The 1,153,433-nt window shown below is 41.7% G+C and overlaps 9 protein-coding genes and 1 long non-coding RNA gene across 15 annotated transcripts; 4 read left to right on the top strand and 6 right to left on the bottom strand.

Annotated features, from left to right (window-relative positions):
• Nucleotides 1–130,338: 130,338 nt before the first annotated feature.
• Nucleotides 130,339–148,102, top strand: LOC311517706 (maestro heat-like repeat-containing protein family member 6; the record flags this gene model as incomplete). The annotated part of the gene is made up of 15 exons (XM_084622772.1): nt 130,339–130,764; nt 133,918–134,070; nt 135,129–135,283; nt 135,765–135,933; nt 139,512–139,681; nt 141,391–141,525; nt 141,656–141,770; nt 142,119–142,262; nt 142,625–142,804; nt 143,958–144,113; nt 144,539–144,631; nt 144,957–145,059; nt 145,440–145,505; nt 146,674–146,779; nt 147,998–148,102. The coding sequence occupies 15 exons, from the start codon at nt 130,339–130,341 to the stop codon at nt 148,017–148,019; spliced, it is 2,193 nt and encodes a 730-aa protein (XP_084478898.1). The 3' UTR covers nt 148,020–148,102.
• A 72,269-nt stretch (nt 148,103–220,371) lies between these two features.
• TMTC4 (transmembrane O-mannosyltransferase targeting cadherins 4) lies at nt 220,372–283,411 on the top strand (the record flags this gene model as incomplete). 4 transcript variants are annotated; one of them, XM_084627561.1, is made up of 18 exons in its annotated part: nt 220,372–220,461; nt 223,444–223,659; nt 229,167–229,282; nt 232,028–232,244; nt 235,998–236,085; nt 246,401–246,498; nt 248,696–248,788; nt 251,335–251,496; nt 252,556–252,758; nt 255,665–255,836; nt 255,927–256,058; nt 269,120–269,199; nt 269,401–269,508; nt 269,613–269,754; nt 270,545–270,659; nt 271,778–271,890; nt 276,354–276,423; nt 276,947–283,411. In XM_084627561.1, 17 exons carry the CDS (start codon nt 223,498–223,500, stop codon nt 277,096–277,098), a joined length of 2,223 nt encoding a protein of 740 aa, XP_084483687.1. In that variant the 3' UTR covers nt 277,099–283,411. The 4 variants fall into 4 exon arrangements, with proteins under 4 accessions (XP_084483687.1, XP_084483689.1, XP_084483686.1 ...); XM_084627560.1 differs by lacking the exon at nt 220,372–220,461 and adding an exon at nt 220,693–220,947; XM_084627562.1 differs by lacking the exon at nt 220,372–220,461 and having other exon boundaries at nt 223,441–223,538.
• Nucleotides 283,412–285,152: 1,741 nt separating this feature from the next.
• On the top strand, nt 285,153–321,371 carry GGACT (gamma-glutamylamine cyclotransferase). Of its 2 annotated transcripts, none has more exons than XM_084616705.1 (2): nt 285,153–285,398; nt 319,592–321,371. In XM_084616705.1, the coding sequence occupies exon 2, from the start codon at nt 319,597–319,599 to the stop codon at nt 320,068–320,070; it is 474 nt and encodes a 157-aa protein (XP_084472831.1). In that variant the 5' UTR covers nt 285,153–285,398; nt 319,592–319,596; the 3' UTR covers nt 320,071–321,371. The 2 variants fall into 2 exon arrangements, with proteins under 2 accessions (XP_084472831.1, XP_084472832.1); XM_084616706.1 differs by lacking the exon at nt 285,153–285,398 and adding an exon at nt 299,246–299,696.
• A 2,085-nt stretch (nt 321,372–323,456) lies between these two features.
• Nucleotides 323,457–717,569, bottom strand: PCCA (propionyl-CoA carboxylase subunit alpha). Its single transcript, XM_084616704.1, has 24 exons — nt 717,449–717,569; nt 704,770–704,847; nt 702,583–702,630; nt 702,426–702,494; nt 667,547–667,660; nt 663,362–663,415; nt 602,134–602,265; nt 593,304–593,340; nt 585,532–585,610; nt 572,730–572,832; nt 565,442–565,536; nt 560,726–560,876; nt 539,738–539,881; nt 538,138–538,212; nt 533,416–533,484; nt 532,527–532,602; nt 501,923–502,033; nt 487,257–487,359; nt 456,800–456,902; nt 413,052–413,150; nt 400,942–400,995; nt 341,010–341,150; nt 326,184–326,261; nt 323,457–323,696 (listed from the first exon to the last, which is right to left on the bottom strand). Exons 1-24 carry the CDS (start codon nt 717,524–717,526, stop codon nt 323,628–323,630), a joined length of 2,160 nt encoding a protein of 719 aa, XP_084472830.1. The 5' UTR covers nt 717,527–717,569; the 3' UTR covers nt 323,457–323,627.
• An 18,152-nt stretch (nt 717,570–735,721) lies between these two features.
• Nucleotides 735,722–749,904, bottom strand: LOC311521579. Its single transcript, XR_014711921.1, has 3 exons — nt 749,818–749,904; nt 737,598–737,749; nt 735,722–735,896 (listed from the first exon to the last, which is right to left on the bottom strand). It is a non-coding gene; the product is annotated as an uncharacterized lncRNA (long non-coding RNA).
• A 3,960-nt stretch (nt 749,905–753,864) lies between these two features.
• ZIC2 (Zic family member 2) lies at nt 753,865–758,365 on the bottom strand. The gene is made up of 3 exons (XM_084617142.1): nt 757,177–758,365; nt 755,349–755,512; nt 753,865–755,073 (listed from the first exon to the last, which is right to left on the bottom strand). Exons 1-3 carry the CDS (start codon nt 758,174–758,176, stop codon nt 754,795–754,797), a joined length of 1,443 nt encoding a protein of 480 aa, XP_084473268.1. The 5' UTR covers nt 758,177–758,365; the 3' UTR covers nt 753,865–754,794.
• Nucleotides 758,366–767,917: 9,552 nt separating this feature from the next.
• ZIC5 (Zic family member 5) lies at nt 767,918–777,005 on the top strand. Its single transcript, XM_084637859.1, is given in 4 exon segments — nt 767,918–768,016; nt 768,019–768,062; nt 768,065–769,352; nt 774,579–777,005. Coding segments are annotated over 4 exon segments (1,782 nt in total). The 5' UTR covers nt 767,918–768,012; the 3' UTR covers nt 775,025–777,005.
• Nucleotides 777,006–819,626: 42,621 nt separating this feature from the next.
• Nucleotides 819,627–1,039,085, bottom strand: CLYBL (citramalyl-CoA lyase). Of its 2 annotated transcripts, XM_084650359.1 has the most exons (9): nt 1,039,009–1,039,072; nt 988,589–988,669; nt 920,246–920,435; nt 849,657–849,845; nt 846,040–846,141; nt 843,996–844,089; nt 842,394–842,561; nt 837,038–837,162; nt 819,627–820,283 (listed from the first exon to the last, which is right to left on the bottom strand). In XM_084650359.1, the coding sequence occupies exons 2-9, from the start codon at nt 988,633–988,635 to the stop codon at nt 820,188–820,190; spliced, it is 1,011 nt and encodes a 336-aa protein (XP_084506485.1). In that variant the 5' UTR covers nt 988,636–988,669; nt 1,039,009–1,039,072; the 3' UTR covers nt 819,627–820,187. The 2 variants fall into 2 exon arrangements, with proteins under 2 accessions (XP_084506485.1, XP_084506484.1); XM_084650358.1 differs by lacking the exon at nt 988,589–988,669 and having other exon boundaries at nt 1,039,009–1,039,085.
• Nucleotides 1,039,086–1,055,656: 16,571 nt separating this feature from the next.
• On the bottom strand, nt 1,055,657–1,125,186 carry TM9SF2 (transmembrane 9 superfamily member 2). Its single transcript, XM_084612185.1, has 17 exons — nt 1,124,912–1,125,186; nt 1,117,173–1,117,240; nt 1,116,060–1,116,153; nt 1,114,874–1,115,001; nt 1,106,211–1,106,340; nt 1,098,976–1,099,100; nt 1,097,680–1,097,791; nt 1,086,960–1,087,039; nt 1,086,750–1,086,858; nt 1,078,321–1,078,453; nt 1,077,920–1,078,039; nt 1,075,461–1,075,518; nt 1,074,657–1,074,816; nt 1,072,921–1,073,072; nt 1,071,794–1,071,905; nt 1,071,021–1,071,192; nt 1,055,657–1,056,951 (listed from the first exon to the last, which is right to left on the bottom strand). The coding sequence occupies exons 1-17, from the start codon at nt 1,125,125–1,125,127 to the stop codon at nt 1,056,884–1,056,886; spliced, it is 2,037 nt and encodes a 678-aa protein (XP_084468311.1). The 5' UTR covers nt 1,125,128–1,125,186; the 3' UTR covers nt 1,055,657–1,056,883.
• LOC311514357 (myb/SANT-like DNA-binding domain-containing protein 7) lies at nt 1,092,064–1,093,565 on the bottom strand (the record flags this gene model as incomplete). Its single annotated transcript, XM_084616911.1, has 2 exons — nt 1,092,064–1,092,560; nt 1,092,983–1,093,565. The coding sequence occupies 2 exons, from the start codon at nt 1,093,563–1,093,565 to the stop codon at nt 1,092,475–1,092,477; spliced, it is 669 nt and encodes a 222-aa protein (XP_084473037.1). The 3' UTR covers nt 1,092,064–1,092,474.
• Nucleotides 1,125,187–1,153,433: the final 28,247 nt, after the last annotated feature.

Raw genomic sequence — 1,153,433 nt, 5'->3', positions numbered from 1 at the left:
CAGGATTTTACATCACATACATCTTTAGAGAGGCCACAAATGTCTTTTGAGATTGAATCCAGTCGATCTGTGAGGAATTCTTACAGTGCTGCAATATCCTGGGCAAGGTTCTGCTGTAGCCTTGTGATCTCCCCCTTCAGCTGTTTAAATGGTTCAGGCTTAGGTCTTCTGTTGCCCTCCCCTGCCCCATTTTTTCATTGGAATCTATATTCAACTGTTCAACGTTTATCAGGGGATTTAATTTAAACTTTTATGACAGAAACTTATTGCCAATTTGCTAGGAAAGTAATTATTAACGATGGATTGATATGTGGGGAGTGAGGAGGTCTGGGACTAGGTAGCCATCTTCCTCACAGGTACCTTGTGACCCCCGCCCACTGGGTTTTCTTAATGTTAAGTTTAAGGTGCTAGAATTTGGCATAGGTGACATTTTAATGGCCATAAGTCAAAATAAATAAATATTCAACTTCTTTGAGACCTTTCCATTACTTCATGAGCCAGGGAACTCCTCTACTGAACTAACCTGTATGGAGCAGGTTGGCGTCACTTGGATGAGGAGAACATGCTTTACTTTGCTAACTCCTGCCTGCATTCTTAAAGGACATGTAACTTCTGGTTATGCTGCCATACCTGACAGCATTAAATAATACATTCAGGCACAAGAAGTGAGACAATATCCCACCCCACAGGTCATCCAGCAGAACAAAACCCAGTTGTAAAATATCAGCCCCTTCCTTTTCCTTATCTGACAGGGTGTTGGAGAATCAGGCTAGGCAAAGCTGTCCCCTCCTATTCTGCATAGAAATTAGATATGGAGTAACTACTGAGGTCACCTAGTGAGTCCACCCACCTGCCACGACAGCATTGTTCATTATGGTACATTTTTAGCTACAGATGGTGCAAGGATCGGATCAAAAGAAGCCACCCCCCAAATTTCCCATTCCCTAGAATTTGGGATTTAGGTGACTAAAATTCAGAACAAGTGTGTTTTCCTTCCAGTTATTTTCAGGTACTTCTGTCCTCAGCAGGACCAGCTAGATCAAAATCAGAACAGGGGCAATAACTAAGAGGGTGAATATGGGTGAACATTTGCCAGCTGGCTTAGGGTAACAGAACCCTCAGAAACAGCCTTTCCTAACGAGAATCCTCTAGAGCAGAAGTTGGCAGTACAAGCCACGCCACGTTTATCTGGTTGTCACTGATTTTATATATCTCCATCTGCCTACGGATAGATTGTCTTTCTGAGAAGGTCCCTTTGCGTTTTTGCATCGCATTAAGAGAGCAGGCTCTCCTTCGGAGCTGATTCCTAATAGTTTCGAGACTGAAGAGGAGTGAGGAAATTAAATGGGACAGACATATAATGTGAATGGTAGGCTTTCAACTGTTCACGAATGTTAAGTAAAATGTAAAATGTTATTTGAAAAGGTCACATACCAGAAAACATCTATTTTAATAAGACATTCCTCACAGCAGCTGCAGTGAATGTGCCGGTATGCCACACACTAGTAACAAAAGCATTAGGATTTTCATGCTGCAAAGGTTTCTCGTGTTTTTAAATACCATTCAAAATTATTCTAACTAAAGTATACAACACCTATGTTAAATAAATGTATGTGAATGGGGGAAGGTCACTGATTTTTATTAACTTTAAACAAAACAGATGAGGAAAGTATCTGGATATCGTGGACCATATTTACAAAGCTGTACATTGAGATTTGTTCACGTACTTTTGTGTGCACCTATCTTGTGCGTGCAAATAGCTACTGTGTAAATGTGTGACCCTGACCCAGGGTGGATCACTTGAGTTCAGAAGTCCTGAAAGCCAACTGGCTGTTAGCTAAGGCTGCAGAGCAGACTCTTTTTAACTCTCTCTCTCCCTCTCTGTAAGCGATCTCAGTGCCACTAGATGGGACAGAACACCACTCTTCTAGCTTAGACTGTAGAGCAGACCCATTTAACTCTCTTTTAGGTGGTCTCGGTGCCACTAGGCGGTACAGAACACCACACCGAGGAGGTGTGTGGGTTACATTTATCAACTGGTTATTGCATTGCAAACATAGAGTGTAATCTCCAGAGAGCTGGGACAGTCTATGTGTACAACACATAGCAGAATGGGACCCTGATCTCCAATCAGTGCCTCTGGATGCTACTGTAATAATAACAGTGATAAAATAATAACCGATTGTGTGCTCTTATATTTGCCTATCTATTTGTGACACTGTGCAGACTCAACTTATTGAATTTAAGTCATATTTTTAATTTGTATTGCTATTTTTTATTGACTGTCTTCTTATGGGCATGGAAGAGATGAGGCTTGACGAGGTATTTGAATGATGAAAGGGAAGTGCCTTGGAAAACTAGAAATGGGAGGGTAACCCAGGCATGGAGTAGGCCCATAAAAAGCTGGGGCGATGCAGGAAAAGACTAGGTTGGATGTAGAAAAAGAAGCAGATTTATGGAGAGTCTCTGATAGTGAACCAAGAGTGACATCTTGGCTTCATTGTAGACAATGGCAAAACTCCCACTGCCGTTACGGGGGCCAGATTTTCACTTCAGAAATTTAAACCTGATGCAGAGGAGAAGGGGGAGTCAGTGGAAGGGTTCAAAAAGTGGATGATGTTTAAGAGTGCTGATAAAAAGCGGAAGTCTCAGACAAAGCAAGGGCCCCTCCATGTGACTGGAAGATGGGGATTACTGCCTTTATTTTACAGTTTTACTCAAATCCTTCCCGATTTCTGAACAAAGCTGATATCCTTATGTCTTCGCTGTACCCGAACTCAAATAATAATATTTCGTAGATGTGATTCCTGTTTTTAAATAATTAAATCATCACTTACGGAAGGATGTATTATGGCTATTTCAGTCTTTATGTGTAACATTTAAAAATCTTGTTTTACAGAGACTGAATATAGAATCCCTGCAGTCTTAATGAACAAAATTCACTCTCCAGATTATATATTATTGCCGTAATCCATCTGTCATCTTGTGATCTATTTTGTGTGTTTAGTCACTGCTTTCTTCTTCTAATCCCGAGGATGAGCATTTTTCATAGGTTTTCACTGTACAAGGCTAGAGGAAACGTCAAATTTCCTCTCATTAATAGGTAGCAAAGCCAGCAAGGCACAGCAAGACTCTGATTGTGAAGAATGGCAAATCTGGTATCTCTTGTAAATTGTATTTTCACCGCACTCAAATTAATAAACATTCACTAAGAATAGAAAAGTTGCAATGAGGTTGAAAAGGGGATTGGCAATATTTAGTATTTATACACCGACCTGCTTCTTCCAAGCACTTTACAGACGTTAATGAGAGTGACTTATCCCTTCTTTCGCACTTAGCCATTCTTCCTTCCTTCCTTCCATTCTTTGGAATGGTAGACTCCGTGGCACTTGCACTCGCGGAGATAGCATTCTGCATGTTTGTTACTGCTCTGTTCTGAAAACAAGGTGCTTACTTTCAAAAGTTGTGGCCCTGGGTTGGCCCAAAGTCACAGCAGTTAATAGAACGTGTGAGTCTCCATTACAAAGATAATTTTTCCAGGGAGAAAAACTGCAATAGAAATCCAGCTTTCTTTGATAAAAATGGGAGTTGAGGAAATAATTCTTGCTTGTTATGAGATTTGAGTTTGCCATTGCAGAGAATTACTTCCGATATTATGCAGCGAAAGAAATTACTTCCTTTTTTCCACCATAACTTTCTTATATGCGTATGTTTTTACCCACAGACAACTGGTTATTGTAGTTCTTGCAGGAAAGTCATTCATCTAGGATGAAAAGGTGACATTTATGCATCACTTAATTCCCACTCAGGGCACAAATAACTGGTCTCATGTTAGCCCATTGCAGAAGGTGAATGTTACCCAGAATAAGAGAATGTCAAACTTTTAAATTCCATTGTTCAACCAAAAGGTTCTTAATTTTACTGCTGATCCATAGAGGAAAATATAAAGATCTTTTCTTCCATTATTGCATAAGGGATCCACACATGTGACTCTTTAACACTCATGCTTGTTGCTTTTTGCAACACTGTTTCCAGGCTGACTGCTTGCTTCTCAAGAGCACCACTATACTGTTTTATTTTTTTGAAGTTTGTAGGAACACATAGCCACACAACGTACAGGGTTCTGTCTTAATTCACAGAACACACAGCTTCAGGCTTACATGGCATAGGACAAAAGGAATCACTGCAGATGCATAGGTCAGCTGGGAAGATTATATTTAAACTTGAAATACCATCTAGGAGCTTCATTAAGGGGCAGTATGGTGACCCTCAAGGCCAGATCTTGGCGTCCATTGATGTCCTCTTTGCACTGCTTCAGTTGCTCAAGAGGGACTTAAAGCTGCCTACGGCCGCATCTGAGGAGTACCTCATCTAGCATAAAGGAAACCTCACATGGCATAGGGATGGCATAAACAGCCCCTCCTGGACAGCCTATAGCAGTGGTGGGCCAAGATGTGGCCTTGAGGGTCACCATACTGCCCCTTAATGAAGCTCCTAGATAGTATTTCAAGTTTAAATATAATCTTCCCAGACTAGGGACCAAATGGCTAGGCAGCAGTTCTGCGGAAAAGGACCTAGGGGTGACAGTGGACGAGAAGCTGGATATGAGTCAGCAGTGTGCCCTTGTTGCCAAGAAGGCCAATGGCATTTTGGGATGTATAAGTAGGGGCATAGCAAGCAGATCAAGGGACGTGATCGTCCCCCTCTATTCAACATTGGTGAGGCCTCATCTGGAGTACTGTGTCCAGTTTTGGGCCCCACACTACAAGAAGGATGTGGATAAATTGGAGAGAGTCCAGCGAAGGGCAACAAAAATGATTAGGGGTCTGGAACACATGACTTATGAGGAGAGGCTGAGGGAACTGGGATTGTTTAGTCTGCGGAAGAGAAGAATGAGGGGGGATTTGATAGCTGCTTTCAACTACCTGAGAGGTGGTTCCAGAGAGGATGGTTCTAGACTATTCTCAGTGGTAGAAGAGGACAGGACAAGGAGTAATGGTCTCAAGTTGCAGTGGGGGAGGTTTAGGTTGGATATTAGGAAAAACTTTTTCACTAGGAGGGTGGTGAAACACTGGAATGCGTTGCCTAGGGAGGTGGTGGAATCTCCTTCCTTAGAAGTTTTTAAGGTCAGGCTTGACAAAGCCCTGGCTGGGATGATTTAATTGGGGATGGGTCCTGCTTTTGAGCAGGGGGTTGGACTAGATGACCTACTGAGGTCCCTTCCAACCCTGATATTCTATGATTCTATGGGCAACCTGCGGCCCGTGGGCTGCACAAGGCCCGTCAGGGTAATCCGCTTGTGGGCTGCCAGACAGTTTGTTTACATTTGTGCTGCTTCTGCAGCTTCTATTGGCTGGGAATGGTGAACCACAGTTGCCCATCACTGGTCTATACCCTATGTTAATCCCTTTTACAAGACTATGATACATTTTGTAAGAAGTATGCCTTGTGAGATATCATTTGAAAACTCATAATTTGCTGATCATTTATTGTCTTGGTAAAATATGTGTGGCAACATTGTATGTAAAGTTATAAGGTTCTACAGTATGGCATTACTGAGACATGTTCCAAGTGTAGAAAAGCAGGCTCAAACCATTTCCTCAATGACAAAAGGCAAACTGACGCTTCAGCCAGGTGCCAATGAAATCAAATGGACTATCACCTGGCTAAGCAGCCATTCTTTGGCATCTGAGGAAGTGAGCTGTGGCTCACGAAAGCTTATGCTCTAATAAATTGGTTAGTCTCTAAGGTGCCACAAGTCCTCCTTTTCTTTTGGCAGGAAAGAGGGTGTGAGCAAGAAATCTACATTTTGACAAAAGAAAAGCTTGAGGTTCCCAGCCACACACACTTTCTGTCTCCTGAATCTCAGCTGGAGTTGATTTTCAAAGGAAAAAGAGAATTATAAGAAAGGGGAACAGATGCCCCCAAATATTCCACCTTTTTTCTCCACCCACAGCATCAACAACACCTGAAGGACAAGGAAAGTAACACTGAACTGGCAGAGGAGTCCTGGCTGAAAGGAAGCCAGCCAGTAAGATGCTGAAGCATATGGTAAAAGAAAACTTTGCCTTGAATTCATTTAGCTGGTTAAGTTAGACTTTAGTTGCATTTTACTTTTATTTTTTTTATCCATTTCTAACTGTTATGTCTTGTTACTTGTGATCACTCAAAATCTTGAAATAACAGGATTTGTGCATATCACTTTCTATTAATAAAATGACGGGCTTTATATGAGCTTGTATTGTCCAGGAGGGTGCCAGGCAGTACAAGACGAACATTTCTGGGGGCAAATCTGTGACTTGAATTCAGTGTAATTCAAGAATGGCTGGCCATAGCACTCATTCAGTATAGCTGGGAGTGATGTACATGCTGGTGGCTGTGTGTGAGCAGACCAGGAGTGGTTGCTCTCACAGAGAAGCAGTGTAAATCGCACCCCAGGATGGAGAATTGAGGGGACACAGCTGTTCAACAGTCCAGATTGTACAGTGGGGAATGTCACACTTTGGTACTGTTTCTTTAAGGGCCTGGGGCCAGGAGCCTTGCAGGGAAAGCAGGACAAGGCCCCCTCTCTCCCAAACAACTGGGGATGAGTTGGGAAAAGGGGACGAGCATAAATGCTGATGCCTCCTCTCTCATAGCTAGGGCCCTACTAAATTCACAGCTGTGAAAAACATGTCAGAGACCATGAAATCTGGTCTCCCCTGTGAAATCTGGTCATTTTTGTAGTTTTATCCTATAGCAACATTTTTCTAATTGGGGGCCCTGACCTAAGAGGGGGTTGCACAACTATTTCAGGGGAGTGATGGTAGTGTCATCCTTACTTCTGCACTGCCTTCAGACCTGGAGAGTGGCGGCTGCTGATTGGGCACTCATCTCTGAAGGCAGCACCCCACCAACAGCAGCACAGAAATAAGGATGGCATAGTATGGGCGGGTCCTAGGGGGGTTGTCATGGGCTTTACATGTTTATATTTTGCCATTTTAAAATACATATTCATGCTTTGTTACAACACTGTGAAATTTAAGATTTAAATATCTGAAACTATGAAATTCAAGATTTTAAAAATGCTATGACCATGAAATTTACGAAAATGGACTGCAAATTTGGCAGGGCCATGCTCATAATAGTGCAGGTGCCTGCAGATACTGCAGGAAAAGAAGAGTCCTGCAGGGCCCTGTATGAGCTGGGGGAAGACAACAGCAGAGGAAAGGCTGCCTGCTCAACCCTCTCAGCCTGAAAGAGGAAGGGCCAGTTGGCGGGGAAGCTGCCTGAGGCTCTATGGCTGGTCTAAAGTCAACTCCAACTCCCAGGAGGAGAGCTAGGAGGCTTCTGTCTTAAGGAGAAGGACAGAGGGATTGTCTTAAGTACAACCTAGCTCCTGGAGGTAGACCTGAATCTCCTGAACAGAGAAGGAAATTGACCAGGACTCTTCAATGGTCACAGACTGGGTGTGAACTTGAGCAGCTAAATAAGTGAGTTACCCTCTGTAGAATGAATGAATAAACCAGCCCCTGCAAAGAAGGGTTGAATCATCTGGTCTGGGAAATTGTTAGAAAAGACACAAGGGAAGCTGAGTTCAATGTATCTGCAGCTCCATGATGGACCATAAGGCGGAATGCTGGAGAAGCATGCCCTAAGACTGCAAATCTGGAATAACTCCACTGAGTGAAAAGGGCATGAGTATACCTGAGATCAAAATCTGTCTCCTAGCCTTCTGTTCCAGTTCTGGGCCTCTCAAGACTGAGACCTAAGTAAATCTGAATACAGGTCTCTGGAACTGAAGATCTGGGGCATTAGTCCACAGTGACGACAAGCAGTCTTTCCACAATACGTTGTAGGAAAATCTACATTTTTCTTGGGCTTTTCTACCTTCCTTTTAATCTTTGAACTTTGAGTTCAGTGGTTTATCAAGATGACTCACCTATTCCTGTGACCAAACCATTCAATCTCATGCAGGAATCTGATATCATTATTTGGTACTTTTGAAATATATATTAGCATATATTAACATGCATTAACTTTATTAAAAAGCAACAATTTATTTGCTGCTTTGTTCTTTCAGATATGATCCACTGGTCTGGAACAATTTTTTGAAACTCTTGTAGCAAAACCATATTACAAAGTCACACAGTAGTGGGCAAATTAGATGCATGTTCATATTTTTACATAAAATGCAGACAGATAGACATCTTGCAATTGAAAACCCATAATTTGATGTGCTGTTCTAATAATTTATTAGGGAATCCAAAGATTATACCATATAAATTTTCAAAAATGAAATAAAAAGAACTGAAATAATCAGGAAACCAAGCCAAATAACAAGCTGTATATGTAGATGTAGCTTTTTCCTCTTTAGATATTACAGGAAAATACAAAGGAGATATTCTTCTCTTGATGTGCAGTTAAAGACCCACTAGCACACTACATTCAAAGGCGAGTATACAATGCATGTATTTTGAATGATATATTTCCACATTCCATCACATCAGTGCACACATTCTAAAGCAATGTAAAATAATTGAAGGCCAACTGATGCCCCATGGACAGCTTTAAAAAAATACACTAGGCTCAGTCATGACTTAAAGCATAGCCCACAGTGCTTTAAAAGGTGATGCACAAGTGTTCTGCCCCAGTGGGAGCTCCTAGACCAGGGGCGGGCAAACGTTTTGGCCTGAGGGCCACATCAGGTTTCCAAAATTGTATGGAGGGCTGGTTAGGGGAAGCTGTGCCCCTCCACACAGCCAGGCATGGCCCGGCCCCCAACCCCTATCCAACCCCCCCTGCTTCTCGCCCCCTGATGGCCCCCCTTGGACTCCTCCTCCATCCAACCCCCCCTGTTCCCTGATGGCCCCCCTGGGACTCCTGCCCCATCCACCACCCCCTGCTCCCTGTCCCCTGACCGCCCCCGGACCCTCCCCTCTGACTGCCCCCCACCACCACATCCAAACCCTCCTCTCATTCCTGACTGCCCCCCGGGACCCCTGCCCCATCCAACCACCCCTTCTCCCTGTCCCCTGATTGCCCGCGAACCCCTGCCCCTGACTGCCCCCTGCCACCCCATCCAACCCCCCCCTCCTTCCTGACTGCCCCCCCCAGGACCCCTGCCCCTTCCAACCCCCTGTTCCCCGCCCTCTGACTGCCCTGACCCCTATCCACACCCCCACCCCCTGACCACCACCCCAACTCCCCTGCCCTCTATCCAACTCCTCACCCCCTGCTCCCTGCCCCCTTACCGCGCTGCCTGGAGCATCGATGGCTGGTGGCCCTGCAGCCCCGCCACCGCACAGCACAGAGCACCGGGTCCAGCCGGGCTCTGCAGCTCGCAGCCCCGCCGCCCAGAGCATTGCACTGGTGGCACAGTGAGCTGAGGCTGCGGGGGAGAGGAAACAGCAGGGAAGGGGCCGGGGGCTAGCCTCCTGGGCCAGGAGCTATGGGGCCGAGCAGGAGGGTCCCGCGGGCCGGATGTGGCCCACGGGCCTTACTTTGCCCACCTTTGTCCTAGAGGCACCTTAATTCAGGTAGTTACATAGGGACCGATTATGGAGCCAGGACAACTTTGCTAGCTGAGGATCTGAACGCCTCCAGGACTAGAGGAGGAATATGGCTGTTGAGGAACTGTCTAGCTCTGGCACGTGCTAGAATGGACATTCTCGGGCTAGCATTGCTGCTAGTGCACTGCACTCTTTGCACTCAAGAGGGCACGGGGTCTATCTTTGTGCCGACTCTCTGCGCACATACACAAGAGGCGGAGAGCTCCTTATGGTTCCTCATCACCACTTGCACACTATGGCATAGCCAGACGCAATCTGGCACAACATTTAGAAAGAAACCTGCATTATATATAGTAGCATGAGCAACCATAATTGTGCCTTCATTTTTTATTGTATTAATTGCCAGAACAAAGATTATTAATGTCTAACTATCGGTTTGTCTACCAATATTTGCACCAGCAAGAATGGTTTTGCAGTTATTTGTGACCCCAAAAAATGACATCCACAGAAATTGGCCTGTTTTTGCATGGTAGCCCTTATCTTCTGCATGTGTATATATCCCATTTTCTTTTAAAAGACACAAGCGTTAAACTATTCGCTACTTAGGAGTTTATTTGCTCTTGCAATTTAGTCCTTGTCCAAAGTCATAAGCCTATAATCCTCCCTCTTTTAAATCATTGCTTGGATGTGGTGGAAAAAATTGTCACAAATGGATGACTGCGTTCAGGAAGGGTGAAACTGGCATTTAGCACATTGACATTAAGCCATTTAGCACATTGACTTTGGTGGGAGATGCAGAAGTTCATTACCTGTTAGGGTTTGGCCCTTTAGGCAGGGTTTAAAATTGGATCTAAATGGTGTGAAGTTCCTTGGGCAGACCTTCTGCACAGGGGTGAATTTCACATGAAGGAATAATCCTCAGGAGCAAACAAACAATCCTAAGAATCAAAAATCATGTCCATTAATGTTTGCAGCTTTGTTGTAGCTGTGTTGGTCCCAGGATGTTAGAACGACAAGGAGGGTGAGGTCATAGGCGCTGATTCCATGGGTGCTCTGGGGCTGGTACACCCACAGGAAAAAAATGGTGGATGCTGAACACTCACCGGCAGCCCCCCTATCAGAACCTCCCCCTCCCCTCAGCACCTCCTGCCCACCAGCGGGCCCCACTGATCAGCGCCTCCCCCTCCCTCCCACCACCTACCATCTGCTGTGGTACAGCTGTTTCGTGGCATCTGGAGGCGCTGTGGAGGAGGGGAGGAACGAGGGCGCATGGTATATACATGTGCTTGGGGAAGGGGGCGGAACTGGCTGGGGAAGAGGCGGGGCAGAGGCGGAGTGGGGGTGGGAAGAAGCAGGGTGGGGGTGTGGCCTTGGGGGAAGGGGTGGAGTGGGGGTGGGGCCTGGGCAGAGCCAACAGGGAGCACCCCCTGGCAGATTATAAACTCGGCGCCTATGGGTGAAGTAATATCCTTCACTGGACCAGCTTCTCTTGGTGAAAGAGACAGGGCAGGTCTACCCTTAAAATTGGGACAGCTGCACCAATGCAGCTATGCCGCCATAGCATTTTAATGAAGACACTGTATGCTAACAGGAGAGAGCTCTCCTGTTGGCATAGTTAATCCACCTCCATAAGAGGTGGTGGCTATGTGGGTGGGATTTTTCACACCCCTGAGCAAAGTAAGTTATACCCAAGTAATTCTGTAGTGTAGACCTGCCCACAAGCTTTCGAGCTTCACAGAGTTCTTCTTCGGGTATGGGAAAGGTGCTCAGAGTAGCACAGTTAAACACAAGGTGGAACAGATTGTTTAGCATAGTTCCTAACACGTGTTATAAGAGATCATTCAACGTAAAGTGGCCAATTAACACCTCTGCAGTCATGGCACAAAAAAGGGGGGTTAGTGGATGTGATGGGATGCCTACCTCATACAAGGCCTGAGTAGTGAGAAAGGGCCAATTAATCGTATAGGCTTCACCTCCAGGAGAGGCAAGGCTGATAAGTTTTTAACTGAACATGAAGCCCAGCTAGGCAGGGACAGGCTGCACTTGTACAAAGCTAGGAAGTTGAGCATGAGGGGGGCTGCAGGGAGGAGATCCGTAGTCACTCCCTAGAAAGAAAGAAGGTTGGCTAGGGGCAAGGAGGAGTTTGTGGGTGTGAGCACAGGCACCAGCTTCCAACTTTGCCTGGGGGTGCTCAAACCCTGCTCAGCTCCAGGCACCGCCCCACCCCTTCCCCCAAGTTCCCACTCCCACCCCACCTCTTCCCGGCCCTGCTCCACCCCAGGCCCTGCCCCCTGCTCCACCCTTTTCCCCAAGTCCCCACCCCCAACCCACCTCTTTCTTGCCTCTTCCCACCCAGTTCTGCCCCACTCCCACAAGTGCGCCCCTCGCTCCACCCCTTCCCTTCCAACACCTTCTGAATGCCACGGAACAGCTGATCCACAGCAGGCGAGAGGTGCTGGGGGGGAGAGAGGGGTGCTTGGCTGCCCAGTGGGTGCTAAGCACCCACTAATTTTTTTCCATGGGAGTCAGCACCTATGGGGGCAAGTAAGACCTGGGATCCTGCCCCTGGACTACAGTCTGGCAAGGAGCCAAGAGGGGGGAGTAGCCACTGGGATCAGAGCAAACATGGGCTGGTAAACCCAGGGGTGAGCCAGGAGATAGAGAAATGATATAGGAAGGAGACCAGAGAAACAGCAACAGAGTATGAGATTGAGTAGACCCCGGTAGTTAGGCACAGGGCACCTGGGCTGAACTCAGAGCAGAAGGCAGGCCTGGGTTCCCCAACCAGCCACTGGTAAAGTGACACTCGATCTGGACTTGGACCAGAAAACTGCCTGACACAGCATATGGGTAGCTTGTCCAGTGAGATTTTGATACTCTGGAAGGGGAGGACAATAGAGACCTCGCCAGAAGCCAAGCCATAAGAAGGGAGCACCTTGAATTATGACAAGGGAGTCAGACAGAGCAAGACCATGAGGTGAGAACATGAAGGAGGGGGCATCTGACTGGTCATGAGCTAATCCCCAGATGTGGTCATTAGGAGGCACCACAGCAGTGAGTAGTGTATCCCATGACAGTGGGTTGCAGGCTGTTGTAATAAGCCATAAATCCTGTGTCTTTATTATGAGCAAGATTTTCAGTGTCTTACAAAATTATGAACTTAAGCTCCCAGGCTCGTCCTTTGAAGGTGTTGTGCAGGTTTCCTTTGAGGGCGAGGAAAATATCCTCCTTAATAACCAAGGTCAAGATTCTACCACCCTTACTCATGTTACGTAGCACTTTACTCAGCCCCCTGGGGCTCTTTGGACCTAAGTGCAGCATGAAGTTCTACTCAGTGCAAACACTATTTGTGGTAATGGCTGTCTTGCTCTGAGTGGAACGGCAAGAAAAGCAATTGCTATTTAAATAAGCTTTGCGATTTGGTGTACTTGTATGCTTTTTCAATTAAATTACTTTTGTTCTCTTTTCTCTTCCCTTCTGTATTTCTTATTTATTTAAACCTGGACCAAATTCTCTGGTCCATTAGGGCAGCTTGTTGTGGAATTTTGATGCAAATTGCCTAGAGTTTAGTTAGATGTTATGCAAAGCAAAAACAAATGAGTAAAAATTCTACCAGCCAAATAAACAGTAGGTCAGTGAAAATTCAAAAATCACTTTTGTCCCTTACTAGCTGAGTGACTTAGGAAGTACTACAAGTGCCAAATGTTTGCCTTTTCCATGTACCTTTTATCTTCTCTTACATAGAAACCAAATCCAGGAAAAACAACCTACACTTTCTCTGAAGCTTCATTAATAGTCTAACCTTTCAGTAAGAAATGGCATTTTGGAAATGCCACCTTCAGCTTGACTGTTAATCCAATTACTAAAGGAAAATATTACCTAGAAAGTATGAAGTGGAAGGGAAATAGCCCAGCCATTAACCATGTGTGAACCTTTAATGGCTCACAAAGCTGTTATGGTTCTATTTTCTGTTTGTACCCCGTAACTTCACTGATCCGGTCTGCAGTGCACCCAGCATTTCTTTTCCAGGTCTAAGATGACTTGCCATTCAGTTGATCATGAGTACCCTCGGCCAAAAGGTCTTCACTTACTATGTAGTCTTAAAAGAGAGACCCAGCAAACATTGCCAGTTGAAATAAGGGCATTTTATTTTATTTGTTCGCTCTTTTTCCTTTACATCTAATTGGCTTCTACTATCTCTCCCATTTGTCTCCTGTGCAGTAGAAGTAATGACCCTGAAGTTCATACTTTCTAACAGTCTTCAAATGGCTTTCATCTCTCTATGAATCTAGGAAATTATAACCCCCTCACACATCACAGTATTCCCAGACTGCCTCCCACATATTTGTGAATTTACCCGCATTGTACCCAAATGAAATAGGGAAATCTTATTTCCATTTCACAGATGGAGAATTGAGGCAAAGAGAGGTAAAATGACTTGCCCAAGGCCACACACGGGTCTTATGAGTCCTAGCCCAGAGCCTTAACTACAAGGCTGCCCTTCCTCCTGTCAAAGGCTTCAAACCTGCCTTAGGAGCAAAAGGTAACTCTTCCTCCCAGGGCTGAGTGCTTGGACACATCCCATCCTCACGTCCCCATTTGCACTAGCAAGCCTGAGACAATGCTGAACACTATCTTCTAACTTATTTATAAGACTTTCGTTATTTCTCCTGTACTGCTTTTAAATGTTTCTCTTTTCTCATATGGCAGCTATTCCAAAAGTTGAGTGGCTGTGCTAACCAGATGCTTTAGATTTGAAAATTCATTGCAATGTTGAAAAAACATTCAGTTGTGACTCTTGAAATTTTCCGTGCAGTACAATCTGCTACTCTGAACTTCTCCTACAACAGAAGCAGAATGTTACATTACAAATGCTAGCAGACTGTTTGGAGATTGAAGAGGGATGTATAACTCTAATCTACTCCTCTGCAGAATACCAGCCTCCTCTCCTAAAAAGTCTAAATGACAAATGTGATCCTAAACTAACATTCCCCATGTGACAAAAGGGAGGGGGAGGAGGAGGACAGAGCTGGAGAACTAAAGGTGGAATATTGGAACATATAACACAAAATTACTGCCACCCTGAGTGACAACAACACTCCCTTATTGGCATCACCAAATCATGGAGAAAATACGGGTAGCCAGATGGACTTGGACCCAGATGTTACATAGCAAGGCAGAGACAAAAGCCATGCTGTTGTTATTCTGAAGGAGTCTCGAGGGAGAGCATATAGTCAGAAATCCATGAACCAGGACTTTGTCATTCTCGCCTATTGTGTCCTTCTGTAAGAACATAGGAATGACCATACTGAATCGGACCAAAGGTTCATCTAGTCCAGGATGCTGTTTCTGACCAGATGGTTCCAGATGACAGGGCCTGGACACATCTTCCTCCACAACCTATCAGGGCTGTTACTGAATTTCCATTACAGAGTGAAGGGAGGTACCCTCTGCCCCTCGCCCCTGGGAGCTGAGTATGTTGATCCAGTTGAAGGCACTGAGCCTGTGTCTCATAAATGAATGTCCTGAATGGTATAGTATGGCACTTACTAATGTGCATTGGTCTCCTCACCAAACAATCTAAGTCTGATTCGATATATTTGCTGTCTTCACAGCCCTGAGGGTTGATACTCCACCCTTTGAAGTAAAGACACACATAGCTTTTGTAAAGGGAAATCATGCCTCACCAATCTATAAGAATTCTTCAAGGGGGTCAAGAAACATGTGGCAAAGGGTGATCTAGTGTATATAGTGATCTAGTGCAGTGGTTCTCAACAAGGGGTCCGGAGCCCCCGGGGGCCTCCAGCAGGTTTCAGGGCGGCCTCCAGTCAGGGCCAGCATTAGACTCGCTGTGGCCCAGGATACAAAGCCAAAGCCCCATCGCATGGGACTGAAGCCCAGGTCCCTGAGCCCTGCCATACAGGGATGAAGCTAAAGCCTGAGCAATGTAGCTTCGTGGGGGCCCCTGTGGCATGGAGCCCCAGGCAATTGCCCTGCTTGCGGCACCCTAACGCTGGCCCTGGCTTTTATATACAGAAAACCAGTTATTGTGGCACAAGTGGGCCCTGGAGTTTGTATAGAATGGGTGGGGGGAGGAGGCTCAGAAAGAAAAAAGATTGAGAACCTCTGATCTAAAGTATATATAGTGACAAGATCCCTCACCAAAGGCTCTTAAGCAAAGTAAGCAATCACGGGATAAGAGGGAAGATCGTCTCATTGGCCAGTAACACTTTAAAAGATCAGAAACAGAGGATAGGAATAAATGGTCAGTTGTTACAATGGAGAGGAGTAAATAGTGGTGTTCCATAAGGATCTGTACTGGGAGCAGGTACTGTTCAACGTATTCATAAATGATCTGAAAAAAGGTGAAAACAGTGGCAAAGTTTGCAGATGTTACAAAATAACTCAAGACAGTTAAGTCCAAAACAGATTGCGAAGATTTACAAAGGGATCTCACAAAGCTGGATGACTGGGCAACAAAATGACAGATGAAATTCAGTGTTGGTAAATACAAAGTAATGCATATTGGAAAACATAATCCCAACTATACATACCAAATGTTGGGGTCTAAATTAGCTGTTACTGCTCAAGAAAGAGATCTGGATGTCATTGTGGACAGTGCTCTGAAAACAGCTGCTCAATGTGCAGTGGCAGTCAAAAAAAGCGAACAGAATGATAATAGAAAAGGGATAGATAATAAGATAGAAAATATCATGATGGCACTGTATAAATCTATGATATGCTCACCTTGAATACTGCATGCAGTCTGATTGCCCCATCTCAAAAAAGATATATTAGAATTGGGAAAAGTACAGAGAAGGGCTACTAAAATGATTGGAGTATGGAACAGCTTCCATATTAGGAGAGATTTAAAAGACTGGGACTGTTTAACTTAGAAAGGAGATGACAATGGGGGGATAGGATAGAGGTCTATACAATCATGACTGGTGTGGAGAAAGTGAATAAGGAAGTGTTTTTATCCCTTCACATAACACAAGAACCAGGGGACACCCAATGAAATGAATAGACAGCAGGTTTAAAACAAACAAAGGAGTATTTCTTCACACAATGCACAGGCAGCTCAGGGAACTTATTGCCAGGGGATGCTGTGAAGGCCATAAATCTAACTGGGTTCAAAAGAGAATTATATCTACAGTAGAATGTCTACCCCCAACTATTGTTCATTGAATCATTGTCACTGTCTGTAGCCAGTGTTCAGAGCCCATGTAGAATGCCTGTTACACATCACAAATGGACTTGGTTGTTAGTAGTCTCTGACTCAGTTGCCCATCTACTGTACTCTCTTCATTGTATCTGCAGCAATTCAACCATTTGCTTTGTTTTATGACTGCCTGAAATTGGTTGGACTGACATTTTCTGTCTTTTACACATATATGTGTGTTCTGTGAGCCCTCATGGATGTGTGTGTATCTTTATGGCTCACGCTTGCAGCTGAACTGGTTACCTGAACGGAGAAGACCAGCCAGAGATGTCAATCAGTCTGACATTTTGAAATACATGGACCAGGTTTCCTCCGGAGCACAGGTTTTTATTCCCCTGTCAATGCTAACCCACCCATCAAGTCTCCAAATGCTTCCAGGGTTTTGTAATGATTGAGCTAGGTGTAGGTACCTTCAGCAGGCATCCTTCTTCTGCTACTCTGCCTAAAGCCACTGAGAGCTTCATGGATGCTTCTTTTAAAAATTAATTGCACTACTAAAAGTTAGAAATCTCTGAAGTTTGTTCTTTCTCCAGATTCTTAAACTGAATTTGATCTGTCTTTCTCTCGTCCTCCCTCCATTCTCAGATTGCTTTCCCCCATTTAGCTTCAATCTAATTTTCTTACTCCGCTCCTCCAACAGGAGGTTCGCTGGCTTTCACACTCTCCTCCCCCTCAGTGAGAAGCATCTGCTGTTGCTGCAGCAGACCATGTCACAGACCCAGGCCACTCATGTGTTGCACTATTAACAACTCTGGCTGTGCTGTCTCACTGCAGCAATTAGACGTTCTGCCACATTACACTTTTACAAAGATGCAACTTCTGCTTTGATTGGCAGACTACAACACTGATTTAAATGCCTCCTACCTCCTTTCCCAAGCAAACCCTTCAGCATCCCTGCTAAAGAGCGCGGCAGGCTGACAGCTCTTTGGGAATCAAACTACTGAAATGAGTCCCAGGGAGGAGGAAATATGACACTGTGCCTTGCTTGCTTTGCTGATTTTAAATGGGGACTCAACTGGCTAATTCTTCAACTTGTATTTTTTTTTTAATGAGCAGCTTCCTAAATGGACTGGGACTTTCTCTAGCCACGACAAGGGAAGCATCCTCTTTTCTCACCAGGCCAGCTTCCAAGAATGTGGATATTCCATCCAAGACCATCTGGAGAAATTCCCCCCCCCCTTTCTTTTTCCCAAGTAGACCTCTGGGACTCATGTACAGTATCCCTAGATCATTACCAGGAACAGCATTCTCTAGCAATCCATAGGAACTTTCGGCAATAAAACTGAATACTCTCCAGACAAGAAGTTCTCACAGCCACTGAATTAGACAGTTAATCATCAATATCAATTTAGAAGCCAGCTCAAATTTCACTATAACCTACATTGCCTTTTCAAAGGAACATTTAGCGTTATTTTTATTGCTCCTAGCAGAAACCTTAAAAAAGCTTTTATGATCAGCAAACTTAACTAACTGACTCTAGTGTTAGCCTGGAATCTATGATATTATTACATAACAATGCACGAAACTATTCCTCTGGAGGGGATGAGCTTTCCATATGTATTTTGGTTAGTACTTGACTCTGATATAATGGTGGAGAGAAGGTATATATAATTAAGAGTATGTCATAAATCATTAGCTGTTTTAAGTGAGGATTATAAACCAAAACATCTAAGTGGTTACAAGGATAATTTGTGCAAACATCATTTTTAACTGAAAGTTGAAGGAGTTTAGTTCCCATAGTTAAATAAATTGTATTTATTTATTTAGGTTGATTCAGATTGTTATTCTTTTTAAATGATAGATGATCCTACTTAATGATTTAGACTATAACCCAGAATCTTCTGTTTGTGCTGAGCTTTGAACAGCCCTGGCAAAAGAGCTAGAAAATCAGTACAGGATTCAGTTCTAATGCACAGCCTCGCTGTGTTTATAGTTTTTCTACAGTGCTAGCAAACTGATGCCCCTGTTATGAAAATTGGTTTTCAAGCTACGAAAGACTTTAGTTCACTACTGGGAACACCAACAAATTCAAGTCCGCAGCAATGGTAAGTCTGCCTGATGTGGGGGTTCAGTGATGCAAATTGGCTAGACCTGGGTGAAACCAGCCCAAGAAGTGGGCTGGGCTTGCTTGCTGTGTAGAACCTGGCCAAAAAGAGATCTCCTGATTCATTAAGTTTGTAGGTAGTCTCTGTTGGCCACACTCCATAAGAGGGCAGCACTGCCCCTCCTCCAGCCCGGGAGTGCCAGGCAGTTGGGCCGGTGGTGCGCTCCCTCCCTGCCCGGCGCACCGGGTGGGCGGTGCAGCCTGCTCCCAGCCCCGGAAAGCAGACCAGCCCTCATTAGCCCCAGCCTGGGGCCCCAGCCCCAGGGGGAAGAGCCCCCCCACAACACAGCACTGGGAAGCAGGAAGGAGCCAGGGGATGTTATGAAGGGCGGAGCCTGGGCTGGGCCATTCAAGGCTGTTTGGGGCCACTTAGCCTTCCCCTGCCTTCAATACCCACCACCCTTGATTATGTGGCTAACTTAGCCATGCATTTACATTCCTTACCTCTACACTTTAAAGCTTAAAAATATCTTCTGCTCATGATTTTAAAAGGCTTATAGATTTCTCATATCAAAATCAATTTCCTCCAGAACAAGCAAAGGCACAGCGTCTCAGTGTAAGCCAGTTGTGTGAATGAACTCTCCCCTGCCATCCATTGATTAACTCTGGGAAAAGACCTCAGGAGCAGCCTGTATTTGCTTAGACACATCTACTTTGCCTAGGTGATCAGCAGACAGACCTGCTTTGCCAAAATGATCAATTTTGGCTATTTGGGGTTAAAATTCCCTTAAGACTTGGATGCAGGAGTAATGAAATGTTGTTATCCTTATTGTCTGACTAAAGGGCAGCAGAACTGTTCTTAATATGCCCTAATTGAGGGGGAAGACCACCCAGAATTTAACCTTGCTCATTAAACAAGGGGTAGTGATGTCAAATCCAAGCGAAAGTCAGAGGGAGGAATAGCTTTTTCCTTCCTGGAGGTGTAGACATGGGTGGTGGGTGAAACCTCACTTGTGGGAGGCGAGCTCCTTGTCTTGCCTCTTCCACCCACAGCCCCGCCCACACTCCACCCCTGCTCTGCCCCAGGCCCTGTCCCCACTCACTGCTGACTCGCCACTCACTTCCTCCCCACCTCCTCCTCCTCCCTCCCACCACCTCCCTCACCTCCTCCTCCCACCCACCTGCCCCTTGCCCACCTGCTGCTCAGCCCCTCACTCCCCCACCTGACCCTTTCTCTGCCTGCCATGAGACACCCCCCACACACCTGCTGTGCCGATGGCTCTCCACTCACCTCCTCACCCTGCTGCTGCCCCCTCCCCTCATGACACCCTCTCTCCTTTTCACCTTAAAGCACAAATAACGTTTCTCAAGGGAACTGAACAGATATAGCTCAGTTGCCAGATAGATTCTCCTCTGCATGGCAAGGAGTTTGGTGTATGCCGTATAGATAGAGACAAAAAAAAGCCAGGCTACCTGCACCAACCTGAAGCATAATCTCTTCTTTTGAAAAAGTGCTTGTCATTGACAGCCTGCATTAAGGCAGTAGTTTAGTCATCTTTCTTACACAGAATTCCCTGCCAGACTCGTTTACTTAAACTGGGTTTGAATAAAATGACTAGCTCAAGAAATAAACTCACTGGCTATGTCAGCTCTTCCTTGAGCCAGGTTAGCAGCTAGAGTTGGAGTTGCAGCTAGCAAGAGATGTTAAGAGTAACAAGAAGGGTTTCTTCAGGTATGTTAGCAACAAGAAGAAAGCCAAGGAAAGTGTGGGCCTCTTACTGAATGAGGAAGGCAACCTAGTGACAGAGGATGTGGAAAAAGCTAATGTACTCAATGCTTTTTTTGCCTCTCTCTTCACGAACAAGGTCAGCTCCCAGACTACTGCACTGGGCAGCACAGCATGGGGAGGAGGTGACCAGCCCTCTGTGGAGAAAGAAGTGGTTCGGGACTATTTAGAAAAGCTGGACGTGCACAAATCCATGGGGCCGGATGAGTTGCATCCGAGAGTGCTAAAGGAGTTGGTGGATGTGATTGCAGAGCCACTGGCCATTATCTTTGAAAACTCGTGGCGATTGGGGGAAGTCCCGGATGACTGGAAAAAGGCTAATGTAGTGCCCATCTTTAAAAAAGGGAAGAAGGAGGACCCTAGGAAATACAGGCCAGTCAGCCTCACCTCAGTCCCTGGAAAAATCATGGAGCAGGTCCTCAAGGAATCAATTCTGAAGCACTTAGAGGAGAGGAAATTGATCAGGAACAGTCAGCATGGATTCATCAAGGGCAAGTCATACCTGACTAATCTAATTGCCTTCTATAATGAGATAACTGGCTCTGTGGATGAGGGGAAAGCGGTGGACGTGTTGTTCCTTGACTTTAGCAAAGCTTTTTACACGGTCTCCCACAGTATTCTTGCCAGCAAGTTAAAGAAGTATGGGCTGGATGAATGGACGATAAAGTGGATAGAAAGCTGGCTAGATTGTCAGGCTCAGCTGGTAGTGATCAATGGCTCCATGTCTAGTTGGCAGCCGGTATCAAATGGAGTGCCCCAAGGGTCAGCCCTCGGGCCGGTTTTGTTCAATATCTTCATAAATGATCTGGAGGATGGTGTGGATTGCACCCTCAGCAAGTTTGCAGATGACACTAAACTGGGTGGAGAGGTAGATACGCTGGAGGGTAGGGATAGGATACAGAGGCCCCTAGACAAATTAGAGGATTGGGCCAAAAAAAATCTGATGAGGTTCAACAAGGACAAGTGCAGAGTCCAAGAAGAATCCAATGCACCGCTACAGACTAGGGACCGAATGGCTCGGCAGCAGTTCTGCAGAAAAGGATCTAGGGGTTACAGTGGACGAGAAGCTGGATATGAGTCAACAGTGTGCCCTTGTTGCCAAGAAGGCCAATGACATTTTGGGATGTATATGTAGGGGCATTACCAGCAGATCGAGGAACGTGATCATTCCCCTCTATTCGACACTGGTGAGGCCTCATCTGGAGTACTGTGTCCAGTTTTGGGTCTCACACTACAAGAAGGATGTGGAAAAATTGGAAAGAGTCCAGCAGAGGGCAAGAAAAATTATTAGGGGACTGCAACACATGACTTATGAGGAGAGGCTGAGGGAACTGGGATTGTTTAGTCTGTGGAAGAGAAGAATGAGGGGGGTTTGATAGCTGCTTTCAACTAGCTGAAAGGGGGTTCCAAAGAGGATGGATCTAGACTGTTCTCAGTGGTAGCTAATGACAGAAAGAGGAGTAATGGTCTTAAGTAGCAGTGGGGGAGGTTTAGGTTGGATATTAGGAAAAGCTTTTTCACTAGGAGGGTGGTGAAACACTGGAATGCGTTACCTAAGGAGGTGGTGGAATCTCCTTCCTTAGATATTTTTAAGGTCAGGCTTGACAAAGCCCTGGCTGGGATGATTTAGTTGGGGATTGGTCCTGCTCTGAGCAGGGGGTTGGACTGGATGACCTCCTGAGGTCTCTTCCAACCCTGATATTCTATGATTCTATGATTAGCAGTTACTTCTTCTGGGTACAGAGAATAACTGAAGGGTCGTCCTTTGGAAACTGTTTTTAACCCCAATAACACATTTTCCTGCAATATAAAAGCCAGCTGAATGTGGCCAAAGGCTTCCTGGGCATTGGAAATTCTCATTATTACAAGGCTTGTTCAGTTCAAAATAAAGTATTATTAAATTCCAATAAACCTCTTTTACTGCTTTTTAGAACCCCAAATGGACATACACAAATAATTATGACAGCTTTGTAATGGAGACTATAGAAATGAATTTGTCCTAACTTCAGTGCATAAATTTCCTTATCTTAGCATGTAGTTAGATTTAGAACTGTCTTTTGAAAATCATGGAGAAATTATCAAGGATATATACTGAGCCCAACTCTCTGTGGAGGGGCCACTTTGCAAGCAGATTGAGGTAAGGCAAAGCTCATCCTTGGCTAAAGCTGAGGATCAGGACCTTTATATAAGAACAAACATTGCTTCTACTGTGAGAATGACAAGTCAGGCCAAATTATGCCTTGATCAAGCAAAACTCCTGCTGATCTCCTGGGAGTTTTGCTTGAATAAGATCTACCAAATTTGGCACCAATTTATTATGTAAGTTATTTTGCCATCTCTTATGTATGGCAAAGTTTGAGAATATTTAAAAGTAGATACTTTTTATAGGTCACATAGTTTATTTAGTAATATTATCCTTGATGATCAGTCAGTAGCCATCACAGTGTTATGCAGAGAATTAATTGTTTACTGGATTGTTAATTAATCCAGTAAAAGAAAACCTTTAGTATTGATTATTGACCCAATAATGGTAACGAGGGTTCAAAATTCCTGCATTTCAATCCAATTTCTAGTGAAAAAGTTGTCTATATTAATAAACACCACTTTCTAGCACCCTGTTGGAAATCTTAACAGACAGCCCAAGAACTGAATGAGGCTGGAAACTGAACTACCCTTCACCCCTAGCCATGATCCCTTCTGGTTAGGATTGAGGATTATTGATAGAACAATGAGGAGAAACTGGCAGAGCCATGGCCTTGTAAATAAGCAGATAGTTCTGTAAATATGCAGAAGGCTTCAGTTTCCATGACTGTAGATACACTGGCTAATATTCTCAACAAAAACAAAAAGTAGGTAAAGTTAAACTTTGTCTTAAAAAGCTGAACTGGGAAATGATTTAAGGCTCCCACTTACGTTTGAGAGCAGAACCATACAGCAACCCTATAACAGGAAAAGAACAACAGGATGATGGGGAGGTGGGGAGCTAAAGACTGCCTAGGCCTTTTCAGTTAAGGCCCACTATGGGAGTGAGGCACCTAAATAGCTTTGAGGATCTGAGCCTTACTCCATAGAAAAGATAATCTGGAATGGTCTCACTGGATCTTACAGGGCTGTATCCCTGGATATCAACAGGCATCTCCATGTAGCAGGAAGTCCTTGAGGCACTGAACAGATCCTAAACCACATGTCAACTTTGACCCATGACAGTCCTGGCAGATAAATGTCAGCCCAGAGCACCAGCAGCCTCTCCTAACAGGGATCATCAATGCCTCCTTTAAAGAGGAAAATGTGCTAATGGTAAGCAGTCATAGCCACCCCTATACATACATAGCCAACTACAGTGGTTTCTCTTGCATTTCATTTATCTTTGATTTTCTACCACAAGATTGTTAGCTGAGCTAAAACTGTGCACATGAAAACTTCTCTTCTGTTGCATGGCAGTGATTTGGTTGTATGGAAAAGGACCCTCTGACAAATTATTTACTTATAACTAAAGAGGGAGCTGCTTACAACATGAAAATGCCTTTATGTTCATCAATTAAACTAGCCAAATTTTTGTGGTCAAGGTCATCAACATTCTAAACTAGGTAACTAGGAAACAGCATAAATCATATTATATGGCGAAATTATATTTTCTAAGAAATAGGGAATAGCTCAGTTTGTGTTTGTGTATTATATATAAATTTTAGCACAATAATAATTTATTTTCAGTGGGAAAATCTAAAATTAAATCATTCGGCAGACGGTCTAAAGCAGCTAGATTGACTTAGCTTTAAAGAACACTTGCACCAGACCAACATAAAAATTAAAAACTACAAAGTAAAAAAAAAAAGAGAGAGCTGCTTTTGTTCCTTTAAATTGTTTTTTTTTTGTTTGTTTGTTTGTTTTTTCATAGCAAAGATAACTTTGCTAGATAGGTTTGTATTAATATGTATGTTCAAAGAATTTAACAAAAGATAACCTGAATTTTTAAATTATATTTCCACCAATTGTGGTTTGTTATTAGTCACAATTAAATTTGGTCTTTTCTATGCTGGCATTGTCAGAAGCATGCATAATACATATGATGTTCCATTTCTGTTCAGATGTGATATGATAATTCTGATAACAGCACTTCAGCAGAAAAACTTTCAGTGGTGAAATTGGAACTAACCTTATTTTCAGCATGAAATTTGTTGGGCTGGGAATGAGTTAAAGATCCCTACTAGAGACTTAATAAAATATATTTCATGTCATTTGGGGGCAACTGAATAGTTAGTTTCTAATACACATTTATACTGTACATGTACCTTAAATACAACTCTTATAACTCTGACAATGTTGGAGATCATTTCTATTATAACCAAGAAAAATGTGTTGGACATCATGTTCAGTAACATTTTCTTCAATAAGGACTTATCCAGATCCCACCAAAGTCAAGAGCAAGGCTACAGTGCAAGATCAGGACTTAAATTCACATAATACGTTTGGGACAACTGACTGAAATCTAGTAGCAAAGTTATAGTAAGAATTATATTCTCCCCGCATAACATTTACATCTTTATTTTGATGCTGGAAGGTGCAACATTTATTGTTTTTAAATGATTAGACTAATATATATGGAGAGAATGATTTGAAATACTTACCCCTTTTTTATATTTGGCCATGAAGGTGTATATGTTTTTCCTTACATTTCCTTTGGCTTTTCAAACCTTCCCTTGTTGTAATATTAAGGAATGAATAGTGAGCCACTCATTTATATTTCTTATTATAAGTTCCAGAAAGTCTTGACACTTGCATTCTATAGAAAGTCAACAATATATAGCATAATGATTCTATCATCTGTTCTACTTTATGCAGAGATGTGGTTTGTATAGGTGTAAGTGAGGGCAAAGTTCAGCTGATGGGATCTCAGGTTAGGTTGGATAGTCTTAAGTAAGGCCAAGTCTAGTGGTTTAGGAAAATAGCACTCAGAAGCTTGCAAACAAAGCTTACTGACTAAGTCTTGCAGTTGGAGTGACTTTTGGCAATAAACATGGGGCCTGATTAAATTTACCCTTGGGTACTTAAGGAACTACCTGAAGCAATCTCAGAACCTTTAATGATTATCCTCAAGAGCTAATGAAGAGTGGGTGAGGTCCCAGAAGACTGGAAAAGGACAAACATGGTACCTATCTTTAAAAAGGGCAACAAAGAGGACCTGCGGATCATAGACCAGTCTAACTTCAATACCTGAAAAGATACTGGAACAACTTATTTTAAAAAATCAATTTGTAAACACCTAGAGGATAATAGGGTGATAAGAAATAGCCAACATGGATTTGTCAAGAACAAGTCATGCCAAACCTATCTAATTTCCTTCTGTGGCAGGGTTACTGGCCTGTGGATGGAGGGAAGTAGTATATGCGATATATATTTTAGTAAGGCTTTGGACACAGTCTCACTTGACATTCTCATAAGCAAACTAGGGAGATATGGTCTAGATAAAATTATTTTAAAATGGGTGCACAGTTGGTTAAAAAAACATATTCAGAGAGTAGTTATCTATAATTTGCTGTCAAACTGGGAGGATGTATCTTGTGGGGATCCCCAGGGGACTATCCTGGATCTAGTACTATTTAATGTTTTCATCAATGACTTCATAATACAGCAAAGAATATGCATATAAAATTTATGGATGACACTAAGAGGGGGTTGCAAACACTTTGGAGGGCAGGATTAGAATGACCATGACAAGTTAGAGAATTGGTTTGAAATCAACAAGATGAAATTCAAAACAGACAAATGCTATGTACTACACTTAGGAAGGAAAAATCAAATGCACGAACACAAAATGGGGACTACCTGGCTAGGTGGTAGTACTGCCAAAAAGGATCTGGGGCTTGTTATGGATTATAAATTGAAGCTGAGGCAATAATGTGATGCAGTTGCAAACTAGGCTAATATTCTGGGGTGCTATAACAAGGGCTTATATTTTTCCCCGTCCTCCCATCCTGAGTCACCACAGAAACCACAGTTTTCGTGCCCACTCTGTATAATTTATTAAAGTCCCCTCCACCAGCACCTGTACAGTGCAATACAACCATTCTAATGCCTGTAACCCTATTGCCTTCAACCCCTGTTCATCAGGGCCCTGGGAGGAAAAGGGATCTCCCTTTCTTAAGATCTCTTTTGGTCTGGGCACAGGTAGCATCACTCAGACAGACAGATCCTTTGTCCCCACCCCAGCTTTGAAAGTATCTTGTCTCCTCATTGGTCATTTTGGTCAGGTGCCCTAACACTTCCTTTCTGCTTTTTACTACGCTAGTCAACTAATAAGCCAATTAGTTCCTTAACTTACTCAGTCTCCCCATATAATTGAGGAAATAGGGAGGAATTAGCCAAAAAATCATCACCAGAGAAACTAATTAAGGCCACAGTGGTCAGAGTGCTGACCCGTCTGTTAGGCCTCAGCACTCTGACACACATATATTAACAGGAGTATCACATGTAAGATATGGGAGGTTATTGCCCCACTCTACCTGGCAATGCTGAAGCCTCAGCTGGAGTATTGTGTCCAGTTGGGGTGCCGCACTTTAACAAAGTTGTGGACAAATTGGAGAGAGTCCAGAGGAGAGCAACAAAAATGGTGGAAGGGTTAGGACGTATGAGGAAAGATTAAAAAACTGGGCATGTTTAGTTTTGAGAAAAGAAGATGGAGAGGGGACCTTATAACAGCCTTGAAATATGTTAATGGCTGTGTCATAAATATAAAGGGAAGGGTAACCACCTTTCTGTATACAGAACTATAAAATCCCTCCTGGCCAGAGGAAAAACCCTTTCACCTGTAAAGGGTTAAGAAGCTAAGATAACCTCGCTGGCACCTGACCAAAATGACCAATGAGGAGACAAGATACTTTCAAAGCTGGAGGGTGCGGGAAACAAAAGGTTCTCTCTGTCTGTGTGTTGCTTTTGCTGGGACCAGAGTAGGAATGCAGGTCAGAACTCCTGTAAAGAGTTAATAAGCAATCTAGTTAGATATCTGTTAGATTCTGTTTTGTTTAAATGGCTGATAAAATAAGTTGTGCTGAATGGAATGTATATGTCTGTTTTTGTGTCTTTTTGTAACTTAAGGTTTTGATTAGAGGGATTCTCTATATGTTGAATCTGATTACCCTGTAATGTATTTACCATCCTGATTTTACAGAGGTGATTCTTTTACTTTTTCGTTAATTAAAATTCTTCTTTTAAGAACCTGATTGCTTTTCCATTGTTCTTAAGATCCAAGGGTTTGGGTCTGTGTTCACGTATGCAAATTGGTGAGGATTTTTATCAAGCCTTCCCCAGGAAAGGGGGTGTAGGGCTTGGGGGGATATTTTGGGGGGAAGACGTCTCCAAGTGGTCTCTTTCCCTGTTCTTTGTTTAACATGCTTGGTGGTGGCAGCATAGGGTTCAAGGACAAGGCAAAGTTTGTACCTTGAGGAAGTTTTTAACCTAAGCTGGTAAGAATAAGCTTAGGGGGTCTTTCATGCAGGTCCCCACATCTGTACCCTAGAGTTCAGAGTGGGGAAGAAACCTGATGTTTCTTGATGAACCTGATGAAAAGGCTGTTATAAAAAGGATGGTGATTAATTGTTCTCCATGTCCAGTGAAGGTAGGACAAGAAGTAATCAGCTTAATCCACAGCAAGGGAGATTGTTAGATATTAAGAAATATAACAATAAGGATAGTTAAGCACTGGAAAAAGTTTCCAAGGGAGATAGTGGAATTGCTGCCATTGGAGATATTTAAGAACAGAATGGACAAACACCTGCCAGGGATGGCGTAGGTATACTTGGTCCTGCCTCACTGCATCAGGGTGGACTTGATGACCTCTAAGGTCCCTTCCAGTTCTACATTTCTATGTTTCTGGACACATGACCAGAAAGGGTTAAGCATCCTGCAGGATAAATGACCCAAATTCAACCTCTAGGGCCATATTATTAGATAATATTTGTGTTTTGTGTGTATTTACATATATATTGTTAGAAGTTAACAATTTAATCAAACAGTTCCTGTCTATGCTGTATTCTGTTAATTCAGAGATCAAAAGGAGACCTTACCATTTAAATGAACCTTAAATATAGTGATATCACTTGTGACAAAGTTCCTCCTCTACCTTGGTAGGTCTTGTGCTTATTGGCGGATTTCCTTGCCTTGGAGCTTTATGGTAGCCCTCAGTTTGGCCGTTTTTGTGAACCCACAGTCCAGGTCAACTCCTCCTGTGTCTGACCAGGAGTTGGGAGGTTTGGGGGGAACCCGGGTTCCAGCCCAGGGCCCTGTGGAATGCAGCAGTCTAGAGTGCCTCCTGGAACAGCTGTTTGACAGCTACAACTCCCCGAGCTACTTCCCCATGGCCTCCTCCCAACACCTTCTTTATCCTCACCATAGGACCTTCCTCCTGGTGTCTGATAATGCTTGTACTCCTCAGTCCTCCAACAGTACACATTCTCACTCTCAGCTCCTAGTGCCTCTTGCTCCCAGTTCCTTACACGCGCACCACAAACTGAAGTGAGCTCCTTTTTAAACCCAGGTGCCCTGATTAGCCTGCCTTAATTGATTCTAGCGGCTTCTTGATCTGCTGCAGGTGTTCTAATCAGCCTGTCTGTCTTAATTGTCTCCAGAAGGTTCCTGATTGTTCTGGAACCTTCCCTGTTACCTTACCCAGGGAAAAGGGACCTACTTAACCTGGGGCTAATATATCTGCCTTCTATTACTCTCCTGTAGCCATCCGGTCCAACCCTGTCACACACTATATTCATCTTTCTTTGAAATGTATAGCAAATCACCTGCAAATGGTTGAAAACAGGCAATTGCCTTATATTAATCCCTGTAGCCAAGTACCATTGATGCTTAGGAAATAGGTCTACCTCAAAGTTTCCATGATTGACTAACGTTCACCTAAGGACTACTAGCTGTCAAGAGAAGGCCTGGAACTGTATAAAGGTGTCTTGGGTCCTGATCCTTTTTATCTCAGATCTGCTTAATGCTTTATGCAGGGGAAGCTTGAGTCATAAGACTGAGATATCCAGTCTCACCTGGATCACCCTGAATATGAACATTGGACTATAACCTATGGACTAATTCTGAAAGAACACTTGGCAACTACAAAGCTCACCATCTCTACTATAAAACTGATCTCAGAATGGTACTCATGTCTGTGTGTATCTGATCTTTTAACCAATACTCTTTCTTTTTTAAAAAATTTTAGTTTAGTTAATAAGAATTGACTGTAAGTGTGTGTTTGGGTAAGATCTGAAGTATTAATTAACCTGGGAGGTAATGTGTCCAATCCTTTGGGATTGGTAGAACTTTTTTATATGATGAATAAGATTTTCAGTAATCCTCATCATATTTGACTTGGGTGTCTGAGTGAAGGCCTAAGGCTGGGTTGCTTTAAGGGAACTGTGTTTTGGCTTCTGGGTAACCAGTAAGGTATCATAGAAGCTGCTTTGAGGCTAGCTTGGTGGATCTAAATCCTGGAATGACCACCAGCTTTGGGGATTGTCTGCCCCATTCTTTGCAGTTTGCCCTAATTAAGTAACCTCAGTGTGGCTCCCCTGGGACCCTGATCACAGTTTCTATGTCTTTAGATTTCCCCAGTACGAATAATGGGCCAAATCCTGCAGTGCTTCTGTAGGGACATATTCTTTTGGACCCAGGAAAAATCTACACAGTAGGGAGATACCTTAAAAGTTTAAACTCAGAGTTTTTTCCTCATATTCCATAAGTAGATGGGAAGCTCCCCTTTCCACAGAGGTTGCCCTCCTAAACTGATAGCTGTCCTGGGAAGGCCTGGTACGTTCATATAGCTGCCAAGCTGGTTCCCTCTCTCCCAGCAGTAAAGCTCCTAAAGTGGATCCCCCAGCAGTCTCACTGTAGCATGCATAGAGGGGCACCCAGTAAGAGTTTACTGCTTGGATCATAATTAACTCCCATTAGCTAACAGGGCATGTAACCATGGCTCCTGTAGGAGATCAGATTTATGATAGTTATTCCCTACCCCAACCTTTTCTTTTCCCTGACCCCACAGGCGCCGACTTCCCCTCTACTCAGGGGGTGCTCGACCCACACCCCACCCCCACTCCACCCCTTCTCCCAAGCCCCTACCCCCACTCTGCCCTTCCCACCCCTGCTCCATCCCACCCCACCCCCACTCCACCCCTTCCCATAAGCCCCTGCCCCCGCCCCGCCTCTTCCTGCCCCTGCTCCGCCACACTCCACCTCTTCCCCCCTCTTTCTACCCCCTTCCCTGAGCACTCCCCATCCCCTCTGATCCCCCTCCCTACTGGAGTCAACCTACACTCTGCGAAACAGCTGTTCACAATGGGTGGGAGGCACTGGGAGGGAGGCGGAGGAGTAATCAGAGAGGCTGCCAGCGGGGAAAAGGCGCTGGGGCTGGGGGGCAGAGGGGAAAGCTTGGCTGCCAGTGGGTGCTGAGCGCCCACTAATTTTTCTCCATGGGTGTTCCAGGGCTCCAGGAGCACCCACGGAGTCAGCGCCTATGCCTGACCCTATCTCCAAAATCCAAGTAGACCCTCAAGTAGAGTTGTGCCTGTAGATGGGAGTCTGTTAGATCAGAAGGGTGCACACCATAGAGCTATCACTCCCCCGTTCTGTGTGTTTCTGGTGGGTTCCAATAGATTTGACTTCTCTCACAGAAATGTGCACAGGAAATGTGCCTGAGTAAGGAATTAGGCCAGTTATTGGCATTGGACTAATAATTAATAATGCTTAGTTCTTTTAAAGATATCACAACTCTTTTACAAAGTGTAGCCAGTTTTGTGAAAGCTCTAGTCGTAACCAGAGAAGAGTAATTTTTCTGTGAATTTGCATGAAATTATGTATTTTGCAGAATGGATTCTCTTTAGACTGTCACAGACCCTTCTTGTGAGGATTGTGATTGTCATTGTATTGGGGCACATCAGATTTTCATTTTGATCCTGGTGTCTGTACTGATTAAACAGAAAGGAGAGTGAAGTCATGATGATATCTATTATTGGTCTGAACTGTGAAGGTCAACATGTCTTTTCCATTTTTCCTAGAAACGTTTCTTCTGGAAAGCAGAAGTATTGGGAATGAAATCACATTTAATTATTGTGGTCTGATACAATGCCATTCCTAATGTATTTCTAGATGTCTGCATTACCATTGCCCATGGTTTAGCTATCACATAGCAAAAGTGGTAAAAATAGGAAATCAGTATAGTTGCTGAAAGAAATATTAGAAATGTGAAGTTGCAGAAGACTATTCTAGATAGATCTAGATCACTGATAGTTCATACCTCAGTGCTTGAAGGTTGTCAGTGATCCCTCAAGGCTGAGAATGATCTCTTGTACATATTTTATTTTTCATGGGTCCTTGGTGACTGAGGAGTCCAATTCTTGAGCCACTTGTTGGCAGACATTGCAGGTGGTGCTGGAAGACAGGGTTGGGCCACAATAGCTGTGTGACAGTTGTCTTTCCTTTCTTTTCTGGCCTTTTTTCTGTGACTGGGGCAAGGTGATTTTCCTCAGAAGTGGACATTCCCTCTCTGACAAGTCTTCACCAGTTATCCCTATCTTGGGCTGCTATCTCCCTGTATGTGGTATCGATGCCACATCTCTTGATGTTTATCTTGAGGGTGTCTTTAAGGCGTTTCTTTTGGCCTCCCCATTTCCCTTCTCCTTTGGTGAGCTGGCCACACAGCAGTTGTTTTGGTAAGTGTACATCAGGCATGCGCACACAGTGCCCGCTCCACCTCAGCTGGTGCTGGATAATCAGGGCCTCAACACTGAAGATGTTGGCCTCTCCAAGGCCACTGACATTAGTGCGATGATCCTCCCACTTTATGTTGAGGATCCTCCAAAGAAAGTGCGGGTGCTGGCATTCCAGGTTTTTCGGGTGTTTTTCTAGGTCACCCCAGTCTCGCAGCCATAGAGGAGAGTTGGGATTACCACCGCTTTATAAACTAAAAGTCTAGTATGTGTTCTGGTGTTGTGATTGTTGAACACCCACCGAGACAATCTGCCAAAGGTAAGGCTGGCACAGTGAATTTTGTGCTGAATCTCGACATCTATGTCTGCCCTCTGTGAAAGATGGCTGCCAGGATAGGCAAAGTTTTCTACATTTTCCAGTCTTCTTTTTCAATATAGATCTTCCTTGCTGGCTCTGATGATTGACCAGAGACTGGCTGGTGGAGAACTTTTGTTTTGCTGATGTTCAGAGTTAGCCCTAGGCTTTTGTAAGCTTCAGAGAAGCAATTAACGGCTGTTTATAGATCCTCCTTTGAGCGTGCAACTACAGCACAATCATCTGCATACTGGACTTCGGTTATTGTTGCTGATATTACTTGGTAAATGACTATTCTAGATAAACCTAGATCACTGATAGTTCATAACTCAGTGCCTGAAGATACTTCAGTGAGAACAATAGGTGACAGCTGGAGAGGAGTACCACATTCAGAGGTTTGAACCTGATTCTGATTTCACACCCATTTTACATCTCCACTAACTTAACTTGCATTACTTTCTATTTACAACGGTGTAAGTGAGACTGAAGGAACAAAACATGTCTGGTTAGTTTGTGAGAAAATTCAGGATTCAGATACAGACTTTGCTCATATCTTCCTCCTCATCCCATCATCCTTAGACTGAATCATAGACTCCCAAAAAAGCCATTGATTGACTGGTCAGTGTGATTATGTTATGGTAAGTCAACAGGAGCACAGAATAGTGATACTCAAACTTCACAGTTGAAGAGGTTTGGTTGGGATAATGTTGATGCTTACCTGATCCTTACCCACACTATCCAAAACTCTTGCATCCTTAAAACTGGAGCATATTCCACATTCCTGATATTCCTAAAACTCCCATAAATTTCAGTTGGAGTTTTGCGAGTGCTAAGATCAAGCTGTTGAGCTGGTAATCTTGCACAATCAGCCTTTCTCATAGTATCTGTGTTTGGTGTCAGATGGAAAGCAGAAGAACCTGGAAAATAAAGAAGAAAATGTTAACCAAACTTTTTAAAACTTTTTTTTAAAGGTTCTGTTCCAAAGTTTGACGTTGATTAACACTTTACGCAAATAAGTTCATCCACCCTTAATACAAATGCTGGCACCTGATCAAGATACGGAAGAACATAACCAGAAAAACACATATAAACAAGGTTAAGAAACTGCTAGCACTTTTCTTCTTGAAGTTTAAAAGAGAAAGCTAAGGCAAACCTAAAATGGAAAGTAAATTAAAACAGTGAACCCTTTCCTGTATGGAGTTAGAATAATACATTAATTACACAGACACTTCTGTGAAATGCATTTTAAAGCATTACTGATAAATGTCTCTCTCCCACTGTTTCCAAAGGTTGAGCCATTAGTCATTACATGAGCAACTGCCACTAATAATTCACTTGGCCTCATTCCACACCATAATGAGATCTGGGACAGTTAGAAAGTATTATATATTAATGCTTTCCTAGTTACTGACCAAAAGAAATTGCTCAGAGTCTTCTAAGATCTGCATTTTCCCTTCATATTTACTCCCTTTAAAATTCTCTTTAATGAGCATCAAAGGGCTTGCATTTCTAAACTACTACCATTTTTCTTTCCATTTAAACATTTGAGGATGAGAAAATGTTTATTTAAAAAAGCAGAAAAGTAACATATGCAAAGAAAGTTATAGTTAAGAAAGACCTTTTCTAGTCTGTAGTTGATACACTGGTTTGACATATAGCATGGACAGGTTCAAAGAGACATTAAACTAGAAAACTATTACATGCTTTGGAAACTAAGAGCAATATTTTTAAATTTAGGTGACTAATGTAAGGCTAAAGTCAATGGGAGCAGCTGAGTGTTCAGCACTTCTGAAAATCAATCCACTTCTCTGTAGATCTCTACATATGGATCTAGAAGCCTAACTTTACTCAACTCTAGTTGAAAATATTGTCCTAAGTCAATAATACAACAGAAATTTGACTGCAAAATAACATAAAGGTAATTTATGGTATGTAAAAATTAAGCATACATATAACTATTACTTATGAGGATTTGGATTAAATGGGATCCAGATCTTACATTTCATCTTATGTTTGTAATAGAGATGGACTGGAACTATTTATTCTTGTGACAGAATATACCCCTGTAGTCACAACCTACATGCTATTGTAATAACCTTTGTACAAAGTATGTCTTGTAACGTATCATTTGAAAACTCATAATTTGCTGGTCAGTAATGTCCTGATAAAAATAGGTGTGGCAATATTGTATGTGAAATTATAAGATTCCTCTGTATAGTCTTATTACCATAATGTTCCAAACCCCACAACCCTGCCCAAACAGAAGCTGGCAAACAAAGGAATGTGTGCTTGCCTTAATTTGCATTTAAGAAGCAAACAGAATCATGAAGCAAGAAGGAAAACAGAGCTCAAACAGGTGAGACAAAGCCAGCAGGGAACGTCCTTCCACATATACTCTTTGTCTCCTAGTGCCCAGCTGGAAATGTTTTTCAAGAGGGGACTGAAACTATAAAAAGGTGGGACAAACACCCCAAGGGACCCCTCTTTCTTCCCCTGCCCATCACATTCACTGGACCCAAAGAGACAAAGGAAGCATTGTTTGGACTCTGCGGGAGGGGTCTTGACACACAGAGTTTGGTCAGTAATACTGCGGAAAGCATGTGGTGAGAAACTTCGCTTGGATCTTACATGGTTTGCTAAGATAGGCATTAATAAGTGTTTTATCTTTATTTGTCTTGTGCCCATTTCTGACTTTTATGCCTCATTATTTGTACTCATTCAAAATCTATCTCTTTATAGTTAATAAACTTGTTTTACTGTTTTAGTGTGTTTAAATTAAAGTATCTGAATAACTATTTGAGATAATAAGCTGAAATATTATTCCCTTAAAGGAACAATGGATTTTAAATGGTTGTACTATCTCGGAGAGGGCTGGGTAGTACACAAGACATACATTTCTGGGGGAAATCTGGGGCTGAAGATATGTTAGGGTTACCCTGCTGTATGAGGGTGAAACCAAGGCTAGTAAAAGCCACAGTGTAACTGCTGTCTGGCTGCAGTTACACACAGACACTCAGGGTGTGGTTTGCATGCTGGAAGGCTGTTTGTTAGAGGTCCACGTAAGGCTCCCAAGGTTGTAGAGTAGGGGTGACACAACCCCACACTGGTCTGGACTATACCCTGGTATGTCACAATTCTAACTCCATGTACTTTGACATCCGGATGAAATAGGACCTTAATATGAACATCACCTTGGTTTGGACTTGGTTTCGCAAAATCAAAAACCAACTGACAAGGTTTTCCAAACCAAAACCACACTATGAGTCCAGACTTCTACCTCTTATATGTCAATTTTAATTCTTCTTTCCTCTTCTCCATCTTCTTTTCTTTTTTTCCTTCTTATCTATAATCTTCTCCATCAACAATCTTTGATGGAATTATTGTATTTCTGGGCGGGGAGCCCTCAAGAAATAATTACTATGAAAGGCACTAATTTTATGAGCCAAATCCTCTGGCCTTGTCGTCTATTTGCAAGCTGGGCTCTGCCAGGTCCAGTGGCCTGTAGTGGTGGCCAATATCCCTGCAGCCCGCTTCTGTGGGGAAAAAGGAAATTCTGCATGCACAACATTAATATCTGCAAAATTCTGTATTGCGCAGGGGCACAGAATTCCCCCAGGAGTACCTTATGGACCACCTCACCCCAACCCTACCAGTAGTCCTCTCAAAACTATTCTGTGGCAACTGTGGTGCTTTGTTAAATGAAAAGAAAAGAAAAAAATAGGACAGGAGCAAAGAGTCAAGACGAAAATAAATTCACTGTAATTTGGTGCAGCTGCTTGGATACATTCCCTCCTTCCCTGTCCCCTTCATTTCCTCTAGGAAATGCTCCATCCTTTGAAGCATTGAGCACCTTCAGCTCCCATTGACTGCAGTGGGAGTTAAGGGCTCTCACCATTTTGCAGTGGGTTTAAACTTCAGCAAACTAAAGCCACTTTACTTCTGCATGAGAGCATGCACACAGGGTTTTGATGCACTTTAATTTACGTGTATTAACTTCACACCATTAGTTAATTCATCTTGACTCCTTGTTTAGACATGCCTCAGTGTCTTGTTCTATCAGGGCCTAAGTAAAACACATAATACAGTTCAGAAATAGAAAATACAGAATGAGTAGGTGAAGTTAAAGTCTTCAGGCAGTGTGATACCACACATGTAGGGCCTGATCCAAAGCCCACTCCAGTCCCTAAAGTCTCCCATTGACTACAATGGGCTTTGGATAAGACCATTATTGCTTGTTTGCACATAAGAAGTTGTACCACTTTAACGATACAAGCATGCAGTTATATTGGTAGAAAAGTGCTTATATCGGTATAGCTTATTCCCGTATGAGAAGGAGAATAAGCTATACCAATATAAGCACTTTTATAGTGATATAACTGTGTCCATAGTAGAGTTTTACCAATATAACTACTTTAACTAAAAATCACACTCATAACCAAAATATTTATACTAGTAAATTTTTTAAGCATAGACCAGCCTTTTGTGTGGATTAGCATTAATAGCCTTCCCAGAACTGTGAAAATGTATCCCTGAATGGTGGAACAATTATATCCATAATATGATTTCTTCTTCCCAAGTTTCACTTGTTGTGATAGATGTATACTTAAGGGACCTTTACTAGTAGCTTTAGAAATATTTAAGCAGCTGAACATCTAAACCGTAAAGACTATGAAGTGGGTAAAGTTAACCTGAGTTCTCAAAAGTTATGTTCTCACCAGAAATTCTAGTGGTGAAAATTCTGGGTTTTATGAAATGATTTAATGCCCTTATGTTTCCTTCAGCTGATGTAATGAGCCATTTAGCTCACACAAGTTTGGTGAGTTTTGACAGTTAATTTACAAATGACATCTCAAAACAAGCAACTAAGATTCCAGGTCTCTCTGTGCCAAAAAGTAATTAGCCTGAACCGCCATAACACTAGCAGTTAAAGCCAAGCTGAGCTGTTTTGTATGCCCTTCCAACATGGTGCAAATGAGTTTTCAGTGCAGAACTGCACAAACCTATTGTGAATTAAAGTCAGATTCTGCCTCAGAGGAGCTATATGCAAATCTGAGAACAAAATTCTGCCGAGGCTTTCTTTTTAAATCGCCCACAAAATTAAAAAATGCCATCTCTTCTAGCCACAAATTTGTCATCCCCTTGCTAATCAAGTGTCCATAGCAAGCCATAATGACATGGTAAATTATAATGAATAGCATAGAGACCTAGCATTAATTAAACACACATCTGATTTCTATTATAACAGGAGTACAGACAGGTTCATACCTATGAGGCCAGTGAATGTAGAAACGACTGCAAGTTCTACTATCCCAAGTGGTCTTCTTAAAATGTGTCGGTAGTTTCATAAAATGACTGGTCAATAATAATTTCATTTCATAGTCGAATCAATGCTTTGGGAACTGCCATACCCTGCGATGCCCCTAGCATGAAATTAATGAGGCAAGTGAACTGGCCATTTTAATTTCTTTTTAGCCCCGAGACTTTTCAGAACAATATTTCCATCACTCATATTCAGTAGCAATAAATTTCTAAACTGCATGTAGGTAATATATAATTAAAACATATCATTTTTTGTTTGTAGGTCTTAAAGAACTTCACAAAAGGTGACAGGCATCTTTAGCTCTTGTTTTTCATATTCACAAACTGAGGCAGAGTGATTTGATCAAGATCACACACTAAGTCAGTGTCAGAACTGGGAATAGAAGTCAGGTTTCCTAGATCCCTGTCCTATGCTGTCTTTGAACGATGCGCCCATATGCCCATAACACACATACTTGTACTCTGCCTTTGCATTGTACTGAATAAGAGCTACTTACACCTGCCCTACATTGAACATAAGAACATAAGACTGGCTATACTGGGTCAGACCAAAGGTCCATCCAGCCCAGTATCCTGTCTACTGACAGTGGCCAATGCCAGGTGCCCCAGAGGGAGTGAACATAACAGGTAATGATCTAGTGATCTCTTTCCTGCCATCCATCTCCACCCTCTGACATACAGAGGCTAGGGACACCATTCCTTACCCATCCTGGCTAATAGCTGAATAGGATTGGTCCTAGGACTGACCCTTGGGGAACAGCACTAGTTATCCTGCTCCATTCTGAAAATTTGCCATTTATTCCTACCCTTTGTTCCCTGTCTTTTAACCAGTTCTCAATCCATGAAAGTATTTTCCCTCTTATCCCATGACAACTTAATTTATGTAAGAGCCTTTGGTAAGGGACCTTGTCAAAGGCTTTCTGGAAATCTAAATACACTATTTCCACTGGATCCCCCTTGTCCGCATGTTTGTTGACCCCCTCAAAGAACTCTAATAGATTAGTAAGACATGATCTCCCTTTACAGAAACCATGTTGACTTTTGCGCATCAATTTATGCTCTTCTATCTGTCTGACAATTTTATTCTTTACTACTGTTTCAACTGATTTGCCCGGTACTGACATTAGACTTACCAGTCTGTAATTGCCAGGATCACCTCTAGAGCCCTTCTTAAATATTGGCGTTACATTAGCTATCTTCTAGTCATTCGGTACATTAGCTGATTTAAAGGACAGGTTACAAACTATAGTTAATAGTTCTGCAATTTCATATTTGAATTCTTTCAGAACTCTTGGGTGAATGTCATCTGGTCCCGGTGACTTGTTACTGTTAAGTTTCTCAATTAATTCCAAAACCTCCTCTAGTGACACTTCAATCTGTGACAATTCCTCAGATTTGTCACCTACAAAAGACAGCTCAGGTTTGGGAATCTCCCTAACATCCTCAGCCATGAAGACCGAAGCAAAGAATTCATTTCGTTTCTCTGCGATGACTTTATTGTCTTTAAGTGCTCCTTTTGTATCTCGATCATCCAGGGGCCCCACTGGTTGTTTAGCAGGCTTCCTGCTTCTGATGTGCTTAAAAAACATTTTGTTATTACCTTTTGAGTTTTGGCTAGCTGTTCTTCAAACTCCTTTTTAGCTTTTCTCATTACATTTTTACATTTAATTTGGCAGTGTTTATGTTCCTTTCTATTTACCTCACTAGGATTTGACTTCCACTTTTTAAAAGATGCCTTTTTATCTCTCACTGCTTCTTTTACATGGTTGTTAAGCCACAGTGGCTCTTTTTTAATTCTTTTACTGTGTTTTTTAATTTGGGATATACATTTAAGTTGAGCCTCCATTATGGTGTCTTTGAAAAGTGTCCATGCAGCTTGCAAGGATTTCACTGTAGTCACTGTACCTTTTAATTTCTGTTTAACTAACCTCCTCATTTTTGCATAGTTTCCCTCTCTGAAATTAAATGCCACAGTGTTCAGCTGTTGAGGTGTTCTTCCCACCACAGGAATGTTAAATGTTAATATATTATGGTCACTATTTCCAAGCAATCCTGTTATAGTTACCTCTTGGACCAGGTCCTGCGCTCCATTCAGGACTAGATCGAGAGTTGCCTCTCCCCTTGTGGGTTCCTGTACCAGTTGCTCCAAGAAGCAGTCATTTAAAGTATCGAGAAATTTTGTCTCTGCATTTCGTCCTGAGGTGACATGTACCCAGTCAATATGGGGATAATTGAAATCCCCCACTATTATTGTTTTTTATTTTGATAGCCTCTCTAATCTCCCTTAGCATTTCATCGTCACTATCACTGTCCTTGTCAGGTGGTCGATAATAAATCCCTACTGTTATATCCTTATTAGAGCATGGAATTACTATTCATAGAGATTCTATGGAACATGTGGATTCATTTAAGATTTTTATTTCATTTGATTCTACATTTTCTTTCACTTAGCTTACTTCACAAAAGCTTACTTCTTATATTTAGCTTACTTCACAAAAAGAACGTAACATCTTCCAACTCTTCCTTGACCTTATCAGGTACAGAAAACTGCTGATGCAAGATTCTATGCTGCATCTCTCTGCATAATAAAATGATAATGATAGAGCAAATGCTTTTGTAACACACAGCCCCTCAAATTCAAGTGTAGCTAGTGAGCAATTTTTCCATCAGTTTTGGCAGCAACTATAAATTTCAAGCACCATAACATGGCAGCCAGTTGAAGGTGTATTGGTGCTCAGTGAAAAAACAATGTCAGTCACTGAGTCATCTAATTCCTTACACCACCACAATCAGCGGAACATGAACATTTATTTTCATCCAGTATTTTGCTACTAATTTTACTTTAAAGTCACTGTCAAATGTTTCAGCAGCATTCTCATTCCATCAGCTGGTGCCTCTAGTCCTAATCCCATATCACTCTCGAGATAAGGCAGCGACAAATGGCCAGGCCTGTCTGACTGCAATCCTGCTGCACTCTCTCTTTTTCTCTTCAAGTTTCTCTTTCTGGAATAAGAAACAAATGTAGTATTGGCTGCAGTACTTCCTTTGAAATTTTAATCATGTATATAAGAAAAGTGTGAGACAACATGCTACTAACCTCCCCACTCCTCGTCCCCTCCGTATAACTCCATCAATTTTTTCAGGAGATAGGGCACATCTGTTTATAATTTATGGGACTCACAGAGTGAAAGTGGGACAAACTCTTTCAAACATGGATGCCTCAAGTTAGTCACTGAGAAGCAGATGCTTCTGATTAAAGGGTTATTTATATAGGGGTCTGTAATGATCCTCACTCAGGGTCTGGTTCTGGAGCATGGCCTAGTGGTCACGGCTGCAACCCGTGACTGGCAAGCGGGTTGTGGGGAGGGGAGCCCAGGCCCTCCCACTCCACCGGGCTCTGATGCAGAGTCCTTTGAGCTACATGTAGTCTGGCAACCAAGACTGCTTAAGGATGTCCTCCCTGGGCCTCTTCCTCTCATCACCTCTCTCCCCCGTAGGGTCATCTTAGTCCAAGGCTTTCCCCTGGTGGGGAAATCCAACCAGAATAAGTAAGAGGTGGTTACTAATGTCCAAGGTCCCCAGGATACTTCCGTCTATGGGGTGGGTCCTTTCTTCCCTCAGGGAAGGCCCATTTGGGCAGCTGTGTCAGAGCCTTTAGGCTTCCCTCTGCTCTGCTGGAGCTGTGGGCTGCAGGTCTGCTCACTTAAGAACATAAGAATATAAGAATGGTCATACTAGGTCAGACCAAAGGTCCATCTAGCCCAGTATCCTGTTTTCCGACAGTGGCCAGTGCCAGGTGCCCCAGAGGGAATGAACAGAACAGATAATCATCAAGTGATTCATCCCCTGTCACCCACTCCCAGCTTCTGGCAAACAGAGGCTAGGGACACCATCCCTGCCCATCCTGGCTAATAGCCATTGATGGACCTATCCTCCATGAATTTATCTGGTCTTTTTTGAACCCTGTTATAGTTTTGGCCTTCACAAGATCCTCTGGCAAAGAGTTCCACAGGTTGACTGTGCTTTGTATGAAGAAATACTTCCTTTTGTTTGTTTTTAAACCTGCTGCCTATTAATTTCATTTGGTGACCCCTAGTTCATGTGTTATGAGAAGGAATAAATAACACTGCCTTATTTATTTTCTCCACACCAGTCATGATTTTATAGACCTCTATCATATCCCCTCTTAGCCATCTCTTTTCCAAGCTGAAAAGTCCCAGTCTTATTAATCTCTCCTCATATGGAAGCCATTCCATACCCCAATCAGTTTTGTTGCTCTTTTCTGAAGCTTTTCCAATTCCAATATATCTTTTTTGAGATGGGGTGATCACATCTGCACACAGTATTCAAGATGTGGGAGTACCATGGATTTATACAGAGGCAATATGATATTTTCTATCTTATTATCTATCCCTTTCTTAGTGATGCCCAGCACTCTGTTTGCTTTTTTGACTGGCGCTGTACATTGAGTGGCTGTTTTCAGAGAACAATGACTCCAAGATCTCTTTCTTGAGTGGTAACAGCTAATTTAGACCACATCATTTTATATGTATAGTTGGGATTATGTTTTCCAATGTGCATTATTTTGCATTTATCAACATTGAATTTCATCTGCCATTTTGTTGTCCAGTCACCAGTTTTGAGAGATCCTTTTGTAGCTCTTTGCGGTCTGCCTGGACCTTAACTATCTTGAGTAGTTTTGAATCATCTGCAAATTTTGCCACCTCACTGTTTACCCCTTTTCCCAGATCATTTATGAATCTGTTGAATAGGACTGGTCCCAGTACAGACCCTTGGGGGATACCACTATTTATCTCTGTCAATTCTGAAAACTGACCATTTATTCCTACCCTTTGTTTCCAATCTTTTTACCAGTTACCAATCCATGGAAAGACCTTCTCTCTTATCCCATGACTGCTTACTTTGCTTAAGAGCCTTTGGTGAGGGACCTTGTCAAAGGCTTTCTGAAAATCTAAGTACACTATATCCATTGGATCCCCTTTGTCCACATGCTTGTTGACCCCCTCAAAGAATTCTAGTGGATTGGTGAGGCATGAATTCCCTTTGCAAAAACGATGTTGACTCTTCCCCAACAAATTATGTTCATCTATGTGTCTGACTATTTTGTTCTTTACTACAGTCTCAACCAGTTTGTCTGGTACTGAAGTTAGGCTTACTGTCCTGTAATTGCCGAGATCACCCCTGGAGCCCTTTTTAAAAATCGGCGTCACATTAGCTATCCTCCAGTCATCTGGTACAGAAGCTGATTTAAATGATAGGTTACAGACTACAGTTAGTAGTTCTGCAATTTCACATTTGAGTTCCTTTAGAACTCTTGGGTGAATACCATCTGGTCCTGGTGACTTATTGCTGTTTAATTTATCGATTTGTTCCAAAACCTCCTCTAATGACACCTCAATCTGTCATAGTTCCTTAGATTTGTCACCTAAAAAGAATGGCTGTGGTTTGGGAATCTCCCTCACATCTTCAACCATGAAGACCAATGCAAAGAATTCATTTAGTTTCTCCGCAATGGCCTTATCTTTCTTGAATGCTCTTTTAGCATCTCAGTCGTCTAGTGGCCCCACTGGGTTGTTTAGCAGGCTTCCTGATTCTGATATACTTAAAAAAAATTGCTGTTATTTTTTGAGTGTTTGGCTAGCTGTTCTTCAGATTTTTTTTTGGCCTTCCTAATTATATTTTTGCACTTACACTTGCCAGAGTTTATGCTCCTTTCTACTTTCCTCACTCGGATTTAACTTCCACTTTTTAAAGGATGCCTTTTTGCCTCTCACTGCTTCTTCTACTTTGTTGTTTAGCCAGAGTGGCATTTTTCTGGTTTTCTTACTGTGTTTTTTAATTTGGGGTATACATTTAAATTGAGCCTCTGTTATGGTGTCTTTTAAAAGTTTCCATGAAGCTTGCAGGGATTTCACTTTTTGCACTGTACATTTTGATTTCTGTTTCACTAACTTCCTTATTTTTGTGTAGTCCCCCTTTCTGAAATTAAATGCTACAGCGTTGGGCTGTCGTGGTGTTTTCCCCGCCACAGAGATGTTACATTTAATTATATTATGGTCACTATTACCAAGCAGTCCAGCTATATTCACCTCTTGGACCAGATCCTGTGCTCCACTTAGGACTAAATCAAGAATTGCCTCTCCTCTTGTGGGTTCCAGGACTAGCTGCTCCAAGAAGCAGTCATTTAAGGTGCAAAAAACTTTATCTCGGCATTCCGAGAGGTGACATGTACCTAGTCAATATGGGGATAGTTGAAATCCCCCATTATTATTGAGTTTTAAATTTTAATAGCCTCTCTAATCTCCCTAAGCATTTCACAGTCACTATCACTATCCTGGTCAGGTGATTGGTAATATATCCCTGCTGCTATATTCTTATTATTCAAGCATGGAATTACTATCCATAGAGATTCTATGGTACAGTTTGGTTCATTTAAGATTTTTACTTCATTTGATTCTACGTTTTCTTTCACATATAGTGCCACTCCCCCTCCAGCACGACCTGTTCTGTCCTTTTGATATATTTTATACTCTGGTATTATTGTGTCCCATTGATTATTCTCTTTCCACCAAGTTTCTGTGATGCTTATTATATCAATATCCTAATTTAAAATGAGGCACTCTAGTTCACCCATCTTATTATTTAGATTTCTAGCATTGGTATAAAAGCACTTTAAACACTTGCCACTTTTTAGCTGTCTGCCATTTCATGGTGTAATTGAATGGGACTTTTTTTCATTTGACTGTTTCTCATCAGATCCTAGCTGTGTTTTATCATCTCCCATCCTCTCCTCCTTACTAGGACATAGAGATTCTCCATTAGTAGATCCTCCCCTAAGGGATGTCTCTGTCTGAACCACGTGCTCCTCTGCACCTATAGGCTTCCCCCCCCCCCACCAACCAGCCCCAGTCCTTAGTTTAAAAGCTGCTCTATGACCTTTTTAATTTTAAGTGCCAGCAATCTTGGCACTTTGGTTTAGGTGGAGCCCATCCTTCCTGTATAGGCTTCCCCTTTCCCAAAAGTTTCCCCAGTTCCTAATAAAACTAAACCCCTTGTCCCTATACCATTGTCTCATCTACGCATTGAGACCCTACAGTTCTGCTTGTCTAACTGGCCCTGTGCGTGGAACTGGAAGCATCTCAGAGAATGCTACCATGGAGGTCCTGGACTTCAATCTCTTACCTAGCAGCCTAAATTTGGCCTCCAGGACCATTCTCCTGTCCTTCCCTATGTCATTGGTACCTACATGTAACACGGCCACCGGCTCCTCCCCAGTATAACACATAAGTCTATCTAGATGTCTCGAGAGATCCGCAACCTTCGCACCAGGCAGGCAAGTCACCATGCGGTTCTACCGGTCATCACAAACCCAGCTATCTATGTTTCTAATGATTGAATCACCCATTACTAATACCTATCTCTTCCTAATAACTGGAGTTCCCTCCCCGGAGAGATATCCTCGGTACAAGAGGATACCACATCATCTGGAAGGAGGGTCCCGACTATGGGATCATTTTCCTCTGTTCCAATTGGATGTTCTCCTTTCCTGAAACTTTCATCCTCCTCAATAGCACAGAGGCTGTCAGACTGGGGGTGGGATTGTTCTACTGTGTCCCGGAAAGTCTCATCTATTGTTACAGGGTCAAGCCATATGGCTATAGGAGAGTGATAGAAAGCAGATATATCAGCCCCAGGTTAAGTAGGTCCCTTTTCCCTGGGTAAGGTAACAGGAAAGGTTCCAGAACCATTAGGAACTTTCTGGAAACAATTAAGGCAGACAGGCAGATTAGAACACCTGCAGCCAATCAGGAAGCTGCTAGAATCAATTAAGGCAGGCTAATCAGGGCACCTGGGTTTAAAAAGGAGCTCACTTCCATTTGTGCTGTGTGTGAGGAGCTGGGAGCAAGAGGCGCAAGAAGCTGAAAGTGAGAAGGCATACTACTGGAAGACTGAGAAATACAAGCATTATCAGACATCAAGAGGAAGGTCCTTTGGCGAGAATAAAGAAGGTGTTGGGAGGAGGCCATGGGGAAGTAGCCCAAGGAGTTGTAGCTGTCACGCAGCTGTTACAGGAGCCATTGTAGACAGCTGCAATCCACAGGGCCCTGGGCTGGAACCCAAAGTAGAGGGTAGGCCCAGATTCCCCCCATCCCTCCATCCCCCCAGCTCCCTACTTGATACCGGAGGAGTTGAACTGGGTTGTGTGTGCCACCAGAGAGGAAGGTCTCTGGCCTATTCCCCGATCCACTATGTGGATCAGCAGAGACTGCGGGGATTGTTCTTTTTCCTTTCCCCAGGCTGGTCAGTAATGAGGCTGAGTGAAAGGCAGATTTGAGCCACAAAAGTGGCCAAACTGAGGGCTGCCATAAACCTCTGAGGTGAGAAAATCCGCCAATAAGCGCAGGACCCACCAAGGCAGAGGAGGAACTTTGTCACACTAGGTACCTCTCTGTCTCCTTTAGCTCCTCCAGTTCAGCCACTCTGGTCTCCCAAGCCCATACAATGTCTCTGAACGCCAGGAGCTCCTTGCACCAAATGCACATATACACCACCTGCCCATAAGGCAGGAAATCATACATGCTGCACTGGGTGCAATAAACTGGATAGCCTCCAATCTGTTGTTGGACTTCTGCCTGCATAATCTTTTTACTCCTGAAGCTTGTTCCTTTGTAGTTTTGTTTTTATCACGGGGTGGTTTTGGCTTTAAGTTTAAAGAATATTGTTTATCTAGCTCCCCTCCTCACACTCCTTCCTGGAGAACTCCCTTGCAAAACTCCCCTGTTAACCACTCCTGTTCACAAGCTAGTTCACTTCCAGCTCTGCCACCTAAATGAGCTAATTTCCTGCCTTTTAATTCCTCCAGCACATGGAACATTTCCTGCAGGTGTAAAGGGTAGGGCTGGCCGAGCCCAAAATAATCCCTTAACCCCTTGTTGCCCAATGTGGGATTTGTACACCCCATCACAGTGTCTAAATTTGGATTTAGGTGCCTAACTTTAGGTATCCAAGTTTGTATGTTTTGGCCAAAATCAGAGAACTGAACTCTTATTTCCACCTTTAACAGAGGAAGATTTCCCACCTTTTCATAATGTTAACTCCTGTTTAGAGATTGCCTGTTTAGAGAGAGGATTTGAAAAATACACCTGTGACCTGTCCTCTTCATTATTTCCCATTTCCCATTTCCCATTACTATTTTTGTGCTAACTGCAAACTTTATCAGTGATGATTTTATGTTTTTTTCCAGGTCACTGATAAAAATGCTTAATAGTATCGGGCCAAGATCTGATCCCTACAAGATCTCACCGGAAACAAACCCGCTCAAGGAGAATTCTCCATTTACAGTTACATTTTGAGACCTATCAGTTGGCCAGTTTTTAATCCATTTCATTTGTGCCATGCACATCATGGTGTCAAGTGGGCAGGTTCATGGCGTGGAACGCCGATTCTGGGCCTGGGAAACAAGCACAGAGTGGTGGGACCGCATAGTGTTGCAGGTCCGGGATGATTCCCAGTGGCTGCGAAACTTTTGCATGCATAAGGGCACTTTCATGGAACTTTGTGACTTGCTTTCCCCTGCCCTGAAGCACAAGAATACCAAGATGGGAGCAGCCCTCACAGTTGAGAAGTGAGTGGCGATAGCCCTGAGGAAGCTTGCAATGCCAGACAGCTACCGGTCAGTCGAGAATCAATTTGGAGTGGGCAAATCTACTGTGGGGGCTGCTGTGATGCAAGTAGCCAACGCTATCACTGAGCTGCTGATATCAAGGTTAGTCACTCTGGGAAATGTGCAGGTCATAGTGGATGGCTTTGCTGCAATGGGATTCCCTAACTGTGGTGGGGTGATAGACTGAACCCATATCCCTATCTTGGCACCGGAGCACCAAGTCAACAAGTACATAAACCACAAGGGGTACTTTTCAATGGTGCTGCAAGCACTGGTGGATCACAAGGGACGTTTCACTAACATCAACGTGGGATGGCCGGGAAAGGTACATGACGCTCGCATCTTCAGGAACTCTGGTCTGTTTCAAAAGCTGCTGCAAGGGACTTACTTTCCAGACCAGAAAATTACTGTTAGGGATGTTGAAATGCCTATAGTTATCCTTGGGGACCCAGCCTACCCCTTAATGCCATGGCTCATGAAGCCGTACACAGGCAGCCTGGACAGTAGTCAGGAGCTGTTCAACTACAGGCTGAGCAAGTGCAGAATGGTGGTAGAATGTGCATTTGGACGTTTAAAGGCGCGCTGGCGCAGTTTACTGACTCAGTTAGACCTCAGCGAAACCAATATTCCCACTGTTATTACTGCTTGCTGTGCGCTCCACAATATCTGTGAGAGTAAGGGGGAGACGTTTATGGCGGGGTGGGAGGTTGAGGCAAATCACCTGGCAACGAGGACGGTTAGAAGAGCACAGGAGGGTGCGGGACATATCAGAGAAGCTTTGAAAACCAGTTTCAGGAATGGCCAGGCTACGGTTTGAAAGTTCTCTTTGTTTCTACTTGATGGAAACCTCCCCTCCCCAGTTTCACTCTACTTTCCCGTAAGCTAAGCACCCTCTCCTCCCCCCTTCGATCACCGCTTGCAGAGGCAATAAAGTCATTGTTGCTTCACATTCATGCATTCTTTATTAATTCATCACACAAATAGGGGGGATAACTGCCAAGGTAGCCCAGGAGGGGTGGTGGAGGAGGAAAGCACCGGGAGGGGTGGTGGAGGAGGGAAGGACAAGGCCACACAGCACTTTAAAACTTTAAAACTTATTGAATGCCAGCCTTCTGTTGCTTGGGCAATCCTCTGGGGTGGAGTGGCTGGGTGGCTGGAGGTCCCCCCACCGCGTTCTTGGGCGTCTGGGTGAGGAGGCTATGGAACTTGAGGAGGAGGGCGGTTGGTTACACAGGGGCTGTAGCGGCGGTCTGTGCTCCTGCTGCCTTTTCTGAAGCTCAGCCATACGCTGGACCATATGAGTTTGATCCTCCAGCAGCCTGAGCATTGACCCCTGCCTTCTTTCAGCAAGCTGATGCCACCTACCATCTTCAGCCCGCCACCTCTCCTCACGGTCATATTGTATTTTCCTGCACTCTGAGATTGTCTGCCTCCCCGTATTTTGCTGTGCTCTGTCAGGGTGGGAGGACAGCATGAGGTCAGAGAACATTTCATCACGACTGTGTTTTTTTCACCTTCTAATCTTCACTAGCCTCTGGGAAGGAGAAACATATCCAGCTGGTGGAGGGGGAAAAAAAGGGAGAGTGGTAGTTAAAAAGACACAATTTATAGAACAATGGGTACTCTCTTTCATGGTAAACCTTGCTGTTAACATTACATAGCACATGTGCTTTCATTACAAGGTCACATTTTGCCTCTTATTGAGGGTATGCTGGTTTGGTGTGAGAGATCACTCACGTAGAGCCGGGCAACAGAATTTGGCTTGCAGGCAGCCATGGTAAGCCACAGTCTTTTGGCTTCTTTAACTTTCCTAACATGTGGGAATGGCTTCAAACAGCAGTGCCCTCATTTCCCATACGAAGTAGCCGCTGGGTTGGCCATTAAAAATGGGTTGGCAATTTAAAAGGAGGGGCTGCAGTTTCCAGGTTCACGTGCAGCAGAAACCCAACTAACCCTGCCCCTCCTCCCACACACACACACAAAATTCTCTGGGATGATGGCTTCACCCCTCCCCCCACTGTGTGGCTAACAGCGGGGAAAATTTCTGTGCAGCCATAGGCAAATGGCCCAGCAGGAATGGGCACCTCTGAATGTTCACTTACTAAAAACACCCTATTTCAACAAGGTGATCATGAACAATATCACTCTCCTGAGGGTAACACAGAGAGATAAAGAATGGATGTTGTTTGAATGCCAGCAAACACCGGGACCATACCTGCAATGCTTTGTTCTGCAATGATTCCCAACTACGGGCTACTGGCCTGGCATGGTAAAGTGTCCTACCCTGGAGGACGGAATAAGGCTGCTCTCCCCAGAAACCTTTTGCAAAGGCTTTGGGAGTACATCCAGGAGAGCTTTATGGAGATTTCCCTGGAGGATTTCTGCTCCATCCCCAGACAAGTTAACAGACTTTTCAGGTAGCTGTACTGGCTGTGAATGCCAGGGCAAATTAATCATTAAACATGTTTGCTTTTAAACGATGTATAATATTTACAAAGGTACACTTACCAGAGGTCCCTTCTCTGCCTTCTCCACCTTCAGGGTCGGGGAGCCTGCCTTGGGTGGGTTCGGGGGGTACTGGCTCTAGGTCCAGGGCGAGAAACAGATCCTGGCTGTTAGGGAAACTGGTTTCTCTGCTTCCTTGCTGTGAGCTATCTACAACCTCTTCCTCATCATCATCTTCCTCACCCCAAAACCCGCTTCAGTGTTGCCCGCCACTCCTTGGATAGAGTCAAGCACAGGGTGGGGGTAGTGGTGGTTACACCCCCTAGAATGGCATGCAGCTCATCATAGAAGCGGCATGTCTGGGGCTCTGAACTGGAGTGGCCGTTTGCCTCTCTGGTTTTCTGGTAGGCTTGCCTGAGCTCCTTAATTTTCACGCGGCACTGCTGCGGGTCCCTGTTATAGCCTCTGTCCTTCATGCCATTGGAGATTTTTTCAAATATTTTAGCATTTTGTCTTTTCGAACGGAGTTCTGCCAGCACGGATTCGTCTCCCCATACAGTGATCAGATGTCGTACCTCCCATTCGGTCCATGCTGGAGCTCTTCGGCAATTCTGGGACAGCATGGTCTCCTGTGATGATGAGCTCTGCATGGTGACCTGTGCAGGCCAAACAGGAAATGAAATTCAAAAGTTCGCGGGCCTTTTCCTGTATACCTGGCCAGTGCATCTGAGTTGAGGGCGCTGTATAGAGCAGTCACAGCTGAGCACTCTGGGATAGCTCCCGGAGGCCAATACTGTCGAATTGTGTCCACGGTACCCCAAATTCGACCTGGCAAGGCTGATTTCAGCACTAATCCCCTCGTCAGGGGTGGAGTAAAGAAATCAATTTTAAGAGCCCTTTAAGTAAAAAAAAAAAGGCTTCATCGTGTGGACGGGTGCAGGGTTAAATCGAGATAACGCTGCTAAATTTGACCTAAACTTGTAGTGTAGACTAGGCTGGAGTTGCTCCCTGGAGCTCAAGGAGGGAGGACTGGCTGCTTTGCAGGAGGAAGAAAGCTAGCACCTTGGACAGAGCAGTGCTGGGCAGGATCAGGGGAGTTAGAGCGAGCTCCATGCTGACTACTGGCATGCTGAGGCCCTGAAATAAGGGCAGAGATGCTCCTGGGGCTGTGGGGAAGTAGACTGAGAGGTTGGAGGCAGACATGCCAAACCTGCAGAAAAAATGCAGAAATTGGGTTTGTTTTTGACTTAATTGGCTTGTGAGTTGCTTGTTGACTAGTTTTCGGCTGGTAGCTTGTTGCTTTTTTTTATTTTTATTTTTTTTATTGGCTCCTGGCAAGTAGGGGCAAGGAGGGAGAGAGTCAAGGATGCACACTGGGCCCACCACATTGCCATACTGCATGCTGGGGAGATCTAGTCACATAGAGTGTTGGGGTTCTTAGGGATTGGCTTGCGTTGGCCTTGTTTTGAAATGGGATTAGCTTGCTTTTTGGCTTATTGTGAAAGTCAGGGTGCTTATTTACTGCGTGAAAGTTGGTAACTGTGGTTGGAGGGGATGCAGCACCTGCCCGCCATCTACAGGGTCCCTGGGCTGGGACCTGGAGTAGTGGGCAGGCCCGGGTCCCCTCCCGCCCCCACTCACCACTGAGGAAGTGACTCGACAGCGATCTGCAATACTGACCTCCAAAAGGGGTGAGCACAGAGTGTGGCACAACCAGAGGCTGTCTCCTGAAGAAAATGCCGCGGCCTTTGGAGTGATGTGGGTCCTGGAGCAGAAGTGATGGCGGCAAGGCATCACCAGAAGAGGATGCACTGGCGAACAGAGCTAATCCCCAGAACAGCCAGCAGGGGGCACTGCAATGGTGAGTAGTACCACCGCTCAGTACTTTATTTCTGTTTTATCAACCACCACCCTTTTACAGTCCCATGCAGCTATTCTATTTACAATGTCTTGCAATCATAAGAGACGGAAGAGCTCTAGCCACACAGAAATCTCCTTTTACCCTGGCCCTGCTAGCCTTTCTCCCTCTCCCTCTTTTACTCCCCCTACATGTCCTTCCTGTGTTCCTTCTCTGCTCTTGAAGTTAATGGGCTAATTAGCACTTTAGCTCTTCCCAGCCCAAGCTAATCTAGTAATTAGCCATTCCTTCCCTCTACCAGGCCCTCTCCAGGCCCTCTCCAAATCTAATTGGATTTGCACTGACCAGAGAGCTGGTTCAGCTGCTGGCTCTCAGCACTCTGTAACAAGCAGCATTGCCAACTCCCACTATTTTATCACAAATCTTATAATACTTTGTGTTTTCCAGACCCACACCCAGCTCCTGGAGCCATGGGAATATGTGAGAATCTCAGCTTTCATTTTAAAAAAGTAAGTTTCTAGCCCTCATGGTTAAAGAGAAAATGTGGGTTTGTCTTTTAAATCTCATTATTTTTGAGCCAATCTCTTCTGAGGGGCCTGAGTTGTGATTTTTGAATACATGGAGTTGGCAATACTGATAAGGTGACCAGATGCCCAAGTCAGTCCTACCTATTTTATGTTGAGCAGCTCCTCTTGCGCCTTCTCCCTGTGAGCTCTCAGGAAGCCATTTTCCCCATTCCCTGGTGAGTAGCCACAGCAACTCTACCTAGATAGAGAATGGTACTGCCTGCAGAAGTGGGGCCTAGAAGGCTGCAGTACCCTCCCAGATGATAAGCAGAAGAGGTAAATGTAGGGAATGGGTTCCCCATTGGCAATGGGGGGAGAAAGCACCAGACTCATAATTGGGGACCACCTGTGGGCGGGAAGGGTGGAGTGAGGTGGAGAAGTTGAATTAATTAATTTGTATTTGAGGTCTTAATAAATAACTTTAGGCTAACTTTTTAAAATAATGACAGGTTTCAGAGTAACAGCCGTGTTAGTCTGTATTCGCAAAAAGAAAAGGAGGACTTGTGGCACCTTAGAGACTAACCAATTTATTAGAGCATGAGCTTTCGTGAGCTACAGCTCACTTCCTTCCACGATATGCATCTGAGGAAGTGAGCTGTAGCTCACGAAAGCTCATGCTCTAATAAATTGGTTAGTCTCTAAGGTGCCACAAGTCCTCCTTTTCTTTTTAAAATAATGACATTCATGTTAGATTTGTTACTTTATTCATTTTTGAATGTGAAAGAAAAATTGCAAATAATATCTATTTTTACTCTAATAATTACCAGATAGACCTGAGCTGCTGAAAATCTGTATACTTAAAACCTGGTTCCCATATCTGAACCTATATGGGCATATGTTTTCTTGTGGGCATGACTTTTTCCATGGCTAGACTCTCTCAGACTTTGTTTAATCATTTCTGGCTGGGATACAGATGCTAAGCCAGTCTGATGCTATTGCTATACAGGCTATCAGTAACAGCCACAACAGAATGAACTTATTTTCTTTTGAGGTCCCTCCACTAACCCCCATTGGTGCTGTAGACCTATTGAATAGTCTAGTGTACTTCGTAATTCCTTTGGATTCATACATTAATAAATAACCACATATGTTTTTATTGTGGAAACCTGATTCTTCTGATACACTTCCCCACCACCATTTCTGATGCCATCTGCCCCCTCTACTATATGTAAGGGCTTATCTACATGAAAAGGTTGCACCAGTATATCTTGAATTGGCTTTTAAAGGGATATAATTACACCAGTGCAAAAGGGCTGCATAGACACTCTTATTTTGGTGTAACAGAGGCTTATTTCAGTTTCTGTTAAACCTGTAACTGATCAAATTAAGCTAAATGAAAAATAAGCCACTCTTACTGAATTAATAGTGTCCACAAAGCTTTTTGCACTGGCTTAACTATTTTTAACCGGTTAAAATTCACACCTTAAGTTATACTGGTGCAATTTTATTGGAAAAACACAGCCACACATTGGCTGTCTCATTCTGCCAATGCACAGTTTACACAATGAAGGACTGTGGTCTTAGATCATAAACTCCTTTGGGCAGGGACCTGTCATATTATGAATAAGCAATCATTTAAAGGGTGTATAACATTCAAATTCTGCTTTGGTCATATGTGGAAATATGTGTGGTTTCTCCGTGTCAGTCCTTTCTGGATGTTTTGTCCACAGCAAAACACACCGTAGATTTTGGTTCAACAGGCAGAACGAGAATCAGGACTGGAATAAGTGGAGTTTTGCTGACTGTGACAAAGATGCATTGCCAGAGTTGTGTTAAGGGGGGCTTGTACAGCACCTTCCTGCCTTCTTTCTGGCACAAGTCTGTGCTAGTCGTGCCTCGCTTTCATGAGCACTCAATCCATCCATAAAAGTAATAAAAGTGTCATGCCCTTTCTCATCAAAAGATATTTCCAGTGACTCATCTTCAAAAAAAGTCATGATTGCATTTCCTGCTATCTCACTCCTGTTTCAACTCAAAAGATACCCTGTTGACGTGAAGCCACATAATAGCTTTATGTCCCATCAAGTTATCGCAACCAAAACCAGCTGCAACACTTACCTAATTGAACTCCAGTCTAAAATGTGTGCTCCTACATCAATCAGTGATATTGTAGTTTGTATTCACTGAAATCTTCCTGCAGCTGGGTGGTTCCTCTACATCGGTCTCTTAAGTAGAATTTTCAAATAATCTCCAAACTGCATCTAAAAAATAAAACAAGTTGCCTGCTGTTAGATGACAGTATTGCTGCTTTGGTGGGTTCAGATTAGCTAATACTAATTGAGAAGCACATATTGCTTCTTCAGGAATACTAAATATGTGTGTATATATTCATTAAAGGAAGCAGAAATCTAAAAAAATGGCTTCTATCTTTAACATTGGTCTTTCAAAATTGTGGCTTTTGGTTCTGTACAGGTTTGCATACATATTTGCGTACATATTTGCAGAGGCATTAAACCAAATCCCTTCTCTCTGAGTAGCTTCCCACATGTTGGGGAGCTGTGATCTCTACAGAGATTTTACACATTCACACACTGTTAAAGGAGTCAGGGAAACCTCATGACCAACTCACATTTGCAGGTAAATCCCAGACCCAAAAAGATATAGTTCAACCTTTCCTTATTTCTAACCTTGTACACTGAAGACTTGCTGAAGTCAAAGAGATGAGGCAGAACGAAACCACATCGATGAAAAGGGAACCGCAGCTAACTTACTAATCTTTTCATTGCCCTGTTCCGTGGGTGGGTTTTTGATTCCCCGTTCTCCCATCTCCACTCCCACCTCTGCCCTCTGTCAGCCCAGCCTTTTTAGGCTGAAAATGCAGCTCCTGGTCCTTATTTTAAATTCTCAGCCGATAACCCATCTAAATTACACATGGTAAAAAAATGTGACTGTGACATTGTCACGTTGTGTAACATCTTATTATAGCGAAATGATAGAATGTACCAGGCTCACGTTGAACTAATTTGCTGTACGGAAGACAACAAATACGCAATGCACAGAATATACTTTCCTCTGTATTTGATATATAGAGACAGGTATGCCCCCTTTGCACCACTCTAATAGCATAAAGAGGCCTAAACTGGGCTGAGCAGTCCTCTGGGGAATGCAGGGGCAACATAGGGCCTATGTAGGCAGCTGTATTCTGCCCTCCTGCACAGCCCAGTGCATGAGGCATGTAGGATGTATGACCATGGCAGGAGGGAGCATGTCAGAGCAAGCAGGGCAGCGGCCTCAGTGCTTTACATTTCAACTGTTCTGGGCTGCATATGCAGCCAGGCCAGGTTGTCAGAAAAATTAAAGTAGTACCTAGGGCTGCTCTAACTTACAGAGCTCCTTGAGCAGTCCCAAATAGGAATGCCTCTGCCTGTGATCCAAGTCCTGTACTATACCTCCCCACAGGATCATTCAAATAGCATAAACCTTTCTCTTTAGTAATTAGCAATTGCGCACAGAAGCTCATCTTCCCTTTTGTCCTTCTCTTAATTAAAATGTCTTTCTACTGTACTTTCTCTATTTGTCTGAGGATATAGGCATGTGTTTGCCTGTCAACAAACAGAAACAATGCCACAGTTATCCTTAGGAACCAAACACAAGTAATGGAATAAATCCCATGTCAGGGACTGTGGGTGACTCATTCTACAGAGAGCAAGAGTAAATCTGATATCGTTTCTGAGGTCAGAGCACAGTAAATAGCAGCTTATGCTGTTTTTCCCTCTAATACCCCATCTAGTATTGACTCATTTCTGCAAATGGGTTCATAACATGCCTTCCGAGAATTTTTAGAGATGAACATCATAAATGGTGTAAGTGCTTTTCTGTTGAAATGTTTTCCTTTTACCATAGCATCTGGTCTCCTTGACAACACTGGAATATGCCTGTAATAAGTAACATTATTCTCCTTTAAAAGACCTTCACCTTTCTGAATAGCTACGTCTCTGACGATGCTCAACATACAAAAAATAACAATAATGGCAAAGAGATTCCAAGATAAGAAAACTTTTTAAAAGTATATTGAAAAACGCAAAGGCATATTTTTCATACAACTGTTATACACAACCTCAACTCAAACCTCTACTGTAAAATAAGCAAATGTTCACCATCGCATTCACATTTTGTCCCATGCCTCTCAGGGCATTTGCCTCAGACCACGTGGTCTGACCCACTTAGGCACCATCTAGGGGGTTGCATCAGCCTAGGTTCACCACACTTCTGGGACCTTGAGGAAAACCATGGTCCAGTTTTAATATGAAAACATCCAGGGTTATCTTAAGAATGGAATGGGACTTTAGATTTGTATTCCTCTGAGGGGGACTGGATTTCAATTTGCAAACAGAGCTGGAAGGTCTAAATTAATGCAAAATATAAAATTGAGCTATTACATTTTCAACAGAGAACGGAGTTAGGACCTAAGAAGTTGCATACTATTTTTTTCTTCTAGGTAAAAAAATGTGTATCACCTGTAAACTGATTGATATATTGTAGGGGAATTTCTTGATTCCCATTTTCAGTTGCAGGAGAATTAATGAATTTTGGTTAAAAATTTAGAACTCATTGACTGGGAGGGGTGGGGGAAGGGAGAATAAAGGATTGTCTTGTGGGTGAGATATTATAGGATTAAAGAGGTTTGGGATCAATTCCTTGATCTGCCACAGACTTCCTATGTGACTTTGGGCAGTTAATTTAGTACTCACTCTTGCTCCTTTTGAAGCCAATAGAAAAATTCTCATTGTCTTCCATGGTGCAGGATCAGGGCATTAATCATTGTGAGTTCTGCTCAGCTGTGTGTGCATGTGCGCATGTATTTGGGGTCGGGGGGAGATGACATAGAAAGCCAATCATGGCCCCTGATTATGTGCTGGACCAGCCCAAGCATATAATGTAGCTTCTCGTCCCAAAGAATCTTTACAATCACGGGAAGCAGTACAGCATCACCATTCATTCCTGAACATGGTTTGTTCCTCCATTAAGCCCAACCCAGACATGTTCCTGCATAGATGTTCCACCATCGAGTCAGTAGTCAGCCTCTAGGTCTGACTGAACCTGGTTGAATTTGCGTTATTTTCTTTGGCATCCCATCATCTGTTTGCCTTCTGCAATGTGCCCACTACTGTAATCTTTTCGATTGCAGCCAATCCCATGCACTGATTTCATGTTCTACTCTCCTTCTAACTTCTTCATTTATCTTAAAAACATTCCACTATAAACCTGCCATCTTCTGGAGAACTCCTATCTCTACTGCCTCCAGCCTTCTGATGTCTGTTTAATTTAATGCAGCTGCTTCCAGACCGCAGAGTAACACTTTTAGTAGACTAGTTTCATAACTTTTCACTTTGGTACCAAATGTAATGTTTTCATCAGTCCATAAATTCATCAACTTCTGTGCAGCACTTGTAGCTAAAACACACCTCCTTTTAATCTCCTCTGTGCTGGAACCATTGGCACTGATCAAGCCTCCAAGATGTATATAAGATTTTCCTTGCTCTGCAACTTCACTGCTGCTGCATTTCAACACTTCTATCTATTGTCACTTTTCCAAGATATAATAAATGTCAAGAAGACAGAGTAGTTGTATATCCAAGTCAACTACACCAGTTTTCCAAGGTAATGAAGAGCATTCTTATTAATTCAAACATTGGTGTCAGCTGTACAGTGTCATCTGCACCATAAATGAAAGAGTTTAACTCTAGATCACACAATATCATGCCCTCCACTACATTCTTACTGTCCAATTTTAGAATATGAGAAAAAGGTAATGGTGATTCCATTCCCCCTTCTTCTTCTTCTTCTTCCTTTATGCTGCTTTTCCTGGTGAGGGTCGCAGTGGCAGCATGGAGAGTAGGGAGGACCAGACCTCTTTTTCCTCCACAACAGGTTCTAGCTCCTCCTGGGGGATTCCCCAGATTTCCCAGGCCTGCCAGGAGATATAATCCATCCAGCGTAGCCTGGGTTGGTCTTGGGGCCTCTGCCCCATGGGACGTGTCTGGTATAATTCCAACAGAAGCCTCCCTGGGGGGCATCCTTATCAGGTGCCTGAACCACCTCAACTGACTCCTCTCAATCTGGAGTAGCAGCTTTACTCCGAGGCCCTCCCATATAGCCGAGCTCCTCACCCTATCTCAAAGAGTAAGCCCAGTCATCCTGCAGACAAACCTGATTTCCACTGCTTGTACCTGTGATCTCATCCTTTTGGTCATTACTAAGGCCCAACCAAATTCACAGTCCATTTTGCTCAATTTCATGGCCATAGGATTTTTAAAATTGCAAACTGCATGATTTCAGCTATTTAAATCTGAAATGTCACAATGTTGTAATTGTAGGGGTTCTGACCCAAAAGAGTTGGGAGGTGGGTCACAAGGTGTCAAGGTTCCTTCCCCACTCTGAACTCTAGGGTACAGATGTGGGGACCTGCATGAAAACCCCCCTAAGCTTATTTTTACCAGCTTAGATTAAAACTTCCCCAAGATACAAACTATTTTACCTTTTGTCCCTGGACCTTGCCACCACCAAGTGTCTAACAAAAATAACAGGGAAAGAGTCCACTTGGAAATGTCTTTCCCCCCAAAATCCCCCCAAGCCCTACACCTCCTTTCCTGGGGAAGGCTTGATAAAAATCCTCACCAATTTGCATAAGTGAACACAGACCCAAACCCTTGGATCCTAGGAACAATGAAAAAGCAATCAGGTTCTTAAAAGAGAATTTTAATTGAAAAAAAAGTAAAAGAATCACCTCTGTAAAATCAGGATGGTAAATACATTACAGGGTAATCAGATTCAACACATAGAGAATCCCTCTAATCAAAACCTTAAGTTACAAAAAGACACAAAAACAGGAATATACATTCCATCCAGCACAACTTATTTTATCAGCCATTTAAACAAAACAGAATCTAATGCATATCTAACTAGATTGCTTATTAACTCTTTACAGGAGTTCTGACCTGCATTCCTACTCTGGTCCCGGCAAAAGCAACACACAGACAGAGAGAACCTTTTGTTTCCCACACCCTCCAGCTTTGAAAGTATCTTGTCTCCTCATTGGTCATTTTGGTCAGGTGCCAGCGAGGTTATCTTAGCTTCTTAACCCTTTACAGGTGAAAGGGTTTTTCCTCTGGCCAGGAGGGATTTAAAGGTGTTTACCCTTCCCTTTATATTTATGACACAAGGTTATTGCAGGGGGGTTATTGTAGGTGGCTGCTGACTGGGACTTCAGTCAGCAGCTGCCACTCTGTGGCTGCCCAGCTCTGAAGACAGCTGTTCAGAAGTAAGGGTGGTAATACTGCAAACCACCCCTAAAATAACCTTGTACCCTTCCGGCAACTCCCTTTTGGGTCAGAGCCCCCAATCTGATCTCCCCCCGTGAAATCTGTATAGTATAGGGTAAAAGCACACAAAAGACCAGATTTCACAGGGGGAGACCAGATTTCACAGTCCATGATGCATTTTTCATGGCCCTGAATTTGGTAGGGCCCTAGTCATTACCCAAATTTTATGACCATAGAGGATGGGGACATAGAGTGACCTGTAAACAGAGAGCTTCCCCCTAGAACTCAGCTCTCGCTTCACCACCACGGATCAGTACAGACGCTGCACCAATCTTCTCGTTGATCTCATGCTCCCGCTTGCCATTACTCGTGAACAAGATCCCTAGATAGTTGAACTCATCTACTAAGGGGAGCTGCTCCCCCTTCACCTGGAAAGAGCAGTCCACTTTCTTTTGGGTGAGGACCATGACCTCTGATTTGGAGGTAGTGATTCTCAACCCAGTCACTTCACACTCAGCAGAAAAACATTTGAGTGAGCATCTGAGATCACAGTCTGAAGAAGCAAGAAGTACAACACCATCTGCAAACAGCAGAGATGCCACCTCCAAGTCCCCATACTGGATACACTCCACAGCTTGGCTTCACCTAGTTAGCCTGTCCATGAAAAAATCACAAACAGGAATGGGGACAAGACACACCCTTGGCAGAATCGGACACTCACCTTGACTGAACTGGACTTAATGCCAAGAATATGAACACAACTGTCTCCAAGAATAGAGAGACTGGATAGCACACAAAAGCAGCACCCAGGACCTCATACTCATGCAGCACTTCCCACAAGACATTTCGGGGAACATGGGCATATTCCTTCTCCAGCTCTACAAAACAAAGGTAGACTGGATTAGCATACTCCTAAAACCCCTGGAGTATCTGTGAGAGAGTAAAGAGCTGATCTAGTGTTCCACAGATGGGATGGAATCCACATTGTTCCTCCTGATTCTGAAGTTCAACTAATGGGCATAAACTCCTCTCCAGCTCCCTGGTATGCCAGGGAGGCTGAGGAGTGTGATTTCCCCCCTATAGTTGGAACATACCCTCCAGTCTCCTTTCTTAAAGATTGGGACCACCACCCCAGTTTGTCAGTCCAGAGGAACTGCACCCAACTTCCACGCAACATTGAAGAGGTGCATGAACCACAACACCCAACGTTGTCCAGTGCTTTCAACATTTCCAGGCAAATTTCACCCACCCTTGCTGCCTCACAACGACAAAGGCACTTTACCACCATATCGACCTCTGTATCAGACACAGATCCAATCTCACCTGCCTCCTGGAAGGGGGCATGTCCATTGTGTTGAGGAGTTCCTCAAAGTACTCCTTCCACCTCTCAACGACCTCCTCATTCGAGGTCAGTGTTTCACAACCCTTACTTCAAACAGCCTGGGCAACGTCCCGCTGACCCCTCCTAACTTGACGAATGGTTTGCCAGAACACCTTAAGGCCATCCGGTAGTCATTCTCCATGGTCTCTCCAAACTCCTCTCATGCCTGGGCTTTCATTTCAATGACCACCACAGCCATAGCCCTCTTAGCCAGCCAGTACCTCTCAGCCATATCAGGAGTCTAGTTCGAGCATTGTTCAGAAGGCCGCCTCCTTTGACTTGACAGCTTCCTTCACCACTGGAGTCAACCAGCTGGTCCCACCATGACAGGCATCACCCACCTTCAGGCCATAGCTTTTTGTGGCTGCCTCAATGATTGAGGTCCTGAACATGGCCCACTCAGACTCACTGTCCAAGACCTCACCTGGATGCAGCAGAAGTTCTTCTGGAGTTGGGAATTAAAGTCTTTCTGCACAGGATCCTTCACCAGATGTTCACAGGTGACTTGCAATGATTGTTTGGGCCTCCTGTGTCTATCTGGCCAGTGGCCCTTGCGTCAGATCCAACTCACCACTAAGTGGTGATCGTTTGCCAGCTCTGCCCCTCTTTTCACCCCAAGTATCCAGAACATACAGCCTTAGGTCCGAGACGACTATGAAGTGTATCACTGATCTTTGGTCCAAGGTGCTCTGCTACCAAGTACATGTCTGAGCAACCTTCGTATTCGTATTCGTTATGGACATGACTAGCACAGAAGTCCAAGAACAACTCGCCTCTCAGGCCCAGACCAGGGAAGCCATTCCTCCCAGTCACTCCCCCTCCAGGTATCTCCATCATTCCTCATGTGAGCATTGAAGTCCCCTAGTAGAACTACAGCATCGGTAGGTGGCACTCTATTGAGCACCCATATCATTGTCTCCAGAAACGCCGAGTACTCTGAACGGTTAGGTGCACGGACACACACAACAGCCTCTGATATCTGAAGTGTCATCGAGGTGACCCTCTTATCAACCAGGACAAACTCCAACTGTGCAACACCCAGCCGGGGACTTGTGAGTATCTCTGCACCCACCCAAGGCCTCTCATGTGGGGCCACTCCTGAGTAGGAAAGAGACCACCCTCTATTGAGATGTTTGTTTTCAGAGCCAATTCTATGTGTGGAGGCGAGGCTGACTATATCTAGTCAGTACCTTTCCACCTCTTCCTCTTTTGGCTCTTTCCCACCACTGAAGTGACATTCCATGTCCCTAGAACTAGTTCCATTGCAGAGGGCCAGTTCATTGTGGTCCATCCCTCCTGCCGCCATTTTGGCATCACACCCAACCCTCACTCTTTGCCTCATGGGTGGTGAGCCCACAAGACGGGTCCACATCACCTTTTCAGGCTGGGCCCAGCTGGGTTATATGGGTAGCCCACCCACCAGACGCTCGCTTGACACCACCCCCAGGGGTAGGCTTCATGTGGTCATTTGGGGCTTTCATAAGGGTCTTGAGGTTGTTCATTTTTAGTCTGGAACCTCCCCACAGACCTATTCGCCTAAGGTGACCTTACCAGGAACTCTAGGCTCCAGATGACATAGTCCTGAGGTTCTTCAAAACACGCAAGCCCCTTCACCACAAGGTACCGACCCTCAGAGGGGCATTCCCCCTTGTCTTGTACCAAACGTTGACTTGAATCAGTTGTTTAATTTTCCACCAATTCTTTCGGCACTACAGGAGTCTTCGTACCTAACTTTTATAATTGCAATTATCTTATCTGGAACTTCATGATGCTGGCAAACCAGGTGTCAGCTCTTGCCAAAGCTTTAGGCCTTAGCTGAGCACTGATAATTTCATTGCTGGAAATCAGTCCAGCTCACCTTTGTTTTAGTATGGTTGAGATAGGTATTGAATTTATAACAAGTGTTTAGATTTTATGAAATGCTTGTAGGTTGCTACATGTTTTAATACTACTTATAATGTCTGTATCCCATGCTATAAAATAATACTCAAATGCTTGAACTACATAACTCACCAAACAAGAAAAAACTATACCTAGTGCAAAATGCTAAGTCCCTATGAAAGGTATTACTATTTGCTCATCAGAAAGGACTATCAAAACTAAATGGGCCATCGTGGGACATCACAATACAGACTTTGCTAATTGGCCCAGCACACCCTCGAAGAGGCTATGTTCAAAAAGGCTCCTCACATCAGGAATTCTGCAAGAAGCAAATAAAGATAGCTGACAAGAACTTTTAATCTCTTTTTCTGTTTGGGCTCTCACAGGGCCAGAGCTACGAAACAGAAGCAGAGATCCCAGGGGTCAACTTGGATTAGCCCTGAAAGACATTCAGTGCTGACAGACTGCTACAACTCTGTGACCTTTTGGAAACATAGGCTGTAACTCATTTGTGTGTGTGTATCTATCTTATCTATCTTTCTATCGCCTGCTATAACCTGTAAATAACTCTCTCATTTCTTTTTCCTAGTTAATAACTGTCAAGTTAGTTTACTATAGGATTGGCTACAAGCATTGTTTTTGGTGTGAAATCTGATGTACAAATTGCCTTGGAGTAAGTGACTGGTCTCCTGCGACTGGAAGCAATTGGAATCTTCTGTGATCTTTGACGTATAGCAACCAACTATCACATAGTCCAGCTTGCCTGGGTAGTAAGATAGACTAGAATGCCCAAGGGGACTGTCAGTGACTCCATGTAAGACTGTTATAGCACTTCAGGAGTTCACATTTGTTACTGGGTTGGTGAAATCTAATTACAGAACATATCACCAGTTTGGGGTGTCTGCCCTGCTTTTTGACAGTCTGCTTTGAGGTTGGCACTCATGGTTGTGAACTACTCCAGACAGCATGACAAACTTAGTATGATTTTATTACTTTCCATAATACTTCCCTCCAAACCAAATCAAATGCCTTTGTGAAGCTGATGAAAACAGCAAACATCTTTAATTCCCTTTCTTGCTTTTTTTTCCCCATCAGCTGTCAGAACGTGAATATCTGATCAATGCAACTTCAGCCTGGTCTGAAACCACACTGTTCCTGATTTACTACTTCTTCTAAAACTAGTCTTAATCTGTTGGCCGTTACTTTAATCATATTTCCTGGCACTGATAATAAGCTTATGAATCATCCAGTACCTCGTCTTGCTCCCATACCTTCTTATTTATTTTTCCTAATGTTTTTCTTGCATTTGTCCACCAGCTTGTAGCAGCTCAGCTGTTGTATTATCTATTCCTCCAGCTTTCCTATTTTTTAACAGATTCACTCCTCTTTCTGTTTCTGCTTCTGGCAGTGGTTCAGTGCTGATATCCATTCTGTCTTGCAAGCTGCCCTATTCATCTAGCATGTCTAGAATGCTTGCATCTGGATAAGCTATAGGGTTCCTATATATAATATAGGCAGTGAACTGGGTTAAATTCAACTATGGCCAGATGGGCTGTAAAATGCCCCCATTGCAGTGGAATTGTATGTTCTGCTGTACATGGGGTGTACAACCATGGAGCTGACACACCGGGGGAGCCTATAGCCCATTCTAGCATGAAGTTTGGCTGATCCTCCAAAGGCTTGAGTAAAGTTACTCACATGCTTATGTGAATAGTCCTGTTGAAATCAGGATAAGATTTAGGCCCTAAATCAACTATGTATAAACTACGATAGAGGAGGGTTTGAGGATGGGACAGGAGAGGAGGAGCAGCCTGTGGTCCACAGCTGTTGTAGATCCAGTTGCCAAAAGTCACTCAGAGGGGTGCAAAGGGTTTGTGGCTACTGTTCCAAATGAGGGACTGAAGACTGCATAACAACTGCCTCACACTTCATTTGTGAGCTGGAAGTTAGATTTGCAACCCCTGCATAGATTCCTACATAAAGCTTATCTACTCAGGCTTGATGCAAAAGGGCACTGAGATCCACCTTTAGGGTTTATTAGCTATAGGCTCAGAGAAGAGATGTGTTTTACATCATACTCAATAAGAAATACTAACTTAACTTACTGGATAGCTAACACTTATTGTTCATGAAGGCTAGTTATTTTTATCTTCATATTATATATTTATTGCTGTGTAATGAGACAGTTAACATTCCAGGTATGTTTTCTGTACATTATATTTAAAGAAACCTACATACAGATATTTCAAGAGGTAAACAATATGTATTGTGTTGTCTCATTTTTAAAGGCTGGTGTTAAACAGAATCAATATCATTAGCGCTGTACCAAATTCACATCTGTGAAAAACGCATCAGACCATGAAATCATAACTTCCCCGTGAAATCTAGCTATTGCATGGGACAGGGCAGGGCTGTGGGCTCCAGCTGCTTGTCCCAGCGGGGCTAGGGAGGGACGGGACTTCCTCTTCCCCTGAATGGCTACTCTCAGGTAGCGTTGCCAACCCTCCTGGATTGGCCAGGAGTCTCCTGGAATCAGAATTGATCTCCCAGTGGCTATGGAAACCAGTCCGGGAAATTTTAATAGGCCGCTAAAAGTCCAGTCAGCGCACAGTGGGGCTAAGGCAGGCTCCCTATCTGCCACGGCTCCAAACAGCTCCCGGAAGCAAATAGCACAGCGGTGGCCAGGAGGTCTCCGCATGCTGCCCCCACCCCGAGCGCCAACTCTGCAGCTCCCATTGGCTAGGAACCGCAGCCAATGGGGACTGCGAAGGCGGTGCCTGCAATTAGAGGCAGTGTGCAGAGCCACCTGGCCACCTCTGAGCCTAGGAGCCAGACATGCTGGCCACTTCTGGGAGCTGCCCAAGGTAAGCGCCACCTGGCCAGAGCCACTACAACCCCCTGCCCCAGCTCTCAGCCCCCTCTTGCACCCAAACTCCCTTCCAGAGCCTGCACCCCCTCTGGCACCCCAACCACCTGCCCCAGGTTCAGCCCACAGCCCCCTGCCACACTCCAAACCCCTCCGCCCCAGCCCAGAGCCCGCACCCTAACCCCCTGCCCCAGCCTGGTGAAAATGAGAGAGTGAGTGAGGGTGGGGGAGAGTGAGCAATGGAGGGAGGGCGGACGGAGTGAGCGGGGTGGGGGACCCTCAGAAAGGGCAGGGTGGGGTCTTGTGGGGAGGCCAGGACAGGAGGTGGGGCGAAGTGTGTTTGGGTATGTGTGATTCGACAGTTGGCAACCCTACTCTCGGGGGGAGATCAGACTCACCTCCAGGTACCTCCACCAGCTGCAGGAAGCTCCACTTCTGCGCTGCCTTCAGAGCTGGGCTGTGAGAGCAGCAGCCAGGGAGCTTCTTGCAGCCGGAGACCGTTCCCAGAGGAGGGTCTGATCTCCCTCTTCGCCTGCACGGCCGCATTCTGGGGAAGTCCCATCCCTCCCCAGACCAACTGGGACTAGCAGCTAGGAGCCCCCCGCTGGGGCACTCCCAGCAGCATGGGGAGATCAGCCCTACCTCTGGGAATCTCCCCAGGTTTCAGGAAGCTCCACGGCTGCGGCCTTCAGACCCCAGCACGGAAGGCAGCACAGAAGTGAGGGTGGCAATCCCGTGACCTCCCTAAAACAGCTTTGCGACTCCCCCATGATCCTCTTTTGGGTCGAGACCCCCATGGTTACAATATCATGAAATTTCAGATATAAACATTTGAAACCATGAAATTGACTATTTTTAAAATTCTGTGACCATGAAATTGACCAAAATGGATGGTGAATTTCATAGGGCCCTAAATATAATCAGGATAAATAATCTACATAATAAAGGCACAATCACAGTATGTAAGCTTCATAAAATCTTGGTTAAGGGGCAAGTTTCCAAAAGTCTGATAGGGCTTGATTGTGCTCCTCAGCAGACTAAGAAAATAGTCCATAATGTTCCCATTTGTCTTAAAAGCAAAAACATTCAGTGGAATGATGCAATTTACATTTTGGCTGAGGTCAGCTGTAAAAAAGCCTGCTCAGTCAGCCCTTAAGTGTGTTCGTACCACTTGTTGCCAATTGGCAATAAATGAAAACTACTACTGTGGATTCTCAATGGACATTAGGGATTTAATCTAAAATGCAATTTTAAGAAGAAACACTCACTCTGATTTCTTTCTCTAGACAAAAAATATAATAATGTAAATGCCATAATTAAAATTTAAGATAAGTTTTTTGCCTTTTGGGTTAGTCCTTGGACAATTAAAGCTACCTGGCATTTGATACATTAATAATCATAACTAAATGGCTATTTTAACTCTAGATTACTTCATGCTGGAGTAAAACTCCAAGGGTGAAATATGATCCCATTGAAGTCCATGGGAATTTTGCCATTGACATCAGTGTGACTAGGATTTCACCCCAAGATGGTCTCTAAATTATATTACAGCACTGAATCATTGTTCAGATATAAAAATTTAATAAAGATTGTTTTATAACACACAATGTTACCATATGTGACCCAGGGACCCCTTAATGCCAAGTGGCAGAGGGCATAAGGGGTGCACAGAGGTTTACAGGATCACTTGGGTCTGATGTTTACATAATAGTTATACAAAGGATAGCATGTAAGGTCTCTGAGAGCCCATAGTCTGCTAGTCATCATAGTCATTGCAAAATATTTGTAAGGATATTATTTAAAAAGGTATGTATGTATCTATACTGAAAACTGTGTTCTTACAGTATGTAAGTTACAACAGGTCACCAGAAGGTGATAAACAGGTTCTGTTCAGGCAGGGGGTTGTAGACACTTATCTCTTCTCACAATGCAAGTCTATTTGCATATGGAACAACCAGCTAATCAAGACTGTGAAGTAGACAGGGGATCACAAAATCTACAGGAAGGAATGCACATCAGGAGGGCATCCTGTTTATAACTAAGATCAAAGGATTGGTCTGGTATCCTTCACCTAGGGGACAAGCAGCCAGAGTGCTTATCTTACGAACAGAGGGGCACACTGGGCCTGGCAGTCGGGAAAGAGACTTTGGGTGAGCTATCCTTTGAGACAGGAGAATGGCTTGTTAGTCTAAGCTTTACAAGGCATATTACAATTTTGGTTTAGATGTAACCAATTGTTTCCAGTACTTCTACCTACTTGCTATTATTTAAATTTTTATTCTTTTAGATTCATTGATAGTACATTTAGGTGCTGTACATTGAGCAAAGCAGTGATCCTGAGGTGAAACCATTAAACTCAAATGTACAGTTCTTTGGGAGCAGTGGATCTGTGACTTCTGGGAGAGTACAGTGGAACAGGGCCTGGGCACTCCACAGAGACTCATATGGGGGGGCCTTCCCGATGGCCAGCCGTAACTGCATCAGCATGGCCCGAACTTCTGCCCCTCCGAGGCCGCTCACCATTACCAACTGGCCCCGACAGGGCGGGGTGCCATGCAGTATTGTCACCTCCGCTCCTGTGTCCACAAGGGCCATTACTCGTTGTTCCCCCCCTCCCCGCTAGGCCAGCAGATCTCTACTGGGACATAAGAGCGGTGGTCCCCCACGACATAGCACCTTACCTCCAGGGCAGGGGGTGAGGGGGACCCATCACCCCGTCAATACTGGGCAGGCAGCTTCCATTCAATATAGTCTGCCAGTGGGGCAGAAGGTTGGGGCCACTGGGGGGTGCCATCTACCTTGTTTTGGGGCCGCCCTTTCATCGGGGCCCCTACCCTCTCCTTGATACGCTGTTCCGGCTTAAGGTGTAACCAGCATTTTAACAGCTCAGCATTGGTTTTCCCATCCACTTCCCCAAAGGAATCCCTGCTTTCAGTAGGTCTTTAAACACTGTATTGCGGCTAACCCTCTCCTTTTGCTTCTCATTCACCTGCCACAGCTTTGTGGTTTTCGTCATACTGTCAATTTCCATTAATTGCATCATGAGCTGTGCCCCATCCCCCACCAATCCTATGGCCACCCAACCATTGGCAGGATCATCGCCTTGAGGGGGGGCAGTTCCGCAGAAGCTGGGTGCGGATGGTACTGGTCAGGTCTACAACGTCATGCCCTTCAAAATGCTCAGCAAATATGCCAGTGAGCATGCCCAGCTGTCGGAGCTGGCTAACCCCCTCTGGGATGGAGGCCCACTGTTTCAACCCATCATCCATGTCTGTGGGCGAGCTCCAGATGGTTTTGATAGCCATGGTCAACCATGCCATGAGGGAGGGATACGGATAATTCGCCTCCGAGTTCGCCCCTATCTTGAGACTCCTACAAAGGAGGGGGTCTGTGGTGAGCGAGCCCATCCTGCCTAGCTCAGTAGGGGTAAGGGTAATCGCATCCGTTCCATCATCCCACATCCATAGCAGCCAGGCCAGCAGCGGTTCCTTGGGACACTGCTTGAAACGCTGCATGAAATCCTGTATCTCGGAGGATTTATATTGCTGGATAAAATCCCTCCCTACCATTTGATCGTTCTCCCCATGCGGTCCCTCGTATAGTGTCTTGACAACGGGCCGCAGTTGTGGGTACAGCCCCGCCTTCCCCAGGAGACTCGTCCTCGCTTGTCTCCCAAAGGTCCCCATCCCAGGTTTCTGGATCCCAGTCACTTTTGCGCACAAGTGCACGTACGGCAAGGGGACACACGTCTTGCCGTCCTGCCTTTCACCGCCAGTGGTTCGCAATACGAGCCGCCATAACCGCGCATCGGTGCTTTAACCACTCGGCCCATTCGGCCGTACTAGTGATGACTTCTTGGGTTAGTAAACGGGCCTCATTTGCTTGCTGCAAATCAGCCTCTTATCTTCCTATCCTCTGTTGCTGAACCAGCAGCACCTTGTCCACCGCGCGGAGCGCGGTCAGGAAGACCCATCCCAGGTCCCCCACTGCTTTTCACTCCGTGGGTCCTACTTTGTCCAGCCGGAGCTTGGATATCAGTTCCTCCAGCCTAACTGGGGTAAGCCCCGGCTCCTGTTCTAGCTCCGGCCATGCGGCGGGGACAACCAACCCACCAGCTTGCGAGCCACCAGTGCCCACCGTCCTGTGGAGGGCCACCCGGGGATGTGGCTCTCTCCCTCCCCCTTATCTTTCCTTCCCCAAAGAGGCATCCCTCCACTGGTACTCTGTTCGTGATGCCAATTGTGCCCGTAAGGGCAGGGGGGAGATACCAGCAAAAGAAGGACACTCGGGCCTAAGAATAGTAAACGACGCTTTATTGAAGGAAGGAAGGAAGGAAGGAAGGACTTATGCTCCAATCTGCGCGGGGAGCCCCTAGGGTGTAGAGGCAAGGTTGTGGAAGATTGGCGAGGAGCTAAGTGGTGGACTGAGTACGTGACTGGATGTAAGCGGAGGATGCAGACAGTTTCAACAAACTTTGTCTGACAGACCCTGCCAAAAGATATTGTAGCATAGCTCAGCATATTTTTCCTGTAAACAAGTTAGTTTATGTAATAAGCATAAATCATACATATAAGAATGTAACCAGCTGTTGACCCCGAGATAAGCGCGGAGAATATAGCTCCGCAGAGGACTCCCCCCCCGGTGGAGTCCTGCCTGGTCAGCTGTCCCGAACAGCCAGAGTCCCCTGCAGCCCCTCCGTGCGTCCTAGGGGCTCCCCGCGCAGATTGGAGCGTAAGTTCTTCCTTCCTTCCCTCCTTCCTTCCTTCAATAAAGCATAGTTTACTATTCTTAGGCCTGAGTGTCCTCCTTTCACTGGTATCTCTCTCCCCTCACCCTTGTGGGCACAATGTCTGTTGTAAAAGCATTTGTACACCTCCTTTGCACCCTGACATAACTTTTGCATCATCAAAGCAAGAACAAAGTATTTTGAAGGTCAAGAGCCAGTTTGTAGAGATCTTTCAAAATCTATTGTGTAACCTCTTCAGCAATGAGTCCATGCAGTTGGGCTAGTCCAATAAGTCTCTCTTTGGCTTTGCAACAGAGCATAAAACAGTGGATAAACGTAAGTATGTTGATTGAAAATTCCTGATTAATTGTTCACAGTAAGATCTAAGTCCTTGAAGTTTACGATATCTTGATCTCCTCTCAAAAGCAACTCATTTATCACTGCAAACTGGATAATTTTTGCCGAGGTTTTTAAATAGTGCTAGTTTCTTTCAGTGTGTGAAGGTGACACCAAAGCAGCCATTGTGGAACTTGAAAATGCAAGTTATGATAAAATAAATATCAACCAAAATCATTCATTAATGTTACTGAGCAAATGAACACACTGACATAATAAAATTTAGCACATTTTTTGTATGCTGGATCTACCACATCAAGTTTTGAAGCTTTCCTCAAGACAAGACATTTAAAATGTATAAATGCCAAAGATCCTTTTTTTTTTAGTTTCTCTCTCTCTCGCTCTCTCTCTCCCACTTCTTTCTTCCCCCACCTCCTACACTTGGCATGGTGATTCATGGTTCTTCAGTGTGGGGAAATTTTTCTTCTTTCTTAGGGCTTGTCTACACTTACTGCACTGCTGTAGCGATTAGTAAAGACACTATTTACGCATAGCTACTCCAAGAGTCGGTAATTATGTTGACAGGAGAAGTCCTCCTGTTGACATAGCGCTGCCTATGCTGGTGGTTAGGTTGATATAACTGTCATTCAGGGGTGTGGGTTTTCCACACCCCTGAGCAACACAGTTGTACTGATATAAGTTTGTAGTGCAGATCCAAGCCTTAGTTTTCCAGGACTAAGGGGTTTTATTCAGTTTCAAATTGTTCCAACCATTGATTCAATTGTATATTGTTTGGAGTTCAGACTCCCTGTTCTTCCATTGGGGTGTCTGGACCCTGATTGTCACAGAAATGTAGAAATAGCAAAAAATTATCTGTAGCATCTCTTTTCCTTGCTGCAGTCCAATCCGCTATTTTATTCAAGTGGACGAAGCAGTTTTCATATTTGATTACACTTTTTCCAGTCAAAAGTGTATTTTTCCATTTGAAAAATCCAGATTTGATAAAAACTATATTGGCTCCCATTCCACCCACATTGCCAGTGTGTGCATATATCCCACAAGGAAAAAAAAGGGCCTTATCAGCTTTAACATAGCTTGTATTCATAGCCTGTTGCCTGTCTAGGAGTTCCCCTTGACTCTGCAATGATGTCACAATCCCTGGAACCTGGACAGTCCATCTAATGTTTCTTCTAGGCTCTAGAGGAGTTTTCCAATTCAAGTCAGCCCATCCGTGCACTCTGATGCGCTCTAAATGGAGCTTTCTCCTCTCTCTCAGTTTGAACAGAACTCTTTCCTTCTTTTCCCTCCAAACAGGTAGGCAGGGTCTGGTCACAGAAACTCCAGCATAGAACTGTGTCCCCACTTAGCGACTTTGTATACTTTGTGTAAGGGGACTGTTGCCTCCTTACTAACATTCAGTGGGGGTGTTTTAGTTGCTAGCTCCCAGTACTAAAAAGCGGGAAGGGTCGATGGGGAATCAGGACCCTGAGACTGATAGTCCCCAGGAACAATGGGGAGAGGCCAATGCTCCAGGTCAGCCTGAATGACAGGGCGAGCAGGCTAATCAGGGAGTCAGGAGGCCAGGGGGGTCCCGTCCTCAGTGTGAGCTGGATTTGCCTGGCAGACAGAGTGGGGCTGAGCTAAGGAGAAAGCGGGGGCCCAAGCTAAACTGGGGAGTAGAGCTGTGCCAGATCCAGAGGGACCAGAAAAGCAGCCCAGGGAGAGCAGACCCTGTCCTGGGAGCAGAGCTGCAGCCCCAAAGCCAGAGGCCCAGCCCAGAGAGAGCAGACTTTCCCTGGGAAGAAAGCTGCAGCAACCAGAGCCAGAGGGGTCAGAGAAGCAGCCCAGGAAGCAGGTCAGTGCTGGGAGCAGAGTCACAGAAGCAGCCTGCAGAGCAGACCTGTCCTGGGAGCAGAGCTGTAGCTACCAGAGGCAGAGGGGCCAGAGAAGCAGCCCAGGGAGCTGGAGGCAGAGCAGCAGAGACAGAGTGGAGGAGCTGGGGCTGGAGCAGTCTGGAGCTGGGTGCAGGGAGCAGCTGGGGATAGCAAGGGGGACCCTGGGCAGCGGGCCCAGCACAGGGAGATGCCTCAGCCAAGAGGCTCTGCAGGCCAGGCTTGGATCGTAACCCCGACAGGGCGGGGGCGACACTGGGAAGAAGGGTCCTACCACTTAGAGCCTGAGAGCGTGTGGCCACCACCAGAGCAAGTGTCCAACCCACAGCATCCCTGCAGCACAGCCAGGGCCTGAGAAGAAGACCTGGGACTTACAAGGAACAGACTGTGAACTGCCCGGACATTCCAGAGACACGGTTTGTGATGTTCCCTGCCACAGAGCAGGTGGATGTGTTTCCTTTAATCTTTCCCATTTTTCCTTATTCTTTTTAAAATTAATTGTTGATTAAATAACTTGCATTTGCTTTAAATTGTATGTAATGGTCAGTGGGTCAGAGAAGTGCCCAGTGCAGAGAGAGTACCCCGGAGTGGGGACACCCTAGCCCCTGTCCTAGGTGACCACAACAGGGTTGGGGGTCGAGCCCCCCAGGAATCCTGGGCCCAGCCTTGTTGGGGTTACAAGGACTCTGCCAGGCAGGAGAGTGGAAGGGGAGCCCTCAAGGGCAGGGAGGCCACTGGGTAAAGGAAGTGGGAGCGAGGACTCAGATCCTGTCGCTAGCCCACTTCACCGGGGTAGTGCAGAAGCCAGGAAAGTTCCCTACAAGAGCGGGACTATTCCCCTGCTTACATTTGCAAGCCTCCTTGCAGAGATCCTCTCTGTACAGGGTTACAATGCAATCCCCAAGTTTAATTTAGCTGAAAGACAGTTGATAAAATGCCCCACCCCCAGACCTCTGCTAGCTACCAGAATTGTGACTACTACTCTGTGGCTTTAGGCCTACAATCACCTATCTGTGAAAACTCTCAGATAAGAAACTGGGGGGCAGAGGGCAGGAAATGGAACAAATTTAATTTCTACGGGGGGGGGGGGAGAGAGAGATGTGGGCAGGGGTGCAATGCCCCCTCTTGTGTTAGGGACTCCCTCCTCCCATCAGGGGGTGGGTATCTGAGGCAGAACTGACTCATATATATAAGCCAAATTCCTGCCCTGATATTAGCCTTCTGATTTGGCAGGGGTAAAAATAAGCTTATATATGTGAATTAGATGGCTGATATATGATATGTGAAATCAGCTTTCAGGTACTATTTTAAAAAGCAACTAATCCATGCATCATAAAACATGTTTAGCCTTGACCTATGAAATGCAAATAGTCTCAGTCTAAGAATGGGTGAATGGAACTTTCTGAATTCCAGGGGACTACTACTACCCATGGCATATCTTACTAACTGAAAGAACCAAGAGGCATTTACAGTGACTTTCAGCAGGAAGGATTTCACATTAGTGCTGTCTCACAGGACTACAATGCAGAATGGCCCCTTTGGATTACTCTAAAACTAAATATCCTCTGTAAAATATAGCTATCTTTACCAGTCAGCAAGTTAGATTTTTATTATTAATATGTGGATAGATTTATTTCCAGATCCAATAATACTCTCTAAATCTTTAGGAAGGCTGTCTGCCTTCATATCAAATCCTTAAACAGGAACGAAAATCTTTATAAAAAGATTTAATAAATGTGATGGATAAATTCTGCCATAAGATGCACACTTGGGGATCCCATTGATTTTGATGAGAGGACCACATGCCAAGTTCAGCTTTTCTGAGTGCAGAATTGGTCCTTTGGGACACGTGTGCTCTTCATGGCTTGAGGCTCAGAGGGCCTTGAGGGGCTGGGGACTGTAGAAACCACAGTCTGTGGAGTAGGTACATATCTCTGCTGTTTGGTGAAAACCAGTGGGGTGGCACTGAGATCATTGCTCATTTAACTGTCAATATCTCCCAAAAGAAAAGATAGGTGACATCTTACCTCCATTGCTTAAGATGCCACCTTTTGACATTGAGGGTCTTGTTGGCTATATTCTGAATCTTCCATTTACAGCAAGTATTATTAAATAGGTTGTGACAAAATAATTCCAGTACTGTCTAGATTCTTTTTTTGGTATTTTTACTAGCTCTCTAATGTGGGTTGTTGTTTTTTCTTGGGGCGGTGGAGGGGGCCTAGACTAAATATTTTTGGGTGTTCCTTACCCCTTTTTTGGGTTAAATCTAGCTAAATTTCTGAACAAAATGCCATTTTGAATTGAAAAGCAGAAAATATTTTGTTTTGAAAATGTTGCACTGAAATAATATGACTCGTTTGAAATTCCCCCCTCCCTTTTTCTGAAACTATTTGGTGAATTTGACCTGAATACACAAATAGTTTCAGTCAATCCAAAACTGCATTTTTCAGCAAATAAACTATTTGTCAAAAAAAAAAAATCACTCCACTCTGGTCCTGGGTCTCTGTGGGTATGTCTCACCCACAGTTGGCCCATGCCGGCTGACTCAGGCTCATGGGGCTCAGGCTAAGGGGCTGTTTAATTACGGTGTAGACATTCAGGCTTTGGCTGGAGCATGAGCTCTGGGACCCTCCCTCTTCCCCTCCTCCTCCCCCCCCAAGCCCCCACCCCGTGGAACCTCAGACGCTGGGCTCCAGCCTGAGCCCAAATGTTTACAAAGCAATTAAACAGCCCCCAAAGCCTGAGCCTTGCAAGCTTGAGTCAGCCAGCACAGGCCAGCCATGGGTGTCTAAGTGCAATGTAGAAGTACCCTATATTCCTCTGCATTCGGCAAATAGTTGTGAAACCCACTACCAAAAGGTGTTTCTAGTGCACAGGATGGACAGTGTTCTGGGAATAAATCAGGTTGCATAGTGAAGCAGCTTATCTGTAGGACCTGTGCCTCATTTGTTGCAAAAGTTGGAAGGTGTGTAGTGAATGAGGCAGGGGACTGTAGGAAGAAAAAGGATGACCTTGTGATTAAGGAAGTTGATTCTCTTTCTGAGTCAGCCATGGAGTTCCTCTGTAATGCTAGGCAAGTCACTCAAACCAAAATTTTCACACATATTTGTGGACACTAATTGGAGGCCACTGATTGGATGTTCCTTGTGAGACACCTGGGGCCAGATTAGCAAAAGTGCTGAGCACTCACAACTGTAACTAACATTGATTGGAGCAGGGCTTTAAACATGTGCAATAAAAATACTAAGTATTCTGAAAAAATTGGATCATACTGGTCTCACATTGGGCACCCCAGATCAGTCCCCAGGTTTGGCCTTATTCACTATTCCTTATTTCCTCAGATGTAAAATGGGGATAATCCTACCTAATCTAATAGAAGTGTTGTTCATTTGTATTTGTGAAGCACTCAGATACTGTGGTGAGAACACTATAGAAATGCTCTAGCGGAAATTAATAATTCTGGGTTCAGTGCTGGATTTGAATGCAGTGCATTTAATGAGGGGTGGAGCTGCACGTTGACTGAGGAGAATTGAAAGAAGTATTGAATGTTTTTGGTGAATGAGGCAGAGGGTCTTTAGTCTTTAATTACGATTGCATACTATCACAATGCCTATGCACAAGGGGATCCAATTATGGCTGGATGGGCAACCTGAATTCTGGCCTTTACTAACTTCTGAGTGCTTGACTTTTCAACCTTAATAATGCTATTTTAACATAGATTTTGTTTTGATGTAATTTGTATAAATATTGCTTTAATCAGTTTTAATTGATTTTATACAACATCCACTGCTCATGTTATTATCTGGTACACAGAGGTAGTATCCTGGAAGCAGAATACCTAGTATTTGGTATTCAGAAGGACAGGAAAAAAATGGATTAATCATAGACCTAGAAAATACTGTTTAAATGTGGTGCCTCATTTGGTGAGGCTAGTAAATATACATAAAAGAAACTCTGCCTTCCATACAGAATATGATCATTATCTGCCTCAGCTCTATTAGAACTTTCTGAAGTCCTACTCCTAGTCACAGTACAAACTAAACTCTACGTTGCACCTATTACAGCCTGGTTATAATAAAAAGTAACTGAATTTTCAAAGGAAGCCCCTTAAAATAGCATCTGTACGAGAAAGAACCCAAAGAAACGGCTCACTAGAACAGGATTCAAGGCTGAAATAGTGATGCTGTACTAAGCAATTTAGGACTGGCACATCATGATACAGTATAATTCAATGGGGCTGTTGCCACTGCATTTTTCCAACCAGCAAAGAGTAAATCTTTGTGTGCATGTGTGCACTCCGAATGGTTATGTACTCTTGAATGGATTAAAATAAACACCACTGTAGGAGTTTATGTTGTTCAATGCACTTCTGGAAGGTGCTCAGCCACTACAATGATGAGTGCGGTACAGAATAGAATAGAAACAAGTTCAGACTGACTGGCTTGTGAGACCAGGTTTTTGGCCCGAAAAGACGAGCCAATCTAGGAAAATAATTAGGAAAAACAAGATTGGGAAGAAGTTTTGAATGTCCATTTCCCAAGCTTTGTTAGCAGCAAAGCACATGTTCATATTAGTGGTCACTGTTTAACAATTCTGATCTACCTGTTATACATACCGGTTAAGCAAATGATACAGTCTTTGCAAGTATATTATTACCATGTGCAGAAATTGTTCTTTTTGTTAATTACTCACATGACCTTGGATCACTAAAACAGATCAAAGAAACAAAAACCCCAACCCTGCTAGCTGCACCTAACGGCTTTAGTTAAGAACATGGCACAGTATACAACATATAAAAATAAATCCTTGTTAGGTGAATGTTTAACATTTTAATGACTTCAGGTGTCTAGTTAAATTCTGTATTTGAGGGTTATTTCTGCAATCTGTATGGCAAGCAAACTGATGGCTACAGGTTGAATTCCCCAAAAACTTTACTACATCAGACTATGTCCATCAAGGAAAGCTAAAGCTGAGAGACAACTTTTTGGTACAAATAGCTTCCAAAAACCAATCTGAGGGATTGGAAGAATAGAAAAGATTTGTAGCTGGATTCCATTAGAAAGGCACTCACCGCCAAAACAGTGGCTCACACTGTGGCTTGTAGAGCCACGCACCTCAGGGACCATCTGCATACAGATTTATTCTTCATTGTGGGAAGACCCACAATTTTGGGCCTGTTCTTTAGGTCTGTTCTTTCCCTGGCAGGGAAGGTGAAAGCACAGATATGAGCTTTAGACTTCACCATGGGATGGATGAATGCTGGCAATACACCCAATACTATCAAGCAGCTTTGGGATTCTAGTATTGAGAGGATCCATGCTGGTACCAGCACAAGTAAGCGGTACCGAGGAATTGAGCTGGGAGAAATTTTTCTAGCCAATATTAAATTAATGTTTTTTTGTGGTACTAAAACAGTTTGCAAATTTGGGTTGAATTTGGTGTATAGTTTAATCCAAAACCCTCCCCTTTTTTTAAAAAAAAAGTCAAAATGATCCATTTTGACATTTTGCTTTGAAATGACATTTTCTAAACAAAATATAAGTTCCAAAACAAGTGTCAAAACATTTGATTTTGACCCAAACAATTTGTGGGGGTGGTGTTCTTTCATTTTGTCAAGAAAAAAACCAAAACATTCCCCGATTTCAGTTTGGCTACCAAACCAAAAAAAAAAAATGGATTATTTGTGAGATATGCTGGGGAATGGCACATGTTCTAGAATCTTATAGACTTTTGACTTGCTTGTTTATTGGACTGTTTCTGTTTGCCCAAATTTGTTTTTAATACCACTGCAGAGAAAAATGCTCCAGGCTGGTATTCCATAAGAAGTTTATGAAAACTATTAGACTGTTCTGCGAAAAACTCAATTTTTGCCCTCCCTCCCAAAAGCAGCAGTTTGAATATGTTTTTGTTTTTATGATAGTAAGGATGGTGCTGAGCAAATTAAAGGTTTGGCACATGTGGTTAGATATTTGGCTGCATGTGTGTGTTTTCCATGTGTAATGTTCCAGCTCTGCACAGACAGTTGGCATAGCAGACCTTGAGCGAACCGCCCAATGACCACAAGATCCGTTAAGGTACAAAGGCACCTGGCCAGGTTTATTGTTGACAAAGCATGGTAATAGCACCTGGCAGACTTTACAATGATACTAAAACATGTATGTTCATTACAATGGACACACCTCAGTCAGTGGCTGGACTTTCCACTGCCCCCTAGGCTGGACGAAGATACTCCCTCTGAGATACATTTTTATACCCTGATACAAACAAGTTGCGTACTGTTATTTTGATCTTATGTTTTAGGAGGGGTTGGTGTGTTTCTGTTATTTTGGGGGAATGTTTTTGTATCATCCTTGATATTGGGATGTTTTGGTAGCACTTGATATTGGGATGTGTTTGCATATGTACTTTGTGCTTAGCACTTTTTAGAAATGTATATTTTTGCAATGTTAGCCCAGTTTTTGCCAAATTCTATAAGGAGTTTCTGCCTCATACCAGGCATCTAATACAAGGGCTTATGTCTCAGGCTCTCTTCCTACTACAGCGCACAGGACCCAGTTGTATCCCTAGCTCTGCATTGGAAGAACCTGTATGTAGCTAGCGGCCTTTGGTCAGGTAGGGGTAGTGTGGTCAGCTGTCACCATATTGCAGTGGTGCCAATTCTCACAATTTTATTACAAGTCTTGTGATATTTGATTAAAAAACAAACAAAATAAAACAGCTGCTAGAATCAAGAGATTAAAAATCTATTTTTGTCGTCATTATTAAAGCTAAATTTCTGGCCCTCAAGGGTGCAGAGAAAAGCTGGAAAGCATGAATTAAGTGCACATCCTCAAGGCTCAGAAACCAGAAGGCAAATAGAAAGAACAAGTCCATGGGGCCGGATGCGTTGCATCCGAGAGTGCTAAAGGAGTTGGCGGATGTGATTGCAGAGCCATTGGCCATTATCTTTGAAAACTCATGGCGATCGGGGGAAGTCCCGGATGACTGGAAAAAGGCTAATGTAGTGCCCATCTTTAAAAAGGGAAGAAGGATGATCCTGGGAACTACAGGCCAGTCAGCCTTGCCTCAGTCCCTGGAAAAATCATGGAGCAAGTCCTCAAGGAATCAATTCTGAAGCACTTAGACGAGAGGAAAGTGATCAGGAACAGTCAGCATGGATTCACCAAGGGAAAGTCATGCCTGACTAATCTAATTGCCTTCTATGATGAGATAACTGGTTCTGTGGATGAAGGGAAGGCAGTGGATGTGTTATTCCTCGACTCTAGCAAAGCTTTTTACACGGTCTCCCACAGTATTCTTGTCAGCAAGTTAAAGAAGTATGGGCTGGATGGATGCACTACAAGTTGGATAGAAAGTTGGCTAGATTGTCGGGCTCAACGGGTAGTGATCAATGGCTCCATGTCTAGTTGGCAGCCGGTATCTAGCGGAGTGCCCCAAGGGTTGGTCCTTGCGCCGGTTTTGTTCAATATCTTCATTAATGATCTGGAAGATGGTGTGGATTGCACCCTCAGCAAGTTTGCGGTTGACACTAAACTGGGAGGAGTGGTAGATACACTGGAGGGTAGGGATAGGATACAGAGGGACCTAGACAAATTGGAGGATTGGGCCAAAAGAAATATGATGAGGTTCAACAAGGACAGGTGCAGAGTCCTGCACTTAGGACGGAAGAATCCAATGCACCGCTACAGACTAGGGACTGAATGGCTAGGCAGCAGTAATAGATTTTAAGGTGAAAAGGGAACGCTATGATTATCTAGTATAAATGAAATACATTGTCTCCTTAAGTCTCTCACTGTAGGGCAGTGTTACTGGCTTCTAATAATTCTTGTAGCTCTTTTGCAAAATATCTCCAGTTTTTCATCATCCTTTCTGAAGTGTGGGCATTCTATGAATGTTCTCACCAAGGCCATATGCAGAGATAATACCACCTCCCCTTGTCCTGCTTGATGTTCCCTAGTTTATATACCCATGGTTTGCATTTGCACTCTTAGTTATCACATCTCATTCAAGTTTGGTTTGTTAAGTGCTAGGGCTGGTCAAAAAATTTTCATCAAAACAGGTTTTCAATAGACAATTGGGTTTTTGACAACTTCAATTTTTTTCCACAAAAAAGAGCCTGCTTTCTTTATTTTTCATTGACAAAATGAATGCTCAAAAAACTAATGATTTCAAATCAGAAACTCTGCCATCGTGCCTCATCAAAGTGGTAGGTCAGTTGCCTCATGTTTCGGGCCGGTTTTGTTCAATATCTTCATAAATGATCTGGAGGATGGTGTGGATTGCACCCTCAGCAAGTTTGCAGATGACACTAAACTGGGAGGAGAGGTAGATACGCTGGAGGGTAGGGATAGGATACAGAGGGCCCTAGACAAATTAGAGGATTGGGCCAAAAGAAATATGATGAGGTTCAACAAGGACAAGTGCAGAGTCCTGCACTTAGGACGGAAGAATCCCATGCACCGCTACAGACTAGGGACCGAATAGCAGTTCGGCAGAAAAGGACCTAGGGGTTACAGTGGACGAGAAGCTGGATATGAGTCAACAGTGTGCCCTTGTTGCCAAGAAGGCCAATGGCATTTTGGGATGTATATGTAGGGGCATTGCCAGCAGATCGAGGGACGTGATTGTTCCCCTCTATTCCACATTGGTGAGGCCTCATCTGGAGTACTGTGTCCAGTTTTGGGCCCCACACTACAAGAAGGATGTGGAAAAATTGGAAAGAGTCCAGGGGAGGGCAACAAAAATGATTAGGGGACTGGAACACATGACTTATGAGGAGAGGCTGAGGGAACTGGGATTGTTTAGTCTGTGGAAGAGAAGAATGAGGGGGGATTTGATAGCTGCTTTCAACTACCTGAAAGGGGGTTCCAAAGAGGATGGATCTAGACTTTTCTCAGTGGTAGCTGATGACAGAACAAGGAGTAATGGTCTCAAGTTGCAGTGGGAGAGATGTAGGCTGGATATTAGGAAAAACTTTTTCACTATGAGGGTGGTGAAACACTGGAATGCGTTACCTAGGGAGGTGGTGGAATCCCCTTCCTTAGAAGTTTTTAAGGTCAGGCTTGACAAAGCCCTGGCTGGGATGATTTAGTTGGGATTGGTCCTGCTCTGGGCAGTGGGTTGGACTAGATGGCCTTCAGAGGTCCCCTCCAACTCTGTTATTCTATGATTCTATGATTCTATGATGTTTATTATTTTTTAAAAAATATAAGGATTTTTAAGCCAATTTCATGATTTTATGGCCTAACTCAAGATTTCTGTGTACTTGAATTTGACAATACTGATGTTTTTTTCCATACACAAAGAACAAGTGGATACTTTCAGTCACAGTGACCTTTATTTTGGATTAAAAGGCAAAAGAAGAGAACAAATGTAAAGTGTCTATGAGAGAGCATGTAGTGTCCCTCCCCTCTGACAGTCTGCACTGAATGTGAGCACAAAATGGCTGCTGAACTTACCATACCAGGAGAATGCACAGAAATTTAAAGGTGCAGTACACAGAAAAACAAAGCAATAACAGTTACATACATAAATACACCACACATGGCACTATGCCCTGTCCCTGGACCTGAAGGCAGGGTGTTCTACTGTAGGCTCAGGGAACCATGAAAGGGGTTGGGGAGGACCAGGGAGGAGACACAGTGTTTCCTTGGCAAACACATGGGAAACTCATTCAGGTGTTAACCCAGTTCGAGTGTTTCTCAAATCTCATGGAGGTTTTTTGTTTTGTTTTGCAGGGTGTGATCAGAAACCCAAGGAAAAGTATAATTCGCTCCAAGAACAGAGAATATGAAGTGTGTGTGTAACAGTTAAAATATTATTAGTCTCTATTATCGCTGTATTAAATATTAGTGTTGACACTTCAGTCCCCCAGCCTTCCCTAAGCAGTCTTTAGCTCAAGATTCAAAGAGTTAGTGAGTTTTGGCTCGTACTTGTGAAAAGTCAGTGCAAACATGTGAAGGTTATTTGCACAGCTGGCAAGCCAATGGACCTCCCAGTCCCCAACCAGTCTTGCTTGCTCTACCCACTCACCATCAGCAAGCTCTGGAACCTCCTGAGATATCTGAAGGGATACTGTCAGGGCTTCCTGAACAATAGAGAGGGATCTAGGGTGGAGGAAGAAGGATGTCTGAAAAATAGGGAATGGTCACATCTTCAAGTGAACCTGCAGAGCCTGGTTTACTTCCAGTCCTTGCAAATTAACCTGCAGGGTTCAATTCATGAACCCCCTTTGCAAACTGGATCTCACAGGATTCAAATAGCCCTATTCTGAATTCAACTTTATAGAATGTAGGCTGGGGCTCTGATCTTGCAATTGAATCCACAGGAGTGGACCTTTGTTGTGCCCCTTTGGGGTCCCATTAAAGTTAATGGGGCTCTGCATGGGCAGAAGGGAACGCTCATACAGATCTGATTTTAGGTTTGGGGGTCTTAAGAACTTCCGAAATCCAATTACTTAAAGCAAATATGTGTGCCTGATACCTGCTTCAGAACTGCAACGTCTGCAGAGCTATGTTTTGTAGCAAACAAAACATGCTCAACTTTTATGGATTTGTTCAAAGGATGGCAAAACACAAGACCAGAGAGTGAGACCAGTGCAGAAGCTAGAAGCCTGTTTCTCAGAAGCTTGGTTGCTTATATTTAACAATCCTGCTGGTTCAGTATGCTTTTGAGAGAGCTAACGTCTAGTTGAATGCTCCTTGGCCACTGAGAATAGGGAATTCCCTGCAAGCAGCCTCAGAGAGGCACTTTTTGACCGGGATCTTGCTCATAATTAGAAGTGTGCATTCTTGCACACTAAGCAGCATGATCTGATCTACTGTTAATAAAACTTAAGATCTCCATGTTGGCTGTTTGTTAAAGAAACTTTATAAGGGTCAAATTCTGATCCTATTAAAGTCAACGGGAATTGACTTCAGTAGGAGCAGGATTTCCTCTCATACAAAGATACTCTGGGAAATGAGATAAAAGACTCGTTTTAAGAAAATTCAGATAAACTGGATGGTAGGCGTGGCTGGTGCTACAGATAATGTAATGTCATTACCCAGTAAAATATCAGAAAATGTGACCTTTTAGTTTCTTTAAAAAAAAATACTGCTTTGGAAGCCAGATACATTTCCATTCCTACCAAGCACTCAGGAGTCTGTATCTATAAAAAGTGTAACATCTGGACACTGTGATTGTAACTTTCTCATTATTATCAACAGTCAACCATGACAGATGGCTACTGCCAGAACCCTGAAAATCTTTCTTTGTTAAGAAATGATTTGTTGTTTTCCCTGCTATTGCTTAGGTTCTGTGGCTTTGAAACCAGTATTTGAATGGGGGCAGACATAACAATGTATTTCCCTACAAATTAAGGCTGGTTCTAGTAATTTAAAATATTTAGTCTACTGACAGTTATAATGCCAAATGATTTTGATATGGTCATACTATGGACACTGAAGTTTTACTGTTGTGGTAGATTTAAAAAAACTGTCGTAATGAGAATTATATTTTTGTTATGTTACACTTGTTTAATTGATTTACAAAAGGGTTAGAGCCAAATTTTTAAAAGTATTTAGACACATAATAGGATTTTCAAAAGCATCACAGTTGCCAACTTTCACATGGTAAATAAACACCTAGGCTTTCACAATAAGCCAAAAATCAAGCTAATCCCATTTCAAAACAAGGCCAAAACAAGCCATCCCTAAGAACCCAACACTCTATGTGAGTAGATCCCCCACCATGCAGTCTGGGATTACGATGGGCCCACTGTGCACCCTTGACTTTCCCCCCCTTGCCCCTGCTTGCTGGGAGCCGATCAAAAAAAAGAAGCTACTAGCCAAACAAGTAACAAGCTACAAGCCAAAAACTAGCCAACAAGCTACTCACAAGCCAATTAAGCCAAAAATAAGCCCAATTTCTGCGTTTTTCCATGGGTTTGGCATGTCTGAAAAGCATCTTAGCACCTAACTTCCATTTATTTCAGTGGGTGCTAGGCCCCTACATGCTTTCTGAAAATCTCTCTAGGTGCCTAAATACATTTAAAAATCTGGTCATTAGTGTTTAAAACCTATTACTTTTTTATTGTGAGCATTGCAAGCTGCATAAAACCTACAAGAACTGATATTATTCTCTTTCGGAGCAGTTTAACTTCATTCATGATAAAAGAATGTTTTCTATTTGTTGCACCTAAAGTTGTCGTAACTTTACGTCTATAGATATGGGCCTAGTTCTGGCCATCTGTATTCAATTGGTCTTTACACATGCAGGTAATCTAAATGAAATCAATAAGCAGGGATTTGCAGGATCAGTCCCTATGGACCTGATTGATAGCCCACTGAAGGCAGTAGAAATATTTCTATTGATTTTAATGGCATCATATAAGGATCTGAGTGGTATTTGTTTTGTAAACTATTTGTATATTTAAAAAAAATTGTTAACTTCAGCTGTGGATTTTACAGAGGGAAGGAAGATAATCAGAACTGTAAATATTACTTTTTTTTAAGGGAAGCTTGGGATCACTAATTGCTAATTTGAAATTCTTCTCTGGGTTTCAGTAGAACGTTGCTTATTGTATCATCTACTGTTAATTAATAATAATATAGTTTTTAAAAATCTTGTCACTGTCACAAGTAAGACCAATATGACCAGCTTTAATTTTCACTAATCATTTTAATCTATGTTTATACACAGTATATTTTTATCTTAAAAAGTGCATGCTTGAAGTGGGGTGCAATAAGCATTAGTGTTTACCTGTAGCTGGATTCTCATTCTGGGATAAACAAACTAATTACCACATTCACAAAAGGGTGCCATTTAATTGAGTGGTATCAGATTCGGCCCCCAACTATATATCACATTTATTCTGGGGACAAGAGTCTTGCTGGTTTGTAGGTAGAGGGGAGAGGAATGGGACAAAGAGGGTTAATTTTTAAGTGCTTTTTCTGTTGCAGTGGATTGTATAGGGTCCTTGTGCATTTTGCACTTTTCTGGTTCAGCTGAAGGAAATGAGAAGCTGAGGTGACCTCTTTCTTACTACAACCTAGCTTGAAAGTAACTAAGCAGAGGAGCCATGCAGAGCACAGGAATTAGCGTGGCCAGTGCAGGGTAGAGAAAGCATAGACACACACAGCATTTGTTGAGATGTAACGGTACGGTGATTATGCAGTAACTATTCAATATGCAAATCCAAATCCCTTTACTCTGCAAATGCATTATTCACAAGTCAGTACAGAGATTTACATACAGGGAATACCTACATATTGAGAAATAACCGCACAGTGTTTGTACAGAGCAGACACTCTGAACTAGAATTCAGAGAAATGTACACCCAGGGAAAAAACGGTAGAGTTATGGATCAGTAAGTAAGTGTATAGCATTTTTCTGCTGTGATTGGTTGAGACAATTCCATATTATAATAGCCAGTACTTATGTCTGGTGACTCTGTGTGTGTGTGTGTGTGCGTGTGCACGTGCATATGGTGACAGTAGGAACCCTTATTTAGCAGAATCTAGTACTTGAAACGGAATATACTTGTGTTACTACTAATGAGTGGTCACCACACAGGGTCTGGACTGGAAGATCATTTAATCCCAATTGCTGGGACTTCACACTTGAACTCCCAAAGCTAATGGGCTACATACCCAATTATTACACTGGGGTGCACATGCCCCTTGCTGGAATAGGTACCAGTGAGAGAGAGCTGCAAGACAGGCGACTTTTAGATTGTGGGGTAAGATAGGGCTTTTAGATAATATTTCAGTACTGCATGACTCTGCTGAGTACCATCTTAGATATACTTACTATGACTTGCCATAATTATTTTTACCTCTCTTTTACTTAATGAGTATCTATTTCTGTGCAGTTGTTAATAAAAATATTTTGTTTAAAAGAATTTAAATTGGGTTTCATAACTTAACTGGGGAAATAGCAGACATCCCAAAAGAGGGAATAAAGTGCTCAGGTCTACCATGGGAGACTGAGAAATGAATAGGTCTTGAGTAGAGAAGATGCTTTGGCCTCCCTCCCAAAACAGTGTCCTAGAAGGGCTGCCAAGGGTCTCTGTGAGCATGAAAGAGCTTGAACAATCCAGACCAGGTGTTTTCAATCTTTTCCTTAGTGTGGTCCACATCTTACTAAAGACATTCCATGGGGCCCTTCCCTCCCATTCATGCTTGCACACACCACCTTCCTTTTTCCACTGGTGATCGAATAGCATCCATGAGACAACTACAGAATAAAAGTTATATGTAATATTTTTTTTAAAAAAAGTTTCCTTTACTGTGATTTAGCAACTGGCTCCCTTTCCTTTCCTTAATGTGCTAAATCACATTAAAAGAAAGGTTTCAGAGTAACCGCCGTGTTAGTCTCTATCCACAAAAAGAAAAAGAGGACTTGTGGCACCTTAGTAAGTACTCCTTTTATTAAAAGAAAGTAATCATACTTTAAATATTTTCCTATTATCACTTTCCTCATATCCCTAGGAAGGGATCTGCACTGCCTACTTCCACCAACAAACAGCCTGCCTGAATTCCCAGAGTTCAATACATTCACTGATGGCGTAGTTCTGGACACCCTAAAGGATCCAAGAGCTGTGAATCCTACTCGTGCCCTTCCAGGCTGGTGGAAGAGTCATGAGCAACTGGTGCCACTCATGACTGAAATAGCTCATGCCTCATTCAGATAAGGAACCTTTCTTTCTTAGTTCAAACATGCAATAGTCTGACCAACACTGAATGAACCCACCCTGGATACATTGGTTCTATCTCACTACAGCTCCAATATCCAACTGTTCCTGAGTGAGCTCAGAGAAGTTAGCTAAAGGCTGACTACATGCTCATCTGGTTGAAGCTCATAGTCTAGACCCAGCACAATCTGGATTCAGGTCAGGACAAGGAATGGAAATAGCTTTAGTGGCACTGATGAACAGTGCTTGAGTCCTAAAAAATAGAAGTGCCAGAACTCACTTCTCCTGTGGACCCCTGCTGCCACCTGTCTGGGTCAACTTGCTCACAGACCAACCAAAACAGGTGGGGTATCACTATACTCCTGCCAGGACCTCTCAACTTGTGCAGCAGTAAAGGGCTCTGCCTCTTCTCCCCTGCCTTGGGGGGGAAGAGGGGGAGCCTGTGGCACTGACCATGGGAGAGGCAGGGACAGAGGCACAACAAAGGGGGGGATCCAGACCTTTCCCTTGTCCAGCTCTGAGCAGAGACCCAGCAGTTTCAGCCTCCCCTCCTGGCCATGCCTGAGACATGGCTCTAGCTGGGAACTAACCGTCTGCACAATGTAAGGAGAAAATTTTTATTTTACTGTTGTTATCTCCCTCACGCCACCTTGGATCCCTTTAACAACAGGGAATCCATATTGGTTGCCCTTCTTCCTCAGCCCCTGTTACACCTTTGGTGCCCTTTTTTCCTCTATGGTGGAAACCTGGGTAGGTCACCTGACCTGTAATCTGCCTTGCAACCGTACATTATAAGAAGGTCAGCAGCACATCTGTCAGAGGGGGCTACCCATCGGGGAGGTAGCGTGTGCTCTTGCTGCCCATCGGAGAGGCAGAGTGCTGCAGTGTGCTACTGCTCGAGGGTAGACATTAATATCATGCATAGGGCTGTAGGGAAAGTTCCTTACCTGCATGCAAGAGCGAGCTGTCATCTGCCGTTCTGATCCTGCCTGAGACACCCACCCACAATGACGCAGGGAAGAAGAGCTGCAAGAAGAACAAGACAAAGCTTCCATCAGTCTGTACCTGAGGTCCTGCCTTCCACCCGCTTTACCATCTGGATCGGGTCCCAAGCCAGTCCTGTCATGCCGGTGCCAAGGATAAAGCTGCAGGATATGGTAGAGACTCATTTGTCCTCCATCTAACCTTCCTGGGGTCAGCCTTGGGAAGGGAGCTAAGCCCTCTTTGTCACAGCCAGTGCCCTTTTGTAATTGGTTCCCTTATTTTTCGATTTTAGTTTGGGAGTCCTTATGGTTACCTACCTGTTACTTACCTGAGTTATTCTTACCCTTGTTAACTGTTGCCTGTCCAATAAACCTGTTCTTGTTACACACCCTATCCATTGCCAGTTTTCCTTTGGGAGAAATAAGATCCTGATGGTAGACGCGGGAGGGGGAAGAAGTTCCTGAGACTGCTCCTCTGGCTGAGTATAAAATCCAGTCAACAACAGGAGGTAACAGAATGGGGTACCTGCATCCCCACCCAATAGGGGAACACCTGCCAGAGTCCCAGGCTGGGAGGACCCAGCACTTCCCACAGTCTCCTGCCCCAGGCAGGGGAGCACCAGGGAGGAGGGCTGCAGCCTGTATGCCAGGGCTTGCCATTGGGAGTGGGCGTGGGCTGCAAGGTACCTCCCCCGGAGCTCTCCAAGCTGGGCCCTACCTGGCATTGGGAGCCCAGGCTCAGCACATCCCAGAGCTTCCTTCCCAAAATCTCACTGCTTTGCACTTCAAGTGCAAGTCACACTTCTTTGACCTCACCTTTTCTGACACACACACAGAAGTGTGTACATTTCAAAAAATCACTAAAACTGAAAACCTACCAAAACAAAATACTCTGCTGCACACACAATTCTTCCTTTGGGGAGCGGAATGGGCTTTTTGCCTTGTCTTTTAAGAGCCTGATCCTGCTCTCACCAAACATCATAAAGGTTATTTCAAAATAGATAGCTGCATTTGCCTCTTCAAAGCACTATACACATATTATACTAGACAAACTCTATCTAGCTAATGGTATGTTCAGCATCACAGAGAATGAGTTGGAGGGTTTTAAAGATATTTAGAATATGGACGACTTTCCACACTCAATTAGAACAATTTTGAAGTCGGCCACTTTTGCCCCTCAGAAATCTTGACAAAGTCTATTTGAAACACTAATCAGTTTACTATAAATAAAGAAGGGCATCGCTGTTTGGATTTCAATTGGTGTGAAAAAAATACAATTAATATAAACCTGAAGAAGGGCAAACTCTTCTTTACTTGTCCACTTTGTCATTTGAGAACCTGATGTATGTTGAAATTATATGAGTTTATTTAAAAGAAATTGATTACATTTGTGCCATTCAGCCCAGTGGAATTTTACCAGCTTATATATTACGTCAGGCTTTAAAGAGTTATCAGTAGAATTATTACACAGTAAAGCATCAGTCAGATTTAATTTTTAGGTATATCTGTTCCCCGTTGAGCATAGGGCTTACTGGACATCACCAGTGTTTTGGAGTTCAGCTGTTCACACTATGAAATGTTTCCAAGTCCAACTTTAGCCCTAGCTGAATGTTCTTTTTCATTATTCCCTTTTTATTTATGATTCACCACATTTATTAAGATAAAAGCTTGCACTGCAGAAACTATCTAAAGCATACCCCCTACGTACAAACTGATTTCCAGATTACTAGTGAAATTGCTGCCTTTGTATACTTATGGACTGATGTGATAACTGAAAATAACTTCCATTAGCACTATAAAAACTCCAGCTGATACCAAATGAATTTCATTTGATACCAGCAGAGAAAAATATTGGCTACTGAGATATTTTTTGTTCATGGTTATTTACAGTAAGCTAGAATCCAGGTACCATTCAGGAAGTCAGAATCTCCAGATGTTTTCTTTAACATAAGGCCCTTTACAGTGAGCCTTCTACCTTGAGGCTGACTAACATTCATCTATTAAAAGGATTTTTTTTCTCCTATTCCCTATATGTCTTCCAGGTTCTCCAGGTTTCTAGGAATGACATTTCTTGTGGAGAGTTCAGTCTTTAAGAAATATGTAGGCACTTGACTCCTGTCCATTACTGGGTTTGTCTAATTTTTGCAGCAGCAGATGGCTCCTGAAATGCATGTGTACTGCTCTAAAAGGTAGACAGTGTTACATTAACTATGACCTAGTACTATTCTGATGTTATGCCATACTGGTTTTTGTCCATCAGAGGCTGGGAAAGCCTGTACCAACACAATAAGAAGAAACAAAAAACCATCAAAGTGCTGTACAAATGTGTTGACCCTGTGTTGAAGATACTGTCTATAACTTTAGATAGGGAAGCTGAGACACAGAGATGTGAATTATAAAAGTCTGGGTCATCAAAAAAATATTTTGCTGTTTAGGTTGAATGCCATGTAGTCTTTAGATAGCCCCCAACCATTTTCTTTCAGGCAAATATCTAGTTTTACCTCAGCCCTCTGACCAGAATATCTCAGAGCAATCAGATTTCCTGGAGCCAAACTGCAAATTACCTTCAAATTCCAATGTAGGTCTTAAGTACACATTTTTGTACGGTAGGTGACTCAAAAGTTAGAAGTGCAAAAGGATTCCAGGATACAATTAATCAGATAATTATTTCTCTAGTTAACCGTAATATCAAGAATAAATAGTTCAATGAATTCTTTAGCAGTATGCTCTTCTCTTTAGCTAAGCATTCTTTAAATACTGCACTCTTTCACTCTCTCTTTAGTAATTGAATAAGTCTGTGTGGTAATTTTCTCTACCTTTTTATATTTTAAATTCAAATTCAATTAATTACTGACTTAGCTGAAAGACACTTTGTTTCAGACTCCATTTCAGATAGTTTGCCGTTGTCTTCTAGCTGCATCCAGTAACTTTTATAAATGATAACTCTTCAGCTCAGTTGCACAAACACAAAGACTTCAGTAGGGTATTTGTGGAGGTGTGTATCCTTAGTTCTCTATAAAATTAGCTTGGCTAATTAGTGTTTCAACACATGCCGCTTTGTGCATTTCTTGGTTATATCTGTCTTCTTTGTGTTACATTTGGTTGCGGGAGGAGGGTTATACACAACAATGCCTTGGATCAGAAATTGGAAGACTTTTCCCAGCAACATCTGTGATTCCAGCACTTCAGACAGAGCTTGATGAGGGTCACGTAGGGTTGCCCAGAGGGAGGGTAAAAGGGGCAGTTTGGCCCAGGGCCCCCGAAACCAGTGGAAGTTGAGATAATGGCATTGCATCACACCACTCTCTCAAATTTGTTCTGGGTACCCCTTCATGAATGGAGGGGTGGCCAGGTCAAACTTGAGTGGCACTGCGATCCCATGACCCAGGTTGCAACTTAGGCTCCTAAATCTGATCAGTGTTTCAATGCTCAGTGCAGCAATGCCTAAATACCTTTAAAAATGTGGGCCTATGTGTTAGATTGTGCTACCCTCACATACCTTGAGTAAACCTTACTTTACAAGTAATCTCATTAAAACCAATGGGACTACTAGCAGCGTGAGGTTCAACTTAATGTGAGTCAGGGTAACAGAATCAGGTTCTCTGTCAGTCTTAGTAACAAGTTTGGAAGGAAGGGTTCAATTACTTGGAAAAAAGCACTTCCGTATTACTAGAAAAAGAAACTGAAATGTCAGATAAATTAATATAATTGCATGTACAATTCTACTGATGAAAGAAAATATGTATGTCAACTTTTAATATTTATACATTTTGAATTACGTATATTGGTGTTAGTCTACCACTGGCTTTGTCTAATTTATATCGGGAGGAAGTTTTGGACACTTTTTCCTCTGCATTGTCCACTTCTCTGGAAACAACCTTTGATTTTCCCACTGCTCATCTGAAAGAATCTTAGCATTGTTTTAATATTGTGCTTTGGCTTTCTCTCTATGGTTACAGGATGATATCTTCAGTACAAGCCTCTCGACTACCTAAAAATAAACATGGCTTCTCACTCAAGGGTTGTTTATGTTTCTGTAATATCTGGCTGATGAATCTTGCCCATATGCTCAGGGTTTAGCTGATCGCCATATTTGGGGTCGGGAAGGAATTTTCCTCCAGGACAGATTGGTAGAGGCCCTGGAGGTTTTTCGCCTTCCTCTGTGACATGGGGCACGTGTCACTTGCTGGAGGATTCTCTGCTCCTTGAAGTCTGTAAACTACGATATGAGGACTTCAATAGCACAGATATAGGTGTGAGGTTTTTTGCAGGAGTAGTGGGTGAAATTCTGTAGCCTGCGTTGTGAAGGAGGTCAGACTAGATGATCATAATGGTCCCTTCTGACCTAAATATCTATGAATCTATGAATCTATGTATTCTGCAAACTAGAAAAAAAATTCTACCATCTCTGCACTCTCAGGAATACAGTTATATGTTAATTACCTCTCCAGTCCAAAGAAACTTTACCCTTTAAAATTAATTTTCTTTATAAGCCATGGGCTAAATTTAGTGTGGTTTCACATTATACCAGTGTAAACCTTTGCAGTTGGTCTTTATGATGGAAACTCCACTGGATCCAGGTTTCAGAGCTGCAACCTTTCTTCTGCCTTGGGCACCATAAAGGACTAACACATACAGCAAAAAGAGTGGGCAACACTAATCATTTTAGTATTTTTAGTCTTATGATTGGCCTAATATGAATAGAGATGTAAGTAAATACACCTTATTTTTAAGTCAATAAAACAATAGATAAGATTCTGCAGAGTCTGCTATCTATCAAAGTGTTCCGCCATCTGAGGCACATCGTACATCTCAAAGGTTTGAAGGACAAGGTGGGTGCAGTAATATCTTTTATTGGACCAACTTCTGTTGGTGAAAGAGACAAGCTTTCGAGTTACACAGAGCCTTCTTTAGGTCTGGAAAAAGATACTCAGAGTATCACATCTAAATAAAGGTGAAGCAGGTTGTTTATCATAAGAAGTTAACACTCTGAACAGTTCAAAGTATGCTGAACAGCTCTGCAGAAGCACTTCAGAAAAGCTGAGGAATAATCTCCTACACCTCACATACTCCAGAAGGGACCATCTCAAACAAGAAATAATTACAGTCTCACACACTAGAAAAAAAAATTGGGAAACCTATCTGGAGATGATGCAAGAAACCCAAAGCAACTATTAAAAAAACCCTGATGACAGCCATCCAATACACAAACAAAAAAGTGAAACCAACTACAACAACTCCACAGCCCACAGACAAGTCACCTCCAGAATAAACCATGGCACCAGGACCCACCACATGGGCACTACACAACACCCCAACCTCATCAATTTATCAAGACTACCCTTATCTGGAGCAGAATTATCTGTTCTCTCCAAGGGACTGAACTTCTGCCCCACCACAGAACCTGATAACATGTGAAGAACTAGAAGAATTCTTTCACTAACTCCTCATCTAAGAATTCTTGCATAACAATGGAAACGCCACTGACAATTACTATGCCCCCACTGACTGAAGAAAAAAGAATCAGCTGAATGGACACCCCATAGTGGATGAAATCACACACTTGATCATTACATTGAGTGCTTCAGGAAAAATTGTGATGTGAAATCCTTAACAAACTTCACATCCACCACAATCTTTCCAGTGCCAAGAGGACAGCTATATAGTCCCTGAAATCCATCCACCAGGTAGTGATCAAACCAGCAAACAATGGGATCTCAACTGTAACGACTACGTTGAGGCCAACAGACAACTCTCTGACACCACCTACTATAAAGAACTGAGAGAAGACCCCACACCACAATTCACCCAGGAATTTAAAGATAGCATCAAATCCTTCCCCAAACAACTCCAAGACAAACACTACAACCTTATCCCCAAAGTTCTACCCAGTGATACTCTACATGCTTCCCAAGATACATAAACAAGGAAATGCAGGCAGAACCATCCTATCTGGCCATGGCACTCTTACTGAAGGAATATCAGGACTCATAGAAAGCATCGTCACACCATTCACCACACAAAGAGCCAGCTTCCTTCAGCACACAACCAACTTCCTCCAGAAACACCTCAACATTAACAACCTCCCTCAGAACATCAGTCTCGCCACTATGGATGTCACTTCCCTATACACCCCTCAGTATTGGCCCATAGTCAACCCCCCATGCCTCCAAAAAAGTGCCAGTAAAAGGATTTGCTCTGTAGCATGCTGTGAAGGCCAAGATCTGACTATTTTTCCCGGGGGGGGGTATAAATTCAAAATTCAAGAGACTTCCTGGAGCCTTGCCAGCCACTCCCTGCCATTTACAAGGGAGATCCATAATGAGTACTTTTGCTGGTAGCAGTTGTTTCCATATCTATCCATCAATTATTTCAATATCAGATTTACTCAGCATTCAGGTCAACCTTACAAATCCAGCCAGGATTCTGGAAGGCAAGCTGATTTCTTTCTGACTTGTGCAGCCACCACAGGACAAATATTATCAGGAACAAAGAGTCTGCAACTGGAAATTAGTTAATGATTCTGTTGATCACAAGCTGCAAGAGATTCTATCTCACCCTCTCCTAGCTTTTTTTTGGCTCTGCAGACCTCACAAGTAATAAACTCTTATTTTTATCTGTAAAGGAAGCAAATAGATTCCCTCTGAAGCTTCTGGCATTGGCCGCTGTCAGAAGACAGCATACTGAGCTAGATGGACCATTGGTCTGACACCATACTGCCATTCTTATGTTAGGATTCATAAAAAATGACATTTTGAAATAGTCACTCTTTTGATCATAATGGCACTTTTAGAGGAGAACTGAATATATTGCTTTTGGAGAAGATAGATGAAATTGACCAGATAAAACTATTATACATTAAAACTGCTACTATATTGATTTATCAACTACAAAAAAAACAAATAAATTTGTGCATCCTAAGACTGCACAAAAAAGACTTTTCCATCTTACCCAAATTGCTATATATAAGCATGGAGTTCTGATATGATGACTAGAAGAGATGCACAGTTTATAGAAATAATTAATCAGCTAGTTCCACATTTCAGGGTTTAACCCAGACCAGTGAGAGGTTATGTCATCACCTGCCCTGTAACCCTGGGTGCCTCAAATGCTCTTCTGCTGTGGCTCACAGCCCAGACACCAACAGCCAACAGACAAGTATGCAGTTCCCTGACTGTGTGCTGTGCAGCCTGGTTCAGCGCTCTGACCTCAGCAGCCTGCCTATAACATAATAGCCCCACACTGGTCTCCACTAGCCTTGGTTACTACTTAGAGAGTGATGCCAACACACCCCTACTCCCAAGTTTCCCCAAAATTGTCTACTCTAAAGTATCCAGGCCTCTTGTAGAACACTCAGGAAGTAATAAGGTTTGTTGCTCCTTTCAAGAGACAAAAGTACATCTTATCACTTTAACTGGAGTTAACAATCACTTCGATTCAAATATAGCACTGGTTGGTTTAGATTAAAATTAAAACAATTTATTAACTGAGGCACATGGATTAAGTGATACCAAGTAAAAAAAGATAAATGTAGAGATGATTCCAAGCATCTAAAACTCTAAAACTTACCCTAGTAAGATACAGTCTTTGTTCAGGATGGTTTTCTCTCACTCATAGCCTTCTTTCCAGCTTTTTACTGGCTGGCCTGGCCAGAACCCATCACAGAGAGCAAATAGCTTGATTTCTTTATCTCCTTAAGATGAAGGATCATTTAGGGGTTCACTCTCCCTCTCCTTATCATTCAGTGAAGCTCTGAAATGTATTCTTCTGAAGGGTATCCCCAGATAAAGTTCATTAGTCATGCTGAGTAAAGGCGCTAGGAGGTCTGTAGGATAAGGCTCCATGCTGGTTCCTCCCCTGCAGGTGATCGCTGCTCTGCAAATGATCTCTTCCTGCTGCCATGTCTGATACAAATAAATAGCCCATTGAATTTGGCTACACTGGGTTTGAGATGTCGGCCTCTTTCCTTTGTCTGGAGAAAACCTGTTTATCAACTCCTCCTGACGTGCCTGGTTTATACCTTTTAGTCACAGACTTCAAAGGATAACATCAGTGAGTATCCATAATTTCACATACAGCTTTTATACATATATTTACAATGGTATTATTGACCAGTGTGTAATACCAGCATCAAATATTCACAGTGTCAAAGCCCTCCCTTTAAGTTCCCTTTTTTTAATTTGTATGGAAAAGATTTGATTTTTTCTGATACTGACCCAGACTTGTTCTGTGAGCTTATACAGTAATGAATCATCATGGCACCTTGTGCAGTATAATGCCACATAAAGCTGCCATAGAGCTGCTTCTTCCATGTAAAAGAAAACTGCACACCTTTGCTCAGTGTCCCATTCTGGAAGCTCGCGTGGGGAGAAGAGGCACATCTCACCATATGGAAACTGTGAAATGGACGTGAGAACAAATGTTTTTAATTGAAATTGTCATTGCTGAGCCAGTCTGCTGTTTGGGGTAACTTGCTGAAAAGTGACAACAGCAGCAGGGAAATTGAATGGAACAGATTGTGAAACTAGTATCCATTCTGCATTAATTCGGGAACAGCATAAGGAAAATGTTCAGGTTGTTTGCTTAAACAAAACCATAAGGGTTAGGGCCCTGATCCTCTGAAATGCTGAGTGTGGAAAAGCAATGTGATACAGTGAATTGGACACTGTGGATCTGTTTCTATTCCCAGTTACATAAGAACATAAGAATGGCCATACTGGGTCAGACCAAAGGTCCATCCAGCCCAGTATCCTGTCTTCCAACAGTAGCCAATACAAGGTGCTTCAGAGGGAATGAACAGATCAAGTAATCATCAAGTCTCCCTGATTTGCTTTGTGATCTTGGGCCAAGAACTTCACCTCTGTCCCTTTGTTTCTCCTCCCATTCTTTGTGTTTCTTATCATAGAATCATAGGACTGGAAGGGACCTCAAGAGGTCATCTACTCCAGTCCCCTGCACTCATAGCAGAACTAAGTATTATCTAGACCAGGTGTCTCAAACTCAAATCACCACAAGGGCCACATGAGGACTAGTACATTGGCCCGAGGGCCACATCACTGACCCCCCCCCACTGCTCCCGGCCCCAACCCCACTCCACCCCTTCCATGAGACCCTGCCCCTGCCCTGCCTCTTCCCACCCTTTCCCTGCCCCCATTCCAACCCCTTCCCCAAAGTCCCCACCCCAACTCTGCCCCCTCTGCCCCTATTCCAACCCCTTTCCCAAATCCCTGCCCCTGCCCCACCTCTTCTTCACCTCCACCCCTGAGCACACAGCTCCCTGCTCCTTCCCCCTCCTTCCTGGAAAGTGCTAAGCGCCTGGAGGTAGGCAGAGGAGTGGGGACGTGGCATGCTGTGGGGGAGATGGAGCAGTGGGTGAGGGGAGCTTGGTGGCCACAGGAAATAACTCTGTGGGCCGTGTGTTTGAGACCCATGATCTAGACCATCCCTGACAGGTGTTTGTCCAACCTGCTCTTAAAAGTCCCCAATGATGGAGATTCGACAACCTCCCTACGCAATTTATTCCAGTGCTTAACCACCCTGACAGGAAGTTTTTCCTAATGTCCAACCGAAACCTCCCTTGGTTCAATTTAAGTCCATTGCTTCTTGTCCTATCCCAGGGATTAGCAACCTTTGGCACGCAGCCTGTCAGGGAAATCTGCCAGCGGGCCGGGACAGTTTGTTTACCTGCAGCATCCGCAGGTTCAACCGATCGCAGCTCCCACTGGCCGCAGTTCTCTGTTCCAGGCCAATGGGGGCTGCAGGAAGCAGCATGGGCAGAGGGATGTGCTGGCTGCCGAATGTTTTCTTGTTACCCTTTATATCTCTAGCTAGTTTGATCTCTTTTTGTGCCTTGGCCTTTCTAATTTTTTTCCTACATACTTGTGTTATTTGTTTATATTCATCCTTTGTAATTTGACCTAGTTTCCACTTTTTGTAGGACTCTTTTTTGAATTTCAGAACATTGAAGATCTCCTGGTTAAGCCTGGGTGGTCTCTTGCCATGCTTCCTGTCTTTCCTACACAGTGGGATAGTTTGCTCTTGTGCCCTTAATGATGTCTCTTTGAAAAACTGCCAACTGTCTTCTATTGTTTTTCCCCTTAGACTGGCTTCCCATGGGAACTTACCTACTAACTCCCTGAATCTGCTAACGTCTCCCTTCTTGAAATCCATTGTCTTGGTTTTGCTGCTTATCTCTCCTACCATTCCTTAAAATCATGAACTCTACTATTTCATTATCACTTTCACCCAAGCTGCCTTCCACTTTCAAAATCTCAACCAGTTTCTCCCTATTTGTCAAAATCAAATCTAGAACTGCATCTCCCCAGTAGCTTTCACCACCTTCTGAAATAAAAAATTATGTCCACTACATTCCAAGAATGTGTTGGAAAATCTGTGCCCTGCTGTGTTATTTTTCCAACAGATGTCTGGGTAGTTGAAGTCCCCCATTACCACCAAGTCCTGGGCTTTGGATGATTTTGTTTGTTGCTTTAAAAAAAGCCACATCCACCTCTTCTTCCTGGTTTGGTGGTCTGTAGTAGACTCCTACCATGACATCACTCTTGTTTTCTACCACTTTTATCCTTACCCAGAGACTTTCAACAACTTTGTCTCCTATTTCCATCTCAACCTCAGTCCCATGTATACATTTTTAATATATAAGGCAACACGTCCTACCTCTTTTCCCTGTCTGTCTTTCCTGAGCAAGCTGTACCCTTCTATACCAATATCTCTGTCATATCTATTATCCCACCAAGTCTCTGTGATGCCAACTATGTCATAGTTTGTTTATTTACTCGCATTTTGAGTTCTTCCTGCTTATTCCCCATACTTCTCACATTAGTATGCAGACATCTAAGATATTGATTTGATTCCCCCTCCCAGTTCTGTCTTGTCTCTCCTTTATCCCTGCTATAACAGCCCATGCTTCCCCCAAATTCCAACCTTCTCTCAGGTTTCCATATTTTTGACTTACCTGTGGGCTTTGGTCACCTTCCCCCTTCAAATCTATTTAAATCCCTCCTCACTAGGCTATCCAGTCTGTATACAAATATGTTCTTCCCCTTCCTCAATAGGTGGACCCCATCTCTGCTTAGCAGTCCTTCCTGGAACAGTATCCTGTGGTCAAGGAAGCCAAAGCCCTCCTAGCAACACCATCTTCGCAGCCAGGCATTCACCTCCAGGATGCATCTGTCTCTGCCTGGGCCCCTACCCTTGACTGGAAGGATCGAAGAGAACACCACCTGTGCTCCCAACTCCTTCACCGGTATTCCCAGAGCCCTGTAGTCACTTCTGATCTGCTGAGGGTCATACCTTCCTGTATCATTAGTGCCCACAGGGATGAGTAGCATGGGGTAGTAGTCAGAGTGCTATTTAGATTGTAGTCTATTTAGTCTACTGTAGCCTATATAGATTGTAAACTCTTTGGGGAAGGGACAACTTCTTACTCTTTGTCCAGCACCTAGCACAATGGGCTCCCAATCTCAGTTGGGGCCTCTAGGGACTACTGTAATACAAACAATAACAAAAAGATAATTTGTGTTATTTTCATTGGCCATTGAAAGTGCTCAGCTTCCCTCAGGATCAGGTACATTCTTTTTCTGATAAATTTATTCTCCATTAATGTTTGACAAGGACTTTAAGGAGTCCAGCAGAGGCTAATTAAACTTGAAACAAGTCTTTACAGAGAATAATGTCTGTTAGATTTCCATTCAGAAAATTCTATCTGTAAACATGATAGTACTGTGTGATGCTTTCAAAGTTTGATTACATAGCCTAGATTGCATGGATTCACAGACTCAGGCACTGGTAAAGGTCCCTGTGTGAATGTTCTCTCATAGCATACACATTGGGCAAAGTGTGAGTTCTAAATTTAAACTGTGATACAACAGTACTCTCACTCAAGGAATAAGATTTCTAGAATGCCCATGTTTTCTAGGCATTGGTAGCTGTAGCATATCATGGTATCTGACTATGGAGTACAAAGTTAGTAATTCCATCAAATTGTCCACAAAGGACACCTACTCTCCACCACTCCAGCTTCAGCATCTATTACTTTGAGAATTTAAAAAAAAATCTGTTAGAGACAGTTCCAGCCATTTTTCTACCATTGCTTTTGTCAAGGTTCCTTCCCCACTCTGAACTCTAGGGTACAGATGTGGGGACCTGCATGAAAGACCCCCTAAGCTTATTCTTACCAGCTTAGGTTAAAACTTCCCCAAGGTACAAACTTTTACCTTTTGTCCTTGGACCTTATGCTGCCACCACCAAGTGTGTTAAACAAAGAACAGGGAAAGAACCCACTTGGAGACATCTTCCCCCCAAAATATCCCCCCAAGCACTACGCCCCCTTTCCTGGGGAAGGCTTGATAAAAATCCTCACCAATTTGCATAGGTGAACACAGACTCAAACCCTTGGATTTTAAGAACAATGGAAAAGCAGTCAGGTTCTTAAAAGAAGAATTTTAATTAAAGAAAAAGTAAAAGAATCACCTCTGTAATCAGGATGGTGAATACCTTACAGGGTAATTAGATTCAAAACATAGAGATTTTCTCTAAGCAAAACCTTAAGTTACAAAAAGACACAAAAACAGGAATATACATTCCATTCAGCACAGCTATTTTACCAGCCATTTAAACAAAACAGAAATCTAACACATATCTAGCTAGATTACTTACTAAAATTCTAAGACTCCATTCCTTTTCTGTTCCCGGCAAAAGCATCACACAGACAGACAGACCCTTTGTTTCCCCCCACTCCAGCTTTGAAAGTAACTTGTCTCCTCATTGGTCATTTTGGTCAGGTGCCAGCTAGGTTATCCTAGCTTCTTAACCCTTTACAGGTGAAAGGGTTTTGCCTCTGGCCAGGAGGGATTTTATAGTTCTGTATACAGAAAGGTGGTTACCCTTCCCTTTTTCTTTATGACAGCTTTTCAGAGAAAATTTGCATGACAAAGAGGGTTGTGTGTGTGTGTGTCTTGCCTGGTTCCTTAAATAAAGTCAGGGTTGGACTCATTCTGAAGTTGCTAGGAGACACATTATTTTACCCGCTTTTCTCTATGGATCACTGGGCTTAACCAAAATGCATTCTCTCTTTCAGAGAAACCTTGTGGCAATGACTTCTGCTGAGCTAACCTGATCCTCTTGATCACATGAGCGCATTTTAACCACTCAGAAACGTAGAAAGAATCCCATGTGGCTCATCTTATGTGACCTATTCCAGTAAAACAGCCTCACACTCAAAAGGTACCATGAACAAAGCCCAACACATTTCATGAATATCCAGTTGGATCCAAACAGTTTGCAATAACCTTCTACAGTCTGAACAGAATTTGAGCAAACGACTGATGACTCAGAGAAAGTAGAGACTCAAACCAAACAGAGCAATTTTACAGTCCAAAAATCGGAGTTTACATAACTCTAATGCTATCACTCAGTCCATAAATATTCTCATTTCTCTTTCGCTCTACTTGCCTCTTTTCCCCCGACTCCATGTAACACTAAATCCTTCTTGACAACTTTCCTTGGATTCTTCACTGAGACACTGCATGAAAAATTAAGTTTGCGTATGCGTGCAAAGTAATGCTAATTTGACATAACTTCACTTTAATGAATACACATCTTGGAAGTGTGAATGTTTAAAACCGCAGCTTAAGCCATACCTCTCAAATGTCTTTCATTTTGAGGCCCACCACTCACTTTAGTTCCAGCTACCTCTTTTTGATACAGATTTGATTTCTCCTCATGTCTGGTGTTGAAAATTATTTACATCAGAAACAAAGACTCAAGAAACTGAGGTTATGGAGAAAGTTAGTTGCACTAACAGAAGGAGTCCCCTGTCACTTTTAAGTTTTCTGCAAAAATAATTATGTTGCACCCCTCATTCTCAGTGTGTGACACTGCATCCCACATTTGGGCCTTGGAGGATTCAGAGGTGTGGCCTGAAGGCGTATGCCATTCTGAAGCAGTTGCAAGACCAGCTCTCCTTTTGATTGACCCATGTATTCATCTGTTGTTTCTTATTGCATTATCCTAAACTGGTAAACCAGATGGACTTAAACAATGCAAGGAAATCATATTCCCTGCTTTTCTTTCCTAGAGATGACATCCTGATCCATAATTATGAATAATCCCCCTAAGATGGCTAGTATGATGGAGTTAGCAGTTGAGCTATTTGAGGAAAGATGGAACAGGGGAGATAGGCTGGGTTGATTGAAAACAAAATCATAGCTTAATAGATTTTAAGGTCAAAAGGGAAAGCTATGATTATCTAGTATAAATGAAATACATTGTCTCCTTAAGTCTCTCACTGTAGGGCAGTGTTACTGGCTTCTAATAATTCTTGTAGCTCTTTTGCAAAATATCTCCAGTTTTTCATCATCCTTTCTGAAGTGTGGGCATTCTATGAATGTTCTCACCAAGGCCATATGCAGAGATAATACCACCTCCCCTTGTCCTGCTTGATGTTCCCTAGTTTATATACCCATGGTTTGCATTTGCACTCTTAGCTACCACATCTCATTCAAGTTTGGTTTGTTAAGTGCTAGGGCTGGTCAAAAATTTTTCATCAAAACAGGTTTTCAATAGACAATTGGGTTTTTGACAACTTCAATTTTTTTCCACAAAAAAGAGCCTGCTTTCTTTATTTTTCATTGACAAAATGAATGCTCAAAAAACTAATGATTTCAAATCAGAAACTCTGCCATCGTGCCTCATCAAAGTGGTAGGTCAGTTGCCTCATGTTTCGGGCCGGTTTTGTTCAATATCTTCATAAATGATCTGGAGGATGGTGTGGATTGCACCCTCAGCAAGTTTGCAGATGACACTAAACTGGGAGGAGAGGTAGATACGCTGGAGGGTAGGGATAGGATACAGAGGGCCCTAGACAAATTAGAGGATTGGGCCAAAAGAAATATGATGAGGTTCAACAAGGACAAGTGCAGAGTCCTGCACTTAGGACGGAAGAATCCCATGCACCGCTACAGACTAGGGACCGAATGGCTCGACAGCAGTTCGGCAGAAAAGGACCTAGGGGTTACATTGGACGAGAAGCTGGATATGAGTCAACAGTGTGCCCTTGTTGCCAAGAAGGCCAATGGCATTTTGGGATGTATAAGTAGGGGCATAGCGAGCAGATCAAGGGATGTGATCATTCCCCTCTATTCCACATTGGTGAGGCCTCATCTGGAGTACTGTGTCCAGTTTTGGGCCCCACACTACAAGAAGGATGTGGAAAAATTGGAAAGAGTTCAGGGGACGGCAACAAAAATGATTAGGGGACTGGAACACATGACTTATGAGGAGAGGCTGAGGGAACTGGGATTGTTTAGTCTGCGGAAGAGAAGAATGAGGGGGGATTTGATAGCTGCTTTCAACTACCTGAAAGGGGGTTCCAAAGAGGATGGATCTAGACTGTTCTCAGTGGTAGCTGATGACAGAACAAGGAGTAATGGTCTCAAGTTGCATTGGGGGAGGTTTAGGTTGGATATTAGGAAAAACTTTTTCACTATGAGGGTGGTGAAACACTGGAGTGATTTACCTAGGGAGGTGGTGGAATCCCCTTCCTTAGAAGTTTTTAAGGTTAGGCTTGACAAAGCTCTCGCTGGGATGATTTAGTTGGGGATTGGTCCTGCTTTGAGCAGGGGGTTGGACTAGATGACCTCCTGAGATCCCTTCCAACCCTGATAATCTATGATTCTATGTCCCTATTCTCCTTTATGGGCTGGCCTCCCCAACCAGACTAGGCCACATTTCCAAATTGAACTCTTTCCATTTTTGGCAGAAAAAAATCTTTTTTCAATAATTTTTTCTGCTGAAAAGTTGAATTTTTCCACAGATTGCAGACACTTTTTGTGAAAATCACACTTTCTGACCATCCCTATTCTCCACTATGACCCCTAGGTGCTTTTCAAGTCACTGTTTTCCAGGATATAGTCCCCCTCCTATATATATGGCCTAGGTGTGACTTAGAATCATAGAATCATAGAATATCAGGGTTGGAAGGGACCCCAGAAGGTCATCTAGTCCAACCCCCTGCTCAAAGCAGGACCAATTCCCAGTTAAATCATCTCAGCCAGGGCTTTGTCAAGCCTGACCTTAAAAACCTCTAAGGAAGGAGATTCTACCACCTCCCTAGGTAACGCATTCCAGTGTTTCACCACCCTCTTAGTGAAAAAGTTTTTCCTAATATCCAATCTAAACCTCCCCCACTGCAACTTGAGACCATTACTCCTCGTTCTGTCATCTGCTACTATTGAGAACAGTCTAGAGCCATCCTCTTTGGAACCCCCTTTCAGGTAGTTGAAAGCAGCTATCAAATCCCCCCTCATTCTTCTCTTCTGCAGGCTAAACAATCCCAGCTCCCTCAGCCTCTCCTCATAACTCATGTGTTCCAGTCCCCTAATCATTTTTGTTGCCCTTCGCTGGACTCTCTCCAATTTATCCACATCCTTCTTGAAGTGTGGGGCCCAAAACTGGACACAGTACTCCAGATGAGGCCTCACCAATGTCCAATAGAGGGGAACGATCACGTCCCTCGATCTGCTCGCTATGCCCCTACTTATACATCCCAAAATGCCATTGGCCTTCTTGGCAACAAGGGCACACTGCTGACTTATATCCAGCTTCTCGTCCACTGTCACCCCAGGTCCTTTTCCGCAGAACTGCTGCCTAGCCATTCGGTCCCTAGTCTGTAGCTGTGCATTGGGTTCTTCCGTCCTAAGTGCAGGACCCTGCACTTATCCTTATTGAACCTCATCAGATTTCTTTTGGCCCAATCCTCCAATTTGTCTAGGTCCTTCTGTATCCTATCCTGTATCCTATCCCTCCCTTCCAGCGTATCCCTCCCCTCCAGCGTATAGACTTTTCTAAAACCAGAATGTGTATTGTGACTGGCCTTTTCACAGGTACACGATATAGGGTTTGTGTGCAAGAAGGGCTGGTAACAATTGCAGTCCTAGCACTTGGACAAACAAAGATAAAGAGTATGCAAAGCCATGCCCCGCCCCTCTTCTGCATCAGCCCACAGAGTAGGGCTGAGTCCCTGGGGACACCAGCTGCACCTTCCTATGGTCAGTTTCTCCCCAGGGAAAAATTGTTTCGAATCATCACTGTAGCCTTCAATATTGTAGACTACTGCACCCTCCCAAGCTGCCTCAAGAGTTGTACAGAGGTCTCTGGTTCCCTTCTGTCATAGTTCCATATCTACATCTCAAAACATGCTCTCTGGTGATGGTGGTTCTTCTCTGTGACAAAAAAACTCCACTATATAGAACAAGGTTCCATTCTTAGCTCTCTGCTCTTTAATATCTTCTTAACCTTTCTCCTTCTCATTCTACCACGGACTGTTGCTTTAGCTATCCTAGCAACACCCACTTAGACATATATTTCCAAATCTTTGTCCATTCTCTGCTTATCTTCACTGGTTTTATCTCACCTTTCATTTACACCTCCCTGTTAGAGTAAGTCTGATTCCTTGTTTGTGTCCAGGGTGAGCTATGAAAATATCTGTTCATACTCCAGTCAGACAGTGTGTAAGGTAAAATCTTTCATTGGACCACTTTCTGTTGGTGAGAGAGACTAACTTCCAACCCACACTGACTCCTCCTCAGTTCTGGGAAAGGCACTCCCAGCATCAAGGCTAAATGGAAGGTGGAGCAGATTGTTTAGCATAAGTTGTTAGCACATACCCTCAGGGACCACTGAAGGTGAAGTGGCCTGTTAACACCCCTGTAGTCATAAGAAGGAATGGACTGGGGCGGGGGGGGGGGGCAAAAGGACAGCTGGGGGGGGGATGTTAGGGGGTTACAGATTGTTGTAATAAGCCATAAATACAATGTATTCAGCCCATGATTTTTAGTGTCTAGCAAAGTTACGAATTTAAGCTCCCAGGCTCAATTTTGAAAATGTTCAGGTTTCCATTAAGGACATAGTTCATAATTGCTATTGGGGCATTTAGTGCACTGGCTGAGATACACCATATGGGACGCTAAAAATCATGGACTGAATAGAGACATTGGATTTATGTTTATTACAACAATCTGTAATCCACTAATAACCCCCTCCCCACTTCTTCCCCCTCATCCTCTCTTTCCTCCCTATGACTGGAGGGGTGGTAAGGGCCACTTCACCTTAAATGATCCCTTGAAATATGTGTTAACTACTTATGCTAAACAATCTGTTCCACCTTGTATTTAGCTGTGACACTCTGAGTAAATTTCCCAGACCAGAAAAAGCTTGAAAGCTTGTCTCTCTCACCAGCAGAATTTAGTTCAGTAAAATATATTACCTCACCCACCTTGTCTCTCTAAGATCTTGGGACGGATATGGCTACAATAACACTGCATACATACTCAAGTCAGTCACTCTGTACAGATTCAGTACTTTTACATTGAGTAACCCTAAAAAAATCTCCTATCATTCATTTTGTAAGTCAACAATGAACAATGTTTGCATTTCACACTACTTAGATTATGCTATTGGGCCATTAACTTTTAGACAAGACTAAAAATAAATGCAATTTTGGAGATGTTCAAAGGAAGCTGTCCTGATTACCTTTGCTTCTCTTAATGTGCCTAATCAGAACTTCATTACTCCTACTCTGTAAATTAATGTTTACACTTGCAGTAATTCCACACATTACAAAAAATTGATAACGAAAAAACCCTAAATAAGAGAAAGAAAGAAAAAATCAGAATGAACCAGCAAAATATCTCTGCCCCAAACTACATAATATCAAACTGTATGCATTTCCTCTTTGTAGTTCTGTGATGGAGTATCCACTCCACACAGGTGTGGAAGGGATTAACCATGATATCCCAAAGAGAAGCAGTGGAGGTGGGTCCTCCAAGTAGCCTAGAGAGGCTGCATGGGGTGCAGCCAATTACAGAAGAGCTGCAGGAAGCAGCCAATCCGGGCCCTGCAGGCCCATATAAGACGAGTTGCAGTGCAGCAGAGCAGGAGTCAGTTGCTGTGAGAAACCCAAGGAGGGAGAATTGTGTTCCTAGCATGCTGCAGGAAAGGTAGCACCTTGGACAGAGCAGTTGCTGGAAGGGATTGGGGGAGCAAGAGGGAGCTCCTGGCTGGCTACTGGGACTTGCTGGCTGAATGACATGAGGTGAGGGCAAAGAAGGTACTGAGACCATGGGGAAGTGGCCCAGGGAAATGAAGCAGCATGGAGTTTAGCTAAAGAGGCACAGCTGGAGGCTGCTATCTGCAGGGTCCCTGGGTTGGGACCCAGAGTAGTGGGTGGGCCTGGGTCCCCCTATTAGCCACTGCGGAAGTAGCTGGAATGATGGACTGAACCCTGGAAAGGGGAAATATGGATGGTGACTCAGCCAGAGGGCCAAGTCATGAAGAAGATGCTGTGATTCTTGGAGTGACGCAGGTCGGCATGCAGAAATGATGACTAGAGAGCACCACTGGAAGAGGGGGTATGCACTGGTGAAGCTAATTCCCAGGGTGGCCAGCAGGAGCCACCACTTTGGTGAGTGAACTATCAGAAGCTCATTATTGCCCTGATTCAATAAAGCTCTTAAACACTTGCTTAATTTTAAGCAATTGAGTAGTCTCATTGATTTCAACTTAGGCATTTAGTGAATCAGGGATTATAAAAGTGGTGAGAAATGATTTCAGTGAAACTGCACAAAACCTAATAGGCTTCTGATTTTGGCACAGTTTGAAAGTCAAAGCAGGGAAGTTGGAAGATTCACTAACGTTTCTGACTTTTGAGTAGAGATGAATCAAAGCTAGAATGAATTTATCTGAATGCTTCTCATTCCCAGCTCAAACTTTAGGGGCTTGGATAAATTAAAACCTGGATTCATACTATTTCTGGGATTGGTTTTGCAAAATCTGACTTACAATCACCACCCATTTTGTCTGTATGCTTCTACTAAATATAGGCCAGAGAGCAGAACTGACTTGTCACTTGAGGTGGCAGAGGGAAGCATGAAGTCCTCGGCACAGCAACTCATCCCTCTCTCCCTGGGCTTTACTCAGCTTCCTACCCATCAACCTAGCCTTGTCATATTGCAGGCCCCAAACAGAAATTTTCAGTAGAGGACTGGAATGTCTTGCTTGTCCATCTCCCTTTATTCACTCCTTTGGTAAAGTAAAGAAGCTGTATCAACTTGCTGGAGGGAAGGATGTTACAATGCAGAACTTTGGAGTAGGTAAAAGAGGATGGAGATGTGGGGTTTCTCAGAAGACACCCTTCCTTTTAAAGAAATATCAGAATTTTCAGGCTATGGGACTCAGACATATTGGATGGAAAAAATAAAGGTCTAAAATGACAAAATACCTGTGGGTCACCCTGTGCAACTGGCCTGGCCTGCAGTGTTATTTACTACATGGGAAGCCTGCACAGCAAAGGAAGTATAGAGGGAGCGTGATCACTTAAACCTGCAACAATGCGCAGCATTTTGAACAACCTGTAATTGCATAATTAAAGTTCCAGGGTAGCCAAAATAAACAGAATGACATTAATGAAGAACTGCTAAAGGATTCACCGTGTGTGAATCCGTGTGCCTTCTATTTCAGGGAAATGACACAACTTCAGGAGGGTGAACTGTGTAACTGACACTATGTTGTGTTGCAACTATGTAACTAACTGGAGTAGCAAATGACAGGTGTGAATCCAAGAAGACTCCAGGGTTATACTGTACCCAGAAGATTAGGAAACTACAGTGTGAAGGCACCTGAAATAAAACAAGGTGTAAGGCAAGCTCTGGAACAGCACTACCAAATACGTTTTTAATTGATCACAGGAATGGCATTAAGAGCCACATTGGGGTCTCCCAAAAAGATAAGACTTGAACCAAGACAATTCTGTCCTATAAACATAAACTTAAATTGATAAGCATCAAAGAATTGAGTGGTCCATTGTAGATAAAGTGGTATTGAAACTGAAATTCATTTCTGGAAAGTGATATATTGAAACTCTCAGCAGACATTAAGGGGAAAATTCAGGACTGGCCTAAGTGGAGGTAACTTAGACAAACCATTTAAAGGTGTACAACTAGACAAAAAGGCATAGGTGAGGACCCACTCAGCTGATCTTAACCCAGGTATACAGGCTCCTAAGGGAAAGAGACTCTCTAGTCTGCTCAGTGTCACTACCTGTGGGTGGGAACACTCCGTCGCTTACTAGTTCTGACAGACTGCTTCTGCTCCAGCATATGCCTGTTTCCATGCTAGCCAGCACCTACTCCAGACTTCATCCACTCTTGCCTCAGCCAGTCACCTGGTGACTCTGACAGTTTGAGCAGACTCAGGCTCAGCGGTAACTCACACTCCGGCCAAGTCTACACTAAAAAATTATTTTGACTTAATTTACGCCAGCAGACAGCCACCACAGTTATTAAATATCTTGTGTGTGCGCACACTTGGTTTCCTGTGTCAGTGGTGCATGTCCTCACCAGGTGCACCTGCATCAACTGTATTGTCAGTGTGGGGCATTGTGGGATGGCTCCTGAAATCCAGTAACAGTTGATGTAAGCAATGCAGTGTGTACACCAACATTGCGTTGACCTAATTACATCTACCATGACTCTTCACCGCTCAGGGAGGTGGTGTTACTAAATCAGCGCAAAGAAGCACTTTCGTCAGAGGGAGTCAAATTTAAGCAAGGCCGCTTATGTCAACCTAACCATGTAGCATGGACCAGGCTTTAGGCTCAATGGTAACTCAGGGATTCGTCACAGCTGCCTCTCCATATCAGACCTAGTTAAAAAATGGAAAATATATTTTCAAGAAAAACTCTGAAGTTGTTTTCGTTACAGGTGGTTCAAACCAGACCATTGTGGGGGGGGGGGAGGGTTTATGTTCAAAAATGTTTATTGAGAGCCTTATAGAAATATTTAACAAGAGGGTACTGAAATTTTTCATTTTCTGAAAAATGGGCTTCCAATTAAAATTAGGCACCAAAATAAACCCCACCTTTTAGAAAAAGTCATTTTTTTCTTGAAACTTATTTTTTTAAAAAGACTATTTTTGATTTAAAAACTTTTTATTCAAATAACTCCAAGCAACTCTAGTCCCTACATCTTTGGGCTTTGTGCCCAGTGGCAGAAACCCATCCCTGCGCTGGCCTCTGCTCCAATGTAGGGACAGAGGGGAGGCAGTATGGGCCTTCCTTCGCCTTAAGCTACCTGCTGGGGAACTAGTAGCTCCCCTGAAGGCTGCCCTAATTTGTGTCCCTCTTGCAATGACCCCTGGGGGCCATTCCAAGTGTGTGGAATAGTCAGCATGGGGGTGCACCCCAGCTATTCCCCTTCTCACCCCCCCCCAATCCATCCTTGCCTTCCTCTAGGCTACACTCGCTCCAACCACATTCACCTCCTGGCCCACCCAGGAATGCCTCCTGTATTTAGGGCTCCTGTGGAGGTGGCACGGAGACCCCATGCACTAGACAGTATTCCCCACACGGTTTTGCACCAGCCCTGAGGCCCTCTGTACCAACCTAACTGGTGCAAAAGGGTCATAATGCAGTGCTGAATGTGGCCCAGAGAGAGCAGTTCATATGCTTCCCTGAGAACAAGGACTGGAACTCTCCTTGAGCTTTGCACGGAGAGTGACAGTGGAAGAATTCTTCCTGCACCCTCCCTGCCCTCCACCCACATCTGTGCTAGGGCCAGGAAGAGTCCATCCCTGTGTGGCTCTTTTTCCTTTGACTAGGTTGGCGTGGGACCACTGATGCTTTCAGTAACTCTCTCCCGTTACAGGTTTCAACTTATAATATTTTTATTATCTCTGGATTTAGTGTTCGTAATAAAAACATGACAGTCAAATCTCAAAAAGCTTCCTTCTCCCAGAAAAATATCATTATGTCTTCTGCCAGAATTCTATTTTAATGGGTTGCCAGAAGAACCTTAAGATCAAACCATGGCAGGTTAAATAAAAATAATCACTATGGATACAAGCACATACACTGTGTGTCTTGTATTTATAGTTTGCTTTTGCAGTGCTTGTTCTGTTATCGGTATACATGTATTTTGTAGATTTACCATATAGTCTTTGAATCTGTGTTTCATTTCTCTTGCAATTAAGTATTTTTCAGCCAATATAGTTCAATGGCTAGTGCATGTGTATGTGTATGCACATACAGACACATATATATATATATTTATATGTGTATATATAAATCCACTTACTCATAAGTGATGAAAATGCACAGTAAAACCACAGACATAGCACAGTGAGAATTACTGAAGCAGCAGGAACTGAAGATAAGAGGATTACACATGATGAAATGTAGTAATTGACTAGAAGTCACTGAAAAATACCAGATGGATGTCACTATTCCATACAGATCTCATGTGCCTGCAGACTTTATTGAGCTTCACTTTTAGTATTTTCCTGAGTGTAATTGAGGGTTATTGATATGGTGTTATAGCCCAGTTTATATGTGATCATAAAAAATACAGTTTGATGCCTTTGTATATCCAGGAATACTGCATTGCACTGCTTAGCTACAGAGAGTCACATTCATGACTGCAATAAGATAAATTCCAGTTTCCTCCATTAGAGTATGAACAGTAACTGCTTGTAGCATTTTGGGGTGCAACCCAGACCAGTGAGAGGTTGTGTTATCCTGTAACCCTGGATGCCTTAAATGCTCTGTTGCTGTGCACACCTGGTTCAGCACTCTGACTCCAGCAGCTTGCCTACAACACAACAGCCCCATCCTGGTCCCCACCAGCCTTGGTTACTACATGCAGGGCAACATCCACACGTTCCCATCCTGAACTTCTCCTGAAACACTCAGAGAAGTAATAATATTTGTGGCTCCTTTAAAGAGAACAAAAACACAGGTTATTCCTTTAACTGGAGTTAACGATCACTTCAATCCAAACACACCACTGGGTTGGATTAGATCAAAAGTAAAACCAGTTTACTCAGTCAAAAAGAGAGAGGTTTTATGTGAGTTCAAGTACAATGGCTAAAGACCAAAATGGTTACAAGCAAATAGAGCAAATTCTCCTTAAGAGCAAACTCAACACTGCTCTCAGCTTCCTCTGCAGTTAGATTTTTAGGAACAAAAATGTTGGCCAGCACATCCGTGTCCACCAGAGCACCATTTTTGTTGTTGATGAAAACTTTCTGTGATGCTTTATGGAAATGACCAGTTACACTAAAACAGTCACCATTGTTACAAAGTTGCAATAAATCTAGTACTAAGTATGTCATATAAAGTATTAATGGGAAAGTTATGATTGGCTAAGTATGATTTTTCCTGTTTATAGATACGTATCATCTTTGTATCTGAAGTTATGAATATTGACTATGTATCTATACCTCAAATATGTGCTGTATGCCTGGGTGACATCTCCCCATCCCCCAATAGATTTACATCAGGGCTAGCCAGCTATATGTTGATGGTCCATTAAGGATACTCCAATCTCACATTTGGCCACCCCTTTGATTCAGCAAACCATGTACAGACATGTAATGTGGACATGTGACCTAAGAGTCCATCTTTTACCAGTAACTTTCCATGCTCATGTGACCCTGGACTCCTTCTTGGGCCAGTACCTTTCCATGTACATGCCAAAGGATATAAATGACACCTGAGACATCTCCATTTGGCCTCTTTCCTGCTCCAGTTCTCTGACTGTGGATTTACAGCTAAAAGGAATATGTTGAACTGTGCACTGAGGATCTTCCAATCTTTGTTACCAGAGATTTTTGCAAGCCAGCAGTCTATTCCATCACTGCTACAAACCTGATACAAGGACTTTGCAATCACTTGTGTGCATATGATTCCTTAACCATTCAGTAACTCTCTTCTTTTATTAATAAATCTTTAGTTAGTTTACTAACCATTGGCTGACAGCATGATATATGGGCAAGATCTGAGATATATTGACCTGGGTAAGTCTCTGATCCTTTGGGATTAGTATGTCTGGAAAGGAGCCAAGGGCTAGAATACCTATGGGGGACTGTGTCTGGCTTCTGCTTAATCAGTGTGGTACTGCAGAAGCTCTTTTGTTACTGGCTTTTGGGGATTGTCTGTCCTGATTCTTGCAGTCTGCACTGAGTGTGGTCCATCCCAGGCACCCAGTCACAACCTCCATCTCTGAAGCAGTTTAGAACAGTCTGTGGGAGAAAAGCTTAGCAAGATGCAGTACATCAATCAGAGATGTTTTCTGGCAACATCTATAGCTCGTAGGTGTGGTCAGCATCCAGAGAAGCAACAATGTGCACGGTAGTGATCTTTGAAGATTTTAATGACACCCATGTCCTCCTGTTGCATTACTGAGGTTATGTTCAGAGACAAAAATTTTAACATGATGTGTGATAGCTCTACATTAGCTGAATGAGGGGGGCAATTGTCAAATAAGAGCCACATATGTTTGTCTTATTTAGGGTGACCAGATGTCCCTTTTATAAAGGGACAGTCCCATATTTAAGCCCTCCTGAAGGTGTCCCAACTTTTTCTTAAAAATGGGCAAATTCTCCCATATTTTCTGTCTCCCTCCCATCGGTACTGGTGGGTCCTGCTGCTGGCCAGATCTCTGCTTGCCAGACGCCCACCCACCAGTGGTGAGTGGGGGGGGGGTCCAGTGGCTGATGGTGGGGCTGGGTGTGCAAGGCTGGTGGTGGGGCGAAGATGCAGCGTGTGGGGTCAGCCGCTTCTCTGCTGGTCCATCAATGCAGCCCCGCCTCATGCTCTTAGCCAGCAGGGCCCCACCCCCAGTCCTGTTTCTGGCTAGCATGGGCTGTGTCCTGTGAGCTGTGGTGGCTGGTGAGTACAGGTAGGCGCCAGGCAGTGTCCAGTTATGTGTTGCCTGTGCTGCACACGCACCGGCCCTTTACATGCTCCCCCCCTTGTCCTCTCTCTGCTTTTCCCCTTCAACCCCACACCAGCCCCGCTGCTCCTCCATATCCCTCCTCCCCCAGGTGCAGGGCGCATCCCGCTCCCAGCGTTGTGCGGAGAACCAGCCCCTGGTTGGAGTGCTGAGCTCACCAACAGCCTGGCCAGCAGGCTCCTTCCTTCACCCAGCACTGCCTCTGGCTGGGCTGGCGCCCCAGGAAAGCCCAAGACCCTCTGGCCCGGGGCGCTGGCCAGGAGGAGCCAAGCCCTGTGTGTGCCACAGTCCCACACAGTGCTGGCCTGGGGAAGCCTCTCCACTTCCTCTGCTCAGCTAAGCTCTGGAGTGGCCGGGGGCGGGGGAAAGCGATTTCCAGCCTGTTCACGCCCTGACCCTGCAGGCTCCACAGCAGCCCCCGAGGCAGGGGCTTAGCACCCTCTTGACCCCCACCCCTCCTCCCTGGGCCCTGCCCCCAGGGAGCATGGGGCTGCTTCATCACCTAGGCACCCTCCCCTGCTGAGCCACCTCTCTGGCCAGGTTCACTGAAGCCGCTGCAGCCAGGTTCCCTGGGCCCTCAAGCACAATGCATCCTTAGGTCTTAACCCCTTCCTGCCTGCGCTGTAACCAGGTGGAGACGGACAAGAGGCAGCTGGGTTATGTCGGTGGCCAGCAGCAAACCTGGAGGTGTTAGCTGCCTTTCGACACTGTGTGGGTAGGAAGGGACAAGCTCCTTCCAGCCACAGGGGAAGCAGGGGGGATAAGAGATGAGCTCTGCAAAGACACAGGCCAGGTCATCCCTCCCACCCCTTCTCCCCTGTGGCTGGAAGCAGCTCCCATCCCTTCCCTCCCACACAGTGCCAAAAGGCTGCTGCTGGCCACATTCCGATGTGAACCCTGGCAGAAATCTGGGACGGGTGGCAGTGACCCTGCGTGACCCCCACATGTTTTCTCAGGAAGATGCGGTGCCGGGTACTGGGGGACGTGGGTCTGTCCCAGGGGCCCAGCCAGGCATGGAGGGAGGAGAGCACGGGGCAGGGAGGGTCGAATAGGTCGGTCACCCCCCATGTGAGAGAGGTGTATGGGAGAGTGTGTATGTGTGTGTGTGCACCTCTCCCTGTATGTGGGGAGGGAGAGGTGTGTGTGTGTCACCCCACCCCATGGGAATCCTGTAGCCTTAAAGATAAGAAGGTAAATAGAAAGAATCCAACTGCGCAGTATTTCTTTTTAACAGTGGCTCAGTCAACTTGATATTAATTTGAACATTTGTACTGCATAGTTCTGATTGATTGCCATTCAACTCACTAGAATACAAGTAATTTTACCAGGTGTCCTGTATTCAGCATAGGGAAATATGGTCACCCCAGTCTTATTCCCTTGTTCCGAGCTCCCTATTCCAGTTTTTAAGCCACGCTTCGAACAGAAAATTGTCATCCATGCATTGACTGAGTTTCTGTGGCTCACGGGCAGCTTTGCATGATGCTTAGGGAAACAACAAGGGCACTTTCTTTCTGATCACCATTAGAGGCCGTTTCTCTGTCCCATCCAGGTTCGCACAACACAGCAATGTGATGTGGTCCAGCTTTTTTCCCTTCTGCAAACCCTTCTCCAGCATACCAAAGCCTCTGTTGGGAAGCCCCGGTGGAAGAGACCAGTCTCATCAGCACTGAAGATGTTATGTGGTTGGTACTGCTCTGGAATGCTGGATAGGGTATCTGCCCACCATTCGGTAGCTGCTGGAAGGTTAGCGTTTTGTTTTCCTCCATGCTCCTTACTCTGAACCACGTTGTACTGGGCTTTCCATTGACTGAGTCAGCCATCAGAAGGGTTACAGTCCTTCCCCTGATCTGCCGCCAGCTGAGTGGCCTTCTGTTTCAGCATCAGCCAAGAGAGTCAAGCACCTTGGACAAGCTTATGCTGAGACCAGAGCCAAACAGCATCACCAGCATCTGACTCCTTTCCCTCAAATTGCTGCTTGGAGCATTGGTTTGTGCTCCTGTAAAATGTTGTAGCTGTTCTTCGGATTGTGTGAAACCACAGACTTTGAGAAACCAAACCTCTCCACTACTCTCACTTGCTTAGCACTGGGCTCATGTAGGTCCTCCAGGACCCAAACTCTATCAGCGAGAAATAGGTCCATGCATTTGAAAACTATGGCACACAGTGGAAGAGTTCATCTGAGCGTGCTCAGAGGCAGGAATTTAATTATAAGTAGGACCTTCCCTCAGTACTGGATTTGCCACGGCGCCACTGGCACAGAGGGGCAGGGCCCCAGGGTGTTTCTGGGGCAGGCCTGGCCCTTGCACTGTGTCAGGGTTGGGTGCAGCCTCACTGCCGAGTCCCTGTCCTGGGGTGGGGTGGGGGGAGGCTGCAGGGTAATCTCCCACCTCCATGCAACCAGTGGCCTGTGCTCCCCACTGCCATGTTGGAGCCTCCACATTTATTTATTGACAAATAAAATTTACAGAATTTTAAAATATTGTGCACAGAATTTTTAATTTTTTGGTGCAGAATCCCCTCAGGAATATAGGGTACTGTGTAGCTGTGATGGTGGGACTGTGAGGAATGTGGTGGGCAGTGGGGAGGGGGTGCTGGGCGAGTGGTGTGATGTGCAGGGTGCTGTGCAGTTGAGGTGGGAGGCCAATGGGGGAGGTCTCTGGGAGGGATGAGAGCTGGGCATAGAGATCTGTGGTGGAGGTCTCTGGGCGAGGGGGTGCTGGACATAAGGGTGGGGCCCTGGGCAGGGGGCGGTGTGGTGGGGGCCCACCCTCAAGGGGAAGGGGCCTGCTGGCAGCACAGGGCTGGGCAGGCCAGTGTGTGTCTGGCAGCTGCAGGTTCGTAAACAATGCCCTCCTGCTGGGCTGTGCAGAGTTCCTCATTGCCCCCAGCCCACCCTTCACTCTGGAGACTGACCATCCCGTCGCCCCTGCACCTTGACCCATGGCAGCCCACAAATATGTTTGGTGCCTGGCCCACAAAAAGTTGGTCTGACCCTGTCTTCCCTCTAAAAAAGTTACTATTAAGCATTGTGCCTGTTCTAATATCCAAAAGCCATTAACATTGATGTTAATGGGATGGGACTGGTTCCTGGCACAATGTTGTTCTTAATGAGAAGTCGCTATTATGAGGATTGCTATTAAGCAAGAATCTACTGTAAAAGTAAAATATGCTTTCTAGTTGCTAAGACTTAACAAGCTATAGCCTTGGCTCAATGTAGATTTCTTATCAATTTTTCTTCTTTCCAGCCACAGCTGACTTTCTCTCAGTCAGGACCTTCCACAGCAGTATAAGGTGCTGGTTTCCCTTGTCTTCCTAAGTGAAGGATGCCAAAATGGCTTTCTGTTTTCCCTTATATCTCTCAGAGTTCACTGACCATGCTTCAAAAGGCAGGATGACCTTATGCTCTTCTTCCCTTCCTGTATACCTCCCATCCCCGTGCTGATCTGTATGTAAATGGAGCTTCCACTGGTTTGATTCCATAAGGCTATCTTCCCTCCTGTCTGGGAAAAACCTGTTTTTCCTTGTGGTTGGTCACAGACTTCAAGGCATAATATCACAGAGTATTCATAATTCCTCATATAGTGTTAATACATACATTTCACAATTATATTAATCACCAGTGTGTCATTAGCTCTCATAAAAGACCTTAGTTGATACACTTTTATAATACAGTAATATTGTATACAATCAGTTGATTCATTTGCTTATCATTTGAGGTTCAGACCCCTGTCTTTATACCTAAGAGGTTATCTCCCCCACTCACTAAGTTTATTTACCTTTTATGGTCTCTGCCTGACAACATGGCTGGTCAGACAAACAAATACACATTCCTTTATCTAAGCATACTGCACTTATGCATTGTTTGCCAAACACATTTTAAGAATATAATTCTAGCACATATCCATAACTCTTTGTGCACACATTGTATGTACATCATGCAATAATATTAATGATCAGTGAGGTATTAGTTTTCCAATGAAACCTTATGTGACACCTTTTAGATGTCAGACAGCAGATTATGATAACAGCTATAGTGAGTATGTCAGACTTGATAAGAGTGTCTGACACAGAGTAGTGAACCACCACTGGGTTCCTGTCACACTGCTCCACACAGAATTTAAATTACAAAAGTATTTCCGGGGCGGGGGGAGGGAGGCTTGTTGCATAAGAGATCAGACATGCAATTTTAGGTTCTGCCAGAAGAGGCTTATGTAAGATTTTGGTACCAGTTTTATGTAAAAAGAAAACAAATCTACATGCTATAATGACTTTCTACAGCCAGTTCAGAGCTCCACTCAGTTATCAAGAGTTTCTTTTTCTATTTACTTTCATGGTGAGGGTTGAGGAGGAGACGAGACACACTGCAGTTCCTAGCATGCAGAATATTCACTTTGAAATTCACTCACTTTCATCTCTCTTTGTCAGCTCCAACCTCCCAGGGGTTAAATTAAGGGGCACTAAGAGGATACAAGCAGATGGAGGGCTCCCACACTTCTGCCCAGCTTTGGGGATCTCTGCTCCTCACTTGACTGGCAAAGAGAGGCTGCACCAGGCAGGGGAATCTGAATTGGTGGTAGCAGGAGGAGCCGGTGCCCGGCCTAGGAGTTTCTAGGACTCCTAGCCTTCCTGCCAGTGGGTGGAGCTGCAACAGCATCTAACATGACAAGAGGTGTCCCAGTTCAGAGTCCCTGTGGCCAGATTTTTAATAGGGATTTAGGTGCTTCTTGACTGGGCAGAACAACACTTAATCTCTGGGGTGGCCCTCTGCATAGTGGAATTCTCAGCCCTAAATTAGGTGCTGCCTAGACTCCCTATGGAGTGTATGGGGATAGTTAAGTGCCTAAGAAAGGGATTTTCAGAAACTGGTTGGCTGAGTAAGGTGCTACCTAGGCTACCCAGGAAGGAGACGAAATTCACACCTGGCAGCCTTAAAGTGATGAGAGACAGGGCAGACCACACAGCAGTTCCTGGCCAAGACAATTGTTGCAGTCAAGCCCAGTTCTCCGGAAATGTTACTGTTGCAAGTACATGGACATGTTGCTAGCTAGTGACATTCTGAACAGAGGGGTGGGGAATGGGGCAGAGGGCCAGGGCAAGGAGAGGAATTGGGCTTAGGCAACGAAGTGTCTGACCTGCTGCTCCTGGGTGACTGACTGGAGATAGATGCCTCTTTCTGCCCGGGCTCCTCAGCCACAAACCCTTTCCTGGAGGTTTGCCCCAGCAATGTAGGTCAGCAGTGTAGGTTGCCCGTGACTTGTCTCTGACTCCCCAGAACTCTCTCTTTCTCTCTTGCTCACGCTCAGTACTTTCCTCATGCTCACCCTTTCCCTATGCCTCTGGCTGCCTTTTGTGTGGGCTCTGTGCTGTCCTTCCATCTGTCAATGGCCTGCGTCCAGCCTTCCTGTTGAGGGGTCTGGCTGGTCTCAGAGCATATCTACAAGATCAGGCCTTGTGGGTGAGACAGGCATTTAAAAATCCCACTTCGGGGCCTCCAAAGCTTTGGCCTGAACTAGGACTGTGAGCAGCTCGTAGCTGTGGGACAGCAGCAGTGCAAAACTGGCTTTGAAAATGCTCTCTGGGGGAAGCTTAGGCAGCTCTGGGACTTAGGTGCTCCTGAGGTTGTGCAGCAGCTGAGCAACAGCTTCAAAAATGTCACTGGAGTCTAAATGTTTGGCTTAGGTGCCTATTTGCCTCTTTAGGCACCTAAATCAGTTTTAAAAGCTGGCCCCATTTTCTTCTCATCTGAAAGAAAATCTGTGCTACTCCCTAGGCTCCCGTCCCCAGCACAGGGAGAAGGAAACACAAAGAACCCTCCTCCCTCATGCTCATTGCCTCCAACTTCCCTCTAAGGAGAGAAAGGAAAAAGGAGAGCCACCCTCCAGCTCGGTAGATTTTGCCTATAATACCTCTTCTGAGATGAGTTTACTTTACAACAAAATGAATTAGCTTTTTAAATTACAAAGAATTATAATGGTCATTTTGAAATTCCTGTGGAGGACCCCTCCTCCCCCAGACACCTTTGTTTTAATGAACAAATGAATTAATTTTGCATCAATACAGAATCACCCTCCCCTCCTGACCCAATTCTTAAGCCTGGTAGAAGGGGTAGTAGGGAGCAACAGTCATGTGTCCCTACTTTGCTGTGTATTCTACATTTGCACAAGCACACACACTTTTGTTTGGCTGGTTATGGGCCTGCTTAGGGGTATGTGCTTCTTCCAGAGACTTTTCTTCTCTGGCCCTTTGCTACATCCAGTCAGCAATGCAGCATCGCAATATGTCAAGGCCTGGGACAGTAGCTATCAAAACTGGTGAGCTCCCATGAATTGGTTGATGAACTTTTAACTACTTAAGGCAAGCTATACAAAACTTTAATTATGGCCTGATGCTTCTTCCACAAACACATAACACATCACACACTTAACTAGGGCATATAAATCAACCCAACTTGCTAATGTTATTGAGGCAGTAATTAACATTTTGCATGATGCTAGGAAGGAGATTAATGTGCAGTATGTGTATTTACAGATAGGAAAGAGAAGTTCTGTGTGGATTCTGACACTGTGCAAGGAAATGTGCTCTGTAGGCATTAGAGTATGGCTAATAGGTGTTCCCTAACTCGGCAATTGTTGCTTTGGGGATTTGTGTTGGGGGAACTGTCACAACCTTTAACCCTTTTAAATCACATTTTATTTATGGAATACAATATCATATTTATACTGTATTGTGACATAGGCGGGCAGATTTCATTTCTATAATCTGAATCTTTGTAAGAAAAATAGGTATAAAAATATTTGTAGCTTTGGCCACAATTTGCATACTGGCACTTTAATCAGCACACCTTATGGTTTATGCAGTATATTTTAAATATATTTTCTTTCTAAAAGGGATGATTTTCTTAATGCCTTTATATTCAGTATGCTTATACATTTCATTAGATAAAATTGTCAAAAGGAACTCCCATGAAATCAATGGGACAGCCACCTTTTCCCCTCGCTGTCTGCAGGATTCTGAACAAACAAGACCTGTTATCTTTCTTTTGTCACCTTCTCATTCTCCCATGACAACTGCCAATTGTTATATCTTTAACCTAACTTTAGACTGAAAGGGACCCCATCTTTCTACACATTGATTAAGGTACCATGTATATTTATGGCACTATACAAATAATACATATTAATAATAAATGATATACTGATATTAACATTTAAAATAAAATTACAGACACCAACAAGCCCATCACTGTGACGTCACCTTGAGAACTCAATGTATTTAAACTCTGCTAAAAGCTGATTAAAATGTCTGTGAATAGTATTTAATATAGCATCATTGTATTTATCCCACAGGAAATAACCATCAGAGATTTACAAAGGTAATGTACAAATAAAAGAGGTTTGAATCTGCTGTGTAACTATATTGCGAATACCAAATTAGATTTAGTGAGAACACATGTATAGAAGTATTCAATGAACTGAAGGATAATAACTGCTTCAGAAATGAAAACAGCTTTACTGGAACAATGACATATGTCATTTTGTTGCCATCTCCTTATGAAGTGTGGTAAATAGAAACATTTCAGATTGTATTTCCTGATTCCACACACACCCCCTCTCTCTCTCACACACACACACACATACACACATATATATATACCCCAACTGCCTGATATAGTGCAGACAGGGCACTTTGTACCAGCAATAATTATTCCTAAATGGTCTGTGTTGCACCAGGTACTAGTTTGTTAGCATTCAGCACCATTGCCATAGGATGAATGACTAAAAAACAGAAACATGAGAAGAGATTAAAGGAAGTGAATGAGGTGAAAATGCCTTTAAACTGTCTGTCTCTCTTCTCCCAAAGGATCATCCTCCCAAACCACCTTCAGTCAGGTAGCTGACATGTGGCTTGTAGTACTGATGGAGAATCAGACATCTATCTGAAGTACAGTTATTTAATACACAGATTTTTCTCTTGCCTTCTGCAATGACTATCAGAAATCAGATTTCAACTATAACCAAAATTACAGCAAAGAGAATGTCTTTTTATTAATAATAGTAATAATCTTCATTCATAGTGTGTTCAGTGTTTTATTCAGAGCCATTTCTTCCACTGTTCAGAACCACATTTCCAAAAATTAATGTAATTAGCTTTTTCTTTGATGAAGCAAAAGGAGCAAAATTGATCACTCATGCATCAAAAAAACGAGGCAAAAGGCATGATGATTATAAATTCATAGATGATACATATGTTGTGTACAATACAGTTGTTCCCTCTTATCAAACATACTACTCTATCAGAGACAGAAAAATCAGATGTGAAGTTTATAGCATAAGCATATCAAATAAATAATTTGCTTCTGTCTTGTCTGCAGTTCTGCAGCTCAGTTGTAATGTCAGACCTAATATTTATGAAGTCTGATGGGGAAGCACAGCTCACAGTTATTTTGATGTATGCTGGCACCAATATGCTTTTTTATCTTATTTTGCTGCTCAAATCAGACAGGAATTTATGACTCTGATTAGTAAGTGGGAATTTATGTCACAATACTTATAATACAGTAAACCATTTCTCTTGCAACTCTCCTAGTTTTACAGCTTTTGAGACTAACAGGAAAACACTGGGAAAACCACAGAGGAGATATGAATTTCATAGTAGATGTGATTTTCAGAAGGAAGAACTGTAGGTAAAAAACAACCTGCAGATGGTAATCACCATTTAAGTGGGTTCAAAGCCCAGTTAACAAAGCCAAGGAACCTGCCCTTTGAATTTTTAATTGTATATATCACAATACACAGTAGCATAATTCTGCCTGTGTGTCTCACTGTGGGTATATATAGGGGCTATTTCTTGATGGAATCCTCTATGAGCAAATTTTGTTTTTATGTAAGAAAAAATGGCTTCAGTATACTCATTGCTCACAGAAACAGCTGGCCCCCATCCTGAGATCAATGAAACCTCTTACCATACATCTTCAAAGCACTCCTCTGGAGATATTTATAGTCATATCATTTTAAGTGGTTCATTTTCCTGATATATTTTGCTGCAAACATTCCTCTGTTAAAATATATCATTAGAACACTAATCCATATAATTATGTACAGCTGACACATAAATGGTAGAACTGAGCTATGATTCCCAATCTAAGATATACCAGTGGTCCCAATCTTTCATGTGCATATCACCAGCAATATAGTAGTCCACATTAAAAAGCCAGATCCTCCTATCCTTTGCACCTTGCTAATTCTGGCAACTAGAATTAGCAAGGTGCAAAGGATCTTGCCCAGCACAACTGAGAGCAGCCCTAGGGTTAGTCTAAATTAGGCCATCTGAAAACACATTTTCCACCCCACAGTCTATTTCCAATATACACCCTATGCCAAGGAGCAGGGCCAGCTTTTACACTAGCTCTATACCAGCTAGAGAATCCCCCTATGATGTAGGTATTCTAAAAGGGTCATTTAAGTCTCTTTTTATGACTACTTTTCACCACTCTCTATCATAGGATCTAGTCCAGCATTTGTTAATAGTTACCAAGATTTTCTGTAGATTTAGACCAGGAAACATTGCAGTAACTGGGGGAATCCTCAGATCTGTGTCAGGGCAACTTTATGGCCCCTTTGCACTGCTAGAGTGGTACAAAGGGGACATGTTATGGAAGTGAATATAGTCCCTAGCCTTTAGATTTTCAAAGGTTTAGATTTTGTAAGATCATTTGAATTTACTAAGACAATCATCTCTATTAAAATGTGGTGAATTTGACAATCCTTCATGTAGTATATCTGTTAACAAACCTTTCCCATGGCCTAGGGACTTGAACAATGGGTAATATCTCTGAATTTTAATGGAAGGTATATATGATACAATGGAAAAATAGGTATTTCTCAACATTGGTAGCACTGGTGGACCTTCAACCATGCAGAAAAATGAATATACATCTTCTGATTGTAGACAAGGTGTTAGTGGTTAGAGTTCCAGACTGATGAAAACCCAACAAATTACCTATCTGATTTTAGGTTAATGCTGTGTAACTCAGGATGGATAATGTCCATGAACTTTTGCATCTATTAGACTTTTAACTAAGATTTTAGGGAGAGATTTTCAAAGGCACAAATAGCAATTAGGTGCCTAATTCCCTATCTACACTGGAAACTTATATCAGCATAGCTATGTCTCTCAGAAGTGTGAAAAAGCCACACCCCTGAGAAACATAGTTATGCCAACCTAACCCCCAGTGTAGACAGCACTAGCTTGACAGAAGAATTCTTCCCTCAACCTAGTGGATTTACTACAGTGATGGGAGAACCCATTCCGTTACTGTAGTAAGTGTCTACACTGAAGCAATCCAGCAACCAAGCTGCAGGGCCACAGATGTTAACATTTTAAATGTAGCCATAGACTTAGTGGGTTAAATATTTGTATGTAAAATAAAGTGTTTAGTGACTTTATAGACTCATTAAAATATTTGAAACTATTTTTCCCTTTAACCCTTTAATTCAAAAAGATTATAATGAACACTAAATCCTTTATAGTTGAATGTCCTTGTTCAGAAATCAGTTATCATGCTCATAAATTTATCGTAAGGGTATCTTTCTTTCAATCCAAGATGCTAGTGTGTATATATGATATTCTGTCTTTCTGCTCTAGTTGTCCGTAGAGTACATGTTTCTTTCTATTCTTTTCAAGGCATTTCCATCTCCTCTGACTGTAATTAGTCTCTATGTTTCCTTGACCCACACTTGGGGATAGAGCCAAGCCCACAGCATGGGGCCGGGTGTAGTTGTGCCACCCAAAGAGGATCTCTAGAAAGGAATTTGAAGTAAAAAGATACGTTCTCATTGAAAATAACATATTTTTGAACCATTCATACAGTGAAGTTTCACGAGGTACCAATAACAAGTTAAATAATAGAAAATTAGGGCAATCTACAGCTTGTCAGTGTTCATGTACTAATTCCACTGATGGTTCAACTTCCTGAGTTCTCTACTGTCAAATATCCTTTCATCTTTACATCCCCTGCCTGGTGAAGTCTGCACCTGTGCTAAGAGAATTAATCAGCTCTGTCCAGATGGATGCTAATGACAGGGACTTTATACAAAACATTATTATAAATTCACATTCACATCTCATTTTCTTTTGTCTCACTCTATTTATAGCGCTGATGTCTACAGGTACAATTATGATGGCAGTATTTTTCAAACAGGCAAAATATTAAGGTACTATTTGAAATGTTTCATGTACACCCACTCAGATTCATATCTGTCAAGGATTGTTGAACAAATCCTACAATTATGCTTCATCCTTTCCATAATATTTATGTTATTCCACTTATATATTGAAGTATCCGAAAATGCTTTTCAATTTTACATCTACAGTACAGAAGTAATTTCACCTGCCCTGAAGTGTAGCCAACTCTTGGGGGAAAATCTATGAGCTGAGTAACAGTGTGCAGCAGCATTACATATAAAATTAGGACATGAAAGGGGGAAAGAATTGAAATTTCTTTAAGTAGGAAATATGTACCTAGTGAAATTTGGATTTGGCCAGAACACCAAAGCTAGCACACAGTCTCTTATAAAAAGTGACTTGGATTCTGTAATGAGCACAAGTGGTTAAACTTTGGTTTTACATTTAATTCAAAAGATGGCATTTCATGCAACAGACCATTCCCTACAACCATGCTGGGTATTGGTTCATTAATGACTCCAAAAGGAGAGTGCTGCCCATGGCGAGGGGGGAGACAAATCTTGTGTATTTTATGCTTTTTCCAAGCCTTGTGAATTGTTATTGGACAAATCTAGGTTGAGCTTGCAAAGTTTTTTTTCCTGTATTTTTAAGAAATCATGCTGTTGGCTTTATTCAAGGATATTTCTGTTTATTGAAAAAAATGGCTTCTGAGCTTAAAAAAAAAAGCACACACTATAGTGAAGCCTACAATTAAAGTTGTCCAACACTTTCCATAACAGCCTGTTTTCAGTTGCTTGTAACTCCGCCAAACTTTAACCAGTTGGGCTAAAATTTTCCCTGCTCTGTGTCTGCGAAGGCTGAATTCTTTTTGGAAAATTTCAGCTGAAATGATTCTCAGGTGAAATTCAGAAAAAGTACATTGTTTTACCCATCTTAAAAATTCTTGTAAAACTGTTTCATTGGGCAGCTCTTCCATGTTCATACTTGGACCAAGGACTTCAAATTGGCAGAGGGGGTCACCTTTGTTCAAGGAATAAACCTGTGGATGTCCACATGAAAATTGGCCTAAATTTGGCCAATTATCAGTCTCAGACAGTGTATCTTCTCTCCTTGCTTCTTTCTTGCATCCGGACAGGTAAGTCATCTCAGGCATCAGCAAACATGCCCTTTTTCCTCTTTTCAGAATGTCATTATGATCTTATACTGATTGGTACAAAATTTGATGATGATGATGCCCGATCAGACCTTGGGCCCCATTATCATGGGTTCTGTGTACAAACACAGAATAGAGTCAATCCCTGCCTGAAGGGTGTACAGGCTAAAGAATAAAAGAAGATAGCTACACTGACTGATTCAGAATCAGGGATGGCTTCCCTAAAACATTTAAGTTATTCACTAGCTTTTTCCCTAAATTATTGAGTGAACAGTTCTCAGATTAAGCTCCCTGAGTTTTCAAGAAAAACGTTTCAGTTTCTTGCATCTGTATTTGACCTGTCACTCATTGTGTAGCTCAGTATTTTAGTCCACCAAAGTCCTCCCTGAATTCCGAGGTCCCAGAAAATTACATATGGGGAAATAATAACTCCTCTAAGAGTGAGAAAGTCAGTAACAGGAAAATCAGTTTTAACCTTATGTGTGGCCTCGTCCTGCACCATGAGCTGTGCCAATGACTTCAATGGGAGCAGAATCAGAGCCTGAGCCAAGAGCCCCACTGTGACAATCAGAGACCAGACATCCCAGGGGAGAACAGGGGATACAAACTCCAAAGAATAAAAAAATGAAATCAACTGATTCTATGTAATATTATTGTACTATAAAAGTGGATTGAGTAAGGTCTTTTATGAAACCTGGTGACTAATCTCATTGTGAAATGTATTAATTATTAATATTAATACATTATTATTAATGGTATTAATACTCCATGAGGAATTATGGATATTTACTGATATTATGCTTTAAAATATGTAATCAGGGCCAGCCTTACCAGTGAACAGGCTAGGCGACCACCCAGGGTGCACCTTGCTGAGGGGTGCCTCCGGAGCAGGGGTGTCCTGTCCCTCCTCCCACCACTGCTCTTTGGCCATCTGCAGCCATTGCTGCTCCTGCTCCTCCCTAAAAAGTGGGGGGCACCATTGCCTGTTCCCCCTGCGCCCCTGCCCTCACGCCGAGTCCCCACCCTTGCACGGCCTTTCCCCCCAAGACCCCGCCCCCTGATTACTCCTCTCCGCCCACATCACTCGCCCTTACAGCATAGCCCTCCTACTTTTAAAAGTGATGGGACCATGGCCCCCTGACCCCCGGCCCCCCATGCTGGCACCCCTGCTCCTGCCCCCTCCCTCTGCTTAGAGCTGCCCCTGGCCACGCTGATCCTGGGCCCCTCCTGTCTGCTGGGCAATGGGGGGCTGATGTTGCGGTATCAACATCCCCCGACCTGTGCAGCTGGTCTCTGCTGATCTGGGGTTGGGAGACTGGAACCTGTGCTGCTGTCTCTGGGTCCACAAGTGGGAGCTGCTGGCCGCTGCTGCCAGATTGAACAAACGTTCAGACTGGTGAGTGCTGAGCTTAAAGTGACAGCACGCTGTCTCTCACACTGCCCCGACACACACTCTGTCTTTCCCTCACACACAAACACACACACTCTGTCTCTCTCTCTCACTCCCCCAGCACACACTTGTATTATTGTTTAAGCTCCAGCAAAGGGCTCTCTCTCTGAGGTAGAGAGGTAACATGGTGGGTTATGCTTCTGGGTGCCCTGAGGAGAATGTCACACCTTCAGTAACAATCACCTGGCCATTGCCATAGTAACCATAATCCTTGTGACGTAAGTGAGTCCATTGTGCCCTGCTCCTGCCCCTTAACCAGGAATGAGATCCTTCCCTAGCCTAGCTAAAAGTGATTGCTTTACTTCCACTAAGGCAGATGCTGCTTTCCTGACTGCAGAAATCAAACTGGAGACACACAGTATTACTCAGCATCCCATCATCTCAGACATATAAGTGGATGTTTCCATTCACCCAGATGCTTCTACACACATGCTGCATCCCCATATGGCATTTCCTCTGTTGATCCCATGAGCCATCATTTGCCCTGCTGTTCTCTGGGTGGAAATTACTGTCAGCTTGTGAATATCATTCAGGGTGTGCCTGGCCTTTTCCAGGTTGCTTTCCGTGCCTTTTATGGCATGATGGCCACCATCTTGGTTGTGAGTGAGTATTGCACAGAGCTAAAAGCTAAGCTAAGAGATACTGCTTCAGCTAAAGGACTGAGTCCCGTAGCTGGCAACAATAACAGACTCATATCCTTTGTGGACTGCGCACAGAGTGGGGACACATACCACACTGATAATAGTAGGTTGCAGGATCACATTGTGGCGCTGGTTTCACAATGTTTTTTCATTTAATTTTAAAACAAAAAGGTGTTTACTTGGTAACCACGCTACCTATGAGTGACATTCCTGTCCATTGTGCCCTGACATTGGAGCCCTGCACTGTTACCCAATACAGATTAATGGTTTTTACTCTCCCTAACTCTCTATTATTCCAGTCCAATCTAATCTGATATCATCTGCTTCGATGCACCATCACTCATGCAGTTTTCACTTGGCTGCTTCCCCCCAGTGCTGTAGCTTCCAGGTGATATTTACCAGGTTGATGCCATCCTCAAGGTTGTTTGCCAGCAGCAGCCAGCCTTCCCCAGGCTAAGACTTTTTTGAATGCCAGATTTTGTGAGGTAGCTCTCAGTTTCCTGGCTGGGACACAGAATTTGAAGTAAAATTCTTACAGTGGATATAACTGGGAAAATTCTTCACCTGAACATATCCACTATTTGAGCAGACAGTGTTGTCCCCGGGAATGGCAATTAAAAAACATTAAATTTTAAGCTTAGAGTTTTGAACTACATGATTCGTGAAGTGAGAATTTGAATTCCTGAAACTCTAGGCCTTGTCTGGATGAAGAAATGGCTGTTAGATGCTTCCAGTGTCAAAATGAGGTACCATATGTGAGCTCAACTGTTCCAAAGCAAAATAAAATGTTAATCATTAATGGCGGCTTCTAATATTTTTGGAAAGTCTGTGTAATCTTATCTCCACCGCATGTTAGTCAGTGTGTCGCTTTGAATTTGAAACAAATAGGAAATATTTTTAGGCAAAGATTGTCTTGGTATATCAACTTTTAATTAATATAAATTAATATTTGAAAACAAAGACATTCTCATGACCAAAGTATACCTGCTGGTAGAAATGTAGGTTACTAACATAAAGAGAAAGGTTTAAATTTACCACATAGATAAAACAACATTAATTAACAGCCCTGCATGATAAGTAGATAAGAATTCTTATCTCCATTTTACAAACAGGAAACTGAGGCATCAATAATTTAGGGCCAACATTTCAAACTTGAATGCCTGAAGTTATCATAATTGATGATAAAAATGTTGGAAGGGATAGAAAACCTTGCTGAGTTTAAACCCATCTCTAACTATTAGAGATTCGGATGAGACATAATGTGGAGGCCAGACTACCCCACATCTACCTACTACAGGGTTTTTGCACCTTCCTCTTAAGCAGCTGGTGCTGACCACTGTCGGAGACAGGATACTAAGTAATTGGACCCTAGGTATGATCCAATCTGGCATTTCCTGTGTTCCTACATTGATTATCAGAGATGCTGAGTATCCACAATTTCCATTGAAGTCAATGGCACCCAAGTTTGGAAATTCTGGCCAAAAGTATGCACCGAAGGCTACACATAGTTAGACAGTGGCAGAGCTAGAATTAGAAAAAGGAGCTTCTGGCTCTCAGTCTCATACGTTTTCACTAGACCACACTGTCTCTCTGTGGAAGGAATAAAAATGGGTGGATTTTCTTTCTGTCTTGCTTGTAGGATGGCGTTAGCTAGAAAGAAATTCATCAAAACAACCTATATTATCTATTTGGAGCTGGAGAAGGTTCCCACCAGAGAGCCAGAGATCATCTTCTTAGATGAAAATATACAGCTGCGCGTGGGGAATGAGGCAAACACTGTGAACCAACAGCAGCAGGCAACTTCTGAAACATCTCAGCACATTGTTCATGGGAAGGAGAGACGCTGTGTGCTGAAAAGGAAAATCAGATGCACAGTGGTGCAGGAGAAAGGTCTAACTGGTGAACTAGAGCCAGAGCCCAGGATTATAATGGAGGAGGCAGAGAGCATCACCCTGCAGCAGGAGGAGGAAAAAGAGAATATCAGTGCACAAGGGAAAAGCACAAAGACATATCTCGGTTTTAATACAGATGTCTCCCCACAGCAGGAAGAGAAGAGCAACTGTGAGGTACAAACATTCACCATTTATTATGCAAATCATGGCTTCTTTGCAGGGTAAAAGTGGGCTGGTACGGGCTGATACAGCGTACCGGTAAGAAGCTGGTACCAGCCTGTATGCAGCAGATGTTAAAGCACTGCCACGGCAAAGGACCCTCCTTAAAGTGCTGCTGTAGCAGCGCTTTAACGGGCCGCTGATGGGTGGGGGTAAAAGGGGCAGCTGCCCCAGGGCTAGAATTTAAAAGGGCCTGGAGCTCCCAGCTGCGGCCGCCGCTACCGCAACAGCAGCTAGAGCCCTGGACCCTTTTAAATCAGTGCTGGAGCCCCGGGCAGCGCAGGCCAGGCAGTGCGGATGGGCTGGCTGGGGGAGGCTGACCCGAGCCCCGCCCCTTCCGCCCAAGACCATGCCCCTTTCACCCCTGCTTCTTTGCCTCTCATGCTCTGGCCCTTTCTCTGCATGCCCCACGCCTTCGCTTGGCCTGTTTATTCCCACATGCTCAGAGCATCTTGTTTGTATGCTCCTGGTCAACTCTCTGCTCACTCCAGGATCTTTCTCTGCCCACTTAACCCTACATACAACAAGGTTCTCTCTATGCACACATTTCCCTGCATGCTCTGGCCCTTATCTTCACACATCTATTCCTGCACGTTTCTGGCCCTCATATGCATGCTACTAGCCCATTCTCCCTCCACACACTTATCCTGCATGCTCTGGGCCTTCTTTTTGTACACCTATCTCATACAGTTCAAGCCATTCTATAAATATGATATTAAAGATTAAGCAAGCCTGCTGTGAGATTTTATAACTCATCTGACACCAGGAAGGAAACTTCCTTTCCAACTCAGGGCTTTAACTAGACTCCTGCTAGTATCAGTCCTTTGCATAAAGGTGATGTCTGTCATCTGAAGGAACTCAAATATGAAACTGCAGAACTACTAACTGTGATATGTAACCTATCACTTAAATCAGCTTCTGTACCAGATGACTTCAGGAAAGCTAATGTGACACCAATTTTTTAAAGGTTTCAGAGTAACAGCCGTGTTAGTCTGTATTCTCAAAAAGAAAAGGAGTACTTGTGGCACCTTAGAGACTAACCAATTGATTTGCTCAAATAAATTGGTTAGTCTCTAAGGTGCCACAAGTACTCCAATTTTTTAAAAGGGCTCCTTAGGCAATCCTGGCAATTACAGGCTGGTAAGCCTAATTTCAGCATCAGACAAATTGGTTGAAACTATAGTAAAGAACAGAATTATCAGACAGTTAAATGAACATGATTTGTTGGGGAAGAGTCAGCATGGCTTTTATACAAGGAAATCATGCCTCACCAGTCTATTAGAATTCTTTGAGGGGGTCAACAAATATGTGGACAGGAGTGATCCAATGGATATAGTGTATTTGGACTTTCAGAAAGCCTTTGACAAGGTTCCCTACCAAGGCTTATAAACAAAGTAAGGAGCTATGGAATAAGAGGGAAGCCTCTCATGGATCAGTAAAAGTTAAAAGACAGGAAACAAAGGGTAGGAATAAATGGTCACTTTTCAGAATGGAGAGAGGTAAATAGTGGTTTCCCCAGGGATCTGTAGTGGGATCAGTGCTGTTGAACATATTAATAAATGATCTGGAAAAAGAGGTAAACAGTGAGCTGGCAAAGTTTACAGATGATACAAAATTACTCAAAACAGTTAAGTCCAAAGCAGACTGCAAAGATTTACAAAGGGATCTCACAATGCCATGTGACTGAGTAACAAACTGGCAGATGAAATTCAGTGTTGATAAATGCAAAGTAATGCACTTTGGAAAACATAATTGCAACTATACATTCATAATGATGGGGTCTAAAATAGCTGTTTCCCTCAAGAAAGAGATCTTGGAGTCTTTGTGGATAGTTCTCTGAAAACATCTGCTCATGTTCAGTGGCAGTCATTAAAGCTAACAGAATGTTAGGAACTATTAGGAAAGAGAGAGATAAGATAGTAAATGCCACTACTAAATCCATGGTATACCCACACCTTGAACACTGAATACAGTTCTGGTCACCCCATCTCAAAAAAGATGGATTAGAAATTGGAAAAAATACAGAGAAGGGCAACAAAAATTATTAGAATTAGAACAGCTTCCATCTGAGGCGAGATTAAAATGACTGGGACTAGTCAGCTTGGAAAAGAGATGACTAAGGGGGGATATAATAGAGGTCTATAAAATCATGACTGGTGAAGAGAAAGTGAATAAGGAAGTGTTATTTACCCCTTCACATATCACAAGAACCAGGGGAATTAATTAAGAAATTAATAGGCAGGAGGTTTAAAACAAACATAAGGAAGTACCTCTTCAGACAGTGCACACTCAACCCAGGGAACTCGTTGCCAGGAGATGTTATGAAGGCCAAAAATATAACTGGGTTTAGAAAAGCACTGGATAAATTTGTGGAGGATAGGACCATCAATGGCTATTAGCTGATATGGTCAAGGATGCAACCCCATGCTCTGGGTGTCCATAAGCCTCTAACTGCCAGAAGCTGGGACTGGACAACAGGGGATGGATCACTTGATGATTGCCCTGTTCTGTTCATTCCCATTGACGCATCCGGCATTGTCATAGAATCATAGAATCATAGAATATCAGGGTTGGAAGGGACCCCAGAAGGTCATCTAGTCCAACCCCCTGCTCAAAGCGGTCCAGTTAAATCATCCCAGCCAGGGCTTTGTCAAGCCTGACCTTAAAAACCTCTAAGGAAAGAGATTCTACCACCTCCCTAGGTAACGCATTCCAGTGTTTCACCACCCTCTTAGTGAAAAAGTTTTTCCTAATATCCAATCTAAACCTCCCCCACTGCAACTTGAGACCATTACTCCTCGTTCTGTCATCTGCTACCATTGAGAACAGTCTAGAGCCATCCTCTTTGGAACCCCCTTTCAGGTAGTTGAAAGCAGCTATCAAATCCCCCCTCATTCTTCTCTTCTGCAGGCTAAACAATCCCAGCTCCCTCGGCCTCTCCTCATAACTCATGTGTTCCAGTCCCCTAATCATTTTTGTTGCCCTTCGCTGGACTCTCTCCAATTTATCCACAAGACAGAATACTGGGCTTAGATGAACCATTGGTCTGACCTAGTATGGCCATTCTTATGTTTTTATTTACAAAAGGCTTTTCCCTGTTTCCATCAGATCTATGAGGAATCTGATCCCCTGGCTATAGTTACCAGCCAGATCCTTGTAGCTGTGGCTGGTCTGAGAGACACAGTGAAAACCAATGCTCAGGCAGCTGCAGTAATGTTGACCTCAGTCCTGAAAGAGCACAGGCACAATATGAAGGAAAAGGTAAGAGGTTGGGAAAGTTAGAATGATCTTTTCTGGATCTAGAAGATGGAATCTGCATTCTTTAGAGTCTCTGAGTTGTCTTTCTCTTTACAAGTTTGAAGCCTGGAGCACAGGCTCAGAATCATCTTTTTTAAAAGATAATCCAAACTCTTTCCTCAAGGACTGTGCAGTCCCTGCTTAAAAGATAGATGAGCAAATCCTTCCTATGTCTTTCTATGAGTATTTGTGTCCTGTTTGTATAAAATAATAGTCTACAAAACAGGAAAATGCATCTGAAATACCAGTTGTAAATTGGGGTCAGCAAATTGATCGTCCAAACCTTAAACAAAGCATTTTTAGGGAATTGAGATAGTTTGCTTGACTTTTATTTCTTTTCACTGTTTTTCATTTTCACTGCATCTTTGCATTTTCTAGATCTGGATGGGACTAGAAGCCAAAATAATGCAAGAAAAACCACATTCATAGTATTTCCAGACTCAACAGAGGCAGGAGCTATCAGAAATCCTGTAAGGAACCCAATGTTCAAGCTCTTAAATCCAGTTTTGCAGACACAGGAGGTTCAGATAGTTTGAATGAGTGTCCACATTTTGGATGCGTATCTGATAAAAGTATCTAAACCCTTAAAGATTCAACTTTTGCTAATTATAAATGGCCATTGGGCAATCATTATGTAAATTGTCACATGAGATCAGGATTACTCAGAAGCCCAGCAATTACAATGGTGACACTCAATGAACTGGATTAGCAAATCTTCCCATATATGCCCTTTGTTTGTCTATCTATCAGGGCCTAATCTTGCAAAATGCTTAGTGCCCTCAATTCCTGTTGAAACTGATGGAAGTTGAGGGTGCACAGGATATTCTCATCACCTTGTGGCATAAGGCCTTTAGTTCTGATCCCTGGAGTTGCTTTGTTTGTTTTTCAGCAGGGAGTATTCTGTAGCACCGTGAATCAGTCCCACCCAGACACTCATAATTGCTACATTCAGACATAAACTGGAAGGGGAATGAAACCACAGAAGAAACAGTCTCTAAATCAGTTTTATTATTTCCTTACAGGTGCCAGAGATCATGGATATTATTTATTTCCACCTGCAGGCTACCCAGGAGGCCAGTGCCAGACAGGCAGCTGTGGGGGCTGTGTGTTTACTAGCTGAAAAGCACACAAGAGAAGTAGTCTCAGCCCTACTGAGACTCTCACTCCCATGTGACAGGTAAAATTGCTGCACTGCTCTCCTTCATGGTTCCAAAACTGAGTGAGGACAGGGATGGAATCTCATCTCAATCCACTTCCCCATAGATGGAGAGATAGGAGGAACAGGATGCTGAATACAATAGAGTTAATCCCAATGACTCTCTTATATGTAAAATAGTGTTTGTAATTAAAAACAAGAAAACCAAATAGAGCAGCAAAAGTCTGATAATCCCTGTAAACTCTGCTATGATGCAGACCCAGAGTGCCTTCTGCTCTGAGGGTGTTCCTCCACGCCCTTTTGAAGGACAGCAATTCTTTCTACTGAAGACTACATGATCCCACTTACTAAACTTATGCCTCAGCTCCCAACGGTGCTACTCCAGAACTAAGGTCCAGTTCCTTCCCTGACCTCCACTCACAGGCATAGCTCTGCTTACTAGCACAGTGGGACTGTGAAGAGATCCTGTAAATCACATATTCCCGTGTTCTCGAATCCGCAGCCATGTCAGTCACCTCTGGGAGGCCCTAGGCAGAGCCAAAAAAAGTGCCAGCCTCCGGGTGCTTGCTGAGCTCCTGGAGATGCTGAAAAGAAGACCCTGCCTCATGAAGAGTGAAACCTCTGAGTCAAGAAGTAGCTTTGAGGATAATGCCTCTCTTTTGCCTCTAGCTGTAAGTCATAACCCAAATATTACCCTCTTACCCCCAGCTTCTGGGCTTGTCTATATGGCTACCTAGGAGTTATATACTTCATGGCACCCTGTGCAGGGAGCTCTCATCCCTTGGAAGAGGGAGAGACCTAGAGAGCATGATCTGCTGCTGGGTCTTTCTAGGACAGCTCTTGGATGGTGGCTTTTACTGCTGCAGCCTTTCCAGAGCTGAGCAGCAAGGAAGGAGAAACCAAGGGTAAGGGAAATTGGTCTGCTTTGCATTTTGGAACTGGGGTCCTTAATGATGGATAGTACATTTGGGTACGTTTAGGGTCTCAACCTGCAGTAGAGGCTGGTCAAAATCTCCCCTTTACCTCCTCATCTCTCTCCACTGCATTGGTATGGGACTTCATTGTAAACATTGCAGAGAGCCTGAGACCAGAGTGGCTGAAGACTGGGTCAGGTATTATTTGTGGGGACTTTTGTTTATGTTTGGGCTTGGATCGTTACGTTTGGGCTTGAAGAGTCTGGGCCCACTGGAGATGGAAGAACCCTGGGAAAGGGTAGATTTCTTGTTTGGACTTTTGCTGCAAGGCCCGGTCCGTGTTTGTTGAAAGGGATGAAATTTAACCCAGATCTAAACTTTTGCTGACATAGCTATGTCAGCTGGGGGTACGATGAGCAGTGAGCTCTAACTGACATAGTTGTGTGAGCAAAAGCCCCAGGTCTGAATGTAATTATAACAGTAAAACTGCACTTTTACCAGCATAGGTTAGATCTCTCAGGAGGGCAGCAAGACGCTGTGCTGGCAAAAGCACAGTTTTGCTGGTATGAGCTGCATCCCCTTTAGGAGCTCTTTGCTGGTATAGTATACTGGTATATATACTGTCAAAATGCTCCTGCTGTAGAGCTGGTCTTAATTTAGCTGGATAGCCAAACAACCCCCAGGCCAGCAAAATGGCAGAAGGGTCCATGTTACTATTGCAACAAGGTAAGGCCTCTCTCCACCAAGAAAGAAATGTACAATTTTATGCTCAGTACTGTATGTCTGAGTTTGGAGAGAGAGAGCTCCATGACGGCACAGGGAAACAGGAGAGAGGTCCTTCATGTCCTTGCCAAAGCCATGACAGCTTCCTCATCTTTTCCTGCTTTGTCTCTCTCCTCACCCAAGCCATTAACCTTCTTACAGGAGCACGGAACATGAGTCCTTTTGTAGGGTCATGACATAAGCTACTCATTCAACGAGGGGATCATTGTGAAGCAGACTGAGAAAAGCTCATGTCATACTGGAATGCTCCAGAATGCCACTCTGGCACTTTTGGAGAGCATTCTGATACTTCTGGTAGTATCACGTAGGAATGAGAGTTCCAGAACTACGTTCTGGCACTTCTCTTTTTAGGACTTACAAGAAGTGGAAGGTTGGACATATGACCAGGGAAGAGTATAAAAATATTGCTCGGGCATGTAGGAATGATATCAGGAGGGCCAAATCGCACCTGGAGCTGCAGCTAGCAAGAGATGTCAAAAGTAACAAGAAGGGTTTCTTCAGGTATGTTGGCAACAAGAAGAAAGCCAAGGAAAGTGTGGGCCCCTTACTGAATGAGGGAGGCAACCTAGTGACAGAGGATGTGGAAAAAGCTAATGTACTCAATGCTTTTTTTTGCCTCTGTCTTCACGAACAAGGTCAGCTCCCAGACTGCTGCGCTGGGCATCACAAAATGGGGAAGAGATGGCCAGCCCTCTGTGGAGATAGAGGTGGTTAGGGACTATTTAGAAAAGCTGGACGTGCACAAGTCCATGGGGCCAGACGAGTTGCATCCGAGAGTGCTGAAGGATTTGGCGGCTGTGATTGCAGAGCCATTGGCCATTATCTTTGAAAACTCGTGGCAAACGGGGGAAGTCCCGGATGACTGGAAAAAGGCTAATGTAGTGCCAATCTTTAAAAAAGGGAAGGAGGAGGATCCAGGGAGGATCCAGGCCAGTCAGCCTCACCTCAGTCCCTGGAAAAATCATGGAGCAGGTCCTCAAAGAATCAATCCTGAAGCACTTGCATGAGAGGAAAGTGATCAGGAACAGCCAGCATGGATTCACCAAGGGAAGGTCATGCCTGACTAATCTAATTGCCTTTTATGATGAGATTACTGGTTCTGTGGATGAAGGGAAAGCAGTGGATGTATTGTATCTTCACTTTAGCAAAGCTTTTGACACGGTCTCCCACAGTATTCTTGTCAGCAAGTTAAGGAAGTTTGGGCTGGATGAATGCACTATAAGGTGGGTAGAAAGCTGGCTAGATTGTCGGGCTCAACGGGTAGTGATCAATGGCTCCATGTCTAGTTGGCAGCCGGTATCAAGTGGAGTGCCCCAAGGGTCGGTCCTGGGGCCGGTTTTGTTCAATATCTTCATAAATGATCTGGAGGATGGTGTGGATTGCACTCTCAGCAAATTTGCGGATGATACTAAACTGGGAGGAGTGGTAGATACGCTGGAGGGGAGGGATAGGATACAGAAGGATCTAGACAAATTGGAGGATTGGGCCAAAAGAAATCTGATGAGGTTCAATAAGGATAAGTGCAGGGTCCTGCACTTAGGATGGAAGAATCCAATGCACCGCTACAGACTAGGGACCGAATGGCTAGGCAGCAGTTCTGCGGAAAAGGACCTAGGGGTGACAGTGGACGAGAAGCTGGATATGCGTCAGCAGTGTGCCCTTGTTGCCAAGAAGGCCAATGGCATTTTGGGATGTATAAGTAGGGGCATAGCGAGCAGATCGAGGGACGTGATCGTTCCCCTCTATTGGACATTGGTGAGGCCTCATCTGGAGTACTGTGTCCAGTTTTGGGCCCCACACTACAAGAAGGATGTGGATAAATTGGAGAGAGTCCAGCGAAGGGCAACAAAAATGATTAGGGGTCTAGAACACATGACTTATGAGGAGAGGCTGAGGGAGCTGGGATTGTTTAGCCTGCAGAAGAGAAGAATGAGGGGGGATTTGATAGCTGCTTTCAACTACCTGAAAGGGGGTTCCAAAGAGGATGGCTCTAGACTGTTCTCAATGGTAGCAGATGACAGAACGAGGAGTAATGGTCTCAAGTTGCAGTGGGGGAGGTTTAGATTGGATATTAGGAAAAACTTTTTCACTAAGAGGGTGGTGAAACACTGGAATGCGTTACCTAGGGAGGTGGTAGAATCTCTTTCCTTAGAGGTTTTTAAGGTCAGGCTTGACAAAGCCCTGGCTGGGATGATTTAACTGGGAATTGGTCCTGCTTCGAGCAGGGGGTTGGACTAGATGACCTTCAGGGGTCCCTTCCAACCCTGATATTCTATGATTCTATGACTCTCACACTTCCTCAGTACAGCCAGACCCTGCAGTTTATGAAACAAGTAACCCGGGATGCAAATCAAAGTTGGGCCTTTGTAGCATGGCAGTGCAGTGTACTGGCTGCTCTAATGACAATATTTCAGGGGACACAGTTCCATCTTCTGTGATTTACTGTGAGCCAGGAGAGGAACAAAGCATATTTGTGGCAGAGAAAAAGAAACGTTGAGAGGAAAATGGAGGATTTTAGAGTTAAATTTGTGTCTAATTTTTATCTTTTTCAGGCAACAAGGGCCCTGTGCATAATATTCAGTAATAAAGAGTGCACAGTGCCTATGGATGCCTTTTATGTATCTGTGTTAATCTTCCTGATCATTCAACTGCATTACCTGGTGAGCCTCCCAAAGGTTGTGTGTGGCTGGGAGGACAGGTTCCAAACATCCAGCTTTGTGAGGTAATTTCTGATAAGGTGCTAATTAGGCAGATTATCCTATTTCCGTGAACCACCACCATCAACGTCTCCGTGGTAATCCACAGCCCCTAGTGCAGAGGTTCTCAAACTATGAGGAACTTCTGATTTAGAAACTCTCCTATGGGATGATCTAAATAGGGAAATTCTGAGGAGAGTGTTTAGGACACCCCACTTAAAAGACAATTCCCCAGTCAGGCCTATCTCCTGGAAGAATACTTCTAACAGAGCAATCTCTTAAGGCTCCCTGATGGGTTTGAGATAAGAGGCTTTAATTAATGCAAAAGAAACAGTATCAATATTTAATGAATGTTCTTTGGAAGATGGGGTGGGAGGAGGTTAATCGACGTATGATTTTTTACATGCAGATAACAAGCAAAGTATTAGAATGTCTGGAAATAGAATCTCTCCTGCTTCATCTCTTCTGTTTGTTTTCATTTTGATACCTGTACCCTCTGCCTTCTCTGCTTATTTATTTGCGTAAATGGCCTTAGGCACTGGGTGCCAACAATTAATTAACAAAAACATTAAAAAGCCATAAGATGCTGCATTAAAAGAACCGAAAAGAAAAGAGAAATGTTTCTAACATAGTGTGCCAGGCCAGGGATAATCTAGGGAGGTGAGCTCTGTGTCACTCAGCTGATCTTGCTTCACTGGGTTTCCAGTAAATACTGGAGCTTTCTTCCAATTATGTTTTTTGGAGTTTCTTACTCCTTTGAATTTCATTTGGGGTTTTTGTTTGAGATGAACCAAACCCCCAAAAGGACATTCAGCAGGAATGTTTGTGTTTTTTCTTGGTTAGGGTAAAAAAAAAAAAAAGCGCAAAAAAGACAGTTTGCCTTCAAAAGATAAGTCATCCTCAGCATTCCTTTCCTTAGCTTAATTAGCATGGGGACAGGATGATCCCCAGCAGATGCTTGCTATGAAACAGGGGAGAAGTGGGACTACCCGCTAGCCTTCCCTGACTCAGAAAGGCAAATACTTAGGGGTTCAAGTTCAGGTGTACTAAAAATTCAAAGTAAACCTCAAAGGGCACAAATCCCACACATACCTAAACAGACGGGTTTTGCTCAACACTTATTGCACTTTAGTATGGTGCTGCTCATAGGATTGATATCTTGGCTGTATACCAGGGCTACAAATGTAACAAACATGCAAACATCAGTGTTATCTATGCTGCACACATGTGTCATGTGAAGGCATAGACCCCAGGAATTTTGGCTCCAAAAAACACAGGCCTGTCCTATTGGAACCAAATAAAGTCTACATTAGCCATATTTCTTGACCAGTCCAGCCACTCCCTTGTAGGGTGACATATACTCGTAACCATTTGAATAAGTCTTTAAGACGCCAGTCACATAATTCTCACTCTATCCAGTACAATACACCATGTGGTGAAAAAGGTGGGATCAGTCTCATTTATAATAGGAGATGTGCATGAGAATGGTACTGAGGGCTTAATTATATTAGTTTATTAACTTAGCATCTTAGCCATAGGCCATTGCACATAATACAATCAATAAATACAAATCAATAATACAAATGTTAAATTGACACAACCCCTAAAAACAGATACAAATTTTAAAAACAAAAATTAAAAACACAAGTTTAGCCCTTCAATTGCTTTGCATAACAAAATTTATGTTTTGGTGTGTCTCCAAATATCATCTATCACTCTCATGTCCGGAATTTAGCTGTGCAGTGGAGGCTCTGAAAGCTGTCATTAAAAGAGAAAAATCCTCTTTGATGCAATCTGTGACTCTGGCAGGAGGCTGGGACCTTTTATCTGTGCCAGAGACTTACCTAGAAGGAGTTCTCCTTCTGGCTAGGTAAGTGATTGGAGTGTTGAGTTCCTCTGGCTGTGCTGGCCAACACAGTTTCTGTCTGGAGTATCCTCTAGTCCTTGGCTTGTTTACTCTTTCTCCCCCATTAGTAAAAGTTTTGATATGTGTTCTACAGAGCCATTGTAAAACACCACCGGAGCCTGGATTTTGCCGTGTTTACCAAGGTGTCCCCTCTCCTGCACCACGGGGATGACAAACAGAAGCTGACTGCAATGGCCTTGTTCACTGGGGTAAGACTCTTATCTGTTGTGAATGTTTGGGATTCTTGGGAACTGCTCACTTTCAGGCTAGCTCAGTGAAGTAATGGGTCATTTGCATCAACGTCTCAGCTGACCCATGGGTAGAATCTCTCCATTGCCCTGCGCCTTGTATAGTCATTTATACCAATGCAAAGTGGGCATAAAACATTGCCATTCTGATTTGGTGTGATTTACCTCCACTTTGCTCTGGCCTAAAATGACCATATAAGGTGCATGGCAACAGAGAATTGAGTCCAGGAAGTTTTATATCTGATATGACCCATAGGAAAATCTCTCTATTTGCCTGTCAACTACTTATTATGTGTTCTGCCTCTTTAGCTTCTCTCTACTGAGTCCACATATGTGACATTAAAACAGCAATATATTCTGGGCCACCTGAAGAACTGGCACATTGACCCAAGTCCTACTGTCCGTTGGCTTGGTCTTCTTGGACTTGGAAATGTTGCACTTCACCTGCAGAAGGTGAGTGATGCTCATTTATACATTAAACCAAACTCTAGAGGAATGTCAAGGATATTTAAACCTACCATGAAAGCAATGAAACAAACCACACCTCTGCCAAATTAGAATAAGAAGTGCTGGAGGGAGTCAGGATTCAGTGAGCGATACCTGGCAAGGTCACAGCAGCTGCCCATGAATCTTCAAGGAGAAAAATAACTGTTCCTCATTGTCTCTAATACCCAGATATACAGCAAAGGTTCTCATCCCCCTGTAGCTGAAGCAGAGGGTATCTTCCTTTCCACACATTTTAGAAGAAATGGCTATGGGATTGTGAGATCCTTATTATACTTGTAGGGATTTGAGCAAGTTTCCATTTCATGCAGCAGAAAGAAGTCAAAGCCCTGCTTACTGATATCCTGGAGACTTTTAATGACCCTGAGGAGAAGGTAATTCTGATGGCTTTTGAGGCTGCTACCAAAATTGTCACCCACCACAAGCACAAGGGCCATCTTGGCACAGAATTTGTGAAAACTGCCAGACAGCTTCACCCATTCCTGGCTGAGGTAAGGCACAATGGTGGGGGAGACTGTTGAAGTGAGTGTGGTTAAACCTTTTTGGTGGGGAGGGTTAAAGCTTGTGTGTGCATGTCAAATAAAAATAGAAGCCAAATCTTACTCTATAGCAAACATTGTTGCTACTCTTGTCTAGTGCTGTGTTGGTTGCAACTGAACACTCCTGTTTGGTCAGAATAATTTCTGATGGAAAAAAGAGACTTGCTCCCATAAGGACAGGAGACAAAGACTAAATACTGACAGGCTAAAATCGTATCTGATTGGACTGAAGCAATATAAAGGGCCTGTGTCTGCATTCTCACTGGTGCAAATGAGGAGTAATCCACTAATGCTAATGGAGTTACACCAGCATGAAATCTTTGAGAGCGCAAAATCAAGCCCAGAGTGTATAAGCAATAATACACTACAGGGTTTGCTATTATTGTCATACGCAGATCACAGACAACAAAATAAAAGGCCTGGTGTTCTATATACACATACAGACACACACAGACCACACACTCAGCGTATTACTTGTCAGGGTGTGCAGATGCCTAAGCAGAGAGTGGTGCATCTCCCGCATGCATCTGTCATGGATACTGCACATGCTGGGGATATTACCATTGCCTTAATTCAGTAACATTTAGCACTTACAGGGTAGAGAGCTTTTCATCTTCAAAATGCTTTACAAACTTTAACTAATTAAGCTTCACAGAACCCCTGTGCAGTAGGTAAATGTTGTTATTCCCATTTGTGTAGATGGGGAAACCAGGTCACAGATGTTCAATGCCTTACACAACCAAGGTCACACAATGGGTCACAAAAACCTCAAAGTATAAGTGGCCAAACCCCAGGAGAGGGAAAGTAAAGAACACTTTAAACTAGAATCTTACCCCTCTCTTATTTGACTGTATTTTGGGCCCTAAATACTATGAGCTGTACTCATACAGACATGAAATAGAAACAAATGGGAGTTCTTGGCTCTGGCTTTAGTACTCATTTGACCATGCCTTTCTTTAACCCATTTAATCAATAGAAATGGGTGACAGAGTCTGGTTTTGGTAAGTTAAACCATTCTCTCTCCGTGGTTTGCAGTATGCCGTGACCACCCAGCAAATTGCCTGGAAATGCCCTTTGTTGAGCTTCTTTGCTTTGTCATTCACAGGAGAGGCACAAAATATGCAGTGCTGCAACTGAGCTTTTTGGAGATCTGCTCAGGGCTCTGAACAGGAAAGGTAAATCCCTCATGCAGGAGCAGGTCCTCAGCAGTATGGTCCCACTGCTGCTGAATCTGCAGCACCAGCATCCTGATGTGATCAAGGTAAATGCCACTGCCGTAAATTCCACAGCACAACACTACAAGCCCTAATCTTCAGACTTTCCTGCTAAATTCCCTAGGCTGCATCATCTCACCTGTTTCATGCTAGTGTGACAAGACTCCTGGTTTTCATGCTATCGTACATTCTGTGCAGGTCGATAGTGGAGTGGCAATTAAGAATCTATTCCATTACCAGAAAGAGAGGGATATGAATGGCTCAGACAACTATATGGCCCCTAACAGACTACTTCCCTGTGATTGCTATGAACAAAAGTATGGTAAAGCCAGGGGGAACATATGGCCTACTGAGCACTCCCTTTAACATTCATTTCAACTGGATTTCCATTCTCAGTTGTCACCTATTTGATAATAATATCAGTACTTATCTCTGTTAACTCTGGAAACCCTTCCTGTCTCATCTTTTGTAGAGCTCTACAGACACCTTACAAGAGTGTAAAGTCTTTTTGGGATGGACCTTAAATGACAACCAGGAATCTTGGGACACTATCTGTGAGCACCTTGTAAGAGAACTCTGGGATTTCCTTCATTCTGTGTGCTTTTTCAGTGGTGTAGGAGGGAAAGAAGGGTAACAAACAAGCTTCATTTTTAAATTGTGAGGGCCTTCCATCTCCTCCAGTACATCACCTGGAATGGTTCATGAAGTTCCACACCATCACCATCTGGCATTTCCAGTCTTTGGGGGTAATCCAGGCAGTGACTATAGATACTTAAGAAGTTTTATTTGGAAAGGATTGTTTGTTGATAGACACTAGGCATAGGCTCGTGGAATATAGGTACTAAAGGGATGTTTGCTCCTCACTAATCTGAGATTTTGTTTTTTTCCAGATTGAGCAATACCCAGGAAGACTATGGAGCTTCTTACACCAGGCCCAAGAGTATCTCAGAAGCCCATGGACTTCTTCAGGAAGAGCTGCTGGCATATTCGTAGGTAAACACTAAGTTATTTGATCTCCTTCACCTTCCACCACCACCCTTAACAAGTTCAGGACTGTTTCCTACAGCAGCAAGAGCTTATCCCTTAGTTCCAAGAGTCTTGATTTCCATCACCTGAAGGGCTTAACGCTAGAGTTTACGCAAAAATAGAACAAACATATTAGAGCCTTAACATCTCCTGCATTACCCCTAACTGCCCCAGTCTGCTCCCAGAGGAGTCCTGCCCTAGGACATTGTAGATATTAGCTCATTTGGCAGTAAACTACTTTCCAGACATCCACCTCATTATTAGGAGTTTGGTGGCAGAACAAATTTGGCATTATCACTGGAAGATATGAAATGTTGTGACATTAATTTTTTTTTATTTACCTCTAGACATCATAATCCAGCATATGGAATACAGCCTAGTGGAAAAGAAAGCCATGGATTTATTGCAGTGTGGTAAGTAATGACTTCCAGGTTAAAACCAAGTGTGTTTCCTTGGCATTGACACACAGACATCTACATATCCCTGTCTGTGAGTGCACATGTCCATCCTTCACTTCAGGCACAGTATCTGCACGTCAACCCTTGCGTGACAATTGCATTTAGATTGCAAGCTGAGAACTAGTAACCAGTTACGACTTCCTGATTCTCTGCCCCAGCACAGGTCAAAGCAAGCTCCTCTACCTTGCACTGTCTCTTGGAGAGGGTTGGCAGTTAGCACAAGTTAGACACCCTTGGCCTGCTCTAACTTGTACCAGGGTAGAGAATCAGGGTGCCATAACTTGTTGCTGGTGCTCAGTTTCTCATCTCGTCACCACACCTCCCTTGGACTGCCCTGGGTGGCTGTTTGGGGCAGGGAGCCACCCATTGCTAGGAACTCTCCTATACTCAGGCAGAGTGAGTTGAGCACCTATCCTTCTATCTCTGGGGCTCTTACTGCTCAGCAGGGAAACAGGCAAAAAATCACCCAGAATTACTCCCTCCAATCCACTGGGTGAGCTGCTGAGTACCTTGGGCTACAGATGGTGGCTGGAGGCAAATGGGGGAGGTGGTACCCCCTACCTACTCTCCCCTAGTTCAGGCATTTTCATTTAAAAACCACAGGGTGCAGCTCAGATAACACTGTTACATTCATAATCAAATATGAGTTTCTTCTTAAAACAGTCACCTTCAAGGGCCAGTTTAGAGGCTTGAGGTTTACACGTGGCCCCTGGGTCACAGGTTGGACTACCCTGGCATAGATAACTTAATCAGACTTTTTGTAGCTTTTACTTATGATTCCATCAATCATTACCATCTACTCCAGACAAGCATTTAACTGCTCCCCCTCCCTCACCCATGGAGTAGTAACATGACATTTAGAAAGAGATCCAGCTTTCAAAGTTTGTGCAAGATGAGATGAGAGCAGACTGCTCAATGAAAGTTGCTTAAGAATAAGGACAGAGCTCTCCAAGTAACTTGGCAGTGGGGGTGGGAAGGCTTCTGGGATGTGCAAGTGATCATGCAGCAGTCCCCAGGGTAGCTAGGACTGGTGACAGTGAAGATCCAGGTCATTTCTGTCTTTATGCAGCAGTTCTGCCCTGCCCTTTGCTCTTTGGTTGAGCTTTCATGTCTTTACCATTAGAATCAGAACTGTCAATCCAGACAGTTGCCAGTATCACCACTGAGGAGGTGGAGCGAGTATGCAGGCCTTACCCAGCACCATGTGTCATGGCCTGCTGCTTCCTGTGGTAAGCTTTGCCTCATTTTGTCTAATAGAAACATGCAAAAATGAGCAAGAACCTCAATTATGGTCAGTGCTGGTATAATGGATCCAGAACTACAAAAGACTTAATATTCATAATCTTTATCAAATTCAGGTCCTTCTCCAAAAGTACAAGCCGCTATCTTCTGAGCTAAAGGAGAATCTCCCTTAGCTGTGACAATATTTGTGCTTATATGTAGAGCTGGACCCACAACCAGGAAAACACATCAAGCAATGCTGCTTTGTTGAAATTTCCATCCCAAAATTTATAAACCCAGGAGGTGTTAGAAAGGATATAACTCAAACCACTGAATTTTGAAGTTTCTGCATTTCTAATATAACGTGTCATAGTGGCAAAGCTTAAAATCAGAGAACTCAGGAATAGCCAGAAGCCCTACAAGTACAATAGTGAAATATAAATAAATGGGGCTCAGATCCAGTGTCCACTGAAATCAGTGGCAAAGCTCCCACTGATTACAAGAGATCTTATACTGTGTGCAGTTTTGTATCTCTGAATCTAGAGGGATGCAGCTCATTGAGGTACCCAGGTGGGGTTTTCTCAGATGTTAAAAGGGATCCATCACATCCCTCCTGAAACACTGGCAACTTCTCCAGTTCTCCGCTGCAGAGCCTGTATTCCAAACCAACATCTTCTGAAAAAAGAGCACTGGATGAGCCACCTTTAGAATAATGGCATCTCCTGTGGGGTCACAGAGGAGTCCCGATAGGATACAAGCAGTAAATCAGGGGTGCCAACTAGGATATTGGGGAAGGTAAGGATTCAGGGGGAACCTAGGATATACTGGATTTAGGTCAGTCAGAAAAATGTAGAAACTAGAGCTGGCCAGAGGCCAACAATTTTGTTTCATGAAGACTTCAAGGTTTCAAAATTTGTTTTCATTCTGAATTGGAACCAAAACCAAACCTTTTGAAAGTTTTCACAAAACAGAATGTTGTTGAAATGCCCATTTTCAAATTGAAAAGTGAGGTCCTCATCCTCCTAACTGACCAGAGAGTCCACATCAGAAACTTTTCCATTAAATAGGTCATCAAAATCGACATCTCTACAGAAAGTTGCTGTTTCAATGAAAAATGCATTGTCAGACCCAAAAAATGTTGTAGCCAATTCTAGTGGAGACCTTTTCTGTAGGAGATTGATGGTTTTTGTGCTGTGGTTCTAACTGGACTTTGTTCTATGTTCCAGTTCTTGTGGATTTGCTGTTTGATCCTGAGGCCTCTGTCCATACCATCATCACCATCCATATCAAGACAGAGCAGGAATCAGACAGTAACGTGTGCAATTCTCAATGAAAATGGTCGTCTTCCTAGAACTTTATTTTATAATAGTAACATTCAGTAATTAACAATGAAGTCAACTATTGCCAGCTTTCCTCTGTTAGATCACCATGTCAAAGAAATTGCCTTGTTTGTTTGTTCTTTGGGTAAAAGTTTTCAGTAAAAGTTGGACAATTCAACCAAGAATGTTTACTGATGTTTGTGATGGGATGTACCAAACCCATGCTGGGCTAGAAGGAGTTAATAAGAACCTGTGGGCTCAATCAGCCTTGCCCTACTATACTGGCAATAGGTGTCACACCAAGAGGAGGGAGTTAAAAGGACTGAACCCAGCCCTGTTGGGGCTAACCAGGAAGAAAAAGTAGATTGCTGACTCTGACTCAGTGAGAGAAGCCTGGCTGGAGTCAGGATGCTGAGTGGGACTGATGGCAGACAGAGCCTCCATGAAGGAAGGTAGCCCAAGGCAATGGGAAGGAGAGTGGGAGGAAGTGAGTCCTCTAGGATTCTCCATGCTGGGGAGGGGCAGGGGTATCCTGCAGAGAGCAGGAAAACTCCAGCTGAGTCAGGAACTGCCCTGCCAGGGGAAACACAAACTTCTCCTGCAGCAGAACTCACTGCTTGGGCAGAAAGCACTATGGAGCTCTGCAGCGAGCCTGGGAAGAGACTTAAAGAAAGAGTAGCTGATACCCAGTGAGCCAACAGGAGTCTGAGGCAGAGGCACAAGATAGGGCAAGGTAGGAGGTGGTCCAGAGAGGCAGCCAGGGGTCTATATAGTCAGGCCTTGCCTGCTTGTTAAAGGGTCCCTGGACCAGAACTCAGTGGAGAGAGAGATGGCCTGGGTTCCCCTACTGAAGAAAGTGGAGCTGAAACCTCCTGACAAGGGCTAAGGCCTACTGAAACCCCATGATACCAGAGGTAAGTCAGGAGTTGGACCTTAGTTCCAATGTGAGGTCTGTGAACATTTGTTTGTTGAACAGTTGGTTTACCCCAGAATGGGTGGAACTATATGTGACCTGGCTGGAGAGCCAAACTGCAAGGAGAAGCAGCCCCTGCAGGGCCAGAGCAGCTGTCAGCAGTGGACACTAAAGGAGGAGAGCCTGCTATACTGTGCTCAGCTGCAAAGGGGCACACCTGTGAGTCGCTCACTTACATGTTATATTCAGATTTAACTAGGAAGGGGAAATGATCCACAAAGAACCACAGACAAATCAGTCTCTTAACTGGTTCAGTTTTCTACCGAGTTCCAGTGTTTGCATCTAGACTGATTCCACTTAGGTGCCACAGAAGGGGACTAGCTCTGTGGCTCTTCTGGTCTCTGAATGAGAGGTGCAGAACAGACGAGGTCTCAGCCCATCTCGGCCATACAGCATGGAGCTGCACTCAACCCCCCGGCATATACAGGTATGTCTATCCTGCAACTGGGATCAGACCCCCAAGTCCAGGCAGACAGACTCATGCTAGCTCTGCTAGTGCTAGTGCACTAAAAATAGCAGCGTGGGCATTCAGCCTCCCGAAGTCAAGCCTGCCCTGGCTCTGAGCTTGGGTGGCTAGAGTGAGTGCCAATGATCTGCCGCAAACCTGTAGCATGCTGGGTCTAGCAGAGCTAGAGTAAGTCTGTCTACCTGGACAGGAGGCGCCCTCTCAGCTGCAGTATAGATAAACCCAAAGAGTACTCTGGGTGATCATGGTGATCCACTGGCCAATGAAAGAACAGCTGGATTCTCAGCCAACCTTCCTTTTATCAGAAGGGTGGCAGCTGGTACTGGGGTGGCTAAAGAGAAGAATACATTTTAAAAATCAATGAGTTGTCCGGGCTTTGAGAGAAGGATAAGGAGACCCTTTCTCGCCTCCCTACTTTTAATATGGAGTACTATGTATTTCTGAAAAAAGAAAAGGAGGACTTGTGGCACCTTAGAGACTAACCAATTTATTTGAGCATAAGCTTTTGTGAGCTACAGCTCACGAAAGCTTATGCTCAAATAAATTGGTTAGTCTAAGGTGCCACAAGTCCTCCTTTTCTTTTTTCAGAAATACAGACTAACACAGCTGCTACTCTGAAACCTATGTATTTCTGGGCTGCCTGCCATCAGTGACCCAGGGCTGAGTGGTGTAGCTTGCTTCTCTGTGATAATAAAGATATGTTTGTTATTTTGCAGTTTTAGTTAAATGCTAATGCCTTTCTCGTCATTTCAGAGTTTTCTTGCCAAAGTGAACCCAAACTGCTGCAGTAAACTGCCTGATTGAGGAAAAGTATTTCACAAAATAATTCAGATCATTTGTTTTTTCAAATTTGCAGCACCACTTTTTTCATTTTCAGCAATTTTATGAAGATTTTTATTGGAATCATTATCAAAATATTAGAAATATTATTTATTGAAAATTTTGACATTCCTGTCTCCCTAATATAAACTGCTATAACTTCCCAGACTTCTGATTTTCTGTGATTCTGAACTGTTTAGGATTGGTCAGGAGCCCGAAAAGTACAATGGGAAGACTTATAAAATTAGCTGTGCAAGTCTGCACATATTTGCCTTTCAGCAGTTATTTGGTTAGTTCCCCTCACTACAGAAATCACTGTTACTCTTCAAAAGGAGTTTTCTGCAGAGATAAACAGGAAGAGGAAAGAACAAACAAGTAACCCTAAAACCAGTCTCTTTCTTAGTTTTTTGATTGTAGGTCGCTGAATTCATAACTTTAAACACCAGCCAGGGCTAGTGCTCTGTCCCATATATTTGAGAAGCTTACCCCAGAACTGCCTGCTTAGGTTCTCAAGCATCCATTCTTTATGGCAGCTACAGAGGAGCACTGATGTGTCTCAGATTTCTAAACATTATTTCTCATACTTACACTCCAAGGGGCAAGATCGACGGGAGTCTCCTGACCTCAAAACCATGCTTTTCCATGACCAAGTATCCCAAGTCTGTTCTTCTGAAGAAAGTCATTTGAGTGAGATGCCTATAAAATTATTAAGGCATCTCCTGAGATGCCCGAGGAGTCAGTATGGAGTCCCATGGGATATGAGTAGGTGTCAGGGAATACATGTGATGTAAGGGATAGGTAACCATGAAGATTCATGATGTGGGTTTAGGTTTAGGTTACAGGGAGAAGTTTCTGGACTGTGTGAAGACTAGTAGGAAATATCACTGCTTAAAGACTCCATTGCTGCAGGTCTATGAACTACTGAAGTCAGTTTGACAACCACTCAGTATGTAGGGATGTGTGAGGGCATAAATAACTTCCCCTCTTGTGTTGAGGTCCTTGCACTCTTTAAAGTCCTAGCACCCAAAATGGATGTGGGTCTTTATGTTAGTCAGAGTTAAACTGAGTAAAACTTTGTACTTACATCAGTGAGGGATTTTCCTTAGTCGCAGTTAAACATAACGGTAGGAAAATGGCCTCTTGAAGAAGAACTAGAGCACTAATTGTGCTTTCACAATCTTTTGCTATTAAGTTCCAGCTTAACCATTAGAATTTGATAGGTGTTTCTGGTAGTATCACTAAGCTTCACGTGCAGTGGTGTATGGGGGGGGGTATTAGAGACCAACACCCTAGTGAGACCTGCTATAAGCACTGCATCGAGGAAAGCAGATGGAATGTGACAACTGCTCCACTCTTGGAGTGGGTGAAATGTATACTCCTGTTCATGGGGGCCAGAGATACGGGCACAGATATAGCTCTTCTCATCACTTTTGGGTGCTAGAACTTCAGTGAGTGCAAGGACTTCAGTGCAAGAGGAGAAGTTCCCCATACCCTCACTGCCTTGCAAATTCATGCAGGGGCCAGGGACAATTTACTGTGGTGCCTGTATGAGGGCAGAATGCTATATCAATCTTATTTTTAATAGGAGTGGTTATACTAAATATCAAGTCACCATTGTGTATTTAAACCAGAGATTTTTAAATTTCCTTCAACAAGCTGCTTTTTCGTCAAACATCTCCTCACTCTTAGCCTGGTCAGTTATAAAATACTAGCCTTCTACATATAACAGCAACTAGTGCTGGAGATCTTTAAAATGGCAGTAATAGCCAGAACTAAGTATATCCTATTTCAGTATATGTATGGAGGCAGATACTCTCTCTCCCTCCTGTCCATAAAATCTAGGCATTCTTACATGCATGTCCTTCTAAAAACTATACTCTTCAGTCCTTCCTTTGGAAGGTCTCGATCTTCAGAACAAAAGATAATCTGAGAAGTAATTAACTATTTATCATTCAACAACAGAGATTGTTAGAGAGAACTAGTTCCATGATAAGCATGCATATGAGCTTCCTGAAGTCTCAGTGTGTAGCACATATGAAAAAGAAAGGGACCTTGAGGTCAGAAGCAGATTGCTATTATACATCACCAAGGACGGTGTGTCAAGTACCATATTTATGTGTGAAGTGGAAGGAATTAATGAAGTACAATTCAGACAGTATGTGTTCTCTGGAGCAATACCAGTGACTGATGGCTTGCAATAATCATTGAGCCAGATCTATTTAGATAAGAAATTCTGAACATATTAACGGACTCGTTAACTGTCCCAAGTATAGAGTGCACAACAAAAAGTTTGTGCTATTGTTTCCAAGGTTTTTAACAAGCTCTTCATTTTTCTCATAAGCATGTGTGTGTCAAGATGTTGTTGAGCTTTTGCAGGCATTAAGCATGGTATTTAAACCTTGGAATAATAATACAATGTATAATTTTACACAACACGCACTTTAGCGTTCTTTAGGAGGCTGAAATAATTTTTTTAGGAAACTCACTTGTCAGTACTCGAAATTAGTTATTAGTGCCATCATGTTCTTGGATATCTTCTCCTCTAACAGCCAGATTCTGCCACCCTTACCTTACCTCCATGGAGCAGTACTTTTCTTGATGGGTGGTCCTATTGACATCAGTGGTACTAGACACTACTCCAAGGAGGTAAGGGTGGTAGGATATGCCACAAAAGGGCTATATATCCTGCTGTATCACAAGGTTCACTGGACCTTTAAGAGGTTCAGGTCCAAGCTCTGACCTGTGCCTGGTTCCCACCTCCTCCTGATCACATAATTCAGAGAGCAGATGATTTCAAACCAGGCCTGCTGGAAAATATAAGAGGCCCCCAGTTCTTAGAGGGAGAACTAACAGGAGCAGCACTCCATTTGGGAAGCTGTCCTGGAACTGGTGAAGAATTGTTTGTGGCTCTGGGCTGAGTGGGAGCTTAGCAGAAGAAGCCAGAAAAGAGGCAAAGAAAGCCTGACCAGCAATAGGCACTGGAGGAAATGACTTGGAGTCAGTGGAGCAGGGCAGTCCAAGGTTGAGAGCAGACTGCTGCCCATGCTTTAGGAGTCCAGGGCTAGAGTCTGTAGCAGAGGATGTCTCAACAGTGCCACCTACAGAGATGGAATGGGCATACTGCACCTATAGGGAAAGAACTAGTGAGTTTGAGGAGGGCTGATAAAGGTCTATTTTGTTTTTTGTCTGTATTCTTTTAATTTGGTCTGGGCAGCCAGGATTCTTACTTTGCCAAGGTCAAATCAACAAACCCCAAATCATTTGTTCAGCCTGAGGAGACACTATTGGGTAGAGTGAGATGAAACTGACGCAGTAGACAACTCCTGATGCTGGACCAGGTAAGCTGCTTTTACATCCTCCCTTTTGTCCTGCATTTACTTGAGTAAGGCAAATCTTGCTTTTAACTTTGCAAAATATTTTCTGCAAAATCAAAAGGCAGTGTCACATCAAGGTTGTACAATAGTCTCTGTTGACAATTTTCAGTCAATCTTAAAAAATGTGTCATCCCTTAAAAACAGTGAGCCAGTTGCACAATTTAGCTGGAAAGCCAGTTGCAAAAAAATGTCTGAAAGAACAAAACTGTTTTCCACTTTACTACTTGAGAGCAGGTGTTTCGCTAAGTAGAGAACCGGATATTTTTGAGATCCTGCAGAATTATAATTTACTATATTTAATGGTGAAGAAAATAAGAGGAATGGAAGAAGCTGGTGATGGGAGAGGGAGGGAAGGAAAACTGTAAACAGACAAATAACCATTTTGATTAGAGTAAATTATTTCATAGAGGGAGATGAGCCTCTTGAATATACTGCTAACATTTTTTTTTAAAAAAAGCAAAGGACAAAACAGGTGGGAGACAAGTGAAGGAAATGGAAAAATATGGCTTTCCTATCCTCAACTCTGCACTGAGCCATAAGTGTCTAAACAGACCACAGATTAATCCAGAGAATTTTAGGCCCCAATTCTCTCTACTCATAGGTGTAAAACAGAAATAAATCCACTTACCTGAACAGAAATTTCCATAGGCTGTCTTTTGAGCAGTGTTTTTGTGGTGGTTGTCTTCTTTGTAGAGGAAAGCATAATGCATGCCTGGACTACTACAGGCCTCACACTGGGACCTACCCATTGATTTTTCCATGTGAATAAGGCTTCTTCTAATCAGTGGTACATTAAAATTATATGTAGCCAATTTATACAGCAGAACAGCAGTGAATCATGCTGCAAACTAGGAAGCAATGGTAACTGATTATGAAACTATTTGAAAACATTCAGTCCTATTAAAATGTGATTATGTGGCAGAGTATGCACACCCCATACCCCTCAGGGGTAGATCCTGGTTGCTCTGACACCGCAGTTACAGTCTACTAGACTGTCCTGGGCCTCAACAGTGCCACCCAATGGCCAGTCAAAGAGGCCCTTAGGTTCTGGGCTGCATGGCCTAATGGCCCAAGACAATATGGCTGCCATGAGTGCAGGGCAGCATGGCCTAGAGACCAGAGTCAATGCGGTGGCCCTCAAGGGCAGGGCAAAGTGGTCTAATGGCCAAATCCATGGCCATCGCTAAAAAGGGTGACAACGGGGTAGGGGGATCTGGGCCCACTCAACTCCACTGAGTCCTGACTCAGGGCCCTAACAGTGGCAGAGTGATCCACCACTGCATCAACAGGGAATCCAGCTACAACGCACTGACCTTACCCAGGTGGGAGATACCACTCACTCCACCTTTCTGGGTCACTTCATGCCAGGCTTCCTTAAACTGCAGTCCATATGACCTCAGGGTCTCCAGGCTCCTTGGTGCTGGTAATTCCCTGGGACTCCAACCAGTCATCTGTAGGCAACGGGTCTCCGGAATCTCCAGCTCCCACAGGCAAGTGCTGTGACAGCTCCTGGGCTGGAGCCTCCACCAAACATCCTTCCTCCTTGGCAGTCAGCCCAGACTGAGCTGGGCTGCTCTCCTTTATACCAGCACAGCAGTTGGAGCATGCCCAGCACTGTCTGAGGGGAGGAACTTCCTCCGCCCATAGTGTGGAATTAACCCTTTCCAGCCTAGTGTGGGGTATGCACACCCCATCCTAGGTGAACACAAAGCAAATATATATAATTTATGCATATTATTATTTGTAGTGTAGCAGAGGCACACTGCCAAATACTGTCTGAAATCTCTAGACTGTGCAAGAAGTTTGTGATGATAGAAGCAGTAGTTAGTTGAACTTCAGGTGACCAGACAGCAAGTGTGAAAAATTGGGACAGGGGGTGAGGGTAATAGGAGCCTATATAAGAAAAAGACCCCAAAATCGGGACTGTCCCTATAAAATCAGGACATCTGGTCACACTAGTTGAACCAGCTCCTGACTTAATTTCAAGGGACTCGCATTCATACTTCTGAGGTAAATGGAGCATAGCCTCAGAATTTCATACACCACGTAAGTCAATGCAACGAGGGGAACTTCACATTTGCTGCTATCTCTTCTAAATAGTTTTCTGTCTTGAGCCCTGTCTACACTATAATAAATAATGCTCACAATGGAGGCCAGCAAACGGTGCAGCTGAGCTGATGCTAAACATGGTTTAGTTGCAAAGGTAAAGGAGGACAAACCATGCCTAGACAATTTTTCTCTTGGCTGCCCAGAATTTCATCCTCTGTGTATCTCCAGATATAACTTTTGGTGAAACACTCTTCTTGAGACTGAGAAAAGGAGAACCTATGCTTCACCAGGCTATTAAAAAATCAATAATTCTGAACAAATCTAGAATTCATGTATGTCATTTTTAATACATGGCAATATTTTTCTTGACTTATTCATCTCTGCAGCGCCTTTAAAATGCTACAGTATAAGGCTGATATCTGCATGGTGCCAGGCCGCCTGCAAACACAAATTTTTACAATAATGAAAAAAGAAAAGGAGTACTTGTGGCACCCCTTCATTGGCTACATCTGATGAAGCAAGCTGTAGCTCATGAAAGCTTATGCTCAAATAAATTTGTTAGTCTCTAAGGTGCCACAAGTACTCCTTTTCTTTTTGTGAATACAGACTAACATGGCTGCTACTCTGACACCTACAATAATGAAGATCTTTCCAAAGTTTCCCATGCCTTTTGTCCTCTACTGAACTGTTTTATCTGCTATGTAATGTATTTTCCCTGTCTTCACATAGTGTTTAACTCTATAATATTAACAAGATTATTTTGTGTCTTATTTATAGAAATTGAAAGAAAGAGAAAAGCCCCTATCGTAGGCTTTTGGCTCCCCGACGTTTAATTGAAAGACATTCAAATGCTACAACAAAACATTAACTTCGGCAGGTATCCCAGCTTCCCTACCATAAAGAAATCCAAGTCAGGAAATAATTCAAATGATATTCCAGTCTCTGTAAGATCTCCATCACCCACCCAAGTGTAACTGTAAAACCTATGACACTAATTATTTTTGTTGTTCATTATACTGTTGCCACCAAAACAAAGCAGTGAGCTGAGTTATTTTAAATAACCAAGCTATTCATTGCCCCCATTGCCACGGGGCAGGTCACACATAGCTGATGATTTGTCGGAAATGTGACAGTGGAATTGTCCTCTGACCTTGGCTTCTCAAATCGTTCATACCATTGGTGGCCCTGATTAAAGTCCTGGTTTCTGAGCCCCTAATAGGTACTGTGACTGCTGCTGCTCATTACATTGTTGCATAGTCATGGGAGACAGAGGCTACTGTCAGATTTGACTTTCTTCTTAGCCTTGCTTCTTGCTCCTTAAGGACCAGATACAACTGCCATTGAAGTCAATGGAAAGATTCCCACTAACTTCATTCCTTATTGCAGTAAAACTCCCTTTCATTTCCATGGGAGTTGTGCTGGAGTAATGACTGCAGATCTGAACCCAAATTATTTGTCCTCTTGCACTAACTTATTGTAAGTTTATTTCCATTTCAGTTAATAAATAAAGAAGAATAAGCAAACCCTCTCCAATACCTCTGTGCAATCTGGTCCTACAGCCCGGTATCTACTTTACATAATTAACCTTGTACACTGCGGCAAATCACCGCTGTTGATCACACTGGTGCAAATCATTTGCAAATTCATTGGAATCAGTGGAGTTACTCAAGTGTAAAACTGGTGTACATTAGATCAGAATCAGGTTCATTGCTTTTATTTTTCTGTTGACGTCCTATTTCTAAGCTAATTACCAAGGTTACTGTGAAAAGATTTTTTTCGCCCTCTGACTCCATTGTCCAACTATGTCAGATGAAGGGCAGGGGACACTGGATGTGGTTTAATTAGGCTGCAACTTTATTACTAAATGTCAGGGAGTACATGACAGATAAAAGTGTACGGTGCAGGTAATTCTGTGATTGTTTACATATACCTGGAGGGGGGATGCTGTCAGCCAGGTCCCCCACCAACCTGCTGCTGGCACCTTGCCATCCCCTCCCCCTCGAATGAGGGTTAAGGGGGGATATAAAAGAGGAGGTTGGCTCGGTGCCATACGAGTCATAGAAGCCCAGACACCCCCGACCCCCCAAATTTCCACTCCTTTAAAGAATACCTCCTTTAAATTCTTTCGCAATCCATTTTATCTGATGTGTAGCTAGATACCAAGTGGGACTGTCAAAAGTACCTAGATGCCTAACTCCTACAATGAGAACTAGGCACCTCGGTGCTTTGAAGTCCCACTAGGTGCCTATCTGCATCTTTAGGTGCCTAAATACCTCTAAAATCTGGCCCTAAATATCTCAGGTTTGCCCTATGGACCAAATTAAAAACTTGTCTAAAATGGTCAGTTGAAATCACCGTTTGCCTACGAGTGTCAAGGTTGAATTTGCCCCCCTCTGTACTGCTCCAATAGACCACCTTACCATGTTGTGCTTTTTATAAATAAATGTCAACTTGCCAGGACTGCAAAGGGCTTGGTTCATTATGTCTGCTTCAAAAAAAAGAGATGATACTTAACACAGTGGTACAGAGAAGCAGAGCATGCAATGGGTCACATTATTTTGCTCATACTTCTCACCTAAAACTTTTATTTATCATTTTGAACTGCCAACTTTGTCTCTTTCTATTAGGTTGAAGTGAGCACTTCTCTACAATAGCGACCAGACTTACAATATTAGCAAAAAGATGACTTGAGAGATTGGTTACCAAGGTCTACTCATAACCTATCTTGCATTTTGTAATGCCCTAAAGATGTAATTATTGTACCCTAGCCACACAATTTCTTATGGTTTGTGATAGACCCAGGCCAGTTGGGTACAGCAGAGTAGTAGAAAACAGATATACTGGCCACTGGATAATCAGTTTTCTGTTTTTTTTTTTGTTTTGTTTTGTTTTTTAAAACAGAAAAGAAGTTTATTGGTAACACTTACAAGAATTACCAAAGGAAACAAAACAACTGTGCAACAAAACAACGCAAACAGAAGGTATAACACAGCAGCTTTCAGGAGGGAGAAGTGTTCAGGCTAGCCTGGGCCCAGAGCGGGGGGGCTTCCTCGACACTCGTGGTCTTCCACCCCCTCGAGTTACCTAGTGCCGCGCCCAGTGTCACCGATCCTCCCTCTCCTGAGAGTGCCCGGTAAGATGGGCACGGCTGCGGGGTGGGCGGTTTAGGGGGGGGGGTAGACACCCATGTATTATAGGATCCCTCCTAGATGACAAGAATGATGGTATCCACAGCGGCAACGGCTGGGGCTGGCGTCTCTCGCTCTTCCCCTCAATCAAAGGGTCAGACGGAGGGAACCGGACGGGGTCACCGAGCAGAGAACCCCGGACAGCGCCCACCGCTCCTCGAAAGCGTCAAGGGAGTCGGTGGACGCCGCCCAGGGGAACTCCGCCCGGATACGTGAATGTACTGAGGATCGGAAAAAGGCCCCACAATCGCAGGACGTTTCATGGGCCAACCTCCTCTCTCTGGTTTTATAAATGGCTGTTTTAGCCAAGGCTAGGAGGAGGTTGACCAGGAGATCCCACGCCTTTGTGGGGCCACGGATGGGAAGTGTATAGATAAAAAGGTGAGGGGAGAAATGAAGCCAGAAGCGCAATAGAATATTTGTGAGGAGCCGGAAAAGGGGCTGAAATCTGGCACACTCTAAATATACATGCGCCAGGGTTTCCCTCACATTACAAAAAGGACAAGGATGGGGGTAAACCGTGTCAGAAACACACCCGTGCTCACAGCTCCGTGAAGGAGCCGCCAACTGATGTCCCCGACGGGCCTCGGGACCAAGGTGGAATACAGGCTGGCCCATCGAGGTTGCTCACCCTCCAAAGGTGGCAGGAGGTCCCGCCACTTTGTATCGGAGCGGGACACCAGGGTGTGGGTGTGAAGGGTGTGAAGCGTGAGTGTGTATAAATATTTCCGTGGTGCAATTTGAAAACTGACCGGCTGCAGTTCGTGCAGCTGGCTTGCAGTGAAAGGGTGAGGGGTTTGTTGGGATCTACGGGGTGGGGGCCCAATGGAAAGGTCCGGCGGGCCTGGGGTAAGGGATGGGCGGGGTGCGCCCTCGCACAAGGCTCGGTTGACATAAGCCCGAGCAGCGGGGGTCAAGGCGGCCTTCACCTCCTGAAGTACGCGCCGGGGGGTACGGAGGCTGGAGATCCCCATGCGCCGAGCGAGCGTCAGGGGATCCAGCCAGTCTCTCCGGTCGTAGTCCAGGAGGTCTCCGACCCTCATGACTTCCGCCAGGACCAACCTCTGGCGCACCGAGCGGGACTCCGCCACCTGCACACGGAGCTGGGGGTTGTGTAGCAGGGGCTCCGTGAGGAGATCTGCTCCCACGGTGGCCGCCACGGACCTGGTTGTTAGAAACAATTTCCAGGTCTGGAGGAGGTCCCGGTAGAAGACCGGCAGCCCGGAGAGGTCTCGCGGAAAACCCCTCGGAGAAAGATAAAAGAGCTGCTGGTCATATCGAAGCCCTTGGAAACGGTGCAGGAAGGCGTGCGCCAGTGTGCTCCACGCCGAACTACGTGCACTATAAAAGAGCCTCTGCAGGGCCTGGAGGCGGAAAACGCGGACCTGAGTGTACAGACACTTCAGGCCCTGCCCTCCTTCCTTCAGGGGTAGATGAAGAACTCCAACAGGGGCCCAGTGCATTCCTGACCAGAAGAACTCTAGAATCAATCTCCGGAGGTGGGTCAGGAAACCAGGGGCCGGGGCCAGGGTGTTGAGCCGGTACCAGAGCGTGGACAGGACTAGTTGGTTAAGCACCAGTGCTCTCCCTCGGAGGGAGAGACATCGGAGTAGCCTCGTCCATCTCTGGATCCGCTCTATCACCCCGCCCTCTAAATTTTGCCAGTTCTCCGGCGGGGAAGGATGCGTGGCGGAAAGGTAAACGCCGAGATAGAGCAGTGGACCCGCACTCCACCGGATGGTCTGAAGTGCGGGTGGGAGGGAGCTCACCTGCCGCCAGTCCCCCACCGCCAAGCCAGAGCTCTTGACTCGGGCGGAGGAGACTGCCAAATAGATGGCTTGGCATGCCTCCACTCGCGCCAAGTCGCCTGGGTCCTGGACTACGAGGAGTACGTCATTGGCGTACGCCGACAGGACCAGCCGCAGCTCCGGCTCCCGCAGCACCAACCCTGTCATCCTCCTGCGGAGGAGACAGAGGAAAGGCTCGATCGCCAGAGCATACAACTGGCCCGAGAGGGGGCACCCCTGCCGCACTCCTCGCCCGAAGCTGACCGGTTCAGTCAGGGTCCAGTTGAGCCTAACCAAACACTCCGCGGAGGCATACAGCACCCGGAGAAAACTCACAAACTGAGGTCCAAATCCAAACGCCTGCAGAGTGCTCAGGAGGTACCCATGGTCTACTCTATCGAACGCCTTCTCCTGATCAAGAGACAGGAGGGCGAACGATAGACCATCTCTCCGCCCGAGTTCCAAAAGGTCTCGGACTAGAAAGAGGTTGTCGAAAATGCTGCGACCCGGGACAGTATAGGTCTGGTCTGGGTGGATCACGTCCACCATCACGGACCCTAGCCGCAGCGAGATTGCTTTCGCTACGATTTTGTAATCCGTGCTAAGGAGTGAGACGAGACGCCAGTTTCTGTTTCCTGACTGACCCAAGCAGGGTCTGCTCCAGGCTAATGAGAACACCTGACTCCAATTAGCCTGCAAAGAGTCAGGTGAGGCAGTTAAGTTAATGTGAATACCTGACTCTAATTAAGGCCCCTCTGATACTATAAAAGGGCTCACTCCTGTCAGGCAGAGAAGAGCCAGGAGAGAGGAAGTGTGGCTGAAGGGCTGGTTAATGAACACACCCTGAAGCCACTGAAAAGGGAGCCCTAAGGTAAGGGTGAAGAAGAGAGAAGCGGGAGAGCTGTGGGGAAGTGGCCCAGGGAAATGTAGCAGCTCTGGCAGGGAAAGGTCGGCTGCCAACAGCTGCTACCATTAGGGTCCCTGGGCCTTTACCCGGAGTAGAGGGCGGGCCTAGGTTCCCCCCAACCTGCCACTACTGAAACACCTCCTCGGGGGGGAAGACAGGCCCCTGTCAGGATAGGAAACTAAACTGTACTGGAATAAGCCCCTAGGGACAACAGAGACTGTGGGAGTTCTCTCACCAACCTCCTTGCTGGCTTATGATGAAAAGGGCTCAGTAGACTAGAGACTAGAGAAAGAGAAAGAAGGGCTATGTGGAGGGTCGCAGTGAGCCTCTGAGGCTAGCATAAACCTCCTGGAAGCGTGGGACCCATGGGGACCAGGTCGGACCTCTGCCACAGGTTATTAATGAAGCAATAATACATATACAGAATTATAAAGTTGCATCTGAAAGTAGAATCTTACAGTATAAACATCAAGTTTATAGATAATATATTTTGATTTAGCTCAATAATTATGGACTTTAAAACTTGCAAACTTTAAACACATGGTAGTTAATGGTTGACAGGATCAAGCTTTCTATATGATTAAATTAAGACATTTAATTTAACAGTACTCAGTAGGTGTGTTATGGACTGTCAGTTATAAACCCCAATTTTAATGGTCCCATACACAATAAAAAAATCCCATGGAGGAAAAGCTTGGCCTATTAAATTCATAGACAGGGAGAGGAATTTCATTGTAAAATGCTTTTTAAAAGCCACTGGAGAAACAATTTCTGAGATTTTTTTCCTCCCTTAATTTAGAAAAAGCTTAATTTAAAAAAATTAGGGCTATTTTAAACAATCTAAAAGTATTGCAAATCTTCTCAGTGATGCTGTATTATGGCTAAATGTAATACACAGACTATAAAGTGCTGGCATGCAAAGTTTGCCTGGATATAACACTTGAGTGCTGCAATCTTACCTTGTACTACAAACTACAGTAAATTTTACTCCAATAACGGGCCCTACTGTTAATCTGAGTTTTACCAACAGAAGTGATTAGGAACAAGATCAAGTCAAAGTATATAATTTATAGAGCTGCTTTTGTGTGTGTGTGTGTGTGCACACTCAGAGTCGCACAGGTAGTTCAAATACAATATTGGGCCCTAAATGTAGTAATGGCATTTTGTGAGATGTTAAAATCCCATTTTTGAAAAAAGATCTAATATCCATTGTGCCTAAAGACGGTTACTATTAAAGAATATTTATTCATGTCTAAATCTGTCTTTACTAACACTGTTCGATCAGAATGCAAGCCCCGTTAACTTTAATGAATTTGCACAGGCTGCAAATACGCAAATAGTTTTTTAGAAAAATTCAGTAAATATTGCAAAAATGAATCCCATGAACCTGCCTTTTTTTCTTACCTGATTAATTTATTGTAGTCTTCAGTAGTCTGCAAGGCTAAGGTATGATAAGTAGAGAGCTTTGTAGAAGGTCATCTGTGAGATCTGAGTTTTTTTTACCTCAACCTTGAATCCTTTACACTCTGAAAATGAATAAGAAAACACTGTCATGCCATCTCCTAGCATGGGATTCAAATGGAGTCCTAAATAACTAGAAAACACACTCTAGGTAGTAATATTTTCTTATCTTTAAATGAGGTATCAGCGTCAGTGTGGTTGTGTGGACTAGTCCCCCTCCCCCACCCCCCTACACAAACACCTTTTATTAAAGAGGCAATTGAATCCTCCCTACCTCTAATAAAGGCTAAGGATGGTTGACCTAATGCTTTGACATTCAGGACCACATTTAAAATGAAAGACCTAAGGACAGGTGGACCCACTGAATTGCCAGGAATGGGCACCTGCAATCCTATCCACGTGTAAAGGACACTACGCCCCCCCCCCCGCCCAACCTACAGGGAGGAACCACTGGACCCAGGCAACAAATGATAAAACAGGAATGGGAGTGAGGTGATAGGGTCAAAATCAGGGAACCAGAGGGAGATACTGAGCAGAGAACCACAGGCAGCACCCACTGCTCTTCAAAGGCATCCAGTGAACCAATGGACACAGCCCAGATGAACTCTGCCTGGATATGTGACCTGAGGGAGGAGCAGAAACAGGTCCCACAGTTGCAGAGCAACTCCCCGTCCAGCTTCCTCCTCCTGTTGTGTGGGATGACCACCTTGGCAAGCACCAGGAGGACAATGATGAGAGGTCTTGAGACTTCATGGGGCCATGGATGGGGTATGCAAATATCAGGAGGTGCAGGGAAAAGTGCAGCCAGAACCCGAGGAGAAGATTCTGGAGGAGCTGGAGAAGGGGTTGAAACCTGGTGCACTTGAGGTAGAAGTGTGCCAGGATCTCCCCCACACTGCAGAAGGGGGCAAGTGTTGGAAAGGGGGGTGAACCACACCAGGTACATGCCTGTGCTCATAGCTCCACAAAGGAGCAATCAATTAATATCCCCAGTGGGCCAGGGGACCAGGGTAGGATACAGGAAAGCAGTCCGCTGGCTCTCACTCAATGAGAGAAGCCTGGCTGGAGTCAGGATGCTGAGTGGGACTGCTGGCAGACAGAGCTTCCCTGAAGGACAGTAACCTGCAACAAGGAGCCCAAAGCAGTTGGGCAGGAGAGTGGGAGGAAGTGAGTCCACCTAGGATTCTCCCTGCTGGGGGAAGAATGGAAGCCTGCATGGGGCAGAAAAACGTCAGCTGAGTCAGGAACTGCCCTGGCAGGGAAACAGAGAAAACTCTCCTGTAGTAGAACTCACTGGGTGGGCAGACAGTGTTAAGAAGTTCTGCAGTGAGCCTATGGAAGACGTTTGGAGAGGGAGGAGTTGATATACCTTGAGCCTGGGAACAAGCTGTAGAAGGTAGGAAGCGGTACAGGAAGGCAATCCGAGATATGCATAGGTAGGCCTTGACTACTTATTACTGGATCCGTGGACTGGAACCCAGGGGAGAGGGACAGCTTGGGTTCCCCTACCAGCCCACGCTGGAAGATGAAGTGGAAATCCCCTGATAAGGGGAAACCCGCTGATAACATGGGTAAGGACTAGTGACTCTGGGGTCTGGAGGTTGAAGGACGATTGTTTGTTGGACTACTGGTTTACTTCTGAAGGGGTGGGACTATATGTGACCTGGCTACAGGGTTAACTTGTAAGTAGAAGCAGAGGACCACAGGGCCAGAGTGAAGCTGTCAGAAGGTGTCCCTAAGGAAGAAAGCCTGCCCAGCCAGCAGGTGCCACGTAGGCTGGTGATTTGCATGTTCACAGCGTTTGACAGAACACTTCAGGTGAATAGGTACACTTGCAGGAAAAGGTAGAATTACAGGGAGAAATTTAAGGTAACCTCCAAAGTTAGGTTATGTTCTGACAGTTTAAATGAAGCAGTGTTTTTGTCCAGTCCAGCAGAAATTCATTTACATACTACACCATTCTCCTCACCCAAGAAATCTTTTTTATGTACCAGTACAAGCTGTTATGTATTCCTCAACCCTCACCGAATAGCAGAATCGGGCCCTTTGTTAATAAGCATACAGGGATACATAAACCTCCTATAGCTGCATTCAAAATCAGGCATTCTAATCTCAGTTATGCCATTGTAGGAGACCTCCATTGAAGCCAATGGGCAAAATTCTGCATTCATGTCAAAAATGAAAAATGGAGTAACTCCACTGAAGCCTACGGAATTACATGATGGAAAACCATTGTGAGATCAGTATCAGGCCTTGATACAGTGGTCTCTTCGCCCCTAAAGAGCTGAGTAGTAGACAAAAACTAACAGACTCTAAGTCAGAGTCTCTTACAACTTGTTAAATCCCTTTTCACACCATAATGGATGGTGGTGGAGACCAGCATCACAAACCAAAAATTATCATGATTGCTTGATGCATTGTTACTGCAAAACATTATTGTCATGGGAACATAGGAGTTAGTTTACTATTCTTCTGCTCTACTTTCATTATACCAATTTTCTCCCTAAAATATCAATCAAACAGGGAAAATGGAAGGCTCTCTGAGCCAAACAAATGCAATCTTCAAATACTGTAATTAGAAAACGCCCTGCAGATTTGAAAGAAAGAAAGGGAAAAGAAGAAACTACATATGGCAATACAACTTCTGTGATTTGGATCATATTCCATAAGAAGATACTTGGGATTCTTATGAGAATCAAGTGTTCTAGTCTACAGAAATCAAAGTGTGTGTTTTGTGGGGGAAACAGAAGTATCTATAATAAATACACTTGTGTAGCTCCCTTCATTCAAAAGAACCAGAGTCGCACACTGCTGGACAGTTTGTGCTACAATGCACTGTGCTTTTTAGCAGTGCCAGCACCATCCTAAAAGGAGGTAAGGAAAGGGATAAAAACCTAACTAAAACTAGAATGGAAAACGTGATGGGAGGGGATGTTCGATGATAATTGTCCACTATTAAATCCTGTTGTTGTTATGCTCATGTTATCCAGATTATTAGTTATGAGGGGGAATCCTATTTAAATAAAGCTTTAGTGACTGCTTATCCAAGCTCTGCTTAAGCTGTGCTCCTTTTATTTTAATAATGAGTGTTCTAGAGGTTTTAGGCTTGCAGAACAGGAGTCTTGAAGTGGCTTTTAATAAATGATCAGCCAGTTTACATATTAACATGCAAAATGGTAATGGATCATAGTTTTCGAATGAAGTGTCAGGTGTCTTAATGGCTAAGAACAGATTTCCACATGGTTCTCTAACTAGAAAATATCCATTGCTGAAAAGTTTGAATGCTGACAGATAATTCATCACTTGTATTTTAACTCTGGGTCAGTTGCCTGGAAAAAAGAAGCTTTTAACAATTCCGTAGTTTAAAAAAAAAATCAAGAAGCTAAGTTACCCATGGTCTAGACTAGAGATCGGCAAGCTTTGGCACGCGGCACACCAGGGATAGCCGCTGGCGGGCTGGGACGGTTTGTTTACCTGCAGCGTCCACAGGTTCAGCCAGTCACAGCTCCCACTGGCCGTGCTTCGCCGTTGCAGGCCAATGGGGGCTGCGGGAAGCAGTGCAGGGCCAGGGATGTGCTGGCCGCTGCTTTCTGCACCCCCCATTGGCCTGGGACGGCGAACCACAGCCAGTGGGAGCTGCGATCAGCCGAACCTGCGGATGCCGCAGGTAAACAAACCGTTCCAGCCTGCCACCAGCTTTCCTTCTTGGGCCGCATGCCAAAGGTTGCCGATCCCTGGTCTAGAATTTACATTGTTCAATCAATAGGCTTGGAAAATAGGTATTTTAATTTAGTAAATATATTTACTATGGGTTATAGCAACTGATTACACATACACGATGGATAAAGGACTCTTTGCCTGTATGACATAGGAATCAGAGATTAACTTGGACATAAACGTTTGTTTGGGTTTTTTTGTGAAGCTATAGGAAGAATAGTGGGAAGGTAAACTCAACCGGACAAGCAGAAGGAAAATTGGCTCAGAGGACAATTAATGGGAAGCAGTGCCTTTCACCTCTAGGTCATTGGTTCAAAACCAGTCCCATCAGCTGTGACTGAAAATCAATACTATTTTACACTGTTCAATGATTTTGTGGTCTTAGTCCAGGTCCTAGTTGACAGGTGTCTGCAGTACAAAGACCACCATCACCATTAATGCTCTTGTTGGTGATTTATGAGAGACTGAAGGAGAGTGAGTTGCTCTCTCACGCCTTAATGTAGTTCTTACTTCAGGAATGAGGAATTCAGGAATGAGGCATTATGGGAGCAGGGGTGATTTGGACAATATTATATTATTACTGTCCATACTATGTCTAATCTTTGGGAAAAGACACTTCAGTTCAAAAGCTGTCAAACCAGGTGTGATATAAGATCATATTGTAGTAGGGATTATTAGTTACATCAATTAAAAAAAATATTTTTGTTTTGGAAAGGCTACTGCCTGTGTCAATTACTTTAACAGAAAGCTCTGTCCATGTCCTTAATGTTTCCTTAGCAATCCCAGGAACTTTTACCTTGGGAAGAACAGACTAAGGAGGCAATAGGCAAGTTATCGCAGCAGCGTCCCAAAATCCATTTGTTGGGGTAACAGACGAAAGAGGGTAGAGGAGCAAAGCTTGGATGATGCCTTCTAACTAATTGGTGCTTGCTGCAGCAAAGAATTCAAGTGGAGGAGCCAGAGTATAAGACCTTCATACCACCCCTCAGTACAGCTGGGAAAAACACTTCGGTAAAATAGTAAATTTGCTGGAAAATGCTGTTTCAGGGCAACTGAAGCTATTCAAGAATTCAGGTCAAATTCAATAGTTTTGGCTGAATAAAAAATTAGATTTTTTTTTCAAAAAAGTCAAAATAGTTTTTGACATTTTTGAAACAAACCATTTTGACATTTTGTTTTGCAATGAACTCTTTTGTTTCAAAATGATTCAAATCAACACTTAGTTTGAAAGTGAAAAGGCTGAAACAAACTCTTAGTTTGAAAAGAACCACGTTTCGCGGGCATCTTTGGTTTGGTCACCAAACAGCAAAATCAATTATTTGCTCAGCTCTACCTGTGAGTGACCAGGGCGGGGAACATGATGGCTGGGCAGTTCTCTTAGCATTAGCAACTCTCAGTATGACTCTGTTTTTTTGGCTGAGTTAGAATGCTGAACACACTACCTTGAGAGGCCAAACACTGAGGGAGTGTGGGTCAGGTTCAATATCTCACAGACTAATAAGGAGATCACCTGCACCTGACATAAAGGGAGAATGAAGGCTGTGATGAAAAACTAGGTTTAGGACGACAACATGTTTGTCTGGAAAGAATGTAGATCAATGGAGAATCTGAGATATATATATATATATATGAGTTTTCTTGGGACCCTTGGTGACTCCAGGCACTAATTAATATGCCTCCAGCTCTGGATAGAAGGATTTCTTTGGCTGGGATATTTTGCAGGGAGGGAGTGAAAGGAGTTGCTGTTAAAGAAAATTAACAAATGTATAAGTGTTTATGCTAGAATTATTATACTGGATATTTATCTTAAGGGTGTTTTTTTAAAAAGGACCGATTTGCCTATATATTTTCTTTGCACTAATATGTTCTCATAATAGTAGCACATTTATTAACAACGTATTTAAACTATCAGCTGACATTGTCAATACGATAGACAAGGTAGGTGAAGTAAAGTCTTTTACTGGACTGATTCTGATTTCACTCTGACTTCCTTCTCCAAACCTGAAGATGAGCTGTGTGTAGCTTGAAAAGCTCACACCTTTTATCAACAGAAGTTGGTTCCATAAAAGATATCACCTCATCTACCTTGTCTCTCTCAGATCCTGGGACCAACACAGCTACAACACGGTAATTCTCAACTTGGTCTTTTAATGATGCAACAGTTTTCCTAATGGTTAGTAGTTTAATTTATTTTTTTTTAAATCTTTAACTTTTATCTTTAAATGGAGTGTTTAAATCCAGCACCAACTAGGTGGATTTTATGAGAGGGTTATTAAAATACATGAAACATATGGTCTCTCTTCAGCTCCCAGTATACCGAGAATTAGTCAAAAACTAAACACTACCATCTAACCACTATCAGAACATGTGGTTCATTTAGCAATCTTGGCCCAGGAGCATCTTGGGACTGATTTAGCACAAAAAAATGCAATCTTTTCCTCACCCCAATCTTATCTCTGTAGGTCACACTGCAAACGTGAGGCAAAATAGAAAAATGAAGTCTGTCCTCTATATTGCTTTCAGTCCCTTACTTTGTATTTCTCTCAAGCTCATCTCTGCTTCCAAATTAACAAATTGCTTTCAGAGACTGGGAAATCTATTATCTGAATTTATATTGGCTTTTGGAATCATAGGTATCTATAAATGTTCTTGCACTGATGAGACAAATACTAGAAAGCAATATAGACACACGGCGCTGAAAGCCTTTCCTAATTCAAATGTCATCCTGGCAACACAGACCCACTTTTGAATAGTCTGTGGGAAAGGAGGAGCACTAGCATTGGAGTAGAACCTTGCTTTCTTACTCCCCGTCCTGGCTAACTCCTAAGCAGCCTCGTGTTTCTTTATGAATGGAATTGGAGGCAAGACCAAAGTGTGGTCTTACACTTTTCATCTCCCTGTTTATTTTGGGATACCAGTACTAAAAGGGAGGCACAATGGGATGAAAGCTCCACTGCTATAAGTGGGTGTAACTCCTCTGGGCCAAACTATTCTCTAACTTATACAGTTGTAAATCTGCTGGATTATTATTCAAATGAATCACTTTGGATTTATGCCAGCATAACTGCAAAAATAGAACTTGGCCCTTTGGCTAAGCTGAGTTTGAGCCTCGTTATGGCAGCAGTATGCATGGCCCACTGCTATTCTAATAAGCATGTCAGAATAAGAGAAATCAAAATGTAATTTTATGTAATAATAGCACACAACAGCTGTTGGGGGTTTCAGATCAGGAAGCAGATTCAAACACAGCTCTTACACTCAGAGTTACTTCAACTGTTTAAATTCCATGGGCATGATTCTTATCTTACACCAGTGAAATCAGGAGTAACTACACTGCAGTCCATGCAATAACCATAGTTCTGTAAAACAGGAAAGTGAGATTAGACCCAGGCCTTCTATAGTGTACTTGAAATGTAGTACTAATCTGTGCTATGGGACAATTTTTTCCTTATTATCTTTAATCACAGTTTTCACAAGATTCTCTGAGTGAAGAGAATCTAAGGATCATGTATCTGGTGTTTGAAGCTAAAATGTGGTGTTAACTGGTGTAATCTTCTGAGAGAGTGTGAAACCTAGGATTAACACCACTGAATTGAGTTTAATAACACCACACACCAGACCCACTCCTAAAATCAATATGTAATTTTCTCAACCACCTCGCAGTTTAGTTCTTGCCATTATTTTTCCAGTGAACACCAGTCACCCTCTGGAGGGCCATCCTTCTTAAGTAACATTTCCAGTAGCCTCAAGTAACCAGATACACTTCAAAATATTCTTTAGCAGAATACATAACAAGCTTCCACATGTGCTTATCCCATTCATCTTGGAGGCACCCTAGTGACTCCATATTAAATGTTGCAATGAGTTTTTTCCATTTTAAAACAGGGTATGAATCCCACAGTATGTATTATGCCAGTTCTTCCTCTGATGGTGAACAACAGATAACTGTCCTTTGGAAGCAAACAAAAATATTACTGACTACCTGTTTTCACAAAAATGAATTTACCCCACTGTGACCCAGGGACCCCACTGGTGCCAACTGGCAGAGGGCACAGGTGGTGCATAGCATTTTACAGGGATCCCCTGGGTCAGATATATGCATAATAGTTCACCAAAGGGGGGCATGTGAGGTCTCTTCTGAGAGTTGGGAGCCCACTGGTCATCATAATCCTTGTGTAATATATGGATGGATAATATTAAAGGAGTTATGTATCTATACTAAAAACTATGTTCTTGAGATCTTGGAGTTCAGGCGGGTCACCAGCTGGTGACATATCAAGAAGATATTCCTTTCAGGCAGGAGGTAACAGACACCTAGCTTCCTGTCTGATCATGTGTGCATTGTATACTCATTTGCATACTGAGCCACAGGCAAAAAGACCCATTGCTTCATTCTGTACATTTATTCTCTTGCAGATTTCACAAACAGCAGGGGGTGTCCTGATTGTGAATGGAGAGAGAGGCTTGTTCTGGTCTATCTTGGGGTGCAAGGAAACACACAGGGTCCTTCTCCTAGGAAACAAACTGCTGTTGCTTGTCTTTTGAAAAGAGGGTCACAGCCAAGCCTGGCTGGGAAAGAGCTGCAAGGATTTTGGGTGGGCAATACGCTAGAAGACATGAGAGCATCTTGTTAATTAAGTCTATTCTCTAGAATGCATGTTATGTTTTTATTTTATATATAATCATTTGTTTCCAATACTGGACTTCTACTTGCTATTACTCAAGTCTCCAGGCTTTGTTAAATAAACATATACTTCATTTTACTTTAAACATAACTCAGAGCTGTGTGTGAAGCAGAGCAATGATCTGAGATAGAACTGTTAATCTGGGGTGTACTATTTCTTTGGAAGCAGCAAATCTGTGTTAATACTGTGAGTGTGACACTGGGAGGGCTCAAGGGTTGGGGTGTGGCAGTCACCAACCTGTAGAAGTGACAGCAGGGCCCGCAAGGCCTAAAGAAAGATGCTTGTGTTGTCCATGGCCAGTGGAGTTGGGAAGCTGACGCACGGTAGGGGTAGACAAGATTTCCCCGTGCAAAGGACAGTTGCGAGCAAGGCACCTCACAACTCTGGGTACACCTAGGAAGGGTGTCACTCACCATTGCTCTCAAGCAAACTAAATCTCAAATAGAGGGCGTGTTCTGCATGCTCTACCATACAGATTCACTGTTTGAATCATTTCCGTATTTTATAGTCCCGGCACCTTTTGCTCAGGCGTGGCTACTCATTACGAAGAGAAATGACACGAAGGGCTAGATTGTGTCTGAGAGGCACAGCCCTGGCCCCGGCCATGGGAGAGTTGTTTGTGATGGGCTGTGTTGCAGTAGGAGCCCCAAGAGGATTCCTGGCTCACGCAGACTGCAGCAGACGTGCTGCCACCTTTTAACTGAGTACCTGGGGCAAAAATGTTGCAACTGGCCACTGTCACTGGCTGGAATGGAGGGAGAACGCAGTCATGGGCCTGCCCTGTTTGGTTAGGAAGGCTTATGCAATCAGCACCGCTAGCATAGCACAATGGGTGGGATTCTTAAAAGCATTCGGTGCTGGCCCAAGTCTCCCCTGGGCATCAATGGGAGTCGTACCATCAATGTCAATGGTAGCAGAGTTACACCAGAATATAGAACTCTTTGGAAATCCCACCTTTTATGGCGGACTCCTGCACAGGGGTGAAAGGAGAGAGAGAAAAGCTTTTTGTTCCCTCTCCATAGATACGCATTACTTTAAACCTCCTTCTTGGCTCAGTTATTCTTACTCTGGTGTTTCATAAAATGATTTATGGTGTTGGGAGCGATGAAATCATCCTGCAAATAATAATCTCCCCCTGGCAATATGGGTATAAATCTTACTGAGGTCATGGAAGCAGCATATGGTAGTCTCCGCTTTACCTTTGGACTCTGCTGGGTGGCTTTGAGAAACCACTGCCCAGTCTAGCATGGCAGAATAAGACACATGTGAGACTTTTAGTGAGAAGATGTGTTTTGTATGGGGTTGGCTTTTTTTCCCCAAGTGATAGGTCAGTTAGAGTTATATGTAGATGTTTGCATGTACCCATGGCGAACCAGGGGGTATGTTTCCGTCTCTGGTCTCCATTATTGGAGATGGGTTACGAGATAAGAACAGTGCTTCCCAACTAGGAGTCATGCCTCCCTTGGGGATCTCCCATGAACCCTTCCCAGCTCCCCAGGTGTTTGGGGAAAAATTTTAATTGATACGCCTGTTTGTTTGTTTGTTTGTTTTGTTTCTAATTAAGAGACTATTAAACTAGGCTTCAAAATCACCTGTCTTATCTATGGGTCTGTGTTTTATGCTACTGTTGCTGCTTCCATGACCTGGGAGCCTGTCTGTGCCCTCCACTGCTGCAGTGGGGCCTTCAGCAGAGAGACTTCCTGCTTGGAGAAACATTCATCAGGCAGTCTCAGCTGGTGAATCTTGCCCATATGCTCAGGGTTTAGCTGATCGCCATATTTGGGGTCAGGAAGGAATTTTCCTCCAGAGCAGATTGGAAGAGGCCCTGGAGGTTTTTCGCCTTCCTCTGTAGCCTGGGGCACGGGTCACTTGCTGGAGGATTCTCTGTTCCTTGAAGTCTTTAAACCACGATTTGGGGACTTCAATAGCTCAGACATAGGTGAGAGGTTTTTCACAGGAGTGGGTGGGTGAGATTCTGTGGCCTGCGTTGTGCAGGAGGTCAGACTAGATGATCATTATGGTCTCTTCTGACCTTAATATCTATGAAAGCCCCCTACTAGAGTGCAGGGTAAAGGGAGGCTCCCAGTGCCAGCAGCACCAGCAGATAGGGGAAGAGGGCTGAGGAAGAGACAGGTGTGTCTGATCTTTATAATGGAATGATATCTACTAAGTGCTAAGCCTACATTTAGCGAACACTTAACAGAAGACTATTTTAATAAAGTTAAACAAAAGAACCATACACAATACAATGATCATTATTTTATGTTTGGATTTTTGTGTCTTGCTATTACTACAGAAAGTCCACAGCCACAATGAGGCATTTGGTTCCAAGTGGATGCAAGTGTAAGGCCAGGGAAACTACAGAGACATTTAGAAATCAAACATCCTGAAGTCATGAACAAGAGACACAATTTTTTCCTTCTGAAACCAAAAGAATTCAAGCAGAAAAAAGCACTTCTAATGAAACAGCTGTTCCTCAAAAAGCCTTAATGTTGTGACCATATGAATTGCAAAATGCAAACACCATTGGTGAGCCCCTTCTGCTTCCAGAAGCAATAGAGATGTAGAATTATGAATAGGAAGCAAGCAGCCATGGCACTGAACACCATTCGTATGTCAAATACTATCCAACAATGCTCTGGTGACCTTGCAGAAAATGTCCAGAACCAGTTGATAGAACAAGTTAAGAAAAGCCAATATTTGGCACCCCAGCTTGATGAATCCACAGACATAGCCAACATGGCTCAGCTTTTGTGTTATGTGAGATTTGTCAAAGCAGGTACACTAGTTGAACTTTTATTTTGCAAAGAAATTCCAACCCAAACAACCGCTGAGGAAATAGTCTAGAACCTTGATAAATTCAGCGTGGATGAAAGTCTTAACTGGACCATGTGTGTGCCGTTGTGCACTCTTGGGCAGCTGTCATGACCAGAAAGAATAGTGGGGTTGTAGCACAAGAAAAGAAAGTGGCACCAGCAGCAATTTGGACACGCTGCATGATCCATCACCAAGCTATAGCATCAAAGAAGCTGCAACCTGAAGTACGTGAGGCCCTCAACATTGTTATTAAAATTGTTAAATTTATTAAATCTTGAGCAGTGAATACACAGGTGTGCAAAGAGAAGGGCTCGGACCACACAGACCTTCTGTTTCATAGTGAAGTCAGGTGACTAGCATATGGGAAAGTGTTACAGCACATCTTTGAATCACGTGACAAAATTAGAATATTTCTCCTTGGGAAAACAAACCTTGTAGATTTCGAAGGTAATGTGGTCTCCTTGACTATGTTAGCTTAGCTGGTGTACTGTATTTGGCAAACTGAAGGCATTGATCCTAATACTTCAAGGCAGGAATACAAATATACAGTACTAGATAAAAATTGGGGGGGATTTTGAAATAGGAGTTACTGAGATGTTTCCAGCTTTATCAGACTGCTTTCACTCTGTTCTTTTAAAAAATCAAAATGTTATTAAAGACCAAATATTAACTCATTTGTCTGGACTGTATTCCCATGTTGATGATTTTCCTGGAATTGAACATGTATTGCTGGATACTGATTGGATCTGAAATACATTCTCTGTAAGAGTTGACTCTCCTCCAACTTTAAGTATATCAGCTTAATAAAAGCTCTTAGAATTATCAAGGGATCACATGCCGAAGACCAAGTTTTCAAATCTAACCAACCTGAAATTCTGGAGTTCTGTAAAAGGAGAGTTCTGAAGAATTCAGTGATGAAGCTATGAAAATGCTGCTTCCATTTGCTTCCAGTTATCTCTGAGAGGCGGGATTTTCAGCAATGATATCTATGAAGACTAAACATAGAAACTGTTTAAACTTGGAAAACGACTTATGTCTGGGCCTATTAGATTCAGCCAAACATTGTGCAGCTATGGGACTGTTTTGAACTGCCTTCTTGTCACTAAAATCTAAGTCTGAGTCTAAACATGGCAAAAAAATCCAGTTTCAAATGACAATTTTAAAAACCCAGATTAGGTCAGATTATATAATCAAGCTATATGTAGCTGAATAAAGTTGCAAAACTGTAGTGTTCTGAGCTGGTTAAATAAATAAAAATGGTATTTGGTTGTAGAGAAACTTTAAAATTTGGTGGATCAGTGAGGAAGTCACAGTCCTAAAAGATTTAGGAACCATAGGATTAGAGGATCATTGCTCTGGCCTGATCTGGTAATGTCAATGTTCCCATTCATCCCTGCCTTGCCTGGATATTGTTTAAACCATCCCTATAAGGGATAACCGTTATCATTGGCTAAATCTACTTCCCGGGGGGAAGAATACTTCCAAACCTTCCCAATAAGAGCTTTATTCTTCTTGTCAAAAATTACCCTGTGGGTTGCTTAAAAGAGATCTTCCAAACTGTAGCTACATGTCAGTCTGGGCCTGCTTGATAAACAAACAATACATGTGTGAAAATGCTGCAGCAGGTAGAAGACACTAGCGCTGCCAGGTGAAATTCTGATCTCACATTTATTTGGCTGGCATGAGACACACACGAAAGGCACCTCTGCATTGTGGGCAGACCATGCAATTAGTGCTACCATGGTAGATAACACATAATGGTAAGACAAAAAGAAAAGGAGTACTTGTGGCACCTTAGAAACTAACCAATTTATTTGAGCATAAGCTTTCGTGAGCTACAGCTCACTTCATCAGATGTGAGATGGTAAGACAGTACATCAAACCTGAGTTGTAGAGATTACCATCTCCAAATGTAAGAAGTGATTTAAATCACTGATGTTGCATTTGCCTGTATTCAATATTTAGCATGCAACCTATGGGGTCCTCAGTGATATTTAGTGATATACCATGTAAGAGCACCAAAGAGCCAATTCAAGTGTCTAGGTTCTGAGAAGATAGAAAGTGATCCTAGTAGTAAAGAAGTACTTATAATTTCTGGGAAGGAAGAGGATTGTTTTGACAGTAATATAGTTGTCATGTTACATAAGCCAGTCTAGGAAACAGTATTAGCCTCAGCTCTAAACCAGGTTTTCTCTCTGTCATGCAGACATGGGAATTTGGTATCATACTATAGTATTCACCAGAAGCAATGGTGAGAAGGGGGAAAGTCTTGAGTGGGCGAGCAAGGAGAGGAACAAAAATAATGTTTGAAAAATAAACACTCACAGTTCCGATAATATTCTGCATTCATGTATCATCTTCACGTTCTGGATGTCACTTTAATATTGGCAGTATTCTGGCACAGTGGGATGCAGTCTTCATTTACTATCATTAGACTTGGAAGGATTCGATTTTTATCTGTAAATGTCGGTAAACATCGATTTCACTGTACACACATAGGCTGATGAAAAAATATTTCCATCAGTGATAATTGACATTTGCAGATAGGCAAAGTAAGAAAAATGCTGCTTGAGAACTTATTAGAGTTTAATTTAAGGAGATATATATTATTTTAGACGTGATGTTGACAATTTGTATCTCAAGGGTTAATAAAGATTTAACTTTTTGAATCTCAATACCTATGTTCATTAAATTATTGTCTAACACCCCCATAATTTCCCACAAGTGTGAAAATTTTGATCAATAACCATAAAAAAATGCTTACAACCCAGAATTTTGCACAACTGTGAACATTTAAATTGGAAACATTTTTAAATGCTTAAAAATAAACATTGATATCTGTCAAAATTATTAAAAAAATTGAATTCGGCTAAGCCTAACAAAGTAAATACTGTAGCTGGGGGATTTTTATCCATACGTATTTATTCAAGCAGTACATTATTTATGTAATTAATATCTGTTATTACTTTTAAGAATTAAAAGTGCAATTGCTATATACTGGCTCAGCTCTGCTATAGCAATGTGGAGTGAGTGAATAATCAGTATGCTTTTACTCCAGATAATAGACAGGTTTATTTCAGGTTGTTTCTTTGTTTTGTTTCTCATTTTTAGCATTCCTAATAAAATAATTAAAATGAAGTTTCAGGCCTGCCTAGCCAAACCAAAGCTGGCATTTGTGAATGCCATTCCTAAGCACAGGACACAAGCAGAAATTGTTAGTTATCCTCTTCGCGTGTACCAAGAGACAGATTTTCAAAAGTACATAGGTGCCTAAATATGCAGCTAGGTGCCTCGTGGGATTTTCAAAGATGCCTAAACAGGTTAGGATTTTAAAGTTTCACTAAGAGTCTAGCTGCCTCTTTATGTGTCCAAACATTTTTGAAACTCTATCACCTGCTGTAGGTCAAAAAGAACTAAGACAATATCATGTTGTACAATCAGTGAAAACTTTCTTTCATATTAAGATTTAATTTTGCTTGTGTTTTTAAATGATTTCTCCTTGGGTTTTTTCTCTTAAAAATTGGGGATGAATTACACTTCATAGAGCCAAGCAATGGTTGGAACTTTGGCACTCTCTGGTACTCGTAGAAACTGAATCATTGCAACTGACTCAAAATTATTCCTAGATGCAAGTCATCAAAACATTCTTATTATTTGATAGCATATTTCAGACCAAATGAATATGGGAGAATTCAAGTGGCTTTTGTTTTGCAACAGATAACTGATGACATGCTCCCTTCTGCCAAGGTATTCAGGGGGCTGATCAGCATAATAAAAATAGGATTTAAATATGTGGTGTACTGAAGTCTGTGTTGGAATTGCAAACTATCACTTTGAGTAGGGGGGAGGGAGGAAGGGGGCAATTCCAGATCATGTTTGCAAAGCAGGGGGCTCTGTAGGAAAGTGTTTAATCAGTGTCAGCCACACAGGAAAGAGCCAGCTTAAAGCAAAGTGTAGTGAATTGTGCCTCACTGCCTTAGAGAGGAACCTGGTTTTACTCTCTTTTTTGGGGTTCTGGTGTGTAATCATTCTGAGTTCTAAAACAGGAAGTAGTGTTAGGTTGCAACCTTCCAGCAGACACATGTATATTTTTATCAAACTTCTCTGTGTGTATGCTATGAACAAACTATAATTTAAACATAACAAAAGCACTTGCTTAAAGTCACATGAAAACAACAGGTCTGATTCTCCTCTCACTTGTAAATCAAGAGTAACGAAACTGAAGGAGAAATGAAGTCTGTATATAAATATTTCATTAATAAAAGACCCCACTTGAGTGCAGAAAAACTTGGAATATAACAATCATACAGCCTGTGAATAACTGTGTTTTCATCTGATCTACAAGACCAAGAGAAATCGAGATTTTTCTTCTCACCATTTTGACTGGGGCCCATAAAGTTCTTCAAAGCATAAACTTGTTAGTATAAGTTAGCTTCAATTGTTCAAACTACAAACAAAATATTTGTATGGGGATTATTCATATTTAAAAGTACTAATTGTATTTAGTCATGTAAGTTTAGTTATTGTATTACATTTAAGTTGAAAGAATACTTGTTAGTGTTTTCTGTAGTAGAAGTTAACAAGAAATCGGATTATAATAACAGCTTGAGGGTGCCTCTTGTTTACAAGTCAATATGCATAATGTGAACTAATAAATTACAAGGCTGAAGACCAAGGACTTTATTAGCCATAGTGAGATATTACCAAATCATTATACTGAATGTTTAAATATTTTAATCTTAAATTAAAGGGGGAAAGGCAAATGGTTTTTGCTAAAAGGCAAATAGTTTTTAAGAAGTTAAGACACCATTCTGGCTCTTCCTCCTTTAAGAAAGTACACTTATAAAGTTTGTGGACGATACCAACCTAGCAGGGTTTGCAAGTGCTTTGGAGGATAGGATTAAAATTCAAAATGATCTGGACAAACTGGAGAAATGGTCAGAAGTAAACAGGATGAAATTCAGTAAGGACAAATGCAAAGTACTCCTCTTAGGATGAAACAATCAGTTACACACATACAAAATGGGAAATGACTGCCTAGGAAGGAGTACTGTGGAAAGGGATCTGGGGGTCATAGTGGATCACAAGCTACATATGAGTCAACAGTGTAATGCTGTTGCAAAAAAAGCAAACATCATTCTGGGATGTATTAGCAGGAGTGTTGTAAGCAAGAGACAAGAAGTCATTCTTCCGCTCTACTCCACCCTGATTAGGCCTCAGCTGGAGAATTGTGTCCAGTTCTGGGCACCACATTTTGGGAAGGATGTGAACAAATTGGAGAGTCCAGAGAAGAGCAACAAAAATGATTAAAGGTCTAGAAAACATGACCTATGAGGAAAGACTGAAAAAATTGGACTTGTTTAGTCTGGAGAAGAGACGGCTGAGAGGGGACATAATTTTCAAGTACATAAAAGGTTGTTACAAGGAGGAGGGAGAAAAATTGTTCTTAACTTCTGAAGATAGGACAAGAAGCAATGGGTTTAAATTACAGCAAGGGTGGTTTAGGTTGGACATTAGGAAAAACTTCCTCACTGTCAGAGTGGTTAAGCACTGGAATAAATTGCCTAAGGAGGTTGTGGAATCTCCATCATTGGGAACTTTTAAGAGCAGGTTGGACAAACACCTGTCAGGGATGGTCTAGATCAGAGGTGGGCAAACTACGGCCCGCGGGTCATATCCGGCCCACGGGACCATTCTGCCCAGCCCCTGAGCTCCCGGTCAGGGAGGCTTGCCCCCGGCCGCTCCCCTGCTGTCCCTACTCCCCGGCAGCTCTCTGGCCTGCCACTCCTGTTGGGCAGCGTGGCAGCGTAGCTGGCTCCTGCATGGTAAGGGGGCAGGGAGCAGGGGGGTTGGATAAGGGGCAGGGGGGTCCAGGGGGGCAGTCAGGGGACAGGGAGCAGGTGACAGTTGGATGGGGCGGAAGTTCGGGGGAGGCAGTCAGGGGATGGGGAGCAGGGGGAGTTGGATAGGGGGACAGGGGTCCTGGGAGGCGGGGGTCCCGGGAGGGGGCGGTCAGGGGTCAAGAAGCAGAGGGGTTTGGATGGGTCGGGGTTCTGAGGGGGGCAGGAAGTGGGAAGGGGTGGATAGGGGGCAGGGGCCAGGCTGTTTGGGGAGGCACAGCCTTCTCTACCTGGTCCTCCATACAGTTGCGCAACCCTGATGTGGCCCTCGGGCCAAAAAGTTTGCCTACCCCTGGTCTAGATAATACTTAGTCCTGCCTTGAGTGCAGGGGACTGGACTAGATGACCTCTCAAGGTCCCTTCTAGTTCTATGTTTCTATGATTTACAGCATGTCATGTCTTTAGCCTCCCATCATATTTTTCTTCTTTATTGCCTTCCTATTATGTCCTTTCCCCACCTTTACCCCTCCTCGGCTTCATTTTCTTATATTTCGTGTTGTTTTTTCCCCTCTCTTCGCAATCCCTTCTGTCCAAAATCAGCATGAAAGAAAATCTGAGATAGTATCTGTTGCTGGCTGACACTTGAAAAACCTAAGTACAGCAGCCAACCAGAGCAGAGGAATTTTAGAAGCCAATAAGAAGAGAGGTATTTTCATATTCACAGTAAAGTTATTTTAAAATAACAATTATATGATTATGCAAACCTCTGCACTGTGAGTAGTTAATCACAGCTGTCACAGCATATTGATTGATGTTGCCCACAGAGGATAGACTGACTACTGAACTGTTATTCAGAAATAACACTGCAGTGATGGTGTAAATCACAGTTACAACCAGTTTGAGTGCAGGGAACTACACACAACTTAGAAATAACTGCATAGTTGTACACTCACTGTTCAGCATCCTTGAACTCTTATTGGCCAAGTTTAGTATTATTTAAAACACATTAAAAGCTAAGGGTCCTACAGTGAAATGCAGTGTTCAAATAAACACACAAAACATGGCTGGGTAGCTGAAGCCAAAGTAGTGGTAAATGGTGGCAAATCATGTAGGAATCAATTGCAATTGCTATGGTGACTGGTGTTGAGCTCAAGTTTGTTCAAATTACCTGCAAAAGAAATCTGCAGCAAATGGTGCCATTTTGCAGATGACACAATTGGGTGGGTTTACCAATACCCAAAAGGAGGGAAGCTAAATCTGGAGCAGCTTGTGAGGAAGGGGGATATAAGAACGAGATGAAAATGATATTTTCAATTTCATGTAGATAAATATAAAGCAATGAGGACATGGCTGAAAACTGATAAAAGGATCACTAGTAAAACTTAGTCCCAATTGAAGTCAATGGCAATACTTCTATTTATGTTGACGTAAGCAAGGTTGTTCCTTTTTTTTCTAAATGGCTATTTTCTAAAGGTTGCAATGCACTGATCAAGAAAAGGGTCCACGGATGATAGTGGGAGGAAACTTTAAACCATCTGTTTAAACTAAATGGATGGATAAACAAAAATAGGTCTGCAACTAGTGTCCTTGATTTCAAAAAGGAAAACTTTAAAAAATTAAAGGAATTAGTTAGGGAAGCTGACTGGACTGGGCTTGGTGGAAGGGGTGGAGTGGGGGCGGAACTTGGGGCAGAGGAGGGGTCGAGTACCCCCCAGGAACTCTCAAAGTTGGCGCCTCTGGCAGTCGATCTAATATATCTGGATTTCAGTAAGGCATTTTATACAGTTCCACATGGGAAACAATTAATTAAATTGGAGAAGATGGGGATTAATATGAGAATTGAAAGGTGTATAAGGAACTGGTCAAAGGGGAGACTACAATGGGTCATACTGAAAGGTGAACTGTCCCAGGTTGGAGGGAGGTTATTCGTGGAGTTCCTCACGGATCAGTCCTGGGACCAATTTTATTTAACAAAAAGTGTAAGTGTGCGAATAAAATTTGCAGATGACACAAAGTTGGGAGGTATTGCCAATACAGAGAAGGACTGGAATATTATACAAGAAGCTCTGGATGACCTTGAAAACTGGAGTAATAGAAATGGGATAAAATTTAATCATGCAAGGTCATGCATTTAGGGACTAGCAACAAGATTTTTTGCTATAAGCTGGGGACTTATCAGTTGGAAGTGACAGAGGAGAAAGACCTGGGTAGTACTGGTTGATCACAGGATGATTATGAGCCACGAATGTGATGCGACTGTGAAAAAGACTAATGCAGTCCTAGGATGCATCAGACAAGATATTTCCAGTAGAGACAGGGAAGTGTTAGTACCATTATACAAGGCACTGGTGAGACCTCTTCTGGAATACTGTGTGCAATTCTGGTCTCCCATCTGTAAGAAAAATGAATTCAAACTGGAACAGGTGCAGAGAAGGGCTGCTAGGATGATCCAAGGAATGGAAAACCTACCCTATGAGAGGAGACTCAAAGAGGTTGGCTTGTTTAGCCTAACCAAAAGAAGGCTGAGGGGAGATATGATTACTCTCTATAAATACATCAAAGGCATAAATAACTTCTCTCACTTCCCGCAGCTCCCATTGGCTGGGAACGGTGAACCGCAGCCACTGGGAGCTGCAGGCAGCCATGGAAATGTAAACTAACGGTCTGATGGCCTGCCAGCGGATTACCCTAACAGGCCATGTGTGGCCCACAGGCTGCCCACCACTGCATTGGCCCAAGCCTATAAATAGGCACAGGAGGGAAGTGCAAGAGAAAGAGAGGAAGCAGGAAGTGAGAGGGAGACCACTCTCCCCCTACTTGTAAAGGTGGTAGGTATGCTATAAAGGTGTGGGACGCAATTGTAAATAAACCGCACAGGGGGTTGAACCAGCACAAGGGTCTCTGCATGATTTTGTTGACGGAGACAGAAGCGGGACCAAGGAGGCCCTGTTACAAGCAGGCCTAGTGAAGACACGCTAAATTGATGGCCGAGCATTCTCCGGTCGACCCCAGTACTCCAGCTCTCCGAGAAGAGTAAGGGAAGTCGACTAGAAAGCTTCTCCTGTCAACGCAGCACAGTGAAGACACCGGAGTAAGTCGACCTAAGCTCCGTCAACTCCAGCTATGTGAAGTGTAACTTGGGTCGACTTATCCCCACAGTGAAGACAAGCTCTAAAAGTAGTTTAGGAGAAATGTCTTTATGCCAAGGGTGATTTAAGGTGGAGGACAGAACTACCAAAAGTGCAACTTGGATTGCTCTCATCTGTATATTCAGAAAAAATGAGCCCCACGTCAGAACCCCCTCCTGCACCAAACTCCCTCCCAGAGCCCGCACCCCTCACCCTCTCCTGCACCGCAACACTCTGCCCCAGCCTGGAGCGCCCTCCTGCACCCAAACTCCCTCCCAGAAAGGAACTAATATAACAGCCGTTCTAAGGTAAGAAGTAGGTTATTTTGAATTAACTTAACTATCTTCTACATGTTTTAAGACTGAAATGTAACCATAGAAAGGCTTTCTGTCAATTAAAAGGCAAGTTTCATATAGCATTATCAGCCTCAATGCCATAATTGTGATCATTTTGTTTTAAATTAGGAAAAAGACTTGTATACAGGGGCCCCACAAAATCTAATAGCCCCGGGCTCACAGGAGAGCTAATCCAGCCCTGACAGTGGTGGTGGTTTTTAGGAGGGAGCCCTAAACAGTGTGAGGATAAGCTCTTCCTTGTACACCTGGCCCAGATTTATCTCTAACAAAGACTCCAACTTGCATAATACAGTCCCTACCAAAATGAGGAAGTGAAACATGTAGAGTAACTGAATTCTTGTCCATCTGTTGTTCTAATCCTAATAGTTTCCAGCTTCCCCCTGGGCTTTTCACTTTTCCAAAGCACTAGAACTCGGCCTCTAACATTAGCCACGAAGAGAAGCTTGAGTTCTGTGATCTGTTTGCTCCCCAGGCAACTTGAAGCGACATTGCCAAAACTCCAGCAGGGAGCAGGGGTTCTGAGGCAAAAGGCAGTTGCCAAGGCACTGGGATGATTTATATTTTTTGTTTTCAATATACATGTATTTCAAAGTCTAGTCTCTGGGTATTTGACCCACACTGACAAGTCCTCGTACAAAAGAAGAATATCTGTTCTATTGTTCATATAGTCTACTTCAGTGATTCTTAGTGCTTGAGCAGAGGGCTAGCTCGTGTGCCTAGCAGTCAAAGATATTTAACTTCTGGCTGTCGAGTAGCTAGCTGTCTACAAAATCCTTAATTTACTGGGAGAAGGGAGGTCTGTCTACGACAAAAACACCAGTAAAACACTTAAAATGAAAAATCCATTAAATAAAGCTTTCTATTCATGTGTTAGAAGTGCTACGCAACAACTGTTACATCGTGTAGTCAGAATAATGGGAAAAGTCACAAAAAATCGAATTCTCAGGAGAAAATGCATACTGTATTCTTTCCCAGCAGCCTCAAAAGAGATAGGGAAGAAAGAGGCTTACTTGATTGTTCCCATTCAACCTTTCTCAGTGAGTCAGTCAGTTGGAGAATATTTTTTATGTTATTCTGATCTGGCTGCAGCTTCCTCTCCCCTTTGCTATGTTACAGTGAAACCTATCAGTAGTTCCACAAGAGAGACAGGTTATAAAACACTCTATTATGTTTGCCCCCATGGCAACGTGAGAATCAGTCTTGCAGCTATGGGGATTGTTGAAGTGTACACATGTGCACATCATCTATTTTAATGGATGTAACTGAATACAACCGGTGGAGCTGATCCCAGTGAAAGGGCAGAGAGTCTCTCTTCTGCAACATCATTCCCCTGACTCCACAGAAGCTGCTCTATAGCTGCACGATGATGACTGGAACCTGTATGTGAGGCGGTCGGCTAGGACAGGAAGGGCTTAGCTGGTGACATGGCCATGCAATTAACCCACAGGTTTTACCAAGGTAAGGATCATGCTGACCTATTCACCGTGATCCGATCTGGGTGGTTCAAACATGCTCCTTAATGGGAGACTGTTAGGCCACAGCATGGGATCATGGCCTCAGGGGTGAACATGCTGCCATGGAGTCCAGAGCATCATGAAAACAGTACTGCGGCACAGGATCTCAGCATAGAAGTACCAGGACTCCACTAATCTCTCATGTCCCACAGATTTATAGAGTCAACCCCCCTGTCAGTTCCACAGGGGTAGAGCAAAACTCTCTGCCCAAGCCTGTGATGGAATGACATAGGGGGAACTCCATGAATGAGACTTCGTCTCATTTCCCCTAGGGGAGCTTTTTTCCCCTCCATATAAAAGATACTTTCTAAGCTCACTATTATGAGCCAGAGCATCCTCTACTTTCAGTATAATTGTGTCATGTTTATTTTATACATCATATTTAGTAACATGAAACTGAATACTTAGACAATGTTGTAAACAGAGTAAACATTGGCACGTTGTAAACATAATGAGCCAGATTCCTGAATGTGTTGCTTCTGCTTTGAGCAACACCACCTGCAACGTTTGGCCACAAAACCTGAGTAATGGACCTAGGGAGGATCAGCCCAGTGTAAGGTTGATCCTACAATGCCGTATAGCTGGCATAGGGGCTCATACTACACATCCTCCCAGTTATGAGCGTAGCAGGAAAAGGGAGAGCATGGATGATGGAGGGAGGGAAGAATGGGCTATTCTTATGCCATCTGGGTTAATGTTTTGGCCCTTGTAGTCTCTTCAGGCTGCTTCAGTACATTGCATGGTAGAAGAAATGCATAGAGAAGCACCAGGATCAGACTAATGCCCATCACTCCCCTCACGTGTGCTCTGGGCATTTTGGCAGACCCCAAGGGGCTGGCCTAGTATTTCATTAAACATGAAATAAATATATGCAAATATGGGCCAAAACCAACTCTCTCCAACTCAGGCAAGTAGTCCCATTGACTTCAAAGGACCTACCTCTAAGTAAGATCAGCAGGATTTCTCCCTTTATCTTTTTACCTAAACAATTAGTGTCCCATTTTCATAGGCTAGTTGTTATTATCATGCCTACAATGTGGCAGGTGCTGTACAAATATCAGAAGGCACAGTCCCTACCATAAAAAGCTCACACTTTAAAGGACAAAGACAGGGAGAAGTGTGGCCCAGATTCTGCTCTGTGTTCTGGCCTCTTTATGATCCTTCAAGTGTATAAATGGGTCACAAAATATCTGGCTCTCCCTACCTGAAACTTATTCCGGTGCAGGAGTGTTCCTTTGCAAAGCTGTTACACCAACAGTGCAACACTGGCCCCATTCATAGCCCCTGAATGCAGAATCAGGGCCACAGGTCTCCTGTTTTTGTCCTTCTAGAGTGTGAGCTTTTGTGGTTGGGAGTGTGCCTTTTTTATATTCGTGCTGCACCTGGCACACTGCAGGCATAATAACCCTAGCCTATGCAACTAGCACACCTATTGTTTACACAAAAAGATATAGGGGGGAATCTTGCTTGTCTTAGGCCATGTCTACACTAGCACTTATATTGGCAAAACTTTTGGCAGTCAGGGGTGTGAAAAAACACTCCCTGAGCGACATAAGTGTTGCCGGCATAAGCACTCCTGTGCACAGTGCTACGACAGCAGGAGACGCTCTCCCACCGACATAGCTACCACCGCTCATTGAGCTGGTTTTATTGTGTCGACGGCATCATGCTGCTACAGAAGCTGTGCTGCTGTAAGCTTGTAAGTGTAGACATGGCCTTACTTACAAAGGGGCATAGTGCTGGTTATCACGGCGTTGGGAGGGGACATGTTGGATTACGAGAAGGGAGGAGGCCAGAGCACTCTGTGCTCCAGTTATTCTGGGATTGCCTGGCTGTCCTCTGAGCACTTTTGCAGAGTCAGCATGTTAGACTAACCCTTGGAACTGTTACATTTTATGTCAGGAACTGTGCTGGTCCCTGGCAACCCACCTGGAAGTGCAAAGATGGTATAGTCACCGTTGCCCCCCTCTAGAATGGTACAGCTCAGTATCAAGATTGGAGTATAGGAGAAAGGGACACAAAATACAGGTACAGTGGTCAGGTGGTAATTTGCCAGGTCCTGATAATACAAGTTTAAATAGTCATTTCTTCCTAATGAAAGATATAAAGATTATCCCCAATTCCTCTACCACCTTGCCACTCTCCCCTGGCTAGTTCCTTTTATTTCCCGTAAGGGAAATTTCCCTTAAGGAAAGTCAGTCAATAAAGTTATCAAATTGACCTGTTCACACAACAGGGGGAAAGTTACTAAATTACCAAGCAAATATAAGTGTACAAAGCAAACTTCATACTGTGGGCAGTGTGACTTCTTGTTACTTTACAGATAATGTAATATTATAGAAGTATTCTTTATTCTCCAAATCTCAACATATCATCACAACTGCAACTGAATAAGGCAATATAAATATGCAAAATGGCAATACATTAAATTATAGTAAAATATTGCCAAGCTTAGCACAAAATTACAAATAACTAACTGAACACTGTATAGTGGGTTCATTCTCCAAGCAATCCAAAACCTCACATAAAGTAATTAGAGCAGCTCATGCGATGTAATTTAAGCCTCCTTAATGGATAAGAAGAACTTTGAAGTGGTCCCTAATGATATTCCACTTTGGCCCTAACACATCCTGAAAGAATTCCCTCTTGGGCTTTCCCTTTGCTTCCCAGACATATTTATAGCGATCAAAGTAATGGCTTCTGTACATTAACTACGTGCATTTGCACCTTTACTATATGAGGTGAAAAATGGGTGTTGGTCCAAGTGCTTACGCAGCTGTGCCTTGTATACTTCAAAAGGGTAAAATACTGGATAGAATATGAACACACACACCAGCAAATGATGAGAGGACAGATGCAGTGTCAGGGCAAAACAATGCGTACCTAAAGTTATTGTGTTAGGGTGATTAGATAATGCTGGTTTATTTGGCTTGTTTCAAGAGATAATACTGTCCAAGAAACAACCTTATTACTGGTCATGTTGAGATCCCAAATTATGAGGCCTCTTCTCTCTCCATACAGTTTCATAGATGGGACAATAGTCTTGGTAACTGAACCAACTATTAGGACTTCTACACTTGTGTTTAGAATGCTGGGACACCTTATCAGTTAACTAATGGCACCTAAAATCTATAATGTGAATAGAAAAAAAAGTGACAGCAGTATTTTAGATAAGTAGCAGTTAAACATGCATGCAGTAAATTTGGTAGATTTTCAATAGGAAATGAAAAGTGATGCCACAATGCAGGAGCAGATATTTCAACAGAAAATACACTGCGTGATATTTGCTAAAATAACAGAGGACAAGGATTTTCTTAAAACTGGACTCTGAAAAGTGTTCTGATTCAGAAAATGAATCCCATGTTTCTCCCTAGCATTTAAATATGGAAAAAATGCCTGGAGCTGTGATAGTTGCTCATTCGATGAAGAATTTAATATTTGCAACAACACTAACTAGCACTTTATAGAGATCATCAGATAAACTATTGCAATAAATATAAGCTACAAGGGTACACTGATACATTGTTGTTAAGACATGTAAAAGATTAAAAGAACCAGACGGGCATCTGGGTTTGTAAGTTTTTGTTTTGTTTTTATAATCAAATTTGAGAGAGACAAAACACCAAATAAGCCACTCAGGTTTACAAAAATGTAATATGAAAACATTCTGTGTGTGACAGAAGCATAAATGCCAAGTCATTGCTGATCCTCCTTGAAAAGCATGTTGAAGAAATCAACTAGTCATAAAAAAACCATGCAGATCAGTGAGTTATGCTTACATAATAATGAAAATTATGCTGGCCATTGCATTACCAGTCAGTTGTTTCCATACTTAGGCTCTTGAGAATTTATCAAGTAATTAATGATCATGAAAGACAAAAAGATTCATTGTTGGTGTTATGCATTTTTCCAAGATATGCCATTTCTTTAGTTTGTTGTAAAACAGCACGTACTATGTTAGGACATTTTCCATTAAGACCATATCCAGGAAGCGACATGCAGCCGGGCTCTAAGCCACCTCCCTCTCAGTCCTTGGCAAAAGGGGTGTGGCTGGCGTATGCTAAGAGGGTTGCTGTGATCCAGCCATACCCAGCTATCAGAGTGAACCCTTGGGGCTCTGGGTAACTGGGTATAATTCTGACCAGCCCTGAGCTATTCTAATTTTTCCTATACACTTTCCCAGTGCTGTAGTGGGCCAAGCTAGAAAGGCAGAAAGGTGGCTTAAACTTGCCTTTGCACACACAGCTCTTCTCATGTCCCACGTCCAGCCCTTTCGGTTTTTATAGTAATAAACTGTTTGAACTGATTTTCTACATAAGGAGGTTAGTTGAGAATGGCAACAAATACACACACAGTACAATGTATTGATTCATGGAGTGCTTTCAGCAGCTCCTCCTTGTTACAAGTTTTTATGGGTTTTGGATGGACCTATCCTGCCAAAATTAAAATTAGGATAAAAAAGAAATCCACAAATGATCACTGCCACGCCATACAAATGTTGCAGAGGATGACAGAATATCAAAGTTACCAGATGGAATATGTAGAAAACCTGTCACCGGGGGACTATCTCGTTCAAGTCAGAAAGTCCCTTTGCCCTTCCTAACAGTGAAGACCTAACAGCTGTGAACACAAACCAGTGAGTATTGCTAGTCAAGACTTCTTTTTTGAAAAATGGCTTTTTGTTCAATCAAATTTTGTTGTGAATTTTTTTCATTTTCCTCAAAAATTTTCCCTTTTCCTGAAATCCAACCCCCCTCCAAAAAAAAAAAATCATCAAAAGAAGTCGAAGAAATAAAAAGTTTTTGCTGTTGTGCAATTTTTGACAGAAAACAAAACACATTTTTTAATGAGCCCTCTCAGTGAGGCCTGTGCAGATAATCTTGCTGGTGTACCTCAGTACAGGTTTGATCAGGGCTTCTCTTAAGCAGGGATAGCAAATCACAACCAAGCATGTAAAATGTACATATGGGGCTGTGATGAAGCCACCAGGTATTTTCATTTTAACTCAGGGCAGAATTTGAACTCCTAACTACTTTAGAAAAGAAAGACTTAGGGTAAAATTTTCCACAGCATCTAAGGGCTTCTCTACACATGAAAGTTAATACAGAATAAAATTGAGTGTGAATTTAAAGCAATTAACTAACCCTGATCAACTTAATGTGTGGATGTTCCTATTTTGAAATAAGAGTGCCTTATTCAAAATTAGCGTAACATACTTTTTGCTAATTCTGAATAAGGCATTCTTATTCCAGAATAAGTGTGTCCACACACAGTATTAATCAGGAATAGCTGTTCCAGAATAACTCCCTGTGTAGACAAGCCCTCAACACCACCAACTTTAACTTCTTCTTCTTCTTCTTCCTTGAAATCACCTTCCCATATAAAAGGAAGGAAAGTGCCTTCAAGACAGACAAGGCCTGAACCAAACCCATTGGAGTCAAGGGGAGACTTTTTGATCATGCACATGGCCTGTGGGGAATCATACCCATCTAATCACATCTTCAGTAGCTCTGAGGTATGCTTTATAATATGGGGACCAATGCCTTTAATGGTGGACTACGCTGCAGTGTTTGTTAAAGAATTATTCATGGACTTAATGAAGGCTGAGCCATTTTTAGCTGAGTGCACAGAAGAGTTAACAAAGAAGCAATTAATCTTTAAGCTGTTTGCCTCTTGATTGATTCTTTAGATGAAAGTTGTGCAGTGCAGGTGGTGTTCAGTAAAAACAACTGATAAGAAATCAGCCCATCCCATATAATGTATTCACTTTATACTCTGATTATGTGGAAAAAGACTATCCAAAGCAGAAACACTCACAATCTAATTTGGGGATGTACTCTGTTGCCTTCAGTCATTGTGGGCCACATCATGAACCCCTTGCTCCCACTGGTGAGCAGCTACTTCAGTTGAAACCAGTGTAAGCTGGGGCATCAGAAACTGGCTGATTATACTCTCCAGGTGTGTGTACTGTGTGATATATTTTTTAGTAAACATTCTGATTGATAGCATAACTCCCTACTCTGCAAAACGTCACCTGAATAGTCTTTGCTCATGCAGGTAGTTCTATTAACTTCAAATAGAGCTGGACAAGTGAATAGCATTTACTCCCATGAATAAGGTTTGTAGGATGAGACCCTAAAGAACAGCCTTGAGTGTCATGGAGTTTGGTGTTAATAATGACTGCAGCTTGTTAGGTAGCATTCATCATAGTAGTATTAGGGTTTCTGCTAAACAGGCAAATGGAGTTACTAGAAATAGGTAGGTAGCTTTAGGCAGTAAAACTTTGTTTATTGAGTGTACAAAGCTAGTACAATTCTGATTTTCTAATATACAAAATATGAATAAGTAAAAATAAGACATTAGTAATGCACTTATCCATCAATTTTTATAATATACTTCACATTATTATAGATTTTTTTAAAAAAATTAAAATGTAATATATAGGATCAAAACATATATACCCCAAATTCAGGAAATTCTATAGGATTCACACCACCAATGTTATCCACCACGTTGCACACATGTAGTGTTTCAGACAATGCTTTGCCTCATTAAATGTACTCCTTAGTATTGAGTATTTGAAAAGTGACCAGCATTTTAGAGGGAAACAGCATCTATGTGAAACTTCACTACCAGTCGACACAAAGCACTCCATATAGACTGGAGGGAACATTGGCAGGGAGAGAGACAAGATGATCTAATTGGTCTCTTCTTTCTCTAATTCCTATGATCCTTATTGTGGTCAGGAGAGATGCATGGCTCTTTAGAGCTTCATGCTTATTTGGCTTCTGGAAAAATATTGGTATGCATGATGTCTGTATTTTGACTTGTCTACTGGTCTGAAAGAGATGTATTTGGTACCCTACTGCTCCCGCCCCCCCTTCTCTGTGTGTAGATATATATATATATAATCTTGCCCTGGAGTGTTGTTTACCCTTTGCTGCCTGAAATATTACCAGCTTTCTCTCTGAGAAAACATATAGATTAGTGAAGATCCTGTCTGCAATATCAAAAGCGTAACTGGTAGATCTGTAAAAAGAAAAGGAGTACTAGTGGCACCTTAGAGACTAACCAATTTATCTGAGCATAAGCTCATGCATCCGATGAAGTGAGCTGTAGCTGACGAAAGCTTATGCTCAAATAAATTGGTTAGTCTCTAAGGTGCCACTAGTACTTCTTTTCTTTTTGCGAATACAGACTAACACGGCTGCTACCCTGAAACCTGGTAGATCTGTGTGACAGCCTTGTTTTTGACCCATAAACCTCTATCAAAACATGTGTTTAGCAAAGAGGCCTCAGGCATGCTATATTCTCTGTCTGGATCTACTCATCAAACGCTTTTCACTAATTCAACTATAAAGTTAATAGAAGATTAATAAACCTGTAGTTTGGATTGTATTTTTGGTATTCCTGATCAATAGGTTCCATTTTTTGAACACAAGAGGAAGAGTACAGAATATAAACAGATAAGGGAAATTGCCTTGCTAATGGATGGGAACAGCGCAAGGAAACCATTTTCTTCTGTTTCCATAGCATGAGTGCAGAGTGAATTTCCAAGGGGAAAAATAATGTGAAACAATGCAAAAACCCAACATTTAAATAATATTTTTTACAAAATTATGAGAAATTGTTGGGTCTTGGTCATAACAGGAGAAGAGTTCACAAAAAAGGAGACCAATATCAAATGATTTGCTTCCATAATTCAGTAGCTATAGAATCTATATTTTTGTCTTGATTAAGACCCACCGTTTCCCAATTCCTTTCTGTACATAGTGTGGGCCCCTCTTCTTTATGGAGTCAGGTGATAGCAGGATTCCAGAAGAATTCCATCAGGAAGCTCCACTCCATCCATAGGACATAAGCATTGTGAAGCGCAAGTATATATTGTTACAGTGGTTTACTGAGGACAGGCAGGGAGGGAGCTAAAAAAATCCCTCGCTACATGGGTCCTCCCTCCTGCAAGAGTCATAAAAGAAGCAGCATAGAGGTTATTCTGTAGGCAAAGACCAAGGAATCCTAAGATAAACTGGTTTCAGAGTAACAGCCATGTTAGTTTGTATTTGCAAAAAGAAAAGGAGTACTTGTGGCACTTTAGAGACTAACCAATTTATTTGAGCATAAACTTTCGTGAGCTACAGCTCACTTCATCCGAGCTCATCGGATGAAGTGAGCTGTAGCTCACGAAAGCTTATGCTCAAATAAATTGGTTAGTCTCTAAGGTGCCACAAGTACTCCTTTTCTTTTTTCTAAGATAAACTGTAATTAAAGCAGAACAAACTGCAGTTTCTCTGAAAAAGAAGAATCAAAGAAATAGAAGACTGTAGTTTCATAAGGGGCTTCTCAAAGATCTGAGGCTAAATGGAAACCCTGCACTGGAAATGGAAAAGTGAGGAGGCACGCAAACAAGAGCATTGCAAACTGCACGAGCAAAGCCTTGTGTACTCTGTGTCAAGCTGGGTCTAAATTTTGTAGCAAATTCCCTGGATTCCACAGCATGCTGGTGAAAAACTGGAGAGATTCTGTGGCTGTTTAAAATATTATATTCTATTAAAATGAACATTATGGTCAGCTCAATATCCCCTGTGTTGGTTATTTTAGGGGTTACAGGATAAGCAAACTATTGGATTATTTCAGATAAAATGGTCAACAATTAAATATTAACAAGATTGACATTTTAAACTGTCATCTTGAAGTTACAGAGTTAGGCCTCCCAAACTGTAAACTCTGGCCGATGTAGCTGCATCTATTTATACTTGATTCATGTTTTCTTTTGCATTCATAAACATTAGATTTTTTTTTAATGAAAGCTGAGATTCTCGAGGACAATTCTGCAATAAGGGTGAATTCCACGGCAAATTCCATAGCCACATAATATTAGCGCCTAGGTAATAGCTTCTAGGGAAACATATAAGGGTAGTAAAAAAGCAAAACAGTGAAAGGAGTCAAGAGAGCAAGAAATGCTTTTATAAATCAGAGGGAAAGGAGGTAATTGGGAGAACACTATTATTATTGTTCTATTTTGTTATCTAAAGAGGCCCTAGTTCAGCAATCCAGCCCTATCCACCACAGCATTTCCCCATGTGTTCAAATCCCATTCACTTCACTGGGATTTAAGTGCATGCTCACGCACTTTTGTAAATAGGGATGGACTTAAGCAGGTTCTTAAATGCTTTTTTAATTAGGGACACAGTACCAACAATGTGCTAGACACAAGGTGGGATCTTTCAAGGGGCTTAGGTATCTGAACACCTTTTCTGTCCTTGGTTCATGAATTGCTCTGGGACATAGGCTGGAGATAGGCACCTGGACGCCTAGAATAAGGCAGCAGTGCACATGTCCGGAGGCAGAAACTTATGCATGTAGGGAACTTTTACACTGAAAAATTGGTTTGGGTGCCTACATAGTTCAGCAGGAGATTTGTGGATCACAGTGGGGACAAAATTGGGATTTGGGCACCTAAACTTGAGACATAGACACCTAAGTGTGGGGTTTAGGCACCTAAGTAACTTTGTGGATCCTGCCCTTGATAACTGTGGGTCAAACATTCTATAAAAAAAAATCAAGTCAATATTTGTAGTTTTAGCGTTTGTTCTGAGGCTCTCCTAGGTAGTGTTTGTACTGTCAAAGTAAGAAATCAGTACCAAACATTCTTCCAGCTCAGTAGTTAGAGACATCTTCTTGCTTTAGTAAAGGCTTAGTCACTTTCATTTTTGTTAACGTTATAATTATATACTTCTTAGAGCAGGCTTGTTTACTCCCTTATCATGGAGGTTATCTCCAGCAGCTGTTCATTATTTTTAGAATCCAGCACACACAGAGGTTAGGGATGACCCATTATAGGTTCATTACAGCCTTAAGAAACCTATGAAATAACACTGCAGAAAGGCTTTGTCACATTGAGTGTTCTGATTAATGGCATTAGACATAGCTATAGATTTGAGTGATGCCCAGATATTTTTTCTTATTTTTAACCAGTAATAATCAGAAAGGAAAGTTCAAAGATTGTATACTGTATGTTAGCTAGCTCAAATTATAATTGTAGTACATTAATTAAAATTCTGCTAATTGGAAGTTGGACTAATCTTGTGGATTGGAAGGAAGGATGATTTTGTGATTAAGGCACTAGACAGACGCAGAGATGTAGCTTAAATTCCTGGCTGTGCCACAGACCTTTGTGTGACTTTGGGTAGGTCACATAAATTTTGTCTTGACTAGGTAAGCATATGGTAGCTAAAGCTGACTTAAATTTAACTTTTTTCCTAGTGTAGATGCAGGGGAATACCTTGTAGCTCAATTTTAGCTGATCATGCTATTGCCGTGGGTGACCAACTGAAATCAAGCTGAGGAGGTATCTACTGTGAAAAAGATTTAGAAGATTTAAAGTTGGATTTTGGTGCCATACGTTAGCTAATCTTGACCTAAACTCGAGCAATTTCCCTCATCAAGACAAAGCCCTTGGCATTATTTCAGCAAGGTGCTTAAACTTATGAGTAGTCCCATCCATATTCAGCAAATGAAGCATGCACCCAAAAAAATGGGTATAATAGTTCGGCACAGCCACCAACTCACTGCCTTTCAGAGCCTGGGCGCCTGGGCCGTGATGGCCCTACCTACACTCCACCTCTTCCCATACATGCTTTGCCCCTTTTCCTAGACCCCCGTTGCCCGCCCAAGGCTGAGTCCCTTCTCTCATCGACACCCTTCCCCTCGAGGACCCCGCTGCTCACCATGTCCCTCCTCCTGGTAAGCATTGGAGGGGGGGAATTAGGCAGTGAATGCTCCCATCCAAGTTTTTGTACTTGTTCAAGTTGGGTGGGGGGAGCACTTGTCTTGGGGGAGGGGCAGAGAGCTCAAGCGGTGGGGGCCTCGAGGGAAAGGGTGTGTAGAGGAGAGGAGGGACTTAGCCAGCAGAGGATGAGGGGGGACTCATGGGGGAGGGTCTTGAGGAAAGGAGGGATGTGGGGAGTGGCAGACAGGGGGAACTCACAGGGGTGGGGGGCGGAGGAGAGGAGGGACTCGGCCAGCAGTGGGCAGGGGGGCCTAGGGGAGGTGGCTGAACAGGGGCAGGGTCTCAGGGCAGAGCCACAGTCTGGGCACCAGGGAAGCTTTTGGCCCTTGGGCCAGCATCCCATGCATGTACCAAAGTTTTAGTGAAACCCAGATTGCACAGAGAGCATTCAGCTAGATCTGGGGTGGGATGGATGGTGTTTTGGAAGTGGCTCAGCCCTCCTTTCATGTGGAAGTGAAGTTGGTCCTGCTTTGAACAGGGGGTTGGACTAGACAACCTCCTGAGGTCTCTTCCAACCCTGATATTCTATGATTCTATGATCTGTGTATGGAATGTCCTTCTGAGTGAAGGGCAAATTAGTATAATCTGGCCCTATATAAATTAGAGCAGGGCAAGATATGGTTTTCCCAGCCCACAAGAATTTTTGAAATTTCAAATAATTGTTCTGTCTCAAATAAAGAAGAAAAGTCAAAATCTTGGAAACTTTCTCCAACCAATAATAAAAAAAAGGTGGAATAGGTCAGCTTAAATGTTTTGTTTCAATTTCAGAAAGTTTTGTTTTGACCCATTCTTAATTGTCAAAACTCTTTTTTTTGAATGGGGAGATTCATTGAAACTGACTCCCACAAAGTGTTTTGGTTTTGACAAATCATCATTTTCCAAGGGGAAACATTTTGCTGGACAATTCCTGACCAGTTCTAACAAATATATTTTTAATATGACAGCTTGTGCTTTGGTTCCATTTGCAGTAAAGTGTGTGCTAGGAAATAAATGCACTGTCAGGAAGTCAATGATAACCGAGAAAAAGACGTCCTATGTATTACCAACAGATCCAGCCAACATTTACCTAACATGAGTTTCCATGGCAAACCACATTAATGAAAAATACCTCAATTCTGAATTGCATCACAAGAGAGCAATTGAAATGGAAGTAACAATGAGATATGTAGGTGATAACATTCTTTCTACATAAAATAGCAAAATGGGGAATAAATATCCCTGTTGTATAGTAAATGCCGGTAGGTACAGCCAAAGCATTTATTGTACCAAAGGCCTAAGGAAAATTGTATAAAAGCTAGAGCCAATTTTTCTTTTGGAACTTCCAGTGAAATGAATGTTCATTACAACACATAAAAACGAAACAATTTAAGGCCATTTAAAATATATTTTTATCAAGTTGAGCAAAGATTGCCACATTATTCTCTCGGTAGGGTATGTGTTGCTGCATCAGTTAGCATCTGTTCTCCGCAATTCCTCCAGTCAGAATGCAGTCATTTAGTAAATATACAGAAGGCTGTATTTCTGCAAATTATAATTTTTCCGGAGTCATTTGTTTTTAATTCACATACAGTAGATGGCACTGGCTGATTAGGAAGTTGTGATATGCCTGTGGCAGTTGAAGTAGTGAATTTTGTCAGCCTATATTAGATCTCACAAATCTTGCTTTTCTCTTCAATGGAAGAACAACAAAATACTGGAGAAACTGACTAGTAGCCTAGGACCCCAAAATAACTGGAAAAACAGTTTCCTTATTTTTAAAACAGAGAACGTTCTCCTCTTACCTCACAAGAACTAATGCATGTAAATATAACTTAGAACACCACAGCATCAAGCACTCAATAAGTTTTATATTGCTGAGAGATTGCTGGGGCACTGCTGTACTCTAAAATAACAACAGCTATAGGAGACCCAAGATATTTCCTAGCAACACTCTCGTATGACAGCTTCCGAACGGCACCACTTGTTATTTAGGTATATTGGCTTCCCTAGAGTGTCATTCAGTTTTGACCTCATTGTTCTGATGACAGCTGCATGGGCAGAATGCTGGGGAGACGAGAATAATGAGAAAAATCAAGGAAGAATCCTATGTAGTTTCAAATTAAATTGCTGAGGGAAAAGGTGTGTTCAAAGTGTTTAAAAAAAACATTATAGGTTACAGAGGGGAACTGAGGTAGCTTAAGGAGACTGGGGATGAAGAATATATTTTGAAATTTCAAAGTGAGCCATGGGCCCTGAAAGACCCTAATACAATGTACCAAACATGCTCACATTTTATCAGAAGCTTTTGTTACATTAGAAGAGAAGGTAAAGTCCCACATCTATTATGTAAGATTAACCACTCTTTGGAGACATCTGCAATATTCATCCTAAGCACAAAAAGCTGGCTCTGCCTTTCCTAGCTTTTCTGAGAAGATTAAAATGTTACTCCTTTGTAGATTCTTTTATTGCAATGGTCTGCTTAATAGTAGCACTTTTTTAAAGTGAAAGCAAATTGGCTTTTACTACTAAGTGCATTTTAAAACCATTTTGTTAAATTAAAAGCTTCACTTGGTATAACTTCCCATTCTGTATGTGAATAGAAGTACAGAGAAAGACAGCTTTAGCAGTTACACAAGAAAACGCAGTTGTGACTGTCAGTTGTCCCCCTGTACTGAGAAATGATGCAGGCAATTTGCATTATTTATGATAAATTCTGTTCTGTAACAAGGGTCCCTGCTGTACTACAGAACAACCAGTAGCTGTTATCAGGATACTAATTCTTCTTCAGTTCATCATGCAAGTACCATGCTATTATGAAAAAGTTCCATTCACCTCAGGACAGGGTAGCATACTGACAGTTCTGGAAAGTCTTTCCTAGATCTATCTTCTCTGCATGACATAGGGACTGCACAGTCTCATCTTTCACTTCATTGTATGTCACCGTGTTAAGTGAAGAAGCAGGCAACCTACTGACTTCCTTAATCCTTTAGTGCCAAGTAACACATGTATCTTTTCCCCAAACACTGGTTTGGCAGTTATTTCATGAACATCTGTTGTCCAAGGCCAGGAACCTCACGGCACCTACAACAGATAATAGCAGTAGGCAGCTCATGCCTTCACCTTTTTCTAAAAGTTCAGCTATCTCCACCAGCTCAAGGGCTATAGCTAAGACCAGTCAGAGATCAACTACCACAGAAAGGCGGGGGACAGAGCAGTTGTGGTCACTGTAGCAAAGTAAAATGTAAAATGACTTTCGACTGACCTGTTCCAAAATTTCAGTTCATTCCCCTGAAAACTTGGAATCTCTCCAGAATTCAGAGGAAGAACTGGCATCACAAAATGTGTTATATGAGTACCAGAAACATGTCAAGGTCTGTCCCTGACTCTTGCTGAAAAACTGATTTTGGGTGAGGGGAAGAAAATGTATGTGGACAGTGGGAAGGGAAAAAGGAAATCTACTAGATTACTATTATTATACATTATGAAGGGAGGCTAATATTTCTCAACTCTAATGCAACAATGTCCATAATGATTTGGAGTTTTTAAAAAAAGAGTAAAACAAAAGTCATTAAGTATAATTAGTTTCACTTCTTCACAGTTACAGTCGGCCCACTGCCAAGGCAGTCATGGGCTGCCAAAGATACTCCTGCTCAGAATCAAAGCACACAGTAGGGATAGTTGGTTCTACAGACGAAAAGGGAACAAAAGAGAGAAAATAGCTAGAGGTGTTCCAAATTCTCTCCAAAATATACACCCAGTGGGGATGAATATGCTTCATCAGTAGGCAAGTCACATATCTGATCATCTTCCATGCTAATTTTAGTTTTATTTATTTTGAAGGTTCTATTTTTTAACACTAGTTCAACTGTTTTCTGCACTTTCACTTTCTAGATTGCAGTCGTTCTCTGTAATTCTGAAATGCAAGCCATATACAATCACTGATTCTTTGTTCATACCGCGTACAGCACCATACAACAGAGATTGCCCCTGCTTGCCTGCCAGTTACTGGGTGTGGCACATGGGTTCCAAGAATCAAAAGATAATGACAAACAGTATCGTTCTAGTTCATGAATGTTCAGCTTGTGTCTGCTGTGGACAAAAAAGTGGCACCCATTCATCTAATCTTTGGGCTACAGAACTCTAGGACTCCAGTTTGAAGGTGATACCTTATTTCATAAATTACAATTACAAGCTGACTCTCCGTTGATACTTGGGAATGAAATAATGAACTCTCAGCTAGAAAGGGGGCCATGAAGGAACCAAGATTTGGGCAGCTGCATTATTTTCCCTTGCATGATGCTGGTTCGAGTGAAGGACTGAGTGGTTCTTCTGGGAGATGCCAGGTGCTGTCATTGGCTCAACTCTTCACATGATCAAGCTGCTGATTGTTAGATCCTTTTGGGCTGGAAGCCCTGAGGGATCCTGTGTGACTCATTTCTGCTCCCCAATAAGATGGCCCCTCAACAAGAATATGCCATGTCTTACTCCTTAGCAACAATTCTTTTCACCTGAAGACTGCAAAAGTTGGAGAAATTGATTCCCCACCTCCTCCGACATGCGCAAGAATATGCCAGTGCTTGCTAAAGTCCACAATGTGCCTACAGCCGTACCCACATATATCAGTGTACATATAGATGACAGACTGAGAAGAGAGTGAAAATACTCTACTCTCAAACCTCACTCAACCCATCCACAATCCCAGCATGCTTCACTTGTTACGCCCACAATCTCAGCATTTCACACTAATTATGCCCACAAGCCTGACATCATCCACCATTTCTACTCTACTGGGTCCTCCAATTTTTCTAAGACATAATATTGTTAATGGAGGCAGTACACGAAATAAACGCAATCATGAGATTCAGAACTCTTGAGCTGTGATCCTGTCTCTGCCCTTGCTAGGGTGACCAGGTGTCCAGTTTTCAATCAGAACACCCTGTCGAAAAGGGATCCTGGGGGTTGCAGTCAGCACTGCCTACCGGGCCATTGACTGTCCGGTTGGCAGCACCGCACAGCTCCTGGGAAGCAGCTGGCATGCATAGGCACTGACTCTGTGGGTGTCCGGGGCTGGAGCACCCACGGGGAAAAATTAGTGGGTGCTCTGCACCCACCGGCAGCCAAGCTCCTCTCCCCGCCTGCCCACCTCCTCCTCCTCCTCCCCCTCTGAGCACACCACGTCCCCGCTCCTCCACCTACCTCCCAGCGTTTCCCACCCAGCTGCCACTAAACAGCTGTTTGGTGGCATTAGCAGGCTCTGGGAGGGGGAAAAGGAGTGGAAATGTGGCGCGCTCAGGGGAAGAGGCAGGGAAGAGGTGGGGACGGGGCGGGGATTTGAGGAAGGAGTTGGAATAGGGGCAGGGAGGGGGCAGAGTTGGGGCAGGGACTATGGGGAAGGGGTTGGAATGGGGGCGGGGAAGGGGTGGGAAGAGGCAAGGCAGGGGTGGGGCCCCATGGAAGGGGTGGAGTGGGGGTGGAGCCAGGGGCAGAGCAGGGGTCAAGTACCCAGGGAAAAGTGTGGAAGTCGGCACCTATGCCAGCATGTCTCTCCTCCGGCTCCTATGAGCAGAGGAAGCCAGAGGGCTCCGCACACTGCCCCCACCTCAAGCACTGCCGCTGCAGCTCCCATTGGCTGGGAACTGTAGCCAGTGGGACCTGCAGGGGCAGCGCCTGCAGCCAGCACAGCACGCTGAGCTGTTTGGCCGCACCTCTGTGTACCAGTCAGAGGGGGGACATGCCACTGCTTCCCGGAGCTACTTGAGGTAAGCACCACCCACGGCCTGCACCCCGACCCCCTCCCGGGCCCCAACCCTGATCCCCCTCCCACCCTCCGAACCTCTCAGTCCCATCCCAGAGCACCCTCCTGCACCTCAAACCACTGATCACCAGCCCCACCCCAGAGCCTGCACCCCCAGCTGGAGCCCTCACCCCTTCCTGAACCCCAGCCCCCTGAGTCAGCCTTGTGAAAATAAACAAGTGCGTGAGGGTGGGGAAAGCACGCGATGGGCAGGGGAATGGAGTGAGCAGGGGGCAGGGCCTTGGAGAAGGGGCGGGGTCTTGGAGGAGGGGGCGGGGCAGCAGGCGGGGCAAGGGCATTCGGTTTTGTGTGAGTAGAAAGTTGGCAACCCTAGCCCTTGCTTACTGTGTGGTCTTGAACAAATCAATTTACTGCTCAATCTCAGTTTTCACACCTATAAAATGGAGATAAAAACTTACCTCCCTCCTTACCTACATCACAGGAGTTTTCTGAGGGCTATTTAGTTAATGTTTGAACAAGCAAAGTGTTATTATGAAAATTAAGTGCAATTCTGTGCCACAAATTTTGGATTGAAAAAGTTTATGAATAGATATGTTTGTAAAGTAAACACGGTTGGCATTTAATTCTTCAGCAATTTTTGTCACAATGGAGTTAAACTGGACACTGTTAAGACTGTGACCCCAACTATGGGCCATCTTAGCCCAAGATAGGGTGCAAGATGTGCATTCTGGATTCTGGAGCCCCTAGGATGGCTGTAAACAACGCTATGATGCAACAGCTCCCTGAAACCCAGAGAGTGCTCAGCACCTTAGAGGATCAGATCCTGAAAGAACAATCTTGTGAAGTGCTAATCACCTCTGGAAGCTACTGAGCACCCTCATTTCCCATGGTGGTCCATGAGCCAGTTCCCTGAGTCAATATTCAGGGCCTACCTGCCAGGTGCTGAGCTCCTTGTAAGAGGGAAAGAACAGCTTCCGCTTCCTACGGGGTACTCAGCACCTTGCTGGAATAAGCCTTTTATTTATTTTAAAAAAGTTTTATTTATTTAAAAAAAAACACTGAAAAAGAAAGAAGTCCCTGGGCAAAAAGGAAAAACAAGGACATATGTTGAAATAAATCCAGCATCTTTTGTTGGTGTGTGATGCAAGATTCAGATGATTCCGTATGGAAAAAAACATGTAGGCAATAAATGTGAGTAGGTGTTCACTTTAAATGCAGTGAATCAATACCAGTTATAAAAATCTGTAAACATGACAGGGAGAAGGATGTAAAATTACCTAGAAACACATGACCCCAGTACAGTGAGCGATCTATAGTACATGACTCTACTGTTCAGTGCAGAGCCTCTTTGCAAGCAAATGCACTAGAAAGCAATCTATCTCATTGCTTATAAATTAATTTTGAATTGACTGTATTAATACTGAATAAGAGTACATTGTCTCATTATTAACAACATGTTTATAAATATATAAATAGCACTAGGTTACCATCGTTATCAGAAATAATAAACTGAAAACACTTAGCATAACATTGGAAATCAGTAATGAAATACTACTAGGGTTTGTTGTGTGTTTTTCCCACCCACTCACCCCTCTTGACTCTGAGCAGTCAAGAATCATGCATAATGTAACAGCACAGGCTGCAGCTGGTAACAGCATGCTGGCTCACTAGCAATATTTTACATGTGTTTTATTAACATGAGGAAGAGTCCCCAAAATTACTACTCCAGAGAAAAAGCTGAAGGCGATAATATTTTAAAACTTAATTGTACATAATGATCACCAGCAGACTCTGTCATGAGAAACTGTCTCCCCCTGTATTTTGATCCATATTTGTTGACCCAAAGACAATTGAAGTCAGTGGGAAGGCTCCCATTGTCTTCAGTGAGCTTTGGACCAGGTGCTGAGTACAGAATAAGGCTACTGAAATTATCCACAAACATTCCGAATGTAAATGAAAAGTAAGTGATGCTCAAGATCATCTGTGAAACTGGCATTAGAACTAGCTAAAAAGGTCCAAAGGCTCAAGAAACCACAGGCAAATGTTTAATTTCATGATTGTGGGGAGTTAGAGCCTATCAGCTCACATCCCTCTAGCTCAGGGGGGAAGGGCCCTACCCCAGCATATTCTCCCTTTTCATTGTAAAGCTGTCCAACACCTTGCAGATCCAAGCTAGTCTCCCATCTGTTAAACTGGCGGGTCGCAATCATGCTCAGGATCTGGTATCAAAATCAGAGATGAGACTAAGCTGCAAAATTTGGATCTGATATAGGTTTCAATCCCTTCAACTTTCCTCATCCAACCCCTGCTCTAACGTTTGGAAGGTTTTGTTTCTTAGGTTTTGATGGAGAATCATTACAGAGAGGGGCCAGCCATGTTCAGAGTCCAACCTCTCCCCAAAGTTTGGGGGTGTTTGAGTCCAACGTTTTGGTGTTGGCCCATCTCTCGTTTAAATAGCGAAACCTAGTGTTGTGAGTAGACTTTACAACTGAGGCACAGTTGATTTAAGGGATTGATAATAGGGTGCAGAACCTTAAACCAACTATGCCTCAGTTGTAAAGTCTACTCACGCCACTAGGTTTAGCTATTTAAAATTGATAACTGGCATCCTTGTTGGCAGTTTCAGCAGAAAGGGGAAGGAATGCACGAACTATTCACCACTACAGGGGTAGGGGTTGTTAAAGTTCCACCAGTATGAAAAGGTTCCATCAATTCCAGAGAGACATTCCCTATGTTGTAAAATAGAGAACTCTGGGAGCAGCAGTAGAATCTTTCACTGTATGCCAGGGTTGAGGCAGATTGGCAAGCCAGTGTATAGAGGCATGCGCTGCTGATGTATATATTCAGTGGATAAATAGACTCTAGTCTGCAGAACTGTTATTCTAGCACCTTTCATGAACACTTACTTTCATTAAAAAAAAAGAATTAACAGGGATGTCGGGAAATTAGATACAAACTGAAATGCTGTATGGTTGTTAACTAAGCCAATGTGCTTTGGGGTTGAGAGGCTTCTTGAACTGCTAAACTCTAACAAAGATTCACACCAGGGGAGAAGAGAATTCAAAAGCTGGTGAGTTAGTGCGATGACAGGAAGCAGTAGCAACATATTAGGGTCACCCCACCTCCTCTTTTTTTTTAGAGCAGGAGGGATCTGTAACAAACATTTTTTTAAAGGGTTTGCTTTTTGGTAAAGGGATGGTTGAAGTCCTAGCTGGTTCTGATTTTATCCCAATCGGTTTATCAAGCCTTATGGATAATACTATCAGAGACTGTTTCTGCTGCTGGTGAGGACTAAGAAACATATTAGTTCTTGTCTATTTCTCATTTATTTTGGCATCTTACTTTGTAATGTAGAGTTTGATAAAGGGTCTTGGCAACCTTTTCTCTGTATAGTTGTGTGTGCAGAATGGAATTAAGAATTATTTATAGCCTTCATGGCTTTAAGCAGCTTTTTGTGGAAGAAGAGTCCTTTCTAACACACTCTTCATCATCCTGCAGGTGTGTTTGATATACCTAATTACATGTGAGTGGGGATATTAGCCTTCCTTAATGTACTTGAGACCTATTCTCTATTGTGGTCTTTCTATCACTGATGGTTTACAAAAAGTATACACACAAAACAGGCTTTTTAAAGTAAACTTGGTCATCTGTTTACTTTATTTTTCATTTGAACCTTTCCTTAACATTTTGTTTAGACTATGGCAAAGGACTTAACCCATACAATATATTTCCTTGCATTAGATTTCTGTGTGTGTTGTGATTTCTATATAGTATATCAAACTAATCTTTCTTAAACACATCTCTTTTTCTCCAGGCATGCTCTAACCTACAGCATGTGCACAGAGCCAAATCCTTCTGCTAAGCAGGCATGTGGTCTGGGTACCTCTGTGGCTTGGCTGGTGTTTGTTCCCATACAGCTTCAATCAGCACCCTCAGCAATGATGCCAGAATTACTCCATGGCCAACGGCTGCTATCGATGGCACATCAGGGACACCAGCCTGTATATGGCAGTGGGGTTGGTGGTATCCGAGAGGTGGTGCACAGGAAGAGCAGCGAGTGCCTCAGCTGACTGGTAGGGAATGAAACACTGCGGAGGGCGAGCATCACATTCTTCTGGCAACAGCCAACTGACAGCCCCAAGTGACACTGGGAGCCACCAGCTGAAAACACATACAACAGGCAATTGGCAACACATGGGAGTCCCCACGATCTGCCCTAGTCCCCTCACCAACGTTTTTGCGGGTACCGTTACAGAAGTGTGCTAGATGCTTCACAAGAATAAGTGACTGCACAGTCTCTGCCCTGAAGAGCTTACAGGCTAAATTCAGATATGTTGGAAAAACAGAGGATTGTAAACAAACAAGAAAGGGGAGGAAGGACAATAGCAAGGTTACACAGATAGTCAGCCAGGTAGACAGCTCACTGGTTCCATTAGCTGGTTTATTTAGCTCATAAGTGACATGGCAAAAGTGAGTTTTTAAAAGGGATTTGAATGAGCAATATAGTCTGAGATCCCCGCCCCTTCCTCGCAGGGGGTACCATGGGGACCACTGAAGTTCCAGGTTGGGGGAGTGAGGGAATCCACTGGAAGCTATGGATCACAGGGTAAGCTGTTCCACACCCCTACCCTGTGATCAGTCAGACCATCATGGTAATGTCAAGCTAGTGTTGTGCTCCCCTTCTTAGGAATCCGGAGCCTCTGCAACCTTCAGGCCTTGGGCCACCTGTCTGTCTCGTGATTATCATGGCTCTGCCACTGAACTATCACAGAATTCCATCTGTAGTGCAGACACATGCATACACAGTAACAGCTTAACTCCTGACTCCCTCCTGTCCCTGCCCCTCTTCCTGCTCCTCAAATGTCAACAAAAAGATTTTTGCAGCTATTGCACAGGTGGGTGGGTGGGTGTTTGTGTTTTAGAGTAATCTGGCTCTCTTGCTAAAATGACAGCAGGTGAACTACTGTAAATAAAACTTTAAAACATGCTTCTTGCAACCATCTAGTGGGTGACTGGACATTTTATTTACCAGAATAGATGACTGGGCTATCTTTTGGCAGAGGCCACAGTAACACTTCACAAGCCTACAAAAAAAGGCTAATCATTTGCCCTCAGAAATAGCTACTCTACTAACAGAATCAATAATATAAAATATGTAAAACATTTGCACCATAAATACATTGCTAAAAGAATGGCCTCTGTTCTATAGCTTCATGCTATCAGTTAAAAATAAGAACAATGTTGGAAACAGCTGTGTGCATTTATACTGACTTTCATTGTTTCTCTGAGCCCTGCTTTCAGTTAGCCACTGCCATGCAACAAAGGGCTTCTTTTCATGTTCTTGATTTGCATTTTAAAAAGAAGAGAGAGAGATTTAGACTGCTTGTGCAGTGTTAGCCAGATGCTGAAGTTCTCGCTGTCACTGAAATCCTGATCCCACTGAAGATCAACGGGTTTTTTGGCATTGTTTTCAAATGGGTCAAGATTTGTACCACTGTCTCCATTGCTGGTCTAAGAAATGAGTGAAAATGAAGGGCCAAATCCTGAAGTCCTCACTCAGTTTTATCTCAGTGTTTAATAGTATATAAGAATTAATTTGTTTTTCTTTAAGAGGGAAGATGTAGAGATATGTTTACAAAAGATTTTGATTTGGAGATGCTCCCTCATAAGGGACTGTGTTGCGAGTGTGGGAATTTGGAGATGTGCCCTGGAGGCGGGGGTTGGGAACACCACATGGCTGTGTGCTGCAGCTCACTATGGAAGGTCTCCCATTTGTTTTATTAAAGTTTTATTCCTTTGTTATTTGTTTGTTATTTAATGAACCCTATGATCATTACTGCTTCCAAGAGGGCAAGCTGAGTAAGGAGTTGAGGCTTTGCCTGTTTGAATATGAGCTGCATAATGGCTAGTCAAGTACTGGTAGTAACTGCAAATCAAATTGGGAAAGTTCCTTCAGAATAGCTAGGAACTTAGAATAGCTTTGACAAATTGTGGCCCATCTAAACTCTCCCTTACAGAAAAACCGTCCTAGGAAACAGGAAAGTCTGCAAGGAAACAAAAAAAGACTTAGCCAGCATGTTTTGTCAGAGTCAGCAAGGGTCATAAGTAGGTGATTCTTTGGCCCCCAAAACCTGTGGCTCTCTTGTTAAGCACCTGAATAGCAGGGGATTGCAGGGAGGCCAGAACCAACTACTTTGCTTTTTGAATGGCCTTCTGCCTCCTGCAGCCCTCCCCATATCCTTTCTGCAGCTATTCTTGGATCTCACCTAACCAGAGGGGTCCAACAAGGCAGAATAGAAACATCAATGTTTATGCAGGCTCAGGCTCTATTAACTGGTCAGCTTAGCACATCCTGCCTTCAGCCCCACCCCAGCTCCTCTCTTCCACCCCCAGCCTGCCCCTTGCCACAGAAGGGCTTGCCTAGGAGCAGATGGGGGCAAGGCATAGAGGCATCTGATCCCTTCCCTGGCAGGGAATCTGCTATGTTTCCAGAGGGGATGATTTGGTCATTGTAAACATTTCCCCTTCCCCACCACTGTCAATAAGAGGTAAATTCCAGCAAAATGACAAATACTTACCCTTCTCTGCATGACTTTTGTTCATTTTTTTTCTACTTAGCACCTAACACTGTAAGATTGCTGTAGCCCACAGTTTAAGTACTGTCACACTCCACACAAGCATTGCCTTCTCATTCCCTTATTGGGCTTTGGGGAATAGAGGCTTTTGAATGGCACTCAAAGATTATCCATTTTCTTTAGACGTGTACATTTCTTATATGAATGCAGCCCTTTACCAGTAAAAATGTGATTTTTTTCCAGTGATGTTTCTGTGTGTATAACCTTTGTTCATTTGGCTATTGCTTACAAACAGTGACTGGGCTCAAAACTGTAATATTGATAGGGAAAATAACAGGCTGAATTCAGAGATGGGGAAATTGTTTTCATCATCAGTTAGTACTTCTATCCTTTAGTCCTAAATCATGGAGGTGCTATCCAACAAACCATTCAGAGACCAGTTTGTAAAAAGTAGTAATCTATCAGTTTGGGATAAGGTACCCACAAATCAGGGAGGCAATGAACTTTAGGGTTACCAAACAATGATAACTCTACATTTTAATGGCACAATTAACCACTGTTTAAATCTGACAGTGGAACACTTATTCATGTTGTGGAGCATTGACTCACACAAGGGTTGAAATTGACATCAATGCAATTTCTCTTGGGAGTAAGTTCTCACCAAAAAAAGTGATCCAACAATGAATTCCTATGTGCATATTCTTATTGCTAACCTATTACTTGATTGCATTTTACAGCAAACACTCTCAGTTAACGCTGAATGAATTTACAATATTTAAGCTTTCATCTTTATAAACAATGGACCCCACATTTTTGTACTGATAACGCTTTCTATTTCCCAAATCTAGAACTCGAGTGCAACAATGAAGATGGCAGAAATGCCTGGGGGGACGGATAGATCTGGAATTCTGACACTCCAGATTCCTCCCAAAGTCATATCGTGTGTGAAATGACAATGATACACTGTAGGGATGAGCCCAAAATGTCAAAATTCCAGATCTGTCTGTCTGTCCAGGCACTTGGGTTCATTATTGTTGCATACAAGTTTAAAGATTTCAAAAACAGAAACTCATTTATCACTACATAATGCTTGGGACAGCTGTTGTGTCTGTGGCTGGAAAAGATGTAGTGTGTCCTCGAACAAAAGAAATTTAACATAAATGCAACTTTTTATGCTTAATTTCACCTTCACATTGAAGGGATGGGGTAAAAACGATTAGCAACTAATTAGGTGGTACTATTAATGGAGCTCTGCTCATGGACGGCATGTGAACCGCTGGCTGGAGGAGCCTAGCCCCCAGCCATGCCCCTTCCACCCGAGCACCCCCCTTCCATGTCCCCCACCCCAGTCCAAAGCCCCCCTCCCCCTCCCACCGCAGCCACCGGCCCCCACTCCAGGCTAATGCCCCCAGATTCCCCCCACCCCAGCCCTGGAGCAGGCGGTGTGGCCGCAGCGCCCCCCTCACCCCTCAGCAACCCCAGAGCAATGGGAGAGTGGCTGGCATGGCCCCAGACCCGGAGCAACAGGAGGGCGGGTGGCGCAGCCCCAGTTGGGGCCACCCCACAGGGAGACTGGAGTGGCCATGCCAAGGAGAAGCAGGGGGAGCCGGGGGTGGAACATGGGCAGGGCTATGCCCGGCTGTTTGGAGAGGCACAGCCTCTCCATGCTTATGGTACCTGCCACCCGTGGCTCTGCTTTATGTCTAGGTAATGAACTTCTGGTGGAACATAAAGTCTAAGGCATTTACTGAAAACAAATATTGAGCCAAAGATAAAATGCTGTGTTTCAGTGTAGCAGACAGTAATCCAGCCTTATTAATTCTATTAACATTATTTCTATAATATAAGAGTTTTGTCCCCTTAAAAAACAAAAATCCCAGCTCCCAACATCATGTTGGATTTAACTTTACAGTGAGAGGTCCAAATTGGCACCACTCCAAGGAAATTGTTAGAAGGGAATTTAGACAGGCTGGTGCTTAATGGTAATGTACTCTTCACTGCCATGTGAGACATGCAAATTAGTTTCCTGGTCCTTGTCTCCTAAGAGCTGGGACTACAGAAGGTGGGAGTGCTAAGGAGGAAGCATAGTCATGCTGTAATAGGTAATGGGGAGGAGAGAGAACATTTTACTTTATAGCACATAACCATAAATCTTCCAGCTGAGGAGGCAGCAGTACTGGCTAGTTTCAAAGTGAACCATCCCACAGTACTAATCTGGAAAACTGATAGTGCACAGTGAGGCAAGAGACTATTATTAGTACTATTTATACAATGCCATAGGTGTGACAGGAATTTTTCAACCATGTTTGAAACATTTTGGCCTAAGTCAGTAGATACCAAACCATTATGACAATGAAATTACCATGGTATATGCATAAAACAATTAAAATGGGGCCCAATCCTGCAGCCTCTCTTCACACATGTCCTAATCCAAAACCCATTGAAGTCAATGAGAATCTTTTCATTGACTTTAATGAGCTTTGCAGGAGGCCAATAGATGGCTGACATCATCCAGCACACAGGATTTGATCCTAAGAACTCATAATATTTGGCTACTATTATTAGTCCCTTCCTTGAAGAATGCTGAGGAGTCATGAAGTGCTTGGCTGAGTGCAGGAAACAGTTAATAAAACCACAGCTGTAGATCTCAGTACTGGGATTCAGGATCCTCCCATGCATCTACTGCCACCAGAGGAGGGATCAGCGGAGGTAAGATGATAATACTTAGCATTTATATAGTGCTGTTCACCAGTAGATCTTAAAGTGCTTTGTTAAGGTTAGTAAGCATTATTATCCCCACTTTACAGATAGTGAAAGTGAGGCACAGAGAGCTGGCATCATACAGTGGGTTAGCAGCAGAGATGGAACAGAACAAAGGTCTCTGTCTGACACCCAGGTGAGTGCACTGCCTCTGTGAGAAAGGAAGAAAGGTGTGCATCCCTCTTTTCAAAGAGGCATTGAGTTTAGGGCAGACCTTGAATGAACCACCCAATGACCACAAGATCCGTTAAGGGATGAAGGCACCCAGCCAGGTTTATTGTTGACAAAGCATGGTACTAGTATCTCGCAGACTCTACCAGCCACTAATACATGTGTGGCCATAACAATGGACCAGCTCAGTGAACTGTGGGACTTTCCATTCCTCCCTAAGGCCAGACAAAGATACTCCCTTTGAGATACATCTTTATACCCCAATACAAACTAGTTAGTACCGCCCCTTTGACATAGTTATTGCCCCCTGACATCGCTAGTTATCACCCATCAACTTGTACATGTTGGTTCAATCAAAACATCTTTATTATCATCCTCACCTTATCTTTTAGGAGGGGTCAGTGTGTTCCTTTTATCCTTGGGGAATGTTTTTGTACCATTCTTGATATCAGGATGTTCTGGTACCACTTGATATCAGGATGTGTCTGAGTGAGCACTTTGTGACTAACACTTCTTAGGAATGTGTATTTTCTGCAATATCAGCCCTGATCTTGCCAAATTCTGTGAGCAGGTACTTCCTCATACCAGGCCTCTAATACAAGGGCTTATATCTCAGGCTCTCTTCCTGCTACACTGGGCCTTCCCCAAATCTATAAAATTAAAAAATATAGTTTGGTTTGTTTCTGAGCTTGATGAATAAAATCAAATTTTATGTTGTCTGAACTGGCTTGTTCATCCCTATTCTAATTCTTTAAAAATTAGATACAGACTATGATGCACCATCTGATCATAAGATTTGCTGAATCGAAGCACAAAATAGTGGTTCCTGAAGGAATTATAAAATTGCTCGGATGGAGCAGATTGAATTGCACAAAGATTTTTTTATTACTGCAGTCAAGCGCTATTACATATCCCCCAGTATATTTAAAGAACCAGTGCTGCACTAAGGCAAATGTTTAAAAATACACTTCATGGAACTTACTGGGACAATATAATTGGAATTATTGTCTGTTATAATAAATGTCTGGGGTATTAATTTTGTCTTCCTTCCTTCTCCCTTTTTCCCTTCTGTCCCCTTCTTTGGGGACAGAAGGATTGGGGCGCAGGGGTGCAAATAATTAATAGTATGTTGTGTATTCAAAAGAGTAAAGACATTGCTTAGAAGCCAGATAAGCTGGGTTCTATTCCCAGCTCTGCCACTGATATACTGCATGGGTAAGTCATTTTACCACTCTATTCCTCAGTTTCTCCATTTGTAGAATAGGGGTGATGGTACTTACCTTTCTTTGCCAAGCCCTTGGAGATCTCTGGATGAAAAGAGCTAAGCTAAAGCTACTTCTTTTAAGCAAATGTCATATAGCAGCCCTAAATTACCCCTGAGCAAGAAAGTAGGGAAGAGTAATGGTATTTACAAGCAGCTACTTTAATTATACCGCACAATAACTCATACACACTAAATCCGATAGTGCTTATGCGAGCAGGGACAAAAATTTGCTCATTTAATTACTGTATTCAGATTTATAGCTGTGCCTACCTAGAACTCAAGATGTATTACAAAATATCCATAAAGCACAATGATTTTAATAAAAATAACAAGGCTATCACAAATGCTGATGTTAGGGAAAGAAGCTTAAACACCTTCCTTCTGCTTTGTAGGAGATTTTGCTGTCTGTCCTCTACTGGTGCTACTCATCACCCTGCCGCAAACAGGATATATATCAGACAGAGACCAGTTTAAAAACCTTCCCTCTGCCCTTTGGGAGAATGATTTCAAATGCATATATTTTGATTTTGCATGAGTCATATACTTGGCTCTTTGGAATTAAGAATTCTGAGCCTCTATACTGTGGGATATTTTATTATATTTATTTCTCAAATACTCCCTTATTATTTTTGGGCTGAGTTTAAAAGACAATCTTAATTTTTCCCTACTTTTTTTCCTCTGGGCTCCAATCCTGTAGCTTGGCAGTGGCAGAGGTCCACCTGCATGGAACAAGATGCAGGACTGGAGCCTTAGTTTGTAATATAATGCTTCAAAAACAGAGAAAAGAAAGTGTATGTACACAAAAATGCATAAGGCCTGATTGACTGTTGCTCTGCACCTTGTGTAGTCATTTACACCAGTCATTACCAAATGTCATCCTTTTGACACTTATCATCCACTTTGATCTGGTTTAATGAGAATACATAAGGTGCAGAGCAACAAAGCATCAGGCCTCTTGGCTAGTCATGTACATCCATGCCATGGGAGTTCTGAATGGGTATCAAATGCTACTAAATCATTATAGTTCCATTTCTCACTCAATTTGCATTGGCGTAAATGGCTACACATGGTGCACGGCACCAATGAGCCAGGCCCAGAACGTCCAATTTTGTAACACCAGAAAGTGTACAGAAGGCCAAATGGGTTTCCTTGTTCTATCAGTCACAGTGCCCTTCCTTGAAAGCAGTTTTAATCTCTGCTTGGGCTGTCAGAAAATTGTCCTCTGTCCATTCTGTTCCCTCATCTCCTAATGTATATGACCAAACACAACTCTGGTGTACAATCAAGTTTTAGTCACTTTTAGTGAGACAGATATAGCAGTCTTTAAAACTACCTGTCTAAAAGAGACTGTTAAAATGGTAGAGAAACATAATGAATTACAAGTTGTTTCTGACAGCACTGATACTGAAGGAGATGTTTTGATGAAGGATAATGCAATTCTTCATTCAAAATTTAAGCTTAAACAGATAATTTTAAATGATATCATCTTAGAATACTTGGTCTTTCTGAGACTTTAGATGATTCAAATCTCTTTTTATTGCTTGAAACAATTTTGGGAAGAAAATCTGATCCTTCTTTGAAAATGATTAAAGCACTCCACTTTCCATTTAAATTTTCTCCTCCATTATCTGCTTTGTTCTAAACACTGATAGCTACTTTCACTTCAATATCGGGCAGGTGAGGTGAAGTGGAGAAATTTATCCTTATAATTTATTACTAATCAATAAGAGTTTATTCCTGACTACAATTTTAAAAGATACCAAATATATTTTTTAATGAAATAAAAGGCAGGGTGCCCAAACATTAGACTGTGCAGGACATTTTGTCATATTTAGAAAATACTTAGGAGGCATGTTCATTGGGGAGAAAAACTACTGCAGTCTTATTAACTTCAGAAGCACCCAATTCGTATAGTGTTTCTTCAAGCTTCTGAAAATATGTAGGTCATATGGGGCATGCTCAAAAACTTAAGATATTATTAATATAGTCACTCCCATACTAACTTTACATTCTCACATTTGCATAATCATTCTACTATGAGTAACATACTTATCCTTAACAATATCATGTTGTTTGTACACTTTTTTCGTTCTTACATATGCCTTTGTTCATGCCAGTCCTGCAACATTACGTTTCTAAAACAACAATGGTCTACCCATGTAGGCAGATCAACTTAACATGCTGAGAAAACTACAGAGTAGGTAGAATCTCACTCCAGATATTCTTTCCCAGAAATTGCAGATTTTTTTAAAAAAAGTATGGTATTTAGGAACAACTGTTTTAAAATAAAGCAGTGTAGTAACACTGCTGTTAACCAATGGACTGGAGATAAATTCTGCAAATATAATTGATCTGAACCAGATTTGGAAGGAACTATAGAATGAACCCTTTCTAAAACAAGTATTTGCTCTGTGACTCACCTAAATAACTGAAACAGAACAGAAGGTCAGTGTGACAAGGTGATGCATTACAGATGGTGAAATAAGAGGACTGAAGAACTATACCAATTAAAATACTCTGAAAACAACAAGAAAGCAGGACTAACATGTGTTGGCCAGAACCTAAAGTGCTGTAAATCAACAGAGCTCCATTGACATAAATACAGATAAGCTGATTTACACTACCTGAGGATCTGGCCAAGGGTGTGTAGGTATGTGTGGGTGTGTACATCTGACCAGAGCTGATAATATTAGCAGACTTATATTGAACAAATGAAATTCCGTTTACTAAACATGGATCAAAGATACGCAGATGTATCAGGGTTGTGAGCAAAACAACTTGGCAAGATAAGTGTCTGATGTGAATGGCCCATTAGCAGACAAAAATAGATCAGCAAACAATAGTGTCAAATCCTCATAAGAACAATATATAATATAAGATGATTCAATTGGTATAGTCTGTCAATTGTGAGAATTTGTGCAATGGGAGAAACTGGAAATCACATTAGCACATGCTTAAATTCTATTGACTTCAATTGGACTTAAGCATGTATTTAAAGTTAAACATATGCTTAAGCATCCTTCTTGAATAAAAATGTTTTCCTGAATTGGTGCTCTGGACATCATTAATGCTAAAGAAGTTGAAGATATGTATAGGTAGAGTGGCTTAGATGAGTGTTGGATTTGGGGATGTCTACAATAGTCTTGTAGGGCAATAGTCCATAAATATTCGAAGTGTTAGCACAAAGAGGGAAAGGGATTAGTTTGGATGGTTCAGTAGGGCATAACCTGTAGTAATAAGGAAAATTTAGGCTGGAAATCAATAAAATTTCCTGACAATCAATTCCATTAGACTGTAAACCTATCTTCCAAAAAAAGTGATGCAAGTCCTATTGCTTGGGATTTTTAAAAGGAACCCTAGAAAGAGTAGTGCTAGGGACTGTCACAGATTTGGTCAAATACCCCCTCTTGGGCACTCACCATATTGCTGCGAGGGGATCTAACTGCTGGATCCCATGAGATCTGTCTGCCTGAACAGAGCCCAGGCACTGCCCCTGGCTTAGGGTTTCTAGGCAAAATCTCAGGGTGCAGACCCTCCTTCTACCACACCCTCCTGGGGAAAGGAGGCCACATAGTCCAACAGCCCAGCTCCTGGGACCAGTGCTGATCTCCTCATACTTCCTGTGTAGCTTAAACACACCCTCGTCCAAACCCCACCTGAAGGCATGAGCCTTTTGGGTTACAGTTTACCTCTTCCAGGGCACATGAGAGGTGTAACCCATAACACAGACCACACAGAATTCTAAAACACCACTGCTCTTTTTTAATAGCACAAAAAATGCACAGACATATACAAAAATAACAAATCCTACACACATTTACTGTTAGGCTTATTTCGCCATTTTGTTTTTCCTTATTCTCCATATTGGTTCTCCTGCTGGTTGGCCTGTTGGTGCCCTTTCCTTGAAATCTGCCCAGCAACAGGCACATTGGTGGGAAGACTTCAGAAGGAAAGGTCACAAGTAAGATCTGCCTGGCAACTTCAGGTTATATAAGAGCGCTGAGCCCTGTGCAGGGTGCTGCCTGCATGGCAGCCCGTGCTTGCGTTTCGGTTCCATCAAGAAGAGAGAAGATCATGCTGGTTCCTGCTCCTGACACCTACCTTGCTCCTGTTGGCCACGCCGTGGTTCCTGTTTTGTTGGTCTCCTGTTAGCTCCTGTCCTGTTGGTCCCATATGTCCCTGTGTGGCTCCTTGGTTCCTGTTTGGCTCCTTACGAGTTTTGTGCGGAGTGGTGAAGTAGAGAGTTTATTTCATATCCTCGTAACCCACATTTGGTTAGTTTGGGGTCCAGGTGTTATGTCTTTGAGGGTGTTAACCATTGAGTTGTTTTATAAATAAAGCCCTTGTTTTATTTGTACCCTAATTATCTCTGGGCTATTTCATTTAGAGGATTACCACAGGTGATTAGATACTGAGTCAAGAGATAGAAGCTGGGGAGGGAGTCTTTTATAAAAATTGCTTCCCTCTTTGGTAAAGAATTTTCTGGTAACATTACCTGCTTTGGTTTCCTCACCACTTTGGAGCATTCTTTGGGCTGGAGTCAGGATCCTCTTGCTGCAGCTCATGCTTTGATATCTGAACCCTGGAGTCTCTCTCTCCCTAAGTCAATTTACTTTCTATAGCCTTGGTTGGTCTAAGAGCTAACCCATCTCCCGCAAAAGCATGACTCTCTCCCAAATCTCTCTGAGTCCCTTAAGTTTATATTTCCCACCAACAACACCTGGTTGCTTTGTCCACTCTCCAAACCTCTGCCTCTATAGACAAGCTGGAAGAAGTGGCTTCTCCCTGCTCCAGCCAACCTCCTTAGCATATTGACCAGTCAGAGTTCAGTCATTAAAGTAAACTATTCTTCATTGAAGCTAGTCTGGGAGAGACGTGGTTACAGCTTTGTCAGCAATGGTGGATACACATTGACAGACGCATTCCATGATACAGAAATGTTCATAGCAACTTCATAATATCAACCAGACCAATAAGATTTACAGACAGATTCCCTGAATTGATAAAGGGATCATCCTGCATTTGCAGAGATAGAATGAAGGATCACATAGGCCTCTTCCATCTCTGACATTTTTGATTCTGTGATTCTACATTGTGTTGTGGGGATGCTGCATATACATGTAGGAAGATTGCTACAAGATTGTGGCAAATTGTGTCATGATTTTGTGATGCTGGTAGCACAGGTGGGGTGATTTGGAGTTTCAATACAAAGCCTATTAGTTTGCAAACATTCAGTCTATCTTTGTCTGTTTTCCCTTTCATAAGAATGGTAAAAAGTTTCTAAAACTCATCACAGCATCATAGAAATGTAGGGCTGGAAGTGACCTTGAGAAGTCATCAAGTTCAGCCCCCTGTGCTGAGGCAGAACCAAGTAAACCTGGACAATCCTTGACAGGTGTTTGTCCAGTCTGTTATTAAAAACCTCTAATGATGGGGATTCCAAAACTTCCCTTGGAAACCTATTCTAGAGCTTAACTACCCTTTTCATTAGAAAGATTTTCCTATTATCTAAGCTAAATCTACTTGCTGCAGATTAAGCCCATTACTTTTTGTCCTACCTTCAATGGACCTGGAGAACAATTGATCACAGTTCTCTTTATAATAGCTCTTAACATATTTGAAGATTCCCAGGTCCCTGCTCAATCTTCTTTTCTCAAGACTAATGTACTCAGTTTTTTTAACCTTTTCTCATAGATCAGGTTTTCTAAACCTTTTATATATATATATATATATATTTTTGTTCTCTTCTGGACTCTCCAATTTGCACACATCTTTCCAGAAAAGGACACAGGAGTCCAGATGAGGCCTCACCAGTGCTGAGCTGAGTAGGACAATTACCTCATGTGTCTTACAAACAACACTCCTGTTAATATACCCCAGAATAATATTAGCCTTTTTTTTTCAGCTGCATCAAATTGTTGACTCATATTCAATTTGTGATTCACCATAACCCCCAAATCCTTTTCCGTAGCATTACCAACCAGGCATTGTTTCCCATTTTGTAATTGTGCATTTTGATTTTTCCTTCCTGAGAGAAATACATCGTGATTATCTTTATTGAATTTCATCTTGTTAAATTCAGACCAATTCTCCAATTTGTCATGGTCTTTTTGATTTCTAATCCTGTCCTTCAAAGTGCTTGCAACCCCTCCCAGCACTGAGGTCTGTGACTGAAAAAGTGCTATATATGAGAGATCCTCACTAATTTGACACTTAATAACACAAACACCTCAGAGTACCAGCTGTGTTAGTCTGTATCCACAAAAAGAAAAGGAGTACTCGTGGCACCTTAGAGACTAACCAATTTATTTGAGCATAAGCTTTCGTGAGCTACAGCTCACTTCATCGGAGCTGTAGCTCACGAAAGCTTATGCTCAAACAAATTGGTTAGTCTCTAAGGTGCCACAAGTCCTCCTTTTCTTTTTACAAACACCTCAGAATTTCTAACCCAAAATTAGGTGTCTCTGCTCTGCCCTTAGCAAGGATTCATGGATGACTGTGGAGAGGACTCATATTACTATGATTTCACTGTTTTTAGAAAAGATACTAGAACATTAAACAGTATACTTGGATACGTACTCTTAACTGCTTAAAATGAAAGTACACTTGAGAAAGTCAGGTACATTTTGTGATGCATTTTCCTTGCTTTCCTTTGTTCACATTGGTCCCAATACATTCATGAATGAGCTCCACACAGGAGATCACTGCAACAACTGTCTGCCTGCACAGAGTGGTCTGCTCTTGTGGTGCTCATGGCACAATCGGGACCTAAGTCAACAAAAACAATAAGAAAGTTAAGAGAATGCATCCCCAAATGTACTTTGTTCACTTATTTCACAAGCATATTTTACAGTCTGCATGGAACCCATTCGTGAAATTCGTAATTAACAGCTGGTGTCCTCGTCACTAGTCCAGGCAGGACCTAGCATTGCCAACCCTCCAGGATTGTTCTGGAGTATCCAGGAATGAAAAAGATTAATCTTCAATTAAAGATTATGTCATGTGATGAAACCTCCAGGAATACATCCAACCAGAATGGGTAACCCTAGCAGGGACAGAACCTAAGCGTTCTGCTGGCCAGGGCAGATGATGTTTTCAGGGTCCCCCAGAGAGGCTGAGTCAAAAAAAGAAAAAGAAGTGGCGAAGTAGGGTGGCACTCCGGAGAAGCTGGTGCCCAGGGTAACCACCCTGTTCACTGGCTCCCAGAACTGCAGCAACTTTCTGTATTATTAGTGCAATGGGTCTATAACGCCTTCTTTCCCAGGATTACTTTGTGTAATGGTACGGGAGAGACCTTAGTTCCACGAGGAGCGGTGCGGTGTGAGGCAAACGAGAACTAAACAGGTGAGAGTTTGAACCTTTCAGGTTCGTTCCCATTGCGAACTCCTGGGGGGGCGGGGGGCGGGGGGGGAGGCCTCCTCCTGTGTGGGCGCTATTGTAGTCCCCATATAAAGCAAAGGCCCGTGATCAGCCATGAAGCAGGGCAGGGGTGGAAGACGCTCAGTGAACGCCCAGCCCTGCCAGCCCCGCAGTCAGCCCCCCTCCCCCACCACCGCTCGGCGCGCGCGCTGGGCCGCCGAGACAAAAGGTTTTTGTGAATGAGGAGCAAGCCGCAAACCAGAGGGCGGCAGCCTCATGCGCCTGCGCGCGGCCGGCTGGGCGGCCGCATCTCTCCCCCCTTTGTGTGTAGTGCGGAGGGGTGTGGCTCAGCTCCCGCAGCCGGGCGCGGCGGGGCGAGAGCCTGCTCCGCTCCCGCTCCGCCTCCCTGGCTCGCTCCGCGGCGCGTCACAGCGGCCGCCACCAATGGGCGCAGGCGGCCGCCGGGGCGGGGCGGGGCGGGGACAGGCCGCGGGCCAATGGGCGGTGAGGATGTTTTCGGGGGCGGGCAGAAGCCGAGGCGGCCCCGCCCCCGCCCCAGCGGCGGCGGCGGCGCCCGGGCGCGGAGAGCGGGCAGAGTTTCGCAGCCGGGTGGGAGATGCGGCTCCGGCTCCGTGCAGGTAAAGCTCCGCGGGGCTCCCGGAGCAGGGCCGGGCGGTCGCGCCTGCCGCCCGCAGGGGACCGGGGCTGGTCCGGGGGGGCAGGTGCCCTGTGCCCCCGGTAGGTGGCTGGGCCGGGGCAGGGGGCTGAGCCGGGGCAGGGGCTGGGTCTGGGTCTGGCTCCTGACTTCTGCGGCGGCGGCGGAGGAGGAGGCAGCACGGAAACCTCGCCGGCGTTGCTTGCCCCGCTCCATGGTGTGCCATTCGTGTGGTGCTCCCAGGAGAAGAGACACACGCGGAAGCCGCCGCGGCTCCGGCTCTGAAAACGTGCGCGGCCAAAGCTTCCTGTACTTGCGAGTCGTGCTTTCTGCACCGGTCTGGTCCCGCTCCCTCGCTCCCCTGCCGCCGCCGCCGCCTTCCCCAGCCGAGGAGTCCTCCTTCCTCCCCGAGAGCGCAGGGCGAGCTCTCTGCGCCTGCCTTTCCCCGCTGCGGGATTGGAAACTAGGAGTAAGTTTCCTGGTTCCTCAAACAGTGCTCGTGGCCCGCTGTATTCTTATAGCGGGACCGTGTGTGGGTGTCCTCGCCTGTACAGTGCCGGAGGCGTTCTCCTGCAGGCGGAGGACTGAATCCCTGGTTTTCTTTACCTGCATAAACAGCTGGTTCCGTTTGAGACGGCACAGCCTCGTTAATTCACAAATATCCGAGTCATCTGTTCTTGTTACAGTGGAGTCTTGAGCTCTAGCGGTATGTTTAGGTACGTTGCCAGCTATCTAATGGGGAGTTGCGTGTAATATTAAATATGCAGCTTTCCTTCTACATGTAAAGGAGCCCCCTAGAATGATATTTTATTAGGTTCTGTGCCACACCAGACAGCAGTGAAATGGAAATATGCACTGTGACTGTACCAAAAAGAGAGTGGGTGTTGTCAGATCCCGGGTGGTATCCTCCCCTGGCATCAAGCACACAGTTGGGTCCCGTTTAAACAAACAAAACATCTGTGATATATATATATGATTGTTTCTCCCCCATATTCAGGGAACATGCTTGAGTGTTTAACAGTTCTGTCCCTGTAATGAAAAACCCCACAGATTGAGCTATCCTGTATAGAGGTACTAGTAAATAATTATGGCAAATATAAATGGAAAAAAGCAGCCAGGTTAGGGGAAACTTTCTGGGAAAGGGGAATTCTGAACAGCTGCTGAAATCTGTTTTAATTAAGTATTTCTGTAATGGCCATCACTGTAGTATGTAAGCTGTTAGTAGCAATGTATGTGCTTCCTTCTGATTAAGGGTTACACTTTTAATTTTTCATTAGATTGTAAACCAGGAGTGGATTACATTTGAAAATATATTTTGCTTTTAGTGGTGGGCCTATTCAGCTCTGTTAGATAGCTTCTTCTGAATATTTTCCTCTTTTGGTCTTTCTCAGATCCATACCACTCCACACCTGCATCTCAACAAATTGGGTACCACATTACAGGGCTTGAGGGGCACACCTCAGGAGCGTGTGTGTGCGTGGATGCACACACGCATGTGTACCTACACAGGTTAGGAATTTGTAGACTGTTTCAAGGAACTTGTGTGAATTCCACTGGTAACACTGACAAGTTCTGCAAGCTGAACACGTAGGAGCAAGGAACTTTATCAGTTCCGTTTGCCAAGCCAGAATAGCTTGTAAACTCCACAAGACAAATAACTCTTGACTTTTTCCTTTTAAAATAAATAAAACTAGGAGATCAAATGCAAAAACCCACCACTAAGGTTCCACAGGTAAAATCATAAAGTCAAGAAATGCAAAACTTAAGGTTTTGACAGCATGAATAAATCTGGGTTGCAACATGTACTTACTGGTCTTTTTCCTTATTAAATCTATATTGGATTATGTGCCTATTTTATCTTTCTGTTAGTAAGATGTGTATTATAAAATTTGCGTGACGTGCTGCGTGACCTAGTGAACTTTGCTGTTGGAATCTTAAGTTTGTGCTTCTTGACAAGGGTTGCCAATCCTCCAGGATTGTCCTGGAGTCTCCAGGAATTGAAGATTGTCATGTGATGAAACCTCCAGAAATCCATCCAACCCAAACTTACAACCCTATTCTTGACTCTGATTTTTTTGAATGCCAGTTGTAGGGCCTCGTTCTCCAAGAACTCTATGCAACTCTGTTGAAGTCCCTGTGAGTTCCACACATGGAGTCCTTGCAAACTTAGGTCCTTCATGTTGCAGCAACACAGTTCTTTTTGCGTTTATTGTGCCCTAACTGGTATTCATCATCCTCAAAGAAAGTTATAAATATTTACTGATCCTCACAAGGCATGTGTTTATAAAATGGGTTGTGGTATCCTTATTTGAAAAACAAGGAAACTGAGTTCAAAAAGTAGAATGACTTGCCCAAGGCTTTTGAGGTAGCATGTGTCAGAGTCAGGATTATAACTCAACTCTATGCTCAGACGATAGTCAACCATGCTTTTCTACTTTTCTCAAATGTGAAATATAAAATTATGTCCAAAGAGGTTTTGATAATTATTTTTTTAATTTTCCGTTTTGCCTTAATGGATTTCAGAATTACATCTCATCACTCATGTAAGGCAGTGGTTCTCAAACTAGGGCCACTGCTTGTTCAGGGAAAGCTCCTGGTGAGCCGGGCCAGTTTGTTTACCTGTCGTGTCACTGGTTTGGCCGATCACGGCTCCCACTGGCCGCGGTTTGCCACTCCAGGCCAATGGGGGCTGTGGGAAGCGACATGGGCTGAGGGATGTGCTAGCTGCCTTTCCTGCAGCCCCCATTGGCCTGGAGCGGCAAACCACTGCCAGTGGGAGCTGAGATCGGCCGAACTTGTGGACGTGGCAGATAAACAAACTGGCCCGGCTCTAGTTTGAGAACCACTGGTGTAAGGTGTCGTGTTTTCCTATGCAAAACATGTTGGTGTGATTTTCATTTCTTTAAGCAAAGCTAGTGGTGTTTAAATGTAATTGTACATAGCAGTTTTTTTTTCTTTTTTTCAGATTTGCAGCCAACATAATGCTGGAGCTCCACATTCGAAACAAGCATTTCACAGAATGGCACAGTCAGAATTTAATTTGGATCATGAAATATCATGGTTTGTGCTTCCCTCTTATTGGGCTAAAATTATTGTTGGACTCATGTCCTGCATGTGTTTTGCTAACAGCTACGATGGAGATTTTGTCTTTGATGATTCTGAAGCTATCATCAATAATAAGGTTTGTGTTTATTCTGACTTAAATTGTAGTAGAAAAAAATTAATTTAAATTGATACTGCCAACTTAATTAGGCCCCAGATTTGACCCTTGCAAAACAAGAATTTTGGGTTGAATTTCTCCTTTACCCCCTCCCTTTCTTAAAATGATCATTTGTCTCTGCAAAGCATTTTAAAAAGTAAGCCACTATTTATGTAAATACTGTACAAAAGCTATGCATGGCTGCTTTGTTGCAAAGCAAGCAGAAGGAGCACAAGTAATCTAATGAATCCTTATTCCCAAAGGTTTATTGGCTACTTGGTTTGATGCTGGTGCACCAACAAGGACGCAGTAATGAACAAATTAATTACTTTGTCCTGGCTTAATTCTCTTTATCCAATTGAGATCCATTGGACAGCCCAGCATTGATGGTTATCAAGGTAGAGTAGCACCACCTTTTCTGAATGAAATGTGCTTTGCTCACCTGTGTACTGAGGGTGACATTGGCTAAATTTGCACAGTGTTGGGGCCTGATCCTGAAAACACTTCCACACGTGGATGTGTGTACATGAGACTATTTATGGACCCAGTCTTATTCCCATTAAAGTCATTGGGAGTTAGATCCACAAAGGGGATTTAGGCGCCCAGTGGAATTAACTAAGTTAGGCACCCAGGCTTCCCATGCATTGTATGGAGAGAGTCAGGAACCTAAGGAAGGGATTCACAGAAACCAGCAAGTGAGCAGGGAGTCACCTGAAGTAGGCCGTATAAAATGCCAAGGAGAGGGGCAGGGCTTAATCCTGCTGCTCAAAAATGGTTAGGTCTCCTAACTCGGCACTGGAGGGAGGTACCTTCCTCTGCTCAGGATTCACAGACATGAACCCTGTCCTGGAATTAGATATCCAAGTCAGGTCAGTCCTTGCTTGTGCAAAAATCAGGGAGTGAGAGCCCTCCATCCCATTATTGCCAATACCCTTGCGATTAGGTTACTCACCTGGGATGTGGGAGATCTTGGTTCAAGTCCCTGTTCCAAATCAGGACAAGTGGGGATTCAGACCTGAGTCCCCCACATCTCAGGTGAGTACTCTAACAACTGGGCTATTGGGTATAAGGAGACACATGCACAACTCCAAAAAATCCTGACCTGCTGTCCCCGAGCTGTCATTTTTTGACTAGATCTGCTAGGTGTGCTCTGAGCCGGCCTACTGGATAGGTCCCCAGATATGAGTTAGGTGGGGGAACACCTAGTCTGAGAATTCCACTAGGATTTAGGTATGAACTAGGGAACTGAGCAGCTCAGCATCATCAGGATTGAGGCTGTTTTGTGGATACTCACTAGCAAAAATTTAGGTGCCTAAGGGATTTTACTGACAGAAATTTAGGCACCTATGGAATTTCAGCACCTCCAGAGTTAGGCAGCAGATGAGTGGGGTTTTGAGGATCTCACTGGTAACTATAAGGTAGAACTTAAGCTCTCAAAATGGTAGTTAAGCACCTAAATCCCTTTGTGGATCTGGTCCTGGGATTTTTACCATAGACTTCAGTGAATTCAGATTATGGTCCTTAGGACCCAGTCCTAAGAAGCCCCACTGAAGTCAGTGTGAGACTTTCCATTGCCTCCAGTGGGTGATAAGGTTACTCTTGTGCAGAAGTGTTTGCAGGATGGGCTGATGGTGAGTTTCACTCAGCAAGGGTTCTCAAGGTTTTTTCATAAGGTAAACCCCAACCTAACGGAGAGAGTGTCTTGTGGACCATCTCTCTTGTAACATTCCTGTGGCAGCTACAGCAATTGTTTGAGTAGAAAATAATATTAAGAAAGTATTTGCTTTTTTAAAAAGTCTTTAATGCACTGCGAATCTTGTACTTTTTGAAAAAATTTTAGCCAATCGTTGCTTACATCCCTTAGCCAGTTTTCAAGCTACTTGATGTTAAACCATCCGAAAGTAGATGGTTTAAGGGTTTAAATAGATGGTTTAAATCCTAAAATAGATGGTTTAAGGTGTGATCCTGCAAGATACTGAGTGTCCTGAGTTCCTGAGATGCCTCCCAAGGGGACATTGAACAATTTCCAAGGGTGCCTGGCCTTATTCCAGTGGTCCTAGTCCGATCTAGGAGGTATGAGTGGTAGAGGTGGTTAGAGAGGCACATAGAAGCAAAAAAAAAAAAAAGAATAGATACAGAAAGTGTCTCTCCCCATGCACTCTACTCTCTTGACACCAAAAGAATGAAGAGAACAATATTATAGTGGTGGCCAAAAAACCGTCTGGAAAAAATATAATCTACAGTATTTTTTTTCACAACAGAAAGTATAGAGGTAGCCTGCTGCAATTTGTCTTTCAGCATCCTACTGAATTATTGTTGCTTAAATAAATGTGTAGTGTGCTTGAGTAAGTCAGCCGTATCCTAAGCTAGAAAAATGTTGGGGGAAGTGTAAATACATACAGAGATTATAGAATGTATTGTATTTGTAAAATGACACATCTCCTGGGAAAATCTGGTTCTGCAAATTTTATTTGAAGGATAATGATGCAATTTCATTTTCTTAAACTGACATTTAATCCAAGGCAATGTAGATGTAGTTTGTTTCAGTGCAATTTCCACACTTGTAATCTTCCTCCACTTCTTTCCACATTTTTACCTGACAAATGTTATTGTTTCAGTTTACCAACATGCACGCAAATGAAAAAGCTGCTAAAATTCTGGCTGCAGGCAAGGAGAAGAAACTAAATCAATTGCTTAAATAACCTCATTCTTACTTATTCAGCCTTCATTTGAAAATATGGAGGTTTAATTTATTTCCCTATCTAAATCTTGACATGTTCCTTTAGAAATTGAATGGGATTTTGATGCCACTGGACCTTTTAAATAAGGGGCAGGATAAATATGTAGAAATATTAAATCAGTACCAAAAATGGGGAGATGAAAGGTTATGAATTGGTGGGGAGTGAAAGTACTGTACCATAATAAAGACTGGTTTTATTAAGCAAGGTACTGCATGCCATATTTTATTTTCATGTGAAATACAGCTGATGAAGGCATTCTGTGGATCTACTGAGCCTTGCTTTGCCAATGTTTTCTTAGGTACCACGCTGTGATCCTTTTTTGTTAACTTGCTAGCCCTCCCCCCACTTTCCTTTTTTAATGAAAGATCCGTTGTTAGTTGGCCCCATGCCTACTGTGTTGTGGCGCATTCAGTTATTGGATTTTACTGGTGTTCAGGGCTGTTTTCCAGATGCTTCCTTGTCATTTAAAAACACATTTTTACTGGTGTACAACAATGATTTGTCTTTATTTATTTATTGGCAAAACAAATCGTTGGGTTAGCAGGAATTTCAGACACAATGCATCTTTTCCGTAAGCCATTATGTAGAAGAACTGACCCTTCTTCAAGTACTGCACTCTACTGTGCATAGGCTGCTGCTAATCAAATATTTAGGGATTCCCTAGGTATCCACTTTCTATTTCAGTGGAGGAAATCATTCATAACTTTTCAAATAGATGCAAAGTCCTTACAGTTAAGGAAAAGCAAACAGGTTTTTTTAGTGTAATCCCATGAAGGTGAAGAGACTATTTTAGTTTAGTTTAGCTTTCTCCAAACTTCCAGTGCTCGGTGATCAAGTTCACCAGTTCTGAGCTCTGGAGAATTCAGGTCATAAGTAAGTGAAATTGAATCACAAGATATTTCTGGATATTTTGCTTTGCCTGCTTGTTTCCTACTGAAGACAAAAAATAAACTCTGATTAAACTGTGCAAACTGTTTCCTAGCTGGAGCACTTAGAGACCATGCAGGACTGTTTTATAGTTTGCGTTCTGTTTTCTGAAGATAATGATGTTGAGTAGTGTTTCCCATGGTGGTTAAAAATCTCTGTTAGCACACAACAAATATATTTTTTTACCTCGTGTTGTTGATACCATCTCTTTTATGTCAAGATTGTATTCAAATTGTAATCCTTATATTTTAAGAAATATATTAGACTTTCTGATAGCTTTGCATGTTCTATATACTGACAAGTGAATAGCAAACAATTGCGATGGAATGGAAAATCAGGCTTAAGTGGCTTACAGCGAATCATGGAGGAAGTCTATAACAGAGCTGAGAATTGAACTCAGGTCTCTACAGTCCCTGTCCAGTGACTTAATCACACGACCGTCTTTTCTTTCAGATATAGAAATGCAATGGAGTTGCAATCTATACATCCCTGCTGAATTCAGTGCTAGACATGGACCTACTTATTGTTTAGTAATCCTTTAGAAAGTACCGTACTTGGCTTCATGTGGTAATGGTGGTGGTACAGAGTTTTGGGCTTTTTGGCTTGTTTGGTTTGGTTTTTTACTACTGTGTTAGTTGAATGGGAAATAAGATAAGCTATAATTGATTGCACCCATGGTACCAGTTCTCCTATTGAAGTTATTCTTTTGGTAGTGATATCTCACTCTTAGGTGCCCTCATGGTTTTGGATCAAACTAAGGGCACATTTTGCTTTCATTTATACCCCATGAGGTTGCACTAACATAAATCAGAGCAGAATTTGGCACGCTGTATGCGTGTGGAGGAGAGGTATGGCAGCTCGGTGGAAGTAAGGTGGCCTTCTCAGTGCAGCAGCTTCAATTATTGATGAATATGAAGCATGCTGTGCTACTCCACAGAAATTTCTCTGAGGCTGTGTAGATGAGTATCTAATATATGTTTAAAAAAAAAAAAAAAGGAGCTGGGGGGGGAGCTGCCTTTATGTCCATCTGTGTTCTTCAGATTTTCACATAGTCTCTCCTATGGCACCATTTAGAGTTGAAATAATCTAAATTACTTCTTTATCATCTTAGTTATGAGATTAAGCAAACTGTACACTTCCATTTTGTAGTTTTTAAAAATTGTGATTTTATTTTTCTTTCATGATGGTACCTAAGAAATTCCTTTCCTAACTACTACTATTCATTTCTGTGTAGAGCAGTACATAGAGGAACTTGCTGATAGGTTTAATATGTCAGAAACAAAGCACGCTAGTGGAGTGGTGTTATGTGGAAGTTAAGGAAGCCACCCAACAGGATTTCAAGAAGAGCTATCTTTAGTGCTTTCATTAATGGTTCTCCTACTGTTGCTAGTGGCAAAATGGCAATTTGCAACAGCTTGTGTTCCTATCTCCAAAGATCCTTGCTCTAAAATAAGATATTTTACAAAAATAAAGATGGTATAAAGATATATTTTTAATATATTTTACACTAGAGCTATTGGGTCAGAACATCAACTGGTGGAACTTAGCAGAGCTCTATTGAAACTCAGGAAAAATATGCTGATCTATGCCATCTGAGCATCTAGTCCACAATAATTAAAGGAATATAAGAGGGTATTGAAAAGACTTGGAACTATCAATCAGGTTTCAGTAGCCAGTCACTAAAAGACTTGATAGAAAATGTTGTCTATAAAATATGGTCATGGTGGTGCCAGTTTGCTTTGTATGTAACTGTTCTCTTTCCAGCTGCTCTAACTAAACTGAAATGTTGTTAATGTTGGTGCTAAACGTGTGGTCTTTCAGGACCTCAGAGCAGAAACTCCACTTGGTGACCTGTGGCATCATGACTTTTGGGGTGGCAAACTCAGCAGCAATACCAGCCACAAATCATATCGACCACTTACTGTCCTGACTTTCAGGTGAGACCTGGTGTCGTGCCCAGAGTACTAGGTTGGGGGGTTTATTTTGTTAACTGACTTTTTTGTTTTGGAAAACAAGAGACTTTGAGGAAGTAAAACTTCTGCTACAGCTTATTTGCAGTACAGCTACTACCTTGCTTAGCTCCAAAGACCTGATCGTGCAATAAGCTCCATGCTGGTGAACTCCCACGTCTCACAGCTTGTTGCAGGTTCGGAACCAAAGGGTGAAATTCACCGTTATGCAGAGGGCCAGCACAAGGGATTTAATTGATGCATAGACCTTGTGTTGGTGCTATGCATAAGGGTAAATTCTGCCCAGTAGGAATAAAAGTGGAATCATAATTGTTTATATAATATAAATTACATAATACCTCCTACTTAAATTTACTCCAGAGTCATGTTTAACATATCAAGACAAGTATCCCCACCTCAGATTCTGTAATTCTCTTTAATCACTGTAATGTCTGAGCAGCTTCCACAAATTCTCAGTTTAAGGTCTGAAGACCCTTCTATGATTTTCTCCCTTTCGTTCTGTTTTTTCTTCCCTTCTTTTTCCTATGGCAAGAGGTGCTGTAATATTTAACAGTAAGAATGTAGCTAGAGAAATCTATTCATGTCACCAGAATCCTTTGGTGGAAGTAGACTGAACTGTATACATCTTGATTGATGTATACATAGCTTTGTTTTAGTTTTTAATCAATCTATCTTAATTATATATAGAACCTCAATAATAGTAGCTTCTAATCTAGGTGCTAAAATGCAGTCAGATAAGAAGTCTAAAACTAAACAAAAATGGGCTCTGTTCTCATTTTCCTGGGGTTCGGTTACATTTTGATCTCTGCCCATCTATCCTAACCTCAGCTTGACAGTTGTTTTTTAACTATTTCCCCCCTGCCCGCCCCAGAACACACAGTTTTAATATACTTTCCTGCTATGTATTAACGTATCTTTGTACGTATATTGTCGAGTTCCATCCAGGCTCCCCATTTGCCTGGGAAAGAAGTAAGTAACTTCACCCTTGTCATGGAACTGCGTGCTGTGAGCCTGGCCAGCCACTACCCCCAGTGAGTAAAGGGGCAGAGTCAGGACTCCTCCCCACCCACTTGCTCTCAGCAGGGAGTATTGGGCAAGTATTCCTCTACTCAATTTGTGACTCCAGCTGTAATAGTGAGAGCAGGGTCTGCATGGGGCCTTACTTCCCTTTCCTCCCCTGCATGGTCAAGGAAGGGCTGTGACCATGTGTTTGTACGCTTAGCACTATGGAGTCCAATCTCAGTCCAATCTAGGCACCACTGTAATACAAATACAAATAATGTAAATGTCTGGGTGTTTGAAATGCCTATTACAGGCTTCCATATATTGCATAAAACATACGTTATAAAATGATTCCTTTCCTCTTACGGCCTTTGAGGCTCATTCTGACTCCAATAACACCCTGGTTAATTTAAACAGAAAACTTACACACAAGTATTGAAAAATCTGAAACCGTAGAGGAGCACGTGGAGGTAGCCAGTAAAGTGCTGTTTCCTCAAGTAAGAAATTGGCCTTCCCTAGCTCCCTTAAGACTTTGCTTTTATGTGTATTACACATTTATAACAGGTTAGATCATCATAATGAACTCCACTTAAGCCAGATGCAGGTTGGCTAGACGTACTAGGTGATATCCATTATCTAAATTAAGTTTCTGTATGATTTTAGCGTATTGCTTATATTATACAGAAAATTGTGGTACACTTTTTCCCATTCAAGCTTTGCTACCCAGAATAAGCTCCTACACTGAACCTTTATCCAAACAGCCTGACCAGTACGAATTCCCTCTTCACATACCTCTCCAGCCTACTTTCCTGACCCCTTTCCACCTGCACTCCCATTCCTTGTCCGTGAAAGAATGCTGCTTCCACATACACCCTTTAAATAATAATTATTTATGTTGTGCCTTTTCATTGTGCAAAATCCCAAGGTACATCACTTAACTGTATGTGTGGAGCACAACTGAAATGCAGCCACCACTGGGGTGGAGAGTAAAAACCCAGCAGTGAGTAGGCCATGTGCACTGGAAAATTTTTGGCCAAGGATCCTGCGACAAATCTTTTTTTTTTTTTTTTTTGGTAAACTGAAAGCGTCATGGGATCTTTAGTGTCTGTGCAAGTCAGTTAGAACCTCAGTGTGTGAATGGTGTGGGCTTTTTTTTTAAAACATTTATTTTAAGGTTTAATCTGAAAGAACACTCTCACCTTACACCATCCTTCCTGCTCGCACCCCCAGGAACATTCATGTGCATAAACTATCTCTGCTTTTCTGCAGGACTCTCCAACTTTCTAATTTTACGCAAGGTTGCATCCCAGAGCACTACTCGGTCATGCAACTTTAAAGTTATGGCACCAACTGAGAAGCAGCCACAGTTGCTGTGTTTCCCATTTGGGATGTTGTAAAGGTAGTGGTGGTGCATTAAAGGGTGACTGCTGCAAATTGGGACTGGTGTGAGGGTATGGGTGCTATTCCATAGGGAAATCCTCTGTCTGGGCAAGGATCAGGGCCTGGTAGCCTTAGGCTAGGAGCCTACAGGGATGCTTGGACATAGAACCATGGTAAGGTGGGTGTGTTAGATATTATTTAAAATGTACTTTTAATATTAAGCTTCTCATGCAGAGGCTACTTCTCTTTCTTCAGGAGTGTTTAGTTTTTCTTTGTGTGTCTCCAAGCTCTCCTCTGACTCTTAATCTCAATGTTTTTGTTTTTATGTAGAATGAATTACCTTTTTGCTGGAGGCTTTCACCCAGTGGGTTTTCACGTCATCAATATAATACTGCATTGTGCTATCTCTGTATTAATGGTTGATGTCTTCTCAATATTATTGGGTGGGCTGCAATACAGCAGTAAAGGAAGAAGGCTAAACCTTGCTCCAAAAGCATCTCTTCTAGCTGCTTCACTGTTTGCTGTGCATCCAGTGCATACTGAATGTGTAAGTACCTAATACTTGGATCTTTGTATAATGTTTTATATCTGCAAAATTCATGACCAACTCTAATCATGGAACACTCCTATAAGTTACATACTGTATCTGTCATTACTACATAGAGTATCTATTATTACAGCTTTGCATGTATTACATTGAGAGTTATATAATAATATGGTTAATATGCTCACAAGTTAGTGATCCTTCAGCGCAAGTAAAGTGCAATAAATACTCTGTTTCAGGTCATCCATCTTTAGTTAGTGGATAAAGAATACATTGTTGGGCATGCTATCTCATGAACAGTAGAGGAGAGGCGTGAATAAACTGTATGCAATGGCTTAATCACTGTTAATTTCTTTTTTTTGCTTTTACTAAACTGGAATCTCAACTAGGAGTAGGGAGGTTATATGGTCTCTGTAGTTGGCACTGGTGCAGCAACTGCTGGAAACAGTGTCCAGTTCTGGTGTTTGCAGTTCAAAAAAGATGTTGATAAATTGGAGAGCGTTCAGAAGAGAGCCATGCTAGTGATTAAAGGAATGGAAAACAAGTCATATAGTGATAGAAGCAAGGAGCTAAATCTATTTAGTTTAACAAAGAGAAGATTAAGGGACTGACTTGATTAGTCTGCAATAAAAATACAGAACAAAAATTTGATAGTGGGCTCTTTAATCTAGCAGAAAAAAGAATAACAAAGTCCAGTGGCTGAAAGTTGAAGATAGATAAATTCAGACTGATCTAAGGTGCACATTTTTAACAGTGAGGGTCAATAACCATCGGAACAATTTTACCAAGAGTTGTGTTGGATTCTCTATCAATGGGAATATTTTAATTAAAAACTGGACATTTTTCTAAAAGATAGGCTTTAGTTCAACAGTAGTTTTTGGACTTAAGGAGGAACTAATTCAAGGGAGTCCTATGGCCTGTGTTAAGCAAGAGATCAGATCAGATAATCACAAATCATACCTTCTGATCTTAAAATCCCATGAATATTCATAATCCAACAAGAGTCATTTTAACTGCTTCTCCATTGTAAATTACTAAAAAGTTTTAATTCTAACATTCAGGCTCTTCCCTAAAAGTAAGTGCTCTTAAGTTTGGTACATAGCACAGGGATTTACTCCACCACCTTGAGCCAGATCCTTGGCCCTGTTCCATCCCTTTTCCACAATGCTGATGGTGAAAAAGAAAGGGACAACTGTATTAAACAGCCTGCTGGGGAATTGCTGTTGTGTGGGGGAATCCTTAGGTACAAAGCTCTACATCAGGTTTTCCTGTCCCCCATACTCAGTAAGGGGTATGACCAGAGCATTTTGCATTTCGACAATCTAAAGAACCATGGCTACCAGTGTAAAGTTACATGAGGGTGAAAACTGCTCCTGGCTGTCCCAAAGACCAGATGTGGGGCAAAAAGGTGGTGGAGAGCGCAGCTTCTGTGCACCTGGGAATCCGTGAAATCTCGGTGCAGACTGAACAATAGAACTACCACCTAGTCCTTGATGATATAAAGTATTGCATATATTTGTTTAAATTAGGCTCTAAATGATACTAAGGCCGCAATTCTGCAAGCTAATCTGCATGGGCTCAGGGGGGTCTCTTTGTGTAATGAGCTTGGAGGATTGGGAACTATAAAATTTGTTTATATTTTGGAAAGAAGAACCTAGCATGATGAAAATAAACATTCCTTTTCTAAGATCAGATGGTGCACAGATGCACTTAATCTGCTAAACAATGAATTGTAAATCTTTTACACTGAATATTTTTAACTGTAACAATCAAGACATTGTGTGCTTCCAGCACACACGCATGCATTTCTCACCCCTCAAACAGCACCTCCCATGAGGCTGAAAACTCAGTTGCTTTGAAATCATGACAACCTGTCTCTAAAATTGGATGGCATGTTTTGACATATAATAACTGTGAAGAGTTTGTCAGTTTCCTGTTTTGATTTTTGGTATGTTCAAAAACAAGGAATCTAAAAGCTTTCATATGTAAAATGGATATTGAAAAGTTTAGTCTTGGTAATGTCTGAAGATAAAATTTGTTATCTCAGTACGATTTTTCTGAATAGCAGGTAAGTACTACTGCTGTATAATTTTGTCTTTTTAAAAAAACAAAAAATGTGTGTGTTCTTCCTGTTCAAATGTAAGTGATAAAATATTACCTATTGCATGGAACTTTGATAGCTAGTTTGATCGTAAAATTAAAACTGTGTGTTGCCTTGAGACCAGAGGCTATGGGTCTGATCCTGCACCTCTGCCTCACACAAGGAGTGCTGTTGAAGTCAATGAGACAGCAGGTATTAGAGCACCAGGCCCTTTGCTGTAACACATTGACATTTATTTCTAGAATTGATTATTTTATGTCATTAGCTGATAACAGTTCCTGAAACAGAACAGCACTTTGACTTTCACCTTCAAAGCGCATTACAACCATTGAGTTAATCCTCAGACACCCTTATGAGGTAGAGAAGTATTAGTATCCTTAATTTACAGATAGAGAAACTGAGGCAGAGGTTAAGTGGCTTGTCCAAAGCCACACAGGGTTTTTTCCCATCTGGAATTAGAATTCAGCAGTTTCTTCCCCGCAAGACCTGAATTAAAAGCTCGTTTGAAATCGGGGGATCTTTCCATTGGCTTCAGCGGGCTTTGGATCAGTTTTCCGGTCCAGCACTCAAACCACTAGACCTTTCAGCTCTCAAAAATTCTATTTAAGTGATGCAGTTTACTCATGTCAGAGTAGCACAGGCTTGATCCAGAGTCTGAACCCTGTGCCTTGCCCAAGAGAAGACTAGAGAACTGCAGTGAGGCAAGTGGGGGAGGAATTCACCTTTTTCTGCTCTTCGAAAAAATGGCAGAGCAGCAGCATAGCCTGAGTAGCCTCTGTAGTTCTTGAGTCCCCTCCCTAAATGAGGGGGTGGGGAGGAGAAGAACTGGTGGGTCCAATCCCATTTCCAAAGATCTGTGCACAGAGGCTCCAGCAAAGTTGGGCTCCAGCGCTCTAAAGACTTGAGCCAAACCTTGAGCCAAACCTGCTGAAGTCACTGGAAGGACTCCAGGGCTTTGGATACGGATCTACAGGTGCAAACCCCCTGCGTGGGTTCTCCCCGCAACATAGCAGAACTGGTAGTGAGACCAGGTGATTCTTTGGAAGGCACCCCACATGTAACTGATTCAGATATAAAAAATGTGTATAGAGATTGGGGGAAGATCTTTAGGTCCTCTTCCACCCTCTCCCTTCAGCTGTAGTAAGTGGAGCTCAGCTTGTTCTTGTTAGCATGAACAGTTGGTTCCCTTTGGCTTACAGGTCAAAGGCTGTCTTCACAGAGCTTGAAATGTACTTTTCTGAAAGCTGAGATTCTTTAAATTTCTGGTTTGAGGTGCCGCAGCTGTAGTTTGCTAGGGTCCAAGAATTACACAAATATACGGCCTGATCCATGGCCGTCTTTTCATTTACTTGAATAGACTTTGGATCATGCCCACAATCCTTTTTTTAAAATAGCAAATTTTCAGTGAGTAAAAGCCAAACCATCTACTGGCTTCTTCTGCCAACAAATATTCCTCCAAAATCAGGGAAAATGCCCTTGGTCTTATAAAGTTTATTAAAACAATTTACAGAAATGAAAAAGTGACACACAATTATATGTCCATTTCATATTTTCAGTGAATTATACTTCTACGTTTCCTCACATTTTCTTTAAAAAATATTTTTGATGATAAACAAAAACAAAGTAAATCCTTTTTTCTTTTTCTTTTTTCAAAGGTTGCAGGGATTGTTGGCAGAGCAGACCTGCTGTGTGCCCTGTTCTTTTTGTTGTCTTTCCTTGGCTACTGTAAAGCCTTTAGAGAAAGTAAGCATTATGTTTGCCTCTTTTGTGTAATTTATTATTTTATTCACAGCCTCTGTAAAGTACAGTAAACTAAACCATCAAGTTGACCTGAGCTATTTTTACTGCTGTTTAAATTATCTGGAAATACAGAAGATCTGTTTTAGCAGGAACATGCCACTAGAGGAAATGAGAGAAACTCTATACCTGACTCCTGTTGTACATTAGACACACATTTTATGTAAAAGATTTGTTTTGTAACAAGGCTTATTTTTTATGAACATAAAGGAATAAATCAGTTTAAACAGCTATATCTCAGGGTATAACTTGACAGGCTAACTTTCCTTTTTTAATCTTTTTGGCTTGCCTGTCGACATTATGCTGGGATTGTTTACACAAGAATGAACTTTATAAGCCTTACTTGTATTTTAATATACAGCCAAGTCCTGCTCATTTTACTTACATGACTAGTCCCTCTGAATTCAGTGGAAGTGCTTGTGCATTTGTGCATTGTGCCCTTTTGACCCAAGCAGTTAACTAAGGTTCAGAGCCCAAGAAATGTTCCGTTTGGGGGAGAAAGTTGATGGAGTTTTTTTTTTTTAAATGCAGCCTTGGTACATGCCTTGTAAATAAACAGACCCTGCTTCTCTGAGTGCAGTAGGAGCCAAAGGCAAAAGGAGAAGTTTCTTAGCCTACAGGCCCAAGGTTATTGTCAGCCAGTACCCTTACCTAGACGACTACTACTCTTGGGGATCATACCATACTTACAGGCTTCACCTTGGATTTCTTCAGGTGCGCGCGCTCTCTCTCTGGTCCTGTTTTGCCTTCTCTCTCACATACACTCTCCCCTTACGCAAAACAATACTCAGCAAAACCTTCTGTGTTCACACAATCCAGGACTCCTGGGCAGGTTCAAATAACCCTTTTTACTTAGGTGCAGGTTTGTGATTAATATATCATCACAGTTCTGTTAATTGCTGGGTGCAAATGCACCCTCCAATCTCAAGGTTTTAACTCCACTTAGGACAAGGTTTCAGCCAGCTTATAACGTGTTTAAGGTGTACTGAATTTGGCCCATAGGCTTTAGTTCACAGCACCTGTATTATTTTAACATGCAGAGACCTTTCAGAGACACTCTTCCAAGCGAGCTCTGCTATGGTATTTGATCTGAAAGTAATTTGGTGGTACAGATACTTTGTTTTGAGAAAATATCTCGGGGCCCTATTTAACAGGTTTATAAAAGAATACATTAATGTCTGATTATGAAGTTATACATGTGTACAGAGCATTGAAAATTTGGCTGAAGCATCTTAATGTGCCTCTGCCAGAAATTTGGGTGGGGCTAAGGCCCTATTTATTGGCTCTGTGAGTGCTGTGGAAGAACAACTTTGTTATAATACTTCTCTAAGATAGTCTATTGGCTACTTAAATGATTTTTAATGGTTGCTGTTCACTTCTAAATGTTTGTGTAGCTTGTGACTATGCCAACTAAACTGAGCTTAATCAGGAAATTCTACACAATCACTCTCACAATGAATGGTCCAGACACCATCTTGTATTTTCTGTTTCCTTCTCTTTCTACATATATGTCAGGAAAGGTTCTTAAAAGCCTCCAGTGACAAGTTAGACAAACACCTGTCCGGGATCGTCTAGGTATACTTAATCCTGTCTCTGTTTGGGAGATGAGTAGATGACCTCTTGAGGTCCCTTCCAGACCTGCATTTACGTGTATGCTGTATTTCCTTGCAATCACGCTGTACCAAATCAAATAAATTAAAGACAACTTTGTGTATGCAGTAAGACCCTATATGAGACTTGTCTGCCAGTTTGCTGATGCTGGTAGATATGTGACAGAGGTAGAATGGCACTTGGAGAACACAGGAACAAAAAATTAGCATGACTAGAAAAGCCTACGCTCAATTAATTCCACAGCGTGCAGTATGCAGAATTACTTAGAAGTGTTCACCCACCACAGCAATCTGAATGAAAAGAATGTTTAGGCTCTGATCATACATATTCTGAATATTTGTGCAATACAAAAAGACTAGAAAACTTCCAGGAGAGAAGATTTTTTTTTTTCTCCAGCTCATGTGGGTTGGTCAGTCAGTCACTTGGACACTCACCCTTATTGTTCTAAGGAGGGGCAGTCTTAAGATCTCTTTATGTGTAAGTACAAAACACTGGATAGATTTCAAGCTTTTTGAACAGGAATTTAATGCACAATCGTACCCATCTGTTAGTGTGGCACTGTGCCCACTCACAATATGGTGTACTGCTTTCAACTAGGTACGGGGCCAACCAAAGATTGGTTTCCTTTTCTGACAGAAGATCATCTTAGTGGGAAGCAATGCAATGTTAAGGGAATGTGCTTCATTAAATTGATTGCCTCTGTTGGTGTGTGAGTATCTTATAATAATTAGCGCTTTATACTGTACAGTGCTCTACATTTTCAGAGCTCTGTTCAACAGTTAATTGATGGCATTGCTAAGTGCCTTTATTCTCGATCTGTTTTTCCAGCCTACTTTGCTACTGACACTTCTGCATGAAGAATAAAAATTGACCCAAGAAAATATATATTTAATTGAAAGTCTCTCTCCTTGAAGTTTACTCAAAGTCTTATAATATTACAGACTTGTATCTTACAGTACAGTACTGTCCTTTTGAGAGAGCAAGAGGAAATAAAGGGACTGGAGTTGCATTTATAAAGGCAAGGAACTTTTTTTTTCTTTTCATGCTGAGCACTTTCAACATCTAGGAGTGCTTGTACGTAACAAGGTTATACCTGAGATGATTCTGGCTTCTGAGAATCAAGGTGTGCCCAAGAAGTAGTCTCTGCTTCTTGTGTATATAAGAGAGCAAAAAAAAAAAAAAGCAACAACAAATATAAAATAGGTGTGATGTTAGCATCTATCTGGGACTTTGGCAGTTCGAGCTGGAAACTTGAGCTCGTTTTCTGTTGGCCTCTGGCATTACAACACAATAGGAGCATGCATCCATGATCAGGGGAAACATGAGCTTTATTTTTCTTCATGTGGAAATTTTCTCTCATATGTATGTGATGACGATAGAAGGATGGAGGAAAAGAATCTTGTCCCATTGTGGCTATCAACTTGAAAACTTTGTTTGTAGTGGTAGATACTCAAACATGAAATTATCTTTGAAAACTGGCTACAATCCTTTATAATGAGGCTTTTAATTTTGTATTTGTTTCATATTCGTCATATTACAATAGCACCTGGAGGGCCCAGGGTTTGGGCCATTTTATGTGAGATGTTCTATCTATGTGTAGAAGGAGACAGCCCCTGTCCCAAAGATCTTAATCTAAAGCAGAAATCTGGACAAAGGGTGGGAGAAAGGAAGTATTACTACTCCCATTTTACAGATAGGAAATCAAGGCACACAGAGATCAAGGGTCACACTGGGAGTCTGTTGCAGAGCTGGGAGCTTTGAACTTAATATCCTGAGTCCTAGCCAAGCCTTAATCATAAGATCATCCTTTACTCTCAAGTAAGCAGAGTAGTTCAGTTTCCTAAGTCTATATTTCCATGCTGGACTGGAATAACCCTTCAATTGGGTACATACTAGGCCAAATGCATCCCTAATATTCTGAATATTGTGCAAGAACTTTCCGGATCTTGTGGAAACCATTGATGCTTTGCTCCTGTCCTTGGGCCACGTAATTCGCCAAACCATTCTCCTAACAGTTGTTTCTCTCCATAGGCATCGGGAAACCCTCTAGTGTGAGTTAATTTGGGCCCCTGCTCTGTGGTCATCTCGGTCTGCCCTAGGTACCTGCACATGACCCCAACATCCACTGACAGAAAGGGATATGTTTCTGCTTGCAGTATTGCCCACAACCCTGTCTCCCAGAAGTCAGTAAGAGGACTAGTACTCTCTGCAGCTTGTGCCGTGAGCTGGGGAATCCCTGCATAAGCAGGCTCACAGCAGTGAAACACACCTGCCACAGACAAGTCTGCCGCTGTCAAGATACTGCTCAAATATTATGACCTCACCTGATGTATTCAACAAAGGAAACATGAATGCTCTGCCCCCTCACTGGAGGTATGACTGTCTATCAACCTCCAGTCCAGAGCTGAGATTCCCTTCCACTGTATATATGCCCTTTCTGAACTGGAAATGCAAGCTCTTTGCACATATCTGCAGGAGAACCTGCAGAAGGAGTTCATCCAACCATCCACATTCCAGGCAGGGACTCCAATCCTTTGTTGAGGAGGAGGATGGGTTCTTGCAGCCCTGCATTGATTACTGGGCACTCATAAGGTGACCATTCGGAACTGCTATTCATGAGCTCCTAGACCATCATCTGTGCTCTGCTTGACTTTTTATGAAGCTAGATCTGTGTGGGTCCTAGAACCTGATATGTGTGTGAGAGGGAGATGAATGGAAGACTGCCTTCTGCACTCAGTATGGCCACTTCTAGCACCTTGTCATGCCAGTTGGCCTGTGCATCCCCCAGCGACCTTCCAGCATTTTATTCATGACATCTTCTGGGACAAACTAGATCAGTTCATCATTTACCTTGATGATATTCCTATATCTATCTATCTATCTATCTTTTTTTTTTTTGGAGGATCAGGTAAGTCATGACCAGCACATATGAAGTGTCTTGAAAAAGCTTTGCCTGAACCATTTGTATGCCAAGCTGGAAAAATGCCAGTTTGACCAGAACACAGTGCAGTTTCTGGACTATGTCATCTCCGATAATGCATTGGCTATGGAGCCATGTAAGGAGGCAGCCATCACAGACTGGGCAGTGCTAAAAGAAGTCTGTAGAATACAACGCTTTCTGGGCTTTGCCAATTTCTATAGGAGATTTATCAAGGGGTTCTCTGGTGTGGGCGCCCATATCCCCAACTTCCATGTTAAGGAGCATTGTTTGTTTGTCTACAGACCTACAGACTGTATTTGATCGCCTAAAGTAGAGATTTGTCTCAGCTCCCATCTTGATCACCTAAACCCAACCAGACCATTTGCCGTGGAGGCAGATGCTTTATACTTTGCACTGGGACCAGTTCTCTGTTGGCTGATGGCTAGCTTCATCCTTGTGCCTTCCATTCATGCAGATTTACTCCACCAGTGCAGAATTATAATGTTTTATACAGAGTTATTGAAAATTAAAGTGGCTTTTGAGGAGTGGTGTCATCTCCTGGAAGGTGCTAAATTCTCAGTCCACGTTCTTACTGATCATAAGAACTTGGAATTCCTAAAGACAGGTCAGCCCTTGAACCAACAGCAGGCCTGGTGATCTCTCTCTTCTCTACCCTTTGATTTCATGGTCGCTACCAGAACAAGGAATGGGAAGGTTCGCACATTATCTAGAAAGGACAAGTGTTACGAGCCTGGCATGGAAACCCCATCCATGATCCTCAGACCTTCAGATTTTATTGTGGAGTATGGTGCTAGCAATCCAATTCTCTTCATCTGGTCCCTATTGTCCAATAAATCGTTTGCAGTTCAAATCCATTGGGCCCTAGAAAATACCAGTCTGACTTGGTGTTCACACACCACAATGGGATCCTCTACCACAAGGAGCGCATCTATGTGCCCGAGGGGACACCCAGGCTCCATGTCCTAAAACTCTGCCGTGATGCTCCTCTGGTAGACCACTTTGGCCAGTTCAAGACCCAGGACTTGGTGTCTAGAAGCTTGTGGTGGCCAGCCCGGCATGCTTCTGTAGCAACTTATGTGAGGTCTTGTGATCTCTGTGCCTGGACGAAGAATCCTTGTGTCAGACCACTGTGTCTTCTGCAGCCCTTGCCCACCCCATCTCAGCCCTGGACTTTCTTGTGGAACTGCTGCCCTTCTAAGGACACAGTACAACCCTAGTGGTAGTGGATCTTATGAAGATGCTGCATTTTATACCACATTTGGGGCTTCTACACCGACCGAGAGACAATGGCTTTTTGAAGAAAATGTCTTTTGCCTTTGTAGGTTACCAACAACACAGTTTCTGATTCGGAATCCCCGTTTGTTTCTCATTTTTGGCAGGAATTCCTGCTCCTTCCAAGAATTAACACCTATACCTTGACTGCTTACCACACAAAAACCAACAGCCAGAGAGAACAGATCAGTCGGTTTCTGGAGCAGCACCTACACTGCTTTCTTAATTACCATCACTTATCTTTCACAGAGAATTCACCTACAACAGTGCCATTCGTGTCTCCACCCAACTGTCCCCCTTCTTTTGCTAAGCCTAGATTGCACCTTCGCTTCCCCCCAAGATCCTCACCAAGTCCCCAGTGCCTGCCATTTCTGACCTTACTGTTTGCATCCATCAGGTGCACCAAAAGCTTAAACGCTGGTCAGAAGAAGCTAAGGCAGCCTTCCAACTATATGCCAGTCCGCACTGTCAGCCAGCCCCCAGCTTCTCAGTGCGGCATGAGGTCTGGCTGTCTGCCCAGAACCTTAAATGTACTCACCAATCTACGAAGCTGGAGCACCAGTACTGTTAAGGAAAAGTTAGTACATGTGACTCCATTTTGGTTTGGGGCCCACCATTGTCTAAAAGCAAGCACATCATGCACCAGGAGGAGTGTTCCTTAGATACTGCATTCCTGTGAAAATCCTCCTTCTTGTCTCTAGCCTGCCTTGACTCCCGGTATCTGTTCTTTGTCTCTAACTCCCTATCTCCTGGCCTTTGATGTGAGGCCTTCCACCCTGAAAATAAAAGTTACTGATGCATCGCTTTGGGACCATGCTGTGTAATTAACATACTAGTTTAGCACGAGGAATGCACCAAGCAGGGATAGATGGTAGATAAGAAAAGGGTTCGTTTATTGGCTAAGGTTTCTGATGCACAAGGGCAACATGCTTTGCTAGGAGGTATATAACCTTTGTATAATCTGTATTCGGGGTCCCCTCCTGGCTAGCAGGGGGGCACCACGCTCGAGCGTAATAAACTTGGTGTTTTTTGGGAGCTCTGCAGTTGTGGACTTTATGTGCCTCAGCCTAGATTTGAACTATGCGTGACCTACCAGGTGTAATTCGTATCATTTGTGTGCGTGTCCTACCAGGTGTAATTTGCAGCAGTTGTGTGTGTGTCCTATCAGGTATGATTTGTAACAGTACTTGGGGGGGCCCTTTTAGATTATGGAACAGATTAATCTAGTAACCTTCAGGCTACAGCTATTGGAATCCTTTCAAGGACTGTCCCATATTCCATATCTCCCCGTTAAAACTACATACTGCAAATCCCTTTCACTGCCCCACACTACCGATAACCATTCAAGAGTAGGAAGAATACACGGTGTGGGAAATTTTGGACTGTCACTGACTGATGAAGGCTCCAATACTTAATTGACTGGGAGGGATATGGCTCAGATGGGAATCGGGGGAACATATCCACGACCCTGACTTGCACGCTTTTCATTACGCTTGATTGAAAAGAACAGGCCTTGAGGACCCCAGGAGTTACACCCAGGGGGTGAGGGTAGGGGGATATTGTCAGCAATCAAAGCTTGCAGGAGTCAGGCTTCTGGCACTCCAATAAGCAAAGCTGGCCTACAGCAGGCTACCTGATTGATCGCACATCTGATTGGTCAGGAACGGCAGCTGGCTGGCTTTTGAACCTAGCAACATCAGCTCTCCGGCTGCTCAGTGCGTATCAAGCTGGCAGGTGCGCTTGCCCTTGTTCCATCCTTGCTCCTGCTTTGTGGCAGCCACGGTTCCTCTTCTGCTCCTGTCTCTCTGGTACTGGTCCTTGGCTCTGCCCCTGGTTTATGACTCTGGTTGACCTGCCAGCTCCGGCATTAGACTCCTATCTCTCCGTTACTGACCCTTTGCTTGTTCCTGGACTCTGCCCATCCTGGACCCAGCTCTAACTGGTAGGCTTAACTCTTGCTTTAGCCACTAGGCCAGACTGTCCACAGCCCAGTCTCTAACAGGTGGAAATAAAAGAACTCATTGCCCTTTTCAAAAAGCATATGCAGTAACCTCATGGTATGCTGATCACCATTCTCTCTTACATCCCCCTCCCTTCCCAAACTGGAAGGGAGAAGAAAATGGTGCCATGTTCAAGGGTGTGTATGTGTGAGCTCTTGCTAATAACATAAGGTTTCTCTTCCTACACAGTCAGTGCACTACCAGGGTTTTTTGTGTTAAAGATCTTTGGGTATCTCATGCATGAAAGGTGCTAAATATTATACTACTTATTTATTATTTTAAGATAATTTCTATCCTATTCTAGCATAATGCTTCTGACATTAATTTCACCAAAACAGTCACAAAACTGTGTCTGTGTTTAAAAAACCCAAGTCCCTCCAAAACATCTTTCCCCCCTCCCCCCAAAAAATAAAGCCTGATCCAATTGTCTGGACAAAAATATTCTGAAGACAGGATATGGCAGTGGAACGTTAAACCATAAACATTAATTTGTTCTAGGTACTCTCAAAAATCTATGTCCCTGGATTGTTATGAGCAATCACGTGTTTGGTTATGTCATACAAAATCAGCTGTACTTCTCTGAAGTCCAAACATACCGAATGCATAAGTGTCTTGAAACAGTTGGGCATGTTGTGATGTAGATATTGGAAATGCCTGTTATGTTGCCCTGAAAGTATCAGCTGTCAAGCAGTATGTTGCCTTTAAGGGCCCCTGTCCGCAGTAGTATCTGCGGGTAATCTTCTGTATCCTCCCACTGACCTTGAAGTTCTCATGTTACTATAATCTGTGCTTCTTGACTGCAGACCTTAATTGCTGCGCTACTGGTCCTCCGCTTAAACACTGGAGTTACTGAGTTCTGTGACATTCAGTCACAATGTTAACTCCTAGGGAATTCTGTGCCACTGCATGCACATAGAATTCATGTCCCCTGCAGATGTCTTTGCTTCCATGCAGAAAAATGACTTTCTGATGGGGAAGCAAAGCGAGGCTGTAAGAGCCGTCACGGTCACACACCCCTCCCCAGCAGCATGGGCATGTTGTTTTGGGTGCCTTGGAGCAACTGGTGGAGAGGTAAATTGCTGCCAAGAATGGGGGAGAGTGGGGCTGGGGATGCTCCGGCTGGTGGCTCCTACCTTTTGCCAGGCTCAGCTGATAGTCCCGGCTTGGCTTGGGGTGGGGGAGGACAGGACTTCTTCATCCCCTACAAGGTGCAGCTGGGCCCAGGTCAGACCCACCCCCAGAAACCTCCCCTGGCTGCAGGAAACTCCGAACCCTGCCCTGCTTCCTGCCTCCATCACTCCTCAGCCACGAGGAGAGGGGTCATTGTTTGGGAAGCTGCTCCCCTGTTCATCCAATCCCCGTGCATCCAGACTCCCTCATACCCAACCCCCTGATCAAGCCTCATTCCCTGCACCCAGACTGTCCCAGCACTCGAATCACCACCCTGATGACTCCCACCCCCCACGCAGTGAGCCCCTTGCACCCAGACTCCTACCCCACTGAGTCCCCCCCAAAGAGCCCTCTGCACCCAAACCCCTCCCCTGCTGAGCCCCAACCGTAGGTGCTGGAACTGGGGATGCTGCTGCGCCATCATATAGAGGGTTTACAGTTTGGTTCAATGGCTCTCCGCACCTTCACTATACAAATTGTTCCAGCACCCCTTATATCCTGCTGGACTGAGCCTGCCTGCCGGCTTCTGGGTCAGGTGCAGCCTCACCGCCTTGTCTGTGTGTGTGTGTGTGGGGGGGGGGCCTCCAGTGTGATCTTCCCACCTCCATGCAGCGAGTCGCCTTTGCTCTTCACTGCCATGCTGGAACCTCCACATTTTTTCATTGACAAAATTTGCAGAATTTTAAAATATTGTGTGTAGAATTTTTATTTTTTGGTGCAGAATTCCCTCATGAGTAGTTAATGGAATATTCTGATGTACTGCTTAAACAAATCAGCCTTGCAGGTGCTTTTAACCCAGAGCATCTTTCAGATTAAGCAGCAGTTAAAATATGACTCACATGGATGATACCTCACATATAATAATTAAGAGGAATTTTACTTTCTTATTCTCTGGCAGCCTGGGAGAGTGGCCAGTATTAACACATCTATGCCAGGAATGATAAACTTGTGTCTACGGAGTGGGGAGTAATCTTTGAAGATAAAGTGTTGTAGAAACCTATGTGGAGCCTCTGCCAGACTTGGAGAGACTAGAATGTCTACCAAACAGGAAGATATCTAATGTGTCTATGGTGCACTAAACAGCTACTGCCAAGGGACTAGTGTCAGTATATTACTATTGGTGCCTTCTAGTCTTAAAAGGTAAATCTCTTGCTTGGCATGAGAGAGAAGACGAGAGAGAAAATAAAGTGTTGTGTTTTATAAAGTAAAATTTCTAGTGTTAATTTAGGTTTATGTACCATTTTTATGTCATATTTTACATTGACAGATAAGGAAGGGAACCATTTTTCTACACTCTGGGTACTGGCGAGTGTTCTTCTTGGTGCAATAGCCATGCTGTGCAAAGAACAAGGAATTACAGTACTGGTAAGGTCTCTTCATAACCACTACATTCTGTCCTGAGCGTCCATAAACTACTACTGCACACATGCTTCTGCAAATCTTCTCCACATCTGTAAACAACTTGGATTGTGCTTCTGCATTAGTCTGTTAAGAAAATTGGCTTATGAATGTTAAACATTGACCTAGCCAGGCTCTGTGCCCAGTGCTTCTAATGTGATTCCTTTTGTGCTTGTTTGTGTCTCTGTGAGCAGCTTGCATGTACCTATAGAAGTCTCTAGTTGCCTGCTTTGTAGACATTATAGTGCCAGTTTTAGTCTGCTTCATTGGATGCCTGTGTTCTTGCATGTCTGACTGTCATCTTGTGCCCACGATGCCAGCAAATCTACAAAGGGATTGTTCATAGATTAAATGAACAAGACTGATAAATGGCTGATAAAGAAGTTTTTGTATGCCCCACATCCCCCTTTTTAAAAAAAAAAAAAAAAAAACAGTTGACACTACCTAGTCAGAAGTAGCTGTTCTGCTTATCGCTTTTATTGATTCTCTTCCTTATTTTAAGCACGTATCTAAATAGGAGCCTTCTTGTTTGAGTTGATGTGCTTCTGTATCTTTTTACTCACCTGAGGTCGTTCTGTTTGTGATGACCCTATCGCTTCAACAGTAGCCTGGTGAGATGCCAGAATTGGGGTTTATTTCTACAGCTGGAGAATAGCTTCAGCTAGAAGTGGTAGGGATGGAGTAGTAGAACAGAGGAATACTTAAGGAATGAAGAACCTTGTTCATATTATTCTGAGTATAAAGAAAACAAGTGACAGAAAACATATCCTGGAGCGTAAGCGGAGTTGTTTTTAAATAGACTATCTTTCAAAAGCATGTGTGGGAGACACAGAAGTAGCTCTCTAACTTAAGGTATGCTGTGGTTGTTTCTCAGAGTAGCATGACAATAATGTTTGAGTAGCAGCCTCAGCTTTTATTTTCTGTCTGTCTTTGTTGATGATGCATTGTTAGGATGATAATATTCATCCTCAAGCTCAGGGATAAGGGTTTCACAGTAAGAGAAGCACAGACCAAAGGGAGCAAAAACAAGGGTAAAGAAGAGCCATAGAAGCCACACACAAAAATGAATAGTGCCTCATGTTGAAATGCCCCTTTCCAACTGGATCCCTGCCTCCCTCTCTTCCTTGGTAAGCCAACCACTGTATACTGCCAGCTGGCCTCCTTGCATGGAGTCACTCTGAGGTTCATGCCAGTTTCCCTCTGATTCCTGTGGCTGACAGAGACTGATTTGGTTTTTGCCTCTTAATGAGTAGAAACCCTTACCCTCACCTGGCAATGTGCTTCTGCTAGTTCCTTGTAGCCCTTAAGACACTAGATCATCTCCAAAGATAATATTAGGATGCTAGCTACATATCCCTCGTGCATAAGTGTTAAAGATTACTGAACATTTTTGGTGGGGGTGGGATGTATTTGACATAGAATATGCCATGAAAATAGCATGTCAGAATAAAAGGGTTACTGGAGCAGATGGATATATGGGACCTGATTCTGACCTTGTTTTCACCAGTGTAACTCCATTAACTTCAGTTGAATTACTCCTGATTTTAAGGTTTTGTCTGGCAAAGTGCTGAGAAACAAAGGCTGAATGCCCTCAGATTCTATAGAGATCTATAGAATTTTGCCAGAGGTTTTCAGTACCTGGCAGGATCAGGCACTTACATTGGTGTAATTCCAGTGAGAATCCTGCCTGGATCCTCTAACTCTGTCTAAGCCATTGCTCTGGCAACCTGTGTGACCGTTTAAAGAAAAAGGTGACTTGAAGTCATCCCGCCAAAATATGCTTGATGCTTCACTGGTCCACAGAGAGAGGTAAGGGATGGGTGCCTTTTAAAAATCTACTTTATTGCACTAGTCCCTATGACTGCAACCCTGGGCTGCAAAAAGCGTGGGGAGGGCAGAGAGGAGGTGGGTAATGTTCTTATGCCTCCCATTACACATGCATAGGCCAGGAGGCTGCCTGGCCATGCACAGGGGTGCATGTGGCATCCTGTCAACTGCTGAGGCATGGTCTCCTGTAGTGTTCTTTCCTTTTCTTGGAGCACTGACTATATCCATTTGTAAAAAGTTCAGAATCAGAATTAAGAAGCACAGTGATTCACTATAGAAGTAGGATTTTTAAAATACCCTTTTAATAAATGAGTTCTTCTTTCTCTTGGTTATTTAGGGGTTGAATGCTGTATTTGATGCTTTGGTGATTAACAAACTAAATATTTTGGAACTTATTCAAAAGGTACTACGTAAGGGCAAGTCATTGGAGGTGAGTGTGCTCAGTCTCAGTTCATTCTAGCTGTCCAGGCAACAAAAAAGATGCCATTTTCACAGTTTTGTATGTGCTGGGAGTGAAATCAAAAAGGATATATAATTTGAGTCAGCAAAACAAGGCAGTGATCTGGAACGTCTTTTCAGCAACATGAGTGATCATGGTAGAGCATTGCTGTATCCAGCAAGGCTTAAACCCCTGCATTTCATAGCTCTTTTCATAGCAATATATAAAGAGCTGATGTCCAAGTATTTAAGAGAGCTGTCTCTAACGTATGGAATCAGTCCAGGATCAGTCAAATGGATGTTGGCAACATCCGATTGGCAATGTGAAGAACGAATTATTTATCCAGATTTACAAAACCGATTTTAAGGCAGAAAAAGCAAGAGTTACAGCATGCACAGACGGTACTTGTTACGTAAGAGAGTAATTTTCTCTTTTGGCAATCCAGCTCAAATACTTTTTCCCTCAGAACACAAATTGCCACATTGCCAAGAAAGAAAGAGGCCTCCTAGTATCTAAACATAGAAGCTGTGAATGAAAACCCATTTAATCCACTGGCAGTTACTGGAGGATAAACGGGTGTCTACAGTGGACCCTAATTCATCCATTATCAGGTAAAATGGAATCTGGCATGTCACACGTGCAATGGCAAGCAAATCCCAGAAATAACAAGCATTGGGTAAACTTTTGACTGCAACTGGATAGTCCCTCAAGAGAGAGGAGAGTTACTAATGACAAACTAATTATCTGTTCCTCCTGTGGAGGGTTCAACAAGGCAGAAAAATCTTCATTGGACTTTGCATGGTGTGAAACTGCAGAGAACCGTTGCTCCTCTGGTGCTTAGCTTAAGCCCTATGGAGCTTCCATAAACTCTGCAAGTATGAAGTGTGAATGAAGGGCCCCTTTGGAGCTTAAAGAGGGATCTCAGTAAATGGGAGTGGACTCTGTAGAATTGAATCAGCCAATCTGGGCAAAGAGAGCTAGCTCAAGGGAAAGGGGTAGTTCTAGCGGCAAAAAGGAATGCTAGAGCACTCAACAGTGTAATTTGACTGTCAGTCATCTTAAGAAAAGTGAGGAGTCTTGGGATTAGTAGGGGACTAAAGCAGAACCACTTCAGAGTTTTATTGAGGAAAATGCTTCAAAGATAAACCTTTTATAAGTGAAGCTCTTTACAAGGTGAAGAGTTGAAAGCATTGTTTCTGGTTTACAATTTTAAATCATTAGGACTATGTGTGGAAAACTTCAAATGCCAGTTTTCATGAAAATATGATGGAAAATATTAATAGCTCATTAATTTTAACTTCTCCTACCTCCAAAAATTGTTCTGATCTGTGCATGGAAATTTATCAGTCTTTGTATACAGACCATTTCAAGTTCCTTACAATTTCTCTCCCCCCTCCACCCCCAAATCCCCCAGGAGCCTAAAGAGACATTAAACTTTTTTTTTATCACAATTTCAGATCCAGACCCTCTTTTTCACATTTAAGCCTCAACCCTTGGCATAAGAATTGGACAAAAGAGCAGTGACGTTTCTTCTAACTTTTGTTTATTTTAAATTTTTCTCTCCACCATGATGATTTTCATGAAAGATAAACTTCCCTAACCACATTGTGGAAAGTGACCTGAAAATGAGGTCATAATGGAACACTAGAGGCAGCCTTAAGGATGGAATTCTTGTCTTGTTTCTCCATAATAAATCCTGTATAAACTGCAATAATATTTTACAGTAAAATGTAGGTTTCTAAGTCACTTGGGCGTAGTCACACTTTTAAAAATTTTACCACAGTTTCCTCCTTGTCCCTAATTTTTACCCGTGCAACTTTCATGTATCAACATCAACACTGAATAGATTGAAATGGAGAAAAACACTTGTTTTGGAACAATATCATATACAAATATCTGTTTAAAACAGAACGCTAGTTAAATATTTCAGTTGTATTTAATTGAGATGTTTTTAAAATTAAATGCTCACAGTACATTATCATTAATTCTCAGTGTTGATCTTTCCAACATGCTGTATGCATATTTACAGCTGTTCCTCAAATCCCGACAGAAACTGACTTGAGAAATAACTTAAACTTCCAGAGATTGTTAGAGATGCTTCTTAAAGAAAAATTTTCCTTTTGTAATTCATTATCAAAAAAATTTTGTTTGCAATAAGTCTGTCTTTTCAAATTAATCAATGAAGACCACAAAATAAAACCAGAGAGAAGGGAATCCTCAACCTTTACTACTTTGTTTCTTGGTTGGTTGTTTCCCAAAGCCCCTACAATATATATCAGATCCTGTACAATCAGAAGGCACAGTCCTTCTTCTGAAGAGCTTCTTTCTTATTCTTTATTTGTAATAAATATTGTTGCCATAAAGCAAGTAGATACCCATGTGATAGAGAATTTGGTTCAATGGCTGAAAAACATTTATTCCCTTCGATATTTAGAATGCACAAATACCGTCTTCTCTCCAGCTCTTGCCGTTTTAGGTGGGTGGGAACAAGATCTGAAGGTGTTAATAATTTGTCCTGTTTTTGTTTTCTCCTTTAGAACGTTGGGTTGTTTAAAAAGGGACTCCTCTTCAGGATAACTCTTCTGTTGTCAGGAGGGGCCATTATGCTCGTCATGCGCTGGAGAATTATGGGCACAGGACCACCCGCTTTTACTGAAGTAGACAACCCAGCTTCATTTGCAGACAGCTTGTTTGTGAGAGTAAGTCACAAACCTGTCATACTTCCGCAAGTTCAAACAAATTGGGTCTTTAAAAGGAAAGTTCAGTTTTACTTCAGCACTTCAAAAAACAAACAAACAAAAAAACCCAGTAACAAAAAAACCCCCAATCAAATGAGTGTTTCTTGTATTTGTGGACTGTATGATGAATCACCTTTTTAGTAAATCTTGTGTGGTTTTATTTAATGTACTGTGTGTTTTCTTCCCCTCTTTTTCTATGTTTGTGGGAGAAGGAATACAATCCTTTTGCTGTCCTTTCCCTTAACACATATTGAAAGTTGGCCCTGCACTTTTCCTTCACCTTTGAATAAAATAACACCATGTTCTGGCTGGGTACGTGGCTTTGTACTGGTTTTTTTTGTTTTGTTTTTGTTTTTTTGGTGCCTTTGCCTACAATGGGTATGTCTACACTACAATAAAAGACCCGCGGCTGGCCCAGGTCAGCTGACTCAGGCTCGTGGGGCTCAAGCTTCGGGGCTATAAAATGGAAGTGAAGATGTTGGGGGTTGGGCTGGTGCCTGGGCTCTGGGACCCTCTCCACCTGTGGGGTCTCAGAGCCCAGGTTCCAGCCTGAGCTCAAATGTCTACACTGCAGTTTTATAGCCCTGCAGATGGAGCCCAAGTCAGAAGACACAGACTAGCTGTGGGTCTTTATTGCAATGTAGACATACCCAGTAATAAAGCTAGGCTTTTTTACATTGCCTCGTATTTTGAGAGATTTGTCCCACCCAGATCCACATACATAGAGTATTGTCTACAATTGGATCTCCCATCCTGAACAGGAGAAGCATCCTGTGCTCGGAAAACATTTTTGAAAAAAAATATCATCATATGATTTTTAAAAAATGCAAAATTAATGGACCTGTACGTAATTAGAATCATGCAGCATTTAAGTTAGGACACTTACTATTTTAAAGGATACATTTTGGGGGTGGAGCAGAAGGGAAACAAAGATCACAAAGAGTGCTGAAGTTGGATTTTTTTTGGTGTGTGGGGGGGAGTTTAGTATCAAATAAATGTTTGTTTTCCTTTGACTGACAGGCTATAAACTATAATTACTACTATTCGTTGAATGCATGGTTGCTGCTGTGTCCCTGGTGGCTGTGTTTTGATTGGTCCATGGGCTGCATACCCCTTATTAAATCAGTCAGTGACTGGAGAATAATTGCACTAGCAGCACTTTGGTTCTGCCTAATTGGCCTGATATGCCAAGCTCTGTGCTCACAAGACAGCCATAAGAGAAGGTAAGAGACAGTGCTGGGTTTTAAATTCCACACTAGGTTAAGTACAGTGTTATTTTGTTAAATCCAGTACTGATCATTTTAACAATCCAGTGGAACCAATATCTAGCAAATGTATTTCAAATAAATATTTATAGCTATTATTACAGTTTCATCCCAATTTGGGCATTGACTACTGGGAAGCAAACTTGTAGAAAGGGGATGGATGGCTGCTTTATTTTCCTACTGAAATGGCATTTTGAGATCCTTAGCACTGTAGGTGGTAAAAAGTAATTTGTGGTGAGAGCAGAGTGTAATTGATGTATGTTGTGCCCCTCTTTTTACAATTCTTTTTTTCCTTCTTTTGTAATAAAGGGCCTTTTTTGAAAAGATGTAGTGATTCTGGCCATTGATTAAAAATAAAATGCTATCCCAGAGTGATTACTCTTTTATCAATGAAGGGTTATTGAGAAAATAATTGGGTGGTGGTGGGGAAATTGTACTTTATACAAAAGAAAACCAAAAGCTTCTGTAAATAGAAGCCTTTAATATGATAAAAGAATTTAACATCTCTCATGCTATGTTTAGGTTGCACTTTTTGGATGTCCTCAACTGATAAATTTGCCAGCTCTAAAATTATATAAACAGTTTAATCCCAGTGCCATCCATCCATTGTTCAAATTTTTATCATCTTCTGCAGTGCCAATTTTTCCCTCTAAAATGTTAATCTATTATATACTTCCCTTTCCCCTATACTGTTACCAGTTTGTACAGCCTAAGTCAATACTCTCACTGCTTCTGTGTCTGTATTAATGAGAGGCACACACACCAGAGTATGGTTAAATGTAGAAGCTGCAATTTTAATAAACTATTAACCAACAAGGAACCCCTTCCCAAACTACCTGGCAAGGCTGTTCCAGTGTGGAATTTAACTGGGTTCCAGTGGCTCCAGCTTCTACAAATCTCACAATGGATATAGGGGCAGTGCCCCCTTTACGCTCCCAGGCCTGCTCGGGGATCCTGGCAAGAAGTCAGAGTCCTAGCCCATTCCCCTCATCCACACTGGAGGTAGGAGAGATGAAGGGATCCAGACTGCACAAGGTATGGACCCCTTCACCATGCAAAGTTGTGCTTGAGGCCCATGCCCAAGAAGCACATTGAGTTAAGAACTTCATATAGGACTGTTTCTTAACTCCCTCCTTCCTCCCTACCCACTGGAACCAGCCAAAGTGGCAACATATGTAATATAAATCGCTAAATCAAACTGCTTGGATGTTTGATGGAAGGTGGAAAAAACCCCACGCAGTCTTTTGCCATGTAAGGGGAAAAAATTCCTTCCAGACCCCAAATAAAATTTGGCCATCAGCATAGCCCCTTAGGGATCTAGTATACTAAGAGGGGGTAAGGGTGGGGTTGGAACAAAGCCAAAATGGCTACAGGCCAGCAGTGGGCAGAAACAACACTTCCTCTTCACCCTGCCTCTGCAGTTGGGAGCCAGTCAGTGGGTCTGCCCTGATCCAGTCATCCAATGGCAGCCGGAGTGTGTGGGTCAGACTCAGACCCTGTTAGAGCCAAGCCACTCCCTCCCCCTCCTGGAAGGGAAGAGGAGGGAAGACCAGTGGAAGCCCAAATTTCTGCCTTCATTCTCCACCCAAGGGAGGGGCAGCAACACAGAGAGTCAATAGGCCAGCATTTATGATCACCTCTAAACTAACAAAATAATTTTGAAAGAACGGTGAAGGCCTAGCACACGGGGGGAACGGACCCAATTTCGGTTTCAAGTTCCCAAAAGTTTATTATAAATAAAAATTAGTGTAAAAATATGTTAATGTAATGTATAGATACCTTGATGGTGGCTCTCCTTTATGATGAACAGGCCAGCTTTCTGACATGAACGCTTGGCTTCTTTGATTGGTCTTCTACTGAGAAAACTGGTTATTTCAAGCTCAGTTTCTTCTTTAAAAGTTTATGATGCATCTTTAGGTGGCTTTTTAAATAAACACTCAAAAATTTTACCTTAATTGGTCATTTGTTAGTTTAAAAAATTTGTATATAGGTGTAATCAATTTTATTGCCTGTATATTTGGATCAGGAAGAACAAAATTAACGATTTCCAGTTTATTAGGGTCATTTTGTGTCCTGGAATTCAGGTCTTGACTTCAGTTTAATTTTGTGGGAAGTGTGTCTGAATTTTCAAAGAAGCCCACGGGAGTTAGGCACCCAGATGCCATTTAAATTCAGTGGGAGGTAGACATGAATAGATTAAGTCAGGGGCAGGCAAACTTTTTAGCCTGAGGGCTGCATTGGGTTTGGAAATTGTATGGAGGGCCGGTTAGGGAGGGGAGTGTGGCCCGGCCTCTTCCCCCACCCCCCTTCTTGCCCCTTGATGCCCTGCCCCTGGAACCCCGACCATCCCTGGACCCTGCCCCATCCTATCCCCCTGTTCCCTGCCCTCTGACTACCCTGACCCCTTTCCACACCACCACCCCAAACTCCCCTGCCTCTATCCAACCTCCCTGCCCCCTTACCGCACTGCCTGGAGCACCGGTGGCTGGCAGCGCTACAACCGTGCTGCCCGGCTGCAGCCAGCCATGTCACTGCACAGCACAGAGCACCAGGTCAGGCCGGGCTCTGCAGCTGCGCTGCCCCAGGAGCTTGCAGCCTCATGGCCCAGAGCATTGCACTGGTGGCGGTGCAGTGAGCCGAGGCTGCGGAGGAGGGGGAACAGCAGGGGAGGGGCCAGGGGTTAGCTTCCTGGGCCAGGAGCACAGGGGCCAGGCACGAGGGTCCCGTGGGCCGTAGTTTGCTCACCTCTGGGTTAAGTCCACATAATGGCTCCCAATGATTATTACACAGTTTTCATATAGTAACAGAAGCACTTTTTCATCTAAGTTTTGTTGCTAGATTGTGAGTCTGTTTCTTATTTCCAGAATTCTTACACTGGGACTGGGATTTCTTATTATCCCTTTTCTGCCTGCAAGTAACCTGTTCTTCCGAGTAGGATTTGTTGTTGCAGAGAGAGTCATCTATCTCCCCAGTATTGGCTATTGTATGCTACTTACGTATGGCTTTAGTCTCTTGAGCAAACAAGCGAAGAAAAAGGTACTAACTAACAGTCAATAAAACTGATGACCAAGACTAGTGGAGGAGCTTTAATACGAAGATGATTAACCTGTATATCCTTTCTTCCAGAAAACGCTGGCTGCTGCTGTACTAGGAATCTTGTTGATCGACGTGCTGCACTGTGTTATCCGCAGTAACCAGTGGAGGTCTGAAGAACAGCTTTTTAGGAGTGCTCTGTCAGTGTGCCCTCTTAATGCTAAAGTAAGTTGGTCACACTCGCTTTTTATTTAGTTTTTTAATATTCCATATGGTAAATACGTTGCAGTATAGCATCTCATGTACAATGCTAGCCCGGTGAAAACACAGCCTAAAATAGACGTCTACCTTATAATGAATGACAGCATCGTCGGCTTCTCAGCCAGTGCAAGTTACAGTGCTTTAATTCAAAACTGAAAAAGATGAAAATAAACTGGATGTCAGTGAAGACATCCAGTCAAATACAAAAAGACCAAATAATTAAATACATAACTAGTACCAGCTGTTGAAATAGTTGCATACAAAAGTGACTCTTTTCTGCAACAATCTCATGATCTGTGTAAAAAGAAAAATTGACCATAAAAGTGTATTCAACTGATTTGCTGTCTGTGTTTTTAGAATCCTACTTTTGTCTACTTCAGTGGCATTAGTACACTTCTGCTTTTTCTCATGTTAGCTGTGCTGCCTCTACAGAGCGATGGGAGAATGAACTGAATCACTCATCTCAACAGAACTGTGGAGTCTGTGGGTGAGATCCTCACTCCTGCTCCTTGACATCTGTTAAAATGGCCACAACGATGAAAAGGGGCACAAAAAGCTTCCATTATGGACAGGGGATGATTTCCCCTTGTGGCAGGCACTGCAGAAAACAGCCAAAGGCTGCCTTCAGAGAATCCCCTTGCAAGGCCTGACTTAGGGGGAACGCTAGGGGTGAAGCTGGAGGGGACGTGTCAGTGCTGGGCATTGGAGCCCTATAGGGCAGCCCTGAGAGGCTGCCATAACTTAAACAGGTTCCCATGGCTATCTAGGTTTTGTTCAAGGTCTCTTTAGCTCCTGGAGCAGCCCAGTACCAGGAGGGTTCAAAGGTCCCTAAAAGCCACTGTAATTCCCCCACATCCTTGGGCTGCAAGTTCTGTGCTGCCACTCTAAGAGGCGCAGGGCAGAATATCACCTTTTAATACTAGCGTTGATGCAGAAGCCAGAAAGAATAAAGCTTCAATTTTGACCCCAGTTGAGTTTTAGGGCAGGCAGCGAGGAGGGAGTATTTGCCATCTCTTTATTCGTAAACTATTATGTTTTTGCCATTTATTTTTGAAGTATAACTGCAGTTTAAATTTTATCCACCTTTTGCAAGTCCTAGTGGAGATTTCCATTGAGCAACATCCGTGTAGAAAAATACCTTACTAGCTTACAGAATTTCAGAGCTCTGTAGTCTAGAGCACTGCCTCAGAAAATGTGGATCAGGACCCCGAGGTCTTGTGGCTTTTAAATGAAATATTTGAATTTCCTTATTTAAAAAATATAATATAAATATTCAACTTGGAGAAGTGAAAAATATACAAATTAATTAGAGCTATAAAGGGGTCACCTTTAAAAAGGATCTTTTGCCAACATTTACAACAAGGTGGGGTTACCTCACCTACCACTATTTCCTAATCTCAGTAAATGAAAAAAAACATGTATCTGAGGTTCTTTTGTGTGGTAACTTTAGGCAAACATCTGCTTTGTAATGATGACTTCCAGATATCTCATTCTGGAGAATTAGTACATGCTGCAAAGTATAAATAAAACATGTTCAGTCTATCTCTTTGTGCCTGTTTGCACCCTGCTCAAAATGTTCTACCATAATGGGTTTGTGAGAGAGAATGTGTGGTTAGTAAAAAGAACGAGGAGTACTTGTGGCAACTTAGAGACTAACAAATTTATTTGGGCATAAGCTTTCGTGGGCTAAAACCCACTTCATTGGATGCATGCAGTGGAAAATACAGTGGGAAGATATATATACACAGAGTTCCTATTGTATTTTCCACTGCATGCATCCGATGAAGTGGGTTTTAGCCCACGAAAGCTTATGCCCAAATAAATTTGTTAGTCTCTAAAATGCCACAAGTACTCCTCGTTCCTTTTGCTGATACAAACTAACACGGCTGCTACTCTGAAACCTGTGTGGTTAGTGTTGATTAGTGGGGAGAGTGGTCCCCAGTCTAGAAGTCATCTTAAAATAAGGAGATGACTCTGCAGTCTTCATAGTTACAATTCCCAGATCTGTAGCTCCCTCCTTCACCACTGGAATCGTATTGGCTTTTTAGGGGTTGTTTTCATAGTAACGGATTGCCAATCACAGCATATTTTGGAAAACTACTAAAGAATGTAAAAAAAACACTCGGGTATCATTATTCCATGATTGAAGAATTTTCACCCATTACCACAGAACTGTGCTCCACAAGCTGAACTTTTTTTCTGTCTGTCTTTCAAATTGTTTCCTATCCTCATAATTACAAAAGTAAATACGAAAATGGGAACCAGTCATAACTGATGCTATGCTGTCTTCCTGAGACTGCAGACACCCTAGCTATGAGCACTGTAACCTGACCCATTCAGCTCCGTGAAGTGTTAACACTGAAAGCTTAAGATGGCATTTAAATATCTAAATTAACTAGTTCGCTGCTTTTACTTTATTATTTTAGTAGAAACATGTAGCTAATGTGTAACCCACAATCCAAATTGCCTTCCATACCGATCTAGGTTCTAAAAGCCCCAGATGATTCTCAGTGAGCTACTGAAACCTCCAACTTCCATCTTGACTGCTCCTACAATGCAGCTGTAGATTTTCAAAACCAAAATCTGTGGCATACTGAAAACCATAAGTGTGTGGACAGCGTAACATAAGTTTAATATCAAAATAAATAGCAAAGACACTGATGTTACTATTCATTTTCATGTTTAACTCACTTGAAAAAAAAATTAAATGGAGCTGCCATAGTTTTTATCCAATCTATTACACCAGACTGATGTAGAACTGAAGTCTTTACACAGAATTTTAGTTCCAGCTTGCTGTCAAGTATGCTAGACCTTGTAAACACCCATTTACAACAGGGAACGTCTGGTGCCAAGAAACATAACAAGAATTCAAATTGTCCTGCAGAGTACTGAATCTCCTCTCTGGGACAATGGATTTAGCTGGCTCAGGAAGGTGAACTTTAACTGTCCCAGCACGAGCTTTGATACAATTGGCCCTGTGTAAACAAATAAAAGCCTATAAGCAAGGCACAAATATTCTGATATTTTAAAAAAGGGGTCACAACAGGGAAAAGTCTGGGAATTCTGTGTCAAGAGACATTTTAGACATAGGAGAAATGATTTAGAGAGAAGGGAATGCACTATAGTTTTTGGTAAAAGGTTGCTAGAAAGCACATTCAAAACTTTTGACTTTAACCTATTTGACTTTAACTTATTTGTTTATGCACGCAATTATTTGAAATATGTTGTCAGATTGAAAAAGGGTCATTTTAACCACACGTGACTATTTCGATGAACAGAATATTCATTAGTCTGAACCAAAAAAACCCTCTATATTTTAAACAGTGTAGATTTGTTGAATTCAATAGACTTACTCCTCATTTACACTAGTATTAGTCAGAATCAGGTCCAATATGAGTTGTTGGAAAACACTTATTTCTGTCTACTTTTATGAATATGCATGAAAATAGCATATTCATAGTTAGCATTGCTCTGTGATTACAAATGGGTGTTGAACAATGCAGTCTTTCAGGAAATCTCTCTCTCACCTGGGGCTCCCCAGAACTAGATCTCGTTGCAGCACCATCCATTATGAAGAGCTGGTACTTGTGCTTGATGGGAGGGCACAGTCGGAACTTGCTGAGATATGCCCTCCTCATCCCTTGATCTTGCCTCCTGCCATACACTTATCCCCCAATGACCTGGCTCCTCAAGGTCCAGAACAGAAACGACAGAGGTTGGTGATCATTCTTACAGCACCATCGTGGCCCAGGCAGTTATTGTTCCATGATCTGCTCCACCTGTCTCTGTGACCACCTCTTCATCTCCTTCTGACAGCAGACCTCCTGACCCATCCCAAACTTTAAATGCTTCACCTCAGGGCTTGAAGACTCCTTGATGGATCTTAGGCGTAGAACAGGAGTGTTCTCCCAAGATTCAGACAGTACTGCTGAATAGTAGAAAACCCATCACAAGGAAAAATTACCTGCAAAAGTGGAAGCATTTCCAAGCCTGGTGTGCCCAATGGTCCACATCTCCTCTGGAGTCTCTCCTTAGAATCTTTATTACTTGCTAAATTTAAAAAGCCATGGGTTTGTCAATGAACTCTGTTAAGGTTCACCTAACTGCCATTACAGATTTTCACCCCCCCAATCAAAGGGTTTTCAGTTTTCGCTCATTCTACCATGATGAGATTCCTTAAGTGTTTGTTTAACCTTTTTACTTACGTAAGGGAAGCTACTCTGCCTTGGGATCTTAATTCAGTCCTTAGTGCCTTAAGGAAAAAAAAAATTTTAAACCTTGGCGAGTTTTTTGTTTCTTGTAGCCCTCTGCTGGAAGGGTAGGAGAGCTAGGAGCACTTCTGGCTGAGACCATATATGGTGTTCTATTAAGGTGACTCTGTCTCCACCCTCATTTGCTACCTAAAGCTCTTCTGACTTTCACATCAGTTGCCAGTGTTTTTTTACCCAAGTGTCACACCTCCAGAGAATAAGGCTGTCTTCATGTTCTGGATGAAAGTAGGGCTCTTGCTTCTACCTTCATAGGCCTAGGCCCTTCAGGGATTCTCACAGATTTTCTTTTGCAGAAAGATGCTAAGGACATCTGATTTCCACACAAAGGTTATTGAAATGTGTTTTGGGATGCATTCTGGCATGCTATGTAGCTTTGGTGATACATTCCCCACCTAGGGCTAACTGCCCATTCCACTAGGGATCAATCCATCTCTGTAGCCATACTAGAGAACATACCTATCTTGGACACTTGCAGGCTGTCACCTGGACAGTAGTGCACAAATTTTCCCAGCACTATGCTATCATGTATGCTTCTACTGACATGGCTTTTGGCAATACTGTCTTAAATCTGCTCTACACTTGCCTCCTCAGCACCATACTCTGTATTGAGGCACTGCTCCGACATCTGCTCACACGGAGCATCCATAGGGGCAATAACTTGAAGGAGAGATTACTTACTTGTACAGAAAGTGGAGTTCTTTGAGATGTTTTGCCCCAGTGTGTGCTCCACTACCTGCCGTCCTTCCCTTCTGCTCTGGAGTCCTTGGCTCTGGACTTCATGGTTGAGAGGGACCCAGAGTGGCCCCCCTCCCTGTATGCTCTCATTCTGGAGTATAAGAATATGTAGGGTGCAGACACTGCTGCCAAAACCTCTGATCAAAAGCACATAGGTGCGGTGCACACATCCTCACATGGAGCACCCGTAGAGACAAAACGTTTTGAAGAACTCCAGTTACTGTATGAGTAAGTAACGTCTCCTTATTGCTGTTCACTTTATCAGGATATTAAACCACCTCTTCCCCTCCTGAGCATTTGAGTCTGGGCTGCAGATTATCCTCTTTATAGATTTTAAAAATAACTCTCTTGGAAATGCTCAAATTGCAGACAATTTTAAGTTATGAATGTCTTGTTACTTTAGAAAACCACAAGCTGTTTCCTTCCTTTTAAGCAAAACTATAGCAATCTACGCAACACTGGTACCATGAACAATACTTATTTCTGAATAGTTTTCTCTAATAAGTACTCTAAATAAAACATGTAGTTCTGCAAGAACACAGCCATTAAAGAGGTAGAAAATATTTATCCCTTTTTGCCTTTCAGAGGATAAATATGTCTGGCCGCAAGAATCATTTAAAACTAGTCCCGGAATTTTAACAGTTTACAGACTGCAAATTCTTTTCCTGTTGCTGGATTGTCTTTAGAAAACTCTAATTATTAAAAAATAAGAATTTTAATGAATTTATTTTTAACTCTTTCAAAATAACGAACAAGGAAGGTTTTTTGTTGTTCGCAAATAGACAGTGGCTTCATAAAGTCCTCTAATGGAGTAGTTTAGATGGCAATTAAGGGGCAGCTGGCTTATGTGTGTATTCAGCATCCAAAACTGGTTCGCCTTGGCTCTCAATGCATGCCTGTGTCTTTCGTCTGTTTTCAAGTGGTTGCTGACAGAAACGCTCTCAGGATAGTTTCTGGTATTCTGCCTCTCCCTTTGTCCATGCACCTACTGGGTGGTGGTTGTGCTAAGTCTGTACCTCCCGGGGTTCTGCCTCCACTTCATACTGTCTCAGCCTCTTCTCCAGTGAGATTGAATCATACACCTAGGCTATTCATCACACTGATCTCTAGAATTTCACCTCATAACATCTGATGTCACCCCAGTTTCTCCATAAACAGCTAGCATATAGGTTGCAGCTCTTCTGCTTTTTCAATGCAGATACCAGTTTCATTTAAGAGTTCGTAGTAATCTGGAGGTTGTTTGGAACCCCTCTCTGAAAAAGTGGTGGTCCTGCATGCTCAGCATTTCCTGCTGCCTTTTTCTCATATGTTCTCCAAATGTGTACATTGTTTGCCTATTCTATTTCTTTTGTTTGCCTTCTGTTGAGACAGCCTGCTCTGGAGCTGAAACTCTGAAGTTAATTGAAGCTCTAAGCTATGGAACTAGTTGCCCAAAGGCTGACTCCCAGATCCCTTCTGCTACACTCTGTTGTCTCTCTCTGGCCATGCTCAAAGCCTGCCTCATTTTGTTTACATGATCAGCAACTGTTTACCTCAGCCATCCAGTTCCTTCGCCACTTCTTTAGCACTGTCTAGCATGGTTTTGTATTTTGACACATTCCTTTCTACTTCTACTGCTCTGAAAGAGATGGTAGTTTATATCTCATTTTCTTTTTAAAAAAAATTAAAATAAAGGAAGAACCAATTTATTACTTTAATCCAAGTCAGACTTTCTCACTACTTAAATAAAAATACATTTTAGCAGTGTTTCTTTCTAATTTGTTTTGCTGATTCACCATTTGTTTAACTTCTTATATAAGTAAGAATAAGTTGTTAAGATGGTTGGAATCTATACTAGCTTCCTTAAGATTAATTTATTTGAAACTTTCTTCTTGTTTTTCAAAACAGTGAACTATTTCTAAGCAGTTCCAAAGCCTCCATCACCATGTGGTCTGAGTTGCAGCACTGTACGTTGCTATACAGTGTTTCCAACCTTAGCAGTTTTGTTGTACGAAAAACTTCAAAGTAAAGTCCCAGTGCCTGGAATCAGGTGATTATATGAGAATCTCAGCTTTCATTTTTAAAAAGCCACTAACTGCCTAATCCTCATGGATGCAGAGGAAAAACTTGAACATGTGAACCGTAGCAGTCCAAAAAGCAAATAAAAGAATTCACCATTGATTATTTCTTTAAATCTCATGTTTTCAAGCCAAATCTCATGATTTTTGAACACTTGGGTTGGCAGTAGTGCATAATGTCTGTCTTGCAACCAGGGTCAGACCCTGTTTTATGCATTATTAAAGCATTTCCAAAATATAAAATTAATAATTTTTAATGTTAAACATCACGAGCAGGTTAGGCCCTGTCAGAAGTTGTATCAGATTCTTCTTGTGTCAGAATTAAACTATTGCTTGGATAATTTTAAGCATCTCCTCTTCATTCATTGCATATACAAGAAAAGAGAGTAACTGAATGGAGTAACACCAAAAACATTCTGTATTCTAGAAGTTGATAAGAGGTTTAGCTTGCTATGCTTTAAAGCAGTACTGTAGAGTTCAAATGCCATAGTGATGTGTGTTGTATAGAACCTAACAGAATTGAATAGAATGTGTCACACCTATACTATAAATGTTCTAAAGCACAAAATAAGTATGTTAAAGCAGTCCATGATATGCTTGCTCTGTCAGATAACGATATCCTCTCTCCTCAGATATCTCAGATGATCTAAGGAGGATATTGCTTGATATATATTGCCATCTGATATATAATCTCTCAGAATGGACTATCAGTCCCCTTGTTGGACTTTGGGCACATTCCAAAAGTAAAATGAAAAACAAACCAAATTAGATATGCAGGTTGTCGTCACTTGCAGAATCACTCCACTTCTTCAAAACACTATGCAAATGTTGTTATAGCAGTCTTGATACATATGTAATGGAGAACGAAGCTATAATAACACTGAATATGTACAGTGGAGAACTAATTTTCTGTACCTTACTAAAAGGGCTGGCACTGTTTCTCTTCAGTCAGCAAAAGATTTATAACTAACTGTTTAAAGATTTATTGAGCTGATCTAGAGCACATCCCTTTTATTGACTTTTTGGTGTTCTTGTCTCTGCTGTGCAGAATAGTTACAAATGTGGCCATGGAGTTTGACACAATTGATGTTTAGATGTCTAACTTTCTCATATGTGGACATAGTCATGTTGTTAAACCTCTAGAAGACATTAATTGCAGGTGGAAAAAGGGAACCTGGGATAAGGCCAAGATTTAAACTGGGTCATTTTGTCTTGTATATTATTTAGAAAATGTTTGATGAAAGGAGTTGTGCTGAAATTTTGAGCAGAAGCATCTGTATTCTTACTGCTGAAACTTCACCACTTAGGGCTAGTCTACGTTATTGCACTACGTTGGTGCAGCTCTGCCGCTATAGCGTATCTGGTGAAGACGTGCTATGCTGACAGGAGCGCAATATAGACACCACTTTAAGTTGATGTAACTTACGTTGCTCGGTGGGGGGCGGCTTTTTCACACCCCTGAGCAACATAAATTGTATGGACTTACGCGGTAGTGTAGGCAAGCCCTGAGAGTCATATTAATAGATTCTGCCACCAGAAGGGCATTGTGATCATCTAATCTGACTTCCTGTATAATCCAGGCCATAGAATTTCCCTCAAATAATTCCTTTTGAAATAGAGCATAGCTTATTAGGAAAACATCCAGTCTGGAGTTAAAAATTTCCAGCGATGGAGAATCCACAACAACCCATGATAAACTGTTCCAATGGTTAATTAGCCTCATTCTTAAATTTATGATTTATTTCCAATTTAAATTTGTCTAGCTTCAACTTCTAGCCATAGGCTTTTGTTATACCTTTGTCTGTTAGAATGAAGAGCCCATTGTCAATTTTTTTTGTTCCCCAGGTAGGTACTTGTAGACTGTGATCAACACTTCTTAACCGTCTTTGTTAAGCTAAATAGACTCAAAGAGCTCAATCTCTGTAAGGCAGGTTTTCTAATCCTGTAATCATTCTGATTGCTCTTCTCTGAAAGCTCTTCAATTTATCAACATCCTTCTTGAATTCTGGACACAGTATTCCGGCAGCAGTTGCCCCAGTGCCAAATATAGAAGTAACATAACCTCTCTAATCCAACTGGAGATTCCAATTTATGCATTTTGGACACAGCATGACACTGGGAATTCATCTTTGTGACCCTAAAATTTTGTACTCTGACTTCAATTGTCTCCTTTATATTCATATTTGTTTACAGGGTCTTTGAAAACAACCTCACAGAAGGGGAAAGCATCACAGACTTTATGAAACTACAGTAAAGAACAAAATTGTCAGACACACAAATGAACATAATTTGTTGAGGAAGAGTCAACATGGTTTTGGTAAAGGGAAAACATGCCTCACCAATATAGTACAATTCTTTGAGGGGGTCAACAAGCATGTAGACAAAGGGGATCCAGAGGATATAATGTACTTAGATTTTCAGAAAGCCTTTGACAAGGTCCCTCACCAAAGGCTCTTAAGCAAAGTAAGCAGTAACGGGATAAGAGGGAATCCATGGATTGGCAACTGGTAAAAAGATAGGAAACAAAGGGTAGGAATAAATGGTCAGTTTTCAGAATGGAGTGAGATAAATAGTGGTGTCCCCCAGGGGTCTGTACTGGGACCAGTCCTATTCAACATATTCATAAATGATTTGGAAAAAGGGGTATATAGTGAGGTGACAAAATTTGGCAAAACTACTCAAGATAGTTAAGTCCCAGGCAGACTGCGAAGAGCTACAAAAGGATCTCAAAACTGGGTGACTGGGCAGCAAAATGGCAGATGAAATTCAGTGTTGATAAATGCAAAGTAATGCACACTGGAAAACATAATCCCAACTATATGTATAAAATGATGGGGTCTAAATTAGCTGTTACCACTCAAGAAAGAGATGTTGGAATCATTGTGGATAGTTCTCTGAAAACAGCCACTCAATGTGCAGCAGCAGTCAGAAATGTGAACAGAATGTTGGGAATCATTAAGAAAGGAATACATAATAAGATATAATATTTTCTATTGCCTTTATAGAAATCCATGGTACGCCCACATCTTGAATACTGCATGCACGTGTGGTTGCCCCATCTCAAAAAAGATATATTGGAATTGGAAAAGGTTCAGAAAAGGGCACCAAAAATGATTAGAGGTATGAACGGCTGCCATATTAGGAGAGATTAATAAGACTGGGACTTTTCAGCTTCGAAAAAAGATGACTAATGGGGGAGATGATAGCGGTCTATAAAATCATGACTGGTGAAGAGAAAGTAAATAAGGAAGTGTTATTTACTCATAACACAAGAACTAGGGGTCACCAAATGAAATTAATAGGCAGCAGGTTTAGAACAAACACATTTTTCACACAATGCACAGTGAACCTGTGGAACTCTTTGCCGGAGGATGTTGTGAAGGCCAAGACTATAACAGGGTTCAAAAAAGAACTAGATAAATTCATGGAGGATAGGTCCATCAATGGCTATTAGCCAGGATGAGCAGGGATGGTGTCCCTAGCCTCTGTTTTCCAGAAACTGGGAATGGGCAATAGGGGATGGATCACTTGATGATTATCTGTTCTGTTCATTCCCTCTGGAGCACCTGGCATTGGCCACTGTTCGAAGACAGGATACTGGGCTAGGTGGACCTTTGGTCTGACCCAGTATGGCTGTTTTTATGTTTATTTAGAATATAAATAAAGTGTCCCCTTTTAATATCAGATTTGATCATTGATTTTCTTTCACGACTGAAAGGAAAGATGGTTGTACTCCTGAGCAGACATTACTTTGTTGGAGAAGGAATAAAATGTAGTATACCATATAACCCGTGTTCCAACTGAAGGATGTGTGAGGTTTTTTGTTTTTTTTAAAATGTCATATTGCCACTTTTACTGCCCTTTGCTGAAAAAACAGAGGAATCAGTTGGACAAAAACATTGCTTTTGGGTAGGGGAATAACATTGTTTCTCTCTCAAGCACTGTGTTTCAAGCACTGTGTATCATAGAATCATAGAATATCAAGGTAGGAAGGGACCTCAGGAGGTCATCTAGTCTAACCCCCTGCTCAAAACAGGACCAATCCCCAACTAAATCACCCCAGCCAGGGCTTTGTCAAGCCTGACCTTAAATATCTAAGGAAGGAGATTCCACCATCTCCCTAGGTAACGCATTCCACTGCTTCACCACCCTCCTAGTGAAAAAGTTTTTCCTAATATCCAACCTAAACCTCCCCCACTGCAACTTGAGACCACTACTCCTCGTTCTGTCATCAGCTACCACTGAGAACAGTCTAGATCCATCCTCTTTGGAACCCCCTTTCAGCTAGTTGAAAGCCGCTATCAAATCCCCCCTCATTCTTCTCTTTCGCAGACTAAACAATCCCAGTTCCCTCAGCCTCTCCTCATAACTCATGTGTTCCAGTCCCCTAATCATTTTTGTTGCTCTCTGCTGGACGTTTTCCAATTTTTCCACATCCTTCTTGTAGTGTGGGGCCCAAAACTGGACACAGTACTCCAGATGGGAATGATCACGTCCCCCGATCTGCTGTCAATTCTCCTACTTATACATCCCAAAATGCCACTGGCATTCTTGGCAACAAGGGCACACTGTTGACTCATATCCAGCTTCTCGTCCACTGTAACCCCTAGGTCCTTTTCTGCAGAACTGCTGCCTAGCCATTCGGTCCCTAGTCTGTAGCGGTGCATGGGATTCTTCAGTATCAATCTACTGTACAACAGTATTCAGTTATATTGCCTGCTTGATACTTGTTTGTACTGATTTCCTAATCCCACTGGTATATTATGCAAAGATAACTATACAGGGTCAGATCTTTGGCTAGTATAAATTGGGGTAGCTCCATTAGCTTCAATGGTGCCGTGCTGGCTTATATCAGCTGTGCAGTAGACCCTCAGTATCTCTAAAATACTACAGTGCATTTTTAGATTACACCTTTCCAATCACCCAGCTCTTAGAGAGCACTGTGCTGTTACACAGCTGTAAGGAATTTTTCTCTTGGAGCTATTAATATAAGATAATTACCTGTTAAGACTGGTAAAGGAGTGTGTGGGCATAATATAATAGGTCATTTCCAGTTAACATCTTGCTTTTAGTACTGATTTGACAATGAAATGCTACATCAGCTCATAAATGTTTAAACAGGAAACAAAAGTGCTCTTCTGGAGCATGCATGCATATTCCCATTGAAGGCAGTTGTTTCTGAAGGCAGAATTTAAAATATTATAGTCTGTCGAATTATTAAAGGTTAGATTTTTTTTTTTTCTGGCCGTCACCCAGGTGCACAGTGGGTAGGGGACAGTATCAGGAGCTCCCCTTGAGCACCAAACCAAGCAGAATTGCAACTCTGGGGCTCAGTGGCAGGAAGGTATTACTCTGTTCTTACTCCCCTTGGAAGACACAAGGGTGGCCAGAAAGCTGGTCTATGGGTCTCTTGTGCAATGGCCAGCAAGCTGACTGGCTGGCAACATGGAAGAAGTAAGCTGTACTTCATCAATGTCTGTGTGTGCCTGGGAGCCTGTTGGTGCTCTTGCTGCCCTTTGAAATGGGCTATGCCTACATGGTGCAATCTAGCTGTTAATCAGGCTGGAAAATAGCTTCCCATTAATGTACCTCTTATTTCCCCCATCCTAAAAGGGATAATCTCACAAAGTGATGTGACTTTATTGCAATATCAGGAAGCAAAGAGACTTGCTAATCGTAGCTGGTATAAGTATCCCTACTTGTCCATTTCTTCGTCAGACTTTTTTGTGCCCTCTTCATGATAGTCCATATCTCAGGAACCAACTGGAACCTTTCCCATCCCTGACTGATAGCATGGGGGAAAGAAGTCTTAAAAGCGTGAAAAAAGAAAAGTAGCCATTGAAAGGTTCAGCACTGAAAGCAATGAATTCTGATTTTGCAGCCAGAAACTGTAGCAACTTGGTCCCACGATATATCTGACTGTCTGGAACATTTGGATAAATTTTTTTATCTGTCTTTTCAGGTGCACTACAATGTTGGCAAAAACTTGGCTGATAAAGGCAACCAAACAGCTGCAATCAAATACTACAGGGAAGCTGTAAGGTATTTTCAATTTATTATTTCACTAAGCTATCCTAACAGTTATTTAATTTCTCAGGCATAGTAAGACTGAGAAAATGTTGACTTTGGGATTTCAGCTGCAAAATGTTGCAGTGTCACATAACTAATCATCCAGCTGAAAGGAAAGGGAATGACTACAGTACCTTGTTTCCCTACGAGTAACACGTTTCTCTTATATTCTAGGTTGAACCCCAAATATGTACACGCCATGAACAACCTTGGAAATATCTTGAAAGAAAGAAATGAGCTCCAGGAAGCAGAGGGGCTGCTCTCCTTAGCTGTACAAATACAGTATGTTAAAAGAATGGCAAGCATTGTTGCATCAACTCACAACAAACAGTACAATGGGATCTTATATTCCATATGCTAAAATGTATTTTAAAATTATTGCCTAGGCCTGATTTTGCTGCTGCATGGATGAATCTAGGAATAGTACAGAATAGTTTAAGAAGGTTTGAAGAGGCAGAGCAAAGCTACTGGACTGCACTTAAACACAGGAAAAAATACCCAGATTGTTACTACAATTTAGGACGGTTGGTAAGTGTTTATTTTTTTTGTTTAATGAAATTGTGGCATATGATTAAAAAGTTATTTAAATTGTGATAAAGCAGAATTTACACTGAAAATCCAGCTATTGCTCAACACTGACAATAACTCAGATTTGCTTGAGTGTAGATTGTGGGTGATCTCATGTTTTATAACACCATCTCTTGTCAATCCCCAAGCTACCTCTCCCTCATCTACAAAAGAGGCATGCTTCCTGAGTTTGTCATTACTTTTTCATATAAAAACATACAAATACAAATATATTGGGGAAAAATCTAGCTTCTATGCTTCACAAAGCTGCCTTTTTCTCCAGGAGATAATTACTAGTCACTTTTCAAAATGTTGGCTTCAATTCTAAAAAAAATTAGTATATTTCAACAACCTGTTGTGTAACCAGAGCTATACCAAAAAGAAAAAAAAGTTCAATGCAGATTGGTCTCAATATTTTATTTAGATTTAAAAAAAAAAAGTGTATGCCCATCCTTTTCCTCTAGGCACATGTATATCTAAAAACCATAAACAAGTCATACCAGAAAAGCAAAAGGAAAATATGAATTTTTCATAAAAAGGGATTATCTCTAAAGATTTAAAAATACCACCGCTCTTCAATGCACCCTTGTCTGCTGAATGGGATAGCATTCTGATACTACATACATGTTTCAGAAAAAAGACCCTGGGGAACAATGAACAAGACACATGAGTATCTCTGTACCATCTTTAGCATGAACTTTATGACAAAAGTAAAGCAGGATGTAATTACTGTGGATTGCCTTACTTTCAGTATGCAGATTTGAATCGCCACATAGATGCATTGAACGCATGGAGGAATGCTACAGTTCTGAAACCAGAGCATAGTTTGGCTTGGAACAACATGATTATATTGCTTGATAATACAGGTACAGTATATTAATGGTTTTGATGGTTACTTACATAACAGCTCTTATAAACCTTGAAGCTAGCAAGAATACCAACCTGGCTCAGAGACTTTTAGGGATGTTTATGAAAAAAAAATGGAGGATGCCTGGACATCTCTCTCCCTTGCTCCCCTCACCCCAAAGAAACCAGGACCTCTCTCTCCTCACTCCCTAGAAAAACAGGGATCTCTTTCCTGCCCCTTCCTGTCTGTGGCCAAGGTGGGGGCCTGCCCCCCGCCACTGTGTCCCCGACTTCTACCCCCAAACAGGGAGAAAAGGAGAATTGGCACTAGGAAAGCTGCCCTCCTATGTCACCTAGGGCCCATAATTACCTTGGTCAATTCCAGGTGTGGACCTCCTTCCCAAGAGGATGATACTCTTTCTTTTCTCCCTCCTCTGTCACATTCCCTCTCCTGCTCCTCCTCTTCCTCTCCCACAGCCTGTGCAGTGAGGGTCTGATAGGAAGCAAATCACTGCAAGTGTCAGTGGAATTTGGGGTCCTGGATTCACCACCCAAGCCACAGGCTGCGTGTTGCGCTCTAACTGCTCTGTATGCTAGTGTGCTCTAGGTAGCTAGTGCGCATTAACATAGTCTGGCAGGCTCCACGTGGGGCAGTTAGAGCGCAACACACAGGCTGTGGCTTGCGTGGTGAATCCAGTCAGGCAATAAAAATTCCCGCAACCAGTTCTTGACTTTTACTAAAAATAGCCTGGTTGGGGAGAAGGCACAACAGCGCTGCCGGGGCTTGCAGCTGTTCCAGCCCCGTTGCTAGTCCTGTGGCAGGGGCTGACTACCACTGCTCCTGCCCCGGGGGGAGAGGGCTGACCCAACCCAACCCCATCCCACCCCAGCTGCTGCTCTGGTGGCCGGGGACTGCTGTTCCGGCGGCCCTGGGAATGGCAGCTGCTCCAGTCCTGCCCCAGAAGTAGTCCCGGAGGTCCCAGAAAGTCACGGAATCCGTGGCCTCTGTGACAGAATCATCGCCTTATTTATAATACAGTATACATATGCTCACAGTGTGGAAGTAGCTAAAATATTAGCTATGTTAAAAGTTATCTTTTCTTTCCCTTCTCTCCTTCGTCACGGTATGGGCTCCCAGGGAATTTAGCACAAGCCGAAGCAGTTGGAAGAGAGGCCCTGGAACTGATACCTAATGATCATTCTCTTATGTTTTCTTTGGCAAACGTACTGGGAAAATCACAGAAATATAAGGTATGTAAAGGGGGAAGTGATCTGAATGTTTGCATTTAAAAATGAAATCTGTGGGAGGAGGGCACTGGACTGTGACTCAGCAGTTCAGGGTTCAGTGTCACACTGCCACAGAACTCCTGTGAGACATTGGGCAAGATACTTAATCTCTCTGTGCCACAGTTTCCCAAATGTAAAATAAAGATAATTCCTTAACACCCATTGTGTCATGAGAATAAATTTGTAAATACTTGGGGGCATCCAATCACTGTGGTGTGTACTTTGAAAGAGAGCCAGATAATGAATTTAAGTCTGTAGATAGGACAGGACCGAAAGAACCAACCAGTCCTTGTACTTGGACATACAGAAAACTTCTGCAAATAAGGGGGTAAACACAATTCATCTGGTAAGTGTTAGACATTTGTTTCTGAAAAGTAATTGACTGCCGCATGTAATGAGAATCAGTCTCTTTATTACATATTCTCATCAGTATTTGCCACGATTCCTACAGCATGAAGGAGAAATAAAACGCACATTAACAGGAGACTACATAATGGAAGGGCAGCAAGGAAAAAATGCAATTAACTTTTCCATTTGGTCTCATTTTCTGTAATGGGTAGTTTAGGAGCAAGCTATCAAAGTCAACTCATGCATCTGTGGAGTGTTTTGTAAATGGATCAGCAGTGGCACACAGCTCTACATATGTGTCACAAAGGGTTTGAGTTATGTTTGCTTGTTAATGAGCCAAAAGTTAGTCTTATTTTGTGGAATCATTTACCAAGAATAAGCCACCTACTGTGAATAACTGTAGTTGTCCTCACTGCCTCTATATTCATCCTCCTCATCTGCAATGTAAGTGACAGGAAGAGATGTATAATCTGGAAGCTTTTTGAATTCCTCATATAAAAAATGTTTGCTCCACTAAGATCCTTTGATTTGTAGCAATAATATAGCACTGAAGTAACATCCTGAATATATCTTGAATGAGAAGCATTTATGACCTCTAGACCTTTCAGGATAGAATATATATATATATATATTTTTTTCACCGATTACAGTGTCAGGTGATATTTATCTCCATTTTCTTGCCCTTTTCCAGGATGATGAAACCGAGCCATGTATCTAAGCTATCAAGTTTGCTGTAGTTGTCACAGGAGAAATGCACTTTCAGAGAGGACTTAAAAGAAAAGAGGGGAGTTGCTTTGATGACCAGCTCAGGAAAGTCATTCTGTTTGGAGTGGGGTAGTATGGAAGAAATTACAGAGATGGTTGTGGGAGAAAATGGGGCTCTGAGATTAGCATTGTTAGTGGAGTGGAGGGAACCAGAAAGTGGTAGTGGGAGAGAATGTGATGAGAAGCTCAGTATGATCAGTGGGGAAGTGTGGAGTTATGTAGGGCCTTAAAAGGCACTAACAGGCAACTTGAACTTGATGTGGTGTAGCAGGGGATAGCAAATGGAGAGATTCAGAGAAGGGACTGATGAGGTTTGTTCAATAGGGAAGGAAAATGATCTTAGCAGCTACGTTCTGTATGGACTGGAGGGGAGGAATGTAGGCATCAGGAAGGCTAGGGATCAGTAGGTTACATGGGAGATGATGAGAGCCTCGACAAGAGTTCTAGCTGTAAGGACAGAGAGAAAGGGATGTATCTCCGAGATCTCTTCTAGGGAAAAGATTCAAGATTAGAATGTGTCAAGTGCCTAGACATGTTGAGTGAAATTTGTGTTGGGGAGAAAGATTAAATGATGATATGGCTTCCAGCACTTAATGGATAGATATTCTCATAAATAATGTGTCTGCATAAGGATTGCTAAGGTGTCAGTTCTGCCCTTGAAGCACACTAAGCATGTTTTTTCAATCCATATTCCTTTTGAAGCAGTCTATTGATTTGGAAATGTCTTGCCAGCTTGAAAGCTAGGTTTTCTTTCAATATGACTGCAGCAATGTTCCCTGTAGTTTCAAATTCACTATGCATTTTTCCAGAACGGATGACTTACAGAAATGTAACTCCTAAGCATACGAAAGATGGAACTTCTTAATTGAGACCTGGTTTTAGCAAATTAGTTTCCCTTCCTTTTTGAAATGAACAAAGCAACTACAGATCTCGGAAGCTCTCTAATGCTTTGAAACTGTGTGTATATTATATGTTTATCCACAGTGTTTTTGTTCTAGAAATACAAGATGTTAGCCCCATCGGCTAATTCAGTGGGTCTCCATATTTGAGGTAAAAACAAACTCGTTTTGTGCTGCAACTCTGGCAGCAGATGGAATATGCAACATGCTTTTTTCAAAGCCTTTGCTACACACAGTGCTGCAAGTATCCTGACAACATTAAATTTAAAGATTTGGCTGTCCAGACCAACTGAAATATTGCCCAGTGTACTGAAATGTTTATTTAATGCAATGGGATATTCTTCAAACTGCCTTTAATCATCTGATGCTCGTCGACTAACTGCTGAGCAAAGCAATGGCAATAAAATTTTTTCAATAAGTATGTGCCAGAAGGCATATGGTAATGGGAGTCAGCTGCAAACGTGTTTTATTAAGTTTTCTGGAGAACACCATGCACAATAACTGTACTCTATAATACTTGGATAGAGGAGGAGTGAGTTCCTGTGTTTGTTGCTCCTACTGTGTGGCTGATGACAATTTATTGAAAGACTGGGTTAACTGGGCAGCAGCTTATCTATGCACTCTGATGGCTGTATCTTCACAATGGAAAAAGTAGAAGTCTACTTTTTAACTAAAATCTTAGAATTTCCAGCATATTGGATAATGCAGCAAAGATTGCAGCAAGATTCCAACATTGTGGGAAGTGTGACTTTATTAATCTTTAACTTTTTTCCTGCTTCTGCTGTTAGGGCAAGTTTGTTTGGAGGATTTTGCTGTGTGTGTATGTGTAATGAACTTGGAGACAGATGGAGATGCCAATCCTGCCACCAAAGGCCTGTTTTCCCCACTTGAGAGAATTCAGATGCATGGTTCAGTAGCTTGTTCCCATGTAAGGACAGAGTAGGCCTTCATGGCTGTGGTTTATAAAACTTTTCTCACAGGACAGCCTGTATTTGGTTTTTGGGCCTAAGATGTCAAGGCCTCATACACCAGACAATCATCTAGGAAGTAGTGGCCTTTCCTGAGGTGCACTGGACTTTAACTGTGCATTAGGGTATGCCTACACAACAGCTGGAAGGTACAATTCCCAGTCTGGGTAGACTTAGACATACATGCTAGCTCTGCTCAAGCTAGCACCAAAAAATAGCAATGTGGCTGAGATAGCCCAGGCAGTGCCTTGGGCGAGCTGCCAAATACATACCCAGGGGGTTGGGCGGGATTATACTCTTGCAGCTTTTCCAAACTAGTGCCCATGCTGCGGCAGCTACGCTGCTATGTTGAATGCTCCAACTTGAGCGGAGCTAGCATGTCTGTCTGTCTGCACTTACCTACACCCGCAGACTCAAGGAACACGAAACGTACCACTTACAGCTGGCCTTTTCTCTCTACGTCTTTTGCCTGGGAACTGAGCTAGAGACTGTCCAAGAATCTAAAATGTACAGCAGCACAGAAACTACCTAAAATTACCCTTCTAATATACCTGAACTTAACTTTTTTTTTAACCATGATGATTTTTAACAAGGATTCTCTGGACACAGAGCAAAGGTCTCTACACTGGCAGCTAGCATGGGGAAGACAAAACTTGAAGTGGTTAAGAAACTGACCAGATTCTTATAATCTTGGCTCTGAACATTTGGTGCCATGAGAGGCCTTTGCTTTTCTAAAAGGTTCCCAGATGTCATCAGTGCTGCGGGCACATCCCACAAGTGGGAATATTCAGAGGACACTTGCAGATGTAGTGATTTTTTTTTCAGTGATTTGTAGTTTTTATATTTTAAAGTAGAGGTACTGTTCCTCAATGTGGATTATATTCAGACCTCAGCTTCAGATGTGTTTACTGTAACTGTGTGTCAATAAAATTAAGAAGTGGTTAATTTTTAGAACAGTAGGAGGAATGACAGGTTTCAGAGTAACAGCCATGTTAGTCTGTAACTTAAAGGCAAAAGCTTTTGCTGAAAACTTAAAAACAGTACAAAATAGAACATTATCTTGGGCCAGTAACAAGCAGGGAAAACTTCTACCTAAAAGGTGAATATTTTGAAACATTAGGAATATTGGGAAATTTGATTAAAACGTACACTGCTTTGCAAACTTAACCATAGTGGGTACTGCTAGTTGCCTGCTATAATAGTAGAAGCCTGTGATATGTTGGTGCTTGTGTAGTTTATATTTAGTGGAGGCTGCAGCCACCAAAGAGCAACAAGTTCAGACAGTGTTCTATATAACATTGTGGGGAGGTAATGTATTGTATAGAAGAAAAAATATGGCTACAACTCTAATACAATTTGTGAAGTCTTTGTGGTGCTTGGGTGCACTTGCATTTTGTGTACTACATGAGTAACCTATACTGTTGACATCTTCTTCCAAATTATTCAGGAATCTGAAGCTTTGTTCCTCAAGGCAATTAAAGCCAATCCAAATGCAGCCAGTTATCATGGTAATTTGGGTAAGAACCTTTCTAACTCCTCAAGAGCAAACTTTTATCAAATGTGCTGTTTGTTCCCTTATGTTCACTGTGTATAAAAAGAAGTTTTGAGACTGTTCCTGCTGGGTGGATTTCTGTTCTGATTAATTTCTAGAAAGCCATCAAGGAAATGGGGCATCAAAAACTAAAAGCTGTCACATGGTATGACCGATCAGATAGGTTGAACGTAGTAGTCCAGAGATGGCAGAACTTCAGTGGCTGCAAATTGATTCATTTGAGCTATGCTTGTAAATCTTTATGAGCTCATATAAATACAGTAATTTATGGCTACAACATATTTCATTCCTCCATCATTCCATGGCTGGTTCTTTCCCCAAGCTCTGCTCCTGCAGCTGGCAGAAGAACAAACTACTACTGTGCCACTAACCAGCAAAAAAAAAACACTTTATTGGAAACAAATGCTTTAATGTTGTTTTCCAAGCGATTGGCAATTTGCACATTATTCAACAATACTGCTAATGAAAACTACTCATTGCTGTTTCAGCTGTGCTTTACCATCGCTGGGGAAATCTTGACTTAGCCAAGAAACACTATGAAGTCTCTCTGAAGCTTGACCCTGCTGCACCCGGGACCAAGGAAAACTACAGCCTCTTAAAAAGAAAACTGGAACAATTGCAAAAGAAAGGCAATGTCTGATGTTTCTTTTTAGGCTGTCAGCGCATGCTGTATACCTTTAATGTTACAGGGCTACTTTTAACCATTTAAGGGATTCAGTCACAGAGTATTAAAAATAATAGTTACAGCACCACTAATGCACACTCAAATGCTTGATTTGGTCTTACATTGGAAATGTATCTTTTTTTTTTTCAGTTGACTCAACTGTAGATTCTAAAATTTCAGCTCAAGAATGTTCTTTTCTGTTTTTGATTTTTGAAATCTTTAACTGTTTTTAAAGCCCATTAAATACACTGACATGGGTATGTGAAATTTAATGTAGTGTGGAGTTTCACAACACTATTTCACAACACTATAAGTAAATAGAAAGTTTATTTTCATATGCAGTTGACTCATTCATCTGACTTTTAGTATCAGTGTAGAATACTAAAATGGAGAAAGTGACTCTGAAGAAATGGCACTGTCCTACTTGAAAATGGGATCCCTTACACATATGCAGAGTCATAGATATTCACTTCAGAGAGTGAAGTGGATTCCAGTCTATATAGCACATCAACAGAATGGTTAATCATTACAATTGTAGGTCCAAATTCTGACTAAGTTTGTGCCTGTGCAAACCCGTTGACAGCAATGGGGTTGGCAAAGGTGTAAATGAGGCCACAATTTGACAAGCATAGGGTTATCAGCCCTATGTGATGGTGCACTCGGTCAAGGTGGAAGGACCCCAGGGACAGAAAGTCTTCCCAGAACAATGTAGTGGTACAAGTGGGCAGCACTGGCTAAGGAGTGAGTGTGGCCGTGGTACAGGAGGTGCACTGATGCAGCCTTTTCCCAGTCAGCCTCTGCTGGCAGGACTCCCCTAGCAGCCATTAAAATTGTCTTAACTCTTGTGGCAGGATGGTGGGGCAAACACAGTCAACCCTATGCCCCGGGTTAATTCTTATCTTCTTGGGCATAGCAACTCCCACTGGTTCAGGAAGTTGCAACTTGGAGTTCCTGCATCAGGGATGAACCAAGCACAAAGCCACAAAGAAAATGACCTGCAGAATCCCTTCTGCTGGCACATGAACCATAAGAAATCCAGATTCGCTTTCAGATCTCAGGGTGATTTCGCTGAAGTGGCAGTTAGGGGAAAAAAGCATCTTTTAATTTATAAACACAGAAATATTATATGGAAATGACAGACATTTGTACAGCACCACTTTTGGAGTATGCTGCACTTTAAACTAGGGTTTTGAATTAACTCATACGATTAACTCAAAAAAATTGCGATTAATGGTGGTGTTCTGTTAAACAATAGAATACCAATTGAAATGTATTAAATATTTTTGTACATTTCCAAATATGTTGATTTCTATTATAACACAGAATACAAAGTGTACAGTGCTCACTTAATAGTATGATTTTTATTACAAATATTTGCACTGTAAAACGATAAACAAAAGAAATGGTATTTTTCAAATCACCTCATACAAGTACTGTACTGCAATCTTTGTCATGAAAGTGCAACTTACAAATGTAGATTTGTGTTGCATAACTGCACTCAAAAACAAAACAATCTAAAACTTTAGAGCCTACAAGTCCACTCAGTCCTACTTCTTGAGCCAATTGCTAAGACAAACAAGTTTGTTTACATTTATGGGAGATACTGCTGCCTGCTTCTTATTTACAATGTCACCTGAAAGTGAGAACAGGCCTTCGCATGGGACTTCTGTAACCAGCATTGCAAGGTATTTATGTGCCAGATATGCTAAACATTCATATGCCCCTTCATGCTTTGGCCACCATTCCAGAGGACGTGCTTCGATGCTGCTGATGCTCATTTAAAAAAAAAAATGCTTTTAATTAAATTTGTGACTGAACTCCTTGGGGGAGAATTGTATGTCTCCTGTTCTGTTCTGTCTGCATTCTGCCATATATTTCATGTTATAGCAGTCTCAGATGACCCAACACGTTTGTTTTAAGAACACTTTCACAGCAGATTTGACAAAATGCAAAGAAGGTACCAATGTGAGATTTCCAAAAATAGCTACAGCACTGGACCCAAGGTTTAAGAATCTGAAGTGCCATCCAAAATCTGAGAGGGACGATGTTTGGAACATGTTTTCAGAAGTCTTAAAAAAGCAACACTCCGATGCGGAAACTACAGAACCCAAACCATCAAAAAAGAAAATTAACCTTCTCTTGGTGGCATCTGACTCAGATGATGAAAACGAAGATGCGTCGGTCCGCTCTACTTTGGACCGTTATCAAGCAGAACCCGTCATCAGCATGGATGCATGTCCCCTGGAATGGTGGTTGAAGCATAAAGGGACATACGAATCTTTAGTGCATCTGGCATGTAAATATCTTGTGATGCTGGCTACAACAGTGCCACACAAACGCCTGTTCTCACTTTCAGGTGACGTAAAAAAGAAGCGGGCAGCATTTTCTCCTGCAAATTGAAACCAAACTTGTTTGTTTGAGCGATTGGCTGAAGTAGGACTGAATGGACTTGTAGACTCTAAAATTTTACATGGTTTTATTTTTAAATGCAGTTATTTTTGTACATAATACTACATATGTAAGTTCAACTTTCATAATAAAGAGATTACTTGTATTAGGTGAATTGAAAAATACTATTGTTTTTTACAGTGCAAATACTTGTAATCAAAAATAACTATAAAGTGAGCACTGTACTCTTTGTATTCTGTTGTAATTCAAATATATTCTATTCAATTCAATGTGTTTGAAAATGTAGAAAACATCCAAAAATATTTAAATAATAGTAAAATACCATTTAACAGTGTGATTAATTGTGGTTAATTTTTTAATCGCTTGACAGCCCCACTTTAAACTTTTAATTAGCAGCACAGAGGAGGGAGTCAAATGCTGTTTGTGTGCTGGTATTTACATAGCTCAACATAATGTTGCTGCTTCTGTAAATATTTATCTTTTTAAAAAGAAAGTGGAAAAACAATCTATTGGATGTGAGAATTGAGAGATTTGACCTCCTCTCTCTCCATGTTCCTGCATTCTGTATTTTTTTTCCATAGGAAGAAATTGATTCATGCAATATTTGCAACTTTCCTAACTTGTGTGGTAATATTGTACAGGCAGTTCTGATATATTCTTAATATACCACTCACCTAAATATGAAACTGTTTAAAATGTAAGGCAAATGTCTGCCATAGTACAGAATATTGCATGATCTTGCCCTTCTGAATACCACGTAAATGTTTTACATCTACAGTACTCTACTTTTTAAATGTTTTGCTTGGAAAAGAGTGCCACATTTGGAACTAAAATACAAGTGGCAAGTTTTTATAGATTTTTATATTCTGTCCTACAGCTCAGCCTAATATGCATCAAATGTAGAAGGCATTGTGTTAAATAGGCTTCTAAACCAAAAAAAAGGATTTTGCTATGGAAACTAGTTTCTAGCAGACAAAAGGAATGACTTCACAAAAACAAGCCATATTGGTTTATTCACAATGTCTGTTGTAATTGAGTTCTAAATTATTATTCTTGTCATGTAGTTCACATGTATGATCATCCTTATTGGCATGTACTGTTTGTTTTGGATTAATCCAGTAGATCAATATTATACTTAGGGCACGAAAACTCTGCATTTCATTATGCAGTAAACCCATTACACGCACTTGTCTGGGGATGCTGATTTGTCCCTCACTCTGAGTTTCTGATGGATTGGGCCTCCTATTTTGTACTCTTAGTATTTTAAAATGTTTATTTACTCTTCTAGTAGCAACCCCATGATCTCTTCTTGATTTATATTCAGGCTATTTAATATCACTTAACTTTTTATTGGTCGTCTTTGTTTTAATTTATAATTAATTATTTAGTGCAATAAAAATGAAAGGTAATCACTTATATCAATTTAATAGAAATGGTACACTTTTAGCAGAGTATGTCGGAGCTCAATTGGCTTCTGAAGAACTAATGTACAAGATTCTGTTTATATAAAATACCCCATAAATCTTTCAAGAACACTAAATATCTTCCACTTTATGCTCTCAAACAACTTAGTAATGCAACTCATTCAATGTATTAGGCCTATTAAAGTATTTATGAATTTACCTTTTTAAAATGTTTAATTTTCCACACCTGGTAACTAACTCCTGAGTCAGTATAGAAAATATTGCCTGCAAGAGAAAAAAGATGTAAAGAGAGGGGTTTCACAGGAAGGAGATTTTATAAGCTTAGACCCATTTGTTTTTTAATAATTTTTCTTTCCACTATTGCTAATTGATAATATCAATATAGAATATTACTATTGCTAATTTCTCCTTGCCCAGCTGATCAATCCTTTCCTATTTGATTATGCAGTGAAGTCATAAATCTATATTTGTTACATTGTATTAATTTCCATAGCAATAGATTGTGAGGTCACAAGTGCTTGGTCACTTCACTGTTCACTCATTTAAACAAAATTACAAAAAAAGAGCAAAAGGTAGGCAGCATGCTCCAATGGATAAAGCACAAGATTAGACATAGGGTCTGTACGCTACTGCTACTGTTAATCACTGTAATTTTGATTTACTCACATGTGGAAACATTTCAAAAGCATCCACTAACTTTGAGAGCCTCTATTTTTTGAGTGTTCAACTTCTCATATTTACGGCCTGACTGTCGGGATGTGCTGAGCACTTGCTGTTCCTGTTGATTTTAACTGCAATTGTATTTAGTATATCTGAAGATCAAGCCCTAGGGGTGTGTTTGGACATTGTGAAATTGAGGCACTCAACTTTTGAAAATGTTGGCTTTACTGTCTCCCAGCTATACTGTATGCATCTGTAAAATTGGAACCAACTACATTTGTTCGGCACCTCTGTAAAAATAGTTGTGATCTAAGGATGAAAACCTCCTTATTTAATATAAAAAATGACTAGCCAAATTAATTGGTTTGTGTACATATTCTCCCCATGCTACAACATCAGGCTCTTAAGATACATATAGTTCCTACAATTCATTATAACAATGAAAGAATCTCAGAAGAATTTGAATCATATCAAAGCATCCCACACAGCCAACTATACCTGTGATATGAAGTCATTTTCCATTTTCATGTGCAGTTGTTCTTTCCTTCCAAGGAAATCCCCTACTGGTTAAAGTTTCTTCAGACTTAACTCCTCTTCCTGTCCTCTTCAACTAGTCTCCTGAGCCTGAGGTCTGGATTCCTGAAACTCCTGGTGTTTCATCTTTATGGGTACACATCCTTATTGTGTGTGTCCCTTGCATCAAGAATCCTACAAGTATTGTTGAGCTCAGGCTGAATGTGATATGAGCAACAGGTACACCTGGGGAGGTCAGATGGCAACAGTAACTGGATGAGGGAATGAGATTGTAAAAGACAAGTGAAGGAAGAAAGAAATCAAAGTTTGGGGTTGTCTTGTGTGGAGGTTTGTTACCGGGGGGGATGGGGTTACTGTTCATACAAAGGTTTGGCTACCCAAAAGAATCGCAAGTTCAGACTAGGAGAGTTTATTTTCTGAACTAGTATTACCTATTGCTAGGTTATATATGATCATGTTGTATTTTAGTAAAGTTGTCATTTATTTCATTGTGTCTACTTTTACACTAGTTTAAAAGTAATCAAGCAGATAACTGTAAATCTGTAAAGCTCTTGATGGATTTTTTTTTAGTTTAAAACCCTGTCCTTTGGAATTCCAAGCTCTAAACTGTAGCATATTGCTAAAAGAATAAAATGTTTAAATTAAAAACATCTAAATATTTTATTTAGATGTTGATTCCTTTGTGCATACCAGGTTTCCAACAAGCATAGCTACGTCTGCTGATTCAAACATGATCCTCATTTTCAGTGAGTGAGCAGTACTTGTATTTTCAAAGTCCTTTAGATGAATCTCTTAAATGTGCCCTCTACTAACAAATCTTTTGTAATATGAAAGACCATAATCCACTAGGAATGAAAGTGAGAATACAAATGAAATTTGCTATAGCATAAAGGTTAAGTACTGTACACCTGCTACTTTTAAAGACACAAATACCTGTAGCTGCATGACTCATGTACTGGAGGATTGATTGTACTGTTAGCAAAATGCATTGCCGTGTTGTGGCATAGGTGTTTGGTATGTCAGTGTATGGTATATTAGAAATGATCCATGGCTTATTAAATTATGGGGTTTTGTAGAAATCTGGTCACAAGAAATTTGAAATCCGTGGCTTTGAATTTGATGCTGATATCTGAACTCTTCTTTCTTGATGTACTGTTAATGATCTGAGTTGCAAATAGTTATTCCAATTTACAAAGTTTCAACCAAGAAAGACGCAAACATTTGTAATAAAGCCCAGTAATAAATCTGCATTTTTGCTATCATGCTACTGAGATTTTATTTTTGCTTGTAATGAAATAAGTGGTGTGTTTATCTGAAGCAGGACGCAAAATGTGCTAGACACTATAGAAAAATATGACATCAGAAGACATGGTCCCTGACCTGGTGTGCTTACAATCAAAGGCCCTGATCCTGCAAACATTTACACTTGATTAATTTTTATGATTGTGAGTAGTCTCACTAAGATTAAATGGGGCCTAAAAAAAAAAAGACAGAGCAATCAGCCTGGGTGGAGGGGAAAGTGCAGCAAATGTTAGTTCCAACTTTAAAAATAATCATATAACACTATCCACATGTACTCTTCCCAGCCATTGTTAATTCATTGTGCTTAAAATTCACAAGGGGGATTTAGGTACCACTAACATTCACAAGCCTAAGTTCAGCTGCTGCTTAAACTTATAGGCACCTAAATTTCTACCATTAAAGTCCCTGAGGTGTCTACATTTTGGTCGGTAGGCATGCATGTAACCACCTAAATCTTCACACCACTCAGCAGCTTGGCATGTAATTCATGCCTAAAGTCCAGCTGGATTCTACAACTAGGTGTCCCCTATCTTGTCTTAGGGACCAGATCACATAGGCATGCTCAGTTATATCTAAACCCTTACAAAAGCAGCTGCTGCTGCCGGTGGGTACCTGCATTTGAAATATTGATCTTTTTAGGCTGCTGCCCCATGGGCATTTCTGCAGAAATACTAGTGGGGTGTTAGGCTACTGCTGAAACACGGGAGGTATATGGTTGCTAGAAAAAGGTAGGCAAGGTCAAAAAGATTACTTCACAGCACTGTTAGCAGGGGAGGCTGGGCCTATGCTGCCTGCCTGGGATGGGAAGAAGAGGAGTGGCACAGCTGTTTTCTCCCTTGCTGCTACTTGAACTACCTCAGGTACTGCTTCTGGGGAACTGAGCCCATCAAAATAAACTTTGACTTGATCAAAATTTCCCTCTAACCGTACAGCTCCTGAGCGTGGGGCTGTCACATCACTAAAGCCCCTGCCCTTGGAGGGCTGTGCGCGCTTCCTCTCCTCTGCAGTTTTTGGCAGCTACTTCCCAAACAGACCAGCTCGCCTAGGAGCTAAAAGGTCGGCGAGGTGGCTTCAGATGCCTGTGGGCTGGACGGGAGGGGGAACTCTCCGGGGCCACAGCTGCAGAGAAGGGCTTCAGGCTGGCCTGTCTCTGCTCCTGTCTCGCTTTGGGAACCTGTAGGAGGTCAGTGGGCCGCAGCAGGTGTTTTTCTGTACGAAGGAACCTTCCCCTTTACTCCGCCTAGGAGCTCGTTGCGCTCTTCGCACGTGGGGCAGCGCTAGGTGGAGACGCTGCTTAAGCCAGGAGGAGCCAGCCAGGCTCAGGGCCCCTTCCCCCGGCAACGGGCGGCCGCGTGGGGGGCCAAGGGGCGCAAAGCAGCAGATGCAGCATCACACGCGCTCTGGTCCCCGGCCGCGCCGCTGAGATGCTCCGCCGTCGGGGGGCGGGGCGGCTGCAGGGCAGCGCCACGTGTAGCCAGACGCGAGGGGCGCTCGGAGGCCGCGCGCAGCCCGCGCGCTCTCACCCCTGGGCTCACAGGCTGCCCGCGGGGGCGGGGGCGGAGACTCGACGCGTTAGCATCAGCAAAGCCCTGCGCGCGGGGCCCTCAGCCACGGGCAAGGTCGCGCTGAGCCTCACTCCTCCCCCTCGCCCCCCCCCATGGCGTCACGTGGCCCTGGCCCAGCTCGCAGCTCCACGCGCACTCTCGAGAAGGGAGGAAGTAGGGGGCGTTTCCACGGCAACGCCCTCTCTCCTGGCTCCGCCCCCTACCTGTGCCGCCGCCTGGCTCCTCCCTCCGCTGCCTGAGGGGTGGGGCCAGAGCTCGCCCAGACCCCGCCCTTGAGAGTTGAGCTAAGCCGGAGCCAGAAGCGGCCCAGGGAATTGGGCACCAGCCGGGCGGAGGGACGCTCCGCCCAGGGGAGAAGCTTCGCGGGCAGCCAGGCTGGCGGGTGAGTGCTAGCGGCGGCGCGCGGGGGCCGTTGGCACCGTTAAAAAGCGGGACTCCCCAAGTTAACCTCCCCCGCGAGGGGAGCCGCCGGGACGGACACGATTGGCTCAAAGACGTCATGTGCCAGGGCTCACAGGGTCACGTGCCGCTCTGCCACCTGCGCCGCGCCTGTAAAATGCTCTGCCCCCCCCCCCCCCCGCCGAGGCCTGCGTGTCCCAGGGGCTGGGCGGCTCCCTGCTCGTGTCTCGTCCCGGGGGGGGGGGTTGTGTTGTGATGGTTCAGCACCTTCCTTCCTGTCTGTTTTGTTTTTTGCCATCAGTCTCTTCCTGCAGACTCTGCCTTCCCATTGCTTTGTGGGGCCCCCGGGGAAGGTGTCCGGCTCAGATTCCCATGCGGTGCTGAATTGTTTGAATTCTGCTGCGGTGCCCTGGTGCCCATTGTCTGAGTATAGCACATCAGACGTGACATATCTTTAAAAATGTGCCTTTAGTTTCCTGATCGCTGCTGTTGCCTGAGTGTCCTCCAGATAGTCCACCTCCCAGAAATGCAAGTAGTAAGCTACTGTAACCATGCACTTCCTGTCATTAAAAGTGGATAGGTCTGTTCTGACCTTTCTCCAGGCCATTAGATGCACAGCCTGGCTCATCAGGTGCCTCTTTATCCTGGAGTATATAACTGTTAATATTAGCATTTAAATCTGTTTGGTTTCCTTTAAACAAAATTCTGGTTTGCATTCACAGCTCATCCCTCATCTGGTAATGGGAGGTAACCTCCTGTGGCACTTGCTTCTTGCAATCTGCAGTATGTACCCTTTTAATGCCTGTAAACCCTGTCCTGTTTGGTGCTTTGTTGAGTTGCCTGGAACTTCCTGTCAGAGATGCAAAAGTATGTTCACAGACTCTAATTCCTGTTCTGCAGAGCCATTTGTGTTGTACTCTGGAAGGTATGCCCTGCTCAGTGTATCTGGCACCAGTGGTAACTTTTCTGGGCAGTGTTGTATTCTCTTCTCATAGAGCTGGAGTTTCAGCAACATGTGGTCTAGTCATATGGATGCACTCACCAGTGGCTTCTTCACAATGAATCCTAATGGTTTAGGACTAGACTGCATGCCCACCTAGATCCCAGAGGTCAACTGATGGAATTGTTAAACCAGCAGCTCCTCTCCTATATGAAAAGGAGTACTTGTGGTACCTTAGAGACTAACAGATTTATTTGAGCAGAAGCATCCGATGAAGTGAGCTGTAGCTCACGAAAGCTTATGCTCAAATAAATTGGTTAGTCTCTAAGGTGCCATAAGTACTCCTTTTTGCAAATACAGACTAACATGGCTGCTACTCTGCAATCTTCTCTAGGAGTATATTTCCTTTCTGCGTCTATCGGGGTTGCACTAGCAAATGCTATGGGCTGCTGGCTTTGCAGCACTATCGTGCTGCTCCTCTTTCTCCTTGTGAGCTATCACACTGTAGCTCTAGCTGCTCCTCAAGGCTGTAGCGTTTTGGAACTGGTGCTTCACTTACGATTTTCTTTACATTTTTCAAACACATGTTTTGGGGTCTCTGACCATTCCCATGCTGAATCATTGTGTTTTAATTATCTGAAGAGTTAACAGGCTTCTGATAGGTGTGCACTGAACCTGGAGATAGGTGGCTATCCCTGTAAATTGTTGGACTCCCTTCATATCCTTCGATCTGAGCATTTCCTTCATGGTTCTCAGTTTTTCAACAGATAGCTAATATAATGCCAACTTTTTTTTTTTTTTTAAGGCTCCAGAGTTGGTTTTCGGCTTACTGGCATGTAATTGCTAACTTCAGATTCAGGCAGGTTAGTTGACACTAGTAAAGAACAGATTTATCAGACACACAGGTCCGGTGCAACCACTAAGTGAACTAGGCGCTCGCCCAAGGCGCCAAGTGGTTGGGAGAACCAAAAAGCGTCGGCTTGCAGGGGCGGCGAGCCGCAGCCATGGAGGAGCCGGTGCGGTGCAGGGGGGCAGCAGCCCTGCAAAGGCGGCAGTGCCGCTAGTGGGGAGCAACCGCGCCCCTCCTGCCCAGGCTGTGGCCCGGCATGGTGCCCCCTCTCCTTGGGGGGGCTGCTGCAGGAGATGCATGCGGGCGCCAGCCCCCGTGCGCCCCCCGGCTCCCTCCTCACCACGCTCTGGTTCTGCGGCTCCCAGGAGTATGAGCTGCTGCTGCCCCTCCCGCTGGGCCAGTCAGGGAGCAGGGGGGGTTGGATGGGTCAGGAGTTCTGGGAGGGGGGTTGTCAGGGGGCAGGGAGTGGTTGGATGGGGCGTGGGAGTCCCAGGGGTCTGTCTGGGGGCGGGGGTGTGGATAAGGGTGGGGGCAGTCAGGACAACTGGGGGTAGGATCCTAGGGGAGCAGTTAGGGTGGGGGTTCTCAGGAGGGGGCAGTCAGGGGACAAGGAACTGGGAGGCTTCGTAGGGAGTGGGGTTCTGGGGGGCAGTTAGGGGCAGGGGTCCAAGGAGAGGGCAGTTAGGGGACAAGGAGCAGGGGGGGTTGGAGCTTCTGAGGGGGGCAGTCGGGGTGGGAAGTGGGAGGGGGTGGATCGGGGTGGGGCTCTCCCCGTCCTCTTTTTTGATTGTTAAAATATGGTAGCCCTATTGGGGGGAGGGGGGAGCGTGCATCTGCTCCCCGCTAGCAGTGCTGCTGCCTTTGCAGAGCTGCTGCACCCCTGCGCCGCTCTGGCTCCTCCGTGGCTGGGGCTCGCCATCGCTGGAAGCGGGACTCTCTGGTGCCTCTGGAAGGCGGCTCCTCCCTGCCCAGCTGCTGCAGCAGCCCAAGCCCAGCAAAGCCAGTGAGTGGACTCGGGGCGGGGGGCCACCGGGGTGGGGTGGGCTCGGCTCACGGGGGAGCTGTGCACCCTCCAGGGGAGTTCAGGGGGCGGGGAGGGGGGAACCTGGTCTGGGGAGCAGCCCCTGGGCACAGCTGGCCCCTGAGCAGGCTGGCCCCTGGGGTCTATAAAGGCTTGTTGGGATTTGTCGCTCAATGAACCGATGTGCGGGTGGGCGCGCAAGGTGGAAGTTTTGCTTAGGGCGCAAAATATCCTTGCACAGGCCCTGCAGACACGGAGGTGAAAACGATATGTTGGGGAAGAGTCAGCATGGTTTTTCTAAAGGGAAATCATGTCTCACCAGTCAATTAGAATTCTTTGATGATGTAAACAAGCATGTGGACAAGGGTGATACAGTGTATGTGGACTTTCAGAAAGCCTTTGACAAGGTCCCTTGCTAAAGGTTTGTAAGCAAAGTAGTCAGTCATGGTTATAAGAGGGAAGGTCCTCTTATGGATCAGTAATTAGTTAAAAGATACGACACAAAGGGTAGGCATAAATGGTCAGTTTTCACAATGGAGAGAGCTAAATAACAGCATCCCCCAAAGATCTATATTGGGACTGGTGCTATTCAACATACTCATAAATGATCTGGAAAAAGGGGTAGATGGTGAGGTGGTAAAGTTTGCAGATCATACATAGTTACTCCAGATAGTTAAGTCCAAAGCTGACTGCAAAGAGTTAGAAAGGGATCTCACAAAATTGGGTGACTGGGCAAGAAAATTGCAGATAAAATTCAGTGTTGATAAATGCAAAGTAATGCACATTGGAAAACATCCCAACTGTAAGTAAAAAACAATGGGGTCTAAATTAACTGTTACCACTCAAGTAAAAGATCTTGGAGTCATCTTGGATAGTTCTTTAAACTTCTGCTCAATATGCAGTGCAATCAAAAAAGCTAACAATGTTAGGAACCTTTGGGAAAGGGATAGATAATAAGACATGATACTACTATATAAATGCTTGGTACACATACACATTGAACACTGTGTGCAGTCCTGGTCACCACATCTCAGAAAAGGTATACTAGAACTAGAAAAAGTACAGAGAAGGGAAATAAAAATAATTAGGGTATGTAACAGCTTCCATATGAGGAAATATGAAAAAGATTGGGACTGTTTACGTTAGAAAAGAGGCGACTAAGGGAGGGTATGATAGAGGTCTATAAAATCGTTAATCTTGTGGAGAAAGTGGATAATCAAGTGTTGTTTACACCTTCACATAACACAAGAACCAGGGGTTACCCAATTAAATTAAAACAGTAGTACCTCAGTGTTACGAACACCTTGGGAATGGAGGTTGTTCATAACTGAACAAAACGTTATGGTGGTTCTTTCAAAAGCTTACAACTGAACAGTGGCTTAATACAGCTTTGAAGCTTTACAATGCAGAAGAAAAATGCTGTTTTCCCTTTATTTTTTTTTTTTAGTAGTTTATGTTTAACACAGTACTAGATTTGCTTTTTACTGGGGGGGGTCTCTGCTATGGCCTGATTGCACACTTCTGGTTCTAAATGAGGTGTGTGATTGACTGGTCAGTTCGTAACTCTGGTGTTTGTGACTCTGTAGTTCTACTGTAGGCAGCAGGTTTAAAACAAACATAAAGAAGTACTAGTCCAGACAATGTACTGTCAACCTGTAGAACTCATTGCCAGGGAATGTTGTGAAGGTCAAAAGTATAACTGGATTAAAAAAATAATTAGATAAGTTCATGAGGGTAGGTCTGTTGATGGCTATTAGCCAACGTGCGGTCAGGATGTAAACCCATGCTCTTGGTGCCCCTAAACCTCCAACTGCTAAAAGCAGTCGTATCCTGGAGACTGCAGACACCCAAAGGTGACAAAAACAGGTTTCTTCTGTATAAAGGAGAAAGAAAATATGGTGGCAGGCTGTGACCTGTTCTCTTTGGGTCATCCAGTAGCTAGCCCTCCTGCAGTTTTGGAAGAGGGAAGATGTCATCCTAACAGCATCCAAATGCCAGAGTGCAAGGAGCTCACTGGTAGCAGTAATGAGTTTCAGATGGCCTGACCATTTCAGTGTACCTCAACTCACTATAGTTATAATCTGTATCTAAAAGGTGTCAGGTAATATGTCATGGGAAAATTAACAACTCACTGATCATTAATATTCTTGTATGTATGTAGTGTGTGTTAAGAGTTATGGATATAAGATGGATTATGACTGAAGTGTATTTTAAACCAGGCATGTCAGGGGGAGTTGATAAACAGGTTTTGCCCTAGACAAAGGCCTGTGTTTGCTTCTCTGATCAGCTCAGTCATTAGGCAGAGATAATGAAAGTCCTTTTACATAGTAGGTGAACAAAGCTATCAAACTAACACATGGGGTAGGAAACAGCTTGGCATCTACACCCCAGCAGGGAAGAAAAATTTCATCTGGGCTATAAAGTGGGGGGTCTGAACCTCAAGTGATAAGCAATTGAATCAACTGATTGGATATAATATTACTGTATTATAAAAGTATAATGAGTGAGGTGTTGTATGAAAGTCTATGACAACAATGGCGATTAATATAATTGTGAATTGTATGTATTAACCATACATAAGGAATTATGGATACTTGTTAATATTATGCTTTACAGTCTGTGACCAAACAAGGGGAAAAGCAGGTCTCTCCTAGCCAGGAGTGACCGTCTCACCTGTCTCCAATGAAATTAAGCAAAGTATGATCAAAAACAGTGGAAGCCCCATTTACATTCAGATCCTCAGGGGGATGGGAAGACCTCGGGGGGGATGGGAAGACCTCAGGAAGGAAAGAACAGCATGAAGTCATCCTGCCTCTTGAAACAAGGTTATTGACCCTCAGGGTATATAAGCATGGAAAGAAGCCATTTTGTCATTCATCACTAGATAGACACAATGGGCCGAGCTCTTGGAAGCTTAGAAAGATGGGTCCTTCAACCAAGGGGCAAAGTGGTGGGAGGGAAGGGAATTGAAGTCTCTGGGAACTGATTATAGGTGAGAGACCTGCCTCGGCAAAGATTTTTCACCTAGGAAGACAAAGGAAGCCAGCATCTTGTACTTCTGTGGAAGGTCCTGACTGAGGGAAGGTCAGCCACGGCATTTCAGGCACCAAGGGTTACAGGGAAGGTGGTGACACAACTCTTCACTGGTCCAAATTGCACCCTGAAGTGTGAAGGTATGTCCTCAATTGCTGGTAATGGGTAGTGACTCTTTTCAATGCATTGTTCAGTGGTTTTGGAATTTACCTGGACGTTTTCTCACCGCTATGAGGCTTCTGAGCCACTTTGCTCTCATTTCAGTGGCTGTAATGATGCCTCTTCTTGGCAGGCTGGCCAGTCACTTCTTCAGTGGGTCCAGGGAACTTTTTGTTTTGATAATCTCCTGGGCTACATATGGAGGTCTATTTCTGACTTCAGCATGATCTTCCGGTGTCCATCTCCTTGAAATATGTCCTTAGATTCTGTTAGAATGATGGGCAGGAGCCACCGTGACCACCTCTTTTTCTTATATTGAGGATATTCTGGTGGTGTACTGTGATCAGATTCATGGCTTGCACTGCCCTCTGTCCAGCAGTGGATGGTATTTCTGTATCAATTGCCATAAAATACAAATGATGATGATTCTTGTTTCATGGGTTTCTTATTGACAGGCCCATTGGTCTCAGAATGGTTTTATTGTACATCACCAGCACTTGGTCACTTTTCTGCACTCTAATATTGTTGTTTATCCATGTTGCTGGGTTTACATTGCAGCTTGCTCCATAATTTGGCTAGCATTAAATTGATCATTTGTATAATAGCGCAGTTGCAAATATGGCAGTAGAACAGCTGGCAGACAATGAGAATCTTTGAATCTGCTAAAGTCAACGTGCAGATATCCTCCTCTTCATTGGAACTCTCTACATCCTCAGTGACTGCATGCACTGGTGGTTTTTAGTTCCTAGGGAAGCTATGGCATTGGAACATGAAGTGGTTTTGTTTCTTGTCCTGTTCAACTGAACGTTTTTCTTTCTGCCTTTTTGTGTTGCTTTCCACAATATATGTACTGAACCAGGATGGCTTCATTCTTGGTTGATCCATAACTGTCGTGCTTCCTGAGTTCCTTTAGCCTGAGCCTGTGTACTTTGTTATGCACTAGTGGCTGTTACAGTTTTGATCCTTTCTGGGGACATTCATAGAGGTTTTTAAGGCAGAAGGGACCAGTAGGTCAATTAGTTTGACATCCTGTATATCGCTGGTCACCAACACTGCTAGCGTCTGCATGCTAAACACAAGAACGGAAATGAGATCCACAGGAGACTATGCTGTTACGTGACACAGGTAAAGAATGGAAAGGACCGAGGTGCACCAGTGTTCAAGGCCCCTGCAATGTCAGGGAAATGATTAAATGAGGTACAACTAGATCAAGGGTTCTTAAACTTCATTGTACCGCACCCCCTTCTGACAACAAAAGTTACATGATCCCAGGAGGAGGGACCAAAGACTGAGCCCACCTGCAGCCCCAGGTGGAAGGGCCAAAGCCTGAGCCTACTGTCCCAGGCAGGGGGGCCAAAGCTGAAGCCCAAGGGCTTCAGCCCCAGGCAGGGGACTGTAACCTGAGGCCCGGCGCCAAGGGCTGAAGCCCTTGGGCTTTCGCTTTGGCCTCGGGCGGTGGGGCTTGTGCTTCAGCCCCAGGCCCAAGCAGGTCTAATGCCAGCCCTGGTGACCCCATTAAAAAGGGGTCATGACCCACAGTTTGAGAACCGCTGACCTAGATAATCACAAGTGACCCACATCTGCATGATGCAGAGGAAGGTGAAAAATTGTCAGGGTCCCTGCCAACCTGACCCCAGGGGGAAAATTCCTTCCGGACCCCATGTATGGCAATGACTATGAGAATGTGAGCTGACACCTGAGAGAGAGAATGCTTGGTGTACCTCAGATCCTGGCCCACCCTGCCCAATGTCCTGTCACTAGTTGTAGCCATCCCTGATGCTTCAGAGGAAGGTGATTTAAAAAGCCGCAAAAAAACTAGAATTCACTGGGGGAAAATATCCCTTCCTGACTTCTGCCAATGGCCAGTTGAAATCCTGAAGCATGAGCTTTAGGAACAGAAGATATAAACAGCAAGGGAGTTGCATGGCTGTTGAGCCTTGCCCCCATCCATCACAAGCAAGGCCATCATATAATTGTACTCATAAAGTTCTCCATCTGTCTCTTAAAATTTGGAGGGTGTTCCAGAGCCTCACCTCTCTGATGGTTAGAAACCTTCTGATTTCCAGTCTGAATTTGTTTATGGCCACTTTACAACCATTTGCTCTGGTGCCAACATTGTCCTTTAACTTAAATAGCTCATTCTCTAGGGTTAGATCTGTTTCTCTCAACAATCTCTCTTGTAAACTGGAATCTAGTGTTCCACAAATGATTCTTTCTTTAATTAGGGAATCTTTAATGTCTCCAAAGTTACAGGTGGATGCCAGAGTTCTCAGCTCTGTAATGTAAGTATCTATTCCCTCTTCTGTTTCTTGGTTTTCAGTTAAAAAAACTAAACAATTTCTCCATACAATCTCCATCTGTCTGGGGTCACAGTACTAGAGTTGCCAATCCTCCAGGATTGGCCTGGAGTCTCCAGGAATTAAAGATTAATCTTTAATTAAAGATTATGTCATGTGATTATATCTCCAGGAATGCGTCCAATGAAAATTGGCAGCCCTACACAGTACTCAAATACTTTTATCAGTTTGTTCCAGTGTTTCGAGCATTATTCCTGGCTAAAGTGTGTTTCTCACTTCTTGAATTTTTTTTCCCCAGTGAGATATTTAAAAAGCTTTACCTTTATATTTCCATCTTTATCCCCCAAGGGCAGCTCTGTATGCAAACTCAGTTCTTGAGTCTGCTGCTTTATACTTGTGCAAGACTTCTTTTCTGTGGAAATCCAGCATTCCCAGTGGTCGGAGTCCCTTCATGCTGCCTGTTTGTTTTGTTTCTAGATGCTGCTTTGTTTGCCTGCTAATTACACTCTCTTCCTTGCTGTGGGTTTTGCTAGAGTGACTGCTTCCATCATGTTTCGTATACCACATGCTGGGTAATAACACAAGGACTCCATGTTTCTAAAATTAAACTGGCTCTTTATTAAGAGAACTACTTACAGAGATGTTGCAACTGCAGCTGACATTCCAGCCACATGTACACTGACTGGCTTCCTGATGCCTTCTCCAAACTCTTCTCTCCTGCAACCTGTGCTCCTCCCTCCAAGTTCAATGCAGGGTGCACAATGGAGATTCATAAAGATTCTCGCAATAGAAACTAGGCTATTGCTCTTGCATTCAGTTTTATGTTCAATATTACTTTTGAAGCAGGAGCTTTCTGAGGTTCAAGAAAGCTTTATGATTTAGAGAGCAGGGGCCTCCGGGCTAAGTTGTTAGTAAGAAGCTTTGCTTACTGAATTGGGTGTTGAATGTCCTTTCTGCTTGGAAATGGCAGAAAAGGACTTCAGAACTCCTGCTGTAAAGCCTAAATGTAGAATCTTGTTTGAATTGCAGTGTTTTCTGGCTTGAAGCTGTGTAAAACAGCCATCAAAGTGAAAAGAAAACCATACAGTTTCATGAGCAACCTGGAATCACTGTTAATTGGCTTGGCAAGTTTCACCCCTTGAGGTACAGCAAATATCTGAGCTTAGAACTAAATATTTCAAGATAATGTATAGAGTTGCTCCAGTTCATCTCTGCTCAAGCATCCTCTTAAACTTCTTGTTTAAGTACTATATATCTATACTCCAACAAGTTTCCAAGACAAAGTACTTTATCACACTGGATTTAGGAATATAACTAGAGTTGACAAAACTCAGTGCTGCCCTGCCAGTGTTTCTCAGTTTGGATATGGAACAAACACCTCTGGGATTGGAAGGGTAGCTCAGATTCTGGCACCCCTTCTGAAGGAACCAGAGACCAGTTTGACACATGCAGGCCACCTAACTGCAAACTGGTGGTAACGACTTTCAGTTACTCTGACCTGTGCTGGATTTGAACCAGTGAGCTGAAGGGAAGTTGAAAGGTTTCATGCTCTCTTATCAGCTCCTGAATGTCCAGTTTCCTTCTGGATTTCATGTATCCCATAAGCCAGAAGGGACAATTGTGATAATTTAGTCTGACCTCCTGTAGAACATAGGCCACAGAACTTCTCTAAAATAATTACTAGAGAATATTATTTAGAAAAACATCCAATCTTAATTTAAAAACTGTCAATGATGGAGACTCCACTATGATTCTGGGTAAATTGTTTCAGTGGTTAATTACTCTCACCATTAAAAAAAATAATCATTATGCTTTATTTCCAGTCTGAACATGGCTAGCTTCAGTTTCCAGCCATTGGATTGTGTTGTATCTTTCTCTGCTAGATAGAAGAGATGGTTCTTAAATGTTTGTTCCGCATGTGGATACTATAGACTGGAATCAAGTCACACCTTACTCTTCTCTTTGTTAAGCTAAATAGATAGACGCCAAGAGCTCACTCACTATAAGGCATGTTTTCTAAGCCTTTAATCATTCTTGTGGCTATTCTCTGAACCCTCCTCAGTCTATCAACATCCTTCAGGTGCCCACAATTCAAGAACTGGACACAGTATTCCAGCAATGGTCCCACCAGTGCCAAATACAAATAAAAATAACCTGTTTACTCCTACTCAGGATTCCCTTATTTATGCAACCCAGGATTAGATTAGCTCTCTGTGTGTCACAGTAGAAGCTCATGTTGAGCTGATTTTCCACCAAATCTTTTTTTCAGAGTTTCTGCTTCCTAGGATAGAGTACCTTATCTTGTAAGTGTGCGCATTTATAGAAAAGTAACTCGAATTCTCTCAATGTGTAACTCTCAATGTGTTACAAATTATTAAAATACATAGACCAAAATTTTCAGATTTGGGTGCCTCTTAAATTCATATTAGCCACCTAAATAAGTGGTCTGATTTTTTTTTCAGAGGTGATGGGCACCCACAAATCCAATTAGCACTCTTTCCTCTGCAAATCAAACCATTTATTTGGTGACATAAATGTTAATTTTGAGAGCCTAACTTTAGGCACCCTAGTCTGAAAACTTTGGAGCATAGCTGGCTTCAGTGTATATCTTACTGTGCAGTGAAGGCTAGGGTAGGGACCTACGACACCCTTCCTCATTCAATATGAACTGTACTCTGCCATGTACATTGGCCAAACCGGATCATCTCTACGTAAAAGAATAAATGGACACAAATCAGACGTCAAGAATTACAACATTCAAAAACCAGTCGGAGAACACTTCAATCTCTCTGGTCACTCGATTACAGATCTAAAAGTCACAATATTATAACAAAAAAACTTCAAAAACAGACTCCAACAAGAGACTGCTGCATTGGAATTAATTTGCAAACTGGACACCATTAAATTAGGCTTGAATAAGGACTGGGAGTGGATGTGTCATTACACAAAGTAAAACTATTTACCCATGTATTTTCCACTGCATGCATCCGATGAAGTGAGCTGTAGGTCACGAAAGCTTATGCTCAGATAAATTTGTTAGTCTCTAAGGTGCCACAAGTACTCCTTTTCTTTGTACTGAGAATGAGGCATGCACATTGTAGTTATGTATGTTTACTATGGAGCTAAGTTAGCTGCTCCTGTGTACATATCTCGGCCTTCAGTATCTTCCTTCTGAGTGTTGGTATTACTTTCTGAATATTGGAGTTTTTCTGAAAAATATGGATTCTCAGGTTTCCTTTCTGTGATATATTTAAAATATTATTTTTTTCTTTAGCTATTTTTATAGCCGCTGCTTCCCATAGCTCTCATTGGCTGGGAATGGCGAACCACGGCCACTGGGAGTTGCTGGGAGCCATGCCTGCGGACGGTCAATGTCAGCAAAGTGTCTTGCAGCCTGCAATCAGATTACCCTGATGGGCCGCATGCGGCCCGCAGGTTGCCCACCACTGCTTTAGGCACTCCAAATGCTTAGTTCTACAGGTTCTAGTCCTCCGTGGGTTCCTATTAACACACAGATTGTGGCGATGTAACAAAGGATTAGTAGGACAAATACCCTACACAACTACTTCAACAGCTGCAAGAAAATTAATTAATCCAACGGTTTCTAACTCAGCCCTTAGACTAGAGGCAGTCTATTAAAACGGTATAAGGTCCCCTCATTGCGACCCCTACACACCATGATCCTGCTGCAGCTAGTGCTGGCCCTCTTCCTATTTGGCCTTTCCTCCGCAGTCAGCTCCCATGCTATTGCCACTGGCCTGCAGTTCCTGTTTTCACACAGCCACTAGCTCTGTTCTGCGATTGAACTCTTCTTACCTCAAATGTTGTTTCCTTTTCTTGTACTCCATGGATTATGGAGCCCTCTAGTGGCAATGTTAGACTAACTGCTTTCGAGTGGCTAGATCCTTCCACCCCCAGCTGAGCTGGAGTGAGTAGAAGTTACCTAGTAATGAGGCAGTAGGTTCTTTTATGATTTTCCATTTGAAGACTGAAAATACTATAAACTCTTCACTCTGTTCATTGGAAAAAGATGGAAGAAAAAGTATGAAGAAGATGGAGGTGATAACAAGAATAACAGACATCCTATGAACAGAAGCGGATTCAGATATATTGGGGCCCTTGGCACAAAGAACATCTGCCCCCCCCACATCCCTCCACCATGGGGTTCTGCCCCCTGCTCCTTCCCTTTCCCCCAGGGCCCTGCCTCTTGGCCTGGCCAGAAGCCAGACCATGGTAAGAGCTGTCCGGGGAGTCCTGGACCCTCCACCCGCCCTGGGTGGCGTTTCCTGAGGGGGCAGGGACAAGGGCTGGGGGCTGTTCTCGGGCACTCTGGCCCCCTGCCCAAGGCAGGTGCAGGGTCTGGGGCTTCCCACAGCTGCCCGGGCTCCCTGGGCAGCTCTTACCACAGCCTAGGACAGTGGTCCCCAAACTGGGGGTCACATACCCCTAGGGGGGCATGGAGGAACATTCAGGGGTGGGGGAGGGGTGTGGCAGGGCCCATCCCTACCCCCAGCTCCGCTCTGGCCCCAGCCCCAGCTGTGGCTCTGCTCCTGCCCGCACCACCACTCACAGCCCCCGACTGTGGGCCCTGGCTCCTGGGGAGTGGGAGGGCATGGACCGGCTAAGAGGGGGAGGGGCGTGATTGAAAAAGTTTGGGGACCCCTGGCCTAGGATGACCATACATCCCATTTTGGCCCCAGACGTACCAACATTTTTGGCAAAACTGAGCATTTGTCCCAGTTGCTCTTGCCAACTGATCTCCAGTTGGCAAGAGCAAACGGGATAAATGCTTAGTTTTGCGCAAAAGGAGCTTGCGGGGGTGGGGGAGTGGTGGGGTTTGGGCCAGCCCTGCATGAGGTAGGAGGGGGCTTCAGCGAATGGCTTGGGCCAGCCCCACATGGGGAAGGGGAGGGCCATCTCTGTGCAGGGGGGAGAAGAGAGGAGTTTGGGGGAGCTCAGACCCACACGGGGGATGGGAGAGGGCCGTCTCTGTTTGGGGGGGGAGAGAGGGGTTTGAAGGAGCTCAGCACCACACGGAGGAGGGGGAAAGGGAGAGGTGCTTAGAGCAGCTCCACACCGGGGAGAGGAAGAGTGAAAGGGGTCAGAGTAGTTCCACACTGGGGGGGGAGAAGGAAGGAGGGAGAGAGGGGGGCTTGCTCCAGCCCCGCACAGGAGGGGCCCCTTCATTCCAGGCCGGGTGGTGGGGGCCCTCGGTTGAGCATTGGGGGGGGAGGGGGCTTTTGTCTGGCACAGGTGGCCTCGGATCAGCTCAGCGTGGGGCTTGGGTGAGCGGTACTCAGCCAGCTCTGCTGAGTCTGCCTGGGTGGGGCAGTGGGAATTGCTCACCACAAGCTTCTCTGGATGGGCTGGAGGCAGGGATGAAGAGGGGGAGAGAGGAGGAGCAGGGGGCATGGCTAGAGTTCCAGCCACTCCTGCGGGACCCCCCAATTGGCCGGAACCCTATTGGGACATATGGTAATTTGCCACTGCCTATGAATGATTGATGACAGAAACTTGGTTGGACTGGAGCCCATCAGTGAGCTCAGGTTTATGCTGGCAGTAGGGCTTGAGCTCAGGGAGCTGATCTTTGTATCTGGATGTGTGGGTGGAAAAATCAGAGAGCTGAGGCAAGGATAGAGTTGTAATCAGCAACAATTGGGTGAGGGGACTAAGCTGACCTAAGGAGGGATCAAGAAAAAATATTGCTCATGGAGAAGTGAAGGGGGGACCAGGTGTCCTAGGAAATGTTGCTAGTGAAGACTGCCCTTAGTGTCACCTTCTCTACTATTTGAATAAACTTTGCTTTGTGGGATAACCCTCAGAAGCATACACTTCAAAGGTTAACTGGACTATAAAAGAAAAGGGCAGAAACCCACAAGCTATCTCTCTCTTTCTCCTAAGAAGACAAAGGAACCAGTCCTTTGACTTCGGGGGAGATCCTGAGCTGAGAATTTGGTCATCTGTGTTGCTGGGAACCTGTGGTAAGGACTTTATCTTGAACCAAGTCTAGCTTGTTAAAATGCTTCATAGCAGATAAAACTTATCTTTATTTGTCTTGTATCCACTTCTGACTTGATACTTGAATTCACTTAAAATCCTAGCTCTTTGTAGTTTAAATAAACTTGTTTTATTTTTTTAATCTAAACCAATGCAGTGGTACATTTAAACTGATCTGTTTGGTAACTCCAGTTAAATTAGCAGGCTGTTAAATATTGACCCTTTACAGAGACAACAGACCTTTAATGTCTGAACTGCCCAGGAAAGGGCAGAACTCGTTTTGGGGGAAAAATTCAGGCCTGGGAGTGTGCTAGAATCACCCTGCAAGTAGTAACCAAAGCTGGTGGAAGCCAGAGTGTGACAGGTACAGTGGAGTCGCATCTTACGTGGGGGTTAGGTTCTAAAGTCAGCGCGTAAGGCTAAAATCACGTCTAGTCAAAATTACCCTTGAAAATCCTTTAAATCGCCCATAAAGTACAGTATACTGTATATGGTTTTATGTATACAACCCTGTACAGTAATATGTATGAATATATAATGTATACTGTAATTTACAGTATGTATGCAAAATATAATTTTACCATATTGTATTTTTAATTACAGGGGGGTGTCAGGGCTTGATGTTGATCCAGGAGATGGAGGTGACAGAGAGCTTGGGGGTGGAGAGCAGGTCATAGATGAAGTGGTTGGCTCTGATTCAGCTCGAGAAGTTGATTGCATAGGTTCATCTGCTGCTGGTTGTTTTTCCGTGAAAAACATGGTGATAGGCAGCTGTCGCTGTTTTCTCTTGAGTTGCTCAAACATTTCTTGATATGGTCTCAAATTGTCCATAATACTACATGTGATTTTGAGGCTTCATTCCATAGAGGGACCGTATTCAGAAATTAAATCATTCTTCATTGGCAGATGCAACTTCACCAGTAGTCTGCATGTTTTTGAGGTTGAAGCGGTTCCTAAAACTGTTAAGCCAACCTTGGCTGGCTTTGAATTCCCTCTTATCAGAAGTCTGTCCCTTTTTGGCGGGAGGTTTGAACAGCGCGTAGAGGCTAAGAGCTTTTTCTCGCAACGTGTTGCCATCGATAGGCACACGTTTATGGTTCATGTCTTCCAGCCATAAGTTTAATGCCTTTTCAGTCTTCACTAAAGTCTTATCACAAACCTGGCTCGTCACATTAGCAGTTATTGGAGCACTTGATGCCATGGCTTGACGAATTTCTCTGTCTCGAATCTTGATGGCACAGATGCTAGATTTGTTGTGGCCATATTTACGTGCCACATTGGAGACCAACATACCGTCTCTTAATAAGTCCAACACAGCCAGTTTTCCCTCCCGAGTTGGAACAGATTGCTCTTTTTTCGGCTGAGCACCAGATGAAGTAGTTGGCTTGTGTTTAGGGGCCATGTTGTATGAAAAATACGTACAGTATCTTTAAACACTGGAATCACACTCAGCGAGGCGAGATGCTCACACTATGAGAGGCACGTGGGACCTGAGACCGACTGAGGGAACAGCAGATTCACATCTCACGCTCACTCCAGGGCATACGCTCATTGAGTGGCATGGTTGGCGAAATCGCCCGCACTATTTACAGGTAGCTTGTTGTTTTTCTTTTTCTTTTCTGTTTTTTGCTGAGTGCGTATAGTTGAATTCGCGTAAGTTAAATGCACGTATGATGCGACTCGCCTATATGTTGCTGACAGGCTTCGTGGATCTGCTGCCAGACCAAAGCTACAGCTATACACAGACGCTAACAGCGTGACCTGCATACTGGTAGGCTGTCTGTGAGTGGCCCAAGTTGGGAGCTACAACAGCAAAGCATTGTAAGGCACCCAGGGTTACAGGGCAGGTGGTGACACAACCTCTCACTGGTCTGGATTGCACCCCAGAGTCTGACAGAGTTCTCTATTTTTATTTCTGTTACACTTTCCTGAGGCTTGAGAGAGAGTTGGTTTTGGGGTTTTTTTTGGGTGGCTTCAGATCCAAAGAAGACAGACTTCTTGGTTGTATGATTGTTATTTATATAGGACTGTAAAGATTCGTGGCATAATATATGCTCAACAAAAGAATAATGCATTGTTTTCCCAAAGAATACAAATGGATGAAGGGCAATGGACAGCATGTTCTGAGCATGTTAATGCTGATATTGTCCCATCTTTCTTACTGTGGGACTCTGTTGTGACTACAGTATATACCATTCACAGCTTGTTTTGTTTTATCTGAAAACCCAGTTATGATCCAGACTTAACTGTCTCCACAGCAGGCACATTTCCACAACAGTAAAATACTAATGATAAAATGTGATCTAAGAAAATTAATACTTGTTCACCTACACAGTGATCATTTCAATTTTGTCATAGTAGTTTAATACTTTTTGTAGTTTAATTTTTAACATAGGAGTCCTAGGTGTATCATGTATCTGATTGTTAGATATCAGGATGCTGGTTCATAGATTACTGGCTTCACCAACTATTTCTCAGGTATAGCTTTTTGTTTTGGAGATTAGAAATTAACCTGTTTATTTCTGTTTTTAAAAATCTATTTTTCCCCACAGCTTTTGTTGGTTCTTTTAAAACCACATTATCAGCTGGAGTCTTTAGGTAATGGTAATTCTATGTTAATGTGTTCAAGTTGTTCTGCTGGCATCATCCTGCAGAATGGAAAAAAGTGTTCATAAATATTTTCAGGGACTACAGAGAAGACATTCTTAAGCTTAATGATTTTATCTCTTACGAGGCATAAACTCCCCAGTAATTTTGTTCTTGTGTTATCTGTAGAAACACAGCGGTATGAGCAGCATGCACAGAATTTAGTATTTAGTTGGGCAGCTGTTCTTGGATCTGAACTTCTAATTATTTCTGGTTTGTGGGGAGAACTGCTGCTGATGCAATTTGTGTAGCATATTGTCTGAGATGCAACAATATAATCATTTATTTAACTGTCTGCCTAGGAAACCTTTGTTGACCTACATTGTTCTGTTTGTTGTGGCCCTACTCTTGCTTATACCCGTGCACATGTATAACTGTCCTCATGTGAGTAGTTCCATTCATCTGAATGTGACTACATATGTGAAGAAAGTTACAATTGTATTTGTGTAGGATTGGGGCCTAAATTTGCTGCAGGTCTAGAAAAATAGTGCATGTCTTGTCTACAGTTATCACATCAACCGCTTGGGAAAAACCTCTATAGGTACAGATTTCCTCTATTAGTCTTTCACCACTGTTCTACATCAGTGTAATCTAGTTGACAAGGCTGCTATCAGCAAAGCCAATAAAATACACACTGAAATCAGATAGAAATCTATATATTGGAAGTCCCTCATTAATACGTATCAACAAGATTATTTAAAACCAAAAGCATGTGGTGGTCTGAAATCTTTTAGCCATCATAATCACAAGGTGAAAACAAAAAATGGTGTGTTAAAATAAAAATATTTTTGTGCAGGATGTTTTTTATGCTGTGGGGACTGTATAGCTTAATGAGAAGAAAAGAAAGGAAAACTGGAACATCAGTAAAATTGTGTATAGGAAGATAAAGTTCAGAAGATTGGGGGAAGGAAGGAGGAATGGGGGTTAATGGGTCAGTTAATATATAACTGAACTTCAAAAGGAACAACTTGCAAGAAACTAAGCACTAGAATAAAAGAATGTGTATTTGGAAAGAGAAATGAATAAGTGCATTTTTACAAGTAAACAAAAATAATAATACCATGATTAGAAATGTTCCCAGAGAAGAATGAACCTAAAGCCAATAATTTTTATTTCAATGTTTTCCATTCAGTCGGTATTCTGGACTAATTTGATGTGGGAACAGTTGCAAAGGTTCTATTTTTAAGCCAGTATATGGCACAGATTGTGATTGGTTAATTGATTGTCTGCTTATGGCTTTGGACAAAAATATAAAATATCCAAATTGTTGTTTTAGCTCTACAGCTGTCTTTGATACAGTGGACTAGATAGGGGTGTGGATTGCTCTGTGAACCCTGGAAGGGAAAGACAGAATTGAGCTTGAATTGCTCTGCTCCTCTCTTTTGAGAGGACATGTAAGGTAACTTTGAACACTTATTGCAAGGGCTTGTTGATGTGGAGTGCCAGAGGGTACAATTCTCTCACCTCCTGTTGAGTGTTTAGATGAGACGACTGGTTTAAATCAGATTAACAGCACCCCTCCACTGACATTCTTCTGTCTGTGCCTTCTACCCAGAAAGACTCCTCAAGTGAAATCCTGGCCCCATTGACTTCAGTGGGGTCAGGATTTCATCCCTTGACCTTCTCCCACCAAAGTTGTACAGTTTTATCCAGCCCAGCCAACACTGGACAGACCTTTGTTTCCAAGGACTATCCAGGGGACCTCATATCTCTTTCATATCTGTCCAAAGAGCATCAAAACTGACTTCAACAAAAAACAAAAAAGTGATCTGTGAAGGAAAATAGGTTTGTGCCTCTGACAATTTTAATTTCTCTAAAAGAAAAAAAAACTACCTTTTGTTTTTCACATTAGAAATTCAGGTCTTGTTGACTTTCTTTTTTGGGCGACTGTAGATGGACTGGAGAGCAAGTAAATTTAAGATATTAAACAAATCATGAATGGAAAACCTTCCTAAATGAGTTAGCAAACAATCCAGTGTATACTCTTCAAAAGTTTGAGTTTTTAAAACACCTGTTTAACTCAATCAATTGGTGGGGAAAGCTCTTTTGTTAAAGACTCGGCACCCCTTTTATTCAGGCTCAGCCTGCTGACTTTTTGCTGTCCATTACTGCTTTTTACCGCATTGAGCTCTGAGGTGCACACCTGCTGTTCTTTTCCATTCCTGCCCTCTGTCAGGTTGTGTTGCTTGATGAGAATATTTGAGGTTGAGTTTGCATGCTTTTCCTCCTCCTTAGGCCCTAATTCTGGTCTCCTATCTGTAGCCAGCATCCGACCAGTTTTGAGGTGCACAGTCTGATGTAAAAAGAACGAGGTGTACTTGTGCACCTTAGAAACTACAAATTTATTTGAGCATAAGCTTTCATGGGCTAAAACCCACTTCATCGGATGCGTGTGGTGGAAAATACAGTAGGCAGATATATACACAGAGAACATGAAAAAATGGGTGTTGCCATACCCACCATAACGAGAGTGATCAGTTAAGGTGAGCTATTATCAGCAGGAGAGGGCAAAAAACAAACAAAAAACCTTTTGTAGTGATAATCAGGATGGCCCATTTCCAACAGTTGACAAGAAGGTGTGAGTAACAGTAAGGGGAAAAAATAAGCATGGGGAAATAGTTTTACTTTGTGTAATGACCCATCCACTCCTAGTCTTTATTCAAGCCTAATGTAATGGTGTCCAGTTTGCAAATTAATTCCAATTCAGCAGTTTCTCATTGGAGTCTGTTTTTTGAAGTTGTAGTATTGCCACTTTTAGGTCTGTAATCGAGTGACCAGGGAGATTGAAGTGTTCTCCCACTGGTTTTTAAATGTTATAATTCTTGACATCTGATTGTGTCCATTTATTCTTTTACGGAGAGACTGTCCGGTTTGGCCAATGTACATGGCAGAGGGGCATTGCTGGCACATGATGGCATATATCACATTGGTGGATGTGCAGGTGAACGAGCCTCTGATGGTGTGGCTGATGTGATTAGTCCCTATGATGGTGTCCCCTGAATAGATATGTGGATACAGTTGGCAACGGGCTTTGTTGCAAGGATAGGTTCCTGGGTGAGTGTTTTTGCTGTGTGATGTGTGGTTGCTGGTGAGTATTTGCTTCAGTTTGGGGGGCTGTCTGTAAGCAAGGACTGGCCTGTCTCCCAAGGTCTGTGAGAGTGAAGGATCGTCCTTCAGGATAGGTTGTAGATCCTTGATGATGCGCTGGAGAGGTTTTAGTTGGGGGCTGAAGGTGATGGCTAGTGGCGTTTTGTTACTTTCTTTGTTGGGCCTGTCCTGTAGTAGGTGACTTCTGGGTACTCTTCTGGCTCTGTCAGTCTGTTTCTTCACTTCAGCAGGTGGGTATTGTAGTTGTAAGAACGCTTGATAGAGATCTTGTAGATGTTTGTCTCTGTCTGAGGGGTTGGAGCAAATGCGGTTATATCTTAGAGCTTGGCTGTAGACAATGGATTTTGTGGTGTCTGGATGAAAGCTGGGGACATGTAAGTAAGTATAGCGGTCAGTAGGTTTCCGGTATATGGTGGTGTTTATGTGACCATACATTATTAGCACTGTAGTGTCCAGGAAGTGGATCTCTTGTGTGGACTGGTCCAGGCTGAGGTTGATGGTGGGATGGAAATTGTTGAAATCATGGTGGAATTCTTCAAGGGCTTCTTTTCCATGGGTCCAGATGATGAAGATGTCATCAATGTGGTGCAAGTAGTGTAGGGGCGTTAGGGGAAGAGAGCTGAGGAAGTGTTGTTGCTCTAAGTCAGCCATAAAAATGTTGGCATACTGTGGGGTCATGCGGGTACCGATAGCAGAGCCGCTGACTTGAAGGTATACATTGTTCCCAAATGTGAAATAGTTGTGGGTGAGGACAAAGTTACAAAGTTCAGTCACCAGGTTTGCCGTGACATTATCGGGGATACTGTTCCTGACGGCTTGTAGTCCATCTTTGTGTGGAATGTTGGTGTAGCGGGCTTCTAGATCCATAGTGGCCAGGATGGTGTTTTCTGGAAGATCACCAACGGATTGTAGTTTCCTCAGGAAGTCAGTGGTGTCTCGAAGATAGCTAGGAGTGCTGGTAGCTTAGGGCCTGAGGAGGGAGTCTACGTAGCCAGATAATCCTGTTGTCAGGGTGCCAATGCCTGAGATGATGGGGTGTCCAGTGCCTCCAAACATTCGTTAAAGATCCACAATCTTTTACAGAAAGGAACTTTTTTCAGTGATTGTTGGGTTAAATGTCCTTCTGGCCTTAAAATCAATGAATCTAAGAATATTTTAATTTTTCAAAAAAAACTCTTGTAAAGTCCATATAACCCTGTGTATATCTCTACCTCCTCACACTTCAAAACCAATGTTTGAAAGTTATAAAAGATGGATATAAAAGCAAAGCCATCAGTAGCTCACCATTCATGAAGAAACCTGCAATAATAAGCCAGTATATGCATAATAGAGAAAAAAATAAGGAGAGAAACAGTTTGAATGTATACCTTGTTATAAACAGTGAGTTGAAAAGTATCTTGACAATGTCTTTTATTGTAGCTTTTTGATTTTCTTGTATGGTATTTTCTTTTAAAAGAGGGGGGGGGATCTCTTTTGGAGCTCTAAAATAAGCTCAATGTCTCCAGTCTTCAATATAAATTTATACACAGTAAATATTTTTATGAAATTTCTTTTCAAAGTTATGGGCATTTGCAGTGGCCTCTTTCAAAAGCTATTTAAAAAATGGTTTCTGTTTTCTGGCTACTCAAGCTGATTATACCATTTTATGGTCTAATTGCCTGCCAGACTTCAGTTTGGGTTTTGAAATGAGCAGTGAAACCTGGGAAAGATTTCAACCTCTTGTACCCATTAAAGTAATATAAAAAGTACATGTGTTTACTAGCTTCACCCTTTTTAGTTAATGAAATACAGGGTCACCAGTTCTGCCTTTCTGTCAGGCTTGTCAATTTGCTTTGTGGAAAGTAGTTAAGGAAAGTTGGGCTCTTTGGAATTCTGAGCTGTAGAATTATTGTTTTGAAGACATAGGAACTCCTGAGAAGCAGAAAAATACTCCCACCTCTATATTCTTAACAGATCTTTCAAGTGACCTGACTTATATAGCCACAGATTAGGTAGAAAAGTCATAACTGGCACATACTTAGAAAGCAAGGATTGATCACTATAGGTCAAATTTTGGTTTAGCTGGAGTCAGGAGTAAAGCTTCTTTTACCTTTAATGGGACCAGGATTTAGCCCTAATCAAAATAGGAGGTTTTGACAAATTGTTTCTCATTGCTTTCAGCTTTTCTTAACGTCAGTAAGACCCTAACAAAGACACTTGGAAACTTTTAGACATGTAGAGTTCATTGCTAAATGACCTACCAAGGACAATTGTATGATGATGTGGCCTGTTAGCGACTAAAGTCATGCTCATGCATGATTCCTCTTAATTTTCCATGGAGCAGTTTTGCTTTTATTGTTTTTATTTTTAAGTACTAGCTGTTTTAAAATCAAGGCATATACAAGTGCAGAGCATTTATAGAAATGTACTGTGTTATTCTGGTGACACCAGGTGTTGAAAGGAAAAAATGTAATGCATTCCATATTCAGAAACATGCATTTTTGTATTTGACAGTTATACTGAAGTAAATATTGAATTGTGACATGACAAACTGTTTCACTAATATTTTTAGCAATCCATTTTTTAACAAATGTCAAAATGCAGAGAATCAAAAGTGGACATTTCCTGTCTTTTTGCTGGAATTACTTATTTTGCTGTAGAATCGTAGGACCTTAAGAGGTCTTCTAGTCCAGTCCCCTGCACTCATGGCAGGACTAAGTATTATTTTTTGATAAATACAAAAAGAAAAATATTTTTCTTTTTGTAATGACTTAATATTTTGTGCTGTTTCTGTTTTCCCCATATCTTGAATTTTATGCCTGTTTTTCAATTTACAATTGAATTTAGCTCAGTAGCTCACTAGTTACATTGGGCCAAATCCACAAAGGGGATTTAGGCTTATTATGCAACACCTAACTCTAGGTACCCTGCAACCTAATGGAATCCACAGCCCTGAATTAGAAAGCCATGGTTCCTATACAATACATAGGGCCCTACCAAATTCATGGCCCTGAAAAACGTGTCATGGATTGTGAAATCTGGCCTTTGCATGCTTTTACCCTATAATATACAGATTTCACGGGGGAGACCAGCGTTTCTCAAATTGGGGGTCCTGACCCAAAAGGCAGTTGCAGGGGGATCGCAAGGGTATTTTAGGGAGGTCACGGTATTGCCACCCTTCTGCATTGACTTCAGAGCTGGGCGGCCGGAGAGTGGTGGCTGTTGGCTAGGCACTCAGCTCTGAAGGCAGCGCCCTGCTGGCAGCAGAGCAGAAGGAAGAGTGGCAATATCATACCATGCCACCCTTACTTCTGAGCTGCTGCTTTCAAAGCTGGGTGGCTGGAGAGTGGTGGCTGCTGACTGAGGGCGCAGCTTTGCAGACAGCAGCACAGAGTAAGGGTGACAGTACCCTACCAGGCCATCCTTAATTCTGTACTGCTGCTAGTGGCGGCTCTGCCTTCAGAGCTGGGCTCCCAGCCAGCAGCTGCCGCTCTCCAGCTGCCCAGCTCTGAAGGCAGTGTGCTGCCAGCAGTGGTGCAGAAGTAAGGGTAGCTGTACTGCAAAGCGCCCTACAATAACCTTGTGACCCTCCCCCAACTTTTTTTGGGTCAGGACCCGTACAATTATAACACCAGGAAATTTCAGATTTAAATAGCTGAAATTATGAAATTTACAATTTTTTAAATCCGGTGGCTGTGAAATTGACCAAAATGGACCGTGAATTTGATAGGGCCCTAAAAATACATAGGGAATGTTAGGTGCCTGAGAATGGGATCCACAAAAGCCAACATGCTGAGTGGGAAGCTGCCTTAGCTAGCCCTTAAGAAATGCTGGGTCAAAGGGAGGCACTTCTCTTTGCCTGGAATGCACTGGCTTGAATGCTCTCTGGCAGTTAGGTGTCTAGGCCTATTTCTGCCACACACAAATAAACAAAAAACAGTGGTGGTGCCCCTTTTATAATCTTTAGCTCAATGGTTGGAACACACCCCAGGATGTGGGAAACAGAGGTTCAAATCCCCCCTTTGCTTGACATAAACTCATATCTTCCACCTCTCACGAGAGTGCCCTAACCACTGGACTATGGGGTATACTGGGATGGGCCTCTATCCCTCCTGTTGAATCTGTTCCACTTTGTATAAATAATTAAATAGTCATTGGAAAAGGAACTGGAATTTGGGTCTCCCAGAGCCCAGGTGAGTACTCTTAACTACCAGGCTGAGGTTTATGAAGGAATCACCACCACCTCCTCTCTTTTGTGTGAGGTCCAGTCTGTTAGGTGGCCTCTGAGAATGCCCACCTGATTGCGTCCCACAGGTGGGATCCTCGGTTGAGGATCCCACTATAAAATAGGCACTTGGCATCAGGACGTAGGCATCTGCATATGATCACTAGCAGATTTTTAGGCACCTGGCAGACTTTATTAGTGGAAAGTTAAGTGCCTATAAATTTAGGCACCTACTTGGGGTAGCAGCTGAGTGGGGTTTTTGAGGGTCTAAATTTTGCACTGCCTAAAGTGGCAGACACCTAAATGGAGGATCTGCTGCCTTGTACTATTTTGCTTTCTCTTTCTCCAGTTAATTAGCACCAATAAGTAAATGTTTGCCTGAAGATGCTGGTGTAACATTAATAAAGGCTCATAAGTATCCCTAGATAATTGCTGTCAAATATAGAGCAAATTCTATTAAAGTTTATATCATAATCTACTTAGGGACGGGAGGGCTGTCTCAGCAATTTGTATACTTAATTGCATCAGCGTTCAGTGTAGGTTGATTATGGGAGTAAAGTCCTTTTCCACTAAGTTGTTGGACTATGTAATCCATTTAGACAGTTGTGTATATTTTGTAAAGTGAATAATTATCTTTAATTTTGATCATTTCTCGAGTCCAAAACAGTATAATTTTTTATGTTCAGGTTATTTTATGTGCTTAATAATGTAGTTGTAAAATCTAAATCAAAATTGTACTTTGTTTCCCGTTTCTTAGGGTCCCTGCTGACCTTTGTAAAATTATGTTTTTGGTATGGATGGCCATGAGTGCTTATCTGCTCTCAGATATAGGCCACACACCCTGACTAGGATCAAAACTATCCCTCTTCATGCTATTGGTACTACTTTTCTTTTTACAATTCAGTCAGTGAACAATGTTCAATCCACTGCTCCTCCCGGGCTTGGCTGCTCCTCCGGTTCCTGGCTCACAGCTGCTCAGCCCACTCCTTAGGTCTTCTGTGCCTAAGAGCCAAGAGCCCTTGGTCAAAGCAGCTGTTTTGTGAAGCACATTGCTTTCCTTTTTATGCCCGTGAGCTGGCAGTCACTCCCATAAGGCTTAATAGTGTTGCCAGGTGCTGCGGAGCTGGCTTCAGCACCTGCGTCTAGAACAGACCATTAAACTCTTCCTGCCCTTGTCCAATGTGAGGTGTATCCCCCCCTTTTCAGAATGTGAAACACCTATTTTGTGGGCCAGGTCCAGTGTGCTTAATAAATTAATCAGACCTCTAGCAAATTAAAATTTTGCACAGTGTAAACTTTCATTCAAAACAAAAATAGTGTTTCTATCCCTACGGTTGCAAAGAAAACCATCTCATTTGTGGATGGATTAATTGCTGTCTATCTAAATCGGTAGCTAATAGACCTTGCTTGCACTGGATAAATTTTACACATCTTGCGTCCAAACACAAGAGTTAAATGTTACAGGCATCATTTGGATGCAGCTTGCTTTAAGAAAAACTATTTATTTTATAGTCCTCATTGTTTCAGTCTCCAGTGGAGCAGAACCAGTGTAGAGGGGAATTGTAGGCATGGTGCAAATAGGGCTCCTACTACCATCGCTGTGTAGGTGAGCTCTCTGGTCTGCTTTCTGCATTCCACTGCATGGGAGTTGAGTTTGCTGGAAGTTTCTTACCTATACAAGTAGTGCTGCAAACACCCAGGAGCTCAGTTGCATACTATTTTCACAGTGGTGTATTTCATCCTCAGCTTGGACCCAAAAAGATTCTATTGCCAACATGTCTTAGATGAGACTATATTACAAACTTGCTGCTACTTGGACTGATGTTAATGTGTGGCCTCTGGTATCTTGGGAAGAGGAGAGGAAGAGCAGATGTACTTGGTCCTATGCAATATCGACATGAGTGTATGACTAGGTGGGTGAGTTACTGGAAAAGATAGGCATCACCAGTAAGCAGTACTGTGAGAGTAAAGGATCAAAGACGTCGTGTTTTACTTGGAGCTGGTCTGAATTCTTAGGACTGGCCCTTCACCCTCAAGATCACCTTGCTACTTATTAGCACAGAAGCATCTTGCAAGTTAATCACAAGGAATGTAAAGGAAGTGGGAACCAGCAGAGGTCCATAAACTGGGACAATTGGGGATTTGAGGAGATGAGTTAGGAGATACCAAATGCAGTGCTGGGATCCTTTGGATCTCTCACGGGGAGGGGGAAGGGGGGGGGGAACTAGGATCCTGACATAGCTGCAGAAACAATAACCAAGCCAGCTCAGCATGAGGAGGCAGTTGGAGACAAAGGGCCCACTGCAGCAGATATGAAGCCTTTTTGATATTACCAATGTTGGCTAATTTTGTAGGCTCAGGGCCCGGGGAAGAGTTTCTTGATTTTTATAAAGAGTGGATAAAGCCTTGCATAAAGGAGCAAGCATCCACCTCTTTCTACATAACTCCCCCAATCTCCATGGCATAAGAGGCAGAAACTGACCCCATTACCAGCACTCCTAGGGAAGTTTCCTTTTAAATCTAAAGCGTTTGCATCCCTCTTGAGCTCCCCTTCTGGCTGTTGATGAAATGAGCCTTACACCATTCCTTGCCAGCAATTCCACCTCATGTAAGAAGCATCATGTAGGAAGCATCTCACACATCCTTTTTTTCCATTTGAGCTCTGGTGACCAGGAAAATCAAGGATAATGAGCTTTGTGTAGCACCACAAGCCTTGGTTCTCCTCTCCAGAGGGCTTGTCAGTCTATCTTCCATAGTGATTGATCCTCATCAAAGATTGCATGATGGGGTTACCAGTATGCTGCCAAGATCCAGGCAAGTTCTTATTGGTAGCCTGGAAAACAGAAATTAACTTTAATTTAATGTGGCTACTCTGAGCATCTGATTTTGTTGGTCCAGAATGTAGGACCTACTGCGGTAAGGTACGTCTTCAGTTTCAGGAGTGCTGAACATGATCTCAGTGCAAAAGTTCCAGTCAAGGCCTGCTGATGGTTTCTTTCTGACAGATTCATCAAGGCCTCAGTACTTTCATGTGGCTCTGCTGGTGTTCTAGAGACTTCTAGAAGAGAGAGTTTGGCATTCCATATCCACATTTCTAGAATCGTAAAAGCAGTGGTGAAACTCTGCCAGCCTCTCAAACTACCCAGCACCAGCTGAAAGCTGAATTTATTTCTGAAACATTTAATAGAGCAGCCTTTTGGGCCTATGGTTCTTTGTGACAATCATCTCTGCAAGATGGTTCACTGAGAATACCTTGTCAATCAAGAAACTATTTCTACAGTTCTTGACAAAATAGTTTTAGGAACAAGTACAGAATTCTTTCTAAAGTTGTTTCTAACTGTTAAATCAGGACATCACATTGCATCTGACCCAACCAACCTCATACTAAGGATTTAAGATGGTATCACCTGAACGCTTGCAAGAGTTGTTGAATTTTACCTGAGACAGAACAAAGTCTCTCGGGCAATCAAATGCTTTGTTCATCTTTTATGTTGGCAAGAACAAAGGCATAAAGGCATCCGAAGCAACCGTCTCTTGGTGGGGTAATCAGTTGGTGTTCAGTCTTATGGGAAGGCTGTTAAAACTTTCTTCCAGGCTAAGAGCACATTCTAGGAGAGCTGTTTCAACTTCTTGGAGAGAGAGGTGTAGAACTTTGCTGTGCAGTGACCTGGCCATTTCTCCTATCTTTTATGAAGTGCTACAAAATGGTTGTCATCTTCTCTTTTAATGCTGCATTTGAGGGCTTTTTTACCTGGTGCATTAGTTTGCACTCAAGGGATATAAATTCTACTGTACACTAGTGTGTCACATACTATCTGGCCCATGTAGACCCTGCTGGTGCACACTAAAAATTCCCTAATTTGTATTAATGTAGTGCCATTTGAAATTGGACATTAATGTGCACTAGGGAACATTTAGTGCTTAGCAGCAGGGTCCACTTGGGTCATTTAGTGTGTCACACCAGTGTGCACTGGAATTTAGACCCCTCTAGGGTGGACTAATGCACCATGTAGACAAGCCCTGAAACTTGCAGTCTGTTGTGCTCCCTATTATCCTTTCCATTTCTCTCTCCTTCCCTTTTTTTGAGTCATACTCAAATCATCTTTACACTTGCTTTGTACTAAGTGCTAACATTTCTACACGATAACTGGAAATATTCTGGGAATTGGTATGTAAATTAATGTGCTGACCTGGCTGCAAAAGCTCTGTTCTAGGTTTAAAAATGCCTGTATTCTGCCTTTACCGGGTATGGGTACTTACTTTGAACCAATGTGGGATGTGTGGCATGCTCTGCTGCATGCAAATATACATAGCAGTGTTTGTGCCTGCACTGGGCACAAAGAAGGTGTGGTACTCTGTGCAAAGTTACTTTCTCTGTTTTTCTTCAATGCTGATTTGGCTTTAAACCCCCACTACCTTTTTTCCTTCTGAAAGTGAAACAACGCCCTAGCACTTATACCTGTAAGACAGACACATCTGTATATAAAAACTGAAGCCTGAGGTCCTGGAGTGGCAATCAGATTCTGGGCTGGTTATTCTGGCACGTTTATTTTGCAGGAGCACAAGATGGACATTTCTTTTGTTTGGTGACCTTCCCTGAAGATTGTTCAGACACTTTCGTATTCTTTCGTATGCTGTTAACTTTTGGGATGAACAGAATCATATTTTGCAATATCTGAAAAAAAAAATTGCAGTGAAGTTTCTGTACATCATCAAAGTGAATGTGACAAAAACGTTGCTGATTTTTACAACAATGCTAATGAATTAGTGCTAGGAACTTTCACAACATTTTGATTCCTGACAGTCGGAGGGGACATTTTAGCTATAGTTGCTAGTTGTAAATATCTTCAAGATAGTAATGCTTAGGTTGAGGTATGCTAACATATCTAATGCTGGAGTGAAAAGGAATCTGTAAAATAGGGTGGTGCAGTGTTTCGGGTACTCCCCAGTAGTGTCCAACATGGCATTGGTTACTATAATGCTGTTGTTTGTTTTCACAAACCAGCACTTCATAGTTTGAGAGAACAACTGCTGAGAGGAGACCATAACCTCTTAATTTCAAAGGAACCACCATTTCACTGGTGCCTCTGTGGTTAATGTAAGAAAGGTGTTTTGCCATAAACTTTTCTGAGGGATTCAGCAAGGTTGGAAAGGGGTCGGCCCAAGCAGGAAGCCCTTGTCTGTGCCATAAAGAAAATAGCAAGTAACAAAATGAAAGCATCAAAGAACCAACAGGATGCAGTCCCAAGAGTCCTTTCTGGCATGTTGGTCCTTCTTGAAAGTTAGCATTGAGTGAAGAGTGACCTTAAAATTCATTTCATTCAAACAGACTGAGCTCAAGTTTAAAGTTCAAGGCATTTTGTTTTTTCACCTGTTTCCTACAGTTTTAAGAAACTTCTGAAGAATTAATGTGTAACTATATCTGGTCACTGAGCCAACACTAAGAATTCTTCTCAAGGGAAAATAATGTTACTGTATAAAGGGAGAGAAATGGATACGTTTCTTAGTTGCAAGAAAATATTTCAACAAAATAAAACCCAAATGGCTGTTACCATGATCCCTAACTTCCCTGGTGGTGCTGCTGCACTAGTGCAGTCTCCTTTTAAAACCCCTAGAAGGATCCAGTAATTGTCTGAAAAATCATGGAAAGGATGTTTTATTATGGGATTTACAGTTGGACATATTAGGCAGTGGTTTTGTCTTAGAAACAACCTTGGAATAAAGAGTCTAATTATGACAGTTCAATTTAGTCTGCAATTACAGTTTGACTAAGATAACATTTAGCAATCGGTCTGGCCATCACTTTCCTATAGTGTTTGAGTAGTTAGGCAGTAAGGTGGGGGAAGCACTAAGCAGAGACTCAGTCATTAGACAGGCTTATAAGTGAATACAGTATTTAAACCTTGTTACTGCTCATGTTCAGCACCAACCCTGTTGGTTTTCTAGCATTTTTATAGCTGGCTTTTACTCAAACCCAATTACAGTTTCTAATGTCATGATCCTAAAATCCAGTTACTTCTAGTATTTAAGTCTAGTCCTGACAAAATGACTAGTGAGAGGTTGCATCAACAGTGTGAGAGGCTGTCACTCATGGTTAAAAGAAATAATTTGAAGAGATGACATTCAGATTTCAGTCACATTTTCCCATGTCATTAAAATGTAATGACTGTCGTATGAATATTTCATGAAAGTACTTTTGAATGGGTTTGTTTTGCCCAGGAAGCTAGTGTACGTTCTAGGGTCTGACTTTCTGTGGCCTAGGGCAGTAAAGGTAGGATGGGTCAAACTGGGTTACCTGAAGAGGTACTTTTTTTGTTTTTCACTGTTGAATATTCAGTCTTGAGTACAGCTTAGAACTATTTTTAGAGTGTGGTTTAGCAGTTCCTTGAAAGTCCTAAAATTAGATCCTGCTCTTTAGTCTCTTGCCACAAGGTGGCTAAAAATGTACTTAAATCAGACAAAAATATAACTATCAGAAATTATGCTAATAATTTGCAACTGGTGCTGTGATGCAGTGAGCAACAACTAGGGTGGGAGACTGGATTTATTGTTTATTGTGCAGAGAACTGTATAACTTGTACTTACAGGAAACTACATTCGGCAGCTATCTTCATCAAGTACACAAGTTCACCGCTCTTGTTGGACCACGTTTAATTTTTTTACAAAAGTTTGGCCAGGATTAATGATTAGTTTTAAAGTGAATTTACTGCAAAGCAGCGTAACCACTTTTTATTGTGTGTTTTAAGGAGTCACAATTTTTGAGGCAAAGCAGCTCAGGCCTTGTTACATCAGATGAGGGACAGTGATTGAAACTTCCATTTCCTAGTTGATCTTTACATCGTAAATTCCCTTTTTTAAACATCGTGTCACAAACTGGAACTTTTGACCAAAACCAAAGTGGTAAATGTTGAGGAGTGCTGGGACTGCATTAGCAATTTTAAAAATAGATGCAAATGAAATGATATTAAACATTCAAGTACACTTTGATAGAAGAAAATGTGATGCATACATTTCTCATTTAACAGTCCTCCAACTAGAAACTTTTTCAAAGAGTTGCTTCAGATATACAGTAGGGAAAATCTTATGCTTCATTTCCATTAAACAAATATTTTTCTTACAGATGCACCATTTACTATTGGGCTTTTTGTGTGCATTTTAGTTTCCCCTTTTATATTTTAACTTATTAACTCTGACAAGTAACCTCTTGGTTGTGAACAATTTAATTCACAATTCATTTTTCTCATTCAAAGTGAACACAAGTGCCCTAATCCCCTAATGGGAATTAATTGCATGTTTCAGTGCTTAACTCTGATCCTTTCTCAATCCCCACTGGGACAAGTTTCTTCCTGAAGGATCTGTGTTTGTTATTCAAAACACAAGCTGAAAGATAATGCTTTTTCTTATAAAAGGGAGCCAGAGCAACCGAATATTAATGTTCTTTTTATTGTAAGGGAATGAGCTGTGTCCCAAAACTCATTTGATGTCATGAATGGTAAATTATACTGAACTAACTTGCAACACACAGACCAAATCAGTGTGATCTTTTCCCCTCCCAAGTGGGGGGGAAAAGTTTGTTTTTTATTTTGTTTTGGGCAAATAACATAATATTGTGGAAGTAGTCATTTTTTCCTCACTGAAGTAATAGCATTATGCAAATGGTCAGATGGGCTGCTGGCTGTTTTAAATGACAATCCTGTAGACCAATAACGTGCCCTTTCGAATAATCCAGCTCTACCCCATCTGCCATAAATATTTGGCAGTCACTAAAATAAGAACAATTAGCAGAAAACATGTCAAGAAAACCTTTTAAAAGCAAAATTGAATTACTATTTGAGTTTAGTCTAATAAACCTCTTTCAAAAAGGCTCACCTCTGATGGGCAGTTGGCTGCCAGACTGCTGTGTTGGGTGAAAATGAGACAGTCTCAAGGTAGCTTAGTGACCGATGGTGAAATTTGGAAGAGCATCAGACAGGTTGAAACTGCTTTTGTTTTACACACACCCCCACCCCCACAAAATGGGGGAGGAGGAGGTAGCCCAGGAATGATGAAGCTAGTTTTTTCCGTAACACAGCCCCTTTCTCCCACACTAAGCCCTATGGACTGTTATACTCAAAAATAAAACAAAGATTCAGAAAATGTATTCACAGCTTGTGTTCAAGTGACACTCAGGAGCGGTCTAGGCAGGGTAATGTAAATTAAGGTTGAAGTGCACTGGCAGAAATGGATTTGAGGATTTGGCTAGGGATTGAACAACACATTCTGTGCTTGCCTTCTAGACCAGCTGAAGTCAGGCTGTTGTTTCACTTTCATGAGCACGAAATTCACCATCTCTTCCCCTCCCCCCTCAATGCTGGGTGTAAATCATAACATTTGTACTGTTCATTCAGAAAAGAAAGGACTTGTAGTGGATAAGCTTCTGAGAACATTGTCCTTTGGTACTATCATAGAATCATAGAATATCGGGTTGGAAGGGACCTCAGGAGGTCATCTAGTCCAACCCCCTGCTCAAAGCAGGACCAATCCCCAATTAAATCCCAGTCTGTAAATTGTTTGTCATTTAATAATTGTTACAAGCACCCCGAAGCACCTTTTTCTCTAAATGTATGAGTCTAACGTGTCCTTTGCACTTGTGACCACTGCTATCGGTGACTCAATTGTGATCTAATTTCCCTGCATTCCCCCACAAATCTGGTATTCCTATTATTTTCACTCTTTGAATTCACAAATGCCGACTCCCAAAGCTGAGGTTACAGAAGATTCTTCAGCAAATTACATGAAACAACCCCAAAGTACACTTGATGTGCCTCACTTTGGGACATTTCCTCCTGTTTCTGAGCCTATTGGCTCAGATTTACCCTTGTAAAATCCTCTCCAATCACTGGTGCTACTCATCGTCTGTTTCCTAAGGCCAGAGCTCAGGTTACTGCTACTATAAACATCTTCAAGGCTCTGTTCTTGCTTTAATGTTGGGACCAAGCTTGCAGCATCATATGGAAAAATAAGCCTTATTGTCTCCTTCTCAACTAAATGCTCTTATGCAACATAGCATGATGATGTGATGCTGTGTTCAAAGCCTTGAATTTTGCTTTTAAATGACCAATGCCACACCACTGTATTACCCTGTGTGAAAACTCGCCATGCAAACATTCATACTGAAATGTATTGCTTCTGTTCTAGGGCAGCAATGCACTTTCTTCAGTGTGAAATAAGGATTCTCAAATGTGTTGGGAGGGTAGCCACACACTTCTCCTCTGAGGTGGAAAGCACCCAAGTGGCAATGACTCACTCAGTGCCATGTTAATCCCAAGAAATCAAATGCAGTTTTAAAACATGCTGCACCCAACTACCCAAATTGTAATCAATCATTAGCAGAGGAACAGGCAGTTAAAAATGTGACTGCTCCTGTACAGTACATGAACATAACTAAAGGATTTCCAAATTGTTTTTGGTAAAGGACATGTCAGTGGTAGTGCAGTTGTTTTGGTAACTGAAATGGCTCCCTGGGTTGCTTTTGGTGTGTCACAAAGCATCATAGCACAGTAGCATTAGCATGGCTGCAGGAAGGGTCATGGAATCATGTGAAAGAAAGAGCCAAGATATGTTCCAATTTCACTATGGTTCAAAAATACATTTGGTCAGCGTTGTGGCTGCTGTAGTGAAGGAATGGAAATTAATCCGTTTATAGGAAAGAGAATTAAAAATGAATAGACTTTTCCCAACCAGTTTTTAGGCTGGACTTGAGCAAGATGGATAAATGCTGTTGCTGGAATTTATATGTGGAAGAAGAATCATGTAAGAAAATCCCCTTGCTCAGTTATATTTCCAGATCGTTTTGTGCGTGCATGTACCTTCAGTGCACACTGAATTTTCTATTCAATAGATTATTAGTAATACTTATTTTTGTGTTTGTTTCTTCTGTAGGTAGAATGGCTCGTGTTTTTGTGTATGGAACCCTTAAAAAAGGCCAGCCCAATTACCAGCACATGTTAAATGGTACCCATGGGATAGCAAAATTCCAAGGCAGGGGGCGCACGGTGGAGAAATACCCTTTGGTGATTGCAGGTAAATATAACATTCCTTTTTTGCTGAACATCCCAGGAACGGGACACCATGTTACTGGAGAGATTTATTCTGTTGATGACCAGATGCTGCAATTCCTTGATGAATTCGAAGGTTGCCCAGACATGTATCAACGTACTCCAGTGAGGCTTGAAGTAGTCGAGTGGGAAGATAAAAGCAGTGCACCTGAAGAGAGGCCAGCTGTTAACAGCATTATGGAATGCTTTGTGTACAGCACCACCACCTACCAGCCAGCGTGGATAAATCTCCCGTACTATGACAATTATGATTCCTTAGGGAATCATGGTCTTCATTATGTGCTACGTGAAAGTAGAGATTAAAAATGGAAGGTAACACAATGTATTAAGAAAATGCACTAAGCACATGTTGATCACAAACCTCTCTCAAGTAAATCTAGAATACGTTTACTGAAGCACCCAAGACCTTCTGTAACCTTTCCAACCACAAAATCATTGATTCTAACATCATTACCATAGAGATAGAGACTCTGATGCCAAGTCTGGCAAAATTTTACTTATTCCCTCAGACAAGATGAATAATAGTATTTTACTCACCAATCAGAAACATTGTGTTTGGGTTTTTTCTTTCTTTTGTAAAATCAAGGTAAAAGGGCAGCTGAGTCGAAGGGGTCTTCACGCTACCTGGTAACGTTTCATATCAGTTTTGTAAAACACTAGTGCTACTGCAACAGCAGCTAATGAAATGTGGCTGATTTCAGTATATTGAAAAACCAGCTCAGGTCACTGCACGACAATCCTCGGTCAGTAAATGGCTCAAAAGAAAACAATTACAGCTATGGAAAATGCTGTAAGGAAAAAAAAGTGATAGAAAAGGAAGTAAAGAGAATTAGAAAAGCCTGAAAATAGAATGAACTTCTCACGGGGTGGTGTAACGAACTGTTCTAAATTTTGTCTATTAAAGCTAACTTGATTGTAATAATTGTTTGTAAGATCTACTGGGTTTATAAAATGTATTAGGATAAAATCTTGGGAATGTACAGGAGTTAAATTTAAAATCATGTTTTTATTTTGTCCCACTAGACCATACCAGCACTTTTGGTGCCATTACGGTCTACTGAGTAAATGTGTGCTCAGGGACTTCTTAAAAGCTGATTTTAGCTGCCCAATACATTATAGCAGATACGACTGTTTTAGCAAAGTACTTACTGATATAATAGCTCGTAAGTCTCTAGGAAATCTTTAATACAAAAATGACAAATACATAAAAACTGAACTGAGTTTTTGTAAGCAAAAACCTTTTAATTAATTTTGTTTTTTAAAACACCCAAGGCCCTAGTAACATGGAAAAACTTTACAGGGTACTTTTAAACATGCCACTAAGATAGATAGAGCTTTTATTTCAGGCTGCCTGACACACTGAGTCCCAGTTAAGTTTTCTTCACAACTGTAAGGGCTAAACACATTTTTACTGAAACTTGGAAGAATCTCACATGGTTTCTTGCTAAATATCTCAAGCAGACAGTTTTATCACACACTGCTCTAAAACTAGGACATTGGAATGGATACACTGTTGAATATTGAATTAAGTATAGTGATACTTGACAAAGTAAAGTGGTCTGAATATAGGACAGGGAGGGGGCATGTCTATACTACAATCTTAAGTTGATCTACGTTCATAATTACTGTGGTGGCTTATGTCCACACTACTCTCTCTCTTACCCGGAGCACGTCCATCAATTGAAGAGGGGCAGTGACCCAGGGCTCTCAGCTCCCCAGTGGGAGCAGTGGGGAAGCCACCTGTGGCTTCTCACCTCTGGTGGGGGGATCCACACCCAGAGTCCAGTCAGAGGCATGCTCCTGGCAGGGAACTGAGAGTTGGGGGGCAGAAGCCGGGCTTTCTTGTCAATTTCACGGCTCTGCTGACCCCATAGGGAACAGCCAACGTAAGTAACAGTGTCAGCATTGACACTGCATCACCTTAACTACACTGACATAAGCCCTATGCGTCTGGGGGAGGTGCAGTTGGAGTTATGTGAGTGTAGTAGGTACCCCATTGGCCAGAGCAAGACTGTAGTGTAGACACTGGCATAAGCTGCCGTATGTTGACCTAACTAGAGCATAGGTTAGGGCTTAGTCAGGATAGGATTCAGGCCTGTCCTAATTACTCTTTCTGTGGCCTTAGACAAATAGCTAAGGGCTTGAGGTAGAAGGAACTCAGAAATCAAGGTCCTACTCTCTACCACCTGGAGTATCTCACCATGTGAGACTGGAAATCGCCCAGTAGTAGGGCTCTAACTTCACTTTCACCCTGAAATGAAAAAAACCTCTTGGATCAAACACTTCAAGCAAAGTGGGCCTTTGGGGAAAATTTCTAACTGAAAATGAAAGTCAATGGGATTTAGGTATCTAAGTCACTTAAATAATTTTGAAAATTTTACCCTTCATCTCCATTATGGAGGGGCCCCTGGCATGCTAGATAGGAGGATGAGATCTTTCTAGTAATTGTAATGGTTAACTACTATAGCTACTAGGAGAGAAATCGGTGGCATTCCTACCCAAAACAAACTACTACTAATCCCCTCCTAGGGACTCACTCTTGGGTAACAGTACAATCCAGAGTAGGGCTGATGACAGAATTCAGCTTAGGGGATAAACACTTGGACTGAGAATGCAGCAACCAGGTTTGTGGGAGCTGTAGGCATAGGGTTTAATGCATTCTTGTAACTGTGGATGGGGTGGGGTGGAAAGAAACCTCTGCAAAACTACCTAAAGTGAGGATTCTGCTCCATGGCAGGTAGTCTTTAAATGCAGGACCTGTTTACTTTCAGAGTAATCTCTGCCATTCAAGAGAGCAGGGATGCTGCTGGTAAATGGTTAGTAACCACTATCTACAGCTGTATGTTAGGATGCTGGAGAAATTAATTTTAGTCTGGAATGAAGTTTGATCTTTGTTTATACTCTAACTGATGATTCAAAGTAGTTTCAGATTTTGTACAGCTTTCTTTGCTTCTGGTTATTTGAGTAAAGTAATGCAATTCTTATGCTCTGCTTAAAGGTGTTCTTGTAAAGCTCCAGTTTAAGTTACCAGTTTGGTAACAACTTTCAGTAAACACTCTCTCACGCTTCCTTTTGCCTGCAGTAGACAGTAATCACAAATCTAGAACTAATGCTCTTTTCTTTTCAAACAAATTATTCTGCCCAAAATTACCACCTCAGCTGGCCTTAGGCTCTAGAAGGAATGTGAAGGTTTTCACCAGGAATCACAGTTCTTTCAGCTTTGTAAGGACCACAGTGGATTACTGGAGACCTGCATACATTCATTTTTACCAGTTAGGAATATAGACTCGCTTCTCTTCTTTTATAGCATCAACCAACGATGGACCATGTTTAGAACATCTGCTGCATATTTTTTTTTGTCTTGGTGGTAGTAGACTTGTTCCACATTTTCAAAATTCTTTCAGGTACAATGCATCTGAACAGAAATCAAGCACTTAGTAGTTATTGTTTAGGGGAAATTGTTTAATTACTTTTATCAACTATTCTGTACAGAATAGGGGCTCATGCACATTTGAAATTGCAGATATTACAGTGGCGGACATTGAATATTATCTACTTTAAAATACATTCAAAGAGGCTTTATTTAAGCAGAAATGTTCCATTTTTATTGATTTATATTTGATACTGAAGATCATGAGAATTACAAATCATATATGTACAATTATTTATAGAAATAAAAGTCTGACATCCATTGGTGGTCTTAATATCTGTCTACTGAATAGAGAACGTCACTCTTATAAATACAACTGTGTAAAATCTGCTCCATAGGAATGTCTGTTTTACACTTTTCTCTGTATTAATACCTTCATTGTACATGGATAGAAATAGAGAGTTAATTGATGATATGAAGGAAGCATGTTTCATTCCAGTTCTACGAGCAGATCTCCTTCCCCAACAGTCTCACCAGCTTTACAGTGCACAGCTTTCACCTACAGTGTGAAGGTGAAAATAAACATGAAATCTTCCCTGAAAACATGGCTTTGTAAGTTCATTAGCTTGCGCAACCTACATTAATCCATATACCTGAATGTACAGTACATACACAGAATGACGGATTGCTGAGTTATTAAGAATATTAGAATACCTAGCGCTTTATCAGTAGATCTCCAAGTGCTTCACAATCTTACAGTGATACTGTCTGCAAGGAAGCCACACAACCTTAACTCTACCCCAGAGAGATGTCAAGAACTCAGAACATCACTGTTACCCCTTCCTAAACAAATGTCAAAAAGAAGTCAAAGAACCATAGTTGTAAAATAAATGCAATTGTATATTTAGTTTAATCATGTTCACAGTTTCCTGACTTTCTTTTTTTACTAGTCCCACATACCCAGTATATGGGGGATTGCAGCGTATAGAGCATGTTTTATTTCAATATGTACAGCTCAACATCCTGTAGTCGCTGACGACCCTACACGGGCAAGAACATTGTGGGATTTTTTTTAAAACAGATCTTTAATTCTAAATCAGTTTTCTTCAAACCTGCCAGACCCATACGCCTGAATCTTTTAAACAGCTACTTTTAAATTCTGAATGCAAAAAGATTCCCAAAAATTTAGTCTGAAAACACTTTACTTAATTAAAAAACGACTTGTCTGTTCTCACAGCAGTTTCAGCTAATGGGCTCCCCTAAGCTTTCTGAAATTTACTGGAGTCAGCTTGGCCAACACCTAGTTCTGACACATATAGAGTCTAGAACCTTCATCAGGCAACCAAGTTGCTCATTTTTATTCATTTTACAAACGTCCATAATAGATGCAAATTAAATAAAACCCAAGCCACTTGTTTTAGCAGTTCAGAATATAAAAACAGATTTTGGACGTGGAAGACAATACAGAGGAAAAAAGGGATACTGAGCGTCTTCCAGCTGAACACAATGAAACTGACCAGCATGAAAGAGATTCAAATGGACAAAACTAATCCAGCCCCAAGAGTACCAAAGCACACTATCTCCACAAAGGCATCAAGTTGCCTTTGCTATGGGAACCATAATTGTGAATTTTAGAATGCTTGACTATGTCATTGTTTTTCGCATTAGAATATAATTATTTTTATTTAGCAAATAGCTTTAATGAACTGACACTTTTACTATCTACAGCTCCAAATTGTTTTTATTTTCTTAAATTATTTTATTTTAAAATAGAGACTCCTGTGGGGGGGCATACAAAGAGACCACTTAGAGCTTAGACCCTACTTAAATCCTGCTTTAAAGGTTTAAGAGGGACATAAATGACATATTGGGCATGGTACAGGCCAAATTTTACCCATATGCAGGGGGGAAGGGCATCTGGACAGAGGAATAGAACATTACTACTATCAGGAGGTGTGCAGGGACTTGGGAGGAAGCTCAGAGGCTGGCTATGGGGTCACAAAATGAATCAGTCCAAGCGAAGGTAAGGGTGGGAATTTGTAAAGGTTAAATTAAGAAAGAAGGAAAATAGGATTTAAGTAACCAGTTCAATATGAGACTAGAATAAAAACTGAGTAAATAAATGAGAATTAAGGAGAAACAAATAAGTAAAGATCAAAACTAATGGTAACAAATATTAAAAATGAAAAGTAATAAATGTAAAAAAAATCTGGTCTTACAGCAAAAGAATTAATACCAAGAGGATAAAAGTCAAGGGACAACATTACAGTAATAGGAACGAATGAGAGAAGCGTTCACGTTGGTCTCTCGTCCTCTTGCCATATTTTGTTTACCTAGGTCCTGATCCTGCCTCAGGATCTGCTAGTATCACAGTACATGAAGTTAAACATGTATGCTTTTGCAGGTCTGAGGTCTCAGATTGTTTATTCTTTGCAGCAGGGATCTGTCCTAATTTATGTTTGTAAAGAGCTCAGAACACTTCTAGACACTCCACGTTTAACAACGTCCTCATCAAAAAATACTCAGTCCGGAACCTGTTACTTTTTTTAAAGCAATATTCTTTTCTGGGGTAAACACTATTCATCTACATTACTGATGTATTTTCCATAACTTATTCCAAGTATCAGGACAATGTGAAATGAATGTACATTTAATTAATTTAATTGCAAAAAAACCTCTGCTTTTGATTGCTCTCTGAAAATATGGAATTTGGAGAACTGGCTGCAGCTCCTCCAATCCTTCAAACCAATCTGAATTACTTAGATATTAAGGAACAAATCATTTTGAAGAACTCATTTACATTAATTTTTGCAGCCTGTAAAACCACTTCATGCTGCGTCATCTAAGTCTCATAACTATTTAATAGCTTTCCTGGTTTTAGACGTAAACGTTAAAAATTAAAGGCATCTCATTTTGAGAGATCTAGAAAACGAAAAACAATTACACTTCTAGTACTTTAACTACCACAGCCCTCCTCTCTTGTTTTTGTACATTCTGTCCAATATGACAAGTTACATGCAGTTTAAAAAGATGAGCCAAAGCATACCTTGCCACTTTTAGCAGCGATTAGACTGTTCTGCATTTTCATAGCTTCAATTACACAAATCTCCTGCCCTTCTGAGACCTGGTAAAATTAAAGCAGTACAAAAATGAGGATTGAAGACTTTTAAATGCACTAAACTTGCATCATCTGTCTGCAGAATAAAGTGATTAATTCCTTAGGCAAAGTTTATCAAAGTCTAAAAAATTTTTCCACAGCACAGCTGAAAACAAGCTGTCATATAGAAGACCACAGCACAATAAGTGTGACGTGCCATGGTTACCTTTAGCTAATCAAAGTTAAAACAGAAAAGGAATCAATTACGTAGTGGGTGAAGGAGGAAGAAAAAACAAAACAAAACAAAAACAAAGTGATCCCCTCCAATCCCATAAGTGAAACCTGAACTTTCCAACAGCCATCACACTCTGACATCAATAAAGGCCACAACACAATTTAATTGGTGGGGTTTTTGATTGAGGAGCCACTGCTGTACTTCCCTGGCTCAGATACATAGGGATACTAATCCTGACTAAGGAGCCAATAAGATTCTTGGCATTAGTTCTATGGAGCATGGATTAGAGTCTTTGACAATACTCGGTAGCAGACTAGTGCAGAGCAGGAATGCACACCTTTGCACATGTCACTATATGGACGGTTGTTGATGCCTTTGGACTGCTTAGAGGGAAACGCCACTTTTTATCCACCTGGGAGGGTTCTTGGAGGCAAAATGGCAGTTTTCACCACAGCTGACAGCTCTTATAGGGAAACTCTCAAGTTTCCTCTTTCTGCTTATTTGCACTCTGCTAACAGACATATATAAACTCAAGGTTATAAGTAATCCACTGTGTAGCTCTACTTTTGGGCTAGGAATCAGCTTCTCTCTTCAGCACCTTTGACTATGCTGACCAAAGGAAATAAGCCACTTGAGGTTTTATGCTGGTTATGCAGGTTACCCATTTACGGTGGTGGTGGTCCAAATTCATTCCTGGTGTAATCCCACAGACTACAAGGATTGTTTTGGAAACCCTGAGATGATCATCACAGATAGCAGTCAACAGATTTACACTTTGGATGGCCCTGTGCCCTGAGTGCCAGTAGTCACGCCTTTGTGGTTTTGTTCAGTGTCTGTAAGGATGAACTTTCCTGAGACATCTGGGTAATCTTCATGAGTTTCCACTGCAACTCCTATAGTACAAGCAGTGTTAGTGCCTTTGAGCTCTGTCCTCTTCTCCTGCACCTGTTCAGATGGTGGTATTTTTTGGTACACAAACATGAAGGGATGTGATTCACAGTGATGGCCTATGCCAGGGATCGGCAACCTTTGGCCCACCAGGGTAAGCCTCGTGGTGGGCTGGGTTGGTTTGTTACTGGCCGCGTCCACAGGTTTGGCTGATCGCGGCTCCCACTGTTCGCGGTTCGCTGCTCAAGGCCAATGGGGGCTGCAGGAAGCGGCGCAGGCCAAGGGATGTGCTGGCTGCCGCTTCCCGCAGCCCCCATTGGCCTAGTATGGCAAACCGCGGCCAGTGGGAGCTGCGATCGGCTGAACCTGCGGATGCGGCAGGTAAACAAACCAGCCCGGCTCGTCAGGGGCTTACCCTGGCAGGCCACATGCCAAAGGTTGCAGATCCCTGTTCTATGCAACCTTGGGCATGTTGCTTGTCTCCGTGTATTGTAACCTGGTATCCTAGGACCAGTTAGTGAGGGTGTACTATCCAACAGAGAGGTCTGAGGGCAGCCAGCAAAGAAACCATGTATGCGAATACATTGAGTGTCTAAATGACTTCTCTTATGAAGTTATGTATTGAAGGTATGCATCTCCCCTAACTCTGTTCTGGGCTGGTGTGTCCCCTGCTGAAACATCCAGGATCCTGAGGCAAGCCAGAGATACCCATTACTGCTAGACTAAAAGAAGCTTCTGCACTATCCCTCTGTCAGACTTACCAACAGCAGTATGGGAGTTTTGGAATGAGAGCAGATAAGCTTTGCTCTAAGAACTCTGCATTCTAACCAGATATGCTGAACAATTAACATGAAACATTGCAAATACAGAAATTCCGTCATGAGAGTCAGGTAAACAGTTTAAGTCATTAACACCCTGAGATTCTATGTATTTTACCAAACACTTGTTCTTTACCACCAGTTACGTCTCTATCCCATCTCTGCCTCTTTTGTCATTCACCGCCCCACCCCACCCCCCTGGCTATTCTATCTACAGGGCTTTTCCAGCAGCTCTCTCTCTCTTTCCTGCTCCTCATTGTTTTTATTCCCCTCCCATCCCCACTCCCTGCTCTGGACCTTCCAGCCATTTCTAGAGTTATTAGTGAACTTGTTAGGGTTGTGGACATAGACTTTAGTTTAAAAAAACAACAACAAAACTAGCTGCAAAATTGACAACTTCTTTCTGGGCGCACAAACAAGAGAAATCAAACCCAAACCCACCCACATTACAGTTTAGACACCAACCTACTAAAGAAAAAAAATTCAGAGATTTAAGACCATTCCATTACTGTACTCTTAGAAAAGTTTTGCAGTCAAGGGTCATGAACAGAGGACTGGGCTCCAGAAATTCATAAAATGCTCATCCCGGCTCTGCAACTGATTCTCAATGTGACCATAGGCAAATCACTTAGGCCACAATTTTCAAAGCTTAGTTCTCAAAGTTAGACATCTAAATCAGCAAAGTCAATGGGAGTGGTGACTACTTAAGAGCTCTGAAAAATATCTGGGCATTTAGGGGCCTAAATATGGATTTAGTGCCTAATGTGAGTCACACAAGTTATCCAAAACCCCTATGCGGTTCAGCTTCCCAGTCTGTAAAATGTATCACTTAGTCTGACGGGCAGCTCATTAATCAGTTAATGTTTATGCAGAGCCTTAAAAATGTATTTACTGTCTAAATGCTAAGTAGAGTTGTCTCTGTGCACCTCAGGTACTGCAGTGCAAATGGATGGAAATGAGTGAGAATCAGTATTCTGTATTCATAGAATCATAGAATATCAGGGTTGGAAGGGACCTCAGGAGGTCATCTAGTCCAACCACCTGCTCAAAGCAGGACCAGCCCCCAACTAAATCATCCCAGCCAGGGCTTTATCAAGCCTGACCTTAAAAATCTCTAAGGAAAGAGATTCCACCACCTCCCTAGGTAACGCATTCCAGTGCTTCACCACCCTCCTAGTGAAAAAGTTTTTCCTAATATCCAACCTAAACCTCCCTCACTGCAACTTGGGACCATTACTCCTTGTTCGGTCATCTGCTACCATTGAGAACAGTCTAGAGCCATCCTCTTTGGAACCCCCTTTCAGGTAATTGAAAGCAGCTATCAATCTGCAGACTAAACAATCCCAGTTCCCTCACCTCTTGTCATAATGCATGTGTTCCAGTCCCCTTATCATTTTTGTTGCCCTCTGCTGGACACTTTCCAATTTTTCCACATCCTTCTTGTAGTGTGCGGCCCAAAACTGGACACAGTACTCCAGATGAGGCCTCACCAATGTCCAATAGAGGGGAACGATCACATCCCTTGATGCCCCTACTTTTACAGCCCAAAATGCCATTAGCCTTCTTGGCAACAAGGGCACACTGTTGACTCATATCCAGCTTCTCGTCCACTGTAACCCTTAGGTCCTTTTCTGCAGAACTGCTGCCTAGCTGCTCAGTCCCTGGTCTGTAGCACTGCATGGGATTCTTCTGTCCTAAGTGCAGGACTCTGCACTTGTCTTTGTTGAACCTCATCAGATTTCTTTTGGCCCAATCCTCTAATTTGTCTAGGTCCCTCTGTATCCTATCCCTACCCTCCAGCGTATCTACCACTCCTCCCAGTTTAGAGTAATCTGCAAACTTGCTGAGGGCGCAGTCCATGCCATCCTCCAGATCATATTCCTTGGCGTCTGTACGGTGCCTTGAATTCAATGTAGTATTTTTGTGTTTGATATAGATGTGTGTTACAGGGATGATAATAAAAGAGGTGGTCTTTATAAAGAAAATAAAAAAATCCAACACACAAAAGTAACTTAGTCAACATCTAGTATTCTTATTCATTTAGAAGACAGCACGCGCTTTTTGTAGGTACCCAAAGTTAAAATGCTGTGACAGTACTTCTGATAATGTGCAATTTGTTTAAAACTACTTGGTGAAAGCATCACTTAAGCACAGAAGTTTAATCACAGTTCTTATGTTAAATCTTTATGATTCCTTTCATTGTACAATCCTAAAATTAGGCATTTGTGTATCTCTATTTTCTTTTTCACTCTTTTGGGCTTTTTCCAATTTCTTTCGTTACATAATTGTGTGTATCCTTTAGCCTGTCCATATTATGTAGTCTGTAAATGAAGATCTTAGTGGTGTGTACAACTTCTTCCTTCCTCACTTATTTAAGGATTAATCTGGGCTCTTTAAAGTATTATGCCTTTTTTCACATGTTCTGTTTCTTCCCTATGTATGTTAAACAGTTAAATCCAATTTTGATTCACAACCATCCTTATGTTTTAAATTTATAGGGATGGGTCATTGATGACCCAAATTTGTCAAAACAAATAAATAACCCCAAAATTCTGATTAGTTTGCACTGGCTCAGATCAAGTTGTTCTGTTTGTTAAAAAGAAACAAAGTTTTTTTGTTTTGTTTTAATAGATTTATGCTATATAAAATCTACATTTAAACTGCTTGGATTAATGTGAATATGAAAATGGACAAGTCAGATTTAGTTTCTAGAATGCATTTTTAGTGTAACTCCAAATATTTCAATGTTTATTTTTTTAAATCCATTTTTATTTTTAAGCAAATCCAAAAATGAAAGGAATTGAAGAGAAGGGAACCTAATATCCAACTGCTTCTAACAATACAGATATTAAATTTTGGAATAGCAAATCACATTTTAACTCTTTCTCTGTATAATTTAAGGATTGCATGGTCTTATTTATCCAATCTTAAAGACAGATTACAGACAATAGGTAGAACTGTCTTCAGTGTTTTTCTAACCAAATAATTCTGGACGACAATTGGAAGTGGAACTTGAAAAGTAGCAACCTTGAACTATTTTCATTATGCATACAGGAGGAACATAAGGATTAATTGTACTCCCAGAGATGGCTCTTTAAAATTCAGAGGTATAATAAGACATCTGAGAGCATTACTATTGAGAGATCTTTGTGAGTATAGTACATGTCTCTAAGACTTTTGTAAATCATTTGATAAAGACTTAATGATTGTGACAGGATGTCTTCAATGTTAGGCTTACGAAATGGTCACAAGTCCCACAAGTCTTTTTGATAAACCCAATCAGCACTGATGTATTTCTCCACTCTATGTCTAATTGGTGTAAAGTTTGTAGATCTGAATCTTGTATCTTTCATCCAGCTTTCTGCATCCTCTCCTTTGACACAGGGTCAAGGTTCACATTCGCATCCGATTATCAAAGTGGCACTCATTAAGCAGCAGCTTGCCTTGCACCAAAATGAGTTAGCTTGAAGGAAAACTCAGCCCATTTACTCAGCAGATTTTAGCATTTTAAGGAGGCCTGAATGTCACACAGCATTGCTACATTTTGAAGAGTTTCAGACATCTCCAGCTGATGATTAATTGTAAGTGATGGGAAATAAAATCCAGTAAAGCCAGCTGCTTGCCATGGTCGGCAAAATTACTATAATGGATATAGGCTGCCAATTTTCCAGTTTTACTGGCAAGTCTTCCAAGTGTAATTAAGGGAAGTTATAAATGATATGGAAATCTATCAAGTCCCATTTATTTTCAGAGGACTCTTTCCCCCAGAGACTTTTATCTTCAAGCTTATAGTTTGCTTTGTTGTGCTAATGATTTAAACCACTTCTTATTTCTGATTAAAGCCCCCAATATCCTTCATAAGAAGTTAGATCCACTTCTTTCACAAAGATTTAAAGAAACAGAACCTTTTTTGAGTTGTGTTTGTGAAATACAATCAGCTCTTGTTTCCTCTGTGCTGCATCTTAGGTATCTACCTACTTTTTGGATTTCAACCCATGAATAACCTTGAGGAGACAGCGAAGATTTTGGGGGGAGAGTTGCCTTTTTTGGATTTCTCTATTTAAAAAAATTAAGATTGTAGCAACTACCTTGCATGCTAGGCATTTAGCAGAAGGTGGTTTTCCTCACTAATGTTGTTTGATTTGGAATAAAAGCATGAAAATGATGTGCAAAGGCCTAAAATTGGAGATGTAAAGGATGACTGCACAGTATTCCATTTCTCAATTTCATCCTTCAGAACCACAAAATGGGGGTGATACAGTTACTGGATGAGATTTACAGTAACAGCTGTGGTCTTCCCACACAAGGGAGGACCTTCTAATGGGCTAAGGTCTGTTTTGAACAGACGGGGAGTAACAAAACAAGGTTCCCTATTAAGGGTGTGCCGTAATATTTCTGATAAAGAAAACGAGAATAGCCAGATTGCTTTTAAAAGACCCAAATCCCCTTCTGCTGCTAAAAAATAGAATTATTTTAGAAAGTGCTAACTGCTAAATAAATAAAAGACTAAAGGGATGTAAAGGCAGGAGAATTTTTTTTTTAAATCTACTCTCTAGTAACTGTAAAGAATGCATAGGAACCAGTGCCAGTGGCATATGGCTTTCTACTGTGCTAAACCTTCATACAAAAGACAGGTTCATCAGTCATTGGTGTATCTGGATAAAAAATTAGCTTCTGATGGATGGTATTTAGAGCTTACCTGCTGCTAGTACATTACCAGAGAAACACAGGTTTTGAAACCCACATGACATTAGAAACTGCCGACCATTAATACAACACGTGCAAGCACACAATGTATGCCAGGTTATACAAAATAATAAATAAGCTATTTAAACCCTCTGCCTAAAATTGGGCCCGCTGCAAGGAACCCTGGGTCAGTCCTACACAGGCCAATTAATGCACAGCATCTGCTGTATAGAAGCAGTGCATGAAGCATTTCCGAATGATTTCAGCAATTAAAAGAAAACTGTTTCCTGCCTGTTCTGACAGCAACTGTGTTCAATGCAACAGTGAGCACCAAATCATTGTGTGCAGCTGAAAAAATTAAGTCTTTTTTTTTAATTTTTTTATTTTTTTATTTTTTTTTGAGAAGGGGGTGGGTGGGATGAAGATTTCTTATGGAACAGGATAGTTCTTTTGTTGTCCTACATTCTGTGTTTTTCTGCCAAATTAGACAGAAGGCTCTGAGGGCTTACAGGGCCCTCTACAGTATCACCTTCTGGCTCCCTAAAAAGATGGATCAATATCAACCCTGCTGATTTGTCTACAAAAGTGAAAATCCTTCAATTACATTTTTAATACCATTGTATTTAGAACACAGGTGTTTGAATGCAACACATTTTTAAGGCTTTTAGATCTGAAGAAAAACCCAGTAACATCCACAAGCAAAAAGCATCTCTGATTTGATTAAAAGCGCAGTTAGAATCCGATTTTAATCCTGTCTCCTTTCCGAGTCTGAGAGAGAGAGGGAGGCTGGTAAATATCGCTCAATATTCCCATAATTTCCAGATATCCCCACATATTTATGTATACTGAGAATGGACAATGGGAGACTATGCAATAATAAAAACAACAATCAAGCAACCTTGAACATACAAAGCATTACATATACTCTTTCAAAATTAATACAAACACGTGCAACTTGTAATCGTTATGGTTGCAAGAACATTATATAGTACATTAAAGCCGTGTTGCTTTTGTGCACTGAGGTATGTAGACAGTGCTTGAAAATAATGCTCAGTGGTTACTTTTCTTAATTTTTTATTTATTTATTTATTTATTAAACTTAGTCCATTTTGGTATCATTGCCCTCCCATGATGTTCTTTCTCTATGACTTCTTGGCATTCTGGCAGCAAGCACCTTAGTAGAAAACAAATCAGGAGGAATTGGATGAGCAGAAATTGAAATTCCTTGACGTTGTCCAAATGTGTGTAAAATAATTAGTACAGGTTTTCCCTTTCTTCCAAATTAACCTGGAAACAGAAGCTATAGAGTTGAAAATATAATTAACAGCAATTAACAGTGCTTGACAGATGATTATTCAACTTTTTATGCCACACTCCTTTAATGAATGAATGTAGGTATAGCACATCGCAGATTTTCTGACCTCTAATTGACCAAAGGTCAGCGACGTCCTCCTGACAGCAATGAGCACTGGTCATTGCACACCCCCTTATCCAAAACACTAGTTTTCCCAATGGTTTCAGAAATTTCCAAAACTTTTTTGGGGAAGCTGATGTGCTACATATGTGTATTGGTGGTAGCAGTTACCACCAAATACTACACACATACATGGTCTTGACAGCCTAGGACAAAGGCTAGTTTCTGTTTTAGACACAAATATTTTGATTTATGAGTGATCTTTTAAAAGTTCTTATGAATTTGGTAAAACATCCACCATTTTTTTTTGAGAGGCATCTACACATTTTTCTCTACTAAGGCCTTCTAATTATTTATGAATTGTTTCTTATTATTACAATAGTATTTCACCTTTAATAAAATCCCACCCCCAAACAATCTTCAATTTCTGTGTTTACATAAAGAAATAAGTAAAATTATTAAAGTCAACTGTATATAGAGGAATGCAATCTTAGATCAATATAAATGTTACACTTTTAACAAGGAATACATTTTGAAAATAGTGGACACTTATTAGCATAAATCACAATAGAAAAATCAGTTAATCTAACTATTGCCTTCAACCTTGTGGTATCAGAATGGTGGGAAAATTGGAATCTTTTTGCTATTTGAACGTTACAGTTTTTCTGAAATTGTAAAAATGGTTTCAGTTTCAGTTTACTGATAATTTTCCTTACAATAAGACACAAAAATTATAATGAAATGTATATGTTTGTAATTAATTAATGTACAAACATATAACAAAAAGCATAAAAGGGCACATCAGAATCCTGATCATGTTTAATCAAGTTCATAGCTGCATATTTCTGTAAAATATAGGTTAACATCCACACTGGGAACACTGCACACACACAAAAAGGAAAAACTGAACAGAAAGGAATAATTGTACCCACAAATTATTGGTTTATTCACAACTGGAGTGGAGAATGTGTATGGTTTGTGAAATATTCTGGTATATTAAATAACGTCATAGATTTCTATGTAAAAGGTATAAATTAAATTACTAACCCCATTCCTTCTGTTTTCCATTTTGGTTATTCCCCCCCAACTGGAATAAGAATTATTATGGGCATAAAGTAAAAAAGACAAATCTACTTTATTTAGATTTTTGGGACTGAATTGCGAATAAGGTTTGAAACTACAAATGAAGTGGTGAAAAGCAACAGGTAACATATAAAAGCCCAATTTCTTATTTTACAAGAATTTACAATGTAATGAGGACTGTATGTGTTTGGGTGGCAGAACTGTGGAGATTTTGTTTTTTCACTCTAAATATTTTAAAGTTAAAAACTCTGTCTGGATGTGTTTGTAATCCACGCAAGCCTTTTTCTAGACTTTACTGCCAGAGGATTTGAATTCAATTTACAATAAAATCTCCCAATTAGTTTCTATCTTAGCAGCATTAAGTAGTTTTGCAAACTGAATTTACCCAACACATCTCACTTCAGCAGTTTTAAACAATCTTCAGGATTTTAATCTTAATTCTGAAATTACTCAAATCAGTTAAATTCCATAATATATTAATATTTAGTGGAAAAAACTGTCTTGTGCATTCTCAGTAGAGAGACATCTGCTAGTCAAACAAAAGTTTTAAATTGCAAATTACAGCTTCACTTTGAAAGTCATGGTAGTTTTGTTAAATGAGAAATGCCCATTAAAAAAAGTAATTTGACATGATAATATTCCCAAATCATGATAGTCTTACATTTATTGAAAAAAAATCTTGAAAATTGAGATAACAATCCTTAATTACAGAGAAACCTCTGGCAGTGTTCTTATGGCTGTAATAATATACAAACAAATTAAATAAAAAACAAATCCATGTTGTGACTGGACATTTTATCCACATCACTTTTCTTTTGTATATATTTGTAGATGCCCCAAGAAAAGAATTAAACTGATTTATCCAGCTCTGCAGGTTATAGCTTATTAAACAGTGTCTGGCTTATTAATGCCACCTATTTCTAGTTACTGCATTTTTTAAAAAGTTTTTATTTCAGATACATGCAAAATTGAAAAAGTAAAAATAATATTTTCAGAGGGCCATTGAGACCTGTATGATCAATTATTGTTGCCGTATACAATGACTAACAAACTCAGAAGAGTTATGAAGAGAACCCATTTTGGGAGCATCCTGGCACGTTTTCTGTAACCATGATACAACATTTGAGCTATGCCCACAGAACCATAATATCTTTTGCTTCCCATATTCCACTGATTTAACTCTACAGCATTCTTTACACACAGAGCACAAAGCAGAATATCAGAGGGAAAAATAATATACAAAGGATTAGTAGGCACTGTTTTATTCTGCCCTCAGTGCTTAATACAGAATGAGTGTTGACATTTTGTTTGTTACATTGTATTTTTTGTAATTGTTACAAGATTAAATTGAATCTGTAGCATTTTACTGGAGGTTTATGAAGATGGCAATGTACACAATCCGTGCCTGGGGGCCAACTGTGCTCCTGCTGAAGTCAATTTGAGCAAGATCAATGCCTAGGCTATGATTTTGAATGTGTATAACCTCTCCTGTCTCATTTAACACTGCCAATGTCCTGAATTTTGACTATACCAAATGGCCTCTTAACAACAGGCTTTCATTCTAATATGTACTTCTTTATAATAACCCCCTTCACAGAAAATGAAAATGGATGTGCTTTACTAGAGAGACAGTGCTGTCATTACAAATAAGATATAAAAGTTAAGGCTAAATTGAAGACTCATCTGCTAAATAATATCTTTTTCTCATTCAGAGAGTTTTCAAGTTCACAATGCTTTTGTTGTTCACATTACTTTAGTTTTAACTGTTCCCAGTGACAAGCAAGTGACATTTAATTACATCCCTCAGATAACGTGGGGAAAATGGTAAGGAAAGCAGAAAGCAATGATAAAGTCCTACTCCTCTTCGTATGACAAGCAGTGCTTTCCCCTAGTGGGAACTGAGCAGAGCAGAAGACTGACTTCTGGCCAACAGAAAATGAATTTCTTGCTTGTTGCACTACTTCTTTGGCAGAACTGAATTCCAAACGGGTTATCAGATTCGCTGGAGCACGCACATACAGCCTTCTATCATGCTTCAGCAGCCCCAAGCATTTTTCATAAACAGCAGCCAAAAGAGAACATTATTTTATTGAAAGACAATGATATAAAGTCTGAGGAAAACTAATGAAGAGACCATCGCTGGCTTCTCATTTGGCTAAGGACACAGAGAGAAACTAACCAACACCATATGTTTTACCTGGCCAAGCAAAACGCCCAGAACTAAATGGCTGATAATAAAGAGAGTTGTAAATGCAGCCATTCAAACAAAGATGATGTGCCCCCTCACTAGGAGTTTCTTTTCTATTTTAACGTTACCTCTAAAGTATGGCTAATGGAGACTACCTCCCAAAGCTATTGAAGTCTCTGAAATAATCTCTTTGAGAGTACAGCCCTGGTGCAGAGACTGTTATATGATCTTCCAATAATATTTAGCATAGATCACAAGTTAAAACAAATCTTGGAAGAGCTAATAACAATGCTCTTTTATTCATAATAGCTGTAACCTGAATGAAAACAAGGAAGAGCATCTCATTTTTCCCTGCTTTGCAGCTGCATTGTTTTCAGACACCATTACAATTTTAACTGGTAAATACAGCTGGAAATACAAAGACTTAAATTCTTTAGTCAGCCTGAAAAACAAGGAAGATCAGAACACATTCAAGCAGTGGGACAAAAAGGTTTGTATTTATCAGAGCTACAGTTCCCTGTTCATCGTGCCTTGAACAGCTGTAGTGAGTGAACCGAGTTCTGATGGACAGCCAAGACATGTAATCTGAATCACACCATCCCACTGCTTATTCAGTGCAGATAGCTGATACTACCTCAGCTCCTTTTTAAAGTTTTGACACTAGTCCTGGAAAGGAAGGATTTAAGTTAAACCCTTTCCAATAACTTAAATGTGTTTTTGTAATTAAAGCCACACAATTAGCATTGACAAGCTCAGGTCGGCAGAACAGAGATTATGCTGTTCAAGTGCTCTGCCTCCAGCAAAAAGCTGCAGCAGAGGAGGAGAGAAAAAAATCCTCACACATTATTTAACAACTTGTACTCTTGCACTGCACCACTTGTGGATTTGTAAAGGGAGGTTTTTAATTCCTTGGCCATGGCCCCATTCCCCATGGTTCTGTTCCTTCAAGACCACAAAATATTTGTTAGGCACAAGGGAAACATTTTATAACATCCAGCAGAATTAACTTTTTTTAAACCCATTCCATTTATACTATCAAAAGTGCAATGTAAAAATGGTTCAGTCTTGCAATATTGAAATACCTTGAAAACACTATCTTTTCTCCCACAAAAACAAATATTTGCATAGCATCTTACTCACTATGCAACTCTTACTGCCTCTGTATAGAAGCAGTGGGTTTCACTCTCCACATGAGGAGATGAATCTGTTGTAAGCAGTCAGTTTTCCAACCAGCTTTTAGGCAGATCTCAAGATTAGCTGTTTTGTTAACTAACAACAACTGACGGTTCATTTTTATTCTTGACAGATTGCAAATACTTTGCTGTAAACACCACATGATTTACTAATCAGCTTTTCTGATCGCTTGTGAAAGAGGCATCTGAGTGTTTCAGGCCCTGATCCTGCAGACACCCCCACACTAGTCACTTTACACAAGTGAGTAATCCAGCTCACTTCCAGGGAGCTATTCCTGTGCATAAAGTCACTTCCCAGGCATAAGAGTTTGTTATGATTCAGTGGTGAAATAGGTTAATTTTAAGTGAATTCAACAGTTTTTAAAAGTGCTCATATAACAACTTTTGCCACAAGCAACAATTACAACAGTCAAGAAATATTCATACCTTTGCCACGTGACACAGTGGAGTTTTCCTTTCGGCTGCATTTTTACCAAACTGGAATTAGTTCAGATTGTGTGTGTGTACATATCCATACAGTGTATTTATATATAATTAACATAATATAAACATATAGATATTAACATATTTAATATAAACTTATGGAGGCAAAGACCCTCTTTTCTGGATCTCTGCACCTGGACCTTTTATTTCCGCTCCCTTTTTCCTATCAACGGAGAGAAATGCCCGTATGTATGCTGTGTGAAAGCAGCATGGAAATGTGTAAAACATCACCCCCATTTTACAGGGCAACACCTTTTGAGATTAAACATGTAGTAATTTGGGGTCCTTATCCAGTTTGTACTCAACCTCTCACTGAAGTCGGGATTGTACCCTGGGGGTATGGCTGCACATCAAAACAAACAAACAAAACGGCAGATGTCTCAAAGCCAGGGTCAGCTGACTTGGGGTCATGGGGCTCATGTTGTGGGGCTAAAAACAGCAATGTAGACGTTCGGGCTCAGGCTGGAGCCTGGTCTCCGAGACCCGCCCCCCTCACCATGTTTTAGAGCCCAGACTCCAGAGCCTGGGCCCCAACCTGAGTGTCTATACTGCTGTTCTAAGCCCTGCAGCACAAGCCCCAGGTCCATTGACCTGGACTCTGAAGACTTGCCGCTGCTGGTCTTTTTTTGCTTCACAGGTGGACCTAAGATTATAAATTCAGGGATCAGGATTTTCTATTTGCCTGTAAAGTGCCACATGTCTATTTATGGCATTGTCTAAACAATAATAGTACTATGCACTTTAGACTCAGGCCTCTGTTGCTTCATTCTAATGTCCCCTATCCCAGTATAACACCACCTCCTTGGCTCAGATTCAAGTCCCTTAACCCCTAAATATAATTTTATGTAATGTGGTTGTGCTTGGAGGTCACCCAAAACTGAGTAATGTAAAGCACCTACATGTAACTCTCAAACATCACATTTTTTTCTAGTTCTGTGTGTTGGAAAAGAATGGAACCCCCCCAGGATAGTGGTGATGTGTCCTGTTACCCTCCTATCCCTAGTTTTTGCTCCTTAGACAGGGTGAGGGAATCGCCTACAGAGATTTCTTATGGTTTCAGAGTAGCAGCCGTGTTAGTCTGTATTCACAAAAAGAAAAGGAGGACTTGTGGCACCTTAGAGACTAACCAATTTATCTGAGCATAAGCTTTCGTGAGCTACAGCTCACTTCATCGGATGTAGCTCACGAAAGCTTATGCTCAGATAAATTGGTTAGTCTCTAAGGTGCCACAAGTCCTCCTTTTCTTTTTGGGGATACAGACTAACAGGGCTGCTACTCTGAAACAAGAAGCAAGTAATGCGCACACACAATCATACTCTCCAGATAATGTTACAAAAGAAAGTTCTGTAAAGGAGACTGGCTCAGGCTTTCAATTATACTGTGGAGGAAACTGTGTGGAAAGGGACCGAGAGACTTTTTCCATTGGACCATATAAACTGGAACCATAAACTCACTGAACATTAAATCTCACCACATGAGGATAAATCCATCCTCATCATCGTATCCACTCATTATACTCCACACCTGAACATAGCCATTATATGAACAACATACCCTCACATCTCAATGTCTGTACTTTGACCCGTTAACCTTTTACCCCCAATTGGGGATATTGCAGATTATGTATTCCTTACGCCATCCGACCCTAAACTGAACTTCACACCCCTTGATAATCTGTATGTTATTCCCTGATAACCAGAAACTTCTACGCTTAAACTCTGTATCATTTTCTTTTTATTTCAACATCATCTTAATAAAATTATATATAGTAAAAGAGCCTCTCTTACCAAGTCTCCAGGCTTTACAGAAACCACCACCACTGCTCCAGGCATCGGTGATCTCAAAATACTGGTTGTATCCTCCACTGCTTTCTCTGGCATGTATTTACTCAACTCTGCAGCAAGCTTGGTTAGTATTCGTAACTTGTACTTAAGGAAAAGACAAAAAGAAAAATGTTTTAAAATATTTAATCTCATGTCTCTTGTGAATTCTTTGTAATGATCTAAAAGTCTCACATTGATATACTATTTGTATGATGATTTAAGAGATGGTGTTTGTATACTACACACATTATCTATACTATATGGAACTGTCTAAAGTTTGGAATCTGAGTCACAGTTTTCACTACCTGAGTAAAGGGGAAAAAAGTAAAAATACAAGACAACCCAAGACAGCAGCACTGAATAACTAAAAGGGCAATATCAGATTAATAATCTGGTTAACACATTTCAGGTTCTTTCCTCCCCTCCCCCCCCCAAAAGAAAAAAAAGATTAAAATTTAAAAATAATTTTAAAGAGAGAAAATATCCTTTTTCTAACCAAATCCTACTCTCAGTTACCCTGGTTTAGGTCTGGAGTAATTAGATGGAATAATTTCAGACACACACCTGTGTGTAACTGAGCAGAATAAGAATTTAGCCCTGAATTACTAACGCCTCCCTAGATTATTAACAATGAATGAATTTTAAAACATTACTTTACTTTGTACTATTAATTCAGTGTTTTCATCTTACACTTCATTCAGCTTTTGCAATCAAAACAGATCAGACAATTTCACTTCCATAATATTGTGTACAAGCATAGGGCTGCAAACAAGACATGGAAATATCCTATTGGTAGTTCTATGTGAGGTAAGAAAGAATGGAAACCCTCCAGGATAAGGGAGATGTGTCCTGTTCAACCTAAACTGTTTAACTGTTTTTGTCTAATTTAAAAAAATATATATTTCTATGATGTTTTATAAATTAAAAAAAAAAAATGCCAGGGCCTGAACTATCTAACAGCATCCCTTTAAACTAAACCTTTCTGAATCTATGTATATTTGTATGTCAATTTCCCTTTTTACTTTAGTTCTTAAAAACCTGTGTACGCTTTCATGGACATTTCATTGAGTTTGTGAGAATTTTTCTTCAAAGCTGCTGCAGTGCATGTGAAACTGAATGTAGAAATCCAGTAGATGGCAGCATGTCTCTGTGAGAAACTCCTTATCTCCCACATCAACTGAGAGTGAAAGAACAGCATTGCACTACATCAGTCATTTAAACAAAGGTTTCAGTAGTAAGTGTTGTAGGCTGAAGTTCATTTAAAATTCAAATTTGTATTTTGATGAGGTAAATTTTAACACCTTTTAAAAAGTATATTGTCTACGGAAATAGTTAACCATTGTTTTGTTAAATGGAGTCTCTCTGCTTTTCATTTTTATACAAAATGACACAGATGAAGGCAAAGGGGATTCTAACTTCTGCTTCAACAGGGAGCAAAATGGGATACTCGGAAAAGACAATGGTAAGCTAATTAACTGCAGTGGAAATCTTTAAAAAACAGCTTTATGAAGACACACATTGTTTGGCTTTAACAGAGGGTTATCATCCTACATAAATGCTGTCCAGATAGATGGAACATGTGCAGTGAGCAGGATAACCATTTGGTTGGAAAATATTTGGAACTTATCAGAAATATGAGATACACTTTATATGAAACACATAAAACCTTTAAATTTAGTCATGTGCCACAGTAATAAACGAAGCTATACCCACCACATGGAGATTTTCGGATTTACCAAAATACGTATGCCTTGAGTACTACCGATGCTGCACATATGAGCTTGCACCACGTTGTATATAAAAAGTGGCTTTAACTGAAAACATCCTGCTGGCAGCATGCTGTCAATTAGAGTGTGGAGTGTACATTTTCAGAAACAAAATAAGGTAAGTTATTTACCTTTCTGCACAAATGACTAAATTGAATGCAGTGAGCTGCTTGCCCTGTCCCTTTAAAAAAAATAAAACTGTGCATGTGCGTGTATGCACACTTGTGGGGGGTGGGAGAAGATGCCTAGAGGAGATTTGATAACGTAAGTTGCAAGCAAAATTGCGACAATGTGACAGGTCAAATAACATCTTATGCTTGTTTCTTTACTCTTGAGTGTGTGTGTTGCAATCAAGACATACAAGTGTCTGCCAGTTTCTGAAGGATATGATCCTTAAGTGAATTACAGTGCAAATAAAAGCTTTTTGCTCCTATTTAAATTCATCTGAGTCGTAAGTGGCAGGGGAAAAAAGCTAGCAGAGTGCATTCTGCTGTCAATCTAATAAACATTCTGTGCAGAGGGACTATTTATCAAAGATAAATTGTACTTAAAAGTCCTTCATTAAATCTATGGGGGGGAATATAATTACCCCAAATTGCACAGTTTCAGTATCCATGGTTAGTGTCTGCTTTGTAATCATAGTTTGAAAATAATAATAATAATAATAATAAAAAACTAGGTCTTGGAAGAAAACAAAAATAAGTTAGCTTTCTGGACTGGCACTATTGTATGGTGTTAGCGATTACTTCGATATGGTTTTCAAAAGTTATGCTTAGCCTCCATTTGGTTTTCTAAGTATTATATAGATCAATTCTTCTGTACTGCCCAACTTCAAAATTTAAACTTTAAATGCAAGAAAAAAATCTGCTTTAATTCCAAGGAACAAGCCGTCTTACAACATTTCACTGAGGTTGAAATACTTAAAGTAATTCCCCATCCACATCAAAACCTGCAGCAATGCAGGGGGATGGGAGACAGGGAGAGTGTCCTGCTATACATTGCACTTTAAAGCTCAATTTTCCATACTAAGTTATAGTATCCCTACCAACCAAATACTGAGTTTTTACCATCTTTATAATTTTCATATCTTTTACATTCCTTTCTCTGCAGGACTCCTGCTTTTCTTGGAATGAGATGTGAGAGTCAGTAAACTAACAGCTTTCAAATGCAGGTCTTTGTTATTGATGAGCTGTTCCTTTTGCTTTTGTATTTGTTTATTGTTCTTTAGTCTGTTTTGGGGATAAGAGAGTTATTGTAATCGCAAAGTACAAAATAACAACAGTAAACTTCTCAGGAAAGGCCTTTTTTGGTGCAGTTGGCTAACAAATGACCTTTCGGAATATAAAAAAGAAGACAAAGCACCAGAGAGAAGGTTCCTTCTTTAAGGTTACCTTTGATGTATTTCTACTGGACCCCTAAATCCCCACATAAGCATTCCTTTGTAAAGCTCGCTCTTAGCTCTCAGAAACCATATTACAGAGAGGGGGGTCAGTGAGCTCTTGATCCTAACCTGAGACAAACACGTGGCTTGATGAGAACTGCAAAGGCCTTAGGAAGACCAAAGTAATCATACAATGATTACAGATGTCTCTAAAACAAAGACAATTAGGGACATACCAAAAGTGTCTATATCACACAATTAATACTGTTGCACTTTTGGCTTTACTGAATTAAATCTAAAATCTGAAGTGGATGTTTCCATGTTTTTTTAAGGTGTTTTTTGGTTGGGTGGTGAGGGGGAAAATGGGGAATGTTACAGAGGTTGGATTACAAGTGGAGACCATAAGGTTTCCATTGGTCTAAAACAGAAGAAACATCTGCTGGAGTAATAAGCAAGATTGTCTGTTGGTGGACTTTAGCAGCAGCGAAATCTGCCATTGATCAGATCTGAACTCATCAGCAGTCGTCTCTGGTCACTGCTCCATTCTGCAGGGTTTCAGAGGGTAATTCTGCCAGCCAAAGTAAAGTTAATAAAAAAGTGCCTGATTGGGTAGAAAACAGGTATTTCTTTTTCACAGGATTGTTGAAGTCCACTATCAGTAAACAAAAACGACGGTAGGGAAAGGGGATGTTAGCTAACAGTCTGCTTAGGGTAACAGTATGCTACCAACAGTCCTAGGTCTCTTGGTAAATGAATGTTATGGTGTATGTAATGGAAAACCACCTCTTACAACTAAATCTCTGTGACTAGAGAAAAGGGCATAATAACAACAGATGTGCAGGGATAAAGGTACAAAGAGAAGGCAATCAAATGAAAACTACATATATTTATTTTAAACCTACTGTATAAATCTCTTAAGTAGAATAAGTGGTAAAAAGAGAGAGAGAAAAAAATGTAGGCAACCCGTTGTGATTTAAAGGAGGTCACAAGCACATATCTAAAATACATTTCCACTTAAAGAAAAGCTCAGTAAACTATACAGGTTATCCTACCAACTATGACAGAATATAATATGCCGCAAGTATGATGCTCAAACTGCATCCTGTTACATTTTGCATTAGTTCATTAAATATGACCTTCCCTACATACCTTAATCTCACATTCTCATGAGTTGTAAATACTCAAACTCCACTGGATATTTTATAGAGCAATCTAACATAGCAATATACATATGCAACTTAAATACCTATTTGGATTGCTGACCAGAAGCAAATTTACAGTATGCTTTACATGATATTCAGACATGTTTTTAAAACCTGTCATTTTTCTGGTAGGAAGGTTAAAAATTGTAAATTGCTCAGCTTCCAGCAAATAAACTGCCCACTGTGCATCTTGATTGTTTTCAGTACAACAACTACACAGCATACAGTAGAATAATGTCCATTTCTGAATTAATAAACTCTGAAACCTTTTAATTAGCTAGGTAATTTCCCTTTAACGCTCTTAGGAAGCTTCCTTTTCTGTCTCAAGTCATTTAACAGGTGTCAATTGGCCATCAGGAGCTCATGAGTAACAGTTTTCCAGTAATCGTTCAAGTCAATAATAAGTAATGTTCAATGATAAACTGCTATCAGCACATTGAAATGGTAAAGAGGAATTAACGAAAAAGACAAAGCAGTGACCATATCCTTGTTTATATTTTCACCAGGACAAATAAATAGGAAAGCTTGTGTATTTATTCCATACTACTTGAAGATGGCAGTCATCATCATCTTTTAGAGAGAAGGACTTCTTACTCAACCAGGAGATTTAAAGTAAGTCTCAAATTACAGTGATCTTGAGCTCTGGGTTCTGGAGCTAATTTACTTCCATTGTAAGAACTACCAGTAGTAAGAACTAGTATTAAGATCTCCACACAAGCAACTACATCCCTAATGTAGTGCAAGAGCAAACACTGCACGTGCTAGAAAATGACAGTCAAAAATGAATACCCACAAAAAGTATGATCCTTTAAAATCGGCAAAAGGGAGAGGGGGAAGAAGGAGAAAATCACCATCATACAGAACACAGTCCAGCAGCAAAAACTTAATTAGAATTGCAATCCAGCCCTGGTTCCCACTTTCAATTCATTGTGTGATACATACTTAACACTCCAGAAAAACCTAACAAGGGCTAACGCCATGCAAAATACATCCCCTTCACTTTAGGCTACGGCTAAACAGTCAGGATCAAAAACATACAGAATGAAAGCTTGTAGATGTCCTCCTCTTGGAGTTACAACCCAGACGAAGAAGGTGAAATGAACAGACAGGCGTTGGAAAGCTCTGTGAGCCTCAGAGCTTTGTACATCTGCATCACTGGAGCAGCCTGTTAGCATAATGCTGTGACAACTCCATCAGCGCAGTCTCAAGGTAGCTGTCAATCAGGATGCATCATTTAATACAACAGCACTCTGAGGGTTTTCTCCTACAACCCACATGACAGCATATCTACAGCTTTATTTATATCAGCGCCCAGTTGTGTTTACAATGCTGTTGTAATTAGAAAAGATGCAACAGGCAGCCATATTATTCAGATTTCCATTTTGCCATAGTGCCATGTAAAGTGCGATCTTGCTTTACAGAGTCATGCTAAATGACAAAAGCGCTATTTTCTTTAGTCTCTGTGCTCAGACAGCACTTCATTTGCAGCTATCTATAATTAGATTAATGGTGTAGTACAGTACAAAGCAGGCCCACTTCACATCAGATAGCATATGAATTAGGACAAACACTTATTTCAATTCAAGGCAGAGAAAGCAGTGACTGGGGTATTTAGCATACCCTTTATGGTGGAATGAGATGTTAATTGTGTACCATTACCTCTAAACTGCTTGCTTGTTGTATAAATCACTGTGCTAATTGATGCAGAGATAGAAACGTAGCCACAGGCAAGAAAGCAACGGAATGAGAGCTGAAGATGGTGGATAAAGGATTATCAAGTAAAACCATATGGAGATGAGGTTCCTTTGAAACCTGCCCATGAGCAGTGTTTCTTAAACTATGGGGGGAAAAAGTGCAGTACTGATGTGTAGGAAAAAATAATTTTTACATCATGATTTACGAACAGACTCTACAATAAAGTGTTTGAGCTCAACAGAAAACTAAAAAAATACGTGTAATGAATCTGGACACATATTTGTAATAGGAAACTAATTGGGAGAACATGACTTGTGAATGGTCACAACATTCTGTTTGGGGTTTGGGAGCCTGAATTAACAAGTAACACTTGCAAACTATCCATAGCAGGTGTTTTGCTGACCCTTCAATAGAACAGAAATACAAATTCTTCCAACACACAAAAGTCTCTGTTTTAAAAACTAAAATCCAAGTTGTTGCTGATTAGTTAGAGACCTTATTAGGCAGAGAGAAGATGGAAGCTTGGGATCCCAGACTCCGACATGCTCCAATAATAAAATTATATATTATAATATTCAGTCCAGTTAATGTATGTCTATATAAAGGACAAAATCCTGGAGAGTCCCTCCTCATGTGCTGTGCAAGCCACCTTGAAGTTACAAAATATTATATATTCTCTTGCAAAATTATTACAACACATAAAACTTGTAATCATTATGATTGCAAGAACATTAAAGTGGTGTTCCTTTTGTGCACTGAGGTATGCTGAAAGTGTTTGAAAATAACGCTCAGTGTTACTTTTCTTAATTTTTCTTTTTTTAAACTAGATCCATTTTTGTCTCATTGCCATACTGTGATGTTCTTTCTCTATGACTTGTTGACATTCTGGCCAAGCACCTTAATAGAAAACAAATCTGGAGGCATTAGATGAGCAGCATCTCTCAAAGGTAACAAGACCACTACAAAAGGGAAGCTGGCTACTGAGCCTTCCAACACTTCATGTCCCAGAAAGCTCTGCAGATAAGCGGCATGTTCAGGCTTCTAGTCAGCAACGTGCCCTATCCAGTGGTGTTTGCTGTTTCTTTTAGAGTAGTGGTGGGCAACCTGCAGCCTGCAGGCTGCATACGGCCAGGCAGGGTAATCTGCTGGCGGGCTGCGAGATAGTTAGTTTACGTTGACTGTCCAGAGGCACAGCTGCCCGCAGCTCCCAGTGGCCACGGTTCACCATTCCCAGACAATGGGAGCTGCAGGAAGCGGCATGGGCTGCAGGGATATGCTGGCCACCACTTCCCGCAGCTCCCATTGGCCAGGAATAGCAAACCGCGACCACTAGGAGCTGCAGGCGACTGTGCCTGCGGACAGTCAACGTAAACAAACTATCTCATGGCCTGCCAGCAGATTACCCCGATGGGCCGTGTGTGGCCCGCAGGCCACAGGTTGCCCCATCAGTGTTTTAGAGCCATATTAAGATCTGCCTGGCAGGAGTGTACTGCTAGCCCACAATGAGCTATCTTGAACTAACAGGACTCTACTTTTTAAACAAGAAACGTATGGCAAAATCCTGTTTTTATACAGCAATAAAGGGGTGGAGGGTAAACAATTAGCTTCATATTGTGGTCGCCCATGAAATAACCACTGTCAACAGAAAGAAAAGGAGGACTTGTGGCAACTTAGAGACTAACAAATTTATTTGAGCATAAGCTTTCGTGAGCTACAGCTCACTTCATCGGATGCATTCAGTGGAATTCAGTTTTTCCACTGAATGCATCCGATGAAGTGAGCTGTAGCTCACGAAAGCTTATGCTCAAATAAATTGGTTAGTCTCTAAGTTGCCACAAGTCCTCCTTTTCTTTTTGCGAATACAGACTAATATGGCTGCTACTCTGAAACACTGTCAACAGTGACCACGCTCCTCCCATTGCAAGCACAGGGAAATAAGTTGATATCTTGGAGAATGTAGCATGAAAACAGTGGGTAAATGCTGAGTTTCAATGGCAACCCAGCATACAGCCAATATCAGGTTCCAAGCCATGTGTACAGAGATATAAGCTATTTTAATTGCCATTACTCCACTGTGTCTGATTTGCATTATAGGGCAAAGGGAACGGGTTATGTCTAGTAGTAGCTTCAGAAAAATTGTATTGGTCTCATTTCCCAAAGCAACACACACACACATAAATAGACACATATACATGTATAATATCGGTAGCATTTTTACAGGTTTATTTATAATAAAGCAGTAATAATGTGCAAATTAGTGTTTGCTGCAAATTCTAGTACACAGAAGTTAAAATAAGTAAACTGTCTATTGGTTGAAAAAGTGAGTTGTTCCATTAATTTCAGGATATCATATAAAATTTCTGCTACACTGTATATCAAATAATACCAAGCATAGTGTGATATCAGAAAAGAAATTCCCCCATGTCTAAAGTGGCACTCAGATTCAACAGTTTAGCTTTTGGTTACTAGACTAATAAAGCCTGTGGATAATCTTCTTTTATCAGTGAAGCTTAGAACTGTAAAGAAACATTAGCTATATCTAGACAACCAAAGGGACCTATGAAATGGAAACAAACGGCAGCAGAAAAAAAAACTGTGTTGACTACTTTGAAATAACACCTCCCAAGTGTGCAGGTAGTTGACATAAATGGAAACGCATTGAGGAAAAGTGCTGTGAAGCTGTGTAACAGCCCTGTTTCTAATCATTAATCACTTTTTTAGACCATTTAAACTAGCCCATTACAGCCTGCAGCAAAATGCCAACACTCCCATCACTTGCATGTCAGCAGTGCTGGTGTTAACAGGAGAAAATATATGGTTTCTACTGTTGTGCCCCAGTTCCCCAGCATTTGCAACCTTTAATTGAAAAAGGCAGCTAAACACAAGGTAAATCATTCAGTTAGCTAAGCTGTTTAATAACATATAATTGATAATGTCAATATGTTACAGTGATCTAATGCATCACTTTCATCACTCTTGCTTACATTTATAGGCAAATCCATACTTAAAACATTTACTTTTACATCTGTTATTTAACTAAAAGCCCAGTGAGAGCTACCTTGGAATGGAACACATCCACGTGGCCTGTTGTGTGGCCAGAGATGGATTCTTGACACACCAGTTTCTAATGGGGACGAGCAGATTAGTTATGTTATCAACAGATTGTTTCTTGCTCTCACCACACTAGAAATTCCTTCTGGGAAGGTGGACATATCTCTGACAGGGTCTGTCTGAGAAAGTATTGGGAAAACCCCATAAGGTTTAAAGCAATAACTCAGATTTGCAGTCAGACCCTGATCCTGTTACCACTCACACATGTGCTTAACTTCACACATGTGAACAGTCCACTGAGGCCAGTGGGACTACTCACATTATGCAATTAGTCATAGACGTCTTTACAGGATCGAGGCCAGAGTTTCCTCTAGAGGAGGAAAAAGACTGTATGAACTGCTGTGAAACAGGGACAGCAATTAAACCTAACTAACCCCATCACATGCCATAATCTTTTAAATAGAGGTTTAATTTAATGTGCACAGGTATTTTAAATGTGCACGATCATTTGCCCTGCTTATTTTGTATTAGTAAAATTTAAGAACTTACAAGGCCTTCTCCCTCAGGTGCTCTCCTCATCCCACGGCAGAGGATGGTTTAGCAGCACAGCTAGTTGAAGAATGGGAACAAGTTTGCAAAACATGTCTGGTTTTTATAAGAAAATGTCAGTGTTTTTAAGCAGCTCTCATTAACATTGTTATATGGGGCCGTAACTGCAGACAGTGCTGAAGTAAATCACAGACCCTTGGTCCTAAGAGCACACAGGCTAAAGGCAAAGCTGTACAATGCAAAACAGAACAAGCAATAGCAGGCAAAACAAAACAATGCCCTGGTACTTAACCATGTTTAATTTTAACATCATTTCTGTTTGCTCAGATCTGAAATATATCATAACTATAATGACTACAAGAGCACAGTGTACTGAAAATACAAACACAATACCACATAGGTAGCCAGCCTCTCTCCTCTTGTTCTTATAATTAGCAAGTAGCTGTAGTTAATGGTAACGTTACCATTAAGAGCAGGCCTTTAACATCTTTCAAAGGGAGAAAGTTTGGCTTAATTGTGGTAACTATTTTGGAGCTTGCTATCAGCAGAGAAGACTTGTGCAGGTGCACAAAGAATAAAGGTGGCGATGAACGACGCTCAGCCCACAAGTGACTGCAAGCTGTCTAACAAGTAGGTGCATAAGTTGCAACGGTAATTTGCTGGAATAAGTGGCACTTCCACAGCCATCAAAACAAGGCCATTGAGAATTACCTGTACAATGCTCACAAAGGGAACATGTGCATTTTGGTTTGCCCAGAGGTCTGGGTGATACATTATAACTGATGAATAACTTAAAGAAAAAATAATATAGATCTTCAAAAGCCTTGTTTTCAATGACATAACAATGCCAACATCTGCTAAGAGAACAGGATACTTCCTAGTTTTTGGCTTGAATTGTTTTATTTAATTACAAGTCTATAAGCCATTAAGTAAGATATCTTTTTAAAAAGCACTATACAATTTGGGGTACAATAGAGCCCTCGCTTAAAAAAATCTATAGTTAAAGGAGTATCATCTTACAGAGAAGTTAAAGAAATAGTGTAAAAAAACCCCAACAATTATCACCACCAACTATGGGCCCAATCCTGCTTCCATGAACGTCAATGGCAAAATTGACTCACCTGAGAACATGGTGAGGCTCACTGTCAATAGACAGGTAGGCTTGATAAACATGCCATTTTGCTGCAATTTAAGATAAAAAACAAAACAAAACAAAACAAAAAACCAACAAAAATACTCCTGCTTTTTTCCTATTTGGAAAGTGACTGAATAATAAGGGACTGATTCTGCTCCCATCGAGGTCAATAGTACCTCTGATAGTGATTTTAAAGGGGGCAGGAGCAGACTCCAAATCACCTTCTCCAGTAGGTCAGGTGTGTAAGAACATGGAACAATTTAAAATGGACCATACACTATACTTATAGCAAGATGAGTTTTAATATCTTTATTTTACACAGGGGGACAAAGTGAGTGAATTGTGTAGTTTCACAGTTTACAAAGTTTGCTGACGGTCGAAAAGTTATTGTTAAGAGCTTGCCTGTTTCATACAGTCAGCTGTAGCCACCTCACCCAAGACACAGTGAAGTTTTCAGCATTAAGATGTCTTAACAGAGTTCGGAAGGTTTAACACAGACATGAAATAGCAAGTTAGAGACGGGTACAAAGGGAGGATGTAAAGGCTGAGATGCATTTGACACTGCTAAGCACCACGGTGGAAGCAAAGGAGACCCAGAATGAAGGTTTATCCATGGTGGCGTCTAGTCTAGGGCCAGCCAAAGGGTTCAGTGACTTAGAGATTAATGTGCTTTTCCTTCATGTTTAGAACCGCAATTTGAATATAATTTCATAGGTAAAAGTAAAATAGGGTTACTTACTGATGTTGGTCTCAAAAAGGAAAGCATGCCTTAGTTCAGATACTCACATTTTAAAGCCTAACTACGAATATACTGTGCATAATCTAGCATAAGAAATCTACTCTATTTGCCTGTGTGACATGGCATCAGTTCACTGCAGTGGTATCTGGAACTTCAGAGTTACAGAAGACAGTTGAAATCAAGGGTTCCAATATACTATATGGTAAGTCATACAGTCTTTTAGTGATGTGTTTTTACAGTGCCTACCACGGTGGGGTACATGACATGGCTCCTACACACTACCGCAATACAAACAACAAGGAATAATAAGACAAATGTGTGAAATTTTGTAATAACCTGAAAACAGGGCATTGCCACAAAACCAAGATTTGGATGACTTTGTGAACCTATCAGTGAACCTGGGCTGAATTATGGGTTGAGGTGGAAAACACAAAGCCAGCGAACACTTGGTCAAAGCAGAGAAGTGTGACCATTCATGAAGTGAAACCAGGGAAAAGGTTTGACTGAACCTCTGTTTATTAAAGCCACCAAAGATGGTGTAGCTCACTGTAAACTATGTAATAACCTCCTTCATGCACACTACCTGCTACTCGCCAAATCACCTCCACACCACTTCCACAGACTGGCAAGGAATTTAGGATTACTGGTAGCATTTCTCATATTAGAGACCAGGGGTGAAATCCTGGCTGCATTTTAGTCACTAGCAAAACTCCCATTGACTTCAATAGGGTCAAGGTTTCACCCAAGATGCTCTAAGTGCTTCACGCCCTTCATCCACCTAAAGGACAGATGCTATATCAGACATAAAGAGGCACAATGCAGATTGAAAAAACGTTCTTTTATAGACTGGTCCCCTATATTTAGGATTTTCCCAGCAGCAATCATGGCATTAGGAGTGATCAAATGAATAACTGCTGATTAATACTGGGGCGGGGAAATTGTGTATGAGGAGTGATCAAATGAATAACTGCTGACTAATACCGGGGCGGGGAAATTGTGTCAGTTTCTTCACTTTCCTTTTTCACTGTCCAGCCTTAGGCTGCTTTATTTAACAATTTTATTCCAGTTGCAATAAAACTAACAAAACAGACTGGGGGCAAGGTAAGTAACCATATTATTGCATAAAAACTCCTATTAATGTTATGATGTGATACTTAGTTTAATTAAGTAATGTATCGTAAGTACTGTGTACTAAATATCCAATTATACTGAATCTCAGCTTTATATCCCTACAACACCTAAGTTTTCGCATACCAAAGTATTTAGTTTCATGGGATGATTTCAGGATGTGAGACTGAGAACTGAATGAGTAATCTGAATCCATTGTCTATATTCTCTAATGCTTTTAGGACAGAATGACATGTTGTTCCATCTGGAATTACTAACAGCACTACTCCTGTTAGAAATGAGATGCTCTACTTACTATGTACTACATCTAATGCTGTTTGCAGTTGGAGCACTAGGAACTAAAACTGCTAAAGTCTAACACTAGGAGCTCTGGAGTAGGAGAATGGGAAAATAAAGGTAAAATAAGAGGGTAAAAATGAAATGTAAAGGAAAAGTGGAAAGAAAGAAAAAGAAATACATGAAAATAGAACACAAAACATAATATATAAGGTAAAAACACAAGAAATAGCAGAAAATTGCTTTCTAAGCACTTCTCCCATGCTGAAGGTTAAGTACACTCATAAGTGATTTGCTGAATCATGGCCATTATTTTGCAAAACTAGGACTCGTTCACAAATGCTTCATAAAGGAAAAAAAAGACTAGTAATTGCAGAGTACTGTTCAATCAGCTCTATGCTAGGGATGTCTTAGCCCATCACTACAATGCAGCCACAGCTGCAGTGAGTCATGGCAATCATTTGACAATCAACAGCAATACTACCCAATAGATTTAAGACACGACGTGATGAAGATTATCACATCAAATTATACTGCAGGCAGAAGACAGGTGGAATGTATCACCCAAATGCAATTTTGACAGATCACCAGGGTTAACAGACTCATGCTAAAAGCATCATGAGAACTTTAATAAGAAGTGGTCAGGACCTTGGTCTTATGACTCATCTGAATGATGGAGATACAGTACTACGATGGAGATTTCCAAAGACAAAAGGGCATTTGGCTGCTGGGCATCCAAATGCCCTATGAGTCTTTGACAATCTCCCTGTCTCTTAGCACAAAAGTACTTTTCCCTCTCTTGATAGTCATTCCTTCTTGTCGACTGTTGAGAATAGGCCACTTCTACCTTAATTGAATTGGCCTTGTTAGCCCTGACTCCTCACTTGGTAAGGCAACTCCCATCTTTTCATGTGCTGTAATATTTATACTGCTTACTGTATTTTTCACTCCATGTATCTGATGAAGTGGGTTTTAGCCCACGAAAGCTTATGCCCAAATAAATTTATTAGTCTCTCAGGTGCCACCAAGACTCCTCGTTGTTTTTGCTGATACAGACTAAAACAGCTACCCTCTGAAACCTGCCTCTCAGTGTATCACTTGAGCTTTTAGAGTGTACTTCCCCCTTAGGCCTCCCCCATACTTCCTGATGTAACCTTGAATTGTGCTTGAATGCACTTTCTGTAATATATTGCTGAAGTGCAATTGAACCTACTTTCTATTGTAACTATTTACATTTTTGGGAGATTAGAAAAAGATGCAAAAATACATTTGCACAAGAGACTTTTCAATTCTTACTACCCTGCTGAGCCAGTCTCCAAACTGCAGCTCCATCTGTATTGCACATATAAATTATGGAGTTTTCTCAAGGGCTTAAAAAAAGTTAAGAATGTGAGCTTTGGTCATTATTTTACAACAGAATTAACTTCTGTCTTTAGGGCACTATTTTGCAGCTTTTGTTTGAATGAGTCAGTATTAATTTTTTAAATTAGACAAAGGTTTTGTGAATAAAGAATTAAGAACACGGAGTGTCTGAGTACACTGCTGGCTTCTGTGAACTCGTTGATTTTTTTTTTCAGGTAAGAGCAAATTGCATATGATCCTATGAAGCTGTTACAGCCAACCTGAATTGCAAAAAAGGAGTTTTTTTCCGCAATAGCTAATGAAACTTTAAAACACAAAGAGAAATGGTTTTATACTCTGAATTAACAAATAGCATCTTGGTCCAACCAGTCCTCACTTCAATGATGATTCTTTTTGTGCCACAAAAAGCCATTCCTAATTAGTTTTATTATACGATGAAATGTATTTTAGGATGTATTTGTGTATGCATATTTTATCACCTTATATTTTATATAAAAATTATGCCTATCTACTTCACACCCTTGGATTTGCAAAAACAATCCAATTAATTGATTGGTCTTCTGAACTATAATAGTTTTCACTAATACCCTCTTCCCAGCTGCTCAGCAGTTTGGTCCCTAAAAATATTATTTAAGAAGATCATAAGGCTAAATGCTTTGTTTGTGTAAATGGGAGATACTCCACTGAAGTCAATTTAGACCGGCAGAGAACTTGGCCACTAGGGTTTTGCTACTTAGAAGAGTGGTTCTTCAACTTTCATTCCGTGAGGTACTTCTTAACACAAAGTTCTTCTCATTGACTCACCTCCCTTCCCAAACTTACAGTTTGTTTTTCATATGGACATGTTTCTGAACCACCAGGAAAGAGTTCTGTAGACCACTGGTGCTCCACAGACCTCAGTGTGAGAACCGCTGACCCCAGGGAAGCATTTTAGCACTGTACCACTGATGTTGCAGCAGACCATTATTTTACTTTTTATTCACAGAATTTCAATGTACATGTTAATGACAACTGGCAATAATAGCCTGCAAACTGTATAAGAAGTTAAATTAATCAATCTTACAAATATTCTAATATTAATAGTTTCCTATGAAGTTCAAAAGTAAACAAAAGTCTGCACACTTTGGCCAGTGTGTGGGGGGGAGGGGAAAAATCCACTTCTGCATGATTTGAGAACAATTACTAATTATTTCCCGTCATGATATTCTTAACACAAAGAAATTTAAAAACTTATTCCAAACTCAGTGTAGATTTAGGAATACACTTCCAGATTCCTCTGCTGCTTTCAAGACTTACCAGTCTATTTGTAGACTTCAAATTTGTAAGAAAAATAAACTACACATCATTCAAAAATAAAAATTAAGTAAGGATAATGTTAAACTGGTGAGTCCTACAATACTGGTTAAAATGAAATTTTAAAGTGAATGTGATGGACAGAAATTACAGAAATTAATCATTTTTTACTAAAATTTATCCAAAATTATTGCATCTATTACTGCTAGAATTCTGTTACTGGCTGAGAAGATAACGTTGTTCTGCAAACTAAAAAAAGACCCTTCAGCAGAGGATAATGGAAGTTGCAGTTCATATGCAGTAGGGCAGAATGATACATTTAAAGAGGGTAATGAAACAGACTGGAGTTTGAAGTGAAGCATCCGATGAAGTGAACTGTAGCTCACGAAAGCTCATGCTCAAATAAATTGGTTAGTCTCTAAGGTGCCACAAGTACTCCTTTTCTTTTTGCGAATATAGACTAACACGGCTGTTACTCTGAGACTGGAGTTTGGAGCTCAAGTTTTTAAAAAGTGACCCAACTCATAGATTTTAGGATTGTCTAGTCTGACTTCCTGAACAACACGGGCATTTCACCAAGTAATTTCTGCATGAAGCCCACAACTTCTGGTTGAGCTGGGGCATATCTTGTAGAATGACATCCAATCTTGATGTAAAGACTTCATGTGACAGAGAATCCTCCACATTCCTAGGTAAATTGTTCCAATTGTTACACTTCCTTAAAAATGTGCACCTTATTTCTAGTCTAAGCTATTTCTAGTCCCAGAGCGGGTGCACTGTCTACACTGCCACTTTACAGCACTGAAACTTTTTCACTCAGGGGTGTGAAAAAACATCCCCCTGGCCATGTGCAAGTTTCAGCGCTGTGAAGCGGCAGTGTAGACAGTGCACCAGCGTTGGGAGCTGCACTCTCACCGCTGGTCGCTACTCCCCTCGTGGGGGTGGTATTTTTACAGCCCTGAGAGAGCTCTCTCCCAGCGCTGGTGCCATGACTACACAGCCATGTTAAAGCTCTGCCGCGGCCAGTGCTTTAATGTTGGTAGTGAAGACATACCCTCAATTTGTCTAGCTTCAGCTTCCAGCCACTGGATCTTGTCATGCCTTGGTTTGCTAAATAAGACAGACCTCTAGTATCGAAAATTTTCTCCTCACGTAGCTATGTATCATGACATGATCTAGTCACCTCTTATCCTTTCTTGGATAAACTAGATAGAGTAAATAAATTCAATGCTCTCACTGTAGGCAGATTTTCCAGATCTTAAATAATTTTTGTGGCTCTCTTCTGAACTCTCCTGTTTGTTAAGTCTTTTTTAAAGTGTGGATGCCAGACTGGATATAGCATTTCAGGTATGGTCTCACCAATGTGGCACATAGTGGTAAGTCTCCGCCACATTTTCCTGCTTATACATCCAAGGTTAGCATTTGCTCTCTTGGTCATTGGGTCAAAATGGGAACTCATTTTCAGCTGGTTACCCACCATGACTCCCAAAGCCATTTCTGAGTCACTCCTTTCCAAAACACAGTCCTCTATCTTGTAAGGGTGACCTACATAATTTGTTCTTAAGATGTATGACATTGCATTTAGCTGTATTAAAACACATATTGTTTTGAGTGAGTCCATCTTACCAGGCAGTCCCAATTGTGCTGTAAACCTGATCTGACCTGTCATTATTTATCACTCCATCAACTGTGACATGCAAACGTTATCAGCAATTATTTTATATTTCCTTTCAGATCCTGATACAGATATTGAATAGCACTGGGCCAAGAACAGATCACTCTAGGACCCCACTAGGAATACACCTATTAGACGACGATTCCCCATTTACAATTATGTTTTGAGATCTCTGAGTTACATGGTTTTAAAATTAAGTTAGTATGTGCTACCTGGATTTTGTATAGTGTGAACATTTTAATCACAGTGTTGTGCGGTATTAAATCAAACCGCTTACAGAAAAAACGGTTACTTACTTTCTCGTAACTGTTGTTCTTCGAGATGTGTTGTTCACGTCCATTCCACATTAGGTGTCCGCGCGCTGCGTGCACGAGCATCGGAAACTTTTTCCCTTAGCGGCTCCCGTTGGGCCGGCGGGGCCCCCCAAGTGGCGCCACTGTGCCGTGCACATATACCCCTGCCGGCCCGACCCCCTCCAGTTCCTTCTTGCCGGCAACTCCGACAGAGGGGTAGGAGGGTGGGTGGTGGAATGGACGTGAACACCACATCTCGAAGAACAACAGTTACGAGAAAGTATGTAACCATTTTTTCTTCTTCGAGTGCTTGTTCACGTCCATTTCACATTAGGTGAATCACAACCTTACCTCTGGAGGAGGGCAGGAGTCACGGAACAACTGCTTGAGGACCGCTCTGCCAACTACTGCGTCCTCTCTGGCCTGCTGGTTGACCCGTAGTGGGTCGTGAAGGTCTGCACCGAGGACCAGGTGGCTGCTCTGCAGTTCTCCTGGATTGGGACCTGTGCCAGGAAAGCCGTGGAAGTCGCCTGCGCCCTGGTCGAGTGGGCTGTGACCGCCAGGGCCGGAACACCCGCGAGCTCATAACACGCCCGATGCAGCTCGTAATCCAAGACGAAATCCGCTGCGCCAACACTGGGAGGCCTTTTATCCTCTCGGCTACAGCCACAAACAGCTGTGCGGATTTGCGAAAGGGCTTGGTGAGCTCCAAATAGAACGCCAGTGCTCGACACACATCCAGGGTGTGCAAGCTGCGATGACTCGGGTCATTATGGGGTTTCGGGAAGAACACCGGCAGACAAATGTCCTGGCCCAAATGGAATTGGGAGACCACCTTAGGGAGGAACTTGGTGTGTTGCCAGAGCTGCACCTTGTCCTTGTGAAATACTGTATATGGTAGCTCAGAAGTGAGGGCCCTCAGTTCGGAAACCCTTCTGGCCGAGGTAATGGCAACCAGAAATGCCACCTTCCAGGAAAGGTGGAGGAGAGAACCAGGTAGCGAGGGGCTTGAAAAAGGGGGTCCCATGAGTTTAGAAAGGGCCAGGTTAAGGTTCCATGGAGGGACTGGGGGGGCGGGAGTACAGGAACACCCTCTCCAACTCTTTAAGGAACCGTCCCACCACTGGGTGGGAAAACACCAAGCCACCCGAGAACCCCGGATGGAAAGCGGAGATGGCCGCCAGGTGCACTCTGAGTGAGGACGGGGCTAGTCCTTGCTGCTTGAGGTGCAGGAGGTACTCCGAATGGCCTGCACTGGGCTCTGGCCCTGCCGCACCTGTCGGGGTTCACAACAACATGAGAATCTTTTCCACTTGGCCATATAGGCCGCCCTTCGTAGAGGGCTTTCTACTGCCAAGCAGAATCTGCTGCACGGGAAGGGAGCACTGACTCTCCAGGGCATTTAGCCACGCAGCCTCCACGCCATCAGGTGCAGTGACTGCAGGTCGGGGTGGAGAAGCCGCCTGCCAACCTGTGTAATGAGGTCCCGGTGTAGAGACAGGACTACCGGGGCCTCCACCGACAGCTGTAGGAGTGATGTGTACCAGTGCTGGCAGGCCCAGGCTAGGGCAATGAGGATCACCGCCGCTCTGTCCCTGTGCACCTTGAGCAGGACCTTGTGCATGAAGAGGAGCGGCGGGGGGGAAGGCATACATCAAGCCCCCTCTTCACGGGATCGCAAACGCGTCCACAAGTGAGCCTGGGCTGCGGCCCTGGAACGAGCAGAACCGCGGGCACTGGGCATTGGCCCTAGTGGCAAACAGGTCTACCCAGGGAAACCCCCACCTGCGTAAGAGCGAAAGCACAACGTCCGCCATCAGCGTCCACTCGTGCATGCGGTACGACCTGCTGAGGGAGTCCGCCAGCTTGTTCCGCACCCCTGGTAGGTAGGACGCCTCGAGGTGAATTGCACGGGCTATGCAAAGGTCCCAGAGGAGGAGAGCCTCACGACACAGTGGCGAGGAACGAGCCTCGCCCTGCTTGTTTATATAAAACATGGCAGTAGTGTTGTCCGTCAGAACTGTCACGCTGTGACCACTCAGAGTGGCGTGAAAGGTCTGGTAGGCGAGACGAATCGCGCTGAGCTCCTTCACATTGATATGGAGTGACCGCTCTGCTCCAGAACACAACCCCTGCATCAGGAGGTCCCCCAGGTGAGCCCCGCATCTGTGGTCTGACGCGTCCGTCACCAGTGTCAGGTCCGATAGTAGGGCGACAAAGGGGATGCCTTCGCAAACCACAGGCTGGGACTGCCAGCACAGCAGGGAGTCCAGGACATCCCTTGGGGCTGTCACCACCAAGTCCAGGGGGTCCCTGCCTGGTCGGTACACCCGAGCAAGCCATGCCCGCAGAGTCCTGAGTCTCAGTCTGGCATGCCTGATCACGTGTGTGCATGCTGCCATATGACCCAGCAGGCAGCACCTGGCCTTTGTCATTGGAAACTGGCGCAGGGAGGCCACCACTTGTTGGATAGCCTGGAATCGGGATACTGGGAGGCTTGCCCTGGCCTACATCGCATCCAGGACCGCCCCTATGAATTCCACTCTCTGCATGGGTACGAGTGTGGACTTAGGGATGCCGAACAGGAGCCCCCGCTTGCGGAACAATCTCAGGGCCACCTCCACATGGCCCCGCACCTCCGCCTCGGATTGGCCTGCCAGGAGCCAGTTGTTGAGGTACGGGTACACCCAGATTCTCTGCCTCCGTAAGAAGGCCGCCACCACCACAATGCACTTTGTGAACACCCTTGGGGCTGCGGCTAGACCGAACGGGAAAACCGCAAACTGGTAATGTTCTTGGCCCACGGCGAAGCGTAGGAACCACTGATGTGCTGGGTGGATGGCAATATGAAAATACGCGTCCTTCATGTCGAGGGCAGCGTACCAGTCCCCTGGATCCAGGGAAGGGATGACGGTACCCAGAGAGACCATGCGGAGCCAGGCCTTGACCAGGAATTTGTTGAGCCTGTGCAGGTCTAGGATGGGGCAAAGGCTCCCTTTGGCCTTGGGGATGAGGAAGTACCGGGAGTAGAACCCCTCTCCCCTTAGTCCATGCGGCACCGCCTCTACCGCCCCCGCCTCTAGCACCAAGCGGACTTTCTTCTCTAGGGGATGCTCATGAGCGGGGTCCCTGAAGAGGGAAGGGGAGTGAGGGGGGAGGGAGGAGAACTGCAGCGAGTACCCATTCCGCACCATGCGTAAGACCCAACAGTCTGACGTAATGTTGGACCACGCACGGGAGAAACGGGACAGGCGGTTCAGGAAACCAAAGGACGGATCCACTGATTGGTCTGGTACGCTGTCCTCAAGCGCACCTTCAAAAGCCTGACTTAGTGCCTGGCTGGGGTTTGTGCTGGCCTTGGTTCTGGACCGGCACGTTATTATTATTATTGTTGTTGCGCCGTCGCCTCTTATCCCTGCCTCGCCTATAGTAAGGCTCATGCCTATGGCGAGGCTGGTACTGGCGTTGAGGGGGAGGCTGCAGCTCAAAGAGCTTGCTCTGGATCGCTGGGGTGTGCATACCCAGCGACTTGAGCATAGCTCGCGAGTTCTTGAGGCTGTGCAGCCTCGTGTCTGTCTGGTCTGAGAAGAGTCCGGACCCTTCCAAGGGGAGGTCCTGGAGTGTATTCTGGACCTCAGGGGGCAGGCTTGACTCCTGGAGCCACGCCTCGCGCCTCATGACCACCCCTGACGCGACTGTTCTAGCCGCTGCATCTGCCGAATCCAGGGAGGCCTGGAGAGAGGTCTTGGCTACTGCCTTGCCCTTGTCCACCAGGAACTCCTGTTGGGAACCTTGTGGAAGGTTGTCCTTAAACTTCCCCACCGCCGCCCAGGAGTTGAAATTGTGCCTGTTCAGGATGGTCTGCTGGTTCTCAATCCTCAACTGAAGGCCCCCAGATGAGTACCCCTTTCTGCCAAAAAGGTCCAGGTGTTTTGCCTCCTTGGCCTTAGGGGCCGGGGCCTGCTGTCCATAGCGCTCCCTTTTGTTTACTGCTGAGACCACTAGGGAGCATGGACTCGGGTAGCAGAACAGGAACTCATAGCCCTTAGATGGGGCAAAGTATTTACGCTCCACTCCTTTAGCCGTTGGAGCGCTGGAGGCAGGGGTCTGCCATATAGTCTTACAGTTGGAATGAATGGTCTTAATGAGCGGGACCGCTATTCTGGATGGGCCTTCAGGGCTCAAAATGTCCACCATGGGGTCCTCCTGCTCAACCGTCTCCTCAGCCTGCAACCCCAAATTTTAGGCGACCCTGCGCAGCAATTCCTGGTGGGCACTATGGTCTATCGGCGGAGGACCGGACACCTGTGTACCCACCACCACCTCATCGGGGGAAGATGAGGAGGTTAGCTGCTGCTCAACCCCCTCTGGTTGGTCCTCCTACTCCCCATCTCCTGTGGTAGGGGCCTCCAGCTCAGGCCAGGATGGGAGTCCATGGGACGGCACCAGGCTCGGTGCCAGACTCTCTGGTCTATGCTGGGGGCATGCTGGAGGCCTGGATACTGTTGCCTCCGGCACCGCCTGGCATCCATGTGGGGACCAGGACTGCTGCATTGAGTAACTTGCCCTGGATGGGGCCCCTTGGCGCTCCTGATAGGACCGGGGGGGCCAGAAGGGCCAATGGCCTGGCTGTCCGGGCCCCGGTACGAGTAGCTATAGCGGCTGGAGCCGACGCCAGACTGTGGCGACACCGATCGCGAAGGCCATGGTGGTGCCAACGATCTGCGCTGGCGGGAGAATGAGCGGCTCCTGGCTGAGCAGGACTGGGAGCGGTACCGGTAGCCCTGGGACCGGGACCAGGATCGGGACCGGGACCACGACCGTCTGCCAGAGTCCTCTGGCGAGGGCCTTCTTAACACCTCCTGGAGCTGGTCTCTGGGCAGTGCTGGAGAGCAGCGTGCCCCTTCTGGTGCTCATTCGCGTCGACCCGCTGCCAGTGCCGCAACCTGCTTCTGGGCTGCTGGCAAGTGCGAGTCCGCAGAGTCAGAGCTCAACCGGGACCAACTCCGGGAGCAGTGCTGGGACGGTGTCCTCGAGCGGCACATCATTGCCGGCTTACCCCTCGACGGCACCCGAGGTGTGGGTGCCGGAGGGTCCTCCTCATACGGGAGGGGGCTCCCCGCCGACAGCTCGATGAGGTCCTCTGCAGCTCAAAGGTGCCAGGCGTGGAGGGCTGATCCGTTACGCCCTCGAGCCCGTCGTCCGCACTGCGCTCACTTAGGTCTGGGCTCGGTGGGGTGTGCGCTGCTGGGACCGCCTGTGTCAGTGCCGGTACCACGGCCTTCCCGCTCTTGTCAGCGCTCGGGGCCTTGGGAGGCGCCGGCCTCCTGTGCGGGGAACGACCGCGCCTTCCTATAGGCTGTGCCGGGGGCCGCACTGGGGAGGACGAGCAGTGCCGGGGCCTAGCCTGGCGCTCTGGGGCCAACAGTTCATGGTGCTTAGCCAGTGCCGGGTCTCTCGACAGATCCGGGGCACTATGCACCGAGGAAGTCGGGTGGTCCGGGCCTGGCAGCTGCAATGCAGCCTCCATCAACAGCTGCTTTAGGCGAAAGTCTCTTTCTTTCCTTGTCCTTGGCTTAAACATCTTGCAAGTCCTACACCATTCAGTTTGATGTCCATCCCCCAGGCAACGTAGACATGAGTCTTGGGGGTCACTAACTGGCATAGGTTTACGGCATGTGGCGCAAGCCTTAAAGCCGCGGGCCTGTGGCATGCCCCGCAGCCCGGGGCCGGTGCTGGACGCCTCCAAGCACCTAATGACTTAAGTGTCCACAATCTGTATGTAAACTATCTGATAACAGCTACTCTTCTACGGGCGGGGGGGGGGGGGTGTTCCAACGCCACCACGGATGGTAAGAAGGAACTGGAGCGGGTCGGGCCGGCAGGGGTATATATGCATGGCACAGTGGCACCACTTGGGGAGCCCGCCAGGAGCTGCTAGGGGAAAAAGTTTCCGACGCTCGTGCACGCAGTGCACGCTCACCTAATGTGGAATGGATGTGAACAAGCACTTGAAGAAGAAGTCTGAGTATATTATATCAACAGTTACCTTTGTTAACCAAATTTATTATCTCAAAGAATGATATCGTTTGTTTGGTCTGACCCTATTTTCCATAATACCATGTTGACTGGCATTCATTATTCCACTATCTTTCATTCTTCACAGACTGCATCCATATCAGCTTTCCCATAATTGATTCCTGTGATCAGTGTTGAATTAAACAGCTTTAGTTACCTGGGCATCTTTTTAAATACTGACAAAACATTAAGTTTTTCCAGTGCTCTGGAACTTCTCCAGTATTCCAAGATCTGTTAAGTAACTATAATGGCTAAGAGAACTCATTGGCCAATTCTTTTACCCTAGAGTTTTAAAAGTTATTCAGTCCTACAGACGGAAATTATTGAAAGTAGTAGTTGTTTAACATCCAAACTGCTGTTGAAATAGAAAATATTTCATTGTCACTGTAAGATGTTATTTGTAAGAACAATTGTGAAGAAAATGTCTGCATAGCTTACATTTGTAATAGCTTTGCCTGTAGCATCTGTCTATCCTCATTGCTCTATTTCAGGGACATGCTGACACAAAATTAAACAAAGGCTTTACGTCTACTTTTTCATTCTATTTCTGTTTACTTGCTCTTTTTGTGGGTTAAACTTTTTTTGCAACTAGAGTATATATTTTTCGGAACAATATCTGATGTCATATCAAAATGTCCACCATGGGGTCCTCCTGCTCAACCATCCACTAATTTGTCCACTAATTTGTCAAAATTTGTCCACTAATAATGAAACAAAGATGGTGTAAGTATACTGTGGATCTGTATTGTTATAGTTAGCAATTAATTTGCATGGCAGAGTTTTTTTTAACCAATTAGGATGCTATATTAAGAATAATCAACTACAGTCAGTGGAATATTTTTAAGAAAAAAAAATATGTTCACTGTTATTGTAAAAGGGTAGCTTGTAACCCTGCTAAGGCCTGTGCCTGCATCTTACCTCATGATATCATATTATTCACGACCTTCACTGTTTAAATAGTCAATAAAGCATAATTAAATAACTTCATAGAACTAAATCAATTTCTCCTATGCTGTATTCATTTTAAAATGGAATCAATATTATTTACCCTACCTGACAATAATGCCCTATGCTGCACATAAAATTGATTCAATATCAGCAGGTAGTTATCAATGAATGCACTTTACTGTAGTAAATGAACACAATCGATACTCAGAAATGTGTGTTTTGTGGTGTATGAACAAAATGTAACTGAAGTGAGCACTGAGTCTTGCTCAAAATATTTTAGTTCTTCTGCTAGGTTTTACACAACAATTTCTGTTCAAGATTTTAAATTTCACAGCTAATAGTATTTACTGTAAAGGAACTCAGAAAAATTAATCACTGGTCCCATTATGAACTAAATATTTCCCTCCTCCACTAAAGCCTATAATGGGCAGAATGACAGGCATGAAGTTAAAAATTTAATGTATGAGTCTTATTAAAATTTCCCCACTTTTCCTTGAAAGACTTTGCTCTTTGCATTGTCAGTGATTTATGAGAGTAATTTAAATTTAAACTTTTTCCATTTTCAAAAAATCATCTTTTAAAATGAACAGTGAGTTGAAGGGGAAAAAATCCACATGTTGTGGAGAGCGTGTAAAGTAAAATTCAGTATGCTCCATTCAAAATAGAGATCTTGGATAGACACCTAAAATTACTGATATCCACAACATTTCTATTATTCATTTGAACAGAACAAAAAGAACAGTATAATCAACTGATCCAATCAATCAATAATCTTTAAGACATATACAATGTGTATTCAAAATCATAAAAAGAAACTCATGGCAAAATTTTTGATACCCTTTTGCTGTTAACAACACAAAAGAGCCAGAGTCTTTGGTTAACTAAATAATTTCACTTTGGATGTTTCTTAAGCTAAAAAAAAAAGTTCAAGGGGGAGATTTTCAAAGACACAGTAGGATGTAAGTTCCCAGCTCCCACTGACATGCACTGGGTGGTGGGTGCCTAGCTGCCCTTTGCGCCTTTGAAAATTTTCCCCTAACTTACTCCAAGCCTATAGCAATATCTTCAAGGCAGCCCCACTGAAGTTTTTCAGTTTTTCCACTGAAGCCTTTACCCAGCTTGGTGTGCTGTTCTCTTAAGCCATGTGTAATGTCACCTTGCCTCTTGGACATTCCCTGCAGCAATCATTTCCCTAGCTATTGAAGTACTGATCCTTCCTTCTGGCAAGTTTGTCAACTTTCACTTATATTGAGCAAGCCTGGTTTTATTTCACAGAAAACCTAGGGAAGTATATTGCTGTAAATCCCTTTCAGAGTACAACTGTTCATAGGCTTTACAGATGATTTACTAATGAAATGTTCCTTTCGGTAAAAAGCAAGTGAACGTAAACAAATTGCTCTGTTTAATTCGGGTTAATACTGACCTATTTTATGTATTTGTGTCTAAAGAAATGTATTCCAATTTTATACCTACTGGAGCTATATAGTTCATATCTGGTGTAATCAACAAAGCTCCGCATTTTCTTTTACTTTGTGCACCTTAACAGGACAATATCTGAACTAATGTTTGCTTTCTCAGAAAAATGTGCAAACCAATTAAAACTTTAGAAGGAAGTTTATTTCAATTAGACATAAAAGCTGGGATTGTTCTGGTGTGCAAGCTTGGGGAAAAAAATGTTCCACATCAAAAACAAGCATAGAGACTTGGAATGCTGCATTGTCTTTCTTCCCCCTGTATTAGCCTTTCACCGTGCAGAGTTTCATAATATCTGACTTATAACAATTTGTGTCCTATTAGACCTTTCTTTACTTGCTTAGAATTGAGCTCCCATAATTGCCTCAGGAAATTACATGGACCCTATTTTACTGTAATTTTAAAACAGCAATATAAAAATTAAATTGAAAATATTATAGCTAGTATACTACATTTGAGATGTGTTTCATCTAAAATACAGATACAAGCAGAAAAGAAGCTTGCATAATTTACATTTTGACTGCATGGGGCGGCAAACTGAAATCAATACAAACATAGGCTTGATTCAGAAAGCTACTGTAACTGTAGGAGTCCCCAAACCCTAGGGTTCGCCAATGGGGCAGCAAGGTAATGTAAGGTGACACTATCAATTCAACCACTACCATATAGGAATAATTCATTTTTAGTTTAACATTTTGTTTCACTCTGCCTTCTCTGGTTTTTACTTTACATTATTTCATCTGGATTATAAGTTTCTATATAGTAATTCCATCAATTCATTTAATATTTGAGTAAATTCTGTTATATGATAACAATCAATCTAAGCTGTTATACCACATGCATCACCTTAATATCTGAGCACTCAATGCAAGAGCATCTCTGCAATTCTGCTAATTGTTTAACAACTTTTATAATCTAAAATTCAGTAATTCTTCTTCGTTGAGGAATCATGTTTTGTTTTTCAAAATTTTTTGCTCTTATAAGTTTACGTGTGTGGATAGAAAGAATTTTGGGTTGGGGGCAGAGGGGAGAAGAGTTTGAACAATTGGAAAAAACTCAGATTTTTCCTTTCACTCACAATCAGCAACATTAGAGAGAGGCAGTGATAGAAGTTTTGACTTTGACATGTACCTTTTTAGGCATCTCCAAAAAAAGTTCTCTGATAATATGAGTCACCTATTCTTAAAAAACTAACAGTTCTATATCCCTTACAGCCAGCTAACATTTACATTCAGCAATATTGATATGTTTGAGTCAAAAAAGAAAAGGGCAGTTTTATGATTAAGGCTCTGGGTTCAATTTCAGGGGCTCTGCTACAGACTTCTAGTGTAAGAGTGGCCAGGTTACTACTTATCTCTCTGCTTCAGTTTCCCAGTAAAATGGGGATAACAATGCTTCCCTACCTCTCAGTCGTGTTATGAGAATAAATTCATGAATGTCTGAAGCACTCAGACGCCACAGTGGTGGGGATTATATCAGGTAACATTTTCCATTCTGGAACAAAGCCTCTCCTCTGCCTGGCACATTTGGGATGTAGAAAATGGTATGGAAGCTTTATCAAGGAGGGAGAAATACAGGATAGAAGAACATGATTAAATCAGCTGCTAATTAGAATAGTGGTACTATGTTGGGACAACTGCTTGGGGCAGCTTCTTCCCAAAGGATTGTTCTGCAGAGAACTGCAGGTTGAGGCTGTGAGTAAACTGTACCTTTACAAAGCTGTTGAGGGAAGACCTGGTGGCAACTTCACAGATTTTCCGTGTGGCAGCTGGGTCCCTTTTCTGATCAGGATGCTGCAGTGGAATATACTGAATAGGTTCTGATCCCTTTTGGATGCAGTGTATCCAACCAAAGCTGTGTATCAATCTGATCCATATACGCTTGAAAGATTTAGTTTTACAGGCTGAAGGAGGCTCGGTTGCAGTCAGGCTGATGGCTTGGACTGAAAAGGGAATTGATCCATTTCCTGAACTTTTGCTCTTCTATAAGGATTTAGAAGTCCTCCCTAGAGTAAGCAGCAAACACGCCGGTTGAGATTCTGATGCTGCTCTGACCATTTTACACTACGTAATGGGCCAAAGCAGTACAAAGGGGCTCCAAAATCTCTGCATCTGTCCAAAGTAAAATTTCGCTGGACACAAACTGAGCAAGTCACCCACATGTTGTATTCCAAGCACTCCTTCAGAAGCCCTGGCATGGTATGCCAAATATGTGGCAAAAGCTTGGAGGGGCACATTGGGGTGTGCCTACAGTGCATAGTGCTGGGAGATTCTGGACAGTGATACTACCCAGAGACAGCGACAGGCAACCCTTCAGGACTGTCGAAGGCACAGCATAGACTGTCACCCTCCATCTTGTCTGTATTGTCAGTCACTACCTTATCAAGCTTCTCCCCTTATATTTCTCCAAAGGGCCTTGAGGTGCAAAAAATTGTTTTTAACAATTATTCACTGGCCAGGGTTCGAGCTACAGCTGATGTCTGGTCACTAAGTTTTCTGCCATGGTCCTTACAGCCTCTTTGATGGAATCTATTCATCCATCCATTACAAACATGATTGCAGTTCTGTGGTTTGATTCTTTTTGGCTCATCATACCAGGACATCATGACCCTGATGAAACATATGGTAGCTACCGAGACTCCAAGGGCCACCAACAAGGCTTTGAAGTCCTTCCTGAGAGTGGTCTCTATTTTTATATATGTGAAGTCTTCAGGAAAATAGCTCCCTCCTGCCAGAGTAACAGCATGCTTCACCAGGGATGTTACTTCAGAGTGCACATTAAGAAACATAAAAACAGCATCCTTGAGGCTCTGACACCTTATAAATTGAATGGCTTGCAGACTTAGCATTTTCTCTCTAACAGAATTCTCCTATTCCTCCCTGATGCCTTCCCTGTAGGAAGAATTGAAAGGGATTGTGAAATTCTGCCTTGCTTTTGGAAGGGGAGTTTTCGCTTGTTCTCCTGCTGCTCCTTCTCATCCTGCGGAATCTCAAAGGTAGAATCACCCTGTGAGCCATGACTTCAGACACATGGGGGGAGAAGAATTTCATTTCTCTGGCTCAGAGTTATCATAGTCTTCTAAAGCACAGACCATGTGCTCCTCCTTTCAGGGAGGAGCTGGAGCTAGAGCTAGTAGAAGAGGGTCAGGTTCTGGAAGGCCTCTCAGCCTTTTCCTTATTCTTTCTGGCCTTTTTAGATTTTTAATTTTCTTTTGTCATTTGGATAAAGGATTCTGATCCCTGTCAGGACTGGCTTGGTGCTTATTCCTAGATGATACACCATCAGGCTAAGATCCAAAAGGACATGAAGTTCAAGCTCCCATCCACCTCTTTATAGGACATTAGTTAGAAAGGAAATGCAGGAGGAAAGTAATGTGAGAATCCAGATACCCTTCCTGAGAGGAAAGTGAGTTGAACAGGATACCAGACCCCTTCTCAGCAGACTCCATTATCCACTTGGGGACCAGAAAAGGGGCTCTGAAATTTTTCCTTCTTAGAACTGGATGGGACCAGGGGGAAGGCATTTGGGAGAGTACTTGGGCTTACCCACAACAGGTTTCAGATTGGAGCAGACTGCCCTGCTTGCTAGGTCCCAGACACTGAGGACTGATGCACCTTTGCAGAGGCGTGTCTGGATGTGACTCAGCTGGTGGCATGATGGGGGCAGTAGATGTAGAAACTCTCAAACACCATCCACATTCAGAAACCCTTCCCCTGGCAGAACGTGGTGCAGGCTGGGAGCAATGCTTACAGAGTTTCCTTCTGTGGCCTGCGAAGGCTCTTGTCACAGGTGGACTCTCTGATGTGTCGATCTCAAGGGCCAAGAGAATTAAAGGTGTTATAAACTCTTTCACTACTAAACAGTGTTAAACGAGGTCTGGGGTCTATTATAGAGAGACCTCAGCCAGCTTAGCAACATGGCAAACATACCATTAAAAATCCTTTAAACCTTTTATTAAAGATACAGAAAAGAAGGAAAAACAGGTGAAGCATTTGAAATGTAAAGTAGTAAATAAGTCTTTCATTTTAACAACATGCCTTGTTCCCTTTAGCTGGAGAGAGGTCTAGAAGGAAAACCCCTTGTTTGACCATCTCTTAGATGGTATTAAAGATGGTAATAATTGTCCTCTAGGGGAAAAGAGAATAAGTTAGTGGAGATGGGCTGGAGCTGTTCTTGCTGATGTTAAAGCCTGATCCCCTTTCGTCTCAGGAGGTGTTCAGGATTCAGCTGGAGCAGGTAGGGGTGGCCACGTCATCTGGATCCTTCTCTGGCCCAATTAGGTCAGGATCTCTCACAATCAGCGCAACAAAGGCCCAGGGCCTCAGGAAACAGTGACAATGGCAGCCATGATGGTGAGGCTCACTCCTGTAGCTGTCTGTTCTCTATCTTCCCCCGAAGTTTCTTTCCAAAAAGGGAGCAATGGGTGGAATTGCCCAGCCCCTCATTGTTTTGTCCAGCAATTAGGTCTAATATCAAACAGGCCAATGTTGGTTAATTAATTTCCAGATCCACATCTTCAACTTTTACAGAGCATAATATAACTCAATTTTAACATAAGTTAAGTTATATCAATAGGCTTTTTGTCTGTACTAATTTAGTCTGTCTTCTTTTAGTACCTTTCCCCATCAACATTCATTATTATAGGTTATTGGGACATTTTATGTGAAATTTCACACACTTTTTACAGATGAGCTCACAATTAGAGTAAATTTGTAGGCCCAATGATCAAAACATACCTTCTCATCTTTGCTTGCTGCGAGGAAGATAGGAACAAGCAGAAGAAAGGACCTCAGCAGTAGATCCTGTTCCATGAAAGATTCTACGGCTAGGAGTGGGTTTTTTGTTTGTTTGGTTTTGTTTGAATCTCCAAATGTGCTCCCAGTGAAGGAAACTGGTGGTACTGATGGTGGGGTTTGGGAAGGGAGTAGTATAACACTGTTCATCAACTACTGTCCTGAAATTGACTTTAAAAGCCTGGAATTTAAAAGGAAAGGAAGGGAAGAGCTGAGTTCTGCTTTGTTCATCTGGCCAGCACCAAAGAATTTTAGGAGCAATTGTTTGGGACATATCCAGTCCTTCCTTTGTAGCCCAAGCCAGCTTTTCATCAATGGAACACAGGTACTGGATACAATACTTAGTGGCTGGAAAACAAACAGTATAGAAATGTTTATAATACCTACAAAATAGAGTACTTACTGGGGGGGGGGGGGAGAGGGGTGTACAAACTCTTCTCAGAAAATTTCTATTTTTGGGTGCTCTGACTCTGCATGTAGCCTCTGCCCATTATCCTTATAATAAATCATGAAAAGTTTCAATCAGTTTTTGAGATTATATTGTCAACTTGCTAATAATTTAAACTAGTGACACAGCTCTTTAAGCTGAAGCTTCAGTTTCACAAACAAAAGCTAACCACCTGAGACCACAGAGGACAGGATATGAGCTACTTATAGCAACTCTGAACCAATGAACAAGAATAGCAGGAAAACTGCCTTTTTTTCCAGCAAAGGCCTTTGAAGTAAACTATTTATTAAACATTATAATACTCAAAACAAAAATCTTTGAAGGCAGGTTATCCTCCTCTGCACCATGTCCCATTGTGAATGAATTGCTTCCTTTTCCTTTTGGGACTTTTTTCATTTGTGAAACTGACACTCAAATTGTTCCCCTAAACTACTCAAGTGAGCCATTACCTTTGGCAATAGGATTAATCTATCCATCAGCACAGAGAACATTAAAAATATTTGTAGTTAAACTATTCCAACATCACTGTGATATAAGCAGCCATGCTGTTTCTCAGGCGTTGTTATATAAATACAATAAATAAAGTTCCTCTTGCACGGTAAAACAGCATTAATAAGTAATGATGAAATGAAATCATTTGAAACAGGAGCAAGAATTTTAATTTTGAGACTTCATTTTTTACTTTTTAATTAAAAAAAGTAAAACCTACCACTAACCCTTTATTTACGAGTATGCATGGATTTTCTTTGTTGTTCTGATTAAAACATTTTTCTCTCTCTTTCTCTGTTGGATGAAGTCACTTTCCTGTACAGCATCGCCATAATCAGTGGGATTTTCAAAAAGAATCATATAGAATCACATTTTCAAATATATGAGCATGTGTTGGGGTGCTATAACTATACATATCTAATTTACAGCATGTGTGTCAACTGATGTGCATACACTGACTGAATATTTCCACATGTGAATGGCCACTTAACTGGTTGCACATCCATACAATCACCCAATGCATACTCACTCGTACAAAAGGTATCTGCACAAATTTATATCCACACAAAGACATAGATACATCTTTGAAAACCTGGCTCTTATTATGTGCACTAAAAAAGAAGTCTCTGGCGCAACCATTAATAACCATTTCTGCATGAGAAATTCTCTGTCCAAAGCCTGGAAATGACTCATAACAAGCGAACTGAAACTCCCACTGGGCCAGCATGCATCCCTGCATAGTAAAGATGTCACTGATGAACTACAGACAAATCTGCAGAAAAAAAGTCTATAGTTCTATCAGTTGACAGAAATAACTTGCTCAGAATTAGAGACTGTGGAGAAACCTACCACAATAGTGCCCTTATTCTGAAAGATGTTAAGCACCTCCAACTTTCACTGACTACTATTGGTGGGAGCTTAGCACTTCTGAAAACCAGGCCACAGAAATAGCCTATGTCAGGGATTGGCAACCTTTGGCACGTGACCAGTCAGGGAAATCCGTTGGCTGGCCAGGACTGTTTGTTTACCTGCAGCATCCGCAGGCTCAGCCAATCGCAGCTCCCACTGGCCGTGGTTCACCCTCCCAGGCCAATGGGGGCTGCGGGAAGCAGCGCGGGCTGAGGGATGTGCTGGCCGCCACTTCCTGCAGCTCCCATTGGCCTGGAACAGCTAACCATGGCCAGTGGGAGCTGCGATCGGCCGAATCTGCGGACGCTGCAGGTAAACAAACCGGCCCGGCCCACCAATGGATTTCCCTGACAGGTCGCCAATCCCTGGCCTAAGTGCTTGTGCCTTTTCTTATCTAAGGGTCAGACTCTGTCTTTACTCCTGTGCAATAAGGTACTACTCATCGAGCAATCCCATGTTCTTCAATGGGACTACTCTGTGGAGTAAGGTACTGCTCTGCATGAGTAAGGGTGGTAGAATCTGGCTATAAACATTTTAAATCTGTTTCCTTCCCTTCTCTGTAAGGTCCAGTCTTTGGTATAGTATGGTAATCACAACATAGTAAGGCTGAAGAAATAATACTAAATACACAGGCCCAGATACTTAGCGGGTGTAATTTGGCATAAATCAATTACTTCAATAGAGCTATGATGATTTACACAAGCTGAGATTCTGGCCTACTAAGAATTTGTTTGTTTTTGTTTACTCATATGCTGCCCCCGCTGCTAGATTTCAGCTGGTATACACTAGCATCACCATGCGATAATGTGACTGCTTCTTTTATCATGGGAGTCTATCATCTCCTTCATCTGGTATGGTTAGCAGAATTGGGCATAGGTAAATGACATATGTTTACAGCTGAACTTGGAGGTCCATTATGGGCTTTGATGGCCACAGGCCTTCATGATGTTAGGATGAACTTTGTTAGTCAAGGAACTAGTTAGATGTTAGTCAAGGAACTTTGGAGAGCAATAGCTCCAGAATGTGGGAGCTCTCATTTTCTTTGTCTCCAGAACTCTATTTAAATGTAATGCTGGTGTGAGAGGTTGCTGTCCAATCCCTCTACCCTGCATCATAATAGGGCTAAAGAAACTCTTGCACACTGGCCTGCAAGAGAAACTCAATGGAATTTCCTGTAGCTTAGACGACCCATAGAAGCCTGGAGCTGCCCTGCAAGTCACAAATAACCCTTGCAATATCTTTTGAGCAGTGCATAATAGTTGATGGTAACATCTTAATTTACCTAAACTATTTGCATATCTAATATAACAGGACACTGGCAATGTGGTGATTCATTGACCATCTTAATCTTCCACCTGAGCTAGCAATAGGAAACCTGAGCTAGCAATAGGAAATCACACTCATTCATTTTGAGCCACTGAGTATGGAGGAGGGGAGGAAATCCCATATCTGACTTCTGTCCTTTCTATTAGAGGACATCAAGAGGTCAATCAGTAGCATTGTCACTTTGTGGATTAAATCACTGAGATCCAGACTGTCATTTTGTGATAAGGGAGCAGTGTCTCGAGAAGACATTATAGGTCTTCTCTTGCCCCAAGTCTACACGAAACAAACTTGCATCAGCATAACTAAGTTGCTCAGGAGTGTGCAAATCCACACCCCTGAACGACGCAGTTGTACTGACCTAATCCCCGGTGTAGACAGACTACGTCACAAGGAGGGCTTCTCCCCTCAGCATAGCTACTACCTCTTGGGGAGATGGATTAACTGTGCTATGGGAGATGCTGTCCCATCAGCGTAATAGCATCTGAAGTGGTGCCACTATAGCATTTTAAGTGTAGACCTGCCCTCAGTTTCAGCCAGTGTCACTTATTGAGGTTCTGGGGGAGTAGCAGTGAATCAGATTCTTGTTCCTGGCTGGTGAAGCCCAGTAGCACTAGGTTCTCTTTAGAGGTGCAATGCAGACACTTTTCTTTATGAAGAAACGGTTATAAAGTTGTTCAAGAAATCATCACTTGACATTAATAATCTTGTTAATTATCAACATGTAGCCAATCTTTATTTTGGGGGGAAAAGCTGTTAACAAGGTGGAATCAGGATAAATTTGATGAGTCCCGGAGAAGTCAGATTTCCTTGATCCTAATGAAACACATTCTGGATATGGAACTGAAACTCTGCTAGAGACATTGGTTGAGGATCTCCTGGTGACAGATCAGGATAAAAAAAAAAAGTGTCCATGTTGACTCTTACGAGACCCAACTCAGGAAAGCATGTGCTTCAATGTCTTTCTGAATCAGGGCCTTAGATCAGTAAGCTGCCTCTGATACCATTGACCATGAGGTGTTGTTGATATGGTTATAGTCTCTAACATGGGTGGATGGACTCTTAAGTGGTTCCATTCTGGTATTTTTGAAAATTTAAATAAGTTTCTTTGGTACAACTTATCACCTATCCTGAGGGATGGCTCTTTTATGTGGGAAAACACAAGGTTAAAAATCATCATCCTTCCTATTCAACTAGGAGGATTAGATTGGCAGTGTGTCAAAAGGAGGTTAGTTACAGCAGGTCTCTTGCCTGACCTACCCCAGTAGTTCCACTTCCCTGTAGGTCTCTCTCTCAACTGAGCACAGTTTGCTTTTATATCTCCCTTCAGGCCTGGTTCTCAATCCTGTGCTCCACCATGATGTAACCCTCATGGTTTGGCAGGTAAACTACTCCCAGGTGAAACTGAGCCCAAAGCCCCTTAGAAGGGGCCAGTTCATCCCCTTGTGACAATGTAAAAATAAATAAAAAATTGGAAACTTTTGTAGCCAAAAAGGTTCCTAGAATTTCCCTAAACACTTGCAGCTTAGGGAAATTCTAGGATTGATTTAGCATTGTTGTGCCCATATATGGGATTGCAATTTTGTTTTTGTTGTTTTAGATTACAATGACTTACTTTACACCCCTTTTTGGTGTTTTGATTTCTTTAATATAGTTAATAAAAAGTGTTTTGGCACTTTACAAAGCCATCCTTCCAAATCAAGCACTGAGCATCAAGCAGACTTTCACACTTCAAGAACTGCAGTTTATTTAGCCCATACAAAATACTTCTCACAACTACATATTCCATGAAAGTCGTATATACATAGACCTCTGTGTGTTTGTGTGTGCGTGTACATTCACATGTATATGCTTTCTGTCAATACCTGAAATCAGTGACTGCTTCCCCTTCACCTTTTTCTAGAATTCCGTTTATCATTTGTAAGGACCCAGTTCTGCAAGGTGTTGATTTCCCTGAACTTGGGTAGGGATCAGTCCAATTCTCATTGAAGCCAAAGAGCGCTGGCATTGACTTAATCGGGAGTAAGATCTGTTTCTGAATCCTTAAAGCACTGTACAAGAACACGGTCCTAAGAGCCTTCTGGGTGTTAAGTGTTATATTAGAAATGGGCGGGGGGAAGGGGGGTGGAGGGGAATCAACATCAATTGACCACAGGTTTCTTTTTTTTAATAGACCATTTCTAAAGAGAACATCGTATGTTGGTGCCACATACCTCACTATAGTAAGCTGTCACATCCCAGTGACAAAATTCATCACTAATACAATATCAAAGTACAAAAATGTGTTTTCATTCTCCCCAGAAAACAATGCCAGGTTGGGATGGAGATTAAAAGTAAGCCACTCCACCCCAGAACAAAGTGCAGATTTGTCCACTGGGTTATGACCTAAAGCAGTAGTGTTACAAAGCATGAAAAATCCAGAAGTTTTGATCTGCTGAGTCACCGAGCCAATCACAAAGGCAGAGCATGTTTAACAACAGTATTTTGGAAAATTGGTGGAGACAGGCCAGGTGTTCAATGAAAAATAGAGGATAATCTGGGGTGGGAAGAAGTAATTTACATTAAAAGGTTATAATGGACATTATTTATTAAAAACCAGTTACAGTAATGACATTTTATTCATATTTGTGTCATTTATGGTCATATTCATTTGAGCTACTCTCTGAGTAAGGGAGTACTGCAAACTACTAAACATGAGTAAGGTGGGCAGAATCTGACCCTTAACATATTTTTTGGCAAAAAAAAAAAATTCATATGTTTGAAACTGAGTTTTGAAATAAAGCTAAACTAGCTCGTTAAACCATTTTCAGATGCTATTTACATCACCTACTCCCCTGTTCAAAATTCATAATAGCATGATTTCATTAATTCTCATAAAACCTTATTTCTCATTCAGCCAGTCAACTTGATTTTAAGTGCCACTATCTCAACCTGAAAATCAGCAAAATATAAAATACCATCAGCTGAATATTAAAATCTCCCACTGTGATAAATAGAAATATGAGGGTTCAGACAGAGCCAGATAGATTAGTGCTCACTTCCTATTCATTACGTGCTTTCAACTAACAGAGTACAGAAGTTCTATAATTTGACGGAAAAAATATTATACTTTTAGAGCTATTTTTCCAAGCTGATTTTCTCAGCCTATCCCTCTCCCTCCCTAAAACAAATGACTCTGTGTTGTTAGATGTATAGAGAAAACATGACTAATTAAATTAAATAACCCCAGTATGGCCAGGAATATATATTTTTGTCATCAGGAGAAGCACAAAATCACAGAAGAAAAAAAAAAACTATGCCGTTAGACATACTTCTTGCTTCAGAATTTATTTCCAGTTCACCATGGAGTCAAATGTCATACTGGTAATTAAACTTTGACTCCCGTTAGCAGCTGTATTAATGTGGAGTTAGTCCCAGAGCAGCACTACCCAGCTCTGTTGTTGGGGTTACTCCCAGTGCTAAACAGCACGTTTGCTGACCAGCACAGGAAATCCCTCTCCTGTTCTTTGAGTTGAACCAAAGGGCTGGCAGAAAGAAAATATCTGAAGTATTCAGAACAAAACTGGACTCAATCTTCCCCTTTCTTAAGCCACTTCCAGATGCCACAGCTTTACCAGGATGTAGAGGCAATTACATTTCCCCGCTTTGAGTCCAAAGATATATTTTGGTAATCACACAAAAAATAATATGATACTTTTAACATAGTATTTTCTCATTCAGTGAAATGCTCTGTTGGCTTCGGATATCCATAGACTTGGTAGTTGGGACTGGAGGCCTTTTATATTTTATATAAGCCAAAAGTAGCTACAGATATGTTGAACCATTGATACCCAAATCACTGTAAGTGCCTCCTTTAAATAGGAGAAGGATAGATAAATCTAAGGATAAAAACACACTATCAGCCTTGTTGAATACTGGTGTAATGGCTCTTCCATAGAAATACCAGCTCAAGCACTTTATCCCTGAAGAAATAAGGTAAGCGTTATATTTCAGTTAGAAATTGGAAATTAGCATATTGTGGTGACTATTACCATACATCTCTGACACTAACACAACTGAAAAATACGCTAGTTTGGATTGTGAAGGAAGCCACAATGAATACGAGACAACCATAGGCTCATGTTAACTCACAATGCAGATGCACAGGCACTTAGGGTTACACAATAGGTCTCGCAATATATTAACTCAAGCAAACATAGGTAGCTGTGATGATACCTGTCACTTCCAGGTCATTTCATGTTATGTACCCACACTATGCCTGCAGATCTTTCGGTAGCATCTCTTGTGAGCAGAAACTGCAGTCTGTTTCCTCACATATGACCATGACCCAGGCTGTCACACTGGTTTTAGTTGCCTTGGGTCAGAATACCTAGTAATGATCTCTTTAAAAACATCAGATGATACTTTGTCCCCAGTATATTATTTATAACAGTTACTCTGGGGTTTCTTGAACAAATTAGGCTTTTAACTGTCTAGTGATGTTACATAAATGAAAACATATAGAAAATAAACAGATTAGCTTATAAACACTCCATTTTCCCCAGTGGAAAAGATCGGGGAACTAGCACATTAAACTTAGTGGTACTATGCATATTGCTTTTCTTAGGGGCTAGTGGAAACCTTTGTATCTCTAACAGCATCATTTCTTCTCTCTGATCCTATAAGGCAGCATGTTGGGTTTGCGCCAAAATAGACTTTCTTCCTCGCCAGTCTCTGAAACCTGCTTGTAACTGGCTCATACATTTTTGAAAGGTTATTCTCCTGGGGAGTGACTATCTCCTCTCAAGATCCTGCTTTAGTACTTTCAGGCAATTTGTTTATGACTCAGGCTAATCCTTCCTGGCTAGTCACCTTCCCTTTCCTTCCCGCACTTGCTATTATCTTTTAATAGTTGAACTTACCCTATATATCTAAGTCATTAGACACCTCCTTTCTGTGAAGGACTGGCTAACCAGGAATTCTTAAAGGCAATTAATGTTAGATTAGCCCCACATGCTTATATTTCAGTGGGTGACAGGACTTTCCTGACTTCAGGACTGAACTGAGTGTGGAAGTTTTCAGTTTAGGTAGGTCAGAAGTACAATTCTCATGAAATAAAATACAAAATTAAAAATCATGTGGGTATCTTACTCATGTAAGACCTTGTTTGCCCAACATTAAGCTACCATTGCAAACTTTTTGCTTCCCCACCCTGCTCTATCCACATATCTGAAATGTGCTTTGAAGCAGAGGGGTGCTCTATAGAAATATGACGTAGCTATAGAATCTTTGGCCTCTCTGCTGAGTCTGCAAACAGCAATGCCAACAAAAGGATGGTTATTGGATGGTGATGTGGACACCTGTCCAGTAAGAAATGAGAGACAGAAATCACCAATGCATTTTGTACAGGTCACTGTGATGAACAGCCATCAGACAGCACTGATTTTCATTCATTACCTTTTGACCTAAGCTGGATTTCAGTCTGAAACCTGGTTAGGGGGATACCAACCCCACACTGGGCCAGCAAGGATTAATGAGCTGCTGTTGACCACTCAACCCTGCCTCACCATACTTGCCGTCAGGTGATGAAGGGTCAGTTAAAACGGAAGGAGAACAGCTCAGTTGCTGGCCAACCAGAGATAACGCATCTTATCTGTTGCTCCTTGAGGGAAAGGATCAGCTCAGGATTTCTACAGAGAAAGCAGACTGCCAGACCAAGGTAGGCCAGGCCTAGGACTACTGGGTTTATTCTGAGAGTATTTTTCTTTGCTTGTTTGTAAAAAGGTTGGCTGGGCTGCTTGGGAGAGGCCTGAGGGGCCTACTAAGACTGCTTTAGGGAATCCCTGCTCAGGAGGGGTGTAAAAAAAAAAAAAAAAACACCTATAGTTTTTTTTTTGCACCCTCCTCAAGGCTGCCCTGTGGCTCGTCTGGGACCAGAGCATGCACTCACAGACCTAAACATGTTTTAATAGTCATTTCAATGTTTTTACAATGGAGAATTGTGGTTAATTAAATGTAATGTCAATCATATCCCTCACACTGTAGGAATACAAGTACTGTAGGTGGTCTTTAGAAATGGTTTAACTTTTCTTTATATGGGCTAACATATAAAAGAAACATGCTTGATACTTTTTACTGATATTTTTACCATCTGCATTTTCAAGAAGTACCTGTGATTGGAGGAACCTATGAAGAAGCTGTCCAGCATATTGTAAAGAACAGTTTAAGCCATCACTTGGCTTGATTCTCAACACATTCCAGGAACCCCATAAACAAAGACAACATGTGCAATGTTAACTTTCTCTTTTATGCTGTCACCTTTTTTTCTCAGTATAATGACCTTCCTGCACAGTGTGTGTTACCATAAAAAGAAACAGAACCCAGTAAAATTAGAGGAACTGCTTAATATCAAAATGTTTTATCTGAGGAAGACAACGCCAATGTAAATATAAAAGGCACAAGAATTAAAAAGTATTTGTTTTGCTATTTCTTCTTTAAGTTCAGATTGTTCAAGTGAACTTAGCCAGAGTTTTTTGTTACTACACATCATATTCTCTGTCCAGTAAATGAAATGCTGCTCCAGAGAACATGAACTTGGCTAGAAATTCAGACAGTTTTGATCTTCTCCATTTGACAAGCAAAAACCCTTTGAATGCTTTTGCCAGTAACCAAGAACTGGGATTAAGGGGGGGGGAAAAGCCAGAACAGCAACAAACCACAATAGTTGCCTGATGTGGTATATGGTAATAATGATTATTTATTAAAATAATGAAACAATTACATTTTAGGCATATAACATGGACATGAAACATACATCAGAAATTATCTTTTATACTCAGATAAAGAAGATGATCTAATTGCATTTTAGATGACACATCCGACATTTGTTATTTTGTTGTTGCTAAACAAATAAATGAAATGGTAAACTCACATCTATTTAAGGTTCATAATATTACATTTAATAAATAAAATTACTCTGTTCAAAGTGTAGATTTCTTTGAACTAAATATAGAGTTAAAACCCTTAATCACACCTTGCACAATTTTATTAACACACTCAGGAAGAAAACAAACTTTAAAAATATTCCATGAGCTGTAATAAATCTACTGTAGCCTCCTCCATGGCAGCTGGCCCACAAAGCTCAGGAAGGCAGGCTTAACTCAATTCCCTAGGATTATTATTGTTCATATTATGGTAGCATTGAAAGGCCCCATTACCTTAGGTTCAGTACAAGCCCAAAAGCAGGCACAGTTCCTTCTCCAAAATGTTTAAATGTACTACAGTAAGCATAGTGAGTCTGCATTTTCAGCAGTCAAAGAATGCCCCATGAAGCAATGTATACTCTCTCTAACATGGAGCCTCTAGCTCCACAGAGCGGCACGCATGTGAACTGAGCAATAGCTGAGTGATGTCAATGAGATTTCACTGAACTTGCTGGTGAAGTCTCCCTAAGCAGACCAGAAACCCGAGGGAAGGAAATGAGAGTGATTATGTACAGCTGAGCAAGCACAGTACAGAGACTATAAATCTGTGATATGGTGTTCACTGTTGGTGTTCTGTGGTAAAAATGTTTACCATCTGCTTTACTCCCTCACTGTTATGGACACTAATGGAGCCTTCAAACATGAAAGAATGAGGGGGAGGGAGAACAATATTAAGGGTAACTATTTTAAAGCCAGTCTTGGTCGTCCATTACATCAGGAAATCTTGACACTAAATAAAAATGCTAATTTGCTCTGTACAAGTTTCTGGGCTCAGCTCTGGGAGGCTGCTCAAATTTACACCAATGGAGAACAGGACACAATGGAACCCTGCCCCACCACATCCCATGCTTTAAGCCCCTTCTCTCACCTTACCCTGGGAGTATTGGGGGTTGGGAGATGACAGACAGCTGGTGCAGGAGGTGGCTATACTGGTGGAGAACTCCTCTGTGCAGGGGGAGTTCTCTACTAGCCATATCTGGGGTGCAATTAAACCTTAGTGCACTTGAAAATCCATCCCTCTACATTTAAATCAAGAACTGAAATACACTATTCAACTTTCATGCTGTATATTAAACCAGGACCTGACTACCTCAAATTAAAGATTCCTATGCTACTTTACTCTGTATGAAAACAGGTGGTAGCCACAGCATCCAGTCTGAATTGCAACTCAGGTATTTATATTTTGCTCATCTAGATTTCTCCTAGGGAAAGGAGCTGCAGGAGCCTCTCTACTCCTCCTTCCCTACACCAGGCAGTAGGGGTTTCACAGTTCTCCTACATCCTGCTCACACAGCAGTACTCCAGGCAGCTAAAGCCAGTGGGAGTTCACTCTGCTCCTCTCCATGGAGTGGCAGTGAAGGAGCTGCTCAGATCCTCCATTGCTTATCACCCCAGCTAGCCAAATGCGCTGGGAGGCCTGTCGTTCAAGCCCCAGGCAGTAACATCAGCACCCAACTCCAACAGAGTGGTAGGTGACATCACCACAATGGCTGGTAATACCACTGCAGATCACCCAGAACTGCAAGCAGAAGACAAAAGTGAAAGAGGAAGCTCCTAACTGAGTCTGCTATGGACATTCATGTCCCTTTGCCCCACCATTCCAAACACTTCATCACATCCGTACATCAGTTGCACATTTACAAAAAGCCACCAGGCAAACCTGGATGAAAGGACAGCACAACACTGTCAGACCCCTAGCATCAGGGGAAAGGGAGACCCAGCCCCTTCATGGGAACTAGGAACTACTGTCTCACACTCTCCCAGATCACTATTATCATTGGGATGCAAAGGCATCACCCAAGAACACTAACATTACAGTATTAGTGATGCTGATAAATGCAGGATCATCTGTCAACAAAGAGAGTGCCATTCTGGATTTGATTTTGGATAAGACACCTGAATGAATGACTGGCACTGGCTCAACGCCATTTCCATCATAATTCTAGGACAGCTAGTACGAACAGGAGACTGAATATACCATGAACGAAGCCAGAAAGAAGAAATGAGGAAGTGGAGTAGCAGTCTTGTTTCTCCCTATCTTTGGACAGACTCCCAGCATTCCCTCTGTGCTAAGAGTGGTTTTGAAGTTGGTTCATGCCCCCTGGAGCCAGTTCTACAATACATCTTCTACTAGGTTTAAAACAAGTTTTAAAACTGATTACAACTTTTGGGAAACTTCCTTGGAGTAGACCAGGCCTTATACAAGCTTAACTAAAGCAGTCTCTTCCACAATCTGATGTAATTTTCATGTATATTACATTTACTCTTGGTAAACTGGCTACTGACGCCAAATTGTTCAGTAATGTTTTTGTGAAAACATCATTCTTGAATTTTAGGGAAATCACTGATGCCTGGTTCCTTTTGCCTTCCCATCAAATTTTCCAGGATTAAGTTGAAAAACAGTATCTGATGCATAGTTCTCATTTTAAACACTGAGCTTCTGCTGTATTGTAGCAAATAATTAAATGGTGAATCTTACATTGAAAAAAGCAAGGTACAAATGTTGGAGGATAACGAAGAGCAAGAAATGAACGATTGAAAAACTGACATCTTAGATGATCAAATTACATTACCTTGCTGTTCTTTTTCTTCTGCTTACCCTCTCAACGCGCTTCTATGTTATTGAAGCATGCTTCTATGACCCTGGCATTCATGCAGTTTTTCTTCCTACAATAGTTTGCCTAGCATTCCCAGATGAAAAATGGTGATATTATGTACTACCACTGAATTTAAGTATTTTCCTTTTAACAAGGACACAAATTTAAAGTTTCCACTGAGGAAAAATTGCCCTCTATTTTGGATAGCGATTCTATTTGCCTGACACTTTGCGTCTAAGATCTTTGCTGTTCTCTAGGCACCCTACCGATATTTCTTTAAACCTTTATTTCTTCAGAGCACTAATGGTGGATTATTTCAAGAATTCCATTTATCTCTGGTGCTAATCTCTTCTTAACCTTCTCTACAGCTTCCATCACCACCTTCCAGCTGGATTTTGACAGGTTAAGCAGTATCAACCTGTCAATTCTCTTGATCTTCAAATATGTGCAATACCTTGCAGTTATATTCTGCTGCATGTATATTATTCTAGCTTGGGTCTCCAACTCCTCCTGGATTAAAACCAAAGGTTCTGATCTCTCCTCATTCAGGATACTGTTGGTGTACCAGTATGAGTTCTTGTAAAAGTTGCTTTCTCTTCTTTACACTCTTTCTGCTTTTCAAGTGAACTCAACACTACCTCAGGCTAAAAATACTGAAACTTAGTCTCTCCATATATGTTGCTCTTCTATAATGCCTTCATGAATCCCTTCTTTCCATATGAATTAATATGCTTATAATTCCTAAATACGTTTTTGAGACTACTTCTCTCTTGCCTTTTTAAGGCTGCAAATTTACCATGGATGTCGCTCATTGCACCTAGGTTTGCTATATTTGCTGTTGCGTGATCAAAAGGACTCAACTGGGAACCATGAAACTCCAGAGTTCTAATCCCAATAGCATGGACTCACTGTATGGCTGTGGGCAAATAACTCTTTGGTGGTGGGGAGTGTAAATGCCTCTCTTAGAGAGGCCAGGCGGCCTAGTGCTTTGAGGGAAGGATCAGTGCAGCCTCTGCTTCACAAAGCCATCATATGAGATTGATAATCTGGCCAACTATAGCTTGATTTCATATTTCCCGTTTTGAGTAAGATTGTAGGCAAGCTGGCTGCAAGACACCTCTCAGAGTATCTAGATGTCTCTGATCTCCTTCACCCTTGTCAAAGAGTGGTGCAGACCTGGCTTTGGCACAGACTACATTTGATTGCATAGCTTGTTGATCTCCTAATTCTGAAGAGGGAAGGAGGATTCCCAGCACACTTCTATAATGCATTATTTTTTGAGCATCAATTATGCTTGGTGCTTGCAAGATACAAACAAAAGTCCTGTCCTGAGGATCTTAAGCACTGGGAGACCGATAACAGGATATTAACTTAGATATTTTTAAATTCTGATATCACTTTTTCCCCCCTCTTATAACATTGGCACAAAGAAAGCATTTTTCAGAGTTAGCATGTGAGAGTATTACAGAAAAAATGACTCTTTAGGAGGGACTGGAATGAGGTGAGGGGCGGAGCTGGGTGGGCCAGGACAGCATTAGTAGAAACTGGACTTTGCAGCGCTGATGGAATCTTGCTGTACTCCAGCTAGTTTTACCATATCCTTTGCACTGAAGCACTTGGGCACCCACCTAGGCAATTTGTTTTCACTGGACAGTGTGGACTTTCCCCTTCCATTCCCGTTGTCCTGACCTCTCTCCTCTCTTCTCCTCCCAAATCAAACCACCACCAGACACAGGAAGGACCTTGTTGTGGCTCTGTTGCTCATAACACAATTTGCTATGATAATACTTCCTGTGCATGCTGCAAATATGGCATCTCGCCAAAACTAAGGACTGGTGTTTGAAGGATCGTCACACAAGCATGATACTTCCTGTGCTCTACAGGATCTACCACAACTGCTCTGCCCTTCACCTCCTTCGTAGCCATTTACTTCTGAGGGTCAATGGCTATAAATATTTCAGGAAAAGAATAAACTGAAGAGGTGGATTGCCTAGTTGTGCCAGTACTTATTTGCTGCAGGGTAGGCAGATTGGCTGATCTTCAGAGAAACAGAGGTTCCTGAGAGACCTGTTACAGCAATGAAAATGTAGTTTTAAATATATTTTGCTGCAGTGAAGAGAAAGTTTAGAGCAATTAGTTTTGCTCATCTGTGTCCACAATTATATCACAAGGGGACATTGGCAATTTCACAGTCCAGTCTGTTTCTCTACTCAGAACCATAGTGCCCTCTCCTTCTCCCTCCATACTGACTCGCTCAATACATTTCTACAACAGTTCCAAACATCTCTTTCTTTCTATTCCCCCCCCCCCTCAGTTTTTTCAGCACTGATTATTTCTCACCTCAACTACTACAAACTCCTCTCTGGTCTCTCACCTTGTCATTCCTTACATTTCCATTTCTCTTAAATGCTACCACAGACGACTGTCTACCTTACCATGTCCATTCCCTTCAATGGCTTTCCCTCAACTTTTACATCAAATCTATGCTTCTTGTCCATGCCTTCAATGTGCAGCCCAACCAAGCTCCTGCCTATTCCTCTGCCACCATCTTTTAATTCATTACCTTTGCTCCATCCAAGCTGCTCAATTTTTCATCCTCTCTTTAGTGCATTTTTTTCCTGCTCCTTTTTTCACAGCCCCATCAGAGGGACCTGAGGGAGAATGATACAATGAGCACATAAGCCAGCTGCTGATGGTGTAAACTCAGATCAAAGATGATATCTTGAAGAGACCATCAGTGATAAGCCCTCTGGGAAAAAGTATGTTTCTAAAAGAAACTTGGAGGAAGAGAAAGAGGTTGACTGGCACATAAGAAAAGTGAGAGTCTGAGCACCGAGGTATGATGGAACTAGCTGTGGAGACAAGTGTGGAAGAAAGATTGAACAAAAGGATGTTTAGAAGTCAAACAGGAGGAAATGTGACATGGGTAAAACAAAGTAATGCAGGGCCTTGAAAAGGAAGACAAAACTGAACTTCACATAAACGGCAGTGAGCCAATTCAGAGAGAAGAGAGAAATCAGAGCAACAGGAAGAGATTATTTTAGCAGCAGCAGAGCTGAGATGAAATCAACAAAGGAGGACGAGGCAGCAGCTGTAATAGTCAAGGTGAGAGACAACCAAGTGTGGACAAGGGTTTGAACTGTAGAAATGGATGAATTTTCTAGTTGCTCTAAAGGAGTACACAGCCACATTACAGCTGTATTCAGAGTTCCGTACTGATTTCCCATCTGCTTCAAGGTGCGATGCAAGGTTTTCAGTTTGATTTAAGATTTGGGATGTGGGATACTTTAGAGATGGCCTCTCTTCCTATGTACCTTTCCCGATTGCAATGGTAGAGATCACTAGAGACAGTTCAGCTCATAGCCCCTTGATATACATGCTACTGAGATGTGGAAGCAGAATGTTTTCACAGGAAGGTTCCTGATTGTCTACTTCACTCCCTCTAGTAGTCCACCAGAACCCAAGTCTACTGACCTTCATGGCATATTGTTCAAGGTTAAGCTTTCTGGTCAAAGATTTGTCTGCCTATAGATCATCCCTTGGAAGACTTTCTTTATGATCGGCTAGCGAAATTGAGAAGTTAGGCTATTTGTGCTGTCTGTCGTGACCACTTTAATTTAGTGTCTTGTTTTATGTCACAGACACTATGGCAATAGGACCAAACAATTCATTAAAGAAGTGTACAGGAATCACTTCACCCACACTTGAAATACAGCCACAGCACCTGTTGACAGTGCACAGCAGCACCACAACTGTTTAGGACAGGAAGTGTAGAATACCAAATACAGCTGAAACTGCGGTGGGAATTTATGTAGACAGAAGGTAATTACACAAAGTGGAATTTGGCCAAGACACGGAGAATGCAAAGTGCTATGGGGCTTGTGCAAATTGCCATGGGAACCTTAATGATTGTAAGTGAGCCGGCTCTTCATTTACAGTCCCTCAAAAAGACAGCCCATTCAACACCACACTATCCCTTTGCTACCTTGAGTTACACCAAGCTGCACAGTGCTTCCTAATTTGATGGCATCTCCTGTGCCACAGCACCCACTCGTAACAGTGTTATAGAAAACAGGATGAGACAGCTCTGAAATCTTCTGAGCACAGGGATGAATTTTTCGTTCCCTGTTGTGATTTACTTTAGACTTATAAGACAGAGCTCCTTTATTTTAGGTCAGTATGATGACAATGGAAGTAAGCCAATGTAACCTTCATTTTTTAAATTAGCATTTAACAAGAAGCGTGTCTTGTTCTTAGAAATATTTTCCCTCCATAAGGAAGAATAACCTTGAACAGAAGACAAAACTAAGCTAAGAGGAAAGGAAAATCAAATTAAAACTAAATATACTTATTTTATTTTACATGCCTTTAAAACATACTGAATAAAAAGTTATTTCATTTCCCAGAAGCAAACACTGTATCATATCCTTGTTTATAATCAAGCCCAAAGAGAATCTCTTTTCTCGCACATGCTACCGACTATACCATGTGGTCATGTAAATTCATTGTCTATCCAGAGGGGGAATAAAAATACCACTAAAAAGCTGGCACAAGGCAGATGGCCAGTTTCACTAATCTGACCTTATTTCTTCCAGACTAAATCTAGTGAACTGTTACTACAATGATCCATTATTCCTATAATTCTTAGACTTGAATATTTAGGTTAGAAATGCAAGCAAATCTGGATTACAAATTCCCACTTCTAATACATCAATGCTTTGTCATAAATTCTATTCCTAGACTCCAAGGTTGAAGCAGTTCTTAAATCATAAAAATCATAAGAGAAAGCTTTAAATGCATAAAACATTCAAACATTGCCTCTGCAGAAAAGTGCATTTGGAACTTTTCATTAAGTGTACTTATACCTGAGTATAAAGTATGAGAAATGCAAAGAATTCTTTCTGTAGCTGCCCCCACGATATCAGAAGACAAGATGGAACACAAGCTTCATCTCTTGCTAATTAAACGAATCAATTAAGAGACTATTGTTGCAACTGTGTAACTGCTGTTCTACAATGGCAATAACAACCCCACGGGGAGGTCTTTTACTACATTAAAATGCTGTCCTCCACAACTCTATTTGATATTATTAGAAACAGTTATTTGCGTCTTGCTGTCATATTAGTAGCAAAGGCAAATTATGGAAATATGCAGACCAGAATGGTCCCAGTATGAGATCAGGTTTGGTTTTCAGCCTCCAAGGGAACAATTGCTGAAATTCCAAAGTTCCCTAAAGTTCTTTAATGGAACTGATAAATCTATCAGCACAGCATCCATTTAGATGCTAGGTAAGGGTCACATATTTGCATACTTTCCTGCTAAGCTGATACAATTCAACTAGATATATTATCATATTAAGTTTACCCTCCTGAGTTAAACCGATGGAGTTCAAAATTGTTTTCGATGGTTGTCATTAATCGCTGTTACATCTTAAATGCTCACTTTGAAATCTAATTGTGCTGCTGTACCAAGGGCCATATTAATAGCATTCTTAATGTTAAATCTTGGTAAAACATGTTTACTTTACAGATATTATCACTGAAGCTTAGAAGACTAATGAGAAACAAAGTATATTTATTATCAATAAAAACTTAATTTAAAATGTACATTCTGAGACTTAAATTAGCTTTACTAACTTCATCATGCCTTTGTTTCATTAAGATCCCTGGTTAAGCTTCTCAGCCATATAAATTAATATCTCCTAAACAGCTCTTGGGTAAATGCCAAAGCTGCAGCCATCAAAAAGCTGTTTTAAAAATGCAGGCTACACATATGTTTGGTTTTTTGGCAGCAGCAATCTTTCTCAGAAAAGAAAGGCTCAACATTCACCATGATGTAATTATCTTAATACGGCAGTATTCAATCACTACTTGTAGGTCTTAATCCACCCACAGGAAAATAATTGAACTACCTTTGGTAACCTGTTAACTTATCCTTCAAGCAGCCACCAAGTCTAAACCCTTGTCCTTGCTGCAGAAAGTATCAACAAGCTGAATAAGAGGCAGTCTAAATGTTTCAAGCAAAATACAGAGAAAGTTACAAAGTTCTGTTCGTTTTCCTGGGAGGCAAATGGTATCATTTGAGATATTCAAGTACTATAGTGCAATCCACCCTACAAATGCCATCATTGTTTATTCTCACTGGAAATTTTAAGCTTTCATTTAAAAACATCGGCCAAGATTTAAATAATTGGGTGCTACTTAGGTTCTTAAGCCCTTATTTAGGTACCTAAGCAAGTGGCCTGATTTTCAAAGAGCACTGGGCACCCAGCAGCTCCACACAACTGAAATCAATGGGAGCTAATCAGTACTCAGCACTTTTAAAAGTCAGGCCACTTATTCAGTAGCCTAAATAAGACTTTAGGTACCTAACTGCAGTAAACCCATTTATTAAAATCTTGGTTTAAGTTTCTTTTCTTTTTTTTTTTGCCACTACAGAAGATAGTCACCCCAATCCAAGAAGACGTACTGCTTTACATTGGCAACCTAACTTCTCAGGAGTCAACTGCAGCAACAAACGTGGGAACTTGCCCATCTCTGAAGGCATGAACTTCAAAGAGAAATGGGACTATTTAAATGTTACAGCTGATAAACAGAAGTAATTTCTTGTGGATTTTTTGATTGTTTGTTTTTTTAAAACAGACAACTAAATGCAAAAAATACATTTTTTATTTACTTTTTTGAGATTTCAGTTGGGATTTTCAAGTGTCTAAGTGACTTAGGAACAAAGTCCAATTGACATTCAGGGAGACTTGTATTCTGAAATTACTTAAGCACGTTTAAAAATCCCAACTCCAACGTATATCTTAATATGTTATTACTCTTTAAAACTATTCAGTGTGACAAAGTGAAATCTCTGTGTGGCGATCACTCCTTTCTCTTGGCAGCAACCAGGGCCATTTTGTGGAGAGACGTAGGCCAGAGGATGCTCACCATCATATTCAAAAGGAATGCACAAAAAAATAACGTTTCCTGAGGCAATTATTAACTTTTCCCTGGAGTCCCTTTTGCACTGTGTAACTCCCCTGCCAGAAGTCACACTGGAGCAATGCTGCCAAGTGCTCTGGAGCCAGGGTAAAGAAAAAGAGTGATTCCCATGATTGCTATGATTTCAGAGGAATTCAGTTCAGATTAGCAAGGATCCCGAGTGATCTTCAGACTCTAGAGACCATACCCACTGCTTACTCTGGAGGAGCAAGCTTCGACTCTTGATGAGGGCAAAACTCAATTAGAGGTACTTTGTGAAAACAAACAAACCAAAAAAGAACTGTGGAAAACCAAGGTAAAGTTTGCAAGATTAAAGTGTGTGAGACATATTTTCCTTGCTATTAATACTGTCTACACATCCCATTAGATAGAATATCTGTAGCTTTCACAGGTTTCAAAATCACTTTTGAAAGTCCACACAGGCCTTCATATCTAAAGTTTCAGTAGTGCTATATATTGAAAAACAAGCATGTTCAGAATTGGACTGATCTGTAATAGTGAAAGAAGCAGGTTATTAAATATTTGCCATTGCAACATGAGTCACAGTGTCATACAATGGAAGCGTCACATTCTCGACCGCTATTTGGACCATGCAAGGATGCAAGAAAGAGAAGACAGAGGAAAGAAACTGACTATAACATTGCTTGAAAAGTTTCAAAGTCGACAATTTATAAGCATCGGCAATGGTAAAGGAAGGGTGTCTGAGAAGTAAGCACATACCAATGCAAGTCCATTACCAGGAAAAACAAACTGAAGAGAATGTTCTTGTATTCCTAGCTTTAATCTATGACTAGTACACAGATTTACTGTAGGTCCACAAAATGACAAAGTATTCAATAAACCAGGTAACAGGATGTGATGGTTTGGTGAATTTGTCTATGTAAAACCTATGAATTCTGATAAAGTTATACACAGAGTTTGTAAAATCAAACCATTAATGTGTACTGCAGCAGCTATTTGCTAGCAAAGATTGGACACGTATGTCACAAACCCTGTCTGGAAGTCAGTACAGGACAACTGAAAAATTGCTAACATTGAACAGCTCAGCCCGGATAGAACAATCGGGATGTTAAAGGAAGCTGGTTCTCCCAGACTGCCTGCAGGGGATAGGGTTGGAGCAATGGAAACGCCCTAGCAGAAAAGAAGGAAGAAAGAAAAAGGTGTTAGAACCTGCTGTTAAAAACAGACACATGGGGAAACCTAACAAGGTTCTGAACAATCTGAGGGGAGCTTGTTACAGGGGAGACAGAGACTCTAATGGCCGAAAAGGAGGGAGGGATGGTACAGGAGGGGGTACTGGGACCCCTGAAAGGACAGCCAAACCCCAAAGGTGGTGAGGACACCAGAGAAGGGATTTGTGTGCCAGTTGTGTTGTTTTTCCACAGATCTATAGATTTTGCTCTTGTGCTTTCTCTATGAGCAAAAGTACTTGTGCTTAAAAATTCCTCTGCAGAGTCTGTGAGTTGCTTGTTTACCCTGTCCCATAGTCCCAGAAGAAAGACACAGTAAACCAGAAGGTCAACAGCTTTGGTGGAACTCTAGGAGAGTGCACCAGCTTCTGGAGAGGCTTGGGAGAACCAGCACTGAGCCTGAGCAACTGGACTGCCTCTGCCAAGAAGGGTATCAGACACAGTGTCTGCACCTGGAGTATGTGCCTAGAGGTCCAGAGACAGAGAGATGGTGCCTAAACTCTGCCAGCCCCAAGAGCATGTGGGATACAAGGTTTGGGTCCAGGGGGACTCACCAGGGTTGTAACATACGATATCAAAAGTTATGTGAGGTAATAATCTCTGCCAAGATTTTCAATAAGAAGAACTTAAAGCTAGGCACCTATATCTATATTTATGTCCCTGCCTGATTTCAAAAGTACGGAGAAGCCAACAGCTCCGACTGAGGTCAGCAGAAGATAATGGGTGCTCAGCACTTTTTGATAATCAGGCACATGCCTAAATAAGGGGTTAGGAGCCTCACTTTAGAAAATCTTAGGCTTATTGGATAAAAAGAAAAAACAATGTCTTGTGAGACAACAGAGAAAGAGCTGTCTCCTGGTTTCCTTGTACTCCCCCCATCTGTCTGTATCCATCTGTTGTTTCTTGTTTTAGACTTAGATTTTAAGCTTCTCAGGCCTTTTTTATTCTGTGTTTGTACAGCACCTAGCCCAATGGGGCCCTGGTCCATGACTAGGGCTCCTCAGTGTTACTGTTATACTACTCCTGCTAGTAATAACAACAACACATAAACTGCCTAATGCCACTATGAACTAACAGAAGAGAGAGTCCCAAATAGCAAAGACTTTCTAGTCATGTCCAGCAAAAGGAAACATTACTAAAGACCCACGTAGAACCTCTGAATTATGTCAACTCTGTGGAATTCAAACTCATGATCCCTACTTAATTTGGAAACAGTAGCCTGACTTTTTCCATTTTCCCTTTTAAAACAGGAGAAACAAATACCTTTGCTGCTCCTTAACAGAAAATCTTTACAAGTTTACTATACATTATGCTTTAAGATTCATATTAAAGCCTTTTCTTTAATTGCAAGTCTTTCTGTTGAAGTGTACATTCCCCTGTCAGTTAACTAACTACAAGGGATGCCAATGAGGATTCTAACAGAGAAGCATTCTCTGCTTCTCTTCAGTGTCTGTCAGCTTGCTCAGTGAAGTTGAGACTCATCTCTTATCAAAAACCAGGAGCAAAACTGCCTTTGCTGTCTGTCAGGAAATCAAGTGAATTATTTTATCTAAGCTGATGCCCTCGTGACAAGTTGGATGACTGTGGTCCCAATCAGTTGGTTCTAAAAACATGCGCTGATGAAAAGGTATAGGGGGCATGTGCTAAGTAGCACCACACTGCTTGTCAGCATTGAAACTCATGATGAATTTGCATACGTATGAAACTGAGAATGCTTGAAGCTAGTTTTTCCTCTCTCAATAGAAAATATTAAAATCAAATATAAATTGTTTTTATAACCAATTTCTACAGTGATGCATAGCATATGCAAGCAGGATACTGAGAAATCTAAATATCATATCACCAAATATTTCTTTCAAGCAGTTAGTGTTATGAGGGAAAAAAACCCACTGCCAACCTTATAATGCATTGATTATCCTAGTAACAGGCATGATAGTGCATACATACTGGAGTCCCCAAAAAGAGGTTCCAGGAGTGGAGAAAGGGCTCCTCTTTTCTGGCTTTGGAGTTATATTTTTATTAGTTATTATTAATGATACGACAGCAATGCCCAAAAAGCACTAATCCATATCAGCCCATCCCCCTGTGCTAGATGCTGCACCAACACACAGGAAGATACTGTTACTGGCCCAAAGCTTGTAATCTGAAGAGAAACTCAGATACACGGTAGTGGAAAGGGCTGAAATATAGTTCAGAGTGACAGCTGACAAACATCATGGCAGTTCTGATTTTTTTTAATCTCTCCCCCTCTCTGTTGAGTAGTAGGCTGGGGCGCAGGGAAGGCAGGAGGGGACTTGTTAATAAGAGCAAAGGAGTGGGGAAGGAAGGTGATAAGGAGAGCAGAATGGAGAGGAGCATAGACACCAGGGAGAGTGAGACAAGCCATAGGGAGGACTTTGAGGGAGAAGGGAAGTCAGAGCAAAGAGCCAATCTGCAAAGGAGAGAATGTCCAGAATTCTCTTACCTCACCCTGCATCCCTCCAACTTTCACCTACTATACCTCAGGGATGCTAACCTCTTCTGTAGCAAAGGATTATCAATTCTGCTTCCAAACACTGAAAAGATCCTACATGTAGCTTAGAAAGCAGACTTAGAAAAAGGTTTGTCTCCATTACCATTTCTCTAATCTATGAATTAAAATTCTCTCTTTAGGTTCAACCAACAAGAAACACGTTAAAACTAGTCTATATTACGTCAGCCACATTAAGTGCCTGACGGTGCACACTAAGCCCTGGTCTACACTAGGACTTTAGGTCGAATTTAGCAGCATTAAATCGATGTAAACCTGCACCCGTCCACACGATGAAGCCCTTTATTTCGACTTAAAGGGCTCTTAAAATTGATTTCCTTACTCCACCCCTGACAAGTGGATTAGCGCTTAAATCAGCCTTGCCGGGTCGAATTTGGGGTACTGTGGACACAATTCGACAGTATTGGCCTCCGGGAGCTATCCTGTATGGGGAGAGGAATCCGTGCTATCAGAACTCCGTTCCAGTTTTCGAAATGCCAAAACCTTTGTCAAAATCTCCCAGGGCATGAAGGACAGAGGCTATAACAGGGACCCGAAGCAGTGTCGCGTGAAACTTAAGGAGGGTTGAGGGGGTAGCCACACGGTGGGGGGAGGCAAAATGCGACCTTGTAACGAAAGCACATGTGCTATGTGATGTAATGTTAACAGCAAGGTTTACCCTGAAAGACTGTAGCCACTGTTTTATAAAATGTGTCTTTTTAAACACCGCTGTCCCTTTTTTTTTCTCCACCAGCTGCATGTGTTTCAATGATCACACAATCTTCTCCTTCCCAGAGGCTAGTGAAGATTAGAAAGAAAAAAAAAACGCACTCGTGATGAAATGTTCTCTGAGCTCATGCTGTCCTCCCACACTGACAGAGCACAGACGAATGCGTGGAGGCAAATAATGTCAGAGTGCACGAAAGCACAAAATGACCGGGAGGAGAGGTGACGGGCTGAAGAGAGTAAGTGGTGGGCTGAAGACAGGGCTGAAGCTCAAATGTGGCAGCAGCGTGATGAGAGGAGGCAGGATTCAATGCTGAGGCTGCTGGAGGATCAAACCAGTATGCTCCAGTGTATGGTTGAGCTGCAGCAAAGGCAGCTGGAGCACAGACTGCCACTACAGCACCTGTGTAACCAACCGCCCTCCTCCCCAAGTTCCATAGCGTCCTCACCCAGACGCCCAAGAACGCGGTGGGGGGGCCACCGGCCAACCAGCCACTCCACCACAGAGGATTGCCCAAAAAAAAGAAGGCTGGCATTCAATAAATTTTAAAGTTGTAAACTTTTAAAGTGCTGTGCTTAAAGTGCTGTGTGACATTTTTCTTCCCTCCTCCACCACCCCTCCTGCGCTACCTTGGTAGTCATTCCCCTATTTATGTGATGAATAAATAAAGATGCATGAATGTGAAGCAACAATGACTTTATTGCCTCTGCAAGTGGTGATCGAAGGGAGGAGGGGAGGGTGGTTAGCTTACAGGGAAGTAGAGTGAACCAAGGGGCGGGGGGTTTCATCAAGGAGAAACAAACAGAACTTTCACACCGTAGCCTGGCCAGTCATGAAACTGGTTTTCAAAGCTTCTCTGATGCGTACCGCGCCCTCCTGTGCTCTTCTAACAGCCCTGGTGTCTGGCTGCGAGTAACCAGCAGCCAGGCGATTTGCCTCAACCTCCCACCCCGCCATAAACGTCTCCCCCTTACTCTCACAGATATTGTGGAGCACACAGCAAGCAGTAATAACAGTGGGAATATTGGTTTTGCTGAGGTCTAAGCGAGTTAGTAAACTGCGCCAGCGCGCCTTTAAACGTCCAAATGCACATTCTACCACCATTCTGCACTTGCTCAGTCTGTAGTTGAACAGCTCCTGACTACTGTCCAGGCTGCTTGTGTACAGCTTCATGAGCCATGGCATTAAGGGGTAGGCTGGGTCCCCAAGGATAACTATAGGCATTTCAACATCCCCAACAGTTATTTTCTGGTCTGGGAATAAAGTCCCTTCCTGCAACTTTTGAAACAGACCAGAGTTCCTGAAGATGCGAGCGTCATGTACGTTTCCTGGCCATCCCATGTTGATGTTGGTGAAACGTCCCTTGTGATCCACCAGAGCTTGCAGCACTATTGAAAAGTACCCCTTGCGGTTTATGTACTCGGCGGCTTGGTGCTCCGGTGCCAAGATAGGGATATGAGTTCCGTCCATGGCCCCACCACAGTTAGGGAATCCCATTGCAGCAATTGCCATATAATATAGCAATATTGCAATATAATATAGCAAATCCCATTGCATCCACTATAACCTGCACACTTCCCAGGGTCACTACCCTTGATATCAGCAGATCTTTGATTGCGTGGGCTACTTGCATCACAGCAGCCCCCACAGTAGATATGCCCACTCCAAATTGATTCCCAACTGACCGGTAGCTGTCTGGCGCTGCAAGCTTCCACAGGGCTATCACCACTCGCTTCTCAGGTGTGAGGGCTGCTCTCATCTTGGTATTCATGCGCTTCAGGGCAGGGGAAAGCAAGTCACAAAGTTCCATGAAAGTGCCCTTACGCATGAGAAAGTTCTGCAGCCACTGGGAATTGTCCCAGACCTGCAACACTATGCGGTCCCACCAGTCTGTGCTTGTTTCCCAAGCCCAGAATCGGCGTTCCACAGCATGAACCTGCCCCATTAGCACCATGATGCATGCATTGGCAGGGCCCATGCTTTCAGAGAAATCTGTGTCCATGTCCTGATCACTCACGCGACCACGCTGACGTTGCCTACTCGCCCGGTATCGCTCTGCCAGGTTCTGGTGCTGCACATACTGCTGGATAATGCGTGTGGTGTTTAATGTGCTCCTAATTGCCAAAGTGAGCTGAGCGGCCTCCATGCTTGCCTTGGTATGGTGTCCGCTCAGAAAAAAGGCGTGGAACGATTGTCTGCCATTGCTCTGAGGGAGGGAGGGGCGATTGACGACACGGCTTACAGGGTTGGCTTCAGGGAGCTAAAATCAACAAAGGGGGTGGCTTTACATCAAGGAGTATTTCAGGCAGGACTTCACGGAGGCTTCCAATAAGAAATGGTGCACCTAAGTTATTGTTCTTATTGGAACAAGGAGGTTAGTCTGGCCTCTGATTGATACATGGGTAGATTTACCTCACTGCACCTTCCCTGTGAGTGTGACTTAGAGGAATGAGTCCCCTAGACAGGGGAGGGGGGGGAAGCAAATGAATACAAAACAAATCTGGTCTATTTCTTGTTTTGATCCACTCCATCTATCTTTTACATCTTTGGCTGGCAGCAGACGGCGCAGAAGGACTGCATGCCATCCACATCTCATGCCTGCCTGGCAGAAGATGGTACAGTACGACTGCTAGCAATCCGTATCGCCTGCCTGCTCACCATAAGATGGTTCAATAGAACTGACTGCAGGACTAAAGAGAATGACCTGGTCAGTCACTACAAATTTAGTACCTGTGCCCATGTCTGCCCAGGCGCTCCTGGCCGACGTGGCCAGGAGCACCTCGGACATGACGATGACGGCTACCAGTCGTACTGTACCGTCTGCTGCCACAAGGCAAGGGGTTGATGCTGCTGTGTAGCAATGTAGTACCGCGTTTGCCAGCACCCAGGAGACATAGGGTGACGGTTACCTGAGCGGGCTCCATGCTTGCCGTGGTATGGCGTCTGCACAGCTAACTCAGGAAAAAAGGCACAAAACGATTGTCTGCCCTTGCTTTCACGGAGGGAGGGAGGGAACGGGGGCCTGACGATATGTACCCAGAACCACCCGCGACATTGTTTTAGTCCCATCAGGCATTCGGATCTCAACCCAGAATTCGAATGGGCAGCGGAGACTGCGGGAACTGTGGGATAGCTACCCACAGTACAACACTCCGGAAGTCGACTCTAGGTACTGTGGAAGCACTCCACCGAGTTAATGCACTTAGAGCATTTTCTGTGGGGACACACACACTCGAATATATAAAACCGATTTCTAAAAAACAGACTTCTATAAATTCGACCTAATTTCGTAGTGTAGGCATACCCTAAGTGCTCTTATTCTCTTCCCCCCATCTCCAAAAACATATTCTGGTGGTTTTTTCCCTTTTTCGTTAAAGAATTATTAGTTTTTCTGAACAGATGCAGATTTGATAAAGCAGTGTGAGCTAATCAATATTAGTTTTAGTTAAGACAGTAATCATCAGCAATAGAGAATTAAATAAATGACTAATATTCTATTTGTTTTTCTCTCAATATCTTAAAGCTAAAGCATATCAAGATTGTAAGCTTTCTAGGGTACGGACTGCCTTTTTCTTGTGTGTTTGTACAGCCCATAGAACAATGAGGTACTGGTGTAACACTGGGGTTCCTGGAATTACTGCAATACAAATTAATAATAATAGTAATCAATAATAAAAACACATACTTGCATCCCACTTTAAAAAAAAAAAAAAAGAATGTCACTCGTCATGGATTTGACCAGTACCTTCTGAAGTTTGGTGATGCTCAGAAATAGGGTTTTGATTAAAGTCTGCTTTGACTTTTTACTATTAACTGACCAAGATGTGTTAGTATTCTTATGCAACAGTCTCAATAAATATTTTTTCCTGCTGTGAGACTATCAGACCAGCCATGTAGCAACATCTTTTCCTGCAAAGCAAATGACCAGTGCCAAAGCCCAACATCATAAATAGGACAGTGTACACTGACTGTTAAACACCAATAATGTAGTTGGTAATAATGAGACCTAAGTAAAAGCACAATCCTTGAGGAGAATTACTTTTTTTTTTTAATCTGTTCAAAGCTTTAAGTTTAGAATTAAACTTGGAAAAATACAATTAGAGCACTTTAAGTATCACTTTAACCACATGACTGACAGAATTAAGATACCATTCTGATAGATAGTATGTAGCCTTAGAAGCATCTATCACTTAACACACAATTTTGTTTTTCCATCTTATACATGAGTACCCAAGATACACGAAAGAGGCAAAAGATCTGCCCGATTGCTTACTTCTCCTATGGTAGAGACCTGGCCATGATTCTTAGTCTATTATTCTGCAGGAAACAGCTCTCAGCTCCTCGGTAGAGTGAGATGTTGATGGAGGCAGTGCTTTGAATTGCCCATTAAAAACTATTCTCATCTCGTCCTCCTTAGCTGGGAGAATGGCGACTACAATGCCTTGAGGATGAGAAGTATAGAGTGAAAGAAATTGGCCCTCAGCTCAGACAAAGATGTACAGAACACCAATGGATGAGCAGGGAGTGGGAGAAGGAGAGAAATCGGATGAAATGGACTGAAATCTGAATATATGCCAATAGATTACAAGTTTAAAATCTCCTATTTCTTACAAGTGTACTTTCATTTATACCTTACCCTTTTAGGGGCCAAAAAGTTATAGAATCATAGCAAGTGAAATGTGGAATGTAACCGTTTTGTAGCATTCACTGAAGGATAGTTCTGCTTCCATCCGGTTTGAAATACCTGGAATGGGGGTTTTATGTATCCTATACTTTGAAGCAAACACACACTAAAACAGATACTGACAAAATTCATGAACACAGGCGTGTGTGTGCAGTCATTATCAATTGCCTATTTTTTTTGTTAAGTTATATTTCAATACAGGCATAATGTAGCATAGTAGATCTTGAATACTTACCACTGTGCCCAGAAACTGAATGCTTACGTTTCCAGCTGCATCTCGAGAGAGGCACTGAAAAAAACAGGTGTAAAAACTAATTAGTAGCTTTCTCAGTAAGTTGAAGCAGTGCTATTGTCTTCTTGTAAGGTCTGCAGGAAATAACCAAAATGCCTGTAGCTATATTACATACGCACAAAATAAACATAACGTAAAAATTTATTTAAGAGCTTCAGTGCTAAGAAGCTGATTCATGCTTAAGATCAAATTCTAGTTTTTGCTTTAACAGATTCTAACAAATTTACTTTGAAGAGTACTGAAAACAAACATGTCTACGTACAAGGAAGAATGTATGTGTTTTCAGGGAGATGGACGTTATGATATGTAAGAACAGTACAACAGTGGAACAGACTGCATAGGGAGGTTGTGGAAGCTCCTTCACTGGAGGTTTTCAAAAGGAGGCTGAATAGCCATCTGTCTTAGACGGTTTAGAAATAACAAATCCTCCATCTTGGCAGGGGGTTAGACTAGACAACCCATGCAGTCCTTCCTAACCCTATGGTTCTATGACTTACTAGGACTTTTCCACCTCTAAGGTCTGTGATTCTATGGCGCATGTATATCTGTATTCTCACTTCATGTACTCCATATTACCTCAACTCTATAAATGTTAAGCATGTCACTCATTCTAAAGAGACGTTTTCATCTCCTCTTTGTGATAGGGTGCTGTAAAATAAATGCACACAATGCTCCTCCTTTGAAAACAGAAAAAAAATAATTTTGTGAAACACTTGGTTATCTACTGGGCTTGGGGCTGTTGGCTCAAGTCTCTGACCAATCATAGAGCATACTGTCATTAAGCCACTAAACAATGCAAAAGAAAGCACATTACTGGTTATACATGATATTACCTATAACCTAAACACGGGAAATATACGAGAAGTTACTGCTCCTTTTGAGTCTTTTCCTCCTTCAGTTCAAAAGCTGTTCACAGCACACACATTTCACCAAGAAATTCTATATTAGACCAAACTTATATTTTATACTATATTTGTAAAGCATCTTCATGGGAAGAAGCGTTTTGACTTAACATTTCAAATTTACCTGTAAAATAAGTGAAAATGTACTCCTCTGTCTGACTTACAGAAGATAATATTTAATACAATTAGCTGGACTATTTAACATAAATTACATTGTCAGAATACTAATTCTCTGATTTGCTCTGTCATATCTCTGTTTTCTCTCTCATTTGTCAAATTACTGAATGCATAGGCCCTCACAGAGCATATGTGGTTAAGAGCTCTGCTGAATCAAGACCAAAGTCAAAAAGTGTAAATACATAGCATAGGTCTAAATTTAAAGAGATATAAATACTATACAATATGCCCTGTGTATAGATTTGTATGAAAACACAAACAATATATTACAAGGATAGGTATAAAATGCAAACTACCTTTAGTACTTTCACATTTTAAAGACAATTACGAAGAAGTGACAAAATGCTACACAATAGTAGTACTAAGTCAAATGCTGTTCCTTTGCTGACAATGTGGCATGTTTTGCAGCTATATTTTATACATATATATATATATAAGCCATAGCTTTCTTACCACAGCATAAACTTGCATTTTTTTGATTAACAGGTCATATACTGACACTGCAATCTGTACAATCATATGAAAACAAAGAAGGATGTGCCAAGGCCTGACATATTTCAACAATAATGATTAATGGAATGGAAAATATGGGAAATAAAATTTCATACAAAACCTGACGTTTACTTTTATAAAGGAAACAGGAATATACACTTTTCCCACAGTCTAGTATAAACACAATCAGGTTTTGGAAACTGCAAAGAAGAACAAAGTACCGATAGTCTACAATGAATGAACTGTATGCCAAAACAAACAAGTACTGACCACTTGATAAGCTGTCAGAAAATGGCAAATTAAAAAAAAAAATAACCTAAGGGACTTAATTTCTTTTTTTCCTGGAATGCCCTTGCCCTCATTAGAGTGCTGTCACTTATTGTGCTGCCCTTTTATCCCCTTAAAGAGGCCATTAACAATAATTTTATAGCCTGATAACATTTCCAATTTTTTGGCTAATCTCCCCATTACTCTCATTTTGTAGAGGAATACAAAGCAAAACAAAATATTGTTTCTGTTTTTCCTTTAAACACTTTCTAAGCAATAACTTAGTATCGTGAATGGACTTGTGGGTTTTCATAGCTATGGATCAGATCCTGGAAACTTCTCCTCATGCAGGTAGTCTTTACTCACATGAGCAGTCCTTTGGTTTCCAATGAGCCTGCTCACATGTAGGATCTCCTTGCATGCTTGGAGATTTGCAAAATCAGATCCAAAGAATGCAAGGACTTCACCACACTTTCAAGTAACTAAAATGCCTGCTCATGTGATAACTGTTGAGTGATCTAGAAAATAAATTCAGAAACTTGTAGATTAGAATCTACAACCTAATACCAAATACATATTTATACCCAAAAGTTGTCTTCCATAACCACAGTATCAGGGATAAGAAGATGAATACCCTCTTCCTTAGCCTGTCATTGTTGAAAGGGCATAGGCATCGCAGTACGGTAAGTCCCCACGGCACCTGCTTACACTATATATCCAATATGCAGTACAGCATTCAGTCTTCAGTGGTATCAAGAGTTCACTGTAAGCACTAAAATCCATCCCTCAAATTAACAGAGTGAGGAGAAAAAAGTCAGGGTGGGGAAAGGAGAGGAAAATTAACAAACACGGGGGAGTGAAAGAAATTTTCCTTCTGGGCATATTTAAAAAAAAAAAAAAAGTGGATAGACTCTCCAAATCAACCATATGTTACCAAGACCAAAAAGAAAACTGCCAGGCTTTTGAACACCATATTACAAAAGAAGTCAGTACATTATCATAATTAATATTTCAAATTTCAGTTGTAAATAAATCTCAGCTGTTAAATGTGATTTTTTTTTTAAAAAAAACCATACTGAAAGGAGTTATTTCTGTTCTACTGGTGGCCTTGTTTCCGAGACCTGTAAATGTAATTGATGTTTTCAAGAAAATGAAAGAAGATGGTTAACAGTTTCTCTTATTTTCTACCTTTTTAGAAAAAGAATATACCAGTCTCCACCTATTCTAAGTTGTATAGTTACATGCACTATACATTCTAATACATGGTTTCATATTATGTGTGATAACAGGAAAGTAATCAAATGCAAGTAACCAGAAAGAACAGCTATTTACTTGCAACGTGTAAAAACCTTTTTTAAAGTAACTTGCAAAACATTTGCTTAGAGGTCTGAAGCAGAGAATAATTAATGCAAAGTATATTTCTACCAGTTTCACAAAGCCTAAATAATATATTTTCTCCTGTGAAAATAGTAACGTTATGTTGTATGTGTGAATCATGGGATTTTTAAAAATAATTTATATTCTTTTTGATTAAATTAACACAGGTTGAGAGATTCTAAATTAACAAAATCCCATTTAAAACCATAATAGTTTTTTTCATGGGAACTCAGGTGCCAGACAGCTAATCTAAAACTTGTAGAAAATATGATTTAACTTTAAAAAACATTTAAATTCTAAAAGCTATCAAATTTATATCCAATGATTAATATTATATACATTGGGGTTTTGTGTATATTATGCTGTATGTATATATTTATATTTACACATAAATAGAACATGTACATTCAGGATATAATCTGTGTAAACACATTATATAACTAGGAAGTGTAAACTGGTGTGCATTTATCTACATATAAGTACAGACATGGGTGTAATCACACATATCTGCATGATTATATGCAATAATTTCACAAGGAATCAATTCAATCTGGTGTTTCCCACTAAATTACAAGAGGTTTCTGTGACTACTCCAAATTCTTCTGCTTTGCCATAGAAAATTAGTTCCACTTAGTTGGGTATCAATGAGCTATTCAGTGTATGATGCAGTAGGGTTACAATCAGCTCAGTACTCAAGCCTGCAATGGATGAGTACCTTTAGATAAAAATGAAATTGAGAAACAAGCTATAAAAGAGGGGTGAGGGAAGGAAAACTCCCCCCAAACTACAAAATATGAGAGGGAGACAGAGACTCCACACCCATACAGGCATGATTAGAATGGAAGAAGATCTTGAGGTATTTGCCAAAAGTGTTCAGATACTCTTGGATCTGCAGATTACCTGCTGTGAGCAGGTGGAGAGAAGAAATGACTGCAAACAAAGAAACTGAAACAGACCAACAGCAGTTGCTTTGCTTACAAATGAACAACTAATGTGTTGCGTCAAAACGAATACTCACTAACAAGAAAAAATACATTAAAGCCTAGCAAACAAATTATATCTTGTGATACTGAAAACTACTTCATTTGCTCAAGGTAAGATGGAGAGTACTTGGGTTTTTAGAAATATGTAAATATTATTGATGGCATATATATATATATATATTTATTAGTCAATGCTTGGCACCAAGGCAAAAACATTGGGGTAAAATGTATTAAAATATACAGAATATAAAACACAAAAAGTAGCAAAAAATAATTACAGTAATATCAAAGCCCATGTGAATACTCTGAACACATTTTAAATACCGCAGCTAAAAAATTCTTAAAAGCGGCCATTACTTTAGAGTCGATCAATGGGTTTCCAACTTGACACACTAAGGAGCTGATTTTCAGAGATGCCAAAGCACCTGTAGCTCTCGTAGACTTCAACTGGAGTTGCGGGTACCAACACCTTTTGAAAATCAGGTTTATCATGTTGGGAACCCAAACACCGATTCACCCCAAATTAGTAGACACTTTAGATAATTTAACCTATGAAAATATGGGCTATACTACATGTGATTTATTTTTAAAATAGAGGAATAGAAAAAATCAGTATTTAAAATTTGCAAAATTTCCCCAAATTTCTTCCTTCACATTTCTCCTTCCACCTGGATGAGACCAGGGGTTGCACCTCATAAACCTAAAGACACCCCCCAAGATCCACATGGACCTCAGAGATCTGCTGGAGGCAACAAGAGTCTGTGAAGAAGCCCCTTGACTCCACACATGCCTTTCCTATCTCTGTTCCCTGCAGAAGACTTGCATTAAGGAACTTGCTTAACCAGGGCCGTGCCTGGAAGAGCTGTAAGAGTTCCGGAGTGCAGAGGAAGAAATTGCATAAATTACTGCAGATTAGAGCCACATTAACTTATTCAGCAAGTTGTGTGCACTTGGGGAATCTGGATCCCAGGAGGTGAACCACCCAGCACTGCCTGCTGACACTTCAGAGGCCCATGTGGTTGAGTCGAAGTGTTGATTAAAACATACAGCCAACTGATTGGCTACACTTGTCGTTCAACAGCTGAGCCAAAGTTTAGCCGGAGTTATTGTCTAAAGACAAAACAAACAGTACAATAACCAAAGGAGATATACATACCCTTATTCTGGGAAGTAATTCTTATCTTACACAGAACGTGCGCTTTGAAGATACACCCCAAAACTACCTCTATTTATATCATGGCTGTTTAAAAGTTAAAAAACACTTTCTCCATCACCTAAGTTCTAACTCATTGGTTCCTTAACTTGTTGTTCTGTACCTTTCCTTATCTCTGTTTTGGATATCACATTCCAAACCAGTCAGGCATAGGATATACCATTCATGTATCTTCCAATTTGCTAATGCCAAAGCTGACTTCAGCTGTTGAGAAATATTGTAGATACACCTATAGCTGAGGTAGATCCATTCATTCCTTGTAGATGAAGTCTTCCAGGTAACCTATGGATGGACAGTAGCCAACTTATCAAATATTGCAGTGTCCAGATCTAGTATCAGTAAAAATAGTGTAAAAGAAATCTACACAGAACCCAGCGCTGAGAACAACTGTTTGGGAACAACATGTGCCTCAATTAGGATGCGATGTCACTAACCCCAAATTTTGAACTGTACTAAGTGGAATTTGCCTACACCATTTAAAGGTACTGGTGAGACCTCACCTGGAATACTGTGTGCAGTTCTGGTCTCCTATGTTTAAGACGGATGAATTCAAACTGGAACAGGTACAGAGAAGGGCTACTAGGATGATCCGAGGAACGGAAACCTGTCTTATGCAAGGAGACTCAAGGAGCTTGGCTTGTTTAGCCTAACTAAAAGAAGGTTGAGGGGAGATATGATTGCTCTCTATAAATATATCAGAGGGATAAATACCGGAGAGGGAGAGGGAGAGGAATTATTTAAGCTCAGTACCAATGTGGACACAAGAACAAATGGATATAAACTGGTCATTGGGAAGTTTAGACTTGAAATTAGATGAAGGTTTCTAACCATCAGAGGAGTGAAGTTTTGGAATAGCCTTCTAAGGGAAGCAGTGGGGGGAAAAGACCTATCTGATAAGTTTATGGAGGAGATGGTATGATGGGATAACATGATTTTGGTAATTAATTGATCTTTAACTGTTCATGGTAAATAGGCCTAATGGCCTGTGATGGGATGTTAGATGGGGTGGGATCTGAGTTACTACAGAAAATTCTTTCCTGTGTATCTGGCTGGTGAATCTTGCCCACATGCTCAGGGTTCAGCTGATCGCCATATTTGGAGTCAGGAAGGAATTTTTCTCCAGGGCAGATTGGAAGAGGCCCTGGAGGCTTTTCGCCTTCCTCTATAGCATGGGGCACTGGTCACTTGCTGGAGGATTCTCTGCTCCTTGAAGTCTTTAAACCACGATTAGAGGACTTCAATAGCTCAGACATAGGTGAGAGGTTTTTTGCAGGAGTGGGTGGGTGAGATTCTGTGGCTTGCGTTGTGCAGGAGGTCGGACTAGATGATCATAATTGTCCCTTCTGACCTTAGTATCTATGAATCTATGAAAAAATCATTGCTAATTTACAGGTGGTGGTGATGGAAAGGACAATGAAGTTTAGGTTTTGGGGAGTGGAATTTTGGCCTCAATCCTGAAGAGTCATTGTTGGTCCATTTTGGAGAGAGCAAAGAGGAACATTGACACTTGTCCTTTTGGAGCTGTCTCTGGAAAAGTCTTTATTGAGGTACAGAGGCAGAGAGGGGAATGAAGAGGACCAAGCAATCTGCCCATTCTCTGAGCTCTTTCTCTTTGCTCAGCCTGAAAATTATCCAGTCTGAGCTCCCTTTATGTGGTTCCTGAGAGGGATTTTTCAAAGATGGAGCACCTTGTCTTTGATTTGCCCTATTTAGCCTGCTCTAGACTTTGCAAGCTGGTCAACTGATGGGTCAAATAATGTAACTTGTCACATGTTATTTGAACATGGTCAAATATTGTCAAATATTCCAGCACAAATGTCATGATGTAGGCAAGAGGACCCCCTTTTTGATTGCCTCATGGTGCCACCTGTTAGCCAACCTACTGAAATATCTTGATCACTCACTTTAACTGCATGATAACGCCACCTATTTGGAAAAAAGTCAACTAATTGGAAGTTTAGCATCTTGATTGGCTTGAACCTTCTAGAACAAACATTGTATGTATGTATATCTTTATTTCTATGCCATGTCATTTACGAAGCATATTAAAACAAGTTAAAAGACACAGTCCTGGCACTGAAAAGCTTACAACCTAAACTGACTAGACAATGATATAGAAATAAACTCAGAAGGGAGTGGGAGAGGAAGAGGAGGGCTCACAGCCATTAAACTTCCACCCCCAACATAAACAGTAAAGATGCACAGCCATAAAACGGTTGGTAGAGTTGGCCTGCTGCCTATCTAGCATAAGTGATTTTTTGGTTTTATGGATGCTGTGTGTGTTTTATTTTTAATTTCATTCATTTACGAATAATGTCCACATTTAAAGGCCAACCTAAAAATAATTACTCTCATATTTGAGAAAATCATTTCATGGTGTTTCTGAATTAAAATAACTCAGTTTTTTTGTAATTAGGTATAAGTATCTAAGGGTAAGCCTATTAGAGACCATAAAGTCTTACTCTTTTTTGTGACTGTTCTTATAAATTAGTGCTTTAAAACATTTGACATTATTTGACAATATTTGACTGGTCAATTGACCAATTATTTTTGAACTGGTCAAATACCCAACCCTAGCTTGCTCCTCCATGAGTGGGAAGGGGAAGCACGGGGAGGGAAAGAACATAGTGGGTGGCCTGGTACAGAAAGCAAAGCCCTGGAAGTTTTTGTCTCTTAATGAAGAGAAGTAAAGAAAACTTTTGTTTTATTCAGTCATAAAATCAGGTTTCAGAGCTAGTGGAGAAAGAGGAATTGCTGAACTGCCACTCTGCTTGCACAATTGGAGGCAGAGAAATAATGAGGGACAGCACAGAGAAATACACACAACATAGATTATAAGTTTAAAAAAAAAGAAGGAAGCCTGAAATACAATGCTGCAGACTTCAGCAAAAGTCACTAAGTTTTTTTCTTTTGGGAGATGGGGGAAGGAAGAGTGGAGAGGGGGGTTGTGGGGTTTTTTTTTGTTTTTTAAATGAGGTATTTGAGAGATCTCTTGTATTTGCTTCAATTGCCAAGAACAGGTGACAAGTGAGGCAAGGAAAATCAGTTACTCAGTAGCAACCCATCTCATCATGTCTGGAGTAACACTGATGAGCTCCTTTTGCTGTGATGATTGGGGGCTTACAGAGCAAATGTGAAAACATAGGGTAATCCTATAAGCTCTGAGAAAAGCCAGGCCTGCTCTCTCATCTAAGAAAAAGAAGTGGGAGCATACACAATATTTATTTCTCTTTCATAGAGGTAATAGTAAAAATGACCCTGCAACAATTTCAAAATGAAACTAACAGTATACAGTAGCTGTGTATTACTGGAAGACTTCAATCAGTCTTCATGCACCTCACTCAGTAAATCTTTCCAAACTCATCTATTGCTTAAACAAACAAAAATGTTTTGCAGTTCCTGTATTTAGGGTCTGAAACCCAAATAATACATAATCTATAATAAGCAAAATTGTTTTGAGATACCAGATCAATGAAATAATCTACAGTCATTAAACTCTCAGCAATATTTTATTTTTGAGATTTTGTCAGCAAGGTACTCTGGCTCCTATCCAACAAAACACTTAAGCACACAGTTAATTTTAAGAACAGGAACCCTCAAATTTTAACTTTGCAGGATCAAGGTATTTTCTGGTACCCACCCATTTTTGCATGTCACTGATCTACTCTTTGCTTAGACCCGTACTTCCTTTATTTACACATTTTGAGCCAAGATCCTTTAGCAGATGAGTGAAAATAGACTCATATGTCTAATTACTTATTTTAATCGGGTGACAGATACGCAACAATTTGAATATCTAGACTACAATTTGCATAAATACATTTTAAAACAAAATATTTGAAAATCATTTCCTTCTTTACTCCTTATGTGTTTAAGGGCTTTGCTGGATTGGGATCAGAGCACTCAGCACCTTTCAGGATCAAGCCCTACGTGCATAAATCAATCTTCAAAGAAATGTTATGTTCACAAAGAATATACCGGTTAAACAAATTTAGATGAATGAAATCAACTATGAAGAGAAATTAGAATGTCTGAAAATTAATAAAGCACAGCTGGAATTATTCGATTCATTTATGTTAATTGCTTAAATGGCTCTAGGGCGAAGACTTGCTGAAGGAAGATACACTAAGACTCAGGGATCAAATGCTTTTGGGGACAAATGGACCTATAGGAACACGCTAGTCTAATTTGGTCCTTGCAGAGGAACAAGTCTAGAGAAACATAACACAAAATCCAATTTGGATTCCAATGAGCAGATATCAAGGGTTAATCACATTGTAACCATAATTTTACATATATGGACACTCACAACATTAATAACTTTTCAAGCTACAGGATTTCTCAACAAAACAGAGGTTTACAGATAATATCTCCAGGAGAAACAATAACTATGGTTTTTACACTCCTTGTTGTATAACACACTTCAAAATATTTGTTGTACAGCAGCTGAAGTGACCCATGCACGCATTTCATATGACAATTGTATTCCAGCAGTTCAAGGACCCCATTAGTGGGCTCAGCTACCTAGCAGTAAACATGTTCAGCTATGGCAACATTCTGTGCCTTGGGAATTAAATGAAGATGCAAGTTCAAATATCATGCGTTTGGTATATAATCAATCTAACTACTATTAGTCAGCAACAATAAAAGCTTCCTAATGCTGTATACTGCTGTAATATGTCCTCATTCACTTCCCATTAGTTTTGATGGAAACTCATCTGAAAACATGTATGGATGCACACCAAATATGTTGGGTTTCTTCTGAACACCTCTTATATTTTTATAAATATATATTGCTTCTTGTTGAATATTAGTAAAGTGAACAGACACCAAAACCTAAAGATTTTCTTTAGATAGCAGCAGGTAAATTCTGAGAGTGGAGCATGCAAGTAAAAGTTGAGGTTCATGTCCAGCCACACGAACCTGCAAGAAAACTTTGAATAGTCCCTAATAGCACATAGATGTGCTAGAAAGACCCATTTGTATATATTTGCCTGGGTATATAGTGAGATGGTCACTCATTTCCTACTCATACCATCCTTAAAAGACAACTGTTTCGGATGCCCAAAGCTGAAGTCGTTCAAATTCAGTCACATGGAAAAAGTCATCATTGTGACACTTTTACATGTCCAGCAGTAATTTTTAAAAAAATGCTGAATCATGGATAAATTTATACTATTTTTCAAGTAATTTCAGGGTTTCAGAGTCTTAATCTCTTTCCTATAACTTGTAGGGTCTGCAGACACCCTGATCTTATTAATAAAATGACTATTTAGTAAATGGGGCTCTGGCTACACAAGAGAGCTTACAGCGGCACAGTTGCACCTCTGTAGCTGTGCCATTATAAGCTCTCTAGGGCAGTGTTTCTCCACCTTTCCAGACCGCTGTACTCCTTTCAGACACCTGATTTGTCATTTGTAACCCCAACTTTCACCTCACCTAAGAAATACTTGCTTACAAAATCAGACATAAAAATACATAAGTGTCACAGCCACACTATTACTGAAAATTGCTAACTTTCTCATTTGTGCCATATAATTATCAAATAAATCGACTGGAATATAAATGTTGTATGTACATTTCAGTGTATCGTATATAGAGCAGTATAAAAGTCTTTGCATGAAATTTTAGTTTGTACAGACTTCTCTAATGCTTTTTATGTAGCCTGTTATAAAACTAGACAAATATCTGATGCGTTGATGTACCCCCCTGGAAGCCCTTTCTGTACTCCCAGAGGTACATGTACCCCTGGTTGAGAACCACTGCTCTAGTGTAGCTCCTCTCAGCTTAATTAATCCACCCACCACGAGTGGTGGTAGCTATGTCGTCGGAAGAAGCTCTCACGCCGACGTAGCATTGTCTACGCTGATGCTTAGGTTGGTGTGATTTATGTCGCTCAGGTGGGTGACTTTTCAAGCCCTGAGCGACGTAAGTTACACTAACATAAGTGGTAGTGCAGACGTAGCCCATCCAAATTCTGAACCACCCTACCTTGGGAAAAATCGAAAAACAGTTAATATAAAATCCATGGCAATGCAATGTCTTGTTTTTAAACACTTTCATGGGGATACTTTAGAATCTGATGCCATTCATGAACTATTCTTTAGTTTTGTGGGGGTTAGGGAGTTGCTTTTTTCTTCTTCTTTAAAGCAAGAAACTGACATACACTAATAAAAAACAACAATACAGGAAAGATGCGGTCCTTGCCTTTCAATCTGGAAAGACTGAAAATGAGGGACACACAAAATTATTCGTGCAGGAATGACTTCAGATTTGCTCCTTTAATAAATACATATTTCTTATTTCAACAATAGAAGTGAGAAGACACTACAATTGTGAGAAATGTAGGTAAGTCTCAGACCAAAATGAGTAAGGTATTTGAAATGTGAGATAGTTGAAAGGTGTGATACTGTCTTTAATATAAAAAGTATTCTGACATGTCATCTTCTCAAATATTTTCTCTAGAAATTGATCTCAATAAAGCTCCGGGCTTGTTAAATGGAGGGAGAAAGACTATGTTAGAGCAACACAGTGTTTTTCTGTTGTACATCAAATTTAGTATCCATACAGATATACAGTGGTTTTTGGATCTGAAGGGATGCAGTCATTTCAGTTCCACAAATAATGTGTCAGTGAATTTACCTGTATAGTCCTCTGAGTGCCATCAATGGTGACAGACGATAAGGGTGAAGCCAGGTTCCACTCACTGGTCACATTTAGTTTCATCCCATCAACGTCCACCTGTTGTGACACCAAACAAGACTGTTACCATGAAGACGGACAGAACACTGATCTCAAGTTCATTGCTGCATACCAAGCAGAAACTGTTTTAAAACAGATGGCTCCCAAACAACCTGTCATGTTTACTGCTTCTGCCATAAAAGACAGGGTCCAACAACAGAGTCTTCTAGGCATCTCTGGGGAGAGGTGAAGGACCTGTGAACAGCTGCCTCCAAGTAGTGAGGTTTCAAGAGATTTCTAGCAAGTAACAAACACCCATCCAACTTTTAAATCTAACTGGACATGCTACATTTACTGCAATTAGACAAGTAATGCATATAAATTCCAGTGACACTTTGCAACCCACACCACAGGGCTTGCATATAATATCCTCTCCAAGGACCAAGGAAGCACTTTCCCTGTGATCTTAATGAAAGGTTTTGCATTGTTATCTTGATTAATATGAAGCAGTAATTAATTCTTTGGTGTTACACCTCAACGTCCAATCAAACTTTGCAAGTTCTGTCATGTTTTCCCTCAATCTACTACTAATCAGAGGACTGATTTCACACTTACATTCCATTGTGGCTATCCTGAAAGACTTAAGGGGAAAAAATCATCACTGCGTATTTTTTAATAAGAGAATTTTTCTACATAAGGACAAACAAGCTGAGTTATGAAACAAAGTTAGTAACAGGAATAATGCTGACTGTGCTCTCTTACATTCACTCTAACTGGGCTATCACCCCCTGTTAAAAAAAAATTACTACAACTGCTGAATGTTGTATTATGCTACAAGGACCTCAGAGTTTAACAACAGCAGAGTTTAATAAAAAGGTAGTAAAAATACCATTTATACAATAATATTTTGAAGATTAATGTTTGTAGAGTGCTTTGAACATGTAAAATGCTATTTATGCAAGTGCAAAGTACAAATGATCTCAACTATACATTGTATTTTAAATAAAAGGAAAATAATGGGGATTTTGTTATCCTGCATCCAGTCATACCCTCAAAAGACCCAGAATATGTCAAATCAATAAACCACAAACAACATCAAGTTTACCAAAATCACTTATATTTCATGCCACTGAAATTATCTCAGTAAACTGGAAGAAAACACTGCTACATCAAAACTGTATTTACAGTAAGTGCTGTGCCCTTTGACAACATAGTAAAGACATCTAAAAATCAGCATTTTTAAATTTTAACATTTAATAATTTCATTTAATGTATCTGACAATAGGATAAGGCAGAAAAAATTATATTGTATCTAAAGGAGTTCCAGATAAACAAACATATATGGCTAACATGCATAATTTAATTTTAGCTTAGAAAAGCTTTAGCCCAAGAAACCTCTAATTCCACAGACGCTTATTTTAGAATATAAAAGTTTTCTTTAATGAATATGATCCACTCAATATTCCTACAGGTTTTGACTTCAAATACAGTCATGTATAGAGACCACAAATAAAACAAATAATTTATAATGGTTCACCAAAAGGCTAGATCAGCTGGCACGAACCAGCTGCTTTGTGCTATTCCAGTGATACAAAACAGCCATCAACCTGGCTTAAGTTAAACCAGGTTTACAGCTGCTTTGCATCACAGGAGCAGCACAACGCAGCCCGAGCATACCAGTGAATCTGTCCTAATGTCAATAAAAGTAAATTGGCAAATACTATCTCTGTTGAGAACAGGACAAACTTGTGAAAGAGACTCCACTAGAGCAGAACAAGCCTGCTGCCCTGTCTTCACACTCTCTGACTGACAGCTGTCCTTCCAAACTAAAGTTGCTAGAAAAGCCAATCCTTCTCTGATGACATAATTAAGAACATTAACAAGAAAAAGATCAGTTGTGCTAAAACAATCACCATCAAAGACCACCTTCAAATCCTTCCTCAAAATTTTCCTTTGCACTGATGCCTACAAAGATCTTGGCAACAGCGAGGCTGCTGGAGTGCTGAGACTACTGTCTATCATGCTGACCAGTACTGTCTCATTCTTTCCTTGTACTTCCCTGTCTGTCTGTAGCCATCTGTTGTCTCTTATCTTATACATAGATTATAAGATCTTTGGGGGCAGGGACCATCTTTTGTTCTGTGTTTGTACAGTGCCTAACACAATGGGGTGCTGGTATATGACTAGGGCTCCTTGGCTCTGTGGCTGAGGTGGGCAAACTACGGCCCGCAGGCCACCTCTGGCCCATGGGACCATCCTGCCAGGCCCTTGAGCTTCCGGCCAGGGAAGTTAGCCCCCAGCCCCTTCCCCGTTGTCCCCCCGTCCCCCGCAGCCTCAGCTCACCATGCCGCTGCCAGTCCTGGTGCTCTGAGCAGCATGGTAAGCGAGCGGAGGGGTTGGATAAGGGGCAGGGGGTCCAGAGGACAGTCAGGGAACAGGGGGCAGTTGGATGGGGCGGAGATTCTATGGGAGATGGTCAGGGGACCGGGAGCAGGGGGCGGTTGGCATGGGAGTCCCGGGGGGTGGGGGGGAAGCCTGTCAGGGGACGGGGGTGTGGATAGGGGTCGGGGCAGTCAGGGGACAGGGAGCAGGGGGGTTGGATGGGGGTGGGGTTCTGGGGGGGCAGTTAGGGGCAGGAGGTCCTGGGAGGAGTAGGTCAAGGGACAAGGAGTAGGAGGGGTTGGATGAGTCAGGGATTCTGAGGGGGGCAGTCGGGGTGGGAAGTGGGAAGGGGTGGGGGCCAGGCTGTTTGGGGAGGCACAGCCTTCCCTATCCGGCCCTCCATACAGTTTTGGAACTCTGATGTGGCCCTCAGGCCAAAAAGTTTGCCCGCCCCTGCTCTATGGTAATACAAATAAATAAGAAATAATAATAATAAACTTGCAATGTTTCTCAGGAACAACAAAGGAGCAGCTACCAGAGCAGAGCAGAATACGGGCCAGCAAGCAACTGAGATTGCACTCTGGGGTTGTACTTCTGCAAGACTTACATAGAGTCTGGTAGAAGCTACAGCTGACATCTAAGTACTAATCAAGGGTGAAGGGCGCCATTCAAACACCTCAACTCTGCAATCGATTTCATTATTAGTTCCTCTATCACTGTAAAAAGGTATTTAAAAAGTGTAACGCTGGCAAGTTACCAAACTCTGAGCTCTCACAAGAATACATACAAGTCTAGTCATCTGTGATTCACATAAAGTTAGCATCCAAGAACTGGGGCAGAACACATTGTGAGGGTGGCGATGATGCAAGTCAGAGGCTCTGGAGCAGATTTGATTAGTGAAACATGGTTCAAACACTGCAGCATTTACTGTGGATTGTGTGGAAAAAGAGAAAATGCAGGCAATGCATTGTTTCTACCATATATTCACCATTCAGCAAGACATGTAGGGCCCAATGACGGAATCAGATATGCAGTCTGTACCAAAGAGAGTCCAGAGAAAATTTTGTAAAGGTGACAGAGACAGCAAAAGCTCTAATGCTTAAGGTGGCAGGGAAGGGAGGGGAAAATATATCTCACCATGGGAAAAATTAGGCAAGGTCTGAGGATAAAAGCAGAGTGGCCTTGCAGGAAGCAGGTTAATTGCGCTATGTAGCAAGAAGCTTCTATACAAGCCAAAAACAAAGAAAAAACAGTTATTTGTGGGATTAATTAGACCCTTACTTGTTACAGTAGTGAGGCTGTCCCTTCCAGAAATGAGCCAAGTAAAGTAAGAGCAGAACCACAAGTCCAAAAGCCAAGCTAGCTAAGGGGATGGAAGCAGAAAGCCAAATATGATGGTCAGAGAACTGTCTGACTCAGTGGGAATGTCACAAACCTCTATAATTAGGCTTGGAAGGATTCGATTTTTAACCAGTAAATGTCACTAAACGTCAATTTCACTGTACACACAAACCAGTGAAAAAATATTTCCATCGATGATAATCAAAAGGCAAAGTAAGAAAAATAGTGCTTGAGAACTTATTAGAGTTTGATTTAAGGATATTTGTCTATTTTGACATATGATGGTGACAAATTGTGTTTTAATCATTATATAGCGTCAACTTTTTGAACCTCAATATCTACTGTCAATAAATTATTTGATTCCCCCCAATATCGGACTCCCCCATAATTTCCTGAAACTGTGAAAATTAACAGATAAACTTGAAAAAACAGGTTTCAAAGCCATCTCACACAACAACAAAAAATATAAATAAATATAAAAAACAAGCTTATAAATGAACGTATTATCCATCAAAACTATAAAAAATATAGAGAGAGAAATAGAATTCTGCTGAGCCTGTCCATACTGTTGTTTTAAACAGAAATCAGCATCGGTAGGTTGTTGAGATTTGAAGATACCTCCCTCTAGGCATCGGCTATTCAGACACTACAGGATGACACTAGGACAACAGTACAGTTGAGTGATTTACAGACACTAAGTAGTAAACAGATGAGCAAATTTTGCAGCACTAATCTTTTGTTTAATTTTTGTCCCGGGCTAACGAGGCTACAACAAACAATCAGGAAACTCCTACAACCCCTGGGGCCACATGGCAGGTTTTGAATGTGCAAAATCATTTGTTTGGTTGGTTTGGCTGTAAGACAAAGTGAGAGAAAGAAGAGGGTTTGGACTCAAGACTTTCAGCTGCTTAGGTTCAATTGGAAAATAACCTTTCCTCCTTAGAAAAATCTGACGCTGGAAATATCATGAAAACAGATGCCTCTTTGTAGTATTTCTGAAGAGTCTTATTTACCATATCCACCACTGACCAGACATTTTGGTGGAGGTATTCATACCAGAGTATAACTTACAGCCTTATTTAGGTTAGATCCAGAACATCACTCAACACAATCACAGAAATGATTTAAAATAAATATATCTAAGAGGAGCTGCAGAAAAGGTGCATGAAAGAGCAAACAAGACAGGCATGGCCTTTGGGGAACAGTACAGCACAGCACAATGCAAAAGCAAATTGGGAAAGGAACAAAAGGGAGAGCTCACATTAAACCTGCTAGCAGTGGCTTTCAAATAAAAGCTGGATGCACTACAGCTTATATGAGAGGAACATCTTTGATACAAATTAACTAATCAGTGATAAGGTGCATTATCTGTGTGCATCTGTTGAAAAAATATATTCACATCAGTTTAACAGAAATCTGCTTTTTCCCCTCTCCCCCCCTTTCTTTTTCTGAAACGAATGCAAGGTCAGCATTAAATACCTTTGAAGTGGTTGTCCCTGTACTCTCAAAAAGAAGTTAAAATGTGTGAGGTTTCAATCTCATTAGAAGAATCCCTTTTTACAAACTTTCCTTTTGTTCATATTTGCACTTACTTCAAAAAGACCCCAAGAGAGAGTTCCAGCCTATACATCACTTGTCCTGAAGAAAGCTCAGTTAACTATTTATAGATCCTGCCCTTTTGTACCAAACCAGATCAAGCGATTTATTCAGTGCATGACTGCAGGAGAGAAACTCATTTGCTCTAAGTGTCATCAAGGCAGCCTTTTACCTGCTATGAATGAGACCAGAAGATTTTGAATTGCTGGGCTCTGACTTCAAATGCACATTTCTCTGTTGTATGGAGTACCATGATTTCTTTCAGATTTTCAAAGCATTTTAGCACATTTATAGAGTGGACAGCCTATAACTACAAGATCATTTTCCTCCCTAATAACTCAAACACACACACAGTCAGCTCCATATTAGATTTCTTTTCTGTACAGTGGCAGATTCATGTAAATTGTCAGTAGAGGCTTGGTACATCTCACTGGAAATGGCAGCATGCCAGTCTAGGAGGTAATGGGGAAAGACTGTAATAAATATCAACTCTTCAGCTCAGTGGCAATGGAATAAAAAACAAAACAAAAGGAGAGAAAAGTGATGGCATTTATCACTCTGATCAGCAAGACCCTACTTTTGGCATTTACTAGGGTAAAAGTCCTCTTAGAAAAGCCTAACAGACACACTTTATCCTCCAAATGAATTTTACCATGGCAAATGTTTTGTTGTTCGGCAGCTTCAGATTTTCTTGTAGAGTCATTACTGAGAACATAGCTTATATTTGTAAAGTAACTGCAGTCACATAGGTCAAAGCCACACTAATGCAAAGAGTTAAAGAAATTAGTTGTTGAGAAATTGATGTTTATCAGGATAATCTTTTGTAACAGCCGTTGTGCCTTTAGCCTGATCACGTACAGTGGGTTTGGGAAGCATGGTTCATGCTTTCATAGGATCATTACAGAACAGAAAGAGAGAGCCTGATTCTCTTCCCTGCTCCATCCCGTTTGCACCACCCCGGCAGCACAAAGAGCACAGAAACTACTCAGCACTGTCCTGCTGGGGTTTGTCCTAGCATGGAGTCCCCAGAGTATAGAACTGGTGAGGCTAGCTCATACGCCACTCCCTTCAGGCTATGCTTAGGGGTGTGGCCAAAGTGCACCATTTTCTGTCTTTCCTCAGCTTGTGGATAGTGTATTGGAAATAGTCACCAAGTAACAGTTTAGAGCAGAGCCTCAGCTTCACTAAATGAAGTTAGGGAGAGGCCTCAGGTAGGGCCAGCTGGAAAATGGCAGAATAGTTCAGACATTCCCCCGTCTTTGCTGGAGATTGAGAGCCAAAAGTCATGTCTATGTATTGCAAGCGCTAAGCAAGTCTGATCTTTAACTGCCTTTCAGTTGCAAAGGTTCCATTCGTTCACCTCAAAGGCAGACCATGATCCCAAGTCTTTTCCCACTTAACTGTGGAAATCTGAAAAGAATAGGTAATGGCCTTATTGTACAGCTGTGTTACCATGAGTATAAGATAGATTTAAACTGCTTCCATTTTAGACAACAATCAGATTTTAGAAAAGAAATGAATTTTTAAAAATAATTTGTTTAGTAGCAACCTTCACTAAACCTTATGGTAAGCTTCACAATAAGAAATGATGGACAGGCCAAAAACAAATAATTTTTAATATAGACACAATATCCCTAACAATTAGCTCATAGGCTGAGCACCAAGAATTCCTGAATTCCTATTCTGGCTCTTTTATAGGCGACTCTTGTGCCTTTAATTTTTGGTGTCTTATTTACGGGAGGTCAACTTTAGACATCTGGTCGTTACAGGTAACACTGCATGGATACATACTGGGAGAGAGGATATGTGAGAAATTAAAAAAAGTTCTCTCTTTCTCACACACACACACACACACACACACACACACACACACACACACACCCGTACTTCGTGGGAAAAAATATCTTGATTTATTCGGAAATGGCCTTCTTTTTAAGATGAGAATTATGTACTTGATGGGCTTCTGTGTGTGGTCTAAGCTAAATACTGTGCTACAACAAACTGCTGAGCACTGACAACAGTCCACCAATTGAACAGAAATGCTTTATTCCATACATCATCTAGAACTTGGTGCATAGATCCAATGAGATCAGCAGACTTCAAAATAGCTAATGAGAAAGAAAAGTGTTCTTTGCTATACTTGAAAGTTGTATCCAACACAAGACACTATATAGCTGTGGTTCACAACGAGGGGAACCGTGAGCAGGGTTCAGGGGGTCAGCCAAGTAGGGCCAGCATTAGACTCGCTGAGGCCCAGGGCAGAAAGCCAAAGCTCCACCGCGTGGGGCTGAAGCCCGGGTCTCTGAGTCCTGCCACCTGGGGCTGAAGCCAAAGCCTGAGCAACTTAGCTTCACGGGGGGCCCTTTGGCGTGCGGCCTGGGGCAATTGCCCTGCTTGCTACCCCGTAATGCCAGCCCTGGGTTTTATATGCAGAAAACCAGTTGTTGTGGCACAGGTGGGCTGTAGAGTTTTTATAGCATGTTGCGGGGGAGGGGCCTCAGAAAGGAAAAGGTTAAGAACCCCTGCTATACATCATCTAGGTGGTCATATTGGACACAATCGGCCACTAGTTCCAATGATTTTTCCCCTTACACCGCACTGGCAGCAATGCTATTTCTCATTAAATTAGTAAATTATAAAGAAAAGGACTGACCAAACGATACGTTTGATTTGAACATTTTGTATTGACAAAAGCTAGGTTTACTGGGCCCTTGGGTGCTGATTTCATTTAGTAGTTCCAATCCTACTGATCTCAGTTGTCATAACAGGACACACGGCTGCAGTAGTCCCCAAAGGTAGGTCTAGACTGCAGCTGGGGCCAGACTCCCAATCCAGGTAGACCAACTCATGCTAGTGAGTTTGCGCTAAAAATAGCGGTGTGGACATTGTAGTCTTGGCTGAGACTCAGGCTAGGCACCTGAGCTCAGACCCAGGGGCTTGGGTGAGCTTGAGCTGCAGCATCCACACTGTTCCTGCTAGCACAAGTCCATCTGTCTGAGCTGGGAAGATCATTCCCAGCTGCAGTGTAGAAGTACCCTAGGACAGACAGCAGCTTACGTTGATCTAATTATGTCAGTGTCTACACTACAGCCTTGCACCAGCCGATGTAAATGTCTCCACGAGAGGCATAGGGCTTATGTCAGTATAGTTAGGGCGATGCAGTGTCTGTGTAGACACTGTGCTACTTACATCAGCTAGTGGCTGTCACTCTTGTCAGTTTCACAGCTCTGCGCTGGAGCTGTGAAATTGACAAGAAAGGCTGGTAAGGTCCCTGCTGTGAACCCCACACGCAGCTAACAGCCATGGCTGTCACCCCTAGGGTGGTTGTGGAGCTCCAGCTGTGAGCCCAGCTACTGTCTGGGCTCCGGGCTCCCCACTGGGAGCATGAGTGCTGCCCAGGCGCGGGATGCACAATTTTGTGCCCAGAGCCGGGGCGGATGCCAGGATCCCAGTAGGGAGCCCCCTGGGCTGGGCTCTCAGCAGTGAGCGGAGCTGACAGGCCAGGAGGCAGTTGGGCTCCCAACAGGGAGCTCTGGGCTCTCAGCCCCCAACATTGCCCCTCTTAAGTCGGTGGGAGCACTCCTGGTGAGGATGTGCACCACCAACAGGATAGTGTGTACATGAAAAAATCCCAGTAAATACTGTGGTAACTGTAAGTCAGCCTAACATAGGTCGATAATTTTGTAGTGTAGACATGCCCTCAGTTATCACCTACCATCCCAAGACTGAATTGGAGCTGGACCCTGGGTTTCAAGACAACTGTTGAATTACAGAATCATAGAACCATAGGGTTAGAAGGCACTGCAAGGGTCATCTAGTCTAACCCCCTCCCAAGATGCAGGATTTGTTGTATCTAAACCACTCAAGACCGGTGGCTATATCCAGCCTCTTTTTGAAAATCACCAGTGAAGGAGATTCCATGACTTCCCTAGGTATTTTGTTCCATTGTCCTACTGTGCTTACGTTAGGATGCTTTTCCTGACATTTAATCTAAATCTGCTGTGCTGTAGCTAGGAAACACATTATATAATTAAAGCAAGTTCTATCTTAACTCCCTCCTAATATGCCATTGGCCACTTCAGATCTCACTTATGCCCCTCATCCAAAAAAACACAGTGAACACATCTGTACTCCATATTAACCCACCTGGTTAAAAACACCTTTTTACCAGCTGTGCCAGTTATCAGAGTGAAGTGGCCCTTGGAGGTCTTTTCTTTTCTTCCAGATGTAAAAAGCAACTAGCTCAATCATTAAAATTTAGGGAAGAAAAGAGACTAGATGAAGGACAATGTAACCAGGAGGCTCTTTATTTTAGCTTTTTATGAGCATGCTAACTTTTAAAACATGAGCTCATACTCTAAAAGTGAAGCAGGTATTTTAACTGCAGGTCTGCAAAGAGCAACAGTAAGTGAGATGACAACATCTACATTACACCATACTTTTGGTAGTGTGAACTTTACTCCCGTGCACGCACACACAAAATTCACAGCTGTTTCTCTCCTGAGCACTCTTGGCTTGAAACAAATACAAAATTTCTCACCAAATGAACCAACATGACCTTTAGAAAGTAGAGACTGTGAAAGCGTTCAGAGTAATAGTAAGGTTATTCTCACTGTACAAACAGCCTGAGCTGGGCTTTAAAATAAAGACAGGCAAGAGGAGGAGAATGTCAATGACTCTAGAGGCTTCAACGATAGATAGAGGTGAGAAGAATTCAGCCACATAAGATAGTTCGGCCTAATGTATAGGAGTTAAGGGCAGGAGGAAAAGCGAACACAACAAGGAGACGCAAGGATTGGGGGAAACTATAGGTGCCATTCTCACAAAAGGAATACAGATTAAAAAGTTTGGAAATGAAACAAAAAGTTTGAAACAAGATGGATACCACAGGAGATGACTCATTATGTGGAAACAAACAATACATGTTTACATTTATTCCTGTTTATTTGAGCATATAATGGCTTTGCATTGTTTACCACGAACTCATTGATAGAAGCAGAGATGTCTTGTGCAAATAAATGCTGTATGAATTCTGTGTATATTGGTATTCTCAATAAGTTTAATTAGGTGCCACTGACTTTTTACCAGGGTTAATTTCAAATTTGCCATGTTAAATGTATCAGCTAAAAACAAATCAATAGCATTTTTTTTTAATTCTTTCCCACATGAATTAATTCTAGCCATTTTTATGCATTTAGCTGAACACATTTAATTGCATTTTTAGTACATGTAAAGCTAATGTGGAAAAGTTTCCACAAGTTGTTTGGAACATTCAGTTTTCCGATCTACGCAAATGTAGGGGAAAAAGTAAAGTTCACACCCTGAAATACTTTGGCATTAGAGGCAGATTACCTACATCCTTTGAAGTTATTTTTGTTTAATTCTCTCACCAGACAAACCTCATGATACGACTGCAATACTGTAACTACAAACTGAAGTCAGCACCTGCTAAACAATCTCTTTATTTTTATCACCTATAAATATTCAAAACTTTTTGAAAATCAAAGATACATGTCTTTATAATGGTTGTGAACAACAATGGAATGAGTCTTACAGTTCACTAAATAAAACATGCATTCCATAAAATGAAGTCAGAAAGACATGTTTACTGCAACAATTAGGAATTCTGGAGGCATCCTCCAGAATTAAAGAAAAGACCATCAAATTTGTAGAGGATGCAGTACAACAACATACGCTACATCTAAGTCACCAAAATCTAAGGTAGGAACACACCACAAATATTATCCTAGCCTGTTTAAACAACATAAAACTGTGTAGGTCTCTCAAATACAAATGCATTCATTTTTTATTGTTTCTATTGCAATGAAAACAGAAGTTTATTTCCTAAATACTTACACAGAGCTACCTTAGACCTGTCTCTAAATAATGCTGGTTTGCTTTGGGATCTCTCAGTAACACCATTATCATTACTTATATTTGAGTGGTTAAAACATAAGTTCTCTTGTTGTGCACTTTTTTAAAACTAAAAAGAAATAACCAATAACCCCTTCTACTCTAGAATCAAGACTGGTTTTAGATTTTCCACAGGAGTCACAAGATTCCAGTAAAAAGATTCCAATGATGGGAAAATAATGGAAACAAACTATGGATTCTAATACTTTTACTTTTAAACCCCTCTCAGTCCCCAGAGATATTAACATTTTTTGTACTTTCTCCTAACACTTCATTTAAGCACAAAGGCACAAATCCTGAGCCAATGCCCAGCCCACGTAACCCAGCTGAGTTTTGGCCAACTGTGCAGAGGAGAAGCCATGTCACCTAGGAGGCAGAGAGCCAACAGAGTCACTCCACAAAGACTACTCTAGCCTATAGGGCTGAAATCGTAGCCACAGCCCATATGGAGATTCCTAAGAAGAAGGGTCAAAGACTGGTGGATCTGCATAGTAGTGGGTCCTCTGGCCTCTCCCCCTTGGAGCTGTGAGCCTCTTTTGAGCAGAGCTCTACACAAGGGATGCTCAACCCCCCAAAAACCTCCCCAAATCTTCTTCCCATTTGCACAACGGATCCCCACTTACAGGGACCCACCACAGATAAAGAGGCAGTATTTGCCCTAAAATGACTTTCTATAAGGGAAACAAAACAAAACAAGTGCACTGTCTCCCTTTTCGAAAATGGTGATGATGTTACTATTATGTAAGTAAGCAGGGATTTCTTCGGTGCTCAAGATTTTGAGAAACAGCAAGTGAAGCTTGTTAGTCAATGTTTCTCCCCCCACTTGCAGTACTTCAGCTGGTATGCCATCAGGGCCTGGTGCTTTATTGTACTTCATTTGTTTAACTGCTTTGCAGACCTCCTCAGGTGCTGGTGGGTTGGCAAGAGTTTCCCAAATTGGGTGCTGAGGGATGGAGTTGATGGTGTCAAATCACAGTTGATTCTCTATTTAGAAGCTTTTGGTAGCATTCCTTCCAGCGATCTTTGATGGATTCATTATCTTTCAGAAGTGTAATACCATCTTCGAATTTCAGAGGTGTGAGGCCACATGAGCTTGGTCCATAGAGGGTCTTTGTCTCACAAAATAAGCTCCACACATGTCTGTCAGCGAACGTTTGGATTTCTTTTGCTTTGTTTTCCCACCATTCGTTTTTTATTTCTCTGATCCTCCTTTGAACTTCAGATGATAGAAAGAGCTCTGCTTCTAACTAGATACTGATTGGTTTTCCCAATCGCAGAAAGCTTTTCTCCTCTGGTCCAAAAGGGCTGTAATCTCAATAATGTTGTTGTCAAGCCAGTCTTGGTGGTGGTGGGTAGCAAGGCCAATGGATTCCTCGCAAACCTCCTGGATGGTCTGTTTTAGGGCTTCCCAGTCTTCTTCGACACTTATGTTGTTATTTCCATATGGCCAGTTTTTCACTGAAGAGTGTTTGGAAGTTCTCTTGGTACACTGAGGATTGAAGTCTTTGGATGTTGTATTGCCATCTGTGTGATTTGGATTGCTTTCTATGTTTCGGTGCAATCCTGATGGACATGACTGACCGCACCAGGCGCTGGCCAGTCCAGCAATCAACAGTTCCTCTCATGGCATGGGTGATTTGGACATCTCTTAGATCCTGTGTTCTTATAATGACATAGTCTAGGACTATGACTTATGAGGAGAGGCTAGGGGAACTGAGCTTAGTCAGTCTGCAGAAGAGTGAAGGGTGATTGATAGCAGCCTGCAACTACCTGAAGGGGATGGAGCTAGACTTTTCTCAGTGGTGGCTGATGACAGAACAAGGAGCAATGGTCTCAAGTTGCAGTGGGGGAGGTCTAGGTTGGATATGAGGAAAAACTATTTCACTAGGAGGGTGGTGAAACACTGGAATGGGTTACCTAGGGAAGTGGTGGAATCTCCATTCTTAGAGGTTTCTAAGGCCCAGCTTGATAAAGCCCTGGCTGGGATGATTTATTTGGGTTGGTCCTGCTTTGAGCAGGGGGTTAGACTAGATGACCTCCTGAGGTCTCTTCCAACCCTAATCTTCTATGATTCTATGGAGGTGCCACTGTTTTGAAAGAGAGTGTTGCCAAATTGTTTTGTACTTGTTGCTTTGTCTGAAGATTGTATTTGTGATCACATTAAATATTAGGTACTATACAGTATATGTAACCAAATATTTCAAAAATAATTAGAGAGCAACGTGACTACATGAGGGGCTGCTCAGAGACATAAGGTTAGCAATAAACTGTACCTACAATGGTAAGGTAGTGATGCAAACCACTAGAGGAAAATAAATAGATAGATATGTAAGTGAAGCAAAAACAGTCCAGAAAATTATGATAACCCAAAAGGCTTTTACAAATATACCAGTGGGAAAAATAATATAGTACTGAAGAGGAAGAAGGGACAGTAATAAAGGGAGGGTGGGGGAGAAGGGGTGCACGTGAAACTAATAACTAAAGAGACACAGATAGTACTACTTTTGAACTTCTCTTAAAAAAAAAATCTTCCTTTCACAAGACAAAGAGATTAGAAAAATGGGCAGAAAATCAATAAAAGTCAGCAAAACAGAAATCAGTTTGAAATTCAATACAGCAGCCAAAAAGGCCAATATAACGTCAGGCTGTATATGAAATAGCATCACATCACTGAACAGAAAAGCAACAGTCCCTCTCTACATACCAATCCAGCAAATCACTAATGTCAATGGGTCTGCACTCATGGGTTTAAATTTAAAACATGTTATAAGCAGAGGAATCAAGACCTATAAAGCCTTGGAGCAACTGAGTCTGCGAACTGCATTCAGTTCTGGGCTGCACATTACTAGAAACAAATGACAAACTGAAGACAGTGCAGAGAAGAGCACCAGAAATGATCAGGGACTGGTTGCACTGATTTATGAAGAACATTTTTAAAAGTTAACTGGGGTCTACATTAAAAGGTCATAATTTATCGACAGTAATCATAAAGGGATACTTGAAATCCCAGACTGGCTATTCTTAGTATAGAGGAAAACTAAATCTTTGATACCACTGCGTAGTAACTATTAGACAATCAGAGAGTTCAACTAACAAATTGTTTGAGGAACAGGGAAAGAAATTACCAAACAATCTACTAAGGCTTTTAGAGGAATTATTTTTGGAACTACAACTAGGAATAATGAAATGAAATTAAGAAAAAGGAAATTTAGGCTATCATGAAAAACTTCTTGACCCGTGTACAAATAGCTTCTCTTATGAATGAGTGCCACCCTCTATCCCTAGGTGGAGACACTGATTGGACCAGCAGTGCAATAGATGGCCCATAAAGAAAAAATAAAAGAGAGACAGACAGACAGAATGCATGCCTGAAAATGCAGGGCTAGAGTAAAAGGGGACTGGGCTTTCACTGGTGGACCCTCTAGGAGAATGGGAGATCTGAACTGTTCACAGACAGCTGTTATCCTCTACTTCCCTCATGGGCAGGAGAGGGTAAGAGAGAGAGTGTTCAGAAGTGAGCTGAGTGCTAAAGGTAGGCTAAGGAGGGTACACCCTGAGTTATAGGTTACATGGCAGGTAGCCCTGGATCCTGCAGTGGACCTAGTTAAATGTATGGTATATAGGAGACCCAGGGGGAGGTGGCATATTGCACCCCACCCCACTGTTAATAAAGCAGTATCTGCGCCAAATCCCTGTAGATCATTGGTTCCCAAACTTTTTGGCATCTCGTCCCCTTTTTAATTTTTGAGAAACCCTCATGCCCCCCACCTCTCCTTTACCATCATCCAACCCCCCTTTAACTAATTCAATTCGTAATTTAAAATTAAAAATAAACACAAAAACTTGGTATAAATATTTTTATTTAAAATTAAAATTAAGTACAAATAGTTTTTCTTGGCACAAAAATTTAATAAAAATGTAATTTAAAATAAGAAATAGCATAAACAAAACAAATTTCAAGTGAAGGATGCATTTTCTTCTTGAGTTGGGAAATCCTAGGTTTGAAAGATGAAAGTGTGCAACGCAAATTGTTTTCAACATCCAGCCGATTCCTTTGTTTTGTTTTTATTATGACTAAACTTGAAAAGCTTTTTTCACAGAGGTACGTCGACGAAAACAGAAGAATAATACGTAGCGCTTCTTCTCCAACTTTTGGGTAAATTGGGAAATATTTTATCCAAAATTCCTCCGGGTTTAAGTTTTCGAAAATATCCTTCACACTTGAATCGTATTTCATTTTGGGTGCTTGTCTTGCAATACTTCTGGCAAAATCGACATCAACATTGAACGGATTACGTGCTAATTTATGAATGGGGTTGCCAGAAAATTTTATGAATAGTTATTATGTATATAGAATATGTATAATTTATTTTCTGTTGGTCTATTGCAGGGGTGGGCAAACTTTTTGGCCCCGCAGGACTCCCATGCCTATCCAACCCCCCCTGCTCCCTGTCTCCTGACCGCCCCCCCAGAACCTCCGCCCCATCCAACCACTCCCTGTTCCCTGACTGCGGCCCGGGACCTCCTGCCCCTTATCCAACCGCCCCTCCCCCTGCTCCCCACCCCCTTACCAGGCCTCTCAGAGCAGCAGGACTGGCTTACTGGAAAGCCTGGGAGGTGGGCGGGCGCAAACCAAGCTGCCCACACAGCGGCATAACTACAGGGGAGGGACCGGGGGCTAGCCTCCCCAGCCAGGAGCTCAAGGGCTGGGCAGGACAGTCCTGTGGGCCATAGTTTGCCCACTTCTGGGCTATTAAATAAATAAATAAAAACCGTTTACGCTGATAATTTTTTTCATTATGAAAATTTCACAGCCTCGCACCCCCCTTGGAATTTCTTCACGCCCTCCCCAGTTTGGAAACCAATGTCCTAGAGGAATACAGTACTATTAACATATGGTGGGAGCACATTCAATTCTTAACTCCCCATCCCCTCTGAATGGGTTGCTCCCATCAAAGCAGGCAGATTCTGGCAATCCGGCTTTCCCTAGAGTAGCCTGGAAACAAGCCTGGCAGATTTGAATGTGAGAGTTCTCATATTGTAAAATGTAATTTTTCTGCCAGATTTGAATACATGTAGCATGAAAGCAGAATTTTTCACTTGTTTAATGACAGTTTGTTTTGCCAGATCGTCACTGGTCCCCAATGCAGCGATCCAAGGAAATATGGTTCTTGATCCCCTGGTGTGGCCTTCCAAGGTGTAAGCACTGAGCAGGTTTTGCAGGGCTGCTGCTCCCACCTATAAGCAAGTGGACTGAGCCTAAACACTGATGAAATGGGGGATGGAGAATAAGCTGCACCCTATAAAGAACTGCATAAATTACTTCTCCACTGAAGCAAGGGGAACCAGGGAAAGAAACAATTCCTGAGAGTCTCAATTCCTTCCAAGGGCTCCTACTAGGATGGCGTACCTTTGTGCCACCTCTTATTCAGGGGTTTGGTGCAAAGACTCAATCTAGCTCTAACTGATCAATAACAATGTTTAGTACTTTTTGGAAACAAAGACACTATTTTGCCTAATAGCAGCTCTGGTTTATCCTGTATCGCGGCAACTTCCCACTTACTAAAACAAATACTAAATATTGTGAATTGTAGCAACACGATTGCTATTTCTGTAAAAACACCTTTAAACAGACTAGTTAACCTAACATTCCACATACAAACGGGCAGAAGTCAAATGGAGCTATGCCTATTTACACCAACGGAGGATCTGGCCCCATATTTTTAAAATAAAATAGTTACCACTAACTATTTAATGCTGAATGACGCTTTCTTGATATTTTAACTTCTGACAGAGCTAAATAGGCTTTTATGAGTGTCACAGTGAAGGTGGTACATTTTACTTACTAAGAGAGCTATTAGGAAGCTACTCCAGGGAAAATGAATGATAGCACAAATCGTGGACAAGCCCTGGCTTTCATATGGCCATTAAATACACGTCATTTCAACTTGATGCCACTACTTGCCCTCCTGTAACAATTATTCTCAATGTCTTTTCATCTGTCCCACAAAAAAATGATTGCTTCTGCTTTATTTAATCCTCCACTTACATCTACTCTATTGTTTGCCTCTTTCCCTTTCATCTTCTCCACATTAATTCCCCACATTGCTTTTGATCTAGTTTTTTGTTTCCTTTTTACCCTACAGATTCTTCCTAATGAAGAATTTGCAGCCATAGTGTTGCAGCTAATGTGCAGGGTGGTATTTTATTGATTTTCTACCACCCTACACCTATTTGTTCTGTATAATAAATAACATTACACAATAACCACTGTACTCGTTGTCTATGGCTACATCTTGAAAACGACCACTAAGTCAAAAAGATAGTTTCAATTTTGTAGGTAAATATTCATGCTTAATTAAAATTTAAAACAGCATATGCAAACAGCAGGGAAAAACAAACATTTCTTCTCTACCATCCAGAGAATTTTTCTTTGGCATAGTGACACTGACTGACAAGCCAAGTTAACAGAATAATTTGCAATTTTCACTGCTGCTAAGTAAGAAATAGGAATCCTCTCTGGGAACTTATCTATATTGTTGTAATAAATGTCCATAGAAGCAGACTAAAAACTAAATTATTTATTTCCATGCAGAAAGTATGATATCGGTGGAACTGGAGAGGCTGATCCTTGTGGCTATAATCCTACAGTTACAACCCTTGGCATTTGACTCTACTGGAACAGCACTGGAACGTTTGTTAAGAATGCCACTTTTCAGGTTTAAATAATTTCATATTATAAAGTTTTATACCCCTGCTGTTAATGCATTTGATCTTTATTTTAAACAACTTTAAAACTTACTCAAGCACATGCTAATAGATATAAGAAAGGGATATTGCAGGTTTTAAGTAGGTATTGTGACAAAGTTCCTCCTCTGCCTTGGTGGTCCTGCGCTTATTGGATGATTTTCTTGCCTCAGAGGTTCATGGCAGCCCTCAGTTTGGCCACTTTCATGGCTCAAATCTGCCTTTCACGCAGATAACCTCATCACTGGCCAGCATGGGGAAAGGAAGAAGAACAATCCCCGCAGTCTCTGCTGATCCACCTAGTGGATCGGGGACAGGCCACAGACCTTCTCCTCTAGTGGAACCCACAGTCCAGTTCAACTCCTCCGATATCAAGTAGGGAGTTGGGGGGATGGAGGGATCAGGGGAACCCGGGCTCACCCTCTACTCCGGGTTCCAGCCCAGGACCCTGCGGATTGCAGCTGTCTACAATGGCTCCTGTAACAGCTGCGTGACAGCTACAACTCCCTGGGCTACTTCCCCATGGCCTCCTCCCAACACCTTCTTTATTCTCACCACAGTACCTTCCTCCCGATGTCTGATAATGCTTGTATTTCTCAGTCTTCCAGTAGTATGCCTTCTCACTCACAGCTTCTTGTACCTCTTGCTCCCAGCTCCTCGCACGCACACCACAAATTGAAGTGAGCTCCTTTTTAAACCTAGGTGCCCTGATTAGCCTGCCTTAATTGATTCTAGCAGCTTCTTAATTGGCTGCAGGTGTTCTAATCAGCCTGTCTGTCTTGTTTCCAGAAAGTTCCTGATTGTTCTGGAACCTTCCCTGTTACCTTACCCAGGGAAAAGGGACCTACTTAAACTGGGGCTAATATATCTGCCTTCTATTACTCTCCTGTAGCCATCTGCCCCAACCCTGTCACAGTATCCTAAACAATATTAAGTATACCATTATTTGAAATAGTAGAGGAAGCTAGTTTTTGCCAAAAGCATTGAATAACTGTGCACACCCATCCTGAATTATTCTTCAGTTTTTATGTTAAAGAAGAGAGAAAAAAACCTTACAAACCTATTCCCTTGGAAAATATAGTTTTACTTACTATACAAGTTTTTAACCCAAGTTAAATCACATATTTAAAAATCTATAGCCCACACTTTGTCATCTTACAAGAATAAATAATATTCAGTACATATCTATCTTTCTGAATGACATTCGGACTGTGAGGCCTAAGGTAGCTGGATGCACAGGCTTAAATCATTCCATTTAAAACTACAGCCTTGTAACTCTTGTTATTTTCTGTTAGGTGCTGTAGGGGAATTTACCAGGGACTAAAGAACATACAGACATATCTACTATATGCATGAGCTTTACAAACACTTGTTTCACTTTTTAAAAAAGGTTTCCTTTCATTACTAGTGCTAGCAGTATTTCCTATGGTAAGTGCACTATCTTTCAAAACAGAAGAACCTTTATGAATACCCACGGCAGTGAAATATTCCTGTACCTATAAATGCAGATTCTTATATGGCTCTTAATTTGTACTTCCAAAACTCACATAAAAAAGGAAATATTTTAAAAACTACATAATTTGCAAGAATAATCTACTCTCTATACATATTAGCAACTACATATAATAATTTCACCACAAACAGATAGAAATCTGTTGTATACTTGTGAACCAGTTCCTATAAAAATATGCTTTGATGTAACTGTGGCTTCAAATTAATATATTTTATTTACTATAAGACTTCATAAATGATTACACTGACTACAGAACAATTACTGACACAAAATACAGTTTTAAAAGGCCTCACTTGTCTTTCACATACAAAATTATGTAAAGTAACATTAAAATGGACATTCACAGTTCATTCAGACACCTAATTCTTTTTGCGTTTGCATTGCAGAATAAGTGACATCATCACACACTGCAGGTAAAACTAGATAAATTGAGGGAAATAGGCCAAAAAAAAAAAAAGACGTTAATTTGTATTACAATCTTAAAATCCATACACTCTTCCCAGAAAACTGTAAAATATTCTATTAGAAAAAATCCAGATTATAGGTCCCAGGTTCTGTATTTCTCTTTGCCTGTTTGTTGTTGCTAGGGACATCTGCATGTAAACAGGACCTTTCCTCTACATGTTCTGGAAATTATTATGATGTCATAAACAGGATTATGACTTCAGATGGAAAAAAGGCAGTAGGAGAAGTTTATCTTCTAAAAACTATAAAGCTGTTTTCATGCAAACATCCTCGGTAAATAAAAAACAGGAAACAGAACTTCAGTAAATATGGAACAGCAAGAGTTGTTTCAATACAGAATGTTTTCCTAAAAAGTTTTCTCTGAGAAGTAAGCATGTCTAATATTGTTATTTGTATTGTAGTAGTGCCCAATGTAATGACCAGGACATGGGGGTCATGCCTAATGGTTAGAGCCAGGTGCCTAGCCAAAGGTCAGAGTCGGAGAGAGAGCATCAGGGGTGAGGCATCAGAGCAGGGAGCTGGAGTGAAGCAGGAAAACAAACCGGGGGAACAGATGTGGGGTCTGGGATAAGGAGGACAGGAACCAGGAGCAGGTGGGAATACAGGCAGCAGAAGTCAAGTAAACAGGAGGGGTCCATAGAAGCAGCCAGCCAGGGAATCCTCTGTTGCTGGAACAACTTTGTGTGCCTCTTCCTTGTTTAAACAGAGTTCCTCACAGTCAGCCATGGTGCCGGATGTTTCCTCCAATCAGGGGAAGGGCCCTCTGCAAGCTAGCACTTCACTGGTTCCCTTCTCTTTTTTTTTTCAAAATTCTCCAGGTTTTTTTGAGGCATATCCTAATATTACACCTCACATCTAATTTGTGCGATTTTTTCTTCCTCTTATATTTTGCCTCTCGGCAAAAGAAGGCAGAACTATTTCATACAAATGATAAAAATCTGAGCGTAGTTTTGGAATGAAGGCATGATCACAGTTTGCTGAAATACTGCATCTTTGTAGTTTGGTTTATCTGTTAATAAAGATTCTAACTCCAAAATGCTCCTTGTTGACATAATTGCTATTTGTTTAGCAACTTTAAATTTTAGAACATATCATAAGACTGAATGAGGAGGCTCAGACAGATGGAAAACTGAAATTTGAAGAACTTTATTTAGATTCCACAATGGGCAACTGTTAATATAACTCTTATTTAGGAGGGAACATTGCAATATGGGGCTCTGCCAAAATGAATCCTAGTTTAATGTTTGCTAGGTATAGCAATCATGACCTCCTCTTTTAGGAAACGGGCTGAATCTATTGAAAAATCTATAATTTAAACAATTCTAGCATGTGCTGGCTTTTTGCCTACATTGTCTTGATCCCATGTCTTTACACCAAAGTCTGCTTCTGAGTCATATTCTAACAACACGGGCCCTGTTTACTGAGTTCTTCTTGGAGGACATCATGGTTTCAGTCACTCTATAAAAGAAACCTACGTTATACTTAGTTGCCTCATCTCAAGAGCCATACAGACAGGCACACCTAGGAGACTCAGATGTAGAACTGAATCTTGTGTTAGGAGTTTCTTCCTGGAGGCAGAGGAAGTGAAAACTTTACCTCAAGTTTAGGAAACTACAGAACTAAAGTCTTCCTGGCCATTCAGGAGCAATTGGAATTACTAGAACTTTGCCTCACGCTTCTGAACTGTTATTTAAACTAGTCCAATGGGTAAGGAAGTAGAAAGTAGTACCTTTTTCATTTCTGTGTTGTGATTTTTCAGGTAGCAAGTACTATAACAGCTTGATTTGCACTGGTGCTGAGTATCACAATACCACTTCAAATAAATGAGAACTGCTGGTGCCCAGCAGCACTGGAATCAGGTACCAGGGATTCAATGCTCAAAAAGAGATAGAAATCAATGGAAGTTAGGAGCCTAATTCCTTTTAAGCATTTAGCCCCAAGGCTATAATCAATTTTCCAAAAACTTGTGGTTTTCATGAATGTGTCTACATAAAGATTAGAGTCCCCTTAATCCAGCCTCACTATGCAGAGTTAGTTTGCCTGGGAGTTCTGCATGCCATTGATGAGAATAGCTCATAGACAAAAGATTTTTCTGCACACGGAAACCTACCATTTGTATTTCCTTGGAGAGACTGGATAATTGTGACTCTTCTTGCCTGTTTACAGAAGGTTCTGGAACAGTGTCCCAACAGGAGTTTTTGGGGAAAACAACCTAATTAATTTTAAGATAGAGCTTCATAAATTTATGAGTGGGACTGTAAAATGGGGTTGCCTACAGTACCAAGGAGCTTACGCTCAGCAGCCCTGGAAATCTTTTCTGGTCCTATGTCTTTATTCCCAAATTCAGACTTCATGACTTCACATAGTTGCCTGCAGGGAGTCAGGAAGGAAATATTTTTCTGATTTTTTTAATCTCTTTCCTCTGAAGCATCAGAGGTGACCATGACTGAAGATGGGACACAGAAAGGAGGAGGTTCATGCTCTGAGGCAGAACAGAGAATTCATGTTCTCAGACGCTTTGCTGTTGGGTCTTGCCCACATGCTTAGAGTTTAACTGATCACCTTTATCAGGGTCCTGAAGTAATTTCCCCCTAGGTCAGACTGGCAGAGGGCCTAATTTTTCTTCCTCTGCAGCTTCCTAGTATCATATGGGTTTCTTCCTAGTATCATATGGGTATATCCTACCATATCAATTCTCTGCCGCTGTGGGGGGCGTTGGGCATTGGTGTACCTCAGTGCTTCTTATTCTTTGCCTGTGGCATACAACAGCTTAATCTTCTAAAGGCTATAACACTTATTTAATCCATGTTCTTGGGCTCCATACAAGGGTAACTCTGTGGAATTTGGTGGCCTGTGGTGTGGGAGATCACACTGGAGACACTGGTGATTTCTTCTGACCTTAGACTCTCTGACTGTATGAGGTACTTCCTTTGTGATCTGGCACAGGTCATACACCTTGTGTAAGACTGGCTGCTGGTGGGCTCCCCAACATGAAAAGCTGGCAACTATGATTACAGATATTCTCTGCAGTTCCAGCAGCAGACAACTCAAGAGAATCTCCAATAAACTTGTTAATAAAAATCAAAAGAGGAAGATAAGGGGTTTTCAGCGTACCATTACTTTGATGGAACCTGCTTGTTCTTGTTCCTTGGACTGAAGCCAGAGAGAGTCATTTACTCTCCACCACCGGTCAATGGAGGGAGCCAAAGAGTGATGCACTCTCCACCAATCAAGATATTTGGCTTCAGGAAGGCTGGGAAAAGTATCAACTCTAAAATCAGGCAGAGTGATTTAGTCTTAAGTGGCACACCGGATCTGGGCCAAGAGATGAATATAGCTGAACCACGCGGTAATAGCAACCATAATGTGATTAAATTAAATCCGTTGAGGGGGGAAAATATCAAAGAAACCCAGCACAGTAGCATTTAACTTCTAAAAGGGGAACTACACAAAAATGAGGTGGCTAGTTAAATGGAAATTAAAAAGAACACTCACAAGGGTGCAATGCCAGCAACCTACATGGAAACCTTTTAAAAACACTTTTATAGAGGCTCAAACTAGATGTTCCCCCCAAATTAAATAAAGCCAAAACACAGAGAGGACCAAAAGAATGCCACAATGGCTAATCAGAATAAAAGAGGCAGTTAGAGACAAAAATGCATCCTTTCAAAACTGGAATTCAAATCCCAATGAGGAAAATAGAAAGGAGCATAAACTCTGGGAAGTCAAGTATAAAAGTATAGTTAGGAAGGCCAAAAAGGAATTTGAAGAGCAACTAGCAAAAGACACAAAAACTAACAACAAAAAATCTTTTAAAGTATAACAGAAGCAGGAAGCCTGCCAAAAGATCAGTGGGCTCATTGAATAATTGAGGTGTTAAGGGAGCACTCAAGGAAGACAAGGCCTCTGCAGAGAATACAAATGAATTCTTTGCATTGGTCTTCACTGCAGAGCATGTGAGAGGGATTCCCACACCTGAGTCATTCTTTTTAGGTGACAAATCTGAGGAACTGTCCCAGATTGAGGTGTTGATAGAGAAGGTTTTGGAACAAATTGATAAATTAAAGAGTAATAAGTCACCAGGACCAGATGGTATTCACTCAACAGTTCTGAAGGAACTCAAATACGAAATTGCAGAACTACTAACCTATGATATATAACCTATCACTTAAATCACCCTCTGTAGCAGATGACTGGAGGATACCTAATGTGACACTGATTTCTAAAAAACACTCCAGAAGCAATCCTGGCAATTACAAGCTGGTAAGTACCTGGCAAATTGTTTGAAACTATAAGTAAAGAACGGAATTATCAGACACATAGATAAACATGATATGCAGGGGAAGAGTCAACACAGATTCTCTAAAGGAAAATCATGCCTCACCAATCTATTAGCATTCTTTGACAGTGTAAACAAACGTGGACAAGAATGATCCAGTGGATATAGTGTACTCAGACTTTTGTACTCAGACTTTCACAGAGCCTTTGACAACATCCTACACCACCGGTTCTCAAACTGTGGGTTGGGACCGCAAAGTGGGTCATGACACCCTTTTAATGGGGTTGCCAGGGCTGGCGTTAGACTTGCTGGGGCCACGGACCAAAGCCTGAGCCAAACCTGAGCTCTGGGTGGCAGGGTTCAGGCTTTGGCTTCAGCCCTAGGTGGCGGGGCTCAGATTACAGACACACGTACACCTTCGACTTTGGTCCCCCTCCGGCTAGGCATGGTGGGGCTTGAGCAGGGTCAAGCTTTGATTCCCCCCTCCTGGGGTCATGTAATAATTTTTGTTGTCAGAAGGGGGTCGCGGTACAATGAAGTTGAGAACCCCTGTCCTACACCAAAGGCTTTGAAGCAAAGTAAGGAGTCATGGGATAAGAGGAAAGGTCCTCTCATGGATCAGTAACTGGTTAAAAGTCAGGAAACAAAGGATAGGAATACATGGTCAGTTTTCACATTGGAGAGAGATAAACAGCAGCGTTGATAAATGCAAAGTTATGTACATTGGAAAACAATCCCAACTGTACATATAAAATGATGAGGTTTAAATTAGCTGTTACTACTCAAGAAAGATCTTGGTGTCACTGTGGACAGTTTTCTGAAAACATCTGGTCAATGTGCAGTGGTAGTCAAAAAAGTTAACAGCATGTTAGGAACCATCAGGAAGGGGACAGATAATAAAACAGAAAATATCATAATGCCACTATATAAATCTATGGTGTGCCCAAATCTTGAATACTACACACAATTCTGGTTGACCCATCCCAAAAAAGATACATGAGAATTGGAAGTACAGAGACAGGTGGGGGGGGGGGGAGAGATCAGGGGTATGGAACAGCTTTTATGTGAAGTTAAAAAGACTGGGACTGTACATCTTGGAAAAGAGATGACTAAGGGGGGATAGGATAGAGGTCTATAAAGTCATACTGGTGTGGAGAAAGTGAATAAGGAAGTGTTATTTACCCATTTACATAACACAAGAACTAGGGGTTACCCAATGAAATTAATAGCCTGCAGGTTTAAAACAAACAAAAGGAAATACATCTTCACACAACAAACAGTCAGCCTATGGAACTCGTTGCCAGCGGATGTTGTGAAGCCAAAAGTATAACTGGGTTCAAAAAAGAATTAGATGAGTTCATGGAGGACAGGTTCATCAATGATTATTAGCCAAGATGCTCAGTGATATAACCCTACGCTCTGGGTGTCCCTAAACCTCTGATTGCTAGAAGCTGGGACTGGATGACAGGATGAATCAGTCAATAAAATTGTGTCTTCTGTTCACTTCCTCTGAAGGATCTGGCACTGGCCACTGTCAGAAGCCAGGATACTGGGCTACATGGACCATTGGTCTCACCCAGCATGGCCATTCTTGTGTTCTTAGTGATCTGGCCAGCCGATAAGATACCTGAACTGTCCCTGCAGTCTTGGTGTCCTTTCTGCGATTCAGACAGAGCTCATATTTAGCATGGAGATGGGAGATTACTGCTCATGAGGCAAATTTCAGAACACTTTTGTGTATTTCTTCGCATCCACCCTTTGCAGCCTTGGGGACTGTGAGATAAGTGAAGTCTAACAGGTCTCAGCCAGATACTAACTGAGTAAGGCTTTTTAAAGTATTTTGTAGTACAGCATTACTGAGTTATTAAAAGAATATAATCTGTAGATTTTTTTTAAACACTCTTTGGAAAAAAACTGTAGTCTGAAATTATTGTTGCGATTGTTCTTGAGACAGAAACCTCAGGCAGGCTTTTCTATGAGACAAGCCTTGGGGTCCTGGCCTGTGAAATAACAAGTCTGAGTCTGCCCCCAGTTGCCATGGAAATAGAAAATCCTCACAGTGAGTGGAGGTGAACAAAGGTGTATTTAGAACCCCTTTTCCACATATAAATGAAAAATATTGATTGACTACTTCCTGTAAAGTTTCAGAGTAAAGTGACTCCAAAGGAAATTATGATGTCCCATTCACAGGTTTGGTAAGTTTCAATGAAACAACTTTAGAGCAAAAATTTGTTAAGTTAAAGAGTCCTCCAAAGTTCTTAATAAGCACTGTCACATTAAACTGGAGCAATTACTACCCAAACCAGTGGTGGGTAACCTGCAGCCCTCACGGTAATCCGCTGGTGGGCCGCGAGACAGCCACTGGGAGCTGCAGGCAGTCATGCCCGCGGACGGTCAATGTAAACAAATTGTCTCGCAGCCTACCAGCGGATTACCCTGATGGGCCGCATACGGCCCACCACTGACCTAAACTGTCAAGTCTGGTTCTGCCACCATTTGCCAAAAGGTCAAAAGCAAGGCCTTTGAAACAGAGTACAGTATCACAGAATAATCAAGAACCTTAAAAAAATACCTAGCCTGTAAAACCAAATGAAGAAAAAACCACAGATAATAAAAATATAATGTTTACATTCCATTTCCAGAGTTGCCAAATTACTTCTACAAAAGAGGAGATCTATTAAAACTATTAGGAAAGAGAAAAGGAGTACTTGTGGCACCTTAGAGACTAACCCATTTATTTGAGCATAAGCTTTCATGAGCTACAGCTCACTTCATCGGATGCAGTGAGCTGTAGCTCACGAAAGCTTATGCTCAAATAAATGGGTTAGTCTCTAAGGTGCCACAAGTCCTCCTTTTCTTTTTGCGAATACAGACTAACACGGCTGTTACTCTGAAACCTGTCATTATATTAGGAAAGGGTTCTTTAGTTTTGGTGGTCTGCTAGCAAAATTAAGATTACCCTGTTACTCTTAAAACTGAACTCTTGTATTCCAACATGGAGGAAACAACTCTGCCAATTTTTCATTGCTCACTGTGCTAAGGACAATGTTAACATTCCAGTAAAAGGGAAGTAGGTGACTGTGGCAGCATTCCTACAGTATTGAAGCTCATGGTTATCTAAACCTGTGGATTTGTTTACATTATATATATGTTTATAAAGGTGTAACTGGAAAGAGGAAGATAGTGCCAAATTATGATTCACACTGCTTGAGGCCACATTTGAACATGATAGCTATTAAGGCTGGCTTTAAAGTACAATATCTGTCCATATTCTTGTATTTAAGACCAAATAAATGTATCATAATAGATCAGATTACCATGCATTGTGGAAGAAAAAGGTACACACACTACTCACTCCTGTATAACTGAGGATCAGGTTTTAGTCCTGCATCCAAAGCGATTCTGTCTGAATGTTTATACCAGTAATATAAAGAGAAGAACTGAAATTTTTTTTTCCTACAGTCTAATTTAATGGTGGGGAGGTTTCGCTCACTTTCAAAGGGAACAGACACTCCATTTTTTAAAAAGACATAAGTATAGGAGCACTTTGAGAAGAATCAGTGTACACTACCAGCTCACATTCAACACTGCTTGGTTGTGAAGGTTGGTTGGTTGTTTTTGTTTGTTTTGGGGGGGGGGGGGGAGAGGCGGGATTGTTATAAAACAAATGTTTCCTAGCTGATCATCCCTAATTCAAATTACTTGTTAGTTAGAACAATCTACAAAATTCCATAAACTGCTCATTCATTAATGGCTGTCCAGTACTGAACACTGTCCCAATTCTAAAACCTTATGCAAGCTTTCTCAAATGCACAAAGGGACTAAGGTGCCTAAGCCCTAGATTTAGGCACATATATAGCAGATTTGAGCATCACTGTGATCCACAAAACCCCTGCTCAACTGCCTCCTAACCCTGGAGGCACTTAAACTCAGTTGGTGCTTACATTTCTGCGGGTACTTATGTTTCTACCTCTGGGTATGCACTGCTGCTTCCCTCAAGGTGCCTGGGTATCTATGTCACGCTTAAGCCCCAGCGCAATGATCAAACAAGGTGGAGACAAGGTTGAGGGGGGAATCCTTTCTTGTCTGTGGGACCTAGTCTGGTAGGTATGCTCAGAGCATGCTTAATGCTATATAGTTCAATACCCCTCTCCCCCCATCCCCGCATGCCTGGTGAGGAGCAGGAATTTAAACGGGGGTCTGCTGAGCATTGCAACTCCCTTTCTAGATCCAGGCACACAAACAGTCCCATTCATTGAAATCATACAGCTGAAGCCAATGTTACTGTTTATGTGGGTAAGGACTCTTCACGTGAGGGTTGCAATATCAGGCAATTCAATAGTATATACACAAACATATTAAATGCATATACAGGAAGTTATGTCATGATTATGAACTGAATAGTGTCTTCCTCAACCATAAATTACGGATAGAATCTAAAAGCATTTCCATTATCAAAATTATTTGTAAGGTCTCCCTCTGCTAAGCCGTAAACATTCCATCTAGGTTGGCACTTTCTTATATAAAAGATTTCTCCAGGGAGATGGAAATTAGTCAATGGAAAGCGAGGAAGGAAAGTCCATTTGTTTATTATATTACTGAGAATTTGTCTACATGAACAATTCGTTTGCAGCAAGCTAGAGTGGGAATATGCCCCGCACTAGTCAGCTGTGGACTAGATCTAAGTATATTAATTAACTGTTAATGTGCATGAGTAGGGTCCACATGGACAATTAGTCCACGGCAGACAAGAGAGCTGTTGTAAATCAGCATAGCTCCACTGAAGTCAATGGAGCTATCTCAATTTATACAGGAAGTTTAGCATTCATTACATTTGCCAAAGTAAGTAGAAAGAACTACTAGAAAATGAATAGCAATTATGAAAATGACACTAGGATGAGCATGCCTTGTATACAGTTCAGCATTTTTGGAATTGTTAGATCTGTTCTATGTTATACTATATTTGCTGTTTTGTATCTGGTTCTTTTACTTGAAGCTTCTTGCAGAGGGTACGTACTATTCTGCTTTTTCATCAGTTGCTTATATTTTTACAGAGTTAAACTCTGAAGAAGTCAGTTGGAATGAAAGTTTAATTCATCCATGAATCTCTCCCTTGCTCTCAGCAAATATCTGCACAACCCACTGGCAAAGTGTCTCATTCTCCTCTAGAGCTGATCCACACAGAGTATAACAATCTACTACTGCTATCAGTTATTCAATTAGCTCAAGGGGCAGAGGTCTGTGCAGGTGGATCTAAAGATTCCAACGCTATTGATTATCCATATGGGTGTCAATATGAGGCCACATGATAGAGTTTCTGGGCGGGTTTTCAGATTGCTTTATAAAATCTAGGCAAATACACACAAAAAATTAATACAAACAATATTTTTAAGTTGAAAAATAAAGCACTCAAAATCAGTAATTAAGATGTTTATGCAATCTTACTTCGGCCCCCTTCTATGCGGGCATTATGATACTCTCTGATTACATGACCACATATTTTCTCCACTGGACCCCCGCCCATTCAGTGCACAAAATGGAGATCCTCACTTATGAGCAACTATGCAATATTTTGTTGTCTTCTCAGTGTTCAATGTGTGGCCACACACTATTCAAACCCTGTTCTGAAGACAGAATTATTTCTTCATGGGCTTTTTCATGGCACTCATCGCTATAGTATCTGAGTGCTTCATAAACACTAATTTACTTTACAGCACTCCTGTGGAATGAAGGGATATTAATGCCCACATTTTAGAGAAGGGGAACTGACCCACAAAGAGATTAAGGTCAAAAGTATTCAATAGTTTTGGATGCTGAACTTGAGGCACCCAGCACCTGATTTTTCACATTACTTAGCATTACACAGCACTTTATATTTTAAAAGAACAGATCCCAGTGACTTCAATTGCAGCTATGAGTGCTCAGTGCTTCTGAAAATCAGACCCCAGGGTCTCAAGTCAGGCACCAGAAAAATAAGGAACAAACAATTAGCGGCCACCTGTAAAACAAAATGGTTTAAGTGACTCATCTAGCATCTCACAGAAAATCTGTAGCAGAGGCAGGGATATAATCCAATTTTCCAGGGAAGAATTCAACTGCTGTAACCATGAAACCATCCTTTTTCTTCCTGCAATCTCCAGCCTCATTCACTACACACCTGTCAACTTCTGGAACAAATGAAGTAGTGAGCCAACAGACAACATTCTCCTTCACTGCACAACCCTGATTCATCCCCACAGCAGGTCCACTTTGTGCACTGACTGAGGCAGGGGTCCTGTGAAAAAAATGATCATGTAATCTAGACCATATCATAATGCATACACACAAGTGGGATGAATTCAGGTTGGACAGGCACAACTTTAAATTTGACATTTCCTAACTTCTGGATGCTTCACTTTCCAACCTTAATAATGGTGTTTTAACAGTTTTCTGTGTCTAATATTATATAAAATACATGCATACATTTAGAATTATGGCGGTATAATTCCATTTCATCTTTCTGGTGACTACATAAACCATTTGTGTTTTATCCGTGTGGTTAGCATACTTTCACCAGGAGTCCTGACACTGAAGTATCATTCCATAATCCATTTGATATTCTATGTATGAATCACATGCAGTGACCCAGTTCAGTTTTGCTATTTTAGACAAATATTTCCCTTTGCCTGTATGTCTAGCAAATTCACTCTCCTCCTTCAACCCTCTCCACAAAAATCACTTATTTCAGTTAGGTTTACTCAGGCACTTCCCATTGTTACTCTCCGGTCTGAATATGACTAAAGATTAAAAACAGTTTAAAATAATGTAATCATTAAGAACCTAGAATTGTTCTCCCAACATCATTGCCCTATCTACTGCCACCAACGAGTCAATATTTATTTACAGCAAATACAACATCACCATACTACGTCAGTGCTGCACAGCAGCTACCTTGGTTTCCTGGTATGCCACAGATTTCCAGAGTGCCACAGATTTGATCCACTGCTCATTGAGCAACACTACTCTTGGGGAATATCCAGATAGCTGGTTATGTCACTGGCAAAAGCAGCCAAATGGGGATGGGAGTAGGCTGAGAATCTGACCCCTTTTCTTAGGTATTTCCAACTACTGATGTATCCAAGTATCATTTATTGAATAGTTATAGATTAATTCAAACATTTACCACCCAGAGTACTTGCAACGTTTCTCATTTTAAGATGGGGAATGCTGTAACAAAGGTAAATATAGCTGTAGAGAAAATGCTCGTTTTTGGCAGCAATTGTACTTAAATAATAAATATGATTACTCTTTACTGATGAATCCGATAACTGACAGTCCTTCATCTTTATTTTCATCCTGTTACAAAAAGTGTTTCCTGTTTTATTAATACATTCTGTTTGCATTAATATCTTTCTTCAGTGAGCTTAATAATCAGACATATAGCTGTCCTACTAGTCTGGTATAGCAAGATCTATTAAACAGATCTCTGACTTCTACCAATAGCCAACATTGATACAGAATGAACTTTCATGAACAAAGCTATGTTTTCTTAATAATAACAGTTGTATAAACATAAGGTCTTCTCAGTTAAAGGGAAACCAACATCAAAAAGCAGTAAAACATGGAATCCTAAACCCCTCTTTCTTTGAAGAAACACGTTTGAAGAGAGGTGTTTCTAGTTATGGGTGAATGAAATGAGAATTCAGCTGCAACAAACGGACATCCAGTTCTATGAAAGACTAATTAGATCCATCTGAGAAGCTGTGTCTAAAACTGCTTCACATATTTCAAAGGAAAGCTTTAGTCTGTCTTTTGAGAAGACTACATCAAAACATTTAGTCACAGTTGACGCACATCTAACCATTACAACAGCATTATTTTTATCAACCATGAAAACTATATTAAAGTAATGTTAATAGTCTTCCTTACATTAAAAAAGCAAGGAAATTTAGAGCTAAGAAAGCAACTCTAGGCTGAAATTACCCTACTTTCTCCCCCGCAACCCCTATGTGCCTAGGAGTCAGAGATCCCGGACCTGAAGTGTGATGCTGCATATCAAATGCGCTCATATATACTGAGAACAGAATTAAAGTTGAAGCTTCCGCCAGGAGTTGCAGAGTTAATGCTGCTTTTGTGGATTTAAGCCAGGCTCTTAACATTATGTTAATATGCTTTTGTCTGTAACTGCTGCTGCTGCTGAACCAGCAGGAGGAGCTCACAACATTTTTCATCTATTCATTCTACAAAATTATGGGCTCTTTTTAAAAATAGTCTTGGATATGATTCTGTGATGAAAAAAGAATCCAAGAAATATTTTACTTATGATTTGTTTTAGGAATCCTTAACTAATTATGTATTCTTTTTAATACAGTATCATAGTTGTACATGGCACATAAATGAATAAAAAAGACAATGCTTTGGCACACAAGGAGTTTGCAATCTAATAACAAAAGACCATAAAAGGAAAAGGAAGAGGGTGGAGACACAGTAAACATTGCTCTACCAAAAGATAGGATTTCTGAAGAAAACAAATGGTATGTTATAGTTTCACATGTATTTTATTTAGATTTTACTTTACTTTTAATAATTTAAACACCTGTCATTAGTGGGTTGTAAACCATATAAAACAGACTTAATATTACCTGTTACATCATAGAAACTCACCCTATGAAGCCACCAAGATGGTAACTAAATATATCAGCAATAGCCAGCTTTCATTGGCTAAAAAGTTAGAAACTGATCATTGGTAAGCTTATTCAACCTTATAAGATACTATGCTTCTAAATTTAATTTAAAAAGTTGAAAAGATAGTAAGTTCCCCAAACTGACATGTTCTCTATATGGCTAAAGTGTAAACCATTCTAACATTTTTCAGACCTTTTTTCTTGTCTTTGTTTTTAAACTTGTTCACAGGATGAGAGCTTGTGTGCCAGACTTCAGCTCATAGCAAGTTTACAGCAAAGTTACAACTCCTTGAAAAACAGGATTTATTGTAGAACTGCAGTAATCATTGTTACAAAACTACTCTAAAATGGAGAACAAAATCTGTTACCAAAAATTATCAGATACACTAACACATTTTTCTGGATCATCAACATTAACAGGTATTTTTTCTCATCCATTTATAACTACTATAGCAAATGTAAATAAGCATGTATGGACAAACATCATCTACATAATAAAAATGTATGTCTTGTACCCTTAAGCCCTTAATGTACCGATTTTACAAACTGGCATGTTGTTTAAAACAACCATGTAGCTCAAGTACATAATAGCAAAATAGCACCTGATGCCCAAAGAACGTCAGTATATATAAGGCATGTGTTCTTTATATAAAATATTCTTCCTTAAAATGCTGGTATAAGAAGTTAATTTCTGATGTTTTTGCTCCTCACTACTGGGGAAAAAAGGGAAAAATAATCTGATACCAATATTTAACATGTTTTATTTCCTTATTGAGGAATACTCTAGAGGCATTGTTTAAAACAAAGTGAATAAGTACAGATTTTTTCCAAAACTGAACATATATAGTCCAGAACAATCAGAAGCAACTGCTAAAGTGGAAGTAATGTTTAACAAATTCTAACTACGTTACGATGCCAGAGACTTGATGATGGTGAACGAATAGTCTTATTGCCTTTCTTGAAATACTCAATAACGAAAAGAATGAAGTATATAGCTGTGGTGCTAATGGCACAATTCTGAGTTGCGCTTGAGCAACCAGTTCTGAGAGGAGTGGAAAATGGTACTAGGATCAGCATTAAGTTTGGTCTTATTTACACCTCAAATGGATGATGAAGAAGTAGGAAAATTAAGAAAGCATTAAAATAGTTCAAAATATTGAAAGTTGGATGTTCAGCATGTCAAAAGAGAAACTGTAGAGAAATTAGAGAAAAAACATAACAGTTCCCTCCCCCACAAAATGCCACCCCTTCTTCCAGCTCTGTCCCTGCATAAACAAAATGGTGGAGAGCAGATAAGAATAACCTCTGCTTACACTGACTTCAATGAAACTCGATTTCATTCTTTTTAATTCCCTCCTTCCTTTAAGCCATCCCCAAATGGCTGCAGGTGGGGGTAAGCAAACAGTTGTATAAGAAAGCAGTATAACAAAAGATCCTTATAGCTATTATACAAAGGGCTTCCAAGAATATTGTGCTGCCAAGCTGAGCCACTGTGCATAATTTTGGACACAATATATAACAAGAATGTTATTGAAGCAATGTACGAGGTGCATAAGATTACCATGAATTTGTTACTAGATAACAGGTTTTATTGTGTGGTGAAAAGTAAAGTTAGGTTTGTACCCGCTAGAAAAAGAAGGAGAATTAAGGATAGGATTGAAATGTATACAATTCAAGAAGGTGGATGAGAGAACTCAAGAGGAGATCAGATTTTTTTAAAAGTTAAGATAAAGTTTAGTGGGCCATTTCTTAACACAACAGATTTTTTTTACGTGGAATGGAACTTTTACAAATTACTAAAGATAAAATAAATAAATACACAAACTTTGCAATCTTGCATACGTACAAAAAAGGAGTCAGGTACTTTCAAGAAAAAACTCTTACAAACATTATATAGGCAGAAGACCAGGATGGTCAATTTTCATGCCAACAGAAGTTACGATCTGACACACATTTTCATTATCCATCTTATTTTTTATTACATTACTTATTTTATTTTAAAACTGTTGCTGGACTACCGTCATAGCATTAAGAATTATATCTACAAGCTTTGACACTCAAGACACAAACTCACACCTAATGCCAAAGGAGGTATGAAACTAATAGTGGCAGGACATACTTCTAGCTATGAAGTAGTTTAAGTACACAGTAAAGTGTAATTACACACATTAGTAACTTGAAATATTTTGATGAGAGAAATTTAAGCATCTGCAGAAACTGGTAATTGGGACTGAGGCTCGGACAATTGCGCACCTACTGTGACTGTGCACTTAGGTGCACGACTGTTCAACTAAATTATCGTCAACATTTTGTAAAATGCAGGGAAAGTTTTTCTGCTTACAATTGTAAACTGATCAGTTCTCCCTTGTGAAACGTACCTGTCCCCTTCTACTTGTGCCCTCAAATGTGCTGTTTCCCTTCATTCAAACTAACAAAGGACTCTGTAATCAAAAAGAAAATTAATGACAGGCGAAAGCCTATTTTTATGTAAAGAACACATGTTAATTACCTTAAATTAACAGTTTTTCCTTAAAATTCTTTTTTAACCCTTATAGATTTTTGCTTATCACACCTACTGGTACATCCCTAATATTTTGCCCTTGTGCCCTATTCACTGTGTATTAATATATGCCCAACGCACACCTACCACATGGGCATTAATTATAAATTGTATTATTATTAATAATACAGTTTAATTTATTTTTATTTATTCTCTTAAACTAGATAATTTATTTTATAACAATGATGGGCAACCTGTGGCCTGTGGAGACAGGTCTGGGAAACCTGTTACATATTTACATAAATAGGAGATGGACGTGGAGGAAGCCATTAGTTATCTGAATATTTTATTGCACATATACTTGTATTTAATAGATTACATGTGGACGAGGGGTACATATAACTAGTTTATGTATAACTTACCTTTTATATTATACCATACCATTTTTTCATTTTTATAATAAATATTTTACAAATTTTGTAACAATTGATATGATTTTTGGTAATTTTCAAGTATTCTTTCTTTCTTTAAAGATATTTTAAACAAAGGAAATATTTTCTAAATAATTTAAAAATCAATTATATCCCTTAGTAACTGGATTTGCAGCAAATGAAACATAGGATTACGTCATGCTTTTAATTAATTACATTTTTAAATTCAAACAACCATAATTAGTTACACATGCATATATTAACTAAATTCAAGCATACAGCTACTTAATTACAGTGCATTGACAATATAGGATATAGTCAATTAATGACAACTGCATGTTGTCTACACAATTGTATATTTTTATAATGACCATGCCTCCAGTTCACAAGACCAAATTCAAATCCACTTATTTTTGTGCTCTCAATTAGGTCCACAGTAATAGCTTTGCTCTTGAAAATGTTAATGTGCATGCAAATGCGACCGTCCACCCAACTAGACATGTGCCACATGGACATCTTGTTGAAAGATGTAAGCTGTTCCTTTAAAAAACCATGCATTTAACATGGTCATTAATAAACCTGTCATTATGCTGAAAAAGTCGCACCTACTTCCCACAGATAGTCATTTCTGCATCAATTTGCTTTTCTTAAATTTAGGAAATCATACAATACAATGCAAAAATGTAAGCCTATTTTAACAGTGATCGAAAAAGTAATCTTTTTATTAAAAGTAAGCCATTTTATTTAGTGTTTTGATTTACACGGCTCCCCACTGGAAATAGATCAAGTTTCCATTTGCTAGAAGTGACTCCCAAACTACTTCACCTTGTTCATGCCACTTTGTTTTATAGCTTACATTCAGCAGAACTACAGTGATATGAAGCTACTCTGTAAATGAAAACATCTGGAAATTCTCTGACAACTAAATGGAGAAGGTGAGGTTAAGTCAGGCGTAGGGAACCTACGGCTCATGGGCCGGATCCGGCTCGCTGCTTCATTTCATCCAGCCCAAAGCAAGTCTCCGCACCGCGGGCCAGAAGTCCCGGACCTCGGGATCCCCCCGTGGGGCTGGAGCTGCAAGCGCCGGCTTGCTGTGCTGCAGAGAGAAGCTGGGGTTGCCAGGCTATTAAAAGTCCAGTCAGCTCCGTGCAGCTGCCAGAAGCGACCAGCATGTCCCTGCAGCCCCTAAGAGCAGGGGCAATCAGGGAAGCTCTGCGCACTGCCCCTGCCCCCAGCACCAGATCCGCAGCTCCCATTCGCCAGGAACCATGGCCATAGGAGCTGCAGTGGCGGCACCTGCGGGCGCACCACACAGAGCCCCCGGCCCCTCCACCTAGGGGCTGGACATGGTGGCCACTTCTGGGAGCAGCGCAGACCCAGGGCAGGCAGGGAGCCTACCTTAGCCCCGTTGCAGCGCCAACCAGGAACCGCCTGAGGTAAGCACCACTTGGCCAAAGCCTGCACGCAAACGCCCTCCCACCCTAATTCACTCCCAGACCCTGCACCCCCACCCACACCACATCCCCCTGCCCAAGGTTGGAACCCTCTTCTGCACCCAAACTTCCTCCCAGACGCCAGACCCCGAACCTCCACCCACACTTGAACCCCCTGCCCCAGTCCTGAGCCTGCTCCTGCACTCCAAACCCCTTGGCCCCAGCTGGGAGCCCCCTCCTACACCCCCAACCACTCATCCCCAGCTCTACCCCAGAGTCCGCAGCCCCAGCCGAAACCCTCACCTCCTCCAGCACCCCAAACCCCTGGCCCAGCCCGAAGACCCTCTCACACCCTGAACCCCTCATTTCTGGCCCCACCCCGGAGCCTAGGGGAAACCCCAAGCCCCCGCATCCCCCACGGGGCTGGAGCCACAAGCACCAGCTCGCCCCACTGCGGGGGGAAGCCCTGAGCCTCCGTCCCGTCCCGCCTGACCCCTGGGGGGGGGGGGGCTGTGTGTGGCCCACAACTGATTTTTTAGTGTGGGTCAGTGACCCCTGATAGGAAAAAGGTTCCCCACCCCTGGGTTAAGTGGCAAGTAAGGTATGTACCCACTATAGCAATAAAGAGCCTTAGAGGGAAGTAGAAAATGTTCAAATATGATAAAGGAGAAAAATCAGTGCTAAGCGCAGAGAAATGCTGCAGAGCAGTTCTCAAATGCACTTTGAGCACAGAGAATTTGAAAGATTAAAACAGAGAATCACACACAAATTTTATATAAAACTGCCTTACCAAGAGATTTTTAAAATACACATCATAGAATACAACATAGCTTCAAATCCTTTGTTAATATGACACGATAATCTCAACCTACATACCGAGAAATGAACTGTAAATAGGCAACAAGGACTGGACACTCTTTTGGGCAGGGCCATATCTTTTAATCTGTACTCTTAAGCCCTGGCATATTTCTGGGCACTGCAAAATACTAAACAACAAAAATGAGAAAGCAGTGTGCTTTCTAACATGTCATTCCTTACTGCTGATGTCCAACATTGGATTCACCCTTCATTTTTGTGAAGACAGTGAGTGTAGCCAAAAATAATAATAATAATAAAATCCTCCCCACCCTGCCAACATCTTTGCCATAACAAAGATACTAATTCATCCTGCTCTTTTGTTTTCTAGTTCTGGAGATATTCATACTAGAAAGAAAGAAATACTGAAAACTATTAAAGGAAAAAAAGAGGGTGGGTTGTAGAAGTGAAAAGAGGACACTTACAATCATGTAATTATTTATCTTTCACTCTTTTGTTCATCTCCAAACCCTTTACTTTGCAACAGGAAAATTGTAGAGTGGTGAATTCAATAAATTAAAGCTCAGAAGATCCTGGACCATTGTATTTAAATTCTCCCTTGTTTCTATCTCTTAAATTTCTCTACCACTCTGCTATTATTTTTTATTATAAAATTTAACTAAATTATTTCACTCCACAAAGATTTCTGATATGAAAGATTCTCACTAGGTATGACATTCACCCACAGCGTAAAGGGGTCAGCCCAAGGACCTTCACATCACATATGCCCTACACAGCACTTATGCGGAGGGTCTCTTAATAAAATGGCTGAATAGGGCAGTCCCTATTCGCAGTTTCACAACAAAAGGGTCTTCACAGTAGGTCTGAATGGAGTTGAAGACCACGATAAAGGTGGTCCAGAGGCAGGCCACAGACCCACCCTTACATGACTCCTTTAGCCTCCCAAATACCCTGTGCGACTGGCTAGGAGGGACTGCTGACACTATTCCAAACCATGGCTTAAAAGAAGCTGCAGTGGTAGAAAGAAACCACACAGTAGCCATGTCCAGTGAATCTGGATTTGGGGTGGATTTAGTCTTTCCAACCGCTCTACGATGCAGGGGGAGTGGATTTCACCCCTCACCAACAAAGCTGCATTGATTCTTGGACTCGTACGCTTCATGCCTAGATTGTTCCATACATCAGAAGGAAAAATATTTGAGTCCAAACTGAATAAACAAAAAGACACTAGTTTTATTACACTATGCTGGTGTATGGAAGGTTTTAAAAACTAAAGTTGGTAATCATGATGATAGGATAATTTCTTGATCGATAATGAAAAATATACATAATTGATAGGAAAACAGAGCTGGAGTATGAAGATTTTGTCTTTCAAAGATCAAAGTATGACGAGCAGCCAATTCATAGATTCTTCTGGCAATCAATACAAAAAGATAAAGCAATAAAATGAAGAAAACAGAAACACTGACTTTTTCATGAGTTAAGTTAGTGAGTTCATGTTATAAAAGACAACAGATCTCATTAAGGTTGCCAAGATTTTAAACAAACCAACTTGAGTATAAAATTTCTGAACAATTAAAAGTACATGTAGATGAACTGACTCAGGGATAATGCCTGATACTGGAAAATTAAACTAAAATGTATTTTGCACAAATTGGGTAAGTATTGTAGTGGCTGCAGGATAATGGGGGAGAGGGAGTTTCATTTGTTTGTAAAACACCTTAATCCATTTATTTTCCAGCCCCTATTGTAGGCACAAGAAGCAGAAAATTTTCTTTACTTTTGTAGTATTTTAAAGACCTGAAGTGATCGCTGCAAGCTTGTCAGCCCTCGAGCAGGTAAGTTCTGGGAAGCCATGGCACTCAGTTTTTAGGCCAGGCTGCACTAAGGGAGTGCTGTTCTGAGTAATCTGCACAGATAGACAAGTTTAAAAAATTCAACAAATTAGAAAATGAATAATAAATATTATTGTTGCTTGCCACTGCATAATATTTTTAATTATTCCTACGATAACAGGAAGAGAAGAAAACTATAAAGACGACCCAGGGATCAAACGGTGCTGTGAGGACGATCCATTCACTGATCACTGAATTATCCAACTGAACAATTTATTCAGCTACCTCTGCCACTACTGATGAGGGCATCCATCCCACAAAGTCAGCATCCCTGATCATGTCAGTGCAACAGGGAAGAGTAAATCTAAAAGTGCAACATGTGGCTTCAATTTGCTTCCTCACATTCTAGGTGAAAAATCTGACTGGAAAGTCAGTGCAGTTGGGCTTTGCATTTTCCATAGTACATTATATCCAATTCTCAGGAATAGGACTTCTCTGTCCCTTCTTCGATTTTCTTGTTTAACGTTTTAAGAGGTTTTTTTCTTCTCATTGCAATTTTTTGAAATAATGTTTCATAAGGTTTTGATTTTTATTACAGTGACCCATGAACCACCATGAGGTAGGTGAGGATAAGAAGAAATTTGACAAAAAATTATAAACACAGAATGATGTGTCATTTTGCTTTACAATCTCAAGGGCTGGGTTTTATTTTCTAATATATTTGTACCCAGGAAAGTTTAGATCAGTTGTAGCCTTTGGTCATCAGTGAGATTCACCTATCTCATACAATTTCCAGTTAGGTTGGTTGACGTACAAAGAAATAAAGTATCTTATCCAAGGTACATAGCAAGTTATTGGCCAGCCTAGAATTAGAACGCAGAAGACTACCGACTCTCAGTCCATTTTGTTGAACCTCTAGACTGCACCGGGTCCAGTTACTCCTCTCTTTCTCTCTCTCTCCTTTATGTATTTCATTTTATTACATATTGGCCTGTGACACCGCAACACAACCTGAGGGAAAAGCAGCAGCATGCTGCCTAGGACACTGGGACAAGAGCAGGAAGTCCCAAGGCCATCCTGTTCTGCCTTGCTGGAACTCTGCAGAGCAGTACTTTCCTGTTGCCCTGCTCCCCAGCCTCTCTCTCTCAGGCAAAGTGGCATGAAACGATAATAAATTCCTTTAAATTACAGTTTAAGTACTGAAAATAAGTTTACTTTTAAGTTACTCATTCTTGCCTAGACCATACTCTGTACCCTTTGATTATCATGGTCGTGCTGTCTTTTGAATTGCACATAGAACCAAAGAGTCCATGACAACCTGGACCTAAAATCAGGGTTCATTGTGCTGCAACAGACTGGGAATTCTGGAGCAGCTTCACTTAAATTAAAATATTGATGGTTTTATTGTATTATTTTTCATAGTTAATTCAATCAGTACAACTCCTCCTGTGTTATTTATTTTGATATTAAATTCCATTTATTTTAGACTGTCACAACATTTTCACTTTTTGATATGTTGCTGTTTTTGGCACTGAAGAAGCTGGAGGTTTTGGCAACCGGGTAGTGGACAGCTGGGGAGATAGTTTTTGATTGTGGGATATGCACATGCATTTTTCCCCTGCTAAAATAAGAATACTGGCATTTAAATTGTCCTCTTCAGTTTTTATATGTTTGAGAGGAACAGGGCAGTTCACACCTCTCAGAGCTACCAGGCTTTGTGCAGACTCTAGAAGGTAACACTTTGGTGTTTTCAAGGTTATCTTTATAACTACAAGGGGCAGAAACATAATTCTGGTTTTAAAGGCCTTTTCCACACAAACTTACATCAGTTTAACTAACAGTGTATTTTTAAACTGGTGCAAGTTTGCATGTAAACTGTCTTGTTTCGGTTTTGCTCAATTTATTTTTTTTTAAACCCAATGAAACTAAACTGAAATAAGACTCTCAAACAAAAACAATACAAATTTGCACCAAATTAATTAACTGGGTTAAAAAAAACACTCTTAGCTATTCAAGGGAAAATGTGTGTGAAAACAAAATTTTAGAACCTGCAGCACAATTCCACATCAAGGGTGACTCCCCCAGCTATGGAACAATGGAATACACAAGACTCTGAGGACTTTAAGGAGTTCATGGAAGTTTTCACAAAAACGGAGGGCATTAACCAGGCCCTAGTCAGGATTTGAAGCTACTTTCTTCTTCACTTAATAAATAAGGCTATGATTATGTCACGGAGGTCACAGAATCCGTGACTTGTAGCACCCTCTGCAACATTGGGGACCCCCGCAGCAGACCAGTTGCCCTGTAGTGTGAAAAACTGCTATCTGATTGAATGTGCTAGTTAGGGTGTACTGAGCATGCTCAGTAACATCAGCTGAAGTCAGTAGAGGGGGGACCCTTGCAGCAGCCCAGCCTCTGCCGGCGACCCTCCTGCAGCTGTGGGACCCCCTGCAACTGACCGGACGCCGCTGCCAGTGAGGACCCCTGAGCTCTCCAGCCGCTGCCACTGGCAGGGCCCCCCCTGCAGTTGCTCAGCCTCTGTGAGCAGCTGGTTCCTTTCCCGCAGCTCCCAGCTGCCTCTGGTGGTGGCAGAGGGACCCCAGATCTGCTCAGCAGCTGCTGGAAGGAACCTCACACACACACACACACACACACACACATCTCCCCAGCTGCTGCCGGTGGTAGCGGGGGAGGCCCTGCAACTGACTGGCCACCGGCAGGGACCACTAAGCTGCCCAGCCGCCAGCAGTGACAACAGAGGGACCCCAGAGCTGCTCAGCAGCCACAAGCTGCTCAGCCACCGGCAGGGGCCCCCCTGCAGCTGCTCAGCCGCCACAAACAGCCACATGTCCTAAAATCTGACTAATTTTAAATTAAAATCATTACATCTTTGCCTTTTTTTAAGAGAACTTTTAAGCAAAGCAAAAGTGAAACCACTTGAGAAAGCTGTCTTCATGACATGACATATTTAAGTTGGAATTTTCTAAGGAGCTGCATCAATTTGAAGTTCTTTTGAAAATACCAGCCTTAAAGCTTTGACAGACTTCATGTAAATTGTGTCCATTCTTAAAACTCTCAGGTTAGCTTTGAGATCAGCACTATAGAATTATAAAAATATTTTCCTCCACAAACTTTTCTTCCCAACTCTCCAAGTTAACCCACCTCTGATTTAGCTTGATTTTATTTCATCATCATCCATGGTTCCAACATAATGCAATGCTTTATGCCTTTCACTCTTTAATATCACAAGACAAAAGAAATTATTTAGCAAGTTTGGTAAAAGCTAAATCCTGTATATTTGTATATCTGAAGCAAAGGGTTTCCAGACTCAAAATGAAGTGTCAGCATATTGTGGCTAATTACTGCACTTGCACCCTCAGCTTTAATGGTAGCTTGCTACAGTCATCCCGATTATGCATTTTTCCTGTTTAGTTGTTTGATTTTTACCAGTATCTTAAATTGCAATTTCATTTCTTGCTCTCAAATACCTCTTGTGGCACAGCATAAAAGTCCACTTCTAAGTAAGGAATTAAACAACAATTTTGTTAATTAGAAAACAAATGTAAGAAGAAAGCAGAATACAAAAATGTCCCATTGACTTTAGAGTGTAGATAAATCCCTGTACGGGAAATGTACCACTTAATTAGCATATGAAGGATGGTATTCTAATTTACAGTAAGGCCTCCTGCAGAAGATGAAACAAATGTGTAACTGTGCTAGTGCACTGATCACAAATCAAGAATAATATATACTGACTCAATGCCTCACATTTCTTAGAAAATGAGCAAAACTTACAGAGAATGTTGACCCGTTGTTTGAAACTGTAACAGAGTAAGTTCCATCTCCTAGCTGTACCAACAGCTCCCAGTTGTTCAGATCCAGCTTAGCAAGAGAAATTCTAAAGCAAGGAATGGAAAAAAGAATATTTTAACGGCATTTTCAGGTTCTCCCCGTTTTTAATCACATGAACTTTCTTCATAGGGTCTTCATAAACGATTTTAAATATCATTAACCCTACTGACACAGTCAGGGAGCATGTTTGGGAAAACTACTAGATATCATATTTTTTTGTCCATTATGGCACATAAGGAGAAAACTTTTTAGGGGAGAAGCCTTTTGAGATATTTTCTGCTTCGCCTTGACACCTTGTGTCACTGAAGTACACTGATAAAGTTTGAGGAGAATCCCAAAATCGAGCCATCGTTGGTTGCATGGATATTGCAAACTGTGAAAAACAGATGAGGAGAGGGTTTGGGGAAGGAAGAGGAGTGGCACTTGAAAAAATAAAAAGACTACTTGGAACTTCAAAAGCAAAAGTTTCAGAGCAGCAGCCGTGTTAGTCTGTATTCGCAAAAAGAAAACCTTATGCTTAAATAAATTGGTTAGCCGCTAAGGTGCCACAAGTACTCCTTTTCTTTAAAAGCAAAAGTGGTTCACTGTCACCTTCATGTCATAATCACACACAACAAAACTAAGTTAAAGGCCAGTTAGACACAAAAGCATGCAAATCCAGCCAAACGAATAATATACATACATTATTTTTAACAATATACATATTTTATACATTATTGACGAATCTCTGTAGATACATTAAACTGAAGATTTTTACATGCCAAGACTTGAGGTCAGAGTTCTATATTCTTCCCATAATAGTTTATGACAGGGGTGGCCAACCTGTGGCTCCAGACCCGCATGCGGCTCTTCAGAAGTTAATACGCGGCTCCTTGCATAGGTGCTGACTCCAGGGCTGGAGCTACAGGTGCCAACTTTCCACTGCTTAACCCCAGGCCCTGCCCCCACTCCACCCCTTACCCCAAGCCCCTGCCCCTTCCTGCCCCCTCCCCTGCTGCACCCTTGCTCCTCCCCCCTCCATCCCAGAGCCTCCTGTACACTGCAAAACAGCTGATCGTGGCAGGCAGGAGGCACGGGAAAGGAGGGGGACGTGCAGATTGGCAGGGCTGCCAAGAGGCAGGAGGCTTGGGGTTGATGGGGGTGCTGCTGATGTAGTACTGTGGCTCTTTGGCAATGTACATTGGTAAATTCTGGCTCCTTCTCAGGCTCAGGTTGGCCATCTCTGGTCTATGAACTCACAAACTTAAGACAATCCAGGGAACTGCATCTTTTATGTTACATCAAAGTGGTCAAAGATACAGCAAGGGAACCAGACCCTGGAACTCAAGTCTTGGCAGGTTTTAAAAAAAAAAAAAGGTAGAAAATAATTTTTAGCTGTTTTGTTTTAAACTATATTTATTTGTAATTTGTAGGTCTATACATTTTTATGCATCAGTTGTCACCTTTATCTTGCCTTCCCTGGTTGTGTTTTAAATTTAAACCAGAAATTCGTGGAGAGACTAACTCTGACGATTGTCTGAGCACCAGCAAGTGCAATAGGCTTCCAATATTGTTTGGGATTCTAGGCACAATTTTAGTACAAACAAACAAATAAATAAATAGTAATTCAGGCTGGTTGAGGCTCTGAATTTCATTGAATTGATGTTTTTAGGTGCCAGTTGGTCTCCCGTGCTGCCTCTTATGCATAGCAAGACCACCCTGTAAAAATCCATTACATTGTCCACATTTAACTCTCTCCTTAAAATTCAACCCTGCTGTCATGCTTACAAAATGCTTGATAACTTCTAGGCAGCTGAAGCACTGTATCCACTGCATACTATGCTAATTATAGAATCACAGAAATAGTAAAGCTGGAAGGGCTGGAAGTCTTTGCAGCCTCCTGAGCTGAGGCAAGACCAAGTAAATCTAGACCATCCCCCACAGGTGTTTGTCTGTTCTTAAAACCCTCCATTGACATGAATACCACAACCTTCTTTGGAAGCCTATTCCAGAGCTTAACTATACCAATAGTTAGAAACATTTTCTAATCTCTAACCTAAATTTTCCTTGCTGCATATTAAGTCCTTTACTTCTCGTCCTACCTTCAGTGGTCAAGGAGAACAATAGATTATCATCCTCTATAATGGCTAGGGTTGCCAGGCATCCACTTTTCAACCGGAATGCCTGGTCGAAAAGGGACCCCGGGTGCCTTTGAAGACTGTTATCAGTTCCCCCAACTCAGTCTTCTTTTCACAAGACTACACAGGACTTTTTTTTTAAACCTTTAATTATAAATGTCCCACTGTTAACTTGAGTTGCCCCATCTGTTGTATTCTCCTGTTATTGCTCATCGTATACTTAGGCCCCTGTCACTGCCTCTTGGTGTGGTTTCTTGAGGGGCCTCAGCTTCTCCTAAGCCAGCTTAGTTTACTCTCAGTCAGGTCAATTCCTGGGCCCGCACCTTCAATTAAGACGGTCAACCCTTCACTTTTTGGGTTTGCAGTCTTTTTCAGTCTCCTGGCTGTTTTCTTGGAGGCAGCCTGCTGCAGGGCTGTCACGACCTTGCTATCCCAAGCCTTTCTGCCTCCCATTCCTTCTCTGCACTCTCCTGTTTATAGCAGGCCTTGTTTCTTCTATTGGTTGCAGCTGTGTGCGCCTGCCTCCATGAGTGGCAGCTGCGTGGGTTTGTGATCAAGCTGCTTGCTTGTAAGCAGGAGAGACTCTCCTCCCCCATCTACATTTAGTAAGGGGTTTGTAGATCACATACAGCCCAATAAATGTAAAGACTCATCCAGCTGCTTGTATTTCCACACTGAGAGAAGCCGAAGAGTGTAATGTGGTGCCCCGCTTCGCATTTTAAAAAAATAAAAATTAAACGTATCTTATTTTTTGCTCCAAAAGGCACAACCTTAATAAATAATCCATATATCTTTTTTCTTCTGAATTTTTGAGTTTTATTCTTGTATAATAATTTTACCTGGATAGCATTGGAATTCATTTTACACAGGTATCTATTTTTTCCTCGTTCTCCTCATATATATACATGCTCTTCATTATAAACACACATACGTATTACATACGCACATGGATCACATGATAGCATGATGTAGTATACAAGTTGCATCTTCAATCGTTTGAGGTGGCCACATTACTCAAAATCACTAGTCACTTTTGAAACTCTTGACCTTGGGCTCAAAAGCATCCCCTCGCAAGTATGACCCACTCCAAAATTCCCATGTGATCTTACCTAGAGATGCTGTCTATACCCACAACACTTGTAATTAACATACTAAAAATAATATGGTCAAGTTTCTGTGACAAGCCTCTTCCACTGGCATACAGGAGCAAATGTCAAAATAATAGATTTGAGAAAAACTCCATGAAGCATTGTTAGCAATAATATTTCTCCGGGTCTCCATCTTGAAGTTCCTGTACGTCAAAATCATTTAGCCATTTTAGATCCCACCCAGATATGCTTATCCTGATCTCTGCGGGATAGCTCGTAGAAGAGAGTACAGACATTGGAATCAGGAAATTTCCTGGATAGTTACAAGGTAGCTAACAGTGTGATGCTCTGCCTACATTTCCTGGGATAAGGAGAGAGAGGAGAAGGCATTTAGTGGGTTCTTGATGGGGCCTGGTTGAATTCTATATGGTGTCCTGATGCAACGACTGATAGGATTTAGCAGTTTGTAAAAGAGGTGAAGTCTACTCCCCAGGATATCAGTAGGTCAGCTTCATTGTCAGCATAGCATCAGATTATTTTTTACCCTAAGCATAGTCTGCTGGTTTGGTCCTGTTCATGTTGGATTTGGCTGTGAGTGACCACACAAATTTGACTTTGCTGACAATCAAAGAAAAAAAAAATCAGAAATGGGAAGTTTTCCACCAGGATAAGAAAAGGTTTCTTGATGACATCTGGGAGGTCAGGTTGCACTGGAAAATAATAATTCTTCTTGTGCCTTGGCAAGGCTTTTTTCCCCTGCCTGAGAACTCCTCAGAGTCCTTTGATCTAGAGCTCTGGACACTTCAAGGTCTTTGGCCATTCGCTGAGAGTCTAGCCGTTCCTCTGAAAAATACTCACTGCTGGAGGAGCAGGAAGGTGGCTTTCTTCTCAACACCCAGGCTGTTGTGATCTTCTGAGTGGGCAGGGTATGTCAGGATAAGATGGATCACCCTCCAACCTAGAAGCTATACCATGGAGAAAACATCCTGAATTGATCCATGTGGCATGGCTGGAGTGAGACACCCTATCCTGAGGCTTAGAGTCAAAGGAAATTCTGGTGACAGTGGAGAACAGGCCTGAATGTACAGGAGACAACTCAGCTGAATGAACTGGACAATGCTGAATGCCCAGGACCAAAGCTGTATAAAGAGGAAGCAATGGTGGACTGACCCAGGAATGGTGGTTTATCCTGGTCAGCCATGCAGAAGGCTCTGGCAAAGACTCCAACAAATTATTCCTAGCCCAAATAAAGGGTGGGGATTTGTGTGTGTGTTTTTTAAAAAGATGGTTATTTGAAGCTGCTTGGAGGTTTGGAATGTAAGAGGTAGCCCTGGGAAATGAGATAGCAGGCAGAGAATCAAATATGCATTTATCACATGCTTCTGTAACTTGGCACACTGGTATTGCTAACATATACTTGTGTGTCTACCTATTATAAGGGAAGTACATACCAATGCCATTAGATAAGGTTACACAAGCATTTTCATTCTCAGGGATCATTTTCAGAGGTTTATAACTATACAAACTTTTACATTTTGGGTTGAAATTTGATATATTTATACCAGACAAAAAGCATTTCTGAAAGTAAACACGGCCCCCCACCTCCTCCATACACACACACTTTTACCATTATAAAATGTGTGGGACAACCTTTTTTTCACCTGGGGCTCAAAGTTTCACATAAGCTTTTTTTGATAGGATTTAAACAAATCCCACAATCCTTTGGGACTGGCAAAGGATTGTGGGACTAGTACAACAGCAAAAAAATGATGATTGGTTTTGGGTGCTGGTGGAAACAAGTGCAGAGAGGGGGGATGTGCTTGTGGTTATTGGGTAGAGGGGGGTGGCCCCCACAGACTATTGCATCTTGTTCTCCCTTGAGATTAGTATTATGTGAGCATGCATAGGAGGAGAGGGGTGAGGAACTGCAGGGGAAAGACATGGGAGAAGCAGAGGCAGTACCAACAGGAAGAGGGAATAGGGCAGAGGTGAACACGGTCCACAGCAATGTCTCCCCCAGCCACACAGGTATTATGCTGTTAAGATAATTCTGAGCCTCTGTACCTGGAATTCTCCCCTTCTGAAGTGTTAAGAAAAACAGTAGATGGACACATACCAGGAGTAAGGGGACAATGTGGCCCTAAGTATTAGAGTCACTTCTATGAAAATTTCTCTTGCTAAAGTATTAAAGAATATGATGGGGGGAAATGGTCTGTAATTTGGAGTATTTACATCCTGTTTAACTCTGACATCATCCTGAACTTAGTAAATGCTGACCTAATCTCAATTTATCTGAACATACGTTTTCTCTTCCCACCCCCACCAATAAAAGGTTTTTTTAACATTATATGAACAGCAGCAATTATACTTCTGGTTTTCTTTGCTGCAATACGTTTTCAGTGAAGGATACTGCCAACCGCGGAAATTTTAGATCGACACACACTTATTGTGTTCCTGGAAAACACATATTAGTTAAACTTTTATCTATTCTAGTCAAGCAACCAAGGAAAACAGACTTCACAAAAGCAAATCAAGTAATAGCTCTGCCCCAGGCATGTCCACTTTGATTGTCACCAACCAATCAGAATGTAGGAGCTCAATAAAACTACAATTTTCTGTAGTGTGTGGCAAATAAACTCCTGTCTCTCGATTGCTGTTAATGATGTATTCGGCTACAATAAATGTCACCAGCTCCTAAAGGGTCATGAAATTGAGTATAGATTTCTTACCATTCAAAATGTGAGCTATAATGTTCTAAAAAATCCTACAAATGCTCTTTACTTTTTATATTGTTGCTGCATAAAATTTTAGGTAAATACAGAGCCCAAACTATCCTAACAAATTCTCCAATTATTAAGGATTATGAGCATTGCAAAACTAGATTATGTGACACTCAGTAAAGCTGTTTTTCAATTGTACAATTACCTATTCAGCAGTTAGATAAAAGTGAAATATTGACTTAAAACAATGTTAATGGTCAAAGAATCATTAAGAAATCCTTCATCATAACTTTCACAGCAGGTGGCCTGTAAAATGATCAAGAATAATGTGCTGGATTCTGTAGCCACTGAGGTCAGTTTCTGCATACAAATCTTTGCGCCGGTGGTGAGGGGGAGGGGGGCGGGAAAGACCTTCAGAAAGTGGGCCATTCATCTGAACCAAGTTCAGAGAATTTCCAGCACTGTGAAAAGATATGTTATGCAAGCACATAGATGTATTCAGTGGGGGTAGACTGAACCAGCTACATGGAGACTACAAAGGAGCCCTCCCATGGCTCATGAATAAGTCGAGGAAATGATCAGAAAAAAACAGAGAGATGTTTAGACAGATGGCCCACTTAAAATGCCTGGGACAGGGCATAAGCAATTTTAATGAAACTTTAGATCTACCATATAAATTGTTGGGTTTTTTTTTGTTATTTTCAAAAAAACCAAATCCCCCCCCCAAAAAAAACCCCAAGAAAGGCAAATAGAAATTTAACAGCTCACAGAAGAGTCCATCTTATCATGTCCCTCCCCCAAATAAAGAAAAACCTCACACTTTTGAGCATTATTAATTTAATAAGTTTATATATAAAGAAAAATCCTTCCGAGAACCGTTAGCTATCAAGATGAATATAAAAGCAGGGAATGGATAGATTAAAGGAATTCTAAACAGAAGTGTACTGCCAGACAAAACAAAAATCTAAGCTTTACTATCTGAGTATTTTCAACACTTTCCAACATAAAAGTTCATCACTGCACTGAAAAGATAAAAGCAGCACTTTCACAGGATATTTTTAAGAACTAAAAATTATTTGACAGAGGCCTAAAAACTGGGAATATCGTATTCAGCAACTTCATATATTTTATACAGACACACACACTCGTGCACACATCAGACATAAAAACACATTCTGTCTCTCTCTACTATATGTATATGCATCTCATCAAGAGTAATAAGCTATATCAGCGGTGTCCAATACGTTCGCCACTAGCCACATGTGGCTAATAGGCTACTGAATTGTGGGTAATGCATGTGGCTTTTTTATAAAGTGGCTAATAAGCAAAATTCAAACCCACAAGTGTGGCTAGCATCAAATTTCTATCGGACACCGCTGAACTATATCATTATCCTATATTACAGTTCTGAGTATGTCATAGAAAAAAATAACATATCCTAGTCATAATGTGCTAGTATATGAGATATAGCCTGAATGAACTGCTCAATGGTTCTGGTAAAATGGTATTTCTATTTAATTTGCTTTGTATTAAATTTGGACCAAGACTATACACATTTAAAGACATCAAACACCTTTTGTCAGCCAGTTGATGGACACGCTAGCTGAATATTGAGTACTAAAATGATTAAGAAACGTTGAAGGTTAACTGCATAAATACAAAATATTAACATACTATGGGACAAATTCTGTTGTCATTACACACGTGTAAATCCAGAATGCCACCAGTGACTTCAGTGGAGTTTCCCTGGATTTACACCATCATAAGGGCTTTGTTCAATTCCCACTGAAATAAATGGAAAGCCTCCCATTGACTTTGGATCAGGTCCTAAATCAACAAGGGAAGTGACTCTAAACTATTAGTCAAAAGCCAATATAGTCTTAAAATTACAAATAAATAAATTTAAATCAAGATATCTGAAACTCATTACCTCTTATTACTTGTCAGGACCCAAATTCAGTATTCTGCTTCTCCTGGGAAAAATCAAACACTAAAAACCCTAACACTGGATAAGAGATGCTGCTCCTCGTTTTATGTTTGTGGTGTCCTTGTAGGCGACATACAAAACTGTGAGATCATGTTTTGCCAAGTACAAAGAAGAGGAATTTATTTCAAAAATAATTTAAAGTGCATATGAGCACATTCCTGCAAACATTACTCACATGAGTAGATCTATCCAAGTCAATGGGACTACATGTGGTAGTAGGGACTATTCACATAAACTGTACTTATAGCAATCAATGGTACTGACATGTTAAGAAACATATTGCAGCTAAGAGAGCAGTCAAAAAGAAGAGAATTACTACACTGGCCATCAAAATTATTGTATTTTAACCATTTTTTCTACCAAATGTATTATTGTACATTAAAATATTTTATTTTGAAAACACTGCATTGCATTGCATTACACAGATCATTGCATTTTATACCTTTTTCTGTAACATTTTTTAAAATAGTTTACTACAAAATGGTAAAAGTAACTGTAATAATGCTCATGAAAGTGAAGGACTAACACTGACTTAAGCCACAGGCTTTCCTGCACAGATCTTCAGTGCATTACAGTCCTATTTGTACCACCTAAACTATCCTAATTAGAGCCCTGCACAGATACAAAATTTGTATCCGATCCACAAAAATGGTCCGTGATATAAAGTGAATTTCCAAAGGTTTGCAGGGCTCTAATCCTAAACCCTGAGCTTGCTTGAGCAGACAAAGCCAACTCTGCCTAATCTGGCAGTAGTTTTGTCATGCAGATATTTGGGTCTTATTTTAAGATACCAAACTCATTTTTGCTTGCATTATATTTTTCACTCTTGTGCTTCAGAATTACTACATGTTTGCTATCTATATTAAAAATAGATAGTTGGGGGCCGGTGTTGACTATTGTTTAAACTCAGTTTTTAGATTTAGTAAAATACTATGTATTAAGATCTCTTGATATTATAATATGCATTCAACTTTACATTTATGGAAGACAACTTTGAATACCTGATAAGTTTTCAAACAATTAGAAGCATTCTGTGTGTGCTTTGGTCTATTAATTTAATAGTGAAATTTGCCAGCATTTTAGCATATTGTTCTCTGAGTTACCACTAATCACTTTAAAACTAAAATCAAACCACATCCATTGTTGCAACATGTCAATCCTTTTGTCAGTATGGCAGTGCTGTTAAGTCTCTCATTTCTTGGCCAAAGATTCATGAGATAGTGACTTTGGCTCATACCCAGTCAGGGTAGCGCAAAGTGATATATAGAAAGATTAAATACTGTTATACATGGGAACAAAGTGAGGGGTTTTTTTTGGTTTTTTTTATAACTTAGTGGAAGTTACAATAACGTTCAATCATGTTTCTTTAAAACTACAGTTTCAGTGTCACAGCTAGAAATCAGTCACCCATAAAAATTAATGGTAGGCCAAAGTTTTCAAAAACAGGTGCCTAAAGTTAGGCTCATAAGTCCTTATTTAGCTACCCAAATAAATAGCCAATTTTCAAAAACCCTTAACACTCGCAAGCTTCAAACTGTTGAAAGCAGTGGGAATGCTTCACTGCTCAGCAGATTTGATCATCAGGCTACCTATTTAAGAGCCCAAATATGGATTTGAGAACCAAACTTAAGGCTGCCTTTTAGGAAGATCTTGGCCATAATGGCCAATGCTGCAAGTGTTCTGTTCTTTGCAGTGTTGTTGCAGCTGCATTAGTTCCCGTATATTAGAGAGAAAAAATGGTCTGATCTAATATCTTTTATTGAGCCAACTTCAGAAGAAGAGCTCTGTGTAAGCTTGAAAGCTTGTGTCTTTCACCAACGGAAGCTGATTCAATAAAAGATATTACTTCACCCACCTTGTCTCTCTAATGTTCTGTTATGTTTAATAATATCTTGCACTTACATGGCGCCTTTTATCTTAATCAGATCTCAAAGTAATTTACAAATTTAATATGGAAAAAGTAAACTAATCTGAATAATATATCGTATTTAGAGACTGACAGTTACACACAGAAGGGGTGGAATGCAGCTTTGTTCAAAAGTAAACAGCAACAGTTCACAATAGCATAGGACTCCAATTCAGCCAAACACTTCAGCACATGCTTAACTTTAAAAGCGTGCTTAAGTGTTTTTCCAAATCAGAGCCTAGAGCAAGAAGTAAAGAAGGCTACTGTAGTCAGCTGAAACTGTAGAGGAAATTTAGGTAATCAGAACATACCTAATGGAATTTTGCCAGGATGTTGGCAAAGCCGTAGTCTTTTGAAAAGGTCTATAGGAAATTTCATGTCCACAAGTCATCAGGGTCTGTTTTACAGCTCATCTCAAGAACAGTCTCTGCAGTTCAGCCTTTCCTAATATCATGCTGAGGTAATGGTTCAGCAACACCTAATTAATGACCAACACCACATTTGTAATACTTAACTATTTCTTGGATGTGTCCCATCCAAGTACTAGCTTACTGTAGTCCAAATTCTGCTTAGTTTGTGATGGGTTATAGAACTAGGCTGCCTTATTTCCAATATGCTGCACTAATTTCTACGTCCTTTTCTGTGAAGTCCTTTGTTACACGTGTAGTTTCTAGATACCATTTAAAACCTACCCATGATACAGCAATTTAAGTTTACAAAGTTCTGCATAGATACACAACAGCCCTGTGAGGTTGGCAATTGCAAGTATTATTATCCCCAGATAGGGAGACAGGCAGACTGCATTCTATTAATTTTTTATTATGCAACTTGGTACAGAGCACCTGACTGACTTAAACGGAGTATTATGTGGGTACAGGAGTCCACCTATGCAGATTCAAATGCATGCTTGGGGCCTTTATAAGTATAAAACATAGCTCTAATTTAGATTTCCTATTTCTTCAATGAGCTGTTGCAACTAAGCTAAAGATGGTTAAGTATCTCAAGCCAACAAAAACTCTTTCATACTGTAATTCTAACTTCAGAGGTACAGCCGTGACAACCATTAAAAGGGTTGCCCTAATTTATAAGCTCCCATGCAACCTGACTCACATAAATATGTAACGTGTGTATTCAAGACAGAATATGCAGGTTAACTATGGAATAATTTGCCATTCTGTACTCCAAGTGTATGAAATAGAAATAAACCATAAATATGTTTGATGTTTACTGTTCACTTTGTTTTGGATATGGGCTAAATTTTCAAAAAAGATGCTTCTCTGCAGCACACAAAAACTGGCTGTGAAATGAAAGCACAAAAAGCACTGAAGTAAGTGCCAATCATAGAAAATTTTAATGCCAGGGTCCAATTAGATGCACTTTTGTCACTATTACACGTAAAAACATTGTTTTTCTAGCAAACTTCACTTCTAGAGATGACAAAATAGAGAAAAATAAACTTACCATACTTTGGTAAGTAATTCAAAAGTAAAAATATTCAATGGAAGTTGCACAAATGTGCCATACGTTCTATTTTGTTGACTTGCAAACAACAATGTATTTGAAATCCTAAAGGTAAATATGTGGATCTTCTGGTACCCAGGGAACTTGAACTTGGCCCTGCACAGGACCTCCACCACATGCTCCTTGTTCTGCAAGATGGATGAAACACAGAAAATGAATGGGCTGGGGGAAACTCCTACTGCTGGGTCAAAGTGTTTCAGAGCAGCATCTCGTTTTGCTTAGTCAAACCCCACAGCAAAAGTAGGAACTCCAGACACCATATATCCTGGGACTGCAGTCAAACCCTCAGCTAACAATCTAACTGGGAGGCCAGCTCTGAAAACGGATTCCTGGAGATATGGGCACCCTAGGCAAGAGGTACCTCCTACTCAATTTATGGAAGTCACCAGTAGTGTGCTGGAGTCGGTTCACACCAGTTCGCTAGAACCGGTTTTAAATTTAGAAGCCCTTTTAGAACTGGTTGTTCCGCGAGGGACAACCGGTTTTAAAAGGGCTTCTAAATTTAACCGGCCAAAAGTGGGACCTTAGGCGCTGACTCCACGGGTGCTCCAGCCCTGGAGCACCCAAGGGGAAAATTTGGTGGGTGCAGAGCACCCACCGGCAGCTCCTCGCCCCACCCCCGGCCCCAGCTCACCTCCGCTCCGCCTCCGCCTCCTCCCCTGAACGCGCTGCACCGCCCTGCTTGTCCGCACCCCCCCTCTGGGCTTCCCACGAATCAGCTGTTCGCGCGGGAAGCCAGGGAAGGCTGAGAAGCAAGCGGCGGCTTCTCGCTCAGGCCCAGGGAGGCAGAGGTGAGCTCAGGTGTGGGGTGGGGGAGCGAGGAGGGCTGCCTGCACCGCAGCAGGTAACTCGGAGGGGGGGGGGGGGAAATGGGAAGCAGGGGAACTGCTCCCCGCCCCAGCTCCCCTCCGCCACCCTCAGCCTGAGCCGGAAGCTTCTCAGTCCTCCCCGGCTTCCCGCCGAACACCTGATTTATGGGAAGCTGGGCGGGGCGCGGAGAAGCAGAGTGGGGCGGTGCATTCAGGAGAGGAGGCGGAGGTGGAGTGGAGGTGAGCTGGGGCCGGGCGGGGAGCTGCTGGCGGGGGCTCTGCACCCACCAATTTTCCCCTTGGATTCTGTAGTTTCTGCATCAGAGTGTTGCTCTTTTAAGACATCTGAAAGCATGCTTCACACCTTGTCCCTCTCAGATTTTGGAAGGCACTTCAGATTGTTAAAACTTAGATCAAGTGCTGTAGCTGTCTTTAGAAATCTTACATTGGTACCTTCTTTGTGTTTTGTGAAATATGCAGTAAAAGTATTCTTAGAATGAACAATATGTGCTGGGTCATCATCCGAGACTACTATAACATGAAATATATGGCAGAATGTGGGTAAAACAGAGCAGGGGACATACAATTCTCCAGCAAGGAGTTCAGTCACAAATTTAATTAACGCATTCTTTTTTTAACGAGCGCATCAGCGTGGAAGCACATTCTGTGGAATGGTGGCTGAAACATGAACGGTCATACAAATGTTTAGCATATCTGGCAGGTAAATACTTTGCAATGCCGGCTACAAAAGTATCACGCAAATGCCTATTCTCACTTTCTGGTAATGTAAATAAGAAGAGGGCAGAATTACCTCCCGTAAATGTAAACAAACTCGTTTGTCCTGGCAATTGGCTAAACAGGAAGTAGGACAGAGTGGACTTGTAGGCTCTAAAGTTTTACATTGTTTTGTTTTTGAGTGCAGTTATGTAACAAAATCTACATTTGTAAATTGCACTTTCAGGACAAAGAGATTGCACTGCAGTAATTCTTTAAGGTGAATTGAAAAATACTAATTTATTTTGTTTATCATTTTTACAGTGCAAATATTTGTAATAAAAAATAATTACACTTTGATTTCAATTACAACACAGAATAGATATGAAAATGTAGAAAAATATCCTAATTTTTTAAATTTCAATTGGTATTCTATTATTTAACAGTGAGATTAAAACTGCCATTAATTGTAATTATTTTTTTAAACACGATTAATTTTTTGAGTTAATCGCATGAGTTAACTGCCATTAATCGACAGCCCTAGTGTTTTCATTTATTTTGTTTTTTAAATCTGGTATATAATATATCAAGAAATACTACCATAATAGCTAGCACATTACTATTGTAGCATCTGGGAGCGCTACTCCTGGACCAGGACCCCATTGTGCTGGGCACTGCACAAATATAGAACAAAAGACCGGGGAACCCACTATGACTCCCTCTGATTACAATAGGAAAACACCCATGGATTTCAACAGAACCAGGACCTTGCCCTACTCTTGCTCAGATTAGATTCTTTGAAGGGGTAAAATACTTAAGAGAAAATTACAGTTTAACACTAAATAAACTAAATCACTACATCTAATTACAAAGCGAAGCAAATCACTGAACAGTTAAATGCTTGAAATATAATACAGTATCATTAATAATCAAACAGGGAGCGGTCATTCTGGCCGTCTCAAAACAGATTAGGAAAGAAAATTCAGCTCTTTCAGATTTTATGAAAAGCCATTAGAGATCAGAATAAATTTGTTTTAAGGTACATTCTATTTAAATACTCACTCACTCAACCATCTGAGGTATTACAACTGATAATTACAGTTTTCCTTTAAAAGTAAACACAAGGCCAGAGTATGACAAAGCAAAGTGCACATATTACCTGGAGCAAAGAGAGTTTCATGAAACAAATATAAATGTTCATCTATTGAGGTGGTTTACTCACTAAAGGCCCAGATTAGTGATGCATTCTTGCAAACCCTGTTCCCATATCAGAAATAGACAAGTCCATATTATGAGGTGCAAACAAATGGGCGTAACTGTGACCCTACTTACACCAATTTTACATTGGTATCCCTACTGACACAGCAGAGTTCCTCCTAATTTACAATGGCATTAGACCAGAATTGGGCCAAGAAAGAGGGAGCCACATCTCCTTCTCAGAAAAAGAAAGTGCAGGAAGACTGACATGCTTTTTAAGGAACATTATCCTGATTCTGATTGTGTCCATGTGAGAATTAGCTTATGCTGCTGAAAAAGGGCCACAGAAGCGAACACAGCACTTCATAAACCAGAGAAAGCAATAACAAAGATCCCTTTCTGGGATTATCCTTCTCTAATGTATGTACCTGAAAGTGCCTTATCAAGCACATCAGGAAGGGATTAAGACCGCTTTCCACCTGAAAAATGCTTCTTTAATTTTCAATTAAACACACACAAAATTACACAGAGGTGATCTGACAAACTTAAAAAAAAAGTCCCAGTTCAGTCTTCTACACTCTTAATCAAGACTAAATTGAACATAACTGTATTGAAGTTCAGCATATATATTGGCATATCAAATTTCAAGCCAATAGCTCTTTTTGTTAAAATACATGAGATAAGAAGGTAATATACTCTCCGTAAGAGCTCCCTTGAGGTTAAAATAAACAATAAATTAACTGTGCCCATATGTTTGGCTCCTTTTGGCAAAATTCAGTAACAAACCCTGCCAAACCACTTTTTTGGCAGGTAATAACATTTGGTAGTTATAGTATAACTTGGAATAAAAGGAAACTGGAAAGAGCTTGGAAATTAATAGAAGAAATGGCACTTAAATCCTAGTATGGTTAGCTGAATGCCATTAAAAGAAAAAAATCCTTACAAAGCCAACCATATGGGTCTGCTCTATCATAAGCAATGAACTCACCAAGACAGAAAAGCTGTATCATATCAAAACCTCAAACATTTAGGATGGGACACCAAAGCAAATGCATTTTTATAATATCATGCATGTATGTGATTTTAAAAGGCAAGGGAGTATACATTAATATTACTACTCCAAAATGTCAAAATTGCATAATAACGTGTTTTTTTTAAACTATATTTTGTGCTTCAGAACACCGGTGTGAATTAAGTTTAAATCAATGGAGCTACTCTGTATTTACACCCATGTAACAGAGAAAAAAAATCTGACCAAAGGAAAAATAAGCTTTAAGCAGTAATTTAAAAACACTGAATTATCAAAGCACGTTATATACCTCTGCTCATTTTAAGAATATTTATTATAATCTAAATATTCTTTTTAAAAAATACCAGACAATGGGGAAAAAAAAACTTGTTGGCCTTACTCAACTGAGCAAGACTAGCTGGATTTGGTTCACGGGGTCATATTTAAAAGCAACCAATATGAGACACAATGTGCATTTTGATTTATTTTACTTTTTAATTATTTACAGTTAGATATTTTATATTCACTCCTTTTATTCTCATCTTCCAGTATCTACCAAAACTACAGATGTGGGGTATGTAGTTAGTGTCATGATATTTGGAGCAAAGGGAAAATATCAAATTTTTCATGTTGTGTTTCTCTAGTCAACTGCATCATATGCAAATTTCACAGGATGACTGGTATAGTGAATCTTTTTCATGTCTTAGTTATGTTATTGTAGTGTTAATAATTCATATGCACTAATGTAATTAGGAGCACATACAGGTAAACGTAATTCTAATTTGTGCAGGTCCAGGGATTATACGCATCTGGAATGTTTTTCCAATGGAAAACTTTTGTTCTCATTCTACAGATGCTTAGCCTATTCAGTCATCCGGGATTTTACTAAATAATCTTCTCATTAACTGGATTCATGTTCTGACATTTTATTTTAAATAAAGGCCATTTTTATGAAGACTTGACACTGAAATCAGAGACTTCATTACCCTACAGAACATATTTGCAGTTCAAAGTATTTAAGGGGGTTAAACAAAATGCAAACATTTAATGCAACATTAAGCATGTGATATGAAAACTTGATTGCCTAAAGAAAGCATGCTATGCTGTTACCCTGGTGACAGGTTAAAAAAGGACTGTGAGCTGAATGGCTGTATGATATGAAATTAAAATGTTTCACATTGAACAATCCAAAATGAATTGGGAAAGGTTAGAGCAGGAGAGAGAGAAATCAATTCTCCAATGGCAATGGTGAATGGAAGAGAAGTATGAATAGGATTTGCCAGTGGGGTGCAACAGCTGCCAAATATCCTGCAGCCAAAGAATTACAATAATACTGATGAAGTGTGCAAGAGCTTTCGGAATCATTGCAGGGAGTAGAGAAATACTCCTACAATAACGAGGCTATTCTATATCCCATCCCACTCCTACAGCAGCATAAAAGAAAAAAGAAATGTTTAAAACTGCAATATTCCGTAATAAATCTATAAATACATTATCTATTCCTTTATTCAATATTTTCTACCTAACTATGGTTTTTGTGAGCCATAAATTAAGTGGGTTACAAAATGGAAAATTAGCATACATACATGTAAAAGTATGCAGAACTTAAAGGACAATATTGAATGAGACATTTTGTCTTCCCACTTTTGCAGCATTTATTTCGTTGCTAATATTTAAACTGCAATAGCATCCAAAATATGCTAGGCACTATACGAACACATGGGAGGACACAGTCCATGCCCCGAAGATCTTACAATCTAAGGGCCTGATTATGCTAACACTTATGCTCTTGCTTATCTTTATTCATGTGAGTAGTCCCAGTGAAGGGGCTTCAATGTTAATTCTCTCTCTCTCTCTCTCTCTCTCTATATATATATATTTTTTTACACAAGCATGGGAATGCACAAACACACTTAATATTACCAAAGAAACACCATAATTTTAAATGGCATTGAATTAGGTGAAAGGAAGGGATTGTTGGGCTCAAGGAAGAGAGTAGGTAAAGGGAGAAGGAAACCAAAGGGAATGGAGCAGGAAGAGGAGAGTGAGACGCATAGTAATGGAGAGGGGTAGAGGTTGAGCAGCTGAAGAGCTCCAGTAGTAGGAAAGGGTAGGATTAAGGTGGACCAGCAACCAATGGTAATACAGTACAAAACTATATATATATATATACACACACACACACACATATTCATTCATTGTTAAGTAACTGGTAATCGCAAAAGTCTGTGAAGGCTCCTACAGCTGCTGCTGTTATTCCCCCATGTGCTGTGGAGGACAACAAGAAATGAACCCAATGCCTCAGGAGGGTTCCCTGGTCTGATGGGAGGCAGGAAGGCTTTAGTTTTATCCCCTGCATCCTCAGCTGCAGTGGTGTCTGCTGCTTTAGGCCTATACTGGGAGGAGATACTCAGTCAGGTTCAGGCCTTTATATTATTTATTGTAAGTAATTCCAAAAATTGCCTGAGTGAGTGCCCACAGTACTATTTCCCCCACCTCCCCTACAAATTTCATGACCAATCACCACCACAATAGGCTCCCAAACATAAGAAACCAACTGGCTCTGGGAACATTGCTTCATCTATTATACAGAGGCAATGCTCTCCTTTCAAGCAGTATGTACTCTGCATCCCCCTACTATTGACTTAGTCCCAACAAATTAAGTGTCAAGATATTTACTTTCCATGAAAACGATGTCACGATACCTACTTTAAGGTGTTCTCTTGCAACATTTATATTTTATTGTAGTTCTAGTTAGGCTTTAGAAGCTAAAAATCTATTTAATACATCTGCATCTAAGTGTGTGTATATTTTCTTTTTATTGTAAGTAAGATGAACAACAAATGCCAGATTTTAAAAGGTTTCAGAGTAGCAGCTGTGTTAGTCTGTATCTGCAAAAAGAAAAGGAGTACTTGTGGCACCTTAGAGACTAACCAATTTATTTGAGCATAAGCTTTCAGCTTATGCTCAAATAAATTGGTTAGTCTCTAAGGTGCCACAAGTACTCCTTTTCTTTTTGCAGATTTTAAAAGATAGCTAGATAATTATATAGGCGAGCTGGTTTAACTTTCTTTAGGGAAGGGCAACAAAAATGGAAAAGGTTTAGAAAAAAACAATTTATTAGGAGAAGTCAGAAGTACTCAACAAGTACTGCTTAAGTCAAAGGGAAAATATAAGTATATCCCAGTACATACAAGGATATTACAAAGAGAAAGGGGGAAAAGATTCTCAGTAATTTAGTAGTCCACGGGGAAAGAAAAAGAAATAATGGAATAATCATCTGAAGCTATAATGATTCCATAAATATATCAAGGGGTTCTGGTGGTATCATAATAAATCATTAAAGCAACGCATGAGTTGTTGATGAGGGGATCGGGACCCAGACTGAGACAGTGTTATTTTCATGAGCTAACGATGACTACATATCTCAGAAGTGGCGGAATAAAGTAAAGCCACAAGTGCGTTGTGGTTACTCATCCTTACCAAATGAAAATAAAGTGTTTTATCTTTATTTCACACCAGAGGGGTATCTGTAGAATAATCTAAAGTATAAATGTTTAGCTGTATTTACAATAACTGCTCATGTTATTACTGCAGCTCTATAAAAAAATAGCATATTGCTGATACGATTTACTGATGATTGAGACTATGCCGCAAATGAGAACATTACCTCCTTGCAAGAGGTCTGCATAGATTACTCTACTAAATTTAAGTTTATTTTTAGATCACAACATTTTCTATTTTTGAATGTCATGGGCCAGATGCTGGCTCCTGCTTTGGACCCTTTGTGCTTCTCCACTGGGGCAAAGGGGCCAGAAAGCTTCTTCAAGTGGACAGCCAAGCTGAGCATTCACCCAGCATAGGAGAATGCTTGGCTGGCATAGAGCGGACTCTATGCCACACTCTCCCAGACCCATCTACATGCTGGGTGGGAGCAAGCATGCCTGAAAGGTGCTGCACTCCATTGATCCCTGAACAGTTCAATGGCTGCTCCAAACTATGCAGAAGATAGGGAAAACTATACAGACACAAGGCTATGGAGCTGCAAGCAACTCATTTGTGGCTCCCCCTTCCCACAACTTACTGGACGTAGGTGAGGTTTTACTCCAGAATGTTTAGTTTGTTGTTGGATGCAAATCTACAATAACTCACAAAAAAGACTTCATACAAATGCTTCAGTTTTCTTAGTTCATCAATTTCATTTTGAACACAGCATTGTCGCCTTAGTAACGTCATAATTTAAAGTTTATGAGTCAGTTGTTTCAGGAATTTAATGAGAATCAACTGATTGACAGTCTTTTCGCCCAACAGTACTGTATAATCAGCTGTTACTGATAAAAACAAAATGCTTTTATTTTAATATTTGAACACATCTTAACAGATACATTTCTTTGGAGACAAATATTTTTAATACAAGGTATAACTATATATTACAGCTAGACAAATATACGTAGAGTTATATAAAATGATTATTTTACACAATAATTTGCAATTCTGCAGTGTCTTCCATCAGAGGATCTCAAAACACTTTACAAACATTAATGAACATTAATCACAATACTCCTGGATTATAAAAAAAAATATTAATCTCATTTACTGATGATGAGGTTAAGTAATTTGCCCAAGGTCACACAAGAAGACCTAGAAATATAATCTAGATATCCTGGTTCCTAGTCTTCTGCCTCAGCCTCAAGAACAAAGAAAACCTCTAGTTTTTTTCCAAGCAGGATAATAATATTTTTAATGCATTATAATTCTTTTTACATGCAGTATCAGGTAATATGGGCATGTAGTCTCAGTGGTTTTTTTCCAAGTCATAAATGATGAAAGGGTAAAACCCATATAAAAATTAGGAAAATATGCTTAGCAGCCAACATAAGCAACACATAGGAAGTGGTGTTGGCAATTGGGTTTAGAAGTATAAACATTACATTAGTAGACCCATGAGATATCATGATGTAGCCACACCTGGAGACTCTCTCCTATTCCCTTCCCAAGCCACTAATGAAAACAAGACTGAAGCCAAAACGTGAAGATTCAACTATACAACATGAGTTAGGTCTCAGAGGCTCAACTACATCAAACAGGCATAAAATAAGCTGGATTCACTTTAGCCAAATATGTTTCCACTTGAAACAAGATCGAATTCTGTCAAGAAGGCCTCAAAATTTTACTAGATGCTGTAAATCTGTTCAGCAGCTGTGGGTGGCACCAGTTTCACAATAAACTGGCCTACTGAATAAACAGGGACAGTTCTATGTAAAATAAGCGAAAGCTGAACAATGAAACAATCATCAATCATTCACAGCTGCTTCCTGTAGGAAATATGTGCTCCTATTATCTGAATATCACAGTTAAATCATCACACTAGTAACTGACCCTCCTGGTACAAAGCATTTCATTAGCTAATTAGCTTGGAAAAAATCTGTTCCAGTTTCTCAAGAAAACTGTTGAAAGAATAACCAGTTTGGTTTAAAAGCAAGGAAAATTTAGGAAATGTTATACCATATAAAGAAAAATATCTGCTCTTTTATCATTATCATTATTTTACATATCTCTAGCAGTCATCCTAATTAATGGTTGGTAAATTTATCCAAAAGGACTGGTAGCAGGGTTGTGCATGGACACTCATGCAAAAAGTAGAAACCTCACCTGCATACGCTCCACCCATGTTACAATCCCATTCATGGGAGCGAGTCATTTTGATACAGCTAAGACATTCACAATAGTGTATAGTTTGTCAACCTGTATTATTCGTATGTCACACAGATTGTTCTAACAGAGAACTCCGTCTATTTGAGAATCACTGCAACAAGCTGTGTGTTTGATCCTAATGAGAATATAACTCAACTTGCCAGCACAGTGGAATTTGGCCAGCTCCCTGTAATTAGTGTTTCACACAATCATGAAAGGGATTTGGGTTCAATTGCAGAATCTAGTTTTCCCACTCATCAGGCTGGCAGGGACTGGGAACAAACACTGTTGACTGGGTAGCGAAATCACTTCATGCTTCCCCTCCAGCCCAAAAAATGTGCAACAGTGATGTCTTCTGAAAGGAGTTCCATCCAGCCATCATTTGCTAGAATGCAGTAACTGTGGTATAACTACCATGAGGTTGGATTGGATAAACTGTAGGAAAACATGGGGAATCCTTGGAGTTAAGTCAATTGTGTAAATTACATATACAGCTCCTGGGTGGGGGGAGGAGTATGCAGTATGTAACTCAGGTCCAGCAGAAAGTGACTTCTGATTAGCAGCTGTACCTGGTTTACAGGATATAATACATGTAAAAAATAACACTTTTAAATTTCATTCCTCGCACATCCATTCATTCCCCAAAACTTTCTTTCAGTATTTACAAAAACAAACAGTCAATAGAACTGGAATTCCAAAGAGGATCACACTGACTTGGAATAGTTTTCCAAAATTTATGAGAAAGTGATATACTAATTTTAAAACCTGCAGTATAGCTTTTCTGTTTCCATCACTCAACCTGGATCTAAAAACAAACACAGACTTCAAACATCAATTTCACCCAAAAGGAACTACATGCCTTCTTGAAGACCACCAAACAGACAACATTTTTGGTCTGCTGCTAATAATGTAGGTCCTTATTCTGCTCCTCTTCCTTATTTACACACATCCAACAGTTTGCAACGGTTCTCCTATACAGAGCAAGATGTACTTTGTTGGCCCACAATGCTACTCCCTTATTATTCCCCTGGACCACAAAGTACCTCCTGAGGAAATAGGACTGACTGGAAAAGAAGAGGGCAGATTATGCTATACCACTTAAAAGGGATGTAGTGTGCTAGTTTGTGTGCTCCAGTGTCCCTTAACTCTCCCGCAGGATGACATAACACCCCAGATCTCCAAAAGAAGGGTGGTGGCTAAATAGCACAAGATAGCCCTACCTGGTTACATTTGCTGAGATGGGCATACCAGACACTATGGTTATTTTTAGCAGTTTTTTAATGCAGTATATCCAAGTCTTGCGTATTTCCTTTCCATTATATTTTAATCAGAATAACAAACAAGTTAAACCAGTACAGATATATTTTGCAATAGACTTGAACCAAAAGTAATAAAGCTATTAAAATGAAATTCTAATGCAAAATATGGTGGGTACTGGGAAGAAACAGTGAGGCTAAAAGTACATTTAAAAGTCAAGCTAAGGCAGTGATTCTCAAACTTTTGTACTGGTGACCCCTTTCACATAGCAAGCCTCTGAATGCAACCCCCTTATGAATTAAAAACACTTTTTTATATATTTAACACCATTATAAATGCTCGAGACAAAGTGAGGTTTGGGTGGAGGCTGACAGCTCATGACACCCCACATAATAACCTCACAACCCCCTGAGGGGTCCCAACCCCCAGTTTGAGAATCCCTGAGCTAAGGATTTAAACCTTTAGTTTGCTGAAAGCGATACCAGAGATTTTCTTAATCTGAAAAAAAACCCAAAAGAATAATGCACAAGCACTATAAAGAATACTATATACAATATATTTTTATCTGTACAGATTTTTCCTTTAAAAGGCTTCATCTTTCAAAAATCATTGGTAATAATTTTATTTTTATTTCTTTTGTGAGTATGCATCAGCAAACCCTTTCACTTAGTTTTGTTCTTACTTGGTCTCAGCAGGCAGTGCTACTACAGGAGAACCTCAGAGTTACAGACACCTCAGGAACGGAGGTTTTCCATAACTCTGAAATGTTCATAACTCTGAACAAAGTGCAGTTTGGGGTCCAGATCCAGCAGCTGACCCTCCAGACCTGGCTTCAGCAGCAGCTGAGCTCCCTATTCAGCCCCAGCATGAGTCTGCAAGCTTGTACCCCTCCTAGCAGGGGTGTGTGTAAAAATGGTGCGTCCCCCTCATGGCCGGGGGAGGAGGACCAAAAAAAATGCAGCCCCCTACTGGCCAGGGGAGGGAGTGAAAGCAGTGCAGACCCCAGCACTACGCCTGCTCTGCTGGCTGCCTCGGGCTGGCAGCCCTGGAGTCTTGATGTAAATGGCTGCCCCCTTCCTTGGGGGGGTGGGGGGGGACGGGCAGCCCCTGATGTGCCTATCTTTAAGATGCAATACAGGCACAGTATAGTATTTGCTTTTTTTTTTTTTTTTTTTAGTCTCTGCTTCTGCCTGATTTGTTACTTCCAGCTTCACTTGGTGTCCGGTTGACCGGTCAGTTTGTAACTCTGGTGTTCGTATATCTGAGGTTCTACTGTATTGTTACAAAGTGGATAAGCCTCAAAACGCATGTGGACATCGACTTTGACGCTGTTCACCAGTAAGTAAATACTGGCCTCTGAACCACTACTTTGTGAAAACTGAAGGGGAAAGCTACAAGAAATTCATTCGGACTCTGTGTTCTCTGGGTATAGTCAGACAGGATCAATAGTCGGACACTAACCGACTGTTAGTCGTTAGAGTGAGCAGGAGTAGGGAGGGGTAGGGGTAATGACGGTTAGTCGTTAGATATAATCATTATGTCTACACAGCCCGCGGAGGTGAGCCTCTCAGCCTGGTTAACAGACTTGGGCTAGCGGAGTTTGTGCAGTACTCTAAAAATAGCAGTGAAGGCAGCCCTTTGAAGTTGCAGCTCAAGCTCCAACCGAGGCCACAACTTCAAAGGGCTCTCTACATGGCTATTTTTAGAGCACTAGCATGAGCCCCACTAGCCCATGTCTGTCAACCAGGCTGGAAGCTCACTTCTGCGGGCTGTGTAGACGCATTCTATGCCCTGGTCTACACTACGGGATTAGGTCAAATTTAGCCGCATTAGGATGGATTTAAAAATGACTGCGTCCACACAACCAACCCCGTTCCGTCGACCTAAAGGGCTCTTAAAATCAACTTCTGTACTCCTCCCCAACAAGGGGAGTAGCACTAAAATCAACTTGCTGGGTCGAATTTGGGATAGTGCGGACACAAATTGACGGTATTGGCCTCTGGGAGCTAACCCAGAGTGCTCCATTGTTACCACTCTGGACAGCACTTTGAACTCCAATGCACTAGCCAGGTTCACAGGAAAAGCTCCGGGAACTTTTGAATTTCATTTCCTGTTTGGTCAGCGTGACGAACTCAGCAGCACAGGTGACCATGCAGTCTCCCCAGAATCGTAGAGCGTAGAATGTTTCTACGCTCCCCTTATCATCTCCATCCCTGAGGTTATTGCAGATTAGAAGGTGAAAAAAAAACGCACTTGCGATGACATATTTTCCGAGCTCATGCAGTCCTCCCACACTGATAGGGCACAGCTTAATGAATGGGGGCATTCAGTGGCAGAGGCCAGGAAAGAATTAAGTGAGTGCGAAGAGTGGAGGCAGGACGCGATGCTGAGGCTAATGGGGGAGCAAATGGACATGATGAAGCATCTGTTGGAACTGCAGGAAAGCCAACAAGAGCACAGACCCCCGCTGCATCCACTTATAACCACCTACCCTCCTCCCCATGTTCCATAGCCTCCTCACCCAGATGCCCAAGAACGCGGGGCGGGAGGCTCCGGGCACCTAGCCACTCCACTCCAGAGGATGGCCCAAGCAACAGAAGGCTGTCATTCAAACAGTGATTTGTAGTGTGGCTACAATAAGCAACGTGGCCTTGTCCTTCCCTCCTCCCCCACCCCACCCAGGCTACCTTGTCCATTATCTCATTTTTTTTTAATTAATAAAGAAAGAATGCATGCTTTCAAAACAATAGTTACTTTATTTCCAAGAAGGGAGGGTGGTTGGCTTACAGGGAATTAAAATCAACAACGGGGGCAGGTTTGCATCAAGGAGAAACATATATAACACCCAAGCCTGGCCAGTCATGAAACTGGTTTTCAAAGCCTCTCTGATGCGCAGCGAGCCTAGCTGTGCTCTTCTAATCGCCCTGGTGTCTGGCTGCTCAAAATTGGATGCCAGGCAATTTGCCTCAACCTCCCACCCCACCATAAACATCTCCCCTTTACTCTCACAGATATTATGGAGCACACAGCAAGCAGCGATAACAATGGGAATTTTGGTTGCTCTGAGGTCTGACCAACAGCTCCAGCAAGCTTTTAAATGTCCAAAGGCACATTCTACCACCATTCTGCACTTGCTCAGCCTATAGTTGAACTGCTCCTTACTACTGTCCAGGCTTCATGAGCCATGGGAGCAAGGGGTAGGTGCGACCGTGCGGTGCTACTGGCTGGGAGAGCAGCCTGAGGCAGAAGCCTCCAGCTCGCAGGAGAGCAGATGTTAGGATATAGATATTCAGGCCTGTCTGTAAAGGCCTATACTCTAAGAATTTAGGTGTATTCTTATCACTTGGCTAGTGATAGAGGTATAAAAGAAAGAATCAAAACCACTGTCTGCCAGTGTAAGGGCCTTCTCTTACTGTGACAGTTTGTGGCCCTGTGCTTAGGCTCAGGCCTTTGGCTAAGCAGCAGAGGCAGCCATAAGCTGGGAAGCGAACGGTCACATCCTCACATTCCAAACTAGTCACATTGAAATAAGGTGCTATTGGGCTGTTAGGCACTATCAGGACAGGATTGTATTCCTATCACCTCCAGAGAAAGGGAAGTGCCTAGAAAATGTAAAAGGAAACTTAGTTTGATAGCATCCTGTCTGGCAAGAACTCACTTATCAATAGCTGGGATGTGAAATCCTCACTTCTGCATTGTTTTGTCATTATAGTTCCCACTTTGCTGTTGTTTGTCTGTATAATCTCTGTCTGGTTCTGTGATTGTTCCTGTCTGCTGTATAATTAATTTTGCTGGGTGTAAACTAATTGAGGTGGTGGGATATAATTGGTTACATAATCATGTTACAATATGTTAGGATTAGTTAGTTAAATTTCAGGAAAATGATTGGTTAAGGTATAGCTAAGCAGAACTCAAGTTTTACTATATAATCTGTAGTCAATGAGGAAGTGACTGGGTGTGGGTGGGGGTGGGCATGTGGGTGTGTGAGATGGGAACAGGGAATGGGGGTAAGAAAATTGGAATCATGTTTTGCTAAAGGGGGAGATGGGAACAGGGAATGGGGGTAAGAAAATTGGAATCATGTTTTGCTAAAGGGGGAAATGGGAACAGGGAATGGGAGTAAGGAAGTTGGAATCATGTTTGGCTAAGGGTAGGAATGGGAACAGGGACACAGGTGTAAGGCTCTGTGGTGTCAGAGCTGGGAAGAAGGATACTAAGGAAGGAAACTGGAATCATGCTTGCTGGAAGTTCACCCCAATAAACATCGAATTGTTTGCACCTTTGGACTTCGGGTATTGTTGCTCTCTGTTCATGCGAGAAGGACCAGGGAAGTAAGTGGGTGAAGGAATAAGCCCCCTAACAGCAGAGTTGCGGCAGAAGCGGTGGAGCCATACATCATGCCCTGGAGGTTGCTAGGAGCCTGGCAGGGAAGACTTCCCAGAACCCCCGGCCAAGCTACCTGTCAGACGAGGACGGCTACCAGTCCTACTGCACTGTCTGCTACAGAGTTGCAGAAGAGCATATTTGCAGCAGAAGCGGTGGAGCAGTACACCATGGACGAGGACAGCTAGCAGTCCTACTGCACCACCCAGGAGCTGCTGCTGCATAGCAATGCCAGCTGCTGCAGGTGCTTATGTGTCAAATGCTTGGAGGTCCTGGTAGGGCAAGGTACCTCGGCCAAGGCAAACGAACAATAGCCCTGGAGCTGTTACATGTGTCAACCACAGAAGTGCTGTGGGTGTTACAGCGCCAACCGGACTGGAATGCACGGCTGCAAGACTTCTTCACCAGCAAGAAAGGACAGGAATGTGATGCACCTAAAATCTAAAAAGGCCTGAACATTTCCCAGAGTCACTACCCTTGATAACAGAACGTCAGTGATTGCATTGGCTACTTGGATTACAGCAGCCCTTACAGTAGACTTGCCCACAACAGCAGTGGTGATGGTGAGCTGAGCAGGCTCCATGCTTGCTGTGCTATGGCGTCTGCATGGATAACCCAGGAAAAAAGGCGTGAAATGATGGTCTGCCATTGCTTTCACGGAGGGAGGGGCGACTGACGACATGTACCCAAAACCACCCGCGACAATGTTTTTGCCCCATCAGGCATTGGGAGCTTAACCCAGAATTCCAATGGGTGGCGGAGACTGCGGGAACTCAGGGATAGCTACTCCGAGTGCACCACTCCTTAAGTCGATGCTAGCCACGGTGGTGAGGACGCACTCCGTCGACTTAATGTGCTTAGTGTGGACGTACGCAATTGACTGTATAAAATCGAATTCTAAAGATCAACTTCTATAAAATCGACCTAATTTCATAGTGTAGACATACCCTGAACGTCTAAGTCTCCCTTTACAGAAAATTTTCATTTTAAATTCTGGTAATTTACCAGACTCGCAGAGTGGGTTGAATTTGGTGAGAAGCTGCTAAAGGAAATTATCAAGAAAGAAATTTCTCATTACTTTTGCAAATCTTCCTCAGAAGAGGCTCACACATATTTCCCTTAGTGTCTCTGGTGACTGCTGTGAATAGTTTCCCAGATGCCTACCATGCCAACTGGTGCAGCACCCTGAGGCCCTAAGGCTTTGGCATTTTGAATAGAATGAGGTGAACAGGGAACAATCAGCATACGTCCTCCATATTCTTGGCCCCCTTTAGAGCTCCAGAAATGCCCATTTATGCCACAACTTTCCAACTATTAGAACAAAATGATGAGAGAACTATTTCCTAGGAACTGTGGAAAGAGGAACTTACCTTGACCATAAAGGTTTCTGGAGCTATAAAAATAACCTTTTCTTCGTGACAAAGACAATGCGGCTCTTGTATGCATATGGAAACTAATTTCCAAACTTGCCTTTCAGAGGTAATGGTGACTAGAACGACTAGTCACAGGCTTCTCTAATTTGTCCTTGTGATTAAACTGGGCACCCGATACTCAAAGGCAGTATTCAATGTGCCTGGCTACAAAATACTGCTGTGGCTGGTACCCACATTTCTACAGTGCTTGTTTGCAAGACTCCAGTCAAACCTCCTGGAGAAACTCCAGTGTAGCTGAGTTCACCAAAACTTTGGGATTATAATATTTGCACCACAATAGCATCTAGAGGTCAGGGTCCCAGTGTGCTGGGCATTGCATAAACAAAGAGGCTATCCTGGCCCCAAAGAGCTTTCTGTTTTCCCTCACACCAAAAAATGTAAATTTGACCAGATCAATGAATGAAATATCCTGGCTGAACTCTGTCTGGACACCAAACTGTATCAGGGCCAGATGAAAAAAGGGAATGAATTTGGACTTTGAGAGCCACAGTTCATTTTATGATTCCCCTCCTTGTTTGAAGGGTGAAAGTAATGTGTTGCTTGTCTCTACCACCAGCAGATTACTTAACTTTCCATGCTGGCCAGTGCAGAGTACAGTCAAAGCTTTGATCCTCTCCCTACCCCTGCTCACTCATTTTCCCTAGGTTGAGCAGCAATAGCCCTGTGTAGGCTGTTCTTCTCCTTGCGCTGTGAGGTATGGAAGGTATAACCCGTGCAGGGGACTAAAAGGTGCACTTTATATTCCCTTTCTCCCTATGTGGGTGCAAAAGGCAAGCAATGACCTTGCTCTACAGATGCCATATAAAGCCTTAATGCTTGTTGTAAATCCTTTTTGAAAAGCATGTGGTACTATTTGTCTTTGTGGATTGAAATAAAAATAAAAAAAACTTCTAGAAGCCACCATTTTATTTATTCCTGATCACGGTAAAACTGGTTTATTCAGATCAACAATACTCTATAATAAAATATTCTGTCAAACCACTGGTATAGAATTTGAATGTTTGCCTATCGTAGTAAAAAAGCTATTAACCCAAGAACATAAAAAGAAAAGAAAAAGAATCACGCTGAAATTTTGATAAATTGTATGCAACTGTTGCAAACTTCCAAAACACAGGTTTTATATTCAATTAAACTAGGTGATTGTCATAAGTAAGAACATTGACTAGAAGTCAGCAAGGCACTAAAATGCACTAAGAAAGACTCCAGTTTAAGATCTTGGGCCTGAGACCAGTAAAAGCTATGTACATCATGGCAATAACAAGCACAGTCTTCCAAAGAGTAAAATAAATGAATTAGTCTTCTGGCACTGGTTACCATGACAGAGTGACTAGCCCCTTTAGGGGAGTTGGGGACAGCTACACTAGTGTCATAATTAATTAGCTGCTTCCACACAGAGGGGTGAGACTAAGGAGGGTCAAGTGCCAGCTTAATGGACACCTAAGCCTTATAAAAACACAGAGAGCTCAGTCTGGGATCTTGAACCTCAGGGAGCAGCAGGGTCTGCAGAAGGCCAGACGCTCCAGGGGAACTAGTGTTCTACACAGAGCAGGGAAGGATTCAAGGAACAGAGCCCAGCAGGGGCTGAGAATGGTACACCAGGGGAACCAGCCTGGGCGTGAGTGCTCTATCCCAGAGCCAGAAAGCCTCTCACAGGTAGCCCAGAACAGGGCCCAGAGCATTGCCTGAAAACAAAGCCCCCCAAAGGCAAAAGGACCTTTCATTTGTTGGGACTTTTTCAGATGGATTTTTACTACCCCAGAAGGGCTAAGTTTTGTTTGTGACTTGGCCAGAGCTAAGCCATCTCTCCAGCACAGATCGCTATGTGGAGAGCAGAGACCATCCATCTTGGGGAAGGAAACTGAAGCTGGCAGTGCCATGCTTGGCCAGTAAGGGGCACTACATGGGGCTGCCATGCAACAACATACCTACAAATTCATGGCCAATTAATAATGCTAAAGTGGATTACCAACCGCTGCTACCCAAAAGAATGGAGAAAAACACAATTCCTATTGCATCTCTGCACTCAAGAGTACACTTACAAAGTAAAGTCCTCATTCTGCAAATGTTTACGCATCAAAAGTGTTTGCAGGATTGGACCCTGAACTATTGTGTCTCTTTATTAAGGTATTGAATTACTCCTGATTCCACAATATTTTATGAAGATTTATTATGCAGCTGAATATTCATACTATCCCAAAATGCTGAGATCACTTCAAACAGGCACATGGGAAATTTGGGATGCTCAATTTGTGGTTAGTTACTAATGTAGCAACATTTTGCATTAATGAAACTCCTGATGTGCATTAATTACTATTCTGCCTTGTAACACTTTTTTGTGCCTGTTTGTTAATATGGGAGACAAAATAACCATGTCTGACGGGGGGGGGGGGAGACAGGGGGGGTAGAGGAGAGAGGGGCAGAATGTAAGCTAAAGCTCATTTGGATTTAGAAAAAAACAGACTATATTAAGGAACCATGCAGTTCTCACCAGTGTTCCTCCTGTGCATGGAAAGATACCATTAAGAAAAGCATTGAGCACATTTTAGTTCCTAGAAATGAACTTACCTTGGAGACCCTAGAAATTGCTGTGATCTCAGTTGTTCAGCCACATACAAAGAAGTTGCTATTGCCAGTAGTTCCCTCTTCTCGAGATCTGTCAATTTGTGTCCTAGTTTTCAAAAACAATTTTTTAAAACTGTTATATACCATGAGCCAATTTAGCACTTATAGCCACACAAAATAATAATCGGTAAAAACACTATTTAAATCCTGTAGCCAAAATCAATTTTTTCACTAAATTAAGAAAAACTTAGGATGGCAGCCATTCACAGTTCCAGGATTTAAATAGTATGTTTTCATACAGCTCAGCCCTACAGTTAACACTGGTGTCTATGTTAAAAACAATCTGACAACTGAAAGAAAAAAAATTAAGCGACACTGTAGCATCTTGTTTTCATTAATAAAATGTCACTGGTTGACATATTATGGCTCATGCTGATAAAGAATCCATCTGTACATTAGAACTTATTCAACATATGCAGTATTCTTTTCAATACTTTATTTTCTAAAAGCTACAGATCTCCCTCCCTGCAAGCGATAATACAGCAATATATCCTACTGGAAATACCTGGAACTGAAACTACTTGTCACCCCTATTGTTAATGGTAATGCTAGGGTCTGTCAGATCAGGGGTATTATTGTTTGTTTGTTTGTTTGTGGTAGAGCGCAAATTACACTAGACGTTTTCGAAACAGAAACTGGTATGAACTCCCTGTCCCACTAAGCTTGACTTGCAAGAGAGCCAGCCAAATGAAGGTTAGGCACAATGGGTAAAACATAAAAATAGACGGGTTAAGGTGATCTTTGGCCAGGTCTTTCTCTGTTCAGACAGTAAAAATCAGATAGATTTCTCATAGGAAACACAGCAGAATTCAGTCTTCAAGTGAGGCTTAAATATGGAGAGGTTATTGGTCTTACTGATTAGCTCAGGAAGAACTTTCCAGGCACAGCACATAGCATTGAAGAAGACAGACGGGTTTACATGAGAAGCTGACACATGGGAGGATAAGGCTGGCACCACAGGCAAAGCAGAAGGAGTTGGACATGACTGGAAACGAAGCACAGGTGAATAAGTAAGGAAGACACACTTCAGCAGGCCTTTGAAGGCAGCAATAAGAAGTTTAATTTGATGAGGTAATGGAGGCCGAGGGATTCAAAGAGAGCATGACAGCGAAAACAACAGGCAAGACAGACTATTTTTAGCAGAGGTGTTTTGCATGGACTAAGGGGGGGGTCAATGTGTGTGTTTGGGAGGCCAGGGAGTGGGATATTGCAGGATTTGACATAAATGAAGGAATGAAAGAGAGCTGTAGTTGGAAGGAAGGAAGACAGACAAAGGTGGGTCTTAGAGATATAGTGGTAAGGAACAAACTACGCCATGCTACGTGGTCAAGAAGGAACACCTTGTTTTCAGAACACAAAAGTGATTACCACTTTTCCTGTCAAATATATCTGTGCCCCAGAAAAGTGCCACCAACTCAAACTAGTTGAAAAAAAGAACAAGGCTTCATTCATTTTATTTGAATTAGCTATTACATAGAGACGAATACAGTGGGACAAACAAAAATGCTTCATGGTTATATTACGTTAGCAATAATAAAGGCCCAGTCTTGCAATCCCTCACGTGAGGCACCATTACTTACCTGGTGCCCCTATTCCACAACCGAAGATGTCTCACCTGAGACAAGTTCTCTCAGGTGGTCATTTGGTGTCCTGGGGCAGGTCACACAGCCTTGTTGCACCTCATCACAGTGATGGCCTTCTGCAGAAGCTCTACACTGCTCTCTGTCTCTGCTTCAAGCAGAGCCTCTACCTACAAGTGCAGCAGGGTCGCAACCACCATTCAGAGATCACCAAAAGACCCATTCAAAGGGTCCTCCATGTTTATTCACATTCTACTTGTGATCATTATTAGTGCATGCTAATTTCCATGACTATCATAAAGTAAAATTAGTAGGATTCTTGGGAAAAATCTATAAAATATATCTTTGAAAATTACTGCAGCAGGGTTTACTATAAATTGTGCAGTAGCATGGTTTCCAAATAAGTATATCCTCTGTCAATTTGAGGACCATATACAATCATTGGAGTTGGCACCTCTTGCAAAAAGAGAACATGGATCATGCTGCTTGGAATCCACAGAGCAGCAACAGTATCCAATTAGATTGGTGCTAAATGCCCTCACATTGACGGTCACAAACCAAAGAATAAAAATTTAAAGATAACAAAGAATGACAAAAACATACAGTTCTGCATCCATTTTTTAAATTTAGCATTTATTAAAATATTCAGGCTACAGATTACTGTAACTTGCTTCGCTCACTGTTTATTATTGCTTCCTTCTGCCTCAAAATGGAAATCACATGCACTTTAATGAATGCATGGACAAACACAACTTCTGAAGAGAAAAACCTTGAGCTTTCTCTTGCCATGTGGAAACGGTGTGAAGGCAAAATGAAAAACATGGAACTCTGAACTTGTGTGTATTTTAGGGACATATACAGGGACACCCCAGAAATGTTTGAGTTGGTACGCAATGTCAATCCCTGTGGAGCCATCTGTTGCAGCCACTGGCCCCTTCACCCTACCTGCTGAGTCTGCGCCATGCTCAGCCCATCTTTCAGTCCTTTCCAGCCCACCCAGGTACAGTGTCACTCCCTACCCCAGAGAGGGGACATGGGCTATCGGAAGTGGGCCAAGCCAGGCAGTCTCCCAGTGGGAAACCCTGGTGCAGAAGCTACCCCTATGGCAGTGGTGAGGTGGGTCAGCACTGTCCACCTCACTGTCCACTCAAATTTGTCCCTGCCAGCTCTCTGTCATGACAAGAGGGCAGTGGGTTCAAAACTGAGTGAATGGCATTGTGATCTGGTACACACAGGTAGAAGGGATGTCACACCAGGTCGCCACACCATTCACTCAATTTTGGCCCCACCTCCTCCCCATCATGATGGAGGGCCAGCAGGGCCAAACCTAAGTGGACAGCAGGGCAGCCAGGACCGCTGTTTCTCATCGCTGCCAAAGGAGGCACCATGCATGCCGTTGTGGACACCATTGGACATATATGATTCCAAAACTTCATGAATAAACTGGTCTGACTATTATGCATAACAAAGTGAGCTTCCAGCTCTCTATACCCCAAGTGTTAAAATTTTATCACTTTTGTTTTGAGATTTTATTTTGTTTTTTAAATAGATAGTGCTCAAAAATAATAGTCTGATTACATGCCTTGACCCAATAAAAAGCAGAGTTCCTTATATGCTGAAAAATAGACCTTTTCCCCCTCTGTCCTAAAAACCCATGACAAGTATGTGTAACCAAATTCACGTGTGCCAGTATGTGGGAGAACATGCTCCCAGGAATACAAATAGCATCAACTTGTATATAAGAACAAAGAAAAACTATAAAGATCCCCAATTTGCAGGTTTTATTGTATGACCTTTATCTGGGATGAAATCAATAACTGCTTTTGCACTTGCCAGGTTGCAAAAACTATTTTCTTCCTCAACCTTCAATAAAAATCAAACTCCAAACAGTGAACGAGAGTCAATATCTTGAAACAGCTGAACATAATAATAAGAGGTACATACATCTCTTCACCGTTAAAAACATAGAAAATATATGTTTATCTGCTCTCTTTATTAGTCACTGTTTGCATTTGTTGTGGTATAATTTAAACAAACAGAAAACGAAGCATTACTGGGGCGCCCACTGAGAGTGGTTCTTAAGTCTAAGGTCATATTTACACTATGAAAACTCTATTGGCATAGCTACGTTGCGCCAAGGTCTGAATCTTCCATATCCCTGACAATGTAACCATGTCGACCTACATTTAAAGCGTAGCCCAGGCCTAAAAGATAACAGAAACTGTTAAAAGCATATCAAAATTAGCTTTCTGTGTTTTGCTACAAAGGTGCCATCTGCAGCCGTTTTTATTTAAACTGAATTTAGTAATTCCGTATTAAACTACCATGGGTTCGGCTCCTGTTGCTACAGGTTCAAGCTCAACTGAATGAAAAATCATCTCTGGGGCTTTTCTCAAATTTGGAGGCTCCAGAAGCACATGAAGACTAAGGATAGTGACCACAGATGCAACCACAAGGAAAAAGTCTTATCAGTACTAAAAGTTTTATTAAAGCAATAAGTAAAGTTACAATTTCCCATGCATCTATAAATCCTACAAAAAAATCCATGCAATGACTCAGACTGTAGTCATACTAACATCCTCAAAGATATTCTAGGGTCCGATGGACCTCTCAACTGAGAATCATCAAGAGAGGGATGGTTCCTGCTGGGGTTTCATGTTGGGTCATCCCTTGGGGTCTTCCAACTTTTACCCAAACAGAAAACCTCTTTTATATTGTTGTTTTGACCACACCTACTACCTTATGCATATGCATGAGGGTTTCAACACTCTTTTCCTTATCCGTACTTCCATACCCCATAAATATTGGAGTGCTCCATTTTTCATAGATTGTTTCTTAGTTCCTCTTATTCTCATTAGCATCTATGCACAACATGTAACCTGCGTCAGGACAGGACATTCCATGATGTGACAATCAGATGTCTCGTGATCTTGGACAACAAGCCTATTGCAATCTAGGGTTTTGTACCATCACCTTCTGGCACATCTTTTACAGTAATCTTGTGGCCTTGCTGGCACAGGATTGTTCCTAGATCACCCGCTCACGTTAAGCGTTCTTAAACCTATGGCCTAGTATGGCTAAGCTAAAATCTTAAAGGTCTCAGCCTGTGGGCCTTGCATTCTTGCCATGCCTACATCCTTAATACACACTCATCACTCCTGAATACTTGCCATTCTTATACATCTATAATCCTATCATTTAAATCTATTTAGCATACACTGATTATATATGAAACAACATATGAGTGGAGCAGAACATTAAACAAAATGATAAATGAATGATAAAATGACTTAATTAGATACAAATCTTATTGAAGCATAGCCTTGGAAATATACTTACGACATTCTATTTAAGGTTACTTTTGATATACTGTATAAGTCAGTGTTTATTTTTATTATCTAAGAAAAAACTGCTTTAACACAATGTCAAGGTTTGAGAGGTTAACTGCTGAAAAGTCAAGATATTCAAAGTTATGGTTCCCCTTTAATTCAGGAAATGTAAGACTCTACTTAAGATAGCATAGTCCTTCTTCATGACAAAAGGGTCTTTCATTAAATGCTCACACAACATTTATGGAGTTAATCAAGTCACTTTAAACTGTAAGAACATACTTTTCATGTAGCTATACATTTGAAAAATATATTACAGAAAAAATCCACAGTTGCTACATACAATAGTTTGTACTATGTTATTTGCCAAATAGTATGAGATGGTACAGTTTTGTATGACCACATAATGAAGGGCCTTATTAAGTTACTGTTGGAACTCATTGTCTAAAGTCAAGTTCTGATTGGTCTTTTGACATAGACCTAAGTATTTACATCTACCACAAAGGCAAGGTCACGCATGTCATCATTAGATCATCTCACTAACATGAGAACCAACACTAAAACTGGATAGCCCTGCTCTCTCCACATGGATCCAGCTGCAAGATTTAGACCATACAGTAAGCATACACTCCCCTTGTCTCTGTAACGGTAAAGTCTAATATCTTTTATTGGACCAACTTCTGTTGGTGAAAGAGAGAAGCTTTAAGCTACACGGAGCTCACCCACCTTACCTCGCTAAAATCCAGGGCCAATATGGCTATAACAATAGTGCAAACATATCATTATGGAAATCAGGGAGAAATGGGGGAAATAAATCAAAGGCAAAATATAATAACAGTACTCAGATAGGTCGGGGCGGGGGGGAAGGGGAGGAAACTGCATGCCTCCTTAAAAAAAACTTGCTGACACACCAACTCTTTGTCAGCTTTTTCTGCCTTATTTAATATTGTTTTCCTTTCTGCAAATCAGCAATGGTGAGAAATAAGAGTATGACCTGTCCACATGTGACCTCTCTCAATTTCAAGCACAGGATAGTGAAAATCCATTTTCCCTCGTATTTAAATTATTTTATAAAGTTGTTCAGAATTTTCTGGCATTATTTTCATTATTACTGTTCTAAACTCCAGTATTCCTGACCCTCCCGCTCTTGTTTTGCTAGTGTGCTCTGTGCACAGGTAAGCTGCTTTTTAAAGTTTAACTTCCACTTAGGATGCTAAACTGGGACCATGTAGCGAGACCCTTATTTAAGCTGAATACTACTTTACCCCACATATACCCCTCATTGATTTAATTGTAAAATAATATTCAACGTGAGTAACAGTATCACAATCCAGCCCTTAGCATTAGTCATGCAACAGTGAGATCTGAAAAGCAGCAGTCATCTCTGAAGCACTTTTCACGGGAGTGCCTGGACAGGAAGAAAAACAGTTTCTCTTTGAAAAGTAGCCACTTGAGAAGCAGTGGCTCCTGAATTTCAAAGAGAAGCTACAACCTCCCTAAAATACCCTGGCTGCAGCACATTGTAGATGCCTGGACTACATACATGTTTGACACCTACCATAAAAAGGCAGTCAGCTCCTAGTTTATCTTTATTCAACCCACTGAATGTTTCTGCATCCCCAGAATCATTAATAAGTTGTGTTATACAATGCGCACTACAAAATTTCATTAACTGCTGTGAAAATAAGTAGTTGATATGTTAAGGAGGGTTAACTGTTGAAGGAAGAGAGCATTTAGCAGCACTCAGGTTGGCCAGATTTCCCATACCCTTTAGAAAATACATAAACTAGCTCTATAAGAAAAGAGATTCATTTTCCTCTGCCAACCAAAAGTACAACAATTCTGAGACCACCACTTTGGTGCACCATGTAAAGTTAATGAAATAAAGGCAGTGCAGCTGCTCACAATGAACTGGCTGTCATAAGGCAAATCTCATGAAAAATGGTACACAGTAAACTTTTCAGTTCTGCACCTTCTTAAAACTCCGACTCCAGGTTAGGTATGGTCCTCCCCCATGGCATCTGCTGTTCTTCAGGTCCCATGCCAGTGTACAACCTGCACTAGATTCCAGCTCTCACTACAGTTTCTTTATGCCATTGCCATGGTGTAGAGGGGCCACAACTGCCCAAATGATTTCTCCAGGGGCAGAAGCAGCTTAGGCACAACATACATAGCTCTGCCTTGCTCTCTTGGCACAGCACATTCTCTGGGCCCTTGACAGATTTTCCTCCTATGTGAAGCCATAGCACCGATTGTTAAGGCTGTTGGCCCACAAACCATAGAAGGAGGACATACAAGATAGTCTTTTATGTTTTAATTTTTAAAATAAAAATAAAAGCCATAGCAAAAGTGGTGAAAGCTCTGCTGCTTGAGTTATTTAAAACTAGCCTGCACTCAACTATTACAAGTAAATAGCAGAATCCTGTTTCAGGAGAAAAATGGGAGAAGAGGTATTTTTCCTCTAATTTCTCTGATGTTATGATTGTTTAAATCAATATTAGCCCAGTATCCCCCAAGCTCAGTCAAAAAAAGTTCTTACAATTACTTTACATAACCAGCTTCAGATTAAATTACATAAAAGGTCATTCTTTCCATAACAATCTCATTTGCATTTTGTCATTAAAAAATTTCCTACTAATAACAAAAAACACCACACCACACACCGAACCAGTTTTGTGCCCACTCTCATTATTTAATATTAGCATAGTGATTTTCTGTTCAGGGTGAACAAAAATTAAATACAAAATTAATGAGATGGAAAGTATAATGCATAATTTAAATTTAGATTAATATAAATGGATGCTAACTTCATGTTTGTTTTATAAAAAAAATTAATTGAGGGTTGGCTGGCATAAATGTCAAACACCAACTCATCTGAGCCAGGAAGTTTGACATTATTGAGGACACTAATTCCTGAAAGACTCAAATTTGTCATTGAAGTGTGTGGGCTCTACTTCTCCCCTGTGATCATGGTGAGTTGTAGACCAGTACTGGTGCCTGCAGGTGTGATTCTGAGTTATTCAGAATGCATATGGAGAAAGGAAGAGAGCAGTATCTTTTCTCCCAGGGGATCTTGCCCATCAGTTCCCTGAGGGAGTCAAAGTCTGCTTTTCTGAAGTCCAGGGTCCGTATTCTGCTGCTTTCGTTTCTTCCTTGCTTCCCAGTATTCTTGCTAGCAAGTTAAAGAAGTATGGGCTGGATGAATACACTATAAGGTAGATAGAAAGCTGGCTAGATTGTCGGGCTCAACGGGTAGTGATCAATGGCTCCATGTCTAGTTGGCACCCGGTATCAAGTGGAGTGCCCCAAGGGCCGGTCCTGGGGCCGGTTTTGTTCAATATCTTCATAAATGATCTAGAGGATGGTGTGGATTGCACCCTCAGCAAGTTTGCAGATGACACTAAACTGGGAGGAGAGGTAGATATGCTGGAGGGTAGGGATAGGATACAGAGGGACCTAGACAAATTGGAGGATTGGGCCAAAAGAAATCTGATGAGGTTCAACAAGGACAAGTGCAGAATCCTGCACTTAGGACAGAAGAATCCAACGCACCGCTACAGACTAGGGACCGAATGGCTAGGCAGCAGTTCTGCAGAAAAGGACCTAGGGGTTACAGTGGACAAGAAGCTGGATATGAGTCAACAGTGTGCCCTTGTTGCCAAGAAGGCCAATGGCATTTTGGGATGTATAAGTAGGGGAATTGCCAGCAGATCGAGGGACGTGATCATTCCCCTCTATTCGACATTGGTGAGGCCTCATCTGGAGCACTGTGTCCAGTTTTGGGCCCCACACTACAAGAAGGATGTGGAAAAATTGGAGAGAGTCCAGCGGAGGGCAACAAAAATGATTAGGGGACTGGAACACATGACTTATGAGGAGAGGCTGAGGGAACTGGCGATCTTTAGTCTACAGAAGAGAACAATGAGGGGGGATTTGATAGCTGCTTTCAACTACCTGAAAGGGGGTTCCAAAGAGGATGGATCTAGACTGTTCTCAGTGGTAGCTGATGACAGAACAAGGAGTAATGGTCTCAAGTTGCAGTGGTGAGGTTTAGGTTGGATATTAGGAAAAACTTTTTCACTAGGAGGGTGGTGAAGCACTGGAATGCGTTACCTAGGGAGGTGGTGGAATCTCCTTCCTTAGAAGTTTTTAAGGTCAGGCTTGACAAAGCCCTGGCTGGGATGATTTAATTGGGGATTGGTCCTGCTTTGAGCGGGGGTTGGACTAGATGACCTCCTGAGGTCCCTTCCAACCCTGATATTCTATGATTCTATGACCTTTTGGGGCTGGACAGGTCCCTTTCTGATGTTCAAAAAGAAGACTCCTCAGCCATTCTGAAGAGCAAGGGGGTCTCCTGAAAGGCCATAAAGTTCTAACCTAGATCCCAAGGAGGAAAGAAGGCCACCTGGAATACCTTAGGAGTGTAAAGGAAGTCTGTAGGGTTTGGCTATTTCCTAAAATGGACAGGAAGAATCAGTGCTAATGGGCGGGAAGGTGAGCAGAGTTTTGGGCATAGGTAATAGCAACTGTCCTCCCTCCTCCATCATAAAAAGTGGTCAGATGGTTCCTCTTCTTTGTTTAATAAAAGCAATCGCAAAAAATCATTCAAGACTTTCACACACACTTCTAAAGAGCCCCTTAGCCCTTTCCTGTAGCATCCCAAATGCAATACATCTATGAGTCTTTCCCTCAGACACTCAATGTGAGCAACATGCAACCCTCTTTCATCACATTCGTTACAGAAATTACAGAGAGGAAGAGAGAGGGAACTGTGTTAGGAATACCCTTAAAACCACCATGCTATCCAATATGGAGTCCAAAACCCAAAACTAGGTACTACTGGGGTGGGAAAAATGAAAGATCCCCTACCCACTGTCTCATACGTTTTAGCATGGCTTCTGCAACACCCGCACATATGCCCCACTTCCTGTCTTCATAGGAGCCCTCTTCTACATTATCAGTAAAGTAAGAGAGACTCTACTGGTGGAAGTGTGGAACTTAAAGAAAATTCCCCCAACATTAGATAAACACAATATTGAGGGTTAGGGACAAAGCCACACTTTTGGGTCAGCTATGAGAGGGCGTTGAAAAGAGGGAGGATGGTCCACTGGACAGGATGTTATAGTGAAATTCAGGAGACCATGGTTTAATTCTCTTCTGGGACCTTGAGTGACTTTAGTATCTCTGTACCTCAGTTCCTCATCTGTATAATGTGACTCCCCCTTCCTCATGGGGTGCCACAATGCATTAAAGACTGGGAGGTGCTCAGTCACCGTGGTGATGGAGACAATCTAGTGCCATGCCACTGCTAAACCCTGATGTTCTATCTAGACTAAACAGTGTGAGGAGCAGCAAAGTAGTAGTATTCCCAGTCGGAGAATGCCTGACAGAGCTTAAATTAGCGTAGTAACTTTTTTAAGAAAATGCCTAAAACAAACTAAGCAAGCATTTTTGTATTGGTGAAAATTAATTTAGACAGGGTGAAGAGACATGTTTAAAAATAACTATAAAAACTATTGTTTATGCCAGTCAAAGCAAAGATTTAATTTAAAGTGGGCAATGTAGGTTAATAGAAAAGTTGTCAAGATATATCTCAATTTAAAAAGATGTTAACTTTAGTTTATAATAAACCTATGGAAACCTGAGACTGAAATCAGTTTTTATTTACTTAATTATTTTATTTAGATTCTTACACATTTTACAGAAATTAGTTTTTGGAGGAAAAAACACTCAGGACCTGACCCAATGAGGTCAGTGAAAAGACACTCATTTTACAATAAAATTAAATAGAAAAAATATGATAATACATTTTAATTGTGTAATCTGAATTTTGTATGTCCCAATCCTACAAGGGAGCATACACACAGATTCTCACTTTTGTGAATGGGGCTGAACACAACTGTGCTAAGGTTTGTTTTGTATGCAACCATTTGTTTCCAATATTTTTTACTTCTATCAATTGAGTCTCTGTTCTTTGATAAACTTATTCTTGTTTTCACTACAGCTACAATTAAGCACTGTGTGGTAAGTGGAGTGGTGATCACTATAGGGATGTCGCTCAGAATAGCTGATGACGTGGACTGGACGGTGCTCTGGTAGACTGGGCTTGATGGAGGGAGACTTTATCAAGGTCATAGAACCACTTTAATGCAATCAGAAATCCAACGAGAAATGGACTGAGCTGTTACTGGTTGACCTCTAGCTCTCAGCATAGGCAATAAAAACCCTGGGAGAGGGTCTAAAGGATTTAGTACGATCCACAGAGCATGTCAATGCCCTACAAAAGTCTAAAATGTGGAGTTTCCTTTCAGCTTTGGACGAGTGAGGTTTCAGGAAACACACACGGAAGATTAATAGTTTGATTCAGGTGGAAAGCTGATACTATCTTCGGCATAATCTTAGGGTGTGGCCTAATACAAACTTTTGAAAGACTGTGAAAGAAGGACTAGCTAAAAGAGCTTGAACCCTCCTTGCAGAAGTGACTGCCACCAGAAACGCTGTCTTCCTGAACAACAAAGATAACAATGTTGTTGCCATAGGGAGAACCTATTAGTCTAGAGTAGACTACGTTAAGGATCCATAAAGGTATTGGGTCAGACACAGGTGGGTAGATGCTGACAAAACCCTTCAGAAATCTGGAAACCAGAGGGTAAGAGAAGATGGAAAATCCATCCCCTGGAGGATGCAGAGCTGATATGGAAGCCAGGTAAACTCTCACGCAACTAACTGAAAGGCCAGATGATTTCAGGTGTAACAAAACAGTCAAGTACATTTTTGACCTCTGTGTTGAGACTGCCCAAATTGAAAATCTTTTCCAGTTTGCAGCATCTGTAGCTCTAGTGCATATATGTAACTAGTGCACGTAGTGCCCGCTGTTCACCAAAATGGCTTGAACATCTCTCATGGATATTCAACCAGAGATCATCCATGCCATGAGGTGGAAAGATTGGAGACTGGAATGCAGGGACCTGCCCTGGTTTGGAGATAGATGATCCCTGACGAGGGCCAAGTTGAGGCATGAGTGGACTAGGGCATCACTGGAGATGTGATGGAAAACCAACGTAGATCCATGAACCAGTAGAGCTTTGGCCAGGCTAGTGCCACTAGGATTCAAGTTGCTTTGTTTCTTTTCAGTTTCCTTAGAATTGGAGGAACTGGAGGGAATGCATATAGGAGATGACTGAACCAGGGGAGAAGAAAGGCATCTGCAATGGAACCCCAGCTGCCCCCAACCATGGAGCAAAATCTCTTGCACTAGTAGTTCAGGTTGATAGCAAACTAGTCTATCAGTGGGTACCCCCACACTGATGAAAGATTTGGAGGATGTTGGTTCTGATTGACCACTTGTGTTGGTCTATGAAATCCCAGCTGAGGGTGTCTGCAGTTGTGTTCCTCACTCCTGGAATGTGGAATTCCTTGAGGAAGACATTGTTTCTTATACATACTTCCACAAGCGGATGACTTCCTTGCATAGCTGAGATGATCTTGCACCTCTCTGCCTGTTCAGATAAAACATGGCACTGGTGGTCTCTGTAAGAACTTGTATCACATGGTTCTTGATAGCAGACATAAACATCTTGCAAGCCCAACAAATAGCTCTGCACTCCAGAAATTTATGTGGAGAGAACTCCTGGGGTGACCAAAGACCTTGTGCCTGAAGTTGACTGAGTTGGGTCCCCAATCCTTGGTAGACATCTGTTACCAGGGTCATATTCAAAACTGGGGACAGAAAGGGAACCCCTCTGCACACATTGCACAGATCCAACCACCAGTCCAGAGACTGGAGCAATCATGGAGTCTGCATGTCCAGAGGAGGCATAGTAACACAATATATTGAATGGAGCCAGGCCGGCAGACAGTGATTGTGAAGTCTGTCATGAAGAAAAGTTACGTACATGCAAAAGGCCACATGGCCCAGGAGATGTAGACAGGCATGCACTGTTCTCACTGAGTTGCACTTGAGACTTTTGGACAGAAAGGCTACAGGATAAAATCTTTCCATCGGAAGGTAAGCCATGGCAGTCATGGCATTGACGTCTGCATTGATAAAGGTTTTGTGTAGTGTTGGTTATAACTTTGATCTGTCCAACTTTAGTTGCAGGGTCAGATGAGAGAACAGCTGCCTGATGACACTCATGCTGTTTTGGATTTGGAGGTTACCTGATGTACTGTAAACTAGCCAATCATTCAGATAAGGAAATATCTGAATGCCTAAATATTATATGTGGGCTGCCGCCATTGAGATGCACTTGGTGAACACCCTCGGAGCTGACGAAAGCCCAAAAGGGAGCACCATATGCCAATAATGGCTGTTGCTTGCTATGAATCAAAATAATTTCTTGTAGCCGAGAGGTTTTGCCACATGTAAGCATCCTGTAAATCTAAGGCACCATGCCAATCTCTAATCCCCAAGGAAGAAGCGAGGGGGATCATCCTGAACTTTGCTTTCTTGATGATGCAGTTCAGCTTTCTTAGATATAGAATGGGATGAAGGACATCAGAAAACTTTGAGACCAGGAAATACCACGAACAGATAACTTTCCCTCTGTGTTGGTAAGGGATCTCCCTCTGTCGCTTCCAATTCCAGAAGAGACTATTTCTTGAAACAAAACGGTCTCATGAGAAGGGTCCCTGAAAAGGGACTGGGGTGTGTGTGTGTGAAAGGTGTGTGTGGGGGGGGGGGAAAGAAGACTCAGAAGAGAGAGATGAACTGGATAACATATCCCTCCTTCACTGTGCAGAGCACTTACTTGTTTGACTTGATCTCTTTCCAAACACAGAGAAAAAGAGACAGGCATCTTCCAATGGATAGGAATAGGTGTGCTGTCCTCTATCACTCAACATGACTGCTTGGAGGTTGAACTTGTTTGTGAGAAGGGCCTGTGGACAAAGCCAACTGGCCACTTCAGGGAGGTCTAGACGTTCTTTTGGTAAAGCCTTGTGATCACTACTGGAAAGAGGATCTATAGTACAGGTGAAATCTAAATTGCTTCCTCTTTGTTACAGGCCTTATTGGCCTTGGTCTGTTCTGAGGGAGTCTAGATCCATCTGCTATGGAACGTATATGTGCATAATCACTAAATTAGACAGCTAGGACAAAGGGTCCCAGAAATAAGAACTCGTGGCAAAAAACCCAACAAAGTGCCTGACAGGTTTAATTTCTCAATAAAACAACTACATTTGCAACAGATTATATAAATACAAAGAAAATATTTCCCCTTATGTGTATTACTTATGAATTTAATATTAACAATGATAAATAAGTGTGTATTTTCCATGGTACCACAGGGCCCAATCTGATATGGTGTCTGTTGCAAGGCCTTAGAGCCCTCAGACTCCCACTGACCACCCATATGTCAATAGGAGTTATGAGTACTAAGCACCTCCTGTGATTATGCCCATATTCAGCAGGATGTTTATTGTTGCATTTTCTGTATCAGATTATGTGAAATATATGTATTTCCTGCCCATTATTTGACTTTTTTTTATTTTCAATTTGTAGCCAAAGATGTCTTTCTGAAGTTCAAGAAAAATAATTCCAATTTTGCAACCTATTAAAAATTCCAAAACATTTTGTAGATAATGATTTCATTTAAAAATTGAAAACCTGATTAGAGAACAATCCACTCTAGAAGTAAACAGAAATTGTAGTAATGAAGATACTCTTTCACACACAAAAATATTTTAAGGGAGAACAAACCTTTAAAGCCATCAGGATACACATCAGGAAGAAATTTAGTGCTGACATCTCCCTGAACAAAGCGTGGATGGGTTATCACTTCTCGCAGTAAAGCTATATTGTGAGTCACACCTATAAATAAAACATTGAGTCAAATCAGATGAATGTGTTAATCACAAGCAATACCGAGAAACAAAGAAAACAAAACAGATTCAGGGGGCTGCTTTTTCCTCTTAGACTGAATTCCAGTCAACTAATTTGGCAACCATGGCACTGACAGAATCTTTTTGGGGGGAGGGTGGTCCACCTAGCACTCAGACACTGGCTATTTCTGGACGATTCAGTTTAATTAAGACATAAATCTTTGCAATTCTCACCTCTCCTGACAGACTCTGATCCAAAACCTAATGAAGTCAATAAGGGCAAAAAGTGACCATAAGGTTTTTGCTTTAGTCCAAGCAGATATAGACAGGACCTAAAGAGAGCTCAGTGAAGTCCCATCAGAGTATCAGGGCCATACCCACAAACTCAGCATTTCCCATTAACCACACCCACCTTGACATTCTTTTAGAGACATCCTGTTGGGAAAGTTATGTACATAGCAATGAAAACACCGGTTCATTAAAAGATTTTACCTCACCTAGCTTGTCTCTCAATCGAGTTTGAAGCATTTATATAAGATTTTATAACATTCTGTCATTTATAATTCATGAAGGTTATCGATAGATCTTACAAAAAATTGAGAGTTATCGGTGCTTTCTTCATGCTTGCACACCATCCTCTCTAGAATACAATCTTCATATCCTCTTACTCAACCTTGCCCAGCCAAATCTCTAATCAAGATTTTCCACTCCCCTGTGCCTCTCCCCATCTGCATTACATGTCAATAATGGCCACAAAAGGTAAAATATTGGTTCTTGGTTTTTGCATTTTCCCTTCTGCTTATCCTTTTCTGTCTCTTTCTTCTCCCACCTTTTCTTTTATTTTGTCTTTTTTCTCCACTTTACTGCTTTTGGAGGACACTGTGCCAGCAAAGAAGTGGAGCTTTTGACTGCTAGGAGACAGAGAAGGCCAAGATCCGTGGGTGAATTGAACTCCTACATTCCCCACTAAAAATCCTCCAAACAACCATGCTCTCTGTTGCTTCTGACAGTCTCCCACAACAGTATAGCTCAAAAACATGCAAGTTGTATTTTAATACAGTTCTCCCTCAAAAACATTCTGCAATAAACTCCATGTACTGGAGGAGTATCTACCACAGAGAGAGAGTGAAAGTCGGAGTAAACTAATCATTTATCTTCTCATTTAAGCAAAAATCTCTCATATCCACAACCTCTAGGAAAACAAACTTACATTCAACTCCACTTCGCTAGAAATATTTAAAATTTCTTTCACGAAACTATATTGACTATATAAATAGCACAACACACCGTTAAGTCTATGTAATTTCATTGAAATGTTTGTGGAAGGTGACGACTTTGTAGTGGTGAATGGAGGGGATGGAGGTAGCAAGAATAAAGCATCCTTTCTGGTGAAACTGCTTATATCTGCTATTGATGCAATTCAGCCATTTCTAAAGTTAAAAAGTTTTCTCTTCTGAGAGCCATCTCTGGAAAGGATAATTTAGGTGTATCCAGAGAATAAGTAACCTCCATCAAAGATCACTATCCTTACTCTTTATTTAAATTTAGGGAAGGATTTTTAACAAAAGGTTTCCAAGAGCCATCATGAGCATAACAAAGACCTGGCTAGAGAACAGTGTCCCACAGAAAACAACGGCATTTCTTGGAAGTTAATACCGTTATTAGAGTTATGCAATTATATGAAGAGCATAACCCATATAATATTAACTGGGGTGAGCACTTTCATTAAGAGTTCTAACATTCAGAGGAAAGCTTCCTAGCTTTGTATTTTAGAGATTGTCACTTCACAGGTACATTTTCAAGGATCAGTAGAAACTGCACATCAACCCTGAAGACTGCTTAACTGGTCTTTCTGATAACCATAATTAAAAATAAAATATGAAATTGCTGTACTATTTGCACCAGAATAGGTAAATATAGTCAAACTTCACAACTGCAGATCTAATGAATTATTTACATTCTCTTTTTTCTGAAATGGAGATACCACCTCAGCAATACAGTGAATGTTTTTTTAAAATGCACTCCCCCCCTCCTTTTTGCCTTCTCCAGCTTTAGAAACATGAATAACATTCTTGTTATCTTATGCATAACCCAGTTCGCACACTTTTAAAAAACATTTTCCCCCTACAGTCTTCTGCCGGTATGAATTTTCTAGCTCTCTGTGTGGCCGATACTGAAAACACTTTCAACACATGGAATCTGACTTCAGCCTTATGAAACAATGTTGTAGCTCTAAAGACTAGTTCATGAGCCATTAACCAGCACCATACATCTAGTTCAATTCTGAGAATTTGACCATGTGATTAAAAGAAGATGAGTTTCTAAGCCACCTGGGTGATTAGGTCATCCAAGCTCCTTGGATGTTTACATACATATAACATTCCATTCTTTATACCTCCAACAAACAATTTAGTAAAAACATAGAACTGTGGCAGAAGATAAATGAATGTAACTTGGAATACAAATATAATCTATATTTTGGATACTACAGAGCAGAGCTATCCAAGCATAAGACTAACTATTGACTTTTCCCCTAATTTTCCCACTTGACTAGAAACTGTGGTAAATTAAAATATGACATTTTCAAGAGCAGCTTTAGAATTGTAATTTAAAACACAACAGAGTAGCCCTTCAGTGTTCTCTGACTTTGATTGAATGCAAAAGGTAATATGTTACAATGTGAAACCATATCATCTCATGTTTTTCTTTCCTAAACCGCTATAAGATCCCTGTTGAGATGATGGCTGATGACAGATGACAGAGATCTTGGTGTCTCAATTGATTGCCCCAAAAGACCTGAAATCAAAAACCACCATGAGTATCTTAATTCATTCCAAACCATGTGTAACAGGAAAAAAAAAATCAGAGGCTTCTGCAGTGCTTTCAGCTCTAAAAGTCCTTCTACAAGTTCAATAAAAGCCGGCAAGCCTAGGTGTTTCAGAAGCAATATAAGAAGTGTGTTCTACATATGGAAATTAGCATTTTAATATGCAATAATTTCCTTTCAAAGTACCATGAAAGACTGTATCTGTTCCCAAGATCACTTGTTTAAACAATGGATGGATGGTTGATCTACTCCTTAAAAGTGAGTTTACAGCTTCAATGATGTTCCTGATCACAGACTGAAAAAATAATAATGTGCCACCCTAAGTCTTCAGAAGTCTAGAAGTTTTAGATTTGCAATTTAGCATGACCTCTGTCAAAGTTCATAAGGTCTCCATCTGTGTGTGAATAACTGCCATGCTACAGAAACGTGGACTCCTAGAACAGCTTGCTCCTGACTACCTGCTGCTTCCCAAACACTGGCCAGACATTAGCCCCCACTCTCACAGGATCAAACAGAGGCCAACAGGCACAGCTTATTTCATGCAAAGTTAGAAACTAAACTGAACTATATTATAGCCATTCTGCAATTGACTAATCCTGCCATCAGCCTCGGACTTAAAAATAAAATAAAATAAATCACATTTTGTAATCCAGAAAACCATGAGATAAAAATCACTAAAATTCAGTTTCATTTTGTTTCCTTCATAAAACAAGCTTTTATTTCTCTACCTCTCATTCATATTGTTAAGAGGGTTGCCAGTATAAATAAGGATCATAATCACAGCTTTGTTGTTTCCCTCCCTGACCTCTTGTCTACACTGCAATAAAACACCCATGGCTGGGTCATGTCAGCTGACTCAGTCTTGCAAGGCGTGGGCTGCAGGGCTATAAAACTGCAGTGTAGACATTTGGGTTCAGACTGGAGCTGAGGCTCTGGGACACTCCCCCTTGTGGGGTCTTAGAGCCCAGGCTCCAGCCCTAGCAACTACACTGCAATTTTATAGCTCTGCAACCTGAGTCCCATGAGCCCAAGTCAGCTGACCTGGGCCAACTGTGGGTATTTTAGTGAAGTGTAGACATGCACTGTGAGGCAAAACACAGTAGAGTTTAGTAGCAGTTGCCAACAGGAAGATTTTTCTTATTTCTTTTTCCTTCTTTCTATCATATTGTCCACTGTAAAGTATTAATGAAACAAAAGATCTGCTTAAGATGTACTTTTAATTCTTTATCTATTATCTATCTATTAATTTTGAGACAATATTCCTCAACAGCAGCCTCATAAAAGCATGAGGATTCTTTGGGTCAATGCCATAGCTTTTAATTTAAGGAGACCTAACACTATATATAACATCTCTTGGGTCCAATTAATTTTGTGATCTGAACCAACTTCCTAGTGAGCACCTGTGCAAATTACAAACCAAAACAATCTGGCACAGTTTGATTAGTAATCTTGGTATCCTGGTTTAGGAACAGAAGGCCCAAAATCCACTGTCAGAGTTATATGAAGATGCCTACTGCCTGCCTATCTGCACTGTACCTGGTCCAACTCCATGCTATCTGGAATATGCTCGTGGAACAAAACCAAAAATACCAGTAAATTCACCCATTTTTTAAGTTTAAAAAAAAAACCCAAAACTACAGCCAAGCTCATGTGTCGTCCTTCTCCAATACCATCACCAAAGTGACGAAGTGATAAAAATAATTTTGTACAAAGCAAAATTATACAGAAGGGATGTGGATGGGATGATATACAAATTACAGTATTTAGTCACTAAAAAGCAAAATAAACTTGGTTTTTGTGCCTTAGCGTTCCATGAGCAACATTTGCACAATAAATATTTACTGACACTAAACATATTCAGTGTTGATTAGCCCTTTTACAGTATTAAGCTTCTGTCAGCTGGACATTCACAAACACAAATCTGCATTTATCCACGTAAACTTAATTGGAGCCCTACATGCCTCTCCGCAGATAAACAATCCCAATATATTTAACTTGCTGAGAATTTTAATTGGGTTAAGTGGAACGGAAAGAACTTTATTTGCATACTTATTGATTGCTAAAACAAACATTCATTTTATGCAGGATTTGAATTGACTGATAATTTAGCAATGCTAGTCTGAAAAAAATACTCCAGTACTGTACTTTACAAGTCATTACCTTCACCTGTACTTTACAAGTCATTACCTTCACCTACCTTCAGTAGGTATTCCATTTCATTTCATTTCATTAGGACTTCAAAAACTAAGTAACTAAATTCAAGTACTACATTGAGTTAAAATTTCAGACAATGATCATTGGAGCAGTCGAGATGTCTGCAGGTTTCACATCTGTTGTCAGAGCAGGGCCTGGTGCTGCTTTGGGTTGGTGGTCCTGGTCTATGAGGAATGTCCTTCTGATGACACACTTGGAGTGGTTGCGGCGGGGCTGTCTGAAGGCCAAACGAGTGTGTTTGGAAAGAAATCTTTCCAGATGTTGACCCCATCACATATGGGTTGTAATTGTTTAATGACCCCCCATATGGATTCCAGTGTGGGGTGGTAGGTGACAACTAGGGGTGTGCGATGCAAAGTAGATTAGTTTCTTTTTTGAAATAGGTTCTCACAGGGTATTTAGGTGGCCCGTTGCATGATGCGATTCTCTGGTGGAATGTCCTTGTCTGGTGAAGGCAGTTTTAAATCTGTTAAGATGTGTCGTCCTTACAGTATATTCTGTGATATCTGAGGACTTGGCTGTAGATAACAGATTCCTTGGTGTGTCTGGGTGATTACTGGATCTTTGAAGGAAAATGTGATTATCTATGGGTTTCCTGAACACTGTTGTCTGTAGGGTTCTGACTGTGGTGTCCAGGGAGTTGATGCTGGTATGGCAGTGTTCTAGAGAGAGTTTAATGGATGGGTGGTAGCTGTTCAAGATGTAGAAGTCTATGACACAGTTTAGGTCATTGTCAAGAGGTTGAAAATATCAATGTATCTCAGATATATCTTTGGTTTCGTGGTGTATTTGTCCAGAAATTCTCCGTCAAGATGGCCATGAAGAGGTTGGCATACTGGGGAGGATTCCTAGTACTCCTAGCTGTTCTCATGGTTTGGACAAAGTGTGTTGTTGAACATAAAAACGGTTATGGGTGGAGATGGAATGTATAAGTTTGGCAATGTGTTTGAGGTGGATATCTGAATGTTGTCCATTCACTTGTAGATATGGCTGTAATGCCGTCATTGTGAGGGATATTTGTGTATAAGGAGGCGAAATCCATGGTTGCCATGATGTGTTCTGAGGGAGACTGTTAAGGTTGCAGAGTTTGTGGAGAAAGACTGCTGTGTCCTGGGGGAAGCTGACCCTCTAGTGTGGTGAGTGGCTTGATGATGGTTTCTGTGAGTTCTGCTAGTCCTTCAGTAAGAGTGCCATAGTCAGATATCCTGGATCTGCCTGGTTTCCCTTGTTTGTGTATCTTGGGAAGCCTGCAGAAGGTTTTGGGGGCGGAGGGGGGGATGATGTTGTAGAGTTTCTCTTGGAGTTGCTTGGGGAAGGATTTGATGATATCCTTAAATTCCAGGGTGAACTGTGGTGTGGGTTTTCTTTGAGTTCTTTCTGGTGGGTGGTGTCGAAGAGTTGGCAGTTGGCTTGACGTGTAGTCATCACTGTTGAGAACTATGATGGCATCCCTTTTGTCTTCTGGTTTGATCACTATCTGGTAGTTAGATTTCAGGGACTATATAGCTGTTGTCTCAGCCGCAGAGAGATTGTGGTGGATGTGATGTTTGTTAAAGATTTCGCAATTTTTTTTTTTCCTGAAGCACTCAAAGTAATGATCAAGTGTGTGGTGTCATCCACTAGCTGTCCAGTCATATGATTCTTTTTTCTTATGAAAAAAAAGTTGGTGGGGAGGTGGTAGTGTGGCTGGTATCATCATTGTGAAAGAATTCTTTGAGGCGGAGTCGGTGAAAGAATTCTTCCAGTTCTCCACAAGTTAGTATGGAATCAGGTTCTCTCATGGGGCAGAAGTTCAGTCTCTTGAAGAGAACAGATAATTCTGCTCCAGTTAGGGGTCATCTTGATAAATAGACGAGGTTGGGTTGTTGTGTAGTGTCCATATGGTGGGTCCGGATGCAATGGTTTATCCCGGAGTAGAATTATGTGATGATTTCTTGTTTGAGGTGGTCCCTTCTGCAGTATATGAGGTGCAGTAGATGGTTACTCAATTTTTCTGAAGTCCTTCTGCAGAGCTGTTCAGCATACTTGGAATTGTATGTAGTAGTCAGAGGGTTACAGATGGTGAGTCCTCTAGGATGATGTTTTCTTTCTTGCATTTTCTAACAAAGTAGATGTCGCTGTTTAGTTTTACTTCCTTTTTCTTCATGTTGTGCAGTTTCCATTTCAGACAGCAAAATTCTGTATCGTCCATTGTTGTTTGTGGTGTTGTTGTAGCAGTATTGATCCCAGGATATTAGAGAGACAAGGTGGATGAGGTAATATCTTTTATTAGACTATTATTGGTGAAAAAAAGCTTTCAAGCTACACAGATCTCTTCTTCGGTTCTGGAAAAGGTACTCAAGCCTGGTGTACACTAGGAAATTGGGTTGGTATAACTATGTTGCTCAGGAGTGTGAAAAATCCCCATCCTTGAGCAATGCAGTTAAACTGACCTAATCGCCAAAATTCTACCATCGACCTAGCCACCATCTCTCAGGAAGGTGGATTTCCTATGCTGATGGGAGGACCTCTCCCATTGGTACAGATAGTGTCTTCACTGAAGCACTACAGCAGTGCAGACAAGCCCTCAGAGCGTCACAGCTAAATACCAGGTAAAACAAATTATTTATCGTAAGTAGTTAACACACATTCTATGAGACCATTCAAGGTGAAGTGGCCCATTCACATCTCTGCAGTCACAGGACAAAAAAAAAAAGGGGGTTAGTGAGTTACAGGTTGTTGTAATAAACCATTAATCCAGTGTCTTTATTAAAACCATGATTTTCAGCGTCCAGCAAAGTTATGGATTTAAGTTCCCAGGCTTGTCTTTTGAAGGTGTTCTATAAGTTTCCTTTGAGCATGAAAACTAAGATCAGATGTGGAGGGACTGCTTTGTGAAGAGTGTTCATTCGTTATTCTCCGAATTCATTCTGCTTCAATACAGAGAAAAAACCTCCAACTGCACACCCCCAGTTGTCACCTACCACCCCACACTGGAACCCATACAGGGTAACATTAAATAATAAGAACGTAAGAATGGTGATACTGGGTCAGACCAATGGTCTACCTAGCCCACTATCCTGTCTTCTGACAGTGGCCAGTGCCAGATACGTCCAGTCCAAGCTTCTGGCAGTTGGAGTTTTCTGGAGACACCCAGAGCACGGGGCTGCATCTCTGACCATTTTGGTTAACTGCCATTGATGTACCTATCCTCCATGAATTTATCTAATCCTTTTTTGAATACAGTAATACTTTTTTGCCTTGGCAATGAGTTACACAGGCGGAATGTGAGTTGTGTGAAGTATTCCTTATGTTTGTTTTAAACTTGTTGCCAGTTTTCATTGGGTGACTCCTGGTTCTTTTGTTATGTGAAAGGGTAAACAACACTTTCTTATTCTCTTTCTCCACACCATTCATGATTTCATAGACCTCTAATATATACATACTTAGCTGTCTCTTTTCTAAGCTGAGCATTCCCCATCTTCTAAATCTCTCCTCAGGTAGAAGCTGTTCCATACCCTAACCATTTTTGTCGTCCTTCTCTGTACTTTTCCAAATTCGATCTTTTTTGAGGTGGGTTAACCAGAAGTTCATGCAGCATTCAAGGTGTAGGCCTACCATGGTTTTATATGGTGGCATTATGATATTTTCGGTCTTATTTTCTATCCCTTTCTTAATGGTTCCTAACATTAGCAGCTTTTTTTCCCCTGCTGCTGCATATTATCAAGATCTCTTTTTTGAGCTACATCATTTTGTATGTTTAGTTGGGATTATGTTTCCCAATGTGCATTATTTTGCATTTATCAACATTGAATTTCATCTCCCATTTACTTGCCCAGTCACCAAGTTCACGGAGATCCCTTTAATTCTTCGCAGTCAGCTTTGGACTTAACTAACTTGAGTAATGTTGTATTATCTGCAAACTTCATCACCTCAATGTTTAGCCCTTTTTCCAGATCATTTACAAATGTGTTGAACAGCACTAGTCCCAGTACAGATCCCTGAGGAACCTCACTTTTTACCTCTCTCCACTGGGAAAACTGATCATTTATTCCTACCCTTTGTTTCCTGTCTTTTAACCAGTTACTGATTCAAGAGAGGACCTTCCCTCTTTTCCTATAACTGCCTACTTTGCTTAAGAGCTTTTAGCGTGGAACTGTCAAAGGCTCTCTGAAAGTCCAAGTACTCTGTATCCACTGGATCATCCCATCCACATGTTTGCTGACATTCTTAAAGAAGTCTAATAGATTGGTGAGACATGATTTCCCTTTACAGACACCATGCTGACCCTTCCCCAACATACTGAATTCACCTATGTGTCTGATAAGTCTGTCCTTTACTATAGTTTCAACTAATTTGCCTGGTATTGAAGTTAGGCTCACTGGCTAGGAATTGCAAGGATTGCCTCTAGAGCCTGTTTTTAAAATCGGTATCACATTAGGTATCTGCCTGTCATCTGCTACAGAGGCTGATTTAATCGATATGTAACCTATCTCAGTTTGTAATTCTGCAACTTGATATTTGAGTTTCTTCAGAACTCTTGGTGAATACCATCTGGTCCTGTTGACTTTTTACTGTTTAATTTATTAATCTGTTCCAACATCTCATATTAACACCTCAATCTGTTATAGTTCCTCAGATTTGTCTCCAAAGAAAAATGGCTCAGGTATGGGCATCTCCCTCACATTACAATCCATACTTGATGGAGACCGCATCCTTTAAGAAATCTTTCCTGAACCTCCTCTTCTGGCCTTCAAACCACCCCCCAACCTTGCAAAACTCATCATCAGAAGCAAGCTCCCCACAGACTAGGACTCTCAAACTCAAAACAGCACCAGACACTGCCATAACAACAGATGCAAAGCCTGCAGAAATAGCTCCACTGCTACAATGATGAATACACCCCACAACACACCTTTCAAGTTCCATGGGTCCTACACATGCCTACCACAACATGTGGCATTCCTCATACAGTGCACCAAATGCCCCAATAAAAACTATGTAGGTGAAACCAGATAATCACTGTGCTCTTGAATGAACTCACACAGAAAAATGATTAAAAAAAAACAAAAATCATATCACCCTGGGCAAGAGGAAGTTACTTACCTGTAATTGGAAGTTCTTTGAGATGCATGGTCCCTATCTGTATTTCACCTGTAACTGGGGTGGTTACACATTTGCACTATGCACCTGGAGCCGGAGAACTTGAAAGTAGTGTCCATTGGTCCACACATGCATGTGCTCTGACTCACATGCCTCCAACCAAGGGCATAAAGGGAAGACTGGACTGCCTGCCTCTCCAGTTCCTTCTCCACCACAAATCTGAGGAGATCCAAAGCAGAAGGGAAGGAAGACAAGGATGGAAATACAGACAGGGACCACACATCTCAAGGAACCTCCAGTTATAGGTAAGTAGCCTCCTCTTCTTCTTTGAGTGATGGTTCCTACTGCATCCCACCGTGGGGGATTAACAAACAGTACTTAAGTAGGAGGAGGATGCGAGGATGTAGATGGCAGGGCAGAGCAAAGGATAGTCATTCCAATTCAGCAGAGGAGTCTTGGACTAGGGCACAGTCTCTTGCAAAGATGTGAATGGACCCCACATGGCTACTTTGCAGATATCAAGGAGGGATACCTCCTGAAGAAATGCCACAGTCACTGCTTGTGCTCTCATGGAACGAGCATTTACCCCGTGGCAAGAGAAAGTTCGATAATTGATAGAATAAAATGCAGCAAGAGATCCATTTCGAGATCCTCTGGGTGGAGATCGCTAGTCCATTGATTTTTTCTGTTATAGTGATGAATAGTCTTGGGGACTTCCTGATTAGTCTTGTTCTGTGTTGGTAAAAGGCCACAGCCCACTGGACATCAAGAGCGTGGAGTCTCTGTTCCTCAGAGGAAGTGTGCAGTTTACAGAAGAACACAGGTAAGTGGATCGATTGGTTCAACTGAAGAAAGCAGTTACTAACCTTCTGTAACTGTTGTTCTTTGAGATGTGTTTTACATTTCCATTCCAGTGTAGGTGTATGCATGGCCCAAGCATAGTCACTGGAAATTTTTCCCCTAGTGGTGTCCATTGGGTTAGCTCTAGTGCCTTCTGGTGCCACGTGCTAATAACGCCAGGCCCTGCCGACCCTGTGCACCCTCGATTCCTTCTTCCGGCAACTTCAATAAGAGGGGTAGGAGGGCGGGTCTCCACCTACCCAGGTAAAACTGTCTAGCGGAATCCTTCCTACTATTAGAAAGTATGTGTTTTCCAGGAAGGTACACTGCTGATAAGGTGATTTGGCTTTGGACACACCAGCTCCACAAGCTGACTGTTTCTACACGCAGGGAGATTAATCTTACTCTTCTGTGCTTGTTGACGTAAAAGACAGTCATATGAACTGGAAACTAACTCTGTCCTCTTGTGGAAGGCTGTCAGTGAACTCTGCAAACTTGGAGTAGTTCAGAAAGTCATACTTGGCCCATTAGTGCCTGGTAGTTGGCTATCCTGAACTGGAGACTAGATGACAAGAAGACCATTCTCCCATAGGTGTAGGTGCTTACCTCTTTGCCGCAGGAGTAGACTGAAGCGGTTGCTGATGAGCCCTTTCAAAGCTGCTTGGACCACCAAAGAGTTGGGATAGGGGTGAGAAAACAAGAATTCAGCCCCTGTGGCTAGCACATAACTATGTTTTTCCATCCTCTTGGAGCTGGGACCTCAAGTCGCAGGGATGTGCCAAACAGGCCTAGCTGGCTCCATTATAGCTTCATTAATGGGGAACACTACTTTGTTGGATCTAGATGGAAGGAGGATGTCCAGGAGTTTGTGCTGGGGTTCCCAAACCTCTTCAAAAAGGAATCTGTAGTTCACCAGCAACTCTACAGAGATGATCCTGGAACTGCCTGAATTCATCAGGGTGAGAGGGAGACATAAGGGTTACCCGTTCGTCCGGAGACAAAGATGGCAGTCTTGCTCATTCCAGAAAAAACACTGGATCCGGTGCTAGCCCAATCTACTGCCCATGCTACTCTGGCTACACTGCTGTTTTTAGCACACAAGCTCAAGCAGAGCCAGCACATGTTTGTCTACCTGCACTTGGAAGCAAACACCCAGCTGCAGGGCATATTACTCCTAGGGGAATTCTGTACCAAAAAATTAAAAATTCTGCCCACAATATTTTAAAATTCTGCATATTTTGTAGAAATAAAATATAATCACTCCAGTTTCAATTCTTTTGGTAATTTATTTCAAAATACCTGTCAACAAATATGTCAACAATACAGACAAGAGCAAAAAACTTTCCCCCAGGAATAGAAAGTTAAAGAAATCTCTACAACAACCCAGTTCCAGTTGAGGAATGCTGGAGGGAGCTTTGTGGGGCACCCAGAGCCCAGACACCCACACCCCTTTCCCCACAGAGCCGAGATATGGGGCACCCCCTGGCCCAGATACCAGCCTCCCTCTCCCCACAGAGCCTAGCCCCGGGGCAGCCCCCAGACACCACCCCCCACCTACACACACACACACACACACACACACACACTACAGCCCAGCTACAGAGCACCCCCCCAGACTTCTCACAGAGCCCAGCTGCAGGGCAGCCCCCAGCCCAAACACCAGCTCCCCCAGAGCCGTTACTCCACTCAGCTTCTTCACTGATCTGCCGGGGGACATGGTGTGGTGCAGCCCTGCCCTTCCCCATCCTTTGCCAGAGCTGGCTGGGTCTCTCAGGCCCCCTCCCACCCCATCCCCTGCACGCTCTTTGAATGAGGATCAAAGAGCATGCAGCCTCCAGCCCAGCCAGGCTGGACACTCCGCTCACTGTGAGCTGGGCTCTGCAGAGTCCAGTGGCCCTTAGTGGGGGCCAGAAATTCTGTGGGGCAAACAGGGAATTCTGCAAAATTCTGCCTTCTGCAGTGGCGCAGAATTCCCCCAGAAGTAGTACATATACCCGAAGAGTCCTCCTCTTACATACAGTAGCATATATGCAGTACACTTCCTTCTCCTCTCACACATTCATCATAAGCATCTCCTAGTTCAGTCTTTTTGTAACCATTTTTCTTTTGAAATGTCACTCCTCTCGGCCTTTTTATCCTAACACTCTCTATCCTGTCTCCTCTGTTTGTCTCTTCTTGTTTCATTTCCTCCTCCACTATTGTTCCGTAGTGGCTGCCTTATTTTTCCCTCCACTCCATATGCCCGCTTTTAGTCTTTTGTTATTTCCTTCCATGTGTGCTCTTGCCACTTTTCCACAGAATACTCTGCTGCACCACTCCCTCCACAGCACAATAAAAATAACATGATTTCTTCAGCGAAGTAATGACAGAGCTTTGGAGGTATTGTTAATTTTATTTCCTTGCTTTCCATGAATCAACAGGGAGTACAAAAAAAGTACAAGGAACTGACCCAGTCAGACCCCTACTTGACTACTGAAAATATCATTTATCTCACTTTTCCACATAAAGGTGCCCATTTTAATTAAACAATCATTTTAAACACAATTCCTGGAGATAGAAATACACTACAGAAAACTTTCCAGAACATGCTAGGTTTTAAATATTTTGTTCAGTGAACAGTGAGCTGTAGCTCACGAAAGCTTACACTCAAATAAATTTGTTAGTCTCTAAGCTGCCACAAGTACTCCTTTTCTTTTTGTGAATACAGACTAACAACACTGCTGCTACTCTGAAACCTACAAAGATAGACTCGTTAGTGGGCGGGTGGTTGAGAAACACATAGTATCTGCTTAAATATTAGATATGTTAGGATTTCTTTTACTAATAGCTTGCTTCAGCTATTTAAAGAAAACACCCTTACATCTTTGAGAATTCAGAAATTAAAGAGATAGTTTGGTAAAAATCCAAGAGACACAAAAGGGCTGCAAGACTGGTTCACCTTTCCAAACTTGACCTATTAATATATATTAAAAAAACATAATAGAAGCTAATATTGAGACACTCCAACTCCAAATCCCCCCATAGTAGTAAATAATCAGACTTAATATTGAAGGACATTCAATTTTCCTTCAGTAGTCATTGGATAAAATTAGAATTCTATCAACTCAAGACAAATCTATGTTTGAACTCAAGGAAGCTTGTCATCAGTGGACTGTACTGAAAGATCAGTGGGTAAAAACGTGTTGCTGTTAGACCATTGGTCACTCAGAAGGTTATAAGTCCAGATTCTAAAAGCAGATTACTTGTCAATGGAAGAACTTGGACCTATCAAGAGTAATAATTTAGATATCTAGTGTAGAAAATAGAGGACAGGTTTTGTGTTCCGATAATTGAACTGAGTATTACTTCAGTGAGTCACTTCAGTGAGTCCTACTTTCAGTCTTGATACTTGGCTAGTGAATTCTAGGATTTCTTATTTCAGTGTACAGTAGTTGTAAGCTTCCACTACACATTAAATAGCACTGTAAACTAACTGACGCCTCAAAGGTAATACTGTTACAAATATTATAAAAGTGATTTTTTTTCAACCTTCCTCCTCCCTAAGAAACTGATATTTCAGGTATTGTACATTGCAGTTCACTGTTGAAAATATGCAAAATTTCAATGAAAGCAAATAAAATTTGCTTTAAAAAGTAAACAAGCAGTTTACACTGAAGTTAAAACAATATGTAGATGCAAATGAAGGAAGCCTATTTTAAAGGGACAAAAAATAGATCACCTCCAATTTCACCATTTTACTTTACTTGTGGAGTACAGATGATGTGCTCAGATCTGCTCAAGGCAGAGAGGAAGAGGGACTTTCCTCTAAAGAGATTATAATCTAAGAACTCCACTAAGACTCCTAAAGAGGCTGGGGTAAGAGGTACCATGCTACATCAATGGTAGAGAGACACATTATGGCCAAGATGTTCAGCTTAGGCTCCTAAATCCATATTTAAGCACCTGAGTTAGTGGGCAGATTTTCAAAAATGCTCAGACCTCAGAAGTGCCCACTGAAGTCAATGGAAGCTTCTGCAGGTTCAGCACTTTTAAACCAACCAGGCCACTTATTTAAGAGTCTAACTTTAGTTACCTTGTTTTGTAAATCCTGGCCTATGCCTGTGTGAAGTATAATCCATCCAAGGGCACTGGGAGAAGGAACTGGAAGAATAATGACACCTGCTATGCCACTAAAGAACTCTGGCATGCATTCTCCTCCGTGCAGCCACGATGGCACCAGCAGACACACAGAGTGTGAAAGGACCATGGGAACACTCTTTCCATGCCCAAACTTAATCATTCTTGGGACTGAAACTCTGCCAGCAGTACTAGCTAGTAGTACACCCTTCGCAGACGACAGATTGCTGTTTCCTGTACCCCTTAGAAGAAAATCTGTTCAGAGCCAGGCCTAGTTTAACCCTAAATAAAGAGACAACAAAGACATATTGTGGGTTGAGGAGCTATTCATCACAAAGTGGAGCATGGTTGTAGATAGGAGTAAGTGGGGGCAAGTTTGGGAAACAGAGAGTGGATCAAATGCTTACCAGATTCCAGTGAAGACACAACCTGCCTTCTTCTCTGCACAGCTAGTTACAGGGAGTGTCTTACTCCATGTACTATGCAGGCACTGAGCACAAGTCAGCATTCAATAATGTTCCTAACAATAATAATCCAGTACATATGTTCTATATACATTGAGGAAGCAGGAGACATTTCAAGGCGGATCAAGAGCTACCGCTTAGATGTATAAGGAGCGAAGCCATGAAACTATCTGAAAGCATAACTTGAAAACAGCCTGCACAGTAATTATGCAGCTTGGATGTTTGGAATAAAATTTAATGCTGAGGTGCTCAAAGTGACCCTAAGGAATCTAGAAGCCCAATTCCCAAATCTCAGCCTAACTATGTAAAGTAAGGAATTACTCACCTTGTGCAGTAACAATGGTTCTTTGAGATGTGCCCTCTTATGAGTATGCCAGTGTAGGTGTGCTTGGTTCCTGAGCTGCTGATTGGAGAATTTTACTAGCAGTGTCCATTAGGCCTGCACATATGCCATCTCTCCTCATGTCGCGCCATGAGGCTAGCCAGCGTGCATGGGCTAACTCTCCTCAGTTCCTTCTCCACCAGAGTCATTGACAAGAACTCCAAAGTAGAGGGGAGGAGGGCGGGTTGTGGAGCACTCATAGGGACACATCTCGAAGAAACATCATTACTGAACCAGGTGAGTAACAACTTCTTTGAGTAGCCACTACAGGTGACTCCTGAGCAGTACCCCTTCTGAAGCATCAGGACTTCAGAGGTGGGTCTGTTACAAAAGACAGCACCCTGGAGCTGAAGATGGCATCGGAGGCAGACTACCCACTGATCACATAGTGTTCTGTGAAAGCGTGGGCTGACAACCACATCGCTGCTCTACGGATCTTTCAGATAGGGACATCCTTAAGGAAGACAACGGATGAGGAGATTGACCTTGTGGAGTGTGTACAAATGGCATCTGGAGTGGCCACTTTACAAACTTGGTAACTATGTCTGATACAAATTGAGATTCACTTGGAAAGTCTTTGGGCTGATACTGCTGAGCCCTTGGATCTTTCCACCATAGAGAGGAAAAGCCTAGGGGACTTCCTGAAGGCCTTTTTCCTGTCCAGGTAGAAGGCCAGGGCTCTCCTGACACCCAGAGTATGCAATATAGCCTCCCTGTTGTCTTGGTGAAGCTTGGAAGGCAAATTAACTGATTCAAGTGAAAGTGAGAGGTTACCTTAGGGATGAATTTTGGGTGTGGTCCGAGTGTCACCTTGTCTGGAAAAATATAGTATAGGGAAGACATGCCATCAGAGCTGCACTCTCTCCTATTCTGTTGGCTGAGGTAATGGCTACCAGGAAGGCCATTTTCATGGATAGGTACATTAGGAACAGGTGGCCATGGGTTCAAAGGGGGGGGGGGTCTAGTCAGTCTTTTCAGTACAAGATTCAACATGGGAGTAGGATGTAGAGGTTGTGGGAAGAGTTTTACTATACTCTTGAGGAAACTTTTTGTAGTTGGGTGTGACAGCACTGAGTACCCCTCTACAGGTTGGTGAAAGGCTGTAATACCCATTAGGTAAACCCTGAGAGAGCTTAGAGATAGTCCAGCCCATTTATGGGTTAAAGCATAGTCTAGGATATGTGGAAGAGTCAAGGATGCTGGGGAGATTTGTTGAGACGTACACCAAATCTGAAACCTGGGCCATTTCTACAGGTAAGTGCGTCATGTTGAGTTCTTTCTACTATGTAATAGAACCTCTTATACCTCTCTTGAACAGGAGCCTTCTAGGTGTTGGAACCAAACAGGAGGCATGCCTTGAGGCAGAGAATCCCTAGGTTGGGATATAGGGTATGTCCTTTGTTCTATGAGAGCAGGTGCAGAACGGCTGTGAGAGAGATCAGCAGACACGTCGCAAGCTGTGACAGATAAGGATACCAGGTCTGTCCTCAGCCAAGTAGGAATAATCAGAATGACACAAGCTCCATCCCTTTTTATTTTCAGTGGGACCTTTGACAGTAGGGTAAAGGAGAGCATCGCTTAATGAGTGTTGTCCCATCCTTGCTCTGGAACCATAGTATGGACACTTCTTGTTCAGGTAAGTGGTGAACAGATCTGTAGACTGTGTCCCCCATCAACTGAATAGGTTGTGAAATATGGACATGTGTCTCTTCCACTCATGGTCATGTGGGTATTTGCTACTGAGACTGTCTGCTATTGAGCTGTGTACCTGGGAGATATGCCGCAGACAGTATAACATTGTGGGAGATGCATCAATTCCATAATCTCATCGCTTCTGCACATAGGGAAGGTGATCTGGCTCCCCCTGCTGATTGGCGTAGTACATACTGGCAAAGTTGTCTATCAGAATCTGTGTGTGTGATCCTCTGATGAGCAGGAGGAAATGGGCACAGGCATTCCTGACACCTTTTAGCTCAAAAAGACTGATGTAGGGGATCTCCCCACAGGCAACCATTTGCCTTTTGTCATGAGGCCGTTATGTGCATGTCTCACCCTATGAGTGATGCGTCAGTGGTGAGGAGTAATGACGGTGATATTTGCAAGAAGAGGTCCCTTTGCAAACATTGGCTGGGTCCTTCCACCCTTTTAAGGAGTTTTTGATCCTAATGGGTAGTGACAGCAGTTTATCCAACCTGTTCTTGTTCATTTTTTAAACCGAGCCAAACCACATTTGGAGGCATTGCATCTGGAGCCTGGCATGAGGTATCACTACCATGCCCACTGCCGTATATCCCAAGAGTTGGATGTGAAGCCTCGTTGGTATTTCTGGGCTGCTTTGAATGGTGTGTATGAGTGTGACTAAGGATAGAAATTTGTGTTGAGGTAAGAGGGCTTTGGCCTATAATGCACTGAGGTCGACCCCTATGAATTCTAGGCATTGGACTGGAGTGAGGGTTGACTTCTGGGTGTTCATCTGTAGACCCAGTTCTGTAAATAAATGTATTGTCGTATCAGTGACTTGGTGAGACTCCCAGAGAGATTGGGCTCTGAGAAGGCAATCATCCAAGTATAGGTAAATCATTATCCTTTGAGAGTGTAAATGAGCAGCAACCACTGAGAGCACCTTGGACAATACCCTCTGGGTTGATTAGAGCCCTAAGGGAAACACTCTGCATTAGTAGTGGTCGTGAATCTGAGAAATCGTCTGAGAATCAGTAGGACCAAGATGTGAAAATAGGTGTCCTACAAGTCAAGAGCCAAAAACCAGTCTCCCTGTTCCAATGCTGGAACAATCGTCAATAACGTGACCATCTTGAATTTTTGAGCCTTGACAAACCTGTTGAGAGCACTGAGATCTAGCATGAGTCTCCAACCTCCCTTCTTTTGGGTATTGGGAAATACCTTTGCCTCATAGATGTTGAAGTACTGGTTATATAGCTCCTAACTAGAGGTTCTACCTCGTGTCATAGCAAACTCTCGTGAGAAGAGTCCCTGAAGAGGGATTGGGAATAGTGTTGTGCAGGGGATAGGGAGGTAAACTGAATCGAGTTCCTACTTCAGATTATCTATAGGACCCATCGATCCGATGTTATGCATTCCCAGGCACTGTGGAACACTGCTAATTGGTGACCAAATCGGTGTGGAATGATGGTCAGTGTGTCAGTTGGGGAGTGATCTAACGGCACCTCAAAACCTGCCCATCAGAAGTGGTGTTTAGATGTAGAGGTTTAGGATGAAGACTGGGAGCCAGATTATTTTCATTTAGGGCATTTTCCCTTTCTTTCTTTGCTGCTCGTAGTGGCACTGAGGTTGGTACTGAGATGCGTGTGGTCTATGCTGTAATTGGGGATGAAATAATCTCTTTTGTCCTGGCGTATAGATACCCAGTGACTGGAGGGTTGCCATGGAATACTTCAGGGTGTGAAGGGAAGTGCCAGTCTTCTTGGAGAAGAGCTTCGTGCCCTAAAAGGGAAGGTCCTCAACAGTGGACTACACCTCTGTTGGGAATCCTGACAAATGAGGCCATAACGCTCGTCGCATCGCCACATCCATGAAGATTACGTAGCCACCATGTCGGCCACATTGAGGGCAGATTGCAGCAATGTCTTTGCCACTAATTGGCCCTCCTGGATAATGGCCTTGAATGAGTCATGATTCTGGCATCTTTTCAATAAAGTCATTCAGCTTTAAGTAGTTTATGTAACATATTTCGCCATGAGGGCCTGGTAGCGGGCAATACAAAATGGTAGACTGGCTGAGGAGTACACTTTTCTCGCAAACAGATCCAGGTGCTTCCAATCCCTGTCAGAGCGAGAAGCCGTGAGAGTTGAGAACATCCACCATGATGGAGTTTGGTGCTAGGTGGGAGAACAGGAATTCAGATTCCTTAGCAGGGACATAGTATTTTTTGTCTGCCTGCTTGCAGGTCGGGGCCACTGATGCTGGAATTTGCCAGACAGTCTTTGCCAGGTCTAAAGTGGCCTCATTAATCCTCATGATCGTTGAGAAGGCCAATGAATGGAGGATATCAAGAGCTGATTGTGGGTACTCCTCACTTCCACCAATTGAATCTGGAAAGTGTCTGCCACCCTCTTTGCCAGTTCCTGAAAGAGACAAAAGTCATCCACCAAAGATGGTGTAGAAGGCATGATGGCTTCGTCTGGAGGAGGCGGATATAGTCCTCAGTATCACTTCCTCCTTGGTACCAGTTTCCTGTTCCTCTAAGTCTTGAGGCAGTTCCAAAAAGCCCTGGATGGTGCGGCCAAGAGAGTGTGCCTCGAGGGTTCTTGAGTGAGACTCAGAGATCAAGACGCATGTTGATGGTGCGTCACCCAAGGGTCCCAATATGACTACTGGGAGGTGGTGTCAAAGCCCAGTGGTGGTGCCCAGGGGTGGACATATCAGGATGGTTGTGGTGGGGCCATCTGTGGGTATATCCTTGGGCGCTAGTTGGTAGTGAGCACCATATGGAGTTTGGGAGAAGTACTGCAACACCACCTCCTCAGGCTCACTGCTTGAACACTCGCTAGATAGCGGAGGGGCATGGCATGACAGAGTAGAGGCTCAGTGCAGAGGTCTTGATACCAAGAGGAGGGGATGCTGCTATTTCCAGCATGTGGAGGGCTCTTGAATGGCAGAGTTCTGCCTATACCGATTGTCTCACCATCCATGGCAGTGCCAGTGGGGATGGGGATCTTGCCCACACCGGTTACTCTTGTGCCAGTTGAGCCACGGCCAGCAGTATGATGCAGGCTCGCGTACTGGAAGAGTCTTTTTAGCAGAGTGCTTACTCCAGTCCTTCGGTGCCAATGACTTGACACTTATGCCCATCGGGCCTGTGGCCGTCAGCAGTACCAGTTACTGTCAGTTTCCATGAGCCTGGGTGTTGACTGAGATGGCCTCAGTGGCAGTGGTGCCAAAGATACCAAGCAAGATGGTGACTGCTTGCTGCTATCTCACTGGAGGGTGGGGCGGGGGGGTTCCCTCTCTCTTCTTAAAAGGTTTGTGAGAGGGGTCTTCAGCTGTTTCTTTGACCTTCAGCCCTTACATGTAGAAGTCTGTGGGGGAAGACTCCTATCTACAGATGACTGGGGTCAGAGAGCTGCCTCCATGAAGATAATCTTCTGGTGGAGCTCTCTGTCTTTGTGGGATCTAGGCCAGAGCTGTTGGCAAAGACCACACTTCTGTTGTATGTGGCCTTCCCCAAGGCAGCAAATGCACTGACTGTGCTTATTCGTGATCGAGATAGCTTCTTTACAAGTGAGGAAATTCTTGAAGCCCAGTGAACCAGACATACCCCATTTGGGGAAAGGTTCCCTGCTGGGGGAGAAAAGGCAGGAAGAAAACCAACTTTTTAAAAAAAAAAAAAAGGATAAAATAAAGTAACGGGGAAAACTACAGCTAGAACTAGAATTAGGAGACTGACTAGCTATCCTTCTTCGGCTATCCCTCAATGCCAGGATGTCTGCCAAGGGGGTTCATTGGTGGGTTTTCAAATGGCTGAGAAACCCAATTCTTGCCCTGGAGATTTTCCCACCGAAGTAATAGGTGTAATTTTGGAGAAGACATAGTTGTTGGCTGGACTGTTGTGCCCCCTCTTTCCTCTTTTGTCGCTTCTCTGTCTCATGAACGCGTCTGTTCTCCTTGGTGTATGGTGCCTTGGTGTATGGTGTGGCGCCACTGTGTTCTGTTCCGTGCCAAGTCCTCCCAGTTTGTTGGATTGATGCCTCCCTTTTTAAGGTGTAGTTTCAGTACGTCTTTGAAGCACTTCAGCTGCCCTCCGTGAGCCCTGCTTCCCTGACTTAACTGAGAGAAGAGTACTTGCTTCGGTAGGTAAGTGTCAGGCATACGTACATAGCGGCCAGCTCAGTGGAGTTGATGTTTCATGACCTGCACGTCTATACTGCTGATGTTGGCAGCAGAGAGCATGCTGATGTTAGTGCATCAGTCTTCCCAGCTGATCCTGAGAATCCTCCTGATGCAGCACTGTTGGATGCGCTTGAGATGTCGTCTATAAGTTACCCAGGTCTCGCACCCATAGAGAAGGGTGGGGATGACACTGCCTTAAGCACCAAGATCTTGGTTTACATTTGCAGATCCCAATCATTGAAGACTCGTTTCAGTAGTCTTCCAAAGGATGTGCTGACACAGCAGATCCTGTATTCAAATTCTGTGTCAATGCTGGCTGTTTGAGAGAGGTAGCTGCCAAGGTATGGAAAATGGTCCATATTTTCCAGAGGTCCTCTGCTGATGGTGATTTGTGGAGTCTGAAGAGTAGTTTATGCAGGTGAGGGCTGGTAGAGTGAATCGGTTTTCCTAGTGTTGAGATGGGCCCAGACAGCATCCCAGCTAAGGTTTTTACAGCTGGTAGAACAATGCTCCAGCACAAACTTTGCCAACTTCTCGACACAATCTGAACCTGCAAAGAAATTCCACCTGACTTTAAGAATGCCAACGTTGTTATAATATTCAAGAAAGGGGACAAATCTTTGTGCAGGAACCACAGAGGTATTGCCCTCCTCTCCACTGCAGGGAAGATCCTCGTTCAGATCCTACTAAACCGCCTTCTCCCCCTTAACGAGGAACTCCTCCCCGAATTACAGTGTGACTACCTGGGGTTAAAGATGACTAGCCAGGGATGGTTAAGAAGGAACTGAAGAGGGTTAGCCCGTGTGTGCTGTGTTCCAATGGACACTGTTACTGAAGTTCTCTGATTAGCAGCACAGGGATGCAAGCACACCTGCAGTGGAGCACCCATAGGGACACTACTGGAAGTTGATTTTTCCTAGCAAGCAAGCTAATTTTACTAAACATCTTTTAAGTAAATTTAGTGCTTATGAAAGATGCTGGATTGGCAGCACTGGCAAACGAAGTCTTCTTTTCTTTTAATGATCAGATAGGAGTACTTGTGGCACCTTAGAGACTAATCAATTTATTTGAGCATGAGCTTTCGTGAGCTACAGCTCACTTCATCGGATGCCTACCTTGGAAACTGCAGAAGACATTATACACACACAGAGACCATGAAACAATACCTCCTCCCACCCCACTGTCCTGTATGACTCAAATGAATTTTACCTGAAGATGTTTACCTAAAACACCATATAAAACTAAAAATTTCCCCCTTGTGCTGTGCAGTTTATTACATAAAGAGAAACAGACAATTTGTATAAAGCACAAAATATTAATATAAAATTATGTATAGATCCAAGCAGGTTTTGTTCTTTTTTTAAAAGGAGTAGTGCAAAGTACAGCATTTGGTGGAACTTCACTGTTCTGAAAATTCATATATATAAAAATATATAAAATCAAGTATACAATGCATGAATTTCAAAATGAGGTGTTAATTATCCTGAGCCTTCTACTACTTGTGGCTGCCTTTTAGATGGGAGGTGACAAAGTAGTTTTCATTCTGATGCAATACTGGTTTAATAAATTAAAACAAAAAACTTAGCATTAACATTTTAAATTAAAAATGTGTACACTATGTTAGAACAAAAAACAAGATATTTTATTTTTAATATTGGGATGTAAATGCCAAAGTGTTAACAAGATGGAACTTCATATTTCTTCTTTGCCATTTTTGTTTAAAACATTAACATACACAAGTTCAAGTAAATGCCAACAGAGCTAGAAACTGAAGTTCTGTATGTGTCAATATAGTTCAGATGATTACAGTATAAACAAGCTTTTTGAAATTATCCCATTAGACATCACCCTCTCTAGAGATGAGAGACAGTTTGGTATCCATGAATACTCAGTCTTAAATAAATGCAAGGCAAAGATTTTCGGCTGTGCAAAACTGTGTTGCTTTTCAAACAGAAACTAGTATCTCCCAAAGAATACGGTGAGTCCTGTAAACTCATTAAATTTTAGGACCTCACCCTAAGCTAAAACTGGTGCCCTATGGATTAATATTTGGGCTTATTGTTATATTACTTTCCTATTGACTTTTATTTTTCTCTCTTTCATCATACTACCTTTTTCTCACAGGTAAAATCTTTTTAATCTTGGCAAGATTATAAACAAGAATAAACATCAAATATAAATATTTAAATACCAAAAAGAATACTCATGAAAGATTAAGACCGCAAAATTAAGAAAACAAGGCAGGAATTCCCAAATTTAAGGAGCTAGGTTCTATGTGAGAGAAATGTGTGCCAGCCCAACATGAATTGAAAAACAAAAAGGAATGCTACAAAAATTGGAACCATGGATAAATTGCTATGGAAGAGTACAAAGGAATAGCACAAGCACGTATGGACAAAATCAGAAAGACTAAGGCAGAAACCTAGCATGGGACATAAAAGGCAATCAGAAGAGGTTCTTTAAATACATTAGGACCTAAAGAATAATGAAGGAAAGTATAGGTCCTCTACTTAGTGAGGAAGGAGAGCTAATAATTTATGACATCAAAAAGACTAAGGTGTTCAATGCTTATTTTGCTTCAGTCTTCACTAAAAAGGCTAATGGCAATCAGCTACTCAAAACAACTAATACTAACAAGAGGGAAGGAATACAAGCCAAAATAGAGAAAGAACTGGTTAAAGAAAATTTAGGAAAAGTTACATGTATTCAAGTTGGAAGGGCCTGACAAAATTCATGCTATGATGCTTGAGGAACTAGCTGAAGCAATTTCAGAACCGTTCAAAACTATCTTTGAGAACTACTAGAGGATGGGTGACATACGAGAAGAGAACAACGAGGAGTCCTTGTGACACCTTAGAGACTAACAAATTTATTTGTGCACAAGCTTTCATGGGCTAAAACCCACTCCATTCTGAAAACTGACCATTTATTCCTTGCCTTTGTTTCCTATCTTTTAACTATGTCCATGAGAGGATCTTCCCTCTTATCCCACAACAGCTTACTTTCCTTAAGAGCCTTTGGTGAGGGACTTTTTCAAAGGCTTTCTGAAAATCTAAGTACACTATATCCACTAGATCCCCTTGTCCACATTCTTGTTGACCCCTCAAAGAATTCTAGTAGATTGGTGATGCATGATTTCCCTTTATAAAAACCATGTTGATGCTTCCCCAACAAATTATGTTCATCTATGTGTCTGATAATTCTGTTCTTTCCTATAGTTTCAACCAATCTGTCAGGTCTGAAATTAGGCTTATTGGCCTGTAATTGTCAGGATCACCTCTAGAGTCTTGTTTAAAAATTGGCATCACCTTAGCTATTCCCCAGCCATCTGGTACAGAAGCTGATTTAAATGATTTAAATTTACATACCACAGTCTAGGTCTGTAATTTCACATTTGAGTTCCTTCAAAACTCTTGGGTGAATACCATCTGGTCCTGGTGATTTATTACTATTTAATTTTAATCAATTTGTTCCAAAACCTCCTCTCTAATGACACCTTAATTTGGGACAGTTCCTCAGATTGGTCACCTAAAAAGAATGGCTCAGTTCTGGGAATCTCCCTCACATCCTCAGCAGAGAGAACCAATGCAAAGAATTTATTTAGTTTCTACACAATGGCCTTATCTTCCTTGAGTGCTCCTTTAGCATCTCGATTGTCCAGTGGCCCACAGGTTATTTAGGAGGCTTTCTGCTTCTCATGTACTTTAAAAAAAAAATTGCTGTTACTTTTTGAGTCTTTGGCTAGCTGTTGTTCAAATTATTTTTTGGCCTTCCTAATTATATGTTTACATTTCACTTGCCAGAGAGTTTATGCTTCTTTCTATTTTCCTCCATAGGATTTAACTTACACATTTTAAAGGATGCTTTTTTGCTTCTAAACTGCTTCTTTTACTTTGTTGTTTAGCCACACTGGTACTTTTTTGTTCTTCTTACTATGTTTTTTAATTTGAGGTATACATTTAAATTGAGCCTCTATTATGGTGTCTTTAAAAAGTTTCCATGCATCTTGCAGGGATTTCACTTTTGGTGCTGTACCTTTTAATTTCTGTTTAACTAAATTCCTCATTTTTGTACAGTCCCCCTTTATGAAATTAAATGCTACTGTGGTGGGCTAATTGGGTTAGTCCCTCCCCCCACAAGGATATTAGATTTTATTATGTTAGGGTCACTATTACCAAGCAGTTCAGCTATATTCACCTCTTGGACCAGATCCTATACTCCACTTAGGACTAAATCAAGAATGGACTCTCCTCTTGCGGGTTCTAAGATTAGCTGCTCCAAGACGCAGCCATTTAAGGTGTCAAGAAACTTTATCTCTGCATCCCATCCTGATGTGACATGTAGAAGTCGTTAGCATTTTTCCTTACATACTGTGGATAAATAAAACTGACTTTTTCCCCTTAATTCTGCTTTTGTCATGTCTTTTTCTTATGGGAACTGAGTAAATGTGTAAAGAAGGTAGAGGTCAGAAACACAAACTCTAAACTTGAGCTCAAACTTTTATCTAAAATGCCTGCTACTAGGTAGTTAGGTCTGGTCATGTTTCATTTAGTGAACTTTACATGTAGGTTACAAATTCATGGACAGTCACCACCGAAGTGGTCTGGCACTTTCATTGGTTTATTACAGACTGTTTGGGTGTGATCATTTCCATGACATCAGACGGAAATTTTAATTTCCTGGTTTTTGCTGGGTTATAGACACACATGTAGGTTAAAAAAAATAAGTATGTGTCTATTAAACATTTGCAACATTATTGAAAGGAATTTGGGTAGACCTGCAAACCAGGATTTTCAGCAGCTGATGCATACCACTTTATATTATATCTTTTATTTCTGCCTACTGGTTTCATTTCAGATTGGGGGGTGGGGGGGTGAGAAAACCTGGATTTGTGCTGGAAATGGCCCAACTTGATTATCATACACATTGTAAGAAGAATGATCACTTTAGATAAGCTATTACCAGCAGGAGAGTGGGGTGGGAGGAGGTATTGTTTCATGGTCTCTGTGTATATAATGTCTTCTGCAGTTTCCACAGTATGCATCCGATGAAGTGAGCTGTAGCTCACGAAAGCTCATGCTCAAATAAATTGGTTAGTCTCTAAGGTGCCACAAGTACTCCTTTTCTTTTTGCACTAGCTATGTAAACAATAAGTACTGAATGCAAAAATATCTGCTGATTTTCATTTAAACCCTAAATTTAATGTACATCACCATGACATCACGCTGTGCTATGCTGGTTCATGCTAAAAACTGACTCACATGAGCATTACGTTATGTGATGTATTATAAATGACAGGATATAAATATTAATATGAAGTATATTGTTCATAGCACCCAAAAACCCAAGTACCAGATTTTTTGTTTTGTTTTATTTTTAAAACATTTTGCGGAACACAGTATGAGATAATTAACAGATGATGTGCTGCTGGGGGCCAAATACCAGTCCCATGTGAAGTCAGTGAGAGTTTTTCCTACTGATAGCATTTGGGTCAAGATTTATCTTAAAAAGGCTTGTCTATACAGTGATGATGATGATGGGCGATCACTCGTCACCGAGTCTGATCATCTTCCATGAGAGTTATGGTCCTCAGGTGGCTAATAAGGCCAATCCTTGAACCACAAGTTCTATTACAACGAGGGCAGATGTTTTCAGGCTCAGCAGGAGGCAGTTGACCATGACTGGGAGCCAGTCTCTCCTTCCTCCTGCGCCTCTTGTCCTTTTCAGCTTGTCGGCAAGCAAGTTCAAAATGCAGGGGACCATCACGCAGGACTTCACTCCATTTTAAGTGATCCTGGGCAAGTGTCTCCCAAGCTTCAATGTCAATATTACACTTTTTTAGGTTGTCCTTCAGCAAGTCCTTATAATGCTTCCGTAGACCACCCATTTTTATGGTACCCTTCTTTCAGCTGAGGGAAAAGGACCTGTTTTGGGAGGCGACAGTCTGGCATCTGGACAACGTGACCAGTCCAGCAGAATTGCTGACGGATGATCATTGCCTCGATACTGGTCGTCTTTGCCTCTTCCAGAACACTAATATTGCTGTGCCTGTCTTCCCATTTGATCTTCAGAATCTTATGAAGGCAGTGTTGATGGTGCCTCTCAAGGACTTTCAAGTGGTGTCTATAGGTTGTCCAAGTTTCGGACCCATACAACAGCGCTAGGAGAATAACGTCTTGATAAACAAGAAGCTTGGTGTCCGTTTGAACGTCATGATCTTCAAAAACCCTGTGCCATAAACAAGAAAAAGCTACACTGTCACACCGCAGACGATGTTGAATTTCTGCATCAATATCTGCCTTGGATGAAAGATGACTTCCAAGGTAGAGGAAGTGATCGACATTCTCCAGTGCCAATCCATTGATTTTGATAGATGGGGCATGTAATACCTCATTTGGAGAGGGCTGATAGAGCATTTTAGTCTTCTTGATATTAAAGAGTGAAACCAAGACATGCGTAAGCATCAGCAAATACATTCAAGATCTTTCTCAGAATGGGTAAAGATGGTGTTGTCATCAGCATACTGAAGTTCCACAACAGATGTTGTGGAAATCTTACTCTTGGCTTTCAGCCTGCTAAGCCTGAACAGCTTTCCATCCATTCTGTAAATGATTTCAACGTCAACTGTAAACTTCCCAGCAATTAGGTAAAGAATGACGGCAATAAAAACCACAAACATGGTTGGAGCGATGATAGAGCCCTGTTTGACTCCTGTTTTTACTTTGAAAGGTTCACTCTGGGAACCTGTGCTGCTCAGAACACAAACCTTTGCCTCATAGATGTTGAGGTATTGGTTCTATGGCTCCTAACTTAAGGAGCCGATCTATTTCTCGTCACAGTAAACTCTCGTGAGAAGCGTCCCAGAAGAGGAACAGGGAAGGTATTGTGGACAGGGGAGGGATGTAAAGCAGACAGAATATCCTTTGTGAACAATTTCCAAAACCCATTGGTCTGATGTTATGCATTCCCAGGTGCTGCAGATCATGGCAAGACAGTAGCCAAATGGGATAGGAGACACTGGTCAGCTGTAGCGTTTGAGAGATGTCTGTCGACACCTCAATCAACACATCACAATTGGTCTTCGGAGGTGGAGGTTTGCAACATGGAAGGCTGTGGACCTGATGATTTACACCTGGGGAACCCAGATTTCTCTCTCTGAGGCTCATAAAAGTGCTGAGTCAGGTATTGAGAGATGCGTGATTTGTGTTCGGGCTGCAGACTAAATTTCTCTTTTGTCCAGATGTGTTCATCACTAATGAGCAGAGAGTGGCCGTGGAATCTTCAAGGGTGTGAAGAGAGGCATCCATCTTCTCTGCAAAGTGCTTAGTGCCTTCAAAGGGAAGGTCTTTGACAGTTGACTGCACCTCTTTAGGGAAGCCCGAAAGGTGTAACCACAATACATGTCACATAACCATCACCGTGGAAACGGACCGAGCTGTTGTGTCCGCTGCATAGAGGGCAGACTGTAGCACTGTTTTGGCTACTAGCTGTCCTTCCAGGATGATAGCTTTGAACTGGTCGTGCTGTGACTCTGGAAGCTAATCGATAAAGCTGTTAAGTTCCAAATAACTGACAGTCATATTTTGTCGTTAAGGCTCGATAATTCGCTATTCAAAACTGTAGCATGGCCAAGGAATAGGCATTCCTCCCAAAGAGGTCCAAGCACTTCCAATCCCTATCACAGGGGTGGATTTCTTTTGGTACCGACAGCCCCAAGAGTTTACCACGTCGATGACTATGGAGTTGGGGGAGGGTGGGAGAAAAGAAATTCTGTCTCCATAGGCAGAATGTAATTTTTTTTTTATTGGCCCACTTACAGGAAGGCATCACCGATGTCCACAGGGACACTACTCGAAGAACTAAAAAGGACATAGTGCATGTTAACTCCTTTTCTCAGTCACACTCCCAAAGAGGTAACCTAAGCCTTCATCCTGATGTCTCTCCGCACATAGCCCTTCTCTCTCTCTCTCTCTCTCTCTCTCTGTGCGTGCGGGCCTTCAGGGGTTGGAGAGTGGAACAAAATTTCCTCCAAGACAGTATTTCTCCCTGTATTCTCCTTTGAACTGAGAGGAGAAACAAAGACTTTCTCCAGAGCTTACAGGGGAAAAGAGTCAAGATCCATTATGGCAGACTCATCCATGTTCCATAAAGAGCTTAAGAAAAACACCTGATCCTCACAGATAGGTCTGGGAAGAGAGCTGAAAGAGATGTTTATCATCATCATCATCTCGGGTTCTAAATATTGTCCAAATTTGTAAGGTATGGTGGTATTCCCCCAGTGCTAACACCACCCTTTAGAATGAAAAAACTCAACACATAGGTTTGTGGTACTATAAGAACTCAGTAGCTATACTAAAGTACTATGAATTATTACAATATACTTGCCTTTGAATTTCACAGGGTAATAAATGCAGGATCTACCATGAGTTTGCAAGAGCTCTTATCAGTTTCTGAAAGTAATTTAATTAAATTATTTAACTAATTACTCAACTAAAAATGCTGCAGGAAAAAATGAAGTCTCTTTAGATTTGATGTATCTTCTCAGCTTAATTAACACAAGCTTTTCCTGGTTTAATTTGCACTTAATAAGCAGGAACTTTACTCAATTTGCTAATTACTACATTTTCAAGCTGTTTTCTTGAAATAGATGCCAGCCTACCACACTAGGAACCCAAATTTCTGTAGTTACCTCGAATTACATAATTGTCCAAAGCTTCTTCCATTCTTTGCAATGCTTCAGCTCTATCAGAGCCATATGTAATTAGCTAAAAACAAAGGTATTTAAGTTAGCTCTAAAAATTCAGTTTTAATGTCTGAAATATAATAATTTTCTTTAAATAAACTTCACAGATTGTATGTTTAGATATTCCATTTACAGAAATCATTTTGCACATATTACTGTCTGTCTACTGGAGCACTTCCCCAAAACAAGAGAGGTGACTCTCAACTCTCTGGCATCTAGATACCGAAGATCAGGTTCTTTTCTTTATATGAGTTAAGCATGTCTATATCTGACTCTGTATTCTTCTTGGAGTGACACAAAAAAATTGATTAAAGGTCAGGAACTCTGACTGAATTTCCATATTTCTTTAGATTTTCTTTTCTTGGAAGTTTAATTCTTGGCTTTTTACAACATTAACTATAATGTCCTTGTAGCAATTTTACCCTTAAATAATTGAAAAGTACACTCAAACTTTAACTGCTATTTAACAACATTTTTTTGTCAGGGACTACAGCCCTATAATTTCTCGGAAAAATCAAACAAAGTTAGATTGACATGGGATAAGTATGAGACTGCAGGCCATTGTTTAAAATACTTTTAGGAATCAGAAAACATAACAAGAACAATAAAAAACAAGTAAAAGAGTGAATTAATTTCTGAGAGATCTGAGAAATTTGTAAATTTTCTTCCATATTAAACTTCCTTTCCAATACAGCCTCTCCTCTCTCATGTTTCCTTTATGCATATCACATCCAGCAGCTTTGAAATATTGGTTCATTACTAAAAAATCTCTTCTTTTCAAAACTTTATATCTAAAACTAGTATTTTATATATTAGAACGTTAAAAAAAACTCACTTTTGAGATCATGGGATCATAATAAATGTTAATATCACTTCCTTCTTGTATGCCACTGTCAACACGTACCTTCAAAATATAAAAAAAAAAAAGCAAATGTAATTTCACAGTGGAACAAAAACCAAGTTTTGACCTCATAGAGGACATACATCTCAAACTTTTAACCTTGCCAAGTTTCATGAGAAGGTAAAATATTCTTTTTCACCAAGGGCTAGAAAATCCCCTCCCACTTCCACCTTATGGGAAAAATACCTACGAATTACTGTCTCTCCTTTAAAAAAAAAACATGAATGCAGACTTGCACTGTTAGTCAAAATCACTTTTTTCTTGTAAAATCCAGAGCAAACAGATATGGATTTTGATCACTATCAATTTATAGTGGTTTATACAACTCTAAATCTGAACTCTCAATGCAACCAATGCTGACTTAATTACCGTAATAAAATACACTTATAATTATTCCTCCAACTGACACCTGGCATGAAAGATGCCCCTTGTAATCACATCCTTTCTGAGTATGTATGTAATCACATCCCTTGTGTCCCACTATAGCCCTTCTGAGGGCTCCAGTGGGGACACAACTAAGACTCATTCAGCAGGAACTTTGGAGCTCTGCTTATCAGCTCTATAGGAATACTAGTGTTGGTGCTTTCATGTCTGTAACACTTTCCTTTTCTGTCTCACCCTCTCGACTGTAAAACATTTTTTTTTTCTGTTGCTGCTGTTCCCCTGGGTGTTTAATGTTTACACAGCTTTTTCCATGGCTTTGCTTTGTAAGGACACAGCCCCAATTAAAGCTCTGATTCCGCAATTTTCATAGGAAAAAAAATAGCACAAGTTCAAAAATTTCTTTTGAAGAAACTGATTGCTGTTAACCAGCCAACAAGTCAGTTAGTATATTGCTGATTCTTGTTTTCATCTCTCAGTTTGATTTCATCAGTGTGGCATTGAGGTTAGCCATATAAAACTTTTAAAATGAGCAATTTCTGGGAAATAAATATTTATTAAATTGTTGCTGTTGAACTTTGGAATCTAAAGTACTTTAGTGTTTTTTTAATCAAAGTAATTCAAGACTGACAAATGCATCCCAGGGATCTTAAGGACAGAGGAATCCAATTGAAGTTGCTGAAACACCAGGGCTTTGATATTTTACATTGTAAAGGGGGTGGCAAGTGGGAAACTCACTTAAATTTCCACCTGTGGGAAGGTTCTTTCTAATAAACAGCAACTCATCTGATTGCAGCAAGGCAAAAAAAGGTCAACACAACGGCTGTTAGGCCTTTAATATTTTAATTTAGGCAATTACCAAGGGACCATATGTAGAACCTCTTGTCTAAAGAATCCACATGAGAACAGGATGATGACTTTATTATCCAAATGACCTAAAAGATATCCCAGTAGCTTTATTCTCTTTCTTCAATGATAACTACATCCTAACATGGGTTTAATGATCATTTTCTTTTTAAAAACGTTTATTGTTTATTAATACACACGCAATATATTTGTATATGCAGTTCAACAGCACCTTCATTATAAGAAATCAAGACGCTTAATAAACAATTAGTTAGTCCTGCATCAGAACTGTGAGGTAAATGGCATTATTATCCCCATTTTACAGATGATGAGGCATAGCAAGGTCACAAAGAAAACATGTAGCAGGAAATTCAGATTTCCCGATTCCCATTCTTATAACTATTAAGCCATCCTTCCTCTCTGTACAGGTACATACATACATGAATGAATACATTCACACACAGAGATAGGAAAGAACTATTAAGATATCTAGTCCATACCACTGCCAGTCAAGTCTGTTCCCTATAGGCAGCATATTGCTTCTTGTACACAATACATACACATATATGTAGCATACCTGTGTACATATTCTAATAATATATTGCATTTATATAGCACTTTTAATTTCCAAAGCAACAAACAAATGTAAAGTAATTAATCCTTACAACACCCTTGTGAGGTATACAAATATTATTATCCCAATTTTACAACGAGAAAACATATAAAGAAGGGCCAAATTCAGACGTGAAATAAGCAGATGCAACTGTTCCTGAAGTAAATGGGAGTAGGCACTATTTATGACAGTGCTGATTTTGGCCAAAAGAAGCTCAGTGAGTTAGTAGGACTTCCAGCATGAAGTCCTACTAACTTATGCACCCAGAGTTCCACCCATACACAGTTCATTGCAATACTGGGGTCTAAGAGACAGACGGACCTACTCCACCCTCCCTAGGCTTCAAAGTCCAAGCTCCAGCCCCAACTTCAACGTGCTGTCTTCACAGCTATTTTGAGAGCTCTAGCATAAGCCCCATTAGCCCAACTCTGCTGACCTGAGCTGGGAGGCTCACTCCCACACACTATGTCAACATCAGCACCATTAAAGAATGGATTGTTGATCACATTTGCAAAGAATGGCTTTGGAGCTATTCAAATCTTAATGCCAACTGCAGCGCAGGCAGTTTGTTATAACGTGCAAAAGTGGTAAGTTTCTATTGTCACACTCTTGAGGATACTTATTTCTTTGTAGTTACCTCATTTTAAGCTTTTTTAAAAAACTGAATACTCACTAGCCCTAAAAAAAAAAAAAAAAAAAAAAATCACACTCTGAACTAGCAGCTGGTACATTTTAAAATTATTATAATCTCAAACCCAGTATAGAATTCTTAGGAAATTCGTTTCCCCAATGCCCCGTCTTCCTAACTTTCCTAGTCCCCATTCTACTTCCCGTATCCACCCACCCATCCACATACCCCTACCTCCTTTAATTTGAAAAGCAACCAAACTAATTTAAAATCACATTTGTAAGATGCCACTTCTGAGACCTTCTATGCCAAATTTTAGCTCAGAGCAAATTTTTACATACAATTTATTACCTTTTGAAAACAGAAATTTATAAAAGAAATGGTGAAGCACCAATAGCTTCAATATAATATTCAAATTCTTCAGTCAAATCAATTTTATTCTTAATTATGTGACATCCTCAGAAGACAAATTAATCTCCAGTATTGCATATTTTCTGCTACTAAAGAAGAACAGACCAAAAATACGGTTTGCTAAATAAAAATAGAACAGCTATTTTTAATAAGATAAGAGTAAACAGAAAGAAAACAGCCCAGCTACTCTGTATGAGATCCTCAAACCATTTCTCTGAAGCCTCCAGCATAATTAAAATTTCTTTCTTCAGTACCATGGTGGGCCACGTGAAGCTATCAGCCATCTCCCACCCTTCATTTTCAATTCACCTCTCCCCCTAAGCACAACTCCCAGCCCGCCCTATCTACCTGACAAGTGACAGCCCAATCTGATTAAATGCTTGCAAGGGAGGGGACTTGTGGGCCTCCATGACAGGCCAAAAGTGATCACCATGGAGATACATAATTACAGCTGTCAACGCGTCTACTGTCCTGCTGGCATCAATTTGATTGCTCCCAGCAATAATGATAGACAAAGCTTGGTGTGCACTCTCTTGCACCCAATCACTTTATCTGTTCCGTGGTCCATTTAGCTGACATGCAACATTCACACAAGCAAATAACAGCAGTAAGCAGAACATTTAAGGCATTTTAATTGTTTTTTCTTTCTATGGATGGCTCACAAGCGCAAATGTTATTACATAAAACTCCTGCTGCAACATTAATTGAAGAAAGATTTGGTGGGACAAAGACTGTAGGGGGTATAGTTTGTCCATTATCACTTGTACTTTCAACAGGTCTCACGTCTGGAAAATTGCAAATTGCAAAAACTTGCAAGGGCAAAATGTTTGACATCCTGTTAGCTATTACAACATGGTAAAACTGTCTAACAACCACTAGAGTAATCATTATAAATTCTTATTAAATACACTCTTTGTTTCATTAAAAAAATGTTTAGATACATCCCACGATACTTGTTTACTTATCTTCTATTTAACGTCACATAATGCCTGTTAAATCTTTACAATTTTTTCTTCTGCTTTCAGGCTTTGAACACAGCATGAAGCCTTAAAGCCCAGAAAGGGTCAGGTCCCTTTAGAAAGCATATGGGCAAAAACAATTTAAGAAGTGAAATAAATCATATATCCAATAACATCTCCAAATTTAGGATTCCTCCTGTAATCTTTCACTATTTTCCATGCAAGTAATCACACTGAATAATCAGATTCACAGATGGTATAGTCTTGTCCTTCCACCAGCTGACATGGTGGATTTATTACTTATTACTTTGATTATACAAAAAGGAGATGTCTTGTTCTTTTATTGCAGCAAAAAACGGTTTGTTAAGCAGCCACTCTGCATAGTTAGACTATGTACTGAAATGTTTAATAATCACTTTTCTTCAATTGTAACGAATGGCATTTGCTTTTTAAAGGCTGCGAATTTGAGTAGCAGTCCAGCTTCAATTTGGAGTGTTCAGTCCTTTGCAGTTAAAGAGTTAATTCAACATCTGATTATGCTATTTGCTCTACAGCATATTTATATTTGAGGCTTGTTTGAAAGGATTCAACTGACACATAAAATACAAAACAGAACAACTTCATAGCTTTATAGTCACATTTGGTTAGCACTGTATTTTTTTAATCTTATCTTAAATTAGCACAAACAACAGTATTAACGCCCCACAACCACCTTTAATAAATGATAGAAACTAAGGGCCTGATTGTCAGAGGGACTAAGCACCTATGAAGATCTGAGGTTCTCAGCACCTATGAAAATCAGAGCCTAGATCACTTACATTGGACACATGTAGTGGTTCTTGGTACTGAGACAATCTACCAATAGATGGCAGACCAAAAGATTTGTAGGGATCCTGAAAGGAAGGTAAAACATGAGAAAGCATTAATTTAGAGACATTACATACAGGAAACAAGGTTAAGTAGTTGCAAAAATAAACAGCTTCTACCACTTCTATTTTGATTAACATTCTGTTTCCAGAATTACTCATTGTGGAGACATTTTCCCTTTCTCCACTGAAGAATTGGAACATTTATTAAAACCTCATCTTTCTGAAATGCAATTATTAAAGCAGAAAAGAGTATTTCTTCCTAGTGAAGTCTTTATAGTATCAACTCCTCAGCCATCTTCAAGCTTTGATATTTGGGGGTGTGGGGGAGTGATGACATAAAAAGTTTTTCAAAGGCAAAATGGGTAGTTAGGAGCTCAACTCCCTTTGACTTTCTATGTGAATTGGGTCCTCTGTGCCTTTAAAAATCTCCCACATAATACTAGTTACAAACTTATCAGTACAGCAAATTCTGTGGTGAACAGAACAACACACACATGGTGAAACAGGATTCTGTTGTTCAAACTCCTTTAATACTCAGACGGTTGAGCAAAAATTCTGAATACCAACTACGTTAGTAAAGCCATACTAATACTCAATGCACACTTTGCATCATTCAAATCGCAAATACATCTATTCTTCATCCAAATAGTCATATACATCCTGTAACGAGCAGAACAAGCAACAAACTGCTGTTGTGTCATGAAAAAGAAAGAAAGAAGAACGAGAGAAATTAAGATGTCTTGGGCAATAAAAGCAGCAATAGTCAAATGGGAAAACACATACCAAGATGCAGATTTTTTTTTTTGTAAAGACACTATTGCCTAAAGCATTAACATTCTTAAAATAAAATGAAGGCAGCTGAATATCATTCATTCAATGGACAAGTCTAAATTTCCAAATGTTAAAAACAATGCTAACAACATGTTAACTTACAATACCAGTCTTACTCATGCTTAAAAAGAGAATATTTTTAATTCAGATTTTTTTTTTTTTTTTGCTATTACTATGAGGAGTCATAATGTAACTGTGCACTTATGGTTTTGAAATTCACTTTCCAAGTTGGTCATATAAAGCAAATGCAGTTACAGAGGAACAAACATCCTTCCTGAACTATTAGCAAATGCCTCAGTACCATTAAAAGTTTGGCAGCTTACAAAATTTTACTCAAATATTTAAGCCAAAAGGTTTAAGAAAAACGTGGAGGTGAGCAAACCTGAAGTACTAGTTAATAGTTCAGAAGAAAATGGAATACAGCCGAATCATCATACTAAATTAGGCTGAAAATATGCCGTAAACTTCCTTTGAAATGATTATTGGCTACTTGCAGGAGATATATTTTTAGAAGAACCTATGTGGCAATAATTTTGGTTTCAGGCTATTCTTTTGAATTACAACACAAAAATCCACATAAAACTTTCTTTAATCAGTTGTGTTACATACAGTAAACTACAAATCTCAAATTATAAACCTTGACTTCACCTTGGTGCCTATCTACACCTGGGTATTACTGCTCCACATACAGCCTCCCACCCCTTACCACTTATTTTACCTCAGCATAAACTCGACATTCAACTGCCCAGCCGTTGATGGGAATATCAGCTTGTTTGTGCCTGAGAGGGTAACCCTTAGCAACACGGATCATTTCTTGGACTAGGTCCAGGCCAGTAATGCATTCTGTGATGGGATGTTCAACCTGCAAGGTCAAGAACTGACAGTCAGTAGGTAACAAAAACAACAAAAAAAACCCATCATCAACAAATACAGATAAACAAAGATATCACCAGCCAAAAATGGGACAAGGGTTAATTTCCAACTCTGGACTTTCTTCACCAAACCAAACTAGAGAGACAAGCAAAAATAAAACAAAAAATCACAACAGTAACCATCTTCTTTTGTAAAAATCTAAACAAAACAAATAAGCAATTTGTAAATACAATAACTAATCACAAGGAGTAAAAGCAAAACTAGAAAAAAAATATGAAAGTATGTTTTATTTTTTATTTTTTTTACAACAATGGTATTTGGTGCAGATGTGTTGGTTTCTTGTTTGTTTGGAAGTATAAAGAAGGAGGACTCATTTTTAACCGAGCAATGTAATGTATTTTAACTGAAATCCTCAAAGTAGCTCATAATCAACCCATTCTGCTACACTTAACATGGCATGTACAGGAGCAGCTTACGATTTTCCATAGAGCTAGTCTACCCTAAATCTCACCCATTCGCCTGCTTTCACTAACCTGTCCTGACAAGCAACCAGATTAGCGTAATCTTACATCAGCGCAGTGTAGCAGAAATGAGCAGATGGATCCTTCAGTTTTTTTCCCTCCAGACTTATCTGTGTAGTGCTTAGCAGGCACAATAGCTGGGCTGGACCAGCCGAGTCACTCTGCTCTCTCAGCAAATTGCTGCTAACGGCTTTGGATGATGCTGTCATGGGAATACCCATCGTTCACACTAAAGCAGAGTCGGACTGGGTGCATGTGCAAATTTACATACACACGTGGTTTTTTATGTGGTTGTAAACTGAAAATGTTTATTAATTTACAGCAATCTCAAACGATTTTGGAGAAGTTGTGAAATGAAAGCACCCAAAGAAGATGGGTTATGGTCCTACTATGTAGACACAATCAGAGACACATACTATATTAGCATGTGATACACACAATGAGAGCATTACAACTTCCCAAGTAAAAAATATGACAGAACTGCCATTTTTATTATAAAATGTTTTTGTTCTAAGGGTCAAATATCTTAAGAAAATGCACTTCACAATGATTTCTCTATCATGAGATGTCATATTATATACATTTTATGACACAGGAAAAGGTCAATGAACAAACCAGTTGTCTTTCTTACTTCAAGTACACTAATTGAAGGAAAACAGTTAGTCATTATAATAATCTTGTGCTTTATCAGAGCAAGAAGATGCACTGGTCTTTCAAAAAAAAAAAAATGGCTTTGTAAAAATAAACAGATGGCACCCATAATTAGCCCTGTGTGTGTTGTGAGTGTTTTTATAGTTTCAACAACATTTTAAGACATTTTGACATAATTTTAATGACAAATCATCACTGAAATAAGCACCTATTCTTTGAAGCATAAACATGGTATTGAAAATGGAGATCTGATTATGCAGTTTAAGAACATACCTTTGGGATTCAATCTTGATTTTACCTAGCACATGATACTCTCCAGTATGTCACACTTAATAACCCTATTTGAAGTATCTGGGAAACAATTCAGCAGCCACCTTGCAGTGTTACACTTTGCAGCACTTAATTTTTTATTAAAATGAAGTTTTAATAGAAAGTTACTTTATATATCAATTATTTGGTCAAGAGAACTTGTTCTCACAGTTAGGATTTTAATTAAAAAATTACCTTTAACTTTAGAACACTTTCAGAATTTTAATACTGGGGGAAAAAATGTAACATTTCTCTAAAGAAGACATTTTTATTATTTAGCCTCATCATTTTTCTTGGATTACACTTGGCATTCCAGGCACAATAGCGTCATTGTGGTTGTCAGCTTAATTGTTGATGATCAAAATAGGATGGAATGTTTCTGGAAAGAGAAATATTTTTGTTGTTTGTTTCTTAAGACTCACAAACATTTATTTAATCTGCTCTACAATAAGGCTCTTTGACTTAGTCAATATTATCTTGTTGCTTCAAAATACTCCCTTTGTATTTGAAGAAAATGGTATTAAAAATATGGCTAGCAAGCTTTTTTATATACATATTCCATTGAAACTAATCTAGACACTATTCTATTAATAATTTCTAGTCAGATATTTTGTAAACACACTCGCATGGTTAAATCTCCAAAATATAATCGATAAAATGAGGTGGAAACTGAGTTGTATATTTTAAGTTGAATTTTTTAATTAAATATCTCAGTGACATGAAGCAGTCAGCTAAGAAACCTTAGTCTTTGCAATTTGTTTTTTGAATATGTTCAGCAATATGCAGAGTATGAAGCCTATAGTCCAAAAGACTAAAACTGTTCTATCCTGTTCAAACTATGGCCCTGATCCTGCAATATACTCCACAAGGATGCAAGGATACACACACACACACACACACACACACACACACACACACAGAGAGAGAGCTCATGTACAGGATCTGAACCTAAGGGTCTAATCTCTTAGATCTTACTGAGGGGCAAAGGCTGCAGAACTGACCCCCCTAAAGGAAACTAATATATCTTTCTTCCTCATATAATGGAAGGATTGTGATTATTTCACAAAATATTTTTTTTTGTACATGGTGATCTTGGATTTATTTCCTCTTCCCTCCCCTGTTTTTCTTTAAATAGATTTCCCCATTTAAAGTCATCTTCCTTTTTTGGCAGGTTATTCTATTTTACTTCTACTCTTTTCAGAGATCTACTCTTGTTTTTCGTGCTTAGAATAGATTTATAATCTTTTTATATTAATTTTCTTTTCCTCCTCCAACCTACATTTCCATACTAGCTATGCATGTGTCTATGAGCATGTCTACTCTACAAAATTAAGTCAACTTACAGCCACCACAGTAATTAAATTGCTTTTGCATGTCCACACTACACTCCTTGTGTCGGTGGTGCGCGTACTAACCAGGGCGTTTGCACTGATTTAACTGTCAGTGTGAGGGCACTGTGGGACAGCTTCTAAAAGGCAGCAATAGTGATGTAAGCAACACAAGGTCTATACTGACACTGCATCGCCTAACTACATCCACGTAAGCGGTAAGCCTCTCTCAGAGGTGGAGTTACTAAGTCAGTGTAGTAGGCAAGTTACATCAGTGGAAGCTACCTTATGTCGACCTAACTTCATAGGGTAGACGAGGCCTATACTTCTGTCATAAATATAAAGGGAAGGGTAAACAGCTTTAATTTGTCTCCCTATGATGTTAGCTCTCCATTGCACCCACATAGTAACTGGCGTTTCCAGATTGGTGTTTCCCACAATACCCAACATTGACTACTCTGGTCACAATTGTGAAATCCTCTGCCCATTGTCAAAGAGACCAGAACCCCGACCCCTGCCTTTTAAAACCCTGTGAATTTTTTAAATGGCTTTTTCAGAGTGTCCATCTTGGTGAGCACAGATAGCAGCTCTCCACTGTAGCGTGCAACTACCCAGCTGACCATGCCAGCTATGCACTCCAGACACACTCTGGCCTGGAGTACACAGGAGATATTGGATCTCCTGGACCTGGGGACAGAAGAGACTGTACAGGCACAGCAATGGAACAGCCATAGAAATGTGGACGTCTACAAGCTTGCATGGGGAATGCAGAAGGAGTACCATAGGGATCAGCAGCAGTGCTGCATGGAAACAAAGGAACCACGGCAGGCATATCACAAGACGAGGGAGGCCAACAGTCAATCCAGTGACGAGTTGCAGACCTGCCACACGTAATGGAGATCCCACCAACACGCTACCAACGATCCCAAGTCACAGGTCCCTGACAAGAGCAGTGAGGATGAGGTGGAGGTGGTGGTGGTGGAGGATGTGGGACATGTGACAGGTCAGGGTCCAGCTATGCTGCAAGCCAGAAGCTGTTTTGAAAGTCCACCACAGTCCAGTCAGAAGCATGATATCAGCTAAAAATCACCACCGCCAGTATCCAGTGCCATTGCCCTCTACTCAGTTCCCTGCAACCTAGGAATTCCATCCTCATTTCCCTTACCCCTGGCAAGGCCGTACTCAACATGGCTGGAGCTGTGAGAAGCACCCTGCATAAGTACTCCGAAGCAAGAGCGTGTCAATGAGGGAGCCAGGGGAGGGAGTTCTGAATCTTAACTTTCGCTTTCCATTGCGACTATACTGACAGTGGTAACTCTGTGTTTTATCTGTAGCTGCTACCGTTGTGGCCTTGAGGGGTTTGCCGTCCACACCAATGAAATGCCTGACCCATATCAGAAGGAGGGGGGGGAAAAAGGATTCTGGATGACATTTTCACCAAGATCCTGCAAGCCAATGTTGCATCAGACGGTGACCATAAGGCCTGGAGGATGAATATTGCAGACAGTAGCAAGGCCCAGGAGATGGAGAGGGAGATGCATCAGGACATAATGGGTCTTTTCGAGCAGCAAACACAAATGCTGCAGACACATGTAGACCTACAAGCTCAACAATCCAGGCTCACCTCCCTTTGCGGTCCACGGAGAACTTCAGTATAGCCCCACCCTATAATCCACCCCGCAAGATTCCACATTGCATCGGGGGTCGCATCCCTACCCCTGCCACACCACCACTGGGGACATTCAGAACAACCACAGCTTCACATACACTGACCTGTGAGAACCAAGGTTGATGTATGCGTAGCTAAAATGGAAATGAATGTTTCTTCTGTTCCATAAATTTATTAAAGTTTTAATATATTTTAAGTTGCACAGAGTATTTTTAAGAGTTTTCATTACTCAATAAAATAGTATTGTTTGGAAAATAATTAATCTTTATTAGTTGCTAACATATGCTGCAGAGAGCCTGACAGTAGTGAAAACACCCACTTACTTGTTACTGTATTCTGTGACACACCTCATAGGATTAGTGACACACACAGTATAATAAGCATAAATCTACAGCAAGACCACAAGGTGCATTGTCAGTGATATATGCAGAGATATGCACCAAGCACCACACAATTCCCAACAGGACCCCAAAGAGCAGAATCAGGGAGAGCACAGGACACCACAACGCATTACTCTGGCTCACTGTTAGAGTGTTCTTTCAAAGCCTTCCTGAGCCATAGAGCTCTACATTGAGCTCTTCTGATAGCCCTTGTGTCTTGCTGTTCAAACTCAGCAGACAGCTGCTACAGCCTGGCAGCAACTTTTTCCTGTTAGCATCACAGATATTATGCAGGATGCAGTGGGCAGCTATAACCACAGGGATATTTTTCTCACTGAGATCCAATCTTGTGAGCAAACAATGCCAGCATCTGTTCAGACTATCAAAATCACATTCAACTGTCATTCTGCACGTGCTGAGCCTAAAGCCGAATCTTTCCTTGATGCTATCGAGGTGGTCAGTGTACAGCCCCATGAGCTAGAGGAATAAGGGGTAGGGTGGGTCCCCCAGCATCACTATAGCATTTCAACATCACCAATGATAATTCGCTCGTCAGGAAAAAAAATCCCTGCTTACAGCTTTCTGAACAGTCCTATGTCCTTAAAGATACAAGTGTCATGCAACTTCCTTGACCAGCCAACATTGATGTCAGTGAAGCATCCCCGGTGATCCATCAGCACTTGCATAACCATAGAAGAGTCGCCCTTTCTGTGGATGTGCTCTGTGGCAAAATGGACCGGTGCCAAAATAGGGATGTGTGTGCCATCTATCACTCCACCATAGTTTGGGAACATCATTGCTGCAAATCCATCCACCACGCCCTGCACATTGCAGAGAGTCACAAACCTGGGCCTTGCATACTTGCATAACAATGGCCCCCACAGTGGATTTTCCAATTCCAAAATGATGAATGATGTCCCACTAACTGGTAGCAATTAGGCATTGCAAGTTTCTAGAGTGCAATCGACACTCAATTCTCCACCGTTAGTGCAGCTCACATTCTTGCATACAGATCCAAGAACATGGCCTTGTCCACACAAAAGATCTGCATACACCATTCATCATCCCAAGCCTGCATTACAATTGATCCCCCCTGTTAGTGATGAGAAAAGGAGTACTTGTACCTTAGAGACTAACCTTAGAGACTAACCAATTTATTTGAGCATGAGCTTTCGTGAGCTACAGCTCACTTCATCGGATGCATACCGTGAAAACTGCAGCAGACTTTATATACACACAGAGAATATGAAACAATACCTCCTCCCACCCCACTGTCCTGCTGGTAATAGCTTATCTAAAGTGATCATCAGGTTGGGCCATTTGCAGCACAAATCCAGGTTTTCTTACCCTCCACCCCCCACACACACAAATTCACTCTCCTGCTGGTGATAGCCCATCCAAAGTGACAACTCTCTACACAATGTGCATGATAATCAAGGTGGGCCATTTCCTGCACAAATCCAGGTTCTCTCACCCCCCTCCCAAAAACCACACACACAAAAAGTGGCTCTCTACGGTTCGCAGTTGGTCTAGGAACACCACCAACAATCTTGAATTGGTTATAGTTATGTCCCACAGCAATCTGCCCTCCAGGAAATAATCATGTTCCCTGTAGCTCTTCCTTTAGCTCTGCAAATACTGGAGGATCGTATGTCCTGTGCTTGCAACATTCATGACAATAGTGCAGAGCTCTTCAGACGCCATGCTTCCATCAGAGCAAGTCCTACATGGGTTTGTGGTCTTTTCAAAACAGGCGCAAAAAATTATGGGATAAAGATGGCATTATGCAGTGGAGAGAGTTGCATAATAGGAACTTGACACTGCAGTCACAGTCACTCCTGCGCCACTCGTTTCTACCCCACAATGCACTGCCAAAATTTCCCAAAAGACAGTGTGCTGGACAGTGGCGAGTAACACACTGGGATACCAGCCCATGGTGCACCGAAACCGGCACTCCTGGCGAGTACACACAGCACCGACACAGGGAACAGAGTACAGACGCACCCAAGCAATTACACTAACTGCGACAGCTTTATGCCAATGTAACTTGCAAAAATTTGTAAAGCAGAGATGCCCTTAGGCTGCCAAATCAAAACTTTATTTAAAAAAAATAAACTGGTTTAAATATGCTCATGAAAGGATATGTACCACATTCAGCAGGGATCAGCTGTTCTAGTCCAAGGCAGCACTCAGATCTTATACCAAGCTGATCCAAGATATCGCCAGTGAAACTTCAGCCCATAAGACAAAAAGTACCAATGTGAATTAACCCACTATCACATAAATATTATTTACCACATCACTACTGTCTTTAGCATGAATATAAAATTAGATACATTCCCAGCAACCTACAAACCATAGTTTTAACAAGGCAACTGACCTCATTATCAGTAGGTCAAGAAAATAGATTTGTCAAGAATGAACACTCAACATATTTAACGACCCAAGATATCATATTTACTGTCAATACCGTTACTTACAGCAAGTCTTTCCAAAAGCAATTTACAATACAAAGCAATTTACAATAAGTTCCCATTTCAATGCACAGAGGAACAAAATATACCTGCTTAAGAAATTTCACTTACTCCCCCACATATAGCTGGTATCCTGAGGATCCATGCCCAACACTTCCATTTTTAAGTCCCTTTCCCCAAAAGCCCTCTTTGTTGTGGCCACCAAACTTCGGTAAAAGAGAATAGAAGACATCCCCTTTGAAGCTAGTCACTGCTATTCTTCTGATCCACCACAGCAATCAGCTAACCGACCGCGATGGGGTGTTCACTCCACACTCACCCAAAAAGGGTTAATGTGGCTAAGAAGGGGATAAGTAACCTGATTAATTATCCCTCAGGTGTAGCCTGACTTGATAAACAAGCCCTGACAGGATGGAGACCAGCTAGGCAGGAGGGGGAGGGCCTGGTATAAAGTTGGGAAAGTCGGCAGCAGAAAGGGGCTGCAGTGTGGAGATATGCAGTCACTCTCTGGGCTCAGAGAGGGAAAGGAGGAAACTCAAGTGGGAGAAGAAGCCCTGGGATCCTAGCCCTGAAGGCAGAGTTTACCCAGAAGCGTGGTGGAGCAGAAGCCTGATAGAGGTGGAGTAGGAAAAGGCCCAGGGAAACGGCAGCAAGGTCTTAAACAGTGCAGACCTTGGCCACTGCTTTAAGGGTCTCTGACCTAGAATCTGGAGTAGCAATAGGGTTCCCCAACTGGCCACTGGGGAAGAGCCAATCCAGTGACTTAATACCCCAGAAGGGGGAAACCATATAGTGACCTGGCTGGAGGGCCAAGCCACAAAGAGCGAACATCCCAACCCACAAAGAAGGAGCATCCCAAGTCAGGAAGAGAAAGCTCTGCAAGTCCTGGAGCATGAAAGGGACACAGCATGAACAAGAGACTGAGTGAAGCATCAGACCAGGTCGATCTATTCCCCAGATGCAGCTACAAGGAGGTACCCCAGTGCCGAGGAGAGAACCCCGAGACACCATCCCTCAGAAATAAGAAGTGTATTTGCTTACTTAGCCACTCATAACTCCTTTGGGAGGTGGATAAGAATACTAGGAGGTTAAAGTAACTTAGTCAAAGTCTCAGTCCAGTAAGTGTCAGAGCATGGATTAGAATGAAGAAACTTGTGCTCCGGCTTCCGAACCGTACCTAATCACAGTCAACTAATTGCCCAGTTAAACAGAGCTATAGACTGCAGCCACTGAAACAATCATATAACTTTTGTCTATAAATCCAGCCAAGAGCTGGACTGGTAAAGGCTGTTCCCCTGATCACAGATGAATAACTTCAAGGAGTAAATGGTCTAGCTGTTCTGAGGTGTTCATACCCATCAGTAAACACACATGATTTTCGACTACACCACACTTATGCCCGTATATTCAAATGACATCATGTTACTCACAAATTAGCGGGAGTATCTGAATAGAGCACAGTGGCGCAGAGAATCTGAATTTCAATGGGATTAAAAGTAATATGTCATCCTTTCTGCGGAAAGTCTTTCCTTGGTTATAGCAATGGCATATACCTCTTTACATGCAAATCAATAACCCAAAGCTTTCAAATTATGGCATAGTATACAAAAGCATATGATTTACTTGGGATCTTATGGGCTCTCCCTAGTCAACAAAATAAATTTTCATTACCCAAAACCAACTAACATTTTACAAAATACATTCTGGATAAACAGTTCCAAGGTCAGATGCTTTTTATTTCAGTAACCCTATGTCCTTTATATTGAAGAGCTGGAAAGCAGGAGAGCTACAGCAGTGTACTTATATTTAGGTACCTCAAGAGTTCTTGACCGCTAATACTGCTTTTAAAAACTCACACTCAGTCTCACATACACCAATCTCAACATTTGCAAGACCACATTCATAGAAAATGTATCCCAGAATGCTTTCCTGAATGGGGACAAAGGGAAGTATGTAATGTATATAGACATAGGACCAGATCCTCTGATGGTTTAAATCACTAGGGCTGCACTGACTTCAGTGGAACTACATCAGTTTACACCAGCTGATGATCTGGCCCACATAAATTACTGAAAATAATTATGTGAAGTCATGACATACGACCTGAGCTGTGACCAGCACAGGCACACCCAGCTGGACCCACACGCAGAATTAAAAAAGAAAAGGAAGAAGGAGAGAGGGCTCCTGGCAAGGTGTTTTCTGTAAGGACCTCTTTCCTTTGGAATGCACTTCCTCAGCTGTGGTTCACAAAAGCCCACATCTGTTGGCCTTCAGGAAATTTGGCCAAGCACATCCCTTCAGGGATGAGTGGGGGTCTGAAAAAGAAAATATTATAAGTGGGGAATTTGGTTTATTATTTGTCCTGCCTAGTTACTTATTATTATACAGTATGGGTTGCTACTTCTTTTCAATCTATTGTATTTTTTAAGTATTTGTCAGAGGCAGATCCTCAGCTAATTGAAGCTGACTTCAGTGGAGCTATGACAGTTTACACCAGCTGAGGATCTGCTTCTAAAGCGTACAAAGGGGTGTCTCTTGTTGTTTTATATCAAAATTAGTAAAGACCTCTTGTAGCAAATACTTTAACAAAACTTTCCAGTACCTGCTGACTCTTCTAAAAGATCTCTTTGCATATGCAATTATAATAAGATACTTAGTCCTCTTCTCATGATAACCATAAAACTTTCCACATTTTGATGTTCTGGAAGATCTACCACATACATTTGAAATTTAAGAATTCTGTTATGTCAACTTTACTTTGCAAGGATTTTCCCCCCATTACTGTGCTGTACAGACATGTAACATCCCATAGTTAGCAGACAGGTCAAAAGTCATTTCCAGAATGCTTATATTCATAGGCTGTGTTCAATTTTTAAAAAAGTATAATTTTCTGACAAATAGCCTTTGAAAATCCAACACATTTCCTTGTTCAAAATTTCAAGATTTCTGTGTAAACTAAAATCCTGCTATTCAAAAATCATAGAATCATAGAATATCAGGGTTGGAAGGGACCTCAGGAGGTCATCCGGTCCAACCCCCTGCTCAAAGCAGGACCAATCCCCAATTAAATCATCCCAGCCAGGGCTTTTGTCAAGCCTGACCTTAAAAACTTCTAAGGAAGGAAATTCCACCACCTCCCTAGGTAACGCATTCCAGCGTTTCACCACCCTCCTAGTGAAAAAGTTTTTCCTAATATCCAACCTAAACCTCCCCCACTGCAACTTGAGACCATTACTCCTTGTTCTGTCATCAGCTATCACTGAGAACAGTCTAGATCCATCCTCTTTGGAACCCCCTTTCAGGTAGTTGAAAGCACCTATCAAATCCCCCCTCATTCTTCTCTTCCGCAGATTAAACAATCCCAGTTCCCTCAGCCTCTCCTCATAAATCATGTGTTCCAGTCCCCTAATCATTTTTGTTGACCTCCCCTGGACTCTTTCCAATTTTTCCACATCCTTCTTGTAGTGTGGGGCCCAAAACTGGACACAGTACTCCAGATGAGGCCTCACCAATGTCGAATAGAGGGGAACGATCACGTCCCTCGATCTGCTCGCTATGCCCCTACTTATACATCCCAAAATGCCACTGGCCTTCTTGGCAACAAGGGCACACTGTTGACTCATATCCAGCTTCTCGTCCACTGTCACCCCTAGGTCCTTTTCCGCAGAACTGCTGCCGAGCCATTCGGTCCCTAGTCTGTAGCTGTGCATTGGGTTCTTCCGTCCTAAGTGCAGGACCCTGCACTTATCCTTATTGAACCTCATCAGATTTCTTTTGGCCCAATCCTCCAATTTGTCTAGGTCCCTCTGTATCCTATCCCTGCCCTCCAGCGTATCTACCACTCCTCCTAGTTTAGTATCATCCGCAAATTTGCTGAGAGTGCAATCCACACCATCCTCCAGATCATTTATGAAGATATTGAACAAAACCGGCCCCAGGACCGACCCCTGGGGCACTCCACTTGACACTGGCTGCCAACTAGACATGGAGCCATTGATCACTACCTGCTGAGCCCAACAATCTAGCCAACTTTCTACCCACCTTATAGTGCATTCATCCAGCCCATACTTCTTTAACTTGCTGACAAGCATACTGTGGGAGACCGTGTCAAAAGCTTTGCTAAAGTCAAGAAACAATACATTCACTGCTTTCCCTTCATCCACAGAACCAGTAATCTCATCATAGAAGGCGATTAGATTAGTCAGGCATGACCTTCTCTTGGTGAATCCATGCTGACTGTTTCTGATCACTTTCCTCTCATGTAAGTGCTTCAGGATTGATTCTTTGAGGACCTGCTCCATGATTTTTCCAGGGACTGAGGTGAGGCTGACTGGCCTGTAGTTCCCAGGATCCTCCTTCTTCCCTTTTTTAAAGATTGGCACTACATTAGCCTTTTTCCAGTCATCTGGGACTTCCCCCGTTCGCCACGAGTTTTCAAAGATAATGGCCAGTGGCTCTGCAATCACAGCCGCCGATTCCTTTAGCACTCTCGGATGCAACTCATCCGGCCCCATGGATTTGTGCACGTCCAGCTTTTCTAAATAGTCCCTAACCACCTCTTTCTCCACAGAGGGTTGGCCATCTACTCCCCATGCTGTGATGCCCAGTGCAGCAGTCTGGGAGCTGACCTTGTTAGTGAAGACAGAGGCAAAAAAAGCATTGAGTACATTAGCTTTTTCCACATCCTCTGTCACTAGGTTGCCTCCCTCATTCAGTAAGGGGCCCACACTTTCCTTGGCTTTCTTCTTGTTGCCAACATACCTGAAGAAACCTTTCTTGTTACTCTTGACATCTCTTGCTAGCTGCAGCTCCAGGTGCGATTTGGCCCTCCTGATTTCATTCCTACTTGCCCGAGCAATATTTTTATACTCTTCCCTGGTCATGTGTCCAACCTTCCACTTCTTGTAAGCTTCTTTTTTATGTTTAAGATTCGCTAGGATTTCACCGTTAAGCCAAGCTGGTCGCCTGCCATATTTACTATTCTTTCGACTCATCGGGATGGTTTGTCCCTGTAACCTCAACAGGGATTCCTTGAAATACAGCCAGCTCTCCTGGACTCCTTTCCCCTTCATGTTAGCCCCCCAGGGGATCCTACCCATCCGTTCCCTGAGGGAGTCGAAGTCTGCTTTCCTGAAGTCCAGGGTCAGTATCCTGCTGCTTACCTTTCTTCCCTGTGTCAGGATCCTGAACTCAACCAACTCATGGTCACTGCCTCCCAGATTCCCATCCATTTTTGCTTCCCCCACTAATTCTTCCCGGTTTGTGAGCAGCAGGTCAAGAAAAGCTCCCCCCCTTGTTGGCTCCTCTAGCACTTCTGACAAATCCTGACAGCCTGTTAATTCTACAGAATTTCCTTCCCATTTCACACTTGATAAAAACTCTTATACCTTTCTTTCTAGAGCTTCTATTTCCTCTTGCTTGCATTATAGTCAGCAATAATCTCTGAGTCCTCCTGAAGTCCTCTAACTAAGCTGGTTGTGGTCACATTCTTAAATATTCTTCATATCCAAGCAACTAAAACTGATAAACTCTTTGGTTTCTTTCTCAGGCTTATTCTCAATGTCAAAAAAAATTTCCTTTGTTTTCCACTCTGATATATTTTATTCCCGGCACATGGTGGTATCATATCTGAGGCCATATCTGTGCTTACAAGCTTACAGCTGTGCCGCTGTAAGAGCACTCGTGTAGCCACATTATGCCAACAGGAGAGAACTCTCCTGTCGATATAATAAAACCACCTCAATGCACGGTGGTAGCTTTATCAGCGGGAGAGTGTCTCCCACCGACATAGCGCTGTGCACACAAGTTTTGGTGGCATAAACACTCATGTTGCTCAGGGGGGAGGGGGGTGTATTTTTTTCACACCCGAGTGACAAAAGTTTTGCAACGTAAGTGCTAGTGTAGACATGGCCTGAGACATTATTCCATGTGTTGGCAGCTCTATTAATGGCATCCATCAGATTCAGTGACTTTGGAAACAATGCAGTCTCTTCTGTCAATAACAATTCGCAATGTTTTTCTGTAGTTCTTCCTGAGAGTTTGAGAAGCAGCAAACAGCTAGTGGCTATACAATGGAAGTTGCATTAAAGAGGCAAGAGCATGGCAAAATCTAGTTAACTGTTGTCAGCTGACCCTCTTGTGTAAAGGAGTCTTGTCTGGCAGGAAAATCACCTTTTCCTCCGGCCCAACAAACAGGCATGGACAGCCAGCATAAACTTTGTGAAGACTGGATTCTGGGAGGCTTAGGGGATTGGTAACAGGAGAAGAAACCTTTCACCTCTCGGTCAGTAGTTTAAACCCAGCCCAGGTTAGTAACAACTGAAAGCCTTTCCCATCTCATGCCTGTCTGATGGACTACACAAAATGAATGCAGCAATGCAACATTAAGAAACCTGAACAACATGCCTCAGCAAATTGCAGTTGTAGTCATTTGAAATTTTACTTTGAGACACTTCACATTTCTTAATATTGCAGTCTTCTGATACAATGACAACCACCCCTTCCCACCCACCTCACCTCCCCCACAAAAAACAACAAACCAGCCAACAAAAACTATCACTTACTTTCTCAGGGATTTGCTACAGGTAGCAGAAAACAACTTCTAGTTGTATCTATCTAGTTATTTACACTGAGTTCATTACAAGAGTTGGACAAAAATCAGTTTCCCATCCCATGAAAACTGTCAAGGTTTTAAAATATTTTCCCTTTCTGCATCAGGACAAACCCAAGACCTTTCAAAATTTTTCACAAAAGAAACAGACAGACTAACCCACCCCTGCATGGCTAACAGCCCACTGGTCAGGGCGTTCACCTGCAACATGGGAGACCCAGATTCAAGTACCTACTCTGCCTGACGTTTTTGGTGTTTTGGTAGATCTACTACCTAGATATGGAATTCTGTTCTGTCAATTTTACTTTGCAAGGATATTTTTCCCATTATTGTGCTATATGGACATAAAACAGTCAACAGTGGCAGCAGACCGGTCAAAAGCCATTTCCAGAACACTTACATTCATAGGCTGTGTTGAATTTTCTTTTAAAAAACAAAAAAATGTAAGACAGAATATAATTTTCTGGCAACAGCACTTGGAAATCCAGAGTAGAGACTTGAACCTATGTCTATCACATCCCAGGTGAGTACCCTAAATTCTGGACTATTAGCTATTCTGGAAGGTATGTCTCCCTCTCTCTCTTTTCAACGGTCTTCATCAGGTCAGCAAAAAAAACAAGCAAACAAAATACAGACACATGTATGGATGGACAAAATTCCTCAAATGTTAGTTAGTTAGTTCTAACATTTTGAAAACCTTTTTTGCCCTCATCAGATAATTTACATTAGAGGAAATTTAGCAACATTGTACACCTCTACATTACATATACGCCTTATTCACAAGAATTAGTGTCTCTAGATCTAAAGCCTAATAGAAATAATATTTCAACTGAAGTGTTCCTAAAGCAAGAAAAACAATCATTTTGAATGTGTTTGCTAGAAAGGGAAATTCTGACACAGCTCTCAAGCTAGGAAGGTTATAGAGCTGAGATTCTGCTTTTAATTTATTTCAAAGCATGTTGACACTATTCTTGATTATGACTTCTTTTTATTAACCAAATGACAACTAAGTAACACAAACCAATGCACTCCTTGAGTGACTATAAAGGATCAAATATGCAACATATGCTCTGCTCCTAACAGTGGTAACTCTGCCTGAAAGCTATTCCAAATGTGTAGTACATGACAATACACAGCAAGCTCACTTGTAACTGATATGGGAAGCATCTAAGTCTGTATACTTTCTGCATGATAGCAAGAATGATTTATTCCCTAACAAAATTAGCTGATCTCAGATCCTCTTGTAGTCATCAGCATATGGTAGGACAGTTAGATGTAAAATTTTTCTGCTGACAGCAAATAATAATTCACTTTCCCTGAACCACTGATTGAGAGTAAAACATCTGTAACAAACAATTCATCTAAATTATAATAGAAATCATATCGCTGGTACACTGGTTTTCTGCCTCCCAACTTCATACTGTATTGCAACATTTAGCACAGAAATAAAAAAACAAACATCCTTTATTTGTGCTTGTTTACAAGATTGTGTGGTAAAAAAGAATCTTCCCAAGGAATTGATCAAAAGATAGCACCTCCCTCAAAAAATTTAAAAACCGCATGATAGGGTAAGACACGCTGCAGATGTTTTGGAACTATGCTCAACACGCCTAAGGAAGGTAAGTAGGCAGCATAAAGAGTTTGGAACAGAGGAAAGGATCTGCCCCAATGTAGTTAACACCAACCCACGCCAGAATAGCCAGCAGCTTGATGGTTAGGACACACACCTGGGATGTGAGACCCTGCTCTGTCTAGTTTAGCGTAAGGACCTGAAACTGGGTCTCCCACATCCCAGGTGAGTGCCCTAATCACCAGGCTACTGCCTATTCTAATGTCTTTCTCAATCTCTCCTTCTGGAACTGTTCTGCTTTGTGTAAATAATTAATTATTCACTGGGCCAGAAAGAGAGAGAGAGACTGTATAGCCTAGTGATTAGGGTACTCACATGGGATGTGGGAGACCATGTCCTTACTCCAAATCAAGCAGAGCAGTAACTTGAACCTGGGCACTCACACAACCCAAGTGAGTGACCTAACCACTGCTATTAGCTATTCTGAGATGGATCAGTCTCTTTCTCCTCCTCCCTACACCTAATCCTAGACCTGAGAAACCTTCCTGACGTCAGTTTTGTTGAAACAGATGTTTCCACTAAAAGTTTCAGTTTACATGAATCAGCATTTTCTGACCAAAAAAACATATAGCAGAAAAATTCCCAATCAGTCCCTAGCTGGGACAGATTCTGGGCTAAATGAAGGCTGTGACATAACTGCACATTTTATTTAGGATTAATTTTGAGGATGCCAAAAGGTAAAGAGAATAATGCCTGAAGTGTGCCCAAGGGTAGGCTTGGCACACTTTAACCTATTAATAAACTGACCCTCAAGAAAAGTTTCTCTAAATACAGGGAGCTCTGCACAAACTAGCAGAAAGAGTAAACTCGCAAGCAATCCTGATTCATAAGCAATTACAAGGTACAAGAGGCAGAAAGCTGAAGCATGTACCAATAAAAGTGAGTGCAAATACACGGACATCTGGAGACTCTCCTGTTTCTAAAGTTAAATTTGGAGATCGTTCATTAGAGTGTCTATGTTTGGTTCATAATAGAAGGGAGCAAAAACTAGATGCTAGTTACATATCTGTTCATGGAACAGAAACTCAAGTTTGAGAGCTGGGAAAAGTGACAGATCAATTGGGAAAGCTTGGAGAAGAAAAAGAAAATTGCTACCCTCCAGCCTCAAACTGAAATGCTAATTACAGATAATACAGAGCCAAGATAGATAGTAGAATTAGAGAATGTACATAAGTATTGTAATTTAAGGTTAGTAAATTTCTTAAGACTTGGAAAGAATGGGTCTACTATTAGAGGGGACCTCTCAAACTGCTTACACAATATTTGACAGAAATCTTTAAAGTTTCTAAAGATGGCATTCATTCCATTCTGATGGCTTTTTTCTTGTCAATTTGGAGATATTCACAACTGAATGAGTTTGATGTTGAGGAATTGGAAGATTTTTACCACCACATATTACAGCGCAAAACCGACAGACATACAATGATTAAAAAAAAAAGCTACAGACAGAATTGAGCACATGGGTACTCTACTGATCACATTTGTATTTCAGCCTAACACCTTAATAGATAATGAACACTGTGTTAAAGGAGAAAATTTAGGATCCTGTATCCCTGTTGGCATCAGGTTAGGATTCTAGCATATATGAATTTTCATAATCATAAAAAGATTTATCAGAAGCTTTATATGAAATGCTAGACAAACTGGGAATTATAAATGTACAGAATGTATATACAGAAGAAACAAGCGTTTACTAGCACTTTAATGGCCAATAAATTGGCAACTTGTCTAGTGATTAATCCTTACCACTTCTCATCAAATCTGACATAGGGCTAAATTGTGCCTGGTAGACATAGTCATAGTAACAGCAGTGCAGAGCTATACAATATCAGGGCAGGCACCAAAAAAGCACTCCTTGTAGTGTAGGAAGATCAGTGTTATAGGGTACAGCCTTCTCTCCAGTGCAGGCTTATGGAAGGGAAGACAGGTTTATGGCCCGATAATGCTGGCAGATCAGGTGCCAGCTCATGCCAAGGCTCCTAGGCCCCAACTGAACACTGATGAATGTATAGCTGGAAACCGGTCTGGCTCCCGTGTTTTAGTATTATTTAAATAGGTATTCAAAAAAGTGTTTAGACTTTATGAAATGCTTGTAGGATGCTGCATGTATTAATTTCATGTAACATCTTTACTTCATGTTATAAGGCTATATTGAGTATTTGCACTGTAAGCCTCTGTAGCTGTGTAACTCATGAAGCAGGAAAGAAGCATTAAATAATGTAAAATGTTGGCTTCCTACAGAAGATGCTAGGTCCTGCACACAAGAAGGACCTGAGACGGAATCCCCGGGGTGCAGCCTGGGACTGTGGGACCGCTGTGCCTCCTTAACTCTCTCCAGCCTGGGCTGTCTTTCACAAGCATAGTGACCAGCAGCAAACCCCTCCAGGCTCTGTGATCACCCAGCACAACAGCATGTGGAGCCCCACACCTGGACAGATTGCATGAATGTTCCCAGAGACATTCATGAATCACACAGAGAAAGGCACCAGGGCCAAAACCCCCCAGCTCCCAGCACTGTACCTCAGGAATATACTGTCTTGCAATGCTCAAGATGAGCAGTTCTAATTTATTAATTGGTTCATCACTTCGTCAATGGAAAGTGAATATACACCAGCCCTTGCAAAACCTGAGCAGATTTGTCACACACATCAAACAAACTCACTGGTAAAGATAAACAGTTAAACAAATGTATTGATTATAAAAGGTAGATTTTAAGTGATTGGTAACTAACTGACTTTTTGCCTAAGGAAAAGAAAATATAAGCATGCAGTCCAAACTTTCAACCCTATTAGATTGGGCAACATCTAGATTAAACAGTTTTCCTCACCCCACTGGATATTGCAGTCCGTAGTATACAGATTTCACCCTTGAAATCTGAGCCAGTCCCCTCAGTTGGAGTCTTCAGAGTGCCCTTGTTGCTTGCAGTGCAGGTGGGTGAAGGAGAAAAGCCCAGCATGTGGCCACTGTGTTCTGTTTTATAACCTCAGTTCCATGTGCTTGGGGAGCACAAGTCCAGGCATGTCTGGGGGCATTGCTGAGTCTCCAGGCAAGGTTGAGCAATTCCCCTGGTGTGGCCTTATGCAGGTGAGTCACTGAATTGTACCTCCCTTGCTGGACAATGGTTGTTGATTGGTTGTTTGAAACCCATCTGGGTGTTGGTTACTTTCCTTGCTGTTGCCTCTGGGGAGCTAATATCTGGCTGATTCCCCAACTTAAGGCATGTTTTAGTGACAACCATACAACACAATTCTCATAACTTCATATGCATTAATGATATACATATATGGATAGAAAAATGACTTTCAGAAGATCATAACCTTTCCCCCGATACCTTACAAGGCATGCTTTATATGCAAGATCACGATTATCTGAAAATGACGAATATGGGGGTTACAGTACACTCCCCCAAGGTATAGAATGTCACAGGCCCATTGAAACCAACTGAGCCATTGTGAAACGTCGAAGGACAAAGACTCTGTTGATTGCTCCCCTCCACACTCATGAAGAGGAGACCTGCAGGTGGACGTGTCCCATCAGCTTGAATGCTGAGGGAAAAGAATAAAAATCCCTGACAAAAAGGAACTGATGATCTCTATGCTGATTGAACTCTGATGGGCAAAGATCTTTAAGCATAAGCAAGCGTTCCCCAGTGCTTGGCCTGGGTTAGCCCTAGAGAAATTATAAAGCTTGCATATTACAGCAGCTTCTATTACTTTCTGGGACCTAGACTGTATCGTGTGTGTGTGTGTGTTTACCTGCTTTAACCTTGTAAATAACTCATTTCTTTTCTTAGTTAATAAATCTGTAGTTAGTTTATTATAGGATTAACTACAAGTGTTGTCTTTGGTGTAGGAGCGAAGGTGCAGCTGACCTGGGGTAAGTGACAGCTCCTTTGGGATGGGGAGTAATCTGAATATTGTTGTGATTTTTGTTGTAAGGGACTAACACAAAGGCAAGCTTGCCTGGGTGGTAAGATAAACGAGAGTGACTCCATGGTTAGGCTGTTATAGAGCCTGAGAAGTTCATGCTTGATACTTGGTTAGTGAAATCTAAGTGAGAACTCTCAACCAATTTGGGGTTTCTGCCATGCTTCTTCAGTATGCCCTGAGATTGGTACTCATGCTCATGAGCCACTCCAGTCAGCTTGACAGGCCCCATCACCTCCTCCGTGCCCCTTCCCAACCTAAGGGTGTGGTCCCTGTGCTCCATTCTCTACAAATGTGCCTGGCCCTTATGCAGGTTGAGCATGGACAATGGAAGTAGGAGGAGCTCCTTTTACCCTCCCCATCACTGCAGACCTGTATAAAGAAGCAGGCAGAATCTGGCCCAATTAGTGAGTTAAAAAGCTGCTGCAATTTGAACAAATGTTATTGTTCCTATTGCATCGTTTCACATTTTGGTTCCTTTTAGATAAAGATTAGCAGTTCATTTTCTGTAATGCTTCGAAATCATGGGGGAAGGGGGAGAAGAAAGGGGAGAATATTTTACTTGTTTACATGAGATTTGGCAAGTTATGTTGTCATATCTTCACGAATGCTACACAGATTTTAAGATATGCACCCTGTTTCCTTATATAGCTATTATTGGTATGTTAAAGTAGCAGCAGAAGAAAGCTTATCAATAGTGGTTTTTTGGACACACTGGCTATTAAACAGGAACCTTTAATAAAAAATATAACTTTTTAAAAAGGAATTATTTCCAGCCATTTCTATTTCACATTATCAATTCCACAATTAAGTGCAAACACCACTTGAAATCCACAGAGCTATCCTTTTTTAGTATATTTGTACTATATTCATGACCTAAAATAGTATTCAATGTGTCAATATTTTTATTTCTGACATCATTGTGTAGTTTAATCACCTTGCTGGTAAAACTCAACAAACTTTCACCAAAGCATGAAAAATACATGGAAATTTCTGTTACCAAGAGGGAAAAGTATCAAAACACAGTGGCTAGCCACTTACTGTGAACTCACAGTAGCACTTAACTGTGACCTCTTGCAAGGTCTTTAGGTCAAGTGTAACAAAGAGCAACGCACTGAATGCTCATTTCTATGTGCTCTGCAAGGGCCCCATTCCTGAAAAGATTTGGGCACATTAGCTTACTCATGCGAGTAGACCTATTAACATCAGTGTAAAGTTACTCATATGTAGATCTTTACAGGATCAGGCTCTATGTTTGGAGGGATTTATTTATTTATATATAAAATTTTATTTTAAATAATCCTGTCTCTGAATCTGAACAGTTGTTTTTCTTACCTGAAGTCTAGTGTTCATTTCCAAAAAGTAGAAATTCTTCCTGGTGTCCACAAGGAATTCTACAGTTCCAGCAGAGGAATATTTTACAGCTTTGGCAAGAGCTACTGCTTGTTCTCCCATTGCTCTTCGTGTCTCAGGGTCCAGAAAAGTGCTACAAATTCAGAAAAAGTGCCTTTCTTTAGTTAGAAAAACAGAATTGTATCCTTTTCTTAAGCTACATACAAAAGAGGGCAAAAAAAAACCCATGTAAATTAAATAGGACACCACTTCTGGTCAGTCAAATGCACTATATTATCTCTCTACTGTTGAATAAACAAGTTAAGGGCTTATTTACACCAGGAGTTATTCTGGAAGAGCTGTTCCTGATTAACTCCCTGTGTAGACACTCTTATTCTGGAATAAGAGTGCCTTATTCTGAATTAGTTTTAACCATACAGGGAGCTAATATTGTGCTTTAAATTCACACCCTATATTACTCCAAATTAATTTTCCTTAAAATTGGAAACATACTATTAATTCCTGTACTTCCATCCATGTTCAGAAGATTAGCACAACTTTAGAACGAACAGATTATTTCATTCTAAATTGCTTTAAAAAATAAAGATTAAATGCAGCATTCAGCACTCTTGGTAACCAGTATTAATGCATTTCAGTACTGAGAGTACCTTCAAGACAAATTACAGGAAAATGCTTTCAAGATATAAATTAAATCAATATACACATTGTACAACATTGAGATCTTGAAAAACAATATAACCTAAAAAGTCATCAGTTATTTGGAGAGCACATCTAATTATTAAAAATCAACATTAAAGAAAATTCTGGACAATAATGAAGCCTGCAGACAATAGCTACACTATGGAAATATTACTGCCTAGACAAACAAGAGCAAACCTTATGGTTGTGGTTTTCCGCATCTGTTTGAAATATAATTATCTGGATGTTTCATAGCTATGTGCTCTGTAATCCAAGTTATGATAAACTTTGGAAGTTCGTAAAGTCTGAATGAGAATCTGTACTGTGTTTCGGTTTTGTTTTAATTTGGACTTTCTTGTATGCAGGCAAGGTTGTGATGAAAGAAAACTAGGACATGCACAATATTGAATCTGATAACCAATGACAGTTTGCAGCTTCCACCTTCAGATCCTAAATCTTCTCTCTCAACTTTACCCTTAAACTGCAAGTTTTAGTTGTGTGGCTTTCTGATTTTGATTCATTCCCTTCAACACAGCATGGCCACCATTCAGCATTGTTCTTCTGCCCCGAAGTGCAGCTCAGCTCCTCCCTCACGAGCCATTGCTGAGACTGCTCCCTGACAGTCAAGCTTCCTCACCCCAGGAAACTAAATACGTCACCTCCAATAGGCCACTGAATTTACAAACTCAAGAACACATATATTCTGATGATTCCTCTCCACTACACAACAAGTTCAGATATAGATTAACCTATCCAGCTAGAGAAACTCTTGTGGCTTTTACCAAAGCAATCGAAAGGTTTTCTGTAGGAGATGCTGAACCTTGTACATGATCTTAAATAAAAGATCAGATTTGTCCCTTACTAGAAACAAAACAGCAGTAAGCAAAAATATTTATTACACCCTTGTTGCCGTTTATTTTAGGAACATGTCAGAACTACAATCAAGAAAATAAAATATAAAAAGATAATAGAGAATCAGTTTTAGCCCACACCTGGCCACTTTTAAGAATGTTTTTGGTTTAAGTCGTTTCTAAGATCTTTGCTTATAGACAGTTGGATTAAAAAAAAGTGCATGGTGCCTAGAGGGGGAATTAGTCAGCCATCTCCAACAGTGAGTTTTGTGCATCTGTGGCTTGTCTTCCTGAATTAGGCCCCACCCCTGCAAAGAGTACCACACAGGAGGACCCCTGTAGTTGCTTGGAGCCCCACTAAAGTAAGTGGGGCGCCACATGACCACAGAGAACTAGCTAGACAGAGTCAAAAGCTGGATCAGGGCCTTAGTTTACAGTATTTCCTAAGACTTTTAACTGAAAGAAAAATGTTTAGAAGATGAATGCTTAGAGAGTTTGTGCAAGAAAATGAGTTATACTCAAGCAAAAGAAAAGCGAGCTACGATTTTGGACTAACCAGAGACAATGGGGAGACCACTCCTTTATAGGTAAAATACTACTTTGGCCTCAGTCCTTCCTAGAGTGGTAATATATCTGGATTCTTATGGACAATAAACCAGAGACTTTTGGCATGTTAAAAGAAGCTCTCTAGATTTAGGGAAAAAGACCCTCTTTACTGGCTACATATAACAAAAGAATCTGAAAACAAAATGTCCGATTTCAGAAAAGGTATCAGTCTTTGCTCTAACACCTCTGGTGAGATCACAAGAAACAAAGGGATGAGGGAAGCAATGAACACATCTTACCAAGGCATGGTTATGCACTGGCAATACAAAGAGATGAGGGTCTATTATACTGTTTCAGTAACAGAATAATGCATAGCAACAAGTTAAATAAAAAGCTATAATTCAATAAAGGGTCTTCTGTTGATGTCATCAACCACAGAGCACAGTTTGAATGGTTTATGAAGGGCAGTACATTTCCAATTTGGAATTATAGCCTTGGTATTCCTTTTCAAGAACAACCATTAATATTTCTCATATGGATAAAAGGACAGTTACTTCCCTGTACTACAGTAATATCTTCCTGTATTTGCTAAATGTATGTCTGAGATCTCTCTTCTTGCCTCCTGCTGCCGCAGAAGAATGGAACAGAAGTGTCACACTGCTAAACTTGATCTATGCCATGTGGTTAAGCTTTATACACTAAAATGACTGGATTATCTCTGCAATCAGCTAGGTTAATTAACTGAGGTTTTCTATTCCCTTCAGTGCCTTTACTTTTTACATACATTGTTTCTCTCCCTTTTAAACAATTCACCCCCTCCTCTCAATACACCCTAAACAGCCCTTTCTTCAAACTAATCACACACACGACTTAAAAATGAAACATTTTAAACATGACTTCCACTCCTTCTCCACCTCATATACCTGTTACTGTTAACTAAATAGTTCCTCTGGCAGCATGAAGGCTGCAGAATAAAAAGACTTCACAAGATAAAAGCATCAAGAAGAGAAAATATGATCAGATGTGACATTTCAGTTATGAGACCTGCTTCAAGCTATCGTGCAGCCAATTAAAGACAATACAATTGACTTGTTTTATTGTTTCTACAGCCTCAGGGATGGACACATGGGCAAAATGTTACTCCCCATCCCAATAGCATCTCTGTTCATCAATGCAACTTTAATACAAAATATTTTCCAAAATATTCCTGCTCCCTTCATTCAGATATAAAGCAGATTACTTTTGAGAACTGAGGAGCATTGTTACATCTGAAACATAATTTTATGCCACAGCTACGCTAAACTGTCAATGAGAATTCCTTTCATTGATGATACCATGGACTTTGGAAGTTATACTATAATCATTTTTTAAATTTCAGGTTCAGTTTGTAACACACTATGGCAGTCTCCATATTTCAAAATTATTGTTATTTGTATTACCATAGCACCGAGTAGTCCTAGTCGTAGACTAGAACTCCATCGATTACCATTCTGTCCTCAGCAGCTGCGCTATCTTGTGATCTTAAGCAATCAAATCTCACGACTGAAAGAAAGTCAGGTTCTTGAATGGGAGGCCTTTGAGGAACACACAGGTGTTGCAAGAAGTGACCATGATTAATCAAGGTAGCACTTTTTCCTCTGAGTCTGCGCTCAACCAATGTATTGTGTTATGGGATATCCTGCACTTAAAATTACTGTCTGTCAGATCAGATACAAACTCAAGGTCCTAAATGCTATTTGTAAGTGATGGGGAGAGTTGGCTCTATGGCCATAAACAAATTTTAACTCAAGTAACTTAAAATGATCCTAAATGCCCATTGGATGTGGTCATCACACCCTAAATTGTTCTACAATGCTGTTCTGCACTACTGAACAACTGCAAGTTCAGACCTAAACGTGGTTGCATTTAATAATAGATAATTAAATGCAGTTTGGGGCATCCTCCTGATTTTGAGCAATCCAGGTTTTCCCACTTTCTTTTTTTTCCCACGTATATTCTTTCTGGTGAACACCTTTGCAGTATGTTATAAGACGATGTATTAGACAGCTTTTAAGACCCAATCCTGTGAAGAGCTAATGTGCCTCAACTCTTACTAAAATCAATGGAGTTAAAAACATTGAGCAGGTGGAGGTACTGGACTCCTAATTACGACAGGTCATTAATTTGATAGGGACTTGCTATGGAGTAAGGTACTACTCAACACTTGAGAAACAGAGCCAGATTCTGCTATTCTATCAATTAATGTAGCAAATGAACGTCTTCAGGAACAGTGAGTTTGAGACTTCATTTTGCTTCTGTACTCACTGGTAGGAGGCTATCACAAAATGAGAAAATTTCTGTGTGTATGTCTAAAATACTTGATCAGTACTCTATTTTATACAAGATTATGAATAAAAACTGCAATAACTTGACATAGAGTGAACATTGTGAAGCTAGATCAGAATATTGCAATGCTAAATTCTGCATCAGAATTGCATTGGTTACTTAAACACTACTACTTGTCTTTATGGTGTTTTTTAATGGAATAAAAATTGTTCAAATTTGTACAATATGTAAAAGTAGCAGCTTTCCAAAGCATAATCAATGCTCATAAAAACGTACAAGGAAAGAAGTTTATACTCACCTTGGTGCCTCTTCCACAACCTTTTGATTTCTTCTTTGAATGGAGCACTCTCTTTCATTCAGCCACAAAGCATTGTCATGCTTATCTGCCAAAACCTAGTAGAATATGATGCTATTAACAAACAAGTGAATATATTTGGCCTTTTTATATGCCACTATCAGATGCCTGTGCTGTCATCTGTGTACCACAGATTTCATTACATAGAGTTCAGATGTAAATGTTTCACCAAATTAAACATAAAAAAGAAGCACTCTAGCAAAGCGCATGCTGAAAACAGAAATGAACATTTCCTTTCTAGAAAATTAGCTGTATTATAAATATGGGGAGAATGTTATTGCAAACATTGAACACAGTAACTAGCTTTTTTCTAAAATTTCCACTACTTATTTTTTTAAAATCGTATTTATGAAGGAATAGGGGGGGTGAAGCTCCAATCATTTCAGGTATTGTGAGAAATACAAAAATGAAGTTAGTTAAATAAAAGAAGCTGAAAATCAATGGACGGAGACAAAATTATATTGTAAGCTCCTAAAATAGTATTACAAACATAAGTATATTGTTAACACTAGCCTACATCATCAAAAGGGAGTAAAATCTCAAAGGATGTCAAATTTTGCTATTGATCTATGGATAAAAAGCTTTCAGAAACAGTTACTAATGGAGCCTACTCAATGGATTAATCACAATACAGTGCCTCTCGAATAGGAGACAAGTGTTCAGAAACATTGTGGTCTCTGGGCAAAAGCGAGGGGAAAAGAATGCAATGTAACACCCAGATTTCTCCAACAATTCAGATAAAAATTTAACTGGTTGTTTCAAGGAGCCTTCCCAAGCAGTTGAAGCTACTGCAGTCCCTGCAACCTTAGTACATTGAAGAGCAAGACACAGGATGAAGAGTGAGTCCCATTTCACACATCCAGACTGGAGAAGCATGCAGGCCAACAGGATAGGACTGTCAATTGATCATGAGCTTTGCAAACTGTCAGAAAAAAGGAAAATATAGGCAGTCCTAGTCTGAGCCCAATCCTCTCATTTATGCTCAGGCCATCCTCACTCCTTAATGCTTCCTATGGCTTTTCCCAACTTCATAACTTATTTCATGCTGCTCCCTATTCTTGGAGCAATTCCCCCCTTTTCATGTGCTAAGTATACTTTTCTCGCCTATAAACCTTTTTCCACTAGTCTTCCTTCTCTGATTTACAATTATCTGTGCCAGTCCTCATGCCCCATCCTTTAAAAGTGCAGTTCCGAACTCAAAATTGACTAGACAAAAATAGTACCATCCTACTCAAAAACCTGTATGAACTCATCCCTATCTGCTTACTTTAGCAAAAAAAAGTTTTAACAACTTATTGTTCCTTTTAGCACCACAGAGTAAATAGACCTATGAGAGCGCAAGCTAGATTCCATTACAGCTCATGCATCAACAACAAAATTGTTAACTAATGTGGAAATAACCCAGGCAAATGAGACAAAAGCCTGAGTTTTGATTTCAGTGGGACTACTTATGTGTTTAAAGTTATGTTAAAATGCTTTGCTGGATCAGGGCCAGATCAGCTACTTTCAGCATCAAACTCAACATTTTCATAGGAATCCTTAGAGGACAGAGGTGAGGATGGAGCATAATTTGTCCCCACTTAACCTGTGGAATTTGCGGGATCCCCAGGAGAAATCCATAGAGGTGCTTTTTGCTTTTGTGCTGGTGCTTGATCCCACTGCTTCCCAATGGAGAACACAAATGCCGCTAGAGCATTGTTGTAAAGGTGTATTATAATGCATTGCTAGTTCATAAGAGTTTCTTGAGTACAGCTGGTCCCTGAATCTCCCCAAAGGAAGGTTTTGAAGCGCACTTCAGGAAACAGAGCAACACAGCATTGCTTCAGGGTGTATTAACTTGTGCTAGAGGAGAAGAACGGAGAATCCAACAGAGCATAGCCTATCTTCTTATTCCAGTCTTGGTCCATCCAGTCCATGACTGCAGAAACTGAACTCCATGGAGTCCCAGTAGACAAGTGTCTTTAGAGAAGGAGAGACTTATACTATAAATATTATTTTAAATAATAAAACCCAAATGACAGGGCATGCTCACTTGTGTAGAATTGCTTTTCTGGAACAACAATGGCTAGTTCACTGCCCTGCTTTTCTATGACTAGCTCCATTTCAGGCCCTCTTAGGGCTTTTCCATTTAAACAGTTTTTCAATAGAAAATTGGGGGTGGAATGAGAGTAACTAAACAAAGCTTTTCATGAAAAAAGTGTCTGCTTTCCACAGAAAAATTCAAGTTTTAATTGAAAAACAGCTTTGACAAAAAGTAGAAATTTTCAATGGAAATCTGACAAATTTATTTCCCCCTATTTACACAAACATTTTCAGGGGGTGAGGCTAGGGGATTATTTGATCAGTTCTCCCTTATCTCCTTCTCAGTTAGGAAACCCACTTCACTCCTCCCACTCCTTTCCCCAGTTCTGAGATACCTATAGTCTCTAGGGAAACTGCTTGTATCATTACTCATGTTTGGAATCTGCTTCTTAAAACTATTATTTTGCCACGATCAACAAATTTGGCTTATAAGAAGCAGATATGAGTACTTAACACATAGGCTTAAGACCTTGCTTTTAACTATCTAGCTAAATGGTGTAAGCAAAGGAATATCCAGAGTTGGGTATTTATCTAGAGAACATTATCCATATAATTTTTAGAAACAAAACAAAAATAATTGTTTAATAAAATAATTATTATATATGATAATTATTTTCAGAAGAGGTTTCATTGCCAAAATGCATTTACAGAAAGTGGGAATTACTACTGGGGTGAACTGAAATTCCCATCTACCTCTAATTAAAAATAGATGTTTCATCTACAGTATTTTTTCCGAATTAGTGGTGCTAAAAGCAAGATATTAAAAAAATTACTAAAGAAAATGGTCAGTTTTGTGAAGTTGCAAGATTAACTAATTAGTGGTATTTATTACTGACACTTCATTACGCTAAATAATAAAACAACATTTATTGCACTCTCTCCTATTTGAATTCAGCCAAATGCCATTTCCAGTTGCAGCATTTGTATTTAACCAAATACCTTGCAATTAGACATTCAGTTTACTTTTACTTTAGACTGAGATCCTTCATGTCAGATATTCAGGGAGAACAAGATTACAAAAATCAGTTCAAGCCATGAAGTCTATTTGGACTCTTTTTTCCTGTTAATTGTTTCAGCCTTTTCTTATGTTTTACAAGTGTTTGTTTTATTCCTCAGCACAGGAAACCCTTACATTTTTAAGTTCGCAGAGTTTTGGAGCTGAGCAAGAATGTTAAATAATCTCGTTTAAAAGCTACTGCTAAATTAATAAATATTTGGCATCTGTTCTCAAAGTATTTGTATGTTTAGCAGTCTGAATGAATCAAGGTCAATCTCCTAAACTTGATTAGGATATATAGCTAAAATGATATACTGGATTGTTGCAAAGGTGTATTATAATGCATTACAAGGATAATATGATCCATTATTCTTATTTCAAATTTATAAATTATAAAAATCAATGGTATCTTGTTTGATATTCGATGTTATTTAATTTATAGTATCGCATTGTTCTAAAATGTGAAATATTCGAACATTTTTGAAAGGTAAAGCAAAAAACATCAGGCAGGCAGGGCTATTTAATAAGAAGTGAATAAAGGTGGACTGCAAAATTAAGTACCAATATAAGAAAGCATTTGAGTGCACATTTAACTTTAAGCATATATTAAATCCCATTCACTTTCAGAGTTTTCCTGAATTGGGGGTCTTAAAAATCAACTTAATTTCTGAATCCATTTTTAGACTTCAGAAATAGTCTACCATCCCCACTTCAAGTGCTAGTCTCACTGTGTATTTTATAGTACTTTTGATCCAACTCTGTATCAACTGAAATGGAAGGAAATTTTGCCACTGACTCAGTTGGGTGGTTTTGCTTACTTGTTTGATGAGGTGGAAGAGAAATAGGGAGAAGATCTATCATTTTTTTAAATTTTTATAAAAAATAATTTGACTGCCAACATTACCCGTGTTGAGGAACAGATTACTTTAAGACCCCAAGCCTACAACCACACATGCACGTGCTTAATTTTAAACATGTGAGGAGTCTCTTTGATACTATTTAATATTGATCTTTTATGTTTATAAAACATATTTAATAGCTAACATTTTTTAATGTTGGTATCTTTCCAGAGACCAAAGAGATGGTATTTGGTGTCACAAAGGAAGAACAGTAGTCTACAGTTTCAAAAGTGAATAGTAGTTTCAGGTGTCAAATTTGAGTCCTATCAAAAGGCCCAGATTTTCAGATGCTGGATGTTCAACACCTTATGAAAAATCAGGCCCTTTTAAGATATTTAAAGTGGAGCCCCCAAAAAAACTGAGGGACCCAAAAACCAATAGTCACTGTTGAAAATTTGGGCCAAAAGCACTATTTGTTTGAACTCTAATGTGTTCTGTGAAACTTACTGGCTCGGATTGCACCAGTCCGTGGTCACTCAAAAGCCAGAATATAGTTTTGGGCTTAACCTTCATCCTTAGTAGATTCAATATTTGCTCATTTTTCTGATGCGATATCAAGTCTGCGTTTAGGCAAATTTTAAGCAAAAAAACAAAAATCAGGTCATACTAAGCATGTTGGGTAAAAGAGTGGACATATTTAGCAGTGTTAAAGGGGTTAATTGGTTTTTTCTCTTACTTACCAGTCCACACAATCAGCAGGATTTTTTATATTAAATTATTGAACTGCTGTCAAAGTATCTCAAGGTCTCAGTGAAACAAATCATATGACAAATTATAAGGAATTTGTATTTTGGACTGGAAAAACAAATGAAACTTCCGTTAAGGAAACCGACACATACATTATAGATTTCTTGTCAGAAGAGATTCATTCAGGGTTGCATCCACAATTAAGTTCCATAGATAAGATGGAAAAGAATACATTCAAAATATTAAACAGGCAAAACTTTTTACCAAAGTTTGTATGCCTGAATATAGTCCTGTTTGGTATCAATAGATCTGGTTTTAATTTATATGATACCCATTGATGCACACACACACACACACACACACACACACACACACAAAAGAAAGATGTCAAGTAAATTGTTCACTCTAAGAGCACTTGCTTGGGCTTCAGAACTTTGTTTTTTCAAAATTCTGGCAGGCAAAAAACTCACATTAAGAAGTAGGAGTTGATTTGTAATTAGTTATAAATACATTTAAAAATCTTTATTCACATCACTTTACCTAGAGTCTTAAGAAACCTCAGAATCCCTTTCAGGTTTGTTAGAGTTGTATGCAAAACTCTGACTTGACTGTTTAAATAACGTATTCTATGCCCAGTATTTTGCATTTTGAAATAATAAATCCACATAATAATTATTTAGCTTGAGGCACATTTTATGACTAAATCCAAACATAAGCATGATATAATAAATACTTTTCCCCCCTTGTAAGATCTGAGGGAAAGTTTTAGGGCATAGTTTTATATGGATACGTTTCTGCTTCCATATGAAATAGGATGCAATACAAACCAACGTTGTTAGAACAACCACTATACTTGTCTTTTATTGAAACAAATATTGAAGAACGCGTTAAAATGTAAAGAAATTCCCTCTAGAAAACCTAAAGGTCATTTTTCTAAAAAAAGATTTTAAATAAATTATTTAAAAGTTCCCCAAATTGTGTGCAATTGATAAATCTAATAATGGTATAATTTTTTACTTTGAATTCAATGTAAATATGACTCAGATATTAGTTACACAATATGAATCAAGCACCGTATATTGTACGCCCACTAAAGGCAAAGATTCAAAAAGTATTTAATGTCCATAATATTAAAATTTAAGCACAATTTTGAATAGTGATGATGTAGCTGAGATGGCACTTCTGCTCAAACTCTATTTTTAATCATTTATCTCTTATTTGAAAGAAGTATTTTGGGCTGCAAATTTCTTGTTCTTGGCTAAAAGTCCAAAGGAAATTGTCTTGGAAAATTCTGTAATATTTTGCTACATTATTCTTCTAATGCACGAGCATTAGAAGAGTTTTTTTCCATTAATTAAGACATCTGTAAATTTATTTATTTTCAAAACAGAAGCTTGTTTTAAATTTTCAGATTTGGTGAATTCTTGTAAGATGACTAATGTCTCTGGCATGAACAAAATTTATCTTCAAGCCTGAAAAGAGCTGCTTGTAACACAAAGGGTGTTTGGAGCAGTTCCATTTGCTTCAGTGGAGCTATGTCAAATTATACCAACTGGGGGTCTGGCCCAAGATCAAAATTAATCTTCTTTTGTAACTAAGCTATCCAAGTAAAAAGCAGCCGTATATTGTGAACCACAAGGCTACACTACACACACCTTAAGTGGATCAACTGACTTCACAGCAACTACAAGCATGTAGTTCAAATGATATGCATCATCCAAACCCATTGATGACCTTCATTTGATTTTCCTGTGTTATGTCCAGTGTATCTGAAGGAATTAAGCAATCCTCTCTGGACAAATAAGAAAATGTTAAATGTACTCTGGAAGAAGTTGGCTCTAGACCACCTTAGGCTGAAGAATGCTTCGATAGTGGGGAAGTGGAGGTGAAAAACAAGGAGAAAATTTGGGGGCAGGTAGACCTTTGAGGTTCAGACAGATGTACGGATACCATTTCTCCCATTTTCCTGCAATACAGAGGGGAGTAGGAGCGAAAATGTTATTTTGTTATCTGAAGTATATGAGTGATGACACTGGGCTAGATTAATCCATGCTAATGGAAAGAGGGGTAAAATATAGCAAAGCCCGCCCCCATGAATTAGAAGTAGAACTGCATCAAACAGCCTCACTCAGGGTTTCTGCCAGATTAGGGAAGTTTTAAGTTGTGATGGATACTTTGTAGGAACCCTGCTGCAGGAAGCAGCTTAAGGGATATGCTAGATCTGCACGTCACATAGCCACCATAGTCACAAACGCCTTCCTCATTAGCCTGCACCACCCACTTTTTGGGTTGTGATGGACACATCTGTACTCTCTAGCAGAAGGGATGATGCAGTGGGAGAAAAGAGGTGGCAAGACTTTCCACCTCCAGAATCTACTCTGAAAAAAGCTTGAGAGGACAGCTGAATCCAAGTCACTATCTCCGAGTAACCAACTACAGTTTGATATCCGCATTAATGTCTTCAAAGCCATAATAAATCTGACCATGCTTACCATTATAATGTATGTTTGATCATCTCAAGGGTTTGATCATTTCAAATTTTATTTCAAATGGAAAAAGTACAAACCTGGATTTCTATGTGGCGAGGATTATCAATAAACTTTTCTATCAATAGTCGATCATCACCAAAACTTGAAGCAGCTTCTTGAGATGAAAATCTAAAGCCTTCCCTTTAAAAAAAAAAAAAAAAAACACAAAAAAAAGCCAGGCTGACAATAAAGAAAATTAATCCTTTTACGGCCTGATTCAGTTTCCACTTAAGTTAGTAGGAGTTTTGGTATTCACTTAAATCAGGCTACCATCAGTTAATGTACATATCACCAAAAAGACAAGATTCTCTAAGTGTACATTCATTTTTTTAAACAGAATGCAAAAATAAGAGCTTTCTTGGATACTTTCTTGGAAAGTAAAAATTCATTAATTTCCCCCTCAAAGAACAAAGGGAACTCTGAAGAGTTTAAACGTTTGAGCATTTTTAAGACAATTGGACAACTTTGCACAAGTTACATATTTTCCATGAGAAAAAAAATGGTAGAATTCCAAAAACAATTATGTAATAAATAATTTACATCTTGGATGGGTCCACCATTAATTTATAAGAATTGCAGTATATGAATAACAACAACGGCAGAGCCAAAGGTTAGTTATACAAAAATTAAATGAAAGGACAAATCTTGGATGCTGTACTATGTAAATTCAGCTGTTCCTCACTTTACTAAATGCACAGTTTTTTTTAAAACGCAATACTTAGCCATATTCATAAGTTTTTTCCTAATGTATGGTAGAACTCAACCTTACTTTGCATGCGCCAAGCCCCTTAGTATGACTTCCCCTCCTGCCTTTATTTACTTACTCCTATATAACAATTTAATTTTTCATTTTTTTTTTATTACTGAGATACTGAACCTGTTGGTTTCACTTTTCCTGATAGAGCAGTTACTACTGTGGGACATGACTACTGAAATACAAATTTAAGTACAATTTCCACTGGGTAAAGTTTACACATGGTGAATAGGACCCAAAAGGCTGCATGGTGGACTCTGCAACCCCTTCACGCAGCAGAAAGAGGTTCTGTGCTGGCCCCAGAGACAGGCCACTTCACCGGGAAGGTGAGGGGAGAACCACTGTATCTTTACCTGCAGGAATGCAGTCATCCTAACACCACACATAGGAGGTGCAGAGTGGTAGCAGTCACGGAAGGGCTGTGATGCAGTCCTCGTCACTTACCTATTAGTTGGAGGTAGCTGTGAATTTCTTCTCTCCCAAACCCAGTTCAGTGTCCTAAACAAAGCCTACCTGACAGGTTTTTGTAGGATGAATGCATGTGGCCCTTTTTTGAGTATTATATTTAAAAGGTACCTCTATCATCCTCTTAAACACACACATTTAGATAATGGTTGTTTTATAATTTAAAGAGACTGGAATTTGTTTAGCACTCAGTTGTTCCCTTTGGCCAGTTTTATTTTTTAACCTCAAAACATTAAATGTATTTATTCAAGAGTAAGATGAACTTCAGCGTATTCATGTCCTGTACAACAAAGTTATACCACTTGTATAGAAGTAGACACCACTCTAGCTGATCTGACTAAAAAAGTTAAACAAAAATGGTGCAAAATATAGACACACAGACACCGATACATCTATATTTATCAAAACAAATTCTGAACAATTTTAAGTATTAAATCAATGGATTTGCTTTTGTAAACATTATATCAGACAGCATTATGCACAATTGATTGACAACTTTATTTTTGCTTCACTGAAGCATGTGCTAATTAACAATCCAGACTGCAATGCTTGTTAAAAAGAAAATCAATATGCCTAATTACCTCATCTATACGTCTGTAAAACCTAAAAATACACGATTGTCTTAATTAGGTATTTTGACCTTATTTACACACTTGTGTTTTCTAAGCCTATGTTTGTGTCCATAAATAGAATGAAGAATATTAATAAAAGAATGAATTTCATTCATTTTAAAGGGGAATACAAGACCAAGTCAGATTACACAGGCTAGGCAGAGAGATAATGTCTGGATGTAAGCCCTACAAAGATATGTATTTCAAGCTTCATGCTTCCCTTTGAATCAGTACTGAAGCAGTGGCCTAGGGACCCAAAGCATTAGGAAATACTGTCTTATATCCTTGCCATGGCTGCGGAGCACACTGTCAGCTCAGGATAGGGTGGTGAAAAGGTGGCCTCTGCACTCCTCCAATTCTGGTTGAGCTGTGTCAGAGACAGGTTCTCCAGGAATGCTGTATGTAGGGCTTCTTTAATGTCTTTTTCCCACCTAGGCTACACTTCTTGGCAAGAAATATGCATTCAATAAAAACAGAACCCACAACAAGTTTTCTTGCTGTTGGCTGAATTGAAATGGAATGATCTGGGAGCACCGCATGCCCACAAAGCTCAGCCTCATTACAGTTACAAAAACCACCTTCTTTGGGCAGAAACATATAGGGCAGAGGTGGGTAAACCCATGGGCCACATCCAGCCCTCGGGACCGTCCTGCCCGGCCCTTGAGCTCCCGGCAAGGGAGGTTAGCCCCCAGTCCCTCCCTTGCTGTCCCCTCTCCCTCGCAGCCTCAGTTCGGTGTGCCGCCAGCGTTCTGGGTGATGGGGCTGTGAGCTCCTGCCAGAAAGGGCAGCTTCAAGAGCCACCAGCCTGCCCTGGTGCTCTAGACTGTGCGGCAGCATGGCTGGCTCCGGCCAGGTGGTGCAGCTGCCAGTCCTGGTGCTCTGAGTGGCATGGTAAGGGGGCGGTGGGGTTGGATATGAGGCAGGGAGGTCTGGGGGGCAGTCAGGAGACAGGAAGCAGGGGGCAGTTGGGACGGAGGTCGGGGGGGGTCAGGGGATGGGAACAGGGGGGTTGGATAGGCATGGGAGTCCCAGGGGGCCTGTCAGTGGGCGGGGGGCGTTGGATGGGGGCAGGGCAGGGGACATGGAGCAAGGGGCATTGGGGTCAGGGAACAAGGAGTAGGAGGGGTTGGATGGGTCAGGGATTCTGAGGGGGGCAGTCAGAGGGCGGGGGCGAATAGGGGGCGGATAGGGGGCAGGGGCCAGGCTGTTTGGGGAGGCACAACCTTCCCTACCTGGCCCTTCATACAGTTTCGGAACCCGGATGTGGCCCTCAGGCCAAAAAGTTTGCCCACCCCAATATAGGGTAAGTAGGAGACTTGGGACATAATGTGACATTACAATATCCGATACTGGGGCCAACCAAATACCAATTAATGGGGGAAAAAATAAAATTCCAGTGCTGGCATTGCATAGACACTTTCTGTCCAGTTCTGCGTTCTTGTGAAACCTAGCTCTAAAAACAGCTGTTTGAGTATCACCAATACAACAGAATCCCTTTAAAACTGTGACTGTTAAGTACAATGCTTAATGTTAATCAAAATATAAATACCTTACAAACAATTAGTTTTAAAGTAAACAAAAACTAAACAAAAACAAACAATGCTTTAGCTTGAGTCAAAATTTCTTTTAAATGATTTGAGAAAACTGTTGTCTATAGTCACAACACTTTTACTATATAAATGGCTGACTTCTTGTTTATAAAAAGACACAGTCAAAGTCCTAGAATCACAAATTAAATACCTGGGGATTTGATTCCTCCTCTCCACCACCCCCACCCCGTAAAATGGAATTTCACAAATTCAATGAGCTCTCTCTATTCGCTTTTAATATTCTATCAAATAACTCATATCCAATCTATTTACAACGTCCTTGATTACAGCATGAAAAAAATCTCTTTGGTGAATCAGTGTTGTGTTAATTTTCTTAACTGAATGTAATCTGATTTTTAAAAAAAAAGAAACAGAATTACAAAATTAGAGGATGTAGTCAATGGAGCACAGGAAGTCACCAATAACTTTGTCTGCCATAGTCCCCTTTTCTACCAAACTACCCAGCAACAACAATCACAGACAGCTTTATGACTTTGCCTACCCAAGAAAGGAGACAAAAGATCTGTCTATCAAGGCAGGTATACAAGCACCAACCTATTCTCTTCTTTTACAGTGAGACTTCCAGTGCAGAGTAATAGATAAGATCAGAGACAAAACTCCAAGTGATGCTCTTCGAGGAGAGGTGGGAGAAGAAAAGACTATGACAAATAGAATTACTGACAAATAATTTTCTCTTACATGTCCTTCTTCTCCCATGCTGCTGGACAGCAGCAATTGAAAACAACCAATGTTGCGAACAGTAAACCAGAAAGGTGGGCTTACCTTCCAAAGGCACTTGAAGCACCTAATAGATATCAGCTGCAAAGACAGATTTAACTGGTAATGAGGAGTTGAGGAGATGACTAGGAGGGCATCTCAATTTTCAGAAGCAGATGCTTCTGCACTGAAAGCTCACAAGATTGCCATGCCTCTTAGAGAATAGCATTTAACAATACTGAATATAGCCTTCTGACATAGTTGAAGGCTAATGGGATACAATGTTTAATTCACCTAGACACTGTGGTCTTAGTGGCCTTCTTGTTACAATCTTCGAAACAGATAAACTGTAAACTTTTCCAAAACTGAGTACGAGTTATGTAAGATTTCAGAGATCTAAGGAGAGCGCGACATTGCCTTTACTACAACAAGATTGGGACACAACTTAGGTAAACAATAGGCTCACCATCATGAAATTTCAAACTCATCTCAGGAATGTACTTGGGGCAGTTGTTAAACTGACAATAAGAAAAAATCACTGAGCATAATTTACCATTCTAAAGACTGTCATAACTACAGCTGAAAATAACTTGAAAAAGCAGTTTCTATCTATCTAATGTATTCACAGTTTCAAGGATCTGTCATCCAAAAGTCTGAATAGTTCTGTAATCTCCTGGAAAACTCAGGATAAATCCCACTGCAGAACTGTTGCCTGGTATAAAGATAGAGAAATTGTGGTCCCATAAAAGGTAGAGCTCACACAAAGAGCTAAGATGACTAACATATGACCAGAAAGAGCACTGACTGAGACTTTTCTTGAAATCATCTCGAGTCCGAGGGAAAGGGAGAGACAACATGCTGGAGGGAACAAGACTGCATGTCCAACCTCTTTCAGAACACCAATTCCAATGGTGAGGGGAGCATAATTCCAATCCAAGCAAGGGTGAGAAAGGATGGCTGCATCCTGCTGAGAGATGCATGCAATTTGTAACCACCTTGGAGAAGCCTTCAGATACATACCTCCACAGCTTAATCTCTATGCTGTCAGTACAAGATTTTCTGGGTTGGAGAATAGTGGTCTATATGCATGTAGGCCACAGCCCGCTGCTTGCCACATCTTGCAAGGGCCTAGTGCTGATGGAGAGGGGCCTAAGACTGGAAAACAAAAGCTCCAAAAGGTTGATGCGGAGAAATCATTCTTGGGGATGAAGGAAGACCAGAGACCTTGGACTTCCAAGGTTCACTCCCTAACTGCAAAAAATTCATGTATACCACTACAAAGGTTGCCAAGAGATAATAACTACCTAGCAGTCTGTTCCAAACATACACCTAAAGCGGGAAATTGAATGAGAGATACATTTTGTCCATGGAAGTCAGTAATGCTGACAGAGACCTTGAGGTAACAGCAGACAGCAAAGTAGAGGAATCACAGTATGAGTCTACAACGTATCATGAGTTTGCAACAGGAAATTAGTCCAATGTAATTTTCGACTGTTTATACAGAGAAATTCATCACGATGCAAAGAGGTAATAGTCACTCCATACAGCTCTGCTATAATTCGTCATTCTAAACGCCTCCATTACCACAAAGATATTCATAGCTTAGCGAGAGTTTAGAAAAAAGCAATTAAAATGGTGAGAGAGCTGACGGGATGACATATGAAGATAAGATGATCAGTAAAGCAGAGATTAATAGGAGACTTGATAACTTTCCAAAAGTATGGAGAGTATAAATACTAGTGAGAGAAAAGAATTATTAAGGGTGCTAGAATGAGGTATAACTAGGAATAATGGGATAAAATTAAGAATGAAAAATTTTCTGCCTAAATTTTCCTAAGAGTGAGATCTGTAGGACTGAATAATAAAAGCCCAAGGGATATGCTGAAAGTCTCATCACTTAAGACCTTCAAAAAGTACACAGGATGAAGCACTAGTAATTATGCAACAAGGGAATAATCTTCCAATAGCAAGGAGTGAAGTAGTTCAAATAGGTCTTTTCTATGTTCAATTTCTCTAATTCTGGGAATCATAATCCATGGTCTTTAATCTTAATTCTTTAAACAAAATATTGTGCATCCCCTGTTTTGAAAATAGATTACAAACTGTGCATCAAATAGTCTATATTCTGAAAATCCAGTAAGTGTTTTTTAAGCAAAGTTACTTAAAATTAATTTAGAATTTATGGAACGTGTCATGTTCATAGCACTCAGAACTAGATCCACAGGGCAAAAGCAATATAAGTTTGCTGGTCTACCAACATATTTCAAAACTGTTCTAAGGGTACTGTCTCTATAGTTGAGAAGGTAGTTCAGTCTTCATGTTCATTCAGTCTTTGGCCTCTCTGCTGAGAATGCCAACATTAGAAATTAGCATCTTTTTAAAAATTGAAACTGGATTGAGACCACAAATTCATCCCACAGGATACCAGCAACTAATCAGATGGCAATTGTTTGTCACTACCAACCTGGGCTGCATTCAGAACAAGAAGCTCAAGGTGAGAAAAGCAAAATGCTATCCTTTCTGCTGGAGCCACCCACTTCAAATTTCAACGTCAATAGGCTTCATGTGATTAGACCCAAAAATTATTCTCTTGTTGCTACACAAAATGGAAAAATACTTTACTATATTTCTTAGACCATATAATGAGTGTGTAGAAAAATCTTTCACAACCTTTCAATGTTACACATCATCAATGTTGACTGTTAAAGATTATATGGAAGTGTTGTTCTATTAATATTTCTACTTCTCCAAATCAGTGTTCCTATTCTAAATATTTTCCCCTCACTCTTAATCTCAGTTTACCTTTCTGTAACAGACAGCAAAATATTTAGCCAACTTTAGTTAAAATTTAGGCTTCACTGCTGCCTAGTTGCAAATTGTAAAATGAGGATTTCCTCTTGATTAGATGGGTAGTGCAAAAATAGTTTATCTGTAAATGACTTTTTTTTCCTTAGTGACTATGTTCTTTTTCGTACCATTTTTTACACTTTTTGTGTGGTAAGGAAACTTTGCAAAGACAGGATAAATGTAACAAGTAGCAAAATGACCATCTGGGAGACAGAGTCCCGGGTACACAGTAACAAACACTGAATGGTATTCCAGTGGTTTTTCCATAAACAAGGCAAATATCACTAGCTGTTGGTCCTAAAGCAGTGTCATTAAGATAAACAAAAATCACATGCCTGATTGGATTCTGTTGACATCACTCATCTGCATCAAAGAGCTTTCTGACTATCCCACTTCTTACCTGTACTGCTTTAAAACCTCTTAACAATCATGGTTTAGTACTGCATTTCATTTTTTTTTTAAGTTACTCATTTTGTGAAATTTCTTTTGACGATATCTGAACAAAAACAGAAGTGAATACCTTTTGATTTAGTACAACAGAAGTACGTGTTGACTGTACAAGATGAAGGGAGTAATTCTGATTTCTAAAGCAATAGGAGCAAAGCATCCTTGTAAGTATGAAGTGTGTTATCCTAGATCCTCATTCTAAGATGCTATACTTCATTTCCTATTTAGATTAGAACATAAAGAAGCTTCAGGAAGTGAAGAATACAAATAAGATTGTTTTCTTTATATGTAAAATTTGTTTAAATTGGCTATTCATTTTGCTTATTTTCTTCCAGCTTTTAGAACCGATACTTCATTCAATTTTTTAACACATGGCACAGTAGTTCATTAAGTTCATTCTGGATTAAGTTTAGAAGTGTGTGTGCAACAAGAGTGATGTAGTGGTGGGAGTCTGCTATAGACCACCGGACCAGGGGGATGAGGTGGATGAGGCTTTCTTCCGGCAGCTCACGGAAGCTACTAGATCGCATGCCCTGATTCTCATGGGTGACTTTAATTTTCCTGATATCTGCTGGGAGAGCAATACAGCGGTGCATAGACAATCCAGGAAGTTTTTGGAAAGCGTAGGAGACAATTTCCTGGCGCAAGTGCTAGAGGAGCCAACTAGGGGGGGCGCTTTTCTTGACCTGCTGCTCACAAACCGGGTAGAATTAGTGGGGGAAGCAAAAGTGGATGGGAATCTGGGAGGCAGTGACCATGAGTTGGTTGAGTTCAGGATCCTGACGCAGGGAAGAAAGGTAAGCAGCAGGATAAGGACCCTGGACTTCAGGAAAGCAGACTTCGACTCCCTCAGGGAACGGATGGCCAGGATCCCCTGGGGGACTAACTTGAATGGGAAAGGAGTCCAGGAGAGCTGGCTGTATTTCAAGGAATCCCTGTTGAGGTTACAGGGACAAACCATCCCGATGAGTCGAAAGAATAGTAAATATGGCAGGCGACCAGCTTGGCTTAACGGTGAAATCCTAGCGGATCTTAAACATAAAAAAGAAGCTTACAAGAAGTGGAAGGTTGGACATATGACCAGGGAAGAGTATAAAAATATTGCTCGGGCATGTAGAAATGTTATCAGGAGGGCCAAATCGCACCTGGAGCTGCAGCTAGCCAGAGATGTCAAGAGTAACAAGAAGGGTTTCTTCAGGTATGTTGGCAACAAGAAGAAAGCCAAGGAATGTGTGGGCCCCTTACTGAATGAGGGAGGCAACCTAGTGACAGAGGATGTGGAAAAAGCTAATGTACTCAATGCTTTTTTTGCCTCTGTTTTCACTAACAAGGTCAGCTCTCAGACTGCTGCGCTGGGCATCACAAAACGCGGAAGAGATGGCCAGCCCTCTGTGGAGATAGAGGCGGTTAGGGACTATTTAGAAAAGCTGGACGTGCACAAGTCCATGGGGCCGGACGAGTTGCATCCGAGAGTGCTGAAGGAATTGGCGGCTGTGATTGCAGAGCCACTGGCCATTATCTTTGAAAACTCGTGGCGAACCGGGGAAGTCCCGGATGACTGGAAAAAGGCTAATGTAGTGCCAATCTTTAAAAAAGGGAAGAAGGAAGATCCTGGGAACTACAGGCCAGTCAGCCTCACCTCAGTCCCTGGAAAAATCATGGAGCAGGTCCTCAAAGAATCAATCCTGAAGCACTTGCATGAGAGGAAAGTGATCAGGAACAGCCAGCATGGATTCACCAAGGGAAGGTCATGCCTGACTAATCTAATCGCCTTTTATGATGAGATTACTGGTTCTGTGGATGAAGGGAAAGCAGTGGATGTATTGTTTCTTGACTTTAGCAAAGCTTTTGACACGGTCTCCCATAGTATTCTTGTCACCAAGTTAAGGAAGTATGGGCTGGATGAATGCACTATAAGGTGGGTAGAAAGCTGGCTAGATTGTCGGGCTCAACGGGTAGTGATCAATGGCTCCATGTCTAGTTGGCAGCCGGTATCAAGTGGAGTGCCCCAAGGGTCGGTCCTGGGGCCGGTTTTATTCAATATCTTCATAAATGATCTGGAGGATGGTGTGGATTGCACTCTCAGCAAATTTGCGGATGATACTAAACTGGGAGGAGTGGTAGATACGCTGGAGGGGAGGGATAGGATACAGAAGGACCTAGACCAATTGGAAGATTGGGCCAAAAGGAATCTGATGAGGTTCAATAAGGATAAGTGCAGGGTCCTGCACTTAGGACGGAAGAACCCAATGCACAGCTACAGACTAGGGACCGAATGGCTAGGCAGCTGTTCTGCGGAAAAGGACCTAGGGGTGACAGTGGACAAGAAGCTGGATATGAGTCAGCAGTGTGCCCTTGTTGCCAAGAAGGCCAATGGCATTTTGGGATGTATAAGTAGGGGCATAGCGAGCAGATCGAGGGATGTGATCGTTCCCCTCTATTCGACATTGGTGAGGCCTCATCTGGAGTACTGTGTCCAGTTTTGGGCCCCACACTTCAAGAAGGATGTGGATAAATTGGAGAGAGTCCAGCGAAGGGCAACAAAAATGATTAGGGGACTGGAACACATGAGTTATGAGGAGAGGCTGAGGGAGCTGGGATTGTTTAGCCTGCAGAAGAGAAGAATGAGGGGGGATTTGATAGCTGCTTTCAACTACCTGAAAGGGGGTTCCAAAGAGGATGGCTCTAGACTGTTCTCAATGGTAGCAGATGACAGAACGAGGAGTAATGGTCTCAAGTTGCAGTGGGGGAGGTTTAGATTGGATATTAGGAAAAACTTTTTCACTAAGAGGGTGGTGAAACACTGGAATGCGTTACCTAGGGAGGTGGTAGAATCTCCTTCCTTAGAGGTTTTTAAGGTCAGGCTTGACAAAGCCCTGGCTGGGATTATTTAACTGGGAATTGGTCCTGCTTTGAGCAGGGGGTTGGACTAGATGACCTTCTGGGGTCCCTTCCAACCCTGATATTCTATGATTCTATGATTAAAGATGAACTTATCAAGTAAAATTAAACTGAGTTAATTACAGATGTATGTTTGTCATAAACATAGAGCTACGGGTAGCATAAAATCCTTCCTTTACCTGTAAAGGGTTAAGCTCAAATAAGCTGGTTGGCACCTGACCAAAAGGACCAATAAGGGAAGAAGATACACCTCTATCCCAATATAACACGGTCCGCGGGAGCCAAAAAATCTTACTGCGTTATTTGTGAAACCGTATTCTATCGAACTTGCTTTGGCCCCCCTGCTCCTTGTCCCCTGACCGCCCCTCCTCCAGAGACCCCCCCGTCCTTTGTCACCCCCAAGATCCCACCCCCACCCAACCCCCCTGCTCCCTGTCCCCTGACTGCCCCGACCCCTATTCACACCCCTACCCCCAGACAGGCACTCACCAGCAGCAGCGGGAAGCGGAGCAATGTGGCCCCAGCTGCTCTGCTCAGCTTCCCATCACCGGTGAGTGCAGGGAGGTTGAGGAAAGGACGCCCCCCCCCACTCACCGGCAGCGAGAAGCGGAGCGCCACGGCTGGGAGCTGGTGGAATGGAGTGGGCTGGGGCCGGGCTGCTCCACTTCCGCCGCTGCCAGTGAGTGCAGAGTGGGGGGGGAGGAGAATCCCTTCCCCCAAACCCCCTCCCCCAAGCGACACGACTGGGGCCGGGATGAGGGAAGTGGAGCAGGCTGCTCCCAGCCCCCCACTATTCACCCAGGACACTCTGGGCCTGCAGGGCCCCCAAAAGTGCCCCCCCACAGCTCCTGCCTCCCAGACCCTGCTTTACCGCGTTGTATGCGAACCTACGTTATATTGGATCACGCTATATCGGCGTACAGGCGTACTTTTAAATCTGTGGGAGAAGGTTTTTGTTTGTGCTCTTTTTGTGTTCTCTCCAGGACAGAGAGGGACCAGGGCAGGAAAAATACATCTCCTAAAGCCATATCTGAAATAAGCATCTAAGATTACAAATTGTAAGTAATAGCAAGGAAATGCATTAGGTTATCTTTTATTTTAGCTTGTGAATTTTCCCTATGCTAAGAGGGAGGTTTATTCCTGTTTTTTGTAACTTTGAAGTTTTGCCGAGAGGGGAATCCTTTAAATCTTATTACCCTGTAAAATTACCTTCCATCCTGATTTTACAGAGGTGCTTCTATTACTTTTTTCTTTATAACAAAGTTCTGTTTTTAAGAATCTGATTGGGTTTTTAGTGTCCTAAAAACCCAAGGGTCTCGTCTGTGCTCACCTTGGTTACTCTCAAGCCTCCCCAGGAAAGGGGGTGAAGAGGCTTGCAGGGATATTTTGGGGAAACAGGAACTCCAGGTGTTCCTTTTCCTATATCTTTATCTAACTCACTTGGTGGTGGCAGCGATACTGTCCAAGGACAAGGAAGAATTTGTGCCTTGGGGAAGTTTTTAACCTAAGCTGGTAGAAATAAGCTTACGGGGTCTTTCATGCGGGTCCCCACATCGGTACCCCAGAGTTCAGAGTGGGGAGGGAACCCGGACATATGTGTTGGATTTTCCTAGCCCTCGTGTGGGCAGCATTCAATTTAGAAATAAATCATGAAAAAAATGTACCTAAACTTAGATAATTTTTCCCACTGAAAAAGTCTTCTGACAATTTCTAGTGCACTGAAGACAATTCCTAGTACACCCATAATGCATCATTCTGTGACATCACTAATATGATAAGTTGCAACTGGTCTCCTGATTATTAGGTCACAGAAAAATGCATTCTGAAATATCTTCAGTGAACTCAAAAATGCTATAAAAGGCTCAGTATTTTGTGGGAAGACCTATTACAAAAAACTGAAAACTTTTTGTGTGTGTGTTGAATATACTTACTCTCTCTTCTTCACACACACAAGCACCAGTTTACTGGAGATTAATTAATTACATGATTTTGTGCTAAAATATTAGTTACGGCCCAGATCCTGAAAACACTCACAAACGTGTTTCCGTACATTAGTAGTCAGTCCCATTGAATTTAAGAGGACTAATTACATGAATAAATGTTTGCAAGACCGGGGCATAACGGTTTACCTTACTTAATATACTGACAATTCATATAACAATAAATTCAAAGATGTATAATATAAATATTATTTGCAACATAGATTTATAAAATAAATCAAGCCACAGTTGAAAGGCGGTTGGAAGACAATTTTTTTCTTATTCCAGTAAGTTGTAAACTCTTTGTAATGCTTGCAAAGGCAGATTTGTACAGAAAAAAATATATATTAAAAAAAATAAAGAAACCACCCGTGTATCGTGCACACTTTCTACAAATGGGATAAAAGCAGAAACTATCTAATTTCTCCATTTCACATTTGGTATCTGTTTAATTGTCAGTTCACAGTGGTTTAATGGAACTTTGGTAACTGCAGTATTCATCAAGGCTAGTTTTTTGGACAGCATCTCACCTGGTCTGTTCATCACTCCAAGCGATTCTCATGCCTTTCCCACCACCACCTGCTGAGGCCTTGATCATGACAGGGTAGCCTAACATTGGGGAACAATTAGACAGAATTTCAAACTTTGATCAGTTGCTCATATGAACATGACAACTGACCACATGTCCAATAATGTAGCAGACAACAACTGGTTTATTAAAAAAGGTTTGTTTGGCGAGAGAAGAGATTTTTTTTTCCTTTTTGAGACTATATTGTCAATACAGTACATTTGTGATGCCATGAGAAAGTGGTTTTCTCTATTTCATTTAATACCCCCAAAATACTGAGTAAACAGAGTCCCCGAGTGGCAAAGTGGTTTATGAGAAAAGGTATGTTTGTCATTTCTGACTTAACTTTACTCTTCTAACAAATTTTGTTACCTTTCTTCTGTTGAAATACAGCGGACCCTTGCTAGAGCGTGCATCACTAGAGCGCGGATTCGCATATAGTGCAGTTGCAGCGATGGATCCCAAATTTAAACACTTAAATTGGGATCCATGGTAACGCTGCCCCTGCTATAATGTGGTACCGCGCATGGATCCCGAACCCCATGTTCTAGCAAGGGTCCAGTGTAAGTATTTTCACTGATGAAGATAAAACATACATACTTTACTAGCAGAAATAGACAGGAGGTGTTTCTATGCTATTGGTCAAAATGGCCAGCAACTTATGTATTCAAAGGCCTTGGCCAATAGTGCAGTACATTTATTTGACATCACAAAAGAGCCGTGCTGCACTCACATTAGAACAAGTGAATAAAAAATACTAACAATTATATACCAATAGAAGGTAACAGAAGTAATTTCCCAAAACTGATGTGATACAAATATTAAATTAAAAAACAAAATCTAACACCCCTGCTCAGACTGAGTAGTATTTTACTCCCAGAGTAAGGTTAACTTATTATGAATTTTTCAATTTGGCTGTAAAAGTTTTCTGAATGTTAAAAAGAAAGAGAGAGAAAGAAATTAGTACATGTAGCATAACTATTTGGGATTACAATTACTTTCCAGAGGTCATTTCTTAATTGCATTGATTAATCTGCCTCTCTCTCACACTAATCTGGGGGACATTTGGTAGTTAAGGATCAGATTGGAATAGCTTCTAAGATAGTCTGATATTTTCAAAGATAGGAAAAAATCCACAACCATGTGTGTGTCACAGGGCTGCAGGTATAGTTTATGAGGATGCTAATTAGAGCAAACTCTAACCCTGCTGACTTGTCTTGGCACTAAAACCATGATCTGTCCTTGCAAAATGAAGATTTGTTTCTATGCATGACTGCTTTGGAAAGCTCACTATTTAAGAGATTTGGGGATGATAGTGAATATTTGGATACATGTCAAAATAGGGACATCCAAATCAACCACGTTAACAAATTTCACTGTAGTTTTTACTGTTTACTTATTTAGCTCTATGAATTGTGAATAGTTTTACCCCTCACTTTCAAACAGTTCACGTCTATTTAATTTCAAAGGGATTCAAGGGAAGGCCGGTAAAAATAATTGTATTTGAAAAAACTTACACATAAAGAGAAATTGGGAAGACTTGAGTTTTCTTCCTTTGAAAGGAGGTGAATAAAAGTGGAGATGATAAAACCATACAAATTAATGAAGGGTCTAGGGAAGGCAGATTGGAAGTTTCTGAACTTTCCTGCCTCATAAAAAAAAATAAATAGGACACTCAATTAAACTGAGGTGGCAAATTCAAAATGGATAAAAGAAAATACTTTCCAAAAGTATAATTTAACTGTGGAACTCCTTGCCACAGAACATCAGTGAGGCCAAAAATTCAGCAAGATTCAAAAAGGGATTAGACATTTTTATGGCTGGAAAGAATATCCACCAGAGTTATCATTGTTAAGTCTAAAAAACGATATTGGAAGGGATATAAAACCTCATTTTAAAACCTTATACTTCAGGCCTTTAGCTAATATCTAACTATTAGAGATTAGATGAGCCCTATTGTGGGGAGCAGATTACCCTACATCTGCCTACTGTGGATTTCTTACTCCATTCTCTGAAACATCTGGTGCTGACCACGGTCAGAGACCGCATATTGGACAAGATGGAGCATGGGTCTAATCCAGTACAATTATGATGTTTCAATCTAATATTAAAAATAAAAATTCATATTATGTGCTCCATAGTAACACCACTTGAAGCTTGAAAAAGTTCATCTTCTTACCAATAACGCTAATCATTTGAGCCTGGTATAACACATTATGTTATTCAACTGAATAACTCATTGATTTTACTCATACAGTCATTATAAAAATAATTATAATTTTGCTGACATTCACTTCTGGGGGGAAATAAGGTACACTGTTTATATATTATAAAACACATAAATCACATTTTTCAACCAAGTTTGCTAAACTGGGTTACTTAACAAAAAATGTACAGGAGGCTTGTTATTGGTATGACCCGTTGAGTTTTGCAGCACTTTACTGCTGCTTTTTGGTAATTTTATGTGTATTGATTTCATATTAGCTGTACATGTACATAAGGTGGCAAATCAAGACTATACATAGTCCCAGTAAGTGTAAAAAAACCAGCACACATTTTATAAAGAAAGAGTTTCAGTATACACATACAACTTTCCATGGTAAGGGAGAAAATTTCTGCAGTCAACTCTTTTTATGCCTTCCGAGAGAGCATTTTTATTAGATAGTTATCACACTTCGGCTTTGTCTGCATTTGGAAAAATGACAAAACGCAGCAATGGTTTCTCCCTATCCTCTCTCAGCTGGTATTGAAAACAATTTAAGTCATAGACCAAACAGAACAGTATTGACAAACCCAGATAATAGACCCATGTTTGACTTCTGTGTTAGAACATGATTCAAACAGGTCTCCCATTGAAATATTTTCTCACAGTTTGGCCAGATAGAGAACTGCCTATTCCCTACTGTTACAACAAGGTTCAAAAGCAATATTTGAGAGGTATGCTGAAATGAGGATGGCAAAAAATGATGGGGAGAAAAGGGCATCCAAACTTTTTCAAATTTCAAGAAAATCTGTATGTGAATTTTGAGCAGAGGTTGAGTCCTATTTTATGTGAATTCATCAACCATTGCCTTAGACATATGGCCCTTGAAATTTAAATTAGAAATGATTCAAGTGTAAAGACAGCAAACATTAAAAATAATATAGAATAAAATAGGGCCAACATTTTCAAAATTGTGTGTTTAAGATTAGTTTCCTAAATACATAAGCAAAAAAAAAAAAATAGCCTGCTTTCAAAGATGCTAAGCACACTAGCTGCCTTCCACTTTAACAGAATTTGTTGGGTGTTTAGCTTTTCTGAAAAACCAGAGAACTTTCATGTGTGTGTCTACATATGGCCTTAAGAATGATCATACTGGCCTTGGGTCAAGGAGAGAGCTGATGTCCCAGGGGGCCCTTTTGTTATTTGGCAAACCTGAGAGGCCTGCCAGTCCTGCTATATAGAAGATGAGGATCCCTTGGCTGGGTTTAGGAGGTTTTGTGTATCTGCTGGGGGAAAGACGCTGAGGGCATTAATTATCATTATCCTAGTCAATTTTGCATTGATGGCCTGCACCTCTCAGACATTGGCTACAGTCTCAATAACTGAATTAACATGGATTAAAGATTGGCTGGATTTTTTATTGTTGCTAAATTCAAAACTCAAAGCTAATAGCATTTACGGTAGTATGTTCTGGCAGCAAGGATTAGATTAATCTCCCAGGTAGGGGTAAATTATTTGAGCAGGGTTCAGTCTTCTCTTTCCCACAGATTAAGCACCAATTTACCTTCCGCTGCCTAAATTTGGATTCATGAGTTTACCCAACTCTTGGTGCAAAGTTTGGTGCTTTTCCTGGTGCATTAGAATTCACGGGATTGTACACCTGTCTGGGTCTTGGAAATATACAAGCCTTTTTGCCTAATTTAAACGGAGTCTGGTAGACTTTTGATGCTGTATAAAATAAGTAATATTGTCATCATTAAGTTGGTCTGTTCTCTCTTTACACAGTTAAGCATATTCAGTATTTGAGTATCAAAAGGGGTCAGCAAGGGCTTGCGATGGTTCCCTATTGCTGTTACTTCCCAGTTTTCATCATTGCCAGCACATCTTATCAGGTATTATTTTATTAAATTATTTTTATAAAGTAGTAGCCTCTGGACCATAAACTATCTGTCCAGCAATATCAGAGTCTGTTTTCAGTATCTATTTTAAGCAACATTAATCATCAGCCAGCTATAAGTGAACTGAAACATGACAATAGCATGTTTTCCAGCTACTTTGTTTTATACTGGCTTTGGTTCTTGTTTTTTTTTTTTTTTTCACTAGCATGGCAAGATACCAAGTGAAACTTACTAGATCCTGATCATGCTTCAAAGATCAGGACTCTAGTAAGTTTCAATTTGCGACTTACAGTTTGAATAGATGGAACAGCCAGAAGATTACCCAAAAAAAGAAAATCCTTGCTGGTTTCACATCACTGCCTGTATGTCACACAGAACAGAACTCTTCAGAATGGAGCAGTAGGAGCAGAGAGAAGAGTAAAGCAAAAATGGACCACAACAACAAAAAAAGAAGGGAAAAGGAAGACTGACAACCCATCAGAAGTGATGGGAGAGGAGAATTAAAAATACTGTAAAAATGGTAAAGGAGTAGAGCTAGTGAGATTATATATTGCAGAAAGGACAATGGGAGAAGTAAAGCTCACACAGAAAAGTATGGGGAGAGGGAACACGCAAACAATAAGAGGAAAGAAGAGATGACATAGAACATATCCTAATTTTTGGGGAGTAGGGTAGGAATGGCAGGGTGAAGGAAACAAAGAGAACACTACACCAATTAAAGGGGGGAAGAAACAAATTCAGCTCACTTATAATTGGACAACAAAATGTATTTTTCTTTCCTTTAAGCTATATTTATAATGATAACCTTGTCTTAGACAGTTACAGGCAGTACCACATAGAACATTGATGATGCATGCTACACAGCCAGTATTGCTAATGAACAGCCAGTCAGAATGCACCATTAAGAAGCAGAAAGTGAAATCAGCAGAGGGCATTACTTGGAATGCTAAAATCATTGATTATGCATTCCAACTGACATCAGAACAATTTTTTCTTTACAATAACTATCTCAAAGACATTCTTAGAAAAGCAAGACTGTTTGGATGAACACAGTTAAAGGTAACCTGAAAATATTGTAAATAAATTCCAGGTGCCCCAAACAGCAAAAGGGTACAGGTGCATTACACACATTCGAGATTCCGGTTGTATCCTGTTTTCTCGTTTTAGGTCCCCTAATAACACAGATCACTAGCTCACACTCTGATATGATGCACCCCACTTAACCGTGCTGAGAACTATACATCACCTTAGAAACCTCAGTGAAGTCCAACTATTTGAGCTGGTGGAGGAAACATGAAAAGTGGCTTTTTTTCTTTCAATATACAGCATGATTCGGCAAACTTTTTAAACATAATTTTTAAAACTAGCCAGAGACAAAGAAAAAAAATGCTACCTGCATAACTCCCTATAACTGTCTCCAATGCCCATCAAGGTTAACAGGTTGAAGTGATACCATCAGCCTATTGGGACAATCATATCAGAAAAAGGAACAGGTCACGAGGACATCAGGGGGCCAAAAATGAAAAATAAGTGAGAATAAGTTTTACAAGTCATGTGGAATGCACCGCTGCCCCTTGCTATTTGTGTCACTCAAAATACTCAGTTAATTTACAAAAACACTTGTAGATAGCCTTTTAGATCAGTGGTTACAAATCCCACAAAAACAAAACTGCAAGTCAAAATATACAAATGAAGCTGAAAAGATGTATTTAATTAATTTTTTTAAAAGGGTTCCATGCTATAAAACAGCAATTTTATTTAACAACTTGTCCTACTAAAATTTTAGCATGGCTAGCAACCTTGTCTTCCTTTCATTTCTGCTTGAATGACAGTGAGTGATAAGTCTTTAGACTTGAAATTAGATGAAGGTTTCTAACCATCAGAGGAGTGAAGTTCTGGAACAGCCTTCCAAGGGAAGCAGTGGGGGCAAAAGACTATCTGGTTTCAAGATTAAACTCGATAAGTTTATGGAGGAGATGGTATGATGAGATAAAGATCAATTAATTGCCAAAATCATGTTAACGATTCATGGTAAATAAGCCCAATGGCCTGTGATGGGATGTTAGATGGGGTGGGATCTGAGTTACTACAGAGAATTCTTTCCTGGGTATCTGGCTCGTGAATCTTGCCCACATGCTCAGGGTTCAGCTGATCACCATATTTGGAGTCAGGAAGAAATTTTCCTCCAGGGCAGATTGGAAGAGGCCCTGGGGGGTTTTCGCCTTCCTCTGCAGCATGTGGCATGGGTCACTTGCTGGAGGATACTCTGCACCTTGAAGTCTTTAGACCACGATTTGAGGACTTCAATAGCTCAGGCATAGGTGAGAGGTTTCTTGCAGGAGTGGGTGGGTGAGATTCTGTGGCCTGAATTGTGCAGGAGGTCGGACTAGATGATCATAATGGTTCCTTCTGACCTTAATATCTATGAATCACCTGATCTCACAACAGTGACGTAAAAGCTAGCCAAAAAAAATGCTGAATTTAATTTTGCCATCCTAATTTACAACTTGTCTACACCTGAGATTTTGGTGCAGTTAAACTAGTGCAATATAGCTGCATCAGTGAAAATTCTCAGTGGGAATGCACAGTACTGGTATAAAAGTGTTTTTCGGCCCCACAAATTATCCCAGTTTTAAACCAGTCTAAGGTGTGACAACACTAGTCACCTTTTGCACTGGTGAAGTACATGCATCCATAGTAGGGGTTCATGTTGGAGTAGCTACACTGTTAAAAAACAAAAACAAAAACAAAAAACAGCCAAGAAACCCTCTTTAAGCGACAAATCCTTAGACTCATAAAACAAACATAATCAGAGAGCCCATCCAGGCTGTCGCCTCCACAAAACACTTTACAGCAGTGGTTTTCAATCTTTTCTCATTTGCAGACCCCTAAAAAATTGCAAATGGTGGTACAGACTGTTTTAGAACTCTTAGGCACAGTCTGCGGACCCCCCGGGATCCCCGGACCACAGGTTGGAAACCATGGCTTTACAGTACTAGGACCGAATTCAGGAAAGCACTTCAGCAAGCACGTGCATAGATATTTTCCTGAATAAGAAGCTTTCCTAAATGAGGATCGAAGGTGTCTATCACACATTACACTTGGCCTTAGCTAAAATAAGAGTCCCAGGTAGGTTTTTGTTTGCTTTTTCCCATTCTATAATGTATTTAGAAGCAGAATAGTGATTTGATTTTAGCGTGGTATAGCAGAAAAGTTGGTGACCCAGACTGTATTCATGCCAGCTGTGGTTCAAATAACGATGAAGAATGAAGAGCATAAGCATCATTCTGTCAGCCTCCCTATAAAGAGAAATGTACCATGCCTAACACCTTATGCAAAAAGGATATCATATTTAATTTCATGAATACTTTAAAATAAATTCCTTTTTAAACTAACCAGTGATCACTGTGTCTTGTATCCTGTCTGCAACTCATTCATGTACTCAGTCTTTAAAGCTCAGTTTGTAAAGCTAAAATGTGATGATTTAAGAGATAGGGCATTAAGGCAATGGGGAACTTAAAAACCATTAAAACATTATTTGTTCTATAGGGATTACTTATTACACATTCAATTTAGTCAACCATGTCTGCTGAGAGGCACACAAATCCCACCATAGCTAATTTAAGAACTTACCAATTTCCCTTGCAATCCTGACAGCTTCATCTGCATCCTGTAAAAGCAGGAAATGAGACCTAACATTAATCCCATCAGCCATTGCACTATGTCCTTAGGGCAGTCATATATTGCACTACTGTCTCCTCTGATTCATTTAATGTTTGATTTTACAACCTTCTGACCCTTTTCAGTAAGAGGAATGTAAAATTAATACCATAAGTGGAATGTAAATTCTACCTCATCATTATTATACTGAGAAACTCAAAGCGGGAAGCAATCAGCTGACAGGAAGCACTCCCAGAATCTCAAAATGATTTTGTGCAGTTCAAGGAATTTAAATGGTAGAATTTAGAAGTTTACAATCAATAATGGATCATAAATCAGATCATTAAAGCTTGTCCATTCCCAGCTTGTTTCTGTCCTCAGTTGTTTGTGTGTCATGTTTTTCCAGATGCTGTCAGCAGGGGGAGTGGATTCTCTATTGTTTGGATAAGATTCAGATTCAGAATGAATCTTACAGAACTTCTTTAAGAACTAAATCTTGCAGTCCTTATTCAGGCAAAATTCACATCAACTTCAGTTTTGCAGTTTTTAGCCTCATGACAAATGCTTTAATGTAACTTGTTAGGGTTTTGAACTGTGGTCTGAAATGCATAAATTCAAATAATGGTTTCCATGATGATCAAAAACAGTTTGTAAGATACTATTAATTAGCAAAGTTCTTTTGTTGTCACCATCTATATTGCATCAGCTGACTCATACTATGGAAAGGAAAGTATCAGGGGGTAGCCGTGTTAGTCTGTATCCACAACATGGAGTGGGGGGGGGAGGGGGCAAAGAAAGGAATAGTGTAATGGAGTGTGTGTGAGAGGGAAGCCGGGGAAGTAAAATGATTCTCCCAAGGTACTTTCAGCACAGGTTCACTTGTAACAGCCTAAGTTTCTATCTCATTCAGTAGTTTAATTCCACATCCCTTCACCTACAACAATATATTTCTATCATGATACTGTAAAAAGAAAAATGTTTATATGATCGTGGCATGGGTTAAATCTGAAAATTCCATCCAAATTTGCTAATATTTATACTATTCTGTGACATATATTAAAAGATTTGAATGGAAGGCAGTAATGTCTGGAAACCACCAGCTGCTAAGTGCGTCTGAAGCTTAAGGGGTTGACTTATTAACATTAAAATGAAATTCAATATTTTTAAAGCTTTCAAGGCAATTCGTTTTAAAAGCACCCAGGTCAGAATTTTTTTTAAATACATACAAAATGTTCATACCTGGTTCATTTATGCCCAATAATAAAACAAAATCCTCTTTAAAAGTCTTCAGTACCTAGTAACAACCCCATGAAGAATAAGGAGGCTGGCAGGGGAAGTTGTCAGAAAATTTAATTTCCTTTCATTAGCTAGTCTGCTCCACAAATCGGTGCTTGTTAAGTTCAAAGCAGTCCTGAAAGCTACATCAGTTTTAAGTCTTTTTACTCCAAGCAGTCACATCTGTTAATGAGATTTTTCCAAATAACAATTGTTTTTAAGTCAGAGATAAATCTACAAAATAAAATCAAGGTTTACTGTTTTATTACACCTTGCTGCTTTCCATGACCCTGCACTCTCCAAATTTTAGCTTAAAGGGATAAAAATGCATGAAAAGGGTCATTTAAGAATGTTAGTGGTTTCCACACATTGAGTTTGAAGGTTCTTTGTTCCTGCCTGTGACAGTTATGCGAGAATACTTCCCCTTAATAGCCTCTCTGTCAGGAAGTGTTAAACCTGCCAAATGCAGACAATTAGAGCCTCTTGAACAAAATGCAGGAAGAGTGATGACTGATGAAGAGCCACGATTATAGTCAAGAAGGAAACTTTTACATTTCTTTTCTCTTGCAAATTCAGTCATATATTTGCAAAATAGAATTGGGAGAGGGGGAAGCAAATAGGATAAATTTTTTCACTTAGTTACCTGCAAACAAGTGGCTAATGTATATTGCAAGTTCAAAGAAAAACAAGCAGCAAATCACTGGAAGACAACTTTTCAGAGCCATGATTGTTTTATATATACAGTCAACAATTTTAAAGAATAAATAGTGCAATATGAGGAGCATCGCATTAATTGCCTCAAATCATTTTATCCTGAAAAACAGTGAGGGGAACAGATTTAAGAAGTCTACCAGCAAGGATATCACTTATTTACACTATTTTAACATCAATTTAGTTAACAGTTGTAATGTATTAAAATTAAAAGAGCTTCACAATAGCAATTCAACGCATATTCAAATTTTTTAGCTTTCAAAGTCTGCTTTAGAAACAGAAGATATTGTTTGTTTGTTTTAGAATTCTAAAAAGAGAGAGGAGATGGAAACTGTTTGGAAAAATGCATAAACAACTAGCATAATCCAGTCTCTAGCAACTGCCTTTTGATCTCTTTCCCTGAAACAGTAAATTTTAATACAGTGCATTTTATTTGAGCATTACATAAATATGGCAAGTGTCCAAGTTCTAATAAAAATTTAAGGCAGTTATTTTTAGATTATTGGTGCTGAGTAGTTCTGACAGACACTGCATAGTTGCCATGGGAAAAAAAATCAGTATCACAAATAAGGTATTACCCAATGCATAAGATCATGTGTGGAAAATATACAAAGAAAACATGAGTATTAAAAAAATATTTAAAAATATTTTAATGAATTTCATCTTTTGCAAAGGTTTCATTGGTGTACTGTTGTTTCCTGTAAATACACATAAGCTACACTAGTTTTTGTTTAAAACAGATTAATTATAAAAAAACTATACAATTCTAGCATATTATTTTATGTTATTACATTTTTTACTAGTTTGGACAATTAATAAAAAAAGTGATATAAAAGTCACATTAACGATTATGTTTTTACTAATGGCTGAGTTCACCACGGTTAAGTTAAAAGGGCATTAAAAAGTCATTTTTGTTAAATTAAATAGAAATTTCTTACGTGTTCATTTGGTTTAAATTCTTCTTTCCCAGGTACCAGCAAATGGAGACAGGACTAAAGTAGAACTACTGTGATGAAGTGGATTGACTAGCTGAACTAGTTGAGAGACTTTGGGAGCTATACAATTTTTATTACTTAGGAATAACTACATCGTATTTTTCAGGGACGGCAATGTTTGGTGGTGTAGAGGAACTTGGAAAATCTAAACTAATAGGTAAGCAGTTACTAACGTCCAATATTTATTTTGCGAGAGGTTTAGGGGGCATTTTAACATCACTACCCAGCTCAAAAACATACTGAAATGGCTATGTAGGAAAAAACCAAATCAAACCAAAAAATCTTCACCCCACTGAAATCTATGTCAAAACTCCCATTGATTTCAGAGGGGAGAGGATTTCATCTACAGATATTAACCTACTGGACCCACATTCAGCATTGCGGCACTTGCTGTACAAGTAAACTGGACACTATCCAGCAATAAAAACTTTTCTCCACTATCTTCCCCACTCCCACCTTTCACTACAGCCTCTTTCCTCCTCCCCACTACCCAGTTTGTCCCTCACATTTCTTTAACCTGTAAAATCTTGCCTTCTGTCACTTTCCCCACTGCGAGAAATCCACATACACTTCTTTATCACCACTCAGTTTGGTCATTGCTCACCTTGATTATTATTGTAACCTTTTTCTTTAGCCTCTCTGCTTCTCACCTCTCCCATTAAATGCCATCTATTCACTACAGAGACTATACCAGCAAAGCTACAGCACCACAGGATTCTTCTGGTAGCATAACTGCGTCTACACTGGGGGTTAGGTCAGCATAGCTATGTCGCTCAGTGGTGTGGGTTTTTCATGCTCCTGGAAGATGTAGCTATGTTGACCTAAATTTTAAGATGTAGACCAGGCCCCAGTCTAACCAAAATACCTGCTGAAGTCCTCATGTTCTCAAACCAATGCCCCACAACCTTGAATATCCCCTACGGACTCCCTTTATCTTACTGTATCAGATTCAAGCTCCTCATCTTCTTGTATAATCCTGCTCTCACCCACAGCTGTGCTCTTATTTTCTCTTACTCCACAACTCACTTTCACTGCTTCTTCCAATACTCTATCTTCAATGATCCCTTCATCTCCCTCTTCCACTCTTGACTTCAGACCTTCATTTATGCTGATCACTCCCCTGGGAACAGGCTCCCATCTCTTGTATGCCAGGCACCCTCTTCTTCCATTTTTCAAAACTCTTCTTAAAGACGAATCCTTGAAAGAATCCTTTCTACTATACAGTACTTTGTTCTCCTGGCCTATAACCTCTCCACAGCCTCTCCTACCTGAACTGTTGTGCTGTGTTTAGACCTTTATTTGTCTCATATCTTAAATCAGTGATTTTTCAACCTTTTTTCATTTGCGGGCCCCTAAAAAATTTCTAATGGCGGTGCGGATCCCTTTGGAAATCTTAGGCATAGTCTACAGACGCCCTTGGGTCCATGGGCCCCAGGTTGAAAACCGCTATCTTAAATGATAAGCTATTTGAGGAAGGGGACATGTTCTACTCTAGATTTGTAAAGCACCCTGTACATTTCGCAGCACTGTTTAAATGACAATTAACAAACAGACAGACAGCTCTTCATTCTGAGCAATGTAGTCTTCCTTAATGTAGTCTTGAACTGAACAAGACAGTGAAGCACTGTCTTTCTTATGCCTTTTTGTCCACCAAAAAACAACAACCCTCGTCTGTCTTTCTAACTTGTGAAGTGATCTTTACAGTATCATGCAAAGCTCTCTTCACACAAAGAGTGTGAAGGCATTTTTCTTTCCAAATGGAAAGAGGAAGTCATCTTGGTAAGTAAAAAGGAGAACAGATTTAGGCACAAAGGGGAGTTAGGCATCCAACTCCCAATGACTTTCAGTGGAATTAGAGAACATAAAAGCCCTTTGTGTCTTTAAAAATCCCACTCCTCATGACTACCTTGTCCTGATGAAGAGTCAGGTAGAGATTCAAACACAAAAGAGCCTGAAGGCTTTCCTGCTCAGTGGCCAAGTGGATGGCCACTAGAAAGGCAGAAATGCAAAGTTAAAAACAAGTCTGAGACCCAAAACCATGCTTTTAGCTCCTCATCCCCTCCCTTGCATGCAGCTCCTGTGATAGTATCCACTGAGCTCCTCACTGCCTTGCCCCTCACTTCCTGGCTGAATTGGCAAACGGAATGCAGAGCTGTTCCTCACACTAGCTGACTGATCAAGAAAACTGTCTACCAGGGACTAAACGCCCTGTAACACTTCGGGATCCAAGTGGATACACAATAAACAGGTTCATATCTGTTGTGATTCCTTCCAATCAGGGATTCAAGGGCAATCACAGGCAGATATTCTCATCCTACTTTGGTTGATTGGGTACTTCCCATGGGTCTAAGTATATAGTGTCTCAGGCTTTTCCAGTCAAGTCAACCTCTCTTCTGTTCAAGTCTTTATTTCATGTGGAAGCAGTGTTGTCTAATAAGCATCTCTACAGGTTGTTTCTGATATCCAGGAATCTCACAAGGATCAAAAAGAAACAATTTTCCTTTCTCCCCAGAAGGTAGGAAATGTAACCTGATTAGTGAGTTTTGTTTTACGAGGATTTGGGGGGCAGGGGTGGCAGAAGTTTTGAGGGACACTGCTCTTCATTCAAGTAGGTGCTGATCCCATCCAAACATTGAGGGCTGGGAGATGGCATTGTTTATATTTGGCATAAAGGTCACATGCAGCTGCCTGTCATCCACATACTAATACAAACATATCACTAGTGATCCTCTTTCCATTCATTTTTTCAGGTTCTGGAAGTTTCTGAGCTAGTTTTCCAAAAAACATTGCAACCACAGGCCTCAGGCATAACTACATATAGTCAGTTATTTTCCCCCATTAGTTTTATTAGTTGTGTCATTAGTGTTTACTAACCACTTATCCTGATTTTGTAGGCTTGATATTTTACAATAGCATAAAACAACCAGTACCTAAAAACATTAATGCTGTGTCTACACTGTGCCGCTAAAATGAGCGTAGTGTAGCTGCTGTCTGTCGGCTCTCCTGCCAACAAGAAACTCCCACCCCCAATGAGCAGTGTTAGCCTTATCAGCAGGAGTGCTCTTCACATTTAGTGCTGTTCACACTGGTGCTTGTCATCGACAAAACATTCATCTTTCGGGGGTGGGGGTTTCCAACACCTCTGAACGACACAAGTTTTGTCTTTCACTTGCCACTGTGGACATAGCCAAACAAAACAACTGTATGATAATTTTTAATATAAAGTGTTCCATAAACATTTGATGGTTTCATGTATAAAATAAAAGCTATTTATGAATATTCAACTCCATGAGCCCCACTCATCAGATTTTTTTCCGGTTGCAGTCCCTACTTGCCCTTAGGATTGTTAGAATGAGGGACAAGTTACCAGGAAGAGCGGAGCTCAGCTAGGTAACAGCTAGACTGTTGCTAAGTCTTCCAAACCTTGTATGGAGCCGTTGCTGAAAGACAGGATATAGAATCCTGCAATGGATCCAAGATGACCTGTTACTGATGCAACATCTCAGCATTCCAAACAACATTAGCACTGCACCAGCAGAGAGCACACCAGTGTAGATAGTGGCTTTATAAAGGTTTGATCCAAGGCAGTGTACTCTCATGGATGGTAATGCCATTGTGAAATGCCTGTGAACACTTATTTGAGAACACAAATGAGTCCTTCAGACATCGCAGGCCCCAGGCATTTCCATCACCAGCACTAGCAATGTTATTTTGCCTAGTGTATGCAGATCCACAGTGACTAGCATCCAGCGTCCAGTCATTATCTAGGTCACTCTCAGGCCAATTCAAAGAGGCAGCCACATAGGCAAAAATGGTTTTGTAAAGCTGTGGGGAAAGCATAATGGAAGCAAAGCTACCTGTGTAAAACCCAGGCTGGCTTCTGTTGCTGCAGGAAAAGCTAGATTTAGGCTGTTTCTACACTGCCACTTTCAGAGCTAAAACTTTAGTCGTTCAGGGGTGTGAAAAAACACCTTGTGAAGTGACAAAAGTTTTAGCACTGAAAAGTGCCAGTATAGACAGTGCTTTATAGCCAGGAGCCATGCTCCCAGAAATAAAGCTACCACCGCTCGTTCAGGGTCGGGGGGGTTTGCTGTTGGTTTGTTTTTAATCGCCAAGAGAGCTCTCCCCTGGCCATAAACCGTGTCTACACTGCCCACATCACAGCACTGCCATGGCCACGCTGTAACATGGGCAGTGTAGACATACCCTTAGTGAAAACGCAGAACTTGGGGGTGAAGGACTACCTCTGCTCCCAGGTCCATAGAATATGTTCTTTCAATTTCTCCCTGCATCACGTCCTCTCTACCTCCCTCTCTCTCATTAATCTCTCTGTCACTCATTCCTTCCAGCAAAAAACCCCAGAAGGGTTTAATACTGGTTAACTGACATGATGCTGAACACTATGTGTCTTGGTCTGTGCAGATCACTAAGCGTTTGTCTACAGGGGGAAAAGCCCAGAATAGCTAGTACGGTATAGCTATCAGTGAGTATTCCGTACCATCTCCTTGTGTGGATGCACTTATTTTGTGCAAATAATACTTTTGTGCAGTTTAGCTTAATCCATTTTGGATAAGGATTAACACCACAAAAAGGGACTCTTGCACTTTAAATTCCCACCCTAGATATTTTGCACTAAATTCCCCATGTAAACAAGCCCTAAATCATGGTCAGCATTGTGTCAAGAAATTCATTTGTTCACAATCATCTTCAAAACACAACAATATTTCATAATGTACACAAGCCTTATGAGGACCAGGTCAATGCCAACTGTCAAGATTATAAACTTCAGCTGTTTTTGGCTTCCGCTAAATTAAAAAAATATTGATCAGAATTTTTTTTAAATGGGAAATATATTTCCCCCTTTTCCCATAACAAAAACAGATGAAGGGATATTTGCTCACAATTACCCCAAAAATTCAACTTGAAGACCAACCATGAGAAATTTCACCCCAAAAGGTGAAAGTTTCAACAAGTTTTCAGCATGTGAAAACAATTTTGTATTATAACCCCGTTATGTAGCCTATTCACAGAAACACACAAAGGCAGAAAAATAGAAGACCAACATCACAATATGTCAAAGGAGAGATGAAATCAAAACATTTTCCGTTTCACTGTACGAGACACAGAAACACAGCTAAGATGGTGGAACAACCTATGGGAAATAGTGTAAGAATTCCTACTAAAAGCAAGGAAGAAACACTGCTTATAAGTCTGGAAGAAAAGGAAGAGCTTTTTTATAGAACCAGTCTCATAATATAAGGTAGTCTACAACTGACTTAGTACTGGGCAGAAATACAAAATACACATGGTGTATCAAACGCCACTGCGAAACCTGTGCTGCCCACAAATACTTAACATATTAACTTTGGCAACACTTTACCTAGGTCATGCCAATAAAGTTAATACAACTGGAGGAAAATGAAGGAAGAAAAACACACATCAAGGTATATATGCATACACGCACGCACACACACAACCACCAAACTACATCTGGTGTATTAAACTCATATTCCCCGGTCTTAACTATCTCAAATGTAATTTAAAACGTGAGATGTTTTGAGGAACCACACTTCATATGCCGTCCATGGCATACTGCTTAATATTTGACAATTCATTCTATTCTTCCAATAGCTCTTCCTCTTCAGAAGCATTTTTGCCATTGAAAATATCAGGACAATGACATTTTTCATTGGATCTTCTATTGAAGTTGGAATATTGAATTTATAATTGCATCCTATATCACACCTCTGAAGAGAGTGGTACTTTTATTTAAACAATGTCAGATCCCATAGAGGAGAGACAGCAGTTAAACAGTTTCTCACCTTGACCACTCCATCAAAGCCAGGGATTGTGTTGACCTTTGCATTCTTGGCTAATAATTTGCTTTCAATTTTGTCTCCCATAGCTTGAATAGCATGTGTGTCAGGTCCAATAAAGGTGACACCTTCTGATGCCTGTGGAGACAATGAAGGTTTAAATTAAAAACAAAACAAAAGAAAAGAAAACATCCTTAAGCAGGAGTTCATTATGGGTTTACACAAGAAAAATCTAAATTTCTTAATGAAACTTTATTTGGAAAATAATATATTTATGAAGAAACATAACTAAAAGGGAAGAAGCATTTGAGCTGGTACATTAAAAATGTATATGAACTTGTTAAACATGCATACACACAGATTCAAAGCCCCTATAATCTGTGTCTGTATAAATCAAAGCCAGGCCAAAGGAAACAGCAGAAAGTCAAAGTATTCCAGCTTGAAAATTAGAAATATCCCTTGAGTGAGAGGAGTCCAGTTAACCAATGATCGAAATAGCCAAAAGTGACTTATAAAGATTGCTTACTAAAGTATAATACAGTTCGGGATTTCATTATGCATTCTTTAAACCAAAGCCTTATCCAACATCAAAATGAAAGTATAAACTCTTTTATTTAACATTTTAAAAAACTTTGAAGACTGAACTTAAAAAATATTGAAAATACTGCAATATGGAAAATATAATATTTGCATGCATCCTTCAGACAAGTGAAATCTTACAAATGTGGTTTTCCACATTCAGCTGGATGTAGGGTGGCATAAAAATTAATTCATGCTACTAGTATTAAAGTATGATTTTTCCTCATTTATCCCCTATGATGCTAGCCAACAAAATTGGGTTTTCTTAAGTGAAAAATGTACCTTTCATAACAGTTTCTTAGCATCCTCTACTTAAGGATAATATTATGCAGTTCCACTGGCAATTCCATTATAATCACCTTTGGTGAAAGTAACTACTTTACACTATGTTTGTGCGCATACACAGAAAAGGAAAAAGCTTGTGTGTCCTTTGTACTCAAAAATTAGAGCCAGAACAATTACATTATTAAGATATTTAAAATTTTATATGGGGATCAAAGGAGGATTAAGGTTAACCATCAAAAGAGTAGTCATGCCAGACTGTAGGGCTTTTCCCATTGGCTTGATTTAAAAGAGAAGAGCCTCTCTCTATTTGAATAATCAGTTAAGCAGCAAAAGTTAACCACCACAACTGAAAGTGTTGAGGAAGGACAGCTTACTGAATACCAATATTTTCACAGTTGCCATTTAACACTGATACTATTTTGAAGTTCAGAATTTGTGCTTTAAAGTTTGTGGAATGACCCAGATTGGCCACCATCAACACTGCCACAGTAATGAATAATCATTATAAGGAATAATCAAATGCTTATTAATATTTTTAAAGCAACTATTTGTACTTATACCAGTTTGTAAAGGCTGTTGGACATCTGTATACTTGGATACTCTGTGAGGTGTGTTGAATCACATGTGCCCTATAATAAATGCTTAAGGTATAAACATATACACATGTGTATATTATAACCCTGACCAACGCCCATCTCACTGACCACCAACTAAGTATAAAGGCCTCCTCATGTCACCCACAGGTTATCAAAGTACGACTCTACACCCCAAGCCTCAGTCATGGTGCCAGGCCTAACATTCCCACGTCCACTATAGGGGACTAAAAACAATTGGAAAATAAAATCTGTCCAGACTAAGTGCAGACTAAGGGACAGATGGGGTGTGAATATATAGATGGAAAAGTAAGGTGGCCACATCACAGTGTTTAGCCCACTGGGCCATCTTCAGTCCAAGCATCATGCTTTTCCGGGATGATGGGTAAACATCCTCCCCGTAAAAAGACAAAAAAATGGGAAAATTTAGTAGGAAGAGAGCCTAAGACATAATCCCTTGTATCAGAGGCCAGGTATGAGGCAGGACCTACTCACAGAATCTGGCAAGAACAGGGCTGATATTGCAGAAAAATAATAAGTGCTAGTCACAGAGTACTCATGCAAACACATCCAGATATCAAGTGGTACCAGAACATTCCAATATCAAGGATAGTACAAAAACATTCCCCAAGGATAACAGGAACACACTGACCCCTCCTAAAAAATAAGGTTAGGATGACAGTACGTAATAAAGATGTTTTGATCAAACCAACATGTACAAGGTGATGGATAACTAGCCATGTCATGGGGCAGTAACTTACTATGTTAGAGGAGCAGTACTAACTTGTTTGTATCAGAGGGAGTATTTCTGTCTGGCCTAGGGAGGAACGGAAAGTCCCACCATTCACCGAGCTGGTCCATTGTTATGGGCATACATGTATTAGTGATCTGGTAGAGGCTGAGGGATAATAGTACTTTGCTTCATCGACAATGAACCTGGGCTGGTGCCTTCGTGCCTTAACGGATTTTGTGGACACTGAGTGATTCACTCGAGGTCTGCCATGCCAGCTGTCTGCTTAGGGCTAGGGCAGCACACAGAGGGCACACACACAGAGCCAAACATCTATCAACATCTAACTACAAAGTTAAAGTTAAAGTTAATTTTATGTGTGGGATGTATGGGCATGTTGGGTTGCCACCTATTTATCTTATCCTTTCAAGACAATGTAATCATTTATTATTATTATGGCTGATGTCACAGTAGCTATGTCTTCACATTTTATTGATGTGTCAATAAAGAACAAACAATTGATATAAACACCAAAATATGAAAAATGCAATGTCACGATGTTGCAAAATAACAATCAATGTGCATTATTTGTTATAAAATGGTCTCTTTGGGATTGCTTAGAATGCAGAGATGGTAAAATGTTCTCACTGAAATGAAATAAAGAGTTGATCTTAGGGATGAGCACCAGGAAGAAAGGGGGTGTTCTGAACATCAACCACTTTGTTCAGAAAAAAAATTCAGATATAGTCTGAATTGAGGGCCACTAAAAAGGCTATTTTAAGAGAGTCAAGTAATGGATAATGCTAAGGGGCTTGTTGGAGTGGTTATAGAATGGTTTAATGAGAACCTGCAACATTAAATTGAGATTTGGTTTCAGAAGAAGTCAGTTTAGGGCTTAAGTCTTTAAATAGATTTAAGGAAATAGACAACATGAACGTAAACAGAAAAAAACAACCCTGTTTTCTGTTCTTTCTGCTCCTTTTGCCTCCCCCCACCGATGGGGGGGGATGGGGGAGGCAAAAGGAGCAGCTGTCCTGGGCCCTTTAAATTGCTGCTGGAGCCCCGGGCAGCATGGGCCAGGCAGCGCTGATGGGCTGGCTAGGGGACACTGACTCCCCAAGCCCCGCCCCTTCCGCCCAAGGCCCCACCCCTTCCAGGGGCCAGAGCCAGCCCCCATACCAGTAAGTGTTGAATGTTACTTTCACCCCTGGGAAGGTGGGAGGGATGAGGAAGAAAGGAAAAAAGCTAAAAAGAGAAGGAGCAGAAAAAGTGATGAAGAAAGGAATTTCACCTAGAAGTGTAGAGAAAAGCATTACGGACTCAGTTCTACAAGGAGCCGAGTATTGTGACCCCAATTCAGCAAAGTATTTAAGCACGTAAGTAGTCACACTGACTTGGGACAAATCACAGGCTTAAAGTTAAGCTCATGCGTAAACGTTTACTGGATCTGAGCCAGAGTTTAGCAGCTCACAGGATCAAACTCTGAATACTTCTCCATAAGAAGACATCATGAACGGGATCCTATGGCCAGGCCACTTCTCACTGTGCTGCACAGAGTCCACAGTTACAACAAATAAAACTTCTGTGCTGCCTTTTTGTCCTCTAATGCAAGCAGGGCTACCAAGGAAGAACAGATTCTAGATGAGTCCACTTTAGGACTTCCAGAATAAACCTACGTTCTACAGTTGCAGGAGATATGACAGACTCACAACATTCCTACACCTTGAGTTCAAGAAAGTTAAAGTACCTGCATAAATAAAGAAATAAAAAACCATGGGTTTTAAAAAAAAAAACCTTAAATTATCTTCAAATGTAGAGTTTAAAACTTGTGCTTTCTAAAAATAAGAGGGGAAAAATCTCCCTTTCGACACATGCACCAACTCACTGTCCTGTACATCTGACAACTCAAAATCTTTGTCCTCCCATAAAACTACTCTAAAAATCTCAACAGAAGACAGAAAAGCACCACCTGTTTTTCATCCCCCTAGTCTAGCTACAGTGGGTCACTTCCCCATCTAGTTCTTTCCAATTGCCTAAATTATTCACTATAAAGTGTGTCAAGATCACACAAAATGTGGGACTCTGCACATTGTATTCTGCAACACACCTATGAAACTGCAAAAAGTTCAACAAATACCCAAACTAAGTTGCCAAAAAGCAGACCAAATCCTTTTCAGCTGATATGTCAAACTCCTGTTATACTAAATATCAAGGACAGCTTCCAACTTTTCTCTTTCCCACATACGTATTAAAAAATATATTCAAAACTTGAAGACTTATTGAACACCAACGCTTGCGACGTTTCCACTTTGCATTTACACTGTTACATTCAGGTCTCACCATAAATTCAGCATAACATGCATCTGCATTTTGTTCAGAAATATAATGGTCATGTACCCAATGATAAAGTTTTGTCAGTTGTTTCCTGTATACCCAAAAGCAAACTACAACAAGAGGAATTTTGGTGGTTCTACTTTTGTAAAGAGCAAATTTATAATTAGGGCTATCAAGAGATTAAAAAAAACCTTAATTGCGATTAATTGCACAGTTAAACAATAATAGAATACCATTTATTTAAATATTTTTGGATGTTTTCTACATTTTCAAATATATTGGTTTCAATTACAACACAGAATACAAAGTGTACAGTGCTCACTTTATTTTTTATTAAATATTTGCACTGTAAAAAACAAAAGAAATAGTATTTTCAATTCACCTAATATAAGTAATGTAGTGCAATCTCTTTAACATGAAAGTTGAACTTACAAATGTTGAATTATGTACAAAAAAATAACTGCATTCAAAAATAAAACAAAGTCCACTCAGTCCTACTTCAGCCAATTGCCCAGACAAACAAGTTTGGTTACATTTGCAGGCGATAATGCAGACTGCTTTTTCTTTACAATGTCACCCAAAAGTGAGAACAGACGTGCATGGCACTGCTGTAACCGGCGTCGCAAGTTATATACATGCCAGATGCGCTAAAGATGCATATGTCCCTTCATGCTTCAACCATCATTCCAGAGGATATGCATCCATGCTGATGATGGTTTCTGCTCGATAACGATCCAAAGCAGAGCAGACGGATGCATGTTCATTTTCATCATCTTAGTCAGATGCCACCACCAGAAGGCTAGATTTTTCTTTTTTGGTGGTTCGGGTTCTGCAGTTTCCACGTCTGAGTGTTGCGCTTTTAAGACTTCTGAAAGCATGCTCCACACCTCGTCCCTCTCAGATTTTGGATGGCACTTTAGATTCTTAAACCTTGGCTCGAGAGCTGTTGCTATTTCTAGAAATCTTACATTGGTACCTTCTTTGCATTTTGCCAAATCTGCAGTGAAAGTGTTCTTAAATCAAACAACATGTGCTGGGTCATCATCTGAGACTGCTATAACATGAAAAATTTGGCAAATTTGGGGAGAGGAATCCGTGCTATCAGAACTCCGTTCCAGTTTTCGAAATGCCAAAACCTTTGTGAAAATCTCCCAGGGCATGAAGGACAGAGGCCATAACAGGGACCCGAAGCAGTGCCGCGTGAAACTGAAGGAGCTGAGGCAAGCCTACCAGAAAACCAGAGAGGCGAACGGCCACTCCGGATCAGAGCCCCAAACATGCCGCTTCTATGATGAGCTGCATGCCATTTTAGGGGGTTCAGCCACCACTACCCCAGCCGTGTTGTTTGACTCCTTCAGTGGAATGGAGGCAATACGGAAGCAGGTTTTGGGGACGAAGAAGATGAGGAGGAGGAGGTGGTTGTAGAAAGCTCACAGCAAGCAAGCGGAGAAACCGGTTTTCCTGACAGCCAGGAACTGTTTCTCACCCTGGACCTGGAGCCAGTACCCCCCGAACCCACCCAAGGCTGCCTCCTGGACCCAGCAGGCAGAGAAGGGACCTCTGGTGAGTGTACCTTTTAAAATACTATACATGGTTTAAAAGCAAGCATGTGAAAGGATTACTTTGCCCTGGCAGTCACGGTTCTCCTAGATGTACTCCTAAAGCCTTTGCAAAAGGTTTCTGGGGAGGGCAGCCTTATTGCGTCCTTCATGGTAGGACACTTTACCACTCCATGCCAGTAACACGTACTCGGGAATCATTGTGCATCAAAGCATTGCAGTGTATGATTGCTGGCATTCAAACAACATCCGTTCTTTATCTCTCTGTGTTATCCTCAGGAGAGTGAGATATAATTCATGGTCACCTGGTTGAAATAGAGTGCTTTTCTTCAGGGGACACTCAGAGGAGCCCATTCCTGTGGCTAAACAGAAATGTTCCCCGCTGTTAGCCACAGGGAGGGGGGGAAGGTTGAGGGGGTAGCCACGCGGTGGGGGGAGGCAAAATGCGACCTTGTAACGAAAGCACATGTGCTATGTATATAATGTTAACAGCAAGGTTTACCCTGAAAGAGTGTAGCCACTGTTTTATAAAATGTGTCTTTTTAAATACCGCTGTCCCTTTTTTTTTCTCCACCAGCTGCATGTGTTTCAATGATCACAGGATCTTCTCCTTCCCAGAGGCTAGTGAAGCTTAGAAAGAAAAAAAAACGCACTCGCGATGAAATGTTCTCCGAGCTCATGCTGTCCTCCCACACTGACAGAGCACAGACGAATGCGTGAAGGCAAATAATGTCAGAGTGCAGGAAAGCACAAAATGACCGGGAGGAGAGGTGGAGGGCTGAAGACAGGGCTGAAGCTCAAATGTGGCGGCAGCGTGATGAGAGGAGGCAGGATTCAATGCTGAGGCTGCTGAAGGACCAAACCAGTATGCTCCAGTGCATGGTTGAGCTGCAGCAAAGGCAGCTGGAGCACAGACTGCCACTACAGCCCCTGTGTAACCAACCGCCCTCCTCCCCAAGTTCCATAGCCTCCACACCCACACGCCCAAGAACGCGGTGGGGGGCCTCCGGCCAACCAGCCACTCCACCACAGAGGATTGCCCCAAAAAAAGAAGGCTGGCATTCAATAAATTTTAAAGTTGTAAACTTTTAAAGTGCTGTGCTTAAAGTGCTGTGTGGCATTTTCCTTCCCTCCTCCACCACCCCTCCTGGGCTACCTTGGTAGTCATCCCCCTATTTGTGTGATGAATGAATAAAGAATGCATGAATGTGAAGCAACAATGACTTTATTGCCTCTGCAAGCGGTGATTGAAGGGAGGAAGGGCGGGTGGTTAGCTTACAGGGAAGTAGAGTGAACCAAGGGGTGGGGGGTTTCATCAAGGAGAAACAAACAGAACTTTCACACCGTAGCCTGGCCAGTCATGAAACTGGTTTTCAAAGCTTCTCTGATGCGTACCGCGCCCTCCTGTGCTCTTCTAACCGCCCTGGTGTCTGGCTGCGCGTAACCAGCAGCCAGGCGATTTGCCTCAACCTCCCACCCCGCCATAAACGTCTCCCCCTTACTCTCACAGATATTGTGGAGCACACAGCAAGCAGCAATAACAGTGGGAATATTGGTTTCACTGAGGTCTAAGCGAGGCAGTAAATTTCGCCAGCGCGCCTTTAAACGTCCAAATGCACATTCTACCACCATTCTGCACTTGCTCAGCCTGTAGTTGAACAGCTCCTAACTACTGTCCAGGCTGCCTGTGTACGGCTTCATGAGCCATGGCATTACGGGGTAGGCTGGGTCCCCAAGAATACATATAGGCATTTCAACATCCCCAACAGTTATTTTCTGGTCTGGGAATAAAGTCCCTTCCTGCAGCTTTTGAAACAGACCAGAGTTCCTGAAGATGCGAGCGTCATGTACCTTTCCCGGCCATCCCACGTTGATGTTGGTGAAACGTCCCTTGTGATCCACCAGAGCTTGCAGCACTATTGAAAAGTACCCCTTGCGGTTTATGTACTCGGCGGCTTGGTGCTCCGGTGCCAAGATAGGGATATGGGTTCCGTCTATGGCCCCACCACAGTTAGGGAATCCCATTGCAGCAAAGCCATCCACTATGACCTGCACATTTCCCAGGGTCACTACCCTTGATATCAGCAGATCTTTGATTGCGTGGGCTACTTGCATCACAGCAGCCCCCATAGTAGATTTGCCCACTCCAAATTGATTCTCGACTGACCGGTAGCTGTCTGGCGTTGCAAGCTTCCACAGGGCTATCGCCACTCGCTTCTCAACTGTGAGGGCTGCTCTCATCTTGGTATTCATGCGCTTCAGGGCAGGGGAAAGCAAGTCACAAAGTTCCATGGAAGTGCCCTTACGCATGCGAAAGTTTCGCAGCCACTGGGAATCGTCCCAGACCTGCAACACTATGCGGTCCCACCAGTCTGTGCTTGTTTCCCGAGCCCAGAATCGGCGTTCCACAGCATGAACCTGCCCCATTAGCACCATGATGCATGCATTGGCAGGGCCCATGCTTTCAGAGAAATCTGTGTCCATGTCCTGATCACTCACGTGACTGCGCTGACGTCGCCTCCTCGCCCGGTATCGCTTTGCCAGGTTCTGGTGCTGCATATACTGCTGGATAATGCGTGTGGTGTTTAATGTGCTCCTAATTGCCAAAGTGAGCTGAGCGGCCTCCATGCTTGCCTTGGTATGGCGTCCGCACAGAAAAAAGGCGCAGAACGATTGTCTGCCGTTGCTCTGACGCAGGGAGGGGCGACTGACGACACGGCTTACAGGGTTGGCTTCAGGGAGCTAAAATCAACAAAGGGGGTGTCTTTACATCAAGGAGTATTTCAGGCAGGACTTCACGGAGGCTTCCAATAAGAAATGGTGCACCTAAGTTATCGTTCTTATTGGAACAAGAAGGTTAGCCTGGCCTCTGATTGATACATGGCTAGATTTACCTCGCTGCACCTTCTCTGTGAGTGACTGCAGTGTGACCTAGAGGACTGAGTCCCCTAGACAGGGGAGGAGACAAATGAGTACAAAACAAATCTGGTCTAGTTCTTGTTTTGATCCACTCCATCTATCTTTTACATCTTTGGCTGGCAGCAGACGGTGCAGAAGGACTGCATGCCATCCACATCTCATGGCTGCTCGGCAGAAGATGGTACAGTACGACGGCTAGCCATCCTCATCTCTTGCCTGCCCGGCAGAAGATGGTACAGTACGACTGCTAGCAATCCGTATCACCTGGCTGCTCGCCATAAGACGGTTCAATAGGACTGACTGCAGGACTAAAGAGAATGACCTGGTCAAGTCACTCTAAATTAAGTCCCTGCGCCCATGTCTGTCCAGGCGCTCCCAGCCGACGTGGCCAGGAGCACCTCGGACATGACGATGACGGCTACCAGTCGTACTGTACCGTCTGCTGCCACAAGGCAAGGGGTTGCTGCTACTGTGTAGCAAAGCCGTACCGCGTCTGCCAGCACCCAGGAGACATAGGGTGACGGTTACCTGAGCGGGCTCCATGCTTGCCGTAGTATGATGTCTGCACAGGTAACTCAGGAAAAAAGGCGCGAAACGATTGTCTGCCCTTGCTTTCACGGAAGGAGGGAGGGAAAGGGGGCCTGACGATATGTACCCAGAACCACCCGCGACAATGTTTTAGCCCCATCAGGCATTGGGATCTCAACCCAGAATTCGAATGGGCAGAGGAGACTGCGGGAACTGTGGGATAGCTACCCACAGTGCAACGCTCCAGAAGTCAACTCTAGCCTCGGTACTGTGGAAGCACTCCGCCGAGTTAATGCACTTAATGCACTTAGAGCATTTTCTGTGGGGACACACACACTCGAATATATAAAACCGATTTCTAAAAAACCGACTTCTATAAATTCGACCTTATTCCGTAGTGTAGACATACCCTTTGATGATACAATCATGCTTTCTGAGGAGAGTCATAGTAGGCTCCTTCGTTCTGTATTTAATTATGGTTCCTTACAATTATGAACAGCTAAAAAAATTGATGGTGAACAGAAAATAAAAGAAAATAAAATTAGTTTATTATAAAATCTAACATACCTACAGGATTAGAAACAAGACATTTCTCCACTACCATCTACATAGGCATATATGATCCTGAATGCAGAAGAAGTGGCCAAGTCATGATGAGTGGGTTGTGGGAGGCAGGATTTGAAGAATCCACTTTAAGGTATGCCTAAACTGCAATAAAAAACCCATAGCACTGAGTCTCAGAACCTGAGTCAACTGATTCAGGCTGAAGGGCTAAAATATTGCAGTGAAGACATTCAGGCTTGGTTTGGGCTCCAGGCTCTGAAATCCACCCTCCTCAGCTAACCCATACCAGCCACAGGTCTTTTATTGCAGTGTAGACATGCCCAGAGAATCCACCTGAACACCATGTGGCTCCTTATGTTACATGTGGTCTCCCAGAATCCTACTATGAAGGGGAATATGGGAGCAGTCTCTGGCCAGGTAGAGCATGCATGAGGCAGGGCCAAGTGATCCACAACTATGCAAATCTACCAGCCATTTGGTTTACAGGAGGAAGTTCTGCAGCCCTGAAGTTCAGTAATTGTTGTAGAAGAGGTAAAGGAGATTTCTGTAGAAGACCATAAAGAGATCTGTAGAAGAGACTCCTGCCCCATATCAAGTTATCCCATGACAATTTTTTAGTTTTGTACCTTGCATTATGCATGTTATTGTTTACTGACTCTCTCACATACATGTAAGTGCTGTATATGTAAGAGTAAATCTTAAAAAGGTTTTTTTTTTAAATAAAGTAATTGAAAAAAGAAGAAACTCTACTTTAAATCAAATGAAACTAGGTTTAAGAAATTTGCTTCAGACTGTTCTTAAAATTGAGTTTATAGAAACCTTAAAGGCACTTTTACAACTATGAGCATAAGGGGAAAAAATGTGGCCATGATAGGATACCCATTTAAAATCCTGAAACCCTTGAAATATGTTGGATAGTATTTAATCTACTTGAAATTCATCCAACTAGGAGGCTTAAATTTATGTTTTTGCTTTATTAAAACATGAACTAACAAGATTTATTTGTTTCAGAGTAACAGCCGTGTTAGTCTGTATTCACAAAAAGAAAAGGAGTACTTGTGGCACCTTAGAGACTAACCAATTTATTTGAGCATAAGGCTTTCGTGAGCTACAGCTCACTTCATAGGTATACTCCTCTGTAGAACACCACCACCAGACTGAGAACTGCTATGAATTTAAGCCCACTCTTCACTCCAAGGAATAGTCTAAGATATACATAGTAATGGCAATATATATATGATCAGACAGCCAACTAGCTAGAAATAAATTTTGCTGCAAATTAATCATTTTATTGGAGATGGTGAATTTTTGTCCTATAATACCAATAAATCAACATACATAATCTAGCGTACTGGATATTTAATACATTTCTGTCCATATGACAAGCACAAGCCTCCTATGGACAGGATACAAAAATAGGACTACCTCAAGTTGAACCAAACATTTGACACTCTTCCCCTCTCTGTAATGGGCTGCAAAGAAAGTACGGGAACAGTGTTTACACTATATTTAAATACACTTCCACGAGAACTAATATAAAAAGGGGGGTGGGGGGAATTAAACTGTTCCAGAATTTTGTTTAGATAGAATCATGCTTAAATAAAGTTTAAACATGGTTTCCAAACTCTGTTTCTGGCCCAGTATGGACTGGACTCAAGACTGCATTATAGGACTCTAGTTCCACTACCCCTGCAACTAGAAAAGGAGTACTGAGCTGTAGCTCATGAAAGCTTATGCTCAAATAAATTGGTTAGTCTCTAAGGTGCCACAAGTACTTCTTTTCTTTTTGCGAATACAGACTAACACGGTTGTTACTCTGTACCCCTACAACTGCTTGTCTCAGAAGAAAGGTATGTAACCTCTTGGGTAGGGGTCAGGGAGCAGCCATAATACGTCTAGTCAGCATCACCTAAGGCACAAACTACTAAATGAAAAAGTAATATTAGAAACTAATGTTTATTTAAAAGTTTCCTAAAATATGAATTTCTATACTTATAACATGGTAATTAGAATGGCACAATAAAGAATATTAATCGTATCAGGGCACATATATTCCAAAATCATACTATTGTACAGTATGAACTAATTTTCACATTTATTAACCATTACACAGGAATTTCATAGTATATACAATAAACTGTATTTTCTTTATTTTGAAGAAAATTCTTTATTGGAAGAAATTTCCAATTTCTAGAAATGCAATAATAAGAACACTAAAATATCATTAACAGGCGAGTACAACAGTAGAAAAACAAAACTGAAGAAACATTCTCTGCACTCTCAAAAAGCTAATCATCTTCGTGAAAAAGTATTCAAATTCAAAATTTTGCTTTGGATTTTACTATGAAGGCCAAATCTATTTTAATAAAACATCAAATCAAAGCCTAAGAAAAATCTAAGTAATCATCTTTTTATTATAACTGTACATTTCTCAAGAACCCAAATGCAGCACTGGACCATATAAGTAGTCAAAAAGCACATTATAACAAAGAAAATCTACTATAAAATATAAGTGTACAGTAACTTACATGACATACAAATATTAATGATCAATTCTGCTTCTATCTAGAGAATACTTTTTTTTTTTAAAAGTGAGGATCCCAGAAAGGATACAAAGTTAACTTTAACATTATGTACCACAACAGAACTAAGTATTTAACTTTTCATAAGTAACGAACACCCAGAAAATTTAGGTAGAAACAGATGAAACATGTAAGAGTTTTCCCTAGATGTTTTCCATATTGTTTTCTTCAGTTCATGGCACTGAAACCAGCCTTGGTTTTTTACATGATAAAAGAAATCTGTGGAACTAATCCTAGAAACCTCTTTCTGTTTTCTTGCATAACACCTCCAGGCGACAGTAAAGACAAAATGCTTCATTTGCATCCTTAAACATTAGAAACTGTGAAGGAGCCTTTTCAGCTGCAAATGTTATTGCATCTACATTTCCAGAAGAGAAAAAAGGTTAAACAGCCTACTCAGGTTTATGTTAACTCATCTCTTTTTAGCACTATGATCAGCACAAAGAGCAGAGAATGCAGAGGCTTAACAGCCCAACCTCTTTCTTCATTACGTTCAATTAGATTCTGGAAATGGATATAGCTGCTGATTACATGAAGATAAAGAGAAGAAATCAGGTATGCACAAAGGAAATGGCAAACACTAACAAGTGTAATCTCAATCTTCTCAATCTTCCAGCCTTGTAGGGACCATTTTCATTTTTAGTGTAAGACAAAAAAGTTCTATCAGTTCTCTTCACTGCAAGCCCATCTGTGGTAAAGGATTTTGCCAGAGGCAAAAGAAGCATCTACCTCACCATTAGTACAAGTCGTTGGGTTTCGGGGGGGGAGGGGGAGGGGGAGGAGGGGTTTGGGTTTTTTTTTTTTAATATGTTCACAAGATGCAAGTGTTGTACAAAATGTTCTGAAAGCGTCAGCAAGATAGAAAAAGCCTTCACTTACCTGATGTACTATGGAACACCATTCCCACCAATTATACAGCGAATATGAATCCCTTTTAGATACACCAATTATTAAGCAACTTACCTTTTCTCCAGGATATAAACAGCCACATAAGATTTCTTCTTCAACAGGCATTTCCCCTGTCCACCAAAAAAAGTTTGGGTTGGGTTGTTTTTTTTTAGGATTCATCTAATATACCAATCATTTCTCTTTTCCAAAAGAAGCACTACTTCAAAGACGATACTATCTGCAGTAGAGAAAGTTACCAGTACTTTATTTTCCAGGCTGTTTGGCCTTCAGTCTGGAAGCAATAACTGCACTTGGCACAGAACACTCAAGTAGATGTTTAATACAAAATATACATTACACTAAATGAAAAACAGGCACTGATGGTGGAGAGGAGGGGGTGTTCCTTTGGCTAAACTAGTATCTCATGTTACTAAGGAACTGGGCTCACTTCTTACTATATTTTACATTTCATATATTACCAAGCTAAAAGTTAATATTCAAAGACAACTTTACAAACCTGTATTTTATAATTCAAAATACATATGTGCATATGACATATCTAAATACCCTACAAGCATACCTTTGTCCATTCAAATCCACAGGTGTACTGAAGCCTTCAAATAAATACAAGAATGAAACTTTCTTCTCTGAAATATTTGCAACAGTTCTCAATTCTGCAAAAGATTATGTTTGTGCTTAATTTACATGGCTATAACAAAATAATGCAAACACAAATGGAGCTCAATAAATAATGATAATCAATAATACAAATTATAAAATCTTAATAGTGTGTATTATTGTAGTGCCTAGCAGCCCCAGTCATGAACCAGAACCACGCTGCGCAAGGTGCTGTACAAACAGAAAAAGACAGTCACTGCCCAAAACTCTTACAATCTCAGCCTTGTAGTCACAGGATTTTTTAAACTGCAATAATCCCGTAAGAGTGCATCAGAACTTGGAGGGAATGCCTCTTAAGTCAAATAATAAATCAATAATGTTTAATATTTTACCAATACTTTTTTCCCCAGAGATCTCGCAGTGGTTACAAAGCTGAATAAGCATCAGTATACCCATATTGCAAATTGAGAACCTGAGTCAGAGAGAGCACAAATGACTTGCCCAATGTAAGTCTGTTGCAGAACTGGGTGCTGGAAGTAGTGGTACTGGTGATTCAGTAAGTGGCATTCTCTCAATAAATCAGTAATGAGCTAAGGCCACAACAGGGTGCTTGGAACATCATGATGCTGGGAGGTCCCAGTTTTCAAATGGCATAAAACTGAGGTGGTCATTAAATATCCAGTAGCACTTTTCATAAGAATAAAGGCTGTAAGCCCATTGTCCTGACTAAATTCCAACTTGGGTAATTACATTCTTCCTACCTAAAGGCCCCTATTTTTTCAGTGGGGCATACTATTCTTCTTCATTTCCTGCCCTTAAATGAAGGGTACACTGTTGCTATGCTCTGTCAAACTCAAGCTGCATATGATCATCCATCTAGAGGCACTCCATTGGTAGGTGAAGTCATCCTAAAATATATCAGTTGATGGTTGTGAAGTGTTTTAAGATCTTCCAACACATATACAAATGCAACTATAAAACACATGGAATACAGACATCTAAATATACATCATATATTACAGTATATACAACACTGCACACAGTATATATTACACTGTCATACAATACAGCAGTTTTGGTAGATCATCCTTTTACAAATAGAGGGAATTTGAGATCCTAGAAAACTAATAGTGTAGTCAAATAAACCAACTTAATGAAAGTTTATTTTAAAATTCGTTTACTACAAAAAAAGAGCAACCCTTAAACTTGTGCACACAGAAGTTAGACAAAACTGTTAACTTATCTGATAATGGAAGATAAACTCTCTCTTACAGCTAGTACCAACAAGCTCACTGAGAAGTAGGAAACATGTAGTCCGCCGTGCTATTACCTTGGGTATTTAATAATGATACAACGCTCCCTCCAATTGCTCAGTTCTGTCTTCAACTGTTCTAAATTATGTGAGGTAAGTTATTACAGGGTTTTTTCGCCTCCTGAATACTGTGTTTTTAAAAAAACAAAAACAAAAAAAACACCCACACATTTGTGTCCAAACCCTACTTGAGAGAAGCGTTATTGTTGCTGATTTCAACATCTCTGGATATGAAGGCCTGTGTACGTGACACTGATTTTCTACCAAATTCTGTTCACCTTAGTCATGCAACTTACTTATACACTCTTGGATGAGTAAAGCAAGCAAGAATTTGGCCCTTTATCTTCTATTTAAAAATAAAAAAGAACCTGGATTATAAAATCAATTACATGAATTTGTATTTTTCACCAATATTACTATCTAAATTTTAACTCTAAATTGCATTTTGGGGCCAGTACTAAACTCTGCCTCTTCTAATCAGCGCCTCAGCTAATTTAAGGAAGTTGTTTATTTCAAACCTATTGAACAAAATATATGATGGGGTGGAAGTTCCTGACAGAACAAGTCTGAATAATATATGTATTGGTGCATGGTGCTGTAAAGTTTACTGACACCAGCTATGAAAAGATCTGTAAAACTCACATTTGGTTCCCTTCCCTTGCTGGTTCTAAACTGGGAAGGGAAAATTTCACAGAAATTAAAATTGTCCAGGACTGAAACATGTAAAGCGATGTGGCAACCAGCATGAATATAGGAAATGCCCAGCATTCAGGCAAATACATAGAAACAGTAATAAACCCAACCATTATGCTAAAATATGCAGAGAAAACAGGAAAGTGTATGTATTAAGTGCAGTAACGGATTCTTTAACAAAGAGCAAGAGCTGTTCTTAAGCACAATAATAGAGGAGGCTGAAAACTCAAAAGATTGGCTAATTAAAATGTGGGCAAATGGCAGTTAAGGGGCATACAAGGTAAGACAAACTGGGGCACACATAAATATAGTAAACGGAAACAGAGTGATGTAAGGAGCACATAAACGTTGAAGAGTCAAAACTATCTGTGAAAGAGTATAATGGAGGAAAAATTCCAGTGTTGGGAGAATGCACACGAACATTTAAATACAAGGGGGAAATGATACAACAAGAGCTTGTGGTAGTACACAGAAGTGAACAACTCGTCTTGGGCCGACACATGCGTGAGGCGCTTTGTCTCATTAAGAGTATGTATGCAATAGAGACAGAGAGACAAATCAAGGAATCAAAAAGTATCAACAACATCATATACAGATGTATTCACAGGAAACAAAGTGCCTCCCAGTAACATACAAGACATAGTTATGAGGAGATGCATAATCTGCAGTACACTCTCTATGAAAAGTTCCACAAGCCTTAAGAAAGAGGCTGGAAAAAGAGCTGCAAAATGACAGCAAATGGTATCATCCACCAAATAGAGAAACAAAACAGATTGGGTTTACTCCTGAGTAACTGTAGAGAAAAAGGAGGGGGACTACAGCTATGTATGAAACCTAAGGAGTTGAACAAAAACATAAAAAGAGGACAATTCCACTTGCCCACAAGAAGTGAAATACTTTCTGAGTTGGTAGGAGCCGAATTTTTCAGCTAATTGGATGCAGGATTTCGGCAGATCCCCTGGGACACTGAGGACTTCAAGATCTGCAGTTTCAAAACACCGTTTGGTAGATACCACTACCTAAAACTGCCTTTCAGAATATGTTTGGCTCCAAAAGTATTTCACTGTAAAATACGCTGGCTGCTACAGGATCTAGCAGGCATTAAAGTATACATTGATGACCTAATTTGGGGCAGTACTGCCACTGAACATCAGGAACAATTGAGAAGAGTACTGCAAATTGCAAGAGCTAACAACTTTAAACTGAGTAAGACCAAATGTTAATTTCAAATAATAGACATAACATTCTTGGAAGAGATTCCTCACAGGGAATCTTGCCTGTTAAATCAATTATTTGAGCAACAGTGAACATGCTGAGACCAGAAGATAAAGAGGAAATATAAAGTTTGCTAAGCATGTTGAATTATGTCAGCAAATTCATATCTAACTAGGCAGCTCACACAACGCACCTAAGACTCACCTCCACAAAGGCACTGAATGGGCATGCATGCCCGAGCATGAAAGAATTCAAAAATTTTAAGAACATTCAGACATCAACTCCAGAGCTGAAATTTTTTGACCCACTGAAAGCCACAGATGCTTCAACAGGGCTGGGAGCAGTACTATTAGTGTCATGGAACAGACTGGTTGCCAACCTTGTATACCTCTAGAGCTAGGACAGACAAAGAGAAGACGTATGCACAAACTGAAAACTGAAAAGAGATGAGTTCTTGCATATGGAGGTACAACTTTTCATGATTCTCTCTCTGGTGGTAGCTTCAAAGAAGCTGATCACAAACAACTGATTGCAATACAGTAGAACCTCAACGTTACAAACTCCTTGGGAATGAAGGTTGTTCATAACTCTGAACAAAACATTATGGTTGTTCTTTCAAAAGTTTACAACTGAACATTGACTTAATACAGTTCTGAAACTTTACTATGCAGAAAAAATGCTGCTTTCCCTTTTTTTTAGTAGTTTACATTTAACACAGTACTGTACTGTATTTGTTGTTTTTTGGGGGCAGGGGAAGAAAAGGAGGGGGGCTTCGTCTTGTCTCTGCGGCTGCCTGCTAGTGTACTTCTGGATCCAAATGAGGTGTGTGGTTGACTGGTCAGTTCAAAACTCTGGTGTTCGTAACTCCGAGGTTCTACCGTACACAGAAATAGACCTAGAGAAACACCACCAAAAAGACACAGCAACTATTTTTGAAAATACAGAAGTATAATGACAGGTTTCAGAGTAACAGCCGTGTTAGTCTGTATTCGCAAAAAGAAAAGGAGTACTTGTGGCACCTTAGAGACTAACCAATTTATTTGAGCATGAGCTTTCGTGAGCTACAGCTCACTTCATCGGATGCATACCGTGGAAACTGCAGAAGACATTATATACACAGAGACCATGAAACAATACCTCCTCCCACCCCACTCTCCTGCTGGTAATAGCTTATCTAAAGTGATCATCAAGTTGGGCCATTTCCAGCACAAATCCAGGTTTTCTCACCCTCCGCCCACCCACACACAAACTCACTCTCCTGCTGGTAATAGCAGGAGAGTGAGTTTGTGTGTGTATGGGGCTGGGGGGGGTGAGAAAACCTGGATTTGTGCTGGAAATGGCCCAACTTGATGATCACTTTAGATAAGCTATTACCAGCAGGAGAGTGGGGTGGGAGGAGGTATTGTTTCATGGTCTCTGTGTATATAATGTCTTCTGCAGTTTCCACGGTATGCATCCGATGAAGTGAGCTGTAGCTCACGAAAGCTCATGCTCAAATAAATTGGTTAGTCTCTAAGGTGCCACAAGTACTCCTTTTCTTTTTACAGAAGTATAATATGACCCTGGAGTTCCAGCCTGGATGCCATTTAGCAAGAGTATATGTTCCATCTCACAATACACAGTCTGATTATCTGGAACAAGCAATGAACATATATGTGAACATGATAAGTGACATGTGCTGTACCTACAGGCATATGGGATGAACTGGTGACAAACAGCTAAGGTTGAAATGTTGCAGTGATACAAGCAATAAGTAAAGGAAGGATGTGGAGGGAGGGGGGACGGCGACTTTCTACCTGCCTATTCGTACTATAAAAAGGAGCTTTCAGTTTTCTCGGGTGTGCTTTTGAAGAGGACACAGATCATGGTTCCATAGTGATGAGAAGGAAAATATTGGAATAAATATATGATGGGCACCTGTGAATGACTAAATCAAAAAGGAGAGCTAGCGAAGGTGTGTTCTGGCCACAAATTAACAGTGACATAGAAGAAAGCAAGTGTGTAGAAGTACAGATATTACCAGCAGAAAGAACCAATGACAATGCACAAACAACTTGCAATTCATTGGGAAGACATCATCATCTGGTTATAATGAGCTACTTAACCAATTTCCCAGAGGTAGTCCCGCTAGAAAACACCACAACAGCAACAGCTGGCAGGCACATTAAATCTGTATTTGCACGTCATGGAACTCCAAGAATAACAACAACAGACCACAATTCAAGAAGATGGAATTCCTGAGTTAAAATGCACAACTTTCATTCTGAGACATCTAGTGCCAGATATCCTCAAGCCAATGGATTAGCTGAATGTGGAAAATATATAATGAAGAATTTGCTCAGAAAAAGCAACAGATACAAGAGACTATCCATATTTAGCAGTACTCATCTATAGAGCCACATCACTGCAAGGTAGAAAGTCACCTGCTGAATTCACCTGCAATAGACATATAATACTCTATTACAAAATATGGGACTGCAAGCATGCAGATGGGTGTGGCTCTCCCTTGCTGTCATCTCTGAGGGAGGCCACACCCCTTTGCTACACCCGCTCCTAAAAGAGGCTAAGTAAATGGGGAAATTAACAGTCTCCAGCCCCAAACCATAGGCAGGGTAAGGCTGTGAATACTTCAGGGGCACAGGCCTTCAGCCAGGGCGGGACACCACATAGTTGAAGACTTTAACCCTTAGGCAGGGTAGCCACAAATGTTCAGGGGGCCCAGGCCCTCATCCAGGGCAGGGGCCCCAGCAAACAGTCTACAGGGCACCAGCAGGGGTTGAGCACCCAGCAAGCAGTCTACAGGGCGCCAGCAGGGGTTGAGCACCCAGCAAGCAGTCTATAGGGCGCAGTAGGGGTTGCCTGCGGAGCGCAGGCCTCCTGACCTAAGGGGGGGGGTGTACTGCCACCCCAGGGGTGGGGTGACGGAGGGGGACACGGGCCGCTCAACTCCAACACATCCCAGCCCAGGGCTCTAACAATGGCAGAGTGGTCTGCCACTGGGTTAGCAGAGAATCCACCCACAACACGCTGACTCTGGTCTACTCGTAAGATATTACCACCACAGCTTTAAGTCTGCCCCATAGCATCCAACCCTCTACCCCCACATATTAACCTGCTTACCACAATATATTCCGGGGTGGCCAAACTGTGGTTCACAAGCCACATGCGACTCTTTTACCACTCAAGTTCAGCTTGCAGAGTCCCCCCTCCCACACACACCCCCATTCTCCACCTACCAGAATGGTGGGGAAAGGGGGTGGGGGGGAGCTTGGGACCTCTGCCTTGCAGCAAGTGGTGGGGTACGGGCTTCTGCCCAGCGGGGAGGGGTGTCTTGGGGCTGCATACCTGCTGGGGCTCTCAAACTTCTGAAGATTGTCATAGGTCGCTTGGAGGGCCAGAAAGTTTGGCCACCCCGATATATTCCTTGTTCTCACCTGCATATTCACCTTCTACGCCTTCTGAAAAGCACTTGGGTGGCAATTTTCCTGAGGAGAACCTGGCTTCACTCTCACGAGTGGTGGCCCTCTTTACTGAGGTGGACTAAGACCTCAGTCCTGCAAACACTTACTCATGTGCTTAATTTACAGCACGTGAATAGTCCTACTGAAATCAGACTACTCACTCGCCTAAAGTTATGCATAGGGTTAAACAGTTGCAAGATCAGGTCCTGAGCATCCATCTGCATAAGCTGCAGAGAAATGGTGGCCATCCTAAATGAGGCCAGCCATTTTGAAGGAGGACATTTCTTTTTAAGATTCTCTGCAGGAAAAAAAAACATTTAGCTAGCCTCAGCAGACAAGTTTTCAGCCATGGAAAATAGCAGGAAATAATTTTTATTTTTTTTTAAATTGAAAAAGTGTGTTATGTCAAGAGGTTCTTAGATGGGGGTGCGAGTGAAGTACAGTATTCTGGAGGGAAGATATAGGTGGGGGGGGTTAAGCTAACAGAGTACAAAAACAGTGAGACTCACCAGAATAAGTTTCTTAAAGGGTCCATTAATTAAACTAACATTTACTGAATCCTCAGAAAATTCAATCTTTATTCATGGATTAGGGGTTGTAAAATTTGGAGAGAGGCTGTATTCTTCTGAACAGTACTCCGTTCTTAAAGATGCGGGCATCATACACCTTCCCCAACCAGAGCACGTTGATAACAGTGAAGTGTGTCTCCACTGAGCCACCAACACTTGAATAACCACAGAAAAACCATCATTGAAGAATCGTGTGTTCTGTATTTGCAACATTCATGAGAACAGTGCAGAGCTATGGGCTCCAGGCTTCTGTCAGAGATAGACACTGAAAAGTGCCAAATTGGTTTGTGAGATTTTTTTTTTTTTTTTCAAAATAGTGTGGAAATTATGGGATGGAGAAAGCTGCTTGCTAGAAACTTTACCCCTATATCTCCGAGATCCATGAGTCAGTCATTTCTATCCCACAACACTTGCAAAAAGTTCTCAAAAGGAATTGTGCTAGACAGCAACACCTAGCACACTGAAATTCCTACCCATGGTGCGCAGCACTGTGCATTGACACAATCACTTGTGGGGAATATGTGCAGGTCAATGCAAGCAGCCAAGAACATACACGCACAAGCAATATGCAAATTTCAGAAGCTGTACGTTGATGTAGTTTATGCTGACCAAAGTTTATACTTTACACACAGCCGCAGAAAGACTGTGGCAGCTGAGGATAGAATCTGGCTCTCCTGGGCCCCAGACCAATACATTAAAGCACCAACCCTTTCTCTTCTTGTAAGTATCTGCCTTATTCATTGTCCACTAGGTACACAACATGAGACAGGGGTTGTGAAGAACGAACAGTATGTGATTTAACAATAGCAGTAGTAGTACTGAAGAAAAAGTTATAATGCAATATGCACAAAGGGCTGAATTAAGATTTCATAGGCAACCTTAATTCTGACATTTCCTTTTGATTGCTTGATTTTGCAAGCCTCACATTCTTTTAGTGTAGTGGTTTTTAATGTAGTTCCTTTAATTTTTTTTGTTTTTAGTTTGTATTTCGTTTTGTTTTTTGTTTTTTTTAAACTGCAAACAGAAATTCCATTAGAATCACAGAGCTACCACAGAGGTCGGCAGCAGGTTTGGAATCCAACATACCTTTATAACCACAGCGTAGACCCCAACAAACTGAGCTAACGGAGTAACAGGTAGCAGTAGCAGACTGTTACTTTAGTGGGAGAGCCACTAGAAAGGGAATGTGAAACTCAATTTGCCAGTGGCTTACACAACAATTTACTAGACAGCAAAGGAATGCCGTTAACTGGGAATCTTGGGTTCCATTCCAGGTTATTGAAGGCAATGTAGGCTAGGTATTACAGACAACATGAACTATCATGTAGATTCAGCACATCCATTCTGAAAGGCAGTGGAGCTAAATCAATGAGATAGACTTGAAACATTAGAGACCTGAGTTCTAAAAGAGCTGAGACTAGAGCTGACCTGAGCAAATGCTCAGTTACCCCAACTGTAAGATAGATAAATGATACCTGCCTGCAGGGGGTATGAGGAATTGCTCGATATTAAGGGATATGAACAGCACACAAACACCACCAGTGAGTGGGAGAGCTAGTACCAGAACTCATCACTATCTCCTCCTGGTTCCCAACCAAGTGCACCTTCCCCAAGGTCAACCCAGAGAGAGGTGATGCTGCGGCTGAATCCCCCCAATTTGGAGGTATAGCTTTGTGAACATAAGAACAGCCATACAGGGTCAGAGCAAAGGTCCATCCAGCCCAGTATCCTGTCTTCCAACAGTGGCCAATGCCATCTGCCCCAGAGGAAATGAACAGAACAGGTAATCAAGTGATCCATCCCGTTGCCCATTCCCAGCTTCCGGCAAACAGAGGCTAGGGACACCATCCCTGCCCATCCTAGCTAATAGCCATTGATGGACCTATCCTCCATGAATTTATTTAGTTCTTTTTGAACTCTGTTATAGTCTTGGCCTTCACAACATCCTCTGGCAAAGAGTTCCACAGGTTGACTGTGCTTTGTGCGAAGAAATACTTCCTTTTGTTTGTTTTAAACTGCTGCCTATTAATTTCATTTGGTGACCCCTAGTTCTTGTGTTATGAGAAGGAATAAATTAAACTTCCTTATTTACTTTCTCCACACCAGTCATGATTTTATCGACCTCAAATCATATCCCCCCGTAGTCATCTCTTTTCCAAGCTGTAAAGTCCCAGTCTTATTAATCTCTCCTCATATGGAAGCTGTTCCATACCCCCAATCATTTGTGTTACCCCTTGTTGTACCTTTTCCAAATACAATATATCTTTTTTGAGATGGGGTGACCACATCTACTGCCCACACAGAATGTTTGGTGAGGGCTGTGAGCATGTGCAATATAATCGGCAAACAGCGAGCTCTGTGAGGAATGAGCATGCTCAGTGCAGCTTTAGGGATTTTAGCAACCACATTCTAACAAGCTCTACTGAGCATTTTCCAAATAGCAAAATCTACACAAATTTTCAAATGACATAGAAAAAGATACATCCTTGATTCTAGAACTATACCCATAACAAATTTAAAGCTCCTGCTCCAAATCACTTCAAAAAAGTGGCTGAAAAATATTTTATCATGAGCAGAACTACTTTTTTCTCCTAACCTCGTTCTTTGGAAATGGCTGAACCATTTTCACTGAAACATTACAGAAAGTTAATTTGGCCTGACACACAGCAAGCATCGGGAAAAAAGAGCCCAAAGTTATAAGCAGGCTCATAACAGAAAATGTTAGGCAACCTTAACTATAGGTGTTGCTACCAGCTCTGCCTCTACTGCTAACCGAGTATTGTTACCTGCTTGAACTCTGAATAAAATGGTACGTATTCATTATTCTAAAACAAGTCATTACACGAAAGGCTGTATTCATGAGAGAGTTAAATTACAGATAGTATGTAACGAGCAGAATACCAAAACAAATACAATAACAAGAATTTAGGATTGTATGTTCACGACAGTCTTCACCATATATAAACTGATTGCATGTCATACCCTGTCAGAGAAATAAACTAAGCAAAAGGCATTAGAACAAAATTAAAAATCAAACAAAGTTACAAAGAAATGGTCTGATCAACTGTGCAAAATGAATTCAAGGGAAAATCTTCTGAACATTTTCCAAAAAATGTTTATTAATCCGAGTTGGTACCTTTAAATAAAAAAAAAATGAGTTGAGACATATTTTGGAAAATTAACAAAAATACTGGTTCCGAAAGATCTTTAAAATATAGAAAAGAAATGTGAAAATAAGGAAATCACTAACTTAAATCTGGAACAAACAACATCTTAAGTTCTAGATTTATGTAAGTTTAATAGGAATTCCAGAACACTATGTATGGCAGAAGTTCTCCAAACAAGGGAACCTATGGCACAATCCTACAACCTTTTTTATTCATGCAAATAGACCCACCAACTTCAAAGACTGTAGGATCAAGACCAAAAGACAACAGCTGTAATTCACAACTCTGGCATTTATATAAAGAGCTCACCCTCCTGTCTGAAAAAAAGCTACATTCAATAGTCTCCATATCAAGTTTTGATAGTCAAACATGCTACAAAATGAAATTACCATAAACAATTCTTTTTTAAAATGAAGTAGGTTACTGAATTGTTCTTATAGGAGTAAAAGGTATATATCGGTAACCAAGAAGAAAATGGGGTGCTTTATGAGAAAATACAAAGGAAGAAAAATGCCCCACTTTCTCTAGTACTGCCTTTGTCCAGCCACAGAGCTGAGCTGCAAATTGTCAGCATAAGCAGAGTTGGCACGCTAGAGGGAACTGCTTGCATTTCCCAATCTGCATGCCCTTTCTGAACATTTCTTAGCCAAGAGCCATGGCTAATCCCAGCATGTACACTCTACTTATTTTCCATTTTCTCCTCTTTTTAGATGTTAACAGAATCAGAAGAAAAATAGTACACATCGTCCTTTAATTATGTGTACAGCACCTTGCACAATGGGGTTCTGATTGCACCCGAGGTTCTGTCGCCATACAAATAAATAATAATATGAAAAATGATAGATCTTGCAGTGCAGTTACATTTGCTAAACTCTGTATTACCAGCCATTATGAACTCATAACAGAGGAAAGACACAAGTCTTTATTTATACATTAGAAGTTTCCAAATTACACCATCAGACAAATTTTTGTTTGGTTCTATCTAGGATGTAAATATATGTTTGTTGGGTATTAGTCTATTATTTTTCTACTGAGGTTTTTATTCTTTTCTGCAGTATTATATCACAGTCTGGAACAGAAAATCTTGAGATTACTATGGTCACAGACTTCCAGTTTATGCAAATTTATACAAATTTATAGTTCTTACTCGCAACCCCATCCTATATTAATTTGCTTGTTCATACATCTGTTCCATTTTTCCATAAACAGACTCTGAGCTTTCTGGGGAAAGGATTGCTTTTCCTTTACCCTTTTGTACTGAGGGCTTTAGATGGTACCATAATAAGTAAGAAATCACCGCAATCGACTCCTATCTCAGAAAAATGAATTCCATTAAATTGAGGATTTCTGTCCTGCTCAGAACTGACATACTACTCAATGACAGACTTGTATATAGATCTTCAAAAATAATTTTCTGATAATAAGTATCAGAGGGGTAGCCGTGTTAATCTGGATCTGTAAAAGCAGCAAAGAGTCCTGTGGCACCTTGTAGACTAACAGACATATTGGAGCAAAAGCAGATGCAACTGACGAGGTGGGTATTCACCAACGAAAGCTCCAATATGTCTGTTAGTCTATAAGGTGCCACAGGACTCTTTGCTGCTTTTACAGATAGTACCCACCACTCTCCATTTGACGGATACTCCTTTTTAAATTGCATTTCAAAATCTGGATCTTCTATTCCAGTTCTCCATACTGGTGTGAAGGATCGGGATGAACCACTTTGTGATTATACAACATATCAGAATTTCTCTTGTTGGCTGCTGTCAGATACTGCATAAATAACACTTTTCCTTATTAAAAATTAAGCTTCTAGCCCTTGTAGCTGTGAACATAACCTTCAGAACGTGACCCAATCTGTTGCTGAGTCCCCAGTCAGATGGCAACAAATGCTCTAAAGGCCAAATTCCAACTGTCCTCTCACACATGGGAACAAAAGATCAAAACACAGACATGCTGCCATTGTTCCAGTGTGCACAGAGCTACTACTAAAGAGGACCCAAGTACATGAGAAACCAGTTCTTATGTACGATATGGTTTCTGCATTGGGCGATATGAAATACTTGAAACAAGAATTAGTTGTACCAGATGCCTAACTTAATACAAAAATATGCTTCTCCCTATATTATTTGCCTCTTCTCCAGCATCCCAATGTTTACCCAATCTTGATTTGTGATCATGAGCTCCTAATCTCTGGACCAGTGGAAGGCTGACAGAAATAATGAATTTATTCACTGAGGAGAGGCCTCACTCACCGATCCCTCAGCACAACTAACTCACTAATAAAGAGTATGATAAAAAACTATGTTCATTTTCCCTGAAGGAAAGAGCTTATTTAACTTTCTGGTTAGAAGTAGTGTGTGGTATATTGGTTGCTACTTGTGACAAAGCAGGAACCAGAAATTGGGAAGAAAGGTAAGGGGGCAAAAAACAACTATTTCAGAAAAAGTTAAATGTTCAACACATTTTAAAAATAATAAATTTTGTTGCAGTGAAAATTAACAACGTAATAGCTAGCTGAAAGATAAAAATTATGGCTGAGGACTTCAAAAAACAGGCATAAACCAACATCTTTGCAACACAAATGTGGAAATATAAATGTTTGAAGCTGGGTACAAATGTGGAAATATAAATGTTTGAAGCTGGGTACAAATTTAATACATCCAGATGAGAGAACATACGGCAGATGACATTTTGCCCCTGAAAATGCTAAGCTGTGCTTTGATGGAAAATTAATTTTTTTAAATTAAAAAAAAAATGGTTCTGTAACTTCCTGACACTTGGAACAAAAAGTATTATCCGGATTTATGTTTAGAATTTGTTAAGCAATTGTTTAGCAAAATTACTTATACAGATATAAGACCAATATCTGTACTCAAGTCTTGGTCACTGGGAATATACCTACCCTCATGCAACTTCTGACAAATCACTTTTATGCTATAAATGGTCTTTTAATAACAAAATTTTAAAAACACATTTTATAGAGGTTTCAACTTGAAAAAAGTTCTCAGAAGAACGGACAACCGCAGTTAATGCATTCAACTTTTTAAAGTAGTATTTCTGAGGTGAAAGCATTCACAAAAGCAACAGGCAAGTCATTAGAAATAAACAGAGCAAAAACACCCTGGGAAACCAAATACAAATCTATTTTCAAGAGAATCTTTTTAGCTTTTGCTGTAGGAGCTGTTTGAACCTTCCATCCCTTTAATTGTAGGGGCTACTTAAGAAATTCTATGTCAGCAATCAGGACCAGCACTGAAGAACAACTATAGTCTTCCACTTTCAAAATTCTTGAAAACCCATTTAAGGATGTTAGTAGGGGGTAAATGAAAGCCATATGCATTAAGAAGCTAATAATTTGAAAAATGTACAGGGGCAATGAACCCTGACGTTATCAAGTATTGAAATGACTATAAAAGTGTTTTGTGTATTTTAGTTAAAGTAACTAAATATGGCCAAAAAATAATGCTGCTCTAAAAAATGTACAAGTACACCTACTATATAATGTACCCCTAATATTAATATTTGAAACATAGCATAAAATCTTTGTCACTAAAACATGACAAATTCATAGGCACTTTTTTATTTCTTATATACGTTTCAGTATTATAGGTGAAACTGGCAGATTGTTCGACACTCCCCATTATAAGACTTTTTCAGTTGCTTATACTTTGGCCACACTAACAGTTTCTGTGGAAGTTTTCCAAAGCACAGACAAGGAAGAAACGGCCTTGTTAAACCTAGCTGGCCTGCATATTGGCTTGCTGGCAACATGATGAATGTCTACACAAGACATCTAGGTGTAACTCACTCCCAGTTCCCAGCTCTGTGAGGCTTGAATTAGTTTAAACACAAAATAGTTACCTACTTTTCGTAACTGTGTTCTTTGACCTGTGTTGCTCATGTCCATTCCATTCTAGGTGTGCACCCACGCCCACGTGCGTGGTTATCGGAGATTTTTGCCTTAGTGGTACTTGGAGGGTCGGCTGTGGTGCCCTCTGGAGTGCCACACTCATGCAACGATATATCAGGCACCGCCGGCACAAAGCCCTCTCAGTTCCTTCTTGCCAACAACTCCAACAGAGGGGCAAGAGGGCAGGTAATGGAATGGACATGAGGTAGGTAAGAGTTTTTCTTCTTTGAGTGCTTGCTCATGTTGATTCCATTCTAGGCGACTCTCAAGCAGTATCCTCAGAGTTCACAGTCTTGCAGCTTGCAGTATTGCCCTGCCAAATGCAGCATCATCTTGAGCTTGCTGGGTAAGTGCATAATGAGATCTGAACATGTGGATGGATGACCAGGAGGCAGCCCGACGGATTTCTAGGATTGGCACCTGGCCAGGAAGGCTGCCATTGACGCCTATGCCATATTGGAGTGAGCTGTCACAATTGCTGGCATGGACACCTTCGCCAGCTCATAACAGTAGCGGATGCAGGCCATGATCCAAGACAAGATTCTCTGGGCAGACACTGGGCAACCCTTCATCTTGTCTGCGACAGGAGCAAACAACTGCGTTGACTTCTGGACCGACTTCATTCTATCTATGTAGAAGGTCAGCGCCCGTCTAATGTCCAGGGTATGCAGCCTGCATTCCTCATCCATTGCATGAGGCTTTGGACAAAAGACAGGAAATTATACATCTTGACCAGTATGAAACTGGGAGACGACCTTGGGCAGAAAATCCGGGTGTGGACACAGCTGGACCTTATCCTTATACAAGACAGTGTAAGGCAACTCTGCCATGAGCACCCTGATCTCTGACACCCTACGGGCCGAAATTATAGCAACCAAGAAGGAGACCTTCCAGGAGAGAAGCGGGAGGGAACAGGAAGCCAAAGGTTCAAAGGGGGGACCCATGAGCCTTGACAGCACAAGATGCAGGTCCCAAGTGGGGGACCAGGTCCCAGACATGAGGGTAGAGGCACTCCAGACCTTTCAAGAACCACGCCATCATGGGATAGGCAAAAACTATCCTGCCTTGAAACGGAGGAATGCCGTGATGGAATGCCAAAATGGCCACCAGGAGTACCCTGACAAAAGATAGCAACAGGCCCTGGAGCTTAAGGTGCAGCAAATACTCCAGGATGTCTAGTAGCAGGGTCTCTTCTGCACAAATGTATCAAACCAAGGCACAACACGCGAATCACTTCCACTTCACCAGGCAGGTCACGACCAGCAAACAGAAACAGGCATTGACAGCCTCTCCCTGGTCACCGGAAGGTGATTCCTCCGGCACAGAGCGCCAGTTCAGCCCACCAGCTAGCTCCCATCAGGGAGATTGGGCACCAGAACCCGCACCATCATCTGCGGCACTGCAGTGACAGCATGACCAGCAGTCAGCACAGTGGCCTTATTAGAGCGTGAGGGGCATACCGGTCATGACGATGCCCCCTTCACAGCGCTCCTTGGTTGCTGCATCAGAGCATCAATCGGCCACACCGGGCTCGGTGCTGGAGATCCATTGGAGACCAGAGTGGAGGAACCCATGCCCACCCGTAAGCCTCCATCCCCAGCAGCAGTCAATGCCCTGGGACCTCCCACAGTGGTCCAATCTTTCTCGTCATCCCCAGATGAAGCGGTCGCAGGACCTTCGAAGGCTAGCCTGCCGGATGACTTCAGGGAGCATCAAGCCCTACTATGGTGCATGGCCAAGAAATTGAGGCTGGAGGTGCAGCAGATGGCGGAGAAGGAGGACACCCTTTTCAATGTCATCTCAGCCTCCACGCCCACCCGGGTTGCCCTACTGGAGCACCCAGAAAGAAAAATTAGCGGGTTCTGCTCAGCAGCACCCACCAGCAGCCAAGCACCTCTCACCTGTCGGCAGCCCTGCGGACCAATTCCTCCCCCTCCCTCCCAGCACCTACTGCCCGCCACCAGCAGCTGTTTTGCAGCACATAGGAAGCTCCAGGAGGGCGGGGGAGAAGCAGGGATGGGGCGCACTAGGGGGAGGAGGCAGGGGCGGGAAGAGGCGGGGATGAAGCACCCTCCAACTAGAAGGGAAGTCGGCGCTTATGGGTGCCCCTTCCCTGGCTGCATGAGGTCCCAACTGGGTGGGTTCCCTGAGCACCTGCGAGGTGCTATAAAGGCTGCTGCACGGCCTCACAGCTTACAGGGAACTTAGGAGTGCATCCCATACCACTCCCAGGAGGCAGATCTTTAATGGGGCTGGGAGCCCCAACCGGGGAGGCAGAATCACGTGACTCCAGAGTAGCCTGGGGGCCAGGCCCGGGTCCCTTGGTTGATGACCCTTGGGCCTTCTTGCTTGGTGCCAGGGACAGCTTCTTAGCTTTCTTCTTTGGCACTAGCAATGGGGAATGGTGCCAGGAGGAGCCGGGTGCCAGCGGTACACCGCACACAGAGGCTGAGGCTCTCAGTGCGACCTGCCTGGATGGCTCAGAAGCCGGGTGGAGGGAGGACTCCAGCAGGAGAGCCCTGAGGTGGCTATCCCGCTTCTTACAGATCTGACACTGATCCTTGACCTGTGACTCCCCCAAGCACTTAAGACAGCTGCTATGAGGGTCACTCACAGGCATAGAGGCCTGTTGCAGTCCGAGCAGGGCTTAAACCCGGGAGACTGGGGTATCCCCCACCTGGGGCGAAGTCCCCACTGGGACCCTAACTACTAACTAACAAACACTTAGCTACTATTAAACAACTACTTAACCATTATTGTGTTCAAACTATGTACAAAGGCCTACGGCACAAATTTCGTAAGAGAAAAAACTACTCTTGCTAAACAAGGAAGGCGCTCCAACTAACCACCATGGACGGGAAGAAGGAACTGAGAGGGCCGAGGGCCAGCGGCACCTGATTTACCACTACGTAAGCATGGCACTCCAGAGATCACCACAGCTGTTCTGGGCAGCTACTAAAATAAATAATGGCCAATAAAGTCATGGAATGTATTATCTTTTCCAAAAAAAATTCTGCTGGCTCATTAAAGGAGTGGCTGAAATATTAAAGTGTTTAAGAACTGATGCATATATTTATTGTTTTCCCAAGGACAAAAAACAATGTTCTTAATTTGATTGGAAACACAAAAAACAATGTTTGAACTACTATACGTAACAGCAGTAGTCTGCTTAAATCCACTGAAGTACATGAATGAGTATTGCAGTGCTGTAGCAGTGTCAGTCCCAGGATATTAGAGAGACAAGGTGGTTGAGGCAATATCTTTTATTGGACCAACTTCTGTTGGTGAGAGAGACAAGCTTTTGAGCCATACAGAGCTTGCATATTCATTTTGATAACTAATGTCCTAATACAGCTTAGCTATTTTAGAAGGAAATAAGACCAAACACTAAAAAGTAAGTATCACTTTTAATTCGAGAGATGCTATGCTAACATATGAATACATTTATCCACGAGGGGGAGATGGTTGGGAGATGTCCAGGTAATTAATCTCCACACCAGATTTTAGCACTGAGAGGGAAGAAAATGAAGTAAGAAAGGATACAGCCATGGGTAGGAGAATGTATATAAGGAGGAAGGGCAGTGTGGATACCAGTCTAATAGGTTATACTGGCTGTAGAATCACCATGCCTAATAGGGTACAGAATGTGAGCGAGGCCAAACAGCAAAAATTAAGATGTTTGTACACCAATGCAAGGAGCCTAGGTAACAAAATGGAGGAATTAGAGCTACTGGTGCAGGAAGTGAAACCAGATATTATAGGGGTAACAGAAACATGGTGGAATAGTAGTCGTGACTGGACTACAGCTATTGAAGGGTATGTGCTGTTTAGGAAAGACCAAAATAAAGGTAAAGGTGGTGGAGTAGCATTGTATATCAATAATGAGGTAGACTGTAAAGAAATAAGAAGCGATGGAATGGATATGACTGAGTCCGTCTGGGCAAAAATTACTATTGGGGAAGAAAACTATTAGAGCCTCCCCTGGGATAGTGCTTGGGGTGTGCTATAGACCACCAGGATCTAATCTGGATATGGATAGAGCCCTCTTTAATGTTTTTAATGAAGTAAATGCTAATGGAAACTGAGTGATCATGGGAGACTTTAACTTCCAAGATATAGACTGGAGGACAAGTACTAGTAATAATAATAGGGCTCAGATTTTCCTAGATGCAATAGCTGATGGATTCCTTCAGCAAGTAGTTGCTGAACCGACTAGAGGGGATGCCATTTTAGATTTGGTTTTGGTGAGTAGTGAGGACCTCATACAAGAAATGGTTGTAGGGTACAATCTTGGTTCAAGTGATCATAAGCTAATTCAGTTCAAACTGAAGGGAAGGATCAACAAAATTAAATCTGCAACTAGGGTTTTTGATTTCAAAAGGGCTGACTTTCAAAAATTAAGGAAATTAGTTAGGGAAGTGGATTGGACTGAAGAACTTATGGATCTAAAGGTAGAGGAGGCCTGGGATTACTTTAAATCAAAGCTGCAGAAGCTATCGGAAGCCTGAATCCCAAGAAAGGGGAAAAAATTCATAGGCAGGAGCTGTAGACCAAGCTGGATGAGCAAGCATCTCAGAGAGGTGATTAAGAAAAAGCAGAAAGCATACAGGGAGTGGAAGATGGGAAGGATCAGCAAGGAAAGCTACCTTATTGAGATCAAAACATGTAGAGATAAAGTGAGACAGGCTAAAAGTCAAGTAGAGTTGGACCTTGCAAAGGGAATTAAAACCAATAGTAAAAGGTTCTATAGCCATATAAATAAGAAAACAACAAAGAAAGAAGAAGTGGGACTGCTAAACACTGAGGATGGACTGGAGGTTAAGGATAATTTAGGCATGGCCCAATATCTAAACAAATACTTTGCCTCAGTCTTTAATAAGGCTAAAGGGGATCTTAGGGATAATGGTAGCATGACAAATTGGAATGAGTATATAGAGGTAGATATTACCATACTGAGGTAGAAGCGAAACTCAAACAGCTTAATGGGACTAAATCGGGGGGTCCAGATAATCTTCATCCAAGAATATTAAAGGAATTGGCACATGAAATTGCAAGTCCATCAGCAAGAATTTTTAATGAATCTGTAAACTCAGGGGTTGTACCGTATGATTGGAGAATTGCTAACATAGTTCCTATTTTTAAGAAAGGGAAAAAAAAGTGATCCAGGTAACTACAGGCCTGTTAGTTTGACATCTGTAGAATGCAACATCTTGGAAAAAATTTTGAAGGAGAAATTAGTTAAGGACATTGAGGTCAGTGGTAAATGGCACAAAATACAACATGGTTTTACAAAAGGCAGATCGTGCCAAACCAACCTGATCTCCTTCTTTGAGAAAGTAACAGATTTTTTAGACAAAGGTGTCATAAATATAAAGGGAAGGGTAAACCCCTTTGAAATCCCTCCTGGCCAGGGGAAAGCTCCTCTCACCTGTAAAGGGTTAAGAAGCTAAAGGTAACCTCGCTGGCACCTGACCAAGATGACCAATGAGGAGACAAGATACTTTCAAAAGCTGGGAGGAGGGAGAGAAACAAAGGGTCTGTGTGTCTGTCTATATGCTGGTCTTTGTCGGGGATAGACCAGGAATGGAGTCTTAGAACTTTTAGTAAGTAATCTAGCTAGGTATGTGTTAGATTAGGATTTCTTTAAATGGCTGAGAAAAGAATTGTGCTGAATAGAATAACTATTTCTGTCTGTGTATCTTTTTTGTAACTTAAGGTTTTGCCTAGAGGAGTTCTCTATGTTTTTGAATCTAATTACCCTGTAAGATATCTACCATCCTGATTTTACAGGGGGGATTTCTTTATTTCTATTTACTTCTATTTTTTATTAAAAGTCTTCTTGTAAGAAAACTGAATGCTTTTTCATTGTTCTCAGGTCCAAGGGTTTGGGTCTGTGGTCACCTATGCAAATTGGTGAGGCTTTTTATCCAACATTTCCCAGGAAAGGGGGGGTGCAAGTGTTGGGAGGATTGTTCATTGTTCTTAAGATCCAAGGGTCTGGGTCTGTAGTCACCTAGGCAAATTGGTGAGGCTTTTTACCAAACCTTGTCTAGGAAGTGGGGTGCAGGGTTTTGGGAAGTATTTTGGGGGGAAAGACGCGTCCAAACAGCTCTTCCCCAGTAACCAGTATTAGTTTAGTGGTGGTAGCGGCCAGTCCAAGGACAATGAGTGGAATATTTTGTACCTTGGGGAAGTTTTGACCTAAGCTGGTAAAGATAAGCTTAGGAGGTTTTTCATGCAGGTCCCCACATCTGTGCCCTAGAGTTCAGAGTGGGGGAGGAACCTTGACAAAGGAAACGCAGTGGATCTAATTTACTTAGATTTCAGTAAGGCATTTGATACCATGCCACATGGGGAATTATTAGTTAAATTCGAAAAGATGGGGATCAATATGAAAATTGAAAGGTGGATAAGGAATTGGTTAACAGTGAGACTACAGCGGGTCCTACTGAAAGGTGAACTGTCAGGCTGGAGGGAGGTTACCAGTGGAGTTCCTCAGGAATCAGTTTTGGGACCAATCTTATTTAATCTTTTTATTACTGACCTCGGCACAAAAAGTGGGAGTGTGCTAATAAAGTCTGCGGATCATACAAAGCTGGGAGATATTGCCAATTTAGAGAAGGCTCAGGAAATCATACAGGAAGATTTCGATGACCTTGTAAACTGGAGTAATAGTAATAGGATGAAATTTAATAGTGAGAAGTGTAAGGTTATGCATTTGGGGATTAACAACAAGAATTTTAGTTATAAACTGGGGACACATCAATTAGAGGTAACGGAGGAGGAGAAGGACCCTGGAGTATTGGTTGATCATAGGATGACTATGAGCCGCCAATGTGATATCGCTGTGAAAAAAGCTAATGTGGTCTTGGGATGCATCAGGCTAGGTATTTCCAGTAGAGATAAGGAGGTTTTAGTACTGTTATACAAGGAACTGGTGAGACCTCACCTGGTATACTGTGTGCAGTTCTGGTCTCCTATGTTTAAGAAGGATGAATTCAACTGGAACAGGTACAGAGAAGGGCTACTAGGATGATCCGAGGAGTGGAAAACCTGTCTTATGAAAGGAGACTCAAGGAGCTTGGCTTGTTTAGCCTAACTAAAAGAAGGCTGAGGGGAGATATGATTGCTCTCTATAAATATATCAGAGGGATAAATACTGAAGAGGGAGAGGAAGTACCAATGTGGACACAAGAACAAATGGATGTAAACTGGTCATTGGGAAGTTTAGACTTGAAATTAGATGAAGGTTTCTAACCACCAGAGGAGTGAAGTTTTGGAATAGCCTTCCAAGGGAAGCAGTGGGGGCAAAAGACCTATCTGGCTTTAAGATTAAACTCAATAAGTTTATGGAGGACATGGTATGATGGGATAACATGATTTTGGCAAATTAATTGATCTTTAACAATTCATGGTAAATAGGCCCAATGGCCTGTGATGGGATGTTAGATGGGGTGGGATCTGAATTACTACAGAGAATTCTTTCCTGGGTATCTGGCTCGTGAATCTTGCCCATATGCTCAGGGTTTAGCTGATCGCCATATTTGGGCTCGGGAAGGAATTTTCCTCCAGGCAAGATTGAAAGAGGCCCTGGAGGTTTTTCGCCTTCCTCTGTAGCATGCGGCACGGGTCACTTACTGGAGGATTCTCTGCTCCTTGACGTCTTTAAACCACGATTTGAGGACTTCAATAGCTCAGACATAGGTGAGAGGTTTTTCACAGGAGTGGGTGGGTGAGATTCTGTGGCCTGCATTGTGCAGGAGGTCGGACTAGATGATCATAATGGCTCCTTCTGACCTTAGTATCTATGAATGCAGTTCTTTGTGTTTAAAACTATCAGTACTACAGAACGTATGGACATTCTGACTTGGGGATGGGAGGTAGTCTTCTCTAATAAAGATCTGAAAGGTTTTAAAGATTCAAAGGAAACAAATGCAAGAGCAATATATGCTCTTATAGCTCCAGGTGCAATTATGTAACATATATTAGCACATCAAAGCACATATGCCTATGATACATATTTTAGATGATATTTTACATACACTATAATTACTACTGTACATTTACAGTGCAATAGCTCCCAGAAATACCAGACAGGATTGGGACACCACCACCACACCCCCAGATATAGGACTACGTGTATGCTTATATGTATTGCTGAACTGGGGCCCCATTTGGGCTTCTATTTTTTAAAATTTTGGCCTTAATCTCTCATCTGCAAAGCATACTGAACAACTTTATTAACGGATTTGCTTTCTTTTGTAAAGCTATAATTCACTGAAAATAGGTGGACAAAGAATATAATGACAGGTTTCAGAGTAACAGCCGTGTTAGTCTGTATTCGCAAAAAGAAAAGGAGTACTTGTGGCACCTTAGAGACTAACCAATTTATTTGAGCATGAGCTTTCGTGAGCTACAGCTCACTTCACCGATGATGTGAGCTGTAGCTCACGAAAGCTCATGCTCAAATAAATTGGTTAGTCTCTAAGGTGCCACAAGTACTCCTTTTCTTTTTAAAGAATATAATAAAATAGTGATGCAGTAAAACCTGGTGTAAAATATCTTTTGGACGGGCTAAAATGTGTTTGCACAAACTATGACTTGTAAACTATTAGTTATTCTCTATTCGCACTATCTGACTGGTCCTCTGAGTCACATGGGCATTGTTTTGGTTTCTCATTGGATTCGTTAACAATAGGGATTTCTTTTTCCTTGTTTGAAAATTGTCCATGAACATATGTAATTTTTCTACAAAACTGTATGAACAGAAAGCTTTTTGAGAAGGCCACAAAAGCATTTCCATTGTGATTTCCACTCTCCTAAATAGTCACACCACTTTGTTTTCATCAAACATTCTTGTTAAAAAGAAAACAAAAAAACCTTCGCCCACCTAATGTTCACAAATACCTAGCAATGAACTGGCAGGTTTTATTCACAAAAATATTTAAGAACACCTTCTACTGTATTTCCTTGGCTCCAGTCATTAAATATATTTTGTCCTGAAATCTTCTAATAAATAGCTTTAATATAAACAATGCTGCACATCATAGACTTTAACCCATGTATATTTTAAAGAGAATGAGAGAGTGCATCAACATTCTTTTCCAAAGCTTCTAATGTTCAGAAGAGCGTCAATATTTTTCTAGCATAACATCTGGAATAAAAACGCTTGGTAATCTGTTCAATTTCATATATAGCTACATATTGTTAAATTCATTTGCTTTTATATAACTATCACATCCGTCTGCACATGGCATATCCTCTCTACAAAGAGAAGTATTTCAGAATACAGATTTTCTAAATTAGCATTCTGTATACAGTCAAAGATGATTTCAAAATGGTAAAAATATCACTCCATCAGGAATACTTTTAGCTAATCTTATGGTAAAATTGGCTTTAGTACCAACCTAAACAAATTTCTCCACAAGAAAGCATTCCATGCAATCTCGGAAAACAGCTCATCGCTCCCCACCCACCCACTTTTTTTTTTTTTTTTTTTTTTTTTTTAAAGTGCCCCATATCTCAGCTGCCAACCACATTGCCACTGTATCCCAGTGTGTGTATATATATTTCCCTTTACACTGTGTGATCTGTGCAAGTCTTCAAATAAAGCCAGAACAAGCTGGTATCAAATCAGGCAGAAGGAAAGAAATGAGTCCCAGAGCAAATATTCACAGGGATCCAAATCACAATAATCTGATCCCAGGGAGCTGTAAAGCCCATCAAGTCCTTTGTTTCTTTAGGACTCATTGCATAACAATCAGACTTTGCTTAGTTGTTAGGAGGGGGGAAAGGAACCTGGTTGACACTGCATTGTTCACCCCCTATCTAATACACTGTATTTTCATATTAGGAGGAGGCCTGCGAAGAAATAGGAATTTGGTGAGGATGAATGTACAGGTAGCTACAAAAAAGGAGGGATTTAAAGGGCTAACCTACCTGTGGTGACTTTTGTAGGTCGTATCTTTGCATTTTCTTACTGCTCCATGCATTGCTAATCAGTGATCCACTGGAAACTTCAGAACCTACTGAAAAGCCTGGCAGGGTATTTGGCTTTCAATTCTTCTCCTCTGTTTATTCCCAATACAAGTATATTCATCAGGCTTAGAAATAACTCTTGAACAAGGGCAGCCACTCAGCAATGAAATGTAAATTACTGACTTGCTAAAACCTAGACTTGCCACTGCTAATGAGCACATTAAAGGAAAACTACTCACTAGATTACTGCAACCTTTTTACTTAACCCTGTATGTACTGAAAGTCACAATTCAGCATCAATTAAAGGACCTATCTGCTAAACAGTAACAAAGCTGCTATCCAGCAGTCTTTTGCTACCAACTGATTCTGACCTAAAAGCGAAGAAAGTTATTGGGCATTTCACACATTTATTTAATCAATCAAAAATGTGTACACAATGATACTAACCACACTGGCATCCTCATAAAATTTAATCGGATTAAAAGGTTATTTCAGAGTAGCAGCCATGTTAGTCTGTATTCGCAAAAAGAAAAGGATACTTGTGGCACCTTAGAGGCTAACAAATCTATTTGAGCATAAGGTTATTGTTTCAGAAATGTAGCTGGTAAATTAAAAAAATTAAGTGTAAAATTTCAGATCCCTGAATACAACCCACTTTGCTGTCAGCAAATATTCACACCAAGGTAAGCATGAATTCCCCTCCATCATTTCACACAAACAGGTTTCCACCAACATAATGCACAATCATTGTGACATTTCCCCTCCCTATTACAGTTTGACAAAAGTGAAGTCCCCTAGGTTTAAGGGGAGAAGTACTTTTTTGGTCCTTTTATTAATACGGTGCTTGATGTTACCACTGTAGATAAAATCTGTAAAAACCTCCACAGCATACCCCATTTTCAAAGGTTTTATAATTCAGGTACACAACATTGTGAGGGTTACTATGGGTTACTTAGTTTTGGGGAAAAGGGGCCATGGAAAAAATCTGAAAAGAAGAATTTTTTTGTTATGTAACATTGGTTTCATTAATGAAGTATGTTTTTATTGCAAATGCATCTGAATGTTGGTGACAGACATATCTTATGAATAGAACATACAATATGGACACTATTTTTGAAATTTGAACACAAAATTAGGCACCTAAATCCACATTTACTCACCTTAATAAGTGGTCTGATTTTCAGAGGGGTTGAATGTGCTCCATGGAAAGCAGTGGCAGATGTAGGTGGTGAGCACCTACAAAAAGCAGGTCCACTTATTCAGGTGCCTAATTTTGGGAACCCAACTTTTCAACTGTATTAATAGAAGGTATAGGAAGCATTTTAAACTCTCCAGAAGAGATCAGAATCAGATCTTCAAAATGGGCCAAGCACAACTTTTTGAGTGTGAGCAGACATTAAGTTTTGATCCTTAACTATCGGTTACTGCTCTGGCTCTATCAACAAAGGGCTTTCAATGATAAATATTGACAAATGACATTACACCAATTACATACATATAGATTTTCACATACTATACATTACATATATTTATTTGAAATTAAGAATGCTTTTTTGATTTATCCTTTTCCATCTCGCAAACTGATATTGTTTACTATTCATTTGAATTGCAAAAGCCTAAAGGCCCCAAGCAGAGATAAGGGACCCAACTGTGCTAGGCACTGTACATACACATAACAAGGAAATGGTGCCTGCCCTGAAAATTCTATAAGCTATATAAAAATGAGCCCCGAACAGGTGAACAAATGATCAATGGCATTTGATACTTCCTGGTATATGTCATTTAATCCTGTGCTGTCTGCACTACAGATTCCATACTTGTTCTTGCCAGTGGAGCAACACCAGTGGAGGATTACAGGTGTGACTTTTCCCAGTGCAGATGCAACCTCAGTGTTTAGTGTAGATCTGCATGAAATTTTTTCCAATGAATAGTAAATTCACCAGGAAATTAATTTTTCTGGGCACCAAAAATTTTCATGAATTTTGGCCAACTTCAATAAATTGTTTCAGATTAAAAAGTAAAGAAATTTTTGGAAATCTCAACATTTTCTGAGTGAACCACCTCAAAAATGTGGTTTCCAATCAGTATTTCATTTCAAAACATTCTGTTCAACCTGAACAACATTTTTTTCATTTTCGTAAAGAAAAATATCAGAGCCATAGCAACGCAAGGCTGGAAGGGATCTCAAGAGGTCATCTAGTCCATCCCCCTGTGCTGAGGCAGGACCAAGTACACCTAAACCCTCTCTGACAGGTGTTTGTATAACCTGTTCTTAAAACCCTCCAGTGACAGTATGACTGGACTGTGGAATTGCTATGCTTCCTTGACTCTCTAGCTTAGGGTACCTCTTACACATACTCTCCTCCACGTGCTGGAAAGATCCTTGCTGTGTCATAGGGGTAAGGCAACTGCACAGTGTACGTGCTCGAGCAACTGTTTTTCACGTGAATTGTAAATCTCTTGTTTACAACTCCCCTTCTGGTGAATGGCCAGTGATGGTCGTTCAATACCTGGCTGGGTGTTGGTCGCTCCTTTGTTGCTACTGAAGAGCCAACCTGTGGGCATTTCCCAGACTCACAGCCTGTTTCAGTAACAAACATATAGCAAAATCTCAACTTCATATACAACATGATATGTTTTGTACAAAGCATGCCTTATGAGGGATCAGTTAGAAAGTTATAGTCTATTGAGCAACGATGCTCAATAGGTAATAACTTTCTAACTGATACCTCATAAGGCATACTTTGTACAAAACATATCTGAATCATGTAACTGTGGTAAATATGGGTTCTGGGGTGCTATTTTGAGATTGTTGTTGTCCATCCTTCAAGTTCAAAAATGAACATGACATCACTGATTGGTTTGGTTTCTGTGAACTTATGAGTGGCTGATCAGGCCAATTTGAGCTTTGAACTGTCTGTTGCACCTGAGCAAGATATGCCACTATGGGTTGCCTGATTAACAGCAGACATGCTGCTGTTGTGAAATTTACACTGTTGACACTTCTGCCTTAGCAGTTCTCTTCTGCTTATAGACTGTAGCTCCAGTATGGATGAGACTTCGCCAGGTAGAACGATCATGAGCAAAATCTTCCCATAGATCTCTGGGTCTGTGTTGAGATAACTTGAAGAAGTCGTCCTTGAAACCTTTATTCTGGTCTCCCTGAGAGAAACTTTCCATCCTTTAGCTCACCATGAAGATCTTTTTTGGCAGCCACTCATCTGACATTCTGGTGACATGGCCTGCCCATCCCATCTGTGAGTACATCAACAGAGTACAACTGCTTGGAATACCTGCCCATATGAGAACCTCAGTATCTGGAACTTTGTCTTGCCATCTTATCCTCATCAGTTTCCTCACACAGCCCATGATTCAGCTTCATAACATGGCAAACTGTACACCCTCCAGGTAAACCACCCAGGTTTCACATGTATACATCAGAGTTGGCAACAGTTTTGTTTACTGACTAATGACTCTGTATTCCCATACATTTGCACAGAGTCTGCCAGAGGCCACACTTGCTTTGGCAATTCTAGCATTGGTTTAGTCATCAACGTGAACTGCATGTGACAGTGTACTGCCAAGGTACGTGAACTTGTCCACTACCTGGAGGGTTTGGCCATTCACTGTGGTAGCAGGCTCTACATAAGGCTTTCCTGGTGAAGGCTGGGACATCACTTCTGTCTTTTTGATGTTGATTGTGAGACCAAAATTGTCACAAGCTGAAGAGAAACTGACATGCAGGGAGGCATGTCAGACTCAGATTTGGCATTCAGGGAACAGTCACTTTGGCATACAGTCACTTCCTGTACCTTCATCTTTGCTTGTAGTCTCCTCAGATTGAAAAGCTTGCCTTCAGTCCAGTATCTGATGTCAATCCTATTGTCACAGTCACAAAAGGCATCTGTAAGTCTGGCAGAAAACGCCATACTGAAGAAAATTAGGGCCAACACACAGTGCTGCTTGACTCCAGTGGTGACTGGGAATGGTTCAGATGACTCATCCATAATGTGAGTGAGCATGCCATCATGTAACTATTGAACCATTGTAATGAATTTCTCTGGGCAACTGAATTTTGCCATGATCTGCCAAAGGCCCTCCCGACTGACTGTATCAAATGCTTTTGTCAGGTCAATGAAGGTCATATACAGGTTGGAGTTCTGTTCCTGGCATTTCTCCTGAAGTTGACGAGCTGCAAACAACATGTCTCAGGCAGGAGCACTTGTTCAATGTGTTGCACAATACGATTCAGCAGAATTCTGGAGAGAATTTTGCCAGCTATTGACAACAAGGAGAGTCCCCAAAAGGTGTTGCAGGATTGTCTGTTACCTTTCTGCTTGTACAAGTGGACGATGGATGCATCCTTGTACTCCTGGGGTATAGTTTCTTGAGTCCACATTGACTGATTTTTTCCAGTGAGTTTCAGAGCCCTGTGCAAGCCTCCGACCTTATAGACTTCTGCTGGTATAGCATGTGCTCCAGGTGCTTTTCCATTTGATGCCAAGTCAATCACTTTCGCAGTTTCAGTCAGCATTGGGGGATCAGCAAGAGATCTGTTGATATCAATCTGAAGCAGCCAATGAATTGCCTCCTTGCTAATAGAAGACTGCTGATTGAGGATGTTGTTAAAAAGTGTTCTGCCCACCTTTGCAGTATCTTTTCTTTGTCAATGGGCAATGTGGTGCCATCTGCACTCAGTACTGGAGATGTTACTAATGACCATGGCCCACAGATTGTCCTCATCATAGAAGTTATTCAAAAAATTCCTGTCTGCATAGGACTGAATCTCATCTGCCTTGTTGCTCAGCCATGAGTTTTGCATCTCTCTAAGTCTGCGTTGGACAGTCCTCTTAATGTTATTGAAGGCTGCCTTCTTAGATGTTGAGGTGCCGTCTCCAAAACAGGCCTTATGGAGACAAGGTTTCTCATTCAATAGTCTCCCTATGTCAGCAGTGTTTTTATCAAACCAACCTTGATGTTTACGTGTGATGGAACCAAGGGTATTGGATATAGCCAAGTACACAGAATCTCTAAAAGATGCCCAATTTTCCTTGATTCTATAAGAGTTTGCATAAATTGTTACAGGTTGGTTGCGCAGTTCTTCAACAAAAGCCTGTTTCAATTTGGACACATTAAGTTTTTGGGTGCTTTTTTACCTTGTGGTCATCTACTAGGATGTATCCAGATAATCAGCTTGGAGACTATAAGCCTGTGATCAGTCCTGCATTCTGCACTTCTCGTAGCCTTTGTCACTCTAACATCCTGTCTGTCTTCTCCTGATGATGACGTAGTCAGTGAGATGCCAGTGCTTGGAACACAGATGCATCCAGAAAGTCTTGTTATGATTTGACAGGTGAAAGACTGTGTTGGTGATGAGGAGGTCATGTTCAGCACATTCAATCAGCAGGAGGAACCTGTTGCTGTTCCATTCCCAAGGCCTTTTTTCCAATGACACCAGGCCATGCCTGGTGATCTGTGCCAGCTCTAGCCCGGAAGTCACCAAAGATGATGAGCTTGTCTGCCTTCGGCATCTCTGCAACAAGGGACCCCAAGTCTTCATAAAAATGGTCCTTGATCACATTTGGGTTGGTCATGGTGCGTATATAGGTGCTGGTGATAGTTGCACATCTTCTCCCAAACAGTGGGAGTCTCATTAGCACGAGTGTATCTTTCACACCCTTTGGAAAATTCCTAAGTTTGCTAACTAACTGTGTTTTGATGGTAAACGCAACACCAGCTTCATGTCGCTCTTCATTACTACAGTCACTCCAGAAGAAGGTATAGCCAGCTCCTTTTTCAGTAAGTATTCCTTCTTCAGCGAGACTAGTTTCACTCAGGGCCACTATTGGGATGTTACACCTAGCCAGTACTCTACCAACTAGAGCTGTTCTTCTCTCTGATTTATCTGCTGTTGTGCAGTCCATTAACGTGTGCACATTTCAAGCATTGATGGTGAGTGGTGTCACCTCTGTCTTTTTTGGTACAATGCGTCACAGACAGTGATTCCACAATCTCCCTCGGAAGCTTATTCCAGAGCTTCACTATACTTATTGTCAGAAATTTTTTTTTTAATATCTATCCTAAATGTACCTTGTGGCAAAGTAAGCAAATTGAATTAAAACCGAAACAAAGTGAATCAAATTTTTTTTTTCTGGCTTTTTCTACTTGGCCACCAAATTTAACAAAAAACAAACAAAACAAAAAAAAATCATCTGTTCAGCTCTAGTCTAATACTAACTAGCAGCATATTGATACTAAATCCCCCAGTGGGCAAAGGGGACTGGAATTGTTTATTCTGTCCCCTGGCAAACTATAATCATGAAGATAGGGCAATGTTATACACCAGTGGAGCAGTTCTGAAACCATCTTAACACTTCTCCCTCCCTCCCCGCAAAAAAGGCAGTGGAGTAAACTGTATTTTTGTGGCCCTCACACACAATATTTCTTTAGGCTCTGGAGATTCCTCCTCTGACTGCAGCAGCAACGAAGTAGATACCATACCTACACTGGTGTTTTTACTTATCTGATTTTTCTTAGTGTGAATAGGCCGTACAAGAGAATGGTTAAATGAAGCAGATGTAAGGAGGAAGTCATACAATTAGGACTATCAATAGCCCCATGCTATAAAGGGACATCCCACATTTTAAAAAAAAAAAAAAAATCCTGTCCTATACTAAATTTGTTTGGAAAACCTTTTATCCCATATTTCTAGGGCCCTGTGAAACAACTGCAGGAAGGTGGAAGCAGACACGAGCTCATAGCACACAACAATGGCATGCTGGAGCAGCAGTTCATGATGGGGAGGGATATCAGCAGCCAGTTTTATGCTTCACAAATGACCTTCCTAATACCCCTGCCAGGTGATTTAGACATTAGTCTGGCAGTCCAGGACCAGGATTCCAACCACTAAGAAGTTTGGATTGCTGACATAAAAGAGATGGCCCACTGTTGTAAAAGATACAGACTTAAACCTCGTATTAAAAAGACAGTTTCCAGTCACTTCCATCTATACCAGTGGTTCTCAAACTAGGGCCGCCGCTCGTTCAGGAAAAGCCCCTGGCGGACTGGGCCGGTTTGTTTACCTGTCGCATCCGCAGGTTCGGCCAATCATGGTGCTGAATGGCCACGGTTTGCCGCTCCAGACCAATGGGGGCTGCAGAAAGGGCAGCCAGCACATCCCTTGGCCCACACCGCTTCCCGGAGTCCCCATTGGCTGGAGCGGCAAACCGCAGCCAGTGGGACCCGCAATCAGCCAAACCTGCCCGGCCCGCCAGGGGCTTTCCCTGAACAAGTGGCAGCCCTCGTTTGAGAACCACTGATCTATACCACACCAAACAGCTTAACATCTTCCTGAATGGACACACGCTGGACCACAACCTAAAGCTTGTGTATCTAGATGTTACACTGTACCACACCTTGACTTTCAATGAACATCTTATCAAGGCCTCGTTGAAGACCAGAAATAACCTGTAACATGATTAGTCTACAATGTAAAGTGTACCTGTCACAAATATTCAGGCAGCTACTTAGAGTTAATTAAGATGATGAAATTGGTGAAGCACACAGAAATTTTGAGCTTTAGTTAATACAGACAAATATAACTGAAATGATACTGAAAATCAACATACACAAATTTAAGAATAAGATAAGTACAGTAAAGTCATTTCCTGTATTGTCCAGACTTATAATTTTACACCGTGCATACCTACAACCTTATGGAGAACCATTAGAAACAAAGATGGAAGGAACAGTCAGTGGAGCACATCAGAGAGTTGGTCCTGATTCATTTACACGGACTTTGGGTCCTTTTATGAAACCATTCAGATACATAGCCATATTTGTCTCCTTCTGTGACCATAAGAAACCTTGGACCATGTCCATCTGGGCATTCCAGGTGACTATACTTAGACTTCTGACCACTGACGTAAGCCATTTGGGTCAATTAATTTCTTAATAAATGATATAGCATCAATATGGTTATTTCTATAGTTAGCATATTGCACAAACCCCAAACTTCCCTCCTACTTAGAGATAATTTGTGTAAGTTTGTGGTGTACCTTTTCTTCTGTGGTCACCTCGTCAGAAAATGCATTGCTAAACTATCAGACGATACATATTGCTAAAGTTTATAACCTTACGTCAAGCATGTTTTCCATAATCTTCCATCAAGCACATAATATCAAGTTCTACTAAGCCACACTATAAACCCTTAATACTGGATACCAAAAACCCATACTAAGCCTATTTTAACACATAGATTTTGGTTATTCTACTTGCTCTTACAGCTTCAATAACTAGCATTATTATTTCTTTAAGCTTTCTTAGATTGTATTTTACGCAAAACTATAGATCCTCCAAGATCAGGTCAGGGGTCAACAGTCAAGAAATCTGGTCCCTACTTTGTCTCTGCACATTAGCTGAATATAAGAAATGCTAGCTTTCCCTGTGTTACTCCGTAGCAGAGTATCACTACCTGGTATGGCTCCATTCTTTCCACATGGGGCTCGTAGACATTCAGCTAAATGAAACTGTGCGTCTAACCACAGGTACCATGAGACTGACTGTAATAGAGTCCTTGGTAGGTTGGGTGGTCTAGTAGTTACTGCACACCCCCCAATAATGGGCGCAGTGGTAGGGGAGCCTGGACCTGCCCATTCCACCGGGCTCTGACCCACGGCTCTAAGAGCCTCAACAGCCCACGGCGGCCCTTTTGAGTTACCCTCCCTAGAACACTTCCCACTACTGCTTTCCTCCCTCAGTTTCTGGTACCAGATAAGAAAGAGAAACCAAACTATCAGTCCCAACTAGTCTCAGCATATAGTCCTATTCCCTCAGGGAGACTTCTCCAACACTTTTGTCAGGAGCCTTCCAGGTAGGTTTGTCTTCATCCCCAGTCTCCCCCCTTCTGAGCTGGGTTGCTCCTTTTTTCAACCCTGCCTCCAATTGGAGTATGCTCTGCAGGGCAGAAGGGATGGGGCCACCTGGGCCCAGTTCTGTTCTTTAATCCCTTCTGTCCCAGTGTGGGGTTTGTATACCCATCACACTGACCAGTCTGCCCTGGCTGCCAATCGTGTCCAACTACAGCTCTCCTAACTTCAGGTGAAAAGTCTCCTAAGGTGCAAAACATGCCATAGAATCTTCTCCTTAAGGTGCAAGACATGCCACATCTACCTCTGTTTAAAGATATGTTTAATCCACTGAGCCGTCATCTCAACTCAAGACACCCAATTTGGACAAGTCTCCTAAGCAATCTCAGTATTTCCTCCAGTTGGCATATTAGGCGACAAGAATAAGCTTCAATTATAGCCATGCCTATCACATGACAGATCCAACAACCCAACCCACTGGTTTTGACCTTCTGTGCCACAGTTGGGTAAAGCTCAGATCACCTCAGATGCGGAGTGATCAGATGTATGGCTGACTATAAGTGGGGCCTTTGTAATTCCCCCCTTTGTTGCTGTGATCAGTTAGAAGATGTAGGCCACATACTCATAGGCTGCACCTCTCAGCAAGGCCTGTCTAGTTACCTCATGGAGTTTCATAATGCCCTTCCTTCAGTGACGTGAAAAAAAAATGGCAAATCGTGGCCACTGGGAGCTGCAAGGGGCTGTGCCTTCAGACAGTCAATGTTAGCAAAATGTCTCGCAGCCCGCAATCAAATTGGTTGCCGACCACTGATCTATGTAGATGCAGTAGCAATTAGACAAATCTATCCATCTAGGAGCTTTAATCATTCACTTCCGAAAATTTCTGCCATCAAGACGTACTGTATTAAGTTTGTAGCTCAGTGTTGACAGCTATGTGCAGAGGTAACAGTAGATCAAATTCTTTATAATATGCCGTTCTTTCAAACAATAAGCCTTCTGACACTAACCAGAAATAGCATGCTAAAAGTTTTCACAAAAACTGTTTACTACTAAACATCTATTGCAGAAAGCATGAATGTTATTTTATTCAGCTTTATTTTGCCAGTTCTTGAAGATTAATGGTTAGAAAGCAACTATAGCACATAAGAGAGACTAAGTAAACTTCCTAGACAGTCACATAATGGGATAAGAGTTTGGGGCACACAAAAAGAATATTTTCCACGTAGTAAATTAGCAGATCACAAACACCATACTTCAATACAGTGTTTAAAGAACTTTGTAGGTAACATCCAGTCCTATAACTAAACCGTGATAAGAAAAGGAGTACTTGTGGCACCTTAGAGACTAACCAATTTATTTGAGCATAAGCTTTCATGAGAAACATCTAATTACTTCTGCCCACATGCACATTTCAGAAAGCAAGCACATACACCTTAAGCTGCATTCGGTGTTCTAAGAGATGGACTTTGTAGAAAACCCACCTACTGTTATAGTGTGTAAGTTCTCCTATGCCCTAAACAAAAACAAAAATATCAAGTATCTATTAATTATAAGCAGGCACTGCCTTTGTTGAATTCTAAGTTGAAATTTCATCTGCCTCTGCGTGTAATGAATTAATCCACATGGCAACAGGAGCTCTTATTTCAAAGGCATATGATCTGTTTTAAACTGTAAAGAAATGGAAATATCTTTGTAATATAAATTTCAGGCCCAATCCTATTACACTGAAGTCAATGAGAATTTTGCCTTTGACTTAAATGGTTTACGAGAAGGAGCAGGCCCATAATCACACAGTTTCAAAGTTACTGTACAAAAATGTATATCAATTATGCCAGAACACTACAAGTTAACAAGTGTATTAGATAGAGAATGGACAGATGGGGAGCTTATTGTAAACAAGGCAAGCTTGTTTGTGTCATCCCAATCAATAATTGAAAAAAGTGAGCAAGCCAATGTGAGCAGTATCAGTATCAGTATACTACCAGTATCAAACAAGGAAATTTTCTGGTGATTTGTTTGCAAAATCCCCCCCCCGCACACACAAGTAGACCACAAGATGCAATTTTCCAAATAATTAGGGAAAAAAATCTTGATTTTATACTATAAACCAAATATGGCTTGAAGAAGAGGGCAGGGAAGAAGGAAAACAACATTTCAGAAGCAACTGAAAGGTTTATGGAAAGCCTAGAGGGGGAGAAAACAAACAAAACAAAAACTATTGTGGTTACACAGCAGGTCAAAAAATAATGAATTTTACAAATCAGAATTCCACAAATCCACTCGTCTACAGTACCACACACCTCATTAAATGTGCCAGAACTGCTGTTGAAAAGCACCTCATGGGAAAAATTACATGACCCATATTAAAGAAAGACATTTTTCCTATCCCATACATACAGTTAAATCATTTAAAAAGTCAGGCTGTCCCATGATACATAGTGACAAAACCACTAAATGGTGATCCTAAACCAATGTATCGTTTCTACTTAATCAAGAGGTTCCACAGGAATCGCACAGGTTGAAGAATTTGGCTGACACCACGTTTCAAGAGAATATGGAGTTTAAAAACAAGGATATATTTTGTAAATAAAAGGTAAATGAAATATATTTAGATTCTGTCACATAAGAGGAGAAAAGTGTCCTGTATGCACAAGGTCAACAAGAAAACCAAACATACAAAGCACAGGGTCACAGCAAATATTATCAAGTTATATATACAGAAGACAAAGGTGTGCATTTTCTTCACAAACCATGCCATTCTTTCCAACTATACAGATTATCTATTTAACAGACTGAGTTTTCCAGACAGCCTCTAAAAAACATACCTGAAAATTTTGAAGTTCGATGTATGAATACATGAAAAAAAGTATTTGCAAGTGCTAGTCAAAGTAATGGTGTACCCAATCTACTTGCAGAAACGTGGGATTTTGGAAGATATCGTACAAAATGTATAAACGGCATTCATTACTATTTACCCTTGTCAATCTTTAAAGCACTGAACCCTGATATTGTACTGGTATTTGCCAATGTATTCTAATGTCCTCCAGAGAAAGACTAACACCATTTTTCTACTCTACTATTAGGACTTTTTAAGCAGATAGTTAATGAAAACAACTGTTACTTCCTAAAACTTGTAGAAATGGGTGACTGAAATATGCTCCACAGAGTACGGAACAATGTGAATATGTTTAAATTATGTTACCAAAAAGAGCGTATGTTTTAAAATGATGCTGTCAGGTTAAAAGTATTTTAAAAATGGATTTCCTAGGCTATTTATCAATACCACCTTAACTAAAAGTTTTACAATTCTAATTTACTTTTGACTACTTATTTAAAAGCAAACACTGTTTACTTTTTGTATTTCATTCCTATGGAAAAAAAAGACTAGTAAGTTTCACTTTCTGGATCTCATGCACTGGCAAAGCACTGCAACATCTGAGTTGCAAATACTGCAGGTGAATGTTTAAACTCAAACAAAACACGATTTTCTTTTTTCCCCCCCATTTATTCTGTAAGTTAAACATAACACCTCATAAAAAATTAGTTTTGTACATACTGAGGGGCAAGGGGAAGAATTACAAAATCTAAATCTTGATCCTAAACCACCTGACACTATCCCTTTAAATAAACAGTAGAGAAAATAAAAAGTTTGTTCTCATTTTAAGGTTTGATGTCAGTATTTTGACCAGAGCTACTCATGTGTCAGAGAGCAGGTTTAGCATGCTACTTTTTTGTTCAGCATGTTTATGAAGGTAACCCAAACACATGGCTTATTACATCCAAATAAGCCTAAAGAGGTATATTCAATACTTCCTCTTCCATAGGGTGGTTTGGGGACCTGCTAAATCTGAACAGGAATGTCTGCTCTGTTTTATCACTAATCAGGGGATGGGCTTCACGAGGGATCCAATCCTAATGAACACCGAACAGCCTTATCTACTACTGATCTCTATGGCAGTCCAAGGCATTCAGCACCTCATAAGATCAGGGCCTAGGAGAAGAACCTATGTGAACACCTCCTGTCTTCCTTGCCATTTGAAGAATGGGCTTGCTCAGAAAGGAGTCTGCAGGGGCTGGTGCCAGAGGCTCTTTTTCAAACAATGGGCTCCCCAAATGTGAATGGCACAAATATCTGCCTATTCCACATACTTTTATCATTGTCATACTAGAGCTGTCGATTAATCATAGTTAACTTACATGATTAACTCAAAAAAGTTAATTGCGATTAATCACAGTTTTAATCACACTGCTAAACAATAGAATACCAAATGAGATTTATTAAATATTTTTGGATGTTCTACATTTTCAAATACATTGATTTCAATTACAAAACAGAATACAAGGTGTACATTGCTCATTTTATATTATTTTTTATTCCAAATATTCGCACTGTAAAAGTAACAAACAAAAGAAACGGTATTTTTCAATTCACCTCATATAAGTAGGGTAGTGCAGTCTCTTTATCGTGAAAGTGTAACTTACAAGTGTAGTTTTTTTGTTTGTTACATAATTGTACTCAAAAACAAAGAAATGTAAAACTTTAGAGCCTACAAGTCCACTCAGTCCTACTTCTCCTTCACCCAAACAAGTTTGTTTACATTTACGGGAGATACCCACTGCCCACTTCTTATTTACAATGTCACTTGAAAGTGAGAATAGATGTTCACGTGGCACTTTTGTAGCAGGCATTGCAAGGTATTTATGTGCCAGATATGCGAAACATTCATATGCCCCTTCATTCTTCAGCCACCATTCCAGAGGACATGCTTCCATGCTGATGATGATTATTAAAAAAAAAATTATGCGTTAATGATATTTGTGACTGAACTCCGTGTGGGGGACTTGTATGTCTCCTGCTCTGTGTTACCCACATTCTACCATATATTTCATATTATAGCAGTCTCAGATGATAACCTAGCACATTTTGTTCATTTCAAGAACACTCTCACTGCGGATTTGACAAAAAACAAAGAAGGTACCAACATGAGATTTCTAAAGATAGCTACAGCACTCAATCCAAGGTTTAAGAATGTGAAGTGCCTTCCAAAATCTGAGAGGGACAAGGTGTGGAGCATGCTTGCAGAAGTTTTAAAAGAGCAACACTGATGCAGAAACTACAGAACCCGAAAGACCCAAAAAAAAAAAAAAAACTTCTGCTGGTGGCATCTGACTCAGATGATGAAAATGAACACGTGTTGGTCCACACTGCTTTGGATCATTGTTGAGCAGAACCCATCATCAGCATGGACACATGTCTGGAATGGTGGTTGAAGCATAAAGGGACATATGGCTCTTTAGTGCATCTGGCACGGAAAAAGATCTTGCGACACCAGCTACAACAGTGCCATGTGAATGCCTGTTCTCACTTTCTGGTGACGTTGTAAACAAGAAGCGGGCAACATTATCTCCCACAAATGTAAACAAACTAGACTGGCTGAACAAGAAGTAGGACTGAGCGGACTTGTAGGCTCTAAAGTTTTACATTGTTTTATTTGTGAGTGCAGTTATTTTTTTGTACATAATCCTACATTTTTAAGTTCAAATTTCATAACAAAGATTGCACTACAGTACTTGTATTAGGTGAACTGAAAAATACTATTTCTTTTGTTTTTTAAGTGCAAATATTTGTAAATCAAAAATAAATATAAAATGAGTGCTGTACACTTTGTATTCTGTCTTGTAATTGAAATCAATATATTTGAAAGCGTAGAAAACATCAAAAAATATTTAAATAAAATGGTATTCTATTGTTGTTTAACAGTATGATTAATCACGATTAATTTTTTAAATCGCTGGACAGCCCTAGTTCATACCTAACATTTCCCAAAATAGAACTAATTTCAACCCATTATATTTCAAGCTTAAATAGTGTATTTTGAAGAACTACTAAAGAAAGATAAGGGTCAAAGCAAATAAGTGGTTGTCAGTTTTCCTTCCTTTCATTTTTAGGCTTTGAGAAAAATCTGCATACAGTGTCTCGCTAGGACTGTGCCAGCATGATAGCACCCTCATCGCCACATATCACAAATTTGTCAAGACTGAGTCAAAACAAGACAGAGTCCTTCAAGCAAAATTAAATCCCCCTACTTATTTACACAGTGCCATTAAGTGTACATGACGTGCTGTAACACAAAGGGAAGTCTCTACTCCCTACCACCAAAGCTTACACTTTAAAGGTGAGAATTCTGCAGTTAGCTCTGTGGAGACATGGGTCCACCTGCACTGAGTTCATTGTAGGCACAGGCTTCAGATTCTTATTACACAGAATGCCACACAAAGAATTAGAGTAGTTTGAGGTAACAGGAAAAACAAGACTTATATTAGTTACTTCCATACATATCTTGTTTCTTCAGCTATTTTGCTAAGGGTTTTTTTGTTTTTTTTTAAATTTAATTCCACCAAGAATCTCAATATAGCCTTCAAAGGTTAAAAAAATAGCACTGTCTGCTTTGTCCTTTTCTTAGCCATGTTGTACAGTAATTACTAGAAGAGCACTAAAGAAACAAAAAAAAGGGTTTAATGAAAATGTCAAAGTACTGCAAAAGTGAAGATCTGTATCTCACCATCAGAATGGAACCAAGATCTTCATCCATGTCTACTACTGTAGATTACATACAAAAAAGTCCTGTTAAAACCATATTATTTAGGTTGCAAAGTCAAGCACTCAAAAATTAAGAAAATGCTAAATTTAAAGTTGCATGTGCAATCTTATTTCTTCCCTTTGGTGTATATATTCCCATACACTGAATGGAACAGTATTCTAGTGGAAAAAAAATAGTATAGCATTTCCTAATTTTCAAGCATTTAACTTTGTAATCTAAATAATGTTCTTTTAACAGATTTTTTCATAGTGATTTTCTAGTTTTGTTTAGTTTAATTAAAAAGGTAAAAACAGACACCATTATGTGCAACACACACTACCCCATCATGCATCATCATCATGGTTTGAACCCTGATCTTCAAACTTGTGCCACTTGAGCTTCAGGACTAACAAACAAGTATTAGCTGGTAACGGGAGAAGGCTGGTAATCCCGGAAAGGGAATGGATGAGCTCCTGGAGCCAGGTGCTGAGTCTAGAGGGTGGTTGAAGTAGACCAGCCCGTCACCTGTTCTCTCCCCCATCCACCAGGAGCTGGGGAAACTCCTGCCTCATGTGGTGCCCCCAGAGAGGAATGGGCCACTGGGACAACATGCAAGGTGTAAAGGGATGCTCCAAGTATGGGCCTGCCCCAACTCTCTCCACCTGCACTGCTACAGCTGATCTGGTAACTCCCAGGCATTCCCAGTGCAGTGTATAGGATGGTGGTGCTACTGTGTGGTCCTGGCTCATTAGACTGTTTTCGATCAGTTATTACTTTGGCATGCTGCCAAAATTTTCCTGACAAATGTCAGCAAGGAAAGAGAAATGGCTATTTTTAAAAAATTAATAACTGATCCATGGGTCAAGAAGAAATCTCTCTAGCCACAGAGCATTCCCCTGGCCAGATTTCAAAGGCTTGTTGCAAACAATGCAGATGTTACAGCTTCTCAAAAAGATCAGAAGAACACTTTCTATTTTATACTGGAAGTGTTACGCGACCTAAACATCGGGGGTCACAACCACTCCTTCTACAACACAGAGACAGATTTCAAGGGCATAAATAGTTGTTGGGCACCTAACTCATTTACCTTTACTGAAATTAGACTCCTAGCTGTCATTTATGCCTTTGAAAATCTTTTCCATGACATACAGTAAAACATATTCAAAATCTATTTTTATTAGGAAATGAAATTTGACAACTCCATCTTTAGATTTCTGTCAATACAGGATGTTATTCAATTATTCCACCAGCAAAACTCAAGTTGATTACTCGTAATTTATGCTTATAATTGCATTTACAAGTAATGACTTATTTGTGCATTGAATTAAGTAGCCTCAGTTAATAAATCATTCTCTCTACATAAGGCATTAACAGAGTTATAGGCTGGAAATCTCAAACCTGTGAAACATTAGAATGTAAAATAGGGTTCTCAGGTACCCAACACACTTGCTTGATGATGTACATTTTATCAGTTTATTAAAATAGAATTTAAGTATCCAGTGTACGTCAAACTTCAGTGTTATTTACCTCACTGGTTTATTTAAAATTACAAGATCATAAAACATTTAAAAAAAAAAAGTCTTAATATCTGAGACATTGACCTTAAATTTGGATTATGAAATCCACAATAGAGCCTCACTTCAATACAGAAAAAAAAATGGTCCACTACATTTCTAAGTCACCAGAGGAAAATGGAATGGATAAACCTAGAGAGGTGACTGAGTGGACTCTTAGAAACGGGCTTTGATAGGATCCTTTCAAACACCACCTCAGATTTTTAGGTGCAAGTAAATTTCACTTTTCAAAAGATACTTTGTCAAAACTCACAGGATTTTTTTAAAATCCCGACTGTGCATATGCTCTTGCATTTCATTTATTTGCTAAAGGGAACAAGAGAAACCAAGCAGGGAAAAAAGGGAAAATAATTTGGCAAACAGATTATTTGATCAGCGCGTTAAAACCATTGCAGATTACTTTCCTTTAGTAGAACTGTTTGTCAGTGTGTGTTTTTCCATGAAGCATTTCAGCAATAATGACCAAGACGACATGTTTTTGTTCAAATCACACACAATAGGATTACATGCGAACTGACCTTCCATGTGTTAATTAAAGACAAAGCTCTGCTTTCAGCTCATTATTGCTCTTATAGACAGAACAGAGACTTTATAATATTTAGTATATTTCCTTTTTACCTTTGTGGAACTGCGTGGAATAGCTTCTGATGTACATGGCTGCATCAGGGCATAAATGTATTTTATCATTACTTTAAAGTATGAAGAGCAACCAATGAGAGCAAAAAAAAGAAAAACCCCAAAATAAAAAAACCCAACCCATGCTACTGTGTATTAATTAGGGCTGCCAAGCGACTAAAAAGAGTAATCGTGATTACTCGTGAGATTAAAAAAATTAATCACGATTTATTGCGGTTTTAATCACACTGTTAAACAATAGAGTACCATTTAAATATTTTTGATGTTTTCTATTTTCAAATATATTGATTTCAGTTACAATACAGAATACAAAGTGTACACTGTTCACTATATATTTTATTACAAATATTTGCACTTCAAAAAACAAAAAATAGTATTTCAATTCACCTCGTACAACTACTGTTATGCAAGCTCTTTATTATGAAAGTTGAACTTACAAAGGTAGAATTTTTTTTCTTTTAATATAACTCACTCAAAAATAAAATAATATAAAACTTTAGAGCCTGCAAATCCACTCAGTCCTTGTCGCGGATATGGAAAAATTTCACCTCAGGATTTTAGCATTCAGTGGGAGAGTGAATTGTACAAGAGGCTTTTTTTCCCCTGCTGCAGCTGGGTTAGCCTTTATTATGTATGCGTCTCCAGAGGAGTCTTGGATTATTGAAGGGATAAGATTTTTTTAATCTCAGAAAGTCAGTATTCTGGAGATGGGAGGGGTGTTGTGCAGGAGAAAGGTGAATTCTTGATGCTGCTCCTGTTGAGCTGGGTTTCTGAGCTCACCAGATGCACCTCCTGTCCAAAGAGGAAGGCAGTTTCATCTTAGAAGTCTGCATTCAGTGTTCAGGGAGCATTAGCAAGCAATGACTTGTGCAGGAGGAGAGTCCAAGAGGACAGGGGTGACTATGAGGATGGGCAGGAAGAATGGGGAGGGGAGGAGTGGTGAAGCAAGCCATGTCTGGTGCAGGACGAGGAAGTGTCTTGTAGCTGCTAGAAGAGTGGTTTCTGGTACTGGGCTCACCAGGCTCACCTCCTTTTACTGAGCTAGGTGGGCTCCCTTCAGTTGTTTGCAAGGGAGGGTGGGTTTTACCTCAGGGACTCAGCATGTGGCGGGGAGGAGAGGCTGGTGCAGGGAGGCTGAGCTCGCCAGGCCCCTGTTCTCCATGGGGGACCCCCTCCCCACTACCCGGAGCGAGGAGCTGTACGGGGGCAATGGGGTATGGTAGAGCAGGATCCCTATATTTCTACTGGAGCCAGGGTGGAAGCCACTTCCTTTTCTCTCCTCTTCCCACCCTCTGGAGGCATATTGGTCTCTGAGGTGCCACAAGTACTCCTTTTCTTTTTACACCTGTTCTGACACAGTTAGGTCCCTCTGCAGCTAATGCCTCCCTCCCCGCCCAGAGTCATATGATTAATACCATTAAAAAAAATAATGTGTTATTTTTGTTTTCAGTTAATCGCAGGCATTAACTGCGATTAATTGACAGCCCTAGCATTAATTCATGACAGTTGTGATAGATCGGAATGAAGAGAAATGTATGAGCCTTCAGTTTCCAGCCTAAATATATGGATGAGAAATACCAATAATGGTCAGTAAGAAAGACAAGGAATCATTACATTAAGTAGTTCTCTGAGAGCATGATTCTGCACCCAATGGGAGCAGGACTGGGCCTTAAATGCAACTTTTATGTAGAGCATTTTTAAAAAGTAAACATTAATTTAAAGCATTATAAATTGTATTCTGGTTTTATATAACAGAGTGAGCAAATTTGTGAAAAACAATTTAAAAAATATTTTAAATTTATCGCACCAGCCAGATCTGAATACACTTCTAGACATTTTATCTCACAGATACAAATGAGAATCGGCAGATATTCTGAGGGGGAGGGAAATCCCTTTTGTTTCGTTCTACTTAGTTCTGCCCAAAGAATGTTCCAGATTGTCACCCAGAGTGTAATCCACACCACCAAATAACCACCAGATTACTAGGAAATGTGCCCAGTTTGGGATAATGACTATCAAATTTCAAAGTTTGACAGCAAAATATACAACATAATAGTTATACAACATGAGCAAATACTTTTGTTTCTTTTTATATTTTTAAGGAAATTGCTAACTAAAACTAGCTATCATACTAGAGTAATCCAGTGGGAACAGAATTCACTTACAGTTAAAAACAAAATGAGTAAAAGGAGTCATTTTGAGCTCTGGCCAACATACTGTTCTTCACACAGTCAGAGCAATTAGAATGGACAAACTGCTAGCTGTACAAAGTTAAAACTTAAGATGTTTTACCAGATCTGGGGGGCAAACCAGGAAGGTACCAAGTAGACACAACTCCTTCCAACTTTAGTTTATATAAAACAAGAAGAATGTGGAAAAATTGGAAAGAGTCCAGCGGAGGGCAACAAAAATGATTAGGGGACTGGAACACATGACTTATGAGGAGAGGCTGAGGGAACTGGCAATGTTTAGTCTACGGAAGAGAACAATAAGGGGGGATTTGATAGCTGCTTTCAACTACCTGAAAGGGGGTTCCAAAGAGGATGGATCTAGACTGTTCTCAGTGGTAGCAGATGACAGAACAAGGAGTAATGGTCTCAAGTTGCAGTGGGGGAGATTTAGGTTGGATATTAGGAAAAACTTTTTCACTAGGAGGGTGGTGAAACACTGGAATGCGCTACCTAGGGAGGCGGTGGAATCTCCTTCCTTAGAAGTTTTTAAGGTCAGGCTTGACAAAGCCCTGGCTGGGATGATTTAATTGGGGATTGGTCCTGCTTTGAGCAGGGGGTTGGACTAGATGACCTCCTGAGGTCCCTTCCAACCCTGATATTCTATGATTCTATGATGCTCAGCAACTTTCAGGATGCATATAGCATCATGCAGAATCTGGGCTCTTGTTTATTTGTCTGCTTTTTGCAGCATGGTGATTAAAGATAGCAAGGGTTCTGTATTCCACTTACAACTAAAGTTTTCTTACTGGCGGGATGGCATCCATTAAAGCTGGATACCCAGGGCAACTAAGCCCCGCCCTTTCCCTCCCCCACCTTACAGCTGGAATCCTGAACAAAATGAGCACAGACCAGGTAAGACAAGGGAAACCAAGGACTATTTACCAATATCCTCTGTAATGTCACAACACTTTTCTCCATTCTTGTATTTTCCTTACACTCATGCTTCAAACATGAATAATAGGGTACAAATACTCTTAATTACTTATTTCAAAATGGTAACAAATATTCCTTACTACTTAAAATATGTGAGCTTTAAACAAATCACACTTTTCAATTAAAACGTAATCAAGTTACATGGTTGGAGATGTGATGGTTCTCAGGGTACCCAGGACTGAGAGTCACCTTGTTACTTCCTGCCTCCAGCAAGAGGGAGTCTTGCCTGTGATAGCTGGGGTTAGGTCCCTAACACCACCAGCTTGTGAGCCTCTCAAGCACTTTCCTCTGGGCTATGCCAGCTTGCTTTTGCCTTGCAGATTAACAATAGGTGCACCCCACTCCCCAAAGTCCCTTGAAGTGTTCTCCTGTGATATGCAGCCCCTTGAGACTGGCTACTCTCAGAAATTCCCAAACCTCGACTCCCAAAGGAACATGGTACCCCTGTTTACCAGTTTTACCTGAGGTTACCACTCCTGTATAATGCACAGCACTTATCAGCAGTTATAATACAAAAGTAGGTTTATTTACAAAAGAACAAACTCCACTAAAAACGAGAGAGTGAAGGAAAGAAATGGTTAAAATATAAAACAAAATAATAAAATGTGAACTAGGGCTTACATTTATTAATAGTTATCTTTCCTGTCTAATAAAATAGGTTCTCTCTCCAAAGGTTCAGTCTGTTGCAAAGTTGGCTGGTTTCTCAGGAACCAGGATCCAATTTTTCATGAAAAACCTCCGCTCAACAAGATGTCTCCTCAGTGAATGGATGCAGTGTCCTTCTCCCCGGATATACTGCAGCGGTCTTTTGTCTTTATTCCTAAGCAGGGAAATCCCCTGACTGTTATAATGTTCCCTTTTCACCTCCAAATGGTTTTAATGTATATAGTTTGTCTGATGGTTTTCCACTGACTTTTCTGTGTTGTATTGCTCAATTGTCTACCATTGCAACATTACATAAACAGCTAGGCAGAGAGGAGCGTCAACTCCCTCCTGCTTGAATTGGCCAGCAAAGAGACACATGATTGCCGATAACTCACTTTCCCGACAAGACCTTAAGGCATAGTTTTAAGTATAGTTACATTATTCCTGACATATTACATGTACATGCGTCCAATAATAATTATGAGTGGTGTATTAGGGGTAGTGAATTTGTCAAGTCTGAGACAGGAATTCCTTGTAAAGAACAGTGAAGCTTCTGCCCATTGGCTCTAATGACTCTCTGGGTCCAAGGAGACAAGAACAATTTTCTACTGAAAGTTGAGAAGCAGACTATAATAAAACTAAATTACCAGATCCTACACCACTAGAAACAATGTGGGATTTACCATTGTCTTCAGTGGATGCAGAATCAAGCTCCTCACCGTGAATTTGGCTCTTTCATTCTAGGCCCAATCATAAAAACTCTTATGCAACTGAATAGTCCTAATAAAAGTATTGGCAGAACTAAGTCCTTGGTTCAATCATTAAAATAAATTTAATAAATTCAGTCAGCTTTTGTATTATAAAAACATAGTTAATTACATGTGAAAATGTTTACTTTTCAGTAATATTATAAAATTTATAATGGGAAAATCCTTTCAACATCCTCACCATCCTCTTCTCAGAACACAAAAATCCAGACATACCATTAAAATGCCCCCCTCCCCCAGGGACAGAATCCCTTTATTTTAATATAACCTTTAAGTGTTCTATGAATTGATATTTTGATATTTCAGGTATGTTCAATCACAATCCATCTCTTCATGTTAGAGTGCTGTTCTGGAATATGTGCAGTTTAATCTCTAAATATGCTGCAACAATGTTCTCAGTCTTCTAAGACACTGGTTCCCAATTAATGTACTGCATTTATGACACCTTCCCATGCCAGTGCTTTGCAAAAGATTCATGAACGAAAAACAAAACAAAAACAAAAAACACCTTACCAGACGCCTGGCAAATTCTTTGTTTTCTGAAAGAAATCCATATCCTGGGTGGACCTTTGAAAATAAAAACCAAGGTGAGTTTTAAAATTTGTCAGGTTTCAAAGACTAGAAATCAATACACAGACAGTTGGACATGTCAAGGTGAGACAGTGTCTCACCAATTATTTAAATTAGTTCAACATTTCAAGATTGATTGTCCTCAGCATAGGTTAAGTGATTTGGGTCTCCTAAATCACATCTGTTAACATGCATTGTCTGAACTGGCTTTTCTGGAGGCAGCACGTCTTGTCTTTGACAGAAGGGAGGCACTGTCTCCAGAGGCACAGATATGATCAGAGAATAAAAAGCCAGTCAGCTGCGAACCAGCTGAGCGGTGAACAGTGGAGATGCTAAGAGAGGAGAGCCCACTTAGGCTTTCATCTTGCAGGCTTCTCTGAGTAGTTACTACAGCACCTGAAGAAGCTCTTAAAAGGAAGGTAATATGAATGGGGAGTGTTCAGCTGTTACCTCCATAGGATGTGCCATGTTTGTCTGTCTTTCTTCCACAGGACAGAAGCAACTTTGTCTGTACAAAGTGCAAGCTGGTCTCCATATTGGAAGAGAAGGTTCAAGGTCTGGAGAAACAAGTATTGACCCTGCGTTGCACCAGAGAAATTGAAGATTTCCTGGACGGACATCAGGATATGCTTCTCCGGACACAACATTCTGAAGATTCAGAGCAGGCTGCGCAGTGGGTACAGAAGGACGGTGAAGAAGTTTGGCAGCATGTGACCTCCAGAAGAAGAAAGGAGAGCATCCATGTACCAGCAATGCAGATACAGATAAGCAACCATTTTCATGTTCTCTCCACAGGTACTAATGCGGAGAGTGGACTAGATGATACATCTGCGGGAAGGGTGCAGAAGGAGACTCCGCCGATTGGAAGGCATGAGATGTACTGTCCTAGGGATGAGGGTTCCACGACTACCGCTCCCAAGAGAAGGAGGCAGGTGGTGGTGGTCGGGGACTCCCTCCTCAGGGGGACTGAGTCATCTATCTGCAGCCCCAACTGGGAAAACCAAGAAGTCTGCTGCTTGCCAGGAGCTAGGATTCACAATGTGATGGAGAGACTGCCGAGACTCATCAAGCCCTCGGATTGCTACCCCTTCCAATTTCTCCATGTGGGCACCAATGATACTGCCAAGAATGACCTTGAGTGGATCACTGCAGACTACGTGGCTCTGGGAAGAAGGACAAAGGAGTTTGAGGCGCAAGTGGTGTTCTCGTCCATCCTCCCTGTGAAGGAAAAGGCCCGGATAGAGAATCGTGGAAGTCAACCAATGGCTATGCAGGTGGTGTCAGAGAGAAGGCTTTGGATTATTTGACCACAGGATGGTGTTCCAAGAAGGAGGAGTGCTAAGCAGAGACGGGCTCTGCCTAACGAAGAGAGGGAAGAGCATCTTCGCAAGCAGGCTGGCTAACCTAGTGAGGAGAGCTTTAAACTAGGTTCACCAGGGGAAGGAGACCAAAGCCCTGAAGTAAGTGGGGAAGTGGGATACCGGGAGGAAGCACAAACAGGAGAGCGTAAGAGGGGAGGGCTCCTGTCTCATACTGAGAAAGTGGAACGATCAGCGAGTCATCTTAAGTGCCTATACACAAATGCAAGAAGCCTGGGAAACAAGCAGGGAGAACTGGAAGTCCTGGCACAGTCAAGGAATTATGATGTGATTAGAATAACAGAGACTTGGTGGGATAACTCACATGACTGGAGTACTGTCATGGATGGATGGATATAAACTGTTCATGAAGGACAGGCAGGGCAGAAAAGGTAGAGGAGTTGCATTGTATGTAAAAGAGCAGTATGACTGCTCAGAGCTCCGGTATGAAACTGCAGAAAAACCTGAGAGTCTCTGGATTAAGTTTAGAAGTGTGAGCAACAAGGGTGGTGTCGTGGTGGGAGTCTGCTATAGACCACCAGACCAGGGGGATGAGGTGGACGAGGCTTTCTTCTGGCAACTAACGGAAGTTACTAGCTCGCAGACCCTGGTTCTCATGGGAGACTTCAATCATCCTGATATCTGCTGTGAGATCAATACAGCGGTGCACAGACAATCCAAGAAGTTCTTGGAAAGTGTAGGGGACAATTTCCTGGTGCAAGTCCTGGAGAAACCAACTAGGGGCAGAGCTCTTCTTGACATGCTGCTCACAAACTAGGAAGAATTAGTAGGGGAAGTAAAAGTAAGGGATGGGAACTGGGGAGGCAGTGACCATGAGATTGTCGAGTTCAGGATCCTGACACAAGGAAGAAAGGAGCTCAGCAGAATATGGACCCTGGACTTCAGAAAAGCAGACCTTGAAAAGCATCAGGGAACTGATGGACAGGATCCCCTGGGAGAACAACATGAGGGGGAAAGGAGTCCAGGAGAGCTGGCTGTATTTTAAAGAATCCTTATTGAGGTTACAGGAACAAACCATCCCGATGTGTAGAAAGAATAATAAGTATGGCAGGTGACCAGCTTGGCTTAACTGTGAAATCCTTGCTGATCTTAAACACAAAGAAGCAGCTTAGAAGAAGTGGATGATTGGACAAATGACCAGGGAGGAGTATAAAAATATTGCTCAGGCATGCAGGAGTGAAATTGGGAAGGCCAAATCACACTTGCAGTTGCAGCTAGCAAGAGGTGTTACGAGTAACAAGAAGGGTTTCTTCAGGTATGTTAGCAACAAGAAGAAAGTCAAGGAAAGCGTGGGCCCCTTACTGAATGAGGGAGGCAACCTAGTGACAGAGGCAATGGAATGCGTTACTTAGGGAGGTGGTGGAATCTCCTTCCTTTAAGGTTTTTAAGGTCAGGCTTGACAAAGCCCTGGCTGGGATGATTTAGTTGGGGATTGGTCCTGCTTTGAGCAGAGGGCTGGACTAGATGACCATCTGAGGTCCCTTCCAACCCTGATATTCTATGATCTTTTTTGTTTCTTTTTTTGCCACACTTCTCCTACTACAGATATCTCAACATGTATCCTCAACCACACCCTTTCTCTTCCTCTTTAAACCACCCGCCCCACCTATTCCCTCCCAAAAATTGTTTTAGCATAAGATGTTAACAGTAGTTCTAGTGTCTACCATTAAAAGTTCTACCACCTCTCATGTTCCTAGCACTGCTAGTGATCAATGGGATAATGTGCTCTGCTTTTTCAGCAGGGACGAAAGCAATGTGTCCTCAGATCAAAATTATGTATCCCCATGTGCTATCCCCACTCTAATATAAATTCTGCATATTTACACAAAAACAGCACTTTTTATTTTATATAAACTGTCAACTAAAGAAACATTCCGACAGACTAAAGATTATAGAATAAACTATTTTTATCTTCATTGTCTCAAACAGTGTAAGCATCTGTACTATTTGTAAATTTAATTTCAAAGGGTTTTTGTTTTGGTTTTTTTGCAAGCACCATACTGAAACACATTTATTTCAAAAGAAACAGTAATACTAACTGAGCCACTCCAGGGTAATTACTGGTGTTGACTGATTCCATCCATCAAATTTTATTTAAAGATGTTTTTGTACATAGTAATGCATTTAATTCACTGGTACCACAGCAAAAAGCATTATTCCAATCAGTTATATGTATGTTTGTTTTTCCAATATAATCCCTGTTAAACTTTGGATCTCTAGCCCATTGGGATGGGAGGGGGGCAGACAACAGGAGCCATATTTACCCGTCTATGCTAATGTGCATTTTGTGGAACACTATGAAACAACAAAAATAATTATTGGATGCACCATTTACCTTTTCACAAGTGTAATTGTGTGTGTAATTTTAAAAATGATTAAAAACAAATTTAAACAAAAGCCTTTTTTGGACACAATTTATAAAAACATCAGAAAAAAGCTGTTATGGCATGGAAAGGGTTAGTGCTCAAAACTAATTGGGTTTTTTTTCCCCAAGCAAATTTGGGAATGAACTGAAGCTGCTCCCTGGTGTGAAAGCTGAATCCAGCAGCCACCTGCAGGATCAGCGACCAGAACTGCCAGATGCTACAAAGCCTTTGATTTCCAGTAGCGATTTCGGCCACATTTAACTCATGTGACATGAACTAACTGGAATAGCATATTCAATCACTTTTTCTTTTAAATACAAACTCTGGCTTTTCTGCTTTCTATATATGAAACAGCTGCAGCAGATAGACTCATTCAGACTCACAGCTTGGGCCCTGGTTTTCTTAATGGCTTCCATGATGGCATCCATGTTGAGGTAGCTTTTGCTGGTGGGAGCTGGGCCAACACAGACAGCCTCATCCGCCATTTTCACATGAACCTGAAGAGGCAAAATTCTGCATTAACAGATGCTCCCAGCAAAAATAATTACCACCACCCTGAAATATGCACACAAATCTGATTGTTTCAAAGATAATTAACATACCATAGCCACTTCTAGAATGTGCACTGAAATTAAACATCAATGTACAAGAACTCAAAGTAACATTAAATCACATTTCATTTGACCCAAGCTTAAGTCACTGTCAAAATGTTTTATTATTTCAATATATACTTTGTATTTGATTAAATAAAATCATGACAAATATAATTTCAGCTTCCTGTACTGATCATCTATATGTAAATTCACTGCCTAAAACTACTTTGTTACATGTAACCAGGGTAGCCTAATATCTTAATACTTAACAACAAACATTCATGGCCAGTTCCAAGCAGGCTCCCCAGGAAGTTGGGGATAATTAGAGTGAATTGAATGAAGGGATGCAGTGAGTGTCCCTGCACAGCATCAGGTCAGCACCATGCACAAATTAAAGCCTATGACTAAAGAGTTCAATATCACTACACGTGAACCAGAAAATCTTGAAAATTATTTAAGCAGGCTCATATTTGATTCCTGATCCATTGTATCCTTATTCACGTGTACAATTGTCAAATACATTTTTAAGTCAAATATTAACATACAGAAGTCTAAGAAAGTTTTCCCCACATTTTATAGGAATAATTAAATAGAAATGTTTTGGAGAAATGTAAATGGGTCATCTGCATAACACACTAGGTTGTTTTCGTTTGGTTGGGAGAGAAGTTATAAAACTGCAACTAAGCAGTGATCTTTGCATTGCTTTGGGAGTCCCAAGGTGATTTTTAACTACATATTTTCTTTTTCAAAAAAATACATACATTTGATAAATGAGAAACGTTTAATTGCAATTTGCAAAATGATTAAAATATTTTTTTTAAGCCAGTGTCTATGTTAACATATCAGTTCTGGCATTCCAGCATTAGTACAAATCCAACACACCTGAAGACCTGTTTGTTATTTCTTCCAGGTAATATTTTAAAAACACTACAGCCAAAATATTTTTTTTAAATTAACACATTACAGTTAGCTGTTGGACACTGGCATTAAAATACATGAAAGTAAGTAGCAAAATTTAGAATACTTTCAGTTCCTTGATTTATTTTCTTTTAGGAGTCTTACTCCAACAGCATGATAATGTTATATTGTAAATAGAGTATGAAGTTGTCAATTCACATGGTGATGTATAAAAACAGTTTGCTTTTTATGTTGCCTCTGCATATTACAGGATTATTCAAGGAAAAAGATGGTAGAGAAATGCACACATACATGAAGATATATATAAAACAAGAGAGGCAGCCAAAATATTTTAATGGCACAAAATTTTGCTTGAGAAGCAAACATTCAAGAAGACGTGGTAAAAACATTTCTAGCAGAAGCACAATTTCCTGATGTAACAGGGGCGTTTGTTCTGAACCTGAGTTTTGTTTCTCATTTTTAGTCAGGCTTTTAAGAGTTAGTTTGGAGAATTAAACCCTAATTCCCAGATTCAACAAGGTGCTTAAATTCATGCTTAATTTTAAGCATATGATTTGTCCCATTGTAATTAGTAGGGCTAATCACATGCTTAAAATTAGGCATGCGCTTAAATACTTCCCTGAATCAGGATCTACAAACACACCTCACTTTCTGGAATCTCTAATCTACCACATGTGAACCATCACAGCTTCTGACAAATACTTAAGTTTTACTATGTAGTTATTCAACTATACCTATTTTTTTTCTTTTTTATAAATAAAGTCTTTATGGAGGAGATTTTAATAATGTCTATTTGAACACACAGAAAACAATTCTTAGATTGTAATATATTATTTTGAACAAACATTGCCAAAATTAATTTATGCACTAGCTTTCATTAAGCACTAAGAGCAAGAACATTTTAAGGTCCAAAACCTGCATGCATCCTTACCATAGAACCATAGACTGGAAGGTACCTTAATAGGTCATCTTGTCCAGTCCCCTGCACAAACATTCCTGACAGGTGTTTGTCTACCCTGTTCTTAAAATTTCCAGTGATCGAGATTCCACAGCCTCCCTTGGTAATTTGTTCCAGTGCTTAATTATTATTACAGTTAGGAACTTTTTACTAATGTCTAATCTACATCTTTCTTGCTGAAATTTAAGTCCATTACTTCTTATCCTGTCCTGGTGGAGAAAGAACAATTTATCACCCTTCTCTTTACAACAACCTTTTACATAGTTGAAGATGTTATCATGTGCCCCCTCAGCCTTTTCTTCTATTCTCCAAACTAAACAAACCCAATTCCCCCCCCCCCCGCCCTCCTTTCCTCATAGGTCTTGTTTCCTAGACCTTTAATCATTTTTCTCTCTCTGGACTGTCTCCAATTTGTCCACATCTTTCCCAACGTGTGGTGCGCAGAACTGGACGTATTTACTTTAGTTGTGGCCTGATCAGTGCTGAATAGAGTGGATGAATTATTTCTTGACTCTTCCTTCCTTCTTCTTGCTAATACAGCCCAGAATGATGTTTGTTTCTTTCGCAATAGTACTGCATTACATTTTTGACTTTTATTTATTTTGTGAACCGCTATAACCCCCAGATCCATTTTCTGCAGTACTCCTTCCTAGACAGTCATTTCTATTTTGTATCTGTGCAATTGATTATTCCTTCTTAAGTGCAGTATTTTGCATTTGTCCTTATTGAACTTCATTCTATTTATTTTCAACCATTTCTCCAGTTTGTCAAGATGGTACAAAGTTTAAAACTTCAAGAACGTATGTAATCTTACTGACTTAAATGAGACTATTCAGGTGAGTGAAGTTAAGCAGGTAAATGTTGGCAGGATTGAGGCTTTCCTTACAGTAACATATAATCTTATGACAAAAAGTTAGATGATCATTTTTTTGAATACCAAAAGGGAAAAAAAAAAAACCCCACAAAAGCGATACAGACACTCAAACACAGAACTGCATTCATTAGAACTACTGTGAACTGAGTCAAAAGTGACATTTCTGTGTTTATTTCTCCTTTTTTCTTCTCTTCTTTCAGCTCCTCTCCTCCCTTAGCATTCCCTGCTCACTTCTTTTTCCCCCTCCCCCTTGTTTTCTGGTTGTTTCCCTTCTCCCTCCACCTCCCCCAAATTTTCCCTAATTGCTGGCATCTTCCCCATCCCTTGCTCAGAGTTCAGCATCAATTCAGTCCTCCCCCTCCTTCGCTCTACCCCATGTGTAGGCATAGCAAAAAAGTAGAATTGACAACATCCTTTATTAGTTTCATTTTGCCTGTTCTGCTCTGGCATGGCGCACAAAGCAGAGACTCTCTGCATGCGAAGCCAAAGAGCTTTTCATGCCACCCTCTGGCATGAATGTCAGCATTTGTTGACTTTAATGGCAGCCGCTTGAGTAACTGAAGGAATTGAGTAACTGAAGGGGCATGAACCTTTTATATAGCTGATTATTTACTGGCTCTAGTCATCCAACTTTAAAGACCAATTTCATACTAGCATTCATGTGCTATCCCTCTAATACCTGTTAAGGCAGGCATTTTACTTATTATGTAACACACTGGATCATGATGAGTTTGTTCATGTCGTGTACCATGAATAAATTACATAACATATGGCAAGTTATATTGAAATATGATAGTAATATCTAAACCTACAGAGTACCCACAATTACAGGTAACTATTACAAAGTCATTATTTGTATCTACATTACAATAGCACCTTTCAAGTTACCACACAATGATGAGCAAAGACATGCACGGTAATACTGCAAGGTCCCTTCTCTGAAGAAACCAGAAACATACATACATGCAGATTTTCTACATTTCTTGAAGAATCCAATACTTTTCTCTTTGTAAGCATTGTGAATTTCAGCAGTCTCCTCTGAAATTCAAGTGGCTTTAGCTTGTCAGTTATAAATGCCTATACCGAGTGTGTGTTTGGTTTTCTTTTTTAAATTTAGCCATAACTTATTTCATGCTAAACTTTGCAAGGGAGTAATTGTTTCCCTTCATTTACTTTCAAATGAAAAAAAAAAACCTGGTTTTTAAACAACTGTTGAAACTGTTTGGACTTTGATTAGTTTAAATTATTAGAACATCAATTTAATCTCAGCTCTACAGGTGGAAAGTACCAACAAGTGGAAGAATGTATGTTTTTGAGGTGCCTGACGGTTTCTGCTCTAAACTTTAACAATGTTGAACTATCCTCCCTCCAACCTATGTATTTCAAATAGATACAGGGTCCTAAGATGCTAATGGGGGGTGGAGGGGGGACACAAAACAAAAAACAAAAAAACAAAATGATACTTTACCAAGTCATGTCTTACACCTATGTACAAGCTGCTTATACTCTCCAAAATTAACATATCTAGAACACGTTTCATAATGACTAAATATTTCGTGTCATGGTTGGCATAAGACACTAGAGTTTCTTCAAAAGGGTAGCTAAAAGATCTAGCAACATGTGATACCACACATCTTTCAGCTAACTCAGATTTAAAGGCAAAATTTAGCAACCTGTGACACCATGTGGGTTTGTGATACTCCTGTGAGTGTGGATCCATACATCAATCAACAGATTATACTCAACCACAGCATTATTTCTTCCCAATCCCCACATCCATGACAAATCCATTATGGAAAATATTCTATATTTAATTAGTAGTTCAACCATAAGAGAAGTTTATTTAGGCATAATCATTCTATTTAAATGTTTTTTAATTAAGTATCCAAGAAACATCCGAATGGAAAATGCTTTTACAAATCTTGAAGTAAGATTGTAACAACCATGAAATTTCAGATTTATATAGCTGAAATCATGAAATTTACAATTTTAAAAATCCTATGGCTGGGAAATTGACCAGAATGGACCCTGAATTTGGTAGGGCCAAAGACATGAAGCATAACTTGCCTTTTCTTACAGTGTAAGGTATGTTCTTTTGATTTTTTAAAAAAAGCATGCCACCTGATCTGTGCCATGTCACAGCCAAAAATGCAGCTTGTGAGGCATGCCCCATCACCACACAAGGGGAAAAACTGATCTTGTGAAAGTTTGTCATGGCCACGTATTGATCTCTAAAAAAGAAAAGGAGTACTTGTGGCACCTTAGAGGCTAACAAATTTGTTTAAGCAGAAGCTTTCATGAGCTACAGCTCACTTTTCTGGAATTCTGATCTTGCAACAACTCCAAGTTGAATTGCCATCCTCCAGAACAAACAACTTTTGGACATATCACATCTTTATAGTTAAGAACTCATGAGAGCAGCCACGTATGCAATAAGATACTTTAGACACTAGAAAAGAACTACAATCTATGTGTTTATTCCCCCTAGTCTTCATGTTATAAAGAGCATGGCGCCATAAATCTCACAACAGCAGCACTGTCACGATGAAAAGGCCATAAATACAATTCCTCTTCAGAAGACAAAGTTCCTTGTTTACTCAGCCAATAAAGCTACATCTACCCTATACTCCACTGGCAGGAGTCTGTAGTAGCTACATGTGTCAGTGAAAGGCTCTGGCAGAGAAGGAAGCAATGAGGAAAGGATTCAGCAGCTCCCCCACTGCTGGAGCCCCTCATGGCAGTAAGGAAAGGCCCTGTTTTGGGGAAAGGCTTCAGGAGTAGAGAGTTGCCTGAGCCTTTCCCCGCCGCCTCCCTTCCCACACTCCCATCCCCTTCCCAACACACACACCCCTCACCAGAGCGTTTCCCCACCGTCAGAGCGTCCTTCCCTGTGGCGGGGAAAAGCTCCAGCAGCAAGACACTACACACGGGCAGCAGCTATAATAGCCTTCCCTGGCGCTGCCGCTGACCCGCTGCTGGACAACTGGAGACCCCCACCGCCTCCTCCACTCCACTCCCCACCCCCAAAGGTTCCCTGCTTCTCGCCGCACTGCTAGGGCTGGCTGCTCAGCGGACCCTCAGGGTCAGGAGGAGCTGGTGCTCGGGGAGGCTGCCCGTAACTCTGGGCCCAGCTAAACTCTGGCCGGGGGGGAGTGGGGGGGGACGGGACTGCACTGGCTCAGCCCAACGCTGGGGCCGGCCTGGTGCTCAGGGAGCATGTGGCGGGGGGCTCCTGAGCTGGGACTTGGAGTAGAAGGTGGATCTGGGTTCCCCTACTAACCTCTGCAGGAATGGCACGGTCAGAGTAGTAAAGGGAAGACTGCTATTTTGTATGGAGGGACTTTGATACACCACCCGGGAGGGGAAACATACATGATGACCAGACCAGAGGGCCAAGTCAAAAAGAGGAAGCCCCTTGCGTGGCAGCTGGCCAGAGGACGACAGGAGAGACACCATCAGAGGAGGGCAAAACACCTCGTCAGTGCTAATCCCCAGAGCAACCAAGACAAGGTGCCACGAACAGCAAGTGCACCCAACGAGGGTGCATAACATCCAGTAAGGTTAAATAGAAAGCACAACCTTTGATTACTAAACAAAGACTTCTTCAAAGATGAAATTCTTTAATGACCGAATATTCTTTTGCAGAAAACTGAGGAAGCACTGTTTCCAAAATTCCAGAAAGTGATACTGAAGACACTTAATCTGATCCAAAAATCTATGATGAAGTAACTGGCACAGTTCATCTGGATAACTTTCTAGGTTGTCGTGGCTAGTTACTATTAATAGAAGGTACTAAAATATTTGTATGATTTGATGCCAGTACACACTGTTGTCCAGCTATGCCATACCCAATCTGTGTTGACTAATTGTCCCAGTGACTTGTCTTGGAAAAGGAGAATGGTTTGTTTTTCCTAGTTTCATATCTGCAGATAGCCCCTTATTTATAGATCTTATTTATAGAAACACAATAGGATAGGGGGTCACAAGTGGCAGGTTTTATGTCCAGGATTTATGTACAATCTCTTGAGATTTAGAGTTTAACTTTGCAGAATAAATGTAGTCTTCTTCACCATTAAGTCATTCAATTGCTCCAAATGACTAATATGTGTGCACACACACACCGCAGCACAGTGTTTTCAAAACCAGTGATCAAAACTATTTTTCTAAATATGGAAACTTTTGGGGATAAGTGGGTGTACATATATATAATGTGAACACTTCAACTTGAATGGAAACACTTATAACTTGACTTCAACACTGTTTATGGTCTATAAAATGAAAATACTTTTAAAGTCAGATGCCTAATGTAAATTATAGCTTATAATACAACAAGTATACATTGACTATAAAGGCCTTCATTTCTTTCACACAGATCATATTTATTTATATAGGTGGCATGGCATGACACAGAAGTGTGTTCCTCATTCTCCTTAGGGTAATTCCCACCTACTCTTTGTAAAAAGTGAAAGTTAATTTGCAGGGAGGGTGGAAAAGAGGGAAAACACATATCTGATCAGCTTTTTAATCCAAAGTGCCAATATCACCTGCATTGCTTTCACACAAGTCTTGCACTTCAGACAGCTGCTGATGTTTACCATATGACAGATGCCAATTATTTGAGTGCAAATGCCTAATTAAAAAAAATTTAAAAAAACACCCACACCCACCCAATCCCTCAGGAGATAAATGTCTGGGCTTCCTGAGTGTCCCAGCTTTTCAGACTACGTCACCCTTTGTATCCGCAGGTCTTCGTATGCGGAATTTTATGCTGCTGAAGGACACACGGTTACACTAAGTGGCTGCTAGTTTTTCCACTCCCTCTGTCCATATTGGATTCTATAGTTTACTACCATATTTCATATTTGTATACATAGTCAGTCTTTGCCAGATCTGAAAAGTAACGATAATTCTATCAGAACACCTCTGTTTGGTATGCTAAATAAATGGGATCTTGACTGTTGTTTGGACAAAAATCTAATCAAACAAGTCATACTCCTTTTTAGTTCAAATCAGTATTACGCGCCAACGGATGTTGTTCCAATATAAGTGGGTTCACCCAATTGACCCAAACTGAGTAATACAGCTCAGCAAGACAAACTACAATTAATTCAAACCATAAAATGGGGCTAATGAGTAAACCCTTTGTAAGGTAGCTTAAAAAAAAAATGGGCATGGAAAACTCCAAAATAATAAACAATGCAAATTAAGTTTGAATTCCCTTCTTTGCAAAAAATATACCTCATTTCTCTCTGTCTCACACACACAAAGAAAATACAGTCTAGAATACTAAATAGTTTTTAAAGCCCTATCTATCCACTGAGATAAATGCCATAATTGTGTGGTAAGATGGGTGAAGTAATATCTTTTATTGGACCAACTTCTGTTAGTGTGAGAGAGAAGCTTTCAACCTTACACAGAGCTCTTCTTCAATTGTGTGGTGGTATTTAACCCTAACATGAAATACTGGAATTATTTCTAAACTCTGTGAGAAGCTGAACTGTGAAAGACTACTAGTACAAATATCGCACATATTCCACACTTACTTTTAGTCAGCATTTCAAAAAACCTATATAAAATTCATTTATGCGTATAAAACAAGTCAAGCCTGAAGTCATCATGAGTAGATCAAACTGCAGTGCTATTTTGAAGCGTAAACAATCTAAACTGAGAGACTGCACACAAAAAAGGTGTAATTTTAGTAAAATTGGTTTTCAAGGGCCCAGTCCTGCAAGCACTTATTTGGCGCACAGCGTTTATTTATGCGAGTAGTCCCATCCAAGCCAATGGCACTACTCAATAAAAGACAATATGCCCAGTAGTCTTAAGGAGCAGGTCCTTGATTAGCAGTCTCACACCAAATAGTCAGGAAAGTAAAACCAGTTTTCTTATCCCATAGTTCAGGCTGGTTTAGTGGTGCGTCCAGATTTTAGAGAGGGGCCAAAACCCACAGATTTCAACTATGAGAGTAGATGGAATGCCCAATTTGGAGTCATCCTTCTTTAAAAAGGAAGATACAATAAGTAGGGAAGAAACACTGTGCTTCTGCTTCATATTGAGAGCCTATACCTTCTGCATGGCAGGACTGTTATTCTTTTGAACAGATATGCACTTTAAATGCATGCAAGTCAAAAAAGGGTGAACATCCCAAGCTACTTGTGACAGAAATGTCCTGTTTCATATGGGGAAAAAAACATTCCAACTTTTGGATTCTTTAGTGAAGTCTGATAAAAATGGTTTATTTTATTTAAATAAATATGAATATTTAGTAGAGTGAATAAAGCAAGGGTCTTAAAATTAATCATATTTGACACAGTGGTTCTTTGGAAGGGAAGAAAGCCTGCATCAGGTTATGCTCATGCCTGTGTCAGAACTAATTCATAAGCAGCAACATGACCTTCTAGAGCACTGTAGCCAAGCTCACTCTTTACCACAGAATGCTTACCCAATGTCATCAATAACAGTACTGCATAACAAAGCTAGTTCTATCCTATCAATTATCCCATGACTTTTGCCTGAGATGTTTCAGTAATAAGTGTGATCCCACCTTGTAGTATTGCAGTCACGCTGCCTGAGCACAGATTGAGATGGTCTATGTAAACTAGGGCAATTAAAACAAAACAAACACCCACACACACACACCAGAAAATTTCCACAAAAATTTAGCCCCCCGATGCTACAAGTTGTTCTCAGGCAGACCCCTGCACTCATTCTCAAAGCACCAGTGAGTTAAATGGAGGGTCAGCTCACACAGACTAAATTACAGAATCAGTGCCTTTGATTATAAGCTTTTTGGGCATGGTCCAGGACATTTTCTACCAGGCGTGTAGTAGCACCTGGCATCCTTTTTGGCGTTCAGTGAATGAATATTTGTGATGTCTTTTATATATAATATTCAATTTAAATAGTAAACCAGTTTGTTCTCATGTTTAAAGATGAATGCCATCCAAAACTATATTCATACAAGTACACCGTTTTTTAAATAGGAAAGCCATTGTTCCACAGCGGTCTATACAAACTTTTGATTCATTAAATGTACTTCATATAAAAACTTTTCCTGTGCTTCAGTATATTGTCATTCTTCTTAAACCAAAATCTTAAAGCCGATATCTAAATGTCTTATTAAACTATGACCTCACAATACAATTTTCACTGAAGCTTAGCATTTATGGTGCTCAAAGAGTCGTTCTACTCTGAAAAGTTACCTTCTCATTCAAAAGATTTGTTCCATGTGTGTTTTCAGTTATTTTGATACTCTTCACTTCTTTAGTCCTGCAGAACCAACAGAATTATAGGAGACTGGGCTGAGTTCTTTTCTGGCTCATGAAGCATCAGAATTGTTAATGAAGTTAGCAGGCGAATTTGAAGGTAATGGAGTTCCATATAGCATTCTGAGGGCAGATATAGGCCTGCAGAATCTTCATTACTAGTGCTGATGTAAAAGCAAGAAAGAACACAGCTTGACTTTCAGAACCCAAAAAGAGTTTGCAACACTGGCTGTTACAAAAACCATCTTTATACTTGTCAACCGAGTAAATGTGCTTTGGAAGACACTGGAGCACGGTAAACCAGGAACCGGGTGGCATGCTGTTTTTGGAGTAACTTTTCACAGTAGAACCACATTCTAAAAAAAGTAAATATTTTACAGGAGTAGAGTTTCATAGCTGGCAGAGACATGCAGCTAAGAAGTCAACACAATTCAGTATATGTGGTCTGATTTTACCACAGGATCTAACTGTATTTGCACCAGCGTACTCCACTACAGGCTAGGTAGCTGTTGCACAGCGCCTTCCAGGAGGTGACCACAGAGCACCTAGCAGTCAAGCACAAAGAGCATCATATGGAGAAATGCATCCTGGAATCTCTACCAGATATGAGAGGGGAAGAACCAGACTCACCAGTTACATGGTCAGTTAGGGGATCCCCTTTCTCCTAGGAAAGGACAGCATTAAAACCAAGCTACAGGATAACCATCATGCTACAGCCCACGTAGTTGCGCAAGAAGGGATAACACGGTTCACTGTCATAGTTATTAACGGAGTCATGTAAGTTAGCCGGGACAAACCATTTTCAGTCAACCATGTCACCAACCAGTTAAAAACATGGATAAAAGCTGTAGTGCAGACAAAGCCTTAGAAAATGGGGGTTGGGGGGGGGGAGGGAGACACAACAAACAATGCTGTTTCATGCAGTATTATTTTATTTTTTCTAGTTTTATAAGCAACATATAGTAGCTAAACAATGCTAGTTAAAGCATTATACTGGACTCTGTTTCACCCATAACACCGCAGAACTTACAGAGTTTGCGCTATGCTGCCCAAACACACACTGCCATCTCTCCGTAGACCTAAAAGTCAACAAGCAAGCCTGTATCTGGAGTTGCATGTAATGCTGTAATTGCTGTGTAACGGAACACTGGTGAAACGGGTTTACAGATCACTAGTTGATCATTACCACAACCTCAAATTTTAGGGCCAGGCTGAATTATCTTCTGCTGAGCACATGTGGAGGGACAGTGCCTGGGGCCCACTGTCCTCTCTCCAAATTCTGGTCCTTGCTGTGCTAGTACCACCACTGGGTGAGTCTACCCTGTACAGTGGCACAAGATGCCCTAACAGAGGTCAGATGAGCCAGGGCCCGGGAGAGGCCAGGGCCCAGCCCCTTCTGCACCAGCCAACAGAGCCTTTACAAAAAAAAAGAATTTTCCAATCCTCCTTCCCCACATTATAAGTCCTGTGGTCATTGCAAGAGCAGCAAATTTTTGAGATTCTCTGATCATGACGACAATGAAACTCCAAAGTTGCCAAAAAATACTGTATTCATTTTGCAGTCAATGTTACAGTTAATACAACTAAGTTTATTGAGCAGTTTCCATTATAAACCCGAACCTCCCCCTTTTCACTTGCTTTTTGAACAAATTCCCCAAGGTAAAAATATTGTCACATAGTTGTGCCTCAGCAGACTCAGCTCAAGAACAGCTGAGCCTTATTGTCCATTGCATTATCTAATCTCGCTGGTATGGCTCAACAGAATTGCACCACTCTGAAAGTGGTGCAGAAACAGGTCATTGATATTTAAACAGTGTTCATTTTGGAATACTATATAATCCAACAGTGAAGTATAAAAAATGAAAACGGTCAGTTTAAAGTGTCATAAAATCACGGGGGGGGGGGAGGTAGAGAATCACTTGGAGCATTCCCAGCAGACAACTGCCAAGATTATTAGAGTTTAGCATAGTCCCAGATCCAACCTCTTACTAGTCATCACAAAAGCATGTGCTCAGCTCTCGTTTCCATTTACACACTTCAGATCAGAAGTGTTAGCTTTATAGATTAATTGGGACCATCTAAAATATTACAGTTCAGTTTAAAAAAATCATTTTCCTTTACAAAGAGAGAGAAATAAGGAACATAAATGCAAAACAACTGCCTTCCTATGGGACCATAAGGTTGCATGTTTAAAACATAAAACATAAAGGTGGAAATACAAAAATTTTAGTAAGAATGTTACCTTCTTTGTGATATTTATCATGTATGTTTTATGGCCTGTACAGAATAGCATTAATATATTTAAAACATGTACAAAAAATATCAATAAATAACGTGTTCAACATTTCATAAAGAGGATATATACAAACTTCAGTAAACCTATGTCTGCAAATTTATACTATTTTCCTTTCTGTAACAATTTCCTATAAATTAGGACTTCTACATATTGACGACTCCCCCCCTTTTTAAAAAGGCGATTTTTTCTTCCTTTTTTACAACATGCATAGACTTTTAAAATGTTATATATGACTTAACAGCTTATTCAATCTATTTTATAAAACATTGCTAAAATAACTAATTTCCTGTTGAAGAAAAAAAGAAACCTAGAATTCTAAGGAAGATTTGCCAAAGTACACAGTATATACATAACCTAGTATTGCAAATATGAGGGTTCTGACTAAATCCTCTTTCCTGTTACCATTTAATTTTTTTCTGCTTGCTAAATAAAGTCATATTCCCTGCTGATGGCAAATGATTGGTTTACCTATAACTCCAGGGGGTTTAACTATCAGTCCTTTAAGAAGCTTTGACAGTTTAACCTGCTGAGCTCACAGCACCCAAGGGAGTGTCTTACTTGCAGTTTTACTTCTGATGCTGCTGACCACTAATACTGACTCCATAGATAATGGATTTCAATAACAACCTCCTACAGGTTAACACTTTGAGTACTAGCCATGATACTGCTTTAATTAAGTTAATACATGAAGGTCACAGTTTGGTAGAAAGTTTTATTAAATTTGGCAGTGCTTACAATAATAAAAAAAATTGTGTGAGCTCATCTCTACAGTAACTCTAAGATAAGTTTGCCTACAGATTTAATCCAGTCCGCTTGCGGATTTAGACAACATTTCAATTTATTTTTTAAAATGAACTCAATTTATTAGTTCTATTTCCTGGAAACATGTACATTTCTAGCATTTCTAACTGATAGTTTCATGACAGATATGAAATGGATGCCTCTACCCATGCTGGGCACAGAATGGGTCTACCTGGCACACAAACAGACCACCCTCTACAGCTAAGGGGAATTTTTTTCGCAAGGTTTGGAGCATTTTGATGGTGGAAAAGATTAATGCTTTTATTTGCCTGTAGCTGCCAAGTGTTAAATATTAATAGTTTACTGAAATATGTGAATTGCTTTCCATTTTAAAAAGGGTTAAAAAGTCTATATGCATATGCTTCAAAAGCATGGCGAGAAGGGTTTTTGTTTTTTTTTTCCTTTTTTTGGGGGTTGTGGGGGAAACAACGGTAACTACTTTACCTGCAAAAACCATATATTCAATTTTGTCGGTTTTTGAAGTACACAACCTGACAGACAGGATACAGAGTAATAAGGAAACAGCATGAGAGCCATTTAATATACTTCTTGATTAACTCATTGCCTGTCCAGTTCTCATACAGACATGTGCTAACATGTCAATCGTCATAATTCCCATCATCCCCACAGCTAACACACAAGCTCCTTGATTAGTGCACAACTCCCAGATGAGCCATTGCTAATGCTAAATAATTCCCTTCAGCCTCCTGCTACTATACCACAGGCTCTCCAATTAAATATAATGTCTCTGATGAGCCATATTAATGTGGACAAATTCCTGACAGGGATTCTAGCCTACTCACTTTCACCAAAGAATTGGGGAGGAGGAGGGGGATGAATGGGACACAAAAAAGTAAAATACAAACATACACTAAAGCCATATATTTAAATTCTAGCCTGCCTAATGATTTTGCAATGATGGTTTGATTAAATTAATGAAGGAAATCTTGGAGAGAAAAAACAGGAATCTATTCTTAAAGTTACTTAAATTCTGTTTGCATTTAGTTAGATCATTTACCTTGAATAATGCTGGTTAGTCATGAAGAAATTTGAGGCTTGACATACTGTTAATACATGTTTATTGATAAATGGATAGGAGTAAATTTAAGACATTTTTAAAAGCAAGCATATTTGATAATTTTGCAGCAAGTTAATTAACATGGAGATTAATTGCTAACAGTAAGAGTACCACACTGTGGCCACCAGCCAATGATTTAAGGGATTGTGTAGCTAAATTATATTCAGCCGGTTTTGTAACTTCACTGTCATGTGAAACATTATGATAAATATGCACACAATAGGTTTTTAGAAATAAATATTTCAGTAATGACTTATGCATCCCATTACTTTTAAATTGCATTAGGAAACCACTATCTTTGTTAAGTACCTGCTGTGACACTGCAGATGCAGATTACAAAGGCCACAGAGATATCCAAGACTATCCATGTGCGTTCAGTGTTCTAGCAACCCAAAAATATTTAAGAGAATAAATGACCAAGTGTGAGATGGAAATACAGGGAAAGCAAAAAGTATAGGTGATTTTCAGTACTTTATCACATATATAAAACCCCTTACAACCCTTGCTATGATTCTTTAATACAATTTAACTAGCAGTTCCCTCTGTTGTATGCAAGTATCCAAATTTTATGAAAACAGTAAGATATCTCTAATCCTAAAGCAGGCACACTTCAACCAAATGTAGAAATCAACAAATGCCATGGAAACAAAATGGATAGTTGGTGAAGTATTCTTATATTAGGAATTTTACCTATGGCTCATAACTGAATGAATAAAACTGAACCATTAGATGTAAAACATTCAAATAACCCCCATGAAATTTTGATAAACTCTTCCCCAAGGTCCTTGCTACTTTGTCTACACTAATGTAGTCTATCTTCATTTACCTGATCATTAGCTTCCAGTTTGTTCAGCTGGAAACCAACACACACTAATTACTTTGACATCACAAAGTCATATCTTTCCTCACCACCTCCCCAGACAGCAGGGAGAAATTATCAAGGGTAGGCACGATAATATCTTGATAAATGATGATTCACATCACCTCACTGTCAATCATTCAGGAGTGCTCACGCAAGATACCACTCAATCTCATTACTGAATCCTAGGGCTAAGAGTACAATACACACCAGGAGTCATATTTCAAGCAGCAGGACACCTGCGTAAGATGCAGCTCTCAGTAGAGATTTTCATGAATTTTGTTGACTTTTTGTTTTAACATGATAAATGTCAAATATTTATACATTTTAACATGAGTACAATACACTGGAGGGAGGAAGAACATGCCTAAAAAGATACAATTCATTTTTAAGAGGTCAAACAAGAGCCAAATATCAAGTTTTTCAGAAGTCTAATAGTTATTGTAACTGAAAATTAATAAACTAAAACTTGTTTAAACTTTGAAAGTTTACAAGGATATTTTTGTCCCCAAGACACTCAACAGATTTGAAAGTAAAATGCAAATAAAAATTTTTGAAGATTAACATCAGAGATGCAGTTTGGCCTTCTACAATGCAGAAAAGTAGACAACCACAAATTCAGTGTTCTCCATCCCAGTTCAACACGGAAGGTGAATAGAAACATCGACAAAATTTATAAACTATTGAAGTCAAGAGTATGGCAAGCACTTGCCTATTAGCAAATGAAGATCACAGCAGCAACCTTCCTTACCCCTCTTAAGTCAATTCCTACCCAGGAATGGAACACACCCACCTACTAGCTCCCTCAGTCCAATTTCCCTTCCTCCTCCCACTACTACCCTACTCCACACCTTCCCTTAATACTTTTGAAAATGGTTAATTTCCCAGTAGATAACAGCTAGGACTACTAGCTATTTATAAGGATTTTTAAAAGGAAGAAGTTGGTGTAGAAGGAATCCTGACTTTAGGAAAGCGAGGACTCGACTAGAGAAAATCCTGTCCTACGTCCAGCTGCTAGAAACGCCTCACTAATTTGTAGCCTGAGCTACCCCTTGACCCACCATTGAAGTGGGTCAGCTACAAGCACACCTGCATTTTGGGCTGAAAGCCACCTGAAACCCAGAAAGGTGAGCCAATGACAATGAAGAAGCCAGTGGAGAGGGAAAACTCATTGTGTCAGGTTTCTGAGAGAGGTGGCAGCTTGGCTGATAAGTATTATTTTGACAAAATAGGCAGAATTTTGCAGAATTTTAGCATATTGTGCATAGAATTTTTTTTTTGGGGCACAGAATTCCCCCAGGAGTATATTACAGCAACCTATACTACTTAAATCTCATTAGCCTAATAAGTTATTGTAGCAATGGTCTTTCAGTATAAAGAAGGTTTTTCCACAATTATAGAAAGAAATTAAATGGGAAGTTTTCCCATCAAGTACAGCTGGTGCCATTTTAGCAGGAAAGTTCATGATACCCACTGGTCCATCTGCTTGCCTGTACTGAGATCTTCCAGTGTTAAACAAAAATAAAATGTATTTTCTTTTCTTGTCACTTTGAGTAACCAATTTTCCATATTCATTTGAGAGCTTACCTATCCTCAAAACCTTCCACAAGTGGAAGTGAAATGCAGGTTAGACTTTGAGTGCAAACTGCATTATGGGAAAATCAAACTGAATTTAGCATTAACATTCATCAAATTATTATGCAATGAAGATCAAGTGAAAATTCTAGAATAATGAAAGATCGCAAAAATATCTTCCATGTTCTTTTTTAAGTTATGCTTCACAGATAGAAAATCATGGTACTTCAAATTCAGGGTGCCTATGTAGCTCTATAAATTAAAGATGTATTAGTCATAACAAAGGCAAATAAATTCACCACTAAGATAATGTCTTTAGTGATAAAATAAAAATATGAAAATTAAATCTACATTTAAAGTTTTGGACAAGTAAAGCTTTTAATTCATTACTGTTCTGGTAAGTTTAAAGAAACAAACAAACAAAAAACAAAAACACAACAACCCACATACCACAACCAGCCTGGAATATATGAGTATGCTGTATTATATGATTTACCCCCCCCCGTGACAGTTCAAACAAAAATAAATACTACGTTATAACAGTTTATGCAGTTTAATTAAAACCCACTACATAATGTGGAAAACAAAGATCGAAGGAAAGTAGTCACTCAGTCTCTTTATTCAAAATAATCACCATTGTCATGACCATGTTCACAGAGAATTAGGATTTCATTAGACTTTAATTTGGAGTATGCCTTGTTATATGATGTTCATATAATGTAATCTTTGCACAGTAAATGGCAAAAGAGATACTGTACATTTAAAAATTGGTCTCTAGTTTCATAATGAAGCAATACAGTCACCTTAAATAATTGAATACATAGCATACAAAAAAAGTAGTATATGTAGAAAAGCAAAAATAATATTACGGACAATCTTCATGAATAGTAATTGAATCCGCTAAGAAAAACGAAAAACTCCACAGAAGTCAACTGTCATATCTACTCAATGTCTCTGTAGAATATTCCCTATATACTTTAGTATACTAGTTAATAAATAAATACTACCTATATAAACTATGTTTATGAAGTAAAGATGCAACATTCTATAAAATATATAGCATGTTTTTTATTTGGATTCTATACTCTGTTTTATTAATTTTTGTTCTTCAGAAGTAGAAACTGCTTTTAAAATCAGCTAGTACACAAATTTCCTTTACTTGTACGGAGGCCCCTAAAGTTTGCCACAAAAACATGCACTAATTTTTGCCTCCCTATCCACTAGTCAGCTTCTAACACTATTGCTTCTTCCAATTAATTTCTCAGCAAGTTACTTGAGAAATGTGACTTTATATTTTGTTTTTTCGAGTGAACAAGATTAAGTGTCAACCACTAAACCACAAAATTCAGAAGAAAGACTGTTAGGTCCAGATCCACCAAGATATTTAGAAGCCGGAAATCAGTGGAAGTCAGAAGTCTATACACCTACTGTATACAATTCTTTTCATTTTCTGCTGTATTGTGTCTACAACACAGCTAGCTGAAACTCAGGGGATTTGGTTCACAAAAAATTTGTTCTCTTTCCAATTGGCAATGACACTGAGTTTACTGAAATTTCTCAAGGACTGAAAATTTCATTGAAAACACCAAAACCTGGTGTTCCCAAAATAAAAATATGTGAAATTGACATTTTTGTCAGTGTCACTGCTGCTGTGAAACTGAAACCTTGAAACTGGGGTTATCAAATAGAAACAAAAGACATTTCCTTGGATCTGTAAACAGATCCAACAAACTTTTCACTTTATCAGAACAGCATTTGCTGACAAAAACTTAGTTTCGAAGAATCATAGAATATCAGAGTTGGAAGGGACCTCAGGAGGTCATCTAGTCCAACCCCCTGCTCAAAGCAGGACCAATCCCCAACTAAATCTGAAAATTTAGTTCGGGATTGGTCCTATTTCATTTGAAAATTTCCAACAACCTCTAGTCTACAGATATCCAGGTACAGATTATGAAGCTAGCCCTAGATATCTGTAGGCCCAGTATGACAGAAAATGAAAACAACTGACAACCTTGCTGTTGCATTTTATGGATTCAAGTGTGACCCTTAATCTTATTTTTCCATCTGAACAAGAGAAGACTGCAGTATAGTTTCAAGTAGTTCTGAACATATCAAACCACAACATCCTTCCATTTAAAGTTTAATAGAAAAAATAGAATTCACATTAAACCATCGGAAATCACAGCCCCTCCGTGGCTAACTGGAATAGTAGCTATTATGGTTCTACTAGAGTTGAGCGAATAATTAATTTTTCAATTTGGTGGTCAAACCGCAGGGGGGGGATGGGGACGACACAACAAAAAACACAAACCTCCAAAAAATTGTTTTAGATTACTTCACATGAAATTAAATGTTTCGTTTATTTAAAAAAAGTATAAAAATAAATGAAAAAAATTTGCTCAATATCAAAATGAAACGTTGAATCATTTAGTTTTAAAGTGTCAAAAAGAAATGGTTTTGACTTTGGGGGGCGGGGGGACCAAAACCATTCCCCAAATGCAACCCAAATGCACAAACAGTGAAATACCGCATTTTTCAGCAAATAAATTATGACAGAAAAAATTCATTCAGTTCTCATCCCTACCCCTTTCTACACAAGGTATTCAGCCACTAGACTGATGTGAGCATGATTTTAGTGCACACATACACACTTCCTAGGGTGACCAGATAGCAAATGTGAAAAATCAGGACACCTTTTTTTTTTTTTTTTTTTTTTTTTGGGTGGGGTGGGGGGGGGAGGAGACCATAGTTGCCCATATAAAACAAATCCCCTAATACTGGGATGGTCCCAATAATATGGGGACATCATCTGGTCACCCTGACACTACCACTAACCCACTCAATCTGTATCCTACCCAGAGAAGTCATGGATACCCCTCCCATAGCACAGCTGATGCATAGACATGCTGGCATGTCCACTCTGACATTGCCACTCCCCACCACCACCAGAGTATACAATAGATCTTCAGGGTGACATTTGCTCTCGCACAAAGTTAACACATATCATGGGGGTCCTTCTTGTAAAAGCTGTGATGATCTGGGTAATCTATCTGTACAGCTTATGAATTCTGTGCGAGATGAACTCTGCCAGTGGTGGATGGAGCCTCCCAATTCAGTGGGTGCACCATATTAAACTCTAATATAATCACATTACATTGAAACAAACAAAAAGTAAATACAAAAAGACTACGATACAAGCAGAGTACCAGCACAAGAGGAGCATCCGGCACCCAACTAAGCGCAGGGCCTGTTGCACAGTCACCTAAGGGCTGATCCCAATTACTCACGGTGACAAGAGACCCCGCCCAGGCTTATAGGGGGAGGCGTATCTGCTCAGCATCCAGATGCAGCTGCTCAGAGCAGGAAAAGGCCTCACCTTCAGCCCAGTCCCCTGCACCCCTTTTCCTGCTACCTGGAGATCTGGACACATGGAGGCAACCATCCACACCACAGCACCCCCCACAACTCCCCTCTGGCAGATTTTTGCCCTTCTGGCCTTCATAGCAGCATGCAGCTGATATCACTGCACAGTGAACATGGCCAGGAATAGCAGCACCATGACAAAGGATCCAGGCTATAGAGCCACACATGGCTTCTCATGCAAAGGAGTGAACACGGCTCCCTGCCTTTCTCCCCGCAAAGGGTGTGTTTGCACCCTTGGTTTCATGATTTCTATGGATGCAACTGAACCCATGAACCCCTTCTAAAGCCAATAGCATAGCTGAAGTCGGCGTATCTTAAATCGATTTACCTGGCCGTGAGGACGGCGGCGAGTTGACCACTGCCACTCCCCCGTCAACTCCACTTCCGCCTCTCGCGAGCTGGAGTTCCGGAGTCGATCGGGAGCGCGTTCAGGGATCGATTTTCCTCATCTAAATGAGGCACGATAAATCGATCCCTGATAGATGGAGGACTACCCGCTGATCCGGCAGGTAGTGAAGATCTGCCCTATATGTATCTTTACCAAGCTGCAAAGTCCATTTTGAATATGTAGCTTGGAAGCATGCTGAGCAGAGAGCGCCTAAAATATATACATCAAGAGGACCTTCCATCTTAAATGGAGAGCTTATCTACCGCTCTGGACACCAATATTAAAATCTAATCCTTTGTTTACTAACAGTTATAATGAAAAGCACTAAGAACTTTAGGCCTACTGGCACTATTACCACCACCCTCTCCAACTTCCATGATTGCCACTATTATGAGAGCAACCCATGCCCAGAAAATTTGTTCAGAGGAAAATAAAGTGTTCTTTTTCCTGAACTGGAGCCCTGTGACTCAATGAAGGATGATTGAGGGTTTGAAGACATCCTTTATTACAAAAGGAGCAGATGCTGCACTTCTGTAGCTAAGATTTAAGTTATGCATGAGGGAAAGGCGTTTGTTTTCTGATACTGGTAACAAGCTGCTACAAATCACTGAGAGATGATCACGCATTCTGAAACTTCCACTGTGGCATTCAGCCATAGACTGTAGACTCATCGGGCCTGTAATATTTTGTCATATACATTAATAGTTTATTCAGTTTTACTTGGATAAAAGATAACCAACTTTTTGTATTAGTCTTTTGATGCCAGTTTTTGGACTAAATTGAGGATGTTTGCCAGATGGGTTTTAAACAAAGCAGGGATTTAATGTTTTAATTATATTTATTCATTCAAGGTGTTTTGTCATTTGCCACTAGCATTCAGTACAATTGAGCAAAAGCCTGATGTGGAGTAGATATTCGATTATAGCTCAAATAGTTGAATGGATTAATATAAGCAACAATGCTTCCTAGATGTTCAGTTAACAAAATATTGAAATATATGGGCATCATATCCCCAGCGGAGACATATTTCTGCTTGAGCTCATCATTTATACCTTCCGAACATAGTCATCCATATAAAAAAAAAATCACAGGGACTTCAAGCCACTCTATTCCAGTTCACTAAAATCCCAACCACCAGTTTGCTATAGTGTCCCAGGACCATCAATTTAAGTACGAGCTAAAAAATGGCCTATGGTTTCTGCTACTTTACAGATCTCCAGCCATTACACTGTTTGGGACCAAGATGATGGGGGAGGAAATCACTTATACAGAAACAAATTAAGTACTATTTTTATGTTTTTGGTGATGACACCTAACAAGGCGTGGGGGGTAGGGGGGAAGAGGAGGAATGAAAAAAATCTATGGCACTCAATGTAAGCGTGACCCCGGTCTACTAGAGAACAGGTGTAGGACTAGCCCTAAGAGGTTGAAGAGGGAATGCACAGCACTTATACAAGTGCCAATAGTCAGCATTGACAGATGGACTAAACCAAACATGAAGATAGGTGCAACCACCCATGGCACCAGGTGAACCACCACCAGGATATGCCAGACGTAGATGGCTTGTGTGCCAGAGTGTGATACCTGTAACCTTGTGACATGCTCATCACTGGTGGTAGGTATGATCTGTATGGACTACATCTCTTTAGCAGCCTCTCTCCTACATTTCAGTATATGAGTAGCTATACTATGGTAGTACTCAGCTCCTGGTCAGCATCTTATTGTGCTAGGCAATACACAGAAATAAAGGCAGGCTTTGTCTTTGCCTTGACAATCATACCCTAAGATTGTAAATCTAAACTGCAAAAAAACAACTCAAGGTCAGTGAGTCTCAAAGTCCAGGTCAACTGATTGGGGCTGGCAAGGCTTGTGCTAGAGCAGAGCTGGGCAAACTACAGCCTGCATTTGGCCCTCCAGACATTTTAATCTGGCTTGCCCCGCTCTGCGCAGCTCCCAGAAGCAGCCGCATGTCCCCCCTCCAGCTTCTACACGGAGGGTCAGCCAGGGGGCTCCACACACTGCCCCTACCTCAAGTGCTGCCCCTGCAGCTCCCATTGGCCAGGAACCACAGCCTGGTGTGGCAAAGTGCACAGAGCCACCTGGCCATGCCTCCGCAAAGAAGCTGGAGGGGGGACGTGCTGCTGCTTCTGGCAGCTGCTTGAGGTAAGCGCCACCCAGAGCCTGCACCTCTGACCCCCTCTTGTGCCCCAAACCCCTGCCCCAGCCCTGATCCCCCTCCCACCAGTCAAACCCCTCAGTCCCAGCCTGGAGCACCCTCCTGCACTCCCAACCCCTCATCCCCAGCCCCATCTCAGAGCCCGCACCCCAACCCCCAATTTTGTGAGCATTCATGGCCCACCATACAATTTCTATACCTAGATGTGGCCACTGGGCCAAAAAGTTTGCCCACCCCTGTGCTAGAGGGCTAAAGATAGCAGCCTAGACATTCAGGCGGAGGCTGGATCACCAACTCTGAAACCCAGCAAAAGGGGAGGGGCCTAGAGTCTGGGTTCCAGCCTGAGCCAAAATGTCTATATAGGGGGTCCCCCAATATACATCTCCCCGTTATCTGTTTTGCATATCCATCATTCATCAATAGGGGAACATGTTCCAATTCACGCTGGTCTCAATCCGCATATCCGTCATTTGCAGTAGTGTACGGTAAATAGCAAATGATAGATATGCTGATTGGGACCATTGGAACACATTCCCCAATTGATGAGCGACAGATATGCATAGCCATGGGTGGGCTGCGGCCCACTCACTTAACATCCAGGCCCAACTAAGCGCAGCTCCCCCAGTCCCAGCTCTGCTCCCGCCCCAGTGCTTGCTCCACACCAGCTGCCTAGCGCTCTAGCTGAGAAGTGGGAGCAGGGCACAGGGGCTCGCCCAGCTCCGGCGCTCCAGCTGCAGAGCTGGGTCAGGGGGCTTGCCCCACTCCACTCAACTGACCCTCCTGCCAGGAAGCGGAGTCAGGCCACAGGGGCTTCCAAGCCCCAAGCGCCCAGATCTCACTCCCTGGCAGGAGCGTGGGGTGGAGTGGGACAAGCCCTGAGCACTGGGCAATGAGGTGGGGGCATGGAGCAGTAGGGGAATGGGTGCACATTTTTACAGGGCCTACCATTTTTTCGGGAACCCTGGGTCAGATCTTTTATCTCCCCAACCCTCCCTGCAAGGCCGGCTGGAGGTAGGGGTGGGGATGGGGATGGGGGAAGAGGCAGCCAGATCTGCTCCCCCATCATTGCCCATGCACCCAGGGCCCACCCAATTGGACAACAGGAGACAAGAACAATAGGTCAGCACTGAAATTTATTTCTTGTATGTCAGAAGGAAAAAGGAATGGAGGAAGAGGTAAGGAGAAGCTGTGCAAACACAATGCAAGAAAACTTTATAAGTGGCAAAAAAAGGCAAGAACAATGTAAAAAGTAAGTCTCATTTATGCAGTTTTCCAGCATTCATCTTTGGAAACAAAATACTACATTGCTACAGACATGAGCAAATAAGGAACACACCATTTTAGATTAAACTGCCCACTTGTTCATAGAACAGCTAACTAATAAGCCCAAGTAAGACACTCTTGCCAAATAGGTGGAGGGGGTAGGTCCTTTCCGCTCTATCAAGGGACCTTAAGACCCTGTCCTAGCTCACCCAGGCATGGAACGCACAAGGTCAACAGGTCAAAGCAAACAAATACTAGTCACTCACCAAAAGGTCACAAAACTTAATATTTGCAAAACACATTGAAAATATGCTTTATGTGCATTTCCATAGTACATAAGTGTTGAGCAGAGATGCTCAGTGCAATATTAGATCCACCAGTATGGGGAAATGAGGGAAAGGGTTAAAAAGAAAATCAGGAATCCAGTGAAAGTAGTTCTCTCATGTTCACAACTAAATAAGCAACATGGTACATCAATATATGTTTTATTGAAAGATTACACCAGGGTGTGAAAAAAGGTCATGCTATCAACATTCCAGACCAACGAACTTAAGTCCCCCCACTCCATGCTTGTTCATCAAGCATCCCTTTAGTTATTCTAAATATTTTCTTGGCAAAAAGCTGGGTTACTTTTGCCCAAGGTGTAATCTCCAGCCTGAAAATGACCAATAGCTATAATTAGAGCAAAAGCAGCTAATAATGCCCAGCTAATAATATCATTTAAGGAAGAGCTCGATGCACCTTTTATCATCATTTCATTAAAGACTATAAAGGTGTTCTATTACTATAGCTATAGTATAGAAAAATAAAGACTTTTCCTTAGCTGACCTCCCAGTGTCACCATGTTTTGTTCCCTCTCCATCACACACACAAAAATGCTGTTAATCAAATTGACAGTTTGTATTTCTTGCTGGCAAAAACAGAACTAAAGTAGTCTAAGTATTTCAGCAGTAAGGTGTTCCATTTAAAAAGTATTAGATTCTGCATAGTGTCAAACAATCTGAGAATCTAGAGATGGACCCCACAAAACTCTAGTGTATGCACCCAAGATCACAGCAGAACAGAAGGGATATGGAGAAGTTAAAATGTATTATTAAATATATTTTAACTTTTGGGAAAGGGGGAGCCTATACAGGAAGAATGGGCTCCACCTACACCAAAATGGAACCAGATTCCTGGCACTTAAAAAGGGTCCTAGAGCACTTTTTAAACTAAAGGCTAGGGGAAAGCCTACAGGTGCAGAGGAGCATGTGGTTCAGACAGACACATCCCTTGGAGAATCTATGGTACAGTTTGGTTCATTTAAAATTTTTACTTCATTTGATTCTACACTTTCACATATAGTGCCACTCCCCCACCAGCACGACCGTTCTGCCCTTCTGATATATTTTTGTACCCTGGTAATACTGTGTCCCATTCATTATCCTCATTCCACCAAGTTTTGATGATGCCTATTATCAATATCCTCATTTAATATGAGGCACGCTAGTTCACCCATCATATCATTTAGACTTCTAGCACTAGTATATAAGCACTTTAAAAACTTGTCACTTTTGAGCTGTCTCCCATTACATGATGTAATTGAATGGGACTTTTTTTTCATTTGACTGTCTCTCATCAGATCTGACCTATATTTTATAGTCTTCCATCCTCTCCTCCTTACTAGGACAAGGAGAATCTCCATTAATAGATCCTCCTGCAAGGGATGCTGAACCACATGCTCCCATATTTGCCTTCTTCCAGTCCTCTGGAATCTCTCGTCTTCCACGAGTTTTCAAAGATAATCACCAATGGCTCAGATATCTCCTCAGTCAGCTCCTTGAATGTTCTAGGATGTATTTCATCAGGCTCTAACAACCTGAAGACATTTAACTTACCTAAATAATTTTTAACTTGTTTTCCCTATTTTTGCCTCAAATTATACCTCATTTTCATTGGCATTTAGTATGTTAGACATCCAGTTGCTACTAACCTTTTTGGTGAAAAGTGAAACAAGAAAGTCATTTAGCACTACTGCCATTTCCAATTATTGTCTTTCCCCTCACTCACTGAGCAATCGACCTACCCTGCCCTTGGTCTTCCTCTTTCTTCTAATGTATTTGTAGAATGTTTTCTTATTAGCTTTTATGTCTCTAGCTAGGTTAATCTTGTTTTGTGCCTTGGCCTTTCTAATTTTGTCCTTACAAGTTGTTTGTTGATATTGATTCTTTGGAATTTGACTTATTTTCCACTTTGTGGGATTTTTTTGAGTTTCAGATCATTGAAGATATCCTGGTTACACCAGGATGGTCGCTTGCCATACTTCTTATCTTTCCTATGCGGTGGGATAGTTTGCTCTTGTGCCCTTAACAACAACTCTGAAAAAACTGCCAGCTCCCTCAAACTGTTTTTCCCCCAACACTTGTAGGTAGGATTCCCTAGGAAACCAACTCCCTGAGTTTGCTACAGTCTGCCCTCTTCAAATCTATTATCTTAATTCTATTTTCCCTCCTACCATTCCTTAGAATCATGAACTCTTATCATTTCACGATCACTTTTACCCAAGCTACCTTTCATTTTCAAGATCTCAGTAAGTTCCTCCCTATCTGTCAAAATAGAATCTAGAACAACCTCTCCCCTAGTTGCTTTCTCCATTGTCTGAAATAAAAATGGTCTCCAATGCATTCCAAGAACTTGTTGGTTAATCTGTGTCCTGCTGTATTATTTTCCCAACAGATGTCTGGGTAGCTGAAGTTCCCCATCACCACCAAGTCCTGTGCTTTGGATGATGATTTTTTTTTAATATGTTTATACAATAATTAGTATACCTTGGGCACAACTGCTGAAGTAGTAAAAATTAATGCAAAGTTTAGGAATTGAGCTATTTGGAAATTTTCTGCCAAGGCTGAGCTTTGATTTTTTTATTTTTTAAATTCACAGGAAGTGAATTCTACCTTACAGCCAGTTCTAATTGGAAGGTTAGAAACTGAGGGGGTTCTGGAAGCAAACTCAGAAATAAGATATTACCTTCAGCTGACATCTTATTATGACTTCACACCTGCACAGGTAATGTAAAAGATTATTCCAGGTTCACAAGCTTCCCAGGAACTTTGCATCAAGACAGGTAACATTTTGGAGCATGCATAGCCCCTGCTTACACTGAGGAAGCTGTGAGGTCAAAATGCACCATGCAGAATTTTCCTGCCACAGAAAGCTTCCGGGGTAGAAAGCAGAATCCAAACTCAAATTAACCTAACACCATGACAGCAAATGAACTGGACAAGAAGCAGTAGGGAGCTGGTGCAGACTCCCGAAATCCAAGAACTAGAGACCAAACCAGAGCTAGCCCATACAAAATGTTGAGGCACATGACTGGCCACAGGGCAGATGGAGCAGTCAAGATGTCCAGAAGAAATTCTGGATGGAAAAGCCATCTAAGAGTGTCACAATTTTTAATGGAATCATTCCAAAATACTAAAGAGGAAGATGAGAGCAGAAATGTTTGTATATTTTTGTAGCAACACAACAAAAAAAAAAAAAAAAAGTAAAGTTATGCCTTTTGTGCAACTGCATAAAGACCATTATACACCAGACCTTTTAGGTGATGTCTGTTATCCCTTCCCAGGAAGGATCCAGTAGCACCTGAAATGTGGGTTAAAAAGGCCATACTTTTAACCTTTGTATTACTGTGCACTTCAACATAAAGATGCAATATGTCCCTAAACATTCTTTTTTTACCCCATATACATCTGTTAATATTGTGAATTATATCTGGAGTGATACAAAAAATGTTGATGTGCACCTTTTTTCCTTACCAAGGTTTGTGTGTTAAATTTTTTTTTTTTTCATAATAATGGTCTAGCAAAGTTCTTATGAGTTTATAGTTCCTGCTGATCTAGACAGAGTAGTGTGGATTCCTTTTTACAAAGGCATACATTTTGAAATAGGATTTAACTGATTCTTGACTTTTTGTACCATGTCAAATATGTATATCCATAAGTGAAAGCAAGCTTGATGGTCTTATCCCAGACTCTAGTGGTCATCATTAAGCCAGCAGAGTTTAGCACAGTGGTCACCAACCGGTAGATTGCGATTGACTGGTCGATCCTGGAGCCTCTGACAGTTGATCACGATCTCTGGCTGGCTGCTAGAAGTCCAGCAGCACAGCTTCCATTGGCCGGGAACGGGGGGCAATGGGAGCTGCAGAGGCAGTGCTTGCAGGCAGGAGCAGTGCGTGGAGCCACATTCCCTTCCTCCCACCCTCCCCCAGGGGCCGCAAGGGCATGCTGGTCACTTCTGGGAGCAGCATGGGGCCAGGACAGGCAGGGAGCCTGCCTTAGCCCTGCTGCGCCACTGACTGGGAGCTTCCCAAGTTAAGTGTCACCCAGCCGGAGCCCAAACCCTCTGCCCCAGCCCTGAGCCTGCTCCCAGAGCCAGCACCCCATACAGCACCCTGTACCCCTTAAGCCCCTCCCAGAGCCAGCACCCCAGATCCCCTCCTGCACCCCAACACTCTGCCCCAGCTCAGAGTCCCCTCCTAAATCCAAACTCCTTCCCAGAGCTTGCACCCCTCCCCCCCATACCCTAAGCTCAGCCCAGAGCCCCCTCCCACACTCCGAACCCCTCGCCCCAGCCCAGAGCCTGCACCCCCTCCCAAACCCATGCCTCAGCCTGGTGAGAGTGAGTGAGGGTGCAGGAGAGTAAGCAACAGAGGAAGAGAGGGGATGGAGTGAGCAGGGCAGGGACTCAGGGAAGGGGTGGGGTAGATCCTGGGTTGCACTTAAATTTAAAAAAAAAAAGTCATCTTGTGTGTAAAAAAAAAAGTTAGAGACCACTGGTTTAGCACAATATTAGCTTCAGAAAAAGGTGGCTTTTTGCAACTCAGGACTAAGGTGCATTGGCAAAGTCATACAGGGAAATGTATATAGTGTGTCTAAACCCCACACTCACAATGTCTAATGATATTATTTACAGCCGATCATGAGCACCACTCTCCATACCTCATAAGATAATGGAGGACAAAGTACTGTACTGATATATTTTGTAATCATTTGGATAAACAAACATTTCCATTATGAATAGAGTTATGCATGCGTTTTTATGTTATGAAAGATAAGGCTCACGATAACAGATGTAGTGTTCTCATCTCGTAATCAGAACCAGATATCAATCTCTGAAAATTTAATCACATGCAGGATAAACCAGAGCAGTAAGTATGCAACTAACTTCACACAATATAAATGAATTCCTTGAACTCTCTAGGAATCAGCACTTCATCCAGTTCGGAGCTACCCAACTGTGTTCAAAAATTTTCAACAAGTAATTCAAGAAGTTGTGTAACACTCTGCCTCATGGACATCTTGCTGTTTATCTGTTTCCATCCACCCGTACAGAAATGCACCACATAGTGACTATCAAAACTGTATTTACCAAAATCATTGTCTGTACAGGAGATCATCTCTCCAATAGACAGTAAAATAGACAGTTTAATAAACTGGTTGTTGGGTGTAACAAGACAGTGTTAAGTGGGCAGGCATATTTTCTATGCCCACCTGAAGATTCAGAGAGCTGTTTATGAATTTCAACTCTTGCTCTTCACAGTATTGTAGATGGGACTGTTTTATAAAGGACTTTACCAAACAGATGCTTTCAAGGCCTTACTATTAGTATGTAAAACCTTAAGCAATACAAGGCCAACCTAAGGGAGTAACTGCTGCCTTAGGATACCACCATAGCAACTGCAGCCACTGAACTGGAACTTCTGACCACACCCTACTGATAGCAGCATGGCACAGAACTAACAGAGCTCCCATAACTGGACACTCACTAGACTGCTGTAAAGGGGCCCACAACTTTAGCCTTATGTGCTTTAATACTCCAGAGTCTGAACTGAGCCAGGCACTGGCCCTGGCGTGAGGTTTCTAGGCACAATTTTTGGGGTACAGATCCTCCGTCTAGCACCTGCACTGAGAGCTGGGACCTCATGGGTCCTCTGCAGCTTAAGCACACCCTCTCCCTGAAGTCCAGCCATATAGATTCTCGGAATTCAGAGGTTAGCTCTTCAAAGGCACATAGTGGGTGTCACCCACCCACCCACCCACCCACACAGAGCACAGAATTCTAACACACCACTGTTCTTTACTTAAAAGCACAAGAAATGCAATTCTCTTCAAAAGCATTAAACCCTACATGCATTTCCCTCCAGAGCATCCCTCCAGAGCATTCTTTGAGATTGGGTCAGAGTCCTCTGGGGATATCCAGGATCCTTCTTCTGTATCACATGGCTTCTCTTCTCAACCATGGAGGTCCCTCCACCCTCTTTCCACGTCAGTTTGCTTTGACTTTGGTTGGTCCCATAGCTAAACTGAGCCCCTTCCCCCCAGCTTCCCCCTCCAAAAAAAAAAAAAAAAAAAGTGCCGGCTTGCCTCTGCCTCTCCTGCCCAAAACTTTGTAACTATGTCCAAAGGCTTCCCGCTGAGTCCTTCTTAAGCCCTTGCTTTGTCACCAGTCCCTTTATGCTTTTTGAGAATTTTCCACTCTCCCAACTTCCCCAGCCCCTTGCAGAGAAGTAGGATAAAACTGATTCTTTTAGGCTTGAGCTAATCCATTGTCCCAAGGTGTTTCCACCTGAATGAGAGCTAGTGGAGTTCTAAAAACTCCCTTTGTACCTGGTCTGGGAGGGATGACACACAGTTCTTGTCAACAGAGCTGGAAACCATAAGCACAGATGTATTCAATGATACAGCAATTTTCTTAATCTTATAATAGCAACCAGAACTCATAAGTTGAATAAACATTCTCCATCTCACCACAGTGCCTATGATGTGGAACTGCCCCCCTTTGAGATTACGTTGTGGTGGGCAGATTCTTCCATATTGGCATCTTGATGCCAAGATACCTAATCCTCGCTGTAATAACGAAGCCTGAAGTTCCAGAATACCCTCCTCCTGGATACACACTAGAATACTTCTGTGCCATCAAGACATTTACATTTCTACATAGAATGTAACTATATTGTTATATTTGAAGGGATCTTGGGTGTATTTTGAGGCAGGTATGTTTTAAGTTTGCCTGCTGCCTGTTTACTATTAGGCCTCTACATTTGTATACTCTATCAAAACTATCAGAGGGGTAGCCATGTTAGTCTGGATCTGTAAAAGCAGGAAAGAGTCCTGTGGCACCTTAGAGACTAACAGACGTATTGGAGCATACGCTTTCGTGGGTGAATACCCACTGCGTCGGATGCATGTAGTGGAAATTTCCAGGGGCAGGTATAAATATGCAAGCAAGTATCAGGCTAGGGATAGCGAGGTTAGTTCAATCAGGGAGGATGAGGCCCTTGTTATCCCTTGCCTGATTCTTGCTTGCATATTTATACCTGCCTCTGGAAATTTCCACTACATGCATCCGACGCAGTGGGTATTCACCCACGAAAGCGTATGCTCCAATACGTCTGGTAGTCTATAAGGTGCCACAGGACTCTTTCCTGCTTTTATCAAAACTAGACACTTAACAGCATTCTTTGTGTTAGCCTCCATTTTTCAGAAAGTGAGAAACAAACGACAAATATTTCCAAAGTGGGAAGATTAATAGTCTGAATCCAAGCAATTAACCAACTCTACTCCCACATTTGTGTTATCTACTTTTGCCAAAGTAGAATTAAGAAGTCAGGAATACAGGTTTGACAGCATCCCTTTTAACTGCATGGTAATCATCAACAAAACTAGAAGCAATCACAGTCCTTCTTCAAAAGAGTGGACTAATCGGGACAAATATACTCGACTGAGTTACTTGTTTCTAGATTAGAAGTTAACATTTTTAAAATATTGTCTATAGCCTTCCAAAGAGGAGTCATTTTTATTGTCTAAATTATTTTGAAATTTACTGAATTTCAAAAAAAGCCACAAGACGGTCAGAGAAGTTACTTACAGTTTTAGATCATCCACTTTCTCCTTCCATCCCCCTATACCACTGGAGGATTTTTCCTACAGTACATTTGAGTCCAGTGCAATTGCTTTTATACAAGCAAAGTATCTGTAAATTTAGAAACAACTCTGGCACATGTATTTGGTCAGCTTTAGTTTTGCTCAAGGGAAAGTATGTTTTAATGGCCAGTAAACATAAATATCCAATCCACAAAGTTATGAACATGAGAAACGTTTGGGTTTGATACAAAAGCAGATCACACCTGGAGTCCTCACTTCAATTGAAAAAAGACCAATATCAATAATTAGCCTACATTAAGGTATAACTAGTCATCTTTTACTTCACAGATTTCCAGTGACTTACATGACTTTCCCCATGGGATTTTTCTAGTCATTTATAGTTCATTACATTCTATGGCTATAGAATCCCTGCTGTGTTAAAAATGCCAAATAAAATTATATTTTATTCACTGCTTTATGCTATATCTAATTATTGTAAGCCTGTCCATTTATCAGAAGCTTTTAGCTCATTATGTTGTTAGGCATTACAATATTTCTTTAGCTTTTCTTTATAGTGTTTATTCTAGCAAGCCTATACCTATGGTTGAGGGGGTACTTTCAACCTAAATCCCTATTTTCAAGCACTTTAAAAAGTAAGATTGCTTTGGGGCTGAAACATCTTTGTTTATTCTCAGTCAAATTCAGCAACTTTTGGTTTATTTCTTTCTGTTTTTAATTAAAACATCTGGCAAAATCCCACTGGCCCAATTGTTAATTATCCAAGTGGCAAATGAATCTTCTTTCCAGTTATACTTTTCATGTGCTTATACTGCATTCAAGTAATTCACAATAAAATATTTCCTGGGCTTCTTCAAACAACTCCTTGTAGTTAAAACGTTAACCAAGTGTTTTAAGACCATAGAGTGTGTATCATGACCTACCACTCTGTTCTTTAGCAGTTCTATTGTCAAGGTCTTTGTGACTTCCTAAATTCCACTTCTGTTACTTTTCGATTTAAGGAATCATTTTAAAGCAGTATATTCTCAGCTAAAATAAAGGATGACTGTAAATTGTTTCCTGCTTCATTCTGGACATATTCTCTCTAGTATTTTCATCCTCACGGTATGTGTAAAGCTAAGGGAAATAGGGTTAATTGATGATGGCTGGAAGCTGTGTTCTCTCTAAGCTGCACGGTCGCAAGGCCACCCAAGAGTCAATCAAGTGCTGCATACTTGATTAGCAGAGCCAGGTACATCCGCGCCGTGTGTTCAGCTGCCCCTCCCCCTGTGGCTCTGCAGATGCATTCCTCCTGCCCTCTGCTTTGGAGCCCCTGGCCAGCGGCTCCTAGGATCCTCCTGCTTAATGTGCAGATGCGGGGGGGGAGGGGGGGGGGAAGAGAGGCACTGATGTCAGGGTGTCTCCCTCCCCTCTGCCCATGTAGCCCAACTCTGCAGAGATGGGGAGGAGAGACAGGGCTCAGGAGCAAGATGGAGCTGCTGTGGTCTGAACAATGAGCCTACTGGTAAGTGCCTTAAACCTAGGCTTTACCATATTCACATTTCTGCCACTTCTTTATTGGCTTTTTACATTATACATAGTTTAAACTAACATCTGCACCAGTGCCCTTCCCACGTTATCAATATAGACAGCGTATTATTAAACATTTACAATTCTCAAAAACACTCACTAAAAACCATGCTAAAACCAGTTATCAAAATATAGCTACAGCATAACCCTGGGTTATGTCCTTGCTAGCTTCAATTTTCCCATCTTACTATCTTGAACTTATCTTCATGCTAACTAACTCATTTTCCCATACTCTTCTATACTTAGCAGGCATGCTCCCTGCTGTGTTGTAGGCATACCCCTAGTGAAACAGTAGGCTATTCTCACTTAATCCTTGGCTTCCAACTAAACTGGTAAAAACACCATTACTGATGATAACTATAACACTGACACCTGCCCACTAGAAACTGAAGAGACCAAAACACTCATTTTTACAGTACACTGAACAGCAATATCTTCCAATTACCACTGGCCTCGACTGAATTTCAGTCAGAGGTTATGAAGGTACTCTATTCTTCTCAGGGATTTGGACACTAACCTGGGTTTTGAAACCCAGGGTCAATCCCCTGCTCTCCTACAGTCTTCATGGGTGACCTCAGGCAAGTCATTAGTGGCTGGTCCAGACTACAGAGATATGAATTGTAGAGTGCCCTGAAGTGATGCACTCTAAATGCTCCATGTAGACCCTGCTGGTGTGAATTCAAAAGGTACTTTGAAATAGGGACTACAACAGTGTGAACGAACAAGACTATGTTAACATGAAGTAGATACCTTTAAGTTTATGCCAGTAGGGTATTACATGGGGCAGTTAGAGAGCTCTACAATTCACAGCTCTGTAATCTGGTTGTGGCACTGTAGATAAGCCCTTAAATTCTGTGCTTCAGTTCCCCCATCTACAAAAATTGGCAAGAGTACACCCTACCTCACAAGGGATGTTGAGAGGAGAACTATAGCAGAGACTGAGGTGCTCAGATACGATGGCAATGGGGCTATAAGTACCAAAGACAGATTTACACCATTATCGACACTCAGTGAGGGATGATTTTCAACAGTCCTTGACAATATTTTTTAGGAACACCAACTTTTGCCCCATAATTTCACCCCACAAAAGACTTTTCCGTTAGCCTACCTACCTCCTAGAAACACAACTTTTGCTTCCATCATTCTTATACTGCTTCATTCTCCCTTCCCCATTTGTATAAACTGATTTTATAAACACTGTTACTAGTTACCTACTATTTCCAGTTGGTCAGAGTCAAATAAAATTAAAAAAAAAAAGGGCTAGGGGGCGGGGGTAGAGAACAAAATGAATAGACAATACTTACAGCACTGGAATCAACATCGCTATGTATAGCGACAGTTTTAATGCCCATCTTCTTGCATGTTTTAATCACCTATTTATAAAGAGAGAGTTTTCAGTATTTAAATAATCTTATAGCAAAAGAGTTCAAGAATGATAAATGCTTTAAAGTTATAACTTACCCTGCATGCAATCTCTCCTCTGTTGGCAATAAGGAGTTTCTCAAATGTCTGAAGGGGGAAGATAGATATTATAAATCAACATTTTTCTTTTTAAAGACAAATATACCTAAAAAAACAAAACACACACTTCAGTAAAAAGAAAAAAAAAAAAACAAACCACCTATGAGGTAGGCCTTGTGTAAAAGAGAAGAAAAAACCCTTCGTTCGTACCACAGTCTAATCTTGATTATTCTGACTGAGAGGAAGACAATCAATTCAGATCAGCAGTGATCAAATTGGTCCTTCCATGTAATTTTGCCAACTCTGAACTGGAATTTGCTGATCCATCAGGCTTGAACTCTTTCGCTTTGTCCACATTTAGGAGTTTTGTCACTTTACGCTGGCATAATGAAGAGGAAGTGCCTTCCCAGTGCAGATACAGTTATACTAGAATACAGGCCTGTCGACACAGTAAAGTTACAGTACTGTAAGCCAAGGTATGAATTTAAGACATTGTAGTTATACTATTAGGTCTTCTTGTGTGGAAACACTTGTTTCAATATAGCAGTGCCTCCCCACCCTCAGTTTCTTAGACCACTTTGGGAAGTGTTTAGGCCAAATTTAAAAAAAAAAAAATAAGCCAGTTATTTCAAAATAAGAGTGGTCACAGAGAGAGCTAAATCTGAGTATAGTTATGTGAAATAAGGTAAGTCAATTCTGCAATAGACACACTAACAGGAGGAGACATTGAACTCTTGTTCCTGCTTTTACAGGGGACATGTTTTACATCCAGCAAGAAACATCACACACTGCTTTTGAGCAACATGCTGTCTTTCCTGAGTAGGTCATTTCCCCTAATTAGTGGGGGATCTTGAAATTCAGTTGTTTCGGTTTTTTTAAATAATGTTCAGATAACTGAGTTTGAGCTCCATTGACACCCACTACCCCCTGCATGTACTCAGAGGACTTCCAATTAACAGTCTGAGGAAAACTAAGCACCCTGTTTCACTGTCAATACAGATTTCAGAGTAGCAGCCGTGTTAGTCTGTATTCGCAAAAAGAAAAGGAGGACTTGTGGCACCTTAGAGACTAACACGAAAGCTTATGCTCTAATAAATTGGTTAGTCTCTAAGGTGCCACAAGTCCTCCTTTTCTTTTTGTCAATACAGAGCTATCCTCATGACAGAGAGGAAATTAACCATAGTGGGAGACAGAGGAGCAGTCTTTGAGTAAGTGACAGTCGAGACTTGTAGGAAATGTTGCAACTGCAAATTCATGATCAAATTCACCAAGAATGAAGTTACTTTTAAGAAACTGTTCTACAACTCCTGTTCCCACCACCCTTCATTTTCTAATATAGCGATCAGCCCTTGTCAGTTGCTTTTATGCTGACATGTAGATCTATGGCTTGTATTCCCCAGAATAAAACACAGCTCCCATACTTTCCCCTTAATACCAGAGCACATCCAGCCACAGTATCTGCAATCATCCAAGCAGATTTACTTTAGAGGGAAGCCAAGTGAATAAACCTCCTACTAGAAAAAGTTTTGCTTGGCCTGTAGCTGCAGACCAAGATTGCTACTTCCTGAGTCAATTAATGGGCCAGACACAGGGGAAAAAAGCTGGCAACCGCCTCATACTTGAGAATTTACTCTTCTCTGCTAGCCCTATAAAGTCATCTTTATCACTCCCTAGCATGTAAACTGTTCGTAAACATTAGATTTGGAAGACGTTAGGTCATTTAATAAATGTCCTGCTGCTAATGCAGAGTTGCTGTCTATAGTAATTTGCAGTGTTTTGTCCAATCTAGCTTTAAAGAGTCTCAAGAAATGGGGACTTCACCTCTTCAAAAACAATGACTAAGTGTAACGTAAATAACTATTTTAAATGTGTTTTGGAATGTAAAAGAAATGTACAGTATGTCAGGGCATTGGCAAATAAATATCCTTATTCTTGGGAGTGTATTTGCCAAAGAGTGAGGTGTGTGTTTTTGTTTTTTTTTAAATCCAACATTTAAGATAAACATGAATTCAGAACCAGGATCAATAAAGTAACACATACTAGTTGATCATACTATGTTTTTTTGCTAGTGACAGGTAGTCTCACTAAAACTGCTAGTGTTACCATAAGTACTGAAGAAAAGATTGACTTCTGGCTTTCAAATATATGTTTTGGTACAGTATAGTCAAACAATTTTATAAAACTTACCTTTTCATTGGGATCATATTCAGCTGTATACAATGTATGTGAAGTTATAAGGCACCATCTTGAATGGCGTGTTGCACACTACAAAAAACACAGAGGGGATAAGGATTCAAATTACAGATGTTTGGTTAATTAAAAGAATAACTTACATAAAGTTTCTTCAAGAAACTTAATTATTTTAAGCTACAAGGAAGTACAAAAAACAACCTCCACACACACCCCCACTCTTGAAACTTCTTACATTTAAATCTAAAATAATTCCAGAAGTTTCAGGAAAAAGTTATTCATTAAATACTAGATATGAAAAACTTCTCCCTATGTATTGTAGTCGATATAAAACTTACTCCACGGCCAAACAAGAGCACTGATTCTTCATGGCTTGATCAGTGATTAAAGTTAAAATTGCAAAAGTACCATAAATTATAAGCCTTGACTGTTCTTTTACTGCCACATTCTCACCCCCTCCTCTTTTTTTTTTTCCCCCTTTTCTTTTTAAAAGGGTAGCTTTTCTCCCTATGATTTTAGGTTGGCGGCAGGGGTCTTGGTTTTAATTTAAAAAGGGGGGAGAAGAATTGAGTGCCTCTCACAAGAGATACATTGAGAGAGAACTTGGAAGAGTTTAGTTCTGATAGAAAAGCTTGAACACACCACACTGGTCTAGCAGTACATCTCAGACCTGAAATGCTATATCCCCTGGGATTATGTGCTTCTGAGGCAGAAACTATCAAGCAAGCAAAAAGTGATTTTATGTGGCTAAGAAACTACTAAAGGACCAGGTGAAGACTAAGGACGTGGCTACACTTGAAACTTCAAAGCGCTGCCATGGCACAGCTTACACTGGTGCTTTACAGCACTGGAACTTGCTGCACTCAGGGGGGTGTTTTTTCACACCCCGAGCAAAAAAGTTGCAGCGCTGTGAAGTGCCAGTGTAGCCATAGCCTAAGTTTTCTTCTGGCCAAAAAGCTAATTTGAATTTAAATGTCCAGAACTAAGAAGGACAGTACATTTTCATCTACTGTCCTACTCCCTTATATATCCACCAACACATGTCCATCCTCAATGATTTTGGAATTTGTTTACAAAAGGATTGTTAGCAGTTCACAGCTTAAATATCCAAGTTTTTCCATTTCATGTAGTTTAAAACAACAAAAGCCAAATAATTAGTTTCCCTTCATCAAACAACTCTTTATAAGCACTTCTAAGTGTATTCTTTAAAGCTGGTAAAGTGGAAAGATTTGGTAGTCTATTTGACCAGTATGTCAGATTACTTGAAATGTCATTTTGAGTCTCCAGGCAGCAATTTTGGACGAGCACTGAAAGCACCCACAAGAGTGACGAACTTACAGGAGGAAGCAAAAGCTCAGAGATACTGTTTGTGCATCACTCATCTTTTCCTAGGACACAGGTATCTACTGAAACTGCCATCTTATGGAAGACGGTCTAGTGGAACAAAGATTAAAGTCTGCAAAAGCTACTACATATAATCTCTCAACAACTGTGGTGAATTAACTTGTGTGTCAACTGATGTGGCTTATAAATTTAAACTACTACTAATTCTGCTAAAAGCCGAGCTCCCACAGTGAAAAAGGCTAGGTCTACACTGCGCACCTTACAGCGGCACAGCTGTAAGGTAAGTGGTATAACCGCTCTTTGTAGCCGGGAGACAGCTCTCCTACCAACAAAATAAAAACACCCGCAATGAGAGGTGGTACCTTTGTCGGCAGAAGAGCACACCAGTGCTTTTCGTCAGTAAAACTTGTGTCGGTCAGAGGTGGGGGGGGGGGGGGGAACACCTCCTGACCAAAAAAAGTTTTACCAACAAAAATGTAATGTAGACATAGCCTAAAAATGCAGTGTGTCACAGTAGTAGCTGAGTTTAATAAGTTAAAATAATTATCTGGACAAAGCTGCGAATAGTTCCTGTAAGAAAATTATTTAGGCTAGACAGGAGGGGAGGAAACAGACTTCAAAAAGGGACCTGTTTAAGTTAGCTTACTCCTCAACAAATAGCAGATGAAATTCATTGTTAACAAATAAAGTCACTCACACTGGATGGAGTGATTTGAACTACTCCTATGCCTTACTGGTTTCTAAATTAAGCATATCAACTCAGGAAAGATATCTGAGCACTAATGTTGACAACTTAATTGAGACCTCTGCTGAATGTACAGCAAGACTCAAAATAGCAAAGTATTAGCATTACAATATTTACCATGTCTTATGTATCTTATAAGTCAATGGTAGCTATCAGATAGCATGATCAATGGTCTGAGCTACTGTGGCAATTCCTATGAAAATACTTTTCACAGTCTGCAATAATCCCATAGAACTCATTATCACAAGTTACGAGTGAGCCCAAGGGGTAAGCAGGATAGGACATTTATACAGAAATAACAAGAATATCTAGAGTTTTAGCAGTAAATACCAAAGAAAATGAGAGTTGATAGGGATATAAACTCTCAGACAACAAAGAAGATACTGTGTGTTTACAGGAAGATACTATGTGTTTTGCTCAGCAAGTTCCTAAGACTTCCCCCACACACATACTTACTGCCAATGTCAGCCAGAGTGCATATTGTCCAAATAGTCAAGACTAAATTCTCAAAAAAAGTGTTTTGTCGATTTAGATTGTTTCCAAGTTTAATTATGAAAGCAACATTCAGATAAACAGGTGTCTGATCTCTTATAATAGGCTTCCCTTTGATAGTGTCACTTTAAAAAAAATTTAAAAATAGCTGTTATCAGCAACAGGTTCAGAAACACTCAGAAAAACTGTAGATCAGTAAATGCTCTGAAGCTTTTACTCGCACATCTAAGATACCATTTTTGAAGTCTCCCCACCTAAAGATGTGGCAGCGTAAACTGCTTCAGAGCCACATAAAAATCTCAAACAACAAGGGGGTTGTCACATGAAAGTACAGCTATCCCATGGTAAATTTACTGGACAGGTCTATTTTAAGTTTATTGCAGAGTAGTTACACTTTCAGGCAACACACACTATGTCAGTTGTCACAAATACAGGTGTCCACGTAGGTGTAGGAACTAGTGGTGCCGAGGGTGCTGCTGAACCCCTTGGCTTGAAGTGGTTTCTATTATATACAGGGTTTACAGTTTGGTTAAATGGCTCCGCACCCCCACTATACAAATTGTTCCAGCGCTCCTGAGTTGTCACTATAGGGCACAGGCGAAGTATAAAGGTCAAGCTTAAGGGGACATGATAGAGCATGTGGAAGCTAGGGAGTCAGAGTAGAATCTAATTACTTTGGAGATACATATGGCCAGAGAAAGAGGGAGAAATCCTGGCTTCTCTGGCTTCAATGAAATCAGTGGAGCAGGATTTAAGCCAGAGAGAAGAGGTAGCTCTTGACCTAGAATCTGAAGTGAACCAGTACGGTGAAGAATCAGAGGCATTTCCTAAAGAATAGGGGCTGAATGGGAAAAGGGCGGCTACCCATTAGAGAGATGTAGACCCAACCAAAATAAATAAATAAATAAATAAAATCTATAGTGTTTGAGAAGAGATAGGGATAGGGTGATGCAGTGGTTCTCAGGCTGTGGCCCACAAAGCTGTGCCAGGAAGTGTGCAGAGCTATTCCTGTTCCAATGGCTTAAGCTTTACTAATTGTAGCGCAGTCCAAGACTACCAAGGGGCAAAGAGTTATTTTTTATTTATTTATTTTTAAAGGCACACATGCACCACCCCCTCCCAGTCATTTCTCTAAAACCTGCATGGCTGCTTCATAACTTCTCCCACCCCACCCAGGGATTTTTTTTTTCCTCCTCCAGTTGGAGCACAAGAATGATCAGGTTCAGACAACACTAAAATTAAAGTAGCAGCAAATATACACAGAAGGACAAAACCAAACTGCAAAAGTGACTGGGACAGTCTAAAGCTGTATGGAATACAGAGAAAGATTAGGACACAAAGGAAATATAGACCCCTAGACCCAGGAAGATTACACAGGATTCAAATAGAAAAGGGGGGAGGGTCATAAATAATTAAATAATTGCACTATCAAGTTGAGTTTTTCCAACTTCCCACCCTTATGTTGTTTGTTTCCATATAACCAAGCTCTATACGTACCACAAGGAACTGCTATCTGAAGAGGGGATGAGTGAGTGAGTGACACAGACATACTGGGCTAAAGAAAAGGAGGAAAAATGAAGCTGGGGGGGGCGGGGGGAGGAGTATGTTTGGAGGCCAAACTAAGTGGGGTTGTGCAAAGAGAGGGACAGCTACATGGAAGACTGTGAAGGGTAGAAGGTAAAATTTTGTATTCTATTCTGGAAAGGACAAACCAGAGAACATGAGTAAGGATACTAGATGGGTGCAGGAGTGGGCTATATATTCCTACTTCTGCATGTGAAATAAAAAAATGGACACCACATTTTGGATGGACTGAGGGGGGGGCAGGGGAGGGAGAAGGGGACATACATATATATATATATACACACACACACACACACACACACACCCACCCACCCCCTCCTTCCATCACCACCACCTCCCAACAGAAAGACACCACCTCCTTTTCATACACTACTACAGAAGGGTAGGGAAACCCACAAGAGCTCAATCACACATTCAACAAAATCTTTGCAAGTTAATATAATTCACTGGAAAAAAAGCTTGAGGGCTCATAGTGGCTGAACCAAGTGTGTACAGCTAATTTAGAAAGAGGCTACCGAACTGTCTTCTAAAGACCGCAATACAAAGCCATTTAACTCTGAAGGCACAGGAGAAGCCAGAAGATTTGTGTGCTAAAGCAGCAAGTCAGAAGGGAAGAAATAGAAAAGTTACAGACAGTGGTAATTAAGATGGATTTAAGGCCTTGGGATTTATTAAAAACACCTTTTAACATCAGAAGAGGAAACCTGTCATGCAGTTAGAGAAACCTTATTCAACTGTTTTAAATATAAATTGACAGGAACTTCATCTTAGTTTTACGAAAATAACCTAATCCATATAAAGAAAAGGAGTACTTGTGGCACCTTAGAGACTAACCAATTTATTAGAGCATAAGCTTTCGTGAGCTACAGCTCACTTCCTCAGATGCATATCGTGGAAACTGCAGCAGGCTTTATATATACACAGAGAATATGAAACAATACCTACTCCCACCCCACTGTCCTGCTGGTAATAGCTTATCTAAAGTGATCATCAGGTGGGCCATTTCCAGCACAAATCCAGGTTTTCTCCCCTCAGACAGAGACAAACACCTACAAGATCTCTGTCAAGCTTTCTTACAACTACAATACCCACCTGCAGAAGTAAAGAAACAGATTGATAGAGCCAGAAGAGTTCCCAGAAGTTACCTACTACAGGACAGGCCTAACAAAGAAAATAACAGAACACCGCTAGCCGTCACCTTCAGCCCCCAACTAAAACCCCTCCAACGCATTATTAAGGATCTACAACCTATCCTAAAGGATGACCCAACACTCTCACAAATCTTGGGAGACAGGCCAGTCCTTGCCTACAGACAGCCCCGCAACCTGAAGCAAATACTCACCAACAACCACATACCACACAACAGAACCACTAACCCAGGAACTTATCCTTGCAACAAAGCCCGTTGTCAATTGTGCCCACATATCTATTCAGGGGACATCATCACAGGGCCTAATAACATCAGCCACACTATCAGAGGCTCGTTCACCTGCACATCCACCAATGTGATATATGCCATCATGTGCCAGCAATGCCCCTCTGCCATATACATTGGTCAAACTGGACAGTCTCTACGTAAAAGAATAAATGGACACAAATCAGATGTCAAGAATTATAACATTCATAAACCAGTCGGAGAACACTTCAATCTCTCTGGTCACGCAATCACAGACATGAAGGTCGCTATCTTAAAACAAAAAAACTTCAAATCCAGACTCCAGCGAGAAACTGCTGAATTGGAATTCATTTGCAAATTGGATACTATTAATTTAGGCTTAAATAGAGACTGGGAGTGGCTAAGTCATTATGCAAGGTAGCCTGTTTCCTCTTGTTTTTTCCTACCCCCCCCCCCAGATGTTCTGGTTTAACTTGGATTTAAACTTGAAGAGTGGTCAGTTTGGATGAGCTATTACCAGCAGGAGAGTGAGTTTGTGTGTGTATGGGGGTGGGGGGGATGTGAGAAAACCTGGATTTGTGCAGGAAATAGCCCAACTTGATTGTCATGCACATTGTGTAAAGAGTTGTCACTTTGGATGGGCTATCACCAGCAGGAGAGTGAATTTGTGTGGTGGGGGTGGAGGGTGAGAAAACCTGGATTTGTGCTGGAAATGGCCCACCTGATGATCACTTTAGATAAGCTATTACCAGCAGGACAGTGGGGTGGGAGTAGGTATTGTTTCATATTCTCTGTGTATATATAAAGCCTGCTGCAGTTTCCACGATATGCATCTGAGGAAGTGAGCTGTAGCTCACGAAAGCTTATGCTCTAATAAATTGGTTAGTCTCTAAGGTGCCACAAGTACTCCTTTTCTTTTTGCGAATAGAGACTAACACGGCTGTTACTCTGAAACCCAATCCATATACAAAGTTTCTACATTAACTAAATCACAACTATCTTCCTCTTTTTCCTGTATTGAAAATACTTAGAGAATAAAACTCAAATTCTGTATAGTTTGCCAGACTAAGTGCCTAAGTACACAGAGTTGTAATCTAACTCAGTGTGTTGCAGTTAGTTGTGTTTTTAACAACCCACTCAAAGGTTTAAGTCAAATTTGCTTCAACTGGAAATGAAACCATGATTTTTTTTGTTTTTTTTTTGTTTTTTTTTTAAAACAAAACAAAAAAAAAAGGTAGTTGGTTGAGCCTGTATTGATAGGACCAGAGTTTGATAACTCTGTGCTATCCGAGGTATCTATAAAACAAGTTGGAAACACTTCAACAAGATGACATTTTACAATGCATTTAACAGGGCCTTGGCCCAGAGCCACAAAGATAGAGGCTTGGTCTACACTACACTACAAAGTTAGGTCTATGTGAGTCACCTTGCATCAGCCTCATTATGCCTGTGTCTACACTCAACATTTCCGCAGGACTCCTACCATTGCTCAACGTTGTTCAGGGAGGTCGGCCTATCACGATTGACGCAATGCAAGTACAGACACCGTGACCTAGGTTGATCCTACTAGTTCTCCAGCAGCTGTCCCATAATGCTGGGCACTGGCCACAACTGCCCAGGAGTCACAGAGACCGGAGCCACACCCACCTTTTACGAAGCCCACATTTTTAAAATGCCTTTTCCTGATTCCCCAGTTTGATGAGCACACAACTGACCAATAGACCATGCTGGCTACATGTTCCAGACGTGCACATGCCTGGAGTAGACAGGAGGCACTGGATTTCTTGGGCCTGTGGGAAGAATAGTCTGTGCAAGCACAGCTACAGAGCAGTTCTGGAAATATGGACATTGACAGACAGATTGCACAGAGGATGCAGGCAAAGGGGTACAACAGGGATCAGCAGCAGTGCTGCGTGAAAGCAAAGGAACTGCAGCAGGCATACCAGAAGGCCAGTCAGGCCCAACAGTCGATCTGGTGCTGAGCCCCAGATCTGTTGCTTTTAATACAATGTGCATGGCACGCTTGGCGGAAACCCCACCAACACACTGCAGAGCACCATGGGTTCCTCTGAAGAGCCTAGGATGAAGACTCCTTCTGTGTACAGCAAGGAGAAGGAAGATGGGAGACAGGGGACATACAATCAGGGAGGTCCAGCTACACCAGGAGCCAGGATCCATTCCAGACTCCACCACAGTTTGGTCAGTTCCGGCAGCCAAGCCCAATGCAGGGGAAGAAACCGCAGGAAAAGTTTGTGAATCCATTTCTTGTTACCAGGGTGGATAAAAATCAGTTTTAAAAAAAAAATTGGATATTTTTTATTTAAATCAGATTTTTTAATAAAATGCTTTGAGGAAAAAACCTCACATCGTGGAATAGTGATTATAAATTCTAATTCTATAGCATGAGACAATATATTCATGTAATGTTTAAGAAAAGTTTTGTAAATGAGTTCATGGATTAGGGACCCAATCTTACAGAGTTAAATTACAAGCATAAAAAAAAAAAAAAACCACAAATGGGACAAGCACTATCTCTAGCTCATTTTCTTGCAAATACTCTCAATACTTGGTACCAGGATGAAACCTTAACTGCTGAAGAAGAGGAATTGGCTATGACATGGACATCCAGCAATCATCCCTCCATAATGCCAACTATAAGAAACTTTAGAGCTAAGGGTGAACCATTCAAGAAATATGTCTGCTGCTGCTGTTTTAAAGAAAGTCACACAAGTGAACTGGTGGAAGTCACTTAAGCACTTGGATTCAGAGACTGTTGAAGTGATAATCTCACTTTTAACAGCAGTAGCTTCTTCTGCCAGTGTAGAAAGAATATTTTCTTCCTTTGGACTAATTCATTCCAAATTGAGAAATCGTTTGGGACCTGAAAAAGCAGGAAAGCTTGTTTTTCTTTTCCAGATTATGAACAAACAGGAAAATTAAGGTGAAGTCAACCGAGTTAACTGCAGAAGCCAATATTTTAAATTTATCATATTGACCTGTCTGACCTAGTCGATTTAAATTTTTTTTTTAATATTTCATTTAACTATTTTAGTTAACAATTTTAACAAAAACAAATCTATTTTAAAAAACCTTGAACATTTAACTGAACCCTAAAATTCATACCTTTGTTTTGTTAATGGCAACAAAATCCTCCAAATATTAATGATTAACCTGTTGAACTGGAGATAGTTCACCTCCCAATGACTTCATAAATATCTGCTTCAATTACCTTTGGTAAATGAATATAACCGATCATTCATTTTCTAATATAGCTGTAAAACTAATCTGAAAAGTTTTCAAAATAAATCACTTTAAAAATGTACAGTGTGTACCTTTTAAAAAAGGAATGTACCTCTGAGTTGTGAAGAATATGTATTAAGGTTATACCAACCAATAAGTATGCACTTTTATATAAAAATCCATGATTAAACCAAGTCTTCCTGACTAGTGATTTAAATCAAATCCACCCTGCATGTTACAATGTTTAAGTGTACAGATGACGCCAAACCCCTACATAGCAGGGCACGAGTACTGATTTCATTAACATACTCATACTAGAACAGGTAGCAGTACAACAGAGGCAGAGTTGGTATTTGCTTTCTCACATAACATTTGCTTATGTACACAAGGACATCCCTTGAGAGATCTTGATAAAACTTTCAGAGCGCTACACTGCAATCCTCTGCCAAAGGTTTCTAGGGATGGTAACCTTATTTCTTCCTCAAAAGTAATGTGCCAGTCCACAATGACTTGGGATGCCACCTTTGAAGTAAACAAGCCAGCAGCATATAGGGCCAGGTGGCTTCAGGATGCCAGCAGCAGCTGTGTTTTCTACATCTTTGTTACCCTTAAGAGCAAGATATCAGCTAAAACCACCACCACCACCTGTGGAAAAAACAGTGCCAGTGCTCCAGGCCACTGCCCTACACTCATACCCCTGGGAATAAGAGCCAAAATTTTATTTTATGATTTATTATTTTAAGAGCCAAAATGTTACTGTACAGGGAGAGTTCAATCTACCAAAACCACATTCAGTGGTTATTCTGCACCTGTTGAGCTAGCAGTTGAATCTTTTCCTTGATGCTACTGAGGTGGCCAGTGTGCAGCATCATGAACCAGGGAAGCAAGGGGTAAGCCAGATCCCCCATGATCACTGTAGCACTGACAATACTGAAATGCCAAATCCGCTGGCCAGGAAAGAACATCCCTGTTTGCAGCTTTCTGAACAGTCCTGCATTCTTAAAGATGAGAGCATCATGCACCTTCCCTGACCAACCAGCACTGATCACTGGCAAAGCATCCCCAGTGATCCATCAGCACTTGCATATCCATAGAAGAGTAGCCCTTTCTGTTGATGCACTCTGTGCAAGGTAGGCTGGTGCTAAAATAGGGATGTGTGCACCTTCTATCACCCCATCTCAGTTCAGGAATCCCACTTCAGCAAATCCATCCACCATCTCCTGCACACTACCAAAACAGACACTCTTGTATAGCAGGCGCAGGAAACGATTAATAGCCCTCCTTACACACTTGCATGACAAGGGTCCCCACTGTGGATTTTCCAAATCCAAAATGATTTCCCACTGATTGATTGCAACCCTGGATTTCTAACTTCCACAGAGAGATTGCCACTCACTTCTCCACTGCCAGTGCAGCTCTCAGTCTGGTGTCCTGGAGCTGGAGGGCAGCAGCAAGCTTGGCACAGTCCCAAGCACAGGGACATGGCATTTTGTGTCTGAAAGTTCTGCAGCCAATGCTCATCATCCCAAGCCTGCTTTACAATGCAATCCCACCAGTTAATGCTTGTTTCTCAGGCTCAGAAGCAGCTCTTCTCCACCTGCAGCTGATCTACAATGCCATCAACAACCTTGAATTGGTTTTCACTGTGTCCCTCAGCAATCTATCCTCTATGAAACAAAACCTTAGCAGCAAAGGACATTACTTTCTATGGCTCTACAAATACTGGAGGATTGTCTGTCCTGTGTTTGCAATACTCATGACAACAGAGCAGAGCTGTGTGAGCTCCATAGTTCTTTTAGAGAGGACTGACAGCAAGAAATGCTGTGCAGTTTCACAGGATTTTTTTTAAAGATGCATGAAAATTATGAAATAGATGAAGTTGCATAATAGGAACTTGACTCCTTGCTCCCAATCACTCCCACACAACTCGCTTCTGTCCCACCATGCATGCCAAAATTTCTCAAGAGACTATGTGCCAGACAATGGCAAGTTGCACACTGGAATACCTACCCATGGTGCATCAACACAGGCACTCCTGGTGAGTCTCACAGCACCAATTCAATGAACCAAGAATGCACGAGCAATATACTAACTGCAGAAGCTCTACTGCATAACTTGTATCAACCAAGGTTTCTAGCACAAATATGGCCTTAGGCACCACTGCAATCCACAAAACTCCTGCTTGGCTGTAGGCACCTAAACTCAGTGGCGCCTCAAGAGCTCCCTCTGGGCATGTGCACTGCAATCTCCCCCCAAACCCCAGATCAATCCACAAACTGGGGGAAAATAGATGTAGCATGCCTATCACACATATAGGGCCCAGAGGCCACCTACCAGATCAGGTCCCATTCAAAAACCCAGCTGGAGGAGGAGGCGGCAGTGCCCATGTTATAACTTAGCCCAGTGGTTAGAGCACTCACCTGGGATATGGAAGATGCAAGTTAAATTCTCCCCATCTGCCAAGGGAGAAGGGGGAGGGAAGAAGAGGATTTGGTCTCCCATCTCTCAGAGTGCACTAAGCACTGATCTATGGGACATTCTGATGTGGGGCTTCCTCAATCTCTCCTGTTAAAGCTGTTCCACTGAGGATTTTAAAAAAAAAAAGTTACTGGACCAGGGGAGTTGGACCATAGTTGCACCCAGTGGGTGCCCTAACCATCAGGCTACAGAGTCACTCTCTCTCTCTGGGCCAATGGCTTAAGTATTTATCCAAAGTGCAACACAAGATTTTAGACCAACTCACCTTCCCACAAGACATGCAGATAATTAAGTTCAAAGATGAAGCCAGAGAATTCTAACAACGTTTTAATTTGTATCTACATAAGAGGGACAAAAGTTATGCTTCTTTAAAAGTTTAGCGTAAGCTGTCTGCCATTTTCATATCTAACTGGGGTACTGCAAAGATGTTAATGTTTGTATAATCTTTTGAGCAAAGAGTCTTGTTCCAGTTATTAACTGAGTAGCATCTAAACTGATTTTTATGTAGCTATGCCAATATACTATCCCCGAAATTATCAGGAAGAATACAATAACTGCAAAATAATTTCTAAAAGGGGGTGGTGGAGAATCATTGCTGTGGAGTTATACAATGAAAATTTGGAATCTCTAAGATCAAGCCACTTTGGAAATACAGATGGGGGAGGGGGAATAAAATACACCAAGATTGAGGGCAGGGGAAGAAAAAAAAAAAGAGACAGATTTTTGGAAGTAGTGTTTGAAAACTGGATTTGTAAATGGACTTTGTAGCTTATAATCATCAATCTTAATTATGGCAAGCTACTGCCAATCCATAATGCATTTCACCTTCAAGTACAGGTTACCCTCCATTATCCTTATTGACCTAATACTATCAGTTATACTATATGTCAACATCTAGAGCAAGAAACTAAAGTCTCCAAAGTCCTCCTCTTTTGCTTAGGATCCTATTTTTAAAATGTCAGTGACAGTCTAGTTTCTCCTTATATGCCTCACTAGTTATATGCCTAATATCATGAATCTGTATCTTAAAGTAGGAGATCTTTGTAAGAATCCACACTATGCACTTCAATGAAAGTTCTCATTAAATGTAAACTATTAACTTGATTTTTTTTTTCTTATAAATAAACGTTCCCCGTCGTTGGAAGGTGCCTGCCCTTGGAAGCTCAGAGGCTTCTGCGGCGCTTCACGCTCCATTGGACAGGTACCAAGTTCTCTACGCTGGTCTCTCACCGGCCCCAGGCAAGGGCGGCGACGGGCTCGCTCAGCGCTGCTCCCCCGGGCTCCCGCCGCCGCCGCCGCCCGCTGGGGCGCAGAGCTCGGCTCACCGCCCCAGCACATCCCGCGCGGACGGCTCCGAGAGGCGCCGGAAGGGCGCTGGGACCCGGCTCCCCGCTCACCTGCAGCGCGAGCAGGTGTCGGTCCGGCCGCCGCCGCCGCCAGGCGCCCACCACCATTTGGCGCAAGGACGCCGCCATCGCCGCCGCTAGCCGGAGCCCTGGTTGCCCTTTCACCTCGGCGACTGCGGGGGGGTGGGGGGGTCAGCGGTCCGCGCTCAGCCAATCAGGAGCGCCGTCTTCCCTCGCTCCGCCCCCGCGCCAGGCCGGCACTCAGGCTGTGGGAAAGAGTCAGGGAGAGCGCGCGCCGCTCCTCCCCCGCCTCGCGCCCGTCATCCTCGTGCCTCGGAGGAGCCGGGTACGCGGGGATTCCCCGAGAGCGCGGGGCGGCTGCGCGCTCCCGGCAGCCCAGAGCTGCCCCGCCCACAGGTCACTGCCACCCCGCTGGACCCGGCGCTCCGGCCACAGGCGCCGCGAGCGTGACTTGGCCGCGCGCCGGGGCGGGGCTGCGCTTTCTTCCCCGGGGCTCGCGGTCCGTCGCCTGGGCACCGAGGCCAGGCTCCGCCGGCGGCTCTTGCAGCCGCGTCCCCAGCGCGGGGAGCCCCGAGCCAGCCCGGGCGGGCTTGGGAGTGGTGTTGGCGAGTGCACTGCCTGGGACCGCCCGGCTGTGAGGGCGTCGGGCAATGCGAGCCCGGGAAAGCATCCTGCCCCTCCGACCCACTGTGAACGCTGCCTAGGAGCTGCTGGCTTCTCTTCCCCCGCAGCACCTCGGGACTGGTCACGCGGTATTAGCCCTGGGTGCTGTGCCCCCTCCCAATCCACACGGTGTCCACCGCAGCCAGTAAGGTACATTTTGTACATCCAGCGCTGCTTGAGTGTCACTAGTCTGGCTGCTAGTTAGAGAGTTTTCTAGCCTAAATAAATTAATAGTATAAAACCCTTCATCCACCCCCCTCTGGGAGGTGATAGTACCACCCTACTCAGCACTGGTTAGGCCTCAGCCCGCAGAACTGTGTCCAGTTTTGGTCACCAACGGATAGAAAGGCTGTAGAGAAACTGGAAAGGATCCAGAGGCCAGCGACAAAGATGATCAAAGGGATGGAATGCAAGCCCTGTGAGCAAAGGCTGAAGGAACTGGGCATGTTTAGTTTGTAAAAGAGGAGATTAAGGGGGTATATGATAGTGGTCTTCAAATACTTCAAAGGCTGCCATAAAAAGATGGAAAAAAGTTGTTCTCTTCTGCCACAAACTGCAGCACAGCACCTTTAGATTAAATCTCAGGAAAAAACTTCCTAACTGTAAGAACAGTAGAACAATGGAACAGACTGCCTAGGGAGGCCTTGTAAGCACCTTCACTAGAAGTTTTCAAAAAGAGGCTGGATTGGATAGCCACCAGTTTTGGGTGGTTTAGACCAGTGATACTCATGCATCCAATGAAGTGAGCTCTAGCTCACGAAAGCTTATGCTCAAATAAATTGGTTAGTCTCTAAGGTGCCACAAGTACTCCTCTTCTTTTTGCGAATACAGACTAACAGGCTGCTACTCTGAAACAACTCACACCTAAGTGATTCAAGAGCCAAATTAGCAATCAATATCACCCAAAAGAGCCACAGTAGTGTAAATTCATTGTTTCATTTACAATAGTATTATATATTCTTATTTAAACAGTATGATGGGAAATATTTGCTTGTTATGCTGATATATATTATTCTGAGAGCAAAATGAGTATTATTTTATCAACTACAATTAGTTAATAACAAGGTAAAATCATCCCGGTTGGTTAATAATTAGATCACACGGTGTTTTAATATGTGCTGCAAAGAGCCTCAGGGGACACTTGTGAACCTGAGTCTTAGTATCACTGGCTAAGACACAACAAATCCTGCATCTTGGGAGGGGGTTAGACTAGATGACCCTTGCAGTCCCTTCTAACCCTATGGTTCTATGATTCCATTATCACTGGAATCACTATGGGAAACATTTCCAAAGGGCCTCAGGTGGGGGGCTCTGTAAAAGGCCTGGGTCCCCATATTTGTGCACTCAGACAGAATGGGAATTTCCAAAATAGAATGGAAGTAATACTGATTCATTAATTAGTGGTATAAAAATAAGTGCAGTAATGGTAAAGAGTAGAGAGGATAACTGGGCTGCATGTATTTACTCTTTCCCCTAATAAAAAAAAAGGGCATATTCAGTAAATGTGAAAGGCAACTAATTTAAAACAGAGAAAAGAAAATACTTTTGTGTGCATTATGAAATTAATCAGTGGAACTTATTGCCACAAGATAATGTTTAGCCTAGAACAGCACAAAAATGGACATTTATTCAGAAAATATAGATAGATACATAGTTATATTTAATGGGTCTAAAAAGCTTAGAACAGATTAAACCCTCATGCTTCTAGACACAAACCAACCTCTCTTTGAGAGGGTTAAGGAAAAAACTTCCTTTATAGTCAGATCATTGCATACTTTCACTTTTCTCTGACATCTGCCACGGTTGGACACAGGCTACTAGGCTAGATGGACCGATGGATTGATCTGGTACATAATACTAATTCCTATGTACTAATCCTATAAATTTATAGTAAATTCTCTGTTTCTCTCAAATGTACATAGAATCAAATCCTGCCTTCATGCTATCTTTTTTCAGAGTGCAGAGACTCGAGAATAACCAATGAGGGGGTGCTGCTTGAATATCTAACCTGTGCTTCCTCTGACAATTAAGATATGAGCACCAACAGCAGCTGCTGAGTGCATCTGAGCCCTTCTGGAACTTCTTTTTGGACACTCAGTCCAGACCATGCCCTTGTCCCAGGCCTTTGGAGTGCTCAGATATATTTGGGTTCAACCAGACACAACCTTTGTAAATTCCCTCCAGGACTTTTAACTCCAGTTTGTGCCTCTAAATGGATGCTCAAACACCTGTTTGTACCTACCCAGGATGTTAAAAACTTTGGCCTAGATTTATTAATTTTGTCATCTCTTTTCTAACTTCTCATGGCAATAAATTTACTGAAATTGCACAGACAGAGAAGACACAGAATGGTGGACAGTAGAATACTAGTTTTATCCCTGCTGCTTACTAAAAGACAAAGATGAGTTATGTGCCTCTTCCTCATATAAATAGAGCTGTTAGAATAAAACTGACATTTCATTGTTGCTATTTCATGTTTCATATTTATATTATTAAAAATGCTTACTCAAGCCATACAGATGTAAATAATCTAATAGCAAAAAACCTTTATTGTCTAAAAGCATGTCATAATATATTTAATCCATCAGTGTCACAGATAAATCCATTTAACAATAAAGATTCCACTAAAAATACCCTGCAAACAACCACTCCAATTTCTTCCGCCCACTTTCCCTGGAAAGTCCGAAAGTCACTGAATTAGACCAGCCGCAGAAGAGAGGTCTAGAGTAAATGTCCCTCACTTCAGGGTTTAAATGAGATATCTATTTCTATCTAATCTAAACCACTGTATAATGTCATTAAACTATATAACAAAATTCTGAGACATGGATGTGAGTTCCTCCTCAGTATATATTAAAAAAAGAGTCACGTGACATCACACTGGTGTTTTCTTTTGCTCCACAGAAGGGGTTCTGTTTGCAGGCCCTCCTTTAAGCATAGGCAACCTCCTACAGTGCCACATCAAAGGAGGCACCCCACAGTTGCAAAGGGAAACTGACTAGGATTACACAGAGGCATGGCTGCAAAGAGAAACTTTGCAGTCAGCTGGGTGTATAAAGAACTTGATGCAGTAGGAAACTGACTAGTGCAAGTCCTTTTTCTTCTGCAGCAAGGGCAGGAACACTTTACTTATGGAAGGGACAAGAGAGAAAGTGTAGAAGAATCCCAGTCAGTTCTATCTGTATTTCAAGCCTTTCTGCTTTTTAGAGTGATTTAACTTCGGCTTTCTGCCTATATTTTTTTTGTATTTTTTTATTTATAAAATTTTATATCATAAGCTACATGCATAGTCTTTCTAAAAAAGACTAATTGTACATAAATAAAAAAGAAAAAATACATAATTGATTAAAATTATACAGTTATTGTTGCCAAATTTACAAGAACTATAGGGGGTCAACTCTTGTAAAAACTTCCCACTTGTTAAAGGCATGAATTTTAAAAAGTACCATTCAAAGTCAAGGATATCAAATTTGTTTATAAAACCTAAAAAATAACATTTCATAGACATGCCTGGTCTATTAAATATGTGTAATAGCAGATTTCACTCAAGTTCATAAAATCACTGGAAACAATATGTCCCAGATGTTGTAATGATGCTCACTCTAATATGGTAACACCTTGTAAAATAAAGAGATCTGATTACTATATTACTGTAGAATGTCTCTTTAAACCAAAGCTTATTGTAGTAATGATTATTGTTTTGTTTTTGATATTTACATGTGATGGATTTATAAACCTGTTAAAACTTCTTAAATAAATAGTTTTTTAAAATTGTAAAATCTAGGCCCTAATCCTGCAAACACTTTAGAACATGTGTAACTCTACTCATGAGAACAGAATCAGTTATTGGGGCTATTCACATTCATAAAGTTCTGCATGTTCAAAAGTGTCTGCCAGACTGGGACCCATATCATTTTCTCAATATGCCCATGGGTTGCAAAAAAACTCCTAAATTTTAGATATTATAAATCGACTTGCTTCTTCCTAATCAGAGAATTGGTGAGCTTTTGTCTTCGAACATAACCCTGAATTTATCCAGAAAAATTTAAACTGCTGTAGAATGATTTAATTTTAAGTTACAACTCAGGAAAGGAAAATTCATAGTGTAATTGTAATCTTCATGTCTGTACCTTATCTAACAAAGAAAATAGAATATGAGATTTATAGGATGTAAAAACCTTAACAGAAAAGTCTGTGCCTAAATGACTCAAAGCTAGAAGAAACTTTAAGTATGTGTTACATACTCTGTAATCCATGTTCCCTTCTATTAGCATTCTATTCAATGGTCTATGAGAGACAGATTCAATCTTCCAGTCAGCCAATACATCTATCTATTAAGTTATTTACGAGAGATCTGGAACAGCATCAAAGATATGTAGGACCAAATTCATCTAAATGCAGCCTAGTAAGCAGGGGCAATTCCTGGAATTTTCTGAACCAAATTCAGAGTGACATATATGTTACACGTTAAATGTATATTGGTCAAAAACGTGTAAAGTGACACCGTAGTGTAACTTGCATTAACCTGGATTCAATGCATATGCAAAATTAATGTAACTTATATGCCATGCCATGTTTGTCTCACAAAGATTAAGAACCAAGAGGGAGGTGAAAAATAATGCAAACTAACAGTATCAGGGCCAAATTCAGTTGTACCTTTTATGCTAAGGCTGAATTTTGTCCCAATAAATATAGCAAATCAGTATAAATTATATTGTTTTGTTTGAGTGTTTTTTGCACACCCACACAAGTTATGCTATTTCACCATTTAAGCCTGCTTACACTCACTTTCAACCAATGTCCCTTGGAGACTAGATTTATCATTGCCCTTTGGTGTTCCACACTGCTTAAGCAATGCTAAGTAGTTGTAAATTCAGTTTATTTGCTGGATAAACCAGCTTTATGGGTATTTTGCATTACATCAAAGGTGCAAAGCAGCTGGAACACAGTGATGAATCTGGCCCTAAATGAATAACTTACACCATCCATTTGTATCAGTTCTGAATTTGGCTCTAAATGCTATAGTCACCTATCATTGGAATCTCACATCACTGAAATATAATACTGTCATAAATATAAAGGGAAGGGTAACCACCTTTCTGTATACAGTGCTATAAAATCCCTCCTGGCCAGAGGCAAAACTCTTTCACCTGTAAAGGGTTAAGAAGCTAAGATAACCTCGCTGGCACCTGACCAAAATGACCAATGAGGAGACAAGATACTTTCAAAGCTGGAGGGGGGAAACAAAGTGTTCATCTGTCTGTGTGATGCTTTTGCCGGGAACAGATCAGGAATGCAGCCTTACAACTGTTAGTTAGTAAGTAATCTAGCTAAAAATGCATTAGATTCCCTTTTGTTTAATGGCTGGTAAAATAAGCTGTGCTGGATGGAATGTATATTCCTGTTTTTGTGTCTTTTTGTAACTTAAGGTTTTGCCTAGAGGGATTCTCTATGTTTTGAATCTGATTACCCTGTAATTTACCATCCTGATTTTACAGAGGTGATTCTTTTATCTTTTCTTTAATTAAAATTCTTCTTTTAAGAACCTGATTGATTTTTCATTGTTCTTAAGATCCAAGGGTTTGGGTCTGTGTTCACCTGTACAAATTGTGGAGGATTCTTATCAAGCCTTCCCCAGGAAAGGGGGTGTAGGGCTTGGGGGGATATTTTGGGGGAAGATGTCTCCAAGTGGGCTCTTTCCCTGGTCTTTGTGTAAGACACTTGGTGGTGGCAGTGTACGGTTCAAGGACAAGGCAAAGTTTGTACCTTGGGGAAGTTTTTAACCTAAGCCGATAAGAATAAGCTTAGGGGGTCTTTCATGCTGGTCCCCACATCTGTACGCTAGAGTTCTGAGTGGGGAAGGAACCTTGACAAATACTAAGCTCTTTCTCATTAAATTTGCTTCTCCTTGAGCTATTCATATTAAATTCCTTCTTTTCCCACTTCCCCCTCCCTCCACATCATGCTATGAATCATCATTCTGTATAGTGCAGTGCTGATGTCTCTAAATCAGTACCACTCTTCTTTCTGTTATATAAAAGATCTAGGACCATATTCAGACCTCATGTAAGTGAGAACTCTGTGAACTACATGTGCAGTTGCAACTGCTTGCACAAGGTCTGAACTTGTCCCTTAGACACCTACACTGCAATAAAAGACCTGCAGCATGGCTGTGGCTGAGCTGGGTCAGCTGACTCGAGCTTGCGGGGCTCAGGGTGCAGGACTAAAAATTGCAGAGTAAATGTTTGGGCTGGGGCTGCAATCTGGGCTCCAAGATGCACCCCCCTGGAAACTCGAGCCCTGCAAGTCTGAATCAATTGACTGGGCTCTAAGACTCAGTGTTACCGATTTTTTATTGCAGAGTAGACATACCCAAAGACTCCTCACTTCTCTCTCTTACTTTTTCTTTGAGGCCCCATTCAGCAAAGCACTTAAGCATGTGCTTTACACTTTAAAGTGTGTAGCTGAATTGGGGCCTGAATGTAATGGGTCTGATTTTGATGTTATACCTATTTTAAACCAGTTTGACTCTACTGATTTCACAGGAATAGTCATACCTGTGGCCCATCTAGTTCAGTACCCTGTCTCTGACAGTGGCTAGTGCCAGATGCTTCAGAGGAAGGCACAAGAAACTCTGTAGTAGATCATTTTGAAATAAACTGCCCATAGGGGAAGTTTCTTCAGACCGTCATCACAGTTAGAGGTTGGTTCATGCCCTGACACATTTATATAGACAGCAAAAACATCCATAGTTACATAGAGAGAGAATATCACTATCCCAATTTGTAAGAGATATAAATTGTCACACTTCAGGTCATACATCATCTGCTGACGTCAATGGAATGAACAACCTTGATTCAGCAATGCTCTTAAACCTGTGCTTGAGTGCTTTGCTGAAGAGGGATGGGATTACTCATGCACTTAAAGTCAAGAATGTGCATAAGTGTTTTCCTGAACTGGAGCCTAAATGAGGGAAGGATTTGGCCCAAAGTGCCTTGCTCAAGATTATAAGAGTAAGGAAAGAGTGGGGCATAACCTCTTGATTTCCAATCCACTGCCCTAACCAGTGAGCCACAATGCCTCTTTAGACAATCTGACTAACATAATCCTCAGAAAAATCAGGAAAACAAAACACGATTTCTAGTTTATAAAGATAAAGCTGTAGCCAGAGTAGATAACAGGTTAGCTGAAAAAATGCTGGCCATGTATGCTTAGTGATTGTTGCTTAATTTGTTTAAACTGAAAAAGCCTGTTTCTACGGTGGAATACAAATTAGGGTAATTATGTTGTGATGGAGTACTGAATGTTTAAGATGAAAGGTTTTCTTTACAAAAGCCCTGTCATCACTTGACTAGAGAAATATAAAATCCCACTTAAACAAAATGTTGTTTTTGGTATTTCCATATGAACAAAAGGCCTTTTAATCTCTTTTTAATATTGTATGGCACAGATTTTTAACCACCTCACAATCAAAATAATTCCCATATATTCAAATGTGTAATTAGAGAAGGAAGAGATTGATATTTTAAAATATAATGAAATATGTAATTATATTTATATCAGATTAAAACAAAGATTTATAGATTTTATTTAATTACTTACTATGTATGTATTTTATTCTCTTATGAGTGTAGATACACACAGCTGGAACATCTGATCAGAACCTCACAGACCTGGTGAAGTTCAAATCAGAAGCAGTTCAGTCAGGCAACAGGATGTATAGGTTATTGTATTAGATGAATATGTGGTGATTATTTATATTTTATCTACACAGATATAATTATAAATCTTTACTTATATTGTATTTGAGAACTGAAGTTATTTCACAATGAACATTTTCTAAAAGACCAGCATGGGACTGCTTATTTCATTCTGCCTAGAAGAATAGTAGCATGTCTTAGGATCCAATCCTAGAAATCCTTACTCATTTGAGTAGATTTTATCAATGTAAGTTGTTCCAGTGACACAAATGGGACTACAGTGTGACTAAGGCCTTTGACAAGGTAAGAATTTGTTGGATCATGCCCTTAGTTAATACAAGAGGCAAAGAAATCAACTTCCTAGTTTGGTATAACCAGCCTGTGTTTAAGTAAATATATCCAGAACCATTATTCATTCCCTTCACACTAGAATTGAAAACCAATATTTGAAGTTTGGGAAAATTGTCTTAATAAGGATTATTTTAAATGATGGAAGTTTAAAGGCAAGCAATTTAATTACCAGGAAACCAGATCAAAGCCAATGTTTTAAATGGGCATTTTAAAATGAGTTATCAAGGAAGATGCAGTTTAATAAAAAAAGTAAATATGCAAATTGTCCCAGTGTTTCCCACCCAGAGAGATAAAAAGACTCTTGCTATATGTGATTCACATTAAGGAAAAGAAAAAACAGTCACATTTGTAACAAGTTAGTATGTCAGACCTGGCACATACATATGCACAGAAAGAAAGAGAGACACAAAGAGGAGATTGCTTTTATCCTCCAAAATGAGATAATAATTTCTAATTTATTATTTCCTAACTAAAACTGCTTTGTATTTATCGATCTAATCAAGATTTACAGGTTCACATATCCTTAGCAAAGTAATATGTACTGCAATTGAAAAATCTGATTTTTAAAGGGGCATCAGTCAGCCTACCATTTTGAAGGTGCAAATGCTAGTATTGACACATCTAAACAGGTGGCTGCATCTGCAAGTAAAGCAGACATCTAAATCTTATAATTTGCACCTACAGTTAACTGTGCATGAAACATTACATGTGAAAAAAGCAAGTTATTTCTATCAAATTAGGCCCTAAATGTTAGGCATACTACTAGGTCAGATTGTGTAATTTACAATTACAACTCTGGGGCAGAGTTGCACCACTCCATGGGGCTCTCCATGCCTCCTCTCTCCTCCTTTTAGGATGATGAGTGCCTCTAAAGGCAGTAAGAGGGGACAGTGAGCACTGGGTAGCTTTCTTAAACAAAGCACCCCCTCCTCTACTGAACTCAGTAGGAGTTGAAGACACTCAGCACTTCTCAAGAGGGACTCAACATGTTGCAGGATCAGATCCTTAAACTGGTTGCAGTTTTCTTGTTTTACATATATGGCCCAGATCGTCAAAGGTATTGAGGAGCCTAATTTTCAATGGTAGCGGCCTACTGCCTTTGAGGATCTGGGCCATATCCGTAATGCTTCTTTAGTGCCTCAATCATACACGATGCCTATTTACTTCTGTTAAAATATGTTGCCTTTTTTCTCTTCAAAAATTGTGGACCCTGGTAGGCCAGGGAATAAGAGACACAATAAGTAGCCTCTATTGGGACAGTTGATCCTTTTTATTGTATAATAATTAGATAGTCTCTGACTGTTGGTAGATGACTACTTTTGATGTGTCCAGTATGATGAAAACCACTGGATAAAATGTAAAAGATGATAATAGCTAAACATTTAATTAATTTACTTAGGACCACTGGACGTACTTGAATCTTTGTTAAAGTGACTATATTAAATGAAACTCTTCAGCTATCAGGTATTTTTACTCTCTTTCAGTTTTTTCTTTTGATCCCAGAAGAAGGTGGGTTATGTAAATAATACACCTATTGATTTTGCTATTCCATCAATGTCAGGATTTTTTTAATGGATCTCACTTCTTTCCCTTTAATATTGACATTTAAGATGAATTCATGTAGATGCTGACTGAAAGGAGACATCAGTATCTGATTACATTCCCCCCTCTCCACCCGTATTCTGAAATAAAGGTACTGCTTTTTTTCTGGTAGCAATACATTCAATGGGGGATGTTGTAGTGGATTCAAAATTTCATTTTGACATTAAAGACCTGAAGATTGATAGGCTTTCAATACACTACTATTTGAGAAGTGATACTCAAATGTTCTGTAATAATGAAGACTTTAGGTTCGCTCCTTACAAAAAAAGGCGCACATTATTCTTTAGTAATGGTTCAAAACACTACAACTTACAATAGTAATATTGCAGTGCTGGGGCTATTCCATTACCATAGAATACTCTTATGTGGTTACAGGAGTATTCTGCCCTCAGATACTTCACCGGTGTCCAATCTGACGGCTGAGTTGGTCTTTAGCGAATTTTTAGTACATGGAGCTATGCACACAACTTCAGTTAACAATAACATGTTGCTATGGGAGCTCTGTATGTGTAACTCCTTGCTCACTGTGCTGAAAATTGTGCTGGAAGGCAAATGTAACCCTCTCTGGTGTTAGTCTTATTGTTAAGTAGAATTAGAATATAGTATTCTGTAAATACTAACCACAAAAGGCACATAACATGAATAAGGATACTCACCAGCAGTGACTGAGGTGCTGCTTCTACATTCCTTTAAACGGAAATCACATCCATAGCCGTGAGACTAATTATTTTGGAACCTAAGGGAAATGCAGCCTATATAAGAGAGAGTGATCTGCAGTTAAGGATCAGTGAGCCAGCTAATGGCTGGTTAGTCAGAAGGGTACAACTGTAGAATGTTAATAAAACATGTCTGAAGTCCAACACCTCAGGGAAGAGACTGAACACAGTGGAAAATATATGGAGACAGAGGTACTATTGTTTTATACTACTGAACTACTCCATTAAAGCATGCTTTATACCTATTCTGAGACTTGCTTATAAATTACAAAATAATGACAAGAGACTGACACAAAAAATCAGATTCACTGAAGCAACTACAGCTTATAACAATACAACATAATCACTTTGTGAAGAGCTTAAAACAATATGTATTTCTAATGTTTGACATATAAGTACATCACTGTACTCTGCCATTGTACCACTACTGAGTTATGGATTAATTTACAGTTTTCGTCTTGTCACCCCCTGCCATCATATAAATTATGACATAGATAATAAATGAAATTATTAATTAAACATAGCCCTTAACATTGTGATGGTGATGTATATACTTTAATCAATCCTTACAAAGCCCATCTGATGTAAAAGAGTAAGTAATAGTATCTTGGTTTTACTTACAGATGAGGAAAATTAGACACAGAGCAGTTAAATGACTGTAACAAGGTCAGGCAGAGAGTCTGTAGCAGAGTGCAAATTACAATTCAGGATGTATTACATAAAATTGATATAGTTAACTTTCCTTGCTTGACATGTCACATGCTGTTATGTATGTAGGGCTGGATACTCCCAGGTAGAAGTACATGGAAAGGGAAAAACTAATCCTCAAAGATACAGTCCTTCAAGAGCTCCATATTTGCTGTACCTTCTTTTTGGGACTGAGGGGAGAGATGTACATGTCTACAGTCTGGTCCAGTCTAGTCTATATCTCAAACCATGATAGCAACAACCTTGTTATAGGGAGCCTATACAGGAAGGATGGGCTCCACCTAAGCCAAAATGGAACCAGATTGCTGTCACTTAAAATTAAAAAGGTCATAGAGCAGTTTTTAAACTAAGGGCTGAGGGAAAGCCAACAGGTGCGGAGGAGGGGATTAGGGGAGGATCTATTAATGGAGATTGTCTATGTCACTAGTAAGGAGGAGAGGATGGAAGATGATAAAATACAGGTAGGATCTGATGAGAAACAGTCAAATGAAAAAAAGTCTCATTCAATTACATCATGCAATGGGAGACAGCTACAAAGTGACAAGCTTTTGAAGTGCTTATATACCAGTGCTAGAAGTCTAAATAATAAGATGGGTGAACTAGAGTGCCTCATATTAAATGATGATATCAATATAATAGGCATCACCGAAACTTGGTGGAATGAGGCTAATGAATGGGATGCAGTAATACCAGGGTACAAAATATATCGGAAGGACAGAACAGGTCCTGCTGGTGGGGGAGTGGCACTATATATGAAAGAAAGCATAGAATCAAATGAAGTAAAAATTTTAAATGAACCAAACTGTACCATAGAATCTCTATGGATAGTTATTCCATGCTCGAATAAGAATATAGCAGTACAGTTATATTACTGACCACATGACCAGGACGGTGATAGTGACTGTGAAATGCTCAGGGAGATTAGAGAGGATATTAAAATAAAAAGCTCAATAATAATGGGGGATTTCAACTATCCCCATATTTACTGGGTACATATCATCTCAGGATGGGATGCAGAGATAAATGATTGCTTCTTGGAGCAGCTAGTCCTGGAACCCACAAGAGGAGAGGCAATTCTTGATTTCGTCCTAAGTGGAGCACAGGATCTGGTCCAAGAGGTGAATATAGCTGGACTGCTTGGTAATAGTGACCATAATATAATTAAATTTAACATCCCTGAGGGGGGAAAACACCACAGCAGCCCAACACTGTAGCATTTAATTTCAGAAAGGGGAACTACGCAAAAATGAAGAGGTTAGTTAAACAGAAATTAAAAGGTACAGCGCCAAAAATAAAATCCCTGAAAGCTGCATGGAAACTTTTGTAAAGACACCATAATAAAGGTTCAACTTAAATGTATACCCCAAATTAAAAAACATAGTAAGAGAACCAAAAAAGAGCCACCATGGCTGAACAACAAAGTAAAAGAAGCAGTGAGAGGCAAAAGGCATCTTTTAAAAAGTGGAAGTTCAATGCTAGTGTGGAAATAGAAAGGAGCATAAACTCAGGCAAATGAAGTGTCAAAATATAGTTAGGAAGGCCAAAAAATAATTTGAAGAACAGCTAGCCAAAGACTCAAAAAGTAATAACAAAAAAATTTTTAAGTACATCAGAATCAGGAAGCCTGCTAAACAACCAGTGGGGCTACTGGGCGATTGAGATGCTAAAGGAGCACTCAAGGACGATAAGGCCATTGCGGAGAAACTAAATGAATTCTTTGCATCGGTCTTCACAGTTGAGGATGTGAGGGAGATTCCCAAACCTGAGCCATTCTTTTTAGGTGACAAATCTGAGGAACTATCCCAGATTGAGGTGTCATTAGAGGAGGTTTTGGAACAAATTGATAAACTAAACAGTAATAAGTCACCAGGACCAGATGGTATTCACCCAAGAGTTCTGAAGGAACTCAAAAGTGAAATTGCAGGACTACTAACCATAGTCTGTAACCTATCATTTAAATCAGCTTCTGTACCAAATGACTGGAGGATAGCTAATGTGACGCCAATTTTTAAAAAGGGCTCCAGATGTGACCCGGGAAATTACAGACTGGTAAACCTAACTTCAGTACCAGGCAAACTGGTTGAAACTATAAAGAACAAAATTGTCAGATACATAGATGAACATAATTTGTTGGGGAAGCGTCAGCTTGGTTTTTGTAAAGGGAAATCATGCCTCACCAATCTACTAGAATTATTTGATGAGATCAACAAGCATGTGAACAGGGCCAATCCAGTGGATGTAGTGTATTTAGATTTTCAGAAAGCCTTCAACAAGATTCCTCACCAAAGGCTATAAAGCAAAGTAAGCAGTCATGGGATAAGAGGGAAGGTCATCTCATGGATTGGTAACTGGTTAAAAGATAGGAAACAAAGGGTAGGAATAAATGGTCAGTTTTCAGAATGGAGAGATGTAAATAGTGGTGTTCCCCAGGGGTCCGTACTGGGCCCAGTCCTATTCAACATATTCATAAATGATCTGGAAAAAGGAGTAAACAGATTATACAAAACTACTCAAGATAGTTCAGTCCCAGACAGACTGCAAAGAGCTACAAAAGGATCTCTCAGAACTGTGTGACTGGGCAACAAAATGGCAGATGAAATTCAGTGTTGATAAATGCAAAATATTGCACACTGGAAAACATAATCCCAACTATACGTATAAAATGATGGGGTTTAAATTAGCGTTACCACTCAAGAAAGAGATCTTGGAGTCGTGGATAGTTCTCTGAAAACATCCACTCAATGTGCAGCAGCAGTCAAAAAAGCAAACAGAATGTTGGGAATCATTAAGAAAGGGCTAGATAATAAGATAGAAAATATCCTGTTGCCACTATATAAATCCATGGTATGCCCACATCTTGAATACTGCATACAGATGTGGTCACCCCATCTCAAACAAATATATTGGAATTGGAAAAGGTTCAGAAAAGGGCAACAAAAATCATTAGGGCTGTGGAGCATCTGCCGTATGAGGAGAAATTAATAAGACTGGGACTTTTCAGCTTGGAAAAAAGACGACTAAGGGGGAATATGATAGAGGTCTATAAAATCATGACTGGTGTGGAGAAAGTAAATAAAGAAGTGTTATTTACACCTTCTCATAACACAAGAACTAGGAGTCACCCAATGAAATGAATAGGCAGCAGGTGTAAAACAAACAAAAGGAAGTATTTTTTCACACAACGCTCAGTTAACCTGTGGAACTCCTTGTCAGAAGATGTTGTGACAGCCAAGACTATAACAGGGCTCAAAAAAGAACTCGATAAATTCATGGAGGGTAGGTCCATCACTGTCTATTAGCCAGGCCAGGCAGGGATGGCGTTCCTAGCCTCTGTTTGCCAGAAGCTGGGAATGGGTGACAGGGGATGGATCACTTGACGATTCCCTGTTCTGTTCATTCCCTCTGGGGCACCTGGCACTGGCCACAGTCGGAGGACAGGACGCTGGGCTGGATGGACCCTTGGCCTGACCCAGTGTGGCCGTTCTTCTGTTCTTGTCTAAAAAAAGTTGCTGCTGGCATAATTGTAGTACAGGAGGGCTCTGATTAATATGGACACATGTTTTGTCTGAGAACCATACTAGTGAAACCATAATATTCTCCCAGCATGGAGTGTAGCCTAGCTTTATACACACAGTTTTCAGGGGAAAAGTCCCTTTTCACCCTTGGCCTTGCACCAGACTAAAATCATGCTATAGTTATGCTAGCACTAGCCATCTTTACCCAGTTGTTACTCTAGTGTGAATAATCACTCTTTTTCTCCTTCCAGAAGAGCCTGGCACTGCAAACTTCTCCCCCATTCTCTAAGAGAGCCTTAAGTGGCCACAAAAGTCAGTAAATGCAGGAAGAGGTTTCTCTCTTAGCCCTGGTCTACACGGGGGGGGGGTGGGGGGGGTTGATCTAAGTTACACAACTTCAGCTATACTTCAGCTACGTGAATCACGTAGCTGAAGTCGATATACTTAGATCGACTTACCGTGGTGTCTTCACCGCGGTCAGTTGACTGCTGCCGCTCCCCCATCGACTCTGCCTGCGCATCTCGCAGTGCTGGAGTACAGAAGTTGACAGGAGAGCACTTGGGGGCTGCTTTTAAGTGCAGCTTTTCAGTATAGATGCATACTTTCGCACTCCATGCGCACAGCACTCTGACATACATTAACATTAATTTCCATAGTTGCAAATGTTAAATTCTTCTTTGTATGATCTAACCCTTTCTCCATATCTTTAATAGTAATGAAACTGCATTTTAGGGGGCATGATGCAATTCCAAGACATTTCCCCCCAGAATAACTGAGTTACCAGTGAGAAAGGGCAGAAGAGGCAGGAGCAGATGCACCTGTCTCTTCCTCAACTCTGTCTATACCTTCTTCACACAATGCACAGTCTACTCACATATATAAAATGTATACATGTATACATCAGTGACTGGTTCCATATTCTCCTGCAAAGGAAAGTAGTATACAAAGAACTTCAGAATTTTTGTAATTTGACAATTTTTACCGTAAACAAACCTTTTCAAAGATGCATGAGCACAAATGCCGGGAACTGGTGAATAGAATGTCTGTGGTCTTTGGGGGGTGGCAACATTCTAGTAGATCATAAAACAAGCAAGATTTTTGGGATTAAGTGAGGGAGTTGTCCTAACCCCATGACTCCTGGGATTTCCTGAGGAATTACTCCTCCCTTCAGAAGAAATTGGAGTATCCATGCTGTTTCTCTAGTCCCTCAAGAGTCTGCTATTATTGGCTTGGTATCCCTATGGTGACTGCTCATAAGCAGCCATAGAGAAGGCCCCATGGGAACTAATACAGCTTCCAACAGTACAAACATTCTGCTGGATATCCATGAGGAAGTCCTATAAGACAACACAGAATGGTAATACAGTATGGCCAGTCCCCTTCTCCTCCTCCTAAGGCTTACCAGAGAGAACCCATTAGGTGAGGAGCGACAGCACAGTGGTTTCCATAAGGATCAAGGGAGTGGGGGATGCTTCTTTTCAGGCAGGGAGAATTCATACCAGGAATATCCTTTCTGCCTGCAGATCCCTAGGGGATGATGCAGGCCTGGATATGGAGTGAGCACTCATCTACTGATAAGGTAGAATACAACAGCTGTTCTGTAACATCACACAACAGATTTTTAGGAGGGAAAATTAGAAAAGGCAATCCAATTGGAAATTAAGGAAAAGTTTAGGTAGGTAGAAATAACAACCCAGTATTCTAGGGTTACAATCTAACAGTGTGGAAAGCTCTATGGAACTATAACGATCACTTCTCACCTAAAACAGCCGCTCGCTATCTTATTTTAACCATGCTGGGATATTATTTTACTGGTGACCCAAACAGAAGAGTGCCTCTGACAACTGGGTTTTCTTTAGAGATTCCCATCCAAGTACTGTGCAGACCGGACTCTGTATATCTTGAGAGAGCGTTAAAGAAAAGAAACCCCCAAGGTAATACAAATGCAAAGCTACTAATAAAACTGTAATAACGCTACCGCTAATGATAATACTGGTGCTAGTAATAATACTAGCAAAGGACTCACTCTACAGAGACAGTTGCCACGGCTGAGACATAACGGCCCTGATCCTTGGGTCTGTCCAGCCAACCTGTGGACCTATGGGGGTTGGGCAAAGGCGCTTGAATGCTACACTTGCATTCCTCTGTTCTTCAGCGTTTTCAGAGGTTGATTCAACCCACAGGGCTACTTAGAACAGCCTCAGCTCCTAGAGCTATGCCAGTTTACACCATCTGAGGATTTGGCACTAATGTAAAGTCCATACTATAAGACCATAAAGTAAGAACTTAAGAATGGGCATACAGGGTCAGACAGTGGTCCATCTAGCTAGTATTCTGTCCCTGACAGTGACCAGTGCCAGATGCTTTAGTGGGAATGAATAGAACAGGCTAATTTTGATTGATCCATCCCCTGTAGTCCACTCTCAGCCCCATTGAAGGTTTAGTGGCACTCAGAGTATGGCCTTGTGTCCCTGGCATGGGTGGTGGGTGAACCGCAGGTTCAGGGAGGTTAGTCCCTGGCCCGGCCCACCCCTTCTTCTACCTGGGAACCCATCCTTCCTCCACTGGAGCCCAGAGCTACACTCCACCTGTGCCTCTGCTCCCGCCCCTGTGGCCATCAGCTTGAAAATATCTTATATACCACCCATAACTGCTTGTGTAGGAGTCTGAAAATTGACTCCATCTTAAATGTTGGTTAGAAGGTGTAGTACAAACATCTATCCACCGTGTCTCATGTTGGACTTTATTTCTCAAGTTCCATAGTGGTAGTTAGAGTCCCATAACGATTATGGAGTTTCATCAATTTTGATCATGGGAAATTGTAATCCAGTCTTTGTGAAAGTGGAGTAAATATCCCTACTTAGTATTTTAAAAAATAAAAGCTAAGAGCTCAAATGCTGTATTCCAAATGGTTCCAACTTCAATATAAAAAAAAATACTTTGACAAATGATTTTATTTACATGCTGAAAAAGTGAATGTTTTGGACATATTTCTAAATTTTATAATTTTATAAGCATCAGCATTGTATTTTTTTCTAAATGGGCATATGATGATGTTGCAAGGAGCATGCAGTCGTATCGTCTCTCTGCAGAATGTAGAAATACGTTTTTCTTTACTTGCAATTTTGTGCATCTGCCTTTAGTGTTCATGAAAGCTGCTAGATGGACAGTCCTTCCTCATCCTGCTCCACCTATTTTCTTTAATCCTGGCCTGGAGGAACCACTGGTAGGGGAGAGAAGGTAGTTCAATTTCCATGCCTAGTCAGTCATGGACTTCCTCACTGAGATTGCCCACAAGCCTATAAAATAGTGATATTCCTGGTGGGTTATTTTTTTTGGGGGTGGGGGGGAGGGCGCATGAGTGAGTGAGAGATGGGGACACCTGCTCACTTGGAAATGGCTTGAGACTGTATAGTTGACTAGGAGTAATATCCTTTTATGATTATATGCAGAAAACTCTCTTTAAAATCAGTTGGCCAAATTCTGGTTCTATTTAAATCAACAGAAGCTTTCCTAATAACTTAACTGGAACCAGGATTTGTCTCAAATAGAATTTTTCCTAGGAAACAATCTAAAAATCAGGTCCTAACTGATTTTTTTAAAATTCGGTCTTTTAAATAGGTTTACACAGATTATAATCAAGCTTAATAATTTTAACCTAACATTTATATTTTGTAAGGACAGATCCAGAAAAAAAGTTTCTGATATCCTTATTCATCTACTTCACTGATAAAATTTTAAGTCACTGTCACAGCCAGTCACAGTCAAGCACAGAGAGGCAGCATATTAAAACATCATTTTGTGGAGGAGATGTTACCTCATAACTATATGTAGAATTCCAGTCTGCATATTTCTGCATTGTTTTTAAAATCTGGATTTAAAATCTGGAAAAATAAATGATGATCCAATATTTTGGATTATTTATATACTCTCCTGACCCTGACATCTTCTACAGAAAGTCTGATCCTGCTCCCATCAGACTTTTGCCATTGAGTTCAAGGGGGACAGGACTGGGCCCTTACACTAGATGGTCTAGTCTGCTGGTCAAATCACATAGCTCAGTGTTCCTTTTGCCCAATCTGCTCAAGAGACAACACTAATAAATGAAGAGACTGATTGTAGAGGATGTAGAAATGCAGTAATGTGAGATGCCTACAGGCAGAAAATGGCAAAGAATCAGGATGGATCGAATGAAACATATGTCAAAACACTTCTGAATAACAACTAGAAAAGTAAATATTCTTAAATGCTGTATGCTTAAAGGGCTGTTGACATATCATGGAAACCATTCTCTGACAAAACATTTCTGCTGAAGTATCAAATATTTTCTGTATTTGTCTTCTCTCATTCTTGAAAAGAAGCTCTTTTTTTACTTGACACAGCCTTGTTGCTAAAAGTCAGCATGTGTAAACACTCTTTGTTGGCACTTTTGCCAACAAAATACTTCCAGCCCCGCGAGTGGCGTTAGCTTTGTCGGCAGGAGAGCGCTCCTGCCGACAAAGCCACGTTCACACTGCCACTTGCGCCGGCAAAACTTTTGTCTTTCATGGGAGGGCTTTTTTAAGTACCGTGAAAGACAAAAGTTTTGTCGACAACTTCACAGTGTGGCCACACCCTTAGAAGTTCATCTCTTCCTGCTGCTCATTCCTTATTTTCAGTCTCTTTACTGCAAATCATTTCAGCAACTAAGTCTGATATCACATAGGATTGTATTGTCTATCTAAATATTTCTGATGCACCTACCCAAGAGTTACTTGGCAAAATATCTAGGCACAGTGGGTAAAATATATTCCTCTGTAAGAGGGGCCACCCAAGGTCTCTGCATCACTTAAGATATGCTTAAACCCTACTAATGGAATAGGAAATATATGTAAGGATTAATTAAGGATAGCAATGGAATATATTTAAGGATAAAAATACCTACTTGGTTTCTGTTGCCTCCTGATAAGATCACGGGTACCTCTGTATACAAGTAAGCTGTAAGATTCCCATTGACTTCAGTGAGCTTTGGATCAGGTCCATAATGTATGTGGCTACTAGAATCTTTGCTTCTTCATTCTCTCACGGAGATACAAACTGTAGAGAAAAAGTAAATGAATTAACTTTGATGTAATCACAACTTAGGTGTAATAAACTATTTCTTTAATAGCACAAACTGAACACTTGTATTTCATGTGGTTGATAATACCTTAAAGTGGTCTAAATAGAGGGGCAACCTCTTATGACTGTATACAGTAATAACTGCAAACAATAACTGATAGAGACTGATACTTAATATCTTGAGTGGTTTATGGTTCAAACAAATTCCCCTCCATTGCACCATAAATCTATTTTAACAACTGCAGAAAAGAGACAGCTATCAGAATACGCATTACAGCAGAGCATTGCCACTGCCTAGTCTAACTGAGACTTTCTTGAGGCTTTTTGGGACAGTAACAACACATTGAATATACAAATCCACTGAACACAAACAAAATATTTTACAATTTTTATAATTTTTAGGGTGTGATCATTCAGTCGCAAAACTCCCTTTGTCTATAATATGTAACAGAACTTCATTGGAAGGAAATGATTGGTGTAGCACTCAGAAAAAGTAATTTCACATAGCAGTTCCAATACTAGGTTAACATTACACTTCATTGTAACTTGTGTGCAGTAAAGGATTATTCCTTAAACATGCTTATTTCTTCAACGGGTATCAATTTAAATACATACTTCAATATGCATATGGTTTGGTGTGCTGGACATTAATTCTTCTGGCAAGACTGTTTCTGTTACTATAGCTCTGTACAACAGAGCCTTTGTTAAGCTCTCAGAGGAGATGTTTGTGCTATGCTAAGGATCGCTTCCTGTGTAGGTGTTCTTCCAGTGCCTCGAAAATGTAATCCATGTAAACACAAATTAAAGAAAATGAAAGCATAAGGGCTTCTGAACAATACTCAACCCCCACAAACAAAGATAGCATTATTTGTTTGTTTCCCACCTTTTCAGGACAATGCAAGTCTATTGCTCTCAATTGTTTAAAAAACCCAAAAGATCCATTTTACACGGGGGGGATGAGCACTTCCTCTACAAACAGACAGGGTGGACAAGAGGTCTCATTGCAGCTGGATCCAGCTCTATTGAAGTCAATGGGAGTCTTTCCATTGACTTCAGTGGGGGTTTTCGCATGTCCCAGGAGGGGGAATAAATAGGAACACATTAGAGAGCCTCTGCTGTGGGCAAGATGGGGTGCATCAGGTAATCTCAGAGGTGAGGAGGAGCAGGAAGACACTGTGGTGTGTCTGGGGGGATGTGAGGGTGAAATGGGTTCAGAATGTGCACATTCCGAAAAAATAACTGCTAGTATAAGTTATCCCGGGGTCAAATCCTTCTTGCCTTCCTCACACAAGGCGTCAATGGAACTGCCTGTGTGAGCAAGGCAAGTAAACTTTGGCTCCTCAGGTGTACCTTCTTTTAAACGATCACCACTGAACTTGGACATGAATTAACACACACGGTTGTTTCACAGACAATATTTGAAATGTATTTATCAGAAGAAGATGCAGTCAGTAGTTGTTTACTGACTATTGATGGGACCTGCTTCTTTAGCCCAATATCTGCACTTGGAGTAACTACAGCAGTGTTGGAGTGGCTCCCCCTGGATTTGGATCCTTCAAGTTCCTTGCCTTTTCTTGTAGCCATTGAACAACATCAACCCTTCTTAGATATCCTAGAGGATGTGGAGGAAAATGACTGTAAAATAGTGACTTCTCCCTCAGTTGCTTCCCTCTGGTGGCTGGTCTACTTTGACAATAACAGTCTACTACTGCTACCAGTTACCCCATTAGCTCAGTTGGTGTAGCAATGTGGGAAGCCAGTATGGTGCCACATGATGGAATTTCTCATTTTGCTGTTTATTTTTTTACCTAGGAGATCAAATACAGTGATGTAGTCTTTCATTACACTATTTGTAATTAAACTATTCTCTTTGTTTCTCAGAGTCCTATCCCCATTCAGTGCTCAGGAGACTCAGAATGAGGCAGAGGTTTCCAAAGACAGAAAGGCTATTCTTTTGTACTTAAGACACAGGATGGGGATCCAGGAGAGCAGGGTTCTAAACTTAGCTGTGCCACAGACTTCTCATGTGGATATAGGACAAGACTAGTATAATGTCTGTGCATAAGGGGATCAAATTAAGTTTGCATGGCACAACCTTAATTCTGGCATTCCTAACTTTTGGGTACTTGACCTGCCCCTTAATGTTCTTTCAGCATATTTTTTATATGTAATGTGTATATACATTGTTCCTACAGAACCTATAAATCAGATATTATTTGCATCTAAATTTCTCTACATATATAGCATATTTATGTATCATGCATGGATGGACAGAACATTCAAGAGTATTTTTCTTCTCTTCCCAGAGGAATCTCAAGAGAACTATTTTTCTGCTTGTACCAGAGTCAGCCACCTCCTATGAGCCCCTTTGTGGCTGGAGGTCACTCTGCACCACCCTGCCTCGATTTTCCTTCTTGAACTTCTCAAAACTCCAGATCACAGTCCGAAAGGTAATTAAAACACCTTCTTGGAGCCCAGTTTATTTAGTTCTGACACTCATTGGCCCTCCAGGCCCCAAGTCCAGTAAATGTCTCTCTTAGATAAGGAGTCCCCAGTCCTCCTTCTGGGATGAGCTGATGCTGTTTCCTCCCCCCACTCTCCCACTCCAGTTTTCTGCTGCTCTTATAGAGGAATCAGCTGACCTCTGCTCAGGTGCACCTACTTAGTAACTAGGCTTGGTTGGCCCTAGGCCTCTAGACCTTAAAAGGAAAGTCACCCTGTTATAATGTTCTAGCTCAACTGCAAAATATTAGTAATATCTTAATAGGACGTTTGTCACATACCAGTTATCTAGATTGTAAGCTTTTCAGGGCAGGGGTTCCTTTTGTTATGTGTGTATACAGTGCCTTGTATAATTCACAGATTTGAAGGCCAGAAGGGACCAGTGTAATCATCTAGTCTTGACCTCCTGTATAGCACAGAACTTCCCCAGAATAATTCCTACAGCATAGCTTTTAGGAAAATGTCAATCCTGAATTAAAAATTGTCCATGATGGAGAATCCACCACAACTCTTGATAAACTGTTCCAATGGTTAGTTACTCAATGGGGCTCTGATCCCTGATTGGAACCCCTAGATGCTACCATAATGCAAACAGCAAATTATAATAATTTACAAAAACTGACACTATTTTCTCTCACTTTGACTTATTTAGAAGACATTAACACATTTAAACACTTAAAAGAAGCTCTTCATTCTTTGAAAATATTGGTTATTTGGTCCTAAATAAATTTTAAAAAATAATAATATGCTGAAGGAGCCAATGCTGCCCCATATTTTGTAATATTCTTTACAGATAACAAATTTTCTTAAACACTTGAATAATACACCTTTGTAGCTGTGGACAGGATCTGAAATAACCTAACTAAGTATACAGCTGTGCATTTGAACCAAGATTCTGTATTTGTAAAGCTCTCCTAGATATACAGGTGTGGTTCCCAGACTCAGTGCAGAGAAAACAGACTTTCCCTCTACCTACAGTTTTGCTTTTAATTAATAAAATGGGGCCAGACTCACTGTGATCCCTTTAGTCACCCTAAATGGTATGTCACCCCACAAGCAGTTCCATTTTCTTCTGGGGGATTACTCAAATGCTAGGGTCCTGAGTAATGTTGTCGCGGTCTACCCTGGATTCATTTGTGAAAGGACTAGAGTGGCTGTGGAAGGCCACACAGGAAGCTGTGGAGGGAAGTAGCCATTTCCTAATAGAATTACTAAATAATGTAAACCACAGACAATATACAATGAGGAAAAGAGAAAAATACTCCACCAAAATTTAGTCATTAGGCAGATTGCTTGGTGGTGAGCCTGGGAAGAAGTACTCTCTCTCATCTCCTGATAAATAAACCACTGATCACCTATGATTCCATGTATGATCTGCCAGGTTTCTTTTCAGCTAGACCCCAATAGCTTTCATCCTCAAGGTGTGATTACCCATGGGATCCAGCAGTAAGGAAAAGACCCTGGGATTCCTCGTGCATTATAAGACACTCTGTGTTCCATTCTTCCCCCACAAAACATAAGTTCCAGAGATCTCCGTTTCTAAAAGTGGCTACATTGGAAACCAGGATCCTGTAGGCTGGAGTGGAAAGAGCAGGAGGGGCTGACATAACTTATTTTGAGTTGCCTATGAAAACAGGGAAGAGACACCCCAACCTGTTTACTTTTTCTTGAAAGAAATAGAGTCCACACGTCCTAAGGGGTTGTGCCAAGGAGCCTGGACAACAGCCTGGTGAGGGGCAGGAGAAGGGGAAGGGAGTCCTCTCGGGCTCCCCAGGCCTCTCCGTCAGGAGCGCTCCTCGCTCACTCTGCCAGCGAGGGGGACCGCTAGTTTCCAGCACCGTGTAAAAAGCACCTGTTTGAAAGGCGCCTGATCCAGTGGGCAATGTACCCACTCACTGCAATCCGGAGTAAAAGCGAGGACAGGATTCTCCCTCCCCGCCCGCCCCCGGCACAGGAGAATCCTCTCCCCGGCCCGTCTGTCTCCGAGCGGGTTTGGATGCAGCTGGCAGATTAGAGACTTCAGGTTAGAGTTGAATGTTTAACTCCCTAGCTCCTGACACGGGTTTGCTTCGGAGAGCGGCTGATGCACCGCAAGGCGCGACGGTGTGTGCGGGTGTATCCTTGGGGTTTCCTTCAAGCCAGCCGCGGGGGCGCGTGCTTTGTGTCCTTTCACAGCCACGCCTTGTCCGGGGTGGGGAGTGCGCTGCCTTCCCTTTAAACCCGATGGGAAAGCCGGGGCGTGGATTTCTTATGATTCCGATGACTCGAAAAGAAACCAGACCCCGAACCCGCAGGAGAAGCATGTGCTCCCTACACTGTGGAGGGGCTCAAGGCTGTGATTTATACCACCCTAGTGGTGGGCTCGTGGGCGGGTTACGGATTTGAGTGCATGCCCTGGGTGCGGAAATATAAAGCAACACATGCCAGTGCGCTAAGGAGCAGCAGGCTTAGACACATTTATTTGCGGTAACATTTATTTTATTCCACGTGGCCAGACATGTACGGGGCTAAATTCTATTTTCCCGGGACAAGAGCGAGCGACTTCCTTTCTTCAGTGTACGATGAAAGCCTGAAAAGCCCCAGAGCGGAAGTATCCCTTCGGAGAGTGGCTTTCCCAGACAAGCCCCAGGGCTGAAAGCCCAGCAGAGTGATCCAGTTGTTGCCGAAGTGAGACGTGTGGACACACACACAAAGGAACTTCCCACCACTCGCTGCAAACCGTTAGTATTCCGGTCGTGCAGCTCCCAACAACTACCCTTGCCACAATAACAAAGACATTTAAATGCCAGGACGCATATTTCACTTTTTAACCTGCTGAGAGGAGCGACTTTCAAAGCTTCCCTACGGTGAATAAACTGACAAAAAATATGGGGTGCGCTCAGAAATTAAACACCTTCTCCTGGAGCAAAGTGGCGTTAATCAGGTTTCTAAGGCAATCGCCATCTCTGTCTTTTACCATTCACCCAAATAATGCCGAAAGAAGGGTCCCTTTAGCACGAGTGAAAGCAGAAAGAAGGAATTATACCCATAGCTAGTAAAATCATCTTAAATCAATAGAGCACCACTTGAACTTGAGTTTCCATTGTTTCAGTGAAACATCAATGTTTTTAATTAAACACAGCTACCCCTTTCTGTTAAAACATTCCATAAAGGGGTTAGGTTTCTACTTTTGTTGAGGCAGCTGGCGCTTGTTGGCTGTTGTGTTTGAGCAACAGACTGTTCAATAGGAGCGAGAAATAGCTCAACGCACTCTTAATAGACCTGATTAACAATGCACCTTGAAAAGGAATACATTGTGTCATTGTGTTAGTTTGCTACAAACCTATTAAAGGAAAAATAGCATCCATCAGGTCTAACAAAACGCATTTGTATTATACGTACTTATCTGCTTCAAATACGCTCCTTGGCACAATGTCCAGACATTCAACTAGATCATCAAGGGCTGGACAGCAGAACACGCTCTGGTTAGAGAGTGATACACGGGACTTAAAAATCCAGCAGAGTAGGTATTTTTGTTTGCAGATGGGAAACACAAAATAGCACATTTAATTAGGAACCATTCTGCAGAAGCACAATGGGGAATTCAAGGGATTTGATATGCGTGTATTACGTTAAACCAAAAACAATAGCGAAGTTGGGTAATTATGACAGGAAGATGTAAGGGAAAGCTAATGATCTCCCGGCTGTGTTTTGAATCTATCCAATACATATTTTCAGTATTTGTTTGTTCTTTCCTAAAACTATTGTGAAACCAAATACTACTCAGAGTATAACTGATGATTTACCTATAAAGGGGCTGATTTTTAGTTCTTCGAAGTATAACGGGGGTTAAGGAACCAAATGAAACGCGAAGATCAGAGCCAAATAATTATTGTTGCCTTGAATACAGCTTTTTTGCAAAGGCAAACGCTTAATAAATTGATTTTCTTGGTAAATTCTTGCTTCGGTTCGGTTAGTCTTGTTACATTGCACCTGCCTCAACTGGTTAAAGAATCCAAACCAAAAACACAAGTCAAGAGCCACTTTAAAATTGTTACTAAATAAATTATGGCATACACTGTACGAACAACCGTGGGACCACGAACCTGGGAGAAATTTTAGCTGCCCATATAAAGGCTAATTTGTCGCGGCGTTTTCTGCCTCCCATCCCAAAGCATCAGCTCTCAAAGTGCGACATCCCCTTTGGGGCAGACAAACCAAGCCAACTGCAGCACGTTTTGACGCTCATTCTCGCCTGCAAACGTTTCAGTGATCGGTTTAAGTGCTGAAGTGATACAAGAAATTATAGAAAATGTCTATCAAGAACTCAGTGCCAAGAGAAATAGCGCAGGAGTTCTGTTCAAAGGAACGAGCCAAATCCACAATTTGAAACTTCCAACCGCCTAGTCAGCTGGAGAATCTTCAAAGATCAAGATCAATTTGTCAGCTAATCACTTTTGATATGTAGTAAATGTCTAGCTCGAGAGAGAGATTCACAGTTGTGGAGCTTTTCTTCCTGACAATGTATCAGCAGATCACAAATCTTTTCCAAAGGATCATTCAAAAGGTATGCACATATATGGTGGGTTTCTGGTGCAGTAAAGATAAAGACTCACAGTCTGATGGAGAAGCCGTGCTGTCCCGTGTAAAACAAGTGCCCTCTCCGTGATGTGTAGTGTATACTGCACAATTCACCTCTTCTTACCCTACTTCATTCAAATACAGAAATGCGCGTCAAAAGTACTTACAAATAGTAATAAGGTAAGTCAAAAGCGGCCCGATCCTGCCAGATCGGTCAATGGGATCTGAGAGCGGGATGGAATCCAAAGCCTCCTATACTGTCCAGGTGAAACTGAAGAAACAAAATCACATTACCAAGTACATCCAGATATTCAGTAAATCCGCCCCAGGAATAGACAGTTTCAAAACACGAAACTGGCTGCCTAAAGATTTCTTTGTTGTCTTTGCTGACTTTTAGCAGTCTAAAACGGACAATACGACGGACTGAGTCCTTCTCTCCCCCACTCCTCCTAAAAAGGCTGAAGTTCAGGTTTTCAGACTTTGAATAAAAGTCAAACACTTGGCAAACAACCAGCTCACACCATCATGTCCAGCTCTAAGGGAGAAAAACAAGTCACCTGTACACTCATCTAATTAGTCACTTTGCTCATCTTTACAATACTAAAAATTGAGTGAGCAGCTTAATTCAGGTTTCAGAGTAGCAGCCCTGTTAGTCTGTATCCGCAAAAAGAAAAGGAGGACTTGTGACACCTTAGAGACTAACCAATTTATTTGAGCATAAGCTTTTCGATGAAGTGAGCTGTAGCTCACGAAAGTTTATGCTCAAATAAATTTGTTAGTCTCCAAGGTGCCACAAGTCCTCCTTTTCTTTTTGCAGCTTAATTCAGTGTCTTTACGATTGTGCTGGTAATATATTTATATACAAAAGCATTGAATTATTAACCAATTATATATACTTTATGCGTTAAATTTTAACCAGATGTTACCCTGCAATCACAAGGGATCCAAGAGATGATTCGTTTTCTCGAAAAGTGATCCGTGTGTCCTGGTGAATAATTTAGGGAAGCTGGAGTTGTTCCAGTTAAACAAGGTCATAAACCTTTCCAGCCTTTCACCTGCAGAAACACCGCACTGCGATTATTAGCTTTAATTCAATTACTCAAAGTTCCAGTAAGTTTTTGATCAGTTTCCCAAAGTTTTTGATCTGTTTTCCAGGGAATCGTCTTTTTTGGACGTATGGACAATAAAGATTAGCTACTAAGTGAAAGAGCTGTCCTATTCCCTGGTATTGAAATTTCATTCTTTGACTGTGTGTGTAAAGAGATGAATGAAGAACGCATGGATGAATGGAGAAAAGACGAGCCGAAATCCATCTCAGGGCAAAAGGCAGGAGGACAGAGGAGCTAGAATCAAGTTTGTATTGAAGAGAGAAAAAGAAGTTTAGCAGTTTCCATGAAGGCGTTTTGAGAGGTGGGGAGTAAATTGCCTTAAAAGCAGACAGCTAAAATCCATCCCCATCTATACCTAAAGTAGATGTTAAATATGGAGGAAGATTGCTAAGCGTAAGAGCAGCTAAGCTGCAAGGCGGTTTTTAAATCACCACCATGCTGAAGGCTTTGAAGTGGTTTAGAAGTAGGGCCGGCAGTTGGAACTTGTCACCTTCATTAGCAAACAAACAAGAGACAACAACTCTGAAATAATAGGCAGTTGTGAAATCTCCTCTGTACAGGGCCCGATTCTGTGAGGCCTTTCAGTGGACCAGGCCCTGAGCAGCTATCCAAATCCAGAGTCCCGTTTGCAAACCATTCAGCAGAATACTAAGATTATTCTGCTAAGTATGTCTGATTTGGGCTTGTATTGAAGTTAAATAACCAGGGAAAGTGTGCTAGGGGGAGATTAGGGTTACAGCATTTCCCCCTCACATTTCCACATATAATTAAAAACATACCCGCAATACAAAACAAAGGGATCCATTCCTCTTTCAGCATTTCGCTTGAAATCAGTTGTGTTGGCTCTGCTGTAATAATGTTTTATTTCAGAGGCCTATTCAGCTCCATGGTTAATTTTTTTTGGGGGGTGGGCGGTGGGGGGAAGAGGACAGGGAAAGAAATGATGCATTTGTTTTTCTTGTAAGCCCATGTTTAGTTTTAATTTTCCTGTATTTTAAAATAAACACATTGGCTGAAGCATGTTTGATCTTCGCAAGAAGGAAGTCTACATTGTAAAGGAATGTGCAGAGGTTTGGTATGAAAATGGGGTTGTGACTCACAGCTGCAGGCAGGAAAAAAATGCACTGTGGTGTCAGCCAGAGGTGTTCAGTCTAATAATTCAGGCTGTAAACTGTATCCCCTAAAATTACTTACATAATAAATCACTCCCGGGATTTAAAAAAAAAAAACCCTGAAAAGTGTAAGGGAGGGGAAAAAATCTTTCGAGGAGTTCCTTGCTTGTAAATGATTTGTAACCATGTGACCTATCAGTTTAACTTTTTCAAAAATGTCAGCAAAGGTAATTGTTTTAGTACAGCGGATTGTGCCCCTTGTACACAGCTCGTCTGGATCTGTTAACAGCCGTATGAAGCGGATGTGTTACTATCGGTATTGCACACACAGCTTCACCTGGTTCCCAGCTAAATGAGTCAATTACATCCGATGAGGTGAGCTGTAGCTCAGGAAAGCTTATGCTCAAATAAATTGGTTAGTCTCTACCGTGCCACAAGTCCTCCAATTTCATAAGACAAAACCATTCGGATACTAGTTTGCAGATAAAGTGATTTTTAACAAGTAAATTCGTAAGAGAGGTATTGCTGGCAACATTTCTGAACTCCCTTCCGTGTGTTGCCATATCCATTTTACACACAGAGAACAGGTAAAACGAGAGAGGAAAGTTTAATTTAAAAGGAGCGCTTCTCCGGGATAATTGTAATAATTATGCGCTAATTGACTAGTATAGGGATGACTAGCCTCATAACATTTCAGGAACTAGGATGTCTCTAACCAGAAATCACTCGCCTATTTATACTAATAAAGAAGAACAAGTTCACTGCTAATGACAGAAGGAAATATATTGAATAAATAACCGGAAGGTCGAAATATGGGTCCTGGTCGAAATAGTGCATTTTATAAGAACGTTTCTGCATTTCAAGTTTTAATGAATTCAGTAATATCTCTCCCTGTGAACTGTGATATGGAAATGAGTGCAGGCAATGGCGTCTCTGGGATTATACATTCGCTGTTCGGGAAAGTAAATTGCTGCGAAGATTTGCAACAAGAGAGAGAGATACAGGGAAAAAGGAAAACCAGCGAAGATTTGCTTCACGGAGGTCTGCAATAAATGTTTACCGTGGGGAAAAAAAAAGAAGTCAACACCAATTAAAATCTGGAACCAACATTCATTAGTATTCATGACATAGGATCTGGCTTTTATGTTTATCTTTCTCCATGGATCAATATCGTAGCAGCATGTGCCAGGAATGAGCAGAAATCTGGTCACTGCATGCAGCTGACCTTTCACTCTCTCCCTACAGGTCAGATCATCTTCATCAAAACAGGTCAGATCATCTTCATAACTAGCATCACCTAATGCAGCAATAGCCAGCGCTCTCATTAAAACAGTTATTTAATCTACAACCTGCGACTAGGACTAGAAAGCGAGGAAGGGCTGTTTACACACACTGCGGAATTGTTACTTTAAAAGTTGGAATGGACACTGCTCTTTTCTCCGCCACAAGCAACTGGCTTAAATCAAGATCCAAACAAAACAAAACAAAACAATCGCTCTTCTGCCAGACCTCCACTAACATCCAAAGATAACTCCGCAGAGACTCTCACAGAAATGGTTATTCACCAGCCCAGTTCTGATGAAGTTGCTATGTTGAAGTGGGTCCCTTGTGTGTGAACTATACCGTCCATATCTGTATCTGGTAATTGTAACTGGTGCAAGGAGGAGCCCTCACAGTAACCACCCACATTATATTCCTGACCAGAGCAACAAGCGTTTCCTCACGGTCCAGAACCTAGCACCTTCGCTGGCTGCCCGATATCAGTACCCCAATAATCAAAGGGAGAGGCGGGGAGCTAGACAGTAGCGATCAAACTGCTGCATCTTGGAAACCGCTGGAAAGAGATTTGGGCAGAAAATATTGACCGTTGCAATCTGACCCTCCAGGTGTATTTTCCATGTTTCACACAGAACCTGTGTTCCCCACATATTTGTCATCTCTAGAAAATGGTCTCTAAATATAAAACTACAAATTGCTCCTAGCCTCAGCCTACACATACGCCCATGAAAACGCGATCGTTAACAGGTATACCATATTTTAAAGAGGTGACATTTGCATCAAAACTCAACCCTCTGTCTGTGTGGATCGTGGCAAAAAAGGTGAAGTGTCTTGTTAATTAAGAAATTGTTTTCCCATATAGGAAGCAACAGATGGCTCCCACACCTGGGGTTGCACCAAGAATGAGGAGGGTTGTTCTAAAAATGGTAAACTAACAACTTCTTGCAGCTAGGAAATGTATAGCACGGCCATAAACATTCCCACCGAGGGCGTCATTAAAAAGCTATTTGAAACATGTTAAAATGTGAGGGGATGGTAGGTATTTGGAATAACCTGTTATTGTTTACTGCCCGGTGCAACTCCCTGGTAGGAAGTTAGATCGCCGGTGCGTTTTGTGTTATGCTTCCTCTCCTTAGGACAACAGTATAGCAGCAATTACTTTGAAGTATGATTAAATAAAGACATGAAACCCCTGGCACTAAACACGGACATTTTGTGCAGTGAAATCTTTCAGCGTGTTCGGGGGCGGGCTTCAGAATGAAGGAAGTAAAAACCCACCGAACTTGAGTTAAATTGCGCTTTCGGAGCGAGGGAGTCCTGGTGCCCTAGAGTGGGTTTTAATCGTTGCCACTTACGTTTGCACTACAATACCGGGGTCTCGGCGTGTAAAATGAGAAGCCCTCCAGTTCATGTGTTTCGGGGGGCCGGAGGGGGGGAAGCCAGCCCCAAAACCCCAAAAGTTGTAGATGAAAAATATACGTACCTCGCTGTACCAATTAGCATGTCCAGTGTGCACATGCAGTTGGGTAGCAGTTTTGTGTCGCTTGCTGTCTTCATATTTGGTAGAAAAAAGAGTGTGTGAGTTTCTGAAAACAAAGGAGAAACTTAAAAGGCTGCTATAGGCTTAGTGGAGTCTAGACAGAATGAAACTGAACAATCTTGGAGACTCTCCATATGAATCCTCTGCGGGGCTGATCCCAGGCAAGCTGACCTTTAGCTTGTATTTTATGTTGTATTTTTATTTTGCTGGGCAGAAGGGAGCCTGTTCTGGGTATTAAATCATAAAATGACTCACACCGTATTAAATATATAACTTTAATGCTAGCCTCCCTGGCACATGGAGTTTTTTCCCCTAGGGAAGCTTAAATAGTTTAAAAATGTTTGATTTGTTACAGTCGTGTCAAATAAAGGTACAGGTATAGATAGGATATTTTAGCAAATTAGGCGATACAATCTATATTGCGTATAGGCAGGGAGAAATCAGGAGAAACCATCTAAACTCTTTTATAAATTAAATCTGAGTTTGCATCTTTGGGAACAAAGTTTTAGGAAACCAGCTAAAAGTAAAATCGTTAAATGTACTCCACAGGGCATAAGAAGAAAGGGTCAAAATCCAAAATTAGGAGAAGTGATAAAAAGAACAGTACTGTCTGATATTGATTTTCAGTGTAATCTACAGCTGTCTCATTGCAAAAGAAGCTGCAATTTTGCAGTAAATACATGTAATCTGTGCATCCTTTTTGATATATTGTGCTTTTCAAAGTGAATGCTGCCGTTTTAGCTGTGAAATCCTGCCCCCTTTTTGTTATTTCACTGGCACTAGGTGTGTGCGAGAGAGAGAGGCCACTGAGGCTCTTCTGGTCTTCTGCAGACCTCAGTGCTGTCCTGGCCTTCAGTTTGTCCGCTGGGGAACAGAGCTCTCTCTCTCCAAGTCCTTGGTGTGCGGGTGCGGGTGGGAGGAGGGGTGCGGATGCAGTAGGGCCTTGCCTCCGGTTTGTCCTTGGTTTCCCTTTCTGAGTGTGCCAAAGTGCAGCGAGCAAGACACTCCAGGTTTGGAAACACCAGGCTCAACCTGAGAGACAAAGGGAAAAGTGAGAGAAGGGGGGAGGGAAGAAAGGTGGGAGAGAGGAGACGGACGAAGAGAAGGAGCTGCCGCGGTAGAGACGGAGGTCTTGCTCGCAGAGCTGCATCTGCCCGGCCCAGACGGCTGTGTACTGCCCATTGCTTCCCGTCCCCGGAGAACCCGTCAGCCCCACGGATGCATGCGTGCGTGTTTGTGCTGTCGAGCCGTGTGTGGCTGTATACAAAGTCCGCTGGGAGCCCTGCTAGGTTGGCAATCGCCATAGGAATCACTGGGCTCAGAAAGGAAAGACGGTTTAAATGTATTATGAACTATTACTAACAACAGAGGCCCTGCCTGGGTCCTGGGAAAGCCGGGCAGCCTGGAGCGGGGAGGCGATTGCTTTACTTCAGGCAGCGGGCGAGCCAAGTCAAATTCAAGTTCAAGTTCATGGCCAGTCTGGTGAGGGGGGGGGAAGCCATTCTCATGATCACGGTTGTTGCCCTCCCTTCCCCAGGGCCCATCGTGAAAAGGCCGCTTTGTTAGCCAGGCGGCGGGGACTTGTTTCACTTTTCTGTATCTGCTGCGGCTAAATAATGGCCGGGAGAGAGCCCAGCCCCGCTGCGGTTCTGGTGGTGATGAGGCTTTGGGGCGGTTATTGTAAAATATAGCGAGTGGGTCCTACGGCGGGGATCTCACGCCAAAACAGAGATTAGGCTCCAAGGAATGAAAACACAACTCCAGCTGGGGGGCGGGGGCGGCGGAGGCTCCGGTTCCAGGGCCGGGGAAGGGAAACCACAGTCGACAGCAAGCGAAGTACAAACTTCTCCCGACGCTCGGGCGGACTGGAGCGGAGCGGAGCGCGGAGCGGCCACCGGCAGCTCCTGCGCGCTCTGGCCAGCCACGGAGCGGGGAACCAGCGGGCGAGCCAGCCAGAGCCCCGAGGCCGCTCCCTTCAGCCGGGCTGGGCTAACGCAGGCCGGCCGCTTCGGCTAACTCCGAGGCGCCTGAGGATGCCTCTTCCTCCACAGGCTTGCTTTCCCTCCCGCCGGGGCCGGGGACCTGCCTCCTGTGCACTGGAGACAACCAAGCTAAACCACAGCCGGGCGATTGCTCTTAAAGGGGAATGCGTCTCCGGAGCTGGGCGTTAATTCCTGGGGTCCCCCGCGCTAACTTTAACCCCCTCGGAAACAGGGTAGCAATAGGGTCGCGATGGGGAGGATGGTTACCAAAAATAACCCGAATTTCAACTACACTTCGAACACATTTTGCTCTGAAACAAGCCCTATTTTATGAGGTTACATTTTTCAACAGGAAAGGAACTTTACTCAAGCTGCCTTTTCCAGTGGTCTCTCCAAGGGATCGGCGGCGTATGCCAAAGGCTTTAATAATTTTGCGTAATATTATTACAGAACATAAATTAGATTTTAATAGCTGTTTGATTACTTCAGGGTCTTACATTATGCAACATGAATGAACGCCAGACTCCAACCCGCAGAAGAGCTCAGCATAGAAAGGGCAGTCTCTGAATCGTACCAAAACTTTGCTCCTGGAGCAGCATTTGGGGGGAGATTGTCCCGAGTTCTTCCCTTTCTCCCCACCCCCCATGTGATTTAGTCTTCTGCTGCTGAGCATGTATCGTTCATTCCCAGCCGTGTGTCAGTCCCATTCAAAAAGAGAACAGGATCCCACAAACACAGAGCTCCCCAGCCATCGTGGGACACTTCTATTGTCATTTAAACTCGGAGAACAAAACAATAACTGGAAGAAAAGAAAGCTGATGTGGTTGGCTGCGTTTGAGAGGCAAACCTATCTGTACATGTTTTTGCTGAAAACAGTGTAGCGCTAAGAGTCCTATTCCAAGGAGTTGGCTCTTCGATCTGCCTGTTTTCAATATTTTAGGTGGCTAGAAATCGGTTTGGCAAAGTCCAAGCTTTCCAAGATTCCCAAGCTGTGCCACACACGCCTTGGGTGTCTAGATTATTTCGGTATTCCTAGAAAGCCGCTTCCTGCCTATTAAAGGGGAAAATCCCCTATTTTATTTGATGTCTAATTCATTAAGAAAGCCCGGATGCTGGTCCACACCCTTTCAGCCTCTTACTAAAATCCAGCGGTAAGCAAGAGTTAAGTAAGATCAAGATTTATTCTTTTTCCTTGCAAACCCCACTACTAATATTTGTAGATTTGTTTGTGTTGATTACTCATTTAATACATTTTAACTAAAGTCAGTATATGGGCTTTTAAAACTTTATTTAAAAATTTTCTTTAAGAGAAAATGAAGCTACCTTATGCTGTCTCTTTCACTTCTTCAGTGGTGTATATAAGCTGTAAAAAATATTTTAAGGATTTAAAGAATAAACGTATATTTCAAATGTCATGACCAAAGGAACAACTTTAGATCTACGTTTGGGAATGTCTAATCCACCAGCATTCCAGTATGCACTATTTTTGGTACCTTCTACAAAAACAAATAATGTAGAACATAAATATAATATTGAGTAAAACAGATGACAAATGTGTACTTTCCTGAGGAAAGCTGGAGGTATCTTATATTCAATGTAAACATATACCCAAGGGTATATATTGTAGAATACTTGAAAAGCTCACTCTTATTGTCACCACAGGGCTTTCCAAAATGTTATTGTTTTACTGGCACATAATGTGGGGGTTTGTTTGTTTTTTAAAGGGATCTTTTGGGGGATAATTAACGCTATCATAACTGAAGAAATTTTATGATTTCAAAAAATTTACCCTAAGGTGATTTTGCTAGTTTTTAAAGAACTGTTTTGCATATTCTAGCCACATTGATTTTCATTCTTTAGGTGCAACCTACACAGTTAAAGAAAGCCTTTGGACGTAAAAAGAACCAGTACATGCAGTTTCAACACATTTTATTATATTTCTGTATGCATTACTCTCAAAACATATCACAAGAAATGATGAAACCACTTAAACCTTCAAATAAAAAATCTGAAACAGTTTATGCTCACAATTGTACATATTTATAGTTAAGAAACATTCTTTATAAATACTGTTTCCTCTGTAGCAAGTTAATACCATAATTTAATTACAAATGGATAAATATGGTAACAGGTATTTACAGAAGGAAGGGTGTTATTAGGGAAAAGCTAACAGCACGACGTTTATTTTTCCTCACAATCTTCCAAACAGGAACTAACAAATTGAACTTGCAAAAGCACTAAAACATCACATGTAAACCCAGCTAACAGAAAAATACATTCACAAGCGTTGTTGTTGGTGTGTGTGTGTGTGGGTGTGTGTGTGTGTGTGTAACAGAATGGAGACTTTGGCACAGTTTTCCCCCCAGTCTATAGTTGAATTAAGTTTACAATCAAATTGCCTCTTTAAAAAGAACACAATATCCATTATCACAATTACAAAAGAAACCATTTTCTTCCACGTTACTTTTTTTTTAAATGGATGAACTAAAAAGAGAAAAGAAACGAAAAAAGTCCATCACTTTTTGGGGGTGGGGGTGGGAGAGAATCAATCCGTAGTTTACAAATGGGACGAACTTCTATACACCAAGAATCGAATAAAACTTCGTTTACCACCTTGAAGGAGGAAGGAGGAGTCCTCTATAGACACAGCTGGTCGGGCTGGACGGTGCTGGGGCAGAGGGAAGGGGCGGGGGCGAGGGAACGGGACGGGACGGACAAGAAGAGTTTAGCTGTGGCGGATTTTTTTTTGTTTTGGAGGCTCTGGCGGGGATTTGCTCTCCTGGGCTCTAGAGCCGTTTGAGTTGTTAATCCTTTCGCTGGCTAAGAATTAAACCCAAACCAAACAGGATCCAGCACCTTCCCGGTGTGTGTCTGCTTCTCCCTCCTCCGCGGCGGGGAGGGCAGGCGCGGGGGCCTCGCTCAGCAGTCCGGCAGGGCCCTACACGTACCATTCGTTGAAGTTGGAGGAGAGGCCGCTGTGGCTCCCGCTGGCTCCTCCACCCCCGCCGGCTCCACTGCCGCTGCCTCCCCCACCGCCGCTGCCTCTGTGCACCGCAGACACCGCGGCCGCCGCCGCTGCAGCCGCCGCCGCCGGGGACAGGTTGGTGGTGCTCTGAGTCTCGGCGCTGGGGGACACCAGGCCCGGGGGGGTGGAGGACTCATAGCCCGAGCTGGCAGCCGGGGACGATTCGGAGCCTTGAGGGGAAGATTCATGGACCTGGAAAGCAAATGCAACAAGACAGGGTGGAGTAAGTGTCCCTGTGCGCAAGGCACTCCCAGCCAGAGCTCACACCTCCCTCGCGGGGCCAGCGCACTCCCAGGCACCCAGATCCGGCCTCCTGTGCCAAGCAAAGGCTCCCGGGCTTTACAACCTGGTGGTGAGGAGGCTCCTGTTTTTATTTTCCTTCCCAATAAAGAAAACGCGAGCTAAACCCTTCTCCCAGACCGACCCCCTCAGAGGATGTCAGCTGGCAACACGGCAATGTGTTATACCTTCATGTGCTTCCGCAGAGAGCTGGGGTGGGTGTAGGATTTGTCGCACATTTTGCACAGATAGGGCTTATCTGAAGTGTGGACATGCATGTGCTTCTTCCTATCGCTGCTGTTGGCAAAACGTCTGTCACAGCCTTCAAATTCACACTGGAAAGGCTTTTCTCCTGGAAGATAAACAATGAGGAATTGGTTATAGTAAACAATCAACTTGGACTTCTCCCCTGCTTATTGCACAATAACCCACAAATGCCTGCCTTGAAATAGGGGTACATAGGAAGATTTTTTCCCCCTCTTTAAAATTTCTAATGCTTTGTACCAATGTCAAATTCACTAAAATGGTTAACAAATGATTGATGTCACTGTGTGGATTGTTTTCTGATGACGCCTTGATGTGCAGCTATGAACTAACCACTTCGTTACTAACAAGATATTTTATCATAAAATACAAAAATATTGGAGTCATATCTCGCCATGGCTTTTTAAGCAGGACACCCCAGTGAAACCAGAAGGGAGTTCTCCGTCAAAACTGGTGAAACGATATGGCTCCAGTGAATTTACGGATTTGGTTTGGTTTCAACTGGTGCTATCCCACAATCGGCTCGAAAGCATATTTTAAAAAAATCTAGACGTTTGCACCTTCATATAAAATCCAATATCCTGCTAAACTATAAACCATTAACAAAAGAGTTAAGGCTTGACACATTTTATTTCATGTATGGATCTTAGAAGTAAACACATATCCGCTGGGGGAAACTAAATGTCTGTAAAATACTCCAGTTAAGTTTCATACAATTTCTTCACCCTGTTGCCAGAATTCCAAATGCTCAGAGTAATTTGGAGGTGAGAACTCAAACATCCACCCATTTGGAGGGGGAACCATTTAATATTAAATGTCATTAGCACCTAAATTGTTTCTTAAAGACATCCGCTCAGACACAATGACTTAAGTGCGGACATTTCATGCAAATACATTTCTCAAATTTTAAACCTTGTTAAAGCTCGTCTCGCACCTAGCTTCATTCTTAACACTTAAGAAAACAATTGGCCTATAGATCTTACCCGTACTCAAGTAAATATTTATAGTCGAAGATGCTAAAATATTTGGCTGTCTTTTCTGAAATACTCTGGCACAATTCGAAACCTGGAGTAATAGTAAATGAATAATCTATGAAGCAGGATGATGCGTTTGTTTTGTGACTGTTCAACTCGCGCAGTTTACAACCAGGAAGTGTTGTGTCCTTCTCTCATATCTGACCTGATTTTTGTGTAAGTTTCTGAACCTCAAATCCTCTGCTACCTATTACATAATTTAATAAACTGTTGCAACACCAGCTTAAACAACCTCACGTGAGACTTTAAAAACACTTTCAAAATTAGAAAATTTTATTGCCCTCACTCACACCATTTAAATGTAATGAAAAGCATTCCCAGAAAGGGACATTTCGCCACTTACTACGAGATTTTTTATGTTTTAAATACCTATGCACGCACATACACCGAAGTCATATATAAATATGTACATTACTTACATATAGATAATTATGTCAATCCATATTTTAATAGTATTAATGAATATATCTCGCCTGTATTTTACTTTGAAAGGGAAAGAGTGCAGTCAAGTCTTGACATGTTTCCACATTAATAAATGACCACAGAAATAAAGCAATTAGTTAAAAAAAATCCTTTCAAACTGAAAGAGCCGGAGAAAACACCCCGTGAAACGCTGCAGCACGCTGAAAATGGAAGTCTTTACACACGGGAGCATCTTTAAGTGCATTTTTTTAAACAAATAAGCCATTTTTAAATCTTCGAAACCAAACATAATTACCTGTGTGTGTCCTTTTGTGGATTTTTAGGTTTTCTGATCTGGCGAAAACTTTCCCACAGCCAGGAAAAGGACAGGGGAACGGCTTCTCTCCCGTGTGCACTCGGATATGATTGACCAGTTTGTATTTGGCTTTGAAAGGTTTGCCTTCCCGGGGACACTCCTCCCAATAACAGATATGGTTGCTCTGCTCGGGTCCCCCAACGTGCTCCACCGAGACGTGGGTGACCAGCTCGTGCATGGTGCTAAAAGTTTTATTGCAGCTCTTTTTGGGGTTGCTCAGCTGCTCGGGGTCGATCCACTTGCAGATCAGCTCTTGCTTGATGCACTGTTGTCTCATGTATCGAAAAAAGGCACCTGGGTGGTGATGGTGGTGGGCTGCCATGTTCATGCCCATATTCATATTCATGGGGCCATACTGGTTGTGCAGCTGAGCCGCCGAATAGGGATCAGTCCTGGGGCTAGAGACCTGGCGGTATTGATCCGATCGGGCGAAGACCTCCCCGGGCAAACCGAGGCGCATCTGCCCGTTCAGGACATTTTGGGAGGCGTGGGGGCCGTGCTGGTCGTGAATGGCGGGGAAGAGGATGTGGCTCTGAGCGTCCGTGTGCGGGTGATGGAGGGTCCCGGCCGCAGGGCCAAAGATCCCGTGCTGGCCGCCGGCCGGAGACGAGTCCCCAAAGCCCCGGCTGCGAAACAAGAAGTCCCGGGTGGAGTTGAAAGGCGCCCCGGAATAGGAGCTGACGTGGGCGGCATGGGGACCCAACGCTGCCGCCGGGTAGCCGGGAGCCTGCGAGGTGAAAGCCGAGCTCTGGCCGGGGGACAGATCGTGGGCCCCGGGGTTGAGTTTAAAAGCCCCCATGTGGGCTGCCGAGTCCACAAAGGTGTTCTGCGCCGCCAGGCTCAGCTCCCGGTCCTGCATCTCGGCGGCGGCCGAGTGATGGTGCCGAGCGAAAGTGCCCACTCCAATGGCAGGGAACTGGGGTCCGGCGTCCAGCAGCATGGTCCTGCCGCTCCGCTCCGCTTCCTCCCCCGCGGCTGCGCCTCTTCCTTCCCGGGCACCACCCGGCAGCAGCAGGAGGATCCAGGCACCCGGCTTCCCCCCGGCTGCACCGAGCCGCAGCAGCAGCAGCCGCCGAGCGAGCGAGCCACAGAGAGAAGTGTCCACAGCCAGGCGGAGAACCAAAGTGTATTAAAGGAGCTGAGGCGGGGGCGGGCGGGCAGGGCAGAGGAGGGGGAGCTGGGGGGGGGGAAGGGAGGGAAGGAAGGAGGGGGGGCAATCGCGTTGCCTTTCCCTGCAACACACACACACACACACTCACACCCTGCCAAGGAAATGTCACTGCCGCCAACCTCCGCCCTGAGCCCCGCACCCCCAGAAGAGCTGGCCCCTTTTATGCCTCCCTGCTCCCCCACACCTCGCTGGCTTCCCCCCGCTCCTGCTGTGGCTGGGGTGTCCCCTCCCCCCCCCCTTTTTTTTTTATTCCTCTTCTTCTCGGCTTGGCATGAGATGTGGCTCACGTAGTAAACTCGCAGGAACGAATTCCCACAGATGAAGGAATCGGACGCGTCTCTGACCTCGCTCTGTAGCCTCCTCTCTTTCTTTAAGTTGGGTCTGAGCTGGGGGGAGGGGGGGAATGGGGGGAGGGGAGGAGGAAGGCGGGGGGAGGTGCGGATTAAAAACAATAACAACAACAATAAAAAAAAAGTGATCTCCCTCTCCGGGTCTCCGAGCCGAGCGGGGGTGGGGGGCTCGGCAGCAGGACACGCAGCCCCTGCAGATGCTCCAGCCTCTCTGGAGCTGGCTGGGGGCAGTGACCCCTTCGCCTCCTGCGCCTGGCTGCTCCCTCAGTGCGGGGTTTTATTTTCCTCCCGTGTCTCTCCGCCTCTGTTTATTTCGGTGGGCGCTGCGGCTGCTGCTTTTATTCCCCCCCCCCCTTCTCCCAGCCTCTCTCTCTCTCACTCTCTGGCTGGACTGGCAGCTCCTCTTCAAACGCCCCCTTTAACAGCAGCCCGGTCATTCGCCAGGCGCCCGCTCATTGGTCAAACTGGCCTCATCCATCCTGGCGTCCCCCTAAGAGCGGCTAATAGCGGCTCGCGCTTCCCCGGGCCCTTCCCGCCTCCCCCTCCAGCACTGAGGCTGGGCGGCGGCGGCAGCAGCAGCGAGCAGCAGCAGCAGCAGCAGCGCCGGGCTCTATCCCTCCCCACCCCCAGCACAACCCCACCCCGGAGCTCGGCCACAGGGAGAGGCAGAGCGGGGCTGCCGCAGCTCCAGCCACCAAGTGCAAGCGAGGCTGGAAACGGGGGTTGTACTGAAACCCTTTTTTCGATGTTTCTTTTTGCTGGGGGGGGGGAAGGGATCGGGGGAAGAGGCAGGGGAGCCGCCGGAGCCAGCCTGCCGCTGCCCGTTCCGGTCTTCCTTCTTGGGGGAAACAAACGAGCAAAACAAGGCGCTTAAAACATGAACACGAGGGACCGACCTGCCAATACTGCCGCCCCCCTCCCCCTTTTCTCTCCTCTGCTGCAAAAGCAAATCCGCCAAATCATCGAAAGGGACACAGAAAAGTCAAACACACTATTGATATCGGTGCAATTTCGTCGGCGGGGCTGGGGGAGGGGAGAGAAAAAAGCTCTTTGGTGTTTTAAACCACTTGTCTAGAGCAGAGGGATCAGACTGCCTATCCATGTGCATTGAAGAGCAGGGGCGATAGGGTTTGATGGTTCCTTTCTAATTTCTAACAATAACCGGAACAACAAAACTTGCTGCTGTGGTTTGAAAACCCTATGATTAGAGGGCAGGAATAATAATTAATTAATAATAATAAAAATTACTAGACACAACAAACAAGTCCGCTTCCCCTCCCCCTCCATGTCTGGCCCCTGGATGGGTTTGTTTTGCAGTGGCTGGAAAATAATCATGTTGGGGCCAGTATCCAATAAACCAGGCCCTTTTAAAAATATATTTGTAATACTGACCTTTCTACACTCAACCTGACGTTTTCATTCTAATCATCTCTGTGCTCACAAGAGAGAATCAACCCAAAATGTAGTGGGTTTTTTTTTTAAAGAGGCGGAATAAATACTCTTACCAGCGACATTCCTGTCACTCCTCACGTTATTGTGAACTGCACCAAACACAAGTGGACTTTGCGGGGGGGGGGGGTTTATAATGCTCTGTTGATAGATAGATATTAGATTAGATAGATGATATTACAGTGTTTAAAGATATGTGAAATCAGAACGTTGCAAATAGCTTTTCTCCCCTGATTTGCTTAGATTAGGATCCTCCCCCCTCCACTAAATGGTTAAAAACAATTAAAAGCCTGCCTTGGAACAAACTGAAACATAAAAATATCGCTGGGTTTATTACTCTTCGTAAAACGAGAGGGTTTCCTTTATGAATAACAGGAATTCCTTCTAATCTAAAATGATCGTTAAAACCCACAAACTCCAAATGAATCTAGACATACCCCTCTGTTAGCTAAAACCGCCAGCCCTTCTTCCAAGCCGTCCCTTGGTCATGTCGTCTTACGTGGGAGTGCTGCTCCCCGAAATTCTCTTTCCAGACTGCAGAATTCGTGCATTTGCTGTCCTTGTGATGACCCTACAGCCTATATGGCCAGACAGCGAACAGATTATATTGTCCTTTCTCGACAACATTTCAGAAACGAGGATTTGAGGGTTGCCCCCTGAATCAGAGCAAGGGAGATAGAGCACAACTTGGAGGTCGTAGTCATCTACAGTGTCTGCCTCCGGAAAACCAAATAATCATAAACACTGATAGCCACATATGCTTACTTATTTAGACCACTTTTCAGCAGAAGAGTTTAAAGGAAGATTCTGCATCTCAGAAAGGAAGAGCCCCCAAAAATGTCCAAGAAAAAATATTGTGTTAAACATGTTGCATAGAAAAATAACGTTAACATATCCAAATGCCTACTTTTCTTTCTTTCTTTCTTTCTTTCTTTCTTTCTTTCTTTCTTTCTTTCTTTCTTTCTTTCTTTCTTTCTTTCTTTCTTTCTTTCTTTCTTTCCCATTCCCAGATCACCCTGCTGCTGTATGCTGACTCTGCGGCTTCAGACGGCTGCATTGGGACAGTTTGGGGAGAATTCGTTAATTCCAGCCGGAGACCCCGCAGGCTGGACTCTCTTTGCTATTCTTTCAGGGCTCCAGTTCTACAGTCTCTGCAGGAAACACAGGAGCTGATCCAAGTTCAAAGTCATGTCGCCGTCCCCTCTGAGAAGTGCTTTATTTCTCTACGAACCGCAAAACCCCTTTCCCCCATGTCATAGGGTGAAAAGGGAAAAAGAGAAAGAGAGAGAGAGAGAGGGAAAAACCCCTGCAATCGCTTTCAGGGCCATTGCCAGAAATGCAGACTTAAGCTCATTCTTAGGGGGAAGACAGCGGCCAGTCAAACTCCCTTCTAAACTGTTTCAGTTAAATAAGTTTTTCAACAGGTTTGCGGAGGTGCCCGCAGAGCAATGGTGTCAGACCCGCAGAACAAACAGCCGCTTCACGTTTCCCTCTTTGTAAGTTTTACGTATTTCTCTTTAAAACTGCACTGCTCTTACTATTACCGATTGCTTATGCAGATAGGGTGTGAGAGCAAGGGATTTTTCCTAACTTTGTGTATTGTCTTCGTCTTTTATAATCTTCTCTTCCTAGGTACCAAGGTTAAAGAGGACAGTTGAGTATTAGAACTTAAACTCCGCTAGATTTCCCCCCCCCCCCCACACACACACTAGATTGCTGTCTATGCTGGGAAGTAGTTGTATTATAAAAGTTGTATTATAAAAGTTGATCTGGACATGTGCATCGAATGTGTGGTTGTGTGAAGATCAATTTAAAGGCGTGCATGTACCGTCTATTTAAATGCATATATACTAGGGTTAAGAAAAATGGAATTAGTGATTTAAAATAGAGATAAAATGAGCAAAATTCAGTATAAAATCCAAGTTTTGTTTCCGTATGGAGGGAAGAGAAGGAGTGTAGAGAGGGGAATGATGCTCTGTTTAACCTGAAAAGAACAGAGCAATTTAACAGAATCACTTGCACCGTTGTCTGTATCACAGACACTCATAAATTCAACAAGATCATCAACAGGATATTAAGTTGCAGGTTACCTTTGATTTTGCCGATCTTAGCCACTTCTAGGCCGTTCGACCTATGACCCGTGAAGACCACATGTGTTGTGTTGTAGCCTCCCTCTGTAAAACACACTTTGGAACAAAAGTTCTTTGTCAGAGTTTAATAGAAGTGTAATGTAAAAGAAAAGGGAAATAATGAAAATCTCAGCCAAAGTTGTAACTTTTAAATGCCATTTCTTAAAACCCACTACAACGTACAGGGAACCTACAAAGGAGCACCTTTCTTTCATACCATTAAAATTTATTGTTCTCTCAGTTGTACTTATAAAAAAGTTCCTATATAAAAATGAATTTGCCAGTGATTTAGTGATGCAGAGTACAGTGGATTTTTTTTTAGGAATGAAGAATCGGCCAAGGAACAGCGAATACTTGGACAATATTTTTACAGTTGTTATTGTGCTACTGAATCACACTGAAGATTTATTTTGTCACAGGAGACACTCTGAATTCCCGACCAGACTAGGAGTATTTTTGTAACAGTAAAAATAAAAACACCAAAAACACTAAAAGCAAGACGTTAAACATGAATGTGTAATTTGACTGACATACCTTTTTCACATGGAGGTTGCCTTATAAATGCTAGTGACAGCAGAGCAGCTTTCCAATAAACTGCACTGTTATTGCGATAGACTTTGTAATACAATTTATGCTGTCATTCATAAATAACAATGCCATATGGTAACCATATTGCTTATACAAGTAAAGCCGTCAAAATGTCACCATTTGATTTATCTCAACAGCTTCTTCAAACGTTGACGTTCAGATATAGAGAAAAATACGCCAAATTTTTGACTAAATTTAATAGACACTGTGCCATGTAAAACACGATTTACTATTTTAAAAAAAAGTCTTAGGGAATAAATCAGACTATTAGAACTATTACATGCTTTTACTAACTGGTAGTGTATTGAAAATGATTGCTTTTCAAGTTTTGTTGCCATATAAAAATTTATTTTAAAAATATCATTGTAGTTCATTCACAATATGTTTATATTATAAATTCTCTCGATTTTTCAAAGAATATCATCAATCCTTTATCACAAAAGCATTTAGGACTAAGTGGATACTAGTCAATTAAATACACTCAATTTGTATTGTACCATAATGATGACTTCTACCTTCAGTTGGATATATGAAAAAGAGGCTATGGAAAGTTGGCGTTTATTGTTAACAGCTGAAGTTTAAAAGAGACACAGCATGTGTAAACTATATCCAGTTGAGCACTGCAGCAGGGGGAAAAATCTAGAATCCCAAAGTCTGCTGCTTTTTTACCTTTAGGTCATTTCACTACCATGTATTTATTGCAAGAACATATGACGTTTAATTTTAAACCCTCGCACGGCAGTGTGACCAAAAGTAAATCCTCCATGTTCCTCACTCTTTTGTGGTAACCAAAGAAGTCGTACTTCCAGAAATCATTGCTAACAGAGTCCTTTCAATGACTGACTGTACTGTGCATTCCACATATACATCCATTCTGTAGCACCAGCGAGCAATCAGTTTGATCGCATTTTCACGACCTTGCAATACCAACCAATACAACATTTAATAATAAAAAGGCGTGTGTAAAGGGAATCCTGTTCTGAAAGAAGCAGAAGGGCCTGTCATGTATAAATGTGTAATCGTAGGTATAATGTACAAACAAATCATACCTTGGCTTCTTTTAGTCTGCTATCTGAATTTCGGGGAAGTGATGGGGTGTGAAACAAGGCATGTGTGAGCGCATGGATAATCTTCATGTCAACAAATACTTTCCGTTTATTGCCACATATGTGCTTGTCAGGGTTCTTTCCACTTGTTCTGTTGGTCTCAACTAATGATTACCCATATACTTCACCCATAATGGGGCTGTGACTCTTTCTGCACACACACGTTTTCTGATAAGAGTTTTGAAACCATTGGTGCATCAGCCTTGAACTCTGAGGACTCCACCATTATTAGTGTGAAGAATCTACCATGGAATTAATACTTGAAACCATTTCCAATCTTAGTCTCCCCTCGCAGATACATTCTGTCGCATTTTCAATATCTTGCCTGTCAGAAAATAAACCTGGCATAAAGCACGCCTGACTGACGATCGGGGGATTTGCGTTGCAATAAACGTGGATTTTCCATTCTGAACGTCTTTTCCCTTAGATCAAGAACAAAACTACAAACAAAGCAAAGCTGCCAGGAAGCCGTCCTGTTCACTTCCTTTATCGTTTATTAATTACCTACATCCATCGGAAAGAAACTTGTATCTGTTCAATAACTAAGGGCGTGCAATCAAGCGTTATGCTGGCGTCTCTGTGAATACAGCCTTACAAGGCGCGAGGTAATGGAGCGGGGGAGCACCTTATAGGAACGTGGGGCCGCCCTGACAGACACACCACCGCATGTGTATAAAACTTGCAGCGGTTTAAGCAAATCTGGCGCTGAGGAAAGTTTTGGGGTATCTTGTTGACTGTTTTGCTAAAAAGTAATCCAATTTGGGGGGGAGGAGGAAGGGGTAATCTACTTTGGTTTTGGTCTACTAACAGGTTTTAAGGACTTGTTGAGAAAAGCTTTAATGTTAAGTGTTCCCCAGAAGGTTTATATGTTATAAAATATTGCTCTCTTTTCCCTAAATATCAATAAGATGTGCGCTAAAGGCGATCGTTTATAAATGGTGCTCGTGCTCATTAGCATATATTTACATAATGCAACGATAAACAAAAAAATTAAAGGAAACATTAAAAAAGCCAAGGTAGTGATATGTTTTGAAGTGGAGTCTTTAAAAATGCTTCAAGGCCTAATAGAGTTCATTATGACTTTTATAAATTGCCATCTGAACGTTTATTTGTAATATTTGTACTGGACTAGTGATTCACCTGTTCACCAGAGTTTAAAGGGCCTTTTGGGTTTCTAAAACTTTCTGGAGATGGAGCTGTGCGTGTGTATGGATATGTGTATACCCACCAACATGCTGTGTCTTCGTGATTTTCTGTGTACTCACACACATATAGATAAATATAGCACAATATGTATCTTGAGGACAATTTAGGCCTCGTATGAAATCATGTGCGTCGTCCTGGATGGTAATTAATTATTTTTATTTTTTTCAGTTCCTGCGTCCAAAATCAAAGTACCTGAGCAGTCGCCTACATCTTCCATGGTTTATGTTTACTCAGAGATTGACTCAGAGAATTTTCATATGATCATTTAAACGTCTTTCTTGTCTATCGGCGTTTTTCTGACGATTGTTTAACCATAAAATATTTTCTTTATTTTACAGTCCCCGTAAAATGAAATTGATCAGGGAGATATATTTGAATTAAGACATATTAAATCGATGACAGATACATATCATGCTGTGTTTAACAAGAGTTGTACAAGGAGGCGTGTACAAGATACCGCATAGTTGCGATACCATTATTCACGTTTGCCGCTTCTCCTCCATGCATTCGCCCATTAAACCATTAAATCTCAGTAATTCAATAAAACAAAGTGCTTAGAATTTTTGTGAAAAGCTATTTTGAAGAGAAAAGGTTTTACTGCATAGTAAAAACACCAAGTAGCCCATTTTAAAAGCGAGGGGTTGTTTATTTTTGTTCTTTTCTTCTAACCTGACTAAAATCCCGAAAGATCTTCAGGCAAGTGCTGAAGCTCGTTTTTGGGGCAGGTTACAAACGCTTTTTGCAGGTATTCCTGAGTGAAACAAAGCTGCAATACAGTGCAAGCGCCAGTCTGATGTAGTGAAATGTAAAGTGAACCCTTGTGTTTCTGAAGTGATTATGGTCCAAATTGCGCTCCCCTTGCCCACCCTCAAGCAGGAATCGCAGAATCACCACAGGCTTTTCTTAAACATGTGCGAAAAATAGACAAGCAACATAACCCGAATGATTACCTCATCGAGAACACTTTTGTCAGTAGCACTGGTTAGATAGGGATACTCTGAACTAAGATGACAGTTCTCATGTGATCCCCAGTTCAAAGTTTTCTCTCATAACGTTAAAAAGGAGAGTTTCTTACTTGTACATGTACAGAAAACTGAAGGTTACGTGCAATGTTTTCGTTTATTTGATTTCTGTATCTAATGACCGCTTCATTGCGCTTAGCTTCCGCAGGTACAGGTCACTAAAGAAAGCAAATTACACTGAGTACAGAATGTACGCCAAGTTTAGCACCGAGTATCACAGTCACGCTAGTTCTTGCTATTTTATATCTCTCTGCTTTAGAAGACAGTAACTTCTTAATTTTATTTGGTTTGCAGAAGAATTCAGCACAGCTTTCCTTGTAGCACACCAAAATAGGGACATCAACCTTTCGTGTTCAAAGGATAGTCTTTTCACTTTATAATTTATTAAGAAAAAGTTAACAGATAGCCTAGCAGCGAATATGTCTCAACTTCGCTTCACTTTCCAGGACCACTATAAAAATGTTTAAAATCTCGGCCAAATTACGTAAAAAAGCCATCTGATTAACACAACCACAACGTTTCAACCTAAAGGAAACTTTCAATATCTTCTTCGACTGTTGTGCACCTGTTTATAAAAATCGATAAGAACAACCAGTTAATAGCTTCCCTTTGGAAGGTTTCACAGATTGTATACAGCACAACGTTCAGAAGGTCTGAGGCTTTTAAATTTTAAGAACAAGCATCATGTAATTTATCCATTCTATCAAACTTTTAACGCCCTAGAGGAAAAACTAAGACATATTATTTTATTATCTGTTGACTTTATCGGCTGTTTTTTCATCGACTCTTCATGTATTTGGGAGTTTTACTGAAATGGTGAGACATGAAGGGACCGATCTAGCGTTTTCTAGACAATATGCTGATTGTGGTTTCTCTGCAGAGCCATGTGTAAGTGAAAAGAGTCTCAGATCCGCTTGTATCTTTCCAGCCACGTTATCTGAGAGATGTACCGCGCAGTTATGTTGCCTGATGGTGAATAGTAAGTGTTCTATATCTCTGTATAAAGCTCGAGAATACACGTTGAGCAGACCCTTCCGAAACTCGCTTCTACCATGTGCAAGATGCCTTTTATTTTATTTTTATTGAAAGAAATTACAGTTTTAATATGTGCCGCTTCTGCAGTTAATGTCTTAAATACTGTGCTTTATTCTGTAATCGGTACTTAGAGTGGAGGTTTTGTCTTCCAGTGCTGCACCAAGACATTATTTCCCCGGAATTTAACAATCTCCTATTCAACGAATGGCTTGGCTTCTTTAAACAGTTGCCCGAATCGCCGTTCCAATTGGCAGCGTTGTGCTGAACAGAAGAACCCACGAGTACAAACGCCTGCAGCCTGAAAATAAACACAGAAGCACATTGCTGAGGGAGCCGAATGAGCCGTAAGGGGGTGTGTGTGTGTGTGTGTAAGTTGTAAAATCTCTTTCCCAGAATGGCTGGGAAGCCCAGTGTCCCGTGATTGAGCAAGTGTGTGTGAGAGCGTGTTTGATCCCAGGGCCTTATTTCTACAAGGCGAGCAGCCGGCGTGAGACGCTTGGCTTTGGCACGCCGGCTGGCACTCACAGGTTCAGCGCGAACTTTCGGCCCGCCCAACTTTGGGAAAGCCACCGGAGGGGGAGAGCGCGTGAGGGCGGGTTCCCGCTGAGCAGCCGGCCTGAAAGGGAGCCAATCGCGCTGCCCTGGCCTCTGCCAATCACTCGGCTCCCTCCAATCCCACCAGCGCCATTTCCAAACTCTAGTTCCCGCTGTGCCGCTCAAATGTGGTGAGCGCTCTGCCAATCGCTGGAGGACAGAGTGGGGAAAGGAATAAGCGGAGTTAGGAGCGGAGACAAAAGAAGTTAAAGAGCCGCTTAATATATACATGTTTTTGAAGGCGGGCAGAGGGAAAAAAATAACAACAGTGAGTGTAGATGGGCTGGATTGTGTAGTTATGGAGCCCCCTTTGAGCAAGAGGAACCCGACACTGAGATTAGCGGATTTGGCAGCGGCTCAGCCCCATCCTCATCAGACCATGACAGGCTTCCCGGGGCTGGGGAGCCACCACGTCCACTCCCACCCCGCCGCTCACCTCCACCCTGGGGAGATGGGGAGTGACCCCGGCGTGGCCCTCACGCCATTCGGACCCGAGCACATGGCCCAAGCGAGCGTCCTCAAACTCAGCCCCGCGCAGCCTCTCGCGGCGCATCCCGAGGCGCAGACAGCGGCCGCCTTTGCCTCGCCGGCGGCCCAGAGCGCCGCCGCCGCCGCCGCGGTCAGCAGCTACCCGGCCGGCGCGGCTCCCCCGGCTCCCCACCCGGGCTACGCCGCCAGCAGCGCCGGCACCAGCAGCGCCAGGGACTTCATCCTGCGGAGGGAGCTGCCCGGCGCGGCCATGCACGGGGCGCTGGGGGAGCCGCACCCCGCGGCCAGCTCCCCCCACCCGCACCCCCACCACGGCGTGTTCATCTCCGCCGCCGGCACCTACGGCCCGTCGGACGGGGCCGCGGCCCACCCGGTCTTCCCGGCGCTGCACGAGCAGCCGGCCCCCGGCGGGCACCACCCGCTGAACGGCCAGATGCGCCTGGGGCTGGCGGCCGCGGAGCTGTACGGCCGGGCCGAGCCCTACGGGGCCGCCTCCTCGCTGCACGGCTACGGCTCCCTGGGCTTGAACGTCAGCCTGGCGGCGGCCAGCCACGGCCACCACCCGGCCCCCCACCACCACCACCCGGGGGCGGCGGCGGCGGCCTTCCTCCGGTACATGCGGCAGCCCATCAAGCAGGAGCTCATCTGCAAGTGGCTGGAGCAGGAGCCGCCGCAGCCGCCGCCGCCGCCGCCGCCGCCCAGCGCCGCCGGGAAGCCCTGCTCGAAAACTTTCAGCACCATGCACGAGCTGGTGAACCATGTCACCGTGGAGCACGTCGGCGGGCCGGAGCAGAGCAGCCACGTGTGCTACTGGGAGGAGTGTCCCCGGGAAGGGAAACCTTTCAAGGCCAAGTACAAACTGATCAACCACATCCGCGTGCACACCGGGGAGAAGCCCTTCCCCTGCCCCTTCCCGGGCTGCGGCAAGGTCTTCGCCCGCTCCGAGAACCTCAAGATTCACAAGCGCACTCATACAGGTGGGTATTTCCCCCGCTCCTTCGGTGGGGTTGTTTTCTTTTCCTCCTCTCATCACAGGGCCATTCAAACATGTGACTTTTTTCATGAATAAGTAATTCAGGAGCACCCAGGGCACGTTCACACACACACACACACAGAGACACACACACACACTGTCTCTCTCGCGCACACACACACAACCGCACAGCCAAACCCTAGACACGCAGCAAAAGGTTTAAGCCGATAAACACCTACAGCTAGGAAATTAGGCAGGGCCTGGGAAACAGCAGGCCCGGAAGGAGGAGGTGAAGACCAAGGCCAGTCTAGCCAGGCCCCGCGTGGAATATGGGGAGAGGGGGTCTCCCACTGCAGACCAAACCCCACCCCACCCGAAAATACCGGGGGGGTGTTTCCGCTTCTGCGCTTCTGGAGGGAGGAGGGGGGCTTGTCCCAGGCAGGGTTTCAACCGAAGGACACATGGGTGGGTTGTCCCAGACAGAGTTTCATTTGAAGTGGGGGCTGGGGGTTCAGGGGGAGCGCAGTTCCTCTTTAAATTAAGCCAACGTGTTTGCTAGGAGCGGTGAAAAAGACTTGACTATAGGGAGTTTCACTGGTTAAATGCTGATCGTTTGAAGGTTCCAAGATGAGTAACATTTGGTGCAGTTTAGTTTTGTGTGTGTGTGTGTGTGTGTAAGGAAGTTTCTTATTGTAGTTTTGAGGAGGAAACTTCAAAGCAGCCTTCATTTCTTCACAGCGCAAGTTGTGATTTTAAGAAGACGCCTAAGCTAAACATGGAGAAACGGACAGCCTTCACTTGTAAGGAAATGCCCAGTCAGACTGGGTCCCTCACTAGGGTTTTGTTTATGGGACTTGTGTTGGTTTACATATAGACATTTTGGTTTAGGTTAAAAAAAAACAAACCTCCGAGGAAAATGAACGAAGTTGGGATTGATAGTTGTAGACAAATATTATTCCTTGGAGGATAGTTAAGGAAATGGAGTTTACATAATTGCTTTCTTGATTTATTGTGTGTTGCTGCAAAGAGAAAAGCGGACAACGTGCAACGTGTTGTTTCAATGTAAAGCCAAATGGCCCATGGCTGAAAGGATTATAGATTTTATCTACAGAATATGTCAGGCAGAAGCCCAGATGTATGCGCAGAGAGATGAGGACAGCTAGCCCTCCCTGCCCTGGCAGTTCAGTTCCGAGCCAGGAAGGATTGCTCCTGCAGGCAGGCTGACAGCTTTTTGTTAATGGCATTGCGGCCCGAGTGAAATGCTGGAGGCATTTCCGAGAATCCTTGTTTCCCTACCATGTTTTTGTAATGTATCTGTATCCATCTGTCGCGATGATTTGGAAAACAAAACTTAAACCCGACACTTACAGCACCCCACTAGCTCCTTGTCCCTGTCACAGTGCAAGCCGGTGGGGATGGCCCCTGCATGTTAAAAGAGAATGGTGCCAAATTCTAAAAATATGATTTGCAGCTCGGGAGCCTTCTCATATTTCCAGTGCAGTGAGCAGAAGGTTGGAGTGCGGTTGGGGAGGCAGGGAGAGAGAGCGGAGCAGGCTTATTCATTTATCTTTGTAAAAAGAAACCCTAAACAACAACAAAGGGCGGCCCACAGAGCACGTTTCCCCTTTTGCAATTAAAAGGGCGCTCAGATTTATGACTCGGGAAGCGCATTCCCTTTCCTACGGCTGCTCTCAACTTCCCCCGGGTGGGAGCCCCGAGAGTAACGGTCGACAGTGCACAAAATACAACGCCGCTGGAAACATCGAGTTTGGGGACTTGAACCCCTTCGCTGCTACCGGGACCGGTTAACTGCTGGGTTCCGCTGGGTTTAATTCCCACTCTGGCGTCCTGTTTACAAAGCAAGGGGCGATTTTCGGTGTCCGCTCTCCTTAACTGTTGAGCCCAAGGATGAGGCCCCTTCTCTGTCTTGTCCGACGGTCCGCAGCGGATGGGGGAGCGGGCCATGGCTTGAAGATAGAGGCGGCTGGGCCTTGGCTCTTGCAGCTTCTCTGGATAGTGGCCCCCAATGCAGAGCAGAGAGACATCCAAATGCAGCTGTAGAAACTTAGGGAGGGAGCCGCAGAGTGGGAAACACGCACGATCACTGATCTCTGTGCACTCCAGTCCGCAGAGATGCACACGGTGCGGTGTAGCAGCTCTCACACACGCGTGCAGAAGTAAATACAAAGATACACAGAGAGACTGGTCTCTATAGATACCGAGTGGCACGTAACTGTGCATAAATATACACAGATACAAAGACACACAGAGATCGATATAAATAAATATACACATACACGCACACTGGGAGAGAGACAGAGGGAGAGATCGATATAAATAAATATACCCTAAAAGCACACACAGAGATACAAACAGATACCGAGCCCCACACCCAGAGACGTGGAGACAGAGAGCGCGTGCGAGCAGCTCAGATACTGGCTCGCACCGAACAGTGGCACAGAGAGAGAGAGAGAGAGAGAGAGAGAGAGACTGACACACATACTGATATCAGAGACACACTGACACACATACACAGAAGCCACCGGGGAGGCCATTGCAGACCAGCAGCCTTCGGGAACGGAAGAAGGAGGATGCAACAGACAAACTGCCCCTTCTGGGCTGCAGCAGAGAAAGAAAATCTTCCCTCCAGCATGCTGACGCCCGGCCCAGGGAAGGAGGAAGGGGTGGTTTTCAGGGCACTCGGGCCAGGCCGCTCTTTGGCAGAAGCATCTCATAACGTGCACACACATGTCTGCACAGAAGATATATTGACCTGTTTTAAAGACCTAAATCTGAAAGTCAAATGAAAAGATCAGATAATTACCGTAGCCTTGTGTTTTACCACTTAGCTCTAATTCAGCAATGTAAAGTGCTCTAAGGATTTACAAATTATTCATTCTTAGTGTCATTGTTTAAAATAACCACAGTATTTTTATGTTTCATTATTAGTGGATTTTGTGCTTTTCTTATAGGCCCCCAGACAGGAGAAATATGTCTATAATTTGGTTTCCCCCCCCCCCCGCCCTTCTTAAGCTGCACTGGACAATATGATCCCAAACTATTTCGGTCTAATAGCTTAACACTGTAAAGCGTAACTAATCCATTATCTCAAACAAAATATTTTATTGATCCCCGAAGATGTTTGCTTCATCATGTTAATGGAACATATGGATTAAAAAAACGGTGGCCCCTCAACAGGAAAGTGTTTAGCATTATCACTCTTTGGCAAAAAAATAAACAAATGTTTTCACAACTGTGTTTTTTGCACAGAAAGAACTTTGCAAAGATGCACTTGTGTATCTTCAAATCCTTTTCAGCTAGCAGTGTTAAACTGGAGCAATCTGCAAATGGTTAAACTCTGACGTAAAGTCTCCGTCAGAGCACCAAATATATTTGATCACGGCAATCTAGGTGTCCTTGAAAGAACCATTTTCTTTTTTTGAAACACCGATGGAACCAATTTTTAATAACTATTTCTGTGTCTGATGCAAATAGTACAAATCAGTTTATCTGTCAAATAGCTTTTCTTAAGAATTTCCGGAATGCACATTACAGTCGGCTATGTAACCCTAATAGTTTTGTAAAACAATACAGATGTAGCGAAATTTTCCAATAGATTCGCTATTTTTCAGATAAAATGAACAGATAAAGTGACTTCATCTATGTTGTGAGATCCTTTTCAGTGGGAAGTGTGAGCGCTTATGTGTAGACGAAGACTGCATTTAAAAAGTACCAGCGTGGTTTTCTTAATCAACATAATTTCTGGGGTAGGAGAGAGATAGTACTGTTTGTTTTGTGTGGAGCTAGATATTTGCTGATAATTGTGACTAAGCGCAAATGTATCGGAACGATTTCAAACTGAATAACTTGATTTGGAATTAGAATATAGAAAGAAATGTTTGCATAGCATTAGCAAAAAAACAAAACAAAACAAAACAAAAAGACTATCAAAAGTGTGCTTGTTTTCAATTCATATTTTATTGTAAGATTCTATAATTATACACAAAGTACTGACTAACAAGGTTTTCTCCAATAAAACTCGAAGTGCTTCCATTGCGGGGGCTAGAGTACATTGTTATTTTTGAAAATGTGTAACAAAATACATATGAAAGTATGCATTAGAAATAATATGGCATAAAACTTCAGCGTTTTAACTAAATGTTTGCAGTAATGGTGTTATGCATTTTAGAGATATCAGATTCACCTGTAATATGACGGAGAAAAAAAGTTACTCTTCTAAATTATATTCCATTTGTAATAAAATGATATGGCACATTTTTCCCTGTTATCTCAATAATAGGCATTTACACATCCCTGATTCAAGAACTATGGGAAAGAGTTTATCTGGAGCACAGCTATATGTAACAAAATACACATGAACCAAAGTATTGTATTACAGGACCCGGTGGAACTTAAAGGTATGCCAGACAAAAAGGCCTGAGGCAGATTTTCACAACCACTTTAACTGTTAAGCAATGCGTAAAGCTATTAAAATAGATTTGCTATAGATTTTTAGACACAAATTAGCCTCAGGTAAATAGATACTGTAATAGCAGTCCACGGTTGTCATTATTACTGTCTATTGCTATTACAGTATATTATTCTCACTAACGTGCAGGTTGTGAATAAAGGTTGATAGATATTGGTCTACATTTAAAGTATGGTCTGCAAAAATCCGACGTTATGGTTATGTGCTTAAACAGGTGTTATTTGTATTTCCAAACAGGAAAGATTCTCCACATACTATAAAGCATTGTGAAAGGATTAGGACAAGATGTGCCAGTCTATAGACAAAGCCACTCCTAGATGATAAATGTATTGATGGGGGTAGTTTTGTTTGTTGTATGCATCATTTGAATTTTTCATTTGCAAGAGAATTTTGTGCATGAAAAAAGTAGACACTTTATGGTGCTGTCTGAGGCTTTTTGAAAATCATAGTTAACATTTCACCGTTTACAAAATATTATTCATTTGACACCAGTGCAGCTTGAACTGTCCGGCAGGTATAACCTTATTTCCCAGACATATCACGAGTCTCCTCATGACAAGCACAGAAACGATTTGCAGTGAATTTTTCCATGGGGACCGTGTTTTATAAGAGCTGTGAAATGTTCCACTTAGTGCTGTTGTTGTTTGTTTTTAAACTAACCATAGCTCTGACCTGAAATTTAAATGACCAAGATTTGGGATTTCTCCCCCAGAAGATAATTATGAATGTTTTCAATTGTAGGAGAGAAGCCTTTTAAATGCGAATTTGATGGCTGCGACAGGAAGTTTGCCAATAGCAGTGACAGAAAGAAACACTCCCACGTCCACACGAGTGATAAGCCATATTACTGCAAAGTCAGAGGCTGTGATAAATCTTACACGCATCCCAGCTCTTTAAGAAAACACATGAAGATACACTGCAAGTCTCCACCACTTTCTCCTACCCCTGGATCTCACGGTTATCAGTCTGCAGGAACCCCCCTAGGTGCTCCCCTGTCCCCTGCCCAGGACTCAGCCAGGGGCCGCTCTGCCAATCTTTCCCCTCAGGTCACCAACCTCAATGAGTGGTACGTCTGTCAGGCCAGTGGGGCTTCTAATAACCTTCATACACCTTCCAGCAATGTAACATCGTCTGGATCTGAAGATGAAGAGGCTTATAGAAACTCTGATACCAGAACTATCCATTAGAAGAAAAACAACAAGAAGAAGTTTCTAACTTGGGAGTACTTGGACCATTCTCCTGAACTGTAATGACACAAAGCTTGAAATAAATGGATGGCATAGAATTGCCATCATGTTGAATCACCACTATTTATTCAGTATATAAAACCCTATGGTGTTTGTACACTTAACTAATTTAATTAAGACACTTGGACCTTTTTATAAAAAATAATAAATGAAAATACCAAGCTGGACTATCTCAGTGAACCAAGTTGCATGTTTGCAGGTATGGGGAAGATGCCAAGGGAACTCAATGGACAGATCAGTTCATCAAGATTATACACTGCCAATGCCAACGCAATAGTTCCAAAAAGAGAGAGAGGAAGAGTGTTCATTATGTAGCCTGCAAGCTGACAGGGCCTCTCCATTTCCTGGAGTGGCTCTTAAATACTTTAGATATCATTCTGGGGGCTTCTTAACAGCTTGAGTAGGCCCCAATTCCGCAATGGCCTCTTAATTGTAAACCACCACTGCCTGCTGAATTTCCAACAAATCGTGGACTGGTTACATATTAAAAAATGTGTTTTTCCCCCGCTTTCAGTTCAGATCTTTTGTAATTTTTGCTTTTTATTCTGAGTCCTTAGGTTTCACCCAAATCTGATATTTTATACCTAGGCTTGTTTCCTTATCCCTTAGCTGTATACGATGTGAAAATGGTGTTTTTTTTTTTAAAAAAAAGATGCAGCATTTCTCTTAACATTTCTCCACAATTTTGTACCGTTATGAGTCTTGAGACTAAAATGGAGAATAAAAGAAAACCGCTGCTATCTGACAACTGTGATAGTGTGATTTTTTTTAAATATAGCACACAAAATTCAAAAGTGAATTCAGTCCCCTTTAGCAAAGTTTGTTTAAAAGAGAAGATCCTGCATCTTGCTATGTCAGACCATGTGTGTAGTAGAGTTTGTTGTTAGGTCAAAAGAGCTTTGGACATCAGAGCCATTATTACTTCAAAATCTTCAAGTATGAGAAGCTGTGACACTGTTGTGAAAGCAGATATTTTAGACCGATCAATCTCCTTTTATACCATTGTGGATACTCATTTGAAAACGCTTTATTTTTTTCAACATCTAAAACCATGATTGTATTAATTCTGCCCCCTCCCATGCAATCCTCAAATGACCATGTGTCGTGGTCAGTTACATTAAAAGAGGAAAACAATTGTCACAAATATTAAAATCTAAAAGGTTTGTAGTTGGAGCAAAAAAAACAAAACAAAAAACCAACAACAAAAAACAAAACTGATGAGTGCATGACCTTTGGCATAGCTGTCAAGCTATTAAAGAAAAAGGTCAGGGAACTATGACGATAACTCTTAGTCAATTTATTTGCGGTTGGTACGACACATTTCCCATGCAAAATGTTAGTCCATCATAAACATCATACAAATAAACTAAAGAGCACTAATTTATCCTCAGAGACCCTGAATACATAAACAGGTAGCCTCCCCTCCCACAGGGTTTGTAGAAATTTGTTTTGTGTGCTGTGACTGGTTGATGTAGTCTTGTCATTGTTAATAACTTGTATCTGACTGCTATTATTTTGTACAGTTGAATTAATTTATTTTCGGACATCATCCTTTTCTGGAAGAGTACAGAACACACCAAAGAATTATATTATTAATTTTGGTGATAGATTGTTGTTTATGATTCCGTGGTTTGTTTAAAAAAATCATTATATTTTTCAGCTTACTTGAATGAACAATGTAATGTGAAAACAAGCTCTTCCTGCATGTCTTCTGTGCAGTGTGTTGGTGATGATATATATAGTTTATAGAGATATTATATTATTAGTACAGTGCATGGTGCTGTCAATCTGGAAGCCTTTAAACGTTGTCTTCATATTGTTATGGTGAATTTAAAGATACAGACATTCCTTAAAAAGCAACAAGAAAACTTGAATAGAAAATAATTTTTAAAGTTTATTTTATTTGCTTTTTTCACGTTCAAAGCCCGTTCAAATAAATAGAAAATGATAAAGTAAGGTATGGACTTTTTAAGGATAATTTATGTAATATAATCTTGTTAGAAATAATTTTCTTACTGATTTATAACGAATTGTTTAATTTATACAAATTTTCAACAATAGATTGCACTATACATTACTACATTACAGGGGTTTTAAAATATGAAACTGAGGGATAAACAACTATTTTTATGTACTATGCCACACATAAGGTCACACACTTGCCCGTTCATTTTATGACACATGATGCCTCCTAAATAAAAACGCCCTTCCATCTCTGTAAACCCGACCATAAGAAATCAAGAATGATCATCAAGCAAATAAATAAAAATATTCTTTCTATGTATTGCACGTGCTTTACTGATAGATGAGAGATAACTAGAGAGCAAACACACACATACAGTGTGTAGACAGATAGGTAGATACTTTTGTACTTAAGGTCATAGCACGCCAGTGAAGAACAATAATATAAATGGTTAGGATATTTTTCTTGGTCTTGTGAGATACTGTGATTATATTCAACAAAAACACAAGTAAAGAATGTTTCTTTTTGTTATTTAGAGTCGAATTTCAGTCAACAAATATGTGTATAAACAGGGAGGTTCTAACTATATATATCCATTTTTCATGGTCAATTTCTGCTATATTTACTCTCCTGAGTAGTTTCCCACTTAAGCCAACCGGGCTAATCGCTTGAATAAAGGGAGAAGAATTGCAGGATTTGGCTTCTAATAATGAAACAATGACACATCCTACGAATATCTTTACGTGCAGAGACAGGATATATAGATAGATAGCTAGAATGATAGATAGATTATATGCACTATATACTATGTTACATCTCGCTTCTGCAGTGACAGCTAATCAAAATTGACTATTCCAAGCAGTTAAAATACTAATATTTATTTTGTTATAGCTTGCTGGGCCTTTCTGACACTCATGACAAATAATGCATGCAGAGTATCGAATGGTTTAATTATTAGCTAGCCTGGCATAAAAATGGTGCTACAGCAAATTATTCTGGACTATATAAATATTCTCATGACATTATATTAAATATATTTATATATTATATAATGCTATTGGATTAGGTCAAAGAAACTTCTAGCAAGCTGTATAAAATATATCGCTGTATTTCAATGAGTTTCTGTGCAGAAAATGAAAACTGAGTGAAAGCTACTGTAGGAAAAAACCTTGATAAAACTATTCTATCTGTACGTAAATATTCTTGGAGATTTTTTTCTCTGTTTTTATTTTTTTTAAAGCTAGCTCAGGAATTTTGAATGTGATGTCCCAATACTTGAACATGACTGGTTAAAATGTCAATAACAGTTTCACCAAAAGGTTATAGTGTTTTTTTAAAGTCAGTTTTGTTAAATGTGGTAAAGGTGAAACAGGTTGCAAAGAGTTGTTTCAAGCAGAATGACAATAACCAACATACGAAGCAGAAAAACACTCATAAATGAGAGCTCCAATCAATGGGAAAACTTATAGCTCTCTAATGAAGTTTCTTGTGAAAAGGAGGGCAACACAAAGCCACCAAGACATGAATCATTCATGGGAAATATAAAAGATAAAAGATATCTGACAATGAGCAGAATCTTGTATAGAGAGTATAAAACAAGTTTCCCCTTCTTATTTTCTGCTTTAAAACGCACAATCTCCCACTCCTAGTGTTCTCTGTCCAGTGTATAGAGTTAAAATTGACCAGTGCACGTCCTGCGCCACTTCAAAGTAATTTAGCCCAGAACGGAAGGCTTGGCGCTTGGACAATCTTCATGGTGTGTTAAGATTTCTATGGCAATTGGCAAGCAAGACGTTCCCATCTGAATATGTCTCAAAGAAAGCCACTTATTGACACTAAGTTGGCCATCATCAAAGACTTCATCTTTTCTAGGCAAAACGTGTTCCTAACAAACACTGTTTAAATCATCTACCTTTGTATTCAGATCTGTGAGACATTTCACCACACATTATTATTTGCAGCGGTTGTTCAGTTCTTTGAGAGGTAAAGCAGTGACACCAAACTTTAACAAAGTTCGAAAATTCTTGAGTGTGGGAAATTACGTGTTAAGACGTTATGGGGGCGGGTGCCTTTGATAATCACGTACAACATAGTAGCGGCATTGGCAATGAGGTATAGCTGTTACAAACTCACGCGCATGTCTACATGTGCGGCACTCTCGCCACATCCACGTCCAGTTTGGTGGAAGAATATGGCTTTGGTTTCAGGGGAGAAATAGCCAGCGCTTCCTTTACACATTGTGTAGGCAGGACTGTTAAGACAAGACGCTGTCAATACACTTGGAAACATGGCCTGCTGTTGCCTCAAGGAAAATGCTTCAGGTACTCCCTCGAAAGAAGGCTGGAAAGTATTCCAGGAAACACACACACGTCAACACACACAAAGTGCTACAATCCTACTCAGGCACACGGTCGTCCTGTCGTTTCCACACTAATTCCAAACCCACCTCTTCCTATCTGCCCACCTCGCTACTTATATGCCCCCGACCCCATTACCGGAGAATCTGAGCCCCTTACACCCCCCACCCCCGTATACTGACATGGACACACACACAAACACACTCACAGCGCAAGCGCCTAATCAGGCAGGGAGAAGTTCAAAGGCAGGTTCTTTGAAATTCAAACTACTGCTTTTATGGTACATCAACATGGAGCGTTAGGATTGCTATGGCAATGAGCACAGCAAAAGCAGGCTGCATTGAAAACAGTCCACCTCGATTCGAGACACTCTATTAAGATACAGTTGCATTGACCTTTCGTTTCATGCCGTGTTAGTTCAGTCAATTTTCACTTGATCAGAACCTCTCATATTTTTTTGGCTTCCCTCCTACTCTTTTTGAGGCCCTTCACAATCGTGGCCGGTTTAAATAAACAAACAAACAAACAAATGGAAAGAAAGCGCCGTCCCTAGCTCCTCTTCTCCCCCCCCCCCCACCTAAGCACTTTTATTTGCAGAGCGATTGTTCTTTGTTTATTTAATACAAGTACTGTGTGAATGGTGAAAAATAAACACGATGAAAAATAACCAAACAGATGATTCCTCCGAGTGAAAAAGCCCGGACTTAATAAAAGTGAGAAGCAGTCACCGTTGAATGAGAAATCCTTTGAAGTGGAACTTATTATAGGAGGAATACTTTTTGGTTGCCCTAACGACGCTGCTGAATTGAAAGGGCTCGCCTTTGTCAACGATTTGTTCTCCTTTGCTGGGATGCCCGTAGAAATTACTTACATGGGGCTGCCTTAACATGCAGCCTGCAAATCAGTAACTTCCCAGCTCAGACTTGCAGACGCCACTCTCCTAAGGACAAAAAGAAGTCAGGAGGAAAACACCCCAACCTTTCACTCAGCTTCTTTTTTGGGGGGGTTGGGAATGAGGGGAGGAGAAGGAGGTTGTGTTACAATTCGCCCCCCCCCCGGCGCGCACACCCCCCTTCCCTCCATACACACCAGACCCCTCCCTCAACCAAACACACACACACAGAGAAAACGGGACCCAGCTTTCTCTCCATCCCAACCCGGAGTCCAGCAGGGAGAACTCCACCAGGTCTCTCGCAAGGCGCTCTCTGTACTCCCCACCCCGACCCTCTTTTTCTGCCCAGTGATTTTCCCAGGCAGAGCCATATTTAATAAGGGTCGTTTATTATGAAGGCGCTTTGAAGGGTGGCCCCTGAAGCCCTGTGTCCATTAAAAACATGGAGGTGACATTTAAACCTCGTTGTAGAGGAGCGCCGGGGTAGTTCAATGAAAGGCAACTCGTTTGTCTTAGGAGCTTGGCAACAGCCTCCCCTTCGCTCCTTTTGACCACATGGCATAACTCAGAAACAATAGTTCAAAAGTAAAATGGCACCGTGGCGTTCCCTCTCCTACAGGCACCCATCTAGCCCCAGAGAAAAGGAATGGTCCCTCGCACAATGTGCTTTTTGTGCTGGGCTCTGTCACAAGGATGCCGTTGTTTGCTTTGGAGGCTGCGCCTGTTATCCTTCCTTGCAAGTGCTTGTGTTAAACAAGAGTTATAAGTCATCCAAAACAACAAACATTTTGATTTTCTTTGCCTAAAGGGCTTTCCCTGGCTATGGGCACCGTGAAAAAATAATGTACTCGCTGAGAAAGGAGCACCAGTGGTAGCCTTACGAGCACAGTGCATTAAATATTGAATGGCAGGAGGGGAAAAAAAGAGCTTGTCGAGGGGCACTCAGCCTTAAAGTCTTTCTTCAACTTTGTCGTCGGTGCCTGTTGGACTATTTAAGATGGTGTTAATTAAGGCTGCGCCTGATTCCACTAGACTCCAGCTTTGTCTCCTTGCAGAATTCCTGTCACTAGCCCTCTGCACCCAGAGCTCTCCTCACACGTCGGTTTCGCGGTGCGTGTGTCACTTCTGATTGTGAAGCTGAAGAGAAACCCGCGTCGTACATTGAAGAGAGCCTGGATATAGTAATCAACGGGTATTATAGGAATATTAGGGCGGGAGTGGGGTGGGGGGAGAGTGAGCGAGGGGGAAGATTGGATGGTGTTAGGTCCTGAGCTGAAGTCAAACAGCAGCAAATGGCGTAGTGGGCGCAGAAAGACGAAGTGAATGGCTGTGTTTGCACATTTTCAAGAGCCTGTTTGGCAAACAAGAGACATGCGGGCTTAATTTGTTTCAAATTAATCGTCAGAAATGTCCCTCCCCAGATAATGGAAACAAATCTGAAAGAATGTGCTAAAGGATTCGGTGTCCCAAACAGTCCACCCCTATGCGACCATGGGCAGTCAGAGAATCAGCTCGTCTGTTGTGCAGGGAAACAGAAGAGGCTGGAGATGATTTTCAGAGTGAAAGCTGTAGGCTTGGGGTGTCACCAACTCAAAACGATCTGGGCAGTGTTTGGAATAAGTTGTTGTGGACCAGGAGAAAACGCGTTATTCCCCGCCCCCCGGACCGCGACCCGTCTTGTTTTACATAAGAAGCAATCGCGCAACCAGCGCTCCAGAGAGTTTGGAGGAACAGGGGAGTCATCATCAAATATAAGAAAGTATTGTTTCCGTGAGGCACCCTCTAAAAACCTGAACAAAACGAACTGCCAGTTTAGTGTAAACTAGTATGCTCTCACACAAAAGTGAGGCTTAGTCTATAAATATCCAACCTAAATCTGAATACAGAGGTAGATGGGAGAGATACAGAGTAGACTGCAAATATAGGGCGACAGACACAGCAGCATCCCACAGTCCTATAGAATATAAAGTGTCCAGCAAAAAAGGGCAAAGTGCAGGGTTATATCCCTTGTTGGAGGAAGCACTAGACGAGGATGAAAGGGACATGCCAATCAGTCCTCCCTTTCTGAGGCATCGCCTGCGTGCTAAACAAATACAAACAGACGATGTTAGAACTCAAGGACATTTCTTTCTTCCTCTCTAACTCTGGTTTTCACACCCACAAAGGAGATAGATATTGATTGTTAAGAGAAAGGGGCACTAGAGGGTCTTTGTGCCGCGCAGAGTGGGAGAGCTGGGGCAGCTTTAGAAGAAAATAAAAAAATGCAACTAGGATCACAAACATCGGCGAGGGCTCCACTTCAAAACTAACTTTTTGTAAACTTGGTGTTTAAAAAAAGGGAGGCGGGGAGGCAAACAGTGCTAATCTGCCAAGCCCCTTCTGTCCCGCCAGAGTAGCAGGAAGGAAAAGCCAAACATGGGTCTTCAAATGAAATCGCTGGGTTTTTTTTGTTTTGTTTGTTTTGTTTTTTTAATTTCTGTTTCCCTCCCTCTCCTACTTTCACACAACTGGCCGTTCACTCCTTTAAGAGCTCCTAGTGGCCTTCCAAAAAGAAAGCCCTTCAAGGAAAAACGGGCACACATTCCCATTCCAGGCACCTTGCCAAAATCTTCCAAGCACCCTACCTGGCATACTAGCTTAAGTTTCTTGAAGAAGTGGGGGAAATTACAGTCGACTTGTAGTAGTTGAGACAAGTTCAGTGCTCAGCTCCCCCCTCTCGAACGAGACTCGGGATCTCTGTGGAAGGCGCCCAGTTGCGAGCCAGCCAGGCTGGAGGTGTGAGTGAGTACCCGTCAGCACTGCCTGCCTGAACTGGGGGGACTGGGCGGGATGCGCTGGGGGGCTTGGGGAGGGACCTCGCAGCCGAAGCGGGCCACGGGCCGCAGTGGAAGAGCTCAGCCGGTGCTCCGGTGTTACTGCCCGCGCTTCCTGCAAGGGGGCTGGGGCCGGCTGCTTGGGATGTTCGGGGAGCGGGTCCTGATGCTCCAGAAGTCAGCCTGGAACAGCTGTGACTTCACCTATTAGCCCCGATGTCTTTCCGAGGAGATTGCTGGAGTTAAACATCCCACAATGGGCGCTCTGGGGCGTCCCCAGCCTGACCTCTACCCGGTTTTAATAGTTTCATAGGAACTTCATTAAATCAATTACTTAGTGAGCACATCATCATTTATTGGTAATTAGCACCGAAGAGCTTGATTTTTGCAGCAGACCGCAGCCCCGGTTCCCAGCGGGGTTGGCCACGTACTACAAGCACTTTTGTTGGCTGGGTGTGTGGACTCGTGGTATTGCTCGGCCGTCACACTAAGAGTGTGTGAGCCCCACGTCTTCATCCAGCGTTCCGGGGGGAAAGGACAACAAGCAAGGCGCGGGCGAGGAGGCTATTCCAACCCGCACCCGTCCCCACCCCACCCCACCCAGCTAGGCAGCCCAAGGCGTGGGGCAGGGAGCGCCTGGAGCAGAGGAAGGGGGGACAGGAGTAAGGGGACGGGAAGAGCAATGGGAGAGGACAGAGAGGTGGCGAGAGGAAAATGGAGGGGAAAGGGAAAAGCGGGGGGGGGGGGGGACAAAGCGAAGAGGGGCGAGGGCAATGGGTCATCCAGACTCAGGACGAAAGGGAGCAGCGAGGGGCCCCGAGGAGCATGGAATAAGCATCGCGGCTGCAAGCCAGAGCCAGGGAGAGAGTGTGTGTCAGAAGCGAGAGCAACAGAGGAGAGAGAGAGCCCGGTGTGCGAGAGGCAAAATGGTGCTTTCTCGGCAGTGCGTGTGTGTGTGTGTGGGGGGGCGCGGGTGTGTGCTCTTTCCCCTGTAAGTAGCAGATATTCTCTGGGTGTAAGCTAGTTCCCTCGGGTGTTCTGGTTTCGCTCGTGGGGAAGAGCTAACCCCCCTCCCCCCAGGAATGGCACAAGGTCTCAAGAGGCTCTCCAGGAGGCGATTCTGTTTCTGATGTACCCTAGGGACCCCCCCAGCTTTCCAGGCGTTCAGCGGGACGCGCCTGCCTCTCCGGAAAGGAGAAACTTTCCGAGTGAATCAAAGTTCAACTTCAAACTGCTCCGGAAAAGGAGGGAAAAGGAAGGGGTTGCTGCGGGCTGCTGCAAGGAGCGGAGTGCTGGTGACAGGACTGGGGGGGTTAGAGGCAGGCTGTAGTCACTGCCCATGTGTGGCTGAGCCGTCTGTGTGGGGTGGGGGGTACGTGTGTTGGGCGGGGGGCGTTGGATTTCTTTGCATAAATGTTTGCATGCAAGGGCATGTAAGTGTGTGTGTTTCAGAGTAACAGCCGTGTTAGTCTGTGTTCCCAAAAAGAAAAGGAGTACTTGTGGCACCTTAGAGACTAACCCATTTATTTGAGCATGAGCTTTCCTGAGCTACAGCTCACTTCATCGTGTGTCTCTGTGTGTGTCTGTGTGTGTGTGCGGGCCAGACACTGACTCGGTGGCTGGCTCTGGGCGTGTGTTTTTACATATGTGAGCTGGGTGGCTTTGCAGGCATCTGGCTGGCTGGACGCCTGTTTTTGGCACCCACTGGGACTTTTTCTCTAAGCCTGTGCTTGTCTGTCGTTGCCATCGCTGTGCGCATGTGTCTGTCGGTTTGTCTAGCCGTGCCTCTGTGTGTGTGTGTGTGTGTGTGCGTGCGCGCAGAGCACTTAGGAGAGCTGCCTTTCCCTCCAGCGCGGCTGGTAACCCGGAGAATTCACACGCCTTCTCAAAGCCTGGTGACACGATCGCTCAGCTCGGCCAGCCTGGCAGACACTGCTGGCGAGGAAGGAGCTGCGTTCAGCACGGAACCCCCCCCCAGCCCCGTGCATTTTAACATTTCCCTTTTTAGCAGATTGTAAAGAAAAACATATCTAGAACCCGCCACACCGCGCTACACGCAATAACATCGCCCCTTCCCCAGCCCCGGGAGCGCATCTTTCCCGTGCGCTCCTGCAAGGAGAAACGCTCAGAGGCAGGTTTAGCGTAATAGCGAGGAGGTCCGTGGTGGTGTATGTGGAGGGAGGCGGGGTCAGAACAAACAGCGGTAACTCAGGGGCCACAAACGTGTCCCCGGCCAGGAAAAGCCGTATTGATCTATCGTAATGCTGCATATTTCGCTCGATCTCTGCACGCTCGAAATAGACCATTGACCAACTCATAAAATAACCCACCCACCCTCGCACTAACCTGAAAAGGCGTGTTACTGAAAACCGTAGTCAATCAGAAGACTCCCGACTCAAAATCAGGTGCACCCGTAACGAGAAATATTAATTTATGAAAAATCAGATACAAAACATTTCAAAGCCGGGGCGGACAGAGCGTATAGGTGTGTATATAGCCTCACCCTGCTATTAGCCACACTATTCTTCAGGTGTTGCCCATGTTGAAACGATTAATCTTTACCCATACAAGTGCTTTTTTCCCCCAGGCTGAGGAGCTCAGCCCTTAGCTACTTAAAATCGACAGGGTTAATGAGACTTTGACCTTCTTAAAACATTGCAGTGAACAGGGGACGATTTCCTTTTATCACTGAGGTGTGATGTAATGTTCATTATCTTTACTTTCTGACCTAATTGCTTTTAAAGCCTAGTCTGACTATGAGTTGGCTGTCCAGACATTTCTTCGGTTGTATTTCATACATGACAGCTGTGTATCTAACCGCTTTATAAATATGCAGCCCGAACACCTCTTTTTCAGGGTTGCAGAGTAAAAGCCCCAGAGTCTGGTCCTAATCAAACTCCGTTTCAGAGTTCCGCCTGTCTTGAGGAACTTTGTGATCACCTCCGTGCACAGTAACAAAATCTGTGCTCTTCTGTGTATAAAACCCAATTCCTACTCGCCTTCCTCAAACTATCGCTCCAGTTAAAGGATCTGAATAAGAAAAGCAGCATTCGATCAAGTACGGTTACATCATTATTTATTAGGAAAGAAAATACTTAAAGTAAAAATACAATAGTCATGTTAAAAATAAATATAAATATAAAGTTATATGACTGCACATATTCAGAAAATATTTCAAATGGGGGGGGGGATATTTTACATTATTTCCCCAAATGCAAACCAAAAGACATACATTGAGATGCTGGAATATCTGGAATATCGTTACACGGCTATTTATAACATAAAACAGAAAATACTGTACATATAAAAATGGTAAATGCTGTTTGGGAGCTGTGTATATGCCAGTATTTTAGTAGTTTCACATCATTTTTGAGGGAAATGATCAGTTTTTGGGGAAAAAATCATGGTGGATTGAGAGTAGCCAAAATATGACTTTCATTATTCACTTTGCATACGTGTTCTAATCTATTAAAAATTCAGAGGAGACTAATAATTACATATTGTTTTATTTTAATAAATGGTGAACGAAGAAGGGACAAGCCTCGCCTGACACCTTTTGTCGAAAACCCTTGGTTACAAATCCAAACAATATAATTCTCAAATCTACTATACAAACCGAAGTTACTTTGTCAAGATCGCAAGGATTGCAATGCCGAACCATTCTTTTTGTAAGGAGAATATGGTAACATGCGGTATTAACAAGGAGCGCACACGACTGCAGCCAGGGAGGGCATCATGTTCAGTGAAATAAAGTTCATTTTGCTCGAGAGCTCTTGAAAGACGAAAACATATAGCTTACAATTAAAACGCATTTTAGTGTGCTCTGTTTAAACGCCAAACCTATTACCGAAGCATAAATCAGACCAAGTCTTTTAGAAGATAAAATAGTTACTGAATATTTGGCAAAGGTTTTTCCAACAGTTTCATTCAAATGTGCAAGGCGACTTTCATTGAAAAGGCATTTGCAGAAACTAAACCTTTCAGACTGGCAAGAAAGGGCTATTTTTGTCTAAATCACAAAGGTGAGGTATAACAACCAAGGAGGCCTGGCCAGAATGATCCTTTAGGATCTGCTACCAGACACTTTTTGCTTCAGCTTTTGGCGTCCTGTTGCAAAGTATTACATTGCTGGGCTAGGCAAGTCCATGGAGTTGACCTTTCCAAATGCTGCGAGTTTTCACACACATCTTTCTAATTGTGGAAGTTGCAAAAACTTGAAACTATTCCTCTTCCTTGGTCCTTCGGGCATTATTTTTACGTGTGAACAACGGTATAGATCAGTTCAGCGTCAGTGTTTCCAAAGAATTTTGTGGCGTTAATAGAGTTTATGCTGGTCTGATTTTATAGAGAAAGCAGGTAAAATGTTATATAGCCCAGCGCCAGAAACGACGTTTGGCTACAAGCCAGGAATTCGGTGTATCAAATTTCGTAAGTGAAACGAGCTAGACTGTCTCAGGACTAGGACAAAAACCAAAGCAACGCAGCAACTAACCCTTCCTTAATTCGCTGGCCACATGCACACACACCCTAGGCTGTGCGTACGCTTTCCTGTCCCTAATCCTAAATAATGTCTAAAGCGTCGCGGCGGAACCGTTCACACGCTAATGCCGTTATCCAAAGCAGGTTGTGCACGTGCCGGGAGGGTTTTATGAAAACGTCGGGCGCGAGCACTTTCAAAGCCCTGGTTTGTTTTACAGTCAATATTGGATTTTATGGTAGGTGCGTTCGCCAGAAGGGCGTGCGCGCACCCCTACCTCCCCAGCACGCCTGGCGGAGCCCTGTTTTCATATTGCTTTCGCGCCCGGTGTAAACAAACTGTGCTCCGGGTTCCAAAGGCTTGAACACAACTCAGCGACCCTTTACTAACAAATTAGTTTTTAACGTTGTCTCCAAACCAGGTGGGGAATCTCTGGGAGCAAAAGTGCCAGGGTTCTGGTACATCAAAGCTGCAGCTCCCGCGAGCGGGTTTTCCTCCTGGTACCTCCCCAGGTGCTGTTATAAAGATGTTATGAAACATGCAAAGGATTTCACGCAATGCTAAAGATGAACGTCTATTTTTTTGGGGGGGTGTCATTTCTGCTTATTCTGGTGGTTTTCTCACCGTCTACCCCACCTCTCTGCTGAATTAACGCGTGAGTCTGCTCGCTTGCTAGCAAACTATTCCGAAGTCTGTGAAGTTAGCGCTATTACTAGAGGGAGCAAATGGGTTACATGGAGTTCATATGTATTTACTGGCCGTTTCACCACCTTAGGCTTCCACCTTTAGTAAGGCACAAGGAAGGTTGGCTCCCACGCCACGCGGGTTTTTTTAAAAGGGAGTTTTCAGGCAGCTCCCGGACACATTGGGTGGCTCGAAGACTCGCCCTCCGCGCTTCTCCTGTTCCCTTCCGCTCCCTGAGCCGGGAGAGCAGGTTGGAAAGTTGCGTTACGAGTAAGGAGAGATGCGGGGTTTGAGGGCAGCTGTCGAGCAGTCTCCTGCCCAGTTCTTAAACGCGAAAGGGAGTAAATTAAAATGGCAAAGTAAAATGAAATAAAAGCCGCCTTGGCTTTCTGTTAAGAGACAACAGCTAATTAAGGAATATTTTGACTCCCCCCGAAAGGCAGAGAGTCTTGGAGGCGACATAAAACTTCTTTCAAATCATGGGCAAAACCCCGAGAATTATGGACGGGCTCAAGAGTAGAGTCTTTAAAACCAAATAATTCCTGCCTCTCAAGAGGGATTTTTTTTAACGGGATTCAGGGAGTATTAAACTAAACCAACTCTTCTGAGTTAAAGTTTTCTGGTGTTTCGCCAGGAAAGAGCCCCAGCCGGTGTTTTAAACAGCACTGCCAACAGAGGCTAATTTCCAGGGACAGCCCTTGAATTTTGTTTCCTCTTCCATGCCACAGGAAAAGTCTCTCTCTAAACTGTCCATCATCCGTTCACTGGGGATCTTTGACTATTTTATGCGACTCCATCTCCCCAGTCAGAGCACAGAACAAGCTGCACAAGGATATTACTGAGCCCTGCTTTTTCCATTTACTTTGTCAGCACTTACATTTCTGTTCTCTAGTTGGCAATGTTCATATGCCAGGTGCGTTTGCCGTTTGTTATATCCTGCAGAGGTTGGAGAAATGTAACCAATTATCGGTTCTACAACTGAACCTAACCTTCATTGATTGTTAGTCGTGTCCCTGTATTATTTGACACTTAAATTCCGTGTACTTGACAATGAACCACGTTCCCATGGATACAAGCCTGGCAGAGGGGGCTCACAGGTGAAGTTTTAGGGATTCATTGATGGAACCCAACATTATTATGATCTTAAGCAGAACACTATTAACGTCACACACACACACACACAAACCCGAAGAAGGTATTTTTAAAAAATGAAAGCGAAGACCCAGTCAAGTTCCTGAGGGATAACCAAATATTGGAGCATATGCCCAAGGTACTTGGAGACCTTAATCAGTTGGAGATGTAAGGATTTAGCAGCTTTTCTTAACTATGGAACTTGTTTAAACGGTGTTTCATTTCTCCCCTTAAGCCACAGTAGAAACAAGAGATTCCCCCCTCCTCCCGCCTTTGCTACAGTTTTGTTTAATATTCTTCCCCAAAGTATCTATTTGTGTGATCACAACTTAACTCCCCCCCCATATTTATGATTAGCAGAATCGTCGCCCATGATACAAATATCTTCAGGCTCATGTTCATTGGAGAAGTAAAATGGTGGCGATTTTCCTCCAGGGTGCATCCACACTGAGTAAAGGCGGGCATTCAATATCCCCATCGGCGGCCCCTGTGGCTGGGGAGTCCCTGAAGCAGACCTCAGCAGAAAGAGTCCTTGGGGGCGGGGAATGGCTATTTCAGGGCAGATAGACCTGTAGTTGGTTTGGCTGGTTCTGCACAGCTGGCTTTGTTTTTACTCCCCTCTTGAATAAACCAAGTCACTCGTGGGGCAGGGCAGGGCACCCCTCCCACCCAGGTGCCGAAGAAGCACGTGTTTTGCAACGCACTTGCCTGGCTGTGAGCTGGGTTCGAAATAAAAAAGAAACTGGCTTTGAAAGTCTGCTCCAGGCACAGGCCAGCGCCTGGAGAACGGGGAGCGAAAGAAAGCGAGAAAACACTGCTGGCAGGAGACAATTGCTCTCTTCCTCCCGCCCCTCACCTGAGCCGGCGCGGGCAAGACCAGCTGGGCCCGGCTGCTCCTTTCCCTGGCCCTGGCCGCGCTAGGGAAGGTCCAGGCACGGATCCCACCCCAGGCGGCCCAGGCGCCGAGCAAAGGGGGCTCCTGGCTCAAGAACCGCCCCCAGGCAGGGGGGCCGCAAAAGCAAACTTTCCAGCGCCGCAAGAGAGCCAGTCGCGCCGCTGTTTGGGGGGACATTGGTCCCAGCGCTTCCAAAAACCAAGGGCCAAGCCTTGCCCTCCTTACTCCCATTGCCTGGCTAGGGGCAGCTGCCTTGGGCCCAAAGGTTTTGCGCAGGCCAGGAGGGCCGGAGCGTATTCATTAATGTATAGTCCTTCCTGCTCTGCTCCCATGCCTAAATCGGGCTGCCACCTTTCCCGGCGACCCGGCCGGTGCTGCCCGAGGCGGGAGGATGCGCTGGGGACCCTTCCCTTCCGCTCAGGATCCCTGGCCCTGCGCGCACCCGGCTTGCGAAGAACAGCGTTATTGTCTGCTGTGTGCCGCAGTCCCGGTGCCCAGGCCGGGACTCCCCAAGAAAGAGGAACAACCGGGGAAAGGCGGGCCCAAGGCACGTTGTTGTCAGTTTCTTACACGGGAACCCAAAGCGGATCAATACAGTCCAAACGCGCAGACTCTTTACTGGTTGGGATGCCTGGTTTGGGGTGGATTTGCGGTGGGTGCCTCAGGCCAATTATTCCAGGAACCCAGGGTGTTTATCAAGTTGGCAGCTTTAGAAACGGGGCTAAGCCAAGTCTTGGCTAAATAGCGCCTGAACATCTGTGATTGCTGCAGGGGCAAGAGACTCATCCGTTTCCCAGTCCACGCACTGGGTTGGCTTTCCACGTTTGCCTTGTGAGGATTTGTCTAAAGTCTGCACGCAGAGGAATTTAGAAAATAATCCTTTGTTTTGTAATCCTGAATAACCCAGACTCCGGCAAGGAAACAAAAATCACGGGAAGATATTTTTGTTGACTGATATAACAAACTATAACACACTAATCAAGGCGTCTGGGTAGTGAAAAGTGTAACTGTATAAAGCTGGGAAGAGATGACAAGTAGATAAATGCTTGATGAGAACATAGGATTCAAACAGGAACATACCCTTTCATAAGCAATTTGTACGATACAGTGGAGCAAGAATTCGTGTGGAAAGTGAGAAACTCCACAATATAATGCAGCGAGGAGAAACCTATACAAATATATATAACCCTCACTGGTCGTTTTAAATATATGTCTGCACAAAGCACACACACACACACACACACTTTTGTAGTGTGCTGCATAATCATTCTTTTGTTCTTCAAGAGTTTTGAAGACTTTGAAGCTCTAATGCAAAACTTAAACCAACACGTCAATTCTTTTTTGGCTAATAATATGTTTTAAATGACCAGCAAGGGTGTGCCCTTCATTAATGATTAGGGATGCACTCTATATAGATTCAGACATTGACTCCTGAGGATTACTTTGCCAAGCTATGCTGTCTCACCAGCAGGTGTTAGAAACCGAGGCAGTGTTAAATCAACAAGCCAGGTGACAGGAGGAGATCTCACCTTACCAGTATGGGTCTAAAACTACAATATTCACAGAACACTATTAAAGCGGAAACAAATTCGACTGCTGTCAGGCTGTCTGGAATACAAGGATTACATAATCCACATGTTTTACAGTACAGCCATTATAAATGGCCCTCCTACATTTGAGGGAGAGGTCTGTATTGCCAAATTACAATCTCATATTTCTGTCATGTTCTCAGAAATCTTCCAGACCTGAGATGAAAAGGCAGCACAAAGTAACATCCATCTTCAATCACTTCAATCACCACTTCAATCACTATCTGACATTACCTCTTAAAGGGGCAATCCAGCTGGCACGATGCTTGGGAGGTACCATTGTGCCAACCAGGGGACACTCTTTCTCATTCTGCAACCTTGGAGGGAGTGCTGAAGAAGTGGCATAGTCAGCTCTGGAGATATGGGGAAAGAGGCAGTTGTGGACAGGATTGTCAGCCTTATCTCCCCTTACAACACTTATTTTCCACTCAGGAGAATTGCTGGCTGATCTCAAAAGTGGAAAAATAACTTGCAGTGAGAGCTTGTGGGCAGGGAAGAGGGAGGGAAGATAACATTTCCCCTCTCCTCCATATTCTTCATAGTCTGGATTTCGTGCCCACTTCCTAGGGAGACTGCCTCTGTCTTTGGGAGGGCAGGGACAGAGGGCAATGGGTTGAGATGCCAGAACCCATTCTTTCTCCCACTGAAGTCAAAGGGAGTTCTGACTTAGACTTCAATGGAAGCTAGATTGGTTTCTCCATGCTGGAGCTGGGGGGCTAGAAATAGAGAGGAAGGTGAGAAAGTCCAATATAAGAGCAACATTTGAAAGGAGTTTTAAAACCTAACCCCTGCAGGCACATGGATTTATGGGAGTGCCCCCCAGAACAGAATGTGATCATTTATCAGGCTCTGTGTCCACATTTTCTATCTGATCCTTTATGTTACTGATGATTATTTACTATCTATGTTATTCCCTGCTTGGAAATGCATGTCTTATGTAAGGCCACTTTGGAACATTAGATTTCAGTCAACAGTGGGAATTTTAAACCCAGCTAATCCTAACAGTGCCCTCAACAGAACAACACAGCATTGGAAGGATGTTTAATGAGCCCTTTCCTAAGGAAATAATTCGCTTAATCAGAAGCTGGACCATTTCCCCCTCTCTCCTGCCCACATCAGGGAAATAAAAATCTTCTATCAAATATGTATTCAGAGAGGGGGAATCTAATGATCTGTGCATTGAATTGAGAGCTCCCCCCCCACAATTCTAATCCCAGCTCTAACACTGATTCCCTTTTTGGCAAGGCACTCCAACCTCACTTGCTACATCTGTAAAATGGACATAATATGAACTACCTCTTTCCCTCACAGGGCCTCCGTAGGTTACTGAATATTTTTAAAGCTGGTAGAAGAGTAAAGGCAGCTATGTATGTATGCACATATTATTGCAGCCAGTTTGCAACATTGTAGTCCTAGGTATTTTGCTGCTATTACAGTTTGGCTGGCATACATTTTATACAAGAATGTAATATTCCAGAATCTCATGTATAGCCATGTCGGAGGCATCCTTTGTTTTCTTTAATTTCAAGCACAAAATAGCTTTTTAAATTTTTTTAAGAGCTGCAGTAAACCTCTTGGCCTCCTGGCAAACAGATGTCTTTATGCTTGTGAGCTTACTGCTATTTGCCTGGTGGGCTCACTTTGGAGTCTCCCCATTAGCCTCAAAATGTTTTTTATAAAAAGTCTAAATCTGACAGAAAATTGATACTTTTGAAAGTTCCAGAGCTAGTGCAGCTGTTGAAATAGAAAGAAATAATCGTGCTAGGGATGCTGCATCACGAATTCATGGGATGTGCACCTGTCTCATTCCAGGCAGGTGTCTGTATAAGAAGCAATGTAAACTGAATACAAAAGCAGCACTTTTAGGTGCTTTCCCCCCACACCTTTCAAAAAGCATCCAGCAGACCTAGGGATGAAGAGAAGGGAAAAATGGTAAACGCCTAAACAGCACTTGAAAGTGCATTTTTGTCCTTGGAGAGTTTTTTAAAACGCTAATATATTGAAGAACTGTTAGGGAGCAAACAGGAGAGAAATACTTTTGATTTTTAGTCTGAAACACAAAGCACAAAGACTTGAGATTCAAACACAATAAAGGACGTTAAATCCAAAGAGAAAGTGGGCTATATGCACTAATCTGGCTACCACTTCCATGTGTCTGTAATAGCTATCAGACCTGAGAGAGATGATAACTCTACCAGGCTGCTGCTGCTGTGAGCGTGTCACTGGGGAACTGTCCAGCCAAACAACACCTCTGATAAAACAGTGTGGTGTGTCATTACTGAATGCCAGCCTAAGAAAACCAGTGATATTACTCAAGCACAACTCCCAGGACTCACCGCTCCTCCACTGTAAAACACCACGCAGAAGAATGCTGCCCCCAAAACAGTTATAGCTGAGCTGATGGCCATGAAGATGCGTGAGCAAGGTTCTATCAGAGAGGCAGTGGAGGCCAGAATCAGGGCAATAGATTGGGACTCAGGCGGCCTGGGTTTTATTCCCAGCTCTCCCACTGGCCTGCTCTATGACCTGGGGCAAGTCTGTTTCCTCTCCGGGTCTTTGTCTGTCTTGTCTAGTTAGATGGTAAGCTCTTTGGGGCAGGACTCTCTCTTACTCTGTCTGCAAAGTGCCCCCATCTCAGTAAGGACTCCTAGGCCCTACTGTAATATAAATTATAATATTTACACTAAAAGAGTGAGCTGTAGCAAATATGGACTCCCTTTTCAGATGGTTCCGTTCAGAAGCAATCTATAAATATTGGGTCTTTATGTCACTAGTTGTGGCAAATGGAGGACAGATAGTGATAGCCGTGTAGTGGAGTTTTGACTATGTGTAATTGTGGCAGTAAGCCAATATCACCTCTGTGTTACAGATATAGTTAAATGGCCCATAAGAATTGGCCATTCCTTGCTTAAAGCCTGAGCATGTACTGGGCTATATATGGCTACTTCCATTAACACTTTTGCAGCACCTCGAGGTGGCAAGTGGGCTCCCCAAAGGATCTGTGTCTACTCCATGTGATCTAGTGGGTAGCACAGGGCTTATTGATCCCCTTCTGATTCCCTACAATGTGGTCAAACTGTTTTTAAAGTTAGATGGGATCACCAAGCTTACAGGGGGCAAGGCGCTGCTGGTACGGTCGCTGGGCCACCTGTAGCTTCAACAAAAATTAGGCTAATTGCAAAGGGGGAGACAACCTTCCCCCTCTGATCTGGAATCCCCTGTAGCTACAGACTTGTCATCCTGGCTCCACCAGCCCTTGAGTAGAGGTGGGTGTCAAAACATGACTTTTTTTCTGGTACTTGGGCTCAAGGTGTATGTGTGGGAGGCCACATTTTCAGCATCTGGTAACGATTTTTTGCCAGATGCTAGAAGGGAAATTTCCCAAATATAGCACATCAAATCAAGCTGTCACACTGCCACTGTAGCATGGGCAATGGGAACTGTGGCTGGTAGGGCACATTTGTACTATAAATACAGCCCGGACATGGCTACAATGTGTAGTGGTGGATCAACTGTGTCCAAAGAGATGGCCAAGGTGTTATCTCCTATATGGATCATGGTTACTGTTCCATCTACACCTCAGACTGGAATCTTGTTGAGTGCTGGGTGCCCTGATTCACTGGCCTCATAGTATGGTCTGATCCTTGGTTTAGTGCAAGGAGGAAGCATGGAGCCCACTGAGGATTTGATTTTATATGTTTAAAAGTGTGTTTTTATTTCCAATTCCATGAAAACTACTTGATTAACTCATAGATACAGGTTCAGGGGACAATATCCCCTTTGGAAGAATCCTGAAGCTCTGGCCCTTTACAGAGGTCTGGACTAAATTGAGTCTTGGCATAACTACACTGCCTAATGCCTGGAGACAAGCATTTTGAACAAACTCCATCATTTTGAGTTTCACCCAATCACCCCCTCTCCCACTTTCCCCATATTTACCCTGCAACATTGCGTGTGTGTGTTTTAAGCTCTTAAAACAACCTGCCTCGGCAGCCTTCTCTGACCAGCAGGGAATAAGGCGGCCCCAAACCATTCCGTCATGAAAAACTGAGAAAAGAAAACAAAAAGAAGGAAAGATTTTTTTAAAAAAGCACCCAAACTAGCATCTGCAGTTTTCCATTAGTCTCAGCTGGCGACATCAATGCTACCATTCTGCCACCACGGGGTTTTGTGGAAGGTGGTAAATCATCAGAACTCCTGGCCTCATTCCTGGCTCTTGGACTGAGAGGAGATCTCAACCAGAGGAAAGTGCTCTGGTCTCCGTTTTAGTGATGCAGTCTGCAGGGAACCAACTCTGCAGTCTGTACCCTGCCCCGGCTGTCTCCGTCTCTGTCTTTTCCTCGGGGACTCTACTATAGCCTTCAGGGAAAGGCTTTAGGCTAGCCAATGGGATCTCTCCCTTGGTCTTTCTCTTCCTCAATAAGGATTGCTCTTTTGGATAAACTGTAAAAAGGCTGAATTCTGACACGTGTGCTAAACCCAGCATACCAGCCTCAGACCTGGGCCCTGGTGATCCAATGGAGTGTGGATCATCTTCTGCCTGAAAGGCTCTGACAGATCCTTTTCTAATCCTTCCGATGACAGGCACACATTTATGTATCTGCCTTTTTCCATTCACAGAGTAAGAAGTTGGTTCTGGGCTTGCATTTTGCCTCTTGCATGGAAATTAGTTCCCAGAGTACAATGTGTGGGAATCCCCACACTAAATCAAGGGCCATGAGGGGAGAGTCCATGTGAAAATTATTTTTAATCTTCAGTGTTTGTGATGCTCTCATTGAAGCTTGGAAATTAAAGTTCTCTCCCTGCCAATGTTTTCTATATCCATTTGGTAAACATTTCTTTCCTTTTTCCAATGGAGCAGAAGCCTAAATGGCTGCCTTGTGTTTATACCAACTATTCCTGCACCGTGATAATCAATTCTGTTAACATCAAAATGCACAGCTCTGGGACTAGTGCTCCATAGCCAGCCACGAGCAGGGGAGCTTGCACATTGTTTTTGGTGTGTCAGACAAAACTGGGGGCTGCTTCTTCTTAAACTGAGATAAACCCCTGGATATTTTTTTCTAGTAGGTAGAATCTTGAGGACATTTCCCCATTTTTCTTAAAGGATGTAATATTTCAATTTTATGTATGTATTTATTTTGCTTCTACCATTTTCTCATGTGCCTTTAAGATAGGCCCTACTCTTAAACATGACTCATGAAGCATGTCAGCATGGAGTTCCATTTTCTTGTGTCTCAGGGATGCCGCACAATACAAGCTCAGTCAGGTTACACTGAAGAGTTTTTCTAACTACAAGAGCTGCAGACTCAGCCTAGACTCTGAAAGTCAAACTACGTTCTTTCTGGCTTCTTCATCGCCACCAGTAATAAATATTCAAAGACTCAAATTCTTGCCACACAAGGGCTGCTGTTAGGCTAGTCAGGGAATGTGCTGATTCAGAACATACTTTCAGGCTTTTCTGCTAGCAGAGCTCTCAGGCAGTTTCTGGAGAACTTTGAAGCTGCCTCTCCAGAACAGAAACCTTGAAGGAAGGCAGGTAATGAAAATACTTGTCGTTCTCCCTTGAGATGAATGCCCTTTTTGTAGGGGCTCCAAAGGGCATTTGGTGAGTGTATGTTTGTGTGATGGGGTGAAAGTGATGGAGGTGTAGCAGGAAAAGCAGCTAACAAGAAGAAACAAGAAGGTGTCAGGTAAATACAACAGGCCTGCTGAGTTTATTTTACACACCCCAGTTGGTTGTTTTCTCTGTTATATCCCTGCTCTGCTATACACACACTATCAGCAAGCAAGTGAATCACACTCTTTTTCTGATCTATGAGACACTCCACCATTTATGCATCTGATGAAGTGGGTTTTAGTCCACAAAAGTTTATGCCCAAATAAATTTGTTAGTCTCTAAGGTGCCACAAGGACTCCTCATGGTTTCCACCATTTATGACACTCCTAAATATGGCCGAATGCTTTTGGAGCCATTTTTTTAATGCTGTACTTTCAGTCCTTTTCCCTTCTGGGAAATCCCAGCCCACGGAGTTCTGGTCCTGTACCTTGCTGGTAGCTGTTTATTTTCTAGCTGTTTGTTTTCTTTTATGATACTTTCATTTGTCTCTGGTAAGAGGTCTGTTTTTGAGGCCTACATTCCATGATAGCACAGCCAATTTTTTCCATTTCTTCAGCTTTGCTTCCTAGACTCCACACTCCAGCAGAGAGAAAGTCAGATTTAGTATTCAACCAAGGTAATTTACTAGTCATTCTCCCCCCCGCCCCCAGTACAATAAGCACTAGTCCCTCTGCTACAGTATTCTATCCTATTTCCAAGGACGTTGAAGACCCAGCAAGGAGCTACATGGGCTCATGTGCATAAATCTTTGCAAGATCAGGCCCTAAATATGCTTTGGGTTACCAATTTGATGATACGTTTATTCAATCTGAATTAAAATGGACATACAATATAACAGGATTTCAGTTTACAGTAGGTTTTAGGTTTCAAATCTGTATTTCATTATAGGTCTTTTTTAAAGCTCTGCTTTTATCTTGATGAGATTATCACTTACTGTAACCACAGCAGAATTTTTCTTCAGCTATATTAGTCATTCCAATATTTTAAGTAGAAAATCATTTTGATTTATTTCTGGCGTTATTGACAATTCTGGGGCTTACCAATTGCCAAGCATGTCACATCTATACTGAATAAATTGTACCCTGAGGTTGCCACCTGTTTTCTAGATTTTAAAAAGTAATCAACTATTTATCTAAGCGTTTCTAGGGTCCCATCACCGTGAACACGTAAGGACTGATTATGGTCTTCACAGAATTCATCTGAAAGGATTATGGTGACGCATCCTCTAACGTGATGCAGTTCTACCCACTGCTATGTTAATTCAGTGCGATGATTGCCAAAGGCACTCACCAGTGGGGACAAGCACAAAATGAAGCTGAAAAATGGTTGACGGGTCCATGGCCAGGTTTGTGAGTCAGGGCAGAACTTGGCCCTGCAATTGAATAATGTAAAATCAACGACATTACCCTCAAAAGCAGGAATTCCTAGAAGTTTTTGAAAGTGAGGGAGGCAAAAATGGCTCCTACCCCTCTAGCATCCCACCCCAGCTTGGGTATAGGTATAATAATGGTGTTAGTGTCATCAACTGGCTGGCTAGGCACTGGCCTCAAGAAATGTAGGGATCCATGGTGTGGCTGACTGGAGACTTTTATCAGCTGTAGGATTGTTTTTCATCAGCCACATGTTGGTCTGTGATGGGAGCAGATGAATTCAGAGGCTGAGGGGTGGTGGGTAGGGGGTTGGTCAGGCATGAAAGCCAGGGCTGGGAATGGCAGCACTAAAATGAGCTGTTTTAATAGAAGGATGGAGAGCAGTGTGAGGCTCATGGGGACAGGATGAGCAGGAAGAAACTCCCGGTGGGAGGAGAAGGCGGGAGACTGAAGGAAGAGCAAGCCCACTGACCCAGTGATTCTCATACTTCTTACCCATGTAAGACCAGCACGGTTTCTGGGCCCTGTCCCTAATCTCATGCTTACTGCCTCTTCTTAGAGATGTGAGAATGAAGGGGTAAAGGTAACAGCTAGAAGGGATCACCTGGGTAGCTGTGAGCCCATCCTTTATTACAGCTACTGAATAGGGCCCACAGCTTCCTCTTAATCTCTGCCACTGTATTAGCAGAAATTATTCAGCTGGTTTTGGGGTAGCGTGATCTGGCACCATGTAGCCATGGCAGGAGTGGTAGCATTGAAACCTGTGGTGACCTGAGTGTAGCAGGGGCCACATGGCAGGACAGCAAGTGTCCTTGAGGAGCAGAGTGACAGGGAAGATTCTGTGAAACAAAGATGGATGGCCCATGCTCTGCTCTGGTTGCATTGTGGCTTCAATCACAAGAACATAAGAACGGCCATACTGGGTCAGACCAAAGGTCCATCTAACTCAGAATCCTGTCTTTCAACAATGGCCAGTGCCAGGTGCCCCAGAGGGAATGAACAGAACAGGTAATCATCAAGTGATCCATCCCCTATTGTCCATTCCCAACTTCTGGCAAACAGAGGCTATGGACACAGTCCCTGCCCATCCTGGCTAACAGCCACTGATGGACCTATCCTCCATGAATTTATCTAGTTCTTTTTTGAACCCTGTTATAGTCTTGGCCTTCACAACATCCTCTGGCAAAGAGTTCCGCAGGCTGACTGTCCGTTGTGTGAAGAAATACTTCCTTTGGTTTGTTTTAAACCTGCTATCTATTAATTTCATTTGGTGACCCCTAGTTCTTGTGTTATGAGAAGGAGTAATAACACTTCCTTATTTACTTACTCCACACCAGTCATGATTTTAATAGACCTCTATTATATCCCCCCTTAACCATCTCTTTTCCAAGCTGAAAAGTCCCAGAAAAGCCATTCCATACCCCTAATCATTTGTGTTGCCCTTTTCTGAACCTTTTCCAATTCTGAAACCAGCTTGGAAACTTTGGGCCACTCCAGCTGTCCTTATGCAGACCAAGCTCTCCTTGACTCAGCAGGAGTTGGGTCTGAGTAAGGAGTGAAGGTTTTAGCCTGCTGTCAAGTATTTCAGTGGGAGATCTCTGTAGAAGCTTGTCTTTGATAATACATCACTCCTAGGGAGCACCACGATGGGGGGTAGGGGGCAGCCCTAAATTAAAAATGGAAATATGTTTAAAATAACTAATTTGTTGGCTTAAGGCTCCTGGCAGACGGTTTTACTGAAAAGGTTTCTTTATGGAAATGTGGTTTTGCTTGGGGTAGCTGAGGGAAGTCCGTAAACCCCAGCAGCTCTTGGAGTTTGACAGGTTTGGCACGGAGCATGAGCCAAGTATAAGTATTCTTGGGATCACCTCCCTTCATTTCAGTCAAACCTGGCTGGCAACACAGACAAAGTATTCTTTTAATTATTTGAGAGAGGCGATTTAGTATTTCCAAGTTTTTTAGACATCAAGTACATTGTCTCCCTTGCAAATGTAAAGCTCACCTTAACTTCAATGGGCTTTGGAGCTAGCCCTACGGACTTGATCCTGCAGCGTGCTGAGCATTGGGACTGTAGTCCAAATCAAGTGACAAAATGCAATCTGTCACACTCTTTAACACACTTTTGTGTGTACTAACTCTAAAGAACAGTACTCCCACATTAACAAAAACAACCAAACACTAGGGTGATTCACTTTCCAGTGCTCTGTTACTCTGACTTCATCTCTCTCTCTCTCTCTCTCTCTCTCTCTCACACACACACACACACACACACACACACACTTGAGTAAGTGAGAAGCGCTATTGTTACTGACCAATGTTATATATTTTAAGAGATTGCAAACGAAAGTGCTCAGGTTAAGAATAGAAAATGTTGAAGCAACAACATTCACTTTTGATATGCTTTTAAATTGTCATGTCAGACTACTGTTGCATCATGTGAGCCGTGTGCCATTGACTCATGAGTGTGGTGAAGGAAAAGAGCAGAAAGAGTCAGGAGTCCTTGAAAAATATAGACTATAAGGAGGGTCTTAATTTAGGATTTCTTTGGAACCCGATTACCTTAATTTACAAAATTCCAGTAGCAGCTTCATGAGAAATAAACATGCCTTTCTAAATCCCTCTGTAAGGCAAAAAGACCCTGACCCAAAGAGCTTACACGCTACATAGAGAAGGCAGAGAAAGGAAGTATTTTCATCACATATTTACAGAGGGGGAGATGAGGCACAAAGACATTACGTGGCTCACCTAAAATCACACACAAAGGCTGTCGTAGAGCCAGGAATTGAACCTAAATCTCCTGTTCTCCTGCCTAATACCCTAAACACAAGAGCATCCCTCCTCTCTGATCAGCCTCTCTCTCTTCAGGATCCGGTGTGGCCTTCCATGTCTCCTACTGCAGTGAGACCATTGGACCCAGAGCTCCCGTCAGACAACCCAGTCCCTTTGCTTAAGCCATTGTTACAGAAGCATGAAATCTTCCCTTCAGTCCTCAGGAGCTGCAAGCACAGTCCTCGACTAAGGGCCTGGTCCTGTCAAGCAATGGGTTCTTAGGGAATGACCCAAAGGGCCCTGTGTTGTCATCCTTACTCACGTGGAACTCCCATTAACGCTAATGAGGTTTGCTGGAGTAAGGAGTACATTGGCTTGAACTCAGCTCCCACTCCACAAGTCATTTTATTTTACTCGGATACCAATGAAGCCCCAGCACTGTAACTGATGTTAAGAGGGACTTTTAACACTTCAGCAGCAAATGGAGCAGCGTGTTTTCCATTAGCGGCTGAGGAAGTACTGTTCCTGTAACTTCAACTGTGAAAGCTAATGAAGCTCAGGTTGTGGAAATGGCCTTTGATGTACAGATGCCTGAGGTCACAGTAGTTTTCAAAGGTGCCAATGCCACTTTACCAGAAGGAAATGCTATGTTATGTCACCATCATGTCGTCTGGGAGAAGGCCCAGTAATTCTAATCCTGTAATCGTGAAAATGTTTCTTGTTCAGCTACTAGAGTGTGACTGTCGTAGTAACTAAGGCAAGGATTTACTCGAGAGGAGAAGCCAATCCATTGCTGCAGCACCATTTCCATCAGAGACCGCTAGACCCATCTCCGTAAGTAAATAAATAGTCATCTTTGAATCATATTAATCAGAGAGCTTAGAGATGGCAGAGACCTGTTCTGTCGTCTAATCCATATCTCTGCCACTGTGCAATTGTACCCTTACTGTAGTGACAGACGCTGAGAAAAGTCAGGAAATCCAAAGCAGAGGCTTAACGCTCCACCTTTGGCTCACACCGTTGTGGTGGTGGGGGGGAAGCACACGATGCGACTGTCACCTTTCGCTCTGAATTTCATCCCTTCTCTTGGTGTGGCGCACAACCTCAGGTCATGTAATGCATATTATTTCTCCCCGAGCCTAGATGGTCCTATCTCCTGGGTGTACCCAGGAAGAATATGATGGATTGTTCCACACTAATGAGTTAATATGCAGTGAGGCAGTTCTTAAGAATATTGTTTACCAAACAGACAGGCCAGTGCCTCCAAAGAGCTGATTTGTTTTACTGATTAAACACTTATTAATATGTTTTTGTGATTTTATTTCTCAAAAGATGAAAAACGATCAGCCTGTGCTATGGAGGAATCTCTTTATGTATAGTTATAAAAGCAAAGCTGGTTTTGTGTTAAATGAACATAAACAAAAAAAATTCTAATTTTAAAAGATGAAGGGACTGGGCCCATCTTGCATTCCTTTTTTATGCAAAACTCTTTAACTTCAATGGGACTTCACTGCCTTCAATGGGAGTTCTGTGTGTGAAATGACCGTAGGATTGGATTAAGAATAATCGGTTCTAAAGGCTAGGAGGCAATAGAAATAGGTTTATAAAGAAGATCCACTAACCACCATCAGCCCTTCAAGCGGTATATATATTAAGCTGTACTCATTCCCCTCAGTGCATTGGCTGAAAGTTCATGTAGGGAGAATCTTTTATATAATTTGCAAACAGACAGCCAGGTCCTGGAGCCACGCAGCACAGAGTTGACTTCAGTGCGAGTTTTGGGTGATTGGTCCACCAGCTGTGAACTCAGATTGGGATCACGGAGTCTCCTAATGGTACCTAACAGCTTGCTGAAAAATGACATAAGTTGTGACATCAGCAATAGTGAGTCTTAATGTCAGTTTTAAAAACTGTTTCCTTCCTTATACGAAGAAGATAACTTTACTCATTAAAACATGCAAGGACCCAAGTGTGTGTTCCTTGAAAAACGCTGTACTCTGTCTGCCATGTAAGTATGCAGAGAATGTAGGGGATGGCCCTTAATGCTCATTATAAAAAATCTGATTTCTAAATAGCACTAGGAAATTGTGTGCTAGTCTGTGATAGTGAGTTCTCATAGTATCAGTGCCAGAGACGATGTCACTTTTCAGAAAAATGGTGGCCACCAGCAGGTGTCTCAGCAATGCAGATTTTAATCAAAAAACTTAATTCCAAATACAATTCACAGTTTTTCCATGGTGAAAAGTGCTTCTTGCCACCTGGCCACCCCAGCCACTGCTCTGAACAGAATGCATTTCAATTTGGATAACACCTTTCACATCCAGCAATGCCCCCAAAGCACTTTGTAATTCTATTGACTCAACATTTTATGCCACTTTAATAGATTACCGTAGATAAAAACATGACATAAATCACCTAAGATACTACCAACAATTAATGGCTCGACTTGGCCTCATCAAATAAACACAACGTTAGACAGAAAGTGGCCGAAAGGTTAGTGATTTAATGTTTTTGGAAGAGTATTCCTGCCTGTGTCTTAGTGAAGAAAGAAATGTTTGCTCCTTGTAAAAGAAGTTTCAGCCTGTAGTGGGTTTGTTATTGAGATATAATCTACAAGAGCCTTATGGACTATAAACATTGGCAGAGCCTTAACTGCAGTGACAGGAAGAGGTCAGGTCACTGTGGCTGGTGCTATTGGATTTATCGCTGAGTCACTGATGTTCAAACAGTGTGGAATAGGGTCTCTACTTTAACATAAGACAAAGTCTAAATCTGCACTGACTAATGTCAGTAACGCAAGAGATACAGCTGACTGCCTAGTGAATGGAGGCTAACAGTCAGCTGCAGAGTAATTTGTCACTGTACCAATAACAGAAGTTACTGGACACTACAGTGCTAATAAATGATGGTCACATAAACACCACCCTATACCGGAAACCTACTGACCGCTATTCCTACCTACATGCCTCCAGCTTTCACCCTGACCACACCACACGATCCATCGTCTACAGCCAAGCTCTGCGATACAACCCCTCAGACAGAGACAAACACCTACAAGATCTCTATCAAGCATTCTTACAACTACAATACCCACCTGCGGAAGTGAAGAAACAGATTGATAGAGCCAGAAGAGTTCCCAGAAGTCACCTACAACAGGACAGGCCTAACAAAGAAAATAACAGAACGCCACTAGCCGTCACCTTCAGCCCCCAACTAAAACCCCTCCAACGCATTATTAGGGATCTACAACCTATCCTGAAGGATGACCCAACACTCTCACAAATCTTGGGAGACAGGCCAGTCCTTGCCTACAGACAGCCCCCCAACCTGAAGCAAATACTCAGCACCAACCACATACCACACAACAGAACCACTAACCCAGGAACCTATCCTTGCAACAGAGTCCGTTGCCAACTGTGCCCACATATCTATTCAGGGGACACCATCACAGGGCCTAATCACATCAGCCACACTATCAGAGGCTCGTTCACCTGCACATCCACCAATGTGATATATGCCATCATGTGCCAGCAATGCCCCTCTGCCATGTACATTGGCCAAACTGGACAGTCTCTATGTAAAAGAATAAATGGACACAAATCAGATGTCAAGAATTATAACATTCATAAACCAGTCGGAGAACACTTCAATCTCCCTGGTAACACGATTACAGACATGAAAGTTGCTATATTACAACAAAAAAACTTCAAATCTAGACTCCAGCGAGAAACTGTTGAATTGGAATTCATTTGCAAATTGGATATAATTAACTTAGGCTTGAATAGAGACTGGGAGTGGCTAAGTCATTATGCAAGGTAACCTATTTCCCCTTGTTTTTTCCTACCCCCACCCTCCCCCCTCAGACGTTCTTGTTAAACCCTGGATTTGTGCTGGAAATGGCCCACCTTGATTATCATACACATTGTAAGGAGAGTGGTCACTTTAGATAAGCTATTACCAGCAGGAGAGTGGGTTTGTGTGTGTGTGTGAAAACCTGGATTTGTGCTGGAAATGGCCCAGCTTGATTATCATACACATTGTAAGGAGAGTGATCACTTTAGATAAGCTATTACCAGCAGGAGAGTGGGGTGGGAGGAGGTATTTTTTCATGCTTTGTGTGTATATAAAAAGATCTTCTACACTTTTCACAGTATGCATCCGATGAAGTGAGCTGTAGCTCATGAAAGCTTATGCTCAAATAAATTGGTTAGTCTCTAAGGTGCCACAAGTACTCCTTTTCTTTTTGCAAATACAGACTAACACGGCTGTTACTCTGAATAACAGAAGTTGAAGCCCATTCTTCTGCACAAGGACAAATTCCACTTGTGTTAGTAACCGTCCCATATTAGGTATTTTTGTCAGGAAAAAGCCTAGTTCCAGAGCCACAGCAGCAAAAAGGGAATGACTAAGGGAAAGAGCCTCCAGCTATAAACCTAGTTATGTGGCTGTGCACAAGTCAGCAATCTCTGAAATCTGGTCCCATGCAGGAATCACTAAATTTACATCATCGAAAGAGATTCTGTGAGAGAATAGAGGAGACAGTTTACTCTAGTGGTTAGTGCAGGGGGGGGGCTGAAGGTCAGGCTTTTGGGCTCTATTCCCAGGTCTCCCACAGACTTCCTGAGGGACCTTGGCAAGTTTCTTAACCTTTCCGTGCTTTCCCATCTGTACAATGGAAAGGATGAGCCCTGCTCCACAGAGAGGCTTGAGGATTGATTTACTAATGTTTGTGAAGGCCTCTGAGAATCTCAGATGAAAATTGCTGTAGCAGGGGAGTGTTGTTATTAGAGTGAGATGAAAGTCTGTTGGCCTTTTACCTCTGTAACTGGTGTCTGTGGGAGCTCTGTGTGTGGAAAGGATTGTGATGATGGGCAAGGGGGCAGCTATTTCTTGCACCATTATTAATTTCTATGCTACAGATCAGCTGCTTTGTGGTCATAGAGGGTGAAGCTTGAATAAATACCAGCCATATCCTTTGGTAAGCCCAGACAGGTGCTGTGCACACTTCTTCACACTGGCCTGTGAATGCCTCTCAGTGGACGCATGACCTGGTTGGGATTGGCTGGATTTTTGAGTGAGTACATCAGAACAAGGGGTTGAGTCACAGGCCAGTCGTCCTACATGACGTCCCCTTAAAGAATTGCCCATGGTGTGGAATACTCACAATTTCAGCATTAATTGCGGCTTGGCTCTTCTCCCCCTCTGATGGGCGGGTAGTGAGCCATCATGGAGGAGTCCCTGGCCGCACGACACCTTAGCAGTGGGGTGGTGAGTCCTGCAGCAGGCAGGCTAGCCACAAGGCTGTCCTGAACTATTGGGAACATGGGCGTGTTTTAAAAGGCCACACACGCGCCTCCCCCCAACCCCCCCCAGGCAGGTGTGTGACCACGTAAGAAAAGATGTGGGGGATGTGGGGAGACCGGATATGAAAATGCACAAGCCCTCAGTGATTGGATAGTAAAATGCTGGGGGTGGGGGAGGCCCGTGACTGTCTCATAGTGTGACCGTATTTTCAAGGTGAGAAACGAGACACTCTGATGGATATTTCGGTGAGGGCTAGACAGGCAGGCACAGGAGAATTGTACCAGCGGGGGTCGAGGGGAAGAGAAAGCTGTTTATCTGCCTTACATTTTCTACATGTTTGGCTTCTGTTTTCTCCCTTTTCTTTACTTGCTTCTCTGCTCCTTTGGTCCTTCCCTCTCCATCCTTCAATCCTGTCTCACCCTCCAGGGTAGAGCTTCCCCTCACTGCCACACTTATTGTTTCTCTCTCTGTCACATTCTTAGTCCTTTGGTCTGTGCCTTGCTACAGCCAGCTGGGCAGCTGAGAGGGCGAGAAACTCACCAATTGCAGCACAGCCCAGAGAGTCTCTAACGCTACACTGAGCTCATTCTGTGTGCGGGGAAATCAGGTCCCAGAGAGGTGCTCGCTGGGAGACTTCATAGATGTCTTCATAGTTTCTTTGAAAACTCGTGGCGAACCGGGGAAGTCCCGGATGACTGGAAAAAGGCTAATGTAGTGACAATCTTTAAAAAAGGGAAGAAGGAAGATCCTGGGAACTACAGGCCAGTCAGCCTCACCTCAGTCCCTGGAAAAATCATGGAGCAGGTCCTCAAAGAATCAATCCTGAAGCACTTGCATGAGAGGAAAGTGATCAGGAACAGCCAGCATGGATTCACCAAGGGAAGGTCATGCCTGACTAATCTAATCGCCTTTTATGATGAGATTACTGGTTCTGTGGATGAAGGGAAAGCAGTGGATGTATTGTTTCTTGACTTTAGCAAAGCTTTTGACACGGTCTCCCATAGTATTCTTGTCAGCAAGTTAAGGAAGTATGGGCTGGATGAATGCACTATAAGGTGGGTAGAAAGCTGGCTAAATTGTCGGGCTCAACGGGTAGTGATCAATGGCTCCATGTCTAGTTGGCAGCCGGTATCAAGTGGAGTGCCCCAAGGGTCGGTCCTGGGGCCGGTTTTATTCAATATCTTCATAAATGATCTGGAGGATGGTGTGGATTGCACTCTCAGCAAATTTGCGGATGATACTAAACTGGGAGGAGTGGTAGATACGCTGGAGGGGAGGGATAGGATACAGAAGGACCTAGACCAATTGGAAGATTGGGCCAAAAGGAATCTGATGAGGTTCAATAAGGATAAGTGCAGGGTCCTGCACTTAGGACGGAAGAACCCAATGCACAGCTACAGACTAGGGACCGAATGGCTAGGCAGCAGTTCTGCAGAAAAGGACCTAGGGGTGACAGTGGACGAGAAGCTGGATATGAGTCAGCAGTGTGCCCTTGTTGCCAAGAAGGCCAATGGCATTTTGGGATGTATAAGTAGGGGCATAGCGAGCAGATCGAGGGACGTGATCGTTTCCCCTCTATTCGACATTGGTGAGGCCTCATCTGGAGTACTGTGTCCAGTTTTGGGCCCCACACTTCAAGAAGGATGTGGATAAATTGGAGAGAGTCCAGCGAAGGGCAACAAAAATGATTAGGGGACTGAAACACATGAGTTATGAGGAGAGGCTGAGGGAGCTGGGATTGTTTAGCCTGCAGAAGAGAAGAATGAGGGGGGATTTGATAGCTGCTTTCAACTACCTGAAAGGGGGTTCCAAAGAGGATGGCTCTAGACTGTTCTCAATGGTAGCAGATGACAGAACGAGGAGTAATGGTCTCAAGTTGCAGTGGGGGAGGTTTAGATTGGATATTAGGAAAAACTTTTTCACTAAGAGGGTGGTGAAACACTGGAATGCGTTACCTAGGGAGGTGGTAGAATCTCCTTCCTTAGAGGTTTTTAAGGTCAGGCTTGACAAAGCCCTGGCTGGGATGATTTAACTGGGAATTGGTCCTGCTTTGAGCAGGGGGTTGGACTAGATGACCTTCTGGGGTCCCTTCCAACCCTGATATTCTATGATTCTATGATTCTATGTGGGATGGCTGACCAGCAACATGTGACAGGTTTGGCAGGGAGTGGATGTGCAATGCATTCAGCCAGCCTGAGGCCAGTTTTCTTCAACTTACCACACTGCGGTGTTCACCAGAATCATGACAAAACAATGTTTTGTGGAAAGCCAATAGGAATCAGCTCTGGACGCAGGGGCATCCTTGGTTTTCAGGGACACATGGTCCACTCCTCATCCATCCCAGTGATTGCACCATTGCTCCACACACTTAGTCACTGGCAACAGTTCCAGAGTGAATTCCCCTTCTCATGGGAAGGGATCAGCTGGTTCCAGGAAGTCACTTTTGTGCTTGGACTGAACTGCAAGCACCCAAAGGAGAAAAGCTTAGCTAGTTTGCTGGACAAGTGGGAAACTAGTGCCCACTTAGCTCTGTTGGCTCCTCCTGAAACTTCACTGGGAATTTGTGGGATGCAAAGAAACTAGGACTGGGCTGAAATGCATCCTGTGTGTTTTGGACCCATCTTCCCAGCTGTGCTAACTGAAACAAAACATGGCCTGCAGCGTCCTCCCAGTGAGACGCAATTTATGACGCTGCACATACGGTTATTGAGAGCCACAAACTTGTAAGTGTAAATGAATAAATTAATGCTAAAAGGGCCTGAAATGATTTCTGGGCTGCTGCCAGCAGACTCGTTGTGCAAGGAGAGCCAGTGTTGGTGTATTTTTCAAACAACATTCTTACATGAAATAATGTATTTGTTGGGGGTTGGGCGAGATGCCTAAAGTGCAGCTGCAAAAACAGTCAGTGCAATGTAACAATCCCTATCGTGGAGTTGTTGTTGTCTGTGCTCATCACCTCTTGAGGCACAGCAGAGGCCTCCTGCTCAGTTTTAATACACAGGGAGAGGGCCCTGGGGCCCCCCTCCCCCGTCCCCTCAGCCCTGCTCTCAATTGTGCTTACTTCCAAGGGCAAATCTACCCCAATGTGGGGTAATTTATAGCCAAGGAGGCAATCAAAAGAAGCTTATGTGCCTCTCCCCCCTCAAATGAAGTGTTACACTAACAAAAACAAGCGTGTGCACACACACACATGCAGAGACAGGGCGGACTGGTCTGTACATCTCCAGCAAATGGAGCTTCCTGCAGAAAGATTACCTCTCTCTGCATACGCCCATAAACCTGCACACCCCATCATAGGTGATGGAACTCGGGTGCAGGATGTGCCCCCGCACTGCCTGGCTTGACGTGGTTTCCATTATATACAGGGTTTATGGTTTGGTTCAATGGCTCTCAGCACCCCCACTGTGCAAATTATTCCAGCACCCCTGCACCCCTTCAATACAGTCATACCTCCCCCTGCCCCCCGCATATGCTTCCTTATATACCCATATCCCTCATGTTCCCACTCTGACTTACACACATTGTTAAAACCCATAAGAGGCCAGAAGCTGTAACCATCTACTAAGTACATAGTGTAGGGGACATATATGTGTTTATTACAGTCGTTACTGTGTCTTCTGCCATTGCTCTGGGGCTCTGTGCACATTTGGTATCTATTAAATACAAAACAAAGTAAAACATCTTCTCTTCATGCAACATGAAGTGAATGCACGTCAATGTGGATGTGAATGCACGTCAATCTCAACATTCAGATTTCTTGCCTTTTAATTGGCATTGTAATACCTCAGTAGGACATGAATAGGTTTTACATTTCATTCAGGGTATTTTCCCCAAGAAAGACAGTAAAGCACTAAATGAATTTGCCCACGGCTAACGATGCTAACTTTTAAACGGTGTCAGAGCCATGTTTGGTGACGTGAGGCTGCAAATACCTGATCTGAATTACACTAGGGACACACTGGTGTTAGTTCTAATATAGCTCACAAGTGCTGGAACATGGGCATGTTATTTCTACAGGCTAGTGTACCCCTTTCAGGAGTCTGAAGCCCGAGTCCCACTGTCCAGGGCTGAAGCATGTAACTTAGCTTTGCAGGGCCCCCTGTGGCATGGGGGTCCAAGGCAATTGTTCTGCTAGCCACCCCTGCACTTGCAACCCCCCTCAACCCATCCCATACCCCCTTCGGGCTTGCAAACCCCCCCCAGGCTGAGAAACACTGATGTAGGTCAGTTGATGTACCCTCTGGAAGACCTCTGTGTACCTGCAGGGGAACGCATACCCCGGCTGAGAACCACTGGCTAGATCTCTGTTGTGCAAACTCTCCCTTCAGCAGCTCTCAGGCTCCCAGGGTGGGCAGAGAGAATTCTTCTCGCTCCCTTCCCTCCAATGATGTCACAAAAGGGGTGGGATTTCATAAATCTGCTAAAAAAGAGTTTTTGAGTATGCTGGGAAGTGATTTTACAACCACATATAACTTTTTAAAAATGTCTTTCCCCAACCCCTGCCTCTCCTCCTCAACTAAGCAGGGGGTTACCTCTTCCTCAGGGACTATTTCCGTATGAAGTTGCATGTATCAAAGCTCTAAGTCATGGCATTCTTTGTGACAAAACTTGGTCATCAGAATAGAACCAGTGGGACATATTTTCAAGGATGTAAGCAGACTTTTGCATCCCCACCATTGCATGAATCTGATCTGTGGCCTTAAATATCATGAGCACAAGTATACAATTATTGTTGTTTGTTGCTGATGGTAGCCTATAGTGTGCTAGGTGCTGCACAAACATAAAAGAGGGCACAGGCCTTGGGCCAAAATTCTCCCAAACTAAAGCACACAAAACAAGCATGCCAACCATCAAGGCTGTTCTGGTTGGCAGTGTTAATTTACCACACTTAATAAATGTAGCCTAGTTCAGTGGAAGGTGTTACCCAGGTATTGTAGCTATATGTGACCTGCAGGCAAGCTTGACTTTGGGAGCTGCTGACTAGCCCTTGAGCTAACAATCTTACTATTGGCAGCAGCAGTGCTGTATTCCAGGCATGCCTAGAGGTCCCGCACCCAGGTGGGGCCCCATGAGACTATCACAGAGCATTTTGCATTATGAAGGTCACTCGTGTGAGTAAAACTTTGCATTATTTTCAATACTAGCAGAATTCCTTTGGCTTCGGAACATGACAAACCCGAGGGGCATTTCAGCCCTGGCTCTCTCCCCTCCACAGCCTCTGAAATTGCTGCTACCTCCAGAAAGTTCACTCAAATGCTGTGTTACACCCTCTTCTGACACTGAGGCTAAGGGGGAACCTTCCAGCTCTTCCCTTTCACCCAGGGAAAGGCCCCACAGGCTGAATGCAGAGGCGATGCTAAGTGGCTGGGCTGATCTGTGGAAGAGAGCCTGGCACTTTCAGGCTGTCGCATGGCATCTGCTGTGGGGAATGGGAACAGGGTGCTGACCTTTGGGGAGAGGAGAGGCGTGACTGTGAGAGCCCTGAGCACATCACATTGCTGTGCACAGGTTGGCCTCTCCAGTGCAGGTGCTGCTGGCCCCAGTGCCTGACGGGGCGTTTGGGGGTTCTGGGCTGGCTGTCAGAGAGAGACGTTATTGTTGTACTGTAACGCGTCTGATTAACGTGCTCCTTACACTTTCTCTTAGTTTCCTGGGCTCCTAGCAACAGCAGACAAAGGGGTGGGATTGTCCTGGGCTCCGCGGGACACGGGGCAGCCTTTGATCTGCCACCATTACAGTCAGACAGACGGACAGACACACACACAGGCTGGCACACTAGAAAGCCAGCAGCAACCTGAACATCTCTGTTTAAAACGGTACAGCTGCCCCACGCCCCAGCTCGACTCCTGCCCCTAGAGTGGTCAGGCACAGAAGTGTGCTGTCGGTACCAAACCTGCGTGGGAGCGGGGTGGCCTAAAGAGCCCTCCCACGAACTCCTGGGCTCGTGAAACAGATTTGCCAGATTCTCTAGCTGGCAGAGACCCATTGGTCCCAGACTCCAGTAACTCAGCCCTTTCCCCTCTGGAGGCAGTCTTTTTCTAAAGCTGGCATCTTCACATCCGTGGGGATGAATTTGTCTGCAGGACAGTTCTGTTGCAGAGCCTGGAGTCCTGGGCTTCTCAACCCATTGGGCATGACCCAGAATTGGGTCCCCAAAATGTGTCAAAGGGTTGCATGGGAGACCCGGGGAGGTTGGGTCCAGTCCCTGAGGGTGGGTTGGAGGCCTAGTGGGACCTTTCAGAGCCCGCCCTGCACTCACACCATAAAGGCAGCTCCTGAGGGGCTGGCTGGGCTCAGCTCCAGGCCTTGTGACCTTGAGCACAGGGTTGCAATGCTGCTTGGGTCTGGCCCAACTGCCCCTCTGTAATGATGCTGGGGGCTGGGCATGCCAAATTTGAGTGAGTGGGGCTGTGAGTCCCATGTGCCAGGTGGCCAGGCCAGGCCAAACCTCAGCAGCCCTGCAGATTACAACACCTCGAATGGGGACAGGAGCCCTGGGATCTGCTGCTGTGGTACACAGGGTGTATTTATTTAGTACTTATCACCTTCATGTGGTGATTAGAAAGTGTGGGTGAGAAATAGTTAGTAAGCCAGATGGTTTTTGCACTCAAGCTATTTCCTGATTTGCAACAGGCCATCAGGGTTTGACAAATGGGCCCTGAGCCCCCAGAGGTTGAGACTCACTGCCCTAGACTTTGCCCAGGAAGGGTCTTGCTGTTCATCCTGGCCCAGGAGAAGGGGAGTCAAGGCAGTGCCAACCCCACCTGCCCTCTTGCCCTAAGGCCTTCTGCTTTTCGCAGGTTGGCACCAGTCCTTAGTGAGCAGGCAAGCTCAGGTGCTCGCCAGCCGACCAGGGTGTGTAGTTACCAGTCTTTGAATTCTTGGCGGGGGGAGGGGGGGGCTTGTTCTGATTGTCACAAAAAAATTATTCAGCCTCCTACTGCTCACCTGCCCCAGCCAAAAGCAACACACCTTGACTAGCAAACAGGCCTCTGGTCTTTGCCTACTGGGGAGGAAGCTCGATTAAAAACCAGGCTCCTCTAACCCAACCAACCTCCCCCTAAGTCACATCTGGGGGCTACTGTTTCCTTCCCTCCCTTACAAAAGCAGCTAGCTCTCCCTGTCCCCTTTCAGTGCAGTGCCTGGATCTGGAATTACCCCTTTGCTGGCTCCAGCCCCAGCTGTCTGACTTCACAAAGTCCAGGCTGGCTTCCCTGGCTGGCAATTCCTCAACCAGTCCCTGGCCCCGGCCCACAGGCCAGACCCCGCCATGGGCAACTTGATTCGTTTGCTTTCCGGTTTGTCTCCATCACTCCTTATGAGTGCATAAGGCCCATGTGTTCCTGGGGGGCGGGGGAACAAAGAACCAAACCGGATCCGTTTCTCCAGGCTCCGAACAGCTGTTTTCGCCCTGCCCCTAAAATATTCGACCGAATCTTTGACAGGCTCTGAATCATCCCAGCGGCGGCGGGGTGCGGGAGAAAACCCGAGCTGTGCAGTGATCGGATGGGCCAGGGCACAAGGAAAGGTGCCTGCCCAGGCTGTGAGCGCCCCAGGAGCAGATATCCCCTTTGCTCGGCTTGTCAAAGTTTCCAAAGCCCCGTTTCAGCCCGGCCCATGGAGTTCCCATTGCGAGGGCCCGGGAGAAAGTGAAGATCCAAAGGCGCTTGGGTTTGTTGCTCCGATCGAGGGACTTTCCTGAGTGAGCCCCGCGTAGAGCGGCATTCAAAGACCAAACACCGACGCGTGGGAGTGAAACTGGGCCCCGTTTCGGAGGGACGGGTTCGAAACGCCGGTGCGCAAAATCCGAATCCCAGGCGTGGAAATCTGGGCAGGGGAAAGCGAACCCGGCCAACACGCGGGGGAGGCATCGTTAATGAGAGTCGGGATTTGGGGTTACTGCCAGGCGGCCCCTTGCGGGGTACGATGGGGGAGGAACCCAAGCGCTCCTTTTGCTAGAAGCGGTCCAAAAAAAAAAAAAATTCCCTGCAAATGTCACCCGGTAGCTTGGGAGAAGCGGCGGGTTTGCTTTGTAAAAACCTCGCAGGCTGCTTTCCCCAGCCTTTGGAGGGTGGGCTCAGGGGCAAACGCCCCGCTAATTGCTAAAAGGTAGAAAAGGAAAATGCGCGGTAGCATTCAGGAGCTAACCTACTGATTGGACAGTAATTTATTTTCCGGGTTGTCCGTTCCCCCCTTTAAATCGGAGCGCTGAAAGAAAGGAAGGGAGGGAGGGAGGGAGGGAGGAAGAAAGGGGCTTTCGCAGTTCAGTGTGGTGCTCGGGTAATTACTTTTTCACTTTCCCCCTAATTCCAACGGGGAAACCTCCCGGGGGTTTGCTGGGGCAGGGCTGCAGTTCCCAGGCCGGAGCCCAAGCGCTCTGCAATTACAAAGCCATGAGGTGCCCTTCGCTGTCATTAATATGCACAAAATCCCGCGACTAGGCTTATCCTGGGGTTTGTGTCGTCAATGGCCTTCCGAGCACAAGGCAGAAAGGAAGGAAGGGAAACGGCAAACACTTAAAGCTTCCTTAGAGCACTTCAAGTCAAAGGAGAAAAAGCAGAGCGGATTTTCGATAACGAGAAAACCCCTGAAACACCGAAGTGGGAGCCGGATTTTCCTGGGGGAGGGAATAAAATCAGCAGACCCTCAGCGGCAACCAGGCTGCATCCCCCCGCAGAAAGAAAGGCAAAGATTTGCATAGGTTACTTCTCCGGAAAGGTGGCATGAGAGGAAGTGACTAAAACGACCCGCCGCAGCGCAAGTAGTCGGGGGCTGAACATCCGCGGCCGGGCCGATGGGTTTTGCGAAGGAGTCGGGGGGGGGGCACTTGGAAGCGCGCTGCATCGGCCGGGCTTGGGGGCGGCGGGAGGGGGCGTTTCCAGGCGCCCCGACCTGCCTCACTCCAGCCCACCGAAGGGCAGCGCCAGCCGGGCTTCCCAGCCGCCTCGCCCAGTGCCCGGGTGCCTTGAGAGGAGCCTCCCCGCAACCGACGGGGGCGGGCCCAGGCTGTCACGAAGCCTCCAGGAAAACAATGAAGACATTAGTTTGAGCCCCCCCCCCCGCAGGCGAGGCGTTAGGGGAATAAAACAATCTGCGCCGCACGGCTCCTATTGAGATTAATGAAAAAATTATGCAAAGAGCTAAAAACTCGCTCTTGTTCATTTCCCCGGGCCAGGGCTTTGCAGCCCGCCGCGCATTGCGCCGGTTGATTTATTGAAGCAATCTGCGGGGATAACCGCCGACGTCCGCCGCTCAATCTTGTCCCCGCTCATTTCCTAAGTAATTGTTTCTCATTAGTTCGGATAATGTTTTAATAGTATTACCCATAATATAGCCATCCAAGAATTAATAACGGAGGGGGCCGGGCAAAGGGGGCTGCTCCGCGGACTGGAAGCAGGTAGTCTTTAATTAATCAGATTAGCCTCCAGCGCCTGGCGCGGCAATAGATCAGCCCGCACCAAGTAGGGGCTGAAGTCCCGCCAGCTCTTCAGCCCAAGCCAGCGCCGCCCTCCCTGCCCGGCGCCGCCCCTCCCCGCAGGGGGCGCTAGAGCCTGGGGCGGGCGGGGCTCTGCTCGGGCTCCGGGCCCCCTGCGGCTCTGCCCAGCCCCCGCGCAGCGCCGCCGGCCCTGGGCGCCCCGGGGCTGGAGCCATTGCGGAGCGGCCGGGCAGCCTCGGGCAGCTCCCGGCGCTGGGGCGGGGAGCACCAGGTTAGGGGGTTTAGCGGATTTAGCCGGAAAAGGGCGAATCTGCGTGGAGCGGCGAGTGGCAGAGCCAGGGGCTGGGAGACAGGAGAGGGAGCAGCCACCGCCCTGGCTTGCAGCTCCCGCTCCCCTGGCCGGGCTCTATCGCCCCAGCCCCTCCCCCTCCCTGGCTTGCAGCTCCCGCTCCCCTGGCCGGGCTCTATCGCCCCCTCCCCCTCCCTGGCTTGCAGCTCCCGCTCCCCTGGCCGGGCTCTATCGCCCCAGCCCCTCCCCCTCCCTGGCTTGCAGCTCCCGCTCCCCTGGCCGGGCTCTATCGCCCCATCCCCTCCCCCTCCCTGGCTTGCAGCTCCCGCTCCCCTGGCCGGGCTCTATCGCCCCCTCCCCCTCCCCGGCTTGCAGCTCCCGCTCCCCTGGCCGGGCTCTATCGCCCCAGTCCCCTCCCCCTCCCTGGCTTGCAGCTCCCGCTCCCCTGGCCGGGCTCTATCGCCCCCTCCCCCTCCCTGGCTTGCAGCTCCCGCTCCCCTGGCCGGGCTCTATCGCCCCATCCCCCCTCCCCCTCCCTGGCTTGCAGCTCCCGCTCCCCTGGCCGGGCTCTATCGCCCCATCCCCCCTCCCCCTCCCTGGCTTGCAGCTCCCGCTCCCCTGGCCGGGCTCTATCGCCCCCTCCCCCCTTCCCCTCCCTGGCTTGCAGCTCCCGCTCCCCTGGCCGGGCTCTATCGCCCCATCCCCCCTTCCCCTCCCTGGCTTGCAGCTTCCGCTCCCCTGGCCGGGCTCTATCGCCCCCTCCCCCTCCCTGGCTTGCAGCTCCCGCTCCCCTGGCCGGGCTCTATCGCCCCCTCCCCCCTTCCCCTCCCTGGCTTGCAGCTCCCGCTCCCCTGGCCGGGCTCTATCGCCCCCTCCCCCTCCCTGGCTTGCAGCTCCCGCTCCCCTGGCCGGGCTCTATCGCCTCCCAGCCAGCGGCCAGGCCCTGCATCTTTGCCATCCGCGAGACAGTCGTTACCATCCCCAGCCAGCTCGCCGCCCGCAGCTCCCCAAGCCTCTGGACTGGCTCTGTCACCCCAGGCAGCTCCCGCTGCCCTGCAGCCAGGACCGGCTCGGCTCCAGCTTTCTCGCAGCATCTCCTCGAGTCCTGCAGTTTCTCCTGTACCCTCAGCAGCTCCCCGAAGCTCTCCCAACCCCGGGACAGGCTCAGTCACCCTCCCAGCCAGGGGCGGTGTGTGTCCCTGGCAGGTTTCTGCCCAGGGCAGGGCTCTTTCCCTCCAGCCTGCCCCACTCGCTCTGTTAGTGCCAGGGGCAGGGAGCTCGCTGTGGTTTCCTCGCCTCCCTCCCTAACCAGGTCTGGCTCGATCCCTCCCTGCCTGTGTCCCCGGGGGCGGCTGCCTGGGGAACAGCAGCCCCGGCCCCTGCAGCCCCTTTCCGCGCGCACCGGGGCAGCCTCCCAGCCACTGCCCGTGTCTCCGCCGGGCTCCTCTGGCCCGAGTCAGCCCCGCGGGGGTGGGGGTCGGGGAGCGCCGGTACCCCCAGCACAGCCCGGCTCGGGCCCTGGGGCTTCTTCCTCCGGCGTGACCAGGCGGGTTTAGTCCGTTATGGCCCAGCCCTGGAGAACTGGCCCGGCCGCCAGGAGGGTTTTAGTTGGAGCCAGGGGCGGGCCCGGGGCAGACCGCGGAGCTCCCCGGCTGGCCTGGGAACGAGCGAGCGGGGCCCCGGTGTAAGCAGCGCTCCGCCGGCGGGCCAGGACTCAGCTCCCGGGCCGGGCCCGCAGCGCTCAGGGCCCGGGGCAGCGGGCGAGGCGCTCTGGGGGCAGCGGGTTATGTCTCCCCCCGGCCCTGGCCAAGGATCGCAGCGCAGCGGCCAGGGGCTGAGCCGGCTCTGGGCGGGCTTTGGGCTCCCTGGTGCCGGCAGGGCTCGCAGGCGGGAGCAGCTGGGCTGCGTTCCTCTAAGCGGCGCGTCCCCAGCGCGGGGCAGGTTGGTGCCCCAGCCGGGCGCTGCACCGGGCCTGCTCCTGCTTCCGGGCTGCAGCGCCCCAGCCCCGCTGGCCGGGAGCAGACCGGGCCGGTTCTGGCATTTCCGTCGGAGCGGCCGAGGCCCGGGGGCTGCTCCTGCCCGGCCCGTTCCAGCCAGCGGCTCTGGCGCCCGCGCCCTGGCTGGGGGCTGAAGCGATCAGAGCCGCTCCCCGGCTGGGCTTTGCCCTGGCGCGCTTGCACCGCCCGAGCCAGCTGCTTAAACACCAAGCAGCACATTTAAAAACATGTTTACCGCGAAGCGGGGAAAAGCTGTCGGAGGGAAGGGAAAAGCCCGAGCGTAGGGGAGGAAAAAGCAACGGTGCCCGCCCGCGCCAGCAGTAAACGGGCGATGGAGGCGATGAAAAATGAAACTAAAAACAACTGTTTTCTATTTACACATTTAAATAAACAGAACAGCCTTCCCCGCGGTGTTTGTCTAAGTGCAGCAGCGTTGCTGCTGGGTAGGTCATGAAAGGGTGGTGCATAGTTTAAAACTTCCCATTCTGGTAATTTCTTAAAGACCAGTCGTTCATAGTCCGAACACAAAAGCTCATGATTTAATGAGGAACAGAAACAAAATCTCTGATTGTTGGTGTTTCAAACTTCATTGGAGTCCTCTGGCAACCACAAGTTGATCCTCTGCAGCTTCAATACCCTTTCGCCGTCGATATAAGAGTACATGCTGAATAGAGAACAATGGCTGGTTGTTATGTTTATTTACCCTTACTACAAGCTGGGTTAACCTCTTCAAAACAGCTTTGCTAAGCCCGTTAACCACGCGGCCCATATGACCTGCAGCAGTATCTCTAATGTGATGCAAATCTGACTCGAGACCATATGCACAAGTTCTGCCGCATTGTGTCTTCGAAAACTCGACAAGTTTATTGCCGCCCAACCCGTCCCGGTCTTTACGTCTCCAGGAGGAAATGGGCTGAATAGCAAACACTTAAAAAAAGAAATCAAGAGTCTCGCAATACGCTATATTCACTTTTTAATGATTGTTGTACATTTATAGCGGGGGGGGGAGCCCACACAGGGATTAAATGATTTTCATAACTACAGTTTCCACTATTTAATAATTATGCACGGGTTTGCCCTTCGGAAGAAGACTTCTACTTTGCCGCAAATACCATGGGGGCGGCGAAAGGCACAGCAAAACAGAAGCATTTGACCTGATTTTTGTTTCCTTTGTTATTTTAGAAGAGCTTGTTTTCCTCACAGCCCAGCTGTCGCTGCTGTCCGCCAGTGAAGTCATAATCCTGTCTTGTAGTCATTACTGTGATGTCACACCCAGCACGGTGACTTCACTCCAGGATCCAGCAGGACAAGCACGTTGGGCTGCACGGGCGCGAGCACTAATTGAGATCGTACACAGTCGTGGCAATTAGCAAGTCTGGCAAGACAAATGACGTCAGATCTGCGGAAATGTAAATGGAGTTCTGCTTAACTCTGATGTATTTACATTTTCCCGAACTACTATAGTCGTTCTTTAAAACGGCTTCTCTGCCCACATGGTGAGAGCTTCATTTAATAGATCATTTTTTCTTGATGGCTGTGGCAAGCGTAACAATGTTCTGTGCCTGCTTCAGTAATGGCATGTCTATCATACTCCCCTGGAAAGTAAAGGTTCCCTGGAAAACAGAAAATACAAACTTCATGAAAGAACCTTTAAAATGATAGGTTATTTTGCTTGGTTTTTTTTTTTTAACATCCATCTGTAAAACAAGGAACTGATTCTTCTTGTATAGCCTTCAGAAAGAGCCAAGCTAAAGGGGGGGGGGGGGAGGCGGGCGAGAGGAAGTTCAATGTGAAAAGGAGGAGGAAAAAAAACACACTTGATCACACTGTGGGGGAAAGAGAGTATGTATTTAACTCCCAATCTGAAAAACAGGCAGAGAGCAGAAAAGAGCCACATAGTGGGACAGGTGTATTTCAGGGCATGCTGCCAGTTAGCACAGACAATATGGATTGACATGGGAAAATAGCCCTTACCAGCTCTCACAGAAGCGGAAGCTTGGTACAAGACGACAAGCTAGCAGCACGGAATTGGGCCCCTTTTACAGAAGAGATCAGACCGTCCTCACTCATCACACAAAAGTGAGCTGCAGCAGCTAAGAGCCTTAGTTTACGTTCAGCAAGGCTTGAGATTGGAGAATTTCTCACTCATTATAGCACCATACCAATAATTCTTTCCCTGGCTCTGGCAAATAGTGATACCAACACTGAGCCCCCTTCACTTTTCATTTCACAAAGTGCAATGTAACAATCCTGTGCTCAGGTCTCACATTTCCCCATACCTAGAACTCAGAGCTGGTTACAAGCATGGGGGAGGCATTATTACCCTTTGGGGGAACTGAAACAGAGGTCTTGGCCCCTAGACTTTTTTTTGGGGGGGGGATCTCTTCCAGTTAGAGCGCCATAGGTAAAGACGGTTAGTTTTCAGGGCCTTGTGTTGCCTTTCCAGAGCTGCTGGCATTGTTCCTTTCTCCTTTTCCTCCTTTCCATAGGCCTAGCAGATTATGTCCATGTTCAGAGAATGGATTTCTAACAATGTAGAGCATGCTGTATTTGCCTATTGTGTACTACTGGAGAATTTACCAGACTATGGTCTGCACAGGATTGACCAAGAGTGTCTGAACAGTGATTCTCCCAGAGTCAGAACAGATTTTTGAGTAACTTTTCATTTTTATCAGTACTTAGCTCATGTTACGCTTAGTGTTAATATGAGACGAACAAGCTGTAGTTACATCTCAACTAAAAGAAATCTTGTATTAAACCTTGAGCCCCAAACCTGACCCCCCCCCACTTTGGATGTTTTAATCTCCTTTTCATTTTATTAAACCCATCAGTAAATTCTAACATTTTGAGTTGAAGAAATAGGATTTCGAAGCTAAAAAGCTTTGCAGCAAGCCCGCCCCAAGTGATATTGCAGAAGATGCCTCCTGCATCTGTCAAAGGCACTTCTGACATTTTTTTTTTACTTAGACAAAACAAGCCAGCAGGATTATTTCTACCTTTTACAATGGCCAAAAGTGAGCTGGGCATTTCACACAACAAATTAAAGGATGTAGCCCCTTCCCAGAAGATCTCACATGTAAAGGCTCTGGTCTTGCGTTGTGTAGTGGGCGGTGTGTGAATGTTGCTGCTGCATGCACTTGGAGCTCCACTGAAATTAATACAGGACCATGAACTCATTTTAGATTTTGACTAATGAGAGCCACACCAGGGAGGGGATAGAGTGAGGAAAGACATTTCTGTTTGGTTGTGTTTGGGGGCAGCCAGAGGAGTTGAGTGTGAAACAAACTACTGCATATTATTTTCTAGTTACAAGATACAGAGGGATAATGAAATTGAGAAATCCAGTAAGTCAAATGATAACATCTAACATTTTCCAAAAATGATTATGGAAATGCATTGTTCCAGTGGATCCCAGCCTCATACCTTTAACTCATTCAAGCAGTATTAAATTAAATTAAATATCTCATCAAATTAGGGCATAACAAAGCAAAATTTCATCCTTGGACACAGTCACTTATATAGTATATCATCCTTCTATAAGTCAACACAACCAATTTCTGAACTATTAGTCCAATTATTCTAGTCTATTCTATTCAGGGTTTAATATCCTGTACATTATCCTGGAATTTTAGCAGGATTTGGTGAATAATAGGCTGATGATATGACATCATCATTCAAATCAAGCAGAAATTCAGATGAAAAATGCTTCAAAAATGTCTTTACAAATTGCCTAGAGCTCTGTAGGCCCTGTGTAAATAATAAACAATCTATTAACAACATTGCAGTCACTTACAGCTTCATTATTAGCTATTTTTAAAAGAACATACTTAGATAACCATAACTTAAGTTTGTCAACTGTTGAAAGCAAGAATTAGAAATGAAGCAAACATTTTAAGATTTATAGTTTATTATTTAACTACTGGTTCAGCATAATGCTATGGAGTGGTTGGGGTACTAATTTATGCAAAATATATTTTTGTTAAATGAAAGCTTATGTTACAACGGTATCTATTTGGCTATAAGGGGTCAGTTTAATAATAGTTTGGAAAAAAGTCAGTGTTCCAAAGATTAATTCACATGTAGCATAACAGTGATAACTGGACTTATATTATGTGTTCTTTTAGAATGGACCAATTTAGTAAACAGCACGCTTGCCCTGTTATCACTAAAATAATAGGTTAGAGATTTAAAGAGGGAAAACAAGAAAACAGCACAGAGGCACATGAAAACATGACAGTGTGCAGTCCTCTCTATGTGCATAGGTAACTGATATATATCTATCAGAATTCTACACATACATCCAGAGGGAAATGTCTGTTTTTCCTACATGAAGCGGGAGCAGAGGCAAGCTGATTTCTTTGTTTATTCACTCTGAGGTTTAATTTCATCCTACTAATTTGCAATAGTGAGCTAAAATCCAGAAAAAGCAACCAGTTTGAATATATTCTATTCACCATAGCTCTTTCCACCTCCAGTTTTCTGCAGACCGGCAATACCAGTAATTATGGTATTACCCTACATTAGCCTTTCTAATTCCATTAGATGGAATTTGCCTTTAAAAAAAACCCAACCTTTTATTTTCCTTCACATTATAAAAAAATCTTGTCTTTATCTTAAACACCATTGACTTAGTTGAAGTTACACTACGGATTCATTTAGTCCCAGATCTGAATCTTCTTACTGGCAAATATTCCTAATAAGCTTGCATTTCTAGTCTGTACTTAGTTTTCTAGTAGTTAAAATGCTCTATCAGAATACAATTCTTAATCAACATTTTAGCAAGAATTGAAATATCCTTAAATCACTGGTGACAAGTGGGGCTTCAGATTGTTCGTGTTCTACGATACATTCCACACCCTCCACAGAGCCAGAATAAGCCATTCAGTCTTTCCCCAGTATCTGAGTGAGATAAGTTTATAATTTTTAGCATAAATAGATTCCAAAAGGTCACTTGGTGATAGTGCTGGGGAAACCTTTAAGGTTTGGAGATTCAGTGGAGCTGTCTCTTGGAATTTGAGCATTTCTCCTTTTTTCCCCCTTCAATAGCCTTTGGAGTCCTCTCTTTCTCTGCATCCCTCCGGTAGCATGCCCTAGTCCCTTAGTCTCGCTCTTTCCATGAGCCTTTGCCCTCTCCTTTCCTGAAACCCTATGCTTGCTATCGTCACATTCCCTCATTTCCACAACCCTGCAATAGGATTCTTCCTTCTTGCCCAATGCATGATGTATCCTATTGCAGGGCTCAGCAATATTTCTGCTGAGCTACCTCTACACTCAAATTATGGATGCATCTGGGCATGGGATACTTGATGTCAGCAGCAATAAGATCAAAGAATTGCTGGGACAAGTAACAGGATCTTCTAAAATTAGGGAGCAAATCTTCAGTTGGTGAGGTGTGGGGGCAACCATAGGGTGGAAGCCATAGCATCTTAGAAGGACGGAGTGGGGGACTACAGTAGCAGTTACAGTTGTGTGATGGGTTACAGCCACAGGCTTTCTGAAGAGTGGGTGTGTCACTGGGAGCCCAAGAACTATTAGTTTACAATATATACTATAGTTTTGTTTAAACAATTCATACAGATGAGACACCAGTTCTAGGCACAAGGAACTCAAGCCATATGGTGACATCCTCTGGCGATTTCATGTGTTTGTTTCATATTCAGTGCACATAGTCTTAAAAATTCAGGGCCTAATTCTCCTCTCACACCTGTGAAGATAATGGAGTTACACTAGTAAAACTGAGCAGAGAGGAGAACAAGGCCTTCAGGTGCATGCTTACAAAACGCATATCTGTACATCGCTTGCACTTTGTCAGGGACAGAACTACAGCCATGCTGGGCAGGCTTACTACTGCTATATCATTCCTGGTGAGCATGGTGATGTATAGATGGATAAGTCAAGGTCCCTAGCCTGAAAGGATTACAATGTAAGGGCCAGACTGTATGTTTTAACATTGCCCTGAATGCAATGATTGCAACCGTTGGTAGACTTTACACGGGCTGTGTGAGAAGAGGGAGAAGGATGAAGAGACTCCTGGCTCCTTCCTCCTACTGATCACCCAGGCAAGGGACAAGTCATAATCTCACCCTACATGTGTTCAGAATTCCTGCACACATCACAACAGGGACCTTGGACTCGCCATAAGATCACAGAAACTAGGACCTAAATAAGTGAGCCCAACTGCATGTAAGGCAAACGTGATACAATTTCAGTTCCAGTGTGTAGAGAAAGTCTATTGTTTTCTTTCAGGAGGTAAATCATTCTCTTTCTCTTTTTTCCTATTTCTAAACAGCTAACAGACATTTTCTGGTTGCTTTCACAAGCGTGGCAGCTTTTCTGCTTCCATACTTGTGCAAGCTTCATAGTTTTTATTGTTCTCCCTTAGTCCCTGTTTATAAATTTCCTTTGTCTTATACATTTTTCCACTGGAAATTCACTAACATTTTCACCTTCCTTTTCTGAAATTAACTGCCATGTTCTTACTGATGCATACGTCAAAAGTGGTGATGTTACACTTCCATTTTATCTATCAGAAAACGTCCCATCACAGGTGGTGCTGTTTTGGCACAACACCCAACACATGCCTGGTCCAACACTTTCCATTTGCCGATTCCATGTACTAGACTTGCTCACATCACCACTCTTCTGGGCCCACTTGGGAGAGTCTGTATGCAGTGTAGAGAAGTGCTGTGAAACATAGTTTTGTCAGCTCTGAAGCCTTTTGGGTGTGGAGCTAGGGAAGCAACAATGCTGGCAGGTCTGACACGGGATTTCCCCACTGGCAAGCTGGGAAGGCAACACAGACTATTCCTGCTTGCAGCATCAGAACTGGTGTCTGGGTCAGAACTGGCTGGTGTTGTGCTACTTTTCTGCCAGTCACAGAACATCACTGACTCCCCATTCAGGCACTTTAGCTAGGCTGATTTAAGGCCTGACCCTTTAAGGTGCTGAGAGTCAGATGCAAAGTGCTGGGCACCCTCAATTCTCATTGACTTCCATGGTATTTTAGGACACTGAACATCTTGGATTGGGCTCTCAGCAAAATGGCTCACTTCCTTGGCTCACTCCCATGCCTTTGTCCCCTTTTCCTCAGCTCTCCCTGCTCTATAATCTGGGAGTCAACCCAGGATTTCCTGATGATCCAAATCTCACTTTTGGAGAGTTGATGTGATTCTTTAAGCAGAAGTGATATTTAATAACACCCGTGGAAAGCAGAGAGTGCCTAAAGCTTCAGTAAATTAGTCCCCAGAATATTTCCCATACATTTTACACTGGAATAGGGGGAAGGAAAAGAAAAAGAAAAAAACCAAGACAAAACAGAGAAGTAGGGTCATGCTCATTCTGCCAAGGTCAGATCATGAATGATTGTGAAATGATGGCCCTATGAAAGCACATCATAAACAAATATCCTATTTCTTTCCAGAGTATTTAAACATGGGTGTATTTTACAGGATTACCCAAAAGTCTTATGGCCAGATGTAGGAGAAATGTGGTTGGCTACAAATTTTAGGTAGGGTCATATGACCTTTTTGGACTTTCCTTCACTGTGTCCATTTCAAACAATACCGTATACATTTCATTTTCATTACCAAAACCTCTCATTAGAGTAACAACATTCTGAATGTCCTAAAGGTGTGGTATTACAAAGAGTGGGACCCAGTCTGCACCCAGCAGCTTCTACCAAGTCAAAGCTGCAGAAGCTCCTCATCCTGCCTGGGTTGACCAGCTGTGAAAGCAGATCTTGGGGGAGGGGTAGCATGTGTTCCCCTTCCCAAAGGCAGAGTCTCTGACTCTGCTCAGCCTGAGTGCCACATGTGGCATTCAGGCACTGGGAAGTATCAGGGAGCAGAGTATAGGCAGCTCTTCCTTGATGTCCCACTCACAGGGAGTGGAGGCAGTTTGTCCCTAACAGACTAACAGCTGGGGAAAGACTGCGTGGCCCTCCATGTCTCAAAGATCTTTCCCTTGCTGACAGGTCTATAACAACTCAGACAGAGAGAGAAGGGGGGCGACTTGGTTACTCCCCTCTCTCCCTGCCTACCGGAGCTGCACAGAGGTTGACGTAATTGTTAAGTCCTCTGCAGCTCCAGCTGCAGGGGGGATGGATGAGGTTATTGATACATACAGGGCTGCGTGGATGGGAACAGGGAGATTATTTAGTTGGCGTCCCTGTCTCCTGAGAAGCTCCACAACTCATGCCTGCAAAGCAGGTATATTCCCCTCCTCACATCCTTATACCTCAGTTCAGTGTTCCTAGACTGCAATGGGAATAGCCTGCACTACAGAGCCTGTTGGAGCTTATGTGCCCCATCCCATTCTGTAAACTGGGCCTACATTTGGGCCCAATGAATTTATAATGAAATTTCAGATTCTCTCAAATAGATAAAATGTTTTAAAAAACAACAGTAATTTGTGTGTCAAGTGTGTAGTGGCGAATGGGATCCTAGTAGATCTACTTTGTATTCAACACTAGCCCAAAGTGACTAGGAGGATGGAGTGCAGGGTACACTCAGCAGGTACCAAGAGGAAACAAAGCTGGAAAGGAATTTTTAAAAAGAGAGACTAATTGTCGCAAGTTCTCAGAGGAGACCAACAAAAATGATAAGGTTTGGAAAATAACGACTGTGAAAAAAAGAATTGAGCATGGTGAGTCTAAAATAATACAGAGACAAAAGTGACAGACTACGAATAGGCAGAGGGATATTATAAAGAGGACAGAGAGCAATTATTCTCACTACTCGCTGTCAAAACAAAAAGGAACAAAATTTTTGCAGCAGGGGGACAATTTAAATGACATTTTAGGAAAACCTAATGGAATAAAGCGTCAAGATCCAGTGGAGTTGCCATCAAAGATATTCAGGACTCAACTTTACAACACATCAGTTTGGGTTTATGTTTGTTCTTATTAGGACAGAGGACCCATTTCATTATGCCATTCATGGAGACATAGACCTGAGCTGATATCATTGGTTTCTGAAAAAGAATAATGTGCAAATGGTAGGACACTATGACCGTCTGTGGTTCTTGAACGCTGGTACAGTGGCTTCTGGATATTCTGTCCCAATATGTCTTCCTCAAAGATTTTCTTAACTTGTGACAAACGAAATATATGGAGCAGCATAAAGAGATCCAGTGTTGGTCCATTGTGGTCCAAGACTAAAAGATTTCCTGATAGAAGACTTTAGTCTTATGCTATTGGGGAAGTGAAAGTTTTCTTCTCTACCACAATAGCATCTAAGAAGTTTTACCTTATGAAATACTTTGGTTTGGTAAATAGCTTGGTAAATTCAGATTTCCACCTTACGGAAACATCATAAAAAATTTCTTACTGTCAGAAATACTCTATCCTTTTTTGCAGGTTAGTTTGACTGGACTCAGATTGGATTGCCATTCTGTTGAGAGCAAATCTGTACCTGGAGGGGACAAAAATCCTCTGTGGTTCAGTTTCAATCAATTTTGCTTCTTGAGGTCCTAGAGCAACTTTGGAAACTAACTGTGAGTTGGACCTATTTCCCTCATGGAAAATAAAACCAGTCAGGCAGATACTGGGTCTGGTAATCAATGCTTACCTTAAGAAGGATGGTAAAATGTCACCTTCCATCAAATAAGTCTTCATTAGACCTCTGCTCAAGAAATCCTACCTTGAACTCTGATCTTGTTATATTATTCCTGGCCTCTAAACTGCTGTTTTTACAAGGTTATTGAGAAGGTAGTGCAGGACAGTTCTCATATAATCCAGAGTCTTCACGCTTCCTTGATCTCTCTCAAACAACTGAGGTATGATACAGAGACCCTACAATGGACTTGGTGGCCTTCCTCAGTGACGGTATCCATGCTGACTCCTTTAAATATGCCAGCAATGTTTTGTTGACTGGACTATGGCAGGGATGGACAGGATTGCATGTGAGCGGTTCCATTCCATTTTTTCCCACAGAAAGATACCAGAAGGTGGTGTTGCACAATTGCTCATGCACACTGAGACCTCTCATACAGTATGTGGTGTTCTAAAGGGGTTTATTCTTTCAATTCTCTTGTTCTACATGTACCCTTGGATAAGATAATTAAACAGTTTGGGCAAGATGATTTAGTTGGGGCTGGTCCTGCTTTGAGTAGGGGGCTGGACTAGAGGACTCCTGAGGTCTCTTCCAACCTTAATCTTCTATGATTCCAAGACTATCAGTATGCAGACATCTTGCAGCTGTGTGTGTCTTTCACTTAACCCAGATAGTGTGGTATTTTATTTCCTTTTACCTAATTGAGACAAGAGATTGAGGCTTGGAGGAATGTGATTTGGGACTAATGCCAATCCAGATAACATAGAGTCCTAATTGTTTGGAGGTATGTGGGATAGTGACTGGCCCCATTACTGAAGGGGTTTGCTCATGCTTTGTTAACAAGATTTGCAATTTAGGGATACTCCCTGATCTCTGAGAGCATATGGCTTAGGTGGCCAGAAGTTCTTTTTTCATCTGCATTTGGTCTTTTCATGATTATCCATGCCTTTGTGACCACCCATCTGGATTACTGTAATGCTCTTGATATGAGGGATGCTACTGAAAACCACTCTCAAGCTACGGCAGGTACAGAACATGGAGATCTGCTTTCCTAAGCTGTAGCAAGCATATAACACATCAACTCCAATTATTGTACTGGTTTTCTCTCTGGTTACAAATGAAATTCAAGTTGTTTCTATTGATCATCAAAGTCCTAAATTGTGTTTTGGGAACCAGCTTCCTGAAAAACTGTCTTTTCCACTATCTACTGTCTAGATCATTAATCAGCAGATGAGCTCTGGCTAATGGCCCCTAGGTTTGATGTCCTCTTTGTCTCTTCTGTAAGGTACTTCGTGCAAAGGCTTCAATCACAATGGAGCTAGGGGATAGGCCTTTGACAAAAACCTGTAGAAAAACTAAACATGGCTTCTGGCCTGTCTAGTTGGGAAAAAAATTGCCCTGTACCACATGGAAAAAAAACTGTCCACACCCAACAGGAAGCAAAATAATTATTCTTTGTGTGTGTGTACAGCATAGTCTGGGCCACCATGTCAGAGAAGTTCAGGACTTCAGGAATACCCTACTATGAACCAGGTCAAGTGGGACCCAGGTATGGGGTGTTACTGGGTCCTGCTGAATAAGGTCTTGGCTTAAGTATAGAAGGAGTCATATGAACTCTGCACACCAAGATCACTTTGGCCAGTTCAGGGTAACTAGGATGAAAGCAGTTTTGTGACCTTCAGTTTTCTTTAGGACACTCCAATTAGTGGAAGAAGATAAAATTGCAAGCCAGGGGAAAGTTCCATGAAATGCTTCCTAAAGGGGAACACCTGGTACTACATTTTGTTGCAAATGGGTATATGATGGGGACTCCCCAATTCTTGCTGAAAGGCTTCTGCCTTTAGGACAATTCTTCTAGAATACTCTTTTATTGTTTTAGCCAGTCTGCTGTATAGTTAAGGTGACCTGGACCCAATATGGCCCAAGTAAGAGGATGATGATCTCTTCTCTCTACACATCATCTCTACTCAGATGAATAAAATTAAAGGAACAGACTTCCCTAGCAGCATTATATTTTTCATGGTCTAGGTACACAAATACTGCTGAGCAGATGGACTTTATAAAAGATGTGCTTCCCTCGGATTAGCCTTCTGAACACTAAGAAGGTTAATTTCTCTCTCTCTTTGGGCCTGTGTGTTAGCTCCTCACCCTGACAGGGTCACATCTGAGGAAACATGTAGTTAGTCCAGGATTTGGAGCATTTATCGTCTTCCCCCATCATTCATTATGAGACCCTGTAAGTTGAACAAAGCTCCCATACTGCTTGGGTAACCCAGTCCAGAGACCGTGAGAGAGTAAACCTGTTGTCGAAATAAGTAATTATGTAAGATCCTTTCAATGGAGGGCTGACTGTGAACACGCTCAGGCAGACTAAATGGAGAAGTGCTGAACTGGAAATATCAGCTAGCCAATGCAAACCTTGTGTACTTCTGACGGGAAGGAAAGTAGGTGATGTGTAAGCAGGCATAGTCAAGTCTAGGATATTCCTGATCCATTGCTAGTTGAAAGATTCCATTTTAATCCTCTAAGGTTTTATGAAATTGTTCACTCACTTCCAAATCCTAAAAGAAAAAGAAAAAGGTCTGATATCTCCTTCTCTGAGGCCACAAAGAATGTGGAATAAATCCATCAAAGTCTGTTTGCCTGGGCCTGGGAACACTGTTCCCAACCCCACAAACTGTTACCCAGTTTACAGAGAAAGGAAGGGAAGACCACTGTTCTGGGAAGGGGAAGAAGCAGGAGGATATTAAGAGGACACCCACAGGAAACTATGGAAAAAGACCCAGGAATTCAAAAAGATAACTTCCCACTGGGATTAAGAAAAAATCCTTCGGCAAAGTCCATGGAGGGAAAAAGTTGACTGCCTGAAACCTTTGCTCCTCTGCTGAGGGGCTCAGGAGAATGGCTTGGGTTTACTTCCAGGTACAGAAACGAAAGAAACGAGCACTCCTTTTTCCAAAAACTGGAACTATGCTTATGCTTGTCAGGGAACCTCCTGACTACAAACAGGTGATTTTTCCTGCAGAAAAGGTTTTAGGATTATTTTCAGAGAAGTCAACACTGAAGTTGCCCGACAGGCCAGGTACCCTTGAATCAGGTTTTCTTCTAAAAACCCCTTTTCAAAGGGAAAAGTTATCATAATGAGCTGGGACAAGGCCCTTGCCCCTTTTCACTGATGACTCTCTACAGCTTAGTAAGTCACTAAAGACTAGCTGAGGGAGTTTGGGAAAGCTTGAGATGGTCCTGGTCAATATCTTTCAGTTTACAAAAAGATGAAGTTTCCTGTTCCTCTCTTCCCAGCAGAGTATTTACAATGAACCCCCCAATCCAAATCTATCCAGGATTCTTGGGTAGGTTTTTTTCTTAACTCCTTTCTGGGAAGGCAGGAACTGGCAGCTATCAAATAACTAACCTGGATGCACAAGATATACAGAATACACAGATGCTAGAAACAGTGAGGCACTCAAATAGAATATTTGTAGAGACAGACCTCCTTTTCTTATCCAAAGTATCCTTTAAACTGATGTTGGACTCTTTGGGTACATCTACGGTGCAATTAAAAACCCGTGACTGACCCATGCCAGCTGATTCAGGCTAAGGGGCTGTTTAACTGCAGTGTTGACATTTGGGCCCAGGCTGCAGCTTGTATTAGCCTCCCTGTGCTTTAGCCCCAGGGCTTCAGTGACAGGAGGGAAAAGGATCAAGATCCACAGAGGGCCTGCTTGGGGACAGAAGGGGCAAGCAAATCATTTGTACGAGCTCCCAGAGCTCTCATGAGCTTCTGCAGGCTCTTCGCCTGCTTTGCAGTTCAGACCTTTCTGCCTCACACCTACCCTAACTGTGCACAGGATTGGTCATACCAGTGTGGAGTCAGCATATGCAGGAATAACAAGCTAATGTGCCCCTTACCGCTGCATAACAAAAGTTCACAATTTTCCCCCAAATAGTCTTTTCTATGGGAGGAAATCCACCAGTTATGCTATAGCACACTTCTTTGATCTCTCTTCTGAATAACAGCTACTTTTGTTAATAATATTGACTATATTTTATGTGAAAAATCCACACCCCTGAGCAACGCAGTTAAACCGACCTGACCCCCGGTGTAGACCGTGCTGCGTTGACTGGAGACCTCGCTACCAACTCTAGGGGAGGTGGAGTACCTAAGCCAGTGGGAGAATCCCTCCCGTCGGCTCAGGTAGTGTCTCACTGAAGCGCTAGAGCTGCCCTGCTGCAGCGTCGTAAGTATAGACAAGCCCAGAATGAAGGAAGAGCTTGGGGGCAGTGTTTCCTGACTACACACACACATTGGCACAGGTGCTAAGGAGCCCTCTCCCAGAACAACAGCCCCTTGGGAAGGCAGTGGGAGCCAGATGCTACAGACAGACAGAATCCTTACTGAGGGCTGGATCCCACTCCCACTGCAATAAGGGGAAAGACACTAACTGACCTCAAGGGGAGTTGGGGCACTCCCAATTACAAGTCCTAGCATGAAGATTGTTTCTAAGATACAGTAGCCTGGGTTCAGACTTTTCTAAACAAAGACTGTTATGACAGGGCCTTTGTGAGCAATTCCCTTGCAGACCAGATACTGTGTAAATAAAAGGATTCCAGGAAGGACCACAAAAGCTACTACATAGTTTGCCAAATCACTTGAGTTCACATATCATTCAGATGCCAAAGGCCTGCTAAGAATATTATCCATACATAGCACCATATATATCATTCTTTCAGCTTAGCCCGGTGGAGCCTAAAGGACTCAACCAAAGTTACAGTTTTGAACTGTGAATTACTAATCCTAACTTTAAATTTCGCTTAATTTACATGTGATTTTTGAGGCAATATTTAGCTCTTTCTTTTCTGTTGACCAATCAGGTTCCTTTAAAATATTTACAACTTATTATTTATGTAAAAACTTAATTACACTTTTATTTTATCTTTTTGCACTCCATTTGTCATTTTTGCTTGATATCAGATTTAAAAACCCAACTCAGACGACTGGTAAAGACCCTTACAGAAATGATATTGTACCTAATATAATACTTTAAACTCAGATTGCACAAGAATACTCAATCTGAATATATTTTAAAACTAATTTACTATTTGTATTATATATAAACAACAAAAAGATACTTTGGTTTTTAAAGTACTTTTGGGTCAAATTTATCAGTCATGTAATGGTGGAGTAAGTTGCATTTTGGCTGAGAAAATGAGGGTACACGGTAAAGTGTAATGTAGTTACATTAAAAGGAGAGCTGTTTTTTCTTATACCCTATTAATAGCTTTTCCTGCTACCTTCAGCTTGCTTTTTTGGAGTGTAAGTTATTCATTTTGTAAGCCATGTGGACCAATTTCTGTCCTCATTTAATTTAGATTTGTATCACTTTATTATCTCCATTTACTGCAGTGGAGCTACTCCAGATTTAAACCAGAGTGAGAGCAAAATCTGGCCTACTAAATGCCACATAAGTGCAAGATACACTATCTTGCTTCTTGAACCCAGTCTATGATCAAGATCTATTTTATGCCACTTTTAGATTTTCATGGGGTTGTACCTGAATTTAGTCCCAAGAATCATACGTTACAGCAATTGTACAATGCACTTCTCTTTGAAAAATTACTGAAGCTGTATTATAGTAATACTTTGTTTTCATACAGCACTTTTCATTTGCAGATCTCAAAGCCCTTTACAAAGAATGGTGATTTAGTTCAACAATGTCCAAATCAGACACAAACAATAAAGTACAAACACAAATGACACACCAGGTGGAGGTCCAGTTTTTGGATCAGTGGTGTATATATTGTGTTAGTCATTCCCTTTTTTCATTACCAATGCATAGGCCCCAATCCTGCTACTATTAAAAAGTTAATGAAAGTTTTGTCGTTGGCTTCAGTGCAAACAGGACCATGCCCATAATGTTATTCCAAATAATTTGGGAAGCAGAATCTTTTTTTCTCCCTAGGGACTATAGGAGTGTCTAAAATACCCTAGAGTCCACCTGTGATCCTAATTCTTACTAACCTCTGTTCTCAAATGCAGGGACCACTATGTCAAAGCATTTTAGTCTCCAAGATATAGTAGTCTGATTTCAGCCTTTTCTCAAACAAAGATTACTATGACTGTTGTATCTGTCAAACTGTGATAAATTATGAGAGCTGATTATTGTATTTTAATGCAAACTATTGTTGACTAAGGGCATCAAACTTTGAAACCAATTAACAACAAACTGTGATCCTAGAGGTTGAAGACCAATAATTTATCTGTGAGCAACCTAGCCACTCAAATCCCTTGCATTTATTTTTTCCAGGCTTTCAATTTTGATTAATAACATAACAAAAAACATGCAAGACTGAACAGTATGAACCAAAGCTATATTTTTGGACCTACTGACATGCAAGTTCTAATTTAATAAAATAAAAAGAAAAGCAGGAGTGGTGTTTCACTATCTGCATATTAGGATTTCTAAAAGCAATATATGGAATATTTCTTATTAGATGGGATGGGAAGAGTTATTATTGTAATTTTAACATCTCTCTAGGACACACAGCGTGAGATCCCTCCTGTGAGACACCTTTGCTTTGAAAAAATTAAGTAATCAGATTGTTCAGGCTTTTCTTGGCTACACATTTATAATACAGCCATAGAAACTCAGTGAAGAACTTTGCAGGAAACATTGCACACAGAAATCTATTTACTAATTTTTTTGTTATGAAAAAGTAGTAGTATATAAATGTTAAGAATTCCAGCCAAGTCACAAAATAACTTGCTTATCCAGGGGTGGTGGGTTTGTTTGTCTGTTTTTTGGATAGATCTTTATTCACAAAACATGTAGAAATGTGGAAACTGGTTAGTAAAGCAGCAAATCTTTATTTGCCAAAGAGTTATAGAAGCTTCTAATCTAACTAGAAAGCACTTGTTACAATAAAACTTTCATAAAGTGCTGATCTAATCAAGAAACCAGCATTCTGGGGACAAAGTGCCATTAAAATAACACGTTTAAAACAAATTAGAAAAGTAATGCTTCCATAATGCAGGATCTTTAAATGCCATATCTGTAAGGTTTTTGTAATTTTATGCTACGAATACTGTAAATTACCATATATCCCTCACCAGTTATACAACTTACAGGTGTACTCTTTTGATAGGGTTTTGAAATTAAATTTATATGGGCTCATGAGGTACAAGGCATAAACATAAACAAATATTCTATTGAGTCTGTCCTTTGAATGTTTATTATGTATCTGCTTATTTCCCTGAAAAAACCCACCACTGGCATTGTGTATACCCAGCAAAATGCATTTGTAAGATATGTAGCGTGTATGAATCAGAAAAATGTGAAAAATCATGCATGCATGTTCTCTCTCTGTTACTTACATTAAGCATAGACATAAGGGGAACAGAACAAAGAGACACAGGAAGATAACATATGATGGTGACCTGAAACAATTATCCAGGCTGGCACCCAAATATCATAGTGATGGACATGTTAGTAGATACCGTAGACAGTGAAGGGCAGACCAGTAACTGTATTATAATAATAAATTATTATTCTAATAGCCTTATTCTGAAATGTAGGTATAAATGAATCACAAATCTGCTCTGATCTTTCTAGAATGTCTAATATGCAATCTTTCCTGCATTAGAAATGTGTGCAAACGGGGAAGATCTAACTTCCAATGTATATCCACACATCATAAAGTAAAGGAATTTATTGGGAATATTTATACACTACCAGTAAAAAGTACAGATCTGTACATAGTCTTGCGTCCTCAGCTTTACTACAGAAGATTTTTTTACTTATAATTATGATTATTTTTCACTTACATTTTGTACAAACACACTTCAGGCATTTCAGTTTGTGTGCAACTAAATGTTGGGAACATCAAAACTCCCCAGGCTTTTTAACATGATCAGGTTTGGCTGTAACTAAGATAAACATACTTAGCTGCAACTTTTTTCTTTCAAAAAGAGGCAAACTGGATTATAGCAAATAACCTTTAAGATAATTAACTGACAATGCTGCAACTAGCATAAAATCTTCCTTCAGGCGACCCCTAATTTAAGTATTACTGGCACAAAGTGGAGACAGATTGTGCATCACCACCGCAATATTTACATAGCAGAAACCCACAGAGCAGGAAACGTGAGACTCAATGATGCACTAAATTAGGAACAATCATATTCTAGTGTTAATTTGCTTTCCACTCTATCCAAATCTCAGGTCCAGAAATTGGTACAAATACATGGAAAACATTCCCACTTTTAATTATTAAGAGCCACATTTGGCAAACAGTTATGCACATAAGTAACTTTATTCACACATGTAAGCAATTGCAGAATTGGACCCCCATAACTAAATACATTGTATCAGATATTTTTTAAAAATAAAGAATTTCAAATCTATTAATTTCTTCCCACAAGTAATACCAAAGCAAGCAGGATGTATTTTTTTCTTCCATGCTACCTGTCCTTTGATTGCAAATTATTTTCATATGACAATATCATCATGATTTTTGTGAAATAATTTAAGAGTATTTTTAATTTTCTAAGCAGCAAATAATTTTATTTAAAGGATAAAAGTTAAGACAGGCAGGAAAATAAAGAAAGTGTATTTGTAAATGTATTTGAGAAGTTCCATATTTATTGTGAATTTTCTAGCTTTATGCTGCCCTGACATACATTTTGCTAATAAAATCATAAGTTACTATATACTTTTTATTGTAAAAACAAACACTCCCCACTACATGCTTCAATTTTTCCTCAAATTTGAATATTACTCTAACTGGTATTCTATATGTGGTATTAATAAAATATTTACCTTTCCTAATCGCTGATGGTCTTCAAAAGCAGAAATCAGTTCTTGTGCCCACTTTATTTTTTCAGGGCTTGGAGAGAACTGTTCCTGGACAACAGCAATTTGGTTAGGGTGAATCACCTGCTTACCTACAAAGAAGATTAATAACACTAGAATCATGCATCAACAAACAGATGTTCAACAAAATGTTCCAACCACTTGAGGCTGTTAAACGCCTCATAGACTTTATGTTAAATAACTAATTATTTGACTAGATTTCTTGTATTATTAAACTGAATAACAATCTTTTGCTAGATACTATATGAACAAATAGAACTAAAACAGAAGCTGTATTTGTTACCATTCAAAAAATACAATTCTTTCCTTCCATTTCAATCCATACATCTTCCTTTTGTCATTACAGGTGTAAGTGTTAGACAAATCTTGTCAATAACAATTTAAGTATAATATATATCTTTACATTCTAGCTGTATAAATAATAGCATCAGAAACTGACAATTACTGTTTTATTGAAAAATTAAACAACCTGAAAATGATATTTAAACAACAAAACAAGCTATATTTCATTGATAGCTTTTTTAATTCTACAAAAGGATTAGTCCCTACATTCCCATAATTTGTTTAGCAACTAAAAAATATTCAAAATTCTTCCCCCGCCTTAATGATTAGTTAGTTACTGCTGGTGCATAACACTTTTCTTTTTGTTATTTGTTATATTAGTGAACTTAAAAGTACCTAGAGGCTTAGATGGACATCTTTTTATCCTTTCTTGCATAAATATATATAAAAATATAATAAAAAGAAATCATATTTTCCCTGTTAATTTTAGTATAGATTTTCATATTTGCTTGCTGAGTCAAGTATTAAGTTTTAATTCATACTGTATATGCTTACATTAAACAATGTCTATATTATTTGTTTTACATTTTTTAAAATAGCATTTTACATTCTTAATTTTTTCAAAAGGAATTTTCACATGGTGGTGTGATTTTGCATGGTTTTTATTCAAATTATTTTAAAATGTTCATTATAAAGCAATTATACTGTAATATCCCTGTTTACTTAAATGTTCATGGTGGAGACTTTAATTTTCTTTTACATCAAATAAGTATAGTTACCAATTCGGGGACTGATCCTGCAAACCCTTAGTCAAATGAATAGTCCTTCCTCACAGAAGTGGTCCCATGTTACTCACATGCACAGAACCACTCAAGATTGGAATCTCTCACGTGAGTAAGGGCTGCTCAGTCAGACTACCTGTGTCCATAAATACTATTCAGGGCCCTAAACCTGTGTCAGGATCCCCCGCACCATCTGGTATCCAACTGATCCAATGGGACTCTGGATGAGTGCAGAGGTCCATGCTAGTGGATCTCAGTGAAGGATCAGGGCACATGTAAGTAAAAGTTTGTGGTTTTGGTTCCTAACTATGTTTTTCCAGGTAGAAAAGCTATTTTTTAAAATTCCTATTTAAACTAAAAGTTGGATACATTGTATATAAATAAATTATTTAATGTAATAATTCATATGTATTACTATGGAAATTAAGCATTCATTTTTAAATGATTTAACAATTCGAAAAAAATATTTGCAATCATCAGCAATATAATATAAAATTTAGTTGTACATAAAAATACATTTGTGAACCAATTTAGCTGAAGACGTATTTTATAAACAACTAAGAATTGTTCAGAATTATCACATTTGTTAGAAGAATTTGCCATAGAAGCTCAATTTTATTTTATTTCCTGTTACACAATCCTTTATTTACAATCCTCAGGGCATCCACATATTCAGGTTCTGATACTCCAATCCACTACAGAAAAAAATAATTTAAAATTGTAGTTTAAAACTTTAAATACTTTAAGGACTATTTTGTTAGAAAGAAATTAAATGAACAGAAAATTTCTTTTGCTAATATATTTAATATTAATTGTATTTAAAGAGAATTTTTAATGAAATCAAAAGATAGCAATAAGTGAGTAAATTACTATTATTCTTGGTTTTAATTTGCTTTATTTTTAATAGTTAAACTGGTAATTCTGAAATTGAAGATTGTGTACATAATTCATAGTGATGCCTACAAAGCTTAATGAAAATATCTTTCCTGAAAATTATGTATGTAAAATTATAACAAAGACTTAAATTACAATTAAAAAAATCAAAAGCTCAATATACATTATTTTTTAAAAGGCAACTGCATTTCTATATTAAAATTAATTTTTAAAAATGTATTTATAGTGAAAATCTGCAATTTGTTTAGCATTCCCATTGGAGAACAGATTATAGAAAATATAATGTAGCATTTGTTTTGTGGCCTGAGTTGCCTTTTGTCACATCTTATGTATCCAAACAACTGTATAATAGACTTTAATGCCATGCAGGAATGAAGCAAATATTTTAAACTGAACTGTTGTTATTGACGAGTTACTGAGAGGGTGCAAAATTGGAAGACATTAAAATTTATGACCATGAAATCCTTTTTACAGTACCACTTGATATATTGTGCTTTAAATCAATACCTGTCAAGTCTTTAGGTAACTATATGATGGTGTCATTTTTGTCTTCTACAAAAGACTGCAAAAAGAGAGAGGAAAACCTATAGTGTTTCATATTTATATCTAGCTTCTCAGCATGTAGCACTGCAGTAGCTATAATGACTAAGTCAGCTGTTAAAGCTTTATTCCCAGGTTTACTTATTTTTGGATACAAACTTTCCGAAAGCTGATGACCATTTATATAGACAATGCATTGATTTAAAGCCCGTATTTTATGGTACTGTAAAACATATGCTGCTGTAAAAGTAAACCTATTTTAAAATAATCTACACTGGCTAAATGATGATTGAAAACATTCAGTACATACATGCACATTTATTGCAGAAACAATAGGCTGCTTACAATGTCTAATTTAAAAGAAAATGAGAAGAAAACGTAGATACTATGGTGGTGATGGTCCGATAAGCATTTAAATAAATAGAAAAACCATTTTATATTGAGTAATTATATATCTGAGATGTGCACACTATTTAAACTTCAATAAACATATTTTGATTACTTTACATTAAGGGTTACAATTCACTGCAGGCCTATGTAAATATATACAACTTTGTTGAGTATTCTGGAGTTGCATCAGTTTAGGAAGACAGCGAATTTGGCCCGATAAGTCCCAAATAAGTACTGTATCTATTTTCTGTGTATCTTGCCAATTAATTGATTAATCATTACTTTAGCTGTGTAAAAGATTTAGCTCATTTTAGTCACATCTGTTGTCTTCAGTGGCATTAGTTGTGAGTAAAACTAGCAAGATTTGACCCAAAAAACTTTAAAATACAAGATAAGTATTCAGAACTTCTATTAACGTAATAACATCAAGATTTTGTTACCACACTACTAGACAGCTTTATGAAATAAGGGGGTCATTAAGCAAAAATGATCCACAGCCTTCTGCCCAGTGGAAGATCATGGACTATGACTTCACATCTGATTGGACTATTTATCAGATTATATGCTGGGACATTCTATTTTTTGAGATTTCCTGATTCTAGCCACGGAGAGGCACAGGGAAAAGGCAAAAGCTGCGAGTTCATGTTAATGAGCTCACCCCTTCTGCAAATCTTTAAATCTAATATAGAAAGTCCAAAGACCCTCCACGGCTGAGTTAGGAATGAACTGCCCTTGACACCCTGAACTGTCAGATGTAGCCTTTCTACTTATGCCATATCTGAGTCTAACAACTTCAGTCACATTTTTGTATTTTTAAATGATTTGCAGCTAGGTACTGCCAATTCCACTCTTACCTCTCCAAAACCCCACCATACTGATGTCAGATGACTTCCTATATACAATCAGTTGGACCCAAATGTCATCAACGTTAGTGATGGCCACATTTTTCTAATTTATACACTAAATAAAATGGCCTAATTTTCAAAGATGCTTAGCACCTGCAACACCAACGGACTTCAACAAGAGCTGCAGATGCTCAAGACCTTTAAAAAAGAGGTTATTTTATTTAGGTGCCTAAATTAGAAAATATTGGCCTGTGTGTCTTAGCCTTCAGCAGGTGGTGAAGTCAAAGAGCCCTGTCATATTCCTTTTGACTTGAGCAGAAATAGCATTGGGCCCTGAAAGTCCACAGGGACATAAATAATATTCCATAGCTCTGGTACAGTTACAATTTTGTCTCTGAATCTAGATTCAGATTTTGCAAGTACTGTACCAGGTTCAACAGGGAATAGGGCAGAATCTGTCCTGAAGAGAGTCTAGAATTACTATTAATTAAATGAAAGACAGGGTGGGGGAGGTAATATTTTTTATTGGAACCAACTTCTGCTGGTGAAAGAGACAAACTTTTGAGTTTACACAAAGCTTTTCTTCAGTCATTCTATGTTGTTTTTAACATCAAAGTGTGAAACGTTTAGACTAACTTTAATTTTCATTTGATATTTTTGTTCAGATAATGAAAGTAATTTGAAGTACCATATGCCATTACTTTTACTTTGAAAAGTGTCGTCTCTTGTTATATCACTACCTCAGGATATATTCTTTCAATAATGAATAGCTAACACATATACAACTGTCTTGACTCTAACTTGAATTATAATTTTTGAGAGAAATCATTTAAAGTGTTAGTACTAATTTCTAGAATTCTAGAATGTATAGCAAATGGTACATTTCTATTGCAAAAGCACCATCTTTTGGTTGCTGCGATGTCTCACTGGTAATAGTCAGTAATGTGGTATACCAATTACTGGATAACCATCAGTGTCACAGGACTCTGTTGCAAGGAGCCTGTTGGTCTTGCCGTCTGCCAGTACCTGTAGGTGTCACCAGGTGCACAAACACTTACTGGGAGGGGAGCCAGAATATGGAAAATCAAATCAAAGAAAACAACATGACAATAACTTTCACATATGAATTAGCATATCTGGGAAAAGGAGGGTTATCCACTTTTTCACCATATCAATAAATAAATAAATACATTTAAAAATATTAGCAATTGTTTAAAAATACAAAAAAGTAATAAAAAAATAAACCGTTCATCACAAAGCACAATATCACATCTCACTTGAACGGTCTGTCAGGAAGAATCACATACTATACATCTTATACCCAGGCTTCCCTTACAAAAATAGTGATATACTTGATGTGATTTTGGAAAAGCAGCCTCTGATTTTGCAGTCTGAATTTTTTATCTGCAATTTTAAAAGCATAAGTAATTGGGGATGCATTTGACAGCACTGACTGATCAACAATTGCTCTGTGAACACAAACTAGTTTGCAGTCTAAGTGATATAAAATGTGCCTATATTTTGTAAGGAAAATGCATAATTTTTGTAGACATTGTCACATAACCATACCAGTGAATCCCATTAGGGCACCCTCTCTTGACTGCCTACGGAGCCCATCTTCATCTTGGAAATCAATGTACACAAGGTCTATAGCTTGTAGGCCAAAAGCCTTTGCTGTGACAATAATTTTTTGCCTGGCGTATAGAATATCATGAGTTTCTTTACTACTTGTAGCACCTAAGAAAACAATGAATAGAAAGAAGTTAACTTTGTTTTTAAAATCTTCTCATTTGAAACTTTTTTAACATAAAACAAAATTTCTTTGTGTTCTTGTTTACATCATTAAAAAAAAAAAGAAAATAATTGAGGGATACAAAGGTTAACTGACCAAATGTTGTAAAGAGATAATTTAAATAGTTTAGTTGGGAAAACATTAAGCTCATCCAGAAAAAATATTTTCTTCGTGTCTTAGTTTCTGAAATTTAGGGTATGATTTGGTTCAAATAATAGATCCTGAGATTGAAGTCAATGGGAATGTTGGCTGAGGAAGGGCTGCAGGAATCCACCTTCAGTAATCATTTGCTTCTATTACTTATTGCAATGGCACTGAAAAGCATTACACCAAGAAAAACATTACACAGATGGATATACTGTGTACAAGGAAATGGTTAAAAACATCACACTAGGAACAGAATTGCACTTTCCTTGGTTGCGATTCTTGTCACAACCGATGTCCTAAGCCAAATGTTTAAGCTTTGGATTGGAAAATTTGAAAAATTATGGCAGATGACTTTTGAGAGGGGCCAAAAGCATTCACAAGAATTCACGAGTCCACAGTCTATCAGATAAAAACATTCTCACATGAATCCTGGTGTGAAAAAATAATAATCTGTTCTCTTTTCCTTAGGATGACTGTCCAGATATGGATTATCAATTTGTATAGAATAACTTCTTGTTAATTGTTACATTAGAATATGTATATACTTCATTAAGAAACTGATACTTCTGAACTGTACTTGTTGCCTTTAAGGAGTTTATAGCTGAATCAGATTAAAAAGAGGCTTTTAGCAGATAATGTCTCTGTTAAGCAAATAATTTACAAAAGGGATTTTGAAATATTTCTGGTTTTGGAGGAATGGCATTATCAGTGTAACACAGGTCTACGAGGAGATATGACTGTTTTGACCTAGGAAATGTTTATAATGAATTTATTAAAGCAAAACTTAACAAGGAAGTATTGTGAATGATATCAAAATACATTTCATTGTAAATAACGTTAAAAACAGACATATGAAAATTTAACTTGAAATATGGTTCTTAAGAGAATATACAGATAGTTGGTCATATGAGTATTACAGTTTAAAATAAGTGTAGTGATTCAACAGGTTTATTTTTTATTTTAGCTACAGTGTGACAAGAAGAATAGGGAAAAGCCAGTGTTTTGTAAGTCATCATTTTATCAAGCTCTGAATTGCAAAATACCAATGACATAATTTACATTAATAAAAATTATGCAGAAAGATGGGGAAATGTACCAATATAAGTAAGTGCAGAATCATACGTTTAGAGTTCTTTAGTTATTGCAGTCAAAACAAGTGGATAAAATACCATCAGTATTCTCAACTACAGATGTCATACAGTAACATTTATAATAAACAAACAGGTCAGAACCTATGCTGGCTCGAAAATCCTCTCCTCCAAAGACTACTGCATCCAAATGAAGGCCAACTTGGGATCCTATGCTTAATGTTTCTTCACAGACTGCCTTCAAATAAGAACACAACATGAATTTGGAATGCAGGGATAACAGAGACATGTTACACAAACTCATCTTATTGTCAAAATCTGGAACTCTTTCAGCTAAAATTGCTCCTACTAAACAAAGTACTGTCACTATTGTACTGCACAGAATGTCTTAAAATGACCCATAGCAGAATCTAAAACAATATGTGTGCATATGAATATATACACTGCAGCTACAGCATGCAATACTGGATTTCCTACTCTTTTTTCCCCCGTTAAATATGAATGAGCTTACCATAATGCCATGGATACCACTGTGCTTGGCACTTTAGAAATACATGTAATTACAGTAAACCAAGTACTTATTAAATACTGTCCAAAATAAGCACATGCACTTTACCTCAGTAGTTTATGCTTTGGCATGTAATGATTTTGCATCAGAAACAAAGACCAGAATATCTTTTATTAAATAAATAATAGTTGGATGTTTCAACATGTCGTGAATTCCTTACTGGAAGAATTCCTTACTGGAGAATTTAAAATCTTTAATACGGTCAAATACAACTAAAAGATAGGTACAGAAAGTCAAAAGTGCAACAAGTAGTGCAGAGGTATATTAATGTAAAAACAAGCAGCACTTAAAGGTATTATATATAAAGAAATGCATGCCAACATTATTACTATTTTATATAAGAAGATTTTGATATTATTAGTCTTGAAACATACGGTATGCCTAGAGAGACAGATGTAATTACAACTTGTACTACTGGGCATCCATATGGGAGAGCTGGTGGGATAAGAAATTATTATGATTATACAGTATACTTTAAGCAGCAACTCTCCTGTCAACACCAAGAACTACAGTATTTATTAAGAATTCTTCTACAAAATATCACAGTGAAAAAATTCTAAAAATTTTTAAAATTTAAAATCAGATCTCTCTCTGGGTACTGACACTGAACATGAATGTGTGCATCTAGTAAAGTTGTAAATTATGTTCCAAGATATATTTAAGATCCGCAGTAAGAATAAATGTTTTTGCTTTATATACACATATAGACAATGAGGCCTCTCAACAGTTCTTGAAACACCTCAAATGTACAAGTCCTGAATTACTCGGACACTTTTCTCTGAAGCTTTAGGAGAATAATATTGCATTTCCAGTTAGTGCATTTGATTTTCCATTTCATGATCATTGGTATCTGTCCCCTGTAGAAACACAGGCTGGATACTGAGACTGGGGCCCATTTGTATTTCGTGAGCATCAGGTCAGTCAATGTGTAAAGAATATTTAGGAAGCTTTATAAAGAAACAATCTTTATACAAGGCAGAGGAAAAAATACATTTTGAGCTTAAGGGAACCTGAGAATAAAAAAAATCAGGGGTTCAGGCATTGGGTAGCTTAGAGCTCCAGCGACACTTCCAAGCGCAGAACACACCCCTATGAACACAAATATGAAAAACGATTATTTGTTCTCAGAGCTATAATACGAAATTTGGAAGTATTTTATGAAGAGAATCCATTATAAAAACACCATGATACTACCACTGAAATGATGAAAAGATTATTTATAAATACAGGCTTATACAAAGTCAACTATGATAGTTACTAAATAGTCAATTTTACAACAACAATTTGAGCTCTCCAGATCATTTCAAAGCATATCTCATATTTTAAAACCAATTAAATGTAAAAATAAGATAAAAATTACTCCATAGGGTTTTATTACATGGTCTGTATGTGTTATCTGGAACTGGCATATCATGGACATATTTTGGATTTTGTCAAGGCCTTTACATAATAACATGAGAAATAAAAATACTAACTTTTTACGGGACTGTAATTCCTTTATTTATTTTCACCTCTCCTATTTAGATAAATTTCTTATTTAAAGGACATAAACTATTTAGCATATACCTAGGTTGCTGATAGGATAAAATATGAACTCTTCACCACATCAAGGTTCCTTACCTCAAAATTGAGCAACCCCATTGCAGTCTCCACAAAAGGGATTAAATTCATTGGTTCTACAAGTGTTCGGCCTTTTAAGTGATGTAAAAATTTGTCTGAAAACTAAAACCAGAACAATATTATAAGTGACCAGAGAAAAATTCATTTACAAATATCCACATGTACGCGCACCTTTTCAGATCTTTCACCTGGCTGCAATGACAAAACAAACAAAACCAGAACTGTAATAAAAAACCTTCAGGCTTTTAACCAGGCCTGTTATGAGGCCTTCAATTCTGAATTGCAACATTATCATATATTTTGAAGTTTAAAGGTTTAATTGTAAAATTGCTTAACACCTATCACTCTAATGTAGCTAGATGCAAATCAGTAGGCCCTTAAAAACAATGAAGTATTGATATACCTGATGTCCTGTTTTGTTTCATGTCTAATACTAACATCACTGTAACTGTTCTGCAGATTTCTAAGTGGCATCCGTATTATTCATTACGGCACTGTTACCCTTTGTTCAGTAGGCTTTTCTTCATAATTTTTAGCTTACCTAGGAAGGCCTTAAAAAGGAAGTTTAATTCTTTGAAGACCAAAGCTTTCCAATTTTTTCCATGAGACCAGTTCACAGCTAGCTCTGAGCTGTCAGTGGGGTAGCCCAAATTCCAAAATCTATCATCTGGAAACATACAAAAGCTCTTGCACAGATTTTTCTCCTTTCAAAAGAAAAAAACCCCCGTATATTGTAAATCTATTATGTCTCTCTAGATCTAGTAATTTGTGAGGAGATAAACATATCACAAGTATGGTAGAAGATATTTTAGTAAATAAAGACAAAAATAACACATACATCCATTTTAAATTTAAGGAATATGCAACCATTAATGGATATCAAAGGAAAAGGGAATTTTAATCATCTCTCCATTCAGTCTCAGTTGGGTAAATCATATCTAAGAGATTTGCATAAATATAAACCATCAAAGACTTTTCATCTTCAAAGGGGGTTTCAAGACCCTATAAGCTTTGTACTGTAATCATCACAGGTCACAACCCTGCAGGAATAAGGCTGCTATGGCAACATAAAAAACTAATGCTTAAGGCTTAGCATAATATTCTGACTAATAGAAAGGAAACTCATTTTAAAAGCTGGCAGCCTATTTACCAGAAGCTGGATTAGAGGTGTTATTTCCCCTTTTAGCTCCCCCACCCCGCTTCACCCCTCCCCAAAAGAAAGGAAAATCTAATCACTGAGATCTTTAAAAAGCTTTCGAGCAATTTGCAGTAACTTTACAATTAAGCCAAAATAAATCACAGCTTTTCACGATGAAGAATTCTGCCATCCCCACTTTTTTCTGTGCATCATCATCATCTTTTCTGTAACTTTTCCCCAGAGAAAAGAAGTCAGCTAAAATATATAGCATTAAGAAAATCACTGCAATTCAAATGCATACGTGTACAGTGTCTTAGGTAGAGCAACAGAAAATAGTAAACTTCATACAGGTCAGAGCATGAACACTGGCAGCAGTGTATTAAAATCATTTCAGCTTTAGTTCTGAAGATCTCTATATGATTTTGATTTTTTTAAATAAAAAAATATTAATGGATGCTAGGGTTTTATAACTTAGCTGAAGGTTTAAATGGAAGAACTCTTTTTAGATTTAAAACATTTTAATAGTCACCTTGTTAGGTTTCTTTAAAAAAAAACCCGCTCCATTTTAATATCTTTTGTTTTGAAGATTAAAAAAAAAGAGAGAGAATTTTTAATTAAATACTGTCCCCTTCCTCTTTCTTTTTATAATTTGTTATAAGCACCAATACAAAAGGTAACTAGTGGAGAAGTTTCAATTAATTTTTTCAAAAGGAGACGATTAAATGTTTCCGGCCTGGTAAAGTGTTCATTTCAGGGAGGGTGGGAGGGGAAAAAAGGAGAGAGTGGGGGGAAACAAAGATTGGGGAGGGGATGAAGTAGCAGGCCTCAGCAATTCTTTCAATTCCAGTGCACACCCAATAGTGTGTTGGGAAGAATGCACACTGTTCAGGATTTGTGGGAGAATTGTCCCATGACAAAGGAGGGAGAGTTACGCTTGTTATAGTCCAATAAGCCATGCCAGTCAAACAAGTACCCATACTAGGGACAAAAGGAAAGCAAGAGATTCTCACACAAAAGAAAACAAGTAAGCCCATCTTTTAGTTGTGCACCAGCCTCCAGGTTTTATGTTTCATGTAAAAAGAATGAGCAGAAAAATAAACAGTGAAAGGCTTCTGTTATTTAAAAAAATTAAACATTATATTAAATTGTGTTATTAAATCCAACAAATCCTCTGTGTTCAAAGATTTATCAAAATGCAACAGAACAAAGTACAGACAGTAAGATGTAAGCTAGTGCTATTTTATTTTCGAACAGGATGATATTAGGTATGAAAATTAGCCATTTGAAAAGTTGGGGGATGGGAGGGACAAAGTCTTCAGATTTCATACCAATGTAAAACATATTAGGTGCTAGTGAGAGCCCTGCCATTTTGGAAGCATGAATATTCATAAATGACAAGCTATGTCTAACACTTACATGGTTGTAAATCCTGAGAGGTATTCTCTAGTTACTTTAACTAAATGGTGGTGTAAGGGGACATAACCTCCACTGGAAACAGGGGAGACTGACGGTACACTATTACAAATGGACAAGTACTGTAATATAGCTAACATATTCGTTTAGTTGTATTTACATATACTATGTTAAAGGCTTGATCAAAGTTAGATGCTGAGATTAAACTAGGTACCAATACATCTTTCATCACAGCTCACATACATTTTAGATATTCCGTACACTTGTGGTTTTCAAAAGTACAGAACTGCATAATGAAACGCTATTCCTTTAGTGATGTTTTGCAGAAATAATGATATCTCTAAATAAAATGCACCTCTTCTTAACAATTAAAACAATTATAGCATAATTAGACCTATTTCAAAGTTTTCTTAAGTAATTTGACATGCCAGCCATTTACATTTCAGGTTTTTATTGGCTGAAAAGTCATTCATGAAACACAAACACACCTGTCAGCAATTAAAAAGGAAGAAATAGAGAACTGTTCAGGAAATAATATCTGTGGTAATTAAAAACACTAGTTAAAAGCTTCCTGTTTGTTCCTCTAGTTGCCCCAAAGAAGTGACCTTTTCCTCCCCCACTCCATTTTTTCATATGTTGCTAATATGTTTTCTCCATCTATAACTTTCCAGGCATGTACATAAAACATATTGGCATAGACAATCTTTTAAGGTATCAGTGAAGGTTCAGAGTTTGGTACAATGGAAAAAGTTAAATTATTATACATTTTCTTCTGTGTTTTGATAATATACTGTAACATCGATATTGATTTTTTTATTGATTGAAGTACTAAGAAAACTAGTTTTCCTTAAAAACTAACGTTGCTATGTATGCTCGGTGTGCAACTCCAGCCTATGCACATTTTAATGGAAATGTTACACCGTTTTCTTAGCCAGACACCAACACTGTCCCATGATAACAGCAACATTCTTCAGAATGCTAGCTCATTGGTCCCAATGGTTCCTCCTAAATTGGCCCAAGGTCTTCAATCAAAAGCTAAGATTATGACAATTTGGTAACTACTCACCCATCTTATTTCCTCAGCATTTTTAACTTTTGGCAGCATCAGGCTTGAAGGAAGAACACTGGACTTCAAAAGGACCTCAAGATCTTGTTCTGCAAGACCACTGGACACTGAATTGATCCTAACACACTTTTCAGTCTGGCCAAACTCAACCTCTTTGAGTGTTTTCACAACTGTCAGCCTTGCTTCTGCCTAGAATATAAATGTTTAAAAAAATTAAGCTTATTTTCTATTGACAGAAAAACCCGCCGAACAGAAAACATGTCAAACTGATGAAAAAAATAGAACCAACAATATAAAAATCTATTTTTTCCACAATATCCATTACTGTTTGCCTTTTGTTAAACCTTTCATAGCCAGTACCTCAGAATTTTAGTTTTAGCACTTTCTTTACAACTAACAGTAAATATCCAATTTTCAGATCTGATTAATAATAGGACTACTACAGTACTTGAAGAAAATATCACATTCATGTTTAAAGGTATTGCAACGTGTCTAACGAACATAGATCCTTAAACTGGCATCTTTTTACACCCATACTTTCCACATAGCCAAAAATGGAATACGAGAATTGCATAAAATAATAATATTTCCAATTAACACCTGTATTCTTCTTATGGATCATAATAAAATCATGGTTATGAGTATATAAGGACTTATATGTATATTTCTTTTGTCTTGCTGTATAATCACCCTTTTTATCCATTAAACTGTATTAATGCTTGCAATTGAATAGACAGCTCAGACATGAAAATAATACCATGTAACCCAAAATAATATGCAGATTTTTCTGGAAACTGTGACTGATAATAAGAAAATACTCCATATTATCAGCAAAAATAAAAATTCCAAACACACATTTTCTAATTGACACACTGCTCACAAAATGGTGAAGGAAGGAAAGTTTATAAATCTGTTGAATACTTGATTTGCATTCAGAATGCTTAAATCCTTTGCTGAAATGAAACACTTCTATTGGCGTCAAGAAAAAAGGGAAGGAGAAAAAAAAGAAAGCACTTGAGCTCACTACTTCCTGCCAATTTCAGTTTCAAAAACAAATTCTTTCAACTTGCCAACAGCCCTTAACAAATTCTCATTGTCAAAATGAACACTTATCAAAAGTAGTTTCATTTGTGAAGAGTTTTTATGGTACTAATAAAACTTTAAAGCTTCTGACTCATGATTGTTTAAAAAAAACAGTTTTAACAATATACAGCCATTTGAGCAGAAATACTTATCTAGAAAACAGGCAAACTCAGAAAAAAATCATCAAAGTTAATAACGAGACTAATACCAATCAGCGAGACAACACATGACAGTAGATTTAAACCAGACGGATACAAATCTCTGCCTGTGAGTAGAGGCAGAAGAAATTTCAAAATGTGGTCCGAGTTAAAGAGTGTGAGGAAACAGTAGCTTCCAGTTGTCAGGTCAGATCAGAATAGGTCTTCAAAACCAGTTTAAGACAGCACTGCAGTGTACTGATTTACAAGGCTTGGACTGCCAATAATTAGGATAAGTTTAGACAGAAGCAAGTGATTACTCTCACCAGTTAAAGTGAAAGAATAATGAAGTTGAAGGTTAATGAAACTTGAATCAAACAGCTTTCAGCTTGGTACTATCATCCACATTTCTCCAAAGATTTTAACATATGCCCATCATCAGCAGGACAGAAAAGGACAATATATACAGACCGAGACACCCCTATGCTATGATACAAGATTACATTCAGAGGTCATTTCATTAAAATATAAATACAATCAGAAATGTTACTGCTATTGTGAATTAATTCTAGCCGCTGCCATTATGAAATTAATGCACAGGTACACACAGTTTATTAAAACATATTCAGCTGAAAGAGAGCTCCAAAAGACACCTATAATTGTTTGTCTTCTTCAAATTGCGTTATGTGATGTCATCACTGGCTAATACAAATCCCACTAAATTCTCACTGTCAGAGCAGCAAGAGTTGGTTTCTTAGCTGGTCTGAAAGTTTTGGGATTTGGTGCAGAGTGATAGTTTAAAAACACATTCTCCAAACCAATTTATGCTCTTGACTAATGTCAGATAAGATTGTCACAGTTTCAGTACATAATGATCCACTTTGCAAAATAAAGATCTTCCAAAACTGTCCACTAAAGAAGCATCCAATTTTAAATGAGGGCATATTACAGGAAAACTATACAATCTGATTATTATTTTTTTCCAAATTACAATAATGAGCAGTAGGCATTCTTGTTAGTTGTTTTTCCGCTCAGGCTGTAAACGCCCATCCCATAAAAAGACAGATCATGTCCTTCTAGGTATATTTCCACACAAAACACTTATTAACAGGCTGTTGCTTTTCGTAATTTACATAAACTAAGTGTGCAGCCCTTTGGTACATATCCCAAAATAACCAATAACATCACTGAATTTATACCAACCAACAAGGATGTTATTTTTTCATATTGTAATAGAGAAATATGTTACAGTTTTGCTAACACAGGCGTGCCATCTGTTGGGTTGAGAACAGATTCACTTTCTTAGAACCATTACATTTTAGTACTGTCTGCTTCAGAGACAGAGATTCCCCAGCAATGAAGAAGATTCTCTCCCTTGATGAAATACATCTGGCCTTCATGGTCTCCAAATCATGATTCAATCATGTACATTTTAATTATGGACCAGACTGATAGGTACCAGCTACCCAGAAGATTCCAGGTATTACAGCCAGTCCTGAACAGGATACCCTATCCCTACTTAAAACAATGGAAAAGCTCCCACTGACTTCAGTAGTGTAGGATTAGGCCCATAGACAGGATTACTACAAAATGTTTCATGGGTAAATAGGGGGGGAAAAAGAAGAAAAAAAAGAGCATAAAACATATGGATGAAAAAGGGAAGAGTTTTTACTGCATCATTATGCATTAAAATAGTCTCTAATATTGTAACATAATATATGCAAAAGCTCAACCTTTTAGTTAAACTACTCTCAATTTTTAATAATAGAGAAAAACTTTTGTACTTGATGCAATAATATACATACATACAGGTTATACATAGGCCCTTGATGCAACAATAAATCTGCTTCCAAAGACTTCACCAATCCCCTACTACAAATGGTCAGACTAGATAAATAAATTTGCTCTGTTCTTTATGTCAGCGCTATACCATAAGATAATTCTCTTCAATGAATGAATGCATAAAAAAGGAGAAAACCTGATCATTTAATGGATTATTCCCTCCCAAGGTAGTCTGAGATTATTGTAGCCCAATTAGTATCTGGATTCCACACTGATTGGGTGTTTTATAAACCAGAGAGAGACAGAAAGATGACTGACACTCCTTCTTGTAAACAATGATATTACTAGAGTATATCAGAGTTATGACTTTCATTTGATAATCCATTCTGTGCATATTTAAATGTAGAGACAGTGGCTAATAAGCACATTATTATATTTGTTCTAATATTTGACTCTCCATAGGGCAGTTTGATTTTTGTTGCCGTGTATTGCTACCAAATTGGGAAGATAAAGGTTTCAGTGATGTAGTACTGCAGATAAATCAACCATCACCAAGACACAGAGACATTGAAATTAAAGAAGGGAATATGCGTGCAGTTGGTTCAATTGGCACCCATTAAAGCTAATAACTAATCATCTTCACAAGTTTCTAGCTCTGAATTATCAAATCTGCAAAGAAAACAACATCCGTCCACTTTTACACTCCAGTGGAAGAGGTGGTCCCTCGCGGCAGGGCTGCACTGTCTCGCCATCTGGAGAATAAATCGAGTGTGAAGTACAGTATAGTTTGGGACCAAGCTCCGTGGCGGCAGCTCAGCAGTTAGTTCATTAGTTCCAAACTTCCAGGGATTAGTGCGGCATCAATTCTACTGTCGGATAGGATAAGACAGACAGAATACGAGATTCAAGGAAGAATGTGACAACTAAGAAGGAGCCCCTTGGGCTTATTTATAAAACTATAAAGTATAAACACACCTAAATAAAACGACTTATATAATAGCATTATCACAGTTTCAGAACATCTGAATTAGTACCCTTTTTTATTTTATGTATTTTAAGTTATATGTCAACGTATAGAAATTTCAGCTTTGAAATGGGAGAAATGTCATGGAACTAAAAACAAAACAAAAAAACCACCCCAAACCCTGGACACAACATTAATAAAGAAATAATGAAACAAAAATATTTGGATTATGGAAATTTTGGTATTAGGACAACAAGGTGAAGAGTTATATTTTCTATATTCTTTTGAATTTGATAATGTATTCTGCAAGCAAATTTTCCATTATTATAATTGTTAGAGTTGCATCATCTTGGGAGGTTGGGGGAAAAGACATGTATCCATATAAATATGTCTTGTTGTTTGTGAGTTGTATCTCTATTTCACTTCATCTTCCTGGACACCCTCGTCAGTTTTTCTCAAGACCTCCAGCCCTTAATGTAAAGATAGAATATGTATATAAATATAAAATAAAATGAAGAAGAGGTTAAAGTCAAAGAAATACATGAAAATATGTTAAAACTGATGTCTGAGACATTATTCTGTTACCATCTCTTCGTTGTAACGCTTCATACTGAAATGCAAAAATCTGATCTGCTACAATGGCAGACCAGAATGTGTCGTCCTCACGACAGTCATAATAACTTTGTATGTTTCACACAGCAACAGAAAAATTAAACACTATAGTCACAGTTAGAGTTATGTTTTGTGACACTATTGACATGGTTAAAAACATGCAATTATGATTTAACCTTACTTCCCTGTAGTGGTTTGTTCATACAACTTGACATTGCGGAATCTTTTGTTACTTTCATTAGTGCATGCCGCACAAATCTGGATTTTGTCTTTCTCCAGATTTGACTCGCCGAACTGTCCTTGAATATTCATAATAATATGAATTGGCAAAATTAGTTTATGTAAATGGAAAATTTGAATTTCTTTACAAGCCATGACTCCTTGACAGAGGTGATAGTTGTATAAAATGAAACATTAGGCCTCTTGGTTTCAGGTTTACAGCAGAGAATGGAGTAGAACAGAAAATCATATTCATTTTCAAGGAAGCAAAGAAAAACATCAATGCAGAACAATTTGTTTATCTGCTGAATGTTTCTGAAAACAGTAGACATAGTTCATAATACCTATTTTCTATTTTGCACCAGTCCAAGATTTGAACAACCTCTGAAAGAATAGATTTTCATTGCCAGGCTTGTAAGAGGAGAAAGGACCTCTACTGTATGTTTTACACATAAAGATCAGATTAGATGATCACAATGGTCCCTTCTGGCCTTGGAATCTATGAATCTATGCATTTCTAATCTTCCTTTGCAGTTTAGGCAAATAAATATTTAGATAATTACTGATAATACAATACTCTGCCTTCTCTCTTAGATCCTCTTCCCTGAAGCCTTAAAAGCCTTTTTTCTAATCATTTGTTTTTTCAAGCCCTTCCTCTTTTACACTGTCCCTTTCGCTTTTCTGATCGCGATATTCTTCAGAACACAGTGATTCTTCTTACTGTATGCATCTATAGTATCTGACTCTCTTTCTCTCTGCTCTGCTAAGTGTCTTTATATGCTCTCTGTGGTCTATCAACTTGAAAACTGAAGCAAATTATTGAAATAACCAGCATTATGGACTAACTTGTAAAGTTAACTGTGCTTTGCTAGGAAATTTAAAGCCCTTAGGCACACAGCATTTTGTTAAATGGTTTTTCTTTCTAATGATCCAACAATACGCTCTTGAACAGCATTTTTCATACTTTTTTCTTTTTTTAAAAGGACAATATATTTTAAAGCTCTCTATGGCTGATTGGCAGCTGCTTGCTGCCATTTAGCCTCACTGAGCCTCCCCCCCAGTGTGTACATGAGTGGACTCCCTGAAGATACCCAGTGGAATCCACCTGACATCATCAGAGTTGGACAACTTCCATATATGACTGTCAGGAGGTGGCTTGGCTTGAGCCTCCACAAAAGTGAGGGAACCAGAAAATTAGAATCTAAATTCCGCAAGGCCAGCAGCCCAGAACCCAGGGCTTATGAATCCTGATTAAGCTTCATGGATGCTGGACTATGTAAGTTTGCTGAAACTCTGCAGAGCCAGGATAGCTGCTGATGAGAGAACTACTGCAAGTGATTTAAATATTTTTACAAATTGTGTGTAAAATAGTTTTTCAGACTTTTATATATTTCATATAATCAAAGCAATGTGGCCTTTTAACTAGAGATCACTATGATGAGGTGTATACAAACATGCCAGTAGTCTTAAGACGTAGCCTAAATCTCTCTTTATGTGTAATAATAACAATACTTTGCTCTCATATAGCACTTTTTGTGTGTGTGCACATTGTATATATTTTGGTTTATGCATTTAGACTGTGTGTACCAACAGTATTGACCAGTTTTGTAATAAACTTCTATGTACGATAGGTCCAATAAGCTAGAATAGCCTCCTCGTTCATGGACTAGATTCTATATGCCAACTTTTATAAACACTTATGAAAGAGATGTAAACAACCTTTCAATTAAAACAAATCAAACTAACACTAATTTCAGGTGGCTGCAAGATGTACTCTCTTTACTTTTTTTCCAGCTTTCTGAGGATGCTTTTCACTGTGTGACAGATTAGCATCACAAATGAAAATTCTTTACAAGCATTAGTGTTAATTAGTCTTCCTGGACAGTATGAATGAGCTGCTGCATGATGGAATGATGCAACAAAAAATTCTCTCTGATGTAATCAATAATGAAACATGGCAACATGTTTATTTACAGTGACACAGGAACTCAACCATATGTCCTCATGAATTATTTTTATTTAAAAAATATTGCCTTGGTATAATATATAACAAGTTAAAAATGAAAATGTTTACAACTAGGCTTTTTAAAATCAGTTACTGTGAATTAAAAATGCATTTTTTGTTGTTGACACTGTTAATAAATATATCAGAGTACTTGGCACTCTAGCTAAATTAAATGTTAGCAAGAGAAAAGTGACTTGCTCTATGAGCTGGTTGTTGATGCAATTATTTTAAGTGAAGGACAGATCAACTGTCTCAAAGACCAGGGAAGGATTATGTTCTAAACAGCCATTTAGTCATCTCTTCCATTATTTTAATAAAATGTTCAAAACCAAAAAGAAATAATAAATATAGGCAAATGAGGAAAACACAGTGTGAAGGAAATAATTAAAGGCCAATAAAATACTAGATGGAAGGGGAAATACAGCAACTGGGAAACTAGAATTATACGACGCATCTGTTACAAAAAAAGGTAGATGGTTCCGTGATTCTCCTCAAACCGTAAGCAGAGAACACAGACGGTCAAAGTCCTTATCCCTGTTTATTCAGCAATAGCCAGCCCATCAGCGCTAACAAGTGCTGCAGAACCCTCTGTCGACCAGACTAACCGATGCTGAGGAAGAGTCGGCCTGCTGCAGAAGCGACGGGAGGAGGGAACCTGCACCCATTCTGCAGGCTGGAGCCATGGAGCTGATCAGTGGTGGGGAAACCCAAGTGATGGGCATCCTGAATGCCCAAACAGTCCATCATTCATCCCAGACCTGTTCTCTCTCTCTCTGCTGGGGCTGCAGTGATTACTACCGCCCTAGGGCCACAGTATCCCCTTGTGCAAGGGTGAGAGAGAATCAGGATGGGATGCTATCCTCTTGAAATCCCAAGAACAGATCATACCCTGCAGGGGATGATTTCAGAGACGTTTGCTTGGGGTTGGGAAAATCTACTTCTTGTAGGTTCCTAACTCTCTAGCTGACAGTTCAGTTTGGGGTATTTCAGGAGAGATTGTGGATACCTAGTATCTTGCCTTTGAGCTATTATTTTGCTCTTGATCTGTGTGTCACACATGGTGGACATAATATCTGGTAAAAACTGGGCTCAGCCCTGGTCCAATATAATGCTTTCTTGCCAAAAGCACTAGCTGAAATATTCCACACAACACCTAGCTTTAGACAAAATGTCAGCATGCTTCCGCCTGTGTTTGATTTGTCCACCATCCTTATGTAATTTCCATAACTGTTTAGTTTACTATCTTTAAAATTCTTGAATGTAAAGAAACCATTGTATAGATGCATGTTCTCTGATTACAATTTCCTCTCATACACGAAAATGGTCAATAGCTTTAATAGTTGCCAAAAAACTATTCCAGGTGGCACAAACATTTCTCTCTGCAGCTGTATTAAGCCTGGCTGTATTAACCCACTACTTTTCCCATTCCTTCTCTTTCTTGAAACAAAACTACCACTAATGTATAAATACTTAAATCTGTCTCTATCAAGTAAGGTGTTTTGAAACAAAGTGAAGCCAACACTTGGACCAGTCACATGTGCTTTTCTGAACTCTACAAATGCTGATTCACACTTCTGTGAACAACCAAACAGTTTTCCTTACTCTATTAATTTATGCAATGGTTTTTCTATATTGGCAAACTGTGTAATGACAATTAATAACAGGAGCAGAGCCCTATAAAACTCCTTACATCTGAGTGTTTAGGGAGGCAGTCAGCTCTGAATTGCCTCTATTGTTATTTTTAATCAGAGGACATATTTTTCTTCCTGATAAGTGGCCAAGGGAAATCACATCTGTCTCAAACTGTTCCTATTTTCTTGGTTTAATTTCAAATTCACATTTGTAAGTTTATCACTGTCAATCTGTAAATGTGTGAGTCTTGTTCAAAGAATTTAGCAAACACCAACAGGTCTTTTGGATATAATAGGCTGACAGAGGCTTACTATGCAGTACTCCCTGCAAGAGTACTGTTCAAAAGCAGAAGGAATGTTGTACAATCTAGAACAGGATTTTCATTGTATGGCCAACATTTTAATACAGAGATTTTCTCATGGACCACTCGCTCTCCTTTTTGTGATCACATAATTCACCTGAATTTCCTTTCACAGTCTCATAACATCCTTGTGACAACTACAGTAATTGCTTACATGGAAGAGTAATATTAGGAAAGTATTTAACATAATTTTAGTTGTCTTAATTCAGTTTAGAATCTTGAAATAAGTAGAAGCCAGTACCATGTGACCAGCCAGCTCTCCACTGACCATAGTGTGGGAAACTGATCTAGAGAGCATTACTTTAAACTGCTTAGCCTTTCTCTTGCTTCAAAAGAAGACCTCTCTCTGCCTGATGGATCTACTTCTCTGTTAATAGTTACTTTAATGAAGATTCAGGGCCAGATTCAGACTGAGCTGGATTCTACCTCAGTAATCCAGGGCTCCATATGGTGGAAAATCCACTTGGAGAGGGGTTGTGGTGATGCAAGGAATCCACAAGTTCCATTTGCTATGAGCCAGTGCATCCGAAACATTAGGTTTAGCACATCCTCTGGGCAGCCTCTGCTGACAGGGCTCCTACAGACTTCCACTGACAACTTAAAATTGCTCTCCCCTCACAGAACCTCTGAATGGAGGGACTACAGGGCCAGTGCCATCCACCCTTCACTGTCATGAACATCTCGGGGGTGCAGCAAACTGCATCTCCCTAAACAAGCAGTGACAATCTGAGCCTCTAGTGTGTAAAACAAAATTAATCCTATCGTTCACCATTCATGGCAAAGGGTAAGAATCTCTCATTACAATTTCATTTGGTTTTCTATACGCCAAACAAAATCTGATGATGCAATCTCTTTCCCTGCCTAGAACTATAAGCAAAGCCTAAGAACCGATTGAAAGCCTTCTCCTATAAGAGACTGGCAGCTGATGAGGTGACTGCTTGATAGGACAACTCTCCCCAGTGCCAATTTTGTGTGTTGTATATTAGCAGGGAAGAATTACATACATCTTATGGACTAGGAGGTAACAAATTTTGATTGTTTATCTGACAGTTTTTCAAAACTTTCTGCTGGTCCTCATTTAAATATTCCTCTCTGCACTGGAATAAATCCAGTAAATTCTTTGAGCTTTACTTCATCCCTTTTTTCCTCAGGAATTATCTTAACTGTGAATTTCCTTTTGATGGAATCTATTTTTTAAATTATTACATTGTTTTACAGGGCATTAGTTACTATAGCATCTGGACATACTTTACATGGCTTAAAGATAGGTTTATGTACCTGTCCTAGTAAATGAAGTAGATAAACTATTGTTCTCAATTTACATCCCACAGTTGTAAGTCACAGTAGAATGAGATACCTGGCCAGTCATTTAAGTACCTGAGATTTCAGATTTAATGCAAAAATGTGTGTTTTGAATATGTTTGTAAAAGCAGCCAGGTTCAGAGTTAAATGTAGATGAGAGTGAATTCCAGAAGTATGATCTTACTACTAAGAAAGCCCAGCTTCTGGTTTCACCAGAGTGAACCCATTAGAGTCACTTCAGATTCTCTTACAGTTGTTACCATCATTAGAATTCTTGCTTGTTTCAACTTTAGCAGCTAGAATCACTAATCACTAGGAGTCTGTGTTTCAAAACAGGCCTCCCCAGCTACTATTTTTCCTTTGCTGGAAAGTTACTTAAGCATACACAGTACTTAGAAGATGCTTTTGGCCCCAGGAGTAGGACAACTAGCTAAACTGCTGATTAGTTACTTATACAATTTTTGTATCATCTGTATCACTCCTTTCATGGGAATTTCCCGGGACTGAATTTGCAGAACCTTTTACTGGCATTTGCAGAACCTTATACTGGCGGTGTTAGATACATTGAAATCCCAAAATATATTAATTTCATTTATTGTATCAGTCCCTCACACCTCAGACTCAAATTTCACAGGTTCAGCTTTTAAGCTATATTTTCCTCCATTTATGGGCTGGTGCTTCTTTGCAAATCAGTGTCAATAAGAGACTAATGTCACCAATCAATTTTGGATTCTAACATTTGTAGCAAATCTGTGCTAATAAATCTTAGGACTCATCTATATAGAAGTTTTGTATGTATTTAAATATATTGGTTTAGAAGCCAGAATAGTTAAATCAGTACAATCCCCTAGTGTGGTTACAGTTATACTGTTAGGAGTTGCTTATAGCAATATAGTTTATTCTTGTAAATTTATATGAGCACCTTTATATAAAGAACTTTTTACACTCTATAGGGTTGCTTCAATTTAATTATATTGGTTTTAAACCAATTTAGGTAAAACAGGTACAAAAACTGCAGACTAGTTCTTAAATTCAAGTCAGTGTTCACAAGTCTGGCATAATTCATATTTTCAGTTTCAAACTCCCTTTATTGTTGTTTAATCACCTAGATTTAAACAAAAATTATAGGACTAGCCATACCAGCTAACTAAAGATCTGCCCCTCTGACTTGATTTTAACTTGTTCCTTGAACTTGGGGAAGGGTTGCCAATAGACACCTGTAAGATCTGTCCTGATTTTCCTTAAATGCATCAGCATGCTTTCCTTTTATGACAACCAGTATTGCTGTACTAGCATTTGACAGGATTGCCCTTTATTGCAGAACTGATATTGTATTTTATTTTGCAAACTGCATGTGACATTTTTTCCAAACTTCTCAGATATTTCCTGCATCTAATTAGAGTCCCTTTTCTCATCACGAGTATTAGATTCAGAATTATACTAATAAGATTCAGGAGATTTTCCTTCCACTTTCCTCAGAAGTGGTTGTTTTTACCTCTGTCCTGCTGTATAATTCTAGTTCTGTAGTAAGCTGCACAGTCTCACAAAGTTCCTCTGCCTCCATTTGTCAATTTTAATTTGTAGTCCTCCTCCAGTTGGGCACCAATATATCGGCCCATTGCTAGTCCATCCCAGGTAGATGCTCTGGTATGTAGTTATGCTGTCAGCTACATCAATCTGTACAGGTTCTCTGATAGCTCAGGTGAACTTCTTTCCTCCTCCTCCTTGCTCTTAGCTGGACTCTGACCAACTGAACCTGATGACTGGCCCTCAGACCATTTTATCAAGGGCTTGCACTAAGTCTGGAGAACTCAGTTTTTTTTCTGTGGATAAAATCTGCAACAGTATCAGACCTAGTCCACTTGTTACCAGATAACTCCTCACCCTCTTCCACCCCCCACCCATTAATTTGGCATGCAATGTTACATTAGGCTCAAACTTTGGAGGAAGACCTCCCCTCAAAGGCAGTAAGTTTCTGCAGCACTTGAGACGGGACAGTCTGGTCTCCCCTCTCTGAGCCCTGCAGAATGCTCTCACATCCAAGGACACTGTGTTACAGCATAGAAAAGCCTTGTAAAATGTGTGCCTTTTGCAAAGTCTCTTTCTTTTCCCATCCCTCGTTCAAATTGTTAACTTCCAAAGCGTTCTGATAACCTAAGAACCTGGCAAATCACTTTGAATAGAATATCTGAAGGACCTCTTGGATAGTTCTCTGTTAGAAAATTTCAGGATGGTCAAAGATTTCTTTCTTTTTTATTTCTTGGAAATGTTAAGGTCTATTATTTTCAAATTAGTGGTCTTGGTCACTGCAGTCAACTTCTTTTTCTTATTTCACTGCTTGTTTGTCTCTTCATGATCTTCAGCTAGCCTCTTTTAATATAATTCTCATTTCCATCTGAGTGATTTGATCTATGCTTTAAGATCATCTTTCATATGTTGCTTATTTGGCTTTATATCTTCTTGACCAGGTTTCACAGCTTTCAATTCTGTGTTGGCAGTTTCTTGGCCAGCTTTCATTTCCCATTGACCAGCTGTAATTTCTGTCTGAATATAAGCTAAGTCCTCCATCTCCGTTCAAATAAAAATCAGTCAACCTTTCCAACTAAAAAATAATTATCATCCACTCAAACACAAGCTTTGTAACAATTTCCAAGTGGTCAGAAATAATAATAAATTATGGTAGTCTATTTTATTTACAGTAAACTGTAGAATAGGATTTGAACATAAATGTATATTAATAAAATGGCACAGCTTTAGTCCATTTATTCACAAAGAGCAATTTTTTCCAAGGAACAAATGCTGTATTTTCTCAGACAGCATATACACACTCCTGTTCCACTCCAGTTTGTTTGTAAGTGCCTATTCTAGTGATAGTTATATAAATGTTAAACAACAATGGCAACAGCACCAAACAGCCACAACGTTTGAGCCCTACTTTCTAGGTGCTGTTTAAATCTATAATGAATGATAGACCCTGCCTCAAAAAGCTTACCATCTATGAATTCTGTGTGTCAAATACTCAGCTCAGCTATTTTGCCTCGGGAGGTTATATGAGTAGTTTATCGCCTTTTTGTCTAGATTTTCTTTATCTAGAGATGGCTTTCACCATCAAAGGAAATCCACTTGAATTTAAGTGGTTTTAGTGAACCTTCCTCTTAAAGACAATGATGTGTTGAGTATTTTCAGGGCTTGTTAGTTAACCCAATTTAACTTTCAGGCAGATATTTTTGTTGAGGGGATTCCTTTCCATTTTATATAGAACTTGTTTTATTCAGTACCTGCCAGTTCTACTTTTTGGTCTCTGGCACCGTATATTCTATGGAAAGAATGCAAACAAAGTATTAGAAATGTCTTGTTTCCATTTTTCTCTTCTGCCTTCTTGACTCCCAAGCATCTCATAATCTTCACATGCTTTAGCTATATTTCTTTCACCAATACTAGACAAACAAGTTATTGAAGTGTTTTTGTTTGTTTTTGCCATTTCCCCCCTCGCCTCCAGTTGACGTTAATAAAGCATTTAACACTCCACCAGGCGGGTTAATTTACTATACTGGTAAATCAGGCTATTTGGAGTGTCTTGAAACACTGACATGTTTTTAGCTTGAATATCAGATGTCTCCATCCCAAAGGAAAGAATTCTTGCCAAAGCTTTGTTTATATCGATGCCAGGTGCAATCTGGCACAACAGTGGTAGTGACACATGAACACTAAACAGTTTGTAAAAATTACGCTTCCAAGTGAAATCTGTATGCCATATACAAGAGCCAGGTAAAAGTCCTACTATTCCACTAGTCTAGTGCAGAAAGTATTCCTTAACAGAAGAGCAAGGTATTAAACTGGCTTCTAGGATCTTTTTACCATTATTGGTGACTTCTGAACTTCAATTTCTTCACTGAAAATTGTTTTTATTTTGCTTCTTTTAGACTTTTCATAGCTGTACTGAGCAGAAATATTGTAAAATATTTTTAAATAATTACTACGCTTATTGCTTTATTTTGTTTATGGAGCTTATGTTTACAACACACAAAAGCAGCATCTCTTTTTCTATCTTATCCCCTGCAGCGACCAATCCTGATTCAGTAGAAATCTGACAAACATACTTAGTGCTGCAGCACTTATGTGCCTTGAAAAAGATTTGCCAGATTGAACTACATCCCAGGTCAAAGATAAGCCTGCACTCATGAAGGTGCTCCACGCTAAGGTAAGGTTTAGGTTACTAATAGGCTGGTTATTAAATTTAAAATTTAGGGTCAGAGTTCCTAGACACAATGGTGGTAAAGGACCATGTGAAATGCAGCCTTTCAGAATAGGTTATTTAACGAACACGGCTTTTGTTTTGTGATTATATTCTAAGTGGGAAATATTGAAAGATTAAGGGCCAGCTGACATAAATCAGCATACAACGGAGCTACAGCAATTTACATGAACTGAGGATCTGGCCCTTAGAAATAAATTACACACTGGAGCAGCACAGAAATTCTTAATTTAATCACAAGAACAAAATTAGGACTAACTTGCTATCACTGTTATTATTTGTATTATAGTAGCACCGGTCCTATAGAGGCTCTAAGCACTGTATAGACATATATAATAAAAGACAGACAGTCCTTCCCTAAAGAGTGACAGAAACAAGTGGAGGGAACAAGTAGAAGAGAATGTTTTAGAAAGACTAGTTGTGTGCACAATCCATAGGTATCATAAGCAAGTAAGTAGCAGTAATATTAGCTTACCCCCGCCTAGCTGTGATCAGCTGGCAGGTTCTGTAGGTATCACAGCAGAAGTGAGTCTTAAAGAGAGATGTGAAGGAAGATAACTAGCAGTTGTATGGAGTTTTTCAAGTCGTTTTCCCTGGGTGTAAGGAGTAGCATGAGATACAGTGCCTTTAAAATATAAAACAATCAATTTAATACTTGAACTCAAACTTAAAAAATCATGAATTTTGAATCAGTGCCTCAGTAGAAATGGAAAGACTCAAATTTGCAGATGGTAAGTTCCTGGCTGAAGTTTGAAGGGTCTATATTATAATGGGAGAAAATATGACTATGTACACTTTCTTCCTTTGTCCATCTGCCACTCTTATGGTCTAGTGTGGGGGTGATTATATTTAAATTTGGACCGTTTGCAGTCTGATTTCTCATTTCTGCAATTATGTTTGTCACCAAAAAAAGTATAAACGGGTTTGAAAAACAACAGCAATCATGGTATTGTGTGACTTACTAAATAATGGAGTCACTGCAAGGCAAGGCAGACTTCCATGGGAAAGATCTACTCACATCTACCACTAGAGTGTATGATGTTGTTTCTAGTGGCTGTGTGTGTGTGTGCGCACACTGGGGAGGAGGGTATATTTACAAAGTTTGTTGGTATTTTCTGGAGTTGAAGATGTAGCAGCAGCCATAAAAGGAGAGCAAAATATAATTACTGCAAATGAGATACTAACACTGATGTTAAATATTTAATGTATTAATATTTAAATGTTATGTAAAGAGCCAACTTATTTCACAACACTCCATTGTTATCCCTTCTTTATACAGGAAAATTATATGCTAGTGATTGTGTTTGCCAGAGTTTTCTTCTCCCTCATCATCCTACAGCAAAAATGTCTGACAAACCGTGGTAACTACCAGGAAACAATGAGGCAAAATGAAGTGCCAGTCATAGCCAGAATGAAGACCCAGCTTGTATACTTCTTCCTCAGTCCATATTCACCCTCAGTAAAAATTATGTATGTACATAAAAACCCACATACAGACATACCATTGACCTCCCACGTAAACAAACTATGGCTAGTATTTTCTTCTGGTCAAACCTCACCTCATTGTCTACTGTAAAAAAGTAAAACATCCCGTCCCCAAAAAGAGAATGTGAACTTACCATAACCAGCAGCTTATAGCACTCTGGTTGGAAAGTGTCCAGTGGCAGTCTCTGTTTCAAGAGGAAACCTTTCCCCCTACTCCAGGGGCATGGAGTGTGGTTCTACTGCATAGAGTGGGGGGCTGACTTTGGGAAACCAATGCAGGTGGCCAGCACCCCGTATGCAATGGCGTATAGCTGTATGAGGGCTCCCTATCTGCCAGCATGTCAGGTTTCCTTGGGGATAAGGGTCAAGTCAAGAGAGGAGCATATCTATGAATACACTGTTCATGCCCCTCCTGGTGGAGTGCACAGACTACTTTATCTGAGCAGGTCTGTCATACCAGGACTAAAAGTGGAGAAAGTGAAGATCTCCATGGACCAGGGTGGGAGAGGGACATTAATGAGGGGCATGGATGGATGCAGCTGCCCTCCTACATTCCCGCTCTCTCTCCTTTGCTGCACCCCATCCCTTCTCATCCACCTCCCCCACACAGTGTTAAACTCCAACCGGGCTGGTTAAACTCCAGGAGCAGGGGAGTGAGCAGGGATGTGTGCGGGTGAGATCTGGGTTGATATCATCAGGATTGTGTAGTGGGAGTGGCAAGTGGGCTCTGTCCCAATGTGTCAAGCCACCAGCAATTGATGGGCTCCTTCAGCCTCCACTTTCTGACACACCTGGGGTTATAGCATCATAAGGAGACTTTGATGATCCTATGGCTCTGTACCCAAAAACTCAGCTCCGCTGATACTGCTGTCTCAGTGCAAGAGGGATTCAAGGCATCAGTGCTGAAGAAGTGCTTCAAGTGCTGATGCTGGGTGCAGAGGGCGAGGACTGTTCCCCACTGAAGGCTCAAGAAGGAGCTCTGGGGTCTTCCACACCAGACCTCTCACCCCAGCATGCAACTATTTCCTCAGATCCCCTCTACACCCCCATTCAATGGCCCTGCCTCTCCAACGCTCCACTCACCCTACGTGAGTCCTGAAAACCCAGGCTTCCCTTGATACACGGCCCTCACTTCTCTTGGCTCTCAACAGGGCTGCTGCATGGTGCCCCAAGGAGCCAAGGCAGCAGCACTGAACTTTGCTTTTCCTTCCTCCTGATCCCTGCGTGCTCCCCCCAGGCCCTCCATACGGTCTCAAAGACCCCTTTGTCCTCAACAATCCTCCAGTTCCCTGCCCCCGTACTCCTTAGTGCCCAGGCTGTTTCCCAGGGAGCCAGTCTAGCAGCACTGAAGGGTAGAAGCAGCTGGCCGAACCTGTCAGTTAGCTCAGCTTTTCCATGTAGAAAGGGAAAGTAACAGTTCTTATGTATACATTTTAAGAGGGGCCTAAGTGTGAGATGTTATGGGAATGAATGTGCATGGGTGCTTTTAGGGATTGTGATTCTTTAACTAGAGGAGTCTGAAAAACATTATAATTTGAGGGGAAATTTAAAAGGGGCTCATTTTTAAAATGTCATTCTGTCAGAGTTGGAAAATATTTAAGCAAAAAATAAATTAAAAAAAAACAACAGAAAATTCAACTGGCCCATAAGAAAGAGTGACTTATGGGAGACTAAACTCAACTAATAAAGTATGACAGCATGGGATTTTAGTTCTGTATATCTGCACTGCATCTGGGAGTGAGCCTTCTAGCCTGGACTAATAGACTTGTGGTAGTGGGGCTCACACTAGCTTGAGACATTGCGACTTGGACTGGACCTTGGGCTCTCAAACCTAGATATGAGGGTCATAATAAAGTAATGACCCTCAGTATCACCTCCTTTCCTTATATCTTTTACTTTTCTTTTGTTTTTCCTTCTAAATTTAGATTCTGTTATACTTGGTGGGTCATATTTAACTTTCATAGAAATGTTCTCAGTCCAATATAGCACGTAGCTGGATAGTGCAGTATAAATTCCTCTTCTCTATTCATGTGCAACCCAGGTTTACATGATACGTGCAGGACTATAGTTTTTTTTTAGCTATGTGTTTTAAAATATATAAAAATGAATATCACTTTTAGATGAAGAAGATATAAAGGTCTGTGCAATATGTGCCAGAATTCTGAGGATCAGATTCTGCAGTTAAAATTGTAGTGTAAAAATATATCCACTGAATCACCACTGCCTTGCACCTTATTTCTCATTTACACTTGCGCAAAGTCGGTTTAAATTCTACTATTCTGATTTGACAGCATTTCACACCCACTTTGCACTCACTGTGCACAGGTGTAAATTACTATACAAGGTGCAAGACAGTGGAGAATGAGGCTTATAGATATAATGATCTAGAATGATGTAATACTTATTTTCAGCTGAATTGTGATATTTATCTTAACTAATAAGCATACACAAATTAGCTCTAATTTGCATGATGTGTTAATTATTTTACTCACGATATTGGCTAATGTCATGTTCAGATTTCATGGTAATACGTCTATGCCTACTATTAAGAAGCAAATTCAGCAATGAGTTGAAAATAGCTGAGCTACTGAAATGTCTTTCAAAATCTGTCTTTAATGAGAAAATAAGGAAGAAAAATATATCCAGTTAGGAAGTAATTATGGACAACATTTTCAAGCCTTGTTGCTTAAATTGAGGCTCCTAAATCCATGTTTAGGCACCTAAATAAAAGTGGTTTGATTTTCAGAAGGACTGAACAACTGCAGCCCTTAGCAATGGAGCCTTTGCATTAGAGACAGGCAATTTCTGTCAACTAAGTATCTTGTGACTTGTCTACATGGTGCTGCTATGGGGGCGTGAATCGTAGAGTGCTCTAATGTATTGCACTCTAACTGCCCCATGTAGAACCTGATGGTGCAAATTAAAAGGTAGTTACTTCATGTTAACATAGTCCTGTTTGAAACGGGACTACATCAACATGAACCAGATATCTTTTAGTTTTCACCAGCAAGGGTTTACATGGAGCTGTTAGAGCACAATATGTTAGACCACACTACAGTTTCCCACCTCCCTGGATAGTCTGGAATGTGGTGCCGTTTAGACAAACCTTACTTGAGACTTCTATTTACCTGATTACCTAGAGATTCTGCATCTACAGGTTCTAATCCTAGCAGACTTGATTCAGCCCTTCCTTCTTCCAAGGAAGATATATTGTGTTCCATGGACTCTTCTGTATATGTAATCATTTGAACAAACCCTAGTGGTGAAGTTCCATTTCCACAGCATGGTTTCAAAGACCCCATGGCACTTATTGAACAAATAAGAGTATGCCCCAATATTTGTGGCCAAAATGTTCTCCACCGCATCACGGTAGTAAAATGTCTTGTGCACCAAGTATCTTCCTAGCTAGTAGCTCCCACCACATACAGAATCCAAAATCCTTTCTTACTGTGGAGAATCTCAACATTTATCATCATAAGAAAATTATGCTAACAATAGTGGATCTTCAGAATAAAGCTGAATATCATGTTAGACTAATATTTTTGATGAGCTGAACATACGAAGGATATTTCATGCTCTACTGCTTACTGATTAAGAACTATTTATTTATTTAAACTTATTTTAAATACTTCCAAAGCTCTGAATGGATGCATTTTAAATAAGTCAAAACAAACAAAATCAATAAAATTCCTGAATAAACTTACTCTGAAAAAAGAAAAGGAGTACTTGTGGCACCTTAGAGACGAACAAATTTCTAACTAAGGTGCCACAAGTACTCCTTTTCTTTTTGCGAATACAGACTAACACGGCTGCTACTCTGAAACCTGTCATTACTCTGAAGAGACACTCTGTACAGACTGCACTGTGAGGCTTCATGATTATTGTTATTCAATGACTTCCAGATCAAATTTTCTCCATTTACAAGAAAGAAAATTTTCTTCTAACTGCCAGCACTGCAAACCTGGGATTCCAGCAAACACAAGCTATGTTCTTTCTGGTTTGAATTACTGGCATCACCAGTAATATAGATACCACAGACCAAGTTCAAATTCTCTTCAAATTCTGACGTTGGTTATGCATGGGCAAATCCATGATCTCTTATAGGGTTGTTAAAAAAAAAAAAAAGGAGTACTTGTGGCACTTTAGAAAGTAACAAATTTATTTGAGCATAAGCTTTCGTGAGCTACAGCTCACCTCATCGGATTGTGCAGCAGGTGTAACCAGAAGCAGAATTTGGCCATATTACTGAAAATTAGTTAAAAATTCGATTGATGATGGATGAGCCGTAACAGAATCCAGCTCTCTCTCTCACTCAGAGGTGAACTCGTACTGCAGGGCTAACAGGAGTAAAAAGTAATAAAAATTATTTTTGTCATTCTGGAGAACAGATCTGCTTTTGAATACACAGAAGGACCAGATCTACTGAGTAAAAAGGTTACAGAATCAGACTTGGTATCTGCAGTGTGAACCCCTTCCACTCCCAAGCCCTCAGGCACTGATCTGAGATGAAAAGATTGACAGGACACTGGAGTTGACAATCAGCACTCCCAATTTATAGAATAGTAATCATATATTCTTACAATATCAAGCTATTGCAAAATGGAATTAGGATAGAAAAATGGGTATGTGGTTGGAATGACAATTTTAGCAATTGCACGCTGTAAGAAATTTTAAGCCTTCAAGACTTCCTTGTTTATTTGATTCCAGATCTCTGTTTTAATTAAAATTAATTTTGAAGGGGAAAACAGGACTTGAAGTTGTCTTGGATAGCAAAACTGTCACGTGGACCATAAACAAAAATAAATGACAAAACACTTATAAATGGCAAAATAGTGAGAGAAGTGCCTATTGTGTTCCAGTAGGCATCTATGTTTGTTCTTATTTACATCTTCACTAATTGATCTGGAAGAGGAAGTAAACAGCATGTTACTGAAACTCACAAATTACATTAAAATATGATGGAACTGTAAATACCAGTAAAGAATGAGAAATAATACAAAGGAACTCAGAGATTAGAAACAAAATCCAAAACCACAGATAACCAATGAGGAAGATAAGCCAGCAAAGCAATAATGCAAAAAAGGACTTAGGGCTGACACGGGTGTCAAATTAGATAAGAATTTACAATGTGACATGGTAGCAAAAAAACCCAGTGAGGAGGCATCATGACACATAATGGAGAGGTAAACATCTCCCTTTCTCTATACAGTTTTGGTGCAATAGCACCTGCAGTAATTTCCCCCTCTCCCGAATTCTAGGCACCTCATTAACAGAAAGAGATTGATAGATTAGAAGGAGTTCATAAAAGAGCAAGAAAGATGAGTTGGAAGGATAGATGTAAAGAGGAAAGATTAAAAGAGTTAAATATGTATATCTTGGCTAAACTATGACTCAGAAGTCATGATAAAGATGTACTAATATCTGAACAAACACTAAGGGGGAGGAATTATTTGGCATAGTAGAAAGAGGGTATAAGTAATATAATGGGATACATTCAAGAATGTGAACATTTTGGATGAATAGCAGGAAAAAAAATCCTAAAAGTAAGACTGATTGGTCTGTACAATAGTCTGCTAAGAGAAATGGTTGAAGCTGATTGCATGGTGCATTTAAAACTAAACTGGATAAAATAATGTGTATAATGTACAGTCCTGTACTGGCAGGGAGATGGACTGGCTGACCTAATAAGTGGTCATCTCTGAAGTGTCAAGAAAGAATTTATCTTGTGATACAATCAAGATTCAGGTTTGGAACACAGTGAGATATTTTTCAGAGTAGCAGCTGTGTTAGTCTGTATCCGCAAAAGAAAAGGAGTACTTGTGGCACCTTAGAGACTAACAAATTTATTTGAGCATAAGCTTTCGTGAGCTTATGCTCAAATATATATATATGTAGCTCACGAAAGCTTATGCTCAAATAAATTTGCTAGTCTCTAAGGTGCCACAAGAACTCCTTTTCTTAGTGAGATATTTTAATATCCTTTTGGGGTCAAAGGTTTAAAAACCGAACAAAAACAGAGCTGTGAAAAATCCAGAGAAATATAATTTACTTTCACTACCCGACATGTGCTAAAGAATCTTCAGAACAAGTACTGGAATGAGGAACTCTATACCATTAGGGCAAATAGAAGGGACTCAGGTGCATCCAACATAATCCTCACACCCTAAAGGAAAGAGGTGACATAGCATCTATTCATCTACTTCTCCATGTTCTGGTATTGAGAGCGAGAAAGTCTGAGGCAGATCGGGGCAGATTCTAGTGACCCTGTTTTTCCATAATGTTGAAATAATGTCTTGTTGTGTAGTTGAGAGACAAGGTGGTTGAAGTAATATATTTTATCGGACCAACTTATGTTGGTGAGAGAGATAAGCTTTTGAGCTTATACAGAGCTCTACTTCAGGCCACTCTCTTCCCTTACTCACTCTATGGCACTGTGGTTAATGAGTAACATAGCACTAATTTATCAGCTTCAGAAGAAAGAGGATTTGTAGTGCTACACAATGCTAAATGGAATTTAGATTTATGCAGCTCATCGTCTGCAAAGCTTGAAGAACAACTCTTGGGACTGCTATCTGAGTAAGGGATTTTACTACTGATCTTTTACATTAGTCTTTTATCTGATAGGTGCTCACAAAATTTTAAAGTGCAGTTATGCTTGAAAATAGCTACACTTTAAAGAAATAGTATTGCTAACCACAAAAATTCAAAAATCAAGAGACAGACAGTAAAAAAAATCATGAAATTACATTAAAAATCATGAGGTTTCTTTTTTTAAATCCTATTTATTTTGATGTGTTTTCTGATTTTTGAGCTCTCAGAAGGCATGTGTATTTGTAACCCACTTCTCTCCTGCCTTTAACCTTTGACTCATAGAAAGGACGTTAGATATTTCCCCAACAACACTTCCTGTTCACCAACTCCTTCCCCTATTCTCTCACAGTGTCCCAGACACTATCCCTGCTTAGCTCCCTCCACCTTGACCATGCTTGTCTTTGTGCCTGCTTTGCCATATTGTCCCTATCCATCTCTGGCCCCACTGTACTGTTCCTGCCCTCTATCCAGCTCCCTTGGCCCACTGTCCTGGCTCTCTGGATCCCAGCAGCAATGGAGGAGCAGGGAGAGTTCAGTTAGTAAGGGGCAATGGGCCATGGAGACTCTTCTTTCGTCCATTTTCCGAGTCACCTATGCTCCTTCCAAGTGCAGCACTAACCAGGAAATGAAGAGGGTGGTTAAACCTGACTCTGCCTGCCTGCCCTAGGCCAGCTCCTGCCTGCTCCACCTGCCTGCTCCATGGGCTGCTGCTTCCCTGCTCTTTAGAGGCTGGGCGAACAGGAGAGTGGACTCCAAACAGAAAGGAAGCAAGCTCTGCAGCAGTTTTGGTGGTGGCAGGCTGAGAGGCCGCCAAAAATTTACAATTCAGTCTGCCACCGCAGGTATCTAGTAACTGAAGCCAAATCTGCAGCCTCAGTTCCTGCACAGCCTGAAACCCTGAGCTGCTAGGCACTTCTCATAAGAAGGCAGTAAAAATGCTCCAGAATCATGGGAGTCATGAACATTTTGTGAAAGCTGGCAACATGAAATAAAAAAACAAGAAAACGACACCAACCAGAAAATCCCTGTGCTCTTGATGTATCTTTTGTAGCCGCAGTAGGTTGAGGAGATTATTTCTGTCAAATTCTTTGACTTAATGTAACAGGTGTTCATAGCCATATAAAACAATACATGGAGCAAAAGGGAAATCTTTCCCGGATAAGGAATTAGCCAGTCTCAAGTAACTCACTTTTTCTTTTTTTGTGTGCTGAAGAGAGAGATGTGAGAGTCTGAAAAATTCTGCAAAGATAGCCTAAATCAAAGTTACTGAAGAGAAGTTTGAGAGAGCTCTTGAGACTGAAGAAAATGCTGTCAGTGCTGGTGAAAGAGGGAAAACAGGAGGAGGCTTGTGGAGGTGAAGTTCCAAATTTAGTGTGAGCAAGCGAGTAGGGAGTGTGATAACAGGATGATGCATGAGGAACTCATGCCTGCAAAAACAAAAGACACTTTATGAACAGGAAAAGGCCAGTTGTTCAAACATGCTGTCATAAATATAAAGGGAAGGGTAAACCCCTTTGAAATCCCTCCTGGCCAGGGGAAAGCTCCTCTCACCTGTAAAGGGTTAAGAAGCTAAAGGTAACCTCGCTGGCACCTGACCAAAATGACCAATGAGGAGACAAGATACTTTCAAAAGCTGGGAGGAGGGAGAGAAACAAAGGGTCTGTGTCTGTCTGTAGTCGTCTTGGCCGGGGACAGAACAGGAATGGAGTCTTAGAACTTTTAGTAAGTAATCTAGCTAGGTATGTGTTAGATTATGATTTCTTTAAATGGCTGAGAAAAGAATTGTGCTGAATAGAATAACTATTTCTGTCTGTGTATCTTTTTTGTAACTTAAGGTTTTGCCTAGAGGAGTTCTCTATGTTTTTGAATCTAATTACCCTGTAAGATATCTACCATCCTGATTTTACAGGGGGGATTTCTTTATTTCTATTTACTTCTATTTTTTATTAAAAGTCTTCTTGTAAAACACTGAATGCTTTTTCATTGTTCTCAGATCCAAGGGTTTGGGTCTGTGGTCACCTATGCAAATTGGTGAGGCTTTTTATCCAACATTTCCCAGGAAAGTGGGGGTGCAAGTGTTGGGAGGATTGTTCATTGTTCTTAAGATCCAAGGGTCTGGGTCTGTAGTCACCTAGGCAAATTGGTGAGGCTTTTTACCAAACCTTGTCCAGGAAGTGGGGTGCAAGGTTTTGGGAAGTATTTTGGGGGGAAGGACGTGTCCAAACAGCTCTTCCCCAGTAACCAGTATTAGTTTGGTGGTGGTAGCGGCCAGTCCAAGGATAACGGGGGGTAATATTTTGTACCTTGGGGAAGTTTTGACCTAAGCTGGTAAAGATAAGCTTAGGAGGTTTTTCATGCAGGTCCCCACATCTGTACCCTAGAGTTCAGAGTGGGGGAGGAACCGTGACACATGCTCACCCTCTGTATTCCTGCATTGTGGCATCTTGTGAATCACCCGTTGATACAGCCCTGTATTAGGGCCAAGTCTGAAGTGACTAGTTTGAAGTCTGCTCCCATCCCTTTCCCCCACCGCCACCATGTCTTTGTTCAAACTCAGGTATCTATGCTAGAATACCCACTGTCATGATGGAGAGTGCTGATCTATGGGCAGGCAGATTTCATTGAAGTTGGTGAAGGGGCGAGGACATGGAAGAAGAAATTAAGCTCCTTTATGGTGTCCAATAACAAACAGAAGCCACCATCCAAAGCACTGATCACATGGAAGGCCTGAGCAAGAACTTACTAAGAAAATAAGTGGCATTTCCCTGGGACTGATTGCCAGAAAGTCAGCAGAAAGGAGCCTGAAAAGCCACTAGAAAGCCGAGAAGCACTGGTAGCATGGCCCTGAGAGGAAACCAAGAAAGAGAGCTTCTTCTGGGCAGGGTGCTGGCTCAAAAAGCAGGCCAGGAACTGTGAGCAAGTAAACTGCATCCTATTGTGTGTTCAGGGAAGCAGGACTTTGTGTTCAATCTCTGAAGGCTTGTGTGATGGAGTGTTTAACCCAAACCCAAGAGGAAGGGGTAATGGAGGCCTAGGGGGCCTGCCACACCCCAACCCAGAAAGGAGAAGGGAAGGTGAGTCCTCCTAGCAAACTAGGGAGGCTGCACAGGTAGCAGCCAATTGGAGGGAGGCTGCACGGAGCAGCCAGTCAGGACCTAGTGGGCTAGAACGAAAGGAGCTGCAGGGCAGAGCAGGGTCAGTTGCTGCAGGGAGCCCAAGGAGCGAGGATTGCATTCCTAGTAGGCTGCAGGAAGAGTAGCACCTTGCACAGAGCAGTTGCTGGCAGGGACTGGGGGAGCAAGAGGGAGCTCCTGGCTGGCTGCTGGGACTTACCGGCTGAAAGCCTTGAGGTAAGGGTGAAGAAGATGCTGGGGTGTGGAAAAGTGGCTTAAGGAACTGAAGCAAGGGAATTGAGGGATGTTAAAGAGATGCATCAGGAGGTGGTTATCTACAGGGTCTCTGAGTCAGGACCCAGAATAATGGGCAGGTCCAGGTCCCCGCTCCCGCATTTGCCATTGAGGAAGTGGCTTAAATATTAGACTTTGATGAACCCTTGAAGGGGGAAATAGAGATGGTGACCCGACCAGAGGGCTGAGTCATGAAAAGAATGCTGTGGTTCCTGGACTGAGGCAGAGTTAATCCCTGTGAGGGCCAGCAGGAGGCGCTGCTTGCAGTGAGTGGACCCCATCACAGCTTGCATCAAAGAAATACCTAATTATCATCAATTTTTCCTCCTAATGGAAACAGCCCAACAAGGCTCTGAATATTGACACCTTTCTTTGGGCAAAAAGGGGCAACACCTGTTTTCATATTGAACACATGATTACTAAAGTGTAGGCAGCAGCTGAATCTAGGCAAAAATATATGCCAGTAATGATAAATTGCAAACTTCAATAACTTCTCAGGAAGTAAACTGGAGCAATGCTGTTTAGAATTAATAACCTAGGCAGACTGGTGAAAGGAGCTAAGTATTAGTCCAGAATGTACATATGCAGGAGAAATTGTTGCCATACATACGTGTATATAAACAAAACTGTTGCCTGCTCCAAAACTTTCTTCAAAAATAACTGGAAATAACTTGGAAAAACAAAACAAAAAAATAGAATTTTAGATTAGTGTGTAATGGGCCCAAGTCACCTCAATACAAAAAAAGGCTTTCCATGGACAGCCAGACCAATATACATTTTATTAAAAGGAGTAATTGAATCAATGTGGCCTGATGCTGTTATACTTACATCAGTGTTACAATGGTGTAACCCCAATGACTTCAATAGAGTTACTCATGATTTACACTGATGTAACTGAAAGGATAATCTGGCCCTCTGGGTCCGCTTCATTCCTGGTGCATAAGTGTGTGCAATCTCACTCAAGACAGTGTACTTACAACCACTAATACCAGAGCTAAATTTGGATCACTAAGAGCAATTGAGAAAAGGGCTTTTCTCCAGAAATAGGGAATGGACCCTTTGAACTCTTTACCTAAATTGGGCTAGCTGCAGATAAAAATTTACCCTCTTATTTTAAGTAGTTTGGGGATTTTTCATACATATATTTTGTAAGCTGCACTTGCTGCTATTCGATAGAGTCTCTTGGGCTTTTTGCCCTTTGTATTTCCTCTCTTCTTTCATGTTGAGAAGACTGCCAATACGGGACTTGAAAACTGCTGTCAATATGGGATTTGTGCTGCTGCTACTGCTGCCAATCTTTAATTCAGCATATGTATAAAGCTAATTTTTTGGACACCATGCTAGTGCCTGGCATCTCTGCAGGAGTCAGCCAGGTTGTAATGTTTGTATTGTATTCCACTGTAAAAAAAAAATGAAATAAAAAAGGAAAATATAAAGGAGAGAGCCTTTTATTACTGGCTTTATAGCTACAGATACGGTCTAAATACTTGTATTCTCCCTCTGCATCTCAAAGTCAGTTCTTCCTCTCTGTGCTGTAGTTTTTCCTTTCAGATTTTCATTTCGTGTTGCCTGCAGTAAGAGCCAATGATAGACTCCTGCTCCCTACTGAGAACATCTTGTTATTAAAGTGTATAAATTTTACTCTTCGGGGGCGGGGGGAGAGGAAGACCCATTTCCCTTTCATTCTATTGTAACTACACAGACATATGTAAGAAAAAATACTATTGAATGTTTTGGTGTTTTTTAAATTGAGAGTATTTGAGAAAAAAATCCAATCATTTAGGTAACATTTTTCATACACCAAACATAAGCTTGACTAGCCCTGCTCTAGCAGGGACATCTGTCATTCAGAGAGAGGGTCTAGGAGGGAACCCTCTAAAATATGGTCATACTGCTTTGTCCTCCCATCAGAAACAAGAACAGAGAGCCAAATTGTACCCTCTGAGAGATGCTTATGGAGCCTCCAGCTATGGAGAGTAAAGTGGGGGTTAGGGGTGAAGGAATTGGTCACCTCTGTGGAGGCATTCTTTATTTCCCTTGCACCCTCCCTGCTGAGAGAACTCCATGAGTTCAGCAATCTGGGGGGAAGGAGAGGCGACAGGAGCCAGATCAGGGCAGGATGAGAAGGATCTGTGTGGAGGTAACATAATCCTCAGACTAGCCTTGTAGAGCTCAGGAGAGTGGGGAAGAAATGTTGCCCCAGGTCACATTATATTTCCATCCCCATTGCCTGTTCTCTCCCTTATAGGGTGATCTCAGGGATAGCAACTGGCTGCAGAATCTGTCAGCATGACTTTGGTGGAGCTGCACCACCAGGATAGAAAGGGGGTCACCAGAGATCCAGATCCAGCAAAAAGCCAGAGGCCTCTTTGGCCTAGTGTCCCATAGCCTCCTAGGATCTATGCAGATCCTGGAGGATCCAAAGGGTTTGGGGGCTAAGTCTTGTGCTCTCTTTCATGGAGGGAGTTTCCTAACAGAATAATGGGAGAAAAATATCTCCAGGAGAACCAGAAGTTTTCCTCCCATTTAGGCCTGTACTGCGGATTTTCTCACAGGATAGGCGATCAGGTTCATGTTATTCAGGTGTGTTTACTTGCTGATAGGATCATGGTATCCATGACTCAGCAGTAATTACATTAAACTTCATGCAGGCTTCAAGCACCTGATAACAGGACACTGGTCCAAATCGGTATGTTTTATTAAATGTTTAAAAAAAAAAAGTGAGTATCTAGAGTTGTGTGTGGACCCATTTAAAAATAAATAAATAAAAACAGTCTTTTACTGGAACAACTTCTATGGGGCTAATTGGGTCCCTCTGCTGAAGTGCACTAAAGAGGACTTTGAAACCAAATATGAGACAACAATGTAAAATCACGCAAGGAAAGGTAAATCTTGTACTTAAAATTGGTTTCTTTTTTCCAACTCTCCCAATAGAGATCCCAAAAAGACCACAGAGAGCTTTTACAATGCTCTGTTATTCATTTTATCAGAGAACAGAACTTTGCTGTTTTAACAGGCACATTCCGTATAGACCCGTATCAAGCAGAAGAATTGCATCTCCTAATATCATTAAACAGTACAGGGCAGCACAACTGCTCTCTCTTGTGGTATGAGTTTCAGGAGATCCACCCCACGGCCTGCGGTTGTATAGAACAAACTGACTTTGGCTTCCACTACAATCTTTGATTCCCCCCCCCCAACAGCAAAGTGTGCTGCAGATTAGCCCACACCCAAGTGTGATGCTCATATGTAATTTATGAGATGAAAATCATTGATGCTCATTAGAAACAATCCAAAGATTCCCCAGGAAATGCAACCCTCATCTTTAAACTCTGAGAAAAGGATAGGTCACATTTTTAAAGATGGAAAGATTTTAAATACAGAGGCCTTGGGTACACTGTTTAAACATGCCGAAACCCCTCTATATTGATAGGATATTATGCTGCTAATATTACTGATTCATTATGACTCCAAAGACCTCTCTCTAATACCTCCCACTCTTTCTCACATTGAATAATATCATATTCTCTGAGTTGTCCCCTAGGTTTCACTGGAACAACTTGCACACAAAAGATGGAAGAATGGGGCCCATAGAAAGGATAAATACTCAGGAAATAAACACTAAAGGGCTTTACCTGGAACCCACCATTCTGGATATGGAAGATAAATGCAACTATGTGACATGAGAGACGTTTTTGGGAAAGGAGGTCTCCTTTGACCATTGGGCCTCAATTTGGCATGCAGCTGCCATTTTCCTTTATATACTATACAAAAAATAAATCACAATAAACTTTTGTTCACTAGTTATCTTACCCCATCTTCCTCAAAGCATATTTACTCCACTCCTGTAATGCAGGGTGAGCGAGTGTGGTAAGTAAGACATACACTTGAACATATGGCGTTATTGCCCCAGGAGTAAAAGAATTCTGAATGATATTAAATCTAAAACATATTTACAAGGATAAAACTCCTGATGCAGCTCATGGTGGTACTGTTAGGATTGCTCATGAAAGAGATTTACTTAGTAAAATATCCAAGACCTATTTTACCCCTATTATTAAAGAATGATGGGAATGAAAAAAACGCCCAGAAAATGGACCCTTGTTTAAAAACAGTGTGGGACACTATAACTATGGAAAAACAGACTCATGACAAAGTAGGACTTAGTGAATATTACTTAGTTTCAGTATCTTTCCTGGAACACAAGAAAATAGGTACCACTAGACAAAATATAAAGTGTTCTTTTTATTACAAGTATTACATGTGTCTTTCTACTGGTTGTATAAACCAATTTTTGTTACTGTATACAATTACTTGCTGCATTTTTATATTTTTCAAAATACTGCATAGGCAGAGAAAATTCATATTTATCTTTCTGGCAACGTTTTTTATTATTCATGTAATTGAATTTATACTGCCTATAGAACCTTATGATAAAAAGTTTGGTTAAAAAGTGACAACGTTTCTATACACAGCTTTAAAAACCTGCTGTTGACTAGCTTGCCTTCCCTCACAGCAGCAACACTATGTAGGCACCATAATGAGAAAGGATTCTCATTAGGGCTGCCCTTGTAGGTCTTGCTCCCCAGGCAGCCAGAGAACGGCTGAGTCATGCAGGTGATGCATTCACTGTAATGAGATGGACAAACCTCAAAACCCACATCCAGGCTTCTGCTCATGTAGAAGAGAATTCCTTGTATACCCAATGCCTCTGGCAAAGAAAGAAGGGAGAGGGATGGAGAGTAAGAACAAAACCTCTAATGCTGGGAAAACCAAATATATAATATTTATAAAAAGACTCTAATGTTAGTACTCTCTGCCCAGTCATGCAGAAAACCAGAGTTTTAGTTCCAATTCCAGCCTCTTGTTCCTCTGGCTGGCCCGGAATGAGAGCACCCTGAGGAAGCAGCACACTCAGCCCTTGCGGGAAAGCAGCGCCTTGTGTCATTCAGCAGCAACCCCACTTGCTGATTAATGAAAGGGACTGACAGGCTCTTAAGGGAGTTCCATCCAATTCTTGTGCAAGGCCATTGTCTTTCCAGCCAAGGTCTTGAGTCACAGGAGGGGAATTCTTTCCAACTTGATAAATCCAATCCTTAAGGCCCTGTGTTATTGCCAACTTCTGTCCATAAAGGACTGTCTAGGACTCCCTCTGGAGCCCATCAGTTGGCTGGAGTGGTTATTGCTGAGACACAGGACACTCTCTGCTCTAAGGTTATGTCTACACTGCAATAAAAACCCCACGGCACTGAGTCTCGGAGCCTGGGGCAACTGACTGGGGCTTGCAGGGCGTGGCTGTGGGGATAAAGTTTGCAGTGTAGCTGTTCGGTCTCAGGTTGAGCCCAGGCTTGGAGACCCACCCCCCTCAGGGTGTTTCAGAGCTTGGACTCCAGCCCGAGCCTGAACAGCTACACAGCAATTTTTAGCTGTTCAGCCTGAGCCCTGCAAGCCTGGGTCAGCAGAGCCAGGCCCATGCAGTGTAGACATACCCTGAAAGACCTAGCGCAGACTACCCTCACTACTCTCTCTCAACGCCTCCTGTCTGAAAAACAAGCACCAGGATTTGGAATTGTAATAAAGAATAATAATAGTCAGCTTATGTAGCACAAATACAAACTTGGAATACAAACCATTAGGCTATCTTCATTACGGTCACTGTAAATAAAAAGGACACCTAACCCACACTATCGACTTTTGGACTGGAGCTGTTAGAAAAATTAAGAATTTTGACATTTTTAATCATTCAAAGGACAATTTTTCTTTTCAAATTTTGTTGTGAAAAATCTTTGTTTTTCTAATTAGGACTTCGTTAAAGCTGACACCTTATCAGAGCATGCACTAAACAAACTTGCAGCCTCAGCTTTGCTAATTCAACAAAGCTCGAATTTTAGATTTGTTTAAAAATAGCATCCAGGTTTTAGGTTCATGGTGCTGTTTTCTGGGTGTGGCTTTTTGTTTGTTTGTTTGTTTTGTTATTTTTTGTTTGTTTATTTTTGCCGGGGTGGGGAAGAAGGGGTTGGTGAACAGGCCAGAGTGGCAGCCATTGTGACTAAGATCTCATCTACATCATAAAAGTCTTCTGTGTTTTGAGGCTTAGTTACAAAACATTAATATTGACATTATTAAAACAATAATTTGGTCTTACAGCACACAGGACTGATCTGTGCTATAATCCTGAAAAGTCCAAACCTGTAGCACATTTCAAGAACACGGTTTAACAGACGTCAGTTCCATCTATACTGGAAGGCCTATCTGCATTTTGACCATGCCAGCTACTACCCCAATCAACCTTTGGCACTCTGCTTAGACCGCAAAAAAGACTACCAACAAGCATTAATTGTGTTGCTATTTTTTATGCTCAGCAGCATTACTCCTTGTGAACTGGACTGAGAACAACAAACTCACTGGACGTAGTGCATCAAAGCTGCTATCAGATAGTTAAAACCTTTGATCACACCAACCAGGGATGAATCTGAACCCAAGAACTAATGTTGGAAGACTCTATGTATTATTACTAACCCGTTGGTTCAGATGGTCCAATTTTGAAGATTTAGACTGCCCACTTTTAACCTCTCCTCTGACTAGCTTTTTTGGTCTTTGATGGAAATGACCTCATCATGGACCTGATGTTATAACATTAATTACACCAAAAGGTTTTGTATTCTGTGTTTATGCTACTGAAGCAGTAAATAAGATTCTAGCCTATTTCCAACTGTGTAACATGTAGTACAAAATAAAATGGATCCAAGCATGTGAGAGCAGAATTTTGTATCTCACATTTCATCTGTCAATTTTTTTATATCAGCAGCCAAGGGAAACCAATATAATGAACAGCTCATCACAAACATTCAAAACAATCATCCACTAATCCCAATTCCCTGGCTACACATGTTTAGCCAAATTCATCCCTGGTGTAACCATACTGAAAACCACTGGAGTTACACCAAGGATGAATTTGGCTCATTGGCCCGCATTCTGCCACTAGCACAACTCCGCACCAGCACTGACATTAATGAATCTTAATGATTACTTTGAGTCCTTCACATCTTCCCCCCTAATAAAAGTTCAATTTTTTGTCAATTTTTCATACGCAGCTTCCCTGCTAAATTTTAACCTGGAAGAACACTATGAGCAACGAAATGAATTACATGTAGAAAGCACTTTTACTCATAAAGGTTAATACTTGCTGCAACTGTACAAATTTAGGGCAGGTCTACACTTAAAAATCTACGATAGTGGTTTAGTGAAGACACTACTCCACTGACGGAAGAGCTCTCCTGGGTGTAGTTAATCCATCTCTACAAGAGAAGATAGCTATGCCCATCAGAGAAGCTCTCCTGTGGATTTTTTACATCCCTGAGTGACAGTTATACCAATATAAGTTTGTAGTGTAGACCTTGCCTTAGCCAGTCAGCTAAAGGTCTACTACAGACTGTAGCAGTCTACCAATAATCCTTGATCACATGAGGCCATGTCTGCAAGCCCACTGAGACTTCAATGTGTTTTAAAAGCACAGGATCTTAATTTAATTTACATTTTATTCTAGGCCTCTGTACCCCTCAACCTGCCAAGGCCCAAATGTGGGACAGTGTGTGTGACAAAGACCCAAAGTGAAGGACACAAACTAATTATTTATGCAGGAAACTGAAAATCCTGGGGGATACCTTCCTTTAGTGTAATTTAGTGTTTATTTTGTGTAAATAACTCTTTCTATAACCTCAAAAAGAAAAGGAGTACTTGTGGCACCTTAGAGACTAACCAATTTATTAGAGCAGAAGCTTTCGTGAGCTACAGCTCACTTCCTCAGTTTCATGATTCTTTATATCTGATGTAAACAGTTTTCAACAATAAAAGTAAAGGGAAATCAAACTTGGATGGAAGCGACGTAGCTTTGGGACTGAAATGAATGATGTTCCCAAAAATGAGGTACATTTGAGAGGTACATGGACATCCTCACTCCTTTCCTTAACACTTTTCTCTTTCCTTTTCATTCATTCCTTTGCTCTCTAAATCCATAGTCTGGTCTATCCACATTTATCTCTCAGACCACTAAATTGGTGTTGGCCATGATACCACGGATTGTATACTAGGGTGATATGCACCTTAGAAATTTGATAGATGAGATTGTAACCAAATAGGAGCTCTCATCTGATAATGTATTGTTACTACTATCAATGCAATAAAAAGAGACCTTTATTATCATTATACTTAAACCAGGATTTCTCAAAGTATGCCACATGTCTCCCAAAACAGGAACAACAACAGAATCTGGACATATCTCTGGGTCTTCTCTAATATGAATAATTGTAAATGGGATACGGCCTATTCTATAAGTCTATGTGACATTTATGGACTTACAGATATGAATAAATTATTTAGTAGGTGTTAACCACTAAATTTAAGAATTGGCAATTTTACGAGAACCCTCCGTTTATAGCAGTCTCCTATGTAAAGAGTAATTCAAAATTTTAACTAGCCACTGGGACATAATTCCTAGCTGAATTTTCAGTTATTCAACTGAACAGCCTGGTGAACTTTGAATTAAAACACTTCTACTTAGTGATTTTGATGATCCCAGTCAAGCATATCTTGATGAAATTAGAGATGCAGAAAATATTTTTTGACAGAGCGCACGAACAAAACAACAGCCAGAAGTGAATCCAGTTCTCTGAGAAAGGCTCATGCAGAGACAGAAAGAGACTGGGGAAATGTTGATAATTGGATTGTATGATTTTGGCAGAAAGAGGTGTGCTTTATTAGCAATCAATGCTGAAAACATAACTTTCCAACTATTAACAGTTTTTACTTGCCAAAAGAAAATTATCATTTCTAATTACTTTGTAGTTCTCTCTGCCTAGGAAAAAAAGCAGTAAAGAAAGGAACACATAAACAAGATAGTATTCCGACACATCCAGTATACAAATAACAGCATAACCAAAGAATGCTCTAACATTCCAATTTAGCAAAACTTTCATACTAAACAGAAAATTTAAGCAGAATTCACAGACTTTCACAAAAGTGTGATATCAATGTGAACATTTAAAAAAATTCTGCTAAAACAAAGTATGTGCAATTCCACCAACAATTAAAATAGAAACAAATTAGTTGAAATTGAAGCGCATCATGGCTTAAATGTTCAAATATGCATTTGTAAAAAATATGACCCAGAAACTGCCCTCGCTACAATTGATTATCCTGACTGGAGGCATTTGCAGTTGCTATACAGAAAACACTCAGGTAGCATGATTTGATGCAGGAATCCAAGGAGTTGCAAGAATGCTATATTTTAATAGCGATATTTCCTACATTCTAACGTTCCTTTGGTTTCAATAGAATGTCAATTTTAAATCAGTACTGCAGGAGTTAGAATGATTAGTTCCAGCCTGTAAAGGGTTAAAAATCACCTGTTTTATTAGCATGCACTATGGCAAATAGGATGCCCACAATTTTGATTGTATGTTATCCATTTTTTCCTTCTAGCATGGGAGGTTGGGACCCTCAAACAAGAACTGGTTCTATCAATGCTACTCTGCATTGACCAGAGGAAGCTGCTCAGGAGCAATGTATTGTTAGGTGCTTCATACTCAGAGGTAAAGACACACTGGTTGAGATTTACAAAGCAGTGCAGGAGTGGCTAAGTTCCCTGAAAATCCCACCTACTGCCTTTGGTAGACTCCTAAAGGCCACTATATATTGCCAGCTATCACCCAAATGAGCATTTGAACTCTCCTGCAGTAAGACGACAAGATCCCTACCACGGAAAGAAACATAGCTAACAGGGAGAGCATGGGCTGACTGATTCCAAGGCCAGCGACATTTGGAAACCCAAATTTTAAAATAAGAAATGGAACAAGTTTGATAAAAACAACAGGTTCTTCTCACCCAACTCTGTGCAGCTGTAAATCAGTGCCAGAGCAGTTTTGTTCAATGTTCTGCTAGTTCCAGATATGAAGTCCACTCATAAAAATATAATTATTTATTGTTCATTTCTGTAGACAAGATATAAAGGAACTCCAAATAAATATATATTAATACATTTCCTCTACTGGCTATTCAGATAGTCCTGATCAACTTGGAAATGAGTGGACCTTACACAGAATTTTTGTTTGAATTTCTGTGCCCTCACTTGCTGGAGCCATGGATGTGGGTGTATGGGGGAGATGGTGGGGGAACTAAGCAATACCAGACGTGTAATGGTTATGAGAGTCATGCTGTCAGTGCAGGTGGAGGCTATACAAATATGACAGGATACAAGCCCAGCTAGCACATGCTAGATGACTGAGGTCTTGAACGTACACGCTAGCAGACATGGCACATTAGTCAGGGCCACTCATAGGGCACGTTTGAGCACAAAGTATTGTAGGTATCCTGGTGTGTTGTTATATGGGGGCACAGGGGGGTGGGTGAGAAGAAATACACTCTTTGCAGTCTTCTCCTTGCCAGAACACCCACGCAACAGGGCAGGATTTAGCCTAGGTGTGTCTGTAACAGATAATGTGTCAATGCAGACTTAGATTCTGAATACCATAACACCAGAGCTGTGCAGAGATCCTGAATGCCACTATGCAGCGATCAGTTACAATAACCTCATGTTCCTCTAAGCACAACTGCTCAAATCTGGCCCAGTGCCTCTCTGGTGTCTCACTAGAGTCTCCAGAAAGTGAGAGAAGCACCATGTCTCACCTCTTCCTTCACCAAGCCAGTGGAGCTAGCTTTGCATGTGTCTGCGAGAGCATGTACTGAACCCAGTCCCAGTATGGTGCAGCTATCATACTTGTCTTTTGCAGCTGGAGACATTTCTACTCCTGGGGGAATTCTGCACCAAAATATTAAAAATTCTGTGCCCAATATTTTAAAATTCTGCAAATTTTATTCGTCAAAACAACACTACATAATCACGCCAGTTTCAATTATTTTGATAATTTATTTCAAAATACCTGTCAGCAAGTATGTCTGTAACAATACAGACACACACAAAAATTCCCTCAGGAGTTAAAGAAACACCTACAACAACCCAGTTCCTGTTTCTCTGCCTCTCTCCCACCCCTGAGCCCAGCTGGGGTCCAGACACTAACACCTTCTTTCCCCTAAAGTCCAGCCATGGGGCCCCTCCGGCCCAGACACTCACAGCCCCTACCCCTACTCCCAGAGCCCAGCCGTGGCCTCCCCAGTCCAGACACTCACACCCCTCCCGCCAGAGCCCCAGTGCACCCCCCCCGAGCCCAGACACTCACAGTCCCATCTCTACCTGCCCAGAGGTTAGCTGCCCCCCATCCCCCGGCCTAGACACTCACGCAGCCTCTACCCCAGAGCCCAACTGCGCTCCCCCAACCTAGACAGTCACAGTCCCTACCCTCCTAGGTCCCAGGGATACAGAGGGAGAAACAGCCTGATGCTGGGTACCGGGCTTGCATGGAGTTTCCTGCGTGCTGCCATCTCCTTCCTTCAGGGCATGCTAGGAACTGCAGCTGCTGGGAACCCTCAAGTTCCCTCCCCCTCCCCCAGGGCCTTGTCTTCTATTTGTGAGCTGGGCTCTGCCACGTCCAGCGACCCCTAGTAGTGGCCAACATCTCTAATGCCCACTTCTGTGGGGAAAAAATGAAATTCTGCAAGCACAACACTAATTTCTGCAAAATTCTGCATTGCATAGTGGCGCAGAATTCCCCCAGGAGTAAATTAAATTGTATATCACTGAACACCTGTTGGATTGGTGTGGCTCTGCATTGCCCCCTGCTCCTGGCCCTCATGAAGTGTAACCATTTAACCCTGAATAAATAAGTAATAATTGGAATCTACTTCATTGGACCTTTCACAGGATGACCAACAACTCACCTTTTATCTTTATTCCTTCTGGGCCACTATTCGGTTTGTGACACCAGTCAGCACAGAGGTTGACTTAGAGAAGTGAAGTGAAGAAGCCAGGGGTGAAAGTAAGTCTAGGGACTTATTGGTACGGGGCTGGGCTGGGGCCAGCTCTGGCCCCCAGAAGGGGTGGGGTCTCGGAAGGAAGGGGCGGGGCTGGGTTCAGAGCCAGCCCCGACCCACCCTGTACCGGCAAGTGCCTCCTTCCCCCTCCCCGGGGTAACAGCGCCAGCCGGGGACTCCGGCAGCGGTTTAAAGGGCCTGCGGCTCCCAGTAGCGGCTGGAGCCCTGGCCCCTTTAAATCGTCCCCGGAGCCCCGCCACCGCTTCCCCAGGGCTCCGGCTGCCACTACCACCCTGGGCCCTTTAAATCGTTCCCGGAGCCTGCTGGAGGCCCGGGGAAGCGGCAGTGGAGCTCCGGGGATGATTTAAAGGGCCCAGTGCTTGGCCACCGCCACCACCCTGGGCCCTTTAAATCGCCGCCCCAGCCCCGCCTCTACCCCAGGGCTCCGGCAGCAGGGCTCTGGCAGCAATTTAAAGGGCTGGGGGCTCCAACTGCTACTGGGAGCTGCAGGCCCTTTAAATTGCGACTGGGGAAGCCAATCCACCCTGGTACCGGCTTATTTTCACCTCTGGAAGAACCATAAATATTACCTCACAGAATAAGAGATGATGATGAATAATATAAAAGCCATAGGCTTAATTGATGCTTTGGATGCACAAACAGTAAGTGTCCCAGGGGCACAATGTTACTACTGATGCCATTTCTCCCTTTGCCTTACCGTCTTTTCCTGTTAGATGGGGCTCAGATAAAGCAACAAATCTTAACAACAGAGAAGGGAATAAAAACATACACAGCACTAATAATTTGGGGAGAGCAGCTACATAAGGTAGTTATTGCAAAGCATTACAAGGGTTGGAAGGATGGTTTTGTGGGTCAGCTCGGTCTTATTCTTAACTTTGCCACAGTTTTTCTGTGAGATGGTTGTTAAGACACTTAAGTTCTCTCTGCCTCAGGTTCCTTCTTTGTAAAATAGAGATTATATAGTTGAGGTTCGATACATGAATGTTTGCAAAATGTTTAGATATCTTTAGATGGAAGATGCTGTAGAAAACATTAGTATTTTTAAAAAGTTGCCACAGAATTGTAAATTTTCATGGTGAAATTATGTCAGAAAAAAGCTATGATGTCATAAATGTAAAGTTTTTTAAATTTTCTAGTGCTATTGATGCTTTTGGAGTGTCACATACATAAACTAGTTTTAGTGTCATGGCCCTGTTTAAATCCATTATATTGCTAGTTGCCAGCCGAGGGCTGTTTTTAATAAACAAAAAAGAAATGTTCAGCATATATATGCCTACCTACATCATTTCTGTAATATAAAAATGATACAACATTCACACATGTACACGTTCAGACAAACTAATTGTACACTTATAGTAGCTCGACAATTGATGCTAGTACCATAATTAAAATAGAGGATTTGTGACAATCTGTAAGGGATTATTAATGTCACATACAAATATCATGTTTAAATATTTATGTTTACAGTACATGGCAAAAGTTATTTTACATTCTAGGGAGCATACTCGCTCCTCGATCCACGTGCAAAACTCCTATTAAAATCAAGAGTGGATATGTAGGCAGAACAAGGGGAAAATATGCCCCTATTACTTTGATTTTTCTAAAACAATAGTAAGACAAGTGTTTCATAATTTCTGTGCAGGATTTTTAAGCAGAAATTGTGGTGCATGATACACTCCCAATTTCCAAAGAAAAAAATTACAGCCTTTCATTCTTATAGCAGCATGTAACTAAGATTTAGATGAGTGAACAGATGCGTGCAAAAATCAGCCATGAGAATGGGAAACATTCATTTTCACAATCTGCTAAATCTGCTAGGTACGCATGAAACTGAGCCAAATAGATTTCCAGCAGAATGCAATATCACAGTCTTGGCACAATAGGAAATTTTCTCAGATGCATTTTGTGCCAATATTGGCACTTTTGCCATACAGCTGTGTTTCGATATCACTGAATTACACTGAGATCTGAAAGAATTAATTTCTTAACTGGTAATATGGTTTCTAGCTAAATATGTTCTCCCATTGTCCACTTTCCAAGAAAATAAGAAATGAATTTTTGTAGTTATACTGCCTTCTATGAAGTAACATAGGGTTCTAGAGATGTATCCAGTGTTACTGTAGCCGTGTCGGTCCCAAGGTAGTGGAGGGACAAGGTAGATGAGGTAATATCTTTTATTGGACCAACTTCTGTAGCTTTCAAGCTACACCAAGCTGTTCTTCAGGTCCAGGTAAGGTAAAGAGTGTCACAGCTAAATGCAGGGTTGAACAGATTGTTTAACGTAAGTGGTTAGCATATATTCTAAGGGACCATTCAAGGTGAAGTGGCCCCATTAACACTCCTGTAGTCGTAGGACAAAAAGGGAAGTTGTTAGTGGGTTACAGATTGTTGTAATAAGTCATAAATCCAGTGACTTCATTAAGACCATGATTTTTAAGTGTCTAGCAAAGTTATGAATGTAAACAACCAGGCTCATCTTTTGAAGGTGTTGCACAGGTTTCCTTTGAGGATGAGTCCAGATAGATCAGATATAGAGGAATTGCTGAGCTCCTTTCCCTGTAGTATTATATATATCCCATATTAAACCCTTTCTATTGAAATTTCAGGGTGTCCCATACAGAGCATTTACATGGTCTGAGATTACTGACCTCATACAACATTGGAAAAATATTCCAAATTTAGTAATGTTTTTAATGTTGCTATTCTCTTGGACTAGAGTAGAAACGAACATAACATTGGATTGGGGAGATTAGACTGGATTAAGATAGACAGTAAAACCTTCCTTTAGGAAGTAGCTTGCCAGGAACAGAAATTTTGACTTCTCAAGGAAGAGTTGCATGGTTTATTGCGCTGCAATGTAAATCTCATTGATTTAACTTTGCTGCTGGTGTTTCAGTTCCAAGATCCAGGCTCTTCAAAGCCTGAAGAGAGTGAACAGAATTAAACCAGCCTGTCTCTCGTCAGCACTTTGAAAATAGAGACATAGATGAGAAAGGATAAACTGAAATGTCAGAAGAAAACAGTTTCCTCGAGGAGAAGTATTCTTTAAGTAGCAGCTCCTTTTTCTCTGTACTTGTTGCAGGACACATGGGCCCTCCTGTTCTGTGAAATCTCTTGTATGAAGTATTGTTGTAGCCCAGGAGATTACATTGACAAGGTGGGTGAGGTAATACTTTTATTGGACCAACTTCTGTTGGTGTGAGAGAAGTTTTTGATCTTACACAGAGCTGAAGAGGAGCTCTGTGTAAGCTCAAAAGAGTCTCTCTCACCAACACAAGTTGACCTAATATAAGGTATTACCTCACCCACCTTGTCTCTCTAATGAAATCTCTTGATAGCGATCCCTCAACCCAAATTTCCACCAAGTGATGAGCTCCCAGATTTATCTTTCTGGCCTGATGGCAGGAGTCCAGATCTGTCAAATAATTTTCTGCCCAAGTTAGCAGGGATATTGATTTTTGAAGAAGGGAAGTGATTTTAGTCTCTTTCCCCCAAGAAATTGGGAGTGTATGCTAACACCAAGGCATTATGCAGTTTTAGGAGTACTACCTGGTTGAGAACCCTTTTCCTGAAGGATGATAAAGCTTTTCTCACCAGCTTCATGTCTAGTAAGCTGGAATTGCATTCTGGTTTCTTGAGGAGATCCCTTACCTTTGACCACTCTGATCATTTCCATTATTGGGGATTCTCGTTAGTCTGTTTTTGGGACCCTTAAACTGATTCTAGTGGGATAGGAGAAAGAGTAGAAGGGACTTGTTGTGTGGCCCTTGAGTTGCATGAAGTCAAGGAAGTCTCTGTGCTCCAGGGCTGCAGTGAAACAGAGTACAGAACTTGCATTTATAGTTCTTGGCAACAGACCGGTTCATTCAGCCACATGATTTTCAGTATAGGTGAAAGCCACCTGCCTGTTTTAGCACCATATAATACACTGAATACACTCTCTGGAATCTCTACATTAAGGAGACTTTATTAATGGATTTTGAGTAAGTGGTAAGCTACAGAGTTGCCCATTTCCTGGTGCACTCTGGAAGGAAAGAAATAACTATTCAAGGACAGATAAGGGAGGCAGGGAATTCTACAAAGAATACCTTTCAGATACGTTTACTGTGATCTACAGCCTGGAATTTGAGTAATCTGTCTCTAGAGGAAGGAGGGTGAACCATTGTCAGAATGACAGGTTTCAGAGTAGCAGCCGTGTTAGTCTGTATTCGCAAAAAGAAAAGGAGGACTCGTGGCACCTTAGAGACTAACAAATTTATTTGAGCATAAGCTTTCGTGAACTACAGCTCACTTCATCGGATGCATTCAGTGGAATTCAGTTTTTCCACTGAATGCATCCGATGAAGTGAGCTGTAGCTCATGAAAGCTTATGCTCAAATAAATTTGTTAGTCTCTAAGGTGCCACAAGTACTCCTTTTCTTTCATTGTCAGAATGGCTCTCTGCACTGCTTACAGGACTCTGCTGGAGCTCTGACATGAGGGTTAGAAGAATAAAAGGAGTAGCTTGGAAAAATACTTTTGTTTAGGCCATATCTATGACCTGTAAAGTTGTCTCAAAGGGGATGCACAGTCCTGTCTGTTTTTTAACTTCACATGCTCGGTCAAAAGGAATGCCTGGAATCTGCAGCTTCTTTCTGTGCAATGTTTCACCCCATAACTTTCCTCTCTGTTATACTCTAACAACATGCATTGATATTTGGTCTCTCCTTCAAGAAAGTTCATGATACATTTGCCCTATTTGGCGACTCATCTCCCTTCTTATTAAAAGAATTTCTAGGGTGATTACATCCCGCCAGGAGAAGGGAGAATTTCTTTGTACAAATAAGACACCACAACATCATCCACTTTTCTACCTTATCGTTTGGATGGCAACACAACTTTTAACGTTGCTCGGGAGAACAGTGCTCTGCATTTGGAGAATCCCAGCACAAAACTACAAGTTTTTCAATATTAGAATGAAAGGATGTCTTATCAAGCTTTCTTTCTGTAGGAAATGGGATGTGAAGCCAGGGATAAATAACTCTTGCTATTTAGGTTACAGAGATTGCTCACACAAGTAGAGCATGTGTGTTTCCTTTCTATAAGCTTCTCCGATAGCTTACTGTGGCACAGTTTAGTGGCACATGGAAAAACTTTCTTCTAGCAATGATGAGCTGTGTCTGCTTTGAAGCACAAGAAGAATTGAACTACTCCACAACTGTTGCTGCTGCTAAGAAAGCAACATATTATAGGCTGTGATATTTGTATTTAGGGTGACCAGATATCCTGATTTTATAGGGACTGTCCCAATATTTGGGGCTTTGTCTTATATAGGTGCCTATTACCCTGCCCTCCCCCACCCCTGTCCTGATTTTTCACACTTGCTATCTGGTCACCCTATTCATATTGGTTCATGGCTACAGGAATGATGAAGAATCAGTTTGTGCAGTTCGATGACTCCAGAGAAGAGACTATGGTGAACAATCTTGGTAAGCGTGGCGAGTATGAGTGAAAGAAAACATGTAAAGTGCCAAAAGGGAACCAGCAGAACATTGCACTTGTATGAAATGGGACTAATCTCATTAGCAGTAGTGATAACCATTGCATCCCTGATGGAAATACATAATTACTGAAAAAAGCTAATCAACAACGATAGCAGCAGGGTAGCCAAGAGCCCCTATTTAGCCCACCTACAGTTCTTAATTGTTTAGAGCTGCCCCTTCTCCTAAACCTTATATAGCTGGACCAGAAGAATATTGTGATTAGAGACCCCCATATATAGGTCAATGCAATTAAGGAAATAATCCAGTACTCTGCATTTCTAATTTCTGGCTCAAAAGTAAATGAACTATAGGAAGCTATTCTTTACCTAATATTGTAGATTAAGGCTTTCAATATCTATATCTATAGATAACCAGCATTTTGGATTATGTAACAACAATTAACATAGCTAATTTTAGGGGGAGATCTTCAAAGGCACAAAGGGAAGTTAGGCACCCAACTCCTATTGAAAGCCAATGGAACCTAAGTGCCTAACTCCCCAAATGTGTCTCTGAAAATCTCCCCTTAAATTTATTAACAATATAAGTGGACACGCGTTATTTATTATCAAAGGCAGCACGAGTCTTAGGCCAACAGTCAGAGAAGTTGAACTGTGCTTTGCAAGGCGAATAGCTAGGCCATAGCCACACTCTCCCAGCAGAAGGAAGAACACCGAACATTAGGGTGAGAGTAGCACCCCTGGGGAAGCACAGGCAACAATGGCTCCATTTCATATGAAAGGAAAGCACAGCAAATGTTGTAGGACTAATACTGTACTCAACAAAATAACTGCAAAGAGATTGTATGTCTCTTGTCAGATAACCATTGCTGATTGCATACTGCTGAAGACAGCAGTGTGAAGTGAAGAGGGATGAGGCAAGCATGCTAAATAGGATGGGATAAGACTATTATAAAAAATAAATGAGGGGGAAATGGTGAAAAAGAAAAGACAACATTGTGGATAAACAACTGTATTAGCTGTAAATAAAACATATGATTTCCCCCCTTGAGTTACACAAGCAAAAAATATAGAGTAAATTATCAAGATGAAAAAAGGAAGTTTTCTTTTTTTAAAAAAGTAGTGGCAATTCAGGCTGCATAACATTAAGCAAAGAGAAACCTACATTTCCATGGCACCATCCCAGATAACCCATTGACTTCAATGGAGCTAGGCTGGTTTATGCCTTTTGAGGAGCTGGCCCCTAGATTAGATTGGTAATTTACTCCCATTTAAGATCCCTTTACACTGCCAGAGTGTGTAAAGGGGCCTTAGTGAAATGAGAATCAGGTCCTTTGATCTCTAACCCAAATTAATTCCAGAAATTCCATCAATTTAAAGTTGTTTTTTGGAAGTGAACTGAGTGGAAGACAAATATGTGATTAATGATTTCACAATCGATGTTTCACTTTCACCACTCCCACGTCACGGCTCATTTGATCTGTTCAGAGGCCAAACATTACCAGAGTAAAAACAAAATAACTCCACAAATGCTCTACTTCACTTACTTGCAGATAATCAAGTTATATAGCAGGTTTCAGAGTAGCAGCCATGTTAGTCTGTATCCGCAAAAAGAACAGGAGTACTTGTGGCACCTTAGAGACTAACAAATTTATTAGAACATAAGCTTTCGTGGGCTACAGCCCACTTCATCGGATGCCTAGAATGGAACATATAGTAAGAAGATTTTGTATATATATACACACACACACACAGGAGGTGGAAGTTGCCATACAAACTGTAAGAGGCTAATTAATTAAGATGAGCTATTATCAGCAGGAGAAAAAAAACTTTTGTAGTGATAATCAAGATGGCCCATTTAGACAGTTGACAAGAAGGTGTGAGGATACTTAACATGGGGAAATAGATTCAATGGTAATGACCCAGCCACTCCCAGTCTCTATTCAAACCCAAGTTAATGGTATCTAGTTTGCATATTAATTCAAGCTCAGCAGTTTCTCATTGGAAAAAAATATATATAGCAATAACTGGTCTTCAATATATATTGTTGTTGCCCCTTTGCTGTATGGTTGCAGAATTCGGGGTCTTGCATGTCAGTTTCCTTTTTGGCAATTGATGATGGGGAGTGAGGTGTTTCCTAAGAGTAATTTGCATATTTACAAGATGTTAATGAATCCTGTTTCCTTGAACAGGAGTGGTTAAAAAAAAATATGCATGAAGGTAACACCCTCTGCCAGAAACCTCAAGTAATGAACCTCTGACCTGTCCTCAGAAGCAGCGGTCTTGTATCTCTGTCTCTTACCAGGTCCTCACTGGTGAGGGACATTCTGCATCAACAGTGATAGAGTTATAAGTCAGTTTGGGATAAAAATGGAGCCCAGTTCTCAACCATCATTGGTCTGAAACTGTTTTATTGTTGCTATAGTCTGGCCCTGAAGAAGTACCCCAACAAGACAAGCATCTTTCGCTTCCCAGGTCTCATTAAGAGAAATTTTTTACTTTCAAAATCAGGCAGCAGCCACTGATCTCAGAAACCACTCTATCACAGGCAAGGAATTCTTTTTATTCTAAATTGAGAATTGCTTTAGATACTCTGGGCCATACCGTCAGATGAAATCAATGGAGCTAAACCAATTTACACCAGCTGAAGACGTAGCTACATATTTTAAAACAATCCAGGCTTAGAGGCCAACACACAAAGCACAATTAGAAACAAACTCTGAACTGCTAAAGGGGCTGGTAGTTACCTTAATAATTTAAAGGACAAGGAAAGCTTTATGAAGCCTGTTTCCATGCATTGCCAGAGACATGAAATATGCAACTTTCCTAATGAAGGGACTAATCCTGCCGGGGATGAATACCCTCCACACTCACTTCTCAGGAGGTATTCCCCACTTCATAGAACTAGGACAATAATTAGGTGATATTAGCACATTTTAAAGCACTGTTTGTTAATAGCATCCTTACAGGTGGCAATAATCCTCAAAATGTATAGAAGAGAAAAACATTTAGAAGATGAGTTGGAGCACAGCTTTTTAGACAGAACCATTATAGCGGCCAGCAAATACCACTGCCTCTAGTAAGAGGTCATTATTGTTGCGGTAGATGTGCACAACATGTACTATGCATGAAATCCTGGCCCAAATGAAGTCAATGGGAGTTTTGCCACTGACTTCAGTGGAGTAAAGATTTCATCCTCTTGGACTAAAACCCTCAAATACCAAGAGAAGAGTTTGAGACTAGGCAATTTACTAAATTTATACTATTTCTGTAGTTTATATGTTAACATGTCCTTCTTGTGATAAAGCCTGAACTAGACAAACAGGACTAATTTTGAAACCAGGCCTGCATTCTGGGTACATAAAAGCCTTGTACACTGACCTGTTAGATAAGTGTGAAACTAAGTATTTGGGCCTCAGTCCAGCAAAACACTTAAACACGTGTTTAATTTTAAAAAAGCAAGTTGCCCCAATTGCTTCAATGATTGATTTACACATGTAAATTCTTGATGTACACATGCACACAGAAACGTTTTGCATGCACAAAATGGAGGCCCTCTGAAAATTTAATCTAAGCAGAAAGTTTTTCAAGCGTATATTGTAATGGTTAGTATAGTGAGTACTCGTGTGTTGTGTTTGTCAGGAGAGAAGACAGCATTTCAACTGCACAAAATTTAAATAGGCTGAAGCTTCTGGAAACACACAGTTCATACTGGGATCCTCAAAGGCTTAAACACAAGCATTAGTCACTCCCATACTCACAATATATTGTGTATCCAGCATTAGTGAATATTGAACAGATAGAATTGGTAATATGGTTGGTATGATTAGCAATGAACGGATATGGACCAGCAAGGTTATGTTTTGGTTTGCAAAACCATGGTTAGGTTTTAGTTTTGGATAATGAAACTCGCCTCTAGCAGTGACTCAGATTCAAGCTCCACTTTATCTGAACAGACACTGGGAGGAAATGCTTTGAATTAAGTGTTCCAGTTTTGTCCCATCATTAGGAATTAAACATAGTCCAGCATCATAACTGAGACTTGCTTTTTGGAAAAAGTGAAGAGTTTTGCAAGAAAAGATGGCAGACAAAAGAGATTGTTACAATGAGAATCATATTGGACATTGGATACAATATTACTAAAGAACTTATTCACTTATTCTGAAATTATTTGTAATTGTGGCATATTTAGCAGTTGCATTCCTCTTAAAAAGTTATTTTAAAATATCACTTTCATTGTCAAGATTTCTGCTGTATTTGTGGATAACAACTCATACTGTAAATATATTAATAAATGCTACCGAAAATGTTTTGTTCTTTGTAACTTTAAATAAGACTCTCTGTGATGAAGGCTTTTAGTCGACACACATGGATGCTAGTTATCCTAGTAGTTCATCTCTAGCCAATGTCTCCCAATTTATTAATATATGGAATAAGGTATTCCAAAATTTTAAATTGAAGTGAACCCTTGATTGTCTCAAGAGGGCTACAACTGACCTATATAGGTTGTTTTACAACTATTCTCCAAACCAATCCTGGAAGCATAATCAAGGTATCTAAGGGTCTGGTATCTATAGGCTGGTTCCTTTGAAGTGATGAGTTCTACTGTGGGATGCTGAGATCCCTCAACTCTCCTTACTTCTAGTAAGAATTGAGGTGTCTGAGAACCTCACAGGATAAGGTCTCACCTCTTAGTAACATAGAAAGTTCTGAATTAACACAAGGCACATACAAAATTATGCACAAGGTTAACATATGAAGTGAATGTTGCAGAGCCTTTTCAGATCCAGTGCATTGGCTTCATATTACAGGAAGCACAATGCCAATTCCAGATTTCATTTCTTGATTCCATTTCCCTTCCCCATTTTTCCTAGGTGCTTCTTAGCTGTAGTATTTGTGCCATTTTGTCCTATATTCACATTCCCTTTTTTCCTACTTTTGGGAAAAGCATCTAATATCCATGTAGCATTAGTTTTTCTTTGTTAACGTCAAAAACGTTAATCCGTGAAGACTTGCTTCCTAGATAATGTTAATTCAGCTGCCAGTTTTATAATAGGATTATGCTTTCCAGGATTTAAAAATCCCACTTGTTAGCTACAAAACAGACTTCTACTAACAGCTATAAAATCTAATTTAATCTCTATTGGCATTAATCAAATAGCTGAGGTACAATTTCTGTCTAGCTACACTTAACACCCTGCTACCACTATAAATATATAAAATTCCCTTTGAAGTTATAAAGGAAACTGTTCTGCAAGATAAATGGGGTCTCATGAGTCCAATCATATGCTATCGCTAAGGCATAACAAATGTTGCTTACATATTGTAAGGATTATGTGGAAAGTTTATTTAAATAGATTAATCCGTGTTTACATGTATTAGTTCTCCCTTTGACAATGGAAATACAATTAAAATGACCTACATTTCTTGTATTTAAAAATAATTGCTAAAGTCATCTTACAGTTAACTAGTAAAATATTGACTCCGTCTGGTTGTTACCAAAGTTTAAAATTTAATCTAACCACGTTCAGCTAAAAGAAAATGCACACCTGCAGAACATCACTCTCTTTATGTATGATCATATTTGGAATCCTTGGAATACAATATATGAGAGCTTTCTTAGTTTTGGTATGTATGTGCCCCAATATGGGTGTTTTGGGGCAACCTAATACCACACTTAAAAAGACATATGGGGAGAGAATGAGGCAAGCTTCCCCTCCACCCCCCTTTTTTTAAACAATGGTCCTAACATGTGAAGTCATAGTCATCATGCCTACGTTGCTTCCAAGTGGGAAATAGTCTAGAAGCAACATTAGCAGGACTCGTGGTATTCTGGTGTTACAGTGATCGGAAATGGAGGGAAAACAAGTATAGGTTACATTTTTTTTCATTTTGGACAGATACTTGATAGTAATGTAGATTGTTCTGGAGATGGGAACAGAAAAACACTAAAAAAAAGCAGTAAAAAAAACCACGATGTAATAGGCTTATATGATAATATAACATATCAAAGTATATCCATCCATTCAGAAGTTCAACATGAATCCTGGAGCAGTCAAGCCTCTTTAAAGATGCAAATTGCAATCAAATACACAAAACAGTGGGGTTCTGTTTATCCTTTCACAAAGGGTGCAAAGTGCTAATAAGACTCCACCACTAGGCTGGCCACTTTGTTTATCAATAAACAGGAAGACAGTTAGGCTGTAATTTTCCTGTGTAGTATTGGTAGCCGAAAGAAAATGCTGGCAGCCTTGGAGTACAGGGTTCCAGTAATATGAAAACCTATCATTGTAACATGTTGGATTTTGAAAATTCATGCACTTGTATATGGGAACAGAAATATCCTGAACATGTGCCAACATGTATGTGGGCAAATAACTGTGCACATTAATGTGTTGAAAGTGGTGTCAAAATGTGGTAGATTGAAAATGTTTCATTTATTCAGTTTTTAACTTATGAAAGTAGTTTAAAGCAGGAAAGAAACCTGTACGTTTTAGGTTGTCTTGTAAAACAATTCTTTGGTTAGCATGAAATGTGATTTTATAGCAGTGGCTGACATTGGAGCACACTAGTTACTTATCTGTGTTTCCAGAACCAGCACTAGTATTACAGCTCAGTTCTAGGCAGCTGTGTGATTCTAACGCTAAGTGTGGAAGCCACACTGCTACTCTGCTTGCACTTCCCTAACATTTTGGACACCATTTGGTGTGTCTTTTTGTTCTAAGGCACAGACCAGATAGACACATGCAATTTTGTGAAGTTCAATCTGAACTGGGATTTTAATGTGCAATACATGCATAGTTCTAGGCATGCTCTAGTTGTAGTAAACCAGACATGGCTTCACAATTATTTTGGGTACCTCAGATTCAGTCTGTTCAACACAAATGTCTGTTTTTCTATATAAATTGTTTAATGTAAGGTCTTTTCATGATTCAGATGGGAAAAACATTCTGTTAGCTTATGTAAGAACTAGGGCTTTAAACAGTAGTGAGTAACCGATGTTGTCTTCTGCTGAAAAGAGATACGTTACTTCACTCGGAATTGAAGAGATCATGGTGAGCGCTCAGTTGGAGATGGAAATAAAAAGCTGTTTTTTGAGGGGTTCTATTCTCTATCTTGGGAATGGTTTGTTGTGTTGAATCATGGAGTTTAATTCAGAACTCTTTGGTTGTTAGAGACTAGGCTGTGGACTGTCATGGCTAGTGGGCAGAGCAGGAGCTGGGTAGTGGATCCAAACCATGAGTCGGGGCTGGAGTCAGGAACCAGTAACCATGCCAGGAGTCAGAGCTGGAACTACAAACTAATAGGCAAGCCTAGGTCAGAGCCAGAATCAGGAACCAGTAGACATGCCAAGGGTCAGACCTGGAGTCAAGAACTAGAATCAGGGTGAAGAAGCCAGAATCAGGAGCAAGGTGAGGTAGCAGGGACTGAGGAGGAGCAAGGTAGGGGGAACAAGGCAGGAACAAGCCTAGGAGCACAGCTAGAGCAAGACAGGAGCAAAGTGAGGAGCATCAGACACAGGAAGGATTTCAGCTGTAGGTGTGAATGTATTTGAGTGGCCACAGAGCTTCTGCTGGGTTTAAAAGCCAGCCAACCTGCCCTTCCCGACCAGTAAGGTGGTGCAGTCAATCAGGTAGCCTCCTGCAGGCCAGCTGTGCTGGTTGGGTTGCCAGGAGATTGACACTGCTGCAAGCCCTGATCCCTGACACTGGTTCCATTAATCTCCTAGGGTGGACGATCAAAACAGGTCCCACACCCCAACAGGAGAGGAGTTCCAACCTCAAAGTGAAGAAGGTAATGACCAGTCCATGACATAGGTTTAAGATCCAGTTGCCTAACTTCCAATCGTAACCTAAAACCAAGTCTAAATAGTAGCTGGCTGTATGACTTGCGCCATTAACTACCTAGGATAGGCCCAAGTAGTAGTCAGGAGATCCTAAGCTGATTCAGAAGATTCATCATCTACATGCAACTTAAAATCACTGATATCAACCTCTGTGTTTCCAATACCACGGTAATGAAGAATTTAGTCAGCTCATGAAGGGACGTGGAAATGCAGCAGGGGCAAGTGGTATCATGCAAACAGTCCCATCTTACTTTCTCTTTATGGACACATTATCAGATCCAGTGTTGGAGAGGGAGACTTCTTACATTTTAGGCTGGATGAAATCAGCATGTCCACACTTCCTTTCCACTGGCCCCCCCTTGGTTCATGAGGTACCAAATACCCACCCAGTGAGAACTGTGCCAAACATAGCACAGCCGCAGCATCCAACCAGATTTCTGTAATACATACAAAGCTGAGGGCCTCATCTTTTATTAAATCACAGGTGGCTGATGATTTATTTCCCACCAACTAAATGTTAATCATCATGAATTGCAGGCTGAGAATCCTGACACCACTGGAAGAACGTGAAACCAAAGGAACAGAAATTAAATGTCTTGTTCCTGGTTCACACCATTTCCTTGAAATGTATTATAACCTTGTCTCCCCTTGCCAACTACCACAGCATCAAATAACAAAAATGATAAGTTTAGAAAACATGAGCTCTGAGGAAAGTTTGAAAGCACAGAGCATGTTTAGTCTAGAGAACGGAAGGTGGAGGGGGTACACAATAACAGTTCTGAAGTATGTAAAAGGGCTGTAATAAAGAGGACAGCGATCAATTGTTCTCCATGTCCACTAAGGGTAGGACAAGAAATAATTGGTTTAGTCTGTGCAAGGGAGATTCAGTTAGATATTAGGAAAAGTTTTCTAACTATAAGGATGTGTAAGCACTGGAATAGGTTGCCTTGGGAGGCTGTGGCATCCCCACCACTGGAGGTTTTTAAGAACATGTTAGACAAACAGCTGTCAGGGATTAAGTCTGTTACACTTAATCTTGCCTCAGCATTGGGGGAACTTTTGAGGTCCTTTCCAGGTTTTTAAGAACATGTTAGACAAACAGCTGTCAGGGATTAAGTCTGTTACACTTAATCTTGCCTCAGCATTGGGGGAACTTTTGAGGTCCTTTCCAGCTCTACATTTCTATGACTATATGAACCCTAGCCCCTCAAACCATAGCCCCTCTGCTCCATAGTCCCAGTATACAGTGGTGTTGTTTCACCCTTGTATCCACTTTTATCCATTCTGACATCAAAGGCACAGATTTCTCATCCAGTATCCCACTGTACATGTTCTTGCTACTAATAATGTTACTCCCATCCACTTTCTATGAAAAGTATGTAATGTAACTTCTTCTAAATTATTTAATATTCAAACATCTGGATTAAATAAATCAAAACTATCCAGCAAGTCTTAAACATACTCAGCGGGCCTAATCTTCAGCTATGCTGAGCTCAGCCTCATTGAGGCTCAGGGGAGGGGAGGGAAAGTGGTTCTAAGTCACCTTTCTACCCTCCCTGATCCTGGAGCCACCAGGGGCTGAAACAGCCAAAAGAGCAGTTTCATGTTCTTCAGTGGTCCCATTACAGTGGCCACGAACTGGTCAGAGTGCTGTGTACTCTAGCCCTGACATTTCATGCCTGGCACACCTCTATATGCCCCCTATGAAGTGGGGAATAGTAAGAATGTAGATTGTAAACTATTTGGGGCACGGATCATTTTTTGTTCTGTGTTTGCACAGCACTTAGCACAATGGGGTCCCATTCCATGACTAGGGCTCCTAGATGCTACTGCAATATAAATAATAAGTAACAACAGCAGCTAGCTATGCTGTCTTTATGCTACCCAATATGCCCATACATTGGGGAAAGCCCCTGCTCTCCCTTTAGGACATCTTTCAGGCTGCTTTCAGCTGCCTGAGCACCACAAATGGCCAAAACAGGATTGAGACCAATAACGGACCAAAATTTTGAAAATTTTCTTCTTTGCAACCCAGAGGCATAAAATCTCCACTCTCCAGTTACACTGAATATTAATCCGATATTGGATTCTGCAATTGGATCTATGTGGGCACAAGGGTTCGCCTGTACTGATCCAATTGCTGGATCCAGGACTTAACCTGTAAATACATTACATTGTTCATTATAGTTTTGACACTGTACTTCAGTGTATTTGCCTCACTGTAGTATGGCTATTGTTTTTAATGGTAGGTGTGTACTATGTATATTGCTTGGGCCTGATTTTCAGAAGTGTTGCATAGACACGATTCCTCTTGACTTCATTTTGAGAATTCTGGGTGCTCGGCCCCTCTGAAAATCAGGTCCTTTGTGTTAAGAAAGTTAATAAAAATTTTTTAAAATATTCACTTGTACACAAAACAAAACTCATGCTTTAGCCCTGCAATGCACTGTGTCTGGGCGCACCACTGCACCCTTACACAGTAAATTGCCAGATCACGGACTTAGCTAGTACTTGGAATATTTAAAATGCTGTACGAACATTAGCTAAGCTAAAAACAAAATTATTCCCCAGGTCCATTAATACATTCCAGCATAAAATTTTTGTTAATTTTGACCCAAGGTATTTTTCCCTACATTTCTAGACACTATTCTGTCAGTGAGTTACATCAGAATATGTCCAAGTCAAACTTAACTGGATACATCTGAATTGCAGGAAAAGCAATAACTGGCAATTCAAAGTCTCTGTGCTAAAAGACCAGTTTTATTGAGCTCAATAAAGAAGAAAACTGCTGAATATTGTGACCTTCCCACAGATAAGGAGAATCATCAGATGAAGGAGATGATTGCTTGTACTGTAAAACAATATGAACAAAAAACTTTGATTGCCACTATTACTGTTCAGGAGTGGTGAATATTCTAGAACTGTGGAGGGATGAATAGGGGAATGAAAACACTTTACAACTTTAATAAAAAAAATCTATATTCATCGGAACCCTTCAAAGATCTTTCTGATCTGGCAGAGTTTTCCTGTACAGTTCAGCCTCCCTACACTAAACTAGAGGGACTCTTGGACTCCCCAATTCCTATTGAAGAAATTTCCCAGGCTATTGAGTCTTTTAATAATGGCAAGACACCTGGGAAAGCAGCATTCCCATTCTAATTTTGCACATCTTTTGAAGAGATGTAACCCACTATGCGCCTGTGTAGATTTAATCATTCGCTTATACACTTGTCAGCAAGCTTTTTCCCTGTAGGAGAAATGCAATTAGCTACTGCACTAATTTATTATAAATAAAGCAAAGACCTTGTAAAACACGCTAGTTATCAATGTCTCTCATAACTGTGACTGTAAAGCTCTAGCTAAAATTCTCACTATGAGCCTAGAGAAATACCTGCTACCTTGATAAATACTGACTAAGCCAGCTTTATTAAAAACAGAGTATCATACATAAAACAGAAAAACTGTTGATTGTAATTGAAGTAGCCAGAGATTTATGGAAATCCACTGCAGTTTTTTCTATGATGCTGCAAAAGCCTTTAATAAACTAGTCTGGGATTTTTTTATATGCCACATTGACCCATTTTATGAATTCATCTCCTATACCACATTTAGTCATAGTACTACTCTACATACAAGAGGCTCTTTTCATCAGTGATAAGAAATGAAAAATGCAGAGGGCCTCAAATTAGGCAAAAGTGCAACACAAGGTTGCTCTCTTTCCAGTATGCTGTTTGTTCTGACCCCATGATCAGATCATGAGAGTGATGTAGAAGGCATTCCCGTGGAGTGAAATCACTGTCAAATCAGCATGTATGTGGATGATCTGCTCTTAACTGTAATAAACCCAGAGTCATTTCTTCTGTATGTGCTATTCATAATGGAACAGTTAGAGAAATGTGGGGGTTTTAATCCTATTTTTTTAAACAGACAATTCAAAAGAACTAATTGATTCTTTTTCAGGACACAGCACAGCAATGACTCCCCTCCCTTGTGCAAAGGATTTGCCTTCCCCCAGCCTTCACACTCTAGCCAGCATAGATGCCCAGGTGCAAGGTGAAGCAGTAACTGTAATAAGTAAAATAACCTAATACTTGCCCAGAACAAGAAGGGACTGGGACTCTTTTTGGGGCAGCATAGTCATGCATGGCTCCTTGCTCAAGGAGCAGCCTTGAGGCTCAATCCAGCCCCAGGTTGTTTTTGAAGTGTAACTCTGAATGCTAGTCCATTTTACTGGTTAAATGGTCTCTGGTTAGACAGAGAGAACAATACAATTTATTAACAGGAACCCGAAGCGCTTCCCCAAATGCCTGCCAGCTCGTAGGGATTGCTTTTTCACCTGTGAAATGAAAAACAGCAGCAATACAACTTCCTACGTAACAGCTTTCAGGAGAGGAAGTGCAAAATAATGCTTGATTTTGGCCAGGCCAAATTTACCTACCTGAGCTGGAATTTAGTAACGCAATTAGGATTAGCACCTATATTATTTCAGAAGGTGCCCTGGCAACTATGAAGTAGTCAGGGGCTCAATTTTACGTCTCACCAAAAAGATATTAAGGGGAAAGCCTTTATTTAACCGTGTTCAGCATTGTAACAGGGCACTGATCCTGGGGCACACCTGCATGACCCAGCACCCTGTTTCGAGGTTTGGGCTGGCAGCTGGGTCAGGTGACCAAGAATTACATGACAGTAGCCCAGTCAATGCCTCCACAGTCAGAGGAGGAGAGACCTCCTGCTGGGGACCCAGGGTCAGAGGGTATGTCTACACTTCGAGCCGGGGGTGTAAATCCCAGCTTGAAATGACATGCTCTTGCTAGCTGCTAAAAATAAAGGATAGCCATGGCAGTGCAAGCAGCAGGAAGGGCTAGCCATCCCAAATACATGCTATGGTCTCAGTCTGGTAAGTATATGGAGCTGCTAGCTCCCCTTTCTGGTCATACTGCTATATTTACACTCTAGTTTTAGCATGTTAGCTTGATCAGAGCTAGCACGAATATGTCTCCTGAACCTGGGGATCACGCCCCCAGCTCAAAATGTAGATGTACCCAGAGAGAACCAGGGAGGGGCTCTGCCTATGAGCCAGATAGGCAAGAACGACTGAGTGCAGCAAGGGGCTAATGGAACGGTATCATCAAAGAAAGACTGTCATCTGCTATGATGGACGTGTCGGAAGCCATAAGAGGAAGAAACATTAGGAAAAGTCAGGCAGCAGGACCTGAAGTTTGGAAAGGAGCCTAGCAAGTAGCTGAACAATCTCTGATGAGTCTGGAAAAGATGAGCTTGATTTGAATTGACATTGAGTTGTCAGCTTAATAAACCAGAATCCCAAGTCAGGGAAACATATAAATGACTTGAGTCTGTGTGCCATTATTTGGGAGTCCAAGAAAGGGAAAGTTAGGCTGTGGACTTGCCCAATGATAAACCGGGTAAATTGAACCTTCCACAAACATCTTACCTTAAAACACTATTTTGTAGGGTACCTACCTGATTATTTAGGGTATGCTTACACTACAATTAAATACCCGTGGCTAGCTCAGCTGACTTGGGCTCACAGGGCCTGTGCTATGGGCCTCTAAAATCGTGGTGTAGATGTTTGGGCTCAGGCTGAAGCCTAAACTCAGACACTTCACAAATGGGGAGGGTTCCAGAGCTCAGGTTCCAGCCAGAGCTCACCAGAGTTTTACAGCCCCAGAGCCAAAGATCCGTGAGTCCGAGTCAGCTGACAAGCCAGGCACGGGTGCAGACATACCCTTAGTTTCTCAGTATACTTGTACGCCATCCCAGACAATGGGCTATGGCTTCATCCTTTGAGCAGGTGAAAATTTTCCAGTTTAATTATGTACTTCTACTGTGCTGGCAACTAGTTGCATTTTCCTAGCAGTCTCAGGTGCCATAACTAAAGATACTACTCCATCCAATCTGTAGTGTCTAAAAAAGGTGAGAGGAAAACACTCCATAGCTGGCTCTCAGCCATGGCCAAGAGCCATTCATTCCCTCTGTCTACAAGGTCAGTCATTAGTCGAGTACAATGTCCCCACAGCTAGGTACATTTTTCATTCACCACTCTTGTAATCAATTTGATTTGCTGGACTTTATAAGGGCGGAGCTGTGGATTTGCCTCCCCCCCCAGCCTTCACACTCTGGCCAGTATTTTGGCGATATATCTGAAGAGCCCTCTTGACAAAAAGATAGATGGTTAACCTTTGTTTTATTATTTCTGGGAGCAGGGGAGAGAGAGTGAGTGAGCCAGAGCACATGCGTGCATGTGTGTGTAAAATCCTGGCCACACTGAAGTTAATGGAAGTTTTGCCATAGACTTTAATGGGACCAGGGTTTCACCCAAAAGAACCACATCTTGACCAGGGCTAGTTGAAAATTTTCTGAAAAAACGTTTCTATATTGGAAAAACTCATTTTGTCAAAATTGAAAATTTCCGTGGGAATAAACAGATTTCAACAAAGTTTTGTTTAGAAATTTTCAACATTATCAAAGTGCTTCATTTGATCTGTTTTTTTATTTTGACATTTTTGGAATGGAATGTTTCAATTTTTCATTCTGAAATTATTTTCCAAAAATGTATGGTATTTTACTAATTATAAAATAATTATAAACTTTTAAAAGATTATATAGGGAAAACATTTTGATATTATTGAAATGGAACATTTTGATTGACCTGAAACAAACGAACTTCAAAAATTTGTTTAATAAGAAATGTCAACATTTTTTGATATTGTTCCAATTTAGAATGAAAGCAAATTTGGAAATGTTGGAATTTCCAATAGAACCAAAATTCCAAGTTTCAACAAACTCTAATCTTGACTGAGATGAACCTCAAAGATAACCTTTGACAGAAAGCGTCGTACCACTTTGATAGATACATTGTCCCAATGGAATACTAAATAATGTGACTAAATAATATTCTCTGTACAACAAGGCCTGCAAAAGACCCACTGACCTAGATGAATACCGGGCCAGTAGTAAAAATGGTTTGAAGGTGACAAAATGTTCTGAGATTTTCCTCAAGAGCACAAAAAGAAGTGCCAGCAAAGCATTAGTACCAAAGTAAGGGGTCTAATCAGGTTCTCTTTATGCTGACCTGAAGGCACAACTTCTCTGCTGCTCTAAAGAATCGATATACTAAAGATAGCATCCTATTGAAGAAGAAATACAATAGTATAGAAAACAGTCAAATAAGAGTGGCAGCCTGAATCCCCAAGGGAAATAACAGTGAGGTCTCTGTCTTTTTCCTGGGATGGAATGGAAAGTATTGGACTGAGATCTTAATTTCCTCTCTACAACTGGAGGAAGAATCTTTCAGTATGTAATCAATTGCAAACATAGAAAAATTATGTGTGCAACAGAATAAAGACAACCATGTCAGAGAACGCTGACTTCATCAGGCAAGATCCCACTATATTTTTGAATGTTCCAGTACAGTACTACACATATATGGGGTATATCTGGTACAATAAGTGAGTAACTGGTTGGTTCAAAATGAAAAGCCCCTTCAAGGCAGTGTCTGTTGGGCTGCAGTTAAATGTGACATTTGTTTTAAAAAACAACAAAACAAGATAAAAGCATAAGTTCTGGTGTTGACTCAATTAGATGTATGACTCTGGAGACGTACAAAAATTATAGCTTCTCTACCAAAACCAAATATGGAAGTTTTCCCTTGTATAGATTTTCTGCCAGTTGTTCAAAGCAAGCTACTTTTCTCCAAGAGAACCTGCTTCAGTACAGAAAAAAAAAGCACAACCTACTGCACACACCTAGAAATCACCTATCATCTGATACTTGATCCCATATGGGGCATCATCAAACAATTACAATCCATACTTGATGAGGAACACATCCTGAAAGAAATCTTTCCCAAACCCCTTGTTCTGGCCTTCAAACACCCACGACAACTTTGCCAAGATCATCATCAGAAACAAGCTCCCCACAGACCAGGACACACCAACTCAAAGCAGTACCAGACCCCACCAGAACAACAGATGCAAAACCTGCAGCCATATGTCCACTGGTACAATGATCTATACAACCCACAACACACCATTCAATATCCATAAGTTCTACACATGCCTAGCACAACATATGGTGTACCTCATCCAGTATATCAAATGCCCCAACACCACCTATGTGGGTGAAATTAGACAATCACTACACTTTTGCATGAACTCTCACATAAAAATGATAAAAGACAAAATCACCATTTCACCAATGGGCAAATACTTTTCACAAAATGATCACTCCATATCTGACCTTTCAGTCCTCATCCCTAAAGGAAACCTTTACAACACCTTCAAAAGATGAGCCCGGGAGCTTAAATTCATAACTCTACTAGACTCCAAAAATCATGGACTCAACAGACGCACTGGTTTTATGTCTCATTACAACAATCTATAACCCACTAAGGTCAGGTCTACACTAAAAAGTTAAGTCGACCCAGCTATGTCGTTCAGGAGTGTGAAATATCCATACCCCTGAGTGATGAAGTTAGAGAGACCTAATCTCTGGTGTAGACAGCACTAACCTCTGGTGTAAAATTCTTCCGTTGACCTAGCTACCACCTCTCAGGGAGGAGGATTAACTACAGAGATGGGAGAAGTGTGCCCCAGATATGCTGTTGTAGCGTTCTAAGTATCGATGCAGGCAAACTCTCTTTTGCCCTATGATTGTGGAGGTGTTAATTGCACACTTCATTTTGAATGGTTTCTTGCAACGTGTTAACTCCTTATGTTTAACAATCTGTTTCACCTTGTATTTAGCTGTGACACTCTGATTACCTTTCCCAGACCTGAAGAATAGCTCTGTGAAGCTTGAAAGCTTATCTTTTTCACCAACCACGTTGGTCAAGTGAAAGATATTATCTCACCCACCACATCTCTCTCATATCCTGGGACCAACATGGCTACAGCAATACTGTAAACAACATTTTGAGACCTACTAGTTAGCCAATTTAATCCATTTAATATGTGCTATGTTGATTTGAGATTGTTCTAGTTTTTTGTTAAATCAACTGTCCTGCGGTACCAAGTCAAACACCTTACCAAAATCTAAGTATATTAAATCAACCTTATTACCTTCATAACCAACTTTACAGTCTGATTTTAAAACTTATCAGGTTAGTTTGATAAGATCTATTTTCCATAGAACCATGTTGATTCACATTAATTATACTGTATAACCCTCCTTTAATTCTTTATTAATTGAGTCTCATATCAGCCGCTCCATTATCTTGCCCAGGATTTATGTCAAAATGGCAGGACTATAATTAGGGCCCTACCAAATTCACAGTCCATTTTGGTCAATTTTATGGTCATAGGATTTTAAAAATAATCAATTTCATGATTTCAGCTACTCAAATCTGAAATTTCCTGGTGTTTTAATTGTAGGGGTGTTGATCCAAAAAGGAGTTGGTGCGGGGGTGTCACAAGGTTATTATAGTGGGGGTTGTGATAATGTAACTCTTACTTCTGCGCTGCTGGTGGTGGTAGTGCTGCCTTCCGAGCTGGGCGGCTGGAGAGCGGCGGCTGCTGGCCGGGATCCCAGCTCTGAAGGCAGAGCCGCCACCAGCAGCAGTGCAGAAGTAAGGATGGCATAGTGTGGTATTGCCACTCTTACTTCTACGCTGCTGCTTGCAGAGCTGGGTGCCTGGCCAACAGCTGCTGCTCTCCGGCTGCCCAGCTCTGAAGACAGTGCAGAAGTAAGGGTGGCAATATTGCGACCCCTCTAAAATAACCTTGTGACCCCCCTGCAACTCCCTTTTGGGTTGGGATCCCCAGTTTGAGAAATGCTGGTCTCCCCTGTGGAATCTGTATAGTATAAGGTAAAAGCACACCAAAGACCAAATTTCACAGTGGGGAAGGGGAGACCACGGTCCATGACACATTTTTCATGGCCATGAATTTGGTAGGGCCCTAACTATAATTACCTGGATCATTCCATATACCTTTTTAAACATTGGCACAACGTTAGCTTTCTTACCATCTTCTGGAACTTCCCCAGTGTTCCAAGTCTTGTTGAAAATCAACATTAACAGTCTAGTGAGCTCCTCAGCCAGCTTTTTTAAAACTCTTGGATATGAGCTATCTGAACCTCCTAATTTAAAAATGTCTAACTTCAGCAGACAGACAGTAATAGCAACTACAGTTCACCATCTGTGCCTGTTCTTTGTTTAGTGTTCTCTGCAATGTCCTGTTGGTAGCTGAGACTTCCAGAGATGAATCCTACAATATTTAGTCATACTATTCGCACACAATAAATTGTTTACAAACTCAACCAATTCAAAGTTTATGTTTATACCATTGTAGGAGAATAGACTCAGGCTATGCCTACACTACCCCATGGATTGACGCTCCGGAGATCAATGCGCAAGTGTTGATTTGACGGGTCTAGTGAAGACCCGCCAAATTCACTGCAAATCGCTTTCCAGTCGACCCCGTTACTCTACCCCGAATGAGAAGAGTAAGGTCAGTTGACGGGAGAGTATCCCCTGTTGACCCAAAGCAGCGTGGACCCCACGGTAAGTCGACCTAAGCTACGTCGGCTCCAGCTACGTTATTTATGGCCTGGTCTACACTACGGGGTTAGGTTGAATTTAGCCGCGCTAGGTCGATTTAAAAATGAAAGCGCCCACACAACCAACCCCGTTCTGTCGACTTAAAGGGCTCTTAAAATCGAGTTCTGTACTTCTTCCCAGCGAGGGGAGTAGCGCTAAAATTGACCTTGCTAGGTCGAATTTGGGGTAGTGTGGACACAAATAGATGGTATTGGCCTCCGGGAGCTATCCCAGAGTGCTCCATTGTGACTGCTCTGGACAGCGCTTTGAACTCCAATGCACTAGCCAGGTACACAGGAAAAGCCCCGGGAACTTTTGAATTTCATTTCCTGTTGGTCAGCATGGCAAACTCAGCAGTACAGGTGACCATGCAGTCCCCCCAGAATCGCAAACGACCTCCAGCATGGACTGAAAGGGAGACACTGGATCCAATTGCTGTATGGGGAGAAGCATCTGTGCAGGCAGAACTCTGATCAAAAGAAGAAATGCAAATATATTTGCCAAAATATCACAGGGTATATTGGAGAGAGGCTACAACAGGGGGACACAGCAGTGCCGCATGGAAGTTAAGGAGCTGAGGCAAGCCTCCCAAAAGACAAAGGAGGCAAACGGTCACCCCAGGTCAGAGCCCCATACATGCCACTTCTATGATCAGCTGCATGCCATTCTAGGAGAGGACCCTTCCACTACCCCACCACTGTCCGTGGACACCTGCAAGGGAGGATTCTCACACAATAGGGAGGAGGATGTGCAGCAGGCAAGCGGTGAATCCATTCTCCCCAGCAGCCACGACCTTTTCATCACCCTGGAGCCAATGCCCTCCAAAGGCGGGATCCCCAACCCTGAAGCTGGAGAAGACACCTCCAGTGAGTGCACATTTGTAACTACAGTACAAGGTTTAAAAGCAACAGTGTTTGTTTGATTTGCCCTGCGGAATTGGGATACATTCGCGGACAGTACAGCTACTGGAAAAGTCTGTTCACATGTCTGGGGATGGAGCGGGAATCCTCCAGGGACATCTCCTTGAAGATTTCCTGGAGGTACTCTGAAAGTATTCTGGAATCATTGCAGCACAAAGCATGGCAGCGAATGTTCCTGGGTTTTGGTCGCATTCAAGCAACATTTGGTCTACATCTTTCTGTGCTAGCCTCAGGAGAGTGATATCATTCATGGTCACTTGGTTGAAATAGGGGAATTTTTGTAAGGGAACAGTAAAAGGACGCCGTTCATGCTGGGCTGTTTGCACTTGGCTAAAAGGGATCATCCCAGAGAATAGCCATGTGGTGGGGTGGGGGGAGGTGCGTGCTGCACATCCACCCGAAAACTGCAGCCCCTTCTTTTAAATGTGAAACCCAACCAGCATTGCTTGCTATGGGAAAGGATGGCACTGCAGTTTGAAACCATTCCCACATGTTATGTGTAAGAAGCCAATCCCACCTACCCTTTGCCTTACCGTGGCTGCATGGAAACCGAATTCCATTGCCCAGCCACGTGTGATGTGTCACTATAGAGGCAGGCGCTCAACATAAAAGGCAAAATGCGACCTTGTACCTAAAGCACATGTGCTGCCTGCTGTGAATTGCTTGATTCACTGTGAAAGATTCTCCCTTTTGTTCTCAGAAATGTATCATCTTAAGAATAAATGGACACAAATCAGATGTCAAGAATTATAACATTCATAAACCAGTCAGAGAACACTTCAATCTCTCTGGTCACGCGATTACAGACATGAAAGTTGCGATATTACAACAGAAAAACTTCAAATCCAGACTCCAGCGAGAAACTGTTGAATTGGAATTCATTTGCAAATTGGATACAATTAACTTAGGCTTGAATAGAGACTGGGAGTGGCTAAGTCATTATGCAAGGTAACCTATTTCCCCTTGTTTTTTCCTACCCCCACCCTCCCCCCTCAGACGTTCTTGTTAAACCCTGGATTTGTGCTGGAAATGGCCCACCTTGATTATCATACACATTGTAAGGAGAGTGGTCACTTTAGATAAGCTATTACCAGCAGGAGAGTGGGTTTGTGTGGGGGTGTGGGGGGGTGAGAAAACCTGGATTTGTGCTGGAAATGGCCCAACTTGATTATGATACACATTGTAAGGAGAAAGAAAAGGAGTACTTGTGGCACACGAAAGCTTATGCTCAAATAAATTGGTTAGCCTCTAAGGTGCCACAAGTACTCCTTTTCTTTTTGCGAATACAGACTAACACGGCTGTTACTCTGAAACCTGTCATTGTAAGGAGAGCGATCACTTTGGATAAGCTATTACCAGCAGGATAGTGGGGTGGGGGGAGGTATTTTTTCATGCTTTATGTGTATAAAAAGATCTTCTACACTTTCCACAGTATGCATCCGATGAAGTGAGCTGTAGCTCACGAAAGCTTATGCTCAAATAAATTGGTTAGTCTCTAAGGTGCCACAAGTACTCCTTTTCTTTTTATCATCTTAAATGTTACTCTCCCTTTTTATCTCCCCCCAGGTGCAAATGTTTCTAGGCTCCCCCTATCATCTCCGTCCCTGAGGTTATCGCAGATTAGAAGGCGAAAAAAACCACACTTGCGGTGACATGTTTTCCAAGCTCATGCAGTCCTCCCGCACTGATAGGGCAAAGCTGAATGCATGGAGGCCATCAGTGTTAGAGGCTAGGAAAGCATTAAGTGAGCGCAAAGAGCAGAGGTAGGAACACAAAGAGCAGAGGCAGGAGGCAATGCTAAGGCTAATGGGGGAGCAAACGGACATGATGAAGCATCTGGTGCAGCTGCAGGAAAACCAACAAGAGCACAGACCCCCACTGCATCCCTTGTACAACCGGCTGATCTCCTCCCCAAGTTCCATATCCTCCTCACTCAGATGCCCAAGAACAAGTGGGAGGGTGGTCGGAAATCATAGAATATCAGGGTTGGAAGGGACCTCAGGAGGGCATCGAGTCCAACCCCTGCTCAAAGCAGGACCAATCCCCAACTAAATCATCCCAGCCAAAACTTTGTCAAGCCTGACCTTAAAAACCTCAAAGGAAGGAGATTTCACCACCCCCCTAGTAACCCATTCCAGTGCTTCACCACCCTCCTAGTGAAAAAGTTTTTCCTAATATCCAACCTAAACCTCCCCCACTGCAACTTGAGACCATTACTCCTTGTTCTGTCATCAGCTACCACTGAGAACAGTCTAGATCCATCCTCTTTGGAACCCCCTTTCAGGTAATTGAAAGCAGCTATCAAATCCCCCCTCATTCTTCTCTTCCGCAGACTAAACAATCCCAGTTCCCTCAGCCTCTCCTCGTAAGTCATGTGTTCCAGTCCACCAGTCATTTTTGTTGCCCTCTGCTGCATGCTTTCCAATTTTTTCACATCCTTCTTGTAGTGTGGGGCCCAAAACTAGACGAAGGATGTGAAAAAACTGGAGGCTCCGGGCACCCAGCCACTCCACTCCAGAGGATGGCCCAAGCAACAGAATGCGGTCATTCAAACGGTTTGATTTGTAGTGTGGCTACAATATGCAATGTGGCCTTGTCCTTCTCTTCTCCTCCACCCCAGCCCACCCCACCCCACCCGGGCTATCTTGTCAGTTATCTCCCCCCCCCCTTTTTTTTAAATTAAGAAAGAAAGAATGCATGGTTTCAAAACAATAGTTACTTTATTTCAAAGCGGCGAGGGTGATTGGCTTACAGGGAATCAACAAAGGGGGCGGGTTTGCATCAAGGAGAAATACACACAACTGTCACACCGAAGCCTGGCCAGTCATGCAACTAGTTTTCAAAGCCTCTCTGATGCACATTGCGCCTTGCTGTGCTCTTCTAATCACCCTGGTGTCTGGCTGCTCAAAATTGGAAGCCAGGCGATTTGCTTCAACCTCCCACCCCACCATAAACATCTCCCCCTTATTCTCACAGATATTTTGGAGCACACAGCAAGCAACAATAACAGTGGGAATGCTGGTTGCGCTGAGGTCTGACCTAGTTAGCAAACAGCACCAGCGAGCTTTTAAACATCCAAAGGCACATTCTACCACCATTCTGCACTTGCTCAGCCTATAGTTGAACTGCTCCTTACTACTGTCCAGGCTGCCTGTGTACGGCTTCATGAGTCATGGGAGCAAGGGGTAGGCTGGGTCCCCAAGGATAACTATTGGCATTTCAACATCCCCAACGGTAATTTTCTGGTCTGGGAAGTAAGTCCCTTCTTACAGCTGCTCGAACAGCCCGGAGTTCCTAAAGATGTGAGTGTCATGCACCTTTCCCAGCCATCCCACGTTGATGTCGGTGAAACGTCCCTTGTGATCCACTGGTGCTTGCAGCACCATTGAGAAGTACCCCTTGCAGTTAACGTACTGGCTAACAAGGTGGTCCGCTCCCAAGATAGGGATATGCGTTCCATTTGCTGCAATGGGATTCCACAGTTAGGGAATCCCATTGCAGCAAAGCCATCTACTATGACCTGTACATTTTCCAGAGTCACTACCAGAACGTCAATGATTGCATTGGCTACTCGGATCAAAGCAGCACCCACAGCAGATTTGCCCACTCCAAATTGATTTCCGACTGACCGGTAGATGCAGACAGAGCTATCGCCACTCGCACAGAGCTATCGCCACTCGCTTCCCATCTGTCAGGGCAGCTCTCATCTTGGTATTCCTATGCTTCAGGGCACGGAAAAGCAACTCACAGAGTTCCAGGCAAGTAGCCTTATGTATGCAAAAGTTTTGCAGCCACTGGGAATCATCTCATACCTGCAACACTATGCAGTCCCACCAGTCTGTGCTTGTTTGCCGGGCCCAGAATCGGCATTCCACTGTATCAACCAGCCCCACTGCCACGATAATGTCCCAATTGTCACAGCCCAAGCCACATGAAGTCTGTGTCCATGTCCTCATCAAAATCATCCTTGTGCTGGCGTCTCTTAGCCCGGTTCTGCATATACTCCAGGATAATGGGCAAGGTGTCCACAATGCTCACAACAGCAGCGGGCTCCATGCTTGCTGTGGTATGGTATCTGCAGGAGAGCAGAGTTGCAGCGGAAGCGGTGGATGACGACGGATGCTATGAGAATAGATATTTATACAGAACGACAAGAGGACCTGCTAGGTGGATTCATGGCACCAGGATAACAGAGTTGCAGCGGAAGCAGTGGATGATGACGGTTAGCAGTCGTACTGCACCATCTGCTGACAGCAGCACCCAGGACACAACAGCAGCAGTGATGGTGAGCTGACCTGAGTGGGCTCCATGATTGCCGTGGTATGGCGTCTGCACGGAAAAAAGGCGCAAAGCAATTGTCTGCCATTGCTTTCACGAGGGGAAGGGCGACTGACAACATGTACCCAAAACCACCCACGACAATGTTTTTGCCCCATCAGACAATGGGAGCTTAACCCAGAATTCCAATGGGCGGCAGAGATTGCGGGAACTGTGGGATAGCTACCGACAGTGCACCGCTCTGTAAGTCGACACTAGCCACTGTAGTCAGGACGCACTCTGCCAACTTAATGTGCTTAGTGTGGACATACACAATCAACTGTATAAAATCCATTTCTAAAAATCGACTTCTATAAAATCGACCTAATTAGACATACCCTACGTAGCTGCAGTTGCGTAGCTTAGGTCGACTTACCAAAGTAGTGTAGAGAGAGCCCCAGACTCAGGAAGCAGAATAACCAACTGCAGTAGAGGTTAAAATATTCAGATAAGGTACTGCCAGAGATTGGGGAACATATTGATAAATAGAAAAGCAACAAGTCACTAGGCCTAGTTGGCCTCAAGAGTTCTGAAGGAACTTGAGAATGAGGTAGCTGAGCAGCTAACAAAAATCCACAACGTCATTAAAATCAGCTAATATACTGATGGATTGGAGAGTAGCAAATGTTGCACTTATATTTAAAAAAGTGCATAGGGATTGAGCTGGGGCATTATTGGGCAGTAAGACTTGTATACCTGGGAAATTGGTTTAAATAATAATTATAAAACACTAAGGTAAAGAAGAACTGGTTGACATACTTTTATCTGAATTTTCAAAGGCTTTGACAAAGATCTTTACAAGTAGTTAGTTTCTTTAGTAAATAAATAACCAGAAGTAAGAAGCACTGTAGTGTCATGGAGCAGAATTTGGCTAAGAGACAGAAAGAAACATTAAGAATGAATGGTCATTTTTAATAATGACAAAACTTTAGCAATTGCATGATATGAGGTTCTATACCAGGGCTGATACTGTTTAATATGTTTGTTAATTATGTACAAAAAAACCTACTTTAAAATAACTTTATATAGGTTACAACGTCAAACACTCAAAAGTTAGAAAATGCCAGAACAAGGTATCAGGCAACTGGGAGGGGTTTTTTGGAGGGACTTAGGAACCTGGACCGGGGAGGGGGGGGGGAGAGAGAGAGAGCGAGCGCGCGCGCGCTAGCACCAGAGATGGAGCCCAACACAGCTTGGCTAGCCCACCAGGCTAGCCCATCAGGGCACTGGTTTGACCAGGGTAGACTTCAGCTTAACTTCTGCATCTCTGTGTTAACCTAAGGACTGTAAGATTCTGTATGCCAGGTGACTAATAAATGGTACCTTGTTTTAGAAAGGCAGCCTGTGTCACTGTGAATGCTCACTGAGAGCACGCTGAGGGGCACAGTGCAAACCTCCTGCAGGAGTTTAGCATGGCTGAATTTGCTGCAGGGAGCCATAGAGAGAGACAGGGAACACAGGGTACACAAAACTGGCTCAGTTTTGGAGTCTTGAAGGCCAGAGGCCTGCTGTGTGGAACCGTGTGGGTCCTTGGGCCCCAGCACACCAACGGATTCACTCCAGGCAGACTGCGACTCCATGACACACCACATATATTGTAAAATTGCTTTGACAAGATGAGGGTCAAGCTCATATAAGCTTGGCCTAAGCAGTATGTAGCAAACAGCACCCAACTACTAAAGCTAAGCTCTAAGCTCCTTGCTTTCTGCAAAACACTGATATTCAGCTGCAATAAAATTCAAACACGGAGGTTTTTTATTGTATTAAGTATGAGAATAAATAATAAAATCAGTACACGAATTTTTGTATTATTTATTTCAATAGTAAATTCAATATAAAATTGAGCTCTGTTTTTCAATTGATTTTATGCTACCCATAAAGGTTCAGTTTTCAGTGTGCCACTGAATATTATACTGACAATGCATACTCTATACTATCTTTCATCCAAAGATCTCAAAATGCTTCACAAACATTAATGAAAATAACAAGAAAGTATTATACTCCCAGTTTCACAACTAGGGACACTGAGGGTCAAGGTCATACAGGATGTCTGTGGCAAAGCTGGACAGAGAACCCAAATCTTCAGATTCCCTTGAACTATATTTTGCTACAAAATCATCTGTGCTGTTAAATTTTTCTTACAGAATTTTCCATCAATTCTACATAACTGATAAAGGTTAAGTGTGAAATCTTGGCCTCCAAAAAAGTTAATGGCAATAATCCCACTGATTTCAATGGGGCCAGAATTTCATAGTCAAAGTGCACATAAAACTGATCGTTTAACATGATTATGTCTATTTTGATGTCTCCCAAATATGAAATAAACAATCTAAGTCTGCTACTAAAGATTGATTCATAATCTCTCCCAGGTGAGTCTTTTATATGCAATTCCACTGGTTGGCAAGAATCTCTCAAGTACTGTATATTGATGCACTGGCGCACTTAGCAATACTAATTTCAAGTTTCAGTACTAGACTTCTAACAACACGAGAAAGCCATTATGCTCAAGGGTTTCTGAGAGACCTGTAACATCTTAAAGGTTAAGTAGAATATATAAGAGTTATTCTGAGTCTTGGTTGGAAAGGATGAACTTGCAGGACAGAGGTTCTAAAATCATATGAGAAATCAAGACTGTTCTCCCTGCTCCAAGACAACATGCCCAGAATCAGAAACTCTAAATGGAGACATGCTGTAATGTGGAATGTGTGAAAATGATGTAGGGAACCGAGGAATATGAAGATAGTACTGTTGGAGTTAAATGTTCCAGTCCTAACATACGCCTCATTTTGAGGCAGTTAATGATGTACTTTGTTCAAGGTACGGAAGATTTTTTTTTTAAAAGGGAAATGACAAAATTGAGATCCTTACAAAAGTTGCCGACAAAAATGTATGCGAATTTATGTCAGCTCTTACAGACACACTGAGACATAAATAATATTAAAATTCAACCTTTGCTTTCAAGGAGGAACTCTTAAAACACTACCACACACTGACATAAAGTGAACTTCGGTAATCACATTACTACTTCCTTTGTATCCTTCTCCAACACTCATCTTGATGCCTTCATATGTCTAGAATGTCCTCCGGGCGCTGGTGCACCAACCATCTACCTTCTTCCTCTTTCAAATACCTCCCTCAAACTACACCTCTTCCATGGAGCCAAGGCTTGAAAAATTTACCCAAGCCCAAGAAGTAATACCGTCTAACCTCAAGCCCATAACATATTTGCTATATGTGCTCCTCACAATCTGTAAAACCTTTACCTCAACAAAATAGTTAGTGGTTCTGACCTGCCTCCTTGCTTTTTGCTCCTTTCCTTCTGTCCTGCTTCCTCCTTTTCTACAGAAAACCTCATATCTTCCACTTTTCCATGTCCAGGACTTATTCCTAGCTCCTTATATCTTCAGCAGCTGCTGCTCACATGCTTGTCCAAAAATTCCCACTTGCCCTGTAAGCAAGCAGGTTTTCTCAAAGCCTGCATAAAGCTCATCAATGTTAGCTTGCCACCTAATAAATGCAAACGTCACTACTGTCTGAGGAATCTCTCTCATGGTCATTAAGTGCTTTGTGTGTCTTAACCACTGTCTGTCTCCAGCACGTAAAGTCCCCAGAGCCGGGATGGTGTCTTCCTGTATGTGTTCTGTACAGCATTGACTGCATGGCACACAACAAATAATTTATTAATTACCTTTCTGTTCAGAGCCACACCATCTTCACAGTCCAATACAGCACAATCTACATTTAGAGATGCAATTTTTTGTATCTTCCTTTCATCGTCTGCAGGTACATATAGCACAGCTCTCCTAGGTACATACTTGTGAGAAGACTTGGAGTGATAACCAAGTTTAGGAACACCAGCTGACAGTGAGGAGCTTGTCCTGTAAAAAAGGGAATTGAAGTTACATTCCTGATTATAATTTTTAAAAATATTTTAATGTGGGGTTTGGGTTTTTTTGTTTATTTTTTTTAAAAGAGGACATTCCTACTGAGGAACCTCTCAACTATTGAAACCAGAATCTATGTCACAAGAAATCTATCTTTCAATGAAATAGATTAAAAAAAAAAAACTACGTTGAAAGAACATTAAGGCTGCAAAGTCCAACACTCAAAAGTTAGGAAATGCCAGAGTTAAGGTTACTCCAGCCTGCCAGCTTTGCTCCATCCTTTAGTGAGTCCGGACCCAGACTGTCTTCTTCTATTCCCATCTCCCTCTGCTTCCCACTCTTAGTCTGTCCCGGTTCTCCACATCCCTATGCCCCACAGAATGCACCCTTGAGTCTGCCCCTATTCCAACAAATCAGGCTGATTCCTCCTTCTCCTCCATATTGCCTGGGTGCCAGCAGTGGGAGCAGTGAGAGCACAACGGTAATCAAATCAAATCAATAAATAATGGAGACAGTCTCTCTACTCCCAGTTGTGGTCCCTGATGGAAATGCAGGAAAAGCCCTGCTCAGCCACTGCAGCTCAGGATGGAGCATGCTCAGTCCAGTTAGCACATAAGATCTGTGGGAGCATGGTCACACACTGCAGATGGAATCTTCAGAGTACAACGCTGCTAGCCTCCAACAAACATCTACTGAGTGTGTGCAAGCTGCAATTTTCAAAGGCTTAAGACTTGGCAAACTTGAGTGGATTTTCACGGGGACACCACAAGGAACATCTATGACACTAGCATGATGGTTCTCAAGCTTCTTTGATCGGGCCCCACTTCTTTGTGTCTGTAATCATTTACGCCAGGGATCTCAAACTCAAATCACCAGGAGGGTCATATGAGGACTAGTACATTGGCCCGAGGGCCGCATCACTGACACCCTCTGCCCTGGCCCCACCCCCACTGCTTCCATGAGGCCCCACCCCTTCCCTGCCTCTTCCCACCCCAACCCCGCCCCCTCCCTGCCCCTATTCCAACTCCTTCCCCAAATCCCTGCCTCTTCTCCGCCTCCTCCCCTGAGGACACGGCTCGCCGCTCCTCCCACTTCCCTCTTGGAAAGTGCTAAGCGCCTGGAGGTAGGCAGAGGAGCAGGGACGTGGTGCGCTGGCAGGAGGGGAGCTTGGCGGACAGCAGAAAATAACTCCGGGAGTGCATGTGGGGGGGCACAGGGAGCTTGGTGGGCTGCAGGAAATAACCCTGCGGGCCGCATGTGGCCCGCGGGCCATGTGTTTGAGACCCCTGGTTTACACCCACCCCCGCAAATACATATACTACCATCCAGCTGAGCGGAGAGCAGTGGCTGCTGGCTGGGTGCCGAGCTCTGAAGGTAGTGCTGTGTCAGCAGCACCACAAAAGAAAGGGTGGCAATGTGAAAAAGTGATAGTCACACATTTTTTAACATGGGCAAAACACATTTTCCCCTTAACATTGTTCTCGGAAATAGCTGAACCATTTTAGCTAAAACTTTCCAAATTAATTAACCTGAGGAGGACATCTGCATGGGAAAAACAAAATCAGCCTCAACAGTTACAGTTTGGTGAAAACTGGGATTTATGCTGGAAAGTTTTAGACAACCTTAATGACTGGACATGCTGCCAGTCACCTATAATAAAAAAAACCTTAAACTATAAGCACACAACTCTCTCTTTAAACATAAATTTTAGAGAGACTGAAAGCAAAAAAGTATATATTATGTAATATAAATATAAATAGCCGCTGGCTACTCTGCAAGTAGTGTAACAAGAATTCCTGACCATCGTGGACCCGAGTTTTGTGTTTCTTGCAACTATATTAGCCAAAACATGACTAGATGAGTGATTGTTCTAGAACATAGTTTAATAAAATTGTCTCAGACAAAAAAGCCCCAAACATGTCCATACTGGTCAGGAAAACAACGCTAACAAAAACAGTGTTTAAACATGGTATCAACGCTATGTAAACAGGGCTTCACTCATCAGAACAAACATTCCAGTTCTCTCTATCAAAGAGCTAGTGCATGTATTTGTCTAAACACTGCTTCAAAACAGATTTTATTTTTTTGAAAGGGTGTATATACTGCTTGTATAAAATGTGCCTGTTTTTATTAGAAGGAGGAAATCTCTGGAGCTGGGATCTTTCTCATTAGATTGAACACCTCAATCGTGCTCCATTTTACCCATGTGACCAGGCAGGCAGGCGGCTGACTTTCTTATACCTACAATGGGATTTGCATTTGCAAGCTTGAGGAAAAAAATATTTGGGTTTGTGTTGTTGGCCTTCTATAAATGATGGCTTTATTAAGATGAAATAATTTATAATGGCGGTGAGTAAGAACTTCGCTCTTTCTTTTAAAGAAAAAACTATGAATAATGAGGCAAGAAGATTAGTTCTCTAGTCTTGCTTTGGTTATAAGATTTTGGGGAGGGGGAACTTCATGCTTACTAGGACTCACTGAAAAAATGTCACCAGTCATTGCCTGTTTCTAGCTGTTAAGCTGTATTTGAATACAGTTAAAATATATTAAATGTTTTCCTGCATGGCATTCCATACATACATCAATCAATATTTCTGTTCTGTATCTGATGAAAAAATAGTGAGAGTAATTAACCACTGGAACTGTTACAAAGGATCATGGTGGATTCTCCATTACTGACAATTTAAAAATCAAGATTGGATGTTTTTCTAAAATATATTCTCTTGGAATTACTTTGGGGAAGTTCTATGGCCTGTGTTATACTGGAGGTAGAGTATATGATCACAATGGCCACTTCTGGCCTTGGAATCTACGAATTTATGAAATAAAAGAAAAATTCAAATAGAGTGAGACAAAGAAAGAGAGAGAGAACCACAGGTGACAGTTGCTAATCATGTCACCTAATAGATGATTCTCAGATACCATAGTGATGGGCATGGCATAAGAACCTGAATAGGACAGAATAAAAAGTATTACTCCTCTGTGTAAGCAATTGCTGTAGTTTCCACAATGATGTTAGGTAATTGTGAAGCGAAGGAAAGATGAATGAGAGGGAGTCCTCCAGGAGACATATTAGACCTCTAGCAAGATGTGATCCATGCTTTGAAAAAGTTTGAGAAACCATGTAAAATATGACAGATTTCAGAGTAGCAGCCATGTTAGTCTGTATTCGCAAAAAGAAAAGGAGTACTTTAGAGACTAACAAATTTATTTGAGCATAAGCTTTCATGAGCTGTCAGTCTCTAAGGTGCCACAAGTACTCCTTTTCTTCATGTAAAATATGTGGCCTGTACAGAACACATGACATAATGTGGAATAAAGGTTTTAATGGCATTCCTTTGGGATGACCTCCATAATTAACTTCATGCCATTTCTGCCACATCACACAAGTATGAATTATCATACACATATACAGCATGTAAGAATAACGTGAAGTCATCCACATTTAATGCAGAATACATAATCTACACATGAATGTCATTGATACATATACTTTTATATTTCCATTAACCTAATATCTTCCATATTGTTACTTTCTGATCACACCAAAGCACTAATGTGCCGAAACAGTTTGCTTCAAATTATATATGACCAAACCTTCCAAATGCTTGAAAATGAATACAATCAATTTCAAGTACGACAATGGCAGGGAGATGCAATACTTCCAATGAACAATTAAGTCCCTGTCAAGAACTGATTTCTTCACCTCAAGGTTGTTATATTCAAAATTCAAAATAGATTTAATAAAAAAAAGTGCTAAGAAAGTTCTGCTGGGGTTTTAACTCTATGGACCAACCTGAAAATTACAACTATACTATGACCTCCCTTGCCAGTTATGTAAGTGTCCTTGGTGGACCCGCTTTGGTAGCATGGAAGAAACTGCTGCTGTTCTATTGACTGGTAATACTAAATGGGGCCTAATCAACAGGGCAGTTTTGCTGATAAATAAAAATTATGCATTATTTATTAGAAGTGCCAGTGCTATCCTTATTAATAAATCTTCTTCATCTATGACTGTAACTGCTTCAAGACACATGCAGTGGGGATCTTGATACTCGGGACCTACACGACGTACTACTGAGATTCATACCCCTCTGCCAATTTTTTTGTTTAACGGCTAATGTTCCTTGTCTTATGGTGAAGTGCTAATGATAATGGAAATTGTGACAACTAGCGTGGCTGGGGGTAGTTAATTTAATTTAATTCCACTTTTGTGCACTATATTCGGGAGGGGGGAGGAGGAGGAGACGTTTCTTTTAAATGAAGATTGGAGAGAGTCTTTTTCAGTGTGACACAGAGGTCAGTGAAGAAGTCTGCAGTCCTTCACTAAACATATATGAGGAAACAAAGCAATTAGTTTCTATTCTCTTTCTCTGATGGCTTCCACCTGTAGCTCTCAAAGACACAAAGAAGTCAAGTTTCAGAGTAGCAGCCGTATTAGTCTGTATTCACAAAAAGAAAAGGAGGACTTGTGGCACCTTAGAGACTATCAAATTTATTTGAGTTTAAGCTTTTGTGCGCTACAGCTCACTTCATCAGATGCATTCAGTGGAAAATACAGTGGGGAGATTTATATACATAGAACATGAAACAATGGGTGTTACCATACACACTGTAACGAGAGTGATCACTTAAGGTGATCTATTACCAGAACTCGGTTTCTTAATAGCTAACTCTAATAGTACAGACAAGTAGCCTCTGAAGCATCCTTGATGACTGTCTATTACTAATTGTCTAACCTAGAGTAATTTGATAGATGTGAATAAAACCATAATCCCAGAGCACGCCAAGATGAGATGTATCACCTGTAAAACATGTTACATAAGACTTCTTGCTAGCTGTAATTAAACTGAAAGCTACAGGACCAACCAGCTTCCCTTTACATCTGCAGACACTGTTTGTTATTCAGCATTGATTCTCTGAATCCAACACACAATGATATAGCTTCTGAAAGGAAAAACTGTCATGACCTTCAGTCCAGATTTAGAAATCATGAGTCAGCTGTCACCACTTACGAGTGTAAACTTTCATTTAGACAGTTCAGCAGTGTGACTCCACTAAAGGAATATCTGAATCTAAAGAAGCAGTGAAGTTGATCCATTAAAATATCATCAGCTCATAGGTTTAAGACTAAGAATAATATTAACCAGGGACCACTGGAAATTTCCCTTAAACTCCTCAACCTTGGAACCCCATTGGCTCTGTATGTGTTTCTTAGAACTCTTACTATTACAGATATACGGTCAATTTGTCAAGTTGTTTAGGCTTAGTAAATCTAAAACAAAATAATCCATTTTTTCTTTTAAAAGCTGTTGCAGGAAAATGGTCTCACTTGACAAGCATAATTACAGATTCTTTTTCCTATTTTCTTTTAAAAAGATAACATGGCCAAAATGTAAAATAAGAGCTTGTTACAAATATATTTAGGCATGACTACAATAAGCATTTTCACACTATTCTTTCTGATGTACAGTGCATAGGTTTGGGATTTTTCCTCTCCAGTAAATTCCTCTTCTGCGTAATCACAGATTCATTTTATGCTACCTAAAAAGATGGTGAAATTTTGAGGAATAACAGGACACCCTTCATTAGGGGATCTACCTATGGATTTCTTTAAAAGAGACAATGGCAAGAGTTAGACCCAGAACATTACATATATTAACATTTTGGTGTTCTATTAACATAGTCTCACTTATCTCCATTTTTGTTGGTGTTTTGAATTAACATAAATCTCTTTAACTGTGAATAATAATAATATTTATCATAATAAAATCTGAGTCCTATTGTTAGCACCAAGAAAATTGCTTCACATGTGTCTCTTTGAATGGGTAGATATTTTCTTAATTATGTAAAACTATGTGTGACTGAGCTGAGCTTAAACCAAACAAATGAACATACTCCAAGAGGAGGTTGGCTAACGAACTGCTATTTCTTTTAAGTATATAAAAATGAGTAATAGAATATTAGGTATTAGCCATTTAATTGTTTTGCTGCATGCTGTATTCATTCATATCGTATAGTTTTGCAGCATGTTGGTATTCAATGAGGTCTTGGAATTGTATCTAGGTTTTCTTAAGATTTGTAGCACTATACATATCTCTTTTCCAAATATTAAATAAAAAAAAATGGCCAAGTGAAAAGCACCCATATTCACTCTACATAATTTCACCTCAACAAAAATATTTCATTCTTCTGAACAAGGGAAACAAATCTTTTCTGTTTATTGAAAGATGCTGCACTGTATAACGTCACTGAAATTAGTTTCAGAGTAGCAGCCGTGTTAGTCTGAATTCGCAAAAAGAAAAGGAGTACTTGTGGCATCTGTAGCTCACAAAAGCTTATGCTCAAATACATTTGTTAGTCTCTAAGGTGCCACTAGTACTCCTTTTCTTTCTACTGAAATTAGTGAGTTTAAAAGAGGATATAAAATCTCCCGGAAACATACTGTAGTATGTTTCCAGGTGCTGATCACACACAAGCTTCCGTACATAGTTAACTTTATGCATGGTGTGTAGTCTCATTAAAGTCAACGGCACTACTCACAGTACATAAAGTTAAGCATGTGCATAAGTCTTTTTAGGATCATGGCTGTACTCTGTTTCCAGTTCTTTCCCATGTTTATTATTCTAGACCAAAGTAATTCCAGAAGGGCTGCTATGCTATAACGTGTCTAACAAATGACAGATTGAAATGGCAAACCTCTAGTTCTGTAAGACGGGGCACCAATGATGGTCTAAGTTTCGGATACTGTTTCGGAAGAGCATATCTACAGGCCTGGATGAGATAATTCACAAAAAAGGAGTCACATTCAGCAATCTCAATGCATGTTTCTGAACCCCTAGACACATGATCATTGGCTATATGACAGGTTTCAGAGTAACAGCCGTGTTAGTCTGTATTCGCAAAAAGTACTCCTTTTCTATTGGCTATATGCAATCCTATATATTCATGATGGTCAAATTAAGAGAGGTTCTGAGACCCATGATAAAAAAACCTGGTATAATCTAGGCAGTCTAAGAAGCAAACACTTACATTTTCCCCCTTTCTGTTTTTAAAAAAATACAGAATAAAAATAAATGTGAACCCCTTCCCCCCAAATAAATATTCTATTACTATTTTTGCTTTGTTTAATTAACAGGAACTAGCTGGCAAATAATCTACCAAAGGCACAAACAAAGGAAAGTGATATGAAATTACAAAACACCGCAATTTGCATAGTAATTCCTTCTAATTAGGAAAAGAAGATATAAATTGTTTGTTATAAACACCGGTTGTGCCTTGTGCAAACACTAACAGCTCACAACTGAGCCAAGCTAAGTATTTGTCTAATCAAAACTACTTTTCAAAGAGTTTTATTGGTACAGCTGCAGAGCATGAATTTTATCACACATGCTAATAATCCCAGTTATGGTACTAACATTTTAATCATTTGTTCTGCAGGCTTGTTTCTCAAACAATTAGCACTAATGAATGGCCAGAATACCTCAGATCATATATGTCTAATTGCAGTCAAGAGCCGTTCTTGTCTGCATGTACATTTCAATTTACCTCTGGGGATAATGTTTGTTAATTGTATTTCTTTATATAGCAAGTGAAAAAAGGTTGCTTGCTCAAAAAGGGGCTAAGTGTTCTCTTCTTTCCCTTTGTTCCCACAAGAAGCTAAAGTCACTTCAAGAGGCACTTAATCCCATCATCCATGGTTACAATTGCCTTACAGCATCAATCAAAAAGAATCTGAAGTAAAATGATGCAGCTATATTGTGTAATTAAAAGCAATTCAGGTAGTTATTGCTTGGGGCACTTTCCAGGTCCAAATACTTAAAATAGCACTGCAGGGATTCTAAATACTGTAGTGTTTTAAATTTGGTCCACTACAATATCTCACAGAGGAAGGGGAGGAATATGCAAAAAATAAATCTCTCCTAGTGTGTATTGTAAAGCAAAAGAAAAGAGGAACAGTTAACGTTTGAAGTGACAAAATCTACAACTCTCCATATAAAAGGAAAATAAAAATATCAAGAAGAGAGAAAAGGAAAGGAGAAAGAAAAGGAGTAAAGTTTTAAAGAAAAACAAATTTCCTGCAATTGTTAAAAGTGAACATGCAAAAGAAAAAAAAAAGCTCTCTTTAATGGGAAACAGAAGATCACTTTACAAGCTATAAAATCAGAATATAGGACCTCTGAAAATCCACATTTGTCCTAATGTAAGGAAATTCAGAGTAAGTTTTTTTAAAAAGTTAAGTTAAAAAGGCAACATGTGTGATATTTACTTCCAAATACATTCAGAACTTTCCTAAGGTATTTTACTTAACAAATGCCACTAATAGAGATCCAATTATGCTTAAATCAAAACTAAGGGCTATCAACATATGAAACACACAGCTTTACATTTTGATTTCTTCCTTTGTTCTTAAACAGATAAGGGCATTTCCTTGCTGTTTTTTTTTTAAATAAAGAATACACTTTTTCCTCCCTCAAAATGTAAGCCAATAGCTACTTGCTATGAAAAATTAAGAGAGACTAGATTTTGCAGTTTCAAAACTTTGGAAAAGTAATCTTTCCTTATAAGAAAAAAAATATTTTGAAACATACATGATTTGATTCTAACACATCAATAGGCCTGATGTAAATTAAAATTAATTCCACTTAAGTAGTTGGAGTTATACAGTTGTAAAACCATGGTAAGCAAGATCAGAATCAGACCCAGCTGATCCTTAAGCTTTAAGATGTTTAAACTATAAACGTTAAACATTTCTACCAAACCAACAACTATACACGAGATAAAAATAAAAGGAGTACTTGTGGCACCTTAGAGACTAACAAATTTATTTGAGCATAAGCTTTCGTGAGCTACAGCTCACTTTGAATTGAGCTTTAGCTCATGAAAGCTTATATTCAAATAAATTTGTTAGTCTCTCAGGTGCCACAAGTACTCCTTTTCTTTTTGGGGATAGAGACTAACACGGCTGCTACTCTGAAACCTATACAGGAGATGTGTGCACAGTGATGGGGACACCACCGTGGGCTGAAAAACCAGCTCCCAGCTACCTAGTGAATTTAGAAATTTAACCCTCATAGCAAGCACCTCTGGATCTCAAAAAAAATGGTTTGGACGGAGTCACCCTGTAGAGCAGTTACCCATTGAAAAAACTGTAATGAGGAGAAATGAAAAGGGGACTTTCAAGTAACCTTCTGCAAGCAGTTGCTAGAACTGATAGTGCACACCACAGTATATATAAAAAACCAGAGAGGTAAATAAAATAGGAAAGGAAAATCTTGCTGTTAAAAAAAGTTGTCATGTAGAAATGTGTGAAAACAAGGCAGGTTAGTGTTTAAATTGGACAATTAATAAAAATCAAATGCTAAGTGCAAGTCACTTTAGTGCAGAATTTTGATTTTAGTTGCTACTTATAACTTTTTTCTATCTCACAATAAATCCAACATAAATCACGTAAAACAGAAAACAGAACCTTACCGAGAAAGAAAAAAAAAGATTGAGCACAAACCAGAAGCTGACTGACAAAGGCTTAAAATAATAGACCCCTGAACCATAAAATGATAAAAGGGTATCATAGGTTAAATAGTTAACCAAACCTACTCCTCCCACCAGCCCCAAACCTAAAAAATGACCTTTTATTTACCCCATCATGTTCTTTCAACTACATTGACCCTGTTGTTCATGAACATTCAGGGCTCCACCATACTTCAGTAGTTTGGACTGAAGACCAGTTTTCCCCCCTTATCAGTTTAAAACTGCTAAATAAATTACTGGTAATTAAAAAAAAAATCACACTTCTGATGTATACCTGAGCATTCGCTCTCTTTATAACTATGCCAATCTTTGAATAACTTGCCATGCCAATAAAATATCACTGAGTCGAACTGTTCATTCCTTTCACCTTTAGCATTACTGAAGTTTTAGGCTCCTTGGGACGCTAACTGCTGCTTAATGAAACCAGAATCACTGAACTGCAATGCAAAAGCTCTGCATTTGTCTGTCACAGCCTGACATTCACACGGAGACGTATTAAATAATGGAAGGTGCAATTAGAATAATCATTTACTTACTTGACTGGAATATTTGAGCTTCATTTCTCATCATATGCAATATAAAATTAAACTTTTAAAAGTGTTTGTTTATACAATATGTCTGCCTCTCTCCATATTTTATTAATGTCACTCTACATGTAATTTTACCTATACCATTATAAGGAAACATTAGAGAGTATTTTCTTGGAAGAAATTGCTGCATGATATAATACAGTTTGATCTCAGTAGTTTGTGACAGGGTACAACATTTTTAATTAAAAATGTTTTTTGTTATTTAAAGTTAAAGACAACAGCCACCAATCAAAGGATTATATGCAAGTTACCTCAAAAAATAATATATAAAAACTTTTAGCAATAAAAGAAGAATTATTTTGAATATATTCTATTGTTGTTATTTATTGTACACCAACATTGTGCTTAAAGCCCTACAACACAAAGACAACAACATGACTTCCTACCCCAAGAACCCTGGAATCTTAGAAGGCAGAACAATCACAGAATGCACGGAAAGATCCACTATAAAGTTCTATCTTTATAGAATGTTGATCTATAATAAATGCAGAGATATAAATGGTTGCATTTCCCCTGAAAATGGTTCATGTTTGTTGACTCAGCAGAAGTAGTGAGTTTTGAGGAGGTATTTCCTTTGTGTATCTGCTATCAAAAAAACCCCCAATTAGTTCATTGTGAAAAAAGGATTTAAATTCTCTACTCTGGTCAGTTTTCTGATACTTCTCTTTAAAAATTCTGTTAACAATATTTTTACACCTATGAGTATATATATATTTATACTTTCCCTCTCTTTTCTACACTGTACTTCTCTGTTTAATCAAAGCTAGTCCCCATAACACGTTACAGAGCTCTTTCAATTCCTGCCATTGATCCAGCTGTGTACACATTGGCAAGGTCAATATCAAGATTTGAAAATTCAGTGCTAATTACTGTGATTACAATCTGGGTCTCAAGCAGCCAAAGCCTCCAATAGAGTTTAGGAGGGACCTACTTACGAATTAAAAAACAAACAAACAGAACCCGCAACACATTCAGCAGAACCTATAAAGTGCCATTCCAGCTTGCTAAACCACAATGCTGGCAGAAAGTGACTATTTCCCCCCGCAAATGTATGCAGGTTAGTTATTCATACACACATGGTACAAGACAAAAGGAAAATGTTGCAGACCTTAAAACATAGCAACTTTAATTTATGTTGCAAGTTATGGTCAAAACAGATTTATTTTGAATAAGTTGAGAATCTTCAGAAAAAATAAATTATTAAATGAAACAAAAACACGACTAAAAGCCAAAATGTATACAAAGGCTCCAGTATTGTGGAAGGCATAAGAAGGAACAAATTTGTTAACTATTTTGAGGAATCTTGTATACTCTTGAGACACATATATAGGAGGGCACATTCTGCCTTGGCTTGCAACTTTGGTCATTCTACTAAAAAGAAAAAGGAGTACTTGTGGCACCTTAGAGACTAACCAATTTATTTGAGCATAAGCAACCGATCATCCTACTGTTAGTCAAGGCATGATTTGGCCTATAATTCTTGTATACTTACTTAGACATATGGGTTAGTTATGTGGATGAATAAAGCCTACTTATTTTTGCACCAAGAAAAGCAAAAACAATACAGTCTTTTATCTGGATTTATGCCCCAATCCTGTAAACACTTAAGTATATGTGTTGATTTCAATGGGACTACTCACATGCTTAAAGTTAAGCATGTGCTTCAATGTCTGCAGAATTGTGGCTCATTTTGAATTCTGAAACAGTTCAATTTCTAACTGTTTTGGAATGTATCCAGGCCAACCTGCCTTTTTTTTTTTCCAAGTTCTGTATACATTATAGATGTGAAAAGAAAAGGAGGACTTGTGGCTCCTTAGAGACTAACCTATTTATTTGAGCATGAAGTGAGCTGTAGCTCACGAAAGCTTATGCTCAAATAAATTGGTTAGTCTCTAAGGTGCCACAAGTCCTCCTTTTCTGTTTGCGAATACAGACTAACACGGCTGCTACTCTGAAACCTGTCATTATAGATGTGAAATACACGGACTGGTGCAAAATTGAGTGTTAGAAGCATGCTCATGCAATGTAGTTGGAAAATGTCTTTCACAGGAAATAAAAACACTTAGCACTAAGTGGAGAAAAAATATTGCATGATATTTTCTGATAAGCTGAAAAGCAGAACCCTGACTCTACTTAGTTAAGAGTTTTAGGCTGCGGAACTATTGTAGACTCCATTAAACACATTTAAGATAGTTTACATTCTAAATCATTAGATATTGAAGAATATTTGAAAAGAAGTTATTAGTAAATATCGAATTTCTGAAGTATAGCTTATACATTTATAACTCTGAAATGTAATGTAATGAGTGTTTGAACCTGATAGATTGAAAGAATGATAATGCAGTATTCGGATTGATTCAACATGAGTACACAAAGTGATATATAACCTCTGTCTGCATTCAAGATGACAGAAACATTAAAAATATGTAGCTGGATAAAAAGTTTGGAACGAAAAATGGCCTGCAAATAACACTTTGCTTGAACCAGCGCTTCACTTATTTCAGCAACTGGTTGAATGCAGAGAATTATATGGAAATATTGCTCAGAATGGCACAAAACAAGCCTTGGTATTTATTTTTTAACTCGTCAGATTTATAAGAGCAATGAGATGTCTGCATAAGTATTTTATAGCAGCCTGATATGGACTCACTGTTTTAACCAGCTCTTTAACTATCCCCACAAGTTAATAAAATGCAACAACCTGAATCCTTAATGCCTACGCACTCAGATAAGAAAGCATTCATTAAGCAATATCCATACTGTTTTAATTAAAGAAATATCACTCTTATTTTTAGTATAATGTTCAAGTCCAGTGTAACATTTTCTTAAAATGTCCCAAAGGCATCTTGATAAGCAATAAAAAAAATTCTCCCTTAACTTCAATCTAGGGTGACCAGGTGACTGGTTTTCGACCGGAACACCAGGTCGAAAAGGAACCCTGGGGACTCTGGTCAGCACCGCCAAGCAGGTTTTTGAAAGTTCAGTCAGGGGTGCTGCGGAGCCAAGGCAGGCTAGTCCCTACCTGTCCTGGGCTAGGGAACTGTGCTGTACCCCAGAAGTGGCCAGCAGGTCTGGCTCCTAGGCAGGGGGGCCACGGGGCTCTGCGCGCTGCCCCTGCCCTGAGCACCAGCTCTGCTCTTTGCCAACGAATGGGAGCTGGGGGTGGGAGCGGTGCCTGTGGGCGAGACCACCGCGTGCCATAGAGCCTCCTGCACCCCCCACCCCCAGCCTAGGAGGCTGACCTGCTGGCTGCTTCCAGGGCAGAGCACGGTGCCCCAGGACAAGCAGGTAGCCTGCCTTAGCCCTGCTGCACCGCTGACTGGGACCTGCCTGAGATAAACCCATACCCCAACCCCGAGCCCCAACCCACAGCCCCCCCGCACCCCAGAGCTTCAACCCCTCTGCACCTGAACCCCCTACCCCAGCCCAGAGTTCCCTCTCATACCCTTACCCCCTCATCCCCAGCCCCATCCAAGAGCCCTCACACCCTCTTGCACCCCAATCCCTTGCCTCAACCCACAGCCCCCCTCCTGCACTCCGAACCCCTCAACCCCACCCCGCAGCCTGGAGCCCTGTCCTGCCCCTCAAACCCCTCATCCCCGGCCCCACCCCAGAGCCAGCACCCTCAGCCCATTTAATTATTACCAACCTCAAGCATTCAAAATTCATGAGCCAGCCCCCCCAAAAACATGAGGTGGAGTTAAAAGTCATAACATTTAAAAAAAACAATAAATTGTGGGTTTCTTTTATTTGCTTTCTGGTTTTTGAACCTTCAGGTTTCACATTTTCAAGCTTTTCTCCCTAACAAGGGATAGAAACTAGCTTTCTCTACACTGAAATGCCAAATATTGTGAAACTCACAATAAAATTGCGAAACTTGGCAATTCATTTACATACCAAAGAATTCAAGGATCTTTTCACTACATAGCTACAGATAGACCAGCTCAACATCCAAGGGCAACAGTGTGTGTGTGTGAGGCGGGGGAGGGAACGGGGGGGACAGAGAGACCGATGGAGGAAACAGTGGTTAAGAGACAAAATTCAGTATTAAGTGTTCTAGTGCTCTGAATAAACAATGGGGAGGAATAATCTATCTTTAAATTATATTTAAATACTGTGACTAATCTTTTGATTGACTTTGCTACCTTCTCACAGGACTAACAAAACAATCACATGAAAGAAGCCCCTCTCTCCTCATTCTAGATTTCCACAAGTCCCCTGCAGCCAGCATCACCTCCAAAATGTACATTTGAACTTCACAAAGATTTGATTTAAAAACAACATGGAAAGAACAATGAGGACAAAAATAAGATTTGGCAAAACAAGACATTATTAAAAAATGGGGGGAAAAAAAACCTACTGGTTTACTAAGACCCATTCGACTGGAACTACACAGTGCAAAGTGCAAATGCTCATGATATAGACACAGGGGGAGTTTCTTATCTGTATTTTACAGGTGACATTACATTATGTGGTTATCGCAGCTATAGTATACATTCTTTTGGTTACTGCACAACACTATAAAGCCAAACTGAAACTTGTGTATATTCTAGGAGCCAGAGTTGTGCTCCTCCCAACCGGCCCCAGTTTATTGCAGATTATTATATCAATAATATGCAGATTATTATATCAATATATCACAACAAAACATTCAAAATCCTCCTCTTTCTTAAAAATATTTTTTTGAAATCAGCCTCTTACCCCTTTAATGCGTTTCATATTTTTGGACTTGGCTGAAGGTGTGGGAAACAAAGGAAAAAGGGCAGTAGATCACAAAAGCACATACTTTATGCAAGAAAAGACTTTGTGATTGATGCTTACTCAAATACAATTAAAAAGAGATGTTTAATCTTCTTGTTTTCTTCAGTTTGTGGCTACACATAACTAACTAACTAAATATTGTTATTTTGCAAATAATTGGTAAGTAGGTGCTCTGTGTTCTATAACAAACAACAAGAAGGAGAAACAGGATCAGGTTTATGCCCACTTAACAATTTTTCTTGTTATTTAAATATACCAACTTTGAGTGCCTATTGCTCTGTGCTTAGACAGAAGTGGTGCTAATCCACTGGGACCCCTAAGCAGGAATATTTTGCAGGGCCCCTTACCCTGTCCTAAAAATACTAATTATATTTATACACCAAAACAATACAAACTAATACATTTGTTTAAAAGTCCATGTTAAATAAAATGAACAGTATTTTCGGGAGTAATACTAAATAAGGCCCACTTGAGCTGTTTGGGGCCCAAAGCAACTGTATAGTCTATGTACACCTAGCACCACCATTGTGCTCAGATACTATGGTGATGGGCAGCAGTATAAAACTAACAATATCTAGGCTCTTTGCACTTTCTCCCATATTGCTTCCTAAACATAGCAAAAATCTCCCTGTGGAAATCTATAAAGCCACCACATTATTCTCCTTCAAGTCCCACCTCCTTAAAGCCCACCTCTGCCATGATCATATGTTCAGATAAACATTTACCGGGCAAAGTAAACAATTATATACTGTAGTGTCTATCCCCCAACTTTATTAAGGAGAAAAGTGTCCTGTGCTTTGAGCTGTCTACTTTTTGGTTTGGGTACTGTGGTACAGCATGGCCAGAGGGCAGGAGGAAAGTGTTAGAAGGGAGCCTTATTCCCTGTACAGGGAAGAAAGTTTGCTAAAAATTAATTAAAGCACCTGAAGCCAATTAAAGCACCTGAAGCCAGTCACATGATAAAACCCCCCTGCTTCAATCAGACAAGAGGAGAAGTTGAAGCAGAGTAGATTGGTGTTAGAGCAGAGAGCAGTTTGGAGGGAAGCAGAAGAGAGTTTGGAGAAGCGCTGTGGTGGGCTAAGAAGACCAAGACCCTAGGTAAAGGGACACCTGGTTTGTGCAGAGGGAGGATAGGAAGCCCCACAAGCTGACGGGCAGGAGAGGGAAGTAGCCGAGGGGAAGGAACTGCTACTTCTAGTGGCTTACCGCTATCCCGGGGCTGGGACCTAAAGTACAGGGCGGGCCCAGGTCCCTCCCTCTCCACTCCCCTCCTCTAGGACACTAGTGGGGCAGTTAATACCCCAGTTCAGGGGCAAGAAACGGTGCCCTGAACCCCCACCCAAGAAGAGAAAGTGTGAGACCATCATAGTAGCGCCGGCAATTTGCCACAGGGACCCATTTTTGTTTTTAATAACTTATTCATTTATTTTAGGAAGTACTAACAGGTTTACAGATTTCTGCCATGTAAATATCAGAAATAAAACAATAATCGTTTTAACACTGATGTGTTTAAAGTGACATTCTACAGTAATAGTCATCAGATCCAGGGGTGAAAGTAACTTAAAGGACTTACCAGTATCCAGAGTCCTGAGCGGGGGGGGCGTAGCCTCGACCAGAAGAGGCGGGGCCGGGCCCTTTAAATCATGATTTAAAGGCCACAGGACTCTAGCTGCAGGGCCTTTAAATCACCCCGAGAGCTCCCAGCTGCAGAGCCGCCTGGGAGACCCGGGGCTCAGGGGCAATTTAAAGGGCCCCAGCCACCACTACCACAGCGGAGCTTTGGGCTTTTAAATCACTGCTGGAGCCCTGCCGCCACTACCCCAGGGGCTCCGGCGGCACTTTAAAGGGCCAGGGGTTCCGGCCACTGCAGGGAGCCCTGGGCCCTTTAAAGTGCCCCCGAGCCCTGCTGCCGGAGCCCCTGGTTGGAGCCCCAAGGCCCTTTAAAGCGCCAGCCAGGGGAAGCCAGTCCGGTCCGGCATAGCGTACTGGCTCTTGCCGGTACACCGTACCGAACTGACTTACTTTCACCTCTGATCAGATCTCTCTATTAGGGTGTTACCATATTACAGAGTAAGCATCATTACAACACCTATGACATGTTGCTTCTAGTGATTTTATTACATTGAGTGAAATCTCTGATTAAACATTTAACAGACAAGGCATGTCTATCAAAGGTTAATATTTAAAAAACTGGACAGGTGTGTGGGGTTTTTTTTGCAGGTGAATGTGCTTCCTCTGAGTATTAATAAAAGGTAATGAAATAGCTAAATATGCATTTGTTCTTTGTCTATTTTGGTGGGTACATAATTGGTGTGTGAATTTTTCCATAACAACCACCTCCCATATTTTTTTTGAATCATTCTCTGGAGTTGGATTATTTTTCATTTTCCAGGGAGAGGCTATCCGTAACTGAGCAGCTACTAGCAGATGAAAGATTAATTCGTTTCCTTTTGTGTTACCGTTTCCTCTAGGAAGACCCAGGAGAATTACCAAAGGATCATTCAATAATAAATATCTACCAATTTGCCATATCTGATTATGGATTGCATCTCAACATTTTCTAATGACTGGACATGCCCGCCATATGTGCATAAAATCTCACCTGTCAACACAATTTCTACAACTTTTTATCGCCCTTCAATCTTTATATATTTTAACTTGAGTGGTGTGAGGAGGATATCCATTTATCTGTACAGAACAATAGACCCTGATTTATCATTATACAAATAAATAATAATATCCATGCTTTATTATGAGTGAAATAGTACTATCAAAAAAACTTTTAATATTGATACATAGCACACCAGTAGCATGCAATAAAGGACAAAAGGAAGGGGATCATAAACAGTCATTTCAGCATGAAAACAAGTTGTGGACCAAATTCAAATGTTCATATTAAGTCTGGAGTTTGAAACTGAGTCAATCTATGTGTCATTTGGGTGCTTTCAAATATCATTCTGTCTTAGTCTCACATTATCCATTGTCCATCATCTGATTCCTTGCTGATAGTAACTGTCATGAGGTTTTCAGTTCTGATCTCTTCCAATAATATTTTAGATAATCTCAATAAGCTTTGTTGTCAGTGATTAATATTAGCTTTGCTGGAAAATAAAATTGTGGCATGTACACCTCTCTCTGCAAAATGCTTTTTCAGTTGTGAAAATTCTTTTCTTCTTTCCATTAAAGGGGAAAACGTAACATAACATACACGACTATGTCTAGATGCAAAGAGTGAATCACTATATTTAAAAGTCTCTTACATATAATAGAAATAAATAACAGTGAAGCTGGAAAGCACTTTGACAGCTTGAGATACAGGAAGAGCAACTCAGCATTTCAAAGCATACAAATTAGATACATACTAACAGAACCTATACATGTAAATATTACACTACTCTTATATTAACCCCAACAAAATCAAATAAATGATAGAACTTGCCTTTACAACAAGTTTACAAGTCTCCAGAATTCCCCATACTTTGCAATGTAAACCTGCTCCTTCCTGGCCTCAAATAGTGTCATTAGCCTGGAAAGTTTCCATAATATAGCAAGTCTTATTGAGGCCTTATGTACACTAGACAGAAGGGTGTGGCAACATCCATTACTGATTGGAATGACTTCAGTTTGTAATGTTGGCACATCTTGCATCCACCCCAAGTGTCTTCCAAGTATCTGTGTAGCTGCACTGGCTTATTGCAGCAGAGGTCTGGTCCTAAGTGTGGATTAGCCAACACAGTTCTGTCACAAATGTTATTGCTGTGTGTCTTCACTGAACCCTCATAAGGAAATGTAAAGCTACCTGATATTTCATGCAACTGGAGCCTTTGAGGTTCGTCTTAGACTCGGAGCTAGATTGTTTCAGCCCTCATTTGGCCATGCAGGATAGTAAAGGAGAGAAAAGACCCCTTACTCCCTCTCTTTGGCCTTGCTCAGATTCCAGTTTTGGCCCTGGGTGGGCAATAGGGGTTATTTGTTCAGAACACTCCCTCTACAGGTGGGAAGCGGGGAAAGGAGTGGAGAGTGGGAGGAACCCCTGGCTCTGCTACCCTATTTGCCAACCAAAGTAGCTGGTTAGGTGCCAAGGGAGCTGTACACAGGCTTCCACAAAAGGAAGTAATTTACTCCTCAGTCCCCCCAACAGAGCAAGAGGGAAGCAAAGAGAGAACTGTCATTCTGTGTTAGAACTTGTTCTCTGGTCTGTTCCTGGGGCTATGCACCACTCCTTAAAAATTACACACTAGCCCTTAATGTAGACACCCCAAAGCAGTGGGTCTCAACCTTTCCAGACTACTGTACCCCTTTCAGGAGTCTGATTTGTCTTGTGTATCCCCAAGTTTCATCTCACTTAAAAACTACTTGCTTACAACATCAGACATAAAAATACAAAAGTGTCAAAGCACACTATTACTGAAAAGTTGCTTGCCTTCTCATTTTTACCATATTGTAAAAAAATCAATTGGAATATAAATATTGTACTTACATTTCAGTGTATAGTATATAGAGCAGTATAAACAAGTCATCATCTGTATGAAAGTTTAATTTGTACTGACTTTGTTGGTGCCTTTTATGTAGCCTGTTTTAAAACTAGGCAAATATCTAGATGAGTTAAGTACCTCCTGGAAGACCTCTGCATACCCCAAAGAGTATGAGTACCCCTGGTTGAGAAGCACTGCCCCAAAGGACATGAGCACTCTTCAGAGTTACAGAGATACTGAAACAACATTTCTAAAAGCATTGAGACATAATCCCTGTACAGGCAAGATTTGTCTGGCCTGTATCTACATGGTCATAAATTCAGAAATACCCAAAGAAAACAGGCAGGCTTGCAATTTTGCTAAAATGATACTTGTTAAGCCACAGACCAGTTTCAAAAAAGCCCTAGCCAACTGGCTCCCTCTCCAACAAGAAATCTGTACATTTGGGAGAGTAGGAAATAGACTGACACAGTAACAGGTGATGGCAACAACAGGTTATAACAATTCCCTTTGTTCCCTAAAGTGCACAATGAAAGTCTTCCCTCTAGTTTACTAAGCCAAAACCACACATTCTGTTGTGCTTCAGGGAGCACATTGTGCACTCCTGTACAGTTTACATAGTACTGATCAAGCCCAAGACCACCAATTATTTAACTGATATTTAATGTATTCCCTATGGTTCTTGGCTGGGTAATCTGGTAGGAAATAAAAGGTGCACAGACAGGAGGCTTTTTTATTTTGATGAAAGCTCAAATTTTCCATGATATGTGAGCATGCACTTTTGCATTCACCTTCTTTGAAGACACAAGTCCACAAAGTGTGTAAGCAACCTTAGGGGGTTCTATTCTATTCTGTTCAGGTTCTTATACACCTTCATCACCATAGTATCTGACCACTTTCCAGTAATGCATTAAGCAATGTGACTATCATCTGTCACGTGTGGTTTATTCTCACTCTTACTCTCCGATCGTCTCTCCAAGGGGAGAATTGTGTGTCCAATGGAGTTTTTTGTTTTGGTAGGGTGATTTTATACATACACATGTTGCTCTGTGTTTATATTAGAGAAGGCAGGTTGAAGAAGTGCGCCTTGCACTTGGAGCAGAAGGAGGTGGGGTTTGTAATGGTTCTTAGTTCCTGCAGGAGTTGTTAATGCCGTCTTAGACCAGCCCCAGAGAAACTTGAGCAGATGAGTTTTACCCTTATGGTAGAAAGTTCTATTGTGATATGCATGTGCGCAACCCAGACTTACACATTTAAATCAGACACATGTAAAAAGTAAACACCCAAATTTTGGCCCCAAAACCATAGTACTCAATCCAGTATAATACTTAAGTACAGGCCGGACAAGGAGTAAACCACAACAAATGTAAGTAGAAAACTTCCTTGAGGTAGGTGCATTGATTTCTTCATTCGCAATATGATGAAATGTGCCTATGCTGTTGAGGTGGGGATTATGGACTGAAGGGCTAGTGTTGGTCAGTCACCCATCAACAAGGGCAGGCCTCATTCTAACACACTAAAAATAGCTGTGTAGATGGTGCAGCTTGGGCTGGAACTTGGGTTCTGAATCCTGGGGGAGCGAGGGCGGAGTTACCGCTCTAAAGGACCTTGGCACAATTTGGCCTGAAGAAGTCCTTCTCCCCCCTTCTCCTTTAAGGGCAGAAGTTACCTTTAAGCTATGATGCCCTACTTTCTGCTCCTGTTGTGGGTTGCTCTTATAATAAAACAGTTATAACGCAAGATGTTTTCTCCATGATAGGAGTGGCTTTCACATGACTCATTCATGTCTTTAGACAGCCTTACACAAGGCTGATTTTAAACATTAATAGTAACATTTACTCCTGCCTCAGGAAGGTATTCTAACAATTAGAAAAAAAATCACTGGGTACATTTTAAAAGGGAAATATTAGACTCATTTATTATTCTTAAAATATGATATTTTATTATTTTCTAGAATCCACAGGTGTGCTACATGCCTCGAACAAACCATATAGAAGTCAGTCTCCTAACTCGAACTTACAATGTAAGCGATGGAAACAAGTGAAAAGTGAGGATACCAGGATGTGGAGGGGTATACCTATATCTTGGCAATTCAACCCACTTTTATTACACTGGGAACACTTAGTATTCTTTGTAGATGCTGCTGCAGCATGGGGTAGTCAGGAGTGCTTTGAATGAGGCAAGGACCATTCAAGTTGAATGGGCAATGTGGAAGAAAGCACAAAGACATTTGTAAGAGAAGGACATGGAGAGTATTGATGCTGGCATCACTGATAGAACACAGAAGACAGAAGCAACCTTCAAGGAAACCAAGTCTGTGGGGTTTGGTGTGCAAGATGTAGGACCTAGAGAGTAAGGACAAGAAGTCTGAATTTGATGCGCAGCACAATGGGGAGCCATGGAAGTGATTCAAAGGGAGAAGCAAAACACATGATTGTGGCAGCAACCTTTTGGATATACTGGAAGGAGCAAAGCTAGTACCCAAAAGACCCCAGAAAAGGAGGCTGTCAGTAGTCAAGCAGGAGATGACAAAGGCATAAACCAGTGATGTAATGGTTAGGATGGAGAGGAAAGGTTGAAATTTAGAGATATTGTGCAGGAGAAAGCAGCAGGTCTTCATTACAACCTGATAGGAGGGAGAAGTCATACAGTGCAGATAGGAAAGAGAAGAGGGTCAAGGATGGAGCCCTGGCAAATTCCCATAGGAGAGGGGGAGTAGAATGGAGGAGGAACCAGTGAAAGACACTCTTAGGGATCAGCAGTCAGAGAGGCAGAAGAAGAACCAGGAGAAACAAACGAGAACAGAATGTCAAGGGGGAAGGAGGGCTCAACAGTGCCAAAGGCAGGGGAAAGTCAAGAAGGGTGAAGATGGTGTAAAGGTCCCAAAGCCTAATGAAGTCAATAGAGATTTTGGTCAGAGATGATTCAGTGAAGCACAAAGGGTGGAAACTAGATTCAGTGAAGCACAAAGGGTGGAAACAAGGACTGTTAGAAGAGAAGAAGGAAAGGCAATAGTAATAAGCATCCAGCTAAATGAGTTAAAAGATTGTCATAAATATAAAGGGAAGGGTAAACCCCTTTGAAATCCCTCCTGGCCAGGGGAAAGCTCCTCTCACCTGTAAAGGGTTAAGAAGCTAAAGGTAACCTCGCTGGCACCTGACCAAAATGACCAATGAGGAGACAAGATACTTTCAAAAGCTGGGAGGAGGGAGAGAAACAAAGGGTCTGTGTCTGTCTGTAGTCGTCTTGGCCGGGGATAGACCAGGAATGGAGTCTTAGAACTTTTAGTAAGTAATCTAGCTAGGTATGTGTTAGATTATGATTTCTTTAAATGGCTGAGAAAAGAATTGTGCTGAATAGAATAACTATTTCTGTCTGTGTATCTTTTTTGTAACTTAAGGTTTTGCCTAGAGGAGTTCTAATCTAATTACCCTGTAAGATATCTACCATCCTGATTTTACAGGGGGGATTTCTTTATTTCTATTTACTTCTATTTTTTATTAAAAGTCTTCTTGTAAAACACTGAATGCTTTTTCATTGTTCTCAGATCCAAGGGTTTGGGTCTGTGGTCACCTATGCAAATTGGTGAGGCTTTTTATCCAACATTTCCCAGGAAAGGGGGGGTGCAAGTGTTGGGAGGATTGTTCATTGTTCTTAAGATCCAAGGGTCTGGGTCTGTAGTCACCTAGGCAAATTGGTGAGGCTTTTTACCAAACCTTGTCCAGGAAGTGGGGTGCAAGGTTTTGGGAAGTATTTTGGGGGGGAAGGACGCGTCCAAACAGCTCTTCCCCAGTAACCAGTATTAGTTTGGTGGTGGTAGCGGCCAGTCCAAGGATAACGGGTGTAATATTTTGTACCTTGGGGAAGTTTTGACCTAAGCTGGTAAAGATAAGCTTAGGAGGTTTTTCATGCAGGTCCCCACATCTGTACCCTAGAGTTCAGAGTGGGGGAGGAACCTTGACAAAGATAAAAAGAAGGAAATAGACTAATAGTTGAAGAAACAGGAAAGGTCATGGATAGGTACTTTAAGGATGGGAGAAACCAAAAGTATTTTTATACACGCCGGGAAAGGAGTTAGAAAGAAGGGAGAGTTTCAGAGTGAAGGCAAGGACAAGGGATACTTAAGCACATACATAATATTAAGCGTATGTAGTCCCAGTGAAGTAATACGCTGAAGTACCTTGCTGAATTAGGGCCCAATGTGAGTGAGTTCACAGGCAATGACTGGGGAGAAGGAGAAGGAGGAGGAGTAAACCCCAGGAAATGAATGAAAGTTCAATACATGAACTGAAGTGGGAGCTTGGATGCTGATCCAAGAGAATGTTTTTGTGAAATCCTAGAGCTTTGCTCTAAATACCCAGTTGCCCCACACAGTTATTTGCTGGTAACAATCTTTCCTTTTGACATCAACATCAGTGTGTCAGCGGGGGTGGGAATAAAGCTAAAAAAATAAAAGTATCTGTTCAGTCCTTTGCTAAAAAGGTACCAACTTTGTGATACCCCCTTGTGATGCAGAACCACTGATTCTGAACTCCTCTGTAGTAGCTGGCAATTATGCCCATGGAATGCTTAAAATTATGATGGCATAAGTATTCAACTATAGGAAATGAATAAAGGAAATTTTAGCTAGAAAACCCAAGAGAGCCATTTTGTCAAAACTCTGGGTGGGTGGAGACCAGAGAAAAAAGTAAAACAAAACTATTATCTAAAAAACTGGCCAAGGAAAGCTTAGCAACTGACCGTTGAGTTGAAACAGAAAGCTAGATTAGATACAAAAATATCCATGTTTTAGGCATTCCAAAGGATAAGAGAACTACTGTCATTTATGGCTATATTAAATACCTACTGTGCTCACATTAAATATTAAGGAGGACCTAATTTATATATAACAGGCATTTACAATTCCTGTTGGAAAATGGATTAAAAGGAGCAAAACTGGATCAAAAAAGTATCCAGACTCTTAAGATCAAGACAGGATCCTGTAAGCAACCTGAGCACAAAAGACATCCCATGTGATGGTAACAAAGTCCTTTTTCTCTCATTTTATCCTAGCCACAGAAAATCCTGAAAATATCCTTTGTGGATGAGAGGGCTAATACCTTGATCACATTCCCAAATGAGCTAAGAATTATCCACAAATAGAAATAGCTACATTTTCTGGGATCATTCTACTTTTGAAGTTCTTTCAATTGATGTTCTTTCAGTTCTTTCACTACTGGTCAAGCTTGTAAAGAAAGTTGTGAACAGCAACCAAAATGATATCACAGACAATAAATGTTGCTATACAAAAAGATGGCCCTGGATGTGCTGAGGATCCTGACATCCCAAGGGGCCCTCGATTCCCAGGGGTCCCTCAATTGAAGCAATGCTTAACGTAGGCTAGTTTTCCAGAGCTTCTGGAAGGTGTTATGGACACTGTCACAGTTCAGAGGCCGTCTGAATGTCTAAGGTGCTCATTGTCATGGAATCTAAGCACCAATCAGCCTTTCACAGAAATATAGCTGTGCGAAAGACACAGGAAACAAACAACAAAACCCCGTATCTATGGTCAAAGCAAAGCCATTTATAAATTAAACCATTCCCCTCCATGCACTAAAGAATTAACTCCAATTCCATATAAATGGAAGGACCTTCTCTAGCAGGAATATTACTCTTTCAATGCACCACACCTAAAATGAAAATTACATGAGATATGTAAACATAACTTTCAGTCTGACCTAGACAGTACAAAGAAATTGTTTATACTGTCTAGTAGGTTTTAATAGGTTCTAATGTGCATTTTGAACTGAGCTACTATATTCAAAGTATCAAGTGATATTTAATGTTTTGTGTGCTTTCCCTCTTCAGTACTCTTCCAAGTATTTTCATTAACATATATTAACACCACTCAGAGAATGAAATATACTACATTTGTATGGTGATATCATCACTTTGCAATAAAAGTGTGGTTTTTTTTTTAAAAAGAAAGGCTCCTTAATTTTTCTATTTACAATAATTAACAATTACAGCAACACTGACAGTGTTGCTATAGTTACGACTGCATCAGCCTTTCACTTACAACTCCCTGTTTTCAAGGGTCAATAACTCAGTTGTCAAAAAATCCCTCTGGGCAGAAGCTAGACATACTACATATTAGGTGTAAAATTAAAAAAAAAATCAGCATGTCTCTTTTTAAGTTATTAATATGTTTATTTAATATTGGGATTTCAGATGATTTTTTGAATGTCTATAACTTCAAAGGAGCTCATTTTAAAATCTAATACTTGGCTGTCCATTTGTCTGTAATGCGTGCTAGTGCTTTTGGCTATTGTCATAAGCAAATGAGGAAAAGCCAGCACTTTTTGCAGTTAGAAAGGAAGAAATCCTGTGCATGGATACTACTCTGCCAACAAAACTTCCTGAGGATTTTTAGGCACAAAGGCTTTGTGCGCATGTGCAGCAATTGGATTAAACACAATAGACCATAACGGCCCTAAGAGTCGTTACGGTATATCAAGTGAGTAAACTGAAAACTAAGAAGGATTTACACAATGACCATAGTGGCTCCCTGGGAGCCGTTATGGTCTATCAGGTCAAAAATCCACTTTTTAAAGAGCGCTTAAATATGTGTATACCCAATAGGCCTTGGCTCTCCAGAGTAACTACCACACATTTTCAAAATGAGCATTTTGAAAGAGAGCAAAGTAAAGTAAATATATAATTTTTAAAATGTTTAAAATAAATATTCATATTTAGATTATGAAAAATGTAACATTAAAAAGACTTCTAACAAGCCTAAAAAGCGCATGTTTAGCTAAGAAACTCTCCCGCTCTCTCAGATACATGTTTTAGACATTGTTGCAAAAGATATTTTTACTTTTAAAAAAAGAGAATTAAAGCAAACAAGGAAATTAAAAACCAAAATTCACTACATTTTAAATAAATTAAGGTCACAGAGAATCATAATAAAATCATAATAATTAGGAATCTTACGTTGCTCTGCTCTACTTTGATTCTCCCACAATCGGCAAAAGTTAAGGTTGCAGCTTAACATTGCATTTCCTTACTTTTGTCCTAGTGTGCAAGAAACCAAAAAAGTTTAGACTATGACTTTCTAAATAAAAGCAGTCTCTAATTTAAAAAAAAAAAAATCTGCAATAAATCATTAGCCTACTTACTGTTTATTTTTCCCCTTCCTTTACATGCAATATTTGGTCCTGCAGCAAACCTGTAACAGAACACTTTCTCTCTATGACCAGAGATAACAGTAATGTTGAAAGAATGGCCTCACTTGTCAAAGATTAGAGGGCTGTCTGCAGCCTACTCTCCTCTTTAGTAGAGCCAAATAGGACCAATAAATGCTAATACTCAGCATGATGCATCAAGAACTTTAAGCCTCAACACTGACTAAGAAGAAAGTACCACAAATTTACTGAAATTATCCATAGCACAATACAGAAGAGAAGGAATTAATCAAAGTCTCTCTCTTAATGCAATGCTTGATTGAACTATCCCAATCCCTTTTTAAATAGGATAACCTAGTGGCAAGTGACCTCGATGACACATCCTAGAGAGGTACACAAGTACCACTTGTTCGATTTTTTTTCTTTTATGACCTCATTAAGAAGGATTTTGAAGACTGTTCCTGAATATGAGAACAAAGTGTCTCAAGATATATCTAGCTTTTTACATCTTTAGCCTTTTGCTGTTGAGATGGCTTTTGAGAATTTATAAATCAAGTACAGATATAAGGGAAAAAAAACAATCCTGAACAACTAAATTCATTAAAGCTACCTTTTCTAAATGCAAAGACTTGTTAAGTCTCCAAAAACAGGAAAGTTTTGCCAAGACCAACTCATGATCACATTCCCCCCCCCCCCCCGTTATAGTCCTCATTAATTAGATCTGGCGGCAGTTTTCACTTCCCTATCAGGGATGCCAAATCTGCTAATGTGAAAAACTCAAACGCCAGTAACATTTTTTCGTAAGTGTTTGTTGATTCCATGCTTGGATTTAATATGGAGGATTATATTTTATAATCAGAAGCAAACAAACAGATTTATAACTGAAGACTGAAAGGCAAACAGCAAAAAAGCAAGCCAAGTACTGAGCCTAAATGTAGCATTTTTATTGACTTCTTAGAAACCAAATAACCTGGCATATTAGTGTGTGCATTCTGCAACAGACATTCAGCCCTATTGTACTACTTAGAACAGAATAAAAAGAAACCCTACTGTTTGAAATCCAGCGGAACATCCCCACAACAGAGCACAACTGTTCCCTCATGCATGAATAGAAAGGAGATGAAAGAAAAGATGGACTTCTGAGGTACAGCAAAAAACAAAGACAACAAAAGTGCTGATCATGAGGGAATGACACAACTCATTGCTGCAAAAAGGATGAGAGAAAGGAGCTCAAACAATGGTGCAGACAGCTAAGTGACACGTAGAAGAATTGAAAAATCTACAGAAGTGTCTTTTCTTTCCACACTTGATGAGAAACAATTAAATGTTGGTACATCTGTCATAAAAAAGATAATTGAAACCTGTTACCATCTTATAGATGGTAACTTAACTACCAAAACTGTAACTGTCCAATTAAATGTTGCCCCCTCTGTTATCTACACCACTTGCTAAAATGAAAACCTTTAATTCCTGTGATAATTTACCACATCTGAATCGGTTATAAATTATATAGTTGAGTGGGCACATTATATAAGATATATACGCACACAGATCCAGATTAGACAGACGAATAGAAAGGAAGATATGCATGCACACCCATGCCCCAGTGAAGTTGAGTTCTGCAGTTTAGGTTTTCGATAGGGAGTCCAACAACAGGATAATCGCCAAAAGCCGCATTAGATGTTTACCCCTCTGGATGTCCAACAGCCTGTGAAAATAATACTGTTTCAAACTAATCTACTGACTGTTGCTATTTGCTTGATAACATGCATCAGCCCACAAAACTGAAAAGTAGTTATTGACCCTGTCAGAATACCTGATTAATGGATAAACGCTGTAATTGATTAGCAGAGAAGTGTGAATTAAAACAGAGTACAGCATCAATAATGAGTCTCTGACAAAAGGTAGCTGACATAAAATGTAAAACGATACCCTGCAGCTATACCTCATCAAAGACAAGCTTTTCTTAAAAACAGAAGGAAAAAAACGAGCCCAGTGTCCTGTCCTCTGCAGTTCTTTAGTCTTTTCTCTTGGTAATGATGCTGTGTACTAAACCACCAGCAAAACGTTATGGGAACTACTCATGAATCCACCTTCATACATCAAGTAATGTGGGGCAGTTAAATGACTCCATTATCCTCCCACTTCTTTACCCATTAAAGAAGTCCTATGCTCTCTTCATTTTATCACTGTGAACTCTCTACCGGTATGTTCTCAGAGAAACGTAAATTTTGCTTGCACCCAATGCCCTCTTCAACAGGATACTATTGCAGCCACTGCTGGTTGTGCTGCTGGTGTTTAGCACTAAAGCAAAAGGCAGGTTGCCTTTTGTGCTTGATGCATGAGTGTAAATAATTTTTAAACAAGATTCTTTATAATTAAACTCCATATACTGTACAGATTATTTGTTTTTTTTAAACCTGAAATGTTTGCCGTAATTGTCTACTTGTTATACCTTCCTACATTTAAAGTCAGCCAACTGAGCCAGCAACTGCGGCAAAGACTCTTAGAAAAAGAAAAATAGGCGTGTTGCAAAGGCAGGCCACTCAGCCCCCCATGGGGTAGGGATGAGGGAAAAGGAATCAACTTGTGATGCTTATCCAACACTTAACCCATCTGGAGAGTGAAGAAGGGGCACTGATGAGTTCTGAAGGGAGGCCATTCCATTCTTCATCAACTAGAAGGACTGTGTGTGTGTGAGAGAGACAAAATAAGGCTTCAAAGCAGCATTAAAACAGGAAAAAAGAGGGCTCATTAGGCCTTCCAAAATTATGCACAGGGGGCCCTCAAAGAAAAGGAAAACAAGTTTAACAGCATGGTGTTTGTAGTCATAAGACTGATTCCTCTGCATTGCATCTTTAGGAGTAAAGTGGGCTGCCTAGCTTTTCTGTAGAACACACCTTTTAAGTTGGGTAAAAATGGCTTCTGTTGCAAAGCAAGTCTCTTACACATTATGCGGTCTCTTGGAGATGTTATATTTGTTCTCTCTTTTTTGTTTAGTTTAAATAATCTATCAAAAAATAAATGTAATCATATTTAAAGTACTCGATTGCTCTTTGTGTAGGGAAAACACACTGAAGTATCTCTACAAGACAGGGGGCTTAAGATTTTCCCCAGCTCAAGAAAAACCACTAACATAACACTCCCACATTTTTATGAAATTAAACAGAAAGCACAAAAGTATGTGATTCCCTTCTTAAAACATACTTATTCCTCAAGCATACATATAATAGATTTCTTTGACAAGGTTACTGGCTAGCAAATAGGTGAAAAGAAGTAGACGTGATATATTTTGATTTTAGTAGGGCTTCTGGCACAATTCCACCTGACATCCTCAAAAGCAAACTGGAGCAATGTGATCCTGATGAATTTACTATAAGGTGGGTGCACAGCTGATTAAAAGCCCATACTCAAAGAGTAGTTATCAATGATTCGCTGTCAAACTGGGAGGGCATGTCTAGTGAGGTCCCAAAGGGGAACAGTCTAGGATCTGGTTCTATTCAAAATTTTCATTAATGACTTAGATAATAAAGTGGAGAGTATGCTTATAAAATTTGCAGATGACACCAATCTGGAAGGGTTGCAACCACTTTGGAGGCCAGGATTAAAATTCAAAATGACCCTGACAAATAGGAGAATTGGTCTGAATTCAGCAAGATGAAATTCAATAAAGACAAGTGCAAAGTACTTCACTTAGGAAAGAAAAATCAAATGCACAGTTACAAATGGGAAATAAGTGGCCAGGTGGCAGATCACAGTGGATCCCAAATTGAATGGGAGTCAACAATGTGATGCAGTTGAGAAAATAGCATTCTGGGCTGTGTTAAGAGGAGTGTTGTATGTTAAGACCCAGATGGTAATTGTCCTGCTCTGCTCAGCAGTGGTGATGCCTCCACTGGGGTACTGTGTCCAATTTTGGGCACCACATTTCAGGAAATATAGGGACAATTGAAGAGTGTCCAGAGAACAGCAGCAAAAATGATAAAAGTTTTAGAAAACCTGACCTATGAGGAAAGATTTTTAAAAATGGGCATTTTCAGTCTTGAGGACCTAGCCTGTTGTAAAGTTTCAACCAAATCAAATGTGAGTAAAAATACACTCAACTAGTGCTGAGCTGGATCACAAGATTATAGGTCTTCTAAAAATCCACATTCTGAATTCAATTGTCCAGTCTTAGTACAGTTGCCAGAACAGACTAGACCATTGGTCCATTTAGTCTGGAGTCCAGTCTCTAAAAATGCTCAGTACCAGATGCTTTCAAGAAAGGTGCAAGAAATCCCCATAGTTTGCAATTGCAGAATAACTGCCCACAGGAGAAGATTAGTCTTAACACCTTTAAGTAGAGGCAGGTCCGGCTCTAGGCAACAGCAAAGCAAGCACGTGGTAGGGGCGGCACAATTCCAGGGGTGGCATTCTGGCCATCCTTTTTTTTTTTTTTCTTGAGCAGTTGTGCTCTCGGAGCTTGGGATGGCAAATTTTTTGCTTGCCGCAGCAAAAAACCTAGAGCCCTGAATAGAGGTGATTAAAGGCCTGAGGGTTTATCTCCCTTCCAAGAACTTAAAAAAAAAAAATTAAGAACAGGTTGGACAAACACTTGTCAGAGATAGTCTAGATTTACAAGGTCCTGCTTTGGCACAGGGGGCTGGACTTCATGACTTCTCAAGGTCCCTTCCAATCCTATATTTCTATGATTCTATTACACAAAGAAAAAGTCCAGTTAGCTGTGGCATTTTCTCTCATCCCCAGGGCTCTACTTCTGATCTTCCAGCCAGACCTCACAGCTTTCCCTCACTGGGACTCTGACATCCAGTCCCATCTAAGTCAGGGTTTCCTGCCTCCCAGGAGCCTCCTGTTCACTGGGCTTTATCCTCCAAGCTTCTTGGTGTCACCGTCCTGCAAGAGGCTTTTTCCCCCTCCCTGCAGTGCTCACCAGCAGGGCTGCAGCTCCCTAGGCTTCCCCCTTTCACGGCAGCCACCTTCTCCACATTATAGGTAATTGCCTGATGCCCCTCAGGTGGGGCACATTCCGTAATCACAGGTTTCAGAGTAGCAGCCGTGTTAGTCTGTATTCGCAAAAAGAAAAGGAGTACTTGTGGCACCTTAGAGACTAACCAATTTATTTGAGCATAAGCTTTCGTGAGCTACAGCTCACTTCATCAGATGCATCCGATGAAGTGAGCTGTAGCTCACGAAAGCTTATGCTCAAATAAATTGGTTAGTCTCTAAGGTGTCACAAGTACTCCTTTTCTTATTCCGTAATCAGGGTTGGTTAGCCCCAGGCTTTCTAGCCTACAGGGGAAGTTTCCCTGTCTCATAGCTGCCGAAGAGGTTTTGTATTTTCACAATATACTTTATGACTGTTAGCTGTTACCTCTTTCTCAGTTGAAACAGTGTACTGAACATCCATTCATAAAAAGTTCAGGATGATTGCACCTGAGACATGCTCTCATCTTTTTCACTGTCTGAGCAGATGGCAAAGACCTCCCTTGTTATACTGTTCTCTGCACTGTTAGATGGCATCCTCAGCGGTCTGGAAACAATATTCCGCAGTTTTCTTTATGGACATAGGATCAATAGCAGGAAGCAGGAACACATTATTCCTGTCTTGGAGCTATTAATGGGACATTTCCTGTCTTCAACAAGTATCTTGCATCAATGTCAGTGTTGATTCTTTTAGTTCTTCCTTTATTAGATACAACAAGTGAAGAGAGAGAGAAAAAAATAATGGATATAAAACTGCCTGGAGGAGTATATCAAGAGTGAAGTGCTTGAATCATATGTTTAAATTGTTCATTTTGTTCTATACTGAAGGCAACATTGTTAGTCCTCTATCTACCTCACCCTCCTCTCCCTTCCTTACTTTCATCCTCATTCCCTCACCAACCTCATTCCGCCTCTTCCCCTCCCCGTGTCCTCCTTCTCTGATTCTTTCCCCTCTTTTACTCGCTCACACCATTTCATCACTTTCGTTCTTTAATACACTATTGTTTTCTAAAACAATCTCTTCGCTGGAACTCTTGCTCCCCTTTTCCCATTCTCCATATTGCCTGTCTTATTGAGATGTATATTGTAAATTTTTCAGCACAGGGACCATGTCGCTTTATTTGTTCATATGATAACTAGCATACTTTGCTCTGTGGAATATATATCATCAACAGGGCGTGGACAGTCATTTTAGTCATTGGGATAGAAAACAATGTATCAGACTCTCCAAATGTTGTGGAGGAAGAAGCTGCAAACTTGGTAGCCACCTGACTGTGCAAAGACAAGAGTCAAAGATGATCCAATGGCAGGGAGGATGGTGGTGTTTTCCACAGAGCTGAGAAAGTCTGAGAAGAATAAGAAAAAAATCTCACTTTTGGCCATGGTAAGCTTGAGCTGAAGAATATGTCAAGAGAGTCAGTTATGTAGGACAGCACACAGGGAGAAGTGTGGAGTTAGAATTGTAAGTCCTCAGCATAGAGATGGTTCACATAGAAGTGAATGAGGTGATGCAAAACAGAATGAAAAGGAATAAGAGAAGCGAACAAAGGACAGAGCCCTGAGGGATGTTTACAGAGAGGAGGAAATGGGAGGAGAAGCCAGCAGAGGGGTACTGGAAGAGCAGCTGAAGAGAGAGGGTCATTTACAGAATCTAGTCCAATGATACTGAGAAAACAAATGGAGGATACAGTTATGGAAACAGATTAGAAATTTGCTGTTGCATTACTGAAATGCCAGAACACCCAGGCTTTCAGAATAAATATTTCCTTACCACTGAAGATGAAAAGTTTGTTCTATAAATAATGTATTTAAATTATAAAACTAAAAAGTTAGGAACATGGGTAATTCTACTGAGTATAGGTTTCAGAGTAACAGCCGTGTTAGTCTGTATTCGCAAAAAGAAAAGGAGTACTTGTGGCACCTTAGAGACTAACCAATTTATTAGAGCATAAGCTTTCGTGAGCTGTAGCTCACGAAAGCTTATGCTCAGATAAATTGGTTAGTCTCTAAGGTGCCACAAGTACTCCTTTTCTTTCTACTGAGTATAGGCATTGTGTAGTTTTCATTTGAAGCTAAATCCCATGCTGCTTCTATCATTTGCAAACATTTTTCCACTAAGAACCCCTCTCCCCAGAATTTGTGTGTGCTGTCTTGTAAAAGCCAACAACTCAATGTTACCGTAAAATTTCATAAAAACAGGAAATGTGTTTGTAGCAGTCCAAAAAGAGCCTACAAAATAAAAGCCTGACATTTGAAAAGATACAAACTTCCACTGACTTCAGTGAAAGCAAGAGCAGGCCCTTTAACTTTTTTTCCTTTTGGGGGGAGAAAGAAACACTGGTAGCTAAAAGTTCAGTGTGATCCCTGGAACGCTTTAAAAAAAAGTCATTGTCACAGCTGGAGATAACTCAAATACAGGCCTTTCAGCTACTGAATTTAGCCAAACAGCCATTCATAACTTCTGCAGGATTATGCTTTTTAGGTCAGGGCAAACTTGATGAAGATTCTCTCTCTTCTTCACCTTCTCTTGGAAGCAAGTATAGATCTGGTTAAAATACAGAAACTTACTCTCAGATATAAAAAAGCCCAGACAAATTACCAGAGTCATTTCTAGAACTAAAGTCTAAAGTGACCACACAGGAGGTACTATAGATTCACACCCTGGTTTGCATGCATTATCTCACCATGCAGACAAGTCCAAAGTCACTGGGAACTGAGGCTGCTTGGTACTTATCGGAAGTGCTCAGCAAGATCGAGCCCTAAAGCCCTGATCCACATAGTCAGATTCCTGTCCCTGTATGGAGCCTCACTGACTTCATTGATTTCAGAGAGGCTCTAAACAGGTGCAGGTTTCGGATTTAGGAGAATGGATTGCAGGAGTTGGACCTAAAGCCCAACAGTGAAATTTTAATACATAGCGCTATCTTTTAGACAAAATAAATGATGTAACAGTGAAGTAATTTATTATTCATTGTGACACATTCCCATGGTTCAAACATGATGGAGTCAAAATACCAAAAAAACTAATCAGTTTTCTTACATTTCAGTTTCACTAGCTAGCTTAGTAAGGGTGTTTACAAATAATCTAGCAATTTCCTTTTGTTAGAAAACAGAAGTATGTATGTAACTGAGGGCATATTTTATCCATAGTTCTGTACTTAAAATAGCAATATTCAAAAACAACAAAAAAAGCATTGTTAATTAATATTACTGTTCCTAGAGCCTGCATGATGAAGGAAAATGCATTCAAACTCTCAAAATGCCTGTTTCGAAGATCATCAGGGTTAGTTTCTGAGTGGCACGTTTTTAAAACATTTAATCAGTGATCTAAATATGTGTCAACACTTTCTGATGGTGTGCTATAAAATGTGAACCTTGTCAACAGAAACACAAAAAGGTGACACGCTTGGGGGACACAGCTTTTATGCTGACACACTGTAATAATATAATTTTAAAATTTATCATCTGTTTAGCTGCAAGCAACAATTAATCTCAACTATTCAAACAATGTTTTAAACAACACCTACAAAAGAAAAACAAGTTCAATTTTTATTTTCATTGCCTTCTCAATCTCACTATTTAAATTATTTACAAAGCAACACACAATAAATTTAGCAACTAGGATAAAAATGTCAGCAAATAATGTTTTTTTCCTCGTCAGTTAATAAAATTATGACTTTACACTAAACCTGTAAGTGAAAAGAAAATCCCAGGAGTAATGCAAACATCAGAAGGGTTCATTGCTGTCACATCAAATGACATTTTATTCCCAAATCATTTAACTTTTGACTTTTCATAACTAAATGTACAGACCTTGAATTGTTATCTAGCAGAGGACCAATAAGTGACACCACTTCAAGGCACTGAAACTAGACACTGTACAGCATTTAACAGCTATTTTTAAAAATATAATTTGGTTCACGAGAACTGAAATTTCTATACAAAACTTTTAATCTGGAGAAAGGGCTAACAACCAAAATGGGAGGAGGGAATGGGTTTTAATATCTTTGTTAACTACTCCTCTGCTGCATAACACCACACTTTAGTGCATGATGCCTATAACACTCAGAGTGCTACCACAGGCACATGGATATGTTCCTTTGACAAATGCTATTTAAGTATAGGTATAAGCAGTCAGCACAGAACAGGTTAATGATCTGGAAGAGGTGATAACAGTCCTTTATAATTACAGACTAAACCCTGCTTTGTCTACTGGAGCTGTGCTGGAGGAGGACAGAGAAGAGAGTGAAGCACTGCCAGCTACACATTGATTACTGGAGCCATCCATCTGGCACAGGGAAAGATGGCTCATGGCTGGAACACATGGAAGAAACTCCTTTAAAAGAGGAGTGGGGTGCGCTACTGGCTAGAGCAGGCTTCACACTACTTCAGAGGCGCTACCTTGCTAGGAGTCTGATCATATCCCTTGGGGCAGCCTATTGAGTGGTGGCTTGTTTAGTATCTGAGCTTACTTCTTAGTAGAAGGTGGGATTCTTGCTGCTGCTGCAGCACAGGTGTGTTAGGTAATTGAGGGGAGGCTCCCAAAACTCTTTCTACCCTTCCTCTCAGTTCACCCAAGCAGATATGAAGATGCTGTGATACCACAGTGACAGGCATGCTAGTAAAATCTACATTGAGACAGACAGCTGTCTGATGCATAAACCAATAAGGGCAGAAAAATAATAGAGAGAGATCTGGAGGATAGAAATATGGACAAGAAACAACAAAATAAATGCAGGCTACTGCAGATGAAGAAAGACAAGTGGAACTCAGAGTCAGTAAAAAAAAGTTCCTTGGAAACCAGTAATACTGAAGAAGGATAAGGATAAATGGGAAGCCAATTAGATATCAGCCTGGAACAGAATATAGATGGAAAAAGCCACTGAATACAACAACAGTGTATAGCAGTTGAGCCAGGAGAGGGATTATTTGCAATATAACTACTACTAGAGCTGGTTGAATTTTTCTGGAAAAAGAAATTGGGTTGAAAATGGACTTTTCTATATCAGGAATTTTCACAACAAAAATATTTTTTCCAAATTTTCCATTTATTTATTACAAAACTGGAAAGTGAAAATGTTAGAACTTTTTTCCACTCTCCCTTTTCAGTGGCAAAACTGAATAATAAAAAAAAAAAGTGGAGAAAAGAACCAAACATTTTCAATTAAAATAAGACAAAAAAATTGAACAAAAAAAGTTCCTTTTGAAAACCTCCTGAATGATTTCAAATTTGAAAATAAAATTGGGATTTTTTTCAATCATCTCTAACTAGTAGTAATGTGATAAAAATGAGCAATGGAAAATATAAGTTGAATATCAGAACGGGGGGAGGGGAGGAAATGTCTAATAGTCCTTGGCACAGTCTCCCAGAGGAAGTGCTGGAAAACTTATTACTTGGCACTTTTACACCTGACAAAGTCCTCATAGATATACTGTAAGAAAAAAATCCTGCACTGGTCTTTGCCATTCCTAACTTCTATGATTATTTATGAAAAACAATGTACTTACTTTTATTATATAGTATAATAAAACAGAGGGTATCAAGCAACATTTAAATATATAATTCAAACAATATCTACCACATTAAAGGTCTATGCCTCCACGGTGTTGAATGCCTCCTGCCAGGCACAGAGAGCCCTCAACACCTGGCAGGCAGCGCTCAGCACCTCACACAGTGGGACCCTACAGCTGTGCACATTAAGACAAGTACTGGAGTAGCTTTTTTTCCCCTTTTTCTTTAAGTCAAGGTGATGGTGAGGTTTATTAAGTTACACTGCTAAGAACTGGTTGATTTTAAATTCATGACCAATGTGTACACATCTAACTTTTGTCTATCATGGCTTATTGATTAAGGGCCTGATCCTGCAAACACTTGTGCATGTGCAGAACTTTACTCATGTGAATAGTCTCATTGGTGCAAAAGTTGTGCATGTGTGTAAAAGTTTTCAGTTCTGGAACCTTCAGGCCTGATCCTACAAGGCACTATACCCTTTCAACCCTCATTGGCTTCAGCTCAGGATGTGACCCTTACAAAGTTGCCATTATCAATTTCAATTACAAGGGTCAAAAAGAGGAGAAGAAAATTTACTCTAAATAGACAACAATTTCCTACTTGCTTAAATCTTAAAAGGCAGTATTACTCACTTCTCAGCAAAGTGTCATCCTAAGTATCCACCAATTATATAGCAAAAGCATCTGATCAGTTTGAGAAGCAACCACCCCAAGTAAAAGTTAAACAAAAGAATTAAGTACTAATTACTTAGGCCTGGTCTACACAGGGGGAGGAGGGATCAATCTAAGTTACGCAACTTCAGATACGTGAATAACAGAGCTGAAGCCGACGTACTTAGATCTACTCACCGCGGTGTCTTCACTGTGGTGAGTCAACAGCAGATGTTCCCCCATCGACTCCACCCGCGCCTCTCGCCTTGGTGGAGTACCGGAGTAGACGGGAGAGCGCTCGATTTATCGTGTCTAGACTAAACGCAATAAATTGACCCCCGCTGGATCGATTGCTGCCCGTCGATCCAGTGGGTAATGTAGACAAGCCCTTAGACTGTAAGCTCTTTGAGGGTCAAACCGTCTTTTTGTTCTGTTTGTACAACACAAAGCTCAGTGGGCTCCTGGCCCATAATTGGCCAGATGCTGCTGCAATACAAATAATAAAATAGATAATAAATATAATAATAAAAATACAAGTTTAAGAGCTGAAATGGCAATTCCCAATTATACCCTTTATCATAAAAGGTAATGACGTTCAGTGCATATATGGAATATATGAATTCTTAAAGTGTGTTCAACTAGGAAGAGATCTCACAGCATGGAACAGGGACACATTTCTTGCAAAGTAATTTCACTTTAGTGTGCGCTCCTAACTAACTACAATATCAAACATGAGAGATGGATTTTAAAATAGGAATATAACAGAGATACAAGTAAGTGTACATGGAAATAGAAAAGAAAAGGGGCAATCATGAATGTGATTACTGACATTTTATCAGAGCTGTTACTGGATAGACGGTGGGTGATATTTTGCCCCTCACTTCATGGCTGAAGCATGGAAACACTACAGCCATCTGTTGTATTTGCAGATATCCCCCAACTCCTATCATGAGAAAAATTAATGTTCCAGTTGCAGCTGTAATGAACATGCATGAGAAATTGATCATTTTCATCAGATAACTTCAAGAATGTTCATCCAAGGCCATAGGAAACATTTTGTCCCGAATGCTTGGTTACATTTTCCAGTTTATTTCACAAATCGTGAAAGTACAGTAAGACATGCAGAGTGATGACTAATGTTAAAACAAATAAATCCTACTATGACAAGTGAGGTGTTCACAATTTGCAAGAAGAAGTTTAAAATAAATTGATACAGGTTTTGAATGGTCCATAAACTGGGCTTAGCTTCCTTCCATTTGCCTTTTACTGCATTAACGTTTCTTTTGTGATGGCTACTCCTGGGAATCTATTGTAAATTTGGGCAATTAAGACTTTTGTCCCATCTGTCCCTCCCCTCAGTCAATACTGTAGCATCAAAAGAGGCCAATTCAGTGTAGGTTGGCTCTCTCTCTCTAAACTCAAACTAAAAGAGATGTTAGTATTCACTACTGCTCTATGTGTAAAGGATTTAAAAAAAAAAAAGCTATAATCACAGAAATGCTGTTTCAGGCTTGTAGAGTTCTTAAAATAATCTGTCTTAAACCTCCTACACAATGCTCACAAGTCAGAGCATGGTAATACATTTCAGTGTAGGTTGGCTCTCTCTCTAAATCCAAACTAAAATAGATGTTAGAAATCATTACTGCACTATGTCCACTGCAGACTAGGACTATAATCAGAAATCTGCTGCTTCGTGTTTCAATGGTTCTGAAAATAATCTGCTTTAAACCTTCAGCGCAAGTCAAAAGTATGGTCATTTATATTTTTGTGGAACATAACAAGGGCTGAGGATCCAAAACCTCAGTCACATGCAAGGCATGGCACTTAAGCAGAGTGGTCTGTTCTTTCCTGGATACATTTCCATTAATAGTATTCATTTGCATACATCCAGGAAAGAATATACTGTATGGACTTTGTGGAATGCCAGGAGGGTGACAAAGGACATCCACTACTGCAGGCATACATTTGGGCAGAGAAACAGCTCCCCTATAAAAATAAATGTAAGACACTGTCCCAAGCAGCCACAACAGCATGGGCACTTACACCTCTCTGCCTTGTGAAATTTTAATATACTGCCTTTGGCCTTTAAGTACATCAAAATTACAGTCTTCAATTTTTGATGTTTTTCTAAAGCCTCAGCTCCTGGAGACATGTGCATATGTGATAATTTTCAATTTTTTGAAAAAAGTAAGTTTCAAGCCCTCATGGTTTCAGAAAAAAAGCTTGAAAATGTGAAGTCCAAAGGTTAAAAAAACAGAAGCGAATAAAAAATGCAAAGTGAATTATAATTTTTAAAATCCATTTTTTTAAATGCATGGGGTTGGCAATACTGAATATGTAACAGAACATAAAAGCACATAAAAACACTTGAGCTTCTAGCTTTAAGCACTGCCCTGAGCAAGGGCTGGTAAATAATCTTTCCCACCTGGAGACACTGGGACTTGAAGCATCCAACCAAGGCACAGTACCCTCCCTGCTTTCTCCTTGCTGTGGGAAGAGTTAGGGAGGATGGGATGGGCAGTGTCAAAAATTGCTGCTGGCTTAAACCAGAAGTAAATTACAACATCTCGTGTCAGGTCAACATAAATCTGGGCATTGTAAACCCAGAAAGGCAATGAAACCAACAACATTGTCCAATCTTTCCACACAAAGTCCTAAACTGCAATATTTTATTATTTATATTTGTGTTTCAAAAACTGGATAAAATATATATTGCACAACACACGCCTACCCTCCACAGTATTTCCCACTTTCATTACAATTTTACAACATAAGAGCAAATATGACCTAAAACATTGCCATCACACACACAGCAAGTCTGATACTCATTTTAGAAAACAATATAAAAAGAAATAATTTCCAAAATAATTTGAAACAAAAAGTCATAAAATCAGTGGTTTCTAGTTTTCAGTCACAAAAAAAAACATTTTCTGGGAAAATTTACTTTAAAGCAATCCAAAATGAAAATCTATACAATTAAGGGAAAGACCATTACTTCAAACAGATTGACTGTCTTTAACAAATTTCCCTCTTTCTAGCTACTCAGATATGCTATATTTCCTAATTATCACCTTTTAAGGGCCATCTGGGCCCCATTCCTCACCATCAGGGGGCAATTCCATTTGCATTGTTCATAGGCTTAGTCATGATCAAGTAGTCTGGTGGTAAAGTTCATTAGAAATTAGAAGAAAAGCATTAAACCTCACACAGTAAAGCAAGTATCTGATACCTAGATACCCACAAGAGAGATATGCATTCAATACATATTCTCACACAACTTAACAAGTCATCAATGAGTTGGTTCCCTGCCCCCCTGCAAACTGCTTAAAGAAACCTATAACCATTTAGCCTGGTCCCTGACCAGGTACATAATGAAGATTTGATTAAGTCTCCATATACTTCAAATATTTCTCAATTAAAGAAACAAACATAATTCATTATGTCTTTAAATTTAAAAAGTCTATTAAAAGCAATGTCACGATTCTCTTATTTCTTCTACTGCTCACAAGCAGCCTGCTACTTACTGTAAAGAAAGGATGAGAATTTTCCTAATGGTCTTTTCTGTAACTAGATACATATTTTTACTATGATGCCAACAATTACACACACACCACCACTGATTAACTATGGCTAGATCGTCAGGCTCAACGGGCAGTGAACAATGGCTCCATGTCTAGTTGGCAGCCAGTATCAAGCGGAGTGCCCCAAGGGTCGGTCCTGAAGCGGGTTTTGTTCAATATCTTCATTAATGATCTGGAAGATGGCATGGACTGCACCCTCAGCAAGTTTGCAGATGACACTAAACTGGGAGGAGTGGTAGACATGCCGGAGGGTAGGGATAGGATACAGAGGGACCTAGACAAATTAGAGGATTGGGCCAAAAGAAATCTGATGCGGTTCAACAAGGACAAGTGCAGAGTCCTGCACTTAGGACGGAAGAATCCCATGCACCGCTACAGACTAGGGACCGAATGGCTAGGCAGCAGTTCTGCACAAAAGGACCTACGGGTTACAGTGGATGAGAAGCTGGATATGAGTCAACAGTGTGCCCTTGTTGCCAAGAAGGCTAATGGCATTTTGGGCTGTATAAGTAGGGGCATTGCCAGCAGATCGAGGGACGTGATCATTCCCCTCTATTGGACATTGGTGAGGCTTCATCTGGAGGACTGTGTCCAGTTTTGGCCCCACTCTACAAGAAGGATGTGGAAAAATTGGAAAGCGTCCAGCGGAAGGCAACAAAAATGATTAGGGGACTGGAACACATGATTTATGAGGAGAGGCTGAGGGAACTGGGATTATTTAGTCTGGGGAAGAGAAGAATGAGGGGGGATTTGATAGCTGCTTTCAACTACCTGAAAAGAGGTTCCAAAGAGGATGGATCTAGACTGTTCTCAGTGGTAGCAGATGACAGAACAAGGAGTAATGGTCTCAAGTTGCAGTGGGGGAGGTTTAGGTTGGATATTAGGAAAAACTTTTTCACTAGGAGAGTGGTGAAACACTGGAATGCGTTACCTAGGGAGGTGGTGGAATCTCCTTCCTTTGATGTTTTTTAGGTCAGGCTTGACAAAGCCCTGTCTGGGATGATTTAGTTGGGGATTGGTCCTGCTTTGAGCAGGGGGTTGGATTAGATGACCTCCTAAAGTCCCTTCCAACCCTGAGATTCTATGATTCTATGTCACAAAAGGCATTCTCTACTGTCACACTGTAATTAAGATCATCATACATTTTCCAACAGGGCAATACTAATGTGCATGGGACAGGCAGATTGGATATTCCAGGAGGAACTTGACCGTAAGGCTGTATCATGTGATTTAGGTCAGTAGTTCCATAAAGAGCCTGTTTTAAAAGGTGTGACCTTTCAACACAGGACTGTGGGAGTGAAACAAGGAAACTCAAGGAATCTAATTCATATAAATTATAAACTGATGTAGTCAATGATGTGAATGCTAAATGTGGTTTAGAGTTCTAAAAGATGCACCGTTAATATGGAGGTGTGATCTCTGCAACAGACGACAGGATGCAGCAGTTTGGATCAAGATGGAGCATTCTTACATGCTGACACCTGTAGTCTCTGGGAGCCACCCACCCACATTAAAGCTGAATTGCTGCAATCTGCTCATTTTTATGAAAATTGAGTGGGGACACTTGGGCTCCTGATAAGTTGTCACTAAGACCACATTTTGGGCATCTAGTACAGACTATTCCCATAGACTCTGGTCACCTCTCTGTACATAGTTTAATATTGGTTAGTTTTCTATCCACATTCCATTCTAAAATATTTTTTTCCTCATCACTGTGAAAACATGCTGATGATGAAACTCTTGAATGCTATAAAGCTTGATACAGACACCCACTCTGATTTATTCTTTTATCAGATCAATATTTGAATTATGTCTGTTGGTACACTGGAGATAAACCAATTTCTTTGTTGTGTGCCAATATCCTTTCTCTTGCTTCTTGAAATGTCTTTGTTTAGTTCACTGAAAATGTACTCTCTTGTTCACTTGAAATGTACTTCAGTTTTGTATGATGAACCAAGTATGCATTGCAAAATATGCATGCAATACTGTAACAAGCAACTTTAAATGACAGTGTTCTAGAAACATTTCTGACTGAAGAGTACATGAAATTTCTCTCTTCCCCAGCATATCATATAAATTAAATGTTCCAAGTTCTTTTATAGGATCTCAGAGAAAAAGCTTTTCATTTTCAATAAGCAAGCAAGCTTGCCTTTTCAATTCCAGGCCATCAATCAAGTGTAAGTTTGGCAGGTCCGAATGCATAGAGAACCCAGTGGAGAATCCTCTGTAAAAGGGAGTTCCCATAAGTTTTTCACAGGCATTCTTACTGGATAAGGGTACCAAGGCCTGGGAGTCCAGAAGAGGACAAAATGGGGACAATGAAGATGACCAAGGCCTCTGATTTTCAGGTCTACCTTTGCTAGAAGTGGGACAGATATAGGATAGATTGTCCAGGTGAAAGCAAAAGCACTGATTTATGGAGAAGGTATATAGTTTGTATGCTATACAGAACTATTTCCTTTGGTGAGGGACATATTAGAAATCTCTGCTCCCTATTTAGAGATACCTTGGATGCTGATGATAACCCAAAAGCCATTGTCACAAACTGAAAGTGAAGGCCTGCTATTGCACATTGGAAGAATTATCAGTGTGATAAGATCTGGTTAGGATGTGCTGAGATCTATCCAGTACAGAGAAAAGGAGTACTTGTGGCACCTTAGAGACTAACCAATTTATTTGAGCATAAGCTTGAGCTGTAGCTCACAAAAGCTCATGCTCAAATAAATTGGTTAGTCTCTAAGGTGCCACAAGTACTCCTTTTCTTTTTGCGAATACAGACTAACACGGCTGTTACTCTGAATCCAGTACAGAGTACTCAAGGGACACCTCCTCAACATAGAGGGCGGTTTCCATCTAAAAATCTGATCTTCCAGAGAGATAGGTGGAGTAACAACAAATAGAAAGGTTTCAGAGTAGCAGCCATGTTAGTCTGTATTCGCAAAAAGAAAAGGAGTACTTGTGGCACCTTTGAGACTGAGGACTTAAGAGAGTGAGGATACTGCATTTTCCACTTTTATGCACCCGATGAAGTGAGCTGTAGCTCACGAAAACTTATGCTCAAATAAATTGGTTAGTCTCTAAGGTGCCACAAGTACTCCTTTTCTTTTAACAAATGGAAACTTCTTGTCTTCTTGGAGATGCCAAAAACCTTAAACAAAACCTGTTCCTTCTTTGCTTAGGGAAGCACAAGACTCAAAGCCATGATGTCTGTTCTGAAGATAGGTTTCAGAGGGGTAGCCGTGTTAGTCTGTATCAGTAAGAACAGCAAGGAGTCCCTATGGCACCTTAGAGACTAACAAATTTATCTGTGCATAAGCTTTTGTGGGATATAACCCACTTCATCAGGTGCATGGAGTGGAAAATACAGTAAGCAGGTATAAATATACAGCACATATACTTTCATCTTTTCATGTGCTGTATGTTTCTACCTGCTTACTGCATTTTCCATTCCATGCATCTGATGAAGTGGGTTATATCCCACAAAAGCTTATGCACAAATAAATTTGTTAGTCTATAAGGTGCCACAAGGACTCCTCATTGCTTTTGTTCTGAAGATGAATTTGTCAGATTTACAGGCACCTCAAAATCAAAGAATTTGTTTGGGAAAAAAAGAGGAAAAAAAATCTGTAAACTTGATTAGGATGCCCTTCTGGATTACCTCTAGGACCCATTTGTCAGAAACAGAATCAACACAGTGTAAGAAGAATTACTTCAGCCTTACTCTTAGATTGGACCTTGTGGTCTTCCAATGTTGCTACCAAAGGAGGGTTGAGATTGGCACCATTAGTGATACTATGGAAAGTATTTTCTGGCACCTGTAAAGACTATAGGACCAGAGTAGTTGTAGCCCTGTCAGTCCCTTGTCTCTCTGACCAACCAAAGTTGGTCCAATAAAAGATGTCACCATACCTACCTTGTCCCCCAAAAGGACTGGTGATAAGACCTCCTCTGAATGAATTTGCAGCTACAAATTAGTGTAAAATAGTTTTTGCAATATTACATTTTATTACAGAAATATATTAAAAATTGCCTTTTCAATACAACTGTACCTTTAGACTAGTCTAAACATAAGTGTATATTTTTTAATCTTCACAGAATAGTGAAACTTCAGTATAAAATACAAACCCTGGAGAGATATACAACGCCAGCAAATGCACTAGAAATACCACGGCCATGTTCAGAGAATTGCCTTACTACTTAGAACTACACAAGGAGTATGCTTTTAGAGTTGTGTTGAGTTTTAGCTACCTGGCTCCTACTGACTTTAATGGGAATCACACAGCTAAAACTCCAGGCACCACTTTGACACTTCTAAGTAATTGTTCAGTCCCCTTAAGAAGGTCACAGACATATTAAAAACTAAAGTATTCTCCAAAGATCTAAGATTATGTTTAAAAGCTTTTATCAGACTTTATAAAATGATTGGCCAAATCGGTAATACACTCTTAATAATCTAGCTCCTGGTTTGTTTTCTTTGTAAAATACCTTTGTAACACTTTGTAAAAAGAAATTATAAGAATACAGAATTGCATGGCATGGCATAGAGTGAAGGAATGGGCATATGGAAGAATAACAGTTTCCAATAGTTATAGTACTATCTAATTTATGTAGGGTTATGACCAAGTGAAAACAGGATATTATGACAAAAATAGTTTTATAACCTAATTGTAATGTTTGATACCAAAAACAAAACAAAACAGGGTAATATTAATATTTCTGTTCCTTCAGCATGATCTCTCTTTTTTCCTCCCAATATGTACAATTTGACTTACAAATTCTATATTAAATGTAATTTATTTGTATGATTTAGTCATTTTTAGTTATCTTAATTTTGTAACTCTAAGACCTACATTTCTGTCTATGAACAATAACACCTGAATTCTCCTTCATGGCCATCTCTCCCGTTAACCCAAACCCAAGTTCATATTTCCTCCATGCCAACAATGATGCAAGTTATTCTCTTACCGCAAAGGCATGGCCTGCACCTCCCCTGTAGCAAATAAGTTTTGGAATCCTAACATTGCCATCAACCTCAGCAAATCCAAGCTTTTACTTAACCTAATAAGGTTTGAAGTGCAGTCTCAGTCCCCAGGATATACTTCCCAGGTATGCAATAGGGAAAGTGTAAAGGCAGTGATGGTGCAAAAATCTGCCAAAATCTGTGTTACATTTTCTTTAGTTAGTCAAGGGGAAAAGTAGATACGAAGATAATGGACTAGTTGCCCATTTGTTGTTGTTACGGGTGCTGCCGTATCTTCCACTGGCAAATCAGTTTCAGTTAGTGGGCGTTACCCACTAACACAGCAGAGAGTAAAATACTGTATTATAACCATTTTGTTATCAGCTAAAGCAGTGAAAAATGGATATTGAGACTTCCTATTGTTAAAATGTCTACACAGAGCTGATGCACGAGGACTAAAATGTTATTTATTACCATATAATCTCATGCACAATCTCACTAAACTATTAATACAAAATAAAATGCTTATGAGAGTCCAACTGTTGGACCTCCCCAGCACTTTTTCTAAATAGGACTCAAAATTCTGCAGTTTAAAATCTTAATAGTTCATTTACATTCTAAATCTTCAACAGCAGAGTTAAAGGCCTTAAAAAGTTTAACTTTAGAACAATCACTTTCCAAGCAGCAAAAACAGTGGCTTTTCGCAGGATGCAAGGACCCCAGTTTATAAAGTGGCGTGTACCTGCACACTGTGCAATGTTACTGCCAGCATGCAAATCGTACAATGAGAAGGAGGACTTGTGGCACCTTAGAGGCTAACCAATTTATTTGAGCATAAGCTTCCGTGAGCTACAGCAGCTGTAGCTCACGGAAGCTTATGCTCAAATAAATTGGTTAGCCTCTAAGGTGCCACAAGTACTCCTTTTCTTTTTGCAAATACAGACTAACACGGCTGCTACTCTGAAATCGTACAATGTGTAGTTTACAGATATACAGACCTTTGCATTACAATCCACAACACAGCTTCTCAGCTCACTCATCTGAGGAAATGCATAATACCTTAAAAAGAAGTCTATCGGTACCAGAGATACTTTTGTGGGGTTCCTGTAAAATCTGCAAGATTCTCTTCTGAATACCATATCAGAAAAATTCAACAGATAAAATAATCTGTGATATATATATTGTTAGTAGGAAACATGAGGCATATATGCTCAACAGTTTTCTGTAAAACCTTAAATTTCTATTTACAGTTCTATCACTTGTACTTGTCCTCAAACTACAACAAAACTAAACTGAAGTTTTATTCTGCTAAAATCCAAGCACAAACCAAAACACTGTAAAGACACTGAGTAAGTGTTACCATCTTGCTCATGTCATATGAAAAATTATAGTGGCATCATCATCACATTATACATATCCTAAACCAAAATGCAACATGATTTTATTTTTATTTTTCCTGTGTGTGTGTGTGAGAGGGGAGGGCGGGGGGAGGGGATGGTCCACAGAAAAGGCAAATTGATGCATAATTAACAATTTACTGGTGCAAATTCTTTTACAACTTTTAATTGGTGTTAATTAGATTAGAACTAAATTTTCTTTTCTCTCACCTTTTTAATGTGAGTTAATCTTCTCAGCAGCATGTCAAAGTTTCCCCTTTAATTAAACTTTTCAGCTGAGAACTTCAGCAGTGCTTAGACACCAAAATATATTATGTAAGGAACACGAATTGTCCTGTGTTTGTGTATTTGATGTCTCATCACAATGTGTAATGTTTAAAAGTCAACTATTGTACGTCAGACATTCAATTTTGTAAATGCAATTCTAAGGTTTTAAAAGAGTTCTGAGAATGTGGACATGGTGCTATCCAGGTGCAATTCAAGATGTTATTATGTACATTTACAATGGAAAACTAACCCAAAACATCTTATGTGAATTAACTTCTCTGTTTCATACAGTTTCCCCAAAATACTGTTGCCCTTCTAAAATTGTTAACATGCAGAATAAACCACAAAAATACATTTAATATCTTTTATGAGAAGTTGACCTGAAATAAAATTTTATGTAGTTAAAGTTTTTTGATAGTTCTTCATCCAACTTTTCTCTCTCTCTACTGGGCAATGATGATTGAAACCTGATGTCTACTGCACAAAAAGGCCATAAAATATTTTATATAGAAGTAAAACAGTAGCCATTAAGTTTTGCTATGATGTTTGAGTAGATATGCACCATGAAAACATGATAAAACAACCTTAAACTGATTGTGATCAAATGTAATTACAATGACTTGTCTCAAGTGAATGAGATGTACTAAATACAGTCACAGTCTTTCGCAAAATTACTTTGGGCAAAGTACCAAGAAAACACTATATCCTCTCTAGTTAAGGCAGTTTGCCAGAGAAATTGCAAACATACAAGCTTTAATATCTATAGCCAAAAAGCACTTGGGAATTCATTATGAAGAGGTTAAAAAAATACTCCCTCAAGATAAGATTATTTTTTTCTTCTGATTAGAACATCTTGAAGAGCCAAACATTTGGGGTGTTATTAAGAACTATTCCCAGAGGAACCATAGAAGGAAGAGCTATAACAATGTTTGTCCCTTCTTCCTCATCCAACACTGGCATTTTATCTCTACAATTAAGTTAGCTGTGAGAAATAGGGGAATTCATTTTGGGATTTTGCCTAGGAAAATTTAAACAATGGACTTGGGTGATGCAGGGCTTGATCAATGAAAACTGGGAATGTAGCCTGTATTACTCAAAAAGTCCACCCTGGTTGGAGGAAATGAGGAAGAAACAAATCAATATAAATTTAAAGGTAAAGGCTTTTTGTTGTTATTTTATGTTTGGTTTTTTGGCTACTTAAAATGGTTGAACTGTTACTTATTCAATGCATTGGTAAAGTTCAGTCATATCAAATACCTGGATTTTGCCAGCAGTAAAGCTGATTAAGAGGCTAACCTCTTGAGTGTTTGAAGTCTTAAAAGGCTCAAAATAGGAGATGGGTCCTCTTCACTTGAAGAGAAGGTTTAAGAGGAATTGTACACAGATGGTACAACTACACTGGAATAAAAGACCCACAGCACACCATAGCAGGCCCGGGTCAGCTGACTTGGACTCACAGGGATGAAAATTGCTGTGTAGATGATCCGGCTCAGGGTGGAGCCCAGGGTCTGGGACCCTTCTCCCCCTTGCAGGGTTCCAGAGCCCAGACTCCAGCCCGAGCTTGAACATCTATGCAACAATTTTACAGCCCTGCAGTCCGAGTCAACTGGCTCAGGCCAGCGAAGGGTATTTAATTGCTGAGAGCCCCAGAAAAAAGTATGCTAAAAAACAAAGAGATAGCACTCTAGTGTTAACTGTCTAGCTGAACACACTAGTTTGCTCACAGGTAAAACTGTCCTAAAGTATGTTGAAAATTCAAGAGATAGTAGTACAATTTGCCGACTCTAGTCAGCAGTGATAGGACTTCCACGGTAACTTTCGAATGGACCTTAAGAAGCTTCACTGTATATGGCAAAGTCAAAAAAAAAAGTGTTGGTTTTCTAAATGCAAATTTTAATATGGTGTACAGTATTTGTAGTTAACAAATGAGATGTAAAACTGTGGCCCCATTGTCTAAGAAGCTGTGATTATGAATTAAGTTTAAGGGGAATCTAGAAGATACAGATTCTTGTTGTTGCTAAAGTGATTTTAATGGTGTTTCATGTAATTAGGTAGCCTTGAATGAGAGAGAAAGTGAAATAACAGAGAGCCTTCTAAGGTTCAGAATGAAGTGATAAACCACAACAGTATCATTCTGACTCATTTAAGCATCATCTTGTGAGACTTTATCATTAAATGCCAATTGAGCTGTTACCAAACAGAATTATTCATTAGGAGGAAAAAGCATCCAATTGCCATTTCTAACCAGGACTCCAACAGCCTAAAACAGATGAAGTACCCCCTGTTTGTTTATTACAGAGAGGCCTGCCAGTGGCACTAAGGATAAGGGCCTATTATTTCTTTCACGATGAACTCCTATTTCAGGTTTATAACTTGAACATAAAAATTATCTCCACACGGCAACATGATACTGAAGTTTGATATTTTATGTACACTTTCTTTGTAGTACATATTATAGTATAAACTGGGAAAAGGAAAAATATTCATAAATATACAATTTTCATTTTGTCCAGCATTATAATGTACTAGATACAAACATCAGTTTCACAGAGTGATGAAGCAGACAATAGCCAGACTCCTTTTTCCTGAAAGCCAATAAATCTATTCTCCTAAAAAACCAGAAACCATTCAATGTTCTCCCAACTTATCATTAAATCATAAAACAAAAACAAATGTTAACCTATTGACACAAGTTAATATAATTGCTGTAAGTAAGACCTCATAGGTTGCATAACAATTAGGAAGGAAAGTTAGTGCTTAGGTGAGGTTAAATTTAACCTAACTTTTAACTCATCACTGCTTCTAAGACTACACTGGACCACATAAGTCCAGAAAACAATTACTTCACATTAACTTTTGATGTGTCTCATGTTTCAGAGTGGGGATTTTTGTCTTTTAAGTTAGATCTAAAGTATTCATTCTCAACATTCTTCCATTTGCAACAATTAAGGAGGCCCTGAAGATTTCCATCTCACTGAACATATCTCCTGGCTGCTACTACTTCTCCAGCAAATATTTATGGAGTGATATCTCTCTCTCTCACACACACACACATCCACACCTCCCACCCCCCACCATTCTCCAACCGAATCCAAACAACCTGATCATTAGGAATTTTACATTGGAGATGTGCAATATGGTAAACTTTATACCAAAATGGCTGTTATAATTATAGTGATGCCATATCAGAAGCCCTAGAAGATTCCCAGTGCCAGAAATATTAGCACAGATCATCATTATGGGTTTAAGTTTCATTCTGGACAGTTGAAATGGTGCTAAATATATCACTCGGAGTACTCAGAGCCCCTGTCAATGACCCCCCCCAGTAGCAATTCTGTTTTACCAGAGCCTTACCCATCTCTGGATCTTGTGCTCTGTCCCTACATAAAAGCTTGGTTCAGTGAAGTCGTAAACTGCTACAGGCAACAATATACTCAGATTAATTTGGTTATTAAAGAAATGAAAAAAATATATCAATGCACCATTCCATGGTATGTGATGACTGGAGATTTCTGCAAGATTTTCACTCATGTTAAACAATGGAAAATGTGATGCATGGAAACATAAAATCTGAACTAGTCTTACAATTCCAGAATGTCGTGTCCCCGTCCCTGTGTCCCCGTCCCCCCCGCCAATAGAGTTTGACTGTCCCACTCTTGACATTTTGTTTGTGTCATGAAAGCAGTAAGTTTCCATTTTAAAAGAGGTTTTCCCTATCAGTTTCTGTTGACTGTTTGCCTATCAGCACCTAACTTCCCTATCCTGTTCCATACAGATTACATGAAAAAAATAAAATAGTGGATTTTGTTAAATGCCTACAATTGGCCCCAAAAGGAAATAAAGGTAAGGGGTGTAAATTTAGTGGGAACTTTCCATTCAAACCTAGGTAGAATCCTTAAAGTATTCCAAGGAGCCATAAAATTCAACTAAAAATTAAGGAATGCCAAACCTCATTTCTCAGGTAATTCCAAATCGCCTTGGCCAACCTGACTGTTTTTACTCCAAATAAACCATGTCACCAAGCTATTCATGTGAGTGTACATCACCAGTGGAACCCATCCCAGAACCATCTGGAAGAGATATAACAATTTTGAAGAACATATTCATTTAAACTGTGGCAATGCAACCTTACAGAACCAAAGGGAGATCTACTTCTCTATTCAAATAAGTACCCAGCATTGCTTCATTGATTGAATGTTAACTCAAAATAGATTCTCTGCAGTCAGCAGGTACCAAAATGTTTAATTTTCCTCAGAGACAATTTAAACCTTCATTGACAAACACCTCCTTAGAGACTTTATATGAAAAAGAAAGTACCACAGATTGATTCAAATTTACTGTGTCACCAGAGATTCTTAGGCTTCCTGCCTCATATGAGGTAAGGTTATTTCAGCCTCAGTTAGGAACAATAGTATATCATCTGCAAAAAGCAATATCCTTTGAGTGAGCTTGGATACAGTGATATCTTTAACATTACTGGCTGTTTTTGTTTGTGGGGCTAACAGCTGGATTACGAATGTGTAAAGCATGGGTGATATAGATCACACTACTGAGTGCCCTTAACCGTGGAAAGGAATTAGAAATATACCCATTGGCGTTACCATTCTCATGTTACAAGTGCAGTACAATTTCTTCACAACGCACAGGAGAGCCCTGAAATTCTAGAGTGATTGCAGGTTCAAAAGAGAAAGCTCCAACTCATCTGGTCAAACACTTTCTCTATATTCAATTATTCCAAAGCTGCATCAAACTTTGTTTAACTTAGGAAAAGAAATAATATCCCCTCAGATGATTCTCTTCACAGTATTTGTTTCTAATTAACCTGAACTAGTCTAGCTAATATGGGCAGCAGCATTTCAAGCCTACTGACCACATATTTTGATATCTACATTAAAGCCAAAGAAAACATGGGCCATCACTTCCTTCCTCTTTTTCCCCCACAATGACAGGGATAGAAATCAGTCCACTATGAGTGTGCCAATTCATGTAGAGGTCAAATTCCAGAATAAAACAATTAAAAGCTTCCAATGAAATAAGAAGCATGATTAATTTAAAATTAAAGAATGAGTAGGAACCCGTGTCTTTTCCCAAGGATTTATGACGTTTTAATGGTCTCCTTCCAGACCACACGGGAATAGGCTCATCAAGTAAGAGCTGGCTCTCTGACTGACAGCTCCGCTACCTCTAATTAATTGTCCACTACCATGTCAAACACATCACTATTGTCCAGACATAAAACAGAGAAAAATTCTTCAAAGGCAACATTGATATCTGTCAAATAACCAGTTTGTCTCTCTGCTGTGATCTAATCTCTACAAGTGGAAGACTTGGTGAAATTTAAACTTGTAAGGCAGTAGGCAAAAGCCTCCATCATAAGCTTCAAAATATTATCATGCACCAAAATGCACCTCCTAAAAAAATTCTGTTTTATTTATAGAAACCATTAGCAAAGCCCACCATTGTTCTAGAATGCAGTGTAAGTATTTGAAGATCCAAGTTTCTGACACTCCACCTGTAGCTGAGATATCTTCCAGAGAGTCCTTCTTCACCTGCTTAGCCTTTTTTTAGCTAGCTTCTCTAAATAAAATTATTTTAAGCGTATCTAAGTAAGTTACTGTAGCACAAGCATATCTGGACAGTAATTAATCACAAATAGCTCAGTGTGTTTGGGTATAAAATCAAAAACGTAGGGTTGTTAAAAAATGACAGATTTAAGCGCCATCTGGGCTCTCTGGTCACAGTGGCGCCAATTCCAAAGAAAGGCTTAACGGTGCATGATCCGAGAATCCCATCTGTTTTATCTAAAATGAATTAGTCCAACAGTTTGGCCATTTTTCTGTTACAGGACTGCAAAAATAAATAAATAAACCCGCTTTCTTATTTAAGAGGTTTTCCCAATTTCCCAAAATTCAAAGCCAACTGGTAATTTTTTAAAATTAAATTTGGTATTGGTCCAAAATGCATGTTAGGGTTTCTTGTTATTATTATTATTTTTAGTTTAACATTCAAAGTGCCTAATGTGAATGCACAGTATTCTTTTAGATAGCATTTTCTAGTTTGCATATGTATCCATTGCAATAGCTCCGTAATATGGCTAGCTAAAACAGAGTAAATAAAGGCATTCCAGAAAGTAGTGCTTACTCTCATGCTTAACTTTACCTTCAGTGGGACTCCTCATTGTGTGTAAAGTTAAGCATGCGTGTAAGCCTTTTAAGGTATCACGGCCTAGTATTCTTTTGGATTTAATGTGCTCTTATAATTTAGTTCTGTTTTGTTTTTAAAGTACTAATGTACATTTCGATTTCTTAACTTTTGTGGTTTAACTTGTGGGATTTGTTTTCTTGCAATACACTCATGCAACTTTTACAAATATTAATGGGGGTTATTTGTGTTCACCAAGAAATTAATACATTATTTAATGATATTATTCACAGTTTTGTATATAACATTATCAGATGCTAAATTATATAGGCCATGCTATGCTTCACCAAGAGTGTAAACTTTAATATAGGCTTCTGTACTCTTAAAACTTAAAAAGAAACTGAAAGGAAAAGGAAAAAAGAAATTCAGTACCCTCTTAATTATTTTTTCAGTAAATAACTAATAGCAATGGTAACCCTGTATAATTATAATGGTTCAAGCACATTAAACTGCCATTGAGTCCCCTTGCAGCAGTTTCTCAACTGCTCAAATGATCAGGCTCAATGACCCAATACTGAATTTTTTGAATCAATTAAAAAATTTCCATTGGTTGCAATGGGAGCAGGACAGAGCCCTAACTTATATTTTTTTGCCACCTTCGCTCACACCAAATAGTAATGTCTGTGTAAGTATTCCCACTTAAATCAATGGGACCGCTTGCAGACTGAGGTTTTGTTTAATGTAAGTAAGGGTGGCAAAAGCTAGCTCTTAATGTTTGTAAAATCCTTTGAGACCTCCACTGGAAAGTAAAATAAAAATGCAAAGTATTATTGTAATACAGAGTTTTCATGAACACAAGACATTCTCTTAACAAGTTTAAATCCCATTACTGGTTCTCACTACAACTGTCCCTTTATTAGTAAAAAAAACAATTTTAAAAAAGGACTTGAGATCTAGTTATCAACTATTCACTCTGCAGAAGTGTATTAGAGATAAGCAGAAACAATGCACCTCTCAGTACCAGAAGATTCATACCAAACACGCAATGCACATTTTTATCATACATAATAGTATTGCACACAGTTACTTAGTCTGGTTTCAGAGTAGCTGACCTTGTCAACTGTCTAAATGGGCCATCTTGATTATCACTACAAAAGTTTTTTTCTCCTGCTGATAATAGCTCATCTTAACGAATTAGCCTCTCTCAGTTTGTATGGTAACTTCCAACTTATATGTGTATGTGTGTGTGTGCATATATATTATATATATATAATCTTACTATATTTCCATTCTATGGATCTGATGAAGTGAGCTGTAGCTCACGAAAGCTTATGCTCTAATAAATTTGTTAGTCTCTAAGGTGCCACAAGTACTCCTGTTCAATTACTTAGTCTGTCATCTTTTATAGTCTTAAACTGAAGGAGACATTTTAGTTCCATTTCAGAGTATTCTCCAGCTATTATACCACTTCATTTTGTAAAATACAAATATGTATATAACATTCACATTTTACATTGTAGTAGGTTAAATGACCTGGATATTCTATTATGTTTTATATGTCCATTACATAATATTGAAATATTCCTGTAAATAACCTAAAATCCAGCACTTCTTAATCCAGCACCTGCATTATTAAGGGATAGTTACATATGAATTAAATATTGCATTTTCCTTGTATAAAACTGATATAAAATAACCTGAGTGTTATAGTATTGATGAGTTGAAGGAATAACAAGTTGTACTTAATCTTATTAATTAGACATCTCTTTAAGAACCTGGTCATATTAGGGGCTGAACATGCTCAACAATTCGAACTTCAGTGGAAATTGAGGATGTTCAGCACCTGTCAGGATGATCCCTAAATGCATGGACATCGTGTACAGGCTTCTTTCATTAGTTTGTATTTTACAAAAAAACTCTTTTGATTTAAAATCTTATCTTCTACCACATAGACAAAGACATGTAGCATAGTTATGAAAAACATTTAAAAGCTTGTGCATAACTATTTCGGAAGATGAAATAAAAATAAATAAACAGAAGTAAATGTATTTAACCCTACATATAATGCAGATGAAACCATCTTGCTGGACATAGCCTGGCTGTATGGGGACACAGGAACGGCATGAAACCAACTGTTTGATACAACAGTAAAGTTACCTATTTGTGTCACTTGTTATGCCTTGCAAAATGGAAAGGGTATGTGGAAAAAAGAAGAGTCTAAATTATATTTAGATCAGTAGAGGAGATAAGTGTGCACACAATGATATCTGGTCATGACACTTTTCAGGCTGACAGTACAAAACACAATTAAACTGCAAAGCACAGTGGAGTTTATGATATTTAAAAGGTTCTTAAATTAGAAGTAAAACATCCCTCTACCTAAAACAAAAACAAATAAATAACATTTGGCTGGCTCTTCTCTTCCTGATGGTTAAAGGAGACACATGAGAACATGATGGTCCAAAGTCAGAGAGCTTCATCTGCATATGTGAACAAAAGGAAAGGGGCAGTTCAGCAGGGCACAACTGTTTTAAGTTACTTCAAAACCCACAGAGTTCACGCTACACTGATCCTTCGCAGACAAAGCAGTTGTTCTGGGTAGAGAGGCTGGTCAGCACACAGACTATCAAAATTCACTCTCAGATACTGCTGCTTTTAGAGTATTAATGTTCATGTATCTGTGTCAAAAACAAAAACAAATAAGGCCTGAATTTGTCCTGATGTTCTGAAATATTGTAAGTCATAATGATCATCACCAGCCAAAACAGAAATCACAGTCAGAGCCTACTGTTCTCCACATGAAATGCTGATGTATTTCTCAGTGGAGGTGGGGGCAGTATGCTATTTCTTAATCTTTTTAGTGTCCTGACAAATGCAATCCCTCTCACATCATCCATTTCTAACAGTTTTTTGTGTATCATGACATACAGTATTTGGCATGTCTCTAATTTCACATAACTATCCATCCATCCAATTGACATGCTGAAATGATGACAATAAACTCTGTAGATGGGTAATGTGTCTGCCACAGGATGATGAAAAGCTAAGGTTTGTTAGCAAGTTTTTAGTCCACAGGGAATTCTGCAGGTGGGAAGCCATTACATGCCATTATTGCTGTGGTGCAATAGCCACAGAAAATAACCCTACAGGACAGCCAGCTTTCAAAGACAATGACTGAAAAACATTATTACAACTATGTGTACATAACACAAAGCTATTTATAAATAAATGAGACACTGTAGTTCTACATGCAAAAGTTAGACATTGAAGAATCAATGAATGCACATATTTGCAGCTCTCAAGGTAGAAGAGAGTTGTTTAATCTTACTTAAAGACAGTATTTTTTTTCCTAATAATTAGTTAATACCTCATACCTCTTTTGTGTAGATTAATAAGATCATTTTAATAATGGCTAGTCTTAATGCGAATCTTACCTCTAGAATTTGACAGCAATAATGGTTTTATTTTTATATATGCTTATATTTGGAAAAGTTTTTATGCATTAATGCTACTTCTATATAATGTATCAACAGCACATCCAGTTGAATGGTCATATTTCTTTAATTTAAACAAACACACACACACACACAAACACGAAGGTTAAAAGTATCATTTGCCAGGCAAGAATTTTAAACATTCTTGAAAGAACGTTTTATTTTGCAAAATATTCACAGCACTTTATCTAGAAAAAGCAACAAAGTTCCTTAATGTGATGCAGTTACTGAACACATTTATAAATATTTTCAACATTTGCTATCCAGTTAAATAATGTATTACACTAATAAATATGATTACGTGGTTAGAGAATAAGATGGAGTGTCAGGACTCTGGTGGTATATTCTAGCTCTGCCACTGACTTGCAGTATGACCGTGGGCAAGTTACAACATCTCTGTGCCTGACAGTTTTCTTATCTACCGAATGGGCATAATAATACTTCTCTATCTCACAGAGTGTTATTTGGCTCAGTTAGGAATTGTAAAGGGTTTTGAAATCATTGAATGGAAGCTGGTATAGAAGTGCAAAGTATAATTATCATAGCTAATACAAGATGTTTAATAGTTTCCTCACTTGTTACAACCACTCCACTTAAAATAAATTTCCTAAGAGAATTAATCCATGGTTACTCTAGTCATACCAAACAAAAATTAAGATTTAATTGAACAGTTAGTTTTAGACATAAACAGCCATTCTTTGACAGATGGCATTTCTGAGGAGTTCAGCAAGGACTGCATGAAGTAAATCCAAGAGAGTCAAAAATAAAATAGAAGTCTTTTCCCTAGCACCAGATCTAAATATGGTAAACTCAAGTCTAACAATAGCTGACAATTTTCTTATTTTTAAAAATTAAAAGCAATTAAATTCAGAAATATTTCTAAGTGGTCTAAAATGAATTGTAAAATTCTAATCAAAGTTATCTACGTCAGATTCAATACTATTTCAGTGATAAATCTTTACAAAACAGCAGAATTACAAAAGTCACAAAGATAAACAGAAATCTAAACTAAAGTACATCTTAAATAAACAAAAGCTTTTGTTGTTCCACTGAAAGGACCATAAAAGTAAGCTACAACATAGGAAAAGCCTTTTAAACTGACAAAATGGCAAGCCAGAGGTCAGAGAGCCAAGCAGGTCAAGAAAGCCCTTCTTCCAAATTTGAGGATCATTCTTCTATCTAGCTGTGCCTGGATTGGTCTAATGATAAATTCCACATTAGCTCCTCCCCTCAGATGGAGCAGAAACACTTGAACTGCCTTCTATCTCAACAAAACTTTAGTTTGCTGATTGGACATGAAACAAAGAAAAGCCAGCAGGGTACAATTTATAAGGGGACAGAGTAGCCTGACATGCTATTGTGCTCTAGAAGTATCCACAAGCTGTTAATTCCATTTTAACATTGTTAATAAGACTGTTAACACATCTGACTTTGTTTAGAGACCTTAAAAACATCAACAAACTATTGAAAGACCCACCAGAAGTAAAATATGATCTATTCAGGTAGCATCTCACATCAAAATATTATAACTTTCCTTTCCTTAAATCTTAAAACATGAAAAAATATCCATGAGATTTAGATGCATGAGTCTAAACATATCTCGTTTATCATGTTAGAATATTTAGCTAAACATATTTTTCCAGACCAAATTTGTTTGCAACTACTATAATTTTTTAAAAGGAAACAAAATAAAACTGGAATTCCCCTTACATACACACCTCTCTCTTCCCCCCCACCCCCACCCATGCACACACACAAACAAATGTGCAGATTTAATCAGTGTGGAATGTTTTAAATGAATAATTGGGTCTGACAGATTTATTGCAGTTAATTTTGCAATAGAATGGAAAAATGTTTGGATCTCAGCCTTTAAAGTATTAGGAAAACAATTAATCCATCACATAACGGAAATTCTTTTATCACACTCTCATGTCCAATTAAATAATGTCATGTAATTTTATGCATTAGAATACTAAAAATTAGGCTCAAAATATTAGGGAAATAAGATTTAATTTTTCAGAATTTTTTAAATTTGTAATTGTAATTAAGACCAGATTCTCAGGTGGGAGGTGTTTTTTTAAACAAATAAAAACTAAAATTACTTAAAAACCTTGATTTCCCTTCCTCCCCCAGTTTTTCATGTCAAGAATATTTTAATAACAGAGCAATTGCAGGGAAAATCTAAAGCACAATTATCAATGCACAACTACAGAAAATATTTTAAACAAGAAAAAAATTTAATTTTTGCAAATAGAGGGTCTCTACTTACTCAGAAATAACTCCCACTGAATAAGGATTGCACAATTTATAAATAAGTGATAGCAAACTTTTGAGATTTCAAGTAGTGCAGTTTCATTTGTCTTTTTTCATAGTGGATTAACAACATCTATAAAATTGTTTAATGTAACACCCATCTCTTTTTTTTAATGTAATTTTTTTTAAGAAGTTGCAAAACAAAGAACAAAATAACAAAACCAACAACCTACAAATCCACTGAAATTTGATACTTGGCAAATTCATGCATTTCAGATGTTGTATAAGACTTTTTGTTTCTTAAGCATGTTACAGTAGAATTCAACAAATGTTGGTCACAAATATTTCTGCCACTGTTTTTAAAAGACTTGAGACTGAAAATGTAGTGTGCATTTTATGGCTTCATAACCAAAAATAAAATGTAATCATATTCTCAAAAGAGGGTGAAAATTTAATAGTTTAAAGGTTTAAGGGGAATGTTCTGCTATTTTCACTCCTACCAGTTCTGATATTCCTGAGGGAGGCAAGGAGGAGATATACAACAGACAAAAGGGACCATTAACATGTGAGAATATAGCAATATAACATTAAGCTGTGTGTTATAAAAAAGCAAATACAATATCTAATGAAACATCACCCTCCAACAGATCAAATGGCAAAAAAAAAAACAAAAACAAAAAAAGAACCCAAACCCTAAACTACATTTAATGGTAGTTAACATTGTAATTCCTTATAGCCAGTTTCATTAGAGCATCACCATGATAAGACATGCAAAAATAGCGATTGCTGCAGTAGAGGAATCATATTTGGATACCACTGTTCAATCTGTATTCCCAAATACAATATGGTTCTTGTTTTACTGGCTTTTTACAATCTTATGTTCTAGATACGCACATTTCAGCTAAGTATTTCAGTTGCCATAACAACATCATAAATTTGTTCTCTGAATCCTTTTTAATAAAATGATTTTTGAACACTAATGCCACGATAGCCAGTACAGTTTCTCAATATATTCAGTTCACCTTTTTCTAAAGGAGTCTATTTGTTTCTGTTTCCCTAAGAAGCTCATAATCTGAAAATAATGTAACCACCTCCTCCTTTCCAGTGCTGGAAATAGGTCTGTTATAAATAGCTTTCCTGTGGTCTTCAGATCATGTTTTTAAAATAAATAATTCATCTATAGTGGCCAGTGGTCACTCTTTTAATGCTTACAAAAAGGAAAAAAAGTACTGTACATGTAACCTATTATGTGAAATACAGTAAATTTCTATGCATTCAATTGCAAAGCGCTCAGACGCATTTTCAAAGATTACTTAGCTGGTATAATCCTACAGATTTCTTCTATGCACTCACTTTTGCAATTCGTATTCATTATGAAAATCAATTTTATACTGTAATTTTTAAGAAGCCTTATGTGATTTCTGTGATATCATAAGAAATAGAAACACTGGCACTTTAACATTAAATACATTGCATTCACTACCACCAACAAACAACAAAACAATGGACAACAGGATGTGACTAACAAATGCTGGGGGAAAAGTCAAGCTGTGCTTTTAGCATATGCAGTGAAACAGAAGACACTTTTTTTCCTGCTTAACATATCTATGCATTTCAATAAGTTCAGAAGAAACTCTGAATTGCTTTCAAAAGTTGCAAATTGTTGTGAATACACTGCAAAGTGGCACTATGGGAACATGACCATCCCATAATTTTGGAAGATGTTAAGAATAAATATTTTTTTTAAAAAAACAGAAGAGGAAATATCTTGATTCTAACAGTTAAATATCCCTGAACTAGCAAGAGATTGTATAAATCAATATGTTCAATATACCTTAAAGGAAAATGATATAGGCAAAAGTATATATAGAAAAAAAGACTGAACAGTCATTTATAGCCTCCTCAATTGATGGTCAAAGCCAGTTAATGTTATGAGATGATGTCATTCAGAAGAAATATATAGTTGAATGGAAATATTTGTTACCTCTATTAGAGATAATACACACACACTTCCAGAGTGGCTGCATTTAAAAAGATGTATACTTTGCTTTTACCATTTGTGATTTTTCATATAACTAAAACGGGATTATCACAATGTTTAAAAACTTAAACTGAGTCTAGTTTTTAAAGGGACTCACCATATGCAAGTTGTTTAGGTATCTATATCAGAAATATTTCTTTTTAAACTATGGAAGGGGGGGCAGAGGGCAGGATAGAATTTTTCTCCCTGAATATAAAATTAAGCAGTTGCCACATCAAAAGGAAATCTTGATTCATTTTACCTGAAAAATTAATAGACTTACAACTCTACTATTATAGATTCAAGGCGTTAAAAACAGAGGCTGTGGTGACACCCACTGTTCCAGGAACAAAATGCAGCTGTGTTTTTTGTTTCTTTAAAAATCATCAGCTGTGCCTTTACAGAGGATATTGTCCCCATCCTGATATTCACCCCAGCACCCCTTATTTCTTCCCCCTTTACTTGTTTTTCTATCTATATCACCACCCACTGGCCACAAAGCAAGATTACCATGTTACAGTAAGCTCCTCTAAACAGCAGGGCAAACTCACTGTTCCTAGGGGGAGGGGAAAGCAAGAGAGAGGAAAGACATCAGCTTAGCATTCCTCAGTTGCTTTAGATCTTTACAATTGTTTTTTTTCCCCTTCCCTCCTGAAATGAGGAGGGAAGCAATCACTTCAAAGAGGAAACTTTCTGCTTGGTGCAGAGACAGAGACTGAGTTGTTGTCTCACTGTTGTCAGTATTATTAATTAATTATTATTATTATTATTTTAAAATCCTATTATTCTTTTTGTCAGCTTGCTAATGAAGCTGTTGTTATTACTATTGAGGAAAACTAGGAGGCAATGCATGGTGAGGGAGCCGTGTGCACACCATCAGCTCCCTTTCCAATTTGTTCCCTCTGAAGAAAAGGAAAATATCTATGACAAAAAATTACAGTGGGCAGTCTTCTTGCTTTCTCAATTAGCATTCCCCACCCTGTGGCGTGTATGCATTATGTAATTCTGGGGTGCATCTATTCAGTCACAGGATAACATTCTGCAGTAATCGATCATCTTCCATCTGAAAATTTCAAAGCACTATGCAAACATTAATTAATTTATCCTTAGCACCCCTGAAAAGTAGGGAAATAGCCCCATTTTACAGATGCAGGATGCACAGAGAAGTTGGTGACTCACGCAAGATCTCACAGAAAGTCTATGGCAGAGTGAGGAATAAAATGTTAATCTCCTGACTGCATGCCATGTGCTTTAAATACAAAAACAGCCATACTTTCTTTTTGCAAACCTTTCTTTCATTGGTTTCACAGTAGCAGCCATGTTAGTCTGTATTCGCAAAAGAAAAGGAGGACTTGTGGCACCTTAGAGACTAACAAATTTATTTGAGCATAAGCTTTCGTGAGCTACGCCTCACTTCATCGGATACATTCAGTGGAAAATAGAGTGGGGAGATTTATATACACAGGGAACACGAAACAATGGGTGTTACCATACCACTGTAACGAGAGTGATCAGGTAAGGTGAGCTATTACCAGCAGCAGGGCGGCGGGGGGAGGGGGGGATGGTGGAAACCATTGGTAGTGATGATCAAGGTGGGCCATTTCCAGGAGTTGACAAGAACGTCTGAGGAACAGTGGCGGGGGGGGGGGGGGAAATGAACAAGGGGAAATAGTTTTACTTTGTGTAATGACCCATCCACTCCCAGTCTCGATTCAAGCCTAAGTTAATTGTATCCAGTTTGCAAATTAATTCCAATTCAGCAGTCTCTCTTTGGAGTCTTTTTTTTTAAGTTTTTTTGTTGAAGAATTGCAACTTTTAGGTCTGTAATCGAGTGACGAAAGAGATTAAAGTGTTCTCCCACTGGTTTTTGAATGTTATAATTCTTGACGTCTGATTTGTGTCCACTGATTCTTTTACGTAGAGACTGTCCAGTTTGGCCAATGTACATGGCAGAGGGGCATTGCTGGCACATGATGGCATATATCACATTGGTAGATGTGCAGGTGAACGAACCTCTGATAGTGTGGCTGATGTGATTAGGCCCTATGATGGTGTCCCCTGAATAGATATGTGGACACAGTTGGCAACTGGCTTTGTTGCAAGGATAGGTTCCTGGGTTAGTGGTTCTGTTGTGAGGTTTGTGGTTGCTGGTGAGTATTTGCTTCAGGTTGGGGGGCTGTCTGTAGGCAAGGACTGGCCTGTCTCCCAAGATCTGTAAGAGTGATGGGTCGTCCTTCAGGATAGGTTGTAGATCCTTGATGATGCGTTGGAGAGGTTTTAGTTGGGGGCTGAAGGTGATGGCTAGTGGTGTTCTGTTATTTGCTTTGTTGGCCCTGTCCTGTAGTAGGTGACTTCTGGGTACTCTTCTGGCTCTGTCAATCTGTTTCTCCACTTCAGCACGTAGGTATTGTAGTTGTAAGAATGCTTGATAGAGATCTTGTAGGTGTTTGTCTCTGTCTGAGGGGTTGGAGCAACTGCGGTTGTATCGTAGAGCTTGGCTGTAGACAATGGATCTTGTGATGTGGTCTGGATGAAAGCTGGAAGCATGTAGGTAGGAATAGCGGTCAGTAGGTTTCCGGTATAGGGTGGTGTTTATGTGACCATCGCTTATTAGCACCACAGTGTCCAGGAAGTGGATCTCTTGTGTGGACTGGTCCACGCTGAGGTTGATGGTGGGATGGAAATTGTTGAAATCATGGTGGAATTCCTCAAGGGCTTCTTTTCCATGGGTGCAGATGATGAAGATGTCATCAATGTAGCGCAAGTAGAGTAGGGGCATTAGGGGACGAGAGTCGAGGAAGCGTTGTTCTAAGTCAGCCATAAAAATGTTGGCATACTGTGGGGCCATGCAGGTACCCATAGCAGTGCCGCTGATTTGAAGGTACACATTGTCCCCAAATGTGAAATAGTTATGGGTGAGGACAAAGTCACAAAGTTCAGCCACCAGGTTTGCCGTGACATTATCGGGGATAATTTCATTGTTTGTGGAGACAATAAACAGTATACCCTTCCAGTACAAAACACAAGGCAGAGAGAGGAAACAATAAAGGAATGAATTCCTCATCCCTTATATTCATCCTAGAGATAGATGATGATAATGCAACTCACGGTCACAAGCATGCTTATTTTATATTGTGTATTTTTAGACAACCTGTATTCCAAAATGCCTTACAATACAATTAAAGAATTAAGTAACATCAGGAGAGAGAAAATAACAGATATGGACAAGGGGACATAGCTGTTCAGGTAAGATTTGAAAACAGATGAGTCAGTTTGGCAGAGGGACACTAGAAGGATGTTCCTGACAGTAAGAGCTGCAAAGGAAAAGGTTCCTGCACCAATAATAGCCAGACTGTATGGAGAGACAAAAAAGAGACAAATGTTAGATGAACTGAGAAAGTATGGAGGAGACTCGAGACAGGAGGCCAGATTTTCGAAGGTTTTTAGATGTCTAAAGATGCAGATAGGCACCTAGTGAGATTTTCAGAGTCTAAGCAGGTTCCTCACTTAAGTCCCACTGAAAACAATCCTAACCTACTTAGGTGCTTTTGACAGCCTCATGAAGTGCCTATCTGCACCTATAGGCACCTAAATACCTTCAAGAATCTGGCCTATGATTCCCGAATTAGGTTGCTGTAACCCCAGGAAGAGTTTTAAGAACAAGAAGCAATATTACCAACCTCAAAAGATCAAACATCATGAGTTGGGCCCCCCCCCAATTATGAAATTGGGTTAAAATCATGAGATTATAAAAATAACAATGCTGGGGTTCTTTTTATTTGTCTTCTGATCTTTGAGCATTTGGAATTCATGTTTTCAAGCTTTTCTCTTCAGCCATGAGGACTAGTTTCTTTCTTTTTTAAAATCGAAGTTGAGATTCTCATGTAATAACCTGATTCTAGTTACTCGGGTTTTAAGAAAAAAAAATTGTGAGACTCATGATAAACTCATGAGAGAGGGACAATTTTGAACTGGATTATGAAATGAATATGCATCCAGTAGAGTTTGTTTGAAGGTGAGGCTAATGTGGTCACATTTCACTGCATGTGCTAGAGAAGACAGGGGACAACAGAAACATGCCTACCAGCCGTTCTGCTGCAGTGCTCATATGTAATGAGATTTGAATAAAAGCACTGAAGAATATACTTCTACGAATGGAAAGTGCTTTGAGATACTTCAGGAAAAACAACAATTATAATATATTCACAACTACAATAATAATGCTGCTGCTTAAGGTATTTCTTCTTGAGTCAAGGCTCGCTTTCTTAGGACTACTTTGTCAATTTGAGTTTCTGCCATAGGTTTTCATACTCTTCATTTAACTTATTCAGGACATGGTTAGGAAAATACTATTCTTGACCAAGTGCCAAACTATTTTATAAAACTCACTTTTAAAAAAGGCTGTAGAGCAGATATCTCAATCATTCCTATGAACTTCAAACTCTGCAGAATAAAACTTCAGTAAACTATGGCGTAAAGTCAGAGAGAGTTTCTGAAAGATCCATCAAAAGACAATATTTGTAAAGAATTTGAACATTAGCAACCAAACTGACACAGCAAAACCATTGTATTTTTCACCAGTTTTGTTTTGTTATATACAGCTGTGTTTTCACAGATGCAAAGCCATGTGTCTTCAGCAAAAGGTCTACTCTTTCCTTCAGATGTGAATGAAGATCAAAGGTTCAAACACAGAAATACAAGATCCTTTTCCCTTTGGAACATGTTTTTATTTTTTTGCAGTGGCTGCAAACCAGAATTTCCATCTGCTGTCCTTATGCAGTGCACAGGTTAACCTTAACAGTAGGGTTTGCAATGTTGTTATCTCAGCTAAGAAGTGCAGAGATGAATCACTTTTGCATGTATGCTCTGAACAGCTCACCAAGAAGCAAAAGTAGAACTGCATCAGACAACAATCAGATTAATCTTCATGGAGCATGGTTGAAACAGAGACCCTCTCACTTATTCTTGGTACAACATAACACTAAATTACATAAAAATATACATTTCCTTTCATCTCATGCAGCTCTTGTGAAAGAAAGATATGTCAGCTATGATCCCATACCAAATTATTGGGCTAAATTTTCTACTGGCAAAGCTTCTTTGAGGTAAATGGAGTTGCATCACTTTATTCCAACAGAGAATTTGGCCCACTGTTTCCAGGCTGTATTTTGATATGCTCTCCCTTGCTCCCTCAACCAGTGTATTTTCTCAGACATTCTCTGTATCCATTTCTGCATTGCTGGTGATAAAAAAAATGCAATAACTTGATAAAAATATGAATGTTAACTGCTACTAGTTACATGATCTAATTATGGACAATTTATTTACATTTAATAAAGAATTTTAAACAATACAGCATCTATACCAGTTATTGTTTGTACAATAATACTGATCTCTTGCAAAAAAAAAATAGGGCTGTTTTAGTTGTAAAACTAACATAAACCAACCAGAACCTATATATTTATTTAAAGAGATGCTTTTTTGTTTTGTAATTGTAGTTACTTACAAAACGTACATTGTAGGATTATGTCTGGATATTAGGGATGATTATGCTCAGCTAAAAGACAGCTGGTAAGTACAGTTTGGGCTCTTGACCGGCTCTGCTGATTGTGAAAAAAGAGCCAAGTATTACATACACTTTGGTAAAGCAGTGTTATTCAGCACACAAATACATTTAAAGGTGGGGGGGAAGGCTTTTTGTCTTTCAGCCCCACCCCTTTTCTTTTATTGTCAACATGCTAATGTCAGAATAGAAGAAAAGTGCCCATTTGCCCCATCAATTACTTCACAAATGCATAAATTGCCATGTAAATATTTATTTTGGCTAATGGTAAAGTATGCTATATCAACTAAATGAGAGGATTTGAAGGTATTTTGTTATTTTTGCATTTAGTTTCCTCAAGGTCACTAAATATAAATATCAGTGCAGAGTTATCATTAGTGATCAAAAGCACCAAAGCTTTCGCTAGAACCATGTGAAAATTTCCAACAGTATTACATCTACATATTAGACCTTGTTTTAACAGTAAGGTATGATTGCCATCTAGTGGCCAGCTAACAATGACATCATTTATGCTTTTTATGCACCATTTATTCTGCTTTAAAGAATTTTTTAAAAACCACACAAATAACTGTCAGTTTTGATTAATGAATAGGAAATGCATATGGATCAACAATAAAGAATGAATATTAGAACTGTGGACTATTTTCAGTTTTACAATGGATATTTCACAAATTTGTGCCTTTTACAATCTGTGGAGCTTCTGTTAACATTGTGCTTCCAGAATTTTAGTGCAAATTTTTGCTGTGCATTAGAGCTCTGTCCCTGATTTCTTGGAATTCATCACATGGTTTAAGTCATGTTATTACTTCTGGTTTCCCAGTTGGCTGAGATTCCTCATGTGCTCAGAAGTCATTTTCACTCTAGGAAAGGTTATCACAAACTTCTTTCTGCAAGATAGATAGAAAAAACATTGGGGCAGATCCTCAGCTGATGTCAAATAGAGTAGCTTTATTTGCTTCAGTGAATTTACACTAGCTGAGGATCTCACCTATTGAGTCTGTTTTGATTTTCCTCACTTTTTCCCAAAACAAAGTAAAACAGTCTTGCAACTCATTATTAATATGGCCAAGGACAGTCTTTTACTCAATTTTTTGAAAACCCATAACTCTCTCTCTGAATTAGAATATTTGCAATTTTAAAAGGGAAATACTGGCAGCCCATTTTCAAAGATTAAATAGGAGAAACACGCACACTTTGGAGGCCTCTTCCTACACCCCACCCACCCCAAATGATCCACCCAGAAATATTTTCCTCTATTTGACCTCTTCCAATTTCATATTTCCTCATCAGATTTTGGTATTCCTAAGGGCACCCTCTGAGAATCTGTCTTCTTCTGTCTGTGCCATTATGACAGGTGGTTATATTGTGTCTTAAAAAGCAGACACCCGTGTTACAGGTGGTGCAGAGGCATACTTCCCTATTGGGAGCATCCAGATGCATTGTGCTCAGCTCAGGCACAATGGCTTCTAGAGTTCTAGGCTGTGCCACACTTCAGACACGTGGAATACACTCTGCCTTGCACCGGATCTGCTTCACTGGCCAGTGAGGAGGTGGAGGAGAGACAGGCAGGCCATTTCTCCTCCATATCCTGCCCATGTTACATAGACTAGTACAGCTTGTGACGTCCATGCAGTCCACGGAATGCAAGGACCAGATTGCGTCTATCAACGCCACAGAGACAAAAGTGAAGAGAAGGCTCCAAGCATCCTCTCTCACAATTTTGTTCCCCCTCACATACAGCCCAGCCTCTGAACCAGTTTTATGTAACTCAACCAGTTAAGTTCAGACTACTACCTTTTTAATACCCTCTCTCTTGACTATACAGGCAGTGAACTGAATGGATTTCAATTTCTTTGAATGACACCTACATTCTTAATTCTCCCTTGCTAGCCAGGAAACTGGACTCTATCTCAGTCTATTTGATATTATAATTAAATCTCACTATTTGTTTAGCTTGCTATTTGCAGTATCTCCATCCTGACAAAGATTAAAGGCCTTCTCTGTTTGAAAGTAACATCAGAACAACTCTGTACACAATGAAGAGGTCCTGTAGCTAGAACAACCAACAGCAGAGGTCATTAAGGGGCATGGTTCTCCAAAGTAAACTCAATAGAGTCATAGAGTTTAATGCCAGAAGAGACCACGTGATCATCTAGTCTGAGCTCCTGAACATCACAGGCCACTAAACCACACCCAATTACCTCTATTGAGCCCCGTGATCTGGCTTAGACTAAAGTATTACAGCCCACAGGAGACAAAACTATTGTGTGCCACAGACATTGAAAAGAAGGGGCCAAGGTGCTCCAGTTCCTGAGGCAGTGGCAGGGAACCGATTAGTGAGATGCTCAAATGATCCTAGCAAATGAGCCATGCCTCATGCTGCATAGGAAGGTGAAAACATGCCAGGGTCACTGTCAATCTGACCTGGGATAAAATTCCTTACAGATCCCAAAAATGGCAATGAACAAGAACCAGCCAGCCAAGCATGAGAAAAAAGTGAATTCTCTGTACCGTCTCAGAGCACCAGTCAACTCTGCCTGATGTCCCATCTCAACCTGTGGCCATCTTTGATGCTTCAGAGGAAGGAGATACAACTCCCCCCCCCAAATACATCAGGAGGAAAATGTTTCCTTCCTGACCCCTACAAGTGACTGCCTAAAGTGCTGGAACATGAGATTTAGGGAGATAAAGACATAGGACTACAAGGGACTCCCTGGGCCACTGAGCCCAGCTCCACCACCACTGTCTACAGGCAAACCCATCATGCAATCCTACTTATTACAACAGGGTCACACCCAAATGCAAGAGGCCTGGCCTAACAGTCAATTCTGTTTGTAGATTTTTACTACAGACAAATTGATCCTATCTCCCATATTTAATTGCGACATATAGCTGGTGAGACAGAGGCAGCTGAGAGACTAATGGAGTTAGCCAGCTGAGTTCACCAGCAGAAGAAGGCACAGAGATAGGGTTCCCCCATCCCCTCCTTAACTTTCAGGTACTCTACAAGGAAAAAACCTGCAACGGGAGGAAAATAGCACATTGCCAACACCATTGCTGACTCTTCCTCTGCCTGCACCTGTGGGGGCCCAGGCCACACAGGCATCCTAACCCTGGAGGCTGCTACCCGGGTCCTGGTCTTGACTTGCTGTGAATGCAGCCTGCATGTGCCTGATGAAGAAATTTAGGCAAGGGGAACCACCCAGTGTGAGAGGTGGTTTTGCTGGAGTCCCTCAGAAAGCACATAAGAGAGAGCTCCGAAGGAGGTGGCTTATCTACATACCATCAGGAACATGATGGTTTAATTCACAGGATGCACATGGAGACAAAGAATGCTAGCCAATTACAGATGGCTACAGCGGCACCAGAGGAGGAAGGAGAACTGGCTGCTCTGTGGGGAGGAGACTGGTTGCTGGCCACCTTGGCCAGTGAAAAGTGCTCCATCCCCCACCCAGGTCCCTCGTCCACCAACGTGAAGAACCAGCATGCTGTACAGGCTACAGGAGTTGAGGAGCAGACCCCCAAAGGTGGAGGAGGAGGAGGAGCCACCTGCTTCCAAGCTGAATGCAGTTATTTTTTGTACATAATTCTATATTTGTAAGTTCAACTTTCATGATAAAGAGATTGCACTACAGTACTTGTATTAGGTGAATTGAAAAATACTATTTATTTTGTTTTTTAGAGTGCAAATATTTATAATACAAAATAAATGTAAAGTGAGCACTGTACACTTTGTATTCTGTAACTGTATTCTGTTGTAATTGAAATCAATATATTTGAAAACGTAGAAAACATACAAAAATATTTAAATAAATGTTATTCTATTATTGTTTAACAGTGCTATTAGTCACGCGATTATTTTTTTTAATTGCTTGACAGCCCTAATTCCCGGGTAACAACCACTGGGTAAAATTTACATTAAGGCCAGACAGCTATGTATTGATAGAAGAAACTCATTCTTCCCAGGTACCTTTTCCTGTGGATGCCTCAGTAAGAATATTGGCAATAGCTACTCCCTGTGAGACATCAAGACATGTGATATGCTCATGTGACCCTGGACTCCATCTTGAGCCAGCAATTTTCCGTGTACCTGGGCTGTGAGCACTATTCCCTCTAAGCTGTGCATGTGTGTGCGTGCACACAGATCCTAAACCCCACGCACACGGCGAAACACCGCACACACAAAAATTTGCACAGAAGCAGAACAATTTGCACAGAAGAAATTTTTTATGCACACGGCCTGTCAAAAATTAGAGGGAACACTGGCTGCGAGCTTTGTTTGAGACAGTAAATTTCCAGGCACATGACAAAGGCTATAAAAGACCCCTGAGATATCTCCATTTTTCCTCTTTCTTGCCTTGAGTCTCTGGACTGTGGATTTACAACGAAAAAGAAGCATTTTGAACTATGGACCGAGGACCTTCCAATCTTTTGGAAGTCAGGGATTCTTTACAAGCCAGCAGTCTATTCCATCACTGCTATAAACCTGATGTAAGGACTTTGCAATTATTTGTGTCTCTTCTTCTTTTCTTTATTAAACTTTTAGTTTTTATCTATTTCAGCATGATTACTGGGTAAGATCTGAGCTGTATATTGACCTGGCTAAGTGGCTGATCTCTTGGGATTAGAAGAACCCTATATTTGATTAAATTGGTTTTCAGTAACTGCTCATCACAGTCCAGTGTCTGGGTGGTGAAACCAGGGCTGGAATGCCTAAGACGACTGCATTTTTGACTTCTTGTTAACCAGTGCAGTGATATAGAAGTATACTTTTGTTACTTGCTTCGTATAATCTAATGAAAGGCAGACTCACCCCAAACTGATAGTTATTCTAATTCTTGGCATGTGTCCTGAATTTGGTATTCTCAGTTGTGACCCACTGAGGCATGGTGACAGAAGGAAAGACAGGAAGAATAGTAAGAGGCCAATAGGGTTCCAGTAAGAGCTCTTTAATGACCTGAAAATCAAAAAGGAATCCTTCAAAAAATGGAAGCATGGAAGAATTGCTAAGGAGGAGTACAAAAGAATAACACAAGAATGTAGGGACAAAATCAGAAAGGCTAAGGCACAAATGAGTTACACCTATCGAGGGACATAAAAGGCAATAGGAAGAGATTCTACAAATACATTACAAGCAAGAGATAGACAAAGAAAAGTGTAGGTCCTCTACTTAGTGGGCAAGAAATAATAACTGTCGACATCAAGAAGGCGGAGGTGTTCAACACCTATTTTCCTCAGTCTTCACTAAAAAGCACCTAGGAGATAACAGGGTTATAAGGAATAGCCAGCATGGATTTGTCAAAAAACAAATCATGCCAAATCAATCTAATTTCCTTCTTTTATAGGGTTACTGGCCTAATGGATAGGTAGGAAGCAGTAGACGTGATATATCTTGGATTTTAGTAAGGCTTTTGACACAGTTGCACATGACATTCTTGTAAGCAAACTAAGGAAACGTGATCGAGATGAAATTTGTATAACGTGAGTGCACAACTGGTTGAAAGACTCAGCTACTCAAAGAGTAGTTATCAATGTTTCACTGTCAAACTGGAAGTGTGTAGATAGTGTGTAGATGGAAGTGTGTAGATAGCAGATCAGTCCTGGGTGTAGTACTGTTCAATATTTTCTGTCTTGGATAATGGACTGGAGAGTATGCTTATAAAATTTACAAAGGACACCAAGTTGGAGATATTGCAAGCACTTTTGAAGTCCAGGATTAGAATTCAAAATGACCTTGACAAATTGAAGAATTGGTCTGAAACCACAAAGATGAAATTCAATAAAGATAAGTTCAAAGTACAACACTTAGGAAAGAAAAAATCAAACACACAAAATGGTGAATAACTGGCTAGGTAGTAGTAGTAGTGCTGAAAAGGATTTGGAGGTTATAGTGGATCAAAAATGGAATATGACTCAACTATGTGATGCAGTTGAGAAAAAGGCTAATATTCTGGGTTGTATTAACGGACGTGTCATTTGTAAGATATGGGAGGTAACTGTCCTGCTCTGCTTAGCACCAATGAGGCTTCAGCTGGAGTACTGTGTCCAGTTCTGGACACTACACTTTAAGAAAGATGTGGACAAACTGGAGAGTCCAGAGGAGAGCAACAAAAATTATAAAAGGTTTAGAAAACGTGACCCAAGAGATAAGGTTAAAAAAACTGGGCATGTTTAGTCTTGAGAAAAGAAGACAGAGTGGGGACCCCATAACAGTCTTCAAATATGTTAAGGGCTGATATAAAAAGAACTGTGATCAATTGCTCTCCATGTCCACTGAAGGAAGGCCAAGGAGTAATGGCCTTAATTTGCAGCAAGGGAGATTGAGGTTAGACATTAGGAAAAACTTTCTAACTACAAGAATAGTGAAGCACTGGAATAGGTTTCCAAGGGAGGTTGTGGAATCCCCATCATCTGAGGTTTTTAATAACAGGGTGGAATAGGTTTACTTGTTTCTGCTTCAGCGCAAGAGGCTGGACATGATCTCTCAATGTCCCTTCCAGCCCTACATGTCTATGTTTCTGTTTTTTCCATGCAGGACCCTAAGCCCTGAAGTGATACTTCTAGACTGCAGTGCAGGATCCCTGTACTCTCCAGAATCCTGTGTGGGATCCCATTGAGACACCCCAGATACAAGTAAAAGACTTCTTTTAAAAAAATAGTTACTATGTTTGCCTTCTCCAGTCTGTAAATATTTTAGGATTAATTTCATCTGGCTATGCCATCTTGAATACACGTAACTTATCTAAATATTCTTTAGCCTGTTCTTTCCCTATTTTAGCTTGCACGCCTTTCCTTTCCCCTTGTTACTAAGATTAAATGTATGAAGTATCTGGTCACCATTAACTTTTTTAGTGAAAACTGAAGAAAATAGGCATTAACCACCTCAGCCTTCTTGATGTCGACCATAATTACTTCTCCTTGCCCACTAAGTAGAGGTCCTACACTTTCCTTTGTCTTTCTCTTGCTTGTAATATATCTATAGAACCTCTTCCAATTGCCTTTTATGTCTCTTGATAGGTGTAATTCATTTTGTGCCTTAGCCTTTCTGATTTTGTCCCTATATGCTTAGGCTATTCTTTTGTACAACTCCTTAGCAATTCTTCCATATTTCCACTTTTTATAGGATTCCTTTTTGATTTTCAGGTAATTAAAGAGCTCCTACTAGAGCCACATTGGCCTCTCATTATTCTTCCTATATTTCCTTCATATAAGGACAGTTTGCAGTTGTACCTTTAATATTGTGCCTGAGAAACTGTCAGCTGTAATGAACTCATTTTCCCTTAGATTTTCTTCCCAGGGGACCTTGCCTACCAGTTCTCGGAGTCTGTTAAAGTCTGCTTTTTTGAAGACCATGTCATTATTCTGCTTCTCCCATTCCTTCTTTTCCTTAGCATCACGAAATCTTATCATTGCTTGATCACGTTCACCAAAATTGCCTTCCAACTTCAGATTCACAACCAATTCCCTCCTGTTTGGTCAGAAGCAAGTCTAAAATGGCTTTCCCCTTGTTTACTTCCTCCACTTTATGAAATAAAAATCTGTCCCCAGGACACTCCAATAACTTATTGGAAATTTGGAGTTTTGCCGTTTTACTTTTCCAATGCACTGGGGTGTGCTAAGATCGCAGTCTAGAGTCCTTCACTTAGGTCTATAACTGGGGTTTGCTAGAGTCCCTTGCTGTGGTCTAGGGTCTTCCACTGATTTGTGCTGACATGAGCTTCCCTTTTGTGGCAACTGCCACTCCTCCCAGCTGCAGGCATGCAGCAGGTACTCCTAACCAGCTGATGCATCAGCAAGAGCTCCTCAGACCTGCTCCTCCAGAGCCCAGATTCTGGTATCAAAAGCTCCTGCAATTCCCCCACAGTGGCAACTCCAAGTTGGGAGTTGCTCCTCTTCTGATGGCTATGGAAGGATGCAAGGACTAGAATCCCTGTCTGCAGAGCCTGGGATGGCTGATGTTCCCACAGTGCCACCAGAAGGCCATGCAGAGCCACAGCAAGGAAGCATTGTGGAGAATAGGCGCCACAGGAAGGCCTGCCCAAGACTGCCACAGTGACAGTACCCTGCGGCCCTCTGTTTGGCTAACCACCCTATTTTACCTTGGAGGGTGCCCCAGGAAGTTGTCTGGGCAACGACAGAGACTTTGGGTCTACCGTGAGCCCAGGGCCGGATTAAGACCTTTAGAGGCCCTAAGCACTGAAAAGATTATGGTGTCCCCCCATATGTAATTCAAAATAAAAACAATACTATACCATAAAATAAAATTTTTTTTTTAAATGACACAAAAACTTACATGTATGCTGAAATTAAAATAGCTTCTTTCTAGATTTTCTGATTGCAAAATCTGATTGCAAAATTCTGGATAAGTTCATCGAAGCTGACTTGATGAAGCATGTCTGCTTCCATACACAATAGGGAAAGTGAATCAAAGTCTGTCCTAACACACTGTTGTTCTCTGAGGGTTTTTTATTCTTTTCAGCTGAGAAAAAGAGTGTTCTGTGGAGCAGTTAGTAATCATCAATGTTGGAAAATACATAGTGCGATCTCTACATTTGGAAATACACATTGTATTCCGTCTTTCAATACTGTGTCATGAAGATCAATGTGACTGAATTTTATTTTTCCTGTTTCATTAAACTTTGAGCGCATATAACAGCGGAACTGCTGTACTTCTCCAAAGAGATTCATGTTCAACTCAACAGGGTATGAGTCAACTAGCTTTTGGGAACCTGGGGAATATTGTTACTCAGATAAGTCCATATCATTTAGAAAAGAAAATCTACGTGATACTTCTTTGTACATTTCACCTCTCTTCTTCATGTGAGCTTCAAGTGTATCAATTATAGCGTAGTAAATAGATACGCAAAATTTGTCTCTAGGATTCAATGCTGTTTCTGTTGCACTGCTATCATTTGCTTGTTTCTTTCTGAGTTGCTTGCGGGACTGGGCTTCTTTGTAGTTAGTATCAGGCAAGATATCTTTTGATAGGTCTTCAAATCTTTCAAAATCATTCCTCAAAGCGTGTAAGTGGTCTGCTAATGATTGACAGAGGTCTGCACATGTTTTCAAATCCAATTCTTTTTCTTGGAGAGCTTGACTTGTGTGGTAAAAGTGTTGTAAAATTTCATTCCACATGGTCAACATGAATACAAACTCTAGTTCTTGCATCTTGTTTGCAATGTTTTCTGCCTCTCGTATAGTTTCTCCCTTTTGTGATTGGTCTTCAGCTATACATTCTAATGCATCCACAATCTTTGAGTAGGTCTCCAGAATTGCACTTGTTGCCACTGCATGCTTCCCAAAGAGTATTAGAGAGAGATTTCAACACATGATCATTGCCAAAATATGTTTTAAGAACTGCCCATCAGTGTGCTGAGGCAGAGTAAAACGTAAAGTAACTGGACTGTTGAGAAAAAACTTACTGCCACTGGACAACAATCAACAGCATTGCGGCCAGCAAGACTGAGAGAGTGTGCAGCACATGGTATGAATATAGCATATTTGTTCTGTTCTAAAAGCTTCTTCTGCATTCCTTGATAACACCCTGACATGTTGGCAGCGTTGTCATAAGATTGACCTCTGCACTTTGAGAAATCTATTTTGCAAACTTGGCACAAATAATGCAGTACTGGATTTGCCATTTCTTCACCAGTGTGGCTTTTCAAATTGAGGAATGTTATAAATCGTTCAACTGGTTTTCCATCTGTGGGAGACACATATCTTAGTACAATACTCAATTGATCAATATGTGAAAGATCAGATGTAGAGTCAACAGATAAACTGAAGTATCCAGCAGTACTTATTTCATCCACAATAGCTGAAATGAACTTTGTCACTCATTAGACGAATGAGTTCATCACATATTGTCTTGGATAAGTATGATGGGTTACCTTTGCCAGCACTCCCATATTTTGAGATATGGCCTGCTAAAAATGGGTCAAACTGAGCCACAAGCTCCCACAATCTCAAGAAATTTCCATTCTGCAATGATCCAAATGTATCATTTGATTCCCGGAAACCAGACCATGTTCAGCTAATGTTTGAATAACAGTTATAACACGCTGCAAGACATGTTGCCAATATTCACACTCCCCTCTAATTTGTCCTTCCAATTTTTGTGTCAATCCAAAGCCCTGTCTTTGATTTAAATATGTCAACATTGAGTCTCTGTGAGTAGTGCTATTTTCTTGTCGTTCAATTAAAACAGTATTCCGCCAGTCACTAAATCCATCTGCAGCAAACTGGGATGTTGAAGGTTTATATGCAAAAAGTTTTCAAACAAAACAGTACACAGACCCTGCTGATGGTGAATACAGTAGCCATTCTTGAGTGTATTTCTCACTGTTCGCTTTCATGACGAAAAATATTTTTTGTGGACAATATCTTGTTTGTTTGCCATTGGTAAAAATCCGACGTGATTTCTCAAATGGCCCAGTGTGGTGTTGACAGTCATTTGGTCCACGACCTATCCAGTAAGCTACATCATCAGTACTGAAATCAACCCACATACCAGGATCTTTTCTCCTATTATTTACAGCATGAGCAGGTTCAGTCTCTGACACATCCACACCTTCTAGAACAATGTCTGTTTTACCACCAGGAGCAGGATGATCAGTTACAGTCTCTGACACATCCACATGTTGTGGAATGGTGTTTGTTTCATCAACAGAAGAAGAGTCAGTCTCTGAAACACCTACAGGTTTTGAAATGATGTCTGTGCTACTGAGAGAAGATGATGTTTCTGATGGATTCGCTTTGAAAAATGATGTCAGCTTTGGAAGATTTTGGAAAACTTCACTAGTTTTTTGTTTCTTTTCTTCCACCAGTTTACGTTTCTGTGCTCCACTCAGTTGGTTACATTTCATCCTGCCCCGTATCTCAGTTATCTGAACTTAAAAAAAAACAAATGACACAACGTACTTTATTTTTATGTATATATATATATATAAATAAAAGAAAGAAAAAAACTAATCAAGTATGTATAACTCAGAAGAATATATCAATAAAACAAATTTATTGCAATACATGACAGGATCTGATTTCCTCCCATTATTTCGATCTACGTTAGTAGGATGCCCCCCTGGTTTAGGTGAGGATAAGTAATAAAAGGACAACAGAAAAACAGGGGAAGAGTGTAGTGGAGCGTAAGGAAGTCTAACAAAGTTCTGATTTTTCCCATGATGACTACTTCGATGCTTTTTTTGAAATATCAAATATCAAATTTTTTCAAAAAAAAATCTCATTTTTTTGGTGCCCCCTGCTTTGCTGGTTCCCTAAGCACGTGCTTAGTCTGCCTATTGGGTAATCCAGCCCTGCATGAGTCCAGACCTCACCTCATCTCCTGATCTCCAACCTCCAATCCCTGCCTGACTCCTTTACTCGTCTCCTGTATCTAGACTTGTACTACCTCTGATCTCCTGTCTCTGACTCCAGCCGGACTGTAACCCTGATTCTTGCCTCCTGATTCCAGCCTGGTACTACCTCTGATCTCCAGTCTCCAACCCCAGCCTGACTTTGACCCTGACTCTTTCTTATTGAGCTCAGCTCTAGCGATTCCTCTGACACCTGCTGACTGATTACTGTCCCTGATGTGTAGACTCCAGCCCAGCTGTGACTGCTAGACCAGACCACATACAGTCCCTTACAGGTTGGTGGGGAAGCAGCTATCTAAGTTGGGGTTGTTAAACCAGTCACAGGCAGCTACACTTGTGAATTTTAGTGCCACTACACTGCCACCAATAGAGGAGGGCAAAAAGATGATGGTTAAGAGAAGTGCTGGTATAGCTTACAGGCTGTTTCTGAGTCGTATGCTAACATACTCATTCTAGACAAAATTTAATGAGAATTTTTTTTCCTCAACAGCCTCTAAAATTTGTTCTGTAAGGAGCCTGTGAAAGTCTGACCCAATTTCAATCTACCATTAGCATTCCAAATAATGTTACATCAGTCTGCTAATTCTCTTTCTCTCATAATGTTAATTTTCAATAAGTCTTGGAACACTGGGGCAGCTCTAGAAGACTGGAAGAAAGCTAAGTTTGTTGCAGTATTTAAAAAGGGTAAATGGGATGATCTGGATAATTATAGGCCTGTCAGTCCGACATAGTTTCCAGGCAAGATAATGGAATGGCTGATATGGGACTCAATTAATAAAGAATTAAAGGAGAGTAATATAATTAATGCCAATCCACATGGCTTTATGGAAAATAGATCCTGTCAATATAATTAATTTTTTTATAAGGTTACCGGTTTGATTGGTAGTGTTGACACAATACAGTGAGACTTCTGTTAGGCATTTGACTTGGTACATTTTAATTAAAAAAAACAAGAAAGTTAACATGTCACATGTTAAATGGATTAAAAGCTGGCAAAATGATAGGTCTCAAAATGTAAACAAGGAATCATCATTGAATGGGTGTGTTTCTAGAGGGATCCTGCAGGGACTGATTCTTGGCCCTATGCTATTTAACCTTTTTATCAATAACCTGGAAGAAAAAATAAAATCATCAGTGACAAAATTTACAGATGATCCAAAAAAATTGGGTGAGTGGTAAATAATAAAGATGACAGATGACTGATACAGAGCGATCTGTATCACTTGGTAAGGTAGGTGCAAACAATATGCATTTTAATACAGCTAAATATAAATGTATACATCTAGGAACAAAGAACATAGGGCATGCTTACAGGATGGTGGACTCTACCCTGGGAAGCGGTGACTCTGGAAAAGATTTTTAGGTGAGGGTGGATAATCAGCTGAACATGAACTCGCAGTGCAACATCCAAAAGAGCGAATGCGATCCTTGGATGCACAGAAAGGGGAAACTCAGAAGTAGAGAGGTTATTTTATGTCTGTATTTGGCATTGGTGTGACCACTGCTGGAATACTGTGGCCAGTTCTGGTATCCACAATTTATGAAGGACATTGATAAATTGGAGAGGGTTCAGAGAAAAGCTACGAGAATGGAGGACAAGGAAATCCATAAATCGTATAGTGCATGAGCTCCTTGAGTCTATTTAGATTAACAAAGAGAAGGTTAAGGGTGAATTGATTACAGTCTATAAGAACCTATGCGGGGAACAAAGAGTTGATAATGGGCTCTTCAGTCTAGTAGAGAAAGGTGTAACAAGATCCAATGGCTGGAAGTTGAAGCTAGACAAATTCAGATTGGAAATAAGATGTAAATTTACAACAGTGAGGGTAATTAACCATTCGGACTACTTACCAAGGGTCATGGTGGATTCTCCCTTGAGAATAGAGATTGCATGTTTTTCTAAAAGATATGCTCTAGGAATTATTTTGTAGAAGTTCTATAGCCTGTGTTATATAGGAGATCAGACTAGATGAGCATAATGGTGCCTTCTGGCCTTGGAATCTACATAATCAGACTGTCATATATATATGAGAGAGAGAGAGAGAGACATACACTTACACAAGACTGGTAGCACTGCCTATTATTAAAACTTCATTTTTACAGTTGCTTATATCTTTGCCAGACTTTTAACCATTTGGATTGAAATTTCCCATGGCAGATGTCTGCCTCAAACTGAATTTCTGCTAGGGAAAAATACAGTGTTTTACGCATGTTAAAAAATTCTTGAAACTTTTCTTTGAAATACTCCAGCACCCACATACTCTAAATAAAAAGTACATAGTAATAATTTCCAAACTTCTTAAAACTTCCTAAATAAACAGTTGTTGAAAACCAAACACCACAACACAACATCCGTGGAACATAGCTGAGTTAAAGTTACTAGAGAACTTGACATTTTTCATTTCCTGGCTTTTGAACATCTACATTCATAACCTAAGATTTTTTTATTTTAAATGTATCTTCTCATTCCACCAAGATAAAGGAAAAATATGGAAAAATCCAGAGCTATTGCATATGAGAAATTATAAATTCTGCTCGTTTCGCCAGAGGTACATGTAAGATCCTTGAACATAGTTATTGGCTTGCATTTACAAGCTTTGCAGAAAAAATAATACTCCCTCCTGAAGAGTTTTTAAGTTGTGCAGAAGCATAAAGATTATATTTTAATACCTGTTTCTGCATGTAAATCTGTCTACACAGAAAGATTTGTGTTGAAAATTTTCTACATAGAGGTTATCTCCAGTACTAATTTAAGAACCAATCTTGTAGCCCTAGCTCAGTAAAAAAATATCCCACTGACTTCAGAGCAAGGAAGTAGATAGTTATTAACTAAGACTAGATGGTCATAAGGAAACCTCAAATGAAAGTCCACACACACATATATTCATGATTTTACCATAAATCAGTGTTATATAACAACATAAGAACATGAGACTGGCCACACTGGGTCAGATCAAAAGTCCATCTAGCCCAGAATCATGTATTCTGACAGTGGCCAATGCCAGGTGCCCCAGAGGGAACGAACAGAACAGGTAATCATCAAGTGATCTTCCTAGCTTCTGGCAAACAGAGACTAGGGACACCTCTCTGCCCATCCTGGCTAATAGCCATTAATGGATCTATGCTCCATGAACTTATCTAGTTCTTTTTTGAACCCTGTTATAATCTTGGCCTTCACAACATCCTCTGGCAAGGAGTTCCACAGGTTGACTGTGCGTTGTGTGAAAAAATACTTCCTTGTGTTTTGATTGCCAAATATGGCAATCAGCTGAACCTTGAGCATGTGGGCAAGATTCACCAGCCAGATACCCAGAAAAGAATTCTCTGCAGTAACTGAGATCCCACCCCATCTAACATCCCATCACAGGCCATTGGGATTATTTACCATTAATAGTTAAAGATCAATTAATTGCCAAAATCATGTTATGCCATTGTACCATCTCCTCCATAAACTTACCAAGTTTAATCTTGAAGCCAGATAGGTCTTTTGCCCCCACTGCTTCCCTTGGAAGGCTATTCCAGAACTTCACTCCTTTGATGGTTAGAAACCTTTGTCTAATTTCAAGTCTAAACTTCCCGATGGCCAGTGTATATCCTTTTGTTCTTGTGTCCACATTGGTACTGAGCTTAAATAATTCCTCTCCCTCTCCGGTATTTATTTTATGATATATTTCTAGAGAGCAATCATATCTCCCCTCAACCTTCTTTTGGTTAGGCTAAACAAGCCAAGCTCCTTGAGTCTCCTTGCATAAAACAGGTTTTCCATTCCTCGAATCATCCTAGTAGCCCTTCTCTGTACCTGTTCCAGTTTGAATTCATCCTTCTTAAACATGGGAGACCAGAAATACACACAATATTCCAGGTGAGGTCTCACCAGTGCCTTGTATAACAGTACTAACACCTCCTTATCTCTACTGGAAATACCTCGCCTGATGCATCCCAAGACTGCATTAGCTTTTTTCATGGCCATATCACATTGGCGGCTCATAGTCATCCTGTGGTCAACCAATATTCCAAGGTCCTTCTCCTCCTCCATTACTTCTAATCGATGAGTAGTTTTGTATCATCTGCAAATGTTGCCACCTCACTGTTTGCCCTTTTTTCCAGATCATTTATGAATATGTTGAATAGGACTGGTCCCAGTACTTACCCCTCAGGGACACAACTATTCATCACTCTCCATTCTGAAAACTGATGATTTATTCCTACCCTTTGTTTCCTACCTTTTAACCAGTTACTGATCCATAAGAGGACCTTCTCTCTTATCCTATAATAGCTTACTATGCTTAAGAGCCTTTGGTGAGGGACCTTGTCAAAGGCTTTCTGAAAATCTAAGTACACTATATCCACTGGATTTTTCTTGTCCACATGCTTGTTGACCCCCTCAAAGAATTCTAGTAGATTGGTGAGGCATTATTTCCCTTTACAAAAACCATGTTGACTATTCCCCAACAAATTATGTTCATATATGTATCTGACAATTTTGTTCTTTACTATAGTTTCAACCAGTTTGCCTGGTACTGAAGTCAGGCTTACCGGTGTCTGCAATTGACAGGATCACCTCCGGAGCCCCTTTTAAAAATTGGCATCATATTAGCTATCCTTCAGTCATTTGGTACAGAAGCTAATATAAATGATAGGTTACAGACTACAGTTAGTAGTTCTGCAATTTCACATTTAAGTTCCTTCAGAACTCTTGGGTGAATACCATCTGGTCCTGGTGACTTATTACTGTTTAATTACTTATGACTGTTTATCAATTTGTTCCAAAACCTCCTCTAATGACACCTCAATCTGCAACAGTTCCTCAGATTTGTCACCTAAAAAGAATGGCTCAGGTTTAGGAAGTTCCCTCACATCCTCAGCTGTGAACATAGGTGCCAACTCCGTGGGTACTCTGGGGCTGGAGCACCCAGGGGGAAAAATAAGTGGATGCTCTGCACCCACCAGCAGCCAAGCTCCCCTCCTCCCACCTGCCCCGCCCCACCTCCTCCTCCCCTCCCGCCCCAGAGTGTGCCGCGTCCCTACTCCTCCGCCTATCTCCCAACATTTCCCGCCTGGCTGCCACCAAACAGCTGTTTGGCAGCGTTAGCACACTCCAAGAAGTGGGGGAGGAGCGGGAACGTGGCGTGCTCAGGGGAGGAGTCAGGGAAGAGGTGGGGATTTGGGGAAGGAATTGGAATATTGGCAGGGAGGGGGCAGAATTGAGGCAGGGAAGGGGCGGGGCCTCATGGAAGGGGTGGAGTGGGAGAGGGGCCTGGGGCAGGGGTCGGACACCCACGTGAAAGAGGGGAAGTCGGCAGTTATGGCTGTGGAGACCGATGCAAAGAATTAATTTAGTTTCTCCACAATGGCCTTATTGTCCTTGAGTGCTCCTTTACCATCTCAATCGTCCAGTGGTCCCACTGGTTGTTTAGCAGGCTTCGTGCTTCTCATCTACTTAACATTTTTTTTGCTATTGCTTTTTCAGTCTTTGGCTAACTGTTCTTCAAATTCTTTTTTGTCCATCCTAATTATATTTTACACTTCATTTGCCAGAGTTTATGCTCCTTTTTATTTTCCTCACTAGGATTTAACTTCCACTTTTTAAAGGATGTCTTTTTGCCTCTCACTGCTTCTTTCACTTTGTTGTTTAGCCACAGTGGCACTTTTTTAGTTCTCTTCCTGTGTTTTTTAATTTGGGGTATACATTTAAGTTGAGCCTCTATTACAGTGTCTTTAAAAAGTTTCCATGCAGCTTGCAGGGATTTCACTTTTGGCACAGTACCTTTTAATTTCTGTTTAACTAACTTCCTAATTTTTGTGTAGTCCTTTTCTGAAATTAAATGCTATAGTGCTGGGCTGCTGTGGTATTTTCTCCACCACAGAGATGTTAAATTTAATTATATTATGGTCACTATTACCAAGTGGTCCAGCTATATTCACCTCTTGGACCAGATCCTGTGCTGCACTTAGGACTTAAATCAAGAATTGTCTCTCCTCTTGTGGGTTCCAGGACTAGCTGCTCCAAGAAGCAGTCATTTAAGGTGTCAAGAAATTTTATCTCTGCATCTCATCCTGAGGTGACATGTACCCAGCCAATATAGGGATAGTTGAAATCCCCTATTATTATTATTGACTTTTTAATTTTAATAGCCTCTCTGATCTCCCTGAGCATTTCAGTCACTATCACCATCCTGGTCAGGTGCTCGGTAATATATTCCTACTGCTATATTCTTATTATATCAATATCCTCATTTAATATGAGGCACTCTAGTTCACCCATCTTATTATTTACATTTCTAGCATTGGTATATAAGCACTTTAAAAACCTGTCACTTTTTAGCTGTGTGCCATTACATGATGTAATTAAATGGTACTCTTTTTCACTAGACTGTTTCTCATCAGATTCTACACGTATTTTATCATCATCCAGTCTTTCCTCTTTACTCGGACATAGAGAATCTCCATTAATAGATCGTCCCTAAGGGATGCCTCTGTCCGAACCACGTGCTTCTCCACACCTGTTGGCTTTCCCCCAGCCCTTAGTTTAAAAACTGCTCTAGGACCTTTTTAATTTTAAGTGCTAGCAATCTGGTTCCATTTTGGTTTAGGTGGAGCCCATCCTTCCTGTATAGGCTCCCCCTTTCCCAAAAGTTTCCCCAGTTTCTAATAAATCTAACCCCTCCTCCCTACACCATCATCTCATCCACACATTGAGACCCTGCAGTTCTGCCTGCCTAACAGGCCCTGTTACTTTTCTATTAAACTACATCTACAATATTAAACTAAAAATGGCAATTAAGCACCTTAACAAAAATTCTAATGCCAATTAATGAACATACTTCTCAGTTAACAGTAGTCCTTAAAAGAAAATGTTTAGATACTGAATTCAAGATTGCAAAACAAAAAATCCATAGGTCAGAGAGTTAAGGTGGTTGTGTTGTAATAAACTATGCATTTCTTTGTATTTGATATGAAATAATGTGTTTATTATGTGGGCAGCAAACGATTTATGATGTTCTGAACTATCTATTTGGTTTTATGTACTTAGTTTTGTAAATTATGCGATAGGTAACTACATCTTTGTCACTTAACAACCTTAACTGATTTTGAAACAAAGGGTAAAATGGGAGCTTGCCATTGGCTTTAATAGCACCAGGACTTCACCTGAAATTTTTGCTTTGAAATATGTACATTTTACTAACAGATAAAATGTACAAAAACCACAACGAGTCTACAAAAAAGTGTTTACAACAAACATGATGTTAAAGAAAAGACAACAAGCCGTTAGTTCAGCTAGGTTACTATCTTAACTACTGTGACCATGTAGGTTTTTCAATTCTTGTACTGATTTCTAAGATTAGCTCACGCCTTCACAAAACTGCACCTGGAAGCAAACATTTGTACACTACAATGTAGAGGGTGATAAACAATATTTTCACAGTCATGGTTAGTTCCAACACACCATTGTCTTGTGCTAGTAGTACTGGCATGAGCCTGAAAATAGATGCTATTAATAGTACAGTAGGCAAGTGGAAAACTTGAGATAAATTATGTTAAAAAAATGCAGTGCCCAGAAAATGGACAGACTGAGTAGCATCTGTGCTTTCGGGGGTGGGGGGTGGGGAATATGGAACAAATAAGTAATTGCTGTTTTTACTAAGGAAAGCAGAAAATTACAGCATATCAACAGCCAAACATGTTTGCTGCCTAGGAAGAACCAATTTGTGTTTCAGTTTGGATTTCTTAAACTCATTTGAGGTTTGTACCTCACGCACACTACATTTTTAAAAATTGTTTTACAATTAATCTTTTTAGAATCAAGGAATACAATTTGAAAAAATTAAAGTAAAAACTAATATACTACTCATTCTGAAAACTCCCCCTCAAAGGAGTCAGGAGAAACACTAAGATTAACCCTAAGATTCAGTGTAATTCTCCCAAAACACCTAGATTAAGTTTATCCTTAAATGCAGTAAGTAAGTATTAGAATAAAAAGAGTAAATGCAATAAGTATGTATCCTTAACTACATTCAACTCTCTCTCCTTCTGGGTTGGTAGCAACATTAATCCATACCACAGTTATCCCTGCCATGAAAACACCGCTTTACAGTGCATGCAATTCATGGTTCTCAAGGCTACTGTTATAAGGCTGTGTGTGTTTTCTAGGAGGCAGCTTTGAGAAAAGTGAACAAGCTTAATAATTTACAGGGAAAAATACAAAGAGCATTGCATGCATAGTAAAATACATTTTATATATACATTCTATAGAGTGTACCAAGTGGAGTGTCCCCTTTACTTTCATAAATACTTGTGCAAGGCAAAGGAATTTATCCTCCCTTTCACTGTAAGTAATGAGAGGATCAGTTTTCTCACACACACACACACACCTCTATATCCAATTACACAGATAACTACAAATAACTTGTCCATAAAGTAAGCCAACCAATAAAGCAGTTGCTTGTTCTCACACAAATGGATGGTGTTAAAACTTGTTAAGTGGTGATCTCAACACAAAAAAATCTTCACACAATTCAGATAATAAATTATGTTACTCTTGATCTAAATCAGCAAAAAGCGATTCTAACGCTTACTCCAAATGTTGAAATTATATCTGTTTTTTCAAATTAATGTGGTAGCTAGGAAGTAGCGATGATGAGATGTCTTGTTCATGATCAGCTATCAAAGTTACAGATGGCCAAAGAAAAGGGCTTAAAATATATTTACATCCTCATATTACATATACTGTATTCGTTTGAATTTGTTTTTAAATTAAAACAGAAGTGAACTGGTTTAACAAGAAGTGTACTATTCCTTAATATTCTTGTATATTATTTGGAGATTATTCTTAAATTTTTTTTAAAAATTGCTTCCAAATAAAGGGAGGCAATTTAGACTTCTGAAGCAGTGGAGTGTTGGCATATGGTACATCTTTTGGTTTGGATTTTAAAAAGAAATGAGCTCAGAAAACAAAAGCATGTTAACCAACAGTTTACAAAATGCCCTGGACACTGCAAACATTGACAGTATTATGAAAAGCATGAGCAGAACATGTTGATGAAGAATTCTAAAGCTCTTGGTAGGGCTACTGTGTGCATTCAAGTACACGAGCATGCATGTATAATCACAATAAAACGTCCCTAATAAATAGCTACCAAAAATAACAAATAGGCCTGGATTCAATAGCCTGAGCGTTTTTGTAAGAAATGACAAAAACTCACCAATCTTGGTTTTAAAAGGACTGATATGTATCCAGAGAGGGAGCATTTTGAACAGTCAATTACTTTCACATTTTGTCCCAGGACTTTAAAAGTTAAATGCATAGTTCTGCCAATTGTGAGATGCCCCATCCAGCACAGACCACCCACAACCACTGATTTTCCATCTGGTGAACAAAACAGACATCTCCCTAATTATTTTTAAAAAGGGTTTTTTTCCTAACATACTTTCTTTATTTGTCTGTGACCTGGAACTTAATGGAAAACCTGGTAGATGCCAACCTCATTTCTTGTAATGAAGCATCCTATTTTCCCACTTTAAGCATGCTTATTTAAAGACTGTTTGATAGAAGCTATTACATATGCTGCTCTCTAACAATCTGAATCGCTATACAATTTGATCTGAAATTAGTACAACTTTACATTTAACACTGAACATTTTACTTAAATATTAACCATTCATGTTCTACCCTTTAGCTAGTTTATTAAAGCAGAATGGAACTAGGTTTACTGTCTCTTACAATGGACTCCCATATTGCCAGTGTCAAAATGTATGCCTTTTTTCAGCAAGATGTTCACCATTGCCAGCAGTATGCTCAGAAATGCCAACTGTAATTAAAATCTGGCACCTTTTACAAGCACTAGCTCAATTTTAAAAAAAAAATCTTTATTTTAAAGTACTTCTTGTGGTTTATTCAGAATAAGTTTCTTACCCTGAGAGCTTTGACACATCACAGGGAACAAAATGGTCTCAGTCATCCTGGAAATAAACTAAGCTAATTTTATTAGGCATACACGCATGAGGAGGAGGAAGACAGTCTGGATTTCTACTTCAGCAGGGCTGGACAGAATTAATACATCTAAAGACCACAGATTCCAGCCATATACGGTGTTTAATGTAGAAGTTGTGTAAGACTAGGAAAAATGAATACATTTAACTGAATATGCAGAGCACAAAGACAACCTGAGGGTACCCTTATGCAACAATGTTCATACTATGTTGTCATTATTTAATATTTGTATATACCATCATAGGTGTGCATTGTACTTTACCTAAAAAGTAAGACACAAGCACTGCTCTGAAGAGCTTACAAAGTAAACTGATCCGCTGCAAGTCAAGGGAAATAATAGGCAAGGAGATTGGAGGAACACACAGAAAAAGGCTGTGGGGCTGCCTGGGTGGCACAGAACAAATTATGTTAATTCCAAATTTGTTTGTTTGTTGGGGTATTTTCCCCTATAATTACATTTTATATATAAGAAAGGTTGTTTTAGCTTTTCCACTCATTATGCACCCTTTGCCTCATTCAATAGCTAACCTTCCGGCCAATTAAGAAGCAGAATTGATGGCCTATGAAGGATGTCCTCTTCAGTCTACAGCAGGAAAAAGTGTGATTGACATGGGGCTCCAAAAATACAAGATTCTCAGCATTTTAGCAGAGAAAGAAAGAATCCTCAGGCAGTGATGGGGGTGGGGAGGAATGTGCCATAATATTTTACTTTACAAAGTGATAACTAATATGCATGCACTATATATTACTCCATATGCTTATAAAAACAGTCTACATATCTAGTTATGTAGTCAATTCTATATAGTAGGGATTACTGTCTCAATAAGCATTTATGTAATTGGATAATAACATTAACAGCAGCCAGAGTCTTATAACCAGAGTCTAAAGAATCCTTATTGAGGTTACAGGAACAAACCATCCCGATGTGTAGAAAGAATAGTAAATATGGCAGGCGACCAGTTTGGCTTAACAGTGAAATCCTTGCTGATCTTAAACACAAAAAAGAAGCTTACAAGAAGTGGAAGATTGGACAAATGACCAGGGAGGAGTATAAAAATATTGCTCAGGCATGCAGCAGTGAAATCAGGAAGGCCAAATTACACCTGGAGTTGCAGCTAGCAAGAGATGTCAAGAGTAACAAGAAGCATTTCTTCAGGTATGTTAGCAACAGGAAGAAAGTCAAGGAAAGTGCAGGCCCCTTACTGAATGAGGCAGGCAACCTAGTGACAGAGGATGTGGAAAAAGCTAATGTACTCAATGCTTTTTTGCCTCTGTCTTCACGAACAAAGTCAGTTTCCAGAACATTGCACTGGGCAGCACAGCATGGGGAGGAGGTGACCAGCCCTCTGTGGAGAAAGAAGTGGTTCAGGACTGTTTAGAAAAGCTGGACAAGCACAAGTCCATGGGGTCGGATGTGCTGCATCAGGGAGTTGGCGGATGCGATTGCAGAGCCATTGGCCATTATCTTTGAAAACTCATGGCGATCGGGGGAGGTCCCGGAAGACTGAAAAAAGGCTCATGTAGTGCTCATCTTTAAAAAAGGGAAGGAGGAGATCTGGGGAATTACAGGCCACCTCAGTCCCTGGAAAAATCATGGAGCTGGTCCTCAAGGAATCAATTCTGAAGCATTTAGCCCTGGTCTACACTATGAGTTAGGTCGAAATTAGCAGGGTTAGATCGATTTAACCCTGCACCCATCCACATGACAAAGCCATTTTTGTTGACTTAAAGGCTCTTAAAATCGATTTCTGTATTCCTCCCCAACGAGGGGATTAGCACCAAAATCGACATTGCCAGGTCGAATTTGGGGTAGTGTGGACGTAATTCGACGGTATTGGCCTCTGGGAGCTATCCCAGAGTGCTCCATTGTGACCGCTCTGGACAGCATTTTCAACTCAGATGCACTAGCCAGGTACACAGGAAAAGCACCGGGAACTTTTGAATTTCATTTCCTGTTTGGCCAACATGGCGAGCTCATCAGCAGAGTTGACCATGCAGTCCCAGAATCGCAAAAGAGCTCCAGCATGGACCGAACGAGAGGTACTGGATCTGATCACTGTATGGGGAGACGAATCCATGCTATCAGAACTCTGTTCCAAAAGACGAAATGCCAAAATAGTTGAAAAAATCTCCAAGGGCATGATGGACAGAGGCTATAACAGGGACCTGCAGCAGTGCCGCGTGAAAATTAAGGAGCTCAGGCAAGCCTACCAAAAAACTAAAGAGGCAAATGGCTGCTCTGGGTCAGAGCCCCAGAAATGCCGCTTCTATGATGAGCTGCATGCAGTTCTAGGGGGTGCCCCGACCACTAACCCACCCCTGTCCGTGGACACCTGCAAGGGGGGAGTCTCACATAACAGGGATGAGGATTTTGGGAATGAGGAAGAGGAGGTGGAGGATAGCTCACAACAGGCAAGCGGAGAAACTGTTCTCCTCGACAGCCAGGAACTGTTTATCACCCTGGAGCCAATACCCTCCCAAGGCAGGCTCCCGGGCCATGAAGATGGAGAAGGCACCTCTGGTGAGTGTACCTTTGTAAATATAATACATGATTTAAAAGCAAACATGCTTAATGATTCATTTGCCCTGAAGACTTGGGATGCATTTGTGGCCAGTACAGCTACTGGAAAAGTCTGTTAAAGTGTCTGGGGATGGAGCGGAAATCCTCCAGGGACATTATTAAGGGGACACTCAGAGGTGGACGTTCCTGCTGGGCTGTTTGTCTGTGGCTGAAAAGAAATCATCCCCGCTTTTAGCCACGTGGTTGGGGACGGGGCGTTCACACTGAGCTGTTCGCATTTGGCTGACAGGGATCCTCCCTGATAATAGTCACACAGTGGGAGGAGGTGTGAAGCGATCATCCCAGAGAATTGGGGGCGGGGGAGGGTTAGTTGGGTTTGTGCTGCACGTTAAACCGAAAACTGCAGCCTCTCTTTTTAAATGGCCAACCCAATGGGTGCTTGGTATGGGAAAGAAGGGTGCTGCTGTTTGAAACCATTCCCACATGTTATGAAGGTTGAAGAAGCCGAAAGACTGTGGCTTACCATGGCTGCCTGCAAGCCGAATTCTGTTGCCCGGCCCTGTGTGTGTGTGATCTCTCACACCAAACTGGCAGGCCCTCAATATAAGAGGCAAAATGCAACCTTGTACCAAAAGCACGTGCTATGTAATGTTAACAGCTTGGTTCACCGTGAAAGAATCTACCCATTGTTCTCGTGTCTCTTTAAATACTACTCTCCCTTTTTTCCCCTCCTGCAGCTGCAAATGTTTCAATGCTCCCCTTATCATCTGTCCCAGAGGCTAGCGCAGTTAAAAAGCAAAAAGAAAAACAAAAAACAAAAACAAAACACCGCACTCACGATGAAATGTTCTCTGAGCTCATGCAGTCCTCCTGCACTGAAAGAGCTCAGCAGAATGCGTGGAGGCAAACAATGGCAGAGTCCAGGAAAGCACAAAATGAACATGAGGACAGGAGGGACAAGCAAGATGAGAGGCTGCGGGAGCAAGAGGAGAGGTGGCGGCAGCGTGATGAGAGGAGGCAGGATGCAATGCTGAGGCTACTGGGGGATCAAACTGATATGCTCTGGCGGCTGGTGGAGCTGCAGGAAAGGCAGCAGGAGCACAGACCACTGCCCATGCTCCTCCCAAAATTCCATAGCCCCCTCACCCTGATGCCCAAGAATGTGGGGCGGGGGGCTCTGGGCACTCAACCACTCCACCCTAGAGGACTGCCCAAGCAACAGAAGGCTGGCATTCAATAAGTTTTGAAGTGCAGTGTGGCTTTGTCCCTCCCTCCTCCCCTCATCCACCACCTGACCCGGTGCTTCCCTGCTCCCCCACCCCTCCCGGGCTACCTTGGTAGTTATCCCCCTATTTGTATGATGAATTAATAAAGAATGCATGATTTTGAAACAACAATGACTTTATTGCCCCTGCAAGCGGTGATCAAAGGGGGGAGGGTGGTTGGCTTACAGGCACTGTTCCCTCTAAGCTGTGCACGCGCACACAGATCTTAAACCTCACGCACACAGCAAAACACCGTGCACACTTTGGCTTCGGTGGCAGCTTTTTTTTTTTTTTTTTTTTTTGCGCTTTAGAAGCGACACAGAAGAAATTTTTTGCACACACAGCCTCTTAAAAATTAGAGGGAACATTGCTTACAGGGAAGTAGAGTGAACCAAGGGGGCAGGTTTTCATCAAGGAGAAACAAACAGAACTGTCACACTGTAGCCTGGCCAGTCATGAAACTGGTTTTCAAAGCTTCTCTGATGCGCAGCAGGCCCTACTGTGCTCTTCTAATCACTCTGGTGTCTGGCTGCGCGTAATCAGTGGCCAGGCGATTTGCTTCAACCTCCCACCCCACCATAAACATCTCTCCCTCACTCTCACAGATATTGTGGAGCACACAGCAAGCAGCAATAACAATGGGAATACTGGTTTCGCTGAGGTCTAACTGAGTCAGTAAACTGCGCCAGCACGCTTTTAAACGTCCAAATGAACATTCTACCACCATTCTGCACTTGCTGAGCCTATAGTTGAACTGCTCCTTACTAATGTCCAGGGTGCCTGTGTATGGCTTCATGAGCCATGGCATTAAGGAGTAGGCTGGGTCCCCAAGGATAACTATAGGCATTTCAACATCCCCAACAGTTATTTTCTGGTCTGGGAAGTAAGTTCCTTCCTGCAGCTGTTCAAACAGACCAGAGCTCCTGAAGATGCGAGCGTCATGTACCTTTCCTGGCCATCCCACGTTGATGTAGGTGAAACATCCCTTGTGATCCACCAGTGCTTGCAGCACCATTGAAAAGTACCCCTTGTGGTTTACATACTGGCTGCCAAGGTGGTCTGGTCCCAAGATAGGGATATGCGTTTCATTTGCTGCAATGGGATTCCACAGTTAGGGAATCCCATTGCAGCAAAGCCATCCATTATGACCTGCACATTTCCCAGAGTCACTACCCTTGACAGCAGCAGCTCAGTGATTGCATTGGCTACTTGAATCGCAGCAGCCCCCACAGTAGATCTGCCCACTCCAAATTGATTCCCGACTGACCGATAGGTGTCTGGCATTGCAAGCTTCCACAGGGCTATCAGCACTTGCTTCTCAACTGTCAGGGCAGTTCTCATCTTGGTATTCCTATGCTTCAAGGCAGGGAAAAGCAACTCACAGAGTTCCAGGAAAATAACCTTATGCATGCAAAAGTTTTGCAGCCACTGGGAATCATCCCAGACCTGCAACAGTGTGCAATGCCACCAGTCCGTGCTTGTTTCCTGGGCCCAGAATTGGCGTTCCACAGCATGAGTCTGCCCCATTGCCACCAGGATATCCAAATTGCTGGGGCCCGTACTTTGAGAGAAGTCTGTGTCTATGTCCTCATCACTCTGGTCACCATGCTGCCGTCGCCTCCTCGCCTGCTTTTGCAGGTTCTGGTTCTGCACATACTGAAGGATAATGCGCGAGGTGTTTACAATGCTCATAACTGCCGCAGTGATCTGAGCAGGCTCCATGCTTGCCATGGTATGGCGTCTGTAGGAGAGCAGAGTTGCAGCGGAAGCGGTGGCTGACAATGGGTGCCACGAGAATAGATATTTATAGAGAACGATGAGAGGACCTGCGAGGTGGATTCATGAGAGCAGGAGAGCAGAGTTGCAGTGGAAGTGGTGGATGATGACGGTTAGCACCGCGCACATTTCCCGAGGAAGAACACATGTACCCGGGAGCCCATGACAGACAACATGGAGAAATTCGCTATTGAGACATCGCAGCAGAGTTGCAGCGGAAGCGGTGGATGACGACGGTTAGCAGTCCTACTGCACCGTCTGCTGAAAGCAGTATGGCGTCCGCACAGAAAAAAGGCACGAAACGATTGTCTGACGTTGCTTTCATGGAGGGAGGGGTGACTGACGATATGTTCCCAAAACCACCCGCGACAATGTTTTTGCCCCATCAAGCATTGGGAGCTTAACCCAGGATTCCAATGGGCGGCGGAGACTGCAGGAACTGTGGGATAGCTACCCACAGTGCACCACTCTGTAAGTCGATGCTAGCCACGGTAGTGAGGACGCATTCCGCCGACTTTATGAGCTCAGTGTGGACATAGGCAATCGACTGTATAAAATCAATTTCTAAAAATCGACTTCTATTATATTGACCTAATTTCATAGTGTAGACATACCCTTAGAGGAGAGGAAAGTGATCAGGAACAGTCAGCATGGATTCACCAAGGGCAAGTCATGCCTGACTAATCTAATTGCCTTCTATGATGAGATAACTGGCTCTGTGGATGAGGGTTCAATTAAATGAACTATTATCTGCATGGCTGGTGTAATATGGAGAGAATTAATTTGCCTTGGTCTTGCTCAACACTCAGGCTATCTTGGCTAAGGAACTTATACAAAACCCATTGAAGTCAATGGTAAGATTCCCACTAATGTCAATGGGCACTAGATCAGGGCCTTGATGAAAGAGCGAAGGAGGCATATTCCCATGCCCCAATGCATGTCTCTGAAAATTATATATTAGTAATATTACTGCAATGTCTAGGGTCCTTAGGTTGTTCTAGGTGCTGTACAAACACAGAAGAAAAAGATTACAAAAACATTATGATCAAAGTCTAAGACAAGAGACAGATAGATACAGACAGGGGAGTACAAAGAAACAATGCGACAGTACTGCTCAGCATGATAAGTAGTGGCCTCAGCACATCAGTAGACTAACTGTTGCCAAGTTTTTTGTAGGCATGATGGCAAAGAGAGTTTTAATGGGTGATTTGAAAGAGAATAATGTTTTAGTTTTGATGACGTTTACAAGAAGTTCCTGCAAAGCATGAGGGGCAGCATGGGAGAAAGCACGAAAGCACCTGAAAATTTAACAAGTGAGTGATGGAGGCTGGCATCATCAGCCAATCATGGAAGTCGATTTCTCAGTAGTGAGATGATAGGGGAGTGCATCCTCTGTACCTTACGTTCTCAGTACTTGGAGCAACTTTTCTGGAATTTCTTATCTGCTGGAAGAGGGAACTAAATTTACTGTGTGCTGTCCCATATGCTGAATATTTATGGACAGGAGAGAGAATTCGATTTCTCATTGGCTTGGTTCCAGGATTCTTGGCTGAATCTGTGGACCCTTTTGTCAAGTTTGCACTGCACACATGTGACTGAGATAGGTATGTTTTTCACCCATAGAAGCCTTATTGTCGCTTGTCAGAGACATAAGCTCCTTGACTGCGGATTGGCCCATGATAATATTTTATTTTATTTTCCTAGTGACCTGGTCTTGCAATGTGCATATTAGTGTGAATAGAGATGCAAAAAAATTTGCGAATTTTGATTCTGGATAGACTTTTTGTCAGGTTTTTTATTTCAGATTTTTCCCCACTGCTATGTTTTTGAACTTTTGTGATTAAAGTTTGAAAAATTCAAGACAACTGGTAAAGAATCTTCATAACATTTTTTACTGGTTCCTTTACCAGCTCTTGATATGAGCATACTTACTAATCTAAATTTGGTTTGAAATTGTCTCTGTTTTGTCTAAGAGCAGCTATAGTTTGGTTAAGTCAGTTGCTTCTTTTATTCCTTTTTTAGGGTTTCTCTGAAGAGTACAATTCAACTGAGAGGTGACTAGATCACGTCTCACGGAAATTGTATTTGCATCTAAACTCCAACTGTTAGAACACAGCTGGGAAGAATACAGAATTTTATTTTATATAGCATTTAATTCAACACTATCATTCAGTAACTCATGTATGTACACATATATGTAATTACAGGATGTTACTGCTAATGCTAAATGTCTTTATTGTTTCAATTCTCTGAGCTTACCATTTTTTTTAATACTAGTAGATGCTTTGCCTGAATAGGACAGCCACGGAGATTGACAAATAGACTATGGCTGTCCCAAGGAATGCTTCCTTTTCCTGACACATTCAGATTGTTTTTTTCCTGTAGGAAAAGCACAGCTGCTTTTTCCAGCAGGATGACAGTCCTTTAGTTAAGGCTGAGATAATGTGTTTTAGGGACTGTGTTGACTTTAGTGAGTCCTGTATAATTAATTTAACAGACCTTTCTTATCGGTGTAAAGCCTAAGTCCACTACTGTATTTCTTTTAAGGACTCAAGACCTGGGAATACCTAGACCTCTTTGCCACACTTCACTTTCAGTGAGTCTTTGAAACAGGTCAGAGATTTTTCTTTTATTTTCTTGATTTCTATTGCATATGAATCTTTTACAACTAAAATATTCCAAGTCATCAAAGCTGAACAAGCTGCTCCCCTTATTTTCAGACTCCTCATCTGAAGAGCCACACAATTATGAGAGCTCACAATCTTTTAGAGAATAACCTATACTTGTTTATAGTTTTCTATTGCTTGTTTTCTCTTAGTTCAGTTTTTTTAAAGAGGGAAGCAACAAAAAATATTAAAGATCCAAGCTAGAGGACATGACAACTTCTAGAAAAGACAGAGGGGCTGTCACTGTTATCTTAGCCATGAGAGGCAAGGCAGATAGTAGGGAGAAAAAACATTTAATTTAAATATAGATTGACCTCTTGCTGTTATTTGTTTAGAATGGGAAAGATACAAGTGCTGACTAGATTTACATGTGTGGCAGACTTTATAAGAAGAACCTGCTTTAGACTTAGCCTTGTTGGGAGGTGAGAAGCTTCCCTCAATTCAGAAGTCTTGTACTACAAAGTGAGTGGAATTGTGGGAAGGCGGAAAAATGTCATTGATCTCTCTGTGGGGCTCCATACCACCTTCATTTGGCAGTCTACCCAGATCAGTTCTTGGACATAGTCTCCTATGCTTTGGTCATCTAAGTGCAATTTTGTGTGGTGCAAAATAAGTGGTACAGATCACTTCTCCTGAACCACCATACACTGGGTGAATAGATGGCAAAAATGGCAAGGCTCCATTCACAAGGAGGAGGGAGGGAGGTGTACTTAAAAATTGCCAAAAGTATCAGTTCCATAAACCACTCTCTGGCTGGGACAGAGCTACAGACTTTATGCTGACACAAGCAAGATTACTAACAGTGAAGAAAAGTTGTTTAACAAAGACAAGAGAAGACAGCAACATGCTGCTGCTCAAACTGACAAACAGTTTGGGGATTTCTTGCATAAGTCTACCTTTTACAGTGAAAGTGACTGTAAACACTAAAGTGGTTTAGTAAACTGCATCCATCTGGCATAATGCTCAACAGTGCTGCTAGACTGGTAGATGTACAGATGTAAAAAGTATGTAAAAAAGAAATTAAGAAAGAAGTTTGGAAAGATATAACCATTTTCCTGAAATATGTACTTTGTTGATTTGACATGATATACTTGTGCAAGTGTAACCCACACACCTCCTGGGTGTGGTGCTCTGTCCCCTTTAGTGGCACCAAGACCACTTAGAGATTAATGAGTCTGCTCTACAGCCTTCGCTCAGAAGCACGTGGCTTTTTAACTCATGTAGTAGAAACTCATACACTACGCTCCAGAGGTCCCAAATTCAATCCCACCCACCGACTACCAGGGTCTGTTGGCTTTACACAAAGACATTCAGGAAATAAATTCAGTGGATTCACAGACTGTCAGTAGTAGTAGTAGGGATGCACAGAAAGCAGAAGTTTCTTCTTCCCATAAATGTAAGATTTCAATTGAGGTAAAGGTTCCACTCCAAAGAACATACAGGGATTAGGCTATTTTGGAAGAGGTGAAATCCGAGTAGAAAAAGAATTACAGACTAGCCCAAGAGCATCATCATTACACCTCCTTGACATCATTTTCCTTATAACAGGTCAGCATTTCAGCCATTTTGTGCAACAGGATACACTATTCCATCAATGGTGTATTTTCATTATTATGGATAAAACTATAAGACACTACCATTTCAGGAAACAAGTTAAAATAGGGTGTGGGAAGAACAGAAGATTATTTAAGGTTTAAGTCTCCAACCTGTCTAAACTTCTGAGAAAATATTGGACAAGAGCTACTGCTCACCATGTTAGGGAAAATTAATAAATCTATCAGGTGAATAGTTCTAAGTGAAATCCATTACACAGTAGCATATCTTTCAGCTCAATTTTTGGTGTGAATGATTTCAATTAAGCTGTATTTTATTTTTCTTAAAAATCAGGGGTGGAAGAGGAGAGGAGAGGAAAGGCAGCAGCTCAAGCTATTGATTATAGCTCCATGTCACCAGCCCAAATTCAGACCTGGAGGTCATATCATGCCATCAGTTCTTAAAAAGAACTCGCCATTGCACTTGATGGCCACAGGTGAGTAGTGACTGCAAATCATTGCCCTTCAACAGGTGTGCAGCGATTACTAAGAAATATCATAGCTGTTGGTAGTCTAAATAGAGGAGATCAAGGACTGAACATGTATGGAGACTGAACTACCTTCTCACGCTTAGAATTACTCTCTCTGTTCTGGTGTGAGGCAGGGTTATGTGGAAAATCTGTATTGATACTGCCCTTGTGGTAGTTGTGCTATGGATAGAGGACTCCAGACTTTGGGGCTGTCAATATGAAACCTTTTACAAATGCTAAAAAGTTACACAAATGTTAATTTAAAAAAATAAAAATGGACTAAAAGTTCTTCTTCACAGCAGATTGCAAGTCTCAGCTGCAGTCTGCATCTGTTAGCACTTTAAAACTGATTTCATTTGTTTATTCTTGTTCTCTTCCTTAACCTAAAAACATTAAAATCTGCATAAACTGATAAAATCAACTAATTTAAACTTTTTTAATACTAAAAAACATGTTTGGAGAACTAATAGCCACTTCAAGAAGAAAACAATATGCTGCCATTTCACCTTTCCAGAGGAAGACATCATTTTCAGACTCAAAAATTAAATTCCACATCTTAAAACCTGCAAGCAAATACATGCTAGAAAACAAATCCTGCAACACTGTTGAACATTATCACATGGTCCCTGGAGTGGTCTGTTAATGTTAAAAAGAAAAAAAAAAACTCAGCATAGAACACAACTAGAGAGAGGGATAATTTTCTATTTGCCATGTTTCCATTTCTCACTGCTCATCTACTTATATGAAGGAACTTGTAATAAGCCAAACAAAGGCAACAGGTATTTAAGTGAATACTATTAGGAGGATATATTTTTGGGACATAGACCAACATGACTTTTTTTATATCCTGAGCATAAAGATCTTGCAGACTTGGAAAAAAAAAAGGAGGGGGGGGGTGCAGAGGAGGTGGAACAGAGGTGGGGAGGGGGAATGCCCATTAACTTATCAGTTCCAGGCCTTGGCTTTCTAATTGACAACCTCAGGGCTACTTTCATCACTTGTCGACTTCAAACCCACACTCAATTTTTCCTTTTAGATGATGATGCATCTATAACGTAACGGTGTTTCTGACATATTGCAGCATACAGCAGTAGGAAGATTTCCTCAGTAGCTTAGTTTCATGGGAAGGGGAAAAAAAACACTGCTAAATGTTTTTCACATCTATCAACTTCTCCAAAGAGTAGTTACCAACAAAAAAGAGTTTTTATGCTTTCAATATGCTGAAGTCAATATTTTGCACTGACCCAACAATTTTAAATGCTTTGAGTAATAAGTTGCAGATTTAACAAAAAAAAAAAACAACCCACCACCCAATATTTAATGCACAAATCCTAAACACATAAGTTTGTATTTAAAGGCTAGATAAATTAACACAAAGAGACTACGATGAAATATCATTACGGATTTTAGGTTTAAAGTTAAAAAAAAGACAAAAGTAAAGAAATTTTAAATTATTTATTAAATGCCATCTAGAAATTGTACTTATTTTACAAGGAAAATATAGTTTATTTTTGTATGTCTCTGCAAGACAGCTACCATATACATGTCGCTACAAAATACTGAAAAGCCAACACACTGAGAGGCAGCTTGTGATATTAATATGAAACACTGAGTAGTCCACATAAGTCAATGAGTCAACTTGTAAAGAGTAAGGTACTACCCAATATGAGTAAGGGTAACACAGTCTGACCATAAAGAAAAATAATTTCAATCTTGTCAACTAGCAACGTATCTACAGCATCAAAGCAGCTGGCTCTAACATAAACAGTCGCACAACTGACTTTTAAAAGTAGATATCAAGGCCTGAATCCTGCAATCAGCTCTGCAAACATCCAGCTCAATGCAGGATTGGGGACCAAGTGGATCAACCTATGTAACAACAGAAAAATTCCAGGAAGACAGAGCCAAGTGAGAAAATAATTTCTGAATCATTATTGTTTTTAATATTGAGACCCTCTAGAAGAATTATATCCTTAGACACTGGTTTACACATTGAATTATATTATTTTAGAAATACCCCCATCAGTAACTGCTGACAAAAGTATTCATAATCACCCTTATTTTAAATCAGGCAGACTCATCTAAGTATTTAATTAACCCCTTGCACTTAGAAAATAGAATAAAGATTATAAATGCCAAATTCTACTCCCAGTTACTCCTGTGCAGGCCTCCTGTTGTCCATAAAATTTCGGGTCTGAGTCTATAAACATGCATTTGAGTAACTTTACTCCCATGAGTAATCTCAATCCAGTCAATGGAAGCTGAGAGTAGTCAATTACAATTAATGGGAACTCTGAGTTCCCATCACTTTTGAAAAATGGCCCACTTATTTAAGTGAATAAATATAAATTCCAGTGTCTAATTTTAGGCATTTTGAAATTTTGGGCTCAGTGGATCAAATCACAAAAATCACCATCAAAACTGACAGTCCCAGAGAGGGGCTTAGCACAGGGCAAGAACAAGTTTCCATCATATTCTAGAGGTGATAGCACCCACGAGGTCTGGGTTGAAGTATAATGGTTGAGCTCGGTGGGGAAAGCTATACCTGTTCTGTAAACAAATAGTGAACTTCAGTTTCCCTTGGCTGCCATTCCAGCACCTTTCATGGTCTCTAAATTCACTTACAAAAACTCAGAATATTCTTTATTCAGTAGACTGTGCTCACTACTTTAGAATCATTAGAGTCTATTGCATGGATAGACATGTAACTTCGTAGTATGTTGCTCTACTGCAGACCATTGTCAATACTAATACAGAAATCATACTTAAATCATTGAAAATGTTATACATATACTGTTAATTTTCAAACAATAAAAAAGGTTGAAATATTTAATATAAATATATTTTTATATAAATATACAAAAAGGCCCCCTCCATATAAGCAGCTTCAAGATTGCAAAATATTCCTAAACAGATCAACTTCCTCCCCATCTTTCAGAAACAAATCTGAATAGCTAAATTAGTAGCTCAGCAAAATAGTAGGTTATAATGAGAATGATAACAGGCCTTAAGCTCTGGCAGCTGGTGCTGTAACAGCAATTTAGGGTTTGTAGCAGGGCCATTCACAATCATGTGTTTTCTATGACATAAGAGATAGCAACACCACCAGTGAGAAGTATAAAAAGCGGATATAGCTTTTTATCGGCAGATGTTTTTCAATTTAAAAAAAAAACCACCATAAAGCACATTTGCAATTTTGATAATCTAAGTATGTAGCCCACACTACAAACCTGTTACCGTCTGGAGTCTAGAGTTTAAATTTACAAGCCTGTTTTGCCTTCCTGCAGGCACTTTCAACTTATAAATGGCACCTTTCAGTGTCCTGAAATATGAAGGGTAGCTAGTCTCAAATTCTCATGTTGCTTAATGGTCTCACATAAAATGAGGTCCAGAAAACTTTTATTACCACCACAGTTCAAATTCACAGGTGAAGAACCACCAGGGAAAGGATGCGGACATGTCTCTTGCTTCTGCTCTCCTAATTTCCCAGGTGCAAGGAACTTTCCCACTCAGTCTTTAATGACTAGTTTAAGTCTTAAAGTGAAGCTTGATTCAAACATATGACCACAGTATAAAGAAAAGGAGTACTTGTGGCACCTTAGAGACTAACCAATTTATTTGAGCATAAGCTTTCATGAGCTACAGTGTGTATGATAACACCCATTTTTTCATGTTCTGTGTGTATATAAATCTCCTCACTGTATTTTCCACTGAATGCATCCGATGAAGTGAGCTGTAGTTCACGAAAGCTTATGCTCAAATAAATTGGTTAATCTCCAAGGTGCCACAAGTACTCCTTTTCTTTTTGCGGATACAGACTAACATGGCTGCTACTCTGAAACCTGACCACAGTATGTTACCCATACAAAGACTGGGAGTGGGTCAGAGGGAGAATTCCTCTAGGAGAAAAATACCAGGGATTAAGACTTACTAGTATCAAATATAGGTAGAAAATATAGCTGTAAAACTAATTTGCACAAAATAAAAAGCTTAACTAAGTGATGCATTCCTTCCTTCTGCTTTCACACACTTACCTGCTCATCACTGCTGGATATCTTGAACAATGTCCACAATAAGAAAAGAATTTTTCTACACCCACAGAATTATACACAATTTCTGAACTAACAAGTATTTGTTCACAGTCTATTGGAACTGACATGCTATGCTTTGAAAACTGATCACAACCCAGCAGCCCAGATGAGGGAGAAATATATATCAGAGGATTTTGTATGCTACAAATTACTTCTGAATTTATATAAAGATTTAATGATTCATGACATGCCAAATATAGTGCAAATGAGCTTTGGTTTTTTGCTAAAAAAAACAACAAACCAATTACTAGAGGCCATTCAAATGCCACTACATAAAATGGGAAAACTAGTAAAATTGGTGTTTTATTTCAAGTGTGGCTCTGAAGGCCAACTTGTTTCTTGGAGGGCTTTGTGCGTCAACAGAGCACTTGCATTTTTCCAAGCAGGAAAACAGATTAAGATGTTTTGAGAACATTTTACAACATACTTTGATTTTTTTTTTAAAAGTAATGGGCAAAAAGCTCACCACTTAAATCAGACATTTCAAGCAACAAGCATCTTAGCCCTTCTCCATTCCTCTACATTCTTACTTGAGAGGTAGCTGAATTAGCATAAAATGTGTGTTCTTCAATGCACATGCCCCTTCACAGGTTCTGCTGTATGTGTGTTTGTATGTTTAATGTAACAAAAAAAAAAGTCTGAATGCAGGAAGACATCTTAAATTTTGACCACTAATACTCTATAAAACCTTAAAGAGAATCATATAAATTAAAAAAAAAAAAAAAGGAGTACTTGTGGCACTTTAGAGACTAATCAATTTATTTGAGCATAAGCTTTCGTGAGCTGAAGTGAGCTGTAGCTCACGAAAGCTTATGCTCAAATAAATTGGTTAGTCTCTAAGGTGCCACAAGTACTCCTTTTCTTTTTGCGAATACAGACTAACACGGCTGTAACTCTGAAACCTGTCATATATAAATAAAATTCTAATTAGCGGTTTAAACACTTTTGTTTCCTTGTTCCAATGCTAACAAAAACAAAAAACAATGCAAATGAAAATTATATAGGCAGTCATGTTTTATTGGACAGTACTAAGGGCCACAAAATTAATTTGTCTAAACTGCTAAATATATTTAATTTGATAACTTTTAAATGTCTAAGAATATAGCACACAGCTAATGATTTCAATCAAAAATAAATCCTTCATTTATTTTCTGTTCAGTATGATTAGCTCTGCCCTAAAACTTGGGTCCAACCTCAACCTTACATATAATTCAAAACTGACTTTACACATTGGGCATGTGACTCCAGATTTACCTCAGTAGGAGTTACTTCTGATTTACCAGTGCAAGTGATAATAATCAATCCCTTTAGCTTTAATTTTCCAGATAAATGGAGCTTTATTTTTCCAAATAAATGGAGCTTTATTTCATAGGTTCTCAGTTAGAAAAGTAATCTGAAAACATCTTGAATGTTGTGGACTTTTAGCAATTCTTCATAGCTATTTCCTAGGAACCAATACAAATACAATAATTTGGAAATAAAAGGAAATAAAAAGAATTCTGTGATGAGCTAGTTTATAAAACAAAATTTCCAATACATGCTCCATTTTTCTTCCCTTTTTTGTGTATAACAGCTTTTAGGATAACAACAGGACCAATCAATCTAAATTAATTCTACAAAATATTCCTCTCCTCCCTGCCCCGTGCACCTTAAAACACCCACTGACGGTTTAAGGCAGTGGTGTCCAATATGTTCGCCACTAGCTACATGTGGCTAATAGGCTATTGAATTGTGGCTAATGCATGTGGCTTTTTTATAATGTGGCTAATAAGAAAAATTCAAAACCACAAGTGTGGCTAGCAGTGTGGCTAGCATCAAATTTCTATTGGACACCGCTGGTTTAAGGAGTGGTGAATTAAAACTCTTAATATCAAGTCCACACCAGATAAAACAGTAATTGTAGTCATACAGTACTGCAAGTGTAGCTACAACATAGCATGACAGCTTGTTAGTGTTGAAAATATATAAGCTCTTTGTAATTGTGCCTCTGGAATGCCGTCTGTCTTGAATTACATCCACCTGGGATCATGTTTTGATGACCAATATGGACAGATTACTGGAACTTTAAAACCTCGCTTTCTTTGTAATTGACATTTAAACTGTTTGAAGTTTCTCATTAAGTCCTTTTTACAAATTAGGTGCAGATGTGTAAAGCTAAATGTACAGTACTAAGGGAAATTAGGTCACCTGAAAGCTCAATATAAAATGTAGCTATTAACTACTTTAATGCAAAGAGTACATTAAAATTTAGAGATCAACTCTATATCCCAAATTCTTCAAAGTTTCATCATTTCCCTTTCATCACTGCAGAGCTCCTGATGCTAACCGTGTTTAATTAAAATAATAGAATAAAGGCAAGGAAGTTCAGCTACTCAGTCCATGGTAGTACATTGATCCAGTCCTGTAGGGACAAACAAGGGAAGACAGAGATCACTAGAGTCTTGTCTATCCCATGATAACAGGTAATTCAAACTTATGTTAGCTACAGTCAGAGGCGAAAGGGGTTACAGGAGAACTGTGAGATAATACCGCAGCGTTTAAGGAAAAGAGGGGAAAATTAACAGGGGACTTCAGTTCAAGTTTAGCACATATTGGGGTCAATAATAGCAAGTCAATTTCCACCGCTATTTGTGTGTGGACATTCTGCAAACTTCTTAGGCTTCACATCCATGTGAGGTAGAAGAGGGAAGAGTATTCTTTTCTCTAATAATATTTACTAATTGCTGCCATCCCACCGAGATGCTTGGGGTCCTGTTCAAACAAACACAAGAATGCTAAATAAAACATTTTAACATGCCAACCAAGGTGGCTTAATTCAGAAAGGGGTGAGTGAGAGGTGTCCTGCACAGGGACCGAGGGAGGTTAAAACTAAAAACCCCTCAGAAAAAAGAAAGTGTTCATACGTTTTACTTACAAGTAGGGAGGGATAAGCTGAGGAGCAGACACTGAAACTCAATTACCCTCTGATCAAAAGTGGAACTCCTAAAAAGTTGCAAATGTCAGGGCACATTTGCCTGCCAGGATGCAGCTTACAGGGAACTTCTCAAATATTGCCCAGTGCTTCCCATCAGGCTTGAAAAAAGCCCTGGCTGGGATGATTTAACTGGGAATTGGTCCTGCTTTGAGCAGGGGGTTGGACTAGATGACCATCTGGGGTCCCTTCCAACCCTGATATTCTATGATTCTATGATAAGGGATTTAAGAACCGACAGAGTGGACTTAAAATCAGTTCACCACTTTACAAACAACCAGTGCAAAGAACATAGGCTTGAGGCTCAATCCCAGAAGCTGCAGTGCTTAGCACTTCCTGTGAAGAATTTAGGGCCCTCCTTCTCCACTGAAGTCACTAGAATAGAGGGTACTTTGTACTTGCATAAGACACTCAGCAACCTGTAGGATCAAACTCAATATGATCCTGTATATTTGCTATAGGGCCCATTCATCCACCATACAATAGGCAATTATAATATTTGAGTTTAACAGGGTTGCACGTAATAGTGCAAAGTCTCTCAGGATAAAAGAGGGCGCAATCTACACAAACTGAACTGAAAAACTGTTTGGCATCACAATGCAGGACACAGCAGGAAGACATGTTTGGGAAGGGGAGAAGTAGTTACCCAGTTGCCAGAAGCTGGGAATGGGTGACAGGGAATGGATCACTTGACGATTACCTGTTCTGTTAATTCCCTGTGAAGCACCTGGTGTTGGCCACTGTCAGAAGACAGGATACCGGGCTAGATGGACCATTGGTCTGACTCAGTATGGCTGTTTTTATGTTCTTATGCCAACCCCATAACTACACCCACACACCCCGAGAAAAGAAAAAAAGAGGTTGGGAACCATTGCTTAGGGAAAATGCATTTGTACAAAATTCTACTTAATCTAGACACATTCTGGGTAGGGTAACCAGATGTTCCATTTTTAAAGGGACAGCCCCATATTTAAGCCCTCCAGCAGGTGTCCCGACTTTTTCTTAATAACAGGCAAAGTGTCCCATATTTTCTGTTCCTCCCGCCCCCAATCAGTACTGGCAGGTCCTGCTGCTGCCAGATCCCTGCTCACCAGCCACCTGCCCACTAGTGGTGAGTGGGGGGTGCGGGGAGTCCAGTGGCCAACAATGGGGGTGGGTGTGCAAGGCTGGTGGTAGGGGAAAGCTGCAGCACGTGGGGCCGGCCACTCCTCGTGCTGGTCCATCAGCACAGCCCCCGCTGTGTGCTAGCTCTCGGAGGTCCTGCCCTCTGTCCTGTTTCCGGCCGGTGAAGTGGCACAAACTGCAACCAGCATTTTCCCACCAGTAGCAGTTACCACCATGTAAGGATGTCCTTCTTTGCTTACCCAATACAATTTGCTATCCTTTGCTATCCTGAAATTCTGCCATGGAGCAGTTTGTGCCGCTACACCAGCACTGGCTGCACACTGCGAGCTGCAGTAGCTGGTGAGTATGGGCAGGCGGCAGCTGGTTATGTGTCACCTCTGCTGCCCACTCATCTGCCCTTTACATGCTCCCCCCTTGCTGTCCTCTCCCTTCTTTGCCCCTCCACCGCCCAGCCCCACTGCTCCTCCATACTCCCTTCTCCCTGGCAGGATGCATCTCACTCCCAGCACTGTGGGGAGAACCAGTCCCTCATTGGAGCCTAGCTGGCAGGCTCCTTCCTTCCTCCCCATCTCCCCGCCTGTGGCTGGGCCAGCGCCTCAGGAAAACCCAAGACCCTCCGGCCTGGGACGCTGGCCAGGAGGAGCCAAGACCTGCATGTGCCCACACCCTGCACAGGCATGGGGAAGCCTCTCCACCCTCAGCTAACCTCTGGAGTGGCGGGGGGGAAGCAATTTCCAGCCTGTTCCTGCCCAAACCTGCAGACTCCACAGCAGCCTCCCAGGGAGAACCTTAGCACCTTCTTCACCTGCCCCTCCCTCCCTGGGTCCTACCGCCAGGGAGCATGGGGCTGCTCTATCCCCTAGGCACGCTCCCCTGCTGAGCCACCTCTCTGGCCAGGTTCGCTGAAGCCTCTGCAGTCAGGTTCCCTGGTGCACAATGCATTTTTAGGGCTTAACTCCTTCCTGCCCATGCTGTAGCTGGGGAACAGGAGGCAGCTGGATTATGCCGGTGGCTTGGAGATGTCAGCTGCCTTTCAACACTGTGCAGGCAGGAAGGGACAATCTGCTTCCTGCGACGGGGAGCGGGGGGGGGTGAGGGGAAGAGATGAGCTCTGCAAAGACACAGGCCAAGTCATCCCTTCCCCCCACCCTTTCCCCTGCAGCTGGAAGCAGCTCCCATCCCTTCCCTCCCACACAGTGCCGAAGGGCTGCTGCTGGCCACATTCTGGTGTGAACCCTGGCAGAAATCTGGGGAGAGATGGCATGTGACCCTGCATGTCCCCCCACGTATTGCCTGGGGAAGACATGATGCCAGGTACCAGAAGAGGCGGGATCATCCTGGGGGCCCAGCCAGGCATGGAGGGCGGAGAGCGCCGGGCAGGGACAGGAGGGTCAGTTGGTCACCGCCCGCACCGCACCCCCCACAAGTGAGAGGGGTGTATGGGAGTGTGCGTGCGTGTGCACCTCTCCCCATGTGCACCATAAAGCCTTTAAGATAAGAAGGTAAATAAAAAAATCCAACTATGCAACATTTCTTTTTAACAGGGGCTCAGTCAACTTGATGTTAATTTGAATATTTGTACTGTATAGTTCTGAGTGATTGACATTGAATTTGCTTGAATACGAGTAATTTTACCAGGTGTCCCATATTCAGCATAGGGAAATATGGTTACCATAATTCTGTCCATCTTCATTATTAATACTTGCGCCGGTCCTGTGACTGGATCCAACTGGGCAGGCCCTTTGTGTCTTGACTTCAGTTGGCTCCACAGAGGCACAAAGATCCAAGCATAAAAATACAGTAAAAGGATCAGGACCATTACCGGTATTTACAGCTGTTTAAAAATATTTTCCCCAAAATGAACCATTATGTGGCTTTTACCATCTCCAGTTTGTGATAAAATTAATTTAAATGGATCAAAATAACATGGTAAAAGTGAATATTCTCTGTTTTGCCAGTTTAAAATGTTTTTGCCATTACAAAGTCACACTTGCAAACACAATTCATCCCCGAATCCTGAACACAACATTTTAAAAATCTGAAAAACCCAGAACTAGTTATTTTCACTAAAGGGTTAGGAAAGGGATACCTCATCTGCACAGATACTCTTAACACTTCACTGATGCTTTCAGTTAAGATTGTAAAAACAATACGTATCAACAAAATTTGCTGCCAGTGAGGAATTACTTTATACATGCTCACATAAATGTTGCAACAAAGTACCAAACTATACAGGGAGAACCTTTTAATTTCCTAGGATAATTTCAGCTCCCATTGCGTTAGCACCCTCCAGTGTCCAGTCTAAGAAAAACAACATTGATACTAGCTTTCCAAGGTTTCAGAGTAGCAGCCGTGTTAGTCTGTATTCGCAAAAAGAAAAGGAGGACTTGTGGCACCTTAGAGACTAACAAATTTACTTGAGCATAAGCTTTCGTGAGCTACAGCTCACTTCATTGGATGCATTCCCTGGAATATACAGTGGGGAGATTTATATACATAGAGAACATGAAACAATGGGTGTTACTATACACACTGTTAACGAGAGTGATCACTTAAGGTGATTATTACCAGCAAGGGGGGGGGGGGAGAGGAAGAAAACCTTTTGTAGTGAGCTATTACTAGCGGGGGGGGGGGGGGGGGAAAGAAACCTTTTGTAGTGATAAGCAAGGTGGGCCATTTCCAGCAGTTGACAAGAACGTCTGAGGAACAGTGGGGAGTGGAAATAAACATGGGGAAATAGTTTCCAAGTAGCCACAAACCTGCATTTCTTGACAAACAGTAAAGATGCAGCACTTTCCTGCCGTGGAGATAGAGCAGTGGCTCTCAACCAGGAGTATGCATACCCCTGGGGGTATGCAGAGGTCTTCTAGGGGGTACATCAACTGATCTAGATATTTTACTCCTTTTTCAACAGGCTATATAAAATGCACTAGCAAAGTCAGTACAAACTAAAATTTCATACAGACAAAATGAGGAAGTAAGCAATTTTCAGTAATAGTGTGCTGTGACACTTGTATTTTTATGTCTGATGTTGTAAGCAAGTAGTTTTTACCTGAGGTGAAACTTGGGGCACACAGGACAAATCAGACTCCTAAAAGGGGTACAGTAATCTGGAAAGGTTGAGAACCACTGAGATACAGAACAGGTTTCAGAGTAACAGCCATGTTAGTCTGTATTCGCAAAAAGAAAAGGAAAAGGAGTACTTGTGGCACCTTAGAGACTAACCAATTTATTTGAGCATAAGTAGGAGCTAAAAAATGAGTAAACCCTCAATGCTATAAATTAGTCTTAACCCAAGTGTAAAAGTATTAGACCAAGTATACTTGGTCTGAAACGGAATTATTAACAAAAGTAATAGCTTACACTCCTATACCACTTTTAAACACTTATTAAGCCTCACAACACTTCAGATGCTGTTACATGCATTTTATTGATAGAGAAACTGATCTGACTCTGTGCACTTGATATAAAACAGGTTTATGCCATAATCCTGAAAACACTTACACACATCCTTAAAGTTAATGGGCTCTCAAACAGCTGAGCAGTCAAATGCAGTTCATCTATGTTTAAAGGTGCAATATAGAGGGTAAAGGAGATTTCCTGTGGGATGTGCTTAGTACACAATTTCAAAGGGTTAAACTAAATTTTTTCTTCAAACCAAGCAAATGCACTAGCCCTCAACAAGGACTACGTCCATGCCAAGCTTCAAACGCCAGCTGTTTTCACTATAACCCTGTCTAAAAAGGTGGTGGTAAAGTTTTTAAAAACAGGAATAGTACATAGTTTACCTTAGCCAAATTCAAAAAAATATTTAGAAGGATTTTGTTCAAACTTTCAAAAAAAATCATCTTTGGGAAGATACCAATTATAGAAAATTCCAGTCCAAAAGATGAAAGCTTTGAAACATTATGAACAAGAGAAAACAGGTAAAAATAGTTTTGCAGGTCTGAACACAGGGTCTCCTCCTATGTACATAAAGATACCCTCATTCCTTAGTATTCTGATGGCATCTCTAAAAAGCAGATTCTTAGTGATGCATTGATGTCACAGTAACACAAAGAACAGTTTCTGTGACAGCTGAAAAGAATGCCACCAGATCAGAAGAACCCGTGTCTGTAGAAGAAATTACTCTCTATAACCTGCTAACCCGACCATCCAATTCAGCATTTACCCCTTATTCATCACCAGGAGCACCTAGCCTTACTGCCACTTCCTGAAAAAATTCTAGACAGCCATTATGCAGAAAGCCCATAAAGCACCTGCTATCATTATTTCCACAACTACACAGACTCCCATTAAACAAAGACCAGGAAACATGGAATTAAATTCAGTGAACACGTGCATGGACTGTACACTTTTTAAGTTGTCCCTCTGTTTTCTCTTCTCACTCCCATTTGGCTAACTTATTGCACAGCAAGGACTTTTTGCTCCTCCACATCAGTCAACTGTACTGATTCAGACCTTGGGGAGCAGTCTGGGCTCAACATTTGTCTCTCAAGTTTAGCAAAACCACCCTTTCATCTCAGCAATAGGAGGGGCATCTAGCAAGCTGAATCAGGTCCATTAACTCTACCTATGCTCATCTCAGCAACAATGGCTTAGAAGACCTCTTCACCTCTAGCCCCACTAAAAGGGTCTTTCCTTCTAGCTCTTGACTCCCCTTGGATTAAGCCCTCTCCATGCAAGGCTCAATTCAATTTTTCTGCCATTCCCAGCAGTTGCTATGCCATGCAGTTCATCTAGCAGTGAATAGTCTTTGCCCTAGAAACAGGCAGCTCTAGAGAGAGGATGCTGGAGGGAGTCACTGCTGGCTAGGAGAGACTGACCATTTATATGCACCTTGCTGAAAGGAAGCACCCAGCAATCAACTGAGGCAAGAATGAAAAAAGTACAGGGCACAATATAGATAGGAAGGAGGATTCCTTTCCAAAAGAACATTATGTTAAAGCCCTAGTGTAAACAGAGACAGGAAAGTAGTGATGGAGTAAATAAGAAACTCCCAGAGCTGCTGTTGTGTCCCTTTCAGGGACTTGTATGTTATTTATTAGCATTACTGCTGCTAGCTTAAACAAAACTTTAGTGCTGGTTTAGGGACTGAATAAGTCTGGTCACTGGTCTCCTGGCTGAGGGAGTCAAGTGAGGGAGCCTCATTGCCCAGATGCAGGGGTAGGAAGAGGCTGATAAAGGCAAGAGCAACTCCTGGCCTGCCCATGGTAGTATTGCTATTGGCCTACAAATATTATAGACTTCTTTCATCAATTGGTTCATGCTTATAAACTTACAGCCTCCAAGTGGACTTTTGACCCCTTCATTGTACAGTATAAATACTCAAACCCTTCATGTTTGGCTGTTCGAAGTCTTGGCATTTAAAGTTCTGCACACTAAAAGTGTTTTATTGCCCTCTCTGAAACAGGGAGTAGAAGTTGAAAAAGTCACGGTTACTGGATCAGTATAGAAAGCGTCCTCCTGGGTTTTCTTTAGGACAATGCTACTTAAACTACAAGGGATTAATTTTGGCTGTGTCAGTTCATAGCATTTCTCTCTTGTGCAGCACAAACCACTCTAGTTTTGCTCTTGTAGTTACCATAATAGCACCAGAGTCCCTGTTGTGCATTCATATAACCTTCTAGGTTTCAATTACTTTTGTATTGCACACTCTTTCATTAATAAACTTTAAAATATTTACTGCATTATGCTCTCAGACAGAACTGCAAGTATTTTTAATTTTAATTATTAAAGTCAATTGACCCTTGACTACCTATCCCACTCTGGTGCTAAAACTCTGCTTGCCTTCCATAAGTGCTGTTCCAAGGTTTGCTAAAGCAAGGTCTGTAAAAAATATTAAAATTAACTATCCTACTATGTGAGGGCCTTTTCTGTTAGGTGTTTGAGAAAATATGTCTACAGCTCATTTAGAAGGCTTCTGAGAAGGCTAACCATCCCTCAAATCCATTCAAATATCTGATTAATCTGTTCAGCCCTGCTCCATAAAGGCAAGGCATAAATTAAAGGTCTATTTTCAGCCTGGTCCCAAAACCCTGGGACTGGATGGCCCAGGGGATGGGATACAGGACCTTTCACTTCTAGGTCCCCTCTTTGATCCATTGCAGATTGGTAGTGATTTAGGACAGGGATAGCATGGTATTTATAAAGGTTTTTATGACCCTGGGAAAAACTCGTTAGTCCCAGTTTAAGGCATTATCTATTTTAAAAATTGTTTCATTAATGCATTCCACATTACACATTTTTAGTTACATATTCAAATTGTGGTTACATAAAGGCAGTAGAGTTGTAAAGTAATTTAGGGTTCTACAAATAAAAACTAAAATTGTAATGGGTTTAATACTGATATATAGGGCTGTCAAACGAGATTAAAAAAAGAATCACGATGAATTGCCGTTTTAATCACACCATTAAACAATAACAGAATTTAAATATTTTTGGATGTTACTTACTTACTTCTGTGCTGCTGCAGCTTGTTGTGCCTGGCACTTGGCCTGCAGCTCAAGGTGGGCTCCGTGCTGTCACATGGGAGCTGCATCTTGCCAGAGCCCATAGCCATCCCCCAGCCCTCTGGGCACTCCTGGCTCACCAGGGATGCCATTTCAGATTTTGGTTTGCGACTGAGTGCATGTTGGGGAGTGCTGTCTCTTTAATCAGAGCATGCAGGAGCCTGAACACATTGCAGGACTCATTCCTGAGCCAGCAGCAACAGAAGAGAGGATCCCCCTGTTCTCTAAGCGCAGTTCAGCAGCTACCGGGTACACAGGCAAAGGGATGGGAACACCCTGCATTAGCCCCATGCCCCTACTCTACATGGCAGACAGGAGGAGGCTCCCGGTCCAGAGCAGGTTGGCCAGGGGCAACTCCATGGAGGGGGAGGAGGGAGCAGCAGTGGAGCAAGACTGTGAGATGGGGGGCACCCCCTACCCTGGAGGCACACAGTGGCACCGTCCTGAGCATGGTGCCCTGGGTGGTGCCCCCTTCTCACACGCCCCTAAGGCCTGCCCCTCTAATAGCCCTGGTGTCTAGCTGATCAAAATCAGCCACCAGGCAATCCACCTCAATGCTCCACCCCAGGGAAAGTTTTCCACCTTGGCTTCACAAATGTTATGCAGAGCACAGCAGGCTGCTGTGACCATGAGAATCATAGGCACTGACTCTGTGGGTGCTCCATGGTTGGAGCAGCGCCACCCACTCACTGGCTGGCCCCACCAATCAGCTCCTCCCCCTCCCTCCCAGCACCTCCTGCCTGCCATGATCAGCTGTTCAGCAGCATACAGGAGACACTGGTGGGGGAAGGAGGAGCGGGGCGTGCTCAGGGGAGGGGGCAGAACAAAATGGGAAGAAGCGGGGTGGGAGCAGGGCAGGGGTGGTGCTTGGGGGAAGGGGTGGAGTGTGGGCAGGGCCTGGGATGGGGATTGAGCAGCTTCAGGAACTCACAAAGTCGGTGACTGTGATGAGAATATTTTCCTCAGTGAGGTCTAACCTACCAAAAAGGCAGCACCAGCAAACCTTTACCAAACACACATTCTACAGTCATTCTACAGTGTTGAAGCGCTCCTTGCTGCTCGCAAGATTTCTACTGTATGGCTTCATGAGTCACAGTTGTAAGGGGTAGGCTGAGTCTCCCAGGAACACTATGTGTATTTCCACATCCCCTTTCGCACAGGCACTGACTTTGTGAGTTCCTGGGCGGTGCTCGACCCCCGCTCCGTCCCAAGCCCAGCCCCCACTCCACCCCTTCCCCCAAGCTCCACCCCCCTGACCTCTTCCTGCCTTGTTACACCCCCTCCCCTCTCCCTCAGCACCTCCTGTACACTGCTGAACAGCTGATCACGGCAGGCAGGAGGCGCTGGGAAGGAGGGGGAGGCGCTGGGAAGGAGAGGGAGGAGCTGATCGACGGGGCTTGCTAGTGGATGGGAAGCGCTGTGGGGGGAGGGGAGGAGCCGATTGGTGGGGCTGCTGATGGGTGCTCAGCATCCACTATTTTTTTTCCTGTGGCTGCTCCAGCCCCAAAGCACTCTAAGAGTCAGTGCCTATGCCCTTCTGATCTGGAAAGAAAATTCCTGTATGCAGCTTTCTATACAGGACCGTGTTCCTGAAGATGCCTGCATCATGCACCTTCCCTGGCCATCCTGCACTGATGTCAGTGAAACGACCCCAGTGATCCACCAGTGCCTGCAATACCATAGAGAAGTAGCCCTATCTGTTGATGTACTCCGTTGCAAGATTGGGGCCAAAATTGGGATACGCGTGCCATCTATCACCCCACTGCAGTTAGGGAATCCCATTGTCGCGAAGACATCTATTATTACCTGCAAATTGCTCAGAGACTGAGTCATAGTCCTTCACAGCAGGAAGAAATTAATGGCCTTACACACTTACATCACCGCAACCCCAAAATGGACTTTCCAACTCCAAATTGATTTGTGACTGACCAGTAGCAGTCTGGAATTACCAGGCTTCACAAAGTGATTGCCACACACTTTTCCACCATTACAGCAGCTCTCATGTTCGTGTCATTGCGCTTCGGGGCAGGAGGTGAGTTCTAAAGTTCTGAAGCTACTACTTGCCATCCCACCCCACAATCCAATCCCACCACTCGGCATAGGCAGCGAGTTATATGGGCCCATGGTGCCCGCGCCCCACTAATATTTAGGAATGTGGGCCTGGCTCCACTAATATTTGGCCTTACTGCGCTTTGGGTGGGCCCCACACTTCAGGGGGATGCAGGGTCCAGGGCGGCCTAGGGGATAAGCAGGGGGCCTGGCACTGGCAGCAGCAAACAACCCAGCCCCAGCCCACCCCACTGGCTCCTGGCATCACTCGGGGAGGGGGAAGAAGCCAGAAAGAGGCAGGGTGGGGGCTTGGGGGAAGGGGTGGAATGGGAGCAGGGGCAGGATGGGGATGGGTCACTCGCTGCTGATGGCACCATGCCCCCCACTAAACCCACAGACTGTTCTGGACCCTGCATCCCCCTGAAGCGTGGGACCCCCAAAGTGTGGGGGCAGTTACCCCAGTCCATCTTACAGTCCAGGGCAGCCTGGGAGGTTAGTGGGGGGCCTGGCGCCGGCAGGAGCAAGTGACCCAGCTTCAGCCCACCCCCGATCCGCCCCCATTCATCCTCTTTCCCCAAGCCCCTGCCCCTTTCTGGCCTCCACCTCCTCCCCTGAGCGACGCTGAGAGCCAGTGGGGCGGGCTGGGGCCAGGTCTCTTGCTGCTGCTGACACCAGGCCCCCCACTAACCTTTCAGGCTGCCCTGGACCCCACGTCCCCCTGAAGCATGGGGCCGCGCAAAGCGCAGGGCCCGGAGCAATTGCCTCAGTGACAACCATCAGCTTACTGAGAAATAAACCTGGTTAGCTAGTAAACATGTTTTCTTTTTAGTTGCATAGACCAGTTTTGCTGCTGGGATTTTCAAACTTACAAGTTGCAAACAGACCAACTGACAAATCTCAGTCACAGCACATCAGAGCAGCCACGCTCCTCGCCCTCACAGGTGCTGCAGCCAGAAGGAAGCTGTGTGGGGGCTATTGCAAGTGAGCCTGGAGGGACACTAAATTTGAAGGTGGGGGCGTCACTGACTGTCACCTGAATGAGAGGGCAGCTCTGAATGGCGGAAAGGAGAGTCCTCACATGTGTTCCTGCAGCAGGAGGGGTCAGGTCAGTCAGGGAGCGGGAACTGGGGGCCTTAGGGAGTGAGTGGGGGCTGTATGTAGGCAAAGGTGGTCAGGGGGCTCTGGAGGGCTGTGTGGAGGGTTGGGACGCAGTGGGGGCTGTGAGGGAAATCAGGGGGTCTGTGTGGAGGCAGAGGGGGCTTTGGACGTGAGTGCGGGGCTGGGTGGGGGCAAAGTGGGCGGAGCTATGTGGGGCACTAGGGGTGAGTGTGGGGGAAGGAGAGGTTGGGGGCAGGGGGCTCTGGGGATGGGGCTATGCAGAGGCACTCGGGGTCAGTGGGGGGCTGTAGGGGGCGGGGCTGGGCGGAGGCAGTAGGGGTGAGTGGAGGGACTGTAGGGGGCCGGGGCTAGGCAGAGGCACTAGGGGTGAGTGGGGGGCTGTAGTGGGGCAGGGCTAGGCAGAGGCATTAAAGGTCAGGGGGGGGCTGTAGGGGGCCAGGGCTAGGCGGAGGCACTAGGGGTGAGTGGAGGGGCTGTGGGGGGCCGGGGCTAGGCGGAGGCACTAGGGTGAGTGGGGGGCTGTGGGGGGGGAGGCTAGGCGGAGGCACTAGGGGTGAGTGGAGGGGCTGGAGGGGGCCGGGGCTAGGCGGAGGCACTAGGGGTGAGTGGGGGGCTGTAGTGGGGCAGGGCTAGGCAGAGGCATTAAGGGTGAGTGGGGGGCTGTAGGGGGCCGGGGCTAGGCGGAGGCACTAGGGGTGAGTGGGGGGCTGTGGGGGGGGAGGTTAGGCGGAGGCACTAGGGGTGAGTGGGGGGCTGTGGGGGGGCTAGGCGGAGGCATTAAGGGTGAGCGGGGGGCTGGGGGGGGCTAGGCGGAGGCACTAGGGGTGAGTGGAGGGGCTGTGGGGGGGCCGGGGCTAGGCGGAGGCACTAGGGGTGAGTGGGGGGCTGTAGGGGGCCGGGGCTAGGCGGAGGCATTAAGGGTGAGCAGGGGGCTGTAGGGGGCCGGGGCTAGGCGGAGGCATTAAGGTTGAGTGGGGGGCTGTAGGGGGCCGGGGCTAGGCGGAGGCACTAGGGGTGAGTGGGGGGCTGTAGGGGGCCAGGGCTAGGCGGAGGCATTAAGGGTGAGTGGGGGGCTGTAGGGGGCCGGGGCTAGGCGGAGGCACTAGGGGTGAGTGGGGGGCTGTAGGGGGACTAGGCGGAGGCACTAGGGGTGAGTGGAGGGGCTGTGGGGGGGCAGGGCTAGGCAGAGGCACTAGGGGTGAGTGGGGGGCTGTAGGGGGCCGGGGCTAGGCGGAGGCACTAGGGGTGAGTGGGGGGCTGTGGGGGGACTAGGCAGAGGCACTAGGGGTGAGTGGAGGGGCTGTAGGGGGCCAGGGCTAGGCGGAGGCACTAGGGGTGAGTGGAGGGGCTGTAGGGGGCCAGGGCTAGGCGGAGGCACTAGGGGTGAGTGGGGGGCTGTAGTGGGGCAGGGCTAGGCGGAGGCACTAGGGGTGAGGGGAGGGGCTGTGGGGGGGGCTAGGCGGAGGCACTAGGGGTGAGGGGAGGGGAGGGGCGGGGGCCCTGGGGGAGCCGATGACAGGCGCTGCGGAGCCTGTGTGGCTCTGTCACTCCGGAGCCGTTAGGGAGGGGCGGGTGGGGGGTTGTTAAGCGCAGCACGGCGGCGCCCGCGCCCACGCCTTGGGGTCTCGCTCTCGCGGGGCGGGGCTTGTGGGGGCCGTGGGGTGAGCGCAGCGCCCCCTCCCCCACGGCTCAGTAGCGTCACTCACAGTCTCCGCCTCCTCAGACCCTGCCCAGCCAGCAAGAGCCGCAGCGCCCCTGCCGCTGCCGCCATCGTCGTCTTAGCCCCGCCCCCGCCGCCGATTGGCCCAAAAGTTGAGCTCCGAACGAAACAGCGCAAACGCCCGCGCGCGCTGATTGGCTCGTAGGAGGGGGCGGTGTTGTCACGTGGGCCCCGCTTCTGCCCGACACGTGGGCCCGAGTGGCTTCTGGGGGCTCTTTGCCTTTCTGGGTTGGGACACAGGACCCTGGGCCGCGAACGCGACAGATCCCCCCGGCCGGGCCCCGCCCCCCAGGGCTCCTTGCCCCTGGCCGGCCCAGGGGCGCGCCTCGGGTCCCGCTGTGCTCTGCGCGGCCGGCGGGCCGGGCCTGCTCCGCTCCCTGCTGCCCCCCCTCCCCCCACCGTCGCCTGCCGGAAGCGCCTTGGCTCTCCCTCCTGCCGCAGCCGCCTCCCCTGAGGAGCGGGGCAGCGAGCCCCACGCCTGAACTGGGCCCCCTGGCCGTGGTCTTCTAGGCCCCTCGGGATTTCCCTACCCCCCATCCCCCGAACTCCCCCGTCCCCCCAGTGTCAACTAGTTACTAGTGTTGTTAAATCAGTCGTTTTCTAGCCGCCCCACAGTTTCAGTTTGTGGGGAAACACGCAGCGGGAAGGGGCAGCGCTGTGGGGCTGATGGTGGGTCCCTTGGTGCCCTTGAGGTTGCGGCCACAAAGCAGGTGCTGCTAGGCCTGGTCCACTCACACCTTGGTACCGTGTCACTGGCTTGGCCCCTCATCCGGAGCTTATAGAGGTGTTTGAGCCACTCCCAGTGGGTCCCCTGACCCCGCCTCAACGTGTGGACACAGCTCCAGGGGGTGACATGCCCTTATGAGCCAGGGTTTATTCCCAGCCTTCATGGCAATAGCAAGCATGGTGGTGGGTACAGCTATACCCTCCCAGGACTTGTGCTGCTTCAACAATACCCCCCTCAAAGCAGTGCTGCTTCCTGCTGCAGCCAGGCCTGCAGTGACAACATGTAATTAGCAGAGAAACAAAGGCTTTGTCTAAACCACTATTAGGAGCCCTATTGTAGTTGGCTACTGGTTTTCTGCAGCATGTGAATCAGACCTGGGGCTGGATGACATGGGGAGGTCACTTAATCTTTCCAACTCAGGTCGACTTACAACACCACACTAATTACTGCAGTGATTCATGTCCACGCTACTCTCTTTCTGTCGAGGGTGCATGTCCTCACGAGGAATGCTTCCGCCGACTTAGAGGGGCAGTGCGGGGAGCTGAGAGCCTGCCCAGAGCCCGACTGCTCCCCAGCTCTTGGCTCCCCACTACTGGGACTTCGGCTGACCTCCCCCAGCTCTCTGCTCCCAGCTGCAAGGTCTGCATCCATGGTCCGGGCAGCTCCTGGGAACCTCAGTGCAGTCGCTGAGCTCACTCCCAGCTCTGAACCGGGCTGTGCTTGCCCAGCTCCCTGCTCCCAGCCAGGCTGTGGCCTGGGATCCCCACTGGGAGCCTGTTGGCTGCCCCAAGGCTCTCAGCTCCCCTCAGCCACCCAAACTCCAGGCATGGAGCCAAGAGCCTGGGGTGCAGCAGGGCTCCTGGTGGCAAGGAGCATCTGTGCAGCACCAGGACTCCCCACGGCGAGCCTCCAGGCAGCAGCCCTGTTGTCAGCAGGGAGCCAAGGAAGCCCCATTCTGGGTCAGGCTTGGACTTCCAGGCAGCAGCTGGGCTGGAAGCCAGGGAGCAGCCAGGCTCGGAACGGGTTGGGCCCAGCCCAGCTGGAGCAGGGAACCCAGGGTCAACTAGGCTCTAACTGGAGTCCCCCACCTGCCCTGGGGACAGCTCTCTTGTCAAGTTCATGGCTCCATGTATAGAGTCCTGAAATAGAAAAGAATGACAGCCAACAGCTCATGTAAGTAATGCAGTGTACACAGTCTACACGGACACTGTTGCCTTAACTACACCAACATAAGCCCTGTGCCTCTCTGGAGGTGGATTTATTATGTCGATGTAGTAGGGCACTTACATTGGCGGGAGCAAGGCTGTAGTGTGTACACTGACATAATTAGGTCGACGTAAGCTGCCTTATGTCAACCTAACTCTAGTGTAGACCAAGCCTCAGTTTCCCAACTGCAAAATGGGGATAATACTATGTCCTTTCTCCCCATCTTTGGCTTGTCTTGACTATTTAAATCGGAAGTTCTTTGGGGCAGGGATTCTTTTAACTGTGGGCCAGATTCTGTTACTAACATTTAGTAGCACATGGCTCCACAAGCAGTCTTCTTGGGGCCATTTGTGGAGGAGGGCATGAATAAGGGTGAAAAAATCTGCCCTTAAATGTATGTACAGAGGCTAGAATAAAGGGGCCATGATCTAGAGCCCTGCAACCCAACCCAAACCCGATAGGACCTGACTACAAGTGTCAGGTCCAGGTTGCATGGGAAAGCAATTGGCCCCTTTCAGCTCGGCTTTCCTGCTTATGGGGTCAGCACAGTGGCGGCTGTGTGACCCACTCATCCCAGCTGCCACCAGCTCATTGCGCTGTGTGCTGCAGAGTGAATGTGCTGAGACGTTGCAGTGCCCTTCACTCTGCAGCTCATATACAGTGCAGCAGGGGATGGCAGACAGCACGAGCAGGTCATGAATCCACCACTGTACTGACACAATGGGCAGGAGGCAGCAGGGGCACTGACTCAGGTTCAAGGGGAAGGGTTTGGTCGGGTCAGAAAATGACTTGGTTGGGTCGGCTGGGCTTGGGTCTGAGCTGGGCCTAACTTCTCCCCTGATCTCAGCTGGAGCCTGTAGGTTCTACTGCAGTACAGCTAATCATAATGGTGATGAAAAAGGTGTCTGCAGGCAAACCTAGTTTACACCAGAAAAGGTTTACTAGTTATACTGGCAAACTCCACTAGTATAGGCGCAGTTTACACAGGCAAAAATGTTTTTGCCAGGATAGCTTATACCTGTTCCTGATTAAAATAAGCTATACTGGCAGATTTATGCCAGTTTAGCTGCATCCAGGCTAAGGCTTAGAGTCATAGGCCTGGTCTACACTGGTGGGGGGGATCGAGCTAAGATACGCAACTTCAGCTATGAGAATAGCGTAGCTGAGGTTGACGTATCTTAGATTGACTTAGAATCACTTACTTCGCATCCTCGTGGCGCGGGATCGACGGCCGCCGCTCCCCCGTTGGCTCCGCTTCTGCCTCTCGCCCTGGTGGAGTTCCAGAGTCGACAGCAGAGAGATCGGGGATCAATTTATTGCGTCTACACTAGTCACGATAAAGCGATCCCCGATAGATCGATCACTACCTGCGGATCAGGTGGGTAGTGTAGACGTGGCCATAGAAATACAGGACTGAAGGGATCTTGAGAGGCCATTTAGTCGAGCCCACCTTGCTGGGGCAGGTCCAAGTATACGTAGTCCATCCCTAACAGGTGTTTGATCAACCTGTTCTTAAAACCCGCCAATGACGGGGATTCCACTCCCTTGCCAGTATAGCAATGTCATGAACAAAATCATTCCCTTAACCGCCATTATTGGCAAACGTCACTAATGTAGACCTGAGCTCCTAATGTTGATAACACTAGTTCAGCTGAAACAGTGCGAGCAATAATGCAAAATAAAGGATAGAGAGCAGTTTTGCACTTCTCAGGTCTCATAACATTATATTAATGCTATATCACTAGGAATAAGGTATTTGTACAACTGTAAAGAAGGGTTATGGGGACTGACCGAAAACTATTGAGATAATACAGAACTGTTAATGACCATTGGAGGTAAAAGTAAATTGTTTTTTATAGGAATCCATGCTTTGAATATAAAAAGAAATGACCTCTTGCTGCCTTAGGATGACTTCAGGCTACTTCTATCGGTGACCTCTTGATGTTCATTTACTTTGATTTCTTAGCAGTCAAAGAATGATGATTTTGATTTTGATTTTCTGGATACAAGTGGATGCTGTCCTTGGTTTATTGTGTGAAATTGGGAAATAGATATCTGTCTACATCAATCCTGGAAATATTTGTGTGTCTCCCTGAGATGGGAAATCACTTTTGATGGCCAATGGCATTAAAGTTTCCTCTGGTGAAAATGTAACTTTGGGCCTGATCCTGTAAGGGGCAGAGTGTTTCCATGAACTTCTGAGCACATTCAACTCCCATTGACTTCAGTGGGGGTTGAGGGTGCTCAGCACCTTGCAGGATTGGGCCCTTTTAAGAATGACCTCTTCACATGGAAGATTTCAAGTTCATTGACTGACTTACATGATTTGCTCAGTTTACAAATGCTAATATTTTCCCATACTTTTCAGTTCTAGGTCAGCAATGATTATGAAAATTAAGCTGCATTCTTATTCTTTTTTTACAGATTCTGGCTGCTAACAATACATGTCTTTTATTGTAATGATCTTTTCCTCCCATCCTCTGCCCCAAGCCAGAGCCCCATGAGTGATTAACTGCAAAGGAATACAGCATGATCAGCTTAAATTAGGTTGCTTGTAGAAAACAGGAGGAAAATTAAAATGAAGCCTTCTGAAGGATGCATATTATCAGTCATTTTATAAAACAAGGAACCCTCTCTTACCACTACTGCCATCTCCCTGAGCCTCAAGCCCCTGCAACTTGGTGCCTGCAATAGCAGAATGCATTCTTCTCCACTTGTAGGAAAAGGCGCCCCCTCTACCACCATCTTACTGGACTGGAATATCCCTGCAGTTTTAGACAAATGTGACTTCATAACACTGCTGGGAACTTCTAATAAAAACTAAATGATGGTAGAAGAAGAAGGAACAGGCAGTGAGGCACTCTCTCCCCCACTCCCTAGAATACGCACAACTTACTCTTCTCTCCAGACAACTGATCTAAACCAGCGGGGCGGGCCTCCCAGGGGAGGAGTGGGAATGTGTCAAGGGAGGTGTGAGCTGTGTGCATTTTTTTTTTTTGAAGATCTCCAGTTGTCAGTCCCGGGCAGCTGGGCTCATGCAGAAGGGCCGCGCACACCCCGGAGCCCTGCCACCAGGGGCTGGCAGTCCAACCCCACTGTCCAGGCTTGGGCTCTCCTTCCCTCCCTGCATCTCAGTCTCTCACCAGGAGGCAGCCTGAGCTGGGCCATCCTCTCCCCCGCCCCCACCTCAAGCCCTCACCTGGAGGCAGCATCAGGGCTCCAGCTGTCAGCCTCAGGGAGACAGCAGCAGTGCAGAAGTAAAGGTAGCAATGGGGTGCTAAGTCTGCTGTGAAAAGTGATATTGACAAATATCATATTTCAAATTACCACCCCAACCTTATTTCTGCACTGCTGCTGATATGGCACTGCCTTCGGAGCTGGGCACCTGGCCAGCAACTGCGGCTCTCCACTCTGCCTGGGCAGCAGTATAAGTACTTGTGTGGCGGAGAATCATGAACTACAGACAAAGAATCGTAGAACTGTAGGACCGGAAGAGACCTTGAGAGGTCATCTAGTCCAGTCCCCTGCACTCAAGACAGGACTAATTATCATCTAGACCATCCCTGACAGGAGTTTTTCTAACCTTCTCTTAAAAATCTCCAATGATGGAGATTCCACAACCTCCCTAGGCAATTTATTTCAGTGCTTAACTAACCTGACAGGAAGTTTCTCCTAATGTTCAACCTTAACTGCCCTTGCTGCAATTTAAACCCATTTCTTCTTGTCCTAATCTCAGAGGTTAAGGAGAACAATTTTTCTCACTTCTCCTTGTACCAGACGGGGGCCAAAAAGAGCTCTATCCTGTTCCAAGCTGGACAAGTGGTCTCCCTACTCCATGGGGAGTTGAGTGAAAAGATGGCTCTGACTGGCCCCCATTTTGCCCCCTCACTCTCGTACAGCAGTTCCTGGGGCTTTGGTTTCTTCTGCTCCTTCTAGCTAGAGTTGCCTACCTGTAAAGAGAGAATAATCATGCTTTCTTTGCCTGTCTTGTCTATTTAGATTGTAGGTTCTTTAGGGCAAGCACTATCTATTACCATGTGTTTGTACAGGGCTTAGCACAGTGTCACTCTGAGTTTGCTTGAGTGGTCTCTCATTACTATTGTAAGACAAATAATAATTCTGTTACCTCTTACAGGGGTTCCCCTGTATACACTGGGGTTGTGTTCTTGAAAAGGGCAATGGATACCAAAACAACATATCCTGGGGAATTTTTTCCCCGTAAGAAATAATGGAATAAGAGGGGAACGGGGGGATGCATTTACAACTTCACCACACTTGCCTATGACAATGCTCTTTTCACCTAAACAGTGTCCCTTTTTACAATGACAGGTTATACAGTACATATTTTACACATAAAACATTGAATAAAATAATGTAGGACCCTAGTAACACCAGCTGGTTCAGAGGAAGGTGCAAGAAACCCTGTAGCAAACAGCTACAAGTCAGGCTTATGTCCTGGATCTGGACGATTTCTATTCCCTCGTTATAGTTATAATGATGTAATTGTGGGTGTTTTCATTATCTATATAAAGGTGAGGTTTTCAAAAGTGCTTAGCATTGGCCTAACTGCTCCAATTGACTTCAGTGAATTGACTTCAGGGCACTTTTGAAAATCCCACCCTTACATGAATAATCCTTTTTTAAAAATATCCTAATAAGTTCTTGGCTTCAGTAATGTCCAATGGCCATGTGTCCCACAGGTTAATTTTATGTTGTATAAAAATATTTCCTTTTATGAATTTTAAATGTTGCCTTTCAATATAATTGAAATGGTTTTTTTTATTAAACTGGTTTTTGTGTTATGAGAAGGGTTAAATAGGGGTAAACTTATCTTTTTATAGACTATTCATTATTTTATATCATGTTTCCTTTTATTCACCTCCTCTCTAAACTAAATAATCTCAATCTTTTTGATTTCTCCGCATACAGAAATGTTACCGTGCCTCTAATTATTTTTATCAGCCATCCCTGGGCCACTTCTACTTCTGTTATATTGTTTTGAGGTCTGATGACCAGAACTGACTACAGTATTCCAGACGAGAGTATACCTCTGATTTAGCTAGTGGCATCCTAATATTTTCTGTATTATTTTCTACCTCATTCTTTATACATACTCACATTTTGTTTGCTTTTGGACTTCTACTGTACACTGTGCAGATGTTTTCATTGAATTTTACACTGTGAGGCACAGATCTTTTTCATGAGTGCGAACTCTTCATTTAACACCCAGCAATACAGATGAGTAGTGTAAACTGTTCTTCAGGGGTTGATTTTGGAATGCACTCCCCCACCTTAGTCTGTCAGCGCCCAGATAGAATCATAGAGTCATAGAGTATCAGGGTTGGAAGGGACCTCAGGAGGTCATCTAGTCCAACCCCCTGCTCAAAGCAGGACCAATCCCCAATTAAATCATCTCAGCCAGGGCTTTGTCAAGCCTGACCTTAAAAACTTCTAAGGAAGGAGATTCTACCATCTCCCTAGGTAACGCATTCCAGTGTTTCACCACCCTCCTAGTGAAGAAGTTTTTCCTAATATCCAACCTAAACCTCCCCCACTGCAACTTGAGACCATTACTCCTTGTCCTGTCCTCTTCTACCACTGAGAATAGTCTAGAACCATCCTCTCTGGAACCACCTCTCAGGTAGTTGAAAGCAGCTATCAAATCCCCTCTCATTCTTCTCTTCTGCAGACTAAACAATCCCAGTTCCCTCAGCCTCTCCTCATAAGTCATGTGTTCCAGACCCCTAATCATTTTTGTTGCCCTTTGCTGGACTCTCTCCAATTTATCCACATCCTTCTTGTAGTGTGGGGCCCAAAACTGGACACAGTACTCCAGATGAGGCCTCACCAATGTTGAATAGAGGGGAACGATCACGTCCCTCAATCTGCTCGCTATGTCCCTACTTATACATCCCAAAATGTCATTGGCCTTCTTGGCAACGAGGGTACACTGCTGACTCATATCCAGCTTCTCGTCCACTGTCACCCCTAGGTCCTTTTCCGCAGAACTGCTGCCTAGCCATTCGGTCCCTAGTCTGTAGCTGTGCATTGGGTTCTTCCGTCCTAAGTGCAGGACCCTGCACTTATCCTTATTGAACCTCATCAGATTTCTTTTGGCCCAATCCTCCAATTTGTCTAGGTCCCTCTGTATCCTATCCCTGCCCTCCAGCGTATCTACCACTCCTCCCAGTTTAGTATCATCCGCAAATTTGCTGAGAGTGCAATCCGCACCATCCTCCAGATCATTTATGAAGATATTGAACAAAACCGGTCCCAGAACCGACCCCTGGGGCACTCCACTTGACACCGGATATTAAATTATTAAATTAAATTAAATATTAAATTAAAGATATTTTTGTTCTTGTGTAGCTGTATCCCCACACCCAGCACAAGTGTGGGGATACAGCTACAAAATCCAGGCATGCTACAAAACCCATCTTTTCCTTTGCTTTAAGGCTGTTGAGGAGGGTGCTAATGTGGCTATCTATATATTTGGGCAGCCCTTCATTTATGTTTATGTTGTGGTTTGTAATGTATAGGGTAGGCACCCAGGGCACTGAGGAGACACCCATCATATATTAAACGTTTAAAGAAAACAAATAAAATGAATTGTGGTGTCCATCCACCTCATTTAGCTCTGATCTTGATTATTCTAAATAATATGTCACCTGCAATTTTGAACTGTCCTTGTCCAACCCTTTCACATATCACAGATGAATATAATAAATAGCACATTCCCTAATACAGGTCCCTGGGACACCCCAGTGTTAACCTTTTGCCATGTTGAAAATTTATCATTCAGGTCTACTTCTTTGCCTATCAAGCAATGCTCAGTGGCAGAAAGTCACAGGTCTGCTCCATGATTTGTACTGGCTGCCTATCAGTTTCCAGACTGAATTTAAGGTTTTAGTTTAAATGCTAAATGGCTCAGAACCTATTTGAGTGAGTTTCCTACTCGTGCCATTCTGCTGTAGTTGTAATCAGTGGATGTGCTTGACCTGGATCCCTTTGATTTAAGGGAAAGGGGGCTGGCAGTGGAGTATTCATTCTCGATAAGGGCTTGTCAATTCAGGAACAAACTCCCCCCACACACCCATCTCCCATGGGCCCAAAATAGCCCATTACATTTTGTTGAAATGTTAATTTGTATTTATGTACCCTCCCCTTTTATTCCAGATACCTCTCTTTCAGTAAATTTTACAATGCTTTTAAATTTAAGGGTGCTCATTAAGGTTTGATTCATTGTCGCATGCATTGAAACAGTGCAGGCAATCTTCAGACTGTTGACACTGCAACATTATGTTTCCTTTTGCTATTACAATGGATCATATAAATGTTCCTCTGCAGATCTTCAACTCAATATATTGTGTCACTGTGGAGTATAGATCTCTTAATCTACTATTATTAAAATAGTGGATTAAGCAGCTTTTCAGGATCAGATTATGTTCCATATGTAACAAAACAGTGTAGTTGGGCTTAGTATTCATTTTACAATACAAAAAACATTTTAACTATTCTAGCAAGGACTGCTTGAAACTGATATAACAACTTATAAGACACTTACTAATGTATTTGATCATTGCATTTCCATTTCGTTTCCTGTCAAATCAAAGCCTATAACTGTGTCTGCGAAAAGTTAAACTGATTAAATCTGTATTATTTCTTACAGTATTTATGAATATACACTTATGCAAGAAATAATATTTCAACACATATACGAAAATAGCATAGAGCATAGCAGTCGGTATGGAAAGTACAATTGTGTGTATATAACTCTTTACAATAAGACATTGTTTTAAAAAACACAAAAAAATTTGGAAACAGATTAAAAAGAGGTTACAAAGTTTTATTCAGTAACCTGATTTAGTCAATTTAACCCAGAGCGAACTGGAAAACAGAAGTATTTTTCCATGCAATTTTTTTTCTGTCAACCGTCTTTTTGAATTTGTCACCACGACATGTCAGCCATGTGTTAAAGTCCAGCTGACTAAGATAGTCACAGTTTTGCCAGAATTATCTTTAATGCTATAGACAGAAGGTTGTCAACAAGCCTTTTCAGTGACATCTCCAGACTAGTTCAGAGAACAGATTATTAGAGGATTACCAGGCTGCTGTACATGTCAGCTGGGATCTTCAAAATCTCTTCTATGAAGGACCAAATCTGCAGCCAGAAGCTGTTTATGAGATGGGGCGGGGAACGACATTCATATAAAAGGTATAGATGTGTCACTTGGTTTTGTTTACAAGACTGCCACCGATAATTGTTTCTAAAGCCCTGTCTCTATCTGGAAATTGAACTCTTGCTCAACCATTAATAAAAACAGTTTAAGTGCTAGTGTGAAGAGAACACAGTCATTTGCAATAACATTTTAGAATGCTTGATAGAGATTTGATATAATCAAGTCATTTTTTTCAAGAAGGAACTTGTCAGAACCAAAGTTCAGCCATGCTATAAATGACATTGAAATCAGTTGTATTCTGTCTTACACTAACACTTAAGCTGTTTTCAACTCCCGTTCCATGCGCACTTACTGTTGAAAACCATTGTCCACCCTGGTTCACTTTCCCATTACACACATGACATACTTTTATACTGGAAAGGCTAACTGCGGTCTAGATAGTTCTATGTAAAGTAAATAAAATTAAGTCTGTGAAAGCTAAAATATTAGAAATTTCTCTCCTGTTGGACGATACCTCATCTCATTAGGTCCTGACGTATGCAAGTTTGAAGATCTACTTCCCACATCTTTTTAACGCCTGTACATCTGATGATGTGATTTCTAAAGAACAGGGCTGCACAGATGCTTTTGAGGGCCCGACACAAAATGGGAAACTGAGGTCTCTACCCTTTCAAAAAATATTACTACTGAGGGGAGGCTGAGAAGGGGGAGAGGGGTTGGAAAGACAACCCACCCGCATTAACCCCCGCAGCAGTGACTCCTGTCTCGTGAGTGTGCCAGGCATTATCACCCCACATGCCAGGTCACACCACCACTCACTCAAATTTAGCCCAGCTGCCCCTCCCACTAGGATGCAGGGATGGCCAGGCCAAACCTGAGTAATGCTGCAACCCTGCATTCCAGGTCACAATGCCACTCAATTTAAGGCGCCCTCGCAAATGGGGGACCCGGGGCAAACTGCGCCTTCCCTGCCATCCTGGAGGCCCTGTTAAAGAAGCTTATGAAATCATGATGCAGATGGGCACAACTTGTAGAAGTTGTGACACCATGTGTCTGTGAAGCAATACTCCAAATACAGAGATGAGTTACATTCTGAAATGTTTGTTCTGCCTGCAAATTATGACCACTTCTACAGCAAACTCAGCTGCCAGATAGTGGTTTTAAAAATGGAAGCATTAATATTTTTAAACTTAAGTTGTAGGTCTGTAGGGATTGTGGAAAGCTATTTGAAAGTCTTGAAGTTAAGCTCTGAAGGATGTTGTATTCGAAGACTCAATCAGGTCTCTGAAACTTGAACGAAAATTTTGGAATAAAGCTTGTGAACTTTGACTAGTACTTATCCCCACACAGCTTTCTAAGATGGATTTTCAAGAAATACTCCTGTTTTTACTTAATCCTAAACTAAAAGCTTGTAAAACTTAGTTTTTAACTTTTCTTCATTTTTAAACCCTTTTAATTTAGTCCTACGCTGCTAGCATTTTGAGTACAGCCACTGCTAGCTTCAAATCATTACACTCTGTAAAATACTTGCTTTGATGTAACATAAGGATAAATGAAAGAGACATTTGAAGAAGCCTTAGAGGAGTAACTGTGGCATACCCACACTGTATCATACTTTTCATGATACTTTAAACTTCTGAAGTCCCCATATAACTTTTTTAAACCCCTGTTCTCCCTTAGTAGCCCCACCCCGTGGTTAAGGGTGCTAAAGGGCTTAGGGATCAAAGCCTCATTAAGACACTCTCAGTCTTGCGGAGCAGACTGCTAGGCTCAGCACATGGTCCCCCATACAGACAGACTGCACTACATACTTCAGTCAAGAAGCAAACACAAACACACACACTGGTAATTAAGGAAGGGGAAAGTGGGAACTCACGAAGGTCACTTCCTCACTCCACCCTGACAATCACATTTATGGTGACTTACATATTCTTATAGACACTATGTAAGTGCCCAGAATTTAAACAGGTGGTTTTTGACAAATCACAATAAATATGATAGGACAGACTGCAGAGAGAAATAAAAATAGAAAAGCATCACAAGTAATATTTCAATTAATTTAATAATGAAAAAGATAACAGGACTGCCTAAAAATACCCTGCAAGTAGAAAATTCAGAGTAAACTTATGGGCCCTTCTTTCTTGAGGTAAAAAAAAAAAAAAAAAAAAAAGCAGCAAACTTGTAGTAAATCTCAGGTAACTGATTTCCTATTACAGAGTGAGGCCTTGACACTTCTAAGAGCCAGAAGCCCGGCAGCAGTGAATGTGCTGCATTCAGCCAGTCACCCAGCCAGGGCTGCAAACACTTCAGAACTCCGTGCAGGTCCACTTCTGAACCCACCCTTTCATTTGTGAACTGAAAACATGGACAATGGCACGTAGACCAGGTTAGCAGAACACTTAATCTGTACTAAAGCTACACCGTAAGAGTGAAAGTTATATTTCATACAAACGGGCTCTTGTGTAGCTGTATCCCCAGACCCAGCACAAGTGATAGTTCAGCCATGATGTTAAAAATTAGTTGCTAGCTTTGGTAGTTAGAGATTTTTGGTTAAAAATATTTTCAGAAATTTAGTGTCTATAGTAAGTAGTAATTCAGTGTATAAAGTAAATATGTTGAAGGTAAAAATCTACATTAACAGAAAGTTCTGGTAAGTTAGGAAACAGTTAACTCTGCTCCGATGGTTTATACTAACTTGTAAGCGCTTTTGCCCACAGGTGATGCAAGAGCACTTGGTTAAGGATAAGACAGAATCTAAGCTGCACATTTTTAACAAGTGCTGGAATACCGTAGGGCTGGAAGGATGAACTGAAATTCAACCCTACAAGTTTAATTTATAGTATTCTAGTATTTTGTGGCATGTCTGACTTCCACATGATTTGAGACTACCACATTCTCTCTGCAACAGGGGTTAGTTCCCAGTGCTTCTGATAAAAATGAAAGGAAGCCTATAGTGGACAACTATAGAACAATCTGTCCACAGGAAACGTTTCTTGTGAACTCCCCATAAAAGCCTTGTATAAGAGACCAAGTGAGGTGATGATGGTGACAATGAATTCCGGAGGTGGTGGTAAGCAGACGACAAGCAGGGAATAGACAGTCACACAGGGTATGGTATAAGGAAGACAGCAGAATGTTGAAAGAAAAGAAAGGAAATGGGAGATGGATTGTAGGGAAGGGTAGTGTTTAAGTGAGATTTACCAGGGGAGAGGTATCTGTGTAGCAATACCTCTTTTACACCCTTTTCTGCAAGCATCCAAAGGGTATAGTGTGAATGAATAATACACGTTAGTTGAAGCCATTTTGCAGCTGGATTAAGAAGAGGACCTTGTGAGAGGATGTCCAGTCGCCATGGAAGCTGGAGCGGGGAATTCCAGTTTCTGCTCCAACAGGTCCAAGATCCAAGGTCTCCTTGGCCACTGAGGAATTATAAGAATTACTGTTGCCTGGTCTCATCTTATTTTCTGGTCCACATACCTCAGTAGTAGAAAGGGCAGAAACGAGTAGAGTACTGGGGTTCCTAACCCATTTCCCCCCCGTTGGAGGGACAGCTGCTTTGGTGGGGTGGGGACCCCAGCTGCCTGTCTCTCTCACAGCTACCGTACCATACCAGAATCAGGTAAGGAAGGTGGGTGCAGGCTGGGCACAACTCACCCTCTGGAAAGCCTAGGAGGCTGCCTTCCACATAGGGAGGAATTAATCCTGTGCCTTCTTGGCTGCTCTATGTCTGCAAGGAACAGAGGGGCCCACAGGGAGATGCTGAAGTGGAGTCAGAGGGAGGGTTATACACCTGAGGGGTTAACTGACCAAGGGAGGAGAAACATTGGAGAGGGAGAAGTCTGCTCATACCTGCCCAAAAGCTGGGCTGAAACAGTTCACATGGCAGGGTAAGGACTCTTTCTGTGGATCCCACCACTGTTTGCTGTCATGCAGGCTGGGAATCTGGAGATAAGTAGGAGCAGAGTGGGGGTGGCCAGAACACGCAGATCCAAACAACTGATCTCTCTCTGTAAAGCTGCACAGAAAGGAAAGCAGCCCAGATGTTCAGAACTGTGGGAGATGGTGGGTTGCAGATTAAGATACCTGTGGCTGCTTATATGTAGCTGGACATATAGTATCAAAATACCAAGCAAAACATACACCTGAAAACTGTACAGAGAAACTACCTCGATATAGAAGTAGCCTCTCTCTAATTCAGAGCAGAACAAGTTTCCATTATGGAACTCTATTTTAACCATCCCTATACCGGCTTGTAAAATGGGTTTGGCTTGAAGATTGCTTTCAGAGTTCAAAGGAGAATTTTGTATTTCCTTCAAGCTTCACAGAATCAGTTTGTGCACCTCACTACAATTTGACAAAGATTTGAAACTGAGTTTTGTCCAACATTGCTTTGTTTTGTGATAGCTCACTAGCTTGTTCCTACTCCTTCAACCTTTCCATTCAGTTAAGTTGCCCGGGAACCCATGCATTGGCTACATTTCAAAACAGCCTGACATTAAGCAAATTTGAATTTTTGTTGTTGTAGATAAGTGAGGACCACATACTGTTCCCCCTAATTTCAATGGCAGTTACGGCACGAATGCTACTCCAAGTGCCATAAAGAGTAAGGTTTTTTTGCTGTTTACTTCAGTAGGTACAGGTGTATGAGCACATTGTTTTTTCTAACCTGTGATCAGCTACCCCAACAGAGACACTTCCATAACCGTGAACTAATCTCCCGTTGTCTCACATGCAGAACCAAATATTTTGGAGCAGTGGACAAGGGTTCTAGTCCCAGTTCTTCCAAGTATGTTATTAGGGAGACATGGTATATTCACTAGAGTAGAGCGATTTTGATGCCCTGTAACTCCAAAACATAGCGTCGGCTTTCAGTTATTTAGACTTAAAAATCACATTAAGATGTAGAATTTGTTTTGAACTTTGGAATAAGTTAAGTCTTGAGGTTATACAGCTCTAAAATGGCTTTTTTTGAAACTTGTGATGCATTTAACTTTTTTTGGGAGGGACTTATTAGTCCACTGAAATCAAGTTTTCAAAGTCTGAAACTGATTTTACAGGCAGTCTCCATTTTAAAACACATATTGCACATTGTAAGGCATTGATTGTAGCATCAAACACACAGAGGCATTAGGTCATACAATGGACTTTTAAGAGCAGGAGTAGTAAAAGGTTTAAGAGGTTATTTGGAAACTATACTATTCTGAAAAAAATTATAGTGATCAGCCGCAAATACAGTGTCTGCATACATACTGTCAAGATTACTTCACTGTAACATCACACTTCCATTAAACTGAAATTCTCAAGAAAAACCAATCATAAGTAGTACTGATCAAAACTTGGGAGTTTCCATTTTGTAGCAAATTTTAACATTTCAGTTTGTTTTGTTTTAATTCAGACCAAACAATATTTCTGATATTTCCCCTGAACTCAAAATTCCATGAGATTTTCATTTTAAAAAACAACCAAACATGGCATTGTTTCCAAAGTAAGGTATGCTCTGTAGGATCCCCTGCAGCTACTCAGGGCTCATCTACACTACCACTTAAGTCAACAGGAGTGTGAAAAAGCCATCCCCCAAGTGACATAAAAGTCACATCAACTTAAAATGGTGTCTGCATTGCACTATGTTGGTGGGAGACGCTCTGCCACAGGCATAGCGTGTCTTCAGCAGACACACTACAGCAGCATAGCTGCATCGGTGCAGCTGCGCTGATGTAGCACCGTAGTGTAAATTAGTCCAGACTGAAATTGACATGATTTGACAGATTTGCCCCTGTATGGTGCACACAGCACGGTGAAACTGACCTGGGTTCCACAGAAGCATACTACTTTTGATGAACTGGTATTTTTGATGGAAAACTGGTTTCACTGGCAAATTTCTGATGGGCTCTACTTTTAAATATTTTAGAAAAAAATCTTTCCATTAATGCTTTTAAATTATCCATTTAAAATATACCTAAATCAAAGTAACAAAATACATAAACAATCCAGGGATCAGAGTTAGGATTATGTTGTGACAAGCCAAGTATTTATACTTTTAAGTAAATACTGATTATTGTTGTGGGCAGAGTCCAATTTCACTGAATCAAAATGTTTGAGTTTTGTAGATGTGATAGGTATGCACACTTGTCACTTTGCAAATATATCCAGTTTCATAAATGAAGATTTTGGGGGGTCTGAATAGTTAAGAGTTCAGAATTAAGCTCTAACCAGATAAACCAAGAATACAAAAGTTATCCAAACTTGTGTTTTTCTGTTTTTGAACATAAAACTTGGAAAACTGCTTTATCTTAAGTAACAAGGAATCTGGTGGCACCTTAAAAACTAACAGATTTATTTGAGCATAAGCTTTCGTGGGTAAAAATCTCACTTCTTCAGATGCATGGAGATGTAAGTAAGTACTTTACATAGCTTGGAGATCTTAATAATGACAAGTTACCTTAACCAACAATATTTTTATTGATTCAGTATTCGAGCATCATTAGGTTAAGGTCTTTTAGAAAAGCATACCATTAGAAAAATCAGACAAAAGAAATTTAATTTATGACTGACAACTAGTACATGCAGTTTAATAAAATTTTATCAGACTGTGGGAAACATGCTGCCCTTGTTGACAGATGAACAGTTATGAATCTAAATTATTGAACAAGGTAACATTTCAATTTTGTTCACAGGTACTGTGGAATAATTAATTCTAGTCAGTCAGTCACCTGGAACTGATAGTTTCTCTGAACATGAGGCAAAAACAGTGGTTCTTTTTTTTTGCTTAAATAGATCTAGCCACAGTTGCTTTATGGAATATGCATCATTAAGATCAGTTAAAAAAAGATCAGCAGTGAATGCTGCACATATATTAAGATCTTCTCCACATATGATTTAGTCTCAGAAAAAGTAGCTTGGTTAAGGGCTTGATTAATCCTGTAGTGCATACGTGTAATGTCTAATTTCATTCTCATGCACCACTATCACATTTTAAGCATTAGTCATTTAGGACAAAACTGATTTTTTCCCAGATCAAAAGGAGTGTCAATATACATTAACCAAATACAGTAAAACGCAATAAAAGACTCCACATAATTTTAAAACCTCCCTTGTCAATATATTTGTATTTACATAACTTCATAAACGTCTAATATGTAATGACCCACTGAAGACATTTTTACAACAAGATTATGAATTTATAAATTCAAAGACTCAGAGGCACATAGTTTAAAAGGCCAACAACACTGAAACCAATGAAGTCACAGAAATTGGAATATTTATGGACATATCACTAGTACGAAATAAAAACCACATCCAAAACAGCAACCCACCTTGGAGACATCCTTTAAAGTTAGCATGATAAAAAGTTCTCATTTCCTTCAAAAGAAAAATAATTCATCCCTCCTACCAAGCCTAGAAAATCCTATTTACAATTGTACTTTATTCAGCAGTATCAAATTGTGTAATACAGCCACTTCTATTCTGCCATTAAAATTTAATGTTTCTATTTCAGTATAGTTATATTTACAAATGCTTACAATATTTAACTCTGGTCTTCATTAAGAAGATTTGAATGAAAACAGATTGTTAAATCACAATACAAAAAGTGTTTTGAGGAGGGTGTATATTCAGTATCATTCCCAAGGAACAAGATGTCATAACTTCTGATAAAGCTTAAGTTCACCACCAAGAACAGGTCTTTAAATTATGTTAATGAAGATTAAATCTCTTCTGTGCCAAGTTTCACACACTGGGGTTTTCTTTAGTCAGTCAACTTTCACCACGCTGTAAATTTTGGTCACAAACCAAAAGCATGCAAAGAATCCAATTGTCCCTACAAAAAAAAAATAAATTTTTTTTCAAAAAGATTCACAAATATGGAAATGTACACGTAGACAGAATTCTTCTCTCAAAACAAAGAGTTACACATTAGCACAACTAGTATAGGGTCTAACACAGAAATTAGAAACTCACTCTGTGTGTAGGCATTTTTCTGTACACCAGGATATAAGTTTAGGACTACATATTACCCTCCACAGCTGATCACCTAGTGTCAATGGGAAGTTTACATAAAGATAGAATACGGTATTTATATAGTAACTGAACTTTAATCAAATTTTTATTAATGCTTCATTACATTCAGCATCACTCAGTGGAAGAAATCACTCACCTTTAAGACCAGAGCTATTTCTGTTCTTTGTTTCTCTTTTCTCTCCCCCTGCCATCTCCACCCCAAGTCTTTCATTTTCCTCCTTTAAGCATTTCCCTATCAGGTTCACAACCACACCTTTCCCAACTGCATCTGCTCAAGTGATCAGCTATGTATGACATTAATAGTGTCATTACACTGTTCAGTTGACACCTCAATTACTGTGGGTAAACTTAGGAAGATAGTACTGCACTGATTTACATACACATTAAAAACCCTTTCCAAATTCGGCAATCAAGCGGTAGAAAGATTTTTTTTTAAATGAAAGGAGAGGTTATTCACTTTGTGCAATAAATGGAGTTTGAAAGGTGTCCCCCTATGGGTGCTCCACTTCAAGTGCACATGCACCCAAGCCTTTGATCACCGATTTTTGGTAGCATTGGTCGTTCAGCCCACACATCCTTGTGCCCCACACTCTGGCTTCATAGGGCTGCCTGGGCGAATCGGCCTCAGTTTCTTCCCTACCATAGTAGGAAACTCCTAAGCAGAGGGGAAGGAGGGCAGGTAGCAGAGCACCTACAGAGGGACACATCTCAAAGAACTTGTTACTACACAAGGTGAGTTGTAAGGTCTGAGGCCTCTTTCTGCAGTAAAAGCAGCAGCCAGAGTGAGAAACAGCAACCATGTACTAAGTTGCAGAGTCACATCCTCACATTCCATCTATTGCACCAAAGCAATGTCCTATCAGGCTGTTAAGAAGGTGAGCCTGTTCTAACAGAATCTACCATCACCAGATAAAGCAACAGATCCTAATATGTTTAAAGAAAACTTTGCTAATATTCTGTCTCGCAAGAAACCACTTAACAGTTGTGATTGTGAAATCTATATTGTTTTGCCTTTATGGTCCCTACTTCTCTATCTGTGTGGTCTCTGTCTGATTCTTTATTGTTTGTCTGTTGCATATTTAAATTTTCAAAGTTTAAATCAATGAAGGTGGTGGGGCCTGATTATAGTTTTGTAATCGGCTAGGATTGGTGAAAAACAGTATTGTAGCACTTTAGTTTAAAATGATTAGTTAGGGAAAACTAAGCAGGACCCAAATTTTAACTATATGAACTGGGGTTCAAAGGGAAGTTCTTTGGACCCTAACACCAGGACACAGCCCAGGATCAGAGCTGCCAGACCTCAACACCCTGCTGATAATACCGTGCAGAAGCTGGAGCTCCGAATGACCTAATCTTGACCGGCCATCAAGAAAAGTTCATCTGCCTTACTGGGAGTGGTGAGCATTGTATGCTTAGCATGCGTATTCTGTTTTGGTAACTGTTAATAGAGGTTAAGGATATTACTGTGTAAGGCTCTTTCACTGGTAAAAGGCCCTACAGACCTTTACAGCCCTGAGTCCACTGGGAATGGGTGTTGGCCCACGGAAGGATAGAGTTGCTTCCCTTATTTCCTGAGTACCCAAAGGGGTGTGTGAGAGAACCCTAAATTGTGTGGGTAACAGAGTAACCTCTCCTTCTCTGATTAGCGTCCCTGTGGGTGCTCCACTTCAGGTGACTCCCCAACAGTGACCCCCTTAAGGAGGTGGGAGGTTTGGAACAGAGTCCAGCACTGAAGAGAGAATGGTATTGCCTTCTTGCAGCCTCCAATCTAGCAGAGTGAACCAAAGCATAATCAATGCCTGGAGAAAGTATGCACTGAAATCCACATTGCAGCTTTGCAGATCTCAGCAACTGGAACATCCCTGAGTAGGGCTACAGATGTGGACTGATCTAGTAGATAGAATGTGCAGTCACTCACATGGGAGGCTGAGCATAAGCCAAACCGTAACAGGTAATATATACACAGATCGATAGAGAGAGTGTCTTTTCATGATCCCCTAGACTGGGGTGGGCAAACTATGGCCCATAGGCCGAATCCGGCCTGCCAGCTTGTTTTAATCCAGCCCTCGAGCTCCCGCTGGGGAGCAGGGTCTGGGGCTTGTCCCACTCCAGCCGGGGAGCAGGGTCGGGGGCCGCTCCACGTGGCTCCCGGAAGCAGCGGCATGGCCCCCCTCCGGCTCCTACACATATGGACAGCCAGGGGGCTCCGCTCTGCATGCTGCCCCTGTGCCAAGCATCGCCCCCATTCTCCTGGGAACTGCGGCCAATGGGAGCTGCAGGGGCAGTGCCTGCGGACCGGACAGCGCACAGAACTGCCTGGCCATGCCTCTGTAGGAGCTGGAGAAGGGACATAGTGCTGCTGCTGGGAGCCCCTTAAGGTAAGTGCCACCCACAGCCTGCACCCCTGAGCCTCTCCTCATGCCCCAACCCTCTGCCCCAGCCCTAATCCCCTCCCGCCCTCCAAACCCTTTGATGCCAGGCCAGAGGACCCTCCTGCACCCCAAACCTCTCATCCCCAGCCTGCACCCCCAGACGGAGTCCTCACCCCCCATGCCTCAACCCCCTGCCACAGCTCTGATCACCCTCCCGCCCTCCAAACCCCTTGGTCCCAGCCCGGAGCACCCTCCTACACTCCAAACTCCTCATCCCCAGAGCCCGCAACCCCAGCCAGAGCCTGCACCCCAACCCCCTAACCCCAGCCCTGCTCGCTCTCCAAACCCCTCAGTCCCAGCCCGGAGCACCCTCCTACATCCCAAACTCCTCATCACCAGCCTCCTGCCCTGCATCCCACCTCAGCACGGAGCCCCCTCCTGCACCCTGAACTCCTCATTTCTGGCCCTACCCTGGATCCCACACCCCCAACCAGAGCCCTCACCCCCCCCCCCAACCCCATTTTTGAGAGTATTCATAGCCCACCATACAACTTCTATTCCAAGACGTGGCCCTTAGGCCAAAAAGTTTGCCCACTCCTGCCCTAGACCTATCCAAAATAGGGACAAAGTCTAGGGGACTTCATGAATGCTCTGGCTCTGTCCAAGTAAAAGGCCAATGCCCTCTTAACATTTAGTTTATGGAAGGTCTCTTCTTCTGTAGACTGATGCAGCTAAGAAAAGAAAACTGGAAGGTAAATAGTCTGGTTAACATGAAACTCAGAAGAAACTTTAGGTAAAATTTTTGGATAGGATTATAATGATACATTCTCCTTGGAGCACACAGTAAATACAGAGCATGCCATCAGAGCCCCAATCTCCCCAACCCTTTGTGCAGAAGTGAAAGCCACCAAGAAGACCATCTTCATAGAAAAATGTAACAGACAACACACAGCTAGTGGCTCAAAAGGCTTTCTCAGGAGACTGTTAAAAATAAGGTTGAGACCCTAAGTGGAATAGGAGCTCTAAATTGCGGAAGAAGTTTCGTAAGACCATTCAGGAAACTCATCATGCTCAGATGTGCGAAAATGGAGAAACTGTGTACTGGCAAGTAGAAAGCTGTTATTGACACTGAATGAAACTTGATGGAACTCAGAGAGAGACTGGATGTTTTCAATTCCAACAGGTAATCCAAGGTTATGGAAAGAGATAACTGGACAGGTGAAAGATTATGGTGATGACATCAAAGATGAAGTCTTTTCCCTTTCTGATGGTGTGTCTTGTAAATTCCTGATATTTAACACCACATGTTTTACTCCCAAATGAACAGGATGCTTCTAGTCCCAAGAACCACTGAGGAGCCATGATTGGAGTTGCAGAACATTCAGATTGGGGTGAAGTGTTCAATCCACATTCTGAGACAACAGTTGAAAACTGACTGGGAGCTGCGACAGAGGGAGAGAAGTGAGTCTGATGATGTAAGGAAACCAAACTTGTCTTGGCCAAGTTGGTGCAGTCAAAATGACCCTGGCTTGGTCTTGCTTGATATTGTTTAAAACCTTTGAAAGCAATGGAGTTGGTGGATATACATAAAAAGACCCTTTGTCCACGTAATGAAAAAGGCATCTCCTAGAGATTGGGGATCGAGCCCTCCTCTGGATGAAGATTTTGTGCACATCTTCCTGGTTGCAGTGGTGAAAGGACAGACCTCAGAAAATCCCCAAGCAAAAAAATTTTTGCGTGGGTTCAAGAGTCCAACTCCCATTTGTAATTTAGCGAAAAATGTCTGCCATGGTGTTTTACACCCAGGAGGTAAGAAGCCAAAATGACCGATGCACTAATTCCAGAGCTCTATCACTGATGCAGAGTGAGGGGGAATGGGCTCCTCCCTGACCACTGATATAATATATACAAGGTATGTTGTCTATCATGATCTTGATCGACTTGTTTTTGATTAGGGGAAGAATGTGGAGACAAGCATTTCTGGTAACTTTTAACTCCAGCAGACTGATATGCAAGTATTCCCATTTGCACCAGGCTGCATGAGGACCTAGTTGTGCTCCCCATCTCAAGAGGGAAGCATTCAATGTTATGATCTTAGGAGGATTCTTAATGAATGGGATTCCTTCAAAACCTTCTACCATGTGAGTGACTGTCAGACCCGGCTGGATACAGACACCCGCTTATTCAGACTGTGTTGGGTATGTAAATTGTTGATATCAAATATGTAACTTGACATTTTGTGTTACAAAAAACACAAGCTACCCTATGTCCCAGAAGCTGCAGATACATCCTTGCTGGAATTTGAGGACTGAGGTGCATTCTCTGGATAAGGTTCTTTAGAGCGAGGAACCTGACAGGAGGGAGATAAGCCCTGCCAGTCATTGCATCCAGAAAAAACTCCTATAAAAATTATTCACTGTGTAGGGGTCAAAGCCAATTTCTTGATATTTATTTGTAGGACTATACTATGGAATAAGTTGTCTGAACTGCTGACAGCACCTCCCAATAAGACTCGATCCTTGAGGAGTCAGTCACTGAAATATGGAAAGATTTATTTCTAGATGACAGAGGTGGGTAGTTACAACTGCTATGATTTTTGAGTAAATCCTTGGGGTGGAAGAAAGGCCAAAAGGTAGAACCCAATACTGGTCTTGATTGTGATCAAATGTGAAAAAAATCTTTGAGAGCGCGATGAATTGCTACATGGAAGCAGCACCTCTGAGGTCAAGAATTGCAAATCAGTCCCTGGACTCCAGGGAGGGAAATGACACCTGCTAGGAATGCCACCTGGAATTTCAGATATCTGACGTGCTGTTCAGCTGTCAGAGATCTAGAATTGGCCTCCTACTCCCTTTTCCTTGGGTATCAGAAAATACCATGAATAAAACACTTTTCCTCTGTGTTGAAGTGAAACTAGTTCTATGGCACCTAGACTTAAGAGTGATGTGATCTCTTGTCTCAGGAATTGATCATGATGGTGCTCCCTGAAGTGGGACAAGGAAGGGGTGGGGTGGGCAGGAGAGAGGTAAACTGTATCACATAACCAGAAGTAATGGCCTCCAATACCATTTGTCCAATGTTATAGCCTCCCATGCCTATTGGAATAGAGAGAGGCGGTGTACAAATTGAGGAAGAGGGGTAGTATAGTGCAACTGAGAAACCCTGACTATCAGGTGGTTTAGACTCTCGACCAAACCACTAAAAAAAAAAAGGTTACTCACCCTGTACAGTAACTGTGGTTCTTCAAGATGTGTCCCCCTATGGGTGCTCCAAGGACATGACTTGAACTGGCATTTGGAAGATGTTGATGGCTGGGATGACGCAGCTGAGGTAGTCATTGGTTTCTTTTTAAAAATATTTGACTTATTAGCCAGTAGTTCAGATGGCCTATAGAAGGTGGAAAATTGAGCAGGACAGAATCTTTGCACTGACCAAGACTTGCTAACTTCTGTTTTATTGCAACATTGGCGACATTACGTGAAGCCTGCAAAGAAGTCTTCATCAAGAGCTGACCCTCCTTTATTATGGCACTAAACTGATATTTCTGGGATAAAGGATCAATAAAAGCATTAAAGTTCTCATAGTTCAGGTTTTGATACCAGCACCAGGTGATTAGCTATCCTGAAACGTAATATCCATGAAGACTAGTTTTTATGACTGAAAAGATCCCAGACACTTCTGGTCCTTATTATGTGGGGTAGCTTTCTTAATATGCTCGCTCCCCCTTTCATTAACTGTGTCCACAACCAGAGAATTTGGTGCCGGATGTGAAAAAGTTTTCGAATCCCTGGCCAGAACGTAGGGTTTTTTTTGTTGTTTTGTTTTTTTAATCAGCATGCTTTCATGTACGGATTGCTGTTGGAGTTTGCCAGCTGGTCTTAGCTAGCTCAAGAAGAGCATCTTTAATCAGCAATACCACCCATGCTGAAATGGAGGTATGCAATATAAAGAACAGATTAGACAAATACCTGTCAGGGATGATCTAGATAATATTTAGTCTGGCCTTGAGTGCAGAGGACTAGACTAGAAGACCTCTCAAGATCCCTTCCAGTCCTATGATTCTATGAATACGTCAAGGGATTTGTGGTAGGAATCCTGGACTTCTTCCAGAGGAATTTGAAGTGTGTCCGCGACTTGCCTCATCAGGTCCTGGAACTGCCAAAAGTCATCAGCTAACAATGGTGGTGGTGGCGGCGGCATTACTGCCTCCTCCTTGCCGCTGCCAATTCAGAGCGGAGAGGAGGAATGGATGGTACCAGGGAACAAGGTCTTATGTTCTTTATGAAATTCCACTGGGTACCCTCAAAACAGCTGGCAATACACTGCCCATGGATCACAATAAGGCAAAGGAAGAGGACCATAAGCATTGGGAGAGAGGTAGCAATTGTTGGTCATCCCAATTTTTAAGAGGCAGAGGTCTTGTAATCTTGCCTTTCTTGCATTTGCAGAGGAAATGCATGTCTCCTTGGAGTAAACTGGAGAGCCTTGAACTGAAAGCTCTGAGTCCAAATACTCCTTTAGGTATTGTACAGAAGATGACAACCCATCTTCCTGAATGGTAAGAGCTGGAGAAGTGGTGGATCTCACTACAACATGAGTAGTCAGTGATCCAGCAGATCTTGGTATGGAGAGGTGTCTGGAGGTTGCAAGGAGGCTCCTTCAGTATCATGAGGTCTTTAAGATTCTGGACCTCCTGCAGTACTGGGAGCACAACAAAACTTGGCATGGGCCTCAAGGTTGCTCCTGATGCTGCTGTTTGAGGCAGTGGTGCCAGTACCAAGGGTACCACAAACTCCAATGAGGCCGCTCCTTTGATGGTGGCAGTAGTGGTCTTCGTTACCTTTACCACCAAGATATGGGACTCAGATGAAGTCTTAGATTGTTTCATGATACCCAAAGTATTCGGAGACTCAATAGCAGTCCTCTTTGGGCCTGAGGTCTCCTGTACTGAATCTTCTTTGAGGAACTCTGCTCTGGCCCTCTTATCCCCCTCCATCTTTGAGTGGGAAGCTTTAAGTACCACTGGCAGCGTTATAGGTACTTCACCCATGGAGAGCATTGGGGATCTTGACACTGCTTTCACCTTGGAAGCTCTCTGTGACTGTGATCTCATTGTAGAAGGGGCACTAACAGAAGAAGAGGGTCACTTGGACAGGGGGTTCTCTGTACCCAGACCCAAAGCTGGTCACAAGGCTTCCTCCGTCATCAATAGTGCATACTTAATTCCTCTGTTTTTAGGGGATCTTCCCTTAAACGAAGTGCAAATCTTGCACTTGTTGGGAATATGTGAGTCTCCCAAGCAACATATCTGTGAAGAATGCCCATTGCTGATGGGAACTGCTTCTTGACATTGGAGACACCTTTTAACACCCAGGGAGCCTGGCATCCCAGATCCAAGAAACAAATTTAGACCCCTAAATATGCGGGGGGGGTGGGGAAGGGGGGAGAAAACAGGAACTGTTCCATTCCAACAACTATAAAGTACAAAAGAACTAACCCTATATACTATTTTAACTCTAAAGAGAAAACAGGCACACATGAAATTCCTTGTCTGGCTGAAGGCTGTTGAAAAGAAATTGAGGGTGGTTCACCCAAAGAGCCCTATAGCACCTCTGTAGGGGGCACGAGGAAGCGTAGGAAAAATGCATGGTCCGAACGGGTACTGCTACCAAAAATCTCCAGTCAAGACACAGAGTGCATGTGTGCCTGAAGTAGTATCCCTCTGGGCACTCCACTTGAAGAAGCAGCTTAGATTCTGCAGAATTTAAGTATGCTATACAGGACACGAACATCAAGCAGGGTGGATTTTTACACTACTGATCTAATATAAATAAGGATTATTTACAAAACTCTTAATTGACACCCTACTTCCTGAGTGCACTTAAGGATTTCATAGCTCATTGTTTAACATCTGTAGTTCAAAAACGTGGCTTGGATTTTTCAACACTGTAGTTCAGAATTTAAGTTTAACTGCTGTTCTGTTAAGGTTATAATGTTAAAAATGTTCAGAGACACTGAAGACTAAAAAGGCACCCAAAAGTCACAGGTATAGTCCTGTTTAAGCAAGTTACAAGTTTATATAATTTCAGTCTTTGCCAAAGCTGCGATGGTAGAAATATTTTCATGCCACATGCTTTAACAAATATATATTTTTAAAGATAGTTTAATCATACAGTCAAAGAGGTTTAATTATCAAGACACAATTGAACTGAAGTTTAAAGACAAAGATTGCTTCCTTGATTTCTTGGAGACAGCTCTTTCATTTGAAATTGAGAATAGTTCTGTCCATCCTTTTCTGGTGAGGTGTGAGAGATATACCAAAAATATACTGATGGGCACAAAAGCTATGCTGATGAAGCTACACTGACCACGTTAACATTATTCCTTCAAATTACAGCTAAAAATCAGAAAAATGGTTCATATAGATGGCTTTCATAGCATCTGTTATGAGAACCTTTGTTTCCCAGAAAAATTAGGCCAGCACAAAAGCCATGCAGATAGCTGATTTTGCCTTAGTATACCTAGTATTATTGTAGCTTTAACTTGTGTAAGGGCCAATAACTAATTATTTAAGACAACATGTTTTGATAAGGAACATTATCGAAATTCAGCAAATAACTCATATGCTGTAAAATCCTGTGAAGAATCATGAATGATATCATGGTAATTTTTTTCACGCTTGCTAAACTAGTGATGTTTAACTGACTCATTTACTATGATACGTAGTTGTGGGCCCAGCTGTGAATCACAAAGATTTGTCATGTGGCTCCCAGTATCCTGCCTACTGAGTTTGATCAGTGACCTGGAATGCAGCATGGAAGCAAGTGCCTGAAGCATGTGTTACACTGACATAGCAGCAGGGCACCGTCAAAACCCTTCCTGATAGTGACAATTTTTAACGGATGAGTAAGCAGTAGCAGAACAGTTTTGATACAACAATTACAATTTTTTCTTTTTAGCTTCTATATCATCTTGGCACAGGAAGCTACTTGCCTTTAGGAGCAGATTTTGGTAAAGAGCTGTTTCATTTAAGAGTTCTGAGAGGAACATATCCCTTAACTCTCCCTCTTTATATAAACACTTATCCCTAAAATATTTCAGTAACTCCATAGACTTTAAAGTGCGTCTAATTATTGGAAGAAACAGCAAACTGAAATCTGTTATAGTATGGATGTTATTCTGAGACCAAAGAGTGAATTTAGAAATATGGTTGAGTTGTTTGATGTCCTTTTACAACATTCAAGGATTATATAGTTTCAGAAAATCTAAACACTATAAACAGGAAATGTTCAGTTAAAGTTTCAATACCAATTTTAACTCTGCCTGTATCCTCACTGAACTTCAAGTTAGAGACACTGACCAAGTACCACATAAAACTAAGCACATGAACTTCAGAAGTATATTTTAGTTGTCTAATATAACTCACATACCCTTGAGCCCAGTATCAGGTACGAAGGGCTAGTGGCGACAGTGTCATGGCAGATAAAGGGTAAGATACTTGTATCTTCTGTCCTGAGCCCATAATTGTCATCAGACACTGCACAGCCGATTGCTGATAGTCAGCTGCTGGTGCAACATTCATGACCCAGGCTGAGTGGGCAAGGGAACAGGAGATGCACTGGATATATTTTAATGCCCTCAGATTACATTTTATGACATGTTAACTGACCTGAGGGAAGGAGGGCAAGTGGAATCTGGCAGATGCATGTTGCCTGAGGTGCAAAGAGGCTGTTATGCTGGGCCTACTACACTAAATCCTCTTCCCTCCATGGAGAAGAGAGCTGAAGTAAAGTCCCTACCTGACTGTATGCCGTATTCTGGGGTCTACAAACAGCATGACTAGAATGGACTGGTTAAAAGACTTCTCTAGACCATCAGAGAAGCTCATATCCTTTGGTTTCTGGCCAATATTACAATATCATTAAGACAGACAGAGGTCTGGTTTGTACTAAAAAAAGAGTTAATTTAAAAATCAGTGTATCTAAGGAAGGCTTAAGCAGGTGTAAATGCATCTATATTAGGAGTTTAAATCAATGTAATTACATCTAGTTAGAGCAATGCAATTTTTCTAATATAACCAAGCTTAGAGTTCTCTATCTCAGTCTGAGATGCTGACTGTCTCTACCCCTCATGCATGGTCTAGAAGCAGGATGGCAGAATAAAGGAGAGCAGAACTTGTAGCTTGTATGTTGGGAGTGATTAACCTATTAGTATATAGAATATGAATACTGAAGTAGTAAATTGTGATTTACAGAAATACATATTGATTAGGTGAAGGTATTTAACTTCCAGGTGGCAGGGAATAGCAGGTTACAAATGCAGAAAATGTGCAGTTAATAGATGAAGGTTTTTAATTTTTTTTTGTAACTAATATTGTTACGATTTTAAAAGGACAATATTCTGAAACTTAGGTTCTTGTTTTCCCTAGTTTTCTTTTTAAAATGCAAAAAAGATTTCCCCCCACCAGCCATGCTCATTTAAGTCAAATACAGCTGAAATGACTTTGCTCACAACTTTAGTTAAAAATTTTGATGGTGGGGAGTTTAATTTCTCTGAAGCCCTTGGGCCTGTAAACTTGTATCCGCCAAAAGCAGATCCATATCACAGGCCACAGGGAAGTATTAAGCCTCTCCCTCCAACACAACTTCTGGTGCTTATAAGCTTGGAAAGCCCTCCACATTTCAAACCTTTTTTAGGGTACGTCTACACTTACACTGCTGTACCACTTCGTGAAGACACTACCTACAACAATTTCAGAGTACCAGCCGTGTTAGTCTGTATTTGCAAAAAGAAAAGGAGTACTTGTGGCACCTTAGAGACTAACCAATTTATTTGAGCATAAGCTTTCGTGAGCTACAGCTCACTTCATCGGATGCATAGTCTGGAAAATACAGAAGATGTTTTTATACACACAAACCATGAAAAAATGGGTGTTTATCACTACAAAAGGTTTTCTCTCCCCCCACCCTACTCTCCTGCTGGTAATAGCTTATCTAAAGTGATCATTCTCCTTACAATGTGTATGATAATCAAACCCCTCAGACAGAGACAAACACCTACAAGATCTCTATCAAGCATTCTTACAACTACAGTACCCACCTGCAGAAGTGAAGAAACGGACTGATAGAGCCAGAAGAGTTCCCAGAAGTCACCTACTACAGGATAGGCCCAACAAAGAAAATAACAGAACACCACTAGCTGTCACCTTCAGCCCCCAATTAAAACCCCTCCAACGCATTATCGAGGATGTACAATCTATCCTGAAGGATGACCCAACACTCTCACAAATCTTGGGAGACAGGCCAGTCCTTGCCTACAGACAGCCCCCCAACCTGAAGCGAATACTCACCAGCAACCACACACCACACAACAGAACCACTAACCCAGGAACCTATCCTTGCAACAAAGCCCGTTGCCAACTGTGCCCACATATCTATTCAGGGGATACCATCACAGGGCCTAATGACATCAGCCACACTATCAAAACCTCGCTCACCTGCACATCCACCAATGTGATATATGCCATCATGTGCCAGCAATGCCCCTTTGCCATGTACATTGGGCAAACTGGACAGTCTCTACGTAAAAGAATCAATGGATACAAATCAGATGTCAAGAATTATAACATTCAAAAACCAGTCGGAGAACACTTCAATCTCTCCCGTCACTCGATTTCTGATCTCAAAGTGACTATCCTTCAACAAAAAAACTTCAAAAACAGACTCCAACGAGAGACTGCTGAATTGGAATTAATTTGCAAATTGGATACAATTAACTTAGGCTTGAATAGAGACCGGGAATGTTTGAGTCATCATAAAAAATAACCTATTTCCCCATGTTTATTCCTCCCCCCCCCCACTGTCCCTCAGACGTTCTTGTTAAACCCTGGGTTTGTGCTAGAAATGGCCCACCTTGATTATCATACACATTGTAAGGAGAGTGATCACTTTAGATAAGCTATTACCAGTATGAGAGTAGGGGGGGGGGGAGAGAAAACCTTTTGTAGTGATAAACACCCATTTTTTCATGGTTAGTGTGTATAAAAACATCTTCTGCATTTTCCACAGTATGCATCCGATGAAGTGAGCTGCAGCTCATGAAAGCTTATGCTCAAATAAATTGATTAGTCTTTAAGGTGCCACAAGTACTCCTTTTCTTTTTACCTACAACAATGGAAGAGCTTCTCCCATCGGTGTATGTAAATGAGCATCAGACCTCATGGAAGTTAACACAAAGATTAAACTCCATCTTTGTAAAAGACACCTAAACCCTTGTTTTCAGTTCTTACTGAAGCCTAATAGGTAAAAAGGTCAATTTTGTAAAGCTTATAATGGAAGTAGTCTTACAAGGGAGTTATTAATATGACTTCATCGTAACACTGCTCTGAAAAGCCCACATCTCCAAGAAACAAGATAACACTCAGGCAACAGAACTATCTGCAGGATATTCAATACTTTAAGCTTCAAATTTTGCAAGAACATCACACTTCAAAAACCAAAACCCACTACACCATATTACCATCTTTATTTCTAGAACATACCATCATCACCTGTAGTCCAGTAATATTTCTGGATTAAAATTCTGCTCTGCAGCTCAATCTAGGACCACCTGTTGACCCATATAACATTTATACCTTGCAACGCACCCCCTCCCTGTTTAACATTTTAAAATATGCTTATATCATAGAATCATAGGACTGGAAGGGACCTCAAGAGGTCTTCTAGTCCACTCCCCTGCACTCAAGGCAGGACTAAGTATTATCTAGATCATCTCTGACAGGTGTTTGCCTCACCCGTTCTTAAAAATCTCCAATGACAGAGATTCCACAACATCCGTAGACAATTTATTCCAGTGCTTAACTAACCTGACAGTTAGGAAGTTTCTTCTAATGTCCAACCTAAACCACCCTTGCTGCAATTTAAGCCTACACTCTCAATTTTTGACTACATTTGGTAGTTCCATGTCTCAATTATCCTCTGCATAAAAGCATGTTTTAGAACTCATGTGATCATGGACCCTTTCATAGCTTCCAGCTTATGTCCTTCAGTTTAAACTCTGTTAAATATGTATGTATCATTCTGTGAGTGGGATGTAATATCACATTAAACAATTTGCGCAACTATAGCTAACCTTAAATGTTTGGAAGACAATTTCAGGCACGTGCTTAAATGCAGCCTAGTTTCAACAGCAGGAGTTACCAATAGCAATATTAGGTAAATACAAATAATTTGTTAGTGTATTGTACTAGGTACAACTAACCTATGAGTCTTCAGATACTATTTTAATCCTTTGAAGTCAGAGGCTAAGATTTCCAACACAGAGTTTATAGCAAAATACATTAGCATAATAGCTGACCTGAAATCAAGGATTTAACGTTCAGTTATGGTTTCACAGAAAGATTGAGATATTTCTATTTATGATATTTTTAGCGTTCCACTGCAGATGCAACTAAAATTAGAGCTAGCAATATCAAGAACCAACGATTCAATACACTTACCCGTGAAAAGAAAGAAGATCAAAACCATTATCATGGTGTAACCAAAGTACAAAATGGTGCTTGCTGTTCCTGTGATTTGCAGTTTAGAAAAGAAATAGTGTATTGCATATATCAGAAAATAAACTGCAGTAAAACCACTGGTAAGGAATGAACGCCACTGCCAGTGATAATCCTAGAAGAAAAGAAAAACTTAAGTAATATTTCCTGAAACCTGAACTTGGCTAATTACTAGATGCAAAATTACAAGTGAACTTTTCCTATTGGGTATTTAACATTAAACAGCTAAAGATAAAATTTTATTACTTTGGATCACTTAATCACAGTTCATACCATGAATCAGAAAGTCAAAGATCTACACCACAAAGGCAAAAATCTACAAGCCCAAGTAACAAGAGCCACATTTTTAAGGGTACATGCAAATATGAACTTGTGTAGGTGAAGCACATGCATCAAAAAGAAAATACTTTTGACAAAGCAAAAGCGTCTGTCTAATCAACTGACTTCTACTGAAAATAGTGAGATGGATAACTGAAGATGAGCTATATCTTACTGGTACTGAATTTGGGTACGAACGCATTCAAAATAATATTTGTAATGAGAACCCTTATCAGAAAGGAGCAATGACATTTTAAAGTTCGTCTTAATAAGATCTTAGTTATCCTAGTAGTTCTGGATAAATTCTGGAATGATAATATTTCCAGATATAGAAGTTGGATTTTGTGAAAATGTCCTGGATATTGTATAAAGTGTGAATACTGAAGAATATTTCTTACCTCCGCACACAGATGGAAATAGCAAAGCAGTATAGTGGCCTCAGAACATGTAATGACCAAAATAATGAACACAAGAAATAGGAAGCCAAACATATAATACATCTGATGGGACCTACAATCAAACCAGAGGATTAAAATAAGATAAAATGCCACTTTCCTCCAAAATAAATTTCTCAATATGAAAAAGCAGCACTAGCACAAGATGTTCATTTTTAGTATAGTCTGAAGCTTAAACAACATTTTCTCCTTCTCACAAGGGTAGAGTGTTATTGGTGCAGACACAAATGGAAGTTAACTTGTCCTTTGCTTTTCAAACAGGAATGCATGATTCAGCAGCTCTACTCTAAAATGGCAAGCAAAGAAGCTCAAAACCTAAAATTTCTCTCAGATTTGGAGGTTTAGGACGACCGAACACATCACCAGCGAAATCCTAGCTCCACTGAAGTCCACTGAATGGCAAAGCTCCCCCTGACTTCAGTAGAGCGAGGATTTTACTCAACATTTCAGTCAGAAAGTGGCAGAGTGGTAAAAAAGTGTCAATACTTTAGAAACAGCTTAGAGAGATTGGATAACTAGATTGTGCCAGAAGGATGGCAGATTTTTCATAGTAGAGCAGTTCGTTAGCATACTCAGAGTACACATCTGAATTCACTGATGCTGGACGAGTATTTAGTGGGTTATTTTGAATGGTTAAAGGAATTACTTCCTAATGCCTATATGAAGATTTGGGAAAAGGAAAAAATCTGTTTTCCTGAAGCAAGAATACTGTTCTATAAAGGCTAAATTAATAAATCCAATGTAATATACTGTTCACTTCTTTCAAATATCTACCATAATGTCAGTTTCAGAGGCACTTTTATGAAGTCAAAGGTGTAGTGCATAAAACTTAGTGCAGGTCAGCTGCATGCTGGTAAGAATGAGTTATTTCTCTACACACATGGGCAAAAATAAAAGCATGGAGTGCTTTCTGAGTAGCAGAATATTAAATGACGAACATTTTCATTTCTTGTGAAATGATCAATACTTTAGAAAACACTACGGGCAGGGTCAAGCTCTCTAGAGAAGAAAAGGTTCAAAGAGAAAAATTACAGCTTATATGTTGTGGGAGTTCAAATAAGTTAACTTACCAAATACTATTTAGAATGAAGAAGAGTTGTATGAAGATGCACCCAAAGGGCAGAATCCCTCCCATGACAATGCCAGGTAATGGTTTTGTGTAGAATGATTGTTCAGGAATCTGACGAGGAATCTGATTGGTACGAACTGGGTGTTCAATAGCCTTTAAAGAAAAGAAAGATAGATTCCTAAATAGGTAATAATTAAATACATTTGACACTAGCAGTAGAAAAAAAATCTACATAAATTTGTATTTAACAAACTGGTGGCTGCTTAGTACCATGCGGTCATTGTTTCTAGCAGCCCAACAGCCTCAGAGCAAATGAAAACAATAGGGTTGTCAAGCGATTAAAAAATTAATAGCTATTAATCATGCTGTTAAACAACAGAATACCATTTATTTAAATATTTTTGGATGTTGTCTACATTTTCCAACATATTGATTTTATTTACAACACAGAATAGAAAGTGTACAGTGCTCACTTTATATTTATTACAAATATTTGCACTATAAAAATCCAAAAGAAATATTTTTATAGTGCAAATATTTGTAATAAAAAATTTAAAGTGAGCACTGTATACTTTGTATTCTGTGTTGTAACTGAAACAGACATATTTGAAAATGTAGAAAACATCCAAAAATATTTAATAAATTTCAACTGGTATTCTACTGGTATTCTACATATAGGCATTATTCTACTGTTTAACAGTGATTAATTGCAATTAATTTTTTATTTGTGATTAATTTTGAGTTAATCAAGTGAGTTAATTGCGATTGACAGCCCTAAAAAAATAGGTAATAGACTTCTTGAAAGATTACTGTTAATGAAGATGTAGCAACTTGCTACTCTCCTAGTCTCATACTGCCACAGTTTTTATCAGCTCAGGCACTGAAAGAGAACCCCCTTGATTTGAGAGAGGAACTCTCAGCTCTGGAATAAACTGCTCTTCCCAATCTAAAATAGCCCTGTTCGGTCAACTTTCAGGGCATGCTGCAAGGAGACTTTGGTAGTAGGAGCTGCTGAGAATAAGGCCTGTAGGAATTAGGTCTGCATAGGGTGAGGACAGTTTTGCAGGGTGGTTGAGTGGTATTTAGTTTAATTTTTGTTCTTGTAACTAACTCATCAAGGGCACCAACAGTTTTGGATAGGAGTTCTTTTTTATTTTTGCATAAATCCACATAAAAATAAAGGCAACACAAATGATTATGCTCTATAGCCCATGAAGTCTTCCTTTTTAAGATATCTATCTTTGCCACATGAGAAATGGCCTTCCATAGTGTCTCACTTAGGGAAGTGGAATACAAAAAGATTCCATCACAGGCCTCATGCTTTCTTCCCATGGTTCTTAATTCCATTTCAGAATCTGAGGAAGGCAAGGAAGGAATAATTAAGGAAATCCAGTAAGTGGTTACCCTCATATCTGATTCAATCAACAAAACTCACTAGGAATTATAGAGAGGTCCATCAACACCCAGAATGCCCCAAATCACTGCTTAAATCTAAAGAAGCCTCGGGAGTCAAATGCACTGATCAGAGTAATTAACACTAAACATGAAACTAAGAGAGACCTATTCATTATCAAATGTCTAAAGGGACTTGAGAAATTGTCAGTGGAATCTCAAGATCATGCTAAAGAAACTGAACAGGGCTGGAGGTAGATCATGTTTTATATCCCGATGGAACTTTTGGATCCTGTTACCTCAACAGCCACAATACATGCAGTTTACACCCACATAATCACTTACATTTTTCTTAAAACCAAAGTAGGCACCAATAAATGTCAATGGCACAGATATGCAAAACCAAAGTGCCAAAATAGCAACCAAAGTTCCAAAGGGAATAGCTGCTGAAGATCCTTCTCCCCAAAGAATGAGGTTCATGATAAAGAAATCCGCAAACACAATTCTGAAAAATATACAACATGCTTAAAAAAGAAACAGAAGTGCTCAATAATATTTGTATTAACATTACTGAAACCATATTACTGTATTAATATCTTAGTGTTAATATACATTAAAATCAATTGACACAGAAAATATCAAATGAAGAGATCAAGCTAGTCTTTCTTCCGTAGCCTAGTGGGATTCAACTCCAGCAGGAGCTGACGTTCCAACTAACCAGTTTCAAATATATGCCTGTCGTAATTGCACTTCAGGGAAGACTGCTTGCTGTGATTAAGTAGAAAAAATTTACACAAGGGTTGTACAATATATGACACCATATAAGACCAACTACAGTGTGGTCTGAGAAACAGCCTAGAGTAAAAACAAATACATGAAAAAAAGTGTGCCTGTTCAAAAACTTACTACTGTCATGCTACTACTACATAATCAACCTTTTCACATGGTGAGAGAAAACAAAATGTACAGAAAAAGATAGTGTGCGCAATTAGCACATTTGTCTTTGTCAAATGCACCTTGCTGTTCACGTGGCATCTTCTGCCATGAAAAGAAGATGTAGTAGGTTTATAGGTATAACTGAAGCTTTAAAAATTAGTTATGTCAGAAATTTAATTCAAGTATGAATAGTCATTTAGAGATTTAACTTACCCAGGACAAAGGAATGATGTCAGCAGGACATTTGTTTTCCATTTCTCACCACCAAAAGCTGTATTAAAATATTTGATAACTATCAAAATATGCATTAAGTGCACAGATTACAGTTTATTTTAATAGTACATTATTTAACAGTTATACTTAAGCAGGCCAGCAGATCATTATTTCAACTCTACTAAATTAAGATTAAAGCATTAAACTAAAAATATTTAGTTATGGAAAACTGATTTTGCTTTATTGCTTTGCTCCTCAATTACACACCTTCCTATCAAAAGAAATATTTAAGACTACATCTTGAAAATGAAAATAAAGTAGGGGTCAAATTTATTATATTATATATACACATTTTTTCCCCTCCGCCCTACAAAGCTAAATGCCAAACTCGATGTGAAGTAGAAACGCTCACATAAGTAAGGTAAGCAGAATTAGGTGCTTAGTCATCCATAGTGTATTTACTATGTTAAAAAGGGAGCTTGATTTGCAGCATACTCAAGTCATCTTAGAGAATTAAACTTTTTGATCACCCAAGGTTTACACTAGCTTATTTAACATTCAGATGAAAGTTTGATTAAAATAAACTAGCAATATAAATTCAGATTCAAGGTATTTTTACATATTTGCAACCATACTGATGCAAACAAAACATAGATAGGAATCTTTTAAAAAACGATGAGTTTAAAATTTTGGATAGAGAGTTTACCAATAATGATTAAAGAGCCAACATTAGTGCTCCTTATGAATCCTAGAAATAATAAGAAAAGAGTGATATCCAAATACTAAATCAGCTTGGTTTAGACGGACTTAAAGGTGTGCCAAATTTATAAGAATTATAGTTATACGCGCCAAACTTCTTGTTTGAATTCAGCGAAGATGGCAATTTCATCTGAGCTTTGTCGTCATCATCATCATCATAAATGTTTTTTTATTTCACGAGTCAGGTACTATTACAATTAGATTGTCCTAATTAAGTTTCCATCCTTATTTAGTATCTTGGTAGGAACTGGTAGTGTCTATTAACACTAACTAGTCTCAGCTTGGGCTCAAGTCTTCTAATTAAATTAATTTAAACAATGTCTAGTTCATATTTTTAAACTGTATATAGCTCTACATTTCTGCATATTTACACTAATATATATGCACACACAAATACTGTAATAAAAATGTACAGTTTTTAGTTCATATGATACATGGCTGATTGAATCATTTGATGAGAATCGCAGACAGAATAAATTGGAATTAACAAATAGTCACCTAACAGTTTGCTAGTCCAGTACAGTATCCAAACAGTGGCTGACAAGTTATTCTCATCACCAGTAAACCCATTAGGAGATACTACCATTAGCGGTCTCCATCCCCAATGACATGGTATTAGGTTTGATGCCATAACCCCTCAAATCACTTCTCTTGAAGGGGGAATCAGGACTTGGACAAAAGATCCCTCAATTTGTTCTCAACTATGAAGCATCAGCCCCACAGTCTAATCAACTCTGCAAGTCCCTTTCAAACCAACTTGCAAGCCTGTAGTCAGAAATGGGTTTAGCAAATGATTATTTTACCACCGCCACTAGTGAACACCCACCCTACAAACTAACAAAATGAGACAAGAGAAACCCTATTTCCACAGTACAAACTCCAAAACAGTTTGGGGAAGATGAAAGGCCCCAGAAGTCCAAGGCCAGTCTGCAACAGGGGGAAAATTCCTTCCTAAAACCAGAAGTAATAGCCAAAGCATGCCTGGAGAGACTCAGCACCAATCAGCCATAAGCAGGTCGTATCTTAAACTAAATAAAGCAGGTAAGGAAAAGCTTTGGACTGAATGGCATTCTTGGCCCTGCAGCAAGTCTCCCCTGAGGCAGAGGAAGAACTAATTTACTTTCCTTCAGCACTTGAATGGGCCAGTCAAGGACAGTTGAGAGATACAGGGCCAGCTCACCACCATAAGGCACCAAAATACCAGAGGGAGGACCTCCAGAATCAGCAAAGACCCTATGACATTTATTTCCCTGACTAAAGCCACACCCTGATGAAGAAGGCAGGTATTAACTGAAAAGGGGAATAAGCTAAACTCTATTTTCAAATGCATATCACCACCTCCCCCCCAAAAATTAAAGCAACTACAGTAATTTTGTAATGATGGAAAATAATGAAATTATAAAACTGTCAGAAATCACTACCTGAGTATTAACAGAAATGTACTGTGTTCCTTCCTGTAAATGTATAGAAGTGAAATTAATTCACATTATGAAAAGACTCACAGGATACCTGCTTTGAGAATATTTTTAAGCAGCTTACTCTCAGAACACTGAACAATCTAACCATGTTCATGTTCCGTTTTTTGTTTTGTCCTGAGGGGAAAGAGATACCGAACAATATGGGGTGGGGAGAGCCACTACTGTGATGATAATTTAAACTAATGAACTTAAGACCTGTCACCTTAAGTAACTTTTACTTACATTTGTAGAATCTTGCAGCAACGTAACCTGCTGGAGTTCCAAGCAGCACCCACAAGACCACAGCACAGGTCATCAATGCTCCTCGGTTAGCAGGTGACAAAAATCCCAGGCAAGCAAAAACTACAAGCACAGATGCACAATTTTAGAAGGTTCTTAAAATTATATCTGAGTTTTCTACAGCTAATGTATAATTTATCTCCTGTAACTTTATACAGTTTAGCGTCCATATTGACTGTATACACCAACCAGGAAATACAGATGGTTTTCCAATTCCAGTTTTTTAAATGTTATCTAGAAATGTTTCTTTCATCTCCACTTAATTAGTTTTATGCAATTAGAAGTTAAGGGTTTGTTTTTTTGGGGGGGGGAATTTACTCTTCCCCCCACTCCCCACCACTTACACAGAGTAACGAAAGTCATAATTAAGATCTGTGTCCCAGAGCCTAGAAAAACAGAGAGTAGCATTCCTTTTCTTGGGGGCCGGAATATGTCTCCATGAACCAGTTTCCAGCCAAATTCCTCCTGGGCATCTTCCTGAAAAGGAAATATAGCCAGTTTAATGCATTAAATCCCCTTTCAAAAATGCTATTTGGTTAAAAAAATATTTAATTGTCTAAATTGTATTTGATACCTAAGAAACATAAGCTATTAATACATAGTAAATTTGTACTAGTTAGTGGTAACACAAAAAACAAATACAGTGTGAAAAAAGTCATAGGTCAGACCCCCTTCAAAAAGTCACGTGCAACCTAAAAGAGAAAGATTAAAAAAAGATTGTATAGTTTTTCCATCTGCCCTTTGATTTGACTATTTAGGGGGAAGTCATTCACCCCTAACTAAATTGTATGCATCATTTCAGGTTCAAAATTCAACCTTAAAAAATGCACTCCTTCCCCTTAGTTACCTGGGAGGAAACTTTTCTTACCACTGGGTTGGGGACAGATGACATTCTACCCTATCTCCAACCGCACACATCAATATTGTGTTTCCTTCCTGCCCCACTGAGGCCCCAATCTCACAGCTGCATTCACATGAACAGACTTATTGTAGCCAAACTGCAGGATTAGGACCCTAGTCTCCATCCCCATTCACATTCTCCCTGCAGGCTTCAGCACACAGCTTTTATTCTTCACTCTGCATTCACTTGCCCCCATTCTTGCCACTTCCTTCCCCTACCTACAATCTTTACACTGTCTTCCTCTACATTCCCCAATACCAAGTTCCAAAATAGAGCAGAAAAGCAGCCATCTTTGCTGAAGGCAGTCTAGCTTCAGTTCCATTGGAAATAATAGTAGACAGCAGTCATCGTTACCACAAGTATCCTTTCTGCAACGTGCAAGTGATATTCATTGTGACTGAAGACCCATTGCTACGCCAGCCCTTATAAGTAATGGAAATGAGCAGCCATTTTGAAAAAGGCAAATTTTACAAGTTTGGTCCAAATCATGAGAGGCTTTGAAATGCAGTTCCCCTAGAATTGCAATATTGTAATAAGAGGCAGCAATTCTGCAAATAAACTTCAAGTGTGTTAAACCCCAAAAAGAGACAACATTTTACATAATTTACAACAGTGGAATGTCTTTGAGCCAGATTTTCAGCAGCAATATTGGAAAAAAAAATGTTAGGGATCTGGCAAAAGCATGTAAAACCAAGAAACTTCAGTTACAGCAAAAACAGACAAGGACACAACAGGGCAAGATTTTCTAAATATTTATGCTTTACTGAAGTCTATTTTCCTAGGACCTCTCTTTTCTTTTTAAAATAGTTCAGTTATTTTGTTCTTCCACCCTCATTAATGGAGTCGAGGTTGATCCATCTCAACTGAAATGAGTTCAGTGAGCTGGCTATCGTATCTGAAATCACAAAAAGGTTATTAGTCTGTTAAAAAAATTACATAGCCAAGGCAGCAAACTGGTATATCATTTAGATTTCAATCTGCTAAAGTGCCATCATGACTAGTGTCATATTTAATATTAGACTCTGGCCCTTGATGACTGGAGAATTAAAAGTTTTAAATATCGCTGTCGTCTAGCTTAAGAGTTGCATCTTATATTTTCTTTCAAAGTTGAGAAAATGTCTCCTTGATTAAAAATTAATCTAAAATTTTTAATAGGCAAATTCCTAAAAACAAGAGCAAATTATGTAAATTAATCTTAAATATAAGCATCTCAAAATAAATTTAATTTCTGTACTTTTTTGGTAGTATATACACTCTTTATAGTAATGTTTTTACCAATTAATGGTTTTCCATAGAGTTATTGAATTATTTGGACTGGAAATATGCTATTTGGTTAAAAAAGTTGTGCACAGCAACATGAAAAGAAAAACGTATAATTCAAAAGGGAAGAGTCCAAAGGTAAGAGTCCTCTGACACCTACATAAAAGAGGAGGTTACTTATTGTAACTGAAGGTCCTGCAACAGGTGTAGTTCTTATCTGGGTGGGCACACATGGGGATTATGCGCATGAATCCGAAAGTTTTTTCAAGAAGCGGCCGTTGACCCGCCCATGCACATTATCTTCCCTTGTGTTCCCAACAAAGGGAATAAGAGGCCGTGCAAGTTGACACCACTCCAATTCCTCTTCTTAGAGCATTGTAACCAAAGCAGATGGAAAGTATGGTGGGTAGTGGAATACAGACAGGGACCACACATCTTAAAGAGCCTCCAGTTACAGTAAGTAACCGCCTCTTCAAGTGCTAGTTCCTATGTGTATTCCACACATGGGTGACTTGCAAGCAGTGATCAGTGTGGAGTTAGGTGCGGAGGCTGGCAGCAGAGCTATTTGTAATACAGCCATTCCTACTGTTGCATTCACAGCTCTCACTTGAGTCACAGTGTAATGTGCCGAAAGTGTATACACAGATTGCCAAGTTGCAGCTTTACAAATGTTTTGAAGCGGGACGTCAAATAAGGATACCATGGAGGCTGCTTGTGCTTGCATGGAATGAACTGTAACACTCCCAGGAGGGCGAAGGTTTGCTCTCTTATAGCATTCTAGAATGCATCCTGAGACCCACTTAGCAATTCTCTATGAGAATATGGCTTGGCCCCTCGATCTTTCAGCTATGGTGACAAAGACTCTTGGAGACTTTCTAATGGGTTTGGTTTGCTACAGGTAGAACGCCAGGGCATGTCTGATGTCAAGGGAGTGCAATTTCTTGTACCCAGGAGAGGCATGAGGTTTTGGGAAAAAATACAGGCAAGTGAATTGATTGTCTGAGTTCCATATCAGCTAATTTTGGGGAGGAATTTGGGAGGTAGCTGGAGGGAGACCTTCTCCTTGTGGAATACTGTGTAAGGAGGGCCTGCCATCATGGCTGCAAACTCACTGACCCTTCTGGACAAAGTGATATCTACTAAGAACACCACAGAGGTAGGTCATGGCACATGGTGCCATAGGTTCAAAGGGCGGGTCTGTGAAAGTTGACATGACGAGGTGAAGATCCCAGTGGGGCATGGGTTTTATGACTGTTGGGAAGGTCCTGATCAAGCCCTTTATAAAGCAAACTGTTACTGGGTGCATAAAAATGAGTGTTCCTCTGCCAGGGGAAGGTGCTGCTGGGGGTACACAAAGAGAGCTCAGGGCTAAACCCAATGTTTTTAAGGCAAGAAGATATTAGAGAATAATTGGAACCATGGCAAGGGAATGATGGTGGCAGTGCACCCAAGCTGAGAAGTGGCACCATTTAGCCTGGTACCGTGTTCCAGTTGACTCCTTCCTGCTTTGGTTAAGGATCTCCTGGACCTAGACACAGCAGAAGTTTTCTATGTCCAACACCCATCCAAATACCAGACCATGAGGCAGAGTGAGGTCAGGTTGGCCTGCCTGAGCCTCCTGTGGTCTTGTGTTAGAAAATTGGGGAATGGGCGGATGCTGATGGGTAGGCATGCAGACAGCCATAGGAGATCAGAGAACCAACACTGTCAGGGCCAACAGGGTGCTAGAAGGATGATGGAGGCTCTGTCTTGGCAAATCTTCCTGAGAATTAGAGGTATGAGGGGAATGGGGGGGGAAAGGCATAACAGAGCTTGGCCATCCAGGGAAGCAGGATAATATGCCCTGGAAGTCGCTGCCTATGGCCCCCTGGAGCAGCACATGGGAAACTGTCTGGGACACAAAGATCTCATAGGACAGTACACCACTGCACAAAGATGTTGTGTTGTGTATTTCCCATTTGTTGTCTATGCAGACTTCTGCACAGTCTGTTCTGAGTACCTGGGAGGTATGAGGGCTGTATGGTAACCAGATTTCTAACACACCAGTTCCACAATCTGACTGACTTCAAGCAGAGAGGATGAAATATCGCTCTACCTTGTTTATATATATATATATATATATATACACATATATACATATATATATATATATACACATATATACACACACACACACACACACACCACCATAGTGATAGTGTCCAATAGGATTTGCACGTGGAGGGAACATACGAGAAGGAAGGAAAGCCTTGAGGGCTAGGTGGACTGCTCTGAGCTCCAGGACATTTATGTGCAGCCTGGCTTCCCGTGTGATCCATGTATCTTGGGCTCTGTGGCGGTCCAAGTGGGCACCACATACTGTAAGGGGGGCATCTGTCACTGAAGTGGCCCTCGGTATGGAAGGGCTGAATGGGGTCCTCACCATGACCTGGGTCAAGTTGGACTACCAAGCAAGAGAAGTGAGAATTCTTAAGAGAATGGCGATTCTGGAATCGAAGTCACTGGTTGGCCTGTAAGTCAAATGGAGCCTGAACTGTAGGCATCGCAGCTGAAGCTTGGAGAAAGGTGACACATAGGTGCATGCGGCCATATGGCCCCAGAGGGAAAGGAATTGACACACCACAGTGCGGGGCTTACAGGTAATGAAAGCGATCAGGATGCCCATAGTATAAAATCTGTCCACAGAGTCAAGCCTTACTCCCATGAAATGTAGTTGTCTGTATGGACAACAAAATGGACTTTTCTTCATTTATGCAAACACCTAAGTAGCCAAAGGAGGCACTGAAGAGACTATTGTGAAGACAACTTCTTGTTGGGATTGTCCTACCAGAAGCCAGTCATCCAGTATGGGAACACTGTATGTCCCTTACATCGCATCTGGGTCACTATTACCACAAACAGATTTATGACAGTCCTTAGTGCTGTTGCAATACCAAAGGGGAGGACACGAAACTGGTAGTGCTGCTGTCCAATTCTGAACCATAGGAACTTCCTCGTGATGGCTGAATGTCTACATGGAAAATTTGCAGTTCTAGACATGAAAGATGCATACCACACTCCCTTCTGAAGGAAGGGGAATATGGATGCCACTGTAAATTATCCTGAATTTCAGCTTCCTGATGAAAATATTGAGCTGTCAAAGGTCCAAGATAGGCCTCTCCCCTAAGATGAGGAAATATGGGGAGTAGAACCCTCCTCCCTGTTATTGAGGCAGGAGTCTATCACACCTCCGAGGAGTAGGGAGTCTGCTTCTGTTGAAGAATCAATGGGTTGGAAGGGTTCCTGGGGAAGGGAGGAAGGATTGTGAGGAGGAAAGGAACTCTATGGAGCATCTGTGATAGATAATCTCCAGAATCCAACTGTCCATGGTGATCCTGCTCCAACTGTGAGCAAAGGTGGTGAAGCGGCCGCCAAAGATAATGTGTGGCAAAGTAGATGGCATTGGTGATGGTGCCTGGGTCTCTGACTATATGTGAAAAGTGGCTTTCGGCCAGTGGCTGTGAGTGCATGGAAGATATGGTTGCGGTTGGAGCTGGGAAACAGGCTCTCTGGGATCCTGGTCACCTGCAAGGAGGTTCCAGTGGACTTTGGTAGTAGGAGGGATAAGGAGGAAGATGACCACGGTCTGAACAGCTGGTTTTTTATGTTGTTTTCTCTGGGGGGGCCAGAGCAGGGCCATCCTTACGCATACACGACTGTGTAGGGCACCCAAAAATTTGGGGCACCCTTGGGTCTTAGTGTCCACCCTCTTGCCTCTTCCTATCCCTGTTCTGACCCTTCCTGCAGGCTCCCACCACAGCTGGCTGCTGCAGCCTGGTGAGCCTTCCTCTGAGGGGATTTAGAACTTAAAAGTGAAAAAGCCTTCCAGCCTACCAGACCTATTAGCACAACACAAACTGTTGAAGAGCCATTCAAGTGGTAATGAAACCATTTAACAGTCATTTGCTAACCCCCAAGTATATACTGTCAGTTTCTGACTTTACTGACAAAAATAGTTGTGCATTATTGTAATATTTACTCAGAACATGCTAGTCTACAGGACCTTAGTTTAAAATTTGCTTTAAAAATATGTCATTAGTAGGTTACTGAAGATTATAAAAGTACATCTCTAAAAAACTGTCTGAAGATCCAAGCATTTAAGGCTAAAGATCAATACTCAGATTGTGCATCTAAAAATCTGTGCAAGGATTTTTTTAAATAAATCCTTCAAAAGACCACCCTTGTCTAACACACACATGCGAGGCTGGGCTGCCATCGGGCATAGGGATACCAGTTTAATACTGCATAGGGCCTCATAAATCCTGAGGACGGCCCTGGGCTGGAGTGTAGATCCCCAAGAACCACAGGGTGGATCTCGAGTCCTTAGGGAATTCAGAGACTGATCCATTCGGTCACTGACCAGATTGGCCTTGTTGAAAGAGAGGTCCTGAATAGTAGTTTGGACCAGTCATTGGGTTTCCCAAGAGAGGAACCAAGAATCTCTGAGCAGGACTAGCTTTGTGGCCAACGACTGGGATACAGTATCACCGCAGTATCCACTGCAACCTGGAGAGCCACCTTTGCCACCAGCCTCCTCTCGTCCACCAAGGACTGGGACTGGAACTGGACCTGATCTTCCCCAGGAAGTTTGTCTGAAACTCCACCAGCCAGGTGTAGGTATTAAAGTTAAATACCTGGTAGTTTGCTATATAAAGGCCTGTGGAGGAGAAGACCTTCCTGTCCAGGAGATCCAGCCTCTCCAACCCTTTATCTGGTTGGAACTTCTGTGGGTATTGCTGAGCCCTCTCTACAGCTGCTTGCACCACCAGTGTATTAGGGACAGGGTGAGTGAAGATGAAATTGGACCCTTTGGCCAGCACAAAATATAGAGTCCCTCGTCTTGCTTCAGGGTTGGGACATACAATGCGGGTGTGTGCCAAACTGCTCTGGTCAGTTCCAGTATGGCCTCATTTATGGGAAGGGCCACCCTGTATGATCCCTGTGGCTGTAAGATGTCCTGGAGATGGTGTTGAGGGTCCCGTACCTTCTCCAATGAAATTTGCAGGTAACCAGCCACCCACTGGAGTAGATCTTGATAGCGCCAGTGCTCGTTTGGCTGGCGGGATGGCAAGAGAATGACAGCATTATCCAGTGATGAGGCAGCTCCAGCTGGAACCAGCATTACCAGCTCAACAGCTTCCTCCTCGTACACCAATGGAACTGGCTGGCAAGAAGAGGAAGCGCAGTAGGACTCTTGCAATGATGCCAGGCACCTGCTATAATGGTCCCAGGGGCCCAGTATGTCCAAAAGAGGGATCCATTGGATACAGTGGTCCCCACAGGAAGCAATACCAGGCATCACTACGGGGGAGGGGGTGGTGTCACAGCCAGGCAGATGGGAGCCCAGACAGACAGCTGCAGCAACCCTGTACTGTACCGTAGACATCAGTGGGGCTATTTCCTCTGACTCCTCTGAGTATGATGATTATGTCTTTGGAAACAGTGGTACTGTCAGTACCAAGAGGCCCGTGCCCGATGGATAGGCAAGGGGCCTCTCCTGCAACAGTGGTTCATCTTTCAGGGTAGGAACCTTCCTGAGAACCACTGGGCCCTACAGAAGCGGAGACTGCGGGAAAGGGAGGAAGACCTCTTCTGATGCCAGAAAAGTCTCCATATGGCCACAGTCTGCAGGGTTCCCATCAAGACACTGGAGGGACACGGTGTGACCATTGAAGCTGACCAGTCTCCATATATTTGAGGTAGTACTGATGGTACATCCAGGCCCATGTTAGTGGATGGAATTAACCTGTTTGTGCCCTGGTATCATGAGATCCCTTTTCTCCTTTGCCTTACTCTCCAGCCGGGGGACCTTTGACACCAGTTCTGTGGAATCCATATGCGACATCTCACCCAATCTGGCACTGTAGGGATCTGCCCTTATGCCTACAAGGGTCTCCCTTGCTCTCATGGGGTGCCCTGTAACCCGAGTCCTAGGGCTTCAGTGCTGATGGCTCTGCTCCATGGCTCATACTTAAAGGTGCACTGCTGACACCACTGTATAGGGGATACAGATAAGAAGAGTGAATGAGGACAGGGTTCCAACTCAGGTCACATGGCAGTAAGAAGTAACTGGATTGGTGTCACCATGGTCCCTTATACTTTCGGTTGGAAACATGAGGAAAGATACTGTGCATGTGTGGGTCAACAGATACTACTTGGAAAAACTTCCAGACTCAGCACATGTCATGCAGGCATACCCATGTGTGAAATATACATAGGGAATAGCACTAGAAGAAGAAATAAGATTTACAAGGAAGGCAACATGACTCAAACAAGCTGCAGTCTCTCAGAGAAGGGCCTAACTCTCATCTACAAGATTGTATCTTGGAGCAGTGGAAGTTCCAACCCCAATCTCAAATGCTATAACAGCAAATGATTCCTCAAGACTGAGCCTATGTTATTTAAAGTCTTATACACACATAAGAATCCTAGAAGAACACTAGCTAACACATGAATTCAAGAATGACAGGTATTAACACAGCAGTTACACACTCAATAGAAGAAAGTCAAGCTCTAAAAATTTACATCCTACCCCCACCATAGAATAGTGATTTTTAGAAAGGCCAGACTTACAGTGGAATCCATTTGATTATATCTTGCAATGTCTTTATGCAGTGTCCTTAACATGATCATAGCTACCATCCCAGATAGGAAAAGGACAATCACCAGGGAATTCATGATGCTACATAAAAGAAAAAAAAATCCTCTGTCAAAACCCAACATCTAGTGCTCCTAAAAAACGGTCCAGTATATAGCATTTGAAGGCTAAAACTTTCTACTCACCTAAACCATTGAATATGGGTGTGTGGCATAGATTCCAAAATGTAATCCCATCTGGATGCCCATTTTATCTTTTCTTCTTCCTGAAAATGAAACATTATGTAAGTTTGTACACAGAAAACAAATGTGTTTCCTAATAAACTTCATCTGAACATTTTGATTGAATGTTTAGCACCATAAGGTCCGCAGGGGATCAAAGAGTTTCACTTTTTGAAAAGAACTATATAAAACATAGGTTGCTATATAAATTATCTAACAAGCCATAACCAATACAACCTTCAATTTATAGCTCCGAGTACAAAGTCACCTGTTTTTCTATTCAAGGTTTTGTTGCTTGGGTTTTGTTTGGTTTTTTTCCTTTGTTTCCCCCTTGAGAGGGCATTAAGTGGGAAGGCTAGGACAGACACAGAGGCAGCAGTGGTAGTGACCCAAGCAATGGAAGAGAAAATGAAGATGACCAGACGTGGAAGCTGCGGGATGAACATGATCCTGGAGCAGGTACCTGAAAAAAGCTTTGTTTGTATGAAGTGCCACCTGACAGAGCTGATGGAAGAGAAGACCTGAGTTTTAGAGATGCCGGTGATTGAGTTTTGAAGGGGATTCGAGCAGGTGAGGGAGAAGGCTGAAGAGAAAAAAAAAAAGTCAAGACTTGCAGATGCAAGCTGGACTGAAGAACTCTGAGGGGAGACTGCTGGGTAAGGAAAGTTGCTAGTGAAAGCATGTAACTATGAGAACCAAGCAAAGTGAAGGAGAAACAGAGCTCAGGAACAGGTTTACTGAGTTGGAGAATGAAGAAGGGGCACAGCAGGCAGTAACAGAAGGTGGGAGGACAAAGAAGAGAAGTGATGTGGTATTATGTCCCCATATTTGTATAAAGATATTGTTATGATTATGGCATAATTATGATGTATTTTATACTAAATAAGGCATCTGATATATCACTGGAAAGGTTATGATTTACTGAATATGATTATCCTATTTGTATGCACATATCATTTTGGTATCCGAAGTTAGTAATATTGTCTAGGCATCTATTGCAAATTTGTTTACAACTGGGGAAAGCCCACTAGGCAGAATGCAATCAGTCTAGATGTCTCACTAGGAAGAGCCATTCGTGAAAACAATAGGCCTTTGAAGATACTAATCACCCACTGAGAAGTCTTCCTGGGGATGCTATAAACAGTCTCTGACTTATGGATGCAGGGTCATGTGACCAAGTCACCTGGTCCTGGACTCCATGATAATACTAGTATTTTTCCACTGACCAATGGTGAGGATCAAACTGGGAAACAAAGGATACCTGCTATATGGAAGAACTATTTAAGGCAGGGGAGTGACATCATCGTGGTTCATTCATCACTACCTCCCTCCCCAAGAGACAAGGTTTCTGGAAACATCTGAGGAACAAAGAGATTGAGCTGGGGGTGGGAGGGGAAAGAGCTGAGCCCAGGCTAGAAGGTGTCTGGTCTGTGAAAGGAATATCTGGAGTTTTAAGCTGCAAGCAAGTCTCTGCAATCTGCCTAAAACATCATTTAGGGTGTGAATTTGCTACTTGTTACCAATTTCTTTAGTATATTAATTTTAGATTGTTTTGTTTTATTTGCTGTGTAATCTTTGATTGGTTTGCTATCCCTTATAATCACTTAAAAATCTCTCTTTTGTCGTTAATAAACTTGCTTTTGTTTGGTGTTAAACTAGGGTGTGGAAATTCTAACTTAGGGCAGAAAGCTGTGTATATTCCCCTCCACGCTTTGGGAGGTGGTGAATTTCATGAGCTTGCACTGTAAAGTTCTCTGTGCAGTGCAAGACGGTATAATTTTGGGTTTATTCTCTAGAGGGGTGTGTGCACTTGAGTACTAGGCAAATCCTTAGCTGAGCCTTCCCATGTAGAGCTGATTTCAGTCTCTGTGTTTCTGCAGCTGGGTGTCTCCCTACCTGTATGCTGGTGAAAGGCGAGACCAGGAGCGTGTCTGCAGCTTGCCACAGCATTACAGGGTGAAAGGGAGCCCAGGCTGGTGGGTCAAGCGAGCTCAATGGTACCGCAGCCCCAGGTGGCACCCTGGAGCTGGGTGGAAACCGTCACAAGTAGCTATTTCTATAAGAAGAGCCAATGGAGATACCCAGAGTTCAGGGCCCTAGCATGATACAGGAAGACTCGCAGAAGATTGCAAGGGAAGAATAAAAGACAAGAGAACTTGCAGCCAGAAAGAACAGGAGGAAGGCCGGAGAATCACACCATCACCAGGAAAAGGCAGGTCTACGTGATTGCAGACTCCCTAAGAACAGACAGGCCTGTCACCAGAGCTGATCCGGAGAACAGAAGGGTGTGCTATCTGCTAGGACCTAAGGGTATGTCTACACTACGGAATAGGTCGAATTTATAGAAGTCGGTTTTTTAGAAATCGGTTTTATATATTCGAGTGTGTGTGTCCCCACAGAAAATGCTCTAAGTGCATTAAGTACATTAACTCGGCAGAGCGCTTCCACAGTACCGAGGCTAGAGTCGACTTCCGGAGCGTTGCACTGTGGGTAGCTATCCCACAGTTCCCGCAGTCTCCCCTGCCCATTGGAATTCTGGGTTGAGATCCCAATGCCTGATGGGGCTAAAACATTGTCACGGGTGGTTCTGGGTACATATCGTCAGGCCCCCATTCCCTCCCTCCCTCCGTGAAAGCAAGGGCAGACAATCATTTCGCGCCTTTTTTCCCTGAGTTACCTGTGCAGACGCCATACCACTGCAAGCATGGAGCCTGCTCAGGTAACCGTCACCCTATGTCTCCTGGGTGCTGGCAGACGCGGTACGGCATTGCTACACAGTAGCAGCAACCCCTTGCCTTGTGGCAGCAGACGGTACAGTACGACTGGTAGCCGTCATCGTCATGTCCGAGGTGCTCCTGCTCGCCTCTGAGAGGTCGATCAGGAGCGCCTGGGCAGACATGGGCGCAGGGACTAAATTTGGAGCGACTTGACCAGGTCATTCTCTTTAGTCCTGCAGTCAGTCCTATTGAACCGTCTTATGGTGAGCGGACAGGCGATACGGACTGCTAGCAGTCGTACTGTACCATCTTCTGCCGAGCAGCCATGAGATGTGGATGGCATGCAGTCCTTCTGCACCGTCTGCTGCCAGCCAAAGATGTAAAAGATAGATGGAGTGGATCAAAAGAAGAAATAGACCAGATTTGTTTTGTACTCATTTGCTTCCCCCCCCTCCCCTGTCTAGGGGACTCATTCTTCTAGATCACACTGCAGTCACTCACAGAGAAGGTGCAGCGAGGTAAATCTAGCCATGTATCAATCAGAGGCCAGGCTAACCTTCTTGTTCCAATAAGGACAATAACTTAGGTGCACCATTTCTTATTGGAACCCTCCGTGAAGTCCTGCCTGAAATACTCCTTGATGTACAGGCACCCCCTTTGTTGATTTTAGCTCCCTGAAGCCAACCCTGTAAGCCGTGTCGTCAGTCGCCCCTCCCTCCGTCAGAGCAACAGCAGACAATCGTTCCGCGCCTTTTTTCTGTGCGGACGCCATACCAAGGCAAGCATGGAGGCCGCTCAGCTCACTTTGGCAATTAGGAGCACATTAAACACAACACACATTATCCAGCAGTATATGCAGCACCAGAACCTGGCAAAGCGATACTGGGCGAGGAGGCAACGTCAGCGCGGTCACGTGAGTGATCAGGACATGGACACAGATTTCTCTGAAAGCATGGGCCCTGCCAATGCATGCATCATGGTGCTAATGGGGCAGGTTCATGCTGTGGAACGCCGATTCTGGGCTCGGGAAACAAGCACAGACTGGTGGAACCGCATACTGTTGCAGGTCTGGGACGATTCCCCAGTGGCTGCAAAACTTTCGCATGCGTAAGGGCACTTTCATGGAACTTTGTGACTTGCTTTCCCCTGCCCTGAAGCGCATGAATACCAAGATGAGAGCAGCCCTCACAGTTGAGAAGCGAGTGGCGATAGCCCTGTGGAAGCTTGCAACGCCAGACAGCTACCGGTCAGTTGGGAATCAATTTGGAGTGGGCAAATCTACTGTGGGGGCTGCTGTGATGCAAGTAGCCCACGCAATCAAAGATCTGCTGATATCAAGGGTAGTGACCCTGGGAAATGTGCAGGTCATAGTGGATGGCTTTGCTGCAATGGGATTCCCTAACTGTGGTGGGGCTATAGACGGAACCCATATCCCTATCTTGGCACCGGAGCACCAAGCCGCCGAGTACATAAACCGCAAGGGGTACTTTTCAATAGTGCTGCAAGCTCTGGTGGATCACAAGGCACGTTTCACCAACATCAACGTGGGATGGCTGGGAAAGGTGCATGATGCTCGCATCTTCAGGAACTCTGGTCTGTTTCAAAAGCTGCAGGAAGGGACTTTATTCCCAGACCAGAAAATAACTGTTGGGGATGTTGAAATGCCTATATGTATCCTTGGGGACCCAGCCTACCCCTTAATGCCATGGCTCATGAAGCTGTACACAGGCAGCCTGGACAGTAGTCAGGAACTGTTCAACTACAGGCTGAGCAAGTGCAGAATGGTGGTAGAATGTGCATTTGGACGTTTAAAGGCGCGCTGGCGCAGTTTACTGACTCGCTTAGACCTCAGTGAAACCAATATTCCCACTGTTATTACTGCTTGCTGTGTGCTCCACAATATCTGTGAGAGTAAGGGGGAGACGTTTATGGCGGGGTGGGAGGTTGAGGCAAATCGCCTGGCTGCTGGTTACGCGCAGCCAGACACCAGGGCGGTTAGAACAGCACAGGAGGGCGTGGTACGCATCAGAGAAGCTTTGAAAACCAGTTTCATGACTGGCCAGGCTACAGTGCGAAAGTTCTGTTTGTTTCTCCTTGATGAAACCCCCCGCCCCTTGGTTCACTCTACTTCCCTATAAGCTAACCACCCGCCCCTCCTCCCTTCAATCACCACTTGCAGAGGCAATAAAGTCATTGTTGCTTCACATTCATGCATTCTTTATTCATTCATCACACAAATAGGGGGATGACTACCAAGGTAGCCCAGGAGGGGTGGTGGAGGAGGGAAGGAAAATGCCACACAGCACTTTAAAAGTTTACAACTTTAAAATTTATTTAATGACAGCCTTCTTTTTTTTGGGCAATCCTCTGTGGTGGAGTGGCTGGTTGGCCGGAGGCCCCCCCCCCCCCGCGTTCTTGGGCATCTGGGTGTGGAGGCTATGGAACTTGGGGAGGAGGGCGGTTGGTTACAGAGGGGCAGCAGTGGCAGTCTGTGCTCCAGCTGCCTTTGCTGCAGCTCAACCATACACTGGAGCATACCGGTTTGGTCCTGCAGCAGCCTCAGCATTGAATCCTGCCTCCTCTCATCACGCTGCCGCCACATTTGAGCTTCAGCCCTGTCTTCAGCCCGCCACTTACTCTCTTCAGCCCGCCACCTCTCCTCCCAGTCATTTTGTGCTTTCCTGCACTCTGACATTATTTGCCTCCACGCATTCGTCTGTGCTCTGTCAGTGTGGGAGGACAGCATGAGCTCGGAGAACATTTCATCGCAAGTGCGTTTTTTTTTTCTTTCTAAGCTTCACTAGCCTCTGGGAAGGAGAAGATCCTGTGATCATTGAAACACATGCAGCTGGTGGAGAAAAAAAAAGGGACAGCGGTATTTAAAAAGACACATTTTATACAACAGTGGCTACACTCTTTCAGGGTAAACCTTGCTGTTAACATTACATACATAGCACATGTGCTTTCGTTACAAGGTCGCATTTTGCCTCCTCCCACCGCGTGACTACCCCCTCAACCTTCCCCCCTCCCTGTGGCTAACAGCAGGGAACATTTCTGTTTAGCCACAGGCAAACAGCCCAGCAGGAATGGGCTCCTCTGAGTGTCCCCTGAAGAAAAGCACTCTATTTCAACCAATAAGGCTGCCCTCCCCAGAAACCTTTTGCAAAGGCTTTAGGACTACATCTAGGAGAACCGCAAATGCCAGGGCAAAGTAATCCTTTCACATGCTTGCTTTTAAACCATGTATAGTATTTTAAAAGGTACACTCACCAGAGGTCCCTTCTCCGCCTGCTGGGTCCAGGAGGCAGCCTTGGGTGGGTTCGGGGGGTACTGGCTCCAGGTCTAGGGTGAGAAACAGTTCCTGGCTGTCGGGAAAACCGGTTTCTCCGCTTGCTTGCTGTGAGCTGTCTACAACCTCCTCCTCCTCCTCATCTTCTTCGTCCCCAAAACCTGCTTCCGTATTGCCTCCATCTCCATTGAAGGAGTCAAACAACACGGCTGGGGTAGTGGTGGCTGAACCCCCTAAAATGGCATGCAGCTCATCATAGAAGCGGCATGTTTGGGGCTCTGACCCAGAGCGGCTGTTCGCCTCTCTGGTTTTCTGGTAGGCTTGCCTCAGCTCCTTCAGTTTCACGCGGCACTGCTTCGGGTCCCTGTTATGGCCTCTGTCCTTCATGCCCTGGGAGATTTTCACAAAGGTTTTGGCATTTCGAAAACTGGAACGGAGTTCAGATAGCACGGATTCCTCTCCCCAAACAGCGATCAGATCCCGTACCTCCCGTTCGGTCCATGCTGGAGCTCTTTTGCAATTCTGGGACTCCATCATGGTCACCTGTGCTGATGAGCTCTGCATGGTCACCTGCAGCTTGCCACGCTGGCCAAACAGGAAATGAGATTCAAAAGTTCGTGGTTCTTTTCCTGTCTACCTGGCCAGTGCATCTGAGTTGAGAGTGCTGTCCAGAGCGGTCACAATGGAGCACTCTGGGATAGCTCCTGGAGGCCAATACCATCGAATTTTGTCCACAGTACCCCAAATTCGAGCCGGCAACGTCGATTTAAGCGCTAATCCACTTGTGAGGGGTGGAGTAAGGAAATCGATTTTAAGAGCCCTTTAAGTCTAAATAAAGGGCTTCATTGTGTGGACAGGTGCAGGTTTACATCGATTTAAGGCTGCTAAATTCGACCTAAAGTCCTAGTGTAGACCAGGGCTAAGATACAGGATGTGGACCTGAGGCTGAAGAGGATCCTAATGGGAGCAGGAAAGAATCCACTGATTATCCTTCATTGTGGGAACAAATGATACAGCTAAATTCTCTCTGGAACGTATCAAGGGAAGCTGTGGAAAACACTTAAGGAAATGGAGGCTCAAGTGATTTCAGTGGGATTCTGCCTGTTCCTAGAGAGGAAGAATGAAGGCAAGATTATGATGATCAAACGCCAAGCAGAGTTGGACCTTGCAAAGGCAATTAAAACCAATAGTAAAAGGTTCCATAGCATATAAATAAAAAGAAAACAAGAAGTGGAACTGCTAACCACTGAAGACAGGGTAGAGATTAAAGATAATCTGGGCATGGCCTAACACGTAAACAAATACTTTGCCTCAGTTTTCAGTAAGATTAATTAAGATCTTGAAGGTAGTGACAGAGTGGCTAATGGGAATGAGGATATGGATATAGAAATCATCACATCTGAGGTGGAAGTCAAGCTCAAACATCTTAATGGGACTAACTCAGGGGGCTTGGATAATCTCCATTAATAATATTAAAGGAACTGGCACATGAAATTGCAAACCCTAGGAAGGACTTTTAATGAATCTATACACTTGGGGGTCATACCCTATGAATGGAGAATTGCTAATATAGTTCCTATTTTTAAGAAAGGGAAAAAAGTGACCCAGGAAACTACAGGGCAGTTAGTTTGACCTCAATTGCATGCAAAGTCTTCGAACAAATTTTGAAAGAAAAAGTTGTTAAGGATTGTGACAAAGTTCCTCCTCTATCTTGGTGGGTCCTGTGCTTACTGGTGAATTTGCTCGCCTCAGATTCACAGCAGCCCTCAGTTTGGCTGCTTTTGTGGCTAAATCTGCCGTTCGCTCAGACAACCTCATCACTGGCCAGCATGGGGAAAAGGAGACGAACCACCCCCACAGTCTCTGCTGATCCACCATGTGGGTCAGGGAACAGCCCAGAGACCTTCCCCTCTGGTGGAACCCAAAGTCCAGGTCAACTCCTCTTGTGTCTGGGAGGTTTGGGGGGAACCTGGGCCTGCCCTGTATTCCCGGTTCCAGCCTAGGGCCCTGTGGATTGTAGCTGTCTAGAGTGCCTCTTGTAACAGTTACGTAACAGCTTTAACTCCCTAAGCTACTTCCCTTCCTCCTCCCAACACCTTTTTTATCCTCACCACAGGACCTTCCTCCTGGTGTCTGATAACGCTTGTACTCCTCAGCCCTCCAGCAGCACATCCTCTGACTCCCAGCTCCTTACGCGCCTCTCCCTAACTGAAGGGAGGTCCTTTTTAAACCCAGGTGCCCTGATTAGCCAGCCTGTCCTAATCAATTCTAGCAGCTTCTTCTTAATTAGCTCCAGATGTCCTAATTAGCCTGCCTGCCTTCACTGGTTCCAGCAAGTTCCTCCTTGTTCTGGAACTGCCCCTGTTACCTTATCCTGGGAACAGGGATCTACTTAATCTGGGACTAATGTATCTGCCTTCTGTAGCCATCTGGCCTGACCCTATCACAGGACACAGAAATGAATGGTAACTGGAATAAAGTACAACATGGTTTTACAAAAGATAGATCATGCCAGACCAACCTGATCTCCTACTATGAGAAGATAACATTTTTTTTTTTAGACAAAGGAAATGCAGTAGATCTAATCTACCTGGATTTCAGTAAGGCATTTGATACAGTTCCACATGGGAAATTTCAGTTTAACTGGATAAGATGGGGATTAATAGGAGAACTGAAAAGTGGATAAGGAACTGGTTATACTGTAACTGGTCATACTGAAAGGTGAACTGTCAGGCTGGAAGCGGGTTAGTAGTGGTGTTCCTCAGGGATCGGTCTTGGGACCAATCTTATTTAATCCATGGTATGTATTTAAAAATACACCAGATACATCTACCTGTCTCACTTACAAATTTCAAAAGTAATTAGCATCTCAGTTAGCTTTTCAACAATGAACTGAACATTTTAGAAACAGTATTATGGACTAATCCTACAAAACTTAAAACTATCCATTTGTAATGAGTTCAAAACATGTGCCTCTTGACACTACAAAAACCCCTTTGTTTAAAAAAAAACCACACAAAAAAAAGGGAAGCCATACTAACAGCAAAAGTCTGAGAATGCCTCATTGACAATTTTATGTGTTAAATTTTAGCTCTGATCAAGCATTCCTGGCCAAATGTTTAAAACCCTTAGGAACAGAGGAAAAAATATGTTTTTCAGCTTTTTTCAATAAGCATAAAATTTACTTCAAGTTCAGTTTGAATGTCCATTTACAGTCTGTACCAACTGAACATCAGAATGTTTACATATATGGTGAGAGTGATCCAATACTTTTGTTTATATTGTACTCTTACAAGCCAAGTGTTCATCCTCATCTTCAGAGTTCTTGTGGGTTTTATTTCCAACGTGGCCATTTAACAGAGCATGTATTTCTACATTATTAGACTATTAATATATATTAATTATATATGTATCTCCATGAAGTTCGTGGAAAATGGTGTGTGTAATGGGTACAGAACACATGTTTTAACTAAATTTTAAAGAATAAGGACTCACTTTCATATACAGCTTCATTTTACTATATTGGAACTAAACCCTGCAACAAGCTGTGTAAATTTTAAAGGAATTTATTCAAGCACATTTGTTCAATCAGGCAATGGTGTAATATACCAAGGTATTATGCTGCTCTTAGAATAAATTTGGTATAGCTAGTTTTTAAAAAATTAATAGCGGAAAATACAAAAATTAAAATTTTCCTCTTATTTTTTCCAAGATTCTAAAATAGATATCCACAGCATGACAGTGATAGTTGCTCATTTGAATACATAAAGGTGTATGCATTTGGGAAGAGTCCAAACAGAGGAATTTAAGGCTAGAAAAATGAAACTTGACAAGTGCCTACTTAAGGTGATTAATATGTGAAGATAAGGATGATCTCCAGTCTTCCCAGCAACCCCTCTCTATTTTATTAGCTCTTACACACCACAGTGAGAGGGACCTTAGAAATCCTTTACATTCCAATACTTTGAGGAATCTTCCTTCAATAGGTTACATCAAAAGCCATGTCTTGTGCCATCACCCTGCCCCCATTAAGGACATTCCTGTGGCTGGACTTGCGCTCTCAAAAGGAGAGCAGAGGTAACACAAAATAGTTGCCTGATTCTTTGTAGTTATACACGTGAGAAAAGGCATGGGAGGAAAGAAAACTAAGGGCTTGTCTACACTTACCGTGAATCAACGCTGCGGCGATCGATCCACCGGGGGTCAATTCAGCGGGTCTAGTGAAGAACTGCTAAAAATCGACCGCCGATCGCTCTCCCGTCAACCCAGCGCAGCATAGACACTGCAGTAAGTTGACCGAAGCTACGTCGACTTCAGCTACATTATTCATGTCACTGGAGTTGCGTAACTTAGGTCGACTTAACCCCGTAGTATAGACCTGCCCTAAGAGCTAGCTGGAGAAGAGAACCATCAGCCCTGACATATCTGCCACACTTTTAGTTCTCAATCCCCATTTAAATTAATGGGAGTTGGGTAGCTAAATCCCCATGTCAGCTACGAAAATCTCAATGAAAGATCACAAGATCCTAATCTGAAAGGAGTTTTATTTTTGAACCATGCTATTAAAAAGAGCCTGATAATATTTTGCAGTAATTTTAGACACTCATCTTTTAGAGCTCCTAAAATATCATTGTAAGCAATCTGAGTGAGGTCTCCAAAACAGAAAACAAACACTCACCTGAAAGCTAACTGAGTATGTGTAAGCAATTTTGATCTCCCCATTAGCCTTGTTACTTATACCCATAGGTGGTCCTGAGCAGTCAGGGTTATCTATATGTGTATGTTTGAAGCTGTGGGAAGAAAAATATACACAGATATTTATACTTCTTATAAATTTAATCTAATTAGCAACAGTCTTACAAGAACATTCATTTAACGTTACATATTTTGTATTTTTAAAGACATTCAATTATCAACCTCATTTAGGATTCTTCTTTTGAATCAGATTTTAAACCAAATTAAAAAAAAGTAAGTTACAGAAGATGCAAGGAGCAAGTACATACATACACAAGTGTGGTACTTTTTACTACCTAAAAACTGTTTTGTTAAATTGATTCAAAAGTTTTAAGACTACAAGCTATCATTTCTTTAACCTACACTCTGTGAAAGAGTAAGGTTTACAAAACATTTTATTTTTCTGAATAGAAAATAGAAAGGAAAGGTCACTTAGTTATGTTGTACAAGATAGGACTTCCTAACTTTGCTGTCAAAACAGCTAGGTGGCCCAGAACAAAAAACAAAAACAAAAAAAAAAATTTTTAGGATTTGACCTACAAGGCAGCAAGCTCCATTATATTAACAGGGAAAAGGAAAGCAACAAAAATACACCACGGGAAGAAGGAGAAGAGAACACTAAGTTGTCAGAGGGTCACAGAATTGAAATACATGTTTCTTCATACTGCTGTTCATAGAAAACAGGAAATTTAAACTAGTTTAGAGGAGGCACCACTATATTAGAATATCTAACACTTATGACGTCAAAAGTTGAACTATACTGATTCACCAGCATCCAGGGCAGGGGTAATGTGTTCAATCATACAATAAAATGCAACCTTGTTCCTCCCCCCACCCCCCCAACTGGCAGATGGAGAATCCCACACTGGGAGTATACCACTACCATCAGATATCTTCAATACACTGGAGACAGAAATAGCAGATTAAGGTTCCTTGTCAGTAGAATGACACTAAATCAGTTAAAACACATTAGGTCAGGTCACCTTGGTTACCAGGAAAGCCAATTTGAACGATATATATATATAATTATACACACACACACACGTCCTGCACCTATAACAGGTCCACGATGTGGAATAAGTTTCCTGTGGTTGATACTCAGGATTTGCTATGGATTTCAAAGTTTAACAAGCCCAGTTTTAAACACAAACTGGACTAGAGCACTGACTTAGTTCTTGTTATAAGCCCTAAATCATTTGTTTAACAAGTAATTTTTAAAATCCATTTTAAATGCACTCACCTTTTCGGTTCAAGTTTAGCAGCTACTAGTCTTGCTCCTACCCCCTCCTTTTCTACAACATGGTAGAATATCTTAATATCTACATGGTTAAATATGTAAAAGGTATCTTCTTCACGAAACTCTGCCTGTGGACCAAAATACAAGAAACAAAAGATATATGACTATTCTACAATTTAAAAAACAGAAGCTCAAAACTGAATTTCATACAGAATTGTATTCACTATTTTTTAAAGGGATATACTGCCAAAGTTAAAAGTCCCCAAATTCTCTTACAAGATATATTGAGGGTTGTGGGAATACATAAGCAAGCACTTTTTCCTGTGTTATCTTTTTAATGGAGGTACTGAAGTAAAGCTTAAAGAACTGCACAGAGCACTTCAAGAGTACGTGAGCTTTACACGAAGTATCCAGATCACCATTCCCAAATGAATCTTAACTGAAGAAAAATATTGGACTATTGGGGACTTCCAAGTGGACCAATTTTACAAAGAGGTTATATACAGGAACAAAGAAACTAAATAAACTCCTGTGACAGCAATTGAGAACACACAACCAAAATATTTTTAAACAAATGCTTCACAAACACCACCTCAAATCAACATCAGTTGCACATCCCTCCCACAGATTATGACAGAACTGAATGCCATGCCTGGTTCAACTGTTAGAGAGAAACCTTGAATGGACCATTTTCAGTTGGTTTCAAAATGTCTCTTTCAAAGAGCTGTTTGCTCTCAGAGCTCATATGACAGTATACAGCTGCCTCCAACTGCTAGTGGTGTTTCAACAGGATCAAAAACTTATTTAGTTAATATCAGGTTTTACTGCTCTTCATAGTTGTCAATTTCAAAGATCATCAAGAAGTGGTGTGTTAATACATACAAATTTAAACAGCTCTATTTTCTCTGTAGTACTCATATTTTGAAAACATTTGTGTTTTAACTCTATTATCCAGGCATCCCATTTCTCCTGTTTGACTGACCCAATAATACCACTGTGGTGATATCATAGCTATTTGTGTGCTATTGGAAAAGAACGCAAGTCAGAAAGGGATACTTATATCCTCCTGTAGTTCTGCTTCTCTGACTGGATTCCTACTCTTGGATCTCCGCTCTCCAGGCAAGAGACTGGGACTCCCCTAGCTTTCAGAGATTTTTCACCCTTTGAGAGACAGTGTCAGGCCAGACTCATTCAGAGACCAGTTACCGGGGCTTAGGAGAGGTCTACACTGCAGAATTTTAAAATCCAGGCACTATGGCAGCTTTAAAGAATAATATTTTTATTTCATTCAAGAAGTGGGCTGGCTATGAAGTAGAAAGCCTTATTTATAACAATTTCTTTAATACTGAAGTGAAATAAAAATGTAATAAATTGATTATACTGAAGCAAAAGCTGAAACTGATGGTCTTTAAAATTCTCTTTTGGACTTGCTGATACCCAGCTATAGAGAGGAGTCATTTATCAGACATTGAAAGTCTCTCAATATTTAGTTAAGTATGACATCACTAAACTGATGGATGGGAGGCAGCAGAGAGTCTTTACAGTTCCATGGAAGTGTAAGAGACCCTACGAGTACTCCAGTGCCCAATGGCAAGGAACACCCTGATACGTAGCTGTGAGTTTCAGCTGGTCTGAACATCCCAATGTACTCTAATGAAACTTATTACATCTGAGTGTTCCAGGAGAGGCCTGGACACTTCAGAGCAGACGGTTTTGGGAAAATTCAGAACTAAGAGAGTTGGGTCACCCTGTAAATAGTAACCAAGTCTGGAGTAGACTAGCGTGGGGTTACTGTGTTGTAGGTAGGCTGTTGGGGTCAGAGTGCAGAGCAAGGGCTGAATAGCACAGACACGCTCGGGAAACCACATGCTTGTCTGCTGGCTGTTGGTGTCTGGGCTGTCAGCAACAGCAGCAGAGCATTTAAAGCACCCAGTGTTACAGGGCAGGCAGTGACAATCTCTCAACAGTCTGAAAAACTGCACCCCAAAATGGTCAGTTTGTGAGAGCACAAATGTGGTGGAACAAACACTAGAAGCCCCAAAACATTTTTCCAAAATAGAGGATGTAGTTAACTGTCATCTGTTGACAGGAACATGCTCAGATATGCAAATCCACTGATGCCAAAGGATGCATCGCAGCCAGCACTCAAAAAAATATTGAATGTAACCCCAGTGACTATTACTGCTGAAGGGACACACATCAACTTGAAAATTAGTCAGTTACAGAGAGTTAGAAGTCATACCAGGTACTAATTTTTGCAGTCACATTTTCCAAATCTAATGTCTCTCCCCCCCTTTTTTAAAAAAGACCCCCATATACCAAAAAAGGGGCTAACTATACTGAGAAAACAGTAGAATGCACTATAAAATAAAATACAAACAAATTGAGAGCTCTTTTCTATAATTCAATTACAGTAGTCTTAAGAGTTCTCTTTAGATTGCCCTAAACAACGCTTAGACAAGTGCAATTTAAGTTGACGGTGTCCTTTAAGTGAAATTACAAACGTGTTTCTTTTATGGGAGACTGCAAGTGGTTCCCTAACACAGATTCAGAAGGAAGAAAGAATGGTGAAGAGAAAGATTACTAGCATTTTCTCCTCTGGAGAGGGGAAAAAAAAAATTAAGATTTGCCTCTAAATTTCAACCAAAATCATCTTGTCCAAGTCCTTCCTGATCTTGGAGAGCACCCTGGGCAGCAATGGAACCACAGCATAGGCATGCACCAGGCCTTTGTCCACAAGATTAAAATGTTATCTGAGAGAGACCTAGGCTCATGCCTCCTCTGGCATAAGGGAGAAGACTTCTACCCACGTTGTTTGTTGATATAGAACATGGCAATTGTATTGCTGATTTGGATCATCTGTTCCTTGAGGCAATGCAGTAAGGACTCGTAAGCTGTGCACACAGCTCTGCATTCTGGGAGATTGATATGCATCCATACTTCTCATGTTGTCTAAAGGCTTTTCACCTGAAGATCTTGCATGTGAGCTCCCCACCCCAAGAACAACACATCTGTCACTACAGTTTTAGACAGCAGGAGTTCCTTTTGCACATCGCTTTAGATGTCTGAAGAGTCCTTCCACCATTTCAGAGGTAACAGTACTAATGGAGGCATCCAGAAGGGCACGTCCACATGATGCTTAAATCAGGGTGTACACCAGCCTTAGCCAGTCTTGTATGCACTGAAGGTGTAGTCTGGCACAAGGCATGATAAAGGTGCATGAAGCCTCACATCCTTGCAGAGCAAGAAAAGTCCTTACCGTGATGCTTAGACTTGACTCCAACTGCATAATAAGAGCTATAGAACTCTCAAAACTATCCTAGAGAAGATAAGCCACAGACTTGGTGGAGTGCAGAACCATTCCAATCAATTTGAGTCTATGGACAGAAGTCAAGTTGGATTTCTGCCTAGTGACTTTCAGGCTTAGGGAGCAGATCAAGCATGTGATGAACAGATTTTGAGAGCGGACAATATTTCCTCTGTACCAGTTAACTTTCCATGCCAGGGTACACACCAAGATTTCCTTAAGAGTTCTACCACTACTACATGCATGTTAATGAATATCCTCAGTAGTGTATTGGGCTCTACTCTTCAGGGTAATGGTCAGGCCTACCATGAGCCTAAGGTACTTCCTGCAGGATGGGATCATCAATATATGTTGAAGTATGCATCTTCAGGGCGAGAGATGCAATCCAGTACCTTGAATTTAGAAAGGGAATTAAGGTGAGGGTGACCATTGTGACAGGGTCGGGCCAGAGGGCTTATAGGAGAGTAATAGAAGGCAGATATATTAGCCCCAGGCTAAGTAGGTCCCTTTTCCCTGGGTAAGGTAACAGGGAAGGTTCCAGAACAATCAGGAACCTTCTGAAGACAATTAAGATAGGCTGATTAGAACACCTGCAGCCAATCAAGAAGGTGCTAGAATCAATTAAGGTAGGCTAATCAGGGCACCTGGGTTTTAAAAAGGAGCTCACTTCAGTTTGTGGTGTGCATGCGAGGAGCTGGGAGCAAGAGGCACTAGGAGCTGAGAGTGAGAACGCGGACTGTTGGAGAACTGAGGTGTAGAAGCATTATCAGACACCAGGAGGAAGGTCCTATGGTGAGGATAAAGAAGGTGTTGGGAGGAGGCCATGGGGAAATAGCCCAGGGAGTTGTAGCTGTCACACAGCTGTTCCAGGAGGCACTCTAGACAGCTGCATTCCACAGGGCCCTGGGCTGGAACCTGGAGTAGAGGGGGGCCCGGGTTCCCCCCAAATCCTCCCAACTCCTGGTCAGACACAGGAGGAGTCAACCTGGACTGTGGGTTCAGAAAAATGGCCAAGCTGATGGCTGCCGTGAAGCTCCAAGGCGAGCAAATCCATCAATAAGCACAAGACCCACCAAAGGTAGAGCAGGAACTTTGTCACACCATCCTGAACTTCAACGGCATATGAACGTTTCCTCAGTTTCAGGATGGATCACCAGCCTCATTTCTTTTTAGGAATATGGAAGTACAGTAAAGCCCCATTTTCCAGTCTAATTAGGATCAGGACCAGGGCCAGGGCCAGATCAGATAATCAAACCTCCATATAAACTGGAGAATGGGAAAATGCGATGCTGCAGCGCTATCTAGCAGCCACAGGAAAGATCGTCTGCTTCTGGCCCTGGAGTCCCAGCTGTTCGGTAAATGTGGAGAGCTGGTTAAGGGAAAGTCAGACAAATGGAGTTCTACTGTACTTGCTTTAAAACCTGTTACTATGATACAGAGGAGGGACTCTCTATTGCTTGGAGAAAAAGAAACAAGGATCGCTTGCCATAGTTGATTCTCATGAGAAGGATCCCAGAAGAGGAGGGGAAAAGGCAGTTGGTTGCAGGCACTGTGTGAAACTGGATGCAATATCCTGAAGTTATTATGTTTATGACCAACTGACCCATGGTGATGGAGGCTCGTCAGTTCCCAAATGGAACAGATTGTTAGGTATGGCGTCACAGGAGACGGTCTGAACTGCCTCAGGGTCCCATTAGAAGAGTGCTACTAGACTGATGAAAATTGAGAAGAGTGAGCAACAGCAGTGGACTGTGTCCATCTGTGGAAGTGTTGCCTCTTTTTTCCCTGAAGCTCAGCAGGGCTTTCACAAAGAAACAGCGATGGATCTGACCTATGTAGGTCATATGACTACTGATACATTTCCTTTTAGGATTTATCATGTAGATCCCAAGGTATTGGACAGTTGCTCTGGAGTCCGTCAGTGTGCAATGGGTCTCATCCATTTTTGAACTATAATTACCACCCCTCAAAGGGCACGCCCTCTACCATCAAATGTATTTTGAAGGAAGCCTGACCTCTGTAGCCACAGAGATCGCCTTGTGACCATCAAAATATAAACAGTCTGCCACATCCAGTGCAGGCTGGAAGCCAGTAAACTGGCCATTAATCAGTCCTTGGAGATAAAAGGTGGAAGACTGTTGGTGAAAGATGAGTTTTTGTCGATCTGAAAGTCATAACTGGCCATTAAGGCCTGGTAGTTGGTGAGGTGAATTGTAAGAGATCCACAAATTGGTGGGTCTACACCTGGACCGCTTCCATTCGAACCTGCAGGGCCTGTACAATTCTTTGAGGAGCTCTTGGAAACCTCTAAAGTTGTCCACCTAGGGGACAGTAGGATAACTACCTCCTCAGGTGAGGATGATGAGAGTGCCACAGGCCCAAGAAAGTCTCCACAGAGGTGAAACATCTTCTGGTTTATCCTTGTGCTATTGTGGAGGTTTGGGGACAGCCTGGGTAGCTGAGGCCATCAGGAAAGGCACTTTAAGATGGTGAGATTTATCCTGGTAGTTGACTCTACTTTGAGTGGACCATGGTCCACATTATGGCCACATCTGTATGGATAAATATGGTCCCGAGGGCCATAAAGTCAGCGAAGCGTGTGTCCTGTCTGGCAAACATCCCAATAACTGTTTTAGAATGAGGCTCAGTCTCCTTATGAGGTTGAAGCAGGTGGTGCAAATGTTCTGGGGAGTATGTATGTTGGTGCTCTGAATCCCCGCTACTATTTCATGCTAATGATGAGGCTGAATTAAAGGAGCATTAGACTTTGCATTAGGTGGTGTATTAGATGTCGGTGGAACCAGCAAGGTTACAGAAGTATATGATGCATGCTAAAGGAAAGTTCCACTATAGCTAGGGAAATGGAGGTGACTATCAAAGGCGATACCAGCTCCTGCAAAACCATTAAGTCGATCAGTGCCCTGAATGTCATCGGTCCCAGCTGGCGTTGTGAAATGGATAGCAAAAACAGTGCCAAAACCTCAGTAAGCAATGGTGACAATTCAAGCACCAGACTGGAGGACAGTGCCACGGCCTGTGATACCAGAGGCTGCAGAGCAGGAAGTTGAAGGTGTCGAGTTCCTGACTGAGGAGGCACAGAAGTGAGGTAGTGAGCTGTGGCAGGAACTACATAGGGCTGTGAAATCTCAGAGGAAAAGTGGTGCTGGAGGTGAGATTTTTAGTGGTAGATGATCTACCACTGCAATTCCTCACTCCCTGTACCTTCTCAGATGATGGTCTCTTGATGGGTTTGGTCCATCTCAGTGCCAGGATTGAAGAGGAGGCTCTATGAGTCACTGAACCAGTGCTTGCACCTTTTGGGGCCATGTTCAGGGGGACCCAGAGAAGCTGGGTCAGATGCTGATTTCATGGACTGGTTCATGAGGAATAACTGCAGTCACTGTCTTTTTGGGTTCTGGAAGTGAGAGACTTGCAGAGGTCACATTTTTCCAAAATGTGAGACTCCCCCAGGCAGTCTTGTCATTCGAAGTGACCATTCACAGGCACAGCTTCCTCACACAAGGGTCAATATTTAAATCTGGAGGACAAAAGTAGAGGCCACCCTGGAGCCTGAAGTCTAATTTGGGCAAATCAGAACAGTTTGAAAATTTAAAGGAAATGTCAACTAGTTAAAAGAAGTGGTAAGAACAAGAGATTGCTAGCAGTGAAAGCACAGACAGCAAGCCTCTCTCTCTCTCAAAGCCAAGAGGCAGTGATAAAAACTGAGCAGCAGTTGAGCTGCTCTGTCCTTTTATGTCCTCTGTACAGAGCACAAGGACTCTGAGGGTGGATACATACCATATGGACCCTGTTGACCAAAGGATTCAGAAAACGAGCATGTGGGATGCACATTCACCATTAATGGAACGTGCATATAGATAATCACTCAATACAGAAATTGACACATTAGTAAAAAATACTTTAAACTTACATTAATGACACAGGCATCCTTTGGATGACCTTTTTCTGTAGTAAAACAGCCAATAGGAAATCCAGGATTGCAAAACTTCTGGTTGTTGTCAACATCATAGCACCAAGTTACAGGCATGTTGTCCACAATCCTATAAACAAAACACTAATAGAATTAGAGACAGAGCTCATAGTAACATAAAAATAAAAGTCCTAGATCTATTTAACCTGCAGTAATTATTTGCATTTTGGGGGGGTGGGAGGGGGAGTCACTGAACACAGATTGCATCTTCAACACTACTTTAAATTCCTAGAATTCTGAAGGATTCGTATTCTTTACAAAAAAGAACAACATGACTATTGTGTGTTCCTCCTGGCAATTATACAAGTGTGAAAGTAGCAATAACATTCCTTTAAGACTTTAACTGCTGGGATTGCACCAAGGACAGTTAACTCAATTTCCAGATAATGGAGGTGCCTGGTGACAGCTGTACAGGTAAAGCAGATCCTAAAAAGAGGGAACTTTCAGTTTCTCTAGAAGTTGAAAGCCTACTGCTGTGAAATTTCACACAGCATTAGTTTTTCTGTGTAATTTAGTTTATTTCTCTTTGTAAAAATTAATGTGTCACTTGAAATTGGACTTTCATGAAATTAGGCTATATTGCCAAGGACATTAATTGCCTTTCTTCACAAAATGTGGTAGACAGGTGTATCCTGAGTAGACCGGGTGCAATATGTAAGTTTCTGGGAAAATAATTGTGTTAGTTTTAGCTAGTATTCATCGTAACAGTTGGTGTATAACATATCAGTTAAGCCTGAAGCCTCCTGCATGCACATAAGTCATCTCCATCTGATAAAAACCTCCTCCAATGAAGTCTGTATTTTTCGGTCAGATTTCATCTCACAAAGAAGGCTTCTACGGGCAAAAGTAGCAGCAGCAGCTTCACTTCTACCTTGCCAGACCTCCTCAATTGTGCTTACTCATTAACACACACTCGGAAGGTAGTACACGAAAGAACTTTGCAGTCAAGCAGTTACACACCTGACAACCCACCCCCCCACACACAAGAAGAATGAAGTCACCTTACACTACATACCTTCTTCTCCACTCAGCCCTGGTCTACACTAGGACTTTAGGTCGAATTTAGCAGCATTAAATCAATGTAAACCTGCACCCATCCACACGATGAAGCCCTTTATTTCGACTTAAAGGGCTCTTAAAATCGATTTCCTTACTCCACCCCTGACAAGTGGATTAGCGCTTAAATCGGCCTTGCCGGCTCGAATTTGGGGTGCTGTGGACACAATTCGACGGTATTGGCCTCCGGGAGCTATCCCAGAGTGCTCCATTGTGACCGCTCTGGACAGCGCTCTCAACTCAGATGCACGATTGTTTGCCATTGCTCTGACGCAGGGAGGGGCGACTGAGGACACGGCTTACAGGGTTGGCTTCAGGGAGCTAAAATCAACAAAGGGGGTGGCTTTACATCAAGGAGTATTTCAGGCAGGACTTCACGGAGGGTTCCAATAAGAAATGGTGCACCTAAGTTATTGTTCTTATTGGAACAAGGAGGTTAGCCTGGCCTCTAATACATGGCTAGATTTACCTCGCTGCACCTTCTCTTGTGAGTGACTGCAGTGTGACCTAGAGGAATGAGTCCCCTAGACGGGGGAGGGGGGCAAGCAAATGAATACAAAACATATCTGGTCTATTTCTTGTTTTAATCCACTCCATCTATCTTTTACATCTTTAGCTGGCAGCAGACGGTGCAGAAGGACTGCATGCCATCCACATCTCATGGCTGCTCGGCAGAAGATGGCACAGTACGACTGCTAGCCATCCTCATCTCTTGCCTGCCTGGCAGAAGATGGTACAGTACGACTGCTAGCAATCCGTATTGCCTGCCTGCTCACCATAAGACGGTTCAATAGGACTGACTGCAGGACTAAAGAGAATGACCTGGTCAAGTCACTCCAAATTTAGTCCCTGTGCCCATGTCTGTCCAGGCGCTCCGAGCCGACGTGGCCAGGAGCACCTCGGACACGACGAGAACGGTTACCAGTCGTACTGCACCGTCTGCTGCCAGAAGGCAACGGGTTGCTGCTACTGTGTAGCAATGCCATACCACGTCTGCCAGCACCCAGGAGACATAGGGTGATGGTTACCTGAGCGGGCTCCATGCTTGCCGTGGTATGGCGTCTCCACAGCTAACTCAGGAAAAAAGGCGCAAAACGATTGTCTGCCCTTGCTTTCACGGAGGGAGGGAGGGAACGGGGGCCTGACGATATGTATCCAGAACCACCCACGACAATGTTTTAGCCCCATCAGGCATTGGGATCTCAACCCAGAATTCCAATGGGCAGCGGAGACTGCAGGAACTGTGGGATAGCTATCCACAGTGCAATGCTCCGGAAGTCGATTCTAGCCTCGGTACTGTGGAAGCACTCCGCCGAGTTAATGCACTTGGAGCATTTTCTGTGGGGACACACACACACGAATATATAAAACCGATTTCTAAAAAAACGACTTCTATAAATTCGACCTTATTCCGTAGTGTAGACATACCCTCAGACACAAACCTTGCCATTATCACTACCACAGTACACGATGCACAACCGTCACTCTGTTCCCCATGGATCTTTTCCCCCTCCTCACTGTCCACAATAGGGCTTCCTTGGCACATTTCAACTTTTACTTTCTAAAGAAAGCTGAATTGAGTGTTTCAGATGAATTCCCACTTCAGCATCAGCTTTTCTAGTAAAAAACTGCCACAAATGAGGAAGTCCTAGTAAAGTTAAATGGAAAAAAGTATGGCAGCTCAGAGTAGGCAGTGTTTTTCCTTACTGAAGTGCATTCCTGACCACCATGCTCAACTGTGCTTCCCTGATGGTATGAACTATTTTAACTAGTGAGTTTACATGGGGTAAAAAGTTGAGAGCTACTATAGTTAGGTGAAAAGCAGCTGCTTTCACACCTCCCTCCAGCAGCTCTTCACAAGATTGTTTTATTGTTAAAAAGGCTAAAAATCAAGAGCACAGTAAGTTTCCAATTTAGGCTTAATAGATAAATCTTGAAAGCAGCCCAGCCCCCTGTGAGGAGCTGCAGGAGGAGAAGACAAGACAGCAGGATATGGCAGGAGAGCTAACATAAATGGAAACGAAAAATGTCAACAACAAAAATATACATTTTAAAAAAAAAGAAGTTGTCTACCACCACCCCTCTTTCCACTATGAAGTTTTTTCCATTGTGGAAGGATAAGTCCAAAAAGAAATCATTTAAAAGAATTTTAAAAAATTCAATAGCTGTAATTAGAACACCATTAAAACACTCCAGGGTACGTTTTACTGGTCCATTAATATGTCTTAAGTGGCTGAAGACACAAGACTGCAGTCACTTTATTTGCATCACTGGACAAATAAAACGTCCTGTTGTGTCTTAATGCTACATATTGGTACAAATGCACTGAGTTATTGAATCACCTTTACCATTAAGTGTCTTATTGTTAGTGGGCCAGAAATGCTAACAAACACAGTGTCCCAAGATACCCAGTAAAACAAAAGTTATGGAAGAGAGATTTCATGGACCAATTCTCCAGGAAGCCCTGGTAAAGCCAATACGATAGGTATTTGCTTTAGTATCTTCCATATATTTTCTTTGCATTACACTGACATTAAACCATTTTGGGTAAAAAAAAAGTACTTAAGGTTTAATTCACCCATGGACTGCTATCAAGAGATTCAATTTGCTGCTCCCAAGGCACCAGAAACTGGCTGCTCCAACCTGAGAAGTCAGGTAATCAGGGTATGAGGGAGGAAAAAAAGAAAGGGTCACCAACACCTACTCACCCAAGGACTAAATCTAAAAGTCCTAAAGAAAATTTCCTGCATCACCATGCCCTCCCCAAAACCACACCTCAATAAATCAATTTAATTCTCTCCCTCTATCACTTAGAAGGTTCCTCTTCACTGCTACACAGTCCTCCATTCCTAAGAGCAGACCAAGCAGGTTCTTCTTCCCAGCCTGCTCTCTCTGATCTCAGGTACAAAGGAAAGTCTCTAGCCCGCAGCTCCATGTTGATGTTGACACAGAGCAGAAGCAAAAGAGGACTCTTACTAGCCAGCATCTCTCTCCCCCCCAAAGACCATTAGCAGCTTGGAGAATAACCTCCAACAGTAAGTAGGTAGGAAGCCAGGACCGGGGAAAACCAAAACCAGAAAAACCTTATCTCCTCCTATCAGTTTCTGGCCAGAAGAAGGGTGGGATACCCACCAATGTTGTAGAGCAACAAGGTGCTTTCCCCTCTTCTGCCCCAGATACTGGGAAGAGGAGTGCTTTTAGGGTGGTCCTATTTCCCCGCAAGTAAACTTTTAATGTCTACAGCAACAACATGTACTTGTCAGGATTGTTTACAGTTTCCAGATTCCCACAGGGCTCTGAAGAGCAGCTGTGAAACTGACCAGAGTCCTATTCATTTCACCATGTTGTTGCTGCTGGGCAGATATCCGTGGCAAATGATTAAAAGTGATCTATTTACAGACCTCAGAAGACAACATTGCATCTTCCTACACTTTGTTCACATTTGGCAGGTTAGGTTATCTTCACAACCCTCAATGCTAGAAATCAGATTATGCTTTAGTTTGTTCTTCCCCTCACTTGACAGGGCTAAGATAAGTGAAACAACAGTTTTTCCTGCAGATGATGTAGTCTAACTTTCTTCTGGTAATAAAGATGAAGTACCATCAAAGATTGATGCATCAGAAGTAGCAATACTGAAACAAATTTATTTCAAAAAACAAGCAAACAAAAAAAACACTACACCAGTAGGCCCAGACGGTATACATCCAAGAGTTCAGAAGGAGCTTAAGTAGAGAATTGATAAGGGAAACATAAGGACACAAGGAGAAACCTATGACCAGGAGAGGTAATGACAATAAGCAGGTTGCTTAAGTGTATGAAAAACAAGACGACTCAACAGTGCTACTGGTCCATTATTAAATGGATATCCAAATTGTTGGTAATGCAGGAAAAGCAAAAAAGGGTTCAATAAATATTTCTGCTCTGTATTTGGAAAAGACAGATGATGTAGTCATATAATATGATATCCTTTTTCATTCCAACAGTAGCTCAGGAGAGTGTTAAACAGCAGTTACTAAACTTAGATACTTAAATTAGAAGGTCCAAATAACTTGCATCTAAGAGTTTTTAGAAGAGCTGGCTGAGGTGCTTGCTGGACTGTTAACACTGATTTTCAATAACTCTTGGAACACAGGAGAAGTTCCAGAAGACAGCTAATGTTGTGCCAATATTTTTAAAAGGTAAACATAGTGACCCAGATAATTATAGTCCTGTCAGCCTGACAACAGTCCTGTGCAAAAAAAATGGCCTGGCTGAAATGGGACTCTATTAATATTCATGCAAATCAACCTGGAAAATAGATCCTATCAAACTAACTTAAATGTCTCTCTCTGACGAGATTACAGGTTTGTTTGATAAAGGTAACAGTGCTGATGCTAATCCAGTTTATTTCCTGTGCAGCTTCCACATCAGTTGTATGCCCTGGTCATGCCTTGTTCATTGCTGGTGCCACCACCATTTGAAGCTGCACTAGCCATTTTTGTGGAGTTGTAGTTGTGGGCACCTTGCACTACCATGAGAGATATCCAGGTGAATTTCCCTGCAATTCTAAGACAGTGACAGAGGGTTGAACTAGGCCCGCAGACTAACTAGTAACAGGCAATAAATAGACTAACCTGACAATTTAAAAAAAAAGAGAGAGAGGATAGTGTTATAAACAAAAAATTTTACTGAACCGTGGAGCTGCATCTTGTTTGGGTTAAAAAAATTCTATCAAATTATTTGTACCATCAAACGTACTGGTGATATCAGCACTACAGTTGAAAAATACAGGTTAATTTACTCAAATATTTAATTTGAGGGGGGAAGCACTCCATTGCATTCAAATTGGAAAAATAGTTTATTAAACAATCCTACTTCAGATTCCATGAACAATGAGTAGTTAATTATACTAACTAACTCTGAAGTTGCAAAAAGGAAAGTCTGCAATTACACTTAGTAGCTCATCATTCTTATGGCTCAAATGACAACACTTGAAAATGTTTTAGCAACAAGTGAATTTAATGTTTTAGAAAGTGCTAGAATGACAGCCCCAGAAAATTAATTCTTTCATTTAGACACAGAAGACGCACACTTTTTCAGGCTGCATCTTTGATTGTGCCAGACCAACATAATTCAGTCCTACAAAGTTTTGAAAGCAAGATCCAGACTGCAAATATTATTAAACATACACCAAATTAGTAACTTAGTTTACACTCAGATTTAGAAGGACCAAGTCACATTAAACCCCCTCTCAAATTTTACTTGGTACTCTTACTTTACAAATGTAAAACTTCAGTCTTCATAAAATTAATTTGTCTTTCACAGTTTATGTATGCTTCCTAGTTCATTTGCACTAGCATGTGGCACCCCATCCTTGACTTGGTCCACCATGTTCTGACCTACTCCTTTTTTCAAATATTGCCTAAAAGCTAACTTCTGTAAGTCCTATTCCACCCCACTGGCCCTACCCAGTTCCCACGAACACAGCTGAAAAACTCTTGTTCACTTCATTAAGAGTTGGATTCAGCCTTCTAAAAATAATAATTAAAAAATACAATAGTAAAGGAACAAGAAACATGCTTACTATCACACCTGTAACATTTACTCTTAACACTATCTGCCCTTTTGTTAATATGTCCATGTAAGTTCCTCAAGACAAGGACCTCTGAGTCTGGCAGGCACTGTTGAACCCAGGTAAGCAATATGTAATCATTAGCAAGGCTAAGATTTTGTGTCGGATATTTTTAGTAAAATAGGTCACAGGCAAAAAAGAAAGGTCATGGTTTTCGTGAATTTTTCTTTTTTGCTTGTGACCTGTCTGTGATTTTTACTAAAAATATTTGGGACAAAATGGGGATCCGCAGATCCCCACACCGCCTGAAGTGGGGCAGCTGCGCAGGGGTTCCCCCACCACCTCTGGCAGCCCCCACAACTCGGCAGCCACAGCTCCTGCCCCTGCAGGGGACCCTGCACCTCCCAACCATTGAAGTCACAGAGGTCACTGGAAGTCATGGATTCTGTGACTTCCGCAACCTCTGTAACTAAATCGTAGCCTTAATTATTAGGTTCATGCACTACTTTTATAGCATACTCTTTCCTATTCACTGTAAAAATAAATAAATTTTTAAAAGTGTTTTGATAGCTGCAATGCATAGGGGTTTTTTATTATTATTACAGTTGCACCAAGAGGCCTTCATTCAGGTCATGGGCCTATCATTTAAGATCCTGTGGAAATACACACAATGAGAAAAATAGATAAACAGAGGGAATTGAAGGGTGAAACAACTGGCTACATAGACTATGTGATTGTCCCAAGTCAGAGATCCTCCTTCTTCCTCCAAACTATAGAATATAAAGATAAATCTGTAATTTTCATTGACCATCTGTCACTTAACTTTTACTGGCTGTACGTTTCCTGTTATTAAAGCAGTGGTTCTCAAACTTCTCTTCCATGGACCACTCGAAAATTGCTGAGGGTCTCAGCAGACCACTTAATGATCTTTCCAAATGTTGTTTGTACCATTAGTTAACTACTGTAAAGCGCTATATAAAAGAAACGATTAATAAACATTTTTTGTTCTACAAATAAAAGCACAAAACTCGTATTTTAATATCAGTAGTCTTACCTTTCTAATGCGATGGCTGTGGCCTCTCTCCACCACCGCAGCAGCCCCAGAGCTGGGGCTGGGAAAGAGGGTCTCTCCCCCACAACAGCAGCCACAGAGCTGAGGCTGGGAAGGAGGGCCGTCTCTCCCCAGCAGCCGCAACTCTGGAGCTGGGGAAAGTCACCTCTTTCTCTGGCCGCCACAGCCCTGTGTACCCCAAATTCCCCCCTCCCCCTCTTCTCACCCCACTACCCCCCTCCCACTTGCCCCCTATTCCCCCCCCCGAGGCCACCACCTCACTTTACATGTGCACGCCGCCACTAATTAGGTGGTGGCCCTTCATTGTCTTGTGTGCAGCAGCCCAGGAGCTCACCTTAGAGGGAACTATCCGCGGACCACCTGAATGGAGCTCACGGACCACTGGTTTGAGAACCTCTGCATTAAAGTTTACAAATTACATTTTCCGCCTATTCATCCCCTCAACAAAACCCACTCCTTCCAGAACACATGGATTCCAGCGCAAGTATTCCCAACCAGGACAAAAGGGGAGCCATAGAAAGAGCGTGGAGGTCCTTTAATCAAGGTTTTCCCTCAAGAAAAAGGGAACATGACCTCTACATAGAGAAGCATACAGTGCTGCAGGTTTAAACCAACAATCATATCTAACAATCATGCTGTTTTAGCATGAAGACTTCAGACAGTAAGTAATGTGAGAACCATAAGCTTTACAGCTAAGCTATTCTATTTATGAGTGGCATGTTTCAATAAAAGCAGAGGAAGTACCATGTAGAAGTAACATGACATTAATTCCTCACCCCAACCCTGCACGAGAACAGACCAGAAGAATTCCCATTTCCATCAGTTAACATGAAGTGCTGAATTTGCACCACCATTTTACAATAGTTAATACAAATATACTAAATAAACCAATTTGCTCTTAAATCTTAAAAAAAGTTAACTTACCAATGATGCTGATAGTTCAACAACATGCTTTTTTTCAGAAAGTCCAATTTTTGCTTGTCCTCTGATTTTTTTGTGTCATACACTTTTGTGCAAACAGATTTACATTTCTCTTCCTTCTTAAATGTAAACTAAGAAAATGAGACAGGATTTGAGTTGAATAGTCTTTCAACAGAATCTGTATTGTTCTATACTAAAATTAAACTAAACAAAATATATCCCATAAAAACTTAAATTATAATTATGTGGTTAACCCACAAGCAGACAACCCTAACACCCTGGTATTTTATATGTCTATGTTTATTATCCCGTATTATTTTAAAAATATAATATAATCAGGTTCTGTGTACTCTACAGCAAGAATCCCTGGACTTCCTTGTAATAATATATTTTATTTCTACCTTCCTCGCAGACACAGACACACACCCTCAATACTGAAATATATAAATTGATGTAAGATTAATTGACTGTTTTCATCAATGATTTTAGACTTTTTATTTAAATGTTCCATGGATCTGAGCAGTGGCAATGTTGAGCAGGTAGGTCAGAACCTACACTGATAGTTTATCCACTCTACAGCTTCAAGCAGGACTCCTGCTTTTTGAGGAAAGCTGGAGAGCAAGAGTAAGATACAGGCAGGACCCAGCAGGAAAAGGAGACATTTCAACAAAATGACAAATTAAAAAAAAAAAAAAGCCTGCACTCGGGGTCTCAGGAATTTGCCAAATTCTGCAGCTCAACAAAAGTGGCATCCACAAGACCCTGCCAGAGATTAACAGAACTGTTCACATCCATCAAAGCTATTGTTTCAGGCTCTCTGAAAATATAGGAAGACAACATCGCTTCAGTTGACACTTGATTCAAGTTTTCAAGATTCTCTCTACAACCATAAGGGCTAGAAAAAATTAATTATATAGATTCAGGAACACAAGAAATGAATACCACAGCTACAGAATTGTGTAACAGAGATCCCCGCATATTCAATTTTATCTACACCGTTAGACACATTATACCTTCTGTCACATGATGTTATTTAAAAAAACATTCAGAAAGAGAAGCATGTATTTTAATTCTATATTATGTTTACAAATTTCTATTACGTATCTTAAAATCAGGAACAATTGTTTAATTTATTGACTTTCAAATTTTCTGTTTTCTATTGCAGAAAACCCTTTAGCCGAGCACAAACCTTATATGGTGATGGTTCTATTCTCTCTCCAAACAATACTTGACCAAGATTTTCAGATGGACGTTTCTCATCTGCTGCTTGGCAAAAATCGAACCTAAATTAGAGAATATGCAAGCTGTAGCAAGGATTGAAATGTAAACATAGTACAAACAAAGCCTAATCTTCCCATCCAGCCAAATCTAAGACAAACACCTGCAGTTTTTTTTTTTTGGTTTTGGTCAGAGTTCAGTGATTTCTTACCAAAATCTGAGCGACTCTAGGTGTAAAATCAACACCTGCTATTTTAAAAATGCCTCTTTCAAATATTTCAGAATTCAGTTTAAATTAAACACAGATACTTTAATAATACACTTACTTAAATGCATTGGAAGATCAGTGTACACATTAGGATTTTAGCCAGGAATTTATTAAATCTACACATTTAGAAATCTATAACTGCTTTAAGAAAAGGACAACACTGGACTGCTACTTGAAAATATATATATGGAGGACCCCTTTGGCACATGGGAACCAATTAAAATCAAGGTTATTATGCTTTTATTGACCCCTGGATTTAACTGGGAAATTCCCAGAATTGCCATGGCTGAATCACAATGCACCATACTTGCACCCATTAAAATGCAAAAACTAACTAACACTTAACCCCCTTCGATAATAATCACTGCAGCATTCTTTGAAGTGATGGCATTAACACAGTTTGCACACATTTTCCATCCTGTACTACTAAGATACATAGCACGGAAATGTTTAAAGTTAATACTTCGTTAAAATAATTGTTGCTATCCCCCATCCCATATCATTTGTTATTACAATTTTAATTCATCTGGCTGCAGGCTAATCAAGACAGCAGCAGTGCTTTGACCTACAGAATGACTACTACTAGCACTAGAAAGTAAAAAATTCTTTTCTAACTAACGGTATTCACAAATATAGTTTAGGTTACAAAATACTCACAAATGGAACCTGTTCAACAGAATAAATGGTTTCTATGCACTGGAGAAATGCTAGAAATTGGATCTCTGTTCACAATGTTTTAAGAAAACCATTCAGAGACTGCCTTTTGCAAGAGTTGGCAAATGAAGTTACACATAAAACAAAGTTTAGTACACTTACGCAGTATATTCATAGGGAAGAACAGATTCCACAGAGTCAAGTCTGTTCACAAACAGCTCTATCACAGACTGAAAAAGTTAAGACACAATTAGCAAAATTACACTAAAATTATATCACTAGGTATGACTTGGGGTTAAGTTTAATGACCACTATCAAAGTTACAAAAAAAAGCTGCCTTGCACTTTGTATTTAATTACACCTGCCCAAAGTGAATGTAAAGCTCTCCAATATCACAGAAAGATAGCATTTCATATCCACTCTGCACAGCTGTGACTACCCAAAGTTCAAGGGAGCAGAAAATCATGCTCAGGAGTGGTATTTCTGAATTAGAATGACAAATACATGTTGATTTAACTGCTTAGTTAAACTATTACTATCTCACTAACAAATTACATTCAAAATACAGGAAGAAGCAAAATTTGCAAACATAAAGACAACTTTTGCTGAATAAAGCCTTAAAAGAACATGCATGATTACAGACTGACCTGGAAGCACTGCCCATAGCTAAGGCTGCCCAATACTTTCCATTATAAGACCCTGTTTTCAGGTACTTACAGTAACTCCACATTTAACGTCCTCTCGCTTAACGTTGTTTCGATCTTATGTCCCTGCTCAATTACAGAACATGCTCCATTTCAAGTTGTGCAATATTTTCCTATAATGTCATCTGGCTGCCTGCTTTGTCCACAGCTGACAGCCCCCACATCAACTCCCCTAAGCCCCCCCACACAGCGCCTCCCGCCCGCCGGCAGACCCCGAGGATTAGCACCTTACCCCCCTCCTCTGGCAATCAGCTGGCTTGCGGCGTTCAGGAGGGAGGGGGAGGAACGAGGACTCAGCACGCAGGCTCCCCCTCCCTCTTGAACCCCACAAACCAGCTGACTGCCGCGGGCAAGAGACTGGGGAGGGAAGGGGGAGGCTGCGTGCCAAGTCCTCGCTCCTCCCTCCCTTCCTCCTGCCCCCTGAACGCCACAAGCCAGCTGGCAGGGGGAAGGAGGGGGCAGGAGCGAGGAAGCAGCATGCAAAGTAAAGAAGGGGAAGAAGAGGCGGCGGGTTAAGGGTGCGGGCTTGGGGGAAAGGGTGGAGTGGTAGGCCGAGGGTTAAGCCCTCCACCCCTGGTGCTTGCAGAGTAGGGGAAGCTGCTGCTGCGCAACATGGTTCTCCTAGCTTACAGCACCTTCAGCCTCCTTGCCTGCCTCACTGTCCTCCAGTGCCAGTGGGCTGTGCCTGTGTGGGGTAAGGCGGGGGGCATCTCCCAACTATAGTACTGTATGGCAAAAAAATTTTTCCCTGAAACCTAACCCCCCCCCTCCATTTACATTCATTCTTATGGGAAATTAGATTCGCTTAACATTGTTTCGCTTAAAGCTGCATTTTTCCGGAACATAACTACAATGTTAAGTGAGGAGTTACTGTATAAAACTTTGCCAAACTAACTACTTGAGCTAAAATTTTCCATTCCAGGAGCCTGCAAGAGGCAGAGACTGGGGCTTTGTTTTTCCTGCTTGTTTAAAGTTTCAACTTAGCACCAGACATTTCAAAGAATGTGGCACAGAAAAAGTACATTGTTTTGCCCACGTTAAAGAAATTCTTACAAAAGTTTCACTGAAAAGCTGCTTTGCAGCAGGAATATCAAATTTATTAGGAGGGTTGCACTTTTTGCCATTCCCATGAACACTCCCCCAAGTTTGGCCAAGCTAGACGCCCCTGGAGGATGGGGTGTGAGAATCACAGATCTCACACACAGTAAAGGTTTGTTAGAACATGGCAGCTAAATTCTCTGAAGATTCCATCTGTACTGACCATGCTCCATCCCCTCACAGCTCCTACACACTAAGCAGACTTCACATGTGCCAAAGAGACTCTACCCCAGGGTTGGGCAAATTTTTTGGCTTGATGGCCACATCTGGGTATAGAAATTACATGGCAGGCCATGAATGTTCACAAAATTGGGGTTGGGGTGCGGGAGGGGGTGAGGGCTCTGGCTGGGGGTATGGGCTCTGGGGTGGGTCCAGAAATGAGGAGTTCAGGGTGCAAGAGGGGGCTCCAGGCTGCAGCGGGGGGAGGGGTAGGGGTAGGGGAGAGCACGTGAGGGCTCCAGCTGAGGATGAGGGGTTTGGGGTGAAGGAGGGCATTCCAGGCTGGGACCAAGGGGGTCGGAGGGGAATCAGGCTGGGGCAGAGGGTTGGGGGTGGGGCAGGGCTCCAGGCAGCGCTTACCTCAATTGGCTCCTGGAAGCAGCGATATGTCCCCCCTTCGGGTCCTACGTGAAGATGCAGCCAAGCAGCTCTGCCTGCAAGCCGCCCCATCCACAGGCATCCCTGCAGCTCCCATTGGCTGCGGTTCCCAGTCAATGGGAGATGCAGGGGCGGCACTTGGGGCGGGGCAGCATGCGGAACAGAGCCCCCTGGCTGCCCCTACATCACATGCTGAGCAGCCCCCAACCCAAGAATCGGAGTGGGGTAAGCCCCAGACCCCACTCCCCAGCAGGCACTCGAGGGCCAGAATAAAATGGCTGGTGGGCTGCATCCGGCCCACAGGCCATAGTTTGCCCGCCCCTGCTCTGCCCTATATTCTGAATGCTCTCCCAGCTGGCACCCAGGCATTGAAGATGAGGAGAAAGCAACCACACTGGAATGCAAAGCGGCAAGAATTTAAGCCTGGGAAGCAAGATAGAGGGAAAGCATGGGCAGAAGCTGGAGAGATAAATAGTTAAGAGGGGAGACAGGGTAGAAGCAGAAAGGTGGGTGGCTACTAGAGCACACTCCCCCATACAGAATCTGGAATTGAACCCAGGAGAGAGTCTCAATATTTCTTTGCGGTCAGCAAATAGCTGTGACGTTCACAGGCAAAGTGTGTCACATCTCCTCTCTAGTGCTCATCCACATAGATGATAGCAGCCTACTAATGGTACCAGTTAGGGATCTATGCTGTGGATCTGAACACCTGAAACCTGCTGATGACCCAAGCTGGGTATTCACAAGACAGAATTTCTGTTTTTCAGTTTTGTTTTGAATTCAGAAATTCACAAAAACAAGAAACGATGGGTATGTCTACACTGTTCTGCAGTTCAGATTACAGGGCACATACCGAAGTGCTGAGATGTAAACCCCTCATGTGAACTTCGCCTCTTCAAACACAACTACATTAGCGTGAACAAGGCACCTTACGTTTGCACTCGCAGTGTCCGCATGGGAGAGTTATAGCGCAGCACTTAGGTGCACACTGCTATTCACACCCTGTAGTCTGAACTGAGGGGCAACGTAGACAGACTATGTTAAAAGAACGTTGAGGTTGCAAAGTCAAGAACTCAAAAAAGGTAGGAAGTGCCAAAATTAAGGTTGCCTGTGCACCCTTAATTCCACTCCCTTGTATGAATGATACAGTCTTATTACATAACCACATACCCATCCGGCCTGTATCCCTGCCTCATTCAGCGTACAGATTAGATGACACTCTGGAAATGAATAGCTGGATAGTGAATTAGGCTGTTTGTAGGACATCAGCCTCATTTGTTGCAGAAGGTGGAAGATGTGTAGTGAATGAGACAGGGGAATACAGTAAGTGAAAGGATGGCCTCCTGGTTAAGGAAGCTGAATGCCACTTTGGGGAACTGGATTCTATTCCTGCAACAAGCAGAGTTCCTATGTGATGTTGGGACACTCACAAACCAAAATGTTCACAGCTGGCCACTAACTCCATGGTCTTCATTTTCTGCATACCCACCTTGATATACCCAAGCATTAGATACCCACAAGTGCTGAGCACTCATAACTGCAACTGAAGTCAATCGTAGCTATGCCTAAACACACGCAGTGCTATAAAAATGTTAAGTACTCTGAAAAACCATGCCCCAAGGTGTCTCACCGGGGGCACCCAAAATTAGTAGACACTTTTGACAATATTGACCTTAATTTCGCTGAGCCTCAGTACCCACCTGTAAAACGGGAATACGCCAATCGAATCTCACAGGAAAGATAAACGTACTAATGTTTGTGAAGCACAGTGGGTAACAGCACCTGAGAAACATCCTAGAGGAAATTCATAGTTCTGTATTCAGTACAGGGTTTGCATTAAACTAGGCTTAGAACCATGCACTGAATGAGTAGACTAAAGAAATACTGAATAGCTGCCCATTCACTAAATGAAGCAGGAATCCTGTGGGGGGAAAAATAGCAACAATTCTGTAACTATAGACTGCATCAGAAAGCAAACATAGAGGGAGCTGAATGGAAGTTGGAAACAGCCTTAATTCTGGCACTTGCTAGTTGCTGAGTACCTGACTTTGCAACCTTAACATGCTTTCAGGGTAGGGTTTTTTTTATGTAATATGGAATGAAAGGAATAAACAAATGGGCAGTGTGTGGTAAACAGATATAAAACTAAATGAAAGAATATTATAATGTTACTGTAGGGTACAATTATTAGCAATTTCAAGTATAGTGTTGCAAATGCACCATATCTGGAGAATTACTTTGAAGGCATTCTGCGCCAAAAAATTAAAAATTCTGCGAATATTTTAAAATTCTGAAAGTTTTATTTGTCAATAAATAAATGCAGAGGCTCCAGCATGGCAGTGGTTAGCACAGGCCACTGGCTGCATGAAGGTGGGAGATCACCCTGCAGCCCCTCCACCCCCGGACACCGACTCAGCTGCGAGGATGCACCTGACTTTGACATAGCACAAGGCCTGGGCCTGCCCCAGAAACACCCTGGGGCCCTGCCCCTCTGCGCCAGGCACACCAGGTGTGGGGTAGGCAGGATCCAAGTGTAGGGGGATCCAGATGTGGGGTGAGAAGATTCTGTGTGGGACAATCCAAGTGCAGGCAGCTCAGTTGGGGGCTTGGTGTGGAGGGATCCGGATGCACAGAGGCTCATTGTGGGGTTCCAGGTGCAGGGGCACTGGGATCAGCAGGGGCTTCCAGGTGAAAGTAGCTGGGGCTCAGCGGAGGGGTCTGGGTGTGGAGCTTGGTGGGGTGGAGATCTGGAAGCAGCTAGCTGGGGGCAGTGGCGTGGGGGTCTGGGTGTACAAGCTCAGGATGGGGCAACGGGTGGTGGTTTGAGTGCAGGGAGCTCAACGGGGGGTGGTCTGGGTGCAGGGATGGGGGTCCGGAGGCAGGGCGCCTGGGTGCAGGGTGGGTCCAGAGGCAGGGCTGAGGTTCAGTGGGGTAGGGGTTCAGGTAAGGAGGGCTAAGGGGGTTCAGGATGTACTGGGTGAGGCTCGGCAGGGGTGTCTGGGTATGTCCACATTATGATAAAGGGGTCTGCCTAGAGAGTTATTTAGAAGCTTGGGGTCTTAGATGGTAAACTCTTCAAGGCACAGTCCTGCTTTGCAACATATTTAGAGGACCTACCATATTTTGACAACTAAGATATGCTACAAAAGATAAATACTGAAGTACCTGTTAGACCTTATGAACTGGTTATTAATGGCTTGTATTTTACAGCATATCAACAATATAAAATTACTACACCTCTGTGATAATTACTCAGTCCATATGAATTTAATTTTATATTCTATTTTGGTACGTCAAAGTTACTTCAACTAGGGATGTGTTTGTTCCCTGATCCACTGACTCAGCAGCTACTGGATCAAATAAATGTACATTTTTTTGATGTAAAAGATGCTAATCAGAATTGCAGTTGTAAATAACAGGCCTGCTTCCTTACAGGGCCATGGTCTAGTGCTTTATACTATAAGAAAGCAGAGACCCGAGCAAGTAAGTAACAATAGTTTCCAACCCTGAGACTTTGTAAGACACAAGACCTTAAAACTATGTTAGGCCTATACTGGTTCCTCAGTCTGCTTATTCTAGTCTCAAAACACAGACCAGTGTAATTTCAACTCATGATATCACCATAAACTTGTAATAAAGATAAATCTCTTCCCTACAATTGGACACAGGTTAAACAAAAATTTTACAAAAAGAGGATCACTGATAATAGAAGTTAGTTTGAAGTTAGAACTCAAGAGACAAAGCAGGTATATGTATTTTAGAAAGTTCCAGTTTAAAAAAAAAGTCACTAACTTATTAACTTCTGTTAAGATTTAGTTTAGAAGGGAATGCATAAAAGAATTCAATGGATAATACAGAATGCTATTAATTTTTGTTGCAAGTCTGTAGGACAGCTGGAGAAAACAAATCAAGAAAAACAAAATGGTTAAAAAAAAAAAAGTTTCACAATTCCCTTATAAATTAGTAACTACCAGGCAGAACTGAAAATATATTCCTGAATAATACACTGAAGTAGTAGTCCATCTGTTCACTCTTATCATAGTACCACCATTTCCATCACAGCCCCACTGTGGTGTTGATATTTGACAGATAAAAATCTTTCATATATATATATGTGTGTGTGTGTGTATATACATATTAAATACAACATTGACATTCATACAGCTAAACAGGAAAAATAAGCTGTTCACATATTCCCCCCATCATAATCATCCTTGCCTGAACTCCTAGCAGCTATAAAATGGCTTCATTAAAAAAAAAAAATTCTGCAGCTCATTCCATGCAATCAAAGTGATCAAGGGACAGCCACATCTTCTGCATTGTATGTCTGCTTATTATTTCACAAATACTGCAAAGCCCAAACATTAATCTATGCCAGTAAAAATGCTGTCTCCCATTACACCTGATTGTAAGCTGGTTAGGTAGTAGGGTTGCCTGTTTTGGTTGGATGTAGTCCTGCAACCTCCAGGACAATCCTGGAGGATTGGCAACCCTAAAAGCAGTCTTGCAGCACACCTAGCACAACATTACTGTTGAAGAAATACTAATGAAGTAGAGACAGCATGTTAAGGAGAGAAAAAAAATCTACAAAAGACATGGATCACAGGAACTTCTGGGGGGAAAATCTCACACCCCAGCAGAGCTGTGACAGCAGGAAGCATTAGGTCGCCAGGATCAATCATCCAGAGAGCTCACAGTGCACCACCAATTCCACTGGCACTGCAGTGAAATAAGGGGAGATCTCAAAGGCTGTACTGTTTAGTTTAACTGCAAGTAATAATTAACCCTTACCAAGAAGGGGCAATTACCAAGGAGTCTAGCTCTAAATTAGATGCCACCCTATATGTGGCTGACACAGAGGCACCCAAGGGCCCTGGCAGGAGCCCCCCAGCACATAGGCGGTCACCAGCCTGACACTTCATTAAGACCCTCCTCAAGGAGAAGTTTCAGAGTACCAGCCGTGTTAGTCTGTATTCACAAAAAGAAAAGGAGTACTTGTGGCACCTTAGAGACTAACCAATATATCTGAGCATGAGCTTTCGTGAGCTACAGCTCACTTCATCGATGAAGTGAGCTGTAGCTCACGAAAGCTCATGCTCAAACAAATTGGTTAGTCTCTAAGGTGCCACAAGTCCTCCTTTTCTTAAGGAGAAGTAGTACCTAGCAAGGGGCCACCTCAGCCAGACCTAGGGTTACCAATTCTGGTTGTCCATATTCCTGGAGGTTTCATCACATGACAATCTTTAATTAAAGATTAATCTTTAATCCTGGAGGCTCCTGGACAATCCTGAAGGATTGGCAACCCTAGCCCCACCCCAAACACTGGCGGGGGCCAGGCAGGTTTCCTGCGGGAGCCTCGCCTCGCCCCGCTTAGCAGGAGGCAAGGCCAGGGAAGCGATCCCCGATCCCCAGCCCCAGCCCCACAGCCGGCGAACCACGTTCAGCCCTACCGCGGGGCGCAGACGAGGCCGGCCCGGGCTTCCCACCGGCCCCGCCGCTCACCTTGCACTCGGCAGTCGCCTTGCCCTCCTCGCAGAAGTTGACGGGCGCCAGGCCCGGCAGGTAGAAGGCTCCGCCGCGGGGCGCGCACACCGCCAGCAGCGCCACAGGCAGCAGCAGCAACCGCCGCGGGAGACCCATGGCCCCGGGGACACCCAGCGGCGGTGGCCGGGCGGGGCGGGGGCGCCGGGCGGCCTGTAGTGGGCCTCGCAGCGGCATCACGGCTCAGTTCCCGCAGCAGCCGCGACTTCCGGTTTTCCGGCTCAGACACGTCACCCTGCGCTGACCTCCCCGCCCCTCCCTCAGTGGGGGGGGAGGGGGCTGAGAGACTACTTCCGGGTCACACCCAGTCCCCGGCCAGTTACTATAGTAACAGGCTCATCCCGCGCGCCGCTCACACCCTGGGGGGGCGGGGCAGCCGGGCGGCCGCTGACGTTTACTGGTGCTCGCTTGTCACCCTGCTCGGCTTGTCCGTTATGACGCGCGGGAGCGGAGCGGCTGCCTGGGCGTGCCGGTGTCTCCCCGGGGTGGGGGGAGAAGGAGGAGGGAACTGAATTGTTTGTCGTTCCCGGTCTCTGCGTCACGCCCAGTGCCAATTAACAAGAGGGGGTGACCAGAAAGCAAGCGTGACCGACCCGGACGCTTTTCAGGGGCAGGGGTACGGTTGCAGGGGTACAGTTGCATACATAAGAAAGCCCCTAATACTGGGATGTCATGGGGCAGCCGGTCCCTAAAGCCAGTTTAGCATAAATAAAGGGGGGGCACTTCCACGGAGCCCGTTTTAATATTCGTCATCCCAGGCCCGTTTGAGATTTCAAATCAGGAAACCTGTTGTCTTCTGAAGAGTAATTTTGTCTGAGATCACCCTAGCTCCAACCTTGAGCTCTGCCAGGGGTCAGTCCTTCTAAGCCTTCCATAAGGATTGCCCCCATGGGCAAAAGGTCCTGTGCATTTGCTGGGTTAGAAAGAAGACCCTGAGTCAGTTTAAAGTCAGGGGTTTTTTTTTAATCTAAAAGTCCTTTCTTTGTGGGTCTCTGGGGAATCTAGTTTGAAGCAGAGTTTCTGCAAGTGGTGGTACCTCTCTGAAGGTGTTACAGCCCGAAAGAATTTGCCTGATCGCTCCCCACTTCTTACTTCCTGGAGGAGCTGTGGGCACTCTCCCTGTAGGAATTACACACAATCCCTGGCCTACAATCATACATAAATCAGATCTTCCAAAGATTTTGCAGGACACTACCTAACATATTGCCATAGTGTTACGGGGTGCAAAAGGGGCAACTAACCTTACATGCTGCACCTGGAGAGGAGCCAGGAATTGATGATGCCCAATATTAGAAGAATCCCAGGAGCTAGGATAGAATTGTGACACTGGCAGATTAGGTACCAGCTCAGGCCAGCTCACTGAATAGTGACAAAGGTATAGCTGGAAACCAGTCTGGTTCACCTTTGTGTTAGTATTGTTAAAATAGGTACTGGATTTATAAAAAATGCATTTAGACTTTATGAAATGCTTGTAAATTGCTGCATGCATTAATCTCACTTAAATACTACTTCTTCCCATGGGAATAGAGATATAAGTGTTTTCTCTGAAACTGTAAAGCTCTACAGCCAGGAGAGAAGCATTACCAAGAGTGAAATATGGTTTTCCATATGGTGTCATCTGCCCAACAAAAGGAGGCCCATAGACACCACAAGACATTGTGGTGCATCAGAGGACAAAAGATTTTCTTGATTGCTTCCCCTATGCCCAGGAAGGGGAGATGTACAGGTTGATGCCATCAGCTTGACCTCTGAGGAAAGGGAATAAAAATCCTTGACAAGAAGGAACTGTATCTCTTTATGTTGCTTGGAGTCTGAGTGGTAAAGATTTCTAAGTATAAGCAAAGGAGCCCCAGCTGTGTAACCTATGCTAGCCCTAAAGGACCCACACAGCTTGCAGGGCCCAGGAGCTACTATCACCTTTTGAAACCTAAGGCTGTAACTCATTTGTGTGTGTATGTTAAGCTATTTACTAGGTTATAGCAGGTAATTTCTTAACTAATTTATTATCCAATTGGCTACAAGCATCATCTTTGGTGTTAGATCTAAGGTGCAACTGATTGAGTAAATGACTGGTCCTTTGGTAGGGGGAGTGACTTGAATATTGTGATTTTTGGGATAAGGGACCATCTATCACAAAGGCAAGCTTACCCACAGGGACTGTCTGACTTCATGTTAAGGCTGTTGTAGTGCCTGAAGAATTCACACTTGATTCTTGGTTGGTAAAATCTAAGTATAGAATGCACAATCAATTTGAGGTGTGCCATGATTTTTTAAACAGTCTGTCCTGAGGTTGGTACTCATACTCCTGAGCCACTCTAGACAGCTTGACACAGATTATAAAAACTAGGAAGTGAGAGCAGTAGGAGCTAAACTGGTCTGAGGCTGGCTGAAAAGAATACTGACTGGCACTTGGGTTGTTTGGGCTGAGAGGACCAGCTGAGTTGGAGCGGAGGCTGAATTGACCTGACTGAGCTGGAAGCCAGTGGGGTGGCTGGTCAGAGACGTAGCTGTTGGCGGCTGGGCTGGCTGCAACTGCCCCCAGTTGAAACAAGACTGAATGCAAACTGCCAGTTGACATAGTGGGGGGAAAGAGAAAGTTGCCTTGGACAATGAAAGAGAAGAAGCAGGGACTGAGGCATGATCTCAGATTGGATGGGGGGGAAGGGGAAGACTTGATATGTGATGATTTGAGGGAATACATTGAAAATAATAAAAAAAATATAAGTCAACATTTTATAAGTTGTCAAATCAGTGACAAAAGATGTGAAAATAGGAGATGTTAACCCCCTGAAAATGACAGACCGGATTAAAGCAGTGTTGGGGACATACAATTTTATCAAGTTTTTTTCCAGCTTGCTCCTTATGTGTACATTCAATCACTAGATCTTCATCCTGCATTCTTTTAACTTTTTGTATCTTTTCGGGAAAAAGAAACTTGCTTGTCAACTGCCTAAATTCCAGACAGAAGCAAGAAGGGCTATGTAGGGAGTGCTACTAGGATTGTCTGAGGAGGAGATCAAAAAAGAATACAAGGGAAGATAAAGTATTGTTTGTTAAACCCTCTACTTAGTAGGAGAGAGGAGAAAACCAGACATCTATGGCTGTATGATAATACTTAAAGGTGGGACACTGCTGGATAGGGTCCAAATGAGGTACTAGTCTTTCTGGTAGAAACCATATATTCTCCTCCTGTGAAGTGCTATAATTGTCAAAGGTTTGGACATGCAGCAGTCATTTGTAAGGGAACAGTGGGGGCAGTAACTGTGGAGGGGGGGAAAATAAATCATTTTTATGAGAACTGTGCAGAGAAGGAACAGAACCTAAATGTAGCAATTGCGGGGGGAAAGCACAGTGCAGCTTATAAAGAATGTGCAATAGCAGAAGCTACAGAAATTTAAAAAAATAGCATTCAAAAAGGTATCCTATGTGGAGGCTACCGTAAGATATCCACTGCAGAAAATAGAAGAAAAAAATACGCAATAAGAGAAATGATGTTCTGGCCAGCAGAAAACATTTCTGGTCACGAAGGAGACTGAGTAGAATGGGAAATGCTGTGTTACTTGAAGAGAAACTCATAGTGGTCATTACAAAAGTAACTGCACCTTACAGATAGGGGAAAATGAAATGATTAAAATTGTAGCAAAAGCAGCAGAAATATATCTGAAGATAGACCACATTCACACCATTTTAAATGAAAGCTATAATACATCTTAAATAACATGGTCTTAATGATCCTTTACTGGAATGCATATAAGTTTAATAATGCATGGACAAGAAATTTAAGAAAGCCATCTTTGAAATGGAGATAAAGCCTGATGTAGTGTGTGCAAGAAGTGTGGGATAAGTAAACTGTGTTCAATATACCAGGATATAATATACTCCGGAGGCATTGAGAGAGAATACATGGGTTGTTCATAAGAGAAGCAAATGAATTCTGCACATCCACAGATGCATTAATACTGTTCTATATTGACTTCTGGAAAATGAATGCCATTTGACCAACTACTGGAAAAAACTGTGGGCTGCTAAGTATATATCCACCCTCGATTTGATGGAGATACCGGCAAATCCCCTTGACACTTAAATCTAAAGAAAAAACTGCCTTCCCCCCACTGTGGGGGTTATACCAGTTTGAAACCATGCCCTTTAGACTTTATGGAGCTTCCACCACTTTCCAGCATCAGATGGACTGAGTGCTGTGGCCACATGGCATATACACAGCCACCTACAATGATATCATCTACAGCAAGAGCTGGACCAAAAAATATATGAAGCACATGGCTGCAATGTTGCAGGTTTTCAGAGAGGCAGGTTTGATGGACAACTCAAGCAAGTGTTGACTGGCCACCCAAGAAGTCATCTGTAACCGTGCCTCAGTGGGTCACAACTCAGGATGCCAAATTCAGGACAAACTGCTGAGAAATAGGGCAGACACACCCCAAGACTGGTGGCTAATCCCCCATAGACGATGGCTCTCAGCAACACAAGTGAACTCCTGTTTCACCACACTGGCTAACAAGTCATAAAAGCAGTTTCCTTTGGCATTCCAGTTCTTATGTCACCACCAAAAAACACTGGATTTAGAGATGAGTGGTTGTTTAGAACCAGTCTGATCAAATAGGTTCTTCCAATCCCAAAGGACCAGCCACAAACCCAGGTCAATATATAACTTTGATCTTACCCAAAAATCATGCTGATGCCAATTCTTTAGTATCTAAAATGTTTATTTATAAAGAGAAAAGTCAGTTAAAATTAGTTAAAAGAATTATATACAGTAATTGCAAAGTTCTTGGTTCAGGCTTGTAGCAATGATAGAATAAACTGCTGTCTTAAGTCAAGTCTTTGGAATATTTCCACAACTTGGATGGGTCATTCAGTCCTTTATTCAGAACTTCAGTTTGTAGCAAAGTTCCTCCAGAGGTAAGAAGCAGGATTGAAGACAAAATGGAGGTGTTTCCAGGGCCTTTTATAGCTTTTGCCATGTGGAGGGCTTCCCATTGTTCTTACTGTGGAAAATTACAGAAACACAGTGGAGTTTGGAGTCACATTGGCAAGTCCCATGTCCATGCATTTTGCCTAGTCACAGCAGGAAATTCTATTAAGTGTAGATAGACATCTCCCATGGTCCATTGTCACTTAAATGTTCTTTCGATGGGCCACTCAATTTGAATAGTCCCTCCAAGATGTACTGGCTAGCTACCTTGTGGGCATTACCCCAGAAGCAAACATTTGAAATCCAGTTATAGAGCCAATACTTATAACTTCAAATATAAAAATGATACATGCATATGTAACCCTTCTGCCCGTCAGAGTTGGCAGCAACAAGGGCTGGGTTCAGTATCTAGGGGTTCCGTTTCCATAACGCAATGCAAAACCGGCTCAAGTCCCCACCCAGTGACCTGGGACAATTACAAACCATCCTCCTGGGCACCTCTAAGAGGCAATATTTCCCCTCTTGCAAGAGCAGAGTCTGAGTGTAGCAAAAGTCTTTTAATAAAGGAGGGAAACAATGCGGAATTATGTTGGGGAAACACCAGAAACAGGATTCATAACACCAAGCATGAGCAAAAGACCCACCCCCAAGTAAGTTTGGCAGTGTCCTTTTCCCCTCAAGGTCTTAAGTCCAGCAACCCAAAAGTCACCCCCCCACCCCAATTTCTGTCCTTGGTCAGTGCAGCCCCCCAGAGTTCAGAAGTTCATTTGCAGAGTTTACCTCCCAGCCTGGGTGGAAGCGGAGGGAGGTATGTGAGGGAGGCATCTTATATGCTCTGCTGCTTGGGTCAATGTCCAAGTGCCACGCCTCTCCAGGTTCTGCTGCAGTCTTCACCATCAGCTGCACCTCTCTGCCAGCCACCGTGCTTTCTGCTCCACCCCGCCAGCTGCCCTGCTGTCCTCTCACCAACTTGTCTTCATGGCCCCCCTTAACACAGCTCTCAATGATTTTAAGCTGGTAGTAGGGGAGCCTCAGTGCTGGTAGGTACTAATGCTTAGACCAAGGTATCAGTGATTTCAGCTCTGCAGCATGTAACAAGACTCCTAATAGAGCCAAAATTAGCTCTATTACACAGTGAAGAGGTCAAAGTAGTGTTTAGGGCCCTCAAAAGCAGGTCCACACTACTAGGTGTGCGTGCGTGCGCACACGCACACACACCCCTCCTACCTGTCCCCAGCCTCTCTCAAGTCACTGGGATTTGGAACCCATGTCCCTTGCCTAGCGAGTGCTGCTTAGTTGAGGGAGAGTCCCTCCATCATAAAATGCTAAAGTACAGTTCTACTGTCCTTGATTCACATAACAACCCTTTATTACTCCTGTCCCAATAACAAAGAGATTGGGAATTCCACAGCAGCCAAAGTGACCATTTGGACAGGCAGTTCATCATGTTAGGCAGGGTAGGTGTGCCCATGCAAACGAGATCAGCCCTGAAGTAGGTTCCCAGCTCACCACCAGCTGTCAGGGTAGAGCTCATTCTGACTCTACTTACACATAGAATAACCATAACCAGCAAATCATAACCTTTTCATAGACACCTCACTTGACAACCTTTGTACAAGATTTGCTGCAAATATATAATAGTGGTTGCAACAATGATCTATATGGTCATATTTTAACCAGATAACATCACATCATCTGTGTAGGGCATGCTCGGGGATGGGGACAGCTATAACCTTTGGTGGACAAAGTCCATGCCCTGGTGGGCTGCCCCATCCCTTCCACCAAGAGGCAAGACTGGCAGTTTTGAGAATTAGTGGGGTACTATCAGTTATTCATCCCAAACTTTACCACCATCACTGCCCCTTTGATGGCCCCAAAAGTGTCTGGTGGACCAATAGCTGTGATGAGGCATTTAGGACACTTCAAGACCAGTTGACCCAGGAACCAGTTCTATCCTAGCCAGACTTCTTGAAGTCCTTTATTCTCCAAACAGATGCCTCTGATGTCAGACTCAGGGCAGTGTTATCTCAGGAATTCAGTGAAGAATATGCTGCTCTCCATCTTAGCAGGAAGTTGTTCCCACAGGAGGTAGCCTACTTGGTCATTGAGAAGGAGGCCCTGGCAGTAAAATGGGCTGTCCTGCACTTAGGACGGAAGAATCCCATGCACCGCTACAGACTAGGGACCGAATGGCTCGGCAGCAGTTCTGCAGAAAAGGACCTAGAGGTTACAGTGGACGAGAAGCTGGATGAGTCAACAGTGTGCCCTTGTTGCCAAGAAGGCCAATGGCATTTTGGGATGTATACATAGGGGCATTGCCAGCAGATCGGGGGACGTGATCGTTCCCCTCTATTGGACATTGGTGAGGCCTCATCTGGAGGACTGTGTACAGTTTTGGGCCCCACACTACAAGAAGGATGTGGAAAAGAGTCCAGCGGAGGGCAACAAAAATAATTAGGGGACTGGAACACATGACTTATGAGGAGAGGCTGAGGGAACTGGGATTGTTTAGTCTGCCGAAGAGAAGAATGAGGGGGGATTTGATAGCTGCTTTCAACTACCTGAAAGGCGGTTCCAAAGAGGATGGATCTAGACTGTTCTCAGTGATAGCTGATGACAGAACAAGGAGTAATGGTCTCAAGTTGCAGTGGGGGAGGTTTAGGTTGGATATTAGGAAAAACTTCTTCACTAAGAGGGTGGTGAAACACTGGAATGCGTTACCTAGGGAGGTGGTGGAATCTCCTTCCTCAGGAATTTTTAAGGTCAGGCTTGACAAAGCCCTGTCTGGGATGATTTAGTTGGGGATTGGTCCTGCTTTGAGCGGGGGGTTGGACTAGATGACCTCCTGAGATCCCTTCCAACCCTGATATTCTATGATTCTAACCTAAAATATTACTTGTGTGGGCAGCTCTTCTGCCTAATAACTGACCATGCACCTCTCTCCTGGCTGAACTCAATGAAGGATCTTAGCCCACACATTATGCAGTGGTATCTCTTGCTACAGCCATTAGAATCCAGGTGATTGTGATGGATCCCTGGGGTACAGCATGGAACTGTGGGACTCCTGTGCCCCTTTAACACTCCTCCCTGAGCTGTGTCTTACAATGCCATGCTAGTGACAAGCAGTAAAGAAGCAGATGCTGTGGTCACTCAAACACCCCCCAACTAAATTGCAGAAAGGATTGGGGGTGGGGGTTTGCAGCGAAGCACAACTCACTGGTGCAGCACCTCCTGATGGTCATCTGGGACTTAGCCCTTTTCCAGCCTCAGATCACCCTCTGCTGGCCAGTGTCTCGCCTGCCTAAGGCCCCATGTCCCTCCCAGACCCCGGTGCCCCTTTACCTCAGGGTTCTGCCCCCAGCAGTATCCCTTTTCTCTGGGTTTCCCCTCCAAGGGAACCCCCAACCCTCTACACCCACCTTGCCTCAGTGGCTACTGCCAGTCATCTAGCCCCCCCATTCCCCTGGGGGGGACTGCAATGTAATGGCTACTCATCATTGGCAAGGGGGGTTTGGACCAGCTGCCTCTGCCTCACCCCAGGCTGCACCTCTGCAACCCCAGTACCTGCTTTGGCCTCTCTCAAGTCCTGCAGCCTGGGGGTTTACCAGGCTGGAGCTCCCCAGCTCCTCTTGCCTTTCCCCAGCACTACTCTGTTCCCTGTACCCTGAGCTCCCAGGCAGCCAAGTCCTCCTTCCTCCAAGGATAGAGAGAGGCTTGACCCAGCTCCACCCGCAGCCCTTTTACCAGGGCCCCCTGTGGCCTGATTGGCCACAGCTGCAACCATACCCACTTTGCCAATCAGCCTACCTTTTTCAGGAGCAGGGCTAATGCCACACTACAGGGTTCTGTTGAGGATTATATCTCCTTTTATCAAGTCTTTTGCCCTTCTTAGTTAGGGTCTTCTCTCCCAGGCCCCTCTGCCTGGTGAGCTATTCAGACTCTATCCTGGTTAGTCAAGGTCTCTCTCCTAGGCCCCTCTTGCCTGGAGACCTTTTCGAGTTTCTGTCCTGGTTTGACCAGGGTCTTCTCGCTCAGGCCTCTCTTGCCTGGAGAGCTTTTAACAATCTCTTCACCTCATCTCAGTCTCCTGGACTTTGAGGTCTCTGCATGCCTAGGTTTGTCCGCCCCTGCATACAGAGCCTCTACTTCAGTCTCTAGTTCATGAACTATGAGTAAGCATTGTTTTTCCTGCTCAGTGAACTAGAAATCTGTGGCCAACTATCCTTTCTGTAACTTCAATTCACTTTCTGCTAACTCCAGTGACTCTGTCTGCTCGTCAACCCCTAGGAGGGGGGCCATAAAAATAAGCCTGCACTACCTCTTTCCCCATCCTGGGGTCCTGTTGCCTGCCTCAGCCCCCTTCTTGGGCCTCTCTCTATTGGAGAGGTCTTGTCTGCTAGCTTGTTCAATGGCTAGTCCAACTTGGGTTCCCACAGTAGCCTGGGGTTCTGTCTGGGTCCCTGCTGAGTTTTCCCTCTCTGGACCTTGGCCAATTCTTGTTCCACCTAGACAAGTTGGCTGATGATTTTCCGCAGTGAGGTTCTTACATTGTCCAACTCCTGTTGGCATTTCCTAAGCTGGTCCCTCAAGCCTTGGGGAAAATCATATTCTCCCTCTTGGTCCCCCTTTTCCATCCTTACTCTGGCATCCTTACATCCTTCCCAATTGGTCCTGGGCTGCTGTCCTAGTCCCTCCTGCATGAGGGCTGAGAAACTCACTCAGTCTCTCCCCAGAACTATGGGCAAAAGCAGGCCCTTGACCATCCCAACATGCAGTCATGCTCTTTGGCCCTGCACATCTCCACTGTCCCTCCTTTGTCTATCCTAGGTTTGCCTGATCCTGTGGTCTCCCTCTTGTTGCCACTGATTTCTCTAAGTGGGCAATATTGTTTTAAATGCCCTGTCACGCCACAAGAAAAAAACAACAGTGCTGCTGTTGCTTTGACAATAGGGAGAGTATCCCTCAGGGCCTATGTAATACCTCTCGTGCCATGTGTCACTCTTATCATGGTTTACATAAGGACAGGTCCTTCTAATATGTCCAAATTGCCCACAAGCATAGCATATCATCAACTGGGCCTCCTACCTCTTCGGCCCTGGAGGAGTTTCTGCGGCGCTTCCTGTAGTTTGCCCCAGCAACTCTCTTTTTTCCCCCTGGTTCACCCAGGAGGCAAGCCCTACTTAAGTGTCCCATCTGTCCACAATCATAACATCTCTTTGGCTGGGCCTCAGTCCTTCAGCCCACTGAAACTCACTTATCTATTCATTACCTGTAATCATTGCTGCTGCTTCTTTCCTGCAGGATCTGTAACAGGCACTGCTGCTGTTCCTCTAGCCTGGCAAGCCACAGTTGCAGTTCCAGCCTCACCAGCAAGCTGCAACCCCTTGGCGGGACCGTCCCACCCTTCCCTTTTGATGTCTATGACGGTCATGTTTAGTTGGGTGCTGTAGTGGTTGCTGGGCTCCCTGCCAGGCCTGAGGTGGGTGTTTCTGGAGCTGTTGCTGCTGCAGCGGAAGAACCTCCTGCTGTTGTTGGGAAGTCAGCTGAGCCTCTTGTTGCCTTTCTGCTAGTACCCTCTAGGTTTCAGCAGAGCTGTGCTGCTGCTGAGCTAGCAGTCTTCTTAACTCCTCCATTTGTCCTCCAACAAAGAATTGATCATGTTCCATGGCGTTGTGGGCAATATGCTATGGAAAAGAAAGTTTATTTTTGAAAAATTGAGTTGGCTTGGAATCAAAGATTTTTCCCTAAAAGGACTTGTGAGAATGTCAGGAAATGGAATAGTGCAAAAAGATCCTTGCTAATTTCCTTCAGGATACTAGACAAAGTGAAAGGATATTAAAAAAATAATAATAATAATAAATCATCATCTTGGCTAAAATGAATGAAGAAAGTGCTGGTCGTAGCCTCGTATGATGAGGCTGTTGTGCGAAAAAAAGAAAAAAGAGGAAGCTACAGAGAAGGGGTCTGCAATCACTCTCTAGAGAGAAAGGGAGGTGGTGAGGGACAAGGAGGAAGTTCAGGGGAAGAGTAAGCCCTGGGATCCGGCCCTATATTAAGGAGTCTGGCAAGAGACTGAGAGGGGCTAAAATAGGCATGGGGAGCAAAGGAAGCTCCAGGGCTAAATGGAGAGGTAGAGAGGTTGGGTAGGAAGGAGTCCAGGGAAACAACAACAGAGAATGAGCTGAGCTAGATTGCTAGTCATAGGGCCCCTGGGCTGGAACCCAGAATTGTGAGTGGGCCTGGGTTTCCCTACCAGCCACTGGGAAGTGGCACAAGCGCTAGAGGCAGACTGCAAGATTGTCTGAGGTGGCATCTGGACAGCTTCTCTGGTGGAACTTTATACAGTTCCCTCATCCCGAGTATCAGTGACCTGGCTGGACAGCTGAGTCATCAAGAGAGAGAGGGACCACAGCATGAGCAACCAACAAGAGGGGGTACCATATGGGATGAAAGTTAATTCCCAGACCTCACCACAAGAAGGTACACTTGTAGTGAATGGAGCTCTTTACATTCAAAATTCACCTATATGCTTCAGCTGCTTTGCCTTTCGAAGACAGATGTACAGCATCTGCTGAAGGTCACATGGCAAACTAGTTGCCGAGTTGGGAGTAGAATCCAGGTTTCCTGACTTCTAACCAGACAAGGCTGCCTCTGCTTAATAATTATTCTCTCTCTCTGATTTCTCCCCTCTAAGGTTTTTGCTAAGGACAACAGTTAGGGTTGTTTAGAAACTGAATACCAGTCAAGAGCCATTTATGATGGTCACAAATTAAACTAAGCCAATAGTAGGCTAGGTAGTTAAATACCCAGTCTAGCAGTGGATGTCTATTTAATACTTCATATTCAGAGCAACCAGGACGACTCATTTCTAGTTGCTGTCTATTACTTTATCGTAAAAGAATAGTTTCTGTATTATACATTATCTGGTCAAAGACCTGGAATCCCAAGGATATTACTGCGAGGAATAAAGTTTACAATTTCACAAAATGATTGCAGTATTTTGATAAAGATCACTTAACAGGAAGCTGTAAAGGAGGAGAGAGGATTTTATTGACTTCCTGTTCAATATAATGTGGCTTTCTGAATGGGTGTGGTTCCCACACAGTACATCCAGAAAGATTCTTATTGAAAACTCATCTATTTTCTGGGCTTTCCTTATATTTTGTAGCTTTAGAAATAAAAAAAGTAACCACTCTAAGGGAGAACCATATGTACAAACGGGGCAACGCAGGCCATTGCCCAAATTTTTTTTCTGGCTGGTTTACGCTCAGAACCTCTTCTGTTCCCTTCCTTGAGCTCTTTCTCCTACTTCATAAAGCTAATCAGCCTGTTATCTTGGTGAAATGGCTGCAATGTGATGTAAACAGAAGGATAACTTTGTGCCACTACAGAAGATCCTAAAGCCTGAGATGCTATGACACAGTGTCATACATAAGTCTTATGAGCACCTACAGAAAAATATTCCAAGAAAAATGTACAGGAAAAATCATACTTGTATGATATTTTCACAGAAGCTTTCTTTATGTGAATTTAGTGCTTTTGAAAGGAACTGGCTTGACAACCCTGGTGATTAAAGACTTCTTTTTCCAATCAAATAAATTTACCAACAACAGCCATGGAAGCCTCCACACATTATCCCACTAATGAATCTTGCTATTTCTCTGTATGAAAGGATATTTCAAACTCTATGCCCATTTAGTCCTTGGCCTCTCCACTGACACTGCCAACAGGTGTGCCTATTAATGGCTACTGTGGTGTGTTTTGTGATTTAAGTAGGGCCAAATCCTACCCCTTCCTCTACAACCACAAAAGGCCCTGACCCAAGAAGAACCTGTAAATTTCTGCTGTGAAAGAAGGGTCAGGATTTGGAGACCCAGTAAAAAGGTGTCATGTTTTCCATGAACGTTATGCTGAACATCGTAACTCACCTCCTCTGGTTCTGTGAAATTGAGGCAGAATTCATGGGTTATATTATATTTTTCAATACAGCCACTCTCCCCTGGGAAGCCACACCATGGGAATCCCTAATATTGCAACTCCAATAGATGACCATGGTCTTCAGAATCCGCAGGTTGCCTGGGTGGCTCTGTCTACAGCTTGTTCTGTTAAGGGTCAAACCGGTCTTCCTGCATGGAACAATTAGTGAGGAACTGCACAGAGAATCCTCTTGATGATTTTTCCCTCAGAGTCCCCAGTTGTGGGTTTCACAGCAGAGGTTATGATGTAGTCCTAAGTCTGTAGGAGTTTTTATAGAACAAACAGAACAAGCCTCACAGGCTTTATCAGGAGAGACTTTAAGGTTATACAAAACAACATGAAATAAAAACACAGAAAATGTTACTGTTCCAAAATGGAAGAAATCAGCAGAAACTAATGCAAAAGAACGACCTGAGATTTATTCATGAGAGAACCTTGTAATAAAATACATAAAACAAGAACATACAGTGGCCAAAAAAACCTGAAGAATTCAGCTAATTGAAAATGTTTTAATATTTACCTTTTTATTATTATAAACTCTTCTGATTGACTTTTACTATTCCTTTTTTGTAAGCCATTTCAATTACCTCCTGATTTATTGGTTTATACCTACCTTGGGAATCACTGGGCTTATCTCCAGTCTCTCCATGGGGAAACAAATTTTAATCTAGTTAATATGGCAATAAAGGACATATAAAGAACTAAAAAACCTCAACAATATTAGAAGTTGTACCCCATTAGTAATGGGCAAGTCATAAGATTTTTTTTTTATGACCTACTGATTTTATTTGCTGCTTACAAAAGATGTCAGCTGTCTAGCTGCAGTACAAACACTACAGGTTCAGTCTCTAAGAATGAAGTTTATATAAGTATATGGAGAACAATAAAGAAAACAATGCAAAATAAAGCTCAGAGTCAAAGTACTTTTACAAATGTAACCCTTCTGCCCGTCAGAGTTGGCAGCAACAAGGGCCGGGTTCAGTATCTAGGGGTTCCATTGCAATAACACAATGCAAACCGGCTCGAGCCCCCACCCAGTGACCTGGGACAAATATATACCACCCCCGCTGGGCGCCTCCAAGAGGCAATACTTCCCCTCTCGCAAGCACATAGTCTGAGTGTAGCAAAAGCCTTTTAATAACAGAGAGAAACAATGTGGCATTATGTTGGGGAAACACCACCAACAGGATTCATAACACAACCCATGAGCAAAAAAAAAAAAACCCACCCCAGGCAAATTGGGGCATGCCCTTTTCCCTTTGGTTCTTGAGTCCAGCAACCCCAAATCACCCAAAGTCCCAAAAGTCCAATGCCCCCAAAGTCTCTGTCCCTGGTCAGGGCAGCCCCAGAGTTCGAAAGTTTATCTGCAGAGCTTTACCTCTCAACCTGGGTGGAAATGGGACGGGGGTAAGAGGCACCTTACATGATCTGAAGCTGACCGCCCCATAGCTCCATAGCAGCGCTCCGCTCCGCCAGCCGCCCCACAAACTCCTTCGCTCAGCTGCACTCCGCTCCGCCAGCCGCCCCACGAACTTCTTCGCTCAGCTCCATGGCCCACAAGCAGCTCCTGCCATCCACACACTGCTCCGCGTCGAACTGCTCCACAATATATCTTCAGGCTCCCCCACTACTTAACACAACACTCAGTGATTTCAGCTCTTAGGTGAATTCAGCTTGTAGTAGGGGAGCCCCAGTGCTGGTGCACTGTCAGCCCAAAGTGAGCTCAGCAGCCTATAACTAGACTTCTAATGAAATCAAAATTAGCTCTGATATTCCACAGTGGAGAGAGAAGAAAGTGCAATTAGCATGTAAGGCCCTCACCAAGGGGCCCATGCCACCAAGTATTACTACTTGTCCCCAGCCTCTCTCCATTCACACAGTTTTGGAACCCATGACCCTTGCCTAGCGAGTGCTACTTAGTTGATGGTGAATCCCTCCATCATAACAAAAGGCCACGTACAGTTCCAAGCACAGTTCCCATAATCAGGGTAATAACAATTTATTCTTCCTGCCCCAATAACAGAGACATTGGGGATCCCACAGCAGCCAAAGTGACCATTTGGGCCGCTATGGTCTCATTCTAGGCGTGGTGGGTGTGCCTATGCAAATGAGATCGGCCCCTGAAGTTCTTTTCCACAACTTGCCACACCTCACCACCAGGTGTCAGGGTGGAGCTCATCCTGACACTGCTTACACAAACTATAACGTTTCCTCATGTCTTCCATTTAGTTCATGGGCTGTGCTACCATTTTGCTGCATAATAGCTTGAAATCTTTGACTGTCCTGATGGTTTTAGAAGAGAATTCCTGCCAAACTTATGTATTCTATCAAGCAAATTCACCATTCCCTAAAAAAGGAGCACAGCCAAACCTTCTGTTCCATTAGCAGCTCATTGAACAACTGACTTAACATACTGCAGAGTATCTGGCTACAGTATCTTGCAAGCTTGAGAGGTTTTTGAGATCTTCTAGACAGAGCATTGGGTTTATCTTCATATTCAGTTCTTGTTTTTCCTTTAAATAGTTGAGAATCCCTATCTACCACAGATGGGGATTACCCAATTTTATGCATTAGGTCATCTTCTAAATACCCCTTCATCGCAGCTGTTTCAGAAGGGCCCATAACAGGTTTATCCCCTTTGGTTATTATTTCAGGAGTCAAACATCTGTGTAAAAATCTACAGTTGTCTGGTTGTATTTTGAGTTGTCAGGTTAGATGGATTTTAGGGCTTCATCAGTTTGCACCTGCAGGAATATGTACACTAACATATATACTTGATTTAGGGATATATCCAAAGCCCATGAAGTCAACAGCAAGACTCCTATTGACTTCACTAGGCTTTGGAACAGGCTCTTAATTAGGTGGTGGTAAGATTAGGTTAGGTGTAAAGTCCCTGGAACTTCTTATCATACAAACATAGGGCCACATTGAGAGCTAGTGCAGTTGAGTGCACCTTCTGGCATATGTTCATGTAGGAGGGGCCAAGGTATAAAAACAGGAGTCAGAACTGACATAACTGGGATAAGAGCGGGATACGCCCATATAACAGGTAGCGTGTAAGTGGTGGGAATGAAAATGGAGTAATTAGAGGTAGTGCATGATGGTAGAAAAGTGTCTTAACAGTTGGCATAAAATAAAACCGCTCCCAGCTGATTTAACTTTGGCAGAGAGTACTCCAACCATCCCTCTTATTCTCAGCAAATACTGCAAAGGTACCACATATCTATATATGACTATACCATACACAGGATGGAAAGAGAATGATAATCCCTAAACTCCAACAGAAAGAAAATGAGGAGAGCAGAAGAATATAAGAGATTCAATTAATGTGAACTTGTAACCTTTGAAAAGTAAACAGTACTACCAGCCCCAAGCATTCCAAAATCGTTATGAGTCAAAACCTCAGAAAATCATCAGATTGGTTCCATACCTATGATATTTTAAAAACAATAAATATTGGGTTCTTTTTATTTGCCTTCTTGTTTTTGAGCCTTCAGAATACCCATGGTTCATGGTTTTCAGCTTTTCTCTGCAACCAGGAGGGCCAGAAACTTTCTTTTAAATGGAAGCTGAGATACTTATGATTCCAAGATCTGGGACTTACAGAAAAACAACAAATATTGCAAGGCTCTTGATAAAATCACAAGAGCTGACAATACTGTACAAGTTTGGTAGAGAAAGGAATACAAAGCCAGGCTCTCCTCGCACATAGGGTTTGTCTACATTGGAAAATTATATCATGTTAGCATGCAATCTTGAGGAGTAGTGGTAACTGACACAATGTTAGAGAGAATGTAGTTCTCAGTCATGAGCTCTAGGGTCAACCACATGACCTGGTGACATGATGTTAAACATGACAGTCCCTGTCTACCCTGAGTGTTTAATTTCATGTTAGTTACTATGACTGCTCAAGTCTGTATTCTAATATAATGTAATTTTTCAGTGTAGACAAATTACTCCTGGGTCTATTCAGGAGTTTTGCAGTTAAATGAGAAATGAACTCATGACAAAAATCAGATTGAGACCCCTGAACATTGATCAGTTCAGATTATGGCAGTTGAATGCCTGAGGTCAGAAAATGATGTTATGGGCACACACTCCTCATGGCATGTCCAACAGCTGCTCAGAAGAGTCCATGAGGATAGTTGCCAATAGGCTGTGGAATCAAACCCTCACAGCTTATTGCATGGTGGCATTTGGTAACTATAGAATTAGGTGGCTTGTGGTGAAAATTTCTGGAAATACAATACTGTTGGCAAACAGCAGAAGTAAACTGGATGTATTCTAATTACAAATCATCCCATTCACTGGACCCACTGGCCTTTCTGTAAAGGTACATTAATGATGGCACAATGAGGGCACATTAATGATGATCAAAATCAGGCACTTAGAGACATCTTTTCCCAGTTTCACTGAAGTTCTCTTGGCAGTGGAACTGATGTAGTTCTGCTGCATATAGAACTTGTGGAGAGCTCAGCAGTGTGGTGGCTTTCTGCATATCAGCACGCAAAGGGCAGATAGCAGCAGTGCCAGAGAATCTGCTGCTACACAGATTCTATTGTCCTTGACCCACACAGATAACAATCAAAGGGACAAGTGTTAGGCTATTGCAGCCTCCACTTTGCAACTCCACATCCTCTCTGCTGGTTTTGATGGAGGGTAAGTATTCCTTCTCCTTACATATTGCTCTAACTGATGCCAGGCATCAGTCTCTGATACAATATTATACCTTAATGGAGGACTGGAATTTAACACTGTCAGAGTGCAAAAATATGTTGCATTTATTTTGCAGGAAAATTTTAACATTGAAAATTAGAGCAACAATTCATACATTCCACAAACATGAAACTCCAGTTTCCCATGTAGTCTATGAGAATTTCATTTGGAGTTGAGGTTGCACAGCACCCTCACAGGATAAGGTTTCAAAGGCTCAAAAGAGAATCCCCAAGCAGTGGAAAGCAATATTACAAAATAAAATCGTGGCAGCTGAAAGGCTAAATGTCTTTTTTTGCTTTTAAGTGTACTGTTGTCATTGCTATAGTATTCAAACCCACTTAGGGGAAGCATGTCCTTTTGAATAGAAGCACTTTGCATTCACTCAATAGGTAAATATTAGTTGTGCCCAGTTGGATGAGTCAGGCAGCATACATATACCAAACTGGTAATGTCACTTTTCTTAGCGTAGTTTTATGGCATTCACCATTGGTTTATGAATCCTTGTTCAGTTGGATGATTCAGAATCTCTGTAAGTTTATGACTGACTTCAAATGAATATTTAACCTCGTTACTTATATTTAGTTTTGGATGCGAGTAGACAAAAGCCGAGGGATATTTCCTATGTTATATTACTTCATGCACCTCTGGAATTCTGTAATACATCTGACCATCTGACATGCCAAATGTAGAAGAGAAGAAAAGAGAAATGACTATCTAAATAAAACCGACAAATCAAACTAGGTGCTGCTGTGTTGGGTGAAGTCTGATGCTAAATTACATCCAAGAAGATGAAAAAGGTGATAAATAGATTACACTGCCATTGCTGTATATTTAGGGCTAAATTCACCCCAGGGCTGAATTAATGCATCATCTAAGCAGCTTCTACTTGAAGGGTTTCTGTGGAGTCTCGGGGGGATTTTAAACCTGCCATTGCCACCATAGAACAAGAAGGAGGGAAGATGGCTGTAATGTTGCTTGTTCTGCTTGACTCTTCCCATACCCTGGAGATAGTTTACCTCAGGGCATGTCAATTATATTATAATTATATTTTAATTAGCATTAATAGCAGCAGTATGAGACTGAAATAAAAAAACCATTTTTTACAGGGGAAAGTGGAGTATTTTTTTGGCTGAGACAAGGGGAAAGCTTTGTTTTGTCCAGGCACTAAAACAATCCAAAATTAATTGCCATTTGTTAACTCTTTAGTAGTCTATGTGAAATGAATGTAATAGTCTCAGTTCATTTCCCAGTGTACAAGTGTCCAAAAACCCACTTTCATAATTAGCATTTGTGGACACTTTTGTTATCTAAGAGGCTAATTGTTATGTTTCATGGCATACAAACAGGGAAGTTAGATTTAAAAAAACCTCATAAAATACTCTTTCTGGAAGGTTGTAATGTAATACTACTTTGTTTCTTAGAGTTCAGAATGATAATGCATAAGAATCCCAAAACAGAGACAGATAAAGCAGGCTACGCCCTAAAACACACAACTCACCCCACCTTGCTCTAAACTGCCTGTCTGCAGACTCACTCTGCTATGCCCAGATTAAATGTTTCACTACAGAGTGCCCTAGCCTGCAAGCAAGACCAGGAAAACTGCCTGAGCATTTAAAGTGATAGTTTATAATTTTAATACAGATTTCAATACACCACTTTAAAGTGACCTGGAAACTGACCTATAAACTCTAGGGGTTGGCCACAAAATTACTGTTGAGGCACATTGTTAGGACAGTAAACAGTAAGGTTGCTCATCCAGTGCCCATACAGTACCTGTTATATGTCTAATCCAAAACATATATCTCCCTTTCGTTGGTGGAATTGTACACCTAGAATTAAGTTTCAGTGGACTACCAAAATGCATTTTATGTTAAAATTAAGATATGAAGACATGATCATAATTAGAAGAGGGAGTACAGTTTCCTCCACTTTCGGCCAAGTAGGGACAACAATGTCTTTGCCTCTGATGGAATTACCAGATAAGAAATTCCTTTTTACTATTTTTCTACAGCCAACATTTTCAGAAGCATTCACTAATTTTGAAGTCCTCAGTTTTTTGGTGCCAAACTTGTGAAAATGTGTGTGATTTTCCGAGATGTCAAGGATCCACAGTTCCCATTGACTTCAGTGATAGTCACCCAGAGTTTGGCATCCAGAAATGAAAACCCCCCAAATTAGATACATCTGCATATTTGACTCCAATTACTTAAGTAATTGTCTATTGGATGCCAGCTGAAGGGCAAGTTACACCTATGTGTCCCTACTGAAGGAACAGAGATAATCAAAATTGGGGTGGTGTTCATTTTGCAAAATTTGATTGGTTTACTTTTAGTTATCAAAATCAACAACAAGGATGGTTTAAATGTGGGTTCCATTTTATCTAAACCTTCAAAATTTCAAAGTTAGAGGAACAGAATGGATAAATAACTGGCTTTAATAACTGGATTTAGCCCATCACTATCTTATAGGTATTTTCATATATTGATCGTCGTGCAGTGCATTACTAAGTACAATGCAAATTGTAAGACCAAATTTGTCTTCCTGAAATCAGAGTGATATAGGGTGGAATTTTCAAACACACTCAGTGTTGGCCTAACTCTGCTTCCATTGAATTCAATGTATGCCATGTCAATGGTAAATTGAATTAAATGGGAGAGTTAGGTCAAGCTGAACACTTTTGAGAATTCCATTCATAATGTTTGTAAAGAATTATTGCTTCAGTATATTAACTGTCTCTGGGGTCTGTCTGAAATTTTATACATTAAGAGAAAACTGCCTGTACTGAAGTTAGGGCTTGAGCCACTAAAGGAACTGGGTATAGAAGATTTCTGTTTAGCAAAATCTAACAGATAAATGCTATTCTTCTTTTAAACATTTGAAATAGTATCTTAAAGCTCTTACCTGACAAAAATGGGTAAGTTGGTAGGACTCTTATGTGTTGTGTGCTGAGGATTTTATTTGCTAGGTAGTGAGTCTTAAACATCTATTATTATCTGGGTCACAGTCCTGACCACCAAAAGCTCAAGAGGTTAATCAGGTCCTCAAGGAAAATGGTGAGTTTGCCATGTGCAGATACATGCACTCAGAATGTCAGGAAATTATCTTCCAAGTTAGCCATGATAACAGTGCAGCCCAAAGGAGGAACAGCTCACCAACCTGTGCTGGATCAATGCCTTGACACTGGCTGGAATTGACAGAAGTGAGGAACATGCAGAGCTGGAAGCATCTCAGTTGAATATGTTTGTGAACTAGGAACGCTCCTGCACGGGTACTTGGAAGGACAGACAAGTTCTTCCACAACACACTATGAAATAATTCTTAGGACGGCTCAGGTAAGTGATGTTAAGAACTCTAGGATATGCCTCCAGAAATCCTAGCACCAAACCTAGGTAACTGCAGCACCAGTGTGGACACCACTATGGAGTAATGAGTCATGTGTGGCTCTACAGATGGGCCTGGAAAGCCTGGGTGCCAATGTCTGGGCACCCAGACCCAAGTACACTCTGCAATGAAGACATACCCTATAGGACTAGAAGTGAGACTAGAGCTGCCTGCTACTATCAGGAGCCATCTACACCAGAGGAAGTAGGAGTTGACAATGAAACCAAAGCCACCAGTGAGAGAGCAATGTCAAGGGAAGTGGGTAGTAGGGAACTAGGCAGCTGAGGGGCTGAACAACGTGTGCATGGGGAGAAAACCAGAGGAACGTGGTAGGGAATTATGGGCAGGAATAATGTGGAGAAAGAGACCAGGAAACAGACAAGCATGTGGAAGGGACAGATGAGGAGAGAGAAACAGAACATATGGGCAAGGGAAGATGAAACGAAGAGCAAAAAGGAGATAGTGTGATTTTTTTCCCCAAAAGGGCAAAACACTTATCATAGTTAACAATAAATATAGCAATATTTGCCTAATGTTTATGTGAAACAATAACAATTGTGTGACTGTGAATGGGAGTTTGGGAAGGAAGCAAGACAATTAAATGTGGATGTGGCCTCAGTGGGTCACAACTGAGAATACCAAATTCAGGACTAGCTGCTGAGAAATAGGGAAGACACATCCCAAAACTGGTGGTTATTCTTCCATAAGATATACCAAACCAGCAACAAAAATAAACTTCTGTCTCACCACACTGGTGAACAAGAAGTCAGAAATGCAGCCTCCTTAGGTATTCCAGTCCTAGATCCAACACACAGACACTAAACTCAATGATGAGTGGTTATTTAAAACCAATTTAGTCAAACAAAGGATTTTTCTGATCACAAAGGATCAGCCACATACCCATATAACTCAGATCTTAGCCAATAATCACACTGTTGCCAGTCTTTTAGTATCTAATATCTAAAGATTTATTTATAAAAAGTAAGAAAGGGGTGAGAGTCAAAATTGGTTAAACGGGTCAAATACATACAATAATTGAAGAGTTCTTGGATCAGGTTTAAAGCAGTGATGGCATAAACTGCTGGCTTAAGTTAAGTCTCTGGTTTCTCCCAATGATTGGAAGGTCCTCAGTCCCTTGGTTAGAATGCTCCCAATAGTATAAATCCATAGTCCAGAGCACTGTTCCCTCTAAGCTGTGCACGTGTGTGTGCGCACACAGATCCTAAACCCCACGCACACAGCGAAACACCGCTCGCACATTTGTCCTGCGTCCTGACTGCGCATCAGTCGGGACGCCCTTTGCCTGATATCAGGGACCGCTCACCATCACCGCCAAAGTCCCAAGGCCGGCATGGTGGCGCTTCCTGGGGCAGCTCCCGGCGGTGCACCCGCCCGCCTGCTGGCAGAAGCTTATAGTGCAGGTGGCCGCTAGGCACAGAGACGGAGCGGGTCTCAGTGTGCTGCACCGGCTCCCTCCTGCCCAATCAGAGCTGCAGGGGAGGGGCTTGCAGGCACCAGCGGCAGGCAGAGAGCTCTCAGCCCCCCCTCCCCCGCTCAACCCAACCTGACCCTAGGAGACAGAGGAACCTGCTGGCTCTTAGGGTCTCATTGGCGCTTTTCCCTGCCAATGGGAACCACAGAGCTCTCACTTGTGGCGGGCGCAGCACATGGAGAGTCTGGAGACACACACCCCCACCCTCGCCGCTCTGACCCTAGAAGCCAGAGACCTCCCAGCAGGGCTGGTGAGTGCGGCCAGGGAAGGGGGCAGGGCGAGATGGAGTGAGTGTCTGGGAAGTCTGTGGTGGGATGCTGGGCTGTGAGGGTGTGGAGGGCGCCGGGCAGTGGGAGAGGTTTGTGTGTTTTGGGGTGCTGGTCAGTGGGGCAGATCTGTGTGGGTCAGGGTACTGGGCAGTGGGGGTCTGTGTGGGGCATTGTGTAGTTGTGGTGGTGGGGCTGTGGGGAAGGGCACTGGGAAGGAGGGAGGGAGGGAGGAGAAATCTGTGTGTATTGGGAAACTAGCAAGTCGGGGGGTTCTGTGTGGGGTGCTGGGCAGCTGTGGTGGGGCTGTGGGCAGGGGGCACTGGACAGGGGTGGTGGTGTGCACAGCACTGTGCATTTGTGGTGAAAATGTGGGGGGAGGGTTGGGGGGGCTCTGGGTATAGTGGGTTCAGGGGGTATAAGGCAGGGGAGCTGTGTGGCTCTGTTCCTCCCCCCAAGTGACTTCATTTAAATCTGGAAGGCTGGATGAGACTATAGAGACGGTTACACCAAAGTCACATAGTGTAATGCTTGTTAAACTTCGTGAAATATTCACATATGATGAGGACAACGGAGTGGTTTGTGTATATTGTTGAGATGCCAGAATTTCGGGAAAGAATTTTCAACAGGAAGAATGTAGAACGATGTATGGAAGTTGGATTTCTTAAAGCGTCATCTTTCAAGAAAGTCTCATATAGATGGTGTAACAAGACTTAGAAACAAAAATCTTACGTTACGGAGCGGATTGCTTAGCATGATTCTTGAAAGTCCAGCTGAAAAGAAGAGGAGGCAAATTAATCTTGAACGCAAGCGCTCAAACCCAGAAGAAATTAAGGCACTTATTGACAGTGTGTTATTGGCTATTAAAATGAACAGCTCAGTGCTTTCTGTTCAGGATAGTAAAGACCATATGGAAAAGTATGTGCGCATACTCCAGCGAGCTGGAGAAGTAAAAATTATGCTTTTGAATTTCTTGAAATTATCAACTGCATTGTTCAAAATGACCTCATGCATGAAATAGCATTGGCAATGTTTCATACTCTAGCTGATGATGAAAGCACTGATATATCTATTAACAGTTACTGGATACTCTACTTTAAATATAGATCCATAAATTCTGCAAACTATAAAACTTCTTTTGGTGGACTATTATGATTGCAAGAATGTGATGCTGTTTCAATAGTGTCTGCAATCAAAGAGTTTTATAAAAAAGACCAACTTGATCTAATGAAAATGGTGATGTTCACATCTGATGATGCCTCTGTGGGGCAAACTCAATGGCGTGGCAGCTCAGCTGAAACGTGATATTCCACACTTAGTCCAGCAACATTGCATTGCACACCAGGAAGACTTGAAAATTTCCGATGCATGGAAAGAGGTCAAGCTGATAAGAGACATCGAAACCTTAATGAGAACTGTCTACACAGTGTTCTGTCAGTCATCCAGGAGAAAATGCAAATTTCAGGAAATAGTGGATGCTTCTGAATGTGAGTCAGTGGCTTTCAGGCCACTCAATGAAGTGCGCTGGTTATCTAGGCACTTTGCACTTCGAGCAATTATTCGCAACTATAATCGTCTTCTGGAATATTTTGAGCAAGACAAAGATACTGATCCAGTTTCTAAATACTGCCACAAAAAGCTGAATACCATGGAATACCAAATAACATTAGAAGTTTTGAATGATGTTTTGTGGGAGCTGGCTTCAGTAGCCACGCTGCTCCGGAAACAGAGCCTTACACCTCTTGAAGCATTTCACCTTGCCTGAGGTAAACTGAGCAAGATCAGAAGACAGTACCTTGGAGATTCAGTCTTATGGAGTGACAAAGTTAAGGCTCTCTTAGATATGAGCTCTCAAGAAAATAATGAAATTGATACCAGTTCCATAATAACTTTCATAAACATCTTGTGTGCACATTTGGCAGGAAGGTTTCCAGAGGATGAAGTCCAGGAGTGGTCAGCTTTTGATTGTGCAGCAATAGTTAAGTGTGACTTCAATTTTGGAATTCATTAGGTCTCATCCCTATGTTCAAAATACAAAGACTTTCTTGCTGAAGAGATTGTTATAGTCAGTCAGTACAATGACTTCAAGTTTGCAGTAGCTGAAAGAATCAAAAGCCAATTTGTTTTAAGTTTCCCGGATATGGTGACATTTGCTCACCAGAACAAACAGTTTCAGGCTCTTGCAAAGTTGATGGATATTGGAGGAACATTCCTAGCATCAAGTGCAGACTGTGAGCGTGGCTTTAGCTTAATGAACACTCTAAAAAATAAACTACGGAATTGTTTACAAGTAGATCATTTGGTCATGCTCATGTGTATTAAGAGTTACCAGCTGGATGGAGGACTGACAGATCTGGACAGAGTTTATATTGAATGGGCAAATTAAAAAGATTGCAGGGAAAAACAGTAAGGTTAGTTTAGCAGCCTTTGACATTTCGACCAATATGGAAATTAAAATGCATTTGTAATTACATACCTTATTCTTGTCTGATAATCATTTATTGATATTTTTTCGGAAAATTTTAAATTTAAAACACAAACTCTTGTTTTTCTTTTTTTACTTATGATGTCTCTATCTGAAAACCCATATAAATTGACACTAATTGCAAATTTAAAATTTTTAAATTTATAAGCATTTTACTTGCTTGGGCACATTTGCCTGATGGTGCACAAATTTGAACTTTGCTTCAAAAATTTGCACAGAAGAAATTTTTTGCACACACGGCCTGTCAAAAATTAGAGGGAACATTGGTCCAGAGATTAGAGCAGGAAAGAGGCAAAATGGAGATGCTTCCAGGTCCTTTTATAGCTTCTACCATGTGGAGGGAAACTCATTGTTCCAAAGAAAGTTCTTAGCCCAGTTTGTGGAAAAGTACAGGTACAACATGGAGTTTTGGGTCACATGATCTAGTCACATGCCTTTGCATGCTTCGATGAGTCACAGCAGAGGCCATTACCCATATTCTAGCTAGAATGTCCACAAGAAGGTCCATCAGGTAGGGATGCACCTCTTCTATGATCCACTGTCAGTTAAGTGTTCTTTGATGGGCCAATGAACTTGAATAGTCCCTTCACAATGTGCTGGCCAGACGAGAAGTAAGCTGCCTTGTGGGTGTGACCACAGGAGTGAACACTGTTGAAATAAAGATATACAGTCAATATTCATAATTTTAGATATAAAATGACACATGCATACAAATAGAATCACATTAAGCAATCATAACTTTTCCATTGACACCTTACATGGCACAGTTTGTATAAGATTTGTTGTGATTATATAACAGTGGTAGCAACAATAATCTACGTGGTCATATTTTAATCATACAACATCACAGGCCTACACTAAGGAAAAGGTTTGAAAAACTTTGCACTAAGTTCTTTGTTCACCCAAACAAGTGAGGAAACCAAGCAGAATAACAGAAAACTGTATCAATAATGAGGATCTCTCTGTCTTTAATGATAGTATTAATAATCTACAAGTTAGATCTCTAAGCAACAAAACAAATTGTTAAATTAAAGAGGTACTGTACTCTTAAAATGGATGTACTCTCTGGCTTTTACAGTTGATGGTTATTCTGTTCCAACAATGCTATTGAAAATGGTTTAGATCAGGTTAGTGTGCCCTCTTGCAAACCACTAAACCTCTTTGCTGGGTGTGAACATTGACCCCACCAAAGTACTGTATTAGCACCAGTTAGACAATTGGAGGCAGAAATACACCAGAAGCAGATTTTTGGGTTTTTGTGTGTAAGACCTGGTCTGAGACATTGTTCCAGCCATTACTTTACAGGCTTGAGAAATCTTGTGCCAATTTGTCCCAAACATTAATGTGGTAGGATTGATCTCATTCTTAATCCAAACAGCCCATAGAATTTGAATGTCATGATTTTATATAAAATAGTAATTAGAAAACTAAAGCAATTATTATTCATTTTAACTAAAGAAATTCATTGCAAACTAACGTGATCTTGGAAACCTTTGCAGGCTTTTAATATATAGGACTAAATTGTGTGCTGATTTACACCAGGTGTAACCCCACAAAATCAGATTGTGCAGGTTATAAACAAACAGAATTTGACCGTTTGGAGAGAATTGGTTGGGGGGAGGGTAATTGGGTGAGGGGGAATGAGTGTGGGGTATTTAAATAAGACAGGGAAGGGAGGCACGCACCACAAAATGCTGCAAACCCTATGGAAAACCTTTGGGAACGTTGTGGTGAGGGGATATTGCAACATGATAATGGCTCTTATAATGGAGATAACTCTGATTTTGAAAAACAAAGTAAATCTGGGGCTTCTGCTTACATATAATGCATGATGATGGGTAGAAGAAGCAGAAAATAGAGGCTGTAGTTTAAAGGTATCTCACATGATCCTTTAATTTGTTTGTATCCTACTAGCCAGGCAAATCTCAAGATGTGTTAAAGGATAATCTTGTGGTTTAAAAACTCTCTCATATAAGGTTTAGATCTGTAAAAGTTACCCTGAACAGACCAGAAAGAGAAAACCGTATTTGCCAGTTTTACTGTCACATGAAAAGAAATGTCATACAGTACAATGAGATAAGGAAAGAACAAATTGAAGGCTTTCTGTTCCAGAATTTTTGCAAGTTAGCAACATTTCTCAGGCTAGACAGCCTGTTCCGGGTGTAACTTTGTAGGTGAAAATCATTCTTGTATTTTTGCTCCATTTTTTTCTGGTATTTAAAAAAACTGTGAAGTATAATTACTGCTGATGAAAGGTGATGGACTGACAATTCTGAATACTAAAAGTAGAGTGTAGCCACAGCAGCATGAGAGGCTAGCCACCCCAAGTACATGCCTGGGGTCTTGGATGGTTAGGTACTCAGAGCGGCTAACCCATCCCACCACTTGTGTTCTCATGGCTAACTTTATTTTTAGCACACTAGCAAGATGAGAGCTAGCTCAATCTGTCTCCTGGAGCTGGGAGATTCCCAGCTCCAAGTGTAGATATGCACATATGCAAGAGGAGCTGAAAGAGGAGCTTGGGTTGATTTCCATGGGCATTCAACTAGGTTTCTCATCTGCATTGTCAATTAAAGCTACCATTTTGCACCTTATGGACAAACTCAAAGAAATAGGCCATGTCTACACTACGGGGATTATAAGGTCATAGTTACAGCATCATAGCTATGCTGGCATAACACCATAGCATAAATACAGAACACAGTGGTAGAAGTGGTTTTTCTGTTGGTGTAGAAATACCACCTCCCTAAGTGGCAGCAGCTAGTTTGATGGAAACTACGTCTACACTTAGAGTTAGGTCGGCATAGCTACAGTAGTGGATTTTTCACACCCTGACTGCTGTAGCTATGTTGACCTAAATTTTTAAGTGTAGACCAAGCCTTAGACTCCAAACTCATTTCTCAGAGAGTGCCACACTGCCAGTAAATAATAGTGACTTTCAGGCCCCTCTTTGTTGGTCGGGGTGTGAAAAATCCATATCCCGGTCCGACATAGATGTGTCTATGCTGGGGGTTAGGTTGGCATAGCTATGTTGATGGAATAATGTTCTCGCAGACTTAACTTGTGTTGTTTGGGTAGATGATATGCCTACACCGACGGGAAAACCCCTTCTGTCAGTGTAGGTGGCATCTACACCATGGGGTTATGCTAGAATAGCTACAGCATCAGCTCCATAGTGTAGACCTAACCTCAAGTCTGGTCTACACTTAAAACGTAGGTCGACATAGCTATGG

Source organism: Lepidochelys olivacea (assembly GCF_965140295.1).
Source record: "Lepidochelys olivacea isolate rLepOli2 genome assembly, chromosome: 1".
Taxonomy (NCBI): domain Eukaryota; kingdom Metazoa; phylum Chordata; order Testudines; family Cheloniidae; genus Lepidochelys; species Lepidochelys olivacea.
Note: the sequence above shows the minus strand (reverse complement) of the source record. Positions and strands in the feature narration are given on the sequence as shown.

What these genes read in the sequence shown, in the direction of transcription:
- TM9SF2 (XM_084612185.1), bottom strand. Translation starts at nt 1,125,127, where the DNA reads ATGCCGCTGCGAGGCCCACTACAGGCCGCCCGGCGCCCCCGCCCCGCC. An exon ending in AGGCGACTGCCGAGTGCAAG is followed by an intron (nt 1,117,241 to 1,124,911) that starts GTGAGCGGCGGG and finishes TAACTTTTTCAG; the next exon opens with TCTGTGATAGAGCTGTTTGT. An exon ending in ACCCATATTCAATGGTTTAG is followed by an intron (nt 1,086,859 to 1,086,959) that starts GTGAGTAGAAAG and finishes TCTTTTATGTAG; the next exon opens with CATCATGAATTCCCTGGTGA.
- CLYBL (XM_084650358.1), bottom strand. Translation starts at nt 1,039,073, where the DNA reads ATGGCGGCAGCGGCAGGGGCGCTGCGGCTCTTGCTGGCTGGGCAGGGT. An exon ending in GGTCTGAGGAGGCGGAGACT is followed by an intron (nt 920,436 to 1,039,008) that starts GTGAGTGACGCT and finishes CCTTTTTTACAG; the next exon opens with GACAAGCTCCTCACTGTCAG. An exon ending in TGCCCTAATGGGATTCACTG is followed by an intron (nt 837,163 to 842,393) that starts GTATGGTTATGT and finishes TCTTCTTTGTAG; the next exon opens with GTAAGCAGGTGATTCACCCT.
- GGACT (XM_084616705.1), top strand. Translation starts at nt 319,597, where the DNA reads ATGGCTCGTGTTTTTGTGTATGGAACCCTTAAAAAAGGCCAGCCCAAT.
- ZIC2 (XM_084617142.1), bottom strand. Translation starts at nt 758,176, where the DNA reads ATGCTGCTGGACGCCGGACCCCAGTTCCCTGCCATTGGAGTGGGCACT. An exon ending in CCACAAAAGGACACACACAG is followed by an intron (nt 755,513 to 757,176) that starts GTAATTATGTTT and finishes TTTATCTTCCAG; the next exon opens with GAGAAAAGCCTTTCCAGTGT. An exon ending in CTCTGCGGAAGCACATGAAG is followed by an intron (nt 755,074 to 755,348) that starts GTATAACACATT and finishes TTTGCTTTCCAG; the next exon opens with GTCCATGAATCTTCCCCTCA.
- PCCA (XM_084616704.1), bottom strand. Translation starts at nt 717,526, where the DNA reads ATGGCGGCGTCCTTGCGCCAAATGGTGGTGGGCGCCTGGCGGCGGCGG. An exon ending in AGAAAACCAGGGCCCAAGCT is followed by an intron (nt 663,416 to 667,546) that starts GTGAGTCTGAAT and finishes TTATTTTCAAAG; the next exon opens with GTCCACCCAGGATATGGATT. An exon ending in GTATCCTGATGGCTTTAAAG is followed by an intron (nt 487,360 to 501,922) that starts GTTTGTTCTCCC and finishes TTTGAAAACTAG; the next exon opens with GACACAAATTGACAGATCTC.